This window comes from Nipponia nippon, unplaced genomic scaffold (assembly GCF_047370975.1).
Source record: "Nipponia nippon isolate SJK-2023a ecotype South Korea unplaced genomic scaffold, ASM4737097v1 scaffold_3, whole genome shotgun sequence".
Lineage (NCBI taxonomy): Eukaryota > Metazoa > Chordata > Aves > Pelecaniformes > Threskiornithidae > Nipponia > Nipponia nippon.
In genome coordinates this window covers 12894954-14041862 of record NW_028262347.1, presented here as the reverse complement: position 1 = coordinate 14041862, position 1146909 = coordinate 12894954, and the positions used below count along the sequence as shown (strand labels likewise).

The window sequence follows — 1146909 nt, the reverse complement described above, 5'->3', positions numbered from 1 at the left end:
AAAGGTCAGCTTCATAAGTCATTTCAAATATCAGTACATCTCACATTGCCTGAACTAAAGCCAGTGAAGTCAGCGGAAAGTAATACAGCCTATTGCTGATCTGCTTTTTGTCATTTCTGGAAAGGTTTGAAGTTCTTCAATGTATGGAAAGTTTGCAAAAGAGTAACCTTTCTTAAAATATAAGTGGAGTTAGAAAATTTGCTGTTGTCTCGACAAACAACCCAATGAAGTAATCATCAGGGTCACCGAGAAGAGCAGGCAGCGTCCTGCAGAGCCACGCTTCCAGCTTGCTGATCGGGCTCTGCTCATGCAACTGAGAAATGCGTTGAGGAGCAGCGTATGAATGCGCAAGATGCAAATCTAACACTCGTTTGTACTTTTTGTAGTTCTCACATGACTAAGAAGCTAATGATCATAAGTAATGTATTTCATCCTTTTATCCTATGTTTTTTTATCTAAAGATGGGATCCCCAAGACATCACCTTCCCCAAACCATGGAGAGCACGGAGCACTTATTTGTAGAGATCCTCTCAGTGCTTCATTTTCAGATGTGTCCGTCTGTAAAGCCGCCACTTCTCCAGCACACCTATGGGTTCCCTGGGCGTGCACGGTTTACTTCGCGCCTTCAGACAATCGGTGTAAGTAAGCACATCGGTTTCAGTGGACTGCAAGCACTGTCAGAGTAGCTCTGCTTGTGTCTGCTAGGCTTTGTTTTGTTCAGGGCTGCAGCCCCACTGTAATGACTGCTCTCTGACCACCCTTTCAATAAGAGTTGTCACAAGCAGGGGAAGCTAAGTGTTTTGAAACATTCCGTTGTTCCTGGAAGACCAGTTTAATCAGAGCAGGCTGGTCCTTTCAGGTGAAATGCCATTAATTCACTTATAGGTCCTGGATGCACGAAATTTGGAGTAACTACGTGACTACTTCAGAGAGGGAAGTAAGAGTCATCCCCGTGATTGAGGAGGATGAGTGTGAGGTGGAAGGCTTTATCTTCTCCAGTGGGGGCTACAAAGTTTCAAAACATAGTCAAAGGCTAATGAAAACACCCAAGTCCTTGAGAATTACCTAAGAAACTAAACTTGTGAAACTATTTTGCCAGTGGAGGAAGAAGGGAAAGAGTTGTTCCCCACCAGGTGCTTTGTAACCATCAATCCTGTAACACAAAGCCATGCAAGCAATGTGTAAAAATAATGAACTCAACTAGCAAAACGATTGCAACCATGAGCTGGGCCTGCTACTGAACTAAATTGGGCTTAGTAGTCTGCGAGGGTGAACGGTGTTCATAAAGGTGGGGGAAACGTGTGGGTTTTTCTTACGAGTTTGTTGAGGTTGGACTAGACGGGAGTATACATGTTGCAGAAGCAGAAAAGCACAGAATTTACTGCTGGGCCTGAGAGAGAAAGCTGCAACTTTTAGCACAACGGTGCACATGCAAGGCATGTATCATTTTTGCTTAAAATGGGGTATCTTTGAACAGTAAGAAGTAGATATATTAGGGTCTGTAAGTGCCACTGTAAGTATCTTCTATTTTTATTTGCCCAACAGAAAAGAGAATGTCATTGTAAATTAACTGGCTTATGGGTCCCAGGTGCTAGATTCATATTTCAGCTGCTCTTGCCCCACGAGTATATAGTTGAAGCTACTAGGAGTTACATTTTACAGCATACTTTCTAAACACCGTAATCCAATCTTTGATTAGGTTTCCACCTCTCCCAGCACATCTAGAATACTGAATAAATGCAAAGAGAATTAGAGGCAGATATTAAAGTCTTCGAAATATAACTAATAAATATAAAAGCTGGGAAAAAATTCTGTGCAGCAAAAATAAATTAACATGATTAGCATAGCATCTTTAAACTTCCTTTTTTTAACTGAACCCATTCCAGAATTAAAGTCACTTAAGGTTTGTCTTCAGGCCAGACTGACTGGAAAATGTTTCGATTTCAATAAACCACTGTTTGGTTTAGTCTAAAACTGGTAGGACATGAAAAACTTCAACAAAACCTCATTTAAATATAGTAATGCCCAATTTCGGTAATGTAACATGTATAAACAAGATGTCCATCAGTTTAGTTGGCAATTTTGAAAGATTTCCACTGAATACACTGCAATCCTCTGAAGCATTTGAGAACCACAAATACTATGCGCTTATTTTGTCTGCTATTTAGAGAATAAATGTAGCTTAATTTTTACTGTTATGTTATGCTAGTATTTTTTCTTTCTGCTTCAGTGTGGTTGGTGCAGTAAAGCTTTTGCTCAGAGCTCAGCCAGAGTCTTTTATTCTGTTGGCTACTGGCTGTGCCTTTGCCCTGCGCTGGGGAATTACTGGTGCAAAACGGGAACATAATTTGGTTTTGGTCTGGACCGGAATTTGATGTAATGTTTGTAACATTTGCATTCCATTTGCATCTTTACAGATTATACTTACAGGCAAAGTATGGGTGCACATCTGAAAATCAACTATTAGCTTTCTAGACACTAGCTAGACAGGTAATTTTGCTGGTGGGAATAAAATCAGGATTTAAGGGGTACATTAGTGAAGCTTATCTGCTGCTTTTTTTCTTTTGTTTCCTCTAATATTAATTAGAATGCCTGTATATTTTCGAATGTGTCATTTCAGTTTTCAGTTTCTAATTTTACAGTATTAGATGGTCAAGACTGCATTCAGGTCAGAGTTTGGATTTTTACAGAGAAATGTAATTTGTGTCATGAAAAATACTTCTGAGAACTCAAGTCACAAATCTGCAAAAATTGAAGAAAGCGAAAGTCAGGTTTATACACAGCAAAGGAATTACACCAGCAAAGAATTTCGTTCAGAACCGGAGCTCTGGCTGCTCTAAAGGATCTGCCCTCTCTAAAGGGGTGATGCAGACAACATGACTGCAATACAGCATTAGTTTTCAGTTTGGTTCATTTAAACTATTTCTTTACCAGAAGTGCAGGCAGTGAGCCATAAAAGTGGCCAAACCAGGAATGTATTGTTCTAATGTTTATGCAGTGAAAAAAAAAACAAGCAAAACCCCTTCAGCCATTCTGTACCACTTTATCCACTGCTCTAAAGTCTTGCAAAGACAGGGTGATACGAAATATGTCTCATTTACAATAAAATGTTCCCAGAGAAAATTCTGAGGGCATAAGCCAGATTTCTGAAAATTGCAATGACTTAAGTGACCTCTTGTTCTGACAACTGCAATTTTAAGCCTCTACTACTCTGATCTGTAATCAAGATAGGGAAAAAGAAACAGTGATGTGGGCAACACAGACAGGACCGGATTGTGTCAGAATATGGTATTTGTTTTCTTGGCTGACTCAATATAATACATAACTTTTAGATAAAGAGTCGTAAGAAAACTGTAAGAACATTTCCTTTCTCTTAAATTTATTCAGTCGTACAATTGCTGAAAGTTGGTCATTTACTTTCAGGACTGTTTGCCTTGCACCAGTCGAAGGGCAGTCCTGCCCCTCTGGAGTCGTAGTACTGAACAGCTGGATGGGATGTCAAGAGATCAGTGGTTCACTCCCCTACACTGAGCTGGTCAGCTGTATCCTAGGCTATCCTCAATAAAAGTATGCCTAACTGTTCTTAAATCTTCCAGTTTCCTAAAGCCTTTCCAGCCTATGGCCTTCCGAGCTAACCTATTTTGGTGTTTAACAGTCCTTTAGGTTGGAAAGCATTTTCCTAATGTCTATGCTAAATCTCCTGTGCTATAAATTAAGCCAGTTATTTCTTGGTTTTCCCCTTGTGGCCATGAATAAGAATTAACCATCTGCTCTTCATTTAAGGAGAGATTGTTTAATTTTTAAAAATCTACAATTATTTAAATACATTTTTAATATGATCAAATGCAATAAGACTGCTAGGATGAGGATTTGCTGTATTGGACCTAGTTAGTGGTTCGTGGGCTCACGCTCCTTTCTCTGTGCCAGCCAGCAAGCGCTCCTTTGCAACAGGAGAAACCCTGCCTTCTGCTGGATGAATGTCTGCCTGTATCTGCCTGCACTGGTGTAGCCATGGGTACATTCAGTAACGTCTTGCCCTGCTATGAATTTTTACACTTGTAGGGCAGATGTAGCAAGGACCTAGGGTGTTGGCAAATACCTATGTTCAGTGAATTTGTCTCGGGCACAAATTTTATCCCGCAAACATAGTAATCCCTTACATAAGTTTAACCTCAAAATGAGTAGATCCTGCCATTGCTTAAAACTATGGAATCCTGTAAGACCACAGCAACGGCTTTGCAGATCAGGACAAAATTTGATTCAATGTTTTAACCTCTTTAAAATATTTGTAAACCCTAAAAGCCAAATTACATTATCATGTAAAGCTGGAGAAACCGAGTTCCACTGAGTTAATCCTGAGTAACACTGGTGCCCATAAAAACAAGTTTGACTTCAGTGTGTGTGACAGACGGGATTAATCAATTTAAAATGTTTTCAGTATTTCAGAAACATGAAATGCTGTATAAATGGTAAATATTAATTTCTCTACATAGTGTGGATTTTAGTTGACAATGGAAAAAAAGTATTACCCCAATGACCAACGTTTGGTTTCAGTGTAAGTTACAAACCGTAGCTCTGCAGAGTGGCTGTGCTTATCCTGCTCTTACTCCGGGCTGTGTAGAGGGAACTTAGTGCAAGCATAGCAAATGGGGAAAGTAAAAAGCTCGGGACAGTAAAAGCTTAAGAGCAACTCAGCAGAACAAAACTAACGCTAAGAAATAACAAGTACGTTTCAGCAGGTCCCTTTATGTCTGTCCCCCAGCATGCTTTGAAACAGGATTATCACATACACAGAGTGTGCAATGAGTCTGTGTCACTTAAAGGGGTATTTATGGGCCCTATCAACAAATTCAGACTCTCCAGAATTTTAGGAATCATTAATAAAAAGGGAATTTTTTTTTTTACCTCACAGTTATGGAAGAATCTCATATGTGAGCCGTTTTGTTCAGGCTGCAGAACTGATGCCACACTATCGTATTCAATTTGCAGAGATACCACAGATCTCCAAAGTGTGAATATTTCTGCCTTTCTTTAGGTCTTGTGACAATAACACCTCTATAATACTTCTGTAGCAGTACCATCTAACCGCTTAAATGCTGGCCAGATTCTACCCTTGATCATTGTACAAATCATCCTCTGGTATGAACTGAGAAGTGACTAGGGCAGGTGTAAAGTGCGGACTTGGAAATTCTGCGTTCCCTTAGCCTTTCTGCAGCTCCGAACGTCCCTGCTGAGATCCAACATCATATTCCTGACTGCAGACTAATGATGATAGCTTCCCCAAAGGCATCCACGCAACACCGTCTAATTCATCTGTTTCATACAGTTTCATACAAATCTAAGTATTCCTTTCAAAATTCAGTGGGATTTTTCCAGAAAATTCAAGTCAGTGGGTATTTCCATGTGGATTAGAAGAACAGAAGCAACACAAAAATGAAAATAACTCCACACCTTGCACTCAGTACTCTAATGGAAAACCCAAGCACTCAGTTTCCCAGTAAAACTTCTCAGTGCTAATTTTCATGCAAACAAACTACTGCTTAGAGTGCTAATGTGTCTTTTGCTATGACTTGTGAGACATGTTTCACTGTTTTATGATACTCTTATGTAGGTGCAATAGCAATCTATTGCCTACATAAGATTACATTTTCAAAATGCAGTCTTTTTAATGTATGTGCCATTGTTCTGGCAATTTGAATTGCATATAAAAATTAGTATGAAATTTTGCATTGTAAATTGACTCTTAATGTGCAAATTATAGTCCATGCATGAAAGTTTTGAATCAAAACATTGGGAAAATAGATATAAGATGCATTTTTTTAAAAGGGACTGATAAGGAGTTATGTGGAATATGCAAAAATATGTAAGAAAAGGAGGAAGGATAGATAAAATATCAGCCTTGACATTTTTGTCACTGCTCATTAACATTTTTCACAAATGAAATAAAGTTCAATAAAATGCCAGATCGGCTTTTCTTTTCCTTACTTTGACGCAGCATTTGTAATAGTTAAGGTTAGACATTTACTGTCTGGGGCAGAATTGGTCTTCTGCAGTCCTAGCTTTAAGCTGATACTTTCAATGAAAGTTTTCCAGAGTAAAGACTTTGAGATTTGGTTCTCCCAAAACATGGCATAGAGTTCATGGAAAAAATTCCTCCTGCTTGAAATGGGCTTTGCTTCCCAAAACAAAGAAGCAATGGGATGGTTTAGCTTTATTCTGTGCTCACTGCAGGCAGTAGGAAATCTTCTACGGAACAGCATCAACATCATAGGGAACATTATAACCAGTAATAAGCATTTTTTGCAGCAAATTGTGATTGCAAGTATTTCTTTGCATCAAACACACAATCACCAAACAACCTAAATGCAGTACAGCTCTTTGGATTTGCAAAAAGACTTAAGTGGGCTTTGAATTAGTTCCAAAGGGCCTTCAGGCCTATCTCTACAGTTAAACTTGTCTTTGGAGCTCTGCAAATGCATTGCATTAATTTTTTATTAAAGTTCTCTTGACTCGTGCATACAATACAAAAAATGAAAAGATGTTTTAATGATGTAACTACGAATGTCTGAATGATAATCAAATATTAATAATCTCTTTGTTTACTTTTGCAATTGATAGAGGCTAGGGAAATCATAGAATCAGAATGTCCTGGGTTGGAAGGGACCCACAAGGATCATCGAGTCCAACTCCTGAATGAAATGAATTAAATGAATGAAACAAAGCCTTCCAGGTGCTGTTCTAAAACAGAAAGGCCATATGAGGAGAAAGTCCATATGAGTAGATTGGTAGAAACTATAAAAAATAATACAAAAACGTAAACACCTTGTTCAGATTGATATGTTGGAGAAAAATCAACAAAACCTCTGTACGTGAGGTGATGTTTCACAAAGTTATTAGAGATGTTAGAGGCCAAACGGGCAAGGGTCACCCAGTGTTTATAGTATACTTATGTCTTCAAGTTTTTTAAAAGCTTAGGTCCCTCACCAAAGTCTTTGAAAGAAATTGAGATATATAATAAAAAAGAAAGTTCTCTTCAGGGTTCTTGGCTTCACAATGAAGGATGTTATGAGCAGTCTCTGAAAGTACCTGTACTGAGATGGATACTACCCAGTAAACCAGCCATAAACAATCTTGGATAGGCAGAGAAGATCCCAGTGATAAGTTTGAAAATGATGAAGAATTACTCAAGATAGTCAAGTCTGAAGATGACAGCTGAAAATTGCAAACGTTGAGCAGCTAGAATAGCTTCTGTATGAAGGAAGCCAAAATAGATTTGGACTCACCAGCTTACGAAAGAAAATTTAAGGAGGGATTTGAGAGAGAACTCTGAACTTGTGAATGCAAGGGAGGTTAGTCACCATTTTCTGCGATACGAGGAATTAGGAGGAATCAAATGAAATCCTATCAGGCAGCAGATTTAAAATAAACAAAAGGATGTTCTTTTTTTACATAACATAATTCATTGTGGAACTCAATACCACAGAATGTTTCGCACATGAAATATATAGCATCAAGACCAGGAGCTGATAAATTCCCAGATACTGTTTGGTAGCTATAGCACAGGACGGTCAATATATAAACTCTAGTTCAGGACCTCCTTCAGCTGCTAAGTGCCAGTGCCTCTGGAGGACCGCTCTACGGATGTGTCATCTCTTGCATCCATTCCCTTAGCATCCAGTGTTGCCCATTTAGAGACAGGTTACAGGGGAACGTGGGCACAGGTGGGCTGTGATCTGACCTACCATGACAAAAAAAATGTTGTAATACTTTCTTCGTCGAAATTTTGGAAAGAAACACAATTAAATAAGTTTCCTGAAATTCACTCTTTGACATCTGTGTACACCAAATACCAGTACAAAAAATTAAGAGGCATAAAAATAGACAAATTGTTAATGTTAGGGCTTGTAGTGAATGTCACTGAGTGGCCATTATGGTGGGAGACCATTACCTGTAGGCCATTCACCTGTTGAATTTGAGGGGAGAGGGAAATGGGGAAGGATTTTAACGTATGTTGCTAGTAGTTACATGCACATTAGTATGTCAGGTACATTCAACAGACCTATACTTTCTACAATTCCTAATCCTTAGAATTTTATCCTATTTCAACTGACATTGATGGAAAAACTCCTTTTCTGTTGAACTATTTCTCTTGATAGCAAAATTGACCTGACAATATTCTCTTCACCTGTCTCACAAACAGATGTAGAAAGTGGAATGTAGAATGTAGAAAGTAAGATGTGCTGGCTTTTTAAAGCTTGGGTCATGAATCTTTCTTATTCAACTTTAGTAGAAATTAAAGCCTTAGTGAGTAGAAATCTACATTTAGTGACCATCTACCGTAACCCATTGTGAATGATAAGTCAAAAGATGACAAGAAAACAACAACCGAAAATGTATTACCATAAACATTTCTGAAAGGTAGGTTCTTCTGTGAAAAACAACTGAGATCACTGGGAGGTGAAAATGAAGAAGTTTGCATTAGACAAGTGTGTGATGAGCAATGTGCACAAAAATGACAACAAAAGGAGTGAGAGGATTAAGTATTTGGCATTCACAGGACATCATCTACACCCAACTAAATTACGAAGTAATAATAGTAAAAAATAATTACCCGACCTTTGGAAAGCTATTTAAAAAAAACGTTTTTTTGAGACAGATGCTTCACAGCTCTTCATGCAGAAGCTGAAAATATTTTAAAAAGTTAAAGCTTCTATGTGCATTTTTTGCCAAGATGGAGTATGGTATTTATGAGATTAGTTTTGTTTCTGCCTTTGCAAATTATTGCTAACGACAGAATAAAAGTGCACATTGGAATCCCCTAATATTAATGTTCTTAAGCTTAAGTCTTCATTTCTTGTGGCCACACCACAAAGAAGAGATTCAGAATTCAGCAGCGATCGATATATTCTAAATAAACAACTGCCAAAGCCGGTGCCCACTAGACTCCAGCAGTGCTATCAGTAATTCCCCGTACCCTTTTTCCTGCGGTTGACCCGAATGAGTGTTCATGCTGGCTGCCTCCGTTCCTCCTCACAGAGCCTGTGTGGAACAAGAAGTCTAAGCAGGGCTTATCTCCGCTGACAGAAATACTGTATAGTACAAAAGGCCACAAACGGTTGCTCCCACCTCGTTCCCCTGGCTGCATAGGAACCTCCCGCAGAAACTGGATTGCAGTTGCTGCTGGGGGTGTCTGCAATCAATGTGTATTGCCATTTGGGGCATTTTTCAGCTTAAAATATGACTCTTCGTAAAATATAAACTAGGCTGTTCATTATTGATTAATTGCATTTGCTTAAGACTTTAGGAGATGAAATGAGAAGAATATGTAATAAATATCTATACCCATGTATAATGCTTCCTTTTAGAAAGGCCAAGCAGTTGAAATCAATGGAGGCTCCAGCTTTTCGGTGATTGACTGCTTCTGCTGAGCTGACTGCTGAAAGCGGAGTGTGAGCTGGAAAGCCTGAGAAGTCCTGAACATGTGGAAACCAAAGGAAAATGCTACAGGTGTGTAAGCTGCTTCATAAGCAGCCCTTGGAGCAGCCTTGTGGCAGGAATGGAGCAAATGGAGAACACTGATGCTGAGGTAGCAGAATTCTGCTCAAGCAGAAAGAGAATTATTTCACATTGTCCCGAGATGTCAGAAAGTTTATCTGTGGTCGTTCCGCAACACTCACAAGCACCAACCTTGCCCCAGTAGAAAGTCACATTAGTCACAGTAAGAAAACATTCCATGTTTTGTTGTGAGACACATGAAAATCGTAATGTGTCTACAAGAACTTTGAAGTGAGACATAATGATAGGGACAGCAAGGATAACAGTCTGGACAAGCTCTGGATAGGTGAATTGTATAAACAATTCCTAGAAAATATTCTTGAGGAAGGTTTGGTATCTCCACTGCTAACTTTTCAGTGAGAAATCTTAAAAGATGGAAAAATATAGCTTGTAATTTAATGTAAGCCTGGCGGAGAATTTTGACAAACAGGTCTCACTTATTCTATTTCAGAGTATCAGAAGATGTAAAAGATGTAAAACCGAGGAGAAACAAGAGCACAGGACACTTACCATAATCTACAAATGATCTATCAGACATAGAAGCAATGCTATGCTTTTAAAGAAACCAAAAAGCTTTGGGATGGCTGGTAGAAAACTTCATCAATTCTTACAGACATCTAAAATAAAAAAGAGAATTGGCTATAGGAAGTTGACTAGTCCTACAAGAAAAGGAAAGAGTTCTTCTGAGGAAAATGCATAGACTTGGGGAAAACTCATGCTAGTATTGTGCTAACCAAAGAACATGAAAAAAAAAAATCCAGTTCAAGGCAGAAACAGAAGACATTATTTTGTCACTGTAAAGAGAATAGTAAGAATAAACCTACAATAAGCCTGTGCTAATTTGTGAGGCAGCTAGCAGAGCCTGGAAAAAATCGGTAATGGAATTATTTGAACACGGCGGTGACCAGGACCTGCTCAGAGTTGACTATTGCACTAGTTTTATTAAAGAAATTCAGCTAAGTAATTAGTTAGTCAGCAAGGAAATGAATCATAACAGGACAGCATTAGCCAACAACGTCTATGATAAAGTTGTTCAGATAACAGAACACATTAAATATCTCAGGAATTTCAAGTATTTGAAAGGTATGGAGGTTTCATAGACACGCTTGCAGCCCGTATTATTGGTCAATGGACTTTGAAAACTATGTTGAAACAGCAAAGCAAACACTAAGGCAAATGAAGATGATTAAGACCCTATCTTGGTTTACTTCACTACACAGCCACACCTCTGCATTCGAGAGCCTCATTCACATGTATAAGACAGACCAGGAAGATCAGTTTGGCAAAAACGCAGACATTTGAGTGTGTTCTCATGAACTCAACCACCTCTCATTATGAGAGTGCAACTTGTGATGACAAAAATGAGAAGGGTAAAGAGAAGTAACTGTCTAACAAACCCTTAGATCCTACCACCAAGCAGAGACAAAGAGGCAGCTCATTTGCAGACAATGAAAATAAGAACCACCAAATGATACAAAACCTGTCTTTCAAGTCAGAGAAGCCACATTCACTCTGGATAAAAGAGGGTATTCCAAGTAGGACTACCACCCTTCTGTTTTCTCATGAATACATCTTCTTTCTCACTTAGAAATCTTGTCTGGCATGATACAGAGGAATTCTGTATTTATCTACGATTCTGAGGTATGCAGCAGGCCTTTTCCTGGTAAATCTGATGGTTTTGCAATGACAATGAGCAAGCACAGTTGTGAGTGGAGGCTTGACATAGTTTTGGAAACCCTGGACATTCAGAGCACATTGGAGATTGTGGCTCTATGTGTACAGTAGGTTTGATGTTTCCCCCCAAAATGCGGCCATGCGTGCACAGTATGATGGCACTGCCCAGAAATTCCAGGCTCGTTCTGCAGGTCCAACACAGGAGACTTTTATTGTGTGCACTGATTCTACACTGACAGTGCGAAACCGCAATTCAAACCTGACTAATAGCAATACATGTAAGATCAGAGTCTCATCCAGCTCTGCACCATGTCTCCAACAGTGACCACCAAGTAAGCGTCCCGAGAAGATTATAAGGACCCTCTAGAGACCCTCAAAAATATTTTTCGAGTATCTAGTGATCAGTTATTCTAGGGCTTCCTAAACTAGATGCTGTGGTTTTGTATTGAATAGCCCTTGGTATCCTTTCTTCCATGAATTTATCAATTTCTTTTTTCTATACTTCTATATCTGTCTTCAGATGGATACGTAACTATAAACACTATTGAAGATGTTGAAGTGTCATGTATTTATACAACAGCAAAAGGATATTTTATGTTCTTGATTCCTTTTGTAGTGACTTCTAGCATTGTTTGCCTTCATTTTACATTTCTCTACAGTGAATTTTTGCTGCTGAGTCATAATGTGGTAGGAGGTTCTTCTGTGAGTCTGCAATCAGCTATAGTCTATATCACTCTGACTAACTCCGTGTCATTGGCAAACGTTTTCATCCCTTTGCGACACTGTTTTCTCATCACTTGTGATCCCTGTTGAGCAATGCAGACTTCAGCACAGAGCCATGTGGGACTCCACGTGTGATCTCTTTCTACTGTGAAAGGTAACTATTGGTTCCTCTCCCTTCTTCCTATTTTCTGAACATTTCTTCATGTCTGATTAGCTTCCTCAAGAGCCTCAAGGGAGACAACTCTTTGAGTGCCTTCTGGAAGTCCAGGCAGATGGTACCAAACTGATCTCTGTTGCCAACATGTTTTATTGACTCTGTCAGAGGACCTTGGTAGATTAGTGAAGCACGACTTCCCTTTACAAAAGCTATGTTGACTGTTCTTCATTGTACCATATTTATCTGGATGTCTACTAATTCTATTATTTATTATCGTTTCTTTGGTTTAACCAGTACAGGTTATTAGTTCAGAGTATCGAAGATCTGCCCTGGAGTCCTGCTTAAAAACTGGTTTCATGATAATAAGCACTAAGTTTAGCAATGGCTTCCCTGAGCTGTCTTTTCTGGGAGGTGTATTAAATGAATGCAGTTAGGCAGCTGGAGCTCTGCCCCTTTAAAGCACGCACAGGAGACAGCTCCAAGACGCTGTGTCCACGCCACGGCATGGGTTGAGCCGTGCTGCTGGGATCACCGCGTTTGAGAAGCCTTTTCATAAAAATCCTGCTGAGCGATTTCCATTTCTGTGAGAAATATAGAAGACGGCCATTCATGTTTCATTTGGACTGAAACAAGGCTAAAAGAAAAGGCTCAGGCAGCATCTAGGTTTGAGCTTAACCATAGATCAGGCTTTTCAGGATTGGCGAATTTTGCTGAGCATATTAAAAGGCTGTTTATTTGGTTCTACTAGTTTCACAGTACTGTGACTGTTGACTTCACTGGATTTGTATAATGGAAGTAAAGGCTAAAATGAACAGCGGATTTACACCATGAGTACAGCTAACTTTGTGAGCATTCTGCCTTAGGGGTTGTGTGTGGACCTGAGAGTAGTTTGGTTTTCTCTATTCAAAGCATTCAGCCGTGATATTACCTACTCATTGGCTTTGCCAGATAGATTATGGAAAAAAGCAAGTGGTTTATTATGTTACAGGCTCTTAGGTTCTTGATGTTTGGGAGAAAAATAATGTAATCTAAAGAGTTTCTCATGGATTCTGCAGGCATTTCCAATAAGACAGCCTGTATGCATCTATAGCAGATTCGATCTATTAAATGTTTGTCAATTATGTATCTTATTCTGGTAGACTTCCTGGCCACTTCTTCAGCGGATATATCCTTCCAACACACTGACACCATAGGCATTTGTAAAAAACATCAACAGTCCAGGCAGTGTGTCTATCACAGGGCACGTGCTGTAACTTCAAATAACATTAATGGAACAGACTTCCCTCTTTTTCTTTTGTACATTGCTTGTGATTATTGCTATCATAAATTAGAAGTAATCAAGTGTATTCTCCATCATGCACACTTTCAAGTTGGCTTTCTTTTTTCCTTGACATATGACAAGATGCTGTCTGTAATGAAAGGCACAACTTTATCTTTGCTGCTCTGCGCACATGCTTATGCTGTCTTTATCTCTCTCGATACTAATAATTTCCATCCAGTTACATTTTTTGACGCATAGTGCTTTGAAAATGCTTAGTATATGCTATAATACTCAATGATGATTTATATCTTGCTTATTGAGTGTGTGAAATTACGTCAGTAGAGGAGGGAAAGCCATTCTCAATTTGTAAACACAAAGTCCTCGGGCAGTATAACCATCCAGATGTCTGTGAGGGTGAATTTTGCATTTTGATTGAGGTGGTTAATATTGATATGAAAACAACAACAAAAAAAACCCTCATGTTGGCAGAAAACTGCCTACTGACTATGCATCTGACAACGTAGCAGGTACATCATTTATTCCAACTACAGAGAACATGTTTCACTTAGAAAATATCACCAAGTATAATGGTTTCTGCATCTAATGATGTGGATTTTCTTTTGTGATGAATGGAAATTGAGGTGTTCCCTACTTGCAGAAAGTATAAATTGGTACAACAACCAGTAAGGAAAAAGCAGTGCATTGTTTTAAAGTTAAATAATTCAACCAGAAAACATATATACAATCAATAATGCAACCAAGTTAGGTTAATGCTGAAGTCTTAGCAGTTTCAAGAGTGAATGCTCAAAAATGATAGCCAAATGCATGTGCAAAATAGTTTTATGACTGATTTATTTAAGCAATTACTGCATTTTTGTACGTAAGAGCTAAATAAAAGGAGGAAAAGAGATCATTTTAAAAGAACCTGATGTTACTTTTCTTCAATGAGTGATGCTGAAATGTAACAGCTGCATTGTATTCTACCCTCGTTCTTTGTGCAAATTTCCTTTTATCACAACTGAATCATTTTGTTCTTCCTCTTTCTATTTTAGTTCATAAATTTATAGATTTTACCATCCACTTTAGTTTGCTATGAAACTAAGAAGCCCAAAGCCTGTACTATGAAAATGGAACAGTATTTAACTACTGAACGTTGCATGCTAATATTTTTGATCCTCTGGATTCTTTTGTTCCATCAAATTTAATTCAACAAGTGTCAATATAGGTGCCAGCAGACAGAAATCAGTTTCCTAAAAAGAATATTCCATCATAATAGTCCAGTTAGAGAAGCCAAAACTGTACGCCAACATTTTGTAAAATGGTCACATATGTTAGTATCTAGCTTCAATGCTGATATTTTTTCCCCTGCAAAACAAAAGCAAAGAAAAGGAGGTAAATGTAACCTTAATAAACAGTCAGGCAATGCTTATCAATGACCAGTTACGGTAAGGAGATAGGGATTAGTTCAGGAATTGTAAGGTAAATATGAAACTGTGTAAAGCAAAGAGTGAGCTGTCCTTGTAAGGTGATTATCTGGGTCGCTACTTGCAAGTGGAATTTCTCAGAATTCAGCCTTGGCCACAGTATCATTCAATGGTTCTATTAATTGCTTTCATTAATGATCAAAAATAAGAATATACTAATGAAATTTTTGGTGGCAGAAGGCTAAAGTATGTCAAGAAAGAAGAAAGGCAATCCTTGAGGACATGAGGACTAGGAGCAGGGTGGAAGTTAGAATGAACTCCACTGCACTGGAAGGCAGTTCCTCTACAGGCCTTTGTCACAGAGTCTGCGTTTACATCTTGTAGTCATCTTGGCATCTTCTAGATGGTGTACAAATCCTTCCCCTTCAGAGCTTCACATGAATGAGAACATATACCACCTCTATTTTATTGTGATTCCTCTTCCTCGTGGCAGCCATCTAAATTCTGCCCCGACATCTAGGATGTCCTTTGCGAGTCTCTAGGAAGCCAGGCCCACCGCTGATCCCTCAAGGCAACTTCAGAACTGAGACATTTGGCTCATGGCCATGTCTGACTGGACATTCCTCCTTCCACAGCCTCCAGGTTTCTAAGAAGTTCTACACTCAGGGAGAAAATACGGGGCACCTTATTTATTTGCTTATCCAGCATTTCCAGTGGACCTGAGGAGCCAAGACTGAATTACATGAACCATTTTCTGAAGAAAGAGCCCTCCTTGAATGCTGGATCAGTTGACTTACTTGGTCCCTAATGTTCTAGGTCCTATGTCCATGTCACAAAGCCCATGGCAATGCCACTGCCTTGATTAGCTGTTAATGGAGTGTGCCATGAATGCCTATGGTTTATTGATATCTGCGTTGTATTCCTAGTGCAATATATGGTTTATGGTGGGAATAATGACGGCTACCTATTAGGGTACTTTTGGCCTTTCCTTGCGGCTGTTCTCAGGCAGCAAGCATAGATCTTATGACATGTTGGTCTGCTCTTGCTTACCACTAAGCAGCAAAACTCTAACCGAAAGCTTCCTCCTGTGTTTCCTTCTTTTCCCTCAGAATTGCACCTACTCATTGTGCCTTTTACCCTTCATCCCTGGCAAGCAGATCCAGACGTTAGGGAAGTTCGTCAATAATCTGGAACTTGGCACATATCTAATCTTCCTTATCCAAGAAAGACTGATTCAACTTAAAGAATTAATTTGATTCTCCAGCTCTGGAGAAGACCTGTTAGAAATGATCAGAGGTTTATGGCATAAGAGGAGAGCAAAAGTGTAGCTTCTCTAATATAGTAAAACAAAGATGATTGCCATGAAGAGGTATTTTGCACAGGAAAAGATATCCTTGAAAAATTGAAGCTGGAAATAAGAAAAACCTCCCAACATTACAGCAGCGAGGTTTTGGAACTGTCTTCTCATGTGGCCAGTGGAGGCAAACAATGTTATCTGAGATGAAGCTTGACAGTGTTATTTATCGAATTATATCCAGGTTTACATGTGATGGCCGGACCTTGGACTTGGTGACTTTTCCTACTCCTTTCCAGTTCTTACCCTGTGTTCATCTATTCCTAAAGGTGGGGACAGTTTTGCCCACAGATTTCTGCTATACATGAGGCTATTATGCCTTTTTTGCTCCGTCACTAATAGTTCATTGTGCTCCAAGCCTGTGGTATGGAATCTGGCATATCTGATGGAGATGGTGAAGTAACAAAGGCTAAATGAATTGCCACATTTTTTCCTATGTTTTCATTAAGAACATGATATGCATCAAATCACAATATTTAGAACAGTACTGCAAATAGGTTTCTGCAGAAGGGAAGCTTCACTAATAGTTTCTGTATAATGTGTATTTCTCATGTCACCTAAATAATTCTGAAGAACTCCTCCTTTTCTGAAAGACTTTCCTTCTGAGATAGACGTGGTCAACAGTCAGAGAATTCATAAGGAACCGAGGACTGCAGGGGATCTCCCAGGTGAACTCCACGCAATGGTTTTGAAGGCAATAGCGTTAGATAATTCTCTCACAGGAAAACAGCCCATCCTCGTCGCTCTGCAAAGGCTGCTTGAGAACTCCTTCCTCTTCTCAGAGTAAGATGCCTAATCATTTCTAGATTTCACAGTCTGTATTTATTTATTCTTATGACAATGTTGTCTTTTAGCTTAAGTAGAACTTCTTTCCCTTTAATTTTTTTAATCTCTTGATATATTTATAGAACAGTCATGTCCCTTTTCAACCTTCATCTCCCAGTCCTTATTATTCTCTGGAAAGAGAGACTTTCCATTCTCCTTCTCATGCTACTAGCCCCTCTGGATGTGACTGCAATCTCATTACAGACATATTGGTAAAGCAACAGTAGAACTTATTTTATTTGAATTTTTTCTATCAGGTCGTGAAAAATTCAAGTCAAAAAATGAGTTTACAGAGAGAATTGGCTTTCCTACCTCTATTCAACCTGTTTATTTTTAGCTGAGTATTACTGAATATGGAAGCAGTCCAGTTTACATCCTGGTTTGATTTCCTGTTTACACGAGCCAGTCTGGTGTCACCATCGTATTTCTGGACCACTCTGGAAGCCTGTGTGCAGCCTTCCTTCCACCTCTGAGGAGAGCTGCCCTACACAATAGAACTATTGTTGTGCTCTCGATAAATAAATACGAATATCATTGAACACAGTATATGTTGGGTTTATGTCACTTTGTTAAATGTGCACAGTGTTATATGCCAGATATAACAGCAAACCTCTCACTGAAATGTGGGAGAAAACTCACATTAGAGATTAAAGTCAGAACTGTACTCATATTTGTTTGAAGTTAATATAAAAACAGACCTGGTCACCTATAGGGTGGCTCCCTATAGTACAATTTTCATGGGCTTGAGGGGGAGGGGGGGAGGGGTGTCTTTAGCTTGTGGTTTTTTTTTTTTTTGGTCTTGTTTTGTTTCCTAAACTATAAAGCTCAGTATTTCCCTTAAGAGACTATTAAAGATATTTTTTTTTTTTTTAAATCTACAAAATAGTCAAGAATCTGAACTGGCCATTATGACTACTAATGCTCATAATAGCAGGCATTTCGCAGGAGGAACTCTTAGGGAGCTCAGTTTCACCAGCATATCATCTAATGCATTAGTAGCACCAGTCTCAGTCCTTGTTATTGTTATTTTACCAGGATTTTCAGAATAAAATGGAATAGTATATGCATCTAGAGAATGCTAATGCCAGGTAAAAGAGCGATGTTTAATCATTTTGGCTCAGATTTTGTCTAATAATTTTTATATTTATTTTCAGTAAAGACAGGTTTTAGAGAAGTGGAAATATTTTCATTTGTATTGATTAATATAAAACTAGAGACAAACATTAGCCTGAGGTTTGTTTAAGGATAATACAAATATTGCTACACTAATGGATAAGAACCTTGAAATAGAACTGATATAACAAACATTAATTCTTTTGTTCTTGAGGCTCATACACAAAAACTGAACACAATAAGTGATGCGACGCTCATTCAGTTTTTACACATCTTTTGGATTCATTGATGCAAGATTTTAGTACTAAGATTTTTTATTTTTTTTTAAGATACTGCAAACTTAATTTTTGTTCAATTACCTGTTTTCAAAACCAAAATCTGAATGAGTGCCTCCCATTAGAAAATCCAGATTCTTCCCTTATGTCTTTTAAACATGCTGGTTTTTTTAATGATGCTTTTTCTGATACTTGCAGGCAAAGATTTGAGAGCACAAATACCTAACATGCCCTGTGCACAGGCTTGCCTTCTGCTGCTGGTATTTCCATTTCAGATGTGCCGGGGCCGTGCCTGGGGAATACCCTCGACAAAAGCTTTGTCACAAGGAGGCAAATGAGGTTCCCCCAGAGCAGCCCACTGTGGTGCTGCAGCTGGCTGCTGGCTGGCAGCAAACCAGACCTGTATCACGTAGTGTCAAACGTACGGCGTAGTCACAAGATAGAAATAGTCCCCCTTTAGAAATCGTACGTCCAATTTTAATAAGGTCAAAAGATACAGATGGAAAATGGCTCTTGATTTTCCTGATCTTATGTCCACTGGTGTGAAGTAGGTATCTTACTGAAATCCTCGTTTCTACATTTGAGTGACATGTATAATTAACAGTCATCAGGCCTCTCGGTGATTTACAATGAACTATCAAAAAGTAGCTATCGAAAGGGCACACAGCAATTTATTTGGGGCCCACGTGCTATTTATTTTAATACTGTTATAATTTTGCAGAAAAAAATAATTAATTGTATTCTGAAAAAACACCTTTTTTTTTTTTTTGCATTCACAAAAATTCAACAAAATACCTCACTCAACACAGTGCATCTTTAATTATATGAAAAATTTTAAAAGTTAAGTGGAAAATTTTTAAGTCTTTTAAGGACAGTAATTCACAGCTGTTTTCTTCTTAGAACTGGTCGTGGTAGAGGATTATCTGGATGATCATAATGCACACGCTTATTTTTGTTTCAGTTGCATGTTAGCAATACCTAAAGACCACTTTAAACCTGAATGCTGCTACAGTAAGTACAGCAGCAAAAACAAAGTTTCTTCTATGTATGGAAACTGTGTGCGTATGGGGGGTGTGTGTGTGTATGTTACAGTTAGAGAGGAATCCAAATTATGCACTGATTATGAAACTCAGTAATTATGATCTAAAATAATTATTAGCTGTATAAGAAACGTCACATTTAAAGTGTTTTAGCAATATTGTGCAATGAATCCCAGAAGAGCCAAAGTAAAGATGGTAGGTAAATAAATGATAACTGAGCAAGCCAGGTAAAATGAAATTGTAGTAGTAGTATTTTCAGTGGTAATTACAGAAGGGAAGTCTGTCATTGCTTAACTGAGAGTAATAGAGACAAAAGTCAAGAAATCCAGCAGTCACATGGCACTTAATTAGTATGAATGGAACATATTATACAGACACTGATCAGGTCTTTATGACTCATTTAAAATGAGATTAGTTTCAGGTTTAAATCAGAAATTCAATTTATTTGTTGTATACAAAGGATACAACACACCTTCCTCAGATTTATTGTCCACAATGTCCTTTGTGTTCAAATTGAGTATTTTGAGAATCCATGAGGGTTCCTGATTGTTAGTTTGTTACTTATAATCTAAGTGGTGAAATTGTAACTGAGGATCTGCCAGAAAACCCACTGTGATTATTTTTATCCCCTTCAGAAACAAAAGTGACTAAATACCAAAATGTCTCGAGGGTCAGAGTGTACAAAAAGTACTTGATGCTGATATTCCTGAATGTTTCCTTTAACTATTTGCAACCAGCATGAAACATTTTGACACTTGTGGAAAGACACATCATTGCATTTCAGTTTGTCAGATCAAAGTCAAATGTTTCATTCGGACTTAGTTTTTATGTGTACCCTTGAGCTGTTCAACAGCTTCCTGGCATTTATACTCCATGCTCCGGTTCTTTCATGTGCTGGGTCCCTGTCCCAAGTTGTGCTGTCTGCAACAGTAAAGACATTTCTGCATCTGTGGGTATAACAGTGCATTGGTTTTGTCAGAAAGCAGAAAAACTTTGGCAAAATTGTTTCCTGTGGAAAATTTAACTTTTACAGAAACAGCATTTTCCATTGAAACACCACATTTTTAGAAAACTTCCAACCAACTGCACTTAAAATATATTTCAGGAGTGTTATTTTTAAATCTGTGAATGCTAACATCTGGTTTTTATCCTAAATGACCTAGATTACAAAAACTTTTCAGACTCTCAGTATAGATAAAATTAATTGGGGTTTCACTTGCAGCATATATTGATCATAATTTAATTATAATTACAGTAATATGTTAATAATTACACACCACTGTAACGAATATGTTACTCCAAATTAGTACTTAAAATCTAAGAGTTTGTAAATTATTGCAAGGGGGAGGAGAAATTGGTGACAAAGTGAGCGATCATTGTAATGTAGTCACACCAAATTACAAGGAATGCACAAAGTCTTGTTTTGCTGGACAGGGGAGGAATCAGGCCATAGAAGACGATGCCCTTAGTCAGAGCTGTAGGTTTCTTTCGGCCTTCCCTCCCACCCTAGTTCTTTGATTTCTTTCTAGAACACAGTTTTGGGTAGATATGCACTGGGTTTTGAGCACGGCCCCGAGCCACACAGCCATTGCAGCCAAACAGCGCTGAGGTGAGCCTGTGCTCCACCTCAGTCTTCAGGGAAAGCTCTGAAGCTTGGTAAACGAGGATGTTTGGTACTCCCCCCCATCGGCTGGGCATAAGCGTGGTATGCATGCCGGGAAACACGTTTACCAATTAACACAAGCTTACCTTGTGGGAACATGAGAAGCCACCTTTGAACAGAAAAAACTGGCTGTCTTCCTTCCCTGCAGCAGCTGAAGAAGTGCACGGCAAGGCAAAATGAGATGAATAGCGGAGAAGCTGCAGGTGATCTACTTGCTCTTCTCCAAGGACCATCCTTGTATGGATTGTTAAGACATAACCACAATTTTCTTCTACAGATTTTGGTTGCAACTTCCTGTTCTATCTATAGGGTGAGTAATTCGCCCTGCATCTCTCTCTCTTTTTTCCGCCTCTCTCCTACCGCCACACAAATACACACTCATGCACACATGCTAGATTGGTCAGATGTCTGGGTTTAACCCAGACAGTTTGAGTTTCAGACCAAAAGTCTCGGTTAAAGTGCTGCTTTTGCTGCTGAAAGTTTAGATTTCTGCGTTCATAGCACAGAGATGAGACAGCCTCATGGAACATTTGCAGGGCTGAGGGAGATAAAACTGATGCTGTTGGGTTTGGGCTCAGGGCTGTCTGGCAGCTCTCACAGGTACGCATGCACATGCAAATAGTGCTAAGCAAAGTTCTCCACCCAGCTGTTTCTAATGTCTTTGTTTTGTGTATGCCTTTGTTTTGGCTAGCGACACATGCCTAGTTTGGGGGGCTTTTTTTTCTTCTGAGATTGTATATCCTTCTTATCAGTTAACCCAAATGAAAGGTCACTGTTACACTTGCTAGTCTACAACAGTTTATTACAACGCAGCGGTAGGTTATGAACCAGGCCAGACTGATACCTGGGGCCTTTCAATGTGAGGCGAGAATGACAGATTCAAATGCAGTAAATCATGATCTTTCCTTCTCTCCTAATCAAGTCCTCTGTAACTCTATTCTGTGAATAAATGAGCAGAGTGAAGAAAACCATACCACATTCATCAATCAGTTGCTTAGTCCCAGGTATCACTTTTCTAAAGTTACATGCCATCTGGCACTGGGAGCAGGTTTGCCGGGGCAACTGCTGAGCAAACTAAGCAACCTTTCTGAAGCAGATGGAAATCAAGCAAGGTGGCATGAAAAGATTATATGACGCTCCAAGTCACAGCTATCCTTGGTGATCTCTGTGTCCTTTCTGTCTATCTATCTATCTGTCTTGTTTCTGTATTTCCCTTTAACGCTGCTTTTGGATAGGGGAGAAAGAGGAGGCTTGGAAAAGGAAAAGCAGAAGGAAGAGAGGGATTAAAGCAAGAAAAGCAGACATCTTTGTGGCTCTTCAGGGCTGATTGATTAGCTCACTTACGGAGGCTGGTGCGAAGGACGTGGAGAAGAGACTGAGCTCTGACAGCTGATGTTCTTGTGTGGGGTGCTCAGCCTTCAACATTCGTGTGCAGCAGGAATTTTTCAAGCTTCACTACCTCGGCATGGAAGAACTGATGCCCTTTCCCAGTTCCTTGATGTAACCTTATGTCTGCTGTACGTTAGGTTCCATCAACACCAACTGCAAAAAAAATAACCCTTTTATAAGAGGCTGAAGGCTGCAGCAAATCATGCGAGAATGCTAACCCTCGCAATTTTCCAACCTGCCCCTCTGCCAGAGATGACTGCGTCTGTAGCAGCTGCAGCAGAACGAAACGAGGGGCCATGCAGCACCAGCTACAGTTCAGGGACCTATGTTGTAGCTCAAAACTTGCCTTCGCTAGCAAGATGATGAGTTGATGGGTGTTGAATTGGGCTGAGGGTGGGGTAATCTGCCATTTTGCTAATTCTGGTATAGAGGTGGTAATCCTTGGCAGTCAACTAAAACAGTAGTGTCTTACACCACCACAGGAAGGCCAGGCTTTTATGTAGGTTTGTTTCGGTAGCAAAGCCAGCTTAACTGAATCATCTGAGTTTTTCTATGGGCTTACATTGCAGCGGAATGGGTTCCCTGAGCTGGTGCGATGTATTGTCCAGCAAGCGGTCGTGCTGGTGCGACGGCAAGCACAACGTGCTGCCGTGGGTGGGAACCAGCAGCAGAAAATGGGCGATTTGGCAGCAGTGCCTTAACCAGGCTACGCTGCTCAGCACGGACCTTTATCATTAGCCTGCGTGACAAAGTTTTACTGGACCAACTCCAACAGTAAAGGCTGTCTCGTTCTTCACCAATAAAACTATACTTTAAAAGACTCAGTATATTTATTATGCTGTAAGGCTATAACCAAGTTATAAGTGTAATCAGGACACCAAACATGAAGATGTTTTAATTTTTTCACATAAAAGGCAGAAATAGCACTCTTCATCTTGCTGGCTCGTCATGTTTTGTCATCGCCAAAGCATCCAACGCCAGGTAAGAAAGACATTTTGAAGTGTTTTCTGCGGGGAAGCCCGGAGGGCCCCGCCGCCGGCCTGAGGGCGGCAGCCCCTGCCCTCCGGGCGCGCTGAGGCAGCCCCGCACCGCCACCGAAACCCACCCCGAGCCCCTGACGCACACCGACCGGCAGCACCTCCGCCCTTCACCTTCGCGTGCGGACATTTTTATTAAGTATACACGTATATACACACACAGGCGGGAGCAGTCCCCGGAGAGGAGTCCGCGCCCGGCCCGCCACCTGCCCCGGCCCGCCATCTTCCCACCGCCCGGTGTTTACCACAGCGGCGCCGCCCGCGGCCCTGCCCCGCGGGAAGCCCTTCGCCCCGCCTCGGTCACCGCCACCGCAGGGACCCCCCGGGCACTTTCCGCGGCTGCGGGAAGCCCTTTTCCTTCGGGCGTTTCAGCAGGACGCTTCCTGAGGAGACGACAATCCCCAGCCCCGCTGCGGGCCGCCGAGCGCGGGGGACGCAGCGCTGGCGTGACTACGCGTCCCGGCATGCCCCAGCACCGACCGTGCCTCCCGGCCCCGCGGCTGCAGGCACCACCGCCGCCCTATTGTACTCCAGCCAGAGGAAACCGCACTTCGCTCCGCTCCACTCCACTCGGCCTCCCCCGCTCCCCCCGCCTTCCAAGTGGTCCCTTCCAGAGCTCCCTTCGGCGGCCCTTCGGAAGGTCCCATCCGTGGGAAACGGGAGGGGCCGGCGGGGCGAGGCAGGGAGCGGAACGAAGTTCTCCCTCGAGGATGGGCCAGCCGGTGATTAGCGTGCGCGGTCACCAGTAGGACGAGGCGGCCGTCAGGAGGAGCCAATGGGCGCGAGGCGGGGGCGGGCCGGCTCCCGAGGCGGGGCGGGCGTAGGAAGCGCCGGAGGAGCGGGAGCCGCGCCTGCGCGGGGGGAGGAGGTGGGGACTTCGTCGTGTCCCTGTGTCGGCGGCGGCGTCCAGGGAGGGTCGGGCGGAGGGAGGGGAGGATGGAGCGGGCGGCCGAGCGGCCGTGAGCGGGGTGGGGAGCCGCGCCGCGCCAGCAGGCCGCGGGGCAGGCCCGGGGGGTGGGAGAGCAGAGGCGAGGCAGGGAAGGCAGCCGGGTGACGGGTGCGTGCGGCGGAGGGGGCTCGAGGCGGAGAGCGGGCGGGCGGCCGGGGCTCCCGCTCCGCAGGGCGGCCGGCGGGGCAGGATGAGCCAGGAGGAGATCCTGAGGAAATTCATTAAGCGAGTCCAGGCCATGAAGGACACGGACCACAATGGGGAGGACAACTTCGCCAGCGACTTCATGGTGAGGGGCGGCGGCGCGGCGGGGGGGGGGGGCGGGCAGGGCTCCTGCCTTCCCCGCGGGGCCGGGGGGGTGGTCCCGCCGCGGGGGCCGGGGCGCCGGGCTGCCCTCGCAGCCCCTTCCCCATCCCCCTGCCAGCAAGGGAGCGTCGGGGGCAGCGCCGCTTCCCTGCGAGCGACCTGCTATTGTGTAGCCCCGGAGCCCGGCCGGCTCCCCCCCGTGCCCCCCACCACTTTTGGAGGGGAGGCGGCCGCCTTCGTTTGCCCGTCTGCCTGCCCCCACCCCCCGGGAGGGTTTGTCGCCGCGGCCCCCTGCCCCGGCCCTCCTCTCCTCCCGCGGCGGCGGTAGGTGATCGGCTGTAGCAAAATTAAACGGGAGCCTTCCCCCCCGCCTCCCCCCCTTCCTTCCCCGAGCAGATAAAGGGGCAGAGGCGGCTCGGGGAGGGCTGCTGGCCCTGCCTCTCCCTTGCAGCCCCTTTTCCCGCGGGGCTGCCCTGTACAATGTCATCTGGGGATAATGGGGCGCTCCCTCCCTCCTCTCCCCCTGTATCTGCCCCTGTAGCCGCCTGCTTGAGAGCTCTCTTCTTTCCGAGGAGATGTGTTAAATGTATTGAATAGTCCTTGGAGGAATATTCATCTTCCCTTCCCGAACATCTCCCGTGGCTCCCCATCCCCCATCGCAGCCCTCCCTCGTCCTTTCTTCCTTCCAGATCAGTTCACCGTCAGCCTTTGCTTAACGCGTGTGCTCGGGGGATGAATTTATTGGAGAATTAGCTCTTTTCCTGGTTTATTTTAGCTGTTTAATCGGGCTGTTAAAATGTTTGAGGGGATTTATCTTTTGAATAGACGGTCTGAGCTGTGAACAATAATTTTGACTGGGCAGATGTCGCTGGCACTTTTCAATATTGTTTAAACGCTTAATATGAAAATACAGTTTGACCACAGAAGAGCTGAAGCTGAGCGGGTTAGCGCCCTCCGTATACACGTATCTTTGTAGCTTGTTTTATTATCTGGTGCTATTTGGGATTAAAACCACATCGCTAGCCCTTTAAACTGTCAGTCTTTGCTAGTGGTCTGGGAACAACACACACACAAAAAATCTCAATGTAAGTGTGGCATCGGGGATTGTCTGAAATGTGGGGAGGAGGCCGCGGATGTTGCGCAAGGCGGAGGGGCGTTGGGAGCGGTGGCAGGTCCAGGGGTGGAAGGGGAAGTGGAGCGGACTTTGGGAAGTAACGAGTTCATCCAGGGTGGGGTGGGAGCCCGTGGGAAATCGGCCACGCTCTTTGGGCAGGATTTTGCAAATACTGAAAGTATGCTGCCGAAACATCTGAGCGTGTGGAAAGGAAGAGAGAAATATGTAAGATGAAGAGTGGCGTTGGAGCGATAGGACACTTCTAAATCTATTTTGCTGAATAGAGCATCTTCACATGAGAATTTAAAGGTTAAATACTTTGACAGAGCTGTTTCATTAAGTGATAGTTTTAGTAATGTAATTGCTATTAGACACAAACTGACATCTTGTCTTGTACTAATGAGTCCGTCTTGTTCATGTAAACTACGTGTGCTTTACAGAAAGGGTGGCCTAGACTAGTGAAAAATGCGGGATTTGTTTAATAGCCTTTATGTTAAATACTTTGTACTAGATCTCCTAACCCAGTTCTACCATTTCATATCTGATAAATAGCCTAAGGTTTTAGCTTTGTTATAGTCGAATGACATACAATAGTTTTGTCGTCCTTTCTTCTAAGTAGTAGCACCCCTGTATGGAAAAACAGCTTTTGTTTCAATTTCTCTATTTGACACCATGTTGTTTCTATAGCTTTCAACTGTATAGTCAGTAAGCTTTCCCATCACTTTCACAGAGCAGCAAGGAACGAGAATGCTGCTAAAAATTGGGAAAATAGGATCGTAGGAGCTAGTTGGCAAGGCATTTCAGGAGAAAGATGTATTACCTGAAACAGCGTTAAATGCTTTGGAAAGAATTGCATTCAAAATTTGTTTTGTCCTCTTAATGCTTTCTATTTCAAACTTTCATATTTGATTTTTGCATAATAAATTACAGGAAAACCAGGAAACTAGAATGCTGATCTTTGGCCTTAATATTCACATTAGTCTCATTATTCACCTTCATGTACTAAAGCAGATACAGATTAGTATGGCGACACGAATCATAATTACTGATTTATTTATTTTTTCCACTATGAACATGTTGGGGTATTTTGTTGGTTTTTTGGGTGTGTGTTTTGGTGTGTTTTTTTTTTTTTTTTTTTTTTTTAAGAGCCATGCTTAGATGCTCTTTAAAATGATTGAAAGGGAGAAGAAAAGAGAGGTGAAGGGGGTAAAAAGCTTCAGTATTCTGCTTTCTTTAAGATTTAGTACAGATTTTTTCTTTGGGGGGGAGGAAGTTGTATTTTCTCATTTAAGTGCAGGATGTACTGTTGCTGCTTAGCAGTGGCAAATTCGTGGAATAGGAATTGCTGTTACTCATCGCTTCATTTCCCAGTCAAAATGGAATCTAAAAATAGGAACGGAATAGTGGGTGAATGCAATTGAAAACAATTCTTTATTTTCACATCTTTATTGCTTTTGAATATGTTGAGTAATAGGCTTACAGAATTATATTTAGGCCTGAGTGAATGAACTAAAAGTACTTGATAGGCAGATGCCAGGGAACGCTGGAAGAGAGGGTAGAGAAGCTAGAGTTATGTGCAGGTAGACTGATTAGTCTGGCTGAATGTTACTGAAAATCCGTAGTGTAGATGACTGAGACTGCTGTTTAATAATGCTGTTGACATGCCTGAAAACACATTCCACTTGGGAGGTGGGAAGTTGATTCCCTCTGCCCCCCTGCCCGCTACGTACAAGATAAATTGTATCATCTGGGCACCAACAGCAAGTTTGTTACTGGAAATCAAATGTATTTAATTTTAATTAGTTTGCACTAGAAAGTAAGCAGGACTTACTAGTAGATCACTTCAGTACTATGGGTGTGCACAGTTAGGTTTAAATGAAGTGGATAGTTTGAAAACAGTGTATGCTTGCCTGTTTGCTTTGCCGATAAGCATGTATCTGTGGATATAGGGGTAAGTGGCCTTTTCCTAAAATAATGTAGGTTAGGATTTCACTAGTACGGTTATGATACATCAAAGAGTATACTTTTCCCTTGTTTTCTGCTGACATTGCTATTTGGGCAAAAGGAAGTAAGTATAGATTGCTTCCTCTTGGTGTTTCATGTTGCATGAATACAACCAGCCTGGTCTAGATTCTCCTTTTCCATAATGGGTGTGCGTCTTGCATTAAACAAGGGTTGGAAGTCAAAGCTCCATATGGAGGTAAAGAAAACAGTTTTTCTAGATTTTAGAAAGGCCTGAAAAAGTATTTTTTGCCAATTTTAATTTATCTGCAACTAACATTTTTGTTTTCTTATGCAATAATCTTGACAAAAGCGTTCTGATACTCTTGTTTCTGTTGTTTGTCTGATGTAGATTGCCGTTGTTATAGGAGAACTGTGAAATTTGAATGGTATAAAGCTTTACCTTAAAAATCAGATGTACTGTTTCAAGTGTTCTGTGGTATATGACAGTCTTGCTTAATCTTCTGGGTTATATCTCTGGCTAATTCGTTGCCATGGAACACAGAATGTCTGAAAGTGTTTGTGGTTTTTGCAATGGGTGCTGTGTAGGGGACCCTCAGCTGTTGTTTGAAGGTAGTGGTGTCAAATGATCCTGTCTTAGATCATCAGTCTAAATAATACTGATTTTTAACAACTTTGCAAGGAGTTACTAGGTACCTACATCTGATCTCAGATCTTTTTATACCTTTCATTCAAGATGACATCGGTAACTAGCTCAAACAGCTGAATATTTTGTGTATCTGTGTTCTGTTCAATCCATCTAAGCTGAAACCCTTAGGTCTGGAGACAGTAGAGAACTCCATGTGCTATTTTCTAAAGTATGAAAGGGGGCTTGAATGGGTCATAGATTTGAAACAGGTAAAATGGTAGTTCCTATGGTTTTAACCTCTTGATGGTTTTATTTTTGAAATTTTTAATTTTAAGCACTTCTACCTCATTGTTCTGTGAAAATCCTGTTTAAAAAAGGGGGAGGTGGAACGTGCTTGACTTCTAAGGATAAAAGCAAAGCTGATCATATGCAGAGCTACGCCAGATGTTATAAAACTTGCCTTCCTTTTTCCCTTTTTTTTTTTTTTTCCGGGAAAGTGCATCTTTTCTAAAATGCCTAAGATCACTAAAAATGAATTGGCAATCTAGACTATTCCAAATCACTGATCAAGACTACTAAAATACATAGTGAAAGTCCATGTACTGATGGCAGTTGTGACATTGATTTTGTTCTAATTCCTGTACATTCTGAAAGAGCATTAAAGATATCACAAATGGTATATTGAACCATAGCCATAGTGCTTGGGAAACACCTTTCTTAAAAGCTCGTCTGTGTATTAATGTGCATTTGTGTAAACCTTTCTGATTCAAATACCGTTAATGCAGCTCTTGAGTATCTGTGAAGATATTTTTCAATTTTATAAGGCAAGCATATAATCTGGAAACTTAGTGAAGCAAGGTAAGAGTATTATATCTCTCTGCATTATTATTTTTTAAATTTAAAAAATGTAGACTTTTTTGAAATGATGTTTTCTAGTATTTATTTACTTAATGAGTTTCATGATTGTAGCACATAGTTTGAAACATGAACTCTCAACTTATGCTTTATCATATACGTTATAAAATACACACTGTCTTTTTAAGAGTAGTAGCTTTTATCTGTTAAGGCTAAACTAGGAAAAATGCTTTGGTAGAATCAACTAGATGGTAAACTGTTTCTTGAAACTTCCAAAAAAAAAAAAAAAAAGATTTAGTTGGTGTAAATACAGGTTTGCATGGAATTCATGTAAATTGGGGGCTTTTGAATGAACATCAACAGTTCTGAGCACTTTCCTTCCCTTAAGTGTGATAGCAAGAGTGATTGCTGTAGAGAAGATGACCCATAAGTATGTTGTACAGCTGATCTGTTATAAGAAGCTCTGCTCTTACAGATGTGTTAATAGGTCACAGACAGCTGTCACTTCAGATATGCTTTGAGCCTTTTTATAATTTCAGAATAAAAAATGGGTCTACTACTCATCTTCCACAGTATGCTTTACTTTGAGTGTATTTTTGAAGTTTTATTTCCATTAACTGTATTTCAGCTAGATGCTGTTAATTTGATTGGGGACACCCCCCACCCCCAACAGATTACTTCATTGTGAGCAGTGATAGTCATCCAGGCCATTCATAGAGCTTCATTTACACAGACTACGTCTGGCTGGAGCAATATGACTGAATAGTAATTTCAGTAACCCTTAACTTCAGAGGCTTCTGAAATTTTGTGAAATAGTGTTCTTTAAATGTTATACAGAAATACAACTTTCTGTGAACAACCATTCAGTTTAAATATTCAGCTTTTTTGTCCCCTTCTGAGGAAATGAGGGCTGTTCCTGTTGTTTCAAAGATGCCATTCTGAATTTTCATAGGGGCTGTTGAATACAACCACAAAGCTGCTGTAGTGACCCTGGGGTGTAAGAACTTGCAAACTCTGCCTGAAAATGCAGTAGTTCTTTCAGGTAAATGAAACTAAAACATGTCAGTTAGGCAATGCTCTGGGTTGTGTCAAATAGCTTGTGTGGTAGTAAGTTCTGTTTGCTCAGTCTCTAAAGACAGCAGTGTGTAAGTCTACTGTTCTTATGGAGTAAAGGGTTGTGTACTGATTTTGCTGAATATTATAGAATTGTTCAGGAGGAACAAACAGTAATCTTGGCCTTGTCCCTCATGACATCCTACATGCATCCCTAATAATTTAAATAGCGTATCGAATACATACTTCGCTTTTATTCTGATCTCAATCCTACAGTAGCTTTTGCTGTATGTGGTTATACATATATACACATAGATACATATATATATAGATATGTCTTATGTGACCATAGTTCATCAACCCTAGACCCTAATCTATAGTTCTGTAGATCTATGTACAAGCAGAGATATATGTATATACCTATGTATAGATCTGGATGTATGTCTGTATACTACCCTACTATATGTGTAACTGATGCTGTGGCAAGAATTTCTTGGTTTGGAGTGTACACAATTTACCTTAAAACTGCAATAGGTTCAGGGTATTTTTCCTTGAGGTTCTTATAGCTAAATAGAAGTTATCAGCTCTGCAAGCAGGAAAAGGTTAATCTGAATATCTGCTTATCTAATGTGTATACATTTGCTAATAGTGCAACAGAAGTCCGAGGCTTTTAAATTCATTTTAAAGCCATTAGTTTGTAATAAATGGAAATCCTGTTTGATTTTCTTCACCGTTACTATTTAAGATTCGTTGATTTTGTGTTGTGTACTACAGTATGCTTAGTACATAGGACATTTTGACATAGGGAAAATAGTAATGTACTAGTTAGTGCTGGGAAAAGGTGAAAATATAGTAATACCTTGAGTACACATTTGTGGAAGTGAAATCAGAAGCTAGATGATGTTTTTCTTCTTGGTCTTATAAAACAGCTTTCATTTAGGGAGAGGCATCAGTGTTAAAGGTTGGAGAGGGAATTGAGTAAAGCATAAGTTAATTGGGTAGAGCAGAAGCTCTTTGTGCTGTTAGGAAGTACCGTGCTTGCATCCTGGTATTTGCATCCTGGTGTTTTCCTTGGGCTGTTGTACTCCGCAGTTGCTACCGTTATGCCAGTGCAAGCTTGGATAACTCAGCTGTGTATATTTGCCCTAAATGAAGCATGGATATGCATTTCTGTTTCTGTTAACTAGCATGTGAATGTCACGGAGAGATTAAGCCTTTTGTTTTTCTGCTTCATGTGGCAAAAAAACTTGCCAATATAAACTTAACTCATTAATTATTTTTTCAAATTTAACCAGTCAGAATGTGTTCATGGAAGGAGAGTACAGCTGTTGAGTTTCTGATCCAGAACCAGGAGCCCCCCAGAGAGCGTCCCTATTGTTAGAGTACTGTCGCGAGTCCCTCTACATCTTCGAGAAACAAAATTGTGTTCAGGCCCAATACCGCTGAGACAGTACAAGTACAAAGCTAGTAGCTTTACTAGGTAAGCTGAGAGTGCAACAGCAAGGTGAGGAAAGAGTTGTAAGAGGAGAAGAGCACGATGAAGTCCGTCAGACTTCAGGACCATCATTCTGGGTTGGGAGCTGTTGTTTTAAAGTATCTTTGAATACTGATGTCAGGATGTTTCAGTCACCGCAAGGTTTGCGTAGGAAAGTTACAGCTCGTATCTCTGAGGGCCTTGTTCTAGCTACCCTTTTGCCATCAGCTTTAGAATGAAAAAAATCTTACACAGCTAAAAGGATGAAGTAGAGAAATGTTTCCCAAAAGGTACCAGATAAATAGCGGTATAAATGGATGACCTAGTTTGATTGACCTAATTTTTCCTCCTATCTATCCTCCTACAAACTGATACTTTTAATTTCTTTAAAAGGTAGTTTTATTGGTGGTAATCAATTTGTGGGAAGACTTAAAGGCAATATTGCTCTAATGGAAGGGTCTTTTGAAAGAAAAGCCTAGAAGCATTGAATTATCAGCTGTAAAAAGTAGCAAGCTGCTGTAGCCAGTTACTTCCATGGGAGAAAGCTATTATAAGAGGACTGAAGCTATGAATGATGTTACCTTGCGGGCTAGATGTGTCATTAGGAACAAAAGCAAATAAAGACACGTTTCATTCATTCAGATTTCTAGAAGGAAGCATTAGTAGTTTTGAAGGAAATCCTACCATGATGCTTCTGACAGTTCATTTTTTGAATTTATTTTACTTCTGAGCTCCCTTAGTCTAGTAAAAAGAATTGAATTGCCTAGTGTTATGAATGTGCCAAGGGCAACTACATTAGTAGACTGAAAGTTGTAAGTGCTGTATGGATAGGTTGGCTTGTTCAATTTTTAATTTGCTATGATATGGAGAAATCCTAACACAGCTGTTAAGTGTTCATAAGTGTATCCATATAATTTAAGGCTCCTTTCTCTTTGGAGGAAGGGCTATACTCTTATTTTTTTACATGTTGGAGAGCAGGCCTTGATTCTTAAACATTATTGAATTATATTAGTTTTAAGTGTATGATCTTAGCTATGAGTTTTGGTGTCTAAAGTCATGGGTTGGAAAGCATCGGTCTCTAAGGGGAAGTTAACTTAGTTAAAACCATATTGTTTTAAAGAACATATGCACTACTTTAATCTCTCTTATTTAGTTATAATACTGAACTTGTCAATTTTAAACAAACTTTTTTACATTAACTTCCTTCTTATGTAGTCTTGTAAGTTGTAGCTGGTTTTGTTTGTTTTTCTAAGGTCAGAGTACAGCGGTGTCCTCTTGAACAATTTTGCATCTTGCTGCGTTAGTCTGTCTTGTCGTTCTTACTGCCTCATGTGGATGACATCTGCGTTTTGTTTTTCATCTGAAAACACACAGATGTTTTGTACTCTGTGATCACAGGAAGAACAGCTCCTACGTGGATCATGAGAATGAGAGCAGTTCTTACTTTGGTTTTGGAGAGGTAGATGACCATCTTTCAGCTGTGCAGCAGAGCTACAGTGGGAACAAGGGGCCAAGACTTTTTCTTCTGGACAGCTAATAAAGGACAATCAATGGGAGGCTGAAAAGCATGTGGTACATGAGTGGCATGGTCTCATTTTCCTGCTTTTATTGAGGCTGGGCAGTTAGCACCTCTGCTGTTGTTGCTATCTTTCATATCTGCTGTAGGGTCAGTATCATGGACAAGAAATCCATTTCTTGTGCTGAGCTGGATGTCTGCAGCTGCAGCTGTTTAGACAAGGTTCTAGTTCATGCAAGTTTTGGCTGGACTTCAGAGACCGGTAGGCAGCTACTCACCACATTTGAGAGTTTCAGGGGGCTGTTCCAGAATTTTCATATTGTTTTCTGTAGGTTTTTTTTTTTTTTTAATAGATGTTGTCTTTCATTTATGCTAGTATGGCATTACTCCTCTGATAGTTCTTGGAGGACAGCTATCTTTGAACAACTGGGTTCCTAATTCAAAGGATGCTATATGGGCTTCCTGTCTTCAGGTGTTCAAGGAACTTGCCAGTGTAGATTATGCATCATGTTGAAATGACTGATTGCTGTGGGAACTGCACAGCTCTTAAGAAGCCGGAGTGGTGTTCCACTCTGTCCTAGATGTTTCACTTCTTATTTGACTGTATTTGACTCTCTAATGCATAACCCTGTGGTGGAACAGTGCCTTTTTTTCCTCAAGGCACTCAGTGTTCTGGGAGCATATATGGTGCTTGGGTATAGCTTCCTACTTACAGATTTTTCTTATTGGATTAATTGTCCAGTATTTGTGTGGTCTTACTGCACAAGGCTGAGAAATTAATTGACATAAAAAGCAGAACAAACAAAGAAAAACAAGCGATACAAATAGTGCACTGAGACTGTGGATAGTTGGGTTTGTAAGTTGATGACTAGCTACTCTGTGAATGAGTAAAATTGATCACGGTGGTGCCTCAGTGGTAAATGTATTATGTCCTGTATTTTTGCAGTGCATAGCTTTTTTTTTTTTTTTTACTGCTTTTCTGCATGTAGAAAAGAAGTCTTAAATTTTCCTTTATTTTCTACTTGAATCTTTGCCCTCCTGCATAGGAAGCAGGATTACAACTGGAAGCTATGCTTTCATTATTAGTTACTCCCTCATGTATATTCTGATAATTTTAGCAAATAGGTAATTGTTAATTGAAATGAATACAGTTGTCCAGTAGGAGTACTCAAGGGAATTGTTTAGCTCAAAATAAAGCTGGAAAATGAAACACTATTCTGGAGGGAAGGGCATATGTAGGTTAGTTTAACTGCTTCTAAAACCTGAGAATTCCCACAGAAATGAATTAATTATAAATTGCCTATAGGGCAGCACTCCTATTGCACAACCTGCTAAAGGAAGGAAATAATCTCTTAGATATTGTGAGTCTCCCCAGATAGCTCTAAGTATTTGACAGTTTGTTCTAAGACTTCCATTTTTAGTAGTATAGGTGGTTACACAAAGCCGCGTTCATTTTTATTATAACCAAATTAAAATGTAAAACTAGTTTTAACTTGTTTCCTGTGAGGTTGCATAAACATAACCATTTGTAAATGTTAATGAACATATACGGAACTATATGTAAATGTTACTGGAGAAAAATGACTATAATTTTAGGCAGGTAGAAGGATCTTGAAAAGTATTTCAGGCACTCACTGGAATTTATTTTGGTAAAGAAATGAGTTGTTTTATAGATATTTTATTTTTCTGTTACTTCTACTTCACGAAGAGTAGGCTCAGAAGGGAGAAATGTAACTTACGTTGTTTCCTTTAACAGCTTTTTGCTATAAAACTGGAACATGGGAGCTTTGCACTTAAAGCTTTGGACACGAGTCTGTTTTTCAAACTGAATGTTCTGAAGAAAGTTGTCATTAAGCTGGATGTTAAGCCATATAGTCACTCACAAATCAATCTCAACCTTTTGTGTTTTCCTTATAAACAGAAGAACTTTTCCAAAGGCTATTCCATAGAACTGCTGTGGGAATTGCCCTGATATTCTGTAGTAACATTGTTCCAGTTGCTTCTTAAACTGGTGCCAGATATTTTCTTAATATTTTGATTAAGATGATTAAATTTGAGCTTTAATTTCTTTTCTTTGTTTTTTTTGTTACAGTGGAAATGCAGCCTGCATGTTGTTTAGGATGTGAACTTCCTATTTTTCTTGTTCTGAAAAGAACAGGTAGAAACTTGAATACGTGCAACTGTGGCAGAGAGAGGCCTAGTTGTATTTCTTACACATTACAGAAATCTATAAGCTGTTAATAAATGATTTAAATTGAGAGACCAATAACACTGAAAAAATGTGTGTATCCTAAAGTCAGCAAGCTGTTGCCATAAATCCATGTATAAACTGTGATTTCCTAAAGGAAAATAATACTTACTGCTAAAATGCTAGCCAATCCCATAACTAATTCTAATATGGAATAGCCAGAATGAGAGCTTACATTTGGTAATTTATACATTATTAAACACTATAGCATTTTTGGTGCAAAGCTATAGCAATGTAGCTTTCTGGCACACCATTTTAAAAAGCACTAGCGCTGTTTAAGTTGGTGATTGCGTGAAAATGAAGCCAGCATCCTTTTGTACAGTCTTATAGCATACATAATAGGCTTCCCTTCCTGTATTCATAAAAAAAAAGTATTCCATGTCTGGTAAAGTAAGGCAATATGATCATCCAATGAAGAAAGTATGTGGATATAAAAACCTCAGTGATGATATTTTCAGCTCTTATGGATGAAGATAACTTCCAGACATATTAAGTGTACATCAGGCCAGGATGCGTTTAGAAGTGAGAAAAGTAGCAATGAAGTGAAAAGGGAATTCAGTGCAGGGATATAATTAAGTAGTGAACTGATTTATTTCTAGAGAGACAGTACCTTTGAACTAAACATGACCATGATTTTAGTCAGGTAAAGGACCTTGTATGGCATGTCAGGGAGCCACTGGAATTGGATTTAGCAAATAAATGCAAAATGAGTTCCTTCTATTCTTGCATTTAAGTGCCATGTCCTATAGATTTTATGGGGTCACTGTATTATTTAACACTTTAAAACCTCCAGAACTTGATCCCGAAGTCAGGAGTTTCCTGAATCATGTACTGATGGTGTAGATTTTTCAGGTGTTCCTTGCAAACTATTCCAAGACAAGTGATAATAACACAGCAGACAATATTTACTTACAAGATTTGTATGATTTTTTTTTTTCCTTTCCCTGTTAACAGATTCTTGCTAGTATGGTATTGGAATTTAGCATTGACTGGCAACAACTGAGAACGTCAAATGTTCTGTTTGTAGGAATGTAGCTTACCAATTTTATATGCTTGAACCGAAGATTTGTTTGGATAGAGATCACAACCTTCTCTCCTTTCTGTGGTAGGTCAGCTTAATAAGTATATGATTGTCATATAAAACCTTTTTGTTTATAAACTGGGCTTGAGAGAACCTTCAGAAGAAAGTTGGGGAACTTTGCTTATGCAACTTGTATTGTGAATTTTAAGTGTACCTCAAATGCCATGGAGGAAGGATTTTTGCAGAAGAAAAGATAGAAGAAAACTTGCTCGTGTGTGCTTCCTTTTGCATTCCTACTGTTGTCTTTTGATTTGTCTTTAGCTTGCTGGATCTAGCTTCTGGACATTGTATAAACAGGATACCCTTTAGGAATTCTGCATTTATGTCAGCTAGAAGTTGAATCCTCCTTGCAAAGTGTGTAGTTTTCCACTGGGCATAGTACTTCTGTCAGATCTGATGCAAATTGCAACATGTATTTTTTTTGATTCAACACATATCAACTGATCTATCTCAGATATTTTGTTTTCATTTTGCTTCTCTCTCTTTATGGTTGTTGGTTTTTTCTTTATCTTTCTTCCCTCCCTTTTACTCCTGTGCTTGTGCTACTTTATCCCTGTACTGCTAGAATGATTTCTTTATTTTTTAAACCATCAGCTGTTACTGGTTTTGGAAGACAGAGGCCATTGCATGATGAGTGGAAAAACTGTGTGAATAAGTTAAATACCTTTCTTCAACTTTGTCTTTGCTTTGCTTTTAGACTGGAAGCTCTTCAGAACCAGCATTAGCTTTATATAGGTTGTTATGGATTTAATGAACTGAAGGCAAATGGTTGTCTATAATGTAGTTTGGTACCTTTTTAAGCTGTGCAAGCATTGATTGATCAATTGTTGGGTTATAATAAGAGGTAAGGTATATGGGTGGATTTTTTGTTGGTTTTTTTTGTTTTGTTTTAATTCAATGGTCAGAGTAGAACTGGCTGGTCTACTTGAGTCTGGCTTTAAATTCAGAACAGAATAGCTTAGCCACACATTTTATTGGCTTTCTTATCCTCTTAAAGAGAAAGTTAAGTTTGCAAATGTTGCCTAGCTCTGATAATCAACATTTTTTTAATAAGTAAAAATCTTGGAAGAGTGTTAGCTCTGGACAATGGGGTAAGAAGCCTGGGAAGCAGGACAATGAGGCTTAATCAGCCTGGTTAAGGGCAACTGCAGGGATTGAAAGGGTTTCTCCAAAGCTGTTTTGAATGTAACAGGCTGTTTTCTCTCCATGTCTGGAAGTTGGGCTTTTTTGATTCTCTTTGGAAATAGTGTTTGTAAGAATCATCATGCAGACTGTTTCTTATGAACTTTCATGTTATGGTTTGCTCATTTCACCAGAATTAATATTCCAGGGTTTGTACTGGACCAGGAAATAGTGCTTATGGATCCCTCTCCTCAGAAGAGGAACTGTAATATTGAACTATTGTCTAAGCTCGGTTATTACAGAGATTCCTGGAGACCAAAGCCTAATTCGAGTATCTTGAAATAAATCAGAATAGAATCATAGAATCGTTAAGGTTGGAAAAGACCCTTAAGATCATCGGGTCCAACCGTTAACCTAGCACTGCCAAGCCCACCACTAAACCATGTTCTCAAGCGCCACGTTTGCCCGTCTTTTAAATACCTCCAGGGATGGAGACTCAACCACTTCCCTGGGCAGCCTGTTCCAGTGCCTGACTGCCCTTTTGCTGAAGAAGTTTTTCCTAATATCCAACCTAAACTTCCCCTGGCGCAGCTTGAGGCCGTTTCCTCTCGTCCTAGATGTTCCTAAATGTTGATCCTAAATGTTGAGTCCTGACAGCTACAAGGGATGCAGTCAATATTCAGAGAGAATAGCAGTGCAGCTTGCATTGGGGTCATGATGCAATCTTCTAGTAAGTAGCGTGTACTTGAGTGTTCTCACGTAATGTACTATTCACCGTAATGCGTCTGTAAGAAGCACTTGCATCCTGATAAGACATTGTGATACTTCACTGCTCCTGTGAATTAATTCACTTTGGCTGTAGAGTATGTATTTCTGTATTTTCCATTTTAAAGCCAGGACTTAGCAATCCTGTATGTCTCATCCTATTACTTGTCATGCAGTTACTGTTTCTTTAGAACAAATGTGTATTCCTGTCTGGGCTTATTAGCATTAATAGCTGTTCTGGTTACCCAGTGGAATACTGATGCACAATGCTAGCAACTGGGAATGAGAAGAAGGTAGCCTTTAGAGGGAAGGCACAACGCAAGGATTAAAGAGGGCATTGCTTTAGAAAAATGCTACTGTTCCTTAAAGTCAAACTGCAGCAGACATTGGGGTTGAGGTTAAACTTAACTGACGCATTGGAAATAAATTGAGATCTTCTTAAAGCTATTGATTTTGTTTGGAATGCTGCCACTTCCATCAAGGGAAAATAAAATTGAGAAACTTGGTTTGTGTCCTATTATAGTGTGCTTAAATAGTTCTCTTTTAGTAAGTGCGGGGAGTTCTGATATTTGGAAAGGGTCATTGTTTCTCCCCAGTCCAAACCGCACGCAATATCTAGCCTATTTCCTAGCTAGAAATGCTGCAATGGGCAGTCTTCCACGTCTGTAGGAATTTAGAAGTTTGGGTTTTTTTCTGACTAAAGGCATGTCTGTTTCCATGCTGAAAAGCAAGTCACGTAGTTTTCATGGCTGGAAGGAGCAGTACAACCTGTTCCTTTTAAATTGTTCAGTGCTATGTAGCCTCACTTTCCCAGTTGTTCTTTTTTTTTCTTGTATAAGAAAGAAACCCACACTTTGCTTGTTTTTAGTATTTCCTATCTTACTTTGTAAAACTGTAGAGTCCATTCTTTCTTATCTAGCCTTTCCCAAGAGTGGCTTTGATAGATCTGAGGAAGTAACTTTGGTAATGCAACTTTCCTCATTTGCTGTATTTCGTCTACTTATTTTGTCATTCTGAAAAGCCATGGCTAGTGGTTTCACAAACTTACATTTCCATTATCTAAAAGTGTAATCAAGCGTTGAGTCTCCAATTTTAGATCTGTGAGTTCAATACTCAGTAAAATGTTACACAGTGTAATTTTTCTTGAGGGAGGTAAAAAACCATCTTGATGGAGAATGAAGCAGTGAAGAGTAAAAGTTAGGAGGAAGCTATTCAAAAACAGGAGTTTCTTTGTGGAGATTGCATTGCGTTTTAGTAAGCTAAAACAGGAAGGTATTTGTAGCTTATTCGTGTGCAGGTTAGCAGCCTGCTGCGCTCTCTGTGAGTAACGTATGTTGAGCAATATACTGAGTTGAAAGAGACAGTGAAAATGTGGAAGAAGTTCTGCTTGTGCCAGGAACTGTCACCAATATTTTACAGTGAAACAAGGCCTGACTCGGGTCTCTGCAGGCAGTGGGCTTTGTGATGCTAATCCACCCGCTGCCTCTCTTCTGGTGTGTCCACTGAGTCACCTTCTTAATTCTGGGGCTTTGCTGAAATGGTGTCCGGTTTTCCAGAATTAGAATGTGAATTTGACCACAACTGTAGTATTTTCTCAGAATCTTTTAAAATGTATCTGTAAACAGAGAAAAGATGAATACTTCATTTAGTATTGAGCAACTTTCCTGGTCCTAGATGGGCAAGTGTGGACTGCAGCCAGTGTCAGGAGCAAGTTGCTATAAAGACGGTGTTTGCTCTGATATGGGGAAGGAATGGCAATAAAGGAGATTAGTGGTTTACAGAATAAGATTAAAAGAAAGAGAATTGGAATAAAAGGAATAAGAGGTGGAAAACTGTTGAACTTGGTGCAATGGTTAAGTGATTGATATGTAAAATCTGAGTATATAAATAGCTGTTGTCATTTATGTTAACTATTGCCTCTAATATGGTAAAAGCAGTCCAGCTCACCTTTGTATGTAGGGGTGGGTATGAAACTCTGTCCTGGTGATAGTTCATTGTACCAGAAGTTGAGCAGTCTTGCGTTGGTGAAGAAGCATGGCTCATACCCCAACCTTAAAAAAATCCCAAAGATACAGAAGTAGGAAATCCCTCTATCCATCTCTTATCCTGTAGATCATCAGAAACTGTCCTTTCCTGTATTCCATTTGTTAGCTTTCGTAACGTACAATGGAAAGAAGCAGATGAATAGCAGTTTATGCACTTAGGTTATAGCTAGAGGGAAACTTCTAAAATCTGAAGTATGCCATAGGGTTGTATCCAAAGTGGTTACTTGCCTTTCCCTAAAAGATGGAAAGGCCTAGAATATACTTTTGCTATTTTATCATACTTTTGCTGATTTCTTAAAATCAGAAACTTGTGATTTCCATCAATCCCACTAATCCATTAGTATTTGTAACTTACAGGGTTTTGATGGTATCTAAATATTTAAGTACATAATAATTATTAAATCAGACTTAATAAACCACTAAGGAAGTACTGCTTTGTAAAGGCTACTTGTATGCTGAGGTGATGGGCTTCTTAGTTGAACACAGTTCAATTGATAATTCTAATTGTGGTGTTTGGGACAAAGGAATAATATGAATGAAACTATCTTATGCTGTCTGGAAAGGATCTCAAAATGTTATAAACATTTTTAATTCTACTTTTTTTAGTGATGTTAAAATTAGAATCTGCCACACATAGTACAGTAGGTGTATTCATAACTGGGGAGAAAGATGAGTAGATGAATCTACAGACCAGTTATGTTGGTGCTGGGTACGCCTGTATTTGACCAACCAATAATGTCAGCACGGTGGATGAAGATACGGTGTAAATAAGACTCACAGGAAATGTTGCCAGAGTTGGGATTTGGCCAGGATGCTCCCCTTATTGCCTTTGTTGCTGTTAAAGGACCACTTGTTCATTAAAATTATCAAAAAAATTACCTTGGAAAGAGATGGACTAGCAAGCACAGTATTCTTGTAGCACATATATGCACATGGGAAGAAAAACCTAGAGTTATTTCCATATCGAAGGCAGCCTTCTTGGGATTTCCTGGGCTTCACAGCATAAAAGCAAAAGGGTAAAACTGTCTGAGACTTGCTCAGGCAAATAGGAGCTGGGTAGAAGACAGACAGTCCCTTAAAAATAACTTGGTTATAAAACAATGAACAGTTAAAGTGATCATAACTACAATTGTGGTGTTTGGGACAAAGGGATAGCATGAATGAGATTGTATTATGCTGCCTGGAAAGGATAAAAAAGAATCTGCTGTGCATGGAGCAACAGGTATATTCTTAACTGGGGGGAAAGATGAGTAGATAAAATTCTGGATCATATGATACTATATGGTTTCTTCAGAATATAAAAAATGCTGTAATGTGTCAAAGCAAATGTACGCCTCGTCTAATACTTTATTCTGACTGGTGGATACTGAGAGAAAGAATGTAAGAAATGAAACAAGGCCATCCTCCCAGTTTCTCTCAGTGGCAGATCCTGAGTAGAAGCCCCCAGACTGTGTACTGGGGAGCAGCAGGCTGGCGATCACAGGACACCAGGACCCACCACTGCTCTGTTGGCAGCCAGGGTAGCGGCAGGTATTGCTACCTGGCATGTTTAAACAGGCCCTGTGCTGCTTGCAAGTGTTTTACTTTTTTAGCTCTGTATAATTTCCTTTCATTCAACTTCCTCATTTTCTTTTTTTTTTTTTTTTAAGTTCCTATTTCTAAAGGAAAAAGTTGTGGTGAATTTTTTTTTAGCCTTCTCCTGTCTGGCAAGGACACCAGATATAAGTATGCAGTAACTATAAGTGGAGTTTCTGGAGCTGTCTTTAGCCAAGTCCTGTGCTTGCTCAAATCTACTTCAAGGTGCTTTTTTTCTTGCTGGGGGATGGAGTGAGAGAGTTCTCTGGCAAATTGATCTGATATCTTTAAAAAGAAAGACATCTGTACTTTGTACCCCATCCAAAATTCTTAGTTTCTTATTTTTCAGCTTCATAGCCTTCCCAATCTCCTCCACAAGAACCACCAGGTTTCTTGTGTGTGCTTCCACTACTGTGATTGCTTCCTTGATAGTACAGGTCTTATTTAAATGCACCCAGGATTGTATATGTTATAGAAACTTAGCTTGATTTTTCTCACCTTCCTCTTGTTTGTCTGCCTGCTTTTGTAATGCATGATGCTGCTTCCCCTCTGGCATGACCTTGCCCATCAGTCCTCCATAATTTGTAGAGTGGCATTAGTTTCCCAGTATGTGGTCCCGCTGTCAAGTTTAAGATTCCTTTTATATCCGTATTCTTCTTTTAGACTCAAATATAGACACCCCTGAAGTGGTCAGGCAGTTGGACTTGATGATCATTGTAGGTCCCTTCCAACTGAAATATTCTATTCTAAATTTATAGTTTAATATCTAGATTTTGTGCAGGTGAATAGGAACACCTACCCATTTCTCCCTGCAACAAGCACTTAATGTGCCTGAACTTTGACTTCTGCTCTGTCCTTTATTTAGGGTGTGGTGTTTTCATGCCTATCACAGAGGATTCCACACTGTGCTATAATAATTTATTCTATTGCTTCTGAGCCTAAGCCTCTTTAGCCCTGACTGAATTTTGGTAGAGGTAGAGCCCATTTCTGTGTCTATTAGTTTTTTTTTTGTCCAAAATTGTTGTTTTGTGTTTTGGGGTATTTTAGGAAATAGGAAACAGAAATACCTTTACCTTGCAGCCTTTTTATCACTCATTTTCAGTGTGCCTTAGTATCTATTGACCAATGTGCTGTACTTTTAATCGGTAATGGTGCATGAAACAGCTCTTGGCCTTTAGCCTCTTACCTTACTGGCTAAACTTTGTGTTGAGGACTGTATTTATGTGCTGTGTCTGGCATCCACAAATGTTACTGTTGCTGGCTGCTTCTGTTGTGGCCCAGGTGATGCTCAGGGATGCGCTACAAGAATTTCCTCTTTTACAGTTGACCTGGTAACCAAGGAATATCAGCTGCCTTTTCGTTGGGATCCAGGTTTTCCTCTGCCCAAGAGGACACTGACATCTAGTGGATGGGTTCCACAGACACAGGGCAAGCAAACTGCTGATTTAAGGCCATCTTTCTTCTGGACTCTTACCTAAGTTTTTCTTTCATTTACAAATAACTCCTCAGGGTTGTTTGGAAGAAGAAGGGGAAAAAAAAAAGCCTAGCCAGTGTTGTGTAACTTACGGGGTTTAAGGATTAAGGGTTGTGCAGTTGAAGTGGTTATTTTTTGTTGGCAGTGGGTTTTTGGTTTTTGCTCAGTCAAGTTGCCTGCATGTGAGCCTCAGATATTGGTAATAAAATGATTTAAGATATTGCATTCCCCAGTTGTCCTCCCAGCCTGTGAAGAAGATAACTTACCTGTGTAGCACAGCAAGAAGAGGCAGATGTTCCAGCTTCTCACCTCTGAGACAGATAGTGCCTCTAAGTTGCCTTTGGTTCTGGGCCTGTCCTTTCAATGAAACTTGAAGCCTAATAACGTGGTAGTTTTGCTTTGCAGCTTGTCTCAGACATCTGTTAGTTTAACTGGGAACCGAGTAGCAGGAAATTTTAACAAAACCAGTTTTCCTAGGAATGTTCCTAAGCAGAGAACAGTGCTTACAAATCAAACTTTCAGAAAATGTTCATCAAAACATTAGTATTGCTTTAAAGACAAAATTAGGCATTTCATTTGAATGAATAAAATCCAGATTTCTTTATCAAAGAAAATAAACACTGCCTAAAACTTTATAGTTTAATAGTTAAGCATGGCATCTTCTGCTATCAGAGACAGTTGACGTGTACCGAGTAAATCCTTGTGCCTGTGAGCAGTTAATGCCATTGTTGCAGATTACTCTTTGATCTCTGAGGGTTTAAGTTATTCTGCACTAGTGTTCGTTAAACAATAATGTACTGGTTTTGGATTTGTTGACCATCTAGTAACTTTCTAAATGAAGTTAAAACAAGAGACAGTTTCAAGGCACTTAACTTATGGCTTAAAATCAGAGGAAGTCTTTCAGGCCTCATTTAACAGTGGAAGAGTCAGAGAAAGTGTAGACTGACAGTGCTTAGAATGAGGGTGTTAGACTTAAATGTTTGGTGACAGCCTTTAAAAAGGAAAATATTGCTTCCTTGTCCAGAGAGAATACGGAATTTTTCGCTGAAAGATGCTAAGATTATTTTATGGTGTGCTAGCATTCTTTGGTTATAGCGAAAGTATCCTCAAGTAGAACCAGACTATCACAACTAAAAACATTAACATAAAATTGAATTCATGTTTTATATGAAATACCAGAAAATAAAATGTAAAGGCTACTAACACTTGTTCTGTGCTAAAGAGCACTCATGCAATGCAAGCAATAGATGAAGTAGAATATGAATCTTTGTCGTAAGAGGAAAACTTCAGTAATTTCAGGTTGAATCAGTTTTATTAGTATCAGACCATGAAGAAAAGTAAGAACATACAGTCCTCCAAAAAAGAAAAATCACAGCTTCAATTGACCCATTATTTTAATTAAGAACGAAGAAAAATAACTGTTTTCTCCTGTTGGCTGTTGACAATTTTTATTGTTTGATCTCTAGAAATATCCCAGCATGCTGGACTTGCTACTGAATACAGCCAGTTTATCAGTAAATATCCGGTGTCTTTATTTCCTTGATGACTACTGCAAACACTTACTAGCTGTCACTTAGTTAATTTGCATTTGTGTCTCCTTCACTGTCAGCTTTTAGTATACAACTTTATTTGGCATTTTTTAAGTTTAGTCTTATTTCTTTTACCCTGAAAGTCTGCCTGCTTGCTTTGTGTAACATTCCCACCTTCCCTTCTTATTGATTGTTTTCTAGTTTTGTCATCAAACGTCTGTTAGCGTGCTCTGCTTTTCATGAGAAGTCATGAAGGAAAATGCCTGATGGGCCTGGGAAGTTTTTTGAGAAACTCCACTTGTGAAATTTCTCCAGTCAGATGATGCTTTTTTTTTTTCAATTTTTTTCCTTTTAGAAACAGTCTAAAGAGACTCTTGTCTTGCCTGAATTCTTGTGAAAATTCACATACTCTTCTTTTGAATTGGCACCATATCAAGTACTTGCTTGAAGCTCAGATTAGAACAGCTTCCTTTCCCAAGAAAGGAAGTGGAGTCTTATTACTTTGTCATTTATTCCACATAGATGAGAATTATAGATAAGGATCTTGAGGCTGGATCTGAAGGTATTCCTGTGCGTTTCTGAAATACCTGGAAGTAAATCTATCATCTAGAACCTGGGGGCATTGAATAAAGTTGTTTGTATTTCAGATAGAAAAAACTTAATGAGGGTTCTCTGTTTACCAAACAAACTATCGACTTCTGTGTTCTGGATTGTAAATATTCAGCTTTTTAAAGTGATGACAGTTGAGGGTTATTTTAAATTTATCAGCACCTTGATTGACAAGGCACTTGCCTGAACCAGATTCATTTTACCAGTTGACTTTAGTACTTTTTTATTTGTTGAAATTTGGCACTGTAGAAGGACTGTATTTTGCAAATTAGCTGTGTAACAAACATAGCCTGCAGGGTACAAACATCAGTGAGAGGCTACTTTAGAAACCTTTATATGATTGAGTATATACTTCATATGAGGTAAACATTTCTCTGCTCTTCAAAATGGAAGAATGTCAGAAGTAATTACATTATAAATGTAATAAACGCATCCAACAAACTGTTTGGAAATTAATTTAAAGTTTGACTTGCAGCTTTGGTGTACAAAAGGCAATAAAATGTATATAAAGGCTTTATTATAGAAGTATCAGGGATTTAGGTTCTCAGCGCTGGTTTTAAAAGAGGACATACACGATACATGTTACTTGACTCTTCAGTTTGATGCGAGCTTTTACAAGTCTTCAGAATTAAGATTTTCCTCTAAAATGTTCATGATTTCAAAATGTTAAGCTTCAAACCATTTGATTAAAACAGTATTTTCATTTACTTTTTAGTAACTTCACTGTAGTATTCTTGTCTCTGGATGTTCTAACAAAACTATGATATAGGGCTGCAGAAGAGACAAGTATTTCTTTTGCTAGTCACTTTTGGGTTTGCATGGCCTGAGAATACTTGTGATTAAGGGTACCATGGAACTTCGAGTGTTAATCATAGAACTGCAGAATGCTTTGGGATGGAAGGAAGCTTTAAAGGCCATCTAGTCCAACCCCCCTGCAATGAGCAGGGACATCTACAACTAGATCAGGTTGCTCAGAGCCCCATCCAGCCTGGCCTTGAATGTTTCCAAGGATGGGGCATCTACCACCTCTCTGGGCAACCTGTTCCAGTGTTTCACCACCCTCATCATGGAAAAAATGTATGTCAAACAATATATTTGAAATTGTTATATTAGAGAAAAACCACAGCCTTTTCCTTTTTTTGAAGGAGCTCGTTGAACAAAATATAAGGAAAATAAGAAACACTTTCTGTGTGCGTGGTAGTACTACAAGGTTGTAGAAGATGCTGCGTATATGCCTATATTACTTTTGTAGAAGAGAATTGCATACGATATAGCATGTGTGGAGAAGGTTTAAGGATTTTGTTTTTAAATTCAGCAGAAACAAACTAAATGGTAGAGTTTATATTGTTCAGGTATTTAGCAGTGTTACTTCTAATTCCTGAATGTTCAGCCATTAAAACAAAAACTTTAATGGAGTGGAATAATCTAAAATCACGCTTATGAAGAACTTTGTTTCTGTACTCGCCATTGCTGTTTTGGTTTTGTTTGAGTAGTTGCTTTATAGCTCTTTCTGCTGGAATTATGAGAACTTTGCTGGCCATTGCATTCCCTGTTCTATCTCTTTTTGGAACCAGAATTGGCATAATCTGATTGGAAGGTGTGTGCTTTTGAACTGACAGGGACACATCTGTTAGGGAAAAATTGACAGATACTACAAATACAAATAGTTATGACACAAAATTCTTTTGCCTATCCATAAATATTTTGCTGGTTATGAGCTAGGGTTATTACAGTTGAAATCTTAATACAAGTTTGTATCTTTAATGAGGCTACTTCTTTCTGGCTCTTAAAATGCTATTGAACTTCATCATAAATGGCCTCTTTATAACTAGCACATTCCTTGGCTTCCAGACTCAGCCTCAAAGAAGGGGTGAAAATAGTTGTAAGCATGTTTTCTCCAGTTAGTGGAAATGTATTTTCTATTTGATAACTTCTCTTTCCCTTTACATTCCCTTATATATTCCCTGTGTATACATTACTGCATGGAAGTACTGATTCAGTGCTTGTCAGAAGTTTTCTTTTTTGTGTTTATGTCTGGAAATGTTTTAGATTGTGGTTTTTTGGAGGGGGAATAGTCATTAAAACCTTGTGGGTGTTCTATTTGCCAATTATGAACTAACGTAACTATATTAGCAGTATCCTAATCTTGCCTGCTGAATACTGGGGGTTCTAAACTACTGAAATTCTCTACAGATACTGTATTTCTATACAAGGGTCAAGCCTGCTTCTGAAAAAAAAAAAAAAGCTAGATGTCTGGGGAAAGATAAAACTGGTGTATTTTTATTGGAATTGCTTGCCTGTCCAACATCAGCATATTTAACACTGAACCCATGTCATCACATAGCGATTCGTCTGTATGCTAACGGATGTCGCGTAACTGAAAGGAACAGCACCTTTGAGTTCTAGAGATGTTTCTTTAAGGTAATTTGGACCCAAAACCAGATCTCAGTTGCAATGTTTCTTGACTGCACAAACAGCTATGTTTTTTACCCAGAGCATTTGTTGGGCTCCAGCTTTTCAGCTTAAAATCATTCTCAGTGAAAGTCTTACAGGGCAGGGTCTCTGTTTCAGATAAATCGGCAAGACCTAGCTGTCAAAAAGCCATGATGCCTTTGGGAGGCAGGACGTAACAGCTATAGCGGACTTTTTTTGCGGGGGGGTGCAGATTTATTAAAAGGCTTTAAGACTACTCTCCTGTGCCTTTATTTATGGCAGCTTTGGTAATGGGGGACCAGCAGGTAGGAAATTCTAGTTTACTTCTGTTGGAGTGAAAGCTCAGTGTTTCCTGTTTCAGTTGTGGTGCTTTTTTTTCCACCTAGTATGAATTGGGCTGAAAACAAACACTGACCTCAAGGAAATGTGTTCCAAGGCGTGGGAAAAGAAGAAGAGTTTTGCATCTTGTGAAGGAAGAGGGAGAAGAACTTTGGTGGTTTTTTTTTTTTTCTTTTTTTAGTGCTGAGCAGAAACAAAAGCAAAATATATTCTCCGTGGAACTTAATGCCTCATTCCACAAGCAAGGGAATGGTAAAGACTGTGGGGAGAAGAAAGTTTTGGTGGTAATAGATTATGAAATTTCTCAGGGAGAATTGACATGGTTAAACAAACTAAATATTCTTAAGAGACAGAGGCTTAGCTGATACCTGTTTAGATCCTTATGCTGCTTATTTGTATGAATTGTACCCAACCTGTATTGGCTCTACAGCTCCTCCTTTGAATGCTTGTCACAGGGTGCTTTTGACTGGTGAAGGCACGAGCACTGAAACCGAAGAGCTGTAGTCATAACCAGCAGTGACTGACCCAGCCCCTCTCATGTGGCCCTGAAAAAAGCATAGCTTACATTCCTTTTAGCGGCCTGATTGAGCTGGAATAAAAACTCTTACCTTTGGGGTGTTCTTTGTGCAAAAAGTCTTATCTTGCCTTTAGAGAATTTCTTCTATGCTTCCATGGGCTGATCCTGGGGCTGCTATTACTTTGGTACCTGTTTTTATTGCATCATAGCTGTTGGGTTTTGACATCCCTGAGAAACTTTAAATCTGGTGTAAGTGAGGTAGGACAAGTATTTACTTTCATCTCTATTTCAGGTGAAGGGCACACTGTAGAAATCTTCGCTCAATTCAGATGTTGCACTGACAGTGTCAGCGTCACATCCAGGATGACAAAATTCGTTTGACTTCAGAGCTAGTCTGTCTGGATTGTGGACTGTAGTGTGGTCACCTCTCCTGGATGAGTCAAAGGGTGGCTCTTGAGAGGAAATTTACCTGGACCTGTAACCAGTTTTTGGTTTTAAAACAAAGGAACAAAGCCCACTTCCAGCATCAGAGTGGAAGGTTCAGCCTACCTGTCTCATACTTGCTCCTGGCAAAGCTTTTCAGCAGAGCTCTGCTACGGCAGTGTTGGTGTTGCAGGTTTACTTCTGCTTGCTTTTGCAGATGAAGATGAGAGATGAGGTGGCCACTTAAACTGTTCTCTACATCTTTTAATTTAAGGCTAAATCTCTGCTGAATATCAGTGATGCCACTTCTGGTTACTGCCTTACTGAGCGGCTCAAATCATTGGGACCGTAACAGGACTGAGTAATCTTCCTCTTGATTTTAGATGCCTTATAGTAAGACACTCTGGATTCAAGGTGTTTGTGCATACTTCCAACCAACCTGTTATTGTGGTGTTGCTGAATTCCCCCAGAGATTCTGAAGGCTGTCATCGTCTAGGGTGAGATACGCAGTTTTGTTTTGCCTGAATTGATTGCATGTATAGATGGCATCTCCGAGAACAGCTACAATACATAACCTTTCCTGTTGTCCCCAACATGTGCCTAAACCCTATTCTGTAGGAAGCCGCTGAAGGTGGAAGGGCTATGCGTACCTTGTACCCTTGTTAGGCGATGGTACAGTAGTTTCCTGCTACAAAGGAAATATGCATGTAATGAAAAGGGGACTAAGTCTGACTTTTTGCAAGTTCTTTATAGCCATCTTATGATAAGACCTTAAGTTTCTGACTCTGACCTGAATGCAGATTCAACCTAAATGAGGCATGAATATGCCAAATATGTTTGTTCTTGAACAAACCAGCAAAACTGGTGAAATGCTGGCAGTAAAATTGTACAAGAGCTACTAATACAGTTATCTACAGTGTTGTGACAAAAAGGTCTGGAGGTGGGGAAAACGGTCTTTTGCTTCCTTATTTCAAGATATTTTGTATTCGGTAGATTGGCATGCATAGTTACGCTGCAAATTTTAAGAGTTTAAAAATTTTTAGATATTAGTAATTCTTTTTCACATAAGAAACAATCGCTGTTCATTTGCCCTAAAATGAATGGTGTTATTTGTCTCGAAAAATTGCAGAAAATTGTATGAAGGACAACTCAGGTCTTTAGTTACCATCTTGGCTTGAAAGGTCAACTACTTGTGAAAAATCAGTCAGTGAGGAGATTGCTTAAATTTGAAGGCTTAAATATGAAGATGGCATATTTTATATGCCACAGCTGAATTTTTTACTGCATTTAGTAGCTGTTTTCTTCAGTAACAAGCTGCTGGATTTTTTGCAGATATGTTGATTGATTCTGTTGAAACATTTCATCAACTAGTGTTGTAAAAACATTCTCCTAAAAATTATTTGCCATAGCTTTCTTGAGGAGCATCTTCCCTTTTAATCACATAGCAAGGTAAGATGAATAAGAGCTGTATATGTTCAAAGAAAGACTTAAAGGGAAGATCAAGATTAAATGCCATGCTTTTTAATATACTTGTGCTGTCAGCATGCACAAAACCACCAAAATCTGGGACTGAAGGAATAAGAGGAAAATAGTGAATCCAGTAACCTGGAAATTATGCTTTTAAGCAGGGGGGTTCCCTGGTCATTAGTTTTGTTTCCTTGCTTATTTCTTTAAGTGCGTTGCTTCCTTATGCTGTTTGTGTTTATATTGGTGGGTCTGAAAATCATCTTGTTGCAAAATATCTAAGGCTTATTTCTGTTTTGAATTATCAAGAATTGTTCCTGAATTTCCTTAACGCTGTTAAGAAGCCTATTATTTGTAGCATGTGCTAATTTTAAATGCCTTTTCTGTTTTTGCATCAAGACATGCTTCCCAGCCTTCAACCCAAAGCAGTTAATTTTCTAATCAGATGGTTTCAGACTAACAGAAATTTTCGTGTTCTTCACTCATAGCCTATAACTGTCACTGCTACATTTTCACTTGATGTAAGGTGTTCATAGTAGTCTCTGCAATAAATTGAGTGGGCTAAAAAACAGTATCGTTCAGAGACAGAAAGTTATAATCCCAGTTCTTGCATGTGTAATAAGTATGCTGCAGAGCTTTCTAAAATACCTTAGAACATACATTAGTAACTTATTAACTAAAACTTGATTATGCTTTAGTAATTTAATATTTTGCTTTGTCTGTTTATGTACTTGCTCATCAGCAGACCATAGATCTCTTCAGTATTCTCCATCCTTGTAAAAGTAGCCCATTACTGGCAGTAGGTATATTGCTTAACTATTATGCTGAACATAAATTAGCTGCAACTGTGATTGACAGTACTGCTAATTTAGGCTGGGATTAATGTGCAGATAGTATAAAAATAGTTTCAGAAATGAGGGAGAGAAAAGGAGACTTTTGAAGCAGTCAGCCCACATTTTGATAATACGTCTGTGTAAAGTTATCTTTAGTTATTAGCAGTGTGGGAGACATGCCTGGTTCTAACATTTTTGTTAGGGAAAATATAGGTTTGGAAAGATGGAAAACGTTGGTCTTACTCTGGCAGCACCTAATTCTTGAGAGTGTGCTCTTGTGTGTTTTTTTTTGTTTTGGTTTTTTTTCCTGTTCCCAGTTTTAATGTACGATAGTGAAGAAAGCAGGATGTACTCCTTAGCTGGCTCCTTTCAGTACTGCCATGTGGCCTTCTTTGCATGAGGACCTACCAGCATTGTCTTCATTGACTGATGCTTCTTTATTGGATATAGATCTCCAATTAATGCAATAACATGAATTCTCCTCTTCCCTGAGAAAATACCAAACAGAGTTAAGATGTTACAGAATACGCTATACCGTCTAATACTGAAACGATGCTGTTCTTGGTTCCCTGGGTAATTTTGGAGGGATTTTTCATTTGTGGTTCGCACAAGCTTCCTTGAACGCAGTGGGGTTTTTAGGCCCGTCCATTGTCCTGCTATGAAACACAGAAGATGGAGCTCCCGAGGGACTGTAGTTATCAGGCTCGTCTGTTAATCTCTTCAGCAGAGATTCTCTTGGAGCACCTAGAGCTCAAGAGTTAGGAGGTGTTGCTAGAAGAGAATGCCAAGGTAGTGAAAACTCCTCCTCCTTATATCTCGTTCTTTCTATCAATTCAGCTTGCCATCTCCTCTGAGGGCCTTATTTCAGAGAAATAGGTTAAATCCAGACTGCTACCCTGTTCCTTGCAGCCAAAGCCATCTATGAATGTTGAGATACGGTGAAGCTTTTCTTCTACAGAACTGGATCATTCTCCTTTCATTGTTTATGCTTCGCTAGTGTTTGGGAAGGCTTTTTCCTTCCATCATGAGGGCTAGGAATTCTTAAAAATAATTGTTGTTTGAAAGCTGACAGGAATATCTGGGGAAAGATTGACTGTGTCGCAAGTGTATGCTGTTTCACAAATACTCCTGAGGCACAGTGGTGAAAGGGATACTCTCAAAAATTAGTTTTATCTGTAATTTCATATATATGTACTAAGTATTTGTATGATAACTTTAATTTTAATTGTCAGCTTAGACTCTTTGGACATTATCTTGCATGTAGGTCTTTTCATGTTTTCATGCTGTGTTTGTTTGCAACAACAGATGCAAAGCATTTAATGTACAAATGTAAACTGCAGGGATAGTTGGGGAACTTAAATGCAAGTATGAGGTCTGAAATTATATTAAACTCTGCATTATTTGTGCTACTTAACAGGGGAATGAGATAACCAGTGCTATCCCACGTGGGACAGTTCAGTGTTGATTCAGCCCAACTGGACCTGACTTCCCCAGAAACTTGGGGCGAAGCTGCACTGTGCCCAACTCTCCCCACGCAGCTCTTGTTCTGGCAGAGTGACTAAAGGAAACCCAGCTCGCTGTGTTCATTTATTCCTTGCCATTGCAACCTGGAGCTGCAAAGGCACCCCTGACTCAGAATAGTCCACCCTCCAGCTGAGTTTATTAACATCAGCTTGTCTTGGTGTTTCCCAGAGCCCTCAGTGATAAGAAAGTGGTATAGGGAAACTCCAGTTGGATTTGCAGGGACTTTAAGCTAAAATACTTCTGGAACCAAAGCAGTTGTAGAAAGTCAGAGCCCCACTTGAGCAGTGATGTATCTGAGTCTGCACTTGAGCTGTCTACTGACAAAGGCATCTCTGTGTTCATAGTATTGGTACAGAATCTGAAACCTGTGTAATCGGACCATAGATAACCAGAAGATGGTTAGTTTGAAATTTTTGTGGTAGTTTAGTTCACATTGCTCCTTACAGGTACATTTTTCTCACTGTATAAAAGTACTAGGAAATTTATTCTGCCCTGGTAATTTTTATCTGAATTATTAGGATGAGAGCACAGTTGAACATAATTCATGTGCTTTTCTTCCCCTGCTGCTAGTGAGAACAATGCAATGTCAAGCTTATGATAGAAATAGCTGTCTTATTTCATGAAATGAGTGCATTAATACAACATTTTTAAAGTGTTTCCTAGTATCTTCTTTTATGCTTTGATCTTTAAGGTAACTTCTATGGAAGCTTTTCTTTAGTTTTCAGTTCTTCGAGTACTTCTTAATGCATTTAGGCAAATTTTGCAAAACAAAATATGTTCTTGTGTGATTGGTGTTATCTCACGACTCTGCTGCCATAGCTGGCCCCACAGAGCTTCCTAAGCCTGTTGCTGTTGCCTGCTGTCACATAGCAAATGAACCATGGGTGCCGTGGAGTATTCTAGCAGCTGATGTTTGACACTGTGATATGTACTGCTCCTCAGGTATGGTCAAAAAGCAGATTCAACAAAATATCACTGTTTTACTAACTGATGTTCTGACCATCAGAAATGTCAGATAAGGCTTGGGAGACAATTTGAGGACTTTAAGTGAAGCCCTGGTGAAATATTTGTTGTGCTTTCCTTGAAAAGAAGCCTGGAAAGGAGTCACAAGAACTTTTGTATCTTAAATAAGGTTCAGGCTTTTAAAGTGAGTTCATCAAATCTTAATAGGCAGTACAAATATTTTCTTTAATCCACAAACAACATTTCTGTGATGTTAAGCAGTGTGTCTTTACAGGCTTTCTAAAGTGTTAAATAGATGAAATAGATTGACTGCAAAAGTCAGAGATCTGTGTTTCCTGAACTGATTGGACTAAGTTGTTCTTAGTATGGTAGGATTCCACATGCTGGGTTTGAAAAGCTGGTTTGTCTTTTTGTAAAAACGCTGAAGTAGATTTGTAGTGCAGACTGTAAAACCACCGTGGAAGTTGGAAGTATGTTTCTGAAACTCAAATTGTTTCAAAGGCTCATCTTCCCACTGTCACATGTGGTAAGTGTTTGTCACCATCCCACAAACCACTTCTGTCACGCAGTGAATAAGCAGAATTAAACTCGAGCTTTTCTAATGAGAATGGAACTTACGGCCTTGTGAATGTAGTTCTTTAAGTATGATGAATCATGAACATACACTTGCTTTTTGACCATTTTGTTCTTAAAAGAATATATAAATGAAGATTTTTGTGGTACCAGAATAGCAGTTCCAGTGAATATGCAAGCGTCACGGAAGCGTCCACTGTTATCTGCAGAGGCACCAGGCTGGATCTCTAATGTCCCTGCTGTTGGCATCCGAGTATCTTCTGGGAAGCGACTTGGCAGTTTACTGACTTAACCCAAATGAGTGCTGCTTTGTACTGTAGACAGTTGTTTATTATGAATTAGCATGAAACTGGACTGTGACGGATCTTACTGGCTATCTTATCAACTTACCATAGCCTGAACAAAATTCTTCTTCTGCCCTGTCATTACCCCCATTCTGCTATTAAGTACATTCTCCTCCTTCTGGTCGCTCTAGGCTGTAACCTAGGAAGCACTGAATCTCTTGCGTCCTACAGCAGACTGTGTGCGCACATTGCAATAGCTTTCTGCAGAAATTTTCTGTTGCGTGTAGGGCGAAATCGTCTGCTGAGTCTGGCACTTTTCCATTCCTGTGGTAGTTTATTCAAAGCTCAGTTTTTAGAATTCTTTCTTTACTCTTTAGTCAATTCTTTCTCTTCCAAACATGAAGTAGATATTATTCGATGTAGCAGATACTACTACAAATCATAAAGAGTACTACTCTTTGATTGCTCTCAGGACTGTACTTACTTATCTTCTGTTGCCTGTGTCACAGAACAGCTGACAAACATGCATTAAAAGCATGGATCCTAAAGTACTGTAGGAACAGATGTGTGTTAAAATCAACCTGTATTTCATTTCCAGTCTCTGCCTTGGAGCTGGGCTATGTTAATCCTACTCTCTAGTCTGTTTAGCAGATTGTACAGCTATTGAACCATGCAGGGAAGATGGTAATGCTGAATTCTCATAGCATCACTTTCTAGAAAATGAAAGCTGGTACTAGTTACTCCAGCCTTTTTGGCTTACGGTAGGTCCAAGTTGTACCTGTGAAAGTGTCTGGGGTTTTTTTTTTCTTTTTTTTTTTTTTCTTGCATGCCTTTAAAATGGGCTAAAGCAAAAAGGATCATCTTCCTGCGGTGCTTTGTGATACCTAACCTTTTTCCTGTATCACTTCCTCAAGTGTATCCTTTTTCATGCAAAATAACTTCTGCTTCTACTCATGGTTTTTAGAGGTCCTTTTTTCTCTAAACTTTTCTGTTACTTTTTCTAAGCAGAGTCATGGCATTTGTCCCATAAAAATCAGTCAGATGGACAAAAAAATCTCCCAAAACTCACAACCAGGTTGAGATGCGGAACAATATACAAAAACATATTAGCGGCTGTGCTTGGCAAGTACCATTTTTTCTCTTTGCCTTTTTTTTTTAATCCCCCTGAATTGGAGGCTTATAGCCTATTTCAAACTATTTCTCAGTCTTGCAATTCTTAGCTGATATAGCTAAAGTACGTATATTTATTTTGCTGTTTCTAGACTCCTGGTTGTGTCCAGTCTTAGCACAGGCAGTGTTTTTTATTTTGGTATAGGTAAGGGCAATGTTACATAGGACAATGTCTCCCATGTGAAGTGGTATTCATTATGTCTGTACCATGTTACAAACCAGGTTTCTCTGCCTGCTATATATACAGGTTATGTTGTGAATTTTTTAGTGTTGCGAAGATGAGTGTAGTCTGCATGGAAGCTTCCTATAACTGTTTCCATGTCTTTTCAAGAATTCAGTCTTCCTATTCTTCATCGTAGCAATGTTTTCAGATATACATTTAGCACCTCAGTCACTGTGTGGTCAGAGATTTACCGTCCCACCTCCAAATATTTACTGTTTTTTCTTCATTGACTGGCATTGCAAGTTTTTCAAGAGCAATGCACTTTAAGAAAAAAAAAAACCCCAAACACCCTGTGTGCTAGTTCTGTTACTCTTTTTAGCGTTCAGTGATTTAATCTGTGATAAAGTCCTTGGAAATATGTCTGAAAACTGGTTTGCTTGTTTTTAATTTTACCTTGCCATTGGTTTTTGCTCTGTAAACGCCACTTCTATGGATTATTAGATGCATATTATTCAACTAAATTAGCGGAAACTTTTATCCACACTTGCATATAAAATTTGTTGGATTTTCACTATATCCAGAAAAATGTTATGAGAGTGTTTTTCTGTATGTAGCAGAAGCTACATACAGCTAAATTTTGTGTCTTTTTTTTTTCTTTTGCTTTTTTTCTGGAAGAATTATTGGAGGGCTTGAGTTGCCAATTCATTTTTCCTTCTTTTTTTAAAAATTGAAGTTTGCAGTGAGTCTCCCAACTGTTTTAGTAGTTTCAGACGAATTCAAGAAGAAAACTGGCTTTCCAACCAAATTGTCTTATTTACGATGTCCTTCTGCCTATATGTTGTTGCATAGTCAGTCATAAACAAGATTTATATTTTTAACTAACAACCAACCTCCCCCATTCCCCCCCTTCCCCAAAAGAAAGGAAGCCATGAACAATTTGGGTCTTCAAGGATGATAATCAAGCATCAAAGGTGGAGGGAGGGGAACATGAACAACCTCTGTCCTTCTACCTGCACAGAATACCACTCAATGGAGATACTAAACTACTTTGAAGCTACGTTCTCTGTTTTCTGCTTGATCATCTTGTATACCACCACCATGACAGTGTCAATAGAATGGCTGGTTTTGCAGCCACCTAGCTTTAGCTGGAAGCCGGAGTTAACTATCTTGAGTTCTTCAGGTTCCTTATTAAATCTGGATGTCTACACAATCTAAAATAACAAGCACTACTGGCTGTTCTTGTATTTGATTTTTTTCAAAGAGAATTTATATATTTTCTTCCTACTCAGTTTTAAGGTTGCAAAGGCCTAATTTGAGTGGGATGATAAAAGCTGTATTGCTCTTGTTATTTCCGAGGTTGCTGGAAGGCATGGGCTGGATTTTGTTATTAGAGGTTTTGACTGTTTCAAATTTCTAGGATTTGAAATAGATGGAGGGGAAAAAATGCCATGTTATTGTGAATACAGCAGACGTCCTGTCACTCATGTTAATTGCAAGTGCCTTGTACCTGAGAGGCAGGGACCTTCTTTCTCTGGGTGTGCTTGAAACTCAACAGGAGTTGGCCGTTAGGAGTCGATGCCTGTTGAAAGTGAGATTTTGCTTTCTGTTCACTTGTCAGTGTGTTGGAAGCCACGTGTTTCAGAGCAAAGTATCAGCTGCCGACAGCTGATCCTGAGCCAGCCTGCTCTGTCCTCTTCCTCCAGGTATTCTGAGCAATAACAGGTTTTTCTGTTTCTCACAGGTATTCTTAATGCAGTTGTTACTCCCTATCAGGGCAGTGTATTTCCTAAATAAAATACAGCTGTATTCCATACTGCTGCTGTAGGGGCTTTTCCGAAGTTCCATGTCTCATGATGTATAGAGCTGGTTTCAACTTGGCTGTAAACTACTGATGACCTAAAAGTACTGGATAATTAGATTTTTAAACTTCATCGTAGTGAATATTCTTCTTATACTTCATCAGTGAAGCTAATACCTAGTGATGTCTCTGTTATCTCGAGACTTGAAAATATAACATAAATGTTTTATTTCAGAGGTTAAGAAGATTATCAACAAAATACAGAACAGAGAAGATCTACCCAACAGCCACTGGAGAAAAAGAAGAAAATGTTAAAAAGAATAGATACAAAGATATACTGCCATGTAAGTGTGATTTATGTGTTAATAGAAGACAAAGGCAAGTGCTTGTTATTCTTAATGTATTTTGAATGTTACTATTTAGCTATTTCTGAAAGGCAAAATTGGAGATAATTTGCTGAAAGAATACTCTCATAAAATCTTTATTTTTAAATTGGAAGGCAAAGTAAGTGAACATTTGTATATTTTATTAGGACAGCTATCGCCTAAAGATGAAATGTCTACCAAGCTGACATTTTCACTTTAGCTTGGAATAGTCTAGAACTTTACTAGGTGCTTAACTGCATTTTTTTCCTTAGGAGCATGTGATTCATAGTAGAAAACAAACAAATGTCAGCATAAACTCTAGATGAAATTTTAAGGAGCCTTAAGGAACCTGGCTTTGTGGTTTGAAGTAAAATAGATCTTTTTTGCTTGTTTGTATCCTGCAAACAGTGTTAGAGAACTTTTAGTGCCGGATTATCTTTGGTTTGTATTTTTCTATAGCCCAAATGAAATTGTTTAATGTACAAACACAGAAAACGAGCCAGAGCGGAATTTAGATTTTAAAACCACAAATGTGTGGACATAACAGATCAGTGATCTGTAGTGACAAGACTGCCTGTTACAAGCTCACTTTTTGTAGCTCGTGAGGCCACGTATTTCAGCAGCTCTTACTGCTTACTGAGTGCTTCTCAATGTGACAAGCTAACAGTGAGATTAAAGGATAGTCTTCTGACAAATGCCGTTTCTCATATCGCAGAAGATTAGCAACAGATACATTTTACTCTGCTTAGCTTTCTCAGAAGTGTTAGGACAAACCAATTTGATGTTGAAAATGGTCTTAAGCATCATTAGCTTTCATTTTCAACATGTGTTCTAGTAATAAACTCCAGTGAATTACTGTGTGTTTCAGATTTGTTGTATACCTGTGTGCTCTGTTTTTCTAGTGCTGGAATTTTTACAGTTTATCAGCACTTGGAGCAACACTTCCAGCAGTAAACTTTGCCCTAAAGCCACAGGCCCTAGGTTGTTTAACAAGGTGGGCATAGTGCTCGCTGCTGCAAGGAAGGAAAGGCGAATGTATTCAAATCTTGCTGGAGGATATATGCATAACGTAGCTCGCATGTTGAAGAGTAGTGTGGTGCTAAGCTCAACGGCAGCAAAATAGCTAAATATCATTGGGGGTTTTGTGTTTGTTCTGTTGTTTTTAGTTGGGAGGAAACGTATTTAATGGATGGAGTGAAAAAGAGAGGGGAAGTTGTTATTGTTGTCTTATTATTAAGAGTTTCCGTGCTGGCATTTTGGTAGATCATGAACAATATACCAAAATCTTGGTAGCACCTAGGCTGAATCGATGAGACACTTAATAGCTAGTGGAGTAGTGAATGGGTGCAACTAGAGTGGTAGATGGGCTTTTCTTTCATCTAGATAAAACCAAAAACTGAGTCACTGGAATCTGAAAGGGTACACAGATCACAGTGGGGAAAATGAGCAAACCTCAAAGCTGACATTGAGGAAAACTGAAGGCATATTTTCAGTTAAAGCAAGAATATCTTCAAACATCCAAAGGTTCCAGCAGTAAAGTGATGGGAGACCAGCTTGACAGAAATGAAAGCTAGATGTTTTGGAGGAGGAAGGGGGATGATATTTTGCCTCTCTTATAAATCCATAAAAGAACTTACAAATGTAACTTAATTGGAGATTAGTGCTATATTTATCAGAAATTGCTACTGCTACCAGAGAGATCAGTATCTCAATACTAACTCAGTACTGACTTCAGAGTAAAAGATGTGTGCGTGGTCACATTACGGTTTACTAAGCCATCCTAAATGATAGCTAAATGAAACATGGTGTTCACTCGTTACCTGAAAACACCAATTAGTAATTGTGAACTGAGCCTTTAAACTATATATAAATATCCAAGCACTTAATCTGCTGAACCTGGAACCTGCAATGGAATTTTTCTTGGAGAATTCTATTCCAGACCTAAAACTCTGAAGTTGCTGAGCTGTGACAGATACAGGCAGGCTGGAAATGTTGACATTTGGAAACTGCTCTAGAATTTTGGATCTACTGTGCTGGGAGGATAGGAGCCCTCGTTAGCCTACCACTTTAATTGGTCTGATCCACCATTTAAAAATAATTTTTAGTATTAAGTCTGTGACACCATTGCATGCTTATGAAGCATTACTTGCTTTTACATTATATGTATGAGTGTAATACAGTGTAATATGTTTTAAGTGTTTCTCTAGGCCTTTTATGTGAGAGTGTGATGCCTTTAGATCTCTGATCTAAATGTCTTGTAATCTACACTTGGGCTTTTTTAGGAAGCATTACATGGTAACACAAACATTTTTTGCATGTTATCAGGACTCTGTCAGAAAATTTCATGATCTTGGAAGCAAATATCTTGGAAGCTTTTTGGAAGAGCTTTCTGTATAGAAATAACTCTTAGCATGTACTACTTGTGGGCATGGTTCCCTGTTTTATTACCAGTGATGTTTTGACAAAAAAAACCCCAAACAACCATATTTCCTCTTTTTAATAGACTCATTCTTTATGTTTTTTCTTGATTAGCTCTAATAAAAGTTTTAGCAGCTGTTCTGTGGTTGAGGAATTGACCCTGGGAGGAGAAAATAACAGAAATTGCTTGATCAGATGCTGTTTCTGTAGATACTCCTGTTCCCCAGTTTGAAGACTTTTTTTTTTAATCTGGATTTCCAATTTATTGCAATACTAAATTAACTAAAACAGCCTATATTGTAGACATAGTTTAAATTATTTTTACGTGCTAGGTAGGAAGTGTTGGCATCAACAAGAGCTGGAAGGACTGGTGAACCTGCCAACCACCTACCGTCCTTCTTAATAAGAATCATCAAGTTGTTTCTGTATTAAAAATGCACTTAATTTTTTTTCGATGCCAAAAAGAATTCCAAGATGTTCAGTTTATTCTGTCAACAAGTAATAAAGGCTGTTTTTAAGACTGTTGAGTATTTTGGTCTCCAAATATCTGCTGGTTTTATAAGAAGCTTTCTCAGAGAGTCAGTGATGATTGAGGCAGAAACTTCAAATGTCAAAACCCCCAAAAGGAAGGAATCTGCTGCTTCTGGTTTAGAAGTGCCCCAGCAAAGCGCTTAGCCCGGTGTTTGGGGGACAGAGGTCAGGCTGTGCCTGAGCAATAAACCTCAGTGCATGTTTCATGTTCGTTTCACCTGATGGACTCCTCCTTGGCAGAGACTTTAAGACCTGCCAGCTGCTTTAACTATGCACTGGTGTTTTATTCTTTCTGCTTTCTGGAAATGGACACAGTAATTACAGTGCCTGTAATTCTGACCGTCGTGGTCTGTGTTAATCTTGTGTAACTACAGTTTTGATTACTTCTGATCAATTGAATTTTGCCTCTTTGTAATGAAGCGCTCTTGGAGTTCCAGTAGTTGGTACTCTGTAAACTCGAGCATCAGAAGCACATAGCAGTAGGAAGGTACTCTGCTTATCCCTACCTGAGTTGGTTTACCCATAAATTAAATTGAGTGACTTGCTTGTGTGACTTATCTTTGGGAAACATTCTGCAATGCTTAATATCTTCTGTACGTATTATATGTACTATATATATTATATGTACTGTTACATATTGATTTACATGTGTTGCAATTATTGTTTAAAAAGAAAAATTCTTCTTTTAGTTGATCATAGCCGGGTTAAACTCACCTTAAAAACTCCCCCACAAGATTCAGACTACATCAATGCAAACTTTATTAAGGTATGTGTTACTGCCTTAGAAGTTCTTAAGTTCTTTTTAAGCTTTTATTTCATATCAGTGCAGTTTTAATATTATAGTCTGAGATAAGAGTTTAAAGCTGTGAGAGAAGATTTTCTTTTAGTATGGCTTGAATACATTTGCAAACATGATGCCATTTACAAAGCAATTTTTTAAGTTTTAATATTACTCTAAGTGTGTAAGTATAACATAAAGTACCTCATTTTAAAGTGACAGGTAACCAAACTGGAACTTTATACCGTAGGAAAATTCAGATACGATTTTTTTTAACAGTTGAGACTGTTAAAAATACCAGATTTTGAGAAGCTGTTTTTAGGGATAAGAAATGAGGTGATTGACAAATTGTGTATATTAATATGCACCTCTTGCATAATTCATGGCAGAAGTGTGGCAATGGAATTATATCTAACCACTTTAGAGAAGCCAGAATTTGGCTAAAAACCTGTTATACTCTTGTTTCAAAGCGTGAATATCTTGGATTTTCCTTGTAGCCTTATTCTGATGCTGCTTCTACATAGTAATGCTTATTCAGAAACAGGTGTTCCTATAAATCTCTCTTCTTGAATGTTTAGCTTAAAAAGCTGAATGTAAATGTCTTCAGGCTTTACATAAAACAAATTTTAAAATTTTGGTTTTTTGAAATGTGATATTGCTGGGAGGGGGGAACTTAAATTTGTTCAAGGGGATGCTTTTTGGCAGGAAGACTTTCAAATTTTCATCATTAAATGTTTGACTAATGAAGAAAATGCACGCTTAAAGGGAATCTTCAGAATCTGAACATACAGGAGCTTAATATTTTCTGTTACAGTCTCTGGCAGCACAGTAGCTTTTATAATCTTGGGCCCCCTTGAAACCAGGAAAATTCCCACTAATGTAAATGGGATTCATATTTTATATTCACCCTTCCTGTTGGATCAAAAAAAAAAGATATTCTAATTTTACATGATTATAACCTAAAGCTTTCTTTATTAAGTGCAGATAAATTTTCTTTATAAACGCTAATGGTTCTTTCGTGCAATCCTAGGGAGTACATGGGCCAAAAGCATATGTTGCTACCCAGGGACCATTAGCAAATACAGTAATAGACTTCTGGAGGATGATATGGGAATACAATGTTGCCGTAAGTACCTACTTAAAAACCAAAATTGGGTATTATCTTATTTCATGGCACAGTGATTGTGTAACTTTTGCCTGAGCTGGCTATTATTATTAAAAATGTTGACAGTGATTTAGTCCATTTACTTCTCAAATCTTGTTTTTGTAGTTTAAATAGAATTCTATGTATCATTAATATTATTTATTCAATTTAATAATGTAAATTCAAAGTAATAATTTTATTGAATGAATGTGAAATCATGCATATTTATGAGTAGGTTGGTGCTTGGTTACATCTGTGCTGTAGGAGACCTTGCAACTCTGACTTCATGTGGACTGACAAAATCAGATGCAGAAGCAGCATGTGAAACAAAAAAAAGCCTACCTTTCTATTTATGCTAATTTTGGATTACTTCTTGGTTTATATAGTCTACATCTGTTTAAACAGCTATTGTCAGGAGTTAATTTTTAAGTACTGTTAAAATTGGATATGTTCAACAAATTATTTCTGAAAATACTTTTTTTTTGTTTTATCAGACAGTTAAATCATGGTTACTTATTGTAACAAATAGCTTACTTGTTGGTGCATTTTTATTGTGCTATTCACATTAATGTATCTGAACTAGTTTCACCTAGGAAATTTGATTCTAGTTTTTTTTAAATAGGTTTTTGCACCTTAGTCTATGTCATTTTAAGCAAATATAGCTATGTTTCTTCCAGTTGGCAAATGGTTCTATATTTTTATGATTAAGTTTAGACTTTACAGCCAGCCTGAATAATTAAATAAGGTATTTTTACAGGATTACAGTGAATTCAAATTAAGTAGCCTTAAAATGTAGTATTAGCATTGTGGATTATTTTGTGCGGGATAAAACTTGGGTGCTATTTTAAAATTAAAAGAGCATGCATCTGCAGGTAGGAAAATAGTATTAATTAGCCTCTTCAGTAGGAACCAATTAAGGTGTATCAGTACCTGCCCAGATAGAAGCAAGCAGTAAAGCGTTAGTGAACTTAAGTAGTCTAAAACCAGCTAACTTCGACCATCTTTTTTTCTTTTTCAGATAATTGTAATGGCCTGTCGAGAATTTGAAATGGGAAGGGTACGTATACCAAATACAAAACTAAATAAGCATTGCCCATGCAGGGCAATATACCAATACCTGTGAAGCTTCATATGCCAAATCCGTAACTGTAAAAATAATCTGCCAGATTGAATGAGAATGCCTATCCTTATATTTGCATGCATAGAAAATAGTGAATGTGACTGCTTTTTTTTTTTTTTTTGTTCTGTAATTGTGTTACATTATTATTTAGGAGTTATCTCAGTGGAATATACATGTTTGTATACAGAACTGTACCAATGGTCTGTTTTCTGGTCATGTCACTATGGAAAAAAATCTTACTCTTTGTGGGACATAGGCCAACTATGAAAATCCTGAGTCCTTCAGAATTTCCTGTCAATTGATACAGCTGAAAAAACATTCTTATGACCTGAGAAGGAAGAAAAAATGTGGTCCAGAATTGTGAACTCCAAGCTTTCACAAAAACTAAATTAGCGCTCATTGCTTCCCTCTGTATGATGCGTGCTTGCGCATACGTAGGCAGTCACGAAGTTCACATCCTAATTTTCAAAGTGTCTTTTGGCTGTACTTATTGGTCATCTGGGTTTTTGTTTTGTTTTTCTTTTGGTATCCAAAAGAAAAGACATTTTACTATCTTAAAAGAAGTCCAGCAAGGCACCAGTGGGCAGATGTTAAGGAAAAGCAGCGAATAAGAGAGAGAATAAAGCACTCGAGATTATAATTTTCTCTGCTCTGTTAATCATCATCTTTCAGTACTACACATGAATTAAATTAGGATTCTTTGCTTTAACAGAAAAAATGTGAACGTTACTGGCCTCTGTATGGAGAAGCAGCGGTAACTTTTGGACCATTTCGTGTTTCTTGTGTAAGTATAAAGCTTTATAAATTAATTTTGAAGGATTTAATGCTTTTGTAACTTAAAGTAACTGTTCAACAGTTTGTATTAAGAAACAAATGCTTTTTTTAATTGTTCGGTACCAAATTTTACATGAAGACTCTCAAAGGAATGCAATGGAAAACAATGTGTGTACCTAAGCTGTGTGTTTTTTTGAATCCTCCACAATTTTTTTCATTTTTTTTAAAAGTAGGGAACCTGTGTATCTTTTTATGTATCATTTCTTTAGCTTTACATGAGGTAGTTTTGAATGTCTGTACTGTACTCCAGAAATCAAATAATATTCATGCAGTTGTTTCTCTCCATTATGACTTGTGTGTTCTGGATGTGCATGAGAAATGAAAGTAACACTGGAATAGGATCTTTTCTTTAAGTTACATAAAGTTAATTAGCATGACTAAAGAAAATGGAAACTCAACTCCTAATTTTTTTTTTAACTTGTTTCTGTTGGTAATAAATACAGGTTTATTTGAAAATACTTCCTTTGCTTCTATTGTTGCTTTTAAAATCAAACCAAAAATGAGTAGCAGATCACCATGATGTCTGCATCTTTTCCTGAAGAATTCCTGGGGGGTACCTGTCAAGTAAGCCGTGATTCCAGAAAGATGGAGGAAACCTGAATGTTTCCATTGCATGTTGTGTCAGTGTTATCAGGAGTTCTGATCTCTGAGCATAACTACTACAGCCTCTTTCAGTTTTGATACTTGCTCATAAATGGTAATGTAAGGCTTTCTGGCAGATTAATAGGCAGGAAGAGGGACTGTGGATATCTCCTACACCAAACACAGCAGGGAATTGAAAGTAATCGTTCTTTCGGCACCTGTCATCTCAGCATCACACAAGAGTATAACCCAGTGGGTTTTTGCAATCATCTTTCCTTGGTAGAGAAAGCTGGACAGTAAAAGTAGTCATGGTGCAATTACCGTTTCACAAAAAAGGGGACCACTTACATAGCAGAAATTGACTTCATTAATTGTGAGGTTTTCAGGGTACGGGTGGGGATACAGTGTGTGGGAGCATAGCCACCCAAATCAGTATGATCGGCATTCCTTAGGTGTGGGATAGTATCCGCTTGCCTTAGTACACACCTGTTTATGTATCTTTATTCCTTCTTGCTTAAAACACATTGGTGGCCTGTTTGTCCAACTTCTAGCTCTTGGAGATGTGATCACATAGCCTTCACTTCTAGATGACGCCAAGGACCATCCAGCCTATCACACTGTGTTCAATGACAGCCTAATTAAGGGAAGAGAATAGAAAATAAGCTGCCTATAGGATGATCCTTCTTGTACTTGTTGGCTTCTAGTGATGGACTAGCAGGGCTTCCTTAATTGGGTGTTGCCCCTGGATTATCAATATTTTTATAATGCAGTCCATGGTGAATTTGACAGGTTTTTTTGGTTTGGGTTTTGTTTTTTGTCACTTATTCTTTCTGACATTCACATCATTGTGTTGTTGGAAGAAAACACTTCTTTGTGTCATTATTTTTAATCTTGTCACCCGGTAGGTTAATCAGGTTCTATTATGTTCTGTTAGTTACTATTAGGATATGAATGAAACCTGGCATTAAAGTGTTGAGTAGAACTGTCGTCAGTATAAATGATCTTACTGTGAACTTTTTACAGTGGAGTTCATGATAGGTCTTAGCTTTTCTCTTACTCTAAAGCGGTGGAATTGATCAATTCCAAATTGATCTCAAAGCTGTTTTTTTCTTCACCTTAACTCAAAATTACGTGGGTTTGGACAGGCATTGCTGCTATTTTCTGGCTGAAGTGCTTTAAGGTGTTCAGAAAGAGCTAGCATGCCAGTTTATCGAGCTATTCTTAATCCTACTTTGAAATAGTTTACCAAGAATTAAGTACACTTCAAGTTCATCTTGTCAGGAAAGCCTATACTTAAAAACTTTAGTCTATAAAGATTCTCAGTACCCTTTTCCTACCTTAAATTGATTTAAAAATTGGCTTGTGCGTTTATGGTATTTTGTGGGTTTTCCTTCTAGCGGGTGATGGTCACATACCTGGCAAGTATTTCTGAAAAGGAATTATGTGTATGTTGTAATTGACTTCTCAGCTACAGCTGAGAATGTATGACCTGCTAGCTATGCGCTGTCTCCTTTAAACCTGCAAGGTGTTGCAATTGTCGTCTTGATGGAAAATGGCAAATTCCCATTAGCAGATGGGAACACATTAAAGCATATATGCAGTCTCCTAAATTCACTGTGGGAAGCTGTAATGCTAAGCTTTTAAAGGCATCTTCAAATTGTGATATTACTGATATTTTAAGTACAGTAACATTGTTTGGTGTCTACAGTATAAACTTTCCTTGATGTTCCAAAGGCAGACTTGAAAAATTCTGGGAGCCTAGAAGTTATGCTTTTCGGCCACAACCAAGATAATTACAATGATCCATTCAGATGCACCCTTAATTGAAAATAATAGAAGGGGAAAAAATGAAAGGAGGTGTCACAGGATAGAGTGATAAGAGGCTGAAGTTTATGCAGCAGAAGCATTATAGAAGGAAGGCTATGGGAGGCAATCTGTAAATTAAATAAATGTATGGAGAAATAAAGCAAAAGTAGTACTTTGAAATACTCTAACAAGTAGGAGCTAGACAGAACCAGGCTAGACACTTATTGGTTTGAAAACTCACATTTTTATTTTAAGTAAAAGTAACATCTTTCACGGATATCTTGTGTAGCAAGCTATGTTGCCACTGTTTTAAAATCAATGTTTTGATTTGCCCATCTTTTGGGGAAATTGTAGATATAAAACCAGTAAATTAAAAAATAGGCACCTGAGTTTAAAGTTCAGGTTTTTAGTTATATCCTGTATGCTGCATATTGATCTTTTTTTCCCAATTCTTTACTGTTTTCTCATGTTTAGGAAGCTGAGCAAGCAAGAACAGATTACTTCATTAGAACATTATTACTTGAATTTCAAAATGTAAGTATATGATCACTTCTGGTCTCAACTTTAATGGTTTCTCAAAGGTCTCTAAAATGACACAATGGAGGAAAGTCATGAAAATATCTTTGCTCTTTTAGGTGCTGACTCTGTATGTATGTAAATCATCAAGTTTAGAAGTGATGTTAAAAGCTTAGTATATAAGAAAAGAGTAGTGAAACTCTTTACTTGTCTTTTATGTATGTTCTTGGTTAGCCAAAGGTGTGTGATGGTCTTCAATAGCATGTGTTAACAAGTAGAAAGCTTCTGGGAGAATTTCACTGTGTACCCCAACTGAAAATATGACGACAAACTGAATCAAACTTGTCAACCCCCCCAGCCCCCAATTCCTCTAATTAGCTTCTTTTGTGTAAAGGATGTGTGCCCTATACTTCCATATATTGTCAAGAGGGTTTTACAATGTTAAAAGATATTTCTGATGCCTGTTCATATACTTGTATTGCCAAATAAAAATAAAGCAAGAATGACAACAACTTCTTGATTTATTTTTTTTGCCCAAAGGTTCTTACTCTAGCTTGTAAAAAGTTACTCTTTTTAGAATTGACATAGATATGAAAAATGTGGAATGTTCTTGATTAAATCGAGTTGCGTTGTCTTTTTGCTTGGAGAACTTCTGCATGGGGGAATTGTATGTAATATATTCAAGGGTCAAGATAGAAATGTACTTTTAGAAGTGAGCTCAAGATTTTGTAATTCTTGAAGATTTGGTATCCTAGTGTTCAAGAAGTAGAACTGGCTTACCAGACAAGTATTCTGGTAAACCAGTTCATTTACACTATTCGTTAAGTTGGCAACTGTAAATGGTTACAATTAGTCTCTTTATGGAAGAAACTGAGTTTATTCATCTTAGTGAAAACATATGACACAAACTACTGTAAAACATAAGACCTACTTCATAACCTGAGTATGTTATGTTAATTGTGAAAATTGTCATATTTTCAGTGAAATAAAAGCACTTGCATTCTCATATAAGTGTTAAGAATGAATGATTTAAGCCTTTCTTGCAAACTTACACTTGTCAGATTTGAAGTGACTGTTTATTTTTCTGAAAAGCAACTGTCAGTAAATAAAAATAAGTGTAGAGCTGTCCTGCAAAAACATGAAGGTTGACAGTCTGTTTTACAGAATACCTGTCATTTTAATTGGCATCTTATATTAAGAAATGATTTATTACAGGTTAGTCTCACTTATGGCTATGTTTTCTTTAGCAATGCTTTGTTCCATTTCAACAACTAATATCACAACAGCTGTGAAAAGTGTTTAATCATGAGAAGGGTAATTTTGGGAGGCAATTTTTGTCTGCAGTAGCTTCCCAGGTGCTTGCAGTGGGAGGCATGAACTTACAGTTTGTTTCTGTTAGTGTCTCCTGAATGCTCATAACTGACCCTGCTATGAAACTTTTTACATAGCAGGAATTAACTGCATAATAACTGTGGGGTTTGCAACATTTTTTGAAATGGTGCACTTAAAAACAGAAAAGAAAAGATATTAAAAACCCCAAAGCAGAACCTATATTACTTTTAATACCTGAATATCATGACAACTGATTACTTCAGAAACTGTAGCCAATTTATATTTTACTTGCATATACTATACAAGCAAATCATGTTTAACTACTTGACTTCCATGAGTTCTGTTCCAGTTAATTTTTATAGGATGCCTGTGTACTACGTAAAAACTAAGTAGTAACAAAAAGCTAAGGTTTGTGCTGTTTTTGATCTTAGCAAAGAGCCCAAAGTTTACGTTCCTTTAAGGAGTAATGTAACTGAAAGCGTTAACGAGATATGTTGATATTCAACCTATGCAGCTTGATAAAATGATCTTTCTTCACTTACCTAGCAAATTTGTTTCAGGATTTCTGTGAGCATATATTTGGTAATGAATTGCAGAGTCTTCATCTTACTTTGGAGAATTCTAAGTGTAACCTTGAACTGTGGAGGAAAATACATATTTGTGACTTAAAAAGGATATTACTTTAAGTTCACTTTCTGGTTTTCCAGAATAATGAAAAGTTTTGTCACTTCGGTAAAAACACTGAAAACTGAAACTTGAAGATTATTTTAAGCTAAAACACCAGGTTCTTTCTTAAAAAGTGGCAGTAAAAACAGGATTATGAAGGTTCCTCTTCATTTTTAATTTCCATAAAAAGCATAAATTCAGATATATATTTTTTTTTTCCCCTGACAATTCTGCTGATGTGAAAAATCACTGTTTTTGTCTCTTTAAATGTAATTAAGTGAAAGTTCTTGGTGGACGTTAATAGGCAGCTGTAACTTTTCCTCCTCCTTCCTGATGACGTTGGTTTTACATTAATCAGTTGGATTTTTAAAATGTCTTTTCTTAGACTGGATTTTCACTTGTTTTACTAGCTACGGTGCTTCCACAGGTCTGGCAAAAGTAAAGCATCAAAAATAGTTGGTTCAATTGGAATATATAAATTTCCATGCTAAAGAGGCCCACTATGTCGCTTCTCAAATAACTAAACAGAAGGTAGCATAGGTCTTGAAACTTGTAACATTGATCAAAAAATTCATATGCCTCTTTAGTACATTACTTCGAGGGTATACTAGAATCCAGAGGTCTGACAACAGCGTGGAAAGTGCAGTAGAACTAGCTATACTGTGGATGGTTTGGATAATGATGAGAAAGAAGATTTGGTTTTTCAGGGATCCAGGTAGCTGAGTAACTAGGCTGTTCGGAAGCCTACTTCTTGCCTTGTCTTTAGTACTACTGTAACATCAGCTAACTAGAATAAAAGTGTACCTACTGTTGTTGCAAGTGCGATCCATATTTAGATACATTTTCTTAATTTCCCTCTGTGTGTGCGCACACACACTTTTTGTGATGTGACAAAACACCACCACCCTTCTCCCCCCATTTTTTTCCAATGTAAGTTACTGGAGTACAATTGGAAAAAGAACCTTTCAGAGTGGTCTTTCCCTTTCTTTCTCCCTTTCAAAGTTTAAGACTGTAAGGACAGAGAATCTTTTAACACAGTGCAATGTTGTGGGTCCTTCAACCCGTATATTATAGAGAGAGGCTTCTGTGAACTGTCCCATAGTGCTTTTTCCTATGCATTAGCAGCACTCAAAATACTACTTCAAAATTTCCCTTTTGTTTTTCTCAGTGGTATAAGCTGTAGGGTGTTTTTTTTTAATATAGTAAATGGCTTTGCTTGTCCACGCTTAAATCATGCAAAAAGTGAAGGTTCGTAGAACTAATGATTTCATACAGACTCCTCAAACATGCATTATCATTAACACCTTTCTCCCTCACTCTCCCTTAGGAAACTCGTAGTGTCTATCAGTTTCATTATGTTAACTGGCCTGACCATGATGTCCCTTCATCTTTTGATTCTATTCTGGACATGATCAGCTTGATGAGAGAATACCAGGAACATGAAGATGTACCAATTTGCATACACTGCAGGTATCAAATATATTTATTTTTTAAGTTTATATACATTTTAATTTTTTTGAAGTCGAGACTTCTGGTGTGAGATGCACTAGTTTGATTCTGAATCAGAATTTATTTATTTTAGTTTTCTAAAATGGAATATTTCCTCATGTCAAAATTTGGCTCAAAATCATACAGTCTTCATTGTCTTAAAACTCATGCCACAGTGAAATTTTGCTTCTATTTCAGTTTAAGACAGAATATAAATCAGAAAAGCATTAGTCTTTGAAAGGGAGACAGTTTTGTGGTTCTTAAGACATTTAAATCCTCATTAGGACAAAATAGACTTTGAAGATCATTGCAAATCAGATATGGGAGTGAAGGCTCCATTCTCAGTAGGAGAGAATAGCAGGTGCATCACTACCTAAGAACTTTTCTGTCTGTCTTCTAATATGACAAAAAAGATCTCTAATCAGCAGGCTATAGTTTTCAGTTGGTCTTTGCTTCTGAGCAGCAGTTTCATCTTTGACCTGAAATTTGGCTAACAGAAGGACTGGTGAAACTAAACTGCCATGGAAATGTTTTGGGGAATTGACAGTTTCTGACAATTTCTCTGAAAAGTTCTTGCCTATGATATTTGATACTTTTTTTTAAAGCAACAAAAGTTAATGTATTATATGTCAGAAAAACTGAATTCGTATTCATAAGCCAGGAAATGTTAAATTGTTGGGGCTTATTAACTCTTCAGAGCTTGGTTATTTTCTTAGTGTATCGAAATCTACTGTCTTTAGCTGCATTCTTTAACTTGTCAGTCTAAGTAATTGAGGTCTAAAACCATAAAAAACTTACTTAGCACTGAAATCCCTTTCACTTTGTCTTGTTTCTCTTGAATGTCAATACAGTTGTGAAGGTTGGTTCTTTCCAACAGTATAATTATAATGTAATAAATATGCATGCATTATAACTCTTTATGTGTAAAATAGAGGAATCTATACTATTAAGAAGAATAAATGTGATAGTTTGCTGTCATTGTTTATAACTTTCAGATTTAAGTTTTTTAGATAAAAAGCAGAAAATACAGATGTGATACCAAATCAGAAAAATGTGGGAAGTCTTTAAATGTATTCTGTTCTGCCATTTAACATATCTATCATTAAACTTGGACAAAATCCCAAGCAGTGGTAACTAGGAATAGTGTGATGGAAGAGGCAATAAAAATGTCAGCATTAAAGCATCTTTTATGATTGCAGTTCCAATTGGCTATGAAAAACTCGCATTAAAAACTTCAGTGCTCCATTTTGCACTGCTAACTTTTTTATTGTTCAGACTACAGTGTCAGGTCGAGTGAGTTTAAAATGATAGTTGGGGGATTTTGATGTATATTTTTTTTCATGTGGACTCTGGAAATAGAAAGCTTATAGTGTTTTTTTAACAAATTAAAATAACTTCTAAGACACCTAACTGTTTATGTTCATAGTGCAGGGTGTGGAAGAACAGGAGCCATCTGTGCCATAGATTATACGTGGAATTTGCTTAAAGCTGGGGTAAGGAAAAAAAAGCAGAAATTTTGTGGCATTCCATCATTTCATAACAGTGATTGACTGAGCTTCCAAATGTTCTAAAATAGTGAAATGTTTAAGATGTTCTGGAACTCTTTTGACAGGTTGGATGTTTAGTTTCATTGCATTCATGCTTTAGTAGGAACTTACTTTCTTTTGACAGCAAGTTTTTATCTAAAAAAAGTCACCATAAAATTCTAAATTTTTTAATATATTTCAGTGATTTTGAATTCAACTTTTTCAATGTCTCTGCTTAATCTTGCAGCTTCTTCAAATATATAGGGATATTTTCATTCTGGGTTTTTTAGGTTATAAAGCATCATTAATGTTGCAGTATAGTATTAATGCTTTCATTGGATGTCTCATTTTTGAAATACTTGAGATGCTCTCATCTGGTCTAAATCAAATATTTAAAACCAGTTCTGGAGAGAAATTGCTTTTTAAAAAAAATTTAATAGCTGCAATGTGGAGAGAATAGATTGGCTTTACCTACAAATGTTAAACATACTTGTTGATGTCTAACAGCTTTTGTATTGCTGTTCTGACAAACAGGTATGTCAATGTAATTGACTTTCTTCTACATTTCAGAAAATACCTGAAGAATTCAATGTATTTAATCTAATACAGGAAATGAGGACACAAAGGCATTCTGCAGTGCAGACAAAGGTATAGTTTGTTTTAAAATGAATCTTTATCAAATGACAATATACCGTCATTCTTTGTAAAGATCTCATGCACTAATTTTTATCTGCTAACCTACTATAGGAGCAGTATGAACTTGTCCATCGAGCCATAGCACAACTTTTTGAAAAGCAACTGCAAAAATATGAAAGCTGTGCGGACTGGAAGATTGCAGATGGAGTGGTATGTGTCTTTCCCATATGAGTTTGTCAGTTGTAGCTGTTAGCTTTTGATCAAGATTTTCCCGTAAAGTCTGGTTTTTAAAGTTAAGTGTTCAGTGATGTTAAGGCACATACAGAACTTGTTTGGACTATAAGTGATTTTTGCGGAGTAGGGACAGCTAGCCTGTACTCAACTTACACTGAGGACTTGGTTGTAAAAGTTGAGTCAGATAATTAAAGGAGTATTTACCACCTATACCAAATGCAATTGCAGTGGGGGAAGCAATAGAAAGAATTCTAGTATGGATGAAATGCAGGACTCTAACTCAATATTTAAATTGCGAAATGTGCCCTTACCTTGATGAGGTCGCAGTAGTTGACAGCTGATCTGTTGCTTTGATTGGCAGTACTCACCCCAATTCTGATATATTGGCAGCAAATGAAATTCTGTCTAAGCCTGACCTTCTGCAAATTACTTGTTAAACAGTATGATAAGTTAAAAACAAAAAAATAAATTTATATATATAAAGAAAAATAAATAAATACACGTGTATGTGTATATAGATGAATTCTATCTGATCTATGTTTAGGTTAAACTCTTGAAAGGGAAAAACTTCATTGAAGTTTTCTTTTCTTCCTTCCCTCCAGAGTGGTGTTGGACCCAATTTTAAACTAGTAGATAAGCATTGATCTGACTCTTCAACTGAGACTTGGATATTACATGCTGTTGTGTACTGCCTTGGTCTTGGCCCAACACAGCCTTGATGTAGTTGTGCAGGACTGGCAATGAATGATCATATTAAGTTCTCATATTTTGTTCAAGTACTGTTTGCACTGGAACTGACTGGGGGAAAGAAAAATAACTTAAAAAGGCCTTTGTTAGGAAGCTTCATACTTTACCCTTTTAACAAAGGGGAAAAAAATGTGGGAAAAATATTCTTAATTGGCAGTCATGGTATTTGGGGATTTTTCTGTCTTTCTGTCCTTCCACTTTAAGTTTCATGTCCCCTAGGTTTTTTCCCTTTTTTATGTTCAGATATATTTTCTTGGCTACTACTGGGCACTACATGAAAAATGGCTTTTGGGATCAATATATTCTTTCTCTCCCCCACAGTCCAGAACTGTGTACCGCCCTTTATACTTTGACTGTGTTTTGTTTATTCAGTAATTTTGTCTGTCCCTTCAGTACCTAATTGGTATAGGCTCTCTAGCTCTCTAGAGGGAGTATGAGTAGTATCTTCAAGACCCTTTGAAATATCTGGAAGCAATTTTAAATCTGCCTTTATTAATAAGCATCCCTTTAATAGGAGGTCTAAATTGTTTTTCATTCTGGGAAAAAAGGCATATACCCTTCTGTTAACTCCTGAAAATTTATATCAGTTCGTCCAATAGTTCTGAGGTCTTTAGTCATGACAGGAAACCTGATGTACTGAATGCAATATGGATAGGGCAGGCTGTTTTAATCTGTTATAGGTTTGATATTCAGCCTAGCTATTCTGTGAATTTTCATTTTATTTCTGAGGAATGAGCATGATAGGGTTTGGAATGTGCAGATTTATTAGCTTTGTACAGAAGTGATTCCTAATTACTTGAGTTTCGGTCATGAAATAATAGGCAGATCAGTCTACTATATCTTCAGGTTATTTAACTTTTTGATCTGGCCTGTGTCTGCGCTCTCACATAAAATCAAAAATGTCTCATTATTTACATGTATTCCAGAACATCTGAATAAAGAGGTGACACAGTATGCTGGTAGATTATGGGTAGGTAATGTGCATGGGGGTGAGACAGGGAGAAATCCCAACTCGGAATATGCAGTGGTGGAGTGTGAGTTTTGAGTTTTGCTTGGATGTGATTTTGGTTATAGTCAATAAGTTGTGAAGGAAATTGGATTTTAGCAATTATTTGGAAACTAATAAGAGCAGAGAATGTAATGTCATTGTGTGGATACCTTGCAACTTGAATACTGTCTGCAGGTCTGGTCTGCTTATCTCAAAAGTGTGTTACAGAATTCAAGCATTAAAAATTTGGACAAGGATCAAAGGTGTCAGCTTCATCTAAAGAACAACCAGATTGAGCTGGAAAAGAAATGGCTGAAGTTAGATATGATAGAGGTTAAGTAACAATGAAAAGCTGATTTCTATTAACCTTTTCTAAAGGGTATCAATGAGACCTGGCAGACTTAATATAAAAGGAGGTAGTTCTTCATGCAACATGAAATGGCAGAGCTCCTTGCAGCTGAAAGCCCGTAGCTTTGAGGTGAATCATCTTGGAATCTCCTTCCATGAATTTGCCCAGCCTCTGACCTATGAAATTCCAGAGTTGCAAACTGTTGGAGAACATCCTAGGGAAGGATCCCTGCATGCCTGCTCTGTCCTTATTCTTCCCTGTAAGTTTCCTTTTGGTCACTGCTGGAGACAGGGCAAAATGAATCTTTCAGTCTGACTAGGTGTACAGCTGCCTTTGCGTTAGGAAATGATGCTTTTTCATATTGTAGCTTGAACATTTCTGCAGGAGGGCTGAAGAAAAAAGTCTCATAAGTAACGAGTTCCTGTATCTAAAAACTTGGTACTTAAAAACAAATTTACTACTATTCGTTTGTTAGTTAGGAAACTTGCCTTCAGGGAATTGACTGGTGTGGGCTTAGCTTCTGTTTTGGTTTTATAAGGTAGTCTTCTACCTCACATACCCAGTTAAATATCTGCTTGTAGCTTTAACCTGATTCTCAAAACTTTGAGGCTCACTTGAGACAGTGTTTTTGCTCTTCTGAAAAAGCTCCCTTTTTTTCCTCCGAGGGCGTTATGTAGCATCTGTTGTATATAACATCTGGTTTTCCCCAGAAATGTTCTAGTTAGTTTTTTAACTAAGATACATCCCAGAATGTTTGTGGGTTTTTTTGTTGTTGTTTGTTTGAATGTTTGTTTTTGATGCAGAAAGTTTTCAGGTAACTTTATTAAATATAATGTAATATCCTAAGGTTCCTTCCCAGATCTTACTCTGCCTGCAGATGCTACAGCAACTGTGGAATCGAGGGTTTTAATTATGTTCAGTGGAAACAGTTCCAAATAAAGGAATGTGCCTGCTTTGGATATATTACTGTTCATTATATAGGAGATACTTCTGAACTGAAGAGGAAATTTTCTTTCATCTTTCTTTTATTATATTTTGATAGTACTCTGAAGAGTTGGAGTACTCTGTAGGTTTGGTTTCATGGTTTTGTTGTCCAATTGCTTTTCCCATTTCAAGCAGTGTTTGAAATGAATTGAGTTACCTAAGCTTTGTAAGCAGTGTTTGCCAGTAACATCACAGCAAAAAGTTAATCTGATTGGCAACGAGTAGCAGTATTCATAGGGAAGTAGCTTAGACACAATCCTGAACGTGTGTTCCTGTGAACTTTCCAACTTCAGCTGCTGGAAACAATACTGTAAAAAGCTGACAAAAAAACCACATGCAGTGTTTGAAAATAAACTTATAATAGAGTTAGAATTTCTAGTAATTGTATGCTTTTACCATACAGTTATACATATTGTGAATATATAGAACTATAAATGTCCTTAAAATAATACTAAGTATGTAAATGAAATTGTATGAAGAAAAGCTTTCTTCAGATACCAGATAGAGTACTTCCAACAATTCCCACAGTAGCCATATTTCAGGGCAAAGATGGAATTGCCGCTCAGAAGCAATTTTTTACTGACAAGAAAAGACTCAGATGCTAAATGTGATAATTAGAACTATTTACACCTCCCCCCCCCCCGTTGTAGGACTTTTAAATTATCGAACAATGAAATTGGAATTGAGTCTTGCACTCTGCTTCCTTCCCACTGAAACTTTTGATCATATTGTCATGTATTTGGAGTCATTAACTGCGTGCTTCTCTTCATCATTGGTTTTGTTAGTACTGCTGTGAAAATAGTATACTTGGTTTTGTGTTTGGAAGCTTTGAAACATATGTGAGCTGATTAGTCTTGATCATCTGATAAGATCAGTCAGATTTGTATCAGTAGAATATTTTGTGAGTTACTTGAGAGGCATCTCCATGATCTGAAGTGAACCATGGTTGTCTTGAAAAGTCCAATCAGATGGAATTCCATCAAATTGAATGTTCTGTATGTAGAAAATGGAAATTTGATTAAAAGGCAAACAACAAAAGGTCTACTATCTCTTTAAAAATATTTCTTGTTGAATTTTGTCTCTGGACAATAACAAGCATGTTACAGTACTGCAAGTCCTTGTTTTACCCTTATCCACTAATAGAAGCTTGTATTAATAAACACTTTCTCCAAAATATGGCATTGCTAGTACTGTCAAGTATCTCTTGCATTTCCTCCTGTAAAAGTGACAGAATTCTGTTGCTGCCGCTGATTGCACTTTTAGAAGCTGTGGAGGAATTGACTGCTATAAGAATGTTGATATTCAAAACGTTAGAGGTTTGGAAACTCTAAGTGAAAAGACTTTGCTGTTCAAATTCTCTTTGCTGTTTTGCAGGTTGTAAACAGATTTTTGGCCATTGTAGCATTCTAAAAAAATCATATATGTCTTCAGAGACATTTATCTTGTTTGCCTGTGTTTGGAAAGTTTTTTTATTTAATCTGAATCATTTGAGTGTATCATTTCAGTCTGAAATATTTCTCTTTTTATCTACTTATGCTCGGTGGTTCCCATGCTGCTTTATGATAAGGGCGAAAGGAATGCCTCGATTCCTTTTAAGGGAAACCACGAGATTACTTCTGGAAGAGTCTTTGCAGTAAATGTGCTAACGCTTTACCAGTACAGAAAGCTTCTGAATGACATTAAATGTTTCCACTGTAAGTTCCAAAAGAAAATTATGCATTGCAATTCCTGGGCAATAGGTTTTGAATTGTAGGCAATGCCTGTGAAATCTCAGTCTAAAACTGTGATCCTCTATTCGCTCAAAGTTAGCGACAGCTCTGTTTGGTGATTCAGCCATTGGAGGAAGTAAGTGGGGAAAAGACCCACCCTTGGGAGATAACACAATTTAGGTCACCTAAGCAAGTTGAATTCAGACCCTGCATCTGCCATGAGAATTCCTTGTTCCTCTGCATTACCACAGGAACGTGAGTTACTCTGTGTTGTTGTAGACTAGATGTAATCTACACTTCTACCTATTTGACTTTATGGTCTTTTCATTTGTTAATGTAGTGTTTCATAGATAAATATACACACATTTAATATATATATATATTTTATATATGTATATATGTAATTTAACAGAATACCTAGAAATTCCTAACTATGAGCATTTTCACTTGATCTGAGTAGCTGTTCCCTCCAATCAACAAGGACATTGGAACTCAAGCTGGTCAGCAGTTGATGCATATGGAGGCAAAGGTTGAGGAAAGCTATTCTTTTGTTTACCCACGTATTGTTAATGCTTCTGTTTTCTTATAGTGAGAAGCCTGCCACAATAGGATAGGTATCTTCTGTAAGAAAGCGGGGTGCTGCACTGAACACTTATTTGACTGAATTACACATTTTTTAATCCATTTAAAAAAAAAAATTCTGTATGATGACCCTTGTGAACTACGTGTGTTGTCCTGGTTTTTCTAAGCTGATATTTTTAAAAATGTAGTCTGCCCGAGAATGCAACATCTGTCTAGAGAAGCAAGAGAGTGTTGACTGACGCCAATACGCCGTGATTAGGAAGGCTGGAAGGCTTTTTCTTAATACTACCATCTGCTCTTCTCAACGGATGAGATCATCCCAGTGAGATACCCCACATTCACTTTTACAGTTGAGCCTCCTCTGTTCTGCTCCATGCTAGTTGTTCTACATGTTTGCCAATTCACTTATTTTGATACATGACAGAAGGGGAAATCTGTGAGTTGGTATCACTCAAGGTTGCTCCAAATGCCGGTTCTTCGCTATCTTTTATGACACAGAACCGAGAACAAGTAACAGACTTGCTCTGAGAGTGCAGCAAGCAGTATTTCTTCAGTTAAAAACAAGAAGAGATCCGGTAGTATCTGAGCACGATTACTTAAAAAGGCTGCAGCAGCATGAAGTTGAGATGAGCACTATTTTCTTTCCTGTATGGGTTAGTGCATTCGGTTACTGCCTTAAACTTTCATCATCTTCAACCTTTGAAGTAAAAATCCTTCACTTACTGGGGAATGAGATATCTAAAAGTAAATGAAGCCTTCACAGAAACATCAATCCGTTGAGCTAATTAAGCGAAGTAGTGAAGTACCTCTTTTTTGGTGACAATAATTCCTGTAACATTCTTGCTCCTGATTTAATGTGACTAGAACAGAGTGAACTGATCCTGATTTTACCCTAATGCAGAAGTGAAAGCTTTTGAACACATCTGCCTGAAACCTTCCTGGTGTATGAAGTTGGGGTAACCATTGACTTCTGTTCTGGGGTTGAATTTAAAAGTACCATTTTGTGTGTGTGTGTTTGTGTGTTTTGTTGTTTGTTTTTTGGGTTTTTTTATTATTTTTTAAGGAATTGCTTTTGTAAACTCTCTGTAGTTGTGTGTGTGCCTCAGACGTTTGAGTTTATATGCATTTTTGCAAGGTATATCCATACGTTTTATTACTAGTAGCAAAAATGGCAGTGCCTCTTCAGCTACTTCTGCCTGTCTCAACTAGAAACAGCTTTTTACTGTATACCTAGTTTATAAAAACTTTGACATATGTTAGCTTTCCTAATAGGCTTTTTCTTCTGCCTGAGAGAAAAGCATATCTCAGGAAACATTCTGTTCACAAACACTTTGCTTTACAAACATAGAAGGACAGGGATGCAGCTGCTGGTTTGTTTTCTGGACAAGTTAGCCGACATCACAGCCAACAGGCACACCCTTTCCCTTCCCAGTACCTTTTAGAAAACAGTGCATAAATAAGAAATCTGTTCCTCAAAACTTCTGTGCTGGCGGAACTGAACTGGAATACTTTTCTGATCTGTTGTCGGATGGAGAAGGTGGTGGTAAGGGGGAGGAATTCCTCTTGTGTAGTCTCCCTCTTTCTAATATCTCTCTGCCTTAGGAAACTTGGATGTGCTGTGGTGCTGAAACAAGGCAAACAGCCTGCTCTGTTATTAGGATGCAGTTGCACTAGTTTCTAACTGCAGTTGCTAGTACTTATGATTAAGGGGGACCTTTTTAGTACAATATCAATGCATTTAGTGCTATCCATAGTAATGACTACATATGGGAGAGATTCAGAGTTTTCTTTGCACAACTCAGGGAAGCGGGGAGGAACATGACACAACCATTGAGCAGGAAACTGAATTGCTGCTGTTGGATACTGTGAGCCTCAGCATCTTTGGCACCAATGTTCAGAATGGTGCTCTGCCTGAATGAGGGCAATAAAATTCATTTGTTAAGGGCAAAATGGTCTGTAAAGTCACCCATTACCTGATGTCAAAGAGCTGGAAATTGCTTTTCTGTGTATTTGAGAGGAGGCTGGTAGAGGGGTTGGATGTCCATGTCCCATTGGTAATGTTTCATTCCATCCAATGACTAGAAAAAACATGAGTTGTTTTTTAAAAATTAGCATGTCTGCAATAGTTTGCACCTAGATTTTAAAAGTTCTTTGGGCCCTTAATGTTTTTTCAGTCAGTCATGGAAAACTGATAAAGGACTTAAAAGGGTACCTTTGTTCCTAGATAAAATAATGAGGTCCTGCATTCAGTTTATGGATCAAGTATAGCATAGCATTCATATACCTTTTTTTTTTTTAATATCTCATTAGCTGGTTTTGTCATTCTACTTTTTTGGACCGTGACTTTTTGGACACTATGTCTTGATGACAGCACTTTTTGCTGAGAATGATTGTTAAGGTAGTGCTGATGCAATAAATCTCTGAAAGTGTTTGACTTGCAGCCAATGTTGTTTATTAAGTAGCTAGGATGATGCAGAACCCAGTACATTAAACGTATTAAAACCTAGTTCACAGTACACTTCACTTTGAGAGCCAACCAATGGATAATAATCCTAGTTCAGTGAGGTACAACATCATCAGTTGACCTGACATTGCTATTAGTTTTTTATGCATTACCCCAGGAAAACAAAAAATCTTTATTAATAGAAGTAACAGAGACTTAAAGAAACAATGTGTCAGGACATGAATACAAAAAAATCTGGGCTATTTGGCAAGTTGAGCAAGTGTGGCTGTAATGTTGCAAAATGTAAAGGCTCAGATCTGGAAACAAAAAGGGGCAGAATTTGGTTTGGAACAGAGTACTGGTGGATGAAAAGCTGGACATGAGCCAGCAGTGTGCTCTCGCAGCCCAGAAAGCCAACTGTATCCTGGGCTGCATCAAAAGAAGTGTGGCCAGCAGGTTGAGGCAGGTGATTCTCCCCCTCTGCTCTGCTCTGGTGAGACCCCACCTGCAGTACTGCGTCCAGCTCTGGGGTCCTCAGCACAGGAAGGACATGGAGCTGTTGGATTGGGTCCAGAGGAGGGCCCCAAAAATGATCAGAGGGATGGAACACCTCTGCTATGAGGAAAGGCTGAGAGAGCTGGGGTTGTTCAGCCTGGAGAAGAGAAGGCAGCGGGGAGACCTTGTTGCAGTCTTTCAGTGCTTAAAAAGGGCCTACAAGAAAGATAGGGACAGACTTTTTAGCAAGGCTTGCTGCGACAGGACAAGGGGTAATGGTTTTAAACTAAAAGAGGGTAGGTTCAGACTAGACATAAGGAAGAAATTTTTTACGATGAGGGTGGTGAAACACTGGAACAGGTTGCCCAGACAGGTGGTAGATGCCCTGTCCTTGGAAACATTCAAGGCCAGGCTGGATGGGGCTCTGGGCAACCTGATCTAGTTGAAGACGTCCCTGCTTGTTGCAGTGGGGTTGGACTAGATGAGCTTTAAAGGTGCCTGCCAACCCAAACTATTCTATGATTCTATGAAAACCAACCAAACTTGGTTGACTGCAATGGGAACTTGAGTTGTGGTCATCTAAATGTAAGTGGCTTTTATCTGCTAATTGAATCTCACTCCAAAAAAAACTTGATAGTTACAGCCAGTGGTCAGCAGACAATGAACTCCCTGTACAATTTGTCTGAAAGGGCTAACACAAGCCATTGATTCAGGAACAATAGGGTATTTCTGCTGGAGTACTTCTGGAATATTGTATTGGACAGCTAGTTAATGGGGGAGGTTACTGAAGAACAATAAGAAAGATTAAAAGATTTAATTTTTTTCTTCACAGGAAAAGCTTCACTTAGTACACTGAGGAATAGAATCTGATAATAGACTCCGCACTAGCAGACAGTGGTAACTGTTTTAAGACTAGTAATGGAAATTAAAAACGTGTAACTAATGAATCTAAATTTAAGTGAGGGTAGTTAGTTGTTGAGATAACTTAGTTACGGTTTATCTTCCAAAGCTGAAAATGCTTGCCAAAATCAAATGCAAGTATCACATTTGAAGCAGAAATTAACAGAATTCCCTTTTGTTTTGGAAGACCAGAGAAGGTCAGTCTCTGTCGCCCGATCCAAACAGGTAGGCTGGCAGATAGTAGGCCCTGTTGCATGAACCTGGTGTTGTGCTTTGAAATATATTACACATATCTGAGATATTTGTGGTTCTTTTTTAAAGTTGCTTTTCAAAAGAAAACTCCTGCAAGACAAGCTTTTAGGTAAAATACATATTAAACTCAGGATAACACTAAGGTCCTCCTTGGTTTTGTTGGATCTTTGGCTGTGGCATGTGTACAGGAGATGTTATATCAGCTTTAGACCCTTGTGTGTTCTATTTTTATTTTTATACATATACATTTGTACATATTTATACTGAGTCTGGCTGGGTTGGAGTTAATATTCTTCATAGCTGCTCTTGGGGTACTGTGTTTTAAATTTGTGACCAAAACAATGCTGGTGACACACTAATGTTACAGCTATTGCTGAACAGTGTTTGCACGTTGTCAGTGCTGCCTGTTTCTTACTCTGGTCTCCCAGTGAATAAACTGGGGGGGTGTGCAAGAGGTTGGGAGGGGGCACCACCATGCAGATGCCCTGGACTAACCAGAGATATTCCATAACACCACATAACACCCAGCTCAGCAATAAAGAGGGAAAAGAGGGGGGTTTAGTGAGGTTAGCCATCCTTTGCTCAGGAACTGGCTGGGCACAGGTCCACCTGTGGGAGGTGGTGAGTGATTGCTTTTTCATCACTTGTTTTGTTTGTTTTCTTTCTCTCTTCTGCCACTTCTCCTTTGCTTACTAAACAACCTTGACCCACAAGTTTTCTTGCCTTTCCTTTTCCTCCTTTTGAGGCTGGGGGGGAGAAGTGAGCGAGTGAGTGACTTTGTGGTGCTTAGCTGCCTACCAGGGTTAACCCACAACAATATTTTAGATGTATATGTATATAAATGTGTAATGATACATATATATTTTTAGATATATATTTTTGTAAATATCTCTTACGATCCTCCTAAATTGAAATAAAAATCTTCATGCTTTGCTGAGTAAGGTAAACTTCATTGTATGCAAATCAGCTTTACAGTCATGAATGAAAACTTTTTCTTTTAATCAGGATGAAAATAATACAGAGAATGCTGTCAGTTCTTCAGATGCTGAGAAACAGGATTCTCCTCCACCAAAGCCTCCACGGACCCGCAGGTAGTTAACGATGTTAATATACTATTTTAAGCTGATAGATTGACATGCTTCATAAATAAAAAGTAGAATATAACTACTGATACTATAAAGACTTTTAAGATGCGATTTTTTTCTGTTTAGAAATATACATAATACAAATAGAAGTCTTGTAATTGGCTCTGTAAATATAAGCTTTAATATCTTTGCAAAGTATGTGTTTGAATATACCAATTTTGCAATGACTACATGTGAGTAGACAAGCATACCCCTTTGGTAGTCAGATATGTTAGATCTACTTGTGCTCTCATTCTGCTAGGTGATAGAATCATAGAATGGTTTGTGTCAGGAGGGACCTTAAAGACCATCTGGTTCCAACCCCCTGTCATGGGCAGGGATGCCTTCCACTAGACCAGGTTGCTCAAAGCCCCATCCAGCCTGGCCTTGAACACTTCCAGGGATGGGGCATCCACAACTTCTCTGGGCAACCTGTTCCAGTGCCTCACCACTCATAGTGAAGAATTTCTTCCTCATATCTAATCTAAATCTACCCTCTTTCAGTTTAAAGCCATTACCCCTTGTCCTATCACTACACTCCCTGATAAAAGAGTCCCTCCCTCTCTTTCCTGTAGGCCCCCTTCAGGTACTGGAAGGCTGCTATAAGGTCTCTGCAGAGCTTTCTCTTCTCCAGGCTGAACAACCCCAGCTCTCTCAGCCTTTCCTCATAGGAGAGGTGCTCCAGCCCACTGATCGTTTTTGTGGCCCTCCTCTGGACTTGCTCCAACAGCTCCATGTCCTTCTTATGTTGGGGGCCCCAGAGCTGGACGCAGTACTGCAGGTGGGGTCTCACGAGAGCAGAGTAGAGGGGGAGAATCGCCTCCCTCGACCTGCTGGCCATGCTTCTTGTGATGTAGCCCAGGATATGGTTGGCAAAACATACTTCAAAATAAGCTCAAATAATGACTGAACTATGATTTTTGAAGGCAAAAACACAATGAAAAATATCCATTTGTTCAAGAAAATGTTACTTCACAGACAAGTACTGCTATTGACTAGAGTATGCCAACATAATGCTTTTCTTATTGAGAGGAAAAATTGGTCTCACCAATCCTTTTATTCAACAGAGTTAAAATAAAATCCTCTCTTGCTCCTAAAATACATAGACTTGACTTTAAGGAAGCCAAAAGTAAATCTGAACTAACAGATTCATCTGCCTAAAATGGGTACCCAACCTGAGTGTTAGACAGCTAAAGAAGCAACTCTACTGAGGTAAGTGCCTGAGTTCCCTAGCTAGTTTCTGGAAGGCTTATAGGACCTTTGGCAGGTGATCTTGCCTGTGCTACATTGCCTGTAGTTAAATAGACATTTAAGGTAAGCACTTGGGTTTCCTAAAGTAGTAGAATGACATAAGAAACCACCAGCCAGTTAATATTCTTGCATAACTTTTAGTCATATAAGGAAAGTAGTTTTACTGCTTTAAAATATAATCAAACTGGAGTAGTGCAAGGTCAGGTCGGTAGTGGGAATTCCTATTCATTTGATACTTTAATGTTTAAAGGTAGAAGATGAGAATTAATCCCTTCTTTCCAGTACTGCATTTGGCAGGGTACAAATGATGTGGTAAAGTGAGCCCTTTTTTGAGGGGCTAGCAAGATGAGAGCAGTGATTATACAATCAAATGAATTTTAAATCCTAAAATATTCTAGGTTTGGTAAAGGAGGAAGTTTAAATATATGCGCATGTATATAGGAAATGTAACTGGACATAGAAAGCTATCTGAAAATTGGTGACTCAGAATGGGTAGCAGCGTGTGTATATTCAATATTGCAACATCGTTTTCTTGTCACAGGAACAAACATAGTTTAAAACTGGGTATGAAAATGTTCCACTTTGCTGTCAACTAGTAATTTGGACCAGATCTGGAATATTGCATGTGATTCCAACACCCATTCTAATGAGGATATCGGAGCACTATCATAAATGGACCTATCGCTCTACTTCTTTAGTGGCCCTGGGGATGGTATTTATAATAAGATAACTTTGGAAATAACATATGATGATAACCATTAATGATACAGTAGAGTAAGAATATGAGTAGCTGTTGTAGTTAACTTAGCATTAGTTATGTCAAGCAGAAGTTAGAGGAGAATACAACATTGAAAGAGAGAGATGGAAATGAGTTGGGGCTTTTCACAAACAAATGGCACAGTTTGTGCTATGTAGGTAATATAATTTTTACCTTATTTAGATTGATGGTAATGCGATTGTATTCAATTGCATAGATTAAGATAATGAGAGAGGAGTCTGTTAACCTGTGTTCATGGTGAGTTCCATGCTCTTCTTGAAGCTTAGTCAGTGAACTTACATATGATTTCTGTCCGTTAATTTTATTAGTGTTCCTTGAAATAATCTTAGGTGTACCTCGGTTTTTATCATTTTTATATATTCATGTAATAATCATATATGCATAATTCATGTTTTAGCACACATCTGTTCTGTCTCATCTGCATTGCATTGTTCTTTACTTGCTGCCTTATTAAGTGAAAATCTTTTAATCTCTCTTATAAAACCTGGTCTTTTTTGGGCCTGCTTCCATAAACTCATACTTTCCCATCTGCCAGCACTGGCAGGAAGATGGCTTCCTTAGAGGTGAATAAATGGAAGCTTTCAGCAAAGCTGTTGTCTTATTCAAATGGAGGTTACTTTTGAAAAACAATTAATTACACCCCTCATGGAAGACGCTTGTGAGGAAAGACTTTATTTGCTATTAGCCATATCTTCTCAGAATACCCCCTAATAAGCATGTTTTTTCTTGATGTGGGAGGTAATTTTACAAATCCGCAGCCTGATTCAGGCAGGATTTGGAGCCAGGTTTTGCATATTGTGGATGTTCTGGCATAGGTTGACATCCTTTTCCTGGGGAGGATGGGAGAGCAGAATCCGTGAAAGATTCTAATTTAGTCCCCATATGGAGAAGGAAACTGTTAAACATGATACATCTCCTTATTGCATCTGTAGCTTTTTTCCCCAAACCATTCTCTTACCACTTTTTTTCATGTCCCTTCTATTATTTTTCTCTACATTGCTGTGACTAAAAATATCTTGGTACAACTATTTTAAGTATTTGTCTACACCTTTGAATGTTTTCAAATGGTGTCTAAGAGTCATTGCCTTTACAGATAAGTTCATATTCAATAGGCACTCTGAAATAATCTAGTTTAACCCACATTTTTAGCTTGATTTAGAATTTTCTCTGGGAACTTGCTGAAAATATTTTGTACAGTAGCCTTTTTAGATCGCCAGCCAAATGTGTACTTGAGTTGTACGTGCACTGTCTCTGAATAAGTTACAAGCAAGTTGCTAAAGTTAATATTTTTAAAGGGAATAAGGCTTTTAAATTCTTTATATGTTGTGTTGTAGTTGGCTCTAGAACGTGTAATTAGTAAAGCAACTTGCATTTATTTTTTTAAGGGAAGGTTTAACAGTTGCTTTTTTTCCTAAAGCAAAAAGGATTATGGTGACTAATACTAAAGAGCACTGCATGCCAGCTTGGTTTCAGGTGAACCTGCTTGAGGTGATCCTGACCGAGCAGGAGGAAAATCGGTTTACATCTCTCGACCTCAGGATGCTTGTCTTCCATATTGCTATCAGACCAAGCTATGTTTGCTTAGACAGTAATGATTATGATTCCTGTTAGTTGTTTTCTGACAGCCCTGAGGCTGCTTGCTGGATGAGATGGTGACATCTCCTCTACAGCACTTTTCAGTGGCTAACCACTCGGTGCATTGTAGAGTTTTTCCATGAAGCTGGCTTTCTCGCCTGTCTTTCTCTTGTTTGTGACAGGATTGTAGGACAGGTGATCTCTGGATTATCTTTAAATTTGTAGGTGTCTTCCTCTTAAAAGTGTAGCTGGTATTGAGTTAACTCTCATGTCCGTACTAAGTAAGGATGAGATGCCACTAAAGACTTTTGCCATATAAGATTGGAAACTTACTCAGGGAGGGATAATTTATCCTTTTAGTACTTGCTTCAGCTTGGGGATGTCTTGGGGAAGGAATGCTACAAAGTATAACTTCTAATTGTACTTTTCTGGGCTTCTTTTATGTCTGTCTCTTAAAAGTTACAAGTATCTTTAGGCTATTGATATTAAATCAATATTAAACTGGAATTTTGTTTACTTCTATTAACTTACCGTGAAACTTCTATTAACTTACCATGAAGCATCTAACTGTACTTGTTTTGCAGAGATTCTGGAATGGTATTGCCTAACAACATTTTATCACCTTGTAATGCTTTAATGTAATTTATATTTGCTGTACGATATGTGAACATAGTTATTTAGGTTAACATCTATCTGCATTTGATGTCAACATTAAAAAAAATACTCAAATAATATTCCTTGATTATTACGAAGGTCAACAAGAACAACTCATGAGTGCATACATTAGCACCTTATTCTAGAAATTGCTTGGCTTTGCAGTTTATGATGACTTCTTGTGAAAGTCACCTTGAACTTACATCTGTGTTACGTTTCTTTGGAGGACTTGATGGGGTAGAAAGCATTCTTTGTTACACATGTTTAACTATTTTCAGGTTAAGGCAGGAAGAGGGCATAAGTAAGTTTTTACTTTACTGTTAGATATAAGACTGTAAAGAACCAAAGTTTTAAATTTGCCATTTGCGACTATACGTGATTTTATATGACTGTACAATTGGAGCTTTTACTTCAAATCTAGAAGCAACGATTGGTACATCAGAATTGAGAGGGATCATCTTAATACCTTTTAAGGAATAGTCCTTGAAATATTTGTGTGTTTAGTAGTTCATTCTAACATATTTCGAGATGGGGTTGTTTATTTTAATCAGGCTTGGTTACAGAAAACTCTATTTTCAAGTTCAAATGCAATTTGAAAGAAATAGAGAAACTGAGACATAAACTCACAAAAAGGAAAGATGAGGTAACAACTTTTTTGTATGCGGTGTAATGGAGAGCTATGGCTACTGTCTGAAGGAGAAAAGGTAACATACAGTAGCAGTTTAACTTTTCTTCAAATTATGCTTGGACTTAAATCTAATGACATTAAAATACATTTTCAAGGGTTATGTGTAATTCTGTTTCATACTAAGCCCTGCAGAACTGTCTCTTTGCATCTTCTGCAAAGCTAAGATAAAAACGATTGATTGGTGTTCCTTGTTAGTTAGCACTCTGATTTGTATGTCAATTAAAAAAACCAAAAGCCTCAAGTAATTAAATTTTACAAGAAAAATTCACCATTCGGTTATTTTTATTCATTCCTTATACTTTCATATATGTTATCTTTAGTATAGTTTGTGGCAGCTTCACTGAACTGCAGCTTTTCTTCCACATGGATGGCAGTGATTTATAGAATCATAGAATCGTTAAGGTTGGAAAAGACCCTTAAGATCATCGAGTCCAACCGTTAACCCAGCACTGCCAAGTCCCCCACTAAACCATGTCCTCAAGCACCATGTCTAGCCGTCTTTTAAATACCTCCAGGGATGGAGACTCCACCACTTCCCTGGGCAGCCTGTTCCAGTGCCTGACTGCCCTTTTGCTGAAGAAGTTTTTCCTAATATCCAACCTAAACCTCCCCTGGCGCAGCTTAAGGCCATTTCCTCTCGTCCTATCCCTTGTTACTTGGGAGAAGGGACCGACCCCCACCTCGCTACAACCTCCCTTCAGGGAGTTGTAGAGAGCAATAAGGTCTCCCCTCAGCCTCCTCTTCTCCAGGCTAAACAACCCCAGTTCCCTCAGCCGCTCCTCATAAGACTTGTGCTCTAGACCCTTCACCAACTTCATTGCCCTTCTCTGGACATGCTCCAGCACCTCAATGTCCTTCTTGTAGGGAGGGGCCCAAAACTGAACACAGTACTCGAGGTGCGGCCTCACCAGTGCCAAGTACAGGGGCACTGTCACCTCCCTGGTCCTGCTGGCCACACTATTCCTGATACAAGCCAGGATGCCATTGGCCCTCTTGGCCACCTGTGCACACTGATGGCTCATGTTCAGGCGGCTGTCGGCCAACACCCCCAGGTCCTTTTCTGCCAGGCAGCTCTCCAGCCACTCCTCCCCCAGCCTGTAGCGTTGCGTGGGGTTGTTGTGACCCAAGTGCAGGACCCGGCACTGAGCCTTGTTGAACCTCATACAGTTGGCCCCGGCCCATCGATCCAGCCTGTCCAGGTCCCTCTGTAGGGCCTTCCTGCCCTCCAGCAGATCGACACTTCCACCCAGCTTGGTGTCATCTCCAAACTTACTGAGGCTGTGCTCGATCCCCTTGTCCAGATCATTGATAAAGATATTAAACAGAACTGGCCCCAGTACTGAGCCCTGGGGAACACCACTCGTTAGTGCTTCAGTAGAATAATGTGGTTCTCTAGCTTCAGCCTGCTTACATTGAGCTTAATTTCCCTATTTTAATTAGGAGGGAGGATGTAGAGCTTGGTATCTATTTTTGGTTGATCAAAGCAGCTGCGTTCCATGACCTTGGCATCACTCTTTTTTTTTTTTTTTTTTATTTGAAAATAAAACCCTACAGTATGCTGCGTAGAATAACCATGGATTACTTAAGTTTGTTTTTTTTCTTTTGAACACTGGGCAAATTTCACTTAAATCTGAACGCATAGTGCCCTGTTTTAATAATATTGCTCTTTTCCATTAAGGCTACAATTGCTTAGAATTTAAAACATTCTAAAAATTTAGAATATATTGCAGAAAAAGCAAAAATAGTGTTGCCATTGTTTCGTTTTGGTTTTTTTCCGTGTGTGCATTTTTGGTGGAAAGTTGTGGGAGAGCTTTTTTTTTTTACAAATTATTGTAATTTTGACAAATTATAATTAATTAATTTTTATTATGACAAATAATTAAAAAAATATTATTACCTAATGCATGGTTTACCTGACAAATGAGAAGCCATTAACTTTGAGGTCTTTGGCACTAAGGCACTGCATCAGCTGCTCAGGTTGTGTGGCGATAAAAGCGTATGAAAAAGCTGCCTTGATCACCGGGGGAAATTCCATGTACAGCTATGCATGAGGAAGTGCTGAGGCAGTGGAATTACAAGGTAATTGGTAGCAGTTGTAGATGAAGAGTCACTGTCAAGGCTGAGTTATGAGAAGGCTTTCTATTTTTTATCGCACAGTGTGATTTTACAAATGTACTTGAGAGATGCTTGCTTTTGCAATATATGAAAGCAATGCAGGGTTAATTTAAAGGTCTAATACAGGAAAACGTACTTCTCTTTCTCAAATGGTCTGGCATTCTTTGGTTCACTGACTGTTTTCTGTCTCAATATCCTCTTTCATGAGCTTTCTATGAGTTTCCTGGTCATTTAAATCAAGCTGGTTTTACTATACTGTCTCCTGCTGTTTGGAATAATATTAGTAGTTCATCTTCAGATAATTTTCTGCCTCTGGGGGGAGAAGTGTCTATAGAGCACAGCTGTTGGAGGAAGTGCCCAAAGAAAGCATTCTGCAGCAGCCCAAAATGCCCAAGATTTTCTGGCAAGAGCTTTAGAAAAAGCTACTGCCAAACAAAGACTTCTTAAAGGTATACATATCCTAATATTTCTGCTTTGTAAAAAGAAACAAAAACATTCTTTGCAATGCAGAACACATGACATAATAACACTATGATGTCAGTAGAATGGAAAAATTGTTACATATTCAGAGAAAACGAGGAAATCCTTGGTGACATCTATTTCCTTAAAAAACCAAACAAACAAAACAAAACACCACCCCAGAAACAAAAACATCAGAATGCTATTTGGGCATCTCATTTTCTAAGGATGGATAGTCTTCAATATTAATATGGCAAAGAATGATTTTGATAGAGAATTTCTCATTTGATCACTGTAAGCTCTCATTTAAGAGTGAAGGAATGAAATTTAACTTCAGACATAATGGGGAACATCAATAGCTCTGTTTAGCTGTGTGCAAGGAAGATGATTAAACAACTTTTGGGTTGCTGACTCGTGCAGTATTTCCTGTATCATCAGTTCTACGCGTACCTCCAAGGGGGCTGTTTGTGTGCATGTGGGGCTCTGGTTACTAGTGAATCAAATGGGAGAGCGATTTCATTAAACAGTAATCAGTGAAGAACTTCATGAATTTCTGACTGGTATTATAGGCCTATAATCTTGTCATATCTAGTTTAATGCTAATTTGCTTCTTTAGCTAATTGTAATGCTTAATGGTATGTCTGTAGCAGATAAGAAGTTAGTTTTGCTGATTGCATGTATGACTCTGGGTCAGGAAAATGAGGTCAATAAGGGAAAAACCTCATTTTCAGTAGGAGGATTTAGTGGAGATTACTGATGGGCATCGCTGCCGGTAAAGGGGGCATTTAACCATTTATGCAAGTGAAATCCCTCTATGCCTCCCCTCGCTGCCCCCGGAACAGAGGAGAGAAATCCAAGGGAAACTCTCCTGTCCTCCTTAGTGTGTATTAAGTCGGAGAAAGACTGACTTCTTTTTTTATCCTTGGCTTACCTTTACTAATTCAAGCAAACAACTTATTCTTAAGCTTGTTCATCTTTCAAGAATGTCTAAAGGCAAAACAGTTTCCAAATTACTTTTGATTAAGTTGTGTGGATGTGGTTTCTATTCCTCCTATCTTAATGTAAAGCAAAATAGCAGCATACAAGCGCAGGTTGGGGAGGAAGAGAAGGAATTTGAGGCCCAGCCCTTTGTGACAGGAGTCAGACAGGCAGGGAATGGAAGAAGGCACCTGGGAGAACTGCAGGTGGATCTGGGCTGTTCCAGGTGCAAAGATATAGTAACTTGTAGAAGGTTGTTTGGAAGCTGGGGAGCTTGCAGTACTTCAGTGGGTGGGGATGTTCATAAACTGAAAATCCAAACAGTTCTCTTCAGTTTGGAATCCCTTGTATAAGGATTTTGGTTATCCATCCCATACTGCTATAGCTTGGTGTTAAGGAAATCACAAGGATGAAACTCATGCTGTAGTCTGTCCCAAGACAGGTATGCTTTCAACATTGTAGAAGATTCAAATGTGAAACAGTTCCCCTCTTTTTTTTTTTTTACCATAGGTTACGATAGTCTCAAGAATTTGCACTGGTTAAGTCTTTTTTTTAGGCCTTGCTTGCAAGTGGGTGAGCTAATAGTATTGCTTTGATTTTGTTTGTGATGTGACATGCAGACAAGTAATGAGAGCCTGTCGGATGCCTTTCGCTTGTGAACAGTCAGGATTTGTGTGGTCTTTAGCCCCGTTCCCTATAACTCTTAAAGCGAGCCCACTGTTGGCTTTATTCCAGTGTAATGGAAACAGCATGTTTGATACTTCACGCTTTTTTGTGTTTCACTTAAATAATGCCCTTGGGGAAGAGGTAGCAGTTCAATTTTGTAATTGTCGGATTTTTTTATTTGTCCACTATCCTCTCCAGTAACCTTTTTGAAAATATGGTTAAGATTTCTGAATCATTCTTGCTTCCTCTCTTGCTGTCTGACAAAGATAGGTTGACATATGTGAGCATTATGAGAAGAAACCTCACCATGGATTGCTGGATAATGCAATACTGAAAGGATACAGAGTGTAATTTGGTACTCTGCATTATTCCTATAAGCCTTTCTACTTGTTTTTTTTTTAAATTAATACTTTATTATTAATGTTGGCTGAGAAGGTGGAAAATTCTTTGGCCCACAGAGCTAAGTTACTAGCCCATGTTCTCTCCAGTAAAAAGGCTTTTTCAGACTTAATAGGAGCAACAAGAGGAAGACGGAGACTTGTCTTGGAAAGTCAAATGCCTTAATTAACAAGTGCAGGAGACTGATGCTAGCCTTTGTCAGTCTTCAAAGTGAACTGATTGATTTAGCAAATTTCAGAATGTCTGTTGTAAAGTATTTATGTTTCATAGTCAGCCAAGATGTGACATTAATAGCAAGCCTTTTCTTTGGTCTTGTCTGTCCATGGCTCTAAACAGTCTTAACTCTAAACAGTTAATGCTTTGGCAGTAGTGACAGCCTTTCTCTGTCTAGGTAGTTGTCTGATTAAAAAGGCTTTGAAAGACATGCCTCTTATTTCTGATCATCTTACATGTGTGACTGACTGTGATGATCCAGCTGAGATTTCCTGGAGCTCCCCTGCAGTTGTTGAAATTTATTAGGCCTATGTTAGACTCCTGATTTCAGACTGGGCTTCCTCTGTGACAGATTTGTAGTAGAGCTGGACACTTTCTGACTGCTGCAAGTTGAATGGCAACCTGTATTTGGATGCCAGACTTCACCTATGAGCTCTGAAGGTGTGGTTTCATTATGTAGCTGATAGCTCACTATGAGATTTCTTTTTCTTGCACAGAATCTGTCAAGTCTCTAAAATACAAATACTTTTTCATTCTCATTCTTCATCTGAGTTAGTAATGTATGATTAACTACTACTGCTATTATGGAAGTTCCATTTAAATATCCTGAAAGCACAGTACCTGGGGAATATAACCTGCATATCATCCTGCTGGTCCTTACAACATGAGAGTTAGTACTAGCACAGCTTCTTCCACACCTGCCAGATATGCTGTGTTCTCCCAGGTTTTACACAGATGCAGCAGGGGAATACTGTCACAGGGGTCTGTCATCTAGCAGGTAGTAAGAGCCTTTTTGGAAGCCTCAACTTTCTGGCTTTGGTGTGTAGCCTTGAATTCGTTTGTAAATAAAAGTCTATTTCACAAGAGTACTGTGAAGACTCTTCTGAATAGATTCAGTTCTTCAGGATGTTGGATCGTGAAAGGAAGGTACAGTCCAAGGTCTCCTGGTGACTCTGTTTTCAAGGGAAGAGAATGTCCTGCTGTACCTTTATCTCCAAGGGAATGTTCCAAGTCTCCTACTGCAGAGCTGGATTTGGGTGATTTCTGGTGCCTCTGACATAGATTATCACAAAAAGACTAAAGGTATATAAGGATTTGGCTGACTCCTGCTTGCTCAAGGTTATTCTGGTGCTGGGACCACCTGAACTTGTCAGTAAAGATTCTGTAACCCTGGGAACTGTCTGTTCCCCTAACATGGGCGAATGGGAGCATCTGTCTTCTGAACATCACTATCTTGGACATTATGTGCTAACTGTATAGAGTGTTTATTGCTTCCCCATGAAGGACATCTCTGCCAACAGCAGGACGTGACCTGAGTTTTGTACATAAAATGGGCTGGTTTCTCGTCTCAAGCATGTGGCCAAATTGCACTCCTTTGCAAACTGTAGTCCATTATGCTTTGATTTATCTGCCTGGATTGAAAATATCATTTCTTTAAATTATTTCATTGTATTTCTGTTCTTGTCACACATTTGGTTTGTGCCTCAGTTATTACTGTTACTAGTCTTACATAATGAAAGGAAATATTGTTAAAGGCTCTGAATGAAAATGCCTAATTCCTTTTGTAGACAAGACCTTAGTCAGTTGTGCAAAATGCTTGTAGGTCAAGTATTCTGTATCTAATCTAAAAGTAAATTGACCATATGCTTGAAAAGCTTCTCCTTTTAAGGAGCTTAAGATGAACTGTAATAAGTGCTGTGGTCTTGCTAATATGCACTGTAATTTGGATCATATATTCTACTGTGAATGATTTTTTTACAGTGTGCACCTCATGTCAGCTAAATGTGGTCTGCAGCATTAGCCTTACAACTGTGGAGAAACTATTAAATACACAAATATGAAAATAAAATCCTCCTGGTCACGTGCAGAAAAATAAAAATAAAGGAAGATATTTGGTATTAAGCAAGCTGTAAGGTTTCTTTAAAGAAATTTTTTCGGCTTTATTCAAAATTGAATTCCATATGTCGAGTTCCTCTGAGCCACTTCTTAAGAAAGCAAAAAAAGTACTGAAATCCTGCCACAAGAGGGCCTTTCTTAGAGTCTTTGAAAAAAATGCTTCTGAGAAAGATGTGAGCAATCTTTGAACTATCAATGAGGACTGGTTGTGGCCTGAATGCATGTCTTTGTGATATTCTGAAAGACATTTTGAGTGTGTGGTCTTAGTTCTTGCCTACCCCATTAGTCATATTTTATAACCATTGTCTGTTTGCAGTGGAAGCGGTGCTTGGAGCTCAATATTGGTATGAGAGCAGTACTACTGCAGAGATAGGGGGTTAGATATCCGAAATATTGTCAAAATACAGAAAACTTACACAAGTGTGTTTTCGTTTTTTTGCAGTTGCCTTGTCGAAGGAGACGCTAAAGAAGAAATCTTGCAGCCTCCAGAGCCTCAGCCAGTACCACCAATCTTAACACCATCTCCCCCATCAGCTTATCCAACAGTCACTACTGTGTGGCAGGACAATGATAGATACCATCCAAAGCCGGTTTTGCACATGGTTTCGTCAGAGCATTCAACAGACCTCAACGAGAATTATAATAAGTCAACAGAACATTCAGGGAAGAATGAACCCAGTGAACGTGCAGATAAAAGGCTGGAGCGCAACTTAAGTTTTGAAATCAAGAAGGTACCTCTTCAGGAGGGACCACGAAGCTTTGATGGGAACTCCCTGTTGAACAGGGGACATGCAATTAAAATTAAACCTGTGTCATCCTGCTTTAAGCCACAGGAACAGATTTCAGGGAATTCATTTGCAGATGCTTCTCAAAACTCATGTATGGAATGCAGCGTGCCGCAGTCTAGCACAGCCTTAATACCTTCACCAGAAAGTCTGCAGAGTCAGCAGGTTTCTGATACTCCACCAAGACCAGATCGTCTGCCTCTGACAGAAAAGGGACATGCCACATGGTCACTGCATGGGCCTGAAAATGCACTGCGTACATCAGTGTCTGAAGACATGTCTTCAGACATCTTATGTCATGGTGTTAAAACTCTCTCTCTGGTATCAAACACCACAGTTGAACATCCTTCCAGTGATAATGTTGATCATACTACTATTTCTGTTCGAGCACCCCTCTGTTTTACTAATCCTCTTCATTCAGATGATTCTGACACAGATGAGATGAACTTTGACAGAGCCATGAGCAAAAGCGCATCTAATGTTTCAACCGCAAGTGCCACAGTTTCTGCTGCCACTAATACTGAAAACGTTTCTGCCAGAAAAGTATTGCCAATGTCTATTGCTAGGCAAGACTTAACAGCTGTAACATGTTCTGAAGATGGCAAAGGTAGGTTTCACTGTGGTTCAGAAGTGCTATTCTTTAACCTGATTGCATCTTTAGAGTTGGACAACATAAATTTCTTTACAATGCAATTTTATAAATGTAAATTTAAACAGTGTAGTATGGCACCTTCGGAAGGGGCGCAACTCTTTTCCTCCCAGTTTTCATTTTGCTTGTGAGCTATGCCTGTTACACTGTTGGTACTACAGACCTTGATAAGCTGCTTCAAAAGCTTTATTGCGAGGTGTGAAGGCATTCTTAATTGCAGGTTTCTGTGTTATTGGTTGGCGCATTTTTTCTTTCCCCGTCCAATTTCATGGAAGTGTCTATCATAATGACAGTTTTAAGTAGTCAAAGTTCTAAACAGGCTTGTCCAAACACACATCAGATTCATGCTTGCTGGTTGATGTGCTGGTCCTAAAAATGTAGCTGTAACCTCTTTCACTGTATCAGTTTTTGAAGTTGCTCATGATTTGGCTCCTGCATTTTAATAGCATTGTAAATATTTAGCCCTGCTTTTCTCTTTTGCTCTACGTGGCTGGGGGAGACAAAGTAATGTTTCTGTTCACCTAAAAATCCAAGTTCTGCTTTAGTAGTGCTTTGAAAATTATGCAGTTGCTTTTAATCTTTTACTGCTTTTTGGAATTTTTTGAGCAAGGAAAGTTTGCAAGACTGCTTCTGCAAAAAGTTACAACATCACTTATCGAAGGCAAAAGGGTCCCGAAATGTGCAGATTCAGATTTCGGTCAGGCTGGCACGCTTGGATCAGATGGAGGACGTAGCTGGGAAGAACAGATTAGGCCTTGGCAACTGCCTGTGCGAAGTCCAACAAAGCACGTTGTAAGGCTGTGGAGCTGAAAGGAGAACGGGAGCTCCTGTATTTAGATCGGACTCTTGTCCTAGGAGCTCCTCGCAGTGATGGCCTTGCTTCAGGAGCCAGTGTAGACTACATGGCTTTCTGAGGTGAAATGGGGCTCAGTGTGTGAGGCAAGAGTCGGAGCCAGCTGTACTGAAAATACTTTGGGAACTAAGTTTTCACCAAAAGTCATATTCAGAAACATGAACTATTTTGCAGCTTTAAAAACAATCTGTTTCTATAGATTTTGTGACATTATGTATACGCACAAAACAATACTTGCACATACGTGTATGTTTTTAACCCTGTGACACTTCAAAAATGCTCTGCATAGCAAAGACAAAGCCCTTCATGTTATAGTTACTTCAGTGGTTATACCAAGCAGTCTTCCTTGGATTTGTTTTTGGTAGATTTGCATGCTATAGTGTTTTTCCAACACTGCTTTTAGCCAGGCTTTTTTCCTTCTTTCCCAGGGCAATCATTGTTTATCACTGTTTGAAAATCATTACCTCTCTACATACCTCTTTATATAGACGCTGTAAGAACATGCAAATAAAATAAGTGATATCTCATAAATATGATAAAGAATGGGAGAAATGTCACTCAAGAATTTTTCGTGTAACTGCATATCAGAAACATCCTGAAATAAGAGTACAGCTTTTGTGCTGCTGGTATGTTGCTGATTTCACAGGAATGGCTTAAAATGTTTATATTAATTTTTTATTTTTTATATATATATATATAAAATATATATTTTATATATATATATATATAATGTAATTTACCTCTTGGTATTGAGGGTGTATCTGTTCCCTTTTGTACAATAGTGAACACTTCCTCTTTTATATTCAGGTTGCAGGTCTTGCAATCCATCTCGGACTCAAGAATGTAGGGTTAGATCGCTTTGCACCAGCGATCCCAAACCATGTTTTACAGTGGCAGTTTCATACCTGTTCAGGACTCTTCTATCTGAAGTTGGGGATGTACAATCATCGATGAAGCTTGCCTGTGAACTTACCAGCACCCTAGTTGCTTAACCATAACTACTGCATGATCTTACCGCATCATTAAAACATCTTTTTAATTCAAATGAAGTGAAAAGTAGTTGTGCCCTGAGGTTAAAAAAAAAACAAAAAAACCCAAAACTAAACAAACCAACCCAACCCACCCCCCCCAAAAAAAAAACCCCAAACAACAATCCCACAACAACAAAAAAAACCAAACCAAAACAAAACCCCAAACCCTTACTTTCAGTTAGTGCATACTCCATAGTGACTTTATTTGCTGATTTTATAGAGGCTATTTCAATAAATGAAGGTTTTCTTACTCTGTTTAGTAAACTTGAGATGGAGCTGGTCTCAGAGAAGTCACTTTGAACACAGTGGCTTGTAAAACGTGATGGAGTTCCTGTCCCTGCTGCTGGCATGTTGGCAGGGCAAGCTTCATGGCTTCATTAGCTGAAACACGTCTTCATCTTTTTATGTATCTTGTGAAGAATACAGTTGTCAGATGAGACTTCTTATGGCAGCAGCTACTTTGAATTGTTTTAAACCTTTAATTTCTGCTCCAGATTCCTTAGCAGGCAGGAGTTGGGGCTCTGGCTGCCAGAGCAGCTTGTGTTAGTACGCTCCTGAGAGGCGAGGGGGAGCGGGCTGGGGACAGGATGTGCTGCTGGCCACGACGGTAGCCATCTCTTCTGGCTCCTGTTTACCCTTCTGGCTAGTAAACCTTGCACTAGACTGTTTATATCGGTGGCGTGGAAGCCAGCCTGGGTGAGCCCTGAGATGGACTTGGGAAGCAAAACTGAGACTTAGGGCTTTAGAGAAGTGGTTAATGTGGAGCTTCCCTAGAATTGACTGTTGCACGATGCAGTCCTGAAAAGCAACATTCATAGAATGCTTTGGGATGGAAGGGACCTTTAAAGGTCATTTAGTCCAACCCCCCTGCAATGAGCCCAGACATCTACAACTAGATCAGGTTGCTCAGAGCCCCATCCAGCCTGGCCTTGAATGTTTCCTTGAACATTTCTAGGAATTGCTTAATGTCCTTGCACCATGCAATCTAGCTGTGCTGTATGGACTTCGGAAGTAAGTATGGTTAGAGCCACTTAAGAAAAAATAAAAGTCGCTGCTCATCAGCAGTAAGTGACTGTCATCAGCACAGCTGAAGAGCTCATACATATGTTCAACAAGCTTCTTGCCATGGTTTGGGAGCTTCATTAGTGGTTCAGTTAGTAGGCACCAACTGTGTATAGTTACCCCTATCTGCAGAAGAGTTCAAGAAGCCGATGTGTTGTAATAAGCTTAACTATCTCTTACAGTGGCTGCAAATAGACATGTAATGAACTGCAATTAAAATACAATCACTGCTATGGTTACAGTTACTGGCAAGTTACTTGTTCAAGAAGCAAATGATACTGCTCCAGTGCAGACTGTTAATTCTGCTTATACTCTGTTGCTGAAAGAATGAAGAAAAAGTATTCATTGCAGAGTTTTTTTTTCTCCAAATGATTTAGACTGAAAATGTATTCTAGTTTTCTTTCTTCCATCGCATACAAACTGCTTCTTAGCCCCTTAATGTGAAGACAGTGTTGTTAGCATGGAGTTGCTCCCAAGGCGTTAGCATGGTAAAACAAAATGGTTCGTAACATTAAGACCAAAATTTTCCTTTTGCTTTGAATTCCATACAAGGTTTAGGATGATCTCATGTATCAAAAGATCAACTTCTAAAAACTCTAGGAGGAAAATTTAAGTGTGTTTTTTAACTTATGGAAATGTCATATTTGATTTAGATGCTGATACTAGTGAAGATTCCTCTCCCCCGCTCCCAGAAAGAACACCAGAATCATTTGTATTAGCAAGTGAACAGAGTGAGTTTTTAATGTTTTGTGATCATTGGGGATAAAATGTGAAATGCATTTCAGCATTGTATTTGAATGCCTCTGCTTTTTGGTTAACCTTAGTGTTGGAGCAAATTGTAAAATGGAATGAGATCTAGCATGTGTAACGGCTTATTTTGAGGTTTAACTTTCATAAGCCCTTGAACGCAGTCAAATTATTTCTCATTTTCTGACTAAGCATGCTGTTACGTGATATTTAAGTATATTGGAGACTTCGATATTGATTTTAATGGAGCTGGTTTTCAGTCTGAAGGGTATGGAAATGAGATACAGTGGGGAAATGCAATGCAGTTAGGGGATTCCCCAGCTACTTTAGGTAGCTTCCTCCTGCTCCTGGGTAGGGAATGGGAAAACACTTGAACAGTGCCTATCTGATTCTCCTTTCCTGGGCAAAGGAAAGATGATGACATTTCATGCTGCACTGCATCTAGTGAACAAGCCCAGTTTATTGAAGATTAACATACTTTACTCTTTGCCTGTGTCAAAAAGTTAACAGAAAGAGAAAACTGACACTTAGAAATGATGTGCCTATATCTTCATATTGCATTCATCAAGCCAGTAATGGCGGAATACAAAAAAGATTAATTGAAATGAAGTGATAAATTAAGTTGATGTTTGGTATCTTCCAAAAACTCTAGTGTGGTGTAGTTATTTACTGAGGCTTTTGTTTAGTGTCACTTTGTGAAACTTTCAAAAATCTTTTGCCAAAGTATTTATTGTAGATATTTTCAGCGTAAAAACATTCAAGTTTTGTAAATATGGCCCTTGAGCATCATAAGCATAGGTAGTTCAAAGTGATCCTTTCTTTGGATATTATGGACTTGCTTCTTTTCTGTGAGAACAGAAGAAACAAAGCTTTTTTTTCTTAAAAAAAAAAAAAAGAGAGAAAAGGAAAATTAAAAAAAATCTCTTTGGGACTGGAATCACTAAAACCACTTCAATTTTGATTGTGTTTTTGCATCATGTCAGTAAAGGACAGGTATGGCTGTCCTGACTTATGTGTTTTCTTTTCTTAGTATGTGTTTTTCAGACCTACTATTATTGCACAGCTGGTATAACAAATTTTTAAAAACATTATTGAAAAAGAAGCTAATTCTCCTGTTGGTTAGGAATGCCCAAATGAAGGAAATCAATGCCCACAACGCAAACACTTTAGTCTTGTGTTTTGAATTATGTTGTGGCATCTTCCCTTATCTGGAGAGCTCTTCATGTAAAGAGAGATTCATGTTTTTACAAGCATTTAATTATTAAAAAGTTGCTTTATGGCACATTTCTAATGCTGCATCACAGAGAACTCAAGTATGTTGAGTTTGATTTAATTTTTCCTAGGCACACCCTTGCCGAAGCCAGTTATGATTGCACAATCTGAGTGGAGCATATTGCGTGATCAGCATCTCCCTGAACAAACAGTCTCTACAGTAAGTATAGGAGACAAGTCTGTACCAGTCAGTTATTTCTAGTTTGGTTGGGCGCTACAACAAAAAGCAAAATACATACGTGTGAAAAGTTACAGCTGTTGATCATCTGCAACTAGCCAGTTTTTTCTCTGCCTGAGCTGCTGAACTGATGTGTTAAGAGCATGTTTTCTTTCTAAGAGAACTATCTGGTTTTCTAAGTTCAGTAATACTTGTAAAAGTCATCCTTAATATACCTTAAATTATGGCTTTAAGAGTGTAATATGCTGGTTTTTTGGAGCTTGCTGCCTGCCCTTAATTGATAATAGGCTAATTCAAGCTGGAGGAGAATCGCAGTCTCTAGTCTAACCTGCTGCATGAAGGAGGGACTCAGACCAGGCTGCTCAGGGCTTTAGCCAGATGGGTCTTGAAAACCTCCAGATGGAGACTTCATATCCTCAGTGGGCAACCTGTTTCACTGCCTGATAAAATTTTTCCTATATCCATATTTATTTTAAACAAACCCTTTTCTGCCCATCAGATTTCACTTTTCACATCAGTCTACTAGTTGCTCGGTCATCCAGGGTAAAGAGCTGGCAAAACTTCAAAAGCACATAAATCCTCTTTACATTCATGCCTTTTTTTCATGCACCCCAATACACTTTACTGCCACCTTTACACACCACTTAAAAATTTGACAAAAGAGATAGATGTGAATTTTCAGGGACTGTAAATTTAGAATAGGAACTAAACTACTTAATTTTGCAAATAATTTCTAATGTGACAATTGTCACTTTTTATTAAGTATTAAGTAAGGTTCTGATAGTAAATTCTTTATTAACTACTGTAGCATTTTTTTGTCAGTGTTACAGCAAGTCAGAAATGTAGTAGCAAGTAGATATTTCCATGGATGTTTTGTATATTTTTTGAAGATATTTTCATAATCTTAAATTTCTGGTGTTCTTTTAGTATTTTGAAAGCATTTTATAGAATTATTTTAAATCTTTCTCATTAACAGGGTGTGAAAACAACTTCACCTGTACTACCTGGTAAGTGATGGAAAAGATTTTTCTTTTTTTAAATACAAAAATGAGCATTTTTTCCATTTGTTAATCTGTCCAGTAACCCCATAAGAGTGAAAAGTTCAAGTAACCTACCGATTTGAACTGATAAAGTGTTTTAGCAGTATTTTTATTAGAAGATTAGAAACTACCAGGGAGATGTTTTTCTCCTGGAAATTCAAAAATATTTCGTGATTGACCTTGAAATAAATCTATACATATGATTACTTCAAAAGCTACTTCCAGCCCACGATACTTTAATTTCATTGGCAAATCTCTAAAAATTACAGTAGACTTGCAACAAGCCCATCTCTTACTTCAAAATAAGTTTTTCCTACTGAATAAAAATTTGCCTGAATTGGCTTTTGCTCTGAGGATATCTAAGTATATTGTCAAAACACCGGCGTTTCTGAAAAGGCCTTCTGTTTTTAAAGCTTCTAAGGTTTTCTGAGGAAGCAAGTTACAGATCTAATATAAAAATTCATGTTAAACTTTGGGTATGCTAAAATAATGAAGACCAAAAATACTGAATTTAAATGCATATTATAATAATATTTTGTTCAGCTTAATTAGAACCTTCCCATGTTATTGCAATAGAAATTGTAAAAGTTGGTGAATTGATTTCTTTAATTTCATAAAGACAGGAGTAAACCTGAAATAAGTTCAGCAGTGATGTGTGTGTGTGTATATAAATACATATATATGTATGTGTTCCATATTTACCAAAGTGTTTAATTTTTGATCTTCTGAAAAGGCTTCAGTAAGAAGTGTAGATCAGCTGATGTTTAACTTTGCAGCAACCTGCTTCAGCTGTAAGCTTCTATCTGCCATGTATCTTCTGTGTACGCTTGAAGGGGCTTGTGCAGTCCATTTGGAGCTGCATGTTGAATACCCGGTAGATTTTTCTTAAATAAATAAGTTTTCAGAAATATTACAGATTTGCTAATAGGGTGATTATACAAGTAATGCAACACATAGTTACTTATGTCTTCTTAAGCACCTTTAGTTTAGAAAGAATATGAACAGATGCATTTATATTGGTGTATTAAATCGTACTGTGAGCTCTTGCTATAAATAGGTGCTACATAGGATTTTAAATATCCATACAAACTTTAAAAAAAAAAAATCCATATTTGGCAAACAGGCATGTGTTAGTGTCATTGAACATCTGCTTCATAACCAATTTTAAAGTATGCTTTTTAAGAAATGAGAAATTGGCTTTTAAATCTTTATTTTTGTAAAGAATGATGCAAGTTGTGTTCTGGACAGAGCTGTACTTAAAAATAGCATTCACACAGTGCTGACTAAGTGAATGTTAGAGTAAGGAAGGTGTGTGTGTTTTCCAGATCGTCCTGAAAGAAGCAACAAAACACCAACTGACGTTTTACCTCAGATTTCTTTTTCGAGTTCCACTGATACAAGAGGACAAATTTCAGAATTTCCTGCAGAAGTAACAGATATTGGTAATTACAATTCATTCAAAACATAATCACTAGATAATTTATACAGAATATTCATTAACAGTACTAGTAATCACTAGATAATTTATACAGAATATTCATTAACAGTACTAGTTTGGGTAGCTGCTACTATCTCCCTCAAACTCGCTGAGGTGCAGAACCCAGACAAGTAAGCCTGCCTTGCCCCTTCGGCATCGCTGAAAGAGTTTTTCCCAGAATGAGCGATTCAGTCATTCTTGACTTTGTTTTTTAGATTGTATGAAATATAGCATTAGTCAAATGGGATATAATTTCTGTTGAGCACTGAAAACTTTTAGAACTAATACCTGAGAAAACTGCTTGGGTACATAGAGAAGGAAAAAAAATAAATCAATAAATGATAAGGACGAGAGGAAACGGCCTCAAGCTGCGCCAGGGGAAGTTTAGGTTAGACATTAGGAAAAACTTCTTCACCGAAAGGGTGGTCAAGCATTGGAACAGGCTGCCCAGGGAAGTGGTTGAGTCTCCATCCCTGGAGGTATTTAAAGGAGGGATAGACGTGGTGCTCGAGGACATGGTTTAGTGATGAACTTGGCAGTGCTAGGTTAACGGTTGGACTTAATGATCTTAAGGGTCTTTTCCAACCTTAACGATTCTATGATTCTATGATAACAAAGGCTGTAATACTGTATTTACTGAGAAGTACTTTCCAAGTGAGGTTTAAAGAGTGAACTATAATTATATACAAATTCTTCATGTTTGTATTTCCTATGGCCATAATGCCTTTAGGACTCCTAATACTACAAATTCGTTTTCTAGCCCTGAGAATAAACCTCTTCCACAGGAGCTAGAGCATGTCTAACAGTGATCCTCTTGACTGCTGCCAACATTTGTGACACTGCGTTATCTGAGGGGACAGAAGTATTAAATACATTTCTTTCCTTAGGTTTCGGTAACCGCTGTGGAAAGCCCAGAGGACCAAGAGAGCCACCTTCAGAATGGACATGATCCAAGAACCAATGGACATACTATCAATAAATTATACTGGAAAACTCAAGTGCCACTGAGAACTAGAAAAATAGTATTCCACTTTTTTGGGGGGCAACTAACACTGAGCAGTGTAGATCTAACTACCAAATGGTACACTCTTACAGTACATCCCATGCAAAACCTTTAACATTGTTCACAACAGTGGATTCCAGTATTACAACTTAACTTTTTGCTGGGGCCATCTACCTGCCTTATTACACTTAGGAGAAAGTATTACATACAATTTATTTTGTAACTTCAAGTATTATTGCCTTAATGTCTTTTAACCCTGTTACACGCTGCTTGTAGACATATGTTAATATAGTAATACTTTTGACAGATTGTGTTTATGAACTATTTGCTAATGTTTCATTACCATGTATGCATTATTTTGTATATGTACAGGGCAAGTAAGTATATAATTTGATAAAGTTGCAATCATAAAATATTAACAGAAGATGTAAGAAATCTCTGCATGATCTAAATTTTTGTGTACCTTATTTGTAAATTATTTGCCCTGAAGTTTTAGAAAATAGTTTCTGGGGTTTTTTACAAAAATTGCTGGACACACACAGCCAGAATTGCAGGTTAGCAGAGATAAAGATTGTAATACATTTTGTAAATTGTAAGCAAAAGGTTATTTTTATATTATATACTGTTTAATTGTCAGACCTAATTTGTTCTGGTTTTCATCTAGTCATGGAGATTCAGTAAGTGCCTTGGAACAGTATTGAATTCTCTTAGCCTGTGTATGTTACTCCAATGTTTTGAGTTCCTCTGGAATTAGATTATCAAAAATATTTGTATGTTTCTAGGATATTTGACCTGTCAGTAAAAGAGAAACCATTCTATGTAATCAACACTCCTTAGTTTTCATTTTGTTTCATCAGTTGCAACCTTTAGAAAATTCATCTCTATCAACTTTCTGTATAATAGGGTTTTACAGTTTTAATATGGCATGTTTCTAATTTGGGAAAACCAGAACACACTGGTAAAAGGACTGTTTAAATACCACTGTCTTCTCTTACAAATGGTAAATACCATTTTTGTTGTTCAGCGACTGTGTATGTAAGAAAGCAACTTATATGAAGGTTCACATAGAGCCCTTGCAGCTACACTGTATCTTGGCAATATATTATGTCAAGAGTTAATCCTTATAAGGATTCCTTACTTAAACTTTTCTGTAATACAATCTTTAAATTAAAGAAAGTCAAAATCTCACTATGGGTGTTTTTACTTTTAGGAAAAAAACTGTATTCAGAAGCAAACTAAAATAGAGTGAAGGATGGCAGTCTGGCTTAGCTTGTAGATCTCGTACTTGAACAAAATAGTGACCCTCAGGACCTTATTTCTAGTAACTGCTTTAAAAGCTAGCAATAATGCCAGAGAAGTGAGGAAGAATGTTTAGAGGAAAAATGTTTATTTTAGGTAATGAAACTACCTACTAATCTGAACTTTAGCCACGGAAACAGTAGGTCTAAATTACTACTTGTACCTTTAGAGCCTCTCTGCTAAAAGAGAGCTAATGCCCCGATAGCAGCCCTATTGTAACTTCCGAAAGGTACGTAACTTGCAATTACTGTCTTTTGACTGTGGATTAATCACCATGCATTTGGTACACACGGCAGACTGTCTAGCTTTCAAAGAAGTGTACGCACTCTAAATACTTAACTTCCCAGGGATACAGTTTTGCAATTATTCATTTAAAAATAAATAATTCCATGATATATGCCATTTGGGATAATCTGTATCAGCTAGATTCTTGCTTTGTAAACAGTTCAGACAGCTGGAACGTCTTGCAGTTGGCAGAATAAAGTTGGCCTGGACTTTGTTCCCCTTCCCCTGCACTGGAGATGAGCAGCTTGGACTTTCACTCTTACGGACCTCCTGTGGTTTTGTAATGCACGACAGGCTGTCATCACCGCTGGACAGGCCCAATCAGTGTAACTTTCTGAAACAGCTGTTAGTAAGAAAACTTGCCAATATGTTTTGGGTGTACTTTTTAAGGATCATTTCCTTATTTCTCTACCATGAAAATACAGGACTGTGCAGATTGTAGGTTTTCTGCTTTCCATGTTTGAATTTCACTTAGAGCAAAGGCTGACAAAAATCTGTGTACTATATACTGGCTATCTGGTAATGTTTAATTAAAGTACATCCAGGTTCATATTTTTTTCCCTTGCATTTGCACGGATTTGGGTAGTTTTCCAGACTGAGTTCATCACCGAACGTTCTCAGCCTTTCTTTGCTTTAGTGATGTGAAACTGCGGTTGTCCTGTATGGATTTCTGTATCCTTTGACAGACCTGTTTTACAACTCACTGTTACCTGCTTACATTCATCTAAGTTTTATATTTTCACCTATTTTATTGCAGGTAAACTGACAGTTTTAAGTGCAAGGCAAAATCTGCCCAACGTCATTACTTTCTGTATCCACGCTTGTGGGTGGTACAGAGACAAGCGCAGGGTTGGGTGCTGTATGCTGGGTAGTTTCACATCATAACTTTGAAATGTTATCCAGTCTAACAGCTTCTTCAAAAAACAAGACCTTTCTTTGCTGTGGTTTATTTGAAATTGAATCTAAAGGGGTTTAGAATATTACACCAGTTTGTGAATTATCACTGAATACAGATCTAGACCAAGTCATTTTTTATCAATCATGGAATAGTCTTTCCTTTCACTTAGCTCCAGTCTTCCACATTATATTTTTCTGAAAGCAGTCTTCAACTTCAGTCTCTCAAATGCAGCTTTTGTCAGGTGTACAATTGACTTGAGCACTAGCGAAGAACCAGTAACACTATTCAACCCAGCTATTCTTATTAATAACCACTGCATTGGCTTGCTTGTTCCTTCAGTATTTTTCTAATATTCCATTTATTAAATTGTCTAAATGTATTAATATTGAACAAATCATGCAGTAAATTATCACATCAAGAGGAGAATGAGTTCTCCATGTTTTAGAAATGTAAATACTTGAGTCTCAGAAGAAAGCTGACCTCTACTAATATCATTGCTCATCTCTATTATGCAGCATATTTTAGGTTTTGTATTGATTTGGCAGGTAGCTTTCTACTTTTTAGCGATTAGAGTATTACTTTAGCATTGTTATTTCTTATTTATCTGTTAGGAAAGCCTGCTGCATTTATGTGTCATTTTCCTTAAAGAAGTTTCTAACTTGGGAAATGTGCCGAACGGTGAAAAATCTCAAAGAATTACCCCTGAGTTTTTGTATATTGAAATCTGGGTTTGGGTTTCTTTGGAGACCGATTTCTAAAAGAAGGAATGCAGATCAAGCGCAACAGCGTGACTGGGCAGTGTGATAACCCCACGCTGCTGGAGCAGTTGCTCTTAGCTGTAGTACATATTGTCTTTAAACAGAGTCTTTGGACAAGTGAACACTTAAATATTTGCATTTGAGGATGAAACTGTGTGTTTCACGTTGTAATTCCCACTGTGCCACAAAGCACTTGGTATGAAGTGGTGACTTATGCTTTAACTTATAGTAAGTACAAATTGCATGTTTCTAATGGAGTAATGTTGAATGATTGTTGAAGCAAGCGAATAACCTGGCAAAAAGTGAAGATCGTGAGTAGCATCCAGGAAAAAATCAATATAAAAGTTACTTTTTCCATTTTTATTATTTGCAGTCTGAAAAGATTATTTCCACTACTAGATGACAGAAGAAATGAGAGCTAAGCCTTAGACTTCCCGGCTGGAAGGAGGAGGGAGTGGATTGTCCGCATTAAGCAGGTGATAAGCCTTGGACCACACAGAGCACGCTGCAAACAAGACTCTCTTTCTCCCAGTCTGATTTGGCAGTTCAGCTGGGTTAAGAAAAGCTTGCAAACACTGGCAAGGATATCCTAAGGTATAATGATGCAGACATAAAGGCTTTTTTGTTATTTTTGTCTGTGCTGACTTGTACTTACAGTGGGGGAATAAAAGAATAAAGAACTTTGAGAATGTAATTTGAGTTTGGTAACTGACTTGCTGGCTTTCAGAGCACTGGAGTGAAAGGCCTTACGCATGGCAAAGGCAGCGGGAGCAGCGGTAAGGGTGGAAAAGGACGAAGAGTGTCTCTCGGATCCAGTCAGAGTGCTTGGATGACACTTCTGAGAGGCAGCAGTCCTGGCTTTCTGTCCTTCCCAATGAGGAGTGTTCAGGAGGGAACGCGAGGGGTACGGAAGATCAGTTTTAACCTTTAAAAAAAAAAAAAAATAGTTTGAACAAGTCACACACAGTAAGAAGTTATGAATACAAACTGGCTTTATAATACAGTGAGTTACTTGAAATTGATGAACTGAAATTTTAGCAGAGAATATTTCCATGGTGAATGTTACCCAGAGGCAAGCCAGTGTCTTTTAGGCAATAATAAATGCACAGCTGTAACTGGGTTTTGTTGCAGTCAGACTGAATTTGTCTGACTAGCTGAGGAACTATTTGTTTTGAACTGTATTTGTTCATGTATCTAACTGAAGGTATTTTCTTCCTCCTCTCCCATAATAGGAATATTTGCAGGTCGATAGGCTGAATGGGTAGCAATCATACCTCTTTGGTATACAGTGCCTGACAGAATACCAACCTGATTTACTTACCCTGTTAACAGCGGCTTATGAAGCAAAGTAGCCCTGGCGTCGTGTCCCCGAGGTCGGGAGCGTGGCCAGTCCGGGATGCAGCCTGTGCCGCTGCGGGCTGGCTCCACCGGGAGCTGCCCCTGCCCTGGGGCCCGTTCTTCCACGGATGCCCCCCGCTCTCTCCCTCCCACCTTCTCTTGACTCAGCATTTTCTTCTAATTCACTTGTTTTCCAGCTACCGTGAGAGCGGTACCTCTTTTCTAATGGTTGTCTTCACTTTAGTGGTTTGGTATTTTGCTGTGCCAAAGTTTATTTTGCCAAAACTTGTATCTGCATTTGTGTGTTCTCTTCCTTTCAGCCACGTGGTTGCTTACGATTAAACGTTCTTGGTACTGGCAGGCCTTGGTGGCCAGGTTAGTAACTCTTATTTAGGCAGATACAATACCTGATATTATGGGTGAGAATGGACCAAGTCCAAAAGTGTAAATGCTTTCTTCTACTGAAATTCTAGTTTGCAGACTTTGCTATAAGCAAACAATCCCACATGGGATCCCTCCTTCCACTGGCCTCACAGCTAGATCACTAGGTTATAATTGGTATGGGAACATGACTTGGACTTTTAGGGGTTTGACATCTAGGTCATGGTGAGAATATAGCATATTTTGTGCATAATATAACATCAAGGCAACAGAGAAATACTGTGAAACAAGTTAAATAGAAAATTGACACTCTGTCTCCTAACAGCATTTATTTTATTCTTTTTTTTTTTCAACTATTATTTCTCACTCGTGCAGCTCTAAACTGGAGAGAGCAGAGATAGCCTACTCCTAAACAAAGTTTAAGTACAAAGTGTAAATACCTGAAATGATCATGCAGTGACATCTTTTTTCTTATCTTCATGTTTTCCAGGGTATCAAGTTAACCTATAAATGAACGTCTTTAGCTTTGCAGAAGCTTATGGGCTGAGAAGCTGCGTATGAATCCTAGGTAGGAAGGCAGCTGATGGAAAGCTGCGTACTTTCCCAAAGCAACTGGTTTTGGTTTGAACACGCTTCTCTCTTGGCTGGGGTGTAAATGTGGGCTGAATTAACTTCGGTTAGGTGACAGTCTGCTGTTTCTCATCTCCCATATGACATCAAGTGTGTCCGGCAAAACAGTTTTTATTGTTCAGCTGTACTAAAGAGCAGTTTCTCTGGCCTTACTTGTAAATCAGTAATGCAGTAGTGGGCAGGAAGGCCAAGTACGAGCAGGGGAGTGCAGCGGAGGAGTGTTGGGTGTTCAGAAACCAGCAGTCTTGCAGCAGGGGAGAGAACTGTATTTAAGTAAATTTACTTTAGTGATGACAAGAGAGTTCTTTGGCATATGGGTAGGGAATACACCCAAGTTCAAACTTGGCACTTCTGAGCTGAGAGCGTGACTCTTCCAGCTTTTTGACTGCTGCGTTGGTGGCCAGGCTTGCTTTAAATGTCCCTAAACCCCTGCACAAGTCAGTTATTAATTTCCTCAGGCTGAGGTAGCTTTTGTGCTAATCACCCCTTCCTCTATCTTCTCTCTAAAGGTATTTGTCCCTCGGTTGCATACCTATTCTTTATACTTGCCCTTCTCATATAGGACCTAGAAAGCATACAAGGTGCTTGCAGATGGCGTTGATTACACCTTAGGTTATGGGACTGCACTAAAGCCTCTAGCAGGCCTCGAACCAGGCCCCGTTGTGCTGGAGGCTGTACAGAGCAAAAAGGAGGTGGGTTCCCCGCACCCCGAGTCACGGACAGGAGTGCAAGGAACCTGTAATAGCACTCTGTGATAGGAAATAAAAATGACACGTGCCATCTAAACAAGATTGTGTTATATCTCGGTCAAGGAAAATTCTTGGAGGAATATAAAGAATGAAATGGCTTTGGAAGGATTGAAGGAAACTTGCAAGCTTGAGGGACAGCACGGAAGAAATTGTAAGGTTGGCCTTAAAACTTGGAGAGGACCATGAAGGCTGGTATGACAGGTCAGTCATGCAAAAGCTGATCTCTTAGAGCAGCATGAAGGGCAAAAGGAAGGGTGTGGAGAACACTGAAGCCGAAAACAAGTAGTTGTGATAAGTGTGATGGAAAACAGCAGAGCAAGAGGTAAGGTGAGGATAAATGATGCACTTGGCAAAAGTCTGGAGGGCAGCTGTTCTCTCATGGGTATAAGCAAGACATTTTATTTGTGAAGGTGAAATGAGATGTGAGATGGACAAGAACTCTGGGAAGATAAGATCTTACATGTTCAAGCAGGAAAGACCTGCAAGATCTGACTAGCCTAAATCAGAGCACCTGGAGAGAAGTCCAGGTGAAAGGGAGCAGGCATCAGTGATGGTTGGGATGGTGGCAGCAAGCACAATGATGAGAAAAGTGGGTAGAAGAAGGAAAACTGAGGAGACAAGGTCTGATTAAGCCAAATGGAGCTTCAGCTGTTGTCTAGGTGTCTATAAAAAGAGTGAAATCGTGTAACAAACACCTTTGTGCAGGAGGAGACTGATCTGGATTAGAAGAGCACACCTATGTGGTATTGGGTTTGTTAGGGACTACTCGGAGTGCCTGCGCTGCTAGGGGCTTGGGGGAGGAGTCTCCTGAAGTACACTGAAAGGGTTAAAAAGATGGGAAAGAAGTCAGAAAAAGCATGAGCCATGGGAAGAAGAATTTTCAGGACAGTGTGAGGAGGAAAAGGATCCTGCATTTGATGTGCCTGAAATCAAAAAGCCTTTGGAAACTGGTTTGAGAGAGAAGACAGACTGGGCGTAGTCAAAAAAGAAAGTTCAGGAGACGAATGCAAGAAGTGACCATGGAGGTGAAAATGAAAACAAATACTAAACGTTTTGGGAAGCAAAAAGCTCCAGTGTTACATTCAGCCATGTGCACACAGCCCTACAGACACCAAAGAGGGCACTGTGAGGGAAAAGAATAGCTTTCAGGGGAAGAGCAAAAGACAACAGCAAGATGGAGATCAAGGTGAGGACAGAATTGAGGGCAAGCAGAAAAACTTGAGGAGAAAAGACAAAAAATGCATGCATTTGGCGGTAGAGAGGTGAGATGTGAAAGAGAGAAATCGATGGGAGAAAAGGGTGGAGTTAGAGGTTACCTACCGTTAAGGGAGGGCAGAAGTAGAGGAGAATTTGAGGAGCTGAATTGGAGGTATTTCAGCTTCTACAAGGGGACCCCTCACCTGTTGTTTTTGTTTCTGTGTAAAGCTCTCTTCCACATTATCCCTTAAAGCTCTGCATGTGAAGGTTTAAGACACTTACTGAAACAATTCCCTTCCCTTTCTTTGAGGATGAACTATGTGGCATACGTATAGACCTGCAGTGAAGATCTCTCAAACCTAGACAAAGAAAAATCCCCTCGCTCACTGCCTCTTCACCCCCACTCCCAGCTGAACCAGAACACAACTGATTTCGACCTCTGAGCCTTGTCTGGGGTGTTACCGTTCAGGTATGTGCATGGAAGCTCTGGCTCACTTTCTCAAAGGTTTATCATAATCTTTGCTGTAAACAACATGCAAACAATGTGCAATTTTGTATAGCTGCTCATTGCAGCCGTTAGCTCTCTTGACGCACGTAGAACTGGAGAACAACACGAACCTAGTTGGCTTGGGCTGAAATGAAGGGTATGTCAATCAGAGTGGATAAATACGACGTGACATTGATGTATGCTCAAAGATAAGATTTACTATTTGAGAGTTTTTTGTAGCAACATAAGTGCAAACCACTTTAAAATTATCTACGTTGATAAAGCATAAGCTGAAACTTTCTAATGAGCTGCATAGAAGTAAATTCCCTATATCGCAGGGTTCTCCGCAGGTACAGGCTGGAAATGAGGGCATAGCTTTTTCCCAGAGTCAGGTATTAAGCAGCGTCAGGGTTCCACTTTGTTAGCAGAGTTGTAATTCAGTCTGAAAGTCTTAAAAGCTGCACTTGACACTGAATGTGAGATCAGTGCATGTCTGTACATACCGTGAAATCACTGGTGCTCCTGATGCAACTGCAGCTGCGTTTTAACAGACTGCTTCTGCCGTGTCCTCTGTGCCAAACTGCAAAAGTAGCCTCACTCAGCTGCAGGCTCTAGGGTATGCTGTTTCTTTTGATTCAGAGCCTTTTCTTGCTTTCTGAGTATCTTTTTACCTCCAAGCATGAAAAGCAGTACTAAAGAGACCATGCTCAAACTCTACTACTCGGGGTGTTATTGCTGCTGCTGCCATAGGTGTGATTTGGTAGAGAAAGCTCAACTACAGCTGGATGATATGAATGTATGGGAGTGCTCGGGTGCAGGCTGAGTCCTGGGAGCCAGCTGCGTTGGTACGGCTTTAGGCACTGTGCAGTCCCAGCTGCCCTCCGACTCAACTGGGATTTGCCCGCAGCATTGGGGAGCTCCTAACTATAAAGCTCTTGCCTGCAGCATAACCCCAGCACGCTACAGCCGGAAAGAGAAAAACAAGCAACAGAGGGTTGGACTAGAGAAAGACTAGAAATGAAAATCATCTTGAAAAGGGGTATTAGAGGAGGAACAAGGACTTAAGGAGTTTGGACAATGCAGGTTTTGTGTAACTGAGCAAATACGCAAGCGTATACAACTGCACGCAACTACCACTTTGAGTTTTCCCAGTGCTGGAGGGAGAAGTAACATCTCCGCAATATAAACAAGATGCAATTACTGCAGACCTTCACCAGAGAAGGGCCTTTGACATGATCTGAAAATGCTCTTCAAATGTTACCTGAGGAGTTGAAACAGCTTCCACGGAAGGTTATGCTGTGTGGGCTAAAAAGCCGGGCTAAATGCAAAGAACGCATTCAACCAGGACACGGTGTAGCTGGGGCAGGCCAGCGCGGGGCACCGACTGGCCTGCTGGAACACCTCAGCATTATTTTAAGCCTGTTAAGTTAGAAAGTTAGCCTGATAGTTAGAAAGTCTGCGGAGTGGCTAGTGACAACCTTAGTAACACCCAGTAATAGCCAGGCTCTCCCTGACGTGACTCTTTCTGACCGTTTCAATGCATGCAACTTAATAAAAACAGGGGTTTGAGTGTTGGGCCATCAACTAGAGCTAGAAAATACCGTTTTCTCTGCTGCAATACGGTGGTATCCCCAGTCACCCCCAAGATCTGTACCAGATGGTGAACTTCATCACCTCTAAGACTGTATGTGGCAAAAGCTTAGTATTCGCAGTCTTAAAACAGTGAGTGAATAAAATCTTGTGTTCCTGTGTGCTCAGATCTCAGAGTCTGAACTTCTGGGGTAAACGGTCTTCCCTTGAAGAGACTTAGTTGAAAGCACCTTCTGTTTTGATCTATTAAATTGTTGTTGCTGTAACAGTTGATTTCTTTAACCACTTGACTCTCGCCTCTGAAAACGTAGTGTGTCTGTATGAAGAGCTTACTGTGGTGAAGCCAAGGCAAGAAACTAGTTTTGCATTTTGGCTTAAATCCTGCAAACAGTTACATGAGTAACTTCTGCATGTAAACAGCCGTAGCGAGCTCAATGAGGCTATTCATCTGCAGAGTTAAGCATGCGTGTAAATGTTTGCAGTTTGGGGCTCTTGTAAGGCGAGTGGTTAGCTCTGTCTTCGGCAGTGTGACTGAGCTCCATGGATTTCAGCTAGTGAAGTGGAAGTCGTCTTTCACATCTACAGTTCCCACTTTGATCCACAGTTACAGTCCTTAGTGTAAAAGATCACAGGCACGTACAAAAATTGATCTTTTGGGTAAGTAGGACCAAAATCCCATGGAGAGCTTGACTGTCAAGTTAAATGAAGAGCTGGACTTGGTTCAAAGAGGATCCATCCCATTGCTGAAGCATGGAGCATCAAAGACTGTGCTGAGCTTTTCTGCTTACTGACTCTGCTCACTCTTCTCCAGATGTCTGGTGTGTGGTTCCATCCCAGTACGTACCCCACCTGCTACATCTCTGGCCTAATGTCAAAAGGACAAAAAAAAATCAGGTTCATGAATCTGAGTATTTTTAAATCTTTTGCAGCACTTGTTTAAATTTTTATTAGCTCTCTCTCTTGCTGTTTTTACTTTTTTTTTTAAGTGATGTATTCATTGTGCAGGTGAGCCTGGCAAAGTTAGTAGGAAGAAGACACGAAGCTTACAAGGCAACATGGTGTTCATTGGCAGTAGCTGCTCTCCTTTTGCTTGCATCTCCAAAATAGTTTCATCGTTCACTGCATATGCTTTATGGTGAATATAACTTTGTAATATTACTTACACATTTTATCAGCACTGCCCAGTACACTTCTCTCTTTAGGATTTCACTCTTATTAAACTTCTGTCTTGCCTGCACTGAACACAATTAATTTGCTGTAAGTGAAGGAAGGTTGGGTCCGGTACAGTCTAATTCCATGCGTTACTCTGATATCTGAACAGAGTTGAATCCACCAGTGACAGGCTGGCAATTTTGTTAAAAAATAGTAATGTAGCTTCTGATCTGTATTTCATTAGACACAATTAAAAACTAAAATAGCCATCACTGTGAACTCCAATAAGGAATCCAGGGTTACATTTCCCATTGATGTGAACAGTCTGTACCATCAGGGGTTTTTTGAAAAAGCACTTGTACGTTGGTTTTTATAAAAGTTAATTAAAAAATGACTCATAACTCAGGTCACGAGATCTGTGGGGAGTAATTTGTGAGCACTTCAAAAGTGAAGCAAGTTGCCTGGATAGAAAACCTGATCCAAAACATGTTCATTAAAGATCATGGTCTCTGCTTGGTGTGTGGTAAGAAGCGAGTTTGGCAGAGTCGGGGAAAAATGAGGAGCACGTAGCTCAGCAGGAGAGAGCTGGGAAGAGCTGCACTGTAGCAAGTACAGGGAGGAAAGTGTCTTTGCCTGTGGGTAATAAAAGGCTGAAGTGAACTTGTTAAGCAGGTTCCCAGTTTTGCAAGATCCTCGGAAGGGCTGTGGCTGGCTAACAGGAACGCAGCACAAGCAAGACGCTTCTTTAAACAAACCGGTGGGGTTTGGCTTTCTACAAAAGGTGCAGTTGTGTACCAGCCTTTTTGGTTTTGCCTGATCAGGCCCTGGAAAGGCTTACTCCCCAGGGTGGGAGAAAAATTGGTGGTGGGACCTAATAAGGATAAATTGATCCTTGAAATGTCCTGGCGTGGGTGGGAGAGGTGGAGAAATGAAGAATGATAAGTTTAGAAAGCCATCTGTTGCCACGCGTAGATTTTGAGACCTCAAAGTGACACCTGAACAGTGGTGTTTTATGATACCGTTGCCATGTCATGAATACATATTTATCTAAATGTCTGTTGTGTGTAATCCGCTGATAAGAAGGAAGCAATGCAAGTAATTATTTTGATAATGTAAATCAACCTGTATTATACTTCACAACTAGTGGGACAACTAACAGTGCTGAAAAGTGTTGCTGAGCAGCTCTTTCCCCTTCTGTGTCCTCAGACAGAAAATCAATACAAGTTTAGTGATGCTGGCAAGAATACTCAAGTGGATTTTTTTTTAAATCCACCCTTTTTTGAAATAAATTTTCAGACCCTACAAAAATATTTCCAGCGATAAATTAGTTCTTTACAGTTTGGAGGCTGTGTGGTGGTTCAGGTCGTCCTGAATTTGCCTCTCTGTCATTTCTGCCTTTCACATTTTCAGTTTAGAAACCCTGAGCTCCCACTCAGGCAGCTGTTCCACAAGAGGGAGGGTGGTCTCAGGCTCCTCGATTCATAAGATGGGGGGGTTCTATTCTTATAATTAAGAAAACGAAAGAAGTCAGGCCTCTTCTGGAGCTCAGGCACCTGCCAGCCTTCTCTGGGTGATGAAGTCGGAATGGCTATATGAGCCAAAAAGGTTTCTTTTCTGGATCTGCCCGCTGAGCCTACAAGATCCAGCCCAGCCTGCCTCCAGGAGGAGTCTGGCCCCTAGGGAGGCAGCTCTTCCCTCCGGCCTGCCCACAGCCCCGGGAGCTGCCTCCGAAGGGACCGGCATTTGTCACTAACGCAGTGCTCTGTTTCAGCCGTTCAGGGCTCCTCTCCTCGCCGCTTCTGGAGCTCTAGGGACTTCCTCATCACTCACAAAATGTAGAGCTGCTCTTACAGACCACGGCATGTGCTTATCTAACTTTATATTTAAAACAAGGAAACAAATCCTTGCTTTGCTAGAGACCAAGATGTACGTAACAGTAAGACCTAGCGAGAGGATACCAGGGTACGTGACTTCTTGTAAGCTCACACACTTCAGGTACAGGATTCAGAGGCTGGCTGGAGTCAATATTTCTCTCGATGGTATTTACGTAGATGTATCAAGCAAGCACTTTTCAACGTCTCTTCTTTCAGCGATTAAGATCCATTTTACGTGTGAGGGATTTTTCCACCTGTTTCTCCTTTTCCCTCCCCACTCTCTCCGAGCGCCAGAAGCGACCAGCATGAGGGAGCTCCCTTGCAGCAGCCTCTGGGCCAGAGCCTGTGGTGAGATGACAAATCCTTTCTGCACGTTACTGGAATTTGGGGCTATCCATCACGTACATTTAGCATTCCTGCCTCCGAGCCAGCGCAAGACCATACAAGTAACAATGTCTGGTACAACTGCGATTTTACGCAAACAGGCTGGGAGGAGCCAGGTTATCTCCCATGCTCAAGACACTGATCTGAGGCTGATAGTGATGTGTTAGATTTACACTAACATTATTCATTCCATCACAATTGGATCCCAAAGCCCTTAACTGCCACCCAGTACATATATTTAAACATTTTTAGGTGACCTTATTTAATGTAAATATGTTCTAATGTGAAGTAAATAGAGTATCTTCTGCTTAAACCTAGCCTGCAGTCTCTGTGAGATGCTTTCCTAATTCCATGGTCTAGAAATTTCAGGTACAATTACCTTCCAGTTACACCAATACCTCTGAGAAAATCCAAGGATGTTACCGCAAAGGTGTTTTTACTTGTAGCAGTTTGTCTTGAATTAACTGTTTCCCAGAATCACCAAGGCCACTGGTCTGAAGAGCTGCTCCCTCTAATGTGGAATAAAAATTGTGAATAGAAAGCTCGCTATTGTGGATTTTTCCATATAGATGTTGTTTATATGAGTGAGAAGCTGAGGTGAGCAGTGAAAGATTAGCTGCTACTTATAAGTAGCCGTTGATTTATTTATATATATATATATATATACACACACACAAACACACTTATAAACTGCTACTCTACAAGTAAGTGCTAGTCTCTAAGACACAAGACCTGAATTTCCTAGAACTAAATGTACTCCAAACATGTCTCTGAAATAGCTTAGATTATAAGTGTCTCAGGATAGGGGAACAAAAACCATCCAGAAATCCACTTGGATTTCAGTTTTTAAAAGAAACTACACTAACCTACTGAGAAATACCTTACAGCTTCCATTGCAGAAAGTGCCAGGAATAGAGGGAAGAAAGCAGTGTTTAAACCAGTTGTTTCAGGGGGTTGCCTTTATTCCCCTATGGATGCACGTGAGTTTGTCTGGCCAGCTGTGCGTACTGGTTCCCTACCTGTCCGCCCCTCGCAAAGGCAGAATGACTCCCAGTGACCACGCACAGGTCCTCTGTCCCTGTGGTTGAGAAGGAAGTCCACGGTCTGTGATTCAGTCCTCTTTTGCCATTGACTTGCACTCTGGCAACGATAAGGGGTACGCGTAACTCATGGCAATTGCTTGTTAAGGAAAAAGTATTCTTTTAGAATTTAGTTTGGGAGAGTCTATGACTTTCCTTTCATAGAAGCATAGAATGGTTTGTGTCAGAAGGGACCTTAAAGACCATCTGGTTCCAACCCCCTGTCATGGGCAGGGATGCCTTCCACTAGACCAGGTTGCTCAAAGCCCCATCCAGCCTGGCCTTGAACACTTCCAGGGATGGGGCATCCACAGCTTCTCTGGGCAACCTGTTCCAGTGCCCCACCACCCTCAGAGTGAAGAATTTCTTTCTCATACCTAATCTAAATCTACCCTCTTTCAGTTTAAAGCCATTACCCCTTGTCCTATCACTACACTCCCTGACAAAGAGTCCCTCCCTCTCTTTCCTGTAGGCCCCCTTCAGGTACTGAAAGGCTGCAATAAGGTCTCCCCGCAACCTTCTCTTCTCCAGGCTGAACAACCCCAGCTCTCTCAGCCTTTCCTCATAGGAGAGGTGCTCCAGCCCACTGATCATCTTCATGGCTCTCCTCTGGAGCTGCTTGAGCCAGTCCATGTCCTTCTTATGCTGGGGGCTCCAGACCATAATATTTTTTTTCCTTTCTATTGCTGTTAGACTTGACTCATTTGAAATGGTTATTTTTAAGTTTTTCCCTTCTGTAAGGCAGCATTCCCTGGTGTTGATTGTCGCTTTGGAGGTATAGGCTGTTTTAAAGCTTTCATAAGCAGCAAATCTGCAACTAATACACTTTTTTTCTTCCTGAAAGGATGTGAAAAAGCAGAGTTTTGGTTGTGATGCCTGTTTAGACACAATTCTTGTGTTATTAGTTGCTGTCTTTTCTCTTGGGAAAATACCCTTACACGCTCTAGCCCTGGAGGACTCTTCTGAGCTGGGGAACATCTGGCTCCAAATCAACATCTTCTCTTGGCCCAGCTCGGGCTCCTATTGCATTTCTGTTTGTGTTGGGGATGGGGGAAGGAGGTTAGAGGCTCTCTGAAACTGAAAAGTGATAGAAATGCCAGGTTGTAGGTGTTGCATGCCTACCTGTGCATGGATACCATGTTCCAGCTCTAGAAGAAAGTACAGTGAGTTTGCCGCTAGTTTCTTTGTCTTTGCTGCGTTAGCCCTGTTAACATCAATGGGCTTTATTGCTGCTGATCCCACAGATTTGAAACTGTCTTATCTGGTCCTCCAACAAACGTTATGCACAGCTCTAAACGTTACCTCAACAGCACTGATAGCTGCCAATTTTTTTCTCAACCTGTATTCATAGAATCATAGAATCGTTACGGTTGGAAGAGACCCTTAAGATCATCGAGTCCAACCGTTAACTTGGCACTGCCAAGTCCACCACTAAACCATGTCCCTAAGCACCACATCTACCCGTCTTTTAAATACCTCCAGGGATGGGGACTCAACCACTTCCCTGGGCAGCCTGTTCCAGTGCTTGACCACCCTTTTGGTGAAGTTTTTCCTAATATCCAACCTAAACCTCCCCTGGCGCAGCTTGAGGCCGTTTCCTCTCATCCTATCGCTTGTTACTTGGGAGAAGAAACCGACCCCCACCTCGCTACAGCCTCCTTTCAGGTATTTAGAGGGGACTTTGACATTACTTCCACTGGAATTTTAGCTTTTGTTTCCAAAGCCATAGCATCACAGACTAGGGATTACAGATAATGACCAAGGGATTCCTCCCCTGGATTGCATGGGTTGAAGGAATCTTGGATTTAGCTTGGACGAAGACAGATCTCTCAGGATATTAATACTCTGGTAGCTCGCTCTGTGGCCTTCAGATTACAGCTGTGAAACCTGCCCTGCTGCAGTCACCTCCCGCAGTGGTACCCGTCCGAGGCGGCAGCTGTCCTTGCCTCTTTGTCCAGCTGGCTTCACTCAGCTCTCCATGTAACCCGAAAATGAGTCATCTGTTATCATCCCCCAAAATAGTACTTCGTTCAAGTGACTTTAACTTTTCTAAAATCTGCAGTGGAGAGCAACGGATATTCTAGAATTTAGCTCAGGAACGTCCAGAAATCACTGTATAGATTTGACATTATAAGTGTGGTTGTTTTGGTTTTTTTTTTGCTTTTACACTGTGTAACACCCTACTTTTGTCACTTTCAAAGACCTACGTGAGCAAGCGCGTGCTACAGTCTCTAGAACACAAAATATTCAACATGTCTATTAACATATTTTAGCACACATCTGGTGCTGGACCTACCGGGTAGTGCTTCTGCATATAGGAGAAAATTATTACAACAGTTGGAATGAAAACGTAGCTATTCAAAAAAAAAACATTCAACAAGAAATTATTATTGTAGGTCCTCGCTGAAGTGTAAACTTCCTTTTGTGGCTTCTATGGATTCTACAAAGTGTTGGCAGACGAACAGCGTAATGAAAACCACTGCTGTCCCCAGTTGTCTGCTCTGCCCCCCTTTCAAAAGCCTAACCCGCTGCCCCCTCAGCACTCAGACAAGAGACATCAACTGCTTCGGTGAAAAAAGGCTTTTTCGCGTAAACCCGGCTTTGTCACCTGTTTAACCGAAGATGCTGGGCTGCACATTGACGCTGCTTGGGCGCGGGGATGCCGTCCCTTGCGAAGGACAGCGGGGGGTGGAAATTCTTACCCCCCTGCAGCAAGGCTTGTCACGCTGTCAGCAGCTGCTGCTTACGGACCAAGTCGGTCCCGACTGTCTCATTTAGTTCAGTTGTTTGGCCGGTAATTACAGAAGAATTTGGATATGCCACTGGTTGGTCTGAAAATTTTGACTATGGAAAATGAGGTTTTTCTAGGCTTTTCCAAAATAAATCACACTTTTACATGATGAAACTGCCCTTGTAAGTACATTCTGTGCAGGTAAGAAGGCTAATTTTCACCTCCGTTTCCAAAGGTGAATAAATTTACTTTTAATGAATTGTAAGAAAACATGAATAGCAGTAAAAATTACATTTAGCTAATTTTGCAGACTAAAACCAGCATAAAAATGTCTAAGTGTTATCAAATGTTTTCAATTTACTCTTGGCACAATTATTGCCATGCTTGAATTAGAAACTGAACAGATGCCAAACCAAGGAAGTAAGCGCATGGAAGCAAACTGTTGAAACTATAAAGAGATTAAATAACATTTCTGAAAATTGTATTTCTATTTGGAGATCTGAGGAAGGTTCCGGAGCATTACTTTGGTAGGCAGCTAAGAGCATAAAGCCAAACCAATGTAACTCCATCTGTGTACAGCGCTCACATAGAGCTTTTTATTTTATAGGGGACGTCTGAAATTTGACAAAGTTTAGGCGAGCGTACACACTAGCTTGTTTAGCTTCCTTAGTTACTGAAACAAGATAGGTATTTAAACAAATGTTTTGATTAATAACCAATTATACCAGCATTTCATAATTATCTTAATTAAGATGGCAACACGTTTGTAATAAGCAGGCCAATACACTGATAAGCTCATCCTTAGTGTGTGTTAGATACTGGACTGATATGTGCCTGGCATTTTTACTGTTATTGTTTTTCCTCTTTGGGGTTTTCATGGTCTAGAAAATCTTCACAGATTTCCCTAAGTCCGTGAAAAATTATAGAGAAAATTACATTGATATAGTTTCCGTAATCAGTTTAGAGTCTTCTGCTAAAGCAGACAAGCTTCTCTCCTCAGTCACTGCAGGGGACTGGAGTTACGGCACGAGATGCTACTATATTTCGCTGTAATAGTTTGGGGGGCAATGTTTTTGATCGTGTAAGCATATATATTCCACTGTTTCCAATTAATATCAGAACAAATTTGTGATTCTAACCTGTATTTTATGCAGGGTATATTGCTTGTATTTACCCCCTTTTTTTAAAAGATACTTTTTATTCTGAAGCAGTTTTGGTGTTTCTCATTTTGTCCGTGTCTCGCTCACAAGTGTCTGTCTGTGGTGTACGTGCCAGCATCCAGAGGTTTAATTAAAGTAAAAACAAGTAGCAAGGAAGATGCACTGAAATTTGGTTTAAGTGTTTTGGAATGCGTGCTCACCGTAGGTACGGCGTAGCACTGTAATGCATCCGTATGATCGGTGACAAAACGAGTGACGGGGACACCACCTATTCCTCCAGCGTGCCCGCCAGGCTGGCCGCCACGCAGCAGCACGATTGTGGGATCTGAAACACAGAGCTGCCTTCTGAATTTCAAGCACCCTATAATTTTCCTTGCTGACAAATGGGTATGAGATAGCAGCAGCAAACCTCCAACCATTAGTCACGCTGCTTTCCAACAAGCAACAATTACACCTAATAGGTACTCTGTCATCTTGCTGCAGTTGAATTTTGTAAAGAATTCGCTAATAAGAACTTGGCCTATGCTTATGAGCACAATACACTACTTCAAAAAGCAAATGAACCAATAGCTTGACTCCAGTTTAGTAGCATATTGTCAGCTGTCTGTTAAAGTTTGCTGCACATTTATTAGTTTAGATGTCAGTTTTTACATCTAGTTTTGGGCTATGACTCCCCCCCCTTTGTCTTCATACCTATTTCCACATGAATGTTGCATTATGATTCAATTTATTTTTCTCGACATCCAGCATGTCCAATAAGAAGTTCAGAAATATGAAGATTTGTCTTAATTATTAACTACATTAAAGTAAGTGCACATTTGAAGATATTCAGCTATTTACATAGCTATCTAGCCTAATTAGTCTAATAAATCTTGCTAAGCCTGCCATGCAGAGAGCAGTGATGCTGCACTCCTAGGCGACTTTGGTATTTCACAGAGGTTGTGGTCAAGTTTCTCGGACCGAAAGCACGCCCTAGCATTTACTCTAGTTAAAGATCAGAGCACTCGTGGAAATGCTCTTCTTCCATTTTTTCAAAGTCCCCAAAAGTGAAAGTGTGAAAATACAGCTGTGGCTTATCTGAAGTGTAAGTTTATTGAATGAACTTAATATACTATTGAGTTGGCATCAACAGCGTAGAAGCAAGATGAACTGGGTTGTAAAGCCTGCGAGGTTGAGACAGTGCCATGAGGTGCCTAAAATCTCTCATTCTAGAGGTATTAAAACGCATAGGTTTTTCTCACCTACTGATACGAGTAATACATTTCTGAGGGATCTGAAGATGACCTTCATACTCATAGGCCCATTCCTGTTACACCAGCTTGCGTACATACGGGCAGATTTGTACCGGGATTTCAGTCTGGGCTTGGATGTGAGTTGACTGCTGCTCAAATACATGCTGCGAAATGTTCTTTCTGTGCTTTGACGCAGATGCCATTTTCCCTATCACGCCCAGAACTACAGTTTGAGGGTATGCTCTTACAGTAGTGAAACTTGAATCATCTGAGGAAAAATCCTTTAAGCGGAGTTGGCTGGATATAGAAAATTTATTCTCCACTGCTGTCAAGATGAACATTGAACCAAATTCAGCCTGGTTTACAATTTGCAAAAAATGAAACAAAGGAGGAGACAGCCAGAGTGCTAGGAGCAAGCTTATTCTGAGGCTGATCAGTTGCAGCTCAAATGAAAATAGTTTGTGAAGCGAAAAAATCTAATCTCAAAACCTTGTTTGTCTGCTAATACATCATATACAAAACTTCACAGAGCAATTTGATTTGGCAGCAGCCTGCCAGATAAAGTTCAATGTGGCGGCTACTCTGTCCTTCCCACTGCGACAAGGAGACTCGCAGGTATGACTGAGCGGAGCGGGAGAGCGGCAATGCAAACGCCCCAGGAAACAAGGGCTCACCTTCTCTTCACTCCTGTGCCCACTCGCCGCTTACACCAGGCCTTGGGAGAATTTCAGTCTGCACCTGAGCCGCAGCTGCGCCAGCTCTGGATGCCAAGGGCACGGCTGGCGGGGAGCTCTTATTTGTGGCACTAAACTCCACGTTCTAGGCCACTGCTGCCTTTTGCTTTGGAGGCAGCCAACCTGCTGGCAAAGGCGCTGTTCCAAACTTCCCTTATTTCCAAGCAAAAGCCTTTCTCAGGACGCCGCCCGCGGGGCCGCAGGGATCCCCTCAGCCGGCCCCGCCGCCCGCAGCGCCAGGCGGCGGCGGGGAAGCCCCAAAGCTGAAGAGCTGATGCGAGCCAGCTCCCGGCTCGCCAGCGCCTCCGGGCCCCGCCGTAATGCGCCACAGCTCGACCACCCGGGTCGCGGAGAAGCGGCTCGCCGGGACGCGGCCCCTCAGCCCCGGGCCTCACCCTCCGGCTGCCGCTGCCGCGGCCGGGCCCCGCCCGCCATCGCTGGGGGCGGCTGCCTGCCCTGCCCCCGCCTGGCGGAGCGCGCTCGGCGCTCCCCGCCACACCCGCCGGGGCTGGGGACCGGGACCGGGACCGGGACCGGGACCGGGACCGGGACCGGCCCTGCGCCGCGCCGAGCCGAGCGCCTCCTCCCCGTCCCTGTCCCCGCTGCCGTCGCCCCGCAGCTGCGCCCGCCCTGACAGCAATCCCCCTCCCCTCGCCCCCGCTCTCTGACTGCGCACTCAGCCGAGCCCGCTGCCCCCAATCCCCTGAGAACCCGCCCCCTCCTCGCCCTGCGATTGGCCGATCACGCTGTCTCTCCGGCGCCTCCCCTGCCCATTGGGCGAGGCGGGGCGCCCCCCCGCCCCTCCCGGTTCTGTCGGTTGAGGCGAGCCGAGAGTAAATAGAAGCAGGAGCCCAAAATGGCGGAGCCGCCGAGCCCTGGTTGTGGCGCGGCGTCGCCCGAGCAGGAGCCGTTCGGTGCCAGGCCGGCCCCGGACGCGAAGGCTTCCCGTGGGTCCCAGCCAGCCGCCAAGAAGATGAAGGGAGCTGATGAGAGGAGCCTGAAGGGCACTAAGCGCGTCAACGGTGAAGGGGGCGGCGGGGGCGGCAACGGCGGGAGCGGCAAGCAGTCGCTGCCGGCGGTCGTGCCGAGCTACAGCAACCCCGCGGCGTGGGGCTTCCCCGCGCTCCCTTCTGGCCCCTCCGGGGGCGCGGCGGGCTTCACTTTCCCCTCTCCGCTGTCCCGGAAGCTGCTGTCGCCCGCCGTTTTGCTGCCCTCGTCCGCCTCCCCCTCCTCTTCTTACCAGCAGCACCAGCACCGCCACCACCGGCACCGCCTGGCTCTGGCCGTCGAGGCGGGAGGCTGCGGGAGCGGCGGGGCGGCCGGCGCTGGCGGCGGGAGCGCCAAGCCGAAGAGGCCCAAGGAAAAGCGGGACAAGGAGAGGAGGAAGCACGGGGCCCTGCCCGTGGTCGCGGCGGTGGGAGATGGCGGCGGGGGCCTGAGTGCGGCGGGCCGGGAGGAGAACGGAGAGGTGAAGCTGCTGTTGCCGAAAGGTGAGGGGCGGGCGGCGTGGCTGTGCGCGGCCCGCGGGGGATCGTTCGCCGCACGCAGCCTGAGGGGCGGGAAGGGGAGGGAGGGAGGATGGTGAAGGCTGGAGGAGAGCGGGAAGGGGCGAGCCCGGGCTGGGCAGGGTGGGTATGGTGCTGTACGTGAAGGTGCCCGCAGCTGCCGTGAGGGAGCAGGAAATGGTTGCGATGCTCGGGTCGGGCCGTTAGCATGGCTGCCTGCCCCCGCCCCGCCCCGGCGCGCCGGCCCCGGGCAGCGCCGCTTCCCGCGGGCCTTACCTGGCTGCCCTCTCCGCCCTGCCCTCCGCGGAGCCGGGGGCAGCCAGGCCTGGGCGCTGCCGGCTGGAGCCGGGGAGGAGGCCGCTGGCGTTGTGTAAGTTTGTGGGGAAGGCAGCGGCGGCTTAGTCTGCCGTCAATCCTGTCAAAAAAGGGGGTGTGGAGTTAGCGATGGCGTCAGCTAGAAGCTGCCAGAGGCCTTAGGTTTTCTTACCTATTAGGGAAATAAGGGTGCCTAGTAATTTGCTAGAGATCTGCGAACAAAACTGAATTTCTGTCCTTGCTGTGGGGGGAAAACCGGGGGAGACTACGTGTTACAAAATACCCCCAGTTTTAAAATGAAATCCCGAATGATCTCATTTGTTAGGCTATTAATTTTTACAGGCTAAGTCATCGAGTACCAGAGAGCATGCAGTTAAAATTTAGATGCTTAGACTTCTGAAATCTCATTTAGTTGCTGCTTCAGGTTTGCTTTATTTCCTGAAGATCACTGGGCTAAAATCTTACAAGAAATGCTCGAGGCCTTCAGGAGAAGGGGAGGAGTGGTGGGTTAGTTTATTAATGGGGCTGGACAAAAATGGGCATACCGGGTAAGACAAGATATTAGGCTGGATTCTTGCTGAGCTTCTTGCTAACTGCTTAACAGTAGATGCTTAGGAAGTGAAAGACAATGCATGAATATATGAAGACAGTACAAGAATATATGCTTTTATTTCCGGTGTATGCTTTCCCAGTCTCCAGTGACCTTAAACCAGATGTTGATGCTTTTGCATTTACATCAAAATATGAAGAACTTGAAACGTTCACTCCATTACCTAGTTTAAGCAAGTATCTTTCAAAGGAAAGGTAAATTATAGCTGTTATGTAGGCTTAGGTTACTTTGCTTGTGGTCTATATCTGTACTTGTAGGATGAGCCAAGCTTGGAGAGAACAATTGTTATTATCAATATGCCTTTTTGTCTATTGATTACATTGTCTGCATTTTCTGCTAGTTTTTGCTAGTGTCTTGTGTCTGATTCACTTACCTTTGAGTATTTTTTTTTTTTAATTACTGGTTCTTTTTGGTTGGCATGTTGCACATGTTTTTTGTTCTTGGGATCTTCATTGCTGGTGTGTAAGTGGGCTTTAAGTATGTCATTTCAGTGCTTTCAAGTATTTCATTTTAGGTTTTTTTTCCTTCTTCCTGTCCAAAAGATGACTTAGGAAAAATCTTCAGAAATGATATTGAGTGCACATTTGGTGTTGGTGAAGCCTTTTTCCTTTCAAGGATAGCTGCTAAGAAACTCCCTCAATATCTTCCAAGTAAAGCTATGGAAATAATAACCATATTCACTCGGATTGTCTTAGTGTCTTACCAGTGTTACACAATCATGTTAATAAATCTCTGACAACAATAATACAAGAACAGGATGAAATGTTTTTTGCACATTGATAAAAGAAATGATGACAGTCATGGTGTCAACTGAATAATTATTAATTCAACCCTCCTGGAAGCAGTGACTAATCTTTCAAGAGGAGATTCTGCACCTTCTATCTGGAAAGGATATTTTCTCAGAACTTGTATATTGACAGGCACAAGTACTTGACATTTTAGTTGCTGTTCGCTCAGAACAGATCTTTTCACCTTTCATTTATTTCTTGAAAACCTAATTACAGGCAACAAATAACATTTTCCTAGGCGAATGATGCCTGTATGGCAGCTGGGTCTCCAGATTTCTGTTTAGAGGCAGTGGTTTCTATAGCTAAAATTTTGTGGTGTACTTTCCTATATAAATGAAAAAATGTATATTCATTAAACTGTATATTTTTGCAGAGAAGGCTGTAAGAAAGTGAGGGATGCAGTGAGTCTTCTGTTGAGAGCAACCAGCCTTTTTAAAGTGGTTCTGTATTTGACTGTAGATTAAAGAACAGGTCTGTGCTGTTAATCCTGTGAATAATTTACTTTTCAGAGAGGAAAGGAGAAATGCAGTTATGATGCAGGGAGAAAAGAATGACGGGGGGGGGAATACAGAATTCTTAGTAGAGAGGAAAACTAAGAATGATATATTAGGGTTGGAGGGTGGAATAAGCAGAATTTGTGCATTGGGATTGCTGGGACTATGGCATAGACTAGAAGAAGATACTGTAGGGATGCTGGTTGCAGCAGTGTGAGTGAATGTGGAATGAGTGAATTTGAGATGCTGACATGAAAGAGGGAGGAAATAGCATGCAAAAACTGTGTAAGAGGGAGATGATTCTGATCTTGCTTTGGGGCAAAAAATATGTATAAAGGTGCTGTAGAAAAGGCAAGGAAGATTAAAAGAAGGGTAGGATAAAAGGAGAGTGGCAAATTTAGGCAGTCCACAGGTATGACATCAGAGTGAATTTAGAGGGTTTTGTATAATAAAAAAACCTGAGAGGCTTGCATGCATAGAATATATAGGGGGAAAGAAGGAGTAAAATGTGCCCCTTTTGGTGTAATGAGATGAGTTCATAGAAGCTGTCATATGTGCAGCTGGTAGTACCTTCTAAAAATCAACCTAATGCAGGCAAGTGCAGTTTCGTTTTCCTTGAGTCTGCAGTTAGACAACCATTTTGCTTTTGGTGCTGTTGAAAATAAGCAGGAACATGGAATTGACAGTATTGATTGTTTTTTCTCTCATAGCATTCAGAACTGATAAACATACCACTGTTGCACCTGCCAGAAAGAAAATTGTGCAGATGAGGAGACTAAAGATGCAGAAGTCTCTAAAAGAGGCAAAATTATCAAAAGATAAGCAGGTGGAATGGGTGAGATTTTCTTGATCGTTTTGAGGCTCTGAAGATGGAAAAACTCCATCCTCCTCTTTGCAGCCAAAGTGGAGATGCGTTGCACGTGGGTACACGGGATGGAGTGGAATTCCCAGTTGAACTTTGTACTGATAAGGGTGCCAGTGTCTATGAATTGGGAGGAGTCGCGTTTCTAATCAGTGAGGTATGTGCGCACTCTGCTACACAGAGCAGTTATGACGCTCGGAGAAAAAGCTTTACCCTGGTGAGAGAAAGGGAGGGCCTGCACAGGCCTTAGTACTGGAGAAAATGGGGAATGAAACTAGGGGGATTGGGGGAAGAATGGCAGAATTTGTCTCATGGGATTGCTGGGACTGTAGCGTAGACAAGATAATACAGGGAATCAGGCTGCGCAGTGATGTGGAGTGAATGAATGTGACATCTGGACTTGAAAAACTGTCATCATAGGACTATGAGTAGTACCAATAGCATTTTCCTAATTCTAGTTTAATTGCTGTGATGATGATAAGGGGTATTGACACTGAGGAGGAAATTGTGAGAAGATCTTTTACCTACGAGTCAGGAAGCTGAGTATAGGAGCTGATGTTTGTTCTTGGCTTGCAATAGTGATTACTAGGCAAGAGGGCCTAGTTTTGAGGCACCTTTCTTTCCCAAGCGATAGGAAGATGTTAAGCTTGGTTATAGCCAAGATGGATGATGTGCTTAAAGCTCTTTAAAATTTTTGTGTTTTCTTCCTTGAATGAGTCTTCGTTTACGGATTTCTCTAGTCTTCTAATTCGTTGGAAAGACCTTTAACTTGCAGAGTCATAACCAGGCCTTACAGCTTGTGTTTCAATTAAATGAACGGAGTTGAGTGAACCCTTCCGAGATGATGATCTAGCATGCAGAGAATCTGGAAGAACATTTTGCCACACGCATGACTTGTTCTTCAGATACGAGGTTCAGGCTGTTTAAAACAAGCTTAAATTTCACTTGTCAAGTACATTTTGATAGTGGAATTAGAAGTTGTGTAACTACTTTTATTTTAAAACGGTGTGAATCTGACAGAAATGATTGCTGTTCCAGTTTATGACCATGCTGATTCAGTTAGTCATTTAACTGATACCCTGCTCTAGCAGTTCATGGTTGAAATTGTTTTCTTAACAGTGCAAAGCTCAGCTCAGCCACTCCCCACTTCATCAGATGATGCCTGCCCGAAGTTTTTTGTTTTGGTCCATAGACTTGCTGTACAGTGTGATCCAGATGCATGAACCATCTTTTCTGATTTTTTTGCCATTCTGTGTACGGTTTCCCTTTCCCTCAATTTTTTTTTTCTTTGGTGATCCATTTGCTGATAAGATTACCTTAGTGTGCAAGCAATTACAAAATGAGACTGGTATTTTTCACTTGCAGATGGGAGTTCCCCGTATGAGCAAGCAAGCTGAACATGGTACTGCAGCTCTTGTTTTAATTCCAGTCTTTTTTTTTTTTTCTTTTTCTCCTGCTGTCTTTGAAGGATAGATTAGATTAGATTTCAGGTGGGCATTTACCAGTGATTCTTCTGATAACTTTGTTGCTTTGGGCTGCATGACACTTCTGGATTTTAAGCTTTCAAGAAATTGCACCTCTCAGGCTTGTTAAGTTCGGTTTGGATCTAGAGGGATGCTCATTTCATAGTCTGACTTCCTGAAGTAGGTTGGAGAAAGTTTTGGATCTTCTTCTTTTCCCCTTCTTTAGAGCTGGGACCATGCATCTTGCTCGTTAGGTTGTCCTTTTTCTTCTGCTAAACATTTCTCTCTTCTGCTTACTCCTATTTCCTTTGCCTTTTTTCATACTGTGTGGCTTGACTCACTTCCCCCCCCCCCCCCGCCAAACGCCTTAAATTCAGCAGTCATTTTCATGCTTGTGAGGCCTCTTGATCACTCTCTTCTGAATTCTTTAATATATTTCTGTTCAGATTCCACACTATAATCAGCAGTTTCTAGAAAGTGTTTAGAGTTTTAAGTGTGATATACAAGAAGAGTGACGACTCAGATTTCTTTGGATGTCCGAGATTTATATGCAGTTTAGGTTTGAGAGCTGATAGTGACATTAATGTAAGCATTCAATGTTGAGATGAATTTGGAGGAGTGTATCTTTCTCCTGAGGGACCTTGTTCCCTTTTCGCTTCTGTGAAATAACCATGAAGCTTGCTAGACGGTAAAAAAAACTGTCCTTTTCTAAGCTGGAGAACAAAGAAAGCCCCTCCTATACCCCAGAATCCAGCTCTGTGCGTAATTTACGCAGCAGAAACTTATTCTGGTTGTAAAATAACAAATAATTTTTTTTAGTTGAAACAAGATCAGTAGGCTGAAAACATCAGATCCGAAACCTCTTGTAGAGGCCTTGTTTGCAGCTGTCACGTTCTCCACTACCAGTTTCTGATGCAACTTCCCAGTGCTTGGGCTTAAACTTGGCTCACTCAGTTCTACATGTAGAAGGTCTGCTTTAAAAGTGCAAAGATTAGAGGAATTGCAAAGATTAGATTTAAATTTCTTGAAGTGTTTTGATTCTGAAAGGGGTCTGTCTTCCTTCCCATTCACTGAAGGGCTTGGGGAAATGTTCTTGCCTGGTAAGGGGATTTCTTTAGTCATATCTTGGATGTTAAATTTTCATTTCTGAAAGGAATGTCAGCCAAATATTCCTGGTTATTGGAATGAGAAAGCTATCATGATTTTTTTTTTTTGGTGTCCCCAAAATACTGTATGGGTTTTTTCATGTTCATTGTGTCAGGCAGCGTGCTCTCCAGTGTACCTTGTATGACTTAATAAAAGTGCAGGTGTCAAAACCGTTAACATAGTGGTGTTAAACGTACTTCATGTATCTGCATAACCAGATAAACATGGCTTCTTGAGGTTTTATTTTTATGGGTATTTGTATAAAGGGAGGAGAGTGCCGATGGAAGGAACAGTGGCTGATGTTCTTGTACTCCCCTCCTCCTCCCCTTTCTCATCAGTTACAATACTGTTGGTGTTAACCATCTTGATGGTGTCCGTTAGCAGTAGTTTGTAAATATTTTGCCTGATGTGCAGTGACAGCCCTTAAATCAAAGGGAGGAGAGAGAGGCAGAATACTTTGAACATAATCTATGACTGACTGCTAATGTGGGTTACCATCTGGAAAACCGATGCAAAGCAGCTGCAACTTTTGGCATCCGACAAGGTTGTAAAGCTCGCCTCTTTCAGTGCTGAAGTGGACTTGCTCGGGCTCCGCATCATCTTCAAGGTGCGGATTTCACAATGTGACAGCGACCACGTTGCATGTAATCCACTACAGAACATTTCCCACTTGACTCATTCTCTGTGCACTTGATTTACCTTTTGGACTGTAGAAAGCTTGCAAAGATCTGGTTAAATTTCTGAAATCTGAATGGTGTCATCTGTAAATTTGTGTTCCTTTATTTACTACTTGGGAAATAACTGCAATCATTATGAGAAGGTATCTACCTAGTTAGGAAACAGAAAACTTTTTCTGTAGTCTTTAGTTGTAAATGGCTGTTTGCCTTATAAATGCAGTATATATTCCATTTCTTTTATTTATGTACTTAACCCAACATCTAGGAAGAGTAGAAGCTTTTGGATTTGAGGAGGAAGTATGCATATCACTCTGAATTAATTCAGTTAATCATGTGGATTCATTGTAAAGTGAAAACATTCTTCAGATGCCATTTAGGAAGGTGAGGTGCAACACTTCTTCATAATGGAATTCTTCTTGTCTGTATATAGCAGTTTTTTAAAAATACTGCTGTTGCTGCATTTCATTCATGGGTGTACTGTTTCTATGACATTAAAACCAAAGAATATGGACTTTGTGGTGACACTCATATTGTGACCTTGAATGAGACATGTAGAAATCTCTTCATTCCTTGCGTGTTGTATTTCCTCCGAACAGGGATACTTATTCCTACAGAACTCTGTATTTTAAAAAGTTTACATGTGACATTGGCTTATTTAGTAGAGTAAAAAAATAACTACAATAATAGAGACCCTTTTTTCTTCAGGCAGCAGAGCTTGAAAGCTAAGGAGCAAGCCTAACTGTTACTGGACCTTCCATAGCTGATTCCTACTGTGCCTGGCGTTTCTTTTTTTTTTTTTTTTTTAACCCTAGTAGGGAGCATTTACAAACTCTGTTTGGTCTGTGACCAGTTATTTCCTGAGCAGTGTATTTCTCTGTCAAAAGCATATAAAGCAAAAGGGCATTTTGGTAGGGGAAAAACTTCATTAAAAGATACAGGGTTCTTCCATCTTTACTCTGGGATACTAATGACTTCAAACTTTTGGCTTTTAGTTCTAGTGTATTTAGAGGTACGTAAAGGAATAGGAAGTCTGTGTGCATGCATGAAGAGCACGTAGTACAATGAGTAATGATGTGAGAAGACTCTAAGGGTTACTATGCTACAATAATGTTTGTATGTATGCATGAAAAGTTTGTATGTAATAATTACTGTGTTTTAGTCGTGATTGTCCCTGATGTAGTTGTTAAAAACACAATGGAAAATATGGATTTATGTGAAGAGACCTGAATAGATCATCTGCTCTTTGGAGCTAGTCCCTAAAATTCATCAAATGAACAATAAGATAATGTTTTGAGGACCGCTGAGTTCTTTGGTTGTTGAATGTCACGAGGAAGCTGTTGCGGCAGTAGTAAGCATTGGGCTAAGGAGAAGTAGCTGTCAGCTGCCTCGGTACAATGTAGTGAGTAGAAACAGAGACATCAGTTTTCCAGCTGTGTTCTGGCCAAGTTGAGAGCTACTGCATTGCTGAGGGTTTTGGATGATTTTAAGAGTAAGGATTTTGGTATGAGTGATTTGCTGATATAACAGTAGAGGACTGGTATTTTCCCAGAGAGACTTGTTTCATTGCATTTTTTGTTGGTATCTTATATGGCTATTAGGTATTCTTTTCTGTCACTTCAGATGTGATTCATGGCACCATGATTGACTTTTTCTCCTGTTGGAAGAATCTGGTTACCAACTTTTAAGATTTGGTATTTTCTCCCTTTTCAAAGTAGAGCAGGCATAAGAGGCATTTTTTGTGTCTGTTTTGATCCAATAATTAAAAAAAAAAAATCACCAACCAAAAAAAAACCCCAACAGATGAAATGTTAGACAAATCCTCATATTCAGTACCTGACTAACGTTTTTATTATCCCTTACCAGAACAACTTTTTTAAAAGGGAGAGAGCAAATAACTCAGCTTAAATAAAACTGAAGTTTATGTTGCTGGAATGTTTCTTTTTTTTTAATATCTACTGAAGTGGAGAAACAGCTATTGAAATTAATATGTAATTTTACTTTACTTGAAAATTCATCAACATTATACATATCCCCCCAAAAAACCCAAACCCACCACCAAACAAACACACACCAAAACAAAATACCCACACCCTTGTGGAAGTAGTTCCAATAAAGGACCACAACTATTTGGTAAGTTGTTCCTGTGACTAACTTGTGCCTTTGTTTAAAAAAAAAAAAAAAAAAGGAACTGTAATATGATCATTTATGGACTAGGGATGTCAGACTTTAGCTTCTAGTCAGTGGTACATCTATATATGTTGTTTTTTTAGAATGAAGACCTTTTTATTAAAACTTGTCTTCCATGTTTGAGTCAAATTACCCCTTTGCCTTACTTTGAACTCAAAGTATCTCCTCATTAGCGTATGAAACTTAAATTTGTTAATTGCTTTTCTGAAGCTTCAGTTTTTCATCATTGTGAAAACTGAAACTAACTGAAACTATTCCAGTGGCAACTGCAATGCTGAGACATACTGAGGTAATAGCTGTTGGTACTTGATGTTCTCTTGTCATGATCGCTGACCATTTGGGTTACGTTATTTCCCTGGGGACTCATTTCATCCTGTTCCCTCAGCAGCTCAAGCCTTTTTTTTTTATTTAACTTGTTAGTAGTATTGGTGAAAGCTAATTGCAGAATATTCTGTGGACACGGAAAGATTAGTATAAACATCTCTCTACCTTTTACTACTTTGAGATGCTGTTGTCCTACAAATGAAGTGGAGACCTAAGGTTTTGGATCAGTAGTAGCTGTTACTGGTAAACCTCAAAAAAGCTATAGAAAAGCATTCCAACTTCTCTTAACTTGTTCAACAGAACAAGTTTTGTCTTGTTTTCCCTTGCCAACCTCACTTACTGGTTGCTTATTCTGTGACATGTAGATTGGAAATTGCTTAATGTTGGAGGCGTTTGTTTTGAAGCCGGATTTTTGTGAAGAATTTTCATGTTTCTTGGTTGAGAAAGTGCGATTTGGACTCAAATTATGTATGGCTGGATGGGATTGATACCTTCTATTTGAGAGGACACTCAGAGAGATCCTGATCTGTGGCATTTTGGAAAGTGCCAAAGAGCTGTAGCCCGTGTTGAACTGATCAACTTTATTGGGCCGCATCATATGGTGGCAGCAGTTAGTATGGAGACTGTACTTGGAGAATTGCACTTGCCCTTCCTTGTTAGATATCTGTGCCATAGGCATGTCTTAATCATGTTTCTTGACTATAGTGACTATTGGATGCTTCTAAATTTACTGACTTTGCAGAGCCAGCATAGCTAAGTTGCAATAGATTTTGTAGGAAACTCAATCTTAAAATAATTTGGTTGATTTTTTTATCTCTGCATCCCATTGAAAGCTGTGAAATGGAATATCTATCACTGAGGAGAATGATCTGCAGAATTTTGTTTGAGAATTGTGTTTGAGTTCTGCCAGCCAGACTAGAAAATACTAATTTTTATTCATAAACTGAAGACATTTGAACTAAGAATTAAGACCCAAGTGTTAATCTGTGGAATGACTCCCATTTTGACATAGATTTTTTTTTTTGTTATGTCTTTGTTTCAATATTTATTGATGCTTTTTTTAAGGAGAACTCTACTATCTAGTGCTTATCTATTCTGTGGGCTTTGAGGGAGGAAGCCTGAGAATTTGTACATTTAAATTGGGATTCTCAACTGTTCTTTACTTGCCTCAGGCTGTACACTGGTTTTGTTATAGTACTGTGATTTCTAAAAGGGAAATAGTTATGTTTAATTTATTTCAAACCTTCCTCAGCTGCATTTACATTGTATTTGCAGTGCTTCAGGTATGATTTGCTTGTGGCTGTTGCTGGAGGAGGTCACAGACACTTCCATTGTTTCTTTTGTCTGGAACATCTCACCATTGACTCTGCTAATTGCTTGATGTGAAAATAAACTAGAGGCTCTTCAAAAGGTTTCAGCTTGTTCTCTGTCCTTACTTATGTGTTGGTTCTGACAAAACTGGAAGATTCATTGGCCTGTGATGCTATTCATGAGCCTGCAATAAAGGATTCTTTCAGTCTTTCTCTCGTCCTCTTTCAACAACGCTCAGCATTTGTATATGCTCTTCAGTCTTTCTTTGATTCATAAGTGATAGCAGAAGTCAACTGTACCTCTTAACAGTATGCAAATGTTGAGATAAAATCTAGGTCCCCCCATGATAATTACACTCCTGGCTGAGTTGAACGTTCACTGCAGGTTACCAATGAAGCCTGCTGTTCCTGCCTACTTGCTGAGTGTCTGCTTTCAGAGTGTTACTTAAACTCAACTCCTGTTACATAATCTATTTCCTACTTCGTATTTCTTAAGTTGCAGGGGATTTACAATTTGGGTGTTTCTTTTGGGGAAGAAGCAGGCTGGAGAGGAAGATTCATGTCTGCTTAACCTAATTCTAGAAAGTACAGGTTCGTGTTGCTTAGGAAAACTTGTTTGGATTCCATGGTCTGCTATACAGATGAATGTGCTTTGTCATCCCTTGTCTTTGAACCGTTAGAAGGCTGTTCTTGGATGGGGTTGTTTCAGTCACTTAGAACTAAGACTCCCAGACAGTTTAAGCACAGCTGCCTTATTCCTTATTATTTTTGTGCCAGCATAGTTTCTGTTCTCTGCTGCTTATCTTGATCTGTGGATAAACAACAGATGTATCTCAATTGCCATCTCTTCTGGCCTTTATTTTCTTTCTTAGGCTCTTCCCAAAATACCGTTCTTCATCCTAACAACTGCTAGATTCAAGTTCTGTAGCCTTACTAGAAAACTCCTAAAAGGAAAGATACGAGTGCTGTGGAGTCGTTGTTACAGTATTCATTTATGTGGATTATTGCAAACCCTTTGCACTTTTTTTTACTATTAGCATGCTTCATAAATAGTTTGGTTATGGGACACTCTATATTGTCTTCTAGAATTAAAGGCTTTGGTTCGGTTCTGAGGAATATTTCTGATTTGTTAGTAGTGAAGATACCTGCTTCTTCTATTTTTATGTGAATGCTTGAGGAAAAGTGATTGGCTTTCTCTTTGCTTCCACATGGGGTTTATAATGCAAGTACCATAAATAAAACATCAGGATTGTCTTTCAGCTGTATTATTGAGAAAGCATTCTGAAGCATAACATTATGTAAAAGCTTGAAATCAGATTTCCTCTTCCCTGCGGAGGTTAAAAAGCCCAGTAAACTCTTGGAGGAGGTACTTGGGTTCAGGCCAAGAAACTAGGCATGAAGTGCTGGCTGCATCTAAGCCTAGTAAAATCTGACTTCTCTAAATGCTTGGCCTCAAAAGTAAATCTAAACTCAGCTTAAAAAGATTACTCCTTGAAATTATGAATTCATCTGGGTCTGGTATTTTTCATGTAGAAAGCATGCCTAAAGGCTCTGCTTTTGTATGACAATGATTTAAAAACATGGAGTGACTTGACAAGGAAGTAAATGAATAACGAGACTGCTCAGGTAAGCTCTTGCTGATTGTAGGTAAGCAAGGGAAGCACCAGTGCGTTATATCTGCTGTGCAAATACAGTGCATTTCATGTGTTTCTACTAATTACGTCTTACTGCTATTAATGCATTAGTGTAGCCTGTGAACTTAATTTGTCAGCTGCAACATCTTTTACATTAAGTCTTCATTCCAAGCTACTTGCAAAAGCCTTTAAATTTAGACTGTGGAAGATAGTTATGTGAAGTTTCTAGTGTATATGCACACCCAGGAAAACACAAACCTTACTCTTTTTCCTCGTTGCTTATCTCATGTGGGTAATTTGAATTTCAAGAAATAAGAGCCGACTGCAGATGCAAAATAAGAGCAGAGGGTAGTAGGAATAACCAAAAATTGTTAAAGTTAACATGCTGAATTGTTGCATACAGTTGTAACATAATAGAAACAAAACTTATCTGAGTTAAATAAGCTTATGTTGGATTATGCAACAGATAAATATTAGCTTTTCATATTATAAGTACTGGGATTTTTTTTAACTCCTCCTTTTATCCTCTTAATAGAGCTTACATAAGAGTAATATGAAACATGCATGCAACATTTAGTTTTCCGTTCCTACTTAATTGTAAAATATTTGCATTTCAGCTCAAATCAAAGACAAAATTAAAGAAAGGGAAAAGAAGCAAAAAGAGAAGAAGAAGCACAAAATAATGAATGAAATCAAGAAAGAAAATGGAGAGGTCAAATTATTGCAGAAAGGTAGGTTCAAACTATTTAGTGCTATTTCATTCTAGCGCTTTAAAATCTTTGTGATTGGATTGGATACTGAGTTTTAATACTGTGTTTTTCATTTAACTTAAATGCCATTTTCCCTGATTAGTTGGTATGAGGGTTGCAAATTAAAACTTAACTATAAATGTTAATTTTTTTTTTTTTGTCAAGTGTGTTAGGCATTGGAGATTAAAAATGTAATTATCACCACGATGTTGCTTATACAGGACTGGTAAAGACTAGTACTTCAAGGAATAATATTGGTGATACCTACATCTTCTCTGCAGTTACTGAAGAACGTTATTTTATATATTGTGGAGAAGAAAAATGAATCCATGTCATGTTTTATATCTAACATTAAGTGCACAAAACTGGATAACTAAGGAGTTAATAGTTCAGGAACTTTTGTCAAATACTAAAAAATGATGTGCAACAGGCAATCTTAATTTTGAGTAATTTCTTTTACTTCATTTACTGTAGTGGAATGTAATTAAGATCATGTTATCACACTTGCTTGTACATCCACTGAATCTTAGAATTGTACAGTAGTTGAGATTAGAAGGGACCTAGTCCAATGCTGCTGCTCAAAGTAGGGTCAACTAGAGCAGGTGCCCGGGACTATCAGACTCTGTGTATCTCCACGGGTGGAGGCTCCACAATCTCTCTGGACAACGAGTATCAGTATTTGACCACTCTTGCAGTAAAAAATTGTTGTCTTATGTTTAAAAGGAATTTCTTTTAATTCAATTTGTACCCTTTACCTCTTGTCCTGTCACTGGATACCATTGAGAATAGTCCTGCATCTGGGGAAGAATAACCCCAAGCACATATTGGGGGCTGACCAGCTGGAAAGCAGCTTTGCTGAGAAGGACCTTGAGGCTCTGGCAGACAACAAGCTGACCGTGAGCCAGCAGCGCACCTTCATGGCAAAAAAAGGCCAACAGTATCCTGGGCTGCACTAGGAGGGACATTGCCAGCAGGTCAAGGGAGGTGATCCTTCTCCTCTATTCAGCACTGCTGAGGCTGCATCTGGAATACTGCATCCAGTTCTAGGCTCCCCAGTACAAGAAAGATAGGGACTTACTGGAGCCTGTTGCAATAGGACAAGGAGTAATGGTTTTAAACTAAAGGAGGGTAGATTTCGGACTAGACATAAGGAAGAAATTTTTTATGATGAGGGTGGTGAAACCCTGGAACAGGTTGCCCAGAGAGGTGGTAGATGCCCCATCCCTGGAAACATTCAGGGCCAGGCTGGATGGGGCTCTGAGGAACCTGATCTAGTTGAAGATGTCCCTGCTCATTGCAGGGGGGCTGGACTAGATGACTTTTAAAGCTCCCTTCCAACCCAAAGCATTCTATGATTCTGTGATCTTTCCTATGAGGAGGGCTGAGAGAGCTGGGACTGATCACCCTGGAGAAGAGGAGGCTCAAGGGGGATCTCATCAATATGTATAAACACCTGATGGAAAATAATGAATGAGATGGAGCCATACTCTTCTCAGCAGTGATCAGTGACAAGACAGGAAGCAGTGGACACAAATTAAAACCTATGAAATTCTGTCTGAATGTAAGAAAAAACTTTGTTACTGTGAGGGTGAGTGAGTACTGGCACAGGTTGCCTACAGAGGCTGTAAAACCTGACTGGACACAGTCCTGGGCAGCCTGCTCTAGGTGACTGTGCTTGAGCAGGATTGGACTTAAATGATATCAAGAAGTCCCTTCCAGCCTCACTGGTTCTGTAAGTCTGGCTACATCTTTACACCCTTTCATCAGGTGTTTATACACACTGCTAAAATTCTTCTTTCCACCACTGCTTGCTTTTCTCCATGCTGAACAATTCACTGCTCTCAGCCTCCCCTTGTGTGAGTGATGCTCTGCTCACCTAATCATTTTTGGGGCCCTTTGCCGGACTTGTTCCAGTATGCCCATGTCTGTCTTGGACTGGCAAGCCCAGAACTGGACATGATACTCCAGACGTGTCTCCTCAGTGATGGGCACAGGGGAAGAATCACTCCCCTCAACCTGCTGGCAGTGCTCTGCTCTTCCTAACCCTGCCCAGGAGGCGGCTGGCCTGCTTTGCCACAAAAGCACATGATGGCTTATGGTCAACCTGGGTTTCACCAGGACCCCCGAGGCCTTCTCTGTGGGGCTGCTGTCCAGCCAGTTGGTCCCCAGCCTGTGCTGGTGCATGGGGTTATTCCTCCCAGGTGCAGGGCTTTGCACATCCCAGTGTTGACTTCACGAGACTTCTGCTGGCCCATTTCTACAGCCTCTCAAGGTCCCTCTCACTGGCAGCGTAACCCTCTGGTGCATCAACCACTCCTTCCACTTCTGGGTCACCTGCAAACTTGCTGAGGGTGTGCTCTGTCCCATGCTGCCATTAATGAAGATGTTGAACGGTACTGGCGCAAGGTATCGATGTCTGGGTTACTCCAGCAGTGACTGTCCTCCAGCTGGACTTTCTGCTGCTGATCACAACCATTTGAGCATGGCAGTTAAGCGAGTTCTTGAACCACCTCACTCTTCACTTATCTAGGTCATGCCGCATCAGTTTTTCTGTGAGGGTGTTGCTTATTTAAGTAGACCAAATACTTTTTTTATCTGTTCTTTTTAGACTCTGCTTTTGAAGTTAGGAACAAATTCCTGATATGTTTTTGTTATCTTGTCTGCTGTAGGATTTAATTTACAAACAAAAAACTGAAACTCCCCAAACAAAACATTATCTCCAAAATGCTCATATGAGGTCAGAGGCATGGAACCCTGTAATTACGACATCGCATATTATACTCTATGCACAGCTCCGAGTAACTGTATTAGCAACTATGACAGCTTAAAACCTGTGTTGATCAGATCTCATGGTATCAGCTTAGACCATGGAGAATGTGTAAGCTGGTGGCTTCCTGTGAAAAGAACAGATGTGGCTTGTCTTTGCTGAGCATGAAAGGAAGTTGGTGGTTGAGATAGTGGGCAATGCTTAACTGCCTCAACAGTGAGGTTCTTCAGGTTTTGTTTGTGTACCTGCCTTTTTTTACTCAGTGTCCTATTTCTGTTGCCATTCAGCAGATGAGGTAGAAGCTGCAATGGCAGCGAGTCTTGTTACACAGATGTGATAAATGGCACCTAATGGGGATATTGGGCCTCAAATGGTGCTTTATTTTCAAGTTAATATAAAAAAGCTTATGCACAGGGGCTGTGTTAGAACACCTCTGCTGTTGTGAGCTAGTTAAGTAGCAGGATAGGTTATGCTTACAGAACAGTGCTACAAGTGCATTAGGTGCCTTGTCCCTGTTTCATAGATCTGATTGATTGTTATCAGTCAAGCCTCATGTTTTAGGTTTTCTTGAAGATATTGATGGGAAGTGTTTTGTAGATGCTATGTTTGGTTTGCCAGTATCCTGCAAAATTGACTGGTATTTAGGGAAAGAAAGGAGTGTGTCAGGAGAGTGGTTATTTAGAGCAGACAGATCCTCTCCTCTGGGTTTGTATCCTGTTCAGAACAGCAACTCTGGATGCCTTCTGTGGGCCTCCAAAATCTGACTGGATGTGCTTGTATGTGCTGTGAAGTTTGTATAACATTTCCTGATGCCTTCTGCTGATGTAGCTTTACGTCCTGGAAGCTGAGGGCAAGAAAGCAAAGGCAAAAGTGCTTTAAGATGCAACTTCTTGTATGTATTAGTGGTCAGTGCCTCGGTGACCTTCTCAGACATTATTAACTCTTCATCTAAGGATCTCTTCTTCCTGTGGAACAAAAGCTAAGCTCCAAGCCCTTTTATTCTGAGCTCAGAATTCACTGTGTGGGCTTAGGAACAAAGGTTTGGAACTAGTCTACTTTCCTTTTCTTTGGCATTTTGTTTTTTTGTGTGTTGGGTTTTTTTTTTTTTTTTTGTTGTGTGTGTGTTAAAGAGACTACAGCGCTGGTCTCTAAAGACAGCTTGTTTCCTTCTTCTCGGTGTTAGATGTGTATCTTGTTGTAAAATGTTAGTCTGACCATCTGCTGAATGCTTTTCTTACGTTGAGAATATTGTTAGTGTTTTGTTTTTTGTCTTTGTTTTTTCTTCTGTGACTTACTTTCATTGAGGGGGTGGAGGTAATAGCCTGCCTGATTTCAGACAGCTAAACGATCTTCCAATATGAAAGGTGGCTAGTCATAGAAGAAGAGGTCAGTACTGAGGGACTGATGCCGTTTGAGGGAGAGTTGGTGCATAAGCCTAACTTTGGTGCTTGAAGCTGAATGTGGAAGAGTTTACTTATATTAGGAAGCTTAGGGATGTAAGCTGTTCATCTGCCTAAACTTGGGTTGCTGTTCTGTTGAAAGTGGTGATAAAACTTGCCCATGTTAAGGGCAGCTCTTAAAAAGGGTATTTTTGCAGTTCCTGAGGCTGCTAAAGGAAATGTGTTTAGCTCTTTCAGAAAGCCTGATGGCTTTTCTTATGCGTCTAGAATGGAAAGGTTTTTTGTCATCCTTTTGCACTTACAGGTGTCTTCTCTGTAGAATAAGGCTATATAATTGCCCCTTTTTCTTTCAATCTGTTATGTGAAAGGTAGAGCTCAGTTCTTGGAAAAAAGCTTCTTGGCACATGTGTATTGTTAAAAATTCAGGAAATAAAGTGATTTAAACTTGCTTTTCAAAAAGCCGCATAATGAAAAGGTTACCTTTTAGAAATCGGAAGTTTCATGCTTTTTAAAATACTTTTTATAAAGTACATAATCTATAATTTAATGTATATATATTTAATATGGTAACTGAGGTGACCAGACTCCAGAGACTGTTTGCAGACTTTGTATTTTCAGACTGTTTGTTGTAGAAGATTTAACTGAAAATGTTTCAGAGCTTTATATCTTTTTATTCATCACTTTATAAATTTCTGCTTATCTTACAACATCCCATTGAAGCTTTCATGATAAGTGCAGTTATTGGAAAGGGTATAGGAGGAGTCCTGTTAAGATCTTCCTGTGTGGCTCTGATGAGTAAGTCAGTTATCTTAATGAGCTAAACGTAGTAGAAGCCAACATACATCCTTGTAGCAACATTTATCACACCTTGTGTTTGTATGCCTGTAAGTGCATTTCTGAAAATCTCGAATAGCTGTTCTCAAGATGGTTGGCCTATTCAACTTCCAGGAGGGCTGAGACAACACAAAACAGGATTATTTGGTGTATTTTAGGCTTGACTCTTCTGATGTCTAATATTCAAATGTTCAAGCCTACAAATAGAACAAGATAGCTGTCTGTTCTGAGTTGTACTCCTGCTGTTTGGTTTGCTTCCTGGGCTGTGTACTGAGACACCTTGAAGTTATGTTTGTTTTCAGCTCATGGTCTGTTAGCTTTTCGGCTTGTTGGCAGTTGGTCTTGCTCATTCTCCTTATTTGCGGAATGACTGTGCGTTTTGTGTCTGTTCAGAATTCCATGTGCATGTTTTAACTCTATTAGGAAGTCAGTTCTAATCCTTTTGAACTATTTTGTAATATGTTTTTCACTAACTCATCAAATTATTATATATAATTATATTTATTGAAAGTATATAAAAATAAATTTATGTGCATGATGATATGTTAAAATCAAAATATAAAACTCTGCCACTTGGTTAACTATTTGGCTGGTACAAGCTTGAGGGTTTTTTAGGATCTAAAAGGCTTCTCATGGTTTTTCTTGTGCTGGGTGGCTTCTTTGTAAAACTTTTTTTTTTTTTTCCGCTACTGTAAGTGGCAATGCCTCCAAGAACACTTGTATTCTCTATGGGTGCATATTTTATTTATTTACTGGTTGGTGACTGGTGTCTTGGCTGCTCCTGTTCTAAGCGATTTTCCAGTTGTTTGTGGTTATGAACTTTAAACTCATTGGAAGATCCAGGGGGACACTTCTGTGGTTTGAACTGGGATTTCTGTGTTGACTATTTAAAGACACAGTCTGAAGAGCTTTAGCAGAGCTAAGTCATCATAAATTTCTAATATGTCAGTAGCTTTCGTTTGAATTGCATTACGAATCCTAGAAAATGCTTGAGTCGTGTGTCTGGCCATGTGGGACTGTGGGAAGAAAGTGAAGATCATTTAACTGGAGGTTATTTCTTACCGATACCTTTACTGGAGAGTACTAGGCGGAGTGTCTTGTAGCACTGCAGTAGGAGATAATTGGTACAGGACCAAGCTAAAGACTTAAATAATGTTTTGCAGCCGGTGACAAGAATAGCCAGGCTGATCTCTCACTGCAGAATGAGTGGTATACCTGCAGCTGGTTGATACTGCTGTGACTTTTCATGTGCCATAGAACAAGGAGTAAGATGCTGTGTTCCAGTCCTTCAATTGAAAAATCTAGGAAATGTGGTCCCTGTGTAAGCTCCTCTGCATTGATGTTCTTTCCTCTGTGCTTCTGCCCCCAGGCAAGTGCTCCTCAACTCTATTAAATTTTGGTGACTGAGTTCTAAAGTGGGGAAGTGAAAACTGACTTTAATTACTGGCTGCAGTTAAAAATGTTTGGCCCTTCCTGCTACTAGCTGTCAGCTAGAACAAGGTGGGAAAAGAACAATTTAGCGTTGTTATTTAATGCTCTTTTGAAAGTTCCTCCCCTAATAATTTTGGGAGCTGTGACCTCAAAGTTGTTGTTGTTGTGTGTCGTCGTTTCGTTCCCCCCCCCCCCCCCCCCGTTATTCCTCATTCTTGGAGTCCCAAAGCAGTTCTCTGACTCATCTTAACTGGAAGACTTTTTTTAATACCAGTGAAAACTGCTGTCTCGTGTTTCTGAATCATGCAGTGGAAAAAAGTTTTTTGTTTTGTTTATAGGTGTTCCAGTAGCTGTGCTTGTCTAAATGCATCTCAGAACACCTAGAGACAGAAGATGCCATGCACGTCAAAATGGCTACTGTCTTGGCTGAAATGAGCTTCCAGCGGGGGGTGTGTGTGTATGTATGTACATACCTTTATTGTGATTGCTGGTGAAGACTGTCTGAAACACCTGCCTTGAAGGTGTTGGGTTGTGAGTGTGTGCCTCGATAGTAATTACCTGAGAGCTGCAATAGGTTAGCTTGCATCAAGCACTGCACTGCTGCTGCCAGATCTTGCTTAAAAGAAAGTTAGTTTGGATATCTCAGTCTTACAGTGTTTGGATCTTTATGTAGCCTTTTGGATTGCTTGCTTATGTTTTCACCAAATTCTGAATGTCTGCTGTGAGGTAATTGGATTACTGCCCTGGGGAGACGCTGAAGGCAGGTGTTCTTTTTTGGTGTCTGTTAGCCAAGTGCCAAAGCAGCATTATTGGTTTTGGAAGAAGCAGCACATTTTGCAGCAGAGGAGTGACTGAATGAGTGTGTTTCTGTTCCTCTCTACAGCTAATGCAAAAGAAGAATAAGATGAAAGTACTTTATTGTGCATTACTGATAGCAATCCTGGTATTTCAGCCAACTAATTCTTTTTGCTATTGAAGTCTTTGCAACTTCTGAGAAGCTTTAAACACCTACTTCAGAGTAGATCTTTGAAATTCAGTGGAGTAGAAGCCTTAGGCTACAAATGTGCCTGAAATTCTATTCAAGCTTTGCTGAGAAATACTACTTCTAGAAATCGGTTTTCCATTTTGTGTTTGTGTTCCTCAGGAAAACTTTGGCTGTATGCTAAAACAATTGAACACAAATATTCTAAAGCTGGGCATATATTGAAGTCAAAGCAGTGTGAGAAATTGTGTAACTTTAATGTTAAATTTAAAAGTTCAAGCTTTTGGGTTGGGCAACTTTCTGTTTAGGTTTGCTAGGAACTCGGTCCTATCTCATATGTGTTAAGGTAGTGTTGGGGGGGGGGATTTTTTTTTAACCTTTAAAAATTCATCCTTGTTCAGTGCTCAGGGTGGACAGGTGAAGGTATGGTGGGCAGTGTAGCCTAGCAGATCAAGTGGTTTGCTGCCACCAAGGAGGGGTGGGTTCTGCTACTCCTCATTGCCTGCTATCGGTGGTCTCCGTGCTCTAGTTCCTTTCTGACAATGTCGTGAACCAATTCTGTTCACTAATCTAGTAGCAAAGTGTAAAGTTTTCTGCTGAGCCATTAAGTTAAGTCAATTTACTGTGCATCAGTCAGTGCCAGGAATGGTGTGGGACTGTGTGCCAGGAGCAGTGGCAGAGGAGAGTGGGGAGTTGGACTCTACCCATCTGTGGCAATGAGATCTTAGATTGCTCAGCTGTATCATATAGCTACGTTTGAAGGCCAAACAAATAATTATGAATTTGACGTTTTTCCAGTGTTTCAGTATTCAATTTAACATTATAATATAAATATAATTTTCTCTGTGAAATATGGTGTCTGAAGTATCTAAAAATAATTTTTCTTAAGTACGTCATTTGCTGCCCGTGTGAAAATGAAGTAGAGTTCGTGACAGAATTTGTCTTGTGTATACAGTAGCATAAGCTTGTGTGAATTTGAAAAAGACTCAAAACAACTAATCAGTTCTTGAAACCATATTATCTTTCCATTTCTGCTTGAAGTGCTTTTAGAGAACTAAGTTTTACTCTTGTTGGTATGTAATTTTTTTGGAAGTCTTTAGTTCTAGTAATGTTTTGAAAAAATCCCATTTGGAATCCCCTTTCTCTTCTGACTTCTGTGTTTTAAGGCTTTTTTCCTCTCCAGTGGCATCAGTAGCTCAGACCCTTGAAGAATATTTTTGTCTCCCAAGGATAGAGACTCCCCATTGTGATTTCCCCCCCGCCCCCTTCCCATTTGCAAGTAGCAGTTCAGGGTTCTCTGCTACTTCCCCTTGTAGATCTTCTGGTGGTTTTTTGTTATACAGCCTTTTGTTCCTTCAGTGATTATTGTTCTCTTGGTTTCCAGGTGTTTCAGAATTAAAAATGGCCTCAGTTCTATCCTTTTTGGTACAGGGAGATCCAAAAAGTTCTCTGAAAGACCATTGTGTTCAGAGATGAGAGGCTGCTAGCAGATATTTATTTGATTCCAAATTGTGCGCACCATTTTTGCAACTTCTTGTGACCTTGGAAAGCATGTACTAATGAACTTTAATACTTGATGTATGTGTAAGGGCATAGCCCTTGTAGTCTGTGATCAAAAATAAAAACAGTCTATATCATTAAAATATTTGTATTTAAAGCTGAACAGAAAATTTCTTTTCAAGCTGGAGGGAGGACTGTGTTGGATACGGGAAAAAGAATTATTTTTATCCTGTGGTTAATAGCTTTTTTTCCCTTCTGAAGATTTCATGGAGACGATGTAAATACAAACAGAGAATGATAAATGTTCTTCAGTTTAAAAAACTCTTAGTGTAATCCCTCTTAAGAAGGTTTTGAGTACTTCCGTAGGTGTATACCAAGTTAACTAAAACATATTTTTACAACTGCTTTTGAGTGCAAACCTTGGATGTGTTTATGTGAACTTTGCATAATTTGACACTGCTTTACCTTCCATCTATCTGATTTTAACTGTGTATGTTACATTTGGGATTTTTTGTTGTTTCTGTCTTAAGAGCACCACTGCTTCTGAGACCATGGTTTTGCTCTTCTGAGTGCTGTTTACTGATGGCTACTTTTGTAACTTCAAAAGTGGGTGGTGGGGTTTTTTGTTGTTTTTTGTTCATTTGTTTTCGTTTTGTTGGGTTTTTTTTTGCATAGCTGCCTCTGTGAAATACATTAAGTGATGGATTAAAACACCACCCACAACATACTACAGGAGAAGTCGAATGAAATTGATTGTTAGTCAGTAAAACTTCTCAGGAGATATAATCAAAGGCAGGGAATGGGAGAGATTGAAAGGGGAAATCAGGTAATCTTCCTTCTTGTACTGTAGAAATGGAAGTCAGCAATTTTTGAGGTAGTTTTGCACAGATACAGATTCATACCCATCTTTTATGTAAGTACTTTACATTTCAACTAGTATTAATGGAATGTCATTTAATAACTGGATGTATAGATGCTGATCTTCAGTCTTTTTAAGGTTTTCTTTGATGATTATAGACACGCTAAAGTATGAGAGAGCAATATGGCTCTTGCCATATCAAATAGCGTCTTGCTTTAAACTTAGAAGTTGTATTTAGTTGTGAGTTATATTACTGCTGATTGTACCCCAATGAATATAAATTTCCATCCTTTCCCTGCCATGCATGAAGTCCCAGATCTGAGTGACTGGTCCCTACAAAAATCTGAGCTCCATTTGAGAACAAGTGAAATGGGTTGACAGGTAATCCCTGCTTCCCCCGCCTCACCTTGCTGCAGCATTCAGTGCTATAATTCCATATTTTATATATTCAAAGTAGTAGAATATCTGGAAATGTTTGATTTCTTTGATATCCGTCAATATAGCAACGAATTTGCACGTTCGGAGTTAAACAATTATTTTAAAATGGTAAGTTAAAGCATTTTTAAGAGTTTGAAATACCTGTAGACTCTTGGATGCTCTCTAGTTGTGTATTCCTGCACTCAGGTGGAGGGGAAGAATTGTCCGTTCTGTAGTCCATATTTTGAAGTTTGGATTGAGCCTGTAATATGGAACTTCCCACTGTCATAAACCCATTTCTTTGCTTTTATTTCCCCCTAAATGGAACCGGTGCTGTAATGACACCATAACAGTACCCCAGAATGTGAGCAGCAGGTGATTTTAGTCAGGTGATGACATCTCACTCAAATACCCTGGCACCCTCAACGAACTATTTTCAGGACTCCTCTAAGGCTGAGGCAGTTGGTTGTACACGTGTTGCTGCTCTCTCTGGTCTTTCCATGCCCACTAGATTTAGACTCTTGTGGCAGAAGGAAGATGTTAACAAAGAAGTGGTGAATATTGCATCTACCAAATGAAGCAGTCCTATTGCAGAGGCCCACGCTGATTTTACATTAAATTTAGCCTAATGAAAGGACAGATTTTCACGAGGATACTGTGCCTTTTGGCGGTTGAACTTGGTTAGCTAAAAGTGAAATTGTGCTTGTAGAGTATGCTATGTTAAATCTGATTTAGAGTGAAGGAAGTCTTTGTAGCTCTTAACTGTGTGGATTAGGTTAAGAAATCCTAGAGCCCACTTCCTTGTTTGGGCTAAGAAATGAGTGACCTCAGGGCACTTCTTCCCCCTTACAAAATGAGAAGATAGAAGCTAGAGAGAGAACTAGCTCGCCTGCCTCCCCTTCTGAAATCCCAGAGGTATGTAGCTGCTGTCACAAACATCAAGAGACTCAGAGGCAAGCGTCTTAATTGCTTGTTCTCCTTTCCAGTATCTGCACCTTTCATATCCAACCTCTTAATTACCAGGAAGTTTGTGTGATTCTATGCACCAGCAGTTGTGATCTTTCCCTCCCCCCCGCCCCGAAAGTAGTCTACTACAGCATAGTAGTGGAGACTGGCTAACTTAACTTTTGTGAATTTGAGATTACTTAGAAATTGTGTATTTCAATGCAAGACTAAACTTCTAAACTTCTGTGTCTGAACCTGCTGATTTTGAATTGCTTGTTGTGAATATAATTCTGTACTGTAATGTGTCCAGTAATTTGATTTATCAAATCATGAAATTATTTCAATTGCTAGAATTCAGGGCAGTGTAGTGTTAGAAGTTTTTTTGGCTACTGTGTTATTACATGAAAGAAAAAAAAAAACCAACCCAAAAGCACTTGAGGAAAAACACTTCAAAACAAAGGAGAATGTTTACCTTGGGAATCACTTGAACACACTATCCCCAACTGAGTACTTTTGGCTTTAAGCTGTTAGAGTTTCTTTTCAGTTCAGCTTGCATACTGTATAAACTTGAAGCACTTTTTTCTGTTTTGTAAAGTTAGGTTTTTGGTGGTTGTTTTTTGTTTGGTTTTTTGTTTTTCGTTTAAATTATTTTTTTAAGAAGTATGATGTCAGTTTTTACATGTTTCCACATGTATTTCAACAAAATTTATTTAGTTCTGGAAGAATGACCATATAAAGCCGTCTGACGAGGTAGGTTCTAGCAGTGGCATCCTGTGAACAGCTTGCTGCTGATGGTTGATATTCATTGACTGTTTGTAAACCCCATCTTTGGCAACATTTGTTGACAGCTGTCATATAATGTCTCTGAACTTTCTGGTATAGTAATTGCTGATGACCAGTTAAAGGGTATGATTAAGGATTGTGACTCATCATGAAAGCAACCTTGGGAAACTTTTTTTTTGTGTGATTTCTTCCCCCTCAGCTTATTTGTCAGTCATAATGTGAACATGGCAGGTGTCTCTTACAACTTATTTTCAGTAAGATACACATTGTGACTCTCGGTATTGGTCTCTGGTCTTTGTGTGCCACGGTGAGGTTCTTGGTAACTTCAAATGATCTTTAAGTACACGTTTTGTATATGAAGATACTTAAGTGATCTTCTTTTTCCTCTCAACAGGTGGGAAGGAGAAACCAAAAACCAATGCAGAAGAGCTACAGATTAAAAAAGTTAAGAAGAAAAAGAAAAAGAAACATAAAGAGAATGAGAAGAGGAAGCGTCCAAAAATGTACAGCAAATCCATTCAGACCATCTGCTCAGGATTGGTTTCTGATATTGAGGATCAGGAAGCCAAAGGCATCATAGATGATCATCTTAAGGATTTCAATGGGAAAAATATGGATCCCAAGAAGGACTGTGAGTCCAAGATACCAGAGAACAGTGAGTTTCCATTTGTCTCGTTAAAGGAGCCACGGGTTCAAAATAAACTCAAAAGGTTGGACACATTGGAGTTCAAACAGCTGATTCATATTGAGCACCAGCCTAACGGAGGTGCATCAGTTATCCATGCCTACAGTAATGAACTCTCCCACTTATCTCCTGTGGAGATGGAGAGATTTGCAGAAGAGTTTGTGGGTCTGGTTTTTAGTGAAAATGAAAACTGTGCAGCTTACTATGTAATGGGTATTGTTCATGGGGCAGCTACTTATTTACCTGACTTTTTAGACTACTTTTCGTTTAATTTTCCCAATTCACCAGTGAAAATGGAGATTTTGGGAAAGAAAGATATAGAGACAACGACTATGTCAAATTTTCATGCTCAGGTAAGAGGTTATACATTTTACTTTCTAAAGTCATATAATGGTTTCAAACAACTGTGAATGGGCTTTTTTAGAATACAGTTACTATTAGCTGTGCTGCGTGGATGACACAGAAGACTAGAAACAACAGAATTCTTTAATGTTAGTTCTGCAGTATTAAGGATAAGGAGCCTATTAACTGAGACACAAAGTTGGATTTTATGGGGGAGGGGAAGTGTTTGCATGCATGTGTCTGTAGGTTTCTTTGGATTTTTTTTCTGTAGCTGAAGCTTAACTAAGTTTTGGAGGGTTAAAATGATTTAGCTGCGGCTATCTGGGCATCTGAACTGCAGTTTATCTATATGAACTTCTTCATAAAACTAAAATGCTTTAATACATTAGAACAATGTTATACAGAAAACCTGTGTAGGGCACAGTTAATTAGTTGCATTTGTAGTTTGAGAATTTAATCGTGGTTAATGTAGCTACTAATTTGATCCTTACTCCTTCACATTTCCCCCCAGTTTGTTGTATTTGCTTGAAAGTTATGCGGCAAAATGGCAGGCAGCTTTTGAATCTCTCTTTTTTTTTTTTTTTGTTATTTTTTTTTTATTTTCTGGAGAGAAATGACTGCATACTCTCTCAACAACAGCTACTGATTAAACATCACCTCTGCCATTTATTAACTTGCTGTAGAAGATACATTGCTGTTCCATATAAATTATTTACGGTTCAGGTCTTCTTAAGTTCAGGGGAAAAAAAAATTCTAACGTTCTTAGATTGCCACCTTGGTGGTGAGGGTATTATGTAAAGCCCATACAGATACTCTGAAACAATTAAGGAGGAAACTCAGTCCTGTTTTTCACTGTATTAACTTTAGCTCACAATTACCTGTTTCACTCCCTGTTTGTGAATTTAGATGTTGTATGGAACACCTTTAAACTATTTTAGTCGTCACTTTTTAGACAATTACGAAGAGTTCAAGTGTAAGTTATACTGTCATCTTCTTGATTAAAAACATGGGGGGTTTTTTGTTTGTTTGTTTTTTCTCCTTTGGCTGCATAAACATTTGCATGGAACACTATTGCATTTATTGACAAATTTCAGGTGTGTGTTATCCACAAGGAAATGCAGAACTGAAATGTTGCTGCAAGAGAACATTTGCAGTGCTGGTTAAGAAAACATCCATGGCCATGGAATATGAATATTCTGTGAAATATAGTCACTATTTTTTTTTTTTTCAGTATGTAAACTGAATCATTACTTTAATAGTGAAAATCACAGAACATATTATGGGCAGCTACCCAGAGCTGCTCTGTCTTGGGTTGTTTTTATATAAAAAGAGCTGGATTTGTCCCTGTAAGTATGTTCTTTAAGTCCAGCCTGTTGTCTTGGGCAGCATTAATGGAAGCATAGCTGTGTGCTGGTATCTGCCCTAAAGAAATAGTTAAGAAAAGCCCAAATTTTATTTTTGTGAATTATAATGAAATTATTTTACTGAAAGGATGGATTAACTTGGTATGACAATGGTATCATCAATATCTGTAGTTAAATCAGTTCTGTGGTCGTTGGAGTTGAGATCATTATTTCCCATTTTTCTGTAAATGAAGGAGGAACAGAGAGAGAATGTAATAGATAGAAGAAGCGAAACTGGTCAGCTTCATTGTCTGTCTTCTAACCTATATTTTACTTGGCAGGAGGTTTAGTTCTGGTATCTTCTTTTCCTTTGTTTTCTCTCAGTTTTTCAGTTAGTTTTTGTAGCATTTTATCACTTGTCAGAGTTTGGTTGCTTGACAGAAAACGCTCGGCTCCTTGAATTTTTGCGAACATGAAGAGTGTGGTGTGTATAAATAATGTACAGAGGTGTACACCAGACTTGCTCATATTGTCTTCTGCGCAGCATCGCTGTTTCCTGGAATATTTAAGTCAGTATCTTGGTCACCTGGCTATTGATTTTATTTTTCCTTATTATTTCATTATTTCTTGTCTTATTCTGGCTGCCTATTTGTCTTACTCAGGTGATCTGACACATTTGAAAGGTTTTGTTAGCTTAGTATTCCCCTTTCTGCCTGGGGCCAGTATTAAACATGTCTAGGAAGGAGTATGAGAGTCTAATAGTCATAGTGATACTGTGTCAGAGTGCTCATCCTCCAGGGATATGACAGGACTTTTTTGTATCTGAGAGTTGTGAATTTTGTGGTTTTAACCTTCAGCTGTATTTTTTTGTGTGTAAATTTCTGATTTGTTAGTTACCTCTCTTTTTCAGTTTCTGCCTCTACCTACCTTTACAAAAGGTACTAAATGATTGCATAACTTGTTATGTTTTGTGCAGTTTGATAATATTTTCCTGTCTCCTCAAGTTCTTTGTGAATCTTAAAGGGATTTTAACATGCTGTTTCCATATATTTCAATGAAATTTTAAATGTAGTTTTCTGTTCCTACGTTGCAAAAGCTCTGTGCTGCTGTGTTCCCTGTTGTCCTGAGCTGCCTGCTAGCAGTTGTTGTATAGTCTCAGTTGAGAGGTGAGTCGTTTTCTGATGTCTAAGTAGGAACTTAGTTTTATCAAGTCTGCTTTGAGTATCTCTCTCAACCTTCTTTAGCCTTAAGAAACTTGGGTATTGCTTTGCTAATTTTAACGAAAACACTGAAATGAGGCTTACTTTAGTACATGAGGTTCTTTGGATGTTTTTGAGAACTCATTGTAGCACATGTAATCAGTCTGGCAAACAAAAGTATTTCAAAAGATCTAAAACAGTATAAAACATAATAAAAAGGAGGGATGAACTAAGCCCAAAATGGAAAGTATTATTGAGTATTTTATTAGAGTTTTTATTTCTCAAGTTGATTCTTTCAGTACTACTTAATCTTCAACCTCCTGTTTTGTGGCAGATGAGGTGTTTTTGGTTTTAAGTAATGCATATTTTCAAGTCACTGAGTTCTGTGGTAAGAGGCAGATTCCACGGTAAATTCTGTTGGTGAGATCAAAACTGTTGGAGTCCTCCTAAGTCTGCCTGGAAAGTCTGCATCTCTTTGGTAATTTGCTTAGTTTTCACAATTGTAGAGTTGAAAAGGAACCCCTTTCAGCTTCCCAATATACCTGTGTCAGACAGAAGCAATACAGTTTCACTTGTAACAAGTGGGCAGAAGCTTGTGAGAATAGTTACACCGGCACAGGAGAGAGGAGTTTGTGTTGGAACTGGTTCTGTCTCATTAGAATTAGCTTTTAAATTTTGGGGGGAGAGGAATTGGGGAGCTTTTCATCACCTAGCTTGGGCCTATGTTTATGTATATCACTCTTTAATTCTTAAAATTTTTTAGGCTAGTGGAACAGCTTTGTTTCTGTGAACTGTCTGTAAGGCTTAGTCAGACTGTTTCTATAATTGGGCAAAATGGATTTAGTCTGAGTATCCTTGTAGCCAGTAAGTCACTCTTTTGGGTGGCGGAAAACTCTCTGCTATGGGTACATCCCTGGGCTCCATCATTTGTGTAGATGGCAACAGCTGCATCAGTTACCTGATAGCTATGAATCTTACTTGTCAAGCTCTCATGAGGATTTCAAAGAACGTACGTAATCAGCTTTTGCCACCTAGTTACAGCTTACATCACTTCAGTTAAGCTATTTAGTGCTGTTGAGGCAAATGCCTCTTAATATTTTGAACCTGTTATTGTGTCCTCATGCTGGGCAAGAGTAAATTTTTATTGCCTTGCTGAAACCCCAAGGTGCATGCTTCGTGTTTAACCATAACAATACTTAGTGGATTGATTTTACTGCGCTTCAGTCTTGTCCCAGAGGCCACTTCCCTGTACAGGTGACGTAAAATGCTGAGCAATACCCAGCAATTCCTGTGCTTCAAGACAAGATTGACTGTTTTTAAGCCATATCTGACAAATGCTTGTCTGATGTGTTTGGAGATTTCTAGGTGATTCCACACTTCCCAAAGAAATCTGTTGAAAAATCTTTTTTTTTTTTCCTTGTTTGTCTTCTTATCTTCGTTCTCCTGCCAGTCCTTTTATTCTGATCTTTAGTGAACAAGGCAAACAGTTGATGCTTTTCTTTCAGTGTTCTCTGGGTTTGAAGATTGCTTAACAGCTCCTTTTTTTCCCCTCTCTAGATTAAGTAATTGGAGTTATTTCAGCCTGCCATTACATGTTATATCCTTATGGGTCTTACTGCTCTCCCCTTATGCTCCCTTCAGTCATCCTTACATTTCTTAAAATACAGTACTGAAAATGGACAGTGTCTGCCTGGTGTATTGTTGTCAAGGAGTATGAGAAGATTGCTTCAAGTGTCTAGCAAATTATTGCTTTTTGTTGTCTGTTCCTGCCTTTCTCAGAGCCGTTTGTGATCTGCTGTAGCAGCAGCTCCTGTGAAGTGAGTCACTCCCTCTTTTATGTTTATGCAGTTAATTATATATGTCTGAGTGTAGTTCTTTGCTTTTATTCAAATTGAATTATATCCTGTGTATTCAGATCCCTTCTCCAGTTTATCAAAGATCTTGTTAGTTTTGATCCTTTCCTGTAGTACACTTGCAGCTTTGTGTTGCCTGCCGGTTTCATAAGCATACATTGTGTTCAAAGGAAAGATCCTTGCTATGTGCCACAAAATTGGTGCTTTCATATTGATGACGGACAAATTAGAACTGCGCACTGTTTGCTGTTACTAGACCATGTTTCTGTAGCAGTTTTGAGAACATAATGCAAATGTCAAGGTGTGTACTGGTCCTCTGAAAAAGCGTATCCTGTCATAGAAAGAAAGGTTAGCTTGACTTTTTTTTTTTTCTTTCACATGTCCATATTTATTAGCTTTTACCATCCTATTTTCTAGGTGGTTAAGACAGGAGTATCTAACTAACCTTTTTCTGGAAATTGAAACTAGGCTAAATGGTCTCTAACTTCTCTGTGTCTTGCTTCTCTCGACACCTGTTTCTTTAAGATGCTATGTTTATCTTCTTCCAGCTTTGAAGAATCTGTTTTGTGTTTTGAATTCTCATTCATTTAATAAAGCTTTTTTTTTTTTTTAGCTTACTGTCTTTGTACTGTAGGGTATGTGAGGGTACTCATCATTAAGCCTCTTCAGTTTAGAAAAAGTCACATATTTTACACTGCTCAGTGTGCAGTTAGACAAATTGTCAGAGCCAATCTAGCATCTGTTGCTGCTAAAAGAGAATGTTCTCCTTGCTTCTTTCCTCCCAGTTGTGTGTTCTTGTGCCAAGCTGTGGTGCTTCTTGAACTGGTGAGACAGTTTTTGTTAATCCAGCAGAAAACTTAACCTACTCCCGAGTGATCAGTTTTCTTATTGAGTTAGCAAATTATATTTGTTTACTACACCAGAGGTAGCTCAAGGATGAGCACAGGACTACACCGTCAGCCCCATTCCATAACAGCAGACAGCTCGCATCTTCAGAGAAATAATTTTTGTCGGTTCCCCCCCCGCCCTGCCCCCCCCCCCCCCCCCCCCCCCCATCTGAAGTAACTTATTCCATGTCGCCTGTGTTAACTGTGATGGACAATGGATATTCAGATAGCATAGAGAATAACAGAAGTATTTTAGAGGAAGAAATGCAATAGTAATGATAGTTCATGTTTGTGTCATGACTTTTCAAATGAGTGGTTGTCCTCCCTTCTTAAAGTTCTGGACACAGAGCTTTTCATTCCAGTTCTCTTCTAGCCCCTTTTAATATTATCTTCTCTTTGCTGTCCTCCTTGTTTAGCTCTTAAGTTTCTTTTGCAGAGAGGTTTTTGCTATTTACTTATTTTCTAATTTGTGAAATCCTGCTTGAAAATATTTGTCCTTCTAGTATGAGAGGAATTGCTGAAAATAGTTTTCTTCAAAGAAAATCTGAAATAACTGGTTAGTGTTTCATTTTCTTATCATTAGAGATTTGTACAGTGTCTATTTCCATACATTGTGGTTTTTTCCTGTGTTCTGGAAAGAATTCTTTATATTGGAGCTATGTGTCTCTTCAGTTGTGTTTCAGTAGCTTTCAGCAGAACTTTGCTTTCAGTAGAATTCTCTCTTTGCTTTTAAGTTTTTTGAATGTTTGGTTAGTTTTAAAAAGCTTTAACGGTTTTTAGCAACTGCTTGTTGTTACGCAAGTTCCCCGATGTATAGCCTCCTTTCTTTTTCCTTTTTTTTTTCTTCTGGGTTATGAAAAATTGAATTTTAGCTCTGTTAAAGTATCTGTATTGCCCTGGTTTTTTTTGTCAAATAATCCATAGGATTATGTGTAAGAGACTTTTTTGATAGATGATGGCAGAAAAAAAGTTTCCACTTGCTGAATACCATTGAATAAAGAATCGGTTCACGTGGAATGACATTAGAAATCTGCAATGCATGCTCATTTGTTTTCCACTTAGAAAACCGTTGCTTTTGTGGACTGCTTCTTGACAGTTTCAACCAGTAGCTATAAAATGACAGTGTATGTTGTTCTTTTTGGTCACATAATCTGTATTAACAAAAAAACAACCCTAAACAAAACCCTAGAGGTTTGTACTGGCAGTCTGGACAGGATCTGAGACTGAACCTTGTCATAGATCTTCCTGAGTTACAAGAGCAAAATAGCCACTTTGCTTTCACAAGATCATTTTCCATGAAAGTATCTAACTGATGCTATTCTTAAATTATTTTTTTCTTTAATTCTTTACTGATTGCTTCACTGTTCTTGTGTCACCGGAATTCAGAATAATAGGTCATCTTGCTTTTAAAAATGTCTGTTCATCCATACTATTATTTGAGGATTTCAGATGCAAGGTGAAACATGTGAAGTGATAAACAAACTACGGTGGTAAAAGGATATTGGTGGAACTATACTGCAGTAAAAATCTTGGGATTGCATTTCCAGAAACTTCCAATTGGGAAATGGTATATCTGTTGAAATTAAAGCTTTAATGATAATGGATCACGAGTAATGCTAGAACTGTCAAGGCATCTTATTCTGATACCAAAACTCTGACTTTAAAAAAAAAACAAAAAAACAAAAACAAACAAACTATGAAGTACATGTGGTTTAAAAGTAAAAAGTAGCCAAGTAGATTTGCAAGTAGTTTTAAACTCAGAGCAATTTTGATGAATATTGTTCAGTGAAATTTTGATGCTTCAGTATTGGTTCCCATTTGGAACTGAAACTATATGTAAGCATTTAAGGATTTGAAAAGAGTTGGCAAGGAACAGAAAACGTTTCGGGCACTTTTTCAAAACTTACCACATAAGAAAGAATGCTACGTTGCCTCTTCATGACTATAGCATTTGAGATAACAGATTTAGAGGAGTAACGGTGAATGTGAAGCTGGATGTTTTCAGTTCTAAGATACAAATGTGTAAGTGCATTGCTTGTCCACTTGTGCAGTGAAATGGAAACCCACTATTCCCTCTGATCTCTCAGCATATTTTTATGCTGATTTAATGTTTTTATTGGTCTTTGGTGGGGCTTTCTTTGTGGGTTTCTTGAAATTATTTTGGGTTCAGTGGGTTTGGATTTTTTTTTTTTTTTTTTTTTTGTTCTGTGAGGACTGCTTTTCCAGACTTCCTGATTTTAAAGCTGAAAAACTGCAAGAAATTTAAACCTTTAAAGTTCTGGCAGGAAAATGTCAGAACTTCAACTGAAAAAAAAAAACCCAACAAACAAACAAGCAAACCAACCCCCAAAAAACCCCACAACCAAAAACCAAACAAACCCTACTATATTAAAAATAGGAATTCAGTTGTGACTTGCCTCAGTTTACATTTTTTTAAATTAATCTCTTGACATGCTTGGTTTCTCTAGACCGTTCCTTCCAGTTTGTGTCTTTCAAACAGAAAATGGAAACATCTTTAACATACAGTGTCTAAAATGCTGCCTATTTGTAGGATGATAATGCTCAAATATATTCAGATTTAGTCTTCAGATTCTTTTAGACACAGAGATGTTTATGCCAAAATATTTGCTTTTTAGAATTCCTTACTTAAAACTGAGCAAGTTAAGTTACACTAAAAAATCAGTTGATGCCATGCTAGTCACAGAAGCAAATAATTCTCAAGGTTTACAAATTCTGAATTCAGCGGTGGCTTTACTGTCATAATTTTCCATTACTTTGATGCAAGAGAATGACGCAGTCTCTTTTTGTGTGTTTTTAGGTGACATACTTCAAAGTTAAGCTACATGAGAAGAAGGAAGTTAGGCTATGTCGTATATATTCAGTTATACGTTTCTGTCTTGTTTTACCTGTCCATTGTATTATACTGCATTTAATTGGTGATTTTTTTTTTGTGTATGCGTATTGATTCTGATCATGTTGACCACATGCTAGAAGAAATGCATGTTATTGATTTCTACTTTTATCTTGGACTTAGATTGTTCCAGCTATTTATTTGAGCAAATTTGTAACATTCTAAAAATATAGTCACACTGTAACCTGTAAAATTACATTCAGGAAGAATACTTTATAAAAGGTGTATAATATTTGATCTGTGGTCAGTGCATAATTTAGTGTATAGAATTCGATGAAGAAGTACTGGTTTTTGTATACCAGCATTGTTTTTGTGATTTTAGAAATATATAGAGGAATCTTTTTCTCTTCCTATGAACGAACCAGCCAAGGGATACTGATAGTAAAAAGAAAGGAAAATGTTGCTGTTATCTAATATGCTATAGATTATATTTATTTTGTTGTTGCCTTTAAGAGGATTAATTTTACTTTTGTCATTGGTCAAACATCAATGGAAGGTTTTTGTTTTTTTCACACTACTACTACTTAGTAGCGGTCTAATTTTGGAGTGAGTGAAAATTAATTTTGTTTGCTAGCTAGTTCTTTCCTCTAAATATGACCTCATCTTTTTATATATGTCTTTGTAATTCTTTAGCCTAATCTAAGATAGCGTCATTTAAATAGCAACCCCTGACCTGAGTCTGGAGCTTAGGATGCTGTAACCCAGTCCATGGAAGAGATGAGATAGGAGTCACTTTTCACTGCCAACAGCTGCCTCTGCTTCCAGATTCCCTCTTGTTCTTTCTGGCCAGGCATTAGTCTTTGACCTATGTCTTTATTTAATTCGTATTTATATCATTTTCTGAAAAAAATAAATCCTTCTCAGAATTTGTGGATTAAAATCAGATCAGCTGGCTCCCTGTCCACCTTTGGAAGATCTAATGCTAGCAGGAAAGAAGGGAAGAAGAGAGCTGATCTTCCCCTTCCATCACCAGAATGGATTTATTTTCTGTTTATACTAGGTCTCGATGGGTTAGAGTTAATTTTCGTCATAGCAGCCTATTATGGGGCTGTGTTTCGGATTTGTGACTGAAATCATTGATAACACACTGGTGTTTTGGCTATTGCTGAGCAGCACTTGCACAGTGTCAAGGCTTTCTCTTTTTCCCCGTTCTGGACCCTCTGGTGAGTAGGCTGGGGTGGGCAAGAAGTTGGGAGGGGACATAGCTGGGACAGCTGACCCCAACTGACTGCAGGGGTATTCCATGCCATATAACATCATACTCGGTAACAAAAAACTGAGGGGGCTGGGGTGGGAAGTGTTGGTCTGGAAGGTAGCTGCTGCTTCGAGACTGGCTGGGCATCTGTCTGCTTGTGGGAGGTAGCGAGTGGTGAAAAACACCACTTAGTGTTTCTTCCTTTTTTCTTCACTTTCTTCCTTTCTTCACTTACTAAACTGCCTTTATCTGGACCCATGTGTTTCCTTGCTTTTCCTGTTCTCTCCCATGTCTCTCACCATTGGGGGCGGAGTGGTGAGTGAGCAAGGGGCTGTAAGGTACTTAGCTGCTGCCTGGGGTTAACCCACCACAGAGTTCTTTAAACGCTCAAACATTTCATTCTGTGTTTTTGCAATGATAGGACTGTGGATATGGTCCCAGAAGAAACCGCTCCTCATTTGCAACTTTGACATTATCTTAGCATTATTTTTGGTGTTTCACCTCTCCCAAGCTGGATCTTGAAAAGGAATCTGTTCTGCCTGGTGAATGAGGGGAAAATGATTGATCAGGAGAGCTAGGAGTGAATTGGGATGGACAAATAATGCTTAAAAACGTTGAGTTGATCTTGCAGTTTTAACTTTCAGTGACATGGTCTTTTTGGGAATATATAAGAAATTTCTTAATTGATACACCTTAAGCAATGATTATGTTGCACTTTAAACACTTTGCTGGCTTTATGGTTCGCTGCCAACACCTAGTGGTACATAAGCCAGATGGGTGACTTGATCAGCTGAAAGCTTCACAGCCTCTCGTAACTTGACTTTGGTTAGTATTTTTTGGGGAAGCTGTGAGTTTTCAGTTGGAGTAGTTCCACAACTAATTTATCGTATGCTACGTGAATCATAGAATTGTTTAGGTTGGAAAAGACCTTTAAGATCCTCAAGTCCAACCGTTAACCCAGCACTGCCAAGTCCACCCCTAAACCATGTCCCTGAGCACCACATCTACCCCTCTTTTAAATACCTCCAGGGATGGGGACTCAACGGCTTCCCTGGGCAGCCTGTTCCAGTGCTTGACTACCCTTTCGGTCAAGAAATTTTTCCCAATATCCAATCTAAACCTTCCCTGGTGCAACTTGAGGCCGTTTCCTCTCATCCTATCGCTTGTTACTTGCGAGAATGGTAGTGGTAGCAGACGGAAGCAAGGAAAAGGGCAGAAAAGTGGTTCCCTTTAATCAGGGGTATGGATGAAAATGGCAGCTTAATATCATGGCCTGGAATGGTGGAATACTAAGCTACTTATGCCAGTGGAAGAAACATCCTTTTACATGTTAGGTTTATCAGTAAACTGTGAGTAACAGATTTATGACTATCTGTGGCTTCAGAAAGTGGTTTTAGGATACTTTGGAATTGGTCTATCCAGTAAGCCAGTAATGACAAGTGAGTGTCCCTTCCTTGTCCCAGTGCTTTAGTTGTGTGAGTTCCTGATGCTTTGTGCCAGTGCAGATACAGATGAGGACTGAGCTGATGCAGATTCAGCAGAAATGAATGTTTTCTGATGTTTTATCACAAAATCACCAGCTGCCTGTGCAAAAAAGCTACAGGAATGTATGACTAAGGATTTGGGGAACATTACTGTCTAGCGGTACTGCTCTTTTTGGTATGGCTGTGATGGCTTGCCATTACATTAGCTCAGACATCTTGTAAAATCCTGCTTTCAGTCAGTCCTCCATTTCCTGGGTGTGATGATGACTGAGATGATCTGAAGAAGAGTATTAGGTTCTGTGTTGCTGGAATGCATCTGGTTACATCAGTCTAGCTTCTCAGAAGGGCACAGTGTTGTTCCATGTTGTATGATTTAGTCCTCTTTTCAGGAACTGCTGCTAATTCCCCTCTGCATTGCCATAATTGCTAGGAATTTTAGTGGTCTGTTTGGGTGAGGACCATAGCTAAGCAGTACTTCATTAACTGTTTTCCTTGCACCTTTTTTTCTTTTCTTGCTTTGGATGCAGAATGTCTAGAGATGCAGTGCAAGAGCATTACTTGGTTTGTGCAGTAATCCGTCTGCTCTTGCCTCTGTTCTGATCTGGTCATATTTCATCTAATAATACCACTGAGTCTTTCAGCCTGTTAAATAGGAGATCGGACGCTTAAGGGGAAGTGATCCTCGTCAATCTCATGCCTAAGTATTTTGTGGATGTAACATGACAGGTCAGATTATGGAAAAAAAAAAACTTATAACAATATGTGTTTCTGTTCAAGTTCAAAATAAAAGATTTTTCATGAGAGGTGAATGTTACAGCCCTTAAAGTTTTAAGGGAACACAAGATGTGTTAGCATAGCAAAAACGAAGGCGTAACTGTCATTTTCTCTCTTTCTGTACTAACTCTTTATGAGCCTTGTCTTCACTGTGATAATTAGCTACAGTTAATGTGCCCACACGGAGGCCGTACCGGAGAGGGTGATTAGCAGAGGAAATGTTCAGAGTTTTAATTAGTTGTAACTCGGGGTTCTGCCTAACGGTTACAGGAAAAAGGTAAAAATTCAGCTAGACTTGAGTAATCCAGGTAAGAATCCTTATTTACTAGTTATTGAGCAGAACATAAGTTAATAGGTTTTCACAGTTACTACTTTGGAATGTTATTTTCTTGAAAGGCAATAAATAGTGACTCAATCTTACCTTCACACTTTAAAATAAAACAAAAACAAAACCAAAAACAAGTTGTCATGCATCTTTTATAAGAATTTCTGTCTTTGGTGATGAGTTCATTGTAATTGACTTAATAATATAAAGTATACTGAAGACTGTAGGACTAATATCAATCAGCAAACATAAGCGTAGGCACTAAAGGTGTTTATTGAACGTAGACTTTGGGTGGTAGTGGACTTGGTATAACTTCTGCTGTCATATTCTACTTGTAGGTAAAAAGAACATACTCTCATGGTACTTATAGAGCTGGCCCAATGAGACAGATCAGCCTGGTTGGAGCAGTTGATGAGGAAGTGGGGGATTACTTCCCTGAATTCCTTGATATGTTGGAAGAATCACCCTTCTTAAAAGTAAGGACAGAAGGGAATGGGTTGGGAGAAGGGGGACAACATACTGTCTAGTACTGTTATAATAAAGTGAGGGTATGTGATACTTGCTTATATAATTGAGTGGTCTAATAAACATTTTCATCATGACAGATAAAGGCTGCTTTTAAAAAGTTTTAAAGTAACTTACTTCAAAATTGTGGCTTGTATTTCCCATTAGTGTACACTGCCATGGGGAACACTTTCTAGTTTAAAATTAGAGAGTCGTAAAGACAGTGATGATGGTCCCATTATGTGGGTACGTCCAGGAGAACAGATGATCCCTGTGGCTGACATGCCAAAGTCACCTTTCAAAAGGAAGAGGTATGTGGAATTATTTTGCTTGATAAATGTCTGATTAGTATTCTTTCTCTACAAACTCATTTCATCCCAAACTTTTTACTGTTTGGTACTATATCTTGGTATAAATTTCTGTAAATCTTCATCTCAAAATATACTTCTAAGTTGCTTTGTTTTGTAAGGATGTAGATTTTTTTTTTAAAAATTGTTTACTATCTGGCCAAGTAAGGTGCTGGTCCTTTTTGGAGCTTTAGTAGGAATTTAAGGTGAAAACTGCAGGGAAATGTGAACAGGCGTACAACTATTGATGTATGCCACAAGACTGGAATTAATAGCCCTGTTCTTAAATGTGAGTGGATGTTTAAAGACATCAAGGGACTGGGGCTTCTCTCTCATCTGAAAGGTAACACCTCCAACGTTAAATGACATCTTTAAGCTTTGCTGTGGTACTGGGTATAAGTACCAGCTTAAGAGCAGGGATGTCCTCTGCAGAACTTGGATTTTATGTGTCATGAGAAATTATGTCTTCGGAGTTCTCTTGTTCAAAATTCAAACCTAGAAGGGAGCATACAAGAAGTGGAAGCAGGGTCAGGTGCCTCAGAAGGAGCACAGAGATACTGTTCAACCATGAAGGGGATGCAGTTAAAGCCAAAGACCATCTGGAGTTGAATTTGGCAAGGGATGTGAAGGCCAACAAGGACTTCTACAGGAATATGGACAGCAAAAGAAAGACTAGGGAAAATGTAAGGCGTCTGCTGAATGGGGCAAGGGGCCTGGAGACAAAGGACACAGAAAAGGCAAAGATACTCAATGCTTTCTTTGCCCTTGTCATTACTGGTGAGATATTATCTACAGGAATGCCAGGTCCCGAAGACAGTAGGAATGTCTGGAGCAAGGACTACTTGCCTTCAGTGGAGGAGAATCAGGTTAAAGGACATATTAGACATACAGATTAGACAGACACAAGCCCATGGGACCTGATGGGATGTATCCGCAAGTGCTGCGGGAGCTGGCCAGTATCACTGCAAGGCTGCTCTTGATTGTCCTTGAAAGGTCATGGCAATTGGCAAAGGTTCCTGAGGACCGGAGAAAAGCAAATGTTGCTCTAATCATTTAGAAGGGTTAAGAAGCAGGACCTGGGGAACTGCAGGCCAGTCAGCCTCACCTTCATCCTGGGAAGGACGCCATTGCAAACGCGGGGGACAAGATGATCGTTGGGAGTAGCTAGTATTGATTTACACAGGGGAAATCATGCCTTACCCACCTGATAGCATTCTACAACAAAATGACCGGCTCACAGGATGAGAGGAGTCCCGGGGTGGTGTTTATCTTGAATTTAGCAAGGCTTTCCACGCTGGACACCTGTATCCTGTAACATCCTAATATTCAAATTAATGAAGGACAAACTAGACTGCTGGACAGTGAAGTGGTTCAAGAACTGGCTTAACTGCCATGCTCAAAGGGTTGTGATCGGCAGCACAAAGTCCAGCTGGAGGACAGTCACTGCTGGAGTAACCCAGACATCGATACCTTGTGCCAGTACCGTTCAACATCTTCATTAATGGCAGCATGGGACAGAGCACACCCTCAGCAAGTTTGCAGGTGACCCAGAAGTGGAAGGAGTGGTTGATGCACCAGAGGGTTACGCTGCCAGTGAGAGGGACCTTGAGAGGCTGTAGAAATGGGCCAGCAGAAGTCTCGTGAAGTCAACACTGGAATGTGCAAAGCCCTGCACCTGGGAGGAATAACCCCATGCACCAGCACAGGCTGGGGACCAACTGGCTGGACAGCAGCCCCACAGAGAAGGCCTCGGGGGTCCTGGTGAAACCCAGGTTGACCATAAGCCATCGTGTGCCTTTGTGGCAAAGCAGGCCAGCCGCCTCCTGGGCAGGGTTAGGAAGAGCAGAGCACTGCCAGCAGGTTGAGGGGAGTGATTCTTCCCCTGTGCCCATCACTGAGGAGACACGTCTGGAGTATCATGTCCAGTTCTGGGCTTGCCAGTCCAAGACAGATGTGGGCATACTGGAGCAGGTCTGGTGATGTGAAAGCATGGGAGAACGGGGTTTTACCCTTGAGAAAAGAAGGCTCAGTGGGATCATATCAATGTGCATAAGCATCTGATGGGAGGTTGTAAGAAGGACTTTTTTCAGCAGTGCCCAGTGATGTGACTAGAGGTAATGGGCACAAACTGAATTACAAGAAATTCCATTTAAAATAAGGGGGGGGGGGGGGGGGGGAGAAAAGTTTACTGTATGGATGGTTGAACATTAGGACAGGTTGCCCAGAGAGCTTGTGGAGTCTTTGTCTTTGGAGTTGCTCAGAACTTGACTGGACATGGTCCTGAGCAATCTGCTCTAGTTAAGTGGGGGAAGTTGGACTACACAGTCTCCAGATGTCCTTTCCAACCTTGGCTATGTTATGATTATAAACAGCTCCCGGAAGAACATGGCACACAGTGTTGGCTCCAGGTGGCCAAGAAAATGGTCTTGTGGCTCTGTTCCCGCTCTGCAGTGTTTCCTTCACTTTCATTAAACTCTGAAGAAATAACCTTTTGCTGCTTCTCATTTCCAGTTGTACAACATGGAAGTAAATATACATATACACTTCCCAGCAGTTTGGTAGATACATAAATGATGAAGAATAACTTTAGGGACAATTGAAATATATGTCTAATAGTCAGGAAGCAGAAAAGGCTGGCGCTTCCCTGCTAGGGGCTTATCGTGGCAGGGCCCAGTCTCACAGTGCCCGAGGGAGGCAGGTAGGGCAGACCTGGGGTTTGGGGACCAGATTCAGCGCAGACTCCAGTGTGTCAGGCAAGTGTGTGGTGATGGGGCAGGCCTGAGGTCAAGCCAGGAAGTCAGTCTGCCAGTGAGGATCAGGTCCAGGGATTGCCAAGCAGGTCCATCATGACAAAGCCATCCTGAAGTCAAGCTGGGAAGCAAGTCTGTGGCCCAGCACGCCTCTGGTGGAGGTGAAGACCAGTGCTCCTGCAGCATGGCTCAGGGCAGGACTGGAGGCCCAGGCCTGAGCTTAAATAGAGCTCCTGGCTGCTTCACCTGGGTTTGTGGGCAGAGAGTGCAGGTGAGGCTGCTCAGTCGTTAGGGCCTTTAGTGCACTCAGAGCCCTGACACTGTGGTGGTGTTTTTGGGTTTTTTGTTGCTGGTTTTTTTTTTTTTTTAATTGTATGGGTGTTCTGATATTTGCATAGCTTATTACATTTTTAATTTGCCCTAGATGTTACTGTATTTCTCATTTGACTGTTGGCTATGGTGGAAATTAGGTAATTAAGAGAAATTTCTATATCACTAATACTGCTTTTCTTAAACAGAACTACCAATGAAATAAAAAACTTGCAGTACCTACCTCGAACCAGTGAACCCCGTGAAATGCTATTTGAAGACCGGACGCGAGCCCATGCAGATCACATAGGACAAGGTTTTGAACGACAGACTACAGCTGCTGTGGGAGTATTGAAGGCTGTGCACTGTGGAGAGTGGTACGTGCTGATTGACTTATTTACCTAGGTGTTTGCAAAATATTTGCCTGAATTTCCATTTATAATTGGTAGGAGGAGCACAGAATAGGTTAATCTAGTATTAGAGATTTAATGAAGACTTAGTAGATACTGGACTTTTTTTTTCCCCCCTCTGTCTCTGTGCGCTAGATGTGTCTGCCCTCTGCTAGATTGGGTGCAGTTTTGCTGTGTGGTTGAAACTAGAAAGGTGCCTTGCAATGACAGTTTAATAGCTATAATTGAGTTGCTGTAACTGAGTTAAGGTTAGATGTAAAAACACTTCGCACTTTGCTTTGCTTTAAATAGTACATGCGGACTGACTTGAGTTTCTGCCTCAGAGGTGCACATGAAGACCTTGTGGCAATTCTTTGTGTTGTCTGGAGATGAGCAGAATTTTTATGCTTCTGCTTCAAAATCATGGCTGTTATAACCCTGATTTATTTATGGTAGATCACCTAGGAAGAATCCTATTGGAGGCTATGTGAGTTTTTTTTTTTTTGATGCCTGTCTTTGGAATTTCCATATGAGATTCAGGAAATTAATGTATCTCATTTGAGGCTGTTCACATTTTAGCCAAATAAAAAGTCCATAATCGTATGGGCTTCCTGGCCCAGATCTAAGAAGCATTTTTCAGGATCTTCTGATCTTGGTTTGGGAGAATGACCTTAATTTTGGAGGTTACTTTTGCATACGTAAACGCTAAAACCACCTTTTGCTCTTTTATATCTGTCTAGAATTTAGAAGAGTGAATTCCCTTTGAATGAAATGATGCAAATTTGTGCTACAGTGCATGAGTTCATTGAGATAAAAGATTGAATAATTGCCGTTGGGGAAGAACTGGATTGTTCAGATCTTAATGTGTTTTTATTTTGGGCTCTGAGGTTTTGCAGCTTACTTCCTTTTCAGCTTGATGATGGCTGGAGCCTTAAACGTCCTGCTTGCTCTGTGAGAAGCTGGAGTGAATTAAAGACTGAGCAGCGGTAGCAGGCCAAGAGCTGAGATACTGTGTAGATCTGATTATTTTCAATTACACTTTGCGCATATTAGAGAGAGAGACTCAAAGCTTTATCAAAGAAAATAAAAAAAAAAAAAAACCAAGCAAAACCAAACCCCCACCCCCCATACCTGCGTGCCTGTGGAAATTAATAAGGATTTAAATTGATAGTAATTTAAATGTTTATGGGAACAATCCCTTTCTCACCCTGTACCTTCATACCAAGATCCTCCTCCCTTAGAAATCATGACGTGTTCGTTTACATTCTAAAAATAAGTTTTCTTTCTTTTCAGATCTAAACCATCATCTTCTCTCATACGTTGGAACTTGTAGAACAGGGTGTCTATTCAACCTCCAATAAAACTCCTTTTAAACTTGGAAAAATGAATGGAATTAGTCAAAATAAAAACTGTGTAGATTAGAAAGTGATCTGAAAACAGGCAAAACTAGACAAAATTGCCCAACAAACTTGAAAGAACTTCAGTTTGGGAAAAAAGAAAGTAACCATTTCACTTCAGTGTAAGGACTGAAAATGTATCTTAATGCAGAATAAAAAATTGGGACTGACATATGTTGAGGAGGAAAATACATAATGCAATCAACACAATAAGAATTATGTCTTTCAAGCTTGATTTCACCTCGATGATGATTTCTTCTTTCCCTTTCCACATTTTTTTTTATAATTTTGAAAAGCCATTTCACTGTATTTACATGAAGAGAACTAATCAGGGCTTATGATGATAAGGAAACGTCATTAATTATTGTAACGCATTAAAATAATTTTAGACATTAGCTTTACCATAATTTGTCAGCTGTGGCTGGATTTATTTTAAAGGAAACAACATGCATGGAAATTTTTGAAAAAACTGGGGGTGTGTTTTTTTTTTTTTTAAATCTGTTTGAATAGTTGAACAAAATTGAAAGTTGGAGATATTCCAGGGGTGATGAGGGCACTATGGCAGTAAAAATGCACATGTTTTAATGATGAGATACCATATATAAAATTCCTGTTTTCTTTGAGGAGAAAATAAAGCAATTCTTAGACTTGGTGGACTGAGTTGTTAGTTTGTGTTCAGTTAGTATAAAAATAAATTGGGTGTGCAAAAAAAAGCTTTGTAATCAAGAAGCTCCTGTAGATGTAGAGAAAGTGGGATTTATTTAGTAGCTGATAGGCATGAATGTTAATGTTAGGTAGGATGACTGGTGTCTTTCACATCAGACAGGAACAGTGCTGTTGAAAGGCAAAAAGCAGCTTGTGGGGATAGAGGGTAGGACTGGAAACAAAACATAGTGTTTGGAAGAACAAAAAAAAATAATTTTTGCTTTCCCAAATAGGACAGACTCTTGATTTGAGATATTTTGTAAAAATTAGTGGGTTATGAGGTTTTTTTTTTTACTTCTGTGAACGTTTACAAATTGTAGAAGAGCTCTGGCCATTGCTAGCAAACGTTTTAAAGACTGCACTGCATTGAAGTCTGATAAACACTGGTGGTGTGATCATGCTGATTACTTAACGCCATTTTTGTAGGTGATACCAAGTGTGCTTTAGAACTTAAGAAATGCTAGTGAAATTTTAAATCATGGAAACTTTGAAGATTTTTACGTGGGAAACTTGAGTGTGTTTGTACAGGGACAGCAAAAGACACTTCGCGGCGTTGCTGGCAAAATTAAACTCCTCTGTCCTGTGCTTCAGCAAGCAGCTGTCAAGTTTGTGTTCCAGAGCACGAAGTTGTTAGTGCTTTTCTAGGAATTTGTTACATATTGCCAGACTTCATGCATTAGGTCAGAAATATTCATGCTAAAATCTCTAATCTTGAATCTGTTTTGAAAAGTTACAGCAAAAAGAGTCCAGTCCTTTTGAAGAATGAGGTTAAGGAAAAAAAATATTGCCAGAAATAGTTCTAGCAGTGCTCTAGCAGGGACTTAAATGGATTTTTCTGAAGTCATCTTATAGTTCCATTTGGATTTAATGTCTCTTTGGACATCTAGCTGAACTATCCTGCTACTGTTTTGCTGGGGGGGGTGGGACGGGACCCCTAAAATTTAGGTTTTAAAAAATATAATCTCAAAGTTGCGCTAAATATCAAATCTGCAAATGCAGAATTAAAAATAATCTGGCAATAATTTTTCTCTGTGGTGTTTGCAAAAGCAATGTCATGTTTTCTGACAGAATTCTGTAATGCATACTGTTGCACATATATATAGGGTCTGAGAAAAGGAATGATTTGCAAAAATCATTAACTATACTTTGTCCTGTATAAGGTGTAAAACATAGCCACTGCTGTGAAAACGTTTCTTTGGATTGAAGTTCTTTTAGTATGCAAATATTCTTTGTATTTATTTTAATTCTTAATGTAATTTACAAATATTGTTAACTCCAGATGCAGATACATGTTCTTAAAAAAATAAAAAACATACCTGCATTATAAAAAGTAGATTAACGTAGCTAATATTTTTTATGTCACTGACTAGAGATGTTTCTGTAAGTTTTTTGCTTTCAGTGCTGAAATCCTCTTCAGCAGTATATAGACCAAAATCTAGAGAGACATTTTAATCTTTGTAAAATTGAAAGTAAAATACGTGGTCTGAAAATTTTCCCTAGCATACTTTCAGTAGTTGAGCTGCGTTCCCCCCCCCCATATAGCCTCAAACTGGTTAGGGTTTTTTTTTTGCTTTATTGAGGTCATGACCTAAATAAAAGAAACATGTCTCGTCAGTTTAAAAAGCCCAATAAACTGTACATCATTGCCTGCTTTTTAGAATGTTACTAACACCATATATATATAAAAATATATATATATAAATATATATATATATATATATAAAAAAATATATAAATGTATAAATTGATGATCATCTTGCATTTAAAAAGGAGCGCTTGAACACCCGTTAAGAGCCGGTGCCCCGAGCCTGCCCTTGGGCTGCCTGCTGCCCCTGCGCAGCCGGGGAGGGCTCTGCGGGGGGTGAAGAAAGGCAGTCATCGGCCAGGCTCTTTCTGGCTGATAAATTTGCCTTGCAAAACCACTCCAGTGTGAGCTTTCTCCTACGTAAATGAAATCTTCAAATCACCACGCTTTTAAAAAAACCTTTTAAAAACCAAACATCCCTGAAAAACAGACACTCGGAATTTAGTTTTATATGTTTCCGTTGAAGAACTGGGTTTGGCTTTTAGATCAGAGGGTGGTAAGGATTGTAGCTGTGTTTTTTGCCTTTCTTTAGCTAATTCTAGATAATGTCTCTAGAGGAATTCTGTAAATGGTGTGCATTTCCTTAGGGGAGATGTTGTGGGAGGAGAGGTGAATTCTCCTAACGGTTTGAATACGGAGACAAACCCTAGTTCAGATTTTGCTCTTCTGTAGCTCTCTAGTGAGCATAAACAGGAGTGTATTTTTAAGGGATGTTCTGTGGAGGATGCCGGTATTTGCTGCTCAGTAGCATTGTGGCAGCTTAATGTAGATTCAGGTTTACTACTGACTCTGAACAAGGTGTTTGAGGCCAAGATACTAAGCAACGTTTGCGATACTGGTTAGGCTGCTGCATACTTTGAGGTACCTGATGGGTGTATCGTGTTAGAGCGTTGACAGAGTAAGCCCTGTGTATCTGGGGCATCTGTCTTATCATCAAGGCAGACAGAGGTCAATTAAAAATAAAAATTAGCAGTAGTAAGTTTTGTTGACCTTTCATTGCTGCTTCTGCTGCCACTTGTAAAGAAATTGTGGTTAATTCATTTAACAACTTTAATGAGGTTGTGTTTGAGAATTAGACATTTTAGTCAACCTTTTTTCTCAAAAATGTAGGTTACGCTAGAATTGTTGCTTTTTTTTATCATTTCCTTTATCCTTGCTTGCAGATTTTCTTTATTGTTCTGTATAGCGTGTTAGTTTCATCCTCTGACTGTGCAATTCGTATTCTTCTGTAGGTCTGAGCAGCCTCGTATAACCAAAGATGTAATTTGTTTCCATGCGGAAGACTTCTTAGAGGTAGTTCAGCGAATGCAATTAGATTTGCATGAGCCTCCACTCTCACAGGTAAGCGTGCTATGAACTGTTGATCAGGTGTCCTCCGAGTCCTAAATCAGAGTTTTCACCCTTTTTTTCATTTTTCCCTCCAGTGTGTCCAGTGGGTTGATGATGCAAAACTTAATCAACTGCGAAGGGAAGGCATTCGATATGCCAGAATTCAGTTATTTGATAATGACATTTATTTTATCCCAAGGAATGTTGTGCACCAGTTCAAAACAGTTTCAGCTGTGTGCAGTTTAGCTTGGCACATCCGGCTCAAGCTATATCATTCAGAGGAAGAACTTTCTCAAAATACAAGTACTGTTGAAGCAGGGACCTCTGCAGACCCCAAGTCTTCGGTTGTTGGACTTCAGACTGACAGCAGAATTTGTACGATGAGCAAAAATACCTCCGAAGACACCAAATTTTCAGATACTCTGCAGACGAAGTATCTGCAGCAGGAATTTATGCCGATAAAACATGAACCTATTGCATCTCACCGAGTGAAAGAAGAACCCATGAATGTTGATCTTGCTGAGAAGACAGTGGCACCTAATGACGTCGGGGGCCAGAACGTTCAGACTAGATTGGATCACGTTGAATTGACGGCATTTAAGTTGGAAGTGGATTCGAAATTTGAACCTGGCAGCAAGGACTTACAAGGCAAGTTATGCCCAGGAGGTCACGTACATCCAGATGATACAAGACAACATAGTTCATCATATCCAAAACTGCATGGACAAAGAGAGGATGATTTTTTGTGCTAAATTTGTATATATGGTTTTAAATTCCTTTTTAAACTTAATGATGTAATAATGTAAAGATTCATAAATTCTGTGAGGCAAGTTTGTGACTTGCCTTCGCATCTGTTACAGAAAATAGTTATGTAGCTTTGTAACATTCCTCAGTGCCTGTCCATAACTGTGAAGTATCAAAGCACTTAGGGCCAGATGCACTGTAAACACTGCAGGTTTAACATAAAGAAGTCTTTAAATAATTTTGAGTTGTAGGTTTTAGAGTAGAGCTGACATTTAACATATATATTTTTTGTAAGATGAGCCAGAATTCTTTTTGACAATTCCAGGCTTTTCCATAGAGCTTATTTATACCAATTTTTTCATTTTAAATGTGTCAGCACTGTAGTGTAAATATCTTTTTTAAAAATCTTTTTAGTGTGATTTATACTGAAATGTGAGCCGCTTAATAAAGGTTCATAATAACAGATTGGTTTTATTTTTGGGTCTGCAAAAAATAATTCAGTTAAACTGCCTCTCTAAATGGTTACGTTTCTACCTGCACTAATGCATAGGATGCCCTTACACCGTTGTGGGGTGAGGAGCTGTAGCAAACGGAGGTAGAGCTGAGGCATTCTTTGTAAATCAAGATTAGTCAGAATGCAGAATCGGTCCTCCCTTCACAGGATTCCTTACAGTTGCTCACTAAAGGCACTCCCCAAACTCCTGCTGTCAGATGTTAATGTGGAACAGAGAGGCAAACCTTCCCCTCTTGGGGAGGACAGCGGGGCACCCGGCGGGCTCCAGGAGCACTGCCGGTGACTGCGCGCGTCTCTAGATGAGCTGGCGCAAGGGAGCAAGCTCCCTTCTCTGCTTACCTCTGCCCCTGCTCAAGCCACGGTTAAGACAGTTCCATTTCACATTAAAATCACAACCACCCCCCTCAACTTAAATCAGTTATCTGACTAAAATTAGAACAAAGAATATTTAAATGGTTACTTACCAAGTGGTAAAGGCCTCAACTTTAGCAGTGACCTGTAATTTGCTGAGACGCATCTGGATTTGAATTGTTCCCTATGCTGATAGCGCCAGGCAATAAAGATACTTGCCAGTGTGTCTGGCAGGAAGATTCCTCATGAGCCCGAGTTTGGAAGCAGAGGTTGTTTCATTAAGAAAATAATAGTGGCGTCCAAGTTAACCGTTCTGCTCTCTCCCTGCCTACAGAACGCTTGAATTCTCTTAAGCTGTGTTCTGAGGGAAGAGGATTTCAAGGCTAGCTAGCATCCAATGTGGTAATGGCAAAACCTCTGTCCTTTAACTTATTTAATTCTTTGTGTAACATATTACTGTATAGTTCAAACACATCTGAATGATATTTCTTTTTCAGGTAGCTACAAATAGCAGTAAACTGCCCTACAGCCTGTCCTTCAACTACATATTTAAAACTTAAGATCCTAGGCCTGTTGTTATTTCCAAAGCCCTCTCTATCTCTGTTTGTTTTGGTTTTTTTTTGGGGTGGGGGGTATTTTTCCCTATAAGATCCTGAAAGTTGTACATCCTTGTGTACCCAGTTTATAACCTTTGATGCACTTAGTGATCACTTTGGCTTCATTTGTAGCAATAGAACAATGTGATTTCCAGGTGATCTCTAATTCAACTACCTGAGGCCCTTTTGTTGCAAATGGTTTTTGCTTATATGTTGTTAAAATTCAAAATGTTACTGTGAACTTATGCCTGGCACTAAAATCAGCCATTTAACGGATTAGTGCCCTGATTTATTTGAATCTAAAATAGGTCTGTCAAGGAATTATGAATTAAATCAATATTTATTTGAATTGCTAAACATTACTCTTGCATAGCCATAATTACATATTAGAGAAGCAATAGAAACATGAATCTCTTGGATGTGGCTAATATGTCCCTAAGTCTTACTGTTATTTTCTTTAATTCTGGCTAAGAGATTACTACTAGTTTTGCACCCTCAGGGATCTTGCCATGAGCAAATGATTCATGTGTGACATGGTAAGTTATTATTCTAGCACTAGCAGATTCTGATTTGAAAAACTGATTGGTTCGTGTAAGAATTTCAGCCTTCCTGTGATAGAAATGTGGTCTCGGCTCTCTCTGTTTTCTGGATTATCTGGAAACTTCCACCTGTAATCTCTTTGGCTTTATGAACATCCGTACACAATTATGTAGCCTTCCATTCCTGTTCTCTGTGCCAGCCGCTGGAGAACAGTAAAAGAGCAGAGCTGCAGGTTGTAGTTTGCACCGAGCATGCGGCTTTCCAAGTGGGTTAGCAGAAGGCTCCAGCTTTATCAAAACCAGCCTTGCCAGATACTGCTTTAAAAAAAAAAACCAAACAACAAAACTCTTCAGTTTAAAAAAAAAAAACAAAACCAACTTAGTTGTATGCTGGTGATCTGTATGCTGATCATTCATTCTGGTTCAAGTATTTTTTTTTTTTAAATCTGTCAGATTTTAGTGAAGTGTATAAACCCCCCTTGACAGCAAACCATTTTCTGCATCATAGGCCCTGTCCACACTGAAAAAATAAATCTTTGAAAATGGTTTAGCAAACACAACTTTACACTTAATAGTAGAACTTTGCTTCCTTTTGAAGACCTGCTCAGTGGTCTTGGCTGATACGGCCTCAGACTTCTGCTCAGTTATGTCTTGGTTCTGAAATTTGGTTCTAGACTGCCTATACCTTCAACCCACTTTTTTCTTTTTTAATCACTTTCAGAATTTTAAGAGATTAAAAAAAAAGTGGCAGTTTTTGCAATTTTTATGCATCCTTTGATTTTTGAGACAGACTAGATTCTCATTTTTAGACACAATTCCTTGCAGACAGAATATGAACAACACCAGGATTACCAATGGCTATCAGAACTCCCTTTGTATTCAAAGGTGTAAAGAGTCTGGGTTGACTGGCTATATTAGTGTATACTTCCTACTTTGCTTTTTAAAAAAGAAAAAAGGAGAAAAAAAAAAAAGTTTTTGTCCTTTACCTGTGCTGTATTCATTTTGATGCAGTTGCTCCTTAAGATGGGAGTACCTTTTCTGAGGATTTTGGCTCCCGAACTGTTCATTAGTCTGACAAAGGTCTTGCTTTGGTTTCCAGTGGTCCTAGGCTATAACCTTTGTTCCTGCTGCATACAACTTCATACTCAAACTTTTGCTGCAGCAATAAATCTTTGACGCCTCCTGATGTACTGAAACTAGTCTTTGCTTATTGCTTTTTCCCCCTCCCTGGATTTCAGTTTATATATAAATCTTCCTGTTATTTCGGCTGAAATCTCCAGTGTTTTAGTTGTCTCTCTTGGCCCTTGTTCTTCTGCAGATTGGAAAAATCTGCTTAAGGCCTCTTGCCTGTACTGCAATGGTATTGACATCTGTGCGTTCGCAGTGGTGTTCCAGTTGATGACATGATGTGCAGAAATTTAGATCTGTTTTCCTAGATTTTGGTACCATATTTGTGGGTAGCAAAGAATCGCATTGTTACTGTCACTACCAATAGCTGTCAAGATGGTAGCTACTTTTTTTCTTTTTAATTACTGGATCTTTTGCGTTTCACTGGCAACTGACTTCATGTGTTACATACAAGTGTTACTCAGTGTTGTGTCATCCCCCAGCCCTCCGAATGTCTGCAAATTGACTCTGAAACAGCATTTTCATTACAGGTACTGCTGGCATGCAGATTTTCCCTTCCTTGTTACTATAGTGAATATTTCAATACTTCTTTAAATGAAATATTAATTCTATCTAGTATTAGAAATAAAGTATTATTTCAGAGGGTGATGATTTAAGTATTCATCTGTGAAAGAATTCCTTGGTGATAAATAAAATTGATTTTTAAGCAGATATACATGTGCACAGTAAATAAGTTGGCATTGCAAATGATGTAGGAAATGGAAAGATAAAATAGTGGAATGCTGTGAAACAGATCCGAACGTTACCGTTTTGGAAAGTTGAATAAGTCTTTCAAGAAACACAGGACTGGTGTTCGTGGATCAAAATGACTGTTTTCTAATATCTGCATGTGAATAAGGATGCTGAATTGATTGAAATAAATCCATGTTTTCTCCACGCTCATTGGCAAAATAAACTGTTGCGAGACAGTAGACTACCACCTGACCCTGCTAGGATGAAAACTATACTAATTCTGATCAAGAGATAAAAGGACTTTGTAGGCTTCTCAAGTGTAATTTTATTCATTTTTCCTAGTGGTCAGCTCTGTAGAGAACCTTGTCTGTAGGCAGACCAGCGCCCGTTACCTGACTCTGAATGTATACGCGTGGGCAACGGAAAGGACAGATTTTCACCGATCTGTGCTTCGCTGTGAATGACGCTGTTGAGAATGTTTTCTTTGATTGTGAGTCACTGTGTTCAACTGGTATCTTACTACTTTCTCAAACGGATGAAATGCACTTTAAAAACTGTATAATAGGCGATACTGATATTTTGTGCAGGTCCCACTGAATTTGCAGCATACACAGGAAGATTTGGGAAGCTTTGATTCCCATCAGTCGCTTGTTTCATTTCTCTTGGAAATGCCAATTATGTTGTGTTCTGTTCAGAAGCAGTGATTAAGTTCAGAATATCTAGGTTGCTATTTCTATTAGAATCATCAGGGATACTGACTTTGCAAATGTAGTGTATTATATTCTAACCGCTGTTTTTCTCTGTGCTACGATGCTGATATTTCCTCTGCTTTGGAACTGTGCTGTACTTGAGTGCCAGCTAAACACTGATCTTCCCATGTTCTGGTCATGCTGGTAGATGAGCCTACTGATGAGGGCGTTAATCCTAAGTAGTCCTTTAATATTTGGTGTACAGTTATGATAATCTGATTAAAACAGCAGTTTAAACTTCTATTTTTATCAAGTTTTATTTTTCAGTACCTATTTTGATATTATGTTTTCTTTTAGCAATTAATTTCGAGTCCATCTGCATGAGAGTGCAATGTTTGGCAGAGCTTAGGCCTGTGCTTTAAGGGCTATGCTTTTTATGGCCGTTTCTTCGTCTGGTTGTTTTGAGACAAAATAGGGCAGGTAGCTGAGAAAGCTACTCCGTAAGCGTCTCAAGAAGAAAACCTTGAGAGTGAGACCTGCGTGTGGAAGACTAATGTAACTCATAAGTCAAGATTGCTAAAGCTATACCCTAAGCATGCAGCACCACTCGGGTACTTGTCTGTCTAATCCATGCAGTTGAGAGCTTTTCTTAATCTCAGAAATTAAATTCCTAGACTAAAAAAATCTTCTAGCAGTGATTTCTTTATAAACTTTAAAAGGAACACTGAGATAAAAGCACAGATAAAAGAAGCTTGGGTTCTTATTTCTTCCCTGTTTCCCGCTGTTACAGTGCCGTTCTGCGCTGTATGAATGTTTTTCTTACGTTTGCCTGCTTGTGATGTTGGCTTTGTTAGAAAAGGCAGAGCGAAAGAAATAGCATTACTGAGTTGCAGATTTTTCTGCTCTTTATCCAACTTCAGTACAAGTACAAGGAGAAAATGTTGAATTAATATTGAATAGTACTCCAGTGGCCCAACTGCAGCGATTCCTTAAATTGCCTTAGCCCACAAAGCCTGATGCTTTTCAGCAGCAAGTCGATACCCAGGCCCCTTCAGGTCTGAAAGGCTCATGGGGGAGACTAACTCCATCCAAACCTTAAAGCAATAAAGGTACAAACACCCTTTTCCCAAGTCAGCGTAGTTGTTTTTACCTCAATCTTAATTAAAAAAAGTGCGATGTGTTACATGATAGTGCTACGCTTTCCATGCTAATGAATTCAAAGAACTTATTTCTGAGGATGCAGTTATTCAGGAGCTTTATTACTGAAAAGCAGTGTTATTTGTTCCCAAAATATAGTGGTGGTAAAATAGGTAACACCCAGTGTTGTTAGAATTTGCAGTTTCTGGGAGTCTCATAAATTTCACTTTCCTCAATACCTTTGTGTCACCCAACTTTTAAACTGGGCAAACGTGCAGATTTCCATGAGGTTACTGTAGGCTTTTGTTTCTGTACTGCTATGCAGGTATGTCAGAAAACAATACTGCTTCCATCTCTTAAATCATTGTGTAACTTGGTCCTGTGCTGGCTTATTTTTATTATTGTGACCCATGCCTAGCAATGCATTTAGGATGCGTGTACACATGTTCTTAGTGCATGTAGGTTAAAGTTTGTTGAAGGTGGGGATGTGTATGTCACACAATTGTATTTTTCAAGTATAAAAAGAACAGAAAACTGGATACTGTTCTAAAATGGTGACGAATCAAGAAAAGCAGTACGAATAGGTAATGGAAAATTTTAGTTTCATGACCTCACACATGAGCATCGAGTATTTTCCTTAATCAGAGAAAAGCAGATACTCGCCTACAATGCATGCTGAAGTGTTCAAGCTTGTGTAAATGATTTGAAGAGAAATAAATGATGTAGAATATCTATCTCCATATACCATATATATCATCTCTCTATTTTATGTATGTAATATAGATATCATCAATATATGAGAAATACTTCCAGTTTCATTTCAGAACAACAAGCTTTTGAATTGCATTTTAAAACCAAGCCGCTGAGGGCAAAGCGCTCTGCTCCCCACCAGCAGCCGCTGCCGCGGTTACCCGAGGCAAGGTCTTCTCCTACGCGCTGCGTCCTTGCATCGTCCCTTCCTTCGGCCCATTTCTCGCAAATTGGCATGAGCCACCTTGGCATCGGCTTCCCCTGTGCCCTGCCAGCTTCACCAAACCTGCTCTCCACTCCTTCTGTTCTATTGAATGAAGATCAGTCGGTCAATCTGTGAATTTAAGAAAAGGTGTGAGGAGAACCCATTCCCTTTCCAAGCTGTGAACGAGGTAACTCCCAATAGCGTTAGTTCCTGCAACAGCTTCTGGAAAGGCCACAGTTGGCTACGGTGTACTTTGTGTTGTAAACCCTTTTGAGTGAAGTTCTGATAACACAAAAAAGTGAGACTGCGTGTAGAAAGGTGTTGGTGTAGTTCAGGTCGGCTAAATCTGATCCAAAACACTAAGTCAAAAGGGATATTCCTCTTACCAAGGTATCTCTGTGGAGGAGGAACTTGCAAACAAAGTTGAGCACTTCCCAACGGCTGTGCCCTAAAAACATCTTGTGTTAAAGGAAATCAATGCATGTGTGACTTCTGTAGGACGCCAGAAAGCAACGTCTGCTTCAGCTTTCAAAGTCACTGTCACACTTATTTCAAGGTTTGTAAACCTTTTAAAAAGAAAAAAAAAAAAGAAACCAAACCCACAACCGAAACACTGCAATTGTTGGTCTTTTTCTATTGAATTTAACTCATTAAAAGGAGATTTGGAACAACTGTGTTCAATTCTAGTTAATTAGAGATGCCAAACTTCCAGATAATTGTTACATCTGTGGAACAGAAGGGGTTTATTAAGGGGGCAGAGTCACCATTTGTGGCCCATCTTGCTAATAATACACCAAGCCCTAACGAGGCTAGTTCTTATTCACCATCAGTTGTTGTGTGAAGTTACAACGATCTGTTCACAGCAGCAGCCTGACTGCGGGAAGCCGCTCGGCTCCTCTGAGCGGTACGGGGGTTTTGGCCTTGTGTGAGCAAGGCTTTGTTGCTTTTTATTCTGTGATAATCATCAGATGGGAAAGACGGGGGGTACTCGGTTTTATGCTTGGTGCCATAGCGTACCAAACAGCGATGAGTGTGCGTATGTATGTATGTACGTTTGTCTTGTCTAAAGTGCTTAAATGCTTGTTACGTGTTTGCAGCGATGTTTGTTAAGTGGCTCATACAGGTTTACCTCAATTGGCGGTAGGTCTTTAGCCACTCTTTCTTCTTCTCCATGAATTTTTACAGCATCCCAATAAAAATTCCAGCTGAGGCCTAGCTTGCCTGCTGGGGGCCATACCTGGAATATTGCATCCTGGGAACCTCAGTGACCCTCATTTCCATCTGACCACTGAGGAGCTGCTTCAGAGACCTAAACTGGATGTACAAATTAAGCATACGCACACCCCCCCGTATACTTAAACAGTGCACATACATGTGCGTGCTCGCTCTCGCATGCCCTACGTTCAGCAGGCCCAAGAGCGTGCACTGAGGCGGACACAGCTCATCCTACTCACGAGCACCATTTGCCCTTGACAAGTCACGACGACGGTGGAGGAAGCCAGTTCCTCCCAGGAACCTCCTACGAGGGGGCAAAAAGCCTCTCAGACACGCAGCAAGGGCCTCCCAGGAAGTATTTTTCAGAGCTAAGTAGGCCATAGATGCGCACCTCCCCAACAGCACCGTTCCTGATGGGCGCTGCAGGGGAAAGAGGTTTCTAAGTGGTAGTTTCAGCTCCCCATAAATGATGCGATGCTTGTGAACTGGGGCCGAGTACATGGATTTGCTCAGTAAAAGTTGACACATTTAAAGGGGTTACAAATATTTCGCATTTTTAACAGCTAAGGATTAGAAAGATTTTTTTTTTTTTTGTCATTCCTCGGTAGGACAGTCAGCCACTCTGAAGCAAACATGATTTAATTCTTTCTAAAAATCATTTGTTCCAGATTGAGATCCATTGCCTTAGAATAGAACAGGTTGTTTTCTTAGATAAAGCCCTTTCAGCACTCTCCAACAATATGGTTCCCAGGTATTTCTGCCCACGTCTGTGTGATTGAACAGCAAGCAGAAAATCCAAACACTTCAGGAAGATATTTTTTTTTTTTAAAGGACAAGTACAGTTGAATGTACATAATTAAAATTTTATTTGTGAGACACTTTGATCTAATCCCCTCCCCTTACCTTACCTTAGACTGTTTTTCCTGGGCTCTTTTCATTCACTAGACGTTCTTTTATACCTAGGAAAGGTAAACGGATCGGTATCTTCAGCATGCACGTTAATAATGTCTGAGACAGCTTTTACGTTTGAATTTGGTGTTACCGTAGCTCCTGGAGGAGCGCTTCCAGCCCACAAAATCTGGTTCCAGCTCTTCCCACAAGTCCCATTCATTGCATGTTACCTGAAACCAAGTTCATTTACTCACATCTGACTTGCCAGTACTCCATAAAGCCAAGGCTTCACCCCCTGAGACGTAATATCCTAGGGTGTCAAGAAACACCTTCCTTGTTAAAGTACCACTTCTGCAGGTACAAAGGCGTTGCAGAACTCACCCCAGCGCTTCCGTCCTTTACAGCACGGTGATTTCTCGCTTGGAAAGCTAATCACCCTTGTCTCCCTCTTCTCTGGATCTTGGACTACTGGCACACTTCAGCTACTAACTTCTTCCCTAGGTAAACACACTGGTTATTGGCTGTTTCAGCACCTTAAAAAAAAGTGCTTATTTTTAGTCTTTCACACTGGAAGTGGATCCTCACTGTCAAAAAAAAAAACCCGCCGAGTCACTTTATTCCTTTTTTGCTCTTATGTGGCAGCTATTGATTGTTACTGATTCTTAAAGCAAGTTTAGTACATTATAGAAATTACGGTTAACTGGTTATTTCTTGAGTGACAGCATAAGTAGCAGAAAACTCTTTTGGAACTCTTTGGAAAACTCTTTGGCAGAAAACTCTTTTGGAACTCTTTTGGAAAACTCTTTGGAAAGAGGTCCTCTTTCCAAGGATGACCCAATGTGCTGAATGCTCTGGGGTAGAACACGTGGTTCCTTTCGGAAGGTCCTCTACCTGCATGTGAAGAGCCGGTATCTTATTCCATGTAACGAATAACAGTAATCATACTAGCACAGCTTATGTTGAACAAATACTTTTATTTACAAGAGCATACGTGACAATTTTAAAATAAAAAAATGGAACAAGTCTACTTTCGGTCTTCAGCCTGTTTTAGAGAAAGTCTCCAAATTTCTTATTTGGCATTCTAATTTGGAGATCAAGTTTGTGGCAAAACTATAATAATCCAGTAATTTGGTACCAATCTCAGCATTGAAAACCACATAGTATAGCTTAGTCTCTTCGTACATAGAAGATATTGTATCCAAGTTCAACCATACCCCCGATAAGCAAGGCCCACAAAGGGATAAATACATAGGCTAGCTTCATCGTAGTAAATCGTTGCAGTTTAGCGCAGAGGGCAAGGCAGAAGGCCAACTTAAGTAGCATTGCAATGAGATACCAGGCTTTTTTCTTGATGTTTTGGGAGCCATTGCGCGGGTCGAAGCCAGACTTGCAACGTCCAGCCATTTTTACAATTAACATAACTAGAAGAATAGTGTCAAATATCCAGACTGGAATAAAGATGAGGAACCAGTTCCATGGTGCTTTCTCATCCAACTTCAGCACCAGCATGATCAGGAAGAGTAACGTAAAAAGCCATGTCAGTAGTACTCTTTGCGCCAGGGACATTCTCATTTAAACAGCTTTGAGAGGAAGTTTTTCACTGTCAGCAACAACCTAACAAAAAAAAAAAAAAAAAAAAAAAAGGGGAAGGCATCAAAAGATGTCACTGCACAACCATTAGGCATATTCCTTAATGGAGACTGAGTTCTTGTTCTTGCTTTCCCGCCCCTCCTAACCTCACCTACGTACTGTTTCCTAGCATTTCTTTTAGAACTACCGCCCTCAGTGAAGCCCTCTCTTCTGCTCCTGTCCCCCATCCAGGTTAAGTGCCTTAAGTCAGCCGTGTAAACTGCCTTAATCTAAATTTGTTCTGTGAAACAAATGATGCTTTGATCCTAAACGAGCTGTCAGACTCATTTAGGGGTTTTTGCACACTGAGAATATGTTTAGATCCATCTTCCTCCAGTACTGAGGCACTCAGAGTAATGGTTGAAAATAAACCTACCAATTCTCTCTCTCTAACAAACGAATCATAGTAAAATGTAAACCAACTAACGGGCACAAGTAGCAAACCATCTGAGGATCCTGTAGTCTGCAGAGCTGCAGCCGAAATGACCCAGGCTGACACCGAGCCAGTAAGCACTACTACCGCTTTCTGACAAGCGGCAGTCTTAAAACTACTAAAAGCTAGGGGTAACGTTTGCTTTCTGGCAGGTATCTAAAGTACACAGACACTGGCTGACAAGAACGCTACTTAGGTTTATTGGCTTGGTTGTATCTTTACATTTCTACATAGTCACAAGGAAAAAAAACCAAGGGCAAGTGCATCTGCCACTACTGTCATAGAGGTTACTTTTTATATTCCTAACTGAAAGGCTTTTATTACTGCATCTGCCAGAAGCCTTTTGCTGCAAGCGTAAAAAGCAGAGGTGAGAAGAACTATGATCTTCCTGCAGATTTCATGCTACAAAGATGGATAATTAATATATACCAGCGAAACAGTGCTGAAATAGGTTTCTTAATTATTTTAAAAATTTGAGATTTTTAGGAATTTGGTAATTCCCTTTAGAACACTGATGTTCTTTCACTTGAAAAAAAGAAATTGAGCTTTGATTTGTTCCAGATTACAAAAATATTTGAATTACTGAAAATGAGATGATGTGTTCTGAAGCACCTGATCCTCACCACCAGCCGCCGCGAGGGAAGGACAAGACCTGCTTCCCCTCTCTCTCCTCGGTGCCCCGGCCACAAGCTGCTGCTGCTCCCTCTGTGTTACTACTGAAGCTCACAAGAACACCCAATTAAGGCTATTTATTAAACTCACTGAACAAGCAGAAATCTATTAGCACCTTTTTCTTTTTAACTGGGTTATTTTTTTTGCCAGATTCGCAAGTTGAACCAACTTTGTGCTCACATAAGCATCGGAACCAGGAGGAGGGAAGTAAAAGCCGCTGACTTAACTGGTTAGGAGATGACCTGCTACACTAGAGCTAGGGGATATCAATTTTGTACACCGCTAAAATTGTCCAACAATTTAAATCTGTGTCTTCTGATACACAGTTCAACAGACCTACTTTTTGCTCAGTCATAGAAACATACCCAAACCAGCTGGCAGGTGCAGACGATTACAGAACAATCCCTGTGACCTAACTGAAGTATTTCCAGTATTTTGAAAACATTCCCGGTATTCTCAAGTGCAAGTCTGCGGCTAAAGTGAAGAGGGTAGTGATCTGAAACAAAGTTTCAACATTCCTTTCATGAGAACATTTTTGAAAACTACTTCTAGAAATCAATGCTACAGATACTACAAGAAGGAGCATCTCTTATTAGCAAACTGGAGAAAGCAGAAACAGAAGAAACAGACTGGAAACTTGGGCCAGGAAGGAAAAGAAGAACTCAACACTGTTACAAGTATCAGGCTATCGGACACTCAAAGAAGGCACGACCAGCTGTCTCTGGAGGAAACAGAAAGCTGCTGAAGGTGTATTAGATGGGGCTACTCAATTGGAAGGTTGCTCACTTGATGAAAAGATTTTCAGTTTCCCTAAGTGTTTAGAACCACTTTGTAACAATTTTAAAAGCCCAGGCAGAAAACTCAGCATGGGACATTATGCTGCCTTTCTTTGACCTAATGAAGAGATGTAACTGCAAGACTGGGCAGGACTGCAAGGCTCCATTCAATTTTAGAGGCTTTTTTGACGAAAACTCAAGAAAATCCAAGTGCACTTTTGAGATCTTATAGTCCTATAGTCCAAGTAAGGGAAGCAACCACATTTTAAAGACTGACAGCTGGGGATACAGGTGACATAATGACAAAAGGTTTGATTACATGGAGCACTCATTGACCCTCTCCCATTAGGAAAGAGATTAGCAGCAGATTCTCAGCTAGAGGCCAGCTACCACAACAAGATAGTTAACACTGGAAAAAGGATGCAGGTACGGTACAGGTCTGAACTAGCTCTTCTGGGAAAATACTGAAGGAATGTCAAAGGCAGAGTGTAAAAATAAAAAAAGCTCTCGAGTCCTTATAGGACTCATGTAATCAGTAGGAAGTGAAAGTTTTCAGTAATGAGAAACACTATCTAAGTAGCATTGCTGACCTTGGTGGGATGATCTACATAATTCGAATATATGATAGCTAATTATATCCTGTTTAGAAGGAAAAAAATGAAGAGGAGGGAAACTTACGCATGACATTCAGCTCAATATTAATGATAACATAGATCTATACATTTAAATTTAAACCTTGAACGTTACCTAACAAAGTTCAGAAAATTATATTATACTGAAACCAAACTAAATAGAACTCTAGCTTGATTAAACGACATTTTAAAGCCGATTCAGCAGGCATGAGTAATTGAAAACCTAGAAAGAAATATTCCAGTGTTCCCACTTTAGCCACATTTAAAGCAGCCTGATATGAATACAGGTTCGGTATTCACAAGTTGTCCTTGCAAGCGGTGCGTTCTTAGTTCAGGTATCCTACGTAGATTTAAAAGTATAAATAAAGCCAAACTACAACATCCCCTTAACTGGAGTGCTCGTTTTACTGTTTCTCAGCGAAACAGAGGCTCCCGAGTGCTGAATTTGGCTGGAAAAAAATAAATTCAGAAACTATTCATAGGAAGAGGACGAGGAAACCGGCAAAGCAGCCCCGGGTTGCCGGGCTCTGCAGGGCCACAGCCCCGCGGTCCTCTGAGGAAGGCCGCTTCCAGCACAGCTCCGATCCCGCCGCGGCGGGCAGGGTCGCTGCCCTCCACCGCCTCCGCCCCACGCACCCCGGGGCCGCCGGGGGCGGCTCGGGGCCGCGGCTCCCGCAGCTGCCGGGCGAGCCGGGAGGGCCCAGCCCGGGGCCCCGCAGGCAGGGCAGGCCGCCCGCCTCTCCCGCCCCTCCTCGCCCCCGTTTGCTGAGGGGAGGTGCGGCCCGGCCGACCCCAGTCCCCCCCGGCCTCCCCGCTCCAGCCTTCCTCACCGCCCCGCCGCCTTCCTCGGTCCCTCCCTCGGCCGAGCCGGCCTTCCCCCGCGGCTGCCCCGACAGACCCGCTCCCCCAGCCGCGGCGGAGGCCCTGTCCGCCCGAACGAGGACGGGCCCGACGCGGGAACCTGGGATGGAAGCCCCCTCCCCCGCCACCTACCGCACGGGCCCGGGCCGCCCTGCGCCGCTGTCGCCCTCGCACGGACCCGCCGCCACGCAGAGTCCCGGCGCATCCCCCTCCCGCCCGGCTCCGCGGGGCCAGCGCGCAGGTGAGGTGAGGGGGCGGCAGGGCTCTCCCCGCCCGCTCCGCCGCAGGAAACAGACCGCCTCCCTCACCCCCCGCCCCGGGGCTGGCGATTGGGCAGCGGGGACGCACGTCCTGCCGCGCCCCGCTGCCACTGGGTAGCGGCGACGTCGCTCAAGTTCATCCCCGCCTTCCCCCCGCAGCTACTCGGTCGTGGCGACGCCCATCAAGGTCAGCCCCCGCACGGCCGGCGGCCGTTCAGCCTTGAGCCTACCCCCCTCCGCTGTCTTTGCCGCCAATTCGTGCAGGAGGCTGTCTGTCACCTCGGCCCCGCCTCTGCGCTGGGGAGGTGTCCGTCAAGCACGACCTCCCCTCCCTCCCGCTCTCGTTGGACAGCGCCGCCGCCAGTCACGCTTCGGCCCCGCCCCCACAAGTGGAGGGGGCGCTGTTGGCTACCGACCGGCCACCGGCCCCGCCCCCGGCTCGGTGGCGCGCGCCCTCTAGGCTGGCGCTGCTGCCGCTCGGGCTCGCGCCTCCTCATCCTCCTCCCCCCGCCCCCCCCCCCCCCAGCTGTTGCCTCGCGCGCGCCCGCCGCCTCCTCGCCGTCTCGCGCTCCCCTCGCTGCTGTTGTCTGCGGCGCGCGCTGGCCCGCTCCGCCGCCTCGCCGCGGCACCGGGCAACCAGTAAGGTCGGGACCCGCCTCGGTTGGCGGCGGGGGGCCCGGCGCCGAGGGGGGCATCGCCGGCCCCGGCGGGAGGGGGAGAAGCGGGGCGCCAAGTTGCCCGCGCGGCTGGGGAAGGGGCCGACCGGCCCGGCGGGGGCGGGGGGAGGCGGCCGGAGCGGCTTGGGCTGAGGCGCCGCGGCCGGGGCGAGGCGGGGGGCGCCCGCTCGGTGAGGGGGGACGGGGGCGGTAGGCGCATCACCGGCGGGGCGCGGCGGAGCCGTCGGCCGCGGCTCCCCTCGCCCCCTGGCCGGGCGGCGAGAGCGGGTCCGCTGCCGGCCCCGCCGGGGGCCTCCCGCTGCCCCGGGGGAGCGCCTGGCCGGGGGAAGGGCGGGAGGCCCGCGGCCTCCGCGGCGCCGCGGTCCCCCCGAGGCGGGCGCTGGCGCGGGGGTCCTTCCCGCCGGGGCGGCCGCTGAGCGGGCCCTGCCCGCCGCGCCGTGTCGCCGCATCAGGTGCGGTCCGCCCCCGCCGTCCTGAGGAGCGGGCGGGCTCCTTGGCCTCCCCTCGCGAAGTTTATTGTGGGCGGCAGGCGCTCGGTTACGCGTTGAAGGCTGGGGCTGCTGGCCGTTTCCGTAGGTGTTATTCGTACTTGCTCAGCCTGACTCCTGCTGTAATACTCCTTCTCCTTGGTAAGTTGGTCTAAAGCATCTTGAGCTGCTTTAATGCCTGTGTCAGGTGACGGGACTTTTTTTCTCCTTTCCTTTAAAGGTTCTAAATTTCGGCGTCTTCATCTTTATCTCTGACCTCGTCTCCTTACGTATTCTTGTATTTTACATGCCTTCCTCTTCTGTTGGTGCTTGGTTTCTTATTCCTCATCCCATTTTTTTTTCCCCCTTTCCACCTTAACCCAATGACAATCTGTCTACCCCTTATCTTTTGTCCTTGCTTTTCAATTTGGGAATCTAAATGTTAGGCTGCTTCCTGTGAGTTAAAATTTATTCTGTCATATTAATTTCCCTGTGTTTTATTTGCTGTCTTTTCTATGAGAAACAAAGGAGAGAGCAGTGGAGGAAAATGATTACGCAGTTGTAGTTCTATCCAGCTGTTTGCTTCTTTTACTTTTGTTTTTCATAGGTACTCCCCAAGTGCATGTGGCTCAGGTGTATCAGATTCAGTGACAGTCGTAGCCCATATTCTCAAGCTCTACACTTGGTATTTTGTCTTTTACTGCTTTTACATGTTATCGGTCACTTGAAAAGTAACACTGCTGAGTCTTGCATTGTGTTCCAAATTTGCCAGTGTCTTATCCATCTGCCTTATAATTAACTGGAAAAAGTAATTAATTGGAAAACCTGACTTGTTGAAAGTACTTTAATTAATGTTCTGAAATTCTTTGTGATGAAACATTCCTACAGAAAATACAGCTGGTTTTACCATTTTGACACACGAGTCCTTCATAGGAATGAGACTAAATACAGTGTGTCATCAGTAATTTGCCCGCTTATATCTTCCTGTTGATGCTGTTAAACAGATGGTGGTATCTGTTTTATCAGGGAGAAGCGCATCACTTGAAATAACCTGTTAATCCTAGTAAGTGAATCCTAGTATCTTTAGCTGCACTTAGAGTGGTCACTGTGTGGCAGAAGGATGTGTTTCTGTTATATACATTAGCGCTTGGCATGAGATGTTTTTGTTTTCCTGGGGTTAGAGGCTAAAAGTGTTCTGTGAATAAATCTCTGGGTTATAAATAGCTGTATGTATTTGGCTATTTCTGTAGCTCTGAAGGTTTTGGTGATGATCTTTGATTTGCCTCTTTATTTGTGGCTCCCTGGAAAGGATAATCCTTTTCTCAGAAGTCTTAGTTTTGTTCCAGTGAGGTGTTTATGAACTGATGTATGTACACACGTCATACTTCTGTCAGTTTTGACTTCTTCTTCCCCCAGAGATCTACTTTACAATATTTGCAAACAATTTTCATTTCTGAAGGTGGAGGTTGAGAGTGGTACTTGGAACCAGTGTGTTTAAGATCCTGGTTCCCGTTTGAAGTGGAATGTTTGTGCAGTTGAATTTTCTGTTGCTATGTTTTGCTGCCAATGTATGTTTTTATTCTGGATATAAATATTGTAAAGGATAAAACACGAGCCTGAGTCATCTGAAAAAGAATTTGGAAACCTAGTTAGTTTAATTCAATGCTTGTAGTAGAATTTTTTCCTCTTGTATTGTGTGGATATACAAATAAATTGTCAGTAATGGCTGGGAACTCCACGGAACATTTCAGGTATTCCGGTAGTACTGGATTTCTCCCAAAGCAAGAGTTAGCTCAGCTTGTCTCAAAACACTGGTCCCAGCTGTATCCGTAGCTGCCTAATATTGGTGTGAATTCTGGGAGAACTCAAGGTCCTGTAGGCTTTGGAACAGGACACGGAGTATTGATGCTGTGTGAGAAGGGAGGCATAGGCGCATTAAAAAGACCTCCAGTCGGCTTTGGTTGAGGCGGTTAACCAGGCAGCCACGGGTGGAGCGGCTCTTGGAGTGGAACAGTGCTGTTCCTGTCACAGCTGGCAGGGGTCACTGGAAAGCAGTGGACGTTATTTCTTTCCCAGTTCTCCAAAGTTACATATACTGTCTTCCCAGGCTTTTTCTAAATATCGTATCTTCTACTTGTTTATAGTAGAAATTTTGTTAAAGAAATAAAAACATCAGTTTTTTTCCCCTTTTCTCAGGACCCCTGTGAGTGAGAGTGATGACAGTCACAGGGTGGGTTTTGTGAGGTTTTTTTTGTCTGTGAGGAAGTTCTTTTCATAACAAACAGCATGCTCTACGGATTCATCACCGAACAGTTTATGTGAATTTTTAGCTAGGCTTACTAAGGAGACAGAGCTTGTACAATTACTTTCTTTGTCCGTCTTCTCCTGTTTGAGTAACTTCTTCACTCAGTCAGATGATGAAACCAAATTTAATGGCAACTTAAAGACGTTAAGTACCTACACAGTGACAAATTTTTATAAAACTTTTGACAGGTAGTGACCCAAGTTAATATTCCGATGCGAAGAAAGGCAGCTGTAATTGTGTCCCTTCTTTCTTCAGAAAGAGAGCAACTGCTGGCCAGTCTGCATGCTAAGCTCTGAGCCATCGTGGTGTGTACTGCGACTGGCCGGGCCAAATAGTTGGGGCAGTTGGTAATAAGGGTGGGGGGCAGGACAAAAGTGTTGGGTGAGGTAGAGAAGGGCAACAGGGAGCCAGCGCAGTGGTAGAAGCAGAGTTAATTGCTTCTGCCCACGGAACAAGGTAGGCCTGTTTTTTCTGTAATGTTTTTGTTTGTTTGTTTGTTTTATGAAGGAAACAAACCAAAACTCTTTTGGGATACCTCTGTCAGAGGTTCTGCTTCTTCTGACTGTTTAAAGACAGTTCTTCTGACTGTTCAAAGACAGTTGACCACTACTTACGCTAAGATACATAGTGGTGTGAAAAATAAATACCATGCTTTCTCCCTTGAGTTTACTGTGCTGTTATTCATAAAGGTCCTTCTTGCTGGGTACAGAGGAAACGGTTAACTACTTGAAGAAATTATATTCAAATTTGTAAGGAGAATACAAAGAGCTTAATAAATTGCCGATGGGGAAAAAAGAGTTAATAGTAATTAGGGCTATAATGTATTACTGTGTAATGTTTTGGTATGCTCTACATGTAATCATAGAATAATTTAGGTTGAAAAGGGTCACTGGAAGTCATCTGTCTGGTTCAACCTCATCTCAAAGCAGGGCCACCTTCAAAGTTAGAGCAAACATGTATACATATGTAGAGATACCCATTATGTTGTCAAGAAATTTGGAAATTAGCTTATGTTTGAGGTGTTCTTTTGGTTTGTTGTTTTTTTTTTGTTTTTTTTTTTTAGTTGAGGGGAGGATATCAGAGAGTTCATAGAGCTATTCTCTTGTTTCTTAATTTAAATGTGTAAAGGGGATTTGTTTCCAAATTCACTTCTGCTGGGAATACTCTTTAAGTGAGACATGTGGTGTTCAGTATTTAATTCTTTGTTCATTTGAGGTGGTCTTGGTAGACGTACTCCAGAGAGACTGGATGGCTTCCTGGAATGAGTCCAAGCATTGGATTGAACTCCTGTTTGCAAATACATTTGTGCTTCTTGTTCTTAAGAAATAAAATACAATTGCAAAGTGGGAGAAGAAATTAAAGCAATATAGCATCAAATATGAAGTCATACAAGCCTTGCATTTTGGAAGTTGGCCAGCGCCAGATGCTTTTGGGGGTTAGGTGGTTGGCAGATGCCAGCCTGGCAGCTAAATGCTCTTCGTGTTCAGCTGTCTTAAGGGACAGTTTGTTCTACGCTTGTCATGTTGCTCATATGCTTTCCTTGATACTTGCTACTGGCTGTTGTGGAGTCGGGTTAGGTAGAGAGTTTGTATGGCCAAGTTCAGCCCGGTGATCTCTTTGGATGTTTTCTTGCATCCTGGGTCATGAAGCTTGAGATTCCCTCAGCTGCATGTTTATTTTTTTTCTTATTATTGTGTGTTTAAATAGCTGCTTTCTTTTTGAATCAGAGTAAAATCTTGGCTTCAGTGACTTCCTGTGGTACTGAGTTTAACAGTCTAATTATGTGTTGTAATATAATATTTCTCTGTTAAAAATTTGGCTTTGCTATCCTCTAAGCTCGGTTAATGAATGAAGTTCCCTGTATTATTGGAAGCTGTTGTTTTCTTGACTGTATTTTCTGTATATTTGTTAAAGTCTCATTTAATTTATAATTCCTTATTTTTCTGTTCATACTTGCCTGTCTCAACAGGAGAGTCTTTCAAGTGGTTGATAATTCATAGCCTTTCTCAAAACACCTCCCCCTCCCTCAGTATTTTAATATTCTTCTTCAAATAAAACACATGCATTTCAGGTCAGATTGCACAACTGATCAACAGAGCTGTACTGCAGTGTTTTCCTTGTCATTCCTCTTTTATTCAGGTGTCTCTGTGCTCTTCTGACTACAGGGTATTGAATGGAAGAGCTCACTGAGCTGCCAAATTTCCTTTCCAGATTTGAGATACCTGATTTTAAAGCTTTGTGTGGTGTACATAGTTCACTCCCTGCCCGCCTCCCCCATAGATATCATTTCCGTTATTGATACTAAATTCTGTTTATGTTGCCTATTCATTGTTAAAGTTGATCCATCTACTTAAGCTTTGATAATGTAAGATTAATTGTCATCTAGAAATGTTACTACTTCAGGTTTTCTTCTCTGATGTAGAAAAAATGAATATAGTGAGCACTGCTCGACCTATTTACAGAAGCTTGAGGTTTGGAATAATAGGGCAGGGCTCAGCTCACACCTTTTAAGGACTGAATTTAGGCAGTACTTCATAAAAACTCTAGGCTACTGGTCTAAAGAGGGGGAGGAGGAGACGGGGAAACAGTTAATTATTCCAGATTAACTCTGTTAATGATACTTCTGAAGGCTTGCAGGTGGAGATCCAGAGTGATCAAGTTGGCTTCAGTCAGAGCTGCCTCACTACGGACAATGGCATTAATGCTTATCTTGTTCTGCAATCTGTAGATCTGTGGAGCTAATGTAGGCGAAAACTGCTCATTTACTTAGTAATAGTAGTCAGATCGTTGAAACTGTCTCCTGTGTGATGGCCTTCAATGCTGGTAAAAAGAGGGATGGAAGCTGGTGACTGTGGAGCAGGGTGGACTGTGGTAATACTGGTTTAGAGTGGTTAAAACAGTTGTGAAGCGTTACTGGGCCACCCTGACCTTCTCCGTCGGCTCTGTGTGGACCTTACCTGTCTTTAGTGAGTGATTTCTTCTGCTGAAAATTCCCTCTTAAGAGCTCCGGGAACGAGCAGGAATGTGGAGCATCACTATTTATTTGTAAGCTAACATTAGCTGTCAGCGCCTGATGAAGCAGTGGTGTGATGAGCGTCTGTGTTCATCTTTCTTGTAAAAGTCTAATGTTTAGCATACTTAGAAAGTCGGAAGTCACGATTTCTGGCTGCACTCGTCCTGAGCGGCTTTAATGTCAAACCTCCAGAAAGAGCTAGCCACCCGGGCACGCGTATACCGAATGAGACCCTGAATGCCTGCTATGTCACTACGGGGTGTTCAGGGAGGTGAAAGCTAGAGCAACATAAAGAAAGCAGACTAGGAAGATTTAGTCTGAGTTTAGTTTTGGGATCAGGATGCTTCTGTGTGAAGGAGAAGGGGTGTTCCCAGATGAGCTCCCTAGGATTTGTGTGCACTTTGCCTTGGACTGACCCTGAATGGAAGAGCTAGCAGACCAGCCGTGTGCGATCCAAGGAGCTTCTAGGCACCTGAGCAGGCAACAAATAGGCCGTTTTATTCAGACTGGATGCTGCTATTAATCTTTATTATCCAATTAGCCTATTGCAACGAAGAAGATGGACTTCAAAATTTTGTTCAATTTTCTGGCTGTTTTTTGATCTGTGGCAATATTTGCTTTTCACAAACAGCAGTCTATTTAGAAGTCTTTGACATCCTTCCAAAGGCTCTTCGAAAGTCCACATGTTTTATCACTTGCTCTTGTTTATCAGTTAGTTTGACATGTTCAGAAATACTGATAGGCTAAGACATGATCTTCCGTGGCAGAAACTGCTGATTAGACCCTATCAGATAGTCTTTCAGGTATAATGGTGTTCTATTTTTAATGATCGTTTTGAGGAGCTTGCCAGATACACATGTAAGGCTTGTTACCCTGCAATTCCTTGCTTGGATCGCTCCAGAGACTTTTTAAAAAAATACAGGCTCAGCATTTGCTACAATGTTCCTACAGAACAGTGGCTGTTACAAGAGACTGCAGCTTTTTCTGACAGCTCAGCTGCTTCAGAAACTTGCTGGATAACTATTTGTAGAACATGATGCAAACTTGGTCATTTAGGAGTGGTTTTCGACTTCCTGACTGTACTCATCGAGAAGCCACAACTCTGCTGTGCTTTGCCTGGTGACAGATAAACACGTCTTCCTAAACACTAAGTCAGTATTTTCAGTGAGCAAGATTTATTGTTGCAGGAAATTACTGTTGTGTTTAGAATCCCAAGGAGGAGGAGAAGAGGAGCATAGCATTTTATTTCAAGGTGATGACTGTATTTTGGGTTTGTTTGGTGGCTTTTTTTTCGAGTGTTTGTTAAGAAGAATATGTATATAAATGAAAACCATAGTATTCATAGAAATTCTATTCCATAATTAGGTTGTTACAGGTCTAAAAGCAGATGTATATGCGCAATATTTCAGGGATTTCTCATTATAAGATTGTAAATATGTTTAATGGGATACGTATGTATATGTGTAGTATTCAGTACAAAAAACAGGAATTAAAAAGAGCAGAACTTGAGATTGACCATGTACTGTGATTTATTTATTGTTTTTTTTAAAGATGCAGCATTTTCAGAAATATCTTGGCTTGTAGATCTAGCATGCTGGCAGCAATTACTGCGTTTGGATTAATGGGAATTTGTCACCTTAACGTCTCTTATAGAAAATAAGAGGCAAAATTAACTTGATTATCTTCCCCTTTAAGGGCCTGAATTTTTTCCACTTCATTAAACGTAGAATATGTTTAAATATTAGAAGCTTTTTGCTAATTAATAAACACTGCAGCAGGCTCAGGAGTAAATTTTGAGAGCTGTAGAATCCTGGACTTCCCAGTACAGAGTCTTTCCCCCCTATTTTTACAAGTAAGGTAACTATGAAATTGTGTCATGTCACTTCAAATGGAGCCATGAACAGAAACCAGTTATGTAACAAAATTAGGAAATTTGCACAGACCTTAAGGCTGGGGGCATAGATTCCAGAAATGGCTACAGCAGTTGCAACAACTGCACGCAATGTTCTTTTCCCAGAACCTGAAATAAATCTCAGAAATCCTGATACTCAACATTTTGCTACTATTTCAGACAGTTGTGTAATTCACTGGAAAAACAAGTATTCCTTGGGAGACAGTTATTTTCTGTGCTACTTCCTTGCTAGTTTGTCCTTCCGATATTGGCGTTTTTACTGTGGAAGTGAAGATGGTTAAGTCGAGCCTACTTTCCATCAGAATTTGAAAACTGATTCTCGCTGCGTGCTCTGTGCTGCAGCTGCAACTGTGAGAGCTTCCTGCTTGGGATGGTAAGTGATAGAGGGCGTAACAGGCATGAGCTTATAAGGAAGAATAAATATGCAGTGACAGAAACGGGATCAGATACCGTGGTTTGTGGGCAAAATAGGGAGGCCTGAGAAAGTATCTGTTTTTCAGTAACTGACATCTTACTGGAGGCACAGGCAGGTATGGACATGCTGCCAAATGTCTGTATGTGTCATGGTATATCACGTTTGGTACGTCTGTGTTCATAAAGAACAGGGCTTGATACACAGCAGCCAGCATAGAGTCTGATTCATGTTTTATTGTTGCTGTTGTTGGCCTGATAAACTCTTCAAACAAACAACAAAACTCCCCAAACAGGTATCAAGGGATGTTGAATGTTTTTTTCACCAGTTGTTTGGGGGTGATTGGGTTTTTTTTTGGGGGGGGGTATTTTTGGGTTTTTTTTCAGATAGTGAATCACAAAGTTTGAAAATCCATTCTCTTCAACGAGCAGCATCTTAGGAATGCTCGTATCCAAATTTAGCAGAGTTGTTGGTGTTCTTTAGGGAAAGCCAGTATGTTAATTCCTTTTTATTTACAAACTATCATGCTGTTCCTTTGGGAAAGCTAGTATGTTAATTCCTTTTTATTTACAAACTGTCATGACCTTGGATTGCAAGGCAACAACTTGGGGGGCCTTGGCTGGCATGGCAGCCAGAGTACTTTTCATTCTGGCTGCTGGATATGGTCCTTAGGTTAGCAGTGTCTGATTTTTCAATTTTATTTTATTTTTTTCCTTCCCTGTGGCTGCTTCAGATTTTCTTAAGGTTAGCTGAAAGGAACGTGATAAAACTTCCACTGAAAGCTGTGAACCTGGAAGCCACAAGTTTCTCATTTGCTTGTATACAATTTGCAATTCTGAAATGCTGTTTTCAGAACAGCGATGCATAGATAAAGTACTTAAACAGAACACTGAGTGCATTATATAGTATTTGATGTTCCTTTTAAAAAAGGAAATGTAGGTTTAATGGTTTATTTGTAATGCACACAAAAAGAATGTGTCTTTTGAAACCCTGCTTCAAGGGTTTAATCCTGCTCTTGGTGGCAGTGGCAGAACTCCCATGGACTTGAGTGTAGCAAGGATGACTCCCAGTAAGTTTTAGTAGTGTATCTGCATCACACTGATACCTGTGTTGGTTTGTTTCGTCATGGCAGAAGCAGCTTTTCAATCAACAGTGGATGCCTAATATGACTAAGCTGTTAGGCTCATTTAAAATTAACTTAAAATATCAAATAATGTCAGCAATTTGATGATAATCTTAACTTCTATTTTGATGTCGAACCTAGTAAGTGAGGGGTTTTTTCTCATTAAAGTTATTTTCTACCTGTGCATCAGCAGGTATAACGTTTTACTTTTAAGTGAGTTTGTGTGATGCAAATTTTGTTACGAAAGCAGTAGTTTAGTCCATAGGCTATTCAATTCTGATTCATTGTCTCTTTTTACTCTTCATACCAGGAAATCTTAGTGAAATTATGTCTGTGATTGTGAATCTGTGGTATGGAGGCTCTAACTTAATGGTAAAACAGTTCTATTGTGGAAAGCAGTTGAAACCGGGTTCTAGTATTCTCATGGCTTTATGCAGTAACTCTTTTAAAACTGCCTTTAATTTGCTGCTAAGAGAAGTTCTTCTGAAGGCAATAAAATCAATGGTGTTTTAAAAAAACATTTGAGACAAATGCCACAGCTCTGCAGTTTTACTCCTAATGATGTCTAGTGAACATGCCAACTTCATCATTCCATGATCATAATGAGTTGAGAAGGACATTCAGGTCTTGACTCAACAGCTGGATGGTATCCTGACCATTCAGGTTAGGATTGTTATAAAGGTTCCTTGAAATACTTAGTGATTCACAGTGTTTACAGGCAAGGAAAGCAACTATTTGCCTATGCTTCCTTGCTTGTGTTGTATTTTTAACTATGTCCTTTTGCTAGTTGACACTGCTTAGACTTGTATATTCTTCCAAAAATTGTCATTTTTTTGCCTTCGTTACTATGAGGAGCACAGTTTTATTCTGGAATTCTGTCAGAGTTCAGAATAGATTTTATTTTCTGTAGACTGTCATTTAGAAATGTATGCATTTATGGCTGACTTGGGTTGCCAAAACCCGTGGATATGAGCAAAACCTTTAAATATACTTACTTTGAATTTATTTAAATCTGTAGTGTAGTATCTAATCCTGTCTTACACAATAAGCACTGCACTGCTTGAACAAGCATTTAACTACCTGAAGACATCTAAATATAGATTTCTGTGGCTTTCGAAAAACTCATGCGATTGCAAAGTGTAGTGTGTACTTACTTAAAATGGAATATGATTATGCCCTGAAATGGAAAAGAAGTAGCTAAGAAACCCCACAAAACCAGGTAGTCATCTATTTTTAGTTTTAAGGAAGTAATGAAGTTTTGATCAAAAAGTGTTGCTTGTTATTCATAGTATTAACTGTGAGTTTGATGGAAATGTAACGAGCGGCTCTGTTGAATGTCACAGAGATGTTGTGATCAAGCTTTTCATTTGTATCTTCTGTCTAATCTCTGAAGTTGGGAGTATTTTTTGTGTTGCTCTTAAGTCTCCAACTAGTTAAGATTAAGTTAATCTTCCTGCAGTTACTCTGCACAGGACATTGTACAACTGAGTGCAAAAGCTGGTCCCTGTCCCAGATGCAGGTATTCAACACAGCACATGAAGCAAAGGGCTAGATCCGGAGAGGGTGGGAGAGCAAGGCAGAACAGGCAGTGCTCCCTTGTGCCCGTGGACGTCTATCAGCTGGTTTGATTGGTGCACTTTACCCATTGGGTACTGATGTGCCTTAGAGCCCAGCTTACGTGGTCTGCCTTCAGGATCAATATCAATACAAACTGTCAGCTGAATAACATATTAACTTGTAATGAACAAGCAGAGTTCTGAAGTTGTCGCAATACTTAGTCTCCTGTCTAGGTGTTCACTGAGCTGTGGGCAGATGCAGAGTCAGAGCCAGGGCTGCAGCTGAAGTGCCTTGAATTGTTATGATCCATTTTTCATCCAGATAAGTTAGCTTCAGGCCAAGTGTGTCAAACTCATACTGTCTCAAAAAACAAACCAAACCAAAAAAACCCAAACAAACAAAAAAACCCCCAAAACAAAAAAAAGCCCACAGACAAATCCCAGCTCCTGAAAGTAGAAACACTGTCCAGAAATAATTAAACGAACCTTTGCATCTTTCATTTCAGTGCTGTCTCAGAAATTGTTGTATATCTCTTGAAGAAAGCACGTGATATTTCCTTGTGGAGGTATTTTTACTTCACGCACCAAACTCTGCTAAAGTCTTTTGAGACATCCATCACAGGATTTTTTCATATTTCCTTTTGTAAGCATCAGCATTGCATTTGTGTATGCAAATGTGTATGCAAATACACTTTATACACCACCAAAGTAGACTCTATGGAGGATTTAATGTAGAGAGTTTCTTAAAAATATAAAAACCATGGATAATCTATCTAGCAGGTTTGTTGATAGAAATCAAACAAATCAGTAATAAAATTACTTGATTATACTTGGTTTATAGTTTTGTGATGTGATTGTTTCTCGAGGCAAAGGATTTTTGAGCGAACTGGAGAACTACTGCAAAAATGGTTGCTGCCTTTAAAATGGCTTGTCCAATTTTAGCCATATTTGACACAGTTGGAAGTCTTGGATTCGTAAGTTAGCATTGGTTCCCTGAAAAATCATTGACCTTGGAGAGAGAGAGAGATGAAGTTAATGTAGCTGTTGAAGGAAAGGTTTCTGTGCAGGTTCAGCAGTTAGCTCTTTACTGCCAATAATGAGTTTCTCCAACCTTTTCCTCATCCTGTAATTATGGTGGTAGGAAGCAGGGTATATCGTGTGTGAGAGAGGATGTTGGAAGAGAAAGGAGAAAGAGTTAAAGATCCTCCAAGATGAGTTCACAAAGGAGGGGAAGGCGAGGGGTGCAGCTGTGATCAGAATCTGCGTGGCATCTTTCCTACATCGGCACCTCCGTGAGCAGTGGAACGGCTTCTGCTGTGACTGCGATGTAGGTCACGTTATGTGTGGAGGCTATGTACGGCTAAGGGTTTTATGTCGCTTTGAGTCTATAGTCCAGCGTAGCAAATTATTTTAAATTTAAGTTTACTTAAACAGGTTTTCAGACAAGAAAGAAAATCCTATTTTAAGCTTTGTATGGGTGAGAAAGAAGGGTAACCAGTCTATGCAATATGCCAGGTTATATCAAAGTCTCTGTTGGGCTCCATGCTTTATGTGATAGAAATATTTTTATATTTATTGTGCCAATGAATTCTTAATAACTGATAGTTGCTCTTAGAAAAACTGCTACTATTATCTGAAACAAATAGGTCAGAAACAATTACAGATGTTGACACAGTCATGGCTGCCAGCTTTAGCTGACTTGATGTGACTTACACGATGACATTAACAACAGTGGAAAAATTGCAGCGTTCGTTTGCTCAATTGCACCAAAAGTCAGTGTCCTGATATTTCTGAAATTTGTTAATGACTGTCTAAGCTCTCTCAGAAACATTTCTTTGCATTGTGTTGTAATTTTATCTGAAGCTGTCTAAAGGATGTTGGAGTTACACTATTAGAGATCTTAAATATAGTTCCTTTTCAGTATTTGATTTCTCTTTTTTGAAAAAGCTTTGTGAAGCATGAAAATGTATGGCATTATCTTTCCTAGAAATCCTCAGGATTTCTATTTCAATCTATTTGTTGAAGGTTTGTGCTATAGTGTATATGATACATACCCAAACTTTTTAAATACAGTGTCTTTAAAGTAATGCGCTGGGTAAAATACAAGTGCATCCATACATAAGTCAGGCAAGACTGAATAAACGAGTGTCAGTGCAGAACTGAGCCTTTCAGAGGGTCATCTTTTCTTTCCGAGAAATGTCTTGGGAGATTGTAGTGTTGATAGGGCTTTTGTAGAGGGAGCATTTGGATTTTCATACGAACAGCTGTTATGATCAGGTAATCTAATCTCTGCTTTTTTAAAAAAAAACCAACTGAATTTTTTGGTGATGAACAATGTATAATAAAGTGTCACGAGTTATTCTAATGCTCAGGCATTTCATAAAGACACTTTGATTTTAATTTATTGCACGGTTTCAGTTTCCATCCCACCTGTTGGACACTGTATTCTTTGCCTTTCTTATCTGTGCAAATGCTGTAAACAAATGTCTTATCTTTCTCTCTGTTTTAAAGACAAAGATCACCTTTAATCTTTCACTATAAAAACTGCCTACAGATTAATAATTCTTGTTTCCTTTTAATGAAGAAATATAAGGTGCAATACTGTTGATATTGACAATGTTATGATGTGTGATATTTTTGTCAGAAATATACCCCTTAATCACGTTTTTTTGCTGAGAGAGATCAATCTTGGAAAAATGCTTGGTGCATGGTTTGGTGTTTGGGGGCTAAACTACCACTCCTCCTCCTCGCCACTGGTGAGGCTGCACCTGGGGTGCTGGGTCCAGCTCTGGGCTCCCCAGTACAAGAGAGACACAGACACACTGGAGAGAGTCCAACGAAGGGCCACAAGAGAGAGCAAAGGCACTGGAGCACCTCTCCTGTGAGGGAAGGCTGAGAGAGCTGGGACTGTTCAGCCTGGAGAAGGGAAGGGGGATCTTATCCATGTCTATGAATACCTGGAGGGAGGGTGCACAGAGGGCAGAGCCAGGCCCTTTCCAGTGGTGCCCAGGGACAGGACCAGAGGCAACGGGCACAAACTGAAGCACAGGAGGTTTCATCTGAACATCAGGAAACACTTTTTTTATTGTGAGGGTGACTGAGCACTGGCACAGGTTGCCCAGAGAGGTGGTGGAGTCTCCCTCTTGGAGATACTCAAAAGCCATCTGTACAAGGGCCTGGGCAACCTGCTGTAGGTGGCCCTGCTTGAGCAGAGGGGTTGGACCGGGCAACCTCCAGAGGTCCCTGCCAGCTGCAACCATTCTGTGAAACTGTGTTTGCGAAGGTTTTTGTTTTTGTTTTTTTTTTTTAAAGACATCTTCTTGTGTTGATTTTTACCAATTATGCTTGATCCTGGAATCGCTCAGATAGTACGTTTGGAAAATTTGTTTAATATTTTGAAGTTACGTATACTAACTTTTTCAAAGCCTTTTGCATAATTTGTTAGGAATTTGTAGCTTTACAGAATAAAATAAGAATTTCCTTGCATGTTAAATACTTGGTGCAGTTATATAAAAATAACATTCTTAAACTTCTTGTAAAAGGTAGGAAGGATGCTGAATATTAGGTGGAGCTGAAAACTTAAGCTTTTACCAACTAATGTTAAAAGGTCACATGTAGTATGGTGTGCCCCATTGAATTTCTTTTTTTTTTAACTGGGCTTGAGTATGGCATATTTGTTTACATACATATATTTTTAAAGGGAATCAGTGAGATGAAAGATTATTAAACACAAAAGTATTCAGATTTTTTGGCAAATATTTTAACAGGTTTTTCAAGTCCTTTTTCCTTCTTTTCTTCCACTGGCTGCTTCCTGCCTTAATTAACAGTTTGAAATGTAGGTACTAAACTAATTTAACTGTTACTAATCTGTTAATAGCTGAAGTAATCTATTTGTGAAATATTTTAGTATGGTTTTAATGATAATACATTCATATCTGAAAGAACTTGTGTATTGTAACAAAATATCTGGAAACCATTCTGTAATTCTCACCTAAACTTTCCTTTGATTTTACAGAATGTCCAGTACCAGAGAATATATGCAATTTTGTAGCAAGACAATAATTCTAAATCTGAACGCTTTTTATGTTTATTTTCTTTATTCTTACTGTTTTTTTTCTGAACTAACACTGGCTGACTGATTACATGAAAGAAAACTTTTAAAATTCATTTTCAAGGTAGGAATGTTTTATGTAGGCTGAAAGTGTTGTTTTTTTTTTCCCCCCACATTGAAGCTAATGACAGTGACATCAAAGATTAACTAATGCTACTGCTATTTGCTACCATTAAAACAAACATACCCCTCTTCTTTGTTTGTCTCCTTTTGACTTAGTTTTAGTCTACTGTTTTCATGAGTGTATTAATTTTATAATTAGTGGAGTACTGGCACTGATTTTTTTTTTTTCCTCCAAAAATATCTAATAGTCTGTATGAAATTTTCTTGCATTTTATAACACAATTATTCTTAGACTTCAGAATACCGTGCTGTGGTAATAACTATAGGTTGCTTAATTTATCAGAAAAAAAATGCTGTGTGTAATATAACTCTCGTGAGGTTCTCATGAGACAATAACAGATCATCTCTATGCCACCTGTGTTTTACTGGGAAGGATGGACAAAACTGAGGCTTCTGATGTCCTGTAGCAGCAGATTTGTAGTTTCTTGTTTACTTAGAGGAGAAAACCCAAACTCTTACTAAGATAGTAATGAGGCGAGGTGTAAAGTAAATATAGCTGTTCAGCGCTTTGCAGGTACGGGAGTGTTTCTGCATTCCCTATGTTGGCCTTTGTAGGGAAGGTGGAAGTAAAGTTCTGTCTTTTTCTGTTAACAGCCTAAAATGACTCTGTGAATTCAGTGGAATAAATGGCGTCCAAAGTAACTGATGCTATAGTTTGGTACCAGAAGAAGGTAAGCTTTCTATTTGTTTTTATGGTGGCTTTAAAAAAAACAAAAGTTGGCTCACTGTGTTTTATGTGTAAAGTATAATAAATATAAAATACCTCTGCATTATTTGTTAGCATTGTGTGAGAGTGAGTAGCTTGAAACTTTTCTTCCAAAAGTAAATAAATATTTAGTGACTGTATCTAATGAAATGGAAGAGCTTTTGGTTTATGTTGAAAACTTCTCACTCCCTTGGCTACTTGTGCTATGGAAAAAAAGGAAAGAAAATTTTCGTTCTCAGTAGAATGTTAATTAATGTACAGGAGAATGTTGCTTCTATAGCACATAAGTGAATCCTTGTATTTAAGTAGAAAGTAAGAATTGAAACCTATTTTCTGTCACTAACAAGGAATTGTGTAATATTTACCCGAAAGAGATAGGCTAGGGCTTTTTAGAAGTTAATTAGAAAGAAAAAATTGGGGGAGGGAGACAAAAAAGATGTCATTTGGAGATACATAGTTACAGTATCACCTGATACTGTTATCTTTTGATTCATGTTTGCACATAGAAATATTGATGTCTCTTTCTAATTTATTTAGACAATTCCTGACAGTTTCTTGACATTTGTATGCCAGTTGGCTTATTCAGTTAAATTGCTTTTAAAAAGCTGAAAAATTTGCTAAATTTTGAGATGTGCTTCTTTACTAAGATATAAATGAGATGTGATGATAATTTTTTTTTCTTGGCTCTCCATGATTTAGTATGTTTCTCTGAGTTATAGTTTTCCTTGAGCCGATGGCTGTCTTTTTGAGAGGATGCATCTTGGCCTTAGGAGAATGATGGCAACGGTCTTCAAAACAGAAATTCTGGTTAACTTCTAGAAATAAGACAATACTGGTAGGCTTTGCTGAGGTCTTTACAACTGTGAATTAAAGGTACAGTTGGAAAAGCAGAAAAATGAATTTTGCTGATTCAATTTATACCAAACATTCAATTAAGTATTAAAAAATTGAAAATAATTCAGAATTTTAATGAGGATTTTTTGTTTGTTTTTGCACTGTGTACTCCCTCCCTTCTTATTTAAGCTTTACAAAAAGTATTTTTGTAAAAGTATCCGTGGAATTACACTGTCGTTTTGAACCATTTCTTGATTGCAGGTCCAATCCCATTTTTTAAAGATTTGGAGCGTGACTTGTAGAAGATTTAGTGTAACAAAATTCGGTGCAGGATCTTATGGAAGGGGAAAGTGATGCTGATTTTACCCACTTCCGCTCATTCGCTCATCAGTTTCATTCACTCACGCTGTCATACTGATAATACTTACAGGCACCAAGTTGTGCGCATGTTTGGTCTGGCCAGGGCCTCTTTTGTGCAATGCAAGAGATGCTGGCTATCAGATCCTCATCATGTTTCTGAGGAATTTTCATTGGTGATGATGAACTAGTCTTTGGATGGATCTTTTATGGTATTCAGCTTTATATGTAAATGGCCCTTTGATGCAAGAAAGAGTCTGAAGTTTCCGTAAGTCTTAAGTGAAGTTCATGCTTGTTATCTGTTTTTCTTCCCCCCCTCCCCCCAGTACATGTCTGTTTTTCTGTTGGTCATACAGGAAAAGGAATGCCATATGTGATATGCTCCAACTTTCCATCCTCCTGATGTTAGGAAGGCAGGATCTTCTGCTGATGAGTCACTGTGCTGTGATCTTACAGAGGGCAGGCCTTCTGGTCTTGATATAAACAACCCATTCCTCAATTTTACTTTTCCCAGGACTCTGCTCCTAACAGGGTTACTCATTATCAGTACAGGTCCTTCTTTTAACCCTTGTTCTGTTGTTTTTTCCAGCGATTTCGCACATGTTTCCATTTATTTCATTCATAGCAACAACAACGTTTCTGCTCTAAGTCTCTGTAGGCTTTTACAGAGGTTTGCTCGGCCAGAAATTGCATGCTGCCTTTATGGCAAGGAGTTGTGATGAAGTGACTCCTGTTACTTCATTGAAGACTGGGGTATCTTCAGGAGGGATAAGATCTTGCATAAAGCAGATATCAATGTTTTCCATGGTGTGAACAAAACTTAATTGAAATCCACATGTGGACTGGGGTCTGCCAAATGAGAAGGCTTTGCTTCTTTTAGTATGAGGAAGTGGAGTCTTACTTTGGAACAAATGGCTGCACTGCAGAAATGTTGCATCTCATGCAAATGTTCATGCTAATTAGATTGTTATTTCTGAGGTACCATTTATTGAAGGTTCTCCTGGATCAGGCTGATAACCCCAAGGGGGTTTTTAACTTTGTAGTGTGATGTGTGGTCCTTTCCTGGGAGCGTCTAGGCTCTTTCACCCATATCCTTGATCTTATTTATTTATTTATTTATTTATTTATTTATTTATTTATTTATTTATTTATTTAAATCTCTTACACGGCACAGTATTTTTTTTTCCCCATGGATTTGTTGTTTGCACCAAAGATTTCAAATTTGGGATCAGGAAGAGCTATGCTAGTGGTTAGTGGATACCAGACATTTTTTTGTCCTTTCTGATAATTTCTATTATGTGATTGCTTATGATAGCAGAATACTGAACTCTGTGAACTGGTAGTTGCTTTCAGTTTTCAGTTTTCATTTCAGAGTTGTTAAAGTTGTCCCACTTCCCTTGCTTTTTAGGTGTGCTGGTTCCTCACAACAGTAACTGAAATTGAAAGTTTCACATTGAAATTGAAACTTAGCACGTTCTGGCAGTAAAACATTGTTCCTGGGGCCAGAGAGACCCAGGGTTGCAGTCAGTATTGATCAAATTGATATGACTTGCCTATATGATAAAATGAGGAAAATAAAGTGTTCTTTTGGGGTGGTATTTTCAGATTAATGAATTGGTGTATGAATGCCCTAAAAAAGAACGTGAAGAACTTCTGATATTTATAGTCATACATAAAGAAGAAAAATATATTTGAGTAGGTGGAGGCTGCATAAGAAATATTGAACAGATGACTTGCTCCTTGTGTTTCTTTGTTTTCAGTTTTAATGTATTTTTTGGATGTATTTTTTGATGTCTTTGTCTCTCTCCACTGAGTTTCAAAGGTCTGTTGGTTTCTCAAAAGTAAGGCATTTTTATATTTCTGTAATGGAAAGAGTTAAGCAATTGAGCTCTTCCAACCCTACTTTAGGCAAGTTTTCCGAACACCAGGTTTACTCATATGACTCATACTGTTGTCTGAAATTGAGCTCCTCACGTGAGGATGATTTAGTAATGCGCTTAATCGTTTAAAAGGTCAGACCTTTTATTATGTAAGCGTTGTTGTTGTTGTTGCAATAGATTTACTCTACTTTTAGTGCATCGGAGCTCTTGATTACTGTCTTGTAAAAATACAGTAATCAATTCTTAGTTATTTTAAGTTGGATTGTAAGATTTCAGATGGCGTATTATGCCAGCTTGTTATTTGAGATATAAGACTGCATGGACACAGCTTTACTGCTTCCAATGATAGCTTGTGTTTCCCAGCTGGTACAAATACTTTTGCAAGGCATGAAACCTGAACAGATAAATCCTGCTAGATACAGGTTGGCTCTGTAGAAAGCAAAATAAATTAAACCTCTGCTGTGTTTCTGGATGCGCTGGGGAGTGCAATGCTGAGATATTTGTGTGTCAGACGGGGTTTGTCTAGCGTGTTTTCAACACTTTGTGCTGCCCTGGTTCTTGCAATAAAAGGGTGTGGCAGGGGCGTCTGCATCGCGCTCTGGAACGGTTCATTACTTGGGTCCAGACGGCTACCCAGCTAATATTCACATACATGCACTTTGTTAGTTAATATCCTTAGGATTATGTGCATTTACCAGAATATGGAACTTGCTTCAGATTTGTAATTGATGAATTTTGTGGAGAAACCCATCATAATATTTCCTCTAAAAAAATCTGATGCCCCAACAATTATTTTAAACAATATCAGTATCTGATGGCGTACCTTTCTGATGCTGATACTTTATGCATACTTGAAGTATTGCCTCGGTGACAGTAACAGATGTTAAAAATAATAAAATTGGTAATAATCTAAAATGTTGCTTGTATTGCTTGTAACTTAAGCTTTTTGCATTAATTTTTTATAATACTTTCAATTTTTACGCATAATAGCAGACGTGCAATTTTTGGTCTGGTTTCCAGTTTGAAGACTATACGTAAATTTACCTTAACAACTTCCTGATTTTCAGTCCTCACAGAAGCCTTGCTGCTAAAATGGGGGACTTGATACAAATTTGTTGATAATATTGCGGGAGATAATTATGTTGTTCCTTCTCTTGGGGATGGTTGTAGGGGAAGGCAGAATGGAATGTAATGAATTGAACCTGAATCCCGCACCTGATTGCATATCAGTTAACTCTGCCAGTGCAGCTCAGCTTTCCGCTCTTTCACGTGTCCCTTGGGTATGGCTGTTAAAGGGCACAATAAAACAAATGAGATGTTTTCTCTCTCATGGCTTTAAAGGGCAAAATTAGAGTTCTAATTGCATTGCTTTAAGATCTGTAATATTCAGTGTTTTACAGCTCATTAGTCCAAGATTATACTTGCCAAGGTAATAAAGGAGGAGGTAGAACTAAAATCATGTCACTGCCTGAAACCACGTGATTTCCTTCTTGGTGCTGAATTCACGTGATGCATTGGTGACCCTGGCATCAAAGCTATTTTTTGCCAAACGGTCAGGCTGTATGGCTATATTACCTAAAACTTTGGATGCTGAAACTGCATCAGTTCACAAAGGTCCGCCTTCAAGTGCCAAAACTTGACAAGTGTTGGAGGTGGCTATTTGTGAAAGCACTGAGGAAGAAAAAGTATATTTAGAAGAGTTTCCTTCCAAATAGTGCTGTCAGTTGTCATCTGACCAAATGGTGGGGATTGCCTTCGGCACCTTGTTTTGCTGAGACAAAACTCAAGTTTCTGAGTCTTGTGCAAAAGATCACTCAAAAATTGGCGCTGTGGCTGAGCGACGCAGGCTTGCATTTCGCCTGCCTGTTGGCTCCCGTGCCTGCTTTGCCTTCCCGCAGACTTTCATGCGCTTATCTGGTGAATTTGATCAGGGGACTAATCTAGTTCAAACTAAGACTGCAAATCTATAAGGAGCTGAACCTATCTAATGGCGGGGGGAGAGCGAAGAGCTGAAATCCCTGTCTTGAGGAGGGATTCTCTGATTCTTGAATTGTTTCATTATGCCTTGTGAAACTATAACCTACCATTTTCTTTTCTCTTCCCGAGTGATCTGATTGATCTTTCAGCCACCCAGATGAATGCGCTGGCACAAGGAAAGCATGCCATGGGAAGTGGAGAAGATCAGGGGCGTAAGGGCAGCGCTGTTTTAAAATCCTAGTTACAATGCTGGTAGAATTGCTGGATTTTCAGTGGTCTTCAGGGAATTATACTGAATAATGAGGCTGTCAGAGTGGTTTTCTTTTCCCAGTTATGCCTTGAGGCTGCTTTGTTTTGTGCAAGTATATAATCATTAAGGGAAAAAAAAAAAAGTGTTGCAAAGGTCTTAAATTCTTAACATTTGGAGAGTAACTGGGCTGTCCAACAGTGTAGCCAGTGGGTCAGGGGAAGGGATTATTCCCCTCTGTTCGGCTCATGTGAGACAGCATCCAGGGTGCTGTGTCCGGCTTTGGGCTGTCTGGCACAAGAAAGGCGTTGGCATGCCTTGGCAAGCCCAGCGGAGGGCCACCAAGATTGTTATGGGGCTGAAGCATGTGATGATGTACAAAGAGTCAGAGATCTTGGTTTGCTCAGTCTGGAGAAGAGAGGGCAAAGGGCAGAGCTCACTGCTATCACAGCTACTGCTGTGGAGGCGTGGCGGGGATGGAGCCAGGCTCTTCTCAGGGGTGCACAAGCATTGCACGAGAGGCGGTAAACACAAGTTGAAGTGTGGGAAATTCTGATTAGATATAAGGATGAAAATGTTTAACATGAGGTTTGCCAAGCATTGAGACAGGACCCCAGAGAGGCTGTGAAATGTCTGATCTTCAGAGATGTTTGGATCTCTGCTGGATAAGTCCTTGAGCGACCTGCTGTAACCGGCCCTGCTTTGCTCGGGAGGTTGGGTTAGATGACCCACAGAGGTTCCAACCTGTGTGATTCTGTGATGGCTTGAGTGTGAAATTTGAAGATGGGTAAACGTTATCATAAGGGATTGTGCTTAATTGTGATTAATGACAGAGATGGAATCTCATTCAGTTTGTGCTTCTTTTTAGGTTTTGCTCTGTAGTCCACTCAAACCAAAGAAATGGTACTTGAAGTTACCCCTAGTGTCCAGTTCGTGTCACTAGGAAATGGCTTAGAGTAGGTGTTGGTTATTCCTGTACTCTCATTTAGTTTAACCTGCAAACTGTGTCTAACTATTCTTATGTATATAATTCTCCTTTCTGTTTAATTGTGCGATGAAAAAAGATGTTTCGTGCTTTTAGTAAAGGTATGCTAAAATCTGTAAATCATTACTCACGGCAATAAGTAGTGCTGACTGATGTTACCAAGAATTAATCTGTAAAGAATGATACAGAAAAACTACTAATACGTAGTTGATAAATATTTAATTATGCAGTATTGTACTCTGAAAGGGACGGTATCTTTGAAGTAAGCTTTGATAAAATTACTGTTCAGTGAAATGGCTGTAAGTCCAGTGCTGTTGCAGTTATTGCCAGAATTTAAGCAGGTCATTAGTTGACAATTCAAACAGTTAAGAATAAATAATTCTTAAAGTTTTGAATTGCTTCATTTTACTCTAAATAGTTGGTTTCATCTCTCCCTCTGGGGCTGAACAGGGAGAAGGGAGGGGAATCCCAGAATTTTTTAGTAATCAGAGGTAACAATTAGGCAGTCATAAATCCAAAGCTCTGCACCCGAGGATATACAGCTTTAATCCCTTCATTGTCCTTCTCCATTTGACTAAAAGTTACGAAACTCTTCGCTATTAGCAGACAGTGTACAACTATTATATACTGATTTCTATCTGTGGTTTATTAGCTAAGTTTGTCTTAGCTTAGCTTGTCCTGTCCACATACCCACCAAAAACAAAATTGAAAAAACCTCACCACCCTTGAAAATGAAAAACATCCTGAAAAAAAATCGTCCTACTCCAACAGAGATTGTTATACTGCTGAGCTACTAGATTATTGCCTTTGCTGCAAAGGGGGTCAGTTCATGTAAGAAATAAAATGGGATTTAAAATAACTTTTAATAATCCTGTTCTGAGTTTTGAGAAAATGAGAAATGATTTGTCTAATATCTGAAACTGTATACTTAAACAAAAACTAAATATGAAGCATTTTAAAAGATATTTTTAAAATTAATATTACATGTATAGGAATCATATAGCGATATCTTAATATTAAAATTCATACATAAAATAATACAGTTTTTTGAAGAATGTTGGATTGTAATAGTTAATAAAGCATATTAGCTAATATTTTAACGCTAAATATTTTAAAAAGGTGTTAAACTATTAATTTCCTTGGTAGACAGTCCAAGAAAGCAACTTTGTTTTTTATTTACCAAGCTCTGTATCTTGTATCTTTTAGGTTTGTAATACTATTGTGATGTTGCTTGTAAAAGTGTTTAGAGGTTTTAAAGAGCAAAGCTTAGTATGCAGGTTTCATTATTGATAAACATTAAAGTTTTAAGATCCAGCGGGAAATACTATGTATTCTTAGGATTATCTTTGCTAGTCTGCTTGGTTATAAATTATAAATGTCTCCTGAAATATTGATCGTTTCCATTAGAATCAGAAGGCCTTGTGAGTATTGGGCTACAGGTTGATACCATCCCTACATTAGCTTAAAGTGAATATCAGTGTCATTCACAAAGCTCAAATTCAATCTTGATGCACATATGGCTTGTTACGAGAAAGACACTGGGAAGAAATATTATGCAGTGCAGAAACCCTTCGCGCTGGGCTTTATTTGAAGTAAAAATTGGCTGTTTTCAATAGCTTAACTTTTTACTTAGGCTAATTGCTATTAATGTTATAAAACCAAACTGTACAGGTGCTAAACAGATTTTAGATATATAAAAAAATGTGATCAAATGCTTTCTGAGATATTTGATTGGGAAGGAGTAAGTGCAATTATTTTAGGTAATTTCACGAGGTGCACATCTCTTAAAACCAGAAAATGTTATGAGGAGTCTGCAGTTAAAAAGGATCTCAAATTTGCTTAATCTTTCAGTAAAGAGCTAGCTTTATCAGGTGAGTTTAGTTTGGTTTTGTCAAATGTGTAATTATATAGCTTAATATCCCATGCCAAGTCACATACAAGTTAATAATTTTTTTGGACAATTAATTACCTGTGAGGAAACTTTTTTTTTCCCCCTAGAAAATGTATTTGGAAGTTTATTACGCTTAGTTAATTTAGGATGCTAAACCCCCACTTTTCCATTGTGAAAGAAGACTGGCAGATTTCCAGTCTTTGCATGTAATGCCTTATAAGCTGAAAATTTTAATAGCTGCTCAAAGAATAGTTGTTAATTCTGCAAGTACATAAAGGAACAGAATTCCTTTCATCTTCTTTACTCGGTGTGTGTTGAGGTGTCTTGAGAACTAAACACTTTAGAGGTATTTATTTGGATAGACTGGATAGAATGTTGGCATTGAGGAAGCCTGGGATGCATGATTTAAACTAAATGTGTATAAAATAACATCTGCTAGTTTATCTAGTTCTGCTACAGGTAGGTTATGCCACAGTTTTTTTTAATATCTGTAACATATTACTGACAAGTTTCCTACAACAGGGTTGTGTTGCTGTTGATGCTTGGTGATGAAAGTTACATTTAGAAATGAGAAGATAGGCTCATTATCTAACTTGAATTAATACATAATTTAAAAAAGGTCAAGGGAGATTTTTTTTGTTAATTTATTTCCTGCCAAATCTTAATAAATAAATAAATGCTATAGAATGCAAATTTCGGATTCTTTTTGATTAGATATTTTATAAATTAAATTAGAATAAATTTCTTTGGTAAATCAGATTAAAATTGGGATATTGTTTTGTGTAGTTTGCTAAAAAAAAAAAGTCTATTGCCAGTTGTAGACTAGACTGATGGATTGAAAATATCAGTGACAAGCTATTATACAAACAGTCTTGCACTAAGTCTTGAACAGATTTGAAAAGCATTACTTTTTTTCGTATACTTAAAAATTGGACGATTTTTGGACCCTTGTATTTTGTACTTTAATTCTTTGAAGGATACTGCAGAACTTGCAGCTATAATGGATGTGACTCCAGGTAGAGGTGGTGGGTGCAGGAGTCTATAGGTATTTGAGCTGATTGGGGTCTTTGTGTTGGCCTAACAGTTCCAGGCACAGAAAGCTCGAACACCAGTGGAGGAGCCCTGGGGACAGTTGCATATTGAGGGAAAGCTTGCTTTGATCAAGTCTTGTGTATATTTAAATGCTTCAGGTTGGAAGCTTGAATGATCTTATCTCTAGAAGGTTATTCCTTCATTTTATTTGCCTTTAGAGCTTAATTTCTTTGGCATTGCTAGATGCTAGACTTCTTTTTGGTCTCCTGCAGGTATGTACAATTTTAAAGAATTGCATGAGTAGCCAAGAGGTAGAGCCTACATGGAAACATTTGACAACTTAATAGATTTAACACGAAACATAATTTAGATGCAAATACTTGTAAATCAAAACTCTTTGAAGATGGAATTGACTGGTGCCCTCAATAATTTAAAACTGGGAAGGTTTGCTAGTATTAACTTACATTCTTGAATTCATTCAGGAATTACATTCTTGAATTTAATTCGTACAGGTGTCTAGCATCTCTGGTAATCATTACATGTTATAATTTAACTTGTTGTCAATGAAAAACACTTTTCAATGAATTCTGCAAGATATGTTTCACGAACTGTAAATGTGTTTTCCTGACATAAGGTAGAGAAGAAAAAAAATGAATGCCTATGTTTTTTACTTGCCTTGTTTCAGGAACACTAGTTCTACCCGTTTTTGTTTAATGTGGGAAAGGAAGTTGCCAGTATACTACTTTATAACGATGCCTTTGTTTTCATGTGTTTCCTTCTGATACACTTGCAAGAGAAGTATAGAGGGATGCTTATGCAGATGGAGAGAAGGGGAATTATCATGTCTAAATTTGATGTGCTGAGCACGTACGCCTGCTCCCTAAAGGACTTCTAAAACTTTCTTAAAACACAAGGAGGTGAAATTAGGTAGATTAAAAAAATTAAAAAAATTGTGAGAGATTGTAATGATAGTTGCTGTCTGTAATTATCCCTTTAACTCTTTTCAGTTTGCAACAGTATGCCTTTACTTCATAGCCCCGTGCTCAGATTTTAATAATTCAAGTTGATCAGAAATGATTGGCCAGATCCACTAGTCTAATAAAACAGTTGTAAAAGACCATCTCCCTTAAAGTTGTTTTGGCTCTCTCGTTTTACCGCCTGCTGGAAGAACAGCTTTATGGGGCAGTGTTAAAAGAAGAATGTGAATGGCAAAATCCCTACTTCTTGTCTTTTTGTGGAGACAGAAGCTGCTACCTAGCCTTGAGGGAGAAGACATGTTTGTAGGAAAATATAATTAAGTCAAATTTTAAATCGGTCAACTGCCTTGCCTCAGATGTCTTCTGGGACCTGTGTTTCCCAGAATTCCTTTAACAAACGGTCTGGTTTTTGTCCAAAAGAAGAATGCTCTCTTAAAGACTTTTTCAACTCTACACCAGTTTCAGCTATGAATGGAATTAGGAATACAGAGTTTGCTTTACAGCTTTATTGGCACAAAGGCTTCCTTCTGCATTTATTCCTTGCATAATCGAGAGGGAGACAGACTTACATACCCTTTTCTGTCTTTGTAGAAAGAAATCTTTTTTGGAAGTGACGAGGGGGAAGACAATATTATCCAACACAAAAAGCTCACTCGGGGCTCTTCGCAGTAAACTTCATGAAAAACAGGAAGGCCTGAAATTTCATTTAAAATGTATTTAGAGAAAAAGCCAGAACAATTAGATATAAATGTCTGGGTGGAGTGGTTATTCAAGATACTGACTTTTTAATTGCTGGCTGTTATCCAGGTGGAGTTAGCTCTTAAACTTCCTTTGGTTTAATTACTTCAATTGTAGCAATTGCTTAATTCTGCCCAGCACAGTGCCTGACTCCTTAATTATTTTCCACAGTCTACATTTTTTTTTCCAAATGAGACATACAAAGTATTTATTATTATTACCAAAAAGCCAGTAAATTTTTTTTTTTCAGAGTTTTAATGTAGCAAACTATAGAAATAGTTTGGGTGCTTTGGTCTTGTGAATAGGAAATATTATTTAAATTTGAGAATGGGTAATTCAGTAATTTAATTCACTTTTCTCACTTGCAATTTTAGATATGCTTTGGATTTTACTGCTATAAATTAGATTTTTTTTTTTCTTTTTTTTCCCCTGATGGGTCAGGTTTAGAGGCACAGAAGATGCCTCTAGACTTTTTTGTTTATGAGTGAGTTCGCCTATTGGCTTCCCTGGATATCTTTTTGCATTTATGTTGGATCCTTGATTAAAAGTTCCTTTTTAACCAAGAATGACCTTTTTAAAAAAAAAAAAAAAATGCCCTCTAATTTAACACTGAAGACCGAAATAGTAAAAGACAAATCAGAACAATGTTTTCTGGTTTAAGGTGTACGCACTCGTGCTCGGGCCTTTTATGTCTGTTGCAGTTTGCGAAGTGTAACGTGCGGTCATACTCTTGCAGTAAGATTAAAATTCAGCAGGCTCGCTCAAGTGACGGGGGTTCCTCTTGCCTCTCTGCCAGGTGTCGGGACTAAGCTGCTCCTGTCAGCTCTCTGCACAGTCAGGACAGGGACTCCGAATCTCGGGAAGTGCGTCTGTCTCTCCCTCGTGACCTGAAAGTGGTCTTGTGCTTAGCTGCTCAGAGTTTGTGGTATGAATCAAACTCCAGGTATCTAGCAGTGTGCGTGCACGTGTGTGTCTACACGCGTGTATATGTCTAGGTAGAACTGCTGGGATGGAAAGGTTTCAAAACTGACATAGTAAAAGAGATCATTACTGAATATTGTCTAGAAATACTATTTGTGCGGAGTTCAAAGCAATCTGATGATCTTTGATAACTTCTTACAGAACTGGGGTATATTGTCTCCTAGATTGACTTGTTCTTGTCACTATCTTACGTGTGAATTGCCTGAAGTTTAAGGTTGCCCTTCTTCAAAATATCTGACAGTCATGGAGTGGCTTTCTTGTATAAACAAGTGCACAGGCATTTCTTAAATTAACTATAGCTACCTGTATTGACGGTTATTTAAAATGGCAGAACTCATCAAAATTGATCTTAGTGCTAGGATTTTGATAAGTGCTTGTAGGATCAACATTTAGTCTTTCTATGGTTCTGCTCTTATAAATACACGAAGTTTTCCACAATGCTGTGGTGAGGTTAGAGCCTGGGAGAAAACAATTTTTTGTTCCAATTTTTTAACTAAAAACTTGCTCACATATAGATAAAACTAAGATCTTTGGAGGAGTTTCATGAATAAATAGACTAACAGCTTAATGAGAGTGAACAAATTTGGGAATAGGTCTACTAGGAACATTATTTCATCAGTGCCTCTGTGGGAAAAGTGCTGTTTCCTGATATTCTTTGAGTTTTCCGTGGCCTGTAATCTAGTTCATTACCAGCCTGACCATATATTTTGTTGCTGTGCAATCTTAAGAGATAAAGCTAAAGGCAATGTAGCTGTAAAAGTGGGTGTAACGGAACGGGAAATATAGAGGGAGATGGTTTAAAAAATAGTAAATTATTTGAAGGTATGAGTTCAACTAGATGTGCACGGTATTTTCTCTAAAGTTAACTGAAAGACTGTGTCAGTGTTGCTGCCGTAGGTCTGCTCTCTGTCAGTATGGAGACTGGAATCCTGACCTGAGGTGGGAGGCAGCCTGGTGTTCCCTGTCCTCTGACTTGCACAAGGCATGTGATGAGGCTATCTGCTTGCCTCTCCCCTCTATCACAACTCATTTACAGGTTAGCTAGATCCAGTCCAGCCAAGATGGAATGGAGAAGATAAAGATGTCTTTGTAAATCAGTCTCCCCAAGGAAATAACCTGCTGTCTTCATGCTTGTCTTGTTGAAGACTGATTGATTTTGTTTGATCAATGTCTTTTAAAAGCTAATGTAGTTTTTTTGTGTGTTCTTTTTAGATTGGGGCATATGATCAACAAATATGGGAAAAATCAGTAGAGCAAAGAGAAATAAAGGTAATAATACTATAGCATTCTATAGCATTTCAATGTTTGTTTGGTTTTTTGTTTTGCCAGTTATCAGCAGTGCTGTCTGTCGTTGTGTACACTGATGTAATTTACAGTGTATGTGGTGGTATTTAATACTGGTAAAATAAAACCAGACTTCTGGAGTGTAACCAAACATAACCGGCATATTATGCTCTATTTATTTTACATAATTAATAACTCTGCAGCATTTAAAGTGCTGCATCTTTCTGTATGTCAGTACATTTTTTTTTTCTTTTCAGTTATCTTAAGCCAGGGTTTAGTTGTTTTAATACCTCTGTCTTTCACTTTTCTTTGTGATGAATTCTAATGTCAGTTATCTGAGCTCTCTTTACTTTCAGTTAGTTACCTTATACCTGCAGTTTACTTTTCCTCCTTTATGATGCTGTCATTGTTTTGTACAGTTTATTAGACTGGTAAGTACTTCAGGCTTTGTTTCTCTGAACAAGCAGTTTAACAGTGTTCTTTGCATTGTGGTTTAACTAACAGTGCCATCAATGTCTGCCACATTGCTAGATTGTTTTGGAGAAAAAGACATCAATCCTATACGTAATAGTTTTATGGATTGTATATTATGTCATACTCCATGATGTTTAAGTTAATTTAATTAACATTTTCTTGCAATTAACCTTTTTTTCTTCAAATACTGCACACAAGAAGTATGCTGTTACTGCATGAGTTTCAAGGTATTGCGAATTCTTAACATTAGCAAAATGTACATTGCTTCAGTTTCCCTGTGGGTGGTTTTTTTTTTTCCCTCCCCAGTACTTAAATAGCTAAACAAAATGTGCTAGGGGGACTTGTTTGCATTACATGGAAACTGTCACTGACCTGCACTACAGAGTTTCCTGATTTCTCTAAAAAAATCTACAAATTAACTCTTCAGCCTCTGGCTGATGGCACAGCGAGCCCCTCCAGCCGCACGCCCAGCCCAGAAGAGGCCCCGTTGTGTCGGGTTGCTTGGAGGTGCCTGGTGGATCTTAAAGGCACCACGCTTCTGCGCACAGCACCAGCTACGGCGGGGATAAGTGCTGTTCATACAAGCAGGAGTCTCTTGCGGGGAAAATTGTGTCTTGTGGTGCCTTTTGTCTGAAGTGTGCGGAGAGAGCGCTTTCAGAAATGTGTTTGGCAATCAGTACAACTAATTTCAAACTGAGCCCCTAGCGTGGTACTTGTTTTCAGGGTCCTTTCCACATTAATGAAAACCAGTCACCATTATGACAGAAGTTCTTGTAACTACTGTGTAATAGGACATTATTCAAATAATTTATTGCAAATAATGCCTCATGCTTATTCGAAATGCATCTCATTTGGCTGAATCATCCAATAGCTAACAAATTAATGATGGTGTCTATATGAATTTGTATTGACTGAGTTTAGTGTAATAATGGTAACACTGAAACAGAATACTAAGTTCAAGTATTGCACGTTAGCGCTTTAATCTCAAAGCTACTACAGTGCTGTTTATAAATGAACTTTACTAAAAATCTAAAAAATTATTTTTTAGTAGAAAATCTGTTTCTGATACTATAGATTTATAGTTTGGTTAGAACTATAATGGAATCTAGTAAGATTAATTTTAAAATTTGTGCAAAAGAATTTTTATAAAAACAGCAACTATTTTAAGCGTTTTTATTTAAACTTTATTTTCGCAATTAGCTGAAATGTGTTTGGTGCAGAATAGAAGTTATATGAACTAACTGGATGGGCCTGAATAGTATGAAACAATATGAATATTTTCTTTAATTAATCCTAGTTTGAAACACTGCTGTTTTCCACATATATTACAGATATTTGTGATGCATTAAGAGAGTGGAGAAGTTGCATCTTAATAAATGGAATTCTTTCGCTGCATGTAGCAAAAAGTTGAAGAACCAATTCAGTGTAATCCGTGGACACTGAAAACATTTGAGATTTGACCAATAGAATTTTTAAAGAATGTGTCACCACTTCTTTTCCTCTGAAAGATGTATCAAGTTATACTGTTGACTTAATTTTTGCAGAATTCTTTCTTTAAATTGAAAATATAATTTTAGCCACAGCGGTAAATTTTTCCTAGGATTGTGCGTGTGTTTCCAGGGGGTTATTTTTTCTAAGATACACATACATCTTTATTTAGACTTTCAAGAAAAGTCTTGTGGCCCATAAGCAGTAACACATTTGGAAATTATTATATCATTCAGCATTTTATTTTAAGCTTTAGATCTTTTTATGAAATAGAGTGGCTCACTTATGCAAGATATCACAAGAATCTGTAGCTGGTTCTAGAACTATAAGAATTTCCAATTCTAATTATGGGCTTGTTTTCTCATTCCACATAAAATTACTGCAGTTTTAAGACTGCTGTTCTGTGAAAAACTTGCACGTTAAGCCCTATGCAGTGCTTAAGTCTACAATACAACTGGTTTTCTGTATTTGTCATCCTCAGAGCACATTTTGTCCTATCCATGTTTCAGTTCTGTGTATTAATTTTTTTTTGTTTCAAGCAAACTCTCAGTTTTCTAATAAACGCATCAGGTGATGACTATATATCTAGTTCATTGTGAACAGTTTGGATTTTTTAATATTTTTTTCAGCATGAAAAATAAATACGGTTGAATTTCAATGTGAGAAATATTATGAGCTGCACTCTACGTATTTGAACAATTTGCTTGATATTGTTCTTATGAAGATTAACATGAACAGATTTCATTGATCTTTCTCTTATTGATAATAATTTCATTTTTATGTTTTCATCTGAATTTAATGTTTACATTTAAGTAATAAATGTTTACACATGAATGAAGTATGACAATGATGGAAATCTACAGTTCATAGAATCATAGAATCATTAAGGTTGAAAAGGACCTCTGAGATCATCAAGTCCAACTGTTAACCTAACTGCCTGGTCCACCTCTAAACCATGTCCCTAAGCACCACATCCACCCATTTTTTTGAACACTTCCAGGGACTGTGATTGCACCAGTTCCCTGGGCAGTCTGTTCCCGTGCCTAACCACTCTCTCTGTGAAGAAATTTTTCCTAATATCCAATCTAAACCTCCCCTAGCACAACTTGAGGCCGTTTCCTCTCATCCTCTCACTTGTTACTTGGGAGAAGAGACCGACCCCCACCTGGCTACAACCTCCTTTCAGGTGGTTGTAGAGCGATAAGGTCTCCCCTCAGCCTCCTTTTCTCCAAACTAAACAACCTCAGCTCCCTCAGCCACTCCTTGTAAGACTTGTTCTCCAGATCCTTCACCACTTCCATCATAATTCCATTTGTACCCGCAATATTTTTTGAAATATTATATTTTACTCTGTATGAATTGTACTCTCTGGAATCATTATTGGCTGGTGTGACCAGGAGACTGATCTAAAGGGATCAGAATAAACTCACAGCTGTCTCTGAGTCTTGAGAGTATAGCATCACATTTTAGCATTAAAAACAAAATTGAAAGTTTTGAAAAACAGTTTGGCTCTTCAGTGAAGGAAGATACCATTTCTAAAAGGCAAAATAAGCTTTCTTCTTTTCTACTTCTTTCCTGTTATGTGGGCTTTTTTCCCCTCTCTTTAATAGACTAATCTATATTCACTATTAAGAAAAATTCAATACTTTTCTGTAATTTGGATTTCTGACAGTGGAACTTGCTGATTAGTGGCTCTTGCATTACAACATGATCTGCTATGTAGGTTTGGAATTAAAGAGTTGCAATGTAAGCATTTTTTGAAGTTTAATTAGACATCTAAGGAGAAAAGAGATTCAGAATAGTAGTATGTTGCAACAGTTCTGAAAACCTAATATAAATGTATTACTAATTCTTGCAAGCCTGTGCATATGTTGTCTGCATAATCCCAAGCCATGGGAGATGAGTGCTCAGCGCTTAACTATGTTTGAAAAATTACCAAATGGGTCAGTAATTGGTTGGGTTTTGTTTAGGTTGTGAAGTGCGTAAAAGGCATTTATTGTCTCCTGTTCCTTGGAATGTTTATTTTATAGTGCTTTAAATCTATGAAGTTGACATATTTGTCTGAATTTTCAATAACAATATAGGTTACATACAATTACTGACCACATCAATATTTTTTTCTTTCATAATGTCTGTCATCTGCATGAATGCATCTTGATAGTATTTGCCTATTGCAGGGTTTGAGAAACAAACCAAAGAAAACAGGACATGTGAAACCAGACCTCATAGATGTTGATCTTGTAAGAGGTAAGTCCTGCACTAGAAAAAGCTGAATTTCTCCATGTAAAAATAACTGCCATCCTGTGTCTTGTAACAAGAGTGTATTAGTAAGTATTAAAAAACCAAAACAAAACCCAAAAAAACAACTAACCCTACCTAACTCCTCTCTAACAAAGGCAGATAGGAAATATTGTTAAAAGATGACCTCTAGATTAAACTGAAGGCCTAAAAACTTGATTTAAATTTTGTTGTATAGATTTAGATTTTGGAAAAAAAAACCAACCCAAAAAACCAAAAAAACATGTGGATTGTCATGGATCAAAGTTTTGGAGTTATTAGTTCAGAAATCTCCTATTACCATGCATTCAGACTTCTTCCAAATCTCCTGGCATCTAGAGGAAAGGTTATGTTGAAATTTCTGGAAACCAAAAATTGTGTAGGCCTTGAATATTTCTTGCCTGTTTTAAATAACAAAACAGCAACAGAAGGTCAGATGATATAAGACTTTTCAAAAAGTCTTTATTTAGTCTTAATTTATTTTAACTTTATTTAATTTCCCTCCTGTCTGGTGAAGGCTAGGGAAAATATTATTTAGTAGTTTTTTCCATGAGCCCAGCAGCCAGCACGGTCTCCTGAACCCACTCAGCAGAGGTAGTGCTCTCTGAATTCAGATCTCGAATTAACCGAAGCACCCTGCTGTGCTCTCGCCCTCAGAGATACACAGGCACCCTCACACCCCGAGCTGGCCCCCAGAGACCCGCTCACCCCCTTGCTCCCAGGCCGCTTCAGCCCTTCACCAGTTAGTCTGGCTTGATCTTCGCTAGCGCTCGCTTGGGTTGCTGGCACCACGGACATGCGGACCCCCCCCACTCATGCTCTGAGGTCTGCCTCCCGGTGCTGGCACTCAGCCCCTCCACACGCATGCCTGCACACGGGATAGGCCGCCCCTCGCCCAGGAGAGAGTTGAAGGAATTTAATAAGGAGATAGGACAGACTGCGCCGCTCAGGTGCGTGGGCCGGTCGGGGTCCCCTGACCCCTCAGTTTCCCCATACTTGTTCCTCCCCAGATCACCTAAACCCCTCCTTTCTCTCACCCTTGGTTCCTTCCCTGAACATCCCATAGTAAGTCCTGTGCAATCTGAACTCCCTTCCCCCTGCATCCCACAATGAGTCCCACGCCCCTGGGCAGCAGCCCCCTTTCATCTGAAGGGTGATCTGGGGAGCTGCTCCCCATGGCTCATGGTGGCGGTTTCATGCCTGGACAGCCGGGCTGCTGGCTCTGCTGGGACAGCCCTGGGAGCGGCCTGGTCAGGGTGTTCCTTCCTTCATTTGGATTCCCACCTGCCCATGTGCCTCTGTCCTGCCCTGGGCCGGTGGAGGTGGGCCTTCGATGGGCTGATGGCTCCAGTGATGGGTCTAGAAGAACCCCCTCAGGCTATTACTTGGGGTCCCCCTCCTGCCATTGTCTTTTTGAGCTCCTCTGAAGGTATGCAGGCGAGCTTTTGTCACATCACCTAACAACGTAACTTTTTAAAAATGGGAATGTGAGAGAAAGAAACAAAATCAAATAACATTTGAACTTTAAAGAAACAGAACTGAAAACTAAATGTTTGTAGGAATTAAGGAACAGCAGTAGACCACTTCAATATAGTGATATACACGAATAGCATTTAAATGACTGCTCTGCATGGATGTCTACGTTGGCATTAAAGCAGTTCCAGTACGGGCAGCATTTTACCTCTGCTAGCACAGAGCTCACCAATGCCAGTTCTGCTTGTAAACAAGATGGAGATGGTGCACCAGCACGCAGTAGTTGCCCTTTCCGAGCAATAACCTTGGCATAATTTAAGTCACACCCCCATTAAGTAAATGTTACACAATTTTCTAGCTGCCAGAGAAGTGGGAATTTGCAGGAAAAAAAAAAAAGAAATGGAGGAATATGAGAGAGAAAGGACATTTGAATGAGTGAGGTAAAAAATGGTGTAGAAGCAGAGACAAAGATAAATTGTTCTTTGGGTGGCTTCCCTGCTCCTGGGGCTGGTCCTCAGTTGGACAGATACTCCTCTATGCTTCTCAACCTTATTTCATTTTCCTGAATGATGTGGCTGGAGCAATTTACAGATGTTGATGTTTTAGATCCCTTTGCTGTGCCGGGAAAGGGCTCTGCTGTGCCTGCATGAGCCTGTGGAATTTTCATGTGACTTCCTGTTGCTTTGTATCAAGTTTCTGATACCTCAGTGAAACGGAATAATTTTTAATAATTTATTTTAAAATAGTTTTGCCATAGTAAGAAATGGCAATGTTTTGTTATTCACACATTCCTAAATCTAGGTCTTTGTAGAAGTTCCCAATAATGACAGTCAGGAGGGCACCAACAATTTACGCAAATTTTGGATTGAGTAGATAGTGAAATGGTAGAAGTGTGAGATTTATTCAAATAATTATGTTTGGTAATTGCTCCTTTAAATAACTAAACTACTCTGCTATTGAACTACTAAAGTTATTATTAGCCGTAACAATGAAATCTATCGAAATTTCTTTCCTGTTTTTAAAGGATCTGCTTTTGCTAAAGCAAAACCTGAAAGTCCTTGGACATCTCTGACCCGCAAAGGAATCGTGAGAGTTGTTTTCTTTCCATTCTTCTACAGTTGGTGGCTACAAGTGACGTCGAGGGTCATCTTTTTCTGGCTGCTTGTTCTTTACCTTCTTCAAGGTAGAGTTGGATTACAGGATCAGCTTCAACTGAATGCCTTATTTTAACCATATGGAAGCTGCTGTTGTTACTTGGTTCAATTTATGCTGTTAAAGTTCATTCCAGTATTTCAGAAAATATTGGAATGACACAGTCCCAAGCACATGTCTTTTGGTTAACATTTCTTTTACATATATAAAGGGGGCATACTGAGAACTTAAGGATTTCCTTGCAGCCTTTATTCAGCATTTAGCACACATGTTAGTTTGTCATCTCTGTATATAATTTAGGTTTCCAGGACTATCTAATTTAGTTCAGGACTGAGAAATGTCAAAGAAACCTTTGGCTTAGGCAGTGTGATTTGTCTTGGGCTTTTGGTTTTTCTGGTACTTGTGCAGATCAAGAGCTCTGATCAAGAAGCAAGTAAGGAAGGCCAAACCTGCTAAGGTGTGTGCAGCTTGTGCAGCCTGGTAGGATGATCTGTTTGACCAGGTTCCAGTTGTCCTTCCATGTGTTATTTTGTCACATCAGAGGCAGTGAACTTCTAGCTTATAGTTTAGTCAGACCTCAGCTGTGCTGCTGAATGGCTGGCAAATGGGGGGCTTATTGTCCTATGTGCTTCTGCTATTTTTTCCATTGCAGTGGGGAGACTGTGCATCTTAATTTTATATTTCCTAGATTATAGAGGGACTTTTGGGCATCTGTTAACAAACAGAAGGCAATTCACAGCTTTTGGGATGCTCAATCTTGAGTTCTAGTAATCTGATTTTGTGCTTCTCTTAATTATATGTAATATATAAGAGGAAAATTAGAAAGGGAAGAAAGCAATGTAGTGAGTCAGTATCTGACAGTGTGAAAGTCACCAAAACAATAAGTGTATCAGAAGCGTGTGCAACAGAAATGGAACAGAAGGTTAATGAAAGTTGGGAGCGATTTAAGTACCCTGACAAGCTAAGTGACTGATAAGTTTTCCGCTGAAAACCAATTAAAATACAATATTACTTTTTCAGTTCTGCCATCTGTCCTTGCAGCTGTGAATCACTGTATCATTTGGAAATTGTATTTAAAACAAGAAATGGAGTTTAAATAAGAGGCAACAGTGCCTCTTGTGTGATGATGTTAGCAGCTATAAAATGAATTTCACGGTGCCAGTGCCCCAAAACTTGAAATATTGACAAATATTCATGTGGTCTCCTATCAAAACTTCTCCTTATCCCCATTTCTGAGATAGGTGCTTAAGAAGTATTGTTGCATATGTTAGCATTTGTGTATACTATGGTAAGTGATCCTACAGTGTTAATAATTTTAATCTCATTTATAGTAGTATAGGTAGTAAAATATGTAAGTTATAGTTCATTTGTTACCATGTTCATAGGTGGCTTATTCTGAGAAACAACATCATAGTAATTTTTTATGTTCCCATTCTTAAATTTATTTAAAAAATATACCTACACTTAATTTGTGGAGCCTTCATAAGACTCTAAAAGCAGCAAAATAGTAAGACAATGCAGATTCTGAGTGCAAGCAAGTTTTTTAGGACATGAATTACAGGACTATCTTGTAATTAACTTTTTTTTTCCCCTCAGATTTCTTGGGATCTGTGATTTACTAAAGTTACGGCTGGAATGCATAATTTCCCTAATCCATATAGCCTGTAATGTGACAAAATATTTCTGATATTTCTGAGGTTGTGAATTAACAAATACTGGAAAAGAATTAATAGTTTTCCATATTACACTATAATCCAACTATTTGAAACACTTGTCTTTTAAATTGTGCTGAATTAACTGCAGAGTTTTTGATGGTTTTTGAAATAAATTGGAAGACTTATGATGTAAATGTAAGTGAAATTAAATTGACAAAATTTTTATTGGAAACTGTTTAAAACAGCCCCCTCAAGCAGCTCCTTCTGGCACTTCTATATAAGTTTTGCTTTTATTTTACTCGGAAGGTGTGCTCAGTTATTCGTTTCGTACAAAATCAGTCAGGCAGCACCAAAATGTCAAGAATCTATTATGAAAACTTAACATAACACTTCAAATTCCAGTAGCCATATTTCTGCCCTGAATCTGAATTTTGTATTGTAGCTCAGACTTTCTGCCACCATGACAAATTCTCACTGACACTGTTGTAAAATGATCTGACTTTATTTTGTTTACATATGTTTAGTTAAATGATTTTATTTAATTATGAAGTATTTTCTATAGATTTATGAACTGCGTGGCTTGGAATTATTGCTTTGAAATTGATTAGCTTTAGCAGGATACTTGCAAGCATTTATGTAAGTCTACAGAAAATAATTCTTTCCTTGGCTGTAGATTAGACTCCAGATTTTATTTGCATTGGCTTCCTTTAGTATAAAGTATGATTAGCAAAATGTGTGATAAAAGAACTACAGGGAAGTGCTTTTTGTTCAAGGTCATGGAACAGGCTGATGAATTAAGGTAGAAGTAAAACTTTTTTCTTCTGACTCCTTATCCATTTAGTTTGTAGCATTACCTCATTTTTACTTTAAAAATATTTCTGTATTCTACTAGGAAAATGAAGTGAAATTCTAGCGTGTATCTCTACTGTGTATGTCTTAAGTATGAAACAAGAAACTTTAATAGTGATATAATGATTGTTTATTGTGATACATGTATATGTATGTATGTTTTTAAACTTGGTAATACAAATTTTTCAAAGCTTTAAATGCTATAAAAATAAATGCTTGTTGGTCTTTGAAATGTACAGTTGCTTTCTTTGATACAGCTTTTTGCTCTATGTGATAGAATTTTATTTTTGTCTGTTTCACAAAATAAACCATTGTAATTTAGAAAAATACAAGTCCAACTACTATAAATAAGTAAAGAAATAATTAAAAGTGGTGTGAGAAATTCTGTTCCAAGACCTAGCTGTTGATAGGAGCAATTCTAGGATAATCTGAACTGCAGTGTATTGACACACTGTGCAGAAAGAAGTTCTTGGATTTCCCTCCCATCCTACTGAAAAGATCAGGAGATTGGTAACGTTTCTTAAATCTGTGTGAAACTTCATGGGGGGAATCTGCAATCTACAGATTTGTATATTCCAGAATTAGATGATTTCTTCTAGATCGCTCTGCTTTGCTAAATATTTTTTAAGTAGCAGAATAAATCTTGTAATGAAGTTTGAAATTATTTTGTGGAGGCCTGCTCCTGCAAATCATTTCACATGGATCTGTGGAGCCCTGTGTTCTCAGAAGTATATGTTTATTCAAATTGTATGGTAGGAGTCAAAGCCTTCTTGTGCTAGGAGTAGGTCTAAGTTATGGGACTTTCACTTCTTAGCGGTACAAGAACAAAACCAAGTTCTCATGGGGTGTGCGGATGTTAGGCACAGAGAATTATTCCCCTGCTCTGTTTCTGAATTGTTTCTTGGAGTTTTTGTTTTTTTCCTTGATAGCTTCTCTCAGCTGAGTTACAGAACACAGCACCTCAAGCCATAGAGGCAGAGCAGCAAGAACATACAATAAGCAGAGGAAAGAGAGGGATTGCCTCTTCTGTATGCCCCATGTCTGTTGAATGTGTTTAAGTTGACCTGAAGCCTGTAAAGACATTTCTGAGTTGTGGAAGTGGTTGGGCTCTGGCTACAGGAGCAAGAAGAGCTGCGTGGGTGTTGACTATATATCAAAAGCTGGTTATAGGGTTACAAAATTAACAGTTAACTATGGAATTGGAAGCTGCTGCATCATTCTAGGTGATACAGAATGAAATTTATTTGGGCTGCTTTAAGGGTGGCATTTGCTTTTTGGTTTTGTCTCCTACTGAAGTTTCACCTTAATTTTAAGTTGTTTCATGACAGATCTAGCTTTCCAAATGTTTTTTTCCCCCCCTTACTTCATACTGCTGCCTTTTTTGAGCAATAGTTATAATATCACAAGTGTAAAAGAAGAAATGGGTATTAAGACAGTAGGCAACTGTTTAAATCTTTATTACTGCCTATTTCATTGCAATTATAATTCCTTCTCAGAATTATACGGGTTGGTTTAAAATGCAGGTAAAGGACTACATCTGACTGTTTCTCTTTGTAACAAAAGCCATGTAATGAGTTGGCCATTTCAGACATTTCAAATACTGAACTCAACTTCATTTCCCTTCTTTTCCAGTTGCTGCTGTAGTGTTATTCTATACAACCCAAAGCCCACATAATATACCTCTGACTGAAGTCATTGGGCCAATATGGCTCATGTTGCTACTTGGAACTGTGCATTGTCAGATTGTTTCAACACGAACTCCTAAGCCACCTCTCAGCACAGGGGGTAAAAGAAGAAGGTATAGTCTATGTTAAAGTACTTATCATTTAGGATTTTTAAACTATTCTAAAGAACATGCATGAAAAAATGTCGGGGTTGACAGTCTCTGCTTTGCAAGAGATGAGAAACTGGTGCTCTGTTTTTATCTGAAACTCTAAAATGGGTGCTTGATTGGTGCTCTTCAACTATTATGCATTGCTTAATTTATGCATTGTTTTATTTGAATTTTAATGCATTGAATCTGACATTTTGCCTCAAAACAGTTTGTATCTGAATAGTAGTGGAGTGACAGTATTTATATTACCGTGAATTCAGTTTTAGAACTCTGTGCAATACTGATTAATGATCTCTGTGGGAAACGTACATTGAAGGAGGTGCCTTTGGAAGCATAGAACTTAGTCTTCCAGCACTTCACTGAGTATGGTTTGCTACAGTGAATTGTCCCATTAAAATGGGAAAACCTGCAGTAGTGTATCTTGCAGGTCTCAGCCTGTGATGGTGAGCTGAAATGTATTTTGGGTTTAAGTGTTATAATAATGAATAAGTGTTACGCTTAGTTTTATTAAATTGAGTTTATTAAATTGATGTGATAAAGCTTTAGCAAAATATTTTGAAATTTTGCTTGGTTTTGCATGCTTAAACTGCTGAACTACAGGACTAGTAGATTGCACTTATAAAGCTACCTTCCAATTTTAATCTCTTCTGATGAAGGAAATTAAGGAAAGCAGCACATTTGGAAGTACATAGGGAAGGAGATGGCTCTAGTACCACAGATAACACACAGGAGGGAACAGTGCAGAGCTACGGTACAAGCACCTCTTGCAGTATTGGCGCTGTCTTCAGAGATATCTGGCATGCTGCTTTCTTTTTATCAGGGTTTGTATTTATTCAAGGCTTACTTATGTGTTAGAGATGCACTATCCCTTTTCTAAATAAGTAAACATTGATGTAATGATTAAACTTCTGCTGATCTAGTTTTTGTTCTTAATAGTAAACTCATCTCGGTGTTTGAACATGTACCAATGTATTGTTTCTTGACTTTTGCAAATGCTGATGCAATAATTTTGAAAAGATATTGAATTAACTTTTAGTTAAATTATATTTTGATGTAGGAGTACTCTGTGTGGGCTATCAGAAACAAACCAACTCAGTTTCTCAATTTTAATCGAATGAGAAAATTTGACTTTTTAATTTTACTTTATTACATTAGCTGCTTATTACTCTTGAGAGTGCTTATTGAACTCTATCACTGTCATCAAATCACACACTTTTTCTGAAGGAAAAGCCTTCAGGATTCAAATAAACACAGCGTTTAGTTTATAAATAAACATCGAAGATACAGTTTCTAATGATTGGAAGAAACATCTAACCCTGTTATATTCCAGAGCTGTTTTGCAAATGATCGATCTGCTAATGCAGTGCTCTGGGCAATTAAAAAGTTTTTTAAAAAAACATTCTGTAGCAGTCTGTGTTCAAGATACGCTATACATGCAGCATCGAGTCCTATATATCAGCATTTATTAACAAGAGAGAATATGCTCATAAAATAATATGAAATTGAGAAAAGGGATACTGCAAGTTATTACATTGATGTTTTGTTGTGCATGCTGCATCTTAAATATGGCAACGCTAACGTGTCTGTCATACTTGTGATGTGTGCTCTTAACCACTGGTAAAGCTTATCTTATGTCATGTTACATTCTGGGAATATCTAGTTGAAACTCTGGAGAAGTTTTAAAAATCTTTAAAAATATTGCAAGAGGAGAGTTCATTTGACTTTCTCCAGTGTAGATTAAGCTAGCTTTGGCAAACTATGAGTCATGGTAATAGACACCACTGCTGTTCTTTGGGTCTGTATGCATTACTTTCTGGTATGTTTGGAGAGCAATCTTATAAACTGTTGAATGTTTTCGATTCATTGAAGATACTGATCTGCAATAGGAAGGGAAGTGTTGGAAGATTCATTTTTTTTCCTTACCTTCCCTTGTATTGGGCTCAGAGTGTTTTCAGTTGAGAAGGGCTGTCTGGGACTTGCTTTAAGGACTTGTTTAAACCATTTAATGAGAGGTAGTATGTATATATGTACATGTTAAGCCCCAATGATGACTACTTAGTATATACAGTACCTTCACAGGATAAAGAGCACAGAATGACTGAGAATGCTGTAAGTAGCCCTTAGTCATTTGTTACCTCTTCAATTGCAGAGGCACAGTTGTTTGTTTGTCTGGAGCCATACAAACCATATCAGGAACTCGTCCAGCTGAAAAATAACCTTTTTTTCCCAGGAGATTGTGCAGATCAGTTTCTTCATGTAATTCTTTTCATGGTAATGCAAACAGTTTTGTCAGCACAGTGGGATGGCAGAGTGGGGCTGGGAATGAGTAAGCAGGAGTGCGGCATGGAGTACATTGACTAGTTTACTTGGTGATGTTGCTGAAGAAAATCTTATGAAACCTCAGTGCAAGGAAGCTGTACAGTGACATCTGTCCTGTTTCTTAGGACATATTTTGAAGCTCTTTAGATAAGCACATTAGAATGTCTCATTAGTGTTTATTTACAGCAGTTTTTCACATATATTAAGCTTGGAATACCATTATCTGGAGTTTTAAATATAGGTCTTAAACACATGGTTTCAAAATTAACCTCAGAAATTATGTTCTTTGCTTTAGGGCAGGACCCTGTGTACCTAGACCATTTGCCTACACTCAGGTCATTAGTAATCTGGAACTGTGTATTCAATAAATATCCTTTTGAATGGCAGAACTCAGTCTGACTAACAAAACATAATTCTAAACTTTAATCCAGCACAGGCGCAATTTAGAAAATACTAATTATTAGTTTCACTGGAAGGAAGGGCAATATCCAAATAGTTCATTAATTCAGAATGTAGTGCTGATTTGGGACTTTGCTCTCTGTGTGTTTCCTTACTCCAATTATGGAAATCTTACCATTGTAACTTCTTTAAAAGTTTTGCAGCGTGAACAGGGAGGAGAGTTTTTTTGACCAACCCCAATGAAAATACATGGGAATAGAATACTTGACAGTGAAAATCTACAGTCTTCCAGAAACTTGATTTAAATCTTCCTTAATATTTTCTCTAGCTAGTGCATGAATAAGACAAAGTCATTCTTGACTTAGCTTTTGCATATGTTCAAGCTTTTTAAGATCTTGGATTTATTCATAGTGTTGTCCTGTCTTGCTCTTAAATACTTCTAATTTTTAAAGTTGACTAATGATTAAGCTAGTAATTCTAGGAAACTATACATTTCTATCAGCTAGGGAAGTATTGCTCATGTTTATTATTATTGGTTTGTTTTTGGTTTTTTTTTTTTTTTTAACATAGTATAGTGCATGAAAGCCTAACTTTAAGCCCAAATTTATGCTTTTCTGGCTTGAGGCTTACACTTAAATTTAGGGATTGTTACAAAAAATAACTCTGGTTCTACGTTACAAACAAGTGAAAGACTTCAGTCAAGTTACCTGTGTTTCAAAACGAGCCTTAGTTGATATCAGACTAGTATTTGTCTTGCAGTTTTAGCACTTAAACATTGCTTGAGTAGTGAAGTCCTATCTGAACAAATTACACATACGTTCTTTTTTTTCCTCTTATCCGTTCCTACTCAACTGTTTGAGGCTACTTCTTCCTAGTGGCTTTCAAGTTTCATGTGAAATGTTTAAATTCTCTTGAATCAAACTTGGAAGAGTTGTCCTGTTACTCCACTCACACAGCTTAGTAACTTGTGGAGTAAGTCTCTCTGACTGGATGTGTGATGAGAACTGCGTTCCCTTTTGCACTGTTAAAAAGAAATTTTTAAAAAGTGCCAAAAGTATATTTAATGCATTAAAAGTTGGCCTCCCTGGGTTTCTGCTTATTGCAGATAATTTAATATTTGTGCTACTTCCTTAGTGCTCACAACTGAGCTTACTGAAACTTGCTATTTTACAATGAGTAGCCACTGAAAGGCTGATACTTGCTTTATTCCAGAAGTGGAACAGCAAAGTTTTCCATTAAGTATTAAGCTAAGCTTTCTCTTTCTTCATTTGTCTTACCTTCATTAACTTAGTTAGTGACATTATGGAACAGCACAGAAATAAAGTTCTAACATGTTTACTGTTGATAGTTTGACCTTTTTGTCCAAAGCCTCAATAATGTTTTAGATGATCTTCTTAATGGACCTAGAAAATTAAAAGTCGTCTGTGTGTGCGCTAGCACATTGGTAATCTGCAAACAGGAGGCTTCCCAGCTGCTTCTCCACCACAAAGCACATGCTAAAGCATCTTGCTGTCTCTTTACCTTTGTAAGCTTATAATAAAAATTAATCTATGCAAATCTATAAAAACTACAGAAAGTGTTTCTGCTGGCTTTGTACTCATTTAGAAATAAAGTTGACTAAGAATTTTGGGAATAGGTCAGGGAATAGTAGGTGAATTCTATAGCTTCCTACAAGGGCTTCCTACAAGAGAAGCAGAGCAGCAGTTACTTTGGTTTAAAAACAACTATAAATGCTGTTAGCTTTTTTCCAGGAAGGGGTGAGGGAAGGTGGAATGAGATTAAGATGGAAAAGGAGGATGAAACACCTTAGTAACATTGTCTCTTCTCTTCATTATTTTGTCTGTATTCCAACAAATGAATTGTTCCTTTTTTGATTTTTCCATTTTATCCAGCTCTCCCTAGCCATTTTTTGTGTTCAGGTCTCCCCTGTATTTGTGGAATACCTTATCTTGGCAGGAATGTGAGGCGACTATCCCAATTCTCCCGATTCGTTCGATGTACATATTGAAGAGGAATTTAATCTTCTGCTGTGTAATCCAAGCTCTCACAGAATGCCTCACTCCTTAAAGAGAAAGGCAATGCATATTCCCTCGTAGAAACACAAGATCAATTGAACAGTTTCTTGATAGTTTTATGACCAGTGTTCTACTTTTAATGAAAATAAAAAAAATCTGGAAACTTGATTTTTAACGCTTTTTTTTTCCCCACAAGCGTTCTGGGAATCTAACAAACAAAATCTAAGAAATACAAGATACTAATTGCTTTTCTGATGTTTTTCCATGTCATTTACCTTGAGAATACAGAAGCTTAAGCAAAGACTTAAAGTAGTCTCTCAGTAGGGTAGCAAGCTGCTATTCCTTTTCATTCCTTCATCGACTACACTTTCTATTTTGGAAGTGTAATCATCCAGATGTTTTCTTTGAGAAAGCCTTTTTCTGGCATTAGATATTCCTGCTGCTACATCTGTTGACTAGATAAGGGCCTTGACATCTAGAGAATGTTATCGAAGACTATTCATCAGTATTAGTAGTCTTAAGAATAATAATACTGAAGCATAATTCATAAACTCATTTTATGATTTGAAAACAGGCTTAATTAGTGTGTAAGATATATCAAAATATGTTGCTAGGGGTGTTACTGGATAATATGGAAAAGGGTAAATCACCTTCTTTTTAGTACAGTTGTCAATAAGCAGAGTGTATTTAAAACAACAACAATAAAACATATCTGTGTACAGAGTACTAAACAGCATGTTTGTTTGCAGCTTGAGGAAATGGCATACTTGCTTTGAATTAATAACACTTAAACTTTGAGCACACCTCTTTTGTTAATATAGAATAGAGAAGTTTCTCCTTTACATTTGAGGCTTGTGGGTTCTTCTGTTGCTGAAGTTGCTGCAAAGTTTTAGTTTTAAAACATAGGTTTCCTTTTCTTTCAGTAGCTAATGATATAGTTTTCTCTCAGACACTGACATTTTCTTTTGTAACAATTTTAGGAAAGGATAATGGGTATTACTTAGAAGATTAAATAGTTACAAATATTGCATCAGATGTTAATACTATTAGTTTGTGGTCATCTTAGTAAAACTTGAGAGGGATAAGCAGGATTTAGACTGGGAAAAAAAATTGAGAGAATCATTAATTTAATACATATGTTTGTTTCAAATATAGATCTAAGAAAGCAAAAAACTCAATAGATAAATCCACTGAGACTGATAATGGCTACGTGTCCCTTGATGGGAAAAAGACAGGTAAAAACAGTGAAGAATGTATGCAGGCCCATGAACGTCGATGTGAAGTGATTAAGCCAGAAGAGTCAGGGTGGAGCACTGCAACAGTGAGAGATGCCTTCAACAATCACAGTCATCACAAAGTAAGTGTGCTTCTTCGCTTCCAAAGCAGGATTATTTATTTGTCAAATGATATGTGAGGTGTATTTTTATGATGCTTTTGATGCATTCTTATCTACTTTGTCCTTAGAAGTGTTTTTTAAAATGAAATTAGGCTTAGGGTCCTGGGGCCAAAAATTATGTTAAGTCTTCTTATTTCATCCTTATATTCCTAGCCTTTCCTTTTTCTTGTAGGAGGATCCTTACTGACATCTAAGCATTCTTTGCCATTCTGTATTTCAATGCACAAATTTTCGTCCTGTCTTCTAGCTGTGGATTTTTCCAGACCAGCTAAACACACTGTACCTTTTCCTGCCTCTCTGATACTGTGGGCACAGGTCTGTCTCTATGCTAAAATGGAACAAATGTTGGATTACTGACAATTTATAATTTTGAGGTCATTCTGAGCATTCGCCTGTGAATCATCTTCCTTTTCCTTTCCTTTGTTTTTTTTTGATCGATCTTTGTAGAAGATGAGGAAAGCATGATTTCCCTCTCGATGAAGTAGGCAGGACTCTATATCTATAGTGAGCAGTAGGGATGAGATGGAAGCATAGGAAGTGGTCATGACAGCAAGCAGAACTTTTAATTTGGCTAGGTCTGATTATCTCCTGGATATCATATTTTCGTTCTACAAAATAGCTTTTCCAGAACATTTTTCCTGGCTCTCTTATTATTGGCATTTGAACATATATTGACTGCCATTACAGCTCTATACTTGACTCTGTCTCACTAGTATTTACCATCAATGATCAATCATAGCAAGCGTTTTTCCATGGTAATATCAAAGGGAAAGGTTATTCTACTGGAAGCCTACAAGTACACATTTTTATAAAGGAAAGGCATTCTTTGTGGATTTTGTAGCCGAATTATTTAACAACCCCTTAAAGGTCCATATGATTAAGTCAGAAAGAAAGTGGTGAAGGTTCATCTCAGGGCAAAAACTCTGTTGCTCTGCAAGAGGTGCTTTCTCAGCAGTGATAGCAACTGAGGTTCAGTTGTCTATCAATTCCAAGCATTTTGCATTTTTGATGAAATTGAGCAAATTAAGGATTTTAAAGAAGTAGTAATTTTAAAGAGTTTTAAGTTTCTTTGATGGAATGGATGAGATGTGTGTGTTTAACTTGCTTAGTGAATACGCACCCACATTAAAGAGAAGTTGACAGAGGCTGGAATGGCTCCTCTCATCTCTCCTCCTCCTCATCTCTTCCTGCAAAGACAATCAATAGGTTTTTTACTGCGAAAAGTAGTAGATGAGACACCCCAGGCTGTTCTGCCTGTCCCCCTTTCGCTATGCAACTCAGCTGTTAAAAAAGTGAAATGACCTGACCTTGAAGCATCCCAGAAAACAGTGTTCATCATGGAAGAGAGAATGATGTTTGAGTTGCAGAGGGGGGGAAAAGGATTTGTTGTATTCACAGAGAATAGCTTCTCTATTTTTGTCCTTTTAGCATTGCACTGATGACAGGAAGACTCCAAAGGAAACTTTACAGGCTTCTGTATGGTGATCTCATAATAAATGAGAATATACAAAAAAGTTTTTGACAGCTGAATGATCGTTTGCTGCCCTTTTTTCTTTCTGTTACTGTAAGGGCTACTTTAGTTTAAAATCTGGGAAATGGAAAGTGGAATAAATTAATGATCCAAGTATTCTACATGCAATCTTTAGCACTTTATTGTTGGAAGAAGAGGTAAATGTTAACTTTGTACTGTATATGTTGATAATTCAATGTTACAATGTTTGCTATCACAACTTTGGTGGGTTTTTTATTTTTGTTTTTGTTTTTTCAAATCTTCTGGATATATTGCCTCTAAGCCTTTCTTGGTAGGTTCGGTTTAGACAAAATCACATTTAAAATAAGAGTCTCAGAATTGTTTTTTAGTATAATATGAACTAGTCCTTCATCATCTGAGAAATGTTTGTTTCGATATAACAATTTCTATTTTATAATTCCTGCTGTACCACTTAATTTTGACAATTGGAACTGCATTAATATTTGATTTAACTGAGCATAGATAATAATGTTGCAGAAAGAAATTTGGTATCTGTAGTTGAGAACAAGACCTAGTAAGTATGAGTGTAGGTCTTACTAATACTATATTTCTTGCACTAGGATACTCACAGGACTGTGACAAATTTATCAGATGAAGTTTCTAGTGAGGAAGGGCCTGAAACTGGATATTCTTTACGTCGCAATGTAGAACGCACTTCTAGTGATTGTACACTACGAAGCAGGAAATCTCACCATTATAAGAAACACTATCCTCTGGAGGTATGTTCTTTTCCATTGCTTCTTTTCTGTAACTTGTTAAAACCTCTTGATTTCATATTGAATAAATATATTTCACTCAAACCTTTTTTCTCCTGTATTAGATTTTAGGAGTCTGTTAATTGGAAGTCATGCTAGTAGGGGACAGGGATATTTTTTTTTTTTTATGACAGCATTTTGAAATTAAGATGTTTCTATTTAGTTGGTTTCAGCTTCGTCCTATTTTTCAATTTGTTATAAGGAGCCTAAAATATATTCTATAGATCTTGCATCAGGTTATGGCCAACTCTGTTGCTGTCTTTTGACACCTGTTATCTCCTCTGGAAAGTTGATTTGTTACAGAAACTGTAGTAATTGGCAATAGGCAAATTTTCACCCTGCTAGTGCTGCTGTTTCTCTTCATTTAGTTAGTATTTTAAATTCACTAACCTTCTTGTGGAGAAGTCTGATTGACTCTACCTCTGAGTTTTCATTCCCTCATGTTGACTGAAACAATAACTTAAAATATTGTCATGAAATCTCAGCAAAATTGTTAATGCATAAAAATACTGAAATTTAAGATACTTGATGATATCATAGCTTAGAAGAGGGGAATTGATAGATTCCATATTAGCAGAGTCCTTAATCGTAAGGACTCGGGCATTGAAAGAGAAAGGGATATGTTATCATGTATTTATTTATTTATAATTTTAAACAAATTATGCTCCTTTTTGCTAGTGGTATGCAGCTTTAAAGAGATATGGCTGTATTGCCATTTTTTCACTACGACTATGAGAAAAGAGTGTAAACAGTAATTTCAGCTCTGACAAAAGTCCACTTACAGGTGGGTTTAATAGGCAGAGCCTCATGAGTAAGCTTTCTACTTGATATAAGAAACATCTCCTTAGAAGGGTTCAGATATTGCTTTCTCTGATAACAATTGCAAAGCCTTGAAGTTGATGCTTTGCATAAAAACATTATTAGATAATCTTCTCTTCTGTTCTTTCATTTATTTCTCACAGGCTTTGGTTAAAAAGATCCAGAAGGCTAATTGATTTGAGTGTTTAATGCCTTATGCATGTTTGGTTTAGGGTAACTGAACATGTCGATACTTGGAACTTTGTTCCATATTACAGAAGATGTCTCTTGACTGTGTACTTGTGCAGCTGGTAGTGCTTGACAAGAGGAAGCAGAAAGAGATGATTGCAGTTAATTTTTTTTTCAGCTTAAATATATTTTCTCTTGTGCAGAGTGCTTCAGATGTAGGGAACACTGTGTAGATGTCTTCAGAAACTGAAGAGACTAAATTTGCTCCCTGTGTAGCTTTAGCAGTAATATTTTACACTCGTTCCCCGTTTACTTATCTAACTGATGCCATGAAAGAGGAAGCCTTTCTTTGTTGTTACCAACTCGCCTCCCCCACATGATAACAAAGGAAATGAAACAATAGTTTTCAAATCTGTGAAAGCTTTCTTTGTGTTTAAAAAAAAATAAATTAGTGAAGTCAGGGGATATACTCTCAACTACTGTCCTACATTTTCTTTTATCTTCATGTTTACTTGTCAACTTAATTGTTATTTGAGCAAGCTTTTTTAATGTTCTTTCTTTATTAACTTCAGGACTCAATGGTACCCAGTAGTGACTGCCTCCTATAAATAACTTTTTTTTTTTTTTTTTTTAAAGAAAGAAAAGTAGTTCAGACTCTTTCTGCATTGCTGTTATCCCTCACTTTGTAAAAGAAAGGGAAAGAGTTCAGACCAATTTTTTTCTAAATATTTATTTACAAAATTGCTTACATAAAATACATTAAGCATGATTTTCAGGAAGAGCAAAGAACATTTCTTCAGATAGTAATGAATTACAAATCATATTGAATTAGTAGGTCTGCTGAAACATTGCTTGATTTTTTTTTTTTTCCCAGTGTAAACAAATTGTGTGTATTCTCAAGAGAAACTAGTAGAAAGAAATAAATTTTGTGTTAAGAGGGAACGGAAATTACCAGAGGATGGCGATGAGCAGGACGGTACTGCTGTTAAGACTACCTACCTGTCTTGCAGGAAATGGATTCTGCTTACTGTAGAAAGTAGTTTAAAGCTCTGCATTCTTGTTCTGAAGACAATGTTAGGTTGTTTCATATGTATGCATGGGGAGATCTGAATGTCCCAAACTTAATATTTTTCTTTCTTTATCTAAGATATAGATAAAATTTGAACATAATAAGACATGCTTGTTTCTCAAGCACAGTTTGTTAAATAATGAGAATTTTATGTATGACTATGTAGATTACACATATACCTAGCATTAGCTATGTATACTCTTGCTTATTTTTCCCCTCTACACCTGATGCATAACTGTCTTCAAACAAGCTCACTCTCTCTTTGAGAAGGTATGTTAGTAGTAACAGTGGGGGAGTGTGATTTGTAGGGGACTTTGAGAGTCAATTCCTCTTTTATTGCAGGCTTTTACATTTAGAAATTTACTTCTGGAACATGTCAAGCTTTCTTTTAAAACTAGTTAAATTGTGTCCACACTGCTTGCTTGAAAGGCTATTTGAGTGCTTCAGGTCTTGGATGACGAGAAATATCTGTCCCTTCTTCTTCCAGGGCCTTGCCCTTTCTAGGGAAAGAATTCCTTACTGTGTGGAGAAGCTGATAAGTAGCCAAAGTACTTCAGCTCAAACAACTGGAGACAGAAAATCAAAATGTCAAATAATTTAAAATACTTTGTGAATAATGATTTTCTCGCATTCAGTCACATTTCTGTATTACAATTTCAGTCCGATGTATATGTCTTTAAGCTTCACTTGTGTCTTTCACATTTTCACTAAAATAATGAAGCTGTAAAGTGTTTTAAAAGAGGCTTAATTTACAGCTTTTAAAATCAGAAGTTTGAGACACCCTTGGAGTCTGTGGCTTGAAAATTGCCGTTAAAGTCTAAATTAATGAGTTCTAAAAATCTGTAAAATAGTTATTTCCTTTTAATAGTTAATATGATTTGATTCTTCATTATGTGACACACCCCGCCCCCCCGAAAGCAGGGACCGTGGACTGTTACTTGCTTGTACAGTGTCTAAGAACGTGTACTCTCTTAGCCACTCCTTCAATAAACATGTAATTCTTTCTGATGAGAAAAATAATGGATTGGAACATAAAAACCGGATAAGTGCAGATTCACTAATTTGAACTTTATAACTGTTCTGTCAGGAAACAATGTAGAATAAAAAAATCTGCATTAATTCCAATGCATATTTTAATTTCAGGATACACCTAAATCAGGTACTAGCTGCAGTTCTCGGTGTTCAAGCTCCAGACAAGATTCTGAGAGCGCGAGGCCGGAATCAGAAACCGAAGATGTGCTGTGGGAGGACCTCTTACACTGTGCAGAGTGCCACTCTTCCTGTACCAGTGAGACAGATGTAGAAAGCCCTCAAGTGAATCCATGTGTGAAGAAAGAATACAGAGACGACCCATTTCATCAGGTTGGTATCCACCGATTTTCACGTTTTTACACGACCCGCAACTTCAGCATTATCAGCTTTATCATATGTCAGGAGGCGTGGGACAAAGAACTCTATATTAAATGAAAGTAACAAAGCCAAAGTGATTTGACAGAATTAAAACAAGGAAAATTTGATTTCTGCTACTCAGTCATTAATTTGTCAAACAAAGAGGATATGACAATATACTGAAACAGCCTACAGAATATTTGAGTGTTTCATTCAGTTCTAGTTCAGGACAAGTACTGACTGATTTAAGTTTCCTCTGTGGTAGATGGTTCTAGTTTGTTGTGTTTGGGTTTTTTTTTTCTTTCTTTTTTTTTTTTCCCTCTAGTGGAATTATTTTTTGTGAGCACATATAAGACATCTTTCTGTTTGCTTATATATAAATGCATATATAAAAAAAGCAAACATAAAGATAACATACATAGTAGCTAATGTTATATATAATGTATATATTTGATGTTACAGGTGTATTACATATGTCTAAATTCTATTTAGGTATAGTATTTTTATTTTTACTTTAAAGCTAATAATTTTATTTCCCTTCTTTAATGCTATTCTGTAGCAACATATAGGCAGTCATTTCTGAAAATTTTAGTGTTTGTTGGGCAACACTTGAGTTGCAGCCTGCCTTGGTTAATGTTGGACAGAATCTATTGTTAATACTTAATCATTAACAATCAAGTATTAGTCTTCATTTGATAAAATCCATTCAGATGTCACAGTGCCAGTTGTATTTGTAGTACAAGTCTTATCTTTAAATTGCGTGTTAATTGCATTGCTAATTTGAACCATTTAAGTAAAGAGATGGAGGAAATGTGAAACATTCTTCTGGGTAAACATGTCATATGTGTTGGTGATGCATCATCAGTCCTAAGGAATGCCATGCAAGAGGTGGTGTTAATGCTAGCTAACGAAAAGAATTTCAAAAGACAGGCTTTTCACTCATAACCGGAATTGAAACTGATGTATTTGTTGATTTTAAAAAACACTCGCCCAACCTCCCCACCTATTCCCCCCCCCGCCCCCCCCCCCAAAGATGGTAATTTGGATTTCATGCAGTCTTTGCTTTTTTGATTTATTTTTAGTTGTTCTTGCTTACATTGCATGTAAACGCTAAAACGGAAGCCTTACAAATAGGGAGTTGAATTGCAGTATATGCATTGACTTTGTTTTTCTGCAGTTGAGTGTTCTTCTGTTTGATTGTAGATTGTGAATTTTTGAGTTTCAGCTCCTGGTGTTGATACTCCCTCTAGAGGGACACCTTGGAAATCTGTGATTAAGAAAGTCCTGCAACTAATATTTGCATTGTTTTAATAATATAAATAATTTTTTTTCATCCAATGGAAAAAAAAAAGGGAGATAATTGAGTACTTAGCAGAATACAAAATACAAAATAAATACTGATAAAGCAAATAATAAAATAAAAAGCTTTACTTTTAATCAATGACAAATTAAATTTTAAAAATAATATCACGCTCCTTCATCCACCCCTGCCCCAGCACCACCACTTCCAGTAGTTTGATGCACATAGTGCTAGGTGACCAGGCAGAGTTGAGAGCAATTTTAATCACCTGAACAGGAGAGGAGTGAGTGCTGAGGGAAGTCAAGAAACGGCCTCAGCAGAACTTGTTGCCTCAACATTTTTCCAGATCTTTCAGTTCTCACTTGGCTCTCTGTTTAGAGTAAACGTGCATTCAGTAGATTAGGCTGAGATTGCTTGGCTCTTGGAGCAGCGTGTATTGATTAGACTCCTACCACTCTCTCTGAGTCTTGCCAGATGCAGTTAACATAGGGAGGCCTTTATCCGTAACAAGGATTGCGAAGTACACAAATATCATTAAAAGCGTATAAAAAAATGTTGCCCTTAGGCTTAACCTGAGAAGAGTACTTTTTTGGAATGTTAGGGGAAAAAAATAATAATCTGAAAAATAAAATATTCCATTAAACATGTGGCAAAATTAAAGATGTCTTATAAGTAGACCTTTGTTTTCATCCCTCTCTCTTCTTTGGTATGTTTGAGCAAAAAAGAAGCCAATTAACCCTCAGCCACAATAACTCAACACTATTAGAAAATGAAGTATGGGGAAGGAGAGATCTCTGTACTCACAAATATTTCTTGGAAAAGTAGTAGATGATTTTGAGGAATGTGGTTACCATATGGTAACATATAGTATATAACAATATTTGTGTCAGTCTAAAGCATTTTTTACTGACAAAGACATATTGACATGACAGTAGCTTTTTATCTCTGACAGAATATATTCCTTCTCTTCCCCAGAGTCATTTGCCTTGGATCCACAGTTTGAATCCAGGACTGGAAAAAATAAGTGCAATTGTATGGGAGGGTAATGACTGCAAGAAAGCAGATATGTCTGTGCTTGAAATCAGTGGTATGATAATGAACAGAGTGAGTATTCTTTTTACTTTATGCGGATATTGTATTTAGCAGTCTAAGCACTACCAAAAATAAGCTTGGTTTATGATGCTGGGTTTTTTTGTTTTGTGTTTGTTTTTTTTTTTTAAGTAACTGTTATTGGCATTATTGTTCCATGGTTTACATCACTCTGATTTACTTGTTACTAACAGATAAAAGAGCTACCAAATCTTAAGTGTTGGGACAATAAAATATCTTTGCATTGTTAGGTGCTTACTAACATAGCCAACCTCTGTTTTATTGTTCCAAAGTGATATATGCTATGAATATTCTTATTTGTCTCCTTGATTCCAATGAACAACTAATATGTTGGGTTAGGAATATACAGATCTGAGTATTTGGATGTTAAAGTTAAGATTGGAAAAGAAAGCTTTCCTCTTTAGGAAACAAACATCTAAGAGGATGAGTGGGATGTCTCACTAGTCCTCCCTTCTTTTTCCTAGTACTCCTCTTCAGGAAACAGTTGGAAAAACATTTAATTGATGTCGTACTCTTTTTCAATATAGACAGCGTAGGCATTTTGTAGAGTTGAACAGAAAATCCTAGCATAGCTTAAGAAAACTATCACTAATTCTGACACATTGATACTTAACCATCTCCAACTTGTTAAAAAGCAATGTATTCACAAACTTAGTTCAGATCCCTGTACCTGACTCAGAGACTATGTGGTTTTGGGTGCAATCCACAGTGGAAGTAAACTTAAAGCCATAGCCAGCACAATAGAACTCAAGTCCTGTCTGCACTGTGAACACTTTGATTCCTTTAGAAAACATACAACCTAACAGCAAAACACAAATAGGAGCAACATACAGGATGTAAGCAACAGAGTCTGATTGGTGCACTCTGCTAATTCAGTGCTGGATGAATTTTTAATACAAGAATATGCACTGGAGTCTCTTAACTGCAATGTTATGTTGGGTTTTTAAACGATTTGTCGTATTTGGTTCCTGTGCATTAAGTGCTCTTTGAGGACTTCCTTTTTCTTAATAGTAGGTTGTGAAGATGCTTGGTTGAAGGTTTCATATAATTTATCAGGTTATAAAGTGTTCTTTGTGATAGTAACACAGTAACATTAACTAGTTATTGAATTAATTCCAAATTAATTCCAAAATTAAAAATAGACCTTGTTTTCTTTTGTTTTTAGGTGAACAGCTATATACCAGGAATTGGTTATCAGATTTTTGGAAACGTCATATCTTTAATCTTGGGTTTAATGCCATTTGTCTTTCGACTTTCCCAAGCTAAAGATTTGGAACAACTAGCTACACATTCTGCCACTGAACTTTGTATAACTGCGTTTGGATCAAATGGAGACATTCTGGTCCTCTCAATGGTTATTATAAGTTTTGTGGTCCGTGTGTCTCTAGTGTGGATTTTCTTTTTTCTGCTATGTGTAGCAGAGAGGACATATAAACAGGTATGAACGTCAAACCAAGAGGCTTCATCGAAAGCAAAACAAGGTTTAATGTTTGCATTTTTTTGACTTTGTGGATATTTTAAACTTGTTTTCTTCAGCGCACTATGATTCATAGATCAATGATGACAAATACTTCAGTGGGCTTACAGTTCAGGAGATGACTCAGTTGCAATGGACTGAAGTCTCTGTACAGTCTCTGTAGCTAAACCTTTTTTCCTGGAGAGCATTTCTGGGGGAAAACTTTTTAATCTTTTATTTCAGATTTCTGGCTCAGTGCGTTAACCCAGCTCTTGGTCATGTCCCAGTTTGTCTCAGTTTTCCCCAAGGAGAAGGAGTTTCAATAAAAGAACTCTATAAATTTCCAGTTTGCTCTACCAGTGTGTTTCATTCAAAACCTTCCGTTTAATTCAAAACAGTTCAGTCCAGACGCTAGCCAAGAGCCCTGCCTGCTTTGCTGGTAGATCAGTTCCATGGCTGGAGACCGTGAGGGCTGCTATCTGAAGTAATACACCTGTTAATTTATTGCTTGTTATTGCGATTTAAACTTTTAAGAGAGTATCATATCCCTTACTAGCTGCAGAGTATAGATACTCACTGGTCTGGAAAAGAAAAATTTTTATACTTTCTTTTCTCAAATTATAGCCACAACATGTGATTTAATACAGTAGAATAGAATTAACCTGCTTTTAATAATCATTTTTGTTGGAAGGAACTTGTGTTACAGGCACTCTCTAATGCAAGTGATTGGTAGGTTTGATTTTCTCCCAAATGTTAAGAGCATAGCAGATCTCTTGTCTGAAATTTGAAGAAAGGAACTCAAAGTGTAGCTAAATTTTGTTTATCATTAGAATATGAAGACTTTTAAAACTTTTTAGTGTATTTCCTCTTTTTATTAACACGTACATTTATTTTTAGTAACAGTACACTTATTTCTGCACTATATTAACATTTTAATTCCCACTGATACAGTTTACATTACTTTGACATATTAAGTGAAGCCTTTTCTCCATTTTCTTTTTAGTGCCCTTGAAAATCAATTAACAGTTAAAGTAATTTTTTTCCCCTTCTCTGCAGAGGCTACTTTTTGCCAAACTTTTTGGTCATCTAACATCTGCCAGAAGGGCAAGAAAATCAGAGGTTCCCCACTTCCGCTTGAAGAAAGTACAGAATATAAAAATGTGGCTTTCTCTCAGGTCCTATCTAAAGGTAAAATAATGTATATTTTTTTGCTACCACTTTAATATAATATGCGGTTGATGGAAGGTTGGTATTCTAGTGTGAATTTTTCCTCCTGTGCACTTGCCCCTATTGGTGTACATGTGCCCTATGCACTTCATTTTAGTGACTCTGGGACAGCAGTGTCTGCAGGCAGCCAGACTGTGAGAAAGTAAATGTCTAGTTTTTACCTTGGAGTAAAGTATGAGTGTGTTCAGAGTTGGAATCTCAAGCAATACCTTATTGTAAGAGCCCCACCAGTTAGTGTCTTTAACACGGAAGGAATTTATGAAGCAAGACAGTTTATGTGCATATTTGTGCTGTGAGTGTATACGTGCCAGGTGAAGCTAGAAAATATGCCCAGATATTATCTGTAAGACATTCTGATCCCTCTATTGTATGTTCAGCTCATATTTGAGTAATCTCCTTATATCTCTCTATCTCATCTCTATATGATCTTTTCAAGCCAGAGCATTTTGATGATTCTTTGTGAAAGGATCCATATTTTCTAACTCAGGGTTGTTTTTCTGTCGTGTTTCCCCCCCTGCCCCCCACAAGTTTTTTTTTCCATTTTTCTCACTGCATTAGGTAATTAATGCAATTAATTCTTTAATTAAAAAAAAAGAGGAAAAAGCCCAGTGGGTAGAAACATTTCATTGTACCAGTAAGCAAGAAAAAATGGTTGAAAACAGTGAGGTTGCACCTTTCAAGACAAGTGTGTTTGTTCCCCAGTTTTCCTTCTTGTTTTGGGGGAGAGAATTATATTATTGCACCTACCACCGTGGGACAGCAACAATTTTTGTGTGTCAAAAAGAGGCACGTAATGGAAAATGCCAACCATGTGAAATAGTATCTTGATATCCTTGTTGCAATCTGGTGTCCAAAAATCTTTTGTTAGGACTGGTTTGATACTTGGGGTTAAAGCCCAGGCCGTATCGAATCTGTTATGTCAGGGAATGCTGCCTTAAATGAGAGTTACTTCACATCATGAAGGAGCTGACTGAACAAGTGGTGAATATTTTCTTTTCTCATAGTTATCTTTAAATGCTTGCATCTGCAATAAGATCACATGCCTTTAAGGATATTCAAATGTAGTGATATTATTGGGATCTAATATGGTGTTTGGAACTTAGATTGCCAAATTGTGAGCCATGATGAAACATAGGTTCAAGCTGTGAATCTAACTGGATATGCTAAATATCAAGGCTGATTGGGTAGGTTTTCACTCACATATATGCATATCCTTTATTTTCAGCGTCGAGGTCCTCAACGCTCAGTTGATGTAATAGTTTCATCTGCCTTCCTACTGACTATCTCAGTTGTGTTTATCTGTTGTGCACAGGTGAGGAAATCTTACTTGTATAGAAGCAGCCATGACTTTAAATAGTTTTAAAAATAATTTTGAATGCCTTTTGCATGGTGATTTCTATTAAGTTAAAAGACCACAGTGAAAAATCAGGAACAGCTGTTACAGCGTTTCAGAAGATTAAGCTCCATTTTGTATTGTTATTTTTATCTACTTTAGAATATTATTCTGTAAGAACTAAAGAAACTTATTGATAGCATAATTCCTAACATGATATTATTATTTTTTTTAAATCTGTGTCCTCTTTCATTTTCCATCATGGATTTTGAAACACAGGGTGGTTGTTCCCCCCCCACCCCCCCAAAGATTTTGCATCAAAACAAGCTTTTGCAAAGACAGTTGAGGTTGACCTTGGTAGATGATTTTTTGTGAGAAACAAGATTGTTGGCTATATTAGTCTGCCCTCTAGTGGAATATCTTTTAGTAAGCAAATCTATGTTTAAAGATGATTTTTACTGCTTAAGATTTTTCCTTGAGCTTCTGTTTCAGAATACAGGGAAGCTTCTGAATGGCTTCTCATTGTATTTTTTTCCCACTTTCTTCCGTAGTTAACACTAATGTGTTTTCCTGGTAGCTAACTGTAAATATTTTAATAAGAATATAGTTTAACAGCTACTCTGCTTGGATTCAATTTTCTGTATAATTCAGTACATTTGAGGGTGTATTTTGTTTTTTATCCCATATAGTATCTTTGCAAGTTTGAACACCAGTTTAAAATTCTCTTAAAGTGTATATTTTTTTTCCTATTGCCTTAAGGATATGAAAAAAAGATGAGTCTAAATTCTGATTGAGCCTTTCAGAGCATATCTTTTCTCAAATCTCATATCTTTGACACAGTGTTGAATTTAAATTACGATTCAAAAATCTTTTATGCCTAAAACCAATCCATATACTTATTACTGGGAAATTTTTCTTGGAGTTGATGAGATATGTAATTATTTTCTTATGTTGTAATGTAATTGTTACTTTGAACTACACTTTGATTTTTTTTGCTCTTTTGTTTTCAGCTGCTTCACATGCATGAGATCTTCCTTGATTGTCACTACAATTGGGAACTCGTAATTTGGTGCATTTCACTAACTCTTTTTCTCTTAAGATTTGTTACTCTTGGATCTGAAACCAGTAAAAAGTACAGCAATACCTCAATATTACTTACCGAGCAGGTGAGAATTTGTATAGACCTATATTTTTATATCTAAAGAAGTAACTCATTTGGTAGGACTCAGGCATGCATTTTAGATGTATTAAAATAGTCTGGATTAGGGAGTTAACTATGGTGTAGTGAAACGACACTTTACAACCTGAAGTTCAATTTCTGTGAAAAGTGTGTGACTTTTTTAAAAAGTTGTATGGACCATTGAGATGGCCATATCCCAATTTCTCTGTAAGTGAGTGGGCTTAGAGATATCAGTATATGTCATCTGATATCATTAAAGATCTAACAGAACGCAAACATAAAAAGTAGCTTTTAAACAGGAAAAAGAAACCCGAACTCTCAAAGTGTTGGATGAAAGAGTAAAAGATTTGAAAACAAACTTACCCTCTACAAAGTGGGTCACTGTTTCCAGTCCAATAATTTTGACGGCTATGTTGTGTGGATTACATATAGTCTCCTCTAGACTCCTTGGAAACTTTTTCATTCGGTCATTCATCAAGCTTGGCTTTGAGTCTACGTACTTTTCTTCTCAGGAATGTTCTAGTCGGCGTTTGTACCGCAAACTTCCCTGTCTGCTCTGCCTGGCACTGCTGATAGTTTTCCAAGCTAAGCATGTTCGGTTAGTGTTAGGTAAGAAGCAATCTCATTCTGCTCAGAGAGGTTTCACACTGGTGCAAAACACAGCATTCAGGACAAGGTAAATAGGCAGTTCAAGAAATCTTCACAGGTTTCCTGCAAGACGTGTTCAAGTTGGAGAATAAAATCTTCCAAATTGAGTCTCCCAAAGTCAGGATGATAAGCTTATGACAGATGGTATAAATGACTGCTTACATATTTTGCTCAATGAGAATTCATTCTGTCTTTACTAAAGATGATGGGGCTAGACACTGAGAAGACAGACTGCCTATTTACCTTGTCCTGAATGCTGTGTTTTGCACCAGTGTGAAACCTCTCAGAGTTCCTGAGCCCAGAGAGCTTTACATTGTTCTGTTGATCCTCAGGGTATGAATAGCCTAATGTCCTAGTGAAGTTTATGTCCTCTGTTTCTGGAATGAAAATGGAGGGAAATGTTCGGGATAAGGATTGGGAAAAAATGCAGAGAGCAAGGCAAAGAGAGACAGACAGAGAATGTCAAACCTTTGTTTTGCTTTCATAGGTTTCTATACTATGCTCTTCATGAGAGTCAGTGTTTGAGCATTTTAAGCCAGATGGACATTGAAACAAGCACTCTATGTCCCCAGAAGCAAAAAAAAAAAAAAAAAAAAAAAATCAGAAAGTGCTATGTCATCAGACACTTAGCGTTGTATTGAATCCAGCTTATCCTGTGATAAGTCATTTCCCTCAAAAACGCCTGAGAGCTTTATGAAATGAAAACCCAAATAGAATTCACAATTGTTTCTCAGAAAATAAAAAGGATATACATCACCCTGGGTAGAACTCATTTTGGACCAGTTTCACGTACTAGCTGGATACCACAGCATATTTACAGTGTTCTTGAGACAGACTCATGAAAGTCTGACATTTTGGCCTTTCATGAGAAGTCAAGCCCAAACAATTGACTGACACTCACTTGATCTAAAAATGCGCATCTGAACTGGTGTCCTTGAAAATCGCACACTAGTGTTATTAGGCTTACTGAGAAGAAAATGAAGCTTTAAAACAAACAAACAAAAAACTACAACAAAAAAACCAAAAGGACAAACAAGCCTCAACCCTGACATTCAATTTAAATGTTTCATGGATAAGATGAAATTGCAAATTCTACTTTCCGTCAGCAAAGTTCCAGGCACTTCTGTGTGCTTTATATTCAACCTATGAATTTCATGGTTAGGAGTCACGATGGGAAACTAAAAGATCAACCATTTTACATCAAGGGTTTTTTTGACAGTATGCTGTTTGCCTGTAATTTTTCAAGTCCTTCTGAAAGTGTTTTTAATCGGTCTCGTAAACTAAGTGCCTCAGTGGCTCCTTGTTGAGTAAAATACAATGTATGGTCCGATCAAAGTCATTGTCTTACTAGTTTCAAGTCTCAGAATAGGTATGGTAGATGGCTGTGCATATACACATTCAAACTCCTGTCCTGATTCAAAGTTTGTTATTGAATGTTGATTTTTTTTCATGAATTAATGAAATCATAGTAACTGTTAAAAGAGATTTGAACCTTCCTAGGGTTTATTACCTACCATTTTTTCAGAGTTGCTAAACAGAGCCTTTATTCTTAGTTTATTCCTATTTATAAACACTTGAATTTTTGAAATCAGTAATTTTGTGTTTGAAGACTGGAATCTCTTTGCCTCTAAAAGCATAGTTTACTTTAAAATGAAATTGATAGTTCAGGAGCTTAATATGCCTTGGAATATATTAGGCATAGTTTTTGATTTTTAGCTTGTATAAGAAACTTACAGTGACCTTTTTAGGGAGATCTGATAATATTCAGTTATTTTGTTTAGATGTCTGTGGCCCTTACAACAAGGTGGTTAAATATATCTTAGCATCCTATGGCATCACTTCCTTTCTGCAACTTTGCTTCTGTAGCTTGGTAGGAGTCTCTGCCATCTGAAGGACTACTTCAGCATATTGCTAAATTGTTCATTTTTTATTTTGGTGAAGGTCGTCATCCTAAAATAAAAAGTTCATGGCTTTTGAAGATATTTTTCCTTTGATTTGCTCTTGTTATGCAATAAAAAAGAAAAACTAACCTTTGCCTCATCTGGGATATCAAAGACAGGCCATTTGAGAATGAAAGCTGATGTTTCAAAATTGCTAGAAGGCCAGAAGAGAGCTAATTTGTACTCTTAACTTTCTCAGAAACAATGACCTAAAAAAGTCTGGATCACAGAAGTGTTGAAATGATCAATATAGTGTTCTTCTACAGCAATGAAGAGCTTAATAATTTTTCAAATATTTCAAGGCACTGGAAAGATTGATTTTCTGCACTCAAGGTGCTCATAAAGTACTCAATTATACGAAAATCTTTTAAAAGAAATTACAGTTTAGCAGAATTGTGTTTTAGCATTTCAATTTATTCAATAACTTTTGGGGATGTTAAGCCTTGTAAGGTCTGCATACTAGTTTAAAAACCTTCTGGGAATGAATTGACAAACCTCAGGCAACTATTGAAGGAGGAAAAAGAAATTATGCAAACCTTACATATGTGGTGTTTTTTCTTGCCTGTTTTGTAGATTACACTAAACTTCAAAGTTGTTGCTATAATAGTGTCAAATGTATTTTGTTATATCATAAAACATTGTATTTTCCTATGGTACTGAGCCGGTATTTGTTCTTAAATATTAAAAACGAAGCAAAAATTTGCTTGCTTGCAGAAATGTCATTGCTGTTCTATCATATGGCTGCTGAGTAATCACTTCATTTTATTATTAAATATTTCCAAATGAATTCCTTTAAATTCTGAATAAGTGGTGATACTCATATTTTATTTAAATCAGATAAACTTGTACTTGAAAATGGAGAAAAAGCCTAATAAGAAGGAGGAACTGACACTAGTGAACAATGTTTTAAAACTTGCTACTAAGTTATTGAAGGTAAGAATTAAAATAGTATTACCATAATATATATAACTAAGAAGCAGAATCGATTGTTCAATGAGTCACTTGTGTTACTTCTGCAGGCAGTACAGTATGCTTTGGTTTAAACCTGCTCGGTAACTCTTTCACAGCGATGCTACTTGTTTATACACTACAGTCTGTTATGTTGCTGCTGTTGTGGATTATGAATTATTATATATAATAAGTTCTATTTTTTAAGAGTATATGAGCAGTGTGCGAGGAGGTACTTCGGGATGGACAGGATGATGAACCCTTGGGAAATAAATGATGCAATTTTGTTGTCTGTTCTGAGTGTCAATGTCTGTTCCTAGTAATAAGCTGCTGGAGGATTTGTATTCTTCCACAAAAATGATTCCTTTTAAAAACTGTCAGCGGTTAGCGTTTCAAATTAAAACTAGATTATACTTGATGTCGTCTTTACTTACTGTCATAGAATAATCCTTTTGGAAGACAGAGAAATTGTTACATAGGTCCATGTATAAGTGAATGAAAGATACGGATTTCATTTAATGTAATTCAAATATTTAAGTCGGCTGTGCCCTTGAACTATTCGGCAATTTTTTTTTTTGCATGGAATTTTGCTGATTAGTAGAAAAGTTTTTTGCTTATGCAGTATTATCCTGTTTGCTAGCTAACTACATTTGGTGGGTAGAAGATATTTCTTTATGGTGAGAGAACATGAATTTTTTTATTATTTCCCATTTCTAGACTTCTGCAGAAGAAAAATCGTCTTACTTTCACTCATCTGGAGCTAGGGCATGGACATGCTTAGGACTTTTTTAAACTTGTTGTTATTATTATTATTAACAAAGCAGTGGTTGAGGTTCTCAGGAACACACATTTGATCCTAAATTGCCTCAGCTGAGTTCTTCTGTTCTTTCAAACTCACAGATCTGTCACAATTTGGGAAGCAAGTTGTTTTGTTCTTTCAGTTGTCTGGAAGCTTAATTCTTGCTTCAGAAATGTCTCATTCTCCTTCAGACTAAACATTTCCCTAATCCAAAACTTACTTAAGGGTCACGTGAATGCCAAATTAGAGCGATAAATTTAACACTTGAAAAACTTCTTTTATTTTAGGTTTGGCTTTTATGAACAAATAAAATCAATTAGATCTAGTATTCCGTATGTGTGTTTACACTAAAATTAACAGTATATAACTTGTAATTGACTAAAGTGGGCTTTCAAAGAGGAAGCCAGTCCTGACACTACAAAAAACAAATTCATGACTTGCCTCCCCACCTCTCTTGGCATGATGTTTCAGTGCTTAATCACTTCTGCTGTTGTGTAAACTATTTTTAAATTAAATTTGTCTAGGTTCAGCTTTCAGTATTTGGATCTTGTTATCCATTCTGCTGTTATGGTAAAGTTTTTAAGGAGATGCTGCTGATTTGTTATTCTTGGATTCAGAAGTAAGGTAACGACAGTATTTTGATTTGTCCTTCAGGGAATCAACTTCTTCATTTAGTCCGAGATAGAGTGGTCACGTAGAACAGTTCCCTGGGAATGACCGGCAAATGTAAAAGTATTTTCCTCCCTCTCAGATAAATTTCCGTCAATCCACACACCCCTCCCACCATGTTTGAGTACAGCACAACTGATACTGATTCCATGTGCAGAGATCCCCAGCAGTAAAGGGAATGGCTGGATTATCATACAGTAAACCTGAACCATATCTTTCAATGCCTCTATACCTTTCCTCTGCAGTCAGGAAAATTCAAGCCTATTAAGAGAAACAGTTAGGGGTTTTTGCATATAGTGGTGCTTTAAGACCTTGCTGCCTCACTCTACCACACACTGAATTCTGGTCACTTACCCCACTGATTCCTGTGCGCCAAGGAGCATTTCTTAAAATGAAGCTCAAACTCTGTTTAATCTAGCCAGCTAGTAGCTGAGACGATGCAGTAGTTCTTCTAGTCAGCGGAGTAGTTCTCCCCACCAGCACACCTTTAACGCTGTGTGTGGTCCCCTCATCTCAAAAAAGCGCTCAGCACTTTCCATGAGAGCACTGACAGAGTCAGCAAGGACTCAAAGCGGACAAAGCAACAACTTAAGTTAGGAGTTATGGCACAGCGATATGGAAAGCCTGGTGAAGTTGGTTATTGACTGTATCTCTTGGTATAAGAATAAGGGACCGCAGAGCTCTTAGGACCTGGTTTTGAAAGAAATGAAAGGAAGTATTCTGTGTGCATCAGGTAGCAGACTTGAGCAACTGTTGGTCAAAGGACGCTGGATGCAGAAAGGTTATCTGGATTCAAGGAGAGACTGGACAAGTAGACTAGACAAAGCACAACAGATTCAGGGTATCTCATAAGTTCAAATGTTTGTGTGCTGTGAGAACATAGGTAGGATGAGAAGTAGCTACTGTTGGTGGCAGGATGCTGATCAACCCTTGATCTGATTCACTTCAGTCTTTTTCATGCTTTTCTCAGTGTTTACAAAAAAAAGTTCCTGTTTTACTCTTTCCAGAAATGTATCAACTGACATGGCCTTTCCAACAGGGGGCTTGGCCTTTATGGCACAAATCCCAGACCCAGGCCACCACTTAATTACTGTGAGAACGTGCCCAAAAGTGAGATGGGATTTCCAAGCCACCTAGTATGAGCTTTAAATGAGTTCTTGGTAGTTAGTGATCAACGCAATTACGTATTTCATGCCCAGTAGTTAAATGGAGTTGTTTTTTGTTGTGTTTTTTTTTTTTAATTATTTTTTTTTATTTGGTTGTGGATGTTTTTGATCCTTAAGCTTTTACTGAAGACTTTATTATGTTAAATATTCTTACTATTTTCTTACTCCCAAAATTGGTAAGATGAATCCAAAATCTAAAAACTTTCTCCTTACAGAACTTCTGTGCTGTTCTTCTCGGAATCATGTCTTTTATATCTTTTGTATTTGCAGCAGAGTTTTGTACCACATTACATCTAAATGAAAAGGTTGTTCATTCTTATTTCACCTCTTTTGAAAGAAGGGTCAGAGCTCTGAAATTCGACTTCCTTAAAAAAGGGTTTATAAGGCCTTGTTCAAGGCCCAGGATGTAATGTAGGAGAGGGATGAAGATGAATTTAAAGCTAGAAAATATAAATGACCAAAGCAGTGATAGTTGTCATACTTTATATGATCCACTCTTATATTTTAAAACTCTTTTTTTTATTTCTTTATTTAACATATTTCTAGGCCAGAAGAGTTTTTGGGTGACTTTATTTGCACATTGATAATTGAAAATTGGTGAAATAGTTTCTTTGTTCAAGTTTTGTTGCAGATTAATTTTGGCTAATTTTTTGATCCTTCCAATAAAACAAAAAAGTAAAATATTGGCAGTTAAATGGTTATTAGTATTTTTTTCCTTTCTCTTCCTTTTCTGGCTATGTTCATCAGTAATTATTCTCAAAATTAATAGAAAAGGAGGGGAATTGCATTAGGAAAGACATTTCTGTTATTTTTTCATAGTAGTGAGGTAGCCTTCTGTCACTGTAGAAAATCTATTGTTTTTTGTGGTTCCACTGCCTGTCAGCTCTTTTAACACTGAAGGTGATTTCTGGAAAATCACAAGGAATTCTAAAATGATGGCACTGTGGTTCGAGGAAAACTAGCTCTCTATTTTCCTGGCTCCATGAGCAAATTGGTAGATGCTCTAGATGGGTAGCCTCCAATTTTTTAAAGTGTTATTTAGACACCATCAATCAACAATCAGTTAATGTGATGGGTATTTTCTTGTACATTGTTTTTTATATGCAGAAGAATAGGAGAATGTTTTACTCCACTGTGACTTGAAGACTTCCTAAAGTATCTAATATCGCTGAATACATATGTGAACAAAAACCCCTTTTGTGTAATTTTTGCTTTTTAACAATGTGATTGTTTTGCATTACTAGGAACTGGACAGTCCCTTTAGGTTATATGGACTTACAATGAATCCACTGCTTTATAATATCACCCAAGTTGTCATCCTGTCAGCTGTTTCTGGTGTTATCAGTGACTTGCTTGGATTTAATCTAAAGGTAACTACTTGATAAGCATCCTTTTTTTCACCGTGATGTTCAGAATGTTATGATAGATGGATCATACATTGTATCCTAATGAATTCTTAACAGTATTAGTTAGAAGATTTATGTTTGAAAATGGTTATGAAATTTAAGCTATATCGGAAGAATGTGTTTGTCAAAGCAGCCCTTTTAACTTTTTTTTTGCATTTTTGTGGCTTTCTAACTTCATTTAGGACACAGTTATCAAGAATTCTTAGACATAAATACAGAGACATTCGCGCACACCTAAGTACAAGACCTTGTTTAACTTTTCTTCATCTGATTTCTCTCTTGAATTCCTCACTGTTGACTTTGTAGCTCTTTAAGGGATGCAGAAAGATGCAAGCTATCCTTGTCTTGCACTGCAGTAAAGCATTACAGTAGATACAGTATACCGTGACCAGTTTTACAGTGTCATTCCGTCATGGCTGATGGACTGTCTTGTTAGGTCCTACTCTCTGGCCCCCTCTGAACTACAAACTCTGGAAACCATTTCAAGATTCAGGTTATGAGGCATGTTAGTTTCCACAGGCTTGTAGCACAAAGCCCTTAATTGGCCATTGAGTTTGCTTACATCTACTAATTTTTTTCCTTTTAGAAGTAGATGAATGTAAAATTTATTTTGTGTATCATAGAATATGCAGCAAATGCAATAAGAAAGAGAATCTGGTGGTATTGCAGTTCTGGTAAACAGAACACTGAGATGAGAAATAATGTTGATTTACTGCTCTGACTTTTCCAGCTCTGGAAGATCAAATCTTGACAATATATAAAGAAGATGAGATAACACAGTATTATGGGAAAGCTCATTGATTGACAAAACTGCCTCAAAGCAGCCACTGAATCTGTATTTCAGATGCTACAACCTCTTCAAGGATGTCATTTGGAAAACTGAAGTGTTTACATCTGACTGTCTTGTGCAATCTTTATATTTATTTCATCTTCTCACTGTTTTATGTTCATTTTAGTTGACATTTATATTTTATTTGTTTAGTTTTGGAAAGGGTCAGATTTGGGAAGGGTCAAAAACTGTGTGTCTGAGAACTTGAAATCCTGGAAATTTATTACACTAAATTGCTATATCTGTTGTTAAAGCTGAAGCCAATGCTGAACATTTTTTGTTACAGTAACGCTATATGGAAGTCATTTGATTTTTGACAGTGTGGTAAAATTACTTAGAATATTTCATTTGCACCAATCATTTATGAGGACAACATAACATCAATAGATGTTTGGTTGCAATAGAAGAGAGAGACATATACGAAACAAAACAAAGTACTGACAATACAGTATGACAGGTAGCAGAAATATTTTATATTACTATTAGAAGCAAGTGGGAATTTTTAATATTTTGAGTAATTCCAGGATCTAAACTCATATAGGCTGCAGTTTAAATATCCTGGGATATTAATAAGGTATTATGTAACAAGTCAACAAGTGCTCTTTGATAACACTTTTATTAGAGCAATAATTGTAAATGGTTACCATGCTGTATGATATTTTGATAAAATTAAATATTGTATTTATTTGAAATACTGGGCTGTTCTGCGCAGCTCTGACTGTGCATGCTCAATATGTGCACTTTTTATTGTTACTTTTAATGAGAAACTTTATATATATACACATATAAATGTATATTAATTGGAATATATTATGGTGAACTATGGAGCAGTATATATTATATGTTGAAGCTGAATATTTAAACAAGCGAAAGATTTACTGGTGAAAGGAATGCTATGAATGATTGAGCATAAGATAGATAGGTGCTCTCCTCTTGTACACTATAGTATATGCCATTCATACCACATTGAAGTTTAAGAACAGTTGAACACAGAAAACAAATTCCTCTGGTGAGCAGCAGCGCTCATGAAGCCTGGTATTCAGCAGATTTGTGTCTTCAAGTAACCTCCTTTCCTCCCCAGCAGGGGTCATTCCCTAGCGCTTCACCGGCTGGGGTTTCCCAGCCTTGGGTTTCCCACCTCTCCCTCTGCCTTCTGTCCTTGCCTCCCACGTGGACCACTCATTGACTCGTGGTTCTTCAGTGTGACAAAAATAGATGTTCACCCATGTAGAATTCAGTTACTTGGAACAAACTTTCCATCTACAAATTATTTTGGGAGGTTTAATATCACCAGGCACAAGTATTCTTACATTTTTTTTCTGAAATAGTGGCTTCATATTGAAAAATGACAAGTAATGAGGTGACAAGAGTCTGGACGTTGCACTATGTTTGCTAATCTTCAGAATCTTGAAAGATTTGAAGTATCTTAAACTTATGTGGTATAAAAATATTTTTATATATAAAGCAACACAAACAAGCATTTTGTATTTTATTTGCCTCTGTACTAATGTTTAATAATGACCAAAGTGCATTCTGGTTTTTGAAAGAATGTATTACTGGAGCTTTAAGAACATACTATATTTAGTTTCTCATGTGAAAACTTCAGCTGCATCTGATCTGTTTCTTCTTTCTCTGTTGTTTGATGTTGGGATTGTTTTTAAAAATTAAGTACATTTTATACACGGTTTTTTCCAAATTATGGTACAGACCTACACAGAACTTAATTTTGCACAAAATATATTTTAAGGAAAAAAAAAAAAGTACAACAGGAGTTCTATGGGTGATAAAAGATAAGGCTATTGCTTTTTAGAGCCTGTCACTATTACAAAACCATTCTTTACTCTAGAATGGAATTATTTTTAAAAATGGTGAATATACGGCTTTTATTACCTTTAAAAAAAAGGGAGGGAGGGGAAAACATTGCGGTTTTGGTTGAAGGTGAAATTAGTTTAACCATGTATACCTCAGCAACTAGCACTGTGCTGGATTGTTGCACTAACAAATGGTGGCTTGGGGGGAGTTAAAGATTTGTGAAATGATATTAAAAAACCTTTATTTGCTACCATTAGGTATATTCATTATGTTAAAAATGGGAGAGGTTTATTCTCCATCTCTCAATATGGAAAATCCAGTATGAGAATAGAGGCAAGTAGAAATATGGCAGATCTTGCGTGTTAACTGTTATTTTTTGCCACATGTTTTGTAACTGAAAGTGTGATCAGGCTTGGAATAAAGCTTTCTATGGTTGATGGTAAAAAAGAAAAAAAACCCAACGTGGTGAGCTATGTCTTTTAGTAATATCCAGCGTATTTCTGAGTCTGCCTGTTTTGATTTAAATCCATATATTCTATTTAAATTAAAGCATATTTGGGAGAGAAATCCTGCACATGGAATACAAATGATGGTTGCTAAAATTGCACTTTATTGCAAGAACACAAACTTTCAGACACTTTTAGTTATGCAAAGTAGCTTAATTTTATTAGGACTGCTGGACATGCAGCTTCCAATTAACTGTTTCTATTTGAAAAATATTGAACCAGAATTCAGTGCTATTTCACCAGGATTTCCTGGCTTCATTTCAATCACCATTTTGACTGTTTCGTTACGTCACAAGATATACTTCCATGTAAAAATTAAAATACAAGCAAACTAAAGTACTTATTGAAATCAAAGTGAAATGTTTCAATAACATGTTATGGAATATTTGGACAGAATTAATGTGTGATAACTTATGTATTTTACCTATTTGTTTACTGATTAGTGAAATATTTTCTAACAGAAAAGTGTTCTATTGACAGCTCTCAAACATCCATATTCATTAGCTTAATTTTGGCTTTTCCGAAGCTTCGTCTGTGGACTTCAAACATGTTCTGCCAGCGGTATGCCCATGGCCACTGATTACGGGGCAGTAATGACGTTCATTAGCTGCTGTCCAGCACGCTTGTGTTCATTTGCTCACTTTCTAAACTTACTCCACGTGGAGGCTAGTTACAATTTGAATTTCTTTTGATGGTCGTGAAAGACACTACATACATTGAGAAATTCACCTCTTCTGAGAGCCATTCTTTTGAACATCCATCTCTGGGTGACGCCTCAGTGTGCCGGAATTCTCAGATATTTCCAGGGAACGTTATGCATAGTGCAAGTCTCCTGAGTCCAGACCCCATCTGTGTCTTAGTACCTTACAGAATAGTTATGGAGCCGAAGATGACAGGATCTGACCGATGCATTGTTGCTTACTGGCTTGCTTTAGATCGTGTCCCATTTTTATCAGTCCTGACCTTCTTAAAACCATCCCATCCAACAGAAAATCCTAAGATCCTAATGGAATCCAAGCAGCTGTCAGTGTTCAGGCACAAATTCAACATGTGCTGAATATATTCTCTGTCTTACTCCAGTTGTTATGGTTGGGAAATCCTGCTACCTCCTAAAGAGAGAGTTGTATTTCTACAGCTTGGAGCATGGAGCTAAATTTACATGTATTCCCCTGAGAGCCACATTTGGAATCCGAATGGGTGCAAGACCTTTCAGGAGACCACAGAAGTGAGTTTTAAGAGGTTTTATCTGTGTGCTGCTGCTTAATATACAATTGCAAACCTATTTGTAAACCTACTGTCTCTGGTAGGCTCCGGTGAGCCATCCAGTGTGTAGGTTGCGTGTATTGCAAAAAGAAACAAATAATTTTACAGCCCTTTTCCTGCCAAGTTACAGTGTTACTTCAGCCTGGTATATGCTAGAATAGAACAGCATAAGTTAAAACACAACGCAGACGAAATGCAGAAAGATACTCCAGTAGTTTGATGAGTCCTTCATGTTATCTTCTATGGATGGGACCTTTAAAACGCTTTAGTAGGTATCAAATTTAGTAGCTTCCAAAAGCTTCTCCAGTTTGCGAGCACATTTCACTCCAGGTGATGCTTAAGAATATTAACGGTTCCAATTTCAAAGATCCATCTTGGGCATCCAGCCGTTTACAGTACAGAGACTTATTTCTCTGTTTTCTACAGATGGTGATAGTGGGCTGCTGCTGTCTTTGCTGAATATGTCAAACCCAAAGGCATCCAACTTGTCTGTTGGAGGGAAAAGGAGGAAAAAGGCTGTTGGTACTGCTGCTATACCCACTGCTGCCTCCTTAGGCAGACTTCTGTTACCGGTTTCTCAGTAGTGCGTTTGCTGCAATGTAGGAAAGAGAGAACTTTGGAGGAGAAGGAATGCATGATTCTTTTTTCTTAGTCCATCGAGCAATCTCATTTTTATTACATAGCTGCACAAAATATATCTGCATTGGTACAGGAGATGGGGAAGCAAACCTTTTAGTCATAAATAGTAGCCAACAAACTGTAAGGGGAAAGCAATCTTCTTTTCTTCCAATGTCATTACTTGCAAGGTAGCAGAGGAAATCATCTTGAGAAGGTGCCTGTGTTGTTTGCTTTGTTTGGTTTTAAAAAAAAAAAAAATCACAACAGTCTTCACTTGTACGGTGTCTATCCTCTCAAATGCTGCTTCTTACCTTGTCAGTCTTGGGAAAACTAATCAGTCCTTGCTGGGCTGTTAGGATCCTGCTTTGCTGATGCCTTCTTTTCCTGAAAACCACCATCTTCTTGTCATCTGCGGTGGATGGAGCCTGGAGATGTCCTTTGAAGTTCCTGTACGAGGTGTGTTCAGCCAGGGGGTGGTTTTGGCAATTCGGCTGGGCCTTGGGGAGTGTCTGGCCCCGGAGTCAAAAAGAGTGCTGCAAGCCATCTGGAAGATTTCTGTACTGCCACTATTGATGACTTGGCTGATAGAGGTGTTTGTGGTAATACCTGTCAGCCTGCTCATTTTATCTGCTCATCTTGCCTATTGCCTTGCTAACTGAGCAGATAGACCCCACCGGTGACAGCAACCAAACAATTCTCCTGGGAAGGGCGAAATGTCCAAGGCTGCCATGGGCAGTTTGTGATAAGGATAACTCAGGGAAGGAAGGGGGTGCGATTCCTCTGACGTCTGGACCTACTGCGCCCTGACCCACTTCTGGTGACAATTCTACTGTCAGAGCTGGATATCTGCATTATTAAATATCAGCTGTGAGCCCAGCATTGCCTGGGGCTTGGCGGAGAAAGGTTTCCTCCTTATTGCCTCAAGCAGTCAGTCACTGCTAACCTTGAGTCTGGCATGTGATGCGTGCCTTCTTCTGATGCCTTCTCTATTAGCGACTCCAAGATCTTCCCCATAGCGTGCTTCTAGTTCCCTTGATTAGGATTGAGGCAGAACTTGCAGTGGATGGCAATGGACAGTTCAGTGATAATAACAGAAAACTACAGAAATCGCCAAGGAGGCTGCAGCTGTGAGCCTGGTCCCTTGTCACTTGGTCTTGCTGTGGATGCAAGATGGTCATCTTGTAGGCTGAAGACTGTTGTCGACCCGTGGCTGTAGATGCTGTGGCTTACCTGAGTCATCCTGGGGAAGCTAAATCATGTGGAGAGATCAGTTCTGAATACAGAAGATCCCCATGTCCTGCAACCAGTCTCAAGGCTGGTCAGCTGCTACCGCCGGGTGTTTGTCATCTTCGGTCACTTTGATCCTCAGGAATACTGTACCCCATGGACTTTAATAGGTATGGGCAACTACAGTAGTCTTGAGGATGCTGTAGGCTGTTGCTTAATATGAGATGTTTGGTATAGGGGATGCTCCATGCCACGGAAAATTTATCAACTATCTTCTGGCTGTATCAGTATTTGGATCGGCTTCTCCAGGCCGAGGCCAGCCCCGTGCAGAGAGCTCCACCTGGGGCCAGGGGTGGAGCACGCCGCTACCACCACAGCAGCCTGGACGCTTTGCCAGCCCTTCTGCACTCCAGCTGATATTATATCAGGTTTATATATATCATATATTTTTATATTATATTTTATATTATAATATATATTATATAATATATAGTATTATATATTATTATATATATTATATTTTATATCAGGCAAGATAGGTTGCTTTCTGGCAACAAGGTGTCAGAAGGTCTTGCTTTAGTGCTGTCATACCAAAGATGCAACGGGGTTTTATCTCTGCAGGTAGGTAAGACCATAGATTTTAAGTGTTGGATATTAATGTAAAAGCTCAGGCCAGAATCTAAGTCCCATCTTGGTTTCACCAGGGAAAGTTTGCAGTGTGGCAACAGGAATAAATGGGAAAGGGCAAAGAAAACCATTTGGTTGATGCCGGCTGCATTAACCGTCAGGTTGCCAGTAGGAGCTCGTCATTTGGGAACTTCCCACTGCTACCTTTGGTACATGTCCTTATGGAATGTCTTAATTATGCAAGTGTAAAATATCTGTATATAGTTAGTTTAGATTAAATGTTGGAGAGTCAATATGTAACCTTAAGGTGTTAAAAATAATATAATATATTATAATATAATAATATAAATAATATAAAATATTATTTAATAATATAAAATGAAATAATATAAAATGAATTTTAAAAATATATATTTTTACCTTTTCCTTCCCTATTCTTTTCCACTCTTTAACCATTTTACACTTGAGCTGACACTTGCCATCTTTAAACAAAATTTCAGAAATCTGAAGCTGCTGCAGATTGGGTTTCGTGATAAAAAGCCAGTTCTCTGGGCTGTAAGCAATGCCGTGTCTCCTGCTATCAGTAACGGGATTCTCTGGAGAGAGAAATCAAGGGAGAATCCTTTTCCTTTCCAGCTCTTGAGAGATGAAGCTACAGCCTTCAGTATGGACACAAGCACCTGTGATAAAATAGCCAGCACTGCTTGCTGGTCAGATTCAATTCTTCCAGTACAAGTTTGTGTAAGTTTATTATCTGGAGTAAGAAATAAGGTCACGCCGCAGAAAGATTTGTCCTTTTTACTTTCCTTTTTTTCCTATGTTTGATTAATAAATTCAAGAAAAAGAAAGTACGTGAAGTTTAGGGACAAGCTTCCAAAATTATTTCATTTGATACTCATTTCATTTAATTTCATTTATTACTTCAGTCTTTATGTTTAAAAATGACAGTACTTTATGTTTAGGCACACTTGCATTCTTAAACACCCACCCACCCGACTTTTCGCTTCTAGCCCTTACTTACAAACAGCTCCTGCCCCTGGAGCGTGGTCTCACTGGTGGTGAAATGTATCAGGGATTAGGTGGCTGCCTCCTGACGATGCCGCAGTCCAAGCCCGAGCCTCGAGACACGTGGTTGGAAATGAAATGAAATCTTTTGCTTTGCTCTCTCTCATGCATGTGAATGGATGGGAAGTGAATTACTTGGCTAATTGAAAAGTGCAGTAAACAAATGCAACCTAAGTGGTAGATGGCACTACAACGGTGAGTTTTGGTGAAATAGTTGTTTTACTTTGGTGTATCGAGAAGTACTCTAGTATTTTATTCAACCATCTCTACAATAGTGCTGATTGGGATCAAAGACCACTAAACCAGCCTAGGGATAAGGGTTTGACCCTGACGAAATGTCACTCCAACAGCTCTGCACACCCCGCGTACCTACGGCCATGGTTGTACACTTTGCATAGGGTTCATCGACCTCAGCTTCAGATGCCTGAAACTTAGAGGCTGGATTGACCCAAGGCTTCCTTTGCAGTCACTAGAACCACGGTTCCCTTCAGAGGGGGATTCGTTCAGTTGACCTTTGACACTTATTTTAGTGGTCCTTGGGGGTATTTCTCTCTTGACTGTAAAAGGAAAATAGTGTGGATAATTTAGAATCAGATGTGAAACTTTTAGCCTCCTAAATTAAGGCAGATTAATCCTACTTTGCTGTATTGTTCCACAGTGAAGCCTTCAGTGTTTGCAGCTGTGTAATTAGTTCAGCTGCCACTGGAAAGGAAGACTTTTTTTTCTTTTCTTTTTTTACTTTATTGGTATGCTCTTAAAAAAAAAAAAAAAAAAAAAGATTTCCAAATGCGAATTCCATAATCCTGCACCAGCGCTCAGAAAGTCTCCCCCCGAGCTGCGGTACTCCAGCTGGTGAACTGCCCACCTCTGCGCAGCTCGCGGCTCCGCAGCCTGGAGACAGCGCCGTGCAGGCGTAGCAACAGCACCGAAAATAGTCACAGCCGGCACCAGCATAACACGCGAGGGTACCTGAAGAGATCTGTTTCTTTACTAGTAAAATCAGTAACTTGAAGGCCAGGTAAGATCAGCGCTAAACTTGACCGCTCATGGGGAAATGCTGTTCCTGTTGTTTGCAGGGAGTTGTAGGGGTAACGCTGCTTTCGTTCTTTGCCTGTTACGTTGAAAATCCCTTATGGCAACGCTGCTGCCAGATGTAAAGATGTGATGCCATCGAGCTCTAAGACCCATCCAGAAACACAGAGCCCTCCCTGCTTGGCGCAGATGCTCTGTGCAGAGCAGAGGCTGCAACGCGCATCCTCCCGGCAGCTGGAATCGAGGGTACGCTGTGCTCACAAGGAGCAGAGGTGACAGAGACAAGGCTTTCCGTATGTCTCCTACGTTATCTTTGGGCTGTAGTTTTGCGGCTGAGTCAAAGGTGCTCCTAGCAGGCCTTCACTGGCTGGCCAAATGATGTTTGCAGGGCAGATAAAAATAGTACAAAAAAACCTCCAGCTTGCAGAGGGGGAACCATTGACATTTTACCCCTGTCCTCCAGCAAGGCGTCCTGGTTCCAGTCTTTTGTAAACCCATGCTATGATGTTAGACTGCTTCTGAGTGTATTTGGTTAAGTTATTTTTTCATCTGGCCTATGTGGATGGCAGAAATAACTCTACGATGACAACCGGAGGCTGACACTGGAGCCCTGTTGCTGTACCAGGCTGTGGCCCCCGGCACTTGTGCTGTTACTGTGCAGGCAAACGCAGCAGGGAGAGCGGGGTACAATATTTAACCTGCTTTTCTCACCTCTCCTTTGTCCGTCGCCTTTTAAAGTAATAGCTCTTGATAGCAGATAACCAGCACTGACTATAATAAGGCAAACCTATCCCTAGTCTTATGACTGTGAATGTTACCATGAGGCGAGGTCTCTGGTCGCTCTTTCGACTTCTGTGCTGTCGAGGGGTCTGACTGTTCACGGCTCTTGCTAGTTTATGCTACGACTTGTTTTCACGGCTCGTGAAGCTGGCTTAAGCAATTCCTTCCTCTCCCAAGTGCAGCTGCACATTTTTGCTGCCATGCTGTTTGCTGCTCCAACCCAGTTGTGGTTTTCTTTTAACACAATTTATTTCAGTAGTGTTTATACCATAAGCATTGGTACTGATACAGCTGCAAAAGGGGGGCAAGGGGGTAGAAACTTGGAGCTGGCTTTTTGGCTGCAGAAAGCGTATTGTGTAGCTACACACAATAGTGATCGCTGGCATCAACCTTGGAATAAATAGGAGCCATTGAAGCTATTGAAATGGGATTAATTCCCATTGTGTATAGAGTGGAATTAATACAGTGAAAGCAAATAATGTAGACGGCCAACAATTTCAGCCTTGAGGTGACATAATGCTGCAGTTAGAGACCGCCATTATTTCCTATTCTTCTTTCCCACGCACATGGGCACATTGTGCATTTCAATTGCACCACAAATCCTGGCTTTCTAGAGAAAAATAAAAAATTAGAAATTCAAAGTATGCAAAAGAATAATTGCAAAATAATTGTTATAACTTGGAGGAAGCAACAGATGTTTCACTTGTTGCTGGAACTCTCTGAAGGAGAACTAATTTTCCAGGCATATCGAGTACATGCTAATCAGAAACATTTTTCTCTATGCCGCAGCATAATGGTATTCCTCAAAACGCTCTTTGTGTCAGCTTAATAATGCACAGCCAAAGGATGCACTACTGGGACTAGAGTAGCAGGTTTTGCCACTACCTTTTTATTTTGTTTCTTTCAATTTCTTTTAACTCGGCCAGTCACCCTTCTTGAAATAAAAGGCAAAATAGATTATTAATGCTTGAAAATAACATAAAAAAACCCCAAGAATTGGTTGTAAAAAAAATTTCAGAAATCTAGTATCGCTGAAGATAAGGTTGATGCCTTGTTGAAGTTACTGCTGATAATGCAGATTTAACACCTAGAGCTCGTGGGTGGGGAATATACTGAGAACCACAATGCTCTTTTCTCCAGATCTGATCTTTTGAATCAGCTCCTTCTAACAACAGATGTGACTTCTGCTCATCAAGATACTAGCCCAGCTCTACAAACTTAATAGCTGTCATTGCAGTACAAGAAAATGATGTAGATTAGATAGCTTGGATAGTGGTTGTGGTATCGAACATTAAAAAATTTCTACTGACCTTAGATGCAGAGGGACTGGAGATGATCCAAAGGAGGGCCACAAAGATGATCACACCACTAGCTGAAGCTGCCCTGTGAGGAAAGACTGAAGGGGTTAGGTGTCTTTTTCCTGGAGAAGAGAAGGCTCAGGAGGACCTCATCACAGTATTCCAATACTTAAAGGGCAGTTACAAAGAGGATGGAGCCTCTCTCTTCACAAGGAGCCACATGGAGCAGACAAGGGGCAACGGGTACAAATTGCCTATTTCAGCCACAGAAGATTTCCTTGCATACGCAGATCTATGTTCTAAAAATGCAACGAGTTTCATTCTATCAGAATACAAAGTAAACTAAGAGGTAAAACCCAACAAAGATCAACAAGCAAGAGTGCAGGACTGTTAATTCCCTGTGATGCTCCTTATCAAATGCAATTATTATTTGAGAAAACATTTCCAGAGCCTTTGGGATATAGCTGTGAGTGTAAGCCAAGGCAGCGTGCTCCTCTGACTGGGGCTGCCCACTGGCTGTGTGCACGTAACCTCCACGTGGTGTAGGGAGGCAAAGGGGTGGGAGAAGGAAGGTGTCAAGCTGAATGGAGCACAGGTGGTTTCCTTCGAGTCCTGGTGCCCAGGATTTCTTCCCATGTTTCACAGGGGGTGGGAGGAGAGAGGGACATCTGTCCTTGTGTCTTTCCTCTATGCAAGGCTGAGGTGGCTGCAGTGCACTCCTGGACCTGGATGGTGGGAAATCATAGAATCATCGAATATCTCAGGTTAGAAGGTACCCAATAAGGACCATCGAGTCCAACTCCCTGCTCCTCACAGGACAACCTAAAAATGAACAATGTGACTAAGAATGTCATCCAGACGCTCCTTGAACTCTGACAGGCTTGGTGCCATGACCACTTCCCTGGGGAGCCTGTTCCAGTGACTGACTACCCTCTCAGCGAAGAACCTTTTCCTAATGTCCAAGCTGAACTTCCCCTGATGCAGCTTCATTCCGTTTCCTCATGTCCTGTCTCTGGTCAGCAGAGAGAGGAGATCAGCAGCTCCCCCTCTGCTGCCCCCCTTGAGGAAGCCGCAGACTGCGATGAGGCCTTCCCTTCTCCAAGCTGAACAAACCAAGTGACCTTAGCCGCTGCTCCTAAGTCTTGCCCTCGAGGCCTTTCACCATCCTGGTTGCCCTCCTCTGGACACACTCTAATAGTCTGATGTCCTTCTTATATTGAGGTGCCCAAAATTGCACACAGTACTTGAGGTGGGGCCACAGCAGTGCAGTGTAGGGTGGGACAGTCACCTCCCTTGACCGGCTTGCTATGTTATGCTTAAAGCACCCCAGGACACGGTCGGTCCTTTTGGCTGCCAGGGCACACTGTTGACTCATATTCAACTTGCCATCAACCCAAACCCCCAGATCTCTTTCCGTGGTCCCAGGGCTCTGGGAGTCAGGGAGAGCTCACACGGCTACGAGCATGGAGAAAGAGAAGATACCATGTAGAGGGCTGGTATTTGTTTTAAAAACAACCCTGGAACGCTCCACCCTCTTGTTAGCGTACCAGAGAGACACGGGCGGCATTTCTTGCTTTTCTCTAGTTGCAGCGTTAGCAGTAGTACATCTCCGGGTATTCGTGCCATGTACTAAAACATATGGCAAATTACTTGCCCATATGGGTTCGAAGAGCGATGTGTGTTCGGCAGATTAAACCCCAGAACAATCAGAAGACGAGCTTTGCATTCCAAGCTGGAGAGCATGGCAATCATCTCACATTGTCTAGACTTTCCTCTTTCCGTCATTTTTACATATTTTGCAGCGATTACATTCATTTCCTCTGGCTTCCTTTCTGCCAAGATCCATCTGCAACTTAGAATCGGTTAAGATTTTCATTATTCATGGTATTAGTCACTGTGAGCATATTTTGAGCATGCACTTCTGATGCTCCCATCCATTTTTGTTATAGTAAATTAATCCCATTCTGTGATGGTGATGGAAACTGGGGTTTTTTTTTTGATTTATCTATGCAGATATAAATGAAATGAAAAAAAATCATGAAGCCAATGTTTTAAAGTAACGATGAATCTCATTTTTCTTAGAAGACATATTATCAGACAGATATGATAGAGAAAACTTATTACTTCGGCTTTAAAAACATATTAATTAAAGGACTGTGTCACAACAGAAAATGAAGACAAACTTATTACAGAGTAATTTTCATTGGAAACTAGTGAAAGTGCAGCTCTTGACCAGCTGGAATTAGGGGTTAATATTCCTCTTTTCAGTTTGCTGATGTTGATGGGATTTCAAATGACTTTTGACAAGTTTGAATAATATTGCACATATTAGGAAGATGTCCATCAGCAGGTGAAGCAAAGGGCTTAGATAACGGTGAAACCTCCTAACACAAGGAAGGGCTGGAAGGTGGACTTCAATCAAAACCTCCAGATTCCTTGTGCTTCCTCACCTAAAGGGAATATTCTCTTACCTGAAAGTACTGATTGAGTTGTACTTTCCTTTCGCCGTGGGCTGAAGCTAAAAACCTTGCTCTCAATTACTGCTTTCCCAAGTAGGGAGCAAGGAAAATTTGCCTTTAAGATTTTACTGCCCTAGGGTTTGGGCACCAATTTATCAAGCAGACAAAATTTTTGGTATAGGCAGGATCTTGGTGGTTATTCGCGTTCGAGGGAGCAGCAAGCACCGTATAGCTCACAGCTCAACTGTGCACACCCCTCTCCCCAGGTTCTTCATATGTATAGTCCTTTCCTTAAGCTGGAAATCTGGGAATTGGTCTGGTTTTGCTCATGCAATTGATACATATGTTGCTGTCTGAGCAGGTAATTTGCTTTCTTCTTTCAGCTGTCACGAAATTCCAGTCTGGCGTGAGACTTGGGAAGCTGCTGTGGTTTGGGGGGTGCTTTGGGTCACCGGAGCAAGGCGCCAGCCTGAGCACTCGATGCAGCCCTGCTGTTTCTGCAGGGCTTTGCACTGCTCTTCTCTGCGTCCCTGGTGCTGCCCCAAAGTGTTACGCACTGCCGCCCATGCGCCTCCTCTTCCCCATGTGCACAAATGTGATATGTGTTTGTGGATAGCTTTTTCCTCCGTAATTTTAAAATCATTACCTTCTGCCATTTTACCAAAGTAACCGTGTATGCCTATTGCAAACCTGTACTTATCCCCCAGCCTGACTCTCTGGCAGAACTGCAGAACAACTGCCCTTCTACAGCCACGTACGGAGACCAGACCCTTAAAGCGTTGGCTGGTAAGTGATTAAGTGATGAATGGTAGATGACATTTTATCTGCAGATCACTGCCATGATTTGCACAGCAGGGCTGTTCTTCATCCTGCGCTGCAGTGCCATGGCTCTACCCCAGCTCAGCCCAGTACCCCCCAGCTCTGGGCCCAGCTCAGCCCAGTGCCCCCATCCCAGCTGGGGTGCTGAGCTGCTCTGCTCCATCCTGCCTGCAGATGGGGACTGAAAACTACATTTTGAAGGCACAGCTATGCTGAGTGCTGCAGCTCGCTTCCAGAAGGCAATTACTCATCCCCTGCAAGCCAGGCTCTGCCTCCTCCTGAGACCTGCATTTCTTGAAGAGGGGAGCGCAGTGTTTAAAGAGCAGCTGTTCTTCCCCTTGAGCTGATTTCCCAGGTCCTCTGCTGAAAAACAGAAGGAACCTGAAGGACAGAAATAGATATAATTTATCACTGCAGACCGCTGTAAGAAATTGGCTCAAACCTGTGTAACCGCATACAAATATACACACACACATATACATTTACTATGCTCAGTTTTATATATCAAATAGAAAATGCTAGATGATGAACAAAATCATGGCCAAAGTGTCTTTCATGTTACCTATGCTGGGACGTGAAGCAGCAGGGAAAGGCAGCTTGGCAAGCTTGCTTTTGATTCTCTGTGAATGGGTTATTTGGACTGCAGATGATCCAGCTTGCATTCATTACACTGATAATCAGAGAGGGCTGCTGGGCATCACGCTGCTTAGCTGAGGTATCGTGCTGTGTGACTGTGGTTATGCATATTCCCTGGCCAGCTCAGCTTTGCAGATAACGTGGCAATGCACGACCAAGCCACCTCGGTGGCTCTGCCTGGAGGTGCCCGCGTTTTGCTGTGGCAGGCCAGAGCGGTGCTACAGCACTCAGCACCCCTGCAGCAAGTGCTTCACTTTGGGTGGAGCAAATCTAGATATTTGCATTCCAGAATGTGCTGAAATCTTCCATGATATGTAAGAATTACTCGTCGTTTTGGAGAGAGCCAAAGCAGGGGACGCAGCACCAGCTCTCTGGCTTTTGTGTTCCTTGTAAAAGGCTTGAAGCGCTCAAGTAGCCCCGTACTTGGCTGGGGGTGCTTGTCCCTGTGCTGTAATAAACTGGGAGTAACAGCCGATTTTTCTTCCAGGTGTTATATGAAATTCTGTCCACCCTGAAATCAGAGGTTTATGTTTGATTTCAGCGGAGCCAAGCTTTCATTTTTATTTCATAGGGAGTTTGCTCTGATTTATATGATTAAGAGTTTTATAAAACTTATTATTCTTGTAAGGATACATTTTTTGCCCCTTTAGAAGCTTCCTAAGCATGAAGGGAGAGGCATACCCACAAATTATGTCGCTAAGATGAGGGTGTTTTTGTGACTGTAAGCAGTAATATCGATAATCAGGGAGAAAACCATGACAGCCTTATGCTGCCTTGCACCCCACTAGGAATAGCCTAGAGAGCAAATACACGAATGAGAACATGCTTGGAAAAACATGAACACCTTAAATTTAGCAGCCCAGTACAACTTCCATGTGGGGAGGGAGGTGTGTGAAACAGGTCAATGCCACTCTGAATTTTCTTCTGTGTCTTGAATTGGACTTTACGTCCTCCTCCTCCCAGACTTTCAGATTGAAAGCATATAAAGACGGCTTGTTTATGCTTGCAGATCTTTAGTATACAGGTAATTAAAAAAAAATTCACATGCATACAAGTCTTTTTTGTGTTCATGTTAAAGAAGAGCACAGAATGAGCAATGTTGGTCCTTTGCCTAAGCTTCCACAAAGAGCTGCTGCAGGACGGTGGCATTAGGATGCTGGTGCTGCAGCTGCCCTCAGGTTCCTTAGCAAGACAGAAGCGCCATGTTTATCATTGGTTCTCTAAGGTTTGTGAGCCTTGGCTTTACTATACACCATATTTGCTTGCATTGCAGGATGCAGGTCTCTGAACTCTGGTGGTGTCAACCGTTCTCCTCCCAGGGTAACAGCATTGCAGAGGAGCCCTGCTGGGACACAGGCTGCCACAACCCATCCCACACAGTTGTGCTTGTGAACGTCGATCTTGTGACTCACCCCAAAGTCTCTTCCTTCCCTTCCTATCTTCTTGGTGTCTCTGAGTTCCCACCTGCATCACTCATGCTGGGCTTCACAAGATTTACAATGTCTTTTGTTGAATATTGAAACCTTTTCCATCACTTTGTTAGGTTTTACAGGTTCCTGAGTGGTTTTGGCTGGGGTAGAGTTAAGTTTCTTCATAGTAGCTAGTATGGGGCTCTGTTTTAGATTTGTGCTGGAAACTGTGTCGATAACACAGCGATATTTTCGTTACTGCTGAGCAGTGCTTACACAGGGTCAAGGCTTTTTCTGCCTCTCACCCCACCCCACCAGCGAAGAGGCTGGGGGTGCAGAAGGAGTTGGGAGGGGACACAGCCAGGACAGCTGACCCCAGCTGACCAAAGGGATATTCCATACCATATGATGACATCACGCTCAGCATATAAAGCTGGGGAAAGAAGAAGGAAGGGGGGGACGCTGGGAGTGATGACGTTTGTCTTCCCAAGTAACCGTTACGCGTAATGGAGCCCTGCTTTCCTGGAGATGGCTGAACACCTGCCTGCCCATGGGAAGCAGTGAATGAATTCCTTGATTTGCTTTGCTTGTGTGCACAGCTTTTGCTTTACCTAGCTGTCTTTATCTCAATGAATGAGTTTTCTCACTTTCACCCTTCCAATTCTCTCCCCCATCCCACTGGGGGGGAATGAGTGAGCAGCTGTGTGGGGCTGAGCTGCTGGCTGGGGTTAAACCATGACACTGAGACGCTGAATTCCCAAAGCATTTTTTGTTGAACAGACCAAACTTTAAGTCCCAGCTGTCTCTCCAACTTGTAGTCTCACTCCACCAGCAGTTACAGCCTTTGATCGTCAAAATTTCTATTATGCTGCTTGATTAAAGGTATTCAGAACTCAAGGTGAGAGCAGAGAGAGATTTACATTTGAAGTGGTTTATTAACCTGCCATAATTTAAGGTCATGCTAGTTTCAGAATATTGTTAGTCCTTAATTTCTGTCTCTCTTTGTGCTATCCAGTAATAGACAACTAACGTTAGTTTAATTAAAAGGGTTTTTGCTTCCTTGGAGGAAATATTAGAAGGAAATAAAAATTCTGTAGTTGCTAAAAGGGATTAGGGGAAAAAAAGTCCTTTCGAATTCCCATTCTCAAAATCCCTAGGCTACAAACACAACTGATTAAGACATCACCTAGGTAAGAAATAAAAAATTACCTCTGGTGTGTCCCAACTCACACAGTACCCTTTATGTCACCTCGTTAGTAGCAATGGAGTGTCAAACTGAGCTGTGAACGGTGCGAATATATTGTAACTACAGTCCTTGCTTGGTAGTGCTACAGTCTCCCTTTTCTTATGATATGAAAAACCCTGGATGGTTTAATTCTAGAACAGACAAACAGAGTTCAGCTATGGTGCTCAGCATATCATGACTGCAATACCCTACTCTTCTACCTGTGCCACTGTATGGTGCAGGGGGATAACAGTTTTAATCACTTTGTCTGTTAACCACCCCCTAACCGTCCTTTCAGGCGTGGAACAGACGGTGCTCACTAAGTACTCTCACTTCATTGTTTTCATATGGGTCACCTTTTATTTCCTTGAGAATAGAATAATCATTAGATATACCTAAATATGTGATTAACCTAAGAAAAATAATGTCAAATGTAAAATTCAGGTTTCATGATAGAAAGCCAAAATGACCCCAGTACGAGGAAGCTTCAGGCCTGAATATACCTACACAGACTGGCAAAACCCTGCCTGAGCAGGGCTGCTTGTGTGACCGTCGGGATGTGTTTTTGTGAGTGTGTGTGTGTCTGCGTGCATGCATAGAGCCTCTTTGCCATGCCCTGTTTGGGCAGGAAAGTTCTGCTTTATTTTCTGTTCCTCACCAATCACACCACACATGCAATGAGATGACAGAGAAAATTTCTGCTTCTGTGTCCCCAAAGGAAGAAGGGAGTACCCAGGTATTGATTTCCTCCATATTCTGTAAGGACCTGTTCCTATTTCTTTGAGAGACCTGGGCTTAGATTTTTAAAATATCCAGTATTCTTTTAAAACAGAAAAAAAATCCTAAGGACAATTTATGGGGGAAAAAAGCAGACCAAACAAATCAAATCATTCAGGAGGTCTGAAAAAAGGAAAGTTAAACAAGTCTGAGGTAGTTAGAGTTGGGCTGAGGGACTGTGTGTCAGGGACAGATGTGTTGATGGGTTCTAGGCAGAAGCACCTGAAAGAAAGGACCCGTGATGACCCACGCAGGAATTGCACTGAGGGAAACTGTGTGCGTGGTCTGTTAGAAACATGCATTTTTCTCTAACAGCTGTACACCAAACCCTGAACTGCTGTCTCTAGACACTTGAATGCACATCATGGTGAAAGGCAGCAGCATCTTGTTGGGAAGAAGACATAGGGTCTGTGATGCAAATGCAAACTTCAGAAAGAGAGACTTTCAGTAACCAACATGACACCTTTGCAAATACATTAGTAATTACCTGCTAGTTAGATGCACTGTGAATATTCGTTCTTATAAACCTGTGACATCCACAGTTATTCATTTTTGTGTTGCTTTCTGGGCATTGCACGTGTGTTCTGGGGCACCAACAGGCAGTGGCTGCACAGGCAGTGCGGGGAGGGCAATAACAGGCACTGTGAGTTTTGGTTTCAGGACTCCCTGGGTAGGAAGGTCCTGATTCTCAGAAGAGCCTGGTCACCTTCCTACCTCGTTAGTGCCAGTGGCAATCCTCTAGGTTGTCCCAGATCAGCAGAGCTGCAGCTCAGCTACCTCCTACCTGCCCATGGGGCTGAGCCCCTGCGTCACCTGTGGGTGCCTGAGCGGAGCTGTTGCACACAGGTATTATAACTAAAAGCTCCGGCTGAACCCTCGGGGTTTCCTTGCTTATCTCCTTCATGCAGCCTGATCCTGTACATACACTCAGGACATGTCTGAAATTGAAGGCATCTGGGAACATTTCAGTAGGGATTTACCTATCCTGACTTCAGAAATTGAGACATCAGATGTGACTCAGAGCTAGTAACCCTGCACGGTCTTTCCAGTCCAGAAAGATTTAGATGCTTCTGCAGGACAATTAATTTCGTCCTAAAAGTGTCAGACAAATCTCTTTCTAAAGGTGCTTATTGGTCTCCTTTGTAAAATCCCAGAATGAGTAACAATAATGTAGATATCTAAACCTGGATGAGATGAATCCTGCACTGCATTTGTATCCCATTACTCTGGAGCAGGGACTGAACTTGGGACACTAGCAGTCGTCTTCCTAACCAGTTGGGCTACTGAGTATTCTCAGGCTCACTTGCTCTCCCATAGTCATCCATAATGACTAGTGCATCTGAGCACGGCAGCATCACCGAGTCATGGAGGAAAGCAGAAAGCACATGCACACACACACACATATTGCTCTTAAAATCCTGATTTGCTTCACCCAGTGACACAGTAAAAGATAACCTTATAGAGATGACTGCTGAGCTGCAGTGGCAGAATGTGGCAAATGGGAAATCCAACGGCAGAACTCCTTCTCTGCCGGAGGTGATGGAGGAACAGCTGCAGCTATGCAGCAATGTTGATCGTGTGTAGAGTCCTTAACCAAGGGACATGGTGCTGGAGCAATTCCTTTCTCTCTTCTTCCTTTGATCCTGGCCTCGAAGGGTCCATGACTGGCTTTTGTACCCCCTTGTTACCTTGTTTGCACTGTCACTCTATGAAGGATATTTCACATTACATTTTTTGCCGTGCCCTAAAAACGGATTCCTCCCAGCTTTTGAGGTCACATTCCTTTTGGGCCCACTAATTGGTAATTTGTGCTTTGTGTTTGTGACCTTGGGTCCCCAGTGTCATCCTGTTCCTGTAATGCATATTTTGAGGAGTTCCTCTGCTGCCATCCTACATTTGTGCTTTCAGAGCTCCTTGCTATACAGTGTAGACTTACCCGTTGATTACCAATTCCCAATATCGATTAAGGCTATGTGTCCTTTGAGTTCTTGACAGCGACTCACTACACAATAGTTGTCATGCTGAAAGAAAGAGGAAAACTCAAGAAAGCCTGTTTCAATGTGGAAAACTAATTAAAAAGGCATTGCATAATGAACACACGGAGCAGAAATTACAGATCTTGGCTGAATAGTCTTATTCTTGTGAAGGTGACCCCAGCTGGTGTTAGGCTGACCAGACACCAGGTGGATACCAGCCTGGGGGAGGATATTTCCTCTCTGCCAAAGACTCAAAGTTTGACTGTTTTTTTATAACTTGATTTTTTCATATGATTTTTATAAGTTTATGTAGTTTTCTTTACTGTTTATGGATTATATCCACTGGCTTACTTAGGCTGTAGGTCAGTCTATGTAACTGTGTTGCTGTGATTTGAGCTCTTATGACTTGGTAGTTTCTTCTGTGTCAGTTTTATTCTGTATTTTCATGCCCTGATTCCATTAGACATCATAAAATATCTGGTAGTTCCCTAAGGTTACATACTTGCAAGGTAATTTACAATATTTTTTAAAATGGTGCAATATTAGCTAATTATATGAATTCTATGACTATGTACACTATTTATGATTTAAAGGACAAAATTGTTTCCTCTTAAAGTATTATGTTTTTTATTATGCTGGTGAATCACTTTTCTACTGAAAGATCTTAGTAGAAAATATGACGTTTGCATTTTCTACTAATGTTTACTGCTGAAGCTCAGAAGATCAGCACTGGCTATAGAGTCTATTTTCTCTTGCCTATAAATACTTCTGTATACAGAGTAGAAGAGCTTTAGCGGGGCCATGCCAGCATGGCTGGCATACCCTGCGTGCCAGCGGCACGGTCCCAAGCAGCCGGCAGCAAGCCTGCTGTGGGCTGGAGCAGCCACGGAGATCTCGCGTCCGAGTTGTCCTTTCCCAGAGGCGAGGCTGCGAGGAAGAGTCAGCACCAGCACCAGAGCTGCTGCTTCTCTCTACCTGGGACGCGTGTGTGTATGTGTGCATGTGTGTGCTGTGTTCAAGGGCACAGAGCAACGTCAGCAGCAGCCCATTTCATCTAACTTGCCCCCGCCTTCCCCATAGAGTAGCTCCATTCAACCATTCCTGTATCATATAAAGGCTGGCCATGGACGGCTTTTAGACATGCAAAGGCTGTCTCTAACTGCAAGAAAAGGGAGAAAGAGATGCCATTAAAATGAGCAGGTCAATTCATACTTCATATTTCACATGCTACAACTGCTTTTTGCTTTTTTATCTATTACTTCAATACAACCTTTTATAAAAAAGATGTAATAGTTCCTTACTGTCCCTCAGGCTATGCTGGCTGAGGTTCCTGCACTTGATAGGTTGATGTGAGAGTAATTGCTAGTCTTGTACAGCGACAGCTCATACCACCCCACTTTGACTCGTGGGGCCCATTTATTCTATCTGAGCCTGCAATGTTTACATGGCCAGTCCTGGATCAGAGGTCCCCAACCACTTTTCTGTGTTGGCCGGGTCACCAGGAGACAATCCAGACCTGGACAGTGAAAATCAGGATCTGATTCTCCAGGGTAGTTTGCCCCAGGCAAGCCTGCTCTTGGGCTGATGGTGGCAGAGCTGTATGCTGCTGTGCACGTTATTTACTGTGTCCTGGTGTGAGGAAAATGCCTGAAATGAATGGAGAAATCAGAGAAGATTTGTCACTAGGTTGGTCCATCCCTTTGGACTTCAGCAGCTGCATAAGCAATGGGGATTGTCAGGTCCTGCAGAGCAGGTGGGAAGGTCTCTGACAAGGAGCGGAGAGCTCTGGTGGCATCCAGGCCCAATGCACTTGGCGCCTTGTCACCTCCAGTCCCACCGCTGGGGTGCTTGCTGGCATTTGGCTGTAGCTAACGAAGCTCATGGATGCTAGTGCTTATAAGTGGGGCTGAAATATGAATAATTTCTATGTAATTTGCAAAACACTTTAACAATCAGTCTTAAAAACACTAACTATCAAACCTTCTGAATGTATTTCAAAGTCATTTAGTCTGGGAAGGAGCTGCTAATTGAAGAACATAATGGACCTATAAAACTGCGAAGTAGAGACCTACTTGCTAACCTCAGGGGACCGAAGGTATGGAGGGGATCAATTCAGGCTGCATTTGCATTTGTATGCCAGCATGAAAAACGTTCAATATAAAGAGAACAGGATGAGAGACGAGAGTGGGGAATTGGGCAGAGGCTGCTTGAGGAGTCTTCCCAAAGGAATGAGGTTGCTGATCCTCCAGAGATGCTTTTTGAGCAGAACCTGGCGCTGGGCTCTTTCACTTTTGTTAAATGTGAAGCCTATCTTGTACTGGGATGTGAAGTCAGGGCAGAAGCATTGCTGAAGTTGCCTTCTCTCAGCAAGAGCGCTTTGCTATAAGTCAATATGGCAAATGAATAAGCAGCCAGGTTAAGGGGGCTGTACACCCCAAAACAGGGTCTCAGGGTAAACTGTTGTGGTTAGGGAAAGAGCTTCGGCTCCTTGACACAAGGCTAGTCTGGGGGCTTGTGCTGCCGGGTGCTGGTTGTGGGCAGGTGTCACAGCGCAGGACTTAGCGCTGTGTCCCCAGGGATGCAGAGCTGTTCATGCAGCCCCATGGCCCAGGGTTGTGACCCCCTCTCAGCTGGATGCCACGCAGGATGGCTCTCTGTGCTCCTGGGTGCAGGGGGGATGCTGCGGTGCCAGTGTGCAAGTCGGATGGAAGGTGCCTCTAAAAAGCTTGACCTGCGGCAGCCGCCATGGCACGGTGGCACTCGGAGCATGTCTCTACCAGCAACCACCCTGAAAAGCTGTGCAGTACCAGGCATACGGGAGACAGGCATCATTCAGGAGGAGGCATACGCTTGCATTCATCTTTCCTGGGGTGATATAAAAGAGTAATCAATCGGTATTGTTTGTGATGTTCGAGGTTTGAGAGGTACTCTGAAATATTCTGTGCTAACACATTAGAGTTCTCCATATTGCCTGTGGGGCTTATTTTTCAAAAACTTCTGGAATGAGTGAAGTGCTAATTAGAATAGGTGTTTCGTACATGGTGAGCTTTGTGGACTATGCAGGGAAAGGTCTGATTTTCCTCCTGAATTAAATAGGTACCTAAATGCAGCTCTTTGTTCTTGCTGGTTTAGAGACAGGGTGAATAATTTTCTGGTTTATGGACTGCAATTCTTTAAATACTTTAGTTAAAGCTCTTGACTTAATCACTTTGGGAAAGTACAAACACCAAAATTCATTAATTTCATACATATGTATGAATAGAAACTTGAGGGCCATAGGCAGCCCTGTGGTCTGGTGATGGCAGGAGCGGGTGTTTTGGAGTGATTTGGTTGCCTGTTGCTTTTCACTGCTTTCGAGCGAAGGGCAATCCAGGAAGCAAAACCTGCATTTTTCTGTAGAGTGTTAGAAAAGCAGTGTAAAAATTCAGGTGGCTTCAGCGACAGCAATGGCCCCAGTTTACTGGGAGGGGAGGGAGAGAATGATGCCAGTGCCCTGGTCTCACTCCTGCTGGGTCTCCTGCTGTAGCTGTGGCTCTGTGGTTGCACAGAACCTTTCTTCCAACTTACAGCTGCACCGGGGCTCTCACCGTGGTCTGAATTTGTCTTTCATGTTTTAGTTACTCCTCCCACTGCTTCCACACCTATTGCATCTTTGCGTGGGCAACAGGGCTGTCCCTTGGTGCTATGCTGCAGTCCTGGGGCACAGAGGTAAAGAGAAGCATCACAGGGGTTGGATTCTTGACCTTTCTACATTGCAGGGAAGTAATTGCTGCTGCTGGCCCGTCACCGCAGTGCCAGCATGCTGCTGAGGCTGCTCAACATGGCTGCAACCTCTGGAGAACCCGGGGGATTAGTCTGTGTTGGAAGAGCCCATCAGCACCCTGGAGTTGCCCCTGGAGGGCAGAGGACAGCGTGCTCTCCTCTCCTCCAGCACCATCCCTCTCCTTCTGTTTAACCAGGCCTTTTACTTAAATAAATTGAATTTTTTTCAGAAGTGTAATCACTAAATATCCTTTCTTGCTGTCCCCAAAACTTGCAGTGTTTTGTTGCAGCATTTGTCATGTTTGATAGATCATCTTTTTTCATTTTTAAGCTTGAAGTAGTTGAAAATAGAGCAGGTCAGCAAGCGGCCACATCACAGAAAGCCCTGTCACTCCTTCTCCTTCTCCCTGCTCCCTTTCTTGTTTATTTTTTCAGTTTAAATATCTTCTACCTTTAAAACACTTACAACAGTTCATCTGTGGAAGAACGATAGCTTTCTGGATCAGTCTGCATCCTTATGTGGATTTTTTTCTGAGAGGGATAGCCACTCATCTCCGACAGGGATATTTGGGAAGTTCCTGAGTGGGAGTGGAAAGTGGTGCTCCAGGCCCCTGCGTGTGCAAGTGGGAGTGGGTATTTGTGCACTGGTGTTCCCCCAGCTGTTTAAAAGAGATATATTTTTACCTTAGAAGCAAAACTCTTCTTATCGATTAATTGAACTGGCAGAGTGATTTATTGCCCTAGAGGCACTAAAGGCAGGAGAGGACAGAACATGATTTTTAGATTGGCTATAATTCAGAGATATTGCTTATGTTACTGTGTCTTGACAATGTATTTAAAAAGAAAATTACTCTAAGCTTAGGTACCAGCTATGGAGATAAATGTGTGATTATGTCATTGCTGTTAGAAATATCGAGAAAAATATTCTGGGACCCTGAAGGCTGGACTAAGCATGCCCGCGCTGGCTCCAGGAGGGTGATGGTCTATGCACAGCCTACGGGTACGTATTTGGGCAGTGGGGAGAGGCTGCAAGGGAGAGGCCAGTCCTGGGTGCTGAGCAGGGGACCTGCGGGCTGTCCAGCGAGGGGCTTGGGGCACAGGTGATGTTTGAGTCCCGGCCCCTCCCGAAGCACAGCTGTTTCTGTCCAGATGGTGCACTGGATTTTCCTTTGGGAGTAATGGCTAATTAAAAAGGCTCCCTGTTTCAATGACAGCCGTGAAGGTAAAGGTGATGTTCAGCTCTGATGTGATAGATGGAGAAACAGCCTTGGGAGTCCTTGAGTCTAATAGACGTGGGGGGTGGGAGCCCTGTGTGACACAGCTGTGGAAGTTCTCTTCAAGTCCTCTGTTAGTCATGAGAGCAGGCTGCCTGCCTTGCCTGTGTGGCCTTTTTAGCAACAATTACAGAAAATATCCTAGGCGTCAAGGGGACAAAAGAGGGAAAGGACTCTTTTGGAGACTTACAGAAGTGAACTATGAAGTAAATCTCTAATGAGATCAGTCATCCCTGGGCATGTCCAAAGCCTTCTCTAACTTTGAGCTCCATGGCAGTGTACCAAGAAGCTTTTCCCCTTCACACCAAAGCTTCCCTCCAAGCAAGGAGAAATGTGGAGGGCGACATCCTCATTAGCTGAGGTGTGCTCTTCTACTTAACGTCTCTGCAGTTCTGGCCCTGGTTTCTGCTGCAGCAGTAGGGTACAGAAAGAGCATAGCAGCTAAGACAGAAATATGCCTGCGGCTTTGCCTGTCCTTGCCTTTGTAAAATGAATTTGGAGACTTCCAGTAGGGATCATAGCATGTTGCAGACATAAAACCTGGCCTGAATGCTTGGATCATTATCAGTACAGACATTTAGCTATAATAGAATTGAAGAAAAAACAGTATTTGTACTTGTAGAGGGAGTTACTGGCTGCATGTAGAGTTAGTATGTCTAATCAGTAACTGCTGCTGGTTTCTGGAGGCCAAGGCAGATGATTTGGGTTGGGCTTCAATACAAGGTGTTGGGTATGTCTATACGTTTATATGACACCCAGGAGTATGTTGTTGACTTGTCCAGTGTGAGTCAATGTGGTCATGACACCTCTCAGCAGATGGAGGCGGAGCTGCTGAGACATGTAAGGTAGAGAATGAGTGGCAAATGATGTCAGCTGGTGAGAGAGGACCAGAAGTAAAGAGGAAAAAAGAGGAAGACAAAGTTCTGAGGGACAGAAGGAGAAAACGGGGAATGGAAGATTCAATCCGCTGAAAGTCAGCAGCACTTATCTCAGAGGTAGGATTAAGAACAAGAGCAGTGGGGAGCTGTGAAGGAAGAGAAGAGATTCAGGATAGATCTGGTGGTGCTGAGGGCACCTGGAATGAAGAGGAGGCTAAGCATGAGATGTTCATATTCAGCAGAGACAGCACAAATCGGACTGAAGCTGGTCTTTGGCAGAGATGAGAAATTCTTGGCAATGGTGGCTGGCTGCACTTTCAGATGGGAGACAAAAAATATCAGGGAAGAAATGGGGCCATGCCTGAACTTCTGCCTCAATTCCTAGCAGACAGGTGTCCACACTGGTACTAAATTGTTGACAGTCTTATCACCAAGGCCATGAAGTAGTAGGTAGATATATGGGCTACAAATGTCTCTCCTGTTTAGGGGAGGGTAGTGCAGTGAAACCTCTGCAGTTTGTGGGGACTTCCTAAAGCTACTGAGCAGAGAAATACCTGGAGAGAGTGAGTCCCAGAGTCAACATTTGCCACTGGTTAAGGAAAGGGCTGCACCAACATCTGCCTATGGGGCTTTACCAAAACTCCTCCCCAAATGTGCATTGCTGATCACGTGCAGGCAAGCTTGCTTACAGCAATGCATGGGAGTTTGGAGCAGCGAATCTGCATCACAATACACATCCAGCTTCCTGTGCTATTGCACAGGTATGAAAAAGTAGATAAAAAGGGGTCTTAAGAATGGTAATGCAATGCAAATGCTGTACTACTGTGTTTAAAAGAGAAAGGACATGTTATTAACAGAAAAACTTAGACTGGGTGAGGCTATATGGCTTCAGCACGCTTCCCTGTGATACTTCTGGGTCTGGATCAGGCCCATACTCACATTTCCAACCATGAAAATGACAGCTATTTAAAGAGCAGCAAATATTTTTTGAGTATTAAAGATGCTTCAAATTTCTTATGTGTTTATTGTAATGAAAAATGATGTTATTAGTTCAGCTGGTTGAAATGTTTTACATGGAACATTAATCTTCTGAAAAATGAGGCTCTGCAGAAACTGACTCAGGGCCTACGAAGGCAAATTATTATTTTCTGAAGAAAATGGTATTTTAAGGAAAAAGAGAATATTTATTTTAAAAAACGTAATTTTTGTGTGAAAAATATCGGTAGTTTTCCAGCCAGCACATCTTACAGTGCCTACAGTCTGTAAACTGGTGATTTATTTTGCCTAACTGAAGGTAGGGAGCATTTTTCTGTTCTGTTTGACGGGGGATGGATCAGGCCCCAGAGGAGGCTGTCTGGTTACCATTATTTCTACACCCTTTATGATGTTTCTGAGACATTGTTTCTGTAAAGTATACTGGAAATCAGATTATGCCCCCTTCACTCAGCTTGTGAACAAAGCTTTCTAGGGCTAGTTAGAGCTGCCAGGTGCCTTTTGTATAGATGGTGCGTGCTCAGAAGTTGTCTCTCAATGCTGGGACCCCGGCCACCTCAGTCCTGTGTCTCCTGGGACTGGAAGGAGAATAAGAGTTCAGGCTTCTCCAACAAGGGAGAGATGTCTCTTCATCTGTGTAGCCTCATACACCTTAACTTGCCTATACGGAATGTGGTTGGTCACCTACATGTATATTCATAAACTGTACCCCTCTTTGGAGTAAGAAATCAAAATGGAGCGTTCCCTTTTTTATAATGGAGTAGTTATTAATTAAACCTACTCATATGCATGTAAAGAATTGTTTGTTGGTGTAACACTTGAAGCCTGTCACTCAAAATTAACACAGACTATGTACAATTGAAAAAAAAAGATTTTTGGATATATATTTTATTTGACAGTGGTTTAGAATATCATACAGTAAACAAGATTTCTGTAAAAGTTAATTTATCCATAGTGGTGCGTTTCATAAAAATAGTTGCTCACTTACAGCCTTTCTGTGACTATTAATACATGGAATTATATTTATAGAGATAGAGCTGTACAGGGTAAATTCACAGCTAACACTACACAGAAATATTATTTGGAATGGGGTTTAGATGATGTGCTGTCTTCACAGGTTATCGATTACAGCCGCATAAAGCAATTACTGCACAAGGAGTAGCTGTGAACTGTGCAAATTAGAGTTTATGCAAGCATAATCTCAACTGTTTTTCAGATTTCATTGTTTGCTTTCTTTATACATAAAAATAAGATACTGGGACGTGCATCTACACTACAGAAGCATTGTCCAAAATCAGATTCAATAAATTAATGGCAAATTATATTGGATTCTAGTTCAGGGGATAAAGATTTTTGTTTTTTTTTCATTAAATAAGAGTTTTATAAACAGCTACATGGGCTTGTGCTTTTTTAGAAATTATAAATGGATTTTTCTTTCTAAAAAAAATTGTTTGAAAGCTGCAAAATCCTTGACTTGAGGCTTTTCAAATAATTGGACAGGAAGAAACATGCCTATAAATTTCTCAGTCCAGTGCAATGTTTGAGACATAGAGTAATGTGCTAATTTCTTGGAACAAAGCCAATCTCAATCTAATTTTTCAGCAGAGCATGTGAGGAACTAAGATTGCTAGAGAACATCAGTTTTTAAATATGAATTTTCAACAGTACTTAGCTTTATGATTTTTTTTTTAATTACCAATGCATTATTGCCCAGGATTTTGTTTTAATTTTGACAGACAAATAAGCATATGCACACTTACGCAGACGCACACGCATCTTTTTGAAACAAGATAATGACTGATTGACTGAACTGGGAGTTATTTCCTGTGAAGGCAGACTGGAATGTTTACCTGGCACTTAAGGCTTGAAATTCAAAATAGACAAGCAAGAAAGATGAAAACAAAGACGACAAAAAAAAAAAAAATATGGAGGTAGGGGAGAAATGGTAAAATGGAAACCATTTTAAAAATGGAAATATATCAAATTTACTGAATGAGGACACCAACAACTGTATTTCAGAAACCAGTCTAATTACTGTTAACACGTGCCTTAGAGGCACCTGCTCTGCCAAACTGAGGGGAAGAGAGGTGACAGTGTCCTAACTAAATGTAGATGGGTATGAAACATAGCACTGTTGATAAGTGAAGCTCTCATTTTCTGCAGGAGGGAAAGGCCTTTCCTTAAGGAAACTGCAGCTTTTTCTCTGTAGCACTCTTCCTTTCATTGCAAGGGCCTTGCAGACTTCTGGGGTTTGAGCCTGACCAATTGGCTTGTGTGCTACCTCGCAGGATTTGGGGAACCTGTAATAAATCACTTTTGAGAATAATTTGCAAGTACAACTCCACCCTAACTCCTTTCCAATGTACAGAAATATGGTTTGTTCACAAAAATGGCAGTAGAAATGGTATCACAGAAACTAATCCACTGGATTCCCCACTCCTCCTGTAGTGCCCAGTGAACTATGCTACAGGGTATCACGTGGACTATCCCAAAGCATTAACAGTGGAGATGTGTCATGGGTGTACAGTTCCAATGATGCTTCAAAGAAACCCTTTAACCCCTGTCTAGATATGTCGAGAACAATTTATTTACAACATTTTAGCTCCATGAAAAGATCCTCTCTCGGTTTCAGCTTACTCCGTGCAGTTTTATTTAAGGCGATGTTCCAGTTTGTGATTGCTCTAACTTGTTCCAGTTTCTTGATATAAAGTTTGAATGAAATCCAAGTCCTTCATGCAGTGGGAAAAAAATGCTAAAGCTACACTGCACTATCCTTCTCTGATGTACTGTCCTTCATATTGTTTTGGTTTCTTCCATAGCTGCCAAAGTCCCTAAAATGGAACTGGGACTTTAGGGTCGATTTTAAATCTCCGTGTTGACTATATGCTTTTGAACTTATTAGATACTGTGCACATTGTCATGGAATTACACACTAATGTTTTCATTCCTCAATGCTTTGTGTATATGTGTGTGACAGTTAAAATAAATTAAAACAAACCAATATGTGAGACAAAAACTAAGAAGAATGTTCTGCTTCAGTTTGAGACAGTTAGAGGGCAACAGTCCCTTGCTTATCTGCTCATGGCAGAAGTACCAGACTTCAGGACGCTAGGTAGCTTATCTGAGCCAGGGATTTTCCATGGCCCTGGGGAGACCGTTGCCTTTCGAACTGTGGTGTTGGTGCCGCGAGTGCTAATGGAGTGGAGATGTCCCTTCCTGGGGAACTCGCTGGGTTTCCCGTCAGGGTCCCTCTGGCTGTGGTCCATATCAATTCCAGGCGAGCTGCAGCGGTTCCTACTGTACGCCTTGGTAGCACCTGTATCAAGCTTGACATGGTCGGATGCTGCAGCTGACTTCTTCTCACTAGTATTTGTGGATTTGTGATCTTCTTTTTTGCTAAGAGATCCTCCTCTCTTGCTTTCCGGCTTCCTCAGCCTCCCAAACTGTTCATCACTGGTTCCAGCACACACGTGCTCTCTCGCGCCAGCCTCGATCATTATGCTGTGTCCCACCACTTTGCTTTCTGAGGTGGGCCTGCCACCATCAGTGGTCTTATTTTTGCCTTCTGAATATCCTTTCCAAGAAGCCTCTTCATGCTTTGACCTGTCTACCTTTTTAGGACTTGCTGACCTTTCTCTTTGTTCTCCTAACCTTTTCTTTTTGTGACCGTTCACCGAAAGCTCCTTTGGTTTCCTTACATCGTGTTCCTTCTTGATATCCCATGTTGGCTCTGGGCTTATCTGGTGAGAAGGGTCAGAGGGTGGGGCTATGTGTGATGAAGATAATGGTGAGATTATGTCGTCGAGGGAAAGAGCTACTTCCGGCAGACCTGGGGAGGTGGCAGAGGGAGCACTCCAGGAGTTTGGTTCGTCTGTTATAACAACAAAGAGAAGGGAGTTAAGGGTGTATTCAGCAGCACAGAGCATGTATTGCATGGGCATATGTATTCTGAGCAACGTCAACACCCAAACCACATACCAGACTTAAACTCCTCTGTGTTAGGTTTACGAGACTTAAACCCCTCTGTCTTAGGTGAGGCAAAACTCTCAGGGGAGTCAATGGGGAAGAAAACAAAAATAATCTCCCTCCCCCCAAAAAAAAATTCAGGAGAAGCAAGAACCACAGGGCTGGTAACTGCAAATGCTGGAAACCCTGGCCTTTTTTTCATAGAGATTCTGCTTTCCTCTGCCTATGTTAAATTATTCTTAAAATAATAGAGGCACGTGCTCATGAAATCAAATTGCCTCTTTTGTAGCCGTATAATGGATTTCTTAGCTGGGCAATATCAGCGCTGTCTCTGAGGACAAATGAGAAGGACTTTCTGCCATCTATTAAACATGTCCCTACAAGCATATAATAATTGACAGGAATTTGTAGCTCAGATAAGGTCATCATTGAATTTTGTCTCATATTTTTTCTAAACAGATATAATGTTGCAGTGTTTATGGCCCCACAATTCTTACAGGGTACTTACAAAGCTCTGCCTTTATATCACAGCATCAGCCGCTGAGTCTCCTGGCTGTGCATTTTGAATTTCTCCTGGTTACTTAGCCTCAGCACAATATGGTTGGATTGTGCAAATTCTGTTTAATTTAGCCAAATAGACATCTCCTTTGCTGAATCATGATGATTTTCCTAATCCATTGGTGCAAAACAGAATATTCTGAGATGCTTTTCTCTTGCATACATGATTTCTTTTGATTAACATTTGGCAGACAAAGAATCCATCATGACTAATGACAGCACAACTCCTATTCTAACCTGTCTACTTAGAGGTTAGAGAAATCACTGAACTTGGCTAATGTTGTTCCCTATTTAGCACTGTTGCCTGGCTCTGAACGGTATGAGCAATAATCTGTCAGAGATGAAGGACTATCTCAGGAATCCATGGAAACGAGGTGGAACTCGTGGCAAGAGCCACATATTTCATGGGGGGAGAAAATGTAACCTTCTAGCCGAGAAACAAGCATGGACTTCTGCGGGTCAGGACCAGTATCTCTCAGTGATATCAACTGTCCTTTAAATGATACATTTGTTTTTCTCAGTGCTATGGCTGCCCTCGAATTATCATGAAGATGCACATCATCTCGAAAAATGGAATGGGTTTTACTGCCCAGCCTGGGATCTGCAGCTTGCTTGACTGAGATGGCACTTTTAAGTTAATAGCTTGATTGAGTGATTGCTGTCTTGCAGATAAAAATAGGAGAGACAATAGTGAGGTGGGTGATGTAAAGGGAGGGAGCAGCACGGTTAGCTGAGGAGCTATTTATTTTCCCAGATGGTGTTTGTCATATGCTTTTGCATAATGAGCATATGCGTGGAGAGGATTAGCATTTGAGAGGGGAGAAAGTACAAGTTCTGTGTAAGACAAATAAACTTTGAGCTGGGAATCTAAATGGGCTGAGGGTCTCAACTGAATTTTTTTTTTTTAAAAATCACACTTTCTTACCCTCCAGTTAAGGCTGAGTAATGTACCATCTGCTCCCTGCTTGGCACTTGAGCAAGAAAAAATAAAAGGAAGGCTCATGCATGTAGAGTGATCAGCTCTTAGGAGCTTGCCTACAAAAAGCATCTGCTTTGATGGGCTGCTTCTTCACTTCTGCTCTTCAGTGCCGCCCCCCTGGTACAGGACCGCAGGCTGTGCCTGACGGGGGAGGCGCAGACCCTACCCCAGCTCTTTTTAGATCTGAAGTCCAGGAGATCCCATTTTCGTTAACACTTGAATCAGGGACCATGCATGGGGTCCAAGTCACTTTGCCTGGTTCTCTAAAACTATCCTGGGACTCCCTTGAGCAGCATGAAGCTGCCTGTGTGCACCAGTGAGGTACCTGAGCTAGCACTAAACAAGTCACCTTGGGCCTTAGAAAATTGAGTTTGTGCTTTTTATGGCATTGTCCCACCGCCCCAGGGTAGAGGTGGTGCCGAGCACTGACCTGACCAACATATTTGACTTAACTACTGTTTTCTTTCCCAGTTGTCCATGAGATGATGTTTTTTACTGAGTAGCAGTGAAGAGCAGTGGGCCATTACCAGATCTCATGCAAGGCTCTGAGAGCCTCTGAAGTTACAGAAATAGCTTGTTACTTTGGGAAGTATCAGCTGCACACTGGTAAAAACATCAAATGGCCTGGAGCAGCAAGATGCTTTTGGGTAACAAGATTGCCTCTGTGCAAAATGTGCGACTATGCTCAAATCAGCTGTTTCTCACCCAGGAGGACAAGCCAGGTGGCCACCATTCAAAACCAGAGCGGCAAACACTTCTCACAGCTCCTCTGAGGCACAAAGGGCACTATTGTACCAATTATTTGTGGGACACTCAAAGGAGGAGCCCTGGGGGTGAGTGGCCTGCTGTTTTATTCCCTAGAGATGAGAGAACTGATTTATTAATGGACTGTGCCCGTAGAAATTTTTTTTTTTCTATTTTCTTTTTTGGAGGGGAGAGAAAAACCACCAAATGTTGCAGTGAGAAATCATAGAGTGTTAGAACCTACTTCAACAAAAGTGAATCATTGTATTTGTTACATGCAATGATATATAGATATCTAGAAACTAGGACATGCAGTATTATATGCATTACTGGATTTCTGCCTCTCCTCCAGAAAACCTTAAGAAAAAGACAACTTGGCCAAGTAAGCCAGAAGACTTGTAGCCACAACTTAAAGGGAAGTTTGGCTGTGGGAAAACCCCAGGTGGGCCACTGGCTGCAGTTTGTTTAAAATACTGTGCCTGGCCCTCTTGCTGGGGAGGCACCTATATCGGCTGTATTTCCAGTGGCTGGGGGAAAAAACTGCCATGAAATAAAACTATCATTCATATTCTGTGACAACATCGTACTTGCAAGTAAGAACTTGACAAAATGACTTTCTATAAGGTTCAAGTACCATTGATCTGAGACAGCCAAAGACCAACCTAACCTGCTTTTTCTTTCAAATGAAATGAAGTGATGTAGAAAGTCATCCTCAGCCTTGGTAGACGTTAATGTCAACAAGGCATTGTTGCAATATGTCACTGGCTAGTGAGGAGAATACTGATGTGAGGGTGTTGTAACTGACTTTCCTCTAATATTTGAACATTATGGGAAAATTTCAAAATGACTAGTGTAGAGCAAAGTACAGTAATGTAAGTAATTTGTTGTTCTAAAGAAAAACCTTTTAAAGAGCTGTGTTCAAGCCACAAGGGTTCATTTGGACTTGTTCAACCAGCACTACAATGATTGCTTTTCCATAACAAATATAAACAGGAGAAAAATGCAAAATTTTATTCTGTACAGCAACTAAAGCAATGATTTCTCTTTATGCTTATTCTGAGGTTATCGCTGCATTTTGGAGACAGTTATTAATAGTTCTGAATAAATAATTTTTTTCTGTAGTTTTTAAGCGTTATATAAAACCTGTGTATTAAGTTTGAACATAACCTACTTTTACTGTCTGTTATTCCAAAATACCTCAAAACATTTTGCAAACATACTAAATCAGAGACAGGGCAACGATTTTACTTTTTTCTCCTTTCACCTCTGGGAGGAACTGAAGACAGTATTTGTTTAATAGAGCATGAACTACTAATGCCCAAACAGCTTACAAGCGGAAGTGAAGGATATTGTATTCGGCTGAAACTTCTGGAGAGATTTAGGGATGATGTAGTTTTAAATTTGTTTCTGACTTTGTCACTCTGGGTACCATCCCTACTGTGGGAAAAATTGTTTTTCAAAGGTATACATCTCACTGAAGGCTAAGAGATGCTTTCCTCCCTTCTTTGAGGGGAGAAAATCTCCCTTGACCTACTAATTTAGACAAGATAAATGAGCTGGGAGCAGCACTATAATCTGTCACTGTGATGGCATTTGATTTGGTGCAATTTAGTAGGTGTTTTCTGGGTAGCTTTTAGTTTCCACAAGCTACTGTCATGCAGGTTGGCGGCATTTCTCCATGGGATGTGTAAGAATGACTCACCTATGACCTGTTTCGCATAACTCCCAGGCAAAGAGTAAATTGCTAACGGAGTAAGAGACACCACAGACACAAGACTTGACTGTGTAGGAGGACAAGTAGGAGATAAACACAGCCATTTTGGAGGAAGAGTGACAAGGGGAAAACATCAGGAGCATTCTTCTGTCTAGAGGTTTTTTTGTTTGACGTAGAACTGCCATATATGAGTTGTTTGCTTTGCTACGTCAGCTTACACATGTTCAATGTGTTCAAGTGGAAATGAGGGTACTACTCCCATGTATCTACTTACTCCTCTCTTAACTAAAGCCTAGTCTTCTACCTGCATCCAGTGCTTGCTGATGGCTTACGTTGAATCACTAGCAAAACAAACCTGGCTTTACTGCTAAAGGAGAATAGAGGTGTGCCTGTCTTACTTTCTGAGCATTGCCTAGGTACTAAGTCAGAGAAAAGAGCTCAGCCTACTGATAAGTTTGTTTAATTTCCTGCAATACTTATGCTTCTTAACAGGTTGCCCTTCTAAGCTTCCTCAGGTCTCGTCTTGCTGTGTTTATCTGCTCTGCCAAGATCTTAGGTCAAGGGAGATTAGACCTTGGATTTGTTACTAGGTTCTCCTTTTCATCAAAATATTTTAAGTAATTGCTCGGTAGTTTATCAAGAATTTGGGATTTTTCATCAGACAAAATTAACCATAAAGTACCAATATTAATTTATTTAATATTTAATAGTAATGTTAAGAGTAAAAATGACATATTTTATTATTTAAGTACAATAAAATCTCAATGTCTTTTTAATTTCCGAATTATGTGCATAATGAACAATATATTAAAGCTTTGAATGCTTTCAGTAGTCTCAATGAAACATTTCCTGAAATGTCTAAGCAGCTGTTTTCATATCTTCCCAGAATTATTTTCCTAGGGAATCAAAGAGGTTTTGATTAGATAAAAAATATGGTGCTTTATTTTTTTTTTCCCCACTTTTTGTCTGAAATTATGTATTGCCAGAAGATGGCAAACAGTTCTTACAGATGCTGCTAATAACGAAAATGGGACAAATTGTCCCCTAGTGAGTATCCACTAATGTTGGCAGTGTTACACCAGGAAAGCATTTGGGTCTTTCTCATTATAGCTTGACATGTCTGTGATGTTCCTGATTGCATTGGTCTCCTGCAGCTTGTCTTTAACACTCTCCAAGGAGGGATATTTCAGAATATTTAAAGAATCTTTAATCTTTCATCCTGGATCTTCCACAACCCAGACATACAGCACCCTTTGCCTCCTGAAATAAATGATTCTCTGAGGTTTTGATGGTTAGGAAAGCTCTTGGTACCTTCTGTCCAGCTGTCAATCTCATGCAAACATGACATGATATGCCACCCTTTCCTCCAGCCTCTCCTGGAAAGTGAGTGGCAATGGGCTCTGCCCCCACCTTACAGGCCCCCCATACTTCTGGCTATAAACTTACACTTCTTGTTAATTATTCAATAGTGCTATGTAAACATTTTCTCACAAATTACACTTTGCTTGCCTTAAAATTACACTTTGCTTGGCTCCCCTTCCACTGCTTTTATCCATGTTCAAAACCCTCAACACCAATTGCTCTGGAAATAAATATCAAAGGATTTAGGCGCCTTCTGCCGTGATATGGTCCTTTGTTTGGTCAGTCACCATGGGCACATCCAGGTGGGATAGCCTTTTCATCATTCGCATTGCTCTTATCCTTTTTTTTTAAGCTATGATGGCAGTGTGCTCTGGGTGCAAAATGTTGATTCTATGTAAAAAAATGACATACATGCCATATAAATTTACAAAAATAAATCCAGGTTATGTTTTCCTTTCCTTCCTGCAGTTACAAGTGATCTGTTTGGTATTGTGCAGTCTTGTTTCTGATGCAATGAAAAGCTAATCTAATTTCTTGCTATCTTAATGTAACCACATTCATTATACTGCTTGCCTGTTTGTACTCAGTAATGTCATGGTGACTCTGAATGTTTATAGTAGCTTGTAAATGTAACTTTGCTTAAGAGTGGAATTTTTCTGCTTTCTAGTAATTTGTTTTCTTTTGGCTTTGCACATTTGTTTTTGCAAAGGTTGAGGATGGTGGGTCAGGGTAACCAGAGTTAGTTAATAAAAAGTCATGAAAAATTACAAGAAAACAAACATGCATCTGAGTCCCTGCATCTTTTATTTCTGAATTTTGTGCTTGGCATTTTCAGAAAGGTAGAATGATTCGTTAAGAAAGACTGATGTTTGGAGTATGAAACAATGTCAGGCCTAGTCTCTCTGTCACCAAAGTCATTGTGCATTTTTATTTTTGTCACTGGTCTGATATTGGAAGAGGGGGCACTACTACTACTGGGAGCTATTGGTGGCATGGTTTCTGCTGATGTCCACAAGAATTGAAGAGATGTGACTGTAAATGTAGGGTAGATGAGGAATAGTTTTATCTCCTCTGTAAACTTTAAGCATTTAATTTTACATGCAGAAAATTCAGAAAATTCAGTTATTGACCTATTCCAACATCAGGAAACACAGCTCTACTCCCTGCTTTATTCGTTTCCCAGTGCCATTTATACTCTGATGCCCTGCTTCTTTTCATGTTACTGATCATTACTGATGAGCAACAATTTAGTTCCTTTGGGTTCATTATATCTGTCTTGCATTGTATACTTCACTTAGATATTAAATGGAAGATGCCCCAAATATTTTTACAGCAGAGATGGTGTTCATAGACTCCTTGCAAGGGCCATCTGATGAGACTTTGAATGATCTCAACCCAGGTGAAATTCACTTTCATCACCATTTCTGTACTCTGCATGGATGTTTTCTAGAAAAAGTGCTTTCATGTTCAGAGATCTAATTTGAGAATTATTGAAACACACTTCAGAAAGAGCAGATTGTTAGTTATGCTTGGAAGACCAAATCTGCAGAAGCTCAGGAGATTATATTGCTTGTTTTTGGAGCTAGGGGAACTAAGGGAATGGAGAGAAAGGGAAAATTTAAACTTAGTGCAGAGATGACAAAACTGCATATTGTGACGAAAAAAATTAAAAAACCCTTTAGAAAAACACTGAATGTTTTCTTGAAACAAGAAAGTCACACACATTGATTTGTGTTGGCTTTAATCTGTATAAAGCGCCATGTACGAAAGCACTTTATTTTTTAGGTAGTGTATTTAAAGATGGCTAATAAAGAAACATGGGAAGTGATTGATCTGACTTGAAGAGTTCCTGTTCTTATTCTGCTGTTTCTGATTCTACACTATACCTAGTGCATCCTCAGTAAATCCCTTTCCCTTAGTTGTTTAATTATGGCACTGCTTCACCAGTATTTTACTGTCCTAAGCACTTGAGATAATAATTTAATTGCCTTACAGAGTCAGAGAGAGAGGTGTCTCAGAAGACCTCTGGAAATAGGTGTCTGCTCTTCTGTTGAACATGTGCAATGTTGGGGAGCTCCTTCTGGGAAGCCCTTTTGGAGGCTGTGGATCAAAGGTGAGCAGATGGACGTGGAGATCTACACTCATCGCCCCACACCAGGCCCTTTTTAGCACACATAGGTCACTGCAGGAAAGTGGCCTGAGACCTTTCAGGTTAATACAGGAGATGATAAATGAATTCAGAAACACTCAGGGTTTCTGCCCTGGAGAGCAGGTGGACCGGATTGTCTCCAGGACTTGGATGATCTTGGGGTGCTGCATCTAAGTTTAGCCCTCTCCTGGTTACCCTGCTGTTGTTCACCCCTTAAATATAAATCACATCCATAAGCAATTCAGTGTGATTTTGTAATAATGCCTAAGCACTTCATCATTTGACTCTCTCCAACATCAGTCACACCTTACAACAGGACCAAGATAATTTTAACGCTGCCCTTAAAATAGCAAGAATAAAAAAAGGTAATTTTTCTATTCAGGAAAAAACTACCTAAAGTGCAGAATGGGAGAGGGAAAAAATAATCAACAGTCACACTTACAAACAGGTTATATTTCACACCTGAAACAAGTAAATTAATTTAGTAAATCAATTCACTAATTTACTGTAATAATCTTCTAGCTGTGAATCTTAAGGCCTGATAATTATGAATACACAGTTTATCATTCATTCCAAGACCCATTTTAGTCTGCTCAATAGATATGGATCTAGTAAACAGTCCTTCCATTAAATATTTAAACCAATGATCATGATCACTAATCTGAGTGAACCTGGTAAATTTGATTTTTCCTTGAATCAAGTTAATGTATCCGCATAAATGTTATAGGATTACTCACTAATACTGTGAACAGCTGAAATGAGAAGTTGCAGTCTGTACAGTGCTTTTATCCTCCATAGCAAGCTCCTCACCGTTGCATCAGTGTTAAGTCTACGGACAGCCTAAGTGCTAGTCTTGAGTGATGTTGCTCTAACTATGCATTATCATTCGCTCACTAGGTCCTTCAGGAGGTTTGGTACCCTTTTTGAAGTGCTGAGCATCTCATATATCTATCAGATCAGAGGCAAAAGAACCTCATCCCTTCAATAAAGAGGGTTTTATTTTCTCTGTGTGGTCAGGCAGTAGAGTAGAAGCTGCAGAAACCTCAGCAGTTCTCTTCCAGAGCCATGATGGAGCTGGAAAATCTACATTGCAAGTTACTGTATAATTAAAAAAGATAATGACTTTAAAATTAGTTTTTATTAATAGAATTAAGCCACATTAAGTCATAAAAGGTGTTCATAAATATGTTAATAGAATGTGTGGTTTTAATGAAAAACATTCTGCAGAGACTGAATAATTTAAGAGTTGGATATTACACACTTAATTAAACTTAAATATTAAAATTATTAATTATCACAGCTAAAAATGGGCGTTAACAGTAGACATCACATCCTGTCTGGTCAATGAATAGTTGTCATTATTAAAGGTATGTAGATAATATATAAAATTTATTTAATAAGTGAGAAATTCAGAACATTTTGACTGTATATGAAATGCCCCTAGAAAGTTGTTTCTGGCAGGTGCTGAGTGTTGGCAGTTCTCACTTAAGATCTCAGCAGGATCTTAAGCAAAACATATAACTTGGTTTAAACACATCCTTATTTACAAAGCTCATGAATCAGTATTCCCGTCCTGCTTAGGGTAGAAGCTGCAGAATTAGTTTAGTCTCTCTTTAGCAAACTTTTTTCCGACTTGAGACCGCTGGGCACTGAAGGTGCAGAGCTGACCCTGGGACCACGCTTGCTGTTGGGGCTGTTGTGGTATCTGATATCTTTTGGATGCTGAGACAATTTTCTCTGAAAACTGTATAATGAGATGGAAGTGCATGAATAAATGAATGTCACATTGTAATATTCAGCTCCTAATGAGTAAACACAATCTACATGTTGTTAGAAAACCCAGATGTTTAAAATTCTGGGTTGCATGTGTGTAGCTCAACAAAACAGAACATGCTCTATGGTCATGTTTGTTAGGCGTCAGTTGGAGAGTGACTGTTACCTCATATTTTCAAAGTAAAAAAAAATGCATTTCATTTTCTGAGGGTTTTTTCCCAAGCTAGGAGTAACAATCTGTAAGAAATCTGACAGAGGCCGTGAGTTCTGCTAACCTCTCCCCGTGGTCGGGCCACAGAGCATCAGCCAGAAATTGCACCAAGGGATGGCGGAGCGAGAAGGGCAGAGGCGGGACCAGCTGCAAGTCCCTGTAGGGGCAAAGCTTGCCTTCTTCTCTCTAATGGTTGGAATAACACTTTTTTTATGTCACTCTCTATGTGACTATTCAGACTCATCCAATTTCAGATGCCAATGACTAGAGTCATAAGAGGCCCTGTTAGTTTAATTTAGTCCTGGGTATCATAGCACCAGGCTACTGGCAAGGCTTTTCTGATACAGCTTGATTGCCTCTTGTTGTACTTTTATATAACTTTTTGTACTTTCATGGCTGTGCTTTTGTCCCTAAAAGAGCTGATGGCTGTTTATGGATTCCTTTAAGCAAGATAAAAAGCCAGACTTTTTACACCTGGATAACCACAGATCAATTAAAAAAAATCATGTAAATGAGTTCAAAGCCATTGTATCTGAAGTTCAGCTGATATTCTTAGAGATGGAGTCTTTGTCGGGGCGTACAAAGATAAAACGTTCTTGTTCCTGTCAAGCCAGAGGAGGACACACAATAGTTTCCAAGTCCTTCTAAAGAGTATGAAGTTTGACCCCTCCAAATCACTATTCACTTGAAAATGTAGGTAAGTGGCTCTGCTCACCTTTGGGGAAATGCATGCCTTTGCAGAAAACTGACTGTGCTGAAGAGATGTGGAACCAGTTTTAGACACCCTGAAGCTGGGCACTGAAGCAGTTATTGCACAGCCTTCATGATGAGAATTATTGGGCCAGGCCATGGGAATAACAGTTTGTGCCTTCATACTGTCACTTTTGATATGGAGCTTTATATACTAAGGATGCCGTCACAGGTGTGTAGGGAAGCTAACTCTGATTAAAAACAAGTTGGAGCGAGGCAGTCTTGCTATTAACTGGGTGCCCTTTGCATATTTGAAAATGAGAGGGACTGCGAAATGAGCAGCAGGAGAGGGATTTTATGGGATGTTACGCTGCAACAGCAGAAGACTGGACTTAATCTTACAGCAAATTGCAAGGACACAGTAAGTGTTACTAAATTCTTATTTTTCCTATTTTTCTGGATTACATGGGGAATGGAAAAACTGATGCTGTGGAGACAGACGGATGGCTGTGTTCTTTCAGGCCGTGTATTTTGGGTGCTTATCTTCTAATATCATCAACTGGATGGAAATACAGGAAGCCACCAAAAAAAATTAGAAAAAGATTTGTAGGTGGGACTTTTCCCTTCTTTGGCTGGTAAATCTGCTTGCCAGTTTATGTGAACAAAACCAGGGATAATGTTTGTTCATCTGTTTTATTCACTGTAGTTTAGCTGTAATTATCTACACTTTACACCATATTAGTAAATCTACTCTAGAATATTATATTGTAGTAATTAAGCCTTAGTAATAAGAGAACTTGTTCAACAGCCTTATTATTAAATCTTTGCTCAGATGTGGGGGGGACACTGCCAATTTTGGTGTGGATTATAATGTGTGTGGATTAGCGAGGTTCTGCTTTAATAAGAATACTGAGTAGTCAACTAGGAATTTTAATCTTTAAAGTGCTTTTCAAGCATTAAATAATTAATCCCCATAACACTCCCATGAGATAGGTAAGTAAATATTTCTATCCCTGTTATACCGACTGAGGAAGCATGGGTTAGAGAATTCAGCTGGACTGTCCAAAGCCACTGGGAGTGTAATTACCAAAGCAATGTTTAGGACTATGAAAAAGACTCAGTATTTTTGCATTTAAAAAGTAAGGAAAAGGTATTGCTTCCCTGAAAGCTCAAAAACATTGCCAACTGAAAATGTCTTCCCATGTGTCCCTCTTTCTTTCAAAACTGTGTTTTCTATTTCTATGCCAAGGGATACCTATGTAAAAGGTCTACATATCTTTTCAAATAGAAATTTGCTGTAAGACAGAAATAACTATACACACCCACGTATATGTACACATACACTGTTATTTAACAGAAGGATGTTCTACTTCCTTGCCAGCTGCTACATATTTGTTAAATACTAAAGACATGTTTGTAAAGCAAATTTTAATATTCAGTTTTGTCCTTGAATAGTTTTTACCCATAGCAATAAAACAGCTAGAATCTTTGGGAGCCCATATTCAAATTGGCTTATGGTTTTAGACCAATTTTATTAACCAGTATATTGATTCATTTAGTTAGTGCTTTTTTTTTTTTTTACACACCACAGGTTCCTGAAATTAAGTTGGTATTGCTAGAAATAAGAAGGCGGTATTGGAAATGCAGCAGGAATATGAATGAATGTTTGCAGTTCCACCAAGGTGGTCACAGAAGGAAAGGGCGCTTTTCCAAAATGACTATTGATTTTTGCACTCACATGAGATGAATGATGTATGGGGTAGTTCAAGTTTCGAATAACACCCAACCTCAGCTCTAGAGATTTATAAAATGAGCATTAAAAATAGGATGAATTGGATTATCTGATCACTACTCTGAACAGGTAGGAGTATTTGGCATAAATGCACAGGCCAAGATGCTTTAGCCATTTATTAGACAAACATAAAAGCTTCAGACACACTAACAGAGTTAAAGAACTAGAAAAATGCAGTTTGCAGCTGACTGGAGATTTCTGAAGGATTTAACTGTACTCAAACAATAAAAACACGGTATAAAATCCCAATTTTTCATGTATTTTTGCAAATACAAATGCAGTGGTCACTACTAAGGGCTACCAAACCCATGGTGCAACAAAACACAGGCACATATCACTTGATTTGGATGTACTTTCTAAACCACCTTTTAGCACCTGCATCTCTCCTGTGCTATATCTAGCTTCCTGTGCTATATCTAGCTTCAAGTAAGCCTGCTGATCATCTTCCATAAGTGATTATTTGTACAAAATGGAACAACTCCTGTGGGAGACATGCAGACTCATAACAGACTGCACTATGATGTTATAGTAGGGGCCTCACCCAAGACATGCTAGAATGGTCGATATATCTGTTCTGCATCAGGAAATTTGACTTACATCCTTGGTCAGTGCTCTAATAAATGGTAGCATGGCCACAATTTGGTTGGGAAAAACCCCATTGCAAAACTGGCTCTTTAGGAAAATCCTCCCCCTCAAAACTCTTTCATTAGAAACACCTGAAATTGAAACACTTTATAACACACATATTTTCATTTGACCTGATATTAGTTTTTTTACCAATCAAGTATTTCGCTTTTGGTGTTGACCCAAACTAAATTGCTTTTGATTTTCTGGATATATTTTACCGGAAAAAAAATTCTGTCCTAACACTTCCTGCCAAATAAATAATCAGAACCATTCATGGCTGAGTGACTGTGCAAAACTAACTTTAGCTGTATTTATAGAGGATTTATGTTTCTACTTATTTGAAGAAAAAAGACTTATTTCCTGTGTCCATTGTGCTATAGGAGGAAAAACAAAGATAATGCATAGAAAGCTATGGTTATAAATATCTAACGCTTGTGGTGGAATGGCAGTTCACTGAACTTCCTATGCTTGACAACTGAGACTTGTAAAATGGCCCTAATGGCAGCCTGGATTATTTTAACCTCATGATTTCTCTAAACTACTTTTAGTGAAGTGCCAAGGAGAACAAAGCAGAAGTAAGGTGGGAATGACTGCAAGAAATGGTGCAATTCAGATTTCTACATAGTGCAGAAACTTCTTTGTTGCTAGGAGGTCTCCGATGGTGACACACACACTTGAAAAACATGGGTACAATTTTCAAATGGCCTCTAGATGTGTCCAGCTCTGCACTAGCAAAGTATAGGGACGTGTTTGTGTTCAAAAAATTCTTATTTATAGACACAAATTTGAAATAAGCTATAACTGGAAACACATGCAAGCAATCAATTAGATTACTCGGATTTGCATGCACAAGACTGCTACCTTAAGCACAGCTTAGTGCCTGGCTGCGGGGGGCAGGAATTCTGTGGGCATCCCACTGGAGGAGCTGCTCGAAGCTCAAAGGGTAGGAGGATGCCTTTGGGTATAACTCTCATTCTCTTTCCAATCTGTCTACTTCAATAGTGTGAGACTGGCCTTATAATTTTAGCAAATATACTACATTGTGGAAAGTCTACAGCAGACAGACTGAATGCATCTGAACACTTCTATGTTTTCTGTGATGACAGCAATCAATAAAAAACAGGAAAAATAAGTTTTTCTTTTCCTTGTCTTTCCAGGTATCATTTCTGGGCCATGACTCTGTATTACAAATTTAAAGTATCTGAACAATCTGTGCAGCTGGATCTGATTTATGAGGAAAATAGCTCGAAATCAAGTGCAAAGTGCTGTGTGTAAATTCAGCATAGCCACTGGTTTTAAAAAATGAGTATTGCTTTACAGTGTGTTCCAAAAAGTCTTCAATTTTACATTAGTTATTTCTTCAAGAGGCTGCATACAAATATTGTTTGTGATTAGCCTCTAACTGCCACCTTCACATTACTAATATTTTTGCCAGCCAAGTACCATAAGGAAGGGGAAAATTATGGCTTTGCCTTCCAAAAGTTTAAGATTTTCTACCTGAAAACTCATATTCAGAGGATGAATTTTTGTCATGAGAAAAAGCGGACATAAAGCAGACCTATGGCTGTGTTTCTTGCACTAGCAGCAGTGTAACATGAAGAACCAGTTATCTAGGATATTAAAAGACATTTGTAAAATGCATAGCTGCTTTGAAATCTAAGATAATCGGTTATGAAAGAAAAGTCAAATACTGTAGAAACTACTAAGCGAGCTAGTGTGTAAGAAAAAGTTGGAAAAGACTCTATTAACAGTTGTAAGAAATAAAAGCGTATTAGAGAAAGGTAATATACATGCAGAGTTTACAAACCGTGTCTTTAGGGTGGCCCAACAAGTAGAAATATGGGGACCCATGCTTGTCACTTTTCATGCACATGGAGAGACTGGAAGGTACCATTCCTAAAGGAAGGGGAGGAACAGCCTAGGACCAATCATTAGAATTAACAGAACCAGTGACATACAGATATTGTACTATTGTTAGAGCAGAGAATTCTTAGTAAGTTTAGAATAACTGAGTAAAAAGCTTATATGTAACAGGAAAGAAGTATTTCTGTAAAGCCAAAACAAATAAGCATGCTGTAAGTCTAAATATTAGTGGATGACTGAAACTACTGCGCATATATATTCAGGATGTAGATTCACCTGGACTATGGATGTGGAGTACATCTTGAGGTGCTTTTTGAAGGAGTCATAACAAATAAAAAGCAAAGGGTTTAATGCATTTAGGAACTGTGCCAATTTATTTGTATGAAAAATCCTTGTATTGGTATCAACTCTGACATTTTTTGGTTTTGTTGGTGGGGTAGTGCTGACACATGAGCTGAGTTTCTTCAAGGCCCTTCAGAAATTACTCACCGCTAAATACCTTCTACCTTTTATCTGTTAATCAGCAATGCTTTTGTGTATACTGAAACTTTACATTTTATATACAGGACTCCTCCCTTAAATAGCCAAAAATGAATGTAAACTCTAGTTCTGCAAAATCACCTGAATGTCATGAAGCCATGAGATGAGTTTTGTACATAATTTAGCATTGTGTGAAACAACAGAGATTCCAAAAATGTGCAATGCAACCCTAGGACATGTCTTTTGACTTTTTGACACAAGTTAAACAAAGGGGAACAGAGAGGGAAAGAACCACTGTTGTACACATCCATCAAGTGCCAGCCAGCCCTGAGACACAGATTCCTTGTTCACCAAACCTCATTGATTCTGGTTCTTGTGGCTCCGTGTGTGTTAGTGCCACACCCTGACCTAGCACGGTCGGGGCCAGATCCATATTTCCAAGACAGGGCAATGGAAATGTTTTCCAAAATCTCAGTGTGAATGGGCTGGAGTCTCTAGAACTTATAACTTTCTGCAGGACCTCTTAAGCAGCTTAAAACTAAGTGGAAAACCATCAAGCTTCATCGAAAGTATGATTTTGAAGACCTGCTGTGAAAGTGGGAAGGAAAATGAATTAGTTTACTTCTAGATGTTCCTCATGGGTGAAATTCAGTGTTTCTGCTCCCTCTGCAGTGCCAGACAGAAAGCATCTGGGGAAGGAGGTTGTGCCTTGCCGGAGGGATGAAGTCCACCTACAAGCGTTGATCGTGCCTCAGCCTCCTCCGCCTTTATGCCCGGTTTGCAATTTGGTTATAAGACTCATTGCTTTCAGATACTTCTAGGAACCTATATTTTAATGTAGCTTTGAGTAATGAAAGCTCCAGTTGGGAAATGCTAGGAGCAGTAAGCCAGAAGCAGCAAGCTGCCAGGACTGCTGGGACTGAGAATGAAACATTCCAGGCTTTACTAGGGACATTCTTCATAGATTCTCACTTTAAAGAAAACAGTGGTTGTTCTCAGAGAAAACTGTAGCTTCCTGGGGCTGATCCGTCATTAGAATTAACTTGCCTCTTGCAGAGATCATTGCTGGATGGAGAGGCTGTGATTTGTTATTTTTATTTAATCTTTAAGGTTACTATTTTGGGATTTTGTGAACAGTTTTCCCACGTTTTGCCTTTAGGGATGCCTCTTCATCACAATGCTTGGCTGCGCAATGTAGATGTTCTTCTGATGGTGCTTATACAGCTATGGCTACAGCCTGAAAAATATGAGCATCTGTAATTAGGCTCCCACAGTGTGAGCCGACAGATTTTTAGAAGTGCTGCACACCCAGTAGCTCCTGCTGAAGTCAATAATCTCCTAGGTAGATGCATACACAGGGAATTAGGCAGCCATTGCAAGAAAAATCTTGGTCTGTCGTTTTATTCAAATTGTATTTAATGTCAGCCTGAGAAGTGCTCAATACTACAGTGATGACTGTGAGTTTTGTGTCCTGTGGCATGTACTCCCTCCAGCCGGACTCCCTGGGCATTAAGTATGTTTAGAGATCAGGATTCCTAGCAGGACTTCTAGTCTTCCCTGCACAGTAATATGATTTCTTACTATGACTTGGTTCTTTGGAGAACATGGCTGGCAGACTATTTCCTATGAAACATGATGCTGATGTTCTTCGGGTTTGGATGAGCTATGATAATTCACCTTCAGTGGAAGCTCAGTTCCTCTGGCTATACTTATCCTCAGCAAACATGTTCTGAGATGCTGGGTGATAAAACATCTGTTTTCTAAGCTTCTTTTGTTGCACCCTGCTGTGAAATCAGCTACCGTTTTGGAGCATTAATCATATCCATGCTCCTTCCCATATATTCTGATGGTACCACGCATGCTACAAGGGGATTTCTCCCTTTGAAGTGCTCTGGGATCTTTGGCATTTGTTTTCAAGCAAAATCAGCAGCTGGAGTTGAGGTAAATGATGCATTTGCAACACACTTTATTTCTTCCCCTAGGTTTGAATAGTGCTTCAGCTCAGCCAGAATGTTCTGAGTTGTACTTGTAGGGACAGATTTCCAGGCAGCATAAACTGACGTAACTCATTCAGGAGATTTACATCCTCCCGGGAGCTTGTTCTTTGTTTCTTCACTGAGTACTTTCTCCTTTTCAATACACATTCTTTTCTTCCACAGATCACTTTCTCACCATTGATGATTTTTCCTTAAAACAGGTTTTACTGATGTCAATCACATCATCATTCAAACACTGATATTTCTTGCACTTAAATATATACCGCCATATTTTCTACTAACAGAAACATGGCTCTGGAATTTAAAAGGCATTGATTATATTGCATAAGGAAAAACAAAAAGTTGAAGACTGAGGGACAACAAAGTGACTGTTTTCGGTTGGTTGGTTTAGGTTGTTCTAGGTAAGCTTCCTTCTTTTTAATGCTGTGAGTCTGAATGCCACTGCTGTTGGAAAGGTCTTTAAACACAGTGTTACTACAACTGACTTGGGAAGTCCCTGACCGTTTTGCTTGTCAGAGACTGAGAGAGAATATCCAGGAAAGGACCCTGGTACACTTGCTCTGATTTTATTTCTCCCTAGACTTGTGCTGCACACCACTGTTGTAATCCAGATACCAACTCAGTTCTCCAGCCTTGCATTTTTATATTCAACTGAGTCTTATTTCCGACTGATGGTCTCCAGGGCTGGACCCTGATGAGAATAACAAATATTTCTAAAAAGTACTTGCTAAAAAAAAAAAAAAAAAAAAAAAAAAAAAGGCTGATTATTTCAAGTAAAAAACCCTTCAATTAGTCTCATTACATCTCAGCCATGCAATTCTGGTGGGAAGAAGAGGGAACTACTAAATATTGACTAGTTTGTCCACTGTCCTCAGGACCACTTTGTCCTTGAGCTGTCGCAATCTTCTCTGCGTTCAGTTTTCCATTACTTGGAAAGCACAGTCTTTACTGGGGCTCTCTGTCATTAATACTCTGATAAACATTCTTTGCAGCATGATGACTTACCCTTGAGATTATGGCCTTCTTGAGACATGCCCTCTGGTTTTAATAATTTCTGTTTGTTAAGTTCTGTTTTAACTTCCTAAGCAGGCTGCTGTTGATTTTTATGTGCACCTTCTGTTTGTTCTTAGAGTATTTCTCATAGCTTTGGAAAATGACCTAGGGAGGATTTTAATATCTCAGTTAATTTCAACAGTCATCTTCTTATTTTGCTTCTATTCTGCCTGCAGACTGGATACAGCACTAATATTTCTCTGCCTGCGTAATGCACATATTAAGAACTGCAGGCATGTGGATGTTATCCTTTACTGTGATGCTTTCTGTAGGTTGTGTGTACATTACAGAGCAATTCCTGAACACTTATGCTGCTTTTTCAGTGCAGTAGGACAGCATGGCTTTCAAGCAGCACTACTTAGTTCTCCTCCCGTATGGAGCTGTAAGCTGGGGATGCAGCTAGGAAAATGATCTGATTAAACAGCACTTCTTTGTAGCAACTTTTATATCATACTAAGCTGCATTTTTACATAACTAATGCTAAGCATTCCAAATGCCTTTCTGAATGGCAAGCATGGTTTTAAACAGTCCTGTGAAGTCGTTCTTCTGGGGAAGGGAAGGCTTGTGCATATTTACACCTTTCAGGGGATTTGTTTTCCCAAAACAATGCTGTTTACACTTAACTTTTTTTTACATCTGTTTACATTTTCTTATGATTCTGCAATAAGGTTTATAAGGTTATATCAATACAGAAATTTATTTTGGTTCTCCCATAAGCCTAAGTTTAAGGGCCATCCAGAACTGGGATCTTAAGAAAGTCAGATTTGGAATCAGTCTGAATGTAATAGATTCTTTGCTCATAGCAGCCTCCCCCCTGCTTAGATCATAGAATCACAGAATCATTAAGGTTGGAAAAGACCCTTAAGATCATCGAGTCCAACTCTTAACCTATCACTGCCAAGTCCACCACTAAACCATGTCCTCGAGCACCACGTCTACCAGTCTTTTAAATACCTCCAGGGATGGGGACCCAACCACTTCCCTGGGCAGCCTGTTCCAGTGCCTGACCACCCTTTCAGTGAAGAAGTTTTTCCTAATATCCAACCTAAACCTCCCCTGGCACAGCTTGAGGCCATTGCCTCTCATCCTCTCCCTTGTTACTTGTTACTTGGGAGATTAAATTGTTTTCTGAGGAACCAGAGAACTGCTGGTATATGGGTCTGCTATTTGAGAAGGATTGCTACCACTACATCAGCCCTGGATGTTTGTTTGTTCTTTTATGAAAATTGATGCACTTCTCCCTGCAAAAGGGTTTTGGAGGTGATCTGAATCTCTGTCTGAGATCTCCCTGAAAGGATTATACACCAGTTAAAATTGATATTAAATGTCTTAGTACTAATTCATCATAATCCCTGAAAGCCATTTTGGCTTTGTTCCTATGCACCAAAAGTATAACTTACTAACTTTATCATCAGATGAGTGGGCTGCAGCTCATCCTTGCTGTCCTTATTCAGAAGCTCTTGAAAGCTGGAAAAAATGCAACAAGCACTATCCGAAGTATTGCCTCAGCCACAGAGTTGGCTCTAGTTTAGAGAAGAAAATGGTGCAATTACCACGTATACTGACAGCCAGCAAAGCGCTGAATTTCAGTGGAGCTGAATTTAATGTCTCCAACAGAGGTAATGAATTTATGTTGGTAACAAAGACTGACCTGAACCTACACTTAAGCCTAAGTGTTACTTTGAATTTTCATATGCTACTGCAATTCCTGATTCTAATGGGAAATGATGGTGGCACTTCCAAAGTAACATTAGAAAAGTTTAATAGAATTTGGGACCTCCCAGCATAAGGAAGTCAAGGAATTTTCCTTGAAAAATCCTTTTCCTGTGAGATTTCAGGCCCAGCTGTGCACATCATAGAACTTGCATAAATATATGACATTGTCACACCATTCTTTAGAGTAAGCCCTGACTTCAATTTAAAAAAAGAGCTTTTTTGTCTTGAATTACCTTTGTATAATTATTTTTACTTCTTGTCATTTCAGTAGTGAAACAAGGTTTCTATATTGTGTAAATGACTCACATTTTTTTAAATACTCAAAAGAGTCCCAGAAGTCCTCCTGAAACAAAACATGAGAAGAATGGATCCTGCTTTCTCACCACAATGAGCAAAGTCTCCTTTTTTATTCAGAGTCGGCTTCTACTTGATCATCTGTGTATATTGTCAGAGATAACATAATGGGTGAAGTTGTCAAAGAAAGAAGTACATTCTTGTTAATGCTTTGAGTTTAAACCTGCATGACTGAATTGGATGGCAACAGGATCATCTGCTGTGATTCAAAATGTGCAGAGAAGTACCAATAGATGAAGAAAAGGACAGTTTCTGGGCAAATCAGCAACTCCCAGCACGCTCAGAGATGTCCCCTAAAAAGTTCAAAATGCTTCCTCCAATGCACATCTTATAAGCCATTGCCTGTGTCAGGAGGGCAGCAGACGACAGTGATGTACACACATATATGGTCTTGAGCTAAGGAAGCACTTAAACATATGAATAGGTCCACTTGTACTCAGGTAAGCACTTAAGCCCATACTTAATGTGCCCCAGGACATTACAATATATAAATATCTGCAATTGCTACTCAATTCAAAAGCAATATAACTAATTTATATACGTTCATGCACATAGAAAAATGTAAAGATGAAAACCCACCATATTCTGGGACCTGGCCTGTTCCACGTTTCAACAGCAGTCGCACTCTCCTGCCACCAGACTTGATTAGCTCTATTGCTCTGGCATGTGTCATGTCCCTTGTGCTTTCTCCATTGATTTCAATTATTTGATCTCCTACCTGTCAGGTAAGAAGAATATTGAGTCAGACAGAATTGCAGTAAAATGAGCGTTTCAGAAAGAGACATATTCAATGGATCACAGGTTACTTGAATGACAGACAGACACATCAAGGTAAATTTGTTCCTGTCTGTCTGAGGGATATTACGGGCAGATTAAATAACCTCCAAAGTTGATTCTGAACGTGGTATATCAAATGCTGCTCATCTTCTGCTGAAATCAGTGTAATGCATTTGTAACTTGCCTCATGTCTTCTACACGTAAGAGGTTTTTTTGAATTGCTTGATATGTTGGAATCACGGGAAATATTACCTGTGCTACCCTTCAACTTGTAGTGTTGCACAGGCCCAAGAAGACATTTGCTGCATTTAACTTGCTGTTTTCATAGAGAAAAAAGAGGTTCAAAGCACAAAGATCCATCATTTGAATATCCAAATCTTGGTAGCAAAGTTTCACACCAAACTAAGAGTTGTTATGAAGCAAGCTATTAAACAAAAAAAAGTTAGTGGCTATGGCACAGTTCACACAGATTTGCTGGAGTTCTCACAAGAGCATGCTTTGAACTATTTATCCACAGAAGGTTTTTGCTTGGAGCAAGCACAACCCCTGGCTGAGCCATCTAGTTAGAGCGGTGGACTCCAGGGCTCTGATTACAGTTTTCTGCAAATCATCTCCCAGGTGGCTTACCAGTCAGAGTTAGCTTCATTATTATTTTTCTGCCTCTATTTCTATAGCTGCAAAATGGGGTACTGATGTGTGTGTCTCCCATCCACCCCGATCTCTCTCCCAGCTTTGCCTCCCACTGGGATGTTTTGGTTCTGCTTTTCTCTCCATGACAAGAGCCAGCTTTCAATGCTGGAAACCTTCTCGATGAATAGGGGAGCAATTGCTTTCTGCTGTGGCTGGTCAGCACGGCAGACAGCACATGTAGTATGCAGTTTGTTTGGTGCTGCAATACCACAGCCACCCACTTATTTTGTGAGACAGTTAACCGAGCAACACCATGAGGCGATGTGTAAGCCTTGTATTAGCATCACCACAGCCTTTGGAGTTCGTTTTGTAGCTGCATTGCAGAAGCCTCCCAGCCCCATCACTGGGGTGACCCAGGTGAAAACCAGAAGAAGGCCTGGTCTCCTGGTGCTGGTAGAGGTGCGGGTCCAGGTGATGGACAGCCTAGAGGGATGTGTGAGGGTCTCAGTTGAGTGGGTTCAGCAAACTTGTTTATCAGTGCCAGAGGAGCACATCTGCTTGGCAGGATCAGACTTGCCTTGGTCTGCATCTACGGCTTCCTCACTGTGCATATCCACTACACTAAAATAACAATGCTGCATCCATCCTAGAGAGAGTTTTAAGGAGACTATACAAATTTCAAGATGATGGGCACTTCCTTTTCCTCTTACAAGCCTGTTTGAGAAAACCAGCTCTTTGCTGGCCTTGGACATTGAGATGTTTTCTGTTTTGTATGGTTTCTTTGCTACTATTGTATTTCTGTCAACTAAAAGTGTAATCCTTCAGAGGCTTTCCTTCCTTCCTGAGGCTGAAGTATAGGATTTACCAAATAAATGTGCATAATATGAAATGTCAACAAGACTCCTAGCGTCAAAGAAAACTGGAAGGGATGTCAAGAAGTTATCTAGTCCTTGCTTTTGTTCAGAGACAGAAAGAATGCCACTAAAAGCACTATGGCAGTGTTTCTCAATAGGAATTCATACCTTGTCAATAGGAGTTGCAGCCTATTTTAAGAACTCTCCCAGGATCCTGTATGCAGTCTATGCCAGTACTTTACTTAACTAAAAAGCCATTGACCCGAATAAAACCTCTCAGCCTTGCTATCACACTTTATAAATGCTGCAGACTGAGCAGTGGGGATTATTTTGTGCAAAAAGACCTTATTTTTTCAGTGCAAATTTCTTCCTTAGCAGATTTTCTCTGTTAGGAGGAATGTGTTTGGTTGTACGTGTGCGGCATGCATTTTTAGACACTTCTGATGACCTCCAGGCCACAGTGACACACAGCACAGGTGCTCTCTGGATCATGGAGAGATCTCCCCTGGGTTTGGCCATGCAGGGCTGTTTGCATCACCCTGACTTTTGGAGTGACTGGTAGGATGTAGTTGCTGCACACACTCAGAGCAAAAATGGAAAATCTCTCTTACCACTCCTGTAGCACAGACAGAAGATGGAGTTGTAGCATCCCCACAAGGATACTAGTCAGGCCAAATACAGACAAAATTCAACCAGTTTGAGAAAAGCCATTTCTAAATGTCATGAAACAATTAAACCCTGGTAGAAATCCTATAAAAGTAAACTCAGATTTTCCAAAGCTGTAAGACAGCTCTTTTTTGTGTTGTCTTGCCTGGATAGACCACATTTTGCAGAAGGTATTTAAAATGATCTTGTTAGCATGTTTTGAGAGAAGAAGTGACAGATTAGATCAAATGAAGGAGGTGTTTTTAACACTCCTTGATAAATAACAGTTAAAATGAGTACTGATAAAAGCTGTTCAGAGCATGCACAGTTGTTCAGATAAAATCCTCTGCACTCCAGAACAGAAAGACAGAAAGAGATTTTAATACAGTTTAATATGTAAAAAGGTTAAGTTAATGTCACATTTTTCCCTTGGTGTTTGCCTTTCTTCTGTTCTCATTGGTCAATATGCAGGAACTGTCTTGTATTAATGTAACCTTTTCTGTATTTCAGTCGATTAAAATATTTTTTCTCTGTAGGCAGTGTGTAGCTGATTTGATAGTTCCCACTTTTAATATAAAATCTTATGTGCAAATAACTTGGGAAAGCTTAAAAAAGGCCAGCATCTTCGCTATGTGACTAAAGGAGGGGAGAGAAACAAGTTTGTGAAAATTAGGCATTCTGAATTTTACATCAGAAGGTGTGAGACCAGAGTTAAAATGAATAGTTGCAGGAGCAGCGGGTTAATTGTGTTCCATGCGTTTGTGTCTTGTGGCTGACTGGTGCATAACTGAATTACAGTGCCTTTGCAGCACAAGCCCAGCTCTGATTAGATAAGAAAAACAACACAGAAGAGAAAAGTTGCCAACACTCTTACCCTGGGAAAAGCTTCAATTAGACTTTACTGGGGAATTCACACCAAAGAGAAAACCTTGACTGAGGAGTGGTTCCCCATGTGTCTAATAAGGTACAAATTCCTATTCTTATTTTTTTTTCTGCAGTTAAACATTTATAACCTCCCCTTCCTTCCCCTTGCTGATGTAGATTCTCTGATGTCTGATATGGGAGGAAACCATGCTTTCTCGCTGTCCAGGCATTCAAATGTGCTCGGTCTCTCCTCGGTTAGCTTGGATTCCGAGAGTATCCCCAGCAGTACTGTCTAGACAGTTATCCCCCATTTTACATTGTGCATCTGATTTCTCAGCCCTAAACCGAGCACAGTGCACCTTGATGAATTTTATCAGACTGACTGCTTTAGTATAAAATTTTCTTTTTGAAATCTAAGTCAGTTCCTCAAAGTTCTTTTAAACCCTCTATGAATAATGACATCTTGGCATCAGCAAATTTTATTTTATTATTTATCAATAGGTCTCCAATTATTAATAAAATTATTGAATCAAGCTGGTTTCACCCCAGACCCCTTAAAACCACACTTGTAATTTCACACTTGTAATTACTATTCAGGAGCAAAACATTCAGAGCAGCCTTTGAGAGGGATTATCTTCAGTAACCACATTACAGTGATTCCACCTAAAGTCTATTTCCCTATCCTGTTTCTGTGAACTTCATACAAGGTGGTGTTCCAAGGTGAAAAGATGCCTCATACATTCTCCTTCCCCTTTTTCCACAAAGAAATCAAAATGAAAATCAGAACTAAGAAATAAAAATTAGACTGATATGACAAGATTCGCTTTCCACAATTTACATGTCAGTAGATTTTTTCAACTTTTTGATAACTTGTCACAGATTATTTCTGAGAATGAAAGTTAAAGGAACTTTCTCTATTATTTGACTTTAAAAATAGAGAAACATGTTTTTATTTTTCTAGTCTGCTACTAACTTTCTTGTCCTCCATGAATTCTTGGACATAATTACTAATAATCTAGAAATTAGTCATTAAGCATACACAAACATCAGTAGGTTCAGTTGACTTGAATCTAAGTATGCTTTAAGCAGTTTTCTCCTTATTCGTATTTATACTAATTTCTCTGTTGAAGTTGATGTAGTAGATTTATGGTCCTTCTGAACATCTCAATGAAGACTGATACAAAGAAAGCACTGAATATTTCAGCCTTCTCCACATTCTCAGCAAGCAACAGACCTCTTTTTTCCTGATCTTTAGATTCCTTTTAATATATTTATGTCACCTTTTCTTGTTACCTTTTATACTTTCCTTGCAGACTGCTTGGATATCATTCTGACACATTTAATCTTCCCTCTGCATCTAGCGGGACACCAGCCACCTAACAGCTGTTGCAGCATCAAGCTTTGAGTGTGTAAATGTTTTATTGCGTATGACCCTGTGGCATTAGCTCCTTTCATGGGAAGTGACATATTTGAATATCAGACCATTATTTTAAAAGGCATTTCAGCAAGCTTCCTTCTGTGGAGATATAAAGCTTTTCAGATGAAACATCAGAATATTTTAAAAGATAAACTTCAATGTAGGAACATTATTTTGCATGGCATTTAGGTCCACTGTCATTTTACTTTATGGATTTCATTTTTGTCAAGAAATTAACAGGAAAAACAATTCCCCACATCTGGAGAGTTACCCATCCCTAAAATAATACCTTCAGCTCCCATGACATTCAGGTACAATTTTTGCCTGACAGCCTGAAAGGACGCATGCATCCTAATCCCCAAGTTTTAAATCCACAAATAGCAAGGAAAAAGTTTGTGAGTGCAGCCCTTGAAATCTAATATTTTAATTTCACAAAGCCACAGACTGCCTTCGGCTCAAGGTGTCGTTACGTGGGATCCACGCGCGGAGCTGTAATGAATGCATCGCTTCGCAAGGCTGGCAGCTGTTTGGTGGCCAGTCATGCGAAACGAATGGATGGACCCCTTCCCACTCCCAACAGGCTGGCCCTGCATCGCGGGACACCCCCCAACTGGCATCAGCTCTGATTTGTAACCTTTCTGGCAGTCTTCAGCAAAGACTACAAAGCCGGAGTGATCGGCCTCCACACCATCCAGACGTTCCCACCAGCTTAATGTTGAAGCGCGTTGGCAAGACAGCCTGGGAAGCTTGCATGGCTGCTGCCTGAGTTGTATTTATTCTGAAGAAACACGCTCTTTGCAGCTATGAATGTGGCAATTTTACACACATTGATTTTGCATTGTGTTTCTTTCTTCCCACAGAACATGGCCCCGGCTGAATTTCCATGCTGCTTGGGATAAATGCCTACCCAAACCCACCGGTTCTCCTCCTGACCCGATGGCATTTGATACAGAGAATGGTCCTCTATTATATTCTTACAATGTGCAAGCACAAAGTAAACACTGAATGCTTCTCCCTCCTGTAATGTCTTTAAAGTTGACTATTAATGATTTAAATGTAGTTATGAAAGTAGTTTGTGTGTATGGGAAATGTCTCTTAAAAAAATCTGTTTCAGTTCAAGTTAATTCAAACACTCCATCCATGCGTAAGAACAACTGAGCTATAAAATTGGGCAGCATGTTTTCTGGCAATAATGAGAAGATAATATTCCTAAGGAGTGTTTAAGTGACATCACTATTGATAGGTTAATCAGAAAGAAAATTGTAAAGCTTCTCCGAATCATTAGAATAAAGTGCCTCTAGTACATGTGAGTTTAGTTGCGGAGTCTTTGTTCTGGCCATATTTTATAGTAATTATTACCTGTCTTATTAAAAAAAGCCAACCATACATATAAACAGAATTTCAGAAACCAGCTAAATCAGAGGGAAATACATATAGCTTTAATGTAGTAAAGAGGTTTTTCCTTGCTCAAATGTACTTTTAAACTACTGTGTACGTTTGCCTCCATCAATGTGTAAGGAATGGTCTCTAAGCAGGTGTATAGTTCCCGGTTGCACAAAGTGAAATTAATTGTGTATGCACATTTTCATTCCATGTTAAATGAGGAAATCTAATGATAAAAACAGCCTCAAATGATTTGTGCAGAGGGCATTGCTATCTGTCATTTTATTAATGCATTTTATAATTAAACCTCAGGAAAGAGACTAATTACACTTAATTCCTTTTATATGGGCATTCTGTTTTTATAACTGAAATATTTTTTGCATATTATTTGTTGCTGTTGTTATTGTTAATGAGTCCAAAAGGCTGAGAGGTTGCCTGTACTGGGAGACCAAATAGCAACTCCAGAATATCTGTTTTGGTGAGTTTCCAAGTACTGTCAAGCCCTAATATCATTGCCTGGAGTTAGGCACAGGTTGGTATCTGCTGTGCAAATTTCCTCATGGCAGAGAATCTGTACTGCCTGGAAATCCCAGGTGTAATGTGTGGCCTGAGCAAAGCTACGGGATATTTCTAGTCTTGGACTCCTTTCAGTGCATTTTAGGTATGTGGGCTTGGGTGTCTCAGTAGGACACATGGCATTTCTCTCTGGAGGAATTACTCTAACGTAGCCCATGCCACTTTTGAAGCAACCACCCATGAAGGTTTAGAGTCACAAACTCTTTTTTTCTGTGGCCAACCAGCTGTTTAAGCAGCTGTGACTTCTTACCCCTGGAAATGCCTGGCTCCTTTTTCCCGCAGCAACCTGCTCTTGCCTCCTGCCCAAAAGGTGAGGGCATGCTGCGGGGCAGAGAGGGGCCATAGGACATGGACTGGGCTGGTGCAGAGCACGAAATGGCTTTCACACCACTCCTCAGCTGGTGATCTAGCTTTTTTTTCTTTTCACTTTTTCACCTTTTCCTGAGAAAGGGAGAAACATTAGAAGTGCTATTACAGAAAGAGTGCTTGGAAAGTGGAAAATGTGCATGACTGAGTGTCTGCGGAGAACGGGGAGTGCAGGAGAGAGAAATGGAGTTTGCAGTGGTGGGTGGCTAACAAGACAGCAAAGTGGACTTCTGGTACTACAGTAGACTTGAAGTCTTCTGCACCACTGCTGCAAAATAATCCATGTATATGTTAATTAAAGGTGTCAAAGATAAAAGGAAAATTCATTATCCTACTGGAGTTAATTGATATACCATTACTTTTTTTAAATAGAGCTAGGATGACTCAGTGTAGCATACTGTAATATTAATAGCATGTACTTCACCACTACAATCATGGATGGAACCAATAGAGACTGTTAAAAAGGAAGAAGAAAATTTTCTGGAATTTTCTTGATGGTCTCAGACAGTTCCCACTAGGCAAGAGCAATGCAAATTCAAGATTTCACAAGCTGATTTTATAGATCCTACATAGAAGCCTGAGCATAAGCATTCACGGAGACTGCTTCATCCAAAGTTGCATCCAAACAGCAAAACAGAAAAGAACATAAACTCTGACAAGTTAAACATAAAACCACAAAAAGATTTTGAAGAGGAAAAACGCTAAAATATAAGAGCTAAGAATATGCTTTCAAACATACCAGAGCTGCGGAGCCTGCTGGAGAACCAAGATTTCAAAAGATAGTTTGGGCGCAAGGTAGAAAACACCGCAGGAAAAAGGGTAGATGAATTCTTTGTGTCAATGTTCGCTCAAGGGGAGGGCAGTAAATCTCCTGCAGAGGGGGATCACAGGGGTAAGTCTGAGGAGCTGACTCCAACAGCAGGGTCAGTGGCAAAGATTTTAGAATAAACTGATGAAATGGATAGTAGGAAACCACCAGAAGTAGATGGCATTCGTCCTCGATTCTGAAGGAATTTGGATATGAAACTGCTGAACTAGTAACTGCAGGATGTAATCTACTGCCTAAATCAGTAAATTGCCGAGTAGCAGAGGAATGGGAAGTGGCAAGTGTGACACCAGTCTTTAAGGATGGTCCTGGAAAGTAACCAAGTGAGTCTCATGTTCAATTGAGCAGATGGAAGGAAGCAATAAGGATGGTGAGGGTTAGCTGGCACATGGATAATGATGATATAGTGGGGAAGGGTCAGTGTGGCTGTTGCAGAGGGAAGCCATTCCTCACAGATCTATTGCAGGTCACTGAAGCTGTCAATGACTGTATAGATAAATGTGATCTGGTTAGTATACTGACATTTTCAGAAAGCTTTTAACAGTAAAGCCTTCAGTAAATGCTCTGCTGTGGGATGAGAAAGAATAATGTCTTCAAGGTAAGAGATTAAATTCTAGGGAAAAAATGCTTTAAATAAGTGGTCAATTTTCACAATCGAAAGACCTTACCATAGTGATTATTCTGTTCTGCATATTTGTAAATGGCATGGTGAAAAGGTTGAAGATTGGGGTGATAAGGTTTGCAGGCAACACAATACCATGCAGGATTGTCAAATCAAAATGTAAAGTTAAAAGCTGTAAAAAGATAGCACGATATTGTGTGTTAAAGCAGCAGGTGAAATTCATTGGTGTTAAGTGCTAAGCTGTAAGTACAGTACACGTGGAAAATTACATACACAATCACTCTAAATTAACCGTTACTCCTGAAGAGGCAGATCTCATAGTCATTGCGGTTAGCTCTCTGAAAATGTCAGCTCAGTCAAAAAAGCAAACAGAATATTAACCGTTAGGGAAAGAATAGAGAATAAAGGAGAAACCACCATTATGCCATTTTGGAGCATAAATATCTTGAAAATGACAGATTGTTCTGGTGCTTCCACCTCCAAATGAATGTGATAGACCGAGAAATGGCCACTGAGGCTGGTCAAGGGTAAAGAACAGCTCCCTTATGAGGCAAGACAGAAGTTACTGGTAAGCTTCAGTGGAAAAAAGGTGGATATGATGTAGGTCAATAGAACAAGGAATGATATGGAGAATGAGGAAGAAATCATAAGATTATTACGATGTAGCTACAAACAAAATAAGGATTTTTTTTTCAAACAATGGAAACATTTAGCTTTGGAATCCATTGATATAGTAGATCAGGAATGTCAAAAGCAGAGCAAATTCAAATAAATGGTTAAAAATAGTCCTAGATACTAAATATGAAAATTCCAGCATAAAAAAAAAAACCCTGTAAACTGCCCATTGCCAGGGGCTTGGATGCTATTATACCCAGTGAAGAATCATTTCATACTTGTCCTATATTCCTTTCCTAGCCATCCTCTACTTGTCCTTGTTGGAGTGAGGATACTGGGCTGGGTAGGCCATAGGAATGGGTCTAATATCTGTATCCTTTTACCTTCATAGGTGATCTATCCCAATTTCTACTTGTTGCGGCTTGGGAAAACACAGAAGAGAGGCTGCCTCTGTCATTCCTGTTGCTGGACAAAATGTTTCAGATATCAGAGCAGCATCATTTGGTGTGTTCATTTTTTTCTAACATTCTTAACGTTCTTAAATTTTTAAGGGCTAATTAATTTTTTAGACCTGAAAACCTTTATAAATCCTCCATGAAATACAGATTTAAATATGGTGCCTGCCTGCCAAATAAGTATTTTATTCTTAAAATTTCATACTAAACCATTTTTAGCAAGATTATTAACTCATTCTTTTTCATAGCTAGCTTGAAGGATTTTGCTGTTAGGCATAGAGTTACAAGGACTCTTTGAATGCATCAAATTGAGTACATTTTTGCAAGAATGATGTTAATTACATGTGTGAGAGGAATATTCTTTCTCCTTACCTTTCTGCAAACAAATTCTAAAAACCATACACAGCTCTTCGGAGAAATGCTGAATAACAGTTCACCTACAGTTAATTTGCTCTTGATTTATTATCTTTTACACTGTCAAAGTATATTCAAGATCCCTGAGGACCTCAGTTTGCATTTTTTTGTTGTGCAGACACAAGAATGTTGATCAGCTTTATGTCTGCATGTCAGTATATTCTTCCTTGAGTTCTGCCAATGACACTAACCCAGCATTGAGCTCCTCTTGCCACAGGCTGGCATACAGCTCATGTGCTCAAGTATCCCAGCTGAATTCCCAGAGTTCAGATCAATCACACCCAGTCTCACTACAACAGAGATTGGACAGTGATGTATGTAGTAGGGAACTGGTGTGTGAATGAGATTACCCCAAAGGGATATGCAGTTTGGTGGGAAAGCATAGCTAACATCTTCCTGTACTGTTCAGATGGATCACAAATCACAGAATAAATGGATGGGACTAAGAATATCTTTGTCTTTGTGCTCCATTGTAATGACAGTGTTGACATTCACTGAATACTTACTATGAAGGTAAGATTTATATTGCAGCATAAAGTAAGCCAGGTATGCCGGAGGCTTTAAGAGTAAGTGCTACTTACGTAGAAAAGATTGGCTACTTAACTGACATGAATCACTCTGTAGGCATTTGTCTTTCAAATGTGTGCACAAGATCTTAGTCAAACAGAGGCTGGTGGAGCACTGTATGCTCCTGGAACGTTCTTCTCTCCCTTATGTATGGGCATAACGTCAATATCTTATATCTAAATACTAGTAACTTTTCAGTGGGGTTTCTGATGGCCTTTGCAAGCTCTCACTCACGTCACGTGCTCAGCAGCTGACTCCCTACTGCTCTCAGCACACTGCCTGGGGAAAACCTTTTTGGTTCTTAGGACCTACCACTGCTCATTCCACTTTTATGCTTGCTGTGACTAGAGTAAACTTCATAGAACCATTTATGTTGGAAAAGACCTTTAAGATCATCTGTTCCAACCTTAAACCTAACACTGCCAAGTCCACCACTAAACCGTGACCCTAAGCACCACTTCTACACATCTTTTAAATACCTCCAGGGATGGAGACTCAACCACTTCCCTGGGCAGCCTGTTCCAATGCCTGACTACCCTTTCAGTGAAGATGTTTTTCCTAATATCCAATCTAAACTTCCCCTGGTGCAACTTGAGGCTGTTTCCTCTTGTCCTATCACTTGTTACTAGGGAGAAGAGACTGACCCCCACCTCGCTACAACCTCCTTTCAGGTAGTTGTAGAGAGCAATAAGGTCTCCCCTCAGCCTCCTCTTCTCCAGGCTAAACAACCCCAGCTCCCTCAGCCTCTCCTTGTAAGACTTGTTCTCTAGACCCTTCAACAGCTTTGTTGCCCTTCTTTGGACACACTCCAGCACCTCGATGTCCTTCTTGTAGGGAGGGGCCCAAAACTGAACACAGTACTCGAGATGCAGCCTCACCAGTGCCGAGTACAGGGGGACGATCACTTCCCTAGGCCTGCTGGCCACACTGTTTCTGATACAAGCCAGGATGCCATTGGCCTTCTTGGTTACCTGTGCACGCTGCTGGCTCATATTCAGCTGGCTGTGGACCAGCACCCCTAGGTCCTTTTCTGCCAGGCAGCTTTCCAGTCACTCTTCCCCAAGCAAGAGGCTTTCCAACAGCAGCATCCTCTTTTCTCCAATATTCTGAACATAGGACTTCACTGCCTTTTAAGACCTGGAGATTTGCATGAGTCACTCAGCAGTATATCTCAAACTCTTCAGCTTTCTTTCTGATCCAAAAGAGGAGTCCAAAGTTTGCTGTCGCAAAAATTAAGGATTATGCTGGCCAATCCTTAGTTTATTTTTGGATACAGTGATTGCCTTAAATGTTTGTAAGAGGGTCATGACTGACCAAGCCATTCTTGCCTTCTTCCCATTTCCTTGCTGCAGCTTTCGTGATTGCATAAAGAAACATCTGTATCTGTCATCTACTGTCTCTACTGTGTGACAACTGCTTGCCATCTGTTTTTAATACTTTTTGCTCTAATCACCGTCAAGCTGAGCTGAGCTACTTCTTGCTTGCTGTGCTTACTGACTGCAACTTCAGGTGTATTCCACTGCAGACTGTAAGAAGCAACCCTTTGATGTGGGGTTAATCAACGATGGAGCACCCCAAACAGACACTCTTCATTAACAAGAAATCTAGGAGAGGCTCTATACCAGTGAGGAGCCAATGCAAACTGTGGGGTCTGCACGGCAACAGGCTCTTAAAGATTTCCATTTACTGTTGAGTAAAAAATCGTTCATTCTTCTTTTTCAGCTTTTATTGGATAGTCTCTGACAGGAAACAATCAGGCTTGTTGATGATCAGTGCTTTTTTATATTTACCCCTTTCCTTTGGCAACAGGACTACAAAAAACTGAGATAACCCTGTAGAGACTCTGTTCTAGAGGGATTGAAGAAATATAGCAGTAATGCATGGAGAGTGGAATCACAAAGATTAGGGCAAGGTCCCTGTGTGTGAAGCTACAGGAACTGTATGTGATTTCTGGCACAAAGTTTGGCTGTGGAATGGGAATCTCACAAAACTGTATATGTGGCAGCCCAGCCATTTCCACTTGGATTTTGTCTTCTCTGAGATGCAAGAAAACAGCTACTAAAAGTACATTTAAAAAAAAAAAAAAGATACTTTACACATGATGATATGGACTTAAAAGAAGTGTCTGTGGAAGCTGTATTATGTTCAAGCCTCAGACAGGGAATGATTCCTTAATTGGTGGAAACAGATTACTTTGATCTTTTAAAAACCTAGAAATCAAGGTCTGCTAAAAACAGATACAGTGATAAAGTGACTAGATGAACACCAAGCTAAACGTGTGTGACAATAAACAATCAAGAAAGCTGAAATGTAAAAATCCCATGATGAACACAGAAGAAAAATGCTTCTGTTTTGCATGGCATAAAAGCCTTTCCAGACACTGTAGGGACATAACTAACTGAAGCTGCTCTAAACTTTGCCTGCTTTTCAGCTCTGCCTATCTATCCACTGAACCCAGAATAGCTCAAGTCATTTCTGGGTGCCTGACTTCAGACATTCAGGAGCGTCCTGCTCCAGGGAGATAGGTTTATGCTCCCTTGTTAAACTCCACTGTAGGTTTATATTCCCTTGTTAAACTCCAGTTATACAGTTCACAGAGCCCAGATAGACAGCTGCCTACATACTGCCTATTCCTTTGAGAAGCCTGAAGAGTTAAGTCTTGATCCTAATTAATTTCTTCTGGGACACATAATTAGCAATAGCCAATTATTACATGACACCCTGCTGTTTAGAAGCCTGGCCTCTAGGCTTTTCAAAGGGGGCTTAAAACTATACCTCCTATGGCTCAAGAGAGGGCTTTAATATCAGGTTATGAGTTTCATAGGCACTCTGTCCCTCTTACTGCAAACATGAATGCACAAGTCATGTTGTCAGAAGGAAAAAACTAGAACTTGCCTGACCTTGTATTTAGGACACTTACAAAGAGGGAAATGTCAGTTTTGCATGCTGTTGAATGCCCATACCTGGGTTTTGACAGCAGTTTCAAATGCATTGGTTATGCCTTCCATGATTTGAAACAAGTTCTGTTTCCTTCCACGTAAGAGTCAGGGTCCCTCTTGTCTGCCTGCCTTTTTTGACCCTTGGCTCTTGAATACTGAATTCTCTCTTTTTGCTAGGTATAATTCTTGGTGTAGGTGGATGAAGCTTCCTGAATAACCACAAATAAGGTTCATGTGACCTCTGTTATCATAGGAAAGGACACGATACACAAATTGTGCTAGTTTGCAGAATGCCATGAACCTATCCACAGCACCGGTTGGTCACTGTTATGAGTTTCACTGCGCTGCTCACTCAGCAAGCTAGGAAAGACCAAGTAAGGCCACACAGATTCCTATGCAACAACAACACAGAAGTTCATAATTGACACTGTAGGAGGTTGCTGTCCCTTGTGCCTGTTTTTATGTCCAGCTGTGTACAACTGAAACAAAGAGAGGGGCACAGACCGCAGGAAAAAGCAACAAATGGGAAAGAGAATTGAAGAGTCAAAGGAGGACTGCAAAGCATGAAAGATAAAAAATTCTGCAGTGCCTGTATTTCAGATGTCTGTTCTGCAAATATGTAAGAAAAATCTACAAAAGAATGAGAAAAATAACGTAGTATTAGGAGATATGAGGAAGCTAGAGATAGGGCTAACTGGTGTACGTAGACTGAGAAAAATGAGTTGACAAGACAATGAAACTAGAAATGTCAGAGATGAGAAGTATGACTTTCATGGAAGATGTGAAAAAAAGGATGTAACTCACAAAGTGACAAAATGACACAGATGCACATTGTGTACATAAAAAAGCACATTTTGCCCTCATTCTTCATGAATTTCGCATTCACTAAACCCATTTGTGCAAGACACTGTGTCTTTGCAGCCCTCAGCCACAGGATCTTTGTTTGATGCTGGTTTCAATAAACATGCTGGCTGCAGGAGATATCATTCATGGCAATAAGAGATCTGTTGATCATATCTCACACGCCTAGCAAACACTACGACCATCCTTAACAATCCTCCTGAGAGCAGTCAGTAGTTCTGCATCTCTAAGGCAGGAAGGGATAGAGATCTGCAGGCAGAGCTCTGCTAGTCATCGTTCTCAACGTGAGACAAGAATAAAATATGAGTTATCGTGAGCCTTATCTAAATAGACCTGTAAAATTGTTGCCAGTAGTGTTTGAATCTTCAAAGGCTGTGGGGACTGTGCTCCACATTGGCTGCGTTACGTCCCTCATCTCTGGTGACTGATTCAACTCAATACTACTGTCACTGCTAGTGCGTGCACCATATTCTTGCCCTACTCTGAGATTAGGCCTTGCAGCTTTATTTTCCAATATTGCCATCACCAACTAGTTTTAAATTTTTTTCCTGGTTTTAGGATTACTGGAGAAATGGAGTCCTGATGTGCTTAGACCTCTGCCAGTTTGCGATAAGTATCAAAGGCACTAATAATTCTCCAGACTTCTCTCATGGTTCTTTTAATACATCCTTGTCTTACAGAGCACAGACATGGTCCTATTCAGTCCTTTTTTGCCATGGTATGGACAGACTCTTATACTTCTGGTACTCCCTCATCCTGAAGAAGAAAGGAGGGTGGAGATAAATTTTTAGAACTCTCAGCTCTCAGCGAGTCTGTCATTTAAAGTTTTCAATAGTCATGTTTTCTTTTCTAGTCTTTTCCTTAGATCTAATGAAACTTTTCTTCATTACTCCTAAAATGTAAGATATCTTGCTTTTTGTGAAAATTCACTTAGTTTGTTGGAAGTATTTTTAGTCACGTTTCAAGTTCTGTAAACTTTTGCCATGGTAGGCTTTTCAGAATTAACCATTGTAGCTTGCTCTCTGCCCAGCTGTCAGAATTAAGAGGGATCTGTATTTACTTCCAGTGTAGCGATGAGGTTTCCCCCTACAGAGGTCTTCTGTGATGAATCTCCATATGTCTTATCCATGAATTGCAGTAAAATCCTGCTGAAGGTAATTGTGGTATGTGACCTGACATATGGTTTTATATGAAGTTACACAATTATGGCTGTGGCTCTCCAACACTGGTTGAGAATAGTTTACCAACCATGGAGGCAGAGGATGCATGTGAAGAAACACTTCTTCCCGTAGACTTCCGTGCCCTTTGATGGTCATTTCCTTCCCATGTCTAGTGACAGATGAATCCAAGTTAAACTAGGATGTATGCATGGGCTTTCTGCAGAAGTAGAGCCTATGAGCCCAAATAAAAGTCTCAGTGCATGTAAAAGTGCCATGACTGAAAACAGTGTAATAAGCCTGCGAAAGTTTTAAAACTGTTTTCAAGGGAATAATTTGTCGAACCTTAAGACATAATGTAGTGTCTATATAGGCTGGCAGAAAGGGATGCTCGAGTAAAAAAGCAATATGCTGGTGAGACCGATGAACTCTGTATGACATTAACTCAGTCTTCCACCTTTCTGGTTCCCAGAACAATTCCACAGAAAATCAAAGTAGAAAGCTCCATCAGTCATGAAGGGCAATTAAAGACTATTTTAGATCTCGTAATCCTAAAATGGGGTGTTCTTCAGTGGATTTGTTTCCAATAAAACCACAAAGTGCATAGCCTGCCATTCCCAGTGGGAAGGAAGACCAGGACTTCTAATTGGAAATGGTGATGTGATAACAAACTTCATTAAACTTTTTTCCCCCTTCCATCAATCTTTTCCAATCTAGACAGTTCTGCTAGGGCCAGTGGAAGTCCATCACTTCCAGTGCTTGCTCTACGAGTCTGCTCTCTCATCTGCTCCCAAGCTTCACTGTAAAAGCCTGAAGATCAAACTGAAAGTGTCATAAGGATGCCCCGATTTTGGTGTCACTTTCTTCATGTTTCATCACTGCGCTTTTGTTCAATTTCTCTTTGCTCCTCTTATTGGTAGATTGTATTCCTTTCATACTTTCCTTCCTCAGTAATGGATCTACTCTATTTTCTTTTAAAAGAGAGAGTTCCATACTGGTTCTTTATTTACATCTGATTTCCTATAATCTTATCTTTTACTTCTTTAAATTTGTACTCTGCATCTGTAATGCATAACACTTTTACGTGTACTTAGACCTTAGAATCTTCTGAATGTGTGCTGTTAGACTTTTACATTTTTTAGCACCTGTCCAAGTGGAATATAGCTGTTGGGCTCATCCCATCACTATGGTATTGCAGTGCTCACTAACAGAGTACAACATGCAGACTTCGACTTGCCTATCTGGAGCTGTCTTCAGTTAGTGATTGCATTGCTTCAATTATGCAAATTTATAAACCCACTAGTGTGGATGTAGCTCTATTACTTTAAAGTACTTTATATTCTTTTATTGCTGTAAAGTAGGGAGATTTATATCAATATGAATGTGTCTTTATCAGGGCTTTTGCTGGCTATAACTAGACTGACAACAAAATGTTATTTGTGGAATACATTTACTTATTACATCTAAATGCTTTATAGGTAACGTTTCATTATACGATCTATGATTATATGATCTATGATTCCATGTTTCATTATAAGATTCAAGAGCTTAGCTGGTTTAATTTTTCTTTTCTTGGCTTGGTGAGTGGGAATAATGGTGGAGTTATGTGCATTATTTCTTTCTATAAGAATGATCTGCACCTTGTGTTACCTGCTTCATGTCTTTCTGTAAGGCTTCAGTTAAATCAAAGGCATCTGTTCAAGGAGGAGGAAACAGGAAGCAAAACAATAATGGAGATAAGCAGATCATGAGAAGAACTATTAGCTGGAAAATGCTCCTGATAAGATCCTACCACATAAGCATGGTTTACTATACCCAGTGCTGAAAGCCTAGGGGCAGAGAATCTGATCTTTAAAGATGATGGTATGTGAAGCGAGAAGCACTGAACAGAGTTTTGCATATTTTGCTATAGAGATGTACCTGTGAAACAGAGAGATACAGAACTGCAGCAAGCAGGCTGGTGGTCCCAGCCAAGAAATGGGAATGAACCTGCATTATTGACAGTGGATGTAAACTTAGGAAAGGAGACATGGGTACAGAACTCTTCTTCCTTTGCTCATCTTCCTATATACTCTATTCCTTTCAGCAATTATTATTTTTTGTTCTGTTTTTCTATTTTTGTTTCTTCAGCTTCTGCTGTCCATCAGTTACAGGTCACCGGAGATAAAAGTCTTGCAAGTTCCAAACCCATTTGTGACTGTCAGGTTAAAATGGCTGTTAAATAGGAGAATACAACACAAGATTCAGTGACAAGGCTGGAGGGTAAAACTGATTCCAAAGAATGACACTTTTAAAGGGGAGAAAAAACCCAGTTACAACTATCTGGCCAGCATAACACTTGGCTGTGTATTGTGGCCACATCAACAAAAAAAGCTTTAAAATAAGTTATTTTAGAAAATACATTAACATTTTTCATTATAAGATACTGGGCTTTTCCTAATGAAATTGAAGAAAGCTGTGTATTTGTGTTACACACTTTGTATATTTAGCCTATTCACAGAGTGGATAATCTGATTTTATTCTGTGGTACTGTTTTATTCAAATGATACACATATTTTAGTAGGTTAGGTTTTTTGCCTAATACAGGTTATTATTTGAAAAGAACCCTCTCTAAAGGCATTGTTCTTCTGTTGTTCTGTAATCTTAGCCATATGTTTCCAAATACATGATTCCAGAGCTTATTAAAAGCAGAACTTTTCCTTCATCTTTAATCACTTTATGGCTGATAATATACATCTTGCTTATAGCTTTTCATTAAGAACAACTGACTGTGATAGTGCTACAGTACAGAAAAGTATGAGAACACTCACCAGAGAAGATATTCTTGAGTTAAAGCTCTAGCTGCTGCATTAATTCACCTATAATTCACACAACAAATATTGTGGGAGTATTTCCCAGTTACCAGCTGCCTGCCTACTTGCCTGCCTGGCTTCCTCGTCACAGGGACTTCTGACACCATTGCTCCCTTACGCAAGCTCCCAGTGCCAAGGGTTTGCACTTCATGGTATGACTGAGGACTAACTGACTTCTAAAATTCTACAAAGTGGCAAATTAAGAGTGATTTGCAGCATACTAAAACTCCCGAGTTACATACAGAATGTCTCTGATTGTATATTTAGACCGATGAAAATGCTCTTTCAGTATGAAGTCAAACTTGATGAGATTGTTAGCGTTGTGAAACAGAATCTGTGTAACAACCACGACATTTGCAAAATCTGCTATTACTATTGTACAGAACACAATTTCCATTGACCATCTTTATAATTAAATATTGGTTCAACAAGGCTGTACCAACTAGATACATAAACACATTTTTTATATTGACTCTTGGTAGCCTCTTTCACCAATGTTTTCTCCTCCTTTTTGTGAACTTACTATTCGGCAAGGTATCAGCAGCCCTTGATGAATTTATGCTTCTTCTTTAGCACAATTGGACAGATTAAAACCATCTATTTTATTAGATTATTTTGCCTACACAGAACATGTATTTTTTTGTCATGGAATTTCTTAAGTGAATGCTTTTAGATTCAGTATTTGGATGTGGTGTTATTATCACTTCTACCAATACAGGACTCAAATGCACTAAGACCTATTCAGACAAATAGTGAAAACTGATCCCCACAAACAAGACGACTGAATAATATCAATAAACAAACTTAGCAAACACTATGAAGACAACTTGATTAAATTAGTAAAATAACACAGACCAGGTCTTAGGTTTCATAGCTATCACTTTGCTTTTGTGATTAGAGAGATAACTGTTAATTCTGCTGATATTATTACCAAAGAAATACCAAACTCTTTTTGTCAGAGATTTTTAAGTTGCTTAGATATGAGTGAAAGAATAAGGAGAAAAATACATAACACAGTAAAAGCTACTATCAACAAGAAGCAATACATTTATTCCACAAAGAAACTACACAGACCTACTGTATGTTTCAAGTAATTTCTTCAGCTCTTCCAGAACAAGTTTACATTATTAGAGGTGTTTGGCATTGGTTCTTTAAAACCTGATCAGAGATGAAAAAAACTGCTTTCTCTCTGACCCCATCAGCAAATATATCTGTAAAGGCTGAAAAAATTGTTACAATACATTTTACTTACCCTCATCCTTCCATTTCTTATTGCTGGTCCATCTTCTGCTAACCTCAGCACATACAAATCCATTTTGTACTCCCTTCCTCCTCGAATACTAAACCCAAACCCTTTGGCTCCTTTCTCCAAATCAACGGTGAAATAATCAAAGTCCTATATAAACAAATACAAAATGAAAGACAATTAACCATATGAATGTCATGGTATGCATTCAAGAAAACTTTAAAATACATCTCTTCAAAAGTGCATCTATCCAATTGGGACAAGCAAAGCGACCTTCAAAGTACACTTCTGCACTGACAGACCTTGGCCATTTCTGAAAAAAGACTTCAGCAAAATGTAAATGCCTAAGTCTAAACCACCCTGAAAGGGCATCATCCAGCAGTTGCCTGGTACCAAAAGCTCTCTAGATGGTTTCCATATTCACCCTCAATACTTTAATGGTACCTGACTGTGAGTGTTTATGTCTATGCAAGAAGTGCTGATTTGGCAAGTGAGGTAGCAGGCAGTTCCTGTATAAGCATCATCACAACTGAAAATTAGTAGGAGGAGAGACACCTCCTAAATTCCCAGCAGAACTCACCACTCACCACTTTGGTTAAAACATGTGCCTTGAGGAGGAGGTGGGAAGTAGGAGATTTGAGCTTCACCCTTTCTGTGTCCTGCAGAGACTGAGATTCATCTTTCCAGTTTTTCCTTGGTGGACCCTAACTACCAGCCCTGTAGAGGGGTCTGTGTAGGAACTTGCTCTGTTGCTTCTGATCCGTTGGCAGCCAGGATTGCAAGACCCATGGGAGCAGGAGGAAAACAAGAGCAAGTTTGTGTTGTACAGACCAGTGGTTAGAGAATTAAACTAGAGATGGTGAGAAACAGGCAGTCTAAGCATCTCTCTAGATGCTAACAAGCATCTTGTAGGGTATGCGCATGGGGATAGGGATTTGCTATTTAAATACTGAAATGCATAAAATTTTCAGAGGGTTCTCTGGATCCCATTGAAGAGTTTGGATATTTTCATTGATATGGTTTATGTGTCTGGCTTAGAAAATATGGACATAGAAACCATCTGTATGTGGTTTCAGCATATAGTATCCAGAAGTTTACACTCTCTTATTTAATATTTTTCTGACCTCTGTTTTTTTTCTGCCCTTATGTAAGGAGAAAGGACGATTTTTTTGAAAGCCTGAATTTTGGGCTAAATCCTCAAACCTTCATAGCTGTCAGTAATTATTTGTCATCAGCAGAGTCTTGTCCAAAGTAACATAACTCTTCATCTAAGTTTTATTTCTTTGGATTGGTAAGATCATAGCTGATGTCAAAGAAACCAGTTGCACAAGCTAGTTTCTCCTCACCCAGACTATTACCAACAGAAATGTATTTTATCAGTCAGGATTCACATTTATTTATTTATTCAGATTAGATAAAATCTTCATTTTCAACAATGCTGAAGAAATGCAGCCTGACCTAAGTACATCCACTGTTTGATGACTGTATTATGTTCCTAGGAATAAAAAAAAAATTCCTCTACTGATACAAAGGCAGCTTATTTTAGAACTTTTATTTTAACTCTCCAGTGCCTTAAAAATAGCATTTATTTAACATTATAGTCACACAATTATTTGACAGATCACGTAGTTCTTCATCAATATTAATGGTTTTGAAATAAGTTCCTCTACAGAGAAATAGTAACTCAGAGTAAAACCAACAAAGGTGCCTTTTCCTTCTATAATGTCATCTTTTTTACCAATATACATGATCTCTCCCTACAGACCTAATGCTTTCTGTTTAGGAGTGCTGTAAGTATTTCAGTTTGTACCTGGGGCTGCCTGTACTCTGACAGAGGGTACTGCCTGGTGTCGGGCGAATGCTGCCTGTAATCTATCAAGGGCGGCTGCCTGTAGTCGAGAGGTGGTGGCTGCTGGTAATCCATCACTGGAGGATGCCTGTAGTCCAGCGGAGGCTGTCGGTAGTCCGTTGAGGACTGCCTGTAGTCTGTAAATGGAGGTTGCCGGATATCAGGCTTCACGTCCTGTCTGGCTTTTACTTCCGACCTGTAACTGAGAAAGGCAAAATGACTTAGTTTCAGAAAGCGGCTAAACATTAAGAATATGCATTACATGCAATATTGAGGAGTGAAGGCAAACTGCCTGACTGCAAAATTGCATAAAACACATTTTCACAGAGAAGCAAAATTTTTGAGGGTAAATAGCCAAGGCATCCAAAAACAATGAGTGCTTTTGAAACATGGACATAAGCAATTTTCCCTCAGGTCATACTGTGCAATTTTCCAGCTTGTATCAGTGAGATCAGGATTAGGCTCAAAGGGACAGGAACAGGAAAAGCGTCTTGATTCCCACTTATCTTGCCTACTTGGAAGATGAAACTGCATGTGAAAACACCCACAATACTCACTACAAAATAATGGACTGAGTTTATAAAGTGCTTTTTTCCAGAATTAAGATTTCTATAGAGTACATGAAATATCAGTACAGACATTTATAGCCCCTCTGTTTCATTGACATAAACTATTATTATTGTGAGCTTCTTAAGGTCAAAAAAGGATACATTCTTTGTACCAGCTGTTATCTTTTTAATGAAAGGTATTCTTTGATATAACATCTGTTAACATAGTGTTTATTATTATTATTATTACACACTTGCTATAATACCATCTGGCTACAAGCCCATAGCAGGTCATATCAGTAGTTATGCACAGAAGTAACACAAGGTGAAAGGAAAACAAATTTGGTTAACGATGAATTAATAATGAATACAATATTGCTTTAACTGGTAACTGGTTACAGGAGATAAGTCCTAACATTTCAAAGAAAATGTGACTTTCTGTAGTACAGCAACTAGTTAATTAATTTACTCAGATGGGAATGAGTGGCTCCCTTACCACATGGAAATAAGTGCATAATGGTGTTTCACACTTCAGGGTGAATTAAGGAATATTTCTTACTGCAACCCTCCATACCTCAGCCGTGTGATGTGCTGAATGGGCTCAAAGGAAGTCCCAAACCTTTTTAGCAAGGTAATTCTGTCATACTGATTTGAGTTAGAATTAACAAAAGTTTTCACGTAGTGGATGTTTTTACACTCTCCCCTAGGTGCTCAAGGAAATACTTTTTTCCTATAGAGGAAATATACATTTCAAACTCTGATTTAATAATGGTCTGGAAGTTTTCAGTTGACCAAGCGATCATGTATGTACATGTACACATGCAGATACATAGACACACATAGACCATGAAAGGGATTTTGAAATGTACTTGTTGATTAAAAAAAATTACAATCTGAAAAAAATGAGAGCATTGGTTTTGATCATGTTAATTTTTGTATGAAAAGATAATCTAAATAATCGAAACATTTCAAAATGTTTCAGATATGTTTCAAAACTTCATTACTTTATTAGTACCGTTACAGTAATGTTATGGTAAATCTTCCTACACACTAGCTTTAATTAGCTGAATGTCTAACCACACACAAAAATATCAGAACTATTTCCCTTTGACTTTCTGAGAAGATGAAAATAGCCTGCTGCCACTTGTTCTTTTAAAACCTGTACATGGCATCTATAATAAGACTTGCATGTATACATGCAATCCTCTTACTTTCTTTACTCAGTATCATGATCCTGTAGAAAGAAGATGGAGAACAAACAGGCTTACTGTGATACTGAGCCTTATTAATATTGGAAGTAAAAATACTAGTTAGTATTCCTAAGAGTTTTAAATATCTTACAGTATTTTGATTTTGATACAGAAATAATGTATGTGGCTATATAAACAAGCTGTAAGCTGAGTTATAAAATCTAGCGAAAAATGATACTATATGAACTAGCAATAATGGACCTTTTTCTGGCATGAGTCATCCTTAGGCAGGTTCCCAATATACGACCACAGCTGTATCCCAGAAGATGATGCTTTTATTTACAGTTGGAGGCACTGTAATTCTTAGTGAATATGTAAATGGTGACATGACCAGTTATAGCTTATGCTTTTCAGTAAAACTATTACAGAATTTCTTTTTGGAACTTTAATTAATATAGCTCACTGGTCCCCTCTGAAAATTTCCAGTTCAACAGACATTTAATACTGGCTTACCACTGTGCAGAGAGACTTTTGTGAAAGCTTTTCATTGGATTTTGTCAGAAACATATGTCTTCTAGGAGGTGATCACTTTTGGAAGAAGTACTCAATGAAATATAAGGCACAGAAATTTGCCAAGTGTGACTAATTGAGAGAAAATCATTTTGGGCAAGTGAAAGTGCTACATCTGTTAAGCAAGGAGAATTAGAGGGCATAGTGCTTAAATCTCAACTGAACTCAAGTATCTCCAGAAGCAAAAAGTTACAATCCTGTAACCAGCACCTACTATTTGGGGAAGAGGGTCTTGATGAGGTATGTTGGTTCCTGAAGATTAGCATGAAGACAGTCAGTGTAATCAGCCTCATTTAACAAGCCAAAAATCAATCCAAAGAGTAAATAGTGTTGATTGGAGAACACAGAAAGTTGCATCATCCCACAGCCTGAGTGTGCTTTTTATATATATAGCTTTTAATACAGCTGGTCACAAAATTTCTACCCCTCTACCATTTAATTTCCATCACAGACAAATTTGTCAATGCATATGCATAAATTTCACATGAGAAATTGGCTGGAAAATGATGTACCATAGATAAAACCTGTTATAAAAATATCTTCCTGACTCCAGAACTCTAAGAGACAAAAAAATAAGACATGTCAGATAGATAATGAAAAAAAAGCCACATCGTGATCAGATATACCTGTGTTTTGTAAGTTGTAATGATATAAGAAAGTAGTATGTTAGCAATGAAATTATTAGCAAGCAACACTTCAGTGTTTAGTTCCTTGGCAAACATACGATTCTGATGGACGTTTGAGTAAGGTTGGTTAGACCCTTGTTCATAATAATGTGTTTTATACCTGAACAAGACTAACAGATCATCCTGGCATGCACAATTCATGCTCTGCAAGCGCAATCACCGAACTGTGGCTTGTCACAGCCCCACAAGTGGTGGCTCGCAGCCGCTAGAAAGAGAATAAAGACCCAGCACAAGGGTGTCCTATGGTCCTCACAGGAGGCAGAAGCTGGCGGAGCTGCTCTTACCTGTTTTCAGGTCCCTGCAGCTGGAGGGGCTGTGGAGGCGGTGGCTGGGTGACGGGGCTGTGCTGGGCGACGGGGCTCTGCTGCGCCAGGGGACTCTGCTGGGCCATGGGGCTGTGCTGCTGGGCCATGGGGCTCTGCTTCTCCGAGCTGGGGGCCGAGGCTGGGCTGTTCAGCTCTGCGTAATGGGAAGCTGGAGATTAAAGACCTGTCACAGCACGGCATTTAATAAAGGGCAAAGGTAGACAATAATCATTTTTGGTCACACACTACCTCTGAAAATCTATGCTTTGTTGCTTTTACTCTCCTGGGTTGTAATTAGATTTTAAGACAGCTGAACCTAATGGGCTTCTTTTGATAGTCTGTGGGATCTGAAATCTTAGTCACTCCTATAACTCCTGTTGACACCTCTATTATTTAAAACCCAACTGAACAAGGCAAATGGCTTCTGTGTTTCATGTTTTCTTTTAAAGCCTAGAAATACTGATATTTGAAAACTTTTCTTTTGGAGAGAATGAATGACTTTCTTGCTTTCACCACTGTTATGGGGTGACAGGCTGTCGTCACAAAAGCTAAAACACTGGTGTGCTTGTGTTAGCTCCTGCTGTCTTTGTGCTCACCAAGAGTTTCCTGTTTTTTTTAAATCTTTGGGGACTGTGAACGGTAAAACCAAACTCAAGAAATTCTAACTAACCAGCTACACTGATGTCTTATGTCACTGTATTGTGCCAAATGACCAGGGTTTCACGTAGGAATACTGCAGAAAACCAGCATCCTTCTTTCCAAGCAACAAAATTCAAAAAGACAGAGAGGCTGGGGTAGGAAATGTGGCCTCGTGGCCTTGTTAAAAATAAGGGATGCCAATCTTCCTTCAAGCTTCCCACTGCACTTGGGGGAAGACACATTTGGCACAGTTATGTTGCTCATCATTTGCCTATTAAGAAGCGTAAATGAGAGAGACTCCGCCCACAAGAGGACAGAGCACTGCAGAAGTAATTGCTCATGCATTATCAACAGCAAAGGTACATATTATATTTTTTTATTCCTGCTTGCAACAGAATGAGTGAGGCCAGTGTGGTATGGTGCAAAGCATCCAGAATGGACATGTGTATGGCTGAGCATTCCTAACACCAATAGCTATGCATCATCCAGATCTTGCCTAGTGTTATATTTGAATCTAGTTTGAATTTTGAATGATTTTATTTTTTAACATGTGAATTTGTCCCCTATCACTGCACATTTCTAATGGCTCTCTACTTATTTAATTTATGCTCATAATTATTTAAAAAATTTTGGTTACTTTATTAAAAATCTTCTCAATTTAGGCTTAATTGTCAAAAAAGCTTATATATTTGCACTTAAAACATTCCTCATGCAGGCATAAGCAATACTTATCTGTGTAATTACTATGCTTAAGGCTTTAATTGCCCATTTTGCATCTTTGAGTCTCTTTTGTATTGCAGTTTCAGAGATGAAGATTGGGAATATTTTCCCTCATTTCTACATTACTCTCATAACTATGGATGAACTAGTCAAATCATAAGCTGCTTCTAAAACTGCTTTGCATTTATATGGTATTTTTCACCTGAAAGTACATTACAGAGGTATTAGATTTTTTCCTAATTTTATAAGCTGGGAAGCTAATATCAGAAGGCAAATGAGGTATCCAGTGTCACACAGCCACGCAGGGAAGCCACGCCTTGGGCATAAATCATTTCGCACCACTAGCACCCGAGAGCATCTTGTAGCACTGCATCTCAGATGTACCTCTGCTTTCTTTCTAATTTAAGGTATCCATCTCTAACACTGAACTATTAGCAATTTGCTAATATGAATTAATCTGTATACAAGGGAGACCTAAGTAAGCTGCAGAGACCGCATGCCGCATTACACTTGTTTGTAAATGCTTGCAAAACTGACCTCCAGTGATTATACGCCACTGATTTGCAGCTCTTTGGTGTGAATTCTGAAGTCATGTATGTTTGTGTTTTTCCCTTCACTGAATTCATTTAACAAAGTAGATAAGTTCCCCCAGTTGCAGCCCATGGCCAGTGTCAGACTATTTCCTTGTCCCATTGCTGGATGCAGCAGCAGCAGGTGAAGGTCGTTTAACTGGAGCATGGGTCATTAAGTAATTACATTACTTGCTGTGTGACATTCCTAGCTCTAATGGTATTTGTTGCTGAGATATAAAGCCACAGTCTCATTAATACAGTACAATTCATACACCAGTACAGCATATCGCTAAACTGAAAAAAGCTCTGAAATCAACCTCAAAACCCATGAAACCAATATCAAAAGATCTTCACTGATTAGTTGTGGAGTAATGACCAGAAAAATGAGTTTGTCCCCTTATCCTCACCGTACAAATGAGATAATTTAGGGTTCAGTCCTTTCCTGCCTTGTGCATTTATAGTGATATATGTGGAGGAAACTACCAAATCTGAACTCTTACTTCACATCGCTTTGTCACAGGTAGCTGGTAGCTGAAGATGCCTGGTGACAGCCATTGCAGTCTCTTGTGAGCCAAACCTTGGTTTGGTTTATAGCAGGATAAAAGGGAAAGAACTCAAATCATGGCTCTCTTGTAGGGTGCTTTTCCATTTAGAAGACAATTCTTCCAAAAGACATTAAAACTGACTCGCCAGTACTCAGCTCGCTCTCAGGTTTCTCCATGTTTGCTTTAAATACCCTTTTCATAACTAGGAACCTTTTCAAGAATTCAGATATTATTCTGGCTAGTTCTAAGGCTGTAATTTTGGTGTGCTGTACATTACAGCTGAGAAAGCGAAACAAAAGATGTTCTTTCAAGCGGTGACATAATTCAAGCTAATTGGAGGCTACTTAAAATTTTCTTCCTGTTTTTAAGGACCATTGACTTACCCTCCTGAGGAATGATGCGAAGAGTTACACTGAGACCTGCATCTTTAATTAGCTTCACAATATCTGCATGAGGCATGTTAATAATAGACTGGCCATTCACAGCTAAGATCCGGTCTCCAACTTTAAGTTTTGCACAGCGATCTGCAGGACTTCCATCAATTATCCGCCCTATTTTATGGGGTACAGCTAGACAAGGAACAATAGTCACAGTTAACATATGCTGCAACAAGTGGTGATGTTCACAAGCAAAAGAAAATAAGTTCATTTGGAAGAAAGTTCTATATGAATTAAAAATCAGCTTGTGTATAAACATATAAGAATAAAAATTCTTGTACAATGTCATTTGCATTAACACAGTACAGATTTCACTAAAAATTCAGAATCCAGATGTGCATATATACATGGCACATACATATGAAGTCCAAATTCAGTTTATGGTTCAGCTAGTTTGCAAACCTGGCACATAACAAGATAATAAACAGATCAGGATAACAATAAGGCATTAAAACAGTGAAGGGGGTAAATTTGCACAATAAGTAGTAGTCGCAAATTTCCTCCCGCCTCCTAGTTTACAGAATTTCTTTATTTGTATGTTGCAATAGAGGCACTACAAACATGATTTATTTTATATACAAAGAGATGTTATTACTGCAAGTGCTCAGGGTTCACTAAATTGTTCTCCTCCTCCATTCAAATATGTTAATTTATAAAGAGAAATCATACTGAAGATTTATTGAGATGTGCAGCTTTCTAATTACATACATGCCAGCATGAATTTACAGGTAATGATGAGTGCATAGACACATTTACTACATCAAATAGACACCCTCCACCCCCATTCTCAAAGCATTACAGATCAACTTTGCTCCTCCTTTTGCTCTTCTCTGTAGTTCTCCACCTTCCTTTGCACTCCATCCATTCTCTTGTGCTGTCTTTTCCCCCATTTTCCACTGAATTTTCTAAATATTTCTCTTGATCTTTCTCCCAGTGTTTCTTCCCTGTTCTCCTCTGGTTTTTAACTAAATGCATATACTATAGCTGACTCTTCTCTCTAGGCTCCCCAAAGAGCATGCTATTTTTCTCTCTGTCTACTACTCACAAATACGCTTATCACAATTATATTTGACTATATATTCTATTAATATCCTAATGGTGTCTTGGTATCCCTCACCAATCCCACACTTCAGTCTTGGCAAACTTAGCACAAAGCTGCTCGGCCTCACTATCCACCTGCAGCTGGTGTTTAAAAACAGTTGTGTTCCTTTTTCTTAAAATAATACATCCTTAAAATTCTAATATCTAAAGAGAATTTGGAAAAGGTGAAAGAAAAGATTAATCAAACATTTTTTGGGGAAATATCTAGGCTATCAATGCTTATATAAAGCAAAGCTCTAACAGAAGATGTGTTCAGAATACTCCGTCACTGCAGAACAAATTTCTCAGCCCTCTGATAAATATTCCCTGAAGGTGATGGTGACAAATACAGATTGCACATTTTATGCAAAGTCACAATGCACATACCTCAAAGTGACTTTTGTTTCTAGTATAGATGCAAGTGTTATTTACAGTGTTAAAACTAAAAATATATAAGTGAGTACGTTGAAGTGCAAGCCATAATCAAACTGCATGCTGCTTTGCCACTATAGTTCAGGTAAGAATATAAATTAAATTATGGCTTTAGTAATACGGACACAACTAGTGTACTTCAGAAATGTCTTGCTGCTTAGGAAATAAGCACCTAATTTATGTCACAATGTCTAAACCTTTCTATGTTTTAAAATATACTAAATATGAATAGCCACACTTTGGACAAAACCTGCATTTATTTTGCCCTCTATGCAGATGTATAACTGTCACGCATGCGTATCAGTAAGTAAACAAGTAAAAGAGTAACTTGACACTGAAACCATTTACATTTAGTCAGAGCCTTTCACATCAGATTAATCCTTAAAGCACCACCAAGAATCATTTAAGCTAAGACTAAAACATGCCTGTTTCTGGTATATGTAATTCAAGATCTGCCTGAAATTACCATGTCTGTACTACACATCAGTGGAGATCTGAAAATGAGACTGCTTTATATGAAAGAGCAAGAGATTTAGTAGGAAGAAAGAAGGAGAAGTGTTATGGCTGTGATGCCATGGTTAAAATTCCCATGCTTGCCATTGCTAACCCTAAAGAAGATGCTTTTGCTAGCCTAAATAATTAAGTGGGTGGGTGGGAAATCCTATTGATTTGCCAGAACAATTTTTGTTGGACTTCTTGCACCTGACAAGTGACTAGAGCAGATGTCTGCGTGTTTGAGATGTCTGCTAAAATAAAAGCTGGACGTGGGAGAGCCATGAGAGTCCAATTCCATTCCAAATCCTGAGAAAAGGGAAGGGAGGGAGAAAGAGGAGGAACTTTGTATTCCTTTTTTCTTCCTCTTAAGCCTAATGGCCTTTACCTTCCCAAGAAATGTATCTACTCCAAACGGTTTGGTATCACTGCGCTCCCTTCATCCTGCCGTGCTATGAAAGGATCAACAGGAGGTGACCTTCAGCACAAAGCTCGTGTCTGTCAAGGTACCTTTTCTACTGCACTTTGGTTTTTGAGGATTTAATGCTCCTCTACTGAGGTTGTATTGGTGCAATGCATTGTCATATGACCTTGCTGCAGAGGGGGGCGTGGAAAACTTTTGCAGAAGGAACTTGAATTTCTATCAGTCTACAAAGGAGACCACTGGTATGCTATATCAGGGTTTTATGGGCAAATCCAGTGAATTACTAATGAAACAGCCACTCAGCAGAAGCTGGTTTCTGTGCATTTCTAGATCACATGAGGAGAAGTTTATCTCCTAACTCCTTCTCTCCCAGTAACATCCCAAGCAGTTTCTGGTCTCTGCTTGCTCTCCCCAGTGGAGCTCTGCCTGAGTCTCCTCCTAAGCCACAATATCCTGGCCACCATGGTCCCTGCTGCTGCCCTGGCAGGGGAGGATTTATTTAAGGATTTATTTACAAGCATGAGTGCTTCTAAGGGATGCAGGTTATCTGATATGCAGGCTGTTAATGAAAATATGAACATGTTAGAATATGTTAGAAAACTTTTAATTTTTAAGAGCCTTTGGTGGTAAAATACTTCTTGTGAAGTGATAAGGAGATACTCTCATAGGCGATTAACTAGGTGAAAGCTAAGGAATAAAGGTAGAAATGAACTGTGGATTTCCATAATGGAGAATTTTTAGCATTCAGAACGGTCACATCTAAAACAGGCGTGGAAGAGCTGTGAAACTGTCAGTACCGAGTGGGCCGAGTGAAGTGGCAGACAAGATCTCATGAAAAGAAATGCAAGATGATGCACATGGGGAAAAAATAACCCTGCCTAAGCTTAAGCAGGGATGGGCCCTAAATTAATTATTACCACTCAGGACATCTTGAAATAAGTGTACCTACTTCTCTAAAAACAAAAACTTAGTAAAACAATAAATAGAATTTTAAGATTTAGAAAAAAGAATAGCAAATGAAACAACTATTGCTAGTTACTACTGTGCACCTAAACTCTGAGTATTGCTGATAGTTCCAATACCCCCACTCAAAAATCATAGCACTGAGCTAGCAAAGATTGAGAGAAAGACAGCGTGGCAGTCAGAAGCAGAGAACAACCTCTGTTCAAAGTAGTCCATGAGATTGCCATCTGCAGCTTGGAGGAGAGAAGCTGGGGCAACCTTCTGGAAGGCCAGAAGAATGAAAGGATTCAAAAAGGGACTAGACAAATTCACAGGGGTGGATCCACTGCTGATTAAATCAGAAAGCCATGGTTGTGAAAGCTGAGGGGATGCCTGGGGAAGGTCTCTGTCTGCTGTAGGTGCTGTCCGCTCTGCCAGTGGTCACAGCCAGGGACAGCGCGGAGCTCCACAGCTCTTCGATCTCTCCCAGCATCACGGGAAGAAACCTGCCATGTTTGGTATTTAATTACATCTTTGTTAACACATCATATTTTTTCTTAAATTGCATCTTCAGCGTTTCATTTTTATCTAAGCAGAGCATCTAATAATGGAACCTTTTAAAGGAAGTCCCAGATCACTTGACTGGTGATAAATGATTCCGCTCGCCCTTAAAATTTTTTACTAATCTATTCACACGTCTTTTAAGAATTTGCCACAAGCTGTTCTCCAAACATATGTACATTTTGAACTGTGGCAGCACGTGCCTGGATTATACTCTGCAGAGAATTTGATCTACCTATTTCAAAACACAGTTACCTGAGCAGCATTTAATACTAGCAGGCTACACAGAAACACTTGGATTTGGTTTTATTTTTCAGGAATCCCTGAAAGCTGCCCCTTTCTAGGACAATTCATTTCTTAGTTCTCTCAGACTACACAATGGATGAGACTGTGAGGGAAAACTATTATGGTAAGCAGGGATTTATAAAGATTTTTTTTTAACTGTTGAAAATACGGGAAATTAATGAGATACAGTTTATAAGTATATGAAACATACAGTCCTTCAAAACAGATATATAGATTTTTTTTTCTTTAATACTACCAAGTCATCCAAAATGTAATACTTAAGAGTGATATATACAGCTATCTACCTAAAAAAAAAATCCTTCCAAGGCAGAAGTCATAATCCCAGAGCCAAAAAAAAACCTAGACAAGAACAGCAATGCCGCAGAAACATTTCCTGACAATGGATCTTACGATGGGATCTAATTTTTCTGCAGTCTGTTTTATGAAAAATTTGTGACTTCAGGGAGATTTGAATCCTGAGAGCACCAAAGCCTCTAAGATACTTGAAGCCATCAATGTCTCCCCCTAAATCTCCCTCAGAGATTAACAGCATTTGTGTCAGGAACACAAACTGACCCAGCGCTGGCACCTAGCAGCTGATGCTTTCCCAGAAGGTAGTTAATTGTGCAATGATCAGCTGTAAGCTTATTAGCAAAAGACAACTTAAATTAAAAAATTAAGAGACAAAATTATTTAAAAGACATTTTTCCATTTAGAAAGCATGTAGGGTCTTCTTTCAGTAACTTACTGATAACTACAAATTCACTTTTTTCTCTATATTAATATTTTTATTTGATAAAATCACCCACTTTTACTCTTCATGATCCAAATTAACATCCTTCCCACACCTTCTTGTCATAGAAAAGAAAGAGTCAATTCTGTGGCTTTACACCTGAGGGGTCCACATGCTTGGGTCAGCTGTACACAAAGCCAGAGCTGTTGCTGAATACAGATACTGCTTCTAACACTGTATATTTCTATCAGCCTCTTGCTTTTTGGAAATAAAAATGATTTCTCCTCACTTGGGAGACCCATATGCTGGAAATAGCTGATTCTAAGAAGATAATACCAACAAATAATGCTTTTCTGGTTTACATCAAGAATTTTTTTTACATCTGTTCAGTACTTTTAGGCATAACTGTTGAGACTGTATTTTGTAGAAAGAAACTTTCCTGTTTTTTCTCCTATATAGTAGCTAAATGCCAAAAATGATCAGCTAAGAGGAAAAAAAATTGAACCTCTACTTTATCTATTAGACCCTATGGCAGATAAATTCTTGCAGTCCTTTCTAATGTTAACGGATATAGATAGTAAACCAAGCAAATGAACCTTCCTGAGCCAGCTGTCCTTTTCAATGTCATACAGCTGATCACATGAATATTTATTGTATCCTCAATTCTCAAAAGGTGCAAGAGTTTTCATTCAATCAGCAGGCTCCAGCATATGAGATTTTAATTGGGAGAACATATTAAATGTAAACATCTGTAATTTCATTGCTACTGAATAATCTAAAATTTGGGAAGCTTGAGTATAATGGACTTCCTATCAGGGCTGATATTAGAGTAAAGATAAAATATTTTACTGAAATTGATTGGCTATTTTATGTGACACTTATTTGGAGAACAGAAATCTGTGGCATGCTGCATAGTTGCAGATGATGATAATCCCTTTTGTTTATAAGGTTAATGAACTTATGAATTGAAACATCCCATTGTGTGCTGATATGGAATGTATTTATCTGCATAGCACAGGCATAAGAAGCTAGGTGGGAAGGAGTGCACATACCTTAGAAATCTGAAGATCTAAGAAAAAATAATGGACCTTAGGTACTTTAATTCAGGCTTCTCATGAAAGCAAAATAGGCCCTGTAGAATCATTAGAAAAAACTTGATTCCATTTCCAGGTTTGTGCTAAGAAAACTTGCAGAGTTTGTTCTTTGAAAACACAAAAGCAGCACCACTAGGACCAAATGACCTAGTCAGGAACATGCTGGAGGACAGAAGTCATCTAGAGAGGGGAGTGATGTGGTTAAGATCCTCTATGCTTTATTCTCCAAAAAATATCAAATAGCCAATTGAGTATTTCATGCCTGCAAACTGCAGCAATGTAGTTTCAGTAATATTAAAAATCTCTTTCACTTCTCAAGGTTCTTTCACTATTATTAATTGCATATATTGATTTGAAAAGCTAAATCATATAACAATTTCTTTTAGCTCCAAATTATACTATCAGTTAAACAAGCTTAGAAAGTGTGGTTTTGTAGCTGAAGAGGCAGAAGAACAGCTCAAACCCGAATATCATCAAAGCCAAGTAGAAATGAGAAACCAGATTCTTTGCCCACAAGCTGCAAGTATCTTCCACAGGGGACTCACCCTGCAGGTGGGTTTTCACTGCTCTGTTCCAAAGATGTCCAAGCTGGGGCAGACAGACATCCTAATTCCTAAAGCTCTGTTTTCTTTAGAATCTGCAGATTGGTCACAGAAAATCGTGTCCCCAGGCACCATCTTACCCAGGAAGAAGCAGGGGTGAAATTGCAGCACAAATAACTGTCTCAGATCACACAGTTATCATTGATCAATAAGCTGTTTTTTATCTCTAAAATGCAAGGAGTTCAAAGAAACTCTGGGGCTGAATGGGACTTATTTCAGAATGCTGTTTTCTGCAGTCAGCAGAGGCTTATCTTGGATTTATGGTTTTTAGTTAAGACTGCAAGTTTTGAGAAATGAGAGAAACTTCTTTCATTAGACTCTGTTTTATCATGTTTTGAAAATCCAGCAGTCATTGGCATATGCAGTGTATGGGCAAATTATATCTACAACTCCACTTTTGCTAAATAGGAGGAAGATCATAACAAGTATGCAGAGTTACCTGCCTTTAATTTTTAAAAAAATGTTTATTGATTATGCCTGTATTTTCAGTTTGTTTACACTTTATAACTGTGCTAACTGACAGTCCCTGCTACAGTAAAATTCATGCAAATATTGCCAGTTTTCCAATTTCACTGGAAGTTACCAGTTAACAAGATCTGTTTACAACACATGGTTTCTTTCTACAGAAATTAGGGTATTAAGAGATTTACAGGGGATCACAAGTTCTTCTCCTAGAGGAAGCTGCCTCCCAAACACATGAAATCCAGGCAGTAGGAAGATATGAAGTAGGCAGGGACAAGTGTACTCCATAAAGCTCTGGAACAAATTCATCCAACAATCTCCTTTTGGCCATTTCCAGCTGGCTGCAAGTGCTTTTCCATGGGATGCAGATAGCAAACTTATCTTGATACCGTAAAAAGCTCCACAAGAATGGAGTTTTACCACAGAGGACTCACACTACTGAGTATTATCCTAAACATAATGCAATGGGTAGATTAATTAATTCAGTTTCAGTATTTTAGCTGTCATGTGGCATTCAGTACTGTCATGTGAGGCAATGCTGCCCCAGGCACAGCTGCACCTCCCTGGCCTCACACGTTGCTGCAGGATGCTGGAGACTTGGAGGGGGCAGCCCCAGGAGGGCCCTTCCTCGCAGAACGACATGCATGGCAAGTGTTTTTAGGGGGGAAGCACGAGGCTGTTCTTCAGGACAGGACTTCAGAGATAGGCTGTAGTTTGCTTGGTTTAGCCACTTTGCCACTGAACCAGGGCATCTAATATATGCTCGTAATTTGGGGGGCAAAGGCAGTTGCCTGGGAAGATCTCCACAGAGCTGTGAGGTTAAAACTGTCCAGATCCACCCCAAACTAAAAGTGAAACACTAGAGTTAGCTTCCAAGCATTCAGCTGGGAACACGACTCTGAGTTCTTTAAAGAAATACCACTGGAGATGACAAGATTTTGATAAACTACGTGTAGCCCGCATAGCAGAAGAAAGCACAGAGTAAGGTCAAATTTAGGTGGTGGATCAGGAGAAGGGATGGGAACCAAGGCATCCTTTAATGTCGGGACGGAGCCTGGGGAAAAGCATGATAATATGTTTTAAGGGCAGTGGAAGTTAATCCTTTCATTAGGAACAGGTCAGGAGCCTGGCCAGGTGAATTTTCTTTTTTTAGTCTCTTAGCACTTTAAGATCCTCTGTGCTCTGCACTGGCCAAAATGACTTGCTCCTGGATGTACCACTCAAACACAGTTCTTTATTTACCACTTTATCTTCTTTTACTGATATAATTTTGAAGCATGGCTGACCTTGTCTATGCCCCTGCTTTACCCTGTGAAATCTCTTCACATAATCCTTGTCACTCGTTTTCCACTCCTGATCTGCCCCACATCAGAACTGTAGTTTGGTGCAAGATAATTCCCTGTGCTGGATTAGAGAACATCCCAAGTGATGCTTTGACAAAGGGGAGACAAAGCTTCTACCATTATAGAACACAGGAAAATAAATGTGCCACAAGAATTGGATGTTTAAGCAAGTGCCAGTAAGTCAAAATTACATCCAGCTATAAAGGCTGGCTCCAAACTACTTAATAGTAATTTATTAAAATGACAGCTACTACAGTGCTGCCTGTCACAAAATGTGAAAAAATACTCTATTCTCTAATTATGGCTGTAGTCTACCCTCACTCTGTGCCTCTACCAAGGGTAAAAAAAATGCACTTAGTATTTTGAAAATTTCTGCAAGGCAAAGGCAGGTCTGTAAATCAACAGTAACAACGAACTCCTTGCAAAGCATGTCAAGAGAGAAGTTGACCAAGACCTTAAGCCTCTTGGAACAAGAATGACATTCTCAATTCTCGGAGCCCCCGAGCCTTTTGTGGCTCTTTTCCAGATTAGAGGGAGCGTGAAGCAATCCTAAGAGGCTATGTGAGAGCAGCGTAGTGCACATGCATGAGAGAGCATGGGAAAGGGGTATGAGACCCAGCTGGAGCACTGCTACCCTGACTTCATGAGGTGGTCCTACAGCTTCACAGCCAGAGCTAGTTTTAACTTCCCTGGCAAACACCCAGAGGGTGAGTTTATGTGTAACACCTTGAGCTTTCGGCCAACTGCAAAGCAGCAAACCCATGAACCTGCAGCTCTGAGGCTAGTAGCAACTCTGTTTGAATGACTACCTCAATCTTAACAGTGCTTGAAGCACAAGTGCCTAGTGACACAAGGTTCATGCTCCTGTACTGAGCAAGAGCTGTTGCAATTTGTTGGGTTGTAAAACATAGTGTATAAGTGTGATTTCATGAAAGAGGAATACTTTCAGTGCACAATTAATTGCCTTCTTGAGTAAAAGTGATGATGATACTTACATTTCCAAGTCCTCAAGTCTCTTTCTTTTACAAGAAAGTAGAGAGGTGAATAGAGTTATCAAAATAAACATTCTTAAATCAAAGGAACTCTTCTTCACTTTGCCCTGAGGATGTTCCCAGTGAGACGATTTCTTAGGCTATGCTATTCCTAGCAGCGTCTGGCACTACAAGATATTCCCTTTTCTGACCTATTTTGCCCATTTTGATTCTTTCGGAGTTGCCTTGCAATTACTACATTAGTGCTTAACTGCGTATGTTTAGGGTATGTCTGCACAGCATCATTCTGTGCCACGTGGGGATGCATGAGCTGGCAACAATCACAGTGGCTCTGAAAACAAAACCACTGGAAATATAGTACAATATTTCACCAAATTAACATACTACTGCCATGAGAAGTGAATGACTACCAAGGTGCTTGACATGGTGTCATGCAGATCCATATTTCGATACTGATGTAAGCTGTATTTTGGACATTACACCTCCTACATCCAGTTGATACTTTCCTACCATTAATATGCTTTCTACCCCTAATTGTGCATTTTAATCAAAGGATTTCAGGTTATTTCAAGTTGGAAGGGACCTCAGGAGGTCTCAGTGGTTGCTGCTGAAGTTTTTCTGTTCTGTCTTCTACTAAAGGGCCTGAAACTTGGATGCTGTATTCTAGAGGGGTCCTAATGAGTGATGACTAAAGGGGGATAATAATTTCCCCTCAATCTACTGTCTATGCTTCTGTTAATATAGCCCAAATTACTTTGTTAAAGATTTTCTTTACCTCCCTTTAACCTCCCTTAAACTACAAATAACCAATGATTTTTAGCCTGTTTTTATTACTGATGACAGAGTGTGTAATTTTCAGCATATTTTTTCTACTACATTTTTGGAGAAGAATTCACATAGAAAGGGTAATTACTTCTCTGTTCTATCACTGTCTACAGCAAATGTAATTTTTGGTTCATTGCTGTTCTTGTAAACTTAGGATTTGGGTGCTCTTTGGGATCCCTGAAATTCAATGCAGTTATTATTTGAATAAATTTGCTTGTCACTTCCACAGCAGGCTGTAATTTTCATTTACTATTGGAGGTGTTCAACTGAGGTTCAACAGTGGCTACCTATGTAGTTGCCTGGGGAGAAAGAAAAGTAACTCAAGAACATGTTGGAGGGTAGGAGGCAAAGCAGGATCTTGAACCTGGGTCTGTTGTCCTCAGCAAAATACTCCAGTCACAGAACTTTTGATTGCTTTGTCATTTTCTCTTTCTCTTCCTCTCCTCTTTCCCTCTCCATCTCCCCCAACCACAAACTCTATAATAATTTTCTTGAAAAATTAATGACTGACTTAACTGATTAATATGTATGTATCTCAATGTTCTCTATGGATTATTTTTTTTTCTGTCTGATCTTCTGCAAAGAACTTCCAATTGGCTATTATATTCAATAAAGTGAAAACTCAGAGTCCCAAGAGGCTAATTATCCATGGTTTTATTACAGTATAAATTCTGGCAATCATGGAATTTTAAAATTCAGCTGAGGTAATAGGAAAAGCAACTCTTTTAATAACTGCATGATCATGAAATACTGCAAAGAAGTTTTCTGAGATCATTTGCTATTATGAGATATGGCTTTCCCAGTACTCTCTTAGTTGCTTTTCTGTTATGAATTTAGAAGAGTGAAGTTTGGCCCTATAAGTTGAAATTGCTTTTTTATTTCCTCAGGAAGCAGTTTTGGGCAAAAGAAAAATTCCTTCAAAACATATTTTGAATTCAGGGAAAGGACTGTATTAGGCTGCAACTTGCAAGATGACAATTAGGTCCACCTAATTAAAAAATCAACCTCCCTAGACCTCTGTCTAACCAGTTTTCCCATTTTCCAGTTGCTCCTGCAGCTTTTATTTCAAGGTCCTGAACTTCATCTTGATTTAAAAAAAAAAAAAAATTCAATTGCATGTGGAGGAATAATTTATTCACATAACCCTGATATTTACTTGTGGACTGTCTCTCTGGGATATAAGAACAGAGAAAAGCTACTTTGTGGGTGAATCCTGTCATACTCTGACAGCCAAATGAGTGTGTGAAGCACAGAACCTCGGAGGCCAGAATAACCTTTGGTTTTGTCCAAGACGCAACAGACAAATGGTGACCCTGGAAGCAACCTTGAGAGGCCCTTCAGCTTTAATCTGTGCAGTGATTAATTAGCAGGTGTCAGGTTTTAATGAATTTATTTTTTTTATTAGGGGTGAACTTGGAAAAATATAAGCTGAAAAATGTGATTTACTTACTTATTGTGGACCCAGATTCGGGTCTGTTCAGGGAACTGATGATAACAAAGCCAAAGCCTTCATTCTCCTTGCGGTGGATCACAACGTCGCTGGTTTGCAGGCTGTGAGAAGTGAAGCCCTCGGGGGGTGTAGCATTGCTACTAGACACAGCGTGATTACTGTTAGCATAAGTAGTGTAGTCACTTCTTGGAGAACTGTGGTGCGTAGACACCGAGCCTGGGCTTCTGCCATTCTCTGGGCACGGTTCTCCTACAACATAAATCACACCAGTATTACAGTCTGACTTGCTCAGTGGCTTTGTGACTTGCACTACATTTGCTAATGCAACATGAATACAGTTGACTGTCTATAGCCCAGACTACCACAAGTATTAAACTGGAACTGTAAGAGATGCAGAGAGACAGGAATCTACACAATTATGCAAAACATTCAAGGGCAATCAGATAAAGCAAGCATGAACGCTCACTGCTAAGCTATCTAAAAGGGAGGAAAGGAAAGTAAGAAACAGTGGCTATGTGGATTGCAAAAACATTAGCAAGCACTATTCCCTTGTCTGCTGGTTGATCTGTCATCAAGAGGAAAATGTGACCAGCTAATCCAATATAAAATTATTTGTGTTTGGACTAAAAGAATTTAAGCAGGCAGCTAACACAGAGTAATTAGGATTAGCTGCATAATGTTCTTCTTACAAGTTGATTAGCATGCTGAAAAGATGTTCATGGAACAGAGCAGTTATACAATGAAAAATAATCACAAATTATTTTTCTGTGGGTGTTGTGACAGAAGCAGTGGTCATTTAAAGGTTTTGAAGATGCTCTGGCGTGGCGAATTCGAAAGGGCAGAAGTGAAAATAGAGTCCATCCACACTTCAGTATTGCTTTATAGTAACAAGAACAGGGAACAAGTTAAATCTTGTGGGATTACACACTTTTTTAGTACAAGGATTTTGGCAATTGAAAACAGTAAAGTTACACTTCCAGATGGGAAAAAAAAGATTTATATTCCTCACAGATCTAAGTTGTTTACACAAATCTGCATTTATTGACAGTTTTAATACAGAACTTTCAGATGAATATAAGTAATATGTTTTCTGTTTGGAGCAATGAGAGTGGCAGAGTCATTCTACTGAACATGTGAAGAGCTTACACATACACACATACATCCTAGGAAGAGAGCTTGCAAATTAGACCTTCAGTGTGTATATATTAATAAAATAAACATCATCCAAGGACAAGCTGTTGTTTTCTCGGTCAGGTGTGTCCTTTAGCAGTCCTTCTGCAACTACGAAATAAAGTGATTAGAAAGAATAAAGAGGAAGAAAACCAAACAATTATTATACTCCTGCATTAGAATTGAAAATCTCTAAGAGTTATTGAACCAAATCTGCAGCTAAATGCCATAGTCAGTGACAAGAGAGATCTCATTTTCTGGCTGTCATGTTTCAGAAAGCTGAATATTGTTTATGTCAGTATGGCTGCAACAGAAAGGAAATTATCTTACCCTGCAGAATGACCAAGAGCTGGCTTGGCCGTGAGAGAATGCAGCTGAATGCCATTAAGTACAGGAAAAGAAAGACAAAGGAGGAAAAGTTTAAATGGCCATTTGATTGCCAGCTGTGCAATAGGTATTAATCAGAAAAATTATATTCTGCTTCTGCCTGGGAAAAAATGGCATTTTAATCCACATTGTTCTGAATACCACATTTTCCTAATCAAATTATTTTCCAGAGCTTGTGAATGGTGATTTTCTGTTCCAGACCTGGGTAAATATCTGTGCAAAATGGCGATTCCAGGTGAGGGCTAAGTTACGTATATTAGCTATCAGGCAGGTAAGGAAAGCCCCGGATCCCTCTGTTGTATACATTCATGCTAGTGAGAAATTCACATGAAATCATTTGGCCTGATGCATTAGTATAGCATTTTTCAGTCATGCCCAACATCAGTAATTTTATAATTTTTCCACAAAGCTTATGTTGTAGCACACCAAATTAAAATCCTGTTCAGCTCCTGAAATGCTTAAACATTAATGAGTTACACACTATACTCCCCGGTGTGGCACTCTCAAGGCCCAAGAATAACTCCAGGTGTTTTACCAGCTTGCTTCATTTTCTGTGCCAGGAGACCAGAGTGTCTAACAGACCCTTTTATTTAATATTTAACAAGCAGCAGCGAAGGCTGGCATCCGCTCTGTGCTAACCCTCTTGCTAATTTTGCCTGCAGTCTGTACAGCCGGCTGACCCAGGAAAGGTGCTAATCGCAAGTGCTCGGCGGATTACCTTGGTTATTGGCCATTTTCCTAGCGCTGGGGGAGCTGCGAGGGGGCGTCGAGCCGGGCGGAGGGGGACCTTTCTGGCTGGAGGACTCTGGAGTCAGTAACAGAAGAAAGTCAGTCCCGCGAGAGCGCGGCTGGCAGGGAGCTGCGGTGCCGCAGTGGGAGGGGGACTGCGAAGACGAAGGTGAGTGGGAGGGCGGCTTTTTGGCAGGGGAGCGAAGGGGAATGGCGCAGGCAATGACAGTGGATCTAGGGCACGGGGAGGCAGGAGACAGGACAGGCTGGGAACGTGGTTTTGCTCATTTCTGGTGCCTCAGTGAAGTGCACTCACCACAAATGTTCTAAAAGTTCTTAAATAAACTTCTTTCCTTGAGTAAGCAAAGGTTGCAATGGAATGACAGCAAATTCTCCCATTAAAACTTTAAGAGATGCTGCCACACATTTTTCCAGGTTCCAGTGTTTTTCAATAATTGAGACTGAGCTAGTCTAAAGGTTTAATTTACTTCCAATACTTCATATTGTTTTAGGTTTATTTTCTGAATGTGTCTGCTTGAAGGAGCCGTTTGTGCCATCCAGAAGGTTTTCAGCCAGCTTGCGTTGCCGTCGGGGGGCGGAAATTCCAGATGACATCAGTGAGACCAGAAATGGGCTTTTAACACATACAAGAGTGACATGAGTTCCTGCCCTGAACAGTTAACCGTCTTTGAGCCTCTCTCTGATTGCTTATTGACACAGTCAGCTTTAACAGCTTTAACTTAGGTGAACATTTTGTCCCAAAAGTGGACAAGAGGAAACAGCACAGACCAAGACAGCATGGAACAAATCCAGAGCACTCATGATCACCACACCAGGGTTGCCAAGATTGTTTCCACTTCTGAAGGAAACAACACTCAGCTGCAGTGGTTTTGTCACAGAAACAAGGGACACATATTTACAATTATTCTGTCTTCAAAATGACACAAACATTCACTTTGATTTTAATTTTCTCTGTTTTTTTAAAACAACACCTGTTTGCGCTGCCAGCATTGAGATCTGCTTTTCCTTCCACCTTTCCCAGGCTTCACTCACCTGTGGGTAGCACCTTTCTCCTCACAGTAAGATTCACTTGCCCGTTTCGGGCAGCGTTATGCATAAGATCAATCACATATCGGTGGGTTTTGCCGGCCACTGGAATCCCATCTACATACACCAGCTCATCACCAGGATGGAGACGACCATCTCGGTCTGCTGAGCCCATGGCAATTACTGCTCCAATGAGAATCTAGGCAGCAAAGAAACAAAATCCCATCATATGTACACTGAGCCTCCAATTTAGTGCCATGAATGTTGCAGTGATTTTCCTTTTCTTTCAAAATTAAGCTAGTAATTCAGTGCAGGTGAAGAGATCTGTGTATGTCTGAAAGCTGTGCTCCTCCTCTATGGATATAATTGAAAATGCTTCCTTGCCTTCGGTAAGAAGGTAAGATGTTTTCTGCCTGCATAGGAGTGATACACCTGAGAATCCCGATCTAAGGATGATCTACGTGATATCTTCAAATCAAGACAATCTGTCTATAATGAGTGTTGAGTTTATATAGACTACATTATTCAGAAGAGTTAAACAGATTAATACCACATAAGGGTCCTTTTGACTTAAAATTAGTTAGTCTGCATACTTCTTATCAAAGGTTCCTCGCTGCTGTGTGCTTTAAGCACCTGGAGTAATACACTTGAGGTCAGTAGTGGAAGTGACCCCACTACACAGAGTTTGCTTAGAAGAAGTGCTACATCAAATGTTGTTACTCATAATGAATAATTGCTCAGGTAGTGGTTGATTAACAAAATGGAAAAAGAGGAAAAATGTCAGCTTACTCTGGGCAGATGTTGTTTTCCTAAATTGACATTTAAATGTAATTTGTATGGGACATATAAACTAGTAAAAATCTGTTCAAAACCTTTCAATGACTTTCTCCACTTTCTATGCACATAAATTCACATAATTTATTAGAAGAAGACATATATATTTTCCCAGTGGAATAATTGATAGAGCAGTTGAGATGGATTCAAACAAAACCTGCTTTCTTTGAAAGAATATTAAAGCATTCACGGAGAGTGTTCCAAATTTTCCTTTCTCTCATTCAGTGTGAGAGTGAGCACAGAATGATGGATATGACATACCGTGTGACAATCTGCTTTAAAAAATAAAAGATAAAAGCTATCAAGTATTGCTTTTCATGATGAACGGCAAAGGCTAGATGTGATAGTCACACAGGTGGTCTTGTGTTTTTTTGTGGTCTTAGCTGCAGAGTTGCAAGTATCCAGAGTGTTTAAATGAAAGCCCATGTGGAGCCTGGAGAATTTTCCTGTTTGTAGCCTCTCTTTGGCTCACTTTTGCTTTCAAAACTTAGCAAAGAGAGAACACGATGTGGCATTTTCCTGCTTCCTGGTGTTCCTGGGATCCTGTTAAGCACTGCCAGGCTGAGCTGCCAGAGAGACCCTTTCAGGTTCTCCATTCTGTTCTTCAAATAGTGAAAGAATATACCTCAAAGCTTTGGAAAATACTTTGTGCAAAATCCAACTATGAAATATGTATTTATGCTCTTTTACTGGACAGGAAAAAAGCTGTACAAAGCTACGTTTAGCTAGATCTCCACAAAGTATTCTCAAAACCTTTACATTTGGGCATCTCACATGAATAAGAATTTTTTCCTAGTTATCTTGGTAAGAGATGGGTGATAAACCTCTGCAGCTTGGAAGATTTGTAGGGATGGCCTTCCTCCTTTGGTTTTGTTGAGCATTTGCAGTTTCTTTATAATTGGCTGCCAAAGTATTGAACAATTTGTGCATCTTTAACCTTTGGAGAAACACAAATGCAGCTCACAGCATGGTAGGTCATCAGTAGCTACAGCAAAGTGCAAAAACTCCTTCTAGTTTTGACTATTTAAGTAATTATTGCTGATATTTCACATGTCCACAGTGGAATGTGATTGTGTTACTCATCTCAGTGGTGGAACTGACTCCTAACATAAGCAGCAGAGTCCTACTTTAAACACTTCAGGTAGGTGTGTTTGTCAAGATGATGGCCACTATATCTGTTATTGGGTATATTTAATAGCAAGAATAACTTAATTTTCCTTCTTTTTCATTTTTTTGTGTCTGAACTTGTTTCTTATCCAGTATCTGCTCTCATCTCATGTCTGAGTAGTTTCCATAATAGTTACAAATTCTACAAGCGAAACACAACTTGGAAAAATATTTATCAGGATTATATTACCTCTGTAATGCAGTTTCATACTAGCATGAGATTGCTTTGAATGTGTGAGGAAAAGGATGATGACATGTAGGCAGTAAAGAGTGTGTTGTAGAGAAAAGGGGAAGTTTCACCTATTGCTTGAGATTAAACATGAGAAATGCTGGGATTAAGAAGATTATGACAGAGCATAATCTGAAAGTGAAGCTTGGGTCTATTAACTCATACATGTTAATCTGTTTTGATACTGAGTTTCTCTGTAATTCTTAGTGATTATTTGACTTTGTGTTTCAGTTTTTCTGAATATAACACAGTAAATTCATGGGCACATAGTAAAATTCAGGTAATACACATAAAAGGTGTGATTCATTTTACCTAATTTTAAGTGTCTGTGATGTCTAAATCCAAGCTAATAATCAGAACTCTGTCTAATCACTGCTAAAAATAGGAGTTCTTAAGGCATAGTCTGCATTATCCTAATGTTTTGCTCTATGGACATCTGTTATGTCTTAGAAATGTCTGTTTCTTGGCATTGATCATAAAAGGAATACAGACATACATCTTGCAGGCATTTTTGAGAAGAATCCCAGTCAATCTGTGTTGAAAAGGTGAAACTCTAAGTGTAATTATGTATATGTTCCTGTGATTTTGAGTTTGAGCTGCACAAATGTATCCAAAATACTTCTCCACTTTGGGACAGCAATTTGCAACTTCAGTAAAGTTCCAATTTATGTGTATTTGCAGCCTTTCAGTGATATTATAATTCAGTGTAATAGAGTCAGATTATCTCTAACTCCTCAATTTACTGGGAGATGTGATAAATACCTGTGGTGGTGTGATCTCATGAGATTTGAGAGGTGGTTGGAACTGGCACAACCCACAGTCTTGATATTTGAAATTTCTCAATAAATTTAAGCCTTTCCTTTAGAAAGCGTCTTTATGCTCACAAATATGGAAAGTGGAGTAGTCCAGCAGCACTTTCTTGTTCTAAGGTGCCAGGTAGCTGATATAACTAGAAGGAAACTAAGCTACAGTCCCTGTATAGTGTCAGTATTATCCTTCTAAAAAAACTTTATGTGGATTCTGCTTCTTTGAAAAACTTATTGCCTTATGCCGAAGAATCCATATTCCCTTTTTGAAATCAAACCACAAAGACAAAAGGCAATGAAAACTTCCTTTTCTTCTGTGTTGCCTGACGGCACAGCAGGAGAGCTGAAACAAACATTTCAAAGTGTCTCAGTTCTTGTTTCATAGGAAATGCAGGGGTTTGGAGGACAGGCAGAAACTGCCTCGTCTTTTCTGGCGGTGAAAGGAATGGGAGGCTGCAGGTAGGCTGTCCATGGGGGAGCAGGGAAGCAGTGGAGGAGAGAAAACAGAGTTAAGAAGTCTTGTATTTTGAATACAAATTAGATGGAAACTAAAAAAAGTGGAGTACATCTGTCGTCTTTATTAGTGATGAATTTGAGCAGTGAAAACAGGTAGATGGGCAACAAAGAGGGAGTGAGAACTGGGAAGTTCTGCACTGCAACATCTAGCTCTAAGGAGGTGCCTTTTTGCCTCGTAGAATCCTCAGCCTCAAGCTAGGATCTTATTCATTCCTGAGGACTTTGAGACATGGTTTGTGGGGAGACATAAAGCCTGTTAGATTGATACGTCTGGGGGAAAAATGTTTTTGTATTTGCAAGCCCTGAAATAGAGAGAGCAACCTTGAGGCTAAGTGCAGGCTGAGAGCAATTGTTCAGCAGGACAGTGAAGTGTCTTAGAAGGTGGTTCACAGAAGGCAGTATTTTTGGTCCTGCTCTCCAAAAATAGCAAGGTGCTTATCTTTGCACTTGGTATCCAGCTATGACTCTCTGACTTTGGACACTAAAGCCAGGTCAGTCCTTTGCTGAAAAGAAACTAGAAAGAGCTGCTTCCTCTGTGACAGTTCAGTGCATAATCTATGTAGCTGGGACACAAAAGACTCATTTCCAAATTCCCACTCTACTGGATTGTTGAGCAGAGACATAAATTCAGGTCTCCCACAACTCCAGCATGTACCCTTAACCATCAGAATATTAGATACTCTAAACCAGTTTTCTTGCAGTCCTTTAGGTTGAAATCATTCCATTTTATATAAATAAGCATCTTTTAGATGAGGCATGTGAGCTGCACTTTTCCCCATAAGAGTGTCGTAAACCTCCAAACTGCAGAGCCAGTCAGACACTCAGTCTGTGACTACTTAATTATCCATTTGTAAGGAAGACAGACTTTCCCAGAATACTGAGCGGCCTTGTAGCTGGCTACACTTTCCTGGGAGGTGGGAAATGCCACCAGACATTACTGTCCAAAGCAGGTAGAACGAGACTTTCAAATCTTCCACTATTGCCAGTTCTTTGCAGGATAAAATGATAAAATGGGACATTTCCACTAGCTCCTAACAGATTTCCTTTTTGGCTTCACCCAGTAGGTGAGCTTTGAGAAACCGTACTGGCTAGGCCATCCAGAAAGGACAGGAAAAATGCTTAGCTGGAGAGTGTGCAGATGATGGCTCAGTGGCCTCATTTTATGTGTGCTGGGACATGTTCCACAGAAGAAAGTTAGATGCCAGAGGGGCTTCAGGCACACTGCAAGTGTAGATGATGAAACAGTCTTGTTTTGGAGTCCTTCTGTACAGCTATACCTTATTTAGCTTTGAAAATCCATTCCAAACACTTATTCTAAAATAGAGTTTCCGCATTTCAATCAGCACTTGAAGCACCTTTTTTAGAATACAGTGCATTTGTTTTACAGGAGGCATTAGTAAACTATTAATATTTATCAGTACTTCGACAGACGTTGACAATTTTAAAATAGAGGAGCTTCTTTGTTTCTTAGGGCCATATGTTGGTTAATGTTAATGCTTGAATGACAACTATATTATTCTGTATGAATTTGAATATGGAATATATAAATGTATCAAGTAGTTATACATTATCTCAGAAATGTGGTAACACAGGACTCAGACTATGCATAAGGTTGTGATAATAAAATGTTATCATTATCAACTTTGGATTAGTCCCTGCTGACAAACCATAGTTACATCATCAAAGTTATTCTGAAGGAGTACTAATTCTGCCTGCTCTTTCAAAATTATAGTATTTACATATATCTCACTAATTTACCAAAATGTGTGCACATTTCTTTTAAAAATTGTGTATATGTTTTATATTTTATTTCATCTGCGATGAATCCATGTTGGTTTTGTTACCTGTTATTTGGTTACGGGGATGTCTCCCTCCTAATGGTATAAAACTACCATTTTTATGCCTGATGCATCACATGATGTTGTCATCTAACCTGGACATGGACTACCGTTCCCTGGTGGGGCCTTCTGTGCTTCTGGAAATAAACTACATTGTCAACAGTATCTTTTAACCTTATGCATACATATAGTTTGCCTACATTGAACACAGTTATACATAGTCTTACATATATTTTAAAAATCTGCTTAAACTTGGTTTTGGAAAGTCAAGATTAAAAGATGCCAGGTCACACTCTGCAGTAAAGGGCTGAGTGATGCACCGTTTCTAATTTAATTCCTTCTGATTCTAACTTAATTTACTGTGACATCTTTTAGATGCGGACAACCTGAGAGTCCTGTCTTCTTCTATGGATGAATAAAAAAGCCATTTTACTTACAGCCTTAACATGGTGTTCATTTGAGTCCAACTGTAGTAATATGATTTTTCTGACCTTTACACAGATTTTAGAGTTATAAAAAGGAAAGTCAGGAAGAAATCACTCACAGGCTGTCCAGGCTCATCTCCTCCCAGGATCCTGAAGCCAAACCCAGACTCCATTCTCCGAAGGTGAACATCCAGCTCCTTGTAATCGGGACCTGGTTTAAAGGGAAATCCCACTGAGCAAGGCATTTTGGCTTTGTCTTGAGAATTTGCACCATCTTCCCTCCCACCTTGTGTTCATTGCACATGACTAATGGCATCCTGGTTAGAGCTGGTGGAAACAAATGGGACACAATGTGTTGTACACAGACAAGGAGGAGACTTGACAATGGAGATATATCTTGGAGGATGATTATGTTCAGTAGAATACACTAAACCAAGCTAGAACACATCCACAGGACAACAGTACTGGAAAAGTCTGTCCAAAATAGAGGTTATAAAGGTGCCTTCTTCCTACAACTGACTGCATAATATACTGCTGTTCATCCACCTCTGGTATTTAATTTGTTTTCCTTGCAGTTCATTAAAACCTAAAGAAAATAAGCTGAAATGGGAGATAGACATACATAGAAAAATTATCAGTTCAACTTACAAAAGGTGCATAATCATTACAGGCCGTTTCAGTTCCACATACAGATATAAAGCAGTATGTCCTTTTATGTAATGTAGCTTTTAAGTACTCCACTTTCAGGTAATACCCTCAATAAAGAGTTTTGACGAAAGCTATCATTATAAGCCTCTGAGTCTTAGGGTTTAAATTGAAAGCTAACATCATTAACTTGAACTCCTTAATGCTACTCAATTAAAGTCTCAACAGCTTTATGACTCATTAAGATTGTGCTTCCATATGCCTATGTAACTTGCCTGTAAACATATATTCTGCCCTGGAATATATCAGTTCAAGAACATAGTGGTTTTTAAAAGTCAGTTTATTATAAAAGTGTCTTTAGCTTCATTTGAAAGAGCCCATTGTTTTGAGTCTCGATGCCCTCAAAACACAAAAGAGAAATTTTGAATAAAATTTCAAATAGTATAAAGTGAAACTGTGAGCAGTCAGAGGACTAAGCAGCTGTCTATTTTGACAATCGCTTTGTCTGCATGTTCAGAGATGCTTTTGGCTCATCACCTGAAGCAGGACAGTGATTAACAGGAATGACCTTTCGTACAGATTGCACTCTGGTCTATAAATTGTGACAGCTTTTGGCCAGTGTCAGCTTGTTGCCAACCCCAACAGAGTGGGATGAGTGGGTTTATTTCAGCAAACTGTTCATAGTGTCTCCAGTTGTGCTTTGCTTCCTCAGGAGGGGAGGGACTACAGATGGCCGAAACACAGTACTTCAGCGACTTTCATTTACAGATCCCCTCCCCAGAGCCATCGGTGGACACCTCATAAACTGCAGAGTTGGACAGATCCCAGTTTTAGTCTGGGACTGAAGCTGATGGAGTTTCAGTCAAGTCTTGCAAAGACAGAGACACAGAACTACATGCAGTGGCTCTATACTGTGACCGTGCAATAAAAATCCTCTCTAGACAGCAGCATAGTGCATTATTTCAGCAATGTATATTGTTATGAGTGAGACTGAATCACAAATATTTCAGTTGGTAAAACAAAAGTATTACCTTTCCCTACCACTTGCTTCTATTTAGAAGAAAAACCCAAACAGATCCTAACAGTTTATTATCCTGATTTTTTTCAATTTATTTCATAAGTGTCTCAATAGTGAATAAAAGAACAAATGAAGTTTGTGTATATGTACAGTACGCTGACTTAGTGCAAAGGTTGTTTCAAAGTTGTGAGAGGCAGAGGAATTCTAAGATGAAAACGATACCTTATCTTTACCTGATTTGCTGTGCCTAAGTGTAACAAGGATGGGGCCTAGTAGTAGGGAGAGGGCTTTGTAGATAGACACAGTAGGATCAGCATTTATAGCCCAGGTCTAACACTCAAAGGCACTGTTTCCAGCAGTCTGTCACAAAGCAAGCACTACCTTCATTTGTGCACACATGAATGAATATGCACAGTTGGGAATACATTAAGAAAGTATAAGAATGCCAGGTTGTGAAGAATACATGCTCTGGCACACTGAGATGAAAACGTCCCTCAAGCACATACATTGACAAAGCTGATCAAAACCAATGTTGGCACCAGACTCCAAAATAAGAGGTACTATTTTTTTTTAAAAGAGGCTGGTTTTCTACTCATTTAGAATGGAATAGATAAGCCAGGTTGACCACGAAAAGGTTTAGGCTAAAAATGCTGTATATGGGCATACTTTTCTATGAGCTTTAACATAGTCTGGAAGCCTTTGGATTGACTATGCCATCGTGCTTGCTCAAAAGAGCCTTCCTTCCCAAAGAGCTGGAAGTCTATGGAGCCCATTCTCTGCCAACTCTTACCAGGTCACTGAAAACTGCTTTTAAAAAATAATGTTCTTTTCTGTCCTACTGAAAAGAACGAAACATGGGACTGGAAAGGATCCCTGGGTCATCTAGTCCAGCTCCCTGTTGTTGCAAGCTTCTGCAAGCAAACAGCACATGGACCTTAATAGTAAAGAAGACACTGGGTGCCTAAGCCTGTTTGTGGCCTTTGTCACCAGGTCAGCTGCCTCATTCAGCATTTCACTGATGGATTGCACCCCATGATTTTACTTACTTTTTTGCAGTAATATCATATTATCTCTAGCGGCTGACTAGTATACTTAAGCAGCGTTTCCTCCACTGCTGTTACTGGTTGTTTCAGCTTTCATGCTTGGTATGATATGACTCCATTAGCTGCACTGACCACCTCTGCATTGGTCTGGAGACAACTACACCATAGATAACCTGAAGTTACATGTCTGAATGTGGACCTCATTTCTACCGTTAGTTTTTGTGCTTAGGTTATTAATGAAAATAACAGAAGACTTACTGCCAGGATCTCCACTAATTACCCTTTTAGTCCAGAAGCTGTTCTTTTAGTAGAATTGCTTATCTGCTTTCTAGCCATTCCTCTTCACGTTTTGTGCTAAGCACTGTCTTCTCCAGGCTAACATGGAAGTACTTCAATTATAACTGGCATTTTGTAAAATGTCTAGTTGAGGTCTAGATTGATTAAACATGCATCGCTTGTTTGGTGCAAAAGGTCAGTTACCAGCTAAGTCTCACAACCAATTTTTGATGAACTCCTTTTGCAGTAGGTCTTAGTTTACCTCCATATCAGCAGTTAGTCTTTAATCAAAAGTATGTTCTAAAGCCTTGCTGATGATGAAATCCCTTTTTTCCTCTTTCTTAAAGACAGGCAAATTGTTCACTACTATGTATTTTTACTACAGGAGCTCATGCTTGGTAGAGTTACTGAAAGCCCCTACTATTATGTGGCAGCAGTTTCAATATTCCTGAATGTACATTGATCAAGTGTTCTTACCCATATGAGTGATTATATTTAATCTGAAATTTCTTCAGTGCTTGCTTCTCTAGGATTCTGGTACTTTTGTTTCCTCACAAACAATCATTAGATAAACTAAATTTTGCCTTTTCTTGCTGGAGCAGATTTTCAGTTGATAACACAAAAAAAATTACCTATACTTAGAGAAAAATGATGCTCCTCTGCCTTGCAATATACTGCCAACTGTTGGTTAATATAACTTCATTATGGAAAATGTGCCTTTTTTTTTCTCTTTGTAAGCTAGATTAGCACCTTCTAGTTCATGCCAAGTAAGAAGAAATGAATATGCTTGCAGACACGGGAGTCAAGCCAAGACTGAATTAGTATAGTCTTTTGCATGGTTTGCTTTCCCTTCCAGTCAACTTAATACACCTGAATGTCCCATCTCTTACCAGTTTCACTGAAAAGAGAGTTTCAACTTAAAAGTCAATATTTCTGATCATATAATATGGGTATCCCGTGCAAGAATGGCAATGTTCCTTGTTCTCCCTTGCCTCTCTGCACATTTATATTAGAAAAAGAACTTTAGATTTGCCTGCTAGGAAATTCATTGTCTTTTTTATAGTTATAGCATTTTGTTTCTTCTTTTTGTGTAAAGGAAAACATTCTTAAATGATCATTTGGACTAGAAGAGAAAAAAAAAAAATCACTTTGCTAGGTTATAAAACCAGCTAGTTCCCCTATGAACTTGAGAATGGTATTGGACAAGCTGTGATCTGATCATTGCTGCACAGTGAGGATGGTAAAGGACACTGGGAAATTCTGCTTTCTGGTTCCTGGATCATGGGGAATTTGCTTTAAATGTAAAGGTACCAGAATAGATTGTTACTGAACAATAGTGAGATCTCATAGGTGAAGATGTGATTTTTTTTTTTATTATTAAATCTCTTCTATATTACAATTAAAACAAGGATGAAGAACTTTGTTGTAATAATTTTACAGTCTTTCTGGGTGTACTCAACTTTCCTGCTAAAAATGAAAATTAATTTGGACTCCTTTGCTGAAGATGGTGAAGATTTTTGTTCCATATAAATCATTACTCTGAATTGTGAATTGTGAATTGTGATTGACACAAATCTACAATAACTTTTTATCTGAGTTTCAAATGCTCTTGAAAGATGTTAAAAGCTTGAAAGCAGTCATGAGTCTGCAGGTCTCCAACGTGAGTAGCTTTTTAAAAAACATACGTATTTCCTCTTGATATTTATAGAGAGGAAAAGCTGGTAAATAAAAATTTTAGTATAAAAATCAGCAAAACAAACAGAAAAAGAAAAAAAGAATAGGTGTGCCAACAGAGTTATTAAATGTGTATATCCTACTGGGGTCTGCAAAACCAGTCCAATATCATAATTAATTTAGGAGCTCTGTCCAACCTGTGTAGGACTAGAAAATACTTTAATGGCATTGTCAAAACAGCTTTTTTGGGATGCCTGTTTTAACAGTTCACTTAACATGATCACAACGGGAAATCAAATATTGCTGTTTTTTAAACACTTTACAAGACCAATGTTGATTCAAACACCCAAAAAAGCTTCTATTTTTGAAAGTTTTTGGTTTTAGGTTTTTACAGAACAAGATGTATGTACGGGAGCAAGGGATGTGTGGGTCTGCATAATACATCAGTTTGATTCTTTTGCAATTGAAGACAGTTGAAGATGTCCCTGCCAATTGCAGGGGGGATGGACTAGATGACCTTTAAAGGTCCCTTCCATCCCAAAGCATTCTATGATTCTGTGATAGAATTAATTTCAGTTTTACACAAAATATTGCTTAAGCTTAGATTTGGGATGAGTTATAGAGATACATTTTTATGTTAAAGAGTGAACACTAACATATGAAAGTACACATAAAACATTGTTAAACATACACAAAGAAATACTTTTCCTTGCTCAAAATGCAAATCTATTATAAAAAGATTTAGAGTTAGCATTCTATAACCCCACAAAGCTCATACAAAAATAAATGGTGACTGGGTAGTCATGACTGGCCATTATCTAGAGAAATGATTAAAGAAAGGAGAATAACTAAAACACAAAATGAAGGACAACTAGTTTACAGAACAATGAAGGCTGAAGAATACTTGCCAGAGGAATCCACTCGAAAACCAGTCCTGGGCAGCACTTGTTCTGAATAGGAAAATGGGGAATTCAGATGAAATACATTTCTCAAGTTATTTAAAGGTGCAGCATCAATTATTCTGCTGTGTTCTGAAATACTGAAGTGCAATTTCTACTTTTTATTGCAGTTTTTTTTTTCTCCTTCCTTCCTTCCTGACTTCCTAGGTGGTACATGTATGTATGTCTGCTAGACGTAGATCTCCCTGTCCATTTCTACGCAAAGTGAACTAGATGGTAAGATGGTAATGTTCCTTTAACATAACATAGGTTATGATGAAGATAAAATGTTTAATGTGTCTAAAATTCTGGAAGTTAGTGACAATATTTGTGCTTATTGAAGTACAGCAATAAAAGGGAAAGTTTAATGGCTGTGTTTAGATGACTTGACCACTGCTTTTATTCAACTCAATTGCAAAATGTCTTTTATTATCAAGAAGAGCAAGATTTTGCTAGAAGGATGTATGTTGGCAATAACAACAACCAGTTGTATGTGAGGGCAAATGCAGGTAAACCCATTTAACCTACTTTTCATGCAGGTAGTTTCAACGTATTTGCATTTCACTATATGAAATGCAGCAAATAACTGATTTGTTTTCATATACAACTGCTTTGCTGGCGTTAGAAGAATATTGAACAAGTCCATAGCTGAGTTCACCATCACACTTCCTTTGCTGATTTTGAAATGTTCGACTAAGAATTTCTGTTTTATTATCTCTGCAGCATCCAGAGTGAATTGCAAAACATCCCAAACCAGAGGTGATTTCCATTGACCTACCAACAACAAGAAGGTAAATATAGCACTAACGCATTCATGTGACACTAAACCAGAATATCATACCATGCATATTTCATGGTGTAAACAGGGTAAGGTCTGTCACATCAGCATCTGTAGGACAGTGATGCAACATATGAGTATATATTATCTTTCTGAGATAGAAGGAAGACAGGAGTGGACTTTATACTGTAAGCAGGTAGTTCCAGGCAGAAAGAAGCCAGAGAATGCACTGGAGGCCAGCAATTTTGGGTAAGCCTTCTGGAAATCTGTAGATGTGGTGAGAGAAATGAGACGACAGTATTTCCTCTGCGGACAGCTCCTTGTCACTTTGGAAGGGTTTGGATTAAAGCTACCTGCCTTTTGGTGGACTGCTTCCTAAAGGCAGCATAGATTGTAATGGTAGCAGCTGAGTAATTCATAGTTCACTTGAGTCAATACTGAATTAATGTTCTAGGGCAAAGACATTTTCCCCAAAATGGAGATGGAGGTCACTGAATGTCTTATGACTTTTTTGGTAAGAATATTTACAGAACAGCCATGACCTGCTCAAATTCAGATGACTGCTACCCTGCTTACCTAAAATACAGTCTAGAGATTCCACTGGATGGGAACATCCCTTTGGATTTGGTGCTCTTGTTGTATTTGCGTTCACCGGCTGTGTTAGGAGTTGTGTCATGTGGGCTATGGTGTTTTAGTTTATAGGTGGCTGCACGTCTTTGGTGGCTAAAGGAGGTAATTCCTTCACACACTTCAGATTTTGTAAAGTGATTTGCGATCCTTCAAGACGAGAGGTGCTATCTAAATGTAAATTATTCCACGAGCACAACTTCTGAAAACCAAAACCTTTGAAACTGATGCTGCTCCACTGCAAACTTGGAGAAATGATGTTTTTACTCACATCCTTTCAAGATTTTAATGGAATTCTTAAAAGAGATAGAATGATTTTAACGTAGAGAAAGCAATTTCATCTTGATGGTCTCAATAAGCTTTTAGGTTTGAAAGGACGCAAGCCTTTTCTCTTGGTTGTCCAGCTAGAATTGCTCTTTGGAGCTGCTGTAAGATTGGTTCATTCTGTATTTCCATTTCTGCTTGCAGTCACCCTAATATCCCCCAGACTTGGCCTCAAGCGGCAAAGTGAAAGAAGCACAACTATGCTCAAACTGTGACAAATTAGGGAACAGCTTGCTATGTTAAGATAGCCATATATTTAAAGTAAGTTAGCAGTATCATCTTTTTTGTAAACTATTGTTTGTGGTCAAGCAAAAGTGCCTGTCAATGAGGTAGTTTCCTTCAAAACTAATATCATTAAGCCTGATCTGTCTTTTTTACCTGAATAGGTGTCTTTTCTTTGCCTTGCAGAACTTCATATAGAGTCTCATGGTGTTAATTATCATCTTGTAATCAACCATGCAGCAACTAGCATTTGTTTTCATTGTAGTTTAGGAATTCACACACACGAAACTTGGAACTGCACTATGCTGAAGGTGTTGAATCAAGCCTTAAAGTTCTTAAATGTATGATCACCAGAAAGGTAAGCCTAAGTGCAGACTTGTATTTTTAGTAACTACAGCAAAGCAATGTTCATTTTAGGAATAATCTGCTGTCAGCAGTCTGGGTCTGTGTGCAGTACAGGATATTTGTAATTATGTCACAGGCACTTTGAAAAATAGAATATAACCTCTAAATAGCTGTGCTCATGTGATAGGCAAACTGCTAGCAAATAGTAGAAAACTTCAAAAGAGGAAAGATTTGTGAAGAACATTTAACATAGAAGAAGGGACTTTATTAGCAATGTCTCCCTATGTCAAATCCAGTGATATAGGTAGTTCTTCTCAAAACTCATATAGTTCTGGGCTCAAATACTCTACAGAACAACAACTTCCAAGTGAAGAGGAAGGACTACTGGGACTGATCCTCAGCCAAGTGGAATGCACGTCATTTGTGCACATCCTGCTGCCTTGTATCTGTTAAGAACAAACTGATTGAACTGGTAATTTTACCAAAATACTGAGAGACTCTAGCAAGCTTTGCTTCATAAACCCCTGTCAATTAATTTCTATAGGAAACTAACCTTTGCACAAGGCAATTCGAAACTTTCCATTTACTTATTATTAAATTAATTTTGACATTGCCTAAACTTTTACTATGTTAAACCTCCTGCCTCCACCTCTTAGAAAATGAGGCAGCAGAAGGCATGTTTGGAGAGACCAGGACAGAGACCAGGACAAAGAGACCAGGAAACCCAACACTGCCACCATGAACAGGCATTCAAAGTGTAGAAAGTTTTAAAATGTTGACATCAGATTTCTATATTCTCCATATGAAGCCTTTTTGGTTGAACTTCTGCGGCTGCATTGCCATGAGTAGTTGTAGCCTTTTATGTGAAATAGGATGAAATAATTACAAAGTAGAGCTTGAATGAATAATAAAATACTTTGTAAATTTGCTGCATTAATTTTTTTAGTTCAGCTAACCTGTCCTAGAAACAAGAGTTGGGAAAGTAAAACTAAGAAGCCTTCTTCTGAACTGCTACTTGTATATAACTGTAACTGAAATAAGTCTCCACCATGGGGACTACTCTATGTGCTCTGGGGAACGAAGATGCAGCTGTGCATTTCAATCTATACATCAAGATTCCTTCCATATCAAATGAATGCAAAGGCAACGTTAATTTTGCTATTAGAAGACAGAATAGTAAAAAGCTTGCACATCTGGCTTCATGTTTAATCTAAAATAAATTACACTCATGGTTTTGAAACTGAAAGCTGCAGAATATTTGTGAAAACAGATGAACAATAAACAAGACCTGGGACACAACCCTGACTTAACTGAAACCAGTGGCAAAAATGCCAGACTTCTTTGCTGTCAAGATACAGCCCTAGGAGCACAGTTTACCTATAACATGACACAAGGGTATTCTTATTTGCACCAGTGGAGTCACCGGTATTCTCTGGAGAAAGAATTATGCTGATGAAAGGTAAGGATGATAATATTTATTGTCCATACTGTGTTATTTTCTGGATCATACTTTGTTGAATGCTAAATACATGGAACATAACTAGAACTAGGAAACATTTATATTTCAGCATCTCAGTCCTAGCCATGCTTTAGGTAAACAGGAGTTTTACAAATGAGCAGAGTGAATATGATCATCCTAAAATGTCCTTTCCAAAGCTGAGCAAGCAGCAGTTTGAAACAGCACATAGGCAATGCAGTTCCCATTGGTCTCATGCACCTGTGACCAATTTCCCAATGCTTACAAGTCAGTTTTCTTAAATTATTACTTTGACTTCTGAAGTACACCCTACCACTTTGCAGATGAAAATCTATTTCTATATCTTTTAGTAAAGTGTAAATTGGTCAAGAGAAAGGAATACTGCATCTTTAATACTGCCATCAGCTGTAAAACTGACTCTTCATATTAGCATAGGTCATTTGGGACCTACTTGGCAATCCAGCAATCAAAATCACTTTACATCCACAGTACTGTGATGATGGTATTCTCATAATTCCATTTGAAAATGCTTTTGGTTTCACTGTCAGTTCTTATAACCAACAAATCCATTTTGTCATGGCGAGTAACTCTTTCTGCACCGATGAACAATATAAAATTATTTGACATTGGTCTGCTAAATTTCCTCTCCTTTTGTTATGTATCATCTGTTATTAAAAAAAAGGGTTACATGCATTTAGTAATAGAAGTTCTTAGACATTCTCTATGCTGTTGCTTGGGGTAGCAACAGAGGCAAGGGAAACAACAACCTGTACTGTTTGGAAATTACTTTATGAAATCATCTTCCTATAACTCAATTGCTCATACTCTAGGTCAAGGAGTAGTTTGATGATAATACGTAATAATTAGTAATTTCGCAATACTCTTTTATTTACTAAGTGAAGGCAGGCATGTCTTACTAATATTAAGGGCAGTAACTGGTGAACAGAAATATCGAAAGATATGGCAAACCGAGCTCAAGGAAGATTTGAAACTGGAGTCTAATTTTCTGAATTTATAGTCCCAAACCCTTTACCCACACAAAAAAACCCCTTTATATTTATATTGTACTTCAGAATACCATGTATTTAATGCTATCATAGTGCTACGTATATATACGTATGCACACATATGTATATATATTTTTAAAGCACCATAACCAAAACGTCAATTTTTTTAGACTAGAGATGAGCAAAAATGGCGAAAATCGTTAGAGGCAAATTTTTTTTCTCGAAAATACTGTCTGAAAAAATTGCAGTAACAATTACATGAAAAATTTCCTTCAATTTTTAAGACTGTAACTGTGTAGGTCTTCAGCCAACAAGCACTGACAAGAAAATTCTGCTTAGCTGTAGACTATGCGATAGACCCCCTCAGGTGACAATGCATTCAGTTCTATACTCCTAATATTTTTTCTTATGTTCCGTGAGTATCACATTTAGGAAACCCTGATGGCCTTAGTATTTTTCTGCAAGAATGGTATTTTCAAAGTTACGCATTATGATTCAGTATAATGCTGTCTGACAAATCTTTCCTCATGCTGATACTTTAACACATATCTGTGCTGAATACCTGCAGTGATATTCCAGAGGAAAGGTAGCCTGTGAATATGCATTGAAATGCTTGTCTGTGACCCTTAGAGAAAGTATTCATAAGTCTGTGTACGAATACATCCTTATTTTATGAAGGCTAATAATGCATTATGCTAATACATTTGCCATTTACATGTTTCACAGCTGTTGGTGGACTTTGCTTTTTGGTTCTTTTCCAATTTTTCTAACTCTCTGGCAGCAAAAAAATTTACAGTGCATAAGACAGCTGATGGCTTTGAAAGTACTTGGTAAATCCATGATACCGTGGTCAGAGGAGAAAATAACATGGGAGATTTTGAAGGAAGGAAACTTTTTCCTTCCAGTAAAAGGTGGAACTGTAATTGTTCAGATTTCACTTTTAATGTGAGATTATCACTGGCTTATCTCAGTCTTCTACTGGCATTTCTGTGTCACATCACCAGTCTTGGACTACTGCACTAACTGAAGGACAAATGTCACCTAATTGCTGTAAAAAAATGTTTTATTTTACTGCTTTCTTTAGAGGAATATAAAACCAAATTTCTATTATATATTTTATAACTAGAGAAATAGTATAGCATTATGACTCCCAACAGCTTTTTGTCTCCTGTTTGACTAAAATCTCCCTAAACAGGCCTCTGAACAAAGTTTGTTGTGAACTGTGTATTTACAATAAACAGAGTTCAATATAAAATAAAAGAGAGCATAAGGAGAATTTATAAAGGCAAAAATGTTAAATTCAGGAGAATGAGTTCTCCCAATGACAACTGTGGAGCTCCAGTTACAGCTGTAACAACTGGTCCATATCAAGTCTTATAATTTTTTTCATTAATAGGAAATTCCTGATCTGATATTCCATTTTCTAGCTTCTGTACCTAACTCCCATGGTTATCAGCAGAGTCATGCTGTCATTTACACTCTAAGATTTTTCATAAGGAGAAAGGAGTTAAAGGATTTGCCCAAAATTAATAGTTGGATGGAAAAAGGAAAAAGTATCCAGTTATTTGAGCAGGTCTTCTCCAGTTCTGAGTTTTGCAAAATAATGTAACAGCAGAAAGCTAGGTAGGTTCTGTTCAGCAGGGAGAAGGAAGGCGGGGGGGGGGGGGGCAAAAACAAGCAGAGAGACAGAGAGACATAGCTGCAGAAAGGAAAGACAAAGAAAGACGAAAGACGTAGCTGCAGAAAGGAAAGGCAAAGAAAGACAAAAACAATTTCCCTTCTTTTGCTGTTAGGCAGCTGTTTCGGGTGATGTAGTCTTCATCAGTCTTTGGAAAAACTTTATGCTCCTTTTTGGCTACTTGGCGCTATTGAGCACAGTTGACGGGTGACAGCTAACAGGTAAGAGCTGACAGGTAACAGCTAACCTGTGACAAACAATTTTCCAAGGAGCTATGACTTACAAAATAAGGTTGCACTTTGTTTCTGTACCAATGCGTCATTTGATTTGTCTCCAAGCTGTATTGGTAGAACTGCCTCTATGAAACTGTTTCCAGTGCGGAAGCAGTAGTCCTTTGTAATTCATATCTGATCATTAAAAATTGAAATCTCCCTATCGCACAGGGTCCTGCAGGTCCTTCATGTTCCTAACGTGGAAAAACATTCCTGTAGAGTGAAAATTGTCCTTTTTCAGGGAGAATTCCTGCTTGAAGCCCCTTTCTTGCTCTCATTACGTAGGGATTAGCATACTGAGAGGTTAGAGCAAAAGCTTGTGAATCAGGCTCCTTGGGTCTAGTTCTTGCTCCGCTTTGAGTCATGTCACTTGTGTTCCTCACAGAACTATTCTGTCATGCATAACTTGCTCAACTCCCTGATAGGGAAGCAGGAGGCTTTGATGAGGTCCTGGTGAGTGCTGACTGCGGTGAGATCCTCTGATAAAAGGATCTGTAGAAATCCAGAGCTATAGCAGTACGAAAATGAACTGTTTAGTAACAGGGTCTCACTGTGAGAGAAACAAAAACCTAGCACTATCTCCTTCTTTTTGAGTTTTCCAGGTCATGGTTGTTCACTTCTTTTCACTATTTTTAGAAGATGAACCTCCTTCTTTTCTGGTCTTGCCAGGAGATAAGGCAAACTTGCTTTGAGAGAAGAAGTACTTAAAAAACCCTAAGGTAGCTGAACTTTTCCTGTGCACTTTAAGGGTGTGTCTTTACTGAAGATAAGCAACCTGACACAGCCATATGGTAGGAAACTAAGTGTGTATTATCTTGAAACTCTCCCTCCTATATACGCAATTTAGATGACAATTTCTTGACTCAGTAATGGATTTTCTGCCTGTTTTTTCTCTCTTCAGGAAACACTAGCACTATGTAAAGAATAAAAGCAAACAAAGACTTGACACATTGAATTTGCTAAAATGTGTGCTTACGGCATTCATGAAACAAAAATGTCAGGGAGAATGTTTGGAGGCAGTTATTTATGACCAAGGGATATGAATGAATGCAGAAGAGATCTGGCTGGGAACTGTGGAACCAAGGCTTAGAGAAAATGTTCACAGGATACCAGTGTCAGAAGGGAACAAATTAAAGCTTTCAGGATTATCTGGAAGATCAGGACACTGCTGGAAATCTGGGAGGGGTGGTTAGTGCAGTCTTGCTTTTCATTCCTCACTTTCTTGTTTCGGACCTAGCAGCTTCATGATTTTTAATTCTTATTTTGTCTAGGTGGCTGGCTGAAAAAGGCTTGTATCCAATTTCCAATTGCCTCTTAGACAGAATTCAAATGCAATTAAACCATTTAAACACAGGCTTTAGCATAACTCCAACTTATGAGTTACCAGCTCTTCCCCTGGTGTATGCTCCTGAACACAGTAGATTATATCAGTAAAAGACTGGAGTTCATGTTGGTCATGGAAGTATGCAGAAAACTCATAGAAGGTACCCATGAATAATAATGAATCACTTCATTCTTTTATTGAATGGTGTAATATATCTTTTGGTGTAATATATCACCTTTTGGGGTGTAAGCCAATCTTTGTAGTTGACATCAGATCTATATTGCCACAGTTTTACGAAAGGCAAACATGGACTGAGCCTATTTGCTTTCATTAACATTTAGGGCAATTCTCTAAATATAGAACTCTTCATATTGGGGATCAAGATGAAAGAATATGCTGTACAAATATGTATCCCATATATACATATGGCATGTATAACTTTTTCTTAATTGTCCTTCAAAGATGTTTGTTTCAATGCAGGAAGTCTGTAATCTGTGCTTTTCCACTCTTGGCTTGAAGATGGTTCTGACTCTGCTGAATGAAAAGTGTAGATTTTTGCTAAAACACTTCACCTCTAGAACCTACCCATATGGGAAGCAAATATTTGCAAAGGGTTTTCCTTCCCTTAAAGCAGTATATGAAGTCAAGAGTGTTTTCAGTAGAGGTGCTGAACTAAGTAAAGCCCTTGTTAACTATGGAATTGTTTCTTTTATCTTTAATTCATCTCTATACTTCCAAATCCCAGCATTTTGGGGAATAGCATTTCAGCTCTGGCAAACCTTTTTATTTATTTGTTACTCTAGCCCTTAATGCACAAGAGAAAGAGAAAGAGAAAGAGAAAGAGAAAGAGAAAGAGAAAGAGAAAGAGAAAGAGAAAGAGAAAGAGGAGAGATATCTGAAATTTTTTCCCAAACTTTGGTCAAAGCTAGTCCTACTTCTTTCAAACATTTCTGGTCTACTCCACACTGTATACTGATCTATACTTCAAAGAGTTTTAAAATTTCAAAAATTATAGCCTCTGTTTGTACATTGTCTTGAATACCCTGTCCAATCAAGAATAACATCTGGAGAAGAGAAAGATGCTACATCAGTAAATAATATTTATTATATTAAAATACCAGCCAGCATGGGCTACATGGTGTTTGTAAATACACTGGAAAGCTTAGTTCCTACGCCTAAGAGTTTATAATTGAAGATCAACTACTTTTTGTAGGTGGTCGAAAGTAAGTTCTTAAATCCATGTTTAGGGGGAATGAGATACTTGGTATTGCTGAAAAAAGCCAGCAATTTATTTAACTACTCAGATTTAAACTTGGGATCTTAATGTCAGGCACCTATTAAATAAACAAAAAAACCCCAAACGAACCCCCCCCAAAAATGTCTGGACTATGGAAATTGAGTTTTATGGTGATAATCGCTACTGAAAGATGTTCCACTAAATGGACCAGAGTGGCAGAAGGTGGTGGCAATGGCGACAGTGGCAAAGAATTGAGGAATCTGAGATGCAATTTAGAGACTACAGTTAACTTAGAACTGATATAAAACAAACCCTGGTATTCCTCCAGTGTATCCATCCTGCTGGGGACTGGAAATACCAAAGCCAAATAGGAGATGCTGATGCTGTAAGTAAAGTATAAGGGCCAAGACAAGTAAGAGCTGCACCAACCCAGTGTTTAGGACAATAATGTTTTTCTTCAGACTATCCCTTTGCACGCTGGAGAAATTTGTACATTCCAGATCACAGATTATGATAGTTTAGGTTTATCTCTATGTCTTTGGGCCCAACTAATATTAATGGACTAATCTGGATAAGCTGCAGTGAAATATTTTATGTGTAATTTAGAAAGTAATTTGATCTATAGGCTAAAGTAATTTATAGAATGAACTGAAAGGTGACATGTGCAAGTAATAACTGCTATGAAAAAGCTTTCAGTAAAAAAAATAAACTATTTTAAAGATTTGATCTTAATAAGTGCAAAAGCTCTGGACAATTTAGAATAATATTTTCAGCTAAAATGTTCTTTACGATAAGGAGTAAATAAGTATAAGCCTTTTTACCCTTGTTGTGAAAAATATGTGGTATATCCCCCAAAAACATGAGAAATAAAATCAAGATGAGAATTTCAATGGCTCAATACTGTTTTGTATAGGTCTTCAAATAGTACTTAGTGCTATGGCTTGCTTTCTAACCACCAAGGACAACGTGAAAACTTGTCAAAGTCATTTTTACAGAAACAAATAAATTTGAACTTTCTTTAATAAACTTCACTTTAAAGTGAAAGTAAGTGAAATGATTTTTTATTAATAAATTCACATCCTCCTATTGGTTAACTGTGAAGAAAAATAGCACAGCAAAATGTGGTGGTGCATATACTGTTCTTCACTAAGGATTTAACAGTCAAAATGAGGAGAGCAAAAATATAAGGAAAAAAACCTATGAAAATCAAACGTCAGAATCTAGGCAAGAGCTAGGAAAATATATAAGTGTAGAATTTTTGAATAATTTATAATGGCCTCTATTAACTGGGATTATAGTTGCTTTCTTTAAATTACAAAAGATAATTACAGAAAATGATGTCAGCAGTGACACATTCATAGGCAAAAGCTTAAAATATTAAATGGTCAGCAGGGTGAACAGGGCTTTCACTTACGCCTACTTTCATAAATAGCTCTTGATTTCTCATACAGCTCATATGGGTCAGGTTTTCGTGGATCAAAGGCCTCTGTTGAATCGGGAAACGAACTCCTGTGAAGAGTGGGTGGATAGGGAATATTCTGTGGCATAGCTGGAGCAGACAGGCTTGTTTGAGGGCTGCCTTGATTCTCCCATCGTTCCATCATCTAGAATAAAAACATACAGAAAATAAAGATGAAGTTTTGCAGAAACTGTGACTTCCACAATGAGACAGTGATTTCAGCTGAAGATGTGTTTTGTAAAATTAGCAAATCTGTTTGCTGCCTTTTGAGATGAAAGGTGTGTGTTGTGCTGTTTATAAAATGACTTGGTTAAATTTACTTGTTAAATTGTTGCTCATGGGAAGATGTGATCTTTCTCAGATAATATGGTCCTGTGCGGATTAGGGCCCAGCGTTACCCCTGAAGCATGTTGAGTGCCTCTCACAGAATGCGCTGAGCTATTGGAAGTTATTCTGCTAAAGGTGGAAGCTGTGCGTCTGTGAAGATACAATTATCAGATTCATCAAAATACATAACTAGAAGTAGTGCTTAATAAAGAAGTGGCCAGACTGGGTAGCAACTGAATGATCTTAACACTGTGTCTTTTGAGAATGCATGAAAATAGCTAGCTGCCCACGGAGAAGTAGATTACTGTAACTGTGAGCAGAATTTACAGCTTCAGCTGAAGAAAAAGAAAAAAAAAACAAAGGGAAAATTATTACAGCAGGTATTTGAGCATCTAGTGACAGTCGAATGTTCAACGATAAAATACAGAACATGGTGAGAGAAAAGTGGGCATTAGTCTGATAGAGTCTTTTTCATTTCTCACTGTTTCTTTCTTATATCAAAAATTACATTGGCATCATCCAATCAAACTCCCAAGCACAGGATAAGCTTTTCAACTCTTCCAGACCACTTACAGGAGAGAAGTACACAGCGGTGTATGGTCTATGCATGAAAGGCACCTCACCCATGTTTTCTCCAAGGCTGCCCTTAGTGGTCTCACAAGTACATCAAGCCAGAAAGGAGATAATATGATAGGTATGTGCAAAAGTAGACTTGGGGATCCGCATTTTTCTTTTTGAAGGAGTTGGCTACTAATTAAATTGCATTAACAAATATATTTGAAGAGGCTAAGTTAAACAAAACACAGATGTTTATCCCAGGAAATGAATATTTAGCATTTCCTGTGACCCTTCCTCAAGCAAAGGGTGGTAAAGCCTCCAGAACAGTATGTTCTTGCACATAACCCAACAATCAGTTAATTACAAAAAAGTGACTCTTGGAAACAAAATGCACTGTAATTAAATACCGCTGACTTCTAGTATTGTATCAGCAGTACCTTATCAAAGATGATTGCAGGTTTACAGCAAGTTTGCTCTACAAATTCTGTGACTATCATTTGCATTTAGTTCCTCAGTTTCAGAAGGTGTTTGGCTCAGCAGGTAGGCTTTGCTCTCTATTTTGATGATTAACAGCATCAGGCTTTTTCCACACCAAGTATGTGTGACTACAGATGTTTTAGAGTCCTCCAGGTGAACATGCTGAGTAACGATCACTCTGCACATCCCAGGTGATGTGACACTGTTAGCTTCCTACTTCAAAATAAACAGAATATGGACATTGACCATTTTAAGTTGTTGAGGACCTCATTCTTTATACAGAGTAGTGTTATAACTCAAGCTGTGTTTCTGTCAGAGTTTCAGCAGTAAGTATGGCTGGTTCATTAGAAACAATGAAGAAAAAGATCTAGATATCTCAGTCAATCATAGGATGACTGTCACGCACTAGTATGCGTCAGGTATGATATTTAAGTTGAGAAAGGAAAGTATTAATGCTATGAAGTGTTAATGATGAAGATATGGAATACTGTATTCAATATTCACCAATGTTGTTCAAGGCTGACATTTATTTTGGGTCAGATACAAAAGACGGCAACTAGGGCGTGATATAAGTGGGCACTATAGGTGTGTAGATCCTGTGCAATACAGTGACATATGGAGATACCTGAGTTGTCACTGAAATAGCTTAGGTACAGGAAAGTACCTAGGGTACCTTCAGGTACCCTTTATACCAAGGTAAATTTATCCTCTGTGTTGGGTAATTTAGCCTATGTGGCAAGTCCCATGAATGTCACAATAATACTTCTGGTAGCTCTTCTGGCTCTAAAGGAATTACCTCAGGTATATGTAAACATATATACAGTATATCATTGTATCTTGGAAGTGTAAATTCAAAGGTCTTCAGAAACAAACCTGATTATGACCCCTATGTCTACATAGGAAAGGAGAACTGGGCTCAATACAAGTTCCTTATGATCAAGGAAAATAATGGAGAGTTATGTTTAGGTTTTACCTTCAGTGAGGAATCTAAAAAAGAATACAAGTCAGTGAAACCAAACTATCTATCTTATTGCTAGGAAGCAGAAAGACCTGTGGGGCCCTGTCTATCTAGAAGTGAAAGTTTCCTAATTTCTTGGACAGTGCCAGAGAAATAGAACACTTACCTCTTTCAAAATGTGAAACTGAATAAAATTAAAATATTTAAAGAAGGCTTTAAAAAGAGAAAGGAAAATATCATTATCTTTGATGAGCAAACTTTCCCCTGGAGGAAGGACAAGAAATTGGAGATCAATTGGCAAAATCCTACTGGGTCCCATATATCTAATTCTTGCTTGCAGGTTAGCTCTAAATCTTTAAGTGTGAAGTTAAAAACCAAGCAAAACATTCTTACTTGTGGGTAATACTGCTAACATAAATAGTTACATAAACAGATAAACACAAGGGGAATTATATCTCCCAAACCCCATATCAACTAGTTAAATAGTCACATAGTGTTTTGCAATGTGAGTTATCATAATGCTAGTTCACAGATGAAGGCGCTCTTGGAAATGAGTAAGCATGATATTGAGTGCAGGGCATCAAATCTAAGTTGGGGTAATGGTTTGGTGACATTGCTTGAGTTCATTTTGCACAAATAAAATTGTATTACATATATATAATATATGCCCTCTATACATAGGAATCACAGGAAACTTCTGTCAGCCCAGGTTACTCTGGGATGTTGAACACAGTGAGATGCAGTGCACGCCATCCCTGAGCCTCTGCCTCAGGGAGAGGAGCTTGTCTCTTCTCCTCTTCCAACCAATGGCCCGTGGTCCCCTTTTTGCTTTAAAGAATGGTGCGTACTTCTCCCCTGTGCAGCCAGAGAGGTAAGGGGGCAGCAGCAGTCACCCAAGCAGAAAACAAGCCTGGTTTTGGGTCATCTACAGTTTTTTTTTTCCTGTTGCTAACGCCTGCATGCAGGCACACTATCTGCACACAATGGTGTTATATTGTTCTGTGAGCTCTCGTTTCCTCAGACTATTGCATGAAAAACTGCATCACTCATGTTGTTTCTCTAGATTTTAATTATTGGCAAGTGCTACTTGAGTATGAACCCCTATACTGTTTATATAACAAAACTGTGGAGACAATCATCAACAATATGCTGATATTTATATATTTGATGTGTACGTAAAGAGGGTGAGCACTGACAATAGGAGGTCTTTGAATGTGGATCTTTAACAAGTAAGTTCCAAGTTCTCTATTTCATCACTTTTTACCTGAGATTGAAAGTTGAATGTCCCAGTCAGACAGGAAGCTTAAACTGGTGAGAACAAGCTAGCCCTTAACAGTCTGATTTATTTTCACAAATGTCCTGCTACTTAAATGAATAAACAAACTTATGCAATACTTATTCCAATGAATTGCATCCATCCTCTAGCCTTTTACATCAAAAACACCACAAGCTGAAGCAGTCTGATGGAGTTGCATCAGCTGATTAATTAATTGCTATTTGTACTTGATAGGCTACAAAAATTATTTTGGTATGCATTAAACATGCCATGATCCAATACGAGAGGATGTGAAGTTGTCCAGATTCAACATGCCCCCTCTCTCCCCAAATAACAAAGCTATAAATCCTGTAAAAAATATTGCTATTGTTACTCCTATTGCTCTTAGAAGCCTTCAGGCAGGGTCAGGGCTCTTTTTTCCTCTACATACCTCTGATGAGAGATAAGCACTACTTTAAGGTCTTTACAATCTAAATAAAAAAAAAACAAATTAAAAAAAACCCCAAACAAACGAGACAACCAAAAATGGTATCCTATGATTTCTTTTTACACTGTGAATGTTGTCACAACTTCAAAAAATGATATAATGTGGTGTCAACAGAATAAATACAGTCATTGCTTACAGTCTTACAGTAGGAAAGGTCTTCATACCTTGGGATTTAATGTCAAAATCATAGAAACACAGAAAGGTTGGTTAGAAGGCACCTCAGTAAGTTATCTAGTCCAAGCTCTCACTTGAAGTGTGACTATTTCCAGCTCTAGATCTACTAATCGAAGAAAGAATAACAAACACTTTAAAGATGTTAAGCTCAAGCCACTTGTAAACCAGAAAAAGTGCATACTGTCCATTTCAAAGAGATCGCCGACTAGAAAGCCAACTAGACTGGCCTCATTGCTGGGGCCTTGTGCTGCCTTCTCCTCCAGACCCCTCATTTTTGAGCCACTGCATTTCTGGTTCTTGACACCCATCTTAACATTGAGATGTTCCTTTCTCCAGACTGCTGCTGGAAGACTCCAAGTCAACAGATCTGCAGAGCTTATTAGTGAGGCCACCCCTGATGCTGTCTCACCTAGAGCTGGGGCACTGCTGAGAGGTGTCTCATGAGCTGGGAACAGCAGGGTTAGATGAAAGTCTACAGAAATTTGCTTTGAATGATAGTCACCTTATGAACTCAATGTGTATAATTTTGAAAGGGAACTTACAGGCTTTGGAGTTTTCCATGGAGAAAAGAAACCTGAAACAAACAAAAAATAACATTAGCAGGCTTTTCTGATGCATAAAGAGTGGAGGCTAAGTGGTGTCTATGCTCCCGTTTTCATTCAGGTCTGCAGATAATATTGATATATATGAAAATTCTCTACACACAAGGGGTGAAAACACAAACCACGGGGGATAATTTCTAAGAAAAAATATATGCAAATATACATATATGCATATATATATATATATATGCAGGTGGAGCTATTGAGATCATTGCCATACTTTACAAACAGCATGGGATTAGGTTGAAATTAAAAGAACTAAATAAAAGGACTTCCAAATGCCTTGATGGACATTGGATAAGACACCAAATGACCTGGTATTGATGCGTCAAATGCAGTCGCACCTTTAAGAAGAAGCAATTCAGAACATCCCATCAACAAAACCTAATAATACAAGAGATATTTTTAGAAGAAAAACCTGGAGAAAAATAACTGGTTTATCAGTCTAGATAAGGTGGCCAAGTCTTGGGAGGGTTTCTTGTTTTGATACTGTCCTGTTTTTTTGTCATAGCTAGCAAGTGGTCAGACATGACTACCTCTTCTACACAACTAGTTATCTCCTTTTCCTTGGTTATTGACTGACTGATAACTTGCTTTAGTGACTTTCATGAATTTCAACTATTGTAGCATACAAATGTTTAAAACTCCAGATATGCCCTTTTCATAAAAGGAGATAATTTGAAACAATTGTTGTAAACGCTGTTCCTACCTTACGCAGCACAATGTTAAAAAACTTACAAAATATTAAATAAAAAGAAGCATTTCAAAGGATATTGGGTCACATTTTTTAAAATACCAGCTTTCAGCACAGATTTCATTAAAAAACCCATTCTCAGTTTAATAGCAGGTAAAAAAAAAAAGTTTGTGGACCTTCCTAAGTAAGATTAAAAGCTAATAACAAAGAGTTCATTTGTTTTGTCAGAAAGAGAAATGGGGTTTAAACTGAGACATCTAATACGAAGGCTGCTCTTTCATTCAAAAACCGAATTAAGCTCTAAGAGCAGTACTGACTTCATTATTTCCTTTTCTAAGGTGAGTCTAGAAAAAAAAATTAAAATCATGAGAACACTAGGGAAAGTATTTTTCTACAGGCAAATCACAACAGGAATTATATTTTTACATAGCATTTAAGGTTCCTAGAATTGTGTGATAATGAGGTAATTTTTTCTGCCACGATATCTAATTTATTTAGACTGAAAAGCCTTGGAGTGAAAAAGCACTTGAGCCGTTTGCAGAGAAACACTGGCTGTTTTGTAATGCTGATGTATAAGCTGATAGTGCTTTTAAACAAAAAGTATATTGGCAAAAGTAATCCTGGAAAGGTTTATGTTTACTGACTCTACAGTGTCTGGATAAAACTGCTATATTAACAAGTAGGCAGATTTCTTTCCATCTGCAAATTCAAGCTGAGACAACAGGCATCCTGTATAGATCTGGCTTGTACATCACCTTCAGTAATAAAGATTCTGTAGTAGAAACTGATTTAATAACTTCTTGGATGGCAGATGGCTACCTTTTTATTACCTGCTGTTCTGTACAGCTAATAAGAGTGAAAGTTAAAAAGCATTTTTACTCTTGGAGCTAAAGATAAGACTTGAAACTTGCAAGGAGGTTTGCTGAAGTGCTTGGAAAAGATTGGTAGAGGTAGCACACCCTCCCCATTGGTACTGGTGCACCTCCCATAAGTTACTGTCAGCAAAAATTACTCCAGGTCAAACTGAAAGGTCAGTTTTTCTGATTTATTTACTGTCTCCATCTAAAAAGATGCTGGAGTTATCAGAAAATTTTACTATCAATTAAAAATATACTAAGTATTTATAAATCAAATAAATAATGACATATACATCAAGTGAAGATTTTTTTAAAAAAAAACTCAATTAAAAAAATTCAATTATTCACCCAAACAAGGAAAACACAGACTTATATTTAGCTTGGAAGCTATGGGCACAGACTGCAACATACAAATGACAACATCTACACTCAAAACAAATAAAAGGCAATATTTATTCACACAGTATGAAATCATGTTAAGAAAACTAATGGATATAGGATGCCACAGAAGTAAAAGATCCAAAGCAAGATTTTAAAAAAGTATTGGATATCCATATGCTGTGGTTTAACCCCAGCTGGCAACTGAGGACCACACAGCTGCTTGCTCACTCCTCCCCCATGGGATGGGGAGGGAATTGGAAGAGTAAAAGTGAAAAAAAACCTTGTTGAGGTTGAGATAAGAACAGTTTAATAATTGAGGTAAAATAAAATAATAATAATAATAATAATAATAATAATAATAATAATAATAATAATAATAATAATATATAAATCAAGCGATGCACGATGCAATTGCTCACCACCCACTGACTAATGCCCAGCCAGTCCCCGAGCAGCGGCCCCCTGGCCAGCTTTCCCCCAGTTTATATACTGAGCATGACGCCATACGGTATGGAATATCCCTTTGGCCAGTTTGGGTCAGCTGTCCTGGCTGTGTCCCCTCCCAACTTCTTGTGCATCTCCAGCCTTCTCAGTCGGTAGAACATGAGAATCTGAAAAGTCCTTGACTTAGTGTAAGCAGTACTTAGGAACAACTAAACCACCAGTGTGCTAACGACATTATTCTCATACTAAATCCAAAATACAGCACTATACCAGCTACTAGGAAGAAAATTATCTCTATCCCAGATGAAACCAAGACACCATATGTATACAAAAGCATGTTGGAAGCAAAAATCTCTAAAGGTAACAAACCTTGGAACTAATATCAAAATCCATTCTTCAAATTTAAATTCAGGTATTAGATCAAGACCTCATGCAAGACGAGATGGTCTCTCACCTATGTCAAGGACTAGGTGCTAGACTAAATAGATGAAGGCCTAGTTCCATAAACCACACCCTATCTTATATCTTTCATGTATTTCATGGCAATTTTAATGTTGCTTCACATAACATCTGTATTCTCAGCCGAACTAAACACTCTTTTTCCCAATCTAAACAAAACTGACCTTCAGACAATGTATGGCATTATCAGTTATTCAACATGAGACTGATTATAGAGAATTGTTGTGAACCAAACATGTCCAGAATTATCACTGGTATTAAAATACATGCAACCATTGCTGCAAATTCAAAAATTCAAGAGTATAATGCATATGTAGTACATCGTAAGTGTAACAGAAACTTCACATGACAAGGCATAAAAGCAACATGCACTTTCCTGTGTAATCTGCATGCTCCCTTCTAACTTTCACCTTTAAATATTGATCTGCATAAATATAGGATCAAATCCTTCTACATGTAGAAAATTGAGGCTCGGAAGCTCACCTGAAGAATGTATCTCAACAGAATATAACTCAACAGTGTTGGCCTTCTGCAGCCACATTTACAGCTGGCAATGAGAAGCAGTGGACTTTCACTTAGTTTGACCTCACTTCACACCACCACATTTTCCCTTGACTTTCTGGCACTGGTTCATTACATGCTGTGAGTATTCCCCGCCAGAGACAGTGGGACCCCACTTGAATGACAGCTGCCAGCAGACTGGCATCAATTCAGTACTGATTTAGAGGCAAGACTGAAATTTGTTCTCCAAAGACTGCACCTTTCAACTTCTGTTGAGTATTAATACAGTACTAATACTGCTCAGCCTTCTAACCAACTCACACCTAACTAGGCACGCATACTGGGTAAGCTCTTACAACTTTATGCCACTTCCAGATTTCCGCTTCTCCCTCCCCAAACTCCCAACCACCTACTGTCCAACTTGTGATGTCTTCTATAAAGACATGAGTAGCTGAGAACATTACATACATATAAACACTCCTCACCCCTATATTCACCTACACTTTTAAAATCTGAAATAATAAAAGCCAACGTAGATTTACCTAAAAATACTTCATGCAGCCCGTTCTTCCCATGAGTGGCTTTCTGCTCACCCTTGTGCCTGACAGCTATCCCTTCTCATAATAGCTTCACCACATAAGTTGTGGCTCACTCTCTGAAGACTCCCATATCTTTCTATTTGTTTTAAATAAGTCTTTATTAACATTCCTTGTAAAGGCAGCAGTACAGGTCTGAATTAATTTTGGAAAGGAGAGTGGCATTACTGGCTTCTGTCAATGAGCAACCTCCACCACTCAGCTAGATGCTAGCAGGAAAATACTATGGTCACCATCTAGTGTAATGTAATATAACGTGTAAGCATGTCAGGATAAAATATATAACCTCATATACTTCTCCAAAGTTAGTTTTGAGAATACAATGTTTTATTTTTCAATGTCAGCCACTTGAACTGTAATAACGTACAGCAGCTGGTGGCCAACACCTTTATCGAAATTTTAATTGTTTAGTTTTAAATAAATAAGCTGAGGTACAGGAACAAATATGCTTTTTAAAATCAGAATTACATTTTTATCATAAAGCAGTGTTAGAAAAAATATTTTTGACATTGCTTTTTAAATTATATTTACCACCTTCCCTGGAAATCAGAGCTGCGATGATTTCTATGTTGTAACTTTACTAAAAAACACCAGTAACACAAGACAGATTTTGGATTCAAATGAATTTGGGGGAAAAATATATTTTTTTTCTTTTTTCAGATCAAGGAAAATTCCAGCTTCAGTTTACTGTACTCCTTTTCGATGAAGATGTCCTATAACAAAAGACAAATCACGTCACACTCATTGTATCTATTTCTTCTTATATACAAATTTAAGTATGCTTTTGTCATAAAATATGCTTACAGATTTCACATGCCTTACACTTCAGCCAGTATTTATTGTTGGAAAGTTTAGTTTTCTAAAAGCAGCTTAAGAGATAGGACTTAGAGAATTTGCAAGGTAGAATCCTAATTGGTTTCTTTTTTTTTCCCCCCAGTAAAAATCCTGAATTTGGCATATTCCATAATGTCAGTAATACAAAAGCAGCCTTTGGTTATTATTCTGCTGCCATGTGGATGCTTTTTGCTACATTTCCATCTCCATTATTTGCACTATTTTGTACTGATTCCTGGAAAAGTTCTTAAGACTTTGTAAAATCTACACTAACTAACGTAGATATTGCTAAACCACAGGACCTTTAATGATGTTCACCTCTGCAGCAGACTTGTATGTATAATTAAACTGAAGCCCGGGAACAGTTTGATTTCTGCAGTGGAGGCGTGTGGTAGTGCTGCAGAGAGGAACTTAACAGCATCAAAGATAAAGCGTTTTAATCCAAAGCAATGTTCAGGGCACGTCAACTTCCCTCCACATCACTTGTCGCACTGATGATACAGCAAGTGTTTTGCCCATCAGCTTTCGCTGGGCTTCTTGGGTTTTTTTTGTGCTATAAAAGCCTTGTTGCATACGGCTTCCTGAGCAAAGCTGTCCCAAGCATTGCACAGACCTTTCTCACGTAGATGCTTGTAAGTCAATGAACAGATGGCTGATGAGCACTCCCAGAGCATTAACTGACTCCACGGGCATCTTATCAACGTCCATGTGACAACACTTCACTTTAGCAAAAGTTTTCTTTTCTAGAAAAGTTACTGTATAAATTTACTGTAACAGCAGATTTTTTTTCTGTGCCTTTTCTTTCTCTTACCGGGATCCCTGAGATGTCTATCAGTTGCCTACACTGGGGCCTCAGTTCCAGAGATGTCAAATACCCGTTAACATCACATGGATGTAACAGTGGAGATCTCCTCTGAGAGTTCAGACTCACAGTGTACACCATTAGCAGGATGAAGGGAGCTGCTTCTTACCATTCGTGTTACGTCTGGCTTCTCCTTCTGTATGTGTACCTTTTGTTGACCTATGCTAGGTGTGGTTGGATTAGGTGCACAGAACTCAAGCTACAATTGGGCCAACTTGTTAAGATGCAAAATATCCTCCAGCTAAAATTCAAAAAATACTGGTGGGAGAGATAATTTTTTTTTGCATACATAGAACAAATATATATCATTAATTCAATTACTCTTCACATATTTCCCCCTTTTCAGGGAAACAAACATGATCAATGAGAAAAAGTAGATTCAACTAATTTATATACTGTAGTAAACAAAATCTAAAAGGAAACAATGAATTAACACAGATGGAAATAATAGTTACGAAAACAAGCAGGTGATGAAAAGTTTAAATTGGTCATGTCATATTTAAAATGTCGGAAGACGTATAGGGAACTGCAATTAGTAGTTCTGTTTCTAATAAAATCAATCATCATTACCATGTAGTATTTTTTCAAACATCCATCTTTTTCAAACAGCTTTAAGTATTGAGCTCTTACTCTAGCAACAACAAAAAGTTGATTTACCTTGAAATAAAGAGTAGGTGTAAGAAGAGTAGGAAGTCTAGCTCTTCAAGCATAGTTAGCTAGTCCTGTTGTCAGCTGTCCTTCAGAGTGATGGTGCCATGCTGTGGAGGATCCGTTTCGTCTTTGGTTGGGATGGCACCCGATGCAATGGGTCAAAAATCAACACATCCCACATCAGAATGAGATGAATGACCCATCATGTTTGATCAGGCCCACAACATTATGCATAGTTAGACTCAGTGTTTTTTCCCTTGCAGTAGGCTACGCACTGGCAGCATGGCAAGTAACTGATGTAGCACTGTGCTGCACTGAGATGAAGGCTGGTTACAGTCATCAGTTGTTATATCAAATGCAGGTTCAGATTAATAAAACTGTGAAAGAGGTCTGTCTTCTTTAGGGCTATATACATATGTCCAGATGTTATTAAACAGTTTTGCCTGAAAGAGACTCGCAAGGGTACAAACTGATCCTCAGCAGTTGCTTGGGGTGGCATTTTGCTTTATGCTCCACTACTCCATTGCTCCTGATCTCAACCCAAGTGAGACTGCTACAGAAGTAGGGCTCCAGTCCAAATCAGCACTATTTTTCACTCTCTTTGGCCTACTACACCTGTGAAAAGTGACTCCAAAGAACGAATACATTCCTGCCCACACATAATCACTCTATGAAGGTGCAAGGCAAAGAGCAGGCACAGTTCACAGGAAGGTCAGCTGGATCTTTAGACCCCACTGGGGTAGCACCTTCTGTGGCTCATCTCCAGGTGACCTGGGGGCATCGTGGGTCCAAGTCTATATTTCTTCCCTTCAAACTTTCAGATTTCTTGATGAATAGCATAAAGCGCAAGACAGAGAGGTTTATCAGAAATGATGTGGAGGTAGAGGAGTACCTTGGGAAATTAAACCTGACCTCATCTCACTGAAGTCTATAAAACTGCTACAAAAACTTAATTGACTGTGAGATCAGGTACTAAATCAATATTCAGCTTTTTATACATAGGAGCACTTTTTGTGCAGTTCATGAAGTTTCACTGACCTAACCTTCTTAAGCAACAATTTTTCAGTAATATTCAGATCTTCACAAATAATTAGAAAAAGGAGAGCTATTCAAAGTCATGAATGACAGAAGTACTTGCTGTTCAAGCTGGGAACCTCACCGGTCACCTGTGTCTATGAGAATTTCCTCTAAAATACACTGGAGAATCTCAAGCTACCATTAAGTTTTCACTTTCATGAATAGCAAAGAGTCTTTGTTAGCAAGAATACAGCCATCAGAAAAGGTCAGAAGCTGGCATAGTAATGAGTTAATTTACATTCTAATGGACATACAGCTATTTATTTTGCTTGGCTGCTACAGCTCTGTGAATTGCTTATCAGTCAGAGATTTAAAATAATTTATGAAACTAGAAAAAAACAACAAACTAAATACCATCTCCTTCCGATTAACTTGGATGTGAAGCAGAGAATTTCTGGATCATAGCTAAAATAGTGCAGAGGCAAACGCAATATTGTCAGTGACAGTTTTTGATGCTTAAATGTACTAGAGTTGGGAGAAATAATAAAAATCTCTACAACAATTTCTGGAAATGAGAAATACATTTTTGGAACAAGTAGCTTTGTATGTGGTCAACAAGAGTAGCTTATTTTCCATAGACAAAGTTTGATACTAAACACCTACAGACTGTTTCATTGGGCGACACTTTTATACAAACTTTCTTCTCTTTTCTGGCATCTGTTACCAGAACAGTGTTACACCAGTACAGATTTATTTCCTTGTTGGTTGCAAACCGTATTGTCTGAAGGACAGTCATGTCTCAGAATGGAGAAAATGCTGCTACAGTACAATTCAGAACAGATTTTACTGGGACAACTTGACCTGGAGTAGGAAAAGATATCTTATGGAATGGAGGAAGACTCTCGTCTCTTGCCTTTTATTACAGAAGTTCCCACTAAAAGTCCGAATCCTTAGGTCTATAACCTGGTTTATGATTTGCAACTGCAAGTAGTACTGGATGAACTGTTGTTTTCTTCACTAAGGTCTATAATATATGTATTTTATATAAATACTAACTCAATTAGCAAAAGTCTGCATGCCCAGGTACTAACACATGATGCATGGAGAAAGAGATCTCAGAAGTTTGCTCACAAGTTGTGAACTCTACCAGCACCTTGAAAAGGTCAAGGTTATTTTTCTGTACAGACAAGAAAAAGAAGCTTTTGTTTGGCAGAAGTAAATTTTCCTTGAAGAATCTCCAGTTTTGCTCATGTGTGTTGTCCATTGACTGCTGCTAAAATCAGTGTCACTAGTTCACGTTTCCAGGCTAGAGACTACACTCTCTGCTGTACTGCTCTAATACTGCAAGAGCTGGTAATGCACATAGTGCACCGTCTTGGGCAAACATATTGTACACAACTCTCCCTGAGCAGAGCAGACACAGCAAAGTGAAAAGACTGGTATATGTCACACACACTGAATCAGCAACATAATTTAGAATATAAATTGAGTCTTCAGAGTCCTGACAGCTCATGACTGTTGCTTCTAGAAGGGCCTGCAAGTGTTGCCATACCCATAGAGACTCTGTATGCTTGCTAAGAACATGTCTGACAACTCAGCCTGGCTTTACTGAAAGCTAATTTAAACTTCAAAACTAACTTTTCAGGAATACTGCACTGTATTTTCAGAGCTCTCTGACAGTCAGAAACTCTGCCTAACTATGCCAGTGTCTCTGCTCTTTCATGTGTTTAGAATCTGCTCCCATTTAAGCTTTTACACTTTCTAAGCACATTGGAGAAATCTCAGTTTACATTATGGCATGTCACTTTGATGAATATCAAGGCATGTTCCCAATATTTTCTGTTAAAATGTAGGTGGAGCACAAGTTGTTTGGACACAGTGTCCTAAAGTCCTTTTCATGAAAATACATTCAGAAAAAGTCTTCAGCAAGTGTGGGGGAAAACTACTCAATAATAAATCCATTCCTTTGCTTATATGTAAGCTTCGTATTAAGGCATAGATGAAAAGGAGTCACCAGATATTTAGTCTTGACACTTATGCTGCCAGTTCCTCCTCTTCTAAATTCCTTCATTGCATCCATGTTTTCTCTCAGCTACCCCCTTCTTCAGATGCCTGTTCCCAAACTCCCACAGACTTTTTGTTCCCAGGATTTCCCTCTCTGTGCCCTGATCCTGATTTGAAAACCAGCTAATCCTATTCCTGAAACACTGATCAGAAAAATCCCTAATAAAAGAATATATTAAATGTAGGAAAATGCCCTTGGTGTCCGTGACTATTTCTGAATGGGAGACCTTGCAATGCAATGCTCCACTCTAATGGGAGACAGAAAAACAGCACATCAGAAGTAGTGATGAACCATGCAACTGAGGTAGAACAGCTGAGAACTGAGTCTAGAAAGATTTCAGCTAACCAAAGAGAGATGGCAACCTCTCGGTGACCTGAAAAACTGTCTGGACTTTGTTGTTTGTACTGAATAGCTTTCCAGATAGCTCAATTGCATCACCACGTAGTGTCTTTTGGGTTGGAATATGTATCCTCATGGCGTTGCCAGCTGTGACAAAGGACCTATAGATGGGAGGTGAGGTGGAGCACCCAAGGGCATCTCAGTTAGTATAGGATGCCTACATTTACGCAGTTTACTGAAGCCCCCATCAATTATAATGGACTCATAGGCATCTGTGCCAAATTTAGACACTGATATTCAGACAACTAAATTTTGATGTCCTAGTCTGTGAATTAGGAACTTAACGCAGATGCATAACCATAGGTCTAGTATCAAGAGTGCCATGCCTTGTATTAATCAGAAATCTGTGCTGGATTGGCAGATACGACACAGAATCTATGGGAGATTTCAGTGCTTTAGTTGTCATCCTGGATGATCTTGAGTCTCCCACTGACTCTGCCGTTTCCTCATACCCCAGTGCATCTCTGATGGTCCTGGATGTCTCTTAGTGAGCTCAGAGTCTCACTCCTGAGGTTTGGGAGCAATGGACAAAAGTTTGTCATAAAGCAACAAATAAGTTAAATTCCAGAGACTGAGAGAGCCTGCTGGTTTCACCTGTCTGCCTTTCTGTCATTATTAAATTACATTGTAGTAACTTCAGAAATTTGTGTTTAATATGCATTAAGCTGTCAGCATGGCTCTGGATTTTATTGATTTGCCTTTGAAATCTCTTCTGTGACAATGGGAAGTGTCAGGAGCTCAGGTGTGTTAACTATAATTGGCTTATTTTCATAGCACATGGCAGAATGATAAACACTCGATGGCAACATAATGAAGAGGTAATCATGCCACTTGGCCACAGTGGTGGAAGCTGGAATAAGCAATAGCATGCTTATTTGATTCTTCAGATCCAGATGTTATTCTAAGTAATAATTTCTTTCCAATTTTCTGCTCCTTCACACTAGCTTGACAGACCAATTTATTCCTGGCTATAGGGATTCAGGTAGAACAGAAAGATTGACAAACAGTGGGAGACTGTGAAAGAGAAGACTAACAGGAGAAACAAAACTTATCACAAGATTCAAGTTCTACACAGTTGAGTCTTAGCTGTGAAAGTATATCGTTTAGTGTAGGAAAGTGAAATATTTGGCAAGGGATGTTAGTGGAAGGCTGATGTCCAAAGAGTAAAAAAATGGTGAAGAGAACAGCGAATTTCTAAACTCTCAGTTCCCTGGTTGGACCTCTAGGTAATTCACTTTGCTTTGAGCTGCTGAAGATTTGATACTGTCCACACTGACATGTACAGAGCAGAGAGAAACCTCTTTGCTTTCATGATCAACCAGTCAGGAGGTAATTCTCAGTATTTAACTTACTTATCAAGAAGAACAAAACTGAATTAGTAAAAGCTTTGTAGTGATATAAATTATAATGGTGAAAATGACATGAAGTTCAGAAGATTTAGCATAAGACCATAGAAGCCTGAAAGAAAAAAATGTGAGAGAAATAATGATTGATGTGCATAATACTATTGCAGTACAGAACACTAAAGAGTATAAATCGATCAAGCTGACCTGGCATGCAAAAAAAGGTTGAGAAATGTCACATTTTTCTGAATTCCTGAAGGTCTGGAGATGAGTAATTAACATAAAGAAGGGCTGTGTCCTTAAGTCTAATGAGAGAGGAACAGTATTGATGTGAATTTTATGATGTTTAGATTGTGTGCTGGTCTCATGTAGTCCTGCACAGTACTTTAAAAAGTTAATGAACAGAACACTAAAAAATGATGCTGATAAAGGATCCTGACAAGATAGTTGGGAAGTGATAAGTATTAAATTAATGTATTACAAGGAAAAGCAAGAAAAACTGTGAATAGGTAATTTTTTTTCCCTGTGACAGTGCTCTGTCTCTCAGAGGAGCATAAATTGATTTCAGACTGTTGAGATTTAGATGATGTGTCTAACATAATGGAAATAACCCTTCAATACTGGAAAATTGGAACAGTACATAAACATGACAAGTTAAACAAAGAAGGTTATGATGCTGACAACTGTGAAGCACCTTGTGGACCTCACAGCTGGCCTAAGCTCAAAATTTAGCATTTTTAGAAAGACTTGCTACGGTACTTAGGATGTATGTCCCTCCTTTTTTAAAATTAGAACTTAATGCATAAGAAAGCAAACTTGGATGCAGCCTTTGGATCTGTAAAACATCATCTTCTTCCTCAGTACACCCATATACCTCAGTATGCCCATATGATCACAGAACAAAAACTATGAATTTATGTTTGAAGACCATAGCTGGCTGAAGGAATCTGGATGAACGGTACAATTAATCAGTGATGGTCATCAAATTGGATGTGATATATACTTTTTCCTTGGGGTTCCCCAAAGAATAGGTAAATAAGATGACAGTAAAGGTAGATCTGCATGCTCTTTACGCAGTCACCACACAGTTTTGCTGGTGTATAATCCCAATCAGCTAGGATAGGAAATAGTTTGTAAGGGAATATGCCCTTGGCTTTTTTTTTGGTTTTGTTTTTAACTCACATGAGCTAACTTTAAAAGTATAACTCATGTCATGGGGATCAACAACAAATGGTCTACTTCAGGGGAAGAGGAAGGAAAAGGTTGATTCAAATTAGAGCTTGTTAGTGCTCTTCTGACAACGGGAGTTTTCATTGGTGAATGGTGATTCACTAAAGCCATTTTTGTGAAAAGCAGCTGCATTTCCAGAATGTATTGAACATTTAATTGGTAAAAAAAATAAATAAATCAGATCTCAGATGAAATTTCTAGTTAAGTTCTAGATAAAATACCTACTGACCATCTAATATTTAGCAAGCATTAAATATTAGATGTTCCTGATAACATGGAACCTGAAGTAATTTACCCTGTTGCAAGCAGGTCTTTGTTTCTCATACCATAAGTAAGTTTTTGATCTATCAGGCAATCGACAGTTCTAGACTAAGTTGCTCTGTTTCTCAGTGGATGTTCTCTTTGGTGAATTTTTTTTAAAAGGTCTAGGACTCAATCTTGGTAGGAGGGGTTTTAAACTTAATAATATTTCATAGGCTAGAGGAAACCAATTACAATCCCATTTAGTTTCAACAAAATTATATGTCCAGCTACTCAGAATTTAATAATTCAGAAATTATTGCTGCAATTTGAAAATATTAACAAGTACACAACAGAAAGCAAACAAAAATATCTTCAGATCCTCCATTGAACAGTTTTTCCACAAAGAATATTCTGAAAGTTGTATGTTCTGCTATACAAAGAAAGACTTTAAATGGAAGACATGAAGAACTTCTATAATTCTCCTTAACCTGGTAAAGATTATATACTGTTAATGAGAACTCAAAAAAATCAGTGTGCAAGTAGCTATCACATATTAATGAATAAAAGTGGATACCTCTGTGCACAAACACAAGTCATGAATTTTTATTCATCCTTTTCCTAGTATGAATGAGTTAGAAATGCAATTGAATTGCAACTTCTACGCCAGCACTCTGCAACAGACGCATTTTGATTTACTGACAAAAATATGCATCTTGTTACACTGCAGTGCTTTATCTCTCAGACAACATAGGAAAAAAAAAAAAAAAAAGCTTGTGAATACTTCAGAATTAACAGCCATTCTCTAGAAGACTAGGTTTGATCCTCCACCTGCAAAATTTCAGAGGCATTAATTTTTCTTTCCTAAATTTGTTGAATTTGATTTGCAACATTATTTCCAATACAGAAAATTAATGTTTTCTCACTTATTATTGCATTCTAAACCACTATTTTTTGGTTTTTATTTCTATTATTCTTTGAGATCTCTGTATATTTCCAAATATAACCTTTGTAGTTTTAAATAGCAAGAGGGAAAGTGGTAGTAGCATATTTGCATTTGGGGCTCTTTTTCTGACTTCATAATTACAATGATGCATATTATCTTTGTGTTTTATCACCCCAAATTGTAAAACTGGTGTAATAGGACTTTCCCCTTTTGTAAAAATCTCTGAAATGGCTAGAATTTCTGTGTAATTTTGTTTCTTCATTACTAACTCACATTTAAATAGCCAATGAAATGATGCTGGAGTTACAGCTCAGGAGGAGAAGCATCATCAGTTGTTAGTTCCAGCATTCAAGGTTTTGATCTGCAATGTGTAGAATATGCCAACCTGGGATGCTGGTGAAGAAATTACTTTTTATTTTGTGGCAATGTAGCTGGTTTTGATTTGGTGTTTCCTTCCCACCTGAGATGGAATCCCAGGTTAGCCAAAGATTTAAGCTAGATCTGCCTAGACTCCTTCTTACAGACAGCTCCAAAGGCTATTTATAAAAATATAAATATATATATAAAAAACCAAAACCCAAACCACCAGGCTGTATTATAATATAACTAAAATATATAAGTTTTCAAATAGTGAAGACGTAAAATCATTAGCTGGAGAATATAGAAGCAAAAGGGGTTTCTGAACAGCTTGCCCTGCTCACATTACAGGTCCTTGTTTCCAGGGAAATCAATGAGTTACAACAAGCTCTGTATAGTCCCTGCCAGTCCCCAGAAGATTTTCATCCCATTCCCTTTGAGGCCTATGTGTCTGCTCCTTGCTCTTCTCAGCAGGTTCCTGGATTAGGCTGCAGATCTCCAGCTCTCTGCCCTGAATCCTCTTCCACTTGCTCAGATCCCACAGCCATTGGAAATGTCTTTCCATGAGGAGGACCTCAGGGAGGAGTGATCTGTCTTCATTGCAGGAGGACCTGCCTGACCCAGGTACTTCTCAGAGGAAGGAAGGTAGCATACACACTTGGAAGAAAGCAAACAGATGCTCTCCATCAGACTGTTATCATCTACTTGACACAGAGGATGGTTGTAGCTGTTTTAAGTAAATAGATTCTCATGTTAACCATAAATGTCTTTCAAGCAGTTTTGTAGCTAGTAGACTCTGGTACCCAGAATGTTGTAGGTCAGGGACTGTGCTGCTTCTCTGCTGAAAAAAAGGATCATCCTACAACATGATGCCTTAGACAAGTGTTTACATGATTCAAAACATCTTTTCTGAATCCCTAATTCTTCACTATCTTGTTTCTATCCTTTCAGCTCTGTTTTAGACCACTTTTCCCAAGCCAGATCCTTTTCCTTCATTTCTACAAGCTTTTCTAATGAACAACTGCTTGCAAGATTCCTCACAGGAAATAAATTATGAAATGATATGTTTAATTGTCTGTACAGGAAATGAGACATATTATAGGATCTGGGTACTAAGGAAATATCTTACTTTCTACTTTGCACATTGACAATTGAATCAACCATTACTTTTTCTAATGAAGTACTGTATATAAAATCCTGGAGAAATCCCACATTTCAGCTACTTTAGATGTTTACAGTAGCTGAATGGCACCATAGAGGTGCCTGTTTTCCTCATCATACAGGGATCCCTGCTTGCTGCCCAGCTCAGATGAGGAAGGATGCCCTCTTGCTGTCTACACAGGATCCTTGATAACAACAGCTGAGGTGAACGTGGCTGTATGTGTTGCAAGGCAAGCCTAGGAAGATAGGCTGAAGTATGTAGCATGTAAAACTGTTTCAGCTTCTTTGCCTTTAAGGACCTGTAAAATGTACATTCACAATTAATTATCATGAGATGATTGTTTAAAAAGGGCCATTTGGACTGAAACTATATATAGCTGGTTCTTTTAGTACAATACATCCTAATGTGCTTCTATTAGGATAAAGAGCTTGATAAAGTTGGAAGTCTGGTATGCAATGAACAAGTTACAAGATAAACCTCTTGCTTAATTAAGATTAACCTTAGTAGAAATAATTGTTGCAGTTGATGTCCATGTAGTTAATGTTAGCTGGATCAGACTATCTAGTTGTTTCTATTTTAGAGCCAACCCTACAAGCCATTGAGGTCTCTCAGGAATGCTATATAATAAGTAAATAAAAACTGCATGATTTTTCAATTATAGTGAGAATAATTTGCTGTGTATGTAATCTCAATGAACACATCTGGCAAGCTGAAATAAAAAAGCATGTCTTCATTCTTTCTGTTTACATCGATTTCTGAAGAACTTTCATATATAAAGAAATATATATTTGTTTTATATAAATATATGTATTTAATACGGTATAATAAGGAGACAAGATTAAATAACTTCTCTTTCTCTCTGAGAAGTACTGTAGAAGAAGTTTAAAATTATCCAGATGGTGATTTATTACATTCAGCCAGAGACCCTCTCTTTTAGCACCTTGGGTCCCCAAACATGTGAAAGGTGGAGAACCATAGAATAATATAAGTGTTTAGATTGGAAGGGACAGTTGGAGTTCATCTAGTCCAAACTCCTGCTCAAAGCAAGGCTAAGTTCAAAGACTGGGCTGGGATTCAAGAATGAAAGCTTCTCTGAATTGCTCAAATGGAGCCAGGATGACAAATAATAAACATACTGGGTTTATTTTACCCAGGAAGGACCTGGATAAAACATGGAAAAAGCTAGTGAAGAAGGGCAGAAATTGGATGGAGATGACTGTCTTCAGTTCTGCCACATTTGTTGGGTCTCACTGGCCACAGATCAAAGCCCCGTGGACTTTACTTTTCCCCAGACTTCTCCCTGGACTGCTCTAGGACCTCCCATCATCCTTTGTTTTGGTTACACAGTTGAATTGTTCTGCCAGAATCTTTCCATCTTCTTTCAGTAATTCCTGATACTTATTCTTGAGAACATTACATGTCAAATAGCATGAGGCTTAAGAGCTATGCAAAAGGGCAGCTGGGTCTTCTGATACACTATCCCACTAAGATCATATTTACGAAATAAAAAGGAACAAGTTTCTCCACTGGTCATTCCTTTTCTTCGTTAAGGAACAGATTAAGCTGTCTTCCGCACTACTTCAGAGATATTATAGTGTTTATACTGCATTAGAGAGGCACTGCTTGGCCCCAGATGCCTAAAATAATCACATTTATTGACAACAAGCAGTTTAAAATACAGGAATTATTTCACATGGGTAGTAAGAAAAAGATGTTGACTTTGTATTGACAAATGTGTTTAGTTAAGGTATTAAAATATATGCGTATAATACTGCGGTGTTTCCCATAATCAGCAAACCTTTTCTATGATGCTAACTAATCCCTGAAGTATTACTTAATGAATTTTTTTTATTCTTTAAGAAAAATTGTATTATTATTATTGCTATCACTGTCATCATCATTTATCCTTTTAAAATATTAGCAAACTTTCTTCTAGGGAAAAAAACAACTCATTGTGGAAATGGAAATTAATTGATAAAATGGATTTAAAGATCATTAAAATATTTTCTTATTCAAAGGTTTTGAGTCTGTGCTTTTATTCATGCATATAGAGTCTTTAATTATCACAGGATCTTTAGAAGTTCTCTATATAGAACACATGAAATGCAATAAAAATGCTTACATTAGAGAAAAAGAAATATTATAAAAAGTGCATTAAATATAATTTGCACCTAACTGAAATATACACTAAAAATAAGGTGATGCTAGGAATGCGTGCACAGAAAGCTTGCCTTCTTTTAGCTCATGGTAATAAAAGGTACAAAAAAAAAGTCAAGATTTTTCTCATTTACCGAACAGGAAAACTGCACAGTATGTTTCTTATACACTGAAATACTGTTCCAAGTTATGAGAAATCTGGCTTTGGAAAGCAATTTATTTCTTCTAGAAGTCTGTTTTGACACACTTGGGAGTCAACTTTCATAGTTTGTGCCTGACAGCTTTGGCTTCCATGTCCTTTTTTATACTGTAATCTGAAGGTGACACAGCAAAGGTGTATGTATCCTGATGTTGGTTTTGATTGTATTTGAATTATGAGTCACCCAGAGGCTTCCTGAGAAGGGCAGTGTTGTATTTAATAAATGTATGCTCTTGGTTTATAAAAAAGTAAACCAGTTGAGCGTTACTCATAGAGGGCAAGTGTAGCCATTGTTAAAGCCTTCCTTCCCTTTTTAGGAATGTAAAAGAAAATTGCTTAAAGAATTGTACAGGGATAAACATCTCATCTAGAAGACTAATTTAGTTTCTGTGTTTCTACTGGATAGGCAAACCATAGGAGCCAAGCAAGTTTTGTGGCTCTTGTAAGTGGTTTAGGAAGTGCCTGAAAATCACACCTTCCCATCTCCCCAGTGCTGTGCCTCATGTCTGTAGCACAATAGATAATGTACTCACTTGTTTCATAGTGTATTAGCTTACTTTATTACTATAAAATATTGCACTATATTACAAATCACCATGTCACAACGTCTACACAATGTATTTTGACAACAGATTTGGAAACCCAACAAATGTTGTTTAATAGGACATTACATTATACTGAACCAACAGAAACATTGTTCAACACATTTAGACTGAACTTTAGACATGCCTTAGTACACAAGCACAGGTTGTATGGTACTTTTTTAGAGTCCAGCTCTGTAGTTCTCCCTCCTTAGGCTGAGATCTCCTAGATCTCCTCTGAGGAAGGCTAGATTCACTCAGAGCCTAGACTATGGGCAATTAGGAAAAAAACGAGTTTCTTCATGCCCCAGTATTGCAGTAAGTTCTCCCGTATACCATGCTTGGGAGGTATTTGGCTTCAAAAGATGCCATTTTTTACTGAGATACACAGTCCAAGATAACCGGGTTAGTTTTCTGATAATACTGCTTGCAAGAACAGAGGAGAAACTTCTCTGGTCTGGCCAGATTTCAGTGTAGGCAAGCCAAAAAATCTGTTTTCTCAAACAAACTGTTCTTCAATTAGTATTAATTCATTCACTGATATCAGTAAGACTGAAATTAGTCTGCAGTGCTGCCAATAGAGCCCTTCGGTTCTAGCAGTGACATGGGCTGCAGCTACCAGACACAAACGTGCCCTGCACTCCTTAACAGAGACAAGTGGTTGCCTGTCCTGAAGACAGAGTTCCTGCAGCTCTGCACAAAGCCTAGGTGTATGGCAAGTCTCTGTGTAAACCTAATAATGATAATGTCTGACTGCTTACTGTTTGTAGCCTCATCTTGGGCATAAAAATTTAATGGCAAACTAGCCATTGCAGCAATGGTAGTTACCTCTTTATGACATGCTACTATGAGAATCTGTCTATACACTTGTATTTCGTTTTGCTTAAAGGTCTTCTAAAGGGACCTATTTCTCCAGTGTGCAAACTAACTCCTTTTAATGTCAACAAGAGTTAGGCACACACATCCCTAGGAGAAGTGTCCCCATAAGTTTTAATAGAAGCACTGTTCAAATTTAATACAGACCATATAAGCTTACATTAGAAAACAGTTTCACCAATAATAAAAGTACTTTTGAAACAAAATGCTTGCTAATAGTCATTAAAAACCTTCTAGGCAATATATGTAAAAAAGATTTATCTAATGTTCTGCAAAATTATCCACAAATGTACCACACTGTGCACAAATGTTAATAAGAAAGAAGCAGCAAAACTCTACCACTTTGAAACGCAATGCAATTAATACTACTTCCATTAATACAGTGTAATAACTACTAACTATTATTGATGTCTATTTTTTCAGGAATCCATATTCATTAAGGAGGTCTATGGTTTCTTTTTCTTTTATTCAGAAATATGGAAGCAATTGCACACTGTTTCACTGTTAATCAGAGCTATATAAGAAAAGATATGAAAGTCTCATTAGTGTGAATTTTAGGATAACTGTTCTCCTGCCATGACTCCCTCTGTTCAAATTTGTCATTCCCTGTGCTACTGAGAGGTTACCATTTCTCTTACTAACAAGATTTAGATTGAATCCCTTCATAAACTAGGCTATATATGTAACTTATTTTTTAGTTTACCTACTATAACAAGTAAAATATTGATTAAACCAGATTTTATACCGGATAATTACAACAAGGTGTTTAAAAAATATTTCAAGTTAATCCAAAATATAAAACAGTCTCAATGTGTAGGACAAAAAGGATGTAAATAATTTGAGGTTACTAAGAGAGTACATCTCTCACAGCTCAAAGTACGATACTCTGTAAGGTGAGACATGCCTTGTAAAAATTAATCTGGAAAGCAGTGCTTCCAGGAGTTATGTTACTATAATGGCAGTATTTCTTGCATGGTAACAGTATTTTGTAAAAATCTTTCAGAGATTTTATTTCTCAAATTAACATAGGAAAGACAGCTGCCCCTCTCACAAGGCTGTTAGAAAACTATCTTGCACAAAATATTGATTTCTATGTAGCGCAGGTAGAAAGGGACAAGTGGCCAAGGCTGGAGGTGGGAAAAAGGGCAACACAACATCTAACAGCAAAGTCAATGAAGTGGACAATGTAGCATGACTCAGAATATTTTTGATCATTAAATATTTCTGGCATTACTAGCTAAGAACAGCAACAAAAATGAGCAAAAAAATAAAACAACTCAAAAGCCAGCATGAGGAGGATACGTTTACAGAGAACTCATACTGAGGAAACTGTTGAATTTATGATGTCATACAAAAGCTCATAATTTTGAGATGGAAAGTAAAAAGGTCAGCTACGAACCTTTGTTTTCCATCGGTTTTAAAGCAGACAGACGCAGGAACAACAGAGCACTTCATAGAGGGATGGAAAGGCAAAATGGCATGATAAATTGGAAAGAGAAAATTGAAAGAGGATGTTTTAGCAGCATGTTGGATAGAAGAAGTTTATGGCATTGACTTCTAGGTATCAATGGTTCCCATGGTTCACTTCAAATGGGTCAGTGGTTCACTACTAGGGTACATTCCCTTTGTGGGACCAGATGTCCCTTAAACTCACAAACAAGATATATATATACCCTTTAAGAATACAGCAGGGCTAAAAATGTAGATGTTGCCAAATTGTTAGACTTTAGATGTTAGATTTTAGATTTAGATGTTAGATTTTAGAAATTAGATGTTGCTAAGTCCCTCTCAACATTAGAATACTGTCAAGAAATGGGAGAAAAGGGATCAGGAGCAAATGTACAGTTGGAGTAACTGGAGAAGAGAAAGTATGGCAGGAAGCGGGAGAACTATCAGACCTTGTATCTCCTAATATCTCTTGTCAGAGAAAACAGAAAAAAGCATACCTTCATGAACAAAGTAAGCATGGACAGGCTGCTATTAATTCAGAGTACCCATAAGAAGCAATTAAACCAAGACTGGGTTCCTTTAGGAAGCGACTGGAAGGAAAAAAAAATTCACCAATGACTCAGGGATGTAAAAGAGTAGAGACAGTAGTATGATAGAAAGCCTCCATAAGTCAGTAACCCTCAGCACTGTTGACTAGAAAGTCCTGAATTGGGGATGAACAAGTCATGAAATACAGGGTCTCCACTTTGCGCCAGGTACTCTCAATATTTTGAATGAAGAACTGCAGAAGCAGCGTCAAAGCTTGAGAGACCTCAGTGGTGGGCTGAGGTTGTGGAACCAGGAGATGAGAACTGCCTGGGCCAGACTAGTGTTAGCAGGGTGATGGTTCTGCCTGCAGCTTTATCTTGTGCAGCTTCCCCAAGAGAGAGGACAACTTGGAGAAAAAGAAGTATGAGCTTTCCTGACCAGAGAAATTGAAAGACATCTTATAGAAAGCCTGGACAAAAAAAAATTTCATCTCTGTGGCAGAGAGGTAAATCTGAGATCATGGAAAGGGCACCAAGGATGTAGTATTCCTTCCATTGAGGTCTGCTCATTTTGAGGGGCTAGGCTTATTCACTAGAATATGCACAGAGTTTTTTTGTGAAATTTCTGTCTGTTTTGGAAATTGCTGATGCTTTGTGAGATGTACTGGTATCTGTTAGCAGTCTTAAGGAGTTATAAACTTCTACTGGGGTTTATACAAAATCTGAGAAAGATACTTAGCCATCCTTTTATTCTCACAATTTACATCTACATAGTTAAATTCTCCCTCCTTCACTTGACTGTGCATTGTGTGTGGCCCACGCTATCTCCCATATCGTGTCAGGGTGAAACTGGCTGCTGGCTTATTCCAGTCCCACGCCAGGAGTGGGCTAACAACTAACCAGTATGGACAATGCGTCAGTTCTCTGGCTCCGTTTCACACTAACAGTCTCAGTTCCTCAGAGCCCGTTTGGATTTCACCATTACAAAATAGCCGCCTGATGTAAGAACTTTGTCAGGCTCCCACTTTCTGCATTTAGTTTTAACGTTTCACTCACAGCACTTGTTTAGGAGTTGCCATAGCTTCATGAAGCACTCCTGGGTTGTCTTCAGATTTCCTTAACAACAGTATTTCAGACATAGTCATGATGGATCTACATTTCAATGTGTCAGTTCTTTTTTAGACAGGAACACTTCTGGGGCTGGGCTGCTGTCTATAGGTTCATATATTTCAAAGGTACTTTCCAAAAGAGATGGCATATGTCAGGTACTTGGATAGCTCATGTAGTAGAACATGCCAAAACCAATTTTTGATGCCCTAATTAGTGAATATTTTGCTCTACATAAATTTGGTATGCTTCAACCAATTAGTGCTGTTTTTCAGTAGTTCTGGACTAAATGATGAAGGATGCATACTATATGCATACAAGAGAGCATTATTTTCCTGTATAAGATTCTTTTTTGCTCTAGAGAGAATATATCTCAGCCAATGTCGATCTGTGTCTTGTCTGCAATGTAAATAAGATTGCTGGATGAGAGAGAGAAATTAAGTCACTTACAAAAATGGATTTGCCACAGTGAACTATGCAGTCAGGCCATATTCTTATCAGAGACAGAATACATTACAAGGCAACACACAACCTTACGCAAAACACAGCCTTCCTCCTCCACAGGCAGGAATAGTACTTTCATCTTAATCTTAAAAATGAGACGCTAAAGACAGGATGCATAGGGTAATGATGGAAAAGGATGGTATTATTCAAGTGTCATTACACATTAGAGATAATAAAATAGAAACTGGATCCATGAGTAATGGATCAATGAGAAAGTATGCCTTGCTTCACTGGTGTCACAGACTAAATATTTTAGAATCATAGCACGTTTCTCTAAGTACTAGAATTTTGTTTTGTAGTCAGATTATGTCATGTGACCAAATCTTATCACCTGTTTCTTATTCATAACATGTGGGATAGACACATACATCTGAACCAGTCATCCTCAATTCCCTTTATAGTCGGTCAAGGGTATACTTGACTTATTTGAAACACCTACCTTAGAATAACATGAATTGTACTCTAGAAAGGCCGATTTCTGCCCAGGGACTATAAAAGGAGACATGATGACTAGCATAGATATAATTACCTGCACTATAGATGTATATTTGGTCACACGGATTCCCTTTTCCTATGAATTTATGAAAAAAAACCCAGGTGGTCACCTTAAAACAGTTCTTATATTTCTGTTAAGCTATGATTTAGCATCTCTCAGGTAGAGTAGGTTCATCTCATGGACTGTATTTTTTCACTTCTTTTGAATCATTCAAACAAATGAACCTTTTCTTTAATTTCAGAGTCTAACAACCTTGCATTAAGGCATATTCCTTATTTCTGATGTACAGAAATTTCTGATAGTAAACTTCTATTTGTTCTGTATCATCCCATTAAGTTTAATCACTCCACAGTACTTCCAAACAGTTGCTTTAGTCTTAGTCATTGTTTTACCATGAACAAAACATGCTCTCTTTCTCTTCTTCGCATTCTCTAAAGCAACCACCCACCCCCTGCCCCAGCAACAGAAGATTAAGACTCAGGAACACATTACTGAATTTGGACATAGCATTTTGTGTCAGCTGAGCTAGGCTAACTATCTGTACCTCAGTGTTTGGCCTGACAAAAGACAAGATGGTGTAAATTTATACTGCTTTTATTGAGGGTTGAGCTCCGTGCAGTATCTCCTATCTGCCACTGGAACGTGTAGAAAATAACCACAGCTCAGTCAATGTACCAGAACTTGTTAAACTATCATGTTGATCAACTTGTTTTGATCATGAATTGATGCTATAAGAAGAAATTCTCTTGAGAGAGACGAATTATCCTCATGGGCTTGAGCCCTGCACTGATTGCTGAAATATCTGTTTTGCTGTCTATTATTACTCAGGCTTGTTCAGCATACTGGATTTCACACTCCACTTCTCTCTGAAGATTGGTGTTCTGAATTGTTTTCCTCTAGAGGGGGATTAGCTTGCATTTTTCAAAATAAAATCCCATCTTTTGGGGTTACATTAACCCTTCTAATCCCCTTTATACTCTTTTTTTGCTATGCAATTCTCTCTAATTTGTCAGCACCTTCAGAAAAAAATGTTGTTTACTCCACTGTTCCAGATTCTTAATGGATGTTAAGTAAAACTAGATTTAATACCACTAATATAGCACCTCTGCAACAATTAACTTTCTCCAAGTTCATATACTGTAGTGACACCTACTTATCACTCTTAATTTGGTTTCATTCCAAAGAAATGTCAGATTCTGTCTCTTATAAATCATTCTTTTAAATATAGATATGAAAATTACTTTATTGACTATGTGAATCTACAGATATTTAAATCACCTTATGTTTATTTTTTCTGCAATTTGATAAAATGTTACTATATTCCTTGTTCTAAGGATTTGTAGGTTTTCTGATGACAAACATTTGGCATACACAAACACTAAAGCTTCATTTCCCAACCTCTACTCTTCACAAGGAAAGTAATTAATATTTTTGTATAGAATCCTTGTTTTTTCTTTTGAAGCACAGAGTAATGTACATTCAGTGACATATGAATGCCTTTAGAGGAACAAAGATCTTTAATTAAAGAAATTAAATCATTATTCACTTCAGGTAATAAATTGTGATGGATGCTCATCTCAAACTATCGAAGGAAATTTGTTTGGCTAAAATATTAAAAGCTACGAAATTACTTATCACTGTCAAGGTATTAAGACTTCTGTTGTTATTGCTTCCTTACAGATAAGTCTTGACTCTCCTCTTCCAGTGGTGTATATTCAAGCTTACTATGTCAGGCTGGTCAGAAAAACTAAGCTGCTACAAGCTACTTTTTTAAAACAGAGAAAAATATACTATGGATCTTTGTTATCATGAAAGAAAGAAAAAACAACTGTTGTACAATATTTTTACAATGAAGGAAAAGGAGGCAAAATGGCTTATCAGAACCAGTAGCCTTGTAAAGTGCTAATAGATTGCTCTGATTTTGATCTACCTTAATGAGTCAATATATACAATTATATCTAAAGCTTGCAGCACTGCTTTGGGACTATGAGTTTGCTGCAGACACCACACAAACTATTATGGGGTGAAAAGTCTGGAACTGCTCTAGTTTCACCCTTATACAGAGGTGGGACCATTGACAGTCAAAACACAAAAAGGAATGTACAACAAACTGTTAGATTTTGCCTAGGATACTTAATTGCAGACACACTTTTCCAGAAGCAATGCCGTACCTCCCGCAACATGGAAATTAATTTCCAATCTAGCACACAAGGATGTAGCGAGTATATGTATGTCTTATGGTTTAGAACCTTTTACACACATTTTCGTAATTGTACAGGCTTTCCAAACTTACCTCCTCTATGGATAATCAAAGAAGTTTCACTTCCAACAGGACATTCTTTAAGTATATCCACTACTTCTGCATGGCTCAGGTTCTGTACATTCTGCTGGTTGATCTCAACAATGAGGTCACCTTCACACAAACCAGGACATCCCTGAATGTCTAGAATTTGCTTCACCCTCTGTCCTGTAGGACTGTCTGCTATAGTGAAGCCAAAGCCCTGGGCCCCTTTCACAATGGTTAAGGTCATGAGTTCAGCTTGGGTGGCCCCAGAAGAAGCCATTGATACATTATCATCATGGGCAGGTGGTGGGAATGTGCTATCAAGCTGACTATCTGCTGGAATGGAGTGCAAGGAGTGTGGTGGTCGATCTGTTACATCTGGAACAGACTGAGAAGTCCTAGAAATGTATTCCAAATAAGTTTCATAGTTATGTCTTCCATTTACCACTACCGGAGGCCTCTCCATTACTGCAAGGGGTGGCACCATGCTGTTGGCAGGATCTTCAGGATCAAAGGGCAAAGGGTATCCACGACATAGCACCAAGTTGACACTCTGACCAATAGGAACAGACTGGAAGAGTTTGACTACATCTGCGTGAGTATGTCCAAGGACACAAACTTCATTAATATAGACAATGACATCACCTAGAAAGAGAAGAAAAAATAGTGACAACATGAGACAACTTCAGTTACTGTATATGCAGTGCAAATTTTATTTTTTATGAAATAGAACTCTACTAAAAAATTAAATATATTAGATCAACATACTGACTCAAATAATGCAGACAAAAAAGTAAAGTTTGTCTGCCAGCAAATGCAATACAAATAGACAATGACAGTACTATTTCTTTTCTGTGGAAGCTCACAGCTGGAGAATTAAGCTGGATCCAGACATATACCTTTTCTTAACATTTCTTCCCTACTATTTTTTTGACTCCTTTCAGTGTAGCTCACAGATTACTTTTTTATAAGATACAATCAAAGGTTATTTGGAGGGTTAGTTGTCAAGAAATATCATTGTTTCGTGAAGAGCAAAAGGGAAAAAAAGGGAAATAGTAAGCACTCATGGACTTAAGAATCAATGAACAGGGATGCAAGACTGTGCATGCATGTGCATAAGGAAATACTTTTTGCATTGATCATGATATTGACGATTTCCTATTAAATGTCATTACGTGCCATCTGACATCGAGGACTACTACAGTCATTTCCTATTCTAGGCATGAACGAAATTGTACCTTGCATATTGTAGAGATGTTTAGTGGCATTTTGGCATAGCCATGATGGTTCAAGGACAATGACAGGACAAATTTTGTAGGTAGGTATAATAGCCTTTTATTAGAAAAATCTAGGCAAATGTCTGAAAATCAGTTTAATATTTCCAGCTAAATCAACTGATCAAATAAAAATAAAGATACTATCTTTACCTCCACATCTTGTCTCATGTATAGTACAGAGCTACCAGTCAGAACATATACGAAAGCAGAATACTTTAAGTCAACAGGCTATCTGTGGGTCTCCATATCGCTCATGCACCAACCAGCTTCTGCTACTGAAAAGTTCAGAAAAAAGTTCAAGTTCCTTCTTGTTGTTAGAATGGATCTATGTATTTGTAGCCATAAATAATTTTTTTACGGTACTGTTAAGGTGCATATTAAAATAAAAATGAGTAATCAGAACAAATGAGATACAGAATAGTTTGAAGACCTACAGCCAGTTTCCACTTTAATAAAACACTTTGCATCTTTATAACAAAGGAGAAGGATGTTTGGTTAGAGAACTCCACAAGTTAAAGTATTTTTCCAAGTGAAGATTGTCTTATTATCCTACCATTAATTAGGGACAAGAAATCATTTATACAGACAACACTGTGAGGTGTCTACAGGGTACACAGTTCAATAATTGACTTATCACAACGTAATGTTTTTTAATGGTATTTGAAAATTCAGCAATAAAATGAGAATGATTTGGGGAGGATAAGGTGGTTTGTGTTGCTTCAAGTGTATTTATGAAATTACGTCTTTCAAGTACTTCAATCAAAATATCTAATCAAGCAAACTGAGGAAAAAAGAGCATCATCAAGATGCCAGTGCAAGGTCTGTTTCTATGTGACTATGAAAGGCAATGGCTGTTTCTATGTGAAAATGAAATGGTCAATTCCCACATGATCAGCCTGTCTAACAGCCTGACAGTAATTAATTGCATATGCACAAATTGTGATTCAGAGAAAGATTTCTTCAGAGGGTGTCTAGGGAAAAAAGGCTAAGAGAGTTTGTTTAAATGTTTGTGAATATTATTCACAGAAACCTTAGGAGCTGCAAATACTGTCTTAATTGTGCATCATGAATTGATTTCAAACTATAAGCAAAAGCAGTAAGGTCACTTCACAGGCAGTGCTGAAAGAACTCCAATGTTTCTTTCTCAAGCAGCTGAGAGCAAAACAGTTTTCAAAAGTCAAGATTTAAAAGAGAGAAAGAATGCACCTTACTAAATTACCGTGCCAACAGCTGCAATTCATTGTGATTTGCTTACGCCCTGGTATAGAAAGAGCTTACCTGCATTCTCATTCCTGGCTTCCGCATTAGCAGTGAGGCTGACATTGCTCATAATAGGACTGATACTGTTGAACTGAGACCTCTTCAATGCATGCTCCTGTTTCAGTAGCTTACGCCTTAACAGTACCCTTGCAACTTTTTAATCCATGCAGTCTTTATTTCCCTGAGTGTTGGCAATGCAGATATGTGGTGGGAGGAGACCAATCTGTTCATCCTCTCTTGCAATACTTAGGCAGGGTGCAAAGGGAATAATGCATTTATTGTGTTGGGCCAGTAAATCATTGTCTGTTTTCACCCCTTCACTTTATGCATTTGTACAGGATTAGCTATAAAACTTAAAACAATATGTTTTTCATAAATCAGAAAATCAGATAAGCTAGTTGACTTTACATAGATCTCCAGTGAAAAGAAATCAGCTGTGCACAAGGAGTAGTCAGGAAATATATGGGCCAAGTAGCCCCTTTCCCCAGTCACTAAACAGGCAAAACTGAGCATTAGAAGGTTTTGGGTAAGAACTCCTTCTTCAAATAATGACCCTGCATTGTCCCTCACAAGACAGCAGAAAATTCTTTAGCATTTCCTGAATCAACATTTTTAGAGGTCTTTGTGGTTTCTGAGGTATAACATGAATAGCATGTCTAGGCACACTCTGAAGTTGTAACTCACTCACAGTTGAACCGTTTGGGACCCATAAAGCTGTACTGTCATATGGAGAACATACAGCTGAAGGTTAAGAGGAATGGGGAAAAAGGCATGAGTTACTAAGTTCAACTCAAAGAAATAGCTACAGCAGTGTTAAACTGGGAAGAAACAGAGTTTCAGATCATGAGACATGAAGGAGGAATAAAAGGGGTTAATTTCAGAAATCCTTCAAATAAATCTCTGGACTGTAGGAGTTTCTCCAAATCTAACTCATTTTCCAGGCTGAGTTCCTCATTACTGACACAGAGAGAAGTACTGAGCATTTGGTAGGAAGAGAGAGATAAGTTAAGAGTATTACAGAGTCAGTGCCATGCTAATGCAAAGTTCAAAACCTCTCTACTTTAGGTAGAAAGGTTCCTGTAGCATCTTTTCTCCCTGTTCTCTCCTGCTGCTTCTAATAATAATGGGTGCATATGGAAAAACATAATAGCAATCCCCTTTATAATTCCTGCCTGATTTTCTGAGCAAGCCATAGTCTGCCTCCAGAAATCACAGTTTCGCAGTGAGTGGGTATCTTTGAAGTTATGCAGAACATTTATATTAAGCATCAAACTTTGCTTGGCTTTTAGAAGTAAACCTACTAAAATGACTGGAGCTTGCTTACAGAATCACAGAATGACTGAGGTTGGAAGGGACCTCTGGAGGTAATCTTGTCCAATCCCCCTGCTCAAGCAGGGTCACCTAGAAGAAGTTGCCAAGGATCATGTCCAGCTGGCTTTTGAATATCTCCAAGGAGGGAGACTCTACAACCTCTCTGGACAACCTCTTCCAGTGCTTGGTCAACCTCACAGTAAGAAAGTGTTTCCTGATGTTCAGATGGCACCTCCTGTGTTTCAGTTTGTGCCCATTGACTCTGGTCCTATCACTGGGCACCACTGGAAAGAGCCTGGCTCCGTCTTCTTTACACCTTCCCTTCAGGTATTTACATACATTGGTAAGATCCCCCTGAGCCTTTTCTTCTCCAGGCTGAACATCTCTGTACTTCAACGTCCTCACTATTGGGTGCTCTCCCGAATTTCATCTTCCTCACTAGCCTGCACAAACTCTACACACACCCTACCAACCCTATCTTACTTGAGACTGTTCAGGGATGAGGGAGACCAGGAGGGCTGGTCTATGGAGAAGGCATCTGAATGAGACTCTAGATGAAGTGGCAGGTTTGACAGATACCCAGCAGAGTAGACAATAAATATCCTGTCCTACATCTCCAACATCTCCACCCTCACAAGAACAGATTCTGCTGTCCAGCAGCCAACGTCCAAATTCAGCATTGAGTCAAAGAATGTTAGAGAATACTGACAGCAACCAAATTTGTCAAACTGTCTTACAATTACCTCTGCTTTACTTAAGGCTTTTGCATTTAACTGACAAATTTAGGAACATAGGTCTGGAGGGGACTTCCTGGATGGCTTAACCTCGTCCCCTGTTGTCAGATACAACACACTATGCTGTCAGATACAACACACTATGCTATACACTTGATGAAATTTGATGTCTTCTTCACAGAAATATCCATGAAGCCCCAGAATATTTCACTTCTTTAACTAGCTTGTTTTGTTTATTAAAGTTTGCTGAGCATTACTTATTTTGTCATGTAATGTTAATGGGCTCAATGCCTGAAAGCTTGGTTAAAGGTTACATTTTGTTATCTACATATTTCAAAGCAAAAACCAGATCTAAACTATCATTATCTTTTGTTGGTTTAGTGACTGGTGAAGAAATTTGTGAGCTTCAACATCCTCTAATGACAGATTCTTACTTACATTCCTCTCTACAATAATGTTGCAGAGTTAAATCTGACACCCTGGGGATTTTCTGCAAGCATTAACTCTGCAAAAATACTTTTTTCATGCTTGAAGTGCTTGATCAAAACAGAATCTGTTTTATTGACATAACTCATTTCATTACAAATTATCCTAATGTTTCATGTAATGCTACCAGCTCTATTTCCCTCCTTTCTGAAGAACCTATATTATTCAGTGACTCCAGTTATTGTTTCTGCTATGTTTTTATTACTCTTAGAATGTCTGTATACACATCTTGCACTAGTAGGTAAAGTTCCTCCATTTTCTTACCCATGTTCCCACAATTTGTATACAAACACTTTGCTTATTTCTTGTTATTATTGTTTTTTGTGCACTCGGTTTCCTGGCTGGAATTTTTTATGGGACCTCAGTGAACTGAGTTGCCTACTGGTTTGCCCTTCTTATTATTTAGAATTCTTTAAACTTCGAAGTCTGAATGCAGAGGAAAAAACACAGATTAGATCTTTGTTGTTAATTTACGATCACATTCAAAGTTTAGTAGAAATATCTCCATTGTTTCTGATGGGTTTTGGATCATGCTCTTAGTATCTGTGTTCATGTGCTTAAAATATGTCAGAACACTGTGATTTGGTGGGGGGCAGAGACAGTTCTGCTAGCGCCCTGCAGCCAGCACAAGCCAATAGCAATGGAGCTAAAAACAGCCCATGGTTTGGCAAGTCAGCACAGGAAGCACCAGCTCTGCAAGACTCGGGCTGCATTTTTTTTTGCTTCATTTATAGCACAGGTAAACTCTACTAACTTCTCCAGCGTTACTTATCCCCACTTGCATTTCTCAACCATATACTCTAAAATCTGCATATGCATGCTTTGCATGAGCTTCAGAACTAGCAATACATGATTACTTTCTTGTTGAAGCTTCCCCTTCACCTGCCCACCCACACTATCTACTGTAATTACCAGCTATTTCTGTCACTTCTCAGCAGTGACCTTGTCTTCTCTTTCTGCAAAGTGCTGCAAGATTGCTGGCACTGTAGCCTATTAATAATAAATTCAGAGGTGCTAGCATGTTTTCAGTACTGAGATATGAAACATGGGGGTAATTTTAATAACAATGGCATATGATTGATGGTCATGGAAGAGGTGAAGATTAGTTAGAAATGAGCCATTTTTACATGTGCACATACAGTCACTAGTAGCAGCACAGAGAACTAGTGCATCAGGGATGATTTAGTTAAACAGTAGCAGGCAAATTATATTCTGAAACTTTGAATCTCAACTTCCTTCCACTTCCCATAGGTGTTAATCCAGTGTGTGAATAAATAATTTTTATTATGAATGGGTAGAAGCATTTCTTTGGATATAAAAGATTTCAAAATGTTCTGTATAAAGAGAAATTTTCTTGTACTCTGACCTGTCACAGAACCTTGTAAAACCAATTTGGCTCTAGCTGCTAACATCTGCATGGCATAACTTTTATAGATAAAAATTAAAACCTAGGATCCTGCAGTTCCTGATAGCCTGATTTGTTTTTTTTTGAAAATTTGGCCCTACTTTTTGTTAATACTCATTACATAATTACCCTTATTTTTAAAAATAAAAATTACTGAATTATAATAACTTCTTAAGGGAGGTGGCAGTGTAAGATGACTATTGCATATTAATACTGAAATACTTAAAACACCTGCCAAGAAAATTCTAACTTATTTCTTTTAAAAAGGAATGTTAAATTAACTGCTAAAACCTATCAAGAATGTAACCTGGGGAGAAGTACATGCATATAATAACCACAGCTGCTGATTGGAAGAGCTAAATTTAAAATTGACCACTTTATTATTAGCTTTATAACAACTTTATCTGATAGATAGTACTGTGGCAGCCACAGTGAAATGAAAAGAGCTGCTGGGAGACATAATGCTCAGCTGCCTCTGCACTCAGAAATAATTTCAGGACCACTTGCTGGTATGTGAGAACACCAAACAGCCCATTAAAATATCTTTGTTCATACTGGCATGGAAGAACCATTTCCCAGTCTTCACCTTGTACAGAAAGTTTTACCCATGTGCTGACAAACTCTGCAAAGCTGACAGGTAACCATTAGCCACAGATCCTTTTTTCACTCACTGGACTCTGGGAACTGAGGTACAGGGGAAAAAATCAATCAGGGTAACAAGAATTATTATTTACTAAATCTGACAAAAAATGAAATAAAAATGGATTTCTAGGCAATCAGGCTCTCAAACTTGCATAGATAAGACTAAGTTTTCCTCTTAATGAAACCTGAGCAACAGATATAAATCAGCTGTTTGTCATCATTGTAGAAGTGGTTAACTTAGGCTAAAATCTGTCCCTACCATTGGAAGGACGGCGCACTCTGGCTCTGAACTTGGCTTCCTCTGCAAGGGCCAACAGAAAGATGTGACACACACATGTGTCTACAACTTTAGCCAAGAATAAGATCTGTTGAGTAAGCAGGTGCCATTTTTATACAATCAATTTTTTAGAACCCATTTTAGTTCTACTGTGACCCAATGCACATGCCTAATTAAAAAGCTGTCTATTCAAAATTTTTGTGCTTAACCAGCATGTATCATGTAATTATACCCAGGCAGATGTGGATTAGTAGAAGAAACTATTTACATTTTATTTGTTTTTTGCATATAGTGGTAAAAGCTATTTAAATAGAGGCATTTAACTTTTTTAGGGAGAGGAATAAAATACATTCCCCAAAAAATCTAAAGACCTTGATTATTTGCTGATCCAGTAAACATGAAAAAAATGTAGATTAAAAATGTAAGTAATGCAATAGCAAAAGAACACTTAAATGAAGGCTGCTCATATAGTGCTAAAAAACAGGCAAACTCTCTTCCTAGCTAAACGGTTTTTCACTTCTTCAAGCATCTGAAAGCATAGCATGGATGTTAAAACTACCACTTTACGAAAAAGTAATTATTTAAAAGATGGTAAGTAATTTGGAGGCAAGACCACAAAAAAAGAAAAAGGTCCAATTTTAAAGGCAGCTTTTTATTTACAAATTATGTAAGCCTGCTCAGTCTATGTTTTGCTTGCAGGAACTACTTGCACATCCTGAAATGCCTGGTGTGGATGAACTGCGTGACAAAACATCAGTAGATCTGAAAAGCAAGATAAAAAATATATGCCATGTTTGCATAGCTATTTGGGATCACTTTGAAAGGTGTTACTGTGTGCAGAGGCTCATGTAGAAATGAAACCTTTTTCTTTAGAAAAAGGAGGTAAAAATTTACAACACATTTGCTTTTGTACGTACAACATTTTATTTCTGTACGCAGAGCGTCACATTTATCTAGGTAATGGCTCCCAGGAGGAGGAAAGTAGCCCAGCCAGCCTCTCAGCAGCCTAAAGGCTTAAGGGTATGGCAGAGCACGATGTGAATACCAAGCAGCCCCTGTCCCCGCCTGGGAAGCCTGGCAATGTGCCACCTGTCCCCGGTGGAAGACATTTTCAGCAGCATTGTGGACCGCACACCATTGCAACTGCTAATTCTTGACATAAACTGCCGGGAAGGAAAGAGGGAGATGAATGAGGTGAGGAACTACATGGAGCATTTACGAAGAGGCTGCAGCACAAAGACAAAAGTCTTTATATGTTGAAATACATATGTAACTGGGAATTTTTAGTAATAGGCAGTCATGTTTTACTTGTGAACTGAAATGGTTAATAGACCTCTTTCTTTCTCTTTCCTCTAGCACCATGAGGACAGGCAATAACTAGTCACATACTAAATTAGTACTTAGTGAAAGTAACAGCAGTTAGCTGGACACTTAAAAAACATGTGCAAAGACAGATGACTAGGATTAGTCTCCATTTTAAATCTATAGAGGTATAAATTGAAATTTCATTTTGATTTTAGAGATATTACGGTTCCTGAGGACATTCCCTGTAACTGAAGTGGGCATTACTGCCTGAAATGGGGCAGATTTATAACTCTGTTATCTATTTACTAAGACCATGATTTTCATCATTGTTTGATCAATACTTTTTCTTGCTACACTCACAAAGAGTGCTCATCCAGGTGCCTAACTTCAGCAGCTGGCTCTCTGAGACCAGTGCAGATCTGATTTTACTAGGTCATTAACTTAATTTAAAGTTAAGACTAGAAGCTTTGATTTGTGGATTTTTTGTGTATTCATTGCTCAGGTCCACGTTCTACTGACCGAGCTCAATGGGAGCTGCCAGTACTCAGCACCTCTGAAAATCAGCATTCTTATTTCAGAGCCAAACCATGGATGTGGAGCCAAATGCCAGGCACCAGATCTGAAGGTGTTGCTATGATGTATTGTTTAGCAAGTTCAATCTACTATAATAATATGCATCGAAGTGGTTCCCATGAAAAATGTTTACTAGCTATTCTGCCTTCTTGTATGTCTCATTCACCTTCTCTATTTTCTGTTTTGGTTTACAAGATTTCTGAGAGAGAGACAAGAATTTGCCGTACTCTTGTAGGGTTTATAGCACTGTGGAGTCACAATTTTGTTGTGACTTCATTTCCACTGCAGTAAATATTTGAACAATAATAACACCACTGCAAGGTATCACCACTCTATAATTTTCCAGTGCAATGTAGGGGTTCAGCTCAATGCTTGGTTCCTAATCCTTGCAACAAACTAAGCTGCGTTATGGATACATCAATTACTGTTCAATAGTCAAATCTCAGATTTCATATATAAAGGGGCATTAATCTTCTGTTGTGTATGACAATATGCCATATCTTCCTCTTTAGAAAAGAATATATTAATTTGTTAATTAGCTAATGAATAAAAGTAAATTAAAATGGGTTATTATGAATGACTGTGATCCTGTATCAGACTATTTGTTCAGACTGAAAAAGCAGTCTCACAGTAAGCCTGCCATCTCCTAATGTTCTCACTGTGAATCATCCCATGGCTGGCCTGTAGTTAAAAAGCCCTTCCCAAAATGATCGTTATATCTAATTTTTCCTCAAAAGGCTACCACTTATTGTCATTTGCTTCCATACAATATTTCTATCCTGCTCCTCACAAAGTAGGTGGTACCATCTCTCCTGAGAGTGTATTGCTTCTATGTCCATCAAAAATTGAGAGCAAGTTGTGATTTCCCATCTGATTGGAGATAGTAGCCATAGTGACAGAAGGCAATTCATGGAAAATTTCTCTTAAGCATATCTTATGTATAACTTACCCTTATTTGGAAAGCCTGTGAAAATGGTGGGACATTGGACAGCCATTTCACAAACTTCCTTGTAAGAACTATCTGCTGCATGAGAAGTGCATGAAGTATGATATGTGCAGGGATGCAGCACATTAGAGACAGGAGACAACTAAGGATAAGCAATGGATGAGCGTGTGTGCTGTGGGATACAGGAATGGAAGGAGCAGGAGGAATTTGGGATGTGAATGCCAGCAGCAGAGTGGTAGAGAAAGCTGAAAGGAAACTGATGTGTGCTGGGAGCTTTGTTCTTCCCTGTCTTTAAAAATACCCTAACTGGCTGCATGTCTAACAGCCCTGTCCTGCTTCTGGCAGGCACAAAAAGCCTAGAGTATGTTGGTGAATCCTGCTCCCAAAATTAATGTTTTAAAAATGGATGTCAATTTGTATTAAAACTGCTTTTGTTCTTTTTGCTTCTTATGACAGTTCAAGTATGAAATTATTAATTTTTCAGGCTTCTCTGCACACAATGCTCACATACACGCCCCGCCAGAAAGAAATTTCTAGACAAAAAACACAGTAAGGTGTCAACTGTACATATGAGTGATTTTTAGAAATCCAGTAAAATGACACAGTCATTAATTCCAATGGGGATTTACAATCAGAAGAAAATCACCTAAGGTTAAACTAAAAAAAACAAACAACCCTAGGTATAAAAATGAAAGCAGGGCCCCTTGGCTATGTTAATTCTTTCCACATTTAATACACTCAAGAAGATACAAGTTCATGAAAAGAGACCCAAAATTGTCTTTATGAATCACTCAAACCAAATCTGGGGCTGCTGACACTAACAAGAGAGACATCACTATAAATAATATTGTCCTACCAGCAAAGTTAAGCATGGATGGGCGAATGAATTCAGTGTTTGTTTGACTTAGTGTGTTGTGATTTTGTGGATTTTACAATGGATATAGCAGGAAGAATGTGTACCTGTTCATAGGACAATAAACCAATTTGTAAAATAGAACAAGCTTTTACAATAATTGAAACCAATGTACTAAATGTTGCAATTACAAAATATAATTATAATTTTTTTTCCAATTTTATACTATTAAAAGTTTATAAGTGGAATTATAGTTAAACACTGTGAAGAAACAAATTCTGAAAGGTTCTATCCATTTATTTTCATTGAGAACGAAACTATCCAGTCTTTTCACTATCACTCCAAAATATGTATATTATTGTCCCACATGAGAGAACTATTGTAACAGCACTGCTAGCATTCCCATGGCAAGGAGTATTCTGATTAACTGGGGACAGTGGAGGAGGTTTATGCAATGAGGAAGTCTGATACCATGCTGTTAATGTCGCTATAGTACAATTATTAACACTACTTCTATGAATTATTTAATATGCTAGGGATAACTAATGTGAATGCTTCTCAATGTGCTTTTTTTTTTTTTAATATGATAAAGACCACAAAAAGAGAGTACGCTAACTTTGGTATTTGCAGTGACCATATCCATTTTCTTTCTCAGACTTCACTGTCCTCCAGGAATTATTGCAATGACCTGCAGATTAAATGCTGAATACCATAAAACGCTTCTAGTAGAACTCATCTAAAAGGTACTTCTGGAAAACAGAAGTATGCATATTTTCACACTTATTCATATAGCTTCAGCTAGCTTCAAAAAAGAATAGTGACTTAGAAGGAGAATCAGTGGTCCACCTAGTCTAAAAACTGGAGAGTGTGTTTTGGATTCTGAGGCAATCCTGAGTTTATATAACCGCAAGCATAGATGTTTCTCTGGTGCAGTGTTGCTGATAAGCATAGGCGGCACATTTTCTTCCAGCTGTGTTCACTTGCGCTTGAAGGGTCAGGACAGCCTTTACTCTGATAGAGCTGAAACCATCCACCTCTATGTCCAACTTTAGGCTGTTTCTATCAGAAAGAGCTCCGGAACACCAGAAATCCCTCGAAGCCAGCCTAGCACAAAAGGACTGGGAATAGTGGAACTGATAATATCATTTAAGTGACACGGAAATGGAGAAAAAAGCAAATACTAGCAGCAATGGAGGGATAAACATAATGGTGTGGAGAAAATGTAGGAGAAATCCCTCCAGTGTGCCTACTGTCAGTTATTGCCTACTGTCATGTTATGCCAGTGCCTACTGTCCCACATGCTGGCCAAGGAAGATGAAAGGCATTTCTGTATTTGCACAGTCCTTGCCTGTCAGCAGATAATCGTACAAAGAGCATGTTCCCCAAACCTATGAATGACTCTGTCCTGGCATTCAAAAAATGATACCATCATTAAAATGAGTAATGTCAAAGATGAGGTTTAGGTCCGATTGCAAGTTTTCTGCACGCACAGGAAAGAACTGTTTGCACATAACAGATGTGCTTCTTCTCCACTGGAGTCTAGTCAGGTTCTAATTTGGATTATAATTAAATATTTTCCCAACTTGGTTCTTAGCCACTCTCTACATTTCTTCTACAGATTCTCCCCCTCCCCCAACTATGAAAAGAAGTAGAACGAGTACTTGTCTGTATGGTTATTTTCGTGTAGTTAAAGGGAATGTGCAAAAGCAAGGCTGTTTAAGATGACTGATAATATATTCTTCTTTTTCACTTGCACAAATAGAATCCATTTGGGAAGGATGCTCTCGAGGCATAACAAATATTTTGAATACCTAAGTAAGACCCAGATGTGCTCAGATACCAATAAGACGTGAAAAAGATTAAAAGCTGTCACCATTAAAATAGAAATTAGTTACGTGAGCATTCTGCAATTTCCTCAAATCCCTCACTCTCCCAAATTAAAAAACAGACATGCTGCCTAATTCACACACAAAAATACAAGGTGTGCCTTCATCTAACGGCAAATTAATACTGTTGCATCAAATTGACTGAAATGTAAAGAGGTGAAAGAAAAAACAATAAAAATTGTACGAGCTTAATGTAATTTTTCTCTTTTCCAGCTACATCAGGATTTAAAGGAACATCTAATTCCATCACTGATAGCAATATAATAGTAAGGCTACAGTGCATGAGAAATTTAAATTACTCTGAAGGAATAGGTTCAATATATGGCCTATCCCTAAAAACTGCTATTGCAAGATGCAAACAGAGGTCACAAAAAAGTCATGGTAGCCCATGTCATTTCTAAGATTTGGGAGAAGAACTTGCTGCCACTGCAAGAAAGAATAAAAATCTTGCTGAAGTCTGTTGAAGCAGATGCTATTATACTGTACAAGGTATTACGTATCACTCTGGTTGTCAACTGGATAGGGCTGCTTTCATAGCCACAGGAAGGCTATCAGGCGCTGATTAAACACACTGACTTTCTCCTTCCAGTCTTGATTCAGAGAGGGATTGTTTCAAGTCTCTTTTATGATATCTATTATCTACCCAAAAAGAAAACTTTCAAATTTGGAAAATGATAGATTAAAGGTTGTCTACATGCATTCGACGTGTTTGCATTACGCAAACAGATTTTGATGCAGTCTTTATCAAGATGACACTTTATATTTTATCCTTTGCTTTAAGGTCTTTGTTCCAGCCCTTCCTTTTTCCTGTACTTGGTCTGGCTCTTCCTCTCAGCTGCATTCCAGTTATGTGTGTGAGACAAAGAGAGGGAGGACCTGATGTTGATTTCTATGGCCAGTGCCACTCCTGCACCTAACTGGTAGAAGATCCAAATCAGGGAAAGCCTGGCTTTTTCTGTCTACCCAAGGTAAAGCATGTTCAACACAGAATTCATAGTGGAAGAAAATTAGCTCCTACTTCTAACACACATATGTACAATGAGGCTAACATCTACATGTGGATATATTTCTATGTGGGAAAGTCAAAACCGATATCCTTGGGACCAGGCTGATCACTGTAAAAGTGACTGCTCCATGGCACGGAGCCCCTCAGTGATATATCTGTAAGAATATTTGATATGATGAAATAACATTATAGTTCATCTACCTCCCCTAGTTCCTAGAAACAACTGCATTTTTTTTTCTGAAATGGACTAAATTTTATGTTTATTTTTATATATATAAATGTATATATATTCACACAAGCACATGTATATTTTTACACAGAGATACACCTTCATCACACTTACCCACAGCCATACACATATGAAAGCACTTCATTATACACATTCAACATCTGCTATTAGTATTATAACTAATGTTGTATTCCTATCTATTTAACACTTTTAGATACATCCAGATACCTGCACTGCATATAATATGCATACCACTGTTTTATAATGCATTATCGCGAACAAACTGTGAGTAGAAAAAGTATTATATATTTGGAAGTGTGACATAGAATTGGATGACTCAGGTGAAACTCTGGCCTTTGAAAATGGTTGCATAGGACATTGCTGTAAAAAGACCTGGGGTGCTGTGAGGCCTCGGGGAGCGCTGATACTGGTGTCACTGCTGGAGCACCAGTAATGCTGCACCACTATATCTATGCCTATACATACACTACAAACATGCATGTAGCTTTACAAACTTTAAGAAAATTCTCATCATTAGGAGCTTTGGGAAACAGTAAGTTAAGACATAGCTGGTAAAAAGAGATTATACAAAGAATGTGTTTTCTGAGAATTTTTTTCTATGTTGGAATTAGCTAGAAAAAATTGCCAGGTTGTGGCAATTTTGCTGGAATAATTAAATTTAAAAACCTCTAAAAATTAGAAACATTACGGTTTTGTTTCCTTACTGAATTTTCTTAAGACAGTATTATTTTCAGTTTGAACTTTAAAAAAAAAAATGCCAACATTTTTGGAAAACTGTTACTTCTAGTTGACTTGAAATTACATATATCATGCTCTAGCAAAGCAGAATTCATTATTCTTGTAATAAATGAAATCTTTAAAATATTACAATCCTGCATTCAGAACTGAACAGACTACCAAAAGATAGAATTTACAACACTATACAGTTTAAAATAACAATCCATCAGCTTGGACCCTGAGATGGATTAGTATTTTTGACATAAACAATTGTTCAAGTGCAATTCTTATTATTATCCTTATTTCCCAAAACAATTCAGAACTATTTTTAAATGAGTAGGAACTGCACTAGAAACACTTGAATCTCTTATATAATAGTCAACTGCATTTCCTTTTGATGCAATCAAGTTTGGCCTAAAAAATATACTCTGATATACAGAAAATAATTGGAATAAGACAGACTAAACAGATTGCTGAAAACAATCTACCAAAAAAACAGAAAGCTTTTTTGAACTCTGGGTAATGATGCTGCCATTCTAACCTGTCTGGAAAATGACCAGAGGTAAAACGATAGTATTTTTAACTTCTCTTGTCTGTTAGAACAAAATCCCCTCAAAATAAAGCAATCTTCTAAAATGATATAAAAAGTATGAACACATAAATGTGGTAAATATTTTTGTACAATGTGTAGCACTGCAGCGTTGCATGAATTTCATGTGCAATTTTACAGAGGAATCTACCCCCAAACCCACCTATTAATTAAACAAGGTTAAAAACAAGGGTGATATCTGGTGCTGGTGATGAGGTCTGACAGGAGGCAGTGTCTGCGCTGTGGGTGCATGCCTTCCTCTCCAGTTGCCTGAGGACAACCTGCCTGAGCCCACCAAGCTGCCTTGTGGCGCATGGACTTTTCTAGAGGTTTCAGCGGAAGAAAGTCAACCAGGCTCCATTGAACAAGACGAGGACCAAGAATCCTCGCTGAGGCTCTGGCCCTGATATATCAGGGGAAATAACCCTAGTAACATGCTAGTGACAGTGGTACGATTAATGCCGCCCTGCACATCTAGCGTGTCTTTCATTCCCATACAGTCACAATGATGTTTCTATTAAACTATAACCTGCACCTCTCCCTTACAAGACATGAAAGCACTGTCAGGTTCACATGACTACCTCAATTCCTCTTTTTCCAGTTTTCCATCTCTTTCTGCTGCTTGCTTTCTCTGAATTGCCCCAGTGCGAAACCACCAATTTTTCCTGTGCACTTTTAGTCCTTTACTGTGTTACAGGCAGCCCCAGATCAGCCCTGCCAGCTTCTGCAGAGCTGATGGATCTTCAGGATTCAAAGGTGTGATTTCAGGCCAATAATCGTCAACTACTGATAGCCTTTGCTTATTGAGACTTGTTATTTCGTGTATGTACAGGTGGAATAGAAAAGATCATGAATAACAGAGCAGCAGCATAACCCAGCATGCTTCATGACTCACTATTAGCCTATGAATAAATTCTCAAGGAGCATACCTATCAAGAAAAGAAGAGGTGTCCAATATTATCTGACTTTTCCTCAGCAGTACCACAGGTGATGCTCAGTATGGCAAAGACAGTCTCAGTAAATAGTGCATACAACGATGCCGATTTTAATGCAGAATAAATTAGTTGAATACAAAGAATTTTAATTTACTTTCATTAGGAGCTGAAGAAGGAAGCAATACATCAAAAGGATTGAAAGTGTCAGTGTTTAAAAGTTCTATACTCACATCACTTCTCTCAGACCTTTCTTGCAGAGCTCCTTTTCTTCTTTTCTTTAGTACCTTGCCCTCCCCTCTCCCACCTCCTTCTACAGGCGCACACACATGCATATAAACACCCACTCTCCAGCCACCTCTGAGCATAAAATTACTGCCTTTTCTCCCTCCCTCCCTGCAGAAGAAAAACAAATTGTCACATCTTCAGCTCCAGCAAATCGTACTCCAGTCAGTTTTCTCCCAGTCCTGCACCCAGCCTCTAGAGATGGGGGTTTGGTCTCCGCCACTCCTCCCCCCTCCCCCCGTCATCCCCTGAGATTGATAGCTGAGACCTGGCAAAACTCCTGAGCACCAGTCACCAAGAATTTCTCTAGCTCCTGTACACAGTCCTCGCTTATCTGGGCATGATGGAAGAGCGGTGTTTAGAGGAGCCTGGCTCCGCCACCATGACACCACTCCCCTGTGGTATCTGCTGGAAGAGGAGATGAGCAGAAGTGAGTGCTGCCTGGGCAGCTCCCTGCTGTTGCATGCACAGAGCATACGGCAGCAGCATTGCATCCTGAGCTCCACCTCCATTCACCAACTCAGAATAAATATTGCACTTATGTGACTGCTGGAGGGGAGAAGACTTTTGTGGGGTGGAGAGAGGAAAGGCTGGATGAAATTTTCCAGGGGTTTCTCACTTTTCATCAGGACTAACTTCATGCCCGCCTACTGGTTTGAAAAGTGCTCCTTATGTTATTGAGAAATTTTCATTACAGATTTTTAAACAAACAAGCCACTTTTTTTAAAATGTCAGAATCATCAATTACAAAGAGGTAGTTGCATAAGTGCTGGAATAAACTTTGCTCTTCTGACAAAGGCTATGTGAACAGCTAAACAGGATGAGATGAGAGGTGCATCCATGCTAATATCCTGATTCTGGCAATTGACAGTGAAAGATGCTTTAGAAGTGAAATCATAACAAAATTGCCTGAAATGTCTCTGTAACCTCCATTAGTTAAAGGTTCACAAAGCTCCTCGAATGTGATTTATATGCCTGGAAACGTTTCTGCATCTCTAATGCAACTCTAGATACTCTTACTTTATGCCATGCATCAAATGAGAAACTCAGACCACTGACAAAAAATTATCTACATGCGATAGAGTACAGATTTCTGTTTTAATGTATACTGCACAATTGGACATATACAATAGTTGGCCTAAATATCTTAAGCTGAACTTCCTTAGGCTTCTCTTCACTAACATTTGTAGTAGTTAATATGGGAGTTGCTAACTGCAATAATTATTGGACTTCACAAAGTTCTAAAATGACTATTTCTGCTCTTGGACGGGGAAATTCAGGTACAGGGATCTTAACTAATTTGTTCAAGTAAAATATTTGATAACTGTCAAAAAAGATATTTCCCATTCTAAATATACAGCAGAAACTGTATCTTAAAAGTCATTACTTAATTTATTCTTAAATTTTCAAAGGGTTTAAAATTTGCTTTAAATTTTAGCCTTAAAATTTGTCCTCAAAGAATAGTTAAAGGCAAATGAAGAGCTGAATTTCTGAACTCTCATATTTTAATATACATAGAGATTGTATTTGGTTGCACAAATATTGAGGCAGAGGTGATCATGCATTCTTAATCTATTCAATTTTTAATAAAAAATGAACAAAAATCTGAAACTCAGGTAAATATTTACTTTTTGTTTTGATATTTGAATGGTATAATAAAATCCTATATGCCAAAACAACAAAATTAAAGGAAAATTGAAGGTGGCATTGCTGATGATATTGAAAAGTACAGTTCTAGATTATTGATTTCGTTAGTGCAGTATGAAGTTCTCACTTTCCCTGTCATCTCTTTATATAGAAAGAAGCTCTTTCTCCCCCCCAGATCATTTTTCTTGTTAAGCAATAAGATGTCATTATTTATTGAATGAAATGGTACATGAGATGATGACTATCATTTTCAATGTATATTTTTGTCTGTTCATACAAATAGTCAAATCGTGAGATAGATGTTAATTACATTTGACAGGAGAAAAGTTATTTCTGCATCTGCAGCATTTTTGGCAGCCACTGAGTTCATTGCACACTGCTTGCTCAACTGACCACTTGCAAAACTTACTTAAAAAAATTGTCCTAATAAGTGTGAGAATTATTACAATATATTTATCATCTCCTGGCCTATGTTAAATATCCTAATAGCGGAATCTGCAGATTTCGTATGATGGAGTTCAGATCGAAGAATGAATTTATGGGTTTCTGAGACTTGTCATACGCACTGGTTTGGTGTATGACAATATGAAGAGTAAAATGGGATAAAAGTAGCTTAGTATGTGATAGCAGACAGAAAAAAATCATTTAACATTTATTCTGCCTTTGTATTTTGCATGTTGCTATATGTATGACATCAGAGTTTTAGTATCCTTGTCTATGCTTTCGGCCTTTGTGGCCATGTTTTCCATGGAGTCAGGCCTTTAATTAATAGGAAAGTGAGGCTCCACATACTTGAATAGTTCGTGTTTCAAATACTCTCTCTGCTTTTTCACCTTTACTCTTTTATATTTTACTTTATCATGTTTCTTGATTTCTGTATGATCTCATCATCTGCTAAAGACACGGCATCTTTGAGCACCAGAAGATCTCCATTTGCTCTTGTTACAGAGACCGAGGCTGGCAGCTTAAGTTAAACAGAGTGTGTACATCTTGTGTATATGGTTTGTGTTGCGTTTGTCCGTAAGAGACAGGATTGCTTATGTTGTCATAGATCATACCTTTATTATGCCCTCTCTTCCCATCAAATTGCTTCACCTTTGGTTTCTGGGTTAAATAAAAACATAACTGCAGTGAAAATCTGGTCAAAGGTGAAAGAGTTGGATAAAAAGACATTAAGTACTGTACATGTGGAATCTGGCATGGCTAGACACTTTCAGACCTCAGCCATCTCTAATCAGACATGTTCAGCTTTCTAGAGCCGGTGCTGGAAGAGTTGCTGTAATGGCTTAGCCATTAGAATTAACTTACTATATATAAGCAGATCTGCTTATGTATTCTCTCCTGCAGAAGACTATGCGGCACACTTACATAACCCAGAACTTCACCTATTTACATGTCCAATATTTTACTGTTTCAAGTAGCAAGCACATATTATCATTCTTAGGACTGATAAACATAGATCAAAATACAGCGTCAACAAACGTGAATTTCTTTCAAAATGAAGTAAGTGCCATAAACCGTGCATACTATGAGTTGTCTATAAATATGGATTTTGTCAAAGCAAAATGAAAGATTGCTGTTCTTTTCAGATTCCTGCTGCATTTCTGTGTATTATCTGGACTTGAAAAAAATGAGTCTTTTGAAGAAGAGTCACTACAGGAAAGAAAACAAGTTACATACATTATTCAATCCTAATATTGGTATATATTTTATGGGCACCAATAATACCTGATCCAAAATATTATAAGTGGTGGAGATGAAAATGAATTTGTAATCACCAGTATACAGCTGAACTCAATCATCAGATTTCTTATAATGTTATTGTTTGAATGGTTAAATGAGAGAAAATTAAGCTTATTAAGTTTAAAAGGGTTTTTGCTGTTTCTTTTAAGTGTTCATAAAACCAAAAGTGTGAGCTTTGAATTAGGCTAGGGGAAACAAATATCCTTAAAATTGTCAGAAAAAGGTTATTAATACAGTAATGAATCAATCACTGCTTGCTCTAATAGATGATAAGGAAAAACAAAGGAGTCTACTAACACACTCTTAAGGCATTGAAGGAGGAATGCAGTTGTTTAAGTAGGCGTCATTTACATTACGTGTCATTTACAACAGCCTTGGGCATTTGAGATGTTCATATGGGACTTGCAGGTATGACACAGGACTTACAAGAGACTGCTGCCTGGGAGGGCAGGAGGGGGCTAGGTGGGATTTATGACACTTTTAATGGCACTGGACACCTATGTTTATTCAACTGCATTGCACCCCAAACACTGGTAGACTCAGTTCTGTGCTGGAGGCAACCTTTTGCTCCCTATTGACACCATACTTGGGGATCTATGTTCCTTAATGTGATGCTTTGTACCACCTCAAATTAAGGTACTAAGCCTAAAGCTTGAGGTAGAAGATTCCCAAAATTTCTAAATTAGGGCAAACTTTAGGGCTAAAAACCAAGATACGGAGTCAGAGACCACTGAGTCCCATTTGTACTAGTAATGCAGAAACAGAATCATCCCATGAAGCAAGACAGCATGTGAGGTGAAGACAAGATGTTCCTAAGATTATTTTTTCTAATTATTCCTGTGACTTAAAGACGTTACTGTTGATGAGAAACTCAACAGTTGGTTGATGAGAAACTCAGCATAACCTGGCAATGAGCACTTGCAGCCCAGAAAGCCAACCATATCCTGGGCTGCATCAAAAGAAGCGTGACCAGCAGGTCGAGGGAGGTGATTCTCTCCCTCTACTCCTCTCTCATGAGACCCCACCTAGAGTACTGCATTCGGCTCTGGGGCCCCCAGCATAAGAAGGGCATGGACCTGTTGAAGCGAGTCCAGAGGAGGGCCGTGAAGATGATCAGAGGGCTGGAGCACCTCTCCTATGAAGACAGGCTGAGAAAGCTGGCGTTGTTCAGCCTGGAGAACAGAAGGCTCCAGGGAGACCTTATAGCAGCCTTCCAGTACCTGAAGGGGGCCTACAGGAAAGCTGGAGAGGGACTTTTTACAAGGGCACATAGTGATAGGAGGAAGGGGTAATGACTTTAAACTGAAAGAGGGTAGATTTAGATTAGATATTAGGAAGAAATTGTTCACTATGAGGGTGGTGAGGCACTGGAACAGGTTGCCCAGAGAAGCTGTGGATGCCTGATCCCTGGAAGTGTTCAAGGCCAGGCTGGATGGGACTTTGAGCAACCTGGTGTAGTGGAAGGTGTCCCTGCCCATGGCAGGGGGGTTGGAACCAGATGATCTTTAAGGTCCCTTCCAACCCAAACCATTTTATGATTCTATGATTCTCTGATTTTTGAAATCCAAGTTAGATGCTCTGCTGTAATTGCTCTTCCAGTTTGTATAAATAATTTTAATTGAAGATTTCAAGGGAATAACCAAATGACAGGGTTACAAAGAATCAATAGCTCTCTTTGTACCTCGAGGAATATTTATGCAAACTGGAATGGTTTTAATAGGAAAGATTTATACGCAGTGCTTAATGAATGCTCAGTAGCTTGATAGATAGGCAACACGGACTCAAGCTCTGACTCCGTATTGGGCAGAACAGATAGTGACACATGGATTTTCTGCACCTCAGGAAGAACACAAGGCTATTGAATATCACACCAGCCAACCAAAAAAATCTGACAAGACGCACACCAAGACGTCAGACATAGACAGTAACAGCATGTGGTACACAAAATAAGGATACAAATTTTTTAGTCTAGGCTCATCTCTGTCCTGGTTATCATGCAATGAGACCTAACAATCTAGTGAGTATCAAAAGAATAAAAATATGAAGAAAACACTGAAATAGGAACCTCATGAAGATTAGAATTCATTAACATTTTGACAGAAGTGGACACTTTCCCCAGGTGTTTAGTTAATGTAAAAAGCAATTTACAGATATTGTGACCACTGTAGCAAGTTCATTTTATATGAAAGCAATAAAAATGAACAAACAAAAAAAGGAAAATTAATATTAGAAAATATAACACAAGTACTAAAAATTTCTAGCAATCTAAGTGCTGTCTTCTGGTTTATCTATTTACATGCAGAATTCAATGAATTGCCTACTTTAAAATAGAAAAGAAAGGGGGATTGAAAAAGAATAATATCTTTCTGCTACCAAGTTCTTCATTGGTATTAATATTCCTAAAATGCAAGTATTATTTTAACTGTCACCATCAAACATTCAAAACCACAAGTCACATCCCTTCCCCCAGCTAAAGTGACAGTCTCCATACATGATATGAAATAAACAGTAAAATTGGCATTTTTTTCTTTGCTTTCTGTTTGAAACCTCTTAAGTAAGTATTATGTGGTTATACTTTAGAGCTTTCCTCTGCAGCTAGGGGAATAGAAACTTTTATCTTGTAAAATTTAAGCTAAGATTCACATTTAGTGACCTTTTTAATAATAATAAAAAAAAAATTAAAGAGTTGCACTTTAAAGAATTCTGGTTACATAGAGATTCAGGATAAAATTGTGAGGACTAGAAAGACTGCATCAGTCTACTTTGGGAAGATTCTCAAAAGTCAGGGTTAATTTTACCCATACACCTCTTGAACAGTTTCGGCATTTGTTACATGACATATGCAAGCTTTTATGGTGAGAAATATAAAGTGGATTGAATGGAGTGGGATGCTGTGTACTGCACAAAGAAAAAAAAGTGAAGTGCAGCCCCTAGATGGCCATTTGTCTCAGCTGTGAACTAGCAGGGAATCCATTAGCTCCATCCTCATGTAGGTTGTAAAGATCACAGCATTCACATTGCAGTTCCAGTCTTAATGCCCTCTCAATCTCCTCTCCTTGAAAAGGCAAATTATGAAAGAAATGAAAGAAGACCTGTTTTAGAAATCCAGGTTGAGGTTTTACCAAATGGTTACTCCTGGTTTACTTCACAAAAAGGAAAATGTAACCACTGTCACTGGTGAAAGGAACTATAGATGTGGCTGAACAGAGAATGCAATGATTTTTGTTGTACATGATGCAAACATATCATTTTTGCTGTGTTTTGCACTGTTTCCTCAGCTGTTTGTGCTGGAGGGAGTAGGAACACAAGCAATAAACATAACACAAATCCACACTGACTGGCCTAACACGGGTGGGAGAAATTCTCACTCTCCATGATGCCTGAAATATTTTTTGTTATTACTCTTAGTTACTTTCCAAAGAGTTCATTTTCCTTCTCTTAACTCCATGGGATTAATAGCAACGTCTGAAGAGAGAGAGAGATCTTCAGTCTTCGCTAGACTGAAATGGGGAGACAAAAGACCACTGTCGGTTCAGATGAAACATCATAGCTTCCGAACAAAGCAAGGGTGTTAAGGGAGGTTGATAACACAAACTCTCACAGACCTGCCATGTGGCATAAGCTTGCAGCTGCAAGACTGACACTTGGTAAGGCCTTGGTATATATTAAATGAGTGTTTTAGCCTGGAGATGCGTAAGGATAGTGAAAATATACTCCTTCCTCAGCAGTCCAACAAGTAGCACAATCTCCCATGTTCCTAATGCAATGCATTAATTTTGGAAGGCCAGTCTTCCCGGTGCCACTGGATAAGGTGTCAGGGAGGTGAGTTAACTAAATTTCAGCCAGCTTCTGGTATTGTGGAAATTGTGAAAAAGTCCTCCATATGTGTGTGACCAGTTACTCACTGAGCTCCTGGTCAGTGAACTTCTTGAGATGACAACTGTGGTAAACAGTCAGCTACCATGGAGGGGGAATATGGCAGGGGAATATGGCGGGGGAATATGGCAAAAGGAAATATTGTCAGATGGATCTTGACTCATTGCACAGAAGAGAGACTTGAGCTGTTTGAAAAAGAAGATAGGTACAGTGGTGTGTGGTCATGATACATTGAGTCCTGCAGTGATATTCTGACAGTGTTCACATTCCCAGATGACTGCCAAAATATTTTTTTTTTTTTTTAAATTTTCACATATTTGCTTCTTTGGATTGAAGGCTTTCCTTGTGCATACATAGTTCACCTTTTCTGGTGTTGCTGAAACTGGACAGCTTGCATCTCATCTGATCTGACATTAAGTGAGATAATGGTTTGTTCACCTGAACTGACAATGGACAAACAGGGAACCAAACTAAGAATCTGTTTGAACTTGTAAAAATGCATCCTTTTGCAGATGTCCTCAATTCCTTCTGTCTTGAGTACTTTACTTTTTACAGAGGTTTTGAGATATTAGCCTTACTGTGCAATTAATATGCATGAATGATGACTAGATAATTATTCCCTAAGCTTAGTGACATTGTAGGGTCAGCCACCTGATAATGGCTATAGTTTTGTTCTTATTAAAGTGAATAACAACATTTATGACTTTGTAGATCAATAAGTGTGCAGTCTCTCCAATTAGAGTAACCTTGGCTTCTTGAAAAAATCATCATGTATAGAAGATTGTTATGGGTCTTGATGGTAGGCCCACGGATAGCAGCAAGGCCACGGGTCACACCTTCCAGTATTTCTACCATCTGGCTCACTCCCTTTGGAGATCCCTTGGGTGCAGCAGAAATTCTGAGTGGTAGATGTGGGATTGATCTCTAGACTCTAGTGTCTAGGCTTCATCCTAATACAGTCCTCTAGAAGTGGCAGATGTCTACTCATATGGTAGGTGTAGACTTCTGTCTTGTAGACATCTATATTTGTTAGCTGAACCTTACCTTACATTTATGAATTTTTATCTCTAGAACAGATTAACTAATACAGTGAAACTACCATTCCTGAGAGAATAGCATCTAAAAAAGCCCAAGTCTGCATTGTTTACAGATGATTTAGCATCTTGAAGCTGGCCAAATTTATGCTTGGCTGATGAAATGAAAGAGCATGTTTCTCATTTCTTGATTCACACTGTTGAGCTATGACAAATCATCACAGATGTATATACGTTTCTGGAAAGTTCAACCTGCAATGACCATAGCTGTTCATCAGTCAGAAGGCTCATCAACAGACTCAATTAATCACTTGTGCACCATGTCTTTAAGCTGTTTCCTGGAAACTTTCACCAAAGGAACTGGAACTTGCTGAAATGCACAGAATAAGAACTTTTCCAGAGCTTGATTACGTGGGAGTGTTTCAGTTTATCTAGTCCATTGAATAACCTTGAGAATTGTAGGAAAGTTTTTGCCTTTGCAGCTTGAGCTTTTATCTTACTCAGCCGCAGGCCTAACTCTTTGTTTGCCTTAGAACAGCAGTCATTCAAAATCACTCACTGTATAAAAATCTTTTCATGTAGATGCAGTCTTTTACCAGTGACGTTCACTCAGCATTTTAATGGGATACAGGGGCCTCTTAAATACAGACAGTTTTCTATCAGCAGCGTGAGGCTTCAGACAAGACAAAGCAATGTAACCTCTCAGGAAAGAATGTGGTATCAGCTCCTAGGCTGTCTTGAGGTAGCCAGAGATGCTGTGGAGTGTAATGCTCATAACCAGCAGCTTGATTGAGCTCCAAATGCTAAAATATGTCCTAGAAAGGCATTCGCAGTATTATTAACAGCCATTAGCTCACAGATGCTAGATTTACACGAGGGCATAATAACCCTTAGGAATTCTGAAGCATCTGGCAAATGGGATCAGGAATGTAATTTTGGCTGTTTTTGACTCATCCACTGAGCTGTGGTTCCTCTGAGTCTGCTTGTGAGGTTCGTTGTGGGTCTGGGACAATTATAGCTACCTCTTAGTGCTCAGCACTGGGCTCTGAAGTGGTGGTGTTAGATCACCACGACCCCAGATATCTCTTGTTGCATCTCAGTGCACTCAGTTTGCCTCACTGCTTTAATTGTTTCATAGCATCACAGCGATGCCAAGTCACTGTCAGGCAGCTGCTTTCATGTTCCAAGGGATGAAATCCAAAATTGTTTCATTTTGAAACCTGCAGGTGAAATCTCTGTGTTGTGATCATGTTAAAAGGGTGACAAGAACATCTTATATAGATTCACCCTTCTTTTTGAAAAGCATTTTTATCTGACCCCTAAATTAGATTTTGGGTGGAGAAGTAAACCAAAGGTGCAATATTAGTTTTCTATGAGCTTGTTTCTTTAACAATTAGGATAAAGTACAGCATTGGTGTCTCCAGGCTGTGGCCAAGATCAGGTAAGATCAAGGAGATGGTGCCTTTTCTTCCTTTTTTTCCCCATATCTGATGCAGGTCTAAACCACTAGGATTTTGTTTACCACTTGGCCAAAAAAAAAGTATCAGCCTTGCAGGGGAAAGGCTCCACAGTTGTATTAGAGCTGGGAGCACCAGCACCTGTGGTTATCCCTTACACCAGGTTGCTTCACAGCTCATAGTGCCACTGTCCTCAAGCTTTCTGCTATGATGCCCTACTGCAACAATATGATATTTTGATCATTTATCAAAGCCTACTATGATTGTTTTCATAGCTGCAGCACACATACATTGCACAACAACACACAGTTCATGTCAAAAGAATAAATAAAATCTATTTTAAAAGCTCTATTCATTATCCAATGATGCCTACCTAACAAACAAAAGGTACATATGTAACTTCAAATAGTTTTAAAACATAAGATTTTAACAGCTTTATGAACAAAACGCTACTGACAGAACCTGGGAGGCTTTCATATCTCCAGTTGTTTAGATTGCAAAATGGCTGAATACAGAGAGAAATCCCACTTCAGGAAATGTGAAAAGGATTGGATATCAGGAAATACAAGCACATTGCTGAACAGTGCTTTTATAAATATTCTGACCTTAAGTATCTTTTCTCATTTTACCATTATCATTTTTAGAAATCACTTCAAGTGTTCACAGAAACCATGTTAGACGCCACAATGATTAGCCTGAGATTTTCCAATTATTTTACATCAGAACTCTGTCACTCTTCTCAAAAATGAAGACATTTGAGGCCAGAATTTATTCTGAGATGTGATTTTGTACAGATCGGGCTCACATAATTATAGAGTAATTATATATTTGAATGTACATTTCTGTCTTGCATTCTTAATATAGTTGAATTAATTACCTTGGGAAAAAAAATCGTTATTTCTATGTATATTAAAGTACATTTTTCCTATATATTCCCATCACAATCTGTGACTACAATAATCAACATCAGTAGTGTTATGACACAAATATTAAATTTCAACATCAAAATTTAAGTAAGTTGCAATGATACTCTCTTTTCCAGAAAAAAAAACTTCATATGAAAAAGTTCACCAATAACCAGCCCACACTTCAGACAGATTAGCCAGTAACTATATTTGAGTGCTGGATCTGAGAATGTTAAACCATGACAAGCAAGGAAAATCTCTCATGCAGTGTATTAGGTAACAGGAAAATATTAGGAAAAATGAAGTTCACGTTACTAAAATCTCCTGAACTTCACGAAGTCTGTTGTATCCTTTGTTCACTTAATCAGCTAATTTAATTTTGTCTTTGGGAGCCAAATTGCATTAAGTCAAAATGGCAACAAGAATTGAGAATTAAAAAGCTGTTAGACTTATTTTTTTATAAAGCCAATGCAAACAATCTATATTCTACTTCTTTCTTACATTTTACTGCTTTATATAAATTATCTGGTTATCTATTTGGCATCAGAAACATCATGCCAGCTGTAATATAAGACTTGAGGCAAATTGCGGTGTTTTAAAAATAATGCTTTTCACAAACTTCACACTTCCTACTTGCAAAGTCCTGGAGAGTCCTACAGAATAAACTAGAGTTCAGGGTGATTTATTCTGACATACAATAGTCCAGATAAATTCTTTGCTACCACAAAAGAAGGTTGAAAGGAAATTTCCAGAAGAATCACTTGGGACTATTCTACCCACATTATTGGTGCCTATGTGTGTTTATGTGTCTGCCTCCTGTACTGCAACACATTAAAAGGATCCTGCTCTGCTGCTGTAGTCCATCCACAGTGATCTGTCACAGTCTAGGAAATTCTCTTATCTTCACAGTGATTCTAGCCACCATGAACTTGGTTTTCTGCAGGGACAACATAAATCCCAAACTAGCATTTCTTCTATAAAGTCTTGGTGAGAAATGGAAGGAAACAATATGCATATGTCCCAGTACCAATGTGCAGATTGACTAGTATCTGAGGAGCAAGGACTGCTGGGGAGAGATGGTGCATAGCAACAGGGCTGCACAAACATAGGACTACAGTAACTGGTAATCAGTTTCACCAGTGGAAATCCCAATTGGATCCAAAGAACAAAAATCTTCACCATGAGAGTGGTTAAGTATTGGGACAGGAGCTCACAGAGGCTGTGGGATCTCTGTCCTATAAAATTTTCTGAAGTCCCATGGATGAAGCCCTGAACAACTTGATCCAACCATGAAGTTAGCCCTGCTTTGAGCAGGAGGTTGGTGACTGGAGGTCCCTGCCAACTGAAATTATTCTATTATTCTCTGATTGTCTTCTCCCACAGGAGATGATAGCTGGTTTGGAAACTGAGTTCATCTTCCTTCAAAAATGTTTCATCCATATATAGACCTGATGTGATCCTCCAAACCTTTAAGACAGTGGTTTGCAATCTTTATCAATCTGTGAACATGAAAATATTTCCAGTGGTGGTCCAGATCTTAAGAGCAGCTTTAAATCTCTTCAGAGGAAGTTTCTTTTATTCAGTTAGTTTTCACAGATTCTTTATTAGTAGGCCACAGATGCCTACGTGTCCATATGCCACACTGAAAACTCTTGTTTTGATGGCTCTAATGAGAACAATGTTGGATCAGACTCGACTTTGATTATTTTGCAAAACCATCCTTTCTAAAGAAATAAATTTGCACTTAGTAGTCTGTGCTCTCTCTGCCTGTCTCTTTTTCTTTCCATGCACGGACTCCCCTTGAGAAAACAGCCTATAAACCAAAGAACATCACATCCCATTTTTATGTAGGAGAACGCAGAGATCTTTTCTCCCTTAAAATATTGTGAAATGGGAAAAAATAAACTGCTTGGCATTATTCGAAAGAAAAATTACAAGAAAGTTTTATCTGAGAAGTTTATCTTATAGAGCAGACGTATTACACTAACACAGAAAGTAACATGGAAAAATGTATGCATTCATGGAGAGAGTCAGACTCGGAAATCTATGTCTCATTCTACTTCTCATATAAAAGAACAGAGGAACCATCTTAATTACCTGTTTCCATTTTCCCATCTTGTGCTGCAGGCCCATCAGGAATTACACTCTTCACCTGGAGAAATTCATCTGGCTCATCCCCACCAATGATGGTAAATCCAAAACCCATGTTGCTTTTCTTAAGAGTTGTGCTGAGGAAAGTCCCCTTCAGCTGTGATGCATCACGGGTGAAGAGTGGTTTTTCTACATCAGTCAACACAAACAAGAAAGACAAAAGTTCTGATCTAGTCACAACACAGCGGGGACAGCAGATAACCATATTGGCTGACAGCAGGTGACAGTGTATGAAAATCAAGGAAATAAAGAGTGCAGGCATTCCAGGAAAAAAATATTTGTGAGTTCTTCTATTAATACAAAGCTTAAAACATATTTCTTATCTATGGCAGATCAGCCATAAGTGGGGATTTATAAATGTTCTTTCATATTAGAAATACATTTAGAAGTGGATATTGTGTAGCTAAAATAATTACAACAATAGAAATGATCTGTGAGGTAATTTTAAAACCTCTTTCCTAACCTATAAATTCAGCTTTGTCTACAAAGTAATACATTCTCCATAATTTCCCTCCCACCTGCAATAAGGAAAATATCCCCTGAATATCTTATTCCATTTGTTAACAAGCAGTGCTAAATATTAGGTGAGCTTTTCTTTCCAAACATGTGGGGTTTTGGCATCCAACAAGTGACACACGTAACTGCTGTGCAACCTTCGCGTCCCCTCTCCCCGTGCCTCGGTGTGCAGTGTGAGCGGTGGGTGGCTCCCCGTGCCTCTCTCCCGTGCTGCGCTTGGTGAGGAAGGGTGGGAGGAAGGTGCAAAGGTTGTGACTTCAAACTGCTCTCATTACACCCGCAGCAGTGGGGCTGGGCTGGCCGGCAGCGGAGGACATACCGTGCAGCCTGTGCGTCCCAGCAGGGTCGCACCAGCACTGGGACAGGTCATTCACACTGCGGGACCTCTTGGGAGCGGGGTGCAGGTGGGCGAGTTTGGGTCTAGGTAAGGTTGATGAGGAGCTTTCTACTGTTATAAAGGAGAACAAGCCTCATTCTTTGGCTATAACCTTACGTTAAAGTTTATTTCTCTCTACCAATACTGTTTGCTACTTATACAGCTCATTTTAAGCACATTAATTTTTACATTACCAAGAGGCTGTATTCTTGTAAACTTCTATAACACAGTGCTTGAGGCTTTTAACTTAATTGATGCTTGCTAGATGAGCTAGCTTAGAAACATACCAAACATCAATTAATGGTAATTTAGAGAAAGTACAATTAATTATTTCAGTGTTGCCAACCTCGATGCTCAAGAGAGAGTTGTACATTCCCAAGAATAGAATTTATTATTTTATTTAGAAAATTAGTTTGGGGCTTTTATTGTGCTTTCTGTTTCTCAGTCTTTAGGAAACACTAGGGTCAACTTTTCTTTCTTTTCTCAGTGCCTCTGAAGATTAGAGTATTTTAGGTGGCTCATGAGTCCCACAATGCTGGGAGCTCAGACATTTAGGGGAGAAAAATGCTAGGAGACAGGTGATAACATTGTGAGAATTGGCAACACTACTCTTTTAATCAAACTATGACAAAATCATTGTCACATAAACAGGAGAGCAGGATCTTTCATCTTAACTAAGATAGCTGACACGGTACTGTACCTCGGAAACCTTGGGCCTGCATAGGCTTTGTTCCAAGTTCTGCGTTGGGCATGTTATGCTGCTGTAGCTTCCTTTTTGCTTCTAGGACAGGGTTTTCAAATTGTGTTCTTCTATTTATGTGGCTGGAAAAAATTTGGTTTTGATTAAAAATTGGGTTCAGTTGGGGAAAATGATCATTTTCACAGTAGGATGCTGTATGTGACTTAGATGTGTGTGGTTAGAGAGTGAAACCGTTATGAAACCCCAATGGGCCTGAGCATGTCCCTTATACTCCACACAATTTTCTTGGGGATGAGAAATGCACAATCTAGCGCATCACATAATGAACAGCACTGAGAAGTGTCCTATCATTTCAATATGCTGAACTCTGCTACAGACAAATGGTTTTGATCTATGGGACTACATATTAAATAGCAGTACTGCTGAAGCATGCTACACTGACAGTTTTTCATGTCTTTAGTACAAGCATTGTTCTGTGCATGATTCAAAGGATCTGAACCAGTTTTGTGCATTATTATCGATTAGCTGTAAGTGAAATTACTTAATCACTTACAGAAAAAGTAAAGCCTAGAACACAGAGTGTTTTTATGGTCGCAGCTTAGAAATAAATCTAAGATAGGGAATAAACTAAAGATGATTTCTTTTTAATTCTATGGCATATATCTGCTCAGCTGTACACAAAAATTGGATGTTGCAGAAACTAAGTCAGATGGTAGATTAGAACTACATAGATAAATATATGAAATATAAAAAAAGTTAATGTACACATTTTTTTATTGATGTTTACATTTCCTACAACAGGTCAGTAAGTACCTCTCTGTCATTACAGCAGTAATTTTCTGTATTGTGTTTAGAACTGCTATCTTAACTACATACTCTCATCATATCCTTGATTTTAATTCTTTAATTTAAAGCATACATTTTATCAATCAATGAGTAATCCTACAATTCTGTCCTGTGATATGTTTCACATGTTTTCTGAAGAAGGCAAAGAAATTTAGTAGGCTGCATTGAACAACTCTGCAAGATAGGATCATGATAGGATCACAACTGAGAAAAGGGGCTTGTGCTGCAAACATTGTTCTGGGGAAATAAATACATATGTACAGAAGGACAGGTTTTCAAACATGTCACTACTTATTTGTTCTCACTGAGCTACTATGTATTGAGTTCTTCTGAAAATCCAATCCCAATCATGGGCTTTAAGCACTTGGAGAGGTGATCTGGGAACTTTTGAAACTCTGAGGTCCTAAAAAGGGTTGAATACCTTCAATTTATATTGAAATGGCCTTTTATGCCACATTAAGCACTTTTCAGGCCCCTTGGGATTCAGATCTTACCACCGCTTCAAAGAAAGTAAGTGGAATTGCCATTAAGAAGTGAGGTAGAGAAAAGGCAGCAAGTCCTATGGGAATGCAATACACTTGGAAAATCAGAATTTAGTGGCCAGAGCTAATGCAATGAAAAGATTTCCAGTCATGTAAAAGAATATTTGATTTAATGAGAGGAAGTAAATGTGATAAATCCTGGAGTTGCTACTTTGTTAACATGGCTATAACTCATTCGAGTGGCTGCTAACTTACTCTCATACGCTAAAATTTTGATTAATAGTTTTCTTGCAAATTTCAGTGTATGCTGCAGACAGAGAAAGTCCCTTTTGTTTCTTCCCTTTTTCAGACAGGCTGTTTAAGATTGTGGGCTTTTCTTTCCTAGACTTTTGCTTTCTAGTTAGACCATGCTGAGGGGAGACCTTCTTGCTCTCTACAACTACCTGAAAGGAGGTTGTAGCGAGGTGGGGGTCGGTCTCTTCTCCCAAGTAACAAGGGATAGGATGAGAGAAAATGGCCTCAAGCTGCGCCAGGCGAAGTTTAGGTTGGATATTAGGAAAAACTTCTTCACCGAAAGAGTAGTCAGGCATTGGAACAGGCTGCCCAGGGAAGTGGTTGGGTCTCCATCCCTGGAGGTATTTAAAAGACAGGTAGATGTGGTGCTTGAGGACATGGTTTAGTGGTGGACTTGGCAGTGCTAGGTTAACGGTTGGACTCGATGATCTTAAGGGTCTTTTCCGACCTTAATGATTCTATGATTCTATGATTAGTTTATTGCAAACCTAGAAACCTATGATAGAAGGGAGACAATCTTCACCAGTTAAAAATGGAGAAAGACATGACTTACATGCACTAAATAGGGTAATTATGAACTAAAAATGGTAGTTTTCATGCTACCACCTATCATGTGATGTATTTCAATATTGTAAAGGAAATACTGTTTTTGCCACTACAAAAGGCAGTGCTAAAACATCACGTGAAATACTACATAAAGTTCTGATCACCCATGACCAAATAATATGAATCCATGAAAAGGTTTTACAGGAAGACCAGTGAATGAGAGAGTCTTCTATGACAGAAGACCAAAGGAGTTTTAGCTTTTTATTCAAGCAGAATTAATTCTGATACATAATTGCATTCTATGAATACATTTGGAAGTAAATACTAGAATGTATTAAAGATGTCAGGATTTCAGGCTTGAAATCTGTAGGCTTCTTACAAGCAAAAGTGTGAAATTATAAAACAGCTTCCAATAGCAGAGATGGGGTAAAATATCTAGCTTATTTTATGTTAGCATTTGATAAGGTTAAAACCAGGGTTGCTACACAATGGGTTGAGTTAACTGCTTCAACATAGGGATCATGTCTTATTTTAGAGGCTCTAAAGTATCCTGCCCTGGTCTTCAGCTGCCCTTCCAGAAGAGCATGAGTTTCCCATAGCTTTTGTGCCACATGACGCAGATGTAATGGATATCCAAGATCACACTACAGATCTGCATTTAGGACCTTGAACTATGCATAGTGTCATGCTGTAATTGCAGGGCACATTTCAGTGCTGCAGGAGGCCTCTTGCAGACCTAAGTTACAACTTATATGTGGTTCTGTGATATAAAACAAGATGGGATTTTAGCTTATATAGGATGTGTCCACAGCTCAAGGAACATCAGTTCCTGTGGTACTGACATCACAGCTAGAATCTGTTATCCACTGACTCTCTACAATTTCTAGGTGGAGTTTAAGTTGTGGTTTAGTCCATTTGCACAGAAATGTCTTCAATAATGACTATCTTGAAAATGACCTTTTTGTCCTAGCAGATCAGAGAGGAAGACTAGCAGAGGTACCTGAAGAACCTCAGGTTGTTGGTGTAACCTTAATAATTCTTAGCTCCAATTTATTCCCATATTTTGACTGTTTTATGGTAGTGTGCAGTCTTGAAAGCACAATGTGAGAATTCCAACAAATTCAAACAACTGCATTAAATATTGTGTCCAAGAGGAGTCAAAGAAAACTATACTGATAATCAGTCATTTTTATCAGTCAGTAACATGGATTTATGCTTCTAGACTGATGAGACATGAAACACCTCCCTTTCATGCAATTTTAAGTGCTACACAGCTTCATGGCTAAACCAGAAAAATTTGATGAGTTTACCTGAGAAGAAGACATTCAGCTAAGTAGTTCCCTTGAAAGGACATTCTAGCCTTTCATCTAGCTACTTCAACTGCATACAAAATAGCTATTACTAACCTAAGCCTTAATAAGACAAGCTAAATGTGAGTTTTAGACATGGTTACAAATAAGTGCTTTTGTGGTTAAAATAGATTTTGGATGTGATCCAAAAATGTATTGCTCATTGCTCATAGTATTTAATTCAGTGAGCATTTCTATCTTCACTTTTCTTCCTTTATTTTGTACAATTCATATTCAATATAAAAGCCTAATCCAAAGAGGAGACTGCAACTAATTTGCCCTAGTGCCGTTGTGGCCGTACAGATGAATCATGCTGCCTTTTGTTTGTTTTCTAATCCTAGGAACCCTGAATTTCCCTCTGCAGAGAAGAAGGGGTAGTTGGTGCTGCTGTCCTCTGTTAGCTCACCATATGCTAACTGGGGACAACCCCTCAGAGGCAGGATTTGGTTTTGGGCTGCATTTAGCTGTGAAGCTGAAATAGCATCTCTTGTGTTATGAATAGGTACTGTCACCACCAGCCAGCCTATAAGACATAGGCACCGTTCTGCCATCTCATCAGTGAATGTGGCCAGGCTAAGTTGTTTTTGTGATAGAGTTTCATGTTAGATGTGCTTAAGACAACTGAAACACATTCTTAGGAGATTTATGGGCAGTAATGCCGAGTATGCAGATTTTAGTTGATGGCCAAGATACTGAGCCCTGCCAAAATGGTAACACTTCTAAGCATGTGCACCAGCAGCAGGAGTTTAACCTATCTATCTCCTTTTCTTAGCTACTTTAATGTATGGGGTTTTTTGGTAGTTTGTGACTCTAACTTTTGAAATTGTTGCCTATAACCCACCAAAGTAATTCTGAGGATCAGAATGCCTAAAAAAATGGACATTCTGATGCATAATTTGTTAGTGCCTAACTCCTCTTTATATTCACATTTTTCAGTTACTAATACTTTATAATGAAAAAAAGACGTGAAATAAGTTTTTCTATTTGAGTAGTAACGGGGTGTTGTCAGAAATTGTAAGTCAAGGAGGTATATTTTTCCAGAATAAATACCTGTATGGCTAATTTAGCTGTTCTATTAAGGAGACCGTGTCTGGAAATTGAGCTCTGCGTTGTAGTTAATCATCCTTAAAGAAGGAAGTAATCTTTTGGCAATTAGAATGCTGAAAGACCCAGTGCACTCTAATAACCACATTCTCCCCATAGCCCTGCACAGCTAAGTGCTGCTAGTTTGTCGTTTATAAATTAAGAGAAAATTCCATGAAAGTTAACCTACGTATAGCAAACACTTCTCATTTATGTCAAATGTCTACACCTTACAAATGGAGCCTGGACCTGCATAACAAGGCAAATGAAAATTTTAATAATGTCTCACACCTACATTCATGCATGATTAAGAGAGGAAGTTATACTGGGAACCTTATTTTTTAATAAAATTTGCAAATATGTTGTGATTAGTCTTTTTTAATTTTGCTAGTAAGACCTTTGAGGTTTTTCTTTATTTCTTTTTTATCTTATCCTCTGGTCTCAGAGTATTGGAGCTGAGCATGGGTGGCCCTTGTAAGGTGAACCTGAGTCTGTCTGCCTCATTGCTCATCCTTACAAACTTCCCATGGGATACAAATATTTCAGCAAGCAGAGTACAAGCCCTTCTTTCACTGGCAGTTTTAAAGACCTGCATTTAAAGTTGGACTGGACTTGAATGTGTGAAAGTTCATAACCTAACTTTTCATGATTTACCCACTTTTATGACATAATTAAGAGAGTTTATTGTGATCTGATTTCAGATCATAGAATCATAGAATAGTTAAAAATGAAATCATCTGTTGAATACTGGTAATAAAAAAGCTGTGACCGCCACTTTTTAGCATGAAAAATGGAAAGCAATCTTTGTTTCAAACTTATTGAGCTCAGACAGCAAATTAAAGTACAGCTACATTTTACTGACTATAAAACTCCTTATAAACTTAGTGCAGCTGCAGTTTTAATGCCACCCTGTGAACATCCATTCCACTTCAAAAAACCTCTGAGCCTGCAGTAGGTTTGATATACCTTTCCACAAATCTTATTTGTGGTAGGATTAATAAATTTGGCACTAACAACCTTAAAGTATGTAATTGCATAATAACATCTGGGCCTGGTGCCTTGCGTCTGTTTACCTGTGGATGGACATGAAATGGAGATAAATACTGGTTCTTTTTTCTGACTCTGCAGTGAAGTGTGAGCCTCACTGGTGCCAGAATGCCTTGGGCTGCGCTAACAACAAAGTGGGGTCTCAGTAAGAGATTAATGCACAGAAATTGCACAACACCTGTTACTCACCAAAATACGCTAAAAACCACTGGGGCAGAAGGCTCTTACTCACAGCCAGCAGCTGCGCATTGCATATGCAGAAATCTTCGGGGGGGTTAAGTACAAAGAGATATGTGAACTCCAGCCCCTAGTTACTTGGGGACATCATAAAAGAACTCAGGCATAAAGAGAGGGTAAATTAATGGCAGTACTTAAGGACTTCAAAAATTTACTCCTTTTTTTTTCTTGAATCTGGACTGACTAAGCTGATTTGGGCTGAGCAGCAAAGCAGATGGGGCTGCTGGCTCTTTCACCTGAGGGCAGGGAACAAGCCAGGGACAAAGAAGCAGAGCAGGTGCTGCTGCATTTGGAGAATGGGACAGAAGGAGTCAGCAGGGAAGTGGCCAAACACTGTTTTCTTCTGTTTGTTTGCTTTGTAGGAGGGCTAGGGAAGGCGCATGGGCATCCACAAGTTGCTGCTGCTATAGCAGTAAAGAAAAGGGAATCTTAATCTTCTAACCCTCCAGAAATCTGATTTTTTTTTTGAGCCCTCTGTCCACCTCTACCCTGTGCATGTTAATAGTAGCATATCCTGAGGTCTGGAAAAGCTGCAGCCCCAGTATTTGTCCAGAGTGATCCTGCAGTCAACATGTTGGTATGGATTTGAGAGACCGGGGGAATAATGTGACACACAAGCTAAAATTTTCTATTTTGTATGAAACAACTAGAATAAATGTACTGCTTAAGTGGCAGGATTTGAAATTGAGATTTAGGTCAGGGGGGCATGTTCTCTAAAGATCTCTCTGTTTAATAAAAGGAACTAATAGATAGATCTTCCTCAACCTTTCAAGCACTGACTGCACAGTGACAGGGAGTGACTTTCTGCCTCCTCTGCTATATACTTTGTGTAGAGAGCAGAGTGAGAACTGACCATTCCAAACAGGTATCACAATTTTGAATCTAGATTCACATTGCATAAGTCTCATTCACTGTGTTAAGCTAAAAAGCAGAGAAAATAATCTCTCTGATTTACTTATTTTATGTAGGAACTGGCCAGAACATGTTCTACCTAGTACTTCGAACAAAAGCTTTCTGTTGCCTTTTGCATAAAGGAGTAAGAATCTTTTTTTCTTGTTTCATGACAAAAATAAAATCTGAAAAAAATGAAAGCAAGGATTGTGCTGTGAAAATAGAAAAATATATTGTCTTATTTTCGGCTGCATTTTAAGTACAAAATAAAACACAACATCCCTAAAATTTTATAGGCAGCATATAAATAACCTGCCTTCTGGTATAAACAGTGTAAACATCTGATTTGCAGCAAGGAAGGACTACCCTGAAAAGGATTTTAACTGACCTAAAATGATTATGCTTTGCTCTATCCATTGATTAACAAGATCTCTACCTCACTGGATATCCAAATCTTACATAGGAAATAAAACATTTCTTTAACGAGTAAGATCTTTGTACAAGTATTAGCTGGAATGATACCATGAAATCAGACCCTGGAGAAAGAGAATGACTGAATGCCTGAGTCACTGATTGGAGACACATTGAATACATTTGGACACTTTAGCTGTATCGGTGACTGAAAATTCCTGGTATATCCTCAGTTTAACATGTCAAGTAATTGTATCCATGCCTTGCCAGGCTAAGCACTGCAGAGGATACTAGTATTAAGTTATGACATATTAACAGCAACTTAATATTGAACTTGGGAACTTACTCAACATAATAAGTGCCATAAATGGGATCATCAATTTTCTCCCAGCCATATGGAAGCTCTGAAAAACAAAGAGTTATCTCTTTTAGTAAATGCAGTACAGAATGCTAAGATTTCTAATAATGAAATTGTGGATCTTTGCTGAGTGTTGAGGGAAATAACTTGATAGTGAAATTAGATACAGTGACTAAAGCAAATGCCAAATCTTGAAAACACACCCACCCACCCCCACCCCCTCACCCCCCACCCCATGGCAGCCACTAGTAGTAGTAACTTGAAAACTGGCATGCAAACACAGATCTCAGTCTCTAGAATAACACATTTTAGTTGAACGACTTTATTGTTCCAACAACTGTGCCAGCCAACAACTGTAGCACATCTTGTATGACATCACCACCAGAGGAAGTGAGGGCATTCTGTTTTCCCAAATAGGTACACACAAAAAACATGCTTTGCTTTTTGGGCTTTTTTTTTTTTTTTGCTAGGAATCCTGGAAAAGTTGGTCTAGAAGGAACGAAAAGAGTTTGCATCCTGCCATGCAAGTACATAAGTATATCTAAATGTTCCTGAGAAGTTTGGACTACTTGTCTCACTGCGATGGCAGTTCCACAACCACCAAAGGCATCCTGTTCCAAAGCTTAGTCATATATCAGGGACATCGGAGTACATAGTAGTACATGGAAGTACAAACCAAAATAAGATATTATAGCATCTTCTGGCAATACAACTAATTACATTTTGCAGAAATAGAGATCCCTAAAACATTCTGGTATTAACAATTAAAATGTTAAACACATTAATGTAATGATCTCAAAAATCAATCTGTGTTCACATACAAACAAACCATCACATATAAATGTACATCCATACATATTTTATTATCACTTACACTGAATGCTTAAAAAAATTATTACGCTGCCAACAGAACTTCATCTTGTGTTTAAAAGGCACCAGAGAGATGTGATAATTATCTCAGTTGACATGAACAGAGTAAAAACCTCAGTGCCAGATGTGATGACTTTGATGGAGGAGACTCACAAAAGGATGGGCATTCCCATCACGCACAGGTATTGATTTCTGTGCAGTTAAGGACCATGGCACAATATACAGGGAGTGGTACTGAGATTCTATAAGGAAATTTGACTCTGGAATTCCTTATCTCAGATTTTTTTTCCTTTTTAAACTCAGTTGCCCTTTTAACAACTTTTCAGAGACAATGAGTGCTGAACTAGACAGAGCAGAACTAATGAAGCTCATACTGAACACAGTTATTAAACTGGCCATAAACAAGTACTCCCAGATGATTTGAGCTTCTTTTTTTTTTTCAGTGACAATGTGAATAGACAATTACTGATGTGCTCTAAAAGGCAAATATGAAAGTAAAGCCTGACTGGCAATAGGGAGATTAAAGAGTTAAAAAACAATCTTAAGAAATGGCTTCATCTTTGCTTGTTACTTCTCGTTTAAATGCCTCTGTACTAGCTGATCTTTTCTTGAGTGAACCTGCTTAGATGGCTGTGGTCTTCATGTCACATTGCCCTCAGAGGATGTTCCTGCTCAGCCTATTCCAGAAAGGCACAACCTTCTGCTAGAGACTTCCAGATGAGGAACTCCACATTACTTTTTTTGTAACGAAAAGCTCAAGGACTTCCTTAATGTTGATACTCATTTTTTCCTGCTATTCTTACAATACTGTTAGCTTTGAAATCTTCACAAGTCCGCACTCCAAACTGCTTTTGTCAGGGCTATTTTCTTATTGTCACTTCATAGGAATGAATTGAGCATAACATATTTACACGGGTCACAGAATCACAGAATGGTTGAGGTTGGAAGGGACCTCTGGAGATTGTCTAGCCCAACCCCTCTGCTCAAAGCAGGGTCACCTACACCAGGTTGCTCAGTACCATCTCCAGTCAGCTTTTGAATATCTCCAAGGATGGAGACTCCATAACCTCTCTGGGCAACTTCTTCAAGTGTTTTGCTCACCCACAGAGTGAAGAAGTTTTTTTGTTATGTTTAAGCAGCATTTCCTGTATTTCAGTTTGTACCCTTTATCTCCTGTCCTGTCGCTGGGCACCATTGAAAAGAACCTGGTTCTGTCTTCCTTGCACCCTCCCTTCAGGTGTTTATTTACATTGATAAGATCCCCCCGACCTGTCTCTTCTCCATGCCAAACAGTCCCAGCTCTCTCAGCCTTTCCTTATAGGAGAGTTGTTCTCGTCCCTTAATCATCTTGGTGGCTCTTCACTGGACTCTCTCCTGTATGTCCATGTCTCTCATATTGAGGAGCCCAGAACTGGATCCAGAACTCGATCTGTGTCATCAGTGCTGAGTAGAGGGGAAGGATCATCTCCCTTGATCTGCTGGCAATGCTCTGCCAACTGCAGCCCAGGAGGCTGTTGGTCTGCTTTGTTGCAAGGGCACGTCCCTTGCTCATCAAGTCACCAAGCATTACAAAGCCCTGGTGTTGCTCTTTCCACACCTGCCCAGAACTTCAGTAAAATCTGTAGGTGATTGACCCTACACTGGTTCCCACAAATTCCTGTATATTCTGAGACAAGACTGTGGGATGTAATACATAAATATTCAAAATGAAAGCAGCTGATATGCACAAATCCTGTACAGCCCCTACAGTAAATTTCATTCCCAATGCACACGATAATAAGGCTCCTCTTAATAATTTCCTATGAAAAAATGATGCTTTTACATAACCCTATGACATAGAATAAATATAAAGTAATAGTTTAAATACAGTAGGTACATTTTATATTCATGTAACCTTGCACGGTTTTCTTCACCTAATTAAATTCATGTTGCTTTCATATCTAGCCATGTAAAATTACACTCCCTTAGATAAAAGTGAGGCAGGTACCAGTAAAATCTGTACATACTTAAAAATACACATAAACATGCACAGATACACACACACACACAAATGTGTGCATAGGTCCCTTTCCCAAAGTGTATTAGTAAACAGAGTTTTTTCCAACTACAAAAATTAAAAAAAGAAAGTAGATATTTTGCCCAAATATAAAAGTAGGTGTCCTTCTGTAAATATATACTCTTTAAAGTGTATAGATGCAGAGGACATGTTTTATTTTACATATTTATGAAAATCTGAAATAATCTGAGGGTTTGCTATTAACCTATCGGCCTATTTTTTCCTAAAGTAATGATGCATAACTGTATTTATGAACTAGCACAACTATTGAAAAGGCAAATGGCAAATCCCATTTTCTAGTGTAAAAGTCTGTAAAAATTTAATGAATCGGCCATATTATAGAGAACCCACTTTTAAATGCATGGATTGAACTACTGATTATCTAACATCATAAAATAGTCATGGGTTCAGAAGAAAGGAAATAAAAAATTACCTTCATGTACCATAATAGATATAAACTCCATGTAAGGCTATGCTCTAATTTCATTCTTCCATTTGAGATGCAGCCTGTAAGCTATGTTTAATTAAAATTCCATGTTAACCAGTAAAATGGAATTGCTAGAGCACAAACCCCAAGCCCCCTGCTGCTCCCCCCCAAAGTATGGCAGATAAGGTTAGCGGAGTGTAGTTTACTACAGAGCTTCTGCTAGAAGAATCTTCTGCTACATTTGCTTTCAGGAGCACTGTGATTATTTTTCATTACATTAAATGAAATCTATTCCATTTTTCACTATTGAAATGAAAGATTACAGCACAGAAGTACTTTAGTGCTTCATAAAATAGGAAGCTAAGCATTTACCAAATTAGGGGTGAGGGCATTACAGTTTCTCTTTTTCATTTCACTGTGCCCAGTGATGATCATCAGGGATGAGAGTGAACAGTAAACATTTATAAAAGAGAATTGTTATAAAACACTTGTAGAGGAGATTACTATTGGCCACCATGATTTGAATTGGGAAGGGAGCTATAAATTATAGCATTCTCTGATATTCATTTGGTAGCACTAGCATGCTAGTTCATGTATAATTTCTGCAACCAACAGTTTCATGGTTACTGTGCTATATATGAAGTATTCATTTTCATGAGCTCAACACTTCTGTCATTCATGTCTTTTAATTCTATTGACTCCACGAGGATTTCTCTGTATAGAAGGAAAAAAAAATTATCCTTTATTTTCAGTCTTCAATATCTGACATTGCATTCCCACAGATCTCCTCTTATCATCCAGTGAAGGGTCTGTTCAGGAATATTTGTAAAATCACCATTTAAAAATCAGTAATTGTGCAGCATTTGGCAATGCTGATACCACGAGTGGAAGGAAAGGTGCTGGATAATCTGTATAGTGCATATATATGCTCCTGTTTTCACATTTTATGCTTTATTCCTTACTGGAGAAACAGCATATAGCTAACATTGCAGCAGTCATCCAAAAGAAAAAAAAAAAAAAAAGATCAAAAAGGCGCAGCTGATACTCAGACACTTTGCTTAGTATGCATCTGGGTAAGCTTTTAAATGCAGAAGGAGCTGCATTTCTGAAAGTTAAATGCCCAGTGGTAACAAAGGCCCTTGTATTTTCAAAGAAAGAAAGAAACAAGGAAAGAAAGAAGGAAAGAAAGAAGGGAAAAAAGAAAGGAAAAACTAATATAAATTCAAGCAGGTCACTTTAATAATCTATGGGAGTGCCTTCTCATCACAGCCTGCTTATGCTAATGGTCCAGATGCTCTTATTCTGCCTTCTGAAAGCTGTTGTGTTTCAGAATGATTTTTGATGGTGCCACTTTCACTGGGGATGGGGGAAGGAGTACATTTTGGATCTCAATGTGCCAAGATGAAAAAGCATATTACCAAACCCAAAGATTATTTTTTCTGAAGTTTATGGTGTACTAATCGTGTTAAAGAGAGTCATAAAAACCTCTCAAGGTTGCAGAACAACAGCCAGCATTGTGTCACTACCCTACTGACAGGCTGGAAAGAAAGACGAGAGCATATTTCTTGAATTGGCTGCAATCAAAATATTTGTATAGTACAAAAGAGTATAGTATGAGAGAGAAAAAGAAAATGTAATGCCTGCCATTATTGAACATGCTGTCAATAAGGGTGTGGAAGCTGTGGAAGTCGGCATGAGTTTGGTTCACCTGCCTTGCTAATACCCAGGCACAGGTCAGGAATCCTTTTCTAACCTATGTATGAGACTTTTCAGAAAAATATTATAACTTTCCACTCAACAGCCCATGTTTGTTTTATCTCTTGCTTTCTCTCTTCTCTTTTCTTTCTCCCTGTTTCAAATTCAGTTTTGCCTTTTCAAGTCAGTTACCTACTACAGAAGGTATCAAATCAGCTGTGTTAAAAGTTACAAAATACCATGCCGCTCCGCAGTCCAATGAAGCTGCACACTGTTCCAGTTTCTTTAAGAGATATAGTCTTTGCAAATATTTATCTGCAAGTCTAAACCAGTGGTCCTCACTGCATAGCTTACACAGAAAATGTTGCCTGTAATACCCTAAGGTACAGTGCACAGATTCCCAAGGAGCAGATGCTGCTCATGGCATGCTGTGCTGCTCCCTCGGAGCAGAGGGCTGGCGGTGTCTGGTTTGAATGTTCTTGTTAGCACGTGTCCACGTTGCCCAGCCGATACATGAAATGATACAGTAGTTGCACTGCTGCTCCTGAAACCTTCTGTTACAGGTTGTCATAAGAAAAGAGAGGGTAACATTACTCACTGAAAGTCAGTATTTGACCTACTATCCACATACCTTCTGCTAGGTCACCTATCTGCATAACACATTGGAGCTCCAAAAACCAGCAAAAAATCAACAGGTATATGCTATGGTAAAATCCTTTCTAGTGCTTCAACAGGTTCCTTCACTTAGCCATGCTTCAAACATCATGGCCTAAACTGGAAAATGCAATTACTAACATGGACTTTGCTATGCTAGTGTACAAATCAAAAGCTGCAGGAGAAAATAAATCAGATAAAAAAATCAGAAGTTGAATTGTTCACTGTCTCAGTGAAAATAACAACAAAGGCAGGAATGGACAACCCTACCTCCATAGCAAAAACAAATTCACTCTTCCTATCATGGAAGACCTGGAAAGCTTAGGGAATGTACCAGCTCCAAGCCAAGCCATTGAATCATGGAATCTTAGAATCATTTAAGTTGGAAAAGATGCATGTAAGCTCAATTTCAATTAAACTCATGTTCTCAACTGCCACTCTCATAGCAGCAAATTTCACAAAGTCATGACTGTTTATGTTCTGTCTGTAATCACAAACCATTCATGTGCAATTTATTCTCATGAATAAAATGACATTATGCATAATTTCTTCTTGCACAATGGAAACAAATGTCTAAGTAACATTCACATCTGATAAATGCATCTTCTTCCTTCTGTGCAGCTTATTGTGACATGCAATGTCCTTAATTGTGCAGAACGTAGATTACTAAATATTACTATCAATTCAATGATATTTTCTCCCAGCATTGTTACCAAGTGAAATATTGCCAACAGGAGGGATATTTTTCACATTAGGTGTATTTGATCCCTCTGGCATGCAGAACTGTGTAACGTCTAATCAAGATTTGCATTAATACAGTGAAAAAGTACCAACTGAATTACTGAGTTTTAACTACCAAAAAGGAGTTCATAAAGGGCTTGTTAGCTATTAATTCAAATAAAAATGAAAAAATGCAACTAAAAAGAAATTAGGGGAAAAAATACCTTAGATGTTGAGAATGTAGTTAGGTTATTGTAGGCAGTGCCTGAGATGGTTTCCTTAATAAAGCCTTAACAAAGAACTCAATTCTCAGTAGTTTACTGGGCAATAGCTGAAGCTGGTCTGAGTACTCTCCCTGGACCTTTTCAAGAGAAAGCTTAGTGTTTCTGTTAAAAGATTCCAAACAAACTACAAAATCTTGTTTTCAGTGTATTTAAAAATAATAGATTTAAGTAAAGCAGAAATACTCACCGAAAAACATTTATTGTTAAAACTTTGATTTTTTTCTTTTAATCAAATCATGCTATCCTTTTGTCTTGTTCTCTGTCCTTACTCCTGTGTTATTTGTGCTGGGTACTTGGTTTATATTACAGAACATTTTGGGAGAGGGAAGTTTAAACCAGCTCCTTGTTGGTCTCACAATTTCCACTACAGTGACTTGTGTTTTGCTGGGGAAATAGAGACTACTAGGAAACACTGAAAAATCTCATTTTTTAGCTACAAGTTCTTGCCCAGGAGACTAGTTATAAATGCATCAGGTTTCCATGGAATAATTAAAGAGTTATGTTCCTTACCTTCCAAGAATAGTTCGGAATAATTTTCTGAATTCTGTCTTAATTACACGCTATCTCATTTTTACTATAACAAAGGGTACATCTAAACAGAGTCACTGAAACCCTTGTCCTCACAGCTCCTAGCTTTAAACTGGCTAACGTGGGCACTGCTAGGAGTGAAGTCACTTCAGGAGGAATCTGAGTGCAGAATGTGAACCTGCCGGAGAAGCTCAGCACGTGCCCCCGTGGTTACTCACACAGATGCTGAGGAGCTGTGATGGCATTGCTGGCTGGTTCGAAGTTCAGACATGCACATAAAAGAGAGCGTCACAGGCACACTCGTTTTACCAGCAGAAAAGGAGTTCCAAGTACATCAATTGCGCACAGCATTATCAGTTTGTATTCCTGAAGTTCAGCAGATTTGCTGAATACCATGTACAGCTCCAACAGGGAAGATTCTGCTTTTGAAAATGATTTTATTAACACAGCTTTTTTTTATGCTATATTCTTTAGACTTTGAAGAAAACAGACTGAAAAGAAACATTCTTTTTGATCTTTTGGATGTTCAAATCCTTCAGTGCTTGTACCTCATTACTGACTGTATCAATTCAGCCTTGTTACAAACCAGTGTTTTCTACCTAATAACTGCCTGATCTCATGAAGTTAGCTTTTCTTCTATTTGCTTTTCAGTCTCTTCATTTATTTATATTATTTCCTTTGGTGTTAAGTGTTTAACAACATACCCTGTGAATTTATGGAGTTATTGACTTGACTGTTATTATATAACCTAAAACTTGCAGTTTGGCTGCTGACCTAAAAAGCCCCATAAAGGTATGTGGCTACTAATAGCGCAGGCTAGACCTCATGGCAGGCAGCTAGGTGTTCTGTACTAGTACCTCAAATTCATATACAGGCTTCAACACACTTTAGCTATCCTTTACCTCTTAACCTCTGCTACAACAAAGAAAAAAAGCCTATTATTCTGTAACAAACATAAATGACACATTGTAATGCTATTTTCAGTGCCAAACTTTACTAAAGGGGAAATAGGATTACCCTCAGCCTCTCCTCACAGGGCAAGTGCTCCTGCCTCTCATCATCTTGGTGGCCCTCTGCTGAACTCAGTCCTCTTTAACGATCCAGTTTATCTTGTATTGGGGGACCCAAAACTGGATGCAGTATAATGAGTCAGTTCCCAACCTGTACTGTTGCAAGATTTTCTTCCTGCCCAGGTGCAGGACTTTGCATTTGTCCTTCTTGAATTTCGCAAAGTTTCTGCTGGCCCTTTTCTCCAGCCTGGCTAGGTCCCTCAATGGCAGCCCTGCCCTTGACCATGTTGACTGGTCCCCCTGGGGTCACCTGCAAAGGTGACTTTTTTGCCTCCTTCAGACTGTACATAAAGATGCCAAAACAGGACAGAGTCTGCTATAAACCCCTGCAATGCTCCTCTTGCATAGGCATTCAGGTGTAGTATGGCCCATTAACCACTACCCTCTGAGCCCCACCACCCAACCAGTTATTTATCTGTGCCGTTCTCCATCCAACCAGAATTTTAATGCCCTGAGTGTGGTACACAAATATCATGGGAAACAGTGAGAAGAATCTTACAAAAGTCAAGGTAAATGACACCCACTGCTTTTGCTTCATCCACAAATCCAGTCATTTTAGCATAGCAACCAGATTGGTCAGGCATGATTTGCACTGGGTAAATCCACACTGGCTGTTCCCAGTCACCACCCTCTCCTTCAGGTACCCAGAAATGTGTTCTCAGAGGACTCGCTTCACAGTTTTGTCAGGGACATTGTCAGGGCCTGTCACCTGCCAGCGTCCTGAGCTCCTCTGCCACAGCATCTTGAACTTCACTGTTTCATGGTCACTATAGCCAAAGCTGCCATCGATTATCACATCTCCCACTAGTTCTTGCGGTTAGTTCATAGCAGGTCCAGCTGTGCATCACCCTTCATGGTGGGCCCATCTGGCACGTATATTGAGAAGTTATCCTCTAAAACCACCAGAAATCCTGTTGCCTGCTTGTCTCCTGCCTTGCTGCCCATCTAGAAGATGTCAGGGAGGTTAAAACACCCCATGAAAACCAGAATCTGTGATTAAAGACTTCCTTGAGTTGTTTAAAGAAGGCTCCATTCACTTCCTTACCATGATGAGGGGGTCTGTACAACAACCCACCCACAAGTCTCCCCTGCCAGCCTCTCCACTGATCTTGACCCGCAGACTCTCCACCAGCCAGCCGTCCATCCCACAGGAGAGCTCTGTACATCCACGTTGTTCCTCTGCATAGAGGACTAGCCCCTTTTTTCACCTCCCCTAACCATTTTTCCTGGTCAAACAGGCTATTTTACCTTGTTTCTGACTGATTTTTAAAATAACACTAAAGTTTAATTAAAATTTCGATCAACATTAGAAAACATTTGTTTCATTACTTCATTTGTCTCACTGGGCCTTGAGAGTCTCAAGTCAGTGTTTCAAAATAAAGCACACAGCATAATGCTTTCTGTTTTTTTATTTTTCTGCCTTGTTATTACACCAAATGGCAATTACTTGATTTTATGTGACAGGCCAGTGAGGCAAATGGATAGACATATTATAAAAAGAGATGGGAAAATGTAGCATCTATAGTGATAATGAAAAAAAACCAACCAGCTGGGAACTACTTTGTATGCTTACAATGAACTGATTAGCTGTGGGTGGTCCACAAATAAAAAGCTATCCTGCCCAGACTGTAAAATTGCATAGGTATGTTACTTATATGTGATGAGCTGCAGCTGCCTCAGAAGCATCAGATATTGGCCTTGGATGTAAATCTCAGAGCAGATTAAATAAACTAGTGCTCTGATCAAGTACAACACATCTTACATTTCTATATTTTATTTCCAAGTGGCCAATGAAGTTGTATGCAATCAGATAGAAGAATCCTCCTCAAGGTACTTCCTACATGATCTGTTTCTATGACTACCATGCTTTTTTAATAATTAATGCAGATACATTAGTTGTTTAAATAGCATTTGATGAAATAGATAAATCAATACAATTGATGAGGGAGATTACGTTGCACTGTGGAAAATTCAGGTTAACACTGCAGCTTCTGAGGCAGCAATTCTTGATTTATACTAGTGAAATTAGATTAAAATCTGGTTTTGTCTCCTCAGTGGCTTCATTGACTTGTCTAAGGTGAGAACTTTAAAAGTCCCATCTTTTATTACTTTTTGCTTTGTTGCACAATAGATAAAAATCTGCTTTAGTTGCATGTAACTGCTTTCTGAAACTTCTTGTCATAACTTATTCATCATTATGCATTAGTTATATTTATGAGGACACTCAAATTGAGTCACTCCATACTTTAAACATTATGTTAAAAAATCCCTTGGCATTTGAATGACAAGGAAATATGTATGAATTCAGAAGCTTATTTTTCTTTATTTGAATTGTAATGCCATCTGCCAAAACTCTCTCTCAGTATGGTTCTATGACAGCATCAGAAAGGAACTGTGCATGAGAAACAGGTGTATGGTCCTTTGTTAATCTACCAGACACATTTTGTTTGCATTCATAAGGGCACTTTGCAAATGTAGTGTCCAATTAATACACCGATTTGTGATAATGACAAAATAATCAGGTTTCTAAGTCGCTTTTCCTTCAGGAGTTTTAATTGTATGGGATAATAATAAGACAGTTAAGATCTACCCATGTTTTCTTCATGTTTTAATGTTCAGTAATGTTGGCATGTAACTAATATGTTATAGGAAGAAGGGAAAAAAAAGGAAGGCAAGGTAGTATTTTCATGTTTGTAGTAATTATTTTTTATTTTTATGCTCTGCAATGTCATGAAAAGTGGCAACACACATATTTTCCACTCCCTTTTTCCCTCGTCTCTTTCCTTCCTAAGGGTGAATAGAGTAGTAACCCCAACACTAGAGAGGGGACTAAGAGGGTGCTGTGTTAGAGGGATAGGGTGGAGATGGGACAGAGGGATGGAGAAAAACAAAGAGCAGGCTGTGGTTCGTGTGTCTTGTTTATCGTTAAGCATCTCCAAAACCCTTTAGGTTCTTTTCCCAAAGAAAAAAGGACTCTTACCTCTCCCAAGAAAACCCAAATGTCTTTCAAAGACAACCTGCAGTCTATTCCTAATTCTCCCTAAACCTAGTAGTTTTTTACCAAAAGAATTTGTTCCTCTTCCTGCCTCCTTCTTTAGACTCCTTCCTTCCTGCCCCACTGGTGACGCAGTCCCCCTGAATTCTGCCAGGCCGGAGGACCTCCACTGCTGTATCTAAACCCGAGTCTTTCCCATTCCCAGAACTTTTGAGGGGAATAAGATTATAAAGACAACCAAAAGACTGCTGTGGCTACCTCAGAAAAAGCATATCAACAATAGTTAATGGAAGAAGAGAGTGCCTGCTCACTTTTTTCATTCATGTGCAGCAATAGCCTATTTGCATAAGTCAGAGGACTTTCAGGTTACTCAGTCATATGGCTGCCTTTATCATAAGCATCAACCCAGAGAAATGAGGTATCTGACTTTCACGATACTGCTATACATAACTTTGGAATCAGCAACTGCTGTACTTGAGTTATTGCAACAGAAAGTAACCTTTTCCTCAAAGTATGCCCTTGCTTTGTACCATGTGGTACAGTTTTGATTCCTGCACAGGTATTATATTAATTAATTATTTAAATTAAATTAATTACTTTTAATTGCATTTGTACTTAATGGTTGAAGGTAGGTCTCCAAACTGAAGCTGTACCAACTCAGTGGCACAATAAACAAATCTTCAATTTCAACTCCTCTTTTTGTGTTAGTATTTATTTTCTGCTCTTTACTGTTCTCCAGTCTCTTCAGCCCCTTAAATATCAAGGTCACTACAAGTTCTTAAAGAAAAGAAACCCTCCAAACTGTTTCCCCTACAACTTATCCCAAAAGTGGTCTACCACAAAGTTAATACAGAATAGACCCTACAGGGTCCCTACAGGAACACCAAACACGAAGACTGAACAGATCTCTTACTGCAGTATCTCATTTCAGCCCAGCTTTGCCTGAGTCTATTTTATACCTTTCTAATTCCTCTGTAAGCCAGTTTAGAAGTAATCAGATACAGGCATACAAAGGCATGCCTTTTACAGACTGACCTAGCAATACTTGATTGAAATTTTTTGAGGATTTCTCCTTCTGGCCCATGAGAAAAACTCAGATTAAATGCTTAGGCTGGGTCGCCTCAACATCAGCACACGCTGTTCAGAAGGCTCAGTGAGAAGGGCAGCAGCATGATCTTACTGACTAGAGCCTCAGTTACTTAAAAAAATACATGTATGAGGGCCTAAAAGAAAATATAAAAACTACCATTCAACCAAAGCTGTCTGTAAATCAGTAGAAAGGAGTGGATATCAGACAAATAAAGAACAGAAATTGCAAACAGGAGAAATGGATAAATTAGGCTGTGGCAACATGTTTTTTAAGACTGATTTTGTTGGCATTGTCTGTAACTATGCACACTTGTAATATAACCAGGGAAGAGCAAATAAGCACAGACCAGAACAACTTTTAGTGGCTGGTTATATTTCTTTTCATTCATTTGCAGTCTTCATAAAATTTAATAAACTCTACTGGCCATCTCCAGGCAGAACTCAGAGGATGAGAATTTTATTGGGACTTATTTACTGGACAGGTGCAGAGACTATAATTATTATCTTAAAGTCAAGCAGAGCCGGAAGGGACTTGATTTTACGTCTCTCTTGATAGACACTCCTGACATTGTAACTGTAATGCTTGCAATGTACTGCTGTAAAAATGTAATGTTGGGATTATCGTCCATAACTTTCAGATGCAGCAGAATGGGCTAGATTAAGTCTGTTTGCAATTTATGATATCTTCACTGTGTGCATTAATCAATAGCTAGTTATGTTTTTTCTTGGTGAACTTTAATTATTTTGAGGAAAATGTTATATGCCTACAGAATACGCGTGCTCAATTCCTAAGTTTGTCTTTTGTGCTGAGCTGCAGTCAGGATTTGTGGATTTGAACTAGTGTCTATTTTCTTCTTTGATATGTAATTAGGTGCTTGCATTTCACAGCCTTGGTTCACATCTGGTTCACTGGTCTGTTCTCACAGAAAAAGATTATTTCTGTATCATGGGAAAAAATAAGCTTCCAATCTTTTACAAAAAGTCTTACAAATGCAGAGAATTGAATGCTACATGCATTTTAGGTGCATATTTTTCTCTGCTCCACTGACAAAGTCAGTTGTGCAACTGCCATGTTTGTAAAACTGTTGGCTCTGAGCACTTGCAACACCTGTGGCAGAGGCAGCCTCTGCCAGGCTTTTAGTACACAGTGAAATGATAAAAATGTATTAGTTTTCCACTTTGCAGTTGCAGTCCTAATTACACAATGCAGCTGGTGCTGCAGGAAAATCCATGCTGTTTAACAGTAAAGGAATTTAAGTGGAAGGAGTGAAGATGGTGTTGCTTTGCAACTGTCTTTTTTCTCTTTAATCTCTTTTTTTCCTTCTACCATTTTAAAATGAGTAGATGATGAGAAAGGGCAAAGGGACAAGGAGAGTACAAAAGATGGGTGGAAATGAGTGAGAGAAAGCATCAGTGTGACAGTGAGGGGAGGAAGATATGTTGCTACTATTGGCATCATGGCTGGGCGAATCTTGCTTGGACTGGCCCTGAAATTGCTCATTTTCCTCCATATGTTACTTCTCTCATCCTTTATTTGTAAGCCTCTTCTCTTTTGCCAGTTCTATTTTCCTCAATTTTTCTCTTTTTTAAAATTTTATTTTCAGCTTCCTTTCTCCTTCTTTTTTTTAAATTGTTTGAGTCAGTAACAAACAGGATACCTTTTGGTTTCCTAAAAGTGAGGGAAGACAATGGTATCTCCTGCAATTTAAAATAGGAACAAATACTCATGCAATTTGTACCATACAGCCTAAAGAAGGGACAATGTGGTTAAAACTTCTGAGTTTGCAGAAGCTGAGTCTGCATATCTATATTAAGTCTAAAAGAGAATGGGGATTGTATAATATGCTTTTAAGATCATGAGCTGGTTGCTCCTTCAAAGCACAAAACACCTTGTGATATGAACATGTAACTCACTAGTGAGTGCTTAGCATGACAAGGATTTTATAAAATTAAAACTCATTTAGATGTCAGTCTAAGGTTCTTCTGAGACTATTTGCATTTCCTTGTCTTCCTTTAATAAAGATAATTAATGCCACTCAGTTGTTTTAGGACTACAACCGTAAACAGGATAAGTATGGGCTGTATCAGGTCTGTCAATTTTACATTGTCCAAAAGAGTCTGAAGTTCACAACACTTAACCATTATGTGCTCAGATTTCCAGTATCCTGCGCTCTTATGATAAGCATGACAACATCTGCTTACCTCAAAAAAATAGGGACCTCATGAGCAACTGCAATCCTACCAAGCATCAAAGTCATTCTCATGTCCCTTCAGAATAGGGCTGTTAAAAGCAATTGGTGTCAGACAGTATCTCTGAGCTAAACTCTGCCCACTGTTCAATTTCAGGTCAGACTTCTGCTGTTCAGATGTTACAGAGGTTCTGAAATAATTTAATAAAGTGAACCGAGACACCAGCTATCCATAGCCATCAATCACCAGCATCCTCATCCACAGTTAGTTATGACAGTGAGTGGAAAAACATATTGAAATAGCCAATGAAAGTAATGAAGAATATTGTATTAGTATCAAAGTCCTGGCAATCTTGAAAAATTCTTAATCAATTCTCAATCCTGTCTGTTCACACAACAAAATCTGGAGTCTGGAGGCTGTTTTGACCTAAAAATGACAGGCAATAGCACCTTCTTCACTGTAGCAAAAGTAATTCACTGCAACCAGACAACAATTAACACCATTTCACAGCTGCAACTGTCCTTGAATGATGGGACATATTCAGCCCTGCTCATGTTTCTGCTCTGTTCTCTTTAACGATTATTCTTATGAAAGATTTGCCATCTCCTTTCAGGATCTTTCTTTAACCATTAATAGCAAGAGGATTATTTATTTTTGTTCCAACAGAAAACATTAAAAACATCTTCAAAAGACTGGAAATTTTGCTGTGGCTATATTTTTGACTGTGGTACTCTGTGTAATCACATTCATCCCTCATGAGAAGCTCTCAATGAAGGGCTCAAATCGTGATGCAGAGCATATGACTTTGGTACAGATATTGTTAGGTCTTCTGCAAGTCAAGGTTACACTAATAAGCCAAAGTCTTTCTTTCATGTCACTATACAAGCCTGAGATAATCTGAGTAATTCTCCAGGAATGAAAGAGAAGGAATATTTAGCAGGGCGAAAGGACCAAGGAAATACAGACACACATCATGTGGAAGTTGCCACAGTAGAAATACTTCTGCACATGGACACAGGAATTTGCATTTCCCACTTGCAATAGCTCTCTGGCCCTGTGTCGTCTTTGCACCCATGTGCTGCCCAGCCCTGGTGGGATTCAGCTCTGCACAGGCAACAGGGCAGCCTCTGCCCTGCAGCAGTTTGCTTCTCTCCCAAAGAACCTGCACCAGTTTTGCTACTTCAGGGGAAGCAGTAGGGTTTAACCCATGGTAATTGTCCTTTAGGCACTGTCTTATCTTAGAACACAAGAACACTTTAAAGAGGGTTTCTGTCTTATTTTAGCTAATCTAATGGTCAGAAGGAGATAAACCCTTAAGAGAAACTATTGCTCTCACCTCATAAGTAGGCTTGCCCACTTATCTATTTAATTTTTCATAAATTGATAAACATTTATGTTATTAAGGACAATTAAAGACTGTGACAATATAAGGAAAAATATAATAAAAAACAAGGACATCAGCACTCGAACTTGTAAGAATAAAATATTGGATTAAAGAAAGGGAAAATTCATTCGATTACTGCAATATGAATGGTCTTGAGATGCCAAATATGAATATGAAATTCAATTTTTAATCTATCTAAAAGTATATGTCTGCAGTCTTTGATTTAGACTCATGTCTAATGCAAATCACATTAAGTAGAAGAAAACGTTTGGAAGAAAGAAAAAAGAGCAGAATAAAATGTATAACCTTCTCCCTTCTTTCCCAAAATAAGACCTTCATCTATTAAGGATAGCACATAAAAGCTTTTAATACTTTCTCCCTAGATCAGTTTTTACCTCTGTATGAATTTTTTTTTTTTTTTTAATCTTAATGGATATTTATGATAACCTTTGAGTTATCTAGAGGCTGAAAATGGGAATCTCTGCAGAAGGTTCTACTTTTAGCATTTCATGTTCCCTTTCAAAGAGATATAACCTAATAAAATGAACAATAGAAATGAAACAAATATGCATAAGAAGACTTTGAAAGCAGCAAAGTGTAATTTTCAATTAGGATAGTCTCCTTGCTGTTGTCCATTTCAAAGCATACAATAGACTGACAACATCTACAGATTATTTTTCACATTTGCCAAAGAAAATACCTTGTAACTCCATTTGTATGCAGTTGATACAAGATGAAAATTATCAAAATAACAAAACCAGACAGTGTTGCCATATGTTGCAGTACAGAAGCACATTATAGTACATTAACACCCCATCACTATCATATAAAAAGGCTGCAAAGATGAATGTTCCCTAAAAAAATATCTACTAAAGAATTGAAAGATGGGGAAGGTAATAGTTTTAAATTAAAAATACAAAATATTATTTTTTCCCCTTTTCTCCTTCAAGGTTTCTCTTCTTTTTTTACTCTTTCTTCCCATTATTACTACTGTTACAGATTCTCTCATTAGTTCCTCTTACTATCGTTAGAGATCTTGATGTTATCTTTGACCAGTAGCTCCAAGTATATTTTTCTTAGAATTAAATCTTCCAGGAGTTATAGTTTGAATAGCTGAAGAATATGTAAGCTTCTTATGTCTGATATATCAAAAAATCCCATCCCACACATTAGTGGGCCTCAGAGCCTCAAATTGTAGTGTTATATATGCTGGTCTGTCAAAATTCCCTTTTTTTTGTCAATATGAAACATGTGTTTTGTCTAATTTAGTGTTTTAATAAAAGCCTAGATTTTCTCATTTCAACCCCATTTCTTTTTCCCATCAGAATTTATTTCCACTTGAAAGAAATCTGGGATTAAGGTAGGCTGTGCTTTGCTTTTCTATAGTTCTCACTATGCATGGGTATTATTCTGGAAGAAGAGTATCTTTTACCAGGTTAACCTTCAGCTGAATACTGAACACTTCACATATACATAAGGATGGAATGTTAAAAATGAGCTAGAAACATGAAAAGGATGAAAAATCCCTTTATGCAAGGTTCTGCTTCCAAAGTGTAGAGATCTACTGGATTCTTCAGTTTCCCTTTTATCTTCAGAAGAAGAAATGATAATTACCTATATGCTAATAATGACATTAAAAACTCCAATGGAATTGCAATCTTCATCAGAAATGAAGAAGGAGGGGTTTGAGCTACCTGGTCTAGTGAAAGATGTCCCTGTCCATGGCAGGGGGGTTGGGCTAGATGATCTTTAAAGGTCCCTTCCAATCCAAACCATCCTATGATTCTATGATTCTAAGGAGAACTGGTAACGTGAATGGTTATGGAATGTAGGAATGTGGACAACTTGTCTCCAGGTATTCCAGTTCCTCTACACGCAAGTTACTTTTCTTCTTTTATTGCTCCTCCCCACCCCCTCTTTTCTCTCTGCAGTTTCCAACCAGTCACTGTTAAGAGATACTTCTTCCAGATCCCCAGTTCCATTCTCATACATCTTCCCACAAACGTGCTCCCTGTTTTTTTAATAAAAATTCCTTACACGCTCTCTCTAATAATTTGGGTTGATTCACCCTGAATTAGCATTGGAAATGAATCAGAAAACCTAAGAAGTGTTGTGATTTCCACAAAATTTTTCAAAAAGAGGCTTTTCTCAGGACCGCTGGTTCTTGATGATGGTGTAGGTGGGCTTCTCAGCCCAGCAAGGTGTGATTGTCACTATTTTTTTGAAGCAGACATAAGACAAATAATGTATTAGTCATTTATATGTCATTCTCCCACCAAAGTAATGATGCTAAAGCATCCCAGAGGTCTGTGAACTGATCTAATGTGCTGTGTGCAAAACCTGACTGGACCGACAACAACCAATTTTCTAGCAGGGAAGGAGGGCTCTTTACAGGCTCCTTAGGAAGGGCAGGCTGGGAAAACTAGGAGGTAGAGTTGCCCTTTATGTGAGAGAACAGCTGGAATGCACAGAACTCTGCCTGGGGATGGATGAGGAGATGACCGAGAGCTTATGGGTGAGGATTAAAGAGAAGATGGGTAAGGGTGACATTGTAGTTGGTGTCTGCTATAGGCTGCCTGAAGAGGAAGAACAAGTAGATGAGACCCTCTACAGAAAGACAGGAGCAGCCTCACATTTGCAGGCCATGGTTCTCATGGGGTACTTCAACCACCACAATATCTGCTGGAGGGACAACACAGTAGAGGTTCCTGGAGTGCATCAACAACTTTCTCATCCAAGAGATACAAAGAGGAGAGGTGGTCTGCTGGACATCATACTCACCAACAAGGAGAGACTTGTTGGGGATGTGAAGGTAAAAGGCAGCCTTGGCTGCAGTGACCATGAGATGGTGGAGTTCAGAGGTCCTTTCCAACCTCAACCATTCTGTGATTCTGTTAGCAAAGAAGATACTGGCAGCATCTACAAGGTCTTAAGTAGTCTAGTTATGTGGATTATGATTTGCCAAAAATATGAAAAAAAATATGCTTAAGGAACTGCACAGAAACAGACACAAGAAAGACAATGCAAGTGTACAAAAAAAGTAAAATGCACAAAATAAATATAATAGGTGAAATAAATTTAGCCTCTATATTTATTCCTCCTTTTGTCAATTTCAGCTTTAGCCTTTGATTCTGGTTCCAAGAGGTGTTTCAATGCAAAGCCTACTCAGGAGGCACACACCTTCTGAAAACACTTACGTGTCGTTGACTGCCAGCTTTTACTGTCTAGACCTTTTTAGTCTAAATATTTTTCATTGAAATTTGTTGCATATTAAAGAGACATTTGCTTTTCTGTTTCACAAAAATATTCCCGTAATCCTTAATTGTACATGCCATCTCATTCAAATCTAAGCTACAGGACTCTTAATCACACTCACATACACAGCAGGTTCTCTCTCATCATGCAGGTAACATTTTATTGACCTATTTCAGTTCCAGCTCATTAAAAACAGCTGTTCCGATGTTTAAGAAAAGAGCAGAGTGTAAATAAACCAATTAAGTGTAAAATGTAAAATTAAGTGTAAAAATGTAAAATTAAGACAAGTAAAATGGCTGATTTAAATTCTCCCTAAATTCTTTCCTCAGGTCCACCAAAGCCCTCTGTTTTTTTCTCACTGTGAACTGAAGTGTATGTGCAGAGCTTCCATTGAAACAAATGGGACTAAATATTGCCCCCAATCTATAGTGTGAAAACCCCAAGAATTGCAGACACATTCACACTATTGGTGTGAATGAGGTAACTTAGGTACCAGAAACAGTCTAGCCGTAGACTTGGCAGCACAAAGCTGCATCCAAACTAAATTTATCCTGCTACTTCCAATGCAGAATAAGACCTTTAAGAGCTAGTCAGGCATCCCCTCAACATGTTTTGAAAGCTGATTTTATTCTGTTCACTGCATTGGAGTTGTCAAGAGATTTCTTAGATTGTAAGTTCTTCTAGGCAGAGATCAGCTAATACTCATTTATTTGGTAACTACAAAAGAAGGCTGTCTTTTATGCTCTGTGACAGCACAAATTAATAACCATAAAGCTATAGTAGCAACAGGTCAAGTAGTGGCAAAGCATACTGTTTGCTAAAAACCCACAGCAATCGAAAATTATTTATTCTGGAAAACTTCTAAGCAAACACAATCAAGAAACACAGGCAGAATGTCATAAAAGTTTTTATCTGAGATATATGATGAAAAGAGCTTTAGCTACTATAAACAGCAAACCAGAAAACAATTCTATATTCTTATCAGCAGGCTGAGATGGAAGCAGATTGAGAAAATGATAAAAAATGGGATGGATGGCATTTTAGCTTCTGAGCCATACCGTTGAACATTTTTGCTTTTCTGAGATTTCCAAGACATGCAGTTATGTTTCTATTCAATTAAGGATGAATTTGCCTCTAGTTACAACTCAGCATTTATTGACTTGCAAGGATCCTTATATGCAAGAGTTTATGTGCTGACTTCAGGTAAATCATAGTTCTCTACAGCATCATCCTCACTACTGAGGTATTTTATGTTTGTTCTTTAAATTACTTGCTCAAAGCAAAGCTTGTTTTTCAAATGTGTAGTTGAATAACTAATTTCTCCAGCAGCTTTGCAGCATATTTTCCATATGAAGTGCTAAATCTGGTTACTGTGCTCAGCTTTCCTTTTCCACATGGCTACTGATATGTGTTTACAGATTACTCCAAAATATCTACAAAATACAATAACATTATGTTAAGAAGTATTTAGATATGGTAGCCTAAACTGTGCTTTTGATTCACGATATTAAATCCAACAGATAACTGATTAAATCTGAAAAAATAACTGCACCTGGTTTTGAATGTGGAGTTGTTATTACTGGTGGCATCATTAAAGTTGCTTTGAGATTGGTAGCTACAGCTTGAACTGAATTCCTTGGACCTGGGCCAACTCACATTAAAGTCAATGGAAAGGAGATTTGCTTGCACTGAAATTAATCAGAAATGAGCTCATGACATTTAAAGCTGGCAAAATTGGCATGTATTGGCTACGTAGTTTTCTAAAAGCATAGATGTTTTACCTACAGAAGCAACGATTATCATAAGAACTGCTGGAATGCAAAAATAGGGATACTTCAAAGGCACAAATGGCAGTCATGTCCTTTGCTCCTATTAAAACTCTCTTTAAATATCCCCTATATTGACATGTTTTGCTCATGTAGGGGGGCCGCCACGCTCAACTGAAAAAATGGAACATTTTCCCATTTTATTTAATGGGAAAACCAGCAGCTTTATAATGTCTTTTCTTCAGAATACACCAATGTTTTTAAATCTCAAATAAAGTAGGAAAATATTATTATGCTTATTTTCACAGATGGGAATATTGAAGCCCAAAAAGATGGAATTTCTCATAGTCACACATTAAATCACTGGCAATCCATGGGACAGAGTCCAGGACTTCTAACTCTCTGAACCACTAGACTACAATATCACTCAGCATGATTTAAAGAGCCACCCTCAATCTCAGAAGACAGCTTTGTAAAATATAATTTTGCAAAAGATTCTCAGAAGGGTTTCAGATGCAGTAATTGTAATTCCAATTTTTTCCATTCATCCTATTTCCCAGGTTTTTGACTTAGTAATATGCTTTGGGATTAGCTCTTGAGAACCTTGAGTTTCAGCCAAACATGGATCATGGATCAGATAATGCTAATTGCAATTAATAATGTGGACATTAGTATTGTAAATTGAGAACTTACCAGGGAATTCATTTTGTCACTGAAAGTTGGAATGATGCTATAAGAACACAAAATCCATAACCAGGGACCAATATATGAAAAAAACAATATTTGTTCTGAATGGAGCTGGATGAAATGTAAATTTGCCTAAAGATCATAAATTGGTCACTCTATAACTACTCAGAAATTGAGAATGAGATTCAGGATAGATTTGGCTGCTGATATTTTTTTCTGCATGAGATTTGTAAGGGATAATAAATATTTGTTTAATTTAAATGTAGAGTGCAAGTACTCCCCATCACGATGTGGCCTTCATGTTCAGAGGAGGTTTGAAGCAAATTTCCCACTTTCCAGAAGTATAGCCTCACCAGTGTTCCCCATCAAAATGCAAAGATTTTCATTTGCTATTGCTCTTTTATTTCTTATGAATATATATTTGACAGGGTAGAACCTGGTTTTTACATATCTTCCTATAAGGGGAGAGTCCTCGCTAGGCTAAAAATTTACACATATGCTGCATTTTTACTGGTTGATTGTGTACAAAATGGCAGGGATTGAGCACAGGAGGGTCTAAGAAAGCCATGATCATAGAATCATAGAATTGTCAAGGTTGGAAAAGACCCTTAAGATCATCAAGTCCAACCGTTAACCTAACACTGCGAAGTCCACTACTAAACCATGTCCTCAAGCACCACGTCTACCCATCTTTTAAACACCTCCAGAGATGGAGGCTCAACCACTTCCCTGGACAGCCTGTTCCAATGCCTGACTACTCTTTCAGTGAAGAAGTTTTTCCTAATATCCAACCTAAACCTCTCCTGGCGCAGCTTGGGGCTGTTTCCTCTTGTCCTATCACTCGTTACTAGGGAGAAGAGACCGACCTCCACCTGGCTACAACCTCCTTTCAGGTAGTTGTAGAGGGCAAGAAGGTCTCCCCTCAGCCTCCTCTTCTCCAGACTAAACAACCCCAGTTCCCTCAGCCACTCCTCATAAGACTTGTGCTCCAGACCCTTCACCAACTTCGTTGCCCTCCTCTGGATACGCTCCAGCACCTCGATGTCCTTCTTGTAGTGAGGGGCCCAAAACTGAACACAGTACTCGAGGTGCGGCCTCACCAGTGCCGAGTACAGGGGCACTATCACCTCCCTGGTCCTGCTGGCCACTCTATTCCTGATACAAGCCAGGATGCCATTGGCCCTCTTGAACACCTGAGCACACTGCTGGTTCATGTTCAGGCGGCTGTCAACCAACACCCCGAGGTCCTTTTCTGGCGGGCAGCTCTCCAGCCACCCCTCCTCCAGCCTGTAGCGTTGAATGGGGTTGTTGTGACTGAAGTGCAGGACCCAGCACTAAGCCTTGTTGAATCTCATACGATGTACAAGGGCCTGATGTTTAAACCTGTAATTGTGTAAACCTCTTCCCCCACCAAGACTTTGATGATTATGATAGACATGATTAACAAAATGTTTTATGTTTAGTGTCTTACAATACAACATTCAAGATTTATTGGAATAAGTGGATATGTAAATATGTGTCATTTGTATGGTCACATCAGCTTTTTCTTTGCTTTTCCCAGTACAGGAGTTAGGTGTCAGGAACATCCAAATGAATGATAAAATTGAGTGAAAATATATGGAGAAAGGTTACTATGACAATTTAGTGATTTGTTGCACTGTTCTTGAAAGCTATTCTTTCCAATCACAGAGCAGAAATTGTATGCTGTGGAAAATTTTGGGAAATGGGTAAATTTTTATGCTATGTCAAAATTTCAAAATTTCAAAATTGACCTCTGAAATACAATGTCAGAAACAAACATTCCACAGAAAGTGTGAGTCTCTAAGTGCTGAACCACAATATCTTAAGAAGCATTTTTTGTCATATTTAATTTAATGAAAAATTATAAACTGCTTATAACCATTTTACAAGCAGCAAAATGTAACTTCTAAATTAGGTGTTCAATTATTTTCTCTAGTATCATTAGACATCTGCTGACTATATGGTAACATTTTCTCAGCCCTAGCTACTGTATATTTTCAAAAACTATTACACTGGAATCTGCTTGTCCAAATGAAAATTAAAAACAAATGATGAAACCTGAAGTGACCACAATGATATTCTTTCTAACAGACCTTCCAAACAGCAAGACATGTATTGTGCTGATTCTGTCATTAAAATAGCTGAAAACGTTCAATGTTTGTGAACAGACACTTCAAAAAGACAAATTCTGATTTGTATTTTCCATTGTTCTAATCTGAAGCAGAAAATGGTACTTAAAATAATTACTGTGGAAATGTTTCAACCAAGCTTTACACTTGTTCACATTTCTTTGACTTTCTCTCTTCTTACTTTCCCTAGCCTATTATGGCAATTATGTTACATTCTAAAATCCCTGTAAAATACAATATGATTCCCTTTTTATCATTTACAGTGAAATACTTGCATATAAATCTTTTATTGATACTATTACATATTTACTGCAGCTATACTAGAATGCTTGGTGGAAATAAAAAATATTGCATGTGTGCTGGATATAAAAATTGTAAATTTGAACAAAGGTATCCAGCATGTTTAATAAACTCTTGCACATCAGTATCTGAAAACACTGAATGATGCAAGAGACAGCAGTGCCTTTGTGGCAAATTTTTTAGTTCATCCAGAATCCCTAACTATTGAAATGTTTTACTTGTGGTGCACAGGCATCAGCACACAGTGTCACAGAATGCTTAAAACTAGCAATCCCTGGTGGATGCTTTAAAAGTATAGTATAAATACGGTATTTCACTTCTTTTCAGTATCAGACTGACATAATGAAGCAACAGTCAAAAGACAGTGGAGATTTTGGAGAATGGCAGGTGACGAATGAAACTATGACAACAGTATTATAATAAATTCATCTCTTGAAGGGCTTCTGAAACTGTACAGGAGCTTGAATTGTTAGTGTAGCATGTAAAATACAGAGAAAATTATAAGTATTTTCAAACCAAAGTTATGGTGTATTAAGCTGGGCTCACTGCCCCAGGGGTGCAGTTATACAGCTCCAGGAGCAGAGCAGACCGAAGGGCAGCCAGACTGGAGCCTGAACAGAGCAGGCACCCAAATATACATGTATCTGACATTGTGGATCTAAAGGCATGCAATGCTTTGCAGGTCTCACTCTTGAAGCTTTAGACATATGAGGACTGGTTTCATAATTCAGTGGGTCTTTTCACAGTATTATCTTTTTAACACTGACATAATTTTTTCCTGTTTCTTGCAGAAATACCAAGTTAGCAGAGAACTGCTCTAAAACAAATGAAAAACAAAACCCAAATGAAAAAAGAAATCTTAGTAAGGCAGTGATGAATCTGTACTATCTTACTGTAGAATATATTAAATTTAAAGTTACAACATAGCACCATCATCTTTCAAATCCTAAATAACCTCAGCTAGAAAGAGCACTTCAGTTTTTCTGTCATTTTTTTATGCAAAGCCATGCTGGAAAACAACCTCATTTAAATATTTTTAACTCAGTAGTTTTAAATTTCTTTGATGAAATAACATAGAATAAGCCAGAAAAGAAATAAAATCCTGCCATGATATCTGATTCTAACATCTCCATAATACAGTTTCTTAGAAGAAAGAAATCTACCTGGTTTGTCTCTTTAAACTAAATTCAGAAGGATTTCCTCAAATATACTTAAGGTATGAAGTGTGACTCACTTCAATTTAGCATCTAGAGAGAAAGAAGAAATAATTGGTCTTGCAAACAAAACGATCATCATACGAAAAACAAACTGCAATGCAGAAAATCATCGGTAATAAAATGGGAGTTTCAGATGATATTCTGGAGTGGAGGTAGGATAAGTCTTATATGAATGAAAGCAGGGATGGTTCCTCCTGCTTACAGCTGGGTGAGGTAGATCTGAACAGATCTAATCAATTCCTGTGGCATCATTCTCTGATCAAGCAATGAAAAGAGAAACTCTGTCCAGGAAACTTGTCATACAAAGAAATACGTCCATTGTACCAGGGCCACATTCGTCCTCAAACAGATGGCAACTCTATTTTGAAGCAACTAGCCCATGATTCTGTGGCAATTGTGATGATTAAAATGTGGGCCCAGACCTAGGTGGTTTGCCTGGCAGCGTTGCAGGCAAACAGGAGAACATCCCTGGGTGGGACATTGGTCTGGATGACAAGTTGTTCATGGCGCTGCTTTGAAGTGGTTTGGGAGCAGTACCCTGATATTGTAGGCAGTGCTGGTCACAATTACTGCCTGTCACCAGGCCGCCAGAAAACTCCTGTGATAACTGTCCTACTTGCCTGGAACTTCTGATAGAAAACTGAAGTCAAAATGGCCCAGCTATTTCCTAGAATAAGGTCAGAGAAAAATATTTGGGACAATGACAAAAAAATCAATATATCTTGACTTTGAAATACTCTAAGAAAATATCTGTTTAGGATAGAACTTAAACCTATGAAAAGAATGCTTTAAGTCAGATAGGGCCTTTTGTAGCCTGAAAAAAATATCACTATACTTTTCAAAATCTGTGCTTTGCACATGGCTGTTGTCCTGGCCAGGTAAAATTTCTGCAGATTCTGTCCTTGCTGAGCATGCACAAATCTGACATCTGATGAGACAGCAATGTGCATCTTCTTATCACAACATAGCATAACTGTATCGCACACACACTGTCCCTTGGGCATGGAATAAAAGAGGGACAAGTGACAAAATCAGACTTTGTAAATACTTGTTGTTTCCAAGATAACAGAATCCGAAATACTTGAATTTCACCATTCCTTGGCTGCTGGGGGCACATGTGTGCTATAGACTATCCAGACCCTTACTAACAGAAGACCCTATAGAGTAGCCTACAACCTATAGCCACAACTAATCTGTTGTGCTATTTAGTCACATCAAAAGAGTCTGTTATTGAAGCTACTGTTTGCAAAGCTGCAGATGAAGCTTGTGGATAGAAATATTTCACTTTCTTTTTTTCTTTTTTTTTAAAATTTTCACGAAAACATACAGAAAGTTATATTAAAATTTTATTATTAAAACTGAAAATTTAAGATGGATTCCAGAGCCTTGAACTTACTACCCAAACAATGAACACCAGCAAATTGCAACATAAGAATGCAGTTCTTTAGGGCTACATTCAACTACAGCGAGATAAAGCAAGGATCAAACTGCCCCACTTGGCCTTTTCTTCTGCAATTCCTTGTGTTAAGCGCTTTGCAAAAGAAGCAAAAACATCCCACAGCCACAAGTCTGATCTTCTACAGAACTTTGACTCATGCCAGAGTATATAAAGGCCTGTCCTCTGTACTCAGTGAAGTAAGAGTCTAAGTGAAAAATACTCATACCCATGTAACAAAAAGACAATATCACAGTCTATATGATCAAAAGGCCCAAACTAAAATTGCACAAGAAACCTGAATTTTAATGTGTTTGGATTTTTGAGAGTATGTTTCTGCTATCTTAACAGCATTATTTTAACAGTTTCTTTTTTTTTTTTTTGTGTTCATGTGTTGATTTATATTACCTAGGCCAAAGTTTTGTTCTGTCTCCAGGTATATAATAAACCTCAGAAAGACAATTATCACATTGCAATTTCTTCATACCTGAGATTTCTTTCAATGTACCTTTCACACTGATATGCTCACAGAAAAGCCAATCTACTTATAAAAATCTTATTTCTCCTAAAAGTTCAAATGGAATGCAGAGAGTGAGATTAACATTGTGGTTTCTGTTTTTGATTACTTAGTGGCATAAAGATACTACGTATCTTTATATGTACTATAAGTAATATATACAGCAACATGGAAATAATGTTACTCTGAGCAAGGACACAAGTTTTTAAGGTACCTAGAAGACAGAGCACACATCTCTGAAGAGACCAGAATATGGAGTCATGAAAGCTGAAAGAAGAAAGAAATACCTGTATATTTATATGCACAGGGACAGAAAAGGAAACTGGATAACTAGATCACTTGTATATGTATATTAAAATTAGCAGTTGGGTTTTAAACAGGTAAAACTACAGAGTAGTTGAAACAAGTAAATAAATGTAAAAAGCAGATAGCGGATTATAACTCTTTAGAGATTCCATCTGATAATTAAATCTGACAGCTAAATAATAAGGTTTTACCAATTCTATTACCTGAGATCCACATAAGGTGATCTGACCTCTGAATAGAAATACAGTTAATTAATCTCACTCAGCACCATGCTTAGCAGGTAAGTAGCACCAAGCAACCAACAATATAAATATAGTTAGCACATTTATTATATCAGTAGCCCCAGGCATTAATTATTTTAATGCTTAGTACCATTCCAGCTTCCTTTCTGATACTGAAGAAATATGTATAAGCTGAAATAGTGATTTCACAGTACAGTTAGCTAATAAAATTGTCTTCTTGATATTGGATATTTACTTCTCAGCCGAATAGGTATAAAGGTACGCACTTGTTACAGCAGTTTCACTAGCACTAATGAGACAGTGTCCCTTGAGCTGCTGCAATAATATTAGTGGTTAATTTGGTTTTAGAACTTAATAGTAATAGTTTTAATTTATGTCTTCATAAAGTTTGCGAAAAATGACTACAAAGAAAATCTTGTACCAAAGGCTTTGGACAACAAAATGCTTTTCCCCGCCATCTTATCTGGGCACATGAAAACGAGCTACACCCCAGCCCCATGCAACAGAACTTGTGGTCACTGGCTTATTTACTTGCTGTGGAAGTTGGTCAGAATTTCAGTGAAAGCATCATTGGATTTTTCTGTAACAAAAATTACTAGGATCTCTGTCTTATGCAAAATATACTATTCCCAAACCCATGCCAGTTGTACTTACAATGCAGTGCAAGAGCGCGTGTGAGGCAAAGTTTGAAATCAAATTCACCAGCCGCCCATCTCTTTTGCCTTCAGAAATGCTCCAAATGACTGCTCTGAGGCAGCTCAGGTGTTACTGCTCTAAGCGGGAGCTTTGGATGCACCTTCTGCTTTTCAGTATTGTTGATGTTGTCACACTTACGAACGAGCCTTAAGGACAGGTCCAGGAGGTCTGCAACTGTTTCAGTAGCCTCCAACCAAGCCATTGGCCTGTGAAGCGATACTTGCCGATTTGGGTAGGCTAGACTGCATACCATCTATCCTAGGAAGACCCTGGCATCACCTGTCACAGGGATGCATGTATTAAAGTCTTCCTCCTTTCATTTCATACTCCTGCCTTTCTTCTGCACATACGTGAAACTGGGAGCCCAGCACCATGTCATCCACTATCACATTTCATCTGAGAATAAGCTCTCCTGGGAACCACTCACTGCCAGTTGGCTGCTGTGCGGCACATCAAGCTATCATCACAAGTGTAGTTACCCTGGAGGAAGCATCATTGCTGCAGATGCCCGCTTCCAGCCTTTCTCCCATCAGCACCATTGCCTCCTATCTGCTCCTATGAGCTTTGGAAATATTTCTAGAAATATCCTGAGAAGCTGGACTGGGAGCAACTCTTGGACTTCAGCCCCTGAAACACCCAAGCCCATCAATGAGGGCTAGATCCACTGCAAAACCCAGCTGGCAGGTAGAGGAGAGAAAAAGCTTTCATAGCTATCTTCCAATTTCTGTGTGCTGAAGGAGATTCAATGGGCAAATATTTCTGCCTACATAATGCAATGGGTGTAGAAATAGCTTGGAAGACTGCCTGTGGTCCAGAGCTATCTGTAATGCAGGCCAGATGTAGACAAGGCCATTGATCCTCAGCATCACACTGGGGAATTTAATTAGTATTAAATAAAAAGGTAGAGGCAAATTAATTCTGTACAAAGGGAGGTTGAAAAGATCAGAACTGTTTTAAACAGGCGTTGTTTTACAAATGGATATACAGAAAATACATTCAACATGATTATCTTCCTTCTGCCCGTTTAAATAGGAAATTTAAAGGCAGTAAATTTAAAAGTGCAGAAATAAATTCTTTTTATAAGACCTGGGGAACTTGCCACTACCGAGTATCACTGAGACTCAACAGGATTTAAAACAGGTTTAGCAATTTATAAGTATAATGAATATTTGTCATAATAACTGAAGGAAAAACGTCCTTCAGATTGAGGTCATATCACAAGCTAATGAAGGTTAAGAGGAAACTTCCTCTAATTCAAATTATTTTTTAATTGCCACTCCTGGGTTTCCTGTGCTTTTCTCTGAAGCATCCGACATTGCTAGTGTTGACCAGCAACAGGAGTGCCTACGCTCACAGCATAACATTCTGCAAATCAAGACCACTAACAAAAAAACCCCCAGATTTCTATAAAAACGCTGTAATTTCTATTGTAAGAAATAGCCACTAAGAATTTTTTTTTCATGTGTGTGTGTGTTTTTTAACTTTGATTTGGCAGCATGTTGTGGATTGTCTATGTCAGTCTTTCACTGATGGACTCTCCTGTCCCCAGGCTGCAAAAAGAATATTCACCAGTAACACTCTACCAGTCACAGCAAAATGTGAAACACAGCAAAGGCAGCATGCAGGGATGCAGGATACAGAGAGGAAAAAAAATAGACAGACAGAATTGTGGACCCACGTTTCTTTGATATGCTTTTGTCAAGCTGTCCCAAATGATTGTCTTTAACAGCAACAGGGCAATGGAAAACATCCTTTCATTTTTAGAATAAATTACGTACAAAGCAGGACATGCAGTTTAAAGGGTTCTATATCTGAGTATTCGTTGCATATTCAATTTTTAAATAATCATATTGATGTTGCTCCCTGATGGCTGTCCTTTGTGAGTTACAGAAATGATATTCCAGAACCTTTTCCTTCAAACAAAATTTATATATAGTATTTCAGCCAGTGAAGCTTGGCTACTTGTATTCTTATGACAACGTGAATGAGGGTTATTCAGTGAAATTCCTACCTTGGTAAAGGGATGACGACCTGTCACCCCAAGTTTCTCCTGCCATTTCAGTAGATTAGCAATATTCTTTTCACTTCCTGTTCTAAAATGTTTCTTTATTAACATTATATTTCACTAAAATGTTCTAATGTACCACTAGGGGAACTTTCCCTTTATCAGACTGAAAATCTATTCTATTTTGTTAATCACTGGGAGAATACATAAAACACTCAGATTCCCAGACAAATGGTAGAACAAAACTACAAAAATAATCTTATTAGTACCAATCAAATGCTTCCAAAGACACTTTATAGTTATGACAACTAACAAATTCACAATCCATTTACATTAAGAAAACACATTTGTGTGTGTCCATTTATTTTGTCCTTTACAATGCTTTTCTAAAACCAGAGTTTTAAAGATTAAAATAATTTATCCTAAGGAAAAACTAAGAATTTAAGAAATCCCACTGTAAGTGGGTATTCATGTTTTTGAAACAGCTCACCAGAAGCTTACATTAGTGGTTCCGGGATGTCACAGCTTTTTTTCCTATCTTACTGACAGTTTTACTTCCTGATAAATAAATAAATGTTATTACTTAAATAAGTGTATTTCGGTCTACTGCAAAACACATCACATATTCACTGTAATCTGAAAGTTAAAGAAGAACATGAGATTCTTGGGAAAGCAGGTCTCATGCATCTTAGGATACTTTTAGCCAAACATTTGACAAGCAAGCCCTCTGAGTTTGATTTATTACATACTGAACTGCCTTATAGGATTTGACTGGAAACCCCAGAGACAGCCACTAATCTCTTAGTGTACATACACCTCTTCTCCCACAAACTTTCACACAATTAGGCCAGGCTATAAATTTAAATATAAGTGCTCATTATCTTAGCTACACAAATCTTTAGTTAATTTTCATACACTGTTATGGAATATGGGTCAACCTCATTATTTCCTGTCTACTGAGGATAATTCTTCCTTCCTGTTCATAAAAGCGGAATGTCATAACCTATGAATTAAAATACTTGCCTTGTATTCTAGCTATTATTATTATTATTACTATGCAAGTTCCTCTAGAAACAGGACTTTTTGTTCTGTGCCTACAAGTTCAAAGCCCAAGGTGAAACTTCACACTAAAAATTATATGTGATTAAACTGGAACCTGGCAGAGACACAAACCCAACACGAAGAGTTCAACTCATTAAAAAAACATCAGGCAAGCAGGTGCTCGGCAGTGTTGGTATGACTGAGTCACACAGCAGATGGGGGTGAATACTAAGGGGCAGATCTTAGCTGGCGTATATTGTCTGAGCTCTGCTGGCTTCAACAGAGCTGTCACAGTTTACATCAGCAGAGATAAGTCCTTGAATACTGAATATAAAAAAGCAGCTAGCCACGTATGTGACTTAGAAGCAATGGTAAGAGGTACAATACTGTAACAGGAGGCACAAAATTCCACCTTAAAATCTCAATATTTCATGAGGAAAATTGCTAACTCAAATTCCAGATTTCTTTTTAATTTCTGCATTTTTCTTTTTTGATGTGTAGATTTAATTAATGACTCTCTCTTCTTGTTTGAATGGAAAAAGTAAGGACTTTAGCATGTAAACTCTTTAAAACAGTATAAATCCTCCACTATTAACAGTTTTATTAACAATAAGAAGAAAACTGTTTTCTAAACAAGGATGAGCAAGAATGCTCCAAGCTCTGGTATTTTTCAGTGGGGTGTACAGTTGTAGACAGCCATTTAAAAAATGAGCCTTTTAACTGCTTTACAAAAGTAAGACCCAAATTTAAAAGTTTATTCTCTACAGTTTTAGGGCCAAACCCTTATTTCAGGGGTTTTTCTTCCAATTTTGTAGAGGTCTGTCAGCTATAACGATCCTATATACCCTTGGAGAGGGTTATTGATTTTAAGCTTTTGTCATCCTGGTAACAGCATGCATGCTTCATCTTCCCAAAGTCCAAATGTTTGGGATGCCAAGTGTCAAATCCTGTGAATTGCCTAGGCTCCTGATGTTAGATAACAGGGCACATGGATACACAAGTATTGGTGGTAGGAGAGGTATGTCGTGTAAAGGGAATGGGATGCAATTGTAGCTGGTCAAAAAGATGTTGCCCAGGAGGACTCACTGCAGCATAGGGCTGTGTATGACTATGAACCCCTGGCTGCAGTGCATCTCTTCAGCCTTTCTCTGTGCTGGGATCTTGTGTATCCCAGATCCAGCAGCCGCATGGGTTTCCCATGTGGACGTGGTGGGGCTGTGCTGAGAAAGTCTGAGATAGAAGCTGTGAGGCAATAGGAGGTGAGAGCTAGCAAATGTCTTGCAAGAGCATGTGAGACTCAGCACATCTAAACTGGTTCACAGAGGAGAAATCCATGCACCAGCCTGGCCTATGCTGTACTAATTGGAGTTGGAGGGTGTCTGACAGCTAGAGCCTCCTGCAGCTAATGGGACTTGTGGCTGAAATGTGATGATTCAACTGTAAAATTTCATCACTGTGTATGATCTTGCACCATACCAGTCCAAATGACAAACTCTGGAAAGTGAGTAAAAGTCTTGGAATATGTCAACTTTTCTTCTCAACAGGGTAAATTGGCACTGCTCCTGATCACAGCAAGCCAGAGAGCTCTGGTCAGTATTATCTAAAAGCAAACACAACTCATGATCACATAATGAGCCTGTGGCTGCTGCCAGATTGAACTGACCTGCAGCAATTTTTTATTTGTGCAATGACCCTGTCCTACAAATTCTTAACATTACAAGGAAGAACACAAACCCGGACTAATTGTGAGCACAGTGTTATGCAGGATTGGGGCCACTGTTTGTGCTAACAGAACCTCTTCACACTGACTTACTGTGCTTCTTAATTAACATGACCTTGTAGGTCATCATTTTCATTTAAGGGAAATGCTTAATGAGCACTCTACTTAGTTGTTCAAAAATAATTGGAGCCACTTAAAAGCACAAGAGTACTTACAGAAGTACCTGCCCTGCCGTGCCCCCACAAGCCTGGGACACTAATATCTTTTCTGCAGGAGCAGGGATTTTTTTTTTTTTTTCTCTGACTAGAAACAGGAAGACAATTTGAAGCTTCAGATATTATCTGAGGGGGCTAACTCCTCCCACCCCTCCCTCCAATGTTGTTAAGGAAACATCGCTTAATCAGAGGCTGAGAGATCTAAAGCACTAAAGCATCTATGCCCACTCCCCCACCTTTCCAGTTACTTTTCCAGAGTCAGTTTAGGCTATGTTGTTGACAAAGAGCAGAATCATGATGTCACTAAGTCCAACCCCAAGATAGCCTTTGGCATCCACAGGGAGTGAGTTTTGTTTCACCTACCAAACCTCAGAAAAGCCACATCAGCTATGTGGGTGCGGGGTCTGCAGGGCGGCTGGCCTGACACCGCTGTCGACATCCCCCAGTTTCTGGAACTTCAATGGCAATGTCACTCCTCATGCTTAGCCTGATTTTCTCATGATGTCTTATAGACTACCTCAGTAATTCTCAGTCCATGTATCTTAAGTTCCGTACAGCCTCCAGCCTTCACCTGAGTATTGCCCTTCCTGGGAACTGTTGGCGGCCCTGATGAGAAAGTGCCCGAGCAATTATTAAGAGGGGCATTGCTATGCCTTTCTAATTCACTTAGTCCTCGGTGTGAGGAACCCCGAGGGCAGGGAGTGGTCTACTCCAAGTCACTTCTTCCTTTGTGACAAACACAAACATCCCACATCCCTTCATCACAGCTGAGAACTGCGAGAGGAGTCAGGAGAGCGCTCCTCTGACCAGGGTGGTAGTGGTGTGACAAATCATTACTTGACATCTTCCCTTTTTCCTGCCCAAGCAGTTTATTTTGTCACCGAATACACTATATTCTTCAGGTTCCCCCACCAATTCCATCCCATGGTTGTTCCCAGCTCTGACCCCAGCTTTGCTTGTCCTGCTACTCCTAAAATTCCTGTTGAACTGGAAAGAAAATGCAACAAGGTCACCATCTTGGCTTCCTCTGAGAACAGGGTCCTTACTTTAAACTGTGCCTCCCAAGTGAGCAAAGGGGAGGAAAGGACCATGCTTGTCAGTTAGCGAGGAATTTCCCCCTTCCCAAAAATGTTCCTGTTCAGACAGCCCAATGCAATGGCAAGGCATTTAAATTTCCCACCTTGCAACAGGGAAACCTGTTGGCATCCATCCCCCCATGCGCCCGTATTGATCACTCCTCATCATCTCAGCTACAATATTCAGCCAATGTGTTTTGATCCCTCTCCATTCCAACATCCTACTGTGGCTGAGAGATCAAAATGTTACTTCCCATATATAATGCTTTCATTCTTCATATCCCCATGAATCAGAGATGATGCCATGCTAATAGCCTCTGTTGCAACTGTAAGATTGATATCAGACTGCCTGTGGGAGGAAAGGTTGCAGGATCAAGTATATTACTCTCAGATGATTCCAGAATGACTCCATCAGGTCAATTATTGCAAGCTATTATGGTATCTGTCTCCTGCGTTCATATAGACTGAGTGCAAAGCCTCACTTAAATTATAGATTTGAACAGAACAGTAGTAACAGCCTCTACAAAGAATTAATGACATACCACAATGCTTAAGTATATGAGTTATTTTACGTTCAATTATAAAGAGAAAAGAAGTAAGTTATCACCTAAGAATGAAGCTACTTGGTACCCTTAGCAAATAGATACTCCTCCTCTGCATGTTATATTAGTTTGTACTTTTACCAGTTGAAAACTGGACAGTATACACAATTCACACTTAAAATTTATTTGAAACCTTAATGAAAGAATATTGCAGACAATCTGACAAAAATTAAACAAAAATGATAATTACTTCCTGATAGTTTATTAAATAATGAACAGAAGATTGTAAAGGAACTGTCTGGTACAGAATAAACAACAGCTCTGACCAATTAAAAATGTATATCTCTGAGACACAGACTTTCATGTTATGGAATAACTTTAGTGGGTTTCTATCAAAGGCTGTCTCAATAGAGATCTAATGAGAGACAGAGATCTGATGAAGCTAGACAGAGAGATATCATGAGCATCCAGTGCCAAGATAGATATTATTAACATCAAGAACAACAAATATTAATTAGATGTCCATAATGAAGTTTCAGCATTTCCTCAGCCTTATATAGGTTGAATTTCAATACTGTACATGTCAAATTGCATTTCTCACATCATCTTCTTTTTCACTTCCACTCTTTTGATGACATCCCTAACTTTCAAGTATGGTGATTTTTCCCAAATGTCTTTTCCAGCTAGTCAGTTGAGGAAGACATCAGCTCAGAGACAGAGAATTTGGGTGATATATTTTAAGGTATATATTTTAAGGTAGCAGCTGACTTTGTGCTGTGGGTCAGCATTTCCCATCTGATGACATCTTTCTCTTAAAAAATATTATGAACTGAAAGAATAATAATAAAAAAAAAGGCAAAAGAACTAATTGTGATCTTGCCTTCAGCCTGACCTTGGGTTCAGGGCAAGGTACCCAACCTCTCCTGCCGCTCCACGCCCTCCAGCCTCACTCCACCGAGTGCCCTGCTCTTGCTGGCGATATTGCTTTCCTCTGCGTTCTTGGCAAACAGTCAGACATGATTCTGCTTTCCTTCCTCACTCAGACACACTCTCAGAAGTGACACGAGCCTCCTGCAGGGTACTGGGTTTCTAGATGGCAGATAATTACTGATGTTTCAGTGAGATCTGGGTGGGGAAGGTTACTAATGTACTAGAGGAGTGATGTGAGGCTGTCTGAAGGACAAAGAGATGAGATCAAACTTTATTGCTATAAAGGATCACAGACTTCGGAAGAATTTTTCCTTTTGAGGGGTAACCAGAACCATACATTCACTAGCATTACCTTCAAAGAAAACCAGTCCTTTGCTTTTGTTATCAGCTAAGGCAAATCTAGAATTTTTAGATCAATTATGTAACTTTCCCTTAAAATCTAACAGCTTCATGGGAAGGGCTATGGACCATAGCTAATCAATACTGGCTGGGGCCGGTCCTGTTCAACATCTTCACTGATGATCTGGATGAGGGGATCGAGTGCACCCTCAGTAAGTTTGCAGATGACACCAAGTTGTGTAGAAGTGTCGATCTCCTGGAGGATAGGAAGGCCCTGCAGAGGGACCTGGACAGGCTGGATCGTTGGGCCGGGACCAACTGCATGAGATTTAACAAGGCCAATTGCCGGGTCCTGCGCTTCGGTCACAACAACCCCGTGCAACACTACAGGCTGGGGAAGGGGTGGCTGGAGAGCTGCCTGCCAGAAAAGGACCTCGGGGTGTTGGTTGACAGCCACCGGAACAGGAGCCAGCAGTGTGCTCAGGTGGACAAGAGGGCCAATGGCATCCTGGCTTGTATCAAGAATAGTGTGGCCAGCAGGACCAGGGAGGTGATAGTGCCCCTGTACTCGGCACTGGTGAGGCCGCACCTCGAGTACTGTGTTCAGTTTTGGGCCCCTCACTACAAGAAGGACATCGAGGTGCTGGAGCGCATCCAGAGGAGGGCAACGAAGTTGGTGAAGGGTCTGGAGCACAAGTCTTATGAGGAGTGGCTGAGGGAACTGGGGTTGTTTAGTCTGGAGAAGAGGAGGCTGAGGGGAGACCTTCTTGCTCTCTACAACTACCTGAAAGGAGGTTGTAGCCAGGTGGAGGTCGGTCTCTTCTCCCTAGTAACGAGTGATAGGACAAGAGGAAACAGCCCCAAGCTGCGCCAGGAGAGGTTTAGGTTGGATATTAGGAAAAACTTCTTCACTGAAAGAGTAGTCAGGCATTGGAACAGGCTGTCCAGGGAAGTGGTTGAGTCTCCATCCCTAGAGGTATTTAAAGAATGGATAGATGTGGTGCTCGAGGACATGGTATAGATGGACATGGTATAGATGGACTTGGCAGTGATAGGTTAAAGGTTGGACTCGATGATCTTAAGGGTCTTTTCCAACCTTAACGATTCTATGATTCTATGATTCTATGAATATATGTTTTCAAATCTGGAATACAAAATATGTGATAGAGAAATGGCTTCTAGTTTCTTTGGATTCACTGACATGGGTGCAAATATTTCTAACCAGGAAGAATCTGATTGATGAGCTTGGAAAGCGTGGGACAGAAGTTATCCAGGGGATCGGGATATTGGGATAGTGTGGGATAGGGATGCCTAGGGGAATCTGATGCTCATAAGTCTTTTTTAACTCTTTCTGGATATGTATAGAACCAAAGAAAAAAGGATTAAGTAAGTTTCTCTGTCATTTTGGAAGTTGTATAAAATTTTGGGTCTATCTAACCTTAATAGATAAAGGGTTGCATAGCTTGCTCCCTTTCTCCATTTCAATATCTGATGTGTTTTACATTAGTGCTTCTGATGTTGCTTTGTTAAAGCTGTAAATATGGAGATGGCACTCTTTCTCAAGCTATATTTATGAAATCTCAACTGACACTTTCTCAAAGGATCAAATACAACTCTACAGCTGTGGAGACTCGACCCTGCCAGAGTTGGAAGTCAGCGGGGAGACTCGTTGTGGGGCTGGGGGAAGTCCCAGGTGCACTCAATTAAAATTCATCCACCTCTCTGAAGGGAAAGCTGACATGAACTTATCTCTGACGGGAATTATCCTCTCTTGGGATACTTTATCCTCAGTTCTAGGGCTCAGAAAAATAATTCTGAAGAAAGAAAAGTTGCCTTTCCAATATACCAGAGATTTGCTAAGCATTTTGCAAATGTTACTAATTTTGTCTTATCAAAATCAGTACTTCAGACTATCATGCAAGTTGTCTAGCTCACACCAGTCAGACCATCAATGAGTAAGGACAGCCTGGAGGAGTAAAACCTGAAGATCAAGGACCTAACACTGCCTGATTTATTTTTTTACTTCTCTTACAGGTGTGAAACTGACATGGACTCCAAGAGGAAAAAAAAAAAAAAAAAGAATTTATTTTATTTTGTAATTACATATTACATATTAAAGTTTTATTTTACTCACTTGCAGAATACATTCTCACCTAGGATATTTCATTTTCTTCCTTATATTACCATTTGTTCCTATGCAAAACTGAAAATGGAAGCAACTGGCATATGAAGAGAAAATACTAATACAGGTACCTCAGTTCTATGACAAACTGCAATAAAGTGTTTTGAAAAATACCATGCCTCCCAATGGCACCAGAAAGAGATGGGACACACAGTACCTAAGAAACTGCACCTCAATTCATAGAACACCATTTTAGTGAGTGCTTTGAATCTCTGACAGGCTGATTAGAAGTTTAAAGAATTTAATATTATCTTTCAACACAATTGCAGCTGTGAAAGTTTTGCTAAATGTCAAAGAAAAAATACTTTCCTTTGACCATAACTTAGCTGTCAATTAACCCAAAGTCTATGATCTTCCTTTCAAAATATCTTGCAATATTTAGCTGCTGTTCTTCAAGACGAGCATTTTTCGTTGTCAGTAAAATGAGTGAAACTTGCTAACACTTAAGACAAAATGCTAAAAGTGTTAGAAACTTCATTTTCTTTCAAAGAAGTTGGACTTGTTAAAATATACATTTAAGGATGTAAAATAATCTTTGTATTTTAGTGTCATTTAACAAGGTAAAACTCAACTTCAGTGATCAGGTTAATCTAGCAGGACTTAATTTTGAAGGAAAACCATGGGTAAAGAAGTGGGATGAATAGATGATAGCCCAAAGAAAAGCACAGCTATTGATGGCTTAAGATGGCTGAAACATCCCATTTTAAAACCATCTTGAATTACTTAAAGATTTTGTAAATCTTAAACCATTTAACCTAAAATTTTATGTGCTGGGTATCTGCTATACTAAATGAGACCAGGAATTCTTTTTAATAAAAACACAGAATTAACACATATCTCAGTTCACACAAAAAGGATTGGACTAGAGTTGGTAATGCAGCCCAAGTTTTGGTGTTTCCTTACCTTGGGAGTTTAATGTTGGAAAAAACCCTTTATTATTTTAATGTATTTATCTTGCACACAATTGTAAATTTAAGAGCTGTATAAATTTAGTAAGAGCTTTCAGAGACACATCTTCTGCCTGAATGCTACAAGGAACTGAAGCTAATCTTGGGATTGGTGGTGTGCAGAACCCTCACCGGTACTTTACTGCAAAAATACAACACAGGGCCCAGGGTACAGCCTGGAGAACAAAACAAAGGCCATTTTTTCATTTTTCCAAGGGGTAGAGTCCATTGAGTTTAAAGGAAACTGGCTTATGAAAACTGGCTTCCCACCACAGCAGAGCTTCCCAAGAAGTGTGAGGGCTCACAGCATGCACCCAGCTGCCTGGCATGCCTGGATGCCTGTGGACTCAGGACGCGTCTGGGAGCTCCCAACTCCTCAGCTCTGATGCTACAACTGCTCTCAGCTCCTTAGGAATAATCAAGGTGCTCCCTCAATGTGAAAACAAAATGAAACATTTTTCTAGAATCACAGGTTTTGAAAAGCTATTCTTAGTATTTTGTTGAAGACTTCTAATTTTCTTTAAACTCACCATAAATAATGGAAAAAAATACATTTGTAGGTCATAGGAAAATATAGCATTGCTAAAAGCCCCCAAGCATCAGATAACTACAAGGTATTAAAAAGGTGCACAGTACTGAAACAAGAGTGAAAGGTAAAATATTGAATGTCCAAAAGCCTCAGCCTTTAACTGATCTCCCTTTCCAAACCCTCGGCACATGCCACAGGAGACAGATTTACTGGCCTGAAGGGGCATATGAAAAGGCTCTAAACACTAAGAAAAATTTATGGAAATCTTGGCTTCATTGTAAAAGCACAAATTTTACATTACCCGCTAACACCTATAGACTGTTTTCCTCCTGGTTTTCAGTTTTACAAAAAATATTATTGCTATTCATACAAATACAATTGTATAAAAGGAAAGTTCATGCATTAAGGAAGATGCAGTTCATACCCCAGGTGAGCTGATGCTAAAATTGTCTCAGCTGTTTCTCCGTGCCACCCCCACCTGCTCCCCCCCTCCAAAAAAAAAAAAAAAAAGCTAAAAAGCTCTTTTTCAAGAGCATGGTGCTACAGAGTGCCTGGGAACTTGTGATGACCTTCTGCACCTGTGATTCTGTGTTATGGAAGATGGAAATGGATTTTCTTTTTTTAAATGTATGAAGTACTAGAGAGCTGTTTGTTCTATAGCTTGTAGATTTACTAGAGCAAAAGAAATGAGAGCTTTAGTCAAATGTGAAGGCAGGCCTCCCTCATGAGATTACAAAATCAATCAGCTCTTGTTTACTGTACATTGACAGAGTCTCCTGCTGTGGCTAAGTTGCAGAGACTGTTAAAACGCTAAATAACATTACCAAAAACCTTATCTAGTTGGCTGAGTGAATTCAGTTTTCCCCTGACACACAAGTAGCTTTTTCATTGGCGTATAATTGAGCCAATATTTCGGTCTGGGGTGAGAAAGGCATAGAGGAGAGGATGGGAAGAGGTCCAGAAAGGCAAATGTGGATCCTTACAGCAGAGCACTGCTTTCCTCAGGTGTTTCAAATTCACTCCTTGGCATCTGGAGGAATGAGGACCAAACACAGACAAGGAGCTAGTGACATCCCTCAGTCAGTTATCCCACTCTCTTCGCAGACAGTCCTGAAGAAATCCTGATTTTCAGTGAGGAACTGGAGTACTGAAGATGATATAAGAGCTGGAGCTCTTTCATGCTTATCACTTCTGCCTGTACGCTGGAACGGATGGGATTTGAGTACACTGGTGTGCCTTTACCCTTACCATAAATGCTATGGGACTCCTAAAGGCCTGTCTCACGTCTATTTGACAATTTCAGCAGAATGTATCCCTATTATGAAGCTGGGCAGTTGGATCAGGAGTGCCTGAAAAACATGTGCCCTCTAACAAATCATCAGGACCACTTTCTGTACCAAAATTAGAAATCCCTCACTGACCTTATTTATACAGCAGGAGCGGAGACCCCAGCCTGGCATGTTACAGATTCCTAAGGTTGCACAGCCAAACAGCTTTATACCACCTTGATTCAAGGTGCATGTATTTCATAATATACTTATTTTTCATTGCCCCATTTTTAACTCAAATTTAACCAAAAATTCCACCAAGCATTTTTCTTGGTTTAATTTTTACTGTTTGGAATAGTAAACCAGTAATATTTCCTCAAAGGTGAGAGGTAGATATGCTTTTATGGGCATAGATGTCCACCTAGATTTAAGATTTTTGTGAGAAAAGATGGTTTCTATAGCTATATTTAGTCGCTAGATTAACTAATAATGCGGAAACTTCGGCATATATGACCCAGTGTAAATTGTAATTTTTATTTGTTCTCTCATCTGTGGTTCTAGTCTCCTAAATGACAAGTTCAGACAACACATTACCATTATCCTTTGTGGAGTGTATTAATAAAGACTGCAGGACATGATACTGCAAGTTCACCAAAGCAGAAAAGCAAGTTGCTTGTAATGCACTTACATTTTTTTTTCTCTGTTACTGACAGCGTGGCATACCACCTATCTTTAACAACCACAATGACAAACTACATAGGATTTGTTTTCCATTTCCAGTTATTTATTTCTCCAGGAAGATTATATCTTCAGTGTTTTTAACAAATACACAGTTTTCTTAAATACACTGAATTCTTCTCTAAGAAGTCCACTGTCTGTGCTTTAAAATCTATTAATTCAGGCCTATCCAAAGCAAAAGTTCAGATGGAAAACTTTCTGGGTTTGATGTCCACATAAAACAGAGCTGTTATTAATGCTGGACACAAATGCCAAATGAATTCTGTTTTGTGGTGCTAGGTAACTAACCTAGAAGCATTGGTTAAAATGTTCCATATGCCTAGGCATAGAGAGCTAGGTCCACAAAGCAGAATTTAAGAAAACATGTTGTTCAGGGCTACAGTATCTAATATTCTGTGTACAGTCCTTCGAGCAGAATGTACAATGTGACTTAAACACCTGGCACTATGAATATCTCCTTACTCAATGTTAACTGAAATTTCCAAGGTGCTCTGCTCCAGAGAGTAAGTCCAAACAGCAAGAACTGCAGGCTATCTGCTTTCTCTGTACAGCCCAGGACAGTAGATCTATAACAGTATCTGACAAACTGAATTTCCATACAGAATTAAATCAGCTCACCAAAAAAAGAATTTATTATGCCACTTCCAGTTAAACATAAAAATGTTAGAACCACTACTTTTCAATCCCCCAGCGAAAGGTAAATGATAATACCTTTTGAATAAAATCAGCATTTTTAATGATAAAATCAGGAACAAAAATTAAGCTGATCAGTGCATTGCCTTGGTTTTGCACACCTAAAATAACTATTTTTTTAACTTTCACAACAGCCTGAAAAAACCCAGAAAAATCTTTTTTTCTGCTCTTTTATCCAAACCAAAAATTTTCCTGCACAAATGGACAAACAGGTTTATCTTTTGTTTGGTACACATAAACACAAATGTTCGGCATCTGTTTCTGTATAATTTTTTGAGTATTTTTTTCCTTTTACTGTGTTCTTTGCGTTGCTGAATTTTAAAAAAAACAACAAAAAACCCAATGGATTAAAAAAAACCCTATCAAATTACTTGTTGAATTATTAGCAGTTTCTTGTCATTAGAGAGATATCTTATTTTCTTTTACATGAAACCAATTCTGTAGAAGAAAAGTTAAGATGGATATGTCAAGCTGCTAAAAATCCTGAGCATTCATTGTTCAGCCATCAATGCTCATAGTTCTTTAATAGTCTGAATCACTACATTCTTGAACTGATCTACAGAAAAGTTATAAAGTGATTTCTTCTACTTTGCAGACTCTGTGCAGAAGATCAAAAATGAGCAGTAGAAGAATCATAGTGGAAAGTCTACTTTAATTTTTTTGAAATGGAGTAAGCCCTTCAATGTTTTTGCTATAAATTTTCTTTTAGAAAGTATTAACAGTTAATACAAAGAAGACAAGAGAGTTTTTTAACTAATAAACTGTCCTTTATACAATTCCTGTCCATCATCTTCCTTAGCACTACTGGATCCTGGCCTTTCCCCTAGGACTCTAGTGACTTGATTAAATTTGGGGTTCTGAAACTGCAGAGGAGGACATATATCACCTCCAGACAGCCTATGTAACGTGTATTCCAATGTTAACAAAGCTGAATGTGGAAATGCTATCCATAGTTTGTTTAACAGCAGCTAAACAGAGGAGTGGATTGATACTTTGGGTAGAAGAAAGAGCGGTAAACCAGGAGAAAACTAATTTTAAGAATAATGCTACATTCCTTATTTTAAAAACATTGACAGTACTAGCATTTAGAAACACTTTTTGTAATTCTTCATTATTGTCTTTTATTACGGACTGCATTTTGTTTCACCTAAATGAAAGAATATGGAGGAAACTACGAAGGAGTACCTTATACTCATCAAGGCTTCCTTGATGAAGATGAAATCTAAAGGAGGAATATAAGAAGTTATGATTCTAAATATCAGAAATCTTTAAAGAATTCTAAGGATTACTTAAAAGTTCTAGGAAATCAACTGGAAAGAATATGAATACATTATGCATAAGTATAATTTTGTCCTAAATCTGGTAGCAAGAAACTGTATTTATCACATGTAATCATTACAGTGATTGTCTTGATCATTATTAGTTATAATTTTGGCATGAAATAGTGGCTATATATTAGAGGTGAATGAGACATAAATCATATTCTTCTACTGCCCATGTTCCTATCTGAAAGGAGAATGTTTCAATGAAGTTTGTGTTTCATTCAGTGGCAAAAGCTAATGGAAGCAACTTAGAGCCGTTCAAAGTGTTGGGTGACTATGCGGTATAAAATATTAACTGGTCAAGAGGTCATTTAAAACAAGTTGGCATATATTGACATGATCTTGCTGGATCAAGCGTCTTCGATTAACTCTCAAAGATCAGAGGAAAAAGGTACACATCTCCCTTGAAAAGTCAACTTTGAATTGTTCATACTGCTCAGTAGCAGAAGATGGAGGTTAACCCCCTGTAGGGTGCTAGCAGCAGGGTTAGGGGCAAATAGGTGTAGTAAATTTCACCCTTATGATCTTTTGTGGAGTAGACTGCATATGCATATCAGATAGCCTCAGGACATTTTCCATACACGAAGTGATCATTTGAGTGTATTGGGGCATTGTTTAAAGAGGAGAGAGTTAAAATATATGGCCATGATTCTTTTCCCAGGTGTTTGGAGATTTGGGGTGAGAGGTACTTCAGCTGAGTTATAAGCTTATTTTTCATCATTAAACTTCCTAGCATTCATCTGCCACTAAACATCCAGCATTTTAGAGTCATCATAGCAACAACAGCAACAAAAAGTTCCCCGCAACCAGCTCTCTATAGGAAAGTTTCACGCCTCCTTGTCTATAGATGTGGCTATTTCCTACACAGCTCCCACTACTGTGCTCTGCTTATCTGGATTCCCCTTCCTGCTTTGGACAGGCCCCTCTATCTTTGTTTATCTATCCCTCCATCCCATTTTCCTCCATCCCATTTTCCTTAACAGTGGGGTGAAATTAAGTGCCATGTGTATGAGGAACTATATCTTAATTTAGATTTATTCATTATCAATTTTTTTTCAACTGTATTACCATCAGGATTCCTTGATCTTTACTGAGATAAGGGACAGGGAGAGAAACCCACCACATTTTTGGTCTCAGGACTTTCTTTGCAGTCCACATATAGTAAGCAGGCAGGATCCATTCAGATTGCCAAAAACTCTGTGGACACTATTTCCCATGCAAAAGCAACATGTCAGTCCATGAAAAATCCAAGTTCACAGAACAGAGCAGAAAGATGGCCTCATGCACATCCAGTTGGGCTAGGGTGAAGAGTAAGGTTCATAGCTACTTGCTGTTGACAACTTAAAATTGCTTTACCAGAGATGCTGTGGGAGCCATATAATGGGTGAGGTGAATGTTGAGTATTTTAGACCATTTGAGGCATACTGAAAACCATAATTGAGCATCTATGTTTCCAAGAAAACAACTAGCAGACATATTCTTTCTCGGGAAGTATTAAATTTGGTGGCCATAAATCTGCAATACTAATTCCACCTTTTCCCTCCAGTAGGAATAACAAAAGCCTAGGAAATGCATTGATGTGGATTTTTGAGCACTAAGAAAAGACAGGATTTAAAGAGAAATGGGTTCTAAATGTAACTGTAGTGAAGCTCATTTTTGTGGCTCATAGAGAAAAAAATGGATACAAGGTAAAGGAATATTCAGTATTTGTGGTAAGCAAAAATCTATGCCTGAATGCATTGAAGCTGAATTATCATAGAATCATAGAATGCTTTGGGATGGAAGGGACTTTTAATGGTCATCTAGTCCAAACCCCTGCAATGGGCAGGGACATCTTCAACTAGATCAGGTTGCTCAGAGCCCCATCCAGCCTGGCCTTGAATGTTTCCAAGGATGGGGCAGCTACCACCAATTACATGGGACTTCTGCTGATGATTTCAGCAGGAGCAGAGCAGCTCTTTCTCTGGAATGCTGCCAGGCCCTAGAAAATATTTGGTGTGTGAAAAAACCCAGCAAGGTGAAGGGTGACACTTTCAGGAGTACAGTTACAGAATCAGAAGTAAGTGGTAACAGTCCCCATCTGCGTTGGTGAAAGGAATAATCACATTTCAACAGAAACTTCCTTGTTAGGCTTTGTTCAAAGAATAAAAGCTGTCAGCATTATAGCATACCAGTAACAAAAAGAAAAAACTGACAGAAAAATCACAAAGCTGACAGAAATGGTATGTCTATGGTTCCTGCAGACAGCACTTGCCTCTGTTTTCAAGGAGAAAATTGAAAAGTTTCCATTTCATTTAAAAAAAGGTCAAAATCATATAAATGAATGATGAGAAAGTTCTGGTAATCAATGAAACAGGTCTTCCTCCCCAGCATAAGCTTCAGTCTATCTACTCTTGAATGAGCTTGTAATAGAAACCTACTGAACTGAGCTTTTACTTATCTTCCCGGGAATTCCCTCCCCCCCACCCCCCACCCCCCCCCCCCCCCCCGAGACCCAGCCATCTCTTGTGTAGGTGTCTGCATAATTAAACTCCTTTCCTTTATGCCCCCCTCTAGCGGCTGCAGCTTGTGGGGTCTCTCCAGCCTCAGGTGACAGGGAGAGTCTGGTCTTTAGGTTAATAACCCACATTGCTCATATCTGACCTTTACACAAGTCTGCTTTTATCAGGGATTTGGGAAAGGAGAGTCATGAGACTACGGAGAGCTGTGATACAAAATTATGAATGCATTTATGTATTGCATTCTGATTTCAATTTCTGGTTCTAGATTAAGTGAAATAGCTGGTTTCATCTTGCATGTCACTCACTTCTTTTAGTATCTTAAAAGACCTCTAGACTCTCATTCATTATTTTCACTTCACTGTTTATAAATTGCAGGAGATAGAATAAGGCAGCATGGCTTCTACTTTCCTGTATTTGAAATGCAGCAGTCCTGCCTGGCTTAGACTACATCAAGTGAAAGGCCATGGCACACGTTAATTTTGGATTGCCTGGGATTGGCACAGTGTAAATGTGCATCAAGGCAAGACCAATTACTGTTGAGACATAAAAACTCTGTTGCATTCCTTCATTCTAATCCCAAAAGCAAATTGTTTATAAACAATATTTGAGGTTAATACAACTATGTGAATATCTATACAAATATTTAAACAACCAACAATTCAACTACCAGGTAGTAGTAGTTTAACTACCACTACTTAGGCACTACTGGAGACTTTCCCCTGGAAATCATATTTTCATCAGACTTTAATACAGAGATATAATTAATGGATAGCTGTCACAGCCGCTCTATCTGGTGATTCACTAAAAGATGTCTGAAAAATAAAATGCATTGCAAAAGTGCAGCTGCAAGTGGCAAACTGGAAAAATGACATGTTGAATTATTAAATGAAAAATGATTGACTATGCATTATAATATGCATTCAGATGAACACTCAGTTACTGAATTAGTGTTCATTGTGATAAAGAAGAAGCTGGTACAAAAGACCTGGTCTTCAAAACCCTCCGTACTTCTCTGTCACAAGTTTTAAGGACAGGTCTATGCTGCAAGTCTAGGTCACAGCAGACAAAACATCCACTGTCTGTCCACTTAATAACATCCTTTGCTTATGCCAGGATGCCTTTTTCAATTATCTGATGAAGTCCTTTCTCTTGGGAAGGTGAAACGCTGTCCAACTCAGAGTTTGAGCTGTATTTTTAGATACTCTGTAGAGAATAAAGTACTGGTGAGCTAAGCAGAAACTCAAGGTACAGTCAGATATTTGCTTGTGCACCAGCTTCAGCCTGATAGGTTCCCCCATATAGGTGGAAAGTTTACCAAGTTAACTATCATCATCTTCAGCGGGAATAGGACTGATTGCACCATCAGGAACAGGTGAACAATAGCTTAGAAAGCTGCTTTTCTCTGCCTTTCATCCACTTAAGTAGCAGAATGTGGTAGAAACATGCAAAATGGCTGTGCAAGTACTTAGAGTCAAATTTCAATGCCAAAATATAAAACTAACCTGTTTCTGTCTTCAACTAAATTTGCAGTTAGTGTTCTCCTTTCAACTCAGAGGAGATTACTAAAAGCCGATCATTTAATGAGTAACCCAAGCCTAAGTGACAATTACAAAAGTGAAATTGCTGAATAGCATAGTAGTACTGACTTTGTAGTACCTCAAAGATTCTGGAGCTGCTTTCTAGAGCGAAGTCAGCCCAAGGTCTATGTCTGACAATAGCCACAAGATGTATTTGGCAATTACAACAAGAGAAGAATGTGTGGGCTCAGGATGTTCCTTCAGCTGCAAGGATGTTCATGTAAAAGACTTTAAACTGCTAATACAAATGAGCTTGAGGTAGGACTAGATGGTTAGGACTAGCTAGAGGTTAGGACTAGGCAGCAAAGTAAACCTGCCCAGGAAGAGACGATAGCGATCACAGAATTAAATTGATGCAAAATGCGAATTTAAAAACAAAAACATAACACGAGCATAACTTTTTTTCCCCTTAGACCACACAGCAAACTTTCACAAAGATTACTTTATTCATTATCAACATCCTAACAGAAAATGTCTAAATGAACAGCTTAATAGCTTTGGACATGTCATCACGTAACAGCCAAACAGGTGACTCTCTTTTACTAATTGCCAAGCTTTAAATTTAAATTTATATTAATTACCAAGCTATAAATTTAAATTTGTATTATTATTTTTATAGAATCATAGAATCATTTTGGTTGGAAAAGACCCTTAAGATCATCGAGTCCAACCGCTAACCTGGCGCTGCCAAGTCCACCACTAAACCATGTCCCTAAGCACCACATCTACCCGTCTTCTAAATACCTCCAGGGATGGGGACTCAACCACTTCCCTGGCGCTGCCTGTTCCAGTGCCTGACTACCCTTTTAGTGAAAAAATTTTTCCTAATATGCTGCTTTGCAGTTGACAGCTTTTATTTGGCGTTCCGTGCTTGAACAGTAGATTCTAAAATGATGGTGGATCCTTAAACTGATATTTAAAACTTCTAAACTGATATGTGCCTTTTTTATAGTGATGATTTTAAATAGGCATTTTAAACAAATAAAAGGAGCTGGCAAGGATTATCTTCATGTACTAGTGTATTAATTTATCTCTTGATAGAACAAGAGCAAAAATAGACTGTAGGTTTTCTTTTCTTGGAGGGTGATAATACTGAAATGAAAGAAGTTAGCTTGATAAACAATGGTAATGTTTTTGTTAGTTTTAGACAACCTAAAACCAAACAATTTTCTCAAATCAGTGGAATTGGGAGCCAGCAGAGCTAAGAGGATCTTTCAGTTTTTTATTCAGTGCATTGAGTGGAAGTCAGCTCTACACGCTTGACACCGTGAGCATGGAGCCTCCTCCCTACAGAAGGGCTTTGGAGCTGCCTGTCTGGTAAACACATCCTGCATCTGAGGAACTTAACAGGAAAACCAACAGGATCTGGAGAAAAAGGTAACCACCGAAAGAACAGAACAATTTACATGCAGACAAAAGTACAAAAGGCAGACTAATGACATCCCCAAGACTTTGTACCTCACTGGGTCTGTGCCTGGGCACAGGCACCTGCCTACAGAGACTCCAGGGCCAGCTACAGAATTAGGGGCTTAGAGTTCAGACAAATTCCAAAGAAAGAGTGACAATGGGCAAACGTCTAACCAAAAGACACATGGGCAGAAAAGGGGAGTTTAATAAATAAAAGAAAAATCAAGAAAGCAAATAGGCAGAAGTTATTAAAAAGGAAAAATGCAGGAGAAAATAGGCAAGGTTTACGATACACAGCAAAAGAAAAATATGTAAACTGCTATAAAAAGAGGGAATTAGGGCAGAATTCAATAAATTATGAAAAAAAAATGCACCACTGTTTCCTTCCTTTCTCATCCTGTCTAGGATTTTTCTAATTAGCTTAGCGTTTGAGGCCTTCAGTTTTGCATTTTTAGTGATGCATTTATAGCATGTTTATTTGAGGTATTATGTGGTACAAATACTAAATAAGCATGACTGTAAGTGGTTAATAGCCCAAATGCCAGCAAACACGGAGCCTCTGACACAATGACATTATGCAGTTTAGTATATACCTGTTACCTACTAATTCATCATCAGTGGTCGATCTGCAAATATTTCAGCAGCCACCATTGAGGAAGATAAAGAACATGTTGTATAGATTTTCCTTCTCTAAATAGGGGCCTGGGTAAAGTCCATGACAAATAATCTGTGATCTAGGACTGACACTGCTTACTCCTGAATTAACAACATCTTTAAAGTCTGATAAAGAGAGAGCCTGTATCTGCAGAGCTATCAGTCTGATGTCTTTAGCATGTGCTAAGATCAGTTAAAGGGTGGGAAGGGGAGGAGAGATGGAAAAGGAAATAGGATGAATAGAAATGAGGTAAAGGAAGGTTATGAGACTGATAAACAGTTTAACAGTTGAAGTAGCCCTTTAGCCAAGAGGAAGGAAAGTTGGGTTTTTTATACACATTAAATTACCTCAAAAAAAGACAGGTTTAAACCCCATTTCTGAAGATATATCTAGTAACACTTAAAGAGAAAAAATATCCTAATAAATCCATGACTAAGAGTATCTGTAAGCACATAAAACTGTTAAAGCTGCAAAATCCTCTTAGAACGGCCCAAACCCAGACGTATTAATAGCATGATGTAGTGCCCTCATTGTTCCTGTAACCTTATGATTGCAGTGACATTGCCAGAGCGTAAGCAAGGGCAGCTGTAAACTTATCCGTGTTGAATAAGTTTTATGTTCTCAGTTACTATGGGGATTTCCTGGTCTGGAATCTGAAGGATACAGGCGACCCCGTTTTTACCGCATGCTGGCTGAGCCTGCCGAGCTGTGCATGGCTGTGGTGGCAGTACGCAAACCTGGTTGTTTAGAGCTGGGCATAGCATCTCCCTTCTGCACTGCAGTGAGTGCCTAAAATGATGGATCACTGCAGGGAAACATAGGTCCCTCTCGAGCCAGGCAGCCCACATCTATGATGCCAGCGGGAGCTCTGCTTCTTTATCTCCTCAATACTGGTGTAGTGAAGGTTACTGAAGCTGGAGTCTAGAGTAGATCCTTGTGAAAAGACCCATTGAAGGACAATTGAGAGGTGAGAGAGAAAGGATGGCTGGAGCTAATCAGGAGGTACTTCTCAAAGGACAGCCAGGATGGAATGGGAGCTGTCCCCCATACAGCTGAAGTAGGAAGGAGGACTTACTTTTAAGTACAAAAATAGCTGAGCTGTGTCCTTTAGTCTTGGAGAATACCAGCCAGTCTGAAACATGGAAAATCTATTGCTTTTTCCTATTTTAACGATACCTCCTCTTCAGCAGTCCGTACTTCTACTTTGGAAGAGCACCAGCACCTCTATGCCAACTTTCAATCTGGTATATATTAAACCAATAGAGATAGGCATCTCCAGGAAATTGATTTTATAATGAAAGTAGCGTGGTGGTAGCTGTAGTGGAACTCCAGAATGGAATTCTAATTGATAATAAATAACTCAATTTTCAGCCCAGTGGTGACAAAGTATTTAACACTAATAATTCCAGTACTCAGCAGAGACTAAATTCTATCTTTGTTTTGCCTTGCCTTGACAGGTGAGGGAGTGGAAATCAGAGAGTACTTCTCATCCTCAGAATCCAGTTTAAGGGCAAAAGGGTTGATACCAGACAATACTTGTGGAATCCAGAAGCAACCACTGCAGCAGTTTTCTGTAGAATAAATAGCATTTGCTAACAGAGGTGTTGCAGAACAATTTACCAATCTCACCTTCTGCAAAAGGGAAGTTAGAAGAGTGCTTTGTGTTTCTCAGGACAATATGTTTGAACCTCCTGTTAAAATATTTTCTCAAAAGACCTTATTGAGCCTTGTCCAGGAAGTAACTAGTACTAGTGACTCGAGTAATGAGTGTGACTAGTAATTCGAGAAATGAACCTGAGGATTTCAGTGAAGGTTTTGGTGCCATCATTCTACTCATGGCTAGCAGATGTAAGCTCTCTCAAATGGTTAAATGGATGAGATTCACAATACTAAATGAAAGCTCTGTTTTCTCATCACAGATTTGGTAACTTAACTATAATCATTAAAAATCTGACATTCTATGAAACTGCATATTTGTGGGCCTTGCTACAAATATCTGTGTTCCTGTAATGGTCCAAAATCTGTAGGTCAGATTAAATTTTGTAAAAGGGATCAGTTTTGTCCTTTCCATTTTGGCTCAGCTAACCTTCATGACATACAAAGCAAAAAGACAGAAAAGAATATAATGCTTCATTCAGCCTGTAAATACTGTAAATTGCTTTTATGGATTGAAGTTTCTATTTTACCTTCCTCCATTAACTTGTAAACAAGCTGACGTACTGATGATGCACACCTCTGCATGTATATTTGCAAGGGACCGTTTCACACTTAAAGTCAGGGAATTTTCTAATATTTATTCCTTTAGAAAGATATTACCTAGCTACAGATATTCAATAGATGATAAGAACATTCCAATACACATTTCATGTACATATTACATTCTTAGCAGAGTGAATTTAAATAGGATAACAGTAGGTCATTGAATTTGGATAACTAAAGATTCCACTTTGTCATTCTTAATGTCTGTCGAAGGGCACTATCAGTTTGAAAAGCATATTTTTACAAATTATCCTTCCATGAAAAGAAACAAAACCATTGGCTGGATGCACATCATACTTTTCGGGTTATTTTTTTAGAATTTAAGAATGTCATTGCTTTATGTTAGTATATAATATTAGAGAATTGTTATGCAGTCCTCCACTTTCAAATTTATATGTAATAGAATAATGCTGCAACGAATGTACATTTCATGCACTTTAGTAGAATCCTTTTCTTGCTTTCATACACTACAGAAATGTACCTTACTATGTCAAAGAAATATGTCTGTTGCTTTAAACTGCTATAGGCTCTTTTGCGTTTGGATCATATTTGAATTATCACACTTCAAATCTGTTATTGCAAATAAAAGCCTTCTGTTTTATTTCCTTCAAACAACAAGTCTTGATTTAAGGTCAACATCACAAGATAATGCATCCTTTGGGGAGTTCCTCACTGCAATGCAGAGTTTTGCTAAGATCAGACAGGCTGTGCCCTTGGCCATTCGGGAATCCCCAACTGGTAATTTAGCTTACAAGCCATTCTATTCATGCCTTTAATCAATGGCCTCTTTTTTTCCCAGGCTAATGGCAGCCTTATGAAGCAGTATTTCTCTCATGTCTGTAAGAAAAAAACCAATTAGCCATAGCTGCAAAAGCCATTGACACAAATATATCATCAAATTGGTTTTGTGATCTTAAACTATGGATCCAAAAGGTGTCATAAATAACTTCATTGTTAAACCATTCAGATACTAGATTTACTAGGAGGCAAGCTAGTAAAAGCAGTTATAATGTTTAGAGCAGGACTTGATCCTGAGAGATGAAGACCAGCTGCAGCATCCATTGACTCTGCTGAAAATTCTGCAGGTCTGTCTTTCTCTCTCAGTTCTGCACATCATGGCTCTGTATTCCTAGTCAGCATTGTGCAGAGTGGGCACAAACGGCACTTTAAATATACACGCTTCATAAAAGCATCAATCCAATACTTAACAGAGCTGTGCAATTTCCCTTAGCAAATGTGTTTTGTCAGCCTCTCCTGGATCTTGTTTTTGAAGCATCTACTTTTATTGAGACTATATAAAGCCTTTTGGGAAACTCAAACCAAAAGCTTCTGTTGGGCATTAAATGAGTTCCTTTTAGATTCTGAGCAAATAAATACTCTGTTAGTGTTTCATAAAGTTGATATAGAAAAATAAGTACACCTAGTACTTATCTCACACGTTATATGTTTGTATGTCCATGTTGTATAAATAGATGTGTGTATGTAGACACACATTTCTCTTATAATGCTAGCAAACTTTGTAAATAATGAACTTTCTCAGATTTCACACTAATCAAATTACTTCTTGCTAATAGGTATCCATGGAGGCTGCTCCCCAGGTTTTCTAATTTTGCTCATTATGTTCTCTAATTTTTCCAGAGAGACAACTCAAGCAACTATTTGATATACAACGGCTGTACCCAGCTGGCTTTCACTCGAGCAGTTGCTTTGATACAGCGTCACATGATGATACTCATTACTTCAGCTAAATTATTCAGAAACTCCCAGACACAGTGTCCTGCAGTTTATTAAGCTATAGGAGAGTTTTGCTAAATTGTGATGCTTTTATATCACAAACAAATTTGAGTTTGTGAGTATTATATACTCCTAACAAGCCAAAAGAACCCATGTACTGGGTCACCAAGTTGCAATTAAACATTAGCATTATTTCTTGAAAAGTTCCTTTAATACAAAGTATTCTTTATTTCCTTTTCTCAGTGCTGTCTAAGTTTACTCAGGAGATATAACACAGTAGAAAAATTTCTAAAGCTACACATTTTATTTCCTGTAATTCTTAAAATCTTTAATTTTGAACAACAGTTTAACATTTTCAATATTACTCAGTATTCACACTTCACATTTCAGAACATATCAGAGGATGAAGTTAGCTTAAATTTAGCCCCAAATTTTTATCTTTTCAGTAAAAGTTCTTCAAAGTTCTTAGATGAATAGGTAATATCTGGAAACACTATTTCAAGAATTAAAAATTTTATATAAATATATATATATATATATTACAAAATTTTGCCTTTACCTTCAGTGCTTAAAACCATCAAACACAGTACTGGATCTAGACCTCTATCCCAGCATAACTGTATTGCCTTTAGGAACAACACACCCAACAGATTCTAGATAATATTCTCAAAGCAACAAAGTGAAGTCAGCAGCCTATTCCCTAACAAATTTGCCTGTTGTCCACCTCCTGCAGAGCTCTTTAGTAGCACAGCATCAATAGGAGGTTGCAGGGGGAGAGAAAGCACAAGTGTAAAAGGCTTGTTGTGTCTTGTGAAAGAAAGGAAGGTAACGGCTGTTGTTGCTACTGCTTCAGGCCAATTTTGTGGGAGACCCTACACTAAACCAGTTTCTCTGGCAATGCCCCTCCCTGGTTAGATGCATCAGGATGCCTCTCACCTACTTCAAAGACCCCCGTGTCATTCTCACTCAGGGTTAATCCTCACCGACTCCCTTTACTGCTGCCTGGGAGGATAGGGATGTCAGAAGGAAAATCCATCTGATTTAGCATAAAATCTAAGAGTGAGATGAAACACCCTTTGGAGATGCCTATATCTACAAAGGTGCATGGTGTCCAGCTCTGGATTTCAATATCCCCCTTTTCCATTGCTAAGTTGGGCCAGCTGGTTTCATTTCTGTGGAGTAATTAAATTCAGCTAATTAAACTGAGCTGCTGTTACCATGCATTCCTAAAGCCTCTGTTTCAGAAACAAGATGATGTATTAACTTTCTTTCTGGCTTTTTAGCACGGTTTTAGTCCCTTTCACTGGTGGATAAAAGTATGCAAACAAGTCATCTTAAAGGATCAGGCAAAACGAGGGTAAATAAAAATTGCCACTCATTCCTTTTTAAGATCTTGTGATTCTGAAGTCACCTTCCTGATTCTGAGATATTGATTAAAGACTCTAAAAGCTTATTCCAGATAATCAAATTAAAGCTGCCTGTGAGAACCTGAAGAACAATCTTATAATACTGAGTGATAAAATGGCAGATGAATTTTAATATCCATAAATGCAAAGAAATGCACAAAGGGAAAAATAACCCTAACTGTGCATACACATACATACGTAATGATGGGCTCTAAAGTAGTTATTACCACTCAGAGAAAAGATCTTCAAGACACCAGCTTAAGCCCAGCGGTATTCAAAAAGCAAACAGAATGTTAGCAATCTCAGGAAAGGAATTGAGACTAAAACAGAAAACACCATTATGCCATCTATAGTGCACTCACACCCCAAGTATTGCATGTAGTTCTGGTCATTCAACCCAAAAAGCATGTGGCAGAACTAGCAGCGGTGCAGAGGGGAACAGCCACTGTCATCAGAGGCTTGGAAGAGCTCATTTGCAAATGGGAGATTTAGTGCACTAGGATTCTCCTGCTGAACAGATATCACATAAAGGGATATGATAATGGATAAAGTGCAAAGGGAATTACTGTTTAGCACTTTTCATAATAAAAAAACCCCCATGATTACTTAGCGAAAATATCAGCAAGCAGGTACCCAACAAAGAAAAGGTTTTTTTTGTTTGGTTTTGTGTTGTGTTTTTTCCCCTGAGAACACACAACTGAACTGTGGATCTCATTGCCCCAGGAGGCTGGGAAAGAGGAAAGTTTAAATGGCCCTAAAAAGGAATTAGATGCATTTATAAAGGGTAGTTAAGCACAATGATCCTTAGGCAGTCTCCAGCTCAGAGATTCTTTAAGATACTGAGAGATAGGAAGTAGGAAGGTGTGAGAGGGAGAAGATTATGTCTGCTTTGTTTCTTGTAGTCTTTTCCCAACCATCTGCTCCAAGCAGTACTTAGAGACAGGATACAGGTTAGGAAGAGAGCTATTCTGAGCCAGTAAAGCAGACCTTATGTTCTTACTACATTTTCCTCACTATGTGTAAAGGAGGAATTTATCTTTATTCAGCACAGGATCCAACTTTCTTTCAGCCATGGAATCACAATAAAAAATGCCGGAACTCTAATAATTCTAATCTTAATTCTAATTCTAACTAATTCTGACATCCTAATATAAACAAATAACTCTAATTCACTTAATAGTGTATTATTTTTAAAACAATTTGGAAAGTTGCTAAAATAAAATGAAAGCCAGGTTTCATTTGTCCAGGAATAAAAGCAGCTTTAAAACTATGGATATCTCTAGTTTTTCTGGTCAATATCACATATAAGTTCAGACCAAAAAGACTTCTACAGCTAGTCATCTAGATATGTAATAAAATTTTTTGTAGGACTATACGTCCCCAGTTCTGATTGAAGTCCATGAAAACTACCAACATGGAATATGCCTAAAAGAACTGCAATGTATAAACTTGCTTTTATACAACCCTAGTGCATTATTCTGGTTCTGAAGGTTTGAGCAAGTTGTCTTTCCTTATCTTATGAGAGAAAATTATTTATGCCAAAACACTTTACAAAGAAAAATACAACTTAAAACTATGATAAAGCCCATCACTCTAGCAACATTTTGTAAAATCCAAGCTGAGGTAGGCATTCCATATTAATTTCAATTGCGTATTAGCCATACATGATTTTAATTTTAACAGTAGCAAGGATTTTGGCATCTCTTGTTAGGGACTCTCATCACAGCATGACAAAAATCCACATTGTATGAGCTATGCAGCCTAGGAACACCTGATCACAGTTATCCTTTTAGTTCAACTCCTTTAATGAGCAATTCCCAAAGGCAATGTTTTAAGTTTGTGAAGAAAATATATCTCTGGCATTAAACTCAAAGATTTATAGTGATGGGAATACATTACATAGAAGGAGAAACTCCAAGAAGAAATCTAGAATTTTTTCAACCAGTTTAAAAGCTTATCTTGCTTTGCTTGGTGTTGCAAAATTCTGTATCCATGAATATATGCAAAGCTGAACTAGAATTTGGCCACACGTAATGTCTAAAAAATAAGAGCTGGGACTCAGTTCTCAGAAGGATCAAGTCCATGATGGCACTATTTCAATCTCAAATTCAGCACAAGTCCATACAAACTCTCAGCTGATGGGCACTGAGTCATATGAAAGGCAATGTACAACAGCAAAAGCTGAAGGGCAATATTCCCAGTTCAAACATCTCCTCTCAGTTGCACATGATAGTAATGAATTTCGATATTCTGCTTTCCTTATATAGCTCCCTACAGCAACATCAGTGGGAGATCTGCATACATAAGGAGAGCAGAATAGCAAAACAGAGAACCAGCAGCTCAGAAGTTATGGTGATTAGAATGCTTGAAATAGCCAGATTAGGTCAACAGGACATGAGATAAGCATGCCCTCACTATTGCCCAAAGTATAAGCATTAAATTGACCACACTAAGAACTTCAAATGCACTCTGAAATATGTGCAAATTCATTCTCTCTGTATAACATTGCATATGCAGCAGGAACATAAAGCACAATTAAATTTTTAATGCAAGTCGTCTTTTTGGGAACACAGGTATTTGTTTTGTAAAGCAGGACATTATATAAATACCAGCTCCACCTTTCCCCCAGGCAAACATTTAAAAGTTTTCTTATTGATTTTTCAAAGTCAACTGTATTTGTAATAACAATGCCTAACTTAATTACTATGGCAATAACGGGGCACATTTGCTATCCCAGGAAAGGAATAAGAATCTGCCATTATGTCTCTTTCTCAGATTAAGAGCTAAGAAACAAAAAATATTATGAACACACTAAATATTCTAGCTGGATTTTCTACCAATCTGGTCATTACCAAAAAATATTCCAAGGGGAGAAAAAGTTATTACATTTTTGTGAATCTCAAGAACAAACGAAGGACATATGAGGAGAAGAGTAACTCAGAAATGATGGTTGGCAGAGAAATCTATGTGGGGGGGTTGATTTTGTTTTTTTAAGTGTCCCAGTAATTGCGGGAAGAAAGCCAGCACACAGGCAATTTGCCCATCAGCCATTAATTGTCAGTGACCGCTGCCACAGTCATTCAAAAACCATTAGAAGTGAGAGAAGGAAAACTTATCACAAGGGCATACACAATCCAGAATAAACACTGTTTGCACACAAATTTTAAAGGTGGATTGCACTGCCACCAGAATACACATTGTTCTCTCTGGAAAGAATACTCATGAAGACACAATTACAATATTTGGTGTTGCATAAACAAAATCTCAAAAACCACACTCCTCATCTGAATAGGGAATCCTTCAAGTCAGTCAATAATGGGAGCCTACACTGAGAAAAAGGCAAAACCTCCTTCTTGCAGATAACGTATTTTTCCACCTAATCCAATGCTCTTCAGTGGATTTCAACAGAAGACATTCAGTGGGTTTTGAAGAAGTCCCCTGTCACCTTTCACTAATTGAGAGTTTATTTGGGCTTCTTTAAAAAAAGAATAAATCTGTAGGGTTCTTTCAACATTAACCTAAAAAAAAAAAAATAGCAACAACAGGATTTGCCAGCTTTCTTCTTCTCTTGTACTAGTGTCACTCATAATCTTACTGATGCTTAAGAGCTGAAAGCATGTTTATTACCTTCCTTTATCCTTAACAATTAATTCTAATTCTGCTTTTGCCTACCTAGTGATAATGCAGATAGATAGAATAAATACTTCAGTTCTTTACTAAAGGAAATGTTCCTTAAACTAACAACTTTATTTCTTGTAGGAAATTATTAAGAGTAGGGGGAAAAGACTGTTTGCTTTTACTCTTCGCTAGACCAAATTCCACCTTTTTAACTATTTTAACTATTTTAACTATAATTCCATTTCAGTCAGGAAAACAACAGAGAATTCAAGCTGGGTGTAATGAAATTTTAACGCCATTTTAATACCATTTACTGAAATGGATAACTAGGACTATATTTTTCTACCCAGCATTACCTGTTCAGTTTATTTATAGACATTTACATTTCAACAGATATATTCTAGCTACAATCAGGATTTTTTTAAACAAAAAAGTGATGTGCAAATTCTAGTAAGCAGTGTAGCTATCAGCAAGCAGGCAATATTGTTCTACTTACCATGATCATTTCACTAGGCCAACAAAAAGTCCAACACCACAATTTAATTTCTCAAACATTAAGACCCAAATTTAACAAATAATCTAAACTACTCAGTAGAAGTCAAATACGGCACTATGAGACCAGACATCATAGGGAAGCATGAGAACAGAAGGATGGAGAGAAGAAACTAAAGGTGATAAAATCATTCAAGAATTTGAAAAACAAAGATGTGAAGGAAATAAAACACTGAAAATTCAAACAATTTTGTAAGTCCCCGTGCTGGTTTTGGCTGGGATGGAGTTAATTTTCTCCATAGTAGCTAGTATGGGGCTATGTTTTGGATTTGTGCTGGAAACAGTGTTGATAACACAGGGATGTTTTTGTTACTGCTGAGCAGTGCTTACCCAGAGTCAAGGCCTTTTCTGCTTCTCACCCCACCAGCGAGTTGGCTGGGGGTGCACAAGGAGCTGGGAGGGGACACAGCCAGGATAGCTGACCCCAGCTGACCAAAGGGATATTCCATACCATATGATGTCATGCTGAGCATATAAAGTTGGGGGAAGAAGAAGGAAGGGGGGGACGTTCGGAGTGATGGCATTTTTTCATTCCAAGTAACTGTTAGGTGTGATGGAGCTCTGCTTTCCTGGAGATGGGTGAATACTTGCCTGCTAATGGGAAGGAGTGAATGAATTTCTTATTTTACCTTGCTTGCACATGCAGGTTTTGCTTTACCTATTAAACTGTCTTTATCTCAACCCACGAATTTTCTCACCTTTACTGTTCTGATTCTCTCCACCATCCCACCAGGGGGGGAGCGAGCAAGCGGCTGTGTGGGGCTTGGTTGCCAGCTGGGGTTAAACCACAACGGTCCCCTGTGTAGTGAATAGGTATTAGATACTATGCCTTTTAATAGCTGGGAAGCCATAAAATTTAAGGTCTTTCCATGCCACTTTTCAGTACTCATCAGAACAACAGTGTGTGGTCTTGCATATTAATGTACAGCTTGCAAATATAGGCATATTCTTTGAATTGTGAAGAGGTGAGGTAAGTCAAATAGTGATGGGGACAGAATGCCCAAGCAGAAATACCATGACACAGAAAGTGATCACAGAGAACTGAGGGGTACAAACGTACATGGAAACATCTGTCTCTTTGAACAAAGTGGATGACCAGAAAAAAATGGCAGTTTTAATTAACACTAATGGAGGCTACAACCTGCAATAGCCTAATGACCCCCATTAAAGCTACAGAAAAAACAATGATGAAACTGAAAAGTCTACAAAATTGCCTGCCCCCCAAATCACCAATGATGGTAGAGCTTTCCCACTTCCACAGCTGAACCAGAAAGAAACTAAATGATTCTTCTAGTCCGATGGAGGAAACTAGAGGATCAATTCCAGACAGAAACCCTTAAAAGATGAATGTCTGAGTATACAAAATACATCAGTCCCAAAACAGCTAATGCTGACTTTGTTTACTCTGTAATGGTGAAAATTCCTAAAAAACTGACATAAGTTGAAGATATATTGGTGGTCAAGCAAAAAGCATAGGATAAAAAGCATGATCTCCATCTTGTGAGAGCAGTGGCAGACTCTTTCAGATTCAGTAGCTGTGCATGACCATGATAGATCTATCAGGGGTTGCTGTAGTACCTCTAAAAGTGTTTAATTATGAAAGTGATATAAAATTATTCTGGATGCTTTTTGAACAGAAGGAACAGGACTTCAGATATAGATAGAATGTTTCTATTTCTGTAACAGGAAAACTGGGATCACTGAAATTTTCTTAAACGAGTAAAAAATGCAGAATTGTGTTCTTCTGTAAGGGAAATCCTTGCTCCCACAAGTAAATGTTCTATTATAGAGAAGGTAAACTCTAATTATAAATTCCGTAAGTAAAAATTTTTCTTGTAAAAAGGAAAAATCACAGACTACTTAAGAGAAAATAGATAAGAAATCCAGTTGGAATTAAAAGAGGAAAAAGGTGTCTGCTAGTTTAAAAAAATAAATCCAACCCTCCTTTACCCCTTGCTCCCTCCCCTAAAAAAAGCAGAACTTTTTAACAGAGCAATTCATGTCTTTCATGGTGGTGTCAGTGCTGAAAGATGAAATAAAAATTTCTAAAACTAAAACAGTTCTCATATTTTTCAAAGTCCATTTCAGCAAAACTACACTGAAACAAAGTCCAATGTCCAGTACATTTAACTATGCAGACAAAAGAAGCTGTAGCTTCTGAGTTATCTCCAGCATCAAGCAGAGCAAACAATTTTATCAGTGCAGTGCCAGTACAGGAAAGGTGTAGGTTATCAACAGTGAGATGTTATCTAGACTAAATAATTTCTCAGACAAAATTGCTAGTTTGCACTATTGTGAATAGTTTTGACAGTAAGGTATGACTTTTTTTCCCCTCCTTCATGCACCAGAAGGAAGAGGATCCCATGGAAGAACTGGGTGTCACTCCTTTGTACAGGGAAGCTCCCTGGGCAGCCTCCCAGTCTTAGGAGTTACCAGAATCTGGCCTGCATGGCTACAGAAATATTCACATATTTAGGTATGTAAGTATGGCTTGTTTGTGTTTGTTTATAGCAAGTGACTACATTTATCTGGAATCACTCTGCATTTCTATGGCCTTTTCATTTTTACAGTTACATAGACAGCAAAGATCCAACACTTCACCAGAATGTGTTATCAGAAGTTATTATTTTGATGAAACATTAGACTATATTCTGTAGAATTTAATTACATATAAAGATTTGATGTTTAAAAGAAACAAATTCTAACATTCCCATCTAGATTCCAGAATACTGCCCGTTTGCCTCACCAGTCCTTTGCTCCTGTCTTTACTAGGTGCAGGGTTTTCTCATATCCAGAGAGATTTTTCCCTCTTTATCTTTCTGTACTGAAATAATTCTAATGTTTTAAGGCATCACAAATCCAAATCTCTTTTTATATAGCCTGCAACACATTCTCCATATCTCTGCTTTTTATACTTTCCACCTTTTATAGCCACTTATTCTACTCCAAAGCCTTCCACTACTAATTCAGAAAAAGCAGTTCCCTTCCCAACTGTTCTGCGGCAGTCACCATCCACATACTAAATACCTATGCGTTCCTCCCACTCGGGCAGATACACTTCTCAAAAAGTTTGAAATGTTACCACAATATTTTTTTTTTCTCTCCCACAAACAGTTCTTATCCGCCATTGGGTCCGCAAGAGTATTAGTCATGAAAGACAGCGGCTTTTTAAAGCGCTGAGTTACCTGTCAAATCTTAAATACAGGACATCTGTGCTCAGGCAGGATTTTCCAGCTCTATTTAACAGGGACTCCAACACTCACTTGGAGGACATTAGGCTAGAATCAAAGCCCAGGTCTCACAAAAGGAAAATTACTGAGCCTTTTTTAAAGCCTATTACAAAAATAAAAAGAAAATGTAAGCCAGGAAGTCATAAGTATAAGGAAGTCAGTTAATTCTAAGTAGAAACCCTGTATTTGTGAAGCTCAACTGCTAAAGGTATGGAAAAGTTTGGATTTATCTTCACTTGTCTATAAATGCATTGCATTAAAAGCAAAGAACAATTAAAGAATGCTGAGAAAAATGACAACTAATCTGCCTTTAAAAGTATCTGAAAAACAGGGAGTGTTACTAGAGATACTAGCGAGTCATTACATTTCTTATTTGGTAGCAATGTGCTTTGAAAGGATTGCCAGGAAATAACCAACAGGTCTGCACAACAAGGCAAACTTTCCATCAAAGAATACCAAATTGTTTTTAACTTCTAAGTATGAAGAAAATTGCTGACCGTCTGGATGAAATTTAAAAAGAGGCCATTATGAAGATTAATTTTTAAAAAGGAGAAGATTGCCATTCCTTTTTCATTAATGATCTCTCTTAAAAACAAAAGCTTTCATAAAAAAGCCAGAGGGAGGAGAAATAATAAAAATGAGGGTAGCTGGACATATTGTAATTAATATAATCCCACAAGCCCCTCTTTGTTAAATGTATCATGCTTCATTGCCATTTAGAAGTCAAGGATTGAAGGATTAAGGCTGTAGAGAGAATAGGAATAAAAATAATGTACTCTGATTTCTACTTATGATTAAATAATATTTCAGGAATTTCAACCTTTTGTTCTTTATTGGCATCAAGGCCTTGAGTATGATCTTTGCTAAATATGATATGAATTCTTTTCTATGTGAAAAGATTTTCTTTCAGAATTTCCCACATTGGAGCATTCCTTTCAACAGTCCTTGTAGGAGTATTTCAAGCCACCTCTATTCTCATACCACACAATGCTTGCATTTTAGTGGCAAAAATTGACCTCATGCAGTCAGTGAGAATTTTGCTACTTGCTTCAGTGGTGAGTGGAATCCAATTTATAGCTTGTTAAAGACGTGAATTGCTAAAACTCTGGCCCTGTTTCTCCTGATGAGTTTAAAAAATCTCTCTCCCTCCTTTTCTAAATTTCATTACACATTCCAGCTGAAAACTACTTAAGCTTAGCCAGTTAACTTGGCAGCAAAATGAAAAAGGGATGCTATCAGAAACTGGATGTGAGGAACAACAGCAGCGCCAGCAGAAACTCAAGCTACCATAGCTATTTTGTGGTGGTCGTGTAGCCTTGGACCATCTTTCATTTGCAGTGTAGTTTAAACTGTACTGTCATGTTAGCTCCAGTTTGCTGACTCTGTTTTGGGGTCCATCACTGGTGAATGTATTTATTTTATTCTGAAATTAAATTATAATTTGAAAAAGTTTTACATTTACAGTAAAAATTTATTGCCATTTAAAAATGTATTATTCATTATATCTTACATCACTGATGAACATGCTGCATTCCTTACAGTGGGCATTCATTATACATGTTATAATAAAGACTTAAACTGTAAAGGGCCATATATAAAAAATAATGCTTCATATCTCTATGAACTTTTTCAGCTGAGAATCTCAGAGCATTTTACAAGCAAATAAGTTTCACAGCCACATGGAAGGTGTGTTTACATGACTCCCTTCATAAAACTGAAACTTGAAGTGATTTGTTTTTGTAACATCATGAACTAATTAGAATGAAAACCTGTATTTTCCTCATCAAGGACCATGGGACAAGTTAGTAGCTTCCTCAGCCTGCATTTACCAACCTTTAAAATTCTCAGGTCGCTGGAAGAGTTACTATCAGGCTGACAATACCTGTACAGGCAGGGATCCTTGCAGGCTGTGTGCTGTGTCAGCAGGCAACCACAGGATGCCTTGAGGTCTCGGCCATTTCCCCATTTAAACACACAATCTAGGTGAGCAGTGAGAGCAGTGAGTGCAAGACAGCCAAATGCTAGCTGAACAATCAAGGAAAACAGACATTTTGTCTATACTTTTATTCATTCTTGTCCTTGCAATTACCAACTCTATTTAAGATTAAGGTTAGTACTCTACAGGGATTTGTATGTCTGAGGTTGTGAGAAACTGTAATGGTTCTGAAAGCAAAGTAATACTTAATAGTCCATTACAGCTTAAAGGACTTATCTGTCACACTGATAAGTGTTCTCCAAGGAAGTGCTCCGTGCACACAAATGTTTCCCCAGGGAGACACCGGCAGGTTGTGCAGGGCTGGCCCCAAGGCACAGACAGCCAAGGCATGTACATGTGGACAGTTATTTTGTCCTCAGTGTTATTCAAGGATGAAGAAGAATTACTCCTGTAAGCTGTGTCACTGCAACCAGGTTGTCCAGACAAGTATCTTCTGAACTCCCAGAAAGAAATATTGATGAGGTGCCACCTTTCTTGTTTTTCTTATCATTATTGTGACTTTAGCATTGAAGGTTTTTTTGGTCAATTAATGTCCAGCTGGTGTTGCCAGCACAAAATGCCCTTCAAAAGATCATGACAGTTCAAGAGATTTTCTGTTATTGTTTAATTGACCCAAAATTGAAAATGCTAGCTGAAAAAAGCATGTTCAGTATGTACTTAAATGACGGAAAAAATTCATTGTGATCAATATTATTACAAGTAATGCCAGCTCCATTACAAAACTGGTGGCATTAAATACTACTTAAAAATGGAGTTATAAAACTGCAAAATACAGTTCTATGTAAAAACTCTGTGATTTAAAGGTGTAATATTCTTATCATCTGGAAACACCTGGATTTAAGTCAAAACTGGAAATGAATTTGGTAGTCTGTCAATCCATTTCCTAACTCCTAGTCATTTGTTCATATCACAAAGCCACCAGGCAGGAGTGCGTGATGGGCAGTCTCTACTCAGAAGTGACTCAGGCCTGGAACAGGAAGGGTTTTGATGTCTGAATTGAAAAGCGTTTGCAGAGCAGTATCAAAAGTTTGCAGCTAAATTACTCATGTGTGCCTGGCACTCTCAGCTGAACTCTAAACATTGCTTACTCGCCCTTGGGAAAAAAAAAACAACAGTCCTTGGCACAGCAACTCAAACCATCCCAGAGGAGATGGTTTAAAATGTCTAGGGACAATGTCATGCTCTATGTTGCTCTCATTTTTTCTCTCTGGATTGATTAATCTGACATTATATTCTGCACCCCACCTGGCAGAGGAGCTTACTCAACATGTTTTTCTCACTTGCAGGATAGTATCTTTTCCAGGTTGTAATAGAGAAAGTTGGTGTGTTTTAAAATAAAAGAAATAATAGGTCCCCACACCTTTTTTTGAGAAACAAGTATAAGCCCCATCCTCAAGAGAAGATGCAGAGGACGCCAGACTCTGGCTCGTAGATGGATGTGATATTTCAGAGCCTTGAATATTTTGCTAAGCTCTGGAGAGGATCAAGATTCGAGACGCAAGCTTGTGATTAACCTTTCCTCTTTTCTGTCTTCAGCTATCCCCCTCTTCACTGCGCAGCCTTTCTGGCTTGTCATTTTGTACTCAATTCCCTACCCACAAATAAATTCCCAACATGGTGATCTGAATCCCCTTTCAGATATCCCCTTCCACATATCAGATGTTGCAGCAAGTACACAGTAGGTGCCCACATCAACTAAGATGGGGAATTCTTTGCTTTTCCCTTCACAGAGAAAGCACCTCCTCGGCCATATCCTATCCATCATGATTGTGCACTATGCTTCCTCTCCCATTTGAAATCACTTAACATGTCCATATTGAGACACAGAGGTTCTGTATTTTTTGTGGAAAATATTAACTAGCATTTAGACTTCAGCCTCCAAATGGCTTCAGTGAAGAAGAGTTAAACTCACTTTAAATATTTCTGAAATTTCACATGAGATGGACAGGTGGATACACAGAAGGTTTTTTCAATGTGGTTGACAGCTGTTTTTTATTAACTGAGGCCAACTGCAATAATAAAAGATAACATAGATTAACTAATTTTTTATGAATTGCATGGCTGCCATGGACCACGGACTGAAAACTGTATTAGAGACAGACATTTCTACAGCCTTTATTTATCAGTGGCTTAGTCATATGTTATAAATTAACATTAAGATAAAATTCGCCAAGACAGCTTTCCTGAAAAAATGCACATATGAACTGCTAATAAAATAAGCAAAGGTCTCATATATAGTCATGTCTCATTCTATATAAAAACATTATTTTATATGGTGACCTATTTAATAACCAACAACATTCCAGCATTTGAAGAAAAGAATTAAGCTATGCTGGTACAAAGTCTAAAAAAGAGACTCTCCTCAACGTATTTCCAACAGCAAATATAATTCCCTGGAAACAAGATTTAAAATAGTAATGCTGGTAGACCCTTGTCTATAGTGGAACAAATGGTACCATTTAACACACAATATAACTAGCACTTAGTATTAGATATCAATCATGACTTGTATAGTTTTAGTTCTTGTTTTGATCAAGAAAAAAACTACTACTCTGAAGATGATATCTCTTTATACTTTGGTTTCCTGGGGAAATGAACTTTATGCATTCATACTGTCTGTCTGTTCACCATTCCCCTCTGTTAAAGTCTGAATCTATTGTTAGTTTTCAATGAAATTTAGCTGACACACAGGTATCTCAAAGATAAATACATTTCCCCTGCATCAGATAATGTTATAGCTTGAGCTTAGCAGGTACTTGTCTGGCCTGCACAAACTGATTTGGTTTGCAGAGACAACTTAAAAAGAAAAAAAAAAAAGCCTTTTACAAACCACCGAGAGAAAAATTTGTAGGAAGCAATGAGTAGAATACCATGTTGAGAGACACAGTGCTCAGGGTCATGCAGCACTAGACAAAACCCAAAAGCTAGCATTCTCTCCCAGTTCACATTGGGATCCGTTCATTCAACAGAAACCAGGGCTTGATCTGGAGTTGCAAGATGTCCTGCTAAGCTTTGTCCACTCAACAGTGTAGGGCACTTCCTCCTCAGTCCATGTCCTCTACCCATGTACAGCACTGCTTTGTCCAAGTTTCACATGTAAATCTCTGATATGGATTCATTCCAATCAGCCAAAAAGTCCCACACTCCTTTGTACCCTATACTGCTGAAAGATTTGGTTTCAAACTCTACTCTACTGCTACTACTTCAATCAAATGAAAACCTATTTGTAGATAAGTATTTATCTGCTACAAATTGCCACTAGTGGGCATTGCCACACATAAATGGTATCCATATAAGATAAAAGTTCAGTACTGGATTTCCAGTGAAAATATGTATAAGGGAATCAAGAAGTAATGCTTTACCTATAAAACCAGCATGCCTATGCCCAAATGCATCTTTGAAACAAAAATATGAAGGGTTGATATGTCTTACTACATCATAGTGAAGAATCAAATAAACAATGACAAAATATTTCTTATTATGTTTGTGATTAAGTTGCGATGTTGGATAGAGTTATGCATATACTTAACTATAGAGCAGCTTGCACTTACTAAAAGGAAGGAGGTGTATGCATACAGACATTCTACAGTTTGATCGTGACAGAAATGCTCAAAAATTCTGTGTAAATAAGAAAAAAAAGTGTGGCTAAAAGTACTGAAAAAACTGTTTGTGTCATAAAGCAGCCTGAGTCACATCTATTTTTTTGATGACAAAAAAATATTGATAGGTATTCAGTATGAATTAAAACAAGAAACCAGGTGTTCCAGTTTTGAGACTATTTCTTACTCATTATATACGTTCAGTTGCAAACTCTTCACAAGTGAAAAGAAAAATTATTTATAAATAAAAGAAAACAGTTTGAAACACAAACAAATTTTTAAGGTGCTCATCATGAAACAGGAATTATGGAGATTAATGATAATGCCAATTATTTATTCTTTCTTTTCATTATTTAATTTTATTCCATTTAAATAGTCTTTTCAAAGGAAGAAGAAAAGTATCAGACAGGAAATACAAAAAAGAGCAATGAATTTAAAATCTTGTTTTTTAAAGCAGTAGAGTAGTTTGAATTTTATGCCTAATAATAATAACAACAATATTAATACCTCATAAATCTACCGGATCTCTTTGCATAGGATTTATTTGCTGGCAGCTGAAGTTAAAATGGATATATGCAATGGTTCATTATGTGGTTTGAACTTTTAACAAGAAATTTAAAATATATTAAATGTAAGCAAGATGAGAAAGACAGTCCTAGGTTTAATTTCTTTCATGCTAACAGTCAAACAACCTAATGATATTATGAAAAGCTACTAATTTCAACGAAGTCTGATGAAATTTGAGAAAATATTTGTTTTGGATTCCTGTATACATTTGTGGAAATACAACAACAAACGTGCCCATAGAAACTTTCCTCTGTCACTGGAAGTCTGAGTTTAATTTCTACCAGAGTTAGGGAGGGGGAACACCTGCTGGAAACAAGCAAAATAGTCAAGACTGCAGACTAATTGCTGGGCTTCAGTCATTTCTAGGATTAGTATAGAGCATGGAAAAATTGTGAGGCAGTAGCTTAGAGCAGGAGCATGAAAAGGGACTGTATGTTAAATAGCGAGGTTTTGAGAAAGAAGCATTTTTCAGCATTAGGGCACTCATAAAACATAATGCAAAATGGTTTGAAAATATTTTTTCTTAAATCTCAGCACCGTTTAAAGAGGTTTCCAAACTGAACATGCTGTGAACAAAGGTGCTCTTGTGTCTCACAAGAGACGTGTCCAGCTAAAAATGCATTATACAAAGTTTCAGAAAATAGTAAGGAAAAGTGAGCTTATTTACTCATGTGAAAGATTATTGGTTTCCTGGGATAGTTATACCCTTGAGATTACAGACAGCCTAATCAGCGATCACCCTCATGATTCTGAATTTAGCATTTGTCTTCTGGTTTGTTTGGGGTTTTTTTTGCTGGCAAGAATCATATTAAATATATAAATACATATGTTTAAAAATGAAGTTATAGCAATTAATCTACAGCTTTCATTTTTGTTGAGAAATTTTGAAATGTTCAGAGATGATTGATCAAGATGATGACAGTGTTCTCCAAGAAGGAAAGGGAGCTGAATTCCTGAATTTGTGACTGCATGTGCACACTGCATGTGCTACAACACATGAAGTCCCGAGAAGGAATTCTTCTGTCTGGGTGAAAAGGAAAAGGCAGAAGTCCCATATGCCGTGAAGTGGCAGGGCAAGGACATATGGAGGTGGAACATACTGCTATTAGCAAAAGGGAATTTGCTTGGAGGACTCAAGATGGGAGATGTCCAATGGGAGACGTCATATGTAGCATGAAACAAGGGGCTCAACTAGGAAAGAAAGATGAAGAGGACAAGGGTAGATGTGTGCATCATTGGCATGAAGAAGAGTGCTGAATCTGTGCTTGGCAGTGGGCTCACCACAAGGCATCTCCTGTGACTACAGGAATGAGGAAAAGGATAACCTGACAAAACATGACAGGAGGGTGGGATTCAGTTCAAGATGAAGATGACTAAATGTAGTAGTCTGTCTTTGTACAGGTGTTTACATGTCAACCAGATATCTGTGCCCTCTAATTGTCAAAAATAGAGCTGATATTTACAGTCAATGAAGTTTAAAGGCAACTCGGCTCACCCTAAGTAAACATCTATATTTTGCAGTCAAGTTGGTGGGTGTAAAGGAGATGAAAAGACAGATGACAGATGAGTGCTAGGTGAAATCAAAGCTTTATTTATAGTCTTAAGCCTACTTGTATTTAAAGACTAAGAGATAGGAGAAAGGAGGTTGACATAAAAAGAAAGGGAGGGTTAAGAGTGATGGAGGCTACCGACTGGGATGGATTAGAAATGAAATAAGTGAAATTCATAGTAATGAAATAAGTGAAATTTGACATATCTGATCCCAGGAAATTTCAACAGCTGTTTAATCCCTAAATTGGATAAAGAAGTAAATGTTCACTTTTCTCCAGAATGGAAAGTTTCCTAAAATTAATTAAAGAATTTGAAAAAATGAATTACTACATTTCTTAAGCAAAAATGAACTTTCTAAAACTTGTGATATTTCATGTCATCAAGGCTGAACTGCCTTTCAATATTAAACTACATTTTTTATTGCCGCATGGGACTTGTCATTCTTTTCCATATTCTCTCCCAAAGAACTGATTCTGTTGGCAGACCACTCACATAATATACCTGTAATCATGCAAATCCTGTGAGTTTGCTATGTAATATGACTTTACAGAAAATGTAGCAGCCAAGGAATCTATCTCACAGAAACAAAGGGGGCAGAACTATAACTTCTGTAGTACTCTACAGGTAAAAATTAGTTAAGCAATGTTGATGTGGGAAAAAAAAAAAAGGAATAATTTAAAGAAGTATTCCAATTCAGAAAACCCAAATTTTTACCTCATATTTTCAGGAGAGAAAACAATTATTTTTAATAAAATCAAGATTTTCTGGAGGAAATCAGAAATGTGTAAAAAATTCTAGTTCTCATTGAAGAATTGCCAGTTATTTCTGCTTATTGCTATTATGAATCTCAGATAGGCACCATACAAACAGAGAGTAAGAGGCAATTCTTGCTTCAAAGACTTGCCATCTAAGTAGATCTGACAAGCAAAAGTTGAAGTAATTTGCTGAAACTCACACAGAAGTTCCATGACAGAGACAGAAATAAAGATCAACCTTTAAAACCTCCTGACCTAAAAAGGGGTTTAGAGCACTGGATTTCATTAAAGGAAAACAGAAAGAGTCTACAGCAGGGAGGCAAAGAAAGCTTGACTTGGTAGAGCTTGTCAATCTCTTGGCAAAGGCATGTGAAAATTTTTCCAAGAGGAGGGATGTGCTGGAAGGTTGGTTCAGATTTTGGAAAGAGAAATGAGCAAGCACTAGGATTTGCAGATACAGAAGCCAGAGAAAATGAAGAAATCGTATTTGGCAAAGGAGTATTGAAGAGCTGAAAGTGGAAGAGAGGAAATGCCTGGAGCGGAGGGGGCCCTCAATATTGCTAGCCCAGAATATCAGGACTCAAATATTGTATGCTGCTTGGACGTTGTCTGGTGTGGAAACTGTGTGCTGGTGGCAGAATGAAGAAGGAGGATTTGGCAGGATTTACACGGAAAGGAGAACACAAAAGTTGGGTTGTTCAAAATGAAAACCTGATTGCAGAATCTGATAGATGATGAGGACATCATAATGTATCTCAGTGAATCAATACAAGTTTCAGATGTGACAAAATGAATGTCAATGAAAAACACAAGTTATGCAGGTAGCCATAAAGAAACAAGGTAAGTATAATTTCCTATCTAAACACTGATGTCTTTATAAAATTTTGAATATCTGAGTAAAATGCGCCAGAATAAATTATAAAGTGTAACAGAAAAGATGTTACCATCTACCAAGCCAGAAGCATGTGAAATTAATCCTTGATCTTACATTAAATCTGAACAAAAATTCCAAATCCCCATGTGCTATAACAAATTCCTCGGTGTTGGACCTCAGTGGCAAGGTACAGTCATTTTAAGGCATATTAGACATTTTAACAACCTTTTTTTCTCCAAGTGTTGGATTAAAAACCAACCAAACAAACAAACTAAAACACCACAACAATTTGTGAACAACCAAAGAACCTTAGGAAAAGAGAGGATGTTGCAGGGGCAATCTCTGTAAGAATAGAAGATCCCTCCCTAAAGTCTTTTATGCTTCACTTCAAGTACTTTGCATTAATGAGATGAGCAACTCTTAAAAGAACAGCATACCCCAGCATACTATAGGAATTCAATAATCCAGTAGTTGAACAACTACAAAATAAAGCTGTTTCTTTAATGCACCGATTTTCATTTTAAATTGTTTCAGCTATTTTGGTATTTTTTTTTAATATTTCAGTATTCATTGTGATCTCAGTATAAAATAGCTAACAGGAAAAGAAAAAAAAGAAAAAAAAAAGTAACACACATTTACTCCAAGTAACTCTGTGATATGTTACTCCATAGATATTGGTGGATTTTTCTTCTGCTTTTTCCACTAGTATTCCTTAAGGATCAGGCAAAGATGTAGCTACAAATAAGTAATGTGAGAGACTTATAATGCAAAACTCCTGTGCCCTTGTTTTGTTTCAGTAACACACTTCTGTTGTATTCACTGTAGAATTTAGTCCAGGAGCTAGTGTTGTCAGTGCTAGAATAAGCATCACAAAATCATTCAGACATGTAATTTCTGATGTCAGAAGAGAACGTCGGAATTACTGCTGAAATAAGGAAGGGATTTTTGGAATATAGCAATCTTTCAAAATGAAGCCATTTACAAAAAAACCCAGGAACATTCTTTCCGAAAAAACTGACCCTGCATTTCATACAGCCAGCAACTCCTCAGTGACCTCTTTATCAGCCCAAAACGGCACTGAGTTTTCTTTCTGCTAATAGTATTTACATTAACCAAATTAATGTATTTTGGAAAATATGAAATAAATCAGATGCAGTACATGAAAACCTATTAATAAATTTAAAATATTTAAAAATGCTTTGAATTAATGCACATAGCATGCATGCATTTAATCCTCTGTATCTCACAATAAGAAAATAAGTAGCAGTCTTTAGAAATTATTACCTAACTAGCTAATTGAACTGACACTGAACTATAAAACAATGAAAAAAAAACCTCCTCAGAAAAAGATCTATTACAATACATTTTTACTTTGGCTTTATTTTGATTTTGATTACTGAAACTTTACCAGAGAAAAAATAGAAATTATACTGAATTCATATAAGATAGTTCGATAAGATCTGTATTATTTCATATCTCTGAATCTGTCAGTATAGTCATCTCTCCTGCACAACAGCTACAGCTCCTTTAAGCATCCTCAACAGTATTTACGCTATTAAATTTTAAACCATTAACAATGCAGTACCCCCCAAATCCAGCCTTGAACTCTGACAGACACTGATCTCTTTTCTCCCTCCCACACCCTGTTTTATCAGACACTATTTTGTTTAAATTGGCTACTAAATAGCATAGCACTGTACCTTTAAATACAAATCAAACAATATTCATATTCCCACGGTGCTGCTAGTTTCCCTTATGCATTGAATCGCCTGTAGATTAAAAGCTCAGAATCTGAAAAGGGATTCTGTTCTGCAGACCAAAGTTCTCTGTAGGAGATGAGGGAGAGGGTCAGTCCCGGAGTCACACACACAACAGGCAGAAAACACACTTGTGATCCTCAGCTTTGGATAGCATCAGAAAGGGGAATAAAAAGCAGAAACACATGGCACACTGAGAACTGGTATCACTTATGGCTTCTAACCAAAGCAGCAATTAAACACCTTTCATCATTCCCCCAAATGCCTGATTTTTGTAAGAACTGAGAGAGACACACACACACAAAGGCAAATCCCCTCTGAGCAGCAACGAAAACTTAATAACCTACCATTTTCTTTGCACTCTTCTGGAGGTTTAGCCTTTTTCGCAAGTCGTGGATCCAGCCATGATGTTGTCTTTGTGTTATGGCTGAAAAGAAAAGAGATCACTCTGAGCAGACACATACTGAAAGGAATCAAGTTTATTCCTTAAGAAAAAAGGGTTAGTCCAACAAAATTGCAATCGATACACTTAATTTGCTTACTGGTTCTAAGTAGCCCTGAAGGAGGTGTAAGAGTAATTGTGCAAGGCAGCTGTAAATTTGGCAACCTCAGCTCCCTGTCCTCAAAGCAGCTATTTTTATTAAAATCAACTAGAATGTTGCCAAGTTAACCTCATTGAAAATGCAGAACTCATCCAGAGCAAAAGGAATTTATTACAAATACAGTGTTCTCCCGTTGAACGAGTGCAGGCGACAGGATTCTGTACCATTCTCACAGTTTTCGGGTAGAATTATTTTCATCTTAAACCTGTCCTTTTCATAAATACAGGTTTGTTATTTCTCACCAGCAGCACTGGCAAGGCATAGCAAAAGTGATGCAAATTGCAGCATGCTCCTGCAAAGTCTACATTTCCGGACGGAGTGATTAATGATACGTTGTTTAACAAACCTTTATCTCTCCATATATAATCCTTCTATTGAGATAAAATAGATATGCACAAGCTGAATGAATCATGTGGCTCCTTTCTATACTCAGAATAGATCTCTGAGGAATCAGCCATCAAATAGCGTTGAACTGGCACAAACTGTTTTCTGGGAGAATATTTTGCCAAATGAATTGATACTTAGCACAGCTAATGAGACTTAAAACCACATCTTTTCAATGTATACCTTTCCCATAAACATTTGCATTTGGAGCCAAATATTTTAAATATATTAAGAAAGGAAGACTACAGAACAGAAAAGGATGTGATCATTACTCCTTTATTTTTTGAGATGCCTTTCCTACAATACCATCATTCAGAGACACTTCTAACCCATGTTTTATTTATCTGCTACATCCTAGGAGGATGCTTGTTCCATACAGTACTGAATTATTTAGTTTATTATTAATTTGCCGTGTCATTTTAAAGTGTACTTAAGACTTCTCTTATGAACATTAGTATAAGGTGTACTAAAACAGGAGACCTGGCAAAAAATGGGTTAGGATGGAATTGGTAGTTGGTGAGTTACCGATCAACTGATACAGTCCATGTGGTCCAAACACCACTGGTTCCCCTAGGGAAAAATAAATGCGTAGAGCCAGTTCCTTCTCCCACCTTGACTCCCTGTTTAGTCCATGGCAGATAACTTTTCCTCTGCCTCAATTTCTCTCCTTGACTACAACCAGAGTAATACTACTTAATTCTCAGCATTACTGTCACCATGTTAAAGCTTCCTCCACATTTTGGATGGGAAAAAAGGTAAATGAGGGTTGTGTACAGATAAAGTGGCAATTAAAATGAAAATTGAGGTATTTAAATTCCTATTTTAAGCAAGCCCTAGTCTAGAACACCATTCATGACAGGTGAAGAAGATAAACAAAACCTTCCCTTGCTTTGAGAGCAGAGCTATATTTGCAGAGTATAAAGAATGATAAGCCAAAGGTAAGATAAATTTGAAATGATGCCAGCAGCCCATACTTGATTGCAAATGTAACTAAAATGCTTTCTCTGAAGCTCCGGCTGCCTGTGGTCTCCTGTAGGGTGTATTTTTATACCGCAGTCACAGCCTAACTGCAGCTTGTGCAGACATACTTGAGCTAGCTTTAAATTAACTAGGGGAGATACTGGCAACGATGTCACTGCAGCAGTATGGAGCTCAGCGTGGGCTCATCACCCCAGCATCTACTGAGCTACTTGGGCGCAGCCAGCAGCACGCGCCGAGTTGCACACTACCATGGGTATCCCGTTAGCAGCGCCAGCGCTCAGAGCGAGCTTGGGCATACCTGTGGCAGCTGCAGTCACATCTCCGGAGTGTGGGCATGCCTGCTCAACAGCCACTCTCTCCCAGCTACTAATTCTGAATGATTTTAGGGACCCCCACTGGTTGCAGGGACTAAGTCGGATTCACAGACAGTTTCCTATGGCTTTACAAGAGTAATATATATATGACTACTATTAGTAATGTTTGCTGTGGTATAAAGTGGATCTCAAAGCATTTTACAAAGGAAAAAAAAATCATCACCCCTGTTTTAAAGGTGGGAACATGGAGTCACAGAATCATCAAGTGAGTGTTCACAGCCACCAAACAAGCCAGTGGCAGAGTCGGTACTAGAAGCCAACTCTGTTGCAAGTCAGCTGGCCAGTGTTTTCCTCACAAGTCAGGCCAATTCACCAGCCCTGAACACACCCCTGTGACATTCCTAGAATAGATCTGAGAAATGAGTTTTCCAGCATCTGTAACAGATAGGTGCCAAGCTGAAAATAAGCCCAATTCAGTACTAATATTAAAAAATGTGAATTAGTTGAATTACAGCCTCCAAGGCTTATGTTGAAACTGAGAACAACAACAAACAAACAGTTACACTTCCCTTCAACATAAATGTGGCTTCCATAAACCCAGAAGGACAGATGTCTTCCAGTTTCGTGCACTGTGGCCATTCTAAACAAAACTATAAACAAATTAAAAAGTCAACAGCTTTTCCAACAGAAGAGCGATCCTTCAGTCTGCAGAGAAATTTCAGAGAATGAAGATGGTATCTCATCTAGACCAGCTCTTACAGCACTCAGTCTCCTAGTTACTGTCTCTCAAATCCGTTCAGCTACTTAGCAAAAGCAAAAATCATCCGCAAGAACTTTCATCTATAACAAATAACTGAAGGAGCAAAGTACCTTTTGAAAATCATGCCTCTCCTCCTTACCCATCTCCATGCCTGCTCCCTTGCCCTGCCTCGCCACTCTATGATCTATACTAAACATGCATGCTACGTCTTGCAATGGGACTTTACATGCTTCTAGACAGGTGCTTCAGTGGGTAAAAAACTGCTTCTGCTCTGAAAACAAACCCTACTTGAAAGAAGGCAGAATCTATCCCACCTGTCTTCTAACACCTCTACAGTACCATCAATGTCCTCTTTAGTGCTACATAGTGCTGATTGCTTGGATCATCTTAGCAACCAGGTACACAACACACAAACACTCCTACAGTGAGGACAGACATGACTACTGCTGTGTTGCTCTCAGTAAAAGAGGGAAATAAATAGTTCTGCATTACAGCATAGTAGTTTGGTATACATGTCTACTTCTGTCCTACACAGGAGGTTTATTTGGCAGGGTACTCTTGCAACCTCCCATGTGCCAGCTTTCAAGTCGTGTGTTTTTGAGAGATGCTGCTCTTGCCATAGCCAGTGCCATCTTAGCACTATCCAGTGTTGTTCAGAGTAACCTCCTGTTACCTGTCTTCCAGCAAGGACTAGAATTGGGATTAGCCAACCATAGAAAAAAAGAGAGGCGGCTTCTTCCCCACACAGCTAGGACACGTTGGGAATGAGAGGAAGAACAAAAGCACGGTGGTGCCAGCTTGCTGAATGTCCCGGGGCAGGCTGCAGGGACATCTCAGGAAAGACACCACCTCCTCTATGTCCCAGGGCTCTGCCTATTCCCTCTTCAGCTAGAAGACTAGAATCTGTAAAAGCTGAAGGGAAACAATATTTAGCTCCTAAACAGTTTTTAATTTCCTTTAAAAGAAGTCTTGATAGGAAAGCTTTAACGATGGGAAAGAAGGCAGAAGGAACAGTAAAATGGCCAAATTAACACCAATGTCAAAAGTAACTTTAACAGATATTTGTTGCATTAGCTGTGCATGTTAATGTTTCTTAAGCACGGAAAACCTTGTAAAATGTACAGTGTATAACGTGCCTGCCTTACCACTATGTCTAATGATGTGTGTCCATTTGGGAAGTCCTATAGACAGACCAGAAGGAAAAGGGGCTGGGGATTTACAGATTAGTTATGAATGAATTGCAGATGAATATCAGAGGCAGTTGTGGAATAAATGCACAAACGGGCAGTCGGAGCAGTTGTTACTGACTGAATGAGAGTGAAGTGATGCAACAAAAGCATCCTGTGAGAAACACAGCTGTGGCTCCACCAGCATTTTCCACTGGCCACTGTTTCATCACTCAGCAATAACCATGTCTCATCATTAAAGAGCAGGTTTAGAAAGTCCATTCTTACACAAGAAAAATCTTGATTACTAGCTAAGATGATTGAGCTAAGTGCTGGCAAATCAACCATGCATGTCTTAGAATCCGTCTTAAAATCAAGAGCAAATACCTAATCTTGGAAACTTTGAAAGCAGTCAATGAAGGGTCTCTTTGGTTTTACTTCAAGCAGGTGGAGCATGGGAATAGCATAACATTTTAAAATTCATCCTAATTTGTTACCTGCTACACAAAATAGAAACTGCTTATAGGCCTGAAGTGTACCATAAATTTGAAAAATAACTAAAAAAAAAAAAGTCACTCAGTAAAGCAGCAGAGCTTAATATTGTAGCCAAAAGTCAATAAAATAATTATTGCTGAACTAACTTAAATCCTCCCTCTTTACCAAGTATTTACATCCAGCAGAAATAGTTTATTATAATCAGGGTCCCTTGGTATCAATTACACACAATTTTAAACATATTTAAAAAAAAATAAATTAGCTGGTTTAAACAGAGTGAAAGAAAGCTCAGAATACTTCCCAGAATCCTGACTCAACCCCCTGTTCTTCTCCAGCTTTTCTTTGTAACTCTGCTTTAAAACTTCATAGAGACTGTTTATGCCCCAGTTCCCTGTTATCACCAAAGGATCTAGGTACCAGGACCAGAGCCTCTCTGGAAATCTGACTGGATACTCATCCTTACCTTTAGGAAGTAAAAAACATTAGGAGTGTGGCTTTTCTTATTTAACAATGTATTATCTTTTTATTATAATTATTTGTTAGACAGTATATTATTTTACTTAAGATTTGAATATAATGGATTTGTGTTAACAATCTGTCAGTTTAAAGCACTTCTTGACAGATAAAGTTTCTTGTACTAATAAAGCCCTCAGACAATCTCTTGAAACATTTGTGAAGGGAATATAGAAAGTAGTTACTGACAGTACCAGCCTTAATCTCTTTTGAAAACACTGCAAACCTTTTCTAAATTGTGACTCTTGCAAGGTATGTAATTTGCACATTATTGTGAAAGGCATTTCAAAATGGGTATTTACCAATGTGCTGCTTCAGTGTATTTGGGGACAGCACATATGGGTTTGTTTGGGTTTTTATTGTGAATACATTACATTTAAGATGGTCCTCATAACAGCTTGAGCAAAGGGGAGTATATGAGACAGAGAAGAACAAAGTGCACTGTAGGCCACCTGACTTTTAAAATGCTTACTCCTCCCTTCTTTTTGTATGTCTAAGATTTGTAAATCTGCAGAGCTTTACAGATAGCACAATAATGATTTTCAAGTAATTTATGTGTTGGGGGACAGTGACAGGAAAACAGAGCAGTAAAATGGCAATTTTGCAATTCATCCTTTGTGGGGTGCTACCCAAACTTCTTGCACACATGTAGGGACAGATACAAATGGGAGTTGTCCTCTGGCTGTGGTTTGAATGGCAGCAGCTATGACTGCTAATTTGCGTTGCACTTCACGCTGTCAGTCTGTTAGATGTGCTCGGAGTACGTGGTCCTTAAGAGATACAGCTTTGGGAGTGACTATCCTGCGAATCCCAGATGGCCTTGAGCAGCAGATAAGCACTTATGTACTCAGCCCAAACACAGTGGTGGTGCCTCTAAGCATTCGCAGGAGCAGAAGATGCTTATGTAAGATTTTTTTGGGAATATATAAATGCCTAAAGTCTCTGACAGTAATTTCTGCTGTTTAAGTCACTCTCCTTGACTTAGGCAGTTAACTTCTGACAGAGAATGGGCTTCATCTCATGTGACTTCAACCATCTAGAAATTACACAGCTAATTGTGTAGGATTCCTCTCTATTCAAGGGAGAGGAACCTATACAGAATAATTTATCTTACCTATCTTCTGGTCAGACTGGGGACCTAACCATATGCACCATAACATACTAGGTGCTATGGCACCTCCCAAATAGCCTCTGGCTGCCACTCCAGAAAGGTGCTGGTTTCGACAGGTGCTGTGACATATCTGCCAGGTTCATGGAGAATTCTCGGGCTATTATTGTGCCCCAACAGTAGTGCTTTGGCTCAGATCAGGAGGTCACTTTTGAAGTGAATCTCTCAGCTATCTTCATTTACACACTGAGCATTCTCCCAGCTTGTAAACTTTCACTTGAATTTAAACCAGATGATACGCAGCAAGAGCTCACCCAATGCACCATTCACAGGCATGTGGCCCATGGCACCTGAAAAGACCTAGTAGTTGTGGATGCTGGGTCATCAGCATCAAGTGTTTCACTCTGCAGTCTACTGATATTGCTAATTTAGATAAGGACACGGTTTAGATCAGAAGGAGTTCAGACTGGTTTTAACTCAAATCTGGTCTCATGGACTGATTTCAGGGGTTCAGGGGTTGGAGACAAGTAAGTGCACTCCTAGAGATCAACTTTCTTTTTAGTTTCATCTGAAAGGAATCCAGTTCATGTACTCCGAAACGTGAACCAAATCACAGTGCGTAGAGACAACCAGAAGGTTTGCTTCAGAAATGTACTCCTGACACAAAGTTACATATTACTGCAGGCATACCCTTGGATATCTGAGGCCATCTTTACCGGTAGAAGCACCTACATTTAGGCAAATTAATTCTGCCCTTATCTTCGGACAGGTTGAATCAGCCTCTGGAGGTAGTTATCTCTCTCCATTGACCACAGGAGTCTTTGGAACTGGTTTATACTAGATACCTAATGCTATATGGCAAGCCAGGTGAGCTGGATCTTCTAGTTCAATAAATACAAAGAAGAAAAATTATAATACCACTACGAACATCAAAGGAAGGATGTTGGAAGAGGAATTCTGCAGAGCAGAGAAGCAGAGATCTTTGGGAGATAGCCAAGAAATAAGAAAGTGAAGAAAGACAACAGGAGTGGAGCTGGCAGTTTGACCTGGATGTCAGCATAGATAAAAACTGCAAGTGAGAGCAAGGGACAATACACCACTAGTACAGACTGAGAATGTCTTTATAACATCAGAAGACAAGAAAAGAAAAAAATTCAGCATTCCCCAAATTCTTTCCAGTTTTACCATCTCCCCATTCCTAATTAATTTGTCAGGAGGCAAGAAAGTGGTCTCAGGAGAAAGATACCAAAAGAGATCTTTTCTGTTGCCTGTCCCACTGTATGTCATGTTGAAGTCCAAAGAGCATTAGAAATCTGGTCATTGTTATGCTCATCAAAACTGACCAATTCAATACAACATATAAACAAGGAAAAAGAGTTATGGACATCTATGATCGAATTCACACAAACTCTCATGATTCAGAGTTGTCCACACAATAAAGACATACTGATATAAGATGGCTTGCTTCCCAAAGAAGAAAAATCCCATCAGAAGTGAATATTCAAACAGCATGCAAAAAAATCCTTCATCTTAATTGCTACTTAATTAAAGTGGTAGAAATAACCTTACAGCCAAAACATGGCAAATTTCAATATCATGCACTGATACACTGATGATGTAACATACTCTCAAAAGTGCCAAGCTAGTTTATAAGAGATTGGGTAATTATTGCCGGATATGGAAGTAATCTGGAGTAGGTAGAAGAGTGTATTTCTACCTCAGTACTTTTAGTATCTTCTAGTACAAAAGATAAAGTTATCAAATGTAATGGTGTAGCCAGGCTTAACTAATATATCCTGCTTTCTGATGGCGAACTGATGGAGCAACCAGGAGCAGCTAAATATATCATGATTCTTCAGGTAAGCAAGATGTTAGGATAAACATGTTATTCCTGCAATAAAAAGACTTTCCTGCCTTAAAAACTACTAAGAAGAAATACTGATCCCATTGAAGTCAGTAGCAATATTCTTAGAAACAAACTAGGTCAGGGTTTTACTTTTCCAATTTGTAGCTGTATTTCTTTTCAGGTAACACCTGAAATAGCACCAGCTGTATTCAAAAACGTAATGGCTGTTTTTTACTGGGAAGAGGAGAGTCCTTGGCAGAGGCCTATTTTATAGCTGTTTTCTAGTCTTTTATGGTGTTCTCATAAAAAAAGCAGCTTTAACAACTAGAAAAAGATATTGCAACAGGTCCAAAAAGCAATGCTGACTACACTGTTCAGAGAAGTAGGTGTTGAAGCAGGAAGAGACTGAATGTCTGTAAGATGTACTGGAAAGTGGTTTGTTAAACCTCATGTGGCCAAATTCTCCTAAAAATCATCACCACAAGTCAAAGAAGATGATCCTTTAAAGATGTATTACAGAAGTTTGGGTTTATTCTAGACTTTTCTCTTCTAATAAAACAATTATTAATGTGGTATAAGCAAAAGACATCATATGTGCTTTTGAACAGTATAGACTTAAATACCTTTTGTTATGGGCTATGTAATGTCCTTGAGTCTATTCATCAAGGCTCAGTTGTAGCTCAGCTTAACAAACTGCAGCTCTTCCTGGTTTAATTTCTTACTCTCCCTGCATACCTTCCAGAGAGCTCTGCTGCGTATAGGTGGATAGAGGGCTGGAGAGAGACAAAATCAATTCTGCCTTTTATAAATAAGTATCATAATGTGTAACCATCTCTACAGGAGAGTCTATAATGTCATGGTGTATGTGATGGAGTTGGAGAGTTGGGTGAGGGCCGCATTTGAGGCTGACTGCACATGATAGCAGATGCACTGAGAGACTTGGACCTTTTGTATTCCCTTCAACACTGCACTGGACCAACACAGCAAACATTGATTGCCTGGGATCCAATACAGCCAATGTCTGCTGACTTTGTGAGGACAACACGACACTCATGTCCCTGGTAGGTAGTGGAAGAGTAGTTGGCAAAGTGAGGTCTGAAGGCTATGGGGAACTGTAGCCTTTCCTTAGCCCTGGGAGAGGGAAAAACTAAAAATCAGTGATGGCTACAATTTATTTAAGCACACCAAAATAGGTCACACTCATCAGCCCTATTTAAAGTATGAAAGAAGGAGCAGAACTGGAGGTTTTTTTTGGTCATATTCCAATTTATATACAGTGTTTTAACTATTGCATGTTCTCATTAGCATATGTTCTCAATGAAAGCAAACATAGGAGATGGACTCCTATTTGTGTGGTGTGTGCCTGTATTTGAAAATTCGGATTCATATGTAAGGGAGGCTGGAAACAGCCCAAGAAATGTGCTTAAGTAGCTCTTCCTGAAAAACAGTGGTAAGTATTATGTAGTAAGAAGGGATCTCTTCCTGTTCTGTCTGTGAATGCTAATATAGGTAAACATAAGGTCATGCACCTATGTCAAAAAAGGGAAAGAAAGGAAGAAACAGACCAAGCCATGCTCTAAAATACAACCACCCTCTGAATCATCCAGTGAATCTGGTACATGATTTGTTTTTTCTTTTTAGACCTTGAGGCAGAGGAAATTCCTTCCAGTGTGCTTTACAAAATGCTAACTGGGCCATTAATAATTAATGAATAAATAATACTGTCTACAGACAGTTATCTTTCTTCTTATGAAGTCACTCCTCTCACTGTAAATCTGCCACGTTACTTCTGATGGCAGCTTTGATAAATGAGCTCACATACAAATTTTAGAGGTTAGTTTGAGGTGAATGAATGAAAATGCTGTCATGGAATCTAAGACCATTGGATATACCTGTAACAATGTGGAACTTGAGATCACTTACTGCTTGAAGTCCTTAGGGTTTAAAGGCACAATTCACATGAGCCTCAAATAAAGCAATAAAAGATGTTGCCTAGTATGACTTTTTTTCACCCATTGTGACGTACACTTTAAAAATGTTTGTTTGTCATCTATTATTTAATAATCTAGTACAATCTTTACTACTGTTTGGGGAGATGTTGTTAGACAAATAGGTTTTTGTTGTCTTTTTATCTTTCCGTTTTTTGCAAAAGCAAATGGAGTCTCTTCATGCCATTAACCAAAGTGACTTGTAAACAAAGAGGCAATTTAACAGCATCCCCACAGCATTACATTCCTACTTAACCCTGTGAAGACTGTGCAATGTGAAAACTCAAATGATCAAAGAGTTGTTCCTTTGCTAGGATTCTAGTAAATAATCTGGTATTTTTACAGATGTGTAATTGCACTTTTTTGCAATTACATTATTCAAGAATATAATCCCAAAGGCAAGGAGCCCTTATAACAGTCTTTCTATCCAGTCTGCACCTCTGATTGATTTCTCTGCTTTACATAACATTCATTTAGTGGAAGTGAATGATAAGCATTGTAAGAACCACAGTGTAAACCAGAGCATTTCCAGGAAAGGAAGTAAGCTGTAACATCAAAGGAATTTGTGGAGTGGAATGGCTGCTCTGTAGAGCGGCAGGGCTATCTGCATACACCGTATTTGTTACAAAATATAAATTTATTTTCTAGTAAATGCCTGCTGCAGTATTTGCCACTGTCACAGTCTGGTGTGTTAGTGACCTACCCATCATCCCATCCCCCACCCTCCAAACGTATCACAGGTTTTTGTTACAACAAGTAAAATAAAAGTGCCACATAATTCAGTCTGGTCTCTGTCAGAGCACTCAATATGTGCAGAAAAATTAAATTTGGGAGTGAAGTAAGAAGGAAACAAGGGTTTGAGCTAGCCCTGAGGTCATCCTAGTTCTTCTCTGCTTGCTTGGGCAAAGTTACTATAATTACTCTTTTTCTAGAACAAGCATATTTTTGCCCTTTTCAGCAAAGACACTTTTGTTTTAATAGTTACTGCTCTTTTCAGCCTTGTATATGCCAGAAGCTGTAGCTGGTCATGCGAGGGTTCATGAAAAATCACATGCACAAACTTTATTCTTATCATTTGTTTACACTTCATGTGATAGTAATAAAATTTTACATGAAATAATGGATTTAAAGCAGAAGAAACTGCAAAATGTTATTTTTAGCTATTAATAATCAGAATAATGGTTAACGCTCCAAATTGTTGGAGGCAGTTCCTTAAAGCAAACAGAAATGCTGCTGCTACCTCTTTAAGTAGTGTTCTGCTGATGAAGATGTTGGTTTGTCCTTTCTTTTTTTTTTGTGAAACATGAACTTATATGAACTCATTCATTTGCTGTGTTCTTATTCTGGCAACTTGTATTAATGACAGCACTTGGAGAAGAAAGAACTTTTTTATCCATTTGTTCAACGAGTTGGCTAATTAGCAACAGTAGCAACAGGTATGTATAGCCTACCAAAAGGAAAAACTTTTTACACATAATTAATTCTCCTTATTGTCCACTCATTTATTTTATTGTTTCTAAATATAGCATGGCCTCCTTTTACTGTTCACTAGCTAGTTTTTAGCCTGCCTATCTTTCTTTAAATTGGCAAAAAGCTCAACCCTCTCCACCTCTGTCCACATAAGGAAGAACCCAGTGATTGTGCTACAAAAGCCTTGCTTTCACTAGAAGAAACAACAGCTTTAATTGCTGCCATTGAAGTGCTTAGCAGTCCAGTTACCTATCTTAAAAAACAGCACGCTTCAATGTAAGTCAGTAATGCAGGGATTGCCACCAGCTCTCAGGAGCCTTGGCAGCCAGAATATTCCTGCTGTTTTAATGAGAAGGAGTGCAATGTCCCACTCCACCATACAAACTATTTCCCCACCCAGTTAAAAACGATACAGCTATTAGCAAGAGAAGAAATAAGACTCACTCAATAAAGTAGACTTCCCCCTTTTCTGTATAAGCCATTTCCCAGTTATCAGGCAGTGGGCCCAAGTCATCATTCTCTTCAGGTTTAGTCTGCTTTGTTACATCCATATCCTCCTTTGCTTCTTCAGGCTGAGTATATCCTGGTGCAGGACAAGGTTGGGTGGAAGATACCTCACCTGTGACTTCTGTACTCTTTTCTTCATGTTCACTTGATTCTACAAGAGAAGAAAAATTATGGGTTTTGGATATCCAAGTTAATGGTGGAGAATTTACTGGGCGCAAGACTCCAAGCAATACTCTATGTACTGCTAGTCTTGAAATACAGAGAAAATGTCTGTTGGGTTTACACAAGGGTCCTTCTGATGATGCATTTTATCTGGAACACAATAAAAGAAAATAAAGCAATAAAACCAAACTGAAACAAGAAACTAATAAAGAGCTAAGAAAGAAGCCAAAGAGTTCTGGCTCGTTCTGTCCCAGGAGTCCTTCCAGACCAGCAGTTAGCACTGAGCAGAAGGCAGCCTCATATCCAGCAGTGCTACTGTCTTGTGTCTTAACTTTTCAAACTATAGATGCATAAAGCAAGTACCCTGCTATTTTACTACAGACAACAGATCCTTTTCAGTTAAAAAAGTATACACTAATTGCTTTACCTACATCCATACATCAAAGAAATCAATATGACATCTATCAACTCACAGCAATATATTAACTGTATAGAAAGTGGTTGTGATGTCATTACTGGTATAATATGTGGGAGGCTTAGTTTCCCACAGTCAATGACAAATGTTTCCTATACCTGATATGATTGTGTCTCACTGTGACCAAGAACATATTCAGGAAGGAGTCTTCCTTTCCTATGTCTTTTTCAGTACTTGATCTTTCACTTTTTACTGATTTTACTTTCCATAAAGTCAGAAATTAAAAAAATGTGGTGTCCAACAGTATCTCTATCACTATCCGTTCCCACAGTCCAGTCCACATACGTTTAGCTAAGCAAGTGTAGTAGAACTTAGAGATACTTGTTGAAAGTATCCACTGAACACAAACATGAGACAAAACCACAAAGATGCCTTAAAAAATATCAGCTAAATAGAGAGCAGGTGTGCAATATCAGGAGTCTAAATGTGCCTTGCCCACATTGTTGAACACTTACCTCCACACTTAAGAGTCTACATGCTCATTTGCATAAATGACTATCACATAGCAGGGCTTCCATGCACACAACTATTGGCAGTGGAGAAAACACAGTCTTTTCTTGACTACTTCTAGCTTGAACAGAGGATGCTTGAGAGAACTTGTCATACTAAAGAAAGGGATTCCTTCATCCTTGGAGGTGAATAAATTTGGTTGACTGGTCTACTAGGTACGTGTTTGTAAGCTGTGTTTTATCATATGGTCTATCTAGGAACTATTTCTTGAAAAAATGTGGCAGGAACCTGTTGCCTCAGTGGACAGCAGAAGCTCTCATCCTTGGATCCTTTTTTATGTTGCACTTAAATGAAGCCTGATCTCACTGAAAAAGTATTCAGACCCCCCCCCCACCTTTTTTTTTTTTTTTCCAAATGAACTGCAACTAAAAGAAATTAACAATTTTAATATATTGACTGAATCTCCAGTGACCATGATGGGATGCTAGTCAGATGGCTGAAATGACCCTACATGTTAAGTCAGACAAACCAAATTCAGCCCTGCTTAGGCTGGTTGCTCAGTTTCTAGATAATTAAAATGTGGGGAGATGAATCTCAGACCTAGTGAGCATGGTTTTACATTAGGTTATGTGAAGGCTAATGAGATAAGCTCACCAATAGGTAAAAATCATAGGAACACAGACAATGAATATCAGAGGAGAACTGAGAACAAACTGTGAATTTGTACACCAGTATTTAATCAAAATGATACATAATTGGCATAGGAGGGGCTAGATTGAGATTACTATAGCTTGTTCATAAAGATATGTAAGGAATGAAGGAAGTATGTATGATTTCGTGTGCTCGAAAATGTATATACATCTGAGTAATACTATACAGACTATATTGAAGTCTGTGGATAATTACAGAAAAAGAAAGGTGAAAATATGTTTTTAAAAGAAGTCAACAATGTAGTCTACAATAAAGTTCAAGAAGATGACAATTTTTTAAATGAACTAATGGTGCATCCAGAGCACAAAACTATGCAGGTACTTGTGTGAAACATGTAGGAGGTGGAAGACAACTTGGGTGAAATGATCTAATCTGTGATGCTTAGGACAGCAAGAAAGAAGTGCTAGTAATGGCTACACCTTTGAGACTTCATGGAGAAAAGAAACTTAGAAAAGACAGACACAGTCCTGTTTCAACGAAGTATCCATGATTTAGGTTTTTATGTAGTTTTACATCCTTAATTTCCGAGCACCTAAGTTGCCTTTGAAATAATTTGCTCAATTAGGCCATTACGTCTTTTTGTAAAAAAGGAGGAGGAAGACCCACAAAACTCCAACTTCACATCTTTCTGTTTTTAACTCTTAGAAGGACGTTGGGACCAGCAATCAAATCATCTACATGTAAGCTCTTCAAAGGTGATAAACAATTGTCAAGATTTTTCAGGAAGAAATTGTGCCAAACTAATCTTCTTTCTTTTCATGACAGAGTAACAGGTGCTGCTTCTTCGAGACAAATGGTAGATATAGCTTTCATGATCTTAAAAAAAAGACTTTTGACACTGACATCTGCAGCCTTTTAGAACAGTGTGAAAAAAAAAAATAGATCCAGTCTGGAACAGGGTGATGGTCTATAGCTCTACAGCCATATGCAGCTCATGCTGCTAAATCTTAACTCATACTTGAACTACATGGTATTACAATCTTTTTATGCTGTTTGGAAATGTGAATCTGTCTGTGGCAAGAAATGAATTAGCAAGAGACACAAGTGCAAGTTTTGCTTAGTTGCATCCTACAGCAGAGCAGTAGGATTCCAGGGGAGCTGAAGTTCCCTCTATCTACCACTCCCAAATCCGCCCCTCTCCCCTGCCTTGGCTTTCCAAAATATGCGGTATCTGTGTGGTGCAAAATGCCACAATCAGCTGTAAAAACACAAGATGGGGAGCAAATGCCTAGGCAGAATTCCTAGTGAAAATACAATGGAGGTATGGGGATGTGTGAGGGACGTCTAACCATTATCTTCAGTCAATAATGATACTATTGCAAAAGTAAAACAAGGATCATAATAGGCAGGAAGAGTAAGCATGTGTGATACAGGTCCTTCCACCTTCAGCTATAGTAAGGTTTAATCAGGAGTACTGTGCCCATTTTCGAGAATTTCATGTTAAGGAAGATGGGAAACAGTCCAGAGGATAGAAAAGAAAAAAAAAAAAAAAGAAAAGATTGGAAATATGGGAAGATTGAAAAGCAGATGTTTGTAGTCTTGAGGAGAAAAAACTGATGGGTAGGGGAAGCATTTTCAAATACGTAAAAGTTTCCTGCAAAGTGGTCTCCACTTCCCTGAGAACACAACAATGTAATTGCTGATAAATTCTTTGGGTTTTTTGTTCTTATCTTTGCAAAGCAAAAGTAAGTTCTCATCCGTCTCATGCATCATTGACAGATCTGTGAGCTGTATTCCTGACGCTACCTGCAGTCTTGACCACATTTCTACTACAGGAAGGATGCTGTACAGATTAAACTGAAGACAAGACATAAGGTCACATGGTACATATGACTGCAGTACAACAAATAAATTTGGAGCAGAGGTGCATCACACAGCATGGCTAATGATCAGCCAATTGGTCTGATAGTGCACAGATGTGGTAACATTGCTGTGTCTTGGGACTTTAGCATGATATCTGTAATACGTGTTCTTTCTCAAGATCTTATTTTCAATAGGTCTGATGAGGTCAGATTCTTGATTTTCAATAACTATATGAACAAATCCCAGCCATCATGATAGAAGAAAAAATATGAAAATTAAGCCTTCAGGACTGGAAGAAATATTCTGAGCTTGTCTAAGACAGAGATTGCTATCAAAACATAGTGGGGAAAAAAAGGAACCTGATGCTTATTTAACAACTTAAAAATATAATTATTTTAAAGCCAATCATCTAATGAATTATTAATTCCTGGATCATTATCTTTAAATAGCTTACTTTGATAATGGAGAAGGCATCATGATGACTAAAGCCCAAGCAATTAAGGTAGAATTGCCTAATGCCATTTAATAACATTAAGATTTACACAACGGACATCCTAGTCACACTTATCTGGAATACAGCCCTACGGTGTCATTTTATCTTTTGTTATATGTGTCTATCATTCACATACTCCAGGTAAGGTAGATATTCACCTTACTGGTTTTCTTTCTGCTAGTATATAATCGTACATAACGTTTGATTTTATAAAAAACAGGAGTTTTGGTTAAAAACTAATACTGTTTTAAATGTACAAATAAAATTTGAAATACTACAGTAACATACTGTGAGCACAAATATTTATCTTCAGACAACTTATGATATAAAAAAAGATCCTAAAATTGTACTGTAATATGGGTTCAGAAGTATTTTTGTCACTAAAAAAACAATCAATTGACTTTACATCAAGTGAAATAGCCTACTAGAGCTGCTGTCTCACTACAAAACAGATTACATGGTCCAGTTTTCAAAAGCAGTTTAGCACAATATCTCAACAGTGACTGTCCTGGGAAGTGACAGTATAGGCACCAGCAAAGCCCCAGCAGGTTATTGCACATGTGGAATATAAAGAACTTTGGGAAGAAGATAATGTGTATGTTAAAAATACCTACTTATCATTGAATACTGGAAATTCATCTCTGTAGTACTCCAACTCGAAATACCAGCAGTTAAACTATTACTAGTTAATAGGACATATTGTCTACACAGCTCTTAGACAACCTAGTGATCATTTTTTTAGAAATAACTGGTAGTTATGTTTTGATAGTCTCAGAATTTGAGCTTTCAGCAATGCTGTTGCTTGCACTTTAAATTGTTTCTATTATTTACAGTCTAACTCTTGAAATTTCCCATGTAAACATGTAGGAGGGCCTTGTCACTTTATTCCTTTATTTTAATGCTGCAGATTATTCATGCAGTAAATTTTAAAAACTTACTCTCTTCTTCCAAAAGTATCAACCCAAAAGACCTAAGCAATAACAGCAGAGAACAAATTAAAGGAAATATTATTAAATAGTAATTTATGGAGTGTTTTTTAACAGCTCTGAAGGAAAATATTGCAGCTCTTTATACTCTTATTGTATCTAAATGAATAATTTGTTAAATTATGCACAGGAACCGGTCCATCCATTTTAAATATCTGTTGATTACAAGAATAGTTTAACTCATGTTTGCCAAGCTATGTGTGTCTATTTTCTTGTGAAAATATCACTCTACAGCCTTGGAGCTGCTCCCTCTCCCACAGAGCTGTAGCCATACTTGGGTTTTGGTGCTTTGCATGAAGGCACTGTTCCCACTGACTACTAACACAATAACAATGAGGAGCTGATGTGGGGGAAGGAAAACAGAACACATGGAGACTGGGTGAGCAGAGGGTCATAGGTTGTGACATGGCTGTGATAAATTGAGTTTAGAGAACACACCTACAACAGAAACATCAACGGACACCAATTTTTGTGTTTTTTTAAATCTCATGGCTCTTGGATGCCATGTGTGTTATTTTCATGCCTTTGGCTGTCTTTCTTTGCTGTGTAATAATAAAAGAATAAGCTCAACCTGTTCCTTGGGACTACGGCACCTTGCATGGTGATTGATGGCGTTGGGACTCTAGCCTTTTCCTTCATTATCAACCTAAGGCATGGAATGATCATTTTGAAACTTTATGTCATATCTTATCCCTCAATTATTTTGAGCCTGCCAGAACTTTCATTCTCTGGGTGCAACTTATCATTGCTCAAGTAATGCCAGGAAAATGCACATACATAACCATTCTTTCAATGTTAAAGTGGTTCTTCTGGAGTTTGGATGATAAACACTTAATCAGTCAGAAGTGTGAAGCAAATGTGACACGACCAATACAGTGTCAAATCATGATGCTGGTTGTGAAGGAGATTGACTTAATTCTCTGCAGACATGAACAGAAACAATGGTGAAAACTGAATGTCTGACAAGTAGGTTGCAATTTGATGAAGAGTCTTTTTACCTCTTTTGTCAAATCATCGGTTTTGCAGAAATCATTCATTTCAACTCAGTGTCCATCAGGAAAGCCTTCTCAGGTGCAAGATGTCTCACCCAAACCAGCGAATGGCAGAGACCCAACCCAGACAAATCCTCCCAATTAATACTATTGTGTCCTGAAAGAACTCGATCCAGGATGAAGGACTGGGAGTGCTCCATTCTAAAATGGCCAAAAGCCTCATCCTAAAGAAGTGAGAAGGCTTTCTGTTGGGTTCTGAGCTGAGGACAGGTGACAAAAATCAGAAAGAATAAACACATTGGGCAGCACAAATTAACAAGAAGACAATTATGGAGCACAGTTGAAGACCTCCAGTCTGTTCAAATACAACCGTCCAAGGGAAATCTGATGGCCTATGAAGCAAGGTATGTGGAAGTGAATTAATGAAAAATTCATTCTTACTAATAAAGCCCAACAAATGCACAGATTATCTCAACAGACACTGAAAAGTGGTCTGAAAAATGAGACCAAAAGCACAAAGATCTCTGCAACTACAAATGTCGCTTATTGGTCTGATAAAGACAGGTTATTTTCTTCAGATTCACCTTAGATCTGCTACTATTTCACTCTACCAGTCCTAGGTGTTACAGCAGTCCTTCGGCTTGCCAGTACTCTGATACCTTTGGCAGTTAATAAGCCATTAAGTTGCTGAGCATCTGTAACAAAGGTATCTATGTTTTGGATGTCCCAAGAGTCCTATATTCAATAAAATCCTCACATTAGACATGAAGCATTTAAAATAGAACACACTTTCTAAAAGAACCGGAAACAACAAATATCCTGCCTTGGTTGCTTCTTTATAAAAACTAGGTTGCTCCCTCCACCAAGAGTTTTAAATGAAAAAGAAAAAAATTAATGTGTTCTGGTTTTCCTGGTTGTTCAGAAACACAAACTACAAACGCACACACATTTTAGGGGTAGCTAAGACTCCGTCAGCTCACAGAGAAAAGGACTGCGGTAACAGGGTCCACGGGAGCTACACTGTCTAACAAAGGCAACACAGCATGTATGTACAGAGCTGCTTTGCTACAATCCCCAAAGTCCTCAATCAGTGTAACTGAACAACAAAACCCTGCTTATGAAACCATGAGAGCCAACACAGGCACTGCTTGTTCTGCTGGCCACACCTACAGGAATTACTTTGTGGGGGGCGAGGAGGGGGAGGAGGGGGGCTGTCTTACACCGACGCTCATGTATTTAATTTTGTAACACAGCACATGCCAGTGCCTGTTTCTTGGGTGCTGCCTAGTCATCGTTCACATAGAATTTGCCCGGGAGAAGGAAATTATAGGTGTATAATGCAAGGAGAAAAGCAGGTAAACATTGCCTCTTGAGCTGAAACATATTGCCCTGGAAATTGCTCCTCAGCAATGGTCCGTTATGTGGCACATTTCAAATAACTGCAAAGAATGATCTTTCTAATGATTTCTACAGGACACGTCAGAGACCAAATCCTGCCTTTCCCTCTTTTGCTGTGCAAGTATCCTGGCAACAGAGCCAGTGCTGATGTTTTATGTAAGGATTTCTGGGCTTCATCCTTTTCTGCTTAGCTGTGTAGGAAAGGCACTAAGAGTCAGAGCACTGCCGACAGATGCAATGTTGTGTGGAAGGGACGAGCAAGGCTCATACAGCATGTGATGGCAACGGCCATGGAGTAATGCTGCAGACCTTTGGCAAGCTGAGAGGAGAGAATGAGATACATTCTCACCCCACCGCTCCCTGCCACCCCCTTGTACACGGGGATGGATTCTGCACATGGATTTGCCCTTACATGTAATGTTAGGCAGCAACTACAGAAAAGCAGGTGGCAAATACATCCTTGATGGGAAGATATTAAATTTGATATACTTTCTAATGCAGTAGAAAAAAAAAAAAGTATATATAAAATCTGCAGTCTGCAAATCCTTTTCTCAGTGCTTAGAAGATTAGGTAATGGATTTTTTGTTTCACATTAACCTATACATTTAGAGAACTCGCAATATTCCACTCTACCTTCTCATCCATATGGTTGTCACTACAGACTTCTATTTCAATAATTTGTTTCTGAATTTCTAAGTTCACCAAAAAGGATTCATAGAGTTATTTCTCAGAGAGTTATAAAAGTCTGAATTCTTTAATTTCCTACTTGAACAACAACAACAAAACCATTTCTTAAATGGTATTTCAGAATAAAAATGATTAAGTACTCTAAAATGATGACTTGCTGAAACGTTGAAGGGGAAGCTGATTACCTGCTTGGGAAAAGGCTGGAGTACTCTCATTCAGGATACCAGTCAGTATCGTGAGCCCCTTTTTTTCTGAAGAACTATGATCCAAGGGGTAAAACAACAGTTGCCTTTTAGGACTAGACATCTGAAATCTTAATCAGCCTTATGCAGGCTCTGGAACATAGCTAAAAAGGGTCCTTCCTGATAGCATTGCCAACTAAGTTTCATCAGCACTGCCACAAATTCATTAATATGATGACAACTTTACTCTTCCACAATATTGCTAAGATTTCATAACAATTTACAAAAGTTCACTTCATAATGTTGTGAACTCTCTTGTAAGTATCACCATTTGAGAACAAGGAGACCTGAAACACAAAGACTCGATTCATTTGACCAAATTACAGTTCTCTAGACTCCCTCTATAGTCAATGGAGAGAAATAGGCACTTGTGATTGATTTCCTAACCTGGAAATCTAAAACAGGTCATGCGAACTGTATTCAGAAAGTAGATATTTTTCTTTTTGGTCTATAAAGAGGGTTCAAAGCAACCGGTTCAGAGACAGATATCTTTACGGTAGCTGAAGTAAGTGACCCATTCGCGAAGATCCCCAAAATGGAGGTTAAGTAATTTGGTTTAGGTTTGCAAGAAATCCTATTATTCAGGATTCCTGGCTTTCAGTCTTGCAAGAACATCCTTACCTGAACATGCATATTCTCACTGCAGAAGGAGGTAACTGAGGACTCTGTGAATAACAGAAATGCATTGCAAAGTAAGAAGGAAGAACAGACCTGGTGTTACTGTCACGTCATTTCCATTGACCACAGGTCTTTCTTCCTCTTCTTCCTCCGGTGGTTCAATACCCGTCTTCTCCATATTGCTCACAGACTTATTCCTTTTGCGTTTGCCTTCAGCCCCGGGAGTGGCACCTGGGAGGATCTGATCTGTTACATTTAACAGCAATGGAGCTGGTTCTGCTGGAGGCTTCGGAGTGCCGTAATAGTTGTCTGGAAAGAAAAGGAATAACACATAAGTTTGCAGAAGTACATCTGCTGCTGCTTCTTCTTTTGGCTTAGATTAATGAGATTATGTGAGGCAGCATCTGATTCATCAGGTAATATAAAGATTAGTTCAAAATGTTTTCTGTGAAGTTAAATATTCACCTTTCATGAAATGGTAATTAATTTTCTTGGTGGTAGCACTAGTGATCAAATCATGCTTACAAGTATATACCATATTAACACTTCCTGAAACTTTAACCGGCTAAATTAACATTCCTCTCATCCAAATACCTGGCAAATAGGCAGCATAACAGAGATGTTTTCTTATTTCAAACCATTAGTTAGGACAAGTTAGTTTTGTAATATTTATGCCACAATACCACACTTCCTGAAGGATCAAAGGACCATAGAAGTATTGGCTATTCACTATGTTATGTCATTTTCACACCCCCCAAATTCTCTCACCTGCTTAGAAAGTAAATAATCATTCAAAGATTCAGAGATTTGCAGTTTTCAGTAATGCTCGCACTATCTCATTTTTCATATTTGTCGAATTTTTCCTATTCGTGAGCAAAGCTCCAGGTTTGTAATAGTAAATGCTAATATATTTTCAAAGAAAGCTGAAACCTTATGCTTTAGGGCTTAAAATTATCTCAAAGTACTAAGAAATTCTGGCAAGATTTAAGGTAGCTGACAGATTACCCTCTATTTGTCTCTCATGAAATTTCTAGCAACTTCTTCTGAATCATCTGCTTTCTGTCAGAAGGATTATTAGATTAGATGGACTGTGATCTGATTTTTTCTATCAATAGCTGTATGTTTGCATTTCTAGCACATTTGGTCTCAAAACTGGTTTCTTACTGATACCTCAAATTTGTCTTAAAAAATATGGTTAAAATAAAATATTAAAATAATCAAATAAAAGAATATAAAAAATATTAGCAAGTCCTCTCTAGAATTTTGACCATTTTTTAATTCTTATTGCAAAATTTAGGTCTTCTGCATTTTCAAATAATAACAGCAACTTGCAAAAATTGTTTTAACCACATATGAGTGTGACACAGATAAAGAAATGTTATATCTGCACAGCAAACCATCAGAAGATGCATTCTGCAGGCAGAGTAAAAATGATTTCTAGTACTAGTATTACTGTGTGTTTCCAATGAATTACAATGTTCAGCTACATGACCATGTCAGTACAGGTAAGTAATTGAGCAGTCTTGCAACTACTGAATACTCTATGAATTTTTCGCCATGGTTTAGCAAAATGATATTCATAACAGATGATTCTGTAATTGTAATACACTAGAAAAATTTACTGTGTTAAACGGCCCTCATACTCACTCTGGGCTTAGGGATGGCAGAAAGAAAATCTGACTCGCTGAAGATTTTCTTTTGATTTTATGAGATGGCAGCAGGTTTAACACAGAGCCCCAGTGCCAGTTGTGCCTTTGTACGGCTGTCGGTGACCTGCCCTCCCACAGTCTGCAGGAGGTCTCTCTGAGTCCTAGGGTTAAAGCAGAGGAGCAGGATTTGGGGCTCAAGGCGGGCAAGGGAAATCTACATTGATCCACTCACAAAACTGTACCTCCAAAATAGGTCAAAATCAGATCTGGTCACAGTCAAACTTCTGAGCGCTGACAGTGCAGGGTATTTTGAGAGTACGTGAAAACCAACAGTCTTGAAGGCAGTGGCAGTTGGAAGTCTACTTTTGTATTTCCTTAAGAGCATGTTATCTATATTGGTGACATTGCATGTCTGAAATATTACATATTTTGAAAAAAGATTTCATATTCATATTTTTAAAAAAGACTTAGTGGATGAGGGGAAGGCTGTGGATGTTGTCTACTTGGACTTTAGTAAGGCCTTTGACACTGTCTCCCACAGCATTCTCCTGGAGAAACTGGCTGCTCATGGCTTGGATGGGTGCACTCTGCACTGGGTTAAAAACTGGCTGGATGGCTGAGCCCAGAGCGTGGTGGTGAATGGAGTCAAATCCAGTTGGCAGCTGGTCACAAGTGGTGTTCCCCAGGGCTCAGTATTGGGGCCGGTCCTGTTCAATATCTTTATCGATGATCTGGATGAGGGGATCAAGTGCACCCTCAGTAAGTTTGCAGATAACACCAAGTTGCGTGGAAGTGTTGATCTGCTGGAGGGTAGGAAGGCCCTACAGAGGGACCTGGACAGGCTGGATCGATGGGCCAGGGCCAACCGTATGAGATTCAACAAGGCTCAGTGCCAGGTCCTGCACTTCAGTCACAACAACCCCATGTTATGCTACAGGCTTGGGGAGGAGTGGCTGGAGAGCTGCCTGGCAGAAAAGGACCTGGGGGTGCTTGTTGACAGCCGCCTGAACATGAACCAGCAGTGTGCACAGGTGGCCAAGAGGGCCAATGGCATCCTGGCTTGTATCAGGAATAGAGTGGCCAGCAGGACCGGGGAGGTGATAGTGCCCCTGTACTCGGCACTGGTGAGGCCACACCTCGAATACTGTGTTCAGTTTTGGGCCCCTCACTACAAGAAGGACATCGAGGTGCTGGAGCGTGTCCAGAGAAGGGCAACAAAGCTGGTGAAGGGTCTAGAGCACAAGTCTTACGAGGAGCAGCTGAGGGAGCTGGGGTTGTTTAGCCTGGAGAAGAGGAGGCTGAGGGGAGACCTTATTGCTCTCTACAACTCCCTGAAAGGAGGTTGTAGTGAGGTGGGGGTCGGTCTCTTCTCCCAAGTAACAACTGAAACGGCCTTAAGCTGCACCAGGGGAGGTTTAGATTGGATATTAGTAAACACTTTTTCAGTGAAAGGGTAGTCACGCACTGGAACAGGCTGCCCAGGGAAGTGGTTGAGTCTCCATCCCTGGAGGTATTTAAAAGACGGGTAGATGTGGTGCTTAGGGACATGGTTTAGTGGTGGACTTGGCAGTGATAGGTTAAAGGTTGGACTTGATGATCTTAAGGGTCTTTTCCAACCTTAACGATTCTATGATTCTATGATTCTATTCCTGAGTTTAAAAAACTCCTCCCTGACCTAAGCCATTTTACCAGTCTGAAAGTTAATCAGTGCCACAGATGCCTTAAGCTTCACAAAACTTGTGAAGTATGCACTGATTTCATAAATATCAGCACACAAATCCCAAGGTTATAGGACCAGTGTGATACAAACCATGAAACTAAAAGTGTAGTACCTTGGCTTTTTTTTTCCTTTTTTCTTAGTTTTTGCCATTGTCATACAAAATCAAGTGCAGTAGCAATTAGCAGTAATGCTAATATCCTGAATAGTAGATAAGATGTTTTAAATGAAAGACTTGCTCATTCTATTTTTGGATATTGAACACTTTTTCACTTTGACTGACTGTATGCATTATTGGGAGACAGAGACAGAAGTCAGAACAAAAAAATTTCCATTAATATCACATATATAAAAATATAAGAAACAAAAATGCACATTTAAGATTAGGAGCCAAAGAGAATTTCAGTCTTTCAGATTCAAACTGAAAATGCAGTATAATTTCCAACTTCTGTCCTCTATCATAACATGTTATGTGCTTTATGATCTAGTAACTATTGATTTAAAAGTGGGTTTTGCATTATTAGTTGCTATCTATTTACCTACCTACCTGTCCTTAATTCAAATATATGCATAAGCAGTGCAAATAAAAATAAGAAACTGGTCCACAGATATTGACATAATCAGTGCATCATAAAAATGAGGTAAAGAATCCATACAGTTCCGAAGGAAAAAATATATAGGATGAGAGACCCAGCCATTTCAATGAAGGAGCAATGCTCCATTAAAGAAAAACTAGAATCAATGTAAACTGTATCTTCTATCAAAAAGAGTTTCTCAGTGTCTTGAAATTCCTTGCCTAAGCCTTAGAGCATTAGAGCTAATGGGAGACTCTCTCATAAAGCCTCAGCAATTGTCATATCTAGGTATAATGCAGAGACTAAATGTGTAAACACCATAACATTGGTTGCAATGATATTTGGAAAATCTCTGATAAAAATAGCTCTTTTTCATCTTGCCTGAGCAAAGGACAGGGCTGGTTCAAGATATTACTGTTGAAACACTAATCACAAGGTACTGAAATTCAGCTTCCTGTAGGTACAAAAAGCACACCAAATAAATAATTTCAATTGTGTTTAATTTAAAAAAAAGGAGTTAATAAAAAAAAAGAAAGCTTACTGAAAGAAAACATAAATCCCATGCTCATTGGCAGTCAAAAAACCCAGCAGTTAGGAGCTTTAAAAAGAGGAATGGAGCACAAAACAGAAAACACCTTTACAGCACAATACAAACCCACATGGTACCCTCCCTTTTGTATACGGCCTGCTGTTCTGGTACTTGCCTCTCAAAAATTACATGGGGGAACTAAAGAAGGGCAATTAAATCTTGGAACTGCTTAAACTGATTTGGAGTTTTCAGCTTGGAAATGGGACAACTGAAGGGGGATATGGCAGATATGTATAAAATCAGGAGAACCCTGGGAAAGTGCCTAGAAAATAAATGAATGGATGCTTGGCTTCTCACTACATGAGAACAAGAGAATGCCCAATGAAATTAGCAGGTTTAAAACAAGCAAAAGAAGTGGGTTTTTTTTTTCACACAACGTAAGAGAATAGTGGCATTCACTGTTAGATGCTGCCAGTATCATAAATACAGTCAAAAAGCAATTATACAAAGTCATAGAAGAAAAAACCATGAAAGCCTATTAAATGTAAAGGTACAAATTCTGACTGAAGAGTTCCATACAATACAGATCGGTGGAGCACAGAAAGTATCTCTGTATGACTTCCTTGTTCTTATATTTTTTGCCTTAACATCTACCAAGGGGCAGTAGTAGAGACAGGCTATGGGCCTACAGTTTCCCTTGGTTTGACTCAGTGCAGCCACTCTCTTACTCAGGTGCCTCCTTGTTGTACTTAAAAAATGCGTGCATACTCCTCTGCCACTCCAGCACAAAGTCAAGAGGTCAGTTTAAGACAGCAGAGCTTAAGCTAAGCTCTTTGTGCTGGACCTGACTAAAAGCCTTCACGCAGACAGGCCATGCAGACCAAGTATTTAACTGTGGAAAACCCACCACTGCTTAATCCATCTTGCTGCTGTGCCTGATTGCCTCAGTGCTCCCAGCCTGTTTCTGAGTACAGCTGAACACTGAAGATGGTCTAACGCAACGAGTTTGACTCTGCTGCCAAACTGGATTGGAAGCCATAGCACAGTTACCATTACCAAGTATTCCTTGCCACCCCTAAGCCGTATGAAAAGGTCTACCTGATTTTGCAAAGAGGGAGTCAGAGAAAATTACTGGGGAGGTTTGCTCTGATGACAGAGACCAGATCAGGAAGTCAGAAAGTCAGAAGCAGCAGAAAAAGGAGAAAATGAGGAGGACAAAGCAGCTTTTTTTTTTTTTTCTTAACCTGAGCTCACCTATGTCAGGAATCAGTAAGACTTATTTTATCGATGAAGTGTTTGATGATGAAGCAATAGATCCTAGCTTGCTTCCTGAGAAAAAGTAAGCCCTTATGGAAGAAAAAATACAAAGTGTTTGGGTGGTAGTAAAGAAGCAGAAGAATCACACTGAAAAGGTAACAAGACTCAGATCTGGTGACGGTCACTGTACCGATGTGCTTGACACCCAGTGATGCCAATTACTGGACGCAGTTATAAATGTATCTCCCACAATGTTGTGCTCCACTTTGCACTAAACTGCAGGTGCTGGCTTCACCAAGCGTCTTCACCACCAGCGCCCCCAGTCCCTCTCCCCTTCTGCAAGGAAAGAGCCCAAAATACAGCATAGAGCGGACATCTCCACCTTCCATCCTTCCGCACAGGGAAGGGGGAGGAAGGGCTATTTGCCAGGTCTTCATCCCTGGCTGTGGAGGAGGATGTATTCCCTTGGCTCCTGGCGCCAGCCAGCCTGAACCATCAGATTGTGGAGGAAGGAGGTTATTGCTGGGAGAGTCCTTGGCTCCTGAAGCTCCACTGATCTCATCTAAGAAATAAAAAAGTCTAGTTTAAAAAATGTAAGTATTATGAAAAGTTAAAAGTGGTGCTGAAGAATTAGGAAATTATAGTAAGAATGAACAATTAGACAGAAAACAAGAGATGTGCCAGAGCCAGAAGTTTTTAATATGAATACTTTCAGCTATGGTGTGACTCAGATTCTGAGCCCAGAATGAGACACACATTCCTTTTCACACCTATTTTTAGAGTGGGATGAAACAATACCCAGCTACAAATACACCCCTGCTTCTGCTTATTCAGCACCCTCATTTAGATTGATCTGTCTGTGCTGTTTATACAACTTTGAATTGCTGATGTATCAGTCAAAATTGTGTGAGTCAGCCACACTCTAGGAAATGAAAGACAAACGTTATTTTTCAGTTACTAGAAAAATAACTGCAAATGTTATGATGAATGTTAAATCTCTACATATTGCTTTTGTGGTCACTTACTAGTGATAATAAATTAAGGGAAAGTACTCTGAAGTCTAATTGTTTTCTGGATAAAAGAGTTACATCTGATATTTTAACAGCTCACAAACAAATACATATGGAAAAATAACGGATTGGAATGGTATACAAAGTAGGCAGAAATTAGCTTAATTTTTAATTAAATTAATAATGTGAATAAATGTGCATATTTTATTATTTGATTCAAATATTTTATTACTTGATTCAAAGCTGATAGATAGCTGCATTTGTTTATGACTAGAGGCCTATGGCATACATCAAGAAGCATCTGTTTATAATCGATGTCTGTTTATAGTCAATATCCAGATGGAGATCAGTGACAAGTGGTGTCCCTCAGGGGTCTGTATTGGGACCAGTAGTGTTTAATATCTTCATCAATGACATAGACAGCGGGATTGAGTGCACCCTCAGCAAGTTTGCAGATGACACCAAGCTAAGTGGTGCAGTTGACATGCCTGAGGGACGGGATGCCATCCAGAGGATGACAAGCTTGAGAAGTGGGCCTGTGTGAACCTCATGAGGTTCAACAAGTCCAAGTGCAGGGTCCTGCACCTGGGTCAGGGCAATCCCCAGTATCAATACAGGCTGGGGGACGAAGGGATTGAGAGCCCTGCCGAGAAGGACTTAGGGTGTACTGGTGGATGAAAAGCTGGACATGAGCCAGCAATGTGCGCTTGCAGCCCAGAAAGCCAACTGTATCCTGGGCTGCATCAAAAGAAGCGTGGGCAGCAGGTCGAGGGAGGTGATTCTGCCCCTCTACTCTGCTCTGGTGAGACCCCACCTGCAGTACTGTGTCCAGCTCTGGGGGCCTCAGCACAGGAAGGACATGGACCTGTTGGAGAGGGTCCAGAGGAGGGCCGCAAAAATGATCAGAGGGATGGAACACCTCTCCTATGAAGAAAGGCTGAGAGAGCTGGGGTTGTTCAGCCTGGAGAAGAGAAGGCAGCAGGAGACCTTATTGCGGCCTTTCAGTACTTAAAGGGGGCTTATAAGAAAGATGGGGACAAACCTTTTAGCAGGGCCTGTTGTGATAGGACAAGGGGTAATGGTTCCAAACTAAAAGAGGGTAGATTCAGACTAGATATAAGGAAGAAATTTTTTATGATGAGGGTGGTGAAACACTGGAACAGGTGTGCCCAGAGAAGTGGTAGATGTTCCATCCCTGGAAATATTCAAGGTCAGGTTGGACAGGGTTCTGAGCAACCTGATCTAGCTGAAGATGTCCCTGCCCATTGCAGGGGGGGTTGGACTAGATGACCTTTAACAGTCACTTCCAACCCAAACTATTCTATGATTCTATTCTATAACAAAGGTGTCTGAACATCATCTACATGATAGGAAAAACATAACAAACATACAGATTTTGGATGCAATAATGAAAGGAGATCTAAACCCAAGATGTCCATCTGTGGCAGCCCACAGCCTTGCAAGCCCTGGGATGTCAGGCTCAAGTCAGCTGCAGTTTGGAGCCCATGCATTCAGCATTCTTTGGATGCAAATTTAATTGTAGGTTTCTGGCAATCTCCCTAAGACAACACAAAAGAAAGCCTGTGTTTTTGGTATTGCTTAGGGCAGGCCCAACACACTGGCAGTATAACCAACAAGGTAAGATCATATGTGGTTTGTAGTCTCTCAAACTTTGCATTAAATTTTCATGGCCAACATAGCCCAGGAGAATGGGTCACAGACATCTTCTTTGAAGGATTTGGTATTGTGTGCAATGGATGTTGAAGACAGGAAGGATTCCTAAATGCAGGCTCTATGGACCTCCTAAACTCTGTGTAGACCACGAGGAGCCAACCATGTGGCGTCACCATGCTCTCACTTCACTGTGCTGTCAGATCCACGCATCACTTTGCCTTGGAAGTACATCCAATCAACTGACATCTTCTTACGAAATTATTTTATTGTAACATTTCCGGTCACCTGTACATGTCATTTAGAGCATTCTTTTGTATGTCATGAAACATGTTCTGCAGTACAAATACATAAGTATAGAGTATTTTAAAACTGAAAAAGTCCTCTCTCAAAATTCTTACAACCATCTTATAAAATTCCCAAAGAGGAAAATAGTACATAGACGTTGTTGAAATATAATTAGTGATGTATTTTAACAAAATTCAAGACAATTACCACCTTCTTAAGGAAGCCTGGCAAACTTCTTTTCACCCACTCACCCTGAGTGAGTAATTTATTTTGACGGGTGACTATACTATAATTAGGGCTTTTTTAATCATTGCTGTAAGGTTGGGTGAGTAGATTTTGTTCTTGGGTTCATACATTTTCATGATGGTTTTGCAATGCTGCTTGATGGATCAAAGTTGCAGAACTCAGTGTGGTGCCAAAGTAAGTGGAATTAAAAAATGAAGTCTTTCAAAGCCTTTAGATTTTAGATTTACATTGGTATTATTTTTACTCATGATCTTGTGTCCTTAAGATGGCAAAGATGCCAGGAGAGGTTGTAGTTCAGATATCTCAGGATTTAGGAAAAAAAGATATTAAATATAGATTTGTGATTATGTTTTTCAACAACAGCTCAACTTCTATTGTGTTCTCTGAAATATTTACAAGCAAAGTTATACTTTACCAGGATCTTTGCTGCTTCTTTTAGTTTCTCTAATTTCAGCCAGAGACTGAAGATCCCAGAGAAGTCTTTGCCCTTCTTTTTCTAACTAAGCTTTTGAATCCAGATTGCTTAGTTCTCTGAGCCTTGCTGTTACATTAACGTCTGAATTAAAAATACAAATTAAAATTTATTTACCTTGGGAGTGCTGTCAGAATGAGTTACACATGATATACAGAACTAATTCCATATTTGTTGGATATAGAGAACCCCAGGGCTACTTGTTATAAAGTCTGTTTTTTACCCTTACTATTTTCTAGCTGTATTGGCTCTTTAGCTATGGCTAAAGATACTGAAAAGGAATATTTTCCGGAGCCCTCAGGCTTCTGCTAGAACAGAGGGGTCAGAGTTATTGCCTGTGCATTCCCAACAAACACTTGAGCATTTTCTGGCAGGGGTTGTCCAGCCGTTTCCCAGAGGCAGGGAGATTTTTTGATGCCTTGTGTTGCTGTGTCTCTTCCCCAGGCAGAATTCTCAATTGGGTTGGTCTCTGCAGCTTCTCCTAACAGACATTAGGCAGATATGCTAAGTTCTGTGTCAACTAATGACATTTTAATAACTGGCTTCAGGATTGTCTATTCATCTACATTAAAATTAAATCACTAATTATAGCTGTGGATTTTTGCCCGAGAGTGTTCTGGCCCCCAATGAATGCAATAGCAGAGGAAGTTTCTAAATTCATAAATACAGGAATGGAGACAGACAGGCTGTCAAACCTTCCACCATGATAGACCTGCTCTTCTTTTACTATTGGACCCCAACTGCCCCCCGTAAGAATCTCTCTTTTCCAGTCAGACTGGGAAAGACTGTAAAAGTAAGGATATATGAGTTTATTTTGATTTGTTAATTGGTATTTTTCAAGATAACTATCAGTAGCAAATCAATTTTTGTAACCTTAAGGTACTGATAGAGCATATCAGATCTGCATAGGGGATGACCTAAAACAATTCTGATTTTCAGGAATTTTTAAGACCTCAAAATTAAGGCATACAAAGTTAATCCTCATTTAAAAAAACCATTTTCCTCAGAGATGTCACTTCATGCTTTAGTGTATTTCAGAGAGTTCAGACTCCTAAGTTTTCTTCATCTCTATTTCCGTAGTTCCAATTTAAATAGCTGTTTTTTCTTTTAAGTATTCTTTTTTTTTCTTTCCTTTTTTTTTTTTTTTTAAGTACTAGGGTAGTTTTATGCTATAAATATTCTACATTCCTTAGATTTTGTTAATTAGCTATTTGCAGTAGCCTATCTACAAATTTAGACACACATGCAAGATTAATCCCCCCAAATTCTGTGTAAGAGTACAAGAAGCTAGTAGAAAGAACAATTTCACCTTTACAGAATCAGATACTGCCTAAACTGTTTTCATCATCCCTTCAATTCCTACCAAGACCAAACCATGTGAACAGATACAACCCTCTTGAGCACTAAATCTCTCACAGTTGGGAAAAAACAGTTCTCCCATCAGACCTGGGAATCCCATGGGTTGAAGGTGTAAATACATTTCAGATAAAGTAACTATAAACCATCCTGTGTTAAGTCCAGATGGAAGTGGCTATGGAGAGGGAACTGTCTTGCTTTAAGATTCCTCAAAGATTAAGGTCCTGACCTTATTTCTCCCAAACATTCTTCAAGTTTGTATTTCTCTCTGAGAAGCAGAACAAATCAATTTTAGATAATGGTGTAGAAGAGAGATGACTGCTTATCAGATGCAGCAGTGTGCTGCATGCACTGCACATCATCACGGATCTCCCAATCACCAGCAAATATGAAGTGACCTTTAACTGCCATGTTTTGATCTTATACTGAGCACAGTATACCAGAAGTGAAAAATCTAGATAGAGCTCCTTAAAAGGCTACTGTTACTTATTTAAGAAAAATCATGGACAAAGGGACAGGAGTTAATATTTAATCCAAAAGGGCATTTGGACTTCACAAGCAAGAATCACAGAGGTATGAATGCAGGATATTGGAACAAGACTGTGCAACAATACAGTTTGATAAATACATTAGTAACTATTTTATAGTATTTTGCACATTTCAAAGCAATTCTGTCATCTGACCTCATCTTCTAAAAAGCAATAGTATGATCTTAAACCTCTACTTTCCCATAAAAGAGACATGGTTCAATTCCTAAACAGTATATTCTTTGCTGCAGCTAAGCAGAGATACTAAGATACTTCTTTCCACAGCACATACATATATCTTTTTTGTTGTGAGCTGGCTGTTGTCTGGATTCAGCCCTTGAGTAGTTGTTTGTCATTGTATCTGATCCCTAAATGACAGAGAGTGGGTTTTTGACTCATTTAACTTTTGCTGCTTAGAAGTTAGGTGTCTAGTTTAAAGTAACCAGCTCGCTCTACCCACCTGCCCTGGGTAGTGATCTTAGGTGGGATAAATTGACCTCTGGAAGTGTACATGTTTTTGGTTGCTGACCTTACAAGAAGGTCCAGACACCTTTTAGATGGCTAATGATAGATGACATGATTCAGACCTTTAATAACCAAGGTCCCAACACACTGAATCATGCTATTGCTTTCTGCCATCAGTTAAAGATTTAGGTTTAACAAACTATGAGATTGCCTACTTCCTTTGAACTCTGATTTTGTATAATTTATACATTACTGCTAAGGTTCTTGTAGACATAAAAGTTCTTTGCCATATTAGAGAACAGCTTGCAGCAGAGTCCCTCCCTTTTGACAGTAGTGCCTACATGGTTTTACACCCTTACAAATGATCTGGAAAGGAAATATGAGAAAAGACTAAGAACACTTCTACACAAAATTTTATCTAGTTTAGTCTGGGCCACAAAAGTGGATGTTTCTGAAGCTTCAGAAGGACTAAAAAAAGAAAAAAAAATATAAGTGTATTGGAAGGCATCACGTTAGATGAAATTTATTATTGATAAATGCAAATCAGGGAAACATTGGGTTGTAAAATGACTCCTTTCTAGAGAGATACTGACATTACTGCAGACAGCTCACTGTACAGTAGCAGCTTCCTTGTGCTAAATAATAAGCAGGCTAGAACCGTAAACTGGTAGGCAGCTTATGGAAGGAATAGAATGATGTGTAATGCAAATGTTCAATAATGGGTTTAAGAACTTTATTGCATACAGTGTTGGCCCAGACTTTTTTAAGGAAACAAATTACAGAAATAAAAGATGTTCTGAGAAAAGAAAAGAAAATTTTAAACTTCCTATAATAAAAATCAAATGTATTTCAGTTGTACAAATCAAATGTATTTATGTAATAAGGTTGTAAAAAGGAAGGGATATGATAAAAGTAAATAAATACAAAATTTACATAAAATTAAAGATGAGAAATTGAAGATCAGTGAGATGAAGCACCTGCATTCAAAATGAATTGAACTGTAGAACTTCTGAAGTTTTTCAGATCAAGTTTTGAGTCAGAAATGGGAATGAGTTTTAAGAACATACAGTTACTATACCAGAAATTTTTGAGAGACTACCTGCATGTTAAATCAATCCACAGTTGCTACAGATCTATCTGAAAATGCTATGTGTAGGGTAACAGGGACCAGGTGAAGTTTACTCAAAAGTGTGTATTGTAGAGGTCTTACAGTCTTGAGAATTGCCTAATCTGTCTTTTGCCTGAGACGAGATGCTGGATTAATGCCCCCACCCCTGGTTTGATCAGTACTGTGTTTCTTTTTTTCATAGGAATTTAGGCTTATTTTAAAAGCTGCATTTATAGACACCTTATACAATTTCACAGTGGCATTTTCTTTGGGTTATAGTTGGAAACCTGTCATCTCCAACTTCCTTGACAACTTCAAGAAGGCACTCTAGACTGTTAATTTCATCTGACATTTTCTTCAAACTTTTTTTTGAGAAAAAAAGAGATCCCTGTAGTCAATCAGGTTTTGTATTCATTTATTCAATCTGCTACCAGAGGAAGCTTTCTTGCCAATTGGAGAGGTACGTAGGGAATCCTTGCCTTATGTGCCTAAAAAGGCATCTGCAGATTGTCCTGGATAGTCATCTTGCAAAGCGTCAATAAATCAGGTGTTCCCTATTGGTTCTTCCCTTAAGGATTTGTCAGAATAAATAAAAATACTTCTCAAGAGACTCCCAGTAATTCCAGGTAAAGAAAATAAACAAAGAAAGCTCAAAAAAAACCTCAGAGATAAAACTATATAAATTCTGTTTTGATCAACAGAAGATTATTATTTTGCCACATTAATGAAAATAATCAGGTTTTTTTAAGGTAATTTGGTATTATAAATCCTAAATACTAAGCAATAACTAAACATTTAATGGAGACTCTGTGTTCTCATTTTCCCTTAAAGCCAGTATCATACCTCTTTCTAATGTGGTACATTTTTACTCAATTTCTTGTCTATCACCTTGGTCCCAATATGACAGAGATATAGAGCTTCACTTTTCTCATGGGAGTTTTAATCCATAACTATTACCAATGAGTTCTTGTGCTATAACAAGGAATTTTAGCTCCTCCAGAGCTCAGTTACTACATAAAGATGTATGATGAGGCAATCTCTAGTCCTAAAAACCTGTCCTAAAAAACTGCAACCTACCTGTGTTGTAACACAACTTTCAGCCAGGAGGAAAAAAAAAAAAAAGATTTAAAAACTAATTGTTTTTGAGTCATTCAGAAAAATTCAGATTAGAAATGAACTAATAGATATTGGGGAATGATGTAATTGATATTTCCTGGGGTGAGTTTATCATGTTAGTAGAAGAAAACAGTAGGGAAAGAGATAGTCCTGGAGTCTCTAACAAATCAACCTGGCCACACCTGATGAGTCTTCTTGCTCCTAAACTATATAATCAGGCAACTTCTGGCTTGCTTTTCTTCAGGTTCCACAGATTATAAGTTTCGCAGTGTCTCCTCCAAAAGAAGGAATGGAGGGCCATCTTCCTCCAGTAGCTAGGGCACTCTCTGGAAGTGCAAGGTGAGACATTAAATAAACCCTGGCCTTCCACTGCCTCTTTCCTTCGTCCACAAGGCTACCAAGAAAGTGTCATCACCACCATGAGAGCCTGGGCATTTTGCCCTGCATCCAACTTATATTACGCATTCTCTGAGCATGGATAGGACTGCTGTGGAAGTGTGTGGGATATAGTTGCTTCCCACTCATTTCTTGACTATGACAGAATTTAGGCACTAATAGACACTTTGGTCCCAAGGCCATGGAGGTTTCTGCATGCGTGGAACCAGAGAAATGCAGCAGCTGTCAGTGCTGACTGAATTAAGTGTTATTGGAGCCGATGGTCCAAATTTTGCCCTTAATTTACACTAGAAACATACAACATAAATGGAATTTATACCAGTGAGAGCTGTAGATCCAGCTGATCAACAGCAGAAACAGTGGTTGTTAAAAGATGAAGTGAGCTTTCACTTTGTCTCTCTAAGATGACATCTAAGAATTGCCTGAAGGCAGTTAGACAAATTATTAAAAATAGAGGTAGAATAAATGAATTATTATTCACCAGGTTGACTGTTTAAATAATTTCAACTGGAAAAAAAAATAGCAATAGCTGAAAAATCCGTGTTTTTTTTTTTTTCTCTGTCAAGGACAGCCAAATGTTTTTGATGTGTGGTCTGCACAGTCATTACAGATTGAAGCCAACATGCAGAACTGTCCAAGTGTTTCTTATCTCCCTCTTTCTCATTGACACACTGTGTTGCCCCAGGCTACTTTTTGTTGGCTGTCCTTGTTTTGCCTGCCTGCTTCATTCCTGATCCTAAAATCCTGTTCTGGGTAAAAGACTTTTCTACTTTGTCATGGATACCTCTTGACTCTGCCCTGTGAGCCAGTGCAAGCAACAAAGCGAATTAAATGCACTAACATCGGTCTCCCTGTGACTTCATTTTTTGAACACTGCACCTGATAAAAATTCTCTGGTAATGCTAAGCACTGGCCAGGTCATAAGGATAAGCTAGAGGGTTAGCCTCCAGTCAACACTGCTCTATGAAAAAAATATAAAAAACCAGTTTGGTATATGTAAATTCTTCAAGTAAAATATGCATCTGTGACCGAAGGAATCTCCCAATCTGTAATAATACTGTGCTTTAAAGACTGGTACAACTACACATGTTCCTCCTGTGAAAAAAAGAAGTCATAATCTCAAATTCTAAGTGTATCAAATGGCCCAATGGTTTAATTCTAGAAAAACCTTTACAGAAGACCTGTATTTTCCAGGACCTTTATTCTGTCACAAAACTACCCTCTCACAGCCACAGATATCAAAGATCTGATTCTCCATTCGCATGAGCATAAATCAAATATTTCCAGTGAAGTTAATGGATTTACTGTGTTATGAAGGAGACGCAAAGTTCAAGCATTTAAAAAGTGCAATTCTGTGAAACAAAGGGGTTTTTTTTGGTGATCCTTGAGTGATTACTTATGACAGTATTCACCATATTTACTCTTGTAAATGGCAAATAATTTCTCTTTAATTTTCATTCTGGAAAGAAAATGGTTGGGAAGAGTCACAAAGTAATAACTACCTTGAACACTTATGCAACACTTCACATTTCAAACTGCTTCAGAAATATAAACCAATTAAGCTGTCATTATGATTTATGCTAAGGGAGACAAGAAATATATAAACAAAGTCAAACAGAGATGCAGGGCTCCAAACTACAGTTCTGTGAGTTACAAATCACAGACACAGCTTAGGGATGTAGAGCACAGGGGACTGGGCTAATCCTGGGAAGGGGAAGGTAAAACCATGGAGCAGACTGAGTAATAGCTAATGCATTATTACCTAGTTACTGGTGAATGGTCACTTTCCATACGCAACACAGAACACTTAAATACACCACTTGGCTAAATAAGCATTATCAGCTGTGCAGTTCATCACTGCAAACATCTATTGTTCATTAGCTCATTAATGACTTTCTTGAGATATCTGATTTACAATGCAATCACCCCCAGTAGATCTGTCTAAATTGATAACCAAAGGGCAATTAAAATCAGTACCCACACCAGACCATTAGAGGATTTAAGGAGGAATATCTATGCTACTGGTTCCTTTTAAAAGTACATTGTTAACATTAGGAGTATAAATGTTAATTAGAGTAATGACTTCATTCAGCAATTTCTTTTCTACAAGGCCATTTGGATCAGAATCCAGCTCCTCTGTTTGAAAGGGCAAGTTCTTTTTAATTAGGACAGCTACTCCATTGGAACTAGTAATAAATGAGAGAAGAGATAAAGGTCTCACCCACCAGCATTTTTCCATTTTTTGTTTCTGTGTAGCATTCAGTATTTCAGAAAAAAACTGTTTTATTCAGAAAAAAAATAAAGTCCTAATTCTTTTAATGTTAATGTACATCTTTTATAAACATTTACTTGGAGCCCAGATATTCTCATATGGTCATTTTTGAGATAAATTCTCCTCCTTGCATGCTTGAGTGGGCAGAGCAGTAGCTTTAGGTCATTGCTATTCCACTGGATCATCCCCCTAAGGCAAGGGTCTGTGCCAGAGTGAGACTAGTTAAGAAAAAGCTTCAAAGACTATTTAATTTAAAGCCTTCTCTGCTTTTGTGCATCTCTCACCCTTCAATCACACTCTGACCCTGTCAACGCACAAGCATGCAACTGGGAGAGGACGGGCTGCTCTTAGCAACAGTAATGCCCGGTGCCTTGCTAGTGCTGACCTGAGCTTCAAAGCGAAGGGGTTCTGATTTGAACCTGGAGAAATCAGAACAGGAACAGACAAAAGTAGCAAAAAAACTGTGGGGTGGGGATAAAAACCAAGGAACACATGACTGAACTGGAAAGGCAGGAAACTTTTTTCCTCATCATTCTTACCTAGACTGGAAAAGCCTTATGAACTTTCAAAAGGCCACTGCCACTTTTCCTCTTAAAAGTTGCGATGCATTATTACAAAGGAGGTTGGATTCTTATGAATTCAGTTCCTAGCAATATTTCTTAACTCTGTCTTTTTAACTGCTGGGCATCTGTATGCACTGGGCATACACAGTTACAGCTATTAGCACCAGAGGATGGTCTTGAGTCATCACTAAGATAAAGGTGTCAGAGAAGCAGTGATGTGAGAAGAAAGGATGTACCCACCAATGCATAACAAGACTAGTCGATAAAGGTACTGCTTTTAATTTGTACCCGTGTGTAAGAGACTGAAGTGTTAAGAAAAATTGTCTCAAAGCTTGCTTGTGTGTGTTTATCTGATAAGACCAGACAGCAGACCACTCTTTTGTCTGATAGGACCTGAGGGCAGACTATTCTTTGGCTTATCAAGTACCACCATCTTGCAAGGAAACTTGTGCAAACTTGCTGAAGAAGCAGGCCATTCTTTGGCTTATAAGGCACCACCAGGAATAGGATACCAACTGGTATCCGGGTCAGGCCGCTTGCCCACCACCAATATATTAGATGTGCATGTGTTGGGTACATGATGTTGCCCTGGGTAACCAAAATGGAAATGAGAGGGCAAACTCCCTCTCCAACACCGGATAAAAGACAGCACAATGAAACCTGAGTGTGGCCATCCACCACTGAAAAACTGAAGACTGAGGACCAACGGGACACCGCTGGATCCATGGTGGTGACTATCCTTTGCTTATCTCTCTGAATGCTTGCTTAATTTCCTCCTAATATTTCCTGCCTTTCCTATCGCTTTACTCTTTTATATTTACCCAATAAAATGTCTGATCGGAGGCATATGACCTCGTTTGTGTCTTAATTTTGCTCTTGGGATCATTACAAGCCTTCCCCGAGCCTGATAATCAGACCGGGACTTAACACGGTGATTCTGCGATAAAAGGCAAAGAAGAGCCTACATTTTATGACAGAGGACAGTGATGAGGCTGCCATTACACAGTTACTTCACATATCAGAGCAGCAGGGTGCAAAGGCTGAGCTTCATGCTCTCAGAGGCTCTGAAGTGCCATGTTGCTGCAGGGTCTGAGACTTGCAGGACACACTCCTGTCCCTGAAAAAGCAAAGGATAAGAAGGACTAGACATAACTGGGACTAGACATGGGAGTCAGTCTTCAGCCGGTTGATAGGTACAAATTCCTTCTGGATTCTAGTGCTGAGCTTGTGGTCAAATTATAACATCATAGAATCATAAAATTGTTTAGGTTGGAAAAGCCCTTTAAGATCATCAAGTCCAACCGTTATGTGTGCAGAAGTATGATGTATAGTCTCCCACAGAAAATAATAACTAGCAGACAAGATAGAAATAATGTGCGGAGCAATCTATGTCCTCTCCACATCAGAAAGAATGGCAACTCATGCAGCCAGATGTGTGCACTTGTGTATATATATGTTATACACACACACGGGAGTAATGTCATGCTTAAGCAAGGTTTCTTATGCACCCCCATAAGAGAGTTTTGAAAGTGCTTCTTAGCTTGTCCCTAACTTGGTCACCATGTGGAAGTATGCAGAGGCCCTTGAAGAACAATTTATTTGGGTAATACCAACAATCTCTTCCTAAGAAAAAATACAGCAAGGCACTCTCTTACCCTGACATAGATCCAGAACAGTACCACTGAAATCAATGTCTTGAATCCTATAAATGACAACAAAGCTGAGTTCCTTATTTCTAAAAACAGTATATTCCTTGTTCATACTTATGGCCAGCTAACACTTGGTCTGACTTGTTTGTACGAAACACAATTATGGCAGTTCAAAATTGCAAAATTAATAATTTATTATGAAGTGTGTGAAATTCTTCTCAGCTCTACAGAGCTTTAATGGTGTTGTGGCCAGTTATTACAGCTGAACTTGAACCAGTATGTCTGAACACCAAAGTTTACAGAATGACAGATTTGCCAGGTTGAAGCTACTACGAGCATCAGTGTAACAACAATGTGAGGCAGACATTGCCCCTGCTAGGGCACTACATATATTCTAACCAAAATTTATAGAAAATCAAAGGAATGTGTAGTTACTACTATAAAATAAGTTAACAGTGTAAGCCCTGCTATTAATGGTTCCCAGTGTTAGAAGATCAAACGTGGCATAGGCCATGTGGAGAATGCACAAGAATGAGATCTTCAGACAGAAGTCAAGATCAATGATTACTGAACAGGCTGCAAGGAAAAACTTACTGTCAGTTCTGATTTTTAAGCTGAATGTCCCACATTAAAAGTGTTATTCAGAATGATCCTAAAAGTTGCTGCTGTGTGCTGTTAGTTAAAGTGCTGTGTTAGCATATACTTCGTCAGTGCCTCCCTACTACAAAGTTTTTGTGTTGTCTTTGGAAATGTTGAATTTCTATGCACATTTTCTGTCCAGAAGAGCTAAATGTACTTCTTTTACAGATGTCATTGTCATTATACTCACTAACCTTGCTGAGCAAGACCTATTTTTGTGTAAAGTTCCCAAAATAGCTTTTGGACTGCAGCAGCGTTGCAAGTTTGGAACAAAATCCAAGGCTAGTGGAAGTTGTACCTGACCCCCATCCCTCATTGCTGCCCTGTTACTGGACCATCATCCTTATTGATGGTTCACATGAGTGCTCCTAGCTGATTTTTCTGAAGCAGACCAGAGGGCTGTCAAGTACAAACTGCTCTGCTGGCAGATAAATGGGAACTATGGAAAAGAGAGGAGTGGGAGAAAGCGACAGCGAGCAGCCAAGGTGGCCGGTTCTCCACCAGGGCAGCTGGTGCTGGGGAGGATGTCTGTCAATGCCCCAACAAAGGAGTGAAATCCAGCTGTCATACTGACATAATTAATTGAACTCAAACACTGCACAATAAAGGATGCAAGTGTCTTTTAACCCATTATTCCTTTTTTGGCTCTAGCATTACCTTAACATCCAACTCTCTTGTGTTCTGTTTCTAAACCTCCTTTAGTTTCTTGCAAGCCTGGATTAAATACAGACATTTCAGGTTAGTAGTCAAAAAAGCTTTCTAAATGCAGAAGTAAATGCCCTTCAGATGACTGTAAAACAAAGAATGTTGTACACTGGTTGCTTTGCAGAAATGAATAACTGGAAATCCAGAAACCTGAATGGTAGCAAGTGGATGTAAAAGTTGTACTTGGGTAAATGTGAAAGAAAAAATCAGGACTGCTTGATTTTGCCAGTACATCCTGTAATTTTGAATGAGGTTTGGGACAGGTAACTTGAGCGCTGATATGTCAGTCTGTCTGTTCATTAAACAGCAAGACTATTTATGGGAGAGAAATTTTTAAAACAGAATTAACTGCTTAAACAGTGGTTAGAGACCCTTGGACAAAATTTTTATTTGAAGAAAGTGAAGTATGGATTGCCATGCATATGGATGTTTTTCTCACCCAAGTGACATGTTGTATAAATTGCCATGCTGATCAACCACTTGACTGTATTTTTTAGGAAAAATTAAGGTATCTAATTAATTTTAAAAATATTTTTCCTTGCATTTACATTTTTGCATAAGAACTTTCTTCATGGAAGCTTTTGAGCTAAATCTAACTTATCTACTACCAATGCAGATGTCAGTCACCAACTGAATAGCAGGCTAAACTCACTAATAGCCACATGTTATTTTCTTTTTTCTTATCTCTCCAGACATAACAGTTCAGTAGATGAAACTGAAAAGTTAACATGCAGAACTATTTTCTCTGAGGAAAGCTAGAAGGTATTTGTCGTTCAGCTGATTACATTTTAATTTAAGTAAAAATTGTTGAACTGAGAACATTTTTTTAAGGAACAGAAAAATAGTCAGATGCAAATCGTTTTAGCAAATCTATCCCTAAGATTTCACATACTTGCATCCTAATATTTTGTTTTTCTAACTTGGATTGCCACTTCTTAGCAAATGTATTCTAAAAGAAGACATTAGAGATTAAGAAATATATTTTTAAAGAACTGTTTTGCCCATCCATGCTTTGCAACTTACATTTGCTTTCTATGCACACTGTGAATCTTTATTTTTAAAAATATTGGTACTTATTTAAGCTGACTGACAATGAAGCAATTTCCTGGCCGATGATGCTCTCTACAGAGTGGAATGGGGCAGGAAGGACAGGAAGAAAACCAGAGGGAGCTTTTCACTGAAGAGGTCAATGCATTGCACAGCTACAGTCTATCAGAAACCTCTGGCACTGCTACTGTGTTGGGAAGGTGCTGCACTGATAGTGCCAAATACCTCCGGCATTATAAAAGCAGAGAGTGCTCCAATGTTCTTTGGGATGTACTATGCAGATTTTAAATGGACATTTTACATTTATAGACTAAACAGACGGCATGTCCTTCTGGGACAGCCCTATTATGCAGTTGTTAAGCAGTCAAAAACTCGCATGCACATGGCCCATGTGCTGTGCAATATCCAAGCAGAGCGCCTACCTCAGGCCCGTGTGTAAACCCACCTGCACAGGCTCCTGGCATGCAGCAGTGCCCCCAAAAGCTGGCTGCAGCTGCATGAGACATGCCTGCACCTCACACAGTGCCTCCTGGCAATGCCCATTAACCATTCTAGCCCCTAACCATACTCAGAGTAGCTCTCCATGCACAAAACTGCCTGCCATATAGTGTCACATCAGTGGCAGTACACTGGGAATGCCAAAACTGTTAGATGGCCCCATCTGCTGTGAATGCAGAGGATGCCAGAAATAGATTCACTCGTGATGGTATGCAACAGCACTGCACCAGGCAAGTCATAACTTCTGACCTGTGCTTGGAGAGGAAAAGGACTCCTGCCACGGGATGACTCCAGCTCTGACCTAGTCCAGGCTGTTGGCATTTGTCACTGTTGGGGATGTACCGACACAATGAAGTACTCCTTGTAGTAGGATTCTGCAGGAGCTAGTGTGACCCAAAACAAGCTGCCTCTCTTCTTCCTTAAAGGAATCTTATTAATTGGTAAGAGGGGTTTGTGTCCAGGTTCCCAGACTATAAAATAGCATGGTACCTTTGTGGACACATCCTTCTGTGAAATTCCCCGAATTAGTTACCATTTGAATTGTTGCCTGCCTTTTAGAAAACAAATCCAATCTTAGTTTTAAAAATTTAATACACAGTATCCTGGGGTATCTCATTAATTGCCTCCATTGCTAAAAACACATGCTTTATGTCTAATCTGAACAGGTTCAAGTTACAGCCAAAGGATCATGTTATACTTTGACTGTGAGACTCAAGAGCTATCTATTACCTGGTATGTGTTTCTACAAACGCTGCAGAAGTACTTGCGAAGTGTGACAAAGTCACCCCTTCAGCTTTATTTTGCTAAGCCAGACAGATTCAGGGCTAAGTATCCCACATAAATCATGTTTTCCAGTCCTTCAATATTTCTCATGAACTCTTCTCCAACTTGTCATCTTCCTGCTTGAACTGCATTCACCACAACTGGACAGAGACAGCCAGGAGAGCTTCAAGCAGCTTCATACACAAAGGTGATGTCACCTCCCAGGTCCTACTGGCCTAATCCTCCACTTTGTGATCATATTCTCTCTTTGCCCTAACACCAAAATGGGAGCTCACATTCACTTAATGTGATTTGCTATGCTCCTATAACTTTTAACTGCCACCAATTATGAAAAGTAAATCATGACCTGTATAAATGTGCCCCAGAGTAATTGTTCCTTCATAAAAAATCTTTATGTTTACAACCTATTGTAATTACGTAGATCATCTAATGCAAGTCTCTCTGAATCAGTCATCTGTCATTTAGCACCTACCTCTCCACTCAATAAAACATCTGTTTACAGATGTTTGGATTTTGGTTTCTAAGACTGTGTAGCGTAAGATTCAGTTAAACATATGTTAAAATCACACTGAAAGTTATGGCCTTTGTCTATCAGTTTCTACAGAAGCCCAGAATTTTTATATGCTGTTTTATACCTACTGATGCATAAGAAAGATGTCTGTAAGGCTGTGTTGCACAGGAGGAGCTGTGAGAATAAAATGAATTAAGCTTAACAGTGACAAGCTAATACAGAAAAACAAACACTTTTTTGAAATATTTTGCTTCCTACTAAGTCATTACCACTGAGAAACCTTCAGAGGGCTGGATGTACAAAAGATTACATAACAGGAAGACCTGTGTCAAAACCCTAGAAAACAATGAAATGTATATATATATATAAGCATGGATTCCATCCTGTTATTGAGAGCTACTGCATGACAAACTACTGGAGCAAAAATCATACATGAGATGATACTAGCTACGTCTACAGTTTTGTAACTGAAGAATAAATAATATACAATATATTGAATGCATCACAAATGACTGAAACACTGTGACCTTGACCAAGCAAGCACAAAGTCAAATTCCAATGAATCTAACTTTTAAGTGATGTAAATATAATTTTTTACACTCACTTTAATAATCTCTTTTCAAGTGCTCAAGCAAGAGGTATATTCTTATCAAGGCTTTTATCAATATGCCACATTACAGAAACTCCCTAGGTATTTTGGCTCCTAGCTCGGCTACCAAAATAATTAGCTGTTTATCATCTATGATTTATTTAAATACATATTTTATATTTATATTTTATAAAATATTTATATAAATATGTATATATTTATAAATTATATAATAAATTATATCCAACCAGTTTTCACTCATCTAATTGTACACCCATCCAGGCTATAACATACATGAATATTTGGTTATAGCTATAGTATGTGCTGTGGTGGAATAAAGATTGGAATCAGGCTTTTAACCCTCTCTACCTGCCGCAAGCTACACTGATGTACAGTTTGTATCTATTTAATGTGACTTGTTAATGAAGACATCTTCATAGATTATGCTGAGAAAATGTTGTGTCAGCGACACATTAATAAATGTAGCTGAAAAACTACAGTTTTCACAAAATGACTGAAAAAAACCTTAGCACGTAAATTTGTCTCAGACTGTAACCTGATTCTGATACTTGTTCATGAAGAACTGGCTTCCACTTCTCATGTTTATTTTGAGTGGGCAATGGAAATAAGAAATGTAAGAAGAAGATAAAACCAATGTGAAGACAGCAAGCTTTGATGTTAGGAACCTATTTGATTTTATTTAGGAATAATTGAAATCCCCACTCACTCTAAAAAGTTTTATGCTTTTTAGTGTTCCAAAGGATCGCTCAAAACTTATTATTTATTTAGTACCATTCATCTTCCAGGTGCTTTAATGACTAGAATATCAGAAATGAGAGACAGAAAAAACCCATAGTATTATCTAGTTCAGCCCCTACCAGTACAGAGTTTTTTCCTTGCACTGCAGTTATAGTGCTTTCCTGAGTCTGTTTTAAATATAATTAAGGTATAAAATCAATCTTAATTCATTCTTTTTTATCCAATCCCCCAAAAGAAAAGTATATAGTTAAGATAAATTCTGTCAAAAAAGAAATCATAATCTTACAAGTATTGTAATTTGAAAAGACCACTTTAAACATTCTTTATCCAGCCACTGGCTGAATACTCCGATTCCTCATAGTGAGAGGGGAGGGGATGTTGCAACTTGGAAGTATTGCACTGAAAGTGCTAAAACCATTCAGGTTGCTTTGCTGCAGTGGTTCTTTGCTGTCAATGTTTCCTCCCCTTAAAGAATGCAGAAAGTTATTACTTTTAGAATGATTTTACTGATGCTGCTTCAACTTGCTTTTACGTACAGTTTAATTCTCAAGAAGATCTGATCAAAATGAGAATGGCAAATGAGGCAATCATGACATAAGGTAATCCAGTGGTGAAATCTCTCATGTGTTATATAGACTTCATAGCTTTAGACTGGATTTGCATTTGTTCTGGTTTTCATTTCTAAATTCATTATTATTCCTCTTCACAAAATACATACTTCACAAAAACCTTCACAAAGGTTTTCTTAAAACAAATGTGGCTTACAAAGGGTTTTAAAGGACACAATGGTTGAAGACTGATTAGACTAAGTCAGGAAACCCTCCCAGGCAAGTGAGGTTGTACAGATAGCTGTGAGCAGAAGAGGACCCTGGAGGGCAGTTCTGGAGAGAGTGAAATATTCCTTGTCATTCCAGTCAGATATTCTCCATTCTGCTTAAATGGTGATGCACCACAATGATGCATGTACAGAAAAAGGCATGGGAGATTATCTAAGACATGTCTGGAGACACCCACAAGTCTCTCATTTCTGTCGCCTTTAACATTCCCTTCAAAATTCTAGACACATTTTTAAAAAAAAATTAAAATCACAGGTCATTCAGGCTGCTTTTGAAGCATCTTGTATAATTCTTTTTGTATTTACAATGGAAGTTTAGGATTTCATTAATTCTTTTTTTCATCCCTGATACATTCCTCTGAAGTTGTCTTTCTGCAAGCCAGACTCAAAGTGACACTAGTGTCCCATGCACTGAAATAAAAAGAAAGTGGTTTCCCTAGCAACAATATCGACACAAAAGCTCTCATGATTTTCTCTCTCACTCCTGTGTCTTCTTAATGGCTTGAATAATCCAAATAACAGACGAAAGCAACATGCATCTGATCTTAATGAACTGTAATGGCTAGAGACAGCATGAAAGCAAGCAAAGGTATCTGTGCTATTTATAAACTAGTGGATCAGATGACTCAGCTTCACCAGCATTTGGAATTATTCATATTATTTTCAGTGAGTCATTTAAGGAGATGCTTTATTTTGTCAGGCTGTGTGCAAAATATTCTTACACTTCATTTATACCAGCAGTTCGATCTGATAACTATAATATATAGGAGATAGATTAAGAGAAGCATGGGTTATACCTTCAATACCATCAAGAGATGGGGGAAGAAAGCAGCAGTGAATTAATGGACAGTAGAATGGAGTGGCCATTTGGATCCAATGCTCTGAAGAAGGCTTGGACCAGTTTGTGGCTGGTTGGCCCTCAGTTGAATTCTCCCTGGACTTGTTACCCAGACATCAGTTTTGACTATTTTCGGTTTCTCTTAACACTTCAGCTCATCCTACAATAGTCATTCTGTCTGCAGATGGATTTTTCCCATGGCTATGAATGTTGTGGAAAATATAAGGGAAACAAAATGAGCAAAACAAATTGTAATTGTTTGGATGGAGTGTTATCAGTCTGGTTTTGGTCATTTAGCATTCACACCATCTTTTCAGCATTTATAGTTAGAGATTAGTGTCACCTTTTATAAGATGGCTCATCCTGTACAGATATATGCATCTTTGACGTCAGTATAGGTGATGAGGACTGTTTTTTCTTCATATTACTGTGGGAACATGTATCATACTGGGGATGCTAAAGTGTGGATCTGGTCTTCACATCTACTTTTACAACAACCTGTTTTTCATCATTGTTTCCAAGAACATCTATCTAAACAACAAAATAATACTCTAATTTGTGTAAAGGAAACCCTCTCACACTCCAGCCATCACTAACTAACAAAGTTCACTCCAGAGTCTGGCTAGATGCTGGATAAAACAAAGACCACGAGGTTACCAATGATAAAAACTGAAAAAATTGCTCTAAAATAAAGCACAAAACAGAGCACTCCCAAATCTTCTGTACTTTAATTCTACAAGTGTGAGCTAGAGGCATTTGACACACAGCCAAATACTTGTCTGAGATTTTATGTGATAAGCAATGTGTAATTAACAAAAGTCTTTGCTGGTTCTCCTGGGACTGAGAGAACATCTAACTATCATTAGCATTCACTAGATGCCAAGACCAAATGTATAAATACTACATTACTCAAACATGAATATAAATGAAAAATGAGGTATGTGAAACTAGAGCATGAAGTGAACCTAGAAACAATTGGGAATGTCAGAAATGCGGGAAAAAAAAAAAAAAGATTAAGTTTCTGCAATAGAAAGTTCATTGTTATCAATAGCAACTGAATTTTGTAACTTCAGTCCATTTCATTGGGTGGGATTGGGCAGTTGATAACAACATCCGAACTTAGGTGTCTACCTTTAATGTATAAACTCCCAAGATATACAAAGGAGATCAAGATTGCAATCCAGTTCGCCAAGGGCAAGTGCCCTCTGCAGCTTTGGACTCAGTAACATACCTTGGACATTCACACAGGGCTTGAAGGTTTGAAACAGGACCTACGGGAGACGTGCCCTTCTGGAACAGCAGCTGAGAGTCCAGTGAGATACACAAGGTCTGCATATACATTAGCATATGAGTTTTGATCAGAAGTGCACATTTGAGGCAACCCCCCATTGCTCCTATTTACCATGCATTGTTGTGCATGTGAAGCCATCTCACAGCACCCAAACTTTACTCCTTTCTGATGAAACTAACACAGAAGATGTCCTTTGGCCACCAAAGCGTGTTCAATCTGCAGGACTAGAATAGAGTATAACCTGCAGGATGTATGCAGTGTAGGCACTGGGACCACAGCACATGTGCGTTTCTCATTACAGATCTGCTTCTATATTACCATACTACCTGCTAGTGCAAAGACAGTCTATGTTTTTCCAAATGATTAAACACCTTTGTTTAAGCAAACAAAATTCCCTGGCCTGTCACTGTCTGCAGAGATGAGGGAATGATTTGGTTCAGCCTGAAGTTGACATCTAGTGGCTGATCAGCTGAATCCCTCTCCAGGCTCCCCTTGGCTAATTAACTGGATCTCATTAACTGACAGCAGTGGGACATCAGACTCTTAGACACAAGTGTTTTAATACTGAACTGACTCCCACCCTTTGTGTCAGCCTCACAAAATCTTTTAGGAGCAATAGTTTTGTTACCATCCCCAGCAAAGATAAGTAGAAACTATAGTCTTCCTAGACACATGCTGTGTTGGCAATGGTTGAAATGGTGTGGGTGGTCTTGGATATCTGGTAGGTAGATAGAGCCCTTTCATGTTCTTGTCTATACATCCAATATCCTTCAGAAGCTCTATACTAAATATCGAAAGAAAACCTAAACAAAACATCAAGTACTACTGAAATGTTTAGTTAAAAGAGAACAAATTGCAGCTAACATACAAATGAGACAAAGGAGCAGGTTAGTGCTTAGGAAAAACAAATTTCTGTTATTTGTAGCCAGATGTTAGTTTCTGCTGTGTTTTTTTCATTTTAGCTTAAAATAAGAATTTTTATTCATAACACTAATCAAAAGCTACATTTTATACAAGATTTGAGTAAGTAAACAATTAACTTATTCACCATGTGACACTAAGAAGAGTCTTGTAAAATGAACAAATAAAAATTAGCATTTTTTATCAAAATTACAGATGGAAAAGATTTACTTTGTTCATAAAGCTAGGTTTCAGAGACACTTAAGGTAATATTCCCCCAAATGATTTTCTCAGTCTGTGCCTTAGTTTACTTTCGATTTCCTAAATGAGAAATTTTCTGCTGCTTCTTTTCAAAAACATTCAATACTTCAAAGAGTTTTGCTGTCAGAAATTAACTCTGAGAGCTAGAGGAAATCCTTCCTTTTTAAATTTAATCTGACTATTCTACTAATACTGCTCACAACATGCTAAATAACCTCTCTTCCTTGCTGACATTTACACATTTCAAATATCTGAGAGTGTGTTTTGCAATCACTTTTTCATCATAGGTATATAGATCATTTAATCTTTTCATTACACTGGTCTCTCCGGACTCGATTAAAAATTAAATTGAATAAATACATAAATACTCTGAGTAATCAGGTAAAATTCCCAATGTACTTTATCCACACTGCTTACAGCTTACTCCCTTCTCTGGATTTGTTTCCCAAATAATATTGTAAACCTTAATTTGAATGCAAACTTTAAACAGCATTCAACAGAAAATCTTCTAACTCACCTTGGCACTACTAAGATTTTTGCCACAAGTATTTTCAATCATCTTAAGTCCTGGTCATTTTTAACCTAAAGTAACTGGATTCAAAAGTTAGGATAAATCTTCGGAAATTATATCATTACTTTAGTTAATGCTGAGATAATTGATAACAAAACTGCTTAATACCAGAGACGTGACTCCCAATACAGGATCCTGAGTTTTGACAGGCTCCTGTAATAATAAAAAACTCTGAGGCTATGAATGTATATGAGAAAATTTCCACAAGTGTTTGCTGTAGACAGTAAAGACTTTCTCCTAAGCACTCATGGAAAGATTTTTTTCCCCACTATACTAATAGTCCATACTCAAGTGAAGTAAAAAAAACCCGAACAACAATATAATTATAAAGTTGTGTCTTTCTTTTCATTTTACAGTTTCTCAAATTTACTCATTCTTACCACTTGAGCACTTTGTGTGGATACCTAGTTTGTGGATGAGTTAATTTCAAGGATTATTAAAATTCTGAGCTATGATTAGTGATTTGATTTGAACGGAGAGGTCATGTGCTCTGGGTTATAACAGGAATAATAATATGCAAAATCCTCAATGGACGACAATCATGAAACAATATGTTTATGGAAATACTGCAACAAATATTCACATTGATTGTTGATGTATCTGCTGAGATACAAATACCCAGAACACAGAATAAACCATAAGAAAATCAGTAAAATGAGAGTACAACCTAGTGTACTAGAGTGGAGGGATCTTTCAATTCCCCAAGTAATAACCACTGAAACAGACGTCATTATTTACCGTATTCCCATTTCTTAACATCATTTATTTCAAGCCCACAGACTAAATAGCACACATTAAGATAATTTTTGATAACTATCAGTGAAAATATAGCTTTAACTGATAATGGAACACAAATCAGCACCTTCTGATTTAGGCTTTTCCAGGTTCATTAACTGACCTAGATGAGTACATCATAACTTTACATTTGGATAGCATGGTGATTTTGTAAGTGACTTTAAGATGGGAAAATAAAAGCTATAATATCCAAACCCCAAACTTCTAAATCTATCTCATCAGTAATTTTAACATTTAATTACTTTCTTAGCCTTATGATAGCCATTTTCTACTGGCAATAAGATGCTTCTACTCATGTATTTTTCACATTATTTCACGCAGACTGCATTCAGGTTTATTTCTCAAAACTTTAAGTTATCTTATATGTTACAAATTTTGCATTTATAGTGTCATTATATCTTCACCAAATACATACTCCATGATTCGATTTCTAAACACTCAATCCATTCCTTGTTGGAATGTGCATCTTAAGTGTAGGGCACTGTGAAAACATAAGTGTTGATTTTGGAAATAATATTTTAAACAAGTATAGAATAAATTGGAATTATCTCATGAGTCTTTTAACGTTTTTTATAGAATGTATTGGCTAAATGATGTGTGGCAACTTTGCCCCAGTAATAAGATGACTACAGAAAGACTCTTTCCATTAATGACTGTAGCTGCTCCAGCATGAGACACACTTGGGAAGCCTTATTATACTGGCAATACAATTGCACCCTACAACTCAAACGTTAAACTATGGATATGAATCTCCTGAATGAGACTTCTGTGAATCTCCTGAGAACCAAATCCCAGTTGCCCACCCAGTTGTCCAGTTGTGTTCACTAATACAAATTAATTTTCTTTGCAGACTTATAAAATGCATTGTTTAGAAAATAGGCCTTTGGTTCTTTAACTATGGTATATATATAATTAGTTAATTAGCCAGAATTTGAACCAGTTCACCGGATTAAGAAATAGTGACTATGAAATTATGAAAGCCAATAGACAAATTCTTCTGGCTTTAGATGTTGTACTCGAGATGATAAAATATTCAAGAACTATTCTTCTTAATTATCCAAAACACAGCAGATGCTCCTTATACCCTCCTCAGAAGAGGCAGAAGAACATCACCTAGATTTCTTAGTTTTTTCCTTAATTGTGAAATGACTGAGGACTAATCAGAATTTCTGTCACAGTAACTTGATTGGGAGTGTGAAACAATATTCCCCACAGCATCCTCAATTAACACGACTGCATTAGTAAAAGCCCCAGCCTGGACATATTTATACTAGCAAAGAACGCCTTTTGTTGGGATAGTTTATCTTATTCAAGGAACCAGTGGGAGTTCTGTCCTTATAAAACCTCTCTTGCTAACATAAGCTACATCTTCGCAAGAATGTTTTGCTGATTTGAATATATAAGCAAATATGTTTTAGCTTAAGAACTCTTTAATTCAATAAACAATTAATACAATTCAAGCCTTAATGCTTTTACTGTATAAATTAATTAAAATTAACTTATATAGCAATTATGATTAATGATAACAAAATAGTACCTCATATTCAATCAAAGTTTTAATCAAACTCCTGACATTTTCAAAAGTATTGTATGTATCTCAGAATTCAGTGTTCATTCAGACACACTGTTTTTTATCTTGTCTCCCTTATAAGCAGGCTTTTGTAATATTGAAAGTCCTCTCTAGACCTTTTTGGAACCTTCCAGGTTATGTCTATACACCCTCCCTTCTGTATCTTTCCTTTCTTAACTCCCTTGTTTGCCTTTCATTCTGTTGTTGTCATTTTAGCTATTTAAAAAATTATGCTGTTGGGGGGGGGCGGGGAAGAAGCATGATTTCCTACTAGGGCCTGAAACCTAAATTAATTGCCTCAGATAGCTGGAGACAAAGTGCTCAGATATAGTTCCCTTTTCACACATATGTTTGAAATCTCATTTTATTGCTGTGCTTCAGAAGCAATATTATCTCAGCCTCATTGATGTCTGTTTTACTGAACTTATTGCTATCTTAGTTCACTGCAATTGCAATCCTTGCTCTCCATTTATAGGTGAAAGATACCCATTTTCACTTAGTTACTCATGGTTCATGTGGGACTGTTCAGGAATGTATCCGTTACGTAAAAATCTATCTTAAACACAGATCTTCAAAAAAGCTCATTATTTACCTAGAGGAAAAGATATCATCGCAAAGTATACCACACAAGTACCAGAACAGATAAAAAATTGCAGAGCCTAGAAAGTACAAATAATAACAAAAGCAATAGAAGATACATGTCTTATTAAAAAGTATGAAATAATCGATGAAATGGTGAAAACTGGAATATTTGGTGAAGATGACGATGAGCTATTGATTGTATTTATTAAGAAATGTTTTCCATGAAAGCAAAAACATTAACATTTGAGAAATAAGTTCTTCAGGGATTTAAGACATTTAGCCCTTATGGTTCTTCATAAAGCACCATTGAAACTCTTTAGGGAAGGCTGGGGAAGCTTAAAAGTCACAAAGCGGTACTTTGTACCAGCAAGCATCACCCCTGAGGAACTAATAAAACAGGTAAGAAAGCTCCTCCAGGAATGACTTATATTTGTTGCAATGAAAACAAGAACAAGAATGAGTCAAAGAAGGAGTCACAAGTCGGTGAAGGTGTGCAGGAAAAAGATAGAGTCAGCAAAGGACAAAATGAAGTAATTCTAGCCAAGAGAGAGAAAGGACATATGCTGTTTTTGATTTGACTTGCAAATACAATATAGCAGGGGAAAAATGTTGGCATAAAGCAAAGTTATTAATAAGTAATGATAGCTGGTATCCAAGCCCTGCTGGAAGTACAAGGAGGGCCTGGTGCAGAGTGTGAAGCTTCTAGCCTCCCTCTGTGGGCAGGGGGTCCCTTCTCCAGCCTTTTTAGAGCAGAAAACAGGTGGTCTTGCTGCAAGACCCCATTCCTCTGAGCAGCAGGCCTTGGTGAAGAGGCCAGGGGGACCTGGGCACCATTAACTCGATCTTCCTCTGTGCCACAGAACACGAGGCTTTTCTAAATCAATTCTAATATGAAATAAAGCACAGATGGGATAGCTTTCTGTGTGTTTGTCTTCTGAAAAAAAAAAATACTTGCTGCTGTAATAAGAATAGTTGAGATTCACTTTTTTCCACCTTCTATTACCTACTTAATTTCCAGTCATCCTACATAAATTTGCTGTACCTCAAAATTTTGGTCTCTTCCAGACCTCCCATTTTCCATCACTCCCAAAGGATATTTAATTTTAATACCACCTCACTCCCTCTAATTTAATCTACAAACACTCTTTTTTTTTTCAGTCCTTCCATTTACTTTTTCAGCATGGCTCCTCTTCTCCCTTCCCATGATGTTTTGTGATGAGGTCCCAGGTTACATACGGCAAACACGTCCACATGCTAGTGAGAGTGTTAAAGCAGTTGGTGGAGAAAAGACAGTAAGCACTGACTGGAAGAGCTGCAGTTAAGTGACATGTTGATAATTTACACCTTGGGCCCAGAATTCAGAGCATCTCAGTGCCAAAAACAAGTAAAAAAAAAAAAAGCATATCAGGAAAGAATAACATACACTGATTCTAGAAATACTTAGAAATTATTTAGGAATAGTTTAGTAATAGACTGAAAAAATTACAAGTCAGAACACAGGGTGGGAGAAATCAGGGAGGAATAAGTTCATTACCTCTTTTAGGGGTGTCAAACCCAGATTAAGAAGAAAGATGGTTTAAGATGACCCCACTGGGTACAAATAGGAACAGTGGACTGATGCTGTGCAAAAGGAAATCTCCAGCCAAGTATCAGGAAGCACTTTCTCACCGTTAGGTTGTTAGATTACAGAGCTCTCTCCCAAGGGAGGTGGTGCAAGGAGCTTCACTGTATGAGTCATTTAAAATTAGGCTGAAGCAAAGCACCTGCTTATACCGCAGGCAACATCGCTTCATTGGCAGGCAGACAACCTCAATGACCTGACAAGTCTTAACCAGCTCTCCTTTCTATCATTCCATTTAATTTTAGTCTGTTCATATTAAGGAAAATGAGAAAAAATAGCTTCTGTAAAGCACTTGTATTCATTTCCTCAAGTGACTGATTAAAAATGAAAAATCTGTAAATTATCATAAATATTCAGACATTTGATAGGTAAAACTAATGATTAACTGAACTATTCTCTGGTTTGTGTTATTATTTAAGAAGTTATTTTAAAGCGTTCCCCCTCTTCCCCTACCAAAGTGATGAATTTTCCTTGCCAGAAGGTTAGCCAGCCAGGGGTAATCAAATACATAAACAAGATTTAGTTAAACCTGGAATTATTATGGTTAGAGCATTTATTTTTTGACTCCTACTGCTTGAAATATCTAGCTTTGCAGACACTCCTTGAGCAATGCCAAAGCAAAAATGGTAGCAGCAGAAAGGAAGATAGTGTTGGTAGAAACCATTAATGTCTGAGCAGCAAGACATCCTAAATATGCTCCCCTGAGTTTTTCAGCACATATTTCAGAGGACTGAATACCTCATTTGCTTTTCCTTCAATTCCAGCAATCATGGGCTCAACAGAGAAAGAAGATTTAGCATGAAGTTTTGGGGGAGTTTACAGGAAAACAACACAGGGAACAAGTTGATAATTGATTCTTAATCCATTTGCGATATTGAAATTCACTCTCCTCTTTATTATTCTTTACAGTTACTTGCCATGACTGAAAAGGAATTAACATATCTGTAATTATATGTTGCAGAATGTGGGGGCAAAAAAGTAGAATGATAAAGAAGAGTTCAGTGTTTTCAAAACAGGGATAACAAGTAACCTCCATTGCAGAAAACCAGTACATGATATCTTGGACTAGTAGTGAGGATACTTAATGCATTTATCAAATAACATGTTTGAAAAATAGCAAATAAAATATCAATATTTAGGAAAGAGGGAAAAATATCCAAGAACACACTGGCCCATTATTCTGACCTCAAAACTATGCAGGGCTTTAAAACATACTTTGAAGAAGAGACACACTAACCTGATCTCTCTTCAGTTTGAGTTTTACTTGGATCCTTGTGTAGGAAGAGACTAAAATAACATGGTTCATTCAGCTTATCGGAACATGGATGAGGTGGAAGACAAAGATGGTACATTTGTAACGTGTGATGTAAGAGTGAAATGAAAAATGAATTGGTACTTAAACATAATTTTTAATGCCGTTTCAGACATTGTAAGCTATCCTGTGTAGCCTCCAGAAACTGTTCCAGAAAAGCGCAAATCTTACAGGGCATGTGTAATATCTTCCATTCCCACATGGGAACTATGTTGGATATCATTCATACCCAAGGGTATCTCAATAATGCAAAGGAAAATTAAGTTTAGGCCCTCAATTTGCTATCAAAGCGAAAAGTCATGTAAAGGAAATCCAGTACCAGCATAAAAGCGAATGGCATGAGCTTATAAGGAACAAAGGCCAGAAATTAGAGACCATTTTCTATGTAGAAGAGGAGTGCTGTTCTAGAGCAGTATTTCCATATTAAATAAGGACAAGATATTTTATGACTGTGAGATAGATCTTGATAAGTTAACAGCAGAAGGCTGGAATACGTTTCTTAGCCAGAACCTAATGATGCAGAAATGAGGGAGGAGGCTGTTGTGGCCAAAGCATGCAACCAGAAGCATACAATGTGTGGCAACAGGGTAGCCAAAGTGAGTGCTTTAAACTAGGAATTACAGGATGGGTAAAGATTTTCCTCAACAAGCAAGTGCGCAAGTTGTGGATGGGGTAGGTAAGCTAAAAGCCAGGGGAGATGGGAACAGAAGGGACTTAGCAATCAACAAAACAATGCTGAAGTGGAATCACTTTAAGCATAGGTATATAAAGAAGGAAGTGCCTATGGAACAATCTTGTAGGGAAAGTTCTTGAGACTGTTCTGGTGAATGAGCATGCCTGGGTGCCTCTCTGAAATACTTTGATGCTAATGGATGCAGCATGGGGAACCAACAGGAGGAATTAGAACTCTATGCACAATTACAGTCATTGAGCTAATGGAGACATGATGGGATAACCCACACAACTAGATTTCTGCAATGGTTAGATACAGGCTCTTTTGGAAAGACAGGCTGGGAAGGCAAGGGGAGCATTTTGACCTTTTTGTGAGACTGCAGCTGGAATGCCTGGAGCTCTGCCTGGGGACAATGTACTGGTGCATTGGGTTATTCTTCCCCAGATGCAAGACTTTGCATTTCCTTTTGTTGAACTTCATGAGTTTCCTCTTAGCCTAATTCTCCAGCCTGTCCAGGTCCATCTGAATAGCAGCACAACCATCTGGTGCATCAGCCACTCACAGTTTTGTATCATCTGCGAACTTGCTGAGGGTGCACTATTCCATTGTCTAGATTATTAATGAAGATGTCTGAGGAACAGTATTGGCCCCAGTATCAACCCCTGGGATACACCACTAGTGGTTCACCTTCAACTCCACTTTGTACCACTGATCATAACCCTCTGGCCCTGGCTGTTCAGCCAGTTTTCAATCCACCTCACTGTTCAGTTATCTAATCTATATTTTGTCAGCTTGTCTATGAGGGTGTTGTCAGAAACATTGTCAAAAGTCTTACTAAAGCCCAGGTAGAAAACATCCATTGCTCTCTTCTCTTTCACAAAGCTGGTCACTAGATGATCTGAAGAGGCTCCTTCCAACCTAAATGATTCTGTGAGTCTGTGATCATGAGGATGACTGTTTTCCAGTCTGTGCCAGACAAAAGGAGTAGACAGATTGTGGCAGTCTGTCAGATAACAGATAGCAACTGTAATGTCAAAGTGATTGGCATTGATTAATATCATGTTTACTGATATGAGTAAACCTGGAACCTGACCCCTACCTGTCAGACTTCTTTTGCAATCCTAGGGAATTTTACTGCTGACTTCTTCTAAATTTATACTCATCAGCACTGCGAATGAAAATGGTAGCTTGTCTCTGTATCCATACCCAGGAGACTAAAACATTGATGCATTTCACTGTCCTCTGTTTGAAGAGGCATCAGCCCTGGAGTACAGTCCTTGTTCTGCTAAGGACCTCTTCTGGGATCTTAAACAGGTCTTTAGCCGTGTAAGAGCGTTCACCTCATCTACTTAACTCCTTCAGCACGTGCCCTGTAATTTAGTGCACCCAAAGTTAAGAACTGAAATTCTCAATATAGAAAATAGAGAGAACTGAATGCCTCTAGGTGGCGATTAAGCGCATTAAGTTAAATACTTGATGTTATATAGTGTGAATAACCTCTCAATCACATGCTGTTTTTCCTGGTGAATTCCTGACTCATTCACACAATGAAAAAGTTCAGAGAGAAAGATTAGTATTCAGGATTTATTTTTATCTGAATGCTGTGTGTCTTCATAACACATATCATGTAAACTGTTGCAGTTGATGAAGCAGAGGTGCTGTGGAGAATTTTTTTATTCTGTAATCAAAAAACACAAATAAAGCATTGAAAGTAGCTGGTTTGTTTTACCTTCTTTTGCTTTGATGACTTATGTGGAATGGCACTTCTGAAAGTAAATGCTGTCTCACAAACCAATGTATTACCGAGCACCCTCAGAATGAGGAGTGGAAAGAATGAGATAAAGCAGTAAAGGAAAGTAATTATTCTGTAAATTGTAGTTCAGCTGCATGAAGACCACTATAAAAATATATCACTACACTTTCTCAACACTTTTTTACAAATAAATATTTTACTGACAAGCTGAAAAGTTATGGCAGTGCTGAAAACAGTGGAAACTGCAACTTGTAATTAAAAAAACAAAACAAAACACCCCCCCATCTCCAACCCCCTCAGTTTTTATATCCATTAATAGCATTCTGTAAGAACATTTCTAAGGTGAAAAACTTGTCTCAAAAAATTTACTGTCTATGTAATGCAGGTTTCTTCCTGAATCTCGCTTATCTAATTGCATTGCCACATCGGATTGCCCACTAAAAGGGTCTCTTGAGTTCATACTAGCTGTCACCATTGGAAGACACTACATAAAAATCAGGCTCTGTACAAGCCATGTGCCATTAAGGTAAATACTCCAAACACACACTCTATATACATAAGATGCGGAGCTGATGAAGCATTCAAAAACCAGAATGACTTTCCTAAGACATGATTCTTTAATCTTATGCCTGGAGTGACTTTCTTTTTTTTTTCCCCTGTGTGACTTTCACTGACTAAATCACTAGTACCAAGAGTCAAAACCAGTTTAGGATGCAGTATATTACTCATAACTGATAAAAACAAAAAGCATACAGAATTTAGGTAGAGACTGCTTATACCCCAGAAGGTCACAGATGCAGGCTCTGCTCCAGCTGACTCAACCAGAGCCTCAACGTAGAAGGTAACACCAACTTTTTACCTCAGAGCCCTTAAAAAAATCTTTCTCCTTGCTTCTCCAAGCTTGCACTAAAGAGTGAGGCAAGAAGGTTACTAAGCCAGAGTCAGCTTAGCCTCCTCATGACACAAAGCACCTCCTGTTGACTGTGATCCTGTTAGAGGTTTCTATCTTACCCTTAAGTATAACCCCAGTAAGGAGAAGGCAACAGCCCCATCACTCCTATGGATGGCAAAACAATATCTTTGCTTTACCCTAATCAACTTAGTGTACTCTCTTCATCTCTAGGTTCTTCCATTAGCTAGAAGAACCCATCCTGACACTGCCAGCAACCCCTCAACGTGGAGGTTGCAACGAGGTAGCAAAGGCTGGGGACTGATACTGCAAAAGCACTGCCAGGTAAGGTTATGAAGGAATTTGTTAAATATAGGGGAGATTCCTTCATTTACATCACTTTGATTTGTTTCCTTTCTCTTTCCAGCTAAATTTCACCACTAAGCATATAATCACGCACATCTTCATACCATCTGTCCCTTTTCATATTTTTTATAGCTGAATCAGTCAGAGTTTTAATTTGAATTTTCATTGATCAAGAGATTTTTATCCTGTCTCAGACAGAGAAGCAGAGTTTTTTTCCAAAGATAATAACAACTTTGGTAGCCTACAAGAGATTTTATTTCTACTTCTTTTAGCTGCAGAGTTTTTATGCTCAGCAGACTAGTATCCAAATACAGCTGGGAAAATGTGACAATGAAACGTGTGCTAGGGATTATCAACACAACTACTTGCGACTAAAATCTCCACGGGGAAGTTAGAAAGAATTTTTCTCAAAGGACTCTCAATTATGAAGTTACAACAGCCAGTGGCTTTTGGTTAGGTCCAACTCATAAAGCAAACTTCTGTCTGACATATCCCACATGTCAGCTTGATGAGGGGGATACTGCTCCCCTTGGCACACTCTTAGTCCATCTGTAGCAAGTGAAGAGCTCCTTGAAACAGTAGTGGTGCAGGATCTGCTCCACAGCCTGTATCCTCTGCCGTGGGGTCTCTGACAGGACTTGCACATACTGGGCAAGGGAGGAGGAAATACTTGCACCTTCCCTTTTGTCTCTCTATAAAAGTATTTCAAAACCTTATTATAGAAAACTGCTAATGGGATATTTTGTGATAGTAAGCAGCCTGTGCAGCCTACTGTAATATAAAAAAGGTAAACTAGCTTGCTTTAGAATAACCCTTTGGGGGTTATTATGAACCAGACTGAATATAATTCTCTTTAACAGAACATGTTAAAAATGCTGACAATAATATTGTTCCATATTGTTCTATAAAGCACAGAAGCTGTACTTCAAATTTCTTAGGTGGGAATTAACTCTCCTCGTGAAGCTTTAAACTGTGAAATTATTCAGCTTCTCCATTTTTATACGGTTAAACTAATATAACATATTTCTTGTTAAACTGGGCAAGAAGGCAGTTGTGAGCTACACCATTCCCAGATCTTCCCAGTGAAGGGACCTTCCACCTCCTTAGAGTGAGAGGACAGTGCACTCCCAGTCATAAGAGCCATTCAGTCATCACTGTATTTGCCTATCTTTTACACACTCTTCTCTGTTTGCCACTCTTGGCTAATTTACCAGCACTCATCACAGCACTCACGTCTTCTCCCTTCCTTACTTATTTTCTGTAGTGTTTCCACCTTCCTACCTGCATAACTCCTCATTCAACTCAGCATTTGCTTTCACCTTTCTTGTTCTTGCTAGCACTAGATCTTACAAAATCTCTTTGTATCTCCCTGTTGCTCCTGACATGCCCTCAGGAAGAACTATTTATATCCACACTATCATGTCACCGATTTTATGATTTCACAGAAGCACAGAATGACTGAGGTTGGAAGGGACCTTCAGAGATCATCTCATCCAACCCCCCTGCTCAAGCAGGGTCACCTTGAGCAGGTTGCCCAGGACCATGTCAAGACTGCTCTTGAATATCTCCAAGGATGGAGACTCCACAACCTCTCTGGGCAACCTGTGCCTGTGCTCGGTCACCCTCACAGTAAAGAAGTGTTTTCTGATATTCAGATGGAACTGTCCCCATTTCTGTTTGTGTCCATTGCCTCTTCAATACCTCTTTACCCCTTTCACACCTCTTTCATACCTCTTTATAAGTGTTCCTGTGTACAGTCATGACAGCAATCAAATCGCTGGTCCATGGACACCCACGGCTTGGCATTCTGCTACAGTTGTGTTTTATTTTCTTCTTGTGTTTCCCTTACTGACTGCTTTCATCTATTGTCCTTCATCTCATGCTGCAAGTGTAAATTCCTGAGGGAAATTTTTTTTTTTTTTTTTTTTTTTTGCTTCTTCAGCACCTAGCCAGTTGTTCCTGGTCTATGCCTGGGGCTCCCTGACACCATGTAGATACAAAAAGCAACAAGAAATAAGGTCAGTTTGGTTCTGTCCTTTAAAGCTCCTATGACCTCTATGCTTGTTAGGGGAGAGCATTCATATGCACAGAACACAAAGGAAGAAGAACTGGATCACTCCCCTACAATCAACCTCAATGTCTGTGGAAGACCTGGCAAATGTGTCTATCCATGGACAGAAAGGGTATTTGATTCCCTATCACCAATTTGAAAGTTCATTATTCTTATCAGGCACATCACTATGCAACTCAGAAGGACTTAAACATTTTTTTTGGTTTTTAGTTTAGATTTTTCTCCTGGAGCCCAAAATTCAGTGATGGAGTATGCAACATAATTTGGGGGTGAACTAAGATCAAAGCAAGATTTTTGTCTTTGCATTACTCTGATCTTCAGCAGCCTTGAGGAAGCTCTAAACTAGGTCAGATATCAACATGTTGTGGTCATGGCTAAGTCACATCCTCTTTCTTCCTTGTGATGGCTGAGGGAGCTTAGACTTACAGTTAAATGAGTCTGGAAAGATAAACGTAAATCCTGAAAAGCCACTCAGTTTGCAGATGCTGTGGCACCTCTCTTGCACCACTTTCAGTGCTGGTGCACGGAATATATTACATTTTCCTTATGCTGGCGTAGGTTTCTTCTGCATCAGAAGGAACTTTTAAAGCTTATTCTATATTCCTGGCTTTTTTTTTCTGCATGTATGACATAACTGTAGATGTAGGTCATCAACTGGGCTATTATATTGCATTCTCTACCAGCATATTTGACCTTATTTTCTGATTGTATCTCTGTTACTTTTAAAAGAAATACAAGGGGAGCCTTCCATTGGCCAAAAAACCCCGTGGATCTATTTATTCTTTCATTTACACAAGGTAAAACATAGAGTAATTATATTTGAAAACAGCATAAACCCAATATACGGATTTCCCTACACTCAAAAGGTTTTGTTTGTTTGTTTTTAATAACTTTAGTTTTTGTTTTGTTTTTAATCAGAAACCGCCTTGCTTTGAAACACAAACACTTCTTTTAGTGCTTGGGTTTTGTTGGTTTTTTTATCTTGTTTTAATTAGATCACTTGGGAAGTAATGTAACACTATTGCAGAAAAAGCTGTATCAGTAGCTGAATCCCTCTTTTCAATTAACCATACAAATCCAGACCCTCTTCCCACACTTATACTGTACTATTCCACACTTGGCACAATCTACTGCTCTTAATGTCCTTCATTATTTTAAGGTCATCTTGATAGGAAACAGCCCATTCCCTTGTTTTGTGCCAGCAGGCAGCAAGATGCACACTTTTGTTCACCTGTCTGGAGTCCACCGTAGCAGCCATGACCAGGGTTGCATGCAGTACTGCAAAGTCCTAGAATACCTCATAACTCCTCCCAAGGCCATAAAAAGGAATTTTTTATGTCTTGCTGCAAAGTAATTTCTGCTGAAAGAACAGAAATACTGAAACTGCAATCCAATCCTTGCTAGTGCAGAGAAGCCTTATCCTGGTTTTATGGAACATCGTGCAAACATGGGAAGACTCGAAGGGTCAGTTTTGCTCCCAGGGAACTCCTCACTACAGGTGTGTCAGGGAGGCAGAAGCACGGGCAGGCAACCAAGGAGAAACAGAGAAATGTTTCCTGGATACACAGGGCAGAGTTAGGAAAGCCAAAGAACAGCTAGAGCTGAAATTGCTGAAGGACATCAAGGGCAACAGGAAAGGTTTCTACAGCCACAGCAGCAACAAAAAGAAGACTGGGGAGAACGTGGGCCCACTGCCCAATGCGATAGGTGACCAAGTGGTGAAGAATATGGAAAAGGCTACCTCAGTGAAGGACTCAATGTCTTCACTCCCTCAGCCTTTACTTGCAAGGTCTGCTGCTCACTCCCAGGCCTTTCAGATCTTTGCTTAGTAGCAAAGACTGGCAGAGACAGGTACTACCCATGGTACAGAAGGATCAAATTAGGTACTAATTATGTCAGCTGAACATATGCAAGTCCATAGGACTGGATAGGAGGCATCTGAAGGCGCTGGGAAGCTGGCTTGATGTTATTTTGAGGCCATTCCTTATCAAGTTTGAAAAGCTGTGGTGATTAAAGGGAGCAAAGGCTAGAGAAGGCAATTGTTAAAACTAGCTTCAAAAAAGGCAAGAAGGATTTAGGGAACATACTCAGAAAAAAAAAATCCTTTAACTCATAGGAAGATGTTAACAGGAAAGTATTATGGAAGTTTCAGTATACCTTGCCTTTAGAAAATAAAACTGCTTCAGTATTTTTCGAAAATTCTGAGGTTGATGGAAAGACTTGTAGCAGTGGGGATTTTCTCCATGTGTTTTAGGAAGAACCTCCCAAACACTTTTTAGACTGCAGTTTATGGTATTTAGCAGAATACAACTTGCTACAGGAAGGTGATCATTTCTCGTCTGAAGCTGAGTAATGAGAAATATCACAAATACAAATGTGTAGTATCCAAGAGGATACAAAATCCAGAGGCACTTCATAAAGACATAATAACATGATAATTGCATGTAAACTGGATATGATATAACAAACATTGTGCCTCTCCAGTAATGTATTAAAAAATGGAAATCTCTGTAACTGAGCAATCTAGCCAAACACTTCTCCACAGCAGTGACACATCACTATGATCTATAATTTGAGATGTTAAATTCTTTAACATCTTTTGTAATAACTACAGACAAATATACCTTATCAGTGTGATAGCCTGATAGCTCAGGCTGTACAGAGTTTGACAGTGTTTTTCTAATACAGTCTGCATTTAAACTAAAACAGCACAATGCATACTGCAGCCAAAGTTCAGTTAGAAACGTATCTGAAATGCGCACATTAACTGGTTGTGATGTGTTTTATAAAGAAAAACCCTGAGTCAAAACCTAATGTGTCACATAGACAGCATTAATAAATACTATACTGAAGTAGACAATATTATACTACAGCCTTTAATTAATCCCTCTACTAGTCCAGGAGTATTTTTACTAATAACTACTTTTAAACTTCCTAAGAGATGAAACTTGGATCTCCACCTCTGGAGGTTATTCTAACATTTACATCTCATCAGTATGAGAAAATTTGTTCCCAATATTAAATCCAAATGTTCATCTTTTCCAGGTACATCACATTAGCCCTGGTTACTTATTTGCTCAACTTTGAATTATCTTTATTCATTCATTGGGTTCACACATTTTAAATTCTCTGAGTTTCTCAATCATTACTCAACAAAGCTCTATCTGATGAGTTCTCTAAATTTATTCCCTACAGCTCTCCTGGTAATTTGCATTACTTTTGTCTGGACACTTCAGTTTGTTAATACCTTTCTGGTAGTGACCGCACAGAATTGTAAAGAATAGGGCAAGTCTGGGACTCAGCTGACACACGGTCAACCCAGCTCAGAAAAAAAGCATAAAGGCAAAGGTCATTTCTTGATTTCTCTGGAGCTGAGATTCTCTTGGTGCTGAACTAGTTTTGATATAAAACAAAGTACATTGACAGTTGTTTCAGTAAGCCTGTTTGAGCAGAAACGGTTTCTGGAGCACAGAGACCCATATAATATGTGCTCTGTGGCACCTGGTCCTGCTCTACATCCTGGGAACACACATGAGCAAAGTGTTGTGTGCCTGGGGAACATACATCCATCTGATTTCCTTAAGAAAATTACCAGCTGATGTAATTTAAAGCAACCCTGAGCTGACAATAAGTTGCTGCTTGTGGTAGCCACAGAATCTCAACAGAACACAAATTAGATGAATTGAATGTCCATGCACATTTTTGCTGAGCTATGCAGCACTAGCCAGCAGAATTACAGGTTCTACCAAGCCCTGTGTGACAGTGGCTAGTCTATGACCTCGTGCCTGACACAACTGGCTGAAAGAAGCACTGCACATTGACTCAGGGAGAGTACCAGCCAGCACCCTGGGATGGTAGAAACACTGCACTGGCCATCTAGCACACTCTACTTAGGCAGCAGAGCTGTCTGGCAAGCCAGGCATGGTGTTCAGTCTAGCAGCTGACTGCATCACAGCTCAGTCAAGTGCATCCCAATCACAGACTACTCAACCCATGCACAGATCAAGTCTATCCATGGCCATCCTTGCTACAACCATCTACTGGGCAGGGGATGTGAGCAGAAGGATGCTCCTGGAGACAGAGACAATTGCAATGACTATTGGTTTTCTTTCAGCTGAACCCTGTTAGAAGCTGTGGGGAAGCCAGTGATCTCTTTGATTTGTCTGGAAGTGCACACGATGAAGGATCCATCACATCTTTGCATCAGGATGCTCTCTGTTTAAAGGCAGAATGGTCCAACTCTTCCAATTTCATGCATAAAACTATAATCACATAAGCTTCTGTTTCCTGGATGCCTGTGGAAGTGGGTTTCACCTATACTGACACATGTGGTTCAGGTGCCACTTTTTCATAGAATAATAGAATCATGGAATCATTTAGGATGGAAAAGACCTTTAAGATCACTGAGCCCAACTGTAAACCTAACACTGCCAAGTCCACCACTAAACCATGTCCTCAAGCGCCACATCTGCATGTCTTTTAAATGCCTCCAGGGATGGTGACTTAGCCATTTCCCTGGGCAGCCTGTTCCAATGCTTGATAACCCTTTCAGTGAAGAAATTTTTCCTAATACCCAATCTAAACTTCCCCTGGCGCAACTGGAGGCCATTTCCTCTCATCCTATCATGGGCTACTTGGGAGAAGAGACTGACACCCACCTCACTACAACCTCCTTTCAGGTAGTTGTAGAGACCAGTTGTGCTACATTATAATGAATATCTGGATGTCATCTTTTCTTATTGCTTGTGTTCTTGCAGTAGGACAAAACTGACCATATCTTCAATATTTCTGAAAGAACAGTATTTGCCTATTGATATGGCCTGCAGCCTCGGGTATCTGCACTTTCCCCAGCGAGCAGCTTGGTTGCAGTGTCACCAGTCAGTTATGGAGGATGGTGACCTGCTGCAGGACCCACATAGGTGAGGGAACCCTCTAAGCATAAGCCTTGTTGCAGAAAAGGGAGAAGAGCCCAAGCTGCAGGAGTGAGAGGACCACAGCAGGACTATGGACACTACCCTCACCTGACAGCCCTGGCAGCAGAAGGCAAGCAGCATCACTCACAAAACAGTTAGTGTTTTGATGTCATCAGTGTTCCTGTCTCTGGATGCTAGCTAAGTCAGAAGCCCGATTTCCTAAGATGGAAGTGACCACACACCAGGAATACTAATTATTAAAATAATGAGCATTTATACAGCCTCCCATTCAGAACAGAGAGGAAGGATACATTCTGTCACCCTAATCCTACATTTCAGAAAGTTTAAAAAGGCTCTGTAGAAGTTATGAAAGTCACTTTTTATATTGCAATAGTGTAATTTTACAAAGTAGCTGTTTCTCATACAAAAAGGAAATCATATTTATTCAATTTTGATTACTTCCTTATTAATTCCATGAGAAAATCACAACATACTTAAATAAACTTTAAAAAAAAAGAAGTAAACGTGATGTTTTATGCCTTAAAATACATTAACAAGTGTAGACAGGGTTCCTTATACATGTTGATATATCCACTGACATTACATTTTCGAGCTTCTGAGCATGCACATTTTTGAGGGCTATGCTTCACACTTTTTTTTTTTTTTAAGAAAAAAATCATTAGTTCTTTGCATTTCGTATTTAATGATGAGATTCAACTCCTTCCTCTGCCCCAAGGGTAAGGGAGGAAACACAACAAAGCCCATAAAATCTTACTAATGTAGAACAGGTACTAGAACGCAATCAGATCATTAAATCACTGACTGTGTTTAAGGTTTCTTCTCCTATTTTTTGACCTAAATGTTGATGTGTCCACTTTTACATGTTCTCTGAATACGGTGGTGAGAAGTGGACATCATACTGAAATGGGATCTACCACTTCAAGAGGCACTTTCAACACAAATGTGATCTTTACTGTAAAGTATCTAATTTCATTCATCTATGCCCTTGAAAACACTTTCTGCTGTTAAAAGACATGGCTTTTGAAGGACTACTTCTATTTTTATCTATCTACATCTACCCTCGTGATTCCTTTGTTTTCCATTTTAAATCAGAATTTTTCATTAACTAGTGTGTTTAGGTCTTAGGAGAGTAGTATTTTATTATCTTTATTTTGATTCATTTCCTTTGTATCCCTCTGCTGTAGAATGGTCAGGATGTCCTGCTCATAAGGGAACGCTGCATACAGTAAGTGGGTGGAATTTTGAATTCCTTAAAATTTTTTACATGAAAGAATGGAATGAAAACTACTGGAATCAAACACCACCTCTTTATAAAACCATTGTCATCACAATTCACTAATTAAAAACTCCATTGCCTACGTGGAGCAGTCCTTAACTCATGTTTTAAATTTACAGATAGTAAAATGTAATATTAATTGAAAATGCATTAGCTGAACAGAAGGGTTTAGATTGTTTAGAAGGTTTTAGACTAAATTTGGCTTGAGAGATGGAATAAAAGCCTATGTGAATGGAATCAGAGCACCTCCCGGTGTTGCTTACACGTGAGTAAGTGAGAAGAGTCACAGGTAAGACCTCAGCTTCAACCCACATTCACTTTCCCATGGGAGCTCAACATAATGGTGACTCAACTGAAAACATGTAAGTTAACCCTTTAAAATGTTCATAAAACAACTGTAAGTTTTGTGTCCTCAAATAAACAAGTAATACAGAACACTACGGTTTTACCAATGGGAGGTATTCAACTTTTTTTTTTTAAGACTTAATAATTACAGAGTACTGGAATATTAAGGAAATTTCAGCTAACATTCAGCCTTCTGCCAAATAATACTCCATCAGTAAAAAAAAAATGGGTGAAATTCTGTCTCCATTTAAGCCAGCTGGAATTTTATCATGGACTTCAGTGGGGCCAAGGGAAGTCCATGATCACGTAAGTGGTTAAATAGCTTCAGTGAGCTTTGAATTTTAACCAGTGAATGAATTTGAGATAATTCCAAACAATCAAACAAATGATAAAAAGTGGACTTTTGACAAAATTAATGGCACAATAACTAAAATGATTGCTTTTCATGGGATAAATCAAGGACTATTCTTATATTAATAGTAAATAACATGTCTTTTATAAAACAACTGTTATGGAGCTCTTCTGAGGCAAACAAAAATCTGATTAAAAAAAAGAGATTTCTACTTAGTACATTATTTATAGGTGTACTGGTTGAATTAACTTGTTTTCATAATTTTGCCACATCTTTAACAGTTACGAACAAGCTTTTCTATGTCTGCATTTCTTATCGAGTACCACGCTGCTAAAATCCCTCTTGCTTTTGTGTATTTGCAATGCATTTATGTCCTTATGGAGTATTAACAAACATGTTTCTTTTTCTCACAGTATTTATACACTGAATAATTCTTGTTATTTCTGGTACTGCTACTGCATATGTTACTTTTAAAAGACAATTCTACCCATAGCATGCATTACTCTTACACTCTTACATTGTTAAGAGTTTATAATGATGTCTTACCATAACCTTCAATCACGTGCCTTAAGATATCTGGGTTTTGGAAATAATATTGAAGCTGTCACATTTCTGTGTATGAACATTGGCATTCTTAACCAATACACATTTCAAGTACATTTTCAGTCTACTGATACGCTGCACTAGCTAAGAAATTTTGTTGATCTAATAAGGAGATGGGAAAACTGTTTGAAGTCAGTGATCCATGAAGTCTCCATACAAGTTTTGACATATCAGAGAGATGACAGATACTGAGCCAACCCTCCTATTGGAGAAGTCATAAAAGACAGCACACGCATGTACACACAGTTTGTTTTCATCACAGCTTTGTTATTCTGCATTTTATAGATTTGCACATATTGTGCCAATTCAAAGACCATCTATGAACTTCACTGCAGAAACTGGAAAAGGAATGTGGATTGTTTTGCTGGGGCACGTCCTCCTGTGCTACATGAGTCTGCATAACAGAGGCAGGTGGCTTTCACTCTGCACAGGAACACTTCCTCCTCTGGTACACAACTATGGTTATTTTACCTTACCCCAATATCTGTGTTGGAAACAAGTTTTATCCCCAATGAAGTTATCATTCTGGGCCAAATCAGAATTCCTTTAATCAGTACGGTAAATAGGAATTCTGCTACAAAGAAACAAAGTGAAACCTTTATGATTTGGCTGCGCTATTACACAAAGACCTCCAAATAAAGAAGTTTAGTGTGCTTCAGGCAAACACTCCCTGCCCCAAATAGCAATGCGTTGGTGGAATTCACTGAAATTTTATTACAAATTCAGAACTCAATGACAACCTCACTGAAGTTAATGTGACTTGGACTGTTAATCTGAGTGAGAGTGGAAGTGAGCCTTGTATTCTTCTCTTTCTCGTTCTGCATTGAATAGTGTCACCTAGATTGCCACGGAACTTTACCACAGGTAAGCTGCAAAATGTGCAACAACTGTTTATGTACCATTATGTATGTTTAAAATAATTAATGTGTATAAAGATGACTTGGTCTTTTCAGCAGTTGCTCAAAATGCATAAATATAAAAGGTCAAAATAGAAATGGATTTGGTCTTACTGAAACTAAATATTTTCATATTTACAAAACTGGTAAAAAAAGAGATTTGTAGAGTTTTTATCATGAACATACTGTTGTTTTTCTACAGCACTTTGGAATACTGCAATCATTCACAGTTGTTGCAAAAGTGGTAGACAAAGAAAGGCGTATTCAAAGCCTAAGTAGTAAGGAGGTCACAGAGCATCCTATTTTTAACTCTGAAGCTTTTATAACTTAAAAATCTATTTTAAAACTAAAAAAATAATGTGTACTTCAAAAAAAAAGAACTATAAAACTATATTTTTCTAAGAATATACACTGGTTTCACTTTTAGATTTTATCCTGTCTAGGTTGGAATCACAACTATCATATGCTTGCACCAGAACAAACAGTTTCTGATTGTTTTCACTGGTTTTCTCATTACTATGAGAAAATATGCCCTCTCCCAACAATACCAAATACTATAAAGACCAATACAAACACTCAGTGTCAGGTAAGTTTCCACTTGGCCTCCTTCTCCTCTGTTTTACCTGGATGCTTCTGATTCTCTTTGGAATTCATATAGTAGAAGGTAAATTGACTGAATCAACCCTTCTAGTCAAGAAGTGGTGAAAAACAACACGTACACAGAGTCTGTCCTTTTATCCCAACTAAATGAGAAATAACTTCTTTAAAACATTTTTCTGTTAGAGACAAACTGGTACATAGTGGCTGTGGTTAGACAATCAGCATAGACCGACTCAGAGAAACTATAGGAACTTAACTAAATACAGAGTTTTTTCAAGACAAAAAAAGAAATAATAAAGAAACTTGCAAACCAATCTATTAACATTCAGAATCGTTAAAAAGGAGGCTGTTTTGTTTCAGAGGCCTGATAACCAGTGTTGATAAGGAGAGAAAATTCACCTCCCAGAACAGACTTGCTCACATAAGTTGCTTGATCTGTGGAAGGATTCAAAAATCATCTTCTCTTAGTGGGGGGAATTGAAAATTTCTTTGCTCTGGTTGTTATAATTGTCACCAGTAAGCTTAATCACTGCAGACTTAATGTGCTCAAGAAAACTTGTGACAGAATGATTAGCAAAATCTTTCCCAGAGGAAGTTACTACAGTCATGAGGAATTAATCAGGGAATGGGGGCTGTAAGTTTGTAAGGTCATGTCCAAGTGTCTTTGTATGGGAATAGGAGAAACAGCATGTGAAAACTAGGTATATTTTCTAATGTGTTACCTATTATTTGCTGTAATACATAGTCAGCTAACGTACATCTGGTGTTTGGGAAACCTGGGAATCAAAGACAGGATTTATGCAGAAATTGGTCTGTTGAGTTTATTTTGTTTTGTATTTAGTTTCTGACTTCTTGGCTTCAGTGAACTTGTCATCTGTGATCAGCAAATGATGTGACAGACATTTCATAGTCACGACTTTGGACCTCTCTTCAGCTAGGTCCTCAGCCGGTTTAAGGAGTTATGCAGACTTCCCCAACCAATATTTCACCTTGCTGTCCACTCAGCTCTGGGAGCTGGTATTAAAAGACACCTCTCAGTACCCCTCGAGGGACAGAAGAGCACTGTGAATTAAATTAACCTAGCAGTTCAATCTCTACAAACTTGCTACAAACTAATGAAATTACATGGTCAAGCAATGACAGACTTGTGCTACACTTAAGCTCCTTTAACGTTGGTTTCAAACACCTAAGGTAACAAAAAGATACTTCAAGAAAGGCTTGTTATTTAACGAATCTCTGATAAACATAAAATTGTGGTGTTGTACTTGCATTAATGTTTAGGTAACTTCTACCATTAGGTGTCAGACAGTGTGGAAAAAAGTAGAAAAGGAAAAGATGATATATTTTCCTTTATTTGACCTTCTTTAATGGAAATCTTTGTTACAAATTCTGTATTGATATAACCCTTTATGAAAATTTATTTACTTTCCAATGGGTACTTTGTGCTGATTAGGTGAGAAAGGATTACCTTCTTTCCTGCTATTTATAACACAGCTAATGATTTTCTTTGGGGTGAATAGCTTCTTATTTATCTTCAGATGCTTTCCTTGACAGGTACAAAGTCAGGACAAAAAGGTCTTCATTGTTTCTTTTGCTACAAGGTAAAAATACGGGGCTGCTTCCTGTAAATGGCTCTACTCACCCAGGTATTCTCATATGTATGGGTCATATTTTTCGTGTAAAGGGTGTTCCCTCTCATTTTGAAGATTACAGTAAAAAACCCCTATCCATTACTCAGTTATCTTAAATACTAGTATATTTCTAAGAAGCATCTGGTTTAAACTAGTATAGCATTATTCTGGTTTTATTAAAATGTCCTGCTATGTAACTGCCCTTCCATTTATAACAGTTTCCCTTTCAGGTTAGCTGTGTTTTGGAAAAGGTTTAAAATCAGATGAATCACCAGTTCTCCTGGGAAGCACTGTTCTGCAATAAGCTACTGGCTCTTTGCCCCATATACAGACATTTTCTAATACAGTCATTAGGACAGTTCCTATCCCTCTGTCATGTTAAAAAATTAATGAGTTCTTTTCAATAACTTTACAAAGCCCATAAGACGTGGCAGAGCAAATCCTTCCTGTTTTACGAAAATAGTGAGGTTTCAACCCCTGATATAGATTGATATTTGTAGGATCACACATGCAAAGGAAAAGTGTCAGCCCTACAACTGATTTCTGTTGTAGAGTTTGTTTGTCCTATGTTAGAAAAGCAGCTGTTTGCTGAAATTTTGTGGAAATCTCCTCAAGTATTTGGCATAAAGAACTAGTGTTTCTTTCCTGTAAGTGCAATGTATTATCCTGTTTCTCTTAATCAGTAGAATATACTAAAATTACAATGAATTCATCTGCATTTAGCTTTTACATATGAAAATATTTTCATAATTGCCATATGGCTCTTCACAAATTTCTGATAACAGTAGCAATGACACATTTGTAATGGGATGTCCCAGTGCAATTCCATCAAATTAGCAAAAAGCATAATGGTAACATGAGACAGATTTAGCAGTAAAAGCGTGCTTACCTTCATATGTTCCACTTTCTAAGAGAGCACCACTTTTCTCCAATTCCATAAAATCTTCAACAGTGATGAAAATATAGTCCACACCAGGGACTTCCCCCTCCTTATGTGGCCTTGTGGTGCCTATTAATAAGACGACAGACAGACTGTCAAGCACATGACCTAAATGTAGAATGATCTTTTTGAAAGTTTTGGAAAATTTAGAGAGTAAACTATTTATACAACACAATATATAGCACATCCTCCTCGTCAGGATGTCTTTCAAAACCATATAGCTACATTTGTTGAAGCTGACAGAGGTATATAAGATGCATGTTTAAGATCATGCCAGACTTTCTTTGGATCCATATTATTTATTCTCACTAATGAAAAAGTATCATACTGCTATTCTTTTTATGTTACTAGAAAGACCCTCAGTAACACCAGGCATTCAGAGGTAACACAAATCTTTGATGTGTATTTTCCATGGCTTCAAAGTCTTGTCTACAATTAATCTGCTTCATGATCTTTTAAACATTTATTTAGCACACAAAATAATAAACCTGTAAGTAAATCTGTGAGGGTTATATTCACATTGCTTGTTTCAGTGCTCTAAGTGGACTTGATAAATGGTTAGGCTTCTGGGACTGAGTGATTCAAATCACCTGCTAACCATGCTGTCAAACTGCAAAGGTGCTTATATTTAGTTATTGCCTCTATTGTCATCTCTTGAAGGCAGAACTCCATAAACGCCGACAGACAATATTTCATACATGCTAAGAAGTGACTCGGCTTAGCTAGCAGAAGTTGAGATGTTAGCAGGGAAGTATCTGAATTTGACCTAATTTCCTAACGGTCCAGGTTATTTTGGTCAGGCTATATCTACTTTGACTGAAATGATTAAATAAGTCTCAAAACTCCATTTGGGAATGGGAGAGTTTTAGGTCCTCCTCAGTCTCAGAGTGTTTGAAACATCTTAATCAATCAATCCTTTATCAATACTGTAGTGATTACATTACACTTGCAGGGTTTGGTTTCAAGACTGTTGACACTGGGAAGTGGCTAGAAACCAGATCTTCCACTTCCCGGACAAAAGGTTAACATTACGATATTGTGCAAAAGATGCTGTCTCTTCCGCAGTTATTAATCCACCACCTTAAACACTGTATTGTGGTTCTCATATTATGCAGTAGTTATTCAGACATCTCTTCAGGTCAGCTAACATAAAATCTATTTCATGTACTTTTTGATGTCTATTATTCAGACATCTGCATTTAAACCTCTTGAATCAATTTGTGTGAGACTCATCGTGAGGGCAAGAAAACTAACTGTAATTGTTCACATTTCTGCCACGTGTGTAAACTATTACAATCAATAGAAATCAATGGTGGAAGCAAGAGAGCTATTCAGCTGCCTGCCTGCTAAGAGCTCAATTCTGTTGGCCATATATAGGTCTCTGTGGGATGCCTCAGATATCCATGTGAAGCTAGCAGATATGCAAAGGACAAAATATCCCTTGGATTGCCCCAAATGCACAAGATTATCCTTTGCACTGCCCAAAATGCAGCTGTCTTAATCTCATACTGAATCCCACTCTATAGCTAGATCTAATGGAGATTTCTGTGCAATGAAGAGCACATTAGAAGTGCAAGGTTCTCTCAGTGACAATGACAGGACTCCCATGCTCTCAGTGATTTCTACTGGCCAGTGCTCAGCTTTCCCAAAGCACTGGATGGCCTTCAGAGTTGTCCAAACTCCTTGCTGTCCATGGAGACACAGAGACATAATGGTTGGTGCCTTAGTTAGGTTATCTGGACTGCTTGTCATAGACACCTTTCTCTCCTCAAGCAGCCTGAATGTCTATCGCAAAGACTGGATGTGCCTGAGAAGCTAATATTTCAGTACCTAACATCAGGAATATGTTTTGATAAATCTGTAAGACCTTTTCCATCATTTGTCTGATCCCAATTCCCTTTTCATCTCAACATTTAAAACTAAAACTTATCTTATTTGGCTGTTTATTTCTGGGAATTTCATATTTGCAGAAATGGATTCATTAGGATTATTACTATTGTGTTTCAGGGATGGTATAGTTAAAACACTGAGACACTCAGATTGTCCATAAATATGTTGAATTTACTCCCCATGGAATATCTGACCCCTGGGGATGCAGCAGCATCCTCAAAGATCTCCAGCCCTTTCTGAGAACTGTGCAAAAGCACAGGGATTCTGGCAAGCCCCTGAGCTCCTGGGAAATCTGCTAACAGCACAAGCATCAGATGTTTGATCTGCATGTTCTCTCCTGAGGAATTTTTCACTCCCAAAGTCTATTGACAGGAACTGTAAACACTTTGGCAAATCAAGGCTATGTTATTCCTAGACATAGCACAGGGAAGAAGCTGGCATATCAGATGAGTACCTCTAGCTTACTGTTTCGTCAATATTTTTTCATGTAGCCAAACTAGGATTACCAAAAGTTTATCAATCAGACAAAAATACAAGTTACATAAAATGTGGAAGTAAGCCCTGCTCTGAGTGGAAAGTTGGACCAGATGACCTACTGCGCTCCTTCTCAATCTAAATTTTCAATGATTCTATGTGTGTGTTAACAAGTGTTAATACACTGCAGTTTGTTTTAAACACATGGATGTTCAGCAGTCATATTCAGCAGGGATGACTGCAAAGTCTCACAGGAGGTCCAACAACAGACTCAGTTATCCTTGTGCTTTTCTATTTTGGTCACAGTCTCTGGTCAACTTGCCTAGAAAAGTGTAATGGACTAAATTTCAGATTCTGAATCCCTCTCTTAAGTTGGAAGCTAAAGACCTGACCTTTCTGCCCTTATGTGACTTAGTCACATTCTTTCCGATATGGTACATGTATGATAATGTTTGCATATGCCCTGCACTATGAATTGAATATTCTGTCTAATCTGCTTCCCCTATTTCAAATGAAATGCATGGTCCAATTATAGACTAATTCTGTATCCTTAACACAGCTTAACTCTAGCCTGTCTGTTCTCCAGTTGAATTGTTCATCACCTATCCCCACGTGTAAGGTAGCCATGAGATGCCCTGTATTAGAGCTGGAGATGTAATAATTATCTTGTTCTGTAATACTCCAAGATTTCAAACAGTTGCTATTTTGCTTCAAGATGAAACTAATGGATTTTTGTGGCAAAAGACCCAGAACTCCATTTCAGAATTGCCAGTGTGCTACTGTACACAGCAGCTTCTTAATTTAAGTCTCTCTGAATCTCAGTTTCCCACTGATTTTCCTAGGTGACTAAATAGCTACTGGTAATTCTACAGTATGTTTTCCTTTCTGCATTTCTCTTGCACCCCATGGTTTCACTAGATATCCCAGCATGGAGATGAGAAATCCTTTCTCATGGAAGTTGAATTGAAATGGGTAAATTACACAAATGAACATTTTTAGGGAAAAACAGATTTTCTGGAAAATTTATTGCCAGTTCTACCTATACCTGCTTGGTTGTCCTACAATGCCAGGAGATAATACTGTTACCATACTCAGATGGTAACATGGAAGGTTTCACCCTCTTTCCTTATAATCCCTAGAGAGTCTACTCCAAGACCTCTGCATTGTATCGTACACTGAGGGTTGTACTTCTATAAGACGTCAACTACTCACTTCCTTCAAAAAGTGGAGAAAAGAGCAAACCATGATCTCTAGTTGCATGTGACTCCTACCCCAGGTACAGCAGTTTCCATCCCCACCAGAACTTTATTGCTCTTGATAAAATCTTACTGAGCCCCATTTCCCTCCTGCATCTGTTCTCATTCCCTCAGCCTGGAGGACCTGAGATCTTGCAAATGGTTAAAGCAATTCCCTGACTAATGGAATAATCAATAGTTATTGCCTCTTTTACTCCTTTGCCCTGGAGGAACTGAGTTGCTGCTATTAATACTTCTGCCGTCCTTTATACCTTTCTGTAAGCACCATAGGGTTTGCAATGTGCAGGTTAACAGACTTGGAGGCAGTTACTGGAGAATCTTAAACACCTATCAAGATCTGAACACTGAGGTCTATATATAGGAGTTTTATAGACGATAGGGAATTTTTCTTTTTCCTTGCTTTTAAATTAATGTAGAGTTACTGTTATTAATAGATTTTGTCTTAAATACATTCATATAGACAGATAGGCAGGCCTAAAACTATGGTGATTCAAGACTTAAAACAAAGGATTGAATTCCAAGCCTTATATTTTTACAGAAACACAACATTTTTGTTATACAGCATCAAGGTTTAATAGGACACACTTGCTACTGCTTATAATATTTAGCCTTTTATTAATGTAAAATGAAAATAGGAACCCAGTTACCATGGTAACATATGAAAAAAGAACCTTTGAATTCCATAATGAAAGAACATGATCCTGCAGGATCAAAACCAGCAAAGGATATTTTCACTATGAATATTTAAGACTATTTGTCTATTGTTGTTGTTGAACAGACGACACAAAAGGAGTAGCTTGCAAGTAACCACGACCAGTCCATACAAGTGAGTACTGTCACACAACGTGTAGGTAGCTTAGAAATTACAGGAACTTGACCTAAAAATCTGGATTGATACTGACTTTCTTTGATTTTATGAGCACTGCTTGCATCGTACATTGATTTGCTCTCAAAAACAATATTAGGGTCATTCACCGAGCAACTGCTTTGTCTGGATTTATAACTTCAAGATGGGTAGTTGTTACAGTTTAGAGACATTTAAGCTATGTGGCACATGTTTTTTTGTTTGTTTTTTTTTAAAAAAAGACCCTTTGCTTTTGCAGGTTGTTTCTTCTTCTGTCCTGCAGGGGAAACATGGTGATTCACCATACTTGAGTTCAGGCTTTCCATGCTCAATGTTATGTTATATGATGGTGCTATGTTTCTGGAGAGAAATAAGGTGCCATTTACATGAATAGCCTTTGAAAGAACATTTTGCTTTTAACTGAGTGTAAGGCACCTGAGGGTATAAATTTAGACACCTAAGAAATCTTTACAATAAATAGGAAAAGGAGTGTGTTAATTTAATAGCAATAAACTATTTTTGAAATGTTGCTTATATGAGCTTGGGGAACAGTAAATAACATTTAACATGGAAGTTTTAAGTTGACTGCTAGTGCAGATAGGAAAAATGGTCAGTTCATGTAATGGTCAGTCCAGATTCCCATTATTAGTATAAAACTATGGAATTATTAACTCTGGAAGAACTCCAGGGTTGGAAAGCTCCATGCCAGTTAGTCCAGGTAGAAGAACAACTAGGAATTTATATGTCTCTCTTTTAATCTCAGCATCCAAGTATATAATTATAACATATTAGTGCTTATTTGGGAACAAGGTGCTCAATTTGACTTTGAAAATATTAGCGCTTCTTAGAAGCACTGACTCTTCATAGTCTTTGTCCGGCTCTGCTACTTTCAAAAGCAGGAAAGGTGCTCTCTCAATATTTCTTTTATTGCTAACTCCATGTAGTTATGCATGATAGGAAAAGAGGCAAATTTATTTATGTGTCAGCTTAGGAATATGAATGTTAGTTAAAAATCCCAGAACTATGACAGGAAAGACTCAGAAAAGTGTTCTGTGCTCAGTGCCACAGACACATTTTCAAGAGCACTTCATCCTTCCACAGTAAATAATCTGTATTTTACAGTCTTTGGCAGCATTACAAGGATAATATCACACAAATAGTGTTCCTGTACAGTCTATATGATGGTCAGGAGAGTACAAGTAAAGGCCTTAGGCCCTGCATGATCCAATACCTACTCGCAGACTTTGTGCACAGGTTTCAATGCTCTGAGCTTATAGGCGTATTATAAATATTTATATTATTATTACATTTTTAATTGCAAGTTAAGGGCAAGCATGGCACACTTTTTCACTATCCAAACAACTGCACTGTTATTCAGCTGATTTGCATTTGGATTCACAGATTGGTTCCTATTGCATGAGGTAAATACAAAAGCAAAGGTGTGTCTTTGCCACAAGGATTTACAGTGTAAATGAAAGGCACAGTAATAACCTAGCCCTTTTTGCATAATGACTCCTGGATTCATTTTTCAAATGTACGGAAGCAAATAAGGCCTTATTGTGCTTATTTGTTCCAAATACAACAAAACATAAAGAGAAAAAAAATCTTTAATATATAAAGCCCTTTTATTAGACATTCTACTGAAAATTTGTTCTGTAATTCTGCTCTGTACAACAGCTTGTTGTGGAAAGTGGTACACCAGGCTGTCATACATTACAGTAGCTGGAGGGATCCCTCCTGCAGAAACAGACTGCTAATCTTTAATAAACTTCAGCTGTGCCCTTGGTATGACCTTGTATACACTTTGCCTTAGAAAAATTCAACAATGTTTAATTAACTCTTTTGTTTCTGTGGTGGGTTGACCCTGGCTGGATGCCAGGTGCCCACCAAAGCTGCTCTATCGCTCCCCCTCCTCAGCTGGACAGGGGAGAGAAAATATAACGAAAATCTCATTGGTTGAGATAAGGACAGGGAGAGATCACTCACCAATTACCATCATGGGCAAAACAGATTCGACTTGGGGAAATTAGCTTAATTTATTACCAATCAAATCAGAGTAGGATAATGAGAAATAAAACCAAATCTTAAAACACCTTCCCCCCACCCCTCCCTTCTTCCTGGGCTTAACTTCACTCCAGATTTCCTCTACCTTCTCCCTGCCAGCAGCACAGGGGGACGGGGAATGAGGGTTGCGGTCAGTTCATCACATGTTGTCTTTGCTGCTCCTTCCTCCTCAGGGGGAGGACTCCTCACACTCCTCCCCTGTTCCAGCCTGGGGTCCCTGCCACGGGAGACAGTCCTCCATGAATTTCTGCAATGTGAGTCCTTCCCACAGGCTGCAGTTCTTCACAAACTGCTCCAGTGTGTGTCCCTTCCACAGGGTGCAGTCCTTCAGGAACAGACTGCTCCAGCGTGGGTCCCCCACGGGGTCACAAGTCATAGAATCATAGAATCGTTAAGGTTGGAAAAGACCCTTAAGATCATCGAGTCCAACCGTTAACCTAGCACTGCCAAGTCCATCACTATACCATGTCCTCGAGCACCACGTCTATCCGTTCTTTAAATACCTCCAGGGATGGAGACTCAACCACTTCCCTGGGCAGCCTGTTCCAATGCTTGACCACCCTTTCGGTGAAGAAGTTTTTCCTAATATCTAACCTAAAGTTCCCCTGGTGCAGCAAACCTGCTCCAACATGAGCTCCTCTCTCCACGGGTCCACAGGTCCTGCCAGGAGCCTGCTCCAGCATGGGCTTCCCACAGGGTCACAGCCTCCTTTGGGCATCCACCTCCTGTCCAGCGTGAGGTCCTCCACAGGCTGTAGGTGGATATCTGCTCCACCGTGGACCTCCGTGGGCTGCAGGGGGACAGCCTGCCTCACCATGGTCTTCGCTACAGGCTGCAGGGGCATCTCTGCTCTGGCACCTCTGCTGGAGCACCTCCTCCCCCTCCTTCTTCCCTGACCTTGGTGTCTGCAGAGTTGTTCCTCTCACATATTCTCACTCCTCTCTCTGGCTGCAGCTGCTGTCACGCATTTTTTTCCCCTTCTTAAATATGTTATCACAGAGACGCTACCACCATCGCTGATGGGCTTGGGCTTGGCCTTGGCCAGCAGCGGGTCCATCTTGGAGCCGGCTGGCATTGGCTCTATTGGACATGGAGGAAGCTTCCAGCAGCTTCTCACAGAAGCCACCCCTGTAGCCCCCCCGCTACCAAAACCTTGCCATGCACACCCAATACAGTTTGTTTGCCAAATTACTCCGGGACACTATTACTGTGAGGAACTGAAATGTATGGGAAATTATACCAATCTTGTCAAATTACTAACTGCATTAAGCAGAGAAACACCACATTTGTCTTGATCTACTGAATTCCCAGCCAAAGAGAATAATAAACATAATTTTCAAGTAAAGTGATTTTAGATGTACTGCAAAGCAGGAAGCTTCAAGTGTTTATGATACTTCTCATAACAACAACATAAACCACAATGACATAAGCCCCTTCTTGCCAAGGGTCATGAAGAGGAAAAGTTTTTTCCTCTTTCTAAGTGTGCAATACCACCAATTTCTCCGATGCATCCTTATAAAAATAACTGCAGAAGCAAAGGAATGAATTCCAGATTCATGAAAATATTTTTCAGGGGTAATAGTTTCAAACTGTATTAATAAGCAGGTTGTTGGCAAATGTGATCCTGAAGAAGATCTCCAGGCTAATCAATTCAAACATCACTAGCAAAGGTGCTAAATGCTCTACAGTGAGGCAAAGCCAGGCATTTAGCAGTTGCTGAGTTGTGAGACTGCAGCATTATTTGCTATGTTACCTGTACACAGAGAGAAAAATCAGACACTATTTGGAAGAAACAGTGTGTTTTTACTATCTCCAGGATTTTCTGACCAAGTTTTAGTAGGAAGGGAAAAGCACTTAGCCATACTTCATCATAGAACTAATAGTTTCATTTCTGGGTGTTTAATTCATGTGAATGAAAGCAAGTTTTCCAATCCCCATTCATAATCAGTATCCACTGATACTAGTAGAAATAATAGTTTAACTACATGGCTCAATCCAGAGCGCACTGAAATTAGGTGAAGAAATTGGGTCATATAAAAAGAACCACCCTCCCCCCCCAAAAAAAAAACTTGACCTGTATTTTTACCAGTTTCTAGTATGTTTTGGGATTAACAACTTTGTTTGTTACATTTTGATTTTTCTGAAAAAGTAAAATGTAAGATTGTGAAAAGCAGTCTTAAGAGACTGTATACTAGGTTGTAGTGCCCATGTTCTATAATACCATGTAATTATTACGACAATATATTTTGTATTTTATAGTGTAAAACAGAGGCAGTGGCTTCCTGGATTTGAGATCTACATGCACATAGTAACAGATAAGCATGTTCTTTATGGAAACAATATGCATTCAGCCTGTGGTTCTTTAGATTTTCACTTTTTCTAAACTTGAGACATATGCATTAGGTAAGCTAGTATAAGCTCCTGCATGGTGGTTAGCAGGATTATTACACTCCAGATGCATATATCCTTTCAAATACTTTTTTAGATTCTATATGCATTCAGTATCTTGCGATTAAACACAGCCTGGGTTTTCTATTTTTTTTGGTTTCGTGCAATGCAACAGACACTGTACAATGCACATAAAAACACCCCAAAGATAATTTATGCATTTTAAAAATTAAGTCATGTTGGAGCCGAACAGCAAAGTAAAATTAGGAGATGGAAATGACAGTAGTTCTAGCTGAGGACTGCTGGTAGGAAGGTTATTTATTTGTTTATTTATTTGATTAATTATGAGAGGACCACTGGAACCAGCAAGACACCCAGAGAGGAAACGCGGCACAAGAGCTGTAGGCTGAGACAGATATTTGAACAATTTTCTTTAAAATAAACTGCGACATATCCAGAGCTACCCATTACACCATGTGAGAATTTGATCATTGCACTTTCATGCTGTTATCCTGTGACAGGCACTGATATACTGGGTGTTCCCTCTACAAAGGTACGTGATTCGTTGCCTGGTAATCGCAGCATGAATTGGGTCACTTTCCTGCTGTTGGTGATTTCCTCATTAAGTCTGCAGAGTACTTTCTTTTAAGAGCAACTCTGAACCAGCATTAAGCCCAGCTATACAAGCTCCATTGCCAGCACCGCACTTGAGCAAATAAAACATCTTTTTTTCATTATCTTTGCCAAGAGTATCTTTTAAGATGTTAACAATAGACTTCAGAGATAAAAGCTAATAACAGAGAAATGAGAATACTTTGTGTCAAGTTAGGTATGGAATACTGCAGAAGATACTTGTAAAAACAGTCAGAAAAGCTGTTGCTAATGCAGATATCATAAACACTTAAAATATATTCTACGTAATTCCTCAAAAATACCAAATTGGGAAATTATGGGTATTCTGGCATTTGGAAGTGCAGACCATACAGAGGTTAGCCAAGTGCCTGAAGCAATCTGATTTTCAGTGCTCAAAAAGTGAAAAGATGAGAAGAAGGCAAACCAGTTCTGAATCATTTTGTATTCCACATTATTGCCTCCAAAGTTTTTCTTTTTTTTTTTAAGGAAAGGATTAGTACCAGCCATGAAGCTCTAAAAGACACTGGGATTTTCTTCATAAAACATGTTAATGTCTTAGCAAACACCCCTGCAATATATCCCAATATCTTTCATGCTTATTATAAAAATAAAACACGGTATCAGCTTTCCAAACAGATAAGAAAGAAAGAAGTGAACTGCTCTAAAGAAATATTTGAGAATGGAAATTTGAAAACATGATGATAAATGGATAGTAGGTTGTGCTCGTAGGGTTGGGGGTTTTGTTTCGGTTAATTTGGAACTTGTAGAGCTAATAAATAATTAATAAAGTCCAAGATTTTTTTTTGTACATGCTTTAGACATTCAGTGTTGCTCTTTCACGGATTTCCACTCTTTCAGGTAAAGATATAAACTGAAACATGATGACATATCTTTACTCCATTTGGAAGTTTAGGCTTTGATTCCCATTGCACAAAGTTGTTTACATCCCCATAAGCCTTTACTCCAACTAAAAACAACAGGTTTTTACATGGAAGTGAATATATGTGCACAAAAAAACTATCTGAAGAATCTAGCCATGCATTAGGGCATTTTGATGAAAGAATCACGTATGCATGAGCATTTATGTTTCCATATATTCCTTCAGATTTATAAAAGTCTTCTGCTAATGAGGTCTAGACAGGGACTTTTGATGTTACTAATAAGATAAAGGTACACCTAGTTACATGCAAAATGCTTTCTACTACTAGAAAAGCTTAATTAGAACATGATTTCTTAAGGTCTTTGGAAGAACAAAGCCTTTTCTGGGAAATATCTGGGTTTTTTGCAGCTCTTCAAGAGGATACATGATGTAGTTAAAGAACTACTTGCATAGTAGCCTGCTGGCATGTGTAGGTCTGCTAAAGACTCAGGTATTACAGATGAATTTTTGCCCAGTGTTAGCAATTCCATTATTCCTACTGACGATCCAACTGACTGGAGCATCAATGGAAATATTATTAAGTGACATTTGGGATAGTTTGTTCAACTGTGATGTCAAAACATCTATTTATACTGCACATTAATATACTTTCAGGAATCCTGGAAACACACCACATCTGGAATAAGGGACAACTCTTCTGCTGCCAACAACAGAACCTGTTTTTATGCCAGTTGATTTTATTAACATTATGAATAAATTGTTGTGGATGACTTTTGTTAGTCAGCTTGTACATGTTACTACAGAGAACTGAAGAACCTGCTTAAGTCATATACAGACCATAGCATACCTTGAAAGATTCTACAGTGCCTGCAACAATAACTTTTACACTGAAAAAATTACTAATAGTCTTATTCACTCTACATATTTTACTCAAGCTTAGGGAGCTAGCCACCCTGTATGATGTCTATTTAATAGTATATTTTAAAAGGATTTGTGAAGTTGTTAGCTGTTGCTACTAAATCTCTGAAAATATTTATAAATGGATTTTCTAAATCTACAGTCTTTCTTTGAGAGGCATTAAGAGAGTGACTGTGGAATAGGCTGGCATAGAAACCATCCACAGATGTATTCCTAAGCTAAACTCACTTCAGCTATTTTGGAAGTTTATGTCAATAATACAGAACAGATAATTAATGAATCAATGGTATGAAACAATAACAGAATTTTAAGGGTTATTTAATGATTAGGACAGGTGACAGAAAAATGAGGGGAGTATATGCTTAAAATAGGGAACCTAGTTAATATATGTGAATGAAAAAAAAAAAATCTGTACTTAAAACGGGGCAGTCTTCAGACACAAGTCTAAAATTCTGTCTCTGTAGTCTTCACAGTTGTGTTCTGCTGTACCTCTCAACAATATCTATCCAACAAGGTATGGGAGCAAGAGCCAAGCCAGATCACATCCCTTCATCTGAATCAAAAAGTACTTTGGAAAACTACAATGGATGGTGTCTGAATAGTAGAAGAGAGTTACAACTTACTTTGTTTTTCTCTATCTTCCAGCCCATAGTTTGTTTTGATGGTTTTATTCCTTGGCTTTCACCCCAAATGTTGATATATACAGCCAAATCTCTGCACCATTCACCAGACAGCTGGAGTAGACCTTCGTTTGCTAACAAAAAATGCTCATATGTAATAGCAGATACTGTTGCACTCATTTTTATTGAACAGAATTCAAAGAAATGAATGAGTGGTTGTGCAATACTGTACACAACACCTCCAGCAGATTCACAGCTGAAACCCATGGTGGCCAACTGCTATCCAGACAGAAGAGCAAAAGCTGAACTGAGACACAGGGAATCGTATTCCCTTAGTAGGGATCCCATCAGCGCTAGACAGGATTTCTTGTGGGATGCCACCACATGCTGCAGGAAGGCTTTGAGCAGAAGGAGAAGTCATGCTGAGAGACTGCTTCCCACAGCAGCGCTGCTCTGTCCATGTAGAAGCACATTTGTCAGGTGAAGGTTACAGGCTATCGAATGCTGTACCTCTCAGGCACATTGGCATAGCAAGAACATGTTTTCTTGTCTGCTTCTAGAGTAAAAGAAAGCATCTTGTTTCCTCTTTCCTCCTCTGACTTTATACTACAAACAGCAAAAGTAGGATATACACAATAATGATGTGGAGTCCCTGGTAAAAACTTTTCTGTTGCTCTTCTTCATCCACTGTTTCTCATAGGGAATAAAGTTTTGATTGAACTATGAACTTATGCAGTAAATTCCACGGAAACACGATGTTTGATTTTTCTGTTCTAAAAAGTCCAGTTTAAAACAGTGGGAGAGAAAATGTATTCTCCTTCTTTCAGATAAATGAATGCATCATGGAACACTTCTACTATGTTATTCAGAAAAGAAATGTATTATTTTGAAACCATCTTAGTTTTATATTAAATTATTTTCCCTAAAAACATGACTCCCCATAAAAAAACAACTATTTGAAACAGATTTCTTCCCATCTGTTTTTAGGAAAAAAACCCTATTTTCAGCTTAACTTACATTAATAAAAAAAATCATTCCTCAGTAACAAGTTGAATAAATTATTTATACAGGAGTCATTATTTTATAGCATACTCACAAACTTAAAAGTGCCTGCTGCAGATTTAGATATTGTGACTATATTCAAGTTTTAAAAAGAAATTTAAAAAACCTTGTTCATTCTTCTTCTGAAGATAGAAAAAAAATAAGTTTAGATTTAACTTCAAAGGAGTCAAATACAGTGAAGGTGAGGAAATAAATGTCATGTAATTCTCAATGCGGGGAAGCCCACTGCTATTCTTATCTCCTATGGGAATTATTTCTGTGGTGTAACTACAGCACTGGTGAAGGTCATTTCATGAAGACTACATGCTCCAACTGATGGAAAATTTCCTTATTCCAGAGGAACATAAGTGATATGTGGAAGGTTATGTCTGAATAAAGAAGGGCTTGGAACAACCTGAAAGATTTCAGTCCCAGCTGTGACCTTGATATACTTCTTGTCTTCAGTAATGCTGAAAGAAAAGTTGTTCGTGAGTGGCAAGTGTTACTCTGGTTGGCTAATTAAAATTGCTGCTTTTTACGTACAGTGAGGCTTCATTTTCTGATATGATGAGTTGTAATAATCAACCTTGCAACATCCAATTCGTTAGTCACTAGAGATGAGTTAATTCCACTTATTTTAGCTCCAAATGGATAGCAAGAAGTGGCATCTGTTGCTACTGATGATAACAGAGAAAATTAAAAGTACCTATATCAAAATGAAACATATATAATTATGTTACTTTTATTTTTATGGATGTAATTAATTACTATTTAAGAATTTGTAGCTCTATTAATTAGTATCAGAAAACTGAATTGCCTGAAGAGGATGGGTCAATGATTCTAGCTCTCCAGCTATCAGAGAATGTGAATATTCCTTATTTTATAATTATGCCCTTTCTTTCCTTTTAAGCATCTTAGCATTTCTGCTTCTTCAAAGTTCAATTCATGAGCTCTGTGTAGCTACATATAGTATCGCTATTGCTTTTTCACACTAATCATCCCTCCGATCCAAATCCTAATATGATTTTTTTTTCTGGCACCACACACCATTAATAAAGTGGTCCCTTCATCCCAGTATGTAGAAGTGCCACTGCATTCAACAGCAGTAAAATCTGAGATGAATTTATAACTTGTCAATTTACTGAAAGTGGTGCACATGACATACATACATTGCCTGATAAATAGCTCATTCTGTTAACTCAAATATGTGCTTGTCCTGAAGTATGGCTCATGCTCAGGCACTACAGTTCTAGAAATCTTCATGCCAGCCTAGCTTTTCCTTATTTGAGCAGTGGTCAATCTCTCTAGCTGAACAGTTCCTCTTCAAAATAAAATATCTTCATGAAACAAATACAGCATAATCTTTGTATTTTTACTGTGTGTTCTTCTTTCCATTATATCTAGTAGCCCTACAAGACTTAAATCACTGTTTGGGGGGCATTATCCTTTTAGTCCCATCCCTTTTCTTGTGATCTCTTGAGACAGTTGACACCTGCTCAGTTTCTCAGGGTAGGGGAATAACAAACAGTTATAATGACTAGTTGTAGGTATTTATATTCACCTTTGGTGAAACAGAGTTTCTGACAACGGTTAAAGGTAGTCCTCGGTGCCTTGGCTAACAAAATCATATGTTCTCATCCCGACTCATGACAGAATTTAAATTCATAATGTTCATAATGGAATTATGGTGTTATTGTCCAACACAGTGTCACGGACTTTCAAGGGATATTGTTATCTACAATTTGGGAAAAACTCTGTTAAATCAACATATATACATATGTACGACCCACACAAACTCTACACAATTGATTCAAATGATGCTAGACCAAACACCCTGATTTTCCTCCGTGAATAGTCTAGAGCAAAAAACTAGGTTAATTTTCAGTGGTAATGTTTCAGAAGTGCATTTGGTTCCACAGGTTACAGTGAAAATCCACATTTGGAAGCACAAAGAGGCTAGCAGAGATCGTGGGAGAAGTGCTTATTCCTTGCAAACTGATTCCATAGCTTCCACTTAAGCTTGTCTGCTTATTTCATTATGTGTACTTTCATTGAAATGCTGACAGTAATATTAGGAAAACTTTCCTTTGTAACTTGCCCTTGAGTTTCTCTAACCATTCTCCCAGCTGCCTTGGACAAGGTCCCTTTATTTTTTTTGTCCAAAAAAGGAGGGAGGGGAGGGGGGGGGAGAAAAAAAGGGAAGTTCCATTTTTGCAGATTTGTTGTGCTTTTCTTTACTAATGCAATACTGTTCTGCTGCTCCATCCTAAAGCTCCTAAAAGGAATGGCTAATATCCACTGATGGTTTCACAAGTATACTGATACAATTCAATGCAGGCCTGTGCTGTACGAATGAACCTCCAAGGCTTCCTGTGTATTCAGTAGAGGGTGATTTCAGTCAGACTGTCACTTTTAGCATCTCCATTGACTTCAGAAGACACTTAGGATCAGTAGCCTCCTGCTTATTAGCCTCCAGTATGTGCTTAAAGTTAGGTGAGGTGAACCCAAGCTAAAGCTTTTTTGCACTGGGCCCCAGCTAAGGGACTTTCACTAGATAAATCCAGGCAAGGCCCTTCAGGTCCATGGTGTTTTCTCCCAACAGACAATCAACAAGCCCACCAAGAGGCTTCTCAGATTATCTGAAGACCACTCTTCCGGAAAGCACTGATCTGAAATATGGCCCCAGCTACTAGGAAGAGACAGTTCATATTTTTGAGTAATTTAGCCGTGGACGAGTTGGGTTCAAATACATCATTGTGGCAACTAGTCCACTGGCTTAGGAATGACAGCTGCAATCAATTGCGCTTGTTTCAAATGATTTCTGGAGTTGCAAGAAGTGAGAAAGCCTCCTTATCCTCATCTGAAAACCATACTACTGAAAAACCTGACAAATTTCCACTCAGTGCCCAATCCAACAAGTAGACTTTGTTATCTATACACTCAGATGATAATAGCTCACTTGAAGTTTTGTCTATGAACAGAACATGAATCTGAATCAAAGCATATAAATAGGATACCAACCATAAGCCACACGAATATAAATTAACTTCTACAATCTGAAAGTGAATTCTAACCAGGGTAAGAATTGACGTAATAGACCAAAATATCCTCAGTAGACATCTCTTTTTTAATTTACCCACGAGAAGGGCTGCACTGTGTGTGTTTGGCCTTGGAGAGAGCATAGCACTTTTTCTCAGTGATGCCCATTGCTTACCTCAAGAGCTCTACATGGTCAATGTTATGGGGTGGCTGCTAAATCAGCAACGAGCATCCGAGAAGTGTTAAAGACCAAGAGAACGTCAGCTGCATCTGACCATGTAAATGATCCCACTCTTTTAGCAGAAAGACAAAAATTCAGTTTAAACCAATTCTGAAGACTAAGTTAATCAAATTAACTGCATTTCAAATTGCACTAAAATGTAGTTATACAAAATTGAGAGATGATTTCAGAAGCTGTTCCCTACTGCCTCTCCTCTGTTGCTTCTTTTTTTATCCACCAAGCTGTGATTTTGCCTCTAGATCACACAGGATGGATTAGAGACAATATTTTGCAATTGGTAATCTGATAACTGATAATTTGGAATGACTTCCCTAGAGTCAACAAGTGAAATAATAATAGGCCTCTCCTTTCTACTCCTGTGGTCAATTGCAAAACTGCAGTTCACTGAAATGAGACTATGATTGGGCCCAAACATTAATAAATGAGAGCTACATCACAGGCATCAACAGAGGGTGCTGTATCTACCACAGCATGAGATCTCTGTGTCATGAAGAATGTCACATACATACATGCCATTTACATAACAACTGAGCATTTTCTCTCTTCAGTGAAACTGAAGCAGAAACCTCATTTCAGTGTTATTAATGAAAGCAAAACGGTATACCTTAAAGATACATCTCCATCAAAACACAAGGTATGCTGGCCAGAACGAGTATAAATTAGAAAGTTAAATTTACAAGGTTTAATTTTGGCTTAATTTTTACTAATATAAGTGAAAATCGAAATTTACTTCAGAGAAGTCAGAGAAATTAAATATGTCTCAGACCATTTTCAAGCCCAAAGATTAATAATGTCCAAACATACAGAATGAACGTAGTTGAAACATTTGCACTCACAAAAAATAATTATGAAAATCCAGCAGAACGAAAAATAAAAATGAAATTAAATGGTTTTATCTTGAAGACTATGTAGAGGAGAGTTGTCTCCTTTGGGACAACTTTTTAGCGTCGTGATCCTTTCTAGGAAAAGGTGGTGTCCCTACACTTACACTGCAGGGTTGACTTGTTACCACTGGTATTGTGATGGAGAACAGGAAGACAGGCAGTTTATTTTGCCTCAGGCTCCTTCCTTGTGTTTTTGCGGCACATGAATTTTGTCACTAAGCTGTTTAAACACAAATACTGCTGTGCTCACTCAATACTAGTCAGGATATACTGCTGTACGCAGCCTTGCCAAACCTCAGCTAATACTGCTGTTACAATTATTTCTCCAGGGGAGAACAACAATGAGTTCTGGAAGGATGAGGCACTGCTGCAGTCTTTACTGGAACAACGACACATCAACACTGCAACCATCAACTCTTGGGCCACCACGCTCAGCAGAAGGTAGGAGTCATCTACAGCTTGGGAAGTGATTTTTCTCCTCAGTTACCAACAAGCTTCAGGTTTGCCACACAGTAGGACATCTTTTATACAGCTGTTGAACCAGCTCACATGGAGTAACATTCAAATAATGTACCTTCTTTGCCAGGTTACCAGACTGAATTTCAACTTTAACTCCCACTCTGTAGTACTAGTTTACCACACACAGGCATGGAACTCCAGAAAAAATCCAGAATCCTCCAGACAAAACTGTCAACCCATGGACAACACAGGTGTACCACTGGTGGAGTGTCTTTGTCAATTGTTGGACAAAAATAACATATCTTCAGTGACTACGTAACTAGATCTCACATCAAGCTGTGACTTTAACTTCTAATCTGCATAGTTTAAGACTAAGTCCATTTATTTTTTAACTGTGTTTCTTGTCTTTAAGAAGTTTGCTTGTTTTGTTTGTTTGTTTGTTTGCTTGTTTGCTTAAAAGAATGTACTTCAAAGAATTTAATTTGAATTCCAGTATAAAAAGCTCTCTGAATAAAGAAACATTAAATCTAATAACACTTTTTTAGGTTTGGAAACCTAATCAAGAACACTAGTTGCTGAATCAGTTGACCTTGAGGAAGAGAAATGACTAGAAACAAGGCCTTTTTTGTTTCAGCTATAGTAAACAGTTTCATGAAAGTAGAATAAAACAATGACAGCAACAACAAAACTCCACAGGAAGAAAGCATGAAGAAGTAGAGCTTTCAATACATTGGGTTTGCTTAAGCCATGAAGCTGTCAAGAGCAGCAAGCACATTTTTATTAAAATAGTAGATGCATGTGTGTATCTAAATTATACTGGTTGGCTGGATTACATCTAATAAAGATAATAATTATAAATGAAGTAACGCTATAACTACTGCATAAGCCCACCTCTTACATATCCATTGAATCTAATTTTTGCAATAGGTATTGCTTGCACATCATTCTGTATAAGGAACATTGAATTTTAATGACACTTTAGGAAGAGTTAGGGATGTAAGAATTATGAGTGCAAATTAGGCCTATTTATTATTTAACTCACTGTTGTTCTCGTGAATTTATTTTTATATGAGTAGAGAAAATTACTACTGATATGTTCTGTGATTCACAGAATCTTCACAGAAAATGGAATTAATGATGGTGATATATGTCCAGAAATTTTGCATTCAAGTACATCTAATGAAACATTTCGGCTTCTTGTTGAGATATTATTCAAAATATGTATGCAGTAAAGCATATTGCATATCATGTACCACTGGAATGTAAAAGATTGCTTCCAAGTTTTACTAGTCAACAACATTTTGAATAAGTCATCTTATAACCTTACGAAGATTTTGTAAATGACCTGTTCATCACTAGAGGGAGTATGTTATATTCCTATCTAAAATGATCTATTAAAAATCTAACTTCTGTATCGCTTTCACATTTTTTTTTCTGTGATTTATCAAAATTTTTAAATAAATATACACCCATCTCTTATGTCTTCAAAAGAGTCCCAATCTGTCACTACGTATGAAAGTAAAGGCACAATATAGCCTGTTGGATTTTTCATCAGCTACAGGTAAAAAACAACCAAATTAAATGGGCTCAGCTGATGCAAACCTCCCATGGTTCTACAGTTTCTGACATTCTGAAGTGCAGCTGTGGGGATTTTCTTCTGAAATATCTGAAGGAAAGAATACAGTTATGAAGAAACTAAAAATATGTAATCATATCTGCAACTAGCATAAATTAAAGCACTTTTATTGATTTATATCAGCCAAGAAGTCAACCTGTGGCTTTAAAAATTTGCAAGTAATTGAAATCAAGCTCATAAATCACACAGTACAATTTCCTCATACTTTAATATTAATTTCAGTCTAAAAATATACAGTAAATAACACTTGCTATCTTACTGCTACTTTATCTATCTTATAATCCAATAAAGTCAAGGAATTCACTGCAAGTGAATTAGTTCACCACTATATCAACTGTTAAACCTTCATGGTTCTTTTGTAGAGTTTTTTTGCGGGGGGTTGTCCTCTTTTTTAAAAATCTGTGAACAGTATGAGATCCATAAATGTGCCCTCTATCTAAAATATAGACAAGTCCAAGTGTTTGGCAGAAGCAGCGGACTTCACAGACAAAATGTTAGGAAGATACAGCAATGATATTGCAAAAGGAATTGTTTTTGTATCATAGACATCTCAACAAGAAATACACTTTGCTGAATGAAATGAAACGTATTTCTCCCAAGAGAGAAAAAGCTAAAAGGAAATATCCTAAGGTAAAACCTAATGGCTCCTAAACTCTTTCAAAAGTATCCTCAGTAGGAAGAAACAAGAATAGAGAACAATTGTACGATACCAAATTATCTGCCATCACCCCATGCAGCACTACCTCAGAAGGCCTTACTTTATAGCGATGTGGATGTATCTTCATTCTTTGGTTCTCTGACCTTGGATGTTACTGACTATGTAGATGTGTTAATTTTTGATAACAGTCTCACCTGAATTTAAACTGTTAGACATTTTAATAGTAATTATAACTGTCCTTCTAACAAAGAAAAACTGAACAGTGCCATAAATGTTCTCTTATTGTTGCTCTTTCTTGAAAATTTGAAAGTCAAAATATTACAAAGGACAAAACATATGCCAATCTTACTTATATCCACTAACTCTCTTCATAATGGTAATGACAACACAGGTACAGGAAAACCTGATGCATAGAGTTATATACTAGAAATAAATGTACTAGCCATCAGAAAACAGAAGGAAAAATACAAGAATCATATACACATACTTTCTCCAAATGATCCCAGAGTCCCTAAAGATTTTGTGCTATTATAGGAACACATAAAGTAAATGAACTCATAATATGTTGACTCTGCTACAGCAAGTAGTGTATGAACAGATATCAGGAAGATAGGAGACAGAAGAGTAGAGATGAGTACAAATGAAATCAGATGCAAGTCCAGGGCATGTATATTCTAGGATCTCATAATGGAGGGATTTAATTAATATTTCAAATTTTACATTATGGAAAAGTGACTGATGTCTCCCATTATAAAATATTTTTAAAGCAAACATCCAGTTTAATGAATAATTATGTGCCTCATAAAATGTCTAATACTATGATCTGTCTAGTAGGTAGAAGCTGAGCGTTCATGCACTAAGACTAGGAAAAGGTGCATGTTTCTAATACCAAGGCTAATTAACTATTTGAATTATTATCTATATCTTTAAGGAGCTTTTTCATAGGCATTGGTCTTAATTTTTAAAAATGGTTGAAGAAATATAACCTTTATGTAACACAGGACATCAGAGAAGGTGAACATAATGATCCCCTCTGGCTGTAGAACTTCTCACTCTATGAATTCAGAATGTAGTTAGTGATGTATTTAGCTACAGAAGTATTAGCATGCTCATTTTTGCGTAGTGCACCCCTACTCTTCCTCGATCTCCCTCTCAGCAAAGGTAGGTAAATGGATGAGACTGACACAGAAGCAGCAACTTCCAATCATATGAATAGCTTAATTTCATCCATCCAGGGATAAATTATAGTCTATGGAAGATGTATGACACTTCTGTTGCATACTTATAGTTCAGGGATTTCAAGTCCCTCGGTCCGGTGAAGGATCATGTTGAATAAAAAGCAACAATCCTAGTCTGCCAGGACCCAGAGATTAAAACCTTCTCAATGCTGCTCAAGAGCTGGTGACCAATCTCAAATATTTCATGCAAGCAGACTGCTAACTGTCACTCTCTTTTTCAGTCAGTCTTTTTCTTCACCTAAGAAAAATGTCTACTGCTTCCAGCTGAAACTGGATCTGCCAATACAGTGGTTTTGCCAGAGACATGCAAGAATGACAGGGGAACTAATTTTCTCAGCCTAAATTCTCCCCTAATCATGCCAAATATAGAGAAAGAAACAGTAGCAAACACCATCAATGAAGATATTAAGAGGGGAAAAAAATTACATTAGGAGTAATCAAACACTGCAACAGGTTGCCCAGAGAGACTGTATGTCCTTGTAGATGCTCAAAGTCACCTTGACAAAGTCTTGAGCAACATGATCTACCATCCAAGACGGACATAACTTTGAAGCTGGTCCTGCTGCGAGCGGAGCGTTGGACCAAATGATCTCTAGAGGTCCTTTCCAGACTAATTATTTGATGATCCTGTGATAATGAAGTTTATCAGTACAAGAAGTGGCAGCTGCTAATCAATTACAAACGCCCAGCAGGCTGCTACCTTTCTGCAAGTGAAGTTTAAATGCATTAGCAGCACCAGGCTTTGCTTCAGATTTGTTTTATGCTTTTGAATCCAGAATCAAAACTTGCATTTAGAAGGGACCGTTCCTATTCCCTTCCAGTTAGATACTTGAGAGTGTCTAAGACACCCAAACATGTAGCAATCTTTTCACTAACTATGCCATGTTCACTTAAGTACATCCTGAATACTTATTTACACCTATGCTTCTTGGCCCCAGATGGCTAGCAAACATGAAGACATTCAAGAACATTTTATCTGATGTAAAAATGGAGGCAAGGAATATATTATAATTTGGTTACAGTAAGCCAATCACTGGGAATGAAAAATAGGAAATGAAATTTATTGTATTTTAAAGAATGATCTGTTACTTTATGAAAAACAATGTCTGTTTGCCTTCTGCTGACAGATATAGTGCTGTAATAAAAAGCGAAATATGTTACATAAAAGTAACCATAGTAATGTTTATTGAACAAAGAAACCTAAGATCTTTAGCACTTCACTTTTCTATAGCCCCGCAGGAGCCCTGCAGGAACTCATTCTTGTTAATTGGTATTAACAGAAGAGATATTACCAACAGAATGGATTGTACATAAATGTATAGATATATGCTTTCCGAGGCAGGGACATGTTACATGATACTCGTAATTAGGAACACAACACAGTTGAACCTAAAATCTCAACCAGTACAGCCCTTGTGCTGTGACATAATGATTCAGTTTTGTTGACCAGGGAATACAGAACTAACATAAACAGATTTATTGTTATATTATTGTTTCCTTTTTTGTATAAAATTATTTTATGCTGTCAAAGAAAACTAATGACTGGATTCGCATTTACCTCATATGGCTCTACAATACATTACCATGAAAAGGCCCTAGAGGGAATATGTAATTTCTCCATTTTCTTTAAGCTGCATATTGTAAAGCCATGATGGTACAGATGTGAAGGAGACATACATTTTCCCACCGGCAACACACATTTTACTTTTCTTTAATTAACAGGTTTGGAATTAACTTTTCATTCTCCATGGGCTTCTTGATTCTGCGGCTTATTTAACAAGACACTTTGATGATGAACTTAAGGAGGTTTGTAAAAGATCATTACTGAGAATTCTACATTTCTGTTAAAAAGGTTTTGAATGAGCTACCCCTTATTATGTTGGTTGTAACAAATTTCTAAAAAGCCACAGTTTTGGTGTAAAAATGTATCCAATGTATGAAAAGATACTTTTCAAGTGCACAACTTTCTTTGCTTTTTTATGAAATGCGTATACACAGCTATTTTATATTTGGAAGAGAATATTTTTGCTGACATTTTGTATTGAGGTAAAATAAATTTACTATGGCTGATCCTGTAAAACTTACTATCATGTCATATTTACTTATGGAAAGATTTCTACAGATTGGCTACTAGAAAAAGTACTACTCCTCTTCTGCTTGGAAATTAGGTCCTACTTGGAAAAAGGAGAATCTCCTTGTCATTTCATCCTTCTTTCCATTTCTCTTACTACAGTTTTCAGCTGCATTCCCCAAGATGCTCTAGAATGATTTTATGTCACATTGTTTCATCACATGAATATAAATATCAGGAAAAAAATGTAATTAATCATAAGATAGGTTGATGTTTCATGAAAGCTTAAATTAAGATTTCTAATTATTTCATATAGGCACTATTTGTAACTTGTGCAGTTAAATAAAAACAGTAATAAGAGAAGAGAAACAATGCAAACTACACAACACAAAACTACAAACAAAACATACCGCAGCAAATGACAGAAAGAAAATGGCATAAAGTTGACAACAGAAGTCCCAGTGCAGAAAATAGTTCATACGAAATATGAGCAATACAACTAATGCAACCGTGTTCTCAGTAACGCATTATTTAATGTAAGAATGAAGTTGTTATTTTAAATGTTACCTAAAACATTTAAACTGTAGCGCTCAGAGGAAGTTAGTTAAAGTAGAAGAAGTTTTTTTAGCCCTGAAAGTTGAACAGGAAATTATCACCTTATGCCTGAAGTACAAACATTTCCTGTACTGTGTTTAGAGGTACAACTGATTTCCTAGTGTCCTTCCTTGATATACTGGGCTTTTTTCTATGAAGAGTATTTTTTTTCCCTGACATCCATTCCTTCAAAAATGTAACCACTATTCATTGTATAAATTTTCTACACCAGTTGCAATATGATCTTCTATATCTGGTTCACAGCAAGAAGGGAAATCATTTCACCTTCATGCAATAAAATGCACTATTACACCATTTTATGTAATATCATCAGGAATATTCCAGACTTCAGACTGGTTAGCAATGTACCAAAAGAGGTAAAAATGAAAACCAGCTTGTCAATCTAGTTTATTTTAAGATAATTAAGAGGAAAATGAAAACAGAAATTTCACTTTGGATGATTTATCAATTTTTTTAAAATTTACATTTTTACAATACTTTACTACAATACAAAAATAATGGGTTAGCACAAATGACTTCAGTCAAATGTTCATAGAAGTGTTCATAAAAATTCATCCTCCAGTGCAATTTGACCTACAAAATTTGGCCTGAAATGAATGCAGGGCAGGAAGGGATGCACATACCACCCCTGTTATGAAATCAGTCTATTTGCACTCTGTTTTCTTATAAAACTCCCTTCTTGTTTGAAACCTGTGGATAAGTCTGCTCTGAAAGCTTCAAATGCAATGCTTTTTTACATGTAAGAGAACAACAAAGCTGAGGTTGCAGAAGAAAATGTCTTGCGCTTCCTGCTCACATGTGCTATTGAAAGGACCAACTCTTCACATAAGAGCATTTAGTCTCTTCTCATTAACTTCATGGATTGTCCAAAATCTCTCCAAACATGATGTTCTGCGTCCATCCAACAGATACCAGAATGAGCTCACCAATATCTAGCCAATGTATGCTCACTATGGTTCTTTCACTCATTAACCTGAACTGCTGGCCTGTAGGTAACATCCTCTTAAACCATTTGCGTTAGTAAATCTGTTAGAATGGCAATTGACCCTGAAGGTGTTCTCTGTTTATTCATACCACTTACACATCATGGCAAATGGCAACAGAGACATCTTTTTGCTTCCTTGCCAAACCTGGTCTGGAGTGCCTTTAGTGGGTAAAAATATAATTCAGTCCTTATGTCCATACAGACTTGGGATGCTTCAATGAATGTGCCACCTAGAGCCACTACTACAGATTCCAGCTGTGTTTGAGAACCAGGATAAAAAGTCTGAATCAAAATTCTCAGAAATTCTGATTTTTGTATTTTAAAGTTTTATTTTGAAAATCAATTATTCTATGCACTAGTCCATAACAGTCACTGATTCAGGGACCTAATACGTAAGTATTGCATAAATACAGCAAAACTTCAAATTTTCTTGGGATCTTGCCCCACACTCTGAATGCACAAAACTCAAGAGTTATGCTTTCAGTCATGTTTTAGAATATAACCACCCTCACATCTGAAAAATCCTCTGAAAGTCAAGTCTATTCTATTCTATTCTATTCTATTCTATTCTATTCTATTCTATTCTATTCTATTCTATGCTGTTCTAGTTTTCTTCATCATTATACTATGTTGGTAACAGTAGCAAAATTATTAACTCAGTACGTATTTCCACAGAATGAAAATGCTAGGATGCATAGAAAAATTATTCAGGCTAAACATTAATAATAGAAAAGTGTAGTCCATTCTTGATATATTCATGTTATCCTGCAGTGTTAGAGAAATAATGGGTGAGAAGTAGTGAATATAGGAGCTGGTGTTTCGTTATAAGGAACATCACTTAAAATACCATTTCAACCCCAGAAGTATTTTTCATATGATTATATATACTGCGATGTCCAGCCTGCACCCAGCATTTAAGAAACAAATCTTTAAAAGTGCCTATGGCGACTCTGTTCATGTTATGTGCAACAGATCAAGCAAATACCACCCACTGTCTAACTGTGCAAATAAGTTAGGGCTGACAGTGCTCAACACACTTTTGTTCAGATCATTTTCACCAAGAATATCTGTTGGGAGAGGAAATGAGCTCAGAATCTAGTTAACCATGAGGTTTGAGAGCAAAGAAAAAGATGTGCATTAAAGACAAATGCAATGTCCACAAGAGAGGCTAACAATTTCCTAAATAAAGTGCCAGAAGGTGGAAAGGGTGCAACTGTTCTTTTCGGGCAGACTTTGGCAGAACAACCAGAAGAAAGCTTCACGTCATTTTCAGTAAACCTCAAAACTTGGACTATACATCTCATCCCCAAGATATCTCAGCACTGTCCCCTCACTCCCCAGTAGCATATTAATTTATTATGTATAATTTAAAGCGAAAGTCTGAAAGAACATTGCCACTTTTATCACCCTTTGTGAAGATCTATATGGATTTTTTCATTCATTATCATCTGGCTGAACACGACAAGGTCTGTTGAAGTAGCTATTTTTGCATATTGCATAGTATTGCTGAGATTTACATGACAGATTTGTCTGCAATACACACGTGCACACACACACAAATATCTAATAAATATGTATGTTACAAAAGTATGCCTGTAACACATAATAACCTTTCCTTATTCTAGATTTGTTTTAAAACATACATCCTGCTGTCCTTTCCTGAACTTTTTCCACTGTGTACATGATTGTCTGCTTTCATCAGTCTGGATTTTAAATATGGAATCAATTGGAACATACGTGAATCCCCCTGAAGGCAATTCCATTTAAGGACTCTGCGTTGGCCATGTAGAAATATTTCTCCCGAGACTTTAAAAGACTTTGACTGCTCTGAAAATAATTTCTGGAAATAATTCCACCTCCTCAGGAAGAGGAGGACTAATTTCAGATTCCATGTCTATGGCTGGCCAGCTAAATATGCCTTTTGGTGTGGTCCAATTTATAGGCACGAATAACTCACACTCTTAAGGATGGAGGTCTTGAGCACAGTGTAAGGAGGAAAATGTTCTCTCTCCCATAGAGCAATTCTCCAGACATTTACTGCCATTGCTGTAATTTTTAAGGCAGTGCTGCTCCACCTCTGGTCCATGACCCCCTTCTTCTGAAGGGATCATGTACCTATGTGCTTGTACATTCTCTAGCCCATAAAGATGAGAAATTTAAAACATTGACATTTTCAACTTCTGCTCAAAATGTTCTGAGTCCAAAATCAGAAACATTTCAAGCTACATATGGTTGGTGAGCATGGGATAGTAAAAATAACAATAGCAAGACTGACTGCATGTATTTACAGGGTTCTCATTTCCTATTACCACTCAGATCATTGACTGACTTTTACCTAGGAAACTGCTCCAAAGGTGCAACTTTGGCAAAAGAGTGACTGATACTACCATCATCCTGTTTGTTTGCATAAAATAACATGTAAGAGTTTGAGAAGTCTGGAGATACCCATAGACTAGTAAAATTGCCTTGCTTCTAAATATTGGTGTTGCATGTCTAATATACTTATGCAAACCTCACTAAAGAAATGGCAAAATACAAAATTCCTCTCTAAATAATGATGGACAATCAAGTCCATGCAGATCATGTTGTTTGGATTAGACTCCTGTTATGTCTCTGCTTCAGCAACTCTCTGTCTCATTGAAAATCACAACTGAAAATACTCTTCGCCATTACTTACCCCATTTCTACTCAATTCCCCCTACTCCCTCTTCTTTATCATTTAATTCTTATGGCTTTATTATTTTAATAAGTAAAGCATCTTGGGAAATAGCATGCAAGAAAGATTATCAACAACATTGGGTTTTTTTACACCTATATGAGTGCAGTTCTTTTTACACATATTGCATACTGATTTTGAAATACCCATTCTGTAATTATAGCAGTACACAAACACTTCAAACACAGTCTTCAGGGGATGAATAATTACAAAACATTGACAGATTACTGTAGAATAACCACACAGGAAAGGCTAATATGATACTGCTAAGAGAAATACTTAGAACATTTACAACATCAAAATTAAGTGAGCAGGTACATATTCAGCTGCATCATTTCCATCATTGTCTCTTCTCCCTTAATGGAGCCTCTAAGAGGTTCAAATATCACTCATACTGGTTCAGATTTCTTGGTAAGCATCAGTTACATTGGCAGTCTTACTGTCATTTTAGAGACTTGCAGAAGCTCAGATGTTTATCTGTTTCCCTGTTTTCTGACGCTATTTCCATTTATTTACTATTGACTCTGAGGAATTTACAGATCTATTTAATCTACTTGCTAAAAAGAAGAAAACACTGATAGTGCCAGTCCCCACCAGAAACCAAGTCAGACATTTTTCTAGATGTACTGAAGTGCTGCCTCATACTTTCATACGTTGGCCTTATCCTACATACCAGACATCAGGCTGTTATTTCCTGGAGAGGCAGGAAATGAAATCCACACTCTGGCATGGAAGAGATTACACAACTTATGGGAACCTATTGCTTTGTAAGAAGAATCCAAGAGCTGTGACAGCTTTTAAATGATAACATATAAAGGGCCAAATCCACTCCTATTTGTTCAAACCAATAAAAACTATTTAGTCCATGAATCCTGCTGTCCTTAAATATAAATTACATTTCATATTTCAAACAATTGCAGTAAGTTCTCCTGTGGGTTCTGCTCAGTGTTTTCAAAAACATTTGCCTTTCACTGAGGTTCAGGGCAGGCTTGATTTTCACAGATGGAAATGTGTGGTTGCAAACACGTGACAAGATTAGATTACATTAATTACAGACTGCATTTAGAGACCACACAGGGAGACAAGACAAGAACCATCAAAACCACTTCTTCCTAAACAGGTGCATGTACATCTTTAGGTTTTATTCTCAAGGAAGCCCAAGGTTCTTCTGTTTAGAAAACTCCATGTATAAACCATTGCAGAATGGGGACAGACCAGTACCACAGATCTTGCCATGTACAGGCTGCAAGCTTGGTGTTAAAGAAAGGCAGAAAGCCTCCAGGGAAGGCCTGACTTCTCCTCCACCTCCCATGCACAACTCCTGTCCTGCCCACTGTGGTGAGCCAATCTGGCCTCTGTGGTTAAATGGTCTCAAAAGATTTGGAGAACGAATTTCTGCAAGCACTTGTCTATGGAACTTGTTGATGTGTAGGTTGTGAAACTCTCTCTGAAAAGGTTTCTGAAAGACTAAGTACTTCAGCTTGAGCCATGGGGTGACAGTCAAGGTTGGTAACACTGTGACTTTCTTAATCGGGTACTTTCACCTTCTCCACTGCCTTAATGAGAAATGTATTTTTGGTGTTGTTCACTGTGTATCAGCTCCCTGAAGTGCAGAACAGTGAGCATACAAAACAGAAAGCAGGCAGGAGGACTCCCTTCCAGCATTTAACAAATGCCCCTCTCAGACCTCAGCATACAGAGTTGTGCCCCAGATGCTGGGACTTGCTTACATATTTGCTGCCATGCAAGAAAAATTAAGACCACAGCAGTTAAGGAAATGAATGTGGGTGCAAACACACACCCCAAATACAGACACGCCTTTCTTCCCTGTTCTTCTATACTTCTTCTCTTTCTCCTACATGCTTAAGACACCTTAGAGTGTCCAGGTGTAACAGCTGGAATGCAGGGAGGAAGAAAATACCACCATCCCTCTTGTGCAAAAGGAGCACAAAAGGGTGACGTACATCACCCTGCAGCTCCGCGGCACTGTTTGCACTGTGAACGAGGACTCCAGACACTGGGACTGTTGGCCTAGCCACTACTAGGGTTTATGAGACTCTTTGACAGCTGTTACCCATGGCTAGATTTGTGTTCCTATACTTGTGATTTTCAAAGTTGGCTATATCTGGTCACGATGAAGCTTCTTTTACGTATGTATCACAAGTTGCAGCTCTAAATACCTTCTGTACCAGTGATTCTGCAATTTTCATTGGCAGAATATTTCACTGAGTAACTGTATTCAATAAAGTTTATTTCTACTGTTTAAGCTTAAGTTTGTATAAGGAAGACTAAGCCCATTGCTCCTAGTTGTATGTTTACTAATTAAGGAAAATAATTTGTCACTTGTCTTTTTATGGTCTTTTTTTATACATTAGTAGATAGTTTTCATGCTTCTTTACATTTTCCTCCAGTGAACATGGCTGTATCTATAACTATCCTTGTTAGTTCCTACATTTCAAATTTTTTTTTATCTAATTTGTTTTTAATTTATTTTTTACTTCTTCACCCTTTTCTTTCTCCTTTATCCCATATAGACTGAAGTCAGTGATAAAGTTGCTGTGACTTCAGCAGTTCAGGGTCAAGACATGGTTCTCAATACTCAGCAGAGTAATTTAAAATAAAATTTGCCATTGCTGGTTGCATCATAGGTAACTTGGTTTTAATACACAATTTCTAAAACATCCTTAACATCAGAGAGCTCAGCAACACAAATGTGCAGTTTATGCACACATTTTCCTTTAATTTAAGAAATAATTTACCTTTTTGTCCAAAACCATGTAACAGCAATTCAAGGTTTGTACATAATTGAGTCTTTTTCTAAAGCAAACAGCAGGGCATTTCTATTACTAAATCTTATATTTTTGGAAGCAAACAATATCATACTATACCACCTGCAAAGCAGACAAAGGAAAATTACAAATCATCAGGCATCAAAGACTTCTATTTTAAGTATATGTAAAAAAAAAATCCAAATACTATTAGTCAGACAAAATAGTACTGAAAACAGTTCTACACAAAAATATTATATTATTTTAAACAGGCTACTCATTATTACATTTTATTTCAGTGCTCAGTTTATGGGCATTTTATATGCAGCCTATAGAATAAATACCTCTCCATGTTATTTCATGGGCTTATTTAAGTTATTTATTAGGATAGCATTTTCAAAGCTATCTGCTCCACATGTGTATATATTTTTCTAAATCCTGCAACAAACAGCACAGCCAGAGCTATGTCTAGAACTCATCAACACCAAAACTGAACTATTTTCCTAAAATAAGCAAGAAGAAATAAAAGAGAAATGCTCCACAATCATAAAGTAACGTGGCAAAACCAAAGACTTTACTTTTGTTTTGTTTTTAAAGTCCTCAACATACTGAATGTCCTAAGGGAGCAGACAGGACTTTACTATCCATGCAAGTCTACTGATTTCAAACAAAAGGGAAATTTGAACTCAGGATGCACAAAGACAACTCAAATTATCTCATCTGACCAGACAGGATGTCAGACCATGGCTCAGTATAGATTACTCACAGATGCAGACAAATATTTGAATGCTATCTATTTATTTATTTGTTAATTATTGTTGCATGATTGAAATTCAGGGTCATGCCCCACTCCTCAGATAACAAGACAATAAAATCTATATACTGTATTAACTGAGGCTGCAACGGGAGAATTACCACCTGTTCTCTCTCCAAAGAGTAAGAGTGTGTTTGCCAAAAATTTGTCTGCCACTAATAATTTAAAGAGATTAAACATGTGAGTGTACACTTGCACTTCTATGATTTACTCTTCACTATCCACTTGTGGAGAAAATTGCACACACAATGCAATATAAATAGAAGTTTGTAAAAAGTCTTTACAGACATGCAGAGAGCGCCTGGTATCAATAACACCAGATCCCTCAAAGACAATCACAATTTTTCAGGTGATTTCAGTCTCCATAAGATCTTGCACTTGGTATGAGCAGTTTCTTAGGGTCAGATTTAAATTAATTTTCCCCTGTTTTTACCTGTTTATGTTTAAATCCCATTTAGACTTGATCATTATTCATAGTAGTGTTAAAATAGATCTCACAATTGTTTATGTAATTAGATGGAACAGAGAAACAAATTCAGATCGTTCAATTGTAGATTCAAATTCCCTAACCATAACCACCTTGATATGGTTGGTGTAACATACATGCAGGAACACCTGTAATATGGGTAAATATATTTTTACATTCCTATATATGATTATTTCTGAGTATCTGTAACGTTCATTACAAATTATGCTCACACTGCATACCTCATTCAGAAATCCCTGAGATAGGTTAAGAACTATTCCTTCTATTCACAGAACTACTATATAAAGACACAGACAGATGAAATGAGCTGCCCAGTTTTATTCATTATCTGAGTAGCTAGAAATAGTCTGAAGCCTGCGCTTCTTGATGCACAGGTTTTGCACCAGACCTGAAAGGACAGACTTCAACAGAGACTTCTCAAATATGATGAGAAGGAGGGGAAAGGCAGGAGGTAATAGTTACTTTGTTGATGGGTTAAGTCTCCAGTCTAATTTAGAAAACATTGCCATTTGTTGCAGTGGAATATTTCTGAAAGATTGTGGTGGACTGGCTGATTTTTTTACAGGAAACGTTTCTTACAGCAGCAGGACAAGGCAGGCTCTAATCCATTAGTGAACTCAGCATGACATGTAAGCCAATTAAAATCACATCACATCACATATTCCACTTACTCAAACCATGAGCACACAGCTGTAATAAATCTAATTACAATGTGATGATGTAATAGGCAAAGGGTATTGTTTACATAGGAGGCCAGAGTCTCTCTTTTTTCTTTTTCTTTTTTAAAAAATTTTCTCAATTTGACTTAGGCGACTCTCATTTTGATAGCTTTGTTAATAAAACAGAATCTGAGTATTTCACACTGCAGTCTTTTCTCACACAGTACATTTTTTGTGGAAGCAAAAATATAACAGGAGTAAAATAATCTTTTAATTTGTAAGGTAGCTCATGCATCTCTCTAGTATGCTCTCCTATAAACAGGTTAGTTTTTTAAAAGCCAAATGATGGTCTTTCAAATGAAACTTCCGATGATGTACATCAAATTTCCCACAAAGGACAAAGCTGGCACTGGGACACAGCACTGGCTGTTAATATTTGCAGAAAATAATATTTTAATCTCCTATGTGAGTTTTTTTCAAGAATACCAGAAAGTGAAAAGAAAATATTAGCATTGTCTCTTGAAGTTTCATTTGGGAACAAAGAGTACAGAATGAGTTAAAACAGTGAGGTAACAAAATTTGCTTTCTTCAGTTTAACAGGTGGTACCGAGTTTCATCTGTTTTCAATGTTTCTATTTCTCTGCTATCTAAAGAAATATTATTAGACAAGGAACATGGATAAATTGTATATCAGGATTTTACAGTTTACAAATTTTCACAGCTACAGCTACCAGTGTGTGAACGGCAACTTGTTTTACAGCCAGATGACTGAATAAAGTATAAAAGGGATTTAAGCTGATGTTTAAAGTTTTCTTTAAAAAAAACAACCATAAACCAAACTGTCACTAGTCTCACCTTTCTCACGTGCTCCCATAATATTTATGGAAGCATGTTGATAAGGTAAGAACAGTTTGTTGTGTTGTGTTGTGTTGTGGGTTTTTTTTTGACTAAGAGACATTAAGAAGTGGTCATGATTTCATCAAAGAGGTACTTATCCCAAGTTAGACTTAACAGAAACAAACCTTTTTGAAAGAATGGAATTTTTTTTTTTTTTTTTGCTTTGAAAAGAAACACTTTGAAAGAATAAGCAATTCTCTGGAGTACTTTAACTAGAAAACTAAGATAATCTTAATTACTACAGTGGAAGAGTCTTCAACTGGAAAGACAGCTTCATTAAAATCAAAGTGTGTTATCAGAACATGTCAATTTAAAAAGTTGTAACAAACGTGTGGAAATGTGGCATTAGGATTTTACTGTTTCATCTTTATTATTCACTTTGATTTATGCATTATAATATTATTTTGTGTATTTAATACTCCATATTTACTATTGTAATAATCCCAAATAAAACCCCCAAAAACATCAACTTTGACTTATCAGTCCAACTGGAATGAATGAAAATATCAAAATCCTTAGGTTTACATAAGGCTTGCTGTAATAGATAGCACTAACAAATAATTAGCTTTCAATTTTAATTAAGAAGTTTTCATCCCCAACTTATACATGATTATGTAAAATCATGATTCATTGATTTGTTTAATTCATTTAACTGAACACCGAATCACCTGCAGATTGCTACCCCAGATGGGATGCTGCTTTCTGTATGTTTGATGATTGCACAAATTTTGTTTCAGGCCACCGCTTTGAGTCCAGCTGGACTTTGAGGCCTGCTCAGGCTTCCTAAAGCATTTTCAGTGCATTGTTGAAGAACCTCTGAGAAGTGAGCAATAAAATATATGGCAACAAAGTGTCCTAGAAGGAAGCTTTTTGTTGTCTCAATGTATTAACTACAGCCTCTTTCTTTAAAAATTAATAAGGTGCTGAGCATTGCTCTGGGAGAACTTTTGGCATAGCTTAGGTAGGATTTCTGTAATAAATCTCACTATTTCCATACAACACTTTGCTCAGTAGAACATTTTCCTTCTTTACTTCTTCAAAACACTGTGCCCTTATATCACTTAGTCTATAGAGCACATAACAATTGCTTTATGATAATAAACACTGTCTAATCTTTCTGTTTCTTCCTCTCCAGGGCTATTTTTCTACATTGTCATCCATCATCGATACTTGCTTTGATAGGTCTAAGATTAATGAGGCATTTATATTCAGTTTAGATGCTATGGAAGTTACTGTTATTTCTTCTGTTATGGAACACAAATAAGCTAATTAGTGACCTTCAGATTTTGGATTAATTTTTTTTTTTTTTTTGTAATTGGAAATGTAACGGAGCACACAGAGCCAGTAACAAAATTGTTTAAAGATAAATTGACGTATTACAAACCTGAAGCACGTTTCTCTGGGAGGAAGGAAAGGGAAGTCAGGAAGCAGAGAAAGGAAGCACAGAGAGTCAGAATTCTGATTAGAGCCATGGAAAGAATTGACTTTTTATGGATGAATTGGAAAAATATATGTAAAAAAAACATTTTTACATTGTGTGGATCAAGCACTTGAAATATGTCACGTTGCTTTCCAAGCTTATAACAGATTTAAAAAAAAAATCCCTGATTAAAATCTGTTGGTTTTTTTTTTTTTTTTCCCAAATATAAGCACAATTTTGAAATAGAATCCTGCCAATATTTCAGTTTATATTTTTGCATTTTTCTTCCTTTTAGGCTAAAAGCATTCCATGTGATTTCACAAATGGTTATAGTTTCAAAGTAAAATGAGTGTTTCTATCCATAACTAAGCCATAGGACAGTTAAAAAGAAACAAATAAACAAAAAACAGAGAGAAAGAGAGAGGGAAAGAAAGAGAGAATGAAAGAAAAAGAAGGGATGAAATAAAAAGAATAAAAAGGGGGGATAGGAGGAAAGAAAGGAAGGCAGGAAGGCAGGAAGACAGGAACTAAAAGAGAAAAAGAAATAAAAATCTATTCCAACCTCTTTTCCACTGCACCTTTATTCTCTGTGCTTGCTAGCATGTGTGAGAACTGCCAAAGTAACACCTGCAAAGTCCAAGGCAGCTTTAGAAGAAATACTGAAGAACGTGTTTGTTTTCTTTTATATGCAGAATTGTCTATGAGTAAATTTGGTGAAGCTGCAGATTTTAAAAGCCAATTATTGTGTGGTTTTCCATGTTTCTATGATTATGCTAACTGCATTTCCAAGGACAGCATTCTCTTTGTTTTAAAGTTATATCATTTTCTTAGCACATTTAAAAAATAATTTTTCTTTTTTTTTGTTATATTTGTTTCTAACTAGTTACTTAAAAATTTTTTATATTTTGTGAAGTCCCATTGGAAAGAAGTTTTGAATACAAGTTGATTGAAAGTTACACAGCTCCTATGTGCACTGCAGGGATGAACAATTTAATAATCAACAAGCCAACATATAAATCTTCATCGAGTGTTACTGAGACTAATTGATTTAGCTGAGATATCTATCTCAGCTATAGTACTATCTTAGCCTGACTCAGCCAGGCTGAAAAACACAGACTAAAATCTTCAAACCATAAGAATCATAGACTGAAAACAGTGAAACTGTTTGCAAAAGGAAAATTACAGAAGACTCAGAGAACCTCAGCTGGACCTGTTCCCTTCTTACAGTTTCTTGTTTCATTTTATTGTGTGGGTTGTTGGTTCTTTCATTAGTTTGCTCTGGGTGAGGCTTGGGGGGAGCAGGGCTGAAGGAGGGAAGTAGCCAAATTTATGGGGAAAATCTTTTGCTCAGCCTGCAGATCTGAGTACATATGTGGTTGGGTCTTACTGCTATCTGAAACAGTGTCATTCCAGCAGTCCCTTCTGTGGTGACTAGCAGCCTCAGGGACCACGAACCAGGCAAGAATGCAGTTCTACTGTGGGATAATGAAAGCTCGTCCAAGTGCTAATAAAGGCAACTGCCTAGGCAGGACCAGACCAGCCTATGCAGAACCAGGGTACACGTACCTCAAATTCTGCAAGCTTATGAGATCTTGCTTCAGGGCTTTATCTAAAAATTCCGAAGTTCATTCAAAGATTTAACACCTTTACATTGATTTCAGTACACTTGAATGAAATTTTAAATAGTCTGGTATTTTAAGAAGAGAGTCAGCTGGCCTCACTTAACTAATTTCTATCTTTTCAGTAGGCTCTTAACAGACATTTTCCTTGAAGGAACAACTCTTTCAACACTGCTTCACTAATGGCATTTCAGTCACAAATTTTCTTAGTATATTTATTATAATTGAAATGGGCAAAAACCAGTAAGTGTGCAGCACAGGTTTAAATGTACTTCAGGGGTGAAGAGTCAGGAATCCAGGGAAGAGAGAGCAAGTTTTATGTTGGAAGTTTTCCCTCATATGAAGCCTTTAAAATGGAAGTAGGGCGTAATACTTACAGAAGCTGTAAGGTTCAAGCAAGAACCATTTGTGAAAGTCTGGGGTTTGTGTAATGCAGTCAGTCACAACAGATGATTAAAATAATCACTTCTAGTTTGCAAATCAATGAAGTGTGGGTCTATGAACTTCTGTAGAAAATGAACTTGATCACTTGAAAAGATTCAGCAGAGGATCCAACAAGTATGGATGACAAGCCATGCCATTGCCTGTCTGAAATGTCTTAAATATCAGATATGCCAAATGTTTCAGACCATTAAAAAAACAAAACAAAACAAAACAAAACAAAACAAAACAAAACAAAACAAAACAAAGCAAAAACACCCTCGCCATTTTCCTATGCTTTCAAAAGATTTTTTTCTTATTCCATGGCAATGTTAAGCACTTCTGCTACTTCTGTCCATGTTGAGGGAAAAGCAGGAGATAGATCCATTACAAGTCTCAGCAACTGATTGAGCTACTTAGTTTTAAAATTGAGTTGATGTTACATGCTCACTTCTGTTACTTATTTCCAAAATACAATTGTTTCTCCTTGAGTAACAAAGTTACAAACATACACTTGTGTGCGATTTATCAGACAAGTTATGCTTTCACCATTTCTAGCAATGGAGTTAGCTCCTATTAAGAAATTAACAGCTTTCAGCTGAAAACTGCCAGGGCTTGGATGACATGCAATAGCTGAACACGTGTATGTTCCCAGCCTGTTGCAATGCAAAGAAAATGGGTTAGCTTAAGCCATCGTTGTTTTCAGTACTGATGAGCGACATCTATTTCTTCCTCACAGATGAGACTAGAATTCTCAATCACACTCTTGCATCATGATTAAATTCTAACATTAATGCATTTAATTCCCATGAATATACTTTAAACTAACTTTAATATCCCAGTTCTCTTAATTATCACAGCAAAGTACAATCTCCTCTCTAGCTAGGAGTGAGAATCATTTTCTGCTTAAAGGTCAACGATTCTAAGTAGTCTGAAATCTGCACAATTATTAGACTTCACTGTGGTTTGGAGAAGGGAGAAAGAGATAGAATTACTGATCCAGATGTGGTATCATTTAAGAAAGCCAAACTGAATGAATACACTCTAAGAACCATCATTTTTATGCCCATCTTCCGTCTGACCTCAGACAGTAGAAACAGAGCTTATGTAAGGAAGAAATGCCAAAAGTTTTATTAAAAGAAGAGATAGCTTTTCTGAACTGCTGCAGGAAATCTCCCCCCACCCCCCCACCCCCCCCCCCCCCAAAATGTGTACATGTATTTCCAGAAAAGCTGATTTCATTAGGGCCACAAAAATGATCAGAGGGATGGAACACCTCTCCTGTGAGGAAAGGCTGAGAGAGCTGGGGTTGTTCAGCCTGGAGAAGAGAAGGCTGCAGGGAGACCTTATTGCAGCCTTTCAATACCTAAAGGGGGCTTGTAAGAAAGATGGGGACAGACTTTTTAGCAGGGCCAGTAGCGATAGGGCAAGGGGCAATGGTTTTAAACTAAAAGAGGGTAGATTCAGACTGGATATAAGGAAGAAATTTTTTACAATGAGCGTGGTGAAACACTGGAACGGGTTGCCCAGAGAGGTGGCAGATGCCCCATCGTTGGAAACATTCAAGGCCAGGCTGGATGGGGCTCTGAGCAACCTGATCTAGTTGAAGATGTCCCTGCCAATTGCAGGGGGGATGGACTAGATGACCTTTAAAGGTCCCTTCCATCCCAAAGCATTCTATGATTCTGTGTAACCTTTGGGAAACTAGGACCTTAAACCTCTGCTACATCCAGTCACACACTAAATTTGAATGTCAGTCCTGGCATGTGTCAGAGACAGTTCTGTGCATGTTGTTACCGTTCACTTGAGTCAGGAGAGATAGAAGATAATCATACTGGGAGGTGTGGGGAAAAAAAAAGAGACCTACTCTATAGACTTTAATTGAGTTGGTCATTTGGGGTGTCAGAATAGCCACATAAAATTGGGAAACTGGGTACAGAACAGTGAAATTAGAGATATATTTCAATATCTTGACTTTGTTTAGAAGTATCTTTCCGTATAACCAGTGATTAAAGAGCACTATGTGACTAAGCAAGCAAGTAAAGTAGAAAGTATGAATCCTAATACAATATTCAAATGAATCTCTTCTCTCTCAAGAGCTATTACGAGCAACCTGAACAATTATTTCAATTATCCCAGCTCTCTTTCTTTTTTAAAAAGAGAAAATAGTTTTGTCTATGTGTGCTGTAAATGGAATCTGAAGGTAAACAGAGAAAGAAAGAGAGTAAAGAAACTGATTAACAACAGAATTTCAAACCCTGTTGTAAGGCTCATCTTCTGTTCTGAACTGGTCACCAGTGGCTCTCAGGGAATTTTAACTCTGCAAATACATGACACATGGTCTAAAATATTCACTTACATCCTTGATGGCAAATATGAATTCATACTTCCATGTATTCCACACTGAAAGACTCACAAAGGTATAAAGGCAAAAATTCTCACTCTATAAGCATTTAAAATGCAGTTACAAGTTCTGCAGAGTGACTAACTCTCCTGACTTACTCTTGGGAATGGTTCTCTCTCCCAGGAGAATCAATACCCTTATGAGTGTAAGGTGAGGTGTTTGCACAGAGAAGCAAAGAACTTTGCCTACCTGGGAGCCTTACACCATATGACACTACTCTGCCTCTCGTCAGGCTCCACCGATCCCAACTAACAAAACAGTTAAAGTTCACAAATCATGAAAATGATTTTAAAAAGAGATTTAAAAATAAATCCACAGTCCTTCTACTTGCCTTTTGGACTTTGAAATTTCAAAATCTTTTTTTTTTGTTATGTGAGGAGAATTAGCAATCTTTACTTATAATCTATAATTATGAATAGTGATGACCAATAGGATTTGTTTATGTTTCCCTAACTCACAGGACCTAGGATTTTAGGGAAGTGTTATTTGGCATACTCTTTGACTTTAAATTTGGTGGAAATATATATTTGAGCATGGGTTTAGTATGGAAAGATTAATGTGAAATAACGGAGTAAAATCCATTATTCAGTGCAGTTCATGAAATTAATGCTGTAGCATTTTTAGAATGATCAACTTGTATAGATTAGTGGTTTTGTCCAGCCCATCCTTTCAGAAGAACCAGACTCCACACTGCTTTTAATTGTTTTGCTGCTGATTATACATCATTCCCCATTTTGAAATTAGCTGTTTCTATGTTTAGATCCTGGAACAGATCCAAAATCACTTGGGGCTTAACAGAAGAATCCAGGATGTGAAACCTGAAAATGGACCAAGTGTTATTACTTAATGTTCCATTTTTACTGGATAACAACCTTTTGTTGAAATAAAGTTAGGGTAGTCTTCTAACCCCCATAACCAGAAAAACATCAACTTCAGAGAGCAGCTAGAATAGAAACATTGCTTCAGGAGATGCTATCCAGGCATGAGCCAGCTTCCAAATTAATATCCTCTGGTGTAAATTTCAAGTAGCCCCATTGACTTCTGCTAACTCCACTGGAGTTCCTGCTGGAGTGGAACCAGGGTGAGGTCAGACTCTGGCAACTCATTGAATGCTGTCCACATCACATGCTGACTGCTTTCTAAAAGTAATCCTACTGTAAGAAGGTTAGCTGTGTTTAGTCCAAAACACACACTGTCCGTCTATTGTAAGCTTTGTGATGGAGGCGGTTTGTAACTTCATACTTAAAATTTGAAGTGAGGCTTAAAGGTGCTTTTGAACATTTGCCACCCAGCATAGTAAACGCAAATATGCACTGCAACCTTCCTTTCACTCTCCAGTCCCAAAACAATTAAGAAATATATTGCTAAGCCTGGTTTTTTTTACAGTATATGTAATGTCTCATTATTTTTTACTGTGAACCAGCTCTCCACCTTCACCTGCCTATTACTGGAACAAGATCAGATTACAGCAATAGGGCAAGCTGGTTCCAAAACATCTGTTTGCTATCATGATTTACAGACTGACTGAAAACCAACCTGACCTTAGTGTAAAGCAATGTAGTTTAAAGAATGACTTAAGATCAATTAATTTGAAAGGACTACAAGGATTGTTCTGCTGGTTAGGGACTGCCAGCTGCTCTGTTTTGCCTTGTGCCAAACCCCCACAGGAGTCTTCTTTAAAATGGGTAACTGAGGGAAAGAAGTAGCAGAAGGGAAGGGAGCACAAAAAGATTTACATCTGACGTTTCTATCCTACATGATAGATTCTTTTTTGCTGCAAAAGTGCTATTGGGGGCAATCTCCAGTCCAAGGCTAGCCAGTGTGCCTAGGAAACAAAGTCAGAGCAAGTGTTACAACATTGCAAGAACTTAGGTCATTGCTAAATGCTCAATTTTTCAGTAATACTAATAACTGAAAATGAGTGCTAAACACTGTCTCTGCACTGTTAGAGGTCAATATCTTTTCTTGAAAAAATCCACAATAGAAATGATGTCTGCTTTCTCCCCTGGAGGTCTCCACAGAATGACACCATGCACACTACCCAGTGTGTAAATAACACTTTATAGTGTTTATTTTCTATTTCATCTGATTCTCTGTCTTTAAGAGTGGAGATGCATATATCCTTTTTTTGTTTCTTTTGGTACAAAGAGTTAAATTCAAGCAAACACCTGGCTGTGCCTTACTGTTACGCATGGTCTATATATGACAGAAACTGATTCAGAATCAATACTTGCTGCTACAGCAGACATCCTAATCCACTTATTCTGTTCTCTAGTAGGCTTTATCAGTCTCCACTGTTTCCACTCCAAGCATGTTTTCCACAGAAAAGACAAATAAAAACCCACCAAACCTGAATGGACTCTTGGAGGAAGACTCTGAACAAGGCTGTAGGGCACAAGTCTGAAATCTTACATAAAGGACACAACCAGTCTTTGGGGAGAGATATGGAGGACTTTTTCCAGCACTGAAACATTCTGATAGTTATCCGAAGATTCTAACTAAGCAAAACCTGTGACAGTGATAAAGGGATCTTCAAAGTAGCCAGGTTTTCTAATACGGCAATATTATCTGTATAAGGACAACAGATGGATCTCTAAAGCCAGTATGCTGATTCTTTCTGCACTTCATTGCCCAGATTCTGCGCAGATCAAATTAAAATCCTTCTGGCATGGTTCCTACTATCAAAGCTTGATAGAGAATGATAGAGGGAGAATAAAGGGTATTGACTAAACAAGAAGTTTCCCATTGATCTGGAAGTACACATAAGTTCTTTTAATATTCTGTATTAGATGGACTGTTCAGTGAATACACTTTCACGTGCGTACATGTACACAGGTGCAAAGCCTCTGAAAAGCTGCAGACATGTTAAATGTGAAATTTTGATTCCACGCATCATACAAGGTTTGACATTTTCCACTGAATCTTTGCACGAAAGGTAACAATTCCATACATATTCATTAATTTGGAAGCATCCAAAGTACATCTATTTAGAAATTGTGATTTCATTACAAATACTTTAACAGATTGTATTTTATGTATATATCTTTTTATGACATAAGGAACTACATTCAAATGTGGAAAAACTCTGCTCTGGGTAATTTGCATCCTTATGTCCTATTATAGGTTTTCCTATTTGGATTTCCATCTGGTCTTCAATATCCTTCTGAGTTTATTACTTTAATGAGATCATCTTGGGTTTACATACCTATAATTTTATTACTACTTGGAATTAGCATTAACTGCTTACCTATCCATAAACTCTTTAGTCTTACCTTCTCAGCATAACAATGAACAATGCTTGGGTAATGCTGCTACAGGATGAACAAAATGACTAGAGGTGAAATAATCTTGTTCTGAAGAACCCCTAATTAGGTAAACAGAGTCCATGCCAACCTTTTTCTTAACCATTCATATCCTGTTTTCATTCCTGAAAAAAAAGTTGTAGTTTAGGGTTTACAACCATAGATTGCGATCCATGTCTGATGGACCTCCAATTTAATCTTTGCCATTGGCTTGTAATAAAACCTTGAGCAAGCTAATGTGTGTCTTTGGGAAACTAAGAAGAATATATGCCCACCTGTAAGGATGTCAGAATGTCAGATGTGTTAACAGAACACTTTGAACACAGAACAGAACAGCTACTATGCATAAATATTGGTAGGAATAATTTAATGCTTCTGCTTTGTGAAGTTCATAGGAATTTGGGATAAAAACCCTGGCAAGGCATACAATCAAGACACATAATATCTGTCTGTATTAATGGTTGCATATGTAATGCAAGAGAGATGACTGAAAGCTTCACCAAATCCAATCCAGTCTTCCTGTAGAGACTGAGGTCCTATTTTCATTTTCATAAGGCTACCAACTCCATCTAAAACTAAGGTTTTACCCTTACGTTTTCCTCTGAAAAACTGGTCTAGCACCTTTGAGTAATAAGGCACATCTTCCAATTTCCAGCCAACATCTGTTCATGGGCAATTTATTCCCATTTACTCTTGTGCCAAGATTGCTCTTTCAGTAAAGTATCTCTTTTACCACCTTTTTTTTCTCACCTTGGAACAAAGTGATCATTTATCAACACACATTTTTCTTCATATCAAGCTTTCTCTTTCCTGTCATAAAATAGTCTCTTAATACAACTGGTAGAATGATATCCTTCTCTGTTCCTAACACAATTCCAATTTGTCTTCTCAAATATTCATTACCACCACTGTGCATAAAATTCCAGACATGGTCACACTAGTTTAATTAGCACATGCTGTTTTATCTCTGTCAACATGTCATGTTGACGAGACTTAAAATTATAGCAGAAATACTTAGTGCAAAGCTATGTGATTTTTTTCTATCAGATAATCTTAGGTTTCATCTTATTTGTACTCTTTTACAGTATTCCATTCATCCTTTGTAGCGAAAATTCATCTATCTTCTGTATTTTACACTAACACCATTAAAGAAAACATTAAATACAATTTGTCCTAATAATGATCCTTGTTAGTTCTATTAATAAAATCCCTGTCAGACCAATAGTGCCCTTTCAGCAAAGCCTGCTATTGTTAGCTAGATTCCTTTATGGTCCACTACCCCATAATTCTTTTATTAATCCTCATTTTCTAAGGTTTACCTAATAATTTCCTGTGTGACACCACATTAAATGTTTTTCTGAAATCATGACAGATGAAATTTAGCTTTGTTTGTAGAAAGTTATTTGCTTTTTTTTTTTTTGGCAGAAAATCAGTTATCTTATAAAGAGAGAGACAACCTTAGCATGATCAACCTTAGTAAACCCCTGATGCATTTCTCATTTAACTACTATATCCCTAATTATTCTTCCTTTCAGAATTTGTTCATAGGTTTTGCACGCACTCTAGGTCAGCCTCCTCTACATTCCAAGTCTTGTCTATATTAAAATCCTCTAGCCCTGCATTCCAGTTGACTTCACTAATTAGTTTTCCTAATCTCTCAGTCTTCCCTTTTAAAAACTAGTCTTTAACTACAGACCTATTTTTATTTATTCTTCCATTTAATTTAAACTGAATAAACCCATGAACATTCTGTCTATTTTCTATAGCAACTTCTATAATATTTTGCTGAAAATAAGTTCAAAAGACAATCACCTCTTGGTCTGTTGACTGTCTCGTGACAAAAGGAGTATAGCTGGAACTTTCTGCTATTAGGACAGGCTACAGCTGGATGTTTACAATATGTCATTGTGACCAAACTTACTGCAGCTTTCATACCCCCTGTTATATGGCAGATCTTGTGCTCTATGTCCCAGTCCGACCAGAAAAGCCTACAGAATAGCCATAATAGAATCCAATCAGGACCTCTTATCATACTTCCAGCAATAGTTTTTAACAGAATAGTATTCTCTATCCTGGTTTCTATCATTTCTCTGACCTATCATGCTATTGCACAACCCTTGCCCTTTTATGTCTACTGATCTCATTCAGTGTTAGTAATTTCTTTCCATGTCCATCCCCTCATCTTCTGGGATTTCTTTATCCATTAATGCCATTCCTTATAGATTACATTAAAATCAGCCCTGAAAACTACATATTTTTTTTCTTCAAACTTATTTCCTGGTATGAAGTAACAAATTCTGAGCCCTCCATTTATTTTCATGTGCTTATAATGCTTTCAACCTTCTTCCCCAGGAACTAGAGGGATTTAACAGGCTGAAAAAAGAATGAGGTTTCCATTCCCATTTTTCTTACCCCAGCATGGTAAAGTGTTATTTTCTTGTAGCGCAATGGCATTGTTACATCATTTATACAGATGTAAATAAGACACCAAAGAAAATAGCACGGTAAAACTAAAGTATATATTTGTTAGAGTCACAAATCCTTTTTATTGTTTAACAGTCATGGTTTTATCATCAATTAGTACCCTTTTGTATCAAAAGTATTTGTTTCTTGCAGAACTACAGATGAGGCATTCTTTAAAATAAGGCATGGTTAGTAGCAGGCACTGAAAAATGTCTAACTTAAAACTTATTCCCTAGGCACAAAGAAGGATCTTAGTAAACAGGAATTATAGCTCATGTCCACAACAGATCTTCTTCATCAATAATATAGATAAATACATGACACAATATGTGGTGTTTATGTCATATATTATGTCTCTACATAAGACGAAGCTAACTTTGTTTTTTCTTGATTTTTGTCTATCTGACTGTGCTCATTTTGTCTCCTAAAACAAGGTAGGAATTTTCCCTTCAAATATATGCACATTTCAGGCCAATTACCGTCAATATAATAATATTCTGATATGCGTGGGCATCTCTAAACAACACTGACATGGAAGGAAATGGACAATTTCTGAAATAACTGTATTTTTTCAAAGAATGTTATAAAGAAATAAATATTAAATTAATGGTACAGACTTTGACTAAGAAGTACCATGGGCTTCACAGAAAACCTGATTTTTTTCTTTCTTTCCTCAAAAAACCTGATTTCTTATTAAACTATCGTTGAAGTCAGTGAAGGTTGCTGTTTGATAAGGATAACTTACCCTTGCTGATAACTGTATTTCAACTGAAGGAGTAAGCATATGACACTTAGACTTTGATCGTATTTTTATTGATAGTGTAGTGTCATTTCACTGGATTCTTCTCATACAAAATACATTAAAATGTGGACTGTTATAACTGGGCATACTAAATTAGTGCTTTGAATCATAGTCTTACTCAACCACTTCACTTTCAACCAACGTATCTTTTAAAAAATAGATAGTCACCGCAAATAAGCTGCTTTTGTTATGCTAAGAAAGCCTTCTATGCCCTAAATTTTCAGCAGTCACACTGACCCACGATGCCTCCCCACAGTATATCAGCATGAAAGACAGCCATCCAACCAACATGACACCAAGACGCCCTTGGTTTCAACAAAAAGCTATCCTGACTCTCTGCAGATGTCCTTCAAAGACATTTTAGAAGTTTTTTCTTAACAAAGACAGACTTTTCTGAATTCGGTAGGACTTACTATAGAGTATAGTGAAAAACAAACATGAGATTGTTGTTGTAGTGCGGCTGAACCTTACAACTGTACAGAATCTTAAAACTATATTGAATCTTTGGCAGGTAAATGAGCAGAGAAAGGAGTTTATGTAGGAGGGGAAGGTGCTTGTGTCTGTACTTCCTCCCCAGCTGGGCTGTTTACATAGTCTATCAGTAACAGCTAGTCTCCCCGAGAATAGTAATAAAATGTTATATATCGTCTCTGCTCTCTTGAAGGACCCTTAACATTACCCCTGTGATGATGGCTCTCTGTAAGGGCATTGGGGTGCCATATTTCTCCCACACTGCAGTGCAAGCAGCAGCTCAAGGAAGGTCCACTGCCAGCTATGTCCTCCAGCTCTGCCTGCAGAGGATCAAGGAGCACTTCCTGAAGAAAGGCAGTGGTGAACTGCAGCACCTTGGTGCCAGGAATCAGGATGTCTTTTTGAAAAATGCTTCACAAAAGCCCATCTGGGAAGAGGTTCAGTTTCAGGCTTTCTGCTGGGGCAATTTGATAGGGGGCCTAGTGCCCTCAGTGATGTAACCCGCAAGGACCTGTCCTCCTGCCCTCCACTCCAGGGTCATGGAGAACACTCTGTTCCAAAACCTATCCTTGGAAATCCCGTGGCTTTACTGATCCACAATGTAGACAAATGAAGGGGAACCTGCAAAGAAGGGAAGGGTCCTGAAAAATAATGTGCCTGAGAACATTTTGTCTATCAATTCTAAGTTTTCTAGGAAGAAGTAACACTCCCATACAGGCTTTTCACTCCAATCTTCAACCCCATTAGAAAGATCATCAGAGACGAAGCTCCCTGTTCCCATTTTTCCCACTTTCAAAAAAAAGGCCCTGTGCAGACTGCACCAGTGCCTATCACTCCATTTAGTACTTCAGCTTTTCCAGAGAGGCCTGGGTACAGTTTCCCAGTTCACCATGTAGTGGTTTAATTATTAACTCTAAATAAGTGAAGTAAAGAATCTAAATTTTAAGGGTGATAAAGAAGTCTGAGCAATGGCAGGTTTTCAGGAACATTTCTTGCGGCAGCTAAGGTTTATTTTGGGGGATTGCCATATCAGAAATATATTCATAATGTGTTGCATTGTTTCAGACCACGCAAATGCAGGGGGATAAAAATGAATCTATGGGTTCACATCGTTCAACTTTGCAATGTGAATTGCAAATAGTTATGTTATTTGTAACCAGGCACAGGACCCATTAACTGTGTGCACTTGGCAAGGATTCAAGTTTATGAAATAGAAATAATATCTACTTTAAACAGACTTCAGAAAGCCTTACTGGATAACATTTAAGAAACAAATCCAAAAATAGCTGAAAAGTACTGCATTAGGATCACTTATTTAAGTGTGTTACAAAGCTGATAACAAATTTTTAGCACGATCTATTAAAATATCTTTGAAAAGTATATTGCTATTATTAAAAACACAAAAGAATTAAAATGCAATATACTGTACAAATAAGAAATACATTTCTTTTCATCTGGATATATAACATGGAATTGCCCAAATGTTTTTTCAGAAGGTGCCTACTTCTGAATACAGCTTGTTTTGGAGCAATCATTTGGAATATGGATAAAAAGCAAATCCTCCTGGTAAAGAGCTGAGTGCTAAAATAAGGGGAAAACAATATGCAAAATAGTAACAGAAGTAACAGAGTAGTGGATAGAAGTGTGCAGAGTACAGCATGGAAGACAGTATGAGTGAGATAAACTTTCACGTATCTACCATAATGCCGTATTTTATTTATGATAATTAGATTATTGAAAGTGCAAGTTAGTGTTGATAAAGTGGTTAGATACAGAACAAATACCTTGTAAAAATTTATGAGAATTTACTAAAAACCTAAAGCATCAAGGTCTGAGATACTACTTACAGCAAGTAAAATAAACAATTGGTATTACTTGGCATATGATAATCTTCATATTGGTACTAAGTGTTATTCTTGTCTTCAGTGTACTGCCTTGTACTTTGTAAATGTCACCAAGGACATGAGATTATTCTCACAAGGAAAGTCTGTACCAGTAAGTAATTGATTACCAGCACAACAATTTCATAATTGCTAGGCCATTTACCTTGGCAATCAAAACAGATCAGCAAAAAATATGCTTCCCCAAATAGAGTTATTTTATTTTTCACTGAAAAAAGTTTCCACTCAATTGTTATAGCTACTTTGGTTAGTCTGTTTTTTGTTGGTTTGTTTTATTTTTTTCCTAGCAAAATTAAGAATAATAAATGGTGACTTGAAAACAATTTATAAACTCTTATTTAGGTAAATTAAGTTTTTTCTTTAGGGACTCACCCTTCTCAGTGGAAGAAAAATAGGTCAATACAGTAGTCTTACATTTGAAACCTGTTGCTAACATTACTTCTTTATATCAGGAAAAGAAATATTTGCTATAAAAAAAACCCCAGAAATATCCCCCATGTACATTATTGCTATATTATATTCTAAATAATAATAACCTCCTCTACACTCCCTACCCCCCACCCCATTCCCCCCCCCCCCCCAAACCAAAATACCCAAACCACAAACAAACAAAAATCCCCTTATTCAACATTTTGGCTGCTTAAAAACCACATCTTTCCCTGCAAGACAGTTATGTAAGAATAAGAGCCTCAGAGCAGATTTTGATCTTACTAACACCAGTATAAATGAAGTGTCACCTTCTTGACTTCAGCAGATTCACAGTTAACTGAAACCAGACGAAGACCTAAAACACTCCTGGTTTGGGCTGGGATGACGAGCCAGATGCTGCAGTTCTCCATGCAGACAGTGTTTGAGCACTGGTACAGATTGCCCAGGGAGGTGGGGAGTCTCCATCCTTGAAGATATTCAAAGCATTCTGGTCATGGTCCTGGGCAACCTGAGTGGCCCTGCTTGAGCAGGGGGTTGGGCCAGATGACCTTCAGAGGTCCCTGCCAAACTCAGCCATTCTGTGATCCTGTAATGACTGCTTATGGATTTTCTGCTCAGTCAGTGCTATCCTGTCATTACAGACAGATCTAAAGAGATTCCAATTCTTAGCCCAAATAACTATGGAAATGCTACAAAGGGAAAGCCTCATATTGGTTTCCCATCGCTGGGAAAGGAAAGAGACCTCTACCCCTACCATCCCCATCAAGTCTTTCTTGAGTTACTATTCTAGCTGGTGATGTTGACCCACCAGTCAAAATAAGTGCTTTTCACTTCCAAAGGCAGAAAACCCCACAGGCAAATATTCTGTTTCTGCGTCCTTCTGCTGTGGGGCTGCCACCTGTGAATGCAAGGTGTTTAGCCTGGTTTCCTAAGGAAGTGAGACTTGTGCCATCTGCCTGCTATCCCCTCCTCACCCAACAATAGCTTTTAAAGCCATTTCTAATTTTACCAATGTTAAATGGAGATAAGTAGATGTCAAAAATAATGTTTGAACACTGGCAGCTGGGCAGCCAGACCCAACAGGTAGGACTAAAGTGAGAGCTCAACATTTGCAATCCCTTTGGACTGCTTGCTGGTCCATCAGCTCCATTTACTGACTGGTGCACAGCTGTCCCCAAACAGCCCCAGCACCAGGCATTTTTCATCCATGGATCTGAGTGTACTGGGAGTCATGTCCAGGGGGCTGGAAGAACTAATGGCATCAAAAGTGTAAATGTGGAATAAGGGGGACAAGGGTGTCTGCATCTGGGGTAGGCAGAGTGGGAATGCAGGACAAACATCCAGAGCAAATCAGACTTTTTATCCTCTGTTGCTCAATGGAACAACTTGTTTACTTATCTCCCAGGCAGCACAGACATGTACTGATCCATGCTAATTCCCCATAAGGAGATAATATTTTCTGAATGCTATGCCTTTAAAAAAGAAGGATCGCTCTTAATGACAGTCCCTGTTAGCCAGTACTGCAGTACAGACTGCTGTATTGAACCAATGGAAGACAAAGGGAGGCCTTACAGATCATTCATTTCCTTAACGCTTGCTTCCCCTTGCTTACATCCTACCATTTAGCCCAGATGCTCTTTCCTGCAGATCAGGTACATTTAAGTATTACGATGAGTTGAGACATTTGGAGTGACGGGAAAAGGTTGAGCAAATCCAGTCCTCTTTTACTGTGCAACTCAAATGTGGCCTTGGTCACTATTGTCCTTGTTAGCATGGGGTATCATGGGATCATTACACAGGATGAAATGTCCAGCTTATTTTGGGGGAGAATGGCAGGAACTAGGGATCTAAACCCTAGGATTTTAGGTGGTTATGGTATGTTCATAGGTGGATAAAGCAAGATAATGCTGATAAATGTAAATCTAAATCCCAGAGAAAAAGACACATGCCAGAAAAGGTTTTTAGAATGCTATGTATCCCATATTGAAAGGATGGAAAAAGGAGCAATATCTAAATATTAAAGTTCCCAAGGCGTATCTCACCCTGCCCCCCTGTCCCCCCGCCCCTTCCCTCGCTCCAATTCAAATAGCTATGTAGAGGAGAAAAGAAGAAAAAAAGAAGGGAGAGAATTAATCAAAGAAACTTAGAAAAGTGAGAACATTCCCATCAGCTTCTGCTTTTATCCCTGGAGACACCCTCTCACCAATCCACCAATCCAAGTGTTAAAAGAATTTGCTTTAATACTTTGTTATCACAATCAGCTTTTCAATCATAACTTGTTTTTTTCTTGTTTGTTTACTCAGCGCAAAGCCACAGCAAGGTTTATGCTTCACTTACAATTGACCTACCCTCTTTGAACATGCCCAGACAACAGGAAACTGGTTTCTCTGGAAACAGGAGCTACGCGAAATCTTTTAGTACTTGTTTTCATTTAAAGCTGTTCACACATATTCAACAATAAGGCACCAGACCTTCAGCACGTGATTCAACTTTACCAGGCAAGGTAATGAAGGAGAACACTGCCAGTGACACACCAGGCTGGTAAAATGAATTGGTATAATTTGAATATGAACAGAAGAAAAATCCCAGCATCTAAACCGCTTAGTCTATGTATAAAGTCTCTTAGTGGTCATAATAATAAAGAAAGCAGCAGGAACATTCTTGGAGACATTTACACTGTGCATCATGGAGGTGTAACGTGATCTTTTTGATGATATGGAGGCAGCATGGCCACATATACCAAAAGCCCCTTTATGGAGAACATATTAGTCCCTACAGAGACTAATAAAATGAGTTAAAAATATTGAAGACAAACTGAAGGCTCCCTAATTTCCCATTAACTGTGTTTTTAACTTTTAAAGAGTGCAGTTTAAGACTGACAGTCTGTCTTGCATACAGCAGACATGGGTGGAGGTGATATCAATACTTGCAGTCCACTTTGTGCTTTCAAGGCAAAATAGGCATGTCAGAAGTAAAACGTACCAATTTCTCAGGCACTGCCATTCACAGGGTGGTATTAAGATAAACCTCTGCTTAAGGTGCTTTAGGACAAAGCATGGGACTGTGAATAGCAGTGGTTGAGGAATCAGCACAGGAATATTGCTCTTGCTTCCATTGCTGTTGGGACAATAACTCTTAACAAAGTTGTGGGCAGAAAGCAAAGCTGGTAACATCTTAATTTATGTCTGCTAAATTTAAAAACAAACAAACAAACAAACAAACAAACAAAGCTCAGTTTCCTCACTTCCTCAGCATTTTTCACCAGATAGCAAGTTTGCTGACTTTGCTGACATTTCCCATAAAATTCCACCACATTTGGATGTGCTTCAGTCTCATTGTTCCTAAATTGTCTATGATCCAGAATATTTACAGATCTTTATGGGGTCTTCACACTTAAATTAGAACAGCAGGACAGTGCATGGCAGGGAAAAAGAGGTAATGAAGCCATCTTTCCCCACGATTTCCCATGGAGAGATTCCAGGAGGGAAGGAAAGTTACAGATTTTGAATAGGTTGGGCAGAAATAATCGTATTTCAATCAGTGAAGAAAAACCCAAAGTAGTTAGGGATGAGATATTTTAATTATGATGACAGAACTGGATTTTATGTTTTTAGGAGGAAGCAAAAATGAGTTATGAATTGGGATACAAGGGTGGAGGGGGATGACAACTAAGGAGAAAAGAGGAAAACAATCAGAAGTTATGTTCATCATCTGATACAGAGAAACAGAGGAAAATCCTGTTATTCAGACACACACACACTCAAAATATAGACAAACACATACACACACACTCATACAGATATTTATATATAAAATGGTAAACAAGCATGGTTCCAAAGTCTCAGGTGAATACTGCTTAAGAAGATCTTTTTGTAGTAATAAAAGCTGGGTTTGTATTTCAGAGGGGAAAACTATTACAACAGTAGCATGAAAACTTCAGACAAATAGGACCAACTTGAGGGACACTGAAATGAGAATGCCTGGTAGGAGGAAACAACCACTCATCCCAACTTTTGCAGAATCCATTCAAGAGAGAACAGAATCAGCTCAATTTAGCTTCATTTGCCAGATCCTTTAAGCATATTAACAATATCTCTTGATGAATTAGGTTGAATTCTGCTGATAGACCTAAAAGTGAGTATATTTGTCCTGAGTTGTTACAAGAACATGCATCAGTCTAACTAAAATATATTCAAAAGCTTCTTGGGTTTTGGGGTAAAAGTAAGGCAATTACCTTACTTAAGTAGAAAAGATTAGAAATAGGATAGCTGTTGGCAATACTGCTAGTTTAGAGTGATATTTTCTTGAGCCAAGGCCAGATTATAGACTGTTTTAGCATTGCTAGTAGATTGCCAACACTGAGGGAGGTGTTGACAATCACAGCTGATCGGAGTCTCAGTTACTTTTCACCATTTTTTCACTAAGGAAGCCATGTGATTACTGGCAGTTTCTCCACTGCTTTCAGGGCATATGTTTGCAAAATGGCCTCAATATAGTCAAAGCACAGGTACAAATTTGAAATAAGGCAGTGGCTTGGGGACTTAAAAGAGCCAGTGTCAGTTGTCTTCCCTCCTGTGGGCAAGAAAGTCAGGTGGGCTTCCCAGGTATGTCCACCAAAAAAATGCACTGCTCTGCAAAACTACCTGAGCTCTGACACGAGCTACTGTGGTAGTAGGTACCAGAAAGCACAGAGCTCTGCCACTCTGGCTGTTCTTGGAGACAGAGTTTATTTGTCCTTCCAAAAATCCTTTCTTACCAGGACAAAATGCAGTGCATTAAATTCTACAGCAAAATCTCTTTGCCTCATTTCCTCCACTGTAAAAGACCGAAAATCTTGCTATCTCAAAGGACCATTACGAATAACCAGGAAAGATTTTGAGGTGTCCAAAATCAGCCATGGTAGATGTTTGAGAGAGAGATAAACAGTCATTAATGGAGCCTTTTCTTGATTTGGTGACAGAAATACAAGTCCAGGAGGGAAGCAGGATTTTTATACTGAAACATGCCTATAACTTGAGGCCTTATGTTGCCAGTGTGACTACATCTAAGGAGGCTTTCTTAGGCAGCCACAGGCAAAAGGATCCTGACAGCATTGTTTTACTGGATCTTCCCTGATGCAACGACTCCAGAGTTTGTTCAAGAGAAAAGAGCCTTCAGGCAGACCAACTCCCACCAGAAGAGAAGAAAGACTAGGAGGAATTGCTTAGGTCCTCAAATCCAGTAGCCTCCTGCTGGAGTTCACCATGCCAAACAGCTCTTAACATCAACTGATCAAGCCTTCAGATGGAAGCTAGCAAGTTCTTGACCCTTACATTGGAAGTTCATTTCAGATTCTCATTCTTTGAATAATTACAAAAATCCTTCTAATACTTCTAGTCCTCTGACTAAATTTTATTTTTCATAAGTGTCTTCAGCAACTCCTGCTCAGTCCTTAGATGAGTCAAGAATTCAAGGAGCATGATGCCTTCCAACACAATCACCTGAAAAAAAGATCTTGATAAGAGCAAAGCTAAAGCATTTCCTGTGCTTTAAGGACATACCCAGTAGTTTGGGATAACCTATGTCATAGGTGTTTACAGAATAATATTTTATACTATGCATCTAACTCCCTGGTCCATTCTCTGCCACTTACAAGACCTGTCTTCCCTAACTCACCCAGTCTTCTCCTTTACAGCCTTTTAATCTTAAGCATGATTTTATTAATATATTCCTGTCAATAAACTGGGAGGTGGACCTGTCTTTGAACAATGGTTACTTGACATTAGTAACAATAATGTACTTTTTTTGTTGTTGTTTTGTTTTGTTTCAGATGGCACCATTTTTCAGTTTACCATCATGGTCCAGGCAATTCTGAAGATTATGCTCTGCACACCTGTTATTAACAAACTCTCACTTTTTGGAGAATTTAAAAGCTAAATCCAGGAAGGCTCAGGTTAATTGCTGTATGGCCCCTCTCCTGTTATGAGGTCCCACCAGCCTGATGATGAACTATGCAGGGATGTCAGGCCGTGGAGGCAGACAAGGCTAGAGGACAGCACTGCCGGTGGAGGCTGCCCTGCAGCATGACCTGCTCTCCAAAACAAGCGGGGCTGAAAAGCATGCCATCATGGAGCACAGTATGTACTGCATTATCTCTTTCATCATGCAACTCAGTTTATACTAGTTTCTCAAGCAGTCAGGCCAAGAAAGTGCTAGAGGCTGGCTAAATGTCGAAGACTCACATATTCATTGCATTCTCCCATGCCTGATCTTGACACGAATGCTTAATTCTGCAGCTCTTGCATAGCCTCAATACTTTAATGATGTATGCAGAGTCAAGCTCATGGATAGGTCCTTGTGGGATTGCAGATTTTTGTGCTATTGATATTTCATCTGAAACATGGGAGATGCTAATTGCCAGCTTTGCAGTTTTCCCCTGGTGGCCATACTAAAAATATGTTGCATATTGAAACTCGCAATGTAGCTATGGCAAAAAATCTTACAGCAAACAATCCCAGCAAGGAATCAAAATTCCAGTCCTGCGCAGCAAACATTTTCCAACAGCTCTATAAATTTCAGTCTATGCAACAGAAAAATCTTCTATATATTAAATCTCTACAAAATACTAAAACATACTCGTCTTTCTTTTTTTTCCTCTTCCCCTTATTTGCCAGTATATATCAGAACTCCCTGGAAAGCTTAAAAGCAAACAATGTGGCTTTCTTAATCAAGAGAAATGCTATAAAACATTCACAGATAGAAATGTAAGTAGAAATTCATTAGATTAAAAAAAATTGCTTTAATAACTATTCACAATAATAAAATCAGACCTTTAAGATTCAGAATCAATTAAAATATAGTGTGAATATGGCATTATAGAGAACAGATTCAAATTCTTTCAGTTATTAATAATTTTCTTTTTTATTTATCCACCTCGGCTGGCTTTTGCTTAGAAGCCTGTGTTAGCACCTCGTTGGCAATTCTAGCAGAACGTTCATGGACACTCCAGTCGAGGTCTGAGCAGGTCACTGGGAGTCATTCACTTCGCCTTTAAAGTCTGAGGCATGTACAGCAAAACCACACAAAGCTCGGAGGGTATCTGGAGGCCAGAAAGCTAAATACACACACTGCCCGACTGATTTCCAGTGGAGAACGGAGCTGGTACCATTTTTTTAATTCTCCTTCTAACCTCGAAGCGTTGATGCTGCTGCACAGTGCTACCTCCCTGAAGTGAATGAGCACCATTCCTGGTAATTACGCAGCCCTTCAATCCACTTACTCTTAACTTTCCTTTTCACTGTGCTATATTTGACACAAAATGTTTAATCAGGTTCATTTATCATGGCTGGAACAGCCTGACTCATTCCCCATTTATAATTAGAAAGGATTTCATCTAATAAATGCTGAGTGCTCTCAGCTACCAAAGTCAGTGAATGAAGAGTTTGCTTAGCACCATGCAAGGCTGAGGGTACATAAACCTATTTTACACAGAATTAGAAGAATACCAGATTTCTTCAGAAAATTTCCAAAGTTTAAGGCAGTTAAATGTTACTTAGGTCCTGCATATGATGCCCCAGCCTGGAAATATGGAGGCAGCAGGAAATTAGTCACCTTTTTGCATTGGTCACCCCATACATAAAATGGTGCTAGTGAGGGTTTTCTTCCTTTGTTAAGTACTTCCAGGAAGCCTAATTACTCATTTTCTATCTGTAGAATATTAAATAACAAGTTATTTCCTAAGCAGCTAATATCTTGAACATGTAAGAAGAAAATCAGAATCGTAAATTTAATGAAACTTAACCTACAAAGAACAAGTTAAAAAAACCCAAAACTATGGTCCGAAGGGCAAATTAAAACAATGAGAGATTTAAATGTTTGAAGATATCAGAGTGGAGACATAGAAAGTTGCCCTTCTTTATGTCTGCAGTCTAAAGCCACCCTGCATTTTTTGTATTTTATCTTGCAATTATGATGCCGTGTTTGCCCTATATAATAACCCTGAGCAATGCAGATTGCTCTAACACAACTGAGAAAAGGCAGATCATTAACAATTGCCAATTAATTTAAACAGTGCACGGTCAGCCCTGAAAAAACTATGCCATGACTCCCTGTAATGGAGAGTCCTCATCAGTTCCTATTGTAAAATGAGAGAAAGAACCAGAGGGAAAAAGAAAAGCATAAAAGAATACGCAAGGAAAAATGGGTGAATAATAATGAATGAAATGTCACGACTGCTGTATTCTCTCTGCCTGAAGGCCTTTACTGGGGAGGGAAAGAACTGGAATTGCATGTGCTAAATTTTGAAGTTGTGGAAATTGGAATTTGGCAGCTGATGATGGCTAAATTAGCTGAATACCTTCTTTGCTGGTAGACATTTAATGTTGATGGGGCCACAGCTTTAGCAATAAATCTTATAAAATAGGAAACACTCTCTAAGAATTCATATAATGAAAACACAAGTTTATACAATATGAATACCTATGAAGACAATAAAATGAAGTACGTATGCTGGGAGGGTGAATTCTGCCTTCTAAGGCTTTTATTTCTTGGATACTTTTAAGGCATTTAGGCATTTCCTGGAAGATGACTGCTTTACTAAATACCAATTAATTACCTAAATGTGATATTTGATCTAACTTAATGTATCAGTTAAATGCTTAAATCTAGGTAGGGGGAATATAGGCCATACTATTTTATTTGTAGACTCCAAAGCAGGTTAAGTTAAAAAGTAAATATCCTGTTATGAAGAGACCATTGATTTTAAGGTACTCTTTGTTAAGTCTGCTGTTCAACCTGTTTATTTTATAAATTAAACACAGTTTTATATAGTCATTTTCACTGACTGATATTCTGACAAGTCAATTATACCCTGCTCTTAAGTTGTTACATTTATGTCCCCTTCTTTAACTGACTCTCTGACCATAATAACTTCTTCCCCACCTATGGCTTCTTAGAAATTCCTGATCTTCACTTCAAAAGATCAGTGTTTCATTATTGCCTCCACCCAGGACAATGATCCATCCATTTCTGTCTTCATTTCTCCCACTTTATCTTCCGTTTGCTTTTTTCCTACTATTATGCATTGAACACGTTTCCTGCCCTCCCTCGCTGCTGGCCCCTCACCTCACCAAAGTCAGGCAAATGTCTCTTTCCTAATTCTCAGTACAAATCTTTCATGTCTACTGCATTGACTTCAGGAGGTAAAGAACAGAATTAAAACCCAGCAGCTAGACAGGTTAAGGTGTCTGCCAACCATTGCGCTACTTCTCAGCGCAGTGCTGCCCTGTGTTTGAGCAGCGATATCCATAACTGACACCACCCTGAAGGGCCAGCTTAACCCAACTCATCCCATCCTAGGGAATGCAATGCTGTTCGCATGCTCTGCAGTGCTATCCGGCCTCACCCTCACATCCCGAGAGGGTCAGCAAAATCAGAGACGACTAAGGCTTCTTTCTGCAATCCCAAATCTTTCACTCAGAGTAAAACACAATGAAAACTTGCCTCTATATACTGCATACACTTGCTGTAAAGCAAATTATTCAAAAAGAGTATAGAACGGTTATCTAAATTTTTAATTTTAGTAGAGTAAAAAAACTCATGCAATTCATAATTAATATAACAAATATGAATTATATGCTGTAGGTCATTGCAGTTGACAAAGAAGATTTGAAGCAATTTAAGACAACAAATCTATGTATAGCCATTAGAAGACACAAATTAGTCCTTCATTTGAATGCATTACTCAGCCTTATAAAGCTGTACAAAACATTTGTAAAGAAATGGAAATATAAAACCTTGCAGATTTTCCCTTGCAATGAGCACCAAACAAGCAGGAACTTGAATTATAAGTGAGAGCGGTGACATATGCTAATGGATTTGTCATCAGGAGATAATGCAATGCCATTAAGTCATCTCATTTCAGATTCTAGCAACTGCATGACATGGTAGATAACACAAGCTGCCTCAAGATCCCAGAAAAAGAATCCAGAAGGAGAACAAGAATTTGCAAGATTGTGGCTCATGGGTATATCTCACCTATGGTCAGCAATGTCTCTTTTAACTTTATTGGATTTCACATTTAATGAGTATCATATTCAAGAATGAGCAACTTGACTCACTAAGTCCTCTTAACTATATTGAGAATGAATACAATTAGTTGCGTCCCATTACTTTTGTATAATAAATATGCATGGAGAGGAAAGAAGGCTAATTTCTAAGTGTAGAAACTCAAACTTGTCAGAATTACAACAAAATTTGAGATAAAAAATTGCTTTTCATACAGCCTACACAAGCTCTCCTTTAGGTTGCATCTAAAACCCAGTTCTGACAAACATTTAAGGAAAAGAATAATTGAATTCATACATATTCTCACTAAAATCAATAGTATTAAGCACAGGTAAAGAGCTGCTCTTCACACAATAAAATTAAAGATAATTTCCTCTTTAGTATTTGCCTTAATAGCATTATTGTTCATTTAATGTAAATATTAGAACAGTCTAGATCACAAATACATGCATAATATTGATTAAAACTTAAGCTACTATAAATGTGCTCCAAAGGACACTGTAACAATTTGCAGCAGCTAAAGATATTCTTCAATGATACCTCTACTATATGTTTGCCTCTATCTCTTAAATATGTAATTATGTACTTATTCAATGGACTGGAATGACTTGCAACAATTCTAGCCTATTGGATAAACAGGAGTTCAATTTAATATAAGATAAAACCAGCTTCTATAAATTTCTTCAGTTACTGTGTAAATGTTTTTACGTCAGCTATCAGAAAATAAAAGTTGGTGGCATTACAAAAAGCAAAAAAACCCCAGATATCAGTGTCTTTGTCTGGGCTTTCAAATAGAAAACTTCCATGTGTATGGCTATGCTGACTCCCAGATGAGGTTCAGTGATAACGTAAATCCAGCCTTAGGGTTCCTAGTACCAGATCAAAAATGCCATAACCATAAGACACAAAGCGCTGATCCTGTATTAACACATGTTGCCATTTTAAATGTGTAAAATGTTTTTGATGGGTTAAATTCTAATGGAAGGCTTTTTTTCCCAGATCAGGCATTGGCTGCCTAGGTATCTTTTTGCAAGTCTGGCCTGTCTTAAAACCAGCATAAACTCAGTAGTGCTTGCTCTAGGTAGATCGGCAGAAATGCAGTTGTGTACTTGCTCTGGATCAAACATCAGCTGCCAGATGACCTGGAATGCACAAATCTGGCAGGAGGGAGCAAACAACCCTTCCTTGAAACCCCTCTTGGACAAGCTTCAACTGTGCACTTGAGCCATCCTACTCATCTCCACTAAGCTACTGACATGAAGTATCAGCAGGTTCAGGTCTCACTGCATATACAATGGCCAGCCTTAAAAGAATTCCATAAAGAAAAAGTATTTTCCAAGAATTACTTTAAGCCATCATTTTCAAAAATTGTTACTAATTCTGCATAATTGGCAAAACATGGGAGTTGCAAGCCTTATCAGTTTATAACAGATATGGTCGTATTTAAACATAAACCTATGTTTTCAGACACATCAGCCTGTATGCAGGAATATTAAATTGTGCCCTGATTTCAAGTGTGTTTATCACCACTCAAACTCATTTTTTCCAATGTCTCAAAATTTTGGTACTAGTGGTTTCAAAATAATAAAATGAAGTTCATTAGAATAAAGAAGTCTTAGAGTTTCCATTCCCATGTCAGATTTTACTCATTTGGTACCAATACATTAAGGAGAATATTGCCGAAAGTCAATATGAATAATCACATTCATTTTTAATTAATTAATACTTGGTTAAACACGGATATCTGAAGGCACAAATATAGATCTGTATGTTTTCTGCTAATTATTGAAATCAGTCATTACTGAAAGCAGATGTGCAGAAACCTTTTCAGCATATTTTTCTATTGCAATTTTCCTACTTTTATTTGCAAATGTCTTTTTTAGATTCAGCATGAAGAACAGCAACTTGATACCAAGGTCCAGCTCCAATAATAGCATGACAAAGAGTTATCTCCTTCCTCACTGTTTTTCACGTTTAAATGCCAATCTTCCAAGAACTTGTTTGGGCTACAGAAGCTATCTGTTCATCTTTGGAAGTGGTCTATCAGGGCTGACATACAGAATAATGTATTAAAACCCAGAACAACCTAAAGCCAGGGTGTATCTAAAATCCGGATATGGATATCATAATTCGTAACTGTGCACATCAACACAGATGCAGAAAGCTTTGGAGGAATTTAGATGGCTGGAATCTGTGTAACACAAGCTCCCCAGCCACCAAGACACGACAGCCTACTACTTGGTGAACAGAGCCACCCCAAGTGTCAGATCTTGGTCTTTCCTAAGCAAACATCTGGTTGTTTCCAGATGAAGATTCTAGGTTTGTAATGGATTTAGAGGCAGGGTGGGCTACCTTGGCTTCCTCAGTATACTGATACACTCTGTTCAAGCGATATCAGGTACCTGCTCTTTTCATGTATGTCTTAGAGCACACCGTGGGGAGAAGAAGACTGGAAAACTGGTGTGCTCAATCCAAGGAGAAACAGAGGGGGAGATGCTCCTACGGGTCATGATTAGAGCTGCTGAAGAAAAAGCAGCTGTGGGCTAAAAGGAACCAAAGGAGTTAAACTTCCTTTTCAGTCCAACACGGGCAGGTAACACAAGAAAGAAAACACCAAAGTCTTACTTTATAGACACCTGAAAAAGAGGACAGTGGGGTTTGGTGAATGCAATGGGGATGTGGGAAAGAGTTTCTGCTGAAAAGTTGAAGGGCAATTGGTAAAAAGGCACAGAGAAACTTTATGTCACGGGTTAGTTTGAAGCGCCCTGTCTTCTGCACAATCTTATATGAACCCTCCTTTAATTCTAACCCGTGCAACTGACATGAAAAGTGTCAGTGTCCTCCAAACCCTATCTGCCTACTATTTAATCAGATATTTTTAGATGGAGAGAATATTGGTGGTAAGTGGAACCTCATTCATACCTTTTGCCTGAGGCTTTTTAAAGTCACTTAATGTGTCATAACATGCTGTTTCAACTGAAGTAGGAAAAGGAAAAAGCTGTGTTTTTTTTAAATAGTTGAGGCTATATTATTTTCTTTAATATACAAGTCAGAATATCTTAAATATTAAGTTACGGTATAGGAGTTAAGGCCCTGGAGTAATCCAGTCTATATTTTTTTCATAATACCACATGGAATTCTCTGTGTAGTCATAGGATTTGGTTGCCTGCTCACATTTTAGTTGCTTTCTATAATAAAAGCCCAAGTTCCCTCCATGAGGAGCCATGAGTAGCTCCTTACATAGCAGTATTAAGGAAACATAAATAGTAGGTCTCCAAGTAGATCTTATCTGGCAAACTTGGGCAGACAATAACCACCAAAACTCTGAGTCCTTTAACGCTGGCATTACTGAAGTGCTTATATAGGTCGTTAGAATTTCCATATCTTACAGGTTATGGAGGAAATGCTTCTAATGCCACAAGGACTTGGCAACTGCTGCAGTATCATTTTCCAGTTCACCTTGGATTTGTATTTTAACAGAGCTATAAATACAATATGTAAGTTAAAACCTACTGGAAAATGAAAAATTGATCATCTTTTGAAGGTCAGGTCAACAATAGCTAATATTCTAGAAAAAACAGCTTACTAAAAACAGGTAATGTAGAATAGATAATATAATAAAACAATTATAAATAAGAATTGTGCGCAGCAAAATGAAGATGATCTCCTCCTTAGTGTCTTCAAGTCTGAGTGCCACAAATGCATGCAGTTTTAAAATTCTCCGTTTGTTAAAGTGAAAACAATATTTTATAAAAGAAGTGCTTGGTGGAATGGCCTTGTTCATTTAAGTCCTTGGTTTGTTCAACAAGGCCCTGGTTCTGCAGTTGCCCACAAATGAACAGGCTTCTGGACCTGTGAGGACTTCTTAGGTCTTTAAATAGGGATCTGATTAGGTGTAGGTGTCCTTCCAAATACCCACCACTTGGAGGACTGGAGCCCAAATGGGAACAAAACAGAACCACTGAAAATAGTGTGAATGTCACAATGTTGTAACATTAGTCCATCAGAACTTGCATTGCTGCTATACAAAAACACACTTTAAAAATCAAGATGCTATTTTATCACACAGCTCCTTCAATCACAGGCTTATTGAGACTACTACAGATTATTTTATGCCACAGGCACCTGAGCACTAACAGATTGATAGAACTCATATTAAATAAGCAGTAGATACATTGCATAGAAATAAGCACCTAAATCAATTGGGATTGATTAGACCTCAAGACTACACAGAGATTGTTCACTCATCTCACATAAGATTCTGAACATCTGTGTGGCACTTTTAAATGTGTGATTGCATATTATAAGTGTATAACCACTTTTCATCATTAGCTTCTGCTGGCCTACTTGTGAAATGTTGACCTAAATGACAAATTATTTCTCAGTTTGTCTTCATAAAAGTTATTGGGTTCCTTCATTAAGTAGCATTTTCATTTAAGTAGTGCTGTGTTGTAACAAATAGATTTCCCTTTAAGAACCAAAGTTATTGAAAAATAAACTGGAAATTATGAGAATGGGTCAGCACATCTGTGGGTATGTTTGGTGCTTCATAATGTATTTTATTAATTACACACTTTCTTCAAGGAACTTAATAATAATTATTCTAAAGAAAACATAGGACACCACAGGAACATAATAAGCAAAAACTGCATAAAAGGTATCAAACAATTCAGACTTGCTAATGACAGCACAGTAGAAAACTCTAATGGGTTGCACTTAATTATGAATGAGTTCAATAATGAAAGCAGACAATTTAAATAATTACATAAAAAATGAAAGAAAATCTAGTGTTAAAGCACACATCACGTACACTGGAGCAAAACAGAAACACTTCACTGAAGAAAAAGTTGAATGAAGTCAAAGAATTTTTAATGCAGCTTTTCCTTTTGCAGTTGAATTGAATGTCTCAACAAATCTTTCAAAAATCCACTCAAATGTTTTTGTCACGAAAAGGGATGGTACATCATGAATCTGTTAAACATATCCTTCAGAAACAGAAGGAACAAAAGTTTTATTTATGACAGCTATGGTGAACATTTTTCTTGAGACACTGTACCATTAGGAAGCTGTTAGTGTTTCCGTGCTTTCAAAACCATTCTATTTAGAGACAACAATGTCTGTGAGTCATTTTCTCTGTGCATCTGTGCTTCTTGTCTCACCTAGTACATTATTGGGAACATTTTTATCTCTAGGAATATTGAATGAAAACAGGTTTAATTCCAGAGCAGTGTCCTTCCCTCCTGCAGCTTGCCTGTAGTTCATTCACCATCTGATAATATTGTCTTTCTGAAGGTAACACTAAATCCTGTTCTACATAATGTGATGACCTAAACATCGCCATGAAATTAGGTGAGGAGGAAGATTTATTCTCAGAAACATTATAATCAGATGGAAAAAGAAGCACTGAGAAAGGAAGATAATACTGGTGGTTTTTTTTCCACTCCCCAAAAGATAAGGAACATATTTTGTCTGTATTTACAGAGTTTTGGCCCTACAGCTGGGGACCTAGCCCACAATGAGACACGTTAGCTATTATGATCAGACAAATAATACATGCAGATACACTCAAGCACAAGGAACAGCATTTCCACCTTTAAAAGACTGCAATTTCATGGAGTACCATTCTCTCTTCACCCCCTCCTAGTAACAGTGGATGAATCAAAAAGAGAGATATAACAAGCTATCAAGTTGGAAAATAAACTGTTTTTTAACAAGGCACTTTCCAAGTTTTCCACATGGTGTCAGTGGATCCTCTCACTTTTTTCAAAACTCAAAGTTAGATTAATACATTTGCAAACTCATCTGTGTTGTCACATCTCAATTGTACATTCAGTCTGTAAACATTACTCAGATCATACTTTTATCACTGATGCTTTGCACATTAAAAATTTTTATGTTTGCACTTTAAATGAAGAATTTGTTATTAGTCATCCTCTGTAAAAAAGTATTTGAGTAAACACTTCTCTTTAGTGCCTAGTTTCTCCTTCTTAACCAGATCTCCTTATTTCTTAATATAGGCAAACATGCAAAATAAAGAATATCCTTCTGTAATATAACCAGACTAGCACTGAACAAACCCTAGATCCAAAATACAATCCATTGACAAAAGTGCTACCCTCTTCACACACTCAAGAAGTCCAAAATAGTTGTTTTACTTTAATTGCACTAGATCAATAGACTGTCCTGCAGAACATTCGTATTGATTTATGACTCATGACATACATTACAGCCACAGCTATTTTTAGTGTCTCACTAAAAAGGAAGTACGACTGTGTTCAGAACACGGGCAGTACAATAACCTGTGCATCTCAAAGATGAAGCATGAATTTTAGATTTACTTTTTATTAAAAATAAATCGTGGTAGGTTTCTTTATGTTAAAAAATTGCAACTTGCCTTTTTAAAATAGCATTTAAAGTGGCATTCAGTGACTATATGTTGTGACTTTAATATTTGGGCTTTCAAGAGCTTGTATGAAGAGAAGGACAAGAGGATTGTAAAGTCATTTACTGCTCTGCCTGCATATGGCACTGTGCTCTGGCAGCACAGTAAGCCACTTAAACAGTGTCCTGATGCCACATTTTCCTGCTGGCAATGCCCAAGCACATTTTCTTCTAAGGACAGGCTTACCTGCATCAAGGGCCGACCTGGCTATCTGAACGGACAGCACAATCAGTCTTAACCATGGTCTTAAGATGGCCTTCAAAAAGCAGTTTAGATACACCGACTGTTACCCACAGCCTAGGTTTCCCTCCATAATCTTTATATAGTGCTTACTGCTATAAAAAGTAGTAATATTACTATAATACTCTTCATTCCTGCCTTTAGCCATAGACAGTAGTGACCAATGGTCACTACCAGACAGCAGAGGAGGGAGAACCTCCTTTCCCAGAGATAAAATCTTACCTTTAACAGAGACTAGAGAATCCTGTGGAGAAAGATCACAGATATGCTTGCTAATGTTTGTATTTCTTATCTCACTTTTTTCTATTCTGTCTAAGCTAGCTTCCAGTGAAATATCTGATATCAAATACGTATGGAGACTCTTGCTTAGATTTACAAAAAAGACCTTAGCCACACAGCCCTTCAGTTTGGAATGCACTGCCCAGTCAGTCATCACCACCAAAGCAGACAAAATACATCTCAAGATTTCTTTTTTGAAGATTGCAGAGCACAGAAAATCTGCCCAATATATGGCAAGATGCAGGAGTCAAGATGGCACCCTGCCAGTTGCTTCTGCTAAGTCTTGAGGTTGTACTTCCAGGAATAGTCCCACTGGCCATAAGGGACAGGCATTTGTTCTTACGTGCAATCCTTACCTCATACTGCTTCTGGTCATCATGAATATGTACTTCTGTCCTCTAGCATGCCCAATGGTAACACCTAGGTCAAATAGACATGGTCAGCCCCAGCTGCACCAAGATACTAATAAACTACAGGCTGACACTGTACCATCGGAAAAGCTGTCAGGAAAATCAAATATTTCAGAACTCCTTAGTACCACTAATTTTGATTTTTAAAAGGCTAATGCACTCTGATTAGTCTTCTTGTGTGCATAATATGTTTAAAATAAAACACATACCTTTGCAATTTCTGTAGCTGGAAATTATAACAGGGGAATCATAGTACTAATTTTAGTGTACAGAAAGTGCTATTATGAAGTATAAATATAATCTACACCTTTTTATTCTGTATGCAGTAAATCACTTCTTAAATTTTTTAAAAATAGACAGTCACTTTGCAAGAACTGAAGACATAGATTTATGAATTGATAACAGATCACAGACTATTTTTCTTCTAGGTTAGTGTTGGAAAATCACTTCTATTCATAGCCTGCATGAAAGGAATTAGTGACCTCAATAAGCTACTGAAAAATCCATCCAGTGCTGAAAAGCCACTATTGCATCTATTGTTATAATTAGTCTTACCGTTACAACTCATTGTTAGGCTGCACATGAAAAGAAATGTAAGGCCTGACCTAAAGCCAGTAAAGGAAACAGAGTGATGGTGGTATGTTTTCTGTACCATATCTGTGACCAATATTTATACTTAGTGGCCACATTTTTCAAAAGTAAGCACTTAAAGGAAGGCACCTTAGTCTGTTTCTACATTTTCTAAAATTCTAAGCGTTTTCTAACTCCAGAATCAAAAGAAATTTAGTACATGTAAAAATCAGGGGTTCATTCCAGAAGGACTACTGATATTTAATTTGAAATATCTACTATTGAATAGTCAGAACATTTCACTGTGCTTTACTTCAGATTATTTTTTAAAGAAAGGAAATTTCTGAAAAGAAAAATGAGATACAGTATAAATTCTCATCTGCAATAATCCAGAATCATGGAAGGTGAGCTGTACCCCACTGCTGTATACCATAGCAGTGTTACCTACTTTGTATATATATCTTAGGCTTAATTTTGCTCAGTTTCTCTGGGATATAGCTTGACTTATATTTTCTAACAGAAAAGGATTACAATGCAAAATCCAAAAGCTATAGATATTCCCAAAGCTTCTTGATGAAAGGAATAACTTTGTGAAAACTGAGTTGACATTGTAGTGTTACAATCTTCAAATCCATAACACAGATCAATTGGTCAAAAGGTGGATACCACTACTATTAGTACAGCTTTACAATGAAACTGTTACATGCAATGGCATGAAATTACCTTCAGAGAGTGAAATGCAAAATGAATGTATAAGGATAAATTAACCGTATAAAGTCTAAAGTTAGTCTCTCGTGAACTTTCTACACAGCTATATACGATGATGATAACATAGAAGAATTGTATCAAAGCATGGATAAGACAAGCAAAGAAGTCACCACCTTGGAGTACTGTCAGTTATGAACCCTGAGTGAGTACAGAGTGAGGAAAAGAAGAACTTGTAGAGGAAGAAAGTAGGAAGTTAGTACTGCTCAGAGGAAACCACAGGCATTCAACGTGCAAGGTGGAAACTCCTGGCACTGGTGTCTGCAGTAAGGGGAAGCAGGGCCATCTCAGTGACAAGGAGCAAAAGTTGGAAAGGATACATTTCAGAGCTCCAGGAGAAAGAAAGCAAAAATATGCGGTCAACACGGTTTCCAGTTTGCTCTGTGCAGCAACAATGGAGCAACCTGAGAAATTCCTGATCCCAGGAATTAGAAATGGCTGTGTAATTACAGTGTACAATATGCAGATCTTTAACCAGAAATTTCCAAGTGAAGAAAAAGAAAATCTAAAGCTTTTTATTGGCTACTTAGATGATGCTGGAGTATTTCTGTATTTTTCTATCTTTTCTGAGGGTGAATATATGAAAACTCATTTGAATTAAGATAAAATAATACATAATATCTTTTTCAGCTCATTACTCGATCACAACCCAAAGTACACTGGCATAATAAAGAAGAAACCTAAAGGATTGTAATCTCTCTTTTTTTTTTTTTTTTTCAGCTTTGTACACTCACTGTGTACAGCAGGAAGAGCATTATTCTTGAGTGCATCCTAAGACAGCATCAATTTAGAATAGCACATACACAGGATATATAATTTTACGTTCTTCCCATGTTTACAAATGGAAGCAAAAGAAACACACCAAGGGAGAAAATATGATTCACTAAAACCAGATCCCTGTCTTAAAAGGCTCACAGCTTGTATAGTAGATCTTGCAGGCAGTGAAGGCTATAATCTACCTTAGGACCTTGGGAAGAAAATAAAACCAAGGTCTCTGGAAACAGAGTCTTTCACATCTTTGGAATGTGTTTTCCAGTTCTAAGAGGCACAGCTCAAATTCACTGCAGAAACTATACCACAACAGCACAAGTTTTCATACACAGTGAAAATATGAGCAATGGAAAAACTAGTATCCTAGATTATTGACATAGTTTGATCTGCTTTAAAAACTAGCTTCTCTTAAGCTGGGGAAAAAAAAAAAAAGAAAAAAGCACGTTTCAGTTCATTTCTGCTACACAACAGACTACTCAGGAGCTAATAATACAATGTGCCACTGCAGATCTTACAGCCCGATTATGACTTCCCCTTACGCATGGCTGAGCTGTTTCTCTCACAAGTAGTTCTCCACAAACAAAGATGGATGACTTGGAAAGACACTGGGCTTTGTGTTTATCTCAGATGAGCACAAATCAGGAAAAGCTACAGCAAAGTCAATGGGATTACTGTACTATAAAATGGATGGGAGACCAGGATGCAGCTTCCTGCATGCAGTATACAAAGTGGCATTTTAAAGCCATACTTCTAATTCACCAATTTCTCTTGCTAATCTGGAATCATTTAATGATTTTTTTTTCCTCCCCTCCCACAAGCATGGCTGTGTGTCACCTTACTTCCTTGCTTTAAATGTCCCAAAATCTAATTTAGCATCACTGACGCTTGGTTAGCTCATCATCTGCCACTAAGCAAACCTTTGCATGGGAGGTGCCCCCAGCCTGGCTCCAGGGGCCGCACGCTCCTGCTGGCACTCCAGATGTGGCCTAATGCAGCATCAGCAATGCAGAAAAATGTTCCTGTGTCCCATCCCCTGCACAGCAGGAAGGCCAGAGGGTGGCAGAGGACCCTGTCATTACTTGAATATATTTCCCCCGTTGCTGTGGGTTTACAGGGACTGTGGGAAGCCATGCTGGAGAAATGATGGAGGGCTTTTAGTGAAGTGCATGGAGTGGCAAGAGGGCTATGATACAATGGGTACTTCAAGTGCAGCAAACAAAGAAAAATTACGTTTTCCTATCAATGGCATTTTAGAGAAAGGAAACAGACAAGAGAGACAAAGAAAAGAGGGCATGTTTCTGCCTGGTTTTGAGCTTCCAGAAGAGGCTCTTCCATTTAAAGACATGGTGCATAAGAGAAAGCACCACTGCATATTCTGCTAATCATCCTACCGCATGCGCTGCGCTGCTGCCTGCTTGCCTGAAGCAGTGTGATGGGCTGGCACCAGGAAAGCAAGCCTCATCTTTAAATCGTCTTTAAATTGAGATGCAAAGTCTTTCATAAAGATATGCACAAATTCTACCAGAGGTTCTTAGGCCTAATAATGTTTGCTAATATAGTAAGGAAAAATAATTCCCTCTGCTTTAGGGATTATCAGGTGAAATTCTGTGCTTAGAGATATGCATAAAGTTGGACTACTTGATCAGAACGGTCCTTCCTAGCTTTAAATATCTATGCAGCTACCTCTCATAATCTCTCTAGTGTATATAGACCAAATAATGCATTTTCTTAACATAAGATTAATTGATAAAACTTTTCAGACAGAAATTATTTACAGTCTTTGAAAAATAATACATACATTGGAAAGCATCTGGTTTTAAAACCAGTAGGACAATGGATATTGAAGAGTGTTTGCTTAAAGTACTCAAAGAAGGGAAGAAATTTAAAAATACACCATAGCTATATAGAACAATATTTAGAATAAATTATTTAGCTGGCATTATAAGCTATTTACATGTTAACATACATCAGCATGTATTCTTCTTACATTTTCTATAATATGAGACTTAATGTCTTTTGCAGGGAGTTAGAGGCACTTCAGGGTAGTGATATGCCTACCATCACATCCTGCCTTCATGTCCTCCCCCTTTGCAACCAGAAGGGTACTTACACAGAGGGTGTGCAGGTAGCTTGAACTTGCATCCCAGGCTCTGCGCTGCGACAACCGAATGACTCACTCACTGCAAAGCCCATTTTGGCAGTCATGGCACAGGTTTTCCAAGGGATTTATACCATAAGTTTAAAAGCAATTGTACCTTCTGCAGCACTAAAGACCATGTAATGCTTACCAATAGTGAACTGTGCATTGACACATTCAGTCATCTGAAAAGGAAGGACGGCCTTGCAATTAGGATGGGGTGGGACTGGATAAGATACGATATGATAAAATACGTGACAACGGGATAGGAATGGAACCGATAAGAGATGCTCCCAGTTTGTGCCCATTCCTGTAAAATGGTTGCAGAGCACTTGCAGGAGATTGAGCAGTATCATCATCCAAATTTAAAAATTAAAAGGCTTAAGATTGGAACTTATTCCTGGTCAGGCAGAAAATCTGGGCAATGCTGAAAACAGCCTAGCCCTCCAAGTTCTGCACCTGCATCCTTAACATCAACAGGTTGATTTCTAGAAGTACATTGTAGTGGAATAATCTTCTATGCTAAATATAATTTTGAATCTTGCATGAGACTTCAGAAATCTCAGTGATTCTGCTGAGGTCTTGTGGTAGCATACTAGCATGGGCTTTTTTGAAAGATGTATGTATTGAGGGGCTTTGTGGATTCTTTCTGTCCTCATGGGAAAGTACGTGTGTCTCTTTGCAAATGAATGAACAATAAAATTTCAGCTGTACAAAGCAGTGGAGAGGAACAATACTGCATTTCTCCCTAGGGAAGGACTACATGCTTTTTCCTTCTTTTTTTCTCTAATTTCTATAGGTTTGCAAATGCCTGTAAGCCCCATGAGTTCCTACTACTGCCTTTCTCAGCAACTGGCTTACCACTGAAGGAACCTGTGGCAGGAAGTGTTAGCTGAGTTGTAATGAATCCCCAAAGGCACAAATGACATATGCCACCATTTTCAGCATGTTTTTTTACACCGGGGAGAAAACAGCTGTCAAAAGCACTTCTGAAAAGTAATTCTCCATCTGAGATTCCTGGGTTACAGGTAGCTGGTCAAAATAGTTTCCCGATAAAAAAAATTTCTTTGTGTGAGACACACACTCTCTGCCTGTTTCCTGAGACTTGTCCACAGTTTACTGAACTCCCTGCACACAAAGTATTAACAAAACTATCATGACATTTCTCTTATTAGCTGATGCTAGCAATATATGGTCCCTAAAGCTCAGCAGAAGCAAAGCCATTTTCACCTGTTGGGTTATGCCAGACTATAGGCCAGTTTGCCTTCACCCTTAACCATCACCATAACTTTTTAATACTTCGCATGTGAACTGCATCCTGGGACCTCATGATGTATGGACACACACAGTGGTCGCTGCCTTTGATGATTGCACCTTCCTGCTTCCCCTTTCCTGTGCTGTGGGCAATGGCTCACATGGCATCTTGCCCAGGGAGCTGGACGCATGTGGAGGCTGCTGTGCCTGCCAAGCCTCAAAACATGTTTGAAAGGAGAGAAGGAGAGCCGTCCAGCATGCTGGGGTTTGCGGGCAGAGGTGGGCACAGCCAAAGGGGAAACAACCACTGGTGTGAGACTGAGCTGTGTTCCTGGAAAGGAGCACGTGATAGTGCAGGAGCTGTGTTATAAAAAAAGGTTTCTGTTTGTGTTAAGAAGAGGACAACATATGGCTTGGTAATTGCCTTCAAATCAACTCTTGACTTGGCAGCTTTAGCTAAACCAAATCAGTCTTTCAGAGGTTAGGCCAAGAGCTGCTTAAATTTCACAGGCCATGTTGCATTTCGTATGATACCTATTTATAAAATCCTAGCTACATTTGTAAAGTTAGCATAGAAACAAAACTTCTGGAGCACAACCAACATTACAGGAGTCATCTGTGTCCCTCCCCCCCTTTCAACTCAGACCACAATTTCAGCAAGTTTCTTAGTTCAGTGTGCACCTGAAATAAAACTCCAAAGTTGAAGGCCTCCAAACTTTTGTTGGTGCTGCATCACATCCAGGCTGACATTTGCAGTATTTTACCTAATGAGAGAAGCCAAATTCTGAAATTTTTACCAACAAGATGTAGGATTTCTGAAGCAATGCTATTTCACGTTAGCCTACTGGGCTGCAGAGTTTGCTCTGTAATTATTCGATTCAAACTTGTTCTTGTGTACCTGGTGTAAAAGAGAGAAACACTTATTTATTCATCCAAACCCATTCTCATCTACAGGCTAGAAGTTGTGTGCAGAGATGAATGCTGTTACCAGAGATATCGAGCTGAAGTCATTGCTCTCAAAGGATCTGACCAAGCAGTTATGTTTTAGACTGGGGTTTATGTATACATCATTCTTTTCCCAGCCACATTTGTCTGCTCTGTTTTCTTATTACAGTGGTGAGGTGAAATGTATAAGCATTCTGCCTTTGTGAGTACTTCACAGAACAAGACAGTAGGATTTTTGCATATTGCAGTTTGCTGTCTGCCTGCAATAACAAAAGCACAGGGCAGTGAGGGAGGAAAACTGCTTATGTGCATGCATTTGCTGTCATTAAAAAAGTTGAGCAATGGTTTCCTGCGGTAACTAGAACTTGAAAAAACAAATAAACTATAAATCTGTTTAAAAATCAGCCCTACAAGCTCCTGCTCTTTCTGCAAACTGCTTGTTAGATCCTTGATGAACCCACTGAACAGCTTTTGGATTTTATGTGCTGTGGCCCCTCTTCTAGGAAACAGCAATTGAGACGACTCTTTATAGCTTGTCAGATGGCTGCATGATTTTCTGTTCAATAGACACAATGCCCACCCCAGCTTCCAGATGTCACCTCTATGATGCCACCAGCATCTGCATCTGATCTTTTTGAAGTCTATATGAGTTTTATCACTCAAATTCTCTGCTGAAAGGATCAGCTCTCTCAAGAACAAGAGACTAGAAGGGGGAATAGATTGCCTTCCCAATTTGCCATCAAAAACAACAGGAAATAATTAGCTTCTGACAGCTTTGAACAGTTCAATAACTAGGCTGATTTGTTATTACTGCTGCTATTCCTCCAAAAAGAGCACTTTGCCTCTTGCACCTTTTCCCTCTTCTTTGTGTAGTTGAGTAAGTAAGCAAATGAGGAAAATAAGCCTTAAGTATGAATGCCTGATCTTCAGTGTCAATAGTACTGGTAGCACATATTTATCTACTGCATTGTGTTGGCATTTATCCATTAGAGAGCATTAAGGAAGAGAACCATGCAAGCCTGGGGAATACTAACTCTGCAGGCAGCCAGACCTGCTCAGCCACGAGACAGGCAATGGCAATTACAGAGCTGCCTCAGGTGAGGAGCACTCATTTAGCTGAGCTCCCTGTGCCCCATGTGCTGCTTCACATGGACTTCCAGACATTTGGCATCTCTTCATCACGCCCGTGCAGCTGGTAGCTGTTAAAACAGGGATGCAATGGACTTTCTTTCTGTGACCTTTTGGGCATCTTGTCCCCCAGCTCCTCTTCCCCGTGATTATGTCTGAAATCCAAAGCTAAGCTGTCCATGATATCTCCAAAGAACCCCTTGTGTTGTCACCTGACGTTCAGTGGAAGGACTTCCCCAATATGTCATCAAGGACTTCCCACGCATGTCATCCATCAGGTTCCTGGAATGTGTAGAGGATTGTTTCCTCTTACAAATGTTAGATGTACCAACCAGGAAGAAGGCACTACTGGAGCTGCTATTCACAAACCAAGAAAACCTGCTTTGTAATATCTCGGTCAGTAACAACCTTGGCTGCAGTGATCACAATATTGTGGAGTTGAGGATCTGGCTGAGCATGCTGAAGGTTAGCACCAAGACAAGGTTTCTGGATTTCAGAGGAGCAAACTTCAGCTCGCTCAGAGCTCAGTTGGGAGGGAATCTGTGGGAAGCTTCCATGGATGATAAAGGAGCCAGTGAGTGCTGGGAGTTATTCAAGAATGCTCTCTTGGAAGCACAAAACCAGTTTATCCCCTATAAGAAAAGGAAGTAAGCGGAGCAAGAGGCCCCCTTGGCTCAACCACGAGCTCCTGGGTCTGCTTAAAACCAAAAGAGATGCATACCAGAGATGGAGAAGTGGAAGATTGTCCACTGAGAACTATGAGGGCATTGCCAGAGTGTGCAGAGATGCAATTAGAAAGGCAAAAGCTCAACTTGAATTGGAACTGGCCAGAGACATCAAAAATAGCAAGAAAGGGTTTTTCCGGTATGTAAGTTGAAAGCAGAAACAGAAGGAAAACACAGGCCCACTGTTAAACAGTAGAGGTGAATCAGTCACCAACAATGCTGAAAAGGCAGAGGTTCTCAACACCTTCTTCACCTCTGTCTTTACCAACACTGTTGGATCCCAAGCATTGGGAACAAAAATCCAGGATGATCCAAACATAGACCCACCACCAGTGAAGAAGGAGTTAGTATGTGAATTATTACAGGAGCTTGATCCCTACAAATCGATGGGCCCTGATGCCATCCACCCGAGGGTGTTGAGAGAGCGGCTGATGTCATTGTGGGGCCGCTCTCTATAATCTTCGAGAAGTCGTGGAGATTGGGGGATGTCCCAGAGGACTGGAGGAAGGCAAATGTTACCCCTATCTACAAGAAAGGCTCAAGGGAGGATCTGGGTAATTATAGGCCCATCAGTCTTACTTCAGTCCCCGGGAAAGTCATGGAATGGATCCTCCTGGGGGCCATCACGAGTCAAATGAAGCATGTGATTGGGAAAAGCCAACACAGCTTTACAAAAGGCAGATCGTGCCTGACAAATCTGGTGGCCTTCTACGATAAAGTGATCTGCTCGGTTGACATGGGTTGAGCGGTCGACATTGTCTACTTGGACTTCTCCAAGGCCTTCGATACGGTTCCCCACAGACTCCTCCTGGAGAAACTGATGCGTTATGGCCTGGACAAGTAGTCTGTGCAGTGGGTGAGGAATTGGCCAACGGGCCGCACCCAAAGGGTGGAAGTAAATGGCTCTTTTTCAAACTGTGGGGTCCCCCAGGGATCGATGTTGGGCCCAACACTATTCAATATCTTCATAAGCGATCTGGATAACAGGATCAAGTGTAGCCTGATGAAGTTCGCAGATGACACCAAATTGAGTGGGGAAGTAGACACTCTGGAAGGGAGAGCCACCCTGCAGGAAGATCTGGAAAGGCTGGAAGAGTGGGCTAACAAGAACCTTATGAAGTTTTATGAGGACAAGTGTAAGGTCTTGCACCTGGGAAAACATAATCCAGGAGAGCAGCTCAGACTGGGATCCACCTGGCTAGAGAGCAGCTCTGTGGAAAGGGACCTGGGGGTCCTGGTGGACAGGAAGCTCAACATGAGTGAACAGGGTGCTGCCGCGGCCAAGAAGGCCAACAGGATGCCGGGTTGCATCAAAAAGGGCATCACCAGCAGAGATAAAGAAGTCATTATCCCTCTCTACTCGGCGTTTTCAGGCCATACCTGGAATACTGTGTACAGTTCTGGTCCCCGTTGTACAAAAAAGATGTGGACGGGCTGAAGGGGGTCCAGAGAAGGGCCACCAAGATGATCAAGGGTCTGGGAAGCCTGCCGTATGAGGATAGGCTGAGAGAGCTGGGTTTGTTGAGCCTTGAGAAAAGGAGGCTTAGAGATGATCTCATCACCATGTACCAGTACTTAAAGGGGAGCTACAAAGAAGATGGAGACTACCTTTTCACAAGGAGTCACATGGTGAGGACAAGGGGTAACAGGTACAAGTTACTCCCAGGAAGATTCTGGTTGGATACGAGAGGTAAATTTGTCACAATGAGAACAGTCAATCATTGGAATAATCTCCCCAGGGAAGTGGTTGACTCTGCTACACTGAACATATTTAAGACTCATCTGGTCATGGTGCTGGGCCATCTCGTCTAGATTGTGCTGGAAAGGTTTGACCAGAGGATCCTTGAGGTCCCTCCCAACCTGGTATTCTGTGATTCTATGAATATCTCCAGCAGAGAGGGAATAGATGTGTGCATGATTTATTGGAACAGGCTGCCCAGGGGAGTGGTTGAGTCTCCATCCCTGGAGGTATTTAAAAGACGGGTAGACGTGGTACTTGAGGACATGGTTTAGTGGTGGACTTGGCAGTGATAGGTTAACGGTTGGACTCGATGATCTTAAGGGTCTTTTCCAACCTTAACAATTCTATGATTCTATGTTTCTATGATGAAAAGAATACCAACTGATTTCTGAGGTTTTGCAGCCTCAGAAATTTGTCCCTCACTAAATAGAGTCATATTCTCAGCAGCAGAAATTTCCTCTAGCCCAGTGCCCTTCCTGCCCGATAGATCTCAATGCATATGAATATCTAATATATTCCACAGGAGCAGACACAGGAAAATAAATTAATTTAAGCACTAGCAAGGACTCCAAAGAAAGAAATACAGCCAACAGGGCAGCAATTCAGACCTCATTCTTCTGTTCTCCAGCACTGCATGCTCACCTCTGAGTTTACCCACCATCCCACGTGCACCTCATAAGGCCAGAAGGGATGGGACTTCTTTCAGCTCTCCTTTTATTCTAACTTAGTATGAATTGTTTTCACTCTTTTTTTTTTTTTTTCCTTGCTGGAACATTGCTCTAGCATAATTCAGCCATGTACAAATCTATACCTTGTTATTTAAAGTTTTAATTTAGGGAAGAGTGTGTGGAAATATTCTCTATTGCTCCACAATCACAATTTTTAAGTTAGTATTTTATTACAGGTTAGGAGAACAGGGTGCCTTTAAAAGTCATTTTACATTTCCCAATCTTGCTGACTTGCTGAGTTTTCCAGCCCGAGATCTGATGAATCAACATTACATTATTATTACTAGCACCTACAAAAACATAATTAGAGTGCTAAATATTATTTCAATGCTTTGAAAATCTCATATCAGTTTCAATCATCTGCCAGCTCGTGAGAAGGAGGTGGTGACTTATGGGGAGAGCAGAAAAAGCAGCAAATTTCTCAGAGTAGCTTGGAACGATTCACGGGAGAGCAATAGTGGGAATTGCAGGGCTCACAAATGATGATCAATAGACAATCTTGAGAGTGGAGTCTTTTGTGCAGCCACGAGATATCTACATCAGCTGTGGGAGTGCTCTGTGTGTGAGGCCATGAAGCAGAGTGTGAAGACTGGATCATGGGCTGCAAATGGTGCACAGCCTGTTGGATGGATCCTGTGGACAGATTGTACCAGTAAGCCAAAAGGACAGGCAGTGTAGAGCTTGCTGTGTTCAGGAACTAGCTTGGACTTGCTAGATAGGTAGGCTAGATTTGAGGCATACAAAGAAAGTGTGCTGATAGCCCAGTGTGCTTTTGCAACCGTATCTGGCCAGTCTGCAGAAGCTGAACTCCCCAAGATTTTCAAAAATATTGCTGAAAGATTTTGCAAGGGCTACAGACCTATTTTCTCAGATATTTGTCCCTTTTGAATGTTTGAATACCTGTAAAAATGCTATCATTCAGTGTTGCTTTGAGACTTACTGCAGTCTGTTGGAGCCACTGCAGTCAATGTGTTGGAGCTAGTGTTTGCTTTGGTTATTATAATCTCTGATTTGCACACATGAAACAGTGTGAGCTGTTTGTGAGTTTAATTTCCCCTGCTGTTTCCACATGCCTGCAGATGAGTGGGATGGTGGCCTCCTTTCCACATTGCTGGAAAGGAGATGGCAATCCTTCTTCCCTCGGCTCACTGTAAACCGATGCTGTGTGAAAAGCCTCCCCACCAGCATGAAGCAGCCCTCAGTGCATTAAATTAAGAGACTGGCCCTAAACAGGCATTGTTGACCTTTCTATGTTCTCATACTGTCCTGCCTTTAAGAAACATGCCTCTTCCCCTTTCTCTACCTTTTTTTCCTAATCTTTGTAGTTTCTTCCTCCCTAAGCAGCTTTTTACAGGTGGGTTGAGGTGATGAGTGATGCTGTCTACTCCAGATCTAGCTTCTCTGAGTCAGGCACAGGAGCTTCAGGCAAAGGTTCAGCTTCCTATAAAAAAAAACGTATATTCTAGGAGAAGTGCTGCATTAGGAATTGTGGATTTTCTCTTTTCCAAAGTTGATGGTTAACATAGAAATTTTTGTGGCTTTTTTTCCAACTAGCTTTGGAGAGAAAATGTCCAGGAAGTTTTGGTTTTGGCTCTGGAGCCTGAATCTTCCTAATCCTACACCACAGGTCCTCAAATATGTTGTCAGGCTTAAATGTTAATTTCAGATAGCAGCAAACTGTGGCAGGGCCTCGTTTGGATCCCTGAGCGTGGGACTATCTGACTTAGCAGACATTACAGAGAGGAAAGAAGTACCCTAATCACCAAGACCAGACCAGCGGATTGGAGCTGCCTTGCAGACAGCTGGCTGCAGGATGGAAATGTTTTCTAGAAGTAGTATATAAATGCTATAAGAACAGAGCTGTGCCAAAAATTATTGACTATTTATGAAAGTTGAAGGAAATTTCCGTACTAGAACCCAGGAATAAGCAACTAGAGACCCCAAAGTCAGCCTGGGAGTTTTTGGAAGCATCAGGGAGGGAAGGCTGAGCACCTGCTTTTCCCCATTGCAGCCCTATGCAGTGCAGCACGGTGATAAGCAAGGGTTGATCTCACCCCAGCAGCATTGCTCTGCCAGTGAGCCAGCAAGGGCAGGCTTCATGCGCCAGCACACTCAAACTAGGGATTTTTGTGCATGTTTGGTTCGTGGCAACACTGCAGTCATACGCTGACTTATCTCTGCAGTACGGATGTATTCTAAATTACTACCCAACTTGAAGCAGCATCCCTAGAAATGAAGGGATGCTCTGGCTCACGAACAATGCTTCGAGTGAACCCCTGCTTGCTGCAATTTTAAAATGCTTAGTCTTTGAAATATTGGCTATCGCTGTAGATTTTTATATGGGAAAAAAATATAAGGTTGACTTGTTTCTTTTTAGGAAAGTTCAGATTTCTGGTCTGTCAGGCTTGCAAGAGTCCCCTGAATAAACTCAAGACATCATTATCTACACAGGTTTTTTTCGAAGGATGGGTAGAAGACAAAGAAAACATTTTCAAGGTTCCTCCAGAACTGCTGTTTCTATAGGCTGTAATTGCTATTTTAATAGGCGTCCTACCAAGACATTCTCTTTTAAAACAGACCTTTTCCTTCTCTTTACAAATAGGCTCCTGTCAAACACTGATCCAGGCACTTCTGAGAACTGAGATGGTGGCTGGTATTAATGACTAGACACTTCTGACTGCATCCTAGTGCTTTGCTCCTCATAGGATCTTTTCCCAAACTGTAAAATGTGATGCCAGATTTAGTTTCTAAAGCCAGAAAAATAACACTAATAGACAGTAAATGGGTGTGAGTTGTCACCTACACAGGCATTACAGATTTAGTGTTATGTCTCAATTAGCAGCGGGCTTGAAAATCAGTGGGAACAGACAGCATTTTTCCTGGTTTCTGTTGCAGCTCTTGAGCTGTAGAGAAACTAAAAAGAGATTATGTTTACTGGTGATGACAGAAACCTGGGACTGTAGTGCGGCTGTGTCCCTGACCTGCCTGCTCGGTGTTTCTGGATACTTCTGTGCCCCAGTTTATCCCTACGCACGTAGCTGAAGCCTAACACTTAGGTAGCTCACAGAGGCTAAGCCATGCCTGGTTCCTGATGGGAAACGCCAGTGCAACTCTCTGGACCACAGATGTTAGGTGTGTGCAAAGCACGACTGCTTCTGGGTATTGCTAAAATTAACTGATGATCCAGCTTCTGCTGGTCCTGTTTTGCACGTGTAGGAGCATGTAAGCCCCAAGACTACAGAAATTAGCTGGAGTTTTACCACTGATTTCCAGGGTCACAGAATTATATTTTCTCAGTTGTGATCTGTTTTCCAAAGTACACAACGATATCATTCACCTGCTGTCTAAGACGATGCAAACAGCTACCAGAGGTTACAGGGAAAGTGAAATTAAGTCCACAGTTCATCACTTCACCCTTGTACAGAGCATTGGAAAAGACCTTCAGAAGGGGGGGATACTCTAACTCATGTGGTGCTGGTCCTTTAAAGTACCTGAAACACGTTTTCAGACAGCTTACACAGACAAACTGCTACACATGAAGATGACATAACCTGCTCTATAACTGAATCATCTGATGTCATTTTAATATTGGTACAAGACTTGAAGTCAGTAAAGTCATCAGGTACTAAGAAAATATGTACCTCATCTGAGAACAATATCTAAATAGGCTTCCATTGAATCAAGGTTCGTAGATATTTTTTAAACATTTCAATATTTAGTTACTTTTAATCACAGACATACTTCAAAAACTTTTATCAGCCGTGTAGCATTTCCATCGGCTAAATTCCAATTATATCGGTTAGGGAATTAACAGTCACTCTGTATAATGCATTTCATAATTTCTACACTTCCCTTTTATTCTCTGATGTGTTCAGTAAGCCACAGACTAAAATGCCTTTCCTTTGAGAAGCACATGCATATCACTGGCAAAGCTGGTGAAAGGGCCTCTAACATCTGAACAGTTCACTTAACATCATTTGAGAACAAAATCTGAATGGCTGAAGTTAATACTGGTGCAAATAAAGCTAATCCCCCAAAATATATTTAATTATGTCATATTTAGGTCTGCTTATGCTTGTTTATTTGACACTTATCTGAGATATTGAAGATTTATTTGTCAGAACGTAAAGCAATGAGATAATTAGGGAGTTGTTATGTATTGCCTATATACGTATCCTCTTTTATGCACTTTTAAATGCATTAATAAACCCAAAGGTAAGCAGAGTAAGCACTAGTGTACATCTTTCACTTCTGACATGCTAGCAGTATGACCCCAGGATGAAGAGAAGTGATTATATTAATAGAAATAAGGAACATGGACTAGTGATCTGTGGTTTAGTGGAGTAGTCACTCTGAAGTCTAACAGTCTGGATTTGTCCTCACTTAACCCAATTCTAATTAGGCACACTAGAAATAACTGTCCAAATTATTCTTAAGCTTAACCACTTTACAGCTCTGTGTAAAAACTGATACCAACACCAAGTAAAAAAATAGCATATTTTCAGTTTTTCGGTGCTAAACTGAGAGCTGAACCGATCTCACATAAAAAAATTCTTTTAGCAGAGAAGGCTTCATCCACAACTCAAAACGTCAAAGGAAAGCTGCCCAGAGCCTTTGCTACGTCCTTTGTACACTGTCTTTGAACTGCCTATATTTACAAGACCACTGTAAATATATAGTGTACTGGTAGCATCAGTCGAGGCTGAGAAGTAACATGACATTTGTGCCTGGTGAATGTATGTTGTACCTGAGGCTGGGAGGGAGGTGCAAAACCATCCACACTGGCTTTGCACAAGTGCTTTCATTTACCAGCTCAGGGGCATGAATGCATTAGCCATCTCCCCATCTGACCTAGCTGGGAACCAGGCATCAGCATACATCCATTTCAGTGTGTAGCCATAAAAAGCCCTACATGATCCTTCTCTGGTGCTGCACCCGGTCACAAGGGTATCACTGCACAGAAATCACCAAACTCCTGGTCATACCAAGGCAGTGCAGAGGCACTGCACTGGGCCAGGTGGGGACCTACCTAGTTATTAGTCCAGTTGTTAGCCAGTGCTGTTCCAGAAGTAGTCCAGCTCTGGACTGGCCCTGGAAACAGGTTTGCTGGATTCATGCTGCACTGTAACTAATGTAAATCTTGCTAGGCATGATTTGGCTCTATAAAGAACTACCTTAGTGTCTCTTTTGCTGTTGCACAGTTAATCCACAGGGCAGATAATTCAGCCCTGCCTGAAATTTGACCACACATACAAATTAAAAAAACTGGCAGGAAGTATCCTTTTCCAACTATGTTAGCACATGACATATAATTGATCTTTGCTGAAATTTTTCCACAGATATCAATATCATTACGATGTTACTCCAGTTGGTAAATATACACTGCAGTTAAATGTCCAGCTGGGATATATACATACCTCCACTTACCATCCTAAAGACCTGTGCTTTATCGCTGTTTGGAAAAACTAAATTACATTTTAGGGGAAAATAAAATGGTTACATTTCCACCAATTTTCTTTGTAACTATCTCTCATTGTATTATCACCTCTTTTTACAACCTATTCGTGTCAGCTTGCACAGCATGAAGAAAGCAAATGAGTACTGCCAATAAAATACACCAGCTTATCTGGTGTAGTCCTAAATCTTCCTCAGCTTTCAGAGCAGTTCATCTTCCAGCTCATAAGGAAAGGAAAAGTAACTCCTTTCTCATATGAGAGGCCCAAAGTATGTTCTTTCCTTAGAGTGAAAAATCGCACACTCATTACTATCTCACTGTTTTCTCACTGTTGGTGACTGTACTCTTAGGCCACTGGAACATAAAATGATACCTTTGCCCGTGATAAGGTGCAGCTACATTAACAACACCCCAATAACGACAGAGAAAACAGACCATTCATATGCAACATAAAAAGTAACTTTAAGTTAGAGATTTGGGGTTTACAGGGGATTGGAAAGTTAGTAGGAGTAGTACTTCACATTTCTATCTATAAGCAGAAATGCATTAAAAAAACACAAACAAACAACCCTAAATGAGCATCATTATCCACAATGTTACTGATTTATAGGCAAAGATACAATGACTACAAGGTCACAAAACAAGTTAATTGGAATCAAGGAAAGAGTGCGAGAGAATTCTGATGCACTAATCCAGCACGTGGTTTGAACTCTTTAGACAGTTTGAAAAGCAATCAGTACGTTTGAGATACTGATTTTGGTTATTTTGATTTAAGTTTTTGAGGGTAATATCTTGAAAGAAGAAAGATGCTGTAAGGAAATGAACACCTTGGTACAACGCTTTACAAACATATGTTAGGTAATTCCTCGCTTTGAATATGAATTCAGATACATCAATTAGATTTAAGTTCTCTTCTGGGTATTTTCAACACATTGAGTTTAGGCATAATTGGATTTTTTACCCCTGAAACACTTAATCAAGGCTAAATCAAAGAAAAAATTCCCTTTCAGAAAAATCCTGTAAAATACAAAGAGAATACTTCTCTATTTGCAAAAGATCTGCCAGCTTTATTAAGTTTCCTTCATTTAGAGACTTACTTGTTTTTTCTTTTGTCCAATTAATGCATTAAATCACTTTGATGTGTTGCTTTCTAAATACACAGTATCTCCAGTTATATAAAGCACTAGACACATCAGCACTATTCATTCTCCCAAAATGAGATAACACTGTGCTCATCTCAACAAGAGAGATGATTTTAAGGTGAGCTGATTATTCTCCCAGTGTTTAAACAAACCTTTCATCAGTTTTAGAGTTACACTGCTGAAGTTTTTCTTCCCTATAGAGCAATGATTTCTGTCATCAAGTTGCACGAGTCAAAGACACCCTGAGTAAAAATGGAGAGCAAGTCTTGTAAGATGAGCATATTTGAGAAGTGTAATCCTTTTCTTCCATCTTACACATCTTTTCCAATAACTTCCAATGCAGAAAAAGCTAACATATGTGAAATCTGAGTGCAATCTTGTTATAAGTAAGCTCTCTTCTCCCCACCCTTGCACACCCAAAGGTGGATATTTATGGAACTTGCTATGCACCTGATAGAAGTGGCAACATTCTCATGAAAACTGTAGACAAAAATAAGATGTGACTAGAATATTCAGCAACAAGCCCTTAAAAATGAGCTAATCAGTATTTATGTAAGATAGCCAACAAATCTTACATATGGGAAACTATAATTCTTATTATTGCTAATAAAAATCTGGTCACTTTGGAAAAATGTATATTCACATATTTAATCTCTATTTTTTAAGCATGTTGCATAGAAGGACTGTCATCATTATCAGTGTCTGTATTTCATGGGCAAAAGATCAAAGGCATTAGAGACTTGGGTATAATTATAGACTAGACCACTATCAAAAAGAAACCCAAACAAACTCAGAACTAGGCTCAGTCCCAGCCCAGTCTCCAGTGCTGTCTTTGCCTCTAAAAAGCCAAGTCGCAGCCTGCTCTGCCCAACAGAGCACAGCCAAGTCCCATCTCTGAGGGAGACAATAAAAAGGACTTACTTATCTCAAAAAAAAAACCCTTGCCACAAACATTAATCTCTGTGTCTGTATTTGTATATTTGAGATCAGTATAATTCCCAGATTTAGGTGGATGCACTAAGGATAGCGTAACATATTTGTATGGAAAGCTGGTGAGTTTTATTGTCATACAGAGCCTATGTAAATACATGCTCAGATTTTTACTGATACAACTACACAGGACACACACAGACTCAACCCATCTCTAGCAAACATGGTGAAACTCAAAAATCAGATGAGCTGCTCAACCTGTGCGTATCACCTATTGGGAGCTGCTGTTCTGTCGAGGTGGTACAGCTCGGAGAAACTGTTGTATGTCATTGCCATGGCAACGCGGGATGCGGCTTCCAGGCATGACGCAATCTGATAGCCCAACTGTTCTGTGAACTCCTGTTCTGCCTGGAACTAAAAGCCATGCTGAGAAGGATTAGTACTTTCATTTCTTCAACTGCATGGTTGAAGAAATGAAATGGGAAAAGCTGGGACAGCCGTAATACTTCATGAGAGGCCTTAGCCTTAAGTAAAACCACTAGCTAAGGTTATATGAAAGATTTGAGCAGGAATATCAGACATTTCCCAATGAATCTGAAAGATGTATCTCTAGAGTTATACAATTTCTGTCACAGGCTATGGGTAAGTCTTTAAAAAAAAAAAAAAAAAACCACAAAGATTTATATGAAAAACAGCATCTTTTTTACACTAATAAAATGTATTTTGAAATCTTTTTCTGTCTGTCTGAGATATGCTTCCCTCTTTTGTAAGCTCTTTTGTGCATTCTGTACTTGATGTATTTGAAAAATAAACTTGCTTTATGAGTGGCTCTCAGCTTGTGTCAGCACTTTCACAGTGTAAACACAGAAAGCTTTACATTAATGTAGATTATAGTTAAATAAAAGTGTCTTTCTCAAACCCCCAAGTATTCCTTTTTTCATTAACTACATGAATCTTAATGAGAGCAGAATCACTATGTAAAACAACAACAGGAATGAACTGAGCCATCCCAGTGACTCCTGTGGCTTCCCACCCTCTTTTTGGATTGAGCCTTGTTTCAGTTGACATGGTCTTACAGTTGAGCAATCCAAATACACTGCCCCATTAAGGGCTTGGCAATTACACAAAGATAGCATAGTGTAAAGCACTAGCCACTGTATCCCTCACTTGTAATTTCTAAATTACAGAGTTAATCTTTAGGGATTTTTCTGATTTCAGCTTGTTTAGAAATGCCTGTCAACAGCAGGAACAGTTTCTACTCATTCCTCCAGTTGCTTATTGACCTTTACAGATTTTGTTTTTACAATAACATTTTCTTTTCAGATTTGGTTTCTGTACTACCACCATCATCAAGTTGATGGGAAAAATAATAATATCCTTCCTTTAGCAATTACACAGCTTCCTACTATGTCAATCCCTTTGTTATTTTCTAAACAAACGCACAACATTTTTCTTCATTATTTCTCCATTTACCACAAGCTGTGTCACAGGTCCTAACACTTTTCTTGGAGTGATCTGCTACCTCTTTCATTTCTGTTAATTTTGAATTAGCACTCATAAATGTAGGTCTACAATCCTTGGGTACTTATCTTTTGGTTTCTTGTCATTTCATCACATTTCTTTACTGTGGCTTGTTCTGAACCAAAATTGATAACTAATTCATTACTGGGATGTCAATGCCGTGAACATAACACACACAGAGTCCCCTTAACACCCACCTTTGCCAGCGTAAGATAGTTCAGCTGAACCCAGGGGATGCAATGTGCTAATGGGAGAACAACTCCTGTGCATGGCTGGGCACAACCTGTTTTACATGATCAGGGCAGAGGCGTAAGTCTCTTTGAGATGTCAAAATGCTGGTCTGCTGGACAGTAAGCTACATGGGATGATAAGCATGGTACACACTCCTCCTACCTCATGTTACATGTGTGAAGAGTGTTTAAACTTCTTTTTAAATTTACATTTCTAATGTCAGATATAGCAGTCTCCCAGGAATTTCTTGCGGGTGTTTACCAAAATGGCAGCTTTTGCAGAGCTTATCCAGATACACTCTGTTTTGAAATTCTTATGTGAAAATGTATTTCTCATTAAGAATACAATGGTCAGTGTGGTACTTTTTATATCCCTCAGTCATCTCTTCATAGGTCATACAACATTTCTCGCAGGAAAAAAAATGAGGGTTTCAGGAAGCTAAGTATCTTTTCCAACCAAATGTGGAATAAATGGATTTTCACTTTGATTGTCTTCAGTGCTGTGGCCATAAAAGCTTGGCAGCAGCTTTTATATATAAATTCTAAATCACTCACCTCTTTCATCAAAGGCTAGAGCACCCAGTCATCTATACATGGCCATTTGTTGCTTTTCTTTTACCTGATTTTAGCCTGCTCTCCCTTCTGTCGCTCTCCCCTTGTCACTTCAAAAGCAGCATCTCAAAGCATTTGGGAATGTGGCTTTTCTGAAGTGACATCTCAGAGTTGAGAGACACTTGTGAATATAGCTAAAAGTTACCACTTCACTACTGAGTTCAGTCTCTAATTTCTCTGCAGGCGATGCTGTCTGTAAACCGACAAGTGGTTTGAATTCTCCTTGACAGAAGGGTCTAGAGATGTAACAGCCCTGAGTCACAGCAGCTCTTACTGGCCAAAGTAACACCATTATAAAGAACCAGATAAAACAAACATTCAAGAAACAAAACTACCTCACCTACATGGCATAGTTTGTTTATGTTATACAATTTATGACACAAACTGCAATTTCAAGAACAGGAAATACTATTTTTTTTTGCCGTAGGATTGTGTTAGCACAGTACCTAAACTGCTGTTAGAAATCCAGCTTTTGTTTTCTGTCTCACTGGATCTTTATCTGGGCAAGTCCCACATTGATGTAAACCGTGCTTTTGCAATTCATCTCTCTCTCTCTTTTTTTTTTTTTTTTTTTTTAAGAAAAAACCCTGAAAATTACCAATTCGCTTCCTATCTTGTCAGCTCCACGAGGAGATCAAAGGATGATTGTTAATACAAAGAGTTGGGTGCTCTGTAAACAAAAATTCTTTCTTCATTACTGTTTTCCAATATTCAAGAGACTACTCTAATAGTGTCATGAAACATCCATTTTAGTTGTCGAGCACAGACTTTTTGAGATACCTACAACAAAATGGTGTAGAAGGAATGGCTTGTATTAATTTTATAAGAAAATCCTTTAATGAAAGTCAGGATCAACCAAGGTCATAGGAAGATTAATTTAAGATAATGTTGAAATGTGGAAGCACAAAAATGAAAAAATGTAATGTGATCAAAGGGTTGTGACGTAACTCTTTTTAAGTTAAAATCATGTAAGACCTAATGAAGAACACAGCAAACATCACAGTTAAAGAGGGCTAATGAAATGTCATACATCCAGAACTGAGAGCGCAGTAAATACAGCATTCATGTTTATACATGAGGGTTGCTTGACTGATCCATCAGCACCACAGATACACCCAAGAGTTCAGAAGAGTATTTGGCATAATGGCAGTCTCATCATCAAGCACTTTTAACAGCTTAATAATCTGCTCTCTTCTGTGGTACATGCCTTGATTCAAGTGCCAAGGACGATGCTTGTTTGCATTACCAAATTAGATTTGTTTGACACAAACTAGGTGGGTACTTGGGCAATCAAAGTTAAACCAACCTCTATTGTGAACACAATTGCTAAATTAAATTTACTTTTTAAACATAAATTAGAAGTGATTCTCCCCTGTATTGACTGACCCACCTAAAAATTACCCGTTACTTAATATATTATAACTTTAAAACAACAAATAAAAAGGAAAAGAATTCATTTGAAAGAAAATATGATCACGATGCAGCTAGACAGGTGGAAGAGTATAAAGCAGCAGATCTGACTGCTGGATGAGAGATTATTCTCCAAAGTGTCTGTATTCAGGTCAGTGAAGGTGATATGCCTAGTTAATTGGTGAATAGAGCACAGCACTGAGATCAATGAAAAACATTGATAACAGATGAGAACATAGTTGGTGCTCCACGCATTTAGTGTAGCAAAACTGATATGCTTATGCAAGGGATTATATGATACAGTTGCCTGTGATTGTAGGGGGACTGAATTCAATGGTCCAGAGGTCTCTTCCAGTTCTACACTCCTGAAAAATGGTACAGGTATTTTAATTAAAAAGAAGAGATGTAATCTGTGATACAGTGTCAGGATTCTGGTCATTTCAATGGGTGGTCACTATTTTGCTTCTCATTAACAGGAAATCATCAAATAATTTAATTTTTTGTCCCTAGTATGTAGCAAGTCTTCAGGTTTGGTCCTTATTATGCAAAAATAAGCAGAAAAGTATAATTTTGTATATGAACCTCTTAGAGTCTATCTTAGAGTCTCCATTACGGATGGATATGTTCTTTCAAATGCTATAATACTGCATGGTTTACACTTTTAAAAAATAACTCTCGAACAATCTGCTTTTATGTTAAGAATCCTGAATTCCTGGAACACTAGAAACCATTTGTACAGCTACAGAATATGTCAAATGCAGAATGGCATGTTCACAACCCTTTTCAGGTGGACACTAAATTTCTCTTTATAAATGTATACAAATGCTACTGATCAAGATCTGTAGGACCTATTGCATTATAGATAATAAATAATAAGTTAATAGTCATCTTAATGAGGGGGAAAAGGAATTATCTGGGAAGGACTAGTAAAGAGGGAGCAACTTTCATTATAAATACCGCATGATAGTACTGTAAAAAGATAAGGATGATGAGAGGATTAGGACTAATGGTCCTACAAACGAACTCTTGTGATTATTTCCTGGAATATCCTCTCAGTTTGACACCACCCCCTGGGATGCAGAAGGATAGCGTCTAAGCAAATAAAATTATTCACCTCTCTTGTGCGTACTCACACTGAGCCTCTTGCAAGGCCACCCACATCTGTGAGGCGTGGTCAGGTCAGCACCTCTGCAACGTGCTGGCTGAAACAGTTTCTGAGAGCTGCACTACCAGCCTCCTGATACACAGGCTCCTTCTCACCCTAAAGTCTTACCTGTCACTATCCTAAACATTCACTTTAACATAAACTCCAACACTGACTCTTTATTAACCACCATCTACACCTCTCCTCTGATAAACCCAGCAATTTACTCATTATTCTGAACCAACAAAAAACCTTGCACCATCCGGAAAGTTATTGTATCTCTAACTGAGAAAACAGAAAAACTGGTAGCACCATTACAGAGACAGCTAGCTCTGTGTGTTTTTAATACGCATTTTCATGCTTTGGGAGCCATTCCTGAGCATAGAATTTTAAAGTAAAATAAAAGTGTGAGTTTTATCTAAATAAGTTTTCTACAGTGTAACAGAAGGTTGAAAACAATGATTTAACTTAATTTAGTATAATTGAAAAAGGAAGGTGATGCTTAATTCTAATCATGTGGATGAAAGTAAGTGCCAGCACTATGTCAGGAGAAGTTTACAGTGCCAACAACATGGAACAAATTCATCCCTCTGCTTGGGAGGAAGGGGTGAACCTGCTTTCTTCCACCGCTAGGATAATACCCCTGATTTTGAGTGAGTAATAGCAGATTTACACTGCTGTGCCTGAGATCAGAATCTGGCTCGTAATAAAGCTTCAATGTGTTTCAGGAGTGAAGACACTTCTTCAGTGACTTTAAGATAAAGCACACATTTTAGAGCTTTATTCAGGCAGGTTTCATTCAGGCTGAGTTTCAAAGACCCTGAATGACAAAGTGCTAGAAGGTGACTTTCTATCAAAGAGCACACTGTTATCTCTTACTCTCATATAATAATATGCCACGAAGCAGCAGGGATTATGGACCATTTCTCTCAGTTTCCTCTCTGCCTTTTCACATGAGTAGGGATGGCAGGTGGAGGCCATGAAGATAGGGTCTTCCCATCTTCAGTCTCCCACCCTTTCCTTCTTTGACAGCCCATGGTTCACCAGGATGCTGAAAACCTGAAGAAGACCTTTTGCCACAGCAAGTGCCCTGGCATCGACCCCTCCCAAAACAGCCTGATGGAGAGAAGCCCGGTACAACATGCCAGCCCCAGGGTCTCTTCTGGAGAGGCAAAATCATAGTGGTGGGACATGGATGTTTGAGAGCGAGAGGGGAATGGAATGAGCACAATGGGCAAGGAGCAGTGCCTGGGGTGGAAAGGAAGGACCCTGCTGCCCTGAAAGACTCTCCCACCTGGGGAAGGAAACTTTAACACTGGTTTAACTCTCCATGTGCAGATCAAAGAACAAAATCAAACTCACAATTATTTTTCTTTTTCTTTTGAAGACATTTTTCTCCCTACCTCTCAGCTCCCATAAGGCAAAACTATCCATTTCTGTTAAGGTAGCACAGTGGCATCTGGGTGTCAGCTTTCTGGCGTCTGTTAAACAGTAACCATAAAGAAGGGCTTGTGAGAGACACTAACTGTTCTTGATGTCAAGTCTTCCCACAATGGGGAACTGCTTTTAAATCATTTCTCTGAAGAACAAAATAGAATAGTTTCATGATAATTGTTTTATTTCCATGGAGAAGTGAAGGAAAAGCCGTAGAGCTTATGTTCTTTACCATGACAGCTTGAGGATGCACATGAGGATTCCTGTTTCTGCTTTCACTGATTTTAATTTTTCTTTCTCAGTTCTCTTAATTTTGTTTTTTGTTGCCCTCCCTGTTTCTCTATAAATTCTTGGATTTCTTCTCCTTCTTGGAGCTTTACTGCAAGCTCTCTGCTCTCAGCTCCTCTCCATGCTCCTTCCTCTGCGCCGCTCACTCACAGCTTGTTAAATGCACTCTCTCCCATTGACCTCTCTGGTGCAGCAATAGCTGGTCACAACCTTTTGCAGACAATGGCCAATTCTCTCTTTCAGTGTGAAGCGTTCAAGCCAAGACTCAAAGATAGCCATTTTCAGAGGGTCAGCAATTCTAAGGCAAAACAGAAGCTGTCTCTTAGAGACAACTGTACTGCGCCCAAAGACAAAAAATGCATGTGTTCGTTTATAGACGAAAAGCTGGACATGAGCCAGCAATGTGCGCTCGCAGCCCAGAAGGTCAACCATATCCTGGGCTGCATCAAAAGAAGCATGGCCAGCAGGTCGAGGGAGGTGATTCTGCCCCTCTACTCTGCCCTGGTGAGACCCCACCTGCAGTACTGTGTCCAGCTCTGGGGTCCTCAGTACAAGAAGGACATAGAGCTGTTGGAGAGGGTCCAGAGGAGGGCCACAAAAATTATCAGAGGGATGGAACACCTCTCCTATGAGGAAAGGCTGAGAGAGCTGGGGTTGTTCAGCCTGGAGAAGAGAAGGCTGCGGGGAGAACTTATTGCAGCCTTTCAGTACTTAAAGGGGGCTTATAAGAAAGATGGGGACAGACTTTTTAGCAGGGCCAGTAGCGATAGGACAAGGGGTAATGGTTTTAAACTAAAAGAGGGTAAATTTGGACTGGATATAAGGAAGAAATTTTTTACAGTGAGGGTAGTGAAACACTTAACCAGATTGCCCAGAGAGGTGGTAGATGCCCCATCCTTGGAAACATTCAAGGCCAGGCTGGATGGGGCTCTGAGCAACCTGATCTAGTTGAAGATGTCCCTGCCAATTGCAGGGGGGATGGACTAGATGACCTTTAAAGGTCCCTTCCATCCCAAAGCATTCTATGATTCTATGATTCAATCAGCATCTATCTATTTTGATCCAATCTCCCATCACACCTTTGGGGAAGGGTGGAAGAACCCTAACAAGGATGAGCAAATAGGCAGACCAAAATCATATGCACACTGATAAGATGAACTGGTATTTGAAAGGTGTGCCTCCAAAAATGAGGGATAAATGCTCTTGTAACAGAAAAGGTGATTGATAGAAGCACTACTATGATCCCAGCAGAGGAGGAACATTCTATGTCAAACACACTAATAGATTTTTTTATAATAACTTCTCAAAAAAGGTTTCTTCTGATTTTTTTTTTTTTTTTTTTTTTTTTTATGGATTACAGTACTTTGCCTTTCCCGGGTATGACTCATATGCACAAAAATGTGTTTATCACAAATGAAACACATTTTCAGATTTATATGCTGAGGTAGCCAAAACATAGAGCTTTTGACTTCTAAAGTTTTAAAGTATTTCTAATGATGACAGAAAGGTCTGATGTCCTTGAAGACATGAGGCTCATCACCAAGGCAGCAGTAAGCTCGGGTGAAGGCATAACAAACCAATTTTGCTCCATGACTGGGTCACCCTGTACTGAGGTGCAGAGGTCTGGTTACATACACACCAGTGAGCATGTATCCATAGGACCAACGCTGGAAATGACATTTCTTCTGCATTGTGTGGCCACATAAACATCAATTCATGCTTTAGTAGGAGAATGTCATATCACTTGGAAAACATCATAGTATCTTGGCAACTTTTCCTGGAAACTGGAAGGTATAAAAGGAAAGTATTACCCTATACTGCCCTGGTGCATCTGCTTTTCCCAGAGTATCCACTACTGGCCAGCATGAAAAGCAGGATGTTGGGACAAATACCCTGTTGTTACTCCAGCTGGGAAAGCAAATATTATATCAAACATTTAAGATATTTTGACAATAATTCCTGTATTTTCTGTTCAGGTGGAGTCTGGGCTGTCTGATCATATATTCATATCACAGTAGAGAATTCAAATATACTACGCTTTATACACAGAAGTGATCATCAAACACACAGTACAATGAAAAATAATGTCTGGTAGGAGAGTAAGAAGGCATCTTCCACCTTCATGAGCTACCACGCCTGAGCTGGTGTGTTTGGTGCACCAACATTTCTAGCAATACTCACTCACAGCCTCACTCACTTGATGCGAGCACAGACAAACTGAGAACCTTGGTATTTAAGAGCCATGGTCAGTCCCAGGAGAGAGCCTGGGGGCATGTGGGACTTCAAGTGAAAGTGGGAAGAAGAAATGAACTGGAGAAAAAAATGTTCAAGACCTCATCACTGCACACTGTGCCCCTGTCAAGGATGGTCTGCACATTATCTCCTGGAGGTACACGCAACAAAAACTTTCTCTTTGCTTTCAGGGCAGCTACAGGCAACACAGTGTCTTACGCTGTGGACTGCTGTGGCTATCACCAAGAGTCTTGGCAAAGGAAGCATACCTGTGTCAAGTACTGTAATGCTGAACTAGCAGATTACACCAAAGGATCTAAGTTTCTTGTGCTGTCTCTCCTTTTATTTATTTCTTTCCTGCTTGTTATCACAGCTATGCCATAGAGAGTTTTCTTCAGAACATTCTTCTAAACGCAATACGCATACATTCTTTATCCTAATGGAATAGTTTGCGAGGTACCCACCATATCTCACTTCCTCTGAATAACTTCAGGAGCGAACAGAGTGAGATAGAACCAGGCTACATTTTTGTAGTCAGAAAGTGGTGAAATCTCACAGAAGGCAACGCTCATGTGGATAAGGGCACAAAAGTAGGAGGCTTCAGGAGCTACAAAAGCCAACTTCTGTTTTCTCCTGTGCTACGGAGTCATTGTGGGAACTGGGTCCAGGTACTTAAAGATCAATCAGCATACAAATTCAAGAGCAATGAGCGATTAAGGCAACTTGTTAGGAAGGGCTGTGAGATCTTGACTGTCTCTACAGAGATGACTTAAAGTTACCTCTGTATAAAAATGGTCATGTACTTTCTATGTCTCAGCCTCCCAGTTTATTTTTATACTTATGAATGACTGTAAACCCCTATGACTTTTTGGTAGAAGGAACTACACAAATGTAAAATATTATTTTTGGAAGTGAACTGTCACCACTTAGAATCTGACTTCTTTACATATCAGCAACAAGGGATTTTTATACAGGTTCCACTCTATAAGGGGCAGAAAGCATTTACTACTGTAAATTAACACTATCATTATTTTGTTGGTATGAAAGCAGCAGCAAACATGCTTCTTCAGTTTAGCTTTGAATCCTGAGCAGAGCACATATTTCACACAGTAATAGGCAGTAACTTCCACGGACAGGGAACATAATTACAATGTCCTAGTTCCCAATGGCTGAAGGTTGTAAAGGATAATATATAGCACCTGCTGAATCTGCAGAAGAATAAAAACACAATAAAGAGCTCCCTATCAGCACACTTCTCTTTTTTCAGAAGGACTTTCCAATAGGCATACAGGCAGGTGTTTCAGGATGGTTACGTCACTGCAGCTGGTTTGACACTGATATTTGATGGCTGTGATGACAGAATAGGAGGTGATGGGAAGAGACTATCCCCTCAGGTTTTAAAATCCAGCAATGCAAAAGCTAGGAAAGTTTTGAGTTACCCCTTCCTTTTGTGCAGCACAGTCCTCTTACTGTGATCTAAGGGATAGCTACCACCCATCCCATAAAGATTTCTGGATTTCTGCGGTGCAGGACTATAAAAGCAAATGATGCAATGATACCCACACTTCCACAAACTCCTCACTTCTCTTTCCCAGAACCTCTTTCTATTGCATCTTCTGAACAAGAAACACCAAGACAAGAGTGTCTTCTTCTGTCATTCAGGAGCTGCAGAGCTCTGAAGACAGAGGCACAGCGCTTCCAGTTGCCCCAGTCACAGACGGTGAACAATTATGAACCGACCAAGCTCCGTCATTCAGCCTTCTGCAAACCTACTCAAATGTTCTAGATTTGCAGAGTACTCCAGAAAGCTGGTGTCATATTTAAGTTTTGCTTTTAGATGCACTTGATTCCAACAATGTGATGGGGAACCTTAATTAGAGAGAAAGTCACTGTTCCTCACTCCTCTTTAGGTTGCATGCTAGATTACAGCATTGTTAAAATACAACACGCTGGATTGTATCTGACTGCATAGCATTACAGGGTGATGCCAAGTTACCTTTTGGAGTTTCTGTCAAGAAGCTGACTCTGAAGGTGAAAAATTCTTGGATGAAAGGGAACTCTGCCCTGAAGGTCCTGTCCCTGCAGAGTCTCTGCTCACCAACATTTCACTACACTCACTGTCACCTTCTGGACTCATCATGGCTTCTGCCATCACGATTCACAAAGATGGGTACAATCACTCCAATAACTTTGGACAACCTCATGAGCATTCCTGAAGATTTAAGCCAAGACCTTGGGAGCAGAGTCAGACAGAGAGCATGTGCAGCACAGGAGTGCCATGGCTCTGTGCTCTCATCGGTGCAGGTTTCTCAGCAGATGACCAAGTCAGGAGTGAAGCAATCCATATCCAATTAGTATGCTTGAATCAATCCAGACCCCAAGAGTTCCTAAATCTTTACTAACTTCCAGCAATCTTCACTTTCTATTATCTAGGACAGGCTTTTATAACTTATGTCATCTCTGTCATCAGAAAAGCACTCTAGCTGCAATAATTTTTCACACTGTACATCACCGCTATTTATTTATTTGACTGGAAAGGATAACTGAGAAAGAGAGCTTTTATTGTGATGTGCTCTCTATTGCAATGCTTCCCATCATCCATGCCCATTTGTATTCCGTCACCTCTGGGTTATGAGCATTTCTGTCAATGATGGGGATTGTCATGGCTGTAAAGACTTAACTCCTAATATCTTCAGATTAAAAAATTTTTCCCAGGCGCTTTTTTTTTTTTTTTTTGGTTCACATTTTTATAAGGCATAACAGTTAGGGGGTTTAGAGGTTCAGTGATCATCCGCTGTCAATCTTATTTGCTTGTTTTCTTTGCCAAGAAGGCGCTAGAACGTATTTAACCTGAGCCCCTCTGCAAGATGAACTTTCTTTTCTCTACTGAATGTTCTCTTGTCTCTTCTCTAGAGTGAAACTTGGCACCAATTTCATCAGAGGCAGAGCTGAGCACTAAACCCCAGTCTCCTTTAGGACTTTTCATATGATGATATAGGTATTCAGGATACAGATTCAGATGATCAAAGTGTCCTGAGAAAGCCACCAGCTCTCACTGCTTCCTTCAGCAGTTTTAACCATGGGAATATTGGCTAAAAGTTGTTTATGGTAGATTTGATTAATGGTGGGATAAAAAATAATTTCCTTTTTATAGTAGGGAGACTGATGAGATCAAGAGTACCTCATTCCATAGGCATCTGGATATGCACCTTTGTACAACCTGCTTCCCCAGCATCAAATTCTGACTTCACCTGGACTAAAGAAAGGCCAGGTGTCAGGAAGTATATCTCACTGCCCCAGAACATGGAGCTGGGGCAGGAGGGGAAAGTCACAGATGGTTGGCAAGGTCAAATCGAAGAAGATTTACATAAATAAAGAAGTTTGTGGAGGGTCAGGAAAAACGTATGAATAGTATGAGATGAGAAAACCAAAGAAATTAGAAGGGTGACAGGGAAAAGATGGTAAGGTCAGGTTAGAAATATCTTTCCAGATGAGAGTGGCTTTCTTTCTTCAACTGAAAAAGTCAACCTAACCTTCCATGATCAGAGAAAGAGCAAACCTAGCCAGTACAGTTTTCAGCTAACCCTACTGTCAATGTTTCATTTTCTACAAAATAATGGACAGTCACTAATACTTGGGTATGCCCTGTATATAAATATGGAAGGCTACCACAAGAATCAGCTTCCTCTTTATGCTACAGTGTAATATAGTCAGAAGACTGTCACAACAGTGACAGAATAGACCTGCCTCTGAAATTTTTATCTAATGCTAGGAACGAAGACACATGGGTCTGGAATACGCTATATAAATGTGGAAGCAATGACAGAGGAACAGCTGGGATGTTCTTATTTAAAAAAAAAAAAAGAAAAAAAGTAAATTCTGCTGACCGTACTCTTTCCTTGACTCTATGGGCTACAATCGGCTCTGTGATACTGATATAATTTCCAACAAACTTGATTTAAACTGGTTGCATTACAGCAACCGGGAATACTATATGGCCTTTAATGTTTTTAGGCTTATTTTGCAGTGAGAGCATGATGGTTTCTGTACAGGCATTTGCTGCTGAAATGGGAAATAGGTGGGCTGTTTGCTGAGTCTGTCAGCTGGAACACTGACAATCGCTACTTGGACTGCTTCAATGTAAATATAATTTTCTCAGACTTCAATACTCTGTGTCTGATTCTTCTTTAATATTAGTATACATTAATCTGCTTCATTCTTCTTATATTTTATTTACATCACAACAAGAAAACAAGCCTGTCCTTTATGTTTGACCATAGAATGTATTTACACAGCTTGTAGAAAGCGATGGTGAGAAATTTTCAAAGCACCACCATTTTATTTCTATCTTTGTTTTCCCCTCCCCCTTTACAGAGGTCCAATGTGTCAGTGCTGCGCCCTGAGAAAATATGTATTTGCAAGAAAAGTCCCAGGCAGTTTTCATTTCATAGTGAGAATAAATGTCAAAAGTCTCACTTCATTTCTTAAATCAGATTTTCACTGTTAAAGCCGACTTTAAACAATGTTGTACTTAATAATCACACAATCAATAGACAATGCTACTAGTTAGACATGTGTGTTTCATTTGGGTTAAGTTTGCTCATTTCCTTTCTTCTAGAAACTTTTCTGCCTGTGAATCTTCATTCCAGTTTCTCTAAATGTGTCCAGTTAAGTTGTGAAATCTAATTTGTTCCTGTTCAATATTAGACTCCCATGCTTTCTGATTATGTACATACACATCTGGAAATCAGCCTGATTTGGTTTAGTTTCTAAAACTGCAGCTGCATTCCCTTGTTTTATAGCTACGGTCAATGTGAATTAGGCATCTGGAATCCTTTTTAACCATTTTAACTCTATTTATTTTGAATATCTCTCGTTGACATTTCTGCTTGTCTGATGGTTCGCAAGATGTTTGTTTTTTTTTTTTTCACATTCCCACAGTGCAATTGTGTCACTTTGCATGAAGCACACTGTTTACTACTGTCAAATTTTCTACCTGTACAAAAGCAGTAATGGGATCTGCATGCGATGTTAAAGTTCCATTTTCGCTCCTCTCCAGTGGTAGCAGAATTTTATACCATAACTCCAAGCATTTAGGGCTATGAAAATTAATCTAAAAAGATTGTAACAAGTCTGGCAAGTAACATTTGGGGGTTTTATAAGTACTCCGCACAACATGCTTTCTAAGCACCAACTAAAATGTAATGCTTCTTGCATTGGGTAAATGTTATAATATTTACACAGTTTGTTTTCTATGAGGGAAGCTTTTAAAGTTATTCTTTTCTTGCTGAAAATCATATTTGTAATACAAAGAAACTATTACCTTAAATTGGAGAGAAATGCAGGAGTCCAGTAAATACAGTAATTTTTCAAAAGCATCCATAGGCATTATTAATCAGCCCCAAAAATAACACCGGCCACATTTTCTGGAGAGGATCCATACTACTCACAACTTCTCCCAGCCATCCTTCTGCCTCCTACTTGCCCTACTTTTGTGTTATGGAGCCACCTTATCTCAGTGAATATTTAAAGAAGCAGTTTCCACCAGAGCGAACTTCCCTGCTGCCCCATGAATCCCTGGCACAGGTCACTACGGAGAAACATGGGCCTCTTCTTCGCTCCCCTGCCTTCACCCCACACATGCACAGACGGAGGCTTCTCCTACCCCTGAGCTGCAAGTTCTGCTGAGGAACGTTAAAGCAGAGCTGCGGTGTCAGACTGAATGGCCATTCGATACGAGGCTCTTTCCAAGAAGCACACTTGTAGTACAAGTAAAGGAGTGCCTTCCTCCCTCCTCCTCCTCCCCCACTTGGTCTTGTAGTATCTGAACGTGAACTTCTTCCTTAGATAAACAAACACTCGTACCGATAGGTATACTTCTGGCCTTTAAGGAATTTATTCTTGTGCCTTTTTTTAGGATTTTCAGTTTTACCTGTCAGTTGCACTCAGTACTGGCTGGCATTTTTTTTTCACCTGTATCATGGGTGGCACATTATTTAAGACACGTTTTTCAACCTACTTACCTAATTCCAGCCATACGGGCAGAAGCTGCTTTATTAGCAGTATTTATACAACTCATTTGCAACAAACATTTTTTTTAAATTTTGGGTTTTTTGGTGAGCAATAGTATTGGCATGAGGTTCTGATTTCAGGTGAAACAACCACTGCCCACTGCAGCCCCTCAGCTAGTCAAACAGTCAAAGCAAGCAAAGCAAAACAAGCCAGTCAGACATTAGCAGAGAGAATGGTGATTAGAACAAACAATACAGAGGAAAAATGCATGGCTATTCAGAAACCCTCTTTTGGGGACTGAAGAGGAGATGTGGAACCATTTTTCACTAGGTTCACGAGAAAATGTCAGCACACAGATGCTACTGTACTGTCAGATTGCATCTTAATTTGGCCAAAGGGGACCCAGGCAGTCACCCCTCACAGACAAATTTTAAAGGCCCATTACAAATCTGATTTATTGGTTGCTAAGAATCTTCCTGCTATGGTCTGCAGGTTTTGCATGACATGGAGCTGAAATCCAGCTACAGATAAATGTATGCTTCTCTACATGATTTAAATCCATTTGAATTCAGTATTTCTTGGACATCGGTCAAGCCTCCCCCCTGTTTGCCCACCCCCTTTCCTCCTAATACCTTAAGGCAGTTTACTTCAGAATGAAGCAGAGCATTAACCTGCACAAAATTGCTAATTTGTATATAACTCTCTTGCTGCCATTAACAAAAAAGAAAAAGAGCAAATGCCTTTTGTTCTAAAAAGGCAGGGAAAAATTTTCAGGAACAAAAGAAATGCATCTGCCGAGCAAGAGAAATGAGAAATTGCTGGGATTTGTTTTAGATGTTTAGGCATGCTGGTGTAACAACAACCATTCAAATAAAAATGTTAATTTGCTTCTGTCTCTCAACCTTTTTAAACATTCTGTTGTTTTTTTCCTCAAAAAAGAAAAAAAAATCACATTCCTTGCCTTCAGTGAAAAGCCAATGATCATAAGAGTGAAATGCATTTGGAATTGCTGAAGAAACACCATTCAAACTTGCTTTACTTGAACTGCCCATTGTTACGATTCAGACAATGTACAACAACAATCACAGCTCAACTTCTAACTATGCCCGCATCACAAGAAATTCAAAGTCAACAGCTCTTTTTATTTCCATAAACATCATAATCAAAACCTTCATTTGCAGTTTCCCTGGCAAAATCCCAACAGCATCGGAACAGTCATCTGACAATTTGTGAAAGAAGCATGCAGTTCATCTTAAAGCATGGTGTTCCGTACAGGAACTATTCTAAACAAAGACAACATCACAAGCAACACAAGAATCGCGCAAAGCAAGTCCGACTGAGCCCAAGTTTGGATTCAACATCTGGCGGAACACAGTAGTGCCTCTAATTTTGATTTTGTTTTGTGGGGTTAAAACCCATCTAATCTCTTTAACTGACTCCATCTCAGGTCCCAGCTATACTGCTTTACAAATCAAGAGAGAGAGAGAGAGAAAAAAAAGGCAAGAAAGAGAGGCAGAGTCTTATCCCACCTTTCCATGGCTCTCAGCCCGTCTGTCTTCGCATGATCTGCAAACCACCTGTACTGATCCAGCAGCCCATTCTGGGGGCAGAAAATATCTCCCCGGTAGATGTAGTCTCAGCTGTGCTTTGATTTTTCGGCACGAATGTCTAGAATCTTCTGCTTAAACCAGACACGGCAACACAAAACTGCAGCTGAGCTCTTTTGTTTTCCCTCCTCTCCGGGGCTGAAGCAGCGGCACTCCCGGCGCTCCCGCTCCTGTCCCCACCCCTGGCGGCCGCCGGGGCGGTCGGTCCCCCCCAGCCCCCGGCAGCCACCACCTACCCCAGCCCTACCCAGCACCTTCCCAGATTTTTCAGTAAAAGGGGCAGCTTTAGGTGGCGGTCAGGTGATCTTCCTGTTAAAAACAGAAAGGATGCTCGGGGATGGAGCGCATGAATCCGTGGTGGTTTTCAAACTAGCCATTTACATTACAAAGCAGGGAGAAAAATATAGGTCTGAGGAGATCATTAGGCATTCTTCTGCTTTCCAGTTCTCCTCCAGCAATCCACAAAAGCAGGCACAGTGGAAAGATATGTAATTAAACTTTTCAGTGCTAATAATCACACATAGTTTGTATACGATGACATTCCTAAATATTTTAAAATAGGGGCTTATTCCCAAATACACATAATTATTTTTCGCATTTTCATAGATGCTTTGCTGGTTCTGTAAGTCCCTTTACAGCTTCTTCCCAACTGTATTTTTTTTACAATATGATCTTTAAATATTTAAGGTGAAGTCATATTTAATATCTCAACAGCAAATGGACCATACCCAACTGAAAGCAATTATTAGTTCTTTATTCAAATTATTACATTGTAATTCAAAATATCTTTGACGTAAGGGCCATTACGTGTAAACCTGACTTTCTGAATTGTAGCTTATCCAATGGCCCCATTCCCTGGGATTACCCTGATTAAAGCTACCATACTGTGCAGGGCTTTGGAGCTTAGACTCTAAAAGACTGAAAGAACGAAACTGTAGCCCCAGATTCTGTGAGAGTCCTAGTTATTCCCAAGTTTTCAGAAATACCCAAATATTTTTGCAAAAGTTAGATTTACTTGCAAACAATATGTTGCAAGCAAATCTTATAAGAAACAAAGACTGTAAGTCTTGATAAAATACTGAATTCTTAACGCCAGTTGCCAGTAAAATTTTTCTACCAGATTTATTGAGACCAAAATTTCACCCAACATATCTCCTTTGTATTCATTATAAAATGTTAGCAAACAAGAAACATTTGCAAAACTATGCACAAAGGGTAAAGTAGGTATCCACATTTAATCAGTCTTTCTGAGAAACGTTAAATGTGTATATGTAATATATCACCTATTCCAGAACAAATCTAAGCCCACCCTCCTATGACCATATTCTTAAAGACTCAAGTCAAAGCCAGAAACCCTACTCATTCATCTATCATCCAGCACAGACCCTTCTAATGCTTCCCAGTGTTTCCAACAACGTAATAAATAACCCTTTACCCATCTCATATTAACTACAGATCTGTCCACAGACCACACATAGGTCCCTCTGGCACTACAGACATAATGCAAATCTCCACTTTTTGCTTTCCATACTATCACTCTTATGATGTAAGGTAATTCTCTTAATAAGCACGAAAAAGAGCAACCTGAATTTGTTTCAGGATACTGAAGTAAAAGAGCTATATGAGATACCATGGATTAGCTGCACTTTGTCACTGGGTGATCTCTACGAGATCCATACTACCAACTCTCTTTATCTTGTTCTGACTTGCAGAGACTTAAGGTCTTTAACTCTGACATATCCTTGTTAGCGATGCTGTAGTAAGAGTGCTTCACATCATTCCTATCACAGCCAAAGTTTCTGCCATAGTCCATAAGCTTGGCAGAAGCCAATACTGACTCCAAGGAGTTGGTGAAATTCCCATAACTATAATATATGAAGTTCTTTCAAACCAATCTTCCTAGGGAAAAAAAAAAAAAAAAGGAAAAAAAAGGGGAAAAAAAAGGGAAAAAAAAAAAAGAAAAAATGATCACTGGAGTTTTGCTTGTGCTAGATTCCATTTAACTATATGTTGAAAAAGTTCAGAAGTAGGACTCTTGTCATGCCAAGGTAAGCATATCCTTGTAGAAAAATAGTTAATGCCTTGCACACTTAACACTTGAACAACTTTCTGATGATTCCAACAGTGAAGGCCACAGGAACCAACAGAAGCCAGAAGAACCAGACAATTCCACTTCGATCATCTAAGTTTCTGGATGTAAGTGGAATTCTACATTTTTTTGGGACTCTGTATATCCACATGTAGTTACTTTATTAATAGCTTTTTCCCTTCACCCTCCTGAAGCAACAATAGTGAAAGGAGGGTAATGATATATGTTGGCTAGAATGGGTCAAATAGAAGAGAGTCAGCTGAGAACATCATCTGAAGAGGCAGGCAGGGACAGCCAAATTAAATTTCTTACTCTAATTTCTTCTGAACACAAAACACAGAATTGCATACACATTGGTGTTTTCTAACTTGGATATCAGCAACAGTCTTTCATTGCTATATAGTCAACATAAAACTTGTTTTTAGGAAAGAAATAGGCTAAAGTATCATTGCTGAAAAGGCAGACGGACACCATTATCCCACCAGTCACTTATAGTAGTTACAATACTGAGTAAATCATGGGGCTGCTTGACAAAATTTCCAACCTAAAGTCAACTACTAGTATGCAGTTGTGCCACTCTGCATGCAGGACTCCCGTTGAATGTGATGGGTTTCTTGGTGAGCAAGAGGCTCACATCTTATGTATGCTTATTACAGCTACCAAAAATGTTCAGTTTAGCAAAGCAGAGCATACTCCAGATTTTCAACAATGAAATGCTGTCTCAAAAGACAGTAATTTAATTTCTAAGAAATAAAGCAATGATTTTAGATGTCCCATAAAGCCTCTTATAACGTCTGGGCTGCCATACAAATTGACAGGAACAAGACATTCTGAATTTACATGTTGATGCAGTAATAAGTACAGGGTATATGTATACATACACATAGATATATAGATATATATACACCTACATGTATACATAATGAACCAAAACCATATAATAAATATGGATGAAAATATGTCTCAACCATGCAGATAACAATTATGTTTTGGAAATAGTGTGCAGTAATACTTATCAAAATAAAAATCTGCACAAACTGATACTTTACTCAAGAAGTAAATACACTATTTTTAATCATTAAGTCTATCACCTGTAATCCTTTGAGAGGAATTTTAAAGTTTCCTGGCAGAATCACTATTTTTAAATTACACTCTTTTAAAAATTAGAGCTTTAATTTGAACAACAACACATACATAATCAAATTATTGAGGCATGACGAAAATAAATTAATGGTCTACTTTGTTATAGAAATAGTCTCAATATTTGCAATGTTAATTTCAAACCAGTAAAAACATGCATACATCAACATAAAGTAACAATAAAAATCCCTATTTTATATGTAATACATATAAGCCTTAAAGCTGGATTTATTCCTAAAAGAAATCATAGAAGTAGGTTGCACTTTTTTTTCAGTTCATTTATATGCAAGTCAAAAAGGTACATGCTTAAAAATGAAACTATGTCCAATCAGTAGGAAAAATGACGTCATGTAAGTGTATTTATGAACACTTTTTGAATTTGTGTGCAAACAGGCATGAATACTTTCCTTTTCCGTTACTCTTCAGATGTAGAATTTGCAAGTCTGTGTTTCAAAATAATGCTAAAGGAGATAAAACACTATTAACTTCAGATCCTTTACATCAATATTACTGATGAGTGAAAACATCCAAGTGCATACAAGTTACACATGTAATTTATACAATAGAGAAAAACACTACAAAATTAGCACTGAAAGTATTTTAAGGATTTTGCACCTTCAGAAATACTGTAAGTTATAATCACTAAGGTTAACAATTTTGGGATTGATTTGGTTTGGTTTTTGGATGTACCTACAGACCTTTGTGCTCATAGCAGAAAGATTGCCAGGAGGAAAGAGAAAGGAAGGCTGAGGTAGAGATGTGGTCCTATTCCAGCGACATTATAAATAAGCCATTTTACATGTGTGGGCTGTGACCCATGCTAGAGATAGCATTTAATATAGGCTTCTCTGTGGAATGAATTAGTCATTATCTTTGACTTTAAAACAGACATAAAGAACTGAGAGATGATGAGCAAGGCTAATACAAATATCCTTTGGAACTCCTGGCATTTTTCTGTCAAATTATGGGAAACCACAGGAAGAGATTATGGAAACTTTCTCTTCTTCAAAAAACAGATGAAAGATAAAAATAGAAGAAATGAAATTCCTTTGAGAGTGAGGAGGAAATTTACCACCCAGCCTGGTAGAATGTCCATGCTGGTTTTTCCTTATGGGAGTGATACAGGAGTGACATCATCTCTTGGACACCACTAAAGAAACTGCTTGAGCAAAATGGAAATTGAATGGATAGATACCATTCAACACTAATGTCAACTGCAGACCCTTATTTGCTGCTTCAGAAGACTGTGCTACAGGAAACCTCTTAACATAAAAATGAAGGTTTGGACTGTGTGTAGTCACTGAAATATCTCATAGCTCTTTTTGCGAAGCAGGAATTCAATACCAATATCCTGACTAGAATCTAGGGCCAGGATAAATGTTTTGCTGACCCAGACTGAAGAGAGAAAGATTTTATTCTTTACTTTGGCATATATACATACGTGTACACGTGTGTGTATATGCACGTGCGTGATCATTGCTCTGGGTAATTCCTATCACTTTCAAAAAAGGAAAATAGGATGTATCCCTCAGAGTAACACAATACAGTTAAAAAAAAGATATATAACTAACTGACTTTTGTATCGAAGCTGTCTTCAGTGCTGCTGTTAATCTCTACATATGCATCGTATTCCATCCATGAAATGGCAATCATTCCCTTGTACAAAATTTATAGAGGGTTCAATTCAATTCAATACAATTCAATTTGTAGAGGGTTTGGGGGACGGAATGTGTAACTTTCAGCCAAACTTTTACAAAAGCTCTTGCCAGCTCATTTGCCAACCTGTTCTGAGGTGCGTGTTTCAGAGAAGACCAAATGTCTTCACCTAACTGCTAAGCTCAGTGGTCTTAATAACTGGCAGAAACAGGTGGGTAGTGATTGAAAAAAAAAAAAAAACCCACATAAAAATGTCTGGTTTATTTTTTGGAGGATATTAATTTAACTTTCTTGGGATAGTTCAACTGTTTTCCCTGAGACTGTACTAATGTCTGTACAGGGCCATGATGAGAAGAAGATAATTATAGTCCTCTCCAGACAGTGTGTTCATTAAGTGTGCTATTTTGGATAAGTAAGTTTTTAATTGGTTTCCAGTGCCTGTAAGGAGGATGGCCTATGGAAGATGGCCTATGGTAGTATGGCAGTGAGGATCCACGCCCCTACCTCTTTCCTCTGTTGGAATTCAATAAAGTTTAATTGGATTACAATGGGGGTAGCCACAAGATGTCAATTACTGGTATATTCACAGTGTGGACCTCTTCTTTCAGTGGCACTTGATTGACTCACTCTGCACACTTCTCTTATTACAGGACATCTTCCCCTTCTTCCCAGAGAGTAAGTATTGTACAAAGATGCCATACTCTTTATTAAACAGCAGCATAATCATACAACTCTTGTGGTACTGCCTGTAAAAATTAAAGCTCAACCTGCCATGAGTCTACAGCATGTGACTTACTTTATTTAAAGCTAGTCCTGGAATGTCCTTCTGCATCTGTGACTTTGCTCATGTGTTGATAGTCTCCTTCCCCAGAACTGGGAAATCAGTTTATGAATTATGCAAAACTATTCTTTGTCCAAGGGGAAAATAGATATATTTTTGTTTGTTCATATGAGAAAATGGATAGAATAGTTTGCAAAGAATCTCCCTAGGTTTCATCTAGTTAAGGTATGTGAAATCATTAAATAAAAAGAATCCGTTAACCTATCTTTCTGATTGTTTCCTAGTCATCTTTTATCTGATTCAAGATCTGAAACTGTAAAGACACCAAATGCTTTTGTTAAAAGCACTTAGTATGTTACAAAAAAAATGAAGTAAATCCATTAAAACTGGCCAAAGAATTGGCCAAGTCTCCTTTAAAATAAAGCATATTTTGATGAAATATAATTTTCAATAAAAATTAATATTTTTGTGTTTGTTCTTTCCTCTGTTAAATAGTCAAGCATAACAAGTTTTGATTTGTAAAACTTTTTCATGAAGAAAAATAATTTAGTGATTTGTCTTCTAAAGGACAACTGAAGTGTAAATCTGAAAAATCACAGTGGTTGTATCAACATTAATAATGACATGACTGTGTTTTTATTCCAATATTATTTCACCCTGATTTAGGAAGAGGTAAACTACACATTAGCAAACATTCTCTAATCCTATGTGCAATACTGATTCTACCACTAGTAGGAATGAAACAGAAAGAATAAGAAAATTTAAATTTGCAGGAGGAATAGATGTAATATTATAAGATAACAAGGCTCTTGACTGAGACTTCTTACACCAGTGTTACTGCACTGTGTTTCCAAGTTATTTAATCTTTACTCATCTGCATGTTTGCTCAGCACTCACTGATGTCTATATACGAAACAAAACTCTTTTAAAGCACTTCTCAAAATTTTAATTACAAATTTTGGATTACTATCATGCTAATGACAAAATAAAAAATCAAATTGCTAAGCATGGAGTTTATTAATTTCTTATAGTTTCCATTCATCATTATTATTATTAATGCTATTTATTTATTTGTTTGCTGTCATAATAAAAGGACTTATGAAAGAATACAAAATCCAGTTTGGTATTCTATTTGCATATACTTTTTTAACATACCTTGTTTAAATGAGTTATATTTATAAATGAGTTATATTTATATGGGGATGCTACAGTACAAGAAAATGGAAGTCCTATACTATTTGCACAAATAAAGAACTCTACAGTCTGCTAGCTACAGAATGGTAGCACATTCACTATTGTAACTCTTATGGTTACACACCAAAGACTATAATTTTCCACTGAGGCCAACAAGAATTTTACAGAGAAGTGGCTGATTTTAAATTTCAAATGTGCTTGTTCTGGAGCAACCTAACACTTGGAAATTATTACACATTCATTCCTCTCCCCCCCCCCCCCCATGTCATATGGGAGGAGGAGGTAAGCATTTTCTATACTATTGCTCTTCTGCTCTAAAACTTCCAATGTGGGCAACTCACTGGGACCCCTACAGGCTAGGAGTTTAAACTGAAAGTCTAGATTTTTTGTTTGTTTAGTCAATAGCTCCTACTAACAAAATCCATAATAAGATTCCTCAAAAAATATATATATATAAACACAAATGTGTCTATTTCTATGTATGGGGTATGATAGACCCTTGGTGGATCAGACAGGTTTTAAGTTATTTTAAATTATCATTCTTGTTGTATTTTCAGCATTTTAGCTATGTGTGGTAACATTTGCCAGTTAATATAAATGTGCTAGTATTATTATTAATAGTATTTAATCCACCTCTGTATTCATATGCTTTTTTAGAACACATTGTTTTGCATATTATATACATTTTAAACCAGTCTGAAGAATTAGATATCATTTCCTATATGAACACATAAACCTGATATTTTCAATTTTGTATTTAAATCAATTATTGGATAGTTGTGTAACAAACTGTCAGACTTTTCTGGTACCATTTTGATTTTTTCTTTCTAGAAGAGTTTGCCTAAAAAGAAGCCTTGTATTCATAGTGTACATAGTAATATTCCATCTAGTCATTAATAGTCAAACACACACACACAATGGCACATCTGACATAGGCAGCTGAGTTGGGAATTGAAACCATAATAATTAACAATAGATTTCCTGATCTCACCATGACAAGTAAATGAAACACTCTGCGGTGTGCTTGCCCACTGGAAGAGGGAATTAACTCAGTATGAAAAGCAGAATGGAAGCATATCACTGATTAGATCTAATGCACAAGGAATGCAACAATGGGAAGCTTGTGTCAGCAGAACGCATCAAACTCTTTTCTAAATGCTGTGGGCGAGCATGCAAAAGCACACACATACATATTCCCTATAAGAACCATAGTGAAATAGCACAAGATATACAAAACACAATCCCAACTCCAATAAATAAATAAATAGATAGACGATAGACAGGTAAATAAAATTATTGTATGTTCTTACTTCCTATAAACAACTTAATCTAATATTTAGATTTCTTCAGTAATTTTGGTTTCACTGACTTCAGGTTTCCTGTTCAAACGGCCCCTCTGGGCCACGCCGCCGCTGAAGCTGGCGGTCCCGCTCTCTTCAGCACCTTGGAGAGCAACAGCAGCCGGCGCAGCCCTCCCTCCGCTGCGAGCCGCCCTGGGACTGCGGGAACAAACATCACTTTGCGCCCTCATTTTACATAAATTATCATCCTCTCTTCCTCTGTATGTCTCTTACGACTTCTCCATCTTTCCTTTCCCCATCCTCAAATTGTCTTCTTCTTTTATAGTGACATTTACTGTTGCAGCAACTTTCCCATTTGTCAGAAACAAAATGTTCTCCTCTTTCTTCAAACTCACTGCAGTTTTTGTTTTTGTTTTTTTGTTTGTTTGTTTTTGTTGGGTTTTTTTTGTAAAGCTGCCTTGTATTTAATGCTGACAGTATCATCACGGAGCATGCAATAGAAGTACTGTATCAAGCATTACAGCTTTGTTTTAATATGTATCTGAGTCAGATATACTGCATTCTTTTACACTGTGTACTGTTACAAAACTTACTTTATAATAACTCTGAATCAGAAATTATTGTGATTGTAATCATATAAATTGATTCACTACAGCCATAACAATACAGATGTAGTTACTAATCTTCTTTCATGTATTAAACACATCTGAATGATTCAGATTCTCCTCAAAGCTTGAAAGACCAGTTAAAGCTTGAAATTGTAACTAAAACCTGATTCCGCAAAAACTTACAAAGATGAATAATTCCAGTCAGTTCACTGGAAGTGTTCACCTGTACAAAGCCACATGCTATGTCCTTGCAGGATCTGTACCTAAATGATTTCATTAAGGCTTAGAGTTTAATTAACTCTCAGACAGATATAAATCAAGAATGATTCCCAAAAGTCAGTACAGATTCATTGGTGTAACTCAGTGAAATTTTTTATGTTAGTTTCTTGAGGAAAATTAGGTTTCTGTGATGGTATTATGAGAGGGAAGCAAGAAGGGAGCAGAGGAGGATGCAGGTATCATATATATATGTATATGCACTTGTCTGTGCGTCCTTCAGTCTCCCCTACTAAGCTTGAGCACAATGGCCAATTTCAAATGATTTTTATACTGCAATTAACATCTTCAAGCTATCAAGCTTTTACAAGTTTTGTGAAGATAGAAAGGGGTAAAGGAAATAAGGAAAGGCTGAATAAAGAGCTCATTCTGCAGTGCAACCACAGGATTCATAAGAGACCAGTTTTGTGGATTTGGCTGCATAGAAGCATTCTTTCTTTTTAAAAGCTGGGAGAGTTCTGAAAATATATTTCACATCTCTCTTAATACTGTGGCTTTTGTACATGGAATTCAGAGTGCATCCTCAGCGATGGCCTCCCTGTCAGAGTAAGAACCAGAAGTAGCCTCTCTTTCTTCACAACAAAAAAAACCACCCATGCCATGTGCTTCAGAAGATTCAGACACACAAAAAAAACCCATCCTCAAATGAAAACAAACTGTTGAAATGTTGTGAAGAACGGGTTATATTGGCTCCAAGGCACCTTCTACCAGAAATCCACTTCCAGTCACAGCACTTCTCAATACACAGTAGGAAAATGAGGCATTATAAAATGGGATGTTTGAAAGATAAAGCCCACATATTTTCAAAAAAAAGGGACATGTATCCTTTAGACAAGAGGAGGAAGTCAAAGTCACATACAAAAGCAGCCACATTCAAATACCATCAACAAATTATAGCCTTAATCTGGATCACTCAGAACTCAATTTGGGCTAACGTATAGGTCACTACATAACCTGGCAAACTGTGGATGAAGAACAGTCTGTCTGGCTCCAGTCAGTCCCTGAAGACAAACTTCATAGGTCTGAGGTGAATGTTAGACTCTACAAAGCACATTGGGCTGAAGAAGAAGCTCTTTCTTGGGGGGGATCTCACAATGGCACAAAATCATAGGTCTTACTTCCATATGCAATGAAAGAGGAAGGCAAGTCATCCCGATCACAAGGCCAGTAGCTCTTCATTGTGCCATTATTATTACTCAGATCCCATGCCTTCAAATTCAAAAGCAGACCAAATAATGCCACTCACTCTATAAGCACTGAGAGTGAATGTCACATGGAAACCAAATCTAATATGCTATGCTACTAATAAATAACATTTCATCTCTAATGGCTCTTGTTTTTTCCTAGCACAAATAAAAATGTTTTCGCTATAAGTGTTTCTGATGACTTGACTATGATGGAGATCACAACTTATCCATAACCCACTAGAAGTGTTATTTTCTATAAGGATTCTAGCATTAAGCAGCCCCACATTTGGCAGAAGAAGCTTGACAAGTGAAGATTTTAAAGGAAATCTGTGAATTCAAGTGTGATTACTTTTAGCTGCAATACCAGATCTGTAAATAACACCCACTACCTGCCCCCCCCCCCCCGGCATATTTAAAAAAATAATTATTATTTATCTGTATTTCTGCTAATCTGAGCTGAAAGTAATGACTGGTAATGGCTAGTGAATGGTATCAATAAGAAGATCTAGAGATTTAAGATTTCCTAGGTCTTATATCCTACGCAATAGGAACATTAGAAACAGTTAAAATACAGATGAACACTTGCAGTTGCTATATGTAAAACTCAGAAATAATACTAAAAGCTCGATCTTTAATGATACTTCAGGTGGAAATTTTATCTAATTTACAATTATGAGTTGGCATCCAAAGCACACAGCTTACATTCTCCTCAGAATGTAGGTAGCTGCAGCTGCTGATTTTCCAGAGTGTCAGGCCTTCATCCAGTTGTCCGACTTAACACCAAGAGCCTAATCTTGTTTTTTTCTTCTACTGTATTTTTCTTTATTCTGTGGAACACCTTTGCACATGAAGAGAAACCCATTATTGACATACATGTCAAGATTTCTAATATCACGTTTACCTCACTGCACCTTTTCTCCACTGAAAAGAAAAATTCTCGTGAACAAAGGTTACATATACCAAAATTCAGTGCATATTCATACAACCTTTCCAGTATTGAATGCTAACTTACTTTCTGATATGAAACTTGACAAAATCATTTTTGAGCACTAACTTTTGAGTATTGTTGCTAAAAAATCCGTATAGACTAGCAAGCAAAAAATACAAACAGAATATTGTATTGCAAATCTTTCTGGCTTGCTACTCCATTAAAATATGATACAGAAGGACTTTTCATTGTAACAAAAGAGTAGGACAAGAGTAACTTATCTGTGGCTACCCCTAAATGAGAGCTGAAACCTTGGCTAGATTATAGATCTTGACTGCTGGTCTCATGTTCCCTAAAGGATTCATCAGGGGAGTTGTGGATTTTTGTCTTGCAAATAAGTATCATCTCTTTCCAGTGGTGGTACAGGCAGCAGTTTTCATATATAGAATATTAAGGGTATTTTTAACTGAATAAAGAACAATAGTTATTCACCAGTACTGGGATGTACTGCAAATGCTACATTGAGCTTTTGGCATTCTTTTTTTGCTAGTCAATTTTTTCATGTTATAGCAAAATATTCTATTTTACAGATAGTCTTAAATAAGGAAGAGTTGTTTAATCAATACAATGATCTTATTGCCAGTAGAGTAGCCTATTGAATACTATTGGCATTTCATCACAACAGGAAAAACAGATGATTGAAATGTGGAGAAGTCATTTCTTTCAAACCAGGCTACAGTCAGATAAAGTGTATTCTGAATTGAAAATTAGATAATGAATAGCTGGATTGCTTCTGTCCTCTCTTTCAGACGGTCAAGCAGGACACATTGGGAGGAACTTATTTCCTGTTTAGGGCATAGTTAAAACTGTCATCTATGCGGCTCATTTCATGAGATAAGTATCCCAGAGGGAAGGAAGAGAGTCATCAGAGATGATTGATGAGCTGGACCATCGCTTCGAGGAGTAGTGACTGAAAGTAGTGCAATGACTCCTCTTTGAAAGTTATGGATCTGTGTGTAGAAGATATGCGCCTGTCTCATCATTCTGTGGCTAAAATTTTCAAAGAATACTTCTATCCCACTGAATCGCAATGGAAAAAACATGAGACAAACCATAAGAAAAAAGCTCTTCAACTATCTACTAGTATAGTATAAAATCATGTTATATAATTCTTGTTCACATCCTGGATAGGTTCCTTTATTTGCTTTCTTCAGAATCCTATTTTCATTCAAATCTGATCACCGTGCATACTTCTATTATAAAATGTATTGATATTACTAACTTAGCTGAGCTGCACAAGGCAATTTGCATTTCGGGGACGGAGGTTATTTTACTAGATTTAAAAATGAAAGAATAAAAGATGCATGACATGACTCAGTAAAAAGGCCTTGCTATTTCAGGACCTATAGATTATAATCAATAACATTGTGGAATCATTCTTCCTTGAGAAAAAAAAAAAAAAAAGTATTGAATGGGCACAATCATTCCTTAGGCTCTGTCACAATTTCCAGACACAGTTCTCTTGGCATAAATCCTCTTTCTTGTTTTTCATTTCCTGACCCTAAAGTCCAACTTTCTCTCTTTCCGGAGTATTACCAATGGATAAACAATTTTGAAAGCCAGCCAAGCTAACACTGGTGGTGGTGACAGTAGATTTTGGTCTTTCCTTGGAACACTGAATTGTGCAGTTAGTTAAACTAATTTGAGAGGTGATGAGATAATCTAATGATCTGCAGTCTAGTATAGTTTCTCATATCAATACCCACTCTAGAAAAAGAAGAGAAATAAAAACTTGTTCCTGTCAGAAATAGAGCAAATTCTTGTTTCAGGAAATAGTTAAAAATCTGTGCATACAAAAAAATATAAATCTATCAAGTAAGATGACTGTATCTTTAGATACCCACATCTCAAAGCAGAACACTTAAGCCTCAACACCCCAATAGCTGAAGTACTGAGAGCATAAAAAAGAGGAACATTCCCCCACAGAAAATAAATTCAGATGCTGGGATTACAATAACTACCCCAAAATTAAACAAATATAAAATAAAATAGACATTTGGAACTTAGTTAAGAATTTCACAGCAGAACAGACTACAGAATTAAGCATGCCTGGAAGTAACATAGCTGACATAATTACAGGAGAAAAAAAAAATCAAAGAAATAAAAAACGTTCATGTACCATGAAACTTGTGCTTCAGCAAATATGAGATCGATGGATTATATAGCTTTCGAAGGCTTTCATTTACAGTTAAATCCTAACTGAAACACCAGAGCATTAAAGTCAGAAAAATCTCAAGGTTAGCATTTTTTTCAATGAACAAAGTATTAAAAGTACTCCCTAAGTGAGCACTTCTTTTGTTATATAAATCCTTGTTCACTGAACCAATTTCCTGTTAGTAGACTGAACCATGGATTAGGTACATTTGATTTGAAGAATGTCACTAATGAAACAAATCATCAGGAAAGGAAAGAGAATTTTAAAGTGTGCTTAGTGCACTGCAGGGTCATAGTGACGAGGTTTTGTAGAGCAGGGTAGAAACTCAATGGAAAAAATAAGGGAAAAATGTGAGTGTATACAAAGGGATTTATGACGTGGCTTTGGAAAGCTGAACCCTCTGAAAGAGACACTTGGAACCAAGGTAGCTGATGAAACACAAATGTCAACAACCATTACAGCTTAATGCAAGTGAAACATTTGTAATACAAAGTTATAAAGAAGTGTGGCTGTAGTTGAAGGTGGTCTGGGTTAATGGAGACCGTATGTTCCTACGATTCAGATCAAACAATTGGTAGTCAGAGCCCCCAGCTTTCACTGTTAATGTTGTCATTAAATTGGTGTAATTTTAAGCAAGTCATGACACAATGCCTCAGTTTACCTGTTTATGAAACCAGAATGCTATTTAACTGTGCTGCAGGGCTTAATTATGCTCATAAAGTACATGGGATCACTGTAGGAAACATTATATGCATATGAATTTTTATGAGCATAACATCTGTATCAACAGTTCTTTGAATAATAAGAAGAGACATGAAATCTGCAGGATTGCAGGTGTAAAGAAGGTGGCGTTTTTTTTCCATTATTGTATAGTAAATTACACATAATTAGAAAAAGCAAAACTGAGATAAAATGGGACAACTTTGTAATTGTGCTGAGAATCCAACACTCATCATCCTAAATGTAATAATCTGTAGCCTTAGGACATTTTTCTGATATTTGTCTGGAAGATAGTCAAGGTTATGCACCAAAGTCTAAAAGTCCATTGTTCATACTGTTACAAATTACATTGCTTATCACTGTGTGGCACAGACACCAACCATGATTGGCTCCTTGTTTCTATGCCAAATGTTAGCTTTAATTATAATATTTGCATTATCATCAGGACAAAATAGTTCAGCAAATTATTTTACCATTTAACATGAAACCTTTTATATGTTTCAAGACACTGTTATATATGTTCTTCTCTGGAGATAGTCACGTTGAAGAGGTAGGTTCATCCTCAGCACCTTTCTAAAGTGTCCTTCTTGCATTCTTCACATAATGAGATTTGTGTGTATGGTGCCTTCGACTCACCCAACAGTCCCAATTCAGTTTTAAAGTCTCTTTCTATTTTTGTTTTGTTTTGTTTTAGTTTAGGTTATTTTGTGGGTGCTTTGGTTGGGTTTTTTTCTGTTGGTTGTTGTTGCCGGGGATGATTCTGTGTTTTAGTTACGTTTTCAGACATTATCCCTGCATGGCAGAAATCAGATATAAATCTATATCCTCTTACATTAAGAAATCACATTCTCTGACAAAAAACTTTGTTAATGCACATTTAAGACTCTCACTAGTATCTCTTATGGAGCATCAATTCAGAAAAATTAAACCTTCTGAAAAGCATAAAATAAAGAATTACAGTACATGACAGCTCAGTCTAACTCACTCCAGTTCTACTTCTGAAGCTTGCAAAAGCCACTGGGAATATCTGTGACAGCCCATCTCCAAAAGCAGCGCATGACAGGGCAGAGTGGTAAAAAGATACAGTGAGTAAAGCAGAAAAAAAAAAATAGTGTTTCTGTGGGGTAGGTGAAGTGTTTTTTCCGTTATTCTTTTATATTATTTGCAAAAACAGAATGCAAAATATATATGGCAGGCCACTGATAAGCAAGGGCAGAGCTAAGGTTAATTTTATATTTCCTCATTTCCCACAGTTTGCATTTGACAGGTCAAGACACTGGTGGGTAGCTTGTGAAACAGGCTACAGAGGGAAATTTATAGATCTGTAGGTAACTTGTATGTATTTCAATTCATTTGTTGGACTACTTTCCATAAACTGTAATTTTATTTTTGTGAGGTTTTGTAGGTGCTAAAATATAAGAGCAAAAACATTTTTATACAAGACTTGATTTCAACGGCAATAGCTATTGCAAAATTTGAAAGCTGAGATGCTGCTGCAATTAGGCAAAGGGAAGTATTTTTTTCTACTCCTGACCATATTACTACAGTGGAAGGGTAATAGTCATTCCCATCATTACCATCATTGGATGCTGGAGTTACTAAGATACTGAAAGATGGATTATTAGCTTTTCTCAAATCTAAATGGCGTCAGTCTCTGTGGGTTACACTATTCAAAGTACAAAAAAGAAGGCAGATGTTTTACAGATCTCTACTTTTGGAAGAATATGTACAGGGCTAATGTTTCCCGACTGCAGACTCCTTGCAGAGGTTTCTTAATGATCAGCAGAGAGCCTGGCTGGCAAAGGAGTGTCCTGAGTTGCTGGTTCTTTGTGAAAGAATGTGCTCAGTCCCTGAACATGGAAGAGTGAAACGCTTATTAGTTAAGTTGTAATCTGACCTGGGTGTTATGGAATGGTGTAATATATAAATGCTACTTGATTTTTTTTCCCCTTTTGTTTAGAACTGAAATGCTTATCTTCTTTATACGTGATTTTACATGCCCGCCCCTGGCCACCCCTTAATCATTGCAATTACCTTTTTAATTATAGCTAAAAAAAAAAAAAAAAAGAGGAAAAAAATCATCAGACATAATATAGACAAAGGTTCGGTGAGAAAGTTCTGGTCGGAATTAAAAATAAATCAACAAAATGTATAGCATTTAAGTAGCAGACAATTCCTATTTTTATGAAAGCTATATAAAAATGTTTCATCCTATAAACTTTTCCTAAAGACAGATAGTACAGAAGTACTGTAGTCTTGAAAGGAGAGATAAAAACTACGAAAAATGTGTTGGGGGGAACAGAGCAAAAGATGCATTCTCACTGTTGTCGCTTTCCACTGTCAGTTGAAAGGACATGTGGCAGACTCAGGAGGAGATAGTTTTTCTAAGAAAAAAGGCAGACAATTTTGAAAACTGGTTTTGTCATAATAACAACTTGCCAAGCCTTAGTCTTTTAGAAAGCCAGCTCTGAGTTCATTTTTCCCGACTTCTGCTGGATTTGGGGGAAAGATTATTTAGAATAAATAATATCCTGCAAATTGAAACACACTATCTGGGCTTTAAACCACATTCGACTTAAGATGGAGAACTGCCAATCATTGTGGGCTTCCTGAATAATAGACAAATTTAGATAAGTCTATACATACTCAAGAGATACGCATACTGTTAGAAGAAATACCTAGTCCACAGGAATTTTAGAAGAAGAAATGAAAGTATTTGATATCTAAAGAGGTCTTCAAGCACAGTATTTGTGTTACTATATTCAGAAAACTGCAAGTTGATTTGAAATGGAAATATGTATCTTTAGAGTAAAAGGACCGTGCAGATGGTCTTGGATGACTGAGAAACAAAACGAGTACTAGCACAAAATGAGCACAAACTGTTCATTTTATGAGTTGTCATGGAGAGAATTATGAATGGAAAATATTCTTACACACTAATGAAGGCAGGAGAGCCTGAAAGCTGCATTAATTATACTGTAACTGCATTACTCCAGTATGGACAATTTCTTGTACAGTATTTCTTATTTCAAGTGCTGACAAACTACCTTGTAAAATTTGATGCAAACACATCAGTTTCCTGAAGAGCAAAACAAAACATTTAGATTGGAAGGAAGAAACTAGCTATTTTTAAAAAGTTTGCTCATTCATAGAAGATTACTTCAGCAAAAGTGAACATGTCAAACGTGAGAAAAGGTCAGAAAGGACAGGAGTGCTGCATTTCATTTTCATTCCAAGGCAGGAGACTAAAGTAGAAGCAGAAATCACTGTGTTTCTTTCTGTAAACCCAAAGCTGGATAGGTAATGCAGAGTATGTTAACACATACAACTACTGGTAAGAATGACCAACTGATCATAGTTTGGGGGGTAAGGTGAATCAGCAGTTCAGGTATGATATCAGCATGATATACTGACTGATGAGAGTTCAGTGACTGAATAAGTTGCTAAAGTTGCCATGAAGTAAATTCCTTCATTTAATAGTTTATCTGATAGAAAGGAAGATTGTGAAAGCAATATAACATGTCACATTTCCAAATATATCATTAGAGGACTTGCAGTGCTTGTGAAGAGGGAAAAGCTAATACCATCAACATTGGGAACAGGATTTTCAAAAGTACCTCCATAACTGGGAAGAAAAATGCCACAGGAAACCTTTGGGGTGCTCTGTTACCCATCCACTGCAACAAGAAGTGAACAATCAATCACCTATTTAAGTACTGAAGTACATGAGATACCATTTTAAACCAGGAACCTTCAGAATCCATTACGATCAGTAGGAAATGATGATGTAAAATTGAATATAGTAGCTTATGTTTGAGAAGATGCTAAAATTAAGGAAAATAAAAAAAATCACTGCATTCCAGTCACCAGCTGAGACTACCAAAATTGCACTTTTGATGGTCATGTAAATTTGAAGCTGTTCTTCACCTCCTACTAACGCAGTCACTGTGCTGGCAGGACAGTAGAAGCAGAGGCAAAAAAAGCGTGATTCTCACTTGATGGCTAAAATACACCTGTTGGGAAGCAGCATAATGCTGGTTCCAGAGGTAGTTCCCCCACATAAAGTGGTTTTACAGATTTTGAGATCATCAGTTTAAGGCAAATTCCCTTCAGACTGCCACAGCCTATAATCATAATTTGTTGAGCACATTGATGGATACACAAAGAAAAACCCAGCATCTATTTTAATTAATGATGATCTGATAATGACATCAAAAGTGCTCTGAAAACGGATGTGTATGCCAGGAACATGCACTTTTTCTTTAACAGAATCAATTCACTGAAAGGTTTGGTGCTGCAAGACTAGTGTAACATGCAATATAGTGTTATTTCTGAATAAGGAGAAATGCTTTATTTTCTTACTCTTCAAGCATCTCCAGAGGCACTTTATTTCTCTAGCTAAACTCTAGCAAAGTCACATATATAATAAAATTAACATTCATGGCCAGTGCTTGCCTCTTTCTGCATCATTTTCTTCAGCTATTTTATTGTCTGAAGATTCGGTACTTGCTTTCTTTCTCACCCTGTGTATAAAAGTTTTGCTATTTTCAGTGTCTGCATCAAAAGAGAGGTAAGAAATGTTAGATGCATACATGTGCTACACAGACAATACGACATTAATTTAGTCTCAATATTTGTAGAACATTTCTTGTTCACAAAAGAAAACTTTTTTTTTTTCCTTTTGGCAGCACTTAGTTTTCATGGCAAGTAGCCAGCCAGCAACAAGTAGTGGCTGTTACTGGATAAACCCATCAGGACCAGCTACCTTATTTATGTTTATATTTGCAATAAGATCCTGTTCTGTAATACGAAAAAATGAAAATTCCTTTTCTTATGTTTCTAGCTAATGTAAGAAGTTTAAAATAATTATATACTCAAATGCAGAAATATAAATATTAGTGAGATAACTAAGCTATTGATTTTTAAGGTCTCCCTTGTTATATTTCACACAACAAAATTATTTCTCTTTTGTGTAAGTTTTTTTGCACTAATTCTTTGCAAGAATTTACATACAATTTTCAATATTTTCTTACAAAGTTTTTTAAAACCTGTCTGCTTATATTTAATTCCCAGCCTGTATATGTCACATTGGATTTGTGGTTTGTTGAGGGAAGGAGGCAGGTGTTTAGGTTTTAGTTTGTATTTTTAAATCAGGAGGTCTACTAATAAGGCGCTCTCACCTACTATGTGATCAAGGTCTCTTTAGCTGGTTTTTGAAGTGTTGAGCTATAACACTTTTAACTCACCTTAGCTGGAACTATAGATGCTCAATTTGGTTTGTAAATATAGACTTACTGTTTTGCAAAAAAAAAAAATTAAGCATTCATTGCCAGTAGGTGACTTTGCAAATGTGCCCAGTAGTTCATACCACCCCAAAATGAGTAAAGCACAACAGGTTTGAATGGTTCCTCACATAGTTCCCCCAGACTGGTTCCTGTCTGGTAGGACATGACCACTTGATGAAGCGGAAGGACACCTCAGTTTCCATGCCAATTCTAAAAAGTTCACTCTCATTTTACCAATCCACATGGGTGACAATGACTGTGAATTATCTTGTATGATTTTATTTTAAGAGTAATAACTGAGATTAAGGAATTAAGATTTAATTTTTGCTCTAATATCTTTGTTAACAACTGTAGAAATTGTCCCTTCAAGAACTTTTACTAGAAAAATAAATGGACAACATTTACAGACATTAACATTCTTTAAAGAAAAAGCATTACAGTAATAATAGTGCATTAAAATATCATGACTCTATTCATGTTAGACCTCCAATTTTTAAAGGGATCTACACTTTATTGAAATAATTCCAGCCACATGACTCAAAGAAAGGTCAATTTCCAGAATAAAAATGAGTGCATAACAACACTACACTGCTATTTAAAATTGGAAGGAATATTTCAGATGGAAATGCCTCCACTCTAATCTCAGCTTTCTCACAGAATTTACTACAGGACAATGGCAAAGACGGGTAAATGCTGGAAACCTGCTTCTGCAGCATTCTGAATGCTTATTTTTGGTGATAATTAATCCAGTTCTATGTTCCTTTTCATCCACGTAACATTCCCATCATGCTCAAGGTTCCCTCCAAAACAAAGTCTTTTTTCTCCAGTGTATTTAACCACTTAAAAATCTCACTTTTATACAAAAGTTTCTAAATGTCATAATTTGGAATTAAAAAGCTGCAATATATAGTTTCACAAAAGTTGAAAGAAAACATTTCCCTTCCCTCTCCATAGTTCATTGAAGAGGTTAAAGCAAAGTTGTCATGGAGTTTGACACCTAAACTGCATTTTTCAGGAAACATACTATTCGTCACAAGGAGCTAAGCCTATTATTACCACTGCCTTGACACTGCCTTGTGCTAGGTAGGTACACATTTAAATGGAAGAGGAAAAGCAAAAAGATTTTGTGCTTTTACAGTTTTATTTCTATACTTAAAGATTTGTGTATATTTCTAAAAAATGCACAGATTTAAAAATACATATTTTTAACTCACATACACAAATTTAAAAAATACATATTTAAGAAACTTAAACTTCTAAACTATAACATTTGAAAAACTGTAAGCAAAATAATACCAAACTGCTCTGAACTGCTCTCCTCCATCAAAGATTTGTTTCATTTTGTTCACAAAATCCATTGTTTCTGAGAAGTGTTCTAATTAACAGCTTAGCTACAGTTATAAAATATTTTCCATGCAACTTACTTTTCTCTGGTACAAGACAGATAAAGAAATAAATAGATTTGCTCTCCCAGAATTGCAGTTAACCCTTTTAAGTCAGCTGATTCATTTCAAAGCAATTTCCCTTGATATACTTAGTACTTTATCCAACAAAAGAAAAACAGAACAACTTCATTGGAACATTAATAAAGGTTTTCCTTCTAGCTACCATTCTAATTAATCACACAATCAATAATGAAATATTTCTAACCTCATTTGTAACACAATATAGATCTAGTTACTTTACTTCAAAGAGAATATTTCTCATCTCAGTAAAATTTACAACAGATATCCATAAAGTCAATCTAATGGGAACATTTCAAAGCAGTCTTGTTTCCATGTGAGAAGTATGACTGCCTAAACTGCTATTCTTTTCAACATTATTGTATGGTGTCAAGTGATTTATACAGTGAAAGGTAATCACTCTATAAATAAATGAAAGATAATTGAGGATATATTTGCAGCAGGAAAAAATCTTATAATTTGCAGCTGTATAGCTGTGCCCGCATACCTGGCTTGTTCCCGAAATCTTGTTCTTTGATTTCTACCTACAGTCTCACATTGAGAGAGATACAGCTGTTTATGCCAATGTAAAGCAAATTTTCCATAGAACCATAGAATGGTTTGGGTTGGAAGGGACCTTTAAAGGTCATCTAGTCCAACCTTCTCTCTTCCTCCATTACTTATGCCAGTTCAATATGCTGATCTGGCCCAAAACTGACCAAGCTACTTTTACGGGAATAATTCTGGGCCAGATCTGCTTCCTAAACTTGCTCACAAGTCACCCAAGTCCCCATGCCAGCACAAAGGTGCAGGCACTCCTTAAGATATGACTACCATAAATTTAAACTTAGTTGCTTAACCTACCCGAAAAATAAGTCCATTCTGTATTGCACCAGCATGTCTATACAAGTGTGGTACAAATTTCACAGCATCCTGCTAAACAAGATGCTTCTTTTGCTTTGCTATTACCCTGCACATTACAGATTTAACTTGAAGGCTGGACTTTGAGCAGCTTATCACAACCCTTTGAGACAGCAGGTCAACCAGTTTTCAGTCCATCTCACTGTGCATTTATCTAGCCCATGCTTCATCAGTTAATCTGTGAGGATATTACTGGAGATAGTGTTGAAAGCCTTACTAAAGTCAAGATAAACATCATCTCCTGCTCTCCTCTTGTCCACCAACCTGGTTATTTCATTGTACAAAGGCATGATTAGACATGATTTCTGCATCATAAATCCATGCTGACTATTCCCAATCACCTTCTTGTCCTTCATATATTTAGTCATGGTTTCCAAGTTTGTTCACTCCATCACCTTTCCAAGGACTCAGGTGAGGCTGACCAGCCTGCAGTTCCCTGGATCCTCCTCCTGGCCCTTCTTAGACATAGGAGTAACATTTGCTTTCTTCCAGTCCCCACGAACCTTTCCTGACAGCCATGACCTTTCAAGTATAACCAGGAGTGGCCTCACAGTGACACTGGCCAGCTCCCTCAGCACTTGTGGGTGCATCCTATCAGGTCCCATGGACTTTTGTATTTCCTGTCTGTTTAAATGTTCCCTTACCTGATCCTCCTTCACCAAGGGTAACTCTTCCTTTCTCTAGACTCTCCTACTGGTCTCAGAAACCTACAACTGCTGAAGGTCAGTCTTACCAGTAAAGACTAAGGCAAAGAAGGCACCAAGTACCTCATCCTTTCCCACATCCTTCATCACCAGATACGCTGAACCATTCAGCAGCAGGAACACATTTTCCCTAGTTCTGTTTTAGCTACTGATGTACCTGTAGAAGCCTTCTTGTTGCTCTTCATGTCCCTCACCAGATTCAAATCCCGGTGGGCTTTGACAGTTCTAACCCTGTTTTTGCATGCTTGGACAGTGTCTTAATATTCCTCCCAGGTCACATGTCCCTGCTTTCACTGATAAATACTATGCTTTTAATGCATACTAAGCTCACATGCAGAGTTACAGTTATGTTTTGTGTGTATATATACTTTAATTCTATTTAGTAATTTGAAGTTTAGTACAATTTTTTCTGATGTTGAAAACACTGCTGTTTTCAAATCCACTTTCTTGGACAGTTATATATTTCTAAAAAATAATAATTGCAAAATTTATAACTTGTTATAATTACCAAGCTAATTCTAACTACAAAGCAAAATGCCTCATTGCCAAATCATGGTTTTCCTTCATCCAATATAATCATTTGATTAGACATTCTGTTCCATATTTCCTTAATGATTTTAATTTTTTCCTCTGGAGACTGAATTTTTAGTCTTGTTTTTGAGATGAATGTCATAGCTCATAAAGAATCAACTTACTCCTAGCTTGTTCATAGATACTGATAATAAAATGGGGGAAACATCAAGGATGATTTATTATACCACAAGCAGTGAAGAAAAAAAATAACCTTGTCAGTTGTGCTCATTTCTTTTTATTTAAATGAATGTGATAATGTCCTCCTTCTCCATCTTTTGCAAAGTAATGCTCATTTGCAGCCAATTTCTCAACAATACTGCATCATACAAAGGAATGAAATGACATTTCTGAATGCAGAGTTGGTAGACTGAATATGCACTGGTGTTTGCAACTTGTTTAACTGGTCTTAAAACACCTGCATGCTATATGACTAGACACCACTAACAGTCCTCTTTAAGCACCTTTTAAATTGTGATGTACACTATTTGGAGAAGGTAAACTGCTGGGGATTGACAGGCAGGAACAGTATGTGTCAGGAGGAGAGATGTAGCTCTGTGGGGAGCAGTGCAGCACAGCACATCTCCCTCTGTCTGATATGTTGCTTTTGGCATCAACCTCTACTGTCATTCTCTGTGGTTTTCAGAGGAAAAGTGCTCAGGATTTCCACCGACCTCAGTGGGCAGTGACTGCAGCCATGCTTTTTCCCATGTGTGTGCAATCCTTCTCTGGACTGACCAAGGCTTCACGGGCTCACTGTCTATTTGTTGCACAAAAAGGCAATAGGATCCAGATCCCTTTCTCACATCTGCAATGTCTCTGTAGGTCTTGGAATAGTTTTTAGAAAAGTGAAAACAACCCTCCAGAATGAACACTGTTTTGCTTACTAAATTCAGCCAACGTGAATTAGCAATAGTTATAAGAATACTTACATAATAGAGTTACACTTCAAGAACAGAACGCATTTATTTCTATTCTTACACATTAAAGTCAAAATGAAATAAAATACTGGGTAAATAACTTTTTATCTTTATTTTTTTCCAGAAAAGTAGATTTACAGTGACCTATGGGACCTATTTCTATTTTTGATGGTTTGCAAGATACTGCAGTGACCTCTAAGACCAAAGCAAAACCACTGTCTGTTTAGCAGAAACCTTGTCTTTCAGAATCTGAAGGTGGCCCTTCCTGTCCTGTCATCCAGAAATATCAGCCTTGGAAGGAAACGGGTTGTGCTAGTCCTTGGAAATTCCCTGATAATGAGCAAAAGATTAATGGTACAGGGGAGAAAAGGGGACATCTGAGAGGGTTATAGCTTTGTCCCTTAAAGTGTGGTCAGTGTGGTGTTGCCAGTCAGTGTGGTGTTGCCAGATCTGCTGCCACGTGGCATGGTGGTGGCTATTGAATGCTGCTCACATTTCTAGATGAGCTGCATCCCTCCTTTCTCATGCTTCTAACAGACTTCTGGAGAATGCATAGGAAGAAGGAGATGAGACTGAAGCCTTTGCCAAGCTTGGAAGCTCTCTTTGCCTGAATTGTCATTGGTGTAATAGGACATCAAGAGCCTACAATGAAGATGACAGACTATTGTCTGTTTTTAGAGACGAAGTGGCAGAAACTGCCAAGAGTGAGTCCCTTGTGTGCCTGTATGCGTAAGGTGAGAAAAAAGAGAGCCTGGAAAAAAAGCTTTATTTAGAAGCAGCATGCTGCTGGCAGGCTTATTGCTACTGGGATTTTTTGTACTGAGAGATTTTAAAAGGAATGTTAATACCTTTTCTTTTTTTTTTTTTTTTTAATAATTTTCTTTCACATTCTCAAGCCTGACAGTACTTCATGAACAGAGACAATGAACTGCACACTTCCCAGTAGAGGGCACATTGCTTTCTTGTGTATTAGGGGAACAACACAAACTCCTCACAAAAAATGTAACCGATTAATTAGATACAGGACTGAATTCTTCCTAGCAGAATTTCAGAATAAATTTACAGAGGACATAGATTTCAATCTTTAGCATTCCTTAAGTAATACATTGCAAAGATTTTTCAGCTCAACTTTCACACAGAACAGGCACTGCTTATGTATAAACAACAAAGATAAATACTTCAGAGACTCCGAGATGTGATGAATATGATATTAGACTGGTCAAGGCAAATAGTTCTCAATTAATGAAACTTCCACTGCAAACAATGGGAAATCAGTAGGGAAAATGCTTGCAAGATCAAGATCAATCTCTGTGCTCCAAATCAGATTAAGGAAGATTTGAAGTAGCTTTAGGCTCTGAAAAGATAAGGATTCAGAACCTATCCTTAAGTACTCATTTGTGAATACTGGCCCTCATTTTTTAGGTTTTAAATATGAAGACAAAACTATATTGATGAATTTCATATGAAAAAGAACGGACAATTTAAAGAAATATTGAGGGGTATATCTTGCCTGGTTTACATTAAGGAGCACTTTACTTCACATGGAATCCAACAGAAATTGATATGTCAATTTGCAGAATAGGTGAGGGATTCATTTTGTCTAATTTTAGTGACAGAAATGCTAGTTGTCAAATCTAAGCTAATCACCTAGACTGCCTTACAAAAAGAGACAGGAATGTCCACAGGGCAATGTATTCCACTTACCTTTAATACTTATCTTAGGGTAGATGAATTAGCCTCCGGCAGCACCTATCTCTTTCTGCCAACTGTTAGGAAAGCCTAGGCAACTATCTCAGGTTTATAGGCTTAGTTGATTATTGCACCTTATTTGTGAAGTATTCTTAATGCACCTCAGGAAAGAAAGATGTCTCCAGATAGATGACTGAGAAATCTGAAGCTTTATTTATTTATTTATTTATTATTTATTTATTTGTCCATATACTTATTTTCAAGGAATCAAAGAGGAATTTGGTACGCAGAACTTCAGTGTGTTCTCAAAATGAGCACGTCACTGAGACTGAAAAGGCATCTTTGATGCTCATACTTACAAAAGAACAACAATGTTCTGTCATGCTACTTCCAAATTATACATGTGCTTGCAAAAATACACAGAGATACACAGACTTTTGAAAATGCTTAGCCACTTAACACCCAAGGTTTTCAGCCATGAAACCCTGTTAGGTATTTACATTTTACTGGGTGCTCAAATACCATCACAATTGCTTTTAAAGATGTTTGAAAATCTGGACTGTTCACAAGTCATGGATTGCACAGGCATCTAAATCTATTGTGTGTGTTTATATATCCTCTAGCACCAAAGTAATTGAATGATTCATGAAAGTCAACAGTAAGTTCTGACATCACTGGAACTAATAAAACATGATTTCTTATAGAAGTGTCTTGTGACTGATTGACCTTGATGTCCAACTGAAACATTTATAAATCTGTGGAAATCTAATTATTTCATTAATTTGAGTCTTCTATTTCTGTCACATTCAGTTAAAATACACCAAGTTCAAAAGTTTTTAGAGGGAACACAAAGGCACAGACATGCACAGGCAGTGGGGATCTGGAATCCTTGCCTCCCATGCAAATGATGCTACAAAGAAAAAGCTCTGCTATGCTTGCCTAAACTTTGAGCCATTCAACCTAAAGCTCTAATTGATTACCACAATTAAAACAATAAGCATGTAGTAAATGTATCTGAAACAGGTCTTTTCACCTTCCTTTGCACTCTGCAGGTAAAAGTTATAACAGAAAGGAGTAGCCCTCCAGACAAATGTCAGGGGAAACAAATGGAAATGCAAAAGCAAAAATAAGACCACAGCTGCAAAAGTGGTCTGCTCTGGGACTCCCACAAATAATGGCATTATTTACCCCTGTCTGTAGCAGTTATGTCAACTTAACCAATAGTAAAAGAATAATTTCACCAGAAGGCAAAGAAACGTAAACATATGGGTCAAAAAAAAAAAATCCTATTGGGGAAAAATATTTTTCAGTCTTTTCAGACACAAAGTCAAAAAAGCTTATTCCAAGTATAAAGACAGTTTAAATGACAAGTTTTTTATTTGTCCTCTTACATTTGCAGAATTACTGTGCTTGCCCATATAAACTGAAGAAAGGTGATGTTGAGTTCATATGAACTTAGAAGTGGCTGGTACAAGGGGTGTCCAAATCCTCTGTCAGAAAACGATTCTACAATTCTAAAGAGGGCTTCACTGCAGCATATGGGTAACTGAATACATGAGAAGCGTCCTCACTCAGCTTCCCCGAATAGGGCATTTTCAGGTACTAAAGCTACCTCTGAGGTACACAGCGTCGTAACCACGCAGCCGCCTCCTCCTCTGCTCATTTAACACAATGGCAAATCTTCCACCAGCAGGTCTTAAATGAACAAAGCTTTTCTCAGCATTTCTCAGGTCGATTACTAAAAACCAGTCACTGGTGATCCATGGGGTATCATTCTGTGTCTTTTTCAAATAGACGTAACAAGTAATATCTGGCCAGAAAAATCCCCAAAGTAGAATTATGTGAGAGTAACTGATGTGAAAGTGATGGACAGTCACCAAGCTGTATGGGAAAGCTGCTCAGTATCCACTGTGTCTGTATCTTATTGTTGTAACCGGGGCTTATAGATCTATCTCAATTGCAATCTCAGCTGTAGAAAGTTATAAAGTGTTACACTAATGGGTAAGATGGAATTCTGATAGAAAGGGCATGAGAAGGGAACAAACCTCTGTCTGGGTGAAAGCAAGCATAAAGGACAGACGATGAAATGCAAGGATTGTTATGATCTTCACCAACAAACCAGAATAAAAAACATCAGAAATCTGTGCACTGAAAGAAGGATACCAGAAATGAGGCTTAAGGATGAATAAAATAATTTCCAGTCTCTCTCTTCCCCCCCCCCCCCCCTTCTTATTTTTAAATTTCAAAAGAAAGACTTAAGGATTCCTGGGATAATCCTTTGGAAAAGACCAGTGAGTCTCTGTTGTGGTCTAGAAACTCTGCCCTTTGCTAGTGAGCCCTGATCACTAGGACATCTAGACAAGCACAGTCACAAGGATTTCTGATTTGTACCAGGGCACCAACAAAATCCTATCCAACACACAGGAGATTTTGCTCCATTTTCCCTTCTGTCCTCCTGACTACCTTCTTATTTTTCCTCTCTTTACCCATCTCTCTCTCAATTTCACAGTGACCCTGAGCCTCACTACACTTCACAGCACCGGCCAAACACGCTGCGGCAGCTCCTGCAGAGAAGGAAAGCAACTTGCCTGATGGTGTCTCAAGCCATGAAATAATCGAAAATAAAGAGATGGTTATGGAGGACAGATTGCAGTAGTTGTTGACTACAGCTGTTGGTACCACATTAGAGCGCCTGTGACTTTCATTGCCATTTATACTGAGAATATGTTCTGCTCTTTCTACTATGGTTTGCTTTGACAAATTTGGAAAAATAGCCATTAATCACACTTGTCCACTCAAAATTCAGAGACAGGACTATTCTATTCTGACTTATATTTGTCATTTTGGTAAAAAAGCAATTCTGACCAATGTCTTCAGCCTGAAAAAGATGTAATAATTTTTGCATGGATTTATTTTGCTTATGCATCCTGATTTCAATTTCAAATTCTTTTTTTTCCTTTCACCCCACATAGCTTTGGCATGGGACTAAATTGACTAAGGTCTCTGTACTCAAACACAAAAGCTACTTAAATGTTGAATTTTGTATGTAGTAGGGTCAAACTCTTTGTTGGCATATTTCTGTTGTCTTGGGTGGAGTTATATTACAGATATGGTCAATTCGGTCTAAATGAAATACATTATTATCGTATTATCTTGGCTCTGTATTCAAATAAATTCAAATAAATTCAACCATCAGCTAGGAAACTGCTCAGCATTATAAATATATAAACGATGCCCCCTCAACTTTCAGGAGTTATTCAGTGCAATGCTCTTTAAAAATAAAATACAGTATGTATTTATATAGCTCCAGTATATCCCTCAATCATCAGACAAGTTTTATTTTTTACTAACAGTCATGCAATGACTGATGGCTTTCACCCTGGCTTGTGGGGTGTAAATGATAGCAAAGATGGATAAGAAGAGTTCAAAAAAGTGCAGAACGTAAAGGATCAAATTATCTGGTAGCAAGTCCCTACTCGGCTCCGTGGACTTTGCTGCCAGACAGCTTTGCTACATACACAGTTTGAAATATAACCCTGTAGGAAATGGGATCCGCATAAAATCAAATTACAGATAGATGCTGATGGATACCTCTCCTATAATCAGGTAACGTCCAAACAGGCTATTATGCTAAAAATATACAAAATCACAAATACATGTCTGTGAACACACTTCAGAACATTTTGTTTCTTTTCCTCTTATGACTCCAGATGGACAATGCAGAATAAATAGAAACTGGATGAAAAAAGATGGCCTCACTGTTTAAATATGAGAATTAATTAATTGAAAGTAACTACTGATCATTCAAACCTCCAGCTGAAAAGTCTGTACAGTTATTTGCAGAAAAGACAATCTAAATATAAGACTACTGCCATATCTTTTGTTATCACAAAGCTTTAGGTAGGTTTTTACACTTTTTTTCAATCATATGACAGCAAGCACGCTTTTGAATAAAAATTACTGTAGTTCAAGATAATACCTATTCAACAAGATGTCTGTTCACTACCACTGAAAGAAACACAGGTTTAAAAAAGAGATTGAAACCAGCTGGTTTTCCCAATTTATAACAAGCACAAGTGGAGATTAACTTTGGTAAGTGCTCACAGCAAGATTTGTTTTGGCTGTTTAAGTAAATTAGATTTAAAATATAATTCAGTTTTTCATTTAAAACTCGGGAATGCTAACTAAACTAACAACCAGTTTTTAGAGATATTTAATTGTACTCCAAATGGTCAAATAATTAAGGACTTAATGTTGTAATACAGTTTATTCTCAACTTAAACCATGAACCTATTATCTGTTCACTCAGAAAGAAAATAGAACAGACAAAAGCACTCCACCAGCTCTGCTATACATTAGAAACTGCAGCGCTTATATTAGTTTTGTATCTTAATTACCAAAGATATCATTAGCTTTGTAGACTGGGACAATTCTCTTTTATTGCTGCTGTAATTTTATTTGTCAGGCACTGGCTTTCGTTGCAAGATAAACTGCTGTGTATTTTAAAATTTTGCTGTTAGTAACTTGCTCCATTGAATCTCTTTCTTTTTCCTACTTATAAAATTAAAAGCAGTTAGAGCACGCATGAATGCGCGACAAGACTTTGTGGAGGTCGGTTGCAGCTGTGGCACCGGAGAGTGGGAGACAGACGCAGTCTCAGAGTGGTGGATTTTGGCAAGACCGAAATGTTTCCCTCAGGCCTATTTTTACAATACTAACTATGGAGCTCATAAAGAAATATTAAGTAAAGTGCTCCTTTCTCTCTCTGTTTGGGAGAAAACCATAGGGCCAATTACACTGGTATGCTAATTGCCTACTGGAAATGAAATTGTTCAAACCATATCCTCCCTCTATAATCTAGGAATATAGAAAAATGGAAAAGATGGAAAAAAATACTAGAGGAGAGTAGTAAGGACTATGGAAACTCTGCAAAAGATGCCAGTTCACCTTTACAGCCATCTCCAAAGACAGCCTCTGAAGTAAAGTCCCAAGAGAGAGGCCCTTTCAAGTCAGTTTGTCTTTTCATGTAGCCAGATGATACATGTGGACAAACCTTGTTAACATGATTTCCTCCATGCTTCAGACAGGGACATTTTCTTTAAAATCAGAAGCCAAATCAACCTTGCTTCTATATGCATCATGTGGGAAGAAGGCTGCCTGCAATGAATAAATCCCATCCATCCGCATAAAAAAAGGTACTTTCTTCCAGGATGAGATTTATTCATCTAATTTCTTTAAGCCCTTGAAAAGATTAGCTCATGAGCTTACAGCTCCACCATGGTGCCTCAACCTTGATTGTGTGATAATGAAGGCTTTAGCATTCAGTACGTTCATGTTTAATATAAGCAGAGAAAACTGCAGGCAGTTTACCAACTTATCCTACTGGCTTCAATCTCCTTAAATATATCTCTAGATATATAAATCTAAATTAATAGATGTGAATACTCAAAGAAAGGAAAAGAGTTATGAATCAAACAATTCCTCAACTCTGTCTATTACATTATGGACATGGCCAAAGTTCAGACCCTAAAAAAAATTTAATATAGATAGGACACATGAAATATTTCAAAGCTTACACAGACTGAGGAAAAGAAACAGAAAAATAATGCTGACTGAGCTCTTCCTCTACTCAAGCCTCTTTTCATACTGGGTAACTCATGCAGCTGCAATGACATCCTCTTCGACTCCTTAGCACCACCACCTAGACTGAGTTTCAGTCATGGATCAACTCATCCATTTACCACTTGCTCAACCTTGTCATCAGTCTGCTTTGTTTCTTTTTCTATGTTTCACTGGATGCATTTTGCCTCTTTCAGAATCATTCATCTTCTCCATGTCTTTCTGCTCAGTACCTTGTAAGCCCATGATCTATCAGTGTCCATTACTTCTTTACTTCTTCTAACCTCATTTTTGCACATTCTCTCCTTTAGCAGCTCAGGTTTCTTTGTCCACCTATGACAAAACAACCTTTACTCCATTAACTTCTGCTATGATCCCTCTTCCACATTCAAATTGTCTCTCTTGATCTTTCTAAGATTAGAACACTGCTAAAATTCTTGTAATCTTGTGAAACAAGACCACAAAAAAAACAAAAAATGACATTTTAGGCTGTTTTTGTTTCAGGTGATTGAAGATTGATGTTTGAATGCTATGCACACACATATTGCAGGTAAGCCTAAAAACTCAGATGATGGAGAGATATATTGGAAGCAGGTATCCTCCTTATCCAGTCTATGCAGTTGTTGTCTGACTGAGGCATTTAATCATTGAGAAGGATATTTTCTTTTAGAAAATGTCTAATAAAGCAAGAACACAAAACTGCATAGCCTGAAGGTTGTATTACTGGTAAGCCTGAGCTTGACCAGGATTACTCATTCCTGTCTGCCACACAAAACTCTTTACTTCATGTTTTGGTCCACAGTGTAAAACATCATATTTGTGCAATGTGAATCAGTCAACCTTAATATCAGCATTTGTAGCCAAAGATAATGAAAAATATAGAATCTGGCATTTACTATAATTGTACCTTTTCCTAAAAAAGCAAGAAACATCTTATCTTAAGTAAGTTGAAAAAGTGGGCTATTAACCACATTGAGACAAATGCTTTTTTTTTCTTTTCCAATCATATTAGCATTTGAAAAATTAAATACAGTTTATTTGTTTAGGATAAATCTAAATCTTTTCACATTAAGACTTTATTATCTCAGTGCATTCTGGAGCAGCATCCTGTTACATGTCAAACAATTCGTACTTGCAAATACCATATTTTTAACATTTACATATGGATCTCAGCTTGCATGACTCAGACACAAAATATATGCATATATTATATGTAAAATAGGTACGTAATTCAGTCTATGCATGAAACGTAATCTTGAGTTCCCCAATGGGTCTTCTCTGATGCCTGCACCATCTCTGCAATAACACATGTAGAGGAGTCTGTGGAACTACCACATTTGACATATTTATCATGTGAAAAGTATAGGCTCACCTGTTTGCTGTATGGGGCAGGCTGTGATACTAACCTGTGGACACAGTACGTTCTCTTAAGTAGTGCACCTTTACATTGCAATTTTCTCTTCCATGAATGCGTGCCAGACACAGCTGGTCACCCATGCAAGATCAGCCAACCAGCTGCTCCTTACACCTGGGACCATAAAATGAGAAAAAGGCTACAGTCTTGAACTATAAATGCATGAGAAAGGACTTAATTATGGAACTGTGGAAATCAGTTGTTCACTCAGTGTTTGACATTTGAATATGCCACTTCCAACTGCATGAACTGAGCAGTCTCCCATACCATTGCAATTCCTGGTCATAGCTTCCCAGAAAAATCCAGGCACTATGTGGAAGAATATGGGCAAGTCAGTGGGAGGATTTGTTTCTATCACTAGGCCTCTGATGTCAGATAATACTAAAAATAAAGGCAAATGAATGCATTAAGCAATCCCCCAAAAATCCCCAAAATCATCTTGATTCCTGGCTAAAGCACTGTCCTTTCCTCTCCAAAGTACCTGCGTGTGGGGAGCTACAGCTATTCCCTACATATCAGTACATATATTTCTCCTTGGAACTGGCTGTATTTTGGGCATGGGAAAATTATTCCAGGGAAGCTACATCTTGAGCCAGATGAAGCAGAACGCTACCATCTTCTTGCTTAGAGGATGCATTACCATTTTATGCTTTGTATGTACACTATCTAGCTAAAGATATAACATAAACAACTAATCAAAGTGCTAGGATAGCAAAAAATAGCAGACGTTACATAAAAAAGATGGAAAGCCCAGTGCATTAAATTTACTCCGTCACTCATGCGTACTATGTACAATCGTGAGACTTAGGCTATTCATCCAGTACAACAGAATTCATCTAATGTGTTTCTGATTTCACTGGTCACCTAGTAAGGCCTGCTACTGGTCACCTGACCAATGAAAAGCTGATTCAGTGGACCCTGTCTGACAGTCTGGAAGACTTGTATGGCTTAGATGAAGTTTAAAGATGTCCCAGGTGCCCCCATGGCCCCAAGAAGCATAGGGTTGTAAGGGCCATCATACAGCTATCTATAGAAATGCACACAAGAAATTTATGACTTGCTCAAGATCTCACTACGTGTCTGGCATTACAGATTAGGAGCTAAGTGCTGCTCTAAATGCTACTGCTGTAAATCCAGGGTGGTCAAGACCATTTGACCTCATATTTCTACATTCTCACTCCTCTCTTTTTGCTGCTTGACAAGCAGTCTATCAAGAAAACGTTGGTTTTCTGTTTTTTTCCATAGCAGGCTTTTACCAACTGAATTATACTGGGATTTTTAGAAGTGGTCTAAAGTAGGTAATCAACCCCTATCAAAAGCTAACACTAGAGGAGTGCAGAACTCAGTGTTGCTAGATCCACACAATATTAGTCATTACAGAAAATATGAGAGAAACATTGTTCTGAGAATAATGAATCTTGGCATTTTCCTTTTTTTCCATATATTCTTTCTCCTCCCAGAAACATTGTCTCTTTTTCTGTCTCTAAGCTTCCCTTCATCTTGCGATCAGCATTTTGTCCTTCCAGTGATCACAGCTGTCCAAAACAGTGCAAAAACAGACACAAAAAAGCAACAGAACATGGATGAAAAACAGAATGTTCTCTGTGTCCTGATGTTCTTATTAAGCAGTAGAGATTGCACAGAAGAGAAGTTTTTTGTTGCATTCGTTAAATATAACCCAAGGCTATTTGTGCATACTCTCCTTGAAAGCCAAAAGCAAACCAAGAAGGAAGGAAAGGACTCTTCTTTCTTTCAAGCACCCTTCAGAATAAAAAGAACTGCTCCTGTTATTTCTCTAATGAACTGATGACTTCATTATACAGATCTGGTAATCATGTAGATGATGAAAGGTAGCTACATCTATTCTTATCTTCTTTGTCAATCTAATAGACCCAAAAAGCTTAAAATGTCTATAACCAGTCTAAGTGGCTGACACACTCACTACTGGATGTTTGTGCCAGAAGGATACAGCAGAATATGGTATCACACACATATATTTAACTGGTCAAATACAAACTGGCTCAGATATCAGAATGAACATCACCGTACCCACTGGTGCATTTTGCCTGGGTGAACAAGGCTTGCAGCATAGCAAAGTGTATTAGTACAGGCAAAAGGCCATGCTCGTACAACTTCAGAACTTTTCCAGCACTTAAATTAGCATGGCTATTTCTACAATTAATCGCATTTTGGCACAATCTCCAGAAATCCTCACTTCAGGATTATTTAGGGGTAGCAGAAATGCTTACAAGAATTAGTCTCCCCCAAAAAAACCCAACACACTAGACAGTTGTTTTCATCTTCAGCAAAATGTATGAGCTTGATTTTCTTCCCCTTTGCCTTGATTTTATACAGAATTATTTGAGCTGTCATAAGGAATCAGACCAATTATCCATCTAACCCACTATCACATCTTTGACAGAGGCCACCACCCCATACTTCAAATGAAGGTGAAAGGAACTCTTCAGCTGACAATTATGAAACAATCAACCCATCGGCAAAAAAATGTCATTAGTTAATGGTTTGCCCTAAACTCAGAAATCTATGGGTTTGTATCCCTTCTAAAAAGAACATGCTTTATCTGATATGACTATGGATATTCTTCACAGTCACATGTATTTCTTGGTGGTTTTTTTTTAATACTTTCAAATTCTGAGTCTCAATTTACTCACAGACAAATTCAACATTATGCAAAGGAAAGGACAACAGAAAATAATTAAGTACGTTGTCATTCAATACTAGTGACTATTTTCAATTTTAGTGACTATTCCCTTTGTTTGGTATAAAGATGAAAGATACAATAAGGGCCATGATTATGTTACCAGTATTTCTGATGTATTACATCCTACTATTATATCTTACTTGTCTTGTATACAAGTTCATTTCAGACTTCTCAAGCTCTCTACATGCCTTTCAAGGTCTTTTCTGCTCCTATTTATTTTGCTCTCCAAATTCTTTCCATTTCTTTTCTTAAATGAGGTGATTAAAATTTAGCACATGAAATTTAAACTGATAAGATGATGCTGAATACTACCCATACTATTCTCTACTTGGTCTTTGAACTCTTTAACATCATTGTCTATTTGAAAGCTCTTGTGCACTGAACAGAGTTATTAAAAAACCTCCCTGAAATGCTACCTTAGTCCTCAGTAGGAAAAAATCCAATATCTTTAGGTCCAGTAAGGTATATGGATAATTCAAGTATATATTTTAATATTCTTTATTTTGTATTTGCTATCTTCAAATTAATTCTGCTATCATGCTAACTGTGTAATGAAGGCTCATTAAGTCTCTCAGAAGCTAAGTATGCCTAAGACTTAACTACTGTGATGTAATTTGGAAACCCCTCTGCTGCTCTTCACCTTTCCTGGAGAGTTTTTGAAAAATTCTGCTCAAAGAGCATGACACACATTGTCAAATCAAACAAATGAATTGTCAAATCAAACAAAATCACTGTTTCTGTAACTTCCTGATCCAGAAGTTGCGTGGTTTTGAAACAGGTATGTAACCTCAGGTTCAGCACACTAATATAGCACCTTGCCACCTGGACCACAGCTGACCGGTGGTCAGGGTCACGGGCACAGGGAACACATGATCGATTGTGTCTAATCATGCAAAGATTCCCAAATCAGTGTGGTTTTAGTGGAATTATTCCTGATTTACAGTATATCAATCTAAGTATCAGCGTAAGTGTCTAGTAGAATTTAGAGCATCTGATTGTAGAGCTTGTATTTTTTGATTAAAAAATATATATATATATTTGTGTCAATCGGATTTCTGTCACAAAATGTCAATGAAATTCTTTTGGCTTGAAAGTCCTCACAGAAAGGAGAAACTCAAGGCTTATGAAAATTGCAAGTTAAATGAAAGCAGTAACACACTTCTGGATATATATTGTGATTTCAGGAGCATGGGTCTGATCCAAAATTCACTGAACAGTCTCCCTTTGACTCCTGTGAGTTTTGCACCAACTTCCAGGCCTGTATCTTTCCAGGCATGTTATATTTCTCTTCTTTTGTCATATTTTTGCAACATTGAACATATATTACCACCTGTAGTTATTTGAAGACAGGTATGTTTATATTTGCTCAGCAGAATATAAGGATTCAGATACATTCTGCCACCCTTTAAGATTAATATGTTAACTTCAATAATAACCTTTCAATATTAGAAATTCACACTAAGACTACTTAAAGTTACAATCATAAAAAAGGAGAAACAAATCAGGGAAAAGTGTCACCTCTGAGTTGTCAGCTCCAGTGTGACTTAGGGTTTGCAAAACAGTCTCTGATGTAATTCCTAGGCAACAAGGCCTATTGAAACCTAAAGGCAGAGAACTTCTAGGAGAAAGGTAAAGCTTTCTTTTGCTTGAAAAGACAGCTGGTGCAGAAATTTAGAGAGCAGTTAGGAAATACTGAACAAACATTACTTTCTCATAATGGCCAAAATGTATTTTCATTTCCACTTCATTTTGTATGTTTAATACACTATGATTTTTAATCTACTGTTCATGCGTTCTAATCATGTCAGATGTGTGGGCGTCCTGTAATTCTTTATGAATAATAAGGAATGCAAACAGTGCTATCTTCACACTCACAGTTGACTGCACTCTGTTGGCTCCCCATCAGCAACTAATTTATCAGCTACTAATTTTCAAAGAGATAATGTTTAATGCTAGAGGAATATCTTTGTGCACATAACATTACATTGTTGAGGGAGAATGTTAGAAGCATCTGACCAATTACACGTGCTCCAAGACAGTCTTATTTGGTGGAGTTAATTTTCTAAATTTCACTCATTTATTAAGACTGTTTATTAAATGTCAACAGGAACTAATAATGATTTTTGCAATTTCACAAAATATTCACTTATCTCTCAGTTAATACAGAAATTCCTTCACTGAAGGAGTTATGTATTGAAGTGTGAATGGCAACGGGCCACTGTAAATGAAGATTACAAAAATAAATGCTTAATATAATCTGAAATTATTATTAACCTATGTATAAATCTCATGTGAAAACAATTCATAAAACTACTAGTAGCATCATCAAAATGACTGAGATGTATTGCATATGTCACTATTTTCCATTTCCTTCCTTCCCTATATCACATAGACATTTCTCCAGAGTTAAATTGAATCTAAATTTACCTTCTTTGAGAAAATTGATTTAAAACTTTTGGTGCAATAAACAAACATTTATGTTTGCAGTTTTTTAGACTTCCGAATAGATGAAGAGTAACATAATTAAATATAAGTTTCATATTGTCAATAAGCTTCCACCTCTCTTCATAAGGATTTTGACATCCAGCTTGTTTTTTATATAAATAGCACATACTCACAGAAAATAAATTTTGAAATAACTTAGGGAGTTACACAACCTAATCATTCAGGTTGCATTAGCAAGTTTCCATGTTCATAGATGTGGGCCCTGGAGGAAATTTGATATACAATTCAGCTCTACATTTATTTGTTTGGATGTCACATTCTAAGTCGCTACTCTAATTTGTTATATGTCTTATTAGAAATTAGCTTTTCAGGTTAGGAATTTTCTGTGCTTGGATAGCAAAAAGAAAAATAGATCTTCAAATCTTACTGGAACTTTGAAATAAGTATCACTCTTCAAATGTCCAGTTATTAATACTTCTGCTGACACTGACTGCACTATTAAAAATGAAAACTAGAATTTGTCAGTCCATGAACTGTAAAAAGCCTTGTCTAATATGTAGATTCTTTTAAACTGCTGGTAGAAGCATATGAAAGCTATTTTAACCTTGACCTTGTAAGATCTAAGTCTTTCAGTGATGTGGCAAAAATGTTCATTTCTCATAATAAAAGCATGAAACTTCTGGAAAGTCATAAATTGCATTGAAATTGTTTTCCCATATACACAGGAAATATTTTCTGTCAAAAGCATTGGGGAAAATCCTACATTTAATGAATTTAAAATCCATTTTGGATGGCAGGGTGTTTTAAATGATGAGCAAAACACCTGGTCTATTCCTAAGTCTTGCACTAGCTTTCTGTGTGACCTCAGGAAATTTATGTGACTTATTACATTATCAGGTTCACATCTCCATGAAGACATCCTGATTTACATCTTTTCACCGTATTTTCAGTTCTGTAGAAGAAAATATTCTATAAATATTTTAAAAATATTATTTAAGCCTTAACTGTAGAGATGAAGAAACTCGGGTAAAAGTAAAAAAATTTCTGATATTAAGAATGGCTAACAATTTACCATTTTTGCTATTTTTGTTCTTGCAGAAGGTTTTTGTTTGTTTGTTTGGTTGGTTGGTTTTTTCCCCCCAATAGAACAGCAGTTTTTAGGGAACTGAAACATACTGGAGGAAAATAGGACCTCAGAAATAATTATCAATATGTACAGCATATTATTCGAAGATTCTTTCCAGCCTTCTTATGAATAGATAGCAAAAGAAAAGTGAATTAAACAGTATTCAGGGAAAACATACAATAGTATTCTGTGATGTATCTTTTGCATTATTAGAAAACATCACAGTGATGCTTTGCACTCTAGTGAAAATTGTTGGCTACCAGTTTTGACATAAGAATCTTTTATCAAACCCAGCTTGTTCATCATGTCATCTTTTCTATTATGGTCAAAGAGAGGATGATATTTCCCATACCCTCTTTGATGTCAGTACTCAATTGTGCACTTGTCTAAACTCTGCCTGGATGCTGCCAATCCATGGACTGTTAGTCTTGAGGTTTTTGCAAGAATCACATACTATATGAAGCCCATCCTTCATGTAACTTACCTGCAGAGAAATTATGCAAAGCTTATAGTACCTTTTTTCCTAAGCTTTTCCTGAGTAAAGCATGCCATTTCTGTCTAGTCTGTAATGGTTTTATCACATAAACCAAGTTACTGACAAAATTTGATGTCAAATTCTATTCACTGGGGATTTTTTATAGCCAAAAGATCAGAATGACTTTCAAACAGTTTTGTCAGGACTGAATGTCTGCCCTCCCTTACAGAGTTATGCTAGGTTCACTACCACTTTTTCATGCTGTTATCATTCCAAAAGATTTACTGTTGAGCTTTCTTTCCAAAAAGTATGAACAGCACTGGCATTTTAATTTCATTCTTTGTACTACAAACATAAACAGAGACTTTAACATGGGATCACTAAAAATGAATTTATGTTGTTCCATATTTCAGTTCATTTCAAATTATACACTTGCAAGTATTTTTAATTCTGTATTTAGTCATGACAGAAAGCCAGAAAATTGGGGTTTTTTTCTGACTAACTTCAAGTTTATAGTACTGGTCATGTCACATCAATTTACATAATTTCTTGTTAATTTGTAACAGCCTCTTATGCCAAGGAATGCATTATAGAATAACTAAATTGTAAGAGAGACTGAAGAGCGAGGTTTGGCGGGGGTATTTTCTGTCTGCATACCTTGTCTGTGGAACACACTAATTAAACAGATCAAACTACTGGGCAGAATGTCATTAATCTTTGAAAAAAAGCTATTGTTTACTCCCCACTGAGAAATACAGATATAATAAAATGCAAACAGTAAAAACTCTGCTGTTACAATTTAATGATGCGTACAGATATTTTTAAAACATCATTGTCTTGGCTTTTAAGCTCCACTTCTTTGCATACCTGGTTTTGCTTCAGTGGAAGACACTGAACGGATTATTCAAGTATTAGAGACACAAATTCATCACTTCAGGGATGAATAGAAATTGTAAATTTCAATGGATCAACTTGGCCTTTTTTTAAAGTGCAAATTTTCAGGCATTTTTAAATGTGTACTCAAGCTTCAGTAATTAAAAAGTATTTTTCCTTATAATTCTGTGGAAGAAAGATCTTGATTGTACAACACAGATCTTGGACTATTTTAAGGTCCATTTGTTTCTTCTCACAAGTATGGTTTTAGAGTGCCATTTTAATCTGAAAGCTCCTTTAAAAAGTTATGGCTCCTTCTATACCAAGTGATGGAACCCAGTATACCATGTATATTGGGGATTTTACCTGATTTTCTAAGTGACTGACATATATATTTGGTCATTGTGTTTCTATTAAACATGAACAGCTGATTTAGTTAAAGAAGATACGGATGAATGCGGCGTGACCAATGAAATTTTCACCTAAGCAAAACTGGTTGGAAGAGGCTGTAAGCATACAGAGTGGAAAATTATGACACAAAAAAAAAAGCTATAAATTTAGCTCTGATCTTTAAGTTATATATAAGGCATCCCAATTTGCCATCTTTATAATTACCTTAAAAATGGATATGCCAGTCTCATTTCTTAGATTGCTAGAAGGTATGAAATTTGGTTATATAGAAAGATAAATTAATGACAATATAGACAGAAGTGGAATAGTTAGGAGGTCTTTAGCAGATCTCCTTGAAAAGAGATTTTGAGTGAACAGGTATCAGCACTTTCATTTTGCTATCATTTCACACGGGCATGGCTTCATAGAGTAAACTCCTGCAGGCAGATCCCCTTGGACAGTAACACAGGTACACACACTCTTTGGCCAGTGGTTTTGCTCTCCTCCAGTCTGTTTTGTTACTCAGTATGCCATAGCTAAGGGTCAGAATTTACAATGATTGCAGAGACATCTCCAAAAACCACGGCTAACACTTTTATCCAGTTCTAATGTTAACATTAATGAGTGGGAGAGTAATTTCACCCAACTGGCTTTCTAGGGAGCACATGCACGCATCTGCACATGCAAATATAAATATATGTATGTATCTGAACAAACAGTCTGATGGAATCTAGTCCTTCAAGGGAAATGGTGAATTTTAAATAGTTATGTATAATACAGTTTTGCAAGACTTACAGTAGTAGAAGTTATACTTCACATGGACTTTTCTGGTCTTTGTTGAAAGAAAAACTGAGTTAGGAATATGCAAGTCTAATGGAATGTACTCATCCATTTTAAAATGTTTTAAAAATTTTATTCTAAAATGTTGGAATACCTAATAAAAAACTTACGGGAAATAGATGGTTCCTTCCTGTTCGGTTCCATACTGGAGTCCACTTCTTCACAACCTAATTAATTTGTAATGATAATGAGAAATTACATTTCTTATTGGCTCCCAATTGACTCCCAAGATTGAACTAAATCTTCAGTAGTAATTTTCTGCTTGAAAAATTTACTGCTTTCTGTGTACCTTGGCTAGTGAAAGACCTTGAATTTTAGCAAAGCACAGAGTTCATATCCTTTATTAATACTGAGAAATATGGAAATGCATAACCTTATATCATTTAAGTGGGAAATCTATTTTCATTTCTATTCATATTGCAACTAATTTCATTCTAGGAGATAAAAAATGTAAGTTTTCATACTCTCCTGCACTTAGAAATGTGTAAGTCAGAAAATGGAAAACGCTTTCAGGCGATATACTTGTGTATCCTAACAATGGAGAGTAATTCCTTTAGCACAACTATCTATGGCTGACTCAAAAACTGCTGAAATTCAAGGGACAGGCTTCTGATGACTTCAAAAAGTTTCAAAGGTTTTTGAACGGGCCCCCTAGTGTCTCATCCACTCTAATTTTAAACACCCCAAGCAATAAAACTCCCTCTAGTCTTCTTTAATTAGCTCACACAGTAATTTTGTGAATGATTTTAAATACAGAATCTATTTTACAACCTTACTGATTTCACAGTTACTTGTATAGAGCTCTCCTATTAGTGCATTCTCAGAGAATATAATCTTTTTTTGATTCAGTTCAGAATGCCTTTTCTTCCACATGTAATCTCTATTTCCACAATCACAAGGATAGCTCTTTTATAACTTAGGAAACCCTTTGATGCATGTTTCTGTGACTGTGTTATACCAGTAGATATCTAGACCATTAATATTTCATTTGACTTGGATATCTTGTACTTTAAAGAATCTTGGAAACAGGTTTTTTTCCTCTTTTTCCAGCAGAGCTAATATTTTGCAGTAGATGTTTCTAGCACTTCTATTCAAAACAAAACAAAACAAAACGAACCCCACCTCATTTGTCAAAACACAGCTTGCTGGAGTTGTGATTATTTTTGATATACTGTTGACATATCATTGCTACTTCCTTGTATGGAATATTGACAATATATTGTCATTGACATTCCAGCAATAAGACACATCACCCAAAACTTATATTTGGCCATTTGGTCTCCCTACAGTGTAATCTGCATTATCTTTGAATTCATACTCAGAGGTACTGATTAAAACAGTGTATTGCAAGCATCTCAACCTCCCTAGTGCTTTGCACTTTTGGTAATGGTATCCTACTTTTTATATTGAGTCATATAAATACGTCAAATTGTCCAAAAATAATTTTTCAGTACAAAATAAGATATGAGAAATATAGTTAATTCTTTTCCTAGGTGCAATACTAAGTATGTTAATCAAAACACTGTAAAGGCATTTTATCATCTTAGACTGATAGGAAGGATAACTCTTTTATGGCCATTCAATGACAATGTCTTTACTACAGTCAATCACAAATTCAACACCAACTAAACTGAACTGACAATCTGCACTTTAAAGATGACTAGATTCTTCCTGACTATGAATGACAAATTTTCTCACACAAGTAAGCAGTATTTCTTTAACATCCATGTTCAAAGCTATTGTTTGAGGTGATAGAGAAAAAAATGCTAGAAAGAGTTCTGCCTCTTATAGTCTCACACCCTTAGTGGACCTATGTAACGGGTGGTTCACAGAGGCATCTCTTTTTATGTTTGGTGTATTTAACCCTTCACTCATTTCATGATTTGTGTTAAGATTTTAGACACATGACACCCATCACACGTACTATCACGCCAAGATTTAGTAAGACGTCTGTGGTGTAGCTGTTGGTGTTCAAGAGTCATAGTTTTCTTATTGTAATATCTGACTTTCAGAGCCACATTTGATTTGCTTAAAAAGCATAGGCATGACTTAAAATCTTCAATGGTGTCTATTCAAACCCAAAATTATAACTTCATTACACAAAATAAGTTAGAAATCACAAGATATTTTTTCTAGATGTCCTTAAGAAAAATAAATCATAGTTTGAAAATATAAGGAAAAATATTATCGGTTTTGTATCTTATTTTTTAAAACAGTGATTTATTTCTTAACAAAAACCCCCAAAAGTTAATATGCTGTCTCAAATTGTTATTTGATTTGAACTGATCTAAATGGGTAAAGCTTTCATGGCCTTATTGGAATCCTCTCAAAAAGACAGGTGTATTTCTGAAAAAGAATTCTCAGACCTCATCTCCTTCCTATATGATTGAGATATGATTGAGATAGCTTATCCATCTTCCAATAACTCTGATAATATTTACACATGTATATCATGCAAGATAGATAAGAATAGTTTACCCTGAACTGGAGATTTTCCTATTGACACTCCTTTCCTCACTCACTTAAAAAAGTCTCTAAGATTATTCAAACTCCCATCAAGTCTGGAGGAAGCTTGTGGTGATTCAAACAAGATCCTTTCATTTCATGAACAGAAGTATCACCTTTTCATTTCTATTCACTAAAATACCATCGACATACCAGATATAAACTCACTGCTTAGAAAGAAAGAAATCACAGTTGCTTTCACCATTGAATATAGAAGCTAGAAGACATGTTACGTATAATTCATGGTGGTTTACAGAAAAAGATTAACTTTTTAGCCATCAAAACTTCTCAAGAAACGTCCTGACTGCCACCTTTTCGACACTATTGACTTTTTCTAGATGACTGACACATAGAGTCCAATGAGACGCTGAGAAGATACACTCTCAATCAGTGCTCTTAATGGCTGCAGAAAACAGAAATTGTTCATGTGTTCTTTAGTAACAGATCTCTTATGTGAGATGCTCCATTTACATATCTATTTTAAATATGAGTCAGGTTCAACTTCAGAAGAAAATTAAGGTTAAAAAAAAAAGTTACAAACATGAGTTCAAAATAGCTGTAATATCAGGTGTTCTACACAAATGATGAATGCCTTCAGACTAAAATGGTCAATATACTGTTGTACTGTTTTCTGACCAGTAACTGTGAATTTTTATTAATAGGGGTTTTTTTGTGTATGTGTGTGTTTCTCTCTTTTTTTTTTTTTACTGTCAGGACAGAGAAGTAGCCGGTCCTCATGTCCTGTTGTCATCTATAACAGTAATGGGGAATCTGGCTTGGACAAATTCACAGGCTTATACCAGCTTTTGAAAACAGTCTCTCAGTCTTTGATATTCATTGCCTTCACTGCATCAACTTGTCATTTAGGCTGTGCCAATACACATACTGGAATGCTTTGCCTCCACACCAGCCACTCATGATTCTTCAGTTACCTTCAGAGATTCCAGCATATATGGCACAGCATTTTACCCATCCATCTGGTCCTCAACACATCTCATGAAAATCTGGTGTTCTGCTTGCACTGGGTCTGGTACAAGAGGCCAGCAAGTCCCAGGGTACTTGAACACTGTGAACACTTCTCCAAGAACACGGCTCATCTCATGGCCTAGCCTACTTTGAGAAAGTTTAACCTACTTTGGAAAAGGTAAGAGTCTTACTTTGGTGGTGTTGTTTTAATAAGGAAGAGATTGGAATCTGGTGACCCAAAATAAACATGGTTGCTTACCTAGAAGCAAACCTTTTGAGAAGCTATGTTCTGCAAAAAAACAACACTTATGAGGACATAGCTAAACATTATGCGACTACCAATCCACTATATGGTCTTTTACTGAAAGCCATGGAGCTAATGAGTTACCTCTACTGACACTTGGCTTGCAAACCACAATCTCAAAACTACAGCACAGTCACTTGTACTCAGTCAAAATGTTATGATGCCATTTTGTGTCCTTGACAGCTTTAACATCACAATGATACACTACAGTAGCTCTGCTAAGAGTAGCTCCTATTTTTAAAGCCTTTACTGTAAACAGTAAAACAAAATCCTGAAGAAAAGACTAAAAAAGCAAACAGTCTACTTAGCAGGAATCTGTAATTTCAAAATAGTACACAATGAGATTAATGTCATAAGACAAACTGATGACATGCAAATGATAAAAGCAGATCTTCAATTTCTGAAGTGAATTACATGCAGTTGTATGTATTCGAGCCACAACTAGTATATACGCCACACTGCATCTTATTGGTAGTCTGTAAAAAGGCCATTTGCCACACAGGAAGAGATCTGCTCAGATGGAACCCCAAATATTTACTTAAAACAACTGGGCTGATGACAATAAGCATTTCACAACAGCAAGCTCCAAACATTCAAAGAAAAAGAGATCATTGTGTATATTTTATGTAAATACCATATTTTGATCCATGTACAAGAACTCTCCCACATAAAACTGGGAAAATGTCCAGAAGATGAGCACAGTATCATCTGTAGTGGGGTACTGTGAAAAGTACACAACTTGGATACAGATAAAAAAGCTTAGGACAGCTTTTGGGGAACTGATAGCTAAGGATGCACCCTAACATACTCAAAACTAGTCATCAGGTGAAAGCAAAGAATAAGCAATCTGTAGTCATCTATCAAAATAAGCTGCAATCCTATGTGCTGTTCTACATTTGAATTTTTTTGTTCTATTTTTATACAATTTTCAAAAACATCTAAAGACTTTTTGTTTGTTAAAAAATTCATACCAGAAGATATTTTTATCTTTACTATGCTGTTCAGTGGGGCATATAAAATATGGAAATATAAAGCCTCCACAAAATATTCCTGTACTTTAAAAATAATCCATCATATTAAGACTTTTCATAAACTTCTGCTATTTAGCCTTTGAAACGTAGACCAGCAAGAGCTGTAGATAATAGTGAGAAAATGAAGACAGAACAAAGCAGATGATATCTGAATTACTTCATGTCTGAATTACTAACAGGCAACCACTCATGTTTTCTGAAAAAAATGAAAACATTACTTGCTGGCAGAACAGTGTTTTACACTTTGACCCTCCTTCATGTAACAAACGATGCAACTGATTTGCCATAATTTAGGCAATAATTTAGGTCTAAAAGTTAAATCTATTACTCTGAGCCAGTCACTGTAGGTTCTCTCCATTGTTGTCAAAAAGAAACAAGCACCTCCAAAAGATAATATGTTTCATCCTAAAATAGCTTCTAAAGTAGGCCAAATTATTTATCTTTCAGCTATGCCTATTTATTCCATTTACTGGAAAGGAAGCCTGTGTGACTAGCATGAAATTAGACAACTCACTTTAAGAGGACTGAAGTTACATAAATTAAACCTGTTCAAATGTTCTGTCTTTCATTTTAGGATTGGCATGAGAATACATGCATTTAATACTGTATTTGTTTTCATATCTGTAAGGATTTTTAGACAGTAATTAAACATTAATGTGATACCTCATCGCAGTCTATACAGTAATGCACAGATTCCTTACCTGGGTTAAATACATTGATCAAGTTAATGTTGAGCCTGCATGCAAGGTCTATTAAATAAAACTTCTCATTGGATCAAAGTCCATTACTTTCAGTTAAACATTCATTCACCATCATGTTGGTTATTCTCCTAGCTTAAATTTTTCCTCATCTCTCAGCAAGGAGAAATTTGAAGTCTCTCCACTAAAAGCTTTAAGAGTGCTCTATAGCCTTTATTCCTCAAGGGCCCATGGGAAGAGAGATCAAACTCCTCCTAAAGAAAAATCTATGGCACCCTAATTGAGTCTGGGCTATCAGGTGAATATTGTCTTCATAGCATGGCTCTGCAAAAGTGGTCATAAAACCCAAATACATTGGCAGATGTCAGGTACCATAGTTTTCTGTGCTATGTTAAACAATTTATTCTTTCTTTTTTTTTTTTTTTTTTTTTTAAGCTAACATTTCTATATTGATTTTCTGCAAAACTCAAACTCTCTTCATTATTTTTTTCCATCTATCTTTTCCTTCCTTCTGTAATTTCTCTATAAAATTTTGCTTCTTTGTCTTGCATTTAATCATTTTTTTTTTTTTTCTGGAATTGTCTTCAGACTTTCTGCTTGTTCTCTTTGCCCAGTCTTTTCTAAGAGTGGGTCATTCCCACAATTCTTAACACAGTATGTAACCTATTCACCACCCAGGCCAACAGCACCAGGCAGAAACTAGACATATGTTAGAAGCCACAGGTTTTCAGGTCCTGGAGGTTACCTATAATGCTCTCCCCACCTCTCCTCTTCTTTCAATTAAGCCCATATCTTATATTAGTACACTAACTATCCTGTATGTGGGAGTTTTCCACACCATAACTGTATTTAGTGACTATTTAAGCTGTATTTCAAAAGTCTATTCAGGCACACATCATCTTCAGGTGTAATTTCTGAAGATTTATTCTGGTGATATTTCTGCAGCAGCTAGCAGTGTTGTAGGAGCAGAGAAACAGGCCTGGGAAGCATTTATAAGGCTTGGCAGTTCCCAAAGGACAACCGAATATGCATCTAAAGCAGCTTCCAACCCCCTAAACTTGGCCAGTCATACAGGATTTTCATCTCTCTCCATTTCCACCCACGATTAAGTCTTCTATGGGCAGAATAATTTCTACAATGAATGGATGTATTTAACTGATTTTCATCTGATGTTCCTGTCTTCTAGGCTGATAGGGTCTCCTGCCTCTCATGTAAAAAATGTAAGCCCACTCGGACTGGAAGAAAATGGCACAGGCAGTTGGATTTCAGTTGTTCCAACTGTACGATGCACTCTGGGTATTTGTGGAGGCAAAACACTTTCTGATGCTCAAAATTATTTTCATTTATGGTCAAATAAAGAAAAATGCCTTAGGCAAGAAGTGATTTCATTCAACCTGGCTTTGAAAAGGGCAAAACCCCCTTAGTTTTCTAAGTTTTTCTGCAGGAGAAAACAAGCTGCTTTTTTAAGATTCCGTTGTGCAACATTGCAAGGGGAGATAATGTTTATCATATTGGTATTAATCATTTAAGTCTAATTGTACCTTTAAAATGTACAGCACAAGGCTAGATTGACATCTAAATGAAAACATAGCTCATTGGTCTTGCAGCAAGACGATTCCTCTGGTGAATGGGTTAAACTGTCGCTGTCAGTTTGAATACAATTAGTACAACTGATATGCAAAGAATTGCTCTGTCAGGAAATGTCACTGTCACTGAGCACTGTTCCCAGGCTGCCTTCAATTTTCTGTCTGGCTCAGAAAATTTTAATAACAGGTCAGAATTCAAATGCAAAAATTTAACCAAAGTGCATAGCTCCTCCCCACCTTCTATTTAAATTTTCATTTTCTGCTTTGTGCTTCACATAATTTTTTGGTTACCAGGAGACTATTCTTATCTGCCCATTTTCTGGTTTCCTTAACTCTTCCTCTCTTGTTCTCATTAACTGAAACTAACAGTTTTTGTTGACATTTCTTATACAACTTGGTCTTTCGATTATTTTTTAAAATAACTCACTAAAAATCCCCACAAAAAAATGGAAGACAAGTACAGAGGCAGAAATAATTAGTATTTGTAGAACACCACTGAATATCTATTCACTGTAACGCCCACCCACACCCTGCGATCATGTCTTTTCCCACCCTTTCTTTACTGCAGTTCCCCAAAGGCTGATTTTGGTGTTAATCTTTTTTTCCCTCTACATTTTCCTGCTCAGTGCATGATGCATTTTAGGATCCTGTACCTCTGTGCTAACTCCTCCAGATTCTCCTTTCTATTTCGAAGGAAACTTTCATCAACCTTTTCAATGCCTTTCTGATATTTTCCCAACAGGTCCTAGATTCCTGCTGGCCCTGTGCATGACGCTCTGTGAAAAACCTCTGACAGAGTTTGCACACTTGCAAGGAATATGCAACTAAGCAGATGTTTCAGATTAGCTCTGCAAGGCTGGTTGTCGGGGAATAATACTTTGGGGAGCAGAAGTGCTCTGAGGCAACTGGGGTGGGCATGGGTCAAGGGGAAGGTGGGAAGTGCCTGTTCCTAGAGTCAGGCTCTTTTATGACCCAATGAAGAAGGCAGGGAGAAATGCTGTTTTGATGGTAGGTAAATAACTACCGGGATAAGGAAATGGGTGATCATTATGGCCTCTCAGCTTGACCTGTCTGGGAACTGCCTGCTGGCTGGAGTGACGTTGAGTGACTTGTGGATGGCAGTGCCAGAGGACAAGCCACGAGCTTCTCTGAGTCCCTTTCTCTACTAGGCTGCCCTTGCTAAAAAGCATCATTTTCTATCTGTGGTACTGTCCCTCATCACCCAGATCCCCTAGGGGACCCAGAAAGGGGCTGACTTGCAGCTTCTTCAGCATTTGCCACCCAGCTGCCCCTGCAGATGGGAAGAGCAATTGCCACCTTTCCTGTCAGCCTCATGGGGGGTTTGCAAATCTACCTGGGCTGAGAGTGCAGCTGAGCTGCCTGTCAGCCAGGGTGCTGACCCCAGCAGCCTTATCTCTCCTCCTGCCTTGACACTGCCTTATATAACCATTGAGAAACCTGAACTTGTCAGTTCCCATCTCCTCCCTCTTCCCACCACTGCAAGCAAAGACATTTCTTCCTATGTGACTCAGGCACACACGTTTACTCGTGTCTTCAAATCCATGCTATTGTCAGTCTGTTGCTAAATTACAGACTCTGACCCTTCAGCCAGAATCCTGCTTCAAGTATGGACTAAATTCCCTCTCTTAACAATGTCCCTCTCTTAATAACGTCACAGTGCGATGAGTAACCCCACTCTAATTCACCTCCTGGTATGCTAAGGCAAGTCTGTGTGCAAGCACTTTTAGCTGAAGATAAATTAGCTTTCTTACATTCAACTTAACTCATTCTTGTAATAATCAATAGAATTTTTTCATGCTGACTTCTACCAAAAAATGTGATGACAACTAACTTTATTTCAGCATGTGCCCCTGTATACAGCAGTCCTGCGAACCATCCCTTTTCTGTCTCCACTCATCAAAACACTTCTCTTGTGATTCTCTTCTGCTCAAATCTCTTCAATCTGTCTTTACTCAGGAAGTTTAAAGTTCACTTAATGTTCACTATGACCATTAGCTGCTTTTTGTTTGAGAGCCCCTGACATCCAGTAAACCACACAGTGAACTGAGGGACTGGTTATTGTAATGTAATGCCATCTAATTTAAAAACATGCTGCATAAGCAGGGTCTAAAATTTCAACTTTAATTTGCTAAAATATGTATCTCCAAATCTTTTGGCTGTGAAGGTAATACTAAACATGTGCACACAATGTCCTTCTAGAAGTACCAACTTCTTGAAACAAGATGACTCAGAGGCAACAAACTGTCCTAATAATTTTGGTAAAAACGTATATCAAAACTGATACTTTCACTTCTACTATTGCTAACTATAACACTTTCATCATTTTGTGGAATGATACAACTGATCCCTTGTAAAATGGATGTAATGGCAGATAATGGGGCATGACCTAGGAAAACTAGCTGCCGTCAAAATCCTCAGAAGCTGGGGAATGAGATAATCCTTCTCCCCAGAATAACAAAAAATGTTTCCCCTTTCTCAAGATGGGATAGAAAATTCAGCCTTTCCTCAATATTAAATGCTTCAGTAACCTCTAGATGTGTGAAATACACGTCCTTCATGCCAAAAGTCCCAGCTGTCCACTAATCGCTTGCCAATATATCTTTTTTAAATACACTGCCATACTCATATGGGAAGTACTAAAATGTACAGTATAATACAATATATACATACTGTATATAATTATGTGCTGTAGGCTAATTTTTATGAAAAAATTAAGTGCTCACCTCTCTTTTTTTTCTTTCTTTCTATTACCCTTTTTTCTACATTTCACCAGATCAGTGAAATTTGAGCTAAATCAGATAACTAACTCTGCTAAATGCTAAATGAAATACATATAAGCCAGTCATTCCTATATAATATTGAATCCAAATATTTTTATTCATGAAGTGTCACGAAATTTCACTACAAGAAGAGGGTGAAATTTTCAAATTCAGTTTTCTTGTTCAGATAAAGGCCTCCAAAGTAGTTGTAAACAGAGAGAAAAGCACCACAATTATTTTTGTTTAAAACTATGTATTTTTCCTCAGCTTTGAGTGTAGTGTTTGATAAGAAGACCTTCTAGTTCTACCCTATTCATCATTCAGTCAGTGGCAGGTAAGTAAATTAAAAGCAAAGTCATATCCCTAAACTGATTTTCTCAGTAAAATTATAGGCCTTGATGCCTTTTCAGCATGTGAGTCCTTGGACTAAGTAAAAAGTATTAATGTTATTACATGAATTAGTTTTGAAACAATTATTCTTACAAATAGTAAAGATTAGATACTAAAAGGTAATTGAGTTTATGGAAGTCATACCTCCCGTTTTCAAATAACTTCACTAATTAACATAATTAATTCTGCATGTTCTGAATGTTGTCTTATTTTTCTATAATCCATTTTTACGTGGTAAGGTGCCCAGAGGCTTTTGCTAGTGGATTGCTATGAATCAAACCATCTTATTAACAATGTTCTTATTTTCAGGACAATCACCTAAGATCATAAACAAATTTTTCTTTCCTTTTAAAGAAGAATATAATTATTCCATAAATGAATTCTCAATCTTTTTGATAGTCTTAGATTTTGCATGCTAATATTCTTATAGATAATTCAAAACCTGCAGATCGATTTGTCTAAGTGCAACAACCACTCCGGCCTAGGACAAAGAAAATATGATTGCTTTAAATCTCATATATGCAGCTTCCCATGGGAGTGGAATACAGATGAGCTGCAAATGAAACACTCATCACCACACTGCCCAAAGCAATTTTCCAGTATGCCCCCTCCCCTCAGGACATATTTTACTCCACCTTTACTATGTTTATAACATGATTTACATGTTAATGAGAAGTGACAGGGACTAAGTAATTAGGAAGCAAGACTGTAGCTTGTCATGCATTTTAAATACTGTACACTGCAATTCTGGAATAAATATTCAGCCTCTTTCCTCATTTTCTTCTTAATTAGAAAACACAATCAATTTAGTCTTTATAACTCCAATATACCTTCCATAGGTAACTAATAGAAAAGAAATGCATTGTTACAATAAGCACGTTTGATGAGCCCTAGTTCTCTTATATTTGGTCATTCTTCTTATTATACTCTGTTTGTTAAGCTTGGACAATACAGTGAGAGCAACATAAAACCTAGAGAAGAAAGAGTCCTTTCACTGAGGCTGTGACCATGATTATGCAACAATGGTTTGCACTGGATGGATTTGCTGCACACATGTGCAGCTGTATGTCTTACTGGGATAGTTGTGTGGGTAAGAACTTTGTGTTATGACTGTGGAGAATGCCTCTGCCATGGGGCTACCAAGGCCCTACGACAAGATCTGAAGGCATCTGTGTTTGTACAGAATGGAGTTCTGATGACGTTTAGGGAGAAAAGTGAAGAAACAGGACTGCCAACAACCCCTGTGTACAGAATGCAGGGAGTGGGAACTGCCTAAGAGTACAGCCATTTCCATGGTAGGGATGTAAGTGGTGCCAAGCAACCACAGTCTCTTTCACCTTCTCCATCTCCTTCTACACCCCTCCTCTGCATGCAGTGAGTTTTCTCATTCCAAGTTTTTCTCAGGTGGTTCCCTTTGTAAGAGCAGGACCTTGGTAAACTATGCGTACCATTTCAATACTTAATTGTCTATGGTGATGAGTGAATTAAGTTTCAGAATACACTTCTGAAGTATGAACACATTACCATCCTCATTATTCAGGTCAGGAAAAAACTCAGAGGAAAAAAGTAACTTGCTTCAAAGTATTCTAATTTAAAAAAAAAAATTCATTCTCCTTGCAGAACTTCACAGTTCTTTGTGCCAAATATATAACAAAGTTTAAAGACCTCTGAAGCTGTATCTGTTGAGTTTACACTACCATTCTATGCATTTTGCTTTCAAAAATTAAATGTTTGCAGTATGTCATACCTGTGTGGTGCTTTTTTAGTAAGATATGGTGAAGTAAACAGGATGCATATTTACTAAGACTTATTTCATTCCTGAAAACAATTGCAATGGGTGCACAGATAATGGAGATTTCTTGGTAAAGAAGTGACCAAAATGGAGCCTGTAACTATTAGTTATGGGGTGATAGGTATAGTACCCCTTCTCTGAACAAGAAATACCTTCTATCAGTCCCTTTTACAGTCCATGACTGCCTGGTAAACTCTGTTCATCCCCCAAGGACTTTTAGATTTTCAGATGCTTACATAGCCCTGAGAAATCTAAGCATTCTCTAGCGGCACACTGTGCTATAACTGCTATACATGCGAGGTCTTTACAACCATTACCATGAAAAGGATCTTGTTGATACAGGATTTGAGAACTAATCATGCATATACTTCAAAGATTGAAGTGTAAGTAGATTTTTGCCCAAGTTGAAGTGCTAAGAGACTACAATGCTATATGCAAAATACAAACTAGTGTAAAAGGTTTACTTACATCCATCTTTCCAAAGAAATATGTTCACATTTTTCTCTCAGTAAGACAACTTATACTCTAGTTATCATCATACATTTGAATGTCCAATGATTAAAATATTTAAAGATGAACATTAATGTCAATCTGACAACTACCAAAGGTAAACATAACATGGCAGTAATTAATTGGTTTTTTTGTTAGCAGTTTTCATGGGAATACAGTCTTAATATCTCAGCTTGAGATACTTGTTTCCCTCATTTGCAAAATATGCAAAATAATTAATTAAAAAGGGACAGCCAAGCTATTTCCAGTTCCATATTACACATACCAAATATATATGGAAATAAAGAGCCAGAACCTAACAATGAAAGGTAGTACAGAATTTTCTTGTAATTCCCTCTGAACTCAGATAGCCAGATAAGTGTAAATTGCAGTCTGTCTAGCCATTGAATAAAGGAAGATAAAAGATGAATTATTCCTTTGAACTCATCTTTGACAGGTGAAGTGCTGGGAATATTGTGAGACAGACTTTCTCGTCTTATTAAAAAAAATTAATAAGCCAACTTGACCATCTTTTACATATTGTATTGCTACTACGGTATCTGAAGGAGTGTAAACACGTGATAGAAAAATGTCCCTCAGAATAATCTGTTTGGTAATTTAGTTTTAAGAATGAAGAAAGAAGAGTTTGAAATGCAGAGCTTGTAATGGGGCAAAATAAGATAGTCCTGGAAGCTGAAGCAAGTATACTCAACAAAGAAAGGTGGATTTACACAGCATCAGTGAAGGAGCATTTCTATAAATTAACCCAAGGCCTATGTCTCATAATTCACTTGACAGTTTATCAGCCCTGAAAATGAATTCAGGCAATTTAGATGAAGGATGGAAGCAGTGGCTTCAAAGCACTATGAGGCAGCTCAGAAATATTCCTTGAGCTTAAGCTTTTTGTGTTCTAAAGGTTAATGGTCCCCAATCATGCCTTCCACTGGGTTTTATTAGTGTAAAAACCAGCCTGCAAGATGCTCTGGGTGCAGCATGAGAAAGGTAAATAGCATGAAAGATAGTTGTTTTCAAATCAAGTTATCTTGTTATGTTTGGCTAAGGGAGGATGAGTTTACGAGTCTTCAAAGCCACCCTGAGGAACAACCAGGACTATGGGAAAAATCATACATTGTAGATGAGCTTTTACTACTGTTTGCTAGGTCCTGTCAGTATCTAAACAAGATTATATTTGGAACAAGACTTTTCAAACATGCAGTAGATATGACTGTGTCTCTAAGCGCACCTTAATACTAAGAGAATCTGGCATATGGTCATTTAAAATTACCTAAAGGTATTTTCAAATATTATGCTTAGGATTGATCCTCTCTGCAGACATTTGCAGTTTTGGAGCCGGAGACCACAAACATATCTTTTGCAAACAGAGCAGCTACATGCACAAAGAACTCTTTTGTTGGCAATGTAGTTTTTCATATATACAAGAACTCAAAAAGAGGGTTCTTTAATTCATATCTTCCTAGAGTTAAGGGGACAGATCTCACTTTTGTGAGATAAAATTATGCCAGTAAAAGACAGGTTTACTGACTGTAAGCAAAACTGACAGAATGTTTCTGTTATCTTTTTTTCTTTAGTTCCCATCAGGTTATGAGAAACACTGTCTCAAACAGGAAACACAGACTGAGTAGCCTGATAAACATGAGAATGATAGTAAGCAATATGACTTTGGCTGATACATAAAATTCTTAAATATTTATTGTAATGACCTGGATTTTCCTCTTTTATTTTTATTTTTATTTTTATTTTTATTTTTATTTTTATTTTTATTTTTATTTTTATTTTTATTTTTATTTTTATTTCTGGCTATCATGAAGTGGTGGTATTTTTGCAAAAGTTTCTACTCTACAGCAAAATTCTGTTTAGAATTTCACATGGTCAGGGTAGTCTTTATTCCTCCTCCAAATGGCTTTATAGTATTTCTATGCCCTATTAAACTGCCTTATGCCATGCTGAGAGAGTGCATGAAATGATTCCTGGATGTGCTGTGGGTTAAAACTTGTAATACTGTAATCATATGGCATTGTGAGTGTTACTGCATGGTTCTGTCATACAAGTCATAAAAGTTACTGCATTTAATCTGATTAGTTATTCTTCCTGGCCCAGTAGTTCTGTCCAGCTTTGGGGAAAAGTTCCCTGTCTTCATTGCTGTGCAGAAAACTGTATTTACTGGAGGTAGCTGTTGCAAGCATCAAAGATGATCACTTGTTGCCATGGTCTTCCAGCTACAGTGAGATCATCAGAAAGAAACTCAGAGAGTCAGGTTGGACTGAGATCCCTGAAAGTGAAGATTTAACTGTCCTGGGCTTGCAAGAACCTATATGGAAGGACTAGCGGGGCAAAAGCAAACAAAGAAATCTCAGCAAATCAGAATTATGCCTGCACTCACCACTACTCTTTTTTACTGCAGTAAAATGATTTACAGGGTCCTAGAGAACTTTTACCTTTCTTCAGAAGGGCAGCAGTAGTACTGTCAATATCATTATAAGCTCTTAGCTTTCATTTCAGCTTCACATGTTATCTATTGTATAAAACACAAAGAATGCCAAGCAAACGGCAGGTTTTCCGTGTATTTTAGATAGCTGAAAAAATTTATGTACCTTAACCTTTTTAAAATGTACCTAGACTTAGTATTGCTGTAATGGGGGGAAGTATTGAATTATTTGACTTTATCACGGTATCTATTTTAAATCAACACTCCTAGAAGCTTCCTGATAACAAAATCGACCAACGAAACCAACACTGTGAAGTAGCATTTAAAATATATATACCTATCTTCCTTCTCGTAAAGTTAAACTCCTGGCCTAGGTCCTTGAGCATGGACATCTAATCAGAGAGAAGGGTTGAACACTTCTTCAGCTAAATAATAGGCCTGCCACTTCTAAATTTTTAATTCAGTTAAATTTTCATCATCCTGTGATAATCTCCATAATGTCTTGTGATAAGAATTTTGACTATATTTTTCAGACGTCATACCCTAAATAAATACTAGTAATTTCACAGTAGACAACAGAGGTTATTGCTTGAGGATGTTTTTCTTCTGGCTGTAAAAACATGTTATGTAAATGATTAGAGCATTACAATGGTTCTATTTTCTTTACAAATGAGAAGGAACATATTGAAGTAACACAAAACTGATGAAATGATTCACTTAGTCTCCTAAAACAGGATAAACAAAATTCAAACAGATTAATACATTCGATGTCATAAGTGAAAAGAGAGCTGCAATTTCTCTAACTTTATTAGAAATAAAAAACCCCTGCAATACTTTTCCAGTACTAAAATAGTCCTTATCTTTTCACTTCTTCGCAGAAACTGCTACTAGTTATTTAGTCATAAATTTTTGTATGGCCCAAGGGAACCATTGTGATCAGCTAGTCTGACCTCCTCTATAATCTTTTCAACAAATTTTCCATCCTAGGAAATGTGTGCACGGAATTGCACAGAACAGAATATAATTCTTTTTTTTTTTTTTTTTAAGTTCCTTCCATATCCAAGGTATTTCAAAGCACTTTACATAGTAATAAATCAAAAGCTGATCAAGCAAGTAGTTTGCAGAAAAAAATACAGCACTGCTTCAACGGACTACCAACATCTAGTGCTCCATTGGAACTGATTACAAATCTCAGAGATAGAGATGACTCAGAACTTTAAAAAGCAGAGAGGTGAACTCCTTAACCAACTGTAAAATTTAGCATTCATTTAACCTCTGACACAGTTTAAAGCCTTGCAGAAAACACATTTAATACATATTTTTCCTTTATTTGACTTCTTAGAATAATCCATACTTTTTACAGAACACTAAGTTTTATTTCAGTGACTGAAAGGGAAGAAATTTTAATTTTTTAATACAGCAAAGAATGTAAGTGCATACTGAGATAACCAAACAGGAATAAAAGAGAAAAAATTTTGAAATTTACTTCAAATTAGCTAAAGAAAATAATATTGTGTTTAATCCAGAGATAGTGAAAATGGCATATCACTGCATTATCATGAAAGAATATGCAGCATTATTTCTAAAGTACTATGAAATGTTTAGATATGTAATTCTGTGATTACTTGGCATATTGAATTCAACCAATGCATTGCATTTTTCACATAGAACTTTAATATTTACATAGTGCAAAAATATATAAATGCAATGGTTTCTTTATTATTTTTTATTTTATTACTTAACCTTGTAAAACAAGGATGGTTTCGTAGTTAGAACAGCAGATATGAATTATGAAATATGTATTTTATGCCGAAGTCTCTTACGAACTCTTCACTTGTCTTAATTCAGAAGTATCCTAGATACTAACCTCTAACACAGAAGCAATCTTGAACACTTCTAATTGGCTTACAGACTGTTATTATGTTTGACTCGGCCCCCATCTTCCAGGAATGTAAATGGGACATCAGACCTGCATACAGCTTTTACATCATCTCACTTGATGCATCAGCACTTGGGAGCTCCAGCTAGTCCTGAAAGCTACCCTGTGCATTCTCAGTCCTGTGGAGTACACACAGGCGCACCTGCCTCCATGCTCACTTGGAGATGTCTGAATTAAGTGCAAGGTTCAGTACTTATCTACAGGATAAACCATGATTTTCCCTTCTTTAACATAAGTATAAAAATGCATGGTTGTTAGCAAAACCACCCAGACATACACAGAACAACCTGAAAGCTCAGCTGATGTATTGGACAAAGCGTCTAGAAAATCCTTTATTATTTCTATTACTGATGTAGGCATAGCTACCAATTAATAAAAGCTCCAGGCTGTAAGAAAATACATGCCTTTCACAGGACTATATGATAGATTAATCTGACCTTTTCAATAGCATGGCCCATACAGGATTTCATACAGTAAATCCTGTATCAATAGTATGTCTCCTTGACCTAGAGAATATTCCTTAGAAAAACATGAAGGGAATGATTTGCTTTGAGATTAAGAAACCTGAACACAGGTGTCTACACTTAAGGTAGGTATTTTAACTACCATTACATTCAACAGAAATCAATTCAACATAGCAGGCGATTCTAGAAAGAGTCTGATCAACTGTACAATCCACTGCCCTTCTTCTTCAGAGTGATCTGGAGAGCTATCTATTCTCCTTCGTTTTCCTTTGGGTCTGTCTATGTCCAGTCCCCAGCTATAGCTTTTTTTATGTCTTTGTCTTTTAAAGTAAGTTTCTGCTCTCAGAAACTACTTTTTCCATAAATACCTCTTCCTTAAGCACTTACTTGCATGATCAAGTCAGCTCTTCATTGCTCTTTTGTTACACTAAATATGTTCAGATTGTTTGGATTTTGTGGCAGGTTTTCTAGAATTTTAATCAGTCTTACTGTTATTTTCTGAATACTTTCCAAATATGCAGGTTTTACTGAACAGAACATATCTTTTACTTCTTTCATGAAACTTCTTTTCTCTTAGGCTAGTGAAAATTCTAAATTATGCTTTCCAAGTAACTCCAGATGACAACTATCATACGCTTTAAAAAAAGTGCAGCAGCATAAAGAAGCACAGTTCAGTCTTCTATCTTGTTTCAGTAGCTTACAAACCTCATTAAACTGATTTTCCTTTTCATATTAAAGGCATAGACTGAGACAGCAAACGCACACATATATGTTTCACTTTACGCATATAGTTAGTTTCAACAATTTCAAAAGGGCTGCTCATGCCCTGACCTCAGCAGGTACACAAACCTAAGGTAAGCATATAGTTTTGAACCACTATAGCAAAATCAAATCAAAACTCAATTGCATTCTCAGTATTTGGTATTTCATTGCTTATGTATATGTTTAGGAGTGTTGAGTCTATCCTAAAACCTTCTGGCACTTGAAATTTAGGCTAAAAAATTTCAGTTAGCCCCTTCCATAAAAGACAGGAGCTTTAAATTCCCCAAATGACCACCAGTCAATTACAAACAGGATGGACTATTGCTCGGATTGAGTGAACTAGGTCAGACGGGCGATTACTCTGCTGGCAGGTTTCTCACTGCTACTGAATTTTCATGAAGAAACAGGGCAGAATAGAAAGAAAGAAAGAAAGAAAGCAAGCTAGAAGAGAGGTTTTCATTGATAGAGCTTAAGCTGTAAATTTTAGAAAGTTTCACTGCTTTGAGCTGAAGAATGGAAAAAAGCTCTCAGATATCTAATGGAATTATTTAGTTAGTATGGAAAAGAAATAATTCATGCAATCTGTTCATTTGGCTCAAATACAAAAACATGAAAGGTAATAAATTATAATAGTTGAAGAGGTTACCAAAAGAAACCCATGAAACAATATTAAATCAAGTTAGGTCAAAATAGCACAAATCTTATAAATCATGCTTTTTGCAAATGCGGCTAATATTTCAAGGAAAGCTCTTTAAAGTTCTTGTGGGTAGGTTGATTGAATTTTTTGTTAGAAGAAGAAATGCAAAATTCAAGATTAAAAGTAATGTTCATGCTCAAATGTTATACTGCACATCAGTTGCATTTCTGTTTTCTTGCAATTTTTAGTCCAAGAGTTTGTAACTGAAAGCCAAAAGGCACAAAGTTATAATCAACTTGTAAATACATAGTTCCTTTAGAGCAAAGCATCAATTAATGAAATAAATATATGTGCTGTCTCTGCTTACGATCTAGTGAAGTGTTCTGCCATGAATATTATCACTTTGTAAGTGAACTCATCAAAAATAATAGTGCAGCAGCAGTTCAGAAGGGTATATGCTATGTATATTCTCATTGGCCTAGTTAACACATCTGTTTAATAATCACCATTAACTACACATGAACACAGATTTCATTTGGTGACACTCTTGTGAGACAAAGTAGGTCAGCCAAAAGAGAGAAAAACATTTTGTAAAATACTTGCTCTTACTTAATGGAACCAAAGATATTTTCTATGAATGTACCAATAAGGACACGTTACGTAGATGCTGGAAAAAAAAAATACCCTCTAAAACTACAAAAGTAGAAAACTAGAAGGCTGAGAAAAACTGAACATTCACAAGAATGTCTGCTGGCTCTCAAGAAATGAAGAATGTTGCTGTGGGCATTTTCATCCTCCTCATCCATCAAATTCACCAAGTATGTCTAATCAGATCTCTCTGCTTTCTGATGGTAGAGTGGCTATATAATGTTTGACTAAATATATGTCATTGAGATGTCCTGACTAGTCTTTTCGTCTAAGTTCAACTGAGTCATTTTGCTCATGGGACTTCTATCATGTGGCCACATAAAGTAGTGCTATCGTATCATCCTATTGGACCAGTGAGCACAGGTAATTTGACAGCTTTAATGAGTTACATACACATAGTCCTGAAAATTCAGTAGAATTTCTATCTTAATTCATTCAAAGAAAAGGTCAGTTTACATATTCTGTCACACTGCTGTATAAGAAGTGTATAGTATGTAATGACTAAAGGCCAGTTCCTTCAGTCATTAAATATACAGCACTTGTGTTGTTGTAAATTCCACAGTTAAAAATATATATTTATGAACATTTTCCTATGGTATCTATTTCTGATGAACCACCTTGTCAGTGGAAACATCAAACAGTTTCTTATAATTTTCCTCTAAGCACTTATTATTTAAAGTTAATAAGCCTTACTTTAATAGAAACAGATTTTGTGTTCACTAGGGCACCAGCATAACTCCTGGAGAGCTGAAGGCACAGAATTCTCAGGGACAGAGAATATACTGATATCCAGACAAAAAATATATATCCCAAAATATTTTCTCATTCTATAAATCTGTACTTTTGAAAAAGTACAGTATTTCTTCTTTAGTATTTAGAGAACTTCTTTGAAGAACCATAATTTCTGTCATAAAATATGTTGAGAGAAAGAACTAGAATTTTCTTATTTTGAAAACATGAAAAAAAGGTTGGTGACATATTCTCATTCATAATGGACCTTTATGCCCCAAACAGTAAATTACTCTATGGCACCATTGACTGAAGCTCTGACTGTGTTAGAAAGTATTGATGCCTGTTACTGGACAATTTCTAATTAATTTGGTGTATTTCAAACCACTACAGAACAGAGTGACAGATGGAAATGACCTGGTGGTAGGATGGAAAAAAAATATGTTTGCACATATAGCTCCAGCACGGCTGATCAGGAGCGAATACTGTACAACGGCACAGGTACGCAGGGAGGGTTTCGCAGGAGCTATTTCAGTACATTTGGATCTAAGTCAGTAATATTAATACCCTCGTACTATGTTTTCTAAATATTCTATTCTTGTATCAACAAAACCCCAAGCTGTGAAATATTTTTGTAGTAAACACTGTGCAAAGAAGACATTCAGAACTTAGTTATATGACAAGAACTTTCTAGTAAATGGTTAGAGCAGCAGTTTGAAAACAAAACAAGATTGTGAAAAACAAGTGTTCTAAAACACAATAAGAAAAGCCTTGTTTTTAAATCCACAATGGCTTATCATGTAAACCTGTATTCAGTGTCCTCTCCACAGGTTTTTGAAAAGGGAAAATGTCACTATAAACTGACCTTTTCCTGAAGCATTTGCTAAAACTTTACAAATGTCAAAACAGCAGTTCAAAATGAAGACAGAATCATCAGGAAGCAAAACTCCAAGGGTAGTTGTGCATGTAATTTAACAAAGTAACTGAAGGAATAAAATCTGGTTTTACTTCCACTTGTAAGGCCCCCTTCAAATTAATAGTCTTCCAGCTAAATATGAAAGTAAAATGTAGCCAATATATTTTTCCAACTTACAATGTTCAACAGCTTTCCTGGCATTAAAAGCTGTTCAAAAAAATAATGAGAAAAGCAAACTAATAAGATTTAATTGCCACTGAATAATATGCAGCACCAAATAACATGATGAAATTTCAGGGCAATCAGACGATAGGATACGTTGTCCAGGTTTTTTCTCCTTTTTCATCTTTCATTGTAAACCCTTTTGCCTTTTGTATCACAGTCAGTATTAATACATTTCTCTGTCACTACAGTAAATGAATCCTCATTTTGTTTTTGAATGGGTATTCACCATGCATCAGGAAGACCTGTCAGTTGCAGTGGAAGGCTAGAGAAACAAAAATGTGTAGAAGTACTACTTAATTTTTTATCCAATCTTGTTTTCTCAAAATTGCATGACCCTAGGATGATGTCTAAGATTACAGGTTTCTTCTATTTAACTATCAAAATGTCAGAGAGTTAGAATGGAGAGCAATATAACTGTATTTGAACCTAACAAAAATGCCATTGCCTTTGGGATTACTGGGTAACTTTGAAAAAGAACTGTCATGAGAGATCCTTACAAATGTCTTTGACTGAATGAATCAAACAAAAAAACTCAGTGCTAATCCTAACCTCACTCTTTTGGATACTTGTCCAGCTCCTGCCTTTCATAGTCACTGTCACTTGCATGAGCCTCACCGGACATTACAACCACATGTCCTTTGGAGTTATTGCAGAAAATAAACCCATCCGAACTCATTCATGAAAGCCTCTAAAATCACTGAAGTTTATCAATTCACTTCAGATGCAGGAACAAACAATATGAATGAAAGCCAAGCAACCACAAAGTCACAGTGACTGAAGCTCGCAGTAGGCTCAGAATTACTAACTCTCATATTAGTAAGTAGAAGCACATATGCAAATGTTTTTAGGCAATGAGTTTGAGGAAGATACTATTTAAGAGCATTTATTCCAATATCATTCCAAAATATTCATTTACTACAGAGGTGTAACTAGTAAAGTAAAATGCGAAATACCTACAATTACTTTATCAGTACAGATTTTTGACGATCATTGAAGGTAAAATTAAGTATACAGTGAAGATTTTGTGAAGATGGTGGATGCACAGGTTTGACTGCTGAGTTTTTTCTAATAATCCTAAGAAAAAACTTCCTACAAAATGTTTATACATCCCATAATTTTAATCATCCAGCCTTTTAATTAGATCTAACACTTTAGACAGATTACTGACTTGCAAAAAAACTTCCTGAAGTTGCTAGGTCGAAAAAATGTTGGAGAAAGCCAAATATGACCTCCAAGTTAACAGAGATCATGAAATAAAATAATTTATTGTTACGGAAATTTAGAGGTTAGGTTGATAAAATACAGACTGATGGGGACCGATAAATCCTCACAGTATAACATAAAGATATCCGAGCTGGTAAATGAATGCATTCTATTAGAAATATATCTTATACAAAAGTGTGAGGCACTGGAAATCTGTAGAGAATCAGACTGAGTTGGATAATCAAGAAACACACTAGATGCTATATCCCGTTTGAAGAATTATGCCTGCTGCACAGCTTTATAGTTGTCTAGAAGCCATTAAAGTGCATTTAGCTGGAAGTGAAACAATATTTTTCAGTGTTCAAATGTGGCAGTTTTGAGTGTGAGACAGAATACAATTTAGGAACCTTTGAAACACTTGTTCGCATAATAGCAGCGATCCATCCTCCCTAAAGCAGCAGTTGATGTTTTCTTTTTCTCCTCCATTTAACTAGCAAAGTCCTCAGATGAGCTTTTGTTAAGCCCTGTTTTTGCAATGGCTGGGTTTGCACGTCTTGAGTCCTAGGATTTTTTTGAGGCTCACCTGTTCTGCATAATGCTTCGTCCCCTTAATTCATGCTTTATAAGGCATTTCCTCTGCCTCGTAAACAAAGTAGGAGTTTGTTTCCATAGAAACAACAAAAAACCAGGAGCCATTCCTGTTTCCACTAGTGTGAGGCCCCGGTTTGCTTCCTTAGGAAAAGCATAAGGATCCCACATCGTGCCCTCTGTGGAGGGGATGCAAGACCAGTATTTGCACAGATCAAGTCTAATTCTCTTAACTTTTACTTGAATCATAAACTGATCCTGCTACTCCTATGTTTATCAGGATGTAAGCCACAAATTTTGTATTTCATAATTACGCTTATTTTCCCATCGCCATAATACAGCTTTTGGCCCCAACTAACATTTTAATATCATTGCACTTTTTTCAGAACTGGACCCTTCCACATTATTTCTTTGGCCAAGTAATAAAATTATTCAATAATGCCAAAATTCAGCACAAAAAAAGTGTAAAACAATCAGGTTACCATATTATATAGAAGCTGACCTAAAGAGAAGGAATGGTCATTTTTATATCACAGTTTAGTTTTCATTTTCTTTTACCTTTCTCTGCCCATACTATACATATGAAATATTAATTTGTTTGATGTAGCTTCACTAGTATTGCAGTACAGCAAACTCTGAATACTTTAACTCCTTTGAATCCTCAACATTCAGCCCTTGCTTCACATAGTGATAGTCTGTTAGTGAAGACTAACAAACTGGCTGAAGTTCTTAATTCAAGTCCCTAATAGGTATGATATTTAGCAACTAGTAAAACTTTTTTTTTTTAATTATCATCAATTTGCACTATGAACTCCTTATCTCAGAGCTTCTACCTATGACCAAAGCTCTGTATTCTGCCCTGCTCTTTCCCATATGCACTCAATCTGTGTGCATCTTGTTTCATAAGACAGACATAAAATTATTTGTACAACTCTACAATAATCTGACTCTTGCATTCATTAGAAACACAGGTATTCTCAGCGTCTTCATCAGCAAGTGACCTGTGAAAAAGTACAAAGAAAAGAAAGAAGGGACATCCTTAAGGGTTTGAATATGGAATGTTACAGTACACTTTGCAAATTCCATATTTTTCTTTGATTTTCATGAAATAGTTATTTCAGTAATGAGCATTAAGCTTATTCTCAAAATGTGCTAATGGAGCATCATTCCTAATCACATATCTTTCCATGTTAACTCTTCTGTTGTTTTTAATATCATTCTCCCTTTAGTTTTTGTGTGTTTTCCTTGCAATCAATACTCATTCATTTCTTACTCACTGGTACTATAACTTATCTGAATTCATTATAATGTCTGTCCTGTTGAGATCTGTTTTTCTGAAAGTTTACACTATTACTCAGCTGAGTGGTTTCATTGACTTCAGAGGGCAAAGCGAGTACTGGTGATTAATAAATACTCAACACAAACCCCAGGTGCAGAAAATCACTCCACTTATCACTATTTTCTGCCTTGTCCTCTTTCACACTTTTAAAAAATTTCCTGAACTTTTATGAGCTCTCTTTGTTGTGCTCTTTACAGAGGGAAAAAAAAAAAAGGATAGTCTGAAATAAAAAAGCAGGTCACATCTCAACAAGTCTAAGCCTCAGAACTTGAACTGAGACTCAGGGATAGAAATAGGATGCAGAGAAAGAATTCTGCTCTTTTTAGGGCTCAAACGAACGAAAAGGATACTTGAATCAAAATCTCTTCGTTGATTCACATATTCTTTGAGTCACTGTACAAGACTAGCCTTGACTAGGTTGTAAATCTCGGCAAACCAGAGGTTTCGCAGAGATATTCTTGGTCACACAATTCATCACCTTGGTTGACTTAAGGGCCCTCATGAAATACAACAAAATCTCCTGTCTCAAGACTTCACTTATCATCTATAGAACCACAAAAAAAGCTGGCATCACTTTCACCAGATTCCCTAACTAGACAGGAGCATGAAAAATATAAAATTGACCTGCCTATCAGGGTTACATAGCTTTTATTTTCAAACAATACAGAATGAAATAAAACAAAAACTTTTACTCCAGAAAGTAGAAAACACTCTGTGAGCTACAGATTCTACTTTTACTGGATAAATTAGGATAATCTCGTCAAGAGCATACAAAGCTCTACTTCTTTCAAAATTACATCAGGAATATAGGTCCTGTTGTCAATTACTTCATCACAGTGCTTCAATTACAGATGAAGAATTGAGTTTGTGACATCTAAGAAATTTATAATAGAGTATGGTTTGAAAGTATATCATGATGTATATAACATCCATACACAAATGCTTCCTCATAGCAACTACTGTTCTCAGGAATAAAGAATGTGATCAAATCACAAACAGCAGCATCACCAGTAAAATGTTGAAAAAAATCATAGCAAGAGTTTCCTGTTAAATTTTTTTCTGTATCTTGGAAATGTCGAATAGTGGTGGTCTTTTTTCAAACAACTGGTTTCTCAGTTGCCTTCATCTGATCTTAAATTAACTCTTCATGGTTACAAAAGCTCACACTATATGTCAATGAGACCATGTCAATGTTCACTTTTGAGATAATCCTCTAATCTCCACTGATAGTTAATAGAATAAGTATCTCTACAATACATTTTTAATAAGAAGAGCTTAAAGTAACTAGTGCTTGTGTTGCTGGCCACGTCATAGTTGTTGGAAGTTCAGTGGGATGAATCTCTATAATTTATGGCTGTACTGTGACAGATATTAAGATCAGGAGATAAGAATGTAATCGAGGTCATGGATGGACAGGATACTTTAGTGTGTAGGGGACAGACCTAGGAATGAGGAGATACTACTTCAACTTCCCGTTTTGCTCTTTTGCAGTCTTGGCCAAGTTATCTAACTGCTTTGAATGAGGTTCAGCTTAATTAATCATCTTTTCTGTAGACATCTCAGCTAGTTATCCAGACTCCCTGTGAGGTTAATAGGATGAGATGATTCATACCCTCAATACCCATTTCTCTCTGAGGGCTACAACAGGAGTCTAGCAACTAGTTCAAATGTAAAATTTGCATTATAAATGTACAAAGGTAGGTGAGAGGAATCTTGTTCTGTGTCACAGATCTGGCTAGACTAGAGACACTGGATTAAAAAGAGTTTCTATTTTATCTGAATTTGAAAGCAAAACTTAAAAGTCACTTCAAAACACAGGAGAAAACTAAAAAAAAAAAAATACTTTGAAACATGCTAGACCCACTAACCATTATTTCCTTAACCATTTCCTAATGGTGTGCCTAAGTTCCTAATTGAATAATGGGGTCAGCTACATTTTCTTGCTTGCAAAGGTGCTGTAATTTTACACAATAAAAATTGTGAAGTACCTAGATAACACGATAATGGGATCATATAAGTACCTGAGACAGATGTTGTATACAGGACTACCTATATATGATGTTGTAAAGATGCTGAATGGCCTCAAAATGGAATGAAATAAATCCCCTGTACCATATCATTATGCTGAGGCTGAACATAATAAAAACTTAAGGTCATAAATGAAAATTTTAGATCTTCATATTCATGTTTTTGCTTTTTGCCTAGGCATGAGTGTCCCCTATATAGTTTGCATATACAGGTCTAGAAAATTCACTGTGTATTTATTATCTTCTTTCACCAAGCAAACATTTGGGAACAAGCAGATTGGCAAGCAGATAAAGTGAATGGAATAATAGCTATTTTTACAAATGCCCTTTTGACCTTCATGATTCATTGATCAAATGCTGATTTTAATCTTCCTATTTTATATATAGGAAATTTGTACACCTCTTTATGCTGCTTGGTTGAACCAGTTAGCAGAGGTTAAGGATTACAGAATTCTTTCTCATCTGCTATTCAAGAGAGTAATCCCATTTCGCATGGAAAAAAATAAATGCTTACACTCATGGTTGAAGACATGTACTTAGCATCAGCTAGAGCTTCTGGAACATCATGCTAATGCATTCCCCATCAGTGGTACTTATCATAGAATCATAGAATTGTTTAGGTTGGAAAAGACCCTTAAGATCATCGCGTCCAACCGTTGATCTAGGACTGCCAAGTCCACCACTAAACCATGTCGCTAAGTACCACATCTACCCATCTTTTAAATACCTCCAGGGATGGGGACTCAACCACTTCCCTGGGCAGCCTGTTCCAATGCTTGACAACCCTTTCGGTGAAGAAATTTTTCCTAATATCCTATCTAAACCTCCCTTGGTGCAACTTGAGGCCATTTCCTCTCATCCTATCCCTTGTTACTTGGGAGAAGAGACCAACAGCCACTTTGCTACAACCTCCTTTCAGGTAGTTATAGAGTGATAAAGTCTCCCCTGAGCCTGCTTTTCTCCAGGTTAAACAACCGCAGTTCCCTCAGCCACTCCTCATAAGACTTGTGCTCTTAGACTTACTGATCTATGGGGCTTCGGTGGCTCTATCAATTTTGTTTATTTAAGGGTTTGTAGGGAGCAGATATGCATTCTGGATTTTCTACTTGAGCAGGTACATGGCTCAAGGCATCATAAGCACTATAAAATTATCTTGCAGTTTTAGTGCATATTGCTGGCTCAAACTGTGTAGGGGAGTATTCACAGAAGGAAGTGAAGATTAAGCATGGCTGGGGTTGATGCCAAATGCCAAGAGATGCTTCAGAGCTACTGGTTGGAACATCCAGTCTAAACACTGTAAGTGAGGTCAGCAGATCACAGGCCAAACTGTTACTTAATCAGGAAATGAGCTCTGTCACATTTATGTACCACAATCACAAAGGTTTATATGCCATGCCAGACAAGCGCTTGGTTTCTGTCTCGTTTTGGACTTCAGAAAGGGAAGAATTCAGGACCTTCTCTTTGTTCAGCATGTCAGTTATCTTCTGATGCAGAACATCCAATGAATATTATGTTACAAATATAAATGTAGAAAACAAAACCCCTTCAAGTTAGTAACCATATATTTAATATAAAACTATAATGTTGATTAATACATTGGATTTAGTTTCTGCTTCAGTGACAAGTCACTTGCTAAGAGTAGCAGCTTTTAAAAAAGCCTATTGCATATTTTCCAATAAATCAGATTCAGCCATCCCACTGTCTGTATCATTGGCATCAACTGCATATTAGGTATAGTATAATCTATTAATTAGTGACATTCCAAACAACTCAAAATAGTAATAATTTTAAAAACGCCTCAATGTTTTCTTCAAGTATAGCATACTGACATACTGACAAAATTCATTAAGAAATCTATCATTCCTGAGATCCAGTCCTAACACTGTATATCACAGAAGTAATAACCAAAAAAAAGTAATCTATTATTTCAGTGTCTGTCCTTTGACATTTGTCCTGTCACACATGTTTGCACTGGAAACATAAACACTAACTCTCATTTCCACATGCAGAATATAAAATGGTCCATATACAGGAGAGACCCTGCAAGCTTGCTGAACTGTAAGCAACCATGTGAAATCTTTAATACAAATCCATAAATCAATGTACAAAGCTTCACCTGGTTGCTTATCATTAGTTCCTACTTAAATGGAAATGTGCTCTAAATAATTTAACAGAGATCAAATTACCTTCCTGTCTTTTACATGCGGCCCTCTACACATTTCCTTTAATATTGTATGATGTACCCTGCATTTACTTTAGGAAATTATTATCCATTCCATCACTTAGAGTAACACAGTAACAATCCAAATCAATTTCTAACATGCTAAATGAGAAATATTTTAGATGCCAGCAGTAGCAGGAAAACTAGAAACATAAACTGGCAATCTATTTGCACAGACTCACCTGGCACTGTATATACAGAAAAGTGTTTACCACAAAAAATTTAAAAGCTCCCTATGCAATTGGTGGAAATATCAATAAAAGGGAAATGTTCTCTAGAAAATGCAAGGGCCACACAAACAATCTTGCATTGTTACAGCACTCCACCCACAAAGAACTATCCATTTATGAACAATTCATGAAAATAAGTCCTTACGCCTTTTCTGGTCTGTTTTTTCCCTACCGTCCTGCTCACGATATACTGCTTTCTTATCTCTGTCAATACCAATTAGAACTGATAGTGCATAGCATCTTGGAGGAGGCACTGAATTCAATACTAGATGAAGTCCTTTTCTTGCAGAACAAACTTGCTTATTTGATCAAAAAGATGTAATGGGAATGTTTGGTGCTCGTTAATTGTCTCTAGACATAGATCAGAAAACAAAGATAAAAAACAATCAGCAAAAAGAATCCTGAAATGAACAACGAAAGTAAATACACATAAGATATAGTGTGTCAAGGGTCTACAACTATTATTTAGCATTTGTACTTCAGCAGCTAGAGATATCTGTCAAGACTGGTGCTTTCAAATTATTTAGGTGGATAAATATGCATTTACAGTTTTCTATTTTTGAAACTGTTTTTCTAAACAAAGCAAGCTATCCTGCTTTGCCATCCTGAATGACCAGAGAATAGAAAACCCAATCTGAGACTAACATGTCATGGCACGAGTTTGCTGAAGAAGGGTCATATTCTGACTGTCCACTTTTTGCCTATTTTAGACATGTAATACATAAAACGAAATATCTAGCATTAGTGTAATCATTCAGGGAGCCTAAGTGATGTTCTTGAGTCTGAGACTACTGCAGAACTCTGGTGAAGGACTCCAACCTCACTGAGGCATCTATTTCTCCCCCTTGATGGTAGACACATTTAAAGGAGGATTTAATGCATTTACCACATTTAATGGAGGATACATTGAATAGGAGGATACTCTAAAGAAACCTAATAAAAAACACTAAGCACAGGGAATATATGAACAGGCACCAGGCACACAGCCTGAAGCCTCAGAGATATCTTCTTCTGGTTACAAATCAGAATAGCAGGGTACTTAACAGGAATGGTTAACAGCATGGTTATTACTAACCATAGCTGCAAATCTTACCTACTTCTGTATCTGGAAATCAACACATATTCTGAGAGCCCGTGAAGTAAAGAGTAAACATGAAGTTCATTCCTCCTTATTTTTTGGCAGGTTTAGCTATGGCATCCTCAGGACATCCTGAATTGACCTCTGGAATGCATGGCTTCATTTTCTCCTAAGTTTTGTGCTACATCTTAGAATTAGCATTTTAGACGAATTCCTAGGGAAGCAGGATCTGCATCATCCAAACTCAGCAAGAGATTTAAGTGAAGAAAAAGACTACATTTCATAACTATATTTCATTTGGTTATAATGTTCTTCAAAAGTTATGCACCACTGCAATTACAAAATATTATTGGTAAGAACAATATGAATACCTGCAGCTTTTTGCCTCTTGGTTTTGCAGATGCTAAAGAATAGCTTTGCATTGATTTTAATGGCATTAAAGACCAGGCTTTACATAAGTAAAGTTTTGGGCCCCTCACTACAAGCAGGACATTGAGGTGCTGGAGCGTGTCCAAAGAAGGGCAACAAAGTTGGTGAAGAGTCTAGAGAACAAGTCTTATGAGGAGCGGCTGAGGGAGCTGCGGTTGTTTAGTCTGGAGAAAAGGAGACTCAGGGGAGACCTTATTGCTCTCTACAACTACTTGAAAGGAGGTTGTAGCAAAGTGGCTGTTGGTCTCTTCTCCCAAGTAACAAGGGATAGAACGAGAGGAAACGGCCTCAAGCTGCTCCAGGGGAAGTTTAGGTTGGATATTAGGAAAAAACTTCTTCAGCAAAAGGGTAGTCAGGGACTGGAACAGGCTGCCCAGGGAAGTGGTTGAGTCTCCATCCCTGGAGGTATTTAAAAGACGGGTAGACGTGGTGCTTGGGGACATGGTTTAGTGGTGGACTTGGCAGTGCTAGGTTAACAGTTGGACTTGATGATCTTAAGGGTCTTTTCCAACATTAACGATTCTATGATTCTATGATTCTAAGTATGTAATCAAAATAAACACAGTTTTCTGAAACTTCCTTTATTAACAGTCATTTCTAGATGACCCATAATGATTTCCTTTCAAAAAAAGCTACTGCCTAATTATAATGGAAAGCTAAGTTGAGTTTCATCTGAAAAAGACAGTACTGTATGGCACTTCATAAAGAAGGAGGATTAGGTGGCTAATATGCCAATCCTTCTGCAGCTTTAATTCTAGAAATGCACATAAGCAGAGCAGAGGCAATTGTACTGTGCTTCAGTAGCCATGGCTGAGGCACTTGCCAAATCCACAGAGGATGCTGGGTTAGACTTTTGCTCTGTTTCACAGCTGTGCATGGAGTATGAAATGCTGCCACTGGAAATACTAACACATCATACGTGCAGGGATGTTTGTCCTTTCTATGAGAATAAATACTCCTTAAGACCATATTATTCAATCCATTTTCATGTGAGATCTTCATACTGAATACCCCAACCTATGCACACATATTTTGAAAAAGCTTTAAAAAATCTTCAATGATGTCAGCAGGTTTTGCATTTTTTAAATGCTTCTTTCTCTTTTATAGAAGCCCACAGAATACCTCAATGTGTAGAAATAGCAAAATGTCTCAATGCAGTGTAGGAGCAGAACTAAGGTTACTTGATGAAGACAGACCCAGGAAGGATCTTAAGTTCAAGCTGCAACAGAGAAATGTTACATCTATTTCATGCACTCGCTGACTTTTAACAGTTCAGAAGAAACAAGAAACGATTTCTCTAAGAAACCTATTTAGTGATCAACCTACATGGTGACATTTTATCCCTAAGGACAACAAGAAAAGAAAATCAGTAAATGACAGAATGATGACTGAGTGAAGGCATCAAGCCGTACAAAAAATGAAACTGATACACCAACTAAAAGTATATTCAGGCTACTAAAGGTCAAAAAAAAAAAGAAAAAAGAAAAAAAAGAGAGTGAGTGAGTTCCTTTTCGGGTCCTTGCATAGAAAGGCAGCTTCATATAACTTCTTTTTTTTTTTTTTTTTTGTGACTGCTGTGTCTTAGGATTGTAAACTGTTCCACTCTGCACCAAAGGACATGTGCCAGTCGTTCTAAGAGAGACTGCTGTCTGCCACTATGTCACATAATTGTGACATCTTACAAGATTCACAAAATAAACACAAAATTCTAATTTTTTATTCTGGCCACATTTCAAATAAATGGCCAATGGTACATGATCTGTAATATTTCTGAAATATTAGAACTGTGACATTTTTATTGGCAATCCATCCCTTACATTTGGCATATATTGTATGTGAATTGTTACCACAGAATAGAAGAGAAGGGGAAGGGGAAAGGGAAGGGGAAGGAAAGGAAACAAGCTGACAGGTATAAACTCACTAAATAATAAATGGGACATACAAGGTAGGTACTTTCTTTTACACATGATATATGACATAAATACATTTTACACTTTGTCTTGTCTAGTATTTGTGATGCTACTCTTTTCTGCAATCCCAGGTCACCTGCCATGTACTGTATTAGAGTTCCCTCTACTGGTTGAGTTACTGAAGCCGTTCCGTAAGAATTTGCTAAGTAAAGTAAACTTTTACTTTACTTTTACTCACTCTGTTTACTTATTTGAAGTTCTTACACTGAAAAATGAAAGCCTTCTCTTGGTGACATATTGAATCGGAAGACCAACCCACATATACGCAGCCACAGGTTTCCCTATCTTAGAAGAAATATATTGTTCAGTTCGCTAATAATGCAGTGTTCAATACAAGAAGTATTGAACAGGGAACATATTTATTCCACAATAGAAGCCTCAGGGAAATGTGAGGATTTGAAATGGAAATAGTATTTTACTGTCAATGATATATAGGTTGCATAGGCACAGATAAATGCTTAGTCAACAATTTAGAAAGTTGTATTGGTTTTAGTCATTGCACAAGAATTCATTGGGGTGAAGGAGGATTCAACATCTGACTTCCTTAAAGAACTCTGCAAGTTTAATTAGGACTAGTCAAGACCTTTACTGCATTCTAATAAGAAGGGTAATTTCTTGGCCATGGTACTTTGCAGCTGCTGTTTAAAATTTCAGATCCTCTGCTACCATTCATCTCTTTCATCTTTAGTAGCAATATACTTTCAGAACATATTGTGACAATTGTTTTTCTGGAACTCAAAATAAAGAGCGAGCCAGATGCCAGTCACAAGCTTTTCAGGATTCATCACTTCCTGAATCACAGTTGATTATGTCTGAAGATGGTGGATGAGTTACTAAAATTCTTGGAATTTTACCTGGTACCTGAATGTTCATAGCACAGAAATACAGCAACATGCTTATAATTTTCAAAGGCATATGAGGACCACCGCCACACCAGCAGGAAAAATCCACTTACTAAATGGTGACAAAGGAAATATCCTTCTCTGAATATTAACTACTGGAAAATTGTAAAATGTCAAGCAGTCATAAGGTCCTTTCTAATTTCATTCTGATGCTAACTTATCATACAGCGCTGAAATCCACAATGGAGTCTAAACTAGGCTCAACTTCTATTTCATATACTAGTTGAGATCTACTGCCTGGTCTTTGGGAGCTTGAATATCACTGCTTAATTTTAGGGCTTCATGTACTTTCATGTCCAAATCCTCCACAGGAGGACATTCACACAGTTTGAATGTCAAGTATCCATGCGGAGGAGCAGACGGTGAGAAGGAACTGCGTACAAGTTACAGGTCAGCTAGGAAACAGTTGCACAGCATCAATGAGGCTGTGTATTTCCTACAGTCTTAATGATGAAAGGATACATCACTAGAGTTGCACATATTCAGATCTTACCCCAGACTGAATTTGCTTTTAAAAGAAACACCTCCTCTTTAAAGTTTTAGCAAAGATTAAGTATTAACAGGATTTTATAGGGTTAAATTACATGCTGCAACAGATTCCCAAATCCATTTGAATTGTATGTTCAAACAATGCCAATGTAACACGCTACACTGGTACCTACAACTGAGTCATTCTTTCCTGACTAATTATGTCACAGGTGAGAGTCTGGATCTTAAGAATATTTAATGAAGATATTATGTAGGGTTTGGCATTTTTAAGATCTTAAATTCAGTCCTTGTTGATAGCATGGTGGCTGTATACCTTACACACAATCAGATATCTCTTACAAGATAACCCTCTTAAGACTTTGTCCTTGAAAACCATTTAAGAACATTCTCCATGTACCTGTATGTGGTTTCACTAATGTCAATAGGACAACTCACAGACTTAAGCTAAATCTCCATTCAACTGCTTCTGCTACATCAGGGCCTTAACTTTTTTTAAGGATTGATGTATTTTGGTGCTGTCAATTCAGTAAACTTGAACAAGATTAAATTATACTTAAAAGTAACCAGGCAGTTTCATGTACTATCTGTTTTTAAATAGGTGTAAAGACAAACAGATTATTCAGTGTCATCACATGCATTAAAATAAGGCTGACTGACCTGTGTTATGAGTATGCAGTCCTTCATGAGCCAAGGTGACAGAACATAGAGATAGCTGGAGTGTTTGAAACATATTATGGAATAGAGGTAAGAAAGGATAAAGCAAAAAGAAACTATGAGGCTGGAAGGATAGGAGCCAGGCCAGGGCTCAGTTTCGCAAACCCATCTATAAAGCACTCATTCTGCATACAAGCCATCTACTACCGAGATGATGACACCAAATGATCCAGTTGATCTGTAAAGAAAATGAATAGCCCAGAAGAATGGAATGACCTACATGCTAGTTAAACTTTTTGTTTTCATCTGGAAAATTGAAGTCACTGAGATTTTCTATAAAGTAAAAAAAAAAAAAAATAAAGGTATGGAATAACCTTGCCTGCCTCTCTTAAACACATTCGTATTTCAGAAAGTTCCTGAAACAGGTTTAAATGTAACAGAACATTTTTGTCAATTAGGAGGTCAGTGTACCTTCTCACACAATAGAATTCTGCACCCTTGGATTCCTGCTCCTTGTCAATTGTAAATGTAAAAAATGCAAGGTTTTAGATAAACAAGCAGAAAAAGTGAAAAGACAGGCAGCCAGATGACAGCATCAAACAACTGCCTTTGCTGTGAAACTGCTGACCTGGGCCTCCAATAACACGACAGTGGTAAAAACAGAAAGGCGCTATATACTTTGTAGTATTAAGGATAATGGTAGGAAGTTCATGATACCAAAGCATGCAGAACGAAGGGCAGAAAAGGCTTTACAGTAGTACCGACAAAATACAAGAAGTCTGGTTTTGGTTGACCTTAACATTAGTATAGCACGATATGAATTAAACAACCCAATGTTAATCTTATCTGCTGAATTAATTTTGTTCAGATATGTCTATCCTTCCAGGTGGATTTAAATTCACACAGTCCTCTAAGGAAATGCTCGCTTTAACATTAAAACAAAAATGCCTTATGCCTAATTCATCTTGACGCTTAGGTTTCTCAAATGAAACTACTGCCTAAAGCTAATGTTTGCTGTATGTGATAATGGCAAAAAAAGGACCAGAGAAAAAGCAAACAGGCACATGTAAGCTGAGTTTTCATATATATGGGTTCAGACATGTTAGTCTAAACATTTAAGTAGTGGAACATTTGAAAAAATTTGGAATTGAATGGCTGCACCAAAAACTCAACTTCACTGCAGTCACTCCTGACCTGCAGCAGAGAGTCCCAAAACATTTGGCATCTCATACATGCATTGCCTTTGATGCCAATGGCTGTGGGAGAAGGGATTACAGCTGCTTTGAAATCCCTCTCTCTCCTGGCAAATCTATGTTGAATATAACCACAAAGAGTAAAAATAATTAAATGGAAATTTTAGCATTGTATGAAACATGAATATTTTTGAGATCCATTCAAAACAGGTGGAGATATATGGCTTTCTGTAGTATCAGTATGACTTTCCACCTCCTAAATTATATATAATACTTCACAGTCCTCAAAAAGCTATTCTTTTTTATTACTCATTTCTAGAGAATCATTATGATGTGTAATATACTGGATTTCAATTAGATAGAGATGTGCTAATAAAGTACTGTATTATCATTTCATAGAACAACCAGGTTTTGCTAATTTGTTTCCCACCAAACTTCCTAGCTTTAATTAGCAAGAGGAAAATATCCATTCAATCTGATTAAAGATCCCCAGGTACACTCATGTCCGTCTGAGGAGGTTCTTGTGAAGATTATGATAATGAGTAATTACCTTAGGCTAAAAGCTGTTTTTATTCCATTGTCTGGAATGAAGAACTTGAACTGATTCCTCTCAGGAAAGAAAAAAGGAGGTAATATTAAATTATATCCAAATTCTGTTTGGACAGTAAAATTTACCTCTGCATTTTCTCTCTACTGATTTTTTAAAAAAAAATCTTTTCCATGACATATGCTCATACCATGTATATGGTGGATGGCAGAACCTCTCTCCTGCTTAAGACTGACAGTGATGGTCTCCCTGGAAGTGTTCACACACTCTGTAGTGGTTTTTTTTTTTCTTTTTTTTTTCCCGTTTTCTTTTACAGGCTGCACCTCTTTGATAGGTACTGACATTTTTGACCTAGATCTAAAAGGAAAGAAATTACAACTGCACCCTTAACTGCTTAGGAAACATGAATACATTTCTCAGATGTTAATTTTCGTGCCACTGAGCTCTCATGCTAAGTCAGATGCTTGATTTAAGGTTTCATAGAACCAAGAAGTACAGTCATAAAAAGCCACTTTCAGCTGACCTTATTTTTTTCTCCAAGACTTTTAATCCCTCATTACTAAGAACAAGAAGATGAAAGAAGCCCTCACAGAAGCAAGGGTACACCAGAGGCAGGCTTGCCATCTAACACACCCCATGAAGGAAAGGACAGCCTGGGCAGCACACAGGTTACCTACACACAGGCTGAAGGACAGATGCACACCATGGTCAGTCCTGGTGTCTTGCCTATACAGACTGGAGAACAACAGTTCCCTTCTAGGTTATGCTCTTGGGCCTCCTCCCCACAAAAAAAACCCCAAAAACAAACAAGTTGGGGGAGGGATGTGTGCTTGCCTGGGCCTTACCCTATTGTGGTATTTTGACAAGACTAGGTTCCTATCTAGATTTAGGAATGCCAAAATTGTCACCAGTCTACTGCTCCAGACAAAATCTGAGTGCCACTCATAATCCTATTTTTGTTTTTAAAAGGGAATAATCTCCTCCATCTTCTTGGCAGTGGTGGCCAGGATGCTGAAAGGAGTGTGAGAGCATGTATATGTCTGTGTTTGTGTGTAACCAGAGAGAAAGAGCAGACAAAAGGTATTATCCAAAGTGCCCTTCTCATAGACATTCACTGTGGTGGCACGAAGAGTTACTCCCTAGCTCTTGCATGCCTTGTTTGGATTAACCTTGTAACTGGTTCCATGATTTCTTATTACTATAGAAAAATGGATCAGGATTCATCCTTAAGGAAAATATCTAACAAGTGTTCTAAGGAAAAACAAGATCTGTGGACAACAGTGCACTATTCATTTTTAATGATTTTTGCATATCATGCCAACTGAAATTATGCTTGCATGCAGAGCATGTGTTAGGTAGGACAGAGGTGGAGAAAGAGTTGAATGAGAGGAAGTGGGGAGAGACTTGGTTCTTTAAACTACTTGCTTCCAGACACTTCAGCTCTTTGAAACTGTAAAATATATCAAAAGTGGTTAAGGAGTCATTAAAGACATACACCCTCTGTTGCAGTGTGCAAGCACTATATATATTTGCATATTTTCTTAAGCAATCTGTTATCCATGGGACAGATGGAAACAAATTTCCTATGGAGAGATCCACTTTGCACTGGTTCTGTATTTACTTCTGCTTTAAAGGGCAAGTTTGTATTTCAATGTTATCAGGTCACCATCAATGTCACCTAGCTCTGCATCAGGATAAAAAATGTTCATTACTGAAACTGCTGTTTCTCCAAATGAAAATACCCCCCCCCGTAGAGGCAACCTGCTGTGTCTAGTTTTCTTGAGAGCAGAGAGGCTGCTGAAAAGGCTGCTCTATCCACAAAGGCACTTTCTGAGCATCAACAGCTAACCTCTTGTTCATGGTGCTGAGTTGTTTGATCACAAATAAGTGCTCACGACAACCTTGCTGCAGGGTTCAGGATGTCTGTGAGACTCAATACGAAAATCCTTCCGCAGAAAGGCATTTTTAATGAGTTGGTTTTACTACGGGATTTTAATTTTCCTGAGGTGGAATGCTGGTGTATCAGCTTCGATGAAGCTGACATCTGTGGTTATTCTGATTCATTTGGAGTGGACTCATGTCTGTGTTTGCCAAAATCCACAGCTGTTTTACCCAAAGTAAAACCTGCTGTGGAAGACTGGCATTTGCAGGTCCAGTTATTCAGTCAAGTGGAGATAGGCCTTTTTAAAGTCTTTCAGGCAGATCCCTATAAACACAGAAAACCAAAAAGCTATACTGTCACTGACACAGTGAAAGATAACTTACTGCACAACAAATGCATCCATGGAATCACACTTTCTTCCCCCAAAAATCTTGTGCTGATTGGTTTTCTTCTGATACAAAGGTCTCCCCTTGTGCGTTTCTATCTCTTATCATCAGTCAGACGTTCCTTCCAAATAAAAACAACCCAGTGGAAGTTCTGGACGCTCAGATAAAACCATTTCTTTTAAAGAAACAAAGTTTTCCCACCTAAGGTGGTGAAGAAGAGGGAAGAGAATAGATCTGAGTAAAGACACTGTGTCACAGGCATTATATCCAAAGAACTACGCAAGAAGCCGCACTTTGTTCTCTGAAGTGACCTCCACTGCCTGCTGGTACTGGACTACAACAAAACAGCATCTCACTTGGGAAAAAGAATTGGTGATTGCCACGGCAATAAACTCCTTGCAATCAAGCTGTGAGGAACTACAAGTTATCTAGCAACCTCCTGGCTTCCAGGAAGGGCTCCTCTCCAGCAGGAGGATTCATTTGTAGCTGCTGAATTTTAGGGCTCTTTTAAAGGAACTTTGTCTCTAAATCTTATCTTTATTGAGTTAAAGTGGTTCTCTGGACAGAGAATGGTGGTAGTTTTGGCAAGACAGTTCCCTTCAACTCACTGGCAGTAATTAGAAATCTATTGATGTAAACTGGGTACCTGCCATGTAAAATGGAATGGGAACCTCTTTAAAAAGCTTCTTGTAAAATAAGCAGTCTAATTATAACCACTGAATAAAGACAATGGGAAAAAATAAAAACAATGCCTCAGGTAATTACCCAAAGACTTCTCATAATCTCCTTGCACCTGTGTTTTTGTGGCTCTTTGGATTAGGGATTTTTACTGTACAGACTATGTACACATACAGAAAAAAACCCCAACCAATAGCTGCAGCTTGGACTGTTGTTCTATTCTGTCATCACCTTGACTGAAATATAGATTTAGCAGAGGGGTTTTTGTTTGGTTTGGTTAGGTTTTTGGCTTTTATTTTGTTTGTTACAACTGGGGCCTTTTTCACTTTTTTACAGGAATACTGAACTCTTCCTTAGCAATTTTCTAAGAAGGGCCAGTATGCAAAGTTACTCTGGATGCAAGAGAAGAGATGGAGAAGAGCAGAGGCCTTAGCTTCCCCAAATGGACCATTAGTGGTTATCAGATGGCACGTTAAGCAAGTTCATGTCCTCCATAAACTTCATGGGTCAGGTAACAAACTGGCTTTGAGTGCAGCTTGGGCTATGCAGGTCACTTTGAACTAAAATTTCTGTGATTCAATAGTCTCAGTTGGCCTCTCAAATGGCAAACGTATTTCCTTGTATAGGAAAAGGAAAACATGTAGACATCACAGAAATTTTTAGGATATTTCATTCAATATACACACAGTGAAAAGCAAAAGGAGAGAAATGATGAATGTAATAAGTACTCTGAAGACACAGTATGACACATAATTATTTTTTCACCAAATAGTTTTTTTTAACCATTCTAAAAATAGCATTTTTTCTTTACTCTTTTGCATTAATAAAGATAAAATGACAAGCAATCTTTGTGAATGAATTACCAGAAGGTATTGCAGTAGTCATGAAGCAATGTGTTCTGCAGGAAACAAGTAGTTCTAAGGATGTCCAGATACAGCAGACCAATTGGGTATGCAAAAAACCATAATTAAAATTAGCAATAATTCCTTAGGCCATTTCCTCTTAAGTAAATATTCTGCATCTTTCAAATCCCTACATGATCCACTCTGACAGTTTTGGAAGGGTTGCTCTTTTTAACAGATTTCAGCCTAACCACAAAATAAACATTTAATAAAAGAACATTTGTAATGGAACAGTTCATTTCATCTTCTAGTGGAGTCTATTAAAAACACATTCAGTTTAAAAATAAATAAAAGTGACATTATTGAAGGCTTCTTTTTAGGAATTAAGATTTTCCATTTATTTTTCTTTCGAAAAGCTCTGTAGTTATTCCATTGGCTTTAATGAAGGTATTGTTGGTACAAACCTGATTTTTTTTCCAATTGCTCACAAGTTTTATTCTTCTCTTTACCGCTTGTTTTTTTCTGCTTTACTTTATGCACCGTAATTATGGTAGTATTGGATCTGGTGTTTTCTTAAAGATGGTAGGCACCAGTCTGCATAACTTATTTTATGATTTGAATACAAAAAGCCTGAGACATGCAAACTGTCTGCTGGCATCAGTATTCTGTCATGTTTCATCTAGAAAAGGGCAAGGCACTGCTATTCACTTTAACCATAGAGGAACTGTTCATCTCACATCTCTCTAGCCAAGTCTGACCAAGGTAATCAAAGGAGCACTTTTGCAATTAAAACACTTTAACTTAAGAGACATTTAAAAAGGAAAAACATAAACCCCATTACATTACACAGTTCTGCACTCCAGAAATTTCTAGAACACAGTGGCTTTAAATATAATTTTTGTAAAAATAATGCTGGAACAAATGCTGTTTGTATGCATTGATTTTAGGTTTTGTTATATGGGCTATTTAAGAATTACTGAGAAAAGGAAGAGACAGTTGCCACATGTAATTGCACCTCTGAATAGGGCTTTCTCAGAGATAGCTGAAAGGAGAATTCAAGCTGTTAAAAGCTCTCTAGAAATGTCATAGGTGCACGAAAAAAAGAAAAAAAGCGAAGTATTCTCTGAGGGGTACCATGTCTTTCTGTGGGGAAAAAGCATCTAAAATTGCAGGAGTACCTCTGGAGAGGACACAGACACTGAAACCGCCCTTCATGGTGGCACTGAGGCCAGACCAAAGAGTGGGTCTGTGTATTTTTGGAAAGAATCCTGCCCTACCCAGCACACCATGGAGTGCCCATATCCACTGCTCCTGATTATCTTCTCCCCTGATAATATCACTGCTTCTGTGACCCCATTTCCCTTAAATGCAGCTTCATGCTATTTTTCGTGAAGACGAAGATTCACTTTTCTAATTAGTATACATCTTGGTAATACTTGTGAGTTGAGGAAGACAAAAAGGACCAGGAAGCCTTGAAAATATGATTAAATGTCATGCCCCACTACTGGAAACGTGGGAAATTACAAACAAAAGACTTCACCATATATTTTTGTTCAAGTAGCCTATAACATTGCAGAAATGCAAGAACAAAAAATGATGTCAGCATGTCAGAAAACAAGACATTTTAACATCTCAAAACTGTCAACCATTTTGTTCAACATTTTTCTAAGGGCAGCAACTCAAAATGATAAATGACTCAGTATAGCTATTCTTAGAGCTTATTTAAGTTCTCTTAAATTAAGAGAAAGTAAATAGCACCCCCACCCAAAACAGTGTCTTCCTTTCCACAAGGATGTGTTTCTGTTCTGTCTTCCTGACCATTTGTTTAGGAACTTCCTCACTTGTGACATTTCTATCACTATGATGAACTAAACTCTAAGGTGAGTTCTCACTTCTTGCATCATTTTTAATTCTTCCCCCATTTCCTTGACATCCCTATTTTTAAAAATGAGGTGACAGAAAGGAAGTTTTCCTTGTGATTCATCATAAAGAGAAGTTAATTATTTTATGGATACTATTCCTCACACTCAATTATTGTTATGTAATGGGCCAAGGCCTGCACTTTTATTAGGACTAAGTCAATAGTAATTTTTCTTCCGGTGTACTCTAGAAATAGGTGTTCTAAGTCACTTAAGGTGTGACAGAACTGCTTTTTTACCTTGGGACTGCTCTGATACAGAGTACTGAAACCGTTCATGATTCAACTCAGTCATCTCTTTGCTATCCTGCAACACGGCACCCTTGATATCCTTCCTCCGATTAGTGTGCAACTGGGGTACTAGGGAGGATGTATCCTTCTGATTTGGTATTTTTATACACATAGGCACAGCTACATAGGCATCTGCACTAAGAAATTTTATTTCTTTACAATGAAGAGCCTCTTAGCTTAGTACTGCTTTTTTACAGTTTAATCTCTGGCTGCTGTTCACTTTGTAGTCAAAGCTTATCTCACACACATAGGTTGCTCACTACACCCACTGCAGGAATGCTCATTTCATCATGATCTTCCAGTGCATCCATTTTTAGCCCACCTGCTTTGTTTCAAGTCTAGGTGACACACTAATGGAAAGCCAAGAAAAGATGTACCATCGTATCACAAGGACTGGGAGAACTGTTTGACATGCAGTTATCTCAGATAATGCCCTAATCACACTTCTAAATTGCTTTCTCTCTCAAGTAGATTAACTTAATTTTGCATGTTTGTCTTTTTTTCTTCAGCATTTACCTATCATCTCATTGCTTTTACTGAACATGCATTCAACTTCAAACTGTCCTGCTGCCTATTCAGTTTATTTTTCACTTTCCTGGTGACAGGATTATCTTTCTTACACGTCTAGTAGACATGTTTCTCTGACCTGAAAGAGCCACAGTTGCTGTCAAAATCCAGCTCCTCATTCAAATAAGCCCCACAACCTTGCCAGTTTCCTCTGTCAGGAGCTCTGTTCCACTTCAGCTAACGCTCAGAGCAGAAAGTGGAACACTATTTTTCTTGCAATTACTTTCGAGGTCAGTAATGGGGTTGTCAGTAATTAACATCTAGAACATTTCTGACCGTTTCTGTTTCTATTAAAACAGGGAAATCTGACATTCTTCTGCTTCAGGGTGGGTTACATGTTCTTACATATTAAAAATCAGGAGACCAACACCCACTACTTCTAAACTATGTGGAAATCATCAACTTTTGCTTTTAGAATGAGAGCTGCTGCTTACTGCCTTTTACCCTTCCAGTGTCCTGAAAAGAAAATGACACAGTAGCACATCTTTCATTTCTGCCTGATGGGTAAATTTTAATTAAAGTTGAAATTAAAAAAAGAAAAAAAATGAGCCAACTATAATAAGAGTATTTATTTATTTTGTAAGAACTAATTCAAATAATATAAAATTGCAACCTACTTTACATTTTGTAATTCCTTTTTTGCTATAAACACTTTATTTACAGTAGTAAACCAATTAATACTTAACCACCACTTAAACCATGGCAATACCTAACCATTTGGTCATTATTGTTCTGCTCTGAACTTCATGAGCTGAAAGGATAAACTAAATTTACAGATTTGATTAGCTGGTAATATCTACTTTGTCTATTTTTTGAACATGAATGAAAAATAAAACAAAATAGTTCTAAAATGTAGTTATATTTCTGAAACTCAAGCCACTGTTGCTGATTCACATTAGCCATCTCACATTTTTGGCACTTCTGAATGTTAGGCCAGAACAATTAATCTCATTGTATTCACAAACCTATACAATGCAACCTCAGCAAATAATTTAATTTAAAGAAAAAAGAATTATTCTTTCTAATTATGAAATTAAAAATCCTCTTGTAACTAAAGAAATTAAAAAATCTTTCCAGTATCTGTGGATGGCTAGTTCAACAAGGAGAAGTTCAGAGGAACAACCCCACTCACCAATATATGCTGGGGGACACCCAGCCAGAAAGTAGCTTGGCAGAAAAGAACCTGGAGGTCCTGGTGCACACCAAGTTGAACATAGAATCATAGAATATCCCAAGTTGGAAGGGACCCACAAGGACCATCGAGTCCAACTCTTGTCCCTGCATAGGACAACCCTAAAAATCATACCATATGTCTGAGGGCATTGTCCAATTGCTTCTTGAATGTTGTCAGGCTTGGCGCCATGCGGTAAAGAAGGTGAATGGTATCCTGGGCTGCGTTAGACAAAGTTTTGCCAGCAGGTCAAGGGAGGTGATCCTTCCCCACTACAGCACTGGTGAGGCCACGCCTGGAGTACCATGTCCAGTTCTGGGCTCCCCAGTACAAGAGAGACATGGACATAATAGAGAGAGTCCAACAGAGGGCTATGAAGATGATGAAGGGATTGGAGCCTCTCTTTCGAGGAAAGGCTGAGAGAGCTGGAACTGTTCAGCCTGGAGAAGAGAAGGCTCAGGGGGTCTCATCAATGTCTATAAATACGTAAAGGGAGGGTGCACAGAGGACAGAGCCAGGCTCTTTCCAGTGGTGCCCAGGGACAGGACCAGAGGCAACGGGCACAAACTGAAACACAGGAGGTTCCCTCTGAACTTAAGGAAACACCTTTTTACTGTGAGGGTGACTGAGCACTGGCACAGGTTGCCTTGAGAGGTTGTGCAGTCTCCATCTTTGGAGATATTCAAAAGCCATCTGGACACAGTCCTGGGCAACTGGTTCTAGATGGCCCTGCTTGAGCAGGGGGGTTGGACTAGATGACCTCCACAGGTCACTTCCAACCTCAGCCATTCTGTGATTCTGCGATTATTGATTGCAAGTAAAGATGAATTTCTCATTTTCTCTGATCAGCTGTTCTAAGAGCAGATCTTCAGTGGCAAACTGCCCTCATTGTTAGGAGGTAGCATTTTATTTCCAATCTGAATATTTCAAATTTTTATTTCCAGCAGTTGGATCTTGAACTACTTTTTTTCCACAGACACAAAGATGGGTTATTCAGGTTTCTCTCCAGGAAAAGAGAAAACTAATCAGTGTTATTACTGATTCTGAAATGCTCATATAATAAATCTGTTCCCTGACTGTGTTCACTGGCACACAGATGCCAGCCACCACACCGAACAGATGAATGACCAATCATCTTTTTATTTTCTTCCTTGGAAACAGTGAAAATTACTGAGAAAAGTGAATGTTGCTAAGTTTTTTCCAAAGAGATTATTTTGAAATGACTCCTAAATTGAAATCATAAGCAGAAGTAATTTGAGATTGCTTCAGTTGTGCTATAAAAGATTCAAAACGGGTAATTTTACATCTTTCAGGTTCAGAGATCTAAAGAATGGGCCTCCCAGTGTGGTGACATTTTCCACACACTATACGAGGACTGGGGGTAGCAATGGAGTGATTCCTTCCTCTCTGTTATTACACTGCAACTTGTCAAGCAATTATCTCTGACAGATGCACAAAGCAGAAAGATCACACCCTTCCATACTCCTAGTACTGAGGTTATGATGGAAAACAAAATCTAAAATACACAGAGACAAGACAGAGACAATATGACACCAGGTTGTAATTCACTCATGAATACTTTTTAGCTGGCTCTAACTCTCGTTTTTTAAGGCCCACTGAAACACTGTTGAATTAAAAGCATTCTCAATAGATTCCTTTGCCATGACAACAGCTTGGAGGAGGCTTCAGAACAATTTTATGATACAATTTTTGTGCTGTGCCATATTATTTTCATGCAATTGTGGAGTGTGCTGCAAGAAAAATATTAAAGTGCTTGCATCTTTATGGTATAGTGTGTGGCAGTAACAAGCACCTGTTTTTGTGTTGGTCTCGGCTGCATGCTAGAAGTGACCTTGATTCTGCTCTATAGGCTTTGATTTCAGATGTGTAACTCACATCATGGCCAGTTAGCCAAGAGTAAAAAGTTCATAGCAGACCCAATTGCCTAAATGCCCTCAAAACCAAATGGGTTCTTTTATAGAAAACAATGCTGTATTTAAATGCAAGTTAACAAACAGTCCTAAAATCCTGGAACTTCTTACCTGTGAAAAGTATGAACAATTTTCCTATGTGGCAACACAGAAGCAATTGGACCACTGTATTTGTTTTCCATATTTGTCCTATGCCTCTACAACAATACATCTTTAGCAGGTTCTTGAAGAAATCACATAAACTTACTTGCAGCAAACTCTGTAGGCATCCTGCCTCACACTTATGCAAGAGGAAGGGGTGTTCCACACACGTCAGGAAGGGCTCTATAACTTCATGACCTAGTCTTTGGACATTTTGTGTGTTTAGTAATTACATGATCCAGTTCACACCAGGATGGCATTTTTAATCATTGAAAATATTAGGAAAAGTGAGCAGAGTTTCTTGTTATTTAAACAAATAAGCACCTTGAGATAAAGCTGTGTTTTCTTTTTCTGTGCTCTGAAGTCTTCTTCTGCACCTGCACATTTGATAAATGGACGAGGTCAGGCAATTTACTCCCTAGTCTAAGAGAAGTTTTGCATACTATCCAGACTTTTTTTTTTACTACCAACTCTATCACCATGTTTGACAGTCAAGGAAAAATGATGTTCTAAGACTTTTTATTATGAGCATATTTCATCAATATTTTATTTGTGGCTCACAGCAAACTAATTCTGAGTTACAGTATGTGCTCTTTCAAAATTATCAGAAATGCTATGAAGCTGTCAAGCTTCAGCTGCTTGATTTGAGGGAAGTGTTAAGTCATTATTTTAACTGTACTGTCAGTATAGCGCTCTTCTTGTTGCATGGGACAAAAAAAATAAGAAACAGAAAAAGTTAATCAGACTGCAAGAGTCCATAAAACTAAGACATCAAAACTTTAGAACTGCATGTTTAGAAATAGTAGCATCTGCTGTGATATATACAATTTTTAAGACTTCCTGTGAAAAATGTGCGAATTATACATACATTTCTGGCTTGCATCCAAATTCGAAAAGATGAGCCACTTATATCAAATCCAAAGGGTTCGAAAACCATGTAGAAATCAACTCTGTTCCTCTTCAAAATTAGAGTCCAAATATTGAAATGCCAAAGGTTCTCTTGTCTACCAAGGCTCAGTTTCCAAAGTTGTTCAGATCACCTAGTATTTGACCCATTCCCTACACAGCATCTGTCCCCAGTTAATATAGGGGGCTTCTGTGGGGTGCTTGCATGGCCAGCCCTTGGCAAAATGGCCTGGATAACCAGGGCTGTTAAGAACATCTAAGCAGATGTTTTCTGAAAATTACATTAAAGAGGAAGATGATCATTAGCTTGGTTAAACAGTAATGGGGAGTTATAAGGAGACTTTCAAAACAAGAAAGGCGTCAGCTTTAAAGAAGTGTAAAAGAAATACGGAAATTCATAATCCTGGGGAGAGACCTGGGAGTGGGGACAGCAGCAGCCAAAACTGGGTTTGTCACTGACAGCAGTTGCCTCATGGCATCACGAACTGCCTCCCCATGTGACACAGTGGCAAATCCGCACCCCGCTAGAGAAGTGACAGTGTGGGGCACAGTGCCTGTGGACCCACACCGGGGTGTGCCTGGGACCTCGTGGGGGTGGTCACTGCTTGATCCTGTATAGTTCACTGATTGCCAGAAAATTGCATACTGCTAATAAATGAACAAACTGCTTTGATCCTGACTTGGTTTGCAACACATGAACTGACCGAGTTTTCCCTGTGACAGGGATGTATGGGATCCCATCTGCCCATCTTAGCCATCTCAACTTTGCCTAAATTTTAAGCACTTAGTGAACTGGTTTTCCTGAGTGCCTTAATGAGCTATACAGTGAAGAGGTAAGTGCCTTTAAAAGTCTCCCTGTCTAATTTAGGTGCAGGTACTCATGTGGATATGATCTTCCTCTGGGGGTCTTCAAAGACATGTATACCTTATCTTTGTCTATATGAGCTACCTTTGCCTTATGTCTTGACTAGGTGCCCATATGACTGAGATTATAGTTAGGTACATGTGAAACTGGACTGGGTTTTCACCTAAGGTTAGGTGAGGTGAATGAAGACATTGAGACCAATGTAGAGAACTATAACGTCTAACGTAATTCTAATCCTACAATTTTATCCAGCTGGAAGTTCCCCAATATCTTCAACAGCTACTGACTTCAGTGCAATAGATGGCTTGAATTTTAAACAAAGGCTTTATTTTTGAGGCATCTGCTTCCTGTGAGCAACTTAGAAGGCATCAAAAAAGGCATCGACAAATATAAAAATTGTATGTATAGTTTGCTGATGAACACCTTCATAGACAAAGACAAGTGCGTTACAGTTCATGCTGTACCTGCTCTCTCACCTCTTACATTTCAGTCTGTACATCAGAATTTTACAAGGATGTTGTTAAATCCCGAGACACTGGAGATCTTTTTCAGAAAACCTGACAGGCCCTTAATTATACATGTCCTGGAGGACACTGGTACAATACCAATTTTGTTTCCTTGGTTACTAACTCATGTAATCATAATGTATATATTCTACCACAGCATTATTATGACATGCCAAAGAAAGCATGTCATTATTCAGGCTGGCAAACACTTAATAAAAACCAGCTGTACATGACTTCAGATTATTTAAATTATATCAAGCATTCTCCTTTCATTTGACTTAAAGAAAACGGCGGCAGTAAATCAGAGAATGCATATGAACTAAATTAGGATTACATTCATTATATTTTTTGGCAGTGTTACCTTTATAATCAGCTGTATACAGTGGTATTTCAGAAGCACTGATAAGTGTCAATGTCTTATTGTGAGTACTGTATGAACACAAAAAAGATTCACTTGTCCAGAAGCAGCTTGATAGATCCTTGACCTCTTCACTAGGAAAGGAAAAAATGTCTCATAGTCATAACGAAAATATTTGCAACCTCAAGCTTTCATTATCATACAATAAAATACTTCACTTACCTCAGCTTTTTCCCCTGTTCATTTCTACCTCATTGTAAAAGGATGATAACTGTTTTTTTACTTGCATGTGACAAATAGACTTTGTTGATGCCTGTTTAGCTATAGGGTGTTTTCTGAGGTCCAGAATGGATGTCTACAAAGAGCACACCTCAGAAAAGCCAGAATTAAAGGGAAAGTTCACCCCGAGTTTTATAGTTTTGTAACTTTATCACATTTTGGGAGCTATGAAGAAATGTAAAATAAGGTAAGGGGATAAGTATGATCCACAGAGTTTGAATGGATGTGTGTCAGAGCAGACAAACCCCATTAATTCCTACTGCAGGCAGAGTTTCACTTTCCATTGAATAAGAGTCAATGGAGGACAGCACTACTGATGACAGCATTTTCCAGTTTTTTACACCTCATTTGGGGCAGGGGGAGTGGTGGCGAGTTGTTCACCTGCTGAAGAGTCAGCCACAAAATAGCTCCATCTGCTCTCTGGCTGAATTTGGTACTGCTGAATGCAGTTCAGTATTTGTTCTTTTTTTTTAATGACTACCATTTATTTTCCAAAGGTTTTCCTTTATCCCTCTTTGGAATTAAGTTAGAACCAGTTGAAGATCACTCACTTACTTATAAAATATACAAAAGATTTTCTATGAAATGTTGGATGCAAAAATCACTACAAGTGAGGCACCGCTGGGATCCCATTGCTGCAGGGTTTCTTTTGCCTGTCCAAACTCACCTTAGAGAAAAAAGTCCTGAAGAAGAATCAATTGTAATGCAGTTTCCTTCATATATACTTCAAAGAGAATTAAGCTTTCTTGATAATTTGGTGGATAAAAGATTTTAAGTTTTGAAAAAACTATTTTGTCAAAGGGCTTTTTTACAGCCAAAGAATTTAAAATACCTGCTGAAGGAAAAGATGAAAAATTTACCAAGCAAAAGTGAAATTAGCATCATGAATGCAAGGGGTGATTTAACAGAGTAGTGACCTTGGGGGGAATTCATCCCCTCCAACTTTATGTGCCTAGACATCTGTGTCTAAGATGCTTCTTAGCCTATGTGTATAGTTGGTGAAAAGAAATGAGCACTTTTTTCCAAGGTAGATGTCAGAATCGATCAAATACATTGTTTGGAATACACTCACAAATAAAACGAAACAAAACCACCACGGTACAGTGGTGCAGCCTTGTTGCCTAAAAGTGAGATCAAGGGAACATTAGTGTTCCTACCACTACTTAATGGGATGTGACCAAAGAAATATTTTGGTACTGAAGGAAGATTTGGAATCTGATAGATTTGGAATCCCACAATGATGTTTTTGGGGAAAGGACTATAGCAGTAGTAAGCAAAATATAAAGAAAAACAGTCCTAGTAGTTTCTGATATTTAAAGCTAATGACACTGAGAAGACAGGCTGTGAAAATGGTATTCATGCCAAATTCAAAGCTGGTAATAAATAAATTCCACGTATATTAACATTTACATAGAAGAGAGATTTTTGTAAGGAAATCTGCTCATTAGATGTTTGCATTATCTTAGTTGTGCGATTTGGAAGAAAATTTCTATTTCCTGAAAAGACTAGTTCCTCAGGTGAGGTGTAGCAATCAGATCAATGTGGCATGCTTGTACCAGGTGGAAAATATAACAGCTTTTAACTCTGCCTGTATCGAGATGATTACACTATGGCTTAGACTGGATGCTCCTTAAAGCAATGAAGGGATAACTTCGTGCTCCTGCAGGAATGAGCGAAAGTCTGTGAGGGAGAGGGAAAAGAGCATAAGGGAAATAAGATAATAGCATGTAGGTTCCATCTTGGAAAGTGAGAAGGGAAATTACACTTCTCTTTCTGTGTATAAATGTAGATCTGCAATGATAGCAGCTGTCACTGCCATTCATGGGTAGTAACAGAGCCAACTAGTCTGGAAATTCCTGCCTAAGTAGGAATTCCTGAGTAGCTTTCTGAATCTATATAAAAGACACACACAGTTTAAAGCCCATTAAAAGGCTCCCTGGATAGCTTTTTAAGTATTTTTGAATGTTTTCCTTTGAAAGATTTGCATAAATCAAGACATCATTTTTATTATTGAAAATGTTCTGTAATCACTGAGCAAGTCTCAAGTCAGACAAACACAGAAAAAGTCAGTCAATAAGGAAGTTAAAATGAGGATAAAAGCATAAATAGATGTGGCATTGCTGATTTTCTAGACTGATTTTCTTAGTAAAAATCCATGATGCAACAATACTTTAAAAACTTACTATTCAAAGATACAGAAATTTAGCAGAATGGTTTCATGTCCACAATTGAAATTCACAAGCAATGTTGCCACTCTCTCATAAGAGAGAATCTAAAATTTCCTGTGAATAGATTCTGCAATCAAGCCCTTTTCTTGATGGGTCTGCCTTTTTGCACTTAGGGAGGAGGTTAGTAACCACTTTGTGCCAATCTAAAGTCTTCCCAAAAGTACTAATAACAAGTTAGTGTTTTTGATGGCAGAAGCATATATAAATATGGTCAAAGCTGTAACCAATATAGAAATGATTTTTTAATAAATATAATAAGCAAGATTTTTAATTTTCAATAACCAGAAACAGAGTAATAGAGATGAAAATGAACAAGTTTTACTAGTGACCATTCCCTATAATAAAAAAAAGTAATTATTTTGGATTATATACACTCCATGGATGATTGCTGCTCAATGACCTAAATGGCCTTAAAGTACTATGTCACCCTACCAGTAACTCCTAAAGAGAATCACTAGTTTGAATTGTGCCGAGACGTTTGCATCTGAAACTCTAGGAGCAAATATCTAACTCAATATCGCCAATGAAATGTTCTTTATTATTCTTGAGTTCTGGGTAAAAAGGTTTCTATACAAAATAACAAAAGCTTCATGCTATTAACTATCAAGGCACTTATCTCCTTCTGTATCATTACATTGATATATTTTTCTGTTTTGTCAATGACAATCTTTGTGCAAACAACGTTTTGGAGGGCTGAGAATATTTATGCAATTTTTTTGATGACTGCAGCCACATTCCTTTTACCATAGATGATTTGTTTTAACAGAATCTGTGTTTGAAGCTACTTCTATTTTGTAAAATGACTCTTTCCTCCAGGAGACTTGGTGCATTGGGTGGGTGACCATCTGCACTTCTGTACTGATGAGATAACATTAAATAGCAGAAGTGTTTTATCTGCTTTGTAGAGCTCATTTCTCATAAAACCAGTTATTTAAATAACAATTAACTTGTACAGTTATATTCTGAATTAATTTACACACACACACTAGAGGGATTGGGAGGGGAATAGGATAAAAAAATTTCTCCTCTGGTATCAGGGAAGGTTTAACTTACCACTCATTTTTTTTTCTTGGTACCAAACTGTGCTATACAAACTACCCTTCAATTTTGGATTGATACATTTTTATCTTCATCTCTAAAGGCTCTTCTTCACTAGAAACAGTTAATGTAGGAAAGAAAAGGTGTTTGTGAATACTCCCTCATTCTGCAATATGGCCTCCACTCCATTCACTAGATTTGTTATATTTTTATTTTACTAAAGATACTTCTAAATCAACAACTGTCTGTAAAGAACTGCTTGCATAGCACTTTGTACATGGAGATCCTTTACACTATGATTAAATAAGCAAACTTATAAAAATCTAATAGATAGAAAACTAAAAAACTCTCCATGCTCTGAAATGAAATAAAAAGTGAAATGAAATAAATAAATTAACTGCCATTACAACATTTTTTATCTTTAAGAAGTTGCTTCACCTGCGAGATGTTCATTATCATTTTTTTTTCTAGCTTTCCTCTAGCTTCAGTGAAAACAAAGTCACATTTATCCTTTTACTTCTCCCTAATGAGTATCCCACTGATTACCCTAACCTGAAGAGGTACTTGTTTTTAATAGAAGCTGCCAAAACATAAAAGTACATACACGTCTTTTGCTTCCTCTATTTCTCACTTATGCCACACACACACACAAAATTACAGTAGTGACTACATTTAGAATAATCGACCATAATTCTCTATACATATCATCTCAGCATATAAACAGCCAACTCAGAGAGCAACTTACACTTCTGATATGATAATAATGGCTTTATATCATGGATTAACATCAGCACTGTTTTGTTGTCTGGTATGAACTTATGACAATCGCAAAACTGTGAATTAGATTTGAGGAAAAGCTTTTTTTAAGAAGGGCTGAGCTATATTCCACTTTTCTTCAGAGTTTGTATAGTTAAAGTTCTATCTTTATAGGGTTAAAATATCAATGGAATGATTATATCCAGGTTTAAACAAAATAATGACACAGTTCCTTTCTTTACGTATTTCTTACACAAAGATGTATGTTTTAGTAATTAAATTCAATAACCCATGACTTCACTGGAATTTAAGCATATACTGAAATGTTTTGCTAATCTGGACTAAAACTCATATCAAGAAGAATCCCAGTCCTGTCAATGGTGCTATGGCACACAAACACATAACTGAAGATGAATGGCTATATCACAGACCATATAGGAATGAATAGCTGGAAAGAAATTCCTTCTGTCATCAAGTTCAGTCTACAGTTATAGGGAAAATACAAAGTAGCCTCTTTCATAAATTTAAAATGAGTTTCTTGTTGCTTCCTTAAAACCAAAACCCATCAGATTTTCAAAAGTACCATTAATTTACAGCCTTAATGGATTCATATTCAGTTTACACCCATCTCTTTAACCTCTTTTCTGTTAAATATTTTTTTTTTCACTTTGGTATTCATTCCTGAATCTATCTATAGAGGGTGAATAAAACCCCTCTTATGTATCGATCTTTACTTTGCTAAATTAATTAAGCTAAGTTATTTCAGTAAGACAGGTACTTTGCTCTGCTGAGCAGCTTCGTATGTCTTTTGAGCACTTCTTCCAATTCACATCTTTCTTGAACACAAGCATGCAAAATAGTACAAAGAATTTCAGATGAGGTCTTGTCAATCTCCTATATAGCAGCTTTATTCCTTCCCATCTCTCCATACCAAACATGACAACAAATTACAGACAGATTAATTCTATAGTGCACTTCCTCAGCTGATAAAATCAATAATTCCACCAAAGAACTATCAGATTAGTCTGACATTTTTAACCCTTTACGACAGCCTTGTTGTATTTTATCTCATTTTCCATTCATCTCTATGACTTTGCTTTGTCAACACTTCACAATTATTTTAAAGTTTTGCTTTCTATGGAGTTGAACAAATAAATACATAGTTTCCTGAAAGGTGTTTTTCTCCTAAAACGAGATATATTTGCTGTTTGTAGTATTACTTGTGATGTTATAAATGTACATCCTGGATGTCAAACTTGCAATTTCATATTTAAATTCTTCAGATATTCTGATATGGAGGCAATCTGCTCCCCTACATCCCAACTCAAGTTCCTGTTTTTGCTTCTATCTCAGACGTAATAAATTGCATTAAAAAAAAAAACCAACCAAACAAACAAAAATAAACAAAAAAAAACCCAAACCCAATAAATTTACGCACTTTCTTATTAGTCATTCTTCCTCCACATCTAGGTTCTGAATGATCCTTACTAAATATTGTTTTAGTCTGGAGTATAGCTAATCCTTACCTCCCCCTCATAATGGAAACCTCATCTTCTTTCCTTATTTCATTTCTATTTATGTGGTCAAAGATTTTACTATTTTGTTTAGTTCTCTGGAAGGTCTAATTCATCTTTATTTTCCTCAACCTTACTTTCCAACCTCTAGAACAGAGCTTACTTTCTTGGCTGATAAATGTCTCTGTTCCTTGTAGACTCTTCACTTACTCCTAATATTTTTTTAGGGTAGTTAAAGATTAAATCTTTCTCTGATTTGCTTTTGCTTTTGCCTGAAAGAAAATTCTGGATAGTTTTACATAGTCATCTTACAGAAGCTCCAACCCCCTGGCTATGAAATTTCCCAAATTAACTGACTTAGTGTAGCTCCTTATTTTTCCAGAAAGAACGCCTTTGAATAAAATCTGTAAATAATAAAAGTATACACTTCAATATGTGAACATACATGTACTTCTTTTCGTGCTTATTTGTCAAAGCATCCTTCAACCTGGTTTTGTTTTCTTCGTGTTCAACTGAGTCATACACTCTTATCTTTCATTATCAAAGGATAAAATAAACTGGAAAAAATGAAAGGCAAACTTTCTTTGTGGAAGTGAATAACATTTTTCTTACCCCATTGATCAAAACACTGAGTGTTTACTCAGTGTTTACTGAGTGGAAAGCTATTAGACATTATCTGACAATGGATGTTTGGAGCTTAATTCACATACATGTGGTACACCATTGAAATGATACTTCACATTTTTCTTAGCTGTTACTTTCTCCTATAAAAATGCCTATGGTATAAATGTGTAATTGAAGGCCTTGATATCTGAGTCACTAACTGTGTTAGCTATAATGCTTTTTGTGCCATAGCCCAACTGGAGATGTTTTTACGTACAGAATAAGCATTATTTTTCAACAGGGATTACCAAAAAGAAACAGGACTGTGTCTTCTCCACAGAAGTTGTGCTTGAATGTGCAAGTGACAATAACCAGATACTTAACAAAACAGTTCTCAGGGTGATGAACAGAGTAAAGCATAACACTTCTAACAGTTTTATTAACCTCTGTTTACATAGTTAAAATTATAAATAAGAAATTTAATGAATAATAATCAGATACTCTCAGCTGCAGTAGAAATGCACTAAGGCCTATAATAAACTTACAATCAGCAAATTTAATTGCAAATCTTTAACTCAGAATTGAGTAACAGATATGAACTGGACTTCTACCTCAGTCAAAGATACTGCAGAATTTCCATTTAACTGAACTTCTACTAGCTGAAACTATTATTGAGCTACAGATTATTCACGGTCTTAGATCTGTATTTGAAGTCCCATATTTGGAGAGCAAGTCTAAAAATTTTTATTTTTTTTTCTTTTTATCTTTTTTCACCATCCTTACATGAAAAATAATCAAAATCAATTAACTCGTACAGGCCTAAAATACCTTCTTCTCCAAGACTAAGTCATGACATAAGGCTACCATGAAGTTAAAGAGATTACTCATATAAGGAATGTTTTAGCATTTTTCTTAATAAATGTCCTCCCTCTTGATAGGTATGAGATAATTTATTAACCATGACCATGAAAACAAAACCCATGTTCTTAGATCAAAAAGAATAAAACTCCCAGTTCTCCTAGAATATTACGAAGTCTTACAAATTTAGGGTTTAAGAAAAACACCCTGCTCAAGGATTCCAGTGCATATGTACTGTGACTTATACTAAAACATATATTGAGGAATTATTACAGAGAGAGGGTGGAAACAAAACCTAAAAGGACTGTGTGTAGTAACATGTCATTATTTGAAATCTACCTGGGGATTTTTTTTTTCTGGTCTGAGTAATTTTTTAGAGTTTCATTTTGACAATACTAACTACATATATTTAACCTGATAGCATGTTCCACTTCACATTACACTTGGTGATATGAAATCACGTTATGAATCTTCATTAATCTGCCATCACAAGAAACCTACAAAGGCTATTATTTCTCTTGTTTTGTATATGAATAAAATGAATTTGCAGCAAAAGTTTAGTGACCTTACTAAGTTCACACAAGAAGGAAGAGAAATCCTAAAATGAAGCAAATACCTTTTTCACCCTAAATAACTTTCACCTCTAACCACAGGTTGACCTTAATTTCTTACAGCACATACAGCCGGATCCAGCATAAAATCCTGTGAAGCTTGGTCAAGTTTGTATTTCATTTTGGGCATTTGAGATTAGCACATCTCAATCTGCTCCTGTTTTAACTACCTTTCTTGCAAGCAAGCTGATGTTTGCATCTTGCCAATAACAGAAAGATGATCACTTATTCAAACATATTTAAATTAAATTAAATTAAACATGTTTAAATCATTTCATTCTCCATTAATTTGCATACCCTTGGTACAGCAGTGTTATTCTGTGACTAAAATGCACATAAAAATACCTTTTCAAAAACATTCTTCTGTTGGGCCTTCTGACATGTCACTAACAGGAAGCTGTTCCAGCTCCTCACTATCACTCATGAAAGTGAGATTAAAAATTACTTATTGAAAAAAAATTCTCAGTAATAAACCAAGAAACTATTCACATGTACACTCATTTTGGTAAAAAGCTAATATATTAAGGCAAGAAAAATAGAGGCACACATAATAGAACCAAAGGTGAGTGCCAAGTAATAAATAAGATTCAACACTGATTTTATTGTAAATATTCAGCTAATCTAGAAAGCTTTAACTCTCTAAAGATAAAATAACTAAATGTAGACTTTTTCTCTGTAGTAGCAGTATGTAAGGTTCTCCTTTACTGCAAAAGTTTGATCAAAACCATCTCATAAGGAACATCTCCTTATTTCCCACTCCATTCCCTCCTGCAGACTTTGGAATCATTCTTGATTCCTCACAAGAGGCGTATGGAACGAGGACATGTCTGAGCACCTCTGACTGTAAGACAGTCCATGGACATTTCTTGGTAAGGAACACTGCGTAGTGCCACTGTATGGAGAAAACGCCTTGAAAGCTCAGTTCACAATATCATTTAGACAAAAACGTTTCTCATTTTAAACAGCATACAATTGCAATGTATTTCTGAGCTCCCCCACCATCCACAATGCATTTCAAGTGCTTCTGATTTTACCAGAAACCCTGGAGAAATGTTCAAGATTAAAAGAGCATAATCTACCTTAATTGACAGCAGAAAATAATAATTATTGTTCTTTTCCTTTACCATAGCTCCACTGTATTTTTCTGAAGAATGCTACTGGCTTCCCCAGTCTGTTGAGGCACAAAGATCATGAACTAGTTCTCTCACATTTTATTAATTATTTCATAAGCTCACATAAGCTTTACACAGCTACTGTAGATAAACAACATAATCTCAGTTTTATGAATACTGGGCTAGACATGCTCTAAGCACGCTTCTACTTTTTCAGAATCTTTCCTTATCTTTGTTTTCTGTATCACTCCAGACTGTTAGCTGCACCTGCCAACACATATTTTATCATTGTTCTTTCCTCCAACAATGTCAGAATGATTGCATAAAACTAATAAGAGAATTGAAAAAACTGTAAATCTATGTGCAGAAAGTCTCCCTGATAAGGCCAACTAAAATTTGTCTTTTAATATTTAAAGTGATACTGGGTTTTCTGCTAAGAAATTGTTTCAATGTTCACATTTACTGAGAGCTGTAGTAACTTTCAAAAGAATTTGAAAATGTCTTTTTTTGTAGAGTACTGTTTAGTGTTGCCAGTACTATAAGCAGGAACAAAGTAACATAAAACTCTAAATTTCTTTTTTTTCCTCCCCTAAAAACTTTTTTGTTTCCTCCAAGAAAAAAAAAATGCTGTATAACGATCTCTACTCTATAAGTTATGACAGAAGAACATTATTACACTTGTAAACCATAGCACTCAAAAATTGTAAAATGTCATAGTTTAGCAGTTGTTTTAATTCATCTCATTTTGGATTTCTATTATAATGCAATCTTTAATGATCCTGTCACACAGTATTTTCCCCACAGGTTTGCCACTTCAATCAGTCTTGTGAAAATTATACACTCTTTTTTTCATTCACCTTAGAGAACCTCATGCCCACCTCCTCCACCTACCCTCCTGCTGTCTCCGAAACCATGATCACAAGACTCCGCAGCCTCGTCTCACTCTCTTTTGACTCTTAGTTCTCATGCAGAAAATCCAGATAAACAAGTGCAAGTGTACACAAGCTCAACCTGCCTGCAGTTTGGGCAGGAACCTGGAGAGCATTGTTAGCATGGCACCATACCTCATACACCAGCTGAGGAGGGCTGTACTAGCCCTGGCTGATGCCTGTGCTAGTGCTGCAACCTCCCAGACCACCCCATTAGATGACATTCAGGCAGTCCTTCCAGAGGAAGCTCATGTCTTATCATGCCATCTTCCCTCCCCACCTTGTTTGCTCATTGCTGTCATCTACAGCCAAGCCATAGATCAACTCCATTAGCCGCCTTCCTGGATTGCTCCTCTCGCTTCTCTTTTCTGTAGTTCTCAACCTGTCACATTAATCCTGCTGACTGCAACAGCCATGCTGCAATGTATTTTCTACCCCTCATGTCCTTTTTCATCTAAAAGGTATAATTCAACCTTTCCACTGACCAAAAGGCTGTTTACACAGCTTCTGACTTTCCAGAAGGAGGTCAGATCTCAATGGTTGAATCTCCTCTCCATCATCTCATCATCCATCACTGCCAACTCTATTTTTTTCATTTCTCTTTTTCCCTGCCTCTATCCCTAGTTAGGTCGTCTTTACCAAACTGTTGCCCTGGCTCACTCTCACCTGTTTCTTTTGACCTTGCTTGTGCTGTGGTGAAAATCCTTGGAACAGCCTGAATTCCTTCTCTGCAAAAGTCACTCCTAGTCCAAAAATCATCACTGAAGTAATTGAATCCTATGACTTATATTTGCTCCTCAAAACCTCTTGGTTTATCACTGATTTCTTCAGAAGAATAATAAGATAAAACATGATCCTCCTCTTGTCATAAAAATATACTGTCTCCCTCCAACATCTACTGTTCTCTTCTTTCTTTCAAGGAAATGAATACCTTTTGCCTATGTGAACAGTCCTAGCCCACGGTCTTACTGCTCTGCCCCTGTTCACAGAGGCACATGTAGGCTAAAATAGCCCCAATCACAATCACATTTATGAAAATGGGACCACACAGAATTGCAGTTTTTCACCCTGCCTTCAATTGAGATTGGTGCACCTGGGTGAAGCCTGCACCAATTTTGCAAAAGGCAGAGTAGGTAGATCCTCATTACAGCTGCATTCAGGCATGCTATTGCTTACAATAGTGTTTAAGCTACAACACGATATTTATTTTCAGAGGTAAAGATTAAAGAAAAAAATGAGGGGAAGTGACAGAAATGACCTTGGCAAAGGTATCCCTTCCCAAGCAGCAATTACGACAATCGTCACTTTGCTGTGCTGCCAAATTAGCCTGCAAAAGCGAATTCTTTCAAAAACATAAAAATAAATGAAAACAGTTTTCTGAATTTGAACTTGAGTGTGAGTTTTTTGTTTTGTTTTGTTTTTTAACTATGGAATTGACAATAGCAACATATTATTTAAAGAAAACAATAAAGCTCCTGCTTTTCACATTTACAACCTTTTACAGTTCTATGATTAAACTTTTACCTAATTTCTTTTGTAATTCTGGGGAACAAAGCAATTTACAAGTCTCTATAGAAGAATGCTGCAAAACTACCAATTTAATTATTTTGATATTTCAGGAACACACTTAGCTCAGCAATGATCAGAGCTATTCGTGCCAATCTATATCAGTAAAATCAAGAGAGCTGTTGGCATTCAGTAATCACTTGGAAATGGAACTTGATGTTTCCTGGCTATCATGACAAGGTTAAAGACTGAGACAGTGTTAATCTCCAAAACTACCCAACAGTAATGAGGTTATACTGATTGACATCAGTGGAGAATTGGTTGCTGGTATATATTCAGAATAACAGAAACTCTTAAGAGTATGAACTTAAAATTCATTGTACAGAATAGGTTCCAAAAGAGGATGAGAAGAATTCTAGCTGCAGACCTAATTCAGCTATTAAATCAGTAAGGTACAGCTTTTGACACGCTCCAAGTCCCCTGTTCCACCAAAGTCCTTGTGAGTACTACACTTTAGACCTTGGTCTCACCAGATGCTGTGTGTGGCTCACCAAGGACATATGGATCCCTTCACATCTGCAATCCATGTAGGGATTGCGTTTTCTCTACATGTATGAATGCAATAACTGCAGGCAGTATGAACACACAACAACATATATCATAATTAATATAACATTTATATAGATCCAAACACCAGTGGATAAATAGAAAATTCACCCTTTTTAGAAAGAAATAGAATTGTGATGCATGTTTTAGTTGTCATGCACTGAATAATACAATTCAAAAAAATAAAACAGGTGAAACTGAAGAGAAAATTAAGAAGTTGTTTATTTAGTTGCCAACTCCTTTTCTATGTATTTATGTAAAATAGCCTGTTTCCTCAAATTACCAAACAACTCTAACACTAATTATTTTTACTTTTATGGCATTCCTCATCTGAAATATCTTGCAGAATCAATGAACAATACACAATAGCAGCATTATATTCAGTCAACACCATTATTGCAGGACTACTGTATTCATGGATAGAGTGAAATACAGAGAACAAAATCCTTGCCTCTGTGGATGGCAAACAAGCCCAAATTCTTAGCAGAGTGATACTGGTGCTCATGCTGCCTGCAGAGAATGAACAGACAAGTTACGTATTTCTGGCCTTGATGAGTGAACCCACAGAGTTAGAGTAGATTCTGATTATATATATTCATCTCGTTCCTACACTATTGCAGAACTCATTTGTGGAGCTGCAGAGTGATGGGAAGGTGAGCTTGAACTCCCTTTACTGCTAGTCTCTCCCACACTATAGAACTGTGGCTGTTTTCTTCTGCTCAAGCTTTTTAGTGACGCAGAAAGAGGAGTAGTATATGGCCCAGATTTAACAAAGCAGCTGGCCAGAATCATGAATCTAACCAAGGACAACGAGAACATAACCCAAACTCTGACTCCCAATCTTTTAAATAATACTACACAGAACAAGAAAAAACCCCAAAAAACCCTACATGTGTGCTAAGGGACATATTTTAAAAGTTCTGTGGTTGCTTTGGTATAATAGCTACAGAACAATATTTGCCAAGATGATGTGATATTCTTCAGCTCCCAGAAGTGAAAACTGGGCTATATCATTCAGAATCATACTTTCATCTCAAACTTGACAGCACGTGTCATTGGAAAATAAGCTTGGAAGTACACCTCTGTGAAAGACTCATGGAGCAGTGGAGACAAAGGTAATGGAACATCTAACTATGTCATATGTTTTTATAAGTGGAGATGAGGAGAAAAAATCCCTTCCCATCAGTCTACAGAGTCGCTATTTTCTATTCATCTCTATGTGTTTTTTCTAGCACAGACACAGCCATCACCTTGAAAGGGGTAGGACTGTGTCTTCTTGCCACTGGCCACCCCATATTGGCCAAGGAAATTGCTCTTTAAGTGTTCCCACATTTTTTCTGGTCTCTCTTTGATGTATGAAAGGAGAATCACGGTATGAAGGGAGACTACAGCACTGTATGGAGACACAGGTTTCTCTGTTGGCCACACACTGTAGTTCTGTGCAGTACTGTCAGAGCGAGGACAGTACACAACTCACGGGGAACACAGCGGCTCTGCACAATGATGTACATACATGGTATGAACCAAAATACAGACCAACCCATTTTAAATGTTCCTCTCTCTTTCTAGAAAATCCCCCTTCCCTCCTCCTTCTGTGTTGTTACGGCACTAAATTAGAAGCAGTTTCTATAAGCACATATTTAACACCTATGATGGAGTATCTAACAGGAAGGAAAGACATTTTCAACCTCGTGCTATGATCCCACACCAGAACAGAAGTGGACTAGAAGAACACAGCCCCAGAGCACTGCAGAGCCTCCTGTGCATGACTTTTGGAATAATCAGGTTGAGAGTCTAGTTTCCATAATTACTCATAGTTTTCTTATTTCTATATAACTCTTATACCTTTGTTAATCCTTCTGACCAGCAGCATGAAGTGCTTTGAGCTAAATGGACCTGACAACATCGATCTGTTTAAGCTTTAACTTTGAAGGATTGTTAGTGTTGTGCAGATCACAACTTTATAGGTATCACATAATGAAAGAAAATTAAGCTGCTATAAACATCACTGTATTGTCTGGGGAAGTGGTGCGTTATTTTACAAGATGCAGAAAGTTAAGGCCTGTAGTAATTTAGTAAAATTCTACCAGGGACATAGAGAACTAAATTATTTCTTACTTCAACTCAATGAAAGTTCATGATGATATTTCATTCGAGCAGTAAAAACTGCGCTCCAAGTTATGATTGTGCCTCTGTACATTTCCTATGTAACTTTGCTTATGTTCTTACCTAATAGGTTAAAATCATCCCTCAAACGACTTAGGTTTTTTTTTTTTCAATGCCTAAGCCAGGCTAAGGTGGTAGTGTTCTTCCTTTTAAGATCAGACACAGCAGAAATGGGGAAATAAATAGTAATCGCTTCAGAAGAGGCTTCAAGAAATGAAACACAGTGTTCAGCCTTTTTTTTTTTTAACTGCATTTATTTTTTTAACTGAATTTAGGGTCATTTTCAGTCTAAAACAATGGTCTGGCTTCAGACCGAGTATGAAAAAAGTCAAAAAGTTGCAGAAAACTTTCAATGCATCACACAATCCTTTATAAATTTATCTTCAGAAGTTACCCAGGTGTTCCCTCCACCACCCAAACGGCTTCATAGACAACTTCCATGTGGTTTAATCCTGTGTCGTGTACCCTGAGACCTGGGAGATCACTCAAGTCACTCGATGGGAGTATAAGAGGTGCATTTTTTGCTCAGAGCTTACTGTCTCTCCAAAACCATAATTATCTTAAAATTTAGCTTTTGTCCAGTGTTTGGTAACTGTTTATGAACACAGACATTTCCAAAGCACAGTAAAAGACCAGTTACTGTACTTTACGTTGCAGTCCATACCATAACGTGTCCTTAACGATGACATCAATGCTGTGAGCCTCAGGAAGCTCTTGCTCAAGTCAGGAAGACTTCTGCCTTTCTACAAGAGCATGATCTGGCCTCTGGCCATAATGCATTTAAACACACACCCTTAACAACCTCTCCATGTTTCCAAATTCAGTGAAAATTACCATTAGAAGGCTGCAGCGACTAATGAGCTGTAAGGAATTTATAAGGGGAGTTTTGCTTTTTAAAAATGACAGTGATATATGTGGTACATAAATGTTTAATGTCTTTTTACTGAGCTTTACCCATGACCTTGAAAGACAATGCTATAAGGGTTGCTCCTTCAGTACAAAACATTGCAACCTTATTTCTAGAATTTCAGTTAGAATCTTTAAATTTTGAAGTTATTGTTAGGTTCACTTGACCTAAAGTTACCAAAAGAAGATACATCATTGCCACAGAGTTATGGAAATGTTGGTATATATGCACACTGCTCACTGCATGAAACCCTCATTGAAAAATGACATCATCACTTCCAGGGTCTGTACTGAGCTAAAGGACAGAGCTGTGCTTCAGTTTCCCCCATGATGTGTCTGCATTTCAGGCCACTCTGTCTGATGGACAAAAAATACCAGGCACAAGGAGCAAAGACATTTGTTTTTAAAACAAACCCTTCTGCTTTATTTTTTCCATTTTCCTTTATGCTCCTCTTCTTTTAACGTTCCTTCTTTTGTAGAAGATAGAACTTAAATCTATAACCTTTTTTTAAAAAAACAAACCTTTAATCTTTATTCAGAATTCTCTTTTATGATGCTAATGGGGGATTATACAAGAACTAACATTTTCTTATGTTTATTATTGTTGCTCAAGTCTTCCACATTTAATAAAAGAGGGACAAAAAGAGACAGTATAATTGCATCTTGCAGAATCCTTCTCTTTTCTTTTAGATTTTACTGCTTTTTTTTCAAAACTTTTAAAAGAATTTCAATAAAATAGGAACTACTTAACAGAAATAAATTCTTTGAAGCATAGAAAGTGGATATTTTCCTCAACTTAGTAGGCAAAAAAAGCTCTTAGAAACACAGTGTCTCATGGACTTCAAATATTTTTTTGAGAAAATGGAAGCTAGTTGAAGCATGGTCACCACTAAATCCCTCAAATATCCTGGCCTTTCTTCCACTTCTTTTCCCCAGTTCGGAATGAACAGCTCTGATCCAGGCCAGAAATAATCTTGCATCTTACTCAGAAGAGTCTGAAAAGTAAAAATCTCTACAAAAGCCCACCAGACGTATCAGAGTTGGGAGATGTAAATTGAGGATAATGACAGGAAAGAACAGGAGTAATTAAATGCTCTCTTTTTGTGAAGATGATGAAAGGAAGGATTTTTCTCCAAAATTCGTCGCTCTTTTCCAGGACATGGCATTATAAAATACAAAACCAGAATGACAACTATTCTCTGACAGCTTTAAAATCCAGATTACTAAATTGTTTCTAGCTCTAATTGCCATGTTTTTGAGTCAGTACAATTTTAACTGTGTATTTAAATAGTAGTGAGCTGGTGCCCAAATCTTGACACCAGTACAGATGCATTTGCATTGCAGATAAAAGTGACTGATGATCTCATGGCAATTTTTGAAGCACTACAGGAAATTATCATTATTTTTGAGGCACACAAACATAAACTAAAGATTAGATAATATATATTACAGCTAACCTCATTCTACATGATGCACAGGGGAAAAAAAACCTGCCCCATAGCCTTTGGTAATCAATGGGGAACTCTACGTTATTTCACATATTCCTTGAATGAAACCCTGAATAGTAAAATGATTCACTACTCAGCTGTACATTTCACCATCTCCTCACAGGACTTAGAAGGAAAGAAGAGAAAGAGAGAAATATGAAACCCGCCTGATTTTTATCCTATCATTGAGAAGCAGCCTCACTAGATTATCTTGAGGACATAAACCCTGAGGTATATTTGGGAAAGAGCCTTGCTTATTGTATGAACTAGACTTACAACGTTCCACCACCTAAGCATTAACTTTGGTGTAAGCCACCTTCTCCAACCTGTGTAAAACCTACAGCCTCAAGTCATAAGATTCCTTTCCCTGCCCAGTTGCTGAAGGCTTGGAGTCAGACACCAAACCACCAGCTTGCTGAGCGAGGAGTCAGCCAGAGTTTAGTACTACGGAGTCAACAACACGGGGTGTTTCTCTCTTCTCTCCACCAGCAATGTTTTCAAACAAAAGCAATGACTCCTACCTTGCTTTGTCTGGTACCTGATTTATTTTATGTGAACATCTAGAAAACATACTCCTCGGGCAACCCAAATGTTTACCTTAATAGAATCAATCCTGACATGAGCTAGGACATTCACATGAGTGCCCAGACCAATGTTATAGGTGCTTCAGTACTGGTACTGATGAAAACTTAAGCAACTAAGAATTTTATCTCTCTGTAAAGTTAGATGGCAAAACAACATGGATTTTAATGACCACAGATCTAGACAAGAACCAAAAGTCTACCTAAACCTACCTATGTCCCTCTGTGGTTCTAACCCTGAGGTCCTTTACATTGCTATGGAAATATAAAGTGGAATATGAATAAGAATGACGACTTCAGGCACATATAGCAGGTTTTGACATACAAGCAACTACCTCTTATTTCATTCTGTTCAGACACATGAAAACTTGGCACTGTAAGCTGGATGTACTACCCAGATGTTGTTTTAGGTGCAACAATACTAGCTTCTTCACAGCAGTATTATGGTAGCGTTGGCCACTAAGCGAATTTGATGTGCCAACTCAGACACCATTGAAGAATTTGAATGCTTTTAACCTATTTTTAATTTACTCTAACACCTCCTAAATTTCAGTAGTGTATTAGCATCATCTTCTTTAATCAAAGATTTTCTTTTTTGCCTCTAGTTCAAAAATAGTTTTTGATTTTTTTAATTTTCATCTGAAAAATGTAGTCGCAAGCCATGTTATTCTAAGTTATTCTGATCAGATAACACTACAAGATGAAATTAACGTCCAAAATATAATCTTCTGCTTTACACTTCTTAAATCATACAAAGCTATTCATAGCAAGAAAATAAGAATGATTAAGTACTCATGTTGACAATATATAGGTACATGGGTTTAATGAGGAATGATCAAATGTGCACTCCACAGATCTGGTATAGTCAAGTACATTCCAATTAGTGCAAGACTAATTCTTTGCCAAAAGCTGTAAAATAACTGGAAGAGCCTCAGTCTGCCCATAATGCATTAGATTACCTGCACGCATATGCATGAAATGATTCTGCCATCTTTTGCAAATAAATTGTTTGTATTCAGACATGAAAAATAGAAACAGAGTATGCAGCCAGCTGGGCCTCATCAGCTGCAATTGAGCAAAGCATGGGGCAACCAGGAGAAGCTGCACAATGATGGCAGACTGAGGGGCTTTGCACAAAATTTTGCTAACTTTTGGGGCTTTGCACCAACTTTGCACAACTTGAGGCTTTGCACCAATTTGTGCTAAGTTTTGTATATTGCAACTATTAACTAAGAATGTCAACAACTGTATAGTAGCACCGTATAGGGATGCATTCCTGATATCCTCTTTTTCCTAGTCGCTCCCTGTGGCAGGGCAGAAGAGGGAAAGCTTTTTTATTATATGAGACTGCACAGAACAGAACAGCTACACAGAGATTTACAGAGGATTTGCATGGATAGAATGAAAAAGCAGTAGCCCAGCTCTTCACTGCATGCGGTATCCAAAACAGTGAAGGAAAAAGAGCTGCTACACCAGCAATGCAAGGCCAGTCAGGAAATGTAGGTAGTGCTGATAACCTTCCACAAGCAAACAGAATTTGCAGAGGCTCAGAATCACTCGACATTTGATGTATTTTAGTGGAAGGCAATGCAGAACATCTCTAAAGGAACATGAGATTGTTTACAGATGCTGCTACTACTACCAGGAAACCTTGTGTAAAAACAGCTTCTGAAAGGAAATCTTGCAAAATCACCATTCTGAATGCCACCATTGTTTACATTTTTCAATGAATTAAAGGTCATTAAATGACAGGCTATTCTCTGGATTCTAAGAGCTCTTCAAGGAGTACAGTGCAATGTGCATTTGCCAATTAAATTGTGTCCTGTGAAACAAGTGAATTGTATCAGGACAGAGCTCTACCGCATAATTCCTGACACACCTGTGATCAAACTTTCCAGGAAATGCTCCACAACTACTGCAGAGAAAAAAAAAAGGGATTCTGTTTTTGCAAGAAGGGATAGGGTGCTTTCGATTTAGAGCTTGAAAAAAATTGACATTTCTGTGTTTCTCTAAGATTAACAAATACCAAACAACAGGTCAAGCATCCAGTCAAGTCAGTACCAATATGAGTTGAAGAACTCATACCAGTACCAATATGAGTTGAAAAAGAAAGCTTATCAGTCAATCAAAAACGGGAATAAAAAAATACATATGACTTGAAATGAGCAGTGGTGTGCTTTTTCTCATTAGCAAAAGGCCACTAGAACGCAGGTAGAGATTGCGCCATCAGCAGCCTAGAGTGAATTTCATTCTTTCCTATCTATAAAATGATCCGCTATTTTTGTGAACAATGTGAAAATATCTTAGCAACATATCACATGTAACACTGATTATTTTCAACAAACATACAAAGGAAATACTTAGATAAAATAATGGCACATGTAATTTATTATTATAAAATTTAATACTAAAAATATCTAATCTCTAACTGGATAGCATAGTTTTCTAGACCCTTTTATGTATGTCCATGCCAATCTTTTAAAATTCAAAGACAAGAATTTTAAAGCTGAAATTACAAAACTGTTCTGCATTTAAATCCAGATAGCTGCTTTAATTTGAAATACAATCTGGAACCTCTGCACTATTATAATTTTTTTTTTTAAACCAAAATATATTTCTACCATCTCCATAGTAAGAACATTTCCCTATTCAGAATCATTGAAATAAATTTGACAGAATGATTTGAATAATCTGTATTAGATTGATAGCTAGTCAAGAGGTTGATGTGTTAATAACAGTAATACATTGGAAAAAAGAAAAGTGCATTGGGTAGAATCAAAACCTGGAGATACAGCAGAAATATAAAGTTGTGACAAACTGTCATGGGACAAAAACAGGACAGTGGTACCCTCAGGACAAAGGGAAATAAAAAGGAAAGGACTTACAGAAAAGTTTTCCTCATAACAGTTTTCCACCAGTAGATTATAAATTTATCTCATCCCTACTGGTGAAACCAAAGCTTTATTCACTCTTCAGGTGTTAAAAAGCACCTCTTTAATCTTCATTCTCTATTTTTTTCCTCAAAAGGATTTTTTCTAGCTAGGCTACATTTGAATCTAAAACGTGGTGCCACTAGAGGCACTAGTCCATTGACCTTGGCTTGCCACGCACAGAAGGTTTGAAATTCTTTCTCTTTTCATAAGACCCAGAAAATATGAGGGGTACCTTGATCTGTAAAGGTGGGGGCATGACAAAAATCTCAAAGCTTGAAAAAGAAGCTTTAAAGTAGTCTCATTAATGCAATGTAGATGTGACCTTTTTAAAGGAAGGGAGCAGCGGCACAGAGCATGGTGTCCAAACAAATCAGCAAGGAACTGGGCTCCAGTTAGTTTGAGGAGGCTACTGAACTGCAGGTACATTTCAGAGACATAGATGTGAGCAGTCTGGTTATTTGGTGAACCCGAACTAGGCCAACTGCTTAACAATATGCACCAGATGATCTATTCACAAGGAAGTCCATCCTCACTACCACTGATTTTCTTTTGTTATGATTATAGAAAGAAGCCCCAGAAGAGAAAAACAAAAGCACATCCTGCCAAAATTGATACTGGACCTTTTTATTCAATGATGCAAATATGGATTTAGTAGCTTAATTTGGGCATCCAATTCTGAATATCGATTCTGTTACGCAACTGCTTTTCTTGCTCTTGTCCTGAAATTCTAAGAGCAGCTGTTGGTGCTCCATGCTCACTGTTCAGTTGTTCTTCAGATGAAAATCACCAAGTAAAGTAGAGATTATCCACTGTCTCTGACAGTTTATCTTCTACAGACTGAGACAAGACAGAGTGAATTAAGAATGAATTTTAAAAAGAAAAAAGGCTTTAAATGATACTAAGAAAGACAACAAAGCCAAAGGTCATTCAAAGACATGAAAAGTTCCAAAATTAAGAAGCTTTTTGAGGCAATTTCAGTCCAAGCAGTTCTGACATTCCCAGGTGAACTGCATTACTCATGCTTTATCACAAAACTTGTACAATCTGGCAAGTGCTTCTGCCTTTACATAAAGTACCTCAGTTTCCCTCAAGAAAAAAAAAACCAACAAATTTTTTTAACTTATTTATTATATGGCTGAATTTATCTAGAGGGTATATTTTAAAATCTCTTAATATTACGGATGCAATTCAAACATATCACGTAGTAAATTAAAAATGGTTTAGAAATCATAGGAATGTTTACATTCAATAATGCTGCAACTTGTGTTAATCATATTTGTAATTTTCATAATTTCAAAGATAGCTCTGTTATTTCATGAAAAAGGTCAATAGCACATCTAAGACCTTCAGGCTGGAAAAGCCTACTGTCATAGGGCGATATAGTCACTACCCAAACTTCAAGCTGCTTTAGGCAAGTTGAGAGCTATGACTTGTACTTGTAAAAGAAGTTAATTGTGGCCTCTTCTACTATTTGCTGTTCTTGTTCTGCAGAGATAAGGTACTTTATCAGATTTATGCTATTGCCCCTCTAGTTTCCTGCTAGCTCTCAAGTAATCAATAAGATTAGTGCTATCATCAAAATTCATTTAAAACTGTCACTATCCTTTATTCTTTTGGTATCACGTGAATTAGAAAACTCATTTTGCAATACTAGAAAGACTCCTCAAAGTTCAATGAAAAATGGATCAAGTCTTGGGGGCAATCAGCACAAATGTTGTAACTAAACTTCTCATCTGGCGTTATGCATGTGTTAGATCACATAAATAATTACAGACAGATATGATTAGCAACCCAGGCTGCTTGCCAGAGACATTAGTCTTTAAATCACATGCTGGTTAACATTACTTAAGGAAGATAGGTGATATTCTTTTGTAGGAAAACTGCTTAAAAAGGGGTACAATTTCAGAACTTTTTCTTGCTTTTTTTCACTGCAAAACCTTCTAGTGACTTTAATGGTATTATCTCTCCAGTTGGCAGTGCATCAGATTACCTGTTATACAAGTAATTTATATTGGCACTGAAGTATTAAAAAAAAAATTACTTATTTTGGATTATTTGATTTTGAAAATGGGAAAGAAAAGCACAGTGTTTAAGGGAGGGAATAAAGGAGTGGAAAGAATGGGAGTAGGGGGCAGAATTAGCAGTCTCCCTTTCTTGTAAATGTGATCTGGATCTCAGAGAAGCACAAGCTGTTGTAACTATACAGCCTATGAAATCATCCTAATGTCTTCATACAATCTTTTATGGGACATTTGAGCTACTAGGATTCAGAGAAACAGGTCAGCGTATCGTATGCATTTCCAGGAGCTAATTAGGAATATCACACGTAGCAGTGGAAAAGAAAGCAAGGTCCACAGGCACCAGTTTAACCAACACTCCACCTCATGCAAGTCAACTCGGGCACTGTCTGTGCTGTGGGTTTATTTGCCAACTGTTCTTTGCCTCTTCTATTTAGGCTGTCAGTTATTTGAAGCAGTGACCTCCTCATCATCTTCTGGTACACATGGCTGTGCTGCATATAGCACAGTGGGGCCCTCATCTCATGTAATTACCTGATTTGGTTTAATTTTGCTTGAGATACAAAAAGAGCTGAATACGCTTGCCAATGATTCTGCTTTAAGTACACCTTGGAGGTGTGCTCCATTAGATACACAACAAGAACATTTCCCTAGAGCTCTGCATTGCTCTATTCTGAGCCATCAAAGTCAAGTCTAAGCAATAACTAACACTTGTCTGAAAGAATAAAGTAGTCATTAAAGTTAGGTACTGTTATTTCCAGTGATGCGGACATTTCTTGGCAGTACGGTGTGCTAAGCACAGGTTATTTTATCCTAAGAATAGTTTCATGACATCAACTGGCAGATCTTTTAACTGACAATATCTGTACTTTCTAGTTTGTTTCTTTTAAGAACAAAGCTGTGCACTGAATTTGCACTCTTGAAAGATATTTTTGACACTGAACAAACTTATAAGAAAAATGGATGAAACCACTGGCAAGTCTTTTTCACACATTCCTCTTTGAATGTTCTTGGCTATATAATTTTTACAAGAGGGATAAAGTATTTTACAAATGGAATTTGAAAGGCCTCATATTTGTCCAAACACAGATTGGTCAAGTATATCTTACATCCTTATTCAGAGCAGCAGAACTACACACACGGAGCTTCTGAATGGTATGTACCCTCACCCAGTATATATTTATTTCCCACTGGACTTCTGCCACTCTTTCCTCACCTTTAAATTCAGAAACTTCAGGTGAAAACCTGGGTATGTAATTGGAATTTCCTTCAGTATTTACTCAGTATTGTCATTCCCTTGTTATAATGACTAATATAAAAGGTATTAGAATTAACACAAACTGCTGTTCTATGGTAATGCCTATCAGGTCCAACGCCAGGCAGGAGAGGAAAGTCTCATGATAACTCGGTATATACACACTCACAGGTGCCTTACTTCTGATTGGTACCTGTGAAGAAGAATGAATAACTATGGTCTCCTGATGTAATACACCTCTCTGCCAGAGGGAAAGGCCCTGATTGTTTTGGAAATGGAGATTTCTCCAGGGCTGAAAGTGTGGAGTGAATTCCCCTGAGGCTGTGTCCTCACCACCCTGCAGCATTTTCTGCTTCAAGTAGAAACACATTTTATTGACTCCAGTATCTCAAAAAAAAAAAAACCACCACCAAAAAACCCCCCAAAAACCCCCCCCAAAAACACCCCCCCAAAAACACCCCCAAAGCTAATGGCACTTACCTTTGCCATATATGACTAAAAAAAGCAAGTCCAGCAAAAAAAGAAAATCACTGAATACACTTTCTCTTCTGGGAAGAGGACTAGACAATAAACAAAAGCACTTTGTAATATATGAGACTTCAACAGTACATAGACAATACTGCAGCATGTAGGTTAAATATATTTATACATAGACCAGATTATACTAGAATAGAACAAAACCAGGTTTGAAAATGAGGCTCTTATTTAAAGTTGCTCAGAATGACCCAAGAATCTAATTATTCACAGAAGATGGATAAAAATAAGAAATCACATCAGAAAGGAAGGATGTTATTAAGTGTTCACAGATTTCACATTTGCAGTTTAGTGTGTTACCTATATTCACCTAACACAGAGCAATCATAACACCAATAGGCAAACTAAGCAAAAGAAGGAATTACTATCACTATTTCATATGTGGGGAACTATAGCACATAACGACTGCATTTCTTGCCTGTGGTCACTCACATATAGTATGTGGTTGAGTCACAGACTGAACCTTTTTTCCTATGTTGCTGACAAATGTCTTAAATAAACCATCCTTCCTCCAAGTCTTCTGCTCATAGTAGTACTGCATTATCCAGTGCAATAAGCCTGAGCCACACATCCAGTCCTCTCCCTTCTTCCATCATTGTTGTTTTTCCAAATGCAAACACTAGGAAGGAAACTTCCTCATCCCCATGACTTTTTTGTTGGTGTTTATTTATTTTTAAATTATTTCACATTGTCACTTCTGATACGTGGCCAGTGGAAGATACACTACCGGGCTGCATCCTCCAGTGGTGTAAATCAGTGCAGTGGGACAGAGTAATTCACCTGAGCTACTGTCAATCTGAGGTTATATCCCAGGGGATATGAACAGGAATCTCTTCAAATTAATGGATGACGTTTTACTTCTATGAATCACCTTGTCATTGTTTGACTTTTTTCAATGCTGTTTAATCACAGTGTCTTCCACTATCACTTCATATTCCGTGTCTGGGAACGATGCATACAGACTCTATTTTCAACCACAGCTCCACTACTTTGCCAGTTCTTAAAGAAATAGAATTTGCAATTGCTTGGAAGGACATATCAAAGGAGACAGGTCTGACCATGACTGTCACTATCAAAACTGCTTTCCTGTCACGTACTCTCCCCAAAGCTTTATTCTTGCAATGACATAAACTTAGAGCTATCTCTTCTCACATTAGTGAAGGCTGGAAAGCTGCTTGCCCACATGGCAACTGCAGTTTGCCGACAGCACTACCAAACACAAGGTGCAGCATGACTAATTTGTTGTCTGCCTATAGCATTCACAGTCCTCGATGCGTTTCATTGCCTTTCTCCAGATCCCTGGACTTGGACAGAGAGTGTCAGATACTGCTTACCTGTGTTTAACAACTACCACTTCTTACCGTGGCTATTTTTCTGTATTGTAGGACAACCTCAACGGTTAGTGCTCCTAAATAACTTCAGGAATAAGTTTAGGGTATGAGAACTATGCTAAAAACCCATACAACAGAAAAAGAGGAAGAAAATGCATGAGACAAACTTCAGTCAGGTCTTCTGAACTTGGAGACCTGTGAACCTTTCTTTCCCCAAAACTGCATTTTGTCATTTTTTGTTTTCCTCTGAGGTGCTCAGCATATTTCTCATCTGTATTACTTCTGGTTTCCCAGCACCTGAAGTCCAGTCCTGCTGCTTGCATTAAAACAAGACCTGAGCCCTAACAGAAGGCCACTGCCCAGTCCTTCTAAAGAGTGCATATTTTCTTTTATATTATTCGCCATACTGTATCTTTAAAGAAGTTGCAGTTTCTTGACCTTGTCTGTTGAAAGCTTTATTGCTTTCTAACTCAGCTTCAAATTAACAGAACTTTTTCTTCATTTTCTTATTTATGTATCAGTTTCATTACTGCTGTCACACAGCTCTGGGGACAGAGCTAGTTAACGGCTGCATCTCGACTGCTGCAAATACAATCGCATGTTCCGCCCTGGGATATATGCGTGTAATTCCTGTTGACAATGCAGTGAAAATCAATTTCATATGGCACTGAGAACTGCAACCACTTATGGAAGGCAGTATTTGACTCTTAGGGTTACACGGTCATTTCTAATTTGGCAGAAAGCGGCATTGCATCATTAAAAATAGAGAAATGCGAGGATCACAAACCCAGCCGATTCATCCCATCCAGAGGGCAGGATTGATCCATTATCCTCATGTCATGCTTTTCTGGCCCATCCATCCTTTGGTGCACACAGGGATGTACACTTGTATAACGTACAATTCGTATTCTTATCCAATAAATACTGGCTTGCCTGTTCTAACTACACTTGGCTTATCTTGATTTAAAACATGTATGGATTTAATTCTCTGCTTCCTAGTTTCACAGAGAATACTCACTCAATTCATGTAAGTGAAAGATGTCTTAGTCTGACCTGGAAGGCTGAGAAACCAGTGGTCATGCCCACTGCACTGCTAGGGCCAGTGCTGTCAGTCTGAACAAAAAGCAAAGAACGGTAAAAACTCAAGGTCAAGGACTCTCTTATAAAGGTTCTCCTGGTTTCACTGGCAATTATACCTCTATAACTGATGAAAGATTGTAGGTGCATTTTTAAAGGGAAAAGGCTGCCACCTATTTTTCAGATTTTTTTTCTCTTTATGTTACAACCTTGTCATTGGAAATAAAGGCTATGTTGAATGCAGTTGGCTTTCTCCATTTCTCTGCACAAGAATTTGACCAAATTGAGTGCTGCTTTTGCTGTGTTGGCATCCATTGCAAGATTTGTTATAAGTACATGGTTAGTCTGTACTCATTAAGTAAACTTGTGGGCAATGGAATAGTGAATTAAATATTGCCACTGCATACTAAAGAAATGTCCCTACCAGTTGTAAAGTACACTGGACAGCTAACCATTACTCTTAGCCTACATACAGAGTTTAAAAAAAACCCAAAACCTGCACAAAACAGGAAATTTTGAATACCAGCACCCTTGAAAAGTAAGTTCATGATTCAAAAATTAGTTAAGTTATATGAAAAAAAAGAAAACAGTTGAGAACATTTTCTCTCCTAAAATTGCATTAGAAAAGATTCGGCTCAATTATGATTGAGGGGAAATCTGAGTTGCAATCTGTGCCATGGTGTCCTTTTCATTTACCTGATTATGGAAACTTCTTTAGCTAACCACATATTACCCTGTCTGCATTTGTTAATTTCTTTATTTTAAAACACCCACATTTCAGGAAGGCTACTTTCATAGGATTTTCAAGAAAATTTCAAAGAAAATATGCCACTCAGGCACTATTTTTTTCTATTTTTTCTACCACCACTATTAAAGAGAGTCTTCCACTCTGTCCAATAACAAGCCTGCTTACCTAGCAATTCAGCAGCTGTCATCTGCAACACTATACTATTTTTCAAAGTCTGGTTCTTAGTTAAAGCTGCTCAATATGTAATAGAATAATGACCTAAGAATCTAACCACATAAAATGACACAGAAGGTGGACAAGTCACAGCAGAAAGGAAAGGTAATGTTAAGTGCTTATAGGTTCCAAATTGTGGTCTTTGTGGTTGTAGTGCTACTTTTTGCATGATAAATTTCCTTCTGTGAGTACTGTACTCACTTGACAAATGAGAACAGTTTATTATTGCTTTGATTAAAAGCAAAACAAAACCAAAAACTACTCATCATGCCCATACTGCCAACAGGCAGTATCTGTTACATGTGTGCAGTAGTTGCAATATTCTTGGGCTTGCTTTCTTTTTAATCTGGATCTCCATCATTAACGAGCACCAGACATCCTAAGAAGTGGGATTTAATCTCAAAAGATCTTTGTACTTGCATTTGCACTTCAGCTGTGATATTTCTCAGCACCTTCAGACAAACCTAATTCATCATAAATCTCACATAAATGTAATAGTTTTGATTTTCTGCACACATGTAATAATTTTTTTAATGTTTTTCTCCACCCTCCTTTCTAATCAGGGATGAATGTGACTCCTGAAATGGAGACTTTATATGTATTTACCTTCAGGTTCCAAAAGAAAAGGGAAATGCTTGTGCATCTTTTTTTTTGGTGGAGCTTTTCAAAGCTCCATTCTTTAATGTAATGAAAGAAAAAAACAGTACAGTAGGGTTCAAAACAACACAGCTTTCACAGATCATCCACTCATTACCATATAAATAGCACAGTCACTTTACTCAGCATACATTCCTCTGCCTATCATTCCAGTGTCAAGCCTGCAAGTTCAAAGGTGCACCCTTTTTTTGCCAAAACCAGAAGCTCTATTTTTTTGTCTACTAAGCAATTATTTTATGAGGGAAGAATAATGGAACTTGAGTCCATTTTAAATTATATATTGTCTGTCAGCCAAGTAGATCTGTTCTGAAAGGCATGGTCCTGACATTCAGACACGGCTTATGTTACTCTGCTTAATTTCATGTCTACTGCAGAAATAGGCGAATAATGTCAATAGCTACAAAAATTATTTTAGAGGTTTCAGAGTATTTCAGATATAGATACCATTGACTTATGCGACAACAAAAGAACACATATGCAAGACGATATGAACTTTCGTTGCCACGCCTGCTGCACCAAACAACAAAATTTCCTAGTTTATGTGTTTTCTCTGTTGCACTATTGCATTCTAAACCCCATGGCATTATTATGTAAAGTATAATACTGTGAAATACAAGGCAGATCAAAGTCTCTCTGCTGGACATCAATTTAACCAGCCCAGAAAAGTGCTTTTTTCTTTTAATTTGTTCTTTTTAAAACTGCAGAAGAAAAAGATTATTATTCTAGAGCCACAGTTTATGAGAACTACAACTTTGAAAACACCATGCAGCTTCAGAAATTAATTCAGCATTAGACAGTTCAGTTTCTCCATAATAACACGGAAGACATGAACCAAGCCACAAATCTATTTACAGGAAGACTGCTTCATCTACAGTCCCCTTCTTCACACCTTGCAACTGGCCTCAGCAGCATTAATTCAGATAGTCTGTTGCCACTAAGAAAACAGATTTGTTCATCTCCACCCTACTCACATGGCACTGTGCGGAGGTAGAGATTGTCTCTTATGATCTGCTGGAGCTCGTGGTCTACCGAACCTTTCTGGAACCGTAAATTGAGGTAGTGACGAAGGTCCTTATCAACAATGCCTCCTGTCAAGGAAAAGACAAATGAAAGCATGATTTTAAAATATATTGCTTTGATGGAAGCAATGAATCACTTTTAAAGTCTCAGTTGCTCATTTTCCTTCATGTTTCTGTCACAATGGATGACAGAAGCACAAAGAGCTTTCTGGTTAAGGCATGCAGTTAGTATAATATTACTCAGTACCAATAATTGTAAAGGTTACAACAGTTAAGGAGAACTAACTGGCTAAATCTGTACAGTTCAGAAAATACATATAGGATTATAGACAGAGCTGTCAATTTTTTTTTTTTGCACAAACTGGAACACATTGTTATTATATAACTACCTAAATATATATCTAAATAATACATTATTAGGTATTATGTTCCCCATGACCTTGTACCAATTTCCCACCTGCTTATTAAACCAAAAAATCTTCGTTCAAAATGTCTCTGTAATGTTCAGTGTTTTCAGTCCAAGTATAACCAGAATAAAATGCAGCTGTACGTAATGATCATATAAATATAAATATTACATAAATATCTTTTGTGTTATTTATTTCTAATAACACTTACATCTGAAAAAGATACTATAGCAAATGAGGGTACATATTTTATTTCCACCACTGAAAAGAGCCATTAGTAATAAAACATCTCAGCATAACACTGCAAATGTAGAAAAAAACTGAGTTAAAAAAACTGTATTTGCCCTTTTACTATAACTTTAGGACAAAACAACTTAAAGTATTGTTTAGCCACTGACTGGTGTATCATGTTCCACTATTAAAGGCATACCTATAAATCTAACCCAACATGACTAATAAATGGTTCCCAATATAGTTCCTCTCCATTTCTTTTAACCTGGGGTATGGATCATGTTTATAATTATGGAAAGAAGTCCATAAATAACTGTATTTCTTCCTTCTCTGAAATTCTGACATAAGAAAAATACATAAAATCATTACTATACTGAGTTCTGACATAAATTCCTGAGATGAAGAAAAATTGCAAGCAGATAGATCCCTAACTTGTTGCTTCACACATTCGACCTTAAAATGTTTTTTCAAATGGCATTTGCTACTGAACCCTCTGTGAAAAGCCTTATTGACTTGGACTATATAAAGATTTTCTTCTAAAAGGGAACAAATAACATTCCTACCTAATTATTTGAAAGTCACTGCAGAGGACAAATGGCTATAAATAAAAATATATTTCTCCTTACAGCTATTCCTATTTATCTGCCAATTACAAGTCCATAATCTTATTATTGCTGCTATTTATCAATAACTTCAAAACCTTTTGTTCCAAGTTTATAAAAAGCTTATAGATAACTTCTGTCATCTTTAGCTAAAGGGAAAAAAAACCAGCAGACAAAAAAAAAAAAAAAAAAAAAAGCCCCAACTCAAAACAGACACAAAGAAATACCTGTGTGCCCGGTTCCCAGAGGCTGAGAACTTCCATACAGATCGTTGTTATTCCAGGATCCCAGCTGAGCCACTTAGTCTACTACTTTGGTACCACTAACCCTGTTTCTAGCAATGGGGTCTGTTTGCAGATGAGCTCATCCTTACTCCTGCTAATTTCTTATAAGATTTCAGAGGAGGCAAGGGCTAGAGGAGGCTGCAGAGAGATGCTCTGCTCCTGATTGGAATCAGCTGTTCTTTCTGATCGGCTGCAGAGAGTAAAGGTCCTGCAGCTCTTGCTCTTCTCGCTCTAATATACAGAACATGCCCAGTGATGCAGATGCTTTCTGGCAGCCTGAGAAAATGCCAGCTCGAGAACAACAGCTGTAGCCTGCCCACTGACATAAACCTGAATCATTCAACTTATGACATAAGTAAGTTTCTGAACCTACACAGATTTCTGACCCTCAAAGTGCATTTTTTATTTACAGCCTTTTGCTTCAAACACAGCCATTAACTTCACCATGTGTTAACGAATACACTAAAACCTCCTAAGCACTTCATAAAAAGAGTCATGATATTTTTGGCAAACTGCATATTCCAAACTGGAGTAAAAAAATGTATATTTACAAGAAGAGATACCTAAAGCCTTGTATTTGTTACATACAGATTCAAAAGCAAAAGTCTGTAACAGAAATAAAACCTGTACGTGTACAAACATAAGGGAAACATATTAATTTTTTCTTAATATCTGAGTATATACTGTAACATTAGGAAAGTCTATTTTAAAAAGCAGCCAGATGACCTACAGACAGCACATGTACAATTGACAAATTTCCCTCTTCAAAAGTCATTCTGTTTTCTGACCTAAATGATGTTTTCCAATTCTTTGGGCATAAGGTACTTTTTTTTTTAATCTGGTATAACAATGATTGTATATGCTGGCAAGTGTAAAAAACAAAATAGTTCAAGAGTCCTGAAAAGAAGATGCAATATTTTTAATTCATCCTTCCAATTGTCATTCTTCTGCCTTTCTCCCCTGAAAGATTTGCTGTTTTACCTGATGCTTATCAAAAGCACACTTGACTCCAGATGTGCTTTCCAGGTATTTATAATACCTCAGCTTTTGAACAGCCTGATCCTTTTAAAGTGCAAGCAGAACAAAATCTTGAGTGTGCTAGTATGGGGCCATAAGACTTTTTGCAAGAAACTTTTTGCAAGCAGTGAATTAGATCTTGTGTTACAGACTATATAAATGAAGAATAATGTAAGTAATAATAATAGGACTATGTCCTCCAAAAGGCTGAAATAAGAGACAGAAAATATTATCATTTGGTTTACTTCGGAGGGAAAAAAGAAACTTAGTGACATTGTCAATATGTTCATGAAAAGAGAAGGAGTCAGAGAGAAACTGTTTTTACAGGCAGTAACAATACTCTGCTATTTAGTGGTCCCGTCCAACCCAGTTAGACAAGTGTCCAGTGCTTGGTTTCTATAAAATTCAACTTTCCATTATTTTCTCTTTTTGCAGCATGTTGAAATGGAGATGTTGAAAAATTCCTGACATGAACCTAACACCCTAGTTTTCTATTATTCCCAGCCAGCCCACAGCGGAGGACCTCGGAACGATGCTCAGGGGCCGCCGGTGCCTGTCCCACCGTACCACCAGCCCCACCGCAGCTGCACAGCAGCTCACGAGGAGGAGCTCAGAGAGAAGGAGCTCATGAAGGCCACATCCTGCTCACCGTGCCTGACAGCGAAAGGAAGACCTGTTGGGTGTCAGAGGTGTTATACAGCAGAAGCTTTAGAAATCCAACCCAGAGAACATAATTAAAAATGTTCTTTGGCCACTGCCACAGGAGGAGGGTGACAACTGTGCAACAGAGCATGCACTGGCTTGCAGCCATGAAGGACTTGTTTTTTTTTTTTCCTGGCTTGAGGCCTACACCGTGTTTCAGTTTCATTTCACTCCAATGAATCCCATTGCTTTGCTAGCTGGGAAATATAGAACATTAAATACTTCCAGTAATGATCTCTTGCATAATGTATATCTGGTTTAGGTACAGCTACCAATCATGATGGCAAACTCAGAACCATGACTGAATTTGATTCCACAGATTATAAAATTAGATACACTTGGCTGAACTAAAAAATGCTCTGTTTGCATGTTTTACTTACGAATTTAATGAGCAAAGGTATATATTTTTACAATGTTTTAATATATTTCTGTCAGATTTCCTTCCCTTCTCAAAATCTAGTAGCAAAGCCCAATCAGAAAAGAAATGCAATGAAGAACACACATATAAAAGGGTATTGAATAGTTTGTAGCTCATTAAAAGATTCAAAACTGAAAATGATAATTGCCATTTCTGAGAAAATGACAGGGACAAAGGTTGATAATTTTCTCTAGCCCTACATATTGTAAGTAGGTTTTTTGTAACTTGCTATTTGGTAACTCACCGATGCTGCAGCTGGAGTCTATTCTTGTATTTTATTTTTCAGTGAAGGACTACTTGCAAAACACAAACATCCTTCTTCTTGTTCCCACAATGTTAGCTTTAAATAATTTATTTCTTACTCTTAACACAATTTTTATCATTATAACTTCTCAATAAACATTTCTGAGTATTCACCCATTAGTATTTTCCCATCTTGTATCATAACCTTTCAATGAACTGACTTTCCAAAATCTGGTGCGGTATATAATTTGTTTTTTAACAGTATAATCAATTGCAACTCACCCAAGAATAATTTGCCTTAGATGCTTTATTTGCTGGGATTAAAATTTAAAAGATTTCAATTTCCCTGTGTTCTATAAATACTCCTGGTTAGAAAAATCTATGAGTAAGCAAGACTCTTAAATCTAGATTTGCATCTGTACATGACCTGTGTCTGAGAAAAACAAAGGAAATATCTTAGGATCTGGACCTGTGAAAAGAGACAAGCTCATAAACTTTTAGTATATACCTCCCCTCTTCTACTGCCCTACTTGCATCAATCTATGTCTCCCCTTGTTTTCAACAAGCTCCCACTTCTGACTGAAATATAAGACATATTTGTTGAAGTCAAATGCTTTGGCTGGACAGGCTTTCACCAGCTTTGGTACAACTATTCTACTGGACAGTCTCACCCCAAATATTTACTCAGGTGCCACCTGGAGCTTTATATTAATACTATCGTATGCCTCCATGGACATCTGACAATAGCTCAAGTTTCTTCTGCACGTCTTCTGTAAAAGACATGCAATTTGGTGCATGCCAAACTAATTTCTCTGCTGATGAGATAAAAAAGTCTTGCCCATGAAAGTGGCTGCAAGAATTTTTTTTGTGACTGTCTCCGGGATCTACCAAGAAAATCATAGCCATCATAAATAAAAAGCTGCATATATGGTTTAATTGCTCATTACTGAATATTTTTGGAAATGGTCCAGTAAGAATTCAGAATACTTGAAACTACCATATACAACCCCTCTCAGTCATCCCCATCAGTTCAGTGACACCATGCCCACCTACCTATAAAAATCTCTATGATTTTTTCATTCTGGCATATAAGACCTAACCTGAGATAACCTATAATTCCCCTCCTCCAGTCCTGTTCTCCAGACCCACCCAGCTCTAGGCTGCTATCTGCACAAAAATCAGCAACGCAGGCTTGAGCAGCAGTGAGGGACTCGCACTACCCAGCTGTGACGGAGCCCGTATCAGCCAGGGCTTCAAAACACTCCTGCTGGTGTATCTCACTGCGAGCTCCCTGAAGTAACTGAAAAGATTTTAAACATAAAAAAAAATATTAACTGCCACATCCCCTCTTCTCTCAGAGTTTTTTCCCCAGATGGTCCTCTCAGAAGAATAGCAACGTTCCCCTCTCCTGAGGGCTCCACCTAACCCATGGACCATAACAAAGTTTGTGAACAGAGAAGTAAAATATGTCCGCCAGACTTTTTTTTCTTTTTTTTCACAAGTCCAGTAATATTTTATTGTAACAAAATTAAACAAAAAATCCTTAAGATATACAAGAAAGCATGATGATTACAATTACTCACATGAATTGCTAGCATTTATAGTACAAAAAACTTTTTATACAAATTAAGTATGTCTTGTCTTAGTATTTGATTAATGAAGACATCATGCATTTAACATTTCAGAACCAGTATGAGATGATTTGTTTTAATACTTTCTTTAACTGGCAAGAGCAACCAAAAAATTAATTTTTAAGAGAGAATATGAAAATTCCAGGTAATATCAAAACTCTTGGTTGGATTTCGTAAGGATTCATTATTAAAATACAGCCTGCAGCTAAGCCCATTATTTAAAGGAAATTATTCTCAACAAACCTATCTAGGGCTCAGAGGAGTATAAAGATGAATGTTGGCATTTCACCAATCATCATATATTGAGCATATTCAACCCTGGAAGTTCCTTCAGGTTTCTATGTAAAATATGTAATCACTATAACAGCAGACTAAAAACTGTAAAACAAAACTAGTAAATTATAAGAAGCATGTCTTACATTCCAGTCATCAGCTGAAGACTACTTTTTTTTTTTTAAAGCCTTTCTATCCCTAGATTGAACTCCATGGGTCGTCTTTGAACTTCTGCCTGCCTTCCACCACTACCTTCAGTCGAGTCTGCCATCAAACTTACCTGCAAAGTCTCAAACCATCAGGGTTGAGCTATCATCACTGTGGAATGTGTGGTAAGATAAAGTATGATGGAGAACCAAGAGGGAACTATGGAAGAAAATTAGACTCCTCAGGAAGGAAATTAATTTTTTTCATACTTGGGACTACTCCAATAAATTCAATTTCATGATCCTTTACTGGAGATCTAAACAAATTTCAAGAGTAAAGCTTTTGGAAAAATGTACAACCTGGAGTTCTTATATGTGCCATATATAATGAAAAACTTTTAAGATTTAGTTTATTGACAGGGAAATGGCCTTCTCTTTTATAGCCTACTATTTTGTAGTCTTTCCTTTTCTCTTTGTGTATTGATTACACTACTAACCTTTTTACTTATTGATCTTTATATTATATATCATATACATCTATATTGTATTTATCACACACACATACTTACATTTCCATCCTTAGATATAGCCTTTTAGTTCTCCCCTCCTAGCACTTTAAATTCAAAGATTTAAAATACATGAGTGTAGGTCTTACAAGATAAATTGCATAGGGATGGTACTATATACAGTATATAGACTGTATTAAAAAAACCCAACAAAACCAAGCCAGGGAATGAATAATTTTCTCCACGACAGGTCCCTGAGCATTCATATAGAATCATAGAATATCTCAAGTTGGAAGGGACCCTTAAGGATCATCGAGTCCAACTCCCTGCTTCTTACAGGACTACCTAAAACTAAATCACATCGATATTCGATCAATATTTGGATGTATGTCTCTGTATAAATACGTAATTCCCTAATCTCTGTAGGCAATGTATTTCACCTGCTCTCCTCAGACCAGGAGACAGGCTGAGGTTTGCATACTCTTTGATCTTCACAGTGGAAGCAGTTTCCACTTTCTCTGTTGCAGGGAATGGAGGTATCCTCACTGCCTAAGGACAAGCTGGGCTCATTTCACCACTGTGTTACACCTGCCCTTGTGGTACCTTCTCCTGGGGCAGTCCGAGTAAAGACTAGATCAAGAGGACACCCTGCAGCAGCAAGAAGATGAGACCAGAAACACTGGGGGTAGACTGATTCTTGAAATAATGTAAAAGCGTATCATGCCCTGGATTTATTTTCTTAGTTTTGTGGCTAACCTTAAGCCTCTGTTTGAAATATAAGACCCAAGTGTGCATTGTGCCAGAGGAAAAATGTGGTTTGTAATGATACGGGGAGATTGTGTCAGCAGGAGAGTCAGCTAAGCCAAACACATCTGCATTTGGTACCTTGTCTCAGATTACTGAACTTCAGCTCTTATTAAAATAGCAGATCTCCAGTCCTCGTGGCTACAGAAACAGCCTTCCATTGTGAAAGCCAGTTGCAGCATCTTCTAGAGTCTGCTGGCAGCATGCAACATTGACTTTAGTAAAACTCCAAAGTTAACCTCAGAGAACTGCCATTTAACTAGTAAAACAATTTTGTAGCTCTGCTATTTAGAGGTACTTTGTTTTGTTCTCTTCAGTTAATTAACCACTCAGCACAGCTCCTGACTGTAATTTCTGGCAAACACCATGATTTAACTGGCTGGTAAAAAAAAGTCAAGCTGTACTTCGTGTAACAGAAAGGACAGTTTGCGGCACTCTGCTTTCAGAATACTTATGTTTCATTCGGTGTTCTAATTAGTAGGTGTATAAATAAAGTCAAAATGATGTTCGAATACTGCTGCTGCTTCTCTGCAAAGGCTGCCTGGAAATGAAGTGCCTTTTACTCTAGTTTTGAAACTCAGTAAAGCAACATTTCCTAATTATGAAACAGAACTGTTTGTAGGTGCCTCCAGTATATCATTGACTTCACTGATAACTTACACATAAACATTAATGATTGCTACTGAGATATTTAAAAGACTGTAATTGTTCCTACAAGACTTACTACAAGGGAAATAATTACCTTTACAGATGTTTTTGACAAACACTAAATTGTAAGGGATTATACATTTACTTACCAAGTGAGAATGTCAAAAATGACACTCAGCCTGCACAGTCATATAGAGCCCAGCAATATCTGCAAGAGACTTCTCCTCTTGAAATTTGAACATATTTACAGAAGTCTTACTTCAAGTGCTACCTGGCATTCAGATGCTCCCACTCATAGAAATCTCCTTTTATTTGGACAAAGGGTACCACAGCAGAGCTCAAAACTTGTTAAGGCCAATGTTTGTTACATGACCTAACTCCCAGATACAGCTCCCAAGAAAATGGTAGAAAGGTCCCAACTGACTTCAACAAGAACAGTTGGAAAAGGGAAATAAAACATCTTATTGGTATTCTTCTAAAGACAAAACCTCTTTGAAAACTGATGGCACATAAAGCTGAAAACTCATAGAATAAGTTTAACCAGAGATTGACTGTAGCATACTGAAACATTTGAACAGAACTAATACGGCTGGTTTTAGCATCAGAAAAACATTTATATTGTTATTTGGGCTGGATATATTGCCAGGAAGCTGTTTTGAATTCTAGGAAAATCCACATTAGCTACAAATGTCCAATATATAAGTTAACCAAGGGGAAAAAGAAACTCATAAAGATGGAAGAATTTTATTTTTTAATCAAACTATAGCAGAATATTTTTTCACGTATATACTTGGAAAAAAAACCCCGTGCTTCTCTGTGTGCTGCTTACTGACACGCTCATTAGTAAAAAAAACACATTTACAAATTGACTTCTCTGGAAAAGCTCAAATGCAGCATTAATCTCTGATACATAATAACAGTGATAATGTGGGGCTCATTCATTCTGGCTGGGTACAAATTATGCCTCACTGTGTCAGTTTAATTCTCTGTGCTGTAAGGTTGAGTCACCTAACGCTGAAACCCTGCAACCTCTCTTGGGGTCATCTGGTGAAGCAGCAACTTTAATGCCCAGAACACCTGCAAGAAGGGCATGTTCAGACAGTATTCCTCAGGAACCAACCACACACGTCTTACTTGTACCCAAATCGACCTCTGCTCTCCACATCCAGAGCTTTTACAGTCCTCTCTGTGCTTCCCTCTGGGCTGCCTGCTCCTAAAAGCCTGTGCTGAGAGTTACATAGATAGATTGTTGGTCTTCAAGAAGAATCTGTTACAAGTTTTATTACTCAAGCAAAAGTAGACCTTAAAAGAATATGTTCAAAATTGTCTTACTGTGGACAAATATTCTCCTGTCCTTGCTTTGCAATGGGTAAAACCATCTCCTCTTAAAAGCAGACAGCAACTGCTCCTCACCTTTAATGGTAAAGTTACTGTTCTGTTTAATACTCTTTTTCCATGAACACAGCAATACAACCGTTCATCTACTAGGGACACAAATGTTCTTTTTCTCTAATACTCTTTTAGTTTTATCTTCTTTGTGGAAGACAACTGTGATGGAACTTTGAGGTTTGACATGTATTTGAATAAAATATGGAAGACTGGATAGGAATAGCAGCAGAGTTTTACCAGTCTTGAATTATTTGAAAGATATTCTACTTAAATCATAGCTGTACAATTTTAATTGCTTGAGATAGAGACTTATTTTCCTTACTTCTGGAAATAATATTGCCATATTAATAGGCTGTGAATTGTGTGCTGACGTTTTGTAAAAAGAGAAAGATTAATCTGGGTAAAACAGTCCCAGTAACACACAATTTATGAGGGAAGGAAGCTCACAGAGGCTACCATTGTATGAGTTCTAATAATAGCTACAAAATATGATTTAGGTTGGTTTCTGAATCATGGGAGACCAGTTTTTTAAAATCTTTGCAGCATTTCAGTCTGAACCCATAATGTGCGGTGAAAAATCACTACCATAATACATTACTTGCTGGCTTTCTAATAGCTTGTTGCATAAATAGCAGAACACTGTTTTGCAGACTTTATACTCATGAAACTTATCAAATGAAAACTCAAGATGCAATAGATAACCTTTGATGATGATAGATGAACTTTGAAAGCAGAGTTCACAAAATTATTGCTAATCTCTGAGACTGAATTGCATATTTGTCATCAAATGCATATCCTTCACCCAAAAAACTACTTTCCTGAATCAAGTGTCATGGCATTCATATCAAGTCAAAGCAAGAGTAAAACGCCAAGAAAAATTAAAACGAGAGGTGCTTTACAGGTATTTTTCAGTAATGGGAAATTAAGACAACACAAACATGCAAATAAGCCTGAGGCCAAGGTGTCCTCCAGCTTTATACACAACACAATACTCAGAACACTTAACTGACATTGTCACCTCTGTTTCATTTCTGTGTGATGTTCCTTTCAGCTTGAAGTCCATAGTGATACCATCTTCCAGCTATCACACAAGTTAAACAGGATTGTGCCAGTCACTAACTGAATAAAAAATTTCTCAGCACATGAAACCAAAATGAAAGCCATGTTGGAAATTGAGCAAGTGACACTCTTCTTTCTAAGTAAAGAGTGGGCGAGTGCCCTAGCATGTTGAGGCCACAGGACCAGTGGATGCACTATATAGTCCTTGTAGGGTAGTGTTGAAGTGGTGATACATGCTACACGCTAAGAAACCTGCATTTCAGACAAGGCAGAAGAGCAGATGAAGCCTGTGGAGTGTTTGGGATTGTCTGGAACAAAAGTTGCAGTACTAATTGAACAGGTCATTATTAGGCTTAAAAACAAATTAATCAAGAAATAATTAGACTAGCAGTGGACATAAAGACTGCACTGTTAATCCCCTGAGAAGTGCAGCAGACATATTTCTAAGGCTATATATTATTCAGGTTTTCATTTTGCGCTGGCTTGGGAATTAGAACCTTTCACCAAAAAGCGGTTTTCTTTCCCTGTCTGGGAGGTCCATTCTCTCTAAGGCATCCAGGATGGTTAAATATTACATAGGTAATTACTGTCAGAAAAAAAACCCTCTGATAAAAAGTATATAAAAAGTTGGAAATCGTACACAATTTCACTATAAAACTAATTTTTAAAAAAGCTAGATATAGCTAGCAAAATCTATAACAAAATAAGCATTTACTGTTTAAAATGACTGCATAACAAGGCATAAGTAATCCTATGTTCTTTCTTGAAGACATCTAAAACCTCATCATTCTTTGTGTAGTCTTATAAAGTGATTAATAATCTTACAAGAATAATTAATAATTAATACTAAAAATTACAAGCCTAACATAAAGAATAAATCTAAGTTTGGGAAAGAAAAGCGAAGGTACAAATAAGCAAGTGATCTTCTTGGTTTTGAAGTAAGGTTGAAAAAAGTACTAATTTCCCAGTGAAGCATCTTTTATCGTGACAAACTTATTAGCTATTGTAGCACAACAGCATGACATATAGTATCTGTTACCTTAATATAAAACCCATTCAAAGTATTTTCTGGCACAATCTATCACACTAGGCAAGCTTCAAAGACATACAATAAAAGCACAATCAAAGCAGTGTAAATTTTGATAAAATGTTGAGTCATACTTCAATGTGAAAAATTAAAATGAAGTTGTTGAGGCCTCAATAGCACTGTGCAGCACGATGCATCGGGTTTGCCACAGAACGTCTCTAGAACAACTTTGGTTTTTTGCCCTACTTATGCATCAATCAAATCCAGCGATATTGTCATAAAACCACTCAGCTACAGGTACCAGGACATTTCAGATCAGAGGACAGTAGTCTGTCTCTGGCAAGTGTTTTGCCACGGCAAAGGAAAAACCAAAGTGCCCATCAGAGCCTGGGTGCTCCGGCTGGTGCAATGTGGCAGGGCAGACATCCTCTCTAATTCTGCTTCTGAATCACGCTCACTGAGGATACAATTACTATATTCCCTCCTTTTTCCACATATAAAAAGGAAAATCTTCCTACTTGTTTCAGAAAGAAGATAGCAGGATAAAATTCAAGCAAACAAATAACTAAACACCAAATACAACAGCGAGATTTGTAGATGACCAAACAAATTATTTCCATGTACTTAGTGCTGACAGTGCTTTCTATGCAGTAACAATACCATTCTTCACTTCTAGGCAGGGACAGACTGCATGAACTCATGCCTCTCTATCAATCAACAACAGCAGATCACCAGCACGCAAAGACAAGGTAGTTTCAAATTAGCTTGTTCTCAAAAAAGCAACAAAAATAGGTTTGATTTTTTAAATCAAATATGAAAGTCTTTGTAATGTCACTCAATAAGCACTTTCAAATTACTGTACGTTGCTAAGCCCAGCCAGTAAAGCAATGTCTTTAGGCAATCAAAGGTACCTTTTGTGTAGTATGGTACTTCAGCATAAAAGACAGCACTTGGTTTTGAAGCACTGAACCAGCTGCTCAGTACACGAAGAAGCTGTTATGTTCTGGGACAGTCTCAGTTGGTTAGCTGAGTCCCCTTGTGTTGATTTAATTAGCACTGCTGGAAAATGTAAATGACCGAAAGAGACACTGTGCATTGCACAAAATTACATTGTGCAAAATATGTGTGCTTACATAACATGTTTCAACAAAGAAATAAAATGCTCCTGTTCCCAGGAGCTCTAGGCAGGCAGATGGTGGGTACTTCAGCAGGATCATGCACTTTGCCTGCAGAGAAGTGATGCCCTCAACCTCTAGGGAAGAGACTGCTGCTGCACTTCTGTAATACCCCAGTTTGCTGATCCACAGAACATAACACAGGATTACAGCTGGACTAAAATTGCTCACCCTGCATCCCCAGAAGCAGGAAGGTGTCACAACAGGGGACAAAAATGAGACGACAGAGTTCTACGTTCACTTTTTTACCCTGCAGGCACATTGTCCCCATAGCTATGAGCTACTGGACTAAAATCAATACAGTCTGGAGTTCAGAAGAATGCTTAGTTGTTTCATACAGAATTTATTACATTTTCACAGTTGTTACTTAATTAAAAGAGAAAACTAGTGGGCTAAAATCATGGGACAATAAAGAATTTGGCAAGCCACTGAGGTGTGGATTAATAGCTACACGTTTCCATCTTTATCTGTGCATGTTAAGGTCAGTATTAGTGTGCATATGGTACAAACCCATAAAAGTGCCTCAGATATGAATATTGTCAAGGAGGATGTGCCTGTAATTTCACCTGCCTTTCTCTGTTGAGATTTTGATGCACATCTCATAAAATATTAGATCTGTATTTTCCTAATGCCATTTCCTTCTTCTAGTGCTATAGGTACTATAAGTAAGCTTTACACCATATAAGAAATGCCAGCAGTGAATTTGCCTTTTTTTCTCTTTTTTTTAATTTTACATCTTGACAGTATTAAACTAGCATGCAGAAATAATGGAGAGATTTATGTTTTTAAATCAGGAAGCTAGTAAAAATTTTCTGTTTCTGTAAGACTGCAATAAAAAAGAAAATTAAAACAATAAAGGGCCAGATTCTTGGATCCTTATACAGCTATGGTAAAGAAAAACTTCTGTTCATCTGATGGATTTTCTTCGACACACATAAAGACTGAAAGGAAACAGAAGAACTTCAGCAGTCAGCTTTAATTATTTTACCTATATCCATTTTAAAACACTACTGTGAGACCTTCTGGGACACACAGTGGTGGACTTGAGCCTCATATGCAGAACAATGCTAGTGTTCAAGACAGATTGTTTACTCATCCTATACTAATAAGCTCAAATAATGCTTATGCCAGAGTGGGTCTGCATCCAGCTTTTGGGGTGTAACGTTTCAGAGCAGAGCAAACAGAGATGCACCCAGGAGGTTATATTTAGGGACTCTGCAAGTCTCTCTGTTGCTTCAGGAGGATAGACGAAGAAGGATGATAACACAGGAAGAGACAATGACTTTCTATGCATATTTCATGCAATAAATAAACCATATCATTCACTGTACGTTAGGAAGGAGCTTTTTTGTTTCAGAAGTCCCTCCAGACTAAAATGTGCTAAGTGTTTGATTTGAATGTTGAGGTTGCTTTCTGAAGGCTCCTTGAGCTGCCAAGTGATCCCCCAAAATCATAAGTTAGTTTACATGACAGAAGAACTGAAAGACTGCATCAGATTTACTCTGTTTGAAGTTCTCAGAAGCTGCATGGATATCTGAAAAGATGATGTGGCTTGGGGATCAATATTAATAGACAGCATGTCCTACCTATTCACTTTTCATATATTAGCAGTTCTGATAAGGAGTTAGTTATGTTTTGGCCTGAAACATGTTGGACATATTAATACATGAAGAATCCTGCACAAAAATTTGCATTGACGCTAGTATTAATTAGCTCGGTGAGCTAGCCTGAATAATTTAAATCTTTGAGACTTCAGTTCACAAAAATCCAATCCACTGCTTAAGGGCATGAAATGTATAAATAGACCCTGTCTAGAACTGCTTTCTTTTTCTTCCTTTTGCTCTTTAACCTTTCCCTACTTCTCAATATCTTTCCTTTTACCTTGAATACCAGTTTCCTTCTAGCCTTTCCTTATACTCTTTTTCTTCCCCTGTTACACTCTCCTCTTGCCTTTGCCACCTCCCCTCTCTCTTTTTGATGCTCTCAATACCCGTTTACTTTCTGGCGTGACAGCTCAAGTCTGCCATAAGGTGGTGAGTGCTGGAGTGAGCACCAGCCGTGCCAGTCACACTGAGTCCGCCCCAGAGGAAGCCATCTCTGAAGGGCCAAAGCTCTCAATGTCCCACACAAGCAAGCATGTGCAAGTATTAGACAGGTTTTTATACATCTGCATGAATCTTATGAACAGGTCCTTATACCTGTTTCATGCAATAGATGTCAGAGCTAAGGAAATACCTTATAAAAAAGGAAAGATCTATATGTTCCTATACCAATGTAGTACAAGCTAACCAGCCTAAAGACTTTCAGACTCTATATTGAGGGGAGAAACATGCTTTTGCTTGCAATTAGAGAACATCATAAATGAAATACCATTTAGAGCCCCTGTTAATGATCAAATATTTTTTGCAGAAATATCTAAGCAAGTTGCAATAATGTTAGCGTGCCAGTTTAACTCAGATTCAGGACTAGCTTTCTGCATCAAAATAGTGAACTCCTGAGAGGGAATATTTAGAGCTGAGGAACTCTCTTGTTTTAATTGAGAATGTTAGGGAAGTGCAAGTCACGTTTGCCCCAGCAAAAACCCCAAAATATTTCAAGAAGTTTCTAAATGTGTAATGTTGGTTGAAGCTTGGAGCAAATCATCAGAAAGACTGGCTGGCTGTTTCAAGAGAGACTTCAGTTGAAGCTATGATCTTACTTATGAGGTGAGTTCAGAGGTATTCCACAAAGGCATCTGATTTTTGGTGTTTTAATTAAACAAATGGAGGAGAGCCATTTCAAAGAAAATTGAGCAGAGTAGTCTCTACTGTACTGCAGTCTGCGGGGAACTTTCTAATCAGCAAAAGACCAAAGACACCAGGAAAAAAGGATCTGGTTTTTCTTCTTAAGCAACACATAAAAGATGTACTAATTCACCAGTTGTCAAGGAAGAGCTGGCAGATGACCTAATTCAGAAAGGGAATAGTCAATGTATTGAGTTAACAGCTTTTTTGGTTGGGGGTATTTCAACAATAAAGGGAATGCCGTACATCAAGGAAAACCAAGAGGAAAGCTAACATCTAAGGATACTGCCAGCATCATAGTATCTCCTAAAAATTATCAATTATCATTGCATGCTTTTGTGAATGGTTAAAGAGAGGATATATCTATATTAGCAAATAGTGCGGTGCAATGGCAGCAGACTGGTAGAGTGACTGGTTGAGGATCTAACATCCAGACTGTACATGCTTTAGGGGTGTTATTTAGTACTTGTTCTAGTCTAATCTCACGGACTCAGTGACCACTCATAGCTGGTCACTCTTGGGCTACCTTCATCCAAAACGAACGCAGTCCACATCCTTTGAGACTGATCTGCAGGATGAACTAAAAAGCAACAAAGTAGGGACCATCGGGATATTTACTTCAGAATAACATTCCTGATCTGAACTGAAATGCTAATGCATATGCACCCACATTTGCTTTCTTACTTACTGGCATTGGTACACTGAACTCTGAAGAAAAAAATTTTGCAATGACCGTAGATTTCATGTCCTCATCCAACTGCTGTGGAGATGTAATGTATAATGTGCATATACATACTTCACAGTGTTTTGATGAAAGCAGTGACTAAAGCAGGTTTTGATTATATTATAACCTTTTCAGTAACAGTTCAGAGAAATTTAGATTATGATCATTATACAAGTTTGATTAATTTGTGCTGGGAATAAATCACTATCATAGAATCATAGAATCATTAAGATTGGAAAAGACCCTTAAGATCAAGCCATTAATAAATTAGAATTGTTCTGGTGGTAATAATATAAAATGAATTTCTCACTGCAAGTAGGTTTCTTTTGTTATAAATTCTTTCTTTTCATGCTATGCTAACATATGCTATGCCTTTTGTTTTTGCTTCTGTTCTACATGCAACACATAAAGTTTATCTGTTGCCCTAACAAGTACCTGAAGAGATACTCAATACCATTCTTACTTTCAGGTTGTTTATTATTATTATTGTTATTGTTGTTATTATTCATCCATGTATTAATTTGTGCCCAAAATAGAATACCACAAGGGGAAAAAGGATGTATTTTGGGATAGCAGCCAACTACTACATCACAAACAAGAAAAACATTACTGAAAAATACTGGATATTATAATTTATTCAGAGTTTCAGATTCAAAGTAGCCAGGCTCCCAAGGGCTACTGAAACAATGATTGGGTTAGAAAAATGTCATTGAGCAATTTGTATGTCTGTAAACATGGAACTGAGCATGAGACAGACTTAGTATCACTTTTTTTAATTTTATGTTTTAAGGCAAATTACATTTTCTGAATTTCTGCATCACAAATGTGGGATATTTAAAAGCATCACACAGAGAAATCAGATCTATCATTTGATGGCTGCATATTTGGAAAGATCAAAAACTGCTCCAAAGATGGGCAAAGGCATGCAGTTATATTTTAAGATTACACATATTAATGCTTGATGTTCAAGGTCAGAAAAAAAACATTAGATCATTTAGTCTGACATCCCACAGGCTGCAAGACATGCTATTTCAGCCAGTGACTCCTGTATTAAGCCTATTAATTTATGTTGCTACAGCACTTTCCAGAAAGGTCTACAGGCTTGAAGATGAGAAAAGATGGAGATCCTCCCCTATTTCTTTGGTAGTTTCATTGGCCTTACTCTTAAAAATTTATGCCTTAATTTGAATTTGAATGTCTCTGACTTCCATTTCCAGTCCTTGGCTAGAGTATCTTTCTTTCCCTGCAACAATGAAATACCTGGAACAGCTCCATGAAAAAAATGTGTACATTGTAAATGAAACCACTTTCTTTTTCTTTTTTTTTTTTTCTTGTTATTGTTGAGTTGAACAAACCAAGGGACTGAATTTCTCTGCTTTTACATCTCTTAGATGTTTTTCCCTGCAGCTGATTTCTAATTTGTCTACATCATGGCTATAACAAGAGAGAGCAGAGCTGCACACAGACTCCCCACTGACTCACCAAGAGCCACAGTGTGCCTGTGACTGTACCACCACTGAAATTTCAGGGAGTTTAATGCCTCTTTACAGGACCCAACTGAAATGAACTCTTAGCTCTTCTGAAAAGCCCCCTATTTTCTCACACTGCCTATAGAATGCTGTATATGTAAGTGTATTTCCATATCAGAACAAGAAAACTTCCAATGGTAATGCTCTTCCAGCTGGCAGTCACAGGACTCAGAAAAAGAGAAGATGCAAGGCAACTATTTAAGGAAGGGAAAATGTTGAAAAATTACAATACAAGGTAGGAAATATTTTATTAACACCATCAATCACGCTGTTCAATGGCACAGGTGACCAGTAAGAGATATGCTCTAAGGAGCTATTTGAAAAGACAAAGGTATTTACTCTGATTTCAAAGTCGGGCACTGAAATAGGAGGTTGCTGTCTATATATTTTTTCTGAGCTGGGCCTAGAAAACTTCAGCATCACAAGATAAAAACGAAGGAGAAAAGCTGGAGGAAGATAAAACAAACAGAAAAATGTTTGCAAGAAGAATAAAGTCTTAAACATTATTTCCTCTATGAAAACTGGACTTGCATGTTTCTGCACAAATATCTCTAAAAAGTCTAGTTTCCATTTACTCATAAATTTCCATAATTTTCACCTACTTGCCTGAAGTTTATAGGTACTGATATCCCTAAATGGTGAAGTTTTTTATGATGCAAAACAAACTCTGTATTTCACAGAACAAAGATACTATGGTAGAATCACATTTCTCGTTATTACTGAAAAAGTATTTTCTTAAATCTTTTAAATCTATGAAAACAAAAAACTGCAATTTGGTGAGAAAATAGGTGTTTTGGCATGTGCTAATCACTCAGATTCCCCACCCCTTGGTTTCTTTTCTAGTAGATTTTTGCACAAATTTAAAATGAGTATAAAAATATTTAAAATCTTACTCACTTTAAATTGTACACATAATGGGAAGGGCCAATAGAAAATCAGCTCCTTTTCATTTTTAGCAGTTCTGCTATTATTAGCCATATGTAATAACAGAGGAAGAACTGAGGCCACAGAAAATAAATACATGACATTATAAAATATTAAGTGATAAACTGTAAGCAATCATATCATTAAGGAATATCAGAATATATATATGCACAAGGGACAGAGTTAACACTATTAATTCAACAATAACTGGCATTTCACTGCTTCTGAAGGCTTAACATTCTTCTTACACTCCAGGGATGTACTTTATACCACCCTTTTTGCTAAGGCAAATGTTATTGTAGTTAGGTGGTTCCCACCTCCCCAAAACACTCTGTAGATAGTTCAATAGCTGCTATGCTTAGAGAGGAAAATACGTATTGCTGATGAGTAGAACAAAATAGTGAGAAAATTATTCTAATGAACACAAGATACATCTTGAAATTCCCAAACTCCTTTTGGCATACCACAGAAGGCAGGACACCACTCTGCTTAAGAAGATTATATTAGACATTCTACTTAACATATGATTCTTCTAAATAAAGTATAATTTCATTTTCATATCTCTTTTTCTGCAGATCTAAGAACCTCAAAAAAAAAGATATAGCAGTCAGTGTCCACAGAAGCAGATCATTGATTATCCAACACGATAATTCTTAGTTTTTAATCAACTTCTCTCAGCCTACAGTAACAATAAGTTTTCTCTGCTTTTCCTAGACCATGCTCTAAATTATGGCACATGCCTATAATGCTGATACATCACTCACACCTTTACCAAAACCAAGACCTTTTCCATAACCAAGCTCTTCTAGAAGCAAGGGGAGCTCTGGTGTCTTCCTGCATCTGAAAGACTGCTGACCTGGCCAACTAAAGTGCCACTTTTCTGAATTGCTCCTATGGCATAACCGGACATGTAAAATTAATGATACTCTAGCCTGGTCAGATTTTTCCTATAGCTATGTTTTTTTTATCTTGTTTGTAAGCACTGCAGTTAAAAGTTTTCATCACTCAAGGCCTTAAGATACCTTCCTTCAGCATCCAGAAGTCTCACTGCTTTCAAAATGTCTTGGCTTGCATTAACAGGTACGATCCTTTCTGGCTAGTGTGTTAATTTTTAAGTTCCAAACCAGATACGACACAAAATGCTCTTTGCTGTAAATAATCTTCTGCATTTTAAAGAAAGACATTTTGGCTGCTCCTTTCTCCAAGAAACATGAACTATCGTTCCCTTTGAAAAAGCTTATGAGAGAGAGAGGCTTTTTGACTTTTTAAGTCTGTTTCTCGGCCAGGAATTTTTGTTTGTTTGTTTCCAGTGCTGGTGTGGTTAAGAAAAGAACTACCAAATTTCATTTGCAGCTGTTTTATTTAAAAATCTCAAGAAGGAAAGCCGTAAATATGGCTTGCTTTCTTTAGTTATTTAAAAATGTTGCAGGCATTATTTTAAAAGCAATCTACGTTTGGATTATAAATGGTAGTATTATTCAGTAACATTCTTCCATTTATTACAATGTCATATATTCCTTCAAAAATTACTTTGGAAGATGCTTTTCTTGAAACAAAACATTCCTTTGCAACAAATTTTCATTAGAAGACACAGAACATCAGTGAAATGTGTAACTGTCTTCTTAAAAATAGGATTTCACATATTGTGGTGCTGTAGCTGGCACTGGGCTTTGAAAACAATTGTTTAAACAGGGATTCCTGGAATGGAGCCAGATTTGTTACAGGTGCCATGTGTGCTGCTGGTGAGTGCATTAGAGGTAGAAGAGACGTGCTGAAAATCAGTGGGACTTCCTTTACCTCACAGTAGTATGAATGACTTTTCTCTGCAAGAATGAAGAGCTAACAAGTGATAAAAGCCTATAAAAAGACCAATATAGCTCTTTATTCAATATTAAGACTATCTTAAAAATGTTAGATGCACCAGAAAGCTGAAGTATCCAGTAAAGTACATAAGTTTTTAAAATAAAACCTTGTTCTCTTTCCCTTGTATATTAGGTGGTCAAAAAACTACTTGTATTCTATGTGTTGAAGGTCAATTAGAAAAATGCTGTCCTCCCGTCCGTAGAATGAAATCAGTTTAAGTACGCACCTCCCAGGCTATCTAATAAGTTCCTGCTGAGGTGCTATCCGAGAAGATCATTCACCAGCCTCTGCATTTGAAACCACCATTTAAAAGCAATTTGTAAAACCAGCATGTTTATGAAGTTGCATTCTGGACCATGCAACTGCTAAATTTACTGTGTTTGCAAATTCTAATTGTACACATACCTACAGAAAATGGGTAAGATCAAATTTCACAGATAATCTGCTCTGCTTCATAACCTGTGATTTGCACATGAACATCTTTGCAGCAAAATATCTCAATGGTGTTTTCACATCAGTAGGTTTCAGCCGCAGCATGCTACACTTTAACAAAAAGAAAATTGTTGCATTGTTACAGAAAGACACTTTAAAATGTTTTGATGAGTCTCAGAAAAGTCTTGGGGATTCCTCCCAATAGGATTTTTACCATACCTACAGAAATACAATCTTTGGTCTTCTTTAAGGCAATTGCTTTACAATCTCATAGATTCAACTGTATAAAAGTAGAGGTATTAGGCTCTTAGAACTTATTCTCATCAATAGGTTTGCTTCTCCCCATACTCTTTTCTCCCAATGTAAGACAGCATTGTAACTCTTACACTGTATAATCCTGCTATAAATACCACATTTATAAAACAGGGGAATGACAGTTACAGAGAAAAGGTATTATCTCACTAAATCAAATTCTTTTGTTCTACTTGTTATCCATTTGTTTTTGTCCCTACTTTCTATACTTCTCATCTTTCACTTCATATTAATAGCAGAAAAAACAGAACTCTATGTGGCTCTATTATCTGTGAAGGTATAAATTTCAGACTCCCCTCAAAATCCCTTTAGGACAGTTACAAAACTGAAGGCACATATTTTTTGATGCAAAAGAAGATACTTGTGTCTAATTTTCTGAAGTTACAAACTCCAAACAGGCCACGGAGGCAGACACATGGCCAATGAATGCCTGGCTGCTCTCCGTGGCCATGGGGCACCACCGAGGCCATTGGCAATTCTTACAGAGGTCCTTATTCCTCATCCTTTTTTCACTATCATACACTACTTGCTTTCATTCTCTTCTAGCTTTTGATTTCTTAAAGGCCTCCTTTAAGGAGGCCTTTCCGTAAAGGAAAATGAAAATTGAAAACAACCCAAACCACTGAAGCTGAGGGATTCATGACTCTCGCAGCCCCACTCATCTTCCATTCTTCACTTACTGAGGGTAAATTAAGTGGTAACATGGAACAAATACAATTCATCTTTAGCTATCTAAGAGTCAGACATCCAGTCTGAACTAGTCATCTGGTCTCCCTCTGCAGTAAATACAGTGAGGTGGGTACCATCATCCAATACTGAAACAGATGTCTGAGAGGGGAGTATGACTGTTTTGGTCAGCCTGTTTCTTTCCAATGCCAACTGGGCTGAAATTTATATGCCTGACTTTTACACACTTAAACTGAGAGGAGTCGTCCTGTCCAGCACGTCTGCAGCACACAGTGGAGCACAAGGAGATTGAAGTTCGATGAAGCTACAGCAGCACAAAGGTGTGCTCATGCTGCAAGTCCTGCTTCCCAGCAAGGCTGATTTGCTTGGCGCACAACACAGTGCTGCGACAGTGGTATATTACCTCCACTGGCTGGGCTAGGCTAACTGCAGCTATGCAGGGTGAATGTATGCTGCATGGCTGTAGACATGCCCTTAGACAGGATAAGAGAGGAGTGGGATTTGAAAGACCAATAAGGAGAAAAAGAAAAAAAGGTTTTATCCTAGGCTAACGCAGGAAAATGTGACACTGGCATTTAGAAACCAAAGTGTCTCATAAGACTGCCCACAGGAAGTTTTCGTTCTCCCCACTTCCAAACTTTCTATCAACAGCCTCACCACTCCTTCCAACACACTTCCTCACCCTCCCCGCCAAGATTTTGGCATAATTTGCCAAACTATCAACCAAAATTTTGCCAAAGTATCCATCAAGCTTCATTTAAAAATTCTTTTTAGAATACCATATGGGAAGTGAATAAGCTCTTAAAGTTCTTGTTGTGTTGTACTAAGAATATCACTTTGATTCCTTACCTGACTTAGGATACAACAGTGGTGAAGTGACATAGAAACTGGGATCTTTTAATTCATTCTTTTCAGGAATCTATTGAAATGTTAAACCTGCTTACACCACATTATATAGCAATGTGACCAAAATCAGAATTTGATCCTAAATCTGTATGGATTAGTCTTCCAAAAGATTTAGTTGAAGAAACTGAAAGCAAAAAAGTATTGCTGTCAACAGATGTGCTATTTTCCAAAGAGCATTAGGAACATTCAATAAAGCAGACATATGGATGCACTTTATCCTGTCAAAAAGTAATATTAGAAATTGTCTCTAGAGTAAAGACTCAAGGGTCACTTGAGAATCCATTAGAAGCTCTTTTGAAGGGATGGAAAGTGAGATATTAGAAGAAATAAAATATGCATGAGTTCTAGTAAGTCATCTTTTCAGTTCCTTAACTTCTAACCTCTTCTGCAAACCTTAAACCCTGTTATTTTTCTACAGAAGTTTCTGGCAGAAAGAATGACTTTCAAATCAAGGTGTTCTGCACTGCAACTATTAGCTGGTAGCAATTTTTTAAAAAATGTTTCTGTAGTGACCCATGTATGGTTCAATCACCGTTCTTTGTCTTTTACTGCAAAACTATTTTTGCAGTATGTTTCTGACAGTAGTATGGTGATTTAGATGACACAGTACAAGTTAATATTATAAACTTCAGTTCACGGTCTGTTGCACCAGGAAGACCTATTAAGATTACTGTACATATCAGCACAGAGGAAATAACTTGTTGAAGTCTTACTGAAATCCTTGGCTGATCTGTTGCTTTCTACTTTCCGAATAGTCAAACAATCACAACACCCATATCCTTGGATTTGAACCATTTATGGCCACACAGCATGACCTGTCCAGTGTTTTAACTACATTATAATTCTTTCTTTCAACAAGTACTTACCATGTGAAACATCTTAAACTGAATGCCTTCTAAAAAAAAAAAAAAATCTTAGTTTATAAAGCACAAGCACAAACCACTGACAAATGGAAGACCTTCCTTAAATTGCCAAAAGAGGAGTGACTGCTTGCAAAGAATTTCCAAATCAGACATAAATATGTGAGACTATGCATTAATGGATAAAACACAGGTTCCTGTGAACGAAGCTAAAACATATCAATTCCACATCTGACTGATTCATGCTAACATCACTTGACCTTTCTCCTGTTGTCCCTTTTTCTAATTGATGATACCAGAAGGAGAACATACACATCTCACACTATGTCTTACGCTATCAAAGAACTATGGTAAACTGTGTATGGGTCCTTATTCATTTTATAACTGCATATTATGCGCTTTGAGCCCAATCCAAAAAAAAAAAGATTTAACATACTTCAGTGTGTTGTACTTTACGTACACAAAAAACCTAACTGAGATTCCCAAAGCAACACCCTCAGCCTGGAAGCATTTGCTTCACAGTTTGAAAATTTCTCAGACACATACATTTGGTTCATGAACAGTGTGGCTATGGCTGAGCAGAAGGAGCCCGAGATCCTAAACAGACTACATCTGGATCTAGAAATTAGATGAGTATAAAAATCCCTTGCTCAGGTGTACCTAATACACTCCTGCATCTTTCACATTTTAGAGATTAAAATAATGATTGCTTGAAGTAGTTCTCCCTTCTTATACTTCATGGAGAGAATTTGGTTGTTCAACTCTGTCTTCAGATTCCCCTCATGGGATCAGGAGCCCAAAATATGAAAACTACTGTTCTTAACCTGCAAGTACTTAAATCCTTTAATGAATCTGATTCAAAACAAGTCTAATCAAATTTGCTCTTGCAAAAGGATGACAGTCCTATTGAGATTTTTCAGTAACTTGTCATGTTGCATCTGTAAGTCCCTCAACTTCAACCACCTGTTTATGAACTACTCCCCTTCCTCCCCCTGTCCCTGACACATTGCCAACAGGCTAATTCTATTCCAATGCTCTGTTTCCACAACTAATTGCCTCCCAACACAAACCAACAGACATTCCTCACCATTACCTTATCATTAATAAGAAGGACCAAGGTTTCTAGTTCTGTTGCTTGCTCAAATTTCTACCAATCATTTTTCCTGAAACGAAGGTCCACTTGATAGGATTCCTCACTCCTCCTCAGAAGATATTCTGGTGACATTATTTTATTTTCAAAAGTTTGTGCAGAGCTGGAAAGGTCTCACTTGAATTCTAGCACACAGAGCCATGAACTTGCACAACGGGCTGTTTGCATCCAGACAGCCACTTTGTCGACTCTTTATCAAAAATAATTCCACTGAAGTCAACCAAACTGAACAGATGCTGCATACGTAGGTAATAAGAACTGGCAAATATGGATATTGCCTAAGGGTCTGTACCTTCCAAAAAGAAAAACTCAGGTAGGTACTGTGGGATACTCCCAAGTTGGTGACATAACTGGGCAATACAGCATGAAGCCCTCAAGAGGAGGACTTTTTCCAGACATTTTCAGAAGCAATCAAGTCAGGACTGACTCTGGCAATTTTTTAAGATTTAAAAAACTTTCTGTGAGTTTTCTTGGTAGCAGCAAGTTGTGCAGAAGCAGGCAACTTTCAAGCTGAGATTTTTAATCATGATTTTTAATCAGTAGATGAGCTGCCATCTAAAAGAAGGAATTCGTGATTTTAAATTCTGAATCAGGTATTTTTAATAACAATGCTAAAACACGTATGAAAGATTGATCTAGGCATTTTTTATCATTTAAAATCAATTTTGTAACTAGAAAGCAAAGAAAATGACCTATTTGCAAAAATGTTAAAATAAAAATATTCATTCATCTTGTGCATGCACAAAAGTGTACCTAGAGGGAGCATGTAGAATTAAAAACCAGGTGGTATTAAAATGCAATTAAGAAACCATAATTATACATTACACAGAGACACAAAGACAAGGGATAGCTTAATATCTCAGCTGTGGAACAGCCATTGACGGTAAATGAACCGAATTTAGACTCCCCCTTACAACACATTGAAGCCTCAGTCTTTTGTAGAGGTATGTAATTACTGAAGATCTAAGCAGCTGCTCAGAAAAGCTAAAAAGCTGACATTGGCTAAGAAGTTTATTCACAGTTCTGGATGGCAGTCCTTTAGCTTTTCTCAAGAGATGGTTTCAGTTTTCTCTGTGTATCTGAGTCAAAAGACTTCTGAGATGGGTAAAAGAGCCAATTCTAAAGACTTTATTAGAGCTAATAAACTGGAATCAGTTTGGATGTTGCAAAGACCAATTCATTTCCCTCTTTCTCACCAGCCACCACCAAGGCCCATGCCTCGCTGTAGGGCACTGACTGCCCCATGCTTCTTACATGGGCACAAAGCCTACAGTAGAAAAGGAAAATTTGTGCAAGAGGTTTGACACACAGTAACAGCTCTTTGCTGTCCTCCAGCAAATCCAAACTGGATTTCCATCTGGATCTGTACTGGGAACAGACACATTTATATGGTGAAGTAACAGTTATTCCACATGCCACTAATTGCAGTTGTTCCAGTGCAAAATGGTGTGTTCAGTCTATTTTAATAATTCTCTCTCTGTTGGTTGTTGGTTTTGTTTTGGTTTGTTTGTTTTTTAATTTATTGGCTTGGTTTCAAGAACCGTAACAACAGCAAAATCTTGAATGAACATATTTGAGCTATTTTGAAGTTCCAAGAGACATTTTAGAGAGGCATACTTCCCCCTGGGAAGTATGCCAGGCAATGACCCTAGCAATGGGTCAACCCAAACTGAAAGATGTTTGTGTATTTGTATACATGAATACACTCTCGTGATTCCCAATAAGAATATTTATACTTTCCATATTATACATTACACATATATTTCCATATTATACATGTTCTTAAGCTACTTGCTTGCCTAAGAATATGGTAATTTCTTCTTGAGTCATAGATTAATTTAGAAAACAGTGGTGTGTACAACAATTCTCACCAAGACAGAAGTTCAGGTAAGACCATAACACTACTGTGGAAACTAATGTTGTAATAAAATAGAATGGCAGCTTATTTTGTCTCTGTTTTGTAAATAAAGTTTTGACTTAATTCTCTAAAGTCCAATGTGAAATAATTATTTGTACTTTAACAAGTCTGCTAACACAAATAATAAAATTGATTTGACAACTGGATATTCTTGTGGCATGCTGTTGACTCATGTGTCCTCTAATCTGAGTCACAGGCCAATATTTTGTTATTGTTCTTTAGACAGAAAAAATAAATAGTTGCACACAGTGAATGTTCAGGTCTTAACTATACATATACTACTATTTAGAGCTAAGTTTAATCAGCTTCATATTTTCTAAATTTCCATTAGAATACAATGTTAATGTGAAAAAGATTCATTTTTCTTCAGTGCAGAGAGGGACTCAAAGTACTTTTCCAGAAGGCAATAAAGCTTAACATAGTTAAAACCCACTGGACAGCCAATGGTGTCTTTCAGTATGGCTCAGTAAGTTATATGGTCTGTGTTACGAATACTAAAGTGTTTGCCCTAATAGGTCCCAAAGCAGTAAGAAAAACTGCCTTTTTTCTGTACAGCTTCATAACGCTCACTAGCAAAATATGATGGTTCATTGATGGTTCATTGTAAACTATGGTTACAAAGATCTGTGCAGCCTGAAATTAGTGCCAACTAATGAAGACCTATTTTTCCATGCTCTATCACGCAAAGTGAGATGCTTCAGAAGGGTAAAGCCCTGCATGTGCTGTGTGCTGAGGTTGTGTGTCAAGGTCAGGAAGCCTCATGCTGAGGACAGAAAAGCCCTTGCAGACCCACCAGTGCACACAGAGGTGGGCATGCAGCTTTCCCACATGAGTAGCTTGAAGCGTTGAGACACACCATTCAGCTCATCTGCTGAGAGCTACCTATTGGTCTGGCTTGGCCCTTGGCCATTTAACAGGACACCGACAACGATGCTCTCTTGGGACAAAGCACATCTCATGACCAATTTAACAAGAATTAAAGAAGTTTGTACATTCAGATGTTACAAACGATCCATAATAAGCATCCCAAGTAAGAAATGCAATCATCTCCCCCACACCACCACATCCTCCTCTTTAGTTCATTTTTTAATGCACATAATCAAAATGATTTCTGATAAAAATAGAAAATGATCACAAATTACAAATGCTGCTAGACAGAAAAATGCTTCTAGACAGAATCCATTTCTTTTCTTTCTTTTATTTTTTTTATGGAGGCTATATAGAAGCTATATAGTAGCTTCACCAAGACACTCTAAGGAATGATTTTTTTTCTTTTTGTGTATATATTATTGCAGCTCATATTCAACAAAAATAAAAAAAAATAATGTAGAATTCTTTTCAGAAATCAATAAATGGGGTTGATTTTGGGGTCCATTTAGTGCAATGAACTCCTGGCTGTAGGTAGTCTAGACATTTCAAAGAAAAGTTCAAGAAAGACAGCATAGATATTATAAGATTGACTGACTTTATGTCTGCCTAAATTGCATAGTTGCATACTAATTGGTAATTGCATACTTCACACACTGAAGTACGATAAGTTGTGATTCCTTTTGAAAATAAATTAAAAAAACAGTAGGATAATTCTGCAGTTTAAACCAAAAAGAAGCCTGTTAATTAAAAAAAAAAAAGCTTAAAATTTACATTTTCAATTACTGATGAATCTGAAAGTTCCAGCTTCATCTTCAGTGTTACCCTTGATCCTACCTGGGTTCATTTACTGTTGTTTGGTTCATTCTACCCATAAATGAAAGCATCTAATTTAACACTTGTATGACAATAAAATGCACATTTTTATTATGATAAATATTGGCATTAAAAAATTCAACGGTTATGTCTGCTTATGAAAGCACACTCCTTCACACAGCAAACTGGCTAATAAAGAAAGAACAGTGACAGCATTTAAAAATGATGTGCTACTTCATTAGTCCATTCATTCATTTCACCCATTAAATAAAGGTCAAAAATCAACAAGAAGTAATAAGTAAGAAATTATTTCCAGTGTCTGGCTAAATTCTGGTTTTGGTTAGGTGATTCCTATTCATTTTCTGTTCTACAGTGTAGTGTCAATCACTGCTCATGGGCTGCTTGTTCTCAGGTGGCACATGAATTCATTGTTTGTTTACAGAGCACATATGGATTGTTCAAAATGAAAAGTTCTACATAATTGTAAGGTCTTACCATCAAGCATATTCTAGACCGAACCCAGTAAAATTATGCTATTGTTTGGTCAGGGTGCCTTGGAAGTGCGTGGGTGTATTTTTGGGTTTTTTTAAGATATAGCATCAGCACTGTCCTATAGGATATAGTGTCCTCTTTCATTTACTTTGAGGGTAGACTATATCCCTGAGAGATGAACCAGATCTCACACAGCATACTAAGTAACGAAAAGAATATGGGAAGGAGCAAATGCTGAGCTGTCTTTTGCTCCTTGAAAAAGTAATTTGCACATATGTATATTCTATTTCCATTTATTTTAATAACCTTCAGACTTTCAGCTGAGATTGAAATGCTTCCCCGAGCTGACGGAAGGTATGTCCTCCATGGTTCAAGAGGTCTAGTCATATAGGAATAAGGCTGGAAAAGTTCAGTGTGATTCAGCACTAAAGGAATGAAGGAACACACAGATTTTTCCCTTTTCCCACTTAGAATCCACAGTGCTGAATGAGGCTGATGGTACGGACAATGCTGAGAAGAGTTGGATGCCACAAAAAAAAGGGATTTGCAACAGATATGCTGCATGTGAAATTACACAAGGTAAGGAATAGGAAACCACAACCTCAAACTCCAACCTGTACTCTGCAATGTACAGGAACCTCGTCCACGCATGGAGGCACCTGGTCCAACCTTTGCAGTTACGTGCATGAACCCTGTCTTTCAGAACCCATGCAGAAATACTCTCCTGCAAAACATGGCTGAAGAAAATGGTGATTGTTGCTCCAGTGGTACCTCTCTGCCTTTCAGCTTTTAAGAAACGTGCTCAGAAATGTGTTAGGACACCTGCATTCAAATCCCTCTTCTGCAGAAGGTGATTCAAACACATCCAGGTTCAGCCTAACTAACACGGTATGCCAAACACAAGCCTGTAGGGTATTCTAGGAGGGGCTGCAAGCAACTTTAAATCATTCCTGCTTTCCATTTTGCATAAATATTTGCTGAGTAAAAGACAGATTCAGCATAAGGCTTTGTTTTAGGGCATTTATCTGTGATGGTAGTTCTGGCTTCCAGTCCTCGTTGTATCTTTTCGTTCAGCATTTACTGAAACCAGAACTCATGTGCTCCTCAGTGGTATGGCTAATTAACTACAACAACCACATTCTTCTTCTTTTTTATGTTAACGTTCATTAATGTTCTTTCTTTTTAGCTAGTGGATCTTAATTGTTTAGGCCAAGTGGAGCAGCCCTTACGAAAGGAATTTAGAATGAATCCCTCGTCACAGAATTGCTGTTGGCCTAATTATTCTCCTACACAGAAAATGGAGACATTTACTTATCAGGTAGTTATACAGACTTCCCTTACAGTAAATGAGGAGAAATGAGCATTTTTTAGACATATTCACCTCATCCTAAAGCAGCTGTTTAGTATATACACACTAACCGCACTCTACAAATCCCTGCAGATATCTAAAATTAGGTGAACCTAATCACACCATAATTACTGTATACTGCCTCTACAGTCAACAAAAGAAATAGGCAACTTTATCAGGCAAATCAGTGAGATCTGAATTTCCATCTGGAACTCTGTTTCCACTGACATAGTGGGGAGTTAATGCACTTCAGAAACAACTGTAGGTAGGTTCAATCAAACGAGCTATAAGCCTCCAAGTGTAGGGAGCCGCAAACATCAGTTTTCTGTCCAGGCCTGTCAAGTAGACAATAGATGGCCCTTAATTGTTTACCTGCTTTTGCAATCTAGTCCCCAGCATGTGAGCAAGGGTGAAATGGCAACTTCAAAATGAAAAAACTTGAGAGTTTAATTTTTCTTTTTTTCTTTTCTAGAGAACAAAAATACACTAATGTTATTTCCTCCTATAATACAAAGCACACGAGTGATTTTACAATGCATTTAAAAACAAAATACCCACTGATCCCACTGCTGAAGAACTTAACATCAAGAGTAATAAAGTCTTCAAAATACTCATGGTTGTTGCTACATTTCAAGTAGATTTCATTGAGTTACTGTATAAAAAAATCAGCTCATTTCGAATGGGATCCTTTGGAATTGTAAGGCTCCAGGACAGCAAGATGAATTCCTTGGAGATGAACCAGGAAGACTGAAACTAAAATTATCTAACTGAACAGATTTATTTTTATGAACAGGGGATGCAAAACCGTAGATACTGAAAACTGCTCACAGATTGATAGTTTTGGTTTGGACATAGCAGTGAGCCACTGATTGATCTGAGCTTATTAAAAACAGAAGGAAATTCAAGGCTGTTTCTACACAAATTTCTAGTTGGCTCTGTATCGTGTTCCTAACAGTAACAGATGCTTCAGAAAAAGGTGCAATAATCCCATATCATACATATGTGCAGTAATCTACTCTCTACATTTGATCAATATCTATTTCTAACAGTAGATTAGTATAAGCCTTGAGGTGTGCATCTTCACAGCCTTTTAACAACATTTAAATTAATTATGATTAAATATTCTGAAGATCAATACATAATTTTTCACATTATTAGGTCTTCAATTCCAACATACATTTATTACTAATTCCCTTTCTAAAAAATTCAGTCTCAGCCTTTTTCACACTTCTTTTATATGTGAATTTCTTCCTAATAGCCCCTGATCGTTTACATCACTTTTCTGTGAAATCCTTCTTGTTTAGTTGCACTCTTTTTAAGAGGAGGTGATCAGTACTGAGTCAGTTTTCTTCAGAGTATTAACCATTCTCTTCCTTATTTAATCTAATTTTGTTTGGTTTGCTGTCAGTTGCAGGTGATGCAAAGGCCTTCACTTGCCTGTGAACAATGCCATTTTGGGGTGGATTTGGGGTAGCCAATTTAAAACTATGTAAAATGTATTGAGTGCATAAGTATTTCAGAAGTGAGCCTAGTAAAAGATACTGTAACTCATTCTTTGCTTAAAAAAAACCAAAGAAAACAAGAAAATGGTATTGTTTTTAGTTTGTATTTTTCTATTGCTTTTCTAAGCATACCTTTTTTTATATATTTATTATTAGCATGTCTTTTTGCCTTTGCAAAGAGGCATGATAATTGTTTTATTACCAAATTACATATTCCAAACATATTTCTGATACTGTGATTGTGGCAAGGTAGCTATCAATTTTTTTTAACAATTTGTTTTACTTTAAAAGAAAAAGTTAATTTTTTTAATAACAAAGTATTTCTGAGGAGTAAAGAAAGTGGATTGTTTTGCTGTCATTTACTTAAGTATTTTTTCTATTAAAAAACCTAATCTTATTCTCATTACTACAGAAAAATAAGTGAAATATTTTCTTGCTGCATTTCTTAATTAGCAAGGACATGAAATATTGCTTATCATAGTTACAGTGTTCTGTCTTGCTCAATAACTTTTTTCATCAGCTATATTCAGTATAAATTGAGCACGGCCATAAAAACTTTTACTAATACAGTTTGGAGGATTTGAACTGCTTTATTATTTGAATTGCTGTGACCACAGAAATAAAGACAAATTCACAACGTGGCTTTTTAACAGAGGACTTTGGCTGTTCCTGTACTGCAGTTCAGCTCCATTATTTTGATATTTTATAATGTCCACATATGTTTAAACTGGGGTTTATGTATGTACTCAGAAATACAGCTGTGAAAAAGCAAAGCTGACATATCTGATATTAAAGAATACTGCAAAATCTATAAAGAACTCACTGTACAACAAACTGCCTGGATGACATGTGATGAAATATTTGTCCGTAACAGTAACTGCCTTTAATCCAAGGTTTACTGGACTGGATTTGCTTTGTCACGATAACTATTTCGCCCTTTCTCAGTGCTTTGGCAATTTGGTCAGTAACAACCTGCACATCCTCTTGAGCTGGTGCTGATAACAAGGGTTATCAAGTAACATCTGTAAACAAAGGGGATCTATAAACCCACGGATCTCCTTGCTGACCTTTGTTAAAGCTTGCCACCTATTCAAGCTGAAAAGCTTTCCAGTTGTGTAGCAGTCTAACCAGCCCTTGCTGCTTTTGTCCAAAGGCTTTCGCTGCGCTGTTCAAGCAGCATTGCAATGAAGAGTGGCAGAATTACACATCTATTTCCAAATTCAAAGAGGTCAAGATTCAAACAGCAAAACCGTTGCATTTATTGTTCAGACCCAACAATTTCCCATCTACCACAGTGTAGCCACACCTGAACAAGAGATTGCACAGCCTAACCCACCTACCACCCTTAACTCTGGGTGGGAGGCAGTCCTGTTAAAGTATTGTATTTTAAATTAGATGCAGTGCCTTGCAACAGCAAGAATTTCAAGTCTTTTAAGATTTTTTATATGTAATTAATGAGGTACAGCAATACCTCAGCAGTTTGCCTTCCTATTTACATCTCTACACTGGGATTAAGATTTAAAGGATTTTTCTCTCAAAATAGTCTTAAATCTTTCTTTTTCATTATCCTGCAGCACCTCTGGTTTAACAAATCTTTCTTTTTTGTATTATCTCTCTCCCAGCCTTACTATTTCACAGTCATCTGTGCTATACAACTTTCCATAGGTACCAACACAGATCTTTGAAAGAGCTAAAGCTTTTTTCTTTTTGATTGCATTGTTTATGTTTTTCAGAATTGACTGCCTAATTTTGCCATGAAACAAGAAATAAACTCTCTTTCAGACAGAGGATGAAAAAAGATGCATAACAGCTGACAAGACTGCAAGTGCCATAGTGACCAACAAGAAAATTAAATGTGATTTTAAAAATACAGTAGCTGTAAATGACAACATTCTGCTCGTAGATTTTTATTTTTTCCACATGAACACAGAAACTGAAAAGTATATTTAATAATATAAAACAAATTAAAAGAGAAGGGGGGTTTCTTGGTTTTGTGCTGTCTGGCATTTTGGTAAGTGACTGGCAACTTAGAATCAAGTTAAAATAGAGCAAAATCTTTGCTATTTTTCCCTCCATAAATACGTAGTAGGATTTTCCAAATTACATTAAGGCGTTCTTACATCCTTCCTGCTGCTGGCATATCTCCCACATTAAAGATGCCAACCTACTTATCAAACAGCCATCAATTTTTACACCTTCAAAGCCCTTTGCACAGAAGAGTAACGTTAGACTCCAAGAAGCACTAACAGCATGTAGCAGGTGTGTTTTGAAGGACACAACATTACACAGGGGAAAAATTTTGAAAGATCTATTATTTGAAGGGTTTTCTTTCACAGTATATGTTCAGCATATTACACAAAACACGGGCGGCTCTTCTCTAGATGTGAAGGCAGAAGGCACCACATCCTGCAAGTACGCTGCCAGTGCCTGTTAGCGGCATTCAGGGAGCACTCGAAGTGACACCAGGCTAACCGCATCCTCAGATGACATTGCCAGAAAAGAACATATTTCTGAGGCTCAGCAAGGCTGATTGTGAAATCCTGGCACGCCGAACTCAACAGGGATTTTAACACCAGTTGAATGGATCTGAGAGTTTTACCTTACAGTTTTTGGTTATTCTTATTTATATTTTAAAAAAATATTATTTATGATATAATATATGATGAACATATGTGAAGTCACCGAGGCAAGCAGCTCCGGTGCCAGCACAATCAGCAGTGGAGTGCTGCAGCACGGTGCACAGGGGGGTTCCCAAACAGGGGGAACCTCAGAGGAGCCAAGAGAGCCACCAGGAGCCCCCAGCTCGCACCACAGCAGCTGAGGAGACCTGGGTGAAGCCAGGAGCCAGGGCAGCCAAGCCCTCCCCACGTATAAAAGAAGCCCTTAGGGAGCGCTGGCGACCAGGAGCACCACCAACAGGGCGGGCAACAGGGCATGGCACAGCGCAGCAGTTTGCATGGCAGTTTGCACAGAAGGGCGTGCAGGAAGGGTGCTGAAGCTCTGCAAGCTCAACCAGGGAGCAATGGTCTCCACCTGGCAGAAAGCCATGGCCTCTCTAAGCTCTGCACCCACCACGGTGATGCAGCTTCCCAGACAGAGCTCCATCGGGAACCCGCTGCCACCCAGGTGCCAGGCTGCGAGCTGTGCCCTGCTCTTAGCCAGTGCCGGAGGGCAGAGCACCCCTGTGGGAGCTGCGCCCAGGGAGAGGAGCTCCTCCGCTTAGTGACAGCGCTCCGGGAGGAGGTGAGTAGGCTGAGGAGTATCAGGGAGTGCGAGAGAGAGAGAGAGAGAGAGAGAGATATTACTGGAATCGCACCCTGCCTTCCCTCAGACAGGCCCAGCAGGCAGACAGGACCCATGACGCAGAAGACTCCCTATCCTCTCTCCGCCTGGCTGAACACAGCGACTTCAGGGATAGGGGGCAATGGCGACAAGCTCCTGCCCGGCGCAGCAGGCGCCTCTCCTCCGTGACTGCCCCACCTTCCCAGGTGCCCTGGCATAACAGGTATGAAACTCTGCAAGTGGAACCAAACAATGACGAGGCAATGGTTCATCTACCTTGGAGGTGTCACCGAGGTTGAGTTGGCCTATGCGCTGCGTCAAAACTGCTTCCATAAAGAAAAAAAGCTGGGTCATTGTCACAGGGGACTCCCTTCTGAGGGGAACTTTGGAGGAAGGGGCAAGCAACTCAGGAGGACTACAAGGATGTCATGAGGTTATGCAGGGAGAAAATTAGAAGGGCCAAAGCCCAACTAAAACTTTATCTGGCTACTGCTGTAAAAGACAATAAAAAGTGTTTCTATGAATCCCCGGAGGTACTTAAAAGACGTACAGATATGGTGCTTAGGGACAGGGTTCAGTGGTGGGCTTGGCAGTGCTACGTTAATGGTTGGACTTGATGATCTTAAAGGTCTTTTCCAACCTAAACGATTCTAGGAATATACGATTTTAGTCTTAAATTAAATTTTGGCTTAAACATAGTAGTGCTGTATTATAGATATTGAAAAATTATAAGTAAAACACAGTATGCCTAAGAAATTGCTTTTATTTTTATCTATTTAAACAGTACCTTCAGTCATCTATAGTGAAAGCTACAGCCTACCTAATAAAAATTATTTACACATTTGTAAAACTAGCATATAGTTTCTAAACAGGAAGCCATTTACTAATTGTTGCAATACTGCAGTAGAGATGATCATTTAGATAAAAGACATTGCAAAGACCAAAAGATGGTCCTCAAAGAATAGGAAACCGGACATCTGCTTTTTCATAAATCTGCTGTAACGCATGCCATGGAACCAGGAAAGCAATTTTATTATAAATCTAGTACCTGCGGTCTCTGAATATATTTCCTACTGGATGTCACCTCCTAAACTACTTAGAATTGAATGATATGTCATATGCAATTTGAAAGTAATTTCTTACAAATATGTAATAAAGTCTAGAATTTGACCTAAAACCTCAATGCAGTGCTCATTTAGGCATTCACAGAATACCTGTTTCCTGGACTGATACCTTGGCCAATACTTACCTAAGAAAATAAATGCGATATAAAAATATATATAAAAAAAATCATTCTAAGCCATCTCCAAAAAGTGCATAAAATTTAAATGATATAGAAATACAGCTAATGCATTATAGATGAATGCAGATAAACACAAACCAAGCAAGATTTTATTCAGACTTCAGTATTCTGTTGACTAAGGAAAAAATCCTGCTGTGGTTCAAAGGTGAAGCCATGACTCACTTATCATGGTTTTTCCTACTGGAGTATTTTAGCAGTCTCTATAGCTGAAGACCACAGAAGCACTAAACATGTTCGCATATAGGGCACTGCCAAACAGCAGCTACAATTGATCTATTCAAACAGTTTGCTGTCCAAAATATACTGATGGGTAAATAAGTATGAAACTTAACACCCTATCTCCAATACCAGACAGCAGTTACTTGATTGTAATTTTTGCAGCACTGCAGGAATGCTTATCCGGTTTTGGAATCTTGCTGGATGAGCTGAATGAACATCAAGTGCACTTAACAGTCAGACATCACTGCTTTCTGAAATAATAATAATAATTCAGAGATGTTCAGGTTTTGCTTGTGACCACTGTCTTAGAAGAGCTCAAAGTTCACTTGTGTATAAACCAGAATCCCCTTGTCATTTTTTATAGATTTTACTGACAACAGGAAAGTTCAAATGGCTAAGAGCAAGGCAAGAAAGAGATTCCATAAGACAGCTTTAAATGTTAGTCAAGTATAAGAGATTGTTTCTATACTTTAAGAACTGATTGCTGCCCCTTCCCTGAAAAACAGTTTTTCACTAAACCACAGCATAACCAGAGAAATAAGAATTTTAGCTGTATATTTATTCTTCTAAGGTGACTAAAGCCTTATTTATATAAATGTGCAGGATTTTAAATCAGCTGTGCTAGACAATCAAAAAGAAAACATAACCTGTTAGATTAGTTTCACATTTTACACAGATGTTTGACAAGTTGCAAAGTAATAGACTTTATTTCATTACATTGTACTCAGCATATCAAATACTGGAACACTGCCCTGCTGTTTTGTACCATGAACTGAGACGTTTTACAGTAATGACAAACAGGGTCTTAATCACTGTTTTGGTTAGAATACTTACACGTTTCAGTAAATGCACTTTCACATTTTGCCATTTATTATCACTTCCAAGTTCTACATAATTGCCATGGTGTTTATCAGTGCCAAGCAATTTCATTTGTTTTATAGGTGACTTCTCTCAAAGTGGTTTTCCTGTACAAGTGCTAGGTGGAGCTGGATATCCGTGTCCCTCCTGCCACGCCAGTCTGCAGTCTTGTCTCTGCTAGCAAGCTTTTAATCTTGACAATAATAGAAGTTATGCAAGAGAAGAGTCAGACATTTTTATTTCTGTGCCAACTAATAGATCAGACACGCTGAACACCAACTGCGAGAATGTGAATAAAACTGCTCCACAGAGAGACTGGTCCATAGCAGTTAACAGCAAAGAATCCTACCCTGGGTTTTCTACACAGAAAATATTAAGGATTGCTCCCTGCACTGCAGGATCCTTAGGGTAAAAGACTGTTAAATTAATGTAGCTCCAATCCTAATGTACTTGAGACCTCTTCAGTGGTTTTAAGGAGAGAAACAATGTGCAAAGCTCTGGAAGAGATTAAATGGAGGAGGGAGTAGCTATTTCTGCACTACACGTGACTATCCCACAGGAAGTTGCTCCCACTCCACTTTGGCACAAGTGAGACTACAGCTGGAGCCCTGGAGTATGTCCTGGCTTGGGCTCCCCAGTATGAGACAGTCATTCACATACTGGAGCAAGTCCAGCGAGGGGTACCAAGGCGATCTGAGAGCTGAAGCCCATGACGTGTATATCAAGAACTGTGACAAAGCACAGCACATTTGAGATTTTTCTTCTCCCCTCCTGAGAGCATATAATAGATGCTGTTTGTTATTACGTACTTGGAAGGTGCATTTCCCTGAAACACATGTGATTTTTATGCTATTTTTAATACCATTTGCTTTTAAAATATGACTTAATAATGTATCTTTCCTTTCCCATACTGCCTTCTCTTTGTGGATTATCCATCAGAAGTTTTGTTTTCCAGCACCCTGTGAGATACCGAAGTATTCATTATTATCCACAATTCTCAGAGAAGAAAGTTAGTTTAAGTGACTTGCTCAGGGCAGTAAAGAAGCTGTCAGAGAGTGAGGGGCAGAACACAGATCTTGTTATTTTAACCCATAGCCAATCTTCCAGTATAAAAAATAGTCCTGTTACACTGAGTCAAGGCCTCCTGTTAACAGGCCACTGATTTTTTTTTTAAATAATAATGTACAGTTGTGCTTGTAGTAAGAACCAACCAATTTCTAACAAAGTACAGAGAGACTATTAAACCCGCACAGCAAAAAGAACATAACCACAGAGAAAACTGTGTTTGTTTTTAATGGCTTTCCATGAAGATTATGTAGGGCATCGGTGCTGACCTCCCTTGGTGGCAGAAAATAACACAGGAAGGATTTTGAAAGAAATGGGTCTGGTCGGTTTGATCTGCTTGGAGTATTTACTTCAATGTTTCAGAGCACACCTAAATAGATTATCCATTACTTAAAATACAAAAATTAATTGAAATAAAGAGTTTAATGTCTGTTTACATCAGGCTTCAAACTCAAGAGTCATGGATAGAGAGACTGTGAATAAGAGTCTAATAATCACAGAAAAATCACACTTTACCCAATGCTTGAATGAGATGTACCCCACAACTTTTCTGCATAGGTGTAAAAAATACGACAAAAAAAGGTCTTTAAAAAATAAATTTGAGCATTCCAGTCCAAAGGATAAGGCACTAGACTGCTACCTGTAGCAGGACATGAAGAACTGATGCTCGGGAAGTGGGGTACCTAGACCATAATCCATCTCTTCCAAAAGGCAATGCTCTTGGGCTTTTCTGCTGCTGATGTCATAGTAGGCCAGTTATTATATTTATCAAATTGTGCTTTTTGTACAATACCGCATACATCAGTATGAGATACAGAGAAAAATGGAGGTTCTGCTCTTCTACAGTAAGAAAAACTATTAGTGCTGGAAATTATTAAAACTTGATTTTGGTGATCCTCCTAACTCATCTGAATAAAGGCAATGGGAAAAAAATAGAAAGATAGAAAAAAGCTAATGCAGTTGCTTCAGTGTAATGCTATTCCTCTTATTTGAAGCAATTTTCAGATACGTTTCCTTTCTGTGATAACCAGTAAGAGCAGCAAGTGTTGAAGATACTCACTTTGCAAAAGGGATCCATTAAGAAATGCTATAACATTATACCAAGTGACTGAAGATACTCCCTGTATTGTAATCCTTTATTTTCAAGGTACCTTTCTTTTTTTTAATGTTATTGACTGCTGCTCTCACACTGTTGTGCTACAGAAGGATGAAACTCAAAGCAAACACCTTTGAAAACCAGCACAGTAGATGTAATATACTCTGAACTTTTTTAATTCCATCCTCACTCTTTATCTTCTTATAAGCCCTATTAAATACAGTAAAAGACAGGGGACTTCCATGAAAGGTAAGAGGGTTTAAGATACTGGAAAGAGGAGTAGAAACATCAAGATTCAAATATCAAAGACTGTGCAAACCACTCCAATCTCTATGTGATTGAGGACGTAGGCAAATGACCGAACAAGGTCAAGTCACAGTGGTGAATAAAGTCACCTCAGAGCAGCCAAAGAAGTATCACCAGTTGCAAGGACTCTCCTGCCTTTCTAGTTGTCGTGGTTCAACCTCAGCTGGCAACTAAGCCCCACACAGTTGCTTGCTCCTTTCCCCCGGTGGGATGGGGGAGAGAATCAGAAGGGTAGAAGTGAGAAAACTCATGCGTTGAGATAAAGACAGTTTAATAGGTAAAGCAAAAGCCACGCACGCAAACAAAGCAAAACAAGGAATTAATTCACTCCTTCCCATGGGCGGGCAGGTGTTCAGCCATCTCCAGGAAAGCAGGGCTCTATCACGCGTAACGGTTACTTGGGAAGACAAATGGCATCGCTCCAAATGTCCCCCCTTCCTTCTTCTTCCCCCAGCTTTATATGCTGAGCGTGACGTCATATGGTGTGGGATATCCCTTTGGTCAGCTGGGGTCAGCTGTCCCAGCCGTGTCCCCTCCCAACTCCTTCTGCACCCCCAGCCTGCTCACTGGTGGGGTCAGGTGAGAAGCAGAAAAGGCCTTGATACTGTGTAAGCACTGCTCAGCAGTAATGAACACTTGCCTGTATTATCAACACTGCTTTCAGCACAAATCCAAAACATAGCCCCATACTAGCTACTATGAAGAAAATTAACTCTATCCCAGCCAAAACCAGAACACAGGTGAAGGATAATGAAGCAAATTAATAAAACCTCATGACTCAACAGGCTAAAAATACATGCATTGTTCTGCAGCTGTTCAGCATTAATTCATTATACACTGTAAGTCATTTGCTTTCAAACATCTATCTTCATCTTTTAGTTGCCACCACCAACCCTCTCCTGTCTTATATATCCAGACTACAAGGTCTTCTGGGAAGAACTGTCTCCTACCATGCACTTTTGCAATTCATAGGAAAATGCGGTGTCTGGTTACTTTGTGGAATTCTAGCTGCTGGTGAAATCAAAAATAAACTAAAGAAAAAGAAAAAAAAAAGTAGAATCTGCTTCATATTTACTAATATTTTTCCTGCCTGCATTTTTCACACGTATTCTGTTGTGTTTTCATGGGGTGGCAAAAAAACTTTATCTCAAAGACAGCTTTCCTGTTTGCAAATATTACTCTTGGATTCATATTTTCTGGTTACTCCATAAAAGCAAACATCTATTTTGCACAGGACTCATCCCTATCCATCATTTGAATAGGTGCAAGTGACAGCATTCAGACACAAAAAAATAACTCTAATGCATTTGTAACCGTACCTCTGGTGAGTTCTGCATTCATGACACATCTCTACTATAATTCATTGCTTAATAAAACACTTTGAGCTATAGTACATGAAAAGCACTAAATAATCTGTAACAGAATACAAACTGAACAATATTATATTTAAAGATTAATGTTTCTTCCAGCTGAGTAACTGTCTTATGAAACTATCTGTGTTCCTGTGCAGTGGCTGTGTTTAGATTGTGTGAATTAAAAATAGGGAGAAAAGGTTAACACGGCAACATTTTGCTTTGTAGCTATTTACCTGCACTCTACACATGCTCAATGGGGAAATAATGCATGAATTTTAAAAGCCCTTAATTTCACTGATCCTCTGCTAGAACTAGTTTTAATTTTGATGTTTTTTTTTTTCTCCAACTGCTTAACATTTCTTTACTTGTTTATTACAATATTTTTATACTAGATTATCCTTATTACCTCAAGAGAGGCCATGTAGGTTTGCCTATACAGTGAAAGAAACTGCAAGGTTAAAAGCAAGTCTAGGATAGGATAGCCTATGAGGGACAGAGGTGAAGAGCACATTCACTTCTGCCATCCCTATGAAAAGCTCAGGCAGTTTTATGAAAATTCATAACCATGCGAATGACAGTTGCTGAAAGAAACACTGACCCAGACCTCCCATTGAAATTCCACAAAATATCAGATGTAGGAAGGAAATCATTCTACCACTTTTGTCCCCAAAGCATCAACAGAAGCGAGACCACCTCCTTTGCTGTTTTACTCTTCAATATCAAAGAAACATTAAATCCAATCTAACAATAACCTTGTAAATTGTTAGGCCTCACAAACTGCAGCCCTTATGTGTTGATATACAAGAAAGGTTGACAGCAGGGAGAGTTCACAGCTTCTGGGTTTTGAAGTGGGGTAGTCCAAGGTGTTCTCCATCCAGTAGAAATGTGGAATAATCAAGACTCTCTGAAAACCCCTAACTCTCCCCAGGTTCATTGGCAATGGCAGGAAGAACACATCCCAGGGTTAAAGCAAGGAGATGCACAATGAGACACATTCTACAAACCAGCTCCTGTTCGAGGGCCACATCTATTCCTTTGAAGTCTTTTATATTATACAAATGTCCACAAACATGCAAAAGAATTGCTATTCTAATCACATACACACAAGTTGGCACCCAGGAATACAAGAATAATTTAATAAACATTGTCAGCAGCCTGAAATTATCAATGGAATCACAGAGGCAAAATGCAAGCCAACATATACAACACAGTTCCTAATATCAGCAGTGATTTCAGGCTTTATTGTTAACTCAAATTAAATCGGGTATTGTCTTTCCAGTTTCCAAAACCAAAATATTTTGATTTTTTTATTAAGTTCCAAACGCACTGAATAGGCAGACGCAACCTGCATTATTGTTCTCTACTACTGCAGTACCAGCAATTGTGGCAACTGAAAGGCGTACAGCATTATGCTATGTCATGTAGGATGCCTGCGTCAGAAAAAGGCTCAGCTCTGAAAAGGTTAAAACCTTCACAAAACTGTAAGAGGGACAGCAAAGAAGGTAAAATGAGCAGCATGGCCCTAGGATTAAAAGAAGCACAGAATCATAGAATTGTTAAGGTTGGAAAAGACCCTTAAGATCATCGAGTCCAACCGTCAACCTATCACTGCCAAGTCCATCTATACCATGTCTTCAAGCACCATATCTATCTGTTCTTTAAATACCTCCAGGGATGGAGACTCAAACCATTTCCCTGGGCAGCCTGTTCCAATGCCTGACTACTCTTTCAGTGAAGAAATTTTTCCTAATATCTAACCTAAACCTCCCCTGGCGCAGCTTGAGGCTGTTTCCTCTCGTTCTAACACTCGTTACTAGGGAGAAGAAACTGACCCCCACCTCACTACAACCTCCTTTCAGGTATTTATACAGAGCAAGAAGGTCTCCCCCCTCAGCCTCCTCTTCTCCAGACTAAACAACCCCAGCTCCCTCAGCCACTCCTCATAAGATTTGTGCTCTAGACCCTTCACCAACTTCGTTGCCCTTCTCTGGACGTGCTCCAGCACCTCGATGTCCTTCTTGTAGTGAGGGGCCCAAAACTGAACACAGTACTCGAGGTGCGGCCTCACCAGTGCCGAGTATAGGGGCACTATCACCTCCCTGGTCCTGCTGGCCACACTATTCCTGATACAGGCCAGGATGCCATTGGCCCTCTTGGCCACCTGAGCACACTGCTGGCTCACGTTCAGGCGGCTGTCAACCAGCACCCCCAGGTCCTTTTCTGCCAGGCAGCTCTCCAGCCACTCCTCCCCCAGCCTGTAGCATTACATGGGGTTGTTGTGACCCAAGTGCAGGACCTGGCACTGAGCCTTGTTGAATCTCATACAGTTGGCCTTGGCCCATTGATCCAGCCTGTCCAGGTCCCTCTGTAGGGCCTTCCTACCCTCCAGCAGACCGACACTTCCCCCCAACTTGGTGTCATCTGCAAACTTACTGAGGGTGCACTCGATCCCCTCATCCAGATCATCAATGAAGATATTGAACAGGACCGGCCCCCAACACTGAGCCCTGGGGAACACCACTTGTGACGGGCCGCCAACTGGATTTGACTCCATTCACCACCACTCTCTGGGCTCAGCCATCCAGCCAGTTTTTAACCCAGTGCAGAGTGCACTTATCCAAGCCATGAGCAGCCAGCTTCTCCAGGAGAATGCTGTGGGAGACAGTGTCAAAGGCCTTACTAAAGTCCAAGCAGACAACATCATCCACAGCCTTCCCCTCATCCCCTAAGTGGGCCACCTTGTCATAGGAGACCAGGTTAGTGAAGCAGGACCTCCCTGTCATAAACCCATGCTGGCTGGGCCTGATCCCTCAGTTGTCCCACACTTGCTGCATAATGGCACTCAAGATGACCTGCTCCATGACCTTTCCCGGCACCGAGGTCAGGCTGACAGGCCTGTAGTTCCTGGGATCCTCCTTCCGACCCTTCTTGTAGAGGGGCATCACGTTTGCTAGCTTCCAGTCATCCAGGACCTCCCCAGTTGACCAGGACTGCTGATAAATAGTGGAGAGTGGCTTGGCCAGCTCCTCTGCCAATTCCCTCATTATCCTCAGGTGGATCCCATCTGGGCCTATGGACTTGTGTGCATCCAGATGGAGGAGCAGGTCAGTGACTGTCACCTCTTCAACAAGCATTTGTGCAAAGATGTGACCATGGGACAGTAGTGCTTCTGACATTTGCAGGCAGTGCACTGACTAATCAGCTGGGTCTTCTTACATTATTCAATAACACAGTTCACTACTGAATGTCTGTTAGCAACTGCTTTCACTTCTAGTCACAAGGACTTTTCACTGACAATGACTTAAAGGGATGCAGAAAATTAATTCCCATTCAGACCTTTTACTCAGATCCTGCTCTAAGTACCTATGAATGATTTTAATGTATTTGTGCTAGAGGGATTTAAAGCAAGGCATTTACCAATATCTGCATTTGTCCTATACACATTGCACTACAAGTAGAAATGATGTATGGTAGCATTCAGACTCAGAACCCCGTGGCTTAACAGTTTTATGTTACTGAGAACTTGCCTTTGGCTGTCCGAGCTTAAAAATCAATTCGCTACTTTAAACTTTATGCTGCTGATGTCAGTTTTTATTGTTGAACGCAAGAAACTGAAAACTTCAGAGAACAAGATCATGAAAAGTTTCTTCCCATTTACCACAATTTAAAGCAAAAGGTGACCAGAGTCTCCAGTTTATCTTCGCACTTGTACAGTCTAATTTCTTGTAAGGATCTTGTCACTGCAGGATATCAACTTCATGATGAGCAGAACAACATTTGAATCTCCAGATAAAGGGTTTGGCTCTCACATGCTCTGTTCGTATCCTTTTCCACTTCAACAAACTCCTAATACTTCTCTATTTTCAGTTTTATGACTGATTTTTATAGATCAATTTCTGCTCTCAGCTATGCTTACTACTGGAGTTAGTGGTTTATAGTGACATAATCAAGATCAGATTTTACTTCAATGCCTATGAAGCTGTTTTCCTAAACAAAAAAAGATTGTACTTCTGCATCTATGGTTCCTAAATAATTCTTGGCAACATCTTGATACTGGATCTGATTTTCTTAATGTCTTACTCTCCTTTGCATCTCAGAACCAAGATACAGATTTCATATACCTGCCTGAAATGTTAAAACATGTAATGAAAAACCACTCATCTCTACCTGGGATCCATGGCTTCCTTTTCCTCATTCCTTCAACAGAGACGATGACTAAGCTGCATCACCCAGTGATATAAATAAGCAGGAAAATGAAGTTTTTCCCTCCTTTTCCAGACCCCAGGCTCATGCTGTTCCCCTCAGAGCCTATCAGACATCACCACTTCTCCATACACACTCAGTCAAGCCCCAATCAAGAGCCCCTCCAAGCCATACACAGGGTTTTCTTATTGGCCTAGGCCTTTTCCAATCAGTACGACTGCCTTTTCTCATGCTAACGCTGCCAGGCAATCAGAGGGCACATTATCACTGTTTTGGTGTGAGAGGACAGAGAACATTTTCGCTAATTGACAGCATTTTCACCATTTGCTGACAACCAGCAGAGTAGATCTGGCCTGAAGCCCATGATGCTGAAAAGGCCTGGCTTATACTTTTCAGTTTTCATGGTAATAAACTGAAATGGCTATGCATTACAAACAGATATTTGGTGAGATCCTTTCCATTAGTCCATTTTTATTTACATTTTCTTCTATAGGCAGGCTTTTAATTTAAGTTTCCTTCCGTTAGTAAACTTATCTCTTTGCCCCCATACCTGTATCCATGAAGTAGATGATTTTGTGTTTATCTAAATGTTTTCTGTCATTCTAAATTGATTACTTCGATGACTGTGCCATTTGTTGTCTGAAATTAAAGCTCTGAAAATGTCAGTGTGTAAGCTACAATGTCTTAGGTTTACTTGTATCAGCCCACAGAGCCCCTCCTCAGATTCTTGTTTTCTTAAATGTGTTTGAATGGAACTATAAAACAAGCCTCCTGCAAGAACTGGTAGGTCAGCAAATGGTTATTGCTTCAGCGGGAGCAATCACACAGCATCACAGAATCTGTCAGGTGGACAATGTTAATTCTTTGGTGTTTGGCTGGTAATTACAGAGCACAGGAAAACGCCTCTTAACCTAGAGGCAGAAATGGAAAGGGCAGCAACTACAGTCATTGACACATTAAAATAGCAACTCACTGGTACCCGGAACAAGTCGGCGGTGAGATTAGTGTTCCGAAAGTCAATACTTGCCAGCAGTTATTGAAGCATGTGTTGTGAGATTCTATGGAAAGTTAGAATAAGGAGTAGCTGCATTCATTCAGATACTGCCGCTCAATTTATTGAATTGGACCTCCTCCTTCTGTTCCAGGAGGCACAAAACCCTATTTCCCTCTGTGCAGACTCTGCAGCAGGAATGGTTCTGCAACACTGATCTTGAAGAATCCATTTGAGAACTCCTAATTGTGGTTTGGCACTCAAGAACAGGACTTTTTGATTCACAAATTCTTCTGTTTCTACCACAGTTCCTAAGCTGGGGAGGAGAGGCAGAAGCAACCACCCTTCTGCAGATGGGGAAGTGCTTCACCTGTTTGATGACAGGTTAGTTCCAGGAGATGTTTTCAGATCTTCTCAACCAACTTCTCTTCCCCTTTCAAGTGTAAGGCTCAGAAAGACGAACATAATTTCTGTCTATCCAATTGTTTCAACTTACAATAGCAGGAGACAAACCTGTAGGAATGGGATGATGGGAGAACTTTGGGGCAAGCCAAAGGCAAGAGCTGGGTGGGCTCTGGTTAGGACCACAGCACGCACACACAGCCGACTCAGTGGCCAGTTCTATTCTCAGTGTAAAGCCGTTATGTGTACTGGAAAAACACAAGCTTTTTTTTCTTATTTTTCTGAGTAACAACCCTTTTCCTCACCACTCCCAGAAACTACATCACCAGGAAGTTCATTCGTGTCCTGAAGAGCTTTAAGGACACTGTTGTTTGATAAGGTGCATTTAGAGCACATCTGATTACAATCTGCTGCAAAGTCAGAAGCTACTAGAAATCTGTCATGTAATTGCAATGTCATAGACAATTAACTGTTTCAATCATAATGCTACTGCTTTTGTGATAGTCCTGGAAAGTTTATTTTAAACTAGTATGACAGAAGGTGTTTCTCACATTACTACCAGCTGTTACGGAAACTTTCGAACAATGCTTAAAATAAAAATGGAAATAAAATATTCTTGTTTTCCATTCTGACATATTGCTGAAATTGGTTAAACAGTAAAAGAAATGGATGGATGAATATTGTGATTAAGAACTGGAGAAAAACAGCAAGAAGGAAGGGAGAGAAGGAATGTCACTTTCTGCCTACCCTTGGATAGTAGGTAAGAATTCTTAGGTAAGAATTCTCAGCACATATTAGAATCAGATTTTTTAAAAACCTCCCTTTTTGAGATTTACATAGTCAGATTTTTTAGATAAATTCAGTAGTACGGATGCTTGATTTTCAGCCTCCCAACAGAAACAGTTGGCCTAACAAAGGCATAAGAAGCTTTACATCTCTAAGCCCCTGACCGAGTTAGGCAATGATCACAGAGTTACCATATGGCTGTTGTTAAAAGGAAATATTGAGTAGTTACTGGTTCAGTGATCACCACTTATCCTGTGCTCTGACCGAGACAAGAATTTTGTGGAGAAAACCAGGGTTTGGGGCGCACTGAGGAAGAAAGGAGGAAGTAGCAAACTGTAAGCAATTTTCTATACTTAAAAAAAAATTAAAAATGAAAAGAAATTCTTATGGTCCTATTCTCAGACATGACCCAGACTAAGATAGTTTGGCTGTGCAGAAAGAGCAGTGGCTGGCAGTAAGAGGACATTCTTTCTATGTGGGCTTAACACCTGGAGAGGAACACAGGGCCAATTTCAGGCAGAGGCAAAATAAGGAGATGGCCACAGTGGCAGACTGTCCTAGTAAGAGATGTCCATGCTGCCAGCTCTCCTCAATGGCATGGTCCTGAGGTGATGGCCTTGCTGCTATTACTGCCACCAACAGTGGGGCTGAGCACAGGGGAGAGGACACTGGAAACAGATGGAGGTGTTACCACTCCTGCCCCACACCGCAGCAGCCGGAGTGTGCTACTTTTTTTCTTCTACTTAGGGCAAAGATACTCAGTTTTGCTTAAAACACCAAGCAGCATTGAGCTGGTTCTGATGATGAACGTTTTTCATTACAAAGCGGTGCAGCAGCAGTACAAATCGAGGCTTCAGGGCTGGCAGTAAGCCTGCCCTATCAGCAGCACACAATTTTGCCACATCATCCCTGGCTTTTCCTTGCCCCCTGCATCCCTTACCCCAGGTTTGTGAGTCTTCTAGCCTTACTCCAATTTAACTTCAGCACTTACTCTGTTTTGACTCCTGTTTTTCTTTTCCACCTCTGCTGAACCTTTCCTTTCCTCCTATCTTGCAGGAATTCTTCCAGTTTGCATTGTGACTTCTGCCACATCTCCTCCTGCCTTCACTGCTGTACGCCAAATCCCAACCACCTTTTCCCCACAGACTCTGAGCTCCCAAATGGTTGAAGTCTGAAAACATTATTAAAGTTTCAGCAACAAAAAGCGGTTCTGCAATAGGCAGCACTAGCCCAAACCTGACCCATGTGCACCTGAACCCAAAGCACAGACAATTAATATTTCATTGCTTTTGTCTTAATTTCTAATTTAATTAAAAAATATATATTGTCTAAACTTTAGTAACCTGTAACCCCTTCTTCCTTTATGTCAAATAATCCTCTTACTCCCACCAGAGCCTGTTGAATAAATAACTCTTAAGCTTATTTGAACCTCTAGACATTAATCTTCTCAACTTTCACCAATAATTGCAGGATCTTGTCATAAATGATATATCCATGACTTCCAATTCTTGACAATACTTTCTTAAAATACACTGTGGCAGGGAGAATATCACTGGGTTTCCATTCTTGCAAAACAGGCATACTTGCGTCTACTGCCCTAAATTTTCTTGTTAATTTTAATTGATTATCGTTAATTTACAATTGTTTTTTTTATACAAGCTATAAGTCAAAAGCTGCAGCTCAAATCATGAATGTGACAGACATAATGTTCTTTCCTGTGTGCAAAAACAATCTGACTCTCAGATATCCTGCAAACAAGCCTAATGCTGATTTTTTTTTTCCAGTGGACAAAGGTCAGATTTTATTACAAAATAAAAAAAGGAATTGTTGTTCAAACTAATACCTACCTTTTCTCCTTACTGCTATCTCATAAATTCTATTCATGCTAATAAGTTGAATGCATTTATTAAACAGGTAATATATCTACCGCTATAAATAGATTTACATAATGGGACTATGCTTTGGCTTTAAGTACTTTGCTGGAATGGAGCCAAAGTCATAAACCCCATCACCTTCTCTAGCACAATACGAAATTCAAGCTTGTCGTTCCCACCTTGAGGACCTCACTGACTGCTACAGCTCCTTACATATTTGTTCCCAGTGTTGCCTTCTTATGCCATTGATTTATAAGTACAAACCCAAAGCACGCCCAACAATAGTTCCTGCACCAAGCTTATTCAGTTTAACTATTTGGGGGCCTTGCACAGTAGAAAGCACTCTGAGATGACTGGGGTATTCATAAAAAAACATTAGGTACAGCTCATGATGACATTTAGAAAAACATGCACAGCTCTGATCTTTAAATAGCAGACTAACATCTTGGGAACAAAGTAAACCAGAATGGAAATTCAACAGAAAATTCTCACAGGGAATTGTATAAACCGCTCTTAAAGCTGCCTGCAAACATAATACTTCAGAAGGTGTAGATGACTGACTTGAAAATCTTCTGAAGCCTCAAAATAAGGATTTAATTTATGAAAAACATATCTAAAGTGAAGACATTTTTTCAGTGGATAATGTGCAAGAGATTGGATAATCAAGTTTCTAGCCGTATGGCTACTGCCACTGTCTTTGATTGGACAGCAATAGGGATGTGGGCCATGCCACCTGCCCCAGGGACCAGAGAACAGACTTAACTTTATGTTAGTAACTAGAATAGAAATAGTCTTTGAGCTTCACTCTCTGAATGTCACGTAGGACTTCTTCAACTTGTAATCAATTAATCAACTGGAATTATTTCTATTCTACTGAGAATAACATGGTTCAATGCTATTAGGAATGTGCCTTTACTGAAGAACTTGATTAACAGCAGAAAAGGTTTCTACAGCTTTAGTCCTATATTTTATTATTGTGGATACCATCCCAATAAGCCCTACAAACTCAATCATTTACTCTTAAGTTAGGAACTATGTAGATGTCCCATGTATTCTATTTAATACTAGCTTTTCGCTTCTTTTATCCTCACAGCTGTGTAGTATCAGATTGTTTTTTTATAAAGCTGTAAAAGTATTGAAAAAATGTAATCTCAATACAATCAATCACTTGATCTTTTACTTCATTCTCAAGTTGGCAGCTAGCTGTTCTGACACCACACTTAGTTGCTTTTTCAAAAAGATTTCGCACAGTACAAAATGTGTGCACAACACATATAAAGATATGGTAAAGAAACATCAAAAAATGTCATATAGACCAAATGACGCTACCTGATCTAAAAAAAAATATGAACAGTTAATGTTAAATTCCCAATTTTGTTAGATAATGAAATACCTTCTAGCAACAGAAAGACTGATCCCAAGGAGCGCTGCGGAGTGCACATATTACCAGTATCATTTACATCTTTAAAATGGATTAGAGTGGATTACAGAACTCACAAAAGAAAAGAAGCTGGTAGCTTATTCACTTCTGTAAGTTATTCAGTACTGGAAAAGCTTGTAAGTCTTAACAGGAGAGATGAAATTGTGGTGTGTACTTGTTGTGCTGAATAACTGCAGTGAAATACAATCTCTGATTACAAATGGGTTTTACATGATTCATCTTTTCTGATTCCGAAGCTTAAATTGAAATGACCAAGAGGCAACAAGGCTATCAATTCCAGAATATCCTTTCTCACTGCCAATGGCACCCCAAGCCCATTAAAATCTAATGGACTCTCACCATTCACTTCAGTACCAGTGGATCACATCCTTAACAGAATGAAAACAGTTTTTTTTCAGGAGTAACAGACGCTGAATGGACAATAACACGTAATTACAGGTTTGAAAGATGTGTATCTTGTATTTCTCTCAAAGCACTTACATTGTGTCTTCAAAAAAATCCAAAAACCCTCCTTTTTAAATACATCTTTGGTTTTGTCACACATGTAACAAATGTGACTGTCATGTCACAGTATGACTGAGTTCAGTACACCCATAGAAAAGACCTGTAACAGAAGGCAAAGGTTAGCTCCTAAAAAGGGAAAGAACATGTTGTACATTTGTATTCACAGGAAATACGGTTGTTTTTTTTTCTTTTTCCAAAGGCAGCGATTTCAGTCACTTGAAAGCATTGCAAAAATATGTCACATACTATTCCAAACAGTGGCACCTTTATCCTGAAAATTAATCCATCACAAACAATCTTGATGTGCATAAATCTTTGCTTAGCACATCAACAATGCATCGATTTTCTCATTCAAAGATAATGTATTCATCCAATAAAAATCATTAAGGGGTTTTAGGCTAGTCTAATACTGCTATGTTTTTCTACTTAAAAATGAAAAGAATTTGTAAAATGAATCTGCTTTTTTTTTTTTTTTAAGTTTTCTACTTAATGCTTCGATCCACTTTTCCCAAAATTTTCCTCCAAATATATTCACTATCTCTACCTCTTCCTTCACAAGCCCCATGTTGCAGCTCTAGAAAAGGTAAGGTGAAAGGAACAATCAATCTTGACCAGTACATCCTGATTCTGTTCCTTTAGTCATTCATCTTGCAGACATTTTTGACTTGCGTTCAATATCTGAATTTGTTCATTCAGCACCCACAGTCTCTAAAATTCCTAATATTTTTAACTCTTTATTGACATTATTGTTTAAAGAAAAATGTAAAGTATATATTACACATAACAGTTGCCTTATCCAAGCTGCACTCCCGGAGACTTGGAACAACAGAAAGGCAAGAAATATTTTTATGAGAAAGGATTATCTTCCACCATTTGTGCTGTCCCTATTTACAAAGAATCTCCAAGGGAACATGGGCAAAAGAAAATTGTAAGTGGATTGTTAGATTCATAGTAAAAACCTATTCCTCAATTAAGCAATCCCATTTTTTATATTTCATGAAGTTAATTTAAACAAATGTAAAAGTGATGTTGAGGAATACCAACTATTAGATCTACTAAAGGTCTACAGAAGCTAGTTTACTGAACAAGATGTCAGGCATAGTTTTACAATTAAAAACTAGTTTTGCTCAGAATGCTCAGAAGCATTTCCTAGCCACTAGCTATCCACATGATTTTTTTTTTCCCATCCCATGAATAATTGAGTACTTATGCTCGCAGATCACATCCTCTTTGTCCTTCAGGCTTCCAGGTAGCAATAACAAATCTTACCAAAGTATTGGCAGTTTCCCTCTTCTGTTGATTGGGAAGGTTTTCTGAACTAGAAATGCTGAACCCTCAGGAAGTCAGAGCAGCATCAATTCATGTTTGGAAGATTATCTTTATAGCAATAAATATGTAGGAATTTATTTCTGAAGCTTCAAATCACTCAGGGCAATCTTTACACTTGAAAGTGCAAACAAGTCCTAAGCCCCAACAGTTTGAATAGGGCATAAAAACCCCTGAATAAGGATATTCTGGAAGCTTCAACAACTAAATTAATCTCAAGACCTTTTAAATTCAAGGATTTAATTTAATGGATTTCAACAGGTTTGTTTTGTCTATTTCTGACAGAAACAAAATGGCAAAAAAACCTAGGCATTTCATCTGAAGACTAATAAGGTTTTATTATGGAAAGATCTTTGCCCTCCAAAGGCAGAAGAACATTCCCCTGGCTGTTATTAATTCTGGGAAATCATACCCTACCCGACCACGAAGGCAGTGGTGATGCTTGGTGCCACTGACCTGGGGCTCACCATCCAGCTGGATCACTGCAGCGCTGGAGCCAACAGCTCTTGGGCATTTGTCACTGCTACGCAGCTCCTCTACATCACTGTCAAAGCTCTCCCCATTTCCACAGCAAGATTTTTACAGACAAATCAATTCATTAACTACTGGCAGAAGACGGTTTTGAATTTACTATATTCATTCAGTCATGCCTGGGTCATTTTCTAACTCCAGTCGCCCCACTTAACTCTCTGTTTGGACCAAGCTCAAAAGAAGAAGCCTACACTGCTGAGGCCTCTGAAAGAGCTTTTATGAATGTACATGCAGTCCAAACAATCTCCCATCAACAGGAAGATGAAAAAGCAGGTGGTACCATGTAGGACATCTAGGTACTAGAACAACCCCTCAACATTTTTTACACAAGTCTGATAGACCTGAGGAGAACTTAGGTATTAAAATAATAATTCAGCAAACGTTAAGACAAGCAGATAATCCTAAAAGAAATTCCCCTTTTCCTCTTTGATGCAGGTGCGTGCTGTCACAAAGCACTAATAAGCAGTTTCTACTTCACCTGCAAGTTGGCAGGTGGCTGTAACAAATACCTGCAGGCTGCAGATCTGTGTTTCAACATGCAGAGCTCTCTGGGATGTGTTACGATGAAGAGTACTATAATATATCTTTATTATTACAGATACTGAAACTCTTTCTACTCTCTGGACATTCACAAAATACTGTCTTTGTCTTACAGATCTTTTAAACAAACTGCTGTAATTCCCACTCTAGGGAAATGCCGTCGAATGCCAAGAGGATGCATGCACTCACAAACACCCACTGTCTTTCTCTAATTGAAATGAAAAATATTAACACAGCACCTCTACCATTAAAAACCTGCACTAAAAACACACACACACTTGTTTCTAGAAAAACTTCCAATCTGCCCCGAGCTGCTCTTTGAACAAATCTCTATCACTGTGATTTTATTTCAGCACATAAATGGAATCGGTTACAATTCACCGAGTTCCTTTTTTCTCCCTCTTTTTTTTTTTTTTTTTTTTTTTTTTTTTTTTAGATAATGGAACTGTCTCAAATTAATAGGCTGGTTTCAATAGCTTATGAATTCTGTCTACCCTTTAAATACAGAAGCACATTCTTTGCAGTTTAAATTTGTTTGCGCCTAGTATACACATGCTTCCAAAGACTCATATACAAATAGAAATAGTACACTTCTATTCCAAATAGCACTTAAAGTTAATGGCCTTTTGCTACTGCACCCATTTACAATGTCAAATATAATACTCCCAATCTGATTAACAAGCTGTGCTTCCAGCACTCCACTTGGATGTTCAATATAACTTCTATTCTTATTAAACCTAGCAGCATTTGCTCTTCATTCCAGTTCATTCATAGTCAATGCGAATGAAAGAAAAAGTTAAATTTTAATTAAGAAGAAGTGATAAAGGTTTGCTTAAGAATGACAAGAGATGGTCACAGTCCATTTGTTTTGTACATTCTTGATGGCTACAGACTTAAACATACATCCTCATTTGATTTAACAACATGATGACGAAGTTTTATCAAAAATTATGTAGAAAAAAAGTTCAGGAGATTGTTCCAAGCATAAAAAAAATACAATGAAAATGAAATATATCAAGTAAATATAACATATAAATATTATATAGAAATATATAAATTAAACTAAAACGAATTTATCCGTGTGGTAAAGCCAAGTACAATGGAATTCTATCATATATAAGCACTAAATTCTGAAACGTGTTGTAGGCAAGAAGCATTCGGCATTTATGCCATCAGGCATGCAAAGATGCACTACATACAAGTACTAACCCAGACCATGTCTAAAGTGTTGAGTGGCCACACACTTGAACCAGAGGCGTTAAGGCAGGATGCAACAGACCTTTTCAGGTTGCAAACCCTTACAGTAAACTGGCAATAGCTTCAAATGTGAATGGACATGTAGAGATTTGACCATGAAAGAACCAGAGCTAACTTTGAGCAAAAAGAACTCGGCACCTTCATTCTCCCTTAAAACAAACTCTCCCTCAGGCTACAACTCAAGCAAGCAAGCATGGACTCATAAGAACATCTGTGGACATTACCTGGTCTCTCTCAGTACATCCATAGGTTTCATACATACAAGCGTAACTAAGGATGAGCAGAATACAAAATTACATTCTAATTAATGCAAACCCACTATCACACTTAGATGTAAAGCACCGTGACAATACAAGCAGAATCATAGCCTCCCTCGTGAAATGGAAAGAACAAGAGAGCAGGAAAAAATCCGCAGGGCCCTACACATCACACACAATGGTGACACAAGTAGCTGGTAGGTGATTGCTTGCAGCATATCTTGTAAAGTTATCCACATAAAGGTAACTATATGTGTAAAAAACTCCCTGGTTATTGGAGCATTAAAAGAAGCATTAAATTGCTTTAATGTTTCCTTCAAGTGCCTAGCACACTTTTGGGGGCCATAAAAATAATAAATAATAATAACATTGGCAAGAGCAGGTGAGGTATTGCTCATTTCTCACTGCCACTAACCTCCCCACTAAACACAACTGTGTTTACAAGACAGAAATACGCCATCTAATGACAGAATGACCTACCGTGTGACCATTGGATAAAATAAAGGAGGAAAAAAGATTCATGCATGCCTCAAGTCAGAAAATTATTTGCTGTATAAACTGCATTGCCAAAGCTCATCAAGTGCTACAAATCTACATTTCACAAGCATTTCCTTTCCTTACAGAAATGCAAATTATATGTTTTATCAGAAACATATAACCTGCATGTTAGAACTGTACAGGGCCTGTATCATTTCAATCATATCCCACATCTAGTAGGATGTCTATATATATATTTCGTGCAACTACGAATATATTGTTCATATGCCTATCGATCTCCCCAAGTACCCATGAATCAGGCACCTAAAAGATCCCATTCCTTCAAAGGCAGTGGCTTATGAAATCCCATTTACTTTGCACAGCTTCTCTTTCATCTATAGCAGTCTCACCTACCTAACAGTTGCTTCCACCGGTAAACCACAAAACAAAACAAATCCTATTTTGCTAGGAGTCAGATGTCAACCTTTGTGGAAAATAATAATGATAATTTGTTTTGTTTGGGTTTTTTCCTTTTTTTTTTTTTTTAATTTAGCTACTCAAAAAAAAAAAAAAAAGTAAAAACTGTGTAATTCTGTTTTTTTGAAGTCCTGCAAACCGTAGTAACTCTAGTGGAATATGGGTTAGAATAGGACCATTTCATGTCATTTGCTGAAATGTCAGCAATGGATGCCTATGTCATTTGCTGAAAAGTGAAAACATTACCTTGCTTTGATTACTAGTCATAAAAGTAGGAAACAAGTAAACGGCTGTGTTTATACTTTCGTTAACTGAAAGTGAAAATCTTGTGGATAGGTACCAAAGTCATACACCAGCTATGAATGCCCATCCACATATTGGCAACAGAGAAAAAAGGGATATAATTTAGTCTCAAATATGGGTCCCACAGCATGAGCTTGACTGTTTCATTAGCTCCCAACAGCTTGTAGAGATGCTACAGGAACAAGGCCTGCTGAGAAATCTCTGAGCTATCTTACCTATGCATGTTGAAGCACTGACTTGACACCACACAGTTTATTTGAACACTAAAATCTCCAGGACTTTCTCTTGAGAATTCTGTTACGAATGTAGTAATGAAAGATCTTTTGTATCTCATTTGGGTAAAGTAGATAATTATCTAGTAATAAAAGCATGATGTCTTGTGTGAGCTACCTTTGCATGTGATCAGTAGATCTGCTGCCTCTGAAGCTGACCAAAGGGTTGGCACAACATTCAGCTGAAGCAAGATAAGATCCCTGGTGTGTGTATCAGAAGGCAGATGTTCAACTCTTGTCTTGCTCCATAAAGTATGCATTTGTATGCGCCCTATATTAATATGTCTATGTGAAAGCAGCCTGAAGTAACGCAACAGTTCTCTAGACAGAGATATAATTTGATGTTTAAGGATTAAAGCATATGAAGTATAAAGGTATGCATCAGCATTTTTTGAGATAAACACACAATCATAATGGACTCTATTGACTGAAAATGCAATTATGGGTTCAAATAATTTCAGCTAGACATCGTCTATGACTAAACTTTAATAGCTATAAGCATTTGCTTAGTTAGCACTTTGAAGAGACATTCAAATTTGTAATGAATAATACTAGAAATGATCTGACCTCAGGAAAACCACAGCAGAATATGCAATTAATTATGTGCTTTGCAGCTCATGACACTGTAGGTGTAACAGAACATATATAATTCCATAAGCATGTGCCTACGAAGACAGTCTGAGGGACTGTGTTTTTTTTAGCCCCAAGAAGAGAAGGCTTCAGGGGTAACTGCTGCAGCCTGCCAATACCTAACAAAAAGGTCACCAAGAAGATAGACCCAGGCTCTCTACTGAAGTGCAGAAGAAAGAGAAATGATGGGCATAACCCAGGAGGATCCTACTGAGTATAAGAAAAAAAATAAAATCACTGTGGGGGTAATTAAGCACTGGAACAGGTTTCCCAGAGGCTGCGGGATCTCCATCCTTGGAGGTTTCCAAGACCCATTTGGACAAAGCCCTGAGCAACCTCGTCTGAATTCAGTGTTCCTTCTGCTTTGAGCAGATGGCCTCCTGAGATCCTTCCCACCTGGGTGAATATATGCTGCTGTAATTACCCCATGAAGTTAAAGTTTCCAGTTAAGAACTGTAACCTGTTCAAGGGCTGACCAAAATAATACACTTAAATGAGAAAAGTTCAGGTATGTTTTTTCTCTCCTGCCTTTAACAAAAGCAAAATAAAATAATATGTAGTGAAAATAACTGTTTTCTAATGTTATTTATAATGAATATATTTCAAATTCCTTGAATAGTTAAGGCTAAAGCTACAGTACCAACTAGAAACATTTGTCAGCCCAATCTAAACAAACACAATACCCAAAGCAAATCTGGTTAAATTGAACTTTTTCAGTTTTCTACTGACAGGATGTTTGCATATTGGACTCAGGTCTACCTTCATTTAAGTCACTGACAAAAGTTTCATTGACTTAATAGGAACAGATTAGGCCCTCATGGCTGAACCATTTTAAATAAGTGGAAAAGAGACACATCTGTTAATCTAAATGCATGATTCAGGAACTGTAGCCCTGGAGACCTCCAAGCATCTCAGGCAATGCAGAAGCCATGCAGAAGCAGCTCTGCTCAGCACATTATTTATTTGTTGACTCATCCTTAGGTCTTGAATTCAGGGACATATACACAGGACACGAGTTCCTGAAGGTTTGGCTCTGATTACAAGGCCTGAGTTCAGAACATAGTTGGCCAAATGTGACATAAAGTCAGTCCTTCAGGTGCTACCATTCCATGCCCACAGTTTTAAACTCCTAGTATTCCCATGTTCACCCAAGTCCTTTTCTGGATAAAACACTGCCAATGACTGAAATGGTCCAGGACAGAGAAAGTGTGCTCACCATTCAGTTCATACACTCAGGTGCTGATGTATTTGCCTGCCCAGCCCTGAAGAGCTGGCTCAAAAGCGAGGATATGATTTTCAGGTAATTACCTGGGAAGATTTATTTCATATGATTTGAGTACTTTTGATATTTTTCAACACTAGTCATGGATTGTTTTGTTTCATGCAGCTTTTCTTGTATCTTTCACTGGGTCAGAGAGGATGAGAAAATTAATCACTTCAAATATTTAGGGTAAAGCACACTGCTTCATGACATTCAATTTTTGGCATCATCCATCATGATTTTTTTCCTGAAAGCCCAAGACTATGCAGCAGGAATAACCACTTAGTCATCAGGGTCCTAGTTATAGCACCAACACAAGAAGCCTCTGTTCACTTCAGTCCCAGCCTGATCAAGTTTGGTATCCATTCCCTGTGAAAAGGAGCTGCAACCTCACTTCTACTGTGGATTTGAACCAGGAATGGACACATTCAGTCGCTGCAGGACTTGTGTCTGCTTAACTAGAGGCAGAGTCAGAATGTCCTTAGTCCACAGTTCCTTTCCTTCCAAACCTCCTGTAGAGATAAAAGACATTTGCCAGGAGGAGGGAGATGTCTTAGGAGGCCAGAGCTTATAAAGACAAATAATAGGCTAGCTTCCGAGCCCAGCATAATTTGGAACTAACATTGATTTAAGAAAATTTTGCAAAACTACTCTTACTGCAAAACCCACTAGTCTTCCTTCTCAATGCTTATTTTGAGAAATTAGCAGCCCAATTCAGATCCAAAACAGCTCAGAATTTAAGTATCATCACATCCATTGCTTTAGAGTTTCTTTAAAATTTTATAGATTATGTTGACAGTGTTACATATTATGCATCTGGATTTGTTAAAAAATGAAAAGGTTATAGAGTAATAGTATTGGTTCTCATCTACCCTGCAAATATTTTTAATGAAAATATTATCCTTTCTCTTCTTCCCCCTGCCTCAAAATTTTAAAGATTCCTATTCCCATGATGTTCTCCTTTTATCTTTCCATAATGGTAATAACATACTTACTGCTTGAGATGGCTTTTGTAGCTCCAGCTGCACTTCAGCATTTAATCAACTATAAAAGCCATTTATTGCTTCATAGACTCAATCTCCAGGAACATTATCACTTAACTATATGGTTGCCCAAAGCAACAAAAGGAAAGCTGTCTATATAGTACATATACGCCTCATTCATCTTTTTGTGTAGTACTAGTATCCAAGAGTAAATTATGGCTATTTTGTATCACTAGTAATGTACCTTTACAAAATCAGTGAAAGGAAATGCACATACTATGCTCACACTAAAACTATTTTTAGGGAAAACCACCAGCTGGTAACTTCAGCTCCCAAATTATTAAAAAAAAAAAAAATAAAAGAAAGCATCCCGGATGTTTTATAAGGCATAGAAACCAGAATGACACTATCCCAGTGCTCACTGCTGAGCCAAAAGTAGGGAATGTTTCTCTCTCATCTGCATCATTTTGCATTTTTCAATACTGAACATCCTGTCCTCTGCCATTCGATTTCTCATTTATTCAGTGTAGCTCTTCAAGTTGGCCTTTGTCTTTGTTATACAGAATAATTTACTATCATCAGCAAGTTTTACCATCATTTTCCAGACGATTCATGACCAGGTTGAAAAACAAATTATTTTAAAACTCTACCAATGAATACCCTCTAATATGAAAATCATTATTCCTGTCCTGTTTCCTGACTGTTTCTAACCAATGCAAGCATGTTACCCTCTTATCTTATTCTTCTCTTATCTTATTCTTCTATAACCTTGCCTACTGCCACCTTGACTTGAGGCAGATCCTCTGCTTCTGTAAAGAACAGCTCCAGCATAACAACCTGCCTAGGCTCCTTCCAAGTGAAGGTGGCTGCTACAACAACAACAACAACAAAATCAGGTAATTACCCCATTAGTCTTAACATCCTTGAATACTCCTTTAACTCCTACAGAATAAGGCCTCTAGAACACAAAGGCTGTATCCTGTACCCCTTCCCCATTCACATCTTCTTTGAGGACCTCAGAAGTTCAATCTTACGGCATATTCCAAATACTGTTTGCCCCTGCACGAGACAAGCATAGCCTTCGCTTCTCCTCCTCGTGCACTTTTCTTCCTCATGCATACTATGAGTCATAAGCCTTTTTATACTAATGAAATAACCTGACTTGTACTAAATAATTAACTATTTGATCCTTTTGGGACCTCGAAGTCCAAATGTAAAATTTCACTTCTCTTGAATGTTAGAAAAAGGAAAGTTTCTCTCTAAAGAAATCAGAAGGAAGTCCTGTAGCACTCTAATTCAGTTTTGGCTTACCCAAATCTGATCATATTCCTGTTGGTAACTTTTCAGAAGATGTTGGGTAAAGCTTTCACTGAATCACTCACTGAATCTTAGTCATTAAAAAAAAAAAAATCTCTTCAATTTCAGCTTTTGACAAAAGAGTGAAGGAAGGCTAAAACATCCACTTGATGGGCGACACCTTTACGTCATGTTTGGTCTTTTCTCTACAAAATTTTCCTTTTTTTCTAAAGCTTAAGTGCAATGCAGTCTTGACTCTTTGTGGAAAAACTGTGAATAGTCTTATAAATCCAATTACTTATTTGTATCATTTAGAATTCTATAAACATTAGGATTTATAAGAATATTTTTCAGAATAATTAACCCTCAGATCAAAACAGCTGAAAGAAGAAACACAAACTCAATATATTTCACTTATTGTTACACACAGCAGTAGTGTGGTTTGGTTGGTTGGTTGTTGTGGAGGGGGTGTTGGTGGTGTTTGTTGGTTTTTTTCTTTTAATATTTGTAAAGCATGTCACTCCTGCTCCTTCCATAACTGCACTAAAAATGATATATATAAACTGAAGGGAATCACTTTCCCTGTTGCTGAAACTGACTGATAAAAGGCAACAAATGTTGAATAATGCAAATTAGCACCTGAGGACAGGCCAAAAAAAAAGCAAAATTCATTTACAAAGGCATCCCAGAACACAGGAGATTCGTATGTCTACATCAGGAAAGCCTCTGAATTCAATGGACATGCTACGGAGCATCTAAACAATACTATATTAACCAGAAGTGCAAAGAGTGTGCATGTGCATTAAACTGTTCATCTCCAAGAGAAGCGAGATTCCTATTAAGAAGCTAGAAAAAATATTTTTGCAAGCTTCAAGAGGAATCAGATTCCCCTTCCTTGTTGCTGTACTATGTCACTCCTCTGTTGAGAAGGCTGATCGGGGAGGAGCGAGGCAGGAAAGGCAACGCCTTAGCACATTTCAGCTACGTGCTCCCCTTCGATCCGCTCCTGACTGTCACAACATGCGACAGGATCCAGTCCCACCTGAAAGCTCTGTGGCTTTCCTATGTTAATTTATTTCAAAATAAGTTCAAATTTTATAAACTCAGTGCGTGCTTCCTCACCTAAGGCAGAGTACTACTCTGTACCAACTGACCATCTCAGTTCAACACAATAAGGTGTTGTAAGTAAGGTGTATAGACAGATAGATAGATAGTAAGGTATATAGTTTTAGCACACTCTCTCCCGAAATAATTCTTCTTCAAAACTGGAGAAGACTAGACTCAACATACTTAGCGCAATAAAGCAAGAAATCAGCAAAAAGCCTAAGACACACATCCGTGTGTTAGATAGTCACTTATGTCCATGAACTAACAGAGTATAAGAGGCAATGACTACTTCAGTACCAGGTAAAGTCACATTTCCAAGCCGTGCAAGCAGGATGGGAGATCCTTGCTTAGAGCTCTTGCTGAGGTCACTCCACATAAACCTGTTGTGTGTTGTACATGACAAAGACTATTACTCCTAGTACTGACAGATTTTCAGGCTACTGAAGGGACTAGGCTCAGAAGATGTTCTTTTAGTGTCCTTATGAACGTTCAGTCTATAGCCAGTTAATGAAGACAACAATAATAATGGACCTGCTCCAACTCCTACTATAAAGATAATGGGAATTTTTCATAGGTTTTATGGACCAAGGTTTGAATTAGGACTAATGCAGTTTTCTTGCAGCAAACATTACAGCCAGTCTGTTTTCAGCTTCCTGCAATGATTTAGAGCACGTTAGTTTGATCACCGAGTAGGAAGTGATAAAAAAGGGATTTTCACATTGTTACTAACAGATATTCCCTAGTCATTCAAGCTTTCCTGACCATACTACACCAAAGTGGGGCACAGAAAGAGTTGTAGCAGAGAAAAAGCAATCGGAAGGGATAAATATCTGACATACACATAGGGCTGGGCAACTGAAAGACATATGGTATGCATCAGCAAAGCAAAGGGAGAGATTGGAGCATGAGTAAGGGTAGGGTATATTCTGGATCTAGGATAAGGAGATTTGAGAGGGAATAGATAAGGGGATGTGGAGAGATAAAAATATGTCCATGAAAGCAGGAAAGATTATGAAGAACACAAAGCTGACTGGGCACAGGAAAAACATGTAGAGCTGCAATGTGAAAATCAGGACTGTGAAATATTTCAGGGGATTACACAGCCAAGGGAGGTGCAATATAATGATAAAAATAATGACAGGGAAAGAGAAAGGAAGGGAGAAACTGAGATTTTGTGCATTTAATTTGTGCATGTAGTTAATTTTGAATTAATTTCAAGGTAAGCAGGTAAGAATTTCGCTGTTTTCTGCAGCTCTTGTCCACAGCCAGAAGCACTGATATCGATTTTATGAGGAATAGCAAAGATTTGTTTTAAAATATATCAGCTGAATTACTTGATATTTACAGGTACCAGATTAACCATGTCAACAAACGATCATCTCCACTACCGTATTTGCAAAATCTTAAATAATGTTGCTAAACACACAATAAGCAGCAAAAATCTTCAGTAGGAGCTAGAGAAGACAATATTCTTATTACCCATCTTGTTGGACCTATACAAGTTATGCCAAATATGGATTTTGTCTATGATTTCCATGTCCCTTAAAATTTAAATGCAAACAAGAGTAAGTGTAGAGGTCCCTGTTTAAGTTACACGTTGGGCACATGCTTCTAACTTGATCAATCATGAGCTGCTCGTGGCATGTAACTCAGTGCAGGTTAACTAGCGAGGTTCACGTCTTCTGCATTAGCTTAGGTAACAGGACGAGTAATGGGAGTCCAGACTAGGTCATTTTCTCTGACAATTAATAATTTTAAATACCAGAACTTGAGTGAAGGCACATCTCCGTGTTTAACTTTTGCACTAGACTACTTATATGGTATTATCACAATAGAGGCATGGCTGAGGTCAAATTACATTTGAGCAAATTTCTGACAGTATTTTCTTTGCATTTTTCCCAGTAGTTTTTTGAATAGAAGGAAACTTGTAGATGGCTGTAGATAAAAACCTGTGGACAGATGCCAACTTTCTACTATTATAACTGCAGTCAGTAGTAAAAGAAAATGCTAGCTTCTGCAAATGCTTAATACTACTTTCTCATCCAAATAGAAATCATGAAACAGTAGACTTTTAAAAAGGTGCTTGACTAGAGTACTGAATGAAGTAAGTCTAAGTGGGGAAAAAAGGATAAAATTGTTAGCATTAGGGCGCACACATGCTTTTCTCATGAAACTGTCTTTATATTTCTAACCTGTTATGCAAAAAACATCTCTGAAAAAAATAAGGTTTTCAAAAGCTATGACAATCCTCTACAACTTCTGGGAAGAAAGACTGTGACAATGTCTTCACAGAAAATACAACTGCATCAGAGAAACAAACTTCAGTATGTATGGCCTAATTTAATCTCACTCACAGATATGAAAATATTTTCTTTTATAATTCCCAGTTCTCACTACTTGAACAGAATCAGGTAGCTTATGCAAATAGATTTAATCATCTTATATGTGAGACTAAAAGGAAGGAAAATTTAAGGAATGCTATAAATGGACCTTAAGACTACAGTATTAATTTTATTAGAGAATGCATTTTGATTTCCATTACATTTCTCTGAGTTTACTGCAAGAACTTTGAGTTACAGACTTCACCAAAAACACATCCTGGTGTTTCCATTGCTAATGTTGAAAACTGAAATCTTTACCAAAGCTTTTAATGATTTTTCAGATTGTGAAGACTAGGGGAGATCTTTGGTGGCCAGGGACTTCATCTGGGAATTGAAGCTGAAGTCTCCCACTCTTATCTCCCCATACAGAAGAGAGGGACATCAGCCCTATTTTTCTCTCTGGGCTGAAAGCCCATCACCTAGTTACCGAGGTTAAACAAGCAATTGTTTGTCAGCTCAGGCCACCCCATGTGTGTTTATAGCCAGCTGTGAACAGGAGGTTTCGCTAAGGTTTAAACTAACACACTGTATCTTCCTTCAGCCATGAAAGCAGATTAGCTAATGTGTCTTGCTACTTATTTCCAGATGACAAGAAGAGTACATGCAGTAACAATTTCTCAGATGAGGGGGTTCTCAGATGAAGAAGCTACCTTGATCATTTGTCATTTCATGAACATACCCTTATTATATGCATACAGAGCCTCAAATAACAGGTTCTTCTCACCCGATCCTCTGAACAATAACATTTTAGCCTTTCTGCCATTCTGTTCCTTTATAAAGTGACAACTGCCTTTTCTCAAGGGGATTAGAGCTGACACTCACTAAAACGGCTGCAATGATGAGTTGGATAGTTCTGCCTAGCAATAATGAAAAATAAGTTGTACATGACATTTTCAACCTTCTTTGAACTTCCTGTAATTAACACATTAACATTTTAAATTCTAATATTTTAACAGCTGCATAGGGATCTCCTCCACACTGTGAGAAAATTGTGGTGCTCTGCAACGAGTGAGTGCCAATATTTGCTATGTTCCCATCCAGAATTCTCAGGACCTTCCAAATTGGTTCAAAAGGTAGAGCAAAAATAATTCTGCACATCTGTCTCCTCCTTTTCAACCTCTCCCTGTCCACTTCAAACGGTTCTGCCACCCAGATATTACACACTATTTGCTGGCACCAGACTAGTCACAAGACTTTCCATGACTTCTTTCTAGTGCAAAAGGCAGAAAATTAACATCGTGCAGTGTGGTTTCATGACCTTCACTCCTCATCTAGACCCTGAGAATAAGTTCTGGATTTTGTTGTTGTTGTTGTTGATCCAAAGCATTTGAAATGGATGCACTCAAGCCTGGTTGAGAAGACGATTTCATCTGACAGAGATTTGAATTAAATACGGCATAGCTCCTTTAGACACTAAACACAGCTTATGCCCCAGTAATCCACTGAATTCAATGAGCTCAAGTTTGGCTCTCCTGATATCTTGGCACCCACAGCTGCTGCAGTGCACTGCTATGTTCAATGTGCTGAACTCTCCTGCATAAAGCGGCACATCACCTCTGCAGGAAGGCTGTGGGCACGACATTCAAGATGTGGGTCTAACAGCCCATATTTAGGCTCCTAAAACTTAGTATTATCTATATGTAAACACATACATAAAACTAGCCTAAACATCACATGTTCTGAAACTATTCCCTTCCAAATGGCTTCCAGAGGGTCAGTACTTCTGCATGGAAAAAAAACCCAAACAAAACCCCACCAAACAAACAAGCAAACAAAACCCACCCAAAAAGGGGCAGTATGATGCAGGCAGAATGAGATGAAATAAAAACAGCAAAGTATCCTAGATCCACCTCTCACTGCAAGACTGTTGTGCTAACTTAGAGCTCAGGGGCAGTTTTTTATTGCCTACCAAAAATAAGACATCTGGGGCTATTTTAGATGGTTCTTGGACACCCGACCACCAAGCTGCCCATCCAGAATAGCACAGATCTCCATTAGCTCCTGTGCCATATCAGTGTACCCTCTGCAGATGCCTCAGATATCCCAGGACATCTAAAATTGACACTAGTCCATATTCATGCAATAGACTTCTGGTCCAGATGTCACACCCTGGCTCTTTACTGATCTCTTAGTTTGCAGAATTATTCAGGTTGTTTTAACTCCTCTCCCCAAATATCAATCTGTCTCAACATAAGCTACTCCTGTGTGTCGTTTCCTTCAAACGAATAGAATAAACTCCTTTTATAATTGCAGCAATCTGTCTCAACTCTGCAACAGAAAAAATAACTAGCATCTTAGTGCACATCCACTTCTGAAAAGCAGCAACACTGAGTCAGACTGAACAATGGGTTTATAAAACAGAACAGAACTATTATAGTAGAGGGTAAGAAAAGACAACATATTGTATGCAAGACAATACAAAAAGATAGGCTTTGTGTAAGTTATTTATTCCCATTCAGCTTATTCCAATTCTGTTTTAACAGTATTTCCATATGTATAAACCCCCAGAAAACCTAGAACAACAAAACGTGAACAAATCTGTCCAGTGAAAATCCCAAGATTTTATTGGGTCCAATGCTGATTTGAATGTAATGAGACACTTCTCAGAAGAAAACAAAGTCTGATTTAAGAAAAATATTAAGTAAAGGAGGAAATAGACCAATGAGAGCAACATCTCTGATAGAGCAGCATTATCATTTCCTAACTGGTCAAAACCATATCAAACCAACAAAATGGAAGACTACAGTTAATTTGAGAAAAGTATAGTCAAGTTACTACTCCACAGGGGTCTGCCTTAGTATTAAATTCCATTTCAGCTCTAGATTACATTTCTGCTGTTTATTCTGAAAGGCAGAATAAACTCAGACAACACTTTATCTGCATCGCAATTTGCTCCAAGTCAAGCCCTTTGTTATGCTCAAACGAGCAATGGACAGCCTATCACTGCTCTCTGACAGCATTTCCCCAGACTGGTCTAATAATTAAAAATAAATCCAACTGTACCACGACAGTATTTACACAACATTAGTCACTGGAAAAGCTTTGGTAACCATCTTCTTTCCTTTTAATATTACATTTTAAAATGCATGCTTGTGACTTCTGTGGAATCCCGTCAAGAGGGAAAACAATGTAATTAAGACATTGCAGGAAGCACCTACCTGCAGAACCATCCAGAATACAGTGCTGGCAAACCAATAGTACTGGAGATATATTTGAAGGCCAAGGAAACATAGTTGGCTCCAAATCTGTAGGTACTAAACTTAGACAGGGACTAGCTTTTTCTTGTTGTGCCCTCAGGGCCTATTCTCCCCTCTGCACTTTCCTATGACATTCATTTTCACCAGTCCTTGACTACCTACCAATGCCTAAGATCCATCACCTACAAAGTAGGACTTCTAAAGCCTAGAGGGAGATTTAACAGTAGTTTATGCAGCATTAAACATGGCAGTTAAAAAAAAAAAAAAAAAAAAAAAAAAGCGCTTTGATCTGAGATTGAAGCAATGCTTATTTCATTAATGTCTGTTCCCCTGTTCCTTAGCTGTTTCTTGGTCATACTCTTTTCCTCCTGCTCATCACAAGGGTCAAAGCAATTTGTTGAGGGAGTCTAGAGGTCACATGAAAAATAGCATTTGTTCAAAACACAGAGCATACAAAGTTATCTTTCTCTAAGACCTCCGAGTTTTTTTTCTTCTGGGACCCTTTATCTTCAATTCATTTTTATTCTGCATGGTAAGAATAAGCACACAGGGGTTGGTTTTCTTAATACAGTGTTTCACTCTGTAATGATTTCCTTTAAGCATATTTCAGGTGTTCTAATTCATTAAATTTGAGCTATTCTCAAACAAACTAAAACAAACATAGGGAATGTGAATAGCTAAAATTTAAACACCGCTTTCAACGCAAACAAAAGCACTGATACTAGCAAACCTAACCCACTCATTTCCTGACTTGTCTTCTATTTTCAAATTAACAACAATTAATAACAACACATAGCTTGAATTTTGCTCCCAGGTTGGTGTTTAAAGAAGGTTTCCTTTTAAGGTATATTATCCTTCACCTACTTCTTTCTCTCTACTCTCTAATTTCTTTACTCTTCTATCTCAGGACTGGAGCTAATGAGATCAGGCTGACCTGGCTGCCCAGGGAGGTGGCAGATTTGCCCCCTCTCGTACACCCTTCCCCTGTAGAAACGTGACACACCATTGCAGGCACCCCAGAGGGTCACTCACTGGCAATTCTCTCCTGCCTTTTCTTTTCCTAGCAAGCAACAACAATACAGGCACTTCTGTGGCTCTACGGATCAAGAAGACATATGTAAAAACTTTCATATCATATAATCATGGATCTACTCACCATCTTTCAAACTAGAAATTTCCACTTCCAGTAATAAATGTTAATGAAATAAGAGACTCACAGTGATACTATTCAGGTATTTAAGATAGAAATATGGATGAAGAAGAAAGGACAACTACACAGATAGCAGATGGTTTCCATCACTGTACGCTTTCCATACATAGAAAATTATGGATGGGTGTATATTCTTCACTTAACATTACTCCTCTTCCTTACCTAAAAAATAGCAATCGTCAGAAGCAGCAAGGACCTGGGTAATAGAACAGAGAGTAAATTTTCAGAAGGGCACCAAGCTGGGAGGAACCACCAGTACCATGAAGAGCATAATTAAATCTTGACAAATTGGAAATACACTTTAAAAAAAATATGCTGCTACTCACAATGATCACAGGGGATGGGGACAGGGGAGTCTAAGCAGAAAAATTAATTGTAATGAGGAACAGAGTTGGTTATATGTTTTCTTAAGGATGAGAAACAACTGGCTTGATAGTACAAAAGGACCCATGGATTTCAATGGCTTCACCATCCACTGGTCAAATATGTCAACTGTCTCAGGCTGTTGGAAATGGCAAACGTCCTACTAGGAGGAGAGCATCAGACATATCTCCTTTCAGTCCATTCAGCCCAGGTAAATTGTCACAATTAGACTGCTGTGATCAGCCTTAGTATCTGATACAGTACATTAACATCTTAGGGACTCAAAAGAGTAGCTTTTCCTCCCTACCAAATAAGCGTGTGCACCTCAAGGGCCAGGCTCTGATTTCCAGCTTAAAGACTTGAAAAGCTTCAAAGTTAAGATGGCTTAGATAGGGAGAAGCCCTTAGGAAAGCCTGTTTTGAAAAATTTGCATCTATTCCAAAACTGCAACTCTAAATTGTTGTAGCAGTCTCTCTGCTGGCTGGCAGAAAGTATGACTAGTGTATGTCCATACATCAATAGAGATGCTAAGCACTGGATAGAATCCACATGGCAGCAGTAAGAATAAACAGAAGGATGGGGGGCAACCCCAAACCAACAATCAATCAGGATAGTTTAGTCTAAAAATAAGATGACTAATGAAGAGACAGAACACAAAAACAGTCTTCAATTATTCAAAAGGCTGCTGCCAAGTGTAAGAAAGTAATGATTGCTAGAGATTATTAGCAAATGATAGACCCAACATCTAAGAATGATTAATATGAGATTACTAAAAAGCTGACTTGAAAATTTCCTCTGACGCAAGCCAAACAGCATGGTGTAGCTCTTTCTGAATTGGTTTTGTTCCTCTCTGCCATACACCATTTGAATGTTCAATGCAGCTTCAGGGTTTTTTGGGGCTTCTTAGTTATTATTTTTGGTATTGTTTCATGACTAGGAAAGCTCTCGCACAACAGCACAGAGGCTGTAAAAGCAATGTAAGAACTTCATGCTTTGACTTTCAGGAACGTCCAGTTCAGACTACCAAAAATTCAGCCATTACTTTCCCACAGTTCAGTAAAAGCTGTATTTTATTTTAGTTGAAATGTCACAACATTTATAAAACAAAGAGAGTAAGAAAAAGCATGCCCATTTTTTTCGTATCTTTGGCAGATTTCTACCATGATTCATGTTTTATTTGTGCTCAGGACTTTCAAATGACATTTGAAGTCCAAAAACTTTATGATGGAAGGAAGATTATCAAATGGAATATTTAAAGGGAATTCATACAGTATCGCAGACATTAGAAAAAAAATGTTCTTTATGCAAATCAGACAACAGGATAAGGAGATTGTCTTTTAAACAGATACTGTAACACATTTTTATGAAATACTGTATTAATTTGTTGAGACTTCGGGAAATTAATCAAATTAATTTAAAACAAGTGTTAATTTTTATATTCAAATAAATATTTCATGCAGCTTTGACTAGTTTTATATAACCATTGATTGTTTTCAGGCAGGTTACAATCAGAAGAACTGGGGTTGAGGTTGGCAGGGACCTCCAGATATTCTCCCATCCAGTCACCCTGCTCAAAGCAGGGTCACCTAGAATGGGCTGCTCTGGGTCATGTCCAGCTTTTGAGTATCTCTGAAAATTGTGACTCCACAACCCCTCTGAGCTACCTGTGTCAAGTGTCCACTCACACCAACAGTTTAAAAAAAAAAGTTAGTTCTTACGTATAAATGGACTTTCCTACATGTTGATTTGTGCCTGTTGTCTCTGTTATGTCACTGAGCATCTGACCCTGTCTTCTTTACCCTCCCATCAGATACTCATACACATAGATAAGATCCCAGTGATCACTCCTTCAGTGAATTTCCATTGAGAGGAGGATATAAATCCCTGCTTTCAAGAGGATGTTATGGAAATCAATTCTAGTCAATGCATGAGGTCAGGGCCAGCACTTAGCCTGCTCCATCTATACCAAAGAATCAAAGTACATGAGTAGCACACTACCGTAAAAATAAAGCCCTTTTTAGGTCCCAGAATAAGAGAAAAATACCACTGGTATAAACCTGTGGTTTGTTAAGGCTGGCAGACATAGTTACACATCACAAAATGTACAAGCTGGTAATCAGAGGTGGCTGTGAATATGATGCATTCATTGCAACAGTGCTGTAGATGAGCACACTGGACCATGGGAAATTCAATAAGGACACTTCTGCTAAATCTCAAACACTAGCCTTAGTGAAATTAGTGGCAAAATACCCACTAACATCACCAGGACCAAAATCTGGACTCAAGCCAGTCAGCTGGGAATAATGAACAGTATGAGGGAAAGTTCAGGTGTAAGAGTCTGGACTTCACAGTAAAGTCCTATGTTCTTACATCTCTGCTCTAAAGGAGTCAGCTCCACTGAATCCACTGGAAAGTGGATTGGTACCCATCATCTTCCCCTCTTTCTTTAATGCCAGAATGTTTATGGATTCACCCTCCAAATATCCCATAGCCCACCTTCCTTCCTTTACTTTGCAAAAGACTCCTCACCTCTGCTGGCAGTATATCAGCCTCCTGCAATATCTGTACACGAGGGAGCAGGATTTCTTTCTGAAGAGTAATGAAAGCAGTGAATTTCGTTTAATGTCTGCTAAGTCTGTCTGGGGTACACATCCAGCCTGCTCTTTCAGGGCAATGGATTTGACAATTAATAGGTTTCCAGAGGTTTAATAAAAATCCAGTTTCTAATATCCTAAATTACCTGGAGGCACTGAGACTGATAAACTGAGCTTAGGTTGTGATTATGAGACTTTGTCTTGATTTGCTAACATCCTTTGCCTGTGGTCAAAGTTGTTAATTCTGACCATCCTGTCTCATAACTTAAAGCTACCCCCAAAAAAACCTGTCATTATACTTGGAGTCAGAAAACTGAGGAATGCTCTGAAAATACTTTCATGATGTTATTTTAAAGCTATTATCAAAGACAAACCAGCTGTTACAGGTTGCCTGCCGCAGAGGTTTTAAACTGAAGCTCTTTGCTGCCCTCTGTAGATACAAGCAAAAACTGAAAATCCAGGACACTGACAATTGAATTGCATTTCATTTCTAACTTTTACACCCCGACTTATTCACTAAAGGGCATGGAATATTACATTGTTTTCAGTACATTAAATAATCTCAAGCACTAGATTTCATTCTCGCCTCCCCAAAAGACACATTTAGCTAGGTCTGGTTGTTTAAGACTGATACTGAGGTCAGACAGAAGAGCATCAAATCTTTGTGTACAATGAGTGTAGAAGGTGAGAAGTCCATGGACAAATCCAAACTTGAGATCTTCTTTCTTAGTTTTGTTCTAGTGCTCTCAGCATTTCACTAGTAAAATGTGTATTTTGGAAAAGGCAAAGGAAAAAGAGGAGTTCACGTGAAATAAAGGACAGTTGTAAAGTTTTCCTGAAAATATTCCTCTCCATACATACCCTTCTCCTTTTTTACTTTAATCCCAGTGCTGACAGTGACTCCCTTCATTGCCTTGGGCAAATACAATACTTACTGTATCACTGGGGTGTTGTGCAATTATCATTTGTAAAGCACTTTGAAGCTGGAAAGTGCTAAGTATTATTATTATTACAGATGAAAGGTCTGTTGAAGCAAATATGCAAAACTACTCATCTTAAAACTTAACATAACATAAAAATCTGAAATCCTGTAGGAATAAGCACTTTATAGACAGCCTTTCATTGCAACTGTTCTAGTCTTTGTGAAAACTGCCAAGGAAACAGCCACTTTTCTACAACTCAGACTGGACGCAAATAACTATTGAAGGGATCAAACGGTGACTTATCCTTTCTTTTTCCTAAATCACACACAGTTCCTGAACAGAAAAAAAAAACCCATGTCCCATACTTCTAAGTACACCTGCCATAGCAAGTACTGTCATAGTAAGTATTAGTGAATATTTAACTGCATCACAGAGAATTTACTGACATGTAGAAATACCAACCAAGTGGACACAGAAGGACTACAGCAACTTTCTGTCGGACTGTTTGCTAGACCAAATCCTCTCCATGGTGAGAGCCTGTATTATATGAGAGACTGCATGTGATCTGATTTCTGTTCCCAACTCAGGCGCAATCATCCTTGGCAGCCTTGGCTATGTTACCTCAGGATCTTGAATTCTGCTTCCCACTGCTAATGTGAGACAGTGATAACACAATATTTCTAGAGATGCTACACAGCGTACAACAGAACAACCGAGCGTACCTCCTTCCATCAGCTGACAGAGTCGGGGGTGAGGACAAGCCCCAACAGGCACAAAAGCACTACTTTGCTGTGCTTAAAAGTAAACTGCTGATGTTACTTGTAGATTATGTGATTTAATTCATAGCTTATTTTCTTCTGTAGCTGAATGGTTGTTCAGTTTTGGATAATTTGCAAACAGCTTTAGCTAGTTCCATTGTAGATGAGAATAACACTTTGCTCAATGGTCAGTTTTGACTTAATTCATGGGAGCACTTCCATGATGCAAACACAAATATCCTATAGCACTACTGGAGTTTCCCAAGTGAGAAATCCCAGAAATACCGAACGTCTGCTATCTGCACACAAAGTCCTCAAACAAATATTTTCTTGATGTTTGCAAGGCAAAAAAGAGGAGTTTTAACATTCCTATGAATAGAGTTTTCAGTACTCCTTTCTGTTCACCTGAAGCTTAAGCAGGGAAACACCTGAAACTTGAACACTGCAGCCTGGAGTTATACCAAAGAACTTCAATGGGAAAAGTGATCAAGAACTCACTATATTATTGAACTTCGATTATTTATTTTTTTTTTTGCCATTTGACTGCAGTTATAACAAAAATGAAGTACAGAACTAAGACACACAAAGCTCTTTTATCTTTAAGGGGTCAATTAAAGAGGATAATCATCTATACAGAAAAAACTCCCTATTGTGTTGCAACAGAGTGAATTTCCTAGTTACATAAGATGTATAAAGTGTTAATAGGCAGCAACTATCGCAATAAAATCCTAAAATTTCCTAAAACTTCATCCTTATTTCAGAAAAATTACGGCATACACTTGATCACACACTAACTCAGTAGAGGACCTAAAATTCCTGAGAATATGAGGAAGCAGGAAGGTAATTTTCCATTAACACAATGTTCCAACATTGTAATAGGAGTGAAAATTTTATTTGAAAATATTGAAAAGGTCTTTCTGAAATTGTATTTTTCAGTAAGGCTCAAAAGACTGTTTATGTTCTGCAATGCAGATAAATTGTTATTATAAAACATCCTGATACAACTATTCAAACCCTTCAACCTTATTCAAAGCCCATTTGATTTATTTTTCTTCCAAGCCAAAATATTTCAACCTCAACAAGCAAGGATGCTTTATTTCCCCTTTAAATATCAAATATACTCATACAAAATACTTCATTTTCTCAAAACAGAATTTTACGGTACAGAATATCTCCAACAGAACTTCCGGAAAGACAGAACAATAATATGAAGAATGAAAATGTGGCACAATAGAAACAACTGAGAATTGCTTATAACAGAGTAAAAGCTGCTCCTAATGGAGCTGTCCACCATTATTATCTTAACACAGCTACTTAAGCAGAAAGTAGCTAATACCTTCATTTGTGTTAAAACAAGCAAAGACTTTTAAAGAACAGTTAATCAAGATGTTCACCACTCTCACATGAATCAGCACCATAGCTTATCTTGATCTGTTTTATTCAAAACACAGCCTCCTGCAGTCACAATCTTTTTTTTTTTTTCTTCCCCTTCCCTTTTTTACCAGGTCTGTAGAAGAACATATTCTTCGAGCAGAAAGTTTTTTTAACAGAAGGGAATGTGGAAGAGAAAAACACGACTAGAAGAAATGCTTAAGTAGAAAAATTCAGTATCATATCCAGTACACCCCTCCTAGCCAGGGAAGACGATACCCAAATATGCTATTTTCCAGCAGCTTTTTGTTTAGTTGCAGATCTTGCATTTAATTTCACACAAGAAATTCTTCTGGATTTCCAGCTTTGGAAATCAAAGTCATTGCCAAGTCTTATCACCAACAGTCAAAATTGTGATTCTTTTGGATTACGTTAGGTACAGTGTTAATCACATAATCTTAAAAATTACAGTTAAAGTAAATTGATTCACCTACCTAAAGTCAATGGTATAGTTTGGAAAATGTGAATTTCTTCCTCAATAAGGGTATTAACAGTGGTAGTGAATACACAAGTAAACAAGACAGTAATAGGCAGTTAGCTGTTTGTTTTCAATATTCGAACTCTTCCTATTTTTAGTATAGAATAAGACAGGGTAAGCATCTCAGCCTTGCTCCCACCTCTTCTGCTATTCAGTAGAGACTCAAGGATAGTCATTTCTTCACCCTTGGCTACATTTCCTGGTTTGGCAAGCCAAATAAAACCCCCAAACAAGGGATTATTTTGCCAATGATTGGTAAAAAGTTTCATCTTTTTTTTGTATCTCAAACATTAAAACTTTCCTACTCATACTGCTTGATTCCACATACGTGAAGAAGATCAAGAATCCTGTGGTCAATGGACATTAGCAAGCATTCTCGGGGACTCTAATTCATATGACACTGAAACTGCCTGTGGCTCTAATGTCTCTTACTTAAGGCTCCACATATTGCTATTATAGTAAAGTTTCTGTCATAGGAAACTAAGCTTTTCTAATATGAAGCAGGCCATCAGGCTAAATATTATCAATCAACCATTTCACTCACACAAATTCAGTCTGGTGGCACTGACAAATAAAAAAAACCTGAATTTGGACCCAGTCAGCTGGATGTCCTTCTGACAAAAGCACTTTTAATGATAATTAACAGCCTGTCTGAATAGAGAGCTTTGGCTGGAACTCAGGAAAAAAAAAGGACAGCCTACCACCTTTGGAAGAAGGGGCAGGCAACTCAGGAGGACTACAGGGATGTTGTGAGGTTAGGCAGGGAGAAGATTAGAAAGGCGAAGGCCCAGCTAGAACTTCAACTGGCCACCACCGTTAAAGATAACAAAAAATGTTTCTACAAATATATCAGCAACAAAAGGAGGGCCAAGGAGAATCTCCCTTCTTTGTTGGATGCAAAGGGAAACACTGCCACAAAGGATGAGGAGAAGGCTGAGGTACTTAATGCCTTCTTTGCCTCAGTCTTTAATAGTCAGACTGGTCATCCTTGGGGTTTTCAGGCCCCTGAGCTGGGAGATAGAGATAGGATGCTGAATGAAGGCCCAGTTGTCCAAGAGGTGGCAATCACCAACCTGCTCCTCCACCTTGATGCACACAAGTCTATGGGCCCAGATGGGATCCACCTGAGGATATCGAGAGAGCTGGCAGAGGAGCTGGCCAAGCCATTCTCCATTATTTATCAGCAGTCCTGTTGAACCGGGGAGGTCCCAGATGACTGAAAGTTAGCAAATGTGACGCCCCTCTACAAAAAGGGTCGGAAGGAGGATCCCAGGAACTACAGGCCTGTCAGCCTGACCTCAGTGCCGGGAAAGGTCATGGAGCAGGTCATCTTGACTGCTATTACGCAGCACGTGTGGGACAACCGAGGGATCAGGCCCAGCCAGCATGGGTTTATGCTTCACTAACCTGGTCTCCTTCTATGACAAGGTGACCCGCTTAGTGGATGAGGGGAAGGCTGTGGATGTTGTCTACCTGGACTTCAGTAAGGCTTTTGACACTGTCTCCCACAGCATTCTCCTGGAGAAGCTGGCTGCTCATGGCTTGGATAAGTGCACTCTGCACTGGGTTAAAAACTGGCTGGATAGCTGAGCCCAGAGAGTGGTGGTGAATGGAGTCAAATCCAGTTGGCGGCCCGTCACAAGTGGTGTTCCCCAGGGCTCAGTGTTGGGGCCAGTCCTGTTCAACATCTTCATTGATGATCTGGACGAGGGGATCGAGTGCAGCCTCAGTAAGTTTGCAGATGACACCAAGTTGGGGGGAAGTGTCGGTCTGCTGGAGGGTAGGAAGGCCCTACAGAGGGACCTGGACAGGCTGGATCAATGGGCCAGGGCCAACTGTATGAGATTCAACAAGGCTCAGTGCCAGGTCCTGCACTTGGGTCACAACAACCCCATGCAACGCTACAGGCTGGGGGAGGAGTGGCTGGAGAGCTGCCTGGCAGAAAAGGACCTGGGGGTGTTGGTTGACAGCCACCGGAACATGAGCCAGCAGTGTGCACAGGTGGCCAAGAGGGCCAATGGCATCCTGGCCTGTATCAAGAATAGTGTGGCCAGCAGGACCAGGGAGGTGACAGTGCCCCTGTACTCGGCACTGGTGAGGCCGCACCTCGAGTACTGTGTTCAGTTTTGGGCCCCTCACTACAAGAAGGACATCGAGGTGCTGGAGCATGTCCAGAGAAGGGCAACGAAGTTGGTGAAGGGTCTAGAGCACAAGTCTTACGAGGAGCAGCTGAGGGAGCTGGGGTTGTTTAGTCTGGAGAAGAGGAGGCTGAGGGGAGACCTTCTTGCTCTCTACAACTACCTGAAAGGAGGTTGTAGTGAGGTGGGGGTCGGTCTCTTCTCCCTAGTAATGAGCGATAGGACAAGAGGAAACAGCCTCAAGCTGCGCCAGGGGAAGTTTAGGTTGGATATTAGGAAAAATTTCTTCACTGAAAGAGTAGTCAGGCATTGGAACAGGCTGCCCAGGGAAGTGGTTGAGTCTCCGTCCCTGGAGATATTTAAAAGATGGGTAGACGTGGTCCTTGAGGATATGGTTTAGTGGTGGACTTAGCAGTGCTAGGTTAATGGTTGGACTCGATGGTCTTAAGGGTCTTTTCCAACCTTAACGATTCTGTGATTCTATTCCATGATTCTATGAACTGCTTTCTGTACCTGTCACCCACTGTTCCCCAGTCATCACTTAATAACCCATGACCAGATGAAGAAAGAAGGAGGAACTGTCTGAATGTAGGGCATGTGCACTCTGAAGGTGGAGAGAACAAATGGCTATTAAATCTATTTCTGAAACAATAGTGCTTTTTCAAGAAAACATCATACTCTTGTAGCCTTCTGCATAGCACCAGGAAAACAGCCCCTAGAGCCACGAAGTGAAAACGCACAGAGCATTGAAGCTTTTCACAGGGTGCATGTACCCTCAGTGCGATGGGCAATGCTGGCAGGAAACCTCTTTGATTACAAGTCCATCTGAAGAAGAAAACTTGGAGTTACACATCTCTTGCCACATAGGTGTTAGAATTGTTTAGTGCTTCACTGAATGATGGGGTTGATCTTGAGAAAGGGTGACTTTTATTACTTGACACTTGGATTTTTCTTTGGTGTCTGAGGGACAGAATTTCTAAATTCTTAACCTCATGCAAGTCTATTGCTATGATACATGCTCTTAAAACTTAATCCAATGCATGAGACTGAATCCTGCAGAATTCAGCAGACTTTTCCTCAGACAGCCTTTACTTTGAACCACGTTGCTCCTGGCAGTTGTACAGGAAAACAAAGAGCCTTCTGCCCCCTCCCACCAGCGGGCTAATTACTCACTGCACATATCACAGGGCTCGGTCCTCTTTACAAACCTATCTCCAATAGAGTAGTTACACAATCCCTCTATTATAAATATTTTAAAAGGATAAATTTACACATTAAACGTATAAAAGATACTTTATAAAAGACATTTTTCTTAAGAAATATTCTTGCTACCACTGAGGCACAGTAGCTGTAGTGCTAATTAACACAATTCACTCACTGTTATCTAGAAGATTAAAAATAATATCAAACACTCCTGCCAAAGACTTAACAAAGACTCAATGCACAATAGTTATTCTAAACTTCTGGAATACCACTGAACAAGAATGTAAGCATGAAGGAAAACTACAATTAGAGCTTTCTAAAACTGTATCTTAACATCATACTGTTGTATGATGCCTCATGCTCATTGCCTTTCCACAAAAAAAACCCAAAAACAAAAAAACCTGTTAAGTAATGGGTAGAGCCTTTTTAAAAAAGATTTCGCCCCACCTGCAAACTGAGCTGTACCAGCCTATTGGATCCTTTTCAGTACTGGGTTTCATCTTATTTTGAAACCAACACAGGAGTGCTTATATCATCATTATGAAACTGTATACTTGCAGAGACACATGGAGGAATCTAATTTGTAAAATTCTTGTGGGAATCAGATAAACCAGTCTGAGTTGAAAATACAATCTTTCAGACTTTCATTTTCTATTAATTTCAAGCTTTTCAAGGCTGATTACTCAACCAAGAAAAGGAAAGGGAAGAGTCGTTTTTCTTGCTTTCATTTTACAACATTTCCAGGGAAAAATACTCAATTTCTCCTACTTTTTTTTTAATTTTTTTTTTTTTTTAGAAAATAGTAATAATTATAATACTACAAAGCTCCCTCTGGAAAAAAAAAAAAGCCTCAGAAAAGACAGTGTTTAGATCCTTAGCATATGCCTAGCACAGCCGTGGAATACATTATGAAGTAAGATTAAACAGGACACTTTGAAACTCCTTATCATAATGATAAAATATGGTTAGCTGCATCTGTAGTAATTTAGTGAATAAAGATTACTAGCCATTAATGCAGAGTTTAATAGAGCACTTGAAATACCTGGAAACTTCCATCACCAGATACCAGTTAGTCAAGGATACAGTCCATTAAAAAAGAAGGCTGGATTTACCTCTCTGGTGGCACTTCTCCATTCACTCTAATGTAGCCACACCAGGCTGTGCTCACGGAGGCTGTTACACTACAATCTCCCCTGATCTGGAGTCATTCTTATTCCAAACTTATTTCCAGAAAGCTCCAGAAAGGCAGACACTAGACAGCGCACACAGCGATTGCTGGAGATGTGAGTACCACCCTTCACCAGGGGGTAGGTTTTCCAAAGCAGAGGCAGCCAGCCCAGCCCAGAGTCAGTACTGCTCAATTTTCACTCCTGATTCTCATGTCAATGTGGATCTAAGTTCTAGGTCTCTTTCAGCATTGTTCTCTGCCTTGTTCAAAGCTGTCGCTACTCTTCTTGCCTGACTCTGCTTCCCGCATGGATGTTTTGTTTGCCTGACCCTTGGTTCTACCTCACCTCAGCTTCAGCACATCTTTTGATCCCTGCTACCTCATTATCCTAGGTACATGCCCAAAACCTAAACTTTAGGTTTGGCTGTAAATAGCCCGATCATTGGAGTTTCGCTTGCTAAGAGTACTTGGCTGGAAAAATCTTCAATATATAACAAGAGCACTAATAATTGCAGTCTATAAAGAATTTTGATACAGTTAAATCCAGCTTGATGCAATGGGATATTTTTGACTTAGTAAGCACTAGCAAAGTTATGGTTGCTAAGAGAGCCAAGAACTATGAAACATTTATCTGGAAAGAGACTTTGTCTAAGAAGTGCTGGCTTAGAAGGAGCTGACCTCTGAAATGTTCCTTCCCAACAGAAGTTTCAGCAGGGAACAGCCAGAATAGCAGTTTCCTCTCTGTTTTTCAAAAAGATGGCCCTGCTTGTTTTAGGACTACACGGCAATGGGGTAGTTTTAGATCTGAAGGAACCCCAATGGTTTAGAAACTTTCTGGTCTTTCTGTGGCAGCTCTAAGACAGAATAAGAAAAATTACCTCCTTTTTGTGCATGTGTCATGTAACTCACCCAGAGGGATACAGCATTCCCTAAGCGTTTCCTAAGCCTTATTATTCATCCTCTCAATGTTATTTCCCATGTTTCCCTGGAGAGAATTAAAGAAGAAAGTCTCAAATTATTTTGGACCCTATTCTCTGAAATGTTGAGCCTAATGTAGCTATTGAAGCCTGCTTCTTACATCTGCTCCCGCTGGCTTGAGTGATTATAGAAGGTTCACATGGAAAATCATCATGATCTCGCAGGCTGCCCCTATAACCCCTACGATGATGTAAAACATGTTTCTTCGACATTTATTTCCTTGAACTGTCTTCTCAACCTAGCGAAGTCATTAAGATCAGAAATTCCAGTACAGTACTCTAACCAGCAAAATCCTACAGATTCTTTTAAAAATTAATATTTAAAGCAACTATTCCTTTTAAAAATAACTCCAAACCAAGGCTTCATCTAAAAAGCACACACTGAGCATCACTTTACCTATTGGATGCACTCCATAGGTCTGTGTTAATTGTTATAGAGCTAACCATAGGCCCTCTCCCTGATAAAGCAAACTTAGAAAATAAATCTCCATTACAGTCTCTACTTCTCAAAGACCAAAAGGCATCAGCAGAGTGCTCTTACAAAAATTGTAGGGGGGGGGGAGGGGACGACAGTGTGAGCTGGAACCCCTTAATATTTGCATTTGCCAGTGCAGATGACATTAGGCTAAGAATTGCTCCAAGACATTAGTGTTATTACAGATGCAAATAAAATTATGCACCTGTGTACAAACATCAGAAAGATGGTATAACGTATTAGGAATAGATTTAAAAATTGATTAGAACAATTGCTCAGAAAATAACATTATGGCATTGACTTCTAAGAGGAAATTAATAGAATATTTTGCACAGTTAAATATCGTCTCCAATTTAAATTTTATGTTGCGTCTTCAAAACCAATTAGGCTGTGTTACAGTCTGATGATTTGCCAAATTATCCTTTCTAAAACAAAAGTAGTTTTTGACTAACAGAGGCAAAGGAAAACTGCAGCTACTGCATTTATTTTCATTTTTATAGCGTAGTATATCCAGGGCCCCACCTCAGTAAAACCATTTAAGCACATTTATAAATTCATAGACATGAGAAGCCCCTACCAAATCACTACTTCAACATAATGGCTTTTCCATTCACTTACCTGAGACTGGCAAGTCACTTAATGAGTGTACTCATGTGTGACAAGTAACATATATGCTCAAGTTTTTGTTACCCTGCTACAAATCTCCCTAAATTAAAAAGCAAAACAAAACAAACAAACAAACATATGCTCATAATTCCCAGGGGAAGAAAACAGCAGTGCCAGAACATCAGCATATAGTGGAAATTAGCCAACAGAGGTCAGCAGTACATAACAGAAATACCTTCTTAACACCAGCCATGTCAACTACACTTACCTACGGTCATTAAAAAAAAAAATAATCTTAGCTGATATTGGTGGAAATTTTCCTGCCAAAAATGGAGCATTTTTTCATAATGAAAAGTATTTTCCTGTTTTGAAAACCATCAGTATTTCATAACTCAATACACATAGCACAGCTTCAAAATTTTGCTAACTTTACTTTGCTAATCTCTTGTACTGTCGTGCCGTGGATGTTGGCCATGTAAGAGTTAAATTTCTAGTTACATACCTGAGAATTTCACTGCAAAAGGGCTTAGACTTGAATAAACAAAAAGTAACTCAGACACTCCAGACTTTCATCTCCTTTACTTTAGCAAGTAATGTTTTTCAGTCAGAGAAATTTGTTTTTTACTTCTTTGGTAAAGGTATGTATTTATCTATATTTCTAATTATACCAGTGTCATAAATTAGATTATTTTTTAATTAAAATTCAACATATCTGTATTCTTCACTTCATTTCCCATCAGGCATAGTTGCTTCTTGTGGATAAGGTCTTGGATACACACCTGAATTCTCAAACAGGTTTAGAGATTTTTTTTTTTTTTTTAATATTTTTGAGAAACAATATGATTTCAAAATAACAGGAGATTGTTATGAACAACAAGCATTCTGCTTCAATTCAACTTTAATGTCTATTTATGTCCTATAAAGAAGAAAATTTGGATAGACAAATCCCTTTAAATGGATATCTACTTGAGTAATATTACATTCTAGTTGTCCAAACAAGCGGCTGCATACTGTATGGCAATCATGGATTACAGTTAACTAAAGGAGTATTAAGTTCAGAATGTAACAAAAGCAGCATGAAAAGCAACAGCTTAAAACCAAACCTTTAAAAAAGGCACAGAACTAATTACTTTTTTCAGCAGGATTGTTAAAAACTAATTTGCCACCTGCTGTCACAGAACAAGTCTTGATCATCTTAGTAATGAAGTAGTCAGATATTTGACTGTACAAGTTAGAGCATATTTTAACTTGATGAGGGATAAGACTACACAATGAAGCAAATGCAGAAGGAAAGCTTACTGCTTCATAATGTATTAAATACACATTCCTTGTACCTATTAATGTTCTGGAAATAAAGCAGGGCATGTTTATTTAAAAAGCAGGATCCAAGAGATACTGTAACACTTTTTAATTTTTTTTTTCCTATTAAAACAATGAATTTTGTTAGTCTTTCCTCTGTATATCAGCTTATATGTAAATTTAGAATAATGAAATCCTACAGGTTTCAGCAGATATCATTACATGCATTACACCCACTGATCTCCTGAATGAACACCAGCTTCCACAGAAACAATGACTGTTGTTTCCAAAGCAGCCCAAGGACTTAATGAAATTTCTTCTATTAATTTTCAGTCCACATGCTCTAGGAGGCTTTGAAATTCCAACATTTGTCTCTAACTTTCAGAGTGCAAAGACATAGTTGGAAAGATTATCGTCATGCTGTATGTGCATTCCTCTCATCTCCAAGGACTTAATTCACTAATAAAACAGCTCCGCAGCTTGTGGCCTAAGGTAAACTACAGACCTGACAGTGGACTATGAATCAAGATCAAAGCGACATTAGGCCTTGATCATTAATGCTTTCCTTCCATTTTACATAAGATGTACTGCCACAACTGAGTCATGAGAAGGATCATTTCTAGGTGGATTCTCTCCAGCTCAGAGATGGTAGGACAGGCTTTACTCCCATATTTTATGTACCTGTAACTTCATTGACCTCATGCCTAATTTACCCTGTCATCAGATTAGAATCAGAGCCACGGAATACAGTCTTTCTATAATGGACCTATAATGACAGTCATTTTGGAATACATTAATAATTATGAACTGAAACCTGCAGCCCTTATCCAGATGACAACTTGCACTAACTCTGGTGATTGATTTCACTAGTAGTTTTAGCTAAGAAAAGATTGTAAGTTTGTGTGTTATAGTACAAAACTTCTCATTTTAAAATTGTATACAGGCAAAAGAATTCAGCTGTACATAAAAACATCCAAAATTTTTCATAAACAAACATCCTTTACTTATTAGTAGGAATCCTAGTTCTCTGTGCTTACAACAGTAAGTACTATAGCCATTTAATCTAGGCTATATTAAATCAAATAGATGCTAAAAATAATTACGTTCAGTTATAACAATGAATTTGAACTAGGCAGCTATTCTCTAGCATCTAGTATATTAGTCCTCATTTCTTTCAGATTTGGAGAATACCTTTATTTGCTGGGGAAAACAAACAAACACACACACAAACCCCAAAACTAAAAGCTTATAACTTTCCCTGGTAGCCAGCAGAGTAAAGTTTTGGGGGTTTTGTTGTTTGTTCATTTGGTTTGTTTTTTTCTGGAAAGTCTTTCAACGTCTGCTGTTAAATTTTGTCAGCCTATCAGTAGGGAACGGACATTTAAAATTCTATTTTTTTCCACAGTGTTTAATTTACCTAATTTTTTTATTAAATATGAAAACACTATTGAAATACTGGCTTCTTATTTATGAGGTACAGTCTCCTCTCAAAAGCTTTATTACATATCTAAACTGTTTATAGACCAAATTTCTGACAACTCAAAAATGGAAGTTGTTCTGGGAGAAGAGCAACTGTTTAAGGCAGTTACATTGCTGAAGCCACATACGTGATTATTAAAAGAACCTGTGGTGGTATTTATATAACAGATGCAGCAATGTGTACTAGATTTTGACAAAAGCATTTCAGTTCAGCTTCCCAGATGATTTTGCATCATGAAGGTATATCTACTGACCCAAACACCTGAAAAGCAGAAACACAGTATATTTTGGTTTTGTAAGAGTTCAGAACCAAATTTTATGTTTCCTCAAATAAATACGCTCTCAGTGATATTACAGTGCTTCAGTACAACATTTTTCCATGTGGAATCTGTATCCAAACAGCTCATCCAGGCATAGACCTGGCATTAACCAGTTTTGTTCAAAGTAACACTTATAAAGGAATATCCTTTGAAATTATTCTCGTAGCCTGTTAGGGCATACATAGCAAGTTAGTTACCAACAAACCAACAAGTTTTATATCATACTGTTAGTACACCTGGAACTCTATTTTTTTTATTAATAAGATAATTTTATTAAAAACTATTTAATGAACTGCAAACATCCTACTTCATAATAAAAAGAAGGAACAGAATATCCCATGTCATTATTTGGTTACAAATTATATCATGTAAACTCTGCTTCTCATTCTCTGCATTTTCTCCCCCGTAACATAGTCAAAGTGATTTAATATTGAGGGGGGGGGGAAAAAAAAATAATGTAAGTTTGGTATCGGGATTTTTTTTAAGTTAAATATAAGGGAGAGGCAAATTTTATAACTTGACAAAAAGCTTTTGGGAAATTATACAAACGGCTTGGTTTTGTTTGCAATTAATTTTCCATAACTGTCCTTATCATAAATATCATAGCATATGCTCCTGACCTCACATGTCTTCACTAAAACAATTTTTTTACTTGAAGTCACTGTCAAATAATCATGTAAAGTGTATATATACATATATCTATCTCCACACATCACGGTGGCTTTGCAATAAATTCTTATAGTCACTGACTAATCACAGGAAAGAAACTGATTTAGTTTTGCCAAAAAATATATTTCTTAGGCATGCTGTGACCTACTTCAAAAGTGCTTTAAATATTTATTTTGGAAGTTTCATGGAAGAAATCTACAATCTATAGAGGTCTCCTTCTATTTCAACACATTCAATGAAAGCCAGTGTTTTCCAAAAGAAACAAAAATCTAGGCTTTTCAATATGAACAGCTACCCAAACTGTCCAACTTAGTTTTCCAAGTTGCCAGGACCTCATGCTTTCCAATAAAATAAAAAAAAAAAAATAGAATCTGTCTTGCTCTGTTGTGTTTTTCAATGGTCTAATTTAAGCACCTTAATTACATTAAAATTTCTGCCAAGAGAGTCTATGAACTGGAGTTACACAAAAAAGGGAATGAAAAAACATACTGCACAATCAGAGAGCATTAAAAAAAAAGGTTCAAATGAGAAAACAAACTTAGGAAGATCCAGTAAGAACAGCTTCATCACAAACTTTCTCAGACTGTACAAGTTTGTCTTGTCCTGTGCTAAATTTTCACACCCAAATGCATTCAGCCCTGTTTCTGCCTCAGTCCATGATCACAAACTGCAAGATGTAGTTACAAAACCTTCTCATTTCTTGCACATAGGTCAGCCGCTTCCTTTCAGTTATCCCTTATTTGTCCCTCAAACATCCATCCTCATTTACCCACCAGGTCCCCTGGCAGGCTCAGCTAATTCAAAAGCTCAACAGCAGAATCCCCGTGGCAGCCAGTTCTACAATTTAATTCCACAATTTAATTCTACAGAAGTTAACTTTGAAGTTCTACATGAAGTACTGCATGAAGTACTTAATTTGTTTTCTTTTACTAAATGCCTAATAATTTTAAACTGTGACTCTGTACCAATTTTTATGGGGGAGTTGTTTTCCTTTTTATCTATTCATTATTTTGTAAACCTCTACTGTACCTTACCTTAATCATCTCTTTGTTAAACTGAAGGCAAAGACATTCCTCCACAAATCAGGAGATACAATAGCAGTATGGCTCTCAAAGGTCTTTGTGTTCTGCCCGAGAATCTCTTTTGCTCAGGATGCTGTTATAGCTTCCTTCAAAAAAAGCCTGTCATCACTGACTGCCCTTCCTCTTCAGTTTAGACCACAGAATTAGTGGATGATTTCAGACTATTCAGGAAGAGTTCCCCAAAGAAGTATCAGAGAGGACTCTGTATCACTGCTCTGGAAAACCTATTCTGGAATGCACATTTGTTTTATTTTTATTACCTACAATATATTAACAGTTTTTGTACCTCCCAAAGACAGTTTTGGTTAATGCTTAATTTCACTAACAAATACAAGTGAAAACTGTAGTTCGCACTCTGTCTTCATTTACACTGACACTTAGGAGCACCCTCTTCACACTAGTTCTTTTTTCTAGGTTAAAAGGAAGGCATAAACAGGAGGCTCTAAAATCCCCTGCACATAATGCACTTTTGATGCATGTCCATTCAAGCCAACAAGACTAAGAAGAAGGATTTTCTTATGCTTTGTTTTAAAATAACAGGCTGCTGGCTACTACCCACTCAAAAGATGTCAAATTTTTGTTGAGAAGTAGGAATTGAACAATTTCTTTCTAAAAGCTTCAGATTTCCCTTTCCCAAGCTTTCATTCTGTTTTGAGAAGAGAGAGGTATTCCTGATGTCTTGGTTTACTACAACAAGGTGCTCTTTGAGACCTTTGTGGTTTCTCCCTGAAAGTGCAGACCTACCTCTACAGCACAGAGATCCAGCTCTCTGCACAGTGACAAGCAGAGAAGATGGAGAAAAACATGGGATAGAAAACAGGCTGAAAACATTAAAGGCAGAAAGATGAAATTAGTTTTTTTTGAGGAAGAATGTTTCTAGAGAATCAAAGAGCCAGGTGGTCTTTTTACACATAAATATGCAGACACAGTGAAATACATCAAACTGTTGTATTAAATGTAGTATCTTGAGACCACCTTGACTACAAGAGCCAAGTTTTCAGGGAGAAGTAATATCTGTTACTAGACACAGTTGGAAAAGTTGTGTGCCCAAAAGCACATATATTACCTCTAACTATGTAAGTTGGTCTTGATTCACAAAGTGTTCCCAGATGAACACAAAAACCCTATGTTGCGAAGTCCTTCCTACATGTTCAGAGCCACAGGGATGTTGTGGCAGTGACTTCTATCCCCTTCTCACACCCCAGGCTCTTTCCAGCCGTGGCTGTTCACACCTCCAGTTCTTCTAGCCTGATGCCACTTGTCCGCAAACCCTTTTCTTTTCCAACAGCAAGCAAGTGAGCCTTTGATATATTTTCTCCATTTACTCGGTTTCCTCAGAAGAGTGTTCTTACTGGGGATCCCCTGTACCTAACAGCCCTTCCTGTGGCACTGCACACTGACCACTAAAGAACAAGTAGGAAAACTAATCTGGAAATACAAGCCAAGCAAAGTTTAGCAGGAACATAAAAAAAATGTTCCAAAACAGATTTTCCTGGAGATGTGATATATTTGTTTCCAGTCACAATTTTAACAGAGCTTTTTTTAAATACTTTTATGGCTCACCCTTAAACAAGGAGTCCTAGTCTTTAAATACCAGACGTTTTTGACATGAAAAGTTGATAAAGGTCAAAGTTTGGGTATAATGAACTGCAGAGAGTCTAAATTCCTGGAAACATTCAAGGTCAGGCTGGACGGGGCTCTGAGTAACCTGATCTAGTTGAAGACCTTAAAAACCTGCTCATTTCAGGGGGGTGGGACTAGATGACATTTAAAGGTCCCTTCCAATCCAAATCATTCTATGATTCCATAAGCACTGTTCACAAAACACACAGTTACAAATTTACTACGTTCAGGCCTTCTCCCCACTGTTCTGTCTAGTTGCTAATATTTAGCTGCTATTTCATAGAATCATAGAATCGTTAAGGTTGGAAAGGACCTCTGAGATCATTTATTATTTGCAACTAAGCAGTTAACTGCTTAGTTAACTTAGCAATTTGGAAGACAGAGCTTCCTTATTAACATCCGTTAGTACCAACTAAAATCCCAGATATATTAAACCAAGGCCACTTATATAATGCAGTCCCCAGCACACAGGACTTTTTTTCGACTTAACAGATATGCAATAATTGTTATTAGTTTGCTACAAACATATCTATGGAAGCATAAAGACTTAAAGACATCAAATATGTCACAAAATAATACTTAGAAACATTAAATATGTCACAAATTCTGGAAGAAGTGTGTGGGAGTGGAGAGATGAGAGTTGGATGAGGGAGGTTTAGGGAGAACTGAACTCCAGCTGTCATATTGTTGGCCACTGGCAAGAGCCTTCAGGCCAGAGCTACAAAGACAGAGAGTCTAAACCCATTTATGTACCTGAACCTTTTGCAACTTGGCACTTCTGAACCCATGATTTGCTGAAGAGGATTATACCCCTCTTCCAGGCCTGGTGGAGAGGCTCTCTCCTTTTGTAGTGAAGCCCTGCAACATGAGTCCAGGTCATGAGCTGGGCCACTGAGCATTACTGGTCCTAAGAATCCACTATCACCTTACAGAGCCAAGTGCTGGATTTGAATTGCTAAGAGCATATGTGTTTATATGGCTTGGGTCTCTGCAAAACAGACGCTCACAGAGCATAGTAAATACAAGGCCTGAGAAACAGCATTTATCTCCTCTTCCTCCTCCTCTATAAATAAATTACAAATAATAAAAAATTACAAGTAATAAAAATCAATATTATTTTGCTTCGATTTCTTTCTCTCCGCTTGCATTGCCACAGCATTGTTTTTCAGACACTTACAGGAGGGTATGTCCACATTTCAATTTTAGGGAATCCCATAGTCTCAAAGGTGAATGAATCCTAATAGAGTAGAAAGATCTACATAATCCTTGCTCGCAGAGCAGCATCATTTATAACATAGAAAGTTTCTATTGTAATTTTCTTCTTGACATGTTATAGTCTAACTTCAAACTTCTTGAATTCACAGAAGGCTTTTGTTTTGTTTTTACCGTAACTACTTATTTGAACTTTGGCTATTTTTTTTTTCTTAACGTTTACTCCAGTACGTCATGCTCTGTTTGAGAGGAGTAATTGGTTCATTCCTTTAGGGGAAAAGCAAAACACAAACAAATACAATATTTGCACATAAAGTGCACACACATTTTTGCTTTAACGCAAAAATAAATAGTTTTTACATCCTCTAAATATTAAAACCACAAAGTCTTTGCCCTGGTGAATATACTGTGAATTGGTTTAGATTTATGGCATTATTATACCATAGTTTAATAGTGTTTCCTATCAACCTAGGCAGAAAGCTTAGCTACACTAAGTAAATAATATTAACTACTGCAAGGAAAGAAAATGCTGTTCTGATTAAGGCAGTGGACTAAGATTAATAAGGTCTTAAATTCCAGATTCTGTCACAGTCTTCCTATGTGACATTAGAAAAGATATATCTTCATGCCCTGCCTTTAACTCCCTTCTATAAAACAGAAAAGTAAGAACTATAAAACTGTTTGGCAGAGCAACATTCTGGTTTTGTGCTGAATCACTGCCTAGTATAATGGGGCCATAATTTTGGTTAGGGCTTATCTGCCATACTATAATAATTAATAAATGATAGTAATCTGTGCCTTCATGAATAAAAATATCTGGATGAAGACCAGGGGGCTTCAAAGGGCTCCACTGCATTATTTAAGAACCAGAGTTAAAAGTGTGTCATGTTAATACCAAGAAATGCAAGAAGCATGAGTACCAGCCCAAGGACGAGGGAAGGCAGTGCCGAGAACTACCTACCACAAATGTTGAGAATTTCAGTCAGGTCACTAAGACACCTGTATTCCTTCCCACTAGCGTTGCTGGCTGAAAAGCGGGGTTTTGTCATGCAATGAATGAGTGACTGCACTGCTAAGAAGAGTGTGCACACACGCATGCTCTTAGTTAACCATCATCCCGACTCCATCAAACCCCGCGGCCCCACCGGATTTGAGTGCCACAGATTATATTTGTTAAGTAATTTTTCAGAAGTGCTTAAATACTCACAAGAATTCATAAAAGCTTCAGAAAAGATAATAAAACTACAAAGTATTAAAAGGAGCAAGAGCACTAGCAATGGAATGTACACAGAGCAATTAATTGCTCTGCACTTTTTTTTGCTGTTCCTTCTAGCAGAATCTCCAACAGTAGCCAGGATGAGTACAGTAATTAATCTTTTTTATCAGCTGAGATCAGCGTGATTACTGGGCACACCTTTTAAGTGGAAATCTCGTCTGATATCCTGCTCTTAATTATTTACAGTTATGATTAAAGTTTATGATAAACACAGAAGAAAAGAATACTTGCACAATACAGATTTGCAAAATTCCACTCAGTAAAGGGACAAAACCCAAAGACCATCAGCAAGACTTTAGTCACAACATCCTCTGCGTAAAGTCAGCCATAAGTGGGAAGGAACTAAAAAGTTAGATCTGAAAGTATTCAAGGCACTACCGAAGAAAACAAGACTCATCGGATGTTGCTTCTAGCCACGTGGAAGGCAGCAAACATCTCTTATGCATTGCAGAAACTAAGAGAAAACATTCAGGAATGCAGTTCACTGAGATACATTTGACGTAACTCTACATTTTAATGAGTTATTTTTAAAGTCAGGTAGTTTGACAGGCCATCACGTAATTGCATGAGTGAATCACAAGTAAATTACTTTTCAAATCACTCACTGAAAAACACAGTCCAACTCTAATTTACTAGTTGTGTCATTTATTTGGATGATTGTATCATTTATTTTGACAACTGTAAATTAATTTTCAATATGAATGTAAAGAAAGCCATCACACAGAATGCTTGATGGCATGTTTTCTAAGATGAGCATAGCTGTGTCATGGCACCCTTGGCTATCACATTTTTGCTAGTGCTTAAAGGAGTGGAGTACAATGAAATTTCAAACTACTTCAATTTAAAACCAGGAACTTGTGAAAAGCCATTCACTATTCAACAACAGTTAAAGACCTCCCACAGTCCTCTTTAAGTTTTCTTCTAGGAATACAAATGTTATTTTATGCTGAATAAGAAGTAAGCAAGCCATGTTTATGCAAAACAACTGAAATATAAGCAGCTTAAGAGAATCCCAAGAGGTATCACCTTAGTTTTTCTGATTTACCTGTCACAGTATAATAATACAGCTTATAATTTAAAGCAATAAAAGTGAAACAAAAAACTGAGAGCTTGATTCTGCAGCTTATTAATGTGATTTAAATGGAATGACTTGCAAGAATCAGCATGTGGAAAAGATTCCCAAGCCTGAGTAAGCTCTCTTGGTAAATACTTTACTAAACCTTATGATGATACCTAGAGATTGGTCAATGGCAACACTGTAGATGTGTTTATTGAACTTCTTTCTTACCAGAAACAGACAGTCAGGTGACTAATTTTCAATAAATTCACTTTTAAATTATGACTGTCTTAGTAATACGGGTCTGAATTTGAATGCAGCACTGACTGCCCACCCTGTACTGACAGCTCCCCAGTCCTGAACTGCTATGCTCATTTTTATCATTTAAATGTAATTAGAAAAAAAAAAATCCTATCATGCCCCAACTATCAATGGAGTTCTCCACAATTCACAATAGTATAAGGAAACCAAAAAAAAAAAAAAAAGGCATAACAAATCCAGACAAAAAAACCACTATCTCACCTCTCTAAAAACGCGGTAATAATAATTAATGAAAACTACAGTTCATGCATACCAAGGAAACTTAGAAATTACTATTCTGACCAAGAAGTAACACCAAATTAGTTTTCCAGACAAGCTCAGATGATTTGTACAACACCAGGCAGAGAAAATAAGATCAGAAAAATAGACTTTTTTGTTAAAAGCCATGAATACAAAATTATACATTTGGCTTCTCATAATGCCATCTTTGCAATAAGTATTAGTAATAATATCAGACACTATACCATACTAGTCCTAGCAAAAAGATTTTGAAGGTAGGTGAAGGTAAGCATAAAAAATGGATGTCTATAGCCATTAGGAAACATTTTCAGGAAGCTATTCTCAACAGTGCTATTAAGGGGTGTTCTGGTATGGTACAGCAATACACTTTCCCCCTCATCTAGAATAAGTATGGAAGCATTTGTACTTCAACAGTGCAAAGATGCCCTACTTAGAATTGAAAATCCACTGTGGTAAGTAATAAGTGCACAAAGTAAAAGACGTTAGGCTGGTAAAATGTGCATTTTGTTCCAAATCATCTCTTTAACCTCATATTAAAAAACGAGAGAAGGAAAAGCAGAGGAAAACACAATGATGCTATAGTCCTGCAGTTACCCTTCTACAGTGCACTGTAGTTATTCCAAACACTGATGATTTGAAACAAATCAGGGCACCATATTCCTATACATTAATTTAGAAGGCATCAATGTGTCAGCAAAGGAACTGGTAACAAGTAGGTTGACAGAGTAAAGAAATAAATGTAACAAGCCCACATGAAAAATGAGGATGTACGTGAGAGTACAAAAACACTTCATGTTGACTGACTGTTGGTTCTGTGATAGAATAAGTACAAGGACAACTCTACCTGTCTCTTTCTGAAATTATCTGCCATTCACCCTTGCTCTCTGATGGCCACTTGGCCTGTAGTTCATGGTCCTTGGTTTAATTCAAACAGCTGGCTTCACAGAATCAATAGGATAAATCAGAGTGCACATTCATCTATCTATGAAGACAGTTCACTCTGTTCTCTGTGCTTGGAACAATATTTAGATGACTGTATAAGGAAATTAAGAGAATTGTTTATGATGGCACTGGGAGCATGCAGCCAATGCTGGTTTGTAATGGGATTAGATCTAATAAGCCGAGGCTGTGACAGACACATCTGCCCAGCATACTTAAGAGAGTTACTGTTGCTCCTTCTAGTGGCTCAGGCAGTTGCTTAAGTACACCACTCATGGGGAAGGTGAGTGTCTTTTACATTTTCTAGTGAAATAACAGAAAAAAGAAAGTTGCAAATGAAATACTGCATTTAAGCTGCATTTAGGTTAAATCCTTTTTAATTTATTCACTGTTTCAAAAAATTCTCCTATCTATTCACGTAGATATGTGAATTTCCTCATTTTAAAAGTTGTCACTTTTCCAGCATATTTTATCTTAATTATTTGTTGAGCTCATGTTAAACTCAGATTGTTTCTATTTCCACAAAAATAAATTTAGGAAAAAACTCCCATTTTCCAAACATGATTAAAAAACCCGCCATTTTCAAATGGCATTTCCTCATCTCTCAAAACTGTGTTAGTAGTCATTGTTGGAAGTTTATCCATTATGCTTTATGAAAATCTTACAAAACTATGATGCCAGATTGGTTTACATGTGTCATCCTTAAATTTGGCCTTTCTTTTGACTGATTTCTAAGCTTCACTCTATTATCAGAACCTAAGGCAACATTTTCAATTTTCTTTGCAGAGGTATCAAACACTTGATATGAAATATCAAAGCCTAAATCTGCTAATACAGATTTCAGTGAAAACTTGGAATGAGTATTCAGGCCTGCATTTGTGCTATAGGTTCTTCTGTCCATCTGTTAGAAACACCGAGAGGCCAGGAGTTTCTTTGAGACTTGATCAGGCATTCGTACGCTTCAGTGAGTCAATTACTGTAGCTGCATTTACTTAGGGCAGTTTATGTTTTGAGCATAGAGAAGCAGTTCAGCATCAGGGTGTTTCCTCCTGCCTGCTAGCACATGGCCTGGCAAGAAGCTGCAGAGACCAGCCAGCCACAAAAGCCACTCTACGGTGGGCCTTCAGACACCCAAAAAATTGTCCTCAGTCTTCCCAAGACTTTCTCTACAGTAAACTACTGCTCTACCTTTCCCTTTCTCTGTTCCCTCAGTGGCTTCATCCACTTCTCCCCATCTGGATTGCCCTGTTCCCCAGGCAGGACATGAGGAAGGGGCAATTGCTGAGCACTGCCATCTCCAGCCACAGCAAACCCCGTCCCTGCCAAACACACATTCAATATTTCCACTTGCTTTTGGGCCTGCAAATTGAGCCAAGTAATTCTGTCTATGCCATCAAAAGATTTCAACAAAGTGAAGAAGTGGAAAAAGGAGGTGAGGATTTGGAGAAGTGGGTTCTGGGAGGAAAAAGGGGAAGACAAAGCAGAGAGGCAGGGAAGGATTGTTAAATTAGTGTTTTCGCTTTCTAAGAGTACTGTTTTCATGCAATAATCAGGCAAATGAGAGGATATTTTATCTGTGTAGCCAAAGATGATCATACAAGGTTATAAACATGTTTGGGCTAAGAAATTCTCCTGATTAGTCAATGCAATAAAAAGGAGAAAGACTAATCTATGCAAATTAAAACACCCAACGGAGCCTCTGTAACATCCGAAGCTGCTTAGTCAGGCTTCAGAAAGACAATACACATTTTACAGCTGACACACAAAGCAGCACAGTTGGGAACTGGCTGTTGGGAGCTAAATGCTACCTGTAGGATTTGGTACCTTTGCTGCATGTCACCTGATGCAAAGTCTTAACAGCACATTCAGCTAATACACTTGGCCGCTGCCAGCCGTCCTAGCAAAGACAAGTTAAGCGTCTTTGTTAGGAAATCTAGGTATTTGTTCTCTTCTGGTTTTAGAAAACATAGCTGCAACAAGGGCAGGATTTTGGCCCTTAAAACTGAAGATATCATTAGTATACAGTTGAACTTCTAAAGGCACCTTTGAATAAGATAGATATACTCCATTTTGAAGGATGACTAAATACTGGAGAATCTACTGGAACATCAAGCAAATGCTGTTATATACTCCACTGTGGAAGCTGAACTACTGCCCTGGTTAAGAAGCTCAAATACTCCTACATCTATTCAGGCACATAGGATTAATTAACAAGTTTTATTTTAAATGCTTTGCTGAAGTTTTCTTAGGTTATTAACGTGTGTAATCAATCTTGTCATGTTATTCTGTTTTTTCATATTCCTAGGATTATTGTTAATGGTAAAAAAAGTAACCGGCAGAGTTTAGGAATTAGGAATGCCCAGATTCTAACAGAAGCAAGCAACAATGTTAAACAGAACCACCTGGACTTGACCAAAAAAGATTATCGGAACAGTTTCAGCAACAGGGGATCCTGACCTGCTAGACCCTAAGGCTTTGTGACACATGAGTATGGGATGTCTTCACCAAAACAAAACTCTGGTAATTTTCTTTTACTTAAACTTACTAAGCATTCTTTTTTCAGATTAAATTGGTTTTGAGTAGCTTAGGGAAAAACAAAACAAACAAAAAAATCCAACCCACAAAACATTTAAGCTTATAGAAAAGAATAGACCTTGAATGGAGTTGTAATTGTCTTCCTATGGTAACAATACTTTCAATTATACATAAAGTACAGCTGGTATACTTGATGACAGACTGTGCTTAAATTGTCAGGTAAGTCAATCCACTACACTTTCTTTGGCATAGAGTGATAGGGGTCTTCACCAATTTATAAATAATTTTTTATTTGGCCAAATATAACCCAAGTTATTCAAAACTGTATAAATAAGCACAGGTTACCCAATTAATAGCAGTTACTAAAGCAGTTTACAAATTAATGACTATTTTCGGAAGCAACAGGACTTCATCTGACCCTGAAAGTGAACACTTAAATGTTCAATGATTAATCATAAGTTAACTGTTAAATTGAACATTGCTTTAAATGGTTATTTTACTCCAGTAGAAATAATCTTCCTGGTGGTCCTTTAGAAAAGTAAACTACATGAATAAAACCTGGATTAGAATTATTCAGTTGCTCTTTGTCAAAGGGAAACAGGTATATGAAAATGTATGATTCCAGTGAAATGGATCATTTCTTTTTTGAAACCATTCCTCCCACTACACAATGTCCATTCCGTGAGCAAGCTGTACCCAGCAGAGCTCCTTGTAATATTTCTTCGAAAAGCACATTTGTGGCTACTTTGTTAACAGAGAAAACAAACCCTGGCATGAGCACTAATTTAATACCAGGAAGATACATCTTGAATGACAAAGTATTTAGGAGTTATGTTACAAGTGTGTTTAATGAGCTGTACCTAGAGTCTGAAAGTCAGAAAAAAGTTAGAGCAAACATCATGACATAAAATGTTAAGTGAATGCATTACTCATATCTTTCAAGGGATTATAATGGATCAAATTTAAGCTGTTTACTACACCCATAAAAATTTCCTCTAAAAATATCAGGGGCTGGGCAACAAATTTTCAGACACTGATCTATAAACTATCAGTTCACCTGAAGTAACTTGTTAGAAAAACCTGTTACTCCTTGTAACACAACTATTGCTATTGTAGATTAGCACAAAAAGCCACAGCATCTGCAACCTCTGAGCTCCTAAAAGAAAATTTTGCAAAGATGTATTGTAAAACCCGATATCTCCATTGGCTCAGCAAAAGGTGGAGGAAAAATCACAGCTGACCGAGCTGCTGTTATCCTGGCTGCCGTTTCCCTGTTCCTCTCTACCTCTGCTGGTAAGTTTGTGGCATCTGCCTTTCCTGCGCTTTCTGATGTTAATACTGCAAAAGCAATTAGCAGGAGAGGTATCTCCTCCTGTCCTTGCTGTGCCTTGTTTAGCTGGAGAATTTCTCTTTGGCAGAGAGGTGGAACAGCTTATCAGTGACAGGAGAAGGTAAAGCTGATATCTCTAGAGCTCTCCAGGTTTAGCTACAGGCTGAGTCAAATTTGCATGAGGCTTTAGGAAGGCTGTTCAAGACAGATATTTCAATTTTATTTTCTCTTGCATATTTACAGCTGGACCAGCAAAGAAGAAAAAAAAAAATCAGGAAGAGGGCAAGTTCTATCTGGATGAGGGAATGAACAGTGCAGTAACAATGGTGGTGGTGAATATAAATTATTCCATGGAGTAAAGACAAAGGCCAACTCGATATGTTGTAGAAGGACTTCAAGACACTGAGTGGTAAGAAAGACAAAGTCAAATATAAATGAAAGTGAAGTGATACATGTGAGGGAAAAAAAAAAAAAAAGTGTGCTGTGCTTGGCTCTGAAATAGTTACCACCACTGAGGGATGAGATCTCAAAGTTAGGATTTCAGAGAAAGAAACAGAACACACGCATCAACTGTTAAGAAGTACTAGGAGAATGAATACAAAGCCCACTAGGAAAGGAACATGTATACTTGTATATATGTTCAATAAATATAGTAATTCAAACTGAAATAAAGCAAATTAGGAAATATTACAGAACAGGACACAGACTGTATACACTGGAATTCCTGAACCTGGAAAAGGTAAAGCTGGAGTGGGACAGGAAAGAAGTCTAAGAAATCTGGAATGGTATGGAGCAGCTGAATAGGTAATGCTTGTTTTCTGTCTTCCTATACAAGGATTAAGGGGCATCAAAAGGTGGTATGCAATGGCAGATTTGAATGGAAGATATTTCTCCACACGTTTTGCTGTTAAGCTACGTTATTCCTTCCCACAGAACTTGCAATGCTTACCTCAGTTCACAAAAGGACTGGACAAATTTATGGAAGAAAAATCCATTGACAGTAATTGAATATCAAGTCATATCCTGTAATTTATGAAAACTATGAGTTGTGATGTGCTAGAAGCAATCAAAGTATTCTGGAGAAGTATCACTTCCTGACTATCATACGCTCAGATGCCTTCTTAAAGACCTGCGGCAGCCACCACCAAGGACAGGGACAGATCTTAGGTCTGGGCTTAGTACAGCCAAAATCAGGTTACTCAAGTAGGAATGACCTACTTGCATTCCTTGTTCAATAGATGTGGTAACTGAGTCTCTTTTTAGACCACAGCAAGACTGGAGCTGAACTTGCACTGAAAAGAACAGGTAGTGTTTCTGCAACTGGAATACTGACAAACTGGAACCAGGGGACACTTGCATGGTCTTACAAACCAAACCAGAAATCACCATGGGAAGCCATGCAACACTCTGTCCAGTGCAGGACTCTTAACTTGATACAAAAATACCACTGAACAAAATTAATTGTAAACCTGCAGTAACTAAGGTTTAGTTACTGCACCATTCTCTCAATAGAATATTTGATAGCTGTCCACAAATGAGGTTTGCTGTCCAACAATCCCTGTTTATTTATGGCAAATTGTTTCAACTACCTGCCAACTTCTTTTCCATGGATGAGGACTGCAGCATCTTACTTGGATATGCATGCTGGACATGCCTGTAATTAAATAATAACAGTTCAGCATAGCAAACTGCATCTAGCTTGGGGCATGGAGGGGATCTCAGACCTTGAACTGTATGGGCTGCGGTTTAGAAAAAAAAAAATTTTAAAAAATACTCATTTACCTAATTAAGCTCTTGATCTGTCCTTGCCTTCTGCCTCTTTAGGCTCTCCCTGCCCATATGCTCTAGCCTGGAAGCAGAGGGTTGAGGAGCTGCCAGATCCTGGGGGATCAGAGCTCTGGGACCCACACATCCCCTCTTCCCCCGTGGTCTGCCAGGGCCCAGTGCACAGCCAGCCCTGGGGCTTGCCGACACCGCTGCCTGAGCATATTCCACGTGCAAATGTTTAAACCATCCACTGGCAGGCTGCAACACAACCATCGCTCACATCCAAGCTAGCAGAAGCACTGGAGCAGCACAGGGCTTGCTACAAAAGCCTGCCAGCTTGTCCATCTGGCTGCAAGCACTGGAGGTCTATGTGAACAAATCTGGGGGCTGTGTCCTCCATTTCAACAACACTTACCATAAAGGCGTGTCCAAGCATGTATTTTTTAGGCGGAAATGCTTCCATTGTGTCAGAGATGGGAGGGGAACAAACAAACAAAAAAAACCAAAACCCCACAAACCAAAAAAAATCCAAGATCAGATCACACCTTAATTGCCTGTGCTTAATTCTGACATTCGTATTAAATATCACAAGTTAGAGGCCACGCTGATAAAGTCATGACAGCAATTGTTTCTATTGCGGTAGCACATCAAGGCATCCACATAAAATCAAGCATCTCAATTTAGCATAGTGTAGAAGAAAAAGAAAAACTGCAGAGAGGCCAGAAAAGAACCACAGGAGAGCCACAAGATGACCTGGGAAATGAAAGAGAAAAAAAATCGTTTTAAATACATATGCAATTCAGCTAAACAGCAGCTCATAAAGGGTCTTAGAAACAGTTTTGTAAAGCACAAAAGTTAATACTGCAAGAGATGCTTTACATTAGCCCATGGATGTGCAATTAACTGAGTAAAAGACAAAGACTGAAGCTGAGCTCAGAAGTTATCTTCACAGCTTTCTTAAATTGTGAAATAATTGCTTGAGGGAAGTTGTGGGAACTCTACCAGTTCTGAGATATTTAAAAAACTACAGGGAACATAATCCTAGAAACAGCATTTTAAGAGGAATTTTCACCAGCAAGTACTTAACGGAGCATTTCCATTAATTGCTTTTAGCCTTTTATTTATTAAAACTCAAAATGCTGGCATTGTCCAAAAAGTTACTTTTTTGTGGTGCCTTCCCTGAAAGCAAAAATTTTTGCAAGCTTCAGTGATATTAGTGCCATAAGATTACCAATTTATTCAAAAAAATTTACATACAATGCCAAACATTTCTTAAACATCAACTGCCAAAGACACCAGTTTACCCCAACTCTGGATTCTACTTTCTTATTGCTTTAATTCCCCATTTAATTCCCCAACTGAGCCTGTTAAAGCTCAGTTTCCTCTTATTTCAAATCTTATATTGTTTTTTTCTTTGTCTTTCTGTCGTTCTTTTATTCCGGTTTTTCTACCATTCCCTTAATCTCTATTACTTTCTCTTTTCTTGTCCTCTCCTGCACATACTGCTCCATTTTGTATTTTTTCATCATTGTTGTCCCACACACCCCACCAGAATTCACCTTTTAGATTCTCTGCTGTTTTTTTTTTTTCCCCTCATCTGCCCTTTCTTTTTTCAGTTATTCTCCAGTCTTCGTGGCTCCCTTTATTTCTTTAACTGCAATATTTGCATTTGGTTATGCAATGCAAAGCAATATCATAGCTCAAACAATTTTATACAAACACACTTCTCCTTATGGCTGTCCTTTCTTGCAGCTTCTGTTCAGATAGTATGCTGTATTTTGTTCAATTTTGTTTAAATGCCACAAGGACAGGACTAGGAATAGCTTTGTCATTTTAAGACTCCAGAAAGCAAATTGAAAGGGAATAAAATGTTTCAGTAGGAAACAAGATGGCTTTTTAACTGTCACCTGTCAGAAAATAAAAATGAATAAAAATAGAGTCTAAAAATAGGCTTAAAGGTCAGCTACCAAGGATATTCTTTTAAGAAATTGTTATCTTTTTTTTACTTCTAGCAGATAAGCTATGAAGAGAAGAGATTTCCCCTCACCCATTCCATCTTTCCACCACATGTATTTTTTATTTTTATCTTAACTGGAGATGTATTGATAGAAAAACCCATGCTTCTTCAAAAAGCAGTTTCTTTCTCTAAACATTTTGGTCATTAATCCTCCATAAACAGAGGCTTCAGAGATACCACACATTTCTCCCCTATTCAGCTGTTCAACATTGTCTCTTAACCCACCATCTTTTTGTTGTCTTGCAGTCATTGCAGGTACCTGAGAATTTAATACAGATGACAAGCAAAAAACATAGTCCACTTTTTTTTTTTGAGTTTTTTTTTCCCTTGAATAGGATCAACACATTTCTGGCTCTTTTTGAGCACCAAAATTGTATTAAAAATGCTTGCAAAAGAGGGAGGTTAGAACATCATCAGAATACAAAATAGTTTAATCTCTCCTTGGCACATGGAGCAAATCTTCCTATTTCAATGGCTTTAGTTGCATCTGCACAGAGAGATGCAGAGAGAAGCTTGGGTGGCCCTGGCTGGACGCAAGAGGCAGCTGGGAGTTGGACCTAGTGTGTGACGATGCTGTCCTTCAGCTGCTGCACCCTTAGTTCGTGTTACATTTGCACACTTGAGCACTATTTTAGCCTTTTCATTTCATTTCCCTACTCAGAATAAAGACAAAGAGAGGAAAGGCTGCTGGTTCCTCTTTCTTTCAAATGTTCAACCAGGATTACTCAACAGCTCATCTCTGATCAGCCAGAATAGCATAAACTGTGCAACTTTTAAAATCATAGGACATTACAGCTACTTGACATTTTTAATGCATATGGGGATAGCTAAAATAATAGCATCCTAAAAGGAGAAGATATATAATAAAAGTAAAAGGAAGCACGAACAAAGACTAGTTAGTTTCTCTTCAAAAGAAAACAGAGGAAAACAAGAATCCCATGTTAACACTGATTTTCACACACTGATTTTGAGTCTCATTTCTATGCCATTCTCTGATTAGTAACAGACAGGCATAATATTTCAAACACACCCAGGTGCATTTACTTAGCTGCTGTGCTTTAGAGGGCTCTTCATTGAAAGAAGAGACTAGTCTCAGGCAAGTGCCTCAAGAAATACTTTCTAATAGATGCTCAGCCCTATATCTTAGCTTATAAAACTAAGTAGCTATCGAAACAGATTAACTGTCATACAGAAAAGAAATACATACACAATGGCACTGTGAAGACAAATTACTAAACAAATTTGATGCCTAGATAACTCTCCATTTTTAATTCAATTATTAATGCAGTTCAGTGCCTTTATTTAAATGACAGATACCAGGTTCTACTGTCTTAACAGTATCCGCAAATAAGAAAGGAAGTAATTTTGCGTAAACCCTATCTCCTCCAGCAAAGCCAAAGGTAGAAGATACAGAAGGGGTATGTTGCAAAGAAAAATGCCATAAGTGTTTACAGTGTCTGGAATAAAAATAGACAACTACTATAACAGGTTACTTAAAAAGCATCTTTGTACAGGATCCAAGCACTTATAACAGACTTAAATTTTTACTGTTGTCCTTATCCATTGCATCTAATGAGCAGCAGCAATTATAGCATGGCAGAGATAGCAGAACATTTTTCTGCTATAACCCCAGGAGCTAAGTGGTCCTGAGCTGTAACACAAGTGTTGGTATGCCTATGTGTATGAGAAGGGAATTTTTCATTCACCACTTTCTATATGCTACAATATTGTGTGATAATCACACCTTGCACCATTCTTGATGGATTTGCAAGTCACAGGTGAATTAGATGTTTGTTTGTTTTAATTGGAACAGTGGAAGAAAAGATGTCACTCAAGTTCAGTGAAGCTAGGGACTTAGCATGTAACATTCCTGCAGATATAATTACATCAAAGCTGGGTAAAATTAAGAACCAAAGCCTTTAAATAGAGCTTCTGAGGCTCCAAAAGTCCTATTAGTGGTTTGCTTAGTTTTTTAAAATGCATACAAAGTTTTCAGCAAAATCTGAAGATAGCACGAGTTTTATCAAAGGAACAGAATTCTCTCAAATGATCATTTAGTTTCAAAACCAGACCTAGATGACCTATGTCATAAGGCAACATACTTCTGGGATCTTAAGACAGACGACACCACCACCACTTCCCTCTTCCCCAGTCTTCATGAAATTTTGATTCTTTCCTCCAAATTTGTGCCCCAAATAATGCATTTCTGTCTGCTTTGCAAGGAAGAGTCACTGATTCATCGTATGTCCAGTAGGTTTCATGACCTTTTCTAAATTTCTTGTAAATTTGAAGCGGCCAGATGATGTTGCAGCTGGAAATGTCATTGATTCTATCCTGAGAAATGCACTCAAAGAGAAGCTGGTGGAGACTATACTGTTTTCTGCATGTACTTACCAGCCTTATATGTTATCAAGGAAATATATGCTGCAAAAGTTCCCTTGCTTAATATCTTTAATATGAGAGCGTTGTGATGGATTCTGAAATTATGTTCCAGGTTGAGGTCAACAGCAGTCCCAGAAGAATATGAATTTTTTGTTGCCCACTGTAAATCTCAGTCTAATGAAACAGAAATCAATATTGAACTCCAATAAAATTATTGTAGGTAGCAATATATGACTGGCTGGCTCTGTACTTATTTGCCTATATATTTGAGCTGTTTCTACATTTAAAGAATAGAGACAGAATTGGTAAAGGCTTTTTTTCTTTTGTGATCTGCTGAACTAGTGAAATCACTCAAGGTTAATACAATTAGACAATGTATCACTCCTATCAGATGATGCAAGACTCCTATCCTACCACAAATGTAAACTACATATATTTTTAGGTTTTTTTTTTTCTTTCTATGCCCTTTAATAATGTGTGTAGATCCATTAAAATGGATGGCAGCTTTCCATCGTAACAATAACTGTCATTTTCTTCTGCTAATATCAAGTACTCCTGGAAATTAATCTGCTGATGCAACTTTTACAACCAGAACTCCACTCCGCTTTCCTAAATTACAGAGGAGTTATGCCTACTGGGTGTTTTTTCCTTAGTGTCTCTTATCACAGATCAGAGGCACGACAGGTCTCCGATTTAATACAGTGACAACTTCTGATATAAGTTTACATTCATAAACCTGTAAATATTGTCTAGGTTGACCGAGCAAACATATTTTGCTAGGGAAAAGAGGAAAAAAAAAAAAAAAGGGAAAAGGGGAGAGATCATTTCAAGTGAGCAGAATTTTCTTATTCTTTACTGTAACAATATAAGGAGAATTATCAAAAGAGGATTTTCATAGCATCATCAACTCCAGAATGTGAGACATAATTATTCTTTAAATATGAATAGCTCAGAATTAAGAATTATGTGTTCTTATTTACCTCTGGCCATTAAAAGTCACCTGTCACCAGGTGACCATTATAAATAATTTGGCAAATGCACATATTAATGTTTTCAGAACAGCATGGCATTTTAACAAGCAGATCCCATTACAGAACATATGATTTCCCCACTTTCATTTTGTAAGAGCACTTATGATCTTAATGTTTATCCTTGGAAGGAAAAATAAATATTTATTACATTTACAGAGGAAATTTGTGGTTATGGCTATTAGAAGGACTTTTCCAAAGTACAAGTATCATTCTGGGTCTTACCCAAGAAGGTTTCCAACTCAACAAATGATCATAATAATCATTGCTTTACTTTAGGACAAATCAGAAAGTATGCATTAGCTATAAATCCATGTAGGTAACACTGCCAGAAAGGTTTCCGAGGGGATGTACTAACTTTTAAAGCAGATTCTCTTCTCTTAATAGGCTAAACATAGGCCAATTTAAAAGGACCATTTTAATGAACATAAGAAAAAAAAAATGCATTTAATGCAGGAACAGGACCAAGACATCCAAGTACAAAGATACTAGACTATATTTTCACATTATTGCTTTGACTCCAGCACGAGAATAAACGAGGCTTGTTAGCTTCACTATAAGTTCGTGACAGTGACCACCGTTTCATGCGGGTATCTATTCTGAGTTGCTATGAACTGAGAGCTGAATTTGATTACTTAAATCTCACTAATGAAGAAAGAAGCATGCTGAAAATCCTGCTCTCATGCACTGGGAGCCAGAACCTTCTCAGCAAAAAGGCATGAATATTACTGCTGCTGCTTCTTTCCTGTATTTTATCTGGCTCTGGAGAGCTAAGTGAAGCTATATAGCAGCAACCTTTCCAATCTGCGAGACACCATTTATCACCCATTCAGATGAGTTCTGACGCTTGAAGAGACCACAAGGTATTTTATAACTGGTACCAGGTACCACAAACAAACAAACAAAAGGACATCATCAAGTTGACTTACAATGCATGAGGATATTCTGGGGGCAGGTTTTTCTCTGCACTATTGGCCCTGTGAGCCTTGGTATGAGTTTTCTCCTTGGTACTTCTACCTAGTCCAAGAACGGTGCTGATTTTTTTCAGCTGCAATGGGCTATTATATATCTTCCAATTTCTTCATGCAAAGCCTGCCAGGCACACCGGCTATCATAGAGGGAACAAAGCAGTTATTCATGAGAGATGACAATGGTCTTTTGAGATTCAGGGGATATTACACCTTTCTCTATTAGATACCCAGTTCCCAAATTATGTCATTTCACTATTCCTGGTAACACGTGGCTAAAGATCATTTGTCAGCTAAATAGGTAAATCCCTTAAAAATGGATGAAATTTAGGATCTTGACTTCTGCCAGTAGGGTAATATGATGCAGTATGGAGGAATTACTGGAGAGGATTAACATGAACACCAATTTACTGAAGCATACTTGTAAATGAAATTATGGGTTCCCAGATGGTTTCCCTAAGAGCTACAGTTTTGTTTCTGACACAGACGTGTCTTTAATGACTATCTTCAGTTAAGATCCTTCCAAGATCAGCTTCTACTAAAACAGGCTGCATATTCCATCCAGGCTTCCTACTATAGCACTTACCACACCAGGTCTGTTTTTTATTACGATATTGCATAAAACAACATATAGTTATTTTTATGTCTCTGGAGGGAATGATGATCAGCAGATCATGTTTCCATCTTCTATTTTTTTGAAACACTGATTTTAATATTTCTATAACCTGAGGAGACTTTTGCGTATTTAGAAATATTTTTTTCAGCTCAAATGAAAATTATTTACATTGGGCAAAAAAAAAGCTAACATTCTAAATTAATAAATCCACTTGTATACCGCAGGAGATGTGGACAGTGAATGGAGATTTAACAACAGCACCTCCTTTGGAGGTATTTATAGATGGAATCCTGATTTGCTTTTCATGGCTTTATTCAAAGACTCTCAAAGATCCTACATTGTTATGATCCAACATCCATGTTGCTCGGCTTCTACTCCAATGGCATCTTTGTAGCAAGACTCTTGTACGGCTCCACAAGTCTCCCTCTCTAGACAATGCCTATTTCCCTCCTTTTGTCTGAAGCTATAGTCAGCTGTCTGTTCCCAGATTGAAAGCTCCTGGCTAATTGTAAGGACAAACTCCAGGAAGGGTGGGTTAGGAGCCATACAGCTTGCTCTAAGCTCTGGAGCTATTCCAGAAACTGCTTGCAAAGTGATACTCCCTCTTGGTTTGCTTTGGGGACTGCTTCAGACTTGCCACTCAACACATATTCCCCTCTGTGGATTCTGACAGAAAGAAAAAAAAAAAAAAAGGCTCACAAACAACTATGATTGATTCTGGTTAGCCTCAAGCTTTCTGCAAAATTTTCTGCTCTGGCACTAAGGGCTGGGATTTGCCAGAGCATCTAGTTTCAGTGCCTATATATCACTTTCAAAAGATAAACCTCTGCAATGGAAGAGGGGACATGGAAGACTATGCGCAACATGCTGACACAGCTGTATCTCACTCCTAAAGTGGTTTGGTTTTTTATTTAAAAAGAGTAGAAGTCATAAATTGAGCACCAGTGTTGGATCTCTTGTGAAAGCAAGGGCACAATGTTACATGACATTTCAGGCTTTTATCTTCATTGGTATTAGGCTGATGCCAAAAGTTTGGTTTTGAGGGTTTTTTTTTAATGTACAGACATGGAAGCTGAAATTGCATCTTTGATTTGCAGTCTGGGAAAGGTTAACATGAAAAAGAACACACACCTCCAAGTTAAAAACAAGGAAGAAACCCCTTTTCAGAGAGTCATGTATATTGAGTACAGATACTAGGACTGACAAATTTCATAGCCTCACAAACTATAGGGAAAACTATGTGTGTCTGGGAGATGGAGCAGAGAGGAGGGTAGGCTAGTAAATACATTGTAAGCAAGAGGCCACTTGTGCTTTATCAGGTCTTCTCCCTTTAGCCATGGGAAGAGAGAAGCAGGAATTAAAAACCTGATCTGCAGCAGCAGCAGCGCTACTGATACAGACATAAGGGCATAGAAACTCACAGTGGTACTGGTACTTCGTGGTTAGTTTTTCACGAGTGGCAAGAAAGCCTTTTTCCTTCAGTTCCAGCTTCCCAAGCAACATGAAAACCAGAAGTGGTTATAGCTTTTCTGGGGCAGCTATACTCGTAGTCCTCTGAAGTACACATTCACAGTACTTGAAATTTCACCCGGAGGAATAACTACTCATACATAAATGTTGCCATTTAATCTCCTATTTCAGATAGGTGGCTTTTCTCCTTGAAGAAGGAGAGAAAAAAAAAAAAAATATATATATATCTTTGAGTACATACATACCTCTTGGGAAATCAGCTCAGATCTGTGCCTTGTTCTTTCTTCTTTAGTCTCCATCATTCATTGGGAGGGCAGAAGGGGAACTAAAGGCCAAAAGATTATCCCTCCCTACTGAATTGCAAAAGTAAGAAAAAACAGTGCCAAGAGATCATCTTTTAGACCACATGCCCTCTTTATATGTACTTTGGGGAATCTGTCCCTACGATTCTCTTGTGGAAAGACGAGCAAAACTGAACTCAGACATTTCCAGGTGTCTACAGATGTCTCAGCTTTCCAACAAACAGGACTTCATTTTCCTCTGAACTCCCTTTGATCCCAGGAAATGGTTCAAAATCAAGACCCAAAATCTCTGATCAGTGTTGCCCCTGAGGGACTGAGATATCAGGACAGATCTCCTGAGAAGCCTGGTGTGAAGAAGGAAGGCAGCTCTAAACTCCTGGACTGCATACTCAAGCTCAAGTACAGAAAGTTGAGTTTTTCAACCAGATGAATGACTGCAAAGACAGCTGTAAGGACACAGGTGTCTCTTCACTGTCCCACTGGCAGTAATCCGTTTAGGGAAAGGAAGCAGGGAATGGGGAACCTTTCACACCTGGGCCAACAGCTACAATATTGTGTGCCACTTCTGGCCAAAGCAACTCTGTGCAGTATGAAAAGCTACTCAGCAACACAAGGAAGAATGACTGAAGTAGATATTTTTGCTTTTTCTTCTGGCTTTCTCCTGCATTTGAAACCAGTGCTGCCAGCATCAAGGCAGAAAGACTCAGCAAAAAGCAAAAGCTAGACTTGGATGACTAATCTAAATTATTATTCAAAAGTGTTAAATGAGAAGGTTTTGGAGCTGATCCATTGGGTGTTTATAAGGCACTGAGAGAGCCTTCATCAACACTTTCCTAGTGGCAGTGATTGCTGGTTCTGATCCATCTTTGCTGTCGCTGCTCACACTGCATCACTCCAACCATGAAGTACGCCAAATTGTTCCTTTTAAACAGACTGTAAACCTTCATGCACCAAAGAACAGCATGTGTTACTTAAGATTACAGGTTTTATACAAATACTAAGTAAAATATACACTATATGCATCAAGCTATGCTGAAAGGAACCAGTGCAGTTCAACTACAGTAATTACCTCTCCAATGGCTCTGAGGCCAAAAGGTCCCCTTACTTTTACACTACTTGAACACTCTAAGCTTCCAGAAAAGCTATACTATACATCTTTAATGAATTCAAATATCATAGGAAAGAATGCCTGCTTCACTGTGAGATGATTTTACAGGAAACTTTAACTTACTCAGAATTGGGAATATCCTTTTGCCTATTGTATACCTCCACACTGAATATCATAAGTGCTCTGGCTTGGTACAGACATTCTTACAAAGATCCACCTAGCCCAAGATCCTGTCTCCAACAGATGCCAAGATGGGATATAGAAAGAATGGTGTGAAAATAGTGTAACAATTTACTTGTCTAGCGTAGTCTGTATTTCAAAACAGTTTTCAGCTGAGGGAATTCCTGACCCACAGCTCGTATCCCTTTTAACCCTTGTAAATTAATACCCACAACATCCTGTGATAAGAGTGCTCTCTCTTAGCAAATATGCACTATGCACAACAACTGGAAAAAAAAACCCAACACTCCAAATCCAAGAACTAAGTCCCCACCAGCTACTATGTGCAGTCAATGCACAGAACACTTATATCAGGCTTTCTGGAGCACCATAAATGCTTTGTCATTGTGTTCCTCAGTGGTTCTTGCCTTTGTAAGGTGAAAGACAGGAACAGCACGTTACTACCTAGCATAATTATTTCAATGTGTTAAATTTTTAAAGACATCTTGTACATATCACATTTCCAGAACCAAAACAAAAAGAGGAGTGATGCAATATTATCTACCAACTCATAAAAAGAAAATTAGAATAACAAATTACATTACCCAAGCTTGTAACAAATAACTTATCTCTTTCCCAAGAACCGCCATGTGTTACAACAATGAAGGCTGACAAACTACAGCAACAAAAAAACAGAAGAGAGTTGTGTGCACAAATTAAGATCCATCCTCTGCCATGCTGGAAATGCTCATCCTAACACCAGCACCAAAGACTGGAGGTGTAAGAGTCGATCATGTTGCTCATGATACATACTCCTCTGGAAAAAACACTGCCTGTAGCTCCCACACTGGCCATGTTATGCAGCTTTTGCATAGGTCTGCCCTAGGCAATAAAGCAGATCAGGGTCTCAGTGCAGCAAAACATCCCTGTTCTGAGGGCTGACAGGGATTCTGCAGGGGCAAAAATCCCTTGAACATGAAGCAGACTAGGCAGAGCAGGCACATTAATGTTAACTTCCCCCCATCCCACCATCTAATCTCTTCATGGGTTTTCATAATCTGACATGGTTTCCTTTGAGGACAGGGAAATTACACTGAATGATCTCTGAACAAACACGAGACCAAAGGAATTCAGAGCCAGCAGGACAGCCCCATCAGAGCCACCAACACGAAAGGCCTGCACACAGACAAATCTCTGATGACCATTCGGTAATTAGAATATTTTAGCCAAACAATGCAGTTCTTGAACTATGTTCCCAGTGGGATTCAAAAGGAAATCATGCCCATCATTTCAGTGTGCCAGCAAGGAGGCAAAGAGGAATAAATCAGCAGCCAAACTTTACTATCACACACAGTTTAAGGCCACAATGCAGTGGAGTGAGATGGGATAAAGGAATAAATAGATGAAAAAGGACACATTGTAGAGTAACACCTAGAATAATTTGGAGAATACTGAATGAAGATGCAGATGTCTTCAGTGATGAGAAGGATTTCAATAAGAGAATAACAAAGTTATTCTCTTTGCAATTCCAACTAGTGACAAAGTATACTTGGAATACACTTAGAACTGGAAAGGTCAGTTTTGGTATCTTTTTAAACCAGCTGTTGACATTATGTTAGAAGTATTAGACTACATAATGTATTTTTTTTTTAATCTAGTCGATTTATTTTCACTACTCGTTTTACATTTTGCACAATAATGTAATTTATGGACTTTTTTTTTTTGTTAGACAACCTGAAAGACATAAAGCAGACTTCCATTAAGTGCACTGGGATGTCCCTGCTTTTCAGAGCACAGATTTTCATCTCTCAGATCAAATTCTCCTAGCCAGTTTCTGCCTTGTAGTCCAGTGAGGCCAGTCAACTCTTTCTGAAACCAGGATTTCAGACACTATTGGTTTGTTTTCCTGTTGCTCAGGAAGAATCATAGAGCGTGTCTGATGTCCTGTTCTGTGCAATAAACGACAGACAAGATACCATTCTACTTAAGCACAGCAATATTAAGGAAGAGACTAACCAGGGCTTTTCACAATACAAGCTCTTCAAGTCTATGAGATGAATCACAGAGTTCAATAAAGCGAGACAGAACGCTTCCAATAATTCTATATCTTAGGTTTTAGGAGATGCTATGGAGCTCATAGTAGGAACAGGCACTAATTTAAAATGGCTAGATTAAGGTTTTTCCCTCTGTTGTTTTAGTCAGTGTTTCTATATTTAGAAATTAGTGATGTATACGAATTAGAATGATGCTATTAAGACAAACACACAGTTTAAGGGGACAGCAGAAATTATTTACAAGTTGCAATTAAACCTTTTGCAAATAAACATTCATACCTGAAAAGGCACTGAAACGCATTCTTCAACTTGCAATATAAGTTGAAGTGAATAGGCTTAGCACTCAGCTCTTCTGAGAGAGCAAGAGCACATAAACCACTTCTATCCAAACTCAGCACAGCTGGAATCCAGCTGTGTGCTGTTATTCAAGCAGCAAAAAGAAAATCTCCAGTCCACCTACAGCACACTTGTTGCCAGAGCTACCGAAGGGACTACAGCCATGTATCTGCACGAGACGGCTCACTTAGATCTCTTCTAAAGCCTGCTCTTCTCTGAAACGTTACTGTACAACGTTATGAGAGTCTATAATTGCTTCAGAGAAAAAAAGAGACAGTTACAAGACTGTGCTTATTTGTAAGCCAATGGGCACGTTTACTGTCAATAATTTCTGTAACGGGTAAAATGATGTTGAACAGAGTTGGCCTCAGTTCCTAAAACTCATCTTAAGCTTTTGTGGTGCGTGGTTTGCAAGTGTTGGGACAGCTAATAGCTCTGTTTTTTCCAGCATTAATACTGCCCGTTATGTTACATTTCTGTTAGCACTGGCAGAAATTAAGATGTCAGTTTGCAAATGCAGTGCCTGGGTGCGCTCATGGGCCCTAATGCCCCTGCCTGCCCCCAGGGCTCCCCTTGCCTTGCCTGCAGCCCAGGGCCCCATTCCAGCCCCCAGGGCTGTCAGTCCCTGCCCCAGCAAGGCCATAGGATGCTGTCTCCAGTCCTGCCTAACCATGAGCCCTGCCAAGCCAGGCACCCCTGTTCTGGCCCACCCCTGTCCCCACAACTTTGCCCATCCACCCCAGGCTGGGTCTGATCCCAGCTCCCCTCACTGGGCCTGATCCTGACCCCCCACACAGCTCCCAGATCCCTGACAGTAAATGCTGCAGTTTTTCTATATGCTACATTTTGAAAGTGCATAAGTAATCCACACATGAAGAACATCATGTTTGAACATGAGAGCCCAGAACTGCAAGTCCACATCTAAAACTGAGACCGTCTGATTTCCTCTCTTCTTCAGTTCCCCCATAGGTGAAAAAGAAAGGGCAACAGCTACTAGCCAAAAAGAGCATGGGGCAATGACCTGATCTGCTTCCAAACACTTTTGTTTGTCAGCAAGCAAGAATGCTGCAAACCAACTGCTAAATTTAAGAGTTATATGTCGTAGGATGCTGTGATTGATTAGTTGACTTCTCCTCTGGTCACCTCACCAATAAGCAAACACCATATTGTCTATTATTTTACTGTTTTACTATAGTATTCTAATTTGTAAAAAAAACAAACAAACAAACAAAAAAAAACCAATAGCTGATTATTTTTCATTAATACTTCTAAAAAAATTAAATCTTGCAACATGTACTAAAAAGCATTCATGAGAGCTCACCAGCCAGACAGAAACTGCCCAGACTCTTTACCAAGATGACTCCAGAAACAGCTACTCATAGAAGAAAGTTTTTAATGAAGAGGGTAGTTAATATCATAGAATAACAAGTCTTACTCAGTTCTTTAATCTTAAAGGTATTTTAATTACATTTGACTAAAACATTTTCCAGACCAAAACAATTACTCGCAACATCACCTCCTTCTTTTACACACCATGCAGACAGTTACGGTGGGAACAGCTCCACTATTATTCTGGCAGAGGAGAGTGAGGAAATCTTGAGTCTAAGAAAAGATTAACATGCTTAATTTCAGTCTTTGCATTTAAAGAAATATTTTTAAAGTGAGGTGTCCAAAAGATATCTCTTATCTACTTTCTTCATTTACATTTTCCCTTTTAAAAATGCAATATTAAGCTCCTAAAGGAAAAAAAAAAAAAAAAAAAAATCACTAACCTGAGCACGATCACAGAGAGGGAATGATCTGAACAGGAGTCCTCAAATACTGCTCAAGAAATATCCCTGCACTGGCAAGGTCATTGCTGTTTCATGGCTGGGACTCTGCTGACTGGACATTCCTAAAATCACCCAGTAGCAGGCTCGTATTCTGAGGAAAACAAACACTTAAAAAAATACCAGGTCCACTGAGTACATTCTCTTTTGATATATGTTTGGGATTTTAGCTGAAGTTCTCATAAATGAAGTGTAATGCAGTCTCTTCTGCTTTCTCTCTCCCCTCAGATTTTTTTCCAGTGAAAATCAATGCTCATGAAAGCTGCAGGATGAGAACTTCAGAGACTGAAGGCCTCTAATTATCTAGAAAAGCACAAAAATCTATCCTCCCCCATTCAGCCCCAGCAACTCCTCAACCCCTCTTTGCAAGGATCGCCTCCCTAGGAAAGGAAAAAAGAAATCAGTTCAAGGAAACAGTTTGACCTTGAGCTTTCTGCTAAGCCTCTCCCAGTGATGCTAATTATTGCCAAACCTGATGAATCTCCTCACAGCAGTGTCACCTAGCTGTTAGAAAATACACTAAGGGCCAAGTCACGGGAAAGCAGTCACTGCAACAAACAGCTCATTCACCAGGGGTCTGGGTACAACATAGTCTAAGATCACTTTGCTCTGAACTAAAAACAACAACAAAACATTTTAAAGCTTAGATTGATCTTTTTCTCCCCCGCCCCACCAGCACAAATGACTTCTATTGACTGAGAAAGAAAAATTGCTTAACAAAAAGCAAGGAAGCATTCTACAATAAAAGACTCTCCAAACCCGAAGTCCAGAAATGTTATCAAGTTTTATCCTCTAGTGGGATCTGAAACTCAAAATGCAGAGCCTTAAAAATACATATTGAATATACTAAAATGAAACACCAAACCTAAGCATTTTGATTTTAAATTATTTCACTCAAGTTAGACCAGAATAGAAATCATCTGAGAAGGCTACATTGAAAAAGCACAAGCATTGACTTCAGCTGCTGCTAACTTAATTCCAGAGTTTTAAATATGCATATCTACTATAATAACTTAAAATTGACAGTTTCCAGGAATTTCTCACACTTCAGACAAATGCCTGCTATTTAAACGTGTAGCCAGACACAGTCACCAGAACTGCTAAGAAACTTTATCAGGACAGGGGGAAAAGGGAGGTAAATTTACAGTATTGATACTTAGATGAGTCAAATCTAGAATACATTTCAACTGGTGTTATAATATAATAAAGCTATAATTTAGATGTACAAACTGATGCAAAAATCATACATTACTGTGATATAGTTGGTTAGTGTACCTGTTGGCAAAATACCTTCAACAGAATTAGGGTAAAAATGACTTAAGTTTCCAATTCTACCCGTCTGGCTTATACATCATTATGAAAATAAAGCGCTGAAGTTTGGATGGAAACATACCAAAAGGAAAGTCTGATAATATGGCACATATGAGCCTTCTCATTACCAAGAAGGAGCGGTTAAAACCTAAACCACTAAACAATTCAAAATGTTTTTAAAAAAAAAAAAAGAGTAAACCTGAACTTTGCTCAGAGGCAAAGCAGTACTATTAGATTAGCAGCTGATGAGTTGCACCTTCAGTTGTACTGCTTGATTAACAATACTTCACTGAAGACTTTAACCTGGATTCGTGTCAAGGTTTTAACCTTCACAGAGACTTTTCCTCCCCCTGACACATCCAGGTTTAGAGATGCTATCAAATCATTGAGTCATACGTTAAAAATCACTTCTTACTTCAGTCAAGGCTGTGAGCCATCTACTTTGAAAGGAAGATACTGGCACAAATCACTAGTATTCAGAGTCTGTACAATACCCTTCCTAAAATTCCTCTCATCTCCCCAGGGACAAACAAGTACTTCTGTAGCAGACAGTAGATTAATGCTTTAGGATTAGGCAATGTGCACAAAAAACCCCGAAAAACCCCCAAAACCAACCAACCAAACAAAAACCAACCACACACCACAAAAAAAAAAACACCCAAAAAACCCACAACCAAAAAAAAAAACCAAACCCAAAACACCCATCAAAAAAGCAACCAAAGCAGAAGCCCATCCCTACATATATATACAGATTAGTGCTGTTCCTTTACTCCACCACAGCTTTACAATGGTGCTGCTGTATTAATCTAATACTAACAAAAATTGAACAACTAATGCTAAGAACATCCAAACATAAGCCATACATGTAGAGCACAGAAAAGCTTTTGTTGCTGTGTGTACTAAAAATGAAGCATACACAACAGAAAGATAAATCCAGTAGTTTTATCTGCACTACCAAAGTCCTAAACAAGAATTAGTAAGTCTGAAAAACCTTGAAAAGCTGCAGGAAGATAACACAACACTGTTATTCAGATTTTACACACAGGTGAAAAATATATTTAATGCCCAATATTTTAAGCAGTGTAGACCTTGGATAGGCTGACCAATTTCACAGTTGAGAGCCACCTATGCAGTGATTTCTACTCCTGGCACAGACTCAAACTATCTCTGATCATCAATTACCTGGGTAAAGAAAACATATTTAGAATAAGAATTAATATTTTCTTCTAGGTTTGCCTTGAGACATCTTAAGGCACACTTTCACAGTCTATATACATTGATATGTACTGATTCACTCTTGAATCATCAGTTTAGCAGAGAACAGTGTTTGGAATGGAGCTGCAACATAGAACATATGCAAACTAAATGGGTATGGGGCTGTAAAAGCAAGAGGGCATAATACATTAAAAAAAACTACAGTAGCTTACAGCAACTTCAGCTATATCTTAATACACGTTCAAAACCTTACAGAATGCCATAATTAAATGATAGCCTTCCATGTGTATGTGCTATGTCATTCTTAACTGTACGACCATATGCAAACTCCTGCAAGACCATTGCCCATTTTAATGCAAAAGATAGATGGCAATGTTCATTCAATGAACAGATACTTAAAAACTGCTTTCCTCCTCAGTGTTCAGTGCATGACCATATGCTTTAGTTTAGCACGCTCCATTCAAACATGCTCTGTAAACAGAATGATTAATTTTCTTGTGGAATTTTTTTGAGTGTTCCTTGATATAGTACCTAACAACATCACAAATACTAGTGTATTTTCACAAGACTCCTTATAGGAAGGGAATCATATTATCTGCATTTTTCAGATGAAGAAATCTAAGACAGAAGGAGCTTAAAATAGCACATATTTAGTGATTCAGTGCCCAGTTAGCAAAGAAAATAATCTGATACTTTCTAGAACTCTTCACATTACTTGGGCTTTACATATCCAATGCATTCAACTTCTCTGTCAGTTCTGAGTGCTCAGCATGCCTGTAACCAAGATCCCAGCTTCTCCTTTCTCTGAAAAATAGATTTAAACAAGGTGATTAACACAATATAGGAGTTCTGTGGCACAGGCATTGCTATAATCCAGCCCTTCAGAGCAGCACTGAACTGCTTCAAACGGAAGACAATCCCTTCTCTTCCTATCCTGTTGCATAATTCACTCAATACCTTCCAATTTCTCCATTAAATGAAGCAGGATTATAAAAATAATCCATGGTGAATCACAAGAACCCTGCATCTCATTGTTTTATATGTAGAAAAAGTTTTTCCAGTGATTTTGGACTTCCCTGGATGTAACTGTTCTCAGTCCCCCAATTTCCTTTTCTCCCTATATGCAGGAACCCTTCTGTGACTGATGCATCTAGTGGCATCATAGCAAATAAGCAAGTGGGCAAACCCATCTGCTTGGCATTTCAGGCAGAAGATGATCAACTCTGTATTGCATACATTACAAGTAAGAAGATGAACATGAAGGTTTTATTGCAAGCGTACCAACATCTACACATACCCAGGCATCTGCTGGCAGGCAAGCAAACCTCGCTGTGTCACCACCACCTTGACACTGGGCCAGTCTGCAGTCAGAAACTCCAGATTGACTCCCCCACGAGACAACACAAGAGCACCTGGACTTGTCTTTGTGGCCAGCAGCACTGTGGGGGGCTTTACTCCCTGCTCCAAAGCAGTGGTGGGGTTGGTAATCAACTGGCTGTGTAATATGAAATGCATAAGCAGTCTCGGGACTTCAGGACAGGTGTCCACTTCCTCACCAGAATGCCCTGACCTTGCATCCTGAGCTGCATAGCAGCCAGCTTCAACAGACAGCTGGAGGAATAGGAGAGTGATGCTCTTCACCCTGACAAGGTAACCCACAGCTTCACCATCCGAAACACTGGTTTGAACCCCTTTATGTGAGAAGCTTCGATCAATCAACTGCTATAAACACTGAAGGACACTGGCACCTCATGCTCATCTCCACCATTTCTAACCATGTTCATTGTGTCTACCTTGATGAGTCAATTTGGAGCTCCACAGCCCACAGTGATCTCCTGCTGTCCGTTTTGGAGATGTGTAGGGATTTCAAACACTCCCTCAGGCCTGGGAGCCAGCGAACAGAAAACAACAGAGGTTCCTTAGCTCCAGACGCAGCTTTCCAGATCAGCAACTGGAGCTGCTTCATTCTTCTCCAGGACTACACCAAGGGAGCCCAGGAAACAGACCACATTTGGGATTCTGCTTTGTTGGGGACTTGTCCTGGATTTAAGCCATGTATGAACTATAGAATCATTTAGGTTGGAAAAGACCTTTAAGATCATTGAGTCCAACTGTTAACCTAGCACTGCCAAGTCCACCACTAAACCATGGCCCTAAGCACCACATCTACCCGTCTTTTAAATACCTCCAGGGATGGGGACTCAACCACTTCCCTGGGCAGCCTGGTCCAGTGCCTGATACAAGCCAGGATGCTGTTGGCCATTTTGTCCACCTGGGCACACTGCTGGCTCATGTTCAGGCGGCTGCCAACCAACACCCCCAGGTCCTTTTCCGCCAGGCAGCTCTCCAGCCACTCCTCCCCAAGCCTGTAGTGTTGCATGGGGTTGTTGTGACCCAAGTGCAGGACCCAGCACTGAGCCTTGTTGAACCTCATACAGTTGGCCCCGGCCCATCGATCCAGCCTGTCCAGGTCCCAGACTGGTGCCCAGGTCTTGTTTGAGGGTTTTTTTTTCCTGAAATCAAGTGAAGTCTTTATAGTCCTCTTAAAATAAACCTGATGCATTACCTGTGTGTTTCTGTACGGTACATTTATTTCACCAGTGATGTTTAAATTCCCATTGAGTTTTATAGGCAAGCTCCCAGCAGCATGAAGAAACAAAATTGGATCTTTGAATTTATATTTCAATCTGGCTGCTGACAGAGTGGTCACCTCCTTGACCCTGAACTTTAAATTAAATCCTAGTCACATTAACAAAGTCATCTAAGAGGTTAACAAAACTACGCTGTAAGGTAACGAAAGTTTATGCTCCAGAGCAGAGTTCTACCCGGGAGATGGACCTAGAAGCAAGTTTCATATTTCAGGGTAACCTGTGGGTGAAACCCTACCTTGGCTGAAGTAATCAAGACCTTTGCCATAGATTTCAGTGAAACCAGGGTGTAACCTTAAAAGGAAAAAAACCCACCCAACCCAGACCACAATGATACAGATTAAATCTCCAGCAGGAGAGCCCTCAAAGTTCTTTGCACACAAGCAGACAGAAACATTTTGTGCTTGCCTCCGTCACTGCTTCAAGCTCACTTGAACAATCCAAGCAGTTGAATTTCTTAAATTCCTAAAGTGTTTTCTTATGTTGAGAGATTTTGTTCTTTATTGTTTTTTTTCTTAACAACTTGAATTATTTTTATTGCAGTCATCCTTTTGATCTGTGTTATTGTTGCTGATGCTGTTCAAACTACTCCAACATTTATCTGCTTTCTTAGAAGCCAAAGAAGGAAATTTGTTCCTACCAAATAGAAAAAAAAAAAAGTGTTCCTCACAGTCATGTTTTAGTATGAGATTTCAACACTAACATTAATTGAACACCACCTGTTTGTACAAGCTGAAGAACTGATCCCATTAGATTTAAAAAGCTAAAGAAAAACAGGACAAAGTTATTGAGACAAACTCCCATCCCAAAATAGCTGAATTACACATATCCGGTCCTGGCTTTTCTCTCTGAACAATCACAGAGTTTGAAGGACAAAAAAAAAGCCTAAAAGAGTTCCAGATATTGTCTCAACTATTTCCATTTTTTTTCATTGGTAAGAACTCAGAAACATGATAAAATAATATGATCTTCCCATCACGTTTTTCTTCAGTTTGATATTAAGGAAGGGTATTATTTGACTTCTGTTTCCTAATGCTTGTTTCCACTGCTCGGCTTGGATCTTTCTGTCATCTCTATTTTCCCAACAGTAGATGGCACCAGTAATTTCTATATTCATTATAATACGAAGCGGTTCTGTTGTTGTTTTTCATATCCATGGTTATATTTTCCTGACTACATTCTACGGGTTTCCTTAATAAGTCACCATTACAAAATTCTGCTTGTGAAAGTCACTTAAATTTATTGGCATGTGCTTCATTTAACTATATGCTAATTATTCAAGTGTTTAGGATAATACTTCCTAAAACTATAGCTTGATACAATGCCAAAACAGTAATTTTCTGTGTTAACTTTAATTACTCCACTGAAATTGCATTAATTCAATAACTGCAACTTGGATTTTTAATTACTTTCCTGAAATTGCATTAATTTAATAACGGCAACTCAGATTTCTGCTAGCAATATTCCTGTTTTCAAAGAAGAAATTATTTTTACCACATAAAACTCAATTTAAAATGTTTCACAACCATCTTAACTCAGGATATACATTTACAATGCAGAAACCATTTGTCTATGGCAGCAGCTCTGCTGGTGTTTAGGCCTATGCTATATTTTACCCTTATACTCATCTACAAGTTCATATTTTTTTTTCTGTTGTTCAAGGCTAAGCTTTATTATAAAAACATAGTTGCATCAGATTTTTTTTTAATATAGATACATGCAAATACATGTATATACACACACACATACTTTTATGCAAGAACACAATTACACTGAGAACTGAGCTCTGATTGCCAGATGTAGGAATATTTGTTTCTCGACCTCAGCCCCACCACCACTACCCCCCAAAAAATAATCCAAAACAAACCAACCTTAAAATCTCCATTGTGGATACATATAGTCAGCTGATCACTAGAAGTTCCTTTCATATTCTGTGGGGATATACAAACACTTTTAAGATGTATTTCAGTTGACTACATTTGGTCAGATGAATCCCACCTTTAATTTCATACTGTTAAAAAGAAATTTATGATTAATTTAGGAAATGCATTATTAATTCTGCAAATACTTTCTTTCTACTGGAAACAAAATTCTAATTTGTATTACTACATACATACATATGTGTATTCCAACATAAATTGCAAGTGACCCTAAAAGAATGACCACAAACAGAAAAGGCTGGAAGGACATGATTCTTTGGAATCATGATTTCAAAATTCACCATGATAAAACTCTCCTGTGCACTGGGTAAAAGCATCACTAATCCAAAAGGGAAGATCGTCGCTCATGACCTACACTCCACATGGATTGATGACCTATTGAGTTCAGAGATCAATTTGCTTCCTGTGACTCAAGAACATGTACAGCAGGCATTTACAGTGCTCTGGTCAATGGGTTTCCTTTCTCTACAAGCCACAACATCCGATATGCATACAAAGTTAATGTTCATCCCCACTCCCACCCTGAACTAATGATCCCCAAGTTCCTGTTGGTGCAAGAATGCCCCAAGTCCACTTCTTCATGTGAAGAATCTGCCACCCCCACATAGAAGACAAAAATATGTTTGCGAACAGTTGTGGCCACTGAGATACCACAAAAATAAGTATGACAGAGAAATAGATAAAAGGAAGCCGAATGCCACAGCTGTAAAGCTCATGAGGTTTTCAAAGCTTGCATAGACCAGAAGTTATAGTAGATGTTTTCTGTTTGTTATTGGCCTATGCCTTCTGGGGAAAGGAAGCAGAAGAAAAACCATTTGATGTTTTATTTTAAAACATTAAGAATGAGGAGAGCACAGGGATAGCATGTAACAAGTTATTGGATCTTACTGATGAGTATCTCTGAACTTGTATTTCAGCCCACTCCAACATACTGACCCTAAAGTCAGGAGAATGCATTGCAGTAGCTTGTGGCTGTACTGCTCTCGGAACTAAATTAACAGAAATCCATCTTACATCCAGAAAAAGACTGCTTTAAACACCGAGTGATTTGCAGTGAATCTGAAAAATAATCAAAAGGTATTAATGTATAGTCTATATCCAATTGGTGTTTCAGGTATTGACTGGGCAAGAGGGGTGGCTTTGGTTGCCAGCGATGTGCTGCAGCCGGGCTGCAGGAACCGGCTGAGCACGTACTTCATGGCACGCTGGAGGGTAGCATGGGCAGCTCCCTTCCCCCACATCCCCTCTTTTCTGTTCAGATCACAGCTACCCCTAGCCCTGCATTTGGCAGATCACAAATGTGTTGGCATTTTTACATTTCCCATTTGGAACAGGCTAGGGGTTTTTTGTTGTTGTTGTTTTGGTTTGGGTTTGTTTTTAATATAAATGGACTTTCAAGCTAATCAAGTCTCCATTGTTATGACCCCTCCTGGGATACTCCAAAAAACAGTACCATTGGAAATCTTTCTGCTTCCCTCTTATACTCTATTTGTAGTCCCTCATTTCAATAACAGAAATTTTTAGGATCGTTCTGCTTTTATTCCCAGACAAAAACAAAAAGAAAATAAAACCAATCAAGAAGCCAAGCACAAATGCAAATTTGATGCATTCAATATAATTCAGTACATCTAACTTCAAGCTGCAATTTCCTCTGAATTTAAAAAAGGGAACATGAAGTTTTCTAGCTTTTTAGAATTGCAATATTATAAAAAGAAGTGAAATCAAGATCAGTAAAAGCTGGAAAAGTCTGCCTAATACTTGCAATTCATTACAAAATGAAATGTCATGTTTGCTGCAATCTTTTAATCGAATCCCCTTCAACCTCTTAACACACAGGTTCCTTATAATTCTACATGTCAACAAATAAAATTACCTCCCATATCTCTCATTGCTTCTGTAACAAAATCGCCCAAATTAATACAAATATGAACATTACAATCTCTACTTTGCTTCAATATTATCATACACGAAACTTGCAACAAAAATATGGCAAGTACAGAAATGCTATGTTATTAAAACAGTACAATCACAACCTTCACATGGTTAGAAGCTCTTAATATTCTACATGCTTTCTATTCTTCCCATTCGGGCATGACAATCATTGGTGAAATCACAAGTATCTGCCAGAATAAGCAGGTATAATTAAGAGCTATAATTAAAGTACGCCAAATCAATCTCATTGTAAGTGTAGATATATCCCCTAAACTACAGTTTCTAGATTTCAGTCTAATCTTGGGTTAAATATTAAGTGAAGAATGAATAGTGTTTAACCAACAGAAGACTTGGGTGGATCATAGTAACTCTAAATAAATGCATGGAAGTTGCCGCTACGAATAAAAATCTCCTGTCCTACAAAATGACCTTCAACTGCAGTAATGCAGATTCAGGTTAGAGAGCTGAAAAAAAAACCCACCACTTCTGGTATAAGAGAGGCACCAGAACGGACTGCCTGGAAGACTATGGAATTTCCATTACTGAAAATCTTTAAGAAAGAGCCAGATAAACATCTGTCAGGAAGTACGTAGGTATAGTTGATCCTGCCTCCAGATAAGAGAGGAGCTAGACAAACTCTCAAGTTCCCAGGCAACCCTCTCCTTATTTTATTTCTAAGTAACAGAGATGCAATTTTTATGCTTTTATTAAATACTGCAATGATAATTTAACTCTGTTTCTCACTTCTAAATTATTTTGGCATAAACTTCTGGTATGCTTTCACTGTAGAATTCAAAAGTCACCAAATTTGTTTTGCTCCCTCCCAAAAGAAAAAAACTCAAAACCCCAATAAACTCTTATAATTAATTTTTCTACAATAATTATTACCAGTTAACATTAAGTCATAAATACTATTTTTTTTAGAAGATAACTACTATGCTTCAAGCCAAAATTAAATAGATAAAGCAATCACACTTTATTTTATAGATTTTTGATGTTAACATAACAGTCCTCTTTAATGGCAAAAAATAGCGAGAGATATCATTTTACAGTTACCTAACAGACCAGAGCTTTGTATCTTGAATGATCTAATATTCATAAAAATAAAAGTACTGTTTTTCCTGTTTCTTTGCCAAAGAACGTATACATGTGCACATGCACTCATACAACTAGATGGTTTCGCTATGTGTGCTAACCGAGATGCTGCTATTCGCTAAGTGTTAGTCCTCGCGCTGAATTTTGTGGGGGTACGCACATTGCTGGTTTCTCCCTGGTGCTCTTTACCTTATCACCAATATGAGTGGAAATAGAGCATAAGTATGTGAAAAGTCCCAGTAATTAAACACTACTTGTGCTTATTTAAGTTAGGCATACACACAAGAACCCTGGTGGATCACAACCTCTATGAGGTACGTTTGAGAATGAATCTTCTTACCTTTGTCTGTAGCAAAAATATAAGGCTAAGGAGTGAAATCCTTCAATTATTTACACATTTAAACCATTTCTCTTGGCCACCTGGCACTATCTTAGACCTTTATCACCCTCTCTCTGCAGGAGTGAACGGTATCACTTTATTTACACATTTACTTTTTATCACGCAGCTGTCATCTGCATTTATGTGGAAAATACTCCATTTCTACTCCAAATATATAATTTAGACCATCATCAAAAATGTCACCCAAGAACAAAAAACATTTGCTGATGCGGAACGTCTGTGGTGTTTGTGTATTTGGACTCTTCCCAACATTCCTTTTTGTATTTTTTTTTCCCCTCCTATTTCACTGATTTCAAGCAGCTTTTTTTTTTTAAAAAAGGCAATCATTTACACCCTTTGTTTCCCATTCTTGATAACATTAAAATCTTTATTCCCCTTCCCCTCCTCCAAAAAGGGGAAAGCAAGCCCCAACAGCCATGCCAAATTCCTCTGGAATTTGGAGACTTCTTAAAATTTAATTTCACAGAAATTTGCTTAAATGCATCTGTCCAAGCCAGGTGTAGACTGGAGCCAATCACCAGAATTGCTTAGATGCTGTCAGACTTCCATTCCACAGTCAAAATCTTTTATTTAATTTGGGCCAGGGGTAAATCTCATCACCAGTTAATCCTTTAATTTCCCTTTTACCCCAGGGGACCTAGTTACTTCTTTCAGTTTAATGTGATGCATACTGATAAGTTTGTGAAGCGTGTTCTCTTACACCAACTTCAGTTTTTAAGATTTAGGATCATCCTTCTAGACCTAACCCTTTCAGCAAAGGTTTTACTGTGGCCACCTGACCTCAACTAACTCTTTCCTGCTCTCAGACAATTGAATTCATACAGCCAGGCTGAAGCATTTTCTGCCTTACACAAATAACCTAGAGAAATCATCTGAAACTAGGAGGGCAACAATAGCAGTGGTGTTTTTTCTCATCCTCTTGTAACACATAGTAAATGCAGCATTACTCCTGATACCAAATTAATTCTTCAGGGAAATTACTAAATCTTAAAGCACACAGGAATTAAAACAACATCCATTATGCATCCTATTGATTACCATAGCTCCAAAAATCAAGATTCTCAAATTACTTTATTTCCTGCAACATCTTTGCTCACAAGATGATAAGAGGGTACCTTCGTTAAAGCTACTCTGATTGAGGAATCCATTTCAGGGCCTTGCTGTGTACTACATTTAAAAGAAATTTCTTTGAGTGACCATCTAAATGACAATCTTGTGTTCTTATTTAAGCAAGTAGTTATGAACACTTAAAAATATTTACATAAGAATTTTATAACTAGGCTCTAATGTTTTTGTTATCATGGTACACTTAATGCAACCCTGAAACATCCTAAATATATTGTCACATTTTTGCCAAATTTTGGGGAAATCTACTTAGTGAGAAGCTGTATCTGTATTTGACATCAGCAGAGACGTTCATTTGATTGTTCTCAACAATTCCCATTGAATTCAACAGCCTTTTGTTCATTTATTGTGTTTCTGCAGGCTTACAGAAAGGAATTAGCCAGGATATGAACTTTCTGCTTGCATAGAAATCATTTTTTAGTTTCCAGATCAAGACATGAGATATCTCAGTTGTAACTTCGCATTCAAGAGTGTTACATGTTTTGACCAACCTGTGGCTGCTATCTCAGCCAGATGAACCTCCCACTGCGTATCAGGTTCAGAGCACGCTGCCACTCGTGCAGTGCGCAGTTAGGATGGCTGCTCGCGACAGTCTACTGCTGTGTCTTCCCATGAGCCACATAAAATGCTTTGCATGCCAGATATTCTTCCCTGGCTCCAGCCTGGCTTCCTTCGGATGAGACAACCCAAAAGAAAATGATAAAGGAAAATAAGGGATGTCTACATGAAGGATTTGGGAAATATGGAGAAAAACCTAAAAAAGCTCAAACTCTGTTTTCATAGAGCTTTACTCCACCCCACCCATGGGGAACTTTGTGCAACTACAAAGGAAGTAAAACTGGAGCCAAAACTTGAAGAGCTGAGGCTGCTTAAGTGAGAGATTGATTATGTTAATGTTTTTCTAAGTAGTTCTGATATGAAAGCAGATAATACTGCTTTTGCTTCCCTGAAGCACAACAGATTCAGTTGGTTCGGTCCTAAAACTCTTACTCAGGAATGATTTCCCATTGAGTCAGTGGGAGCCAAGTCTGATTTGGACTCCAGGATTTTAACCTAACAACACATTTGTATTCAGTCCACAAAGGGAATCTGGAGTCAATTAAATTTGTAAAACAAAAATGGACCAACACTGAGGAAGATCCAACAGCTCAGTCATGCCTGGCAGTCTCCCCCTCCAGAAGCATGTGACCTAATTACAATTCTAATAAAATAAAGTATGAATATTTCATTATGAAGCACTTAAAAAATAACAAAAAAATAACAAAAAGAATGCAAAAAGCACACATATTCCTGCTGAAAGCAGTTGTGCTCCTCCAGCCTGCCTTGTTTTATATTTAATGCCTCCCAACCCACCTTCCTTGAGAAAGGGCAAGATCAGAATTGTAGAGACCACGGTAACACTGTCAGACTCACACCTTCATTTCATTACAAAGCTTATGTGCAGCTTTTATTTTTGGAAAGCAGTTTGTGTCTTTTAAAACTTACTATGAACAAATATATGTTATTCACAATTAAAATCTCAAAGAAAGTAAACAATTTGAATGAAAGACATTTTCTGAAGTACTGGGCGGTCAAATAACGATCTATTTTGCTAACTTAAAAAAGTGTTAGCATAAAGTAGGAAAAAACTGCTAAAGTTGCTTATTTATGTTTTTCTCAGTGAGCAAAATACAAACTGTTAACTAACATCATGACTGTTTACAGTTATCCCCATAGAATTACTTCATTCTTCATCATTTCTTCTTAGACATGGAAAGTATAAAGCAACCCCTCATTCAGAATAGAGTGCTTTCAAATTTTCTGTGAAGAAGTATTTTTAGAAGAAATTTATTCTACATTTATATGCCAAGTTCTTCAAAACAACTTCGGATTATATATTGGTAGACCTTAACTCATTGGAAGAGAAGAGCTCAGCAGCACTGTTGCAGCTTTTGGTTAATCAGAAACACCGCTGAGAGGAGGAACAAGCCTGCTGAATGTTAATGCCTCAGCCTCGGAGAAACACGCGGCCCCTCTCAAGAAGGCTTTGCTACGCGAGGCCAAGCTTGCTGCCTCGGCGGAGTGCAGGGGCTGCGGAGAATTAAGGACTGGAACAATAATAGCAAAGATGTTCAGCGCTTCACGCGTGCACGTAACGTCTTGTACATGTGTTTCACTGGAAACAGCTGAGCACACATCCACCAGATTAGGGCCAGCGCTAGCAATCAGCAAGCGGACAAGCGTGGGAAGCAAAAGAAACGGTGGCTCCCTTTGCCTGACTAGGGCACCTGGAAATGTCAGATGGAGACCTCTGTCAACACATTGTACTCCTGCACTCTTGCCAGCCAGGAGAGAGGATGAGACAAGGGCAAAGCAGTACAAATCAGACAGACCTGACAAAACAGACTAGCAGGTATCCTGATATGCACGCCCCGATGCGCTCAGGCAGCACCCATCAGGGGAAATCACCCTGCAAAGCCAACGCAAATACCAGAGAAGGATCAACAGCTCCACTCGTAAGTGCAAAAGTGCATTTTGGAAAAGCCAAAAGCACTTGGTCCAACGTGGCACAGAAGAGACTGCGGTACAGAGTGATAGACTGTAGGGGTTTGGTGCTATTTGTTATTCATTGAGTAAGATGTTACCCAAAACAGAGGAAGGAAAAAAAAAAAAATGTCTGAAGAGCAACATTTTGGTTTAGAGCTATGCAAGCATGGGGGACTCCTCTTATATTACAGAATTCAGAAATACACCAGAAGTCCTATAAATGTATTTCCCTAACTAGGTTTTATTAAAAGCAAAGAAATAAAATTTTGATGAAGTATTAAAAAGCTTTTGCCACTCTCCTCTTCTTTCTGCTTGTCTGATGTGCGAGTCTGTCAAAGCTTCAGTGACAATGCTTCCAACCCAGTTATAGAATGACACAGAAATAGGCCTAGCAATAAATCCAGCCTTTACAGATAAGGATGCACTGAAAGGACAATTTCTTACAAATCTGACATTTTCCCGTTGTTATTGGGGTAGTCAGCTTACACCCACCATCAATGGATAAAAGTTACAGTGACTCTAATATCCTCTACCATGATGTATGAGTCATGCAGTAGTTCACTAAAATCCTAGTCCTGTTCAAGGTTTGTCTTTAAACTAATTGCGCTCATCATCTGCTATTACAAGAGTGCTCCAAATCTACAGAGTTTTGTCACACTCCAGCGTACCTTAGGAAGGGAAAGATGCTATTCGATCTCTTAGTCTAATGTTACCCCTAGTTTAAAGTCTCTTCAAACAACTCATTGGAATTGGGCAAACATTGCCATGGGCAACTGGCACACAGCAAAGTCCAGAAAAGCCCTGAAGGATCAGGGCTCTATCTGACGCACTTCTTTTTTAATCCACTCGATGGTAACAGAGGATGGAAAAATACCTCCAAGTCTCCAATTACTTACATCATGAAGAAAATATCAGTAAAGACGTATTTTGCATCATCAAACTTGGTGATTTGTCCTCTCCTCACTGACCTTACCGTGTCTCCTTGTCAAGTTATTGTATGCAGACATAGGATTTCTCCCCCTGTCCCCTTTTTTATCTCTTGCATTTTCCTCTCTTCAACTTGAATGGTCTACTAGCAGTAATAGAAGGCATCACCACTCTCTCTGTTGCAGTCTTACTTTAAATGGCCTTAAAATGCTGGCCTCTAAACTTCTTGTGTCAGAAAAGCTGGAGATCTTTGGCTTTTTGGCTTTGTCCCTGGTGCAAATACTCCAGGAATACTCACCACAGAGTAACATTTCCACAAAGCAGCCTCTACACACTGCTACCTATATGTAAACAAAACTGACTCTCAGAATCCAAAATTTAAGTCTCTGATAAGGACACCTCAGAGGCAATGATTAAAAAACACTGGTTTTTTAAAAAAAAAAAAAAAAAAAAAAAAAAAAAAAAAGTGGAGAGCCCAAAAGGTCTATCAGGGAGTCTTATTTAAAAATGAAAGACTTACCAAAACACTAAAATGGGATACTTTGCCAAAATATTCTAATTCAAGTGACCTGGGGTTTGCTGAGAAGAAACTAAAAATCTCACTGACCCTTTCAAGAGTAACAGCCCCCCTTTGTTTATGTTTGGTGTACATCCCTGTTATATCATTATGTTGTTCCTTCTTTTATAAGGAACAAAAAGGGGGACCCTCCCCCTCAAAAAAACAAACAAAAAAACCCAAAAACCAAAAAACAGGAAAGAGCAGGGGGCTCTTAATCTGTTCTTTGAAGTGCATCACATGTAAACTTCAAATCATCAATTTCAAATCTACAGTTGGACTCAATGATCTTAAAGGTCTTTTCCAACCTAAATGATTCTATGACTCCATGTACTTAATATACGCTAAACAGCCATTTCTATAATAGATAATAGCACATTATCATTAATCCCTGGAGAAGAAGAGTGGGTCAAGTGTTCCGCTACCTACTGGCTTATAGACCATTTCTACATTTTTGAAGTGAGAGTAAGATAATACCACAATGATCTGGTCTCATTTCATGGCTGTAAATGACTGCACAAAGTTCAAGGTAGCAAAGTGCCAGTTACTTTTACTTTGGGATCAAAAGATTCACAAACCCAGATGTTATAAGGTCATCCACAAAGTTTTTCTCTCCTAGATGATTTTACTTGAATGACAGCAGACTCAATCAGGATAAATGCCTCCAAAATAAAGGCAATCTGAAAGCGCTAAATCCACAGGTAATTCACAAATGCCAAATCTCTCTTTTCACTTCACTATTATGAGGCTGCAAAATTGGATAATATGGAAATTATTTTACATGTCTTTTGTTTTCTCCCTCCTTTGTCATTTTTAATAACCAGATTGTGATGTAAGACTTCACAGGACAGGAATAGAAAAATGAGTAATTTCTACCAGTTTTCCTATCTGTCTGTGTGTGTTTATTGCCTGGGATTGACAGCCATGGTTTTCTCCCTCAATTTTTAGGTAAAAATCTAAGATGAAAAAGGGAGTGGTAGGAGAAGGGACACACTTGGAATGTCTTAATTATGGAAAAATAGAGTATATTAGTTATTAATTGGGCTCAACACTGGACATGACACCTTTTATAGTCCTTCCCAGGCACCTCTACCACAGGAACAAGAGCCACAGATTATCACATATTCTGTGCATCAAGTTCCTTCTCACCTAGTTGGCTGGCCTCACCAGTCACTGAGCAAGAGTTTTAATGAGGAAAACCACTACTGACATCAGTGCACGTTCTCAGGATTCCCTGTTATTCTTTAAAATCTACCCAGACCCACTGCCTAAAACAGTACAAGTGATGGCGGTGTCTTAGAAGAGGGCCTGCCACGCAACCTTCACCATCTCCCAAAACTTGTAACTGGCCCAGGCACACATGGATCCCCAGGGACTTGCGAGGGTATGATCTCCCTGGCACTATGACACATCCATCCATTCTACTATCAGATGAACAATGCTTTCTTCACTGACCTCAATACTGGCACATGTACAGGACACAATGAAGTTAAGATCTATAAACTGAACTATTTCTTTTAACGATAATGTTGCTGACTTGAACTGGGACTGGAAAGACCACCCTGACCTCTGTAAAGGTTCCCCACACCCAAAAAGGTGTTCAGCAACATGGAAAAGACAACTGATTTGTAAAGACTTGTTGGCTGCCCTCATCCTGTTCTGACCATCTTGTCAAATCCATAACAACACAAGCCACCATCAGTCACATCCAGCACCTTTCCTGTGGTCATGCCCTTTGTTTTACTAAGGATTTCAAGAGAAAAATGCACATTAATTGTTTCTTTTGCATAATTTTCTCTCAATCACTATTTCTGCCTATGTCTTTTGCATCTTTCTATACCTGGAATTGTCCTTTTCCTTATGTACTCTGCTTTATCCTGCCTTCCTCTCTTCCTGCCTTCTTGCAGTAAAATCCCTTCTGAAACTAAGGTCTTTCACAAAGTTGAAAATAGACACACTATTATTTTATAATTGCTTTTCATCCTCCTCTTCCATTTCTCTCTACATCACCTCAAACTTGCATCGTGTCTAAACATGGGAATTCTTCATGACAACTTCTGACCATCTGCACTATGCTTGTTTAAGAGGTTATCCTCCACCCCACCCCTTGCTTCCAACCCCACAACCATTTCCATTTACCACAGAATGTTACAAAAATGCAACACTACATTTTTAGAAAAAAGTGCAACCTATCTGTTTACAATTAGAATATGATCAGTAAAATCCCTCCACTCCTCCTATACAGTTAGTAGCTAACACAATGGAACACAAGGGCTTGAATTCATAATAAAAAATAAAATTAAAAAAGCAAACCAAAAATATTTCAAACTAGTTTTCATAACTGTTTATTTTGGCTAAGGTCTCAACAGTATGAAAAATATCCCACTCACAACATAATATTCAGATGACAGCCTGGATAGCCACATCATTATTGTTTTGTAGAATGGAATATAAGAATAGAACTGATAAATAGTTGGGGGGGGGGGGGGGGCAGAAATCATGTCAGCCTTGCATGTGATTTTGCTTATTTTCCCAGACAGATTTACTTAGGCATTACCCACAGCAGTAAAATAAAAATCCACATCCCAGAGGAGTTCCATAAAAAACGTCAGCAGTGAACTACTGAAATCAAACTTTCATGGCAGGCTTCAGGATTACACTGATTATGGAAGAATATGAGTGAACATAAGTTTTGCCCTTAACAGGTCATGTAAGCACAGTGAAGAGCTGTTAAAGTATACTAGCTGTAAATACTGTGTTTAAACCACAAACTCCTGGACAGCTGATCTTTCTTTCATAAATGAGTGAAAGACCTCGCCATGCAGTCCTCTGAATTCCTGATTGCTTTACAGTGAATTTTAATATTTACCATTCTGGAAGATTAGTATAAAATTCACTCTTAGCTAAAGATCATTTTAGCTGCTACGTCTTACAGACTAAAAAAATCTGCAAGTAAAAATTTTAAAAAAGGCCCAAAATAAAAAACAAAACGAAAAAACCTCCAAAAAAATCTGCAGAACCATCTGAATTCATGCCGAGACTGGCCCATCATCCTTAAAACATAAGACATTTGCTGGAGTTTGGCAGGCAAAGAAAACAAACAAAAGTCTGGCAGAAGTAGCCCACTTGGGAGAATAAGGAATAAAATATGATTGCTCATTCTGGTAGAGGTGTGGAGAGGAAGGGTTATAGCATGCGAATTTTGGAACTGACCCACGGAGTTGGGTACAAATGAAAACATTTGGAGACATGAAATGAAACACATTAAAATAAATAAGAGAAAGATATGCTCAAGTTAAATTGGATTCTGTTAAGTGAGAAAGCTACTCCCATCTGGCCCAATGATGGAAAGATGTCTAGGTATCTGTTTAAGATTCATAGTTCAAAATAATCAAGAAAGAGTCAAGTGATTGAGCTATGTCCCTTTCCTCGATTTAATCAATTTGAAAGGGAATGCAAGAAAGCATCTACCCAGTAGCATACATAGCATAAATCTATGTGCAATTTGAAGCCTGAGAAAGGTCAAAATTAAACCTAAAATTTTAAAACATCTGAATTTGCTAGAGATCAATATTATTAGATTTTTAAAAAAATGTATGCTGGATATCCCACAAATACTGCCTCCATCACATTGGTTCAAGAAAAAAATAGGTAGAGAAGAAAAAAAATTCCAGTTCAGCAAGGCGTTTGAGCACATCACTAAGTAAAAGTCACAGTTTCTCTTTTGATGGAAGGATAGGCAGAAAATACAATTAATGTAGCCCAGATATATCCAAAACCCTCAGATTTTCCCCTGTAGTTTCCTCTTAGCCTAATCAGTGTTTCTTTCTCCCCACTATCAGCACCTGAATAGATGACTGTGGGTGGTATGAACTACAAAACTGTCATTCATGAACTTTCTATACTACCAATCTATTTGTAAAATTATATTGACCCCAGTTCTGGAAAGACTGAAGGATATGCTGTATTCTCAGTGTTCAATTGAATTTATGAAGATGCTATTGATCACTCTCTCATATAGGAGCCTACAGGCAAAAGGGTGCTTAATTTGGAAAAAAAACCCCACACTTCACTACTACTGTAATAATGGGAAGGGGTTACCGGAACGTCTACAAAATTTAATACAGGTGCCTTTACAGCCATGAGCTGTACTAGATTCTACAGTACTTACTAGACCTTTAATCTGCACTAGAGACCACTTGTTCACTGACATATTTTTTACTTAAACAATTTTATTTTTTTTAATAAATGAAAACCATCATCCAAATTTAAGATGAGCTGTAAAAGAATAATTACTACTTTTGAGTAACTAGGGATGAAAATAGATTTTGGTAAGTAAAAAACTATTTAAATCACATTTTTCCTTAAGAACAGCTCTCTCTCTAAGCATATTCCTAATAGAAAGAGAATTTAAGTAAATTTCTTCCAAGCATGAATTATAATTGCTCAGTTTACACAAGCTTTTGGCTACCATCTCCCAAGAGATTTATACCTTTACTAAGTACATATTCTCAAGTTTAAATATGCTGGCTAATTTATTCTGTTTACACCTCTTTTTCTGAATTCAGGCTACTGTAAATGAAACAATACGAAACAAAGAAAAACTTTTCATGTGTGGCTTTGAAATCCAGTCCCAAAGGAAACAATACTAAAAAGTGTGACAAATTTTTAATGCTACATGGAACAGAGTAGCAAGTGAGATGTTTCAGCAGTGGAAAAGGGTTATTTTTAATTGAAAGAAATTAGCAACCACTGGGCAAGACACAAAACAGCATCAGAAAAGACAATCAAAGGAGGTGCATTAAAGGTGACTGACCAAAGCCTTACAAAGCCATGCAGTGTTGCTGTGTGGCCAAGCAAATAATCCTGAATATTTGGCATACATAACCACAGAAAGTGCCAACCTAGACAGATGAAGCTAATAACATGATGAAAGAAAAGGCTATCTCTCCATGGTCTCCTGCGTGTCTTGTTTTGTCACAGAAGTGGCAGGGGTATTATAATGAATATTGGTTCAGTTACTATATTAAAAAAAACAACCACCAAAAAAACCCCCAACAATCCAACCCAAAAATCCCAGTGTTCTTTCTACACCACCAGGGCCTGGAAGAAAACAGGTCTCCAGATATTTGAAGGAAAAAAAAAGCCCTAAGAAAAATCTTTCTTAGAAGCCTTCTGCTCTTACCAACATCCCAATCACCAGCTCATTTCAGGAAACAGTAAATTGTGCATGTCCCTGCCCTTTTTTTTTTTTTTTTTTTAATTACTTCATGCCCATAGCATTTATTGGAAATACTACTAATAATAATGTTGTTTGCTGTGGTTAGAGCAAAACATAATTGTACTAATTTAACGTTGCTTCCTACAGAGAGTTTTCATATTTTTTTATTTAACAGAAACATTAACACTAAAGCATTTTAGCCCCTTTTATACTATATACTGCAGCAAAATCACTGCATGTGAACATGAGTTCTCCAGTCTGGAAACATTCAATGCAAGTCCTTGCAAAGGAAACAAAGGTGGAAATTCAGTCTAGACTCTGATCTATGATTATCTGGAAGCTAGAGTAAAGTACACTTTGGCTTGAAATAATAAACTGATTGGAAATGAAGCATTAGAATAGCTGGTGATAAGGAGGTTCATTGGCATTGCTCTATAAAGAAACTTGTGTTCTGCATAAGCATTAAGGGTGGTTTTAGCTAATGCACATCATTAAACTGAGCAAATGAAATCAGAAATTACACATCTCCAAAGTAAAATTTGGAGTTAAACAACACTCAAGTGACTAATTTGTAAATATATATATATGTAAGTATTTAAGCTCATGCAAACTGCTAAGAAAATCAGGGACACAAAACATTTGGCGACAGGGCCAAGAAACGCTCTCTTTCTTCCTGCCAATGGATGCACCAGTAAATGCTCAACACAAAAAAGGCAGCAGCTGTCTCCTCTTGTGACCAATGCCCTGGCAGATCCTCTGCTGGTTTGGACTGATACTAAACTAGCAATTTTGCAGTCTGCATCTCTTATCCTTCCATGTCCAACCTCTAAGTTCTTTGTGGGGGTATCAAACAAGATCCTCGTGTGGCACCAGCCAAGATTTGGACAGAGTTGATTAAGCTCCAACAGCGTTAAGACCTTGATAAAGGCAGAAGAGTAGCAACAGAGCTGGGAACGGTCACAATAAAAAACAGCGAAGTCACAAGCATTGCTGAAACATTGTAAGAGGAAAGCAGTTACCATGCTATAACACAGCCCACTTCCATCTCCTTATTTATAGGCTATCCTCCTTTCAGAAATTTGCTTTGGGTAAAGGAAGATGGGTCAACTCCTTTGAAGAAAAGTCGGTATACATGAACCGCAATCTTCAAGAAATCTGGCTGTTTGGTGATATTATCACAGGTTCCCAATAGAGAATACATTTCTTTTGCCCTAAGAAAGTATATTAGCATCGGGTGATAGAGTGAATAGATTTTTATAATTTTTGTTGTAATTTTTAATAATGTTTTTTATCACTAGCTCATTAATTTGTTGGTCTAGATTAAAGTACATCATTTTAGACACTTAAACCCTTTTATGCTAAAGGTTTTCTTTGAATTTTATATATACATTTATATTTGACAACATAAAAGAGCACACAAATGTTTCCCAAAACCACATGTGAGCAGGCACCTAAGATGTGAAGTCCTTACAGCACTCCTTTCTGGGTACACAGGATGGCCAACACATGGCCAGTTTCCTAGGGTATCTGCAGACCACAGTTTCTTCCTCCAACAGATAAAAAGTTCTTCTGATCCCAAGCAACCAAAACCAATTCTGACGTATTAGTTTTTATTCTGAAGCTTTTTAGAATTAATATGCCAACGTTCTTTGAACACTTCAGAGGAGATTTAAAACTCAGCAGCAGAAGAAAGGTTTTAGAAGTACTTTGCTTCATGGCTAGTTAATGGCACACTCTGTAAATAATGATGCTCTATTATATTTTCATTTGAAAAGCAATTTTTAAGTACATTTATGGGACCATAATTTCACAAAGACATCTGTTTTAAATATGTGTCTTATTAAATATTTAGAAGATGACACTCAAACAAGCTTAAGAAACTTGTGTTCTCCTATCTCACTTTAGGGCCAACTCATATCAGCACTGAAATCAGAAAAGAAATGCAAATATTAATTTGTATCACTGTAGCACTTTACAATACTATACCTGTATGTTCTAAAATATGAGTGAAGTGACAGAAAAAGGAAGTTTTAAATAGATTTTAGATTTGTTTAAAAAAAAAAAAAAAATCAATCTTTTCTGATTCTCTAATCAATGCGGTATTTCCACTGCTATGTACATAGCAATAAAATTGTCACAATACCATCTAGATATGATTACCCTAACTTTTAAATGTTTGCTGATTGATTTCGGTACAGAAATGCAAAATACAGCCTTTAAAAGAAAAGTAATCCAGAAATATACCAATCATCAACTAGCCAAAAACCAAGTAAGCTTCAGAAAGGCATTACCTAGAATTGGCAATACAGCATCATCCAGATACATATAATCTGGCTCCAAACAAGCCACCTCTAGATTTGAAAGATAAAAGACACTCTGGTGAGAGCTAGACCCTGCATACAATGTGAGAATACACATCTGGTGCTGGGAACTATTCCCAATTTTTTCTAACATGTCAGGAGGAAAGCTGGGCTGGCAGAGTCTACCAAGGTCCTCTTTCTTTCCTCAGGGGGATAGAGGGGCAATACAAAAAGCTAACCCCCCCAACAGTTTGTAGGCAATGTATTTGCTGTGGCATTAGATGTCCTGCAAAGTAAGCCAAGTCCAGAGCTTTGACAGGGCCACCAGCATAAATTAGTTCTGCCACAGCCCAGCATTGACACCACTGCCTTGTCTTCAGGTTTGGAGCTACTCTCTCTGTGCTGCACTGCTCTGTAGCGTTTAGATGCATCATTCACGGGAAAAGCAAGGAGGCAGCTCCACATTTCTCCTACTAGGATGAAAAGTTTTGCTCCACTTCCTCCAAACAGTGCTTGATATCAAAGGTTTCATAACTACCTTCTTGGGCGCTTTTGTAGCACCTCAGCTCTAACTGCAAGTGAAACAGCTATTTCATGACACATTTTCCATACTCACATATATACCCCTCTTACCCCCACTTATTCTGGAACACAGCAGCGTGCATTAAAACTAAAGAATGCATCTCCATTTTGAACTTTTGTGTTTCTAGCTCTTCATCCACAAAACAATTCAAGCGGGCAATAAACTTTTCTCCCTCCATGCCATTACTCGTAATGGTAATCTGTTCAAGAAATTGTCTGCTGCTGCTGAAATCGCAATAACCGGCTCATTTGCAACAAGGCAGTCATATTCAAACATAAAATGCAGTAGAGTGTAACCTCTTGAGACAGTACTATATTAAAGTTACTGAGAAAGGCCCCAACTCTTTTTCCATTAAAAGTACAGTGACTCTTTCCACTCAATTCAATGCAATGTGGATTGGGCCTAAGCTACTCCTTTTAAACATGAGGTCAAACTTTCATCATGTGCCCTGGGAAAAGCTTAGTAATTCTATCCTGGGTCTCCTTTCTGTTGGGCATTAACTGATTTTACATTCTATTCATCTCAAAGAATTCAGCTGTATGGTTATAAGAAACCACTTTTCTTAAGAAAAATAAAGAACACATTATAATCAGAAAAAAGTAAGCAACTACAGAAAGCTGTATAGTCTTGAATCTTTACTTGATTTACTTGTCTTGGCCAGTATAAAATAAATCAAAACCTGTATGCAAGTTCAGCAATTTATGGCTCGCTCTTTCCCCTTTGCTTCAAAGCAAACAAAAGAAAGCTATTAGAAAAGAAAAAAAAAAAAACACAATACACTATCAAAATTTTTGCTAAAGTGCTGCAATATCATGCTATTTTTCTTCAGAAAATTTCTGTCAAAGCCAAGAAGTCATCGCTTAGTGTGGAAATCAGGCACTGCTATACTTCGGCTATTCTGCCTTCCAGAATGGTATTATTCAATTGACATTCAGAAGGAAGATAATGAGCCAAAAACCAGACATTCTTGCTTCAGACCTGGAACTCCTACACAAGGTGTAGATGAACCTGCACAGAACAGCAGGGAAAGGGACATAACTTCTGGCTTGAGTTAGAGAGGCTACCTATGACTGTTGACCTACTCAACCACGCATGGGCCAAAAGTACAATGATGTTGAAGCATAAAGGGAAAAGCATACTTCCAAAAGTCATAAAATGGCTTTCTTTCCTAAGCTAACAGGCAAGTCACAAAGGAGCTATTGGTTAAATGATCATTTTGCTTCCCTATGTTTTCACTTCAATCATACGGAGCTGTGCCAATCAGCTTCAACCCAGTGGGTCAGGGCACAGAAGTTATTTCAGCAGGTTCAGGTTCTGCTGACACACCATCTGATTTTCGCTTTTGCCAGACTTTTTTTTTTTTTTTTTGAGCTACAGAATATTTGCAAGAAGGGAAAAAATAAAAGGCCAAATTATCTCCTTTCTGGATTATATAGAAAGAGAGAAAATGTCATAAACTTATCAGGGTCTATGAAGGTGTTTCTACATTACAGAAAACCAAAATGTTTACATAGAGGAAGAGATGTAAAGTATGAATATGAAGATGTAGATTAGTAATGACAAAGCATTTGGGTGGGGGAAAAAACCCACAAGAACAACCCATGTATTTACAGAGAGAGAAAAAGGAGGGGAAAAAAAAAACAAAAACAAAAGAGATGATGACAATTAGTCCTTGCTGGGTGACTACAGAAGGAATGCTAAATTTATATGAAAGTAATTCTTGTCTTATAGAGGATACCAACAGGCCAGGAAAGCACTGAGCAACTGCAGCCGTGTTCCAAATAAAACTGGAGATACTGGAGGTTCCCATACCTTGGACTTCACGTGAAAGAATGACGGCAAACGCATAGTATCCACTTATAGTGGACATAATGCAGGACCTCCTAAGAGAATTAAATTAGTAGATACACAACTTCTCCTCTCTTCTTTTTTAAACCTTGGAAACTTGTAAATTCTGGTGCAAAAAGCTCCAAGGACAACCTGCTGGCTCATCTCTAATTGCAGCTGGTAAGTTTAGAATCATAGAATATCCTGAGTTGGAAGGGACCCACAGGGATCATCGAGTCCAACTCCTGTCCCTGCATAGGACAACCCCAAAAATCACACCATATGTCTGAGGGTGTTGTCCAAGTGCTTCTTGAATGTTGTCAGGCTTGGCACCATGACTGCCTCCCTGGGGAGCCTGTTCCAGTGCTCCACCACCCTCTGGGTGAAGAACCTTTTCCTAGTATCCAACTTAAACCTCCCCTGGCATATCTTCCTGCTGTTCCCTCAGGTCCTAGTTTAGTTAGAAGTTATAGAAAAACAATTTCAGGAAAGTGAAATTGATAGAAATCTTTCTAATCAACACAAGGATTTTCCACAATACAAAACAAAAGGGAAGGTGGTCTAGCCAAAAAACACAGGGGAAAAGGTTATCACAAGAATCTTGGCTTTAAGGGGTAGCCAACAAAACTGAATGATTGGGAAGCTCTGCATCAGCATGTGCAAGTATTGTTGGGGGAAACTGGATGCATCTATATTAGCAATTTAATGCACTGAAGGCATTCATTTTATAGCAAAAAGTTTGCCTTGCATCTATACACAGTGTCATGTGTTTTGTACTCAAGCACACCTCTAGCACACTTGAAGTACTTTATCTCCTGGTAGAACTCAGGTTGAAATCACATAGGAGATTGCATCCAGAACACCCAGGATGTCTCTCTCCTTTACCACATCAAGGCCATCCCACCCAGTCTCTCTACCCTCTCATGTTTCTCTCCACCTGCAGTATACTCCAGTCATGCAATCCAGCTCCTCACTGGATCTCGCTTCTTTGTCATGGCATTCCTTCAAGGCCACCAGTTCAGCCCCAGTCCTTTGCTCAGCCAGAACTCCCTTCTGTGATCCTCATCTTATCTCAGTCATGCTCCCACTCTTGGTTAACCCATGCAGACAAACACAACTTACCACTTAAGTAACAACCACTCTCACCCACCTGCCCAATTCCTGTCTCTTCTGAAGTTTAATCCTCAATGTTTAATTCATATTGATGTGCTAACTGATCTTAACAGAATGCTCACTAGAAAACATGACAGGCAAATTCCTTGATCGCAGTTCCTCTGGTTGTACTGGTTTGACCCATCCAACTGAGAGCAGTAATTTCAAGGAAAGTCCTATCTTGACGGAGGCAAGCATCCAATACTTAGGTAATCTTTTGGAAATGTAGCTGCTAAAAAATCTAATAAGACTTGACCAAGAATGTGTGAAATGCAATTTTTCAAATGTTTATAACTTTGCCAAATGTGGGCGGATTTTTACAGGCATAGTGAACCAGCATGTCCATACTATGAACTTCAAATCCCCACACAGAGAAAACCTACATCTTCAGAAAGAAAATGTACCCAGACTTTTAACGTCAACAAATCAAACTAATGTTGCAAAGATGTTCACTGAAAGTTTGCCAGTTCCATCCAAACAGTAAACTGATAACCTAAGAGTTTCAAGTATTAGTACAAAAATAAGCCCCAACCCCACAGAATACAAAACTTTTGCAATCCTTAGCCGTAAACTTGAAAATTCTCTATTCAAGGTACTGCAAAAGGCTTTGCAATTTTTTTTCGCCTTGGAGAAGCAAAATTACAATACATTTTAATGCCAAACACAAACCTCACCAGCCTCACCACACCATCTATTACCCTGAAAATTACATGGCTGGCTTTAAGAAAGGCCTGGGATTTTATCTCGTCTTTTTCACCTGTTGCTGCACATTATTGTCACATTATCAAGTTATTTCCCATCATCGTGGGGACTAGCATCTTACCACTTTTACATGACACCTGAAATTTTCCCAGTAAATATTTGCTTCGCAGAGCTGGGGCTTTAATTAAGCAACAAATATTTGTAACAACTGAAACAAAACATGAGGGTGATTTGCTTCATACTATCTTATGAGGATGCTCTGGCGGACCAAAAAGTATATAACTTGAAGGCACTTATTTACCCCCATATAGTGAATGCTAAAATTTGGAGACTGGATGAAAATTGTAGAGCAAGTGAAGTTCAAGAGGGAAAGCAATCACATCACAATAAGGCCTTCAGGACAGACTACAATAGTTTAATGTTTTAGGATGCCTTGCTAGGCATTGAAGAAAGGCGTTTAAAGTTATCTGTGCTATGGATCATGTGGGGAATGTTAGCTCAGAGGAACAAAGGAAACTCAAGACACAGTGCAGCCACAGCGCGGCATGGATACTGTGGCATCAAATAGCTTTGCAAAAATATGCAGTACCTAATACAAAACTAAAGAAGAAGAAATGAAAGAAGAGTCACGGACATTTGATAAGACAGGCAATACAGCCACACTGATGTATAACTTCAGCATTTCATACTTAAAAGCAGCCACAAGTCCTACAGTGAGAGCACAAATGGGTTTTCTGCAAGTCCTCTGAGCTCTCCTTTGGACAACAGCAGTCACAAAGCCTGTGTGCCCTCCTTGGCTGGATAACCCTAGATACAACCACCATGCTAATATTTCTGTAAATTGTTCTTGTTGTAAAAGCTATTGCGACTTACTAATGAATCCTACTGGAGGTCATCATTCGGAGAGGAAACAGGCTCTAGAAGAGGAGTGAAATTCTTTAAAGCATCAAGACTTGTTGATGTGCAAGTGACAGATCAACGAAGTCTTTGCTGCTTAGTGGCCTCACTAATAAGAGATGTCTATCATAAAGGACTCCTCTGTATATGAAGTCCACCTCTCTAGCATAAGTGGTGCTGTGTAGCAAAATCCCTGGATCAAAAGAACAAGCCCAGGCACACTAACAGAACGAGTTGCCATCTGAACAATATTGCAGACACACTGACTATGTTAAAGGTCAAACAGGCCCACTGTGTAAATAAGATTGACTGATTATCTTGTTGGGTTTATGTTTTCTAACTAGATAATCCCAATGATTTATACTTTCCTATTAATTTAAATATATTTTCACTGAGCAAACTGCTTGCACAAATGCAAAGCAAGCCTATAATTTTGCAAGCAACTGGCATCCTTCCTGAGCATCACCCCTCACTGAAGCTGCTCCTTCTTATAAGAAGAACAGCCAAAATCCAAATCACTCCATTTCTCATACATGCAGTTCCTATGACTGCTAGCCAAGCCCATAGGCTATTTGACTGCAATTTTTTTTCTAGCTATTGAAAGCATAAATTCTATCTTGGGCATTATTCTACTTCCAAAGGTCCCTCCCTCTGGGTTGAATTATCTCTTTTCTTAAAAAAAAAAAAAAAAAAGTAGAGTTTATTTAAAGCTTATGGAATATATTTATCTGATCTTCAGTACTGCCCAGGTAAAAGCAACAGATCTTAAAAATATTTCTGGAAAAAGGACATGCAAGGTTTGTAATCTGGACAAGCTCAGGTCTCTGCAGACTAACATTAACTTAAAGATATGCCAAACTTAGGAGAGAGGCCAGTGAGAATAATTGTTAGTAAACCACTGAAAAGGTTCAGTTGAGCTTTGATGGCAAAAGATTTATTATGATCAATTATAGTGAAAACTGCAGGCATTTACAACAAGTTTTATAACCATAATGGCAGCAGCTGGCTACGGAGCAGTTAGTTAAGTAGAGGTAAACCCAGGGCAAATGCTCTCTCCAGTCATGTCTTTTGTACACTGTTGTACAATAACAATTTTAATGCACAAATCCAACTTCTCTGTTTATGAATTATAGTCCTGTCTTTGCCAGTCTTTCACTCCATGTGCTGCTGATCTTATATTCACCGCCACTGAGCACAGCCTGCATCAGAGGATATCTGGCTGCATTCCTAGTACATTGTACCAATAAATATTAACTCCTCTACTCCTCTAACTCCCACAAAATAACTCTGCATGAATTGTTTATATGTTAACATGTTTATGACTAGCATTTATGAGAAATTAGGCTTTATTCTATGAAGTCCTGATACCAGACTAGAAAAACCAGGATGAAGTAGCATTCTGCCAGTTAGAGCAACCAGTTAGTTTTATTTAAAGTGAACTCTTGGCATATTTTTTTTCAGTCAAGAGCTATAAGATTACTGTGATGAGAAGGTATATTTCCTGGCATTAACTGTTTTGACATATATTTGATTATCTCTAGCTACAGAACTATGCTGTTAGATGACAAAATAGGCCAACCTTAACCTTTGTCTGTCTACAAGACCTTTCTTCCCTTTAACAGTTTCTTTTGGTAGGCTAGATTTCCCTCAAAGCACTTCTACACAAGTTGTGATTTGAAGTAAATCCTTTGCCTGACCTGAAATAGGAAAAAAAAATTAAAATAATTTAAAAAAAAAAAAAAAAGAGAAGTTAGTACCGAAGTTGAAATCAAGAGTATCTTACTGAGAATGAAGTGCCATTTGGTCAGCTGAAACAAGTGACTAGGTCACTGTGAAGAGGCAATGTATCTTCCTAGTCGCTTGCTGCTTGCTTGCCAAATGAACAAAGGTTATCGCTTCAAAATAAACCTATTCTTTAAAACTGTAGCATTTAGGACAACTAGTGCTCAAGGAACCCCTTTCAGCAAGGGGATAAAGCATGTGAGATTTTGCAGAAGCTGGGCACAGCTCACATAGGGTGAAAGGCAGTCTAAGTTTGTGATTATGTGTATTTATTTGTCATTCCCAGGGCCAATGGTGAAATCCAAGTCATAAAATAACATGATTAATTTATAACTAAAGATTCTGTTCCAATGGTGGAAACAGAGGCAGAACATGAGAGCGTGAGAAGTCACTGCTAGCAAACATTTGATGGCGAGGTTCTTCCTTAGCTACTTTGCAGTCTCCGGGACCTTATGTGGCACTGTAAGGCCTCCATCGAGAACTGTTTTCTCTTGGAGCTTACCTTGAGTGTACATCTACCCTGCCTTGGTCATCAGAGATGGCTACTGGACCTCTCAAAGCAGCTGCTCCAGGGAAATCCCTTCTTTTATAGAAAGGCCTCATTACTGTTTGCTTGTCTCTTATCAGAGCTTGTATCTTCATCCTCTGTAATGAAATTCTGGGAAGTTATTGGAGGAGACTACAACAGCAGCTACATTTAACTCCAAAGACACTGGAAATACTATGCTAGACTTCTACTTCCTCATGGTTTCTACAACTACCTGAAAGGAGGTTGTAGCGAGGTGGGGGTTGGTCTCTTCTCCCAATTAACAAGTGACAGGACAAGAAGAAATGGCCTCAGGTTGCACCGGGGAAGGTTCATATTGGACTTTAGGAAAAACTTCTTCACCGAAAGGGCAGTCAAGCACTGGAACAGGGGAAGTGGTTGAGTCTCCATCCCTGGAGGTATTTAAGACATGTAGATGTGGTGCTTAGGGCCATGGTTTAGTGGTGGACTTGGCAGTGCTAGGTTAACGATTGGACTTGATCATCTTGAAGGTCTTTTCCAACCTAAACGATTCTATGATTTTGCCTCAAACAACCCCTCCTTTTAACCCCAATTGGTCAACCCCAGTGATGCAAAGCAGAACCTGCTCCTTTCTGCAACTCATTTTCTGAGATTCCTTGATAATTGACCCATGAAGTACATCACAATGTAAAAAACAAATGAACAACCAACACCACAAAACAAAACTGACAAAAATCTTCATCACACCAATTACCAACAGTGAACAGATTCTTATCTTACAGTCCAGTGTCCTACAAGTCTCAGAGCATTACAATGACAATCTCTACTGGGCAACGCAGAAAGTTTCATCTGATAAATCAAATGCCAGTAAGCCTACAAGAATAGCAACTGTTACTTTGTAAGGAGACAAAGACAATGGGATCATAAATCCAAGGGAATGTTATTGATCAAACCCTTCCAAGAAAACCACTTGTCACTATTAGCTATATAATACAGGGTCATCCATCAGAAAGAGACTGTTTGGTCAATTCTTTATCCCTATTCTCTAGTTAAACTACTTAGAGTAAGATGTACAATAGCTATTCAGATCAGGTAATAATAAACAGCAACCTATTTATAAAAAAAAAAAAATTAACAAAAAAATTATGTGGCCTAAAGTGTATTCAGAATTATGGTATTTAACAATACCATTAGACAGCAGTTGACAATTGTGGCCACCTGTGCCCTGGAAAAGCAAAAGTTAGTAATACAATTAATTTTCTTTAAACTAGCGTAATGTAACGTTCACATAAGACCTTGAAAAGGGTAAAAATACTATGAATTGTATTGGTAAGTAAAAAAGAAAAGGCCATTCGCTTAATGTGAGACATTTAAGCAACCTGGCTTCCTTTTAGCAGCAAAAAAAATGAGATTAATCTTTTTCAACTCTAGAAAGCTAAAATTCAGGTATCTAAATCAAAGCTGGTCACTCTGCATTCACCTACTCACTGGTGGAGAGAATCGGGCACTTCTAAAGGGTTATCTATCAGATCTGCCTTGACTTCTCACATTAGCATATTCAGGACTGAGATGGAGAAAAGACAGACAAAACAGGTTGAACAAGGAGGCACCTAATTCAGTTAGTACAAACAGGGAGAGGATAGATGTGCACCTTTAATATTATCCTTCAGAAAGTCTTAGGCATTCTCTTCTCAGGATATTCTGATTCTAGTGTTCGGTAGTCCTGTGAGGAGCAGAGAGTTGGACTCAATGATCTTTATGGGTCCCTTCCAACTCGAGATATTCTATGATTCTATACTCAGGTTTCACACATCAGCACCTGCTCTAAAACCAGACACTCAACAGTCTCCTTTCTTGAAAGTCCAGGAGTCATAATTTTATTTTAAATTATAGCTAGTTGCCCCAGTTTTATCCAACAGTTTCTCAGAGCATTACGTGAGCAAGTACTACAGCTAACTTCAAATGTAATCAGTCCCTTGAAATGAGGAAATTAAATCCCTCTTTTACAAGCATTCCCTAAATGTTGTGGTATAGAGAAGTCTGGCCCAGGAATTCCCCCAGTTGCAAATGCTCCTCCAGAGCAGGCATGCTTTGTGAGCTGCTGGACCAAGAAGAAAGCAGCAAGCTTCAACTTGAGTTTGGGGCCATCTGCATAGGACACTTGGGTGAAAATGGGAAGGTTGGGTTTGCAGTCTCCTCAAGGGCTGTTTGATTAACCAGCAACTAAAAATCAGAAGTAGGAAATAAAACTGGACTCTAACACTCCTCAGTCACAGGTGAACAATCTATCTGCTATTTTAATTGCTCTTTTTCTGATTCACTTTGATTTTTCCACAAGTCTATGACAAATGAATCCCATTGAATAAGATACAATAGGAGTGTCCCTCCACCTTTCCCCCTTCTTAACCCACTCTCTACTTTACAAACAGTCAAGCAGGTATTTGAATCTCCTCCACCTGAAACATGAGTACTGAAGAAGTGTTCCAATCCCTGTATTACTATGGGAACAGGAGAGGTAAGAGGATCACCTACTCCTTCAGCTCTGTTTTAAAACAAAGCGGTAGTCTCCACATACCCTTCAGTGGAAGCCAATCTGGTGGAGATCTCCAAAAGCCTATATTAAACAAAGGCTGTCAGACAATGAGTTGCTTAGGACTCACGACCAGTCCTACTGACAAGTTGAGAGACACTTCTCCTGTAAATAGCAATAGAAGAAGCCTGGAGAATGAGATCTTTGTAGTTACAGTTGTGTATCTGCCACATTCCTATATAAATATCTTTACACATTATTCATGTAGCCATTTTGTTCCCTTGCTCTGGAATGGCTTTATTTGTAGTGTTTCATCAACTGTTGTTGCACCCTTACATGAAATCTGACAGTTTGGTATATATAGCTTGCATTTCAGTTTTAAAGAGAAAACATTTCAGCTGCTGTCTAGAGCAGAACTTCACAGGCATCTGGACTGGCTTTTTAATAAGATATTCTACTGTTAAAAAGAAGACAGGAAAACAAGAAAGTATTTCCTGCTTAAATAAAGTCAAACATATACTGCTGTAGATTAACAGGTATTGCAAACTGAGGTTATATAATAACCAGCCAGGTATTAAATAATCCTTCTTTTAGTAACCATAAAGATATTTACAATCAAAAACTGAACTGTAGTTATCACTGTTCTGTAACATTTCTGTGAAACAAAAAGAAGTTATGACAAAATTTTATTATCTTCTTCAGAAAAAGGCCTGTTCTCACTGGAAATAACTGTAGACTATTCTTCACTGAATCAGATCCCAAAAGGCAAGGAACAGTCTTGCAAAATTTGTGTCAGAGAGTAAAGTTCAGGACACCAGTTGTGAAGACACTAAGATCATAGCTATCTCAGTACTTCCCAGCACCTCAGATATCGAATACCTTGTGAGTACAGGGCTTCAAGGTTACATCGAAATTTTGGGTGCAGAGCCAGTCAACTCCAGATTTCTTTACTGACCCAGGACTAGAAAAGTGTTCCTCTTTCTTTTCCTTAATATTTCATTAATAATGATCCATCCACAGAGAGATTTCACATGAAGAAAGCCTGCCAGGGACACCGCACAGTTTTCCAACTCAATTTAAAACTCAAAGCAAATTAACCCTCAGCCAAGGGGTTCCTATCCTTCCCTCTACCACCTGCTGCTGTACCCATGCACTCGAGTATCAGCGCTTCACACCAGTGTCTATGACTTACCACATGAGTATCATGCCATTTTCAAGAAGAGGAAATGATGTGACCTAACCTTTGTTTTCATGCATATGTAGCTTTCAGTACCTTTTAGGTTAGCCAACAAATTAAAAAAAAAAAAAAAAAAAGAAAAAAAAAAAGAGTTTGTCTAGCACTAACTTTTTGGAATCAACAAACGTCACAGGTGCACAGTCTGCCACAAGCCTTTGAGAAGGCCTGCACCATGACTGACTAATGCCAAAGGACGCGAAACTAAACATCAGGTCTCTCAAATATTATGAAAATTAATTTTATAAGAACAAAGACAACCAAACAGTCATCTAAAAAGAGGTAAATAATTTCAATTAATGTGTTTCCATCTTTTCCTGTTTACTTCCATCATAACAATTACATTTTAAGCTTTTTGAAGGCTCAGCAACAGCCCCAGCTTTACTACCATGTCAGTTTCGGACTTGGTCCAAAGGCAGCTTTGAAGAGAATCCTTTCCAAGTGCACTGGAAGTGTTTCTCTCAGTGAAACAGATTTTCTTCTCCACAGTCTCCCAAAGAATCACATTTTTCATCATGAAAATTCTCTTCATAACAAAAGTACCATGATACTTGTAAGATGAAGAACACGTACATCCCAATCCTCCATGAAATGCAGACTGACTACAAATCCTCCCAGACTTTCCAGAGCTTCAGAATAACATGAATTCTGTCTTACAGATTCCAGTTTTGTGCATTACCATTGGGTAGCTAAAAAAGCAAGAAGTAAAAGCAACAGCAGAGATCAAGGGGAATACTACTCCAAAATAAAAAGAAAAAAAAAAAACACCACCCAAAAAATCTGTTCAACCAGCATGAGCAGAGACAACCTTGGAGAGCTGACAGGTTGCAAAGCAGATTGCCAGCACTGTGTTTTGACTTGACAGAGGACAGGAATGACAATTGTGACACAACAGTCTCCCTGCAAATATTGCAAGCAAGGGTAAGTGACTTTAAAACAGACTTTAGCAAGTCCCAAGGTGTAGTCGAGTCAGGCAGCAAGGCAGGGATATGTTCGATATATTCTGAAGTCTTAATCCTCTAAAAATAATTTTATTTTACCTTTAAAAGGCATAAAGAAAGCTTCCCCCAGACACTCGCCAAAAGGTGGGCTTCTCCGTAAGAAGATGGTTGCCTACATGTCAGTCTGGCAGAGTAGTAATTTATTTGAAAGTTTCAGTCATAAAGAACTTCATTTCACCCTGTCTATTCCATTTCATGAGCGGTGCTTTCTTTTTTCCCTCTAATCACCAAAAGTGCACAACATTTAAAATTAGAAAAATCACCCGTCATTTTAGCCAGTCATGACAACAAAATAAAGCAGCTGGAATTAAGCTGCTGCAGCATGCACACATCATCTTAATAACATGCTCTTAACATGTTAAGACCTCATTTTAATGCCGTGTTAATGAACAAAACTGAAAAATTCAGTGTCCACTAATCAAGCTACATAGGTAAAGCAGCTGTGACAGAGTGTACAGGCTGTCATGTTATTGCAGTTTGAATCAGTCAAGTGCGATGGTTTCAAAGCATGTTCATTCATTAAAGTACATACATGCTAAGTACACGGAATGGGAAGAGGACTGGGGCACCCCATACTTCCAAATGAAGCTTTATGACAATACAAACTACAATGCCTTCATGATCCATAGGCTCTCTTATCACAGTGACTCTAAAGCCACAGTCTATGCTCCTAAGTCTGCTCCCAGTTTGTTCTCCAAGCCCCAAGTGCTGGTCTTCGCCCTACTCAGACAACTACTTTAATTGAAGCAGAACTACCCAGCCTCACAACCTGAGTGACACATCGTCTTCACCTTGAAGAGGTTTCCCTCCATCCCATTTCAGTCTAGAATATTCACATATTCAGATACAAATTAACCTTTTAAATCAGGATTTATTCCACTTATGCCAAAAAACATTATGTAAAAGCTGGTATAAGTCACCTCATCGTAGTATTTAAGTATTTCTACAGCCAACTCAGGATTGTTTCCAGGATGAAATAAAAGACAAATTTCTTACTATCCTAGAATATTTTAATTTTCTACATGGAGAATAAAGCCAAATTTAAAAAGGGAGGGGGAAAAAAAAAAAATCCAGTGGATAGAAAGCGACAAACACATAAACAAACTGACATTAATGAAAATTCCCACAAGTCCTTAAATTCATACACAAAGTGTGTGGCAATAATATATTTTATTATGTAGTTTATGCACATGAAATTATGCACTCCTGATCACCTTAATCTGTGAAATATTTACATCCAGGTTAAAGTTGCAGGACCACAGTGTTTTCACAGAAGAATCAAATGCCATTTTACAATATTCCGCCCCCCCCCAGGTAAATTAAATAATTGAAGTTCACTGAACACATTCCTGAAGCCTCTCAAATAAAAGCAGATCTTCTATAAAAAACACAAAGGCAACACGGAAAGCAAATTAAGATATGATACAGCTACAGAGAGATAATAAAAGCAACAACAGATAATGCTCTCTCTACCAATTGCCAAAGATGGCAAAGCAGAAGTTTGGTGGAAATCTTTTGCCAGATCTAAATATTAAGACCCTTAAAAGGAACAGTAATGCCCCAGGAGGAAAATCATGATTATACATGCATATTTCAGGGCAGGGGGAAGAAGGCAAGCAAAACTAAACGAGCTCAGAAAACAAGCAGCATACCCAGCAACAATCAAACTGCCTCTCAATGGACAGAGTGTACTAATACCAGTAGCAGTATCACAGCTGATATCCTGGAAGTGCTGACAAGGGAACACAGCCCCAAATTTTTATTGTAGAAAACATCTACTTGAGCACTGTGAACATACAATATGCTTGTGACCCTCATGACCTCAGAAGCAAGTCTGTGGCCAGCTTAAAGAGAAGAAAAAAAAAAAAAGGTGGTTTTCTTTTCTCACCCTGTCTGGCAAGGTAAACGCTTTCAGAAACTGTGAAGACTACATTAAAATTGGAAGAACACTTGAAAGGACAGCTTTGCAAGAGAAATATTAAGGAGAAAGACTGACATGGGGTACAGCACTGAATTAACGCCCTGACAGCAGCAATGACAGCACTGAGGAAGGTAGTGCTTAGCCACACTACACAGAGAATATTTCTTTAGATATAAAGAAAAGTTCTGGGAGACGCAAGAGAACCAACTAGCTTCACAATGGGCTTTTAAGGAACCCACACCAGAAAGAAGCCTTTCAATAACCCACTCGAGAAGTGCCCTTTTTTTTTTTTTTTAACACAATAATGCATAAAAAGCATTATAGAGAGCTAAGTATCATTTATATTATTAAAGTATATCTATGGAGAACAGCTGAACCATTTTCCTTGGGATAGGGCAGCTCCACATGTGAAAGCCAGTCCAATCAAGAAAAGTAACAATTTAAGACTAAAGACAGTGTATGGCAAGTATAAATCTCAATGTCTAGATTATTTTCAGTAGAGATACAGTACTGAGATTTATTTGATAATACAATCTGTGCATGCTTTCTATGCTATCTATTACAGTCTATTACTGATCAATTTTAGAGATTTCCTTTGAGTGTGCATTACTGGTCTGATGAGTCTATCTGGTTTCTTCAGAGGGTTCATCTGTCACTTACATAGATAATGAAGGGATTTTAAATGGGAATTTTATTGACCTAATTACTAATAAAAGTCTTAGTGCTGCAAATGTACATGGTACTTTATAAACAACATGTGTTCCAGTCTGATGGTACTGAAAGAGATAAACACATTTAGAAGACTTTTATAAAAGTTGAATTACTTGTTAGCTATGGGGCAACGTTTGTGCAGAAGATTCAGTCAGTCTTTCCCAGTTATTAGATCATTGCTGCAGTACAAAGGTCTACAAAGATTGCAAAGTCTCTAGCAGCCATTTTCTGTTGCACACATGCAGTCTATTTTCTTAACATTTTCATAAACTTTCTGTTGTGGGGAAAAATAGTTTAAGGAATTTATTTGAACATTAGTGAGCAGAATAACCTAATTACTTCCACAGCATAAGTTCCATTCCTGTTTCATGTATTGTTTGCATTTCTTTTTCCAGTTCTTTACTTAAAGTATCACGAACAAGTTTGTTACTCCTAAAAGACTGGAGTAAATTCAGTTTGCCACGTTCCACAGAAGCCTTTTATTTATCCTTAAAGTTTTATTTGCTGTAGTGCTACGAGCACTACACAATAGTGGTGTATGTCATCTGGCACAACTTAAAACAGAATAGTAAGATGTTATATTGCTGCTAAGGAACACCATCATTTACCTTTTCATAACTACAATAAGATATGATACACATATTCAGTGAATACAAAAAACCCAAACCAACCAAAAAGATTACTTACAGTGACATAAGAGAAATTTAATTAGAAACTGTACCCCTTTACCAGCATGTTCTGTAGGAAAGTAAAAAGAAATTAAAAATAGCCAGTTTGACCTGGTTATCAAAGTTCTCAGATTCATAAGAACGTTCTGCAGTTCTCCCTAAAACACACAGTAAAAAAAAGTTCATGAAATTATTCCAGTTCACAGAATGGAAATTACTTGTGTCTCTGGGGGAAATACGTTTCTAGAATAGAATAGCTTCATTTTAAATAAACATTTCAGAGTCAACAACTAGACTATGTTACACACATATATAAACACTGAGATGTAAGGAAGCTTTGCACTTCCTTGAAAATTTTAAATTGATACTTTCTGACTTACAAACTATTCACAATAGAAATAGCCCAGCTGTAAGGCTCAGTGATCAAATATTCAATTTCTGTATATCTGCTGTATATACTACTTCATGTTACATACAGTAGCAATTCCTGGGAGTGGATAGTTTTGGCTTAGAAAGAAGACTTATAAGTTTATTTGATTGGCTGATGGAGTACAAACATAACATCTTTTACAGGAAGTCTCCTCAGATCTCATAGGACACACAGTATGCAACAGCTCGATCCCAGAACATTCCTGCCACCTACCAAAACCGATAATTTCCTATAAGTGCTTTGTGTACAATAAGTATGTGCTACCTATCAGAAGGTGATCAAATAACTAAAATAATCAGTAACAGCCCTTGAGTAATGGGGACATTGATTCCAGGATACTGGTAGCAGCATCAGGACACATATGCAGCAGTCTGACTGCTGATTCTTAGTCCAGTTCTAGTGGATAAACACTGGGTAAGTAGAACATCTAGATTTACATCATTGCAATTGGAAGGTAAAATAACTATTTGCAGATAATTGTATAATTGGGTGCTTTACATAGATATAATCCGTTTACTTAGTCTCAAAGCCAGACCTACCATACTGCCTCCACAACAGCAGCCTGGTGTTGGTGAGAAAACTAATACGAGTACTGAGGAATCCTGCCATTCAATTTAATTTCAGCCCCTAGCCACGTTCTTCACTTTGACTAGTGCTGAAAAAAACATTCTTCTCTCTAAAATGTCAAGATTATACTACTGGACAGATGTTCCTGGAGCTCTGTCAATGACTTTGATAGAGCATTGGACAATCATCTTAAATGTATGCAAGTAACACCAATTCGTTTCTGAAAGATGATAAAAGGGCTATGAAAGAAATGTTGCAGTCAACACGAGCACTCCAAACTATTGTTAACAGTTTACCTTTAGGCTTTGACAAATCCTCTATTTAGCACACATTTAAAGGATACTTGGGTATGATGCAGACAGTCAGAAGCACTATTGCTTTTTTAATATTTAACAAGTTCTATCTTTTCATATGCACACTTATTCAATAACAACTTAATTAATGAAACTTAATTTTAATTTTTCAGTAGGCTTCTCCAAGTGCAGTTGAATTTTATCTTGTTTATATTCTCAAGTTACTGAATATATGTATTGGTTTATACTGAAAAATAATCATCAATAAAGAGTCAAAATTAAAAATAATCTGCTTATAAAACATTTTGGTAATTTTCACCATTTTTAAATATGTTTAAGTAGTTTATATCATTGATTCTCAAATTTATTTGCAATTTAAAGACCTGATCAAGCATTGAACATCAAAAGATAGAGAATGTAGAAGCAGCAAAGCAGTAGCAAGAGATGCAACTGTAGCTTGAGAAACACTAAAATCTCCAACTGTGGCAAAGCAAAGTTTCAAATATTATAATTTTTTTTTTAATCATGCTGTGTTCTATGTAAACTGTACTGAAGTAAGCAAATGCAGTGGATTAAACTGCCACATGATATTTAGGGATGTTGAAGTTTATGCTGCTCTTTAAGTGCTCATGTATTATAGGACAAAAATAAACAGTATTTCATACCATAAGTTTCTCAGCCAAGGAGTACTATACATTCAACAAGGACAGCAATAATTATAAGATGTACCCAGAAACACACTCCATGCTTTATGAGATGTCACACAACAACAGATTTAAGAGTGAAAAGGTACTTTACTGAACAGGTTTTGCAGGAAGAGCAATGCAATTAAGAATTTTATTATTATTATTATTATTATTATTATTATTATTAGTTGCATAGTAATGTCCTTAGGCCTCAGAAGATCAGGAGACTTTCAGTACAAGACTTTCTTACAAGGTAAGAACTGTTTCCTGCTCTGAAGAACTTTTAGTCCAACTGACCAAAGATGGATAAGAACATTTAAGGACAGTGAATAAAAGAAAAATTTCTCTGTTCCTCAAGCACCACAAATTTGTTAACACACATTAAACAAAAACACTATGAAAACAGACTTGGAGAAATCCATCTCCTTATGTACCACAACAATGCAACTGTCTTTCCCATCTTTAAGCAAAAATTGCATAGAATTAAAAATACAAATGTCTCAAAGAAAGCAAAAGGGGGAAAAAAAACCCAACAAAAACATGAAAAATCAGAGACACTAACACTAGGTCTCAGCAAAAAGGGAATTACTAACAACCTAGAATCATTCCAGGAGCATGATTCCCCTGGCATTGACTTCAGTGAGACAGATCCCTTTCCATTCAGAGCTCTAGTATGAAGAGATGGGTGTATGCCTGCAAAGGAGTCTGTGTAGAGTTAATCAATCTGTCAGGCAGTATCAAAGTACATAATTAAGAATTCATGGGCTTTTCATGATTGGAGTTATAGAACACAGACTACATTTCAACTCCTCAAGTGGCTTGAACGTGACTTGAGTTTTAACTAGCTGTAGAGTTTTCTAGCCCATCCTTCAACACATAAAAGTAATGATTTAAAGTCTTTTCACCAACCAAATCTTTACACCACATTAAAAAGTCTATTAAAAAAAATGAGAAACAGCAATCCAAAGAAAAAAAAAAGTGTAAGAAGATATCATGCTTAGTTCTTTGAAATGCTTTTAATTATATTGCAGTTCCTGAAGTACAGGCTGAACACAGGGGAAAAAAAAAAATCATAAAATAATGACAACTATCTAATCCTTTCCTTGGAAACGGAGTTATGCACAGGGTTTGACTATTAAAGATTCATAATCACATTTGTCTCCAAATTGATGGCAGCACTTCCAAGTGAAGTATCAAAAGGTATTTACACCTGCTGCTGCTTCCGCACCACAGACCAGATCAGACACTGAAGTCCTCTTTGAATGTTCTTCTGACACCAAGAACACCTCCAAGATGTGCAGACTCTATTCAAAGAATCAAATTTACTTATTGGAAGAGTGGCAGAGACCTGTCTGCTTCTCTTCCATGTCCTATGACAGCTACTGCTACTCAACACAGAGAGGCGTTTCCCTGGCTGTGACACATCAAGGGAATCATGAGGGGGATTGGGACCACTCCTGCAGTTATCTGGTGAAGAGGAGTCCAAACAGTTACAAGCCAATAGGATGTGCATTATGATCTCAGGTAAATAATTAAAAAGCATCTTGTAGCAGGGAGGGATAAGAGAAACAGATAACCCTCAGAACAGAATTTTTCTTAAGTGTACCATTCCTGAATGAGATCTAATTAAAATCCGTGTAACCTATAAATCAAAGTTATGATCCTTCAACTACAATCAGACCATTACTTACTTCTCTGACTAGTCTCTGTAAACATAGTTTCCAGAATGAGATACTGAGTGAAGAATTTGATGTACTGCCTCTTTACACAGGGCTCAGCTTCAGTTGAGCCTGTAATATTCATACACACATCTACAGATCAAAACTTCCCATTACTTTTACTATTAGCGGAGAAATTTTCTGCCTCCATTAAAAAAAAAAGTCATGATTACAGCACTTATGCCTCAGCATTGATTTTGTACACTTTGTTAAAACAGAAGTTGAATTTACTTGCAAGCATGTCCTTAAAATAATTAAAATTAGATGTATTCATAATCCAAGCAGGAATAACTGATTTATGAACTATTCAAGACTTGACTTCTTGATGTAGGTTGCATACATCTCCAAAACAAGTCCCTTGACTACCATGGAAAAAAGAACAAAACTTTCTCTTCATGAAAGACAGTAACATAGAAGAGGATGTTCCCTTTCCAGCTAAGCTTCAAGATGTTTTGGATTTTTTTTTGTTTCAATATTTATACTATTTTTAACTCATCAGCAAGGACAACTTCTATTACCTTACCTATTCCAATTAATACTTTCCTAAACAGAGCAATGCTTAGACACTCTTGGCAAACTTTTACATGCATTTCATCAAATATATATGGGTAACTACCTAAGGATTTGATTCTACCCCAGGAGCAACATGAACATAATTGCACTGTAGTAAGTGCCAGCAATCTTATCTGCCAGTACACGACAACAAAAAAATAAGATTTTTCAACTTGCATGAAATTACATACCTTTCCAAAACATTGTGCCTCCTGGCACAAGTTTTGCATCTCCTCTCTCCCTCCATCCAAACATACAGGTTAATCGATTCCACACCCTCCAGCCCTAAGTTCTTCCTACAGCTCCACTGCTCACAAGTCAGCTCCACCACTACCAACCCCACCAGAACCCACTCTGCAGCCTCTGCTCTTTCACAGACATCCACACACATCTCTTCCCCCATCTGCCCCAGGATGGTCCCTCTTGACATGACAAATTTCAAGAGCGCTTTACCTTCTCCAGCTTCAACACAGGGCAGGAGACATAGAGAGTCAGAAGGACTAGACAGTGATAAAGCTGACAAAGGAATTAGCTGTTTAGCCAACTCCACTAACACAGGGTTCACTAATTAATTAGTTACCTACACCTTTGTGCATACTGACTGAGAGAGGAAACAGCACCTGGCATCCTGATCAGCCTCCTGCCCAGAAAGGCCAACCATCAGCCCAGGTGTTTGCTTTACACCCCAATTAAGGTGTTAAGGAAGGTAGGTAGGCTGCAAACTCTATCAATTCATTACCCCAAGTTTGCTTTCAGCTATCTTATGACCTTCCTATATGCCATGTTCAGAAGGCCAGCTTAAAACTTACACTGCCATTTGCAAAAATGTATTTCTATTAAAGGGAAAACCAAGGGTAGTAGCTTTCTGTCTGAGCAGGGAGGTAAGCCTATAAAGTCCACTTGAATTTCTAGATAGCGATCCACTGTCTGCTTTCCAGAAAAATCTGAACTCATTAAGTACTTCCCCAGTTAGTCTGAAAGTTCCTCGCATGCTTAAATTTACTCACCCAAGTATGTGATGATTTGATGATACTGGCATTCCTATATTTGCAACTTGGCACAGCATTTTATGCTGCCAGATATTCCCTGAATAGCCACGCCTGGGCTATCCTGAGCATGCCATGAAGCAGGGCAGCTACCCCAAGCAGCCAGAGGTGAGTGATGCAGCCCTAAGGGAGAGCACACAGGAGGAAGGCTTGCTTTAGCCTATTACTTTGGGCACGCAGCATTGGTGAAAAGGGGGAGATCTAGGCTTTGCTTCTTAGACCAGCTTGAGATTTTTATACAACAATAATGTAATGTAAAACACACAAAAGTTCCAGGGAGCAATGAGTATACCCTTAATTAATACAGAATTGCAGGGCTCTGCATTGTCAGTAATCTTAAAATCACTATTAGCTGTCTTTTCCTTGTTCCTTTTCATGAGTTCTTTAAAAGTCCATAGATCCCTATGGTTTGAAAAGCACCCTTATTAAAATGCATCAGGTGGTTGCTGGCACACTACTACCCACTGCTGAAAAGGGCTGGGCAGACTGGATGCCAAATGCATTTCTCGAACATTTGCTATTGTTTCCCTCTATTTTCAGTGAAGGTGGTTGGTACTTAATCCGATTGAGTAAGTCTCTCAAGGTGCTGAAAAACCCCATGCAGTCAAAGCAGAATAATGAGTATTTAAATGAGGCAGGCTGGATCCTGTAGATCTTCAGAAGTGCCTCTGTTGAATGCATAGGGGAAAAAACAAAATTATGCTAGGCAGACTGAACTGCTCACTGTGGAACCGGGCATTTACACTCCTTGTGAAGCAGCTGGTTATTTAAAATAGCAGACTGGATTCTGAATTGCATTAGGGAATTAACAGGTTAATCAATGACTCATTTAAAAGAACACTTTAAAAACATTTAAAAGAACAAAACTTCAAAATGAAAATAAAGTATAATCTCTTAAGGTAAGCAGGTATCAAAACGTAAGAAATCTGAATATAAAGTGATTTACTGTAATAAAAAAATAGTATTCACATCAGCTGTCAGGCTCTTTTGGCAAGTAAGATATCTAAGATGAAATCATTATACAGGAAAATCAAATCATTGTATCTGCTAACTGATGAAAATCATTCAAACATTGCATAAATTAATCATTACTTTAGTGCTGAAGGCGGCTTTTTTTTTATGCATCACAGGAACAGAGTTTTACTGATTAATTGTCAGAGGAGACAGAAAACATTTCCTGCCTGAGATGATCTGGAAAAAAATGAAAGTCATTTTATCAAGACCTTTATATTAATGAAACAGGAAAAGGTATGCATGTGACAAACAAAAATATGCTTCTGGCCTCGGGAAAAAAATGTCTAAAGGACAAGTTAGATGCTATGATGCCTGGGGTTAAAAAAAAAAATTCTCCTCTAAAGCTTGTAGTTGTGTAACTTGCATACTGAGGGAGAGTAACACGTTTTTGTGAAGCATTTGGAAGCGGTTGTTGCAAGATGCTGAACGAGATGAATGGTTGAGCTGATGCTCTGTGGCAGTGGTAGTTGATCTTAGAGTTGTGACTGAGTGTCAGGCAGTTTCAGCCACTGTCCCGCCTCCAAAATGCTAAATAGGAGGGAGGTCTGGCTATTGAAAGGTTATGGGTACATGTGTGTGAAGGGAGAAGGGAGGATGAAGAGGAGGTATTCTGATAAGTAATCAGTGGAAAACCATTATACTAATGATAAAGGAATCAGCTGATTTTATCAGCTACCCAGATTCTGCCCAGTTGCCTTAATAGTTTGCCATTAGTGATGGCCTCATTTACTTCAGGCATCCTAGGACAGACCCAGCTGAGAAGGGAGCAGAAAAGGGAAGGATGGTGCAGTGGTCCTGCAGCTCTGCAGGAGGGAGTATGCCATGTGCAGGTATGAGAACAGGAATTGGTACAAGGCAGAGAAAGCAAAGCACCTGTTGTGTCTGACCTCACTGGCAGTGTGGACCAGGTGGGTGGATGAGTCAGACTGATGGGGAGCTTTGTGTAAGCTGAATGTAGCAGCTTTCCATCTGCTGGCAGTGCTTTCACATTCACAAATTTTCTAGGCACCTCGTGGAAGATGATGCACTCAGGAGTGTGCTATAAAATGGATTTTGTAAGCACACAAAAAAGCTATCAGTTTATTTACAAGTATTTCTGTTCCTCCTCTCCTCTTAATTTTAGGCTTTGTGCATATTTTGGTCCTTTGGGCACAGTTGTTTGGTTTCCCTCTGTAGTCAGTTCTTTCAGTTGCTCATCAGGCTCTCCGAGGGCACAAGCACATCAAACCAGCCTGCCCTGAGTTTTGCTCTGCCATGGAGAGACTGAGCTAGGTGATTTAAAGATAATGCCAAAATCTCTACCAAAAGCAGTCTCTGCAGGGCTGATACGTGAATGCAGATGTATGGGGGGTGGCCCCACAGCAGCTCCAGGCAGTCCATCATGCAACACAGTGTTGTAGTTTAACTCCAGCTGGCAACTAAGCCCCACACAGCCGCTCGCTCACTCCCCCCGCAGTGGGATGGGGGAGAGAATCAGAAGGGTAAAAATGAGAAAACTCATGCGTTGAGATAAAGACAGTTTAACAGAGAAAGCAAAAGCCATGCACGCAAGCAAAGCAAAACCGGGAATTCATTCACTATGTCCCATCAGCAGGCAGGTGTTCGGCCATCTCCAGGAAAGCAGGGCTCCATCATGTAACAGTTACTTGGGAAGACAAATGCCATCGCTCCAAACGTCCCCGTCCCCCCCTTCCTTATTCTTCCCCCAGCTTTATATGCTGAGCATGACATCATATGGTGTGGGATATCCCTTTGGTCAGTTGGGGTCAGCTGTCTGGGCTGTGTCCCTTCCCAACTTCTTGTGCACCCCCCGCCTCCTTGCTGGTGGGGTGGGGTGAGAGGCAGAAAAAGCCTTGACTCTGGGTAAGCACTGCTCAGCAGTAACTAAAACATCCCCGTATTATCAATCAACACTGTTTCCAGCACAAATCCAAAACATAGCCCCATACTAGCTACTATCAAGAAAATTAACTCTATCCCAGACAAAACCAGCACACATGGTTACAGCTCTGCAGCCCCCCACGGCACACCCCACTGAGCCTTGCAGCCACCTTTGGAGCTTTAGAGCCTGCACCTAGCAAAGACGATGGCAATGCAGCCTTTCACAGCAATGAGTGAACGATCAAACCCTGGCACAGTGAGAGAGAAGCGGGGGAAAAAATCTTAAAAAGAAATAGGAAAACTGGCAGGGGGGTTATTAGCAGGTGTTGTAATTTATTCTCCTTCTAACTCTGTTTTTAAAATGGATTAGATTTCCAACTGATGACATTCCTTTAACCCAAATTGGCAAAACAGACCACCAGCTGTGGGAAAAGAACTTACAAGTGGAAAACATCTAAAATATTTATAATGATATTTTTGTATTTAAGGACCAACAAAATAATATGAATAAAATGTAAACAGTACGTGAATCCATTAACATAAAACATTCAGCTTTTGCCATATGCTGCACTAAAATAAGGGGTTTTCTGTCTAAAATTTATGAAACACCATTTCCTTATCATTTAGTAGTATAAATTTACTCACAGAAGTTACTAAATAATGATAGCATTTTATTCAAGTATGGGTCAGATCCAGAAAGGGCTGGAGACAAGAGCTGTGCTCCAGGCTGGTTTTCTCAGTTCCCAGCAGCTGCTCCTTCTCCAAGTCCCTGCAGGTCTGCAGCCTGCTCGGCCGAGAGCTGCCTGGCTGACCGGGCAGATGCTCTTCCCCTTGCATTGCACCGGGTCCTGAGCTGAATGGACATGCTGAAGTTCTCTATAAGATCTGTGCAAGAACGCTCTTCAGTGTTGGATTCAGGCAATATGAGAAACTTCCCAAACCACAGAGCATCACTGTCTCCGTTAGGGATGAAAAGTCTGGAAATGTGCATGGAAATTATTTCACCAGCTGAGAAAAAAACCTGTTAGCCTCTATCTATGCAAGAGAACCCTCTCCTGGGATAAAGATGACTTTGGACTGAACTCCCTCCTTAGCCTGAGGCGAATGAAAGCCACGTTTGCCAAGAGAGTGTGTGAACTGGCAGGCTGCAGGCCAGCCTAGGCAGACAAATATCCTTGTGCTGTCCTGGGCAGGAAACCAAGTGTCATGGGGACACAGGAACCTAAGGCATGGAAGAACAGGCTCTACTTGAGCAATTAGGGAAATCACCTAGAAGGGTTAGTCTTGATCCATGGTGCCTGGTCTCAGCATAGTTTCATTATTTTAACCAGTGACTATTTCATGTGAAATGCCTATGTCTGCAGAGCTCACCAGTGGATATCAGGGCACCAGGCTGCAGGGTCAGGCTCTGTTCTGCTCCCTCAGTTCAGTCCCATTCCTGTGGAACTGTTTGTTGGGCTGAGCAGAGCATGCACAGGAGCAGGTGCCCACCTGCACCAGCCTGGCACGTGGTGGTTGAAGTTCTCACCTGGGAGACAAGTGAGTGGAGACTGCAGAAGGCAGCTATCCTACTTCCCAGGAGGTGTTGTCATGTTACTCCTGTTTCCTTACAAAGACAGCAGTGGGTTCTGCTCAGTTGTTCAAAAAAAAAAAAAAAATCTGGAAGTGGTTAGTACCAGGAGAGGATTCCAAACTATGCCCTCTCCATGGATGGAGGCATCCCACTGCCAGATCAAATGACAGAGATTAGCTCTTGCCATGGGGTAGAAGTTCAGATACTCTTCTCGTACCCTCTCTAACAGCTAACTCGTGGTGACTTCTCACTCAGCCTCAGGTTTTCAAGTTGCCTCTTTGAGCTTCTAGTTTTCCCCATTCAGTTTCCTGGAGCTTAGGCACCCAGTTCTCACTGCAGCATTTTCAGTGGGTCATTACATCTGTAGCAACCGCTGACATACCAGCTTGTAGATGTGTCTTTTATAAGCCCTAGCCCTAACTCTATTCAGTAACAACTTTCTGAAATAGATAATGTTTTCATCGAACTGTTTTAAAGTGGTTATGCCCTTCATATAAATAAAATACTTTTCTGTTCCTTTCCTCTATGGAACAAATTAGATTTTTCTTTATCATCTCATTACAACATCTGTTCAGCAGAGTCAAGTCCAATACAGTTCTGAGGTCAGTTCCTGCAGCCTGAGAAAACAGAAAATGTTATTATCCTAATTTAGCAATGATAAAGTGCTGAGGTCAGCAGTTCATGTTCAGAATTCCCTGACGTGCTCAAAATTCTTTGATTTTGGATAGTTCCAGAGCCAAGAAACAATGTCCTTCTGTAGAGGGGAATTCAAATGGGGTGGAAATAATTTGGTTTTGGAGGACTCATGATAACACGAAGGCAACTGAGGGGCTTAGTGCAGGATCAGTTTCATCTACAACCTTAAGACATCATTTAGGCTCTTACCTTGCAAATAATTACATTTGTGGTGAACTTTAATTATGCAACTGTTAAAAGAGCCACATGAACAATATGTTGGAAGCCTGGTAACATTCAATACCAAAAAATTGTTAATGATGTGAGAAAAAAGCTATACATTCATGAGCACCATCTACTGGCATATTCCCTATTAGCTCATAAATTTGCTTATAAGCAAACATCTCTCACAGAATCACAGAATGGCTGAGGTTGGAAGGGACCTCTGCAGGTCACCTTGTCTAACCCCTCTGCTCAAGCAGGGTCACCTGGAGTTGATTTCCCAGGACTATGTCCAGATGGCTTTTGAATATCTCCAAGGATGAAAGATATCTCAAAAGATATTTTGAGAGGATCTCTCAAAAGAGCATATGTATACAAAGACCAATGCACCACGTGGGATTATTCATTTGTTTACAGTTAAATATATACACACACACACACACACACATTTCAAGTAGGGTGTATGGTAAGAAGACAGTATTGTGTCCTTTTGCTCAGCTCCTTTATGCTAACTGAAAAAAGGCATGAGGTAGAGATTCAGATCCAGAGTACGAATCTAGATTTAGGTGTCTACATATAACCTGGGCCCTGAGTTTGCCCAGGTTTGCCTAAAAGGTTTCCAGCAACACTTGGGATGTGTTTGGATATCCTTCCTGTGCTCCCAACAGCACAGGAGCTCCATCGCCCTGTGTTCTACCATCCTCCTCTCCTGGATGTGCTGTGCCACAGACTACACTACATCTCGCATGGCGCTAGGGGTACATGTGTAGGCAAATTTTTGCGTACTCAAGATAGAATTTCAATACATGAAGAAGAATTTCTCTTTAATAAGAATAGAAACTGCAGAAGCACTAATTTAACTTTCAAAAACATCTCCATAGGCTGGAACGTTCTTGCCTCAGAAAAAAACTTGTACAAAACTTGTTGTAATAAACAACACTACAAATAAGTTTTCAAGGTGAAACCAATGTACAGAAAAAAATTGGATCCATTAAAGCCAATGGCAAAATTTTCTTTGAGTTTAACAATGCTAGGGTTTTTTTTGTCAAAAAGTTTTTAAAGTCCCACGTTATAAGCACGCATTGAGATTTCATGCCATATTGAGGTGTATGTTCTATGAAACTGGCCTAAGTCTACCCAGAACACATCTTTTTGAAGTCCTAACGCTCTGAAAATAATGCAGGTCTTTGTGTTTGAATGTTGAAGGGCATTAGCGCACACGGTTATAACTTTGACTGAACACTCAGCAGTGTGCTCAGGCAAACAGCTGCACTTTAGACGAGTGCTACCTTTGCTTACTAGAGGCAGAATAACTCCACTGACCCTGCAGAAGTTACACTGAAACAATTATAGGCACTTTCTGGCATATGTGGTTATCTAAAACATTTTCTTCCCTGTGTTTATAACAGCTAATACATCAACAAAATCAGAGAGAGCTATGCACTGTTTAAAATACTGGACAAATATATTAACAATTTCTTGCCTTTCTATATATAATTTTAAGATGTTGCGATTCCTACAACTTGCATGATTTCACCACACTAGAGCATGGGTATATCTCAAGTATTCAGAGATATGTTTATCCTGTACCCAAATACCTACCAATTTCAACTAGAATACGAGTATGTACTCACTAAGGTTCATACTGCTTTACATGGAACCTCATTAGTTCATTAAAACAGTCTGGTTAATTAATTCATGTTTTTATAAAGTCTTTAATCAAATAAATCAGTACTGCATAATAAATAATACCATTGCAACTTAATTTCTGGTCAAAATTCTCTACAATGTACAACTCAAATATGGCCAAAGTGGTTACAAGATATGAGCAACTTCTGGAAGGACATTTATCCGTATCTCAAGTCCTCAGGTTTGTACAATTTTTTTATGAATTGTATTTTCAGTGCCTTGTGTGCTACTGGAACAAATGACAAAGAAAGTTGAGGACAATCTAAAAATGGATACAGACTTTCTCCCGTGTTTGAAAACTCTTTGTGAAAAGGCAAATTATCCTTTCCTGGAAATCTGCTATTAGTTTGCCCAAAAACAGAATGTTAATTTAAAATATTATCCTGCCAAGAAGAAAACACATCTCAGAAAAAATAGATTTGCAAGTTTAATTAATGCATGATTATACTGGCTTCTTAAAAATCAAGATTAAGCATATATCTGAGGATTTTTGTGCAATTAGAATTTAGAAACTTATCGTCATGATTTTTTTATATATAGGCAAACTGCCTTCAACAAGAAGGTTTTGCTTTATTGTTTCACTGTGGAAAACCATGATGGTTTTTTTGTTTGTTTGCTTGAAATCTTCATTAGCAGCTATATTATTTCCAAGTACGTCACCTCATCACTGGACAAGGCATTGTTCTTCCCATAAGACCATAAGCACCATAACGGATGTGATACTGCATGAGCAAGTGTGGAAAAGCCTGATGGCTTTTCTTATCTGAAAGTCAAGAAACTGAACAAAGATTAAGTTTCCAAAGAGAAGAGCCATTCATCATTTTCAGCCAACTTTAAGCTTTGATTCCTATATTTATACAGTTCATTACTTTTTCACAGGAAGCAAAACGTTCTTGTTCCATAGCTGAATCAAGCTTTTGAGAATTTAGCAGCATATGTATTAATCATTGCATTCTCTTCATTTTTTAAAAGAGGATATGTAATACAAAGGAAGACAACAAGTTTTATTCTCCAAGAAACAGCAACAGCTCAGCTTCACAACATTAACTTTGACAAATATTCATGAAACCATAACTTACCAGGTCCAAAACAGGAAATAGCTTATATTTAAATGAATTCATTTTCACAACTATTCTCATTAATCTCTTCTCATGTAGGCTCATATTTTAAACACAAAAGAATTCCTTGCTTCCACTTCCTATATTATTTTAGCTTCATGCTTTCTCAGAACAGCTGTGCCCAACTTCATATTTATGCAAACATTTTCTTCACACTATTTTCCAGCTACTCTTCTGTTAGTTTACAGAAATGTGTGTTGTTAGACATAGAGGGTGCACTTTTTGAAAGCACTTGTGAGAGTCAGAATCTTTGTTTTCATTGAATTTCTATTGCAGATGTGATTTCACCTTCTTAGGTCCCTTCAAAATCAGTTGTTTAACAGAACAAGCAAACCTGTTCTTCTCTACAATGTCACTTAATCTGCAAGTTATTAGTTTTAACTTCTGATGGATTTAATCTAATCATTAGAATTTCCTTATTACAAAACCTATTGTATAATACAATGCAATTTGCAATTAATGCAGTGGAATCCTACGTCAGTCTAGAAATTAGAACTGCTAGATAGGTTTCTATTTCTGCGCATGCCACTGCTTTGCTGCACTGTTTCCTTACATTCTCTGTAGGTCAATTTACTCAACTGTAAAATAAATATAAAAAATGTAATTATAAAAAATACTTTCTTCAAAGTTTTTGGATATATTTGCACAAAATTTCGAGCACCCCGACAGAATAATGGAGGCTATCATTCTGCAGATATTTAACCTGAACTAATTTTACACAGTCTTTCAAGAACACCTCTCTTTTTCAAAATGAACTCTTGGTGTTTTCCTCCCTTTGCAAAGTATTTTCTTCTTTGCAAATATTTTATGGTCCTTCAGAACAACTTAGCCTAGGGAAAAACAAGGACATTTTTCTTTGTACAAAATCTATGGATCTGACAATGAAAAAGGTGTTTCTCCCAGCAGCATATGCAAATCTGAAAATCTATAAAATTGATCTTGCCTTGCAGAAGTTGGAGAAAATTTGAGCTCCTAAAAAACACATTATGACAATAAGAAAACTGTCCAATGTGACAGAACTGCGCACTCAGAGCATGGACGAGATTGGCATGCACCTCTGGAGACCATCTTGTCCAGCCCCCTTCTCAAGGAAGAGTTGGCCGGAGCAGGTTGCTCAGGGCTGTGTCCAGGTGGGCTTTGCATATCTCCAGGGATGGATACTCCACAACCTCGCTGGGCAACCTGTCCCAGTGTTTGTCCACCCTGACAGTAACAGTGTTTTTTCTGATGTTTAAATGGAATTTCCTGTGTCAGTCTGTGCCCATTACCTCTTGTCCTGTCACTGGGCTCCACTGGGAAGAGTCTGGCTCTGTCCTTCATGCAGTGCAAAGATCCACCTGACCCTTCTCTTCTCCAGGCTGAACAGTCCCAGCTCCCTCAGCCTCTCCTCATATGAGAGATGCTCCATGCCCTTCTGTGTTTCCGTGGCCCTTCCCTGGACTTGCTGTATTCAGTCCGTGTCCTTTTTGTACTGGGCAGCCCAGGTCTGGCCATGGCATATGCCGATATAATGTACTTGTTCCTAAAAAGCAGTTCTTCTTAAGTGGTTTGAAATAGTACGGTTATACCTTCATTTATCCTCTTCAAATGAATTTTCATTAAAAGCTTTGTCTTTTACCACCCTTTTACATATGAAACACCTTGTAAAAATCAATGACTGTTTAAGGTGTGGATCAATGCTATAATATGGCATTTAGTCTTTATGTGAGAACAAACTGCTCTAATTGGCTACTCATTTAGTCTTAGAATCTCTTCCTGGCAGGCTTGGTTAATGCAGACTCTCTGTCCTTCATATTTGTACATTATATTCTTTGATTTTTTTGAACATTTTTTTCCCTGCTGCCTCCTCAGCTTTGCTTATTGCATCTAATTCAACAACACTTCAAGGCAATAATGAAAAATATTATTGTGGATTTAATATTTAACACCTTATCTTAAAATTGTTCTGTATGGAAAATTCAGATGGAGTCGACAGGTATTGTGGGATCAGACTGACAGCAGGCTATTTAACCTTGTGGTAAGGAAAATATTGCTAGGAAAGGATTTAGATAAGAAAGAAATTGCAAGCTAAAAAATATTTAACTCAAAATGTAAAAAAAGAATGCACAATAACAACAACAGACCCTCTAAAAATCCCTAACCACATTCTCAAGAATGATGGTTAACCCAGTAGAGAAAGGACTACAAGTTTCAATCAGTTTAGACTAAACATTTCTTACATTAATTTTCATTGTGCTCTGTGCTCCTCATATATAATACCATGCTGGTCCCACAGACAATTAACTGGTAAATATTTTTTTGCATGCAAACTTTCTTCTTTCTAAATAAAGCTCCATTTCGCTCTCTACCAATTTGGTGGTGAAAACACCAATATTAAAGAACAGTTTACATTTCTTTGAAGAATCTTAAGGAAATCACACACATTTAAAAAAATACTTCCAAACAACTGCTACCTGAAAAAATCAAAGGCCACATTGTTTTATTTCTGACTGGTACAGAAGGGATAATGAGGCCATAAAACTAGAAGAAGATAGAAGAAGATCCTAAATAAAACTGGAGAGACAGCAAGTCCCAATTCCACAAGTCCATGGGAATTCTTCAGGCAGATGATGATCTGTGTGTCATCTCAAGGTAGAGAAAAAGTCTGAGTTTACTTGCACAAAGGCTGCTCTCTCATATAAAGTATATCTCCTGCATAGCCCAAGGGGATGGATAGGTATTTCCTGTGGATGATATCAGCTGCTCTCCGACAGAACTGATTAAATCCTCTTGCAGCAAGCTGGAAATTTATTAAAAGTTATTTACTTCAATTATGGATGCACCTATACATATTAAGTACTATGGACTCATATAGGAAAGAAGATTAAAACCAATGATTTTACAATCATATTAACTATATGATAGGACATAATTAATAGAAACCACAAATACTTGTGAAAAGAGTACAGCAGGAGAAAGTTACCATTAGCTTCATAAGCAGCTAGTAGATGCTAGCAGCTGCTTAACTCTGTGAATGCGCGGTAGCATGCTGGGAAATCCTGAGGAAGGATTTGAATGAGGACAACATAACAGCTAGGCAAACATTTGTCAATGAAACAGTGCTTTCAGTAAAAGTTATTCAATTTATTTCTCTTCTTCCCTCAGGCAGTGGAGTTTTGGGTGTGCAGCAAAGGGATCCTTAATAGGTCTCTGATTGAATCAGCAATGTTTTCCTTAACTAAGAACAGGTGCCACATGTTACCTTCTGTGACATATGCCAGAGTATTGGACAAACACCAGGCATATGTTTCATAAATAAGCAATAGGCATATAGCAAATATATTTGCAATATGCTGTAGTCACCAGGTACTGAGGATATCATGAGATTTCATGATAAAAGTGTTTTGACAGGGCAGGAAAATAAAAGTATTAAAATTTTAAGCTTGAAAATAAAGAGAAATCAGATATGACATAACAGAAAATTTTATACGGTTTGGGAATTGATGCAGCATGCAGTAAGAATTTCTGTAAAAAAGAACCCTCCAAATCTCAGGATACCAAATGATGCAAGTATAAACAACAGCAAGTTTGTTTGAATTTGGGTTTCAAGTGTTACCAGACACCCAGCACCACTATCAAGGCAGAAAATTCAAAATAATTACGAGTATCCTAGGGTTGGGCTGTTTAAATTTGTTTACTTTTAAAGTCTTCCCATTATTATCAATACCTGTTTGCAGAAAGATAGCTACAGCAGGCTATGAAACAGTTGGCTAGATTCTTCTTCAGCTTGGTGCTCAACACCAAACATCTTTTTTGAAAGCATGTGTGGGCAACACTGAAAAGATTGACCTCAGTTCTCCAGAAAACATAGAAGTGTACAAAGATGAACTACAAAAAATACTTTTTTTTATATCCTTTCCAGTTTCTATTACTGGAATTCAGTCTAGCTGGAGATTGCTACAGATATGAAATCATACAATATTTGGAAGTCTACTTTTTAAACTAGGATTAAGACAGAAAAAGCCAGAAAAAATAAAATTGGCTTGTGATGTACAGCAGATCATACAATATGATCAAATGGTCCACATTAGCTCTAAACCTCTTATCACTGTTAATATAAAAATCATTCCTGACTTGTCTCAAGCATTTTTCCTAAGATGTAAAGCATCCATTTGGGCAATGTGTCTTCTCTTAAATCTCCTAGTGAAGTTGTCCATGGCTTTTTAAGCAAAATCTGATCCTGTCCACACTTTTCCTCCTGTAACCAGCAAGGTGGATAAGCTAGAGAATGAAGACTGCCTCTTAGGATGGGTGCTGCTGTAGACCCACACAGACGAGATGACACACTGTTAGTTGGAGAATGACTAGCAAAGCAGGAAACAGTTTACAGCAAGAGGTATGCATCCATATCCAACCACCAGATAAGTAGAGAGTGAATGACAAAGTGAACAGTCCGAACTTCGATGGGACACAATCATAAAAAGTGTTCCAGGTGTTGAATGGTCCTGGAGCGGGAACGGAAAATAACCAAACAGTATCAGCAGGGAACCAGACTGTGCAATCAGATAGGGTCAAAGGATCAGGAACAGGTAAGATAAGCTGAATCAATAAGCAGGTTTGACCCAGGAGAGTCAGGAGGATGTGTAGGAGCAGCACAGATGGATCAGTGGGTGTCCAGTCAACCAAATGAAAGATGTGTTGAGGCAGAAGCAAAAAGCAGCACACACTAAAAGTAGGAGAAACCACAAGGACTATTAGGCCACCAACCTGAAATGGGAGATGAAGACCTCATTCCTAGAGCAGGCTATTTACTATGGTCACACAGAATCAGCTTATTTTCACAAATAGCACAATAAATGAAATGATTGCTAACAGGGAAGAAGTAGTAACCTGTGTGAAAGCTGACAGAGGAAACTCAGGCTAAGAAATCAGAAGAGCTATGAAAAGGGACTACAAAGTCCCAGTCTCCCACCAAATGAAAAGTGTTAGTGGAAACTGCAGCCTCTCTGTAAATAGCATCTCTTAAACACAGTTTGCCCTTGCAGACACAGAAAGTGCTCATGTTGCCACCCAGCACACTATCAGGGAACATCTTACATAGCCCAACTACAACTTCCTTGGGTTTAAAAACAATACAGACAAACAAAACTCCATCAATAGCAATTTTTTTTCCATATGATAAATGGTGTATAGGAAGGCAAACTCAGTAGTAACACTGATGTCAACACTGTACTTCCCAATTATACCCTTATTTGTGAGTTTAGGTTGAAATAATACATTTAATTAAAACTATTAAAACCTCAAATCAGGGTTGTGGTGTTGCATAAATGAACATCACGATTACAGTTACTGGAGAGTTGCCAGTATTCAAAAGCATCAGAAGTCCGATGATCTTTTTTTTCTTTGAGAGAGAATTAGTCTACTACACTGCACACAGCAAAAATCGAAAGCACTCATAGAGTAGCACATCCTTAAAAACTGTTACAACAGACCTCAATATTTAAATTATCACTTGCAGTGTTGAGCAATTAAAACTGCCATGTATTTCTATTTCAGCTGCCTGTGAGTCAAAAGAGCACTGTCACGTGGCATACTGCGTCTGCCAAAATGAATGCAAATCTTTATTCATGCTGGGAATGTCTCCACTAGATGTCAACGGAGGAGGATTTCCTCACCTATACCTTCTGTGCTCCTTGAGTCTTTCAAGTACTTTTCAGATGCTTTCTTATGACCCAACGCTTTTCCATTACCCAATACAGAGTTATCAACACCACTGCAGTCTCTCTGCAGTTCTCTTCAATATATTGGTACAGACAGATATTAGCTTTGCACCTGGCTCACAGGGGAATTGATGAGATCCTGGCATCAGTGTTGTTCAGAGATGAACTCCAACTGAGTCAGCTGAAGGCAGGATTTTACCTAAGGTGTCTAAATGGCTACCAATTTATTAAGTTCTTATAGTTAAGAAAATAATCTGGATGAAGTGTATCAGAATATCCTTAAATAAGTCACTGAGAACAATCTTGTGTACTATTTACAAAGGAACCATTAAGAGCTGCAATAGTTGTTCAGGAGCTGTGCTAACTAATTAATACTCCCAATGCCTTTGTGGGGGACATCGTTACCCCCGTTCATTTCAGCACTGGAAAACAGAAATATAATCTAAGTGACAGCTAGTAATGGTGAAGAATGATTCAAAGAAGACTTTGTGGACAGGCAGGTCTAGAAGACTAGATTTACAAAGCGTTAATGTTAAATACGTTCTATGATACGTTTAAGGTCTTGTTCCACAGGTTGTGTTCCATAAATTGAATGCAGGATTTCTGGATCTAAACTGTTGCCTGAAGTAAAGAATGCTTTGATTTGCACAGCAATAGCAGCAGGGTCCTAAGACTGAATATTCTGCCCTCTGATGAAACCATGTTCTCCCAACCACCAACAGCCCCCAGTTCCATGATGACCGGACTGTGGCCGAGCCATGCAGCTGAACTACTTCCTGTGTAACGCTAAGGGTACAGATGGAGAAGTTAAGAGGGCTGGCAACAGTCTGCAAGCCCCAAAATTCTGAAAGTCATTGATCATGCCAGTAGGTTGCATAGAGCCAGTCTACATTAATAAGCTACCATTGGTTTAAGTTAGATGTCTTTATTTCACTTACTGGTCATTTCTGCGTTATCCAAAATGGCAGGAATAATAACAGGGTAAGTTCTCTCCTTGTGGTGTAATTCCATTACAATAATGGCAATAGACTATTTGGCCCAGTAAATGAAAATATGTGATTTTAGTATATAAGCCATCTTTGTGGACTCAAAGTAAATCTTCCATACTGTAAAAGAAATGGAGCTTTCAAAACCATGCATGTAATGTCCAAAGTGCCATCAAACAAATGAAATAAGCCACAGACAGGTCTTCCTCAGAGATTACTCCTTTTTTGCCTCTGCAGCTTATGCTCTATGCTTCATGAAATATTGTTACTATAAAAGAAATTTAGAGGGGGGTTGTGTGTTTGTTTTAGCATGATTTTTAAAAATTATTCCCAACACCTCGGTTGTTACAGAATATTATTCAGTCAAGGGATTGTTCCCTTCTGTCTACGCTCTGGTTCAACTCTGACAAGACAAACATCCAAGCTTTAAAATTTATTAATTTTATTTTCTATTGCTTGGAAGGAAAAAAAAGTGAAGAGTCAAAGACGACAAAAAATAACAGCACAGTGTATGATGCAACACAATAACTAAACAGTGTTAAATGTCATTAGCATTCTGGAAATATTTGTGGCCTTTCATACTCATAAAAAAATGAGTGTACATAAGCAAGATTTCCTCTCCAGAACAATACCAACAGCCTTTGATTTAGCAGGGAAATGGTCACAAATGTGACATTAAAGTGGAATTAACTTTTTTTTTGATCAAGATTCATGTCCAAAACTTGCAGTTCAATACCACACCACAGTCCTCCCTTACACAACAAATAATATAATTTTCTGATGATTCCAGTGAAAACTGTTGATCAGCCAGAATGTTTACTCCATAATTTCAAAGCATGTCTGAAGGTCATACAGTTGTTCACTGCCATAGATTTAAACAAACCAGCTCAAATATCATTAACAGAAAGCCAGGCACAGAGTCAGAGCAACAGATGCACTATAAATTCTTGGAGAACCAATACAAAAGGAATTTACAATGCAAAGGAAAGGTAAAGAGCAGGATTACCTGGGGGACAATACGAATCTAATAAATGAAGGAATAAATAGTGTTTATTGCCAAAGGTGTAAGTCTGAAGATCTTAAGCAAAACGTGATTATTCAGAAACAAATGAGAAAATAGGAGATGGTGTAAATCTTTCGCGAACAGGGGAGTTTATTTTGCGGCAAGAGATAACACGTAAAAACAGAGTGAGATAAGAAGCTTTCAGTACAGTCAGAGGAGCTAACAAATGAACTCAAAGAAAGATTATGGTAAGGGAATGGTGAGGGTCATAAGTGGCACAGCTGGCAGGAGGAGAGATGGGAAAGAAATGAGTGGAAATAGAAACAAAAGAAGCAAATAAATATTTTAATGAAACTCAGAAAGTTTATTAGAATGTTTTTTTCCCTGCAAATCTTTTCCCAGAATACAAGGTTTCATTTTCATTAGATGTTACAATGAAAAATACTGACTTTTTGTCACAGAAAACAGAGCTTTCCCTTAAACAGCATTTCCCCGCAATTTTCTGATGGTCCTTACGGAAAACTGTTGCCAGCCTCATGATACATCTATTCTACTATCTTCCTGACAAAGATGTACACATATAAACTTCAAGTCAACTTAGGTACCAGTAACAGCTGTGGGACTGTGTGATTCGATGCAGACTATCAAACCCATCTGAAATACTGTGTGTCATGATGACTCCAAGCATCAAGGTCTGCATTGCCACAAATATCCATACTAATTCAGGATTTACTTGTGTAGGACAAGTCAGGCTCTACACTGGGACTACATTTTGGTTTGCAGTTTGACTTGAGTGATTTGCTCCAGATTTCTAACAGCTTGAAAAGCTACACCATTTCTTTGCATCCTGCTGACTGACCTAAACTCCTTCTTAGCAGGCTTCATCAGGAGGACTTGATCTGTTAGGACCAGCAGGACAACTGAGTAAGAGGTGCTAGTGAAACAAGAAAAGTTTGAACTATGAGATTTTGCAGATATGAAGAAAGCAAAAGGACAAGCCAGTGGATGAGAGTCCACCAGAGTGAAGTCAAGGGCCAGGGGGATCTAAGACTGGGACAGTGGCTTTAGGGAAAGAAAGCTACAGAGCAGGGACGGAGGGAATGGAAGGCTCTTTCCAGATCTTGCAAATATTGCCTTTAAAGAAGATGCTCCTACAACATCTTTTACAAAAGGATAAAAAAATTCAGATCAACTGAGATTTATCGAAAGTATTAAACTCATTTTACTCAAAATATAAAATAATCAGTAGATTGGAACAGTTTTCTGCCAAGCCCCTCTACTGGAACAGCTAATGAATAACCTACTGAGTTACAAATCTCTCATCCTCCACAATATTTTACATCAGGAATCACTGCTAATAAAGTGGGAAGAAGTAACATCTATTTTCAGAGAAGCTATTATCAGAGCAGAATTACTCGGTATAATTTAAATGTTAAAACAAAAAAACAGAAAAGGACTTTAAAATAAAGGAATCTGAGCCAAATGTCTCCAGCCTGAGACAACAATTAATCTCAAGAGAATATGTACTGTCAGTCTCTTGAATTCTTCCTCAGTCTGCTTTTACTCTGCACTGAGTAGCGTAAAAAGAAGGAAATTGAAACCTCTGCCTTCTGGGATGAATAGATATGGACAAAATACATTGCCTCCTAAAGCATTAAGCAACTTCAACATTCAATAAGCACATCAGTGAAACAATACAACTGAAAGAGCCCAACCAATTACTCAGTAGGAAGAGGACTAAGTCTTCATGCTTGGCTCTGGCAGCTTTTAGTCGACACAGTGATATAAAGTAAATACAAAACTCCCCTAATAATCCCATGATGATTCTCCAGACCCTATAAATCATTAGCAATTACTGTTATTACTTGATTGGTATTTTGGGATAGCAACTGAGATTGAGGCCTTTTTGTGCTAGACATAGAGTAAGAAACTAATTAAAAAGTCACCTGCTCTCTTGTTCTCTGTAAGAAGGATTTTTCAACCCAGCATACCTGTAGGTAGGGTTTTAGAGTTTCCATGTGCGAAGGTAGAGCCTTCATAGTCTCCATATGTAGACTATGCAACGATACTTCAACACCAAGAAACCTAGCAACTATAGCTAATTTGAAACAGTCATTAATTTCAGTACCTTGCTAGTATAGGATCAAGAGCATGGAGAACTGAAGATTAAACCCAGAACAGAGGATCAAGCCCAGAACTGAGGATCGAGCCTCAAAAAGTCAAGCATTGCTATTGTGACTTTTCTGCACCCAAAGAAATTCCTACAATAAGCCTGTGTAATACTGTCTACACCTCTAGTAACTGAATCCAGAGAACGTTTTCAGGTATTAGCAATACTGCCCGAGGTCATTCATATGATCTAGAGGACTCCTCTGGAATTAGAAATCTAGCAGCCAGGCTTGTTTAGCAATTCAAACAGTGTGAAATAGCCAGAAGGTGTGATTTCTTTAGATTAATAAAGAATAACCCAAAGGACTCTGAAGTCAAAGCACTACTAAAGAACCAGTCAAAGCTTCAGCACTTCATCTCATCAGACTTTTGACAGTATGTCCTGAGAGAGACTATTTTATCTTCCAAGCGACACAGACTCTTAAGTTTCATTCACTGAACCAGGAATCTGGTGTGGAACCAACTGCAGTCACATTACCAATACAGAAATCCATTTTAAATACTGACAGGATTATACTGACCCTCAAAGGGCGCAATATCTTTCAAGTATTTTTTTTTTTTGCTTTCCATCAGGGGAGACATTTCTGAATAACTAAAACTATATGTGCCAAAGCTCTGTTGTAGATCCCCTGACTTAAATAAGCTCTGACTAGTTATAGACCTGACCCTAGAGTTACTTCCCTCCCATACATGGTTTATTTACAATTACAGGTGAAACAATGTCAAGGGAGCTTTTTGCTTAAAAAAACCCCATGAAAATCATGTCACGTCCCACTTCTACAACTGTCTTTTCCTCCCCATCAGTCTGTGAATGCTTTCTCCCTCATTTTATAGCTTATATCTCCCTCCCTCAATATTGTGGTTGTAGGATAGCCCTGTGTCCTAGTGATGGTGGAGAATGTGGCCACAGAAAAATGCCCCAAATCTTCATTTCCTCCTTGGCTGGTACGTAGCAGAATCATTGCAAAGCAAAGCATGTTCCACTTCTTGTACAGAGGCTTTTATCCTGTGCTTGTCAGTAAATAAAGTACAAATTAACAATGGGCACTGACCGATGCCATAATAAGTGATTTACAAATTTTAATTGAACATTATAGCATCCCTGAGAACTCAATTCAAGATTTTTTTTTTAACAACTCTGGCCTTAATTCAGTAATGTAATTAAACAAATTAAAGCTTTAAAGTTTAAAAGTTCAAGCTAAAATCAATGAGTACCCACACACATAAAACTATGCACACGCGTAAGTAACTTACTGAACTACAGTCTTTGCAAGGGAGAAATAAGGACCTTTGTTAAAAGTTGCAGATGCCCTATACTTCAGAAAAGGAGATCTGTATTATTCAAAATTCAACATTCATCAGCATCATTCACTACTTATAAAGCACAAGCCTTAAATATTTCTATGAAAATGATGCATTTATCACTCTCAACCAGGGTATATGATTAATCAAAAATAAACTGAGTATCTTGCTTTCTTAAATTTTGGACAGTGAATAAAGTGCTGACTCCCATCACTCATTACATTTGTTTGTCTGAGAGATGCTTAGTATGAGAGAAGGAATGTCCTTCTTTAGTTATTTTCTAAAATGCCTATTATGGGGATATTCTACATACAAAACAAAGACATCAGAACTACCTCAATAATTGTAGAAAATATATCTTCATCTCTTTCACTTTATCATTTCAGCTGCCTTCAATAATTTGTTTATTAATATTTTTTCACTACATTTTTTTTTCACATAACACTAATAACCATCATCTTACATAATTCAGCTTATTTTATCAGGAGATCTGTCCAAAAGGCATGTCCTCTGTCCTTGCCAATTCAGAGTCACCTGGGTTTCTTCCCCTGGGGATGCCAGCATGACCTTCTGGGGCTCTGCCCTTCAGCCAAAGGCAATGAGAAATGCCATCCCAGGACCACCTCTGGCTATTGCCTTGGTGCCGAGGTGAAGTGAGTAGAAGTAAGTGAGCATCTGCATGCTGGGGACATGGCTCTTGGCTTGTGTTCTATCACTTAAGCTCATTCTACATAGCACTAACTTCTCATTCAAAAGCAAGGCTTCTCATTTTTTTAAGTCATATTCTTGCCTTTTGTTTTAGACAAGCTGCCCTTCTATCCCAGAAAACTCAGTTTCTAATCAACAGAAAAAAAGAATGAGGGATGAGGAGTAAAACAGCACACCATACTAGACTACCCTAAAAATGCTGTATAGATTGTCTCCTTTAATGAATAATGAATCACAAGTACAAGTCTATTTGGAAATTCTCCAGCAGGTCATTCCCATACCCTCAATGACAATACCACTGGGATAAGAAGTTACAGCCAACAATGTCACGGAGTTCAAAACAGCCTTAAATAATGTAGACTTCTGTATTTTCAGCTCAGACATCAGCTTCTGAATGAATTGGCACTGAGCAAGAAATAGACCTGTTTGAGGATACTGCCTCTTTTGTGGGCAAACAACTTCTTCAATAAAAAAAAAAATCAAATAACACCACTTTAGCCGAATTCTGCATGAAATACCTCAAAACTATGAGACCATAACAAAAATTATAACCCTGTAAATGAACAGCCCTTGTTCTTATCATCTGTGACATAGCAATGAATGTACCTCATAAAAGATTTTTCATACAGGAGAAGCAAACAAATCTGAGAGGTTAGCAACAATTTCAGGAGAGCATTAAAATTTATGCAATCATACTAAGTCTTAAAAGATGACCTGACCATTTGCTTGCTTGTATAATTCTTCCATGGGAATCTTTAAAAAAATTGCACCTCTTCTAGGCATCAGTAAACAAAATCCCCCTACAGTTCTCCTTTTCCTCACCTGGTATCCAAAAAGTTTCCTGCCCCATGTCAACTGACTTGAACCATCAGTATACATTTTTATGAAACAACTTAAGCAGTTGAGTTCTACCTAATGTGGATAAGACTAGCAGTATATCACTTGGGTAATGAGAAGCTGGGAACGCTTCGAGAAACAGGATTTCCTGCCTATCAAACACAAGGTGTTTTGTGCAACGTCCATTCAGACCCTCTCCATCACATTGCCCAGTTTGTGCCGGAAGATCTGAACTCTCAAGGTCTGCAGGATGAGTACTGGGGTTGCAGCCCTCGAAATGTATAAAAGATTGAATCACTGATCCTTTGGTGTTACCGTGACATCCACTGAACAGTTACTTGGACTGCTTTTTTTAAAAAGTGGTTTTGTTTAGGATATATACCATCACGTTTTTCTATCTAGATATCTGTCTTTGACTTGCTGGCATTTTTGACACACGTCTACTGTGAACTAAGGAAGACAGGGATTTATATGAAGTAGGCTGAAATTGTTGCTGGCAAAATAATAACAGTTGGTAAGAATTTAAATTATGAAGTTGCTCCGTTTATATATCATCTCAACATCCCATGACCAATGGAAGATTTCTCAGCTTTAAATTAATGGTTTTAACTATCTTTCTTTAACATAAAAAACCTTTAAAGTCTGTGGGCTTTTTCTCCCTTCACTTTCAGAGGTTAGATAATAAGAAGAGATCTAAATAAGGCCATCTCTGTATTTTAGCCAGATAATGCCTTTTAAAGCTTGTGTGGCATAAAGAACACTGGCAATGGAGCTGCATTATATTAAATCATCCATTGACAACATACAGAATACATTTGAAGATAATGAATCCTACCTTACGATCCTACAGAGAAGCCGTGCTTTCACATCCTTTTCTATTTAGACAATATTGTTCCGTGCCATCAAAATAAATAAATTTACTCACATACATGAATTATGTATTAAACATCTTAGACTGATTTGTACATAAAGAAAGAAAATTATGGTTGAAGCCAACAGTATAAATTGCCTTTTTTGAGGTTTTACGCTAAGCTCTAGAGATTTATCACTCGGAAAGTGGCTCTTTTGGTCATATTTATTGACTCTAAACTAGAAAAAATAACTTTCTTTTAAAGAGTTTTTACCTCTTAGTAATTTGAGCAGCAACAGAAAATGGCAAAGTTCCTTCTCTTTGTCCTTATTTTGTGTAATGCTAGCTATCTTTGTCTTGTGCTCTCGTGAGGTAAGGAAATATTTATCTGTTCTGATTATCCACTGTTGAATAAAATTGCAGATCTGGTGCTGGAAATTTACTAGTTTGCTTATCAATGATCTACATATCTTACAATCTATACAGCTGATGTAAGCATGCTTAGAAGGGAGTAGGAACAATTTCCATCCTTATTTAAAGAATTTTCCATGTACAGTGTCACTGTGCAGAGAAAAGGCAGTTGTCTCTGTGGTTCTGTGCTCCTTTCCCACACCACTTAGAGAGACCACATCAAAGTCACAGAAGAGTGAAAGAAGATGGAAATATGGACTTGAAGATAATTTTTTTCTTGCCTAAACCTTCCCGAAAACCCCATCAAAAATTTGCAAATAGTTATATGTGCAAATCCTTTTGCAGTCTTGGAGTCATAGCTTCTATATTTCAAATGGCATGAGTATGGAAATAAACTGAAACTCAATGCTGACCATGTGGCACAAGCAGGTGTGGTGCATGGTATGTGGTGAAACACCTCTGGATCTTGAATAATTTTCCCATCTGCAGAGGCAAGAGCAATCCAGTCTCATAGGAACACTTTGAAGAAAACCTATTGACAAGAACCTCTCCTTCCTCTCCCTTGTTCCATCACCATTTCCACTTTTTCTCATCATTCTTGTCTCTCCACTGATAATTAATCGCACAAAGCCAACTGGGGCTACATTGTACTAAGACTTCATTATTTTATTTAAATTCTCAACAGTATGTTTTCTGGTGGTATCAGCTGACATTGCATTGTCCCAACTACTTACTCATCTTTTATACGTCATTGTATTTCATCAGTTTACTGCCTGTACGTTATACTACTCAGTCACACAAGGTGGTGATCACTCTGGGAGGACCAAACCAAAGCTGAAGTCCATGTTCTGCTTTCAGAATCCAGTCAATCTTACCAAGTCTTGGGCTGGATTTGTGTAAAATCTAGTGTTTCACAATTTCTCCCAGTCATTGGGTAAATTCTTGGGTTACAGATTTTGAGTTTTGATAAAAAAGGATGATTTTTTCACCATGTGCTCATAAAACAGAAAGTTCTACTTTCCACCAAGTTATCCTCATTAAGATGCAGTTCCTGGGAACAATTTATTTACTTCTTTTTGGATATTGGCCTAGGTCTCTGGCAGTTTCTGCATCCCTTTATGCAGACGCTGTTGCAAAGATGTAACTAACTCAGCCATCTGAACATTTAATTCTTTCCATCTATGTGTTATATTATTTTTACAAATACTGGACAGTTGCAATTCATGAACTTTGGAGGTTTTCTGGAGTCCCTATGGATTCACAAAGGTAATTAAGAGAGACTGCAAGGTGCTAGATATTTAAATCAAACATGAAGAATAGAAAAGCTTATTCCAAAAAACTTCTACCCTTCAAGGCTGAATATTATGCATTAACTTTTCAAAATACAGGCACACTAATAAATTACGCAGGTTTATCACTGTTAGTATTTCTGCCTTTTTTGTTCTTACTTCAATACTAAAACAACAGGACTGTGAAAATTCTTTACTTTGACTAGAGGTCACCAAGCTCAAAAAGTTGAGACACAGAGTGCAAGACAGACACAATCTAGTTGGCCAGATTCCATTGTTACGTTAAATTATGTGTAAAATTTCCTAAAATGAAAGATGAAAGCAAACAGAATGTAAAGGCTTTTAACATAAATAATTTTTATCTTTTTCAAAACCAGGTCATGCCACTTTGCTTTCAAATGTAATTTTCCAAATAAACTATTATCAGTTGTTCAAAATGCAAAATGGAACTGGTTTTAATTTTATATGTCATATCATGTATGTAACAAGACACTACACCAGGTCAGATTAAATCCAATAATGTAAGGTAAGCATCAAAAATAAAGAAGAATGATGTCACCCATGGCTGTTTGCAATTATATTCTGTATCAGGTGCTCTATTTCCTAAGTGTTCCAAATAGTCTTTCCCAGCAACATTTAAGAGTAGATTTGTATTTCTCTGCACAAATCCCCCAAAATCAAGGCAGGAGTTTACCACTTCATTTCTTAAGCACATCAAGCATGACTAGCCAAGTATGAACACTGAAAACTTCTCGAGTTCAGAACACTCCTTGTGGTTTTCCAGTGTTACAGTAGGAAAGTGTCAGAACTACAGTCAGACTTTTCATGGGGCTTTGAACCTGAGAGATCAAGGTGTCAAAAATAACTCGTACAAGGATTTTATATACCTTAACGACACAGGCCCAGATTTCCCTTAATGTAAACTCATACCACCAGTTTAGCAACTGAGAATCTCATATAACATAAAAACAAGAATAGTAAATTCCAGGTTGCTGAAGAAGAACACTGTTAAAGCTAAATTAAACAAGAAGTCAACAAGGGGATAAATTTTGCCATAAACGAGGGCAAATCCAGAATAGGCATTTTTGGAATTTGACTTTTTCACATGGGAGCAAATTGAAAGCAGGATATTAGAATCATAGAATCATAGAATCATTTAGGTTGGAAAAGACCTTTAAGATCATCAAGTCTAACCGTTAAAATTAAATGGCAAAAAGACCATAAAGCACACCTCCTATCTATATGGGTTTTTTGGATTGTAAGAAATTTCTGTGCATTGTGCATTCTTCCCACTGCTGTGCACTGCATTGTAATATGGCCATTAATTTTTCTTTATCCTAGTGAGGCCTATATTTCTATGCTTGTAAAGCTCTGTAGCTTGTGAAATGCTTTGAGCTGAAATGTATTATATTAATGCAATCATCATTCTTATAATGATGGACATGCTCAGAGTACTTCCTTTTATCTAGATTAATACGGTATGACAGCCAAATTGAGTTCAGTAATGATAGAAATATCATATTTTTTTTGCATTTGTTAGACATCAGCTGATGCCAATGTGCAATATTGAACTAAAGTGGGCATTGGCAAAACTTTCACTCTTCCTCTTGCACTAGAGTCCCCAGGCACCTTGGAGGACGCCTTCAACACTTCCCTTGGGAACCCTGTGCAAACCCCTGGATTCGGGAGATTCAGAGCATAGAAAGTTGCAGGCTTTCAACATACTGACTGCGTTAGTAAGATAACTTCTTCCTGCTCTTTTCTGCTCTGGGATTTTTGACAAAACAGTAAAGATAAATGGAAGCTCCCTTTCCTTTCCATAAAGTCTCAAAAGCAAAAGAACCACAAGCCCATGGACCTGAGTCTTTCATTATTATCAAGTTCCACAGAGTGGTGAGATGAATTAGTGGAACTGGTTTATTCCCATCCATTGTAAAACCATCTCCATCAGCTTCCATTTCCTGCTGTGCTTGTGTCCAAGAGCAAGGATGACCAAGAAACTTCATACTGCTCAAAATTTTCATTAAAAATTGAAAATGCATGTTTTCCAAATTTAGAGTAGATTCTACTGAGCACTACAGAAATGAAGTCTGTCATATACCTGTCATATACTCTGTCATATACCTGACTAATGAAATGAAGCCTAAGCAACCATGTTGCTTGCCCAAATATCCATCAAGCCTTTTCAAATACCTTTCAGCCTATCTGTGAATTTTAATCAAATTTGAGGCACTGTATTTCTGAAAGGCTTGTTCACACGGCATAGAAAACATAATCCATATTAATGCCAAGTTTGAAAGGCTGCTCAACTACTTTGTCTGACAACAATGAAAATACATGGGAGAAAGCCATTACGAACACCTGAACTACACAAAAAAAGCTTTTAATTAAAACTTGCACTTTATTAAACATGCAATAATTGAAATATAAGAGAAAATTACATGGTACACTAGGCTTTTTAAGTTCTCTCACTCTTTTAAACACTGTTCTTGGTTTTTTTCTGCCCTCATTCAGACAAACCTGAACTCTGCTATGAAATTAATATCTAGAAGAACAAGGAAGATGATGAAAAGAGAAGAAAAATTTCCACATATTGAGTGGGTTCAACCTCTGTAAATTATTATCTATGGCCACTGACTAATGGAGGGAGCAATGGGTCACCAGTCTCCCTCACTCAATAACTGTTAGATAAAGTTAGGCAAGAAGGACAAGGATCTTAGGATCTGCGAATGTACTGAGGCTACAAGAGAAAAGATTATGGTATTTCTGATACCATCCTAAGTCCAGATCTGGCTTACAACCTGCCTGCTGAACCATTCTGTTCTTATAAACCATGGATGAGATTCAATCAATAACTAAGAGTAAAATCAAGATAGGAGAGAAACTACGCTACAGGTGGGGAAGACAGAAATACCTATATAAACTTATAAGAGAATTGTGCTATTAATTTGAAAATAATAGGTCTTAGACTAACTGTATAAAACTGAGGTGCTTTATTTATATACAAGCAGAAAAATTCCAGAGAGATGTGTGACAATTAACACTGGCCTATGTACACTTCATACTCTGAAAACTCAAGGCTGAAACATGATTAGATATTGCTAATAGACATAAAGTGTACCTTGTGTATGTGTGTTCATTGCAAGCTCTGCTGTCTCCTTGTTGAGTTTTCCAGATCAATTTCCCTACAGGAAAGAAAAACCCAGCTAAACCCTGCCTTTTTTGGTACAGTTTTCCCTTCTATCTCTGTGTCTCTCTGTTGAGCCTAGGAAGAAGGGCTGATGAATGAAGAATCGGAGCTGAGGCTAGACACGTAACGCCACAGCTGAGTTCTGGAAACGATGGTGGGAATGGGATAAGACACTGTTCAGGCACCGCACGTGCTACTTTGGAGATAAGCCATCAATGACAAGCACTGGGAAGACCCACAGCATCTTTGCATCTGTGTGGTACCTTTGTTCAGCACTGCTGCTACAGTGACACCGTGACTACTGCAGCGACTTCTTTGGCAACAGTGGGTGACAGAATGGCTATCCCTGGTCAGAAGAAAAGTCATGAAACTATTTCTGGAATTTCTGTAGCTACAGGGTTTGTGATAATGGGTTTGTATTATAAGACACGCTGTGAACTGACAATGGCATAGTGGTGATTGATAGCAAAATTTTGGTTTGTAGACAAAGCTTCAGAGGCAAGAAGCCAGATTCATGATCATCATACAGACCAGACACCAGAAAATCTAGTAAAGAGTCCCTGCTGGTCTGAGGAGTTCTGGGGAAAGGTTTAAAAGGTAAGGAGCCCCAACCTGCAGAGTCTTGAGGGCACAACAGACTCCTGGAGCTTCATGTTCCCTGAGAGAATTTTGACAAAGATAAAGCAACAGTCTTCAGAGCAGCAGGCTGAACTGCAAGCTGCTATTGCAAGGACTTTGCTTCCAATCCTGGTAATAAACCAAAGTGAAAAGTTTCCTTTAGTCTTAGAGGAAGAGAAACTGATTGCTCAGTCAAGGCTGATTGCTTTTTGTTGTTGCTGTTTTTCCAATTTTTTCTTTTTCCTTTGCCACTGCAGAACTCCCGAAGGCATACAAACTCCCAGGAGACTCAGCTGCGGGATTAGGTTAATTTTTAATACCTGGTGAAGGCATGTCTGGTGCAGATGACAAGAAATGTCAAGAACTTCTGCTGCTTATGATGCAAACAGCTAAGTCCATGTCACCAATTTTTTATAGCTAGCATGACTTCTGCCAGAGGCTCTCTAACAACAAAACCTGAAAGTATGTGGGGAAACACTACCAGTAGTTTCTGCTCTCTTTTCTAGTATGTGAAAAGGCATTAGACTCAATATTAGTCTCAGAAGTGGCATTCTTCGGTATGCGGAGTCTCCTTTCTAGTCCTGCCAACATTAGAAGCAATGGGTGCAATGCATCTCCTCTTGACATGTTTTATGATGAATGAATCGAAATGGATTATAAAAGTGACCATAATCAGATAATCTTCCTGTTCACTCACAGAAATACTTGTGTCATGGCGGAAAGCATGGACTAAATACATAAACCACCCTATAGCCTCTTGTTTTTCTTTAAAAATACATTCCTTTTTTATTGAGTTTTACACTCCAGTTTCTACATGCTTTCATTAATTTATAGAATTTACTAGGCATCCTCTTAAAATATTGCTTCACTGAGCTTCTGATATGTTAAATGGTATAATTTATCATTGTCGAGCATGTGGAATTTTGGACATACTATCTCCAATGTAATCTCCATTTTTACATGATTCTTCTTTTAATAAGAATTTATAATCTCTTTGCCCATAAAAAAAACACAGTTCAACAAAAATATGTCAGAGATTATTCCACTATGTCGCTCAGCAGAGCTTCTGGAAAGACAAATTGCTTTGCCTGTTGCAGGTACAGTTCTAACTCCTTAGGAACTGACGGAAAATTCAGGGAACTAATCCAAAAACCAAGTGTTTCCTCTTAAAGTCCCTGACTATGCCTATACAGCTGTGAACGAGCAGTCACGAAGAGTGGCTTCTGCTTGTTAACTCCTGGGTGCCTTGGGACCATTAGGGATTTTATGCTCCAAGCACACCCACATGCTCTGGATCTACCTGGCAGGTTGGTCAGCTGTAAGGAAGTCCTGGGTAGACTCAGAGCCATGGATACTGCTTCAAGAGCTGCTACCTAAACCCAGCAACACACGTGAGTTGCAGAAATACGGGGGGAACAGGCAGGAGTCTGAGATACTCTGGTACACAGAGCCTGCACAGGCTTCTGCATATGTCTTTGTGTACGCCTAAGTGAAAAGCTTGTATCATCCAAATGCTAACCCGCATCTTCAGTGATGAAGCAGGTACATAAATGATGAACAAAATTATAAAGCAATATGACTTCTACAAGAGAAAAAAAAAACATTTTCCTATTCCTTTGTGCTGTACATTAGCATGCACATGTACTGTCAAACACATACAGGAGTATAATTCTGTTAAAAATGTGCATCCTGTTCCTAAATTCAGATAGGCTTTGTGACCTCTTCTGGGACGGAGTTCCAAAGCCCGAGATCTATTGCAGAAGATGTCCTAGCCCTCCTCCTACCCTGTCTGGACTGATTCGACCCCACTATAACACAGTTTCTCTCCAAGTGCCTGCAGCACATTGATAAAAGTGGGTTTGAGCTACAATGGCAGTTTTTTACTGGCGTGACTGAAGGTGTGGGCACATGTAATTCGTCTGACATTTCTATTATAGGGCTGATCGTACCTTACAGTGCAGCAGCTATTTGCTACATAATCATGAGTCAGCTCTCATTGACTCGGTGAGTACAGATTACCGTTTTCTCAGAAAGAAATCATCTTCTTTCAACAGCTGCAGAATTCTCACAGTAGCTTCTGACCTAAAAAGGTGTATTTGTCCCCATCTTCCTATGCTAGAGTGCATATGGCAATGATGAACAGGATATATATTTCTTTCCAACACACTTTTCAAACTACCATAATTAGTATCCATAAAAAGGACTAAAGTAGCAATTAACTAAATAATGCATGTTGCTCATCAAAAAAATATAAGTTTTCTAAAAGCGACTCAAATTAAAGTCTTTTTCACCACTTATTTCATCATCCTGCAGGTTACTTTGCCATCAAGCAAGAAATCATCATGTACTACCCCAGATACATAACTTTCCTGTTGAGAGTTAGAGCACTATCTTATACAGTGATATCTGACCACTCAAATACTGCTCAGTTTTACTCTGCTAAATGGCTTACGGGTTGTCTTGATTAATTCATGCCAGGTCAATCTAGTTAATTCAGTGCTTTCAATTTCATTAAAGTTCCTGGAAGCTAAGGGTGCTCAGCACCTTGAGAACATTGCTCAGCTGGACCAAACCTTTCTAATTTTCTACTAAAGTAACAATAATGGTCTGGATCCCTGCTGGTTTTGTTAACATTGCATACATGTGCCACCAGACTCAAAGCTGGAGTCACTGAGTTTTATTAAGAACATTTGGAAGCAGACTGATGAAAACAAGCTCTTCTTCTTCATCTCTTGTAGGATAGATGTATCTGACAACATTTCTTATGTAAAATATAAGCTATAAGGCTTTACGTTGCTAATTTATAGATGGGATATTTTGAATGAATATGGGCACTACAGATGAAGCACAGCTCCTGGTATCGAATTGCTGAGGTACCGTAGCCTATTTCCATCACTTCAAGAACTGGTTCAATTCTTATACTCATGCCAACAATTGAATACTCATACTGCAGGAGATGAAGTACTAGGAAAACACAAAATTCAGCTGAATTACGAGGGGATTGTGGTATGTTATACACAGGGATTAATCATCAATAACAATACTAGCAACAACAAAAAGGAAAAGATGCTTGGCATACAGCTCTTTTTGAAGCTTTATCCCACAATGACTCCCAGAGGTAAAGGGTGTGGTGCACCACAGGTTGAGAGCTACAGGGAATACAGTATTGAGTCCACTGGTTTGTTCACACAAAGATTTTGCACAGGTTCTAAAGGATACTGCTGGTTGGACTCGACGATGATCTCAGAGGTCTTTTGCAACCTTAATGATTCTATGATTATATGAATAACAGGAGAAAGGCAAAAATGGCCCTGCTCCACATTGCCCCCTCTCCCAACAGGACAATTCAAACCCAAAGGACCAACATCCATGCCTGAATGTTCACCCTGACTCTGGCAACACTGTCTGTCCTCATTTCACATCTGGTGAAACCTCCTCCATGAACAGCAGCATAAAGAGTGAGGGATTCTCTTTATGGCTAATATGACTCCATCAAGAGCTATATTTAGGGACGTACTAGAAGAAATGCTGATCTACTGTGGCATCAGCCTTGATACGGCCCTGAACCTTATGTATCATAGGAGCTGAGTGTTTTGGGTGCTTTTTACAGAGCATGGAAAGACGGACAGACATTCAGCCTGAAACAGTCATTTAAATTCTTGACTGTCTGGGGCTTCTCGAGGGATCCAGCTGAGGTATAATGATTCCCTCCTTAAATCCAATCGCAAATACAGTGTAGGCAGGAGGTAAGTGCGTGCTTATCTCCTCATAACAGGAATCCAGGAAGCTTTCAGGCTAGGAAAGAAGATGCTTACTAGGTTGTGCAGTCCTGGAAAGTAAAGTTGCTGGATTGCTGTCTGGGTTGGTGAGATTTTAGCCTCTAAGGATTTTAGTGCACTGGATTTTATTTTGAGTCCCAGCATCTGAACCCCAGCCAGTTCTTTAAGGTTGAGGAAATGAAATCCCCTGACAGAGGGAAGGGGTGACCTCAATCGAATTAAGATTCAGTAAACCTGAGATGAGTTTTTCAATTTAAACTTACAGTTCAGACAACTCCATTTATGCTTATTCATTCTAATTTAATTTCTAGACCAGAAAAAGTCTAGCTAATCACACCCAGCACACAAAACAAGTATTTCTGATAGTATTATTATTTCATATTCTGCAGTTCTTATACTATACCAATCTATATTTCTATATTATCATTCTAAGGACAGAAATAGGCCTTCCAGCAAATCTTTCCAATTTCATATAGCAATCTGTTCTCCTGTTACAAAATAATTATATTTACAACTTCTCCCACTGAACAAGAAAAGGTCCAGCATTATAAATACATCGAGTTCCATTGCTCAGATACAAAAAAAAAATCTCTGTGCAGGGAGTTTTACACAACTATGAGTTAGAGAAGTGTGCCTTTTATATAATAAGCTTAATTCTGCTCCTTTATAAAAAAGAAAAAGAAAGGAACATATACCAGAAGGTAAGAAATTTCATAACTGAAAAGAAATCAAACATCATGTGCACAACAAGGCACTGCTTCCATATGGAAAGGCATCAAGGCTTCCTGAAAGGCTGTCTTCTCCATTTAATTCTGAAAGGCCATGAAATGCACGCACTAATGCAAGTAACGTTCTTGTTCGAGTTCAAGACACATGAAAACATTGCATATATACGTCCACACTTAACAAATAAAACTACAATCATGCTAGTTACAGTCCAGATGTACCTCTTGTTTCCAGTAACAGAATTTGTAATGGGTTAAAAAAAGGCACTTCAAAATTTAACAAAAATACATTTAATGCAGGCTCTGTGATTATATAAATGCACAGGTATACTACTCAGCAAAGAAAATACCAAAGGGGAAAAAAATATGCCATTTATCTTTTTCAGTGTTCAGTTACGCTCTCCCTTGAGAAAAGTCTCAGTAGTTGCCTGGTATTTGTTTAAAGTCACTGAATTAGTAATAGGAATTGCCATACTTACTAATCAGCCTCTCAAAGAGGAAAATACATTAGAACAGAAATCTTGAGTATATTAGTGCAGACAACATTGACTCAATACAGCGACCGACCCCTCTAGTCCCTTTTTTGGGCACTGGTACCCTGCACAAGCTGCAGAGCATGTGCCCACCGGGGGAGGCCGGAGAGGCTGCGCTGGCGAGGGTGGCAGCGTGGGCAGGCTGGGACCCGCGGGGTCTGCGCAGCAGCACATGAGGCTCCGGGAAATGGGGGCACTGAAGGGAGCCAGGGGATCACAACGCTCGGGATGACTGGAGGCTATGAATTCTCTTCTTTGAGAGAAGAAGAGATGGGGAGAGGAGTCTCCGGTCTCCAAGAGATAACTAGCACCAGTGACTCAGCTGCAAGCTAGAAAATGTTAAGCACAGAAAGAAACAGAAAGCCATAATCATTAGTATGATATCTCAAAAGGAAATACCAGAGAAGCTCTAAAGCTTTTCCTACCCTGTAAGCAAAGCAAAAGCTCCTTCAGCCTCTATCACAAGTATTTCCAGGACACCTGCAGTGTCAGTCTTTTGGCACCAACATAAGCATCCATCCCATTGCACATACAGTGATGGCACGAGTGTGCAAATACCAAAGAACAAAGGCCTGATCTTGAGAGGGGTAAGTCTCTTCCCACTGACAGCAAAGGAACTTGAAAGTACTCAGCACCTGATAGCATCAGGGTCACTGAGCAGTGAGATGGAAGTTTTGTCTCCGAGTGTACCCTAGGTAAGATCTCCCACAGAGCCTTAACTTTGGACAGCTTTTCCTTTTTAGCACAAATGAAGGATCTTCTATAGTGCTCTTTATGGATGTGTTTTAAAAGTAAATATAACTCAGTACCTGAGGCAGCTCCCATTTCATGCTGTGCCTTGAGGCTGCCTAAGGTGGGTTTAGTTGGGGCATCTAAAAGAAGGGAAAATCTTTCTCACTTTTAAGTATTCTGATTTATAGAGTCTGATTAAGATTCTATTATAGTTCATAAACGTCTTACAAACTAGAGCTATAAACCCCTTGCTCCCTAATTCCTCATGGTTGCAGCTAAACTTCCTTGTATGGAAATTTCCAGACAGAATATTTACCCAGCAAATTATCAGAACTGTTGCGGTAAATTATCTGAACCATATTTAGGTACTTCCCAAAGGGCACTTACAAACGCAGGCAAAAACAGTAGATCCAGACTATTGTATTACTGAATACAATGAGACTAGGAATTTTAACCTACAAGTTAGTTTTTGGTTTGCATGTACCAGTGTCCAGGACTGTTTTTTCTCCCTTTTTTCTCCTTCTGAGTCTAGATTTTGATTAGAAAAATTAGCTGTAAAGAACAGTCATTAGCTCTGTAAAATCTCACTATCCCTATATTTAGGCCCGAGATTTTTTGCTATTTTCATGGTAATTATCTTGTTCAAATTTGGCCAGAATATTTTCCTTCTCTTCTGAAAAACACTATTGGTCTGGTACTACAGCCACACTACACGAAGATCTCAGAGTTGGCCCCCTACCAATGTTTTCAGTAAGTACTTTTTTATAATCATCCATAAAAAACAAGTAAGTATTTGGACACTCTTACATTTAAGAAGACATTAATAAGGAAGGCGCTGCATAAACACTCAATAGTTATTAATAGTCTGTCCTCAAAACTCCCTTGTCAAGTACAGGAGTCCTACTACCCACTCTCTACAGACAGGCAATTTAATAAATCCAAGTGAACAAGCCACAGAAACCCTGTTTAACTGCACAGCCTCCTGAGATCTCACAGGGATCTTACTTTACACCAGGAAACCAAAACAGCATCTAGAGGTCTCTAGACTGCACAAGTCTAAAGTTGCCACCATGCTGCCTCAGCAGAATTAACTAGTGCTTATGCTGGCAATAATTCAGACCCATATGCTTAGAGCCCCCCAGGTGTGCAATTTGTTAGCTTGCTCTGAGGTTACCTACTATCCTTACTACCTAAGGTACCATGCTGAAAAGACAGAACCACTTTCTTTCAAAGGAAGAAAAGACTTGGCCACTACCCGCCTTTCTTTAATATATAGGCAAGTATTAAATGTTTAGCATAAAGTAAAGTTTAAGGCATTCAACCAGAAACTGGAAGAGTTGGGTCTAAATGAACACCTTGAGAGCATTAAGTTGACATCCCCCCCATCCCAGCTGAAGCTCTTTAGGCTCCACTTTGGCTCTATGCACCTCATGATTGTTCTCAAAACTTAAAGACTCATTACTGGAAACTGTCACTTTGCCTTACAAAATCTGACACAGAAAATGTAACGAAACCTACTATCTATCTAATTCTCTAAAATTTTTACCACCCTTACTAAACCTGTATTATTAAAGAGTCCAATAAAACACCAGGGGTGAACTGCCTGGACCTGCACTGTGCTGGTAGGTACAACCTCCCAAGGACCTTAGGGGAGAGCTGCAGGTTACAATTGCCCACTTGTGTCTACGTTACTGACCTTGTGTTCTGCGTCTCAGTACTACAGCAAAGAGGGGAGACTTCCAGGATCCCCAGATACTCCACAATTCAGTGTGCTCCACCCAGCTCTCTTAGCATCTGCCTGTTTCACAGACAATCACATCATTCACCAAGAAGGGTGCCCTCCTGCCTTCACACTGATCTTGCTGCATTACTGTGCTATGACAGGTTAATACTTGCAAGGTTCAGTAAAAGCAGGAGGGAGCTAAAGGCTTCAAGGAGGGCCAGGCAAATGGAAAAATGCAATCATCAGCGTTGCCGTGAGAGGCACTGGGTTTATTTTAAGGGCTTCTGAAGTCTTACATTGTCAGCACATCTGTCAGGCTTGCAAGGCCATTGCTGTACTGATTGTAATTCCCCACTGAAGATGTGCAAAGCCAAGAGATGTAGTAACCAGCAAGGGTCCAAATGTGATATATTTTCCCGTTCGACACTACTGGAGGAAATACATGATCATTATGATAAGGGATATAAACCCACCACATGCTCAGGCTTCAGAAATTTCCATGGTGATGTACGAACTCCATAGGTAAAACCATGTACTTCTCACACCCGTTCAGAGCTCCAGCAAGTACTTCCTGGGACACGCTGGTACCTTGTTCCTGCCACAGAACAGAAACTCCCACTATGTGAGAGTGGAAGTACTTGCATTTGTCGCTGGCAAAGCTATCTATTCTCTAATGCCACAAGCAGCATGTATGATCTTTCCCAGTGACCACAGTGCCCAGGAGTTTCAGTCATCAGCTTCTGCTGAATGCCATTGCCTGTGAGATGGTCTTGATGCAAATATGTGCAAAGACAATGGGGAGCCCTTGAAAATCCTGCTGGGGCTGTCTGAGGATGAAGTACTCCAGTCCTTGCACAGCAGCAACCCTGAACACAGCTCTAGCAACACAGTACCTGCAAACAAGGGTGATCTGCAAAGCCTCTTGTCCACCACCAAGATCCCCCTATGCCAGCATGGCACATCAGCTTTATTTTGCAACTTCAGGCTCACCTGTTTTTCCAATCCTTTCAAACTCCTGCTTTGGTCTTTTAAACAGTTATTCCCCTGATTTTTCACATTTGTCTTTCTGATACAGCCAGATACAGACTATCACTGTCTGGAGGAGACTTGGAGATAACAGACTGTTCTTCCTCTAACTGCCATGAAAATGGACAGCAGCTTTGTTAAGAGTTAACCAATGTCGAAGTTCTCTATGTCTGCTCATCCAAAGCATTTTTTTTTTTAATGTAGAAAAATCCTTGTTTGAACTCTGTAGCTATAACTTAGGGAAGCTTGATCCATCCCAAGGGTTGTGGGGAACTACAGAATTGCTCAGCACTCAACATAAGGAGCAGCAGCAAATGTCCCAGATGCCTGCCAAGTCCACAGGTTTGCCCAGAAAATACCAGTCACGCATTTGCCAACATTTGCCTCTTTCCTCAGTACAGCAGCTTTGCTGTGGAGTCAGGTCCCCCCAGTCCATGCCAAATTCCCCATTTGTCTCTGTAAGAAACTAGCAGTTCATCCCAAAACTGTCCCCCAACCCTGGGACAAGTGGCATTTAAACTCCACAGGACGGCTGAGGCAGTCATAAAGCCAAGAGTCTTCCCAAAGGACACTGAGTACAGAGAACAGTCACATACTGTACAGTGCAAAAAACCTTTATTTGTTATCGCATTTGTTTTCTGGTTTGACAAGTGCAAGGCAACTGTATTAACCTTATATAGAAAAGCCGCTGGCAAAGAGCAGACCTGAAAGCCAACCAATATTTTACTCCGTGGATTACCCACCACAATGGTACGCTGATAAGCAAAAAGAGAAGGCATTGCAAAATGGGACAGCTGTTCTTGTTGCAGCCAGCACACTCAGAGTCCACAAGTAGAATTGCCCCTTACATAATTTTTCATACAGGCTACCCTTGTTGACTAGGACCAGATGAGATCAGGCACCGTCCTGCCACACAAGACTGGGAAACTGGCCATCCTTAGTGAGCGAGGCCTTCAGTTCAGACATATTACTTGCACCAAGGGGCTCTCTTTCGGCTTTATCCCTCTGGCTGATGACAGAGAAAGAGAACAAAAATATTCCATGCTGTTAGAGGGCAATCTGATAAAAAGATATACCTATAGCACCAGCATATGTCTGTTGAAATGCACTAAAAATATGAAGATTTCTAGTCTTCTCTGCCCTACAATAATGGTCCATGAGTCTGTCCACTTCCTCATTAGATTAGAATGTCTTCAACTTTAATTAGAATTACCTATCTGTGACAGGGCAACTCCTCCAAATGCTGAAGTCAAAGGCAACAACAAGAACAAACATTAAAAAAGAGAGAATACTGTGACCTTCAGTCCCACCAAAGGCTATGAACATTCCACTACCAGCATTGATGAGTTTGTAGATGCCCCCTCTAAAGCTGCATCACCCATCGACCCAGCTATTTGAGTGGACTTCCTAGACCTGAGAATACAAAAGCTCACAAGTGAGCCAGCAGACCAGGCACCATAAACACTTTCTCTGTGTGGAAGCGGTGTGGGAAGCTTGGCTGTCTCCACACGATAGGTGGTTATGGAGTTTCCCAGGAAACTGGCAGTCAAGCTCTCATGTCTGGAGTGAGAAATGCCAGGAACTCCTCATGCCCCACTCGGTTCTTCTACCTTAGGGGTTCCCAGCTGCACCAAACCTCCACTCTACACGGTCCTGCTGCAGCTATGCTTCTTCCTCATCCACCCCCTTGGTAAGCTTTGTTATGGCCTGGTGGCAATCGTACAGGTCTACTGGAGCCAGGAGACCTGGGATGTTACACAGTTGGTGTGCCCTCTGCAGCCTGGACTTCTGCTGGAGAGGTAGTGGGAGACAGGGAGATCCATCACACCGAGCCACTTTGCCTGATGACTCTGTGAAGAAAGCAAGGGACAAGGTTGTCACTCCTAACTGACTGTTCTGACCAGAGATGGGTCAGACTCTCACACAGGCAGTAGCTGAGCAGATACGTTTTCTTCTAGACAGTCTGAACAACCTGCTCTTCCTCTGAGCAAAAACACTTGTAAGGTGCTAGGTCCAGATCATGCAAAAGACCCAGTTCTATGAGCCCAGCTTGTCCTTGTCCCTGCCTTGCTTTATGTGACTACAGCTTCAGATGTGTTCCCTTTAAAATTACCTAACGGTACCTCAGCTTATCCTCCCTCACCCAAAAACATGAGACCCAAAACCAGATGCACCATGTCTGAATCGTGCTTGCTGTCCAGTAGGAGGAAGGCAGAACTTTCTTCCACAGGATCTGGGCTGGGTGCCCAGAACAAGCCCTCCTCCACATCAGCTGGCAGATGTGTACGATTCAGTCTGAGGGTTCATAGCCAACTGTCAGCTGGTGATGGCCTGAAGATGAATAGTTGAGTCCTGTCTGTGAGCTGGGGCCTGCTGGCAGAAGGAGGAAGAGGAGGACTGGCTATCCCAATGCAAAGACTACAGGCTGGAGTGTTTCAGGCATAAGTGGTGCCTGCTTCAGGATGAGGATCATGCCAAGAAAGATCTGACAGTGTTTCTTGAGAGAGGTTGGTCTCTCACACTGGTGGCATGATCTTGACTAGTGCATGCCTCAGTGCACTGCAAACTTACCAAAGGTGAGAGAAGGCCTGAACCTATGTGGACATACCAGATGTTTCACTTCTGTCCTCTCCAGAGAGCTGAGAGTTGTTCTTCTCCACACAGAGAAGCATGAACTGAATGGCAAAACCAGTGAGTTCTATAAAACCTTATACTCAGTGTAGAAGCAGGTTATCATCCATGAGCAAGCACGGCTGTACTTAACCATGCTGTAACCTCCTCCAGCTTTTCTGCCCTGATGTAGCACTGGTGACCAATCTGCTGGAATAGTCCCAGGCAATGAATTCATTACACAAGTGAGGCTTTGGCAAAGTTGTGGTTCCATGTGAAGAATAGACACAGGTGTCCTCTGGGACCAGTTGACACTGTGCCAAGCAAGGTCTTGAAGAAGACCAACAAGAGAATGTAAAGACATGGGGGGAGGGTGATGGCATCAGTCTTTCAGCCTCATAGAAATCAGACTCTTCCAGGCAATTTTGGACATTCAAACCACCTACTTGGTCCTCAGAGATCACTCATGGCACTCCAGCTGGGACTTCTAATAGCTCAGAGAGTTTGGCTAATCAGAGGTTTTGGGTCTTAAAGGCAACTCCACAGCTTTATTGCAGAACAGGGTAGACAGAGCCATTGCTCTATGTTTTGTACAAACCCCCACCAGAGGCATGTCCCATCCCTGCAGTGCTTGTACACCTTTTGAATTCCTGTATACAACTGCCAGAATCTGAGACTGTTTTCATGAACTTCTGCTTCTATTTCTAATTTTTTTAAATGGCTAATTGCAGCTGTCTTTGTTGCTGAATGAACATTTACCGCCTCCTTGTAGCTTTTAGAAATAGATTTATCATGCAAATGCTAGTAGAATGGCAAGTATAGCTGAAATAATGGGTAGTACTGTAATACCATTCCCTAAAAGGTACTGTGCCATAGCTGGTCAAAACAGTCCAAAAATAGAGTGATTGTTCTCAAAATCAGTAGCACACCCAATATGCGTTGCTCATCTCTCATCACAAGGGACACTTCTGTTTTGTACAGCTGGACTCTTTCTTGTCTAGATTTGACTGGTCACATGCTATGTTAAGCTAGTGTATTTTGGGGATTTTTTTTTGTTTGTTTATTTGTATCATTAATTTTGTAATATTTTTCTACTATTTATATTTACCTAAAATACCTATCATACCAAATTATGTCACCTGTATCACCTGGAATCCTGCTTTCAGTAATAACCAAAGCGGATTTTTAGAGGAAAGCAAGTAAAAAATATACGTCTAGGTACTACTGCAATGCAGGTGCAGAGAGAACAGTGGAAATTCTCTCCAGACACCATCCACATAGTCAGCTTACACAGCAACTAATTGGCTGTTTTCATTACCTTGAATTGCTAAATATTTTCCTTATGTTTTACAGAATATAAACGCCTGTCTCTTGAAGCGCAAACACAATGCCTCTTTGGATGACTTCATACTGCAATGGGTTTCATTAGATGGGACTAAAAGCTGCCAAGCCTTATACAGCTCTGAGAAACCGAGAACTCTCAGGATCCTCTGGGATGTGAATCTTAGAGAGGAAGGGGTGGGCATTTTTCTTCACACACTGGCTTGCTTTCCTTTTACTGAGTATGAGTTTGTTCTCATTTCACAAGATGAAAAAAAGAAGAAACTGAAAAGTTCAATATATACAGGAAGACTTCACATTTTTGCTTTCCATGCTAAATATATAAATATATATATATATATATATATATATATAAACGGAAACCAGACCTGAGGAAGAATCTGTGTGCCCAAAGTATGGCTAACACTTTTCTTTTTTTAAAATAGGTATAATAATTGTCTCACAATCTCTCCCTAAAAATTCTGCCTCTTGTATAACTTTGGATAATCACAAACTACAACAATTCTACTATTACAAAAAGCGGGTTTTTTTCCTTTCACAGAAAAAGTGTATGCCAATTCTTTCACCATTAGAGCCTCTTTCCCCTCAGAGGCACCAGTACAACGGCGCAGATGCTGCCCATTAATTTTTTGGTAATTCGAACTTTTTCTTAAAATATCAAATTTATCCATTAGGTCTAACAGTGTATTTCAATTTTTTAACCTGGCAGATGGAAATACCTAACTAATTCTCAGAAGAATTAAAAAATGTGGGCGTTTTTGTGATTACTGTTTCCAAAGTTTGTTTGCTGCTCTCTAAAATAAAAAAAATACAATGAGGAACTAAAAGCGTGGAACAGCCAAACACACTCTGCCTGAAGTTAAGTGAGTGAATCCACTTTGATGGAAGCAGGAAGAGTCCCTACAGATAAGAAAAGTGAGAACAAGGTTTTAACTCTACCAAATTTCCCACGTGTTGCCACAAAACTAGATCCCACTTGCCAGTGATCGAGGGGCAAGATACCTGCTAAAGAGAAGAACATTAAAAGAACTTTTTACTCTGTATAGGTGCTGAACTATGTGGCTGTGATTGCTTAAACACAGATTGCACAATGTAGGACTTATCCATTGAAGGAGAAACCACAGAGGGTGCCCAAGTAGAAATAAATTAATTTCATCTGCCTCATTATTTTTATATCTAAACCAACATCAATAGATTTAAAACAAACTATACAGTCCTTCTTATTTTTAAATTATTTTAAATATATTAGAGTAAGATAAAGATTGTATATGAATAAATTGCCATGTGTTAAAAACCAAACTACATCAGCTAACTTTCACAGAAAAGCAGAACGAAAGCCAAGAAACAAAACTTTGTATATAAAAACCTTCCAATTAAGGACCAGTTCTCAAGTATTATATGTATCCTTAGCTCCCATGACTTTCCTAAAATGCTGGGTGTTCAGATTAGGAGTATATTCTTTTGATGCACTGACATACCAAATTTAAATTTGATAGGCATTTTTGGCTGCAGACAGCCTTCATGAGTAGATTTATTTTTTCTTTCAAAAAGAATGCTTTGAAGTGCTGCTAATAAATTAGCCATTTAGAAAACTGCGTGTTAGAAATAGCGTAGATAATTAGCCATCCCTTTTAGCATCCTACCACTGTTATCATCTATGCAACTTCTGATATATAGTCAAGGATAAACTACGGAATTACAAACTGTAATTAAACAGTTATATTAACTTTCCAAAATGAATATATGTTATGAAATAAAGATTCAGCCACAGGAAAAAAAGCCTAAATCAACCAGGGCTAAACCAACCAGGTGCATTCCAGTTGAAAAGAAAATAAATGGGGACACTCCACACCCACACAGGGCAGGTTCTGAGCTCATTTTTAAACACTTCACAGTTCTATATATAGAAGACTACCAGCAAAAAAGTATTTTATGGTGTCATGGAAGGAAGGAGTTTTACTAAGTAGTCCTGCTGTTCAGATATCATTATGGCCTGTACCACACTGCTTGCACAAAACCCCCCTGAGATCAAGGCCCCATAATGGTAGCTGCTGTGTGAAGAAAAAGCCTGTATCTTAAGGAGCTTATCATCTAAGTAGACAGACTATGATCAGTATGGGGTGAACTCAGTTTGTACAGAATTTAAGCTATTTCATTTTTTTTTAAAAGCTATGTTACCCACAAAAAAGATGTGGGCATGAAACTGAACCTGAATCTCAGCATCCAGTCAATTATTCATGTGCTGTCTTCCAGTTTGCAGTACGCAGTATAAAACATTACTTTGTCCTGTAAGCCTCCATTTTCCTGAAATTGTAAGTTCATTCTATGCTGCTTATTTCCCGCAGTGAAAGACACTATTTTCCAAAATCTGACCTAATATAAGCCTGTGCACTAAGCAGTACAGAGCAGACTTACAAAAGAACTCACAGTTGCTGAACATGAAGAAAATTCAGAACTGCTCGCATCCATAATTCTTTGTGCCACATGGGGATCATTTGGTGCTTAAACAGTAATTACAACTTTGGAGTAAGAACTTAATTACTTGCTATAACACTATTTACATAAGCATGGCATGCCTGGTAAACTGTGCAACTACGTGTTGAAATATGGGCAGTGATTTCTCCACCCCAAAACCTCACTAAGCATCTGTGCCAGTGGCTGTCTCCCATGGAAAGTGGCTTTTGTGCCATTTCTAGACCTTTGTTTACATAAAAACCCAACAATGGCAAACGTACAGAATGCTCAACGTGCTTACTGTAAGCCTTAATCCAGGTATGGAATGCTAATAGGAGTCATGTGCTGGCCCCAGGCTGATTATTTACCAAATCCAGGAGATACCAGCCATAGATCAAGACTAATTTCACCACTCCGGCCAGTTCCCCAGTGTTCCTACTGGACCACATCAAATGTCAGCAGATTGTGATTCATCATAGCTTCATTCAGTAATGACTTTCCATGTAAGAACAGAGGAATGTGAAAGATTACTAATACATTTAGCCACCGATGGCCAAGGTTCTGCATAACTCTTCATCTGACCTTAAAATCAGAGAGCAAGTCACCACAGTGAATGGTGGCGTGACCTCAGTTCACATGGAAGTCACAGAATGAGAGGAATGGAGCAAACTGTAATTTTGACATTTCTCAAAGGAAAAAGGATTGTTGAATATTTTAACTTCAATTGCAGAAGGCAAAAAATATTCACTAATCAGAATTAAATTTTGCAATCCTTGCTAACACTAAAAAAGGCTTCATCTTAAACATATTACAGCCAGACACTTCACTGGGGATATGCTAAATAATAATAATAATTAAAAAAAAAGACACAAGAACCCCAGGTTTCCCATAGATACTGTGTTAATTCTGTCTGCATAATCCATGACGAATTAGGTTCAGCAAATTCTGACTTACCCCCAAATCTCAAAAGAGCAACCACCTACCATGCACAATTTAGTAAAACATTCTTCTTATGTTGATTTATATAGAGAGGAGTGGGTTGGACGGTCTTAAACATTTAAGTACAGGCTTTTGATAAGTTCATACACCAAACAAATTCTTTAACTGCCTGAAAAAAATGATTCAGAATTAAATGGTCTCAACTAGGACGATGCCCCCATTGTATGTGATAAACAGCAGTAGAAGACAATTTTAACTCCAAAGACTTCACTCTTTAAAGGCAAAATTAAAGAAAAGCACACAATGTGAAAGCAGACCAGACTGTATTCACACTCATATAATTTCAGAAGTGCTGTGTTTTCTCACTGTATAAGCGAGCCGGGCATCTGGGGTGAGGGCATCTACCTCGAAGGTAGCAAATGAGGTTTTAGATTTCACCAGGGAGAAGACAATTTGCAACCTGGGCCTTCAACTTCCTGGCCAAGGGATCTAGTCATTAGGCTATTACATATAAATAACATAAGGTGGTGTGTGTATATATATACACAGACACACACGCGCGCGCGCACACATATATATGTAAATGCCACCCTTCTTTAGGCATCTTTTAAAAGGCCTAACATGCCACCTGTATCCAAAACAGCTATGTAAAGAGGTGACTCCTGCCTCTCGACTGTCTACTCGCATCATACATTTAGGAGAGGGGCAGGTTTCAGCAGCAGGAGGCTATGCTGAGGACAGCAGAGGCATCTCCCACCCTGCAGAAGACAGGGTGTTGTTGATTCTTCTCTGAGGTTCCTAACTCTCCCTTCACAATGCAGATGGTAAATTCAGGGCTGTAAACTTCATTCTCAAGGACCGGTAGACCCGAGACAATAAAACAGAGTATTGTCAAACTCCTTTCAGAAGGAGAAAGCAGGGAAATAAGAACAATCAGCCACTTTCTAGCAGGGCTCTGCTGAGGCAATTTTGCATCGTATCTGAAAAGTCAGGGGAAAAAAACCCACACTCTCTGAAGCCCTGGTTATTTATAGATTATGTTTACTCTTTGCTCAGTAGAATAAGTGTGCAGAGTACTACTGTGATAAGACATAAAGATGTTGCTTGTTATACTGACATGCACCCTAGTAAAAACTTTACAGATGTAAATAATGCTGCTAAACTTCGCTTATTTATGTTTCTAAGTCACTGTATTCCTATCTGCCATATCATTCTTCGTGCCCTAAGCACCTTCTTGATAGTCTGCTTCTTAAATTGCTTTTTATAGATTAAATAACTTTTCCCCGCATATCACATCCTCTCCGTACGTAAGCCATGCAAATGAAGCCAAAGGAGAGTGGTGTGCAAATCAGCTGAAGGAGCAGGTCATTAGAGATTCCAGTTTTGCAACACCAGGTTCACACTCTCATCTCCTGCCACTACGCCCCGTGTCTGACCAACCCCTTCCCACCTCTCCCCCTGGGATATCTCTCTCTCCACATGTCCTCTTTGCCCTCTGCAAATCCCCACTATTCTTCACATCTCTCTCCCCACTACCACCTGTCTCCCCATATATTCTTCCCAGTACTCCTCTCGTTTGACCCCATTTTCCCTTCTTCATCCCTTCAGTCCTACCTTAATGCCTCTTACCTGTCCATTCTTACTCCCTGTGAGTGGCAGACCCACCTACTTGTTCCCTGAACTACTATCCTCCCTCATGTCCCCTTCTATATTACCTGATCTTGATGTGCTTGGCCACAGGAAGGTAAACCTACTCTCTGCATGGTTGACCACCCAGCTGGCCAAACAGAAGGTGTACTTATGTGAGTTATCAGATTAGATCACACACCGTCTCCCAGGTGCTGGTGGCTAAAAAACCTGCCGTATGCTTGTATGTTGTGTAAAGCTGCCCTAAATGATCAGACACAAGCTATTGACTTTTTTTAGGGAAGAAGGCAGCTCAAAGCATCCTGCATTATCGAACTAAGACCAAGCTTGACCCACTGAGGCCAAAGTCTCAGAGCCCACCAGCCTACTGCAAGAACTACAGTATGGATTTCCTGAGCGGTCTGACAGCTGTATTCCCTTCACTTAGGCGAGTGGTTATGTTCAGACCAACCCTGTCCTTTTGGGAAGAAGACAGACCTTGCTATTTGTTTTCCTCTCTACCAATTGTGGAATTTGGGTGGAATACAGCAAACTAACTGCTTCACTACACTCAAAATTGTCAGAGGGAAACTGTGACTAGGAGCCCTACCTAAGCTTGTTGATTTATTGATTGTTTAAATTCCTAACATCATTTTGTCTTCCTTTCCTACCACACCTCACAAAACTGCCTTTGCCTAAAAGTGGCATAAATTACTGCTAATGACTGGGTTACTAATAAAGGACACTGCTTAGTAAGGACTTAATTCTGTTTTCTAAGTTTTTGGATGGGGTTAGATGCCTGTTAATATGGGATTATTTTCTTCACTGCAAAGAAATGTTAAGTATTTGATCTCTGCCTTTTTTCCCACTGCAATTGTCAGAATGGTTACTTTTACACGTAATACTTATGACTTTAAAAGTAACTCGGTGTGATACACACACACATTCTGGAGCATGTAAGTAACGAGACATGGTCCAGTTTCAGAATTCACAGCTCTTTTCATGCAGATTTATTGACTAATTGGGTGTAAATCCTATTGTTATCAGTGTCTTACAATAAGAAGCTATATAGTTATACAAAGTGGTGGATAAGAAACAGTGATCAGAAACAGTGGCAATGATCACTGCATGGACAACAAGGTGAATATTCAAACAGTGCTCAGAAGCGTTATTAGCATCTCATTCTGCCTTCATAAGATCATTAGTGAATACTGGGCTCGATTTTGGTGTCTGTATTTTAAGCAGATGTTGATAAATTATAAAGACTTCAAAAGGAGCTACAGAAACAACTGGAAAGCTGGAAAACGGATATTACTGCATAAAGTTCAGGTGTGTAGTTTGCACATAGAAGGTTAAGAAGCAATTTAGTCATCCTTTCCACATATATCTATGAGGACATTTTTGATACTAGAGAGTTCTTTAATTTTCATTCAAATGCCTAACAAAGTTCAACAACTGGAAGCTGAAGGTAGAAACATATACTAGAAATAAAGAAGTTTTTTTAAGAGTTTGAATAATTAGCTGTGGAACACTTCACCTATCATGAATTTCTCGTCACTTAAGGACCTTAAATCAAGATGGTGCATATTTCTAAAAGATAAGCTCAAGCTAAGAAAAAAAACCACCAAAACTTACAGACTTCATGAAAAAAAACCCATCTATTAAAATTACATGGTGAGTATGAGGTGGGATCAATTGTGTGATGGTAATAGTCCTACCTAGACTAAAAAGCTATGAATTCTAAGATGAGACATACCAGAAGATGTAATCCAAGAAAGGCCAGACTCAGCTGAACTTTCACTGATAAACCCACAAGTCCAGAGTCAGTGCCTCTACAACTCTGGGCACAATATTGCACAATCACCTAATGCATTATTGAGTAAAAGTAACCTTCACAGAAAAATGAATATTGTTACAGTACATACTATACAGTCCTGGAAAAAACATGCAAGGAAAATGAGAAAGTAATTTAAATGTGTCTCTAAAATCATGTAATTGGTCAGAAAAATAAAAGCTGTTCTGTTAAAGGTGGACCATGTACTTCCTGTACATTTTTTAAAAGGGGGGAGAAGAATCACCCACTCCATAGCTTATTCATCCCAGACTCAAGCAACCATTTTCATCTCTTCCAAGACAATCAAGAGCAGTTGGCTAGAACAGAACACGCAGGTTTTGCGGCCAGCTTCCTTAAAAGCATGGGAAGTCACTTGCAATGATCTCTCTCTGCCAGTTAATGTCACTTTGCAGCCTTAGGCTTCTAGTAAATTGGTCACTGTAGCAGAGACGTCCAGACGTCTCTGATTGTGAGAATATTTGTCTCAATCTACTGCCTGACATAATGCCATACTCTGTTCTGTACAGTACACAGAAGGTCATGATTACCTCCTTTTCCTTGACTAGATGTTCCCATAAAACATATCACCACCACAGTGAAGGCTCATACTTTGATACTGTCCTCAGGATGTCTGACTGTACCTGCCGACCTCCCCTCCCCGTCATTTGCGAGGGGAGAGGGTTTGTGCAAAAGATGAAGTCGTGCATTAGCTGGAGGCGGATCACAAACACAAACCAGGACATCCGCTGACTCTACCACATTCTGAGCCAAAGGCAAAACCAAGTCCTTAGTTTTAGTTTTCCCACAATAACCTCTTAGCATGCCTTGGAAAACCCCACAAAAATATCGGCAGGTCTAGAAAGTAGAGAGCAAGTGGCTGAGTATTGCCACCCTTTCCCAGATGCATGGGGGAGGTGTTCAGATGATAACTCAAAACCTTCACCTCCTTCTCCTCCAAGTACAAAGGATTCTCTTTTGAGCCACCCTGCTCTAACACAAACTTACAGCAACATGTATATAGCTTAAAAAAAACAAAACCAACAACAGAAGTCTTACCAAAATACAGCACTGCAGGCATGATTCTTCCCTGGGGAGAGGATGAAAGAGCAACATGTGACAGATGTTTGTCATGTCATTCTATATAGTATTCAAATGCACTCAGAAACAATAGTGATGAGAATGGTATAAAAACCTAAACAGACCAGACTGAAACAGTGTGTTATGAAAATAACACTTGAATAAGAACAAAAGGAATTAAATATAGAAAGACCAAGAAAGTGTTTTTAGGAAGCTCTGTTGATTTTTTTATGTCAATTTAAAAAAAAGAATAAAGTCTCTTTTAAGGACTCTCTCAAATCCCAAATTTGTCTCCATTATCTGCTGACTCAGAGACTTCACAAGACACTCTGGCTGAGAAACTGCAGGGGTTGCTTCCGACATAATATAGTACTGATGTACCACTGAAGGATGTAGCACCACCATGAAACAGAGCATCCTCTTAGCCTGCAGGGTTTCTAGCTGTTCTCTTATGCTCCATATTTCCTCCCTGCATCCAAAACCTCATTTTCCCTTATGTAAGACTCCTTTCTATACTAGTTTTATAAACAATCAGATAAAAAGAATAAATAAATTATCCTCTGGGAAAGCGGCTGAGCAGTGAAATGTCAGAGTGTAATGGATACCTGATCATATAGGCATAAATTTCAACTATGAAGTGTAAAGAGAAGCGAGACACTAATAATTCATTCACTTTTATACATATGTATGAAGGCAACTTAAAAAATTGTTCACCCAGTCTGGGCAGTATGTATTTTAGCATGTGAACTAGTGCAGTGGTTGCACATGCTCCTGTGGGGAAGACAGCACAGATTCTTTGAGTTTTCAGGCTGCTGCTATGCTCTAAAAGACAGTGAAAGCATCATTCTTCAGTCTGAACTGGGTATTGGTTTTCCATTCTAGTCCTGAGCTGCTGAACTCTTTCTTCAAACATAAGCTGTTAAGCAGTCTAAGCAAAGAAAAATCCTGTATAGTTGGTTTTTTTTTGGTTTTATTTCTGTTCAGGTATTTGGATCCTGCAATAATTAGATTAGGAGATATCTCCGAACAGTTTCAGATACTCCTACCGCAAGTGATAAGAAAACAAAATTAAAATGCAGTTTACCTGCAGTTGCTAGAAGAAAAAACAACTATCTGCCACCATAAACTTTTCTTCCTCACAGAGGCTCAACATCCATGAAACTCCACTCTCTCCAGTAGCCTGTGCTTTTAATCTCAGCATAAGAACTATTTTTCACAATCTGTTCCCAAGTTTAAATATGTACTTCCACCAATTTTCCCATTTCTGCAAATGTAACAAAGTTTTACAATGTAAGTAAAAGTTTTATATACAGCATTAAAGAGACTTGTCCCTTCCTAATGTGGTGGGACATGGCACAGGGAAGAACAGGACAGAAAAACATGTAGCTAGCTGAAGGACTGAGGTGGATTCATGGTCTGGCCAAGGTGTGCAGAGGCAGAGAAACCAGCTGGTCCAAACCTAACCCCTATGCACCCGTCCCATTGTTCAAAGGGGTTTGGAGGGAGGAAGGCACTGGGGAGAGGCACTACATTTCCAGCGTCGGTGAACTCCTGAACATCACAACTACTACAAAATCTACTACAACAATTTTGCAGAACATAAAGTAGGCATTCGTCCTTTAGTAAGAGATTCAGAGATAGGGAAACAAACCAAACAAAAAAAAAAAAAACAAGCCCCTCATCAGTGACACTTAGGGGGTAGTACTGTTCCAACCAACTCATCAAAAAGCTGGAAGCCAGCTGGGTGACAACTTTTTCCCTTCTCCTGCATCCATACATCCTCAGCGAACAAGCTGAAGAAAGGAAAGGACACCCAGTCAAACCACTGAAGAAAACCCCTCTGGTTTTAAAAGAGGAGCTCGACTCCACTTTTCTTTAATCCATTTAGGAATTAGAACTGGTTGATCTACATTCTTACATTTAATCATGAACATATTTAGGTTAGAACAAAATAAAGGCTTCCCATTCGTAATCCCATATTAACACACACTGGAGAATATCCGGAAAAGTCTGGGAGTGCATAAAGATGCAGCTGGCAAGTAAAGTTTTCCTAGGCGCCTAAACCACCTGAAAATCCTACTAGCTGCTTTTACACCTTTCAGTGCCAATCTTTAAAAATAGGGCTGATGGTCCTTGGTCAAGTAATCAAGGATCGCAAGATCATACCCTGATTTTGTAGCACTTCCTTAAGCTCCAAGGGGATTATCTGTTCCAGTTACTACCCAAAGTGATTAAGTCACATGATTCTGAGCACATCGCAAATAAGAGACCAAATCTGCTTTTCTTTTGTACAGAACATTTTCACAACATGTGAACCAATACAACACGTAAATGAGGTAAATTTTATCCTCAGTGATCAGACAGGAGTATAGAGAAAGGGAGATCAATTTATTCTTTTACCATCCAGTAAAAAAACATCAAAACCAAGACATATATACAGTCTTTGCTTCTGTGTTCTCATTATTGAAACTCGCTTGAAACATACTTTCTAAAAAGTGCCCTTTAAAACTGATATAGATTTTTTAAACTCAAGTAATTTTAAGATTGTCAAAGTTAAAGAGAATTCTTCTGGGAAAAAATTCTGCAGATGAAGTTTGAATTTCTTGCAAAATTCTACCCTGGAGTTATAAACGTAGATAATAATTTGGACTCTGACAGGCTTTTGGCAATACTTCCCTATTTTATTCTTATGCATTAAAATCTAGCTATTCATTTATTGCAGTTAACAGGGTAATTTTACTTTTCTCCTCCATTGCTTTTACATTGTTTGAGTGAATACTAATGCATATAGAGCTTCTGAGGAGTCATCTATGACCAAACAAAAGAAAGAATCTTACAGCCTGGATCAGACCAACAAAATAAAATAAAATAAAATAAAATAAAATAAAATAAAATAAAATAAAATAAAATAAAATAAAATAGTATTGAGCTACAGGGAGACAATGATTTATTGGGTCATCTTATTATGCTACTGAAGGATCTGAATTTTGGTCTTCCCCCCACAAATATCTCTCGTTAAAAACAGATTTAGCTAATTTAAATTAATCTCTTTCTTTTTCCCCTAGAAAAAGATGCAGCCACTGAAACACAAACCTATTCTTTGGGCTGTGATGACAACTTTTACAGATTTAATTTTCACAGACTATTCCTGGTCATTCCAGAAATGCAATATAGATCTCTTCATTTCTTTAAACAAAATACTTATCTTTGTGTATCAGGTTGTCAAATGCAGCCTAGAGTGGTAGTGAGTACCTGTTACTGGAAATCGCAGTAAATTTTTATAACCACTGCCATTGATGCCTCCCAACCCTATCATATTTAGCAGTAATCTGCTCTTTTACGAGAGCCACAAAGTTTTTGAATTCTTATGGTAACAGGGACATGCAGAAATTTTGCATTAATGGCTGCAGGAGATAGACAGAGCGACCTTACAGTACATGCGTTACAAAGCCTATGAAGAGTGCCTGTAAGGTACGCCAGATACACCTCAGCGACACCGTTCTCCCCAGCATACTCAGCACGTGCAGCCCAGGGCTCCCCAGATCTGCCACCCTGGGCACTGTCCACGTCTGACATACCTCCCTCTGGGTAGTGACCTACGTGAAAAATGTTTTTCTGTTTCATTCCAAGTGCCCACAGAGCAGCACCCACACCACGAAAGCCACCAGTGGACCTTCCCAGCCAGAGGTGAGCTGCTTTGTTTGCGGTATGAAGAAATTTACACTGCTGCTCTGTAAACACAACATTACAGGTACTTTCCAACTTAGCACTTCTCAAATGTCTTTACCCTGGGAAAATCAACGTGTTTTACCAAGAGCAAAAAGACTTGAATACACCATGGTCACTCAATTATTTATGGGGGATGTATGCCACTCCTACTTAAAAAAACCCCACAAATCCTCACTTCCTCTTCACATTATCCAGTTATTTGTCTCTTCCACAAAGACAAAAAATAATCCAGTAGCATCTTTGAGATGTACAGCCACTTCCTTTTCCCTTTTTGTAAAGACCGATGCTTATTTTATATGTGTATACAACAAAGAAATAGGATGCAGTGTTTCCTCCCACTGAATAAGGTACTCCGCAGAAATGAAGACTCATGTATTACTGAGTGCAATTAGCACCAGATGTAGTGAACTGATAAGATATAGTCAGATGGCTCTTTTAAATATAAATTAGTGAACAAAATCATGCAGTACAGGGCAGTAGGAAACAGAATCACTAATAGCCCTACCAGTTTTAGTTCATGCACTGGAACCTCAGAGAACAAAAGACAGTTGTGACGCTGACTGAGGTCAAGTTGCATTTATTGTCAATACATGACAAGCTTTGGCCTCAGTCCCCAGTGATCATCAGCGCTTGATAGTCCCACAGCTCTCTCGGGGTCCCCCAGATCATAAAATCATTTGACGAAACCAAGGCTGTACTACCCAAGTATTGAAACCTTATTCTCGTAGAGAAAGTTTCAAAAGGACTATTGTATTTCAGTGATTTTCTACTCCCTTATGTCCTTTTAAAATCCCAGTCTTGACATGCTTTTCTGTAGGTCTACACATTGTCATCTCCACACAGACACTGCCTGTAGTATCCCAGTACTGCATATTCTACATTAAAACTTCTTAAAACTTACGGTTTTTTCAACGTTCTATGGTCTGGGCTGCCCAAAATTGTAACATGATTTTTAAAAAACATTAGATGTCCATACTTCCTAATGAGATTAATGATGATTCAGAGAAGCTATGAAAACCAGCTCCACTTCACCTCAACTTCAGCACTTCACTTTAACAGATGGATTTAGACCTTTGATACCAGGGCCTACTATCCAAAAATGTCAAGCACCCATAACTCTAACATCAGCACAAGCTATAATTGTTCAACATTTAATAAAAACAAATAGATTAAAACAATTTAAAAAAAAAAAATCTAAGTACTCCCAATTTCTCAGGTGAACCTCAGGTAGGACGGTCAAAAAGTATTTTCAGCTTCAAATGGCCTTTGATAAATTTGGTTAAGTACAAATCCTAACAATTACATAGGTTACTCTTGCATTTATTATATAGAGAAAAATTATTTCTCTTTCATTCTATGTAAACCTGATATTAATTTTAACTACACTATGAATTAACCTGTAGTACAGCTTATTATTACTGATAAACTTAAGGGTTTATATTAGAACACATTATAAAGCTCTCATCTGAGAAATTTATAATTAAATTATAAAAATGTTCTCAGGGCTTATACAGCTGCTTGGCAAAATCTACCTATTTACCTGCATCACAGCTGACGGGGGATTTTTAAAACCCAAATCTGACAAGAGAGTTTGAATTTTGCTCAGAATGCAAAAAAAACATTAACCCCTCATTCCAAGACAATATGATCATGATACCAACCTTAAGCAAATGCTTCACCTACAAACTGCTTTTCAGCCACTGTGATGCAGCCACCTGACTTTGATTTTCTTTTCCAGTTCTTAAGTCAGCTATGGTGCAGTATTGATCCTTTCTGAACACAGGTTTGCCACAGTAATTTACCATATAGTGTTTAAAAACATAAACATGCATTTCTAGAATTTAGGTATTGGCTAAGAGCTTGAGCTGAAGAAGTACAACTGGACTTCATAGTATCACCCATCTCAATTGCTTTGTGGGCCGCAGATTACACAAAAGTAAAGATGACAAAAACTTACAATACTGGTTCTTGGTTTATATGTGAATGACGTGAATATTTGATGGGTTAAAACATTTGTAGTTGTGTGGAAAGATGGAATCAACAATCACTTCAAGCCAGAGTCCAGCTTTTCATGCTCCAGAAAACTGAACAACAAATCCTTCCCCCACAACTCCTCATACTGGACATTATGATAAATAATAAAACAGAAATATAAAACAGAAATATGGAGTGCCTGAAAGCTAATGTTCTGGTGGATAATAGTTTGCTATGCATCCAAGCCAAATACTTTGGTCCTTTTTACTCAATATAGGGAATTCAACCTAACTTGTGGGGGATAAATTAAAAAAAAAAATGTAGAAAATACCTATCTTCAGGAAACTCAGCTATTGCCCCTGTAAATGGAGTAATAAGAGCTTCTGGTACCCTAAAATACAAAGAACAACGCGCACCATATCGTGTTTTCAGTTTTGTCCATGAATCCAGAGCAATTCCACAGCAGATTTAATCAGAGTTTACAATGTCTTAACTGACAGCAGATTTTGTCCCCAAACTGTAGGTAAAAATCTCCAAATAGAAATAATCTATTTCAGCCTCTTTACATCTCATATTTGTTCAGGCAGGTGAATTCTTTTCCTTTAAAATAATTGTTGTTTCAAGACTATTCAAATAAAATAACCATAGTTTTATTAAATCAGTTTGAAGCAAAAGAAAAGAAGATGACACCCTATCTTACCCGACACCTGAGAACAATAAACAACCCCAGTCCTGGAATCTAGAATACCTAACAAGCTACCTAACAAATCCCAAACAGCTTGAAAGTGCATAAAAGAATCAATATCTGCAGAAAAAATGCTGAAATTAAAGATCTTTAATATAAAACAGAAGGATCAAAGGAGTAAGTTATACTTATTTTCTTTCCAAAACCACCTTCATTTGGAATCAAGTTTAAAACTTGGCTGTGAAGTGGGGCGTTACATTTTTCTTGCCTTATCCTGTATGCACCTAGTGCTCCCAAATTTTACTGAAATGTTGCAACCAGCTTGTAGGATTTGGGCAATTAAAATCCAGCAAACACAGATGAAGAGTTAAATCTAGTTAACTTTAGTATAGACTCTGAGACCAGGATTTTTATAACTCTCTTCACTTTCACTGCCTCTACAACAAACAGAATGCCCACAAGTATGAATTTGGATGAAAATGAAGTGCAAAAGCTCAGAAAAGCAAAGAAATACAATGCAGAAAGTATATTCCTTATATAAAGAAATAAAATAGACAAATCACAGAATGACAGAGTAGAAGAATAACAACAAAGCAACAGAGAGATGTATATTTGGCCAGATATCTTCCAAAGTGTTCACATACCCTCAGGAGAAAAATCTAGTGCAAAGATAATAATAACAACATTATTAACTACTAGACTTCTGTTGTAAAGTAAGGAATTAAATTGTCTGGAACTACCCCAGAGTCCAAACATTTGGCCATAGGTATTAAATAAATGCTTAAATGAAACCTTCAGCGCACGTGCTACCCTAGTGAAAGAAGGGTAATGCACTTGGTGAGCATCCTCCTTACCTCTCCCAGCTAGCAGAGAGAAACTGTCCCTCTGGAAAAGTAATAATAGCAGAAAGGACACTTCTCAGCTAAGGGAAAAGCCCTTATTGCCATGCAGCTAAAAAAAAAAAAAAAAAGAAAGACACAGTAAAAAAGATCACTGACTTGATTAGAGCATTGTATCAAAACTGACATGGGAAACATCTTGAGCCAGTGCATTACAAACAGAAAAAACAAACAAAAAGACAAATACACCCTTGAACTAAAAAAACAATTATAATTTATCTCTTATTTACACAAGATCTGATTCAGCTTTCAGAGTTTAGTTTTCAAGGATCAGGTCAATATTGAATAATTAGCAATTACATGGCTCTACGTCATATTAGTATGCGACCCTTACTACTATTGTAGACAAATGCACCACAATTATTAATGGACTTACCCTCAAAACCTCTTTCTGTGGAACAGACCTATTATTAGTTTAATACTCTCTATGATTTTATTATCATTGGGGACTTTACTATCATAGGGGAACTAAGGCAGGGAGACTAAGAAATTTATCTGTAGTTTCTAGAGAACCAGGCAGCGCCCAGATCTCCTGACCTACCATTGCCTAATCTACTTAAATATCTTAAAATCTACATCACTGCACATTTCAAACACCTCACTGAAAATACTGAAACTATATGTAGATTTGTCACTTTAAAACAGGTAACAAACACGGTACCAACATTAACATATCTCAGCACTTTGTCAAACGAGATACATCATAAACCACTGTTCTTCTGTCATGACTACAATATACAGATCCCTTTACATATACAGCTGCATATAAATAACTCCATAAAAGTGAGCTTTCAACAAGTGATGTAGTGGTCTGTCTTAGTATGGCAAGGCATGGTTATGTAGCCTACCTCCAACCCTTCCTCCATCTCCCCAGGTATCGCCACCAAAGCCCCCAGACGGCTCCGGCGCTGCTCTCCCCCCGCAGCAGCAGCCACCCCTGCCCAGCCCACGCTGACCCCCTGAGCAGAAGCACCTTGGTTCCCTTCACCCGGCTGTGTGGCTGATGAGCTGCAGCGGAGACATCTCCAGCCTCCACCAGCTGCAAGCTAAACACTGCTGTCAGGTTTTTAAAGCATCACATCGCCCGTAATGGATTAATACTGATTTTAAATTATGGAGTCTCCCAACCCTCTTCTGCATGCTATAAATTTTTATTTTAGCTTCCCTTCTGAATGTTATTTTTTTCTCTTAGGGTTTGGTTTTGGTTTGGGTTTGTTTTTTTTTTTTTTGGAGGGGGAGTGTTTATAGCTTTACTCTTTGAGACAGTATCTTTATCAACATTGAGCTCCTCGGGAACCACATCCATTAAACGCCATAGATAGCAACAACATAATACTTCATATATTGAGTGTTCTGGCATTTGAGCTATAGAATAAAACACATATTTAAAACATAGGGTAGAAATGTGAAAAAAGCCAAGTGCTCCAACATCTTTGAAACGCAGTGAGATTATGCTTCTAACTCCTTTCAAATCACAGGACTGAAGACCATGATACAGAAGAGTGTTTATCTGATCAATGCTGAATATATTCGTGTGTACCAGTAAGGACCCAACACATGGGATCAGGGAGTTGCTCTGGATGTTTTGACATAGTACAGAAAAACTGAACCTCTTCTGCTAATTAAATTAAAAAAGCATGCCCTAAATCAGAAAACGATCACAAAAAGAGGACATTGTACATACATAACATGCTTAACAAAACTTGGATGAAAGACAGATTTTGGGTTTTATTCAGAAATCCTTGATTCTGTTAGTTTAAATCAAATTCTTAATGTTACTTTAACTTAGCCACTTATGCATCAAACATAGTTTCTCCGAAGGTTTTCGTTATACAGATTCACAAAAATTGGGAAGCACAGAAAATTTTTTTTAGACCAAGTACATTTATTTCCTCTGCTGAGCTGAACTATATTGTACGATGAAGAACAACAAACAGTTTTAACGAGCTGTTAAGATGAGACTTTTCAACTAATATCTGCACGTCGATTCTGGCTCACAAGGCACCGCGGAGGAGCCTGCCAAGAGCCCTGGCCTCTGCCGCGCTCCCAAAGCCCGCGGGACGTGCAGCCTAGCAGGGGGGGAGCGGCACAGCAAAGAGCTCATCAGTGGGTAAGCCCTCGGGGTCAGCAAGGCGGCTGACTTGATGCTAAGCCAAAGCCTCGGCACTGGGCTCCAGCAGCGGGTGGGTATATGCGACAGAGCCAGGTCAGGGCAGCACTTCTCTGCAATACTCAGTGTGGAGCCCTTGGCGGATTTTCCCTCTTTAGGTGCCAATCCGACTGGAAGGGATGTCGGAGGAAAGGGGAGAGGGGAGGGAAGCAAAGTTCCTCTCTGGAGATGGGCAGCAAGAACAGTGGGGAGGCAGTTGTCCCAGGGCTAAAAGCACAACTCCCCTCCATCTCCCATGGTTTCCACGAGCACAAGGGGCTGGAATTGTCTCCCTGGGGAGAACAACCTCCCTCCCTTCTCCCACAGGATGAAAGGCTCGTACCCTCCCCCCTGTAGTCAGGGTTAGGGCACCAGCTCCAGGCCTCGTCCGTCTCCTAGGCTGGGCTGTAGCACAGCCCTTCCCGTGCATCGGAGCCAAGGCTCAGAAGGCAGGACGTCTCCATTTCCCAGTGAAACCTCCCAGCTCCTACTGGGATTAGATGCTGTCCTTCTTAGAAAACAACTGAAGAGTCCTACACTAGGATATGTAATCTGAAAAGATGGAAATTCTCATGCAGTAGCACCAGCACTGCAGACTGACAAATCTTTGTAGGCTGTTAAGCAACAATTACTCAGCACTGTCTTCCACTCCTACCTCTTTTTTTCCTCTTTCCTCACTTTGCTGGCCAGATTATTCTTTACATTTATAATAAGCAATTACAGAAATACTTTGCAAACCTTTCTGAAAAACAAGACAATCCAAAATTTCCTTGTTTCATAAACAGTTCTAAGACAGAAACAAATTACAGGCATTGCTTGCGGACAGCTTCAGTAAGAAAAACTCCATTACAAACCTTTAAAACACAGCTCCAACACATGGAAATGCAAGATCTACAAACAGTCGATTGGCAATTCTCCTACAACAGAAAGGCAAAATATTCCACACTGTACTGTGAACTTGATAATACTGATATGGAATTGCCCTGAGTAGTTGATATTGGCACACAAAAATAAAGCAAAGCTCAGCAAGACACATGAAATTCATGCATTTCCAATGTAATTCCAACAAGTAGAGCATAAATCAGCATGGGCATGTAATTCTTGGCTGTCTTGTTTGACATAAGCGAAGCAGAAATTATGTGTTGTTGCAGGTGCTTTGCAAGCAAACATGACGCCCAGCTGATTGTTAACAGACAAACTTTCTTCAAAGGAAAATGAGCTGAAGGAAGATCTCCAAGCTGACTAATAAAAAAAAAAAAAACCAGGTGGAAGTAGTTATGACCATCCCTGGGCTGGAGCAGTCAGAAGCTATTGCATTATGTTAGGATGGCACTGGAAACAGACTGCTCCTAGGGGAACGAGGAGCAGGCTCCAGCAGGCTCGTGAAGCATTTCTGGGGATGGCAGCCACTTCCAGCTGGGCCAGTCGCTGGGCTGCTCAGCATGGGCAGCTCCATTTGGCTCAGACCTTGGAACAAATGTCTATCTCATCCTGAAAGCTACAGAACACCTGCAATTCATGCTCTCTGAGAAATCTGCAGTTTCTAGCCCCTCAAAGCCAAATTCTAAAGTTATATGACCTATAATATTGTTAATCAAATTGATTATTTCATTTTCCAAATGTAAGGGTTTCTTGTTTCTCATACAAAGCTCCAAATGCGTAAAATACCTTTTAGGACTTAAAGATGGAGCCTCTCTGCTACAGGTCCCTTTTACTTTTGAAGATATGTTTTACATAAAATTCAAAGCATTCCGAGCAGTCAAACAGCCCTTGCAGTGTGTGGGTTAGAGCAGCAAGGGGGAAAAAATGGGTCAGAAAAAAAATCTGGTATTTGTAAAGTCATCTATACTTTATAATAAAATTTAACCATTTGATTTAGAAAACAATTACTGCAAAATCAACAGATATGGTCTTCATAACAGAAAATATAAAAAAGTAAATCTAAAATATAAAGAGGGATCCTTGACTTGCAGACCTGGCTGAACCTTGTTGGTTGGGGGCTTTTTCCCCTCTCTTTTCTGCTGCCCCTCTGAAAAACTCCTGCGTAAATCATGCATTGTAGGTCCACCCTCCCTAACTGTAGCCTGTTTTCAGGAGACAGCAGTATTTGTAGCTGCCAGCCCAAAGGGGAAAAAAAATTTAAAAAGGCTATAGAGACACAGAGGCTAGGCTGTTCCTGGATTTGATCAGAAATTGCCTCTCAGCAGTGACACACACCACTGTTTTCAGAGAAAACATGAATAAATATGTGCATAAACTTTTGAGTCTGAGCAATGCCACACTAGTTCTGTGATCCATCAGATCTTAGAAGATAAACATGATGAGATGTGGTCGGCTTTTGCTAGGAAGGCTTCCGGAAAGGAACCTAAAAGCTGCAACTGGTTGGTGATTGAGTAGATGGCACTCTTCTCACTGTGCATAACCCATATCCAGCAACATGGCAGGGAGCACTTGCTTGCAAGTTAGACAGATATAACTAAGCTGAGAAAGACTGGTCAGAAAACAAGGATTCTGCTTCAAAAAAATTTTGAAAGGTTGGCATTTGGTTTCATTTTGTGCTTTTGAAAAATCAAATGGAGGAGAAAGAAGGAAATCTTTCAAATATTAGTTGAGGAATTCTTACCCAAGTGTAGTCCTCCACCAAGGGTCACTGGAGATTATTGTACAGACCTGCTCCACAGGATGGCCTCTCAGCCAGTTCAGGAGCCCATTCAGGTTACCTGCTTGCAAGTGTGTATTTGGGGACAGCTTTATGATGCCCCATCTGACATGCCCTGAAGGAAAGCTCAGGTCCCCCACCACCTAGATAGCTATCCACTACTCACTCATCTGTTTTGGGATCTGGTTGGGCCCAGCTTCGGCTACCCCATCCTTCTGATGACAGTGGGAGACGCACACATACCTAAGAAAAAACCCAGTATTCTCCAGTGCAGGATGACCCCAGCACCCTTCAAACACAGGTATCTCCATCTCCTGTCACAAGGACCCCCAGCATGCTTGAACAGCCCAATTGCTGGCTGAATTAAGGACAGCAAAGAGCTGGCGATGGCCCTGGGAGGAGAATGATCCCACTGCTATTCCACCAAGTACAGTTTGGACCTTTTCTTTACAGGAGTATGGATTGTCAACTTTGGTGCCAGAGCTGAAGTCCTTCTCATCTCACCTATTCCCTGATGACATTGGCTGCACACAACATTACACATTTTCTGTACCAAATTGTTGCGTGGTATTGCCATGCACTGCGAACCAGCTGCCTTTTTTCAGGCCAGAGACATCAGCTTGTCAAGGTTTCCTTTGCTTTTAGTCCTACAAATGACTGTACCTGTAAAAAACCTTGATGAATTAATAATGCAAACGCAGGGCAACAGCGTGCTTGTGATCAGCTTCAGGACCAAAGTCCTATCAGACTAACTGCATAACGAAGGGTGCTGTACAGCAAACAGTCCTACATGGTTGTGAAAAGGAGACATCAGTTTTTTTGTCAGCTCAGGTGTCCATAATGTGCTGCACTGGTTTGGGCCAGTTTTATTTAAAGCACCTAGAAGTACTGTGGTACATAAAAGGGGATTAAAAAAATGATTGCAGAACCTCAGCTGGATGTAATCCTTAATGTTACACAACTCCTTTCTCCGGAAAAACGAGGTGGATTCATCAAGACCTAAGTCTCATTGCTTGTACAAGGTAAAATCCTACCCTGTTCTCTCACCGATTGTCTCCTTAACTCTACACAGGCCCCAGGCATGGAAAGAGGACGACATGGAGACCTTCTAGAGGATCCTTACAGCAAAACGTACTCCCCCAGCTCAGGCAGACATTCCTCACACCAGGTAAGTGCTAGGGAGTCCCCCCGCCCTTTCCTTCATGCCAGCCTCTCCAAGGGGAGTGGGATGGAAGAGTTTCCAGTGAGAAATGAGAAACCGATGCCAAAGCGAAGGGGGTGAAAGCACAAAGAGGCACCCACAGCTCTCCACAGACGGATGAAAGTACAAAGCCACAAAGTATAACCTTTGCTGTAACTGCAACTGAAATGGCCTTAACGGAGCCCTGCCTAGGATTACTATGTGTCCTCATAATGCCAAGACAGTCTCACTTCTCCGTGATTCCTCAGTGATCTGGAGGGCTGTGATCTGACAACTCTAAACCCTAGCCCTAACTTTTTGCAAGTTGAGCTAAATCTGGGATTCTGTCAATAAACCCACCCAATCTGGGTCAAAAGATGGCAACATCAGGGCTCTAAAAGATGCCACCATCCACCGAAGCTGGTCTGAAGCCCCCCAGTGTTCTGAAAAGTGAGAGGTTCCCACTGGATTTTTAATTAGTATTTTGTATGTGTCGCTTGGCAAACCAAACTTTGCCTGTGCTAAAATTTTTTAGGACTCCCCATATTTCCAAAAACAAATGAGAAGTTTTTTAAAACAAAAAGGGGAAAAAGAAAACCACACCCCCAAAAAACCAAGGCAAATTATTTCTAATTTGCCACTCATCAGGCAGCAGCTTTAACAGGCCAGAAAAATTTTAATAAATGTATCATACAGTGTGATGTACCTACATGTCCAATTAGCACTGCAAACAAACATAAATATCTCATTAAAATATATAAATGTATATTGCTTTGGTTTCCTACACTTTACCACCTCCAATATATTTCTGAAAGGCATTTTATTTTAGGAGACAACACTCCACCACACTCGCTCCTCTGTACAGACCTTTGCACACTTGTGCTTCTTTGTTATTGACAAAGCTTCTGCTTTACACGAGGTTTGTCATGGAGTTTAAAATAAATACCTACAAAAATATTTTACTCAAGAAATCAATGGAAATCCTCATTGAACAGGAGAGGCGGGTTTTTTTTTTTTTTTGCAGGTTTTGCCTTTACTTGGATGCAGTACTGCTTGCGTAGACTTTTAAATTACATTGCAGGGTTCTTCACTCTGCTATCGATTGATCTGAGATTTTTGGCAAGTCATTTCACCTCCATGCAGTTCTGTCTCTTCCTACCTATCCATGGTGTCTAATTAGCCTTTATAAACCCTTTGGGGCAGCGACTGTTTCTCACTGCCAGCTTGTAGTACCTGTCTCCATGGGATCCGATTTCAGTTGTCTTGATACACTAATAACAACATTCAAGTTTTTAAGAGATTAATTTTGTCAATAATAAAAAGAAAGAACTAAGCAATTGCATTGGAGAAATACAGTGCCAGTTCTATTAGTAAACCATACAGATTTACATAGATCCTTTTTTTCTAAAAAGCTAGGCAGACTTTAAATAACATTAAAAAAACATAAAAAGACAGCACACATGATGAAAATATAATCACTAAGACTATGAAACTCAGCAATTTCCCAAGAGATTTTAAGAACAGTATCTCATAGTCAGGAGACCAAAGATGCAAGGAAGTTCTACGCCGTTCCAGCTTCCCTCCCCACACTGAAATTCACTGAGGTTAGTGAGGACACCAAGGGTAACTCCCTGTTGGGGGTGTCTGAATGAGCTCTTTTTGTAAAGGATTTTTAGAATCTGGAAGCTATTCAGATAGTTTAATAACAAGAGTAATATTAGTGTCTAGAAGGATACATGTGAAGACTTCTGTTTTAATGTCTCAGCTGCAAATCTCTTTCCCAGCAGCAGCATCCTCACTAGCTGGCCAACAACCTGCAGATACAGAGGGAAGAATCCTGCAGCTCACTGCAACCACTTCCTACAGCAATTGGTAAGAAACTTGCTGACTACTTACTAGAAATATACTTAATATCAACCTGGAAGAACACTATTGGATCCCAACTGGATCTGCTACATTTCCTAAAAGAAACTGATAATGCTCTGTTCACATGCAGGAGGTGCTTTCTCAGGTATGCAAAAAAAAAAATCTTCCATTTCTCCAACATTCAGAAACATTAATTTTATTACCCTTAAAACACACACGTGGACATGAATCCCTATCAAGGCAAAGCAGCTGTTATACTTCTTCAAGTCAGATTAACTGTACACAAACCCCTGCAATATTTCACACGTATTTAAACGAGACATGTTTAAATTTTATAGGTTCATCTGTTCTGAAGAGTATTTCAGTACACAAGTACCATAGGCATAACATAAAAAATGCAACATAAATATGAATCAAGAAGACCTTTTAATTAATATTTTAATTACTGACTTTTAATTAAGAAAACCCAACATCTTGATTTTACTGTATTTTCCAACAAAACCTCCAGTGCTGTGATGCATTCTTTTCCTGAAATCTTTTATGCTATTTTTACTGGAAAATGACCAAATAGATTGAGTGTTGAAAAAGCTCTTTTTACTGGCTTATCAGAAATTCCAGTAATTCTTCTGGAAGTTTACAGGGGGAAAATGTTCTTCCACAAGTAAATGGAGCAGATAAAAAGAAAAACTAAATTGTTCAGGAAATTTATGCTCCGTATACAGTATAGCTAAGGTTTTTGAACAGACTTCACTAGCAGTAGCTGCAATGGAAAGACCATGAGACAACAGACCAGTGCTACCAACAGCAGAAGCTCCACATCAGTCATAACTGGGTATTTTCTCTTAAATCATATTGCTCAACTTTTATGCACTTTACAGCTTCTGTCACCAAGACTGAAATATTGTCAATTTGAGTTACAGATCCTATGTTAAAATGATGCAGAATATTTCCAATAACTATTACCAGGAAAGTCATTATGGCTAACTCCGAGTTTAATGTGAATACGTACTTATATTACCATAGAAACTAAAGACTCCCAACTTGAAATTGTCATGCTAGTTGCTATAACAAAAAGGCAATTCCTCTCACCAAAAGGTTTCAGACTTTATGCATGAGACAACAGGCAGATCTAACAAACCCACACGGAAGGAGAACACAGAAATACCAGCAAAAACAACCACTGTCAATAAAATGAACAGGAGTCACAGCACACCACCTAATATTGTCAACTGCAGAGCAGGCATCTCAGCGGAACTCAGCTTCAAGGAGAGTTTTGCAAAGGATAGTGTAGTGGCTGTGCAGGACATTTGGGGGGTAACTGCACTTCACCTAAGCAAAGTCCGTGATAGTTTAAATTGAAAAAGTGTTCACCTCCTGCCCCAATCTCCTACAAGAGTTAAGCAGCTGCTACCTTTCCCACTCCACAGGCTTGCACTTCAGTGATGGAAACACATAGAATCATAGAATGGTTTGGGTTGGAAGGGACCTTAAAGATCACCTGGTTCCAACCCCCCTGCCTTGGGCAGGGACATCTTTCACCAGACCAGGTTGCTAGGTGCTCTATTAGCTTATTAAGTTTGCAACAGGACTCTGCAATACTTGGAAACATAAAATGCTGTTCTTAGAAAAATACAAGGACAGAGAATTAAAATATAATGGGATTAATACTTGTTTATACTAGCATACCATTTTGGAAGCGTAAGAGAGGCTTATGTGACATTTATTAATGCAGATTTAGCACACAGCAGGACTTAGTAAGGAAATAATAGAAACTAACATAGCCATTTCATTTAATGCTAGTTAAAGAACCAGCCATGTGAATTAACACGTTAGAAACTATTCAGTATCACTCTCACGGGTTACAAAAAGGACCTTTCCTCAGTTTTCAATCTGAGTTTAAAATCAAGCAAACAAAAAATGCATGTGTTGTAAGAACTTACATGTGAAACAGATGTCCTGGAATGAGACTGATGCCCTAATTTTGTTCCCTTTCAGCTTCTGTAGCACGAGTTAGGTGTGGCTTTATACAACGGATATATTTTATCAGAAATATGCGGATTAATTCATGATTGCTGGAAACAAAGCTGGAAGAATTTTTTTTTTTTATAAAAAAAACCCCGAACGTAAAATGTGCAATTTAATAAAAAATATTCCACATTTCATTTTGACAAACACAGGACAATGTGAGACATGAAGATACCAAGATTAAATAGGTAAGTAATAAAAGATTACTTATACCTGTTTCCACTCTGGAATACTAATGTTACATTAACACAACTACACAATTTACATGCTAGTATACAGTGTAGAAAATTTTGCTTATTATATTCATACTATTTTTTCCAGTTGTTCTGCTATTCATAGTGAATCTATCAGCACTGCTCATAACTATAAAATCTATTTCTAGCTTTTTTCTTTTTTTTCTGCATGCTGAGGACACAATATTTCTTTTGAGTTTTTAAAAACAAACAAACAAACTCACTATGACTCTGCAGATAGTAAATTATCTCAATTTTGTCCTCAGTGTCTGACCTAACAGACTTCCAAAGGAAAACCCTGCCCCCCCAGTGTGATAATCTGGGGACTCTGTGAACAATTTAATAATAATAATTCTGGATAATCAATGAAACGACTGCCATCACTGGCTATAGAGACCACCATATGTTGTCAAGGCTGTGTCACGTATCTCCCAGACCAAGGACAATGGGAGATTGTTATACCAAGCTTGCTCCCATCAGAACAGGAATGATCTGGAATCACGGAATGCCAAAATTCTAGGTCAAAACAAGTTTCTGCATGCTTTCTGAAGTAAATTTGAGCATAGAGAGCAGAAATATCTTACTGGCAGAATAAACTAGTTGGTCCTAATGACCTGACAGACACACTACTTGAAAGGGTCAAGGTAAATTCCAGGGACACAGGAAACCCTGAACAAAGATGCTTCAGTAGCAGAAAAGCTGCAGGAGCAGGCAAGAAAGGACATTGGCGGCAGGTAAGGCTCCGTGGTTTGTAAGAAAGAAAAGGTATATGGGGGGATCAGTACACTGATCTAAACCAAGGATGATTCAACAGACTCAAAAATGTGATATAGAAACATAAGGAGGCATTATTTCACCTATGGATTTTTTCTAGCAGTGGACATAGCCACACTGTTTTGTCTGCAAACCATAAAACACACGCGTGCTTGTTTTTTTCTTCCATTTTCACATGGTCTTGAACACCTGAACTGTAACCCCTGTTTCCCAAGGTTGGAGGTCTGAAAACAAAGGAGCAGAAGTTACTTAGTGTTTGTGGTCCAGCACTACTTCTGAGGGTCAATACACCACAACCATTTTGGTACCAGAGAGGGAGGATGCAGAAAGTGAGCCAGGGAGGTCAAGGTGCTGCCTCAGCAGCAAGGGACCCGGCATGCAGTTCCGGCATGATAGCAACTAAACACTACCTCGTAAATCTCCATTTTTGTAGGACTGTCACACATGTACAAAAGTCATCCCACACAAATACGTGTCATCCAACACAAATATGTATTTCTCCCCCGTTTCTCAGGGGGCACCATTGTTTCACCCTACTTTGGCGAGAACTTGGGACAGAAACATAGGTGCATTAAGAACAACTTGTGATGTCAGCTAAAGAAGAAGGAATAAAATTTTTTCATTGGAATGAGTCAATTGTGGGTATTTTAGAGGGTCAGCTTTAGCCCAGCATGAGATTTCAACGTATTCTGAAAAACTAAGACAGACCTAGGAAATGCACGTTCCCTGTGCTGACTTTCCCTGTGCTGGAGAATCTCCTCAGGGCTGTAGAGTCTCTCTCGAATATGACAGAACATGTGATTTCTAAAATCAGTAGTATTTTAGTTTAATAATCTCTCTGAATTTTTTTTCCTGGGACTTTCTCTCCCACATTTTACTTTCTCCATTTTGTTCCTTGTCTTACTTTCCTTTGTCTTGAGTTCACGCATTGTGGAAATAATCAAAGACAGACATCCAGAAGAAACATCTGAAGCTGATAAGCAGAGTGAAACAGCATTATTCATATATTACTAATCACAACCTATATATGAATGAGAAGACACCTGGAAGTGCTGTGTTGACAGCAACACACTTTTTGATTAAGCTGTCTGGATCCTAGCAATCTGCATGTGCTGACGGAGAGTTCAGAAATAATGCATTTGTGGTTCATTTACAGACTGTAAAAAGGGTAAATACATGGCAGATATAAACAAACAGCCTTCTGTCAACTAAGCTTCTAGTGAAGAGTCCACATTATGGATAGCAGGTTTGAATAAATGAGACTTTTCAGGCTAATGTTAAAAGACCATTTCAACCATAAGTACTGTTTTAGAGATTATCAATTACCAATGAGAATTTCTGACAGTTTAGGAATGTTAGATGAAGTTCCTTTTTGTTAAAGCCCTTCGCTCTCTTCCTTTTCTCTTGCTTCTGTCTGCTATTCCATTTTCCACTGTGGTAGCTTCAGTCTACAGTGAGAAAGCTATACAAATGGCCAGCAAGACTATTACACCTTCTTACTAGGTAGATTTCCATGAGGTTGAAAGAAAGCTGATTTGTAATAAATTAGGTGTGCTGAAGAAATATTGTTGGGATCACAGCCCCTGGGATTTTAGAAAATTCAATTAAGGCCAGCATTGCAATGACATTCAGCAACAAAAACCAAAGATAGGCACTTTGCCACTGAAATCAATACCTTCAAACTCTGCACTATAGATTGCACCTGCTTGGGTAGGCTTCTAATCAATCTTATTCCAAAGTTTATGATGATTTCATTTCCTACTGCAGAATACTGTGCCATACTGCACGTTGCTTGGCCACCAGAGCGAACGGGTTCATTGTAACTATCATATATATATGCCTCAAAGCTTGTATGAAAAACATTCTAGATTAGTCCTGTAGCCCATAAATATTACTATATATTATATTAATGTGTAGCAATACTACACAAAGTCTTACACATTCTCAACCTACAGATAAAAAGTCCTACCCATAGCTCTCAAAAAAAATATATACAGATGTATATGTATACTCATATATTTATAAACGCATATTATATGTATGGAAGAAAAAAAAATTACTTCCAAAATGTTAACACAGTCAGTCAAGCAATAGCACTATGTTCTTCAACCTTTGCCTTGATGCTCTCCAGCAAAAAAAAGTTTCCCTTTCTTTTTATTTGTTTATACCGCTATGAGGAAGAGAAGAACAAGAAACATCTGCTTCTACAACGACTGCAGTACTTTCCTCTCCATCACTCTTTCTAAATCACAGTTATGACCACCTTCTCACATAAATCCCTTCTGAAGGAGCACTTTTTCCATGTATACACCACTTCTTGTATACAAAAAATGTAGATGAATAATTTATCAACTCTTTCATGTCATGAAAGGAGCTCCTCATCTATAAAGAGCTAGAAGATCACGAACACTGAAAGCAAAAGCTTAGAATCCATATCTTTCATGAAATGCTGAATTAATGCAGGTGAGGGTATAGGATACATAAAATAAGTCAGATGCAATTTTACCCCCTCATACCAGTACTTTCCTTTGATGTCAACACTATCAACAGATGGACAAGTGTTAGTGGGAGATGAACTTTACCATATGTGACTCAACAGAACTAAGCAGAGCACTCTCAATTATTTCATTTCTTCCAGGAAATGATGCACTAACAAAGTCATGGCCTCATCCTTTAATGACACATTTGTAATTCTCAGAGAAGGAAAAAGACTGATGAATATAATTCTACTGCCAGTGAACACACAGAGTTCCTGACATGAAACATCACAGTCTCTCTGGAGAAGCTGAAGAATAAATCACCAGGTACATGAGTCAGAAGTCAGCTTCAATGGTCTTTAAATTAAGATGGACAAGCATAAGAATGACATAAAGTAATGGTAAAAAGAGAACTCTCAATTTAATTACTAGAGTTAGTAAGATCTTAAGGAGCACAAGTTAGGAAAAAGGAGTAGGTGTGAAGTACAGTTTATTTTCAAATAATATCTTTGCATTATATATCAGAAGTGCCACCTTGCAGGTTTTCATAGTTCTTTGGATTTGGTTTTTGCAAGACACGTGTGAATTTTTTTTTTTATTTGGGAAAATCAGGTAGTTTTCTATTGTAAAATATTGTTTTTTATATTAGTGAAGAAAATTTTATCCAACATTCACATCTTGGAAGATATTGATACCCAGGAAGAAAAAACACAAAAAGACAATCTGTATGCACAGAGTATTTTAATGAACGTAGAAGAGAATTACTGACGAATTTAAATAATCAAAGAAATTTCTTAAAAACATAACTATACATAGGAAAACGTGTATGAAAAAGTCTGTAGGAAAACAGTAACATTTTAACCAGAGGACATGGTATTTACATGTGCAGGGCAAAACTTTGGAAAACTGAAACATTCCTGTACTTCACTGTTGAAAGGCTTGTCACAGACTTTTAAAGGAAAAAAAAAAAAGTTAACTGCAAGCCAGGTTTTAATTGCAAAACTCATGGATGAACTCATAAAGGAAAAAAAGAAAAAAACAAGCAAAAACTGCTACACGGCTACTAAATCCCTGAGCTGCAAATCACTGGGTGCTGGGACAGTACTGTCCTGTCCCTTTACTCCTCACTGGGAACCGCTGTCACCAGTACCAGAAATAGGATGTGGAGGATGCAGACCTGCTGTCTGCCCAAACACAGCCACTCTTGTATCCATCCTAAAGAGGGTCCAAATCTTCTCCTGACTGGGAAAACACTTGCAAACATGCCCAAGTCCATCTATAGTCAGCAAAACATTTCTGCATATAATTACTCCTAACTAAATGATTAGAATGAGAAAGTAACACTGGTTATAAGTCCTTGCTTGCATTATGTGTACTAAATGCCTTTTTGCATAAGGATCTAAAGCATTATGGGTTGAAGCTTGAAGTCTGACAATTTAGAGTCAAATCAGAGACATTAGAAAGTGTCAATAAAAAGCATCAATGTTATTCAGTTCAACTATTAGTTTCATATGGTCATACAGCTAAATACTTCTAAAATTGACTTAAATTGCTCAGTTAGTCAGATCACCTGGTTACTTAGTATGTCCAAACCATTTTCCTTGAGGAAGAGACGTGTCAGACAGCAGCTCCAGGACAAAGTCTGCTGCAATGCTCCTGAGTTGTGAAATCCATGTTTTCAGACCATTCGTTGGGATTCTGCTGAGTGCATCTGTGGAAGTTTATAACTCTATGCAAAGAATAAAGATCATGCTTTATGCAGTACAGCTGAGTGGGCTGTTCCTACAACTCTTCAAACTAAAACCAAAGCTGTATTGGAGTCTGTGCACATCATGGACCTGTGTTGCCTACTGATGGGAATTACTGGAGAAAGATACTGTGGATCTCAGGCAGCAGTGATGAACAGAGAGAGAACTGGAGACAACACTGCTCCTCACATGACTCTTCCCCGTGTGATTACTTATCCAAATTAGGATGCCTTTCCTTAACACATTGCCACTTTTACAACTGCGCATCTGTGCATCTGTGGGAAGAAGATAGTACTTAATCTAGAATGTTATGCATGTAAAAACAATCACATTTGAAATTCAGAAGTATTTCTTTCAGAAACAGTAAGGCTCTTCTCTTCACCAGAGTGAGCAGAAGGTCAGAATACGTAACATTTGCAAATGTGCCCGACTAATTTGACTGCAGTACAAAATTCTCCCATTGAAAGGGTATATATTCAAAAAAGCATAGGACTTCACAGAGGAAATCCAGTCATCTTCATTTGATGTCAAGGATAGCTTTGCCATTGACTTCATCTGGGCCAAGATTTCACCCCATGTGTTTTAAGAGAATCTCTGTGATTCTGCCAACAGTAGCACAGTAAGTGGCTCACAGAAAAAATAACAAAAAAATACCAAACAGGAAACAGCCTCCAAGGAATACTTCTCTGCGAACTCTTCCAATTAGGATTAAAAAATAATAATAATACTGGTTCTTAAAATCTTTTCTCCCCATGCAAAACCAGACAATAATTTCCTGCATTTAAACCTCATTTATTGGGTGTCATACTTAGGGGAGTTCTATGTCGGATCATATCAGGGAAGTGCTAATTAGTTTCTCATGATGTTTACTCCTCCCGATGATATACAGCAACTCCTACATTATATGATTGTTATTTCTAAGTTAATATTTTTAGCTCAAGATGTTCAGCTCACGTTAAACAGCAATATTCCATCGTACTTGTTTTAAAGAAGTATTTCACCTCATAATGTGACAAAAGATGAAGTATTTCATTATTTCGAAGAGGGGGGTGTTTAATCAAACACAACGTAATGAAAAATCATGAAAGCACCTTTATTTTCTGTACTTCAAAACAGCTAAGCTAATTCCCATAAACTGAATTAGCCATTCCCTGATTTCATCTACAAGTGAATTTTCACTGCTGAATTATCAAAACTTTCAAACAAGAGAAATACTCACAGTCTCTTAAGCATCACGTTATAAACAGTCGTGCCCTACCTCCACGTTTCTCCCTCCGACTTCATTCCTAGGCAGCAGTGAAGAAGCAGCTACGGTCACGTGGTGCATTCAAGGTCATGCTATTCTAATTTACAGAGGTATCATTGATAAATTATGCGGCAACAATGATAATGGAGTCATTAACCTTGTTCTGGCACACTAAAGGTGTTTTATAATTAAAAGGAGAACAAAAGTTACAAAAACATATAAAGATTTTATTGCCCAGTTCCTTCTCTCCTACACACTGCTGCAAAGTACTGTTGGGGAATAGGAATTTGTTACTGTGAGTAGCGTAGATGCCTGCTGTCTGTGCTCTGTAACCAAGGGGTGCAGGGATTAGTCTGAATTACACTGAAGGAGGAGTCAGGTGGTAAAATACACAAACCATTGACCTTTTTTTTTAAAAAATAGGAAGTTGGATCCAGAAGACCTCTCCCTTTGGCAAAGTAAAGGATGCTGGAGCGCAAGAAAGATCATTCCAGCCAGAAAGTCCTTCTCAGTCCAAGAATCTATGCAGAACTGTCATTTCCAAACACGCAGTCATCTGGCCAGTGCTTTGAGGACTCGCATCAAAAGTGTAGTGTGTTAACATACTGAAGTGAAACTCCTCAGAGATAAATATATAAAAACTAGGCAGAATTTAGAATTCATCCTGTGTGTCTCATTCAAGAAACTTGCAATAATCCACGGACTAAAAGCCTGACTAATGTCCCTAATTCATGTATGACAGATATCTTTATTAAGGGTGCACACATTAATGAATCACTGGTGATTGCTTTGACTTGAAGAGAAATATTAGAACAACAGTGAAGAGGTGGGACAGAGACTGTTTCACGTAGTAAATGAACGTAACCTTAAATTGGCATTACTGTAAATCATCTATAGGATTTCTGCAAAGGAAAAAGTAAGAATTTAAGTAACTTAACAGACAATGTACCCTCTTCTTGACACTTCCACTGCTGCTTCTTTTTGAATCCCCTCACAGTAAGACCACTCACATTAAAATTATTACTAAAAGGAGGAAACTACAGAGCAGGTTTCCCGGAGTTCAGGTGTCCAGAGATGACACTCTACTGCAAGACAGAATCCATTACACTCCTTTCTAATCTTCACTTACCACATAAACTATTGTGTCTCCCTGCATTGCCTGACTATCAAGATATGATCTACAACATATTGCGCAACTTACCCAAAAGGACAAATAGAAAAATCCCAGATCATATCTTTATTTAGAGGTTTGACCTTACATAGGTAACTGAATATATCATAAAGTACATTCTGAAGGCCTGAGTGAAAGGCAAATTCTTTCTACACACTCTGCCGTGTTTGGATAAACTTATAATTGGTATATCTTTCAAGCATTCAGAAGTATCACAAATGCCACTTTAACCAATAAACCGCCAATTAGAGTGAGGAAGTGTTCCAGGCCAGGCTGGATGGGGCTTTGAGCCTGGTCTAGAGGAAGGTGTCCCTGCCCATGGCAGGGGGGGTGGGATCAGATGATCCTTAAGGTCCCTTCCAACCCAAACCATTCTATGATATGATTCAATGATATAAATTACAAAATTACACCAAATGTCAGAAGAACTCCCCTGTATGTCCTCTGAACTGCTGTTTATAGCTACAGAGCACAAGCGTCTCTGATGCATGGCACCTAAAACCTCCCCACCGCAGAAATCCCCAAGTTTTCAAAGGCTGAGCTTACTGACCGGCTGAAATGCGTACTTTAGCGATACGTGTACAGCCACTGCACCATCCGTGCCCAAGGAACACCTACAGACTCGGTTCCCAGAGCAGCTCACAGCTCCTGTGCTTCAGAAATGCTGCCGGGGTAGCAGAAATCTCCTTACAAGCGTTCAGCTGCAGTTAGCCCAACTCAGCATAGTTTAAAGAGGACAGAAACAAACATGTAAACAGCATCTGTGGCGTCTCTTCTATATTGACTTTCCTGGAAATGCATTAACCTATTACAGTACTTCAAAAATAAATAAGAGAAACAGAGGAGAGGCAAAAGTAGACCGTTCTCTCCCAAAAGTTTCTGCCTCTCCCCTCCCACTTTTTCCGAGCTCCCCGTTCCCTAGGATTAGGCGATCGTTTTCACCAGGGATCAAATGAATGGCTTTACCGCTAATGACACTTAAGAGATGCTAAAGCCGCCCTTCACGCCACCAGGGACCGGGCGCACAGCGGCCAGCCCCTGCCCCCAGGCCACGGCGCCCGGAGCGAAGCAACGCCAAGGGCAAGCCCCGCTCCGCCGCCGCACCCGGCCGCTCCTCCGGCCCCAGCGGCGGCAGCAGCAGCCGGAGGGGCGGCCGGGGATGCCGGGGCGGGGGGCGCTGCCCGGGATGCCGGCGCCGGGGGTGCCGCCAGGGATGCCGGGGCAGGGGGTGCTGCCCGGGATGCCGGGGCGGGGGGTGCTGCCCGGCGGCGCCGGGGCCCGCGCCCCCTCCCGCGGCATGGCGAAGCGCTGTCACTGACGCACATTTAATTCGCCCGGCTGCGGGCACCGCGCAGCGCCGCTCGCATCCTCCCCCCGCCGGCGGGGAGGGGGCGGCTCCGGCGGGGAGGGGGAAAGTCAAACTGCAGCAACAAAGTTGTTCCCCCCCGCCCCGCTCCCCCCAGACCTTGCCCCGGCTGCCGGGGCGGGGGGGCCGTCCCCGCCTTACCTTGCTTGACGCACTTGAGCCGGATGGGGTCCTTGCAGTGCTTGATCACGGCCAGCACATCCCTGATGGTGAGCCCGGCCACGGGGGTCTCGTTCACCTCCAGCAGCAGCTCCTCCGGCACTAACTTGCTGCCGCCCTCATAGGCCACCTTGCCGGGCTTCACCTCCCCCAGGTAGGGGAACTGCCCGTTCTCGGCGCCTCCCTTCAGCTCGAAGCCCAGCTGCCCCTCCGGGTTCCTCACGATCACGATCTCGTGGACTCGGCTCGTCCAGTGGCTTTTCTTCTTCAAGCCCTTGGACATTGCCGTGGGGATGCTCTGCCCGACTCCCTCCCTGTATTCCGTGCTTCTTCCCTCCCTCCCTCTCTTCCCCCCCCCCCCCGTCCCCGGGGCAGCCGGGCTCCTCCGGGGCAGGCTCGGGGCGGGCGGGGAGCGGCCGCCGCTGCTGCCGGCCGGCGGGAGGGAGGGCGCGGCGGCCCCGCGGGGCTCGGGAGCTGGGTCGGGGAGCGCCTCTCTGCCCTCTCCGCCCGGCTTTAGCTGATATCCATGGCAGCCGCGGCGGCCGGGACCCTGCCTGTGCGTGGATGTACTAGTTGTAGAGAAACTGGCAGCGGGGAGGGAGGGAGGAGGGAGGGCGGAGGGAGGGGACGGCAGCGGCCGGGGGAGGAGGAGGAGAAGAAGGAGGGCTGTCGGTGTCGGTGCCGGAGCGAGGCGGGCGCTGCCTCGCCGCTCCCGCCTCGCCTGACCCGGTAGTGAAGGCCGAGAGAGAGGCTGCCTGGCACGGCCGGCAGAAGGCGGAGAGCGGCCCGGGCGGCGGCGGGGGGGAAGGCAGCCGGCGGGGAGAGCGGCGGCGCCCGGCCCGGCCCCCCCCCCCCCCCCGCCCGCCGCCCGGCCCGGGCCCAGAGGGGGCGCCCGGGGGCAGCAAGATGGCGCGGGGGGCCCGGCCGCCGCCGCCCCTCGCTGGCTGCCCGGCTGCCGCGGGCGCCTCCCGGCCGGCCTCCCCCTCCGCCGGGCGGGCCGAGCCCCGCGCCGTCCCGCGGTGGCGGGGTGGTCCGGCAGCGTCCCGGGCGTACGCCGGGTGGCAGCCGCATCGCTGGTCTGCTGGAGGCTGGGAAGTCTGCCCGAGGTGGGGAGGAGGAGGGATGCTGTGGTCCAGTAGCTCTGCTCGTGGCAGGGCAGGACCCAGCGACAGGCGGGCTTCGAGTTGTGGCCGCAAAAGACAAGACAGGCCTTCACTTCGCGGATCTCGATGTTACGAAGGTTCGCAGAGTGGTTTCCCTCCGTTCGGAGGTCACGCGCTTCAGGTTATGGAGTTGTACATGGGCATAATTTTTAATGCTGGTTACTGCGGCCACAGGAGGTGGGAGCTAATAGCTAAGACGGGTGTTACACCTGAAGAGGTTATAACGAAGAGAGGGGTGGCAGTTTTTTCTGTAAAATCTACTTACCGTCACCGGCCAGATGTTCACCACCCTCACTCAGGTGGCCGTCTGCTCCCTGGCCTTAAACCCCAAATGACTTTAGTGGCCCAAGACCAACATTTCCAACCTCCAGAGCTTTGCTCTGCCCGAGGACTGGGATGCATTTCGATCAGCAGGTGATACTGTAACCCACTCCTCCCCAGGGCTCTCCCTTTAATTAATTCTATCACATGCCTAAAACGTGTGCCAGCAGTGGAGTGTAGCAGTTGGCATGTCTTTCTGAGAAGCTTGCCTTGCCTAAAAAAACAGTTTCCATCTGAAGGGGAGATTGGCAAAATACAGGCAGAGCAACCTCCTGACTTTAAGAAGCGTAGTTTTTGTGCCTGCGGGATATAGGAGAGCCAGATACGTGAAGGCAAGGGTCTGCAGATGGGGTACTGAATGGGGGAAGGCGGGAGAGATGTAGCGTGTGTTATGGCACGTGATTTAAAGCTGGTCAGATATTTTTGAAATTTCAATTAAAGTGACTCCGCAATGAAATTTTTCACAAATTGTATTGCTGTTTTCCCTCTAGGTTCCTATGGAAACAGGCCTTTATGCGATCATGCTTGGCTGTGTCTCCTTCACTTCTCCAATAACTTTTGAAGCTGTTGGGCAGTTTCGCCCAAATCTATCTCAAATGTAATTAAGTTATTTCATGAAAATAGGCAGCTGGGTAGGGCTGAGAGATCCTGTAAATGTCCCAAAGGCTGTAACATGAACTTGCCTCTTATTAAACAGTGATTCACATGGTTAAGAGACCATATAAATGTCTTGGTAATGAGAAAAGTTTCAATTACAGCTCATTATCAGCCTCAGTATAAGTCTGTGGGAAACCAGAGTTCTTCAGTTCATGTTCTCCCAGAATTACTTGTTTAATGTCCTCATGCACTCAGAGGTGGAATGGGCACATGCAGGGGGGAAGAAAGCAATGAGAAAATTACCAAAGTCTTCATCCTGCAAGTCATTTCACCTGCTTCGCTGTGTGGGCCTGGCCAGTGGTGCAAAGCTCTGTATGTGAGGGGCTTCACAAAACTGAGAGTAAAGAATAAAAAAAACAAAACCAAACCCCCACAAAACTGAAAATAAGAGATCCATAAGCACGGACAGCTGAAGATGGGAGGGGAACTGGAAAGGTACTTTGACTGGAAGGTACTAAGAGGTTTTCACTGGTGGGACAAGGATTACAGTAGTGGTCTCGTTTTCCAAAGACCATCAGGAGTGTCCTGCTGCCACTAGGAGCAGGGTCTCTGGTCTGGACAGAAATGGGTCGAGACACTTGGAAAGAGAGCAAGAGAATCAGTAGGTTTGTTTCTCTCTGTAGCCCTGCCCTTGCATTTTTTCTTGCTTTTTAGTTCAAAAGTGGGGCAGGACGCAAATGGCTAAAAAAAGGAATTCCAAGACATAATATCTTGTTATCCTTCAGTTTCCCAAATATTTCCATAGTCACTTCTTTCCTGAGTCCTCTCTACTCTCTACTCTACTAAAGTGATTACCATTTCTTAATTTAGAGGTTATAGTCATTCTGCTAGTATAGTATTGCAATTGTTGACTTGTCTGATAATTTAAAGTAAATTTCTAAATAACTTCATGTTCACCACAATATATGTACAACACTAGGGCATCTGCCAAAAAAACAGCTTTTAAAAATACGTCAGGAGATATGTGTCATTAATATTTGAAATATTCATAGGAGATGGGGGAAGGGAATCCTGTGGGTGCTATTTTTCTGTTTCTTAGGGGTGTCCAATAATTTATTGATGAGAATTTTTTAAGTGCCCATTACCCGTTTAAGTCAGATGACATCAACACTAGGTAGTAGGTGGATGCCTGGCTAAATTATTTGTGGCACAAACTCCCATTTTAAAGGGCGTACAAGTCAGAGCATTTCTGATTTAACACGTGTTGTGGACAAATCAAGCTGAATGAACTCTTCATCTCTAACTGTTTTAGATAGTTGTATTCGTCTAAAATAATACCATGTAGAGCTGATGGAGGTGGTGGTCCAGAGGAAGATCAATTACAGTTGTGTTAACTTTGCCTTCTGAAGGTGGGCAGCAGCGTGAGCCAGACCCCAGCGCAGGCATCTATGGTTTGGCAGAGCGGTGGGGGCTATATGGAAGGAGCCTTAGCAGTTTTCCCAAAACAGAGCTGCATGTTAGTTGATCTTCACACCAGGAAAGGATGGCAGTTTTCAAGTTTAGAGAAGAACAAACAGTGAGTGGAATGGCAGGTCATACCTGTTAAGATGAGGATAGAGTGAAGGATATTGCAATTGAAGGATGACGGAGGGATATGGTATTTCTCTGCAGCATTCTCTTGTAGTGGGGATAAGGTTTTAGAGTTTGGGGTTGACTGTGTATGGATAAAGTCTTGCCATCATATCATCATTGGTTTATGTTCTCGGGTTTTAGGGCAGTAAGGACACTGATGGAAATGCATAGTTTGCTTGGTCTTCTATTTGAAAATATATTGTAAGTAAATTAAACCTCATATAAAGTCCTTTTGCAGCAGCTATACTCTTTCAGATAACTTTGTTTCATATTTACAGTGATAGACGGGTAGCTATAAAACAAGATTATATTTGTCACTGACAGAGCAAGTGTCCCAGCACGTGGCTGAGGGGGCGAGTTTGCAGATTTTGTGCCTGGCCCCTGAAGAGCCTGAAAAGGACTTTGTGTCTTGCCAAGATCTTTCTGTCAGTCCCTTCCATTGAATTTCATCTCAGGAGGACATGAACTGGTCCTGAGTGTGGATGTAAGGGTATCTAACACAAGGGATTTCCTATGGGTAAAAGTAACAGCAGCACATAATGAAACACGTTCACCAAATATAATACAAATGCCTTTTATTATTCCTTTAAATCTGGTACACAGGAACCAGTAAGTCACTGTACTTTTGGGAGTAAAGTTGAGCACATGAGTAAGCTGAAGTGTAAGACTTCAGTAAATAAATGTGTTTTGTAGCTGGAAAGTAATCCTTCCTACTGTAACACTACAGATTCAGTAAAAAAAGTAACTGAATTCTGTCTGTATTTTCAGTATGCAACATTTTTGGATAAGTGAATTCCTCAAGTAGAAAATTATGTATTGCATATGCCAAAGGGGAAAAAAGGAAAATACATCCATTACCTGCTATTGTTTATGCAGGAATGGAGTTCTGTCCCTTGTCATTGTGTTTGTAACATTGGACTTGAACTTAGAAGATGTTAAATTTCCTTCTTCGGCACATGTTTCTCGTGTGATTGGATGCTAACTCCGTGACATTACCATCTCTTATTTTCTCCATTTTAGCATGGGCGTAATCCCTTTTTTCTCTCACAGTTTTCTATTTAGCATGTCAGCTACCTGACAACCTTATTCTTACATGGGGCTTCTTGACACTACAGCCTAGCTCCACCACAGGACATATGTTCATCTAGGACTTGGGCGGAATTCAGATGTTTAATCCAAATTCACAAAAATTTTGCCTATGCCTTTAGTTGCCTGAGAAGATTTTAATAGCTAATCTTCCCACCAGAAGAGCTCCAGAGTGTCTTAGCTGCTTTCACTGTCTTCTGCTGGGAGTTTTAAATGTTCTCCTTGGGATTCTGACAATATTCTAAGTCCTTTATTTCTTTGATTAAAAAATTGCAAATTCCTAGCCTTTGCAGTTGCAAATTTCACCAAAAAGTCACTAGAAGTTTGTTATGATATTTACTACTGCCACTCACATCTTTTATGAGCCTAGTTTTACTAGTATGAGCCTTGTGTTATTACTAATATAATCTTTTTCAATTTTCTGGCTTCAGATTTTGAGAACTTTTGCTTCAGAAGGGCTAAAACCTCAGGCTATTTATTTAAAACCTCTTTTCCCAAGTCCTCCCCATTCTGAAAGCTTTAATAAAAAAAATACATGTTTTATTTTACTACAAAGCCAAAGGATTTTTATTTTTTTTTTTTTTATTAAGCCTTATACCAAAACCTTTCATAGTTTTGGCCATCAGGGCTTCAAAATATACTGCTATTTAATTGTAGACTTCAAAACTTTGTAAAACATATATCTGATTAGAATGGAAAGTAATGGGAAACACCCAGCTTTCTCAACCCATTAGAGTATTTCTGTTGTGGCAATAGCTCTTGCAGAGAGCAAATCTGATCGCTTCTGGATGTGAAGAAAATAGTCTCCATGCCTGTACTGAAAAATAAATGCAGCCTTTGGGAGTGAAGGAGAAATTAAAGACAGGAGTTCATCTCAGTAGTATAGTTTACAATGAGTTTATAAGATTGCAGGAGACATTTTCTCCTGATCAGCTCCGTATTGGTGTTTGTTTTCAATGTGATCTTTTCCAGTTTCCTTTCTCTCTTTTCTTATCAGACCTCGGTGTTATATACTTCCTGTGCTTCTCTTGCTAGCTGCTCACAAGTTGATTAAGGTGAGATATAGACTTGTTGGAGGTCAAAAAGTTCCCCAGGGACAAAGTTCTGGGAGACAGGCTGTCAAAATAAATTTGGTAAGAGCTATTAAAATAAACAAATGATGGCCTCTTTCCACAGAACCCCAAGTTTAAATTGCATGCCAGTAAATACCCACAGTAGGAGACAGAATAAGACAGAAACAAAACCGCACAGAATACCCTATCAGAAAATAATCCTTTAAATTTGGCCTGACACTAGAAAGATAGCAAACCTACAAATATCTGTTACTGCGAATGGAAAGAGAAGTGTGAGGCTCACACAGTGAATTACTGCTGCTGAGGTCCTTGCAGAACACGGGGCCGTGGTGGCTGGGATTCTGAAAAATACCAAAAGAAGTGGCCGGGTAGCTGCCTGGGTTTGGAATGATGACTTCTTCACCACCATGGCACTCGTTTGTACCCTCGCTAGCTTAAATTATTCTGTACCCACTGGTAAGCCTCATTGGATAGCACTAGGGTATTACTGCATTGAATAATGTGGATTAGCCTATGTCTTTCACTGAATTTGAATTTCTAGTATCTTCACTTCCCATTATAATCTTTAGTATTCAATGATTTATTTCACAATTAAAATATCTATAAAAAAATGGTTATTGCTCTTACATGATGATATCTTAGATTAACAAACTACAAAAGACCTATTCTCTGAATTCTTTTTTCCTGTTGCATTTTCATGTTCCTTGGATTAGACTGAAATGAGGCTTTCCTCTTTCATGTCTATAATCAATTTCATTTTACGTTTCATATGAACTAACAGTGCTGCTGAGATTGATCTCACAGCGTAGCTGGGAAAGAAGATGAATATTTTATGAACTTATAAAAGATAAAATGAAAGCATATTATTCTAGGGATGTATTGTTCATGTTCCACGAAAAATTGTAACAGCATGTCCATTCAGAAGCTTATTTGCACATCTGTCTCATCTCTTTGAGAGGAATCACCTTTCCATGTCAAAATTCTTGTGCTTAATGTGATTGCAAAGACTTTTTGTCATGAAAATTAACAAATACTTCTGAAATTAGAAGTAGCATATTTTCACACAGACATCACCATGGAAATTTATAAAAGGTTGTATGTTTTGTAGGTATATTTCCATAAGTATTAAAGCAGGGTGCAGTGAGGAGTTTAAAGAAAATGGCTCTAAAATAATGCCTGCACAAACTCACCCAGTGCTTGTCACTGCTCAGAGGCCAAGTGTGAGCAAAACTGTGTAGGAAAGATTTACACCTCAGTCAATTTAGCACTTCAGTGCAAGTGGTGCCGAAGCACTGAACTGGCCAAATTCTTAACTTTTTTACCTCAATAAGCCTGAAGCTTTAGAGAACTTAGTTGGGTGAGGATGATGTCTTATTTCCATTGCTTTACAAGCTTTTAAATTCAACAGAGTTGCTGACTTGTGCTGCCCCATGACAGCTGGAGGGACGGGGCACCCCCTCCCCAGTCAGAGGCTGCTGAGGACCAGGATCCAGCTAGTCTCGACTTCCTGCTATAGATGCTTTTCACAACTGCAAAACCATTCAGATTGCTTCCAAAAGCTGGAGGTAGTGAAAGATTATCTAGTGATGGATGCATGTTTAGGTAAAAGTATCATCACACTGAGGTTAGTGGCAAAACTGCTTTTGAATTACCAGGGCTTCATTCCAGAGTGATATATAAATACTCCAAAAACTTTAATACTAGGGTGAACTGAGAGGCTGATAACCCCTTCTCTCTGCCCTCCACCCAGAGTGTGTGTGCTCCAGGTGATGTGACATAAAGGCATTTGCGCCACTATGCATATGCACAGCGTCCTCCTAAAAACTCATCACCAAGGTTTTATTCAATTTTGTTTATATAGTCCTGGAATTGGTGCACGCGTGCTTAAAAGCACGCGATGGGCTTTGCTTTGGAATTGGGATGATAAACAAAAGTACATTCAAGGAGGCTGAATTACGTTATTGTGCAGTTTTGGCATTATTCTCAGAATATGGTTTCATGCTCAGTCATGCTAATGGTTGTACATTAGACTCAGTAAGAACATTTCGTCACAGGTGCTTCCATGAATAGTAGCTCACAGAATAGGACTGCACCGTATTGCCAGGTCACTAATGCTGAAGGTCTGTTCTCAGATGGCTTTTTCAGAAAAGAGAAGCTTCAGCTGATACAATGACCTAAATCTAATGATTTGAAGACAGAAGACTCAATTAAGATTTCAATTTAAGATTTTTGCTCCTGTAAATTGTAGGTCAAGCCCACAGTCTCCAGGAATAGTTGAGGCTCAACCACAGAAACCCAGCTTATCTCAGGGAAAGCTCTCAGATAGGCACTTGCACTGAATTTGAAGAAAGAAGTGTGCCCCGCCCTCACAAAGCAAGACAGCCACAATCTAGTTCTTACTGCGCTCAGTTGAGAGATTTGTGTTGAACACATAGAGTATAAAAATAGATTTAAAAAGTTTCAAAGATCACATATTCTGATTTTGTCTTTGGAAATGTATTTGTGCTGGGAGGAAAAGATACTGTACTTTATCATTGCCTTGTTATACAATAGCTGTAAATTAAAGAAATACTGTGTTTGCTAGATTGGCATAGGTGTTGAATTTTTTATCACTATTTAAAGGGAAAAAGGTTCTTACTAACTGACTGTGTAGTTAGAAACACACATGAAAAAGAAACACTGCATGAGCAATTAGATTATTTTGGAAATTTCCTGAAGATTATTTAATTAATCTGAGATACTTCATTCAAGGACAAGCATGTTGGTTTTCTTCTACCTAAATCATGTTGGAGCTCTCGTAACTTTCATACCATGATGGTATTTTGTTCTCATAAGGATGCTTTATTTACAAGTCTTGTTCTTTCTTGTCATAGCCACGGTCTGGGTTGCTGTATCTGAAGACAGTAGAACTTATTCTTTTGTCCCTTTCAGCTAATGATGTATGAGGGCCACAAAAATGATCAGAGGGATGGAACACCTCTGCTATGAGGAAAGGCTGAGAGAGCTGGGGTTGTTCAGCCTGGAGAAGAGAAGGCTCCGGGGAAACCTTATAGCAGCCTTTCAGCACTTAAAGGGCCTTATAAGAAAGATGGGGACAGACTTTTTAGCAGGGCCAGTAGCGATAGGACAAGGGGTAATGGTTTTAAACTAAAAGAGGGTAGATTCAGACTAGATATAAGGAAGAAATTTTTTACAATGAGGGTGGTAAAACACTGGAACGGGTTGCCCAGAGAGGTGGTAGATGCCCCATCCCTGGAAACGTTCAAGGCCAGGCTGGATGGGGCTCTGAGCAACCTGATCTAGTTGTAGATGTCCCTGCCACTTGCAGGGGGGATGGACTAGATGTCCTTTAAAGATCCCTTCCATCCCAAAGCATTCTATGATTCTATGAATTGGTGCCTCCAATCCATAGTTCTCCTGCTGCAACTTGATGTCCTTCACTCCATTGTTTTTCACCCCAAAGTTAATAGTGAGGTAGTGGAAGTAGCATGAACATACCATCAGGTAAATAAAGAGACTAACACCATGTGTTGAGATTTTAAAATGAGTTTTTTAATAGGGTGGAGAGGCAGAGGGAAAGAACTACTGCCATCAGAAAGAACTTTAAAAACAATCAAATTACTTCCCCAAGACATTGTGATATATATTGATTTGGGATGTGTCTTGTTTTTGCTTTAGCCTTCAAATTGAATTATATTTTAGGCAGATACTGTTACTTGCATTTCTCATAGGACTCCTGCTGTCATCATGAGGTTTGTGCTATGCAAGTACCTCATAAGAGATGGCTTTTGCTCTGAACGGTTTATAATCCAGATGTCATAGGTAAGATGGGTAAAAGCAGGCAGGATCACATAACTCCAAGATCACTTTCTGAGCATATAACAGAAGTTGAGGGTGTTTGAACACTAGAACAGGTTGTGCAGAGAGGCTATGGAGTTTCCATCTTTGCAGGCACTTAAACCCCAATGGGACTCAGCCCTGAGCAACCTGCTCTACTTGACCCTGCTCTGAGCACGGGGTTGGACTAGGTGATCTCCAGAGGTCCTGTCCAACCTCAACAATTCAATGGTTCTGTATGATTGTGTTAGGAGCAGAGTCAACTGGACCTAAGTCTCTGGAGTCTTACGATGTAACTGTTCATCGAACCACATCATCTTTGCCATAAAGTTGTACAAAACCAATACTGTTATGGATGGAGACCAGTTCTGCAATTATTAGATTGAGTAGTACTTCTTCATACCAATTGTCCCATTGACTTATATATTGAATTGACTTCTGAGCACCTCTTGACCTGAAGGTTAAGCTGTTAATATGCAATTCAATTTAAAAATTAATTGGCACTAGTAAGACACTTCTTCTAGACCCAGATTAATATCCCTCTTAATTTCCAGACCTAGGAGCCCTGAATGAATTAATAATGTATTAACTGGGTTAATATATTGGCATTCCTAGAGTAGTAAATGGGTGGAACTGGTATTAGTTCAGCTGGTCTCAGATTGGAACTGATCTCTCCCAGTGATGAGAGAAAATGGCAAATTATTCATTGGACAGGATTTTGTCTCTTGTGGGATACACTTTAGAAAGGAGTGCTGGAAATAATAGACTAAAATGATGCATCATCCTACACAGATAGACTAATAATGATTTTTTTTTTTTAGTTCTTTACAGGAGGTCTCAATAGGTGAAACCAAATTTTCAGTAGGCCCCACATACTGCTGTATTTAATGTCTGACTTAAACGTCGTGTATGAATTTTTACATGTCAATGGAAAAAATCTTCTGCCCTTGCTGCTTGCACTTAAAAAATGAGTGCTACACTGGCAGCTGTTTCCCTGCACTACTGGTATGAGAAAAAGTGTGACCTATTCAATTAACAATATTATTTTCTCAAGTACTTCAGCGTTTTCCTGATACCGCTCCTTCAGTTTTGGTATTTAGTAAACTCAGGATGCTCTTCTCTCAAAAAATACACAGGTTTCCACCTGCAGATTTTGTGTATGCACTGATCTTTCTAAAGCAGACCTGAACACTGTTCTACGTTGGCTCCTACTAACGTCCATCCGTCTTAGCGTTGTCTTCAAAACAGATAAAGTTAGTCAGATATTTTTTTTAAAAAGTCCTTTTTGTATATAAAAAAATACTCAAAGTTATTGCTTTTGCATTGTACTGTTGCAAAATCTAAAAGACATTAATTTTTAAACTAATATCTTCTGAAGTTAGCCAGTTTATTTTTTAAAACATTAAATCCACAGCAAGCAAAGGATTAGACTAGATTTTTCACGGTGTCTTTATTACGGAGACTTTCTGAAGAACACATTTTCAGTCATTGCAAAAGAGTAAGAAGTCACCTTGTTTCTTAGATAGCAGTAACCAAACTGATAAGAAATAGGTCAAAGTTGAACCTTTTCAAGGTTGGTTTGGTTTTTATACATTTAAGGAAAATAAGTAAATTTTGTGATTTAGAAATAGCAAGTCTATTCCAGGCAAAAAGAGCAAGTAAAGTCATTTACACTCCTTCTTGGTGTAAATATGATAGTATTTAACTCTGTTGCATTGATTTGTGTAGCATATATGTTATAATTAATTATCAAAACAAATTCTGTGTTAATATTAACGGAGTCACTTTAATCTTAGTGGAAAAAAGAGTTAAAAATTAAACTTGAATTTCTGTTCTTAATGATTTATTTTGAACTTCAGTTTTCTACTGTATGTGCATACTTCCCTGAGTTTACCTTTAGTTTGACATTTATGTGTTATTTTTGAGTGGTTATAAGATTAATTTGTCATTTGAAAAGTGGATGGTTTTCTAGGATAATTGCTGGACATGTAGAAGGCAACATAAATTTTTTACTTTATTCTAACAACGAAAGTAGCTGCTTACACTTTTTTATTCTGAATCACAGACTTTTTTTTTAAGATTCTAGAAATTATGATTCAAGCAGCAATTTTAACTGTTATGAGTGCTTACTCTTTAGGAGCTTACTCCTTTTGGCAAAACTATGGCACTTGACAGTATTTGTTACTACTAACACTTGGCTTTCTGCAGCGATCAGAGGACGGTAGTAGGCAGGTGTTACGCTGTGACTGCAACTTACCAGGAAAAACTTGCTCCTTATCCTAGCCCTTATTCTTCCATCTGCTGACTTCACTCACTGTTGTGTCTGGCTATAATCCAGATTTGTAAACTCTTTTGGGGACTTGGGTTTTTTTCTATTCCATACTTCTAGAGGACTTAACACAGAGAGCGCAATAATTATCTATGCTTGTAAGACTGAAGGGCAAATATTGTACTTATTTGGGTTAACAAATAAAAATTTAAAAAAAAATATTGTTGTATCTAATACACCAGACTAAATTAGTAAAGAAATTTAGCCATTTATCATCACAGTATCTTGGCATTGGTGAATTGAATTTTATTGATCTTTTTTTAGTTAAGAGTATTGAAACTATTAACTGTTAACTTAAACTTCTCTTCTAAATTAATCAATGAGCTAATCTTTGGGTAAAATCAAAGAATAGTTAATACTTTTTAAAATAACCTGCATTTTTTCAGGTTTGTTTCATTGTTTCACATTTGGTTTTGGGATATTTTTTCCCAGAGGTATTAACAATTACTGTAGCCTGTTGTAAAACTGTGATTTGTGGGAAAAATTTAAAACAATAAAAATGGATTTAGATTCGGAATGCACACATTTTTAAATATGCATTGAATTTGAAACAAATAACCAGTTTCTTTACTTTAGGGGGATAACTCATTAAAGGAGTATAAAATTCCTGCAAGTGTTTCTAAGATGGAGTGCCCTAAATACTTACGTTGACATAGAAAATGACATTGATATGGCCTTTAAGAAGCAAAAGGGGAGAGAATTTGAAATTGTGTTTGAGGTGTACAAAATGAATTAAAAGATACTTTATCTACGGAGTTCACAAACTTTTCTCAGGCTCTCCTTCATTTTCTTCAGATGAGCTCTGAAATAATTCTGTACTTACATTTCCTAGCAGTATTCTTATGTTCACCTTACCTCACAAATTTTACGAGTACAGATGAAGTTTCAACTAGTACAATGAATTATGAATACATTATTCCATTTTATTAGCACAGTAATGAACATCTGATGCTCAAGTGTTTAAACTTAAACAAATGAAATATTTCTGAATCTATGGGCCACACACTTGGGAAAGAATCAGCTGGACAGAATGCTGTCCCCATGGACCAACCACCCTTTGCAGAATACCATTCTCTATTATGTTGTTGTTTATTTATTATCCTTTTAATACATTATTGCACTCAAATAAGATGTACTTATATAACAGGACACAAAAAAATAATTTGTGGAGTAGTAGATGGAAGTTAAAACACACTGCTCTCTATGTTAGACGAGCTTTAGTTAGAAACCTAAGAGAAAAGTCATGGAAAATGTAATTTTCCCTATTTTTTTCCTTGACCTAATCTTTTCTGTTTCTTTTCTGTATATGGCGTATTTAATCAGATCCATCAGCCTGAAGATTCCTGAATCTTTAGATATCCCTTGTTGGAAGAAATTAATGTAAATTTAGCCAAGCCCTGATTTGAGCAGGGAATTATCTTAAAACTGGCTTTGAATGACAGTCATGTTTGACTTTTTTCTTACTTAGAAATATTAATATACCTGTCATACTAAAAAGCTTTTGACAGTGAATTAGAAATTAACTTGTTTCTCAAGGGGGGCACTTTAATTACCTATATACACAAAAGTGAGAACAATAACGTAATTATTATTTAGAAAAAAATATTACTATTGTGTCCAAATACAAGTTAGTATAATACTTCATTTATGATTATTTCCAAGATCTGTTAACAAATGTGTACATGCAAACATGATCAAATCTGTACTATGACATATGGTGCAATGTTTTTAACGGAACATGGTAATTAGATGACTGAAAGAGATGCAGATTGATACTTGATAATATTATTAGGAAGTGGATTTGCTTTCCTTACTGTGTGCCTCCTGTCTTCTCTGAAGTGTTGGATGTAAGATTCAGAACCATTTCTGTAAGGTGCCGGTATCCATTCTTCCTGCTCAAATGAACAGGTGTTAAATTTGGTTTTGGTGTCTGAAGCTTTCTTGGATAGCCAGCTAAAAAGCTGGGTCTACCCAGCAAAGTCCACCCTATCCAGACTCCTCTCAAGCACCTTTGGCAAGGCTCACAGAAATAACTGAGCTGTGAACAGACAAGAGGTGGGTGGAATCACTTGGCTATGGTTTGAAGTCCCTTCTGAACATTCAGTGTTACGTCAGGGAGGTGAGATCTCCCCCTGCTCAGTAGATCTTAAACAGGAGGGTCCTACCAGCACCCTCAATCACACAGCTTAGCCAAGGCTGTCTCAGGAGTATTGGGAGAGAAGCAGAAGCTCTCTGCTCTGCAGGAGCTGGGTGGAAGCTTGCAGTGGGAAAAGGGTGTCCCTTGGGGAACAACCACAGCACTGCAAGAGATCCCAGGAGCAATACGGGAAGAGCAGTGGTGAGGCAGGGCTCAGTCAGAGCATGTACGTAAGACTCACAGGCATATTGTCTACAATGTCTCTCTTCACACTCACAGACTCATCAAAATATGTTGGGGTTTTGCAGGTCAAGCATTTCTTTTCGCCTCTTTTGAAGGGTTCCTGAGTCCCTGTTCCTACCTGGGGATAACTGGTGACAAAATCATACACGGCCTCTGCCTTTGCAAAAGGAAGCATGGTAACCTACCTACCGGTAGTCCAGGCAGGTGTCATTAAAAGTTGTAAAATGCTTTGAAAATTATACTTACTAGATACTATTCCTTTATTATTGTGCTCTATTCCTGCACAGCTAGGTACATGTGGGTGAAATATGGACATATATTTGTCTCTGTGTAGGAACTCTGAGTCTTAAAATTAAAGTGTATAACAGGTTATGTTCAGAGAAATTGACATTAGTAGCTGCAAGAAGCATATACGTAATTCTTTATAAATATAAATTCTCCTTTTCTTAATACCCATAGAAGTCTGCTGTACTGCAGGCAAGACTCCAAATGCTATATTTCTGTAGAGCAGCTACTGAAATCAGCTATTGTTTGTTTAAAGTATCATTTGGAAACCAGGTTTTCATGGAAATATGAAAACTTAATTGGGAAAAAAATATTTAAATCCATATACTTTGTAAAATATTGTAACGAATCCAGATCCTGCAGATAGCGGATAACATGGCTGTGGTGAAACTTTTCAAACAGGACTGAACAGGTGGGGTCCAAAGTCCCCAGTTAGGATTATAAATAATCACCTTGATTTCTAAAAACTCCTGCAGAAGAGAATAATTGACTGATTGGTACTAGACCTGGGTAAGCATCTTTCAAAGATATATTACACTTCTTTCAGATGTAGGACTCCAGAAGGATTTGGGTCTTGCAGCATTATAGTGTTGCAGGAGTCAACTTTGAGCAGTCAGGGGAAGCTTGGAGCTATATGCCTGAATATGTATAAATTATATGTTGATAATTAGATGTCTGTGTAGTGTATAGGAAGAATTAGGTGCCCAAGAAAGAGATCCACTAATGTCTTCATTATGAGCATGAAAACTGTTACGGCACTCTTAGGACCCATGTCCTGTTAAAATTGTAAGAAAGGGCATCTATCTGCACACGCCATGTTTTATATCTTATTTTTCCAACATCTAATGGTTAGTCTTCAGTAAGTGAAAAACCTGGGCTCAACTCTGTTTGACACCCTGATGACATGGTACATGCATTTCTCAATTTCTCATGATGCAGCTTTTTTATTTTACAAAGTGTAAATAACTCCTTGTATTCAGGGGAGAGGAAGCATCATATTTTGCCGCGTGGTTAGAGCGCTAGGTTCGGATGGAGAGCACACATTAAGTGTTGTACTGCCTGTATTAAATAGTACTTGGAGCAAGGGCTGAAATTTATGTAACTTCCCAGCAAGAATTAATCACCTTTATGTTTGTAACGTATATATCATATCACACATAATCTTTGTCTTTGGTTTTGTCAAGTGGCTGTTTCTATATTGTCATGCACAGTGGAACAGTTTGAAGGACTGAGAAGTTCCAGTAGCCTTGTGTTTAAAAGCGTTAACACTGAAAACATGTGGCAGGTTCAAAGCTCTGTGGACAGAAAAAAGACTTTTTTCTTGTTCATCACACAAACACTGTGCTAGCTGCTAGGTAAGAGGGAGGTATTATCAGCTCGCAATTCTGAGGACCAAAAGGTGGGTATGCTTTGATATTAGAGCTGTTTGTAGTAAAAAAGTGATGGGAAACCTAGTATATGACTTTCAACAAAGACTAGACATGGCGCTGGAAAGGGGATCACAAGAAGGAATGAGTATACCCTGCCTAAACTTGTTCCTAGTTAGACTAGCAATTGAGATCTAATCAAGTTCAGTGGTAACTGCAAATTCTTTCCAGCTGGTTTCGTATGGCACGTACACAGACAGACACATCAGGGCACTGTTCGAAGGAAGACCTGGAGGAGGGCTAAAGGCGTAGGAATGAAAAAAGAAATCCTCACTGAACAAAAACTATGTGGGTGGGTGTGAGAGGGGAGGGGAAATTATGTTCATTTTTCAACCTTGTTTTGTAACTAGACAGAAAAGTCCGTTTTTTTTTTTTTTTAGAGCAGTCGGTCTAATTTTCACTCATGATAGGAGGACATGCATGAAATCATTTTAATGAGCAGTTGCTTAAAGGAAACATAATCAGGGAGATTAGGGTTTTCTGTACTTTTTCAGCTTTTTATGTCTGTATCTACATGTGAGAGAATTTTCAAGAATTAATAATTTAGTTTCAAAAATGCTTTGGGCTTTTCAAGTAATTCTTTTTCTAAGCATTGATGTAGCCACATATTTTTCTGTTCATGGTTCAGAAATCGGATTTGCTTCCCTGTTTTTTATCTGTCAAAGTCAGTAGAAATCATAAGGTATTTATGACATAGTAACCAACTTACTGCACTGTGAAACACAGTGTTGAAAATGTGCGTGTAAAATGTTTCACGACTTCCTAGAGCTCTCTGCATGGAACACATCCGTGTAGTATTTTGAGAGCTTTAGCTCTAAACCTCTATTTACATCAATACAGAAATATTTAAGTGAAAGTTGTTAAAATTACTGAACTGATGTCTCCAAGTCTAATGATGGTTTAGACCATTGTTATAGTGACTGGCTGAGCTGAAAGGAAAACACCGGACCATTTTGAAGGATCTGAACACCAACCTAGAACATCCTAATCAGAACAGAAATACCGTGCAAGAGCAGGTTTTTATTCTTAAAATAATGAAAGTAATATTTGGAATATGTCAGAATTTTTCCCATGTTTTTGTTGTTGCCAGCAATAGTTTCATCCTAGCCAAATCAGCCATTCCTGATAAAGAACAAAGGCACATAGTAAATTCCTGACCAAGAGCACAAACATCTGCTACTCAGTTGCACGTAGAGTAGGCTGACATGGAGGACAAAATGCTGGAAATAGGGAAAAAGTGTCCGGAACCTGCCATTATGAACAAAGATAATTAAAAGACCATATGAAACCACAGCCGACAAGAGGATATACTGAAAATTTAGAATAAAGCCTAGTGCAAAGTACTTAACGAAATTAAATTTTTCTTTTCAGTCTTCCCCAGGAAGTGTCAAACAGTGATTTTAGCTATGTTTTAATCTTTCTGCTTTTATCCTCTTTCCTCTTTTCCTTTTATTGCAAAACAGTTCTTTAAAAAGTAGTGATAGAAGCAGAGAAGTCAAAGTTCATGCTTAGAAATAAGGGCAGGTGGAGGAGTGTCTGCTTTTCACTGCTGCAAAGGGTTTTCAGAAAATGTCGCCCATGCATGTGCTTGTTTACGCTCTGCAAATGGTAAGGCATTTCTCAGACGAATGTGGCAAGCAGCATTTCTGAAAGCAATCAGGAAATTCTTGCTGATGTGGGAGTCACCAGCACTCTCCAAAGCTAATGAAAAACCCGAGATCAGGATTAAATGCGAAAGAAAAGTGTCTGCTAATTGATTTTTGTTATGTATGGAATAGGAAGGGTTAGAGGTAGAGCTGTGGCTCCCTCCTGAAAGGCCGGACACTGCTGGTGCTCGGGCTGCCGGTGCGTTATTATCAGCTCCTGGCTACAGGGAACCGTCTTCAGCCTTCCTTGCAGTAATTGCTTTTCTGGTGTCTCCTGTGCTCACAATTTGCTGCTTATTCTCCTCACTCTCTCCTTGATTTTCTTTTCGGTTTCTGCTCGGGTGACTTGCTGCAGGTTTGCACACCCAGTCGTGGTTACTTTGGTATTTAAAGCCCAGCCGAGGGAAGCATGGCTGGGCTCACTAGTGCTGCTGCTGGCATGCTGAATGCTGCAGTGCACAGAGTGAGGACTTTCTACACTGCAGGCATAACTGAGAGCAATTTATTCTTGCAGAGGGGATGTCATTGCACACATCCTACAAACATGTCTGCTTGGGAGTATTTCTAGTAATTTAGTTATGAGCCCTGACGTCTGGTTCTTTGGGAGGGAGGTACCTTTGCTGCCCAGCAGCAAGAGCTGGGATGATGCTGGGTATTCTGGAGTGCCATCTGCTGGCACTGTGTCCTCTTGCTGTTTACATGAGGAATGATGCCCCTGTGACAAGAGATGTATGGGGGCTAGGTACCAGGAAGCGTGAGCTATCAGGACACTAAACTGCTCTGCTGAAGGGCAGGGACTAAGCTATCACGATAATCAATGATCCATAATTGCCTTCCAGTCCTCCTCCTTCCCACTACAGCAAGAGCAAGCAAGGCAGACCAGAGACACCAGGGCCTGCATTTTGCCTAACTTTATATTATAAACATTAGTTACATTAGCATTATAAGCATTGCAAGTCTGTACTTTTACCAGACATTTGTGTTTGACATGACACGTTTACAAACAGTTTGGTTGCTCCTGCTTTGTTCAGAGCTCTGATTTGAAGGGATTGAATCTATATTTCCTTTCCATTTCTATGGAAACAGCTAACCCTCTTCTAATATAGCTGTTTTGTAACTGCTGGGCCTGATTCCCTTCTCATGTGGGCTGTTTTTTAAGCCAGTGCTACGCTGTTGATCCCACCTGAGTTACTTGAAGCTGACAATTATAATTGAGAGCATTCAGATCTGCTCTCCCAGCACATTACAATGAAAAGGACTTACGTGCAAAATGTAAGCAGGTTTGGAGCAGATATTGTAAAACATCTCTTACCATCCATCATTTTATTTTGATAGCCCTAGTTCTAACTCCAGAGCTAGAACAGACACAAATTTCCATTATATGTCTCACACCGGCCTGGCAACTGTGAAGAATCAGCTTTTTTGTATTCATTAGGAATATGGAGTTAGATCTGTTTTTCCTCCAAAAGCTTCAGAATACAGGATCAGAATTGCATTTGGGTTTGGGTTTTTTTCCCATTTGTGTTAAAACACATAAATGTTATGTGTTTCAAAAGTAAAAGATGTTCATGATTGTTCATCCTCTTATGCCCTGTCCTGGAACAGAAGCAGGAGAGGTCATTGGTATGTACACCTGACTGTGGGAGAGTTTGTTCTTTGGTTTAATACTATGTGCCTTCCTCAGAAAAATGCAGTACTTTCTCTTGGGGCTTACCGTCTTTATTACATTTGATGCTGAAGTGAAGCTGGTGTCAAATGGGTTTGATCCTCATATCAGGCAGTTGTGGCCCCTGGGGAAATCCTGAATGATGCACGGAGAGCTGTCTGGTCATATTGTAATAACACTTTTCATGTTTCTAATGAGTGAAACCACATGAAAAGTTCGGCAAAAGGTGAGTACTTCCCTAAAATGGATTTTCTGTGTTATTTGGTCATTCAGAGACTGGAAAGAAAGATATCCCATGTGTAATAGTCAGAGTGGGAGTGACCCCTGCCTCCGTAGGCTTCTTGCAGCTCATCATCTCCTGCTGTTCCTGGTTCAGAGGACTTGTGCTCATTTCTCCTGAGCTGGCGACAGCAGCTAGCGAGGCTGCACGCCTTTAGCTCTTGGGGACTCCTCTTTCTCTTGCTGTGGCTGTGAAAAGAGCTGAAATGTGTACACATGAGGCAGGCTTTGTATTTCACTGTGGCTGGCACCATGAGGCAAATTAGTTTTGAGTCATATTTGCACGGTTCCCTGATGGGTTAAGTAGACACTTTGGTTCTTGTTGATTCTTGCTCTCCTGAATTGAATCAACCTATGGGCCAGTTCTTCTCTATGCTACTTTCATTTTATAGTAGTAAATATATTTGCCAATTTACCAGTCACAGTAGCTTAAAAACAGAGCAGTATTATGGAAAATCTGTTCTTGACCTGTAGCTTATAATATTTTGTCTGAAGAGCTAAAATATACATAACACTAAAAAGAGACTGTTTATGTGCTAAATAAACCAAAGGGAAAAATATGAACAAAATATTTAAACATCTACTGAAGCGTATGAAATATATATCATTTCACATTTTCAGCTAAATTATACCATAGAGACACTGACAAATCCATTCCTAGAGGGTAAAATTTTGGGTTGTGGTAATATGACCAAAGAAAAAACGTGGTAGGTGGCTATCTATGCCTTATCCAGCTTGGGGAAGGGGGTGGTGGTGTTTGGTTTTGTTGGGTTTGGAGTTGTTTTGTTTATTTATTTATTTACCTATTATTTATTTATTTATTTATTATTTATTATATTGTCCCTAGAGTACTGTCGTACTCGCTTCTGACAAGGTTGATATTTGCATCGGGCAGCTTTGAAACACTCAGTATAAAACCACTTATTAATGAAACAAATGTGCCTGGTGTTATGCTCTCAGTTGTTATTCACATGGAGGTTTTGGGTCTGAATGATCTCATCTTCCTAGCTGGGGGGTACTCTTTAAACAGGCATTTGCCTGGGAAAATATGCAGAGGCGCATTCAGACCATCTGCTTTTCTGATTAAACCGACATGGGAGATTCATGCCGTGGGCCAGGTAGCAGGGGCACAGTTTACATATTGCAATGTGTACGGCTTCTCTGAGGCCGCAGGAGGAGGAAGACAGTTGCTGTGCATGGACCCCAGTAGAAAGTCTCATTCAGCAGGACCTTTGAGTGCAGGGCCCTGGTCAGGGTGTCGCAGTCCCAGCTACCGCACAGGGATGCAGACTGCCCTGCTGTACCTCTCCATGCTTATTCATACAGCATAAATGGCAGATGCTGGCTTTGCAGGCAGCTCGTGGTGCCAGTGTCAGGCATGCATCGTGGTGATGTCCTGGGAGGGACAGTATGGAAATTATCAGGTGTAAATTAGGTTATTCTTTAAGTTAATCTCATCACTGTTTCAACATCATAGGGGCATGCCCTAGTAGCACTGCAGTTTTGGACTCTGGAAAGTGGGCAACCTTTTCCTTGGTGGGGGGAAAAAAAATCCAGGCACTTGTGTGACACCGAGTTTCTCTTGCAAAGGCTGGGTCAAACACACGCATCAGGCTTGAATCCATGACCACATATATCCCAAGTGCACTTTTGTTAGTGCTACGATGATAAAATATAAAAGCGGCACAAGACAACTTCCAATAAAAGGTTATCACTGCAATTCAGAAAAATTGTAAGTGTTTAGAGATTTAGAAATCCATTTCTAAGGTCTATAAGTTTTTCTGCCTTGAGCCTATCTTTTCCTTTTTATCTCAGTTTCTTAATTGTAGTTTAGGTTTAGTGCTAGGATGTTAACAGTATGTGGCGGGACCAGTAAAATCTCTCACAGTACTGACCATTTCTTGGTTTTAAGCTGTATAAGACTGCCTGTATTATTTGAATACCTGTCCTTTGTTTTTACTTTGCAGAAATGAGGAAGCACTCTTTCTCTTTAGGGTAGCATAAATATAGGTCCTATGAGTTTTAGTGCCAGCAGTTTTCTGGCCAGCCATTGCAAGGGCCCACCCCATAAGTGAGAGTCTTAATTTCTCCTGTCATTGCCCATGATCATTTTTTTAGGTTTTTGGTTCCTTAAAGTTAAAGGTCTTAAGTCAAATACAGTGGGATGTTTAGTGCGTAGTGGTACAGAGAATAGAGGGGATGTCCTTGTGCACCCTTCTGGCCTTAGTGGCAACAACACGCTTGCCTGAGATTATGCAGGACGGGGCTCAGCGACCCATGTTGTCTCTTCCAATGTTAGTTAAGCTGCCATACAACTTCAGGAACTGAAATGTAATATAGCACAGTGATTCCCACACTGTGATGTGCGAACCACTTGCACCTGCAAGGCAAAGAAAATGCTCGGTGGTACGGAGAGTTGTGACTGTGGACGTGGTCCTTTGCTTTGGATGGTCTGGGAGTCTGTGGCTGATTGACAGGGAACCTTGGATAAATACAAAAGCTGCACGTGATTCTTTTGGCCAGATCCTGAGTTCTCATAAATTGCCAGCATCCTCAGGATGTGACCCTTTGTCATCTGTATAAATAATGTGTAAATATATGGAAGATATATCCATAGTTGGTCTAAATCTGCCTACATCTTAAATAACCTAATAATAGCCTAGTGTTCATGCATCACACAGCTTCAGAAATCAAACAATCAGCAGTCAGGAGACAGAGTTAAGCTTGAAAACACAATTGCATGTGTTCTTTCTATAGGAGCTTTCTGTGTAGCATTGTAAATAATTGCTTACTATCAGTTAATATCTAATTTAATGCAAAATTGAACTTCTTATGCATGCTGGCATAGAACAACATCCAGTGTACCTCTGTGATTTCACTGTTTTTTAGGAGTAAAGGCATGACTTCATCTTATTTAGATAACAAAAGGTGATGTAGCTCAGTTATAACGGTTAAACACCAGAGCTCAGGGGAGGCTGCACCCTCTGAGCACCAGAGCCTGGATCTGCAGTGAGGAGTTGGTTTGATGCATGACATGTCCAGGAGATCTAGAACTCATCTGAAAATATTTGACTTTGAGAGAGACGTCTCTGAGTAACTTCCTCCTTTTCTTCCAAATATGTCCAGACTTTGGTGAATTCCCAGACTGGGGTCTTCATTGTGTCACTGTGGATCCATGTTAGGAATGTGTTTCTTATGTCTGCTTTCTTCCTTTTAGTCTTTGCCAATTTTTTTTTCTCTTCATAATTTGAACAAGAAAGACAGACCATTATGCAAAAGCTTACTTGGAAAAATAAAATGCCTTGAATTAGTACAGCTGCTTTGCTATAAATAAAATTAAATATACTGGGGTTTTAACCTAGCTGTTTCGTTAGGTTAGATTTGGAATAGCCTCACTAGATACAAGCCCAGTACATAATATCCCTGAATAACTTATGTTTTATGCATATTTCAGTTCTTGTGAGCAGAAGAATGCAGGAACAGTTTGTTATGAATGTAATTATTTATAAATTACAACTTCAGGCGCACAGAAGATAGGCACTCCACTGTATATAAGCAGTGCAAACACTGAGAGAAACAGAGATAGACCTGCAGCAATGTGTTACATCTGAATATCCCAGAGATCTGAGAGATTGTGGTCTGCTTAGATCTAAAATCTTGAAGGACTGTGTGATATGAAACAATAACTACTTTTCACTTTTTAGTCACTTTTCAAAAATAAATGTTTCTGATACATGATTTTTTCTTCTTTGTCCAGAACATATGAAATAAATTTGCATAAATAATAATCAGGCATAACTGAGACGTCTGGCATTTTGAAATGGATTCTAATTCCTGCCAAAGCGGGCAATCATGAGTAAAACAATTAATAAATGCCATTCCTCACTTTCTAGCACAATAAAAGGAAAACAAATTAAGACAAACTGTATAAGCTTTTAAATGCGTATATCCGCGTGGCAAAATGTAGCATTAAGATCCTATCTGTTCTGTCTGCAGTGTTTTAACTAAATGAAGAGCGTCAACTTTTCTTTAGAAAAATAAGTACAGATTGCACAAAAATAAGAAGAAAATAGATGGCTTCATCTGTAGAGTTTCTTGCTTCTTGATTTAAAGAGTGATGATAAGAGGTAATGAAAGCTTGTTGGAGTTTTACACTTAAGCTGGGACACTCTGAGACTGACTCACAGTTTGAAGCTTGTCCAGCATTTGTCGCTGACCCACTCCCGTCGGATGCACGAGGTGAAATTCAAAGGTTCCAACATTTTGGGACTGGGGGACTTGGAGGGGCATGAGAAGACTGAGATCTAGAGTACACCTGTTGAGCTTTGTCGCACATGCAGTCAGAACTATTCCTCAAATTTCAAGAGAGCAGATGTCGCCCATGGGATTATGACCTTTACCCTGATGTTCAGGTTTTCTCTGTTTACACCAGGAATAAGCTAAAATAAATATATTTACTTCAGATTGCCTGGGGCCCAAATGGTCTAAAAATATTGAAGCTCACTGCTTCATCTCAGCAGTGAGTTTATTTGACCAGAAACAGCATTATTTTTATAGAACACAAAAATATTTTATGTCCTTATGAGTAACGGAGTTTGTTATTAAAAAGCCGTCCTCAGCTCTTCTCCAAACTATGTAGCCTCATGCGTGGAAAAACAATTATCATCAACTAAAACCTTGAAACAGTTTCTGTCCAGCTTTTAAAACACACTTTGAAAAGCTCTGAGGAACGAAAAAAAATCCAGTTACTAGCCAAGCATGGAGCAAAAATTTTAGTTTGAGTATCAGTGACATACAGTGTCAGTAGTCCCTGAGCTCTCATAATCAGGTATCTAGTACAGCAGAGACATCCCCACTCAATACTACATAATACTTCAAGAATTTTCCTTCTAGACCTGACCAATCTCTTACGAAAGTACAAGACCTTGAAGGCTCTCAGCACCTTTGCCTCTTGGACTCCAGGCATAGGGCATCAATTCCTGGAAAAGTCAGCCTTTCATTAGCAGGAGGCTGACAGGGTGCTGCTCGCTTGTCCAACTTTATTATTCATTCTCCAGAATACGCCCAATCTCTTTGTTATTTTTCTTTCATTGCTTGTTCCTCCTGGAGCCTAAAGGCATGACATTCAGAAAGCACTTTTTTTTATATCCTTGCTTACAGTCTCAGTGGCTGCCTTCCCTACCTGCTAGTGAGGGCCTGGTACAGCTTTTCAGAACACAACATGTTTCAGCAGCATGTTTTTCTTTGTTTTTCTTACTCATTTCAGACTGGTACAGATGGATGAAGAAAAAGTCCTGTAAGAAAAGAAAAAAACTATTGTGATAAAGCATAGGGAATCAGGTTAATAGGACGCTCAATGTAGGAGTGTCCTTAGGCAAATTCCTTATGCTACGAATGACCTTCAAGTTCACGTACTCATTTTGGGGGTCTCTGATGTGAGAAATCTTGGACATGGTGTCCAAGGAAGCCAAATGCTGTTTTCTTTAGCTGAAAGTGATGGAAGGTTCAGACGCACAGCATTTTTCAGTGAAGTAACAGGTAAATGAAACTGATGGCCCAAGTTTTATTACATTCAGATTAGAGGAACAATTTTGATTTTACCTCTCTGTACCTGAGTTTTCCAATCAAAAAGGGAGAGATAATCATCTTTCTTTATCCTGCACAAGTGGTCTAAGGCTGAATGTGCTCATTTGTGTGAAATGAGGCTCGGCTGCACTGTGTTAGAAGCACCATAGAAAGACCTGTGCCTACGGACAGTACATGCATTTCTAAGCAGCTGCTGGTCAGGGGTGGCATTTTTACTTCCCTGTGCCAACCCTTCAATAGCTTTGTAAATATGAAAAGAGGGTTGTAGTCTGCTTGTGTGGTATTGTTACGCATTTTGTTCATGTTGCATTTCAAGCAACATTGAACATAAACATTTTTTACATATTTTTGTCAGTAATTTTTCCTTGTGGTAAATTCTTAGACTCTGACATATTTTGAGCTTGCCTTCAGCAATCTGTACACATGTTTCTTATTAGGATCTCCCTTCTTACATCATTTATTATAACACTGTTTTGCCAAATGTTTGAATTAGTAAAGGCATGCCATTTTGATGTTATTCAGGGATTCTTGCAGGGAAGTAAGGTAAGATATAGATGGTACTCTGTTTTGAGCCCATAAACACAGACGTTTCTGATTAGGGTTTTCATCAGCTTATAAAACCAAATGGGATTTGATAGAAGCTAGCTATAAAGGAAGTTTTGCAAAACTTCTTAGAAAGATTTGAATCCTTAATTTGTATGTATTCCCAGCTGAAGTTTCATTGTGTAGGGAAATGAATATGGGGAGCTGTTGCATAACCAGCAAACTCCAATTCTGATTTCAGAGAAACATAATAAAGTGAAAATAAATTACATGGTAATAATTGTTTTGGACTGCCAGGCTAGTGCAACTTCCAGGGAGAAAAACAAAAGCTCTGATTCACCATGATATTACTCCATTTTTATACTGATTTATCTGTATTGCATTCAAGGAAAAACACTGGCAAAAAATTAGAATAAGGGCAAAGATGACTCAGGTCCCCACAGTGGTGGTTTATTTCTTATTATAACAAACCACATACATACAAGGAACCTATAAAAAAATGAGTGCACCTCATTCACTTGACATTTTCCAGTGATAAAGTCACCATCCATCTGAACATATTTTCTTTTTAATATATGGTAGATTGTTCAATTGTACCCATCAGCACAATATCTGGCTAACAGTGTCCCACAGTGAGGCAGGAAAATGTTATTACTCCATTACAGACTGAGGCAGAGAAAGACTTAGAGACTTGTTCAAATTCAGGCAAGAGGACTAAGGTAGAGATGAGAATGGAAACCACATCTACTGTTTCGCAATCTAGTGCCTTAACACAGAGTTTGCCTGGTTTCTTAAAGATGGCCTTCCCCAGTACATATGGGATCAATGGACCACTGCTTCTCCCTGTTCATCCAAGCACATCGCAGTTATTCATTCATTTTAATGTATATGTCTTCCATGAACCGCGTGCTAGTTCTTTGCAGTGCCCACCATGAAACACTACCCATGTTAAGAAGTCTAACCTTAATTCCAGGGTTGCTTATTCTGTGCCTATGCTATAAAGAACAGTCAGAACAGATAAATAAAGATGAAAGGGATTGACGTGTCTTCTCAGTTTGCTTGCTTTGTGCATTGCCAGGGTTTTCTCTGCCATTATGCCTCTTGCCCTGCTAGTCAGACTCAATGACTGCTCAAGGAGTAGAAGCAGAGCGAGATTCCTCATTCTGGAAGGTATAGTGCTTGAAGCTGTGTTTTCTAAGTGTCTAAAATTATTATTTTGTTAATCATGTCACTATTTGTTGAACATTTAGGACAGGCAAGTTTTTATTACTGTTTCCATGTTCTGGCTTCTACATGCTTTATTTCCCTTTCCAAACAGGAGGTATTCAGCCCCATCTAGCTCTGCATGCCCGCTATATCCTTTCCAATGCCAGTTGCTAACTGCCAGTCACATACAGGTGTTACCCACCCAATAAAACAAATCCAGCTCTCCTAGCCTGAGGCAGATCTCTCAGCTGGTCCTGTTTCCATCCTCCTATCTCCAGAGAAGTCTACTAAGAGCAGTATCCCAGCAGAGCAGCAGGGACACCCAGCAATGTCCTTAATCAGCTCTGGGAAACTGTACTCAAAACAACTCCTGATAAGATCCTCAAAAGGAGAATATTTTAGAGGAAAAGCAGTGTGAAATGTCAGATGAGCAAAGAAATACATAAGATGATCATTGGGAGAAATTAATAGATCTCTCTCTCATGGCTCATCTTTCCAATTAAAGATGTCTTGTTGTTGTGCCTTCTCTTTATGGAGAGTCTGATATTGGTATTGAAGATTAAACAAGTGCTGGTTTTGGAAAGGCTCAGATTTTCTATCTGTTCGCCCAATAATATTTATTTTCTCTGCTGAGAAAGAATATTGAAAAGAGATACCTCTATTTTCAGACCTGTGTACAGATGATGTCCCCAAAACTTTTTGCTAAATTATCAGATTCCAGAACATACTTTGCTTTGTCTGTTTCTGTCCAGAGGATCGCTTTGCAGTTACAAGCTGTCACCATACTAGAAATACATTGTTTTGCCATTATTCCCACGAAGATGAACACAACAATATCATTAATAAAAAAAAAATATAAAAGTAATTATTCTTACAGCTTCCCAGAGCTTTGTGTCTAATCTGGTCCAGCTGTTGTCAAAACCTGTATGTTATGTGATATTGAGTGCTTTGTCAATTTATAAAAAAAATGAGCAGGAGAAGGCTAGGGGACCATGGAGGCGTCGCGAGGGGAGTCCAGTGGAAGGTCTGCCCTTGTGCCAGGGAGGCAGGGAGCCCCCAGCAACTTCTCAGCAGCAAAATCACTGTTAGTTCTCTTCACAGCAAAGTTAACGAGGGAATTGGTTTCACTGAGCAGCTGCTGCATCTAGGGAGCTCCTGGTTTGGCATAAAGTTTGTACTGATTCACTGCTTCATTTGATTCCGACTAAAATCGCATTTCTGGAAAAATAAGTCTGCAAATTGGAAACTTGTTTTCTATCCAAATTTACTCTGTATTTTTTGAAAATTTAGGCTTTTTAGGTCCCTAAGTAGGATTAAAATTATGCAATAATATAGGTAGCCAAATATGAAAACATAACTAACTAAATAATAAATGGCTATAGTTTACAAGAAAAGCCAGTACCACAAATCTACAAATAGGATACACATCAAAAATCTGGCTATTAAAAATAATCATAATTTTGGGAATTTCTGAGTCTCTTTTCTGGGCCTGTACATTTCCAAACTTTCCAGTAAGATTGTAAGGAGTAGGAAATTTCCATTTAAAAAAAGAAAGAAAGAAAGAAAAAATATCATTTCCTGAGGATTTAGGAAAAATGCCAAATGTTGTGAGGTTGTGATAAAGGCATGGGTGTTAGCAACATCAAGAGCAAGAATAATTTTCTGCAAGCATTGCAAACACTGCTGTTCTGACAAAAGAAATGTGATATCTCTTGAGGAATAGCCCTCTTTACTATGCTCACATGCAGCACTGACATTTCTAAAATTTCTTAATTTGCATTGTGCCCACTGTTTTTACATACTACTTGCTTTGTACCTCATTGTTTTCAATTGTGCAAAGTAAAATTATCCACATGTAAAGTAGAATTTAACTATATGGTACAAACAAATGCTGTATAATGTTGCTTATACGTGTAAATAGAAATTGCATTAGCACTTTATAAACTGGCACACATGATAAAATATAATAAGCAAATAATGATTGTATATTGTGTGTTTCTCAGGTACCGGTGATCAGATGTAGAAACTGAACCACTGCTGAAGATATCTTACACCCAAGCTAGGCTTTGCCATCTGTATTTTACAACGCTAATACTTAAAATGGGCATTCCTAATGTTTGATGCATGAGGAAATATGGCACATAATCCAATAGCATGTGCCTGGTGCCAGCTTTGCTGGAACTTTAATCAGTACAAATCTGGTGCCTGTGTGTGGATGAGCTATCTCCTTTTGGTGTGGTGTCTGCATCTAGGTAGGTCCTTGTCCGAGAGCAACATATATTAGCCAGAAAGAAAATAACTTTCAGAAAAAGGTCCTGTACCCATGCCCAGGACATGGTGCGGTTCTTCAAGGCTCTTCCATTGTCTTCTCCAGCCTTGTCATTAAAGAGTAAACTGACAAGTATAATTATTCTGGAAGATCAACTATGGTTTAATTTGTTTTGAAGTAATTTAGCATTATGAACATTATTCTGGAAGAGTAAGGTCTGGAAATGGATATTCACATAGAGAAGCTACTCTGGAATAGTAGTCACAGAGCAGCTTATTTCATGGTAGTAGCTATGGCAGTTAGCATCCCTGGTCAGAAAAGACTCACCCTATGAACAACTGTTACCTGAACTTTCTTAGTGAGTCATGTAGCAGCCACACAGTCCTTGACTGGGTACCTCACGCTGCCGATCCCTTACAAAATTTTTTATTGGAATAGCCCACAACTTGTTGCTTATTTTTTGTGGAAGCTTTTGGGAAGAGGAACCTAACTCTCATTTGGATGCCCTTATTTGGCTTTCTATGGAAATCTCCAAACAATGCCATATTGTATTTATGTGTCTACAGTTGGAGCCTGCACCTTCTCTTCAGTGCAGTTCAGGAAGCCATATATTGTAAAACTAGTAATAAGTAATTTCCTAGACAAAATTATAAGTCAGGCCCTGCTAAGTGGATCCCAGAATTCTATAGCTTTTTATTTCTCTAGAAAGCTAAACATGAAATGTTGTATGTTACAGAACTTTCTATAAACTTATTAATGCAACAGTCTACTTACATTTCCCATTATTCCAAAAGTAAACTTCTTCAGGGCTGAATTTGGCTCATATACCTAAGTAAGAATCTTCATGGAAGCAGCCTAATCTTTTTACAATCCAGCCTCATGGGAAAAGCTCAGCTGAAGTCAATGGGAAAGACGCAGCCTGTTGGCATCAGTTGGAGGTATGTGGATCCATCTCAGGGACATGAGATGAATTCTAATTCTACCCAGACACATAAGATTATCAAACTAAGCTGTTGGTTAAAGAAATGTGAGTATTTTCAATTGTAGCACTAACAGGTGAAATTTACTTTAATAAACACAATTTATATTTTATGTCTGAAGGTTTGCTTCACTACTTGGCCATTTTAGAGTTGGACTTGATGCTAGAGACCATAATAGTGTGGACAATGAAGGGAATACAATCCTTATACTTCTTTTGAAAATGTATCATACTTTCAAGTGTTTTTGATATCGTTTCCAAAAAAACATTACTTGTGAAATTCATCCTTGAAAATGACAGCACAGTTGAGCATTTTGTTGCTGAAATGTTAATATTCTTTAGCAACTAGGCAACTGGCATATCTTGGATCTCTCCAAGTAGGAATTTGTTTACTTTTTTAGCAAGTAATGTAGTCATTAACAACAATCTTGGATATGCAATCAGCAGGAACTTGTATCTTCTGCTGCCTTATTAATGCACATTATTATTCACAGCCTTCTGTGGATCTAAAACACTACTGTCTTCTGAAAATTTAAAAACTATGAGGGAAATGTTAATGCATAGTCTAAGAAATGAACATTGAGGTCTGAGGACCTAAGATTCTGCATTGTCCTGTATTTTGCATCAGTGTCATCTTATACAGTGGGTGTGTAACACTAATGTTGATATTGAGCAACATTTCACAAGTATTCTGAATTTACTTTTTAGAAACCTTCATGGTAAATCCAAGTGCAAGTGGGAATCAGACCCTTGAAACTTCCGTTATAGAACCAAAGGACAAGATACCCACCCAAGTTACACACCCAGTGAGAAAATCAGTTCATTAGGACTGTATGGATGCAGTTAAGATTATTCAGATGGAATTAGCTTAACAGCTACTTTAAAATAATAGATACTTAATAATAGATGGTTTAAAATCTGTTGATAAAAATCTGTATCTGCACAGATGACTGGCAAAACATATGTTTTGCCGTTCAAGACTTCTCTCAACTAGAAGGAGAAAATGAACTTTTATTTGCTGCTTTAATGGGTGAGTGGTTTGTCTGTTAGATTAATAAATAAATGGGGATGAGGAGAAAGGTAAAAAGATATTGGCAACTTTTCTGCATTTTTCTTTTTCTTTTGAAGAGGACAACCTGCTGTTGTGTGTTGATGTGGTCTGAGAAGCTTGTTGTGTTCAAGCTTCCCAGGGAATAAAACAAAGAAGCTCCTATCTCTCGATCACAGTGTGACACACTGGAAGCCAGGTGCCGAGGTGCTTGGCACACTGGTGATAGTTCAAGACAGGCCCAAAGTAAACCAGCATCTGGAGAAATGTAAGGTAGAATAATGAAGTGTAGATGTCTCCTGGACTTCACTCAGTTCTTCTGTTATTTTCAAATTTACATTGTTTTGCATTCAATACCTACGTTTTGCCTTTGCCAAGTCCTTCATTGACTCTGCACCTTGGTTCCTCTTCCCTCCTAATAGCATGTGGTGACCCCTCAATAACAAAAGTGCCTGTAGTTCACCTGATTTTTATGTGTCTCATTCTAGTTGGCTGCAAATCTTCTATTGTGCACAGCAACCCACTCAACCTGGTTAGGAGTCATGTAGTCAACTTTAGAAATTTAAAGATTATCTGTTTGTTCTAAATTATCTGTGGAAAGTGGTAGGTGCCTTGAAGGGCTAATTCATTCCTGTCAGACAGAAGGAGGATGACATGAATGCTGACCTCTCTCCACGTACAAAGTGAATCTAGATGACCAGGTTAGGCTGGATACCTAACTTGAGATGGCTAAGCATAACATACATATAACCTCTATTTGGGAATCTTATTCCTTAAAGACAATATTTCTAATGGCTCAAGAGTCACTTCTCTTCAAACTCAAGAGAAAAAGATACTTCTTCAAGATTATCCATTTTTCTTAGATGCTTTTACTTTTCTCTAAAGGTAGCTCTAGCTTAGGGTTTTAGCTACATGCTGACATAAAGATCAAAGTCTGCAAATGATAGCATTATTTGGATTCTTTAAGGCTTTAGCCAAAGCAGTGGATTTACATGGCTTGTTATTCTGTTTTTCAGGTGCTTTCCAGAATTCCTCTGAAAAAAAGATATTACCAGATTTTGGCTGATTGTTTTATCAGCCAGGTATGAGCAAGTTATAATGACCCGAAATCCTACATTATAATTGGAAGTATCAGCAAATGAAAAACCTTTCTCTTCATTATCCCAGGTATCTATAGCATTTGATATTTAGAAAAAGTAGCTGACTATAGGAAGTGAAATAATTTATGATTTTATAGTTTCAGAAATCTTTAGATACCATTGTAAGCCATTTTCAATTTACTAAGAGATGGAAGTTATGTTCTCCGCGTACAATTGGTAACAACTGCGACGGTGATAGTGGATTTTCTGCCTCTTTCTTCTCCCATCTGTCTGTCTCCCTCTACCCCCATAATGAACCAGCTGGTCATTAAAATTTGCAGCCAAGTAGAGAAGGAGTAAATTACTGCCCTCTGCTATGGGAAAGGCAAATACACCCGCAAGTTGGTTGATCAGCATGCATGGCTGTCAATCAGTGTGTCCCAAAGTCAGAAGCAGACAACGGATATGCTACCACCTACCCTGAGAAGTTGCTAAGGGGTGCTGAGGGGGAACTTGGAATACAATGTATTTGTTCAGAGAAAAAGGGGCATGTGAGATAATAATTACAAAAACTAGTCCTCTACTACTCATATTGTTTCTCTCTTGATAGTAAAAATGAGGGATAAGAAATAGAGCAGTCAGAAATAACAGAACTGTTGGTTCTTATGTACTTGCAGTTGTGATGGAGAGTGTACGTGAGCACATAATGTTATACACCTGAGAACCAGGAATCAGAGGTGAAAATATGTATTACATACTAAAAGGCAATGTATCGTATTAAGTAGAGAAGTGAGGTGAGAATTTTTATTTAAGAAGTCTCTACTCTGTTTATCTTTACCATTTTGAAAGGAATCAGAATGTAGAACTAAATTGCTATGGCAGCAGAATATAAATAAAAGCAGATAACAGTACGCTACAGGCATGATCAAGAGTTCAGCTGCAGAAAGCAGACAAGACTGGCTTGCCTCTGCCATGTATTGGAGTTTTATAGCAAGACAGGTTAGGAGATCTCAAACCTCATGTTTGACTGGTTATCCTGTTTGTATCAAAAGAACCTCATCACCGGGAGCCATGAAATCTTATTTGTCCCAGCTTCTGATCCGTGCCAGATTTTGTATTCCTGGAGAGGATAAGAGTATACATAGTTATTCAACAATAAGACAAAATGGTATGCACAATCATATGTGCAGTTCCTCTTCTGGACAGTAGTCAGGTTAGCTAAAATATTTCATCTGGTCCTATGCTGGAGCCATAGGCATTGATGGGAAACTCTCAGGATTTACTATGGTCTTCAGGGTATCACAGGGTCTCTGGCATGGATGACGTCCTGAAGATACTTGTACACTATGCTCTGTTGTGCTTTGCCATCTTCTTTCTAGAACAAAAGCTTTCAAGTTTCTCAAGGTCAGTCACTTGTTCTTTTAAGTCCCTGTCTACTGAAGTGGCTCCAGACTTGGAAGGTGGAGGAGTCTTCAGAGGTTCCTCTCTGAAGAGTTTATTTTATAACTAGAATACAGATTTGGGAAAGAAACTAGAAGAGACTGTTTGAACTAAAATCCTTCTAGCATCTGTGACCTTAATATTTCTAGAGACTAAATTTATGGCTGCTGGCCTCAGTCTGGCTAACCACTAATTTTTTCATTGTCCTAGAGTTGCATGTCCTCTTCTACCAATGGAAAATACTGCTGTATTCCTTCACCTCAAGGGCCTCAACTTAGAGGAAGACAGTATTTTTTTTCACAAGTCATAATATCACAAAACACATTCTTCTATCAATTCTGTACATTAGTGCTTATAAGGATGAAAGTATCCATAGCAATAAAGATAAAAGTGCAAGGGAAATTGGACTTCATTGCCAACATAATTTCCATAGTGATCATGCCCTGACAAGATCTATAGAGATAAATATCAGAGACTCCATTGTTTTGTTTACTGTATTTTTTTGTTAAATGAAGCCCAGAGGGAATGAAGGGAAGCAATAGAGTCTTGAAAATTTAAATACGAATAATTGGTTATTATCAATATATATTCTAAATAATAAATGCTTTCATGGAATGACCAATAGGTCTGCAAAACTGTCTTCCAAATGTTAATCTGTCAAACTTATTCTGTCACTGCAAGTCTGGAATGCTTGTATGGTGTGTTTTCTTTTTGTCTTTGTCACAGATATTAAAGATGAACAAAACCAATTACAATAATCTGCTTCATCTCAAGTCACATCAGGGTTGTTTCTTGCAATGTTTTATTTCATATTTTTTCTAGTGTGCTTGTACCTATCCTTGGAAATAGAGTTTCTATTATTTCCCTTTAAAGACTATTCCACAGTCCGATAGGTCTTATCATCATTAAGACTTTTTTTCCTCATATTCAGCCTGAACTATTCTGTTTGTATCTTCTTTTCATTACCTTGTAACATGTCTTCCTCCTTGGTATTAATGCATCTCAACTGTTTAGAGATAGTTACCATGTCTCCTCTTCTTGATTTTCATTTAACACACATTTGAATGTGATATATATTAAATGCAAAAAATGTATCATAGAAGAACATGAGATTTTAAACTGAGAAGGAATTGTCTTAGCTCAGCTAGAGCTAAGAGACCTTTGGTACTTGTAGTGGAAGATAATTTAGCTCTTTAAAGTAATTAATGTGATGTTATTAGTCCTTTTAGCCAATGCAGCTACATTATTATGGTGTAGTATATACATAAACAATATTTAATCTTATTATTTTTCTTGCATAGAACTTTCTCGTGAAAGGAACAGCTTTGCTCGAAGGATTTGCTCTGAAGATTTATACACTTATAAACATTTTAGACTTAATACTCAAAGCGCATTTGCTGTAATTGTTCTTTATGATAAATTTTTCAGCATTTATGCAGTGTTCTTTTTCAAACATCTTTGTACAATTTATTTATCTTAATATATTAAGCCTGAAAACGTTTTTTCTCTGTGAGAATTTTAAAATTATTAGATTAGAGGCTTCCACTGATAGAAAAGGGAAGCTGAGGCACAGGGGAGAAAATTATTTCCTCATAGGCACACATTGAGTCAAGGACAAATTTGGGATTAGAGCATAAAATGCTTAGATTGATGTTCACGTATATGTTCATGTATATGAAAGAGAAGTTAACAATGGAATCTCTGTCTTTAGTTTTCAAGACTACTTCTGAAATCCTTGTTCCTCATTCTTTGTAGCACAAATCATGGAAGCTTTATATGTATTTATCTGAGATCTTTGCATAGTGAAAAATGGTCTTCCCAGCACACTTCCAGAGTGCCAAACTTCTGAATTGCAACCCCACCTTTACCTATGATGCTCATTTTGTGTAATTTCTCTCTTTGGGCCAGAGTAAAATCACTGGACGTCAGGTTCCCCAGGTGACAGCCGTGCTGTCCAGCTAGGACAATGCTGAGCAGACATTCAAGCTGGAATCTGCCCATCATCCAGCCTTCCTCTGGGTGGGACCTGCAGGCTCAGTGAGAAGGAACCCTCCAGCAACTCAGAAGGGCATGTGCGAATTGGCACTTTGCCCTTGCAAGCAGTGTGGACACAACTACTTTCAGTCACGTGGCAAAGAAATGTTGGGAACATAGTTGGGTTTGCCTGGCAAAGACTACTGTCTAGATAAATTCTACTGTGCTTAGATGCTTCTGTAAATCCCAATGAGTCTTCAGCATCCTAAGGTGCGCAGATAGCTCTGTAAATCCATTGCTTTCTGCAGCTCTTCCCTTAGGGTACTGTGAAAAAACAGCTTATTGTCAGTTGGCACTATTTGAAGATGACCTATGAAGATGAAAAACATTAGCAGGGCACAAGGTTACCTTACAGCATCAAAATGTTACTGATTCAAAACCGCGTAAGCAGTTCCCACTGTAAGAAACCTCCACAGATGATAGGTTACAATTTCTAAATCATATTCTTACTGCAACCTCCTATGTACAGTGGAGAGCTAATTAACTTGCTAATATTAACAATAATTATTATTATAGAAGTGTAGTGTTAAGCAAGAATCTGTTTGCTTTGTTGTCAGAAAGGCTATACCCCTGGCATTTTCAATGCAGAGCCTTTTCATCTTGTTATTTGCCTTGCATTTCCTGCTCACAGTATGACATGCTAAGCTCAGTGTTTCTGACATGCTAGGAGCACTCTGAGAATATTCAAAGTCCTTTGGCCTCTTGTTTTGCCCCTCAGTCCTAACTCCAGAGGTATACATTACCCCAGGAGGTATTGCCAGGAGTCTGTTACCACTCAATTTTAGTATAAAGCACAATGTTAAATTATGTTCTAAATAATTCTGAAGAATAGCTGTTATCGGTGGACTCAGGTTAAGTAGTTTGTATGTTATGTTCATGCCAGATGGGATACAAGAACCTGTTGGGTGACAGCACTTTATTAGTAGGAGAGAAAAGATGCCTCGTATGTAAACATTGTTGGCGTCTGAAGGCATTGCAAGGCTTCACAGAATGTATGTAGGTGGGATTGTTGATTGAGGATACAAAGATGTCAAATGAAAGATAATCAAAAAGAATCTTTCCTAATGATAACTACAGAAAGAACAGATAAATTTAGCTAAGTACACTCAGACACTATAGGAACAGGAAGGGGGAGAGAGAGACTGTCCCGAAAATGAAAAACTTGTGGATTAAAGAAGAATTGGGTTTCACCTGGGGTCAGTGCTGTGACTCTTGTGATGGACTTCCAGGGTTTGAATGCATGGGTTTGACATCAGTTCCAGGAGTTTGGTCTCCGTTTGATCTGATTACAATTACATCCATTTCTGGTATGAATTCATGCCCTACATTCTCCACCTCAGCTCAGCTGGGGGATGGAGAAGCGGGTGGTTCTGGGGGATGTGAAGCAAGTTATTCTTTTCCTTCAGGCTTCAAAACTGCTCTATGGTGTGGGCATTTCCTCCTATACTCTCTCATCCTTGTTTCCCAGACTTGGTTAGGTACTAGCACAATTCTCTATGTATAGGTTGGTTGGCTACCACCAACATACAGTCAGTCCTTGTCAATTCTAGTGGTTTGGGAATGGATGAGAGAAAAAGATTTTTGCTGGCGCTGCATAGTGCATGGCTCCTTTACTTCAAGCTATTCCTCACCTCACAGAGAGTTCAAGTTAGAAATGTTAGTATGGCCATTTTGGTTGCTTTGTAGGTTGAATAGGAAAGAGCTCTATCTATTAGAGAATAATTCTTGTTCTGCTAAGAAGCCATTAGAAAACAGGTCTTAAAACTTTGTGACAATACTGATATGAAAATTGAAGTAACAGGCTTGTTAAAGAAAACAAAATAAAGAATCCCATCTGCTTTCCTGGGACTAGTCACTGCTTTGATTATATAATATTACACATCGGGCTCGCTTGTCTTTTAATTCACAAGCTGGAGGTAATGGAAAAATGGCATGCAAAAAAGTGTGCCAAAAGAAGCAAGCACAAATAGCGTTACAATAATATCAAAACTCTCTCAAGGACCAGGGCCCTATTTTATTGTCCCCATGCAAACTGAAATCAGCTAAGGGTGTAAGACTGCATGTCCGGAGTAGTTGCAGCCAACTTCACACACCTCACTCAGGAGCCTCCATGAGAAGTACAGTTGTAGCATCTTTCTTCAGGGAGAGGAGAAGGATGGACACCTCTGGGGAAACTCAACCCACCCCAGCTGTGAATGGCTCTTGGGAGTTGCTTGTCTTTCTCCATTGATTTTACAGGAACTGAGGACAAGTACTCTCACTTATATTAGGTGTCTAAAAATAGGTGAGATGAATCTGAGCTGAAGAGTCAAATGGGCAACTCAGACAAATCATCTGGAAGGATGAGGTAGCAAAATGGTCAGAACTAGCAGAAATAAATGTCAGTGTCTGCTTGCAGCCTGAGATGATCTGTAGGCTTTTTGGAAGGTTTAGCGAAGAGTGCTGGACAATATCTTGGAGACTGGATGTGCTCAGGGGGTCTGTGGAGTCCAATGAAGAGGAGCAAGACATCGTGAGTTCAAGGACAGAAGGCATATTCTGTATTTAGGAAGTGATTTTCCTGTGGCAAGGATTTGAACCAAACAAGCATAAAAGAATTACAACAGCATGAAACCATGAATGCTTCTCTGCTGATTAATTAGCATTTATCCCATTCTCTTTTTGAATCACTAATGGTCTCACAAGTGCTGAACTGGAAAGATTTTTTGTTTTGTTCTAACTACTCTACCTGCAAGGCTTGAGAACCAAAGTGACTCTGTCATTTGCAGAAAACAGAGCCCGTTCAGGGAGAGCTGTGGCACAATGGAAGTTCACAGAAAATGAAACTCAGTTTGGAGCTGTCTTCAGAAATAGAACACCAAGTTCCTGAGTTGCTAACACAACTGGACTTGCTGAGTTCACCCAAATTAATTCTGATGTATTTTGGTATGAGATCAAACCCAGGTCTCATGGGTCTGACAGAATTAAAATGTTTCCAGTTAGCTCAGTATCATTTTGAATCATTAACTCTGAGATGTAATAAAGACCTAATGATACGACTCTTAACTGTTTCATTTTTGACTGTTTTAAAGTGAAAAAGAGCTACTGTTCTTGGGTGGACTGGCAAGCGACGGCTGAGTACCAGATGTGGTTAGAATAAAGATGACTGTCTGCTAAAATAATAATGCTTGAAGTTCCATTTAAAAGTATTTCAAGACATAGCTGCCCAAAGGGGTGAAAAGATTCCTTTTTCAGTTATAAATTTCTCATTCTTACTTCCCTGGAGTATCATAGGAGTGATGGAGAACATAATATAGCAATTAGGTTCTGCAGCTAAATTCCTCAGCAGAGATGTGTATTGTAGCAGGCAAAAAACCCCTGTGTTTTTCTATAGTTGTAAAAAAAACTATAGAAAACCACTGACAAAACCTTGTATAGACTGTGGATCATCCTTGTGATGTTTTACACAAGAAATAGTGGAAGAAATGCATATAAAGCCAGCCACAATTGCCTTCCAATTTCTGCTTACCTGGAACATCCTTCAGTATTTTACCTCAGTTCAGTGGATCTTGACCCGTGTTAGTCGGGGGAGCCACCACTTCAGGGTAATATATTTTTAAAGCTTTTTTAAAAAATATTGTCAGTTGTTTGTCATGTTATGCAGGTGGAAAGAAGAATTACATTTAATTATGTAAATCAAATCTTGCAATTTGGTTGATAAGGAAAGTATCTGATATACAGCAACTGCTTTGAGAGTCTTGCCTAATTGTGTCAATCTGACTTGTTTGTTGAGGCAGCCGACTTCATCCCACTAAGACATTTTGTATCTGTTTTCAATTGCCAATTTCTTAGCTGTATCTCATGGGGGAAAAAAGCCCTTTTTAAAACATGAACCACATTCTGGATGTGACTTGATTAATTCAGATGAATGGCATTATGGAAAGTTAAGAAAAAATGAGCTCTGACTGACAAAACTTAATAAGATTACTACTTGAACATACTAGCATTCTTCAGTTCTTTCTGATTTCTGTTTCCTTTTGGAAGAAAACTAGAAGAAAAAATGAAAAATATCAAAGGCAAGTAAACCCAGATTTGTCACAAAGGATTATTTTGCTTTTATTTGGGACTTTAAAAATTACAGTTTTAATAATATAAAATTCTGGCTTTCCTTTCACCTGACCATTTCATTTCAAGGTTACAGTGTAACATCTTCTGAATATCATGAAATAATAGCCAAGATTCTGTGAAGCAGTTAACCCAAAGTAAAGTGAGAGAGGCACTGAAACAATGAAGCCTTCATTTTGAAATAGGTGGTTTGTGAATATTCTTGACAGGAATTAGTTAAGATATAGTAAAAATGTCTCTGGGTGTCTGGGCTTCTAGTTAAAGTTGAAAGCATAACAAAGTGGGAATTTGATCACTCTTTCTTGTGTTCATTAAATCCTGTATTTCCTATGTAGGCATTGCTTCCCCAACAGAATTTGCACTTATAAATGGGCTGCTATTATGCCTTCTATTCTTAAACTGTTGACAGGTTCCTGTAAAGTACAGTGGCCATAAAATGTGTGCTCTGCTGCTACGGGAATACAGCATCGCTCTGACATAATGGTAAGAGTACTGGAAATTCTGCCTAGTTTTGATCCCAATAAACTCTCTGGTAGTATTTCCTTAGACTATCACTACACATCATCTTTTCATTCATAGAAAGAATAGAGGTTGCAAAATATTCATTTAAGTCATCCTTTTCTTTGGAGATTTCGAAAAGCATTATTTCCATAAAAAGGATATGATAGGTTAATACCTTTATGCTTGTCATGTATTAAAATGCTGTAAAAACATTTGTCTTTAGAGCAATATACTGCATTTTTTCTATCTAAATGAAGTTATGCTCATCAGCCAGTTTTCAAAGGGAGGCACTAATCTTCCTTGCTTTTTGACCAAATTGACTCATACATTTGTGTTCCTAGAAATGGCTCTTTTGTAATAGACAGTCAGTCTTGAGACTACCAGCTAAACTGATGGTGTGTGACCAGGAAAGGGTGCTGCAGAGAAAAAACATGAAAAGAAGACTTCTTAAAGTTGCATATTTCAGTTCAATAGTTCACTTTTATTAGCATTGTATTTTAATATGTACATGACTAGCCAGGCATTTATTTTCTGACAGAAAGCTCACATAAGGACAGAAATGGATGAAAGATTAGAGCTGATCTTCAAAGAAACTGGCACAATATTAACATATGAATGGAAATCTAATCCATATTTTAGATCACTGAAGAAAACAAGTAAATGTGAAGTACTTGAATGATAATGGGCTCCAAAAAATACATTCATGCAGCCCAAGAAGAAACTGGAAAGAGACAGCAAATGCTTAGGATTAAAAGATGGTTGAAAAACAAAGAGTGATATGTTAATTCCCAGAAGCATAAAATGTATATATTCAAATTTCCATCTATTCCTAGGGAGTCACACTTAGGACAAGTCCAAACTAAAATCCTGATTCTTCTGGTTCTACTTTAGACATAGGAAGAACTTCACAACAGCAAAAATTTTACTGATTTGGGAACGCAGGTATCTTACAAGGTAAGCCTGCAGAATTTGGCCATCATCAAATACTAACCTATATAACCTAGGTCTAAACTTTGAAGACTCATCTGAAACTTAAATCTGATCTGAACACAATCACTGCCCATCTATCTATAATAAATATAATGAAAATAGGCAAGAAAACTTTATCCCACACAAACTGTCCATGCAGTTCAGCAGTGACCTATTACCACTGCAACACAACAGAAGTGTCTAATAGGATTAAAGTCAACGTCCTTGGCACTGAGAAAAGGTCATCTAGAACCTGAACATGGCCGATAAGCACTCTGACCCATCCATTTATGTGTTTTGTACTGTTGCCAATTGCTACGACATCTGAACAAATTCCTGGGACAATAGATTGGCACTAACAGAAAACCTACGTTGGAGATGTTAAGTTTCTGGCTTTTTGCCTGCTTCACATATTATTAAAAATTTTTCATGCAGTTGGATTCAGGGAAATTTAGGAAAAGGAAGGTTATAACTTCCTTTTAAGTATTTTTCTTTTAAGTATTTTTCTGGGGAAAAAAAATATTGTGGAAATTTTATGAAGCATTGTCTTTTGATTGTCAGATTCTGGTTTTATCCAAGCCCAGCTGAGGACTTCTTTCCTAGCTAAAGAATGGTCCAGCATGCTTCATAAGCCATTTTTCCTCAGAGAAATAGTGAAATAATCATTTATCTGCTACCCAGCTCTTCATTATGTAAAGAATAAATTAGCCCAATTGGGCAATGACTGGAAAATATTAGATTTTGGGTTGTTTAGTATTTATTTTTTCAAAGCACACTTGTTTAACCAAGAGTAAAACTAAAGCCTGAAGTATAACTATTCTGTGAAAAAGGGATTAACTGGCAATTCTTCCAGTGTGACTGAAAGTAAGGACTATTTTTTCTGAGTTATTTAATTTGCAAATCAGATACAGTGTTACAGGAATCAGCAAAGATGCTCTGATTTTAAAACAGCAAAAAAATGGAGAAAAACCTGGCCCCAGAGGACCAGGTTTATATCAACATTTCCAGACTACAAAGGAACTTCCAAGTCTTCCTACTGACATAGGAGGCAGAATTACGGTCTAAGAACCACAGTCTGTTCCTGGACTGTTTTTCCCAGGCTGAACTGAGCCAAGCTGTGTGCGGAAGGGGTATCCCTGTGTCACAGGGGAATACTCAGTGAGGATGAGCTGCTCCTGTTGGGGAGAAGGTGACATCTCCCTTAGGTCTCTAGTTAATCCTAGTACCGAGTTATCAGTCCCTATGCAAAGATGAAGTGGTAATACACTCTCAAATTTCCTTTTTCAATTTAAATAAAATGTCATATTTGTCAGAAGAACCAGGCTGAAGTGTTCATCCCTGAACCTATAGGAGAAAGAAGCTGATAGGAGGATTTTAAACAGCATTTGAGGACTTGGGGGTGTTGGTTAGTGAGAAGCTCAACATGACCTGGCAATGTGCACTTGCAAGCCCAGAAAGCCAACCGTATCCTGGGCTGCATCAAAAGAAGCGTGACCAGCAGGTCGAGGGAGGTGATTCTCCCCCTCTGCTCTGCTCTCATGAGACCACACCTGGAGTACTGCATTCAGCTCTGGAGCACCCAACATAAGAAGGACATGGACCTGTTGGAGTGAGTCCGGAGGAGGGCCACAAAGATGATCAGAGGGCTGGAGCACCTCTCCTATGAAGACAGGCTGAGAGAGGTTGTTCAGCCTGGAGAACAGAAGGCTCCGGGGAAACCTTATAGCAGCCTTCCAGCACCTGAAGGGGGCCTACAGGAAAGTTGGGGAGGAACTTTTTACAAGGGCAGGTAGTGATAGGAGAAGGGGTAATGGCTTTAAACTGAAAGAGGGTAGATTTAGATTAGATATTAGGAAGAAATTCTTCACTATGAGGATGACAAGGCACTGGAACAGGTTGCCCAGAGAAGCTGTGGCTGCCCCATCCCTGGAAGCGTTCAAGGGCAGCCTGGATGGGGCTTTGAGCAACCTGGTGTAGTGGAAGGTGTCCCTGCCCATGGCAGGGGGTTGGAACCAGATGATCTTTAAGGTCCCTTCCAACTCAAACCATCCTATGATTCTATGATTTATCTTGACCATAGGCAGAAATGTTGACCTTACAAAGACTAACCCCATACAAGCTGATGATATATAAAAAAACCAGTTCAGAGTCCAGAGGTCACCACTCTGCTTAGCTGCAAGGATTTCAGTGGCTTTATGTGAAATAAGACTGGACTAACAGTGGAGAATGAAGCTCTGAATGAGGGGACTTGCAGCATTACAATGAAGGGGATACCTGCTTAGAAAGGTATTGCAGTTTAAGCAATGATAAATATCAAAAGAAAGGAAACAGCCTAAAAATATAATATGAAGAAGTGAAGCGCATTTGACCATGGTATTTGACTGCCCTCCAAACAGACAGTGCCTGTGAAGAGCTGAAGCAGCTTCTGCTGGTGCTGGGGGTCAGTGTGGAGGAGACTCACGACAAGGCTGAGGGCTGGGACAAAACAAAAATCCACATGCATCATTTTAAGCATATAGATAGCCCTATTAAAGAAATAAGTAAAACCCTTGTAGGCTTGATTCAATGGCACTGCTCATATATTGAAGCTACTCATGTGCTTAAATGACTTTCCTGTACTGAGGTCTGAATGTGACAGGTCATGAGGGAGTGAAATTTTTTATCATCGCTTGACAGTTTTGTGATCCGTAAGAACAAAGCCTAATAGGCTCAGAGATGTTTGCAGTGGACAGGTACCCTTCTCGGAGAGGTACCAACATGTTTAGCCACCTTCAAAGAATCACAGAATGGTTGAGGTTGGAAGGGACCTCTGGAGGTCATCTGGTCCAACTGTCCTGCTCAAGCAGGGCTACCATATGGCAAGCCACATCACGCCATCCAAAACCTGAGCAGGCAGGTCAGCTGGGGCAGTTCCCTTAGATCATGGCAGAAAGGCATTTTTGGAGTTGTGCATGAAAAGCTGCTTTATGGCTGTTTTCATTTTTCTGGGTGTAGGAAAAGTTTGCTGATTTAGCATTTTCCCCAAACATTAAATTCAATTAAAAGAATAAAACCAGCAACAAATAATTCAAGATCAGTATTTATTCCCTAAATTTGTGTTGTCTGTAATAAGAAGAATCATCCTTTTAGTTTTCTCTACAGTTTTCTTAAACTTTTTATAAAGCAATCTGGGCATAGTAATAAGAATCTATTATCAGGCTCATTCCCTTGTGCATGTTATTGCTAGTTTATTTTCCATCTTGCAAATGTTCAGAAATGTCAGTTTTCAATAAAATCTTCTTAGCTGGAAATTGGAATTCAGTTATGGCAATGCACTCCTAAGTCAAAAAGTGAACCAAACAATTTTCACTGCACTATCTCTGCTCAGTCACAGTCTTACAGTTTTGGATTTTAGCACCAAAAAAAATGAGCTGTGAATAAGAGACCTTTGCCTACTGTTCATCTTCTAAATTATCTGAAATATTTAACTACAAAATTGCTTTTGTCCCCTTCCCCTAGTACAACATTGTTTAAGATTCAGTCACCTGAATACCTGATATGTCCATATTTTCTGTTTGACATTTTTCTCTATGAATATTGGATTGGATTTTCTTATTATAATGGTTTGAACTTTAGAGAAACAGTGATATATAAACAAATCTTCTGATTATTTTTCACAATTTCCAGCAGCATGAGAATTGAAATGTAAATGAGTGGCTCTCCCAGCTGAAAGAAGAGAACATTTACCACTGTGCCTCTTAGAACAGACCTGTGGGAACTTCCCTGTAGGAATTAAAAAGACAGTTCACATATATTAAAGCAGAACAAATGAGAGAGATAAGAAAGACAAGGTTCAGGAGATAAGAATAACAATCCTGCAACCGTAGGTGATTTGCATTTAAATATCAGAAGCTAGAGTGAGCAAATAAGAAAAAAATTCCTGATTTTTTTCCCCATGGTTAGTGTCGAACAGTGTAAATATAAATGACGAGATGGATTTTTAACATCGTACATACACAGGAGAAAATGCAGCAGTACAAAAAAGTATTTGAAAATTCCTTTAACTGGTATTGGATCATGCACTTTGACACATAGGTTGTAAATTCCTCTCTGGTCAAAAACTCTGTTTACCTGAATTTATTCCATAGCCCTTATTCAAAAGAAATTGTATGGAGAAATAATGGATTAATGAACACACACACACACACACAAAAAAAAAGCTTGTTAATGCAAGGCTGAATTCTACCGTGTATTGTACAAGCTATATGTGTGGGAAAAATTGGAAGAATTTGCATTGTGTCTTATTGGGCCTATATAAAAGCTCATAAAAATTACTAGAGAAGGTACGTACACCAGCTTTTTGAATGTACATTTCCAATTCTTGGAATGGGGTTTCCCACCCTGACATTCTAACTTGCCCTATTTATCCTTCTGTCCTTACATTATTCATCCTTGCATCCATACAAAACACAGAGCTTTCAGTTTATGCACTAAAGTTAATTGGGTCAGGATTTTCCACAGGTCATTTGCCCCTCAACCACAAGTTATGTGTAGGATCATTTTGCCACTCTCTTAGAGCCTGATACTTAACATGCTACAATCAGTTTATCTGTGGAAGTATCTATTTACCATGTTTAATCAATCAAATAAAGATGTGTTAATGACTTGGCTTTTCACAGTGGAGTTGTGTTGATCACTGTTCTCATAACAGTAAGCAAGCAGCTGCTTTAGTGCTGTTTTGACTTAAAATGAAATTTCGTTTTGCCTTCTAATTCTGACCTTGGGTAAGAGTTAAACTCCATGTATAATAAAGTCTTTTACTGGACACCTTATAATTTCAGAGATTATTTTTTAACCTGTGCCATAAACAGTTCGGTGGGTAACTATTCCATCCATCAGACTGGAAATCATGCTGGTTTCGTTCCTGCCCTGCCTTCTGATTTGCTGAGTGACTACATGAGTCACTCAGGTCCTAAATTGCATCTCTTGTTACTGATTTGGATGTTGTTTTGCCATGGAGTAAATCCCATTGAGTCTGAAAGAGCTACAGCCGGGGAATAATAAACCCCTACTGAGACTACACATGCAGATAATTCAGATGATTGAAATATAAATGCTCGTATCTAACTTTGGACAACTTCTACAGTTTCTGACTATCTGCAAAGCAAATGCAATAACAGATCAAGTACGAAAATTGAATTTTGATTGGTTAGTGAATTCCTTGAAACTGTTACTTGGGGTCTTTTTTAATAGAAAAGAAGTGGGAGATCTTTGCATCAGAAATTTCTCTCTTATCTAATTCCATTTTCAGCTATTCTCGTATATGTTCATACAGTCTCATAAATGTTCATAATAAGAAATTTCCAGTATTTCAGATGATCCCCAAACAAGGCTGAGATGGGTTACCCAGCTCATTGGTGTAAGACAGAAATCTAATTCTCCCTGTAGCTTCACCTAAATTTGGATGAAGAGTCATAGTCTGAGCATATGAATCTGGAAAAGTAACCCCTGCAGCTGAGGAAAGCACCCACTGTTCTCTCCATGTTGTGCTGGTTACAGATTGAAACCTTTCCTGGCATATTTTAGAACAACAGACAGTTTACTTTAAAGACCATCGTGGAAAATGGGCTCTGGGCTGGCTGGCTCTACCTTTCCCTCTTTATTCTCACCTATAACAAAGATTTTCCTCTGTCATAAACATCCTTTATGTGCCTAGCAGAGACTGGGGGTCTGGGCAATGTGTTTCAGTACACGTGCGATTAGGTGCATCTTTTTAATTGTGATGAACATCAGGATTTATTGTTGCTCTAGAAGAATATTGACCTTGGCATCTCCTCAGTTAATATTTAACTCCTGGGTCAATAAATCTGGATATTCACTTATTCAGAAGTCAATACCAACTTAATTGTTATTGGCAGGACATACTGTAAAAATTTTTGGAGGCTGATAATTGAGTATTTGTTACTAAATATGAAGAATATGTATCTCATAGTAAATACCTGATGCAGTGGTGATAAAAATTATCTCATGGTCATAAAATTTTTGTATATGGAGCCACTAGTCGTGTTTGAGTAGAAAAAATGCTAAAAAATGGACACCAATCAGCAGTACATGTTTGGGATTTGGTTCTTTTCTTTCTTCTATTTGTTTAGATCAGTAGTAGCAGAAATTATTTCAGTGAATTAGGAACGAAACCAAATTTCTAATTCCCATTAAAAATGATTACATGGTAATTAAATGAGCACATAACCAATATTTCAAGGGAGCACAAGTACTTCTTTTATCTGTCTGCCTGGAAATCTGTTAAGCATAAGCACATTCTGAAAGTGCTTTGTTTTTGGTTTTGTTTTTAATCTTTGTGTATTCATCACATACCAAGCACACTAAAGGCATTGATCCACATCTGTAGATAACACAGTAAGGCTAATAACAACTAATAACAATATCCTCTTCTTCTTCTGGTGTAACATGATGCCATGGTCCTAGCCACAAGGAAAGAAGTGGGATCTGAGCTGCCAGCTCTCGCTATTCCCATACTTGTAACAAGGAACTACGATCTCCTGGCTGATGAAGCACACTTCAGCTGTGCTGGATCTATGAGATAGCTACAGCACATCACCTGCCCAGCTACCTTCAGAAGTGGAGGAGCGCTGGACTGTGATACAAAGAAAATTCTTCACACCCAGCATTTAATTTTCTCCTTCAGACCCAGTACTGCATTTTTTTCCTCTCTTTGACACTGAGGCTCCCCATGGGAATGACATGGACACCCTCATGACTAATGACTTGAATAAAAGGAATGTATTATATATTTTCCAATTTCTGCTCATCAATATAAATTCACTTAAAAGTCTGCTTCTTGGAAATGTCTTTTAGTTAGGCTGCTTTTAATATGCTGTAAACATAACCATGCCCACTGTGAGATTGGCGAAGATTTGAGTACATCACTGTGGCCAGCAAGACCTCAGTAGAGTCTGCTTTGTTCTTCTGGAGGGCAGCTCTGTGCGGCGGTGCCAGACTCATCCCTAATGAACAACAGAACCCAGCACTCCCGTTAGGAGTAACAGGAACATCATTTGCCCTGCACAGAGAAGAATGGCAACGGTTGCATCTGTTTTCATTTGGGCACTCATACGTGTCCTGCTGTTTGGCACTCTTTCTTTTGACTTCTTGTGTAGTCCTATGATGGATGGGAAATAAAAATAGAGAGGGAAGAACCCTTCCAGGGCTAGAATCACTGCCTGTGTGATGGTCAGATACCTGATATATTACCATATATTAGTAACTCCTACACAGTAGAAAAACATCAGTCTTTGTATGGCTTTTGCAAGAGTTTCATGAGTTAGCAGCCCTCAGGATGAAGATACAAACAGTTAAACAGGTGGCAACGGGCTGCTTCAAGAAGAAACAAAGATTTTGTTATATATAGATAAGCTAATGTATATATTAAGATACATAAACATCGCTTTCATAAATAGAAATCAACTAGTCTTCTGAGATGCCTAGCTTTATTAATTAGTATGATGGACATATGAGTATGCATGCATGTAAATAATTTACTTTTGAGATTATGAGGCGTATCTGAATTCAGACTGTGTCGATGCCAAGCATATAACAATACTGGCCAAGTCATGCCTTGACAGCACTGTGACCCTAATGATGCGGTGAATGCTGAAGTGATGTAAATGTGAGGTCTAACAAATAAAACAGGGTATTTCAAGGATCGTGCCAAAATACACAGGTAGTTAGAGCTCACAAGTGAAAATGTACATAACATGGCTGTGGAGATAAAACAGCATGACTGAGAGACAGGTTTTCCTGCAGTTCTTTTTTTCAAAGATAAATTCTCTGATATCTGTTGTTCCTATCCAGACAATAGGGCTTTGAGTATAAAGGAAATCTTTATAATGGGTTTTTCTCCTTTAAGCCTTAGTTTTAATGAAATTTAGTCTACTTGCCTAAATTTAGATTAAGGACATGTAAAATCCCTGAAAAAGTCAACAGCAACCTAGTCTGCCTATTCTCCAAAAGTATTGCCCCTGTAGGTGCTTATAATCATATCATGCCCTTCTGTTTAGCCTAAATGTTCCCTGGATGCCTAAGTGTAGTTCTTCAGTTGCATGGAGTAGTAGGAGTGAGATGAGCTCCCGTATCCTGCCTGAGGGTGCTTTGTAGCCAGATGGACACCCGTCTCTGGCAAAATTCCCAGAGAAAGTGCCAACGTTAAAATGGTCAGCACTACAATTAGTAATGATGGTCCCCCCTCCCCCGCCTTTTTATTTTGTTGCAAAACAGTTTAATAATTAAGAGTTGTCCACCAAGATCTTGGGTTCTGTGCCTGTGCTTCAGGGAGCCTTGAACTTACATTACAGGGTATTTCATGTTTCATTTCTGTTGTGCAAAAATACAGTATTCTTATAATAACTCTGACAGCTTTCTGTGACTGTTTGCTGGGATGAACTTAATTAAAGAATTGGTGTTTACCTGCGTTATCATTAATAGTCAACAGGAGTAAAAAGCTTATGCAGCATGATAAAGAAAAAGCAAGGTGGCTGCTTTGAAGAATACAGAGGACAAGCTTCCTTCATCAACCTCTAAATAGTTGAGCAAATGTAGTTTGTGATGACCTGGCAGGCATTTTAAGAGAAGGTAGAGCAATAAGCAATGGCTAGAATGGCATCAGTCAGCTGATGGGGTTAAAAAAAAAAAAAAACAAGAATGACACTGAATGTGTTATAGTTACCAGATGTGGTGGCACTTAATGAAATTGCCCTTGCACATCTGAAGCCATGTTTCCAGTGCCTGATGCGTAACACCTGGGATCACAATGCTCCTGCTCTCCTCCCTCTCATTACACTCACCTGCTTAGTAATGGTGGTGAGCAGAAACCTTTTGGTACCTGGCTGGCACGGTATTCCTGCAGATGGATGTAATTACATTTGCTCATTTTGGACATGATGCCTAACAATGCTATGACTATATTTGTTTAAATCTGACATTTTAATTTTATGAGGGGAAAGCATTCTTGCACTCCAACTGGCAGCACGGTGCGTCCAGGGCATTACTTCATCTGGCCGACATGGGAATGGCACGTTCTGCTAGCTCTGACACCAGAGCGAGTCTGTCTGCAGCAGTGGGGAAGTTCACAGTTACTTGGGAGCTGAGCAACTCACACTGCCTTAGATCTGCCACAGAGTTGTCATTTATGATACAAAACTTTCATTATACTTACGGGGCTGAATTCAGATTTTGTTATATAAACAGAATTCCTGTTTTCAGCAAATCTATTCAAACAGAAAGAGCAGGTACCCAGTTGCCTGATCTCCTTCTAGACATTTAGGTCCTACTTTCTTGCCTGGCAGCAGTTTGGCTTTAACAGGAGGGGGACAAAGCAAGCTGATGCAAGAGACTACCTGTGCTCCTGGAATAATATTCAGTGTTGTGGATTCAGGATTTTCACTTCTTGGGTCACTGCTTTAATTACTGGACTAAAATGCAAAAGACACAGAGCAGCAGACCTGGTCCATTAGGTTCTCATCCTTAGAAGAGGGCTGAGTAGTCTGGATGAACAACCTTTATATTTCTTACCGATTTCTTGTACTCTGCATGGGCACTTCAGGCCAAGTGACTTTCCCTCTGCAGGTTTTCAGCAGCACTAATGAGACCACAGAAATCTGAGGCAGATATTTTAGGCATCATGGGCTGCCCCCAGAGCCAAGTGTTTACAGTTTTGGTGAGATAATACTTATGTTAGGAACTTCTGTGGGCGAGCAGGATTCTGCTTGGAAGGGATGTGACCAGCAAGCTCATATATATGTGTACATCCCAGGAAGCAAAGCCTTAACCAGATTTTAAGGAGGACATCCCCTTACAAGGACCCTGATGATGAGACAGTCATGCAGCCACCAAGTTGAATCTCTGTGTTTCTCTCCTGACAGCACAGAAAGCAGATAGGACTCAGGAAATGGTATCTCCAATCCTCAAAATCACCTCCTCTGATGAAGCCTGCTGGGAGCACTCATGCACGAGTGGTTGGGTACTGCTGGGATGTTTCTGTTTAAAACAACAGTGTCAATATTCTGCTCTGGTTTGCATATAGCTCTCACCACTGTACTACTAAAGCCTTTTGAAAGTGCTATAAGCGACATGATTTTCTACCATTGTGTGCAGTTCTTTTCTTTCTCCAAGGAGGAACTTTGTATGTCTCTTTGAAGATTATTTAATAAATAATATGCATACTGTGCAATCTGTGCTTGGAAACAATGCTGAAGGTGTGTTTAGAAGGAATAGAAAGAGTGGGGTTTCTGATAGTTCCATTGAACAGTTGTGCTGTGGTCTGAGCTTGACTCTGGAGGTCCTGCCTTCCCAAGCAGTGAGCGTGCACTGGGCAGCTCCAGCCAGTGTCCCCAGCAGCAGGGCTATATGGTGCAGTCCCTCCCAAAGCTTGGAACGTGCAAGGCTAATTTTGCTGTGTTGAGTACATTAGGAATAGCTTCAACAGGAGCAAAAAACTTTGCAGTTATTCCTAAACAAGATTCTCTCTCTAGGTTTAAGTACGGAAGATGCCCGCATTCTGGAAACAGCCTTTCACAGGGTGGTCTGTCAGGAATAATAATGCCTGGTGAAAGATGAACTTTTCAAGGAGCAAAATGTTGAAATGACAGGTTTAACAACAGAGGAAGTGTTGAAATAACACAATGTTTCAACACCTTTTCTGTCACCATCCTGAGTACCTGGCATGCGAAGATAACAGCTGTTTCCGAGACGTTTATGAAGATCTTTGGTTGCAGTCTTCCCTTATGGAGGAGTGAAAAGAGTGTGATAGTGGCAGTTTTTAAATTTGTAGTGAAATCTGTTCTTGTGAAAAGCACCTGATCAGCAGAACAGGAGATGCACATCTCTTTTAGGAAGACAGTAGGGTTTTGTTGCTGAGGCAACAGTGGTACATAGGAAATGTAGATTCAACTTTTGACTCCAGTGAAGATTTTCTCTGTGCATCCTTAAGATCAGTTAGGCATTGACTCAGTAAAGAAACCTGATTTTCTGATTATGTGATCGATAGTATGTGTTTAAAGACATGGTCAAACAAGGACCTTTTTTCCATCCACATACTGTCACGGATGAGCGGTTAGGCCGCTTAAAGAATCATCGTCACAGTTCAGGATGGGGGCGGGGGGGGAAGCACCACCACACACACTTTGTCTATTTTGTTACATTAAGCCATGTAAGCTCCTCAGGACCAGAACTCTCTCTCTCTCTGTGTTTGTGCAAATGCCTAAAACAAAACAGGTCCGTGGTCAGGTCCCAGGGTGTTATCATAACACACAAATTAACAGTAGTGGTAAAAACACACAAAGCTCATTCAAGCTAATAGAAAAACTGCTTTGCCCTTTTAAGTGTTTGGTTTTTTTGTTTGAAAAGCCAAATTCCGTGATGAAAACTCCACTGAATATAAATTTTAAAAAAATGTAATGCCTAGATTGTCAGCAGATCCATTGGATCAGGCCCTGCTGCTGCCTGGGCTTTGCCTGTCATGGCTTGGAGCTGTCATGTGCTTGAGGGGGTTGGAAGTTGTGTTTCCATGGTTATGTAGCTCCCGACTTTCTTTTAATAACACAGACGAGATTTGTTAATGTACACTACTGATAATGGGATGTTATAGAAAAAAATAACTCTCATGGGCTTTGGACTTTGTTCTGCACTGTGCAAAGAAGAAACATCAGGTGAAAAAATAGCAACAATTCATCCACACAAGCTAGGAGCTACTCAAAAACAGCAAAATGGGGCTCTTATGCCATTGCTTGTGAACAGATCAAAAGTCAAAGCACAATGCATCTGCTACTGTTGTAAATGAACCTATCCCACTCTAGAGTATTTACCTTTGGTGGCAAATTTATGAAGAGCATCATGATCTAGGAAGAGTTACTATTGCAGTCAATAGTCTATTCTTTGGCTGTGATGGCATCACATTCCTAATAAAAACAGACACTATACCTATGCATAATATGGTGAGAGAGGCTTTTATTCATCTTCTGCAGGAGGGTGTGTCAAGATCCTTATTTTCCATGGTCAATTGAACAGTAATTGATATTAATGATGAAAACATGAAGTTACCAATATGGCTCTCAGGGCTTTTAAAAGTAGTGCTGCAGGGTGAGTGACTCAATGTTAATATCAATTACCTTTTCTATGCTAAAAGGGCAGTTACAAAGAAAATGAATTGGCTTTGTGCATACACTGAGGTCTGCAATTTGTTGAGGAAAGATGTATTCTCAAGATCTGAAAATCTATTTTAGAAAAAGGGATAAAAACAAATTCATACAAACAAATTAGCCACTTTTATGATTCCAGATTAGAAATATTCTTGGATAAGAAGCCTTAAAGAACATGAAAATACATTCTGAAAAAGTAACGTTGAAAAAATGAATGCAGTACCTGCCAAAGTTCATGATAGCTGATGGCAAAAATGGAACTGGGAAGACCTGATTTGTACTATCAATGCCATTTCATTCCCTCCTGATCTTCAGGATGTCAATTATGTGAAAATGTTCACACTTTTCACCTTGAGTTTTCAGAGGAACTGAAAAAAGTATAACTTAAGCTAGGGTTGTTCAGCAACCTCAAGAATCAAACCTTACCTTTACATGGAGTTAGAAATCATATTTGAAAATTATACTTCATGCATTTGATTTTAGACAGATTCATTTGATTTTATTACCTATGTGACTGAAGTTTCTCCAATAGTGGTGAGTAATCATGGGCAATAAAGGGTCATTTTCAAGTGTAACAAATTTTTTTCTGCACTGCACTGCAGTATTTGTATACAAGGAGTTACAGAAGTGCAAAATAGTATTTGATCTCGTAATCGTTTGAAATTACTTTATCATAACATTAAGGGAATTCAGGAAATGCAGATCCAGCTACTCTTTTGGGATTCAATTTGATTAGACACTTGAGGAAGAGCCTAATTTATAGCCTATGAGCTGTATCATTAAAATGAGTGGGTTTAATAATTATTTAATTATTAAATTAGTGGCCTTAAGTATTATTAGTGACCATCCATAGCAATTACAGGAGTGATGCAAATACTTGAGTTCACGTTTTGGCTTGTGAAGAATGTACCATATTAAACTCATATTTTAGTAGTGATAAAAAAATGACCATTGCCAGAGCCTGATTTAAAAGCTGCTGAAACTGTTTTCAGTAGAAATGGAAATGTTTTCATTATGTTGAGCAGATTAAAGGATGTAGAGCTTCAAATGCTAATTCATAGATAGCTACTTGTGGCTCATAATCTTGTCTTAAAATTTTTTAAAGTAAGATTATCCTTTCACTGAAAGACAAATTACAGTTAACTGTTCACGTGTGATCATTGAAAATGTTTAGGAACTTTCTTAGAATGATTACAGTTTATTAGTCTTCAGTGCAAAAAAGAAATCAGTATTCTTATTCGTGTGGTACTGAGACATTACACGTCATGTGTGAATATCTCATTTATCATTTTAATACCTGCTACTTCCAGACCTACATGCCATCTGACTGTACAGAATTTAAATACAATGTCTTAAGGTAGGGTAGGACCTTTGTTACTTTTCTATGATCCAGGGATGCCAAATCAATAATTGTGTACTTAAAACAGTCACATTTTAGTCAATCTCAGCCGTGCAATGTTACATGACAAGTATGCTACCAAATGTGACAACATTTTCTGAAGATAGGATGGGTCAAGAGTTAAGGAAAGGAATAAGGGCATCACTAGACTACAGTTTCAGATAGATAAATAGATACATGCAGGAAAGTAATTGCTTTTGAGTCCAACCACTAATGTCCATTCCTTCTAGAAGAAAAGATGGAAATTATGTCTGGGGCAGATGCATAGATAGATTATATATGTGGTGATTTAAGATTTATTCCAGTCTGAGATGCTGAAAGAAGGATTACCCTAAAAAGTGAACGTGGGGTTGAAGACAAACAGGCACATGGGAGCTGCAGAGAAGGGTACTACAAAGGAGAAGCTTGAGCTGGCATGTGGGTCCCCCATCAAGCCTTACTAATGTGCTCCTGCTGAATGGAATTAATTGATGTGATGGATTTGATCCTGGGAGAAACCTTCCCTTTCCTTGTCTCTGAAGGTCAAGTAGGAGTTGGTAAATCTCACAAACGAAAATATATAATCTGCTATAGTTTCAACAGGTTGAGCAGAATTTGTTCCTCACCTCGAACTATTTTCAGTCTTGAATTCATAGAATCATAGAATCATAAAATCGTTAAGGTTGGAAAAGACCCTTAAGATCATTGAGTCCAACCATTAACCTAGCACTGCCAAGTCCACCACTAAACCATGTCCTCAAGTACCACGTCTACCCGTCTTTTAAATACCTCCAGGGATGGAGACTCAACCACTTCCCTGGGCAGCCTGTTCCAATGCCTAACTACTCTTTCAGTGAAGAAGTTTTTCCTAATAGCCAACCTAAACTTCCCCTGGTGCAACTTGAGGCCGTTTCTTCTCGTCCTATTGCTTGTTACTAGGGAGAAGAGACCAACCCCCACCTCACTACAACCTCCTTTCAGGTAGTTGTACAGAGCAAGAAGGTCACCCCTCAGGCTCCTCTTCTCCAGACTAAACAACCCCAGCTCCCTCAGCTGCTACTTGTAAGACTTGTTCTCTAGACCCTTCACCAACTTCGTTGCCCTCCTCTGGACATGCTCCAGCACCTCGATGTCCTTCTTGTAGGGAGGGGCCCAAAACTGAACACAGTACTTGAAGTGTGGCCTCACCAGTGCCAAGTACAGGGGAACGATCACCTCCCTGGTCCTGCTGGCCACGCTATTCCTGATACAAGCCAGGATGCCATTGGCCTTCTTGGCCACCTGAGCACACCGCTGGCTCATGTTCAGGCGGCTGTCAACCAACACCCCGAGGTCCTTTTCTGCCAGGCAGCTCTCCAGCCACTCCTCCCCCAGCCTGTAGTGTTGCATGGGGTTGTTGTGACCCAAGTGCAAGGTGCTTAGCCTTGTTGAATCTCATACAGTTCTCATTCAGGTTGTTCTCGTAAGAAAGAGACAGACCTTGCAGATGTGAGTCCTCTCATGGGGTGGGTGGAATTGGACCTGATTCTTATCCAGTCATAAAACCACATAACCAAAAAATAATCTTCATTTTTCCTGGGTTATCACCTAGTTGCAGGGCTCGGTGCACACACATGAATGTTTTCCCAGGGACAAGGTTGCAGAAGGAACATGTGGCTGTGGTGGGGGGATGAGTGGGACTGCCCTGTTCAGAAGGGCAAAGCATAGGAAGCCACTTCCACTTTGCGCTTTAAGAGAAGGTAAGAATGGCTTTACCAGCTCAGATCTAAGTGCCACATGGTCCAGTGCAGTATTTGCAGTGACGGACAATTCTTAATTTCTTGGACATGCATCAGAGCTAGGGCAGCATATGCTCTTTCAAGTCTAGTGATTTTTGATTCAGATACTTCATTGGCTCCATACTGAAGGGGGACTGCTGGCATGTGTTTGTTAGTACCAAGCAGAGAGTAGCTCTGGTTGCAGCTGAGTTAGCTATCCAAGTAAGGAGCTTGTAAGGTGCTCTGTGGTCAGATGGGATTTATGAGATACCCCTATCTCCTGTGGGTCCTATTACATTTAGGTGGCTCTTTGCTGACACAATTCTTATTATTGGCACCACTTTGAATTTCTCCAAGGGTAAGGAGCCAAAGAACATAAATGTTAGGACATTACAGTACTCAGTGCTACAGTGACTATTTAATTTTATTTTTCCTTGGAACAAGCTGTACCCCTAATGAAACATCTTAAACCTGATAATATATATCCTGTTTCATGACATAGGCATTAATTACTTCTTCAAACGAGCAGGTTTTGAAGTCCAAGTACTGAGATCTAGTTCTAAATCAAAAGGTAACACTCACCTCTTTGAAGGGGACCAGAAGCAGATTAATGAGTGATGAGGACATAATTTACTAAGAGAGAAGTATTATTTGAGCTGCTCTGAGAGAAGAAACATTCTCTAAGGCCAAATTCACCCAAGCTTTTAAGTACCGATCAACACTGAAGAATTGTGTTCAATGAGACATTTCACATGCTTAAACTGAGATTTTTTTTTTAATTACCTAGTTGAGCTGGAGTCAAGAATACTTTGCAGTCAATAGCATGATGAAGAGTTTAAGAGAAGCATAAGAAATGTTTTTTGCTAGTCAAGGAGAATCTTGAACAACAGATGCAGAAACCAATGTAAAGTCCTGAAATCCAAAGAGAAGATGGTGTAAATTACAGTCTGGAAGGAATTATATGAACTTGACAAAGAAATTTATTTATTTTTAATTGAGACAAATTTATGGATATTTCAGAACCAATAAACATCAATTTGTAAAATAATGATTACTCATCTCAGTCACAATAGACTTTATCAAGCTGTTTAGAGAGCTCATGCAGTTCATAAAGCTCTGTTCTTTCTTTCCTGAAAAAGCTGATTCTAGGATATTTACCAAAGAGAAGGTATTGTAAAATGTCAAGAATATTTCATGTAGAAATATAATAAAAATATATGATACACAATTGTCTTGGTTTCAGCTGGGATAGAGTTAATTTTCTTCTTATAGCTGGTAGAGTGCTGTGTTTTGGATTTAGGATGAGAATAATGCTGATAATACACTGATGTTTTGGTTGTTGTTAAGTAGTGCTTACACCAGTCAAGGACTTTTCAGCTTCCCCTGCTCTGACAGGTACACAAGAAGCTGGGAGGGGACACAGCCAGGACAGCTGACCCCAGCTGACCAAAGGGATGTCCCACACCATATGACATCACGCTCAGCATATAAAGCTGAGGGAAGAAGAAGGAAGGGGGGGATGTTCAAAGTGATGGCATTTGTCTTCCCAAGTAACCGTTACGCATGATGGAGCCCTGCTTTCCTGGAGATGACTGAACACCTGCCTGCTGATGGGAAGTAGTGAATGAATTCCTTGCTTTGCTTTGCTTTGCTTTGCTTGTGTGCGCGGCTTTTTCTTTGCCTATTAAACTGTCTTTATCTCAACGCATGAGTTTTCTCTTTTACTCTTCCGATTCTCTCCCCCATCCCACCAGGGGGGAGTGAGCGAGCAGCTTTGTGGTGCTTATTTGCTGGCTGGGGTTAAACCATGGCAACAATTTCACAATATTTATTTAATCTTAAAAAATTTCAAAAGCAATTTCTCTAAATAATTCAGAAAATCTGGTTCAACAAAAAATAAGGAAACAATCTCTAGTTTTGTTAGTCTTTATTTTGTAAAAAGATGGAAATCTGAAGTTCATTAAAACCCACAATTTTTTCTGGTTATGTTTTCCTGTAGAAAATGCTTCTCCTATAACAAGATGTTATTCAATATCAAAGCAATTTAAGTGTCTTCCCCCTCCCAGCTATGTAAAACCATTAATGAACCTTATATCTCTACATAATGTTCCTCTCTCAGCTATGCAAAATGATTTCTTTCATGGCACAGTGATCTCCCCTCATTCTGAGAGACCACAACTATCCATGGCCCCTTTGGTGTTTCATAGGTAACACTGTCAAACTGAGAGCTATCTTTGATACAAAACAAATTTGGATAGAAATTTTAAATTAGTCATTGTCAGCTGTTTAATTGCTTAATATACGCATGTTGACTTGAAAGCTGATTATGTAGATTTATAAGTGTCTCCAATATTTGTGCGTCCAGGTTTGATCTTTATCACTTGTGGTTGTTTTACATATACAAAATCTAGCTGAATGATTTTGGTTTACATTCTGGGTAGTTTCTTATTTAAAAAGAAAAGAGATACAAAGATATTATTTCACAAATAACATAACTAAATTGCATACATCTTATCTTTAACCTTTTGCTGGAGCACATGAGACTGTTAAGTCTTCTCAGCTCTTTTCCAAAGCCAGAGCAGCACCTTTGGCTGCAGTTCCATTGGTAACAGCTGATTTAAGCGGTGCCCATCTCTGCTTTCTCTGTTCCCATACCACCCTATGTTATGGCAGCGTAGCTTTTGTGGAGCATGTGGTGGACCAGATCAGGAGCTGGCAACCAGGAACAAAGAAGTGGTTTTGGTTGGATGATTGGTGTGTTTTCTTTCAGAGTTATTCTGGCTGTGGCTCTGCTCCATCACCAGGGTCACTTCTCTGTTCACAGAACAGTTGCTGTTCACAAACTGGTAAACAAGTGCAACTGACGAGAAGGTGGTGTTACACAAAATTTTGTTTATGGGCAAAGAGGAAACACACTACATATATGTGAAACCAAGAATTTATTGTTAGTATGGTGGAAATCTTAACAGTCTAATTCAAGTATCATTATTAGTCTGAATTTATTTGTTACATTAAACAGAGAGTAATAATGCAATTAGAGTACTTCTATACAGAAAAACTCTCAATAATAGTAATAATACAATTAAAATATTAACACACACTTCTTAGTTTTCTATGCTTTTCTTGGGGAATGCTCACCCTTGCATTTCTCCTCTGAACTTATAGCCAGCAGCTTTGGGCTGCTGGAGATGATAAGACCGTAAGCCATCAGCCTCTGGACTCCTTCGCTGGGAAGAATCCAGTGTTGATGTTGCTCATTTCTTCCTCCTTACTCTACCCATTTTTACACATATACTTACACACATTTGCGTCTTTCGCTTTGTTCATTGTTCTGCAGCTCCATGTTACATCCAAACTTACTATCCCTGGTGCTTTTTATGTTAGATACTGCTGCTTTCTCTTTGTTACCATTAAAATGAGCTTTGTCCTGCTCCAGGTCTGCATTGCTTTGCCTGTTGGTGAGTGCTTTATAGTCATGGGCACCCTAGTGCCAGCCTGTGCCCCATCTCTTGTCATCCCAGACTTACACTTCTCTATGCTGCATCTGCCTCTCCACCTCTCAAGGTCTCTGCTATTGTAGCAGGCTTGCATTTCTTTACACAACATCATTGTGTTAGTATTGTAAATATCTCATTCTACACAGAATAATTGTTCATTACAGCTATCTGTATAAAACCATGGTTGTTCCACACAAAGATAAGCAAAAGGAGAACAAATTAGCCATAGACACCTTAGAGCTGCAGGCAGGTCAAAAAAAGTTCAGGCAGAGCGGACCTGGCAAGCCTCAGTCTGTATGGCCTCTAACAGCACTGGCAATACTGTATTGCAGGGCTGTGGGGTTACAGTGGTGAGGAGGGAGTGAATGGAGAAGCTGTTGCGTTAGGGGCTGTTGAAGCCAGCTCTGTGCAAGAGAAAATTTCCACAGCAGTTTCATTTTAAATCTAAGACTATATCTGTTTTAAACCAGCTTGTTTTAAAATCTGTTATAAAACCTAGTAGATGCTCTGTAATAATGTAGGTGCTAGTGATTCTGCATCAGCTCATACAGACTGAATATGTCCTAATTTCTTAGTAGAAAAACATTGGAAAAGGTGTGAATTCGTTGGCCAGGCAGTTTGAATAGCTTCTTTCAAAGGTCTCTCCCTCTAAGATGCACGTTCCCACTCTCTCTTGTGACAGCACCAGCAGTTGCCCAGCTAACAAAAACAAGGATCTAATCCAGCTGATCCCACCAAGGTGAGGGACTCAACTGAATCGAGTCCCTGACCTTGCTTCCAGCTCAGTTACAAAAGCTTGGGTGATCACAGATGAGGTAGTTGGAATAATTCACCAGGTTCAGGGGCAATGATGGGACTGCTTGTTCTGGCAGGTTCTTAAACTGCTGTGAAGCTCCACCTAAAGCTTAACAAGAAGCTACTGAGGATGGCTTTTTGGCTACCACACTATCTACCTGGAAGCTTATGGGCATTTTTAGCTGAGTCTCTTTACCCTGTATGTAAGTGCAGATATAAATACACAACTATGTCTCCTTTCACTGTTTCTTTCCTCCTTTTTTCAGGACATGACATATTAAAGCTGGCTTGAGGCCTGTTAGCAGCAGATCAAAATATAGTAGCTAGATGAGGGAATAACTAATCTTGTCTAAAAATAGCATGTCAGTTCAAAAATGCTAAAAAAAAAAGTGTTGGATGAACTTTGCATTAACTAGGGCTTCTCCATAGCACAAATCAAAGGCAAATGCAATATGAAATGTGGGCATTAAAAAATGCTCCGGGCTGTATTCTAAAAATAAATTATCTATTTAAGATATAACTGTATTTGGATGCTATTTTGAACCACAGTGTAAATGCTATGGGAATATTACTCAAAAGTCATGCTGCCATGTAGAGAATCAAGTATTCTTTAAATGGCTCTAGTGGTCTAAGCAAAGGACTAATGTGTGAGGAAGCCAAGCAAGGTGATTCTGAGTCAGCGGCTCACTGTCTTAAACACTAAGAAAAACACAGTCCTGCGCTCCCTCCTTGATGAGTGTTGGGTGTAATGTACAGCATATGGGAGAGGCTGAACTTCAAAAAGAAGAATACCATTAAGACTGTCTATTATTTCCTTTGGAGACTGGAAATGTGAAGTATAGCTATTAGCAAATGTAATGCGGAGTTGTGGTTTGCATCAAAACTTTTCTGTGGCAAAAGCACTTCAGTCCTCACTCTTTGATGAACAAATGCAAGGAGCACATTTCAAATAAATATACTGCATTAAAAAAATCTACTGTCTTAACAACCGTGGCAATGAAGGGTCAATGCACTAGTATTGTCCTCTTCTGTCCAGTATCCTACTTTAGGAGATAGTTACATGAGATGCAGTTTTTGGTGGTGAAGCTGGCTTTGAAGGTTCCCATTCCCATCTGTTAAAGGGGGATTTGACTATTTATCATGCTGTCCTGGCACAATCAGCTGTGTTTTCAGTTGTGCCATTTTAACTATTTGTGGTGGTGTACTGTAGACAGGTGCATGGAAATTGGGCTTAAAAAAACCCCAACAAACCTTTGTTCTTGGTGTTCTGCCTTTGACCAGATCCTTTTCATGAGCTTGGGCCGTGAGCCATTGCCCTGGCACAGTTGTGCTGTACTGTTCTGAAAATGGAGTAACCAACGGCAGGATTTCAATCATATTCAGCAAATGCTTCCTCCTTTCCTTTTACTTATTTCAGAAATAACACATTTCACTTCAGCTGGGATGTCTGTATGCTTATTTTACCAGTAAATTTGGTGTGGCGAAAGAATTTTTAATATGATCAAAAGCAACAATGAAATCAAGCCAGTGGCAAAATACTCATGGATTAAATAAGCTTGGGCTTCCACTAGATGTTAGCTCTGTATTATTATTATCATCATCACCATCATCTATTCTAAACTCTTGAATAATACATGCCATGAGGCTTTCCTGAATAAATTTTCTTGAATTAAATATTCCTTTTATAAAAGAAAGGAAAAAAAAAAGCAAACAAAACCCAACAACCTAACAATATACCTAACAATAATCTTGTTAGGTTATCTCAGTGGTTAATTATGCCTCTTCTTAAAATTCTCACCTCCTTTTATTTCTGAATCTGAACTTTCCTTGCTTCAATTTGCAGTCACTGGATCTTCTTTTATCTTTATCTACAAGGTTGATGAGCCAGCTACCATCAGATTGTTACCCAAATTAGAATTTACAGCCCATAATGAAATCACCGTTTTTTTAAACTGAATGGATTCAGACCTTTGAAGATTTCATTGCAGGCAATGTTTTTCAGTCCTTCAATCATCTTGAACCCTCTCCATTCTTTAGTTCTTCTTCAATCTTATACGGCAGGAATATACATAATATTCTAGTAACAGCGGTACTGCTGCTAAATCACTGATATAATGTCTCTACACACATCCAGTATTTTCTCCTTATATATCAGAGAATCACATTAGTCCTTTCACCCAATGCACTCTTGAAGGCAATCAGATGGTTGGTTAACAATGATTGCTCCTGTTTAACGTGCTGTTACTTGTAGGGCCAGGAAGATGCAACATTTCCTGCCTCTGCAACTTGCTCTCTGCTTTCTCTGAGAGCACAACAGCATCCCATGAACCAGGTCCAAACCGGAGAATTCCTGAAGAGCTATCCTGCACTATACAAGTGCTATTATCTCTAAAACTTTGTTTCAAAGTATGATATCTTGAAGAGAAAAAAGAGGAGAGAAATTGGAGAAAAGAGGAGAGAAGGAAGAAAGAAATCAAGGCAGTGGAACAAGAGCTTAATATATGCCACTTCATAAACCCACACAGAGAGATTATATACCTTCCCTGTACCTTCCCTTTAATTCCTTTATACACTGCAGACTGCACGTTGCCTAATATATTCCAAGCAATAGTAAGCATGACTATCTCTAGACTTCATTTCTACACTTCTTTTGACTATTTGAAAAACCAAAGAGAACATAAATCTTTACCTTCTCAAACTCTTCTCAAATGTCTCGCATAGAGTAGCAACAGGAGTTACTACTTGCTTATGTTCCCTTCTACACTTCCAGTCCAATGTAGAATAGAACTCAACACTCAAATGCAGAGTAGGAGTAATGTATTTTGTAATAATCTGAAATCCATTAGCATTTCCATTTTCTAGGCCTAAAACTGCTGTGTTTAAATCCTGGCAGATTGTTTTGGTATGTCCTTCTGCTTTAAGGACAAGTCAGTTTTTAATGCCATGGTATATGACTATCCAGCTCCTGGGAGTAGCCTGCTTCAGCCACTGGGATCAGGTACTAGCTGTTTCATTCTCATGCCTTCCACTGCTAATGAGCTTGGCCTTGTGTTTGAAATAGAAGTGACAGACAGATATGACTGAAGAGGCTTTGGAATGCTTGCATTTTCCATTTGGAAGGCTGTTTTTCTTCTTCACTTGGCTAGTGGTGTTGTATTACATATTACTTAGTGCAATCATTCTGGGTTTCCCCATATGAGTTATTCCAGGCCTGCTCTAGGCTCTACTCCTTGGACAGTTCATATACTTGACATCATACATTCACTGGATTAAAAATTAGAGAAGGTCTGTGGAGTAGAGTCATAGGTTTCTGCCTTTCCAGGTGATAGCCCTAGCTATCAACCTGCCTTCTCTAGATTTATTCCTGACTGTACAACATCCTAGGTTCGACAGAACAGAGTATATCCTGACTCACTGTATGCAGCTTGTTAAGGCAAATAGAGCCTGAAAATCTGGTAAAATTTTATTTCACCTACTAGAATAATTTTTTAATGCTTATGTTAGCCCAGGTGACTTGGTCAGATTTCAGTGATTTGCACAAAATATGACAGAACCATGACCTGTTTCAGCAGTTTTTTAACTTGAAATTCAGTTATTTCTCTCTGCCAAAATGAAGTCCAACACAAGGTTCTTCTGTACAGGAGTGTAACAGTCTTGTGCTCCATCTGGTGTATTGGCATATATTAGGCAGCAAAGAGGTCAAATTAGTCAAGAAAGATGTCATCCTGGAAATGAGCAGTGGCAGAGCCTCATGTGCTTGGGAATTAAAACCTGAGGCATTATGGAGCTTTGGCAATTGCAGAGTTAGGCAGCATTTAAGTGCAGAATTCTCAAAATCATGGATTTGAAGCTGTGCTCTTAAATCCTGTCTAAATCCATCTTCAGCACCTACATCCATTGTGGGGCCAAGACTGTATGCTGTATTACAATTAGGCATTAGAATTAGTACAATTTATGATCTAGTATGCATGGAGAGGGAAGTAATAGTAAATCAGGCACATCAGTAACTGGGAAAATTTCATCTTGCTTTATTCAGTAGAATAAAGTTTGTGCTTGATTAACCAAGAATCTGGGGATTATAGAAAAAGTTAATTCTAGGATTGCAGGGCTCAAGCAGCAGAGGAAAGTAAGTATTGCATAATCAGCATGATTTTTCATGAATAAAACTTCTGCCAAGATGTTAACAGAGGTTTTAGAAGGGAGAACACTCTCGATATTATATATGAACTGTGTTTTGGCAGGAAATCTTCGATAAGTTATATTTTAAGTGAGTGAAGTCAAAATATTTTGGAAGTGTTAAAAGAGATGAGTGTAATAATGTATATTATAAATGAAGATGATGCAGAGAGAAGAAAGAACAAAGACGTGTGAATGAAAAAGCCCACAGGTTGTGTTATCCATGAGTGCTGATCAGATGAGCACCACCTAGAATAGGTGCTAACTGGGTTCATATTGGGGTGAAGACTAATCCAGGAAGGAGGATGGGTACAAATGAAACCCAAAATCATGGAACAGATGAAGAAAGAAAAAAATACAAGTGAAGAATTTTCACAAGTGAGGGAGAGATCAGGATCAGACAGAGCTGAGCAAGGGAAGAAAGGGAATAGTCCTACAAGAAAGGACAGTACAACAACAGAAAACAAAAATGAAAGCACTGTTCTTGAGTGCTGTGAGGAATATACACAGTGAAAGATTGTTTATCTAGCTACCAGACTGGACATGTATAGAGAAAAGACACTGACACACACTAATGAAATGCAACAAAACAAAACATTACTGGTGAATGAAGCGAAACGGGATATTACAAGGGTGTCAGAAATATGGCAGAAAAGAAGTTTGACTAAAGCACAGGGTAAGAACTATTCGGGAAAGGTAGGAATGAAGATACACTTGATAGGTGGTTTTGCATATTAATCATACAACAAACTGGAGGGATAAGTGATAACACAGGTAAAATAGAATTTCTCTTGTTCAGATTGCTTTGGGGATGGCAATATTAAGAGTCTGCAATAGGCCTCCAAGATAGGATCCATTAAGATAAGATTTCTGTAGAAGAGAGAGAAATACCAGGTGTAGGTTTAGCTCTAACTAACTGTAAGTGACTGTCAGTGTAGTAACTTATGGCAACCCTTAAGACAGAGAAGGATCATTTGTGGTAAAGAGACCAGATATGGGAAACCGGACTGAAACAGATAGTAATGAGAGGCCTGATTAATCAAAGTAATCAAAGGGTTAACAATCTGAGCATAGTCGTAGGTGCTTAGTTGTAAGTGGAACTGGAGGCCGCAGCCTCCAGCTGAACTTCCACTTTCTGGAGAGCTGCATGTCAGTGGTTGTTGTTCAGCCTGCAAGAAGCCATTGACATGGTTCTTGACAAACAGCTTGGATAAAAGGAAACCTGGTTACTGCTCAGTGTGGGCTGAGTTCATGTCTGGAGAAGTTAGAGAACAGGCTGGTAGGAGAAGCATGGTCTCAAAGGGAAGGTGGGCACCAGCATCTGTCATCTCCCCTGAAGTTTTTAGAAAATGAGTGATGAATGTGCCTGTCCATTTTAGGTGGAAGCAAAGTTCCTATGCTCAGTTTATAGGGAAAGAATAATGTGCATTGCATAGGACTGGAAAGAACTAGTACATAAAGTTTCAAAGTTGGCAGCAAGAAATTTTATTGAATCTGTCAAACTGGGGATGGTACAGCAGCAAGAACAGCATTGCAGTAATGATATCTGAGAAGGAAAAATGTAATCTTGAAAACTAGGGATCTGCCAGTTTGACCTCAGTATAATGAAAAGCTTTTGAACAAATTTGGAAGAGAAGGATAATTAAGACATGGAGATAAATGGAAAATGGGTTTAAATGCAATATTGTTTTGTGAAATCAGATCAGTCCAAACTAATTTGCCATATTTCATCTGAGGTGCCTAATTTTCTAGAAAAAGAAAGTACAGTGAATCTCATCTGCTGGGATTTCAGTGGAATGTTTGAAATTTCCAGGCCAGCTAAGAAGCACATTACATGCTCAGCCTCCTATTTAAATATGTATTTCTGAGTAGAATGAAACCCAGATCAGACTTGTTTAGGACTGTGCATAACATGTTAAGAGTTGACCATAGGTAAAAGCCAATTTGAAATCCAATTTTTAACCAATTATTCACTCGTTTTGAAGTTATTACTTCTTATTCTTATTTCATTACATTAAGGAATGTCATGCTAGATAATGTCAGAAACCTTATTAAAATCAAGCTATATCACGTATTTTTCTTTTGTACTTATCTAATAAGTTATTTAATGAAACTAAAGTGATTTCATATTAATTTTCTTGACAAAATCATATTGGTTGTTGTTTATCATCTCATTATCTTTTGGACACTCACAAATTGAACCTTTAATAAGTTTTCCAGTGTATTTCAAGATTTGAAACTAGACTGATTAGATCTGTATTTCACTGAGTCCTCTTTTCTCTGCATTAGTAGAGAGAAAGAATTTGGTAGCCCTTTTCTAGTCCTCAAGATATTATCTGTCTGTCATGATTTCTTAAAGATAGTAATCAGAGCTTATTTTGTCTATTTCATTAATCATCCAAGGATAAATTACATCTGGCCATGCCTACTTGAATACATCCATGTCAGCTAAATGTTCTGTAAGCTGTTTTTCTTAGCCTGACTTGTATTCTGATTTCCTTAAAAAAATATTATGTTTGTTTTTTGTTGTGTTTTGGTTTTTTTTTTGTAAGGACCAGAGCAGAGAAAGCATGGAAGTTTTATGCTTCTTTGAATCATCTGTGTTCTTCCAATTTAATGTGTACTTCCAATGTAATGTACAATTTCATATATAATTTGCCATATATATCCTTCATGATCTAGCTTTAAAAGCAACTGCTGTGCTCTCCTGTGGCTCTCAAAAGGTTTCAATAGTTACAACAAATCATGTCCTCTGAAAATCTAACCTTATATGTGACTATTGTTTTTTATATCCTCAAATTAGTCAGTTTGTTCTACAGTTATGCTACCTGCCAAGTGTTATGTGGGTATTTGCATTTGAAAGTAAGAAGTATTTCAGAAAAAATATTTTCTCTGTGACAAATATGAACAGGCAGGGGGAAATTATTTGGCTTGTGTTTGTTGCTTTGTCAGTGGCATATCTTCGTTGGATTTGCTTGGCAGGTAGTGCAGCATTTTTGATTGCTGCATTGGTCTCCCTCACTCTAACATCCTCTGATGCAGCATGAACTGGCTGCTTACTCCGTACAAATTTGCATTTCACTATTGTAGCCAGCTCCACAAGTGCTGATTACTGAGGCTAAGGTAAATTAGATCAAAAGAGGTTTTCTAAATACAATTCTTTTAATAAATTAGTGCCAATTCCATTTTTTTCCTGGGGTTTATTGTGAGCTTTCCTGCTTTATTTTGTGAATTTTCAAGTGTGCTATTTCTGTGCATAATGCCTTTTAGAAATTAACCTTGGCTTTCTCCCATGTGTTTAAATTCAGCATCGTAGATCTTGATTTATCCTAGGTGACAATCATGAAGAGTTTGGAGGCACTGCACAATCATGTAAAGTGTTAAGTTTCTGCTGCTGAGTGTTGCAGTTCAGTAGCTCATCACTCTTCACCATTTTACATCCTGTAGCTGTACTATGAAACTTCTATTTTCACATTATTTGCAAATCACACTGTCACTTGCAAATGTTCAAAAATGCAGATGTACTCACTCCTGTGTGTCTCTCCTATCTAGATGCCTTAGCCACATCTATGACAACTGTGGAAATGGTATTTGTACTCAGATTTCTTAACAAAGATCTTTCACCAGCAGATTAAGCGGGTAGTGCTTGTAATTTACGTTAATTTAGAAGAGACATTTCCAAAAGACAGATGATAGAATAGTATCAGATTTGCAAATGTAAATCTTCAACAGCTAACAATGGAACAGGAGTAGATTGCAACCTTTTCCAAATGAGATGTCATTTTCTGCATATAAAACCGGGGCATATATGCAATACGTGCACCAAGATGGGTGATTTAAGTCATAGTGATTTTAAGTATCATTTAAATCAACAAGCATTAATTTAAATAATGTTTATCCTTTTTCCTAAGATATTCTGCAAAATAAAGTCTGTTCTAATTAGCTGATATAATCTGATAAATTTAATGAAGCTATTTGCTCAGCGAAAGATACATGTCTGCTACATATTTGTCCAAGCTGTTATAAAACTATGTGTCTTTGTTGTGGTTTTTTGTACTTACAGTTTTATTATACTGGAAATCAATGAATAGTGAATTCATTATTTAGTGGATAATTTATCTTTTTAATTATTATTTGTATGAAGTTGCATTTGAATGGAAATTCAGTTTAATTGACACTCATTTAAAAATGAACCAAACCAGTATTTTGATATTGTTTATTGGGGAAATAAAGCTATATAAATTGCAAAAAAAAAAAAGGTTCCTCAAAACAAGCTTTAATGCAAAATTAATTAATGCATTAAATGAAGAAAGTATTAACCATCACTAGTCAATTGATTATTTTTGCCTACTATGTTCTTCAAGTTTTTAAAATGGGTAAAAGTCTCCTAATTTCACGCCTCATCATTACTCACAAACTGAAACTGGAAAATGATATTTCCTCCTTTTTCAACATGCTCTGGATCTCACAGCTTTGCTTCAGCTCAGCGTTAAAATAAATTAGTCAAATAAATTGAGATGAAAAATACTCTTGGGCATCTTCATGAAACACAACTGTTGTCCAAAATTAGCTTAGCAACTTTCAATAGACTATGGTTTCAGTTTTTTAACCAATAAGTCCTAGCTCTTCATGCTCTGATTTTGTTTAAACTGTGATGGAAAACTTGCACTGCTTAATTGAATGTAAATGATGTTAAGGGGCCATTAAAGAGTCAGAATGTAAATTATATTTTCTTTTAAAGGAAAAAATATTTCATATACATTTGAGAATATGCATCTTATAAAATGACTCTTCATCTGTAGTGATCTAATAATACAAACACGGCTACATACTGTGCATGTATGTACCTGTATAAATAATCACTGGCCATTTATGCTTTTATGGTACAATTTAGAAGTTATTCTATTCAATAGCTACTACATTCCTTGAAAAGTAGCCTCTTCACTGGATTTGCATAATCAGCTGACAATATTTTAGGAATTTTGCCAGAATGCCAGAAGATCAAAGAAAACCTGTGATGTTCATTTTACGTTATATAGCCTATCTTGTCCCACAGAAGCCATTGGAAAGGGAACGTGGAACCTTGCTGTAAAGAAGATCTACGGTGACTGATGGGATATGAAGGTACAGGAGCAGCACCTAATCTAGGTATGGAAAACAAGGGAGGAGATGATTAGTTGTAGTAAAGGCGAGGGCAAGACAGGTACTTATTTGTGGAAGAGTGGACAGTTGTGGGGAATAGAATTGTAATTAAGAAAAGAAATTGAAATGCACAACCAAAGGGACAAAAAGAACAGCAATGGGAAGGGGTAGAAAGGGAATGTGTATGTTGGAGGTCGGAAGAATGAAAGGAGATCCTGTGGTAGGCAGTGGACTTCATCTGTAGAATCAGTTGAGTATGTGACAAGTCTTGCAAAATTATAGATATGTTCAGGTAAGAAAAATCGTTCTCCTATTCAACACATTGGCCTCTGCAGTAGGAGACATCTCACCTAAATTTGAGATGACTACAGTGTAGCTTTCTGTATCTGAGATAATTATCTAGACTCCTTTTATGGTCACTGAAAGCAACCAGGCATTTTGGTTACAATCCATCTTGTACATGTCTAAAATGATCATCTGTGTAGCATGTTGAAAATATTTTTCTGTTGACTGCAAAAGAAGTCCAGACAACTAACTCAGGTATAGACACACTGTAAATATCTAAAGTTAAACAAAATGGATCTCATGTCCTGTTGATAAGATTTCCAGCTAGGCAGGGATTGATTCAAAAATCTATTCAGGCAAAGTGTCCAATCCCTTGTATCATTGTTTAAACTTCTGTGGCACATGTGAAGTGCTATTGTACTGAAGGATATCTTCAATATCTGCTGAATTCTCAGGTGCTTAATTTCAGGTACACAAGTTTGAAAACATTCTCTCACTAGTTGCCCCCTTGCTACAACACAAGTCCAAGTGTGTTGCTTTCCGATTCTAGAATCCCATTACATTCTTTGCACAGAACCATCTTATCTTTCCACCTTATCTTGACTTCCTTGTTTTAGTTGGAATAATAATTTGTTTAGTCACTGACAAATGAAACAACCTTGTCTCCAGACATTGCAGATAGCTTTGTGTAATATTTTGCAGTCTAGGAGTGCAAACTCTGTTAACAAGCAAGCAGGTTTTTGTGGAACTGCATATATTTATTGTACAGTTTATAGGATATACTAGATAAATACTTGCAATTAGAGCAAACAGCTTTATTCTGTCATGAATACTGTTGGGGTCTCATTCATAAAATCATAGAATCATAGAATCATTAAGGTCGGAAAAGACCCTTAAGATCATCGAGGCCAACCATTAACCTAGCACTGCCAAGTCCACCACTAAACCATGTCCTCAAGCACCACATCTACCTGTCTTTTAAATACCTCCAGGGATGGAGACTCAACCACTCCCCTGGGCAGCCTGTTCCAATGCCTAACTACCCTTTGGGTGAAGAAGTTTTTTCTAATATTCAATCTAAACTTCCCCTGGCACAGCTTAAGGCCATTTCCTCTTGTCCTATCCCTTGTTACTTGGCAGAAGAGACCAACCCCCACCTCACTACAACCTCCTTTCAGGTAGTTGTACAGAGCAAGAAGGTCTCCCCTCAGCCTCCTCTTCTCCAGACTAAACAACCCCAGCTCCCTCAGCCGCTCCTCATAAGAGATGTGCTCTAGACCCTTCACCAACTTCGTTGCCCTTCTCTGGACGTGCTCTAGTACCTCGATGTCCTTCTTGTAGTGAGGGGCCCAAAACTGAACACAGTACTTGAAGTGTGGCCTCACCAGTGCCGAGTACAGGGGCACTATCACCTCCCTGGTCCTGCTGGCCACGCTATTCCTGATACAGGCCAGGATGCCATTGGCCCTCTTGTCCACCTGAGCGTACTGCTGGCTCATGTTCAGGCGGCTGTCAACCAACACCCCGAGGTCCTTTTTCACCAGACAGCTCACCAGCCACTCCTCCCCCAGCCTGTAGTGTTGCATGGGGTTGTTGTGACCGAAGTGCAGGACCTGGTACTTAGCCTTGTTGAATCCCATACAGTCATACATTGATTACAAAGTAGGCACTCTTTTGCAAACCATAAGCACATAAGAACATAAGTTCTATCATTTCTGTCCTGGCAAATGGTCCTTCTAGACCATTGATTCCAACAGTGGCCATAAACAGACTTCTAGGGAAGAATAAGGAAAGAATCAGCTGTATGAGGACAAGGTTATTCCTGATGCTTTCCTCTCAGTGGACTTCCTGAGCCTGTTCAAGTTGGTCTGTTATTAAGCCCTTATGGGATGTTTCTTCCAGAATTTCATGCAGTCTCCCCTTGGACATCTAAACATTCTGCGTGCAGAACAGCCTTTGACAAGTAGTAATACAGCTCCGCTGTCCATTGTGTAAAGAATCACCTCCTCTTGTTTTTAAAATGCTTCCACTAGCTTCATTTTATGGCCTCTAGTTTTGTTATTGATGTTGAGCATTGATGAAGACTGATTAGTTTTTATTGATTGAATTATTGTTGAGCAGTCCATCCCTCTCCTTCTTCTCCACGATCATCATGACTTTGTAGATCTCTGTCAAACCTCTTACATCATATATTTTCAAACTGAAGAGTGCGGCATGGGGGAGTTGTGAATTTATACAGCAGTAAAGTGGTGCTTTCTTCTTTGTTCTCTATTGCCTGTCCAACATGTTCCTAACAGGAGCCTTTTTTTTTATTATTATTATTTTTTAAACCCCTGGTGAGCCCAGAGCTGGTATTTTCGTATAACTAGCTATCATACCCCAAGTTTTCACTCCCAAGAAGTAAAAGCCAGCTCAGAATAAACCGCTTTGTCTGAAGCTACAACTGTTTTTCCACATAGGTATCACTTTACACTTGTCTACACTGAATTTCATCTGGCATTTTTTTGTCCAATCAGTTTTGTCAGTTCTTCTGCAACACTTCACAGTTGGCTCTCATCTTACTACCTTTAATAACTTTGTACCATCAGCAAACCTTATAATTGATTACTCTCCTTTCTAGGTCATTTATGAATATATTAATCAGCATAGGTCCCAGAACACATCCTTACAGAATCCACTGCTGACATCCCTGATCTGTAAGAACTATTTATTTACTCCTTTCTTCAGTTTTCTATATTTTATTGAATGTTTTATACATGCTGGGACCTTCTCTCTTAATGGATTGCTTCTCAGTTTCCTTTAAAAAATCTTTGTAAATCAGAATACATTAAATCAATCAAATAATTATTATTCACATAATTATTGACCCCTTCAGAACCGTCTAAGACACTTGTAAAGCAAGACTTCCCCTTAAAGAAGCGATATTGACTTTTTAATCAGACATATTTATCCACAGTCTACTAATACATCTTTTATGTATAGTTATACCACAGTCTTTTCCACAGTTATTTTGCTTTCAAACACATTGTCTGTGGACATCCTTGCCCCTTTTCTCCTTGCCCCCAAGAAAATGCTTTCATGTAGGAATGCCCATGCAAAGAATCCATTTGTCTTCTTCAATGGACTTGTCTTTCCTGAGCTTTCCTTTATACTTTGGGCTCCAGCAGGTTTCTTATTTGAAGTATCATCCCAAACACTGGACCTCTCCCACCATTATGTTTTAAAAGCTCCCTCACAACCTTCTGGATTTTAAATGCCAGCTGGTTTGTTCCCTTATGGTTCATCTCTCCTGTTCAGATCGCCTCTATTCACAACAAACCTGGAGTTATTTCCTCTTTCCATCGTCTTCTCACCAAGCATTTTCTTCCCTTTTGCCTTGTCCCATTGGGGTTGTAGGTGATTCAGGTTCCTTATGATGTCTGCCACGTTTGTGATAAGCAAAAAGGAAGTCATTCTATAATCACCTTCGAGGTAGCAAACACATCTATCTTTTTTCCTGATGATTACATCTTCTACTCCTACCAACCTTTCCCCTCCTTCTGGTTTGGGTTCCTGATTTCAGAGGAACATCCTTAGTGCTCGATGCTACATTGGTATTATCTAAGGGAGAAAACCTGTCGCTGAGATCTTTTTTTACCTTTTCCAGCTTTTATGGTATTTCTGAACCTCTCCTTAATGAACAGCTCCACCTCTCAGTTTGCTTTTTAGGTAGGACTTATGCCTGTTTGCAGATGAGATGGCTCCAACATGTCCCTGAAAGTTCTGTTAATGAATTTTCCTGTCTCTCTCAGTTCCTCTAATTCAACCTTCCAGGTTTCATGAGCTCGAATTCTCTCTCTGAAGCTTTCATGTTGCTGATATACTATTCCTGTGTGCCACTTTCCCACAGGGAAGATGATACTCATCATTTGACATGTCATAGAGTAAACTGGGAAACTGTTTCCCTTTTAGCTGAGCTTCCCCTTCGTTTCTTCTCCACATGAAAGCAAAGGTGACTTCCAAAGCTGTTCTGTATGTCCACCTGATCTAACTCACCTCACTTTCTATCGTATTTCTTTAATACAAAAGCTACAAAGCATGAACAAGTATTGTGATCAGTAGCTGCTGTAGTAAATATGAGGTTTATGTTTATAAAGTAACAACTGGGAAAATAATTTCTTTGGCTTTATATGCTTTTCTTTAATGATCAGAATGACATTTAAGCCCTTTAGGGGATGGGAAAAAATTACAATCTTACATCATCTGAATTTTAAAAGATGTTTTTAAAGTCAATTTCTGGAAAAACAAAATGTTTTAAAAGGGCAACTTCTCATCTCATATAAATTCTTAAAATTCCAAGAAAATCCAGTGTCACATAAAAATTTTCCATATGTATTCCCCCAAAAAGAAAGATTTAAAAAATACTCTAGGCAATCTGTATGCAGAAAATAGGATGATGCTGTTTTGTACATCGTTGTCTGGGATTGACATTAAACACAAATTCCTTCAGTGTTTCTCTCAACTTGTAACAACTAACAAAATACCAAAGGAAGATAAGACTGTCTTGAAAACCCTGCATCTGCAAACTGTCCTTCCTAAGACAGTGCATGGGAATTAAAAAAAAATACTACCAAGGGTACAAGACAATGTTGTTCAATACTGAAACTACAGTGGCTCTGGAAGGTACAAAGCATAATTAGTGTAAGGTGGTATAAATGGTCCAACTTTGGGGTTCTAGGACTGTAGGCTAAAGATGTAAGATGAGGACTAAACCCCAGAACTGTTCTTTTCTCTTTGGAAACTGTGAGCCAGTGAATCATGAGTGAGACTCAGTGCTTCTATTTGCAAAATAACTGAAATTTTAAAAACATAATTGTTCATCAAGATGTCTTGCTTGGCATTCAGATCTTGGTTTTTATTTGGCAGATCTTGATTTTGAAGTCTAAGCCAATCTGAAATATCAACAAATATCCAAATCATGGTGAGGCATGTATTTTTAAATGTTTCATGTCAAAAGAGTCAGTTTAGTTTATATATATAGCATTTGTGGGGGGAAAAAAATGTCCTTTGTTTCTCATGCAGTTTCAGCACCTTGAAAATACTGCCCTGCTGTGTGCTGGCATCTTATGAATTTTATTATTGCACATGATTTTTCTCTAGACTGGTTAATCTGCAAACAACTATGTGATTTCCTACAACTGTTTATGAGCAGACTGAAGTAAGAGTAACTCCAACATCTGCTATGTAAGAATCATCTTAAAATCAATAAAAACGAAAGCTGACATTATGCAGTAACATGGATAGATCTGTTTTATTTGAAACTGTACAGTAGAAATTGGCGCCTTGCTGTGAAGTAGCTACTGAAGGGAGCCATGAATAGAGAGGGGCATATGACATTCCAATTACTTCATATGGCAGACATTAAATCTACAGCTATTTTACCTGGATACTTGAACAAGAATCTCTAATAGCAGCAGCAATACCCTTCCTCACGGTGTATTTAAAGGTTGTTCCACAAGTTGCTTTTACAGGCACAGGTACAAATGCATCAATGCTGTTTCGCGTTGACCAGCCTTCCTAATAGCTGGTTTGTGGGAGTTGTCACAGAATCACAGAATGGTTGAGGTTGGAAGGGGCCTCTGGAAGTCATCTTGCCCAAACCCCTGCTCAAGGAGGGGCACCTAGAGCCAGTTGCCCAGGACCTTGTCCAGACAGAGTTTTAGTATCTAAAAGGAGGGAGATTTCACAACCTCTGTAGGTGACCTGTTCCACCTGGAGTTTCTACCTGGAGTTTTCTACCTAGTATTGTTTCTTGATCATCTGGGATATAAATTTATTTTCTTTTTCTTTGTAAGCAAAGCATATCCCTTGAGATGTCAGCATGTTACTGTTATGACGGGAATGAAAATGAAAGAGAGAAGTGGTCCTAGCCGGTGCCCTTCATGTCCGACACTGATTAGATGGCTTGCAGACCAGAACTACCATGTACTAGATTAGCTTGAAGCAGGTATGCAACTCTGGGCGTCTGCACTGCTGTGCATTAGCTCATCATGTATGGTTTGGTACCTGCAGTGGCAATTGGAAGAAAAGAGCACAAGGTGAGTGAAGACGCCACTTAACTGAATGAGTATTAGGCAATATATGACAACACATCCCACAGAGCACATGGGTTTTCTGGAATAACCTGACATCTGTAGCAAGAAGTGTCTGATTTCCAAACAGTATTCATGAAAGCCTTTTTACTTTCCACCTCTTCATTAAAATGCTTTACTATAGGCCAGGCCACAGAGGACTAATATGTAATTAGGAGGCAGCTCTACAATTTCGGACTGCTGTTCTTTGGTAAGCGGCAAAGTGCTTGTCTAAGCGAGAGAGAGTCCGACCCAGTGGCGCAGACTTCCTCACATGTGTGTTGGCAGGGAAGGTTTATACAGAAAGACCTATTTTCTAGAGTGCATGTTAGTTGCCAAAAGCTCTGTTAAAAGAATGCTTCACTGAACAAATTGGGTTTAAAATGTGTATGTGATTTGTCAAAATTATAAACTGCGGGGGTGATATTCAGCTGATTCTGTGTAGCTGTCTATTGTAGAAGGCTATATTTGATCTAGTCGCTCCTGGCTCCCTTTGCAGCCAATAAAGAGAAACAGGCACTTTTAGATCATGACTCATCTGCACTTAAAGTAGATGCCATTTATGCCCTAATACAGAAATGCCTGTAATTGGCTATAAGAAGAGTTGAGTTTGACTGCCTGAGATGTAGACATGTAAAATGAGGTGAGATGATTTCCATCCTGAGGCACTGTTGTTACAGCATGACTGTTCCCACAATACAGTCACAAATAGGAGATGTGTAATTCAATAGAGAAAATGTGTGATTGATACTTCCTCTGCTAGTGCTGCAAAGCTATAGATGATAGGAAGCACGTGTCATTTGTTAAAGGAGGTCAGTTAATGACTAACCAGCAAGAAACAAATAACCAAGGAAAGATCTGTAAGAGTATAGTGAATACGTAATTTGACAGAAACCATGCTGGGTAATGTGCATTGTTTTTATATAACAGTCCACTGCAACACAGCAATACTAATACAGCTGAATTTCCCTTACTTTAAGCTTTATTCTGCTCTTATAGCACTCTTACACACATGTAACTGCATGGGTTTCAATGAAATTACTCCTGGTTTAGGCAGTGTACCTGACAGTGGCATTAGTCTTCTATTGCAATTTGCTTCTGCTCAATCTATTTGTTCTTAGTAAAAAAGATTACCTGTCAGTTCCTGCAATGCAGTTTTGTGCTATGTGGTGCAAAATTATTTCTGCATTAGTATTTCCAGTGAAACATTGTCACTAATACTTCTTTGTTTTATTACTGAAAATTTACATTCCCCTTTTGATCTCCTAAATATCTGCTTCCACAATTTAAAAATCCTACACTTTTGCTCTTGAATCTTTATCTTCATCTGCTTTCCTTCTTTGCTGTTCTCCAGGCTGTGCTCTGCAGATTGACATGACTGACTCAGATGCCTTGATAGTATGGAGACTCAGATATTATGGTAACGAGCATGATAGGTACATTAGACTCCAAGGAGGACTTCAGGGTCATCACAGATAATTACCTTAACATGAGCTGTTTGCAGTGATGTGACTAAAAGGGATAATGTGAACTTCAGAATTACATTAAGGGAAAGATATGTCAAGCAGAGGTAGGAAAATAATCTGAGGTTTGTGCGTGTGTGCGTGCATCTTCACCTGAAGTATTGCTTATGGGGCAAAGCTGGAAGCAGACCAGCATGGCTCTGTCAGTGCTCTAGTGAGTTGCAGGGAATCCATGTCCTAAGATGTGCTGCAAGTGTAAATCAATCACACATTCATGATCAAGGTGATTATCAGAGTTTGGAAGAACATTTACCCTTGGATTGGACAGATTACTTTGGGCTGTGCTTGATTTTTTTTTTTTTTAATTCGGCTTTTGCAGTGTGAGGTAAGGGATTTTGCAGTGTGAGGTAAGGTAAGTCGTATTTTGTCTACTCAGTGTCCTGACTCTAAACAGCTCTCAGCCTCTGATGGCACATCACTCTTTCCCTCTCCCCTTGTTCTCACTTGCAGGACTGAGGGGCTGGGATTTTACAATCCATACCAGGTGTCTGGATAAAGCTGAGTTTCAAGTGATAATAGGCAGTCAGTCTAGAGGGCCTCATTGTTTCTTCTCTTCTCAAGGGATGTGTCCATGCTGGAGGGAGGTGCGCTCTGCCTCATGTCCCAGAGCCTTAGTCCCCACGTGGTGGTTACCATTGTACATATTTTCCTCAGTTTTCTTTGGAAGCAAATCTGTTGGATAGGTAGAAAGGCATCCCATACATTTTGATAGATTGTCTATATAAGCAACCTGGAAAGAAGGGCTGTGCAGCAGGGACTCAGCTAGTTTCTAGGGAAGATTTACATTTAGCCTGCTACCTGTAGTCTGTAAACTACTCCAGTAACTCCTAAGAGAGGATCCGTAAGAGCCTGACCTTCTGTTTGTGTATGAGTGTGACAAGTAAAATGATGTCCCCAAGTAGTCTGACAGAAAATTCTTTACTTTCTGCCACTAATATATGTGCTCACCAAAAGGCCTAATATCCTCCCTGTAATTCTGAATACAGGCAGCACCAGAAAAACCCTAGGAGTTCAGGAAACTGTGTCTGAACTCATGCTGCAATGCTGGATGATTCACACTCACCCAACTATACTCTAGCTAAATTCTAGGCTGGAAAACAGTTTTGCATTCTCATTGTCTTTAATTAAATGCTCAGTATTTGCCCCTTTAGTACAGAGAGGATGAGTATGGTATTCATTTTGCAGAACAGAGCACTGATTTAATGAGACACATGAAATCAATCAAAAACATTCCTCAGGTTTCCCAAGACTGCCAATCAGGAACAGAGAGAAACAGAAGCATCACTCCTAGCTCCTGGTGTAAAAGCTTTTGGCAATTGCATGATATTTCTTTGAACTTATGTTTGAACTTCCTTAAAAGTAGTTTAATGACAGAGGAAACTATTTATATTAAGCTTGCAAATATGGGCTAGAGAGGGAATCTGCCTAGTATGTGACCTCAAAGATTAACACTGTAGCATTATCATGAGATCACAGGGTAGGAAAAAATCAAATAAACGTTTTAAATGGGAAGTCATGTCAGACTAACACCAAGGACTTTAACAAATGAAACTTTCTTGTTAACAAACTGACATTATTGTATTTAAAGGTCAGCTGACAAAAGGGTATGACTCCCAGGCAATCTCTCACAGGCTGTGAGCAGTACCTCCCTGAGGAGACACTGACCTTTTCCAGGGGAGGAGCTATCAAGGCTGATAAAAGTCAGTCATTTCTAAAAGATATATAACAGTAATTATGCACTGAACTAGGAGTGGACTTCTAATAGCTGCATGGTTATTCTAGGGCAGAAGAGACATGACGGAGTCCCTCGATTCCCTTCTTCTGCATGTTTCCCATGGTGGCTGCATGCTAATGGGTGCACTGATGGTATGGAAGCAGCCTGCTGGAGCTCAGGTGAGAAACACTCTTGCCACAGAAGATGGGCAATAAGCCCTTTCCAGGTAGCATTGCCATTTCAGGAGTTTTTGAAGATTACCCCATCAGGTTACAATGGATTTTCTTGCAGCTTCCTTGACTTCAGTAAATTCAACCAATTCTGCGTCAGCTGAGAACTGAGACTCACTGCCTTGAAATAGCAATAAGATGAAATTCTCTTTTGCAGCCTTCATTTGGGCAGATCTGTTAATAAGAGTGTTAGCTGAATCATAGAATCATAGAATAGTTAAGGTTGGAAAAGATCCTTAAGATCATCAAGTCCAATAATTAACCTAGCACTGCCAAGTCCACCACTAAACCATGTTCCTAAACACCACATCTACATGTCTTTTAAATACCTTCGGGGATGGGGACTCAACCACTTCCCTGGACAGCCTGTTCCAGTGCTTCATAACCCTTTCAGTGAGGAAATCTTTCCTAACGTCCAAACTCAATCTCCCCTGGCGCAACTTGAGGTCATTTCCTCTAGTCCTATCACTTGTTACTTGGGAGAAGAGACCGACCCCCACGAATGACTGCAAGCTCCTTGCACCAAACAAATAGTTTCTTGGATGCCACCCTAAGCCTGACACAGCTAAAGGCAGATACACTGAACACCCACAGAAAACTGCCTGAGAAACTTCTTGTGTGTTCAAACATTCCTGTACCTAGATTCACAGCGATCACAAGTATAGAGTAACTACATCTGACAAAAGGGTAATACAGAGCAGAAGCCAAAGAAGGTATCAGGTCACATACACTGTTCGTTACAAATATACCCTCACTTCAGAAGTGCATCTGTGGTATGCCAGCTATGTGTTAGGTCTCCTGTTTGTCAGAGGTGGTACTTGCACAAATTGTCAATAAATATCTCATGTAGCAGAGCTCAGTGAATACGGTAACAATATATTTGCTTTTGAAAACCAAGTTCAGTCTAACTATATTCAAAATAAGATATGGAAGAACACTGAAAAATGTTTTAAAACAAAGGTTTTAAAAGTGTGAGGTTATTTGTATTTTCTGAATGCTTTTCTAGCAAGGGAGTTGCTGTATAATGTTACAGAGCACACTGGGCTACACTACATCATCATTATGGAAAAACTCCCATCATTCTCAGGGTATGCACTCTAATTCAGCTGTAAATTATTGGATTTGACACTGGAATCACTTGTGGGAAATTCTGTAACCTGAACTATGCAGGAAGGCATAAATGATCATAATAATCTTTTTTTGGTCTTCAAATTTATGAATCTATGTTCATTGTGGACTACTTTTTCCCTGCCAGGGATACATCTTTTACTCTGAGTCTGTAATTCTGCAGGGGAAAGCAGCACTGCAGTGAGATTTTATCCTGCTTTCTACCTACTGAAGTCCAGTTCTTCCTGCAGTTAAATGAAAACAGAGTTGAAATCCACTGAGCTACCTATGAAACAAAATAACCCCAGTGATAATAAAATGAGGTCCTCTGTGTTTAAAAGAGCCTGTAATTTGACCATTTCAATTATCAAATTAGGATGTACACTGAGACACAAAAGCTCGAGAGAAGTTCTCCATGTACAGCTACCAGAAACTCATCACCTGTATTCGTTGTGCTGCAGAGACTAAAGAGAGATCCTCAATTTCCTGCATGAGCAACTGGTGAGGTTCTGTTCTGTCTGATAAATGATACTGCCTGTGTTTAGAGACTCTGGTTGGGACTGTTTTGGCATTTAGACTCGTGAAACAACTGGTGACAAATGCATGGCTGGAGGCCCTTGTATTAGTCTGGAGTCACTGAGCAACTGAACAGCATTAACAGTCACTGAGAAAGCAGCTGCACTCTGACGTCCTTACCTGAGCCAGACGTATCTCTCTGATGGGGGAGGATTGCTGGAAATTTTATTCTAGTGTTGTCAGCTATATGTAGAAGCCTATTGCCTCCCTGAGTTTGCTCATCATCCTATTACAAACACCGTGGCATTATCCATGAGTGCTGTTTCCTGATACCGCCTCTGCTCAAAACCTTCATCTTAGCTCATCCATCACAGCACTCACCTAGTTGAGACTCACCTTGCTGACCCAAGCATATTTAAACCACTTCTTGCTGCTTTTATGTTATACTAGGAATACAGGCTATGTCATCCACCTCATTAGTCATCGCCAGTGACTTCACATGCAGTTCAGGAATCTGGTGCAAATTACTCAATGATCTTCTAGCTATTATCTTCTAGCTATCAGTAAAGCAAACCATCTGAATATTCTACCAAATTCAAAGGAAGTGAGTGTCCAGCAGCTACTAAAAATTACAGCTCTTGATTTTAAAGGCAAACTTCCTAGTTCTATTACTCCACTGTCTTCACCCTTTTTGCTATCATCAGTCATCTTTTCTGGTCACTCCATTTCCCTAATTCTTGAGCAGGGCAATTCCTCTGTGACATGTCTACTACATGAGAGAGGCCTCCTTGTTCTTTAATTTCATGGCTTTGTTGCAAATATTCTACTTCAGTGTGACTTTTCTATTTGAGTTTATAACTGCATTGTGCACACTCTAGAACATTTTGGAGATCCTGTTTGTGTCAATGACAATACTCATCTGAAAATTATGTTAAATAGGAGGCCTACTATGCAAGAAAGAAGACCTACTTATAAAAACTGTCACAAGACATTTGCATGTTGCACAGGCTGCAGGCATACATTGGTGCACTTACAGAGCTCATTCCTATGCTATGTTATGTTAAGTGGTCTGTCATCCCCTCTGCTGCTAAAGAATAGAGTGCTGCCTGTAAAAAATATCCGACTGGCGTTTTCACATTCACAACAATTCCCACCTTTCGGGTAAGCAATGGAAGATCAATTTACTGTCATTCTTCTTCCTCTTGTACTTGCCTACTTAGAAACAAATTCACCTAGACGTGTTACTGCAGAAGGTGTAACACTTCTTTCTTTTTGCAGAATATCAGTGAATCACAATTCTGTTCCAAACCTGCATGACTTCAGGTGAGGCAGATTGAGGAGACAACCGCAGGCAAAAATAAGTGCATGGGCCTGTGCCACTAAAGTGAATACATTTTGCCATTCATTTCAGTAAATACAGAAATTCACTCCTAGATTCTTTTTGCATCTTTTAACAGGACTGACTCATCTCTCTCCTTTTATGCATTGCAGCTGTATCAGTGGTGTTTCAAATGTCACAATTAATTTTAAACAAATAGTATATAAATGTTGCTTCAAAAATCTGTATGCTTCATATATGGTAACGGGGAGTTACTGCTAATGTTGATGCCTTCACAACCCATGGCAAACCCCTAATGTGTATATATCTACTTTTAGATATACAAGGACAAAATAAGTCCATCATCCATATGTTCTTTTCAGCAATCTAGGGAGCCTGTATGAAATTGCATGTTTAAAAATTCATAACTTTTCAAGTTGTTGCTATCCTTTTTTCATATATCTCAGTAAAAACTACAGAAAAGCCAAGACTTAAACTTTATATTTAAGGTTTTTTTTCTTGCTGTGGAGATCATTCTACTAAATTATATCGGCAAGCTGTGCCTACATATTCAAAATGTTTATAGTAAGCTCAACCAATTTTGCTTAAGGGTCTAAGAACACTTCTCTTTGGGTTGAGAGCAAATTAGGGCACAATTTCAGAAAATGGGATTTTTCAACATATAACTGTGAGCACTTAAAAATATGGATGATTCACAAAACAAGAGACTTTTCATACTTAGCTACAATCATTGCTATTACTTTCTTTAGAAATGTATATTCATTTTCTCTAGCTGTCGAAAACATAAAGCTATATGTGTAGAAAGTATTCCCCCTGCCTGGGAAAGGAGATCTTTTCAGTTGAGTTCCTAATTGGCTTCATTTGTGCAACCTGAATATTTTGACAAGGGCATGTGTTCTTTCTGTTCTGTTCTACTCTATTGCATTCTTCTCTACTCTGCCCTACTCTACTATACTCCATCCCCACCATCATCATTCCTGAATGCCTTAATCTGGAGACGATTAAATGCTAAAATAAGAAACAAAAGAATTTATTTTTTTTTCTCCTAAGTGTTTCCTCTGCTAGACTATTGAGCTTGGTTTTGTCTTGAACAGATGGCTCCAGAATAACTGGAAATTGTTTAGTGGACACAATTTAGGCATTTAAAATGTAAATGTTATTGCAGATTATTTGAGAATTTTGGGTTCTCCTATGCTGGAAAACATGCATTAATCAATTTTATTGATATAAAAATATCAGAATTCAATTTAATTTCTTACTTTAGTGTCTGTTTGGACTGTTAGAATTGAGTGAATTGGTTTGGTGAGGAATGGATCCATTTGGATTAGGATCCTGCACTGATACAAGTTCTCTCCATATCAGGTTCTTTGAAACAGCAAGGAGATGTATCAGTAACACTTTTTCCTCTTTTTGATTAACCACTGTAAATCACCACTATTGCAGAGAGAGATAGCTCTTGTCATGCTCATCAAAAATATATTAGCTGTTCTTAAGTCTGAGAGACAAGTTGCCTATAATTTGTATAAAGGTGGGGCTCATCCAGATCGTACTCTTCTCCCAGATTTGATTAAGTTGGCACACAGCTCTTTTTTTGAATACATAAGTCTTTAATTACCTAGTTACTGGGCTGCAGTTGCATGATCTTTCTTATTATAGCATGCAGTGGTTCCTTGCAAGATTGTATTGGTTTTACAATTTAAGCAAGGGCAGGTGCAGGATTGCTTTAGATTACCTGAGGTTAGGAAGACACTGATTTGCATAGCTTCAGGGCTGTTGGAATCCTTTGGGAAGTGAAAGCAATTTTCTTTTATTTACTCTCATTTCTACGGTTCCATCTGCCTCTTATTCTCATTGGGTCAGCCTTTCCCTTTTCTAATATTTATGTCAGGATGTTGCACCAGAACTACACAGATAGATTTCACTTGGGCTCTTGAAAGGATAGCATCAAAGTCTTGCAAATTCAAAATTTTGTCTCTTCTTCTGCCAGAAAGCAGCCGACAAATCTAATTCTCCTGTTTCTTCGGAAGAACAAAAATGAAATTTTCTTTTTATTTTCTGTCAGCATTTTCTGTCTATTCTTGTCCTTGTCCCTTTTTTGCCTCACTGTTTTTCACATTTACCACCCTTTTCTCATTTACCACCATCCAACGCAAAAAACTTGCTCCAAGTTACTTTTTGCCCATTGCTCCCACTTTTGTTGCATCTGTACCCATATTCAGTATTTCTGATAGTTACCCAGGTAACGAGGTTGCAACCTTACATAGTACCGCTATGTTTCTTGGGCACTAGTGGTCTTGTAAGTCTCTGCTTCCTAAAGGTCCCCCTTATTCCCCCACTAATTATCTGTGAAGTCTGTCTGTTTCTCACATACCTCCTCCTTTTCCTTTTCTAAAATCTAGCTATTCCTCACGGTGCTGTTACTTTTGTCAGCTTCTCACATTGTTATTTGTTAAACACAATATTTTTCTCATGTCTTGTCCAGCAGTTTCTCACGTCCTGTTCAGTTAACTTAACCTCAGGCCAGCACCTAGTCAGCAGCCCAGTCATCCGCCTGCAACCCTAACACTCCTACGCTTGCAGGTCATGTCCCAAGAAGATGCCCCGCTCCATCTCTGTGCTACCAAGCCCAAGCAGGCCTCCTGTGGCACCCCCAACACAGGCTGCACAGATCAGGGCAGGTGCCTGACTCCAAGGGGTTTGACCTGTGCAGGGTGTGCTGGGATGCAGTGCGACTTCTCACCACTGCCAGCACCAACACTTCAAAGGCAAAACAGCATGTACATAGTGGGGCACTTCCACTCCATAACTCTTCTGTTAGAGTGCCAGTGCATGCTAGACCTGTCTGCTTCTCTGGCTTCACCTCATGCAACCTCTGCTCTGCTCCCATGAACTGAACATCTGCTAGTTGGGTATTGCTCACTTTTGTTTGAAAATATTCTTGTTTGTGTGCTCTGAGAGCCTCTGGGAAGTGAACCCAAGCACAGTAAATGAGGGTGATGAGATTAGCTAGAGAACTGCACTCCTGATCTGAACTAAATGCAACTGCAGACACACTAGCATCATAATAACAAATAAGCTTAAAAACCTATCTCTGCACCTGGTCTTTCTTGAATACAGGCAATGATCACTACATATAGAATTTCACTTGATGTCTTACTTACGTTACAATGGCATCAAGGATTTATTATTTTTCCCCAAGAGACAGCATGTATGTCCTAGGACTGGGACCACTCTTGTGGTCACATAGCACAGTGTTCCCAAGATTGGTTGGACTGGCCAGATCCTTCTCTTTGCTGTAGAGATGGGTCTAATTAGACACAACTGAGTACCCATGTCAAATGTTAAGACTTAAAGATGGAGAGGTGAGGCTGCGCAAATGATTATGTTGATCTACAAAAGGAAGCTGTACAGACAGTGATAAAATTAACATACCGGAGTAAGTGCCAAGAGGAATTAGGAGCAATAGGTTACCAGTAATTAAACTGGGCTGCTTAGGCTCGTGGTTTTCTAAACTACGTGTGTAGTAATCAGAAAAGATATATGTCAGAAACCTTAGGGCATGGCATGGGCACGGAAGAGCTATGTAGCCAAGTTGCTGGTGTGTAGTACTGTGTCATATCAGGTATCTTGCGTTTAACAGGAGCCAGTACTCTGTGCCCTAGGGTTTTCCGCAGCCTCTGAGTTGAGTTACTCCAGTTGCTTGGCCAGCGCTGTGGCTGTGTGAGGCTTTTTACTAGACTTCCTAAAAAAAGGAAAACCAAGTGGCAGTTCTGAGCATAACTTATGAACTAAGAGGACAGATTCCTTGTCTGGTGGGAAAAAAAAAGAGGGAAGAGGGATGGGAGAACCATTTCTTATCATCTACAAGGCTGATGTTTTTTATCTCATTCTCTACTAATTTACATCGCAGATTTATGTTTATTGTCCCCAAATGCGTTGCGCTGTATGGTGTCCTCTTGAATTTCATCCCGTTTCTACTATTCATGAGTCATGGCTGTCTTGCTCTTTCCCTATGATATCCCAGTCCTTCTCTGTGCTGACCATGTCCCATTTCAGCAGCATAACACTATCTTTAGTGCTTAGGTTGTTGAAAAACATTTTAAAGATCAATGGTAAGGAATGGTAACCTCTATCCAGATTGGTATTTCCCCCTCAAGCATGACCAGGTGTCATTTTCTATAAGTCATTTCCTTTTCCTATCAGAATGCATTTACTAATTCCCATGCAGTCAGGCTTTACCGACTGTTTTCCATAAAGCACGATATTTGAAGATGAAATAGAAAAAAACAAAAAATTGTTTCTTACTGAGATATCAGGCAAGCCTCAGACAATGTGTTGTTTGGTTAACACAGATTATGTTTTATCCCATTTTTTATTTATCTGCATGTTTTAAATTATTTTTTCTTCCAAAAATTTGTTCTCAAATCTTGCATAATATTAAGGTCAGAAAAAAGTGATTTTGTAGCTATTGATATCTCTTTTTCCTGTGGCATATGGTTTCTATTTTCATTATTCATAAAGATGCACTTCTGGCATTTACATTTTCTCAAAAATATTTTATACTTTATGATGAATTTTGCCCAGATTTTTTTTTTTAGGTATTGTACAGTGGAGATTGCCCAGTCCTCCTAAAATGCTAAACCTTTTTACTTCCACCTCAGATGAAAAATTTGCCATCCTGCTCTTAGATTTTCAATGACTTCTTCAGAATTTATTTGACATATCTGTTCTAGTTCAATATTATTTTAAAAATTTATTTCTTTTTCTTATGTTATACCCTATTTCTTTTTTCCTCTGTGTCTTTATATTTATATGGATAAAACCCATCCTGTTTTTTTTTATTAGTTCTTATTTCCCATAATCCTTTTCAAGATTTCCCTGAGCATTCCCTTAGACAAGTCTCACTTTATCACAGTATCACTTTATTTCTAATACCTTAAATATAGAATCACAGTGCTGAAAGGAACCTCGAGAGGTCATTTAGTTCATCCTCCTGTCCCAAACCAAGACCACTGCAACATGGTTGTCTAACCTGTTCTTAAAGATCTCCAGTTACAGACATTATCCTACTTCTTCAAGTCCAGTATTTCACTATCATTTCTATCAAAATACTTTCTGCTGTTTAATTTTAATGTTTCTTATTTGAATTTAAGCTGATTGTTGCTTGCCTTTTTCACCAATAACATGAATAATAGATTGTTTCCTTCCTCTTTGCAGCAACCTTTTGCAATTTTGAGTAATTATTAAGGTGCCCCTCAGCTGTCTCTTCCTCTGCCCATCCCATCCCATTGTTTTTCCCAGCGTCAGCCTGTGTGCATGACTACAGATTTGTCTCATTACTCTTCTCCAGACTGTCCAACTAATTCTTACCATGCTTCAGCCCAAGAGTATTCATCAGGTGAGGCTTCTGGGGTATTGCTTCAAGTACTTTGGAAACTGTATTCCTGCTTGTAGCTCCTAGATGGTATTTGTCTTTTTTTGCAACAGCAATGCTTGATTGATTCAGGTTCAGTTTGTAATCCTCTCTAAGCTGTATATCCCTTCAGAACTACTCCCTAATCAGTTGCCCCGTTCCTACATTTTTATAGCTGATTACTCATGCTCTATATTCAGTATCTTGCTCTTGTTCCCATTTTGCAGGACAGCCTTATGCTGTCCTTATGCTTCTTCAGGTAATCTCCTGAATTATCAAGATTGTTTGAATTGTGGGTGAATGTACTTGTGGTTCCATCCAGGATGGTGTCATTAGCAAATGTAAGAAATATGCTTAATTCCATCCTTCAAGTCATTCTTGAAAAATATCAATTAGTTTCAATCCACAATAGACTTTTTCAGAACCCCATGCGATAAACCCTTTCATTTTCACTCTGAACCTTTGATAACTGCTGTGTCAATCACTTGTTTCAATAAAACATTTTTCTATTTTTGTAGCTCTGTAGATGTGGAATCCTTTCCCACAGAATTATTCACTTGGATAGTCTTAGCACTTAGGACTTCAAGAAGTTCCAGGCTGAATGATCTGAATTCCTTCTTTCTAACTAGCTTTTTGGTTTTGTTTTTTCTTTTTTTCCTTTATTTATCTTTGACATCAAAATGTTTTTATGGAACTACAATTGCTTATGCTTCTACTCTGTGTTCCACCACAGAATTAGCCAACAGTCTTTTTTCACAGAATCACGGGATACATTTGTTCAAATAAAACAAAAAGAAGTCATACCTGGGAGAACTCCAGAAGAACAGTGAACACCAGCTTAAAGATGAGAGCACACAGCAGTAGAAGCAAAGCATATAGGCTATTCATTGCCTTACACGCTTAAAATAAGTTGATTATTCTTATGTGTGCAGATCTATATTTGCAAAAATCACTTGCTGTCATCTGCAACTTGTGAAGATTATTTCTTGCATTTTATTTGATGTTAACTAACATTCATGATTTCTAGAAAACGTAGTGATGAATGGAAAATACAATTTCTTTTACTATCAATTTTTTTAAAGACCTTGGTTGGCTGTGTATTATTTCTAGTCTCCTTCCTTTTGCTTTGCCTGATGTTTTTGAAGTGATTGCCTTTCAGCTATAGGCTCATTTGTGTAGAAATTTTCTTACAGGGAAATTCAATGCGGCTTCAAAGCACAAGGTGGTAGCAGAATAGTCAAGGTCTCAAGTGACCTATTGATGCTGAAGTCAAGTTTAAGCATTGTACTTATATCCCTGGACCTTTACACCCCTTTTGAGGGTCTGCATTCTGGGTTTTATCTAGCCTTTTTAGGAGTATTTGTTTCTAGATCACCATCCTGAAGTCTTTTCATATATTACAGGAAATTTCTGTTTGCAGCCACCCAACAAAATGCAATAATCTTTATAGCTATGCTTCAGTAAACAAGTGCCCTCCATAGAAGGTTATTTTGATTCCCAAGTCCAATGCACTTCGTTTTCCAATTTGTCTTTAAATATTTTACAGTGCAATATATTTACAGTTAATTCAGATGATGTAAAGATTTGGTATTGACTGGCTCTTCTTCTGCATCACTCCAGCTGAGTTTGCACAGTTCAGTCAAGGTCGGCCATATGACTAGCTCTGAATTAATTTGTAGTAACACTGTATTGTATTTTTACATTACACCTACTAGGAAATATTTTTGCACTTAAATTTAGAATAGATTCTACAACAGCTCTCTTATGACCCAAAATTATGACCTTTAGATTTAATGGTTCCTCTCTGCTCCATCATTAATTCAGTCTTTTCCAGCTCAGATATATACACAGGCTGATACTCGAACACTTCATGGTTTCAAACTCACCAGATTTGTCTACTGAATTCTACTATTTAATACATTACTGGATTATTTTGTTCACATTTCTCTCATCAGATTTTGAATAATTTTGTTGTTAGTTTTCAAGCTAAAGTGAAAATCCACATCACTGCTTCTTGTCCCATTTATCTTTTGTGACATTGTAATTTTTTTTTTTTTAATTTTTGACAGTCAACACACTGCCAGTTAATTTCAAGGGACCTTTTGACTTTTGCTCCATCATATATTTTCAATTTTTCTACTTTCTTTCCAGAAAATGCTGAAAATCCTGATGTTTAACCAACAAAGGATAGGGGAGTTACTTATTTTAAGCAAACCACAAATAATTGTTTCTGGAGAAAGAAGGAAGTAGTATTTTCCAGAAAAAAAACAAACCTAAAACATATTCACTTTATGAATTTTTGCCTTGCTTTAGTCCATGTGTTTATTTTAATTTCTCTGAAACATACTTTTGAACTACATTCACGGATTCATAAATTTTATGTACAGATTTATCCATAGTGATCATGTAGTCTGATTTCTTCCGTAACACATGAGGCATAAAATTTATCCTAGGAATTCTTACGAGAATCCCAGGAGTTGTGTTTGAAAGGCATATCTGTCAACCAATTGATTTGATCAGTACAAAAGATTCTCTTTGGGACTCTGGAGAAAGTGTTTAACCCTAATACACATCTAAGCCTTTGAAAAGATCATACTTCCACTTCGCAGTGTATGAGATGACAGGCAAAATTTCTTCAGGCTAAGTCATAGTAAAGAAGCTGGCATATAAAAGCATATATTAAAGGCATATAACATAATCATATTTTCCATGGAGGTTGTATATTATTTTGTCCTTAAAGTTTGTTGGGATTTTGAATGCCATTATATAGATTGAAAAGACTGAATTACATTGTCCGATTAAAGTAATAGAAAATGCTAGCTCAAAATAGTGACTATACAGAAAATGGTGGCATAAACCCTGATGCAAAAAGTCTTTTTTTCTTTATAATATAATGGAAGCCACTTCTATGGTATCTATTAAACACAAAAATCCATCAGATGTTCACAAATCTAATTTAAAATGGCAAAATGGAAACATTTGTAAATATCTTTTTCACACAATCATAAGGTTTATCCTACTGTTGACTGACATGTATGAATTAATGCAAAATACTTTTTTCTCCCATTTTAAATTTAGAATACTATAAAAAATTAACCTAAAATTATTAAATAGAAGCATGTTATTTTTCATGCATATGCGATTTTATTGCTAACTATTCTGTATTGGCAGGATGAAGCTAACTTCTCTCTGGGCCATGGAATTGGCTTTATTTGTCTGGGGTGGGTGGGTTGGTGGGTTTCACCATTTGCATCCTTGAACACAAGTCCTAGCATTGCTTAATATACTAGCCACAATATCTTTTCCCCTAACTCTGGCTGCCTTGTAGATGTTGCTTTTTTGGAAGAAAGTGTCTTTGACTGGAGAGTGCTTTGTGTTCAATTTAAGTCCACCTCTGAGAATTTCTTTAATGCTGAAGTGACTATAACAGTTTAATCCACTGGTGACATGACGGTGTTTCTGCTCCACTTTGAACTTGAATCTCTCATTTTTTTTTTAAGATGAGAATCCCTTGAATAGTAGCAGTCAATAATTGCACAAGATCTCTCCCTGGGCTTCTCTAACCGTTAGAAAGTGAGGGGAAAGCCTTCCCTCAACATGAGGGATGACAATAAGACTGAATCAATAAGCTGACCCTTCCCTTATCAGGAGATCATTTCTCACTGGAGGTTATTCTGGACAGAACTAATTCAGTCTAAGAATACAAGTATTCTCATCCTCTTACCCTTAATTGTCCAATTAGTAAATCATATTCCTTTTAGGATCAGGCACTGTACTGTTCAAATCCAAAGAGCCACTATCCTTGGAGTGATTTGAGAACTTTTCATTCCCTGTGAAAAATCCAAAGGAATAGTGAATTACAAAGCAACTGTTGCCAAAACTCTCAACTCATGAGTGACACTGTCCACAGAAACTTTGCCACTTGATCTGCTTCTTTCCTCCATCAAAATTCTGTCTTTATTTTTAAAGCTCAGTAGACATGAACAATTTTAAATGGTGAGCAACAAGCAGATTTTTCTAACCCACTCTGAATTTAAATCCCCCATATTGCTTTTAAGACATTAATGAGACCAGAAACAATAGCAATAGACAATTGTGCGCTAGCACAAATTCATGCTGGCAGGATGTAGGGTGCCATATTGTAAGCGACAGATAACAAGGTGATCTGGTCCTCTATGGTCAAGTCTGGCCCCTGCTGTAGAAGGTGGGTTGCCATGTTTGTTAAGACAAAATAAGCAGTTATAGGCAAAACTTTTTTTTTTTTTCTTCGTTTGGTTTGAGTTTTTTTCTTTTTTTATTATTACTTTGCAGGATGTAGTGTGCAAGAGGCTTTTCCAGGGGTTTTTTTGAGCAATGCCATGTGTTGATGAAGGATGAGGTAGTTCAAGCTGTGTGTTCTTGATGTTGGATATGTCTAATTTTAAGGACATTTATTAAATATTTAGTTTGCATTAGAGTTACGAAAGAGATGAGAAATCTACATTATTTGTGAGGAGGATACTGATGGACAGATGATTTACTTTTCCTTCCATAAGAGAAACAAAATCTTTTTCGAAGCATGACACTCCAACACGGCCCCTGAGCTATAGGTCATCTGTAAACCAGAACATTTTCAGATGGTAAGACCAGTGAAGGAGAAGCCAAGGGACTTCTTACAAATCGATGAAAATAACCAGCAATCCTACTAAAATTGTAATAGAAAGTTTTTGTGGCAGTTGAAGTTTTATTCTGGCCATCTGGAAACACTCTACTTCTTTCTGTATTTAGACATCAAATAAACTTTTATCTTCCAAGCATTATAAAAGGGAATGTAAGTGAGACAAAAATAATAGCCTCACCATTACTAATGATAGCATTTGATAATGACACTCATTATTACCCAGAGCAGTAATTAAAGTAATATCAGAACTATCAAAACCAAACTCATAAAGGGATTAGTTTTGTTTGGTCTAAGAAAGAGACATATAAAGGGGAAATCATGATAACAGTATTGTGATTTGTCAAAGGTTATAATAGAGGAGAATAAGCTATTTTTCTACATGCCTAAAGTAAGTAGGAAAGTGAATTAACTTTTGGCACAGAAGAATTTAAATTAAATATTAGGAAACACTTTCTAATCATTGTGAAAGGGATCTATTTAAGTTCATAGAAGAAGACTGCAAAATCTCTTTACGGGCTTTTAAAAACATATCAAACAAGGACTCATTCATGAGCAACACAAGGTACTGGATTAGATCATCTCTAGTGCTTCCTTTTATATTTTCTGTCTAAACCTTCATTTCAAGATTATTCCTTAGAAGAGTCTTTCCTTCATCATGATTGTAGCAGCTGTGATCAGTGAATACACTGTACACAAGTAAATTCTTTAAGAAATTTACCATTTTTCTGTGTTGCACGTTAAACTTTGTATGCATCCGTATGCTCCAAACTGTCAAAGATGAGGGGGCTGGCTATATTATGTCTGCTGTACTTTCCATTTCAACAACTTGAAGGGCAAAAGTCTTCAGGCTGTTGCTGACGGCAGATTTCTAATGAGGACCGAATATTACAGTGTCTTGCGAAGAATAGTATTTAAGGGCACAGAGAGGAACGAGCTCCCTGTTCACAAGTGGTCAGTAAACTCTCCTATTTCCCAGTCTTCCTTTCACTTTGCCTCTTTGTGCTCTTTTTGGATGCACATAAGAATGGCTGACAGTATTTACATACATAAATGATTTTTCTGCCATCCTTTCTGTCCCACCTCTGCTTTTAAAAATATGAATTCCACAACTTCATTATTCTTCTGAAGTTTTAAGCCTAGAAACCCAAAAGAATTTTGATTTTTTTTTTCTCTTCATGAAAACACACATATGTAGTTCAAAGTTTGTGAGCAAGATTCCCAGCAAAAGGTAAAATACAACTGTCTTCTGTCTCAGTCATTCTAGCATAGCTGGGAGTTAATTAATATTGATAGAAAAAATGTCCAAAAATAGATGTATTTTTTGAATTACTGTATGTTAATAAGCCATGATGAGAGCAAGAGAATCTCAAGTATTCTTCAAAAATCAATATGATAGGAAGTATTTGCCAGGAGAGGTTTTACAAAAAGATCCAAATGATCTGTAGTGTAACCTCATAAAAGTGGTTCATATTTTAGTGTAGCAATGTACTGCAATGTTACTCCCAGAAAATGTCCCCTTCTAAATACCAAAATATTAGACCATTGAATGAAGAACTATTTTATGACTCATATACAGTTTACTGCATGTGCAAGCTACAATGAGAATAGCAGGAGGTTTTGTTGCAATTTATTTTTTAAAGAATTCATTGATATAGAATTACATGATATGGAAAACAGCAGCATACAGGTTTCTTCTTTTTTCTTCTGGCTGTAGTCTACATTGTTTTTGTAAGATCTTACACTCAATTCTGGAAATGCATGCAGTACACATAGAGGTAATTCCAATCTATAAGAGAAACGTGTGCCTGCATATCACCATCAAATAAGTTTTGATTCTTAGGCTATAACAAATTATTATTATTTTGTGATTACAGGAACCAGCATCTCAGTTCTCTTGAGATGTCCATATGATTTTACCCAAAGCACAAAAAAATAGCTTTTGCTTTGTGAAGCTTTTCCATATGCAAAGTTGGAGATGTGGAGGAGTATTCACGCTGTCGAAATGAAGACATCCATCTAAGCAAATAATACACAAACCTGTTAAACAATAAGCCCTTGGGGCTACTATACAGTGAACGCACAGTCTCTGCACAGTGTCAGACCAGTTGTACATTGTGACTTGTAGGAGAGGATTAGCGGGCTAGATGTTTTTCAAAAAACAGATTTTGCTAGTAGCACTACACGTGAGCCCTGGACATGTGTGGATTTCCAGATACGTGGTAGTCCTTGATAAAATATCTGGCCCCTGAGCACACCAGCCCCTGCTGACATTTCTTCAATAATGTTAGGCTGTTTACCAAGAATAAGGGAGGCCTGTGGCTGGAAATATGAGATCCTCTAAATCCACTTGGACCTAGGAAAAGCCTGCTAGGTTAACTATATCAGTTCTGTAATTTCTGTTATCTCATGGGACTGTACTAATTGCTGTGCTACAGAGTTAACAGCATCATCAGGAAGAGTGGGGAACACTCCTACCCCTGACTGCAGACCCTGGTGCCCCACTTCCAAAACAGGGCTCTAGAGGCAAAGGCCTCCTCCAGGTCTATTTTAAAGGGAAGCAGCTGGAGCTACAATTTTAGAGAAAAAAAATCTTTACAGAGTCCCTTGGGGAACTTAGGTAATGCTCCATTGAGCCTCTAGTCCTGCTCCCAGCTGGGTGGGAGTTTGGCACCCAGATTCTGGCACTGATGTGACCCTGGGCATGCCTAAAAACAGAAATTGAAGTGCCTAGGAACTTTCAGAGTAAGATGGACATGTACATGTTGACTTAAATACTCCTATAGTGGGTGGCCAACATGAAAGATTTCCTTCAATCAGAGTTTTTGATTTAGACATTTCCATCCTGCCCAGCTTTGAGCAATTTGTCCAGTCCAGGAACTCAAGATCTTGCACGTTTTTTTACATATGCAGTTGGCCCTGAATGAAAATCAGTATACTGTATTTTCAGAATGGCATGCATGAGCAAATGGTATACTCTCCTTTGCTGGTTCTGTGATAGGAATGTCCGAGTTTTTTAAAGCAATACTTCAGTAACTACTGAATCCCAGGACAATCTAATGTCAGTTAGAAAGTTGAGGATTATCTCAAAAATACTGTATAGTAGATATAAAAAAATTCTTACATTCACCTCAATAAAAGGATCCTATCATCTCTTCCATTTAACTTTATGTGCACTCTTAGCTTTTCATTCATTTCATGTTCTGAATGATTCAGTGAATATTGTCCTTGCCTTCTCTTCCTCTGTTTTCATTTCTCTGATAAGTATTTTCAGCTGTTGCTTATTTAGGTTATTAGAAATGTCCTGTTAGAGATTCAAAACTATCAGCTGCCAGATCAATAGTTGTGCTGTGTGCTATGATGCCAGTTATTTTTCCCTCTCCAGATATCTTGTCTTCTCATAAGCTGGTCTATGCATCTTATATCTATGTCAATGGGAAAAGAGCGTCTGAAAGCCGAGTTGCTGAATACTGAACTAATTAGCAGAACTTCTGCTGTTAAAATTAGATATTAGCCAAGCTGGTTTGCAAATATGTTCAACAAATTTCAGCTGAACATAGAGCTCTAGCACTTAGCTTTAGTTGTTTAGATTTAGATACATATTCTCAGATGATTATCTCTGTACTTGGTGGTATATGTATCAAGGTCATCTAAACCCACTTTTGCAGTTGCTCCAGACAGAGGTCTGCCTGGAGCTAGTGAATTTTTAGAGCAAAAGATTAACCTATGCCATTTGTACATGTCCAGTCGCTTGTTATGGAATGCACTACTGTAACCTCTTTGGGTACAAGGGGATATAGCATGTAGCAGATGGTATCTAAATGGTTTAGGTTTTTTCTCCCATTTGGAAAGTAACAGTCTTGCACGATAGTCACTAGTGGGCACTTTCTGAAAGTTATATTAACTCTACTGACCTGTCAAATTTGGAGTTTGATTAATTTTGCCAATTTAAAATTCCTGTTGCAGCTCCACCTGGTATGTTTCATTTCTCTAATAAGATGATGTTTAGAATTGATTCATGCTGTGAAAAAAAGTTGTATTTCACTCCAAAGTCATTTCTTTAAGGGGAAAGTGAATCTTTTCGTGTTTTTGGCTGGTGAGGTGCCTTGAAGTCATTTTGAAGCTTAAGCATTAGGAGCTCAGGACCAGATCCAAAAGTTGAGGTATAAGAGGAGCATTTGAACTAGGTAGTGTTAAAGCTGGCGGGAAATTGCTGTCCCCAGGTCTCAAACACAGTAACTGTGCATGCTCCCAGTTCAAAGTGGCATAAGTCTCCACTGATGGCTTGTTGAACCTGAGCAATAGTTGGACTTTATTGCTTATTTACATGGATATATTTTCCTGTAGAAACAAACTGTTCTAGTAGAGCTGATGAAACTTAGTTTTCTACGGCTTTGTAGCCTACATACTATACCTGCCAAAGGTCTCTAGATCCTTCCTGCCCCAAGTCCTTTGCTTTCTACAGGCTTTCCCAAGAGCCTCAATTTCATTACCCATGGCTTTCCTGAGAAGCAGTTGAGATAAGGCTATGGCACCATCATTTGCATCTGCAGTACTAGAATAGGAAAATAGCTCTTCGTGTGTCTTAAAATTTAGGAGGTTGAACTGGCTTCCAGGCTAATAGTAAGAGTTGTAAAATGCAAACAATTAAATTTAAAATTAAAATTAGCATGACTAAAGGATTTCATTTGCAGAACAGGATTTTAGCATGTAATTTGGCATTTGACTCACAGCGAAGATGACAGGTTACAGACTCGAGAATAATAAAAACTGCCTCTGGAATTAATTTTCTTTTACATCTTGTTGCAACACATTAGACATACATTATTTATCATTGTATGGGTCTCATCTTCACAAACTCCAAAGCCTTGACCCAGTCACGGTCTTGACTCTGATTAGACTGCAGCAGGAGATAATTATTCCAGGAACATCTCTGTGGTGGGGTTTCACAGCTGTTGCAATCTGCTAAAACAACTGAGTTAACATAAACATTGACAATAAATAAAAGCAAGGGATTTCCATGTTTTACCATTTCTTGCCAGCAGATACTCCAGAGAACTGAGAAAAGGCAAGCACTCAGATCATAGACTACTTCTTTCTCCAAGAGTGCTTTGGTATCTGCACACAAATACAACCAAACTGACTCTAGTGTGGAATGAGAGGTAAGGAGATTTCTGAGATCCCCTTGAGAAGAAATGCATCCTGCTTCCAGAACTTGCCTGTGCCAGGAACAAAATTGGGTTCTGCTTAAACTCAGTTTACACCACTTAACAACTTCCTAGTGGGAGCAGAACTATTACAGGTGCTTACATAAAGTGGTCTGAATGGCCAAAAAAGGATACCACTGCCACAGTTTGCAAAAATGCCTCTGGACTGTCTCTGCTAATGCTGGGAGAGGGTCGTGACTCTGGGACCCCTTCCCAGCCAAGCATCAAAGATGAAAAGCAGAGCTGACTTCTACAATTGAAACAACAGTTCAGTATTCAATTTCAGCTTAACTTCCGTTAGGAAAAAAACAAGCAGGAGAAAGAATAAAAGTACAGTCATATTATAAACCCTAAATCTCATTCTCAGCAAATATAAATTTCATACAGGAATACAGAAGAAATATATACTTTACTTTTTATTAAAAGAGACAAGATGTGAATGATGAGAAGGGGTTTTCTCTTCACTCTGTTACATCAGTTTTTCTCTGGAGTAACTCCATGGACTCAGTGGCATCAAGCTGACAGACAGGGTCAGGAATCAGGCTTCGTGTTAATGAGCTCTCATGGGCTTGCCTGGTGAGAAAGTAATTTTTGGAACAAAAACATGAGATATCTGAATACACGCAATATTCTCTCCATTCTGCTGTTGCACTTGGAGCATGTACACAAGGTGAGAGCTAGCAAAACTTTGCAAAGAGGCTTCAGAACATGACTACCAGGAAAGTCAATTGATTTATATGGCTAAAAACTAGTCATAGAATCAGAGAATAAGTTATTTTCATCTGCTGAACTACTGTTATCCCTATTCCTGACGGAGTTCAAAGAATGTCATATTCTGAAAAATTTAGTATAAGAATGAAGTTTTTATTTTATTTTAAAAAGTGAATTTGCTGAATTCCTGACTGAATCCAAGATGACACTTTTTACCCTCTTTCCCAGATTTTAAAGGTGCACATTTGGCTTATTTCTAAGAACATAATCTCTTTCATCAAATGCTTAGGAATCTATTACACACCAAGGAATAGATGGAATTTGATATTTTGGTGATAGGTAAACAGTTTGGTGAAGAAGAATATCCTCCCCTCCTTTCTCCCTAGTATCTTCTGGATCACCCCCTGTGCTGTGAGGAAGTTAAAAAACATTGGAACAGAAGAAGGTCTATGAGGACATAAGAATGGAATGGAATAGAATATTTCAGTTGGAAGGTACCTACAACGATCATCTAGTCCAACTGCCTGACCACTTCAGGGCTGACCAAAAGTTAAAACATATTATTAAGGGCATTGTCCAAATGCCTCTTAAACACTGACATGCTTGGGCATTGACTACCTCTCTAGGAAGCCTGTTCCAGCATTTGACCACCCTCTCGGTAAAGAAATTCTTCCTAATGTCAAGTTTAAGCCTCCCCTGATGAAGCTTTGAACCATGCCCACACTTCCTATCACTGGATACCAGGGAGAAGAGCTCAGCACCTCCCTTTCCACTTCCCCTCCTGAGGAAGCTGTAGAGAGCAATGGTATGCATCATTTCCCTGGCACTGGCCTTCCTGGTGCGGACCAGGTTGCCCACAAAGTTCTTTTCTCTGTTTCCATCACTGTTAATGCACGAGGAATACGAGCCTGCTGCCATCTTGTTCTAACTTCGTCAAGACCCAGCCCTGTTCCTTTTAAAGCCAATGACAAAAGGTGCATATCTCATTTGCTCTCAAAGACACTTTATAAAGTTCTGTACATAAAAAGGACCTGAGTGCCCCTGACATTTAGGTACAAATATCTTTTGCAGTCACCAGCTCTGTGTTTTGTCTCAATAAAGTTTCTAAGGGTCCCTCATAAAGCAGTGTATGAGTGGGCAATATTTTGACACATATCTTAATTAAACATAAGTAGTTTCCCAATGGGAAAAAAAAAAAAATTATGCCAATAATTTCCATCTAATAAGAATTTCACTGAGCTTTAACATACAATGTTTGTAAGAAGAGAAGCTTCCTTTGACAGTCTGTGTATAAAAACGCTTCTTTAATAAAATGTCATAAAACTGTCCCAAATGGGAGATTACAAGACACTGGCTTGCAAAAAAAAAAATCATTAATTGCCTTTAAAAATTTCCCTTTTAATAGCTTAAATCTGGCTATTATAGACCCTTCTGATGCTCAGCTCTGTAAAATAGCCTAAAGGAACTGCTCTTTTTACTATTTCAAATAAGAGAAAAAATTAACGTTGCAAAGTGTTAGTCACCACAAAATTTGTTATCAGTGCTGAAGGTTTGGTCTGCTGGATGTGATCCAAAATTTTAATGTCAATAAACACTTTCCCACTGATTTCACCAGCTTCTGGATCTGAACATTTGTAGACTTCATGTATGGTTTTTGCTGTTGCTAATCATGAAAATAGTTTTCCAGCTCTTTTTTTTTACAAATGCCCCTGCTCAGTGCTGAATTTTTAAGGAGAAATAGATGATAAAGTAAATGCAACCCCAGAAAATATTGTCTCAAAAATCCAGTGTTCTGTGGAATGGCATCATACACAGTCCAAGGTCCAAAATTACACTAGCTTAACCTAATCTGTAGAATTAAATGAGGAACACTGAAATCTGTATGTGAACAAGTATTCTAGACCAATACTGGTTTTGTTTCTTTTTTGCTATAAATTGATTCAGAATATTTAAACTAGATTCAATTAATCCAAAACAATTATGTTCACACAAAAAAATCACACTTATTTAATTAAACTGGTTAAAGAGATCTGATTTTCTTAACTATCTTAGTCAAACAAAAGTAAAAGAAAGGAGGAAGAAACTTTCATTAAGTCCTGTTCAGGCAATAGAAACACTGTTATGGATGCAAGACAGTTTAGGATCAGACCCCAAAGGGGTATCAGCAGTGCCTCCACCTCAGGAAATCCTGAAATGATCGATGCAATTTTTGCATTCCAGAAGATTTAAAGATATTTTGAAAGTAATACACATGCCCTTTCTAGTCCAAGTCAGGTTTTTAAACCAGAGTAACTTGCCACTGGCAAGCTGTATTCTGTTGGAAAAGGGCTGTGAAACATCCTCATGCATCCCCTGCCAAACACATGTGAATGTTGACACAAAAGCATGAAACACATCCAAATGCTGCATTGCCAAGCACAAAGATATTAACTCCCAAACTCTGAATCTTCTCTTTTGCTGCCTACTGTTAGACTCAACAGGGCCACATAGGCAAAATTCGTGCTTGTGATATCACATAAATTACCAGGAAGTAAAAATAACAAAGACGATTTTGCCCCCCCAGCACTGCACATCAGGTGATTGGTTTTTACCTGCTCATCCTATTTTTTTTAGCAGGGAATGGAGTATTGCTGGTACAAGTGGTGATCTATCTACCTCAGTTCTCTTAAATATAGAAATATCATGTTTCTTCCAAGATATCTGTGAATTGCAAATAGCAGGAAGGTGGAAAAATATTCTGGGAGAATCATTATGTACTTGCCCCTCTCCCATATGCCCAGGGCATTTGTTTTGGCTAGTGTCAGCCACAGGATACCAGGCTGGGTGGACTTTTGTTCTTATCTTATAGCATATATATACATGTCCTTATATAGGACATATCCACTTGCCATTATGTTTTTATTGAAGTGCTTCTGTAAGCTTTCTGCTGGTGGACATTTTTCTTACCCAAAGCATGCAGCGAAGCTAACAACAGGCATTTTTAAGTTGCTTTGTGTTGTAAAAATATAATTAATGCAAATATTTCATGGGTTGGAGCATCTGGTTTTCTGTGTGTATTTGTATAACTCATTCTCGAACTTGCCTGTGGTCTTCAGAGTGAAGTCAAAGTAAAGCTTCCTGTCAGTCAGGTCAAATGTATTTATGGATATTTCAGTTTTCCAATGTGTAAGGACTCTCTTCATTAAAAATCACAGACACATACAAAGTAGAAAAAGTATAATTTATAGTATTATGAACAGTTTTTCTGAATGGTTTGACCGAATAATGACTGAATGACTTGGAAATTTAATTTTATGAACTTTTTCCTATGCAGCTTTCAAGCAAATACCATGACCAAGACTTTTCAGTGGTTTTTATGGAAAAGATTAAAGTAACATGTAAAAGAAAATTATGTTCGTTGTCATTTCTTTCACTCATTGTCATTTCAGCTCAGATATCCAAGCTCCAGAGGATTTAAAGTTTTATTTTGTGTAAAAGTTTTCTAATAGATTCTTTGGGCCATATACCATCCCTCTCTTCACAATCTCCAATTCATAAATTCTGAGTTTTTAGTGTATTCTGAACTTGATCAAATGAATAGCCTTGCTGTTTCATACCAGGGTAACTGAAAGTAGAACTTAAACAAGCAAATGTCCGCCCTGAATCTGCATTAACCAGGTAACATCAGAATATTTTCATTCAGTCTTTCATTCCAAGAATAGGGTATTGATACAAAGTAAGAGACAAAAGGAGGTTTGGGGTTTTTTGGGGTTTTGTTTGTTTGTTTGTTTGTTTTTTAAATAACAACAACAATATCAGGCACCAACCCTGGCTTAGCAGAGTTAAATAAAATGGAATAAATACTCCTGGAACAAGAAACAAAAATACGTTAATAAGAAATGTATACAAGCTGAGAACAAACTAGACCTGTCCATACTGTATGAATGAATACAATGTCCTTCTTTATACACAGTTAAATACAGTAACCAAAAAATACCAAACAAAAATCCATTTCTATGCTTGTGTCAATAAGATGGTGCTATAGTAAACTAATTTGCTAATTTGAATCCCAGCTGGAGGCTTCCACTTAGTGCCTGGAGGAGTACATGATTTATTGAAATGACTGAGATACATACCAGTGACAGCAAAAGGCTCCCAGGACTTTATTACTCCCCCATCTCATGAAAGTTAGGAGTTAAGCTCACTGTCATCATCACTTCCCAACTGAGAATTAAAAAGGTGATGGTCTGAAACCTCAGCCACCTTGAAAACTAAGTATTTTATTGATTGTTGCAAGAGCTCTCCAGGTGGGAATTTCAGACAGCCCTACGGATTCCACCGGGCAGCTCCTGCTGTGCCAAGTCCAATTTATTTACTTAAATCTATTGATAAATGTCATGGGTGGAGTGTCTCAGAGATTCTTGCTGCAGGATCAGCCAAATCGTATGTGGATAAAACATGTAAATAGTCAACAGAAAATGTTCCTACAGATGCAGAAATGGTCATGTAGGATAGCTCTTTGGAAAGGTATCTCAGAGATGTTTTGTATAGAGTTGAGACAATCAATAACAATTTGTTACACATGTGCTGAAGTGGTCATGTACAACCACAGGCCAGATAATACGAAATGAGCAGAACAGCAAATCAGGAAATCTCACTCTATTCAGCTGAAGATGCTGCTGTGAGAACCCTTGCAACAGAGACTCCTCTCACCACCAGACAGCCACAATTCCCTGTGTCCTGTGCATGACCCTATACCACAATCCAAATAAATTAATTTCTACACAAAGAATTCTGTCTCTGAGTGTCTGTGCAACACCAGCACCCGGGTGATGGAACTTGATGACAAGAAAGAATATAGATTTTTCATAGTAAGTGAGTAGTAAAGAAAAGCAGCACTCTGTCTGGGTACTCTTCAGAATGTTGAGACTGAGATTCACAGGAACAGTCCAGCGCTTCCCACAGAGGTTGCACAGTCTCCTTCCATGAAGGTTTTTAAGATGCAGCTGGATAAAGCCCTGAGCAGCCTGATCTGACTTCAGAGCTGACCCTGCTTTGAGCAGGAAGTTGGACTAGAGACCTCCTGATATCCTCCCACCTGAATTTTCATACGGTCCTGCGATCAGAATATGACAGAAAAAAAGGATGAGTTTTACATTTGTATCAGAGGTGAAAGCTCCACACAGAAGTAAAATGGAGACTCCTCAGAATAAAGGTGCTCTGAATTCTCCTGCTCAATGACAGTATGCAGAAGGGAAAGAGCAGCAGACAATGACTGAACCCTTTGCGACACCTATAGACACCTGGATGACCAACAAAAGGCCAAATCCTACAAGCTGAAAGAGAGCAACAGTTCAAAAATATGAGAAGACAAGACAGTCCTGAGCAAGCAGTGTTGGAGATGAAATACTTGCTTTTTAGGAAGCAGTTATCAGACAATTTGATATGAGCTTGTTTATTAGGGAGCCATGGGCAGATATCTTTGAAAATGGTTTCTGACTGCAGAAGGAAACACAGTGGCTGTAAATGATGCATATGATGTATTTAGAAATGAAAAGGAGAAAAGGGAGCGAGTTTTTGGAGAGGCAAGAATGTGGGAGAGGCTCAGGTCACTTGGAAAGGAAGATTCTGCGTAGATGGAAAGGAGTAAGAGAAGGGATAAAGGGATTAAATGGGGGGAGGAGGAAAGAAAAACAGGAAACATTTTACTATGCCCCTCACCAGAGCGTCTGGGCATCTAGTCAAGGTTATTTCCCAGGAGTAAGAGTCTAATGCCTTTGTGGAACATCATAAAAGTCCTTTGACTTCGTACAGACTTTTCATTCACATTGAGAAAGCTGATTATATTTAGGTATTGACTTAAAACACAAAAGAGTTCCCAACAGTGCCTGGGATAAATTTCAAGTCTGTTTTATAGCCTTAGCTGTACTAAAGCCAAAAGAGGATATTAGAAAAGAGCTAATTATAATTATTACTCTGAGAGACAATGATAATATCAAAGGCATTTCAATGTTCATCCATTTCAGAGGACCTCATGAAGTTCAGGAAAAAGTCTGACTCAGTTCATAATAGGAAACCTTTTCAAAAGTACCGAAGTGGTTTTGGAACCTGAATGACTTAGGTCCCCTGTATACCCAGAGGAAGAATGGGCTCAAAGGACACATCAGTCATCCTTGTAGAGCATGGATGGGTACATTAGGAACCTGGGAATAAACAT

At 38.6% G+C, this 1146909-nt stretch overlaps 5 protein-coding genes and 1 long non-coding RNA gene across 27 annotated transcripts; 3 read left to right on the top strand and 3 right to left on the bottom strand.

Annotated features, from left to right (window-relative positions):
* Positions 1 to 19782: 19782 nt before the first annotated feature.
* Positions 19783 to 24226, bottom strand: LOC148054501 (uncharacterized). 2 transcript variants are annotated; one of them, XR_015707010.1, is made up of 4 exons: positions 23736 to 24226; positions 22409 to 22606; positions 21151 to 21298; positions 19783 to 20348 (listed from the first exon to the last, which is right to left on the bottom strand). It is a non-coding gene; the product is annotated as an uncharacterized LOC148054501 (long non-coding RNA). The 2 variants fall into 2 exon arrangements; XR_015707011.1 differs by having other exon boundaries at positions 23971 to 24226.
* A 270-nt stretch (positions 24227 to 24496) lies between these two features.
* PTPN12 (protein tyrosine phosphatase non-receptor type 12) lies at positions 24497 to 107785 on the top strand. Its single transcript, XM_087765328.1, has 18 exons — positions 24497 to 24728; positions 58515 to 58623; positions 62283 to 62359; positions 63402 to 63497; positions 64534 to 64572; positions 65348 to 65419; positions 68332 to 68391; positions 71699 to 71841; positions 73286 to 73352; positions 73956 to 74033; positions 74133 to 74231; positions 84710 to 84795; positions 96943 to 97892; positions 101534 to 101611; positions 102971 to 103059; positions 104054 to 104084; positions 105443 to 105559; positions 106482 to 107785. Exons 1-18 carry the CDS (start codon positions 24630 to 24632, stop codon positions 106541 to 106543), a joined length of 2352 nt encoding a protein of 783 aa, XP_087621454.1. The 5' UTR covers positions 24497 to 24629; the 3' UTR covers positions 106544 to 107785.
* Positions 107786 to 127362: 19577 nt separating this feature from the next.
* Positions 127363 to 180446, top strand: RSBN1L (round spermatid basic protein 1 like). Of its 3 annotated transcripts, XM_087767943.1 has the most exons (9): positions 127363 to 128045; positions 140488 to 140601; positions 152932 to 153192; positions 153511 to 153575; positions 165874 to 166011; positions 166208 to 166350; positions 169655 to 169822; positions 174754 to 174862; positions 174946 to 180446. In XM_087767943.1, the coding sequence occupies exons 1-9, from the start codon at positions 127412 to 127414 to the stop codon at positions 175600 to 175602; spliced, it is 2289 nt and encodes a 762-aa protein (XP_087624069.1). In that variant the 5' UTR covers positions 127363 to 127411; the 3' UTR covers positions 175603 to 180446. The 3 variants fall into 3 exon arrangements, with proteins under 3 accessions (XP_087624069.1, XP_087624067.1, XP_087624068.1); XM_087767941.1 differs by having other exon boundaries at positions 152932 to 153575; XM_087767942.1 differs by lacking the exon at positions 140488 to 140601 and having other exon boundaries at positions 152932 to 153575.
* Positions 180447 to 184924: 4478 nt separating this feature from the next.
* TMEM60 (transmembrane protein 60) lies at positions 184925 to 189801 on the bottom strand. The gene is made up of 2 exons (XM_087767947.1): positions 189477 to 189801; positions 184925 to 185955 (listed from the first exon to the last, which is right to left on the bottom strand). Exon 2 carries the CDS (start codon positions 185911 to 185913, stop codon positions 185509 to 185511), a length of 405 nt encoding a protein of 134 aa, XP_087624073.1. The 5' UTR covers positions 185914 to 185955; positions 189477 to 189801; the 3' UTR covers positions 184925 to 185508.
* A 324-nt stretch (positions 189802 to 190125) lies between these two features.
* PHTF2 (putative homeodomain transcription factor 2) lies at positions 190126 to 260818 on the top strand. 3 transcript variants are annotated; one of them, XM_087767944.1, is made up of 18 exons: positions 190126 to 190243; positions 205898 to 205974; positions 219121 to 219177; positions 223332 to 223401; positions 225929 to 226087; positions 230193 to 230358; positions 231051 to 231215; positions 236283 to 236484; positions 238615 to 238773; positions 242009 to 242227; positions 244530 to 244658; positions 245830 to 246102; positions 247177 to 247308; positions 248573 to 248659; positions 249691 to 249846; positions 253286 to 253381; positions 257275 to 257400; positions 258167 to 260817. In XM_087767944.1, the coding sequence occupies exons 2-18, from the start codon at positions 205930 to 205932 to the stop codon at positions 258185 to 258187; spliced, it is 2262 nt and encodes a 753-aa protein (XP_087624070.1). In that variant the 5' UTR covers positions 190126 to 190243; positions 205898 to 205929; the 3' UTR covers positions 258188 to 260817. The 3 variants fall into 3 exon arrangements, with proteins under 3 accessions (XP_087624070.1, XP_087624072.1, XP_087624071.1); XM_087767945.1 differs by lacking the exon at positions 190126 to 190243 and adding an exon at positions 198228 to 198351; XM_087767946.1 differs by lacking the exon at positions 231051 to 231215 and having other exon boundaries at positions 258167 to 260818.
* Positions 260819 to 285571: 24753 nt separating this feature from the next.
* Positions 285572 to 1042035, bottom strand: MAGI2 (membrane associated guanylate kinase, WW and PDZ domain containing 2). 17 transcript variants are annotated; one of them, XM_087764995.1, is made up of 23 exons: positions 1041469 to 1042035; positions 810065 to 810181; positions 590346 to 590465; positions 538188 to 538403; positions 529015 to 529228; positions 517291 to 517370; positions 442814 to 442871; positions 435282 to 435403; positions 433636 to 433818; positions 404152 to 404787; positions 378865 to 378896; positions 374021 to 374210; positions 363286 to 363327; positions 357841 to 357932; positions 351913 to 352105; positions 350849 to 350935; positions 348574 to 348822; positions 336803 to 336988; positions 333923 to 334112; positions 330606 to 330846; positions 328802 to 328945; positions 309309 to 309447; positions 285572 to 288572 (listed from the first exon to the last, which is right to left on the bottom strand). In XM_087764995.1, the coding sequence occupies exons 1-23, from the start codon at positions 1041767 to 1041769 to the stop codon at positions 287773 to 287775; spliced, it is 4632 nt and encodes a 1543-aa protein (XP_087621121.1). In that variant the 5' UTR covers positions 1041770 to 1042035; the 3' UTR covers positions 285572 to 287772. The 17 variants fall into 17 exon arrangements, with proteins under 17 accessions (XP_087621121.1, XP_087621120.1, XP_009461182.1 ...); XM_087764994.1 differs by having other exon boundaries at positions 333923 to 334097; XM_087764990.1 differs by lacking the exon at positions 363286 to 363327 and adding an exon at positions 303074 to 303162 and having other exon boundaries at positions 288364 to 288572.
* Positions 1042036 to 1146909: the final 104874 nt, after the last annotated feature.

Bases quoted from the DNA above. Each gene is read 5' to 3' on its own strand.
- RSBN1L (XM_087767941.1), top strand. From the start codon at position 127,412: ATGGCGGAGCCGCCGAGCCCTGGTTGTGGCGCGGCGTCGCCCGAGCAG. The intron at 153,576-165,873 runs GTAAGAGGTTAT...TTCTACTTGTAG, and splicing joins TGTCAAATTTTCATGCTCAG to GTAAAAAGAACATACTCTCA. The intron at 174,863-174,945 runs GTAAGCGTGCTA...TTTTCCCTCCAG, and splicing joins ATGAGCCTCCACTCTCACAG to TGTGTCCAGTGGGTTGATGA.
- TMEM60 (XM_087767947.1), bottom strand. From the start codon at position 185,913: ATGAGAATGTCCCTGGCGCAAAGAGTACTACTGACATGGCTTTTTACG.
- PTPN12 (XM_087765328.1), top strand. From the start codon at position 24,630: ATGAGCCAGGAGGAGATCCTGAGGAAATTCATTAAGCGAGTCCAGGCC. The intron at 63,498-64,533 runs GTAAGTACCTAC...TTTCTTTTTCAG, and splicing joins TATGGGAATACAATGTTGCC to ATAATTGTAATGGCCTGTCG. The intron at 64,573-65,347 runs GTACGTATACCA...TTGCTTTAACAG, and splicing joins GAGAATTTGAAATGGGAAGG to AAAAAATGTGAACGTTACTG.
- MAGI2 (XM_087764995.1), bottom strand. From the start codon at position 1,041,769: ATGTCCAAGGGCTTGAAGAAGAAAAGCCACTGGACGAGCCGAGTCCAC. The intron at 517,371-529,014 runs GTGAGTCTTATT...TTTTCTTTTCAG, and splicing joins GGGGAAGTCTACTTTATTGA to CCATAACACAAAGACAACAT. The intron at 378,897-404,151 runs GTAAGTTTGGAA...TGTTTGTTTCAG, and splicing joins TTTGATTATCCATAGAGGAG to GTTTCTTTTCTCCATGGAAA.
- PHTF2 (XM_087767944.1), top strand. From the start codon at position 205,930: ATGGCGTCCAAAGTAACTGATGCTATAGTTTGGTACCAGAAGAAG. The intron at 230,359-231,050 runs GTATAGTCTATG...CTTCTGATGAAG, and splicing joins ACAGGGGGTAAAAGAAGAAG to GAAATTAAGGAAAGCAGCAC. The intron at 236,485-238,614 runs GTAAGTGTGCTT...TTCTTGCACTAG, and splicing joins ACAATCACAGTCATCACAAA to GATACTCACAGGACTGTGAC.